Raw genomic sequence first — 982,500 nt, forward strand, 5'->3', positions numbered from 1 at the left:
ATGTTGTTAGTGTAGTGAAAGTATTATAGCTATGCTTGGGCTACATATTTCCTTAATCATTCATTCAGCCATTTATTTTATTGATTACTTGATTTTTGATCATTTTTAAACATTTTCGAAGATAATAACATGCATTTTAAAATTACTATTCAGCTCAACTAATCAGTGGTCACCAACATTAAGTTTAAAAATTCCAAACCTTAGCCTTGCTGTAAGGCAAGATGTACCCCTCAAAAATACATGACAGAAAAATAAAGCTATATTTTTTATTTTCATTTTCAGCTTGAGACCTTTAATTAAACATTTAACCTACATTAAGGTTTTTAATTGATGCAACCAAGACATTGAATTTTTCATCCAAGTGCATCTTTTGCACAGGCATGAAAATTTGGATGACAATGCACTGTGACATTAGCAGTACTCAGATCATATGAATTGCCAATAAATGAATAAATAAATAAATAAATAAAAGATTGGTTAAAATGATTTTCAGGCAACACAGTGGCTGGTTCGAGTCCCATCTGAGCCAGTTGCTGTGCAAAGTTTGCATGTTCTCCTCATGCTGGCGTGGGTTTCCTCCGTGTGCTCCGCTTTCCCCCACAGTCCAAACACATGCAGTGTAGTTGAATTGAATAAACTAAATTGGCCGTAGTGTATGTGTATGAATGAGTATGTATGGATGTTTCCCAGTGATGGGTTGCAGCTGGAAGGGCATCCGCTATGTAAAACATATGCTGGAAAGGTTTGCGATTTATTCCGCTGTGGCGATCCCTGATGAATAAAGGGACTAAGCTGAAGGAAAATGAATGAATGAAAATAATTTTCAATGACAGTTTAATGACAATGCAGGTGGCTTTTTACATTAGCATTTAATAAATGAGCTGTAATAAAATTCTACTTATAATATTAACTATTAGGGTCCACAATAGCATTAATAATGTTATACCAGGCTCACTGCTGCAAATTATTGTGGGAGCTTAGAGTTTGTAAATAGGTGGCAATAACATCAGCTTCTAAGGCAAAATCCATCATAGCTTATGCACATTTCTTTTTTTAACCACATAAATAAGTAATCAAACTCAATTAAGCAGAAGTTTATTTTACGTTCTTTATGTTTAGCTAGCACATTTTTTCAAAATTATGTTCATCTTAACATTTCCATCCAGTCCAGTTCCTGAAGGGGATTTGTTGGTGCGGCTAAATATAACTTTGATATAAATGGCCCTGGAAGTAAGAGTTAGTCATTTTTCCTGTAATATCCTAAAACATGTTGATTAAAACATAATATTGTGTAGCTTCCTATCACAAATACATGTATATTTGTGCATATATGTTAGATTAGTCAGTACTGAAACCAAATCTGGAGCTTATCTAACAAAATAACTTACGATAACAGCTCAAAAACTCGTACACACAAATTTGTTATAGAAAAATATTAAATACAAATTTACAAAAAAGGATAAATAAAGAAAAGCAAAAAAAAAATGGAAAAATGTAGATGAAATTTTGTAGGTTGTAATTTTTTTGTAATATTTTGCTTGAATTTAATTGTATTATCTTTAAATTTTTAAATATGTTTGGTGATTAAAATATTATTTTACTAAAAATAACTGTTTAATATTACAGTTTTTTATTGTGTTTTGTTCACACTACATTTTATTTCAGGTTATGAAAGCTTTTTTGAAGGGGAATCTTTCCTGTTTTCCTATTATAAAATGCCAGCCATGCTCCACATACCTGACCAGGTAACTCTTCAGCTGCCCGCTGTAGGTGATGACCAGCAGCTCGGCTGACCACTGGGCACTGCCCGTGTACTCCAAAAACATCAGACCTGCTGCTGCATAGCTGAAATCTCCAGGGAAGCTCATGGCCTGCAGAGACAGACAAAAAAAAGAAAAGACATCAAACAGACAAGGTAGAGATACAAGCAGAGTTGGAAAGTGACAAAAAAATATATGGAGTCATACAGGTCATTACACTGTGAGGCTGCGGGATGGAGAAAGGCCATCTTGTGAGACTAAACTAATAGTTTCTGACAGAGAGATGGAAGACTGCAGAGTAATGCGGAGGAGGATGAAAAAAAAACAGAGAAAGAGTCGGAGACAGACTGACTGAGACCTCACCAGCAGCGCAATCAAAAGAAACGCAGAGGGGGGAATTCGAAAAGTGGTAAAGGGGCAAGAGAGCTCGCTTTCTGAGAGAGTAACTCCTCTGAAAATGTCCTTCAAGGGCATCAGGGGGCTTAGAGCTGAAGGGAACCAGAAAATGTGTTCCTTGCTTGGGCAGCGGAGTGGGAAAGCCCCCTCTTGAGAGGGTCAGGCCTATCCGGTCTAAAGATACAAAGAATGAGAATGTGAGAAGAGCCAAGCAGAGCAGAAAGCCAGAGGGCAATGCACACAAGCCTGAAATTCAGTCATTAGGAGCCCATCATTATAGTTAGCACTTATACTGAAACAGAAGAGAGTGCTCTTACTGTGCGCACAAAAAAAACGAAAAAAGTTGGACTGAGCGCTGAAAGTGGAATCAATGTCAACAGAGAGGATGAGTGACAGAGACAGAGAGAGCGACAGCAAGTGAGAAATGGTGAAGGCCGCTGTGAGTGACATACCGGTGGTATAATGAAGAGTTCGCTGCCCATCAGGTCAAAGACTCGGACCGTGCCGGTGCTGTCGGCATATGCCAGCAGAGCACAGTCATGACTCCACGCGACCCTGCGCCAGTGAGGGTTCGGGTCCTTGGGCACTGCAGAAGGAAGGAGAACTTTGTGGTTCCTAATATATTTGTAGATATCAAACTACTTTGGCAAAAAAAAATGTCCTTGTATGAGTTGTATGACTCATATGATATAACCGATATAACACAAGCAATGCAACACTTCAACAAACAAGTTGATACAGTGTTAACATACTCAACGATATTGGGCCAGATTTAGCAAAAAGGTGAATCCAAAAGAAAAATTTCTGTGGATGATTAACAGACAATGCTCAATTTAAAGAGCAAAGACATCTCATTTGTATATTAAAGAACAGAATAAGTGCATCGCAAATTAGAGTAGTGGCAAATTAGCAGAGCCGATGGTCATAAGATGCGGGTCGTCTAATATGACACAATAATATGCAGCCATCATACAATTTTTTGTCTCTACCAGGGATATAAGAGTGGCTAAACAAATATGTGAGGGTACCAAGAAAAAAATCAATACGCATGATGGACAAATCAAACATAACCTTTTTTTTTTTTTTTTAATGTTTGATGGTAAATCATACTAAAAGTTTATTATTTTAGGTCTGTTAGGATTACCTAAATGATTTTTATTTGCTAAATGCCAGAATAATGAGAATTATTTTTGTTATATATATATAATTAAATTATTACTGTATAACTGTGGTGAAATGTTTTGGGTATCCTTCCACAAACTTCTCACAATAGTTTGAAGGTATTTTGGCCCATTCCTCCTGACAGAATTACTGTAACTGAGTGGGATTTTCAGTTCAGAAGGCAACCCAGGGTCCTGAAATATAATTGGCTAAAGAAACATTAGGCGGGTTAAATGACCAAAACAAAGACAGACGTTCTGGCACGTAGCACACATTTTCCAGGAAGAATATCTGTCTTTAACATTGTTTTTCAGATAAGTATTTTCCCTTAGCATGTCTATTAAATACCTGCAAACATATTATGGTATTTTTATGTCCAAAACTTAAATGCAGCACCTTTAAGAGTCTCAGGGAACTTTAACAAGCATCTAAATATGATCTTGATGTGTTAAAACTGTGTTAACTTGCATTTCAGGTAGATACAAAATGTCGGAACCACTTTAAACCATCAATTAAGCAACATTCTGTAATGCAAAGCTTCATTTTCACTCAACGACTTCCACAGTCACCTGAGAGAAAAACAGAGCCATCATCCATCAAAACACTCACCACTAGCACCCGATTCTGTGCGGGATGAGCCCAAGGCTTTCCAATTAAAGTTCAAAAGCCCAGCATGATAAAAATCTGTATACTTAAACACTAAAAGTAACACTTAAACACCAACAGCAGCTTCAGGGCCTAGAAAACATTTAATCGTCACAGCATCCTGCAGACAACATAAAGAGCGCTTCAAAACACAAGCCTAAAACCATCCAACTAGTGTGCATCAGACAAGAGGGGGTTAATAAAGCAGACTTTTGATTAAAACTATTTTGGCTTTGGTCTGAGCTGCACCGCTGAGATCAGACGCACCCGACGCTGCAGTGAACATCAAAGCTATTGCAAACTTATCATCAGCTCAACCCCTGAGGTACCGGGGGGAAAAAAGCGGGAAACGCAAGCTGGCGATTTCTATTCAGGTAGAAATTAACAGAAATATCAAGACGGAGAGATTCAATAATTCACAATGAACGATGGCACTTAGCTAGATAAATATCGGTGGGGGAAACGCTTAAGCAGGGTTCATAAATCACCTTTCAGCTGTTAAAAGCTAATTAATCTAAGATGAACGCCAGGGCCAATATGGCTGAATTTGTGGGATGAGTGTACTGTATGCTATCTGGGCACATTCGCGCACCGTAAATCTCATTTAAATAAAAAAGGGGAGAAAACAGAGTGCTTTTTTAGAAAGAAAAAATGCTAAGTCAGCGCATCGCCCTGGCTGAGCGCATATTCACTATAAAAACGTCTCACCGAGAGTGAAAGCGTAAGGACAGCTGAGTCACTTTGTGCTCTCTCTGTAAGAAACAAACCTGAGGGACTCACAAATTGCATTTGGATGCAAAACAGAGCAGGCAGTAGTGTTGGCAAATTGTGACTTTCTGTTGGGGCTGAATGATTATCACTAATGCTCTCATGTTGGATTGCATTCACTCATTAATCGTAATGAACTCAAACCATGTGACATTGCAGGGTTGTGATTTGTTGTGACATTTGTCTGTGATTATATGACAAAAACATCGTCTGCTTGTTAAATTTCTTCTCATCTCAGACCAAAAATACAGATGATTCATTCTGTACTACCCTTTTTTCAGGGAAGTCCAATTTACTGGTATGATAGTAATTGCCGATCAATATCACTGTCAATATAATTATTTAATTATTTAATTAGTTTAAAACTAATGCAAGATAGACATATTGAAATCTAAACCAAATTCATTCATTTATTTATTCATTTTCTTTTTGGCTTAATCCCTTTATTAATCAGGAGTCACCACAGCGGAAAGAACCGCCAACTAATCAATCATATGTAATACGTAGCGGATGCCATTTTAGCTGCAACCAATGACTGGGAAACAGCCATACACACTCATTCATACACATACACAACAGATATTTTAGCTTACGCAATTCACCTATAGCACGTCTTTGAACCAGAGCACCCTGAGGAAACCCATGCCAAAGAAAGGAGGTATGCTGAAAGTGTATAGCTGTCGTGCAGTGAGGTATTTGAGTCTTTAATAATCTAAGACAGTTTGCGTTCATTAAACAGTAAAAATGATTAATAAATCCATATGAAACAGTCCCTTAAAAGTCAAGTCTCGTCAGGCGTGCTTTGCACACACACTACAAGCGTACCGTGCCAAACCCCAAGTGAACCGCCCCTGAGATCAATTCAGAGCACTCACACTTCTCAAACGATCTGAGAATTGGGCCTGGGAACGGTTCGGACAGCATAGTGTTAGTACGCCTCAAGTCACCTGCAACTTAACGTAATGCTTTTGTAAACAAAACAAGATGATTTTTGGCAATCTGGCATTTATAAGTTTCAGTATAGACAAAATTGAATTACTGGATCAAAGTTAATTGACCTATCGTGTTTTATTCATGCAATCATTCATTCATTCAGGTTGCTGCCAAAAGTGGTGTTAGTGAGGCCAGAAGGGGGTGCTCAACCTGCAGTCTGTGTGGGTCCTACAGTAATGCCCCAGTATAATGAAGGGGACTCTATACTGCCTGGTTAGCACCGTCTGTGAGGTGATACGGTTAACCGATGTCCTGACTCTTTGTGGTAATAAAAATCCCAGTATTAAAGAGTAGAGATAAAAAAAATAATAATAAAAAAATGTAAAAAAAAAAAAAATAGGAGTAGGGGTACAGGCTTAACCAACCTGGCCAAATTTGCTCAGTGGCCTGTCCATCATGGCCTCCTAACCATCCCCATATCATAAATGGCTTCATCAATTAGTCTCCGCTCCACCAATCAGCTGGTGTGTGGTGTGCAGTCTGGCGCAATATGGCTGCCTTCGTATCATCCAAGTGAATGCTGCACACTTGTGGTAGATGATTAGATTCCCCCCAATGTGCAAAGCTATTTGAGTGTCTAGAAAAGCGCTACATAAATGTAGGAATTATTAACTATTAATTTCAGCCAAACAAAAACAAATAAAGGCTCTCTCCAGGAGAGAAATATAATGGGAAACACTCTGAAAAAAATCTATGTTCTATTAAACATCACTTTGAAAATATTTTAGAGAGGGTTATTAATGTCAACTGTACATGGCTATGTACAGCACCAATTGACATATTTATTCATCCAATGTTTGACATTTTTTTAAGACGCTGCGTTATTACTTTAATGTCTATGGCAGGATTCCATCTATTATACTTATTGTGTAAATCATACATAAATCCCTTTTAAAGCACTTTAGAAACTTATCACAAGTTTCCAACCACTACATGCACACATAAACATATCAAAGAAGGGATGCACGTCTCAGCATCAATATCGCAATGTGCACATCCGCAATAATTACATCGCAAGATATGCAATGTTGGATGAATTATAGTTAACCATGAGCTACAGGAACGCATTTATTAATTGTATTTAACTACTGTATTTTTTGATTAATGTTTGTTTTAATCCAAATATCTACAATTCAAAGCAAAAACGAGATTATTTTACTTATAGATCTGGAACAAAATTTATGCGTGATTTAGAGAAAAACACTTAAGTTGTACGAATTAACTATTTTTTTTTAACTCAGTTCTTCTGAAGCTGAAAACAACTTTTTGCTTTGATCTAAGATTTTTTATATATTTGCACTAGAAACAAGACAAAGCAAAGTGAGAAGAGCATTTTTTGGATTTTGATTATTTAATTTCTGTATCTGACCACACTGTAAGATTCTCCAGAAAACTGTCAAATAGAGCTATTCAAATTATCTCGTGAAGATGTATTTATATTGCAATATTTATTGCAGAAAAATTAAGTATCGCAAAATCAGATTTATCCAATATCGTGCAGGCCTACAGTATATCAACGCAGTATCTTTTTTTCTCATCTGATGCTTTTAACTCTGCATTGCATTCACAATATGAAGAGTTTCATTTACACACACATGACATTTTAATGAATGATTGAGAACCTACTGCATGTGCGCTGGGAAAAGCATATTCCCATCAGCACACAATACACATTTATCTAGCAGCATATATGAAATATTTCATTTAGCCCCATAAGACGAGAGAGGAAAGAAGCATGAATATAAAAGCACAAAAGACTGTGCCAATTAATCAAACGCATCCATTATATAGACTTCACACCAGTGAAAATTCTGCCCTCACTGAAGATACTGGCTAAACGCAAATCTCCATGAAATGAACTGAAATGAACTAAGACAGTACGAATGAAAGTGAATTGAAAGCAGACTTGCATGTCTGCAGGCCTGTTCTCTGAATGATATTGCTCATAAAATATTCAAGGCAAATGTAAAGATAGAAAAAAAAAGTAGAGCAGGGAAGAGAATAACAAGTAAAACAGCCTATTTAACCAAGGACGTGACTCTCAAAGTGGCAGATTTCATGCTCTGCAAAAGCCTTTTTTTAAATAAAATAAAAACCATCAAAAAGTACAGCCAAGCAGAGATCTTGACTGAACAAATATACCTGGCCAAAAGAATATAACATTTAAAAGATTTAACATTTTGCAACTCTATTAGCAGGTTAAAGACATAGACTTAACACATTTAATGTGGCAATAGGCCAAAAATAAAATAAAATGCATCTTTAAGTCTGAAAAGAAATTTTGATTGAACAAGATGCACAGTATTCAGGCACAGGGAGACTAAGGGTGCTTTCACACCTGTGAATCGATTCAGTTGTTCCGAAACAGAGATTACAAATGTTACATTGTTGCTCTTTGCTCTTGGAGCGGTTCGCTTTCACACTGCAAAGTTTCTAATCGCACCAAAAGAGCTAAAACAAGTCACGTGCGAGTAAACTCTCCTCACATTGGTCAGAGTGTCAGGGTTTATTTTGCAGCGTCCCGCTAAGCTGTCAGGAGAGGTGGTGGTTTGGTGGTGATTGACAGGGTGCGTGCGCACGACGTGTCTGAGGAGAGACGCGGTGGGGAGGGGTGAGAAGGGTGCGCGACGAAGCCTATTTGAGGACTGGGAGGGAGACGCGAGATTACCAGGAGATCATCACTCGTTTGCGGGCATCCGGAGACTCGCGAAACTTCCCGCCATACTAATAATTCTCTCTTCATATAGCCGTATGCCTATTACATATCCATAAAACACTGTGATATAACCGCGCTCAGATCGGATCGCTTTCTCACTGTAATCGAACCGCTCCAGGGTTTGTTTCAATCGAGCCGAGACCACCTCATCAAGCGATCTCAGAGCGATTACTTTGGTGCAAAACAGAGCGCGATTGCCCTGTTCACATATGCCAATCGAACCGCGCTAACTGGGCAAACGAGATACGTTCCGAAACAAAAGTGTAGGTGTGAAAGCACCCTAAAATAAAAAAAATAATAAATAAAATTTTTAAAATGCATTTTTAAGCCCGAGCAGAAATCTTGATTAAACAAAAATGTACATATAGTAATCAGACACAAGGAAAATAAAATAAAATTAAATAAAAATATATTTTTTAAATGCATCTTTAAATCTGAACCGAAATTTTGATTGAACAAAGATGTATAGTAATCAGGCCCAGGGAGAATAAAATAAAACAAAATAAAATAAACAAAAACGAAGAGAAAAATAAACCAAAATTCTTACAATTTGCAAAAAAAAAAATGGGGAAAATGGGGAAACAATTTGACTTCATAATGATTTTTTAAACAAACAAACAATTTAAAATAATCATAAAAAACACAGTACTTCCTAGTTTATTATTATACCACCAATAAATTATTCACCTCATAGATGTCAAATAACTAATATTGACCAGTCAGGCTAATACAGTTTATGAAAGAATCAAATGTTTCAGAAGTTGTGAACATTTTTGTGATAAATAAACAAACAATTAAATAAATAAATAAATAAATAAATAAACATTTTGTAATTTTCTAAATTATAGACTTGTTATTATATGTAAAAATCATGCTGAAAATTTTGGCAAATACCCTGGCTTAAAGGTCACATGAAATTAATCGAAGTGTTTTAGATGATCGGATCAGTATTGATAGTTTTTAGGATATCTCCTAGCTATAGTGTGCTCCAGATCAGTGTCAAAATTCACGTTTAGACAATATAAAACTGATATAAATATGTAAAGCTTGTAGTTTGTCACTTCCACCTAAATGGATGAATAGTTTTAGTCATGTCAGCTTACGCTTCAGTTTCTCATCAAATCTTGACCAATCAAATACTCTCTACTATTTGCTTTTTATTTGATGCACTTCAGCTCAACCGCTCTCACTGACAGAGCTGTGATAAAACAAAACACCATTGGCTGTTTTTTTTTAAAGGGGAGGAGCTACACTATGTACCAGCCTCTCAAACATAAAATATAAATGCATATTTTAAAGCTCTTCATGGAGCCTTAAACTAAAAAACAAAACAATTACTGTACCTTGGCATTTCCCTATGATGGATCCGAAGTCATCTCTAGCTGACCTGAAAGAGAGCATTTTAAGAGTGTTTTTAAATTTAATGCGAGTTAGTTTTCAGTTCACAACAGCCTCACTACGCAAATATTGACTGTGGAAAAACTATAGATTTTTTTTAGATTAAGAAATTTAATGTTTAGAGGTTGTTTTCAGAGCATCAGGCTGTGAATTTCTCAGACCCTGAAGCGTGACACTTTCATTCCTGCGCGAGCAGATTAGCGTAATAAATCACACCATACAGAAACTGAATTGTACATGAAACACACATAAATATATTTTTAAAAATACAACATCTGCACAAAAATCATCAATCTCAGAAGCAGCTTTGCTCAGCTTTACAGCACTCGAGATGAGAGGCTGAAAAATTAACCAATTACAGAAAGGCCAAACATTTCCAATCGATGTGCAGAATTACCTAATTTCCACACATTGGTCCTGAACCACAGCCAGGAGCTTCCCATTACTGCACAGGGGGGAAAAAAGAAAAATAAATAAATAAATGAACAACATTGGGGGAAAGAAGACAGAATGAATGTGTAAGCAAACGTAGAGCCAAAAATAAACATTTCTAACACAGAGTACATCGTCTTCTATCTGAAAATCAATAGCTAATTAAAGCTTACCGTCTCTGCTTGTATTGCGCTGTTTTGCATAAGCAGATAACTGGCAGGAACAAGCAGAACGGTGAAGGGAAAAGATGAGTTTGATTGAGATTACGCGGCTAGCATCCACAAACCGACATTTAATTAAATTTGGATAACTCGCAAGAACCAAAAGGCGCAAAATAATCATTTGTCAAAAATCCAAGAAAGCAGTAATGAGCCTAAAACAACTCCAGACGCAAATAAGTCTAAATTAGAGGCACAATGCAATGATTTTCAGTGAGACAGTATCTAATGCACTTTTCGAATGCAGAGTCAATGAGGTGGAGATGATCGATACAGAGAAAACGCTGAGGCATTAAGTGGAAAAGTGCTTTTCACACTGTAGATGAACCTGACAAAACCTGCCTGGAATACACTGACCTTGAAAAGCTTTTATGTGTTAAAAACAGTCTGTTTTTACCTTGCCAACACCAGCTGCCAGTTCACCTGTTTAGTTGCGAGGCGAACCAGACCAGGTGGAAGAGTTGAACTAGAGGGGCTGAAATACAAAAAGTAAAGATGTTCACACATTTAAACACTAAAATCTGGTTGAAATCTTAAAAACTACAGAGGAAAATACTCTAGGAATACACACTGCTCAAACTACTTATTGAAAATGAGTTTAAACAAAAACTATTCTCAAGTTTTTTTGAAACATCTCTGTTTTATGTTCAATCCACTTAAATTAGTAAAAAAGATTAAGTTGACTAAATCGATTTGTGTTGAGATAACATGAAGTATTTGTGTGGAACCCAGCATTTTTTTACAGCGTATTAGAGGTGACTAACCGTTAAAAATGTTTTGATCTTGATTTATATATTTACATGATCTGATTCCTAAAAAGACAATGATTTAGTTGTTTATTAAAGTAACCATATTTTATACAGCTGCAGAAATACATCAAAAGCATTGTTTTTGTGAAACTGTACAACAATAATTAATATTTTTACAATACTGTGAAGGTTGGGTTTAGGGTTGGGGTAGATGTTTATCAAATACAATTAACGGGTAATTAAATAAATAACATAAATAATTCTTGTTATCTTCTGCCCACAGCTGTATCCCTTCTAGCAACTACAGCACCATCTGTTAAATGTATTTAGGTTTGTTTTAACACTTCAGCTGATCCAGAGAAATCAGTTATCATGAAAAGTTAGTCTTTTTAAATGATGCTTAGTTGTTTAAGTTGTTTAAAAGCTTAGTTGTTATAGTAGTGTGTTATAATATAAATAAATTTAATTCTATTGAAATAAAAATATTTCACTTGAAATATTTGTTTATTTCAAAAAGGTTAATGTTAAAAAACATGTCTTTGGTGACTCATCAAATCATTCAAACCAATTTTTTTAAAAGTATTTATCAAAAATATAACGTATCAAAAAAAAATTGCTTGATAATTTGTTTAGCCATCTATTCAGAATTGTGTGAAAATCATGCTTTTTCATACAAAATTATAGTATACAAAACTGTTCAAAAGTTGTTGTTTTAAAATAAGGTATTCAGCATAGAACATGAAGTTGATCAACAGTGACAGCAAAAAGTATGTAGCAAAAGGTTTCTATTGTTATTTTGCACTTTTTATTAACCTAACACTCTTAGAAAATATGATTTCCAGAAACATATTAAGTGGTAAAAAAAAAAATTCTATGATGATAACAATACGAAATGTATCGAAAAAAAAATAAAATCTCAATGTAAGAAACAAATTTTAGAACTGAAAGTTTACTTGAGACTAAAAAGTTATTTTAAATTATCCATTTTAAAGTATTAAAATCCAATGTATGCAGTATTATCTAAGAATATTTATTAATTTAAGATAAGAGTCATTATTCAAATTTCACCAACAGTACAGTACATCAGGACAGTAACCTTTACTGTAAAATAAGACATTTACCTGTACCAAAGGTAGTGCAGAAAAAACCTGAAAGGTCCTGTAAGACAATATTTTTTTTTAGATTTTTCGGTAATCTAAAAATTCTTTGGTATATTAATGCAGCAGAGCAACTGTTCATGTATAAAAACATAACAGCTTATACAGACACCAGGGGTCCGTTCTTCGTACCTCGCTTAAATGATCTAAGATGATTTGGCAGATCCTGGATCTTTTAATCTTGATAACTGATCTCTCGCTAATTTGGTTCTCCAAACAAGTTCGCGAATCAGATTAGAATATCTGGATGAACTGATCTGAGATCGCTGCGTTTGTTGTTAAGGACAGATCTATCGATCCTCGAAATCATGATCAGCAATGCAACGATTGGCTGACGGCACAGCAGCGTAATGACATCATCTGATTAATATTCAATTATCCATGTGAGCAAAATTACATCAAATTACCAGTAAACGGCTTTTTAAATATGACACGCAGTAACTTCACATTTGTTGTGAGCTGCAGGCTTTACACTTTCATTTGTCAAGACAAGAGTATTCATCATGTATTTCAATGCAAATCAATGTATTTAGTTCTTCATTTAGAAAAGATTTCCTTTATTATAGTAACCGTTTTTTAATCGGTGTAAAGAATAACTGGTTGTTTCCAAAAGCATTTTGATATTGGTAAAGGCGTCTGCAACTTTTGTGAAGCATCACTGGCATATTAACTGTCAAAACATGTTTATGACTGCATAAATGTATTATTGCTTTTAAAAAAAGACACATATTGTGCATTTCTATTATACACAATTTGTACTAAAGCGATCTAAAAAGTTCATATCAATAAGTTTTCTCTTTGCACCACCAGGTGGCAGTCTTTGTATTTTCATTTCGCGGGTGCAGATTGCATAAGTTTTATTAATATGTATAACTTTATTTATTTTATTAATGACTATAACTTTTGTATATATATATATAGTTAAAAAATATTTACTATTTTCCCAAGTGTATATAACTTTTATTGTAAGAAAATATCAGAATTGGGAACATACTTTCTGTATTATCTTTGCTTGAACTGAGCCGATCTAATCCTGTTTATATGATTTGAACCTGCTCCCGATCAGGTTTGACCTAGCAGATCTGTTGCCATGACAACAACTCTCGGATCAGCTTTGAAGAACGAAACGATCCTGGATCGTGTCAAATCGTCAATATCCAAATCCAGCTAACTGAGTAATCCACGTACGTAGAACGGACCCCAGAAATATAACCAGGTTTCTTATTGTTAACTAAAACTTCAAATACAAACTCAAATACAGCAATTAAAATAAAAGATTAATTAAACTTTCTTTATTTGACATGCAAGTTTACTGGATAAACTCCTTGAGGATGATATATTAAATGACGCTAACCCCATATTATTTAGGGATTTTCATTGGTTCATCAAAAGTGGAACAAAAAAAAACTGTTTACACTTTGTACACCTTTTACGTTAAAAATAGCTTCTTATCTAGCTTTCCCTTACAGTCAACACCATTAGACATTAAACAGCAATCAAAATCTTTTTAACTTTAAGCAAACAGATTCCAGACATTAATTTGCCGGACTGATTTAACGTGACAGTGGCAATAAAAAACTGCTAATTGCCAACTGACAATAACTGAATAAACAGAAAAACACAACAAACAACCAACAAATATGCTAATGTTTAGTAAGCTAGCAAGTATGCAAACATTTGCAAAATTCAGATTAATTCTACATTAAACTGGTCTTGGCATTTTAGCTATTTCTTTTACAAAGCATATGCAGTCAGTAGCCATTTTGTTTCTCTGTTGATGCTAGACGCTAATACAACCTGCTTCAGGAGAAAAAAAAACACCTGTCAATGTCAAATAATTTCCTCAGAAACAGGATATATGACCATCAGTATTTAAATTATTCTGAAACAATAAAACATACCAGAACCTGTCTGACTCTGGTGTACTACGTAAAGGTTGCTTTTGATAAAAAAATAAATAAAAATGTTTTTCCATTATTAGAATAATATTGTTATTAATTTAATTGCAAGAATGAACTCTTCTATGCAGATAAAGTACTTTTTTAAATGCAGTGAGAAGAGTATAAGTGGTGCAATGTGGCGCAGTAGGTAGCACGATCGCTTTACAGCAAGAAGGTCATTGGTTCGAGCCCCGGATAGGTCAGTTGTGTGGAGTTTGCATGTTCTCCCCATGTTCGCGTGGGTTTCCTCTGGGTGCTCCAATTTCCCCCACAGTCCAAAGACATGTGTTACGGGTGAATTAAATAAGTTAAATAGGCTATAGTGTATGGGTGTTTCCTAGTGTTAGGTTGCAGCTGGAAGCGAATCCACAGCGTAAAACATATGCTGAATAAGTTGGCGGTTCAATCTGCTGTGGCGACTCCTGATTAATAAAGGGACTAAGCCAAAAAGAAAATGAATGAATGAATGAATGAATGGAGTAGATAAGTGTCGTAAATGTAATCAAACATATATCATTATGATGATGATAACAACATTTAAATTGAAGGTGATAGTTGTGCTAAATGGATTGTATTTTTTTGTATTAATTTATTTATTTTACCTAATATCAGTTCAAATTGCTAAAAATGTTTTGTTTGGCATCTTATTTATTTCACTTTGGTTTGTTTGCTTGGTTGTTTGTTTGTTTGTTTGTTTGTTTGTTTATTTGTTTGTGTTTAAGTTAACAATAATAACAACGGCAATAGAACACAAAAAAGACAAAAACACAAAGATAAGTAAAAACCAAAAACATTAAATTATTCTAAGAAACACTTTTTATTTATTTTTTAATTAAATCTTGTCTGCAATATTATAAGAATCATTTGATGATGTATAAATCCACTACTGTATATACATAAGTACAAGCAGTAACATATAATACTGTGCTTCTCTAACTATGGTACGTATAACAGTAGTGGTACGCAGGCTTCATTCTAGTGGTACACAGAGGAATCGCTGAATAATTAAAGTAAAAAAATGAACACACTTTTAACCCTTTAACACGTACGATAACACTGACATGTATCATAACACTGATCAGTAAATTGATTTTAATAGGCTAAACCTTTATTTTAATTTCAATTTTCCAATGTTTGTTGTGTATTCTATCATTTGAAGCTAATTTCCTTCCATATTTGTATCGGTTGTTGGGGGTGTATCTCGTATTTTTATTTTCCAATGTTGACAGGTACAGTGTAATCACTTGCTTTTCTGACACACAAAGCCCATGCTAACATACAGTAAGCAGATCTAGTTTCTAACTTAAATATGTAAATCAAATGTATATATTTAAAATACAAGTTAAGAGTTTAACAAAGAGTTTATTTATCAATATGATGACATATAGCTTATATCAATATGATGACATGTAGCTTATATAGGCTACTATATGTTAATACTTTACATTTAAATACAGCAGTTTTCTTTTTACTTTTAAGAACAGTGCAATTTTAATTTACTTTTAAAAGCACATTTTAATTTAAATGTTGGCATTTTATTTATTTATTTTACCTGTAAGCACACAGTACAGTGATCATGTTCAAGCTACTCATAATGGTTTATATTTGATATATTTATTATAATGGTATATTTATTATGGCTGACAATAACAAATATTTGTAATAATAACAATAATAATCAGAATTAATCTGCCACATTTTTAAACTGTGCAGAGCTGTAGCTGCATATTTAGGCCTACTATGCTACTGCACTTCAATACCAGTCATTATGGTGGTACTTGGAGAGATATTTTTTAAGGTGGTACTTGATGTAAAAAGATTAAGAACCAAATATATAATATATAAAAAGATCACAGTGCAGCACAATATAAATTAACACTTTTGTATAATCACATTTATTTTATTTAATGCTATAAAAACCTAACAAAAAATCATTATATTGAGTTTTTTTTTTCTCAAAATGAAATACAAAATGATAAAGTACTTCTCATGCAACGAAAAATACAGCAATTCCCAGCATACCACCTTAAAATCACAATTAATCTGACTCAACAAACAAGTTTACTGTACAAGCAACTTGATCAAGTCTGCAAAATGTAAAACCACTAAAGATGTGATTAGCACACTTATCCCAAAGAAGTTTATCTAATCTTCAGTAAACCTGTAAGCCAAATAAACACTCATATTGAAACACATGTTCTCTGCAAAGTGAAATGACGACTGCCTCAAACACATGCGAGCGGCCTACCTAGACAACACTGGCAATTATAGTCACGTTTTATTCAACTTTTCAGACATATTCAATAATGACAATAACTTTGGCATATATTGCAGTCATAATGTATTACTGTACATCTCTTTACCTGTCACGGCTTTTGCAACCAGTGAAGAGTTGTGTTCCTTCAGTCCACGCAGCTGAAAATAAAACACACTCATGTAATATTTGTATAAACCAGTTGTCAACAGTCTGTTAACTGAACAGTTGAAACGCGACAACTAGCAACAGCTCAGCAAAACAACAAACATGCAAATAAATACCGCATATGAAAAGCTTTAAACCACCATAGAGCTATTTAGAACATTAAAAAACACACTGTCTATAAACCCTGGGTGATGATGAACTTGGATACGTGGCTCAAAACTACTTGCGCAGAAACGGTTTAATTAAAAGCATGCGGATATTCCAATAATAATAACTTATTCAAATAACGTAAGCGTATTTTCACAAACCTGAGTGTCTGTTTCGGGCGGCCATTCCGTGTTAACAAGTAAATCATATAAAATGTTCTCCTCCTCGTCTTCTAGAATAATATCACCTGCCATGTTTTCAATGAACTAACGTTAGAGAGCGCACACGTCAAACTACGGCGGCCTGCGAGGTACAAATAAAAAGACTGCTTATGCTTGTATTTAATGCTTCGGGTTCTCCGTAGGTTGTTTTGTTATAGTATCTCTAACTAATTTTGTTATATTTATTTATTTGTCGCGAAAGACGCTACAATAAACAGTCTACGTTTCCTATTATTAAAATAAGATAAGCGGAACAGATGCGGGAAAGCGTGTTCCGCACGGGTCGTTTCTAACTTGTACCCTGTCAAAACTAGCTTACGCCACTTCCGGTGAAGAGGCTCGCAGGAGTTTGACACCATGGCAGCATTCGGCGGTGAGATTTATCTGTCAACGTATTTGTGAGACCTATAAGAATAAGGATTTAATAAAACGCCGAATGTCTGTGAACCTATATCTTATTGTTTTGCCTTACAGAAATGGGAGTGATGCCAGAAATTGCACAGGCGGTGGAAGAAATGGACTGGCTGTGAGTTCTAATGATCTTACATCATAATGTGTATTATTAATATATTTGTTATGCTTGTATAAATTAAGTAGATGACGGTTTGATGGTCACTTTTAGGTTGCCAACGGACATTCAGGCCGAATCCATTCCACTGATTCTGGGTGGAGGAGACGTGCTCATGGTGAGATCTGATATGCATTGCAAATCAATGAGGTAGAGTTGGGTTTATATTCGCACATTCATTCAGTGACAACCGTCCCTATATGGTTTACCATGGTACTTTGGATATTCAGTCTGAAGTCGCATGTAAGTATGACTATAATAAATAACTAACAACTATGTGACAGAACAATGTTGTACTTTAATGGTCATTGGCTGCTTATGTAATTTCCCTATTTAGAATTTGCAAAGAATATTTTTCTAAAATATATATTATATTATAATAATTATATTATATTGAGAGCCCAAATCCCTGAACATAAAACCAACTTTTACATAAAAATCATATATAACTGTTTTATGAGTATAAAAGCTGTTTACCATGCATTTACATCTTTTGTAGGCTGCTGAGACTGGAAGCGGAAAAACTGGAGTAAGTATGGGACATTTGTTTTTGGTCTCTTTATTTAAAGGTACACTTGTTGCTGTTGACAAACTAACTATGACTCAATGAAGTCCTAATTTGCTGCTTATTAATAATTGTTAAGGTACTTGTTAGGTATGTGGGATTGGGTAGGATTAGAAATGAAGAATAAGATCATGCAAAATATGCACTTTATAAGTTCTAATAAACATCCAGTATTTTAACAATAGGCAAATAATAAGCCACTAGTTAGAGCTTGAACTATAGTGTTACTTTTACCCATTTATAACTGAACATGTGTGATTTTAGCTAGGGCTGCACGATTTGGGGAAAAAAAACTGACATTGCTATGTATTAAAGAATTCATCATTTTACATTGATTGGTATTCAGAGTGCATCTACATAAAATATGCTGTACATAGTAACAATGCATAGATGAAAACAATACAACAAAGATAAAAAATAAATAAACAGTGCTTCATGGTTTCCGGTGAAGTCATTGCAGGCTTAGCATTGAGGTTCAACAAGCAATAATCAAATGTAAATTAACACTTCTTTATTGTATAGATAAGTAAACACAAATCATCTTTGTTAAAGTTGTAAACTTTATAATTTCTTGTGCCCAAAATAGTTTAAATTAGCTTGAAATCTTAGTCACAGGCCTTAAAATCACAATAAAATGAAAGTCTTTCACATCGTTAGAACCTGTTAGATTAGGTCATGTTGTTGGTCATGTTGTTTTATGCACAAAATGACATTGCAGATGCGACGATGTGGCTATTGCACAATCGCACATTGCAATATTGATGCTGAAATGGTATATTGTGCAGCCCTAATTTTAGCTGTTGTCCTTTGTCCTTCCAAGGGAAAAGCTACAAGCACTTTGAAAGCAAAAAAAATAAATAAATAGTACTCGTGCCCCATGCTAATACATTGATGCCTTATGAAGCAAAAAAAACTGTGCAAGAAACTGAACGTTATTTATGACAGAGATGGAAAACAGTGCTCGTAGCCATTGACTATTAATACATTTTTCATAAATCACCAAGGATCACAGTTTCAGCTTTGTCTCTTGATTAATGTTCTAGTTAAAGGAGGTGGAGGTTGCTTTTTTCAGTGGGGGTGATAAAAATGCTACATATCAGAGCTGTATTTTTTATTTGTTGATATGTAAGGAAACAGTGAAATTCGATTATAAAACATTAATGTTGTCTTGTAGGCCTTCAGTATTCCAGTCATCCAAATAGTCTATGAAACCATCAAGGACCTGCAGGAGGGAAAAAAAGGACGCAGCGCGGTAAAGACAGGAGGAGCAGGTATTAAACTTTCTTCTGTATTTATGTCATTAAACTCATTTATGTTTGTGTATATAGTTTGCATTGATATTTAATCAGTCATAAATGCTTAAATGCATAAAGGCTGACCTAACATCATTTAACATTTTAACTAATTCTAATAAAGCTGAAATGAATTAAAACAGGACCATAACAATTACTAAAACAAAAAAAAGTTAAATAAAAATATACACAAAAATAAAATTACAAAAATAAATTGTTTATAAATAAATACTATAGTGTACTATAGTTTATATGCAAATAATACTTATCAATTGTTCAAAGCTACAAGCAAAGCGACATAACGCTCAATGTGCTAGATATTGCATGTTGATTAAAAATTCATACAGTATGTTTTTATTTTATTTATTTTAAAACAGAATAAAAGCAAATAAATGATCTTATAATTATTGATAAATTTGGATTTCTTGTTCACTACAGTTTTCAGTAAATGGCAGATGAACCCCTTTGATAGAAGTACAGCATTTGGTAAGTGTTGGCACTTATATGGGAAAGGCTTAGTTTGACTTTAAACTCTTCATGTGGATACTTCCTAGTTATGTTGCAACATAACTGTTACAGTATGTATTATTTTTCAGCTATTGGATCAGATGGCTTGTGCTGTCAGAGCAGGGAGTTCAAAGAATGGCATGGCTGTCGTACCACCAAAGCGGTCACAAAAGGTTTAAAATAGATATATTTTAAAAAAAAAATTTTTTTTTGTCTAGTCCTGAAAAGTTATTTTACATTACTTTCCCCCCTAGGGAGGTATTATTATGAAGTTGCCTGTCACGATCAAGGGCTGTGCAGGGTGGGCTGGTCCACTGCCCAGGCATCACTGGACTTGGGTATGTTTCATCATGATCTCATTTCTATGATCTACTAATTCAATGATCTAGTTATGTCATCCCTTTAGTAAATGTATTGTTTTTTATTCTGTTTTCCTCTTTCTTAGGAACTGATAAATATGGATTTGGCTTTGGAGGAACTGGAAAGAAATCTCACAATAAGCAGTTTGATAGTTATGGAGAAGTACGATATAACAGAGGCATTTTATTTGACTCAAATTTTAGTACGTTGATAATGATTTAATTTTACCCCCTCAGGAGTTCACAATGCACGACACTATCGGATGCTACATAGATCTGGAAAAAGGCCATGTGTCATTCTCCAAAAATGGTAGGGTTCTGTTTAGTTTTAGTAAATAAAACTTTTTCTTTTCAAAATTCAGTCTCTTGTTGCACTCTGCCACTATGTAGAGCTATGCAGAGTTAGAGATGGTATTCAGATCATTTATATTAATTTAGAAAATTACAGAGTTAAGCACACTACTGAATACCAGATACAGATAATTCATAAAAGTAACAGACAGACAGACAGACAGACAGACAGACCGACCGACCGACAGATAGATACAGACAGACACAGGCAGAGTATGATATAGATAGTCATTATGTAATAGAGAGAGAAAGCATATCAAACTGCAAATGTTTATTTAGGTTAAATTGACACCACATACTTTTTCTATATTTACTTATTATTATATGGAAAAAATTACACTCAATCATGACATGAACCAGAATTCTGTTTGATGATGATAATAATAACAGTACATCTTTATGGAAATAAAGTTTTGACATCACATGAATAAATGTACATGAAGTACATTTAAAATGTATTAGGGTCATTATACCAGAAACATAAATTATCTGTCCCTAAAATAAAAACATAAATACAGTGAATAAAAATGATTTAATCCCAAAAATGTCTAAATGGACTGATGGTTGATTTCTGTCAGTTGTTCTGTTAATTGGTTCTCAGATTTTTGTTCTTTAGCAAAAACACTTTACAAATGTACAAACCCTGTCATCGTTCTTGTTCTCAGACCAATTATACCTTCAGCTTTAATAGTTTTGTTATGCTAAAAACTGTTTTTTAGAAAAATAACTTTAGAAATACTGAGTTTTTATTTTGTTATTTACAACAATTGATTAAAAACAGGAGATTCTAAATAAATTCTACAAATGAATACAACAAAAATACCATACAAATTAATTTACAATTGGCCCCATGTTTCTGTCAGTCCTGTCACATTTGCATTAAATTTAACAAACAAGACAAGGCATGCAATACATCTTTAAGGCTATGACTAGGAAGTGACATCATTTGATAGAGAAGAAGCTTACAGGGATCAAGGATGTGCTCTATCGTTGAATTGTTTGACTTTATGCTTGTTTTGTTGAATTTTTACTTTTTTTTTTTTTTTTGAGGACAACAAGCTTAAGTCAGGCCCTGTCATGTTTTTACAAGTGAAAATGTACATTTCTAGTAGAATGTCCCATTAAAACAGCAAACATTTAATTAAAATTGTAATAAACATCCACGTTGCTGTTGTTTGTTTGTTAAACTTTTATAGAAATAGCAAGATAGTTTTACAGAAAAATCAAAATAAATAGTTTTCCCAACCCTTCCCCCATAAACAAAATGAAATTACAATTACAAATAAATATTTGGAAAATACATAAATAAAAAAGTATGAAAGTACAGTATGTGTCAATTATGTATAAAATATATGTTTGATCATTTATACATTTTATTTACTGTATTGTGTTGATAAATGAACCCTTGGTGAGCAAGACACTTATTTTACTGGACTCTTAACCCAAACTTTTGCACATCAGTAAACCTTTATAAAAGTTTAATATCGCAGTATCAACTGTAATACAAATAGAAGCCACTGTGATTAATATTTGATTGACTTTCACAGGCAATGATCTGGGTTTGGCTTTTGAAATCCCTCAGCAGCTGAGAAGCCAGCCGTTTTTTGCTTCCTGTGTGTTAAAGGTATCTCTCACACAAACACACTTCTCCTTCATTTCCAAGATTGCTACATAACATTTCTCTTACACACCATCTGTTATTAAAAGATGTTTTTGTCTCCATCAAATGTAGAATGCTGAACTGAAATTCAACTTTGGCGATGAAGCTTTCAAACACCAACCCAAAGACGGATATGTGGCCCTGAACCAGGCTCCAGAAGGTCATGTGGTCAAATCCAGCCAGACAGGTGAGCTTCAAATAGCACTCACTTGTTTCTGCCTGCAGGGCTTGTCTTAATGTTTCCTCACGTTCTGTCTGCATGTTTTTTTTTTTCTTTTTGTCCTCAGGTAGTGCTAAAGTGACTCAGGTCAAATCTAGCTCCAACGCCCCCAGAGCTCTTATCATCGAGCCGTCTAAAGAACTGGCTGAACAAACCCTCAATAATGTCAATCAGTTCAAGAAGTATGTGGATAACCCTAAACTTAGGTGAGCAGAGAGTGACAGGGGTGAGACTTTCATTATTGTAGCATCAACTGAGAAGTTTGGCTTTATCACAGTGTATGATCTGATGTCTTTTGCAGAGAACTTCTGATTATTGGAGGAGTGGCTGCCAAAGAACAGCTCAATGTTTTAGAAAGCGGGGTGAGTGTCTGTTGATGTCTGAGTTTGTTATTGATTGTTTATAATGAAAATAGTTGGTTACAGTTTATTTTAAGTTGTCCTTGTTACAGTGTTCAGTTTCAGTTTCTATTTGATTAAATCTATTCATAAATGTAGACATGCAACGCAGCATTTTGGAGCTGGTTAACTACTGAGTAATGTTAATTAACTACATGTACATACTGTATGGCAGTGACGTGTGCTGAGGTTTGTGGTTGGTAAGGCACGACTCTTTCAGGGTTATATTTAAACATATATGCACCTAATATATTTGCCAACTACCGATTGTGTTTCATATATCATATCAGCATTCTTTCTATACACATGGCTGGTACATATTGGGCCAAGGAAGAATGTAAAATGTATAGCTATTTAATATGCCTCCTAAAAAAACACCAAGGTGGATGCTACAGACGGCCTGTAACAAGCAACACTGCATCACAGCAGATGCGCTAGCTTTCTCTCTCTCTCTCTCTTTCTCTCTCTCTCTCTCTCTCTCTCTCTCTCTCTCTCTCTCTTTCTCTCTCTCTCTCTCTCTCTCTCTCTCTCTCTCTCTCTCTTTCTCTCTCACTTTCTCTCTCACTTAAATGATGTCTTGAATGACTTGAAATGATTGAGTTATCTTCTGTCCTGTCCTTTAAAGCAAGCCCTTTAGCTCCGGCATTGCTTGTCCATTATTTATTTACGTTTTGATTAAAAAAGCCAATTTTAAGAAGATTTTGAGCTGAGATATTAACATTACATCCTTGATTTTTGCAGTCTGTCAGAGCAAAACATAAATTACTCCTGCGTGTAAGAAGAGCAACTACTAAACAAGAATAACTGTGAGCTCAGGTGTGCCCACTTCATTGCTGCAGAGCTACTGCCTGCCTCACCCCATGTCTTTTCAGTGCGGCTTTATGTCAGATCCTAACACTAAATATGTGATAGACATATGTGAAATACTTTACCTATCATATGCAAAGTGAGGGCATACAATAAAAATGTCTACAATGTATAAAAACATTTCAATAAAGCATTACACTGGTAACATACACCGAGTAAGCAAAAGGCTTACGTTCAACCCAGTGTGCAAGGCAATCTGACGTGAGGCACAGCTTGGTGCTGCCTCACCTCGCTTCCTACGCTTTAATTGAACAGAAAATACGCATATACAGCGATGTTTGATTAATAAAAGGATTGCAATCATTTGAATCATACAGAAATTGCATTTTTGTTGGGTTTGTTGCAAAAATGTATATAACTTCACAGATCATTTTACTGAAATATTCTTGACACATAATGGCCTCATTCTGAATAAATGAAAATTGTGACCATACATTGAGGGTTTGGACTATACATATTCAGACGATAATACAGAGACCGAAATACTGAATTTATACTTATTTTTTAAATTGTTTGTTTAAATCACTTTGTTCTTTAAGGTTGACATTGTGGTCGGCACCCCAGGCAGACTGGATGATCTCATATCCACAGGAAAGCTGGATCTTTCCCAAGTCCGTTTCCTGGTGCTGGATGAGTGTGTATGTCGAACGCTTCTATTTATGCAATGCTTTACAGTTTAACATTAAAGAATACTTTGGCATAAATGCAAATTCTATCGGCAGCATGTCAGATTTACTACAGTTTGTATGTGTATCTTTAACCAAACATGGTCTAAGCATTCACTAAAATCAACCCTGTAAGTTAAATGTGTATTAAAAGGTATTTACTGTAAAACAAAAAACTATAGTTTGTGAAAAGTATCAGTAAGAGATATTTATAATGTTACAAAAGGTTTATTTTTACAAACTATTTTTTATTTTTAATTTAAATAAATTACAAACTAATAATTTTATTCATAATTAATAAATTCCTTTTGGTGTATTTGTAGTAAAAATATATATAATTTCTGACTAAAGCAATATGTTGCTTTTTGATAAATTTTATGCTTCTTTTCTTAATAAAAGTAGAAGTAAAAGACTTAAAATTATTAACAAATATTTATGTTTTTATTTTCTATTCAAAGAATACATTAATTACAAATTAGTCATTTTATTATTAATAATTAATTATCATACAAGTATTTAAATTATTTTAAATATTAAATAATAATTATGATAAATAATAAAATAAAATAATTATTTATATTATTTTAAATTGTTTTAAATATTAATGATTTAATAGTGGTTTTAAAAGTTTTCTGATTGAATAAAAGTTGCTTTTGATTAATATTTCACATTTTCTATGAACCATTTTTGCTGTATTCCAACCAAATAATTTCTGACTGAATAAATGTGTTCAGGACGGGCTCCTGTCGGCCGGCAATACTGACTTCATCATGAGGATCTACAACCAAATCCCTCAGGTCACCTCAGACGGCAAGAGACTACAGGTCATCCCAGCTCTACAGTTCTGCTTTCTGAAGAGCTGTCAGATCTGCAGTTTCTCATGACTGAACCTGTGTTTGTGTTGTAGGTGATTGTTTGTTCTGCTACGCTGCACTCATTTGACGTGAAGAAGCTCTCAGAGAAGATCATGCATTTCCCCACATGGGTGGATCTGAAGGGAGAAGATTCTGTACCAGAAACTGTCCATCATGTGGTGGTGACAGTCAACCCAAAAAACGACAAGCTTTGGGAGAGACTGGGGAAGAACCACATAAGGGTGCATATATTTTATGATCATAATATGTTTACATATCAACCGCCAACTTATCCAACATCTGTTTTATGCAACGGATGCCCTTCTAGCCGCATCCCAGCACTGGGAAACATTAATACACACACACATATACTTGGGCCAATTTAGCTTATTCAATTCACCTATACCGCATGTCTTTGGACTGTGAGGGAAATCAGAGCACCCAGAGGAAACCTATGCCAAAACCGAGAGAACATGCACACAGATACAGCAACTGGCCCAACCAAAGCTCAAATCAGCGACCTTCTTGCTGTGAGGCAACAGTGCCAACCACTGAGCCACCGTGCTGTCTCTGCCTGAAATTAATCTGCGAATATTGAAATGCTGTGTGGTTTATGAAATCGAGAAAATCCAGCTAGATTTGACATGGTGCTGATTTGTTTACTGCAGCAACCAAGGCAACATCGTTGTTCATGCAGTTCTATAGACTGATTTCATGCGGCCGCCATTTTCAAAAACGAAATCGAGGCTGCGGTGGGAAGAAACCCGGAAGTATCATTGGGAGTCATATAGGAATGTTGTGTACCTGGCTGTATATCTTATCAGCGAAGATAAAGTGACTCAAATTTATCATTTCTCCGCCTTCCAGGTGACCTGAAGGTCCGTTCTGAATGAATGGTGAATGTAAAAAGGCATATCAGAGCTAATTTTTAGCTACATTAAGGGAAATGGCACTAGTTAGCAAACGTTTTGTTTCCCAAACACACGTTTTAGATGCCATTTATCAAACTCGAGTTGATAAACTGATTCTTTTACTGTATTAGACTTGTCACGATACTGAATTAAAAGAAAAACCGGCAATAACATTTAACGCTAACATTTAAGGCAATGTTGATGCCTTTCTTAAAACAGCGCTGATTTGCCACTGCGTTCACGTGTTCAACAGAAATGATTGTGATTGGCCGAGAAGGTCATCAGTTCACCTACCGCTGTATACTGAGCACAAACACAGACGAGCCGAGGGATCTGCTTGATGACTCGACTGATCTTGACGGCTGCTTCGCGCTCCAGTTTGTGTATCTGTGTTTGCACTGGGTGAAAAGCGGTAAACTGAGTGCAAACCAAACACAGATACACGGAGACTCACGAGTCATCCGCGCTCAGCGGCGCTTCCATGTTAGCGGGAAATAACCGGGTTTAGCTTCTTACATTCAGTATTTAGTAAATATACTGTAAGTTAAAATGTCTGCAATGTAATTGGTTGAATCCCAAAGTAATAACGAGGTCCTAAAATGTATAGAAAGAGTCTTTTAAAATGTCTTAAACATTATTGAATTTTACTCTGATTCCTGTATATACCTGCTTCAGTAAACTTTGCAAATGTTTTAATCATTAATAGTTTTTTTTTTTTTATAAGAGATAACTTTTCATAAAGACTACACATTACACATCCGGTAAATTTGCAGCTAATTATGTATGAAGTATAATGAAGTTTTGAATAAATTATCTGAAGTTATATTAGTGTCAGAAAATGAATAATAATTCTGCATATCTTACACACTTTTGGGAATCTGAAATGTTTTATTTTCGAGGAAAATTATGAATGTGTATGCCTATTTAATAACTGCAGCACAACAACAACAACAATTGAGCACTTTTTTCACACATTTTTTTTTTACTTCAATAGTGTTTTATTTGTTTAATGTAGTTTTCTTGAAAAATAATAAAAGTAATCGATTACACAACACATTTTTTAAACATGTAATTAGATGAATACAGTCAAACATGGAAACATTTAAGTTTATTTAGAAACTAATATCGCGAGGATCACATGCTCATGATTGACCACAGCTGGTCCTGCATAAGCTATGCAAGATTCACCAATCGGATGATTCCTAACTCACTATAAATAACCAGTTTCTTACCTCAATATCTTTGTCTTGAAGAATCCCCCCTCCACCCCTACTCCTCCCTCCTTTTCTTTGACTGGGCAGCAAGGCAGCCCAGTGGTTAGCACTGTTGCCTCACAGCAAGAATGTCATTGGTTCAAATCCTTACTTGGGCAGTAGGCATTTCTCTATGGAGTTTACATGTTTTCCCGTGCTTGTGTGGGTTTCCCCGGGTTCTCCAGTTTCCTCCCACAGTCCAAACACATGCGACATAAGTGAACTGACCAAACCAAATTAGCACCATTGATGAGCTCTTAATCAGCTATTCCTATTTGTCATTAGCCATAAATTAGCAGGGGAGTTCTCAAGATATATCTGACCTCATACGCTCTTACCTTAAAAACGGGAGGGAGCCCTGGGCTCGGATCTTGAGAGCTCTGGGCTCTCTCCCAGGACAGCATGCCGAACACACTTTATGATCAATCATCAGCTAAGTGTGAACTTTTGAAATCTTTTTTGACATTCACTTGACTGATTTGATAAAATATGGTTTTAGGTGAAAAATATTATGACCAGGTCCAAACAGAGCTGGGATGCAAAAATAGGATATGCATTTGTGTACACTTGTGGAATCTGAGTACATTTGAGGATTTTTTTATCATAAAATATAGATTTATTGTTTTTTTTTTTTTTTACATCTTAATTGTGATTTTTATGACTCTTCACAGACTGATGAAGTTCATGCAAAGGACGACACACGACCTGGAGCCAACAGCCCAGGTAACAATCTGATTATTGTATTCTAAACATTTGAAAAGGACCTTGATCTGCCCTGATATAAAGCAATGTTGTTTTATGGCTTTATCAGAGATGTGGTCTGAGGCTATTAAGATCCTAAAGGGGGAGTACACAGTCAGAGCCATTAAAGAGCACAAGATGGATCAGGCCATCATCTTCTGCCGGACAAAGATCGATTGTGATAATATGGAGCAGTACTTCATCAAGCAAGGAGGAGGTGAGGTGGACACACCAGCTTTTAGCATCTTTAATAAACAGCCATAACATTCCATTTAACAGTCAGCTTTTCCTGCAGGACCAGATAAGAAAGGACACCAGTTCTCTTGTGTATGCCTTCATGGCGACAGAAAACCAAATGAACGCAAGTATAATTTGGAGCGATTCAAGGTAATGAAAACAAAGTTAACTTTGAATTAATAAAGTAGCACTTTATTTTACAGCATCCTTGTTGCATGTAATTACCATAGTAGTAACAGTAAATTATATGCAGTAACCCTAACTAACCACTTTTTAGGTTAATGCATGCATACTTACAATCAAGGAAAAAAGTGTTAGTCCTCCTGTGAAATTAATTATTTTTCATAAGTTTTCTGGTGTTTACCAGAGAAAGGAAATCTTTCACAGTATTTCCTAGAATATTTTCATTCTGAAGAATGTTTTAAAAAAACAATATTTAAAAAAAATTTAATAACTAGTCAATATTATTAGGGTCAGTGTATCTTTTGGTCATTGTATTTTCATTTTAGAAACAGATATTAAAAAACTTTGTAAAATTAAAAAATAGAAAATTGAAATTCAGTGCGTTTTTTGATTTTCCGTTTTTCACCATGAAACTGAAAAACGTGCCATTTTTTTTTCGTTTTAAAATACATTGAAATTAGCATTAAAATTTAATTTTTGTTTTTATTTTAAAACGAAAATCAAAAAACGACTTGTTTTTCAATATCCATTTCTAAAATGAAAATCCAATGACCAAAAGATACACTGACCTTTTAGCCCCCTTGAGCAATTATTGTTTTTGATTGGCTACAGACCAATCCACTGTTGTCCAATGATTTGGCTAATTAGCCAAATTTGCTTAATTAGCCTAGTTACGCCTTTAATTTGCACTTTAAACTGCTATAATCCCACTGTCATCTTGGCAAAGACAAAAACAAATTGTTGCTAGAAATAAGTTATTAAAACTATAATGTTAAATACTTTGAGCATTATTTTTCTCAGTTCAAACTTGATTATTAATAACAAATAAGTAATTTCACTGGAAAACTAAACATTTTGTACATTGTTCAGTGTTTTGTGGTATTATGGTGTATTAAGGAAACCATAAAATAGTTTAACTGGAAAAACTAAACTGATTTAAATGTCAATACTAAAAAGAAATGTACTGTAGTAATTACAGTCATTTTAATGTGTTATTTTACGATCCACACTTTAGAAACAGGAGGTGAAATTTCTGATTTGCACAGATGTGGCTGCTAGAGGAATTGATGTCCGTGGTGTTCCTTATGGTAATCTTATTTCATCTTATGATTTTAGATTTAGTTAACTTAGACTCTTACTAAGGGTGCAATTTGAAATGACTTAGTAAAATTATTTCACTTAAAAACTACCAGGCTATCAAAAAAATTTATTTTTTAAATTATGTTTTGCAGTGATAAATGTAACTCTACCAGATGAGAAGGAGAACTATGTTCATCGCATTGGAAGAGTTGGCCGAGCAGACAGGTAATGGACACAATTCTATATTCTATCATTTAATATGAAAACAACCATCTGAATCAAACTAAATCATTCATTGATTGTGTCACTGCAGGATGGGTTTGGCCATATCACTGGTTGCAATGGAGAAAGAGAAGGTAAGCAGCAAGTAAAGCACAGCTAGTTTTACATATAGAGCTGTGGCAAAAAAATCAATTCTGAGTTTTTCAAAATGCATCGATATTCTCTCTTGAATAGATTTTGAGTTTAGTTTTTAACAGCAGAGCAGATGGAGGCAAGGTTTAACTGTACACTGAAATGATCTCCAGGAATAGCACTTGTGTGTTCAGCTCAGTCTAGAAAGTTGGCTTTTATGTCAAAATAATAATGTAAATGCACTCTTGTTATTCACTTAAACCTTTCCCAACTTTATTAATTATTATTACATGGCTCTCTGGCATACTTGAGTCTAGTTGGTCTGTCACAACATTGCAAGGCATGTTATTTCCAGAAAACAACTGCTGAAATTAATAACACAGGCTTATCGGGGTACTTTGAATCAACTTTACCATCATTAACAGTTCACATCCATAAATATGCATGTCTGCTAAGCCTCTTGTTTTTGACTTTTTGGTGCCATCTTGTGCTTTGATATTATGTGTGTTAGTGTATGCTCCATTTAACCATTTCAGTTTTTGTCAGCTTAGCATTTCATTAAAAAATTAATAAACTAACATGGTTCAGAACATTATTTGTCACTAATCTTTACATTTTAGTGGCAAGTATCCGCGTAATAAGTTTAATAACTTACATCGTTATTTTCACAGAATAAAACCCTTCAAGCTCTATTTTGCGTTTGGCTGCTGATAAGCCTGTTAGCCATTATGTAAGGCATAAAGTACATTCAGGCGGTTGTAATCGGTTGTAAACAGGCTTATCGGCAGCCGTAAGTGAAATGGAGACAAACATATGGATGTGAACGTTTTCACCAACAGTCAAAAGGATTCGAAGTACCCAGTACCCTGCCTGTGTTACTAGTTTGAACAGTTGTTATCCAAGAATGTCATGACTGACCAATCAGAATCAAGTATTTCAAACAGTCATGTAATAATCTGTTAACAACCGCTTGGATGTATTTTATAAATTATTTAAGGTTCAAGTGGTGTTTTTAAGGAATTGGAAGCAAGCAGAGCATCCAATACGCACCATCTGCTGTTTAAAACTAAGCTTACAATCTATTTATAAGAGAATAGTGAGAAGAGAGAATTGATTTCTTAAACGATTTTTTTCTACAGCTCTAGTGGTATAGAAATGTCATTTGTGCATGTGTTTATGTACACAGGTGTGGTACCATGTTTGTGCCAGCAGAGGAAAAGGCTGCTATAACACCAGACTCAAAGAGAATGGAGGCTGCACTATTTGGTACAATGAAAAAGAGGTGAGAATTGTAAGCATGCCTAAGATCGCACAAACAAATGAACTTTTTATACTTAGGATTTTTTTCCCAATTTGTAGTTGTTGTCAGATATCGAGGAGCATCTGAAATGCACTATTACTCAGTGTGAACCTGACATTAAAGTACCTGTGGATGAATTTGATGGTAAAGTGACGTACGGCCAGCGCAGGGCCACAGGAGGTGAGTTTCTTTCTGATGTCCTTGTTTATAGGGCAGTTTCTTAATGTCTGTCACTCAACTCTGTTTCTCATACACATACACCAGGTGGTCTTTACAAGGGCCATGTGGATATTTTGGCCCCGACCGTACAGGAACTGGCCAACCTGGAGAGAGAGGCTCAAACTTCCTTCCTTCATCTGGGTTATCTACCCAACCAGCTCTTTAAAGCCTTCTAAAACAGCAATTGCACATGTCATGCTAAAGCAACTGCAATTGAAGACACTAGATGTCTAGAACTTGCCAATGGCTTACATAGTAAATGTAATTAATTTTCTTTTTTTTTTTTTTTTTTTTTGGTTCATGTGGTTTGATAACAAATGAATTGCTTGTGCACTTATTGGCAGTGTTTTGTTATGTTTTCTCCAAAGCATTTGTGTTCTGGTCATGCAAGTGGTCAAATAAATTTAAACAGCATACGCTTCTGTTTTCTTCAGTTATTGTTTGACATCTTCTTAATAGCCGAAACAACTTAGGTGATTCTTCAGCTTTAGAAAGTGACAATTAAATTGACTGCCTCTTGTCTTTAATGAAGAAACATAGACAATCTGAAGTTGATCTGGTTTCATTTTGTGTATTTTTATTTAGGAAGGAAAAGAATTATAAAAAATAAATTATCTGACGCATCATTTTAACACTCAAAATGCATTCAGATTAATTTTGATCTGGAAGTATATTTAAATTTCTCTCAACTGCAAAGGGAACAATGTACATGATGCTCCAAATTTTAATTTGTAAAGTTTTTTTACTATGTTTTTTAAAAGAAATATAATAATTTGAAACCAAACATGGTGTGTTTGGGTCATTTTTGAGCCTAGGTATGTATGGAGTACCATTAGGTGGGGAAACATATCCTTGTTTATTAACTATGAAGTTATATTAGTTAAATATTTAAATAAAATATATTTAGCTAGATTTCTTTTTTTTTCATATCTTACACTTGTGGGCCTATGGATCAACCACCACTCTCTGAAATTGAGTTTATTTATTTATTTTTTTAATTATATTTCTTTACAATTTTTGAGAGAAATATTCACATTATGTTGTTTTATTAGAAACGCACATGTAGGATTTATAAATTTGGCCTGCTTTTCGGAAATTCTGAGATTTTAAATTAAATAAAGGTAAATATAATTCCCTAAAATTCAACTTGTTATAATTATTAATTTTCTTCTTGACAAATGTATGTACATTTTGAATTCATAATGAAGGATCAGAGGTAAATAATTTATCAATGCTGTATATTATACTGGCTTTTGTGCAACTATCCTGTCAAATGCTTTACTTCTATGCAGTTCCTCAGACCGACACTAGGTGTCATTATTGTCTTAATAAGGAGACACTCGTTCTTTGTACCCCCGAGGCGTCTGCTGTACGGTTCATGTCATGAGCACTGCACTTTTATTTTTACTAGAACGAAGACCAAAAGGAGGCAATGAAGTTAAATGCCATTAATAATACAAAATGGCATCACTGTACTCGCAGTAACCCGGCACGCATGTGTTATTACAGACTGCAGTTTGGACTCAAATCACACACACACACACACACAGAAGGACGTCTCTCTGTAATTATACCCAAACTAACAGCAGTGCTCGTAAACAGCCCTGCATTTTAAACTAATCCACACAAGACCACACACACCTCAACTTACATTCCTACCTAAAATTTGATTATATAATAGTTACTTATGGATCCATGCAACATCGTGGAGCCTGCAAATGCAAAACTGATCAAGTTTCTGTTTAGAAAACTTTCAACGCCAAGTCGCCAACTTTAAGTAACAAATGATCTTTTCAAAAGTTATATATAGCGCTTCTGTCTGCTCTTCACCTCTCTTTTATGTTATGTAACTACAGTAGCTGTGTGTATGTGTGTCTACGTGTGTGCGTGTGTGTGTGTTTCCACTCCTAAGCATCTTAGGGAGCAAATGGTTTCCAGCTGCCAGAGCGTGCGTCTTATTTCCAGTGGTGAACCAGTGACACTACATACGTTTGTCTGCCTTTTACTCATTTCCTAAACCCTGCAGTCTCACACTTAACCCGTTCAACATGCTACTCGACAGACTAATGACTCTTCAGACAGATAATATCGCGTTTTCCCACGTATGAAGGCCATTTTCTTTACATAAATGGTAAAAAGGTGGAAAGAACAAAGATTAGATAGTGTAATATTGTAACCAGAGGCCCACAGAAGACTAAAATGGCTCCACATGGGATCCTTGCTTCTTACTTTCTTCAGTATATAGGGTTTGTGCAAGTATCTACTGAAGTCATTTATGCACTTTAAATTGACATATTATGATTTAATATTAAGCTAGAGCTTTGTAGAAACTCAATGGACTCAATTAAGTGTCCATTAATGACTGAGTGTGCCCAGCACTGTCCACCTCCCATACCAGAAATGCTAGCAATATACAAACAGATTACATTGGTGCCGTGACCCAAACATGACTGTGAGTGTGATGGAGACCAGTCAGTAAAAACTTTCCAGGCCTTAAGAGGTGCAATAACGACTGATCTTGTAGGTGGGTTCAGTATAAGCGAAAGTAAAGCCAGCTTTAAATAGGCAGGTCAGCTCCAAATGAGTGGGACTGAAGCTTTAAATAAATTTCCTGGGGATTTTGATTGATTTATTTAAAGTTTTGTGCTTGGCATGTCCAACTTGTTGTCTTTTATTAATGTATTCACAACTGTAAACCTTCCCTTTGCTGTAATTAAAAAACAGTAACTATTGTAGTACATTGTCACAAAAATTATCCTTGATGTCTGCATGTCCAGTTGCCGCAGCTCCCCACACCCTTAAACCAACCTACCTGCCACGTAAGTCCTACCCAATCATAGGTAATTTATGATTTTCTTTTTAATTTATAAGAGTTGTAACGAAACTATGCTTAAGACAGTTACACCACAGGTAGTTAGGTAGATTTAGCAAAAAAAAAAATTTATAGGAAAAATATTTAGAACAAGAGGTCAATGGAAGGCAAAAAAAAAATGTTGTAATCATGCAGTGCATTTTAAATTTTGTCCTAGTTTGTGTTTCTGCCTTGGTGCAGTTACAAGGTGAGCTGCATGCAATGGTTTTTAATTTGTACCCCTAACCCTACCCTAGTGCATTCTGTCTGACATCTCTAATATAAGCATTTTTAGCTTGCAAATCCAAGTCTGCATCTAGATACTTTTGCCCACACCAGTAACTGCTGCTAGAGGATGCTGTCTTCTGGAAAAGCCAGTTCAGTTCCCACTAAGAATGAGGGGATTAGAACCAGTGGGTGACATTGGTGCTGTGACCTGGACTAGTGTAATGGAGACCTGTGTAGATAAACCTTACTCTTTAGGTCTCAAGAATCACATTAGTTACTTGGGAGGCTGCAATGCATTCTTGTTAGTGTGCCTGCTTCCCATGCGAGTAGAATTAGGCAAGGCAAGGCAATCTTTATTTATAGAGCACAATTTTATACAATCGCAGTTGATCCAAAGTGCTTTACAATGAGATGAATTATTTAAGAATATAAAAAAATAAAACTTGTATAAAAATTTAAGAAAAGGAAATATATGTATATATGTAATACTAAAATACAGTATAAAAATTACATGTATGAGTCACTCAAAGGCAAGGGGGTAAAAATATGTCTTCAAGTTAGATTTAAAAGTATCCAAGGATGGAGAAATCCTGATGTTCAATGGGAGACTGTTCCATAGTCTTGGGGCTGCAACACAGAAAGCTCGATCACCTTTTGATTTGCAGAAAGACCGAGGGCAAATTAAAGGGTTACATTGGTACAATAATAAAAAACGTGATGTTTAAGATGGTTAGTGTAATGGAGAACAAAGTAAGCGCTGTGTGAGAAAACATCTCTCCCGAGGCCTCAAGTGGTACTAGTGGCTGACACATGAGGCTACGGTCTTATGCATTCTCATTAGATCATCTACCTCCCATGTCAAAAATGCCAGTTAGATTCCAATTTAAAAAATTGGAGGTTGAACCAAAGGGTAACGTTGTTGCAGTGCCCCAGATGGGAGTGAATTTTAGGGAAACTGGTGTAGCGGAGAACAGAAAAGTTTGGGTAAAACCCATTCCCTTGTCCTCAAGTTGCACTCTAATGTTAGACTGGTGCTAGAGGCTGCTGTCTTCTGAAAAAGACAGTTCAATTCCTACTTAGAATTGGGGAATTAGAACCAGTGTGTGACATTGGGGCTGTGACCTGGACTAGTGTAATGGAGACTAGCTAGTGCAGGTACACCTTTCTCTTTTGGTCTCATAAACCACATTATTTACTTAAGAGGCTGCAATCTGTTCCATACTAATTAGTGTGCCTGCTTCCCATGCGGGAAACTTTTATTTGAATCATGCTTGATGGGTGAGAAGAATTAAAGAGTTACATTGGTGCATTAATAGAAACGTGGGGTTTAAGATGGTTAGTGTAATGGAGAACAAAGTAAGAGCTGTGTGAGAAAACATCTCTCCTGAGGCAACATGGGGTACAAGTGACAGACACATGAGGCTAGGGTCTTATGCATTCTCATTAGATCATCTACCTCCCATGTCAAAAATGCCAGTTAGTTCCTCATTTGGAAAAGGGCAGGTTGAACCAAAGGGTAACGTTGTTGAGTTTCCCAGTTGGGAGTGAATTTTAGGGAAATTGGTGTAGTGGAAAGCAGAAAAGATTGGGTAAAACCCATTCCCCTGTCCTCAAGTTGCACTCAACTAATGTTAGAGGGTTCAGTTTTAGCATCTTCATTAGTTTACCATACTGGAGATGTTGGTTTGAATCCCACTCAGAACAAGCAGAGAAGAACCCAAATAAGATGTGCAACTGACAAATGAGCCATACTGGAAACACTGGTCCAGTTCCTGTTTGGAGCAGGCTGAGTTGAACTAAAAGAGTTACACTGACATATTAAATGAATGAACATGCTCAAGGGGCGGGGCTAATAGAACTCAGTGACTGACATTCATTCAGTTTCAGGAACGGCTGGAATTGTTGAGGCAAATGGCTACATTCATTCAGTCACATTCCAGGAAACCGTTACCTATAAAGCCTCCCCTACCCAGTTTTGAGGGATTTATGTTGAAGCGACAGATTATAGTTAAAAAATATGACACAGGAAGTCCCACCCACCAAACCCATAGGGCATTTCCTCTGCACCTGGTAATGAGAAATGTCCCTGTGGCAGGTACCAGAGATCAAATAAGTTCAGACTGAGAGAGAATGCCATAAGTAAGTTTTGTTTTACAGCTTATCTGCTGCAAAGATGCTTCGACAGAAAGAAAACTGAGCCAGAACTTTGTTCAAAGTGAAAAGTTTCTCTCACAGTCCTCCTCCTCCCTCATTCCTGCTGTATCAAACACACTGTGGTACAAGTAATGTTTTGGTTATGCTGAACCAAAGACCCGAGGTAAATTACCTACTTGAGTTACAACACGCCTTGACGATGCAAACGTTTCTCAGCCAGCTAAAGCCAATTTTCACACAGTATAGAGTTAAAGGACGCAGGAAGTGCTCTAATCTAATGGGAATTATCACGATTTAGCTACTGTAATCATGATTAACTATGACCCTCAACCGTTTTAATGGTGTTTTACTCCTGAATGTGTGTATGAACTCTCAGACTCACCCCTGAGGCTAACGGAAAGGTGTACTGAATCAATCTGACAGCATGAGTCACCGCTAAAGACGCTTTTCATATAAACACTTACAGAAACCACATGAACGGTTACCAAGAGCACGGTCTTAAAAACTCAAACAAACTCTTCCAAAGTTGTCTTAAGCTAATGTTGTATTCTACCTCCCACATTAAAATGTATTAAGTTCAATTACATTGCGATGTGACTCATGAATATGACATAAGTGATGATCAGTTTATTGGCTTTGCAATGTCAAAGTATGTAAAGGCTAGCATTAGACCAGTGCACGTTTACATTACTGCCTGCTGATTTGATAATCAACACAGGATGTGAATATGGGTGATTATTAGAACTGAAATAAGTATAATGAATGAATATGCTCAATAAATAATACAATAAGAATCCAGACAACAACCTTTCTATTCATTTAGCATCACTTGATGACAGCGAGAGGAGGAAGGAGGTGGAGCGGGGAGGAGAAAGGGGTGGGAATACTCATAAATGCCAAAGTCTTGAACTATGCCCACATTAAACGGAATGGTCGGAGTTTAGTTTGTCACTAATGAATGGTTTATCTCATTTCTCTCCCTCTCTCTTTCTCCCTTTTCCATACCCATGGGTGACATTCACAAATGTGCTTTGATCTGCTGCCAGACAGTACAAAGCGCACACCAGGGAGAGCAGAGAGAGAGAGAGACGGGGAAGGGTATGGAGGAGAGATGGTAGGAGGAGGAGATGGATTTCAGTTACTGTAAGTCTTTAAAAACGTAAGTCCCCTCAGGGATCTTCGGAAAAAAAAATGCAACCCAGAGACTAAACCAACCTCACTGAGGCTTTCTTCATGAAGGGTGGGAGGATCAGCTGATAGATAGCATGCAAACTCTTCATCAGGCTGTTGATGGACTGCCAGTTTTTAGATTTCTCCAGAGGTGTTTAATTGGGTTCAGGTTCAAGCTCTGGCTGGGCCACTGAAGGACGCTCATAAGGTCATTCTTTAAGCCCTGTTCAGATAATACAATTTTTCCTGATTTTGACATGTTTGCTTGGTTTGTTGGTATTTATAAACAACAAATGTATATTGACGTGCAGATTGAATCATTTCTTCTTGTGTAATGCACCATAGCTCACGATAAAACAATGTCATGTCTGCAGTGCTTCATGACATCATCGCAGAAATTCTAGCATATTTAATTTAGTCTAGCATATTTGCATTCAGGAGGCCACATGCTATTTAAACCTTCAATGACAGAACATTTTTCAAACTCACTGTTTACTGAAAATATACGCATCTGCCTCTGTTTTTGGAAAACCACAAAAAGCATACTCAAACAGCATATACATTACACTGCAGTTTCTAGTTGAAGTGAACATTAAGAGGAGGTAGTAAAACACCAACAGCTTTTGCTCTTTTAGGGCTGAATAATATATAATTTGAGCATCCAAATCGCAATGTGATCATTCGCAATGTTGAGTCTGGATTTTCCTTTCACAAGTGTTTTATTTTTTTAAAGTCCGTGACTGTGTCAGGGTTTTAAAAGGATACAGGCATAAGAAATTTTACCATATGTAACTTCGAAAAATTTATAACAAATATGTTTGTTGAATTGTTTATAAAACGCAGACTATGCAATTTTATTTTACATTTGATTATTTAACTACTGTATATGTTACAGTTTGACATCTCAGAAAAAAATAATAAAACTGTTTATTTAATTAATTTAATTATTTATTTAAAAAAATGTTTATTTAATTTGTATTACATTTTATGCATTCCCCAGACATAAGAAGAGGCGTGTATTTCCAGTGAGCCTGAGTTGATTTTTTTATTTTTTTGGGGTGATTATCCAAAATGTGTCTCTCAACACAATCCTGTAACTCTAGGCTGTTTTCTTTAAACTCATGGCCTGTATATATGAAGGTGTGCACTTTTCCAAATCATGTTCAGGCAGCTAAATTTGTTATGTAATGTAATGTAATGTGTATTTATATAGTGCATTTATTGTGTATGGCCATACACCCAAAGCGCTTTACAATCATGAGGGAGTCTCTCCACACCACCACCAGTGTGCAGCATCCACTTGGATAATGCGACGGCTGCCACAGGACAACGGCGCCAGTGCGCTCACCACACACCAGCTATTGGTGGAGTGGAGAGACAGTGATCGAGCCAATTCAGTGGATTGGAGTGATTTGGAGGCCATGATCATAAGGGCCGATAGAGGGACTTTGGCCAGGACACCGGGGTTACACCCCTGCTCTTTCACGAGAAGTGCCATGAGATTTTTAATGACCACAGAGAGTCAGGACCTCGGTTTAACGTCTCATCCGAAAGACGGCACCCACTGACAGTGTAGCGTCCCCTTCACTTTTACTGGGGCATTAGGACTCACACAGACCACAGGTTGAGCGCCCCCTGCTGGCATCACTAACACCACTTTCATCAGCAACCTAGTGTTCCCTAGTGGTCTCCCATCCAGGTACTGACCAGGCCCAGCCCTGCTTAGCTTCAGTGAGTAACCGGTCTTGGACTGCAGGGTGACATGGCTGTGGCTTGTTACTGGTCAGCTTCAGTGAAGGGGTTATTTGAATACTTTTGCACGATGGACAGACAGGCATATGGATGGATGGATGGATGGATAGATGGATGGATGGATGGATGGATGGATGGATGGATAGATAGATAAAACAATGTATACAATGACAGACGGACGGACGAACGGATTGACAATACAGACAGACAGACAGACTGATAGACAGACGGACGGACGGACGGACGGACGGACGGACTGACAGACAGACAGACAGACAGACAGACAGACAGACAGACAGACAGACAGACAGACAGACAGACAGACAGACAGACAGACAGACAGACAGACAGATAGATAGATAGATAGATAGATAGATAGATAGATAGATAGATAGATAGATAGATAGATAGATAGATAGATAGATAGATAGATAGATAGATAGATAGATAGATAATTTTCCCATCTGTGAGCTATTCTTGGTTATTAAATCACTGGTTCAGATCAGCTCCCTGTTACTCACACCAGAGGACAGATCAGCAGGCCACCCAACTAACCTCTACACTACTTAACTACCCATTCATATTACCTGTCCAGGCTGACAAAGTCTCGGAGAGTTAGTCAAAAGTTGATTTAGGGCTTTTGGGACATTCCTCTGGCTCATCACTCTGTGTCGGTGAGGATGACCCTAAACCCAGCGTGAACTTTGAACTGGCTCAGAGCGGTGTCCGGCAGAGAGGACTCACGCTCATCCGTCTCACCATCTGTCTGTTTCTGCACTGTGCTCATGTGTCTGTTGATCTGTCTCTTCTCAAAGGCCGACTCTCATCCATCAGCCTGAGGATTCCTTCTCTTGCTGACCCTCAGTCTGTATTGAACTCACTCTTCCACTGACCTCTGCTTCATCCTTTTTGTGTCCCCTGTCCATGCAACTGTCTCCTTTTACACACTGGGATGGGTTTGTTAGCTTGCTTACTGCCTTATGATTGCAAAAGTAAGTTTGCTGATTGATGTTTAAAGCTTGTTCATAACAGGCACAAATAAAATTTTGCATGGTAATTGATGTGCCTTTTTTATGAAGGGAAATGTAGATGTAATGTAAAAATTACAAAACTACTGAACTATGGAAATTATTGAATATTTCTTATTTTTTGCTGTTAAACTTCTGACACAGAGTCTGATACCAAATTTTAAATGCTAAAAGGAATAATTTGTTTGATTTTAATAAAGTATTTTAAAGGATTCCAGTTTTCTCTGCTGATAAACAATAATTATTTTATTGTGTTTTAAAATCATGATTTTAGTTTTTACAATAAATGAATAATAAAATAATGAAAACACAAATAAAATACAATGTATGTGCTCTATATATATATATATATATATTAATTATTCTAATTATATATTATAATTATAATATTATATATTATAATTATTCTTTATAACACATATGCATAGTATTTTTATTTGTCATTTTATTATTTATTATTTATATATTAAATTAAATGTTTATGATAAAAATGACAATTTTTATTACCATTTCCAATGTTTTTGAAATAAGTTTCTTCACCAAGGCTGCATTTATTTGATCAGAAAATATAATAAATACAATAATATTGTAATATATTTTATCAATATGATGTTGTTCCCTCAGTTTTAGATAGCTCTTTATAATTCTTAAAACTTCTGACAGTTTTATTCAAAGATTAATTGAATTGAAATACAGTTTTCAGCAAAATTAATACACCCCATTTTGAAAACAAATATCTTTATCCATTTCTCAGTGAATATAGGCAATGTATTTTGGTGTAATTAAACAAAACATATGTATTAAACAGATATATTCATTAAAATAATATTTTAGCCACCAAACATGTTTAGAAATTGAAAGATAATACAATTAAAGTCAACCAAAATACTGTAAAAAATATATATAAAAAATTCCAACCAAATTACAACTAAATTTGTACATATTTTTGTTTGTTTGTTTGTTTCCCTTGATTTCTTTATGGCTAAGTGCCTTTATTAATCTGTAATCTGGGGTCGCCACAGCGGAATGAACCGCCAACTTATGCAGCACTTCATCAGCACATTTACGCAGAGGATGCCCTTCCAGCTGCAACCCATCTCTGGAAAACATCCATATACACTCATTCACACTCTTACACTACAAACAATTTAGCTTACCTGGACAATTGACCTTTACCACATATCTTTGGACTGTGGGGGAAACGGGAGCACCCTGAGGAAACCCACGCGAACGCAGGGAGAACATGCAAACTCCATCCAGAAATGCCTTCTTGCTGTGAGGCGACAGCACTACCACTACCATTGCGTCGCCCCCTTTTTAAATTTTGTATTTCATATTTTTCTATAACTTATACATTTGAGTGTACAAGTTTTTGGACTGTTATCGTAAGTTATTTTGTAGGATAAGCTCCAGATTTGCCGTCAGTGCTGATTAATCAAATGTATATGCATAAATATAATATTGTTTATAAAATGTGATATAAAAAATGTGACTTTCAAGCACTGTAATAATTTAGGTATTCATTGTATTAACTGAATAGAAAATAGCAGAATTAGTGCTGCACAATATTGAAAAAAAAAAAAAACTGACATTGTGATATTTTGTTTTCCTGCGATAAATGTTGTGATAAAGTAGGAATAAACTTTTTTACAAGATGACTTGAGTAACTCTATTTAAAAAAGAATTTGTTGTTTAACATTTTGCGGCAGAGTGCATCTGCATAAATTATACAAAATGATACAAAAAAAGTAACAATGCACAGATGAAAACCATAGAACAAAGTTCAAAATTAAATAAACAGTGCTTTGTGTTTTCGGTGAAGTCTAACAGCACTGAGGTTCAAAATGCAATAATTAAATATAAATTAATCCCATATATATTTTTTTCATTATTAATAATTAAACAAAATGTATCATTGTTAAAGTGGCAAACTTTATAACTAATAATAATGGCTTAAATTAGCTTCAAATTTAGTCACTGTAAGAACCTACTGTATTAGATTAGGTCATGTTATAGAACATGTTAATCCCAACATGACATTGCAGATCCAGAATCTGGATGCTGCAACAATATATTCTGCAGCTCTAAGCAGAAAGAATTATTATTTATTTTTTTTGTACAGTGCTCAGCATAACTGAGTACACCCCGTTTTGAAAAATGATTTTTTTTTTATCAATTTCTCAGTAAATATAGGCAATGTATTTTTGTGCATTTAAACAAAACAGATTTATTAAACAGATATATTCATTAAAATAATATTTTAGTCACCAAACATATTTAAAAATCGAAAGATAATACAATTAAATTTAGGCAAAACATTGCAAAAAAAAAAAAATACAACCTACAAAATTTCAACTTAATTTTTGCTTTTCTTGATTTTCCTCTTTTTAAAATTTATATTAAATATTTTTCTATAACATAAATTTGGGTGTACTACTTTTTGGACCGTTATCGTAAGTTATTTTGTTAGATAAGCTCCAGATTTGGCTTCAGCACCTGTTTATTTTTTTCCCCAATTTCTGTTTAACGAAGACAACATTATTCCAACACATTTCTAAACATAATAGTTTTAATAACTCATTTCTAAAAACTATTTTATTTTATCCATGATGTCAACACATAATATTTGACTAGATATTTTAAAGACATTTCTATACTGCTTAATGTGACATTTAAAGACTTAACTAGGTTAATTAGGTTACCAAGGCAGGTTAGAGTAATTAGCCAAGTTATTGTACAATAATGGTTTGTTCTGCAGACAGTCGAAAAACTGAAAATTTCCTTGATCTGTTAAACATCTTTTGGGAAATATTAAAAAAAAAAGAAAAAAAATTAAAAGCGGGGGCTAATAATTCTGACTTCAACTGTATATGCACAAATATAATATTGTATAGCTTCCAATTAAAAATGTAAAAGATAGATTTGTGAGGGGTGTATTTATATATGCTGAGCACTGTATATCCCCATGTAACTGTTTGTGATCCATTCCTATAGGTAGTTGAAAGGAGAGTAAATAATAACAGACCTGTCTTTTTTTTTTTTTTTTTTGCAGTTGAACTTGCTCTTTCCACTGTGTATCACAGAATATTAAGTTCATTCATTTAATATACAATGCACTAACACATAGCAAGTGAAACAAAAAGTGTTTGAGCAGATTGCACAACTCAACCACCCACTCACACACACACCTAGACAACTCAATAGCTTGTCTCTGATTTCACCCAGAACATACTGCTCCAGTGCCTCATCTGTCAGTAGTGGGATGGAGAGATGACTGGCGCCTAAATCATAGCAGCTGTGTCTGAAGCTGTACCCGCGCAACAGCCCCTATATCTCACTCACTACTGCTACTACTGCTCCTAGCATTAGCCTGAGCTTTAACAGCCCCAAACACCCACTGGGATACACGATACCACCATGAAATACGTTTTTACTACTAACTGAATGGGGAAGGAGAGACAGAGTTTCAGAGAAAAGTCTACAAGTGGGAAATGAGCATAAATTGAGTGTGTTACCTTTAGGTATTGTGGCCACCTTTAATAGGATGCTTCTCAACAGGCACACCCCAAAATGAACACTATACCCAGGTAGCAAAAAATCTGGCCTAGATTTGGCATAAAGCCAGCACAGCAGGCATTCACCATGGTATACACTCTGGCCCGAGGTGGCACCATCTTTAAGGCGGCACACAGATTTTGGGCGAAATGTCAAATGTGGTATTTGGCCCAAATGTTCAAAATTAAAATGTGGGCCACGTACTGTAAGTTTGGCCTATTCTGAGCCACATTTAAATTACTTTTAAATAATATTTGAGTAAAAAAAAAAGCATTAAATCAAAAATGCTAAATTTTCATACCAATATAACCATACCAATCACAAAGCACATCCATAGCATGTGTAAAGTGCAAAGGTTCATGGGTTTATCAATTTCATTGCAATCGTGACACACCAAAATATGTGGCCCAGTTACGGGTTATTAGTAGGCCCACACAGAATCTGCCCGCGCAGAATTCTGCAGGTTTTTGGCCGATCATTGATTCTGTTTATTTACTTGTGTAAATGTGTGTAAATTTATATTTATTCCGTTTTTTAATTAATTTCAGCAATATTATTGACTAATGTGAAAATATTCATATGGTTTGTTTACAATAAAGTTTGTACAGTAATATTTTCTGTCTTTTAGTAGATATATTATATGAGAGACATGCTTTTTTACCAAATAAAGTGGATCTAATTGGATTTGTATTGTAAACATTAAATAGAAGTTAAAAAGGTATTATTTTTTATTTCATATATTAAGTTTTTAGTTATGATACTCCCAAATCATTCCGCATAAATCCACAGATTTTTAATGAAATTCTGCGCAGAAATGGCAAAAAATGCTTGTAGATTCTGTCTGGCCCAAGTTAATTGCCCGGCTGAGACTTCCATGTTTGGTCCTTGTCTGAAAGCCAGACTTGGTCCAGTCATGTATTGTAATTTACTGTGATTTGTGGGACAAGCAAAAGCTGATTGTGTGGGCCAGAGCTGGGCCATTTTTGCTATCTGGGTACCGGTCAAAAGATGATTTGATAATATTTGATAAAAAAATGCTTCTCTAAAAGGCTGCATTTATTTGACCAAAAATACTGTAATGAGTATATATTCAATTGTGAAATATTATTATCATAAAAAAGGTTTTAAAATGTTGTTTATTCCAAAACCTGAACAAAATCTTTTGAGATTTAAGTAATCAATTAAGACAACGTTAACATCCGTTAGCTTTCATTGACTATGTTTAGATGGACATCAGTAATTGGATTATTTACCTTAATCTAAATAAGGCAATAATATGATTAAGGTGTTTACGAGTATCTCTTTGAATGAATCAGCTGATCCGTCAGCGGACTGACATGACGTTCAAATGCTGACAGACACGACTTTCAAATTCTTCAGTGCCCGAGGACTTTTCTGTACCTTCAAAGCTAGTATGGGTGTGTGTGTCCAAATTGTAAAATAAGCACTCTTTAACCCTTTCACAAATAAATTCTACTCCAATTGACCCTCTGCGTGAGTTTTTTTATGATGACAGTTATAAAGAACACTTCAGTTTAAATTTTTCATAGTGACGCATCAAGATTGTGACGATATACCACAGCCCCAGTGATTCATGCAAGTACTGTGTCATTTTTTGGGCTTTTTTTCCCTTTTCTGCAAACATTAACAAACGTCAGATTTATATTGTGAAATATCTAATATTTTAATTTTCAACTATGTTTAAGAACATGTATTTTGTAGTTAAAACAGTTGATCATATTCTTCATATACAGTCATGTTTAGTCATGCTGCATGAAAATTTATGTTTATTCATAATTGTTTTTCCGAAATACATGAAAGCATGTGACTTTTTTAACTGGGAGAGGTGTAGAGTAAATGTTATATTAAAATAAACAGTGTGTATCTTACATAAAAAAAGCTAATTGTCCAGTTATATTTAAAAACAAATATTATTGCCATCTCTATAGACATCTGCATTAGAGCTGAAGATCTTTGCCCGAACCCGACAGGACACAGCGGGACCTGACGCGTTCGGGTTTAATTTCTATTATATTAGACGGGGAAGGTCGGGCCAGGCTTGTCTTGCGCAGCAAATGAACAGTCATGATGCATTTCGATTAGCGTGAAAAAATAATCAAATTGTTTGTTACAACATTACAATCCCTCCCTGCAAAGGTGAAACAAAAGATAAAGGAGAAGTCAAAAACAGCTCATTTTAACTGCTTTTTGGACTGGCGGCTGGCCTGATCAGACGGTCATTCTAGCGGCAAAGATATTTCAGCGGTCACTCATACACTGTATATTACGATGGAGCACTAAACAGCAATGTATGTACAGCGAGCTGACAGGGAAGATGACAAAGTCACTCGCTACACTGAAACTGCTGTCATAGAAAATTAAAATGGATGTTCTTGGCTGGTAGAAGCTGAACAAACAATCCTAGCCAAAACTTGCAAAATAAGCCAGATCAGAACTATGCATCTTGGCCTGTAGCAGCAGCCGTGAAAGGGTGTTCGGTGCTGCTGGACGCACCATCCTGAGCACAGGAATTCGCTAAAGCCATTTACAGTAGGTTCAATAATTTTCCTCTACAAAAACACGTAGCCTAATCTTGGTGAGTAAAGGGTTTTTAAGTTATAAATAAATATTAATTAAACCATAAAATCGTAGTGTAGACAAAGTATACAGGCTAATGTTGGCATTAGGCTATTCTTTTAATATTCAGCTTCACCGTCGCCTTAAGGCCAGATTATGAAGAGACGTGGTAAAACAAACCTCACAGAGCCCTTATCTTAATTTTGTTACTGCCAAATACCAGTCATAATTTAGAATTTACTTTAATTTAATTTGTTAAGAAAGACTTATTTTTTCATTGGTGTGTTGCCCAATTTAAAGGCTAAGTGTATGTACCTAGGCCTAAATAGAGTGCTGAGATGTTACGATGTTACAGAGGACTTATTTTATTTCTTTGTTCCAACTTCCAAGTGGCCTATAGCCTATGTTTGTTACGAATAAATTATGTTAAAACATATAAATGACTCATTCTTGAAAAAAGGCAAAAGAGCTGTGTGCCTGTGCACTTTTGAATAATGTCGGGATATAAACAGGTTCAGGCTTTATAAAGCTGTCAATCAAAATGCACCTGTCAGGCTCTGGCCGAATTCTGTTGTGCTCAGGCCCTATCGAGCCTAATTTTTAAGGCCCGATTACAGCTCTAATCTGCATGTATTTTACAAACCTTCAATGTTATGTTTTGCTTGTAGGTATGTGTATTTGAATGTTTGGAACCTAAAATAAACTTTATTTGTTTGAAAACACTGATCAAGGATATACAGTATGCACACTTAGTGTTTTTCAGCCAATGATGAACTTCTGGTGAGAGCTTTATGTGACTATTTTCAATTTCATAAGGTTCCTTTTACAGCATCGATGTTGTAATGTGAATTAAATATAATCAGTTGCATTTTATAAAATATTAAATATAATCAGTTACATCAGTTCACAGACATAAGCATCTATTAGTTGTTAAAGCTTAAAAAGAGACAAAACACAGTTTAAACACAGGCGCCATCATTAGAAGCAGGCTACCGCAGAAACTCCATTGAAAATACTGGGGTAACATTTATTTTCATATTTTGAAGACATGGTTTGGAAAAATATTATTTAATGAGGTGCTTCTTGTTTGGTCTGATGCCCATTTATATCGTATCACAGCTAAGCATGGAGATTGCTGTTTCTTTTTAAAGAAATCAGATCTCAAACGCGGCAATTTTGTATGGGATGACAATTAACCAGAAATTAAAAGTCTGTGTGAATATACCTTATTGCGATTTGAATTGTCATTAGAATTGCCGTCAGATTTGAATTTGCGCATGAATAAATAAAAATCATAGGTTCTTGAACTATAAGAGAGAGGTTTCAAAACCATTTAATGCTGGAATTTAAGCATCCTTACCCCAACCTTCAGTGCCACATGATTCTTCAGAAATCCTTCTAATATAATAATTCATAACACCTCTGAGAGGCATTAAACAGTGCATGTAAAGACAGCTTTATGATATTTAGCAGATAATTAGGCATATTATTTTTGTTTGTGGTTTACAGCTTTCGCGAGTTTTAATGTGCTGTTACCCAGTAAAGGTGAGGCTGCTCAAAATTCAGTGTAAAGCCTAACTCATTAAAGCCAGACTAAATTATGCCATCTTGGACACGCTTGCTTTGTAAATGAATTTATTCCACCTCTGATTAATCTGTGAAAAGGCAATTGAATGGCACTTCAGAAGCACTTCTGATGTGGTGTAAATCTGGAATTACTTATACATTCATTTTCTTTTCGGCCTAGTCCCTTTCACAATGCAGGGTCACCACAGACTGGAAACCTGAGCACCTGTAGGAAACCCACGCCAACACAGGGAGAACATGCAAACTCCACACAGAAATGCCAACAGACCCAGCCGAGGCTCAAACCAGCGACCTTCATGCTGTGAGGCAATCGTGCCACTGCTCCAACGTGACACCACATATTCTATACAGTATATACAATATAATATACAATAACTATATTTAAAAAAAACTATACAATATATGTTATATAAAATTTGATAGATATAAAACATGCCACTAGCTTGTTTGGTTTGGGAATTCTGGAGCTGTGCATCATTGTATTCACTCTTCAGTGTTTGTATATTTCAGCAGTGACATTTACATTGCGCTCAACTGAACTAAACTGAGCTTCAACTGTGAAAGCTGGACTGAAGCTGTTTCTGTTTACTAAAAGTTACTCTATGTTAAGCTGCTTTGACTATAGAACTATAGAAATTTAGATAGATTGAATATGAATGTACAAACACTGTTTAAAGTTATTTTAGCATAAATTAATTAATACATAAAAATAAATGATTACTTTCTGTATTTGATGATAAGTTTGTACTGGAAGGTGTTGAATTACAATTAATTATTTTCCAGAACAGGTATACATGTACATAGTGGTGCATAGTAATTTATTTTTCATATGAATTCACTTGTTTGAATGAAATATATTAATAAACAACTTTTTTTGTATTTGTATTAAACATAAAAAAATATGGTAAATAAAATTAAATGCATTAATGGACAAGTAAAATAAAACCTAAAGTTAGTATGTAAATCTAGAGTTGATAAATAGTTATTTTATTCTGATTGATTGTACTGAAGATCTTATTTCTTTTCTACCAAAACATGCAATATATATATATATATATATATATATATATATATATATATATATATATATATATATATATATATATATATATATATATATATATATATATGTGTGTATATATATATATATACATACCTGCATTTGACAGGTTCATAACTGTCAAAGAATAGTAAGTGTTTTCATATATTTTTATTATTATTATTTTTTTTTTGCATGACCGTTATGGAAAATCATCCAACAGTGTGTGTGATGTCAAAGCAGCTCTCCAAAGCCCCAGGCTAATTTTATTTTGTCACTGTCATGGTTTGGACATTAATTAGCTTTTTCCCAATATGAATGTTCAGACAGACATCCAGAAACCAAATCTCATATGCAAAACCTGCCCTCCAGATAATCAGTTACAGTAATTCATCCACATCGTCTGGTTTATCCAGATTTTAAGAAGAAACAAAGGCCAACAGCATCAGAAGACAAGCGGGAACATGTAGGTTTACAAGAGCTCCAACTTTATGCAATGAGCCAACCGTCAGAGTCCTGATAAAACATGTCTCACATTCACAGTGCTTTCAGGGGGAACAAATATGAAACAAACCACCCACGTGTGAAGACAGAGGTTTTGGTTGAAACCGGAAACTGCAAACACCATAAGCTGAAACGTTGACTGACAGAACGAATTGAATGAGAAGACATGATCAAAAATCTACATTCAGTGGTCCTAAAAAGTTCTGTATCCATAACACGTTTGGTTCATTAATTAATATTTTCAAACTTACAGTGCTTAGAAATATATATTTTTTTGTTGATTTAATGTTTCTTTCTTTTTTTTATTCTTTCTTTCTTTCTTTCTTTTTTCTTTCTTTTGTCCTTTCAGTTTCATTCTTTCTTTCTTGTCAGTTTTTACAGCGAAAATATTATATTTAAAGCCAAAGCAGGATTCGTGTGTATTTACACTCGACACAGCATTGCTTTGTTTCTGAATGAATCTGCATTTTGAACAAATAAGGTGAACCAAAGAGCATTTTTTTTGTTTTACTTTTTTTTGCTTATGCTTACCATGATTGGATTTATTTGATGAAAAATACTAGAAAATATCGTAAAAAATAATAATAAAATAATATTTTAAATTAAAAAAATATATATCTTACAGGGGCTAACAATTTTGACTTCAAAATGTTTTTTATTTTTATTTTTTTTTATCTGCTTTCATTCTAGCTGAAATAAAACAAATATGACTTTCTCCAGAAGAAGAAATAGGACAACCTGTGAAAATTATTTTGCTCTGTTGAACATAATTTGGGAAATAAAAAATAAATTCAAAGGGGGGCTAATAATTCTGACTCTAACAGTTTATTTTCACTTTACATAAATATAAAGCATCCTTGATAAATAAATGTAATAAATGTATATTTCACCTAAAGATTTAATTTTACTATTTATTAAGAATGAACTATTAGTTGCATGTCTTTAAGCAAAAATGTTACTAATCCCACATTAATTATGCAACCACTTCACAAGCTAAACCTAAAATTTCTTATGTATTTACATGAGCAAAATGTAAACACACTGGCTATAACAACAACTTAAACTAAGAACAACTGTCAAAATCAACTAAACCCGAGCCAATTTTCTGCGTACACGGTGGTCATGTGTGGCAGTGGGAGGAAGGAGCATTAGATAATTCCTGATACGCTACCCGCATAATCCCTCTTTCTCAATCTCTCCCTCTCAATCCCTGACTCATCTTTCACATTCCTCATGCATTCCAGCAGGATTAACTGATGCCGCCAGTATAGACCTCATTCATGCAGACAGAAACAAAGAGAAAGTGTGTGTGTGGGAGAAAGAGCAAAGCTGCATTTCTTCTGACAGAAAGGGGTTTTTCTGCCCCAAACCATTCGTCCCCTCAGACCCAACCGTCTAGCATTCTCTCTCAGGAGAGCAACCTGTCAAACTGACTGAAGAAACCGAAGAGTTATAGAAGTATGACGTTTGACTTCAGGCGTCCGCTGTTTTCTAGAAGGTAGGAGTGTTGCGAAGTGAAATAGCTCTATTATAAGATTATCAAACAGCATACATTATCCCAGAAGACATAGACACAATCGCACAACAAACAAAACTGTGGCTCTGGGTTCAAAGACATTCCATGTATTGATCCAGTCTATCAGCGCTTGAATAATGGAGGAGAAAGAGATAAAGCCTGTTTATACTGCTTTCTCTCATTTGTCTCAGTCAGTGGTAAAACTGTGTGTTTGTGTCCTAATTTGTATAGTGACATGGGTATGACCTGGTTATACTCTATTAAGGTGCTTTAAAAAGACATAGTTAATGGTGTTATTTGATATTTAAATTTTGCCACAGCTTTCCAGTGAGGGTTGAGATTAGGGTTACGGTAAGTCCATATAATAAGCAGTTTTTACGATATTAAATACATTATGCCTGAATAGTCCTCATAATCCATATATACAAGTATATGTGTGTGCGCAGTAATAATCTTCTGACTTCTGACAGTCTTCTGACTAAATACAGCAGTGTTTGCTTTTCAATTACACCTTTGCTTTGAGTAGGTATATGAATGATTGATTGAATGAATGAATGAATGAATGAATGAATTAATTAATTAATTAATGAATTAATGAATTAATGAATTAATGAATGAATTAATTAATTACTTAATGAATGAATGAATGAATGAATGAATGAATGAATGAATGAATGAATGAATGAATGAATGAAAAATGTGTCATGATCATCAGCATCTAGCCTGTCCAGATCGCTGGAGAACTACACATCTGCTACAATATGAAATACAACTCCTAGAAGACTTTGCATTCACACACCAGTTCCTGGTCCCGACTGATTATACACACACAGATTGAAGCTCATGATGTATTTATTACTAGGACTATAAAGACAACTCATTCACACACAGTCTTTGCTGAGTCTTGTAAGCTGTCACTCGCTAAAGCAGAATGAACCACCAGCTTGTGTTTTACACAGGGAAGTGGATGCCCTTCCAGCAACAACCCAGCACTGGGTAACACCCATACACTCTTGCATTCACACCCACACATACACTACGGCCAATTTAGCTTATTCAGTTCACCTATATTGCATGTTTTTGGACACCGGAGCACCTGGAGGAAACCCACAAAAACACAGGGAGAACATGAATACTCCACACAGAAATGCCAACTGACCCAGCCGAGCCTTCAACCAGTGACCTTCTTGCTTCCGTCGACCTGTCGCCGACTTCCATAGTATCTTTAGTTCGTTTGTTTCCAACATTCTTCAGTTTGGTTTAACAGCAAAAAGAAACTTATAAAAGTTTGGAACCACATGAGGATGAATAAGAGTCAAATTTAAAATTTGAGAACAACTACCCCCTAAATTTATACTCCTTCCCAAAATAATAATATTTATAAAGATGAATATAGGTTGGTGGCGTACTGCTGCCTCCTGTGTTCATTTGAGCTGATACAGAGGTGCGTTATTGGACTTTCATAAAAATGCTGCAAAGGCACATTTTTCTAATAAGTCTGGGGTGCAAAAAAACCTGTTGTGATTTTTTTTTTAGTATTGTCCTAGGAAGAGCATGAAATATTGAAGGAGGAGACAGACATGCATGGCAAAACAGAGGCAGGAAAAAGATTGAGCAAATGACAGAAAGAAGATCATTGTCTTGAGGGTCAATCTAGGGACAGAGTTTGCTTTGCTGAATGGTTCAGACCTTTCTCAGCTGTAACGAGTGAAAGAGAATTGACTTAATTACTCTAAAACCCTTTTAGGTTAGTTGGACTTCATACTTAAAGAAAGAAGGGCATATTGTCTATGTCTGAAACTATTTTATGTTTTAATTTTTGGTTTTTGTAATAAATGCAAATCTGAGCCTTTTCCAGCTGTGATTATTTCTAGGACAAAGGACACTTATTTAAAAAAAGGACAACCCCATCTATTACTATAGATGAAGAGATTTACTGATTCTCAAGAAGGATGTGCAATGCATTAAAGGTATACTCCACTAAAAAAAATCTGTCATATTATTTGAAGAATGTTGGAAAATGGTAGCCATTGACTTCCATGGTATATTTGTCCTACTACTGATGTCTATAGCTACTGGTTTCTGAAGCTAATACTATCTGTGGCCTAAAACACAAAATAATGATAATTATCCCTGATCATTCGAGTTTAAGTTCAACCAAAAATAAAAACCAGCCACTGACGTCCTGATAGCACTAAAAGTTGTTATTTGCTTTGTATACATACAGTATGGCAACCCTTTTAAGTGTTCCTAAATCTTTAAAGATGATGCTATTGACCTTATTCTTCATGTACGAGCAGGCGCAACCATTGGAATCTTTTGTAGCTCAACACTTCCAGTCTCGATCACTTCCATTGATTTTTAGATGTGTGCTTCATGTTGCAAACTGATATTTTCTTCTTGTATTTTTCTTCTATTACTGTAAAGTAATGAACACATCTGTAGAGCAAGTATTTAGATTGCTTTCTGCTGTTTATTATTCCATTTCTGAATGTTAAAAACTATTACAAAATGAGTTCTGCACTGCAAAATGAGGTCAATAAAGCACCTTAACCCAAAAAGATCAAGTAGAGAACCAATACGGTGCTATAGCACTTAAATGCATTCCCCTACACTGTAAAACCCAACATTCAACATTATCAACTGAAATGAATGTAGTTAACTCAAAATTGACTGAAAGTTAAATCTACTCATTTGAAAAGAGTTTTGAACTCAGTGTTGAAGGTAATAAGTTAATTAAATACCTAAATTCTTTAACTTAAATTGACTAAGTTTACAGTACTAATATTTTTTAACTCAAATGGTTTGTGGCAATTTGTTTCCTCAAACAGTTTGAGTTGACTTAACTTATTGAGTTTTACAGTACTCAGTTGGTTTGAGTTCTCTTCATTTATTAGGTTTAATTGTGCTCAAATTGTTTCGTTTACTCAAATGCATTAGGTTCACAGTACTCATTAGCATTAGTTTTTGAATTTAAATGGTTTGTTGAAATCGGTTTTCTCAACTGGTTTGAGTTACCTTAACTTTTTGGGTTTTACAATCAATTATTAAAAGCCTAAAAAAACACTTAGCAATGGTAAATGGCACCTCTACTACCACAAAGAACCTCTAATAAACCAATTGAGTAAAGGAAAAAATACAATGGAGGTCAATGGCTGCTTTTTACCAAACTTTCTTTAGTATATCTGTCTTGGAGCTCAACAGAAGATATTCGAACAGATTTAAAACAAATCAAGGCAGAGAAAATGATGACAGAAGTTTTGACAATTCATTAGCATCCATAACTATTATCATAATAATTTTTGAGTTAACATTTTTTTTTTTAAGAAACATTGTGGATTGACCGATGTTGTTAAAAAGAATAAACAAAGGAAAACCAACTCCTATGTTTAAAAATGTGTGAGGGTACAATGGTATGTCCCCATTAGACAGCTAAGTAAACATGTATGTGTGTCGGTTCCTGGGTTAAGGTAATCTTTCCAAATCCATCAGATCAAAATGATTGATTGCCCTTGCCTTTTACAGACAACCTGTCTTTTCACACAATAATTATTTTTAAAAACTCTCTGTGACCAGTTTTAGACTGTGCTGACAGACGTAAAGATTTTCCAGATTCTGTTTCCTGGCTTTGTCACTTCAAAAGTCCTCATCCAAATGATTTTAAGGAATAAATTAAATCCTTTTCACACGCTGCCCTAAATTCTCCAGAACAATCAGGCTAAATTTGTCAAATAAAACAGTTATTTTCTTTGTTTTATCAGAATGTAAGTACATTCTTTTTTTTCTTTGCACAGAAGAGATTGAGCAGGTCAAACCGGTAGCACATGTGGAAACGTTTTCATCATCACATTTAACAAGACTGTTGGCAGAAAGGAAAGGAAGAGGAAAGAGAGAGAGATAGATAGAGAGAGAGAGAGAGAGAGAGAGAGAACCTATGTGGACAAGCTGTGTCATTTGCATCTAAAAAAAATGTAGAAAAGCTCTCAGCTGTTTCCCTCCCTCTCTCCAGCAAATATAGGCATGTGTTGCTGTCACAACCCTCTCACTGTCTTTTTCTCTCTCTTTCATCTGCCTCCCATTCCTACAGACTGAACTGAGTGTGTATGTGTATGTGTGTGTGATATCTTCACATCTGTGCCTTAGATCATATGGTGGTTCACCTCTCATGCTGCTAGTTCTAGGTCTTTATGATCCATGGAAATTACTGGAATGTCATTTTAACATCCGTGAAAATGTCCCTGTTCCTCAAAGCTACCCCAGATTATGTGTCACCGGGGGTGCAAAGCAGACAGCTGTTAGTGTGTTTGTGTGTGTGTGTGTTTGTGTGTGTGTGTGTGTGTGTGTGTGTGTGTGTGTGTGTGTGTGTTCACATCTTTTTGACTGCCACTTTGTGCTCCTCAGAATGTGTTTTACGGAAAACTCTGACTAAGGCGTGAAACATCCTGCATCTGTGAGGTGTGCATATTCACCTTGACATTCATGAACAATTTTACAAATAACAACAAAATGTTTACATTTTAAATTAAGCATAAAGCAGTTTTCAATTGTATTCTAAAATAATATTTATCAATAGACATTTTCAATACATGACGCATGTAATGACTTAAAGTTTTTAAAAAGTAAAATTAAAGCGACTTTTCGAAGGTCAAAGTGCAAAAAAAAAAAAGAACTGGAAATGCCTAAAATGCGTCGTCAATAATTCCAGTCTTACTTCCAACACATTTACACTTTTACGTTTATTAATTTAGCAGGCACTTTTGTCCGGATCTATTTACAAATAAGGATAAAAAGCAGTTCAAATCAACAGATAGCAGCAATATATCTATGCTATGAGTTAGTTTAGCAGTTTTCTCACTTTTTTTTTGGTGCATACAGAGAGAAAAAGAGTGTCTCTGACGGGTGGTTTGTCAAGCCCACTCACCTGTGTGAAGCACACTCACACATTAAAACCCAAAAAGTTAAGGTGACTCAAACCATTTAAGTTCAAAAACTAATCCTAATGAGTACTGTGAACTTGATTCATTTGAGTAAACGAAGCATTTTAGAACCCAACAAATGAAGAGAACTCAAACCAACTGAGTACTGTAAAGCCCAGTAAGTTATGTCAACTCAAATTGTTTGAGAAACTCGATTGCTACAAACCATTTGAGCTAAAAAACTAATATATATGAGTACTGTGAACTTACTCATTTTAAGTTGAAGTAATGAGGTAATTAAATTAACTCATTACCTTTAACACTGAGACCAAAACTCTTTTCAAATGAGTCAAAATAACTTTCAGTCAATTTTGAGTTAACTACACTCATCTCATTTGATAAAGTTGACTGTTGGGTTTTACAGGATAGATCTGCATAATGTTTTCCGAGGACCACTACGATATATTTAAATCGGCATGCCAGTCTGGGGTCTTTACTGATTGGCCACAAACGATGAACATAATTATGCACACTAATATGATGATAGATCACACACACACACACACACACACACACACACACACACACACACACACACACACACACACACACACACACACACACACACACACACACACACACACACATACAAATCATCTTAATCTTGATTTATATTCAACAATCTAGCAACGCACGCAAAATGTGTTTACACGTTTTTATTATTAAATTTCAGTCATGACAACTCTCGGAGTAAGATGTAAGAGTACGATTTTATTATTATTATTTTTTGATAGAATGAATAAATGAATGAATTAATGAATGAATAAATGGATGGATGGATGGATGGATGGATGGATGAATGAATGAATGAATGAATGAATGAATGAATGAATGAAGGAATGAATACATGTGCATATGTTTGGTTTTGGAGGTCTAGACCTGCCACACTGCTGCTGCTGAGAGCTAGTACCCGACTCGATCTTACCAAAATAAATAGAGACCTGCAGAACTATAAGCAAAATGTTTAGCACTACACATGCAATAGACATGAGCTGCAAATGAATCCCCGTAGCAGATCTACCAGGTGGTGCCGAGGTGGCACAGGGTAGATACGAGTGCGCAGTCTTAAGACTACGTGTCTATCACCTAATATAAGACAGTTCTGATACAATGAAAAAGCTTATTGGTTATTAAGAGAGACACAAGCACTCCAATCAGCGCACGTTAGAGTTTCATCACTGAACTATTATTAATTTAATTCCCTGTATTGCATACATAATTTTGAATATTCCATTTATTATGCTGGTTGTCATGTTAAATAAATCATTTAAAATCAAAGAAGAGTTTTGCAACATGGCTCATACATTATCCTGTCAAAAAACTGCATTTTGACTGTCACACTTCTATTTCTGCATGAGGTAGGAACACATTTTTATAATTCTTTGGGTCTGGGTTTACAGTACATTTCCACCTCCCTTGCTGAAAATAGTTTGTTCTGTCTGAATGTACTTAAATTTGTGGTTAAGGTACATTCTTGTAAAACATCACGTGCATTTTAGTTAACCTGTAGAAAGCAGGTTTATGCATTCACATGCTGTGAAAAAAAATCAGCCTATACTTGCAAACATCTTTATTTAAACTTCATTTTTAAAAATCTTTTTTATTGTTCACTCAACTTTTAAAAACATTAGCTGCACTGACCTTAAATTATTTTTTAGTAATACAAAATAAAAATTTAGTTGGGTTAACATAAGATTATTAAACTAATATTTTACTATTACTTTATATAATAATAAAACTAAGTTGTGACAACTGAACTGTTTTGTCTGCAGAACTAGAATGCAAAGTTGAGTGAACAACAACAAAAAAAACAATCCTTATTTCCTTTTGTTTTTCTCGTTTACTTAACTTTTGAAAACATCAGCTGCACTGACCTAAAACATCTGAAGTTGAGTGAACAAAAACCTCAAAGAAAAGCAGCAAAGAGTCTGTGTGCGTGAGGTGTCTTTATATAATCAGTCCTCAATGAGCTTCCAGCTGTGTGTGTGTAATCAGGAGGAACCAAAAACCGATTCCTCCATTTGAATTATAGTTGAAGCATTTGATTTGTCATTTAATTATTACAGTATTTTACTGAGTTGTTCATGAAAATGAAATATCAAATACAATAGATTTTTCTGATTTGAGAATAATGTCTCATTTGAGCATCAAATTTGTTTGTTGATGTATTATTGGTGTTACTATTACTTTTTTTTTGTCAGGGTTAGAGATACTGAAACCTTTATTTTTTTTAGTTAGGAGGTCTAAGATTAACTTAAAGTAACAAGTTGGCAGAAGCTTTTTTGGGCAAACTTGCAAAGTTTTGCTCACAAAACTAATATTTTCAACTTGATGAATTTAGGTTTTATTTAGGTTAAGTAAACAGGTTACATGTAGTTGTACAGACATTTATTTTTAGATTTTTGCAAAACCAAAAAAAACAAAAAACAAAAAAACAAGTAATTTCAACTTTTTTTTAAGTTGGATTTTTTACAGTGTATAACCACATGTTTGATGCCCTATTAAGGGCAAGTGAGTTTTCATTTCTCTGATCACACATATACAGTTGAAGTCTGTTATTACCCCCCCCCATCCCCCACCGGGTAATTTTTTAACGAAAAGAAGACTGTTTTTTCAGCACATTTCTAAACATAATCGTTTTAATAACTAATTTCGAACAACTGATTTATTTTATCTTTGCAATGACAGTTATTAATATTTGACTAGATATTTTTCAAGATACTTCTATACAGCTTAAAGTGACATTTAAAGGTTTAACTAGGTTAATTAGGTTAACTAGGCAGGTTAGGGTAATTAGGCAAGTTATTGTTTAATGATGGTTTGTTCTGTAGTCTGGGGAAAAAATAGCTTAAAGGGGCTAATAATTTTGACCTTAAAATGTGTTTTTAAAAAAATAATAACTGCTTTTAATCTAATAATTCTGACTTCAACTGTATGCAAGAATATAAGACATATTAACCATAACATTTTATAAATGAGCTCCCAGATAACAAACCATTAGCTGTTCTGAAACATAGCAATGTACATGATGAAAAATATAATAATAAAAATATAATAATAATAATAATAATAATTAATATATTATTATGATTATTATTATTATTATTATTAATATATATTAATAATAATAATAATAATAATAATTATTATTATTATTATTATTATTATTATTATTATTATTATTATTATTTATTATTCAATTCAATTCAATTCAGCTTTATTTGTATAGCGCTTTTATAATGTAGATTGTGTCAAAGCAGCTTCACATAAACGGTCATAGTAACTGGATCATGGTAGTTCAGTTTTTAGTGTTTAAGTTCAGTTCAATGTAGTTAAGTTCAGTGTGGTTTGAAATTATCACTGAGAGTCCAAACACTGGAGAGCAAATACATCGATGCCAGACTCACCAGACTCAGTTGGGCACGACCATTTTAATTTCTCCGCTGGTCAAAAGTCTTGTGCAGAGCTGCAGTCTCAGCGGTGGAGGCTGGAAGCTGGCCTCATCGAAGACTCGTCTGTCCCTGGAGCGTCACTGGAATCTCATGCTCTCATGCTCTTCACTCCCCCATGACCAACAGCGCAGCAGCAGCTCAGTATACGGCCTGGTCCCGGATATGGACACCTTAGGATCATCTCGTCGCTGGTCTTGGATCCAATCAGTGACTCCGCATAATCTGAGGACCTCGAGATGAGTATCCCCAGGTGGAAATGCAGAATAAACAGAATAACTAGCGTAGCTGCTGTTCATAGTGTATATAAACAAGATGTAGAAACTTGTGTGGAAACCCGCTAAGTAATGCATTGAGTGTATGCTTTACTAAACAGATAGGTCTTTAATCTAGTTTTGAACAGAGAGTGTGTCTGAGCTTCGATGTTATTAGGAAGGCTATTCCAGAGTGTAGGAGCCATAAAGGAGAAGGCTCGACCTCCCTTACTCGACTTTGCTATTCTAGGTACTACCAGAAGCCCTGAGTTTTGAGATCTTCAAGAGCGAGTTGAATTGCATAGATAGATACATTAGATGTCGCCTACCCTGTTCTTGTCTATTTGAAGGAATGCGTCGATAGAGCTGCCATTTTGGGACAGGGTAGTGCTCCTTTGAAATGCATGCAGGACCATGGTACAGTGGAGGACTGTGGCCAGTCAAAGCCAGAGATATACACATATACACATATCTTTGATCGGGAGTTTTCCTGGATGTTAGTATGCAATTTTTTTAATTACGAAAATTATAACTTTACATTGATCAGTGATCGCACTGGCATTCCTGACAAAAAGCTTGTGTTTGTGTGTACAGAAATGTACTATCCACCATTCATGTTAAATTTGATCTAATCCGTGTCCTGAAACACACCTCCTCTCCTGCTTTCACTTCTCATACTGACAGAGGGAGCGATTCGTTTGTGAATGAATCTCCGTTATTAATGACTCTTTCACTAACCGACAATAATACAAGTTTCTGGCACAGCAGCATCTCGTTGTTATATTTCTTTTGCATTGTTTGCTGATTTTATACAACAAAACTAGCATAAGCAGAGTATTTAGTGCGAGTTGGAGCTACTTTGCCTTATGGTGAATGCAGTAATTGACTGTATTATCATCAATAACGCTACCTGTTTAGCACAAAAGTTCAGAACATACAAAAACGTAAAAAAACAATCTTACCTATAAAATGTTCTGCCTTTGTGCTTTGTTTTCTTTGTTTGCTCGTTACTACACCCGTAGACAGCGCTAAAGTCCAGCATCTTCATGTAATATCACTGTCTTGTCTAGTGTCTAGTCCAGGGAGCACTGTACCAATGTGGTGGTGCTATTGATGCATGCTCAGGGTCTCTATGCGATATCTAGTGTATATATCTATGGCTGGATTGTAGCGAGACAGAAGGTTGGTTAGATAAACAGGAGCTAGATTATTTAGAGCTTTATCGTGAGAGGTAATATTTTAAATTCAATACGAAACTTAACAGGCAGCCAGTGTAAGGAGGATAAAAATGGGGTGATAAGATCATATTTTCTAGACATGGTAAGAACTCTGGCTGCTGCATTTTGTACTAATTGAAGTTTGTTAATAGAGGATGCTGGGCAGCCAGCAAATCGAGCATTACAGTAATCCAGCCTCGAAGTCATAAAAGCATGGACTAGCTTTTCTGCATCAGGGATTGATAGCATACTTAATTTAAGCATACTTAAAGGTTACGTAATTTAGTGATATTTCTCAGATGAAAGAAGGCAGTTTTTGTGACATGGGATATATGGTTTTCAAAAGTTAGATTGCTGTCTAATATGACACCCAGATCTTTTATAGTAGAGCTAACGCTAACTTTGTATCCCTCTAATTGTAGATTGAGTTGCGAGATCTGCTGTGTACAGGATTTAGGCCCAATAAGTAATAATTCTGTAATTATGATACTTATACTGCTACCTCAGATGGATTTAAAGCTTGTAGAAATCCAAAGCTAAATTATGGATCTTTAAACAATTAAATAGTTTTTTAAATAAATAATACATAAACACCTAAAACAATCAAATCAACAACAAAAATAAACCAAAGTAGCATGTGAACACTTACTTTAAACGCTTTTGTCTAATAAATTCATAATGATGCCTGCATTTGTTTGTCTAATTACATCCCAGGTCTTGATTACAGGTGAGTATTTACAAATGTTTTTTTTTTTTTTGTAAGAGTCGGACTTAAATGTCATGAAGACAATGGAAATTCTTCCGGGATTTTATCATAGTGGCTTTCTATGTTCTAAACACAGCAAATGGTTTTGTTTGCAACAAGAATTTTATTGCAGAGAATCTGTTTGCATCATTTAGGGTAAAATAACAGGGACAAAAACTGAAATTAGACCATATTCATTTCTATTAAGTGTACTTACACTACCGGTCAAAAGCTTGGGGTCAGGACGATTTTTCTTGTGATCATTCAGAAATCATTCTATTATTATTATTATTATTATTATTATTATTATTATTATTATTATTATTATTATTATTATTAGTGGTAATAGTAATAAATGCAATAATGACTGTAGTAACAATTTCATTTTAAACTACATAAATTAAGAAACCAGTTATTTGAAATTTTAATGAATATTTAACAATTAAACTTTTTATTACATTTAATAAATTCCACCTTATATATAATACAAAAAGGAAAAAAAAAAACTGATCCAAACTTTTAACTGGTAGTATATATCTGAAAAAAGCCAATTGTACTCGTTTCAGATACACTTTGGGCTTCGGTTCCATTTTATAAAGATTAATTAGCATCTGGATGTAATTGAGGTCCACTTCCTCATGTAAATTAGATTTCCCAATGATCAAATATGTAATAATTCTCAATGGCACACTTCCATTATGACTGCTAATTAGGGAGTAACCTACAAATCATGTTTTTCAGATCTGTAAAAGCGATTAACATGTTGACTGAAATGGCTTTTGTTTAGCGTCACACACTTCGCGGTTGTAGTCACATAAAGTCACAGTATGTGTTCAGACTCTATAAGTGCTTTGAGAATGTGTTTACAGAAGTGTGGACACACAATCTCTGAACCGTGACAACAATCAGAACATCTCCAATCTGCTCTCTCACAGACACTGATGAATAGACGAGAGGTTATCTGTGAAGACAACATCATCATCTTCATACAAACACACACACACACACATGCACACAGACTGGTGTGATGAATGAAAAAGCTGACCTTTCCTGCAGCACAGCAGGCAAACACACACTGAGACACACCCAGAGGAAGACAAATCACCACTGAGGACTTGAACATCTCATTTATGACTCCAGACAACACAGAGATCTAAAGGAGAATAAATGTGTAGCAAATATACAGCCCTCAGTCATGTTTAGGACTGCAAATCTGCAGTCAAATATGAAATTAAATAATCAAACACTAGAATAGTTTATATATAATCTATTATTATAATGCAATTGTACATAATAAAGTTACGTTATTCTTTTCTGATGTTTAATTACAAAACGTTGCACCTATATTCTTTTGCTTTTGACGAAAGTGTTTTTTTCTTAGTTTGGCAGGAATAAAATTAGTTTTAAATCATTTTTAAATATTATAGTCAATATACACTATCTGTTAAAGGTTTGGGGTCAGAATGATTTTAAAATGTTTTAAAATAAGCTTCTCCTGCTCACCAAGGCTGCATTTATTTCATCAAAAATGAATTACAAACGGTAAAATTATGAAATGTTTTTGCACTACGAAATAACTGTTCAAAAGGACTTTATAATTTATTTTTAATAATTTTTTCCAGTGATTTTACTGATGAATTTTCAGCTTCATTACTCATTCACTACTACTCACTTCCGAGTCATGTGATCCTTTTGAAAAAACTCTAATATTTATTAATAATAATAATAATAATAATAATAATAATAATAATAATAATAATAATAATAATAATAATAATAATTATAATAATTTATTTATTCATTTTCTTTTCGGCTTAGTCCCTTCATTAATCTGGGCTTACCAGCAATAATGACTGGATTAATCATTTTATTTATTTTGACTACATACAGTAAGAAAAAAGTTATTTAAAATTTTAATAAATATTTAATCTTTTATTTTATTTTTTACTTTAAATAAATGCCACCTTAATGAACAGAATAATTGTCTTTAATTTTTTTTTTTTTTTAATTATCCCAAACTTTTGAACAGTAGTGTACTTACTCTCCTTTTTTTTTTCTTCTTTTCATTTGGCTACAAAACAAACCACTGTTGTCTGTAACAGTATGGAAAAGACCAAACAAGTCTAATTAATCTACTTAACCCAGTTAATTTGTCTTTAAACTGCACTGTAAACTGGTTGCTAGTATCTTACAAAATAACAAAACATATATGTACTTTAATCATGTCAAAGACAAATATTTTAGCTTTTATGAATTATTTATTAAAACTATTGGTTTTAAAAAGGGTGGAAAAAAATCTCTCTGTTAAACAGCAATTGTGAAGTATCTGAAATTTTTTTCTATTCATTCTAAAATGATAATTCACTCTTTGCGTGCATTCATAAAATGTTTGCATTCGCTCAAAAAACAACACAACAATTCGCATTCATTTACTTTAGCATTGCACAGATTAACTGGATTTGTTCAAAAAATGTTGGAGGTGGGGGGAAAATACTTTTCTTTTCTTTTTTTTGGAAATGTGCATCACAGGAACTGCTTTTCAAGTTTCATCACAATTGTACATCAATAAAAATATCCCTCAATTAATGTCCATTAAAGAGTCACTTCAACAGAACATTTAATTCCCTGAGTGAATCTGATTCACAAATGATTCTTTTCAACTGACATCTTTAACAAACTCACTTTATGGGAGTCAATTAATCATAATTGAGACACTCAAAAATCATTTTGTTCAAACTACTAATTTAAAATGAAATGGAACAACACAATTCTTGCATTTTTGGGGACAACTTAATTGTTCTTTATTCAATCCACACTGTAAAAAATGTTCAACACAGTTCATTCATGTTGTCCCAACAAAAATTTATTAAGTTAACTTAACACATTTAACAAATTTATATGGATTTGAACATAAAAAAATATGTTGTCCCAATGAAACCTCAAGAATTTTGTTGTTTCACCTTATTTTAAATAAGTAGTTTGAAAGAGCAAAAAAAAAATATTGTTTGAGAGCACTTCAATTTGTAAAATTTAACGGTAACATTTTATTTTGATGGTCCCTATTGCACATTTTGTTGACCAAAAGTTGCATTATATGCCAATTAATTCTCATTTGAGTATTAGTAGACTGCAGGGCTTGACATTAACACTCGCCAACCCGCCAAATGCGGGTAGATTTCAGCAGTGGCGGGTAAGACAGACACTCTCAATAGCCACTTTGGCTGGTTGAAAATAATTTTCCCGGATAGTAATTCTTAAAAGCAGGGTTCGACAATAAGGATGGTCCAATATGCATGCAAAGTCGATCTTATAATTGAGAAACAGTACGACTGACAAAAATAATTGTGTTTGCGCAAGCAATAGAAAGCAGGTAAATATCAAATAAGGAGGATAATTACTTGCGCTAACAGCTGATGTGATGCGTGTGACTGCTTAAAACGCGTTTGCACTCCCCATTTCCTTGCATGAAGCATCTGTGTCTAGAAACACAACTGATGTGATCGGTTCTCTTTCAAATAGACTAGACAAAAAGTAATGCTCATGCACTCACAGTCTTGCTGCTTTCATGAGTTCCAGATTTGTGTTTTTGTAAGCAGCACAGGTTGCTTTCGCTTTAACCATTCTTTGAACAAATTATTTATGGGTCTAACATTAACTGTGTGTGTGTGATCATACTTTTATTATCACAAGGTATTTCACCTGCTTTCTTTTGCGTTAACATGGTTTAATTATCATTTTTTTTACAATAACATTGCTTTAATTTAAGATTAACTTCCCATTTATGTGTAGTTAAATGGTGATCTGAGACCTTTAGCCAGGACAGATTACTGTGCATATGTTTTGTTAAATAAAAAGTATAGTATACAGCTAGCTGTTTTTGCTTGTGTTGACACATTTAAAGTCTGTGGCTAAGAAATAATTTATTGTTTATATTTGGTGTGATCAGAGGTAAATTTGGTAAGTCCTAAATTATGTGAAATAAAAACTAATTGTAATACTATGAAACCATGACCCATTTGCTCATGATTATTAAGCAAGCTCATACACAAATCAAGTCATTTTAGCATGTCAAAGTCATATTTATTATTTATGTATATAAAATATATTTTCCCCAAAAAAAATTGTGGCTAGTGAAAATGATGTGTGGCTAGTAATGTTGGAAAACTACTAGTTACAGTGGCTGGTGATCAAAAAAGTTAATGTCAAGCTCTGGTAGACTGTCTGCTTAATATCTGCTGATACTGCTCCTTTAACAGATATTTAACTCACTATAAGAAACTTTGCAAGTACATGACAACTTACACTAACCCCAACCCCAACCTAACAGTCTACTTGCATTCTAATGATAATCAGTTGGCATGTAGATGCACTGTAACTTAAATTAGACAAAATGCGTTAAAGGGACCATCAAAAGTAAGTGATACAAAACTAAAAAGTTAACTTAATTTCTTCTCGTCCTAACACAAAACTATTGTGTGCAACCCAGCATTTTTACAGTGTAGTTTAAGGCTCACGTTGTGTTTGATGTTCAAGCAGCAAACACTGGCACCCACACTTCAACAAGCCAAAACCACATCTGAACATGCAGAAATCCATGTGACAAGATATTAGAATTCCAGTATTTACAACCAGTACCTTCATGCTCTCATTCACAAATCAATCTGTATGCAATTCAGTACGTCAGCTACTTCTATTTTTAATACTCCAATTTTTAGAGCAATCATCAACAAGTTATTAAAATGTTCCTCTTGTCGACATCCCCCTGATCATCTGCCTCCAAAACTACGACACAGTGATGAATCAGAGGTCATGTGTTCAGAGCTAATGATGTTTGTATTGTGGACACAGAGGCGGCATTCCAGCACACACACATACACTCACATAAAAGAAACGTTTCCCTCGGGACTATCGTATCAATTCATCTCTTAAACTCAAAAGTGTTCGCACGGATGGCATTTTGCCCCAACATGTGCGCTAATATAATCCTAGATGGATGACGGTGAGCTCTACTCATGTGTCGAGTGGAGCCAGACCTTTAGTTACGCCTGAGCATGAATGAACGTATGTATGATTGCAAGAACAGGCTGTGATGGAGGGAAAAAAAGAAGTCTTAAAGGGGTTTTCCATACTGTTACAGGTACAGACTCACTGGGTTGACAGTGAGGCTTTCTGAAACCACTAATGTCCAAACATTTTGACAGGGATTTGGCAGAAGTATACAGACTGTCAGTCCTCCAGCTGAAGAAATGTTGGAGGCAGTCATGATGGTTTCGTTCTATTTCTGACTTGTAATCATTGTATGTTATGTAATGTTGGCTGAAAATCCTTTACTACGTTTGCTTAGTGGCTAAAAAGTAAATTTTAAAATGTCTGTGAGGAATTGTACGCTACTAAAAACTATTATTTTAAAAACAAATACTGTTCTCTTTTGTATCTTCTGCTTTTCAAGGAATCTTTAAAATTTTCCATATAAAGCACTGCAATTGTTTTCAAAATTGATTTTAGTTTTTTTTTTAAACACTTTTTGAACATAATAGTTTTACTAACTAATTTCTAATAACTCATTGCTTTTGACTTTGCATTGATGACACTACATAATCTTTTATTTTGAACCTATAAGACACTAGTATTCAGTTTAAAGTGAGAGTCAAAATATTCTGGAGATGGTATACAAAAATTTGGATGAAAGTGTTAAACATGATTGCATGGTATGGACTGTTTCCCATTAAAGAAAAACAAAAACTGTATCTAGGAGGAAAAATTGTCAATGCAATTCTAGGTAAAGAAGAAAGACAACTAAATGAAGTTCATCTAATGGGTATTAAACAAAGCACATGTCATTACTGAAGATTGTTCCATCCATTAAATATACAATTTCAGCTTTTGCCATCAAAAGGACGTTTTAGGCAATCTCAAGTAAAGAAAAATGTGTATCAAATGTCCTTTGTGCTGACTGCATTAGAATTTTAAAAACTGGGTTTTTAAATATGAATAGGGTTTAATTGAGCTCTTTAGGTCACACTTTATTTTGATGGTCCGTTTGTTGAATTTAAGTTATATTGCATCTACATGCCAACTAATTCTCATTAGATTATAAGCTGGTAGGTTGGGGTCAGGGTGTACTTGCAAAGTTTCTTTTAGTCAGTAAAATGTGTTGAAGGAGCAGTATCAATAAATATTAAGCAGACAGTCTACTAATACTCTATTGAACCATTGAAATAAAGTGTTACCGTTTTTAATGTGATTTATTTGGTGATATTGAATGTATTTGTGTTGCCTGTTTTTAGTGATATGTGTGATGCGAACGCTGATGTGATCAAGCTTCCACTTGTGGACAATAAAGAAAGTAAAGTATTCAGTTCAAAGTGCAATTTAAAGACTTAACTAGATTGTTATGTTACAGTTTTTCTTAGTCGCTTTGGTGCAATTCTCACAACACTATTTACATTTGCACAACAGTTAATGCATTTCTCAAAACATATAGTCATCTGTGCACCTCATAGTAGCAGTTTCTCATTCCTTCCAACAGATTGCAAATGCTTTTGGACTTGCATCAATTGCTTTCATTCAACTCTCTGCTGTTTATAACATTTTCACATGCTTATGTCATGTCACTCAAAATTAACTAAACTTGAAAATGCTGAATAGTCATTCATTATAAAATGAATAGTCCTTATTTTATTATTTGAGTTGTTACATACAAAAATGTTGAACTAGTTGTCTAAATCTGTCAAGCTTATTTAATATATATATATATATTAAAAAAATTAATTCCTGAAAATGTCTTCGAAATTGAAAATTTTCATAAATGATTTACAGACCTGTGTATGTTGAAGGTTCAGTTCCAATATGTACTGCAATATTGATTACAGTTGTTCACAGCTCTACCCAAAAGATGTTTATGTTTGTTGTAAATAAGGGTGTATTTATTCTTTTGCACAACACTGTGAATAAATTAGAATTGCAAAGAGCAAATGCAGTGAAACATGTGAAACATACATATTCAGTGTCTTGTACTCAGATACCTCACTAAATGCAGTGATGTCTAACTTAAGTTTTTAAATGGCGGTGCAAATAGTATCTAGTGCTGTGTTGAGCATTTTCAGGAGTCATTCTCACCAAAATCTGACTTTTTGTAGGAAAAAAAAGTAACAGAGTAAACTGTCCAAATGAAAACTTGACGAAGCCATTTGACTATCTTGTTCATAAACAATGCTGTCAGGACTTTTCATTTTGATGACGCTGACACTTTCATTTACATCAGTACTTGCTTTTAAAGAATGAGCTATCCATTTTGAGCAAGTGACACACTTTTGCAGGTTATCAGCGAGGTTTTACAGTTTGTACTAATTGTTTTGAGAAATGTATTAACTGTTGTGCAAATGTAAAGAGTGCTGTGAGAAATGGATGAGATGGATTGATGAATGGATGGATAGACACAGATGGACAGGGATAGATAGATAGATAGATAGATAGATAGATAGATAGATAGATAGATAGATAGATAGATAGATAGATAGATAGATAGATAGATAGATAGATAGATAGATAGATAGATAGATAGATAGATAGATAGATAGATAGATAGATAGATAGATAGATAGATATAGATAGACAGACAGACAGACAGACAGACAGACAGACAGGCAGACGGACAGACAGATAGACAGGTAGATAGAAAGTATTAGTTTTCTTACCATCTGAAGCATTTAGGTTTCTGTATGTGTGTGTGTGTGTGTGTGTGTGTGTGTGTGTAAGAATGTTTGGCCAAAATTAGCTCCAAGAGAGTATCCGCTCTCTCTCTCTCTCTCTCTCTCTCTCTCTCTTTTTCTGTGGAGCCGTGGATGTTGTCTTTCAGCGCGTGGCTCTCTGTTCTAGTTTGTTCCTGTCACACTGTGTGCGTGTGTATGTGTGTATTTTTTCATGCCCAATAAAAGCTCAAAGGAAGCGGCCAGAAACTCCTCTCATTGTTATTAAGGTAAAGGAATCTCAGAGGGAATATCAGCTTTAAACCAACATCCTCTCGCACACAGAGAGACGGAGGAACACACAAACTCCGCCACACTCCCGCTTTATCACCTCGTTTTCATGTCCTGTGCGTCTTTGCTGAACTCACTCTTACTAATGATGGTGAAAGGAAAAAACAAGTAGTGGCGCTGTAAAATTATATAATAAAATCTACAGACGCCCACGCTGAGGTAGAGGATGCTGGTTTTCCTGCACTCTCGCACCTCAAGGGAGTCTGGCCATTTGACTGATTTTAATGAGTTTTAGGAAGGGGAAAATTGTCACTGACCCTTTTGTCTCGTACACAGACGTGCATTTTTTGGTATGTGTCGGATATGAGGCTTGTCAGATGGAAAAGCGTTTTGATTATTTCAGCATAAGTTCATGTCTGGTTTGAGTCGCTAACTAGTGATGGGAAGTTCAGATCATTTTACTGACTCGGATCTTTGAGTCTCATTCATAGAGATGAACAAATCTTTTTTCAAGTCATTTCGTTCATTTGGTTCAATTTGACAAAATATTATTAAAATATTACGAATTGCTTCCAAATACATCTACAACTAGCCCAAAAGGTTGATCACACGACAAATAAGTCATAAATAGAATACTATAAGAAGGAGAAAATAATACTTCAATGATTACCTGCTCTTATTTTATATATATTTTTGTCTCTTTGCTCTGCCCACCTCTTCATGTCTTCAAATGTCAGTGATTCGTTCACGTTACACTGACAGTCACATATAATCTTAACCAATGTACACAGTCTGAGTCGATAGGAGTCATGATAATTAGTTCACCTTTTAATTTAATTATTTTTCCGGCTCTGAACACATATGATTGGCCCGTGAGGAACGAATGACTCAGACCTGATAGAGGACTCGAGAGATGAACGAATCAATACTTTTTCCGGCTCTTAACGTATATGATTGGCCCGTGAGGAACGAATGACTCCGACCCGATAGAGGACTCGAGAGATGGACGGTTCAATTTTCCTTCCGGCTCTAAACGCATAGGATTGGCCCATGAGGAATAAATGACTCAGACCCGATAGAGGACTCAATAGATGAACGGATTAATTCTTTTTCCGGCTCTAAAGGCATATGATTGGCTTCTGCCTTTCCGCGATGAACGACTCAAAAGACTTGAAATGAACGTTACCAAATCGAAAATCACTAACTGTCTTATATGAATTTGATCAGTTACAAATTTTAAGTAATGTATTTACTATATTAATGCTGCATTTTTAGACTATAATATAATTGTTGGTAAACTGCACTGAAAAATAATATCTGCAAAATTCATTCATTTTCTTGTCGGCTTAGTCCCTTTATCAATCTGGGGTCGCCACAGCGGATCGAACCGCCAAATTATCCAGCATGTTTTTACGAAGTGGACGCCCTTCCAACCGCAACCCATCTGGGAAACATCCACAAACACTCACTCACACACATTCATCCACTACAGACAATTTAACTTACCCAATTCACCTGTACCGCATGTCTTTGGACTGTTGGGGAAACCGGAGCTACCGGAGGAAACCCACGCGATCGCAGGGCGAACATGTAAACTTCACACAGAAACGCCAACTGACCCAGCCGAGGCTCGAAGCAATGAATTTCTTGCTGTGAGGTGACAGCACTACCTATTGCGCCACTGCGTCACCCTATGTAAACATATATTATTAAAAAATTTAGGGACCAACGTAAAAAAGCTGAATGGTATTTTTGAATTATATATTTATGCTTGATTAAAATAACAAAAAAAAATAGTAAAGTGTGATGTATTTTACATTTATATTTAGTTATTTAGCAGGTGCTTTCGTCCAAAGCGACTTACAAATAAGGAGGTATTCAGCGATTCAACAAGTTGAGACAATGCACAAAAGAAGAACAAATTATACAAAGAAACTGTTTGTACTCAGAGAATTAAGTGCAAGATTTAGGAGGGGGAGTGTTTTTTTAGAGACGAGTGTTTCTACAGGTGGTTTGTCAAGCCCACTCACCTGCGTAAAGCTCACTTCATAATGCACAATGTTTATTTTCATTTTTTTAGAGAGGTTGATGTTTTACATTTTCTTTTGTCAAAATAGCAAAAACAATACATCAAATAAAATAAAATAAATATACTATATACTTTATTGATGGTCCATTTGTTGAATTTAAGTTGCATTGCATCTACATGCCAACTAATTCTTATTAGATTATAAGTAGACTGTTAGATTGGGGTTAGGGTTAGTGCAAGTTGACATGTACATGTCAAGTTTCTTATTGTCAGTTAAATGTCTGTTGAAGGAGCAGTATCCACAGATATTAAGCAGACAGTCTATTAATACTCAAATAGACTGTCAAAATAAAGTGTTACCAAGTATTTTAAAGTCATAATACGTCACAAAATCAATCAATCAAGTCAGACAAAGTTATAATATCAACTAAAATATTTTCTCTCTGCTTCGGTTTTTTTCTCTAACTTTTCCACATTTTTAGACAAAGTCTCCCTGCAAATGTTGTTTTGATTAAAAAAACATTAATTGTGAATTGCATTGAAATAAAAAGGGTATGACTTGCTATCTCAGTTCTAACAATCAAACCTTTTTTCATATCTTGTGTACTTTGAACAGAAGAAAAAATAATAATATGACTCATATTTTGGACTCAACTTTAAAGGCCTTTTTTTGTCAGAACAAGCCTAAAAGCTCCAAACCAAACAGACACACAAGCCTAGAGTGGAAGTGCTCATAAATTCTCAGTGTTTATAACACACACCGTCTAGATAAATAAACAGCACAGCGGACCGTGAGTGATGTGAAAACTGCTCCCTCCAGGTATCAACTCCTGCTGTACAAACACTCATTCAACATGCAGAAAAGACATCGAATTCAGCACATTCTGACGCTGAACGGGCAGATCTTTTGATCTCTTGATAAACCATCGCTGACGAGCTTCACGTCTCATTATTTGTGGTTTGAAAAGGAGCGAGGTCACTTCCCAAACTGACCCCTTTCAGCACAGATCAGCAGTCGGGACGGGTCGAGGTATAGACACTACCTTCTGGTCTATAAGAGCTCCAGTCTGTTTACACTCCAAAACATTCCATCTGCTTTATTCCCTCCAGCTGGAGCTGAACCGGGATCAGTTATAAAATAAATAAATGCCCACAGTGTCCAAACAGGGCGGCACATCAAAACCATGGAGGTGAGAGGTGGCGCTGCGCCTCATTTCCTCTGAGAGGCAGGATTTGGGGGGAAAAATGGGATCATCTCTTGTCTCCTTGATCCCGTTCCTGTCCTCGATCCCACATCCCGATGGGAATTCTGCTAATCGGGGTTTAGAAAGAGAGGCCTGTCTCTGTGCAAGTAGTGCGGATGGAAGGAGACGCTTGTGTGACGCTGTGTGAAGTGATCTGAAGAGTCTGCTGGTCTCAAACTGGACATCATTCAGTCTGATAATCACATCCTGCAGGCAAAAACTCCACCATTAAATGGCTCTATTGAGAGATTCTGGATTAAAATATTTGCAAACAGGTTCATTGATCAGACCATTTTCTCTTTAGTGACTTAACAAAAACCCCTTATGAAAATGGTTGCTTTTTTGGCTTTCTTAGCTCTGATATGAGTGGTCAGAAGTTGCTTTAGTGGCCACATCATAACATAAAAGTTATAAATAAAATACTACCATGGTTCAACACCCTAAATAACACTCCTTTTTAAAGGTCGCATGAAATTAAAATTACGTTTTTTTTAGATCTTAGTACTAAAATTGTTCTTTTGTAGGATTTTTATAGGCAAGTGCTCACCAAAACAGTGCCAGAATTTGCTTTTAGAAGAAGAAATACACCTGATATAAACATGTAAAGCTTGAGGTTTGTCACTTTCGCCTAATAATGTCACCTCATACTTCCACGATCACATGCTTTCTAGTGTGTGACAAGTCAAGCTCCTTTCAAGACGCTTTACATTTGACGCATTTGAGCTCAAACACTCTCACTGGCAGAGTGGTTCTTAAAAAAAAAAAAACAATTGGCCTTTTTTTTTAAGGAGAAGAGCTACACTATGTCCTATCTTTTCTTTTTGTTTGGTTTAAGATTATGTCAAACAGTAAATAAAAAGGCACATTTCTAAGCACTTAATGGGTCCTTTAATGATTGGGCCAGTGGTTTAGTTTTAGTGCAAAGTTATCATTATGCAAACATCAAGAAAAACTTTGGATTGGTTTGATTCGTGGATTAGGCTATGTAGGCTATTAAAATGTACATTATATAAAACTATTAATAACTATAATTTTACAAAATGGAAAAAGGTTGATTTGTTGGTTGTAGCCTACACTAAATCATCAATTGCCTATATGTTGAGTTTATGACATTGCCCCAGGCAGCACATAGGCGGAACAGCATCAGCGCTGGTTTGTCAAATCCTCTGTGTCAAATTGTGACCAGAAATATCCTTCCTTCAATTGATATAGGCTTCTATGAAACAGTGAATATTTCGCTTTCATTTTATTTAGGCTAGATTATTATTAATTCATTTAATAAACCAACACAACCTCACTGCAACTAGTGTTTTGGTGCTGAAGCATATAGTGGACTTAAGCACTTCACCCCAAAGGTTATTTGTTATTCTTTATTCCTTTTAAAAATGTAGCCTAGTTGTCTTTTTAATGATTAATCAAAGACTTATAATGCTGTTTCATTGTTTATCTTTATTTACAAGTAGCAGAGTATTTACAGCTAATGTATAATCTATTTCTGTCCGTTTGCATCCCATTCTTTGTGCCACCTGGCGGCCTAGTCGCAAACTGCGGTCATACCTAAAAAACACGTTCTTTTTCTTTTAGAGCTGTGGCGGTACATCCTGTGGCGGTAATGGTCACATTAAACTCTTACCTACTGTATTTGCCCAGTCAAATTTTTCAAAGGCGAAGGTGTGAATGAATGAATTATTTATTTTTTTGGAAGGACACTATATATACTGTATAACTGCAGATTAACTATGTCTATATACTGTCCACCCTATACACAACTCCTTAACTTTTCTGATTTTGAGTGTAATGTAAGGATGTGCAGCTTTTGTAAAGCTGCTTTGGAACTATAATCGTAGTGAAAACTGTTATACAAGTAAAATTGAATTGAATTATATGAATGAAGCAACCAACAGAACGATTGATTGTCAATCAATCAATCAATCAATCAATCAATCAATCAATCAATCAATCAATCAATCAATCAATCAATCAATCAATCAATCAATTAATCAATCAATCAATCAATTAATCAATCAATCATTTAAAGGTGCAGTAAATAAGTTTGACACCCAGTAGTTGAACTAGGTCTTGCATTCCTTGATCAGCCACAGGTTGCCACAGGTGCCACAGGTTGCCAGATTGTTGACCAACAGGAGCGAGTCTGTTTATCAAGCCTGAAGGCTGATTTAAATCATGTTCTAAATAAAAGCAACGGCACGGGATAGAAGGAATACCATATCATACCATTCATCACCTCAGGTAGACCTCATGTGCTTAATTAATAGTTAAATGCTTACAATGCGAATTTGAATGCCATTTTTACATGACATTTACTTCCATACTACTAAAAGCAGCAGCAGATGATTCACCTCAGATCTCAAAAATAAAATAAACTGTTTGAAATTGAACTTTAGAACAATGAAATAATGCAAACCAACACTGATTCAGCATCTACATTTAATAATCTTAAGGAGGTTTAATATGTATTAATTAGATTATAAACCTCACCATTTCATGAGTGAGTGCGTATTCTGTGCTTTTAAATGGCTTTATTTAAATTTCTGTCGTGTTTCATCTTGTGCAAACAGCCAAACTACTTATTACTACCAATTTTATTATGTAGCTTGTTGTTACGACACGCGGTTGCAATGTGGAACTCTGAATCTGCTTCTCATTTTGGAGTCTGCTACGGTCCAACGGAGGTCGCTATTTAGTCACAGGCACATGCTTTGAGAGCCTTTCTAAATGACTAAATTAATGAAACATGCGGTTTTCCAACAAGGCAACGCGGTTTGCTGAAATATAATTAGCTAAAATGGCAGTGGGCGGTTTAAAATAACCAAAACAAAGACAAACATTCCGGCACACATTCCAGCACATGTAACACACATTTTCAAAGCAGCATATCTGACTTCAGCATTGTTTTTCAGATAAACAAGAATGTTCACTTGGCATGTTTCTTAAATATCTGCAAACGTATTCTGGTATTCATGCTTTAGAAGAGTCAAAAACTGAAATACAGCACCTTTAATTATTTTAAGTTTTCACTGTTGATTATAACCTTGTTATTATTATTATCATTATTTATTATTAACATTTACTGTATTGTTTAAAACAAAATATAAGATAGTATTATAATATATATTATTAATAAGATTATTTTTTGGGCATTACTTTTTAGCTAAATTGTTTTATTTTTATTTTAACCCCAAATTGCTGCTTAAATCGTTACAATAACACACTCTGAATTGTCTTAGAGCTGTTAAAAGGCAGGAAACAAGAAGAATTAGGGAGAAATTGAAAATTATACTTTAGGATAAATAATTTGTACGACGTAATCTGTTAAATCTGTTCTTTGAGCATTTTAAAATGTTACTGTAAAATAAACAATAAATTAGGGTTGTCAATACATAAAACTAAAATGAAAGCAATCAAACTGCGAAACTAAATACATTAAACACACCTGCCATTACATTTCATACAGTTAACAGGTGATGAACACGACTGTATTTTTTAAAGACAATTATCAATTCAGTATGTTTTTGTCAACATGTGGCTTTTGAATTCATAATGTGCTAAATCAAAACATCATAGACCAAATGATTTGTCGTAAAAAGGTTTAAAATAATTTGTATGAATGAATGACAATACCAAACCTTATATTATAAGTTCCCTAGTCAGGATTGTGAACACACACACACACGCTGTTAAATGGTGCCTAATTTCCCTGTAGTATTTCTGTTCCCATTTGGACCTCTGCTTGTATGCAAATCGCATTACATAATGATATTGCAGTGATAAGCTCATTACCAGAGGAGTTTGTCTCAGTTGTTCAATGGGATGGCCCTATTACTACACTCTATTAACTAAAACCAGGTTAGGTTAAATCAGGGCAGAGTGCCAATAATTGTGTGATCCTGTGCGTATGGTTTTTACCCAAACTAATGAGCTCTTTTATCTGAAATTAGAGAGTTTAATCATTTTAGCTCTGAAGAGACGCTGTGGTAAAACGAAGGCCTGTGCGCGTCCGCTCTAGCAAAGAATTAATCGGCTCCAGAGGGAAAACTGAGCAGATCCCTAAACACACAATTGTTTTTCCAGTTGCGGAATAATTGACTTGATTTCTTGAAGTCCATTTGTGATGAATTGCTAAATCGTAACAAAGACCAGATTGTCAGCGGCGGAAATGCTCCAACATCAAACAATGAATAACTGCACATTTCCTTTTCACCAAATCGTTCTTCCATTATGCACCTTTTTTCCCCTTCTGAAATGCTGGAAGAGTGTGTGTGTGCCCTGGTCTAATTTGTTGGCTTTGTGTTTGTGGTTCACATTAATTGCCGTGAGTCTCCTCTAGGGAGAGTTGTGTTCAGAGGAAACACTGGTAGCACTCAAAAAAAGTTAAATAAACAAGTTGGAGTGAAATGATTTGCAGGTGTAAGACAGTTTGTGTGGTAGAGCTGAGAGACGCTCTGCTTTACAACAGATTGCTGGAGTGCTGTGAACGGACAGTTATGCTATTGCTTAAGCTGTCGCTGAAATGTATTTTATGGTAAGTTATTTTAGTGAGCACAGGTTCAAATGCAGGAACAGCAAGACCTTTGGTTTGAGGGCTGCCGTTTAATGTCTTCCTTCTGTTCGCTCGCTTCACAATTCAGTTTTGAGTTTTTCAAGGGAGAGTTGAAGCAGAAATGGAAATTTTGTCATGATTTATTAACAATCATTTTCAAATCTTAAAGTGAGTAAGGACTGTTAAGGTTCAAATAATGCTAAAATGCTATAAAAGTATTATAATAATCTAACACTTTCACTATATTCCAAGAATATATCCAATATTTATTCAATGAAAACAGTGCACAGCATAAATGACTTGGATGGATGGATGGATGGATGGATGGATGGGTAGATGGATGGATGAAAACAAACAGAACTATGGATGGATGGATAGATGCTTGGATGGATGAATAGGTGGACAAACAAAATTATGGATGCATATGTATGGATTAATGGATGGATGGATGATGGATGGATGGATGGATGGATGATGGATGGATGGATGGATGGATGGTGAGACAAACGGAATTATGGATGGATGATGGATGGATGGATGGATGGATGGAGAGACAAACGGAATTATGGATGGATGGATGGATTGATGGATGGATGGATGCATGGATGAATGCATGGGTGGTTGGATGAACAGACATAATTATGGATGGATGGATGGATGGATGGATGGATGGATGGATGGATGGATGGATGGAGAGACTAATTTAATTATAGATGGATGGATGGATGGATGGATGGATGGATGGAAAAAGAGACAAACAGAAATATGGGTGGATGGATAGATAGATGGAGAGACAAACAGAATCATGGATGGATGGATGGATGGATGGAAAGACAAACATAATTATGGATGAATGGAGGCATGGAGAGACAAATGGAATTTTGGATGGATTGGTGGAGAGACAAACGGAATTATGGGTGGATGGTTGGATAGATGGAGAGACAAATGGAATTATTAATGGATAGAGGGAGGGGTGGACGGATAGAGAGACAAACAGAATTGTGGATGGATGTATGGATGGATGGGTGGATGGATGGATGAAAACAAACAGAACTATGGATGGATGGATAGATGCTTGGATGGATGAATAGGTGGACAAACAAAATTATGGATGCATATGTATGGATGAATGGATGGATGGATGATGGATGGATGGATGGATGGATGGATGGATGGATGGATGGATGATGGATGGATGGATGGATGGATGGATGGTGAGACAAATGGAATTATGGATGGATGATGGATGGATGGATGGATGGATGGAGAGACAAACGGAATTATGGATGGATGGATGGATGGATGGATTGATGGATGGATGGATGCATGGATGAATGCATGGGTGGTTGGATGAACAGACATAATTATGGATGGATGGATGGATGGATGGATGGATGGATGGATGGGTGGATGGATGGGTGGATGGATGGATGGATGAATGGATGGATGGAGAGACTAATTTAATTATAGATGGATGGATGGATGGATGGATGGATGGATGGATGGATGGATGGATGGAAAAAGAGACAAACAGAAATATGGGTGGATGGATAGATAGATGGAGAGACAAACAGAATCATGGATGGATGGATGGATGGATGGAAAGACAAACAGAATTATGGATGAATGGAGGCATGGAGAGACAAATGGAATTTTGGATGGATTGGTGGAGAGACAAACGGAATTATGGGTGAATGGTTGGATAGATGGAGAGACAAATGGAATTATTAATGGATAGAGGGAGGGGTGGACGGATAGAGAGACAAACAGAATTGTGGATGGATGTATGGATGGATGGATCTGAAGGAATTAAATGATAATACATTTAAATTCAAATGAGGTGTTGCAAAAAAAAAAAAACACATTTCGATTAGCTTTGATATTTTTTATGGTTCTCTTGATTTTTTCTCTTAAATAAAATTGTATTTAATATTTCCCCTAACATATTAATTGGGGTGTACTTATTTTACTTATTTTGTTAGATTAGTACCAGTTTCCAGGCTCTAGTTCCAGTACCAGGCTCTAGTTCTGACTATTCTAATGCACGTAAACAAATATCTTATTGAATAGCATCCCCTAGAAAGTAGTCAATTAAAAGAGTCTGTAAGGTTTGCACTCACTTATGCTGGGCACTCTGTACACTTTATATTCTGTGTATCTGAGGCAGCTCCTATGATATTATGATAACATTTCTTAAATATTTAATTAAAACAAACTGCTATTAATTATTACTGACTTATGACCGAAATATATAATGTCCACAAAACGATATATCAATGAGCTTCGATGCTAAACTAAACTTAGAAGCAGAGCATATGTGTTTGGTTGTCAGTGACTCTGGCATGTTAAGATTGTGGCATGTTAAGTCAAGTGAAGTCTTCCCAGTGCAAGGCGCCAGGGAGACAAGCCAGATTTAGTAATCATTACAGCGCCTAATAAGCAGCCATCAAGCATCTATCAGCACAGCCTGACCTGACTGACCTCCTGTGACCCGCCAGGCCACTTCCTGTGCCTGTGGGGACGACTTCCTTCTGCAGGACGAGGAGTCACAGGTTACTGAGCTGAAGACACAAAACACACCAGCAACTTCCACACGTGCGCATGTGTGTTTGATGTTGTCTGTGTTGATCACATTTTATTTATTAATAATTGTAAATTATGATTATAAAAAAAAAGTGTGCACGCAAATAGGGTAAAATTAATTTCAAAGTGCAAACACATTGCTTTTTTACCTTCTTGGACAACCAATCAGATGAGTGGAACATTATGGTAGGGTACGGGTTGGTACGGGTCACCTTTATCAGGTTTGCGTTTGCACTGCTAAAAGGGTACTAACAACAGATGTTTACGACATGTACGAAGGTGTACGACAAAAAGTTTTAGTCAACGTCATTCTCTCTCGAGAAAATGTCACAGTAAAGCTGTACGGGTCATTCACATATCATATAACAAGCACTTCTTACGAAACAGATGCTTTACACATAAACACTTGTGTATAAATGTTCATTACTATCCTTTTTATGAATATGATTTGATTATAACTGCATAATAGTCATAACAGTCCAAAAAGTGATGATAATAGTTAAACGTGGCAGTTTGTTCATGGTTGCTGAAAGAATCATTTGCTCCTTTGTTTTTTTAAGCTTCTCCTTTGTTTTTTCGTGCGTCAGTCTCACGTTTTTTTAATTTCGGACAGGATCGAATGTCAGAAGCGATTCAATAATCACGCGCGCGATATCAAGTTCGTTATTTCAGATTTAGATGCGCAGAGAGCGCAAGACGTCCATGTAAAAAAAAAAAAAAAAGTGACAGGGTAGATTCTGCTCTTCTTCTTGGCTTTGTGGCTATTCAACAAGACAACGACAAGGTATGTTGTTATATGTATACATTATTACTGTGTTATATATCAGCTGTGTACTTAAAGCATGGTGGTTGCTTTGTTTTCATTCTTGCTTGTTGCATGACGAGTGATGTATCTCTGTAAACCAATAGCGTCAGTTGCAATTCTAGCTCTGCTCTTAGGTACCCTTTTGTTGTGTTAGGTACCCCTTGCAAAGGGTATCCAATAAGTAGTAAAGTATGGTTCACTTTTAGATACCTTTGACAGTGGAAACGGCCATAAAAGCGTACTGAAAAGAACCGTTCCGTAACATGTGAGGTGCATGATGGGAGTTGTAGTTTATTTCAGTGGCAAAATGTTAGGTCTCCAATGATCTGCAACTGCTAGATCACTTGGGATTATAACACATGCATTGGTGGAACCTCATATTTTTTTAGTCTCACCATTGAAAAATTAGACATGCAACCAAACTGGTCACACTCTAAAGTCCTGTTTGTTTTCAATATCTTCCATTTTGAATTAGATTTAGACGTTTTCAGACCCAAAAACGCTGTTGTCTTATATATGAACAGGTAAAGCACATAAAATGTTTTCAGCTTTTGGTTGAAAACGTTGTTGTGTAAATGCTCCCATAGTGTTAAAAAGACTGTGTCATACATTACAATGGTGTCAGCCCCGCCTCCTCAAAATAAGTGTTCTCGAATTTGCTTTCGAATTTATTTTGATTAACTGTTAAGCTAATACTCTTACTTTATATGTTTTAAGATCTTTAAAAGGACTCTTAAGAATATTTATGAATGCAGACCCTAAATAGACACCCACCCCTAATCAGACGTAGAGGTTACAGCAGCATATGAGGCTCGTTTGATTGCAAGTGATTGTGCATCTGTATGCTAAAAGTTCATGTGTTGTGAATTCATGGTATTGTGCTCTGCTGCTGCCTTCACTCCGTTTTGAATGTGTGTGTGTGTGTGTGTGAGAAAGAGAGAGAGGGAGAGTTTAAGATCAGAAAGGCCAGCAAACAGCTGTGATGTCACTGCATTGAAGTTCCTGCTTAAGGAAATGACCGTGTGCATGTGCATAGCTGGAATTACTAGACATTAATTATATTGAGTGGTGGATTGGGGCTTTACAAATGAAGATTAGAAATGTCAATTTAGAATAAAAATCATGAAAGGATATTTAGATATTTTAATAAACCTAGAGTTAGAGGCTTAAAACCTTTTTTTCTGACAGCTTTAAAAACCAGTACAAATAGGCACAATATAACAGTTAGCTCACTATTTGCATTGAATCACCTTAAATCTCTGGTAATTTACCAGGTTTTAAAATTTAAGACACCAAAAGAAATTCAGCCGATCTATAACATTTAGTCATTTTTTAAAAGGAACCCATGATGAAAATTATCTTATGTAAGCAGTTTGGACAGAACTGTGTGTAGGTGTATGTGTCCACAGTCATATTGGCAACCCAAGCTCATTCTGGAAACGTAGCCCCGCGGACGTTTCTGGAGACCGCGATTTACGTGGCCGGAGGTATGTACGGATGCGTTTAGTTTTTTTCGAGCGAACGCTGCAGGGCGGTGTGGCGCCGCTCCGCTCCTCCTCTTCGCGCTCGCCGGCCGACGGCTTGCCTCCGAGTGGAGGGCTTTCCCGATGCAACCAGTTTGTCCGCTTAGCTTACAGCATTGCGTCGGCGGAGCGGAGGTCCCGGAGGAGGAGCCGGCCGCGGGGACGACGACCGGGATCGAGTCCTGGGAACAGCGGCTCCAGAAATCAGGTTAGATAAAAAACGGAATCCGAAAAATAAGGAAGAGAATGCAGCGGGATCCGAAAAAACGCGGTCGAAATCGAAGACGAGGGCTTTTGCTTTTTTTTTTCTGGACGGCTTTTGCAAACCGTCGCTCAGGGTTAGGGAAGGAGGAGGAGGAGGAAGAAGAGGAGGGACGGCTGGGGCGGCTGGGGCGGCCGATCCGGCGGCTTTTCGCGCGAGAACAGCACGGGCGCAAACAGCTCGTGCTCCCGAGAGGCGCCCGAGACGCGAAAAAGCGCGCACAGCGGCCTCTCGCGGATCCGCGAAAACAAAAAACGCTCTAATACGTACCTCCCGGGACGTATCTCGCAGCCCGCAGAAACGTCCGCGGGACTACGTTTCCACTATGAGCCCGGGTTGCATATTGGGGTGATATAAAGACAAAAAGTCTCTTTGTTAAATTTCCTGACATTAAAATAGGATGCATATCCCTCCCATTTTGAGGCCCACCGCAACATGACATAGAAGTGCACTTTCTCCGCCCACCGAGTTGATTTAAAGATTTCTCTGTAGTGATGCGTATAATCATGTCATATTATCTCCACGTCAAGAATGAGTTTTACAAGTGTAAAACATTTTCAAAACAGTCATGTTTGTAATAAAGACAGTAAAATCATATGTAATTCATCACCACAGCTGCATAGTGTCAGTAATTATAAACGAAGACGATTTAATCCCAGTTTGTGGACGTTAAATCAGGTTTATTTTGTACATTATCATAACGGATGTCCATACTGCAGTGGATATTAACATGTATCACATTTGCCATGCAAAAACAGTGCAAAGCTAAACAGAAAGGAGATAGGCTTGAATAACCTCCACACAAATATATCAAATAACAGTTAGGAAAGGTCTTACTGTAAGACGGATCTGCTTCATTCTTGTCTGTCACTGTGCCGTTTATCTATGTGAAGGCTACACGCATCAGAAAAATACAGAGTTCACAGTGACTCTGACACGCAGGTGGGAACGGTGGGTGGGAAGAACCAGTTCATTTGCATTAAAGGCACAGGCAAAAAAAACAAAAAAAAAAAACAAAAAAAAAAACAGCTACAATGCCCTAAGCTCAAGTTTCACAAATTTAAAAAGATATAATAAATATTCTGATGGGTATTTTGAGTTAAACTTCACAGACACATTCTGGAGACACAAAAGTCTTATTTTAAATCTTGAAAAGTGGGTAAAATAGGTGCCCTTTAAAATAAATTTAATAGCAAAATTTTTTAATTGTGCCAGGAAGTCCTGGTTGCAATAACAACAAGGTTTTAAAACAACATGGCTATATACTTTTTTTAAAATCATTTTTTAAATACTTCTTTATTTATTTATTTTTTTTGTAAATAAAAATAGCAATAATAAAAAATCACGACTGCATAAATCAAATAAACTGTATATTATAATTAGTATGAAACTCATTAAATATTACATGTGGAATATTAATATTCATATTTGTTCTATATCACTCATAAACATGATAAAATATTTCAAATACAAATTTTAAACGTATTTAATTTATTTCTGTTATTATTATATAGTTACTACTACTAGTAACTAGTACTAGTACGAGTAACTACTAGTAGTAGTATTTCAATAAGAAAAAATATTTATATATTTTTTATAAAAAATAAAAATCTGTATATTATTTTGTGTATAACATGTATTTAATATTTTACATTATTCAAATTATAATATATTTATTTATATTCAATAATTTTTTGTTTGTTATTTTTGTCACTTTATTTTTATGCATAATTAAATGTCTACACACAATTAACTAAGATTATTAGCTCAATAAACCACCAATTATCTACTTATTAATAGCAAGTAAAGTAGTAGTTAGGTGTAGTTGTTGGGTAGGATTAGGGATGCTGAACAAGACTATACCTTTATAGGTACAAAAAAATACAGTTACAGTTAATACCTAAATAGGCAGGGAAAAGCCAGTAATTAATAGTGTGAATTGTTGCTAAAACTAAAGAACTACCAAATTTGTTTATCAATAATCCTATAAGCTCCAACATTTTAAGCAGTACTGTGCCAAAATATAAATTACTTTATGCTTGTATGTGTATGTGAGAGACAAAATGTGCGTGTGTGTTTTTGTGTCTGTTTGAACAAAGAGTCTTGTCTGACAGGGTGTTGATTTTAAACGCACGAGCAGTCAGAGTCTGAGATCAATAGATGGACAGACGTGTTCACTAACACTCGATAAGTGCATTGATCTGGAGTAAAGTGTGTGTCATAGATCTTCTGTTAGTAATCAATCAGTATCTTAACATGGCATCTTATCTCCAATATCACTCCAGGAGCTCTTCAATATGTGCAACACCTGTTTCCTGCATGTGCTTATAATATCTACAGAGGAAATCTCTTAGCATTACAGTCTGTTGAGCTTGTCCATCAACCATAACACTCTTGAATTTAAACATGATTTATAAATAATCCTGCTGCTGTATTCTATAAAATTAGTCAATATTGTTCAATTGAAAAGGAAAAATAAAGTAAAGTAAACGCTTCGTAATGTGTACAAATTAACAAAAGCTCAGCACTGTGTGTGTGTAAGTGTAGTGTATAAATAGTCCAGGATATCAGTCCATTATGAGTTACCAGCTGTGTGTGTAATCAGTGGAAATCTGGAACAGTTGTGTGTTAGGTGCATGACAGGATTTGTAGTCCATTTGTAGATGGGATTGTAGTTCGAGTGAAAGTGAAGGTTCTCCAGTGATCTGCAGAAGCTAGATCGCTAGTGACTTTAACACTAGTAATAATACTGGTACTACTACTAAAAATAAATTTATAAATAAAATCTAATAATATTAATAATATTATCAATAATATCTCAGCAATAATAAAATTATGCTGACATAAATCAAATAAACCAAAATTATTATAATTAGTATTAAAAGATTATAATATGCATAATATAAACCTACATACTTATTCTCACTCAAAAACATTTTAAATACATTTGGTAAATGTAGATAATTTATTGCTATTATTAGTAGTTGTAGTAGTAGTATTTAATTAAATAAGACATTTTAAAAGCTGTACATAATTAATATTAGCATTATTAAATAATTTATTAATTATTTAAATAATTTGTAATATAAATAAACATTCTTATTTTACATTATTCGAATAAATTATAAAGTACTACTTATTTATCTTTAATACTAAATTATTATTAAAAGAATAGTAAATAAATTTTAATTAAAATTGACAATGTTGTATTACATAAATATGATGATGATAATGATGATTAATTTAATAATTTTATATAAAATCAATGAAAAAATATAGAATAACTGGTGTAAGTATCATCAATATTTTGTTCAATTTAAAATAAAAACAAACATGTTACTATTTTGAACAGTTTTGTATTATATTAGGACAGGGTGTATATTATTATTGTTGTTGTTGTTATTATTATTATTGTGTTATTATCATTATGTTATTACTATGTTGTTGTTATTATTTTTATTAATAAGCCATTTTAATGAATGAACGAATGATGTACAATGAATGAACTGTTAGAATAAAAAAAGATAAAAAGATAAGATATTTTACAATTCTAAAAATATTCTAAAAGATAAGCACTTATTTTTTTTATCAACTGTTATCAATTATCAACTGCTATCAATTATTCAAACACAATAAAAATCCTACTTTTGACCAGCGGTTTTTAGAAACTACAGTATTTTCAAGTACAATCCTGATCGAAGTAGAACGTTATCAAGTTCACATACTGCTTATGCAGTACTGTTTCCCTAATGAAAAACATTATTTACATTTAAAAAAAACATTCACATATGCACACACGAGCAAACACACACACACACACACACACACACACACACGCACACACACGCACAATCACACACACAGACACACACACAAACACAGTGAGTCACAGCCGCACTGGCCCGGCTTGAAAAGGCCTCCTCAAACTCAACTCTCGCCTCGGTGTGGTTTGCTTTGGTTTGGTGCGACTGGATAATTAGAAGCTTGAGCAAATGAGCACTTCTCTAATTCAACTCTTACAGACAGACAGGACTGTTATCAGCCTTGTACTTATTCACCATTACATGATCCAGGCTGCTGACAGAATGGAACAGAGGTCAGTGGGTAGAGGCAAACACGGTCACACTGAATAAAAAGTAAAAACAGACATGCTATTTCGACTGTATCATCTAATAAAACTTAGAGCTCTCTATATGAGATTTATGACCTTAAATGAGTGCACATCTATATGACACAATCACCGACGTAAGTTCAAGTAGTAGCATCTGATTAAATGGCAGCGTCTGGCTCACGTAATGAAAGCTTTCAGTTCTTAAAGGTGTAGTTCACTCAAAAAGTAGGATTTACTCATTATCACATAAAAACATTCAGGGGTTACTTTCTTTTGTTAAATACAAAGCTAAAATATTGGAACCATTGACTTTTATAGTAGGAAAAACAAATACTAGCTAGTCAATGATTACAGATTTCCAGCTTTCTTCAAAATATCTTCAAAACACAGAACCAAAACAACCCCCAAATAGCTAAATCGAATTAGGTTTCATTGTAAATACACAGTTGAAACAGTAAGTAATATGTTTTTGAATTATTTTATTTTTTCCCCCAATTTCTGTTTAACAAAGAGAATAGTTTTTTCAACACATTTCTAAACATAATAGTTTTAATAACTCATTTCTAATAACTGATTTATTCTATCTTTTCCATGATGAATGTAAATAACATTTTACTAGATATTTTCCAAGACACTTCTATACAGCCTCATATAAAGTGACAATTAAAGGCTTAATTAGGTTAACTAGGCAGCTTAGGGTAATTAGGCAAGTTATTGTATAACGATGGTTTGTTATGTAGACTACCAAAAAATAGCTTAAAGAGGCTAATAATTTTGACCTTAAAATGGTTTTAAAAAAAAAATTAAAACTTAAAATTAAAAAATATTATCAGACATTCTGTGGCAGTTTCTCTTTGTCATCCTTTAGAAAATATATTTTTTTAAAAATCAAAGAGGGGCTAATAATTCTGACTTCAGCTGTATATACATTAGAATAAGCTGCAAATGAAAAAAGTGAAGGAAAATGGATTAGGAAGTGGATGGTGGTCGGATTCAAAAAAACTAAAACATCACGTAAAAAGCGCATCGCAAACAAGAGCCAGCAACCACACCGCATCTACAAGATGACTTCAGCTGGTAAACATCTCAAAAACACTACTACCACACTCATGAGGACTAACTGGGAATTGAGAAAACCAAGAGCGATGGTTTTGGATTGAGAACCACGCTTTGAATGAGCTGCTTTTTAAAAGGGATAGTTCACGCAAAAAAACATAAATGAACTCATTATTTTCTCTCCCACATGTGGGTTTTAAACCTTTATGAGTTACTTTTTTTATTTCAAAATAGACTAAATTTGTTTATTTCCTCAACATTCTACACGCAATAGCCCATAATAACAATGTGAAAAAAAGATTTTTTGAAATTGTTGCAAATTTTAAAAAAATAAAAAAGCTGACAAATCACATGTGCATAAGTATTCACAGCCTTTGCCGTGAAGCTCTAAATTGAGCTCAGGTACATTCTGTTACCACTGATCATTCTTGAGATGTTTCAGCAGCTTAATTGGAGTTGACCTGTGGTAAATATAGTTGATTGGACATGATTTGAAAAGGCAAACACCTGTCTATATAAGATCCCAGGGTTGACAGTGCATGCCAGACAAAGGAATTGTCTGTAGACCCCCGGGACAGGATTGTCTTGAGGCACAAGGCTGGAGATGGTTGCAGAAAAATTTCTGCTGCTCTGAAAGTTCCAATAAGTACAGTGGCCTCCATCATCCATAAGTGGAAGATGTTTGGAACCACCAAGACTCTACCTAGAGCTGGCTGGCCATCTAAGCTGAGTGATCGTGGGAGAAAGGGCTTTAGTCAGGGAGTTGATCAATAACCAAATGGTCACTCTGTCTGAGCTTCAGCATTCTTCTGTGGAGAGAGGAGAACCCTACAGAAGGACAACCATCTGTGCAGCAATCCACCAATCAGGCCTGTATGGTAGAGTGGCAAGAAGAAGCCAATCACCACCTGGAATTTGCCAAAGGCTTCTGAAGGACTCTCAGACTATAGGAAACAAAATTCTCTGGTCTAATGCGGCTGAAATATAACACTTTAGTGTGCATGCCAGGCATTACATTAGGAGATGTTTTTACATTGTCATTATGGGGTATTGTGTGTAGAATTTTGAGGAAATTAAATAATTTATTACATTTTGGAATAAGGCTGTAACATAAAAAAGTGAAGCGCTGTAAGTACTTTCTGGATGCATTGTACAAAAACAAATAACCAAGCGAATGAATGAATGAATGAATGAATGAATGAGACCTCTTACCTCCTTTTACCCACATTTTGGCAAAATATTGACAAATCCAACCGCTGGGTTAAGAATTAAATGATTTAAGCTAATGGTTTTGTTTGTCCATTTTAACCAAATTGGAGTTGAGTTACTATAGATAGTATATATAATAAATAATATATAGTAAAGAGGAAATATATATATATATATATATATATATATATATATATATATATATATATATATATATATATATATATATATATATATATATATATATATATTTATAAATAGATAATACAAAATTCAAAAAAGATTTACCAATCCACTCTTTGTGCAATAGAGCATCTGTCATATGAGCAAGAGTAATGTGTATGTGACCTAACTAAAAAAGCAACATCCCATCCAATTAAAAAACAATTAGGGGCATCAATGTACAAAACAAGTTGCTATTTTTTCAGAAATCATATAAGTCACACTCTCAGAAATAAAGGTATACAAGCTCTCACTGGGGTGGTACCTTTTGAAAAGATACATATTTGTACTTGAATGGTTCATATTGGTACCTCGAAAGTATATATACTAGTATATTCTGAGAGTGTAGTTTTATTTTAACTTCTGGCAACACTTTATTTTAAGTTCTACCAATTCTCTCTGTTACCTAGCGACTTCTTCCTATCGTTATGATATTGACTGTTTATTAGCGCAGTACTTATTAAGTACATTCTCTGCATGATCATATTCTAGATACCTATACTCAATAACTAAACCCAACTATAACCGTAATAATTATTAAGCAGAAATGTAGGATCTTAATGAGGCCTAGTTAAATTGTTTATTAACAGCAAGAATTATACCTAAAACAACCAAAGTCAGCAAATGTCTGTTTCATTGAACTAAAACATGATGGTGCAAACATGGTTATCTTCCCTCTTTACAGTATTCTGTTTTTAATGTTTTATTTTTTTATCTTTAAGATAAGTTAATGTTAGTTAATGCATTTACTATCATAAACGAACAATGAACAATATATTTGTAACAATATTTGTTCAAGTTAGTTAACAGTAGTTCATTAGTTAATGTTAACTCATGGTGCATTAACTGAAGTTAACAAGCATTTTTGGAGTTTAATAATGCATTAGTAAATGTTGAATTATGATTAATAAATGCTGTACAAGTATTGCTTATTATTAGTTCATTTAAGTGAATACATTTACTAATGAAACCTTATTGTAAAGTGTGATCGTTTAAACATAATTTGGGCAACACCTGTGCAAAAAAATGTGGCAAAAATAAAGACAAACCCAAATGCAGGGTTACATATTTAATTAAATCTATGACCCAGTGGTATACAAAAGTAACCAAGGGATGGTTTAGTCCATATTTTACTGACTGATTTTACTGCTGACTTTGGGAAATCGAGCGTTTTTTTCCCCCAATCAAGAAGCTCAAGTTAAAGCAGTAATGCATCCAGACAATTGTCCTCATGTTGTCTTATTGATGAACAGTTGTTATGGGAATAAGCTGTTAACACTCAATCTTTCTAATATATTCCAACCTGCTGACACCACACACATCCATACTTATTCATGCATGAAGGGGTGGGAGGGCACACACTTATTCACACACACATGCAAAAACAATCGGAAACATTTGCACCCGAAATGAGTCAATAGGTGAATGCATAATTGAATAAATGAATAAATATGTGCTAACTAAGGAGACGTTGGTATTGATGTGAGGCTCGTGGGAAATCAGATGGCTTGTTAAGGGCGTTTTAATTGTTGTCAGATTTCAAACAACAGTCATCTGACGCTGTCAGCAGTTGAGCAAAAAAAAGAAAGAAGGAAAAAGTCAGCGGTCACTCCTGCATCGCCTTGACTTGGGGGTCCCGACCCATGACCCTTTACCCTACGGCTCCTGGGTGTTGTTGACATTGCCTGGTGAACCACTGAAGGAAAGACAGAGGCAAAGAGAGAGAAATGTCCTGGCAGGGAGACACCGTGAATGAATAAGAAGTAGATGAAAGCTGAAGATAAAGCCAGAGGTCACGACTCCTGCTGGCTTGGCTGTCAGGAGGTGTAAAAGATACAGGATATGCAGTGTAACACAGGTAACGTTTAGCCACACACTCGCACACAGAAAAATGTGCGCACCGGAAGAACCAGCCAACACACATTCACATGCTGATTTATTATCATGGCACTGACACAACCATGTGTTCAGACAAATGCACATTTTTTTCTGAGAAATGCTTGAGAAATAGATGCGTGTAAACAAAAGGAAGGATGCTTAATGGATAGAAGAGAGGTCAGTTGTCCTTCCAGATGGATATTGTTATTTCCCCTAAACACACACTACAAATACTGTTCAACGGAAGAGTAGCTTGTTTTTGCAAACAGATTAATTTTATATTGTTTTTGAGTATGATTATGTATCTCTAGCGTGTAAATGACTTACATGTTGTATAAATAAATAGTTATTTACAGTCATCATGGCAAAGATAAAATAAATCAGTTTCTAAAACTTCAGGTTTCTAAAACTATAATGCTTAGAAATGTGCGGAAACAATCTTCCCTCCATTAAACAGAAATTTGGGGAAAAAAATAAACAGGGGGGCTAATAAGTCAGGGGGCTAATAATTCTGACTTCGACTGTATATTAAAAAAACTGTACAGAATACACATGTCCCTTAATAACCCAGTATTATAAACATTAATCCTCAGGTGTTTATGCAACGTACTTAATTACATTTGCTTTGCTAAAACATACACACACACACACACACACACACACACACACACACACACACACACACACTACAGTCAATTTAGCCTACTCAATTCACCTGTACCACATGTCTTTGGACTGTGGGGGAAACCGGAGCACCCGGAGGAAACCCTCGCGAGCGCAAGAAGAACATGCAAACTCCACACAGAAATGCCAACTGAGCCGAGGATCGAACCAGCGACCTTCTTGCTGTGAGGCGAACGTGCTACCCACTGTGCCACTGCGTCGCCTTTTTCTCTAAATATATAGTGTTTAAAAACAAATAAATAAATAAATAAAAAGTCCTGAGATTCCTGGGTGAAAATTCAAATGCATTATAGTAAAAAATATGATAGCAAGTAAGTAATGTATATTTATATAGCACATTTATTTTGCATGGCATACACCCAAAGTGCTTAACAATCATGAGGGGGGTCTCTCTACTCCACAACCAGTGTGCAGCATCCACTTGAATGATGTGACGGCCACCAATGGCGCCAGCGCACTCACCACACACCAGCTATAGGTGTATTGGATAGACAGTGATAGAGCCAATTCAGTGGATGGGGATGTTTGGTAGGTCATGATTGGTCAGGGCCGTTGGAGGGAAATGGCCAGGAGTTAGACCCCTACTCTTTACGAGAAGTGCCATGGGATTTTTAATGACCACAAAGAGTCAGGACCTCAGTTTAACATTTCATCTGGAAGACGGCGCTCACTGACAGTATAGTGTCCCCTTCACTTTATGGGGAATATATACCTTTGGCTTTTTACTAAAAAGGATTTTAATCATTCTAAATTAAGACTTAATACTCTAGGAAATGTGTTAACAGTAAACTGCTCCAATGCCACTTGAATTCACATACTACTCAACTAGGTACTATTTCAACTTACTTTATGACTGTTAGAAGTAAGTTCATATAGTATATTGACCTTATTCTCCGCAGACGAGCGGGCGCTGCCATTTGAATCTTTTTGGCACGAGACTTCCGGTCTCATTCCCTTCCATTCATTTTTAGACATTAAAAACTGCTTGTTTCGCTGTTTGATGTTGCAAACTGATATTTCCTTGTAATATTATTATACTTGGTCTGTATAGTCATGCAAACATTTGTTTGTAGAGCAAGTAGTTTGACCGTTTTATGGCGTTTATTATTCCTTGTCATTTCTCCCATATAGGCGACTGAAACTGAAGTTCTAAGACAATCGCGAAAACAGGCGCACTTCCGCATTTTAGAATAAGGTCAATAGACTGTGAGTAGTATCAATGAAATTTGGATGTACTATGCACCATTACATGACCTACTCAAGTCAGTTGCACTGCTTCACTCACATTCATGAATTCTTTTCCAGGTTGGGATATTAAAGCATCTATTTGATGCATACTTCAGAATTTTTTGAAAATGTAAAAAATTTGAAGCTGCAATTTGGAAAAGTGTTTAATTCAAAGTCACATGAACCGTATGTTGCAGAGAATTTTTTTTCAGCATGTTGATCTACTTCCAACTGAAACTGAATTTTAAGTAGAGCCATAGTGAGTTTAGGAGAGAATTGGTTAAGAATATTGTGACTGAAGCCACCAAACTGACATCAACAGAGAAGGACCACCACTTCAAAAGTGGAAGCAAGTAGCCTGAAATCCGGTTACTAAATCAAACATATTTTTTTCAGTGGATTAACTTGCAGGTGTTCAGCTAGTAAAAAAATAAACACGGTATGTTTTTATTTCATACAGACTTTAACAGTTATTCTATCTGCTTGTTAAGTGTGATGTCACGTAAAGTGGCTTACAGGTCCAAGTGCTCCATCAATCTGTACGGGGAGACTTGACAATGGTAATAATAAGCATTTACAAAGTGATGTATTACTTTTGAAAATTACAATCGATATCCATGTCTAATATTCGATAGCCAGAAAGTGATGCATTTTTTTTTTTTATAAATTGTTAAAATATTGGTGTCTGTGATGCAGCATGTCCAGAGAATGCTGTGTACACCATTATTTTATGTAAAATTCACTTTAATATGTGATATGACTAAAAAATGTTCATAAACAAATATTTTCTCAATTTAAATGGGTAGCGGCTTGGATCCAGAAACAGTATTCCATATGTCACGACTTAACAAGCGGATGGTATTGTCTTTCTGCATAGATCGTGTGATGCATTACTGTGAACAAGATTTGTACTTGTTTGTGGGTCACAGCAAAATGGATTTCTGTAAAAATCAATAAAGCTAAGCTTGTACTGAACCTGGAACTTTCTTTTAATTAATAAAATCTGTCTTTCACTGTGGACCCCATTCAATGTGTGTGTTCACCTTTCAACATGTGTGAGTACACATGTGAACTCTGAGAACAGGCCAGGAGTCTGGGCTTTCTCAACCAAAAGAATTAGTCCATCAGACCCACACATACACACACACACACACACACACACACACACACACACACACACACACACACACACACATCTGCTGGTAATGAAGAGCTTGACTACACATAAATTGGTCAAAGCTTAAAAGACATTCCGTGTCTAATGCCAAACACCTCTGTCAGTCGCAGACACATCTAATCTTAACAAGGGTTTTGCAGGTCGTCTGCAGATAAAAACCTGAGCGTCACTTTCAGAAATCCTCAGGATCAGTAAGAAATTCCCAGGCAAAGGACCGAAACACCAGCGCACATAAACAAGGGAAGTGCATCATTAGTCTACCTAAATGAGTCTCAATGATGATGAACTGAGCTTCTCAGTTCCTTTAAACTGCTTTCTGAGGAGCCCTAGGACAAGAGCATGAGTTACTGCGGAAGTGGAGAATGAAAGAGGGACATTATTCAAACCTGAGTGAACCTGAAAGGATGTCAACATCAACATTACTCAACAAGCCTGCATGATTTGAACAACAGCAAAAAAAAAGAAAAGATTGTATGCATTTTAAATGCTTGATTTTTCTTTTCTTTTTTTGCTGTTGTTCAAATCATGCAGGCTTGTTGATGATAGCACATAAACTGTTTTTTTTTTTTTTTTTAAGTTATATCAGATAACTAATATATGGCCAATATCAAAATATTTTGATATTGTCACTCAAACTGTCAGATATTTAACTAAGTAACTTTGCAAGTATGTCAACTCATTCTACATAATTACAATGCTAATCCGAAAGCCAGATTCAGAGTTTGCAAATCTTAACAATAGATTAGTTAGTCTACAAGGCTTATTTATTTTTTAAAAACTGTAACAGAACAGACGACGCAGTGACGCAGTGCTATCGCCTCGACCCCAGATTTTCTTTGGGCTAAGCCAAAAAGAAAATGAATGAATGTAACAAAACAAAACAAAACAAAACAAAACAAAACAAAACAAAACAAAACAAAACAAAACAAAACAAAACAAAACAAAACAAAACAAAACATTTCTCAACTGAGAGAACACTAAGGGCCCTATTATACACCCGGCGCAATGTGGCGCAAGGCGCAATGAAATTGTTGTTTGCTAGTTTGAGCTAGGCGCAAGAGTCGTTTTGACGTTTTCCGCCATGCTGTTTAAATAGCAAATGCATTTGCGCTCATATGTGTGTCCATAGGTGTTCTGGTCTAAAAAGGAAGGTGTTCTGAGGCGATCTCGTCAATATCCAAATCCAGCTAACTGAGTAATCCACGTACGAAGAACGGACCCCAGAACAAAGCCAGTCTATTGTCCAGCGCAGAGCGCGTTAGTTGTGCGCCACGCTTACACACTGCTTAATACACACAAGATGTAGAGCAATATGCAAATATCTTTACATATGAAAAAGAAAAAAAATATTAAAAGATATTTATAGGATATAAATATAAAGGATTTAAATATTACAAACATTATTTTCTAGCCTACATAAATTTTAAAAACATACTTTCATGCCTTCTTCATCTCGGGGGGCTTTTTCAGTTTATTCGTGTCACTTTGCTTTTGTATAATGTTTGTTTAAAATAAAATTTGTTTTATTAAAAACAAGCTTAGATTTGCCCACCTGTCAGGTTTCAGATCATATGGGGCACAGCATGTGTATTTGGATATAACTCAGTTTTTTGACCACACTTCGTTATTATTGTTCATTTATTTGTTTGCTGGAAATTAGAACTGAATTTGGAAATAGTTATAAAAACAAATCTTTGCGCTTAACAAATTAAATTAATTATTTATGGGCTAATTGATGTCTGTGCGTACAATGTTTCCCTCATCCACCAGAGCGAAAGTGAAAGTAGATAATGAGAGGCCTTATCTCTCGTTCTCGTGCTGCAGATGCTCTGTTTAACTGTTTTCTTGCTAGTGAAATGCTCAGTTTTTTCACTTACATCATGGCAAAGATAAAATAAATCAGTTATTAGAAATGAGTTACTAAAACTGTTATGTTTAGAAATGCGTTGAAAAAATCTCTCCATCAAACAGAAATTAGGGGAAAAAATAAACAGGGGTGCTAATAGTTCAGGAGGGCTAATAAAGCCATATAAATGTAGAAAGATACAGTTTAAGAGGCAGAGGAAAGAATCTGTGGCTTTATTAAAGGAGCCATCTCTGCTCGTCTCAACATTCAAGGCCGAACCACAGTTTAGTCATTTTGTAATCGACTTGCACTTTGCAACAAGACAACTTGTTTCTGTAACAACTATTGGCATGTTTTTTTACAATCTCAGATGTTTTAATGTAGCATAAGAAAGCTAAACAACATCTGACCAGAGAATTCAGACAGAAACAGATTTCCAGATTGTAAACCACAAATAAATGCTGGGTTCCACACAATCCCTTTATGTCGTCTCAACGCAAATCGGTTAAGTAGCTGAATAGTTTTTACAATTTTAAGTTGATTGAACATAAAATAAAATAAAAAACTCAAGAATTGTGTTGTTTCAGCTCATTTTAAAGCAGCAAATAACATTTAATTGTGTATGGCTTGATATGAATATGTTTTAGTTTAAATTTTTATGTGTTCTTGCCAATTCTAATCAGATATGCACAGAAATCAGATTCATAGAGAATGTCGACTTTAAAACAAGTCTAAAGGTTATAAAGTTCTTCAGTTATTTTGCCAAAATGATTAATAAAAAAAGAAACAAGTACAAATATGTTAAAAAAAACCTCCTTATTGTGTTGCGAACTGTGGAATGAATAAAAGATGACCGAAGTTTTGAGTGAGAGATCCCCTTAGACGTGTCATTCAGCCTTTTTAACCGGTGAATGCACAAAGGACGAGTCCAGGAGAGAGCAAGGGCAGAGAAAGAGAAAGCAGGGCAGAGGAGGACAGAAAGCAGGACGAATCCCAGACCAACAGGGACGGAAATCAAAGCTGTGCTGCTTTTCCCCGAGAGACGCAGCAGTTCAAACTCATCAATCAACCCTGCAGGAGGAGGAGCTGGAGCTCTCAACACCGCAAACACACACAAACATTCCCGATAACAGCAATAAACAAAGGTAACCCACACAAACAACTGACAAAGCATTACAACAGCTGAGAAAGAAAAGGTTATCATAGGCTTGTATTTTTAAATGACTTTTTATTTTAAGTTGAGATTTGCCACATATTTCAGCTCAGTGTTTAGTTTTTGCTTGTGAATACATTTCTATTTAGTTATACATATAGATTCAGTTTTAGCTTAAGCAGAGTTAAAGGAACCGTTTCATTGTAGACCAAAGCAAAGTTTGTAGTTTGCATTATAAATTAAAATAAAACTTAAATTTAAACAAATATCGGACTAATAACTACACTGTAAAAATAGCATTTTAGTGATTTTAATGGTAAAATTGCAATAATGCTACAGAAAACAATTGGTTACATGGTTAATAGTAACTCAATACTATAGTGAATAACCGTAAACTGACTTTCCCAGAAGTCCCTGCAGGACTCTTCACCTTTTCTTATTATTTTTTAAAACATTAATATAGTTTCATTTGTTCTCATCAATGATATGCATTAGAGATTTTACCTTAATCAATGTAATGTTGATAAAAAATGTGTATTAACACTGTAACAATTAAAGAAATACAGTAGTTTACTGTGATTTCTTTACCAAAAACCTTTATGGTTTCTATTAAACTAATGAAATACAGTAGTTTACCATAATTTCAAAAGATCTTTATGGTTTCTATTGTATTTTTAACTGTATTGGACCCATAACAACACTGTTATTACTGCTGTGATTTTAATGGTAAAAACTGTAAAAAATACTATAGTAAAATTCGGTTACCTGGTTAACAGTAACTTTCCTCAATACTGTAGTAAATAACTGTAAATTGACTTTCCCCTGCATGACACTTCAGTTTTTTGTACATTACTATGGTTTAATTTTGTCTCATCAGTGATATGCATTGGAGCTTTTACATGAATCAATTAAATTTTTTATAAATAATGTGTGTTGATACTGCATAAATTAATGAATTACAGTAGTTTACATCATTTTTTACCAAAAATATTTATGGTTTCTATTAAATTAATGAAATACAGTACAGTTTACCATGATTTCAAAAGATCTTTATGGTTTCTTTTGTATTTTAACTGCATTGGACCCATATACACTGTCAAAATTGGTGTGATTTTAATTGTAACAGTGCTATAGTATAAATCGATTACCTGGTTAATAGTAACTTTCCTTAATATATAGTGAATAACTGTCAATTGACTTTTAATTCAATTAAATTCAACTCACCTTTGTTTCTATAGCGCTTTTACAATATAGATTGTGTCAAAGCAGCTTTACATAGAATACTATAGTAAATTGAAACAGTGTCAGTTCAGTTTTCAGAGTTTAAATTCAGTTCCGTTCAGTTCTGTTCAGTGTTGTTTAATATTCACTGCTGAGAGTCCAAACACTGAAGAGACAATACATCATTTCCCAGAAGTTCCTGCATGACACTTTAATTTTTATGTTTTTTTACATTACTATGGTTCCATTTTTTGTACATTGGACCTTTTACGTTAATCAATCTAATGTTATTAAATAATGTTTGCTAATACTGTAACAATTAAAGAAATACAGTAGATTACTGTAATTTCAAAAAAATCGTTTTGTCTCTATTGTATTTTCAACTTTATTAGACCAATAACTACATTGTAATATTTGCTACGATTTCAATGCTAAAAATTGTAATAATGCTATAGAAAACAATTGGTTACCTGGTTAATACTAACTTAATATTATATATATAGTCAATAACCATAAATTGACATTCCCAGAAGTCTCTGCTTGACACTTAACTTATTTTTAATGGTTCCATTTTGTCTTATCAGTGATATACATAAGAGTTTTTATGTTAATCAATGTAATCTTGATAAATGTTGTTTGTTAACACTGTATAATAAATGGAATACAGTAGTTTACCAAAATTTCAAAAGATTTGTATGGTTTCTACTGTGTTTTTAACTGCATTGGACCCATAACTACACTGTAATTATTGCTGTGATAAAAATCAGTTACCTGGTTAATAGTAACTTTTCTCAATACTGTTTATATAATCGCAAATTGACTTTCTCCTGTCCCAGCATCAGCTTCACTTGTTATGTTTTTTATTTTTTATTATTATTTTTTTACATTACTATGGTTCCATTTTGTGTCATCAGTGTAATACATTAGAGCTTTTACATTAATTAATCTAATTTTAATAAACAATGTTAACACTATAAATTACACTGTAAAATCAACTGTGCTAAAAAAAGTCAAGACAACAAAATATTTATGTTGCTTTGACTCAATTTAATAAGTTTATGGGGTTTCAACTAATTCTAAAAGTTACAGAAAGTTTAACAATATTTTAGTGAGTTTGATTGATGTAAGTTAAGATGATCAGACAATTTTAACAGATTCAACAAAAAAAAAAAATTGAAGGCAGCAAAAAAGGTTATACATTGAAATAAAATATAGTAGTTTACCACAATTTCTTTACCAAAAAGTCTTTATGATTTCTGTATTTTTAACAGTAAAAATTCCACCACAGCTGCTGTTTTATTTTACTGTAAAACTTTCAGATTAGTTTTACTGTGTATATAAATGAAACTTATAAAAGTAAGTTGCATAAGTATAGAAGTAAAAATTATTGAAAACATTCTATTCATAATAAATAGGAAATATTGTAGACAAAAAGTAGGGAAACAGTTTTCCTAAATAGAAATGTGCTGACTGATGTGTTTGTAGAAGCCACATTTCTAGGTTTTTCCTTAAATAATGGTTAAAAAAAATGATTATATATATATATATATATATATATTTTTTTTACAATCTAACAAGTTTAAGTGGATTGAACATAAAAAAATTAAGTTATCCCCCAGCCCACAAAAAATCTGCTAATTTTAATAAAAGGTTTGAACAAGCAGCAGAAATAATTTGAGCCGCAGGTCAGATTTTCCATGCTTACTAATTCTAAAAATTGTTATTTCTTTTTTGGCTAATTATTATTTAAATTAGTTGTTTTTGCTTTAGTTTTAGTTTATATGATTACGATGAATATATTTCACTTTAAATAAAAGTTTTTTAATCAAAAGTTTCAGCCTTGGTTTCGGTTTATATTACATATTCTAAAGAGGACACATTCCAAATAACCATATCCACAGAAAACATCAACATTGACTTTTCAGGAGCGGATTCACAAACTAGACTGACCGAAACTGAACCCAAGTCAGTGTCAAAAAGTTGTAAGTAACACATCAAAACCATGTCCACACCTCAATTACCCAAGATCCTCACTAAGTGCTCATATCAACAATCCAAAGCATTGTTCTTAGGGTCGACCCCTGACCTGTGACCCCGGCATTAACCCAGGAGATGTGGAGCAGGGTAAGGAGAGGGTGCTACACTATTGCACTAGGACTGGAGCTCCTCTGTTTCCCATGAGAAAGCCGTGATTGGTTTAAGACGCTCTCCTCACACTAACACATACCAGCTGGACGTTTCCGCCTCTCGCCGGTCAGGACAGTCTGGGTGGCGCAAACCAAAAGCAGCATCGCTGACCGGTTGTTCGGGTCTCTGACCTCTGACCTCCCACAACACCAGCGTCACGAGACAGATCCTTTGTGCCAAAACCAGTCACTAAAGAAATACAGCTAGGGTTGACATCACAAATACACAGTTTACATTGACATATGCCAGAGTGTGTGAACGGTGAGGAGGAAAAACAGATTGATTTTCTTTTTCTTTTTTTGCATGAGTACTGCTAACACATATAGCACAAGGAGTAATTTGAAGGATTCAATCATGCAAATACTAGCGTTTCAATTATTTATTTCATTTATAGGTCACCCTTTACAATAAGGTGTCATTAGTTAATTTTAGTTAGAATTTATTTTAGACATAACAACTTTTTCTTTTAATTAACTAATGTTAACAAATACTTTAATTGTTTAATTGTTCATTGTTTGTTCATGTCAGTAAATGCAATGACTAACATTATTGTAAAGTGTGACCTATATTGTATGAAAGGTAATTCCTGCCAATTTCAAATAAATCAAATAAACATTGGAAATTAAAATGAAAAACAGATAATAATTTCATTATCAAACACTGTTCGCTAAATATCTGCCAAAGCTTAAAATGAAACGAAATGATTTAATTTTCATTTTCACTGTGACACCACATCCTCCCTGTCAATTCGATAAATAAAATGAAGTTGCAGATTTAAAATTTCATTTTTACTGCATTTCCACGCCAAGGTCGCCATTCATAAAATGAAAAACCAAACTAAAAAATAAAATGCAAACACAATTTTTACAAAGCTTGTTATTCATGTTCATGCTATAGCTGTGATAGTGATACAATTCAAATTAAAATGTACATTTAAGTTTTCCTTCTATGAACACTTTTATTTCAGCTTTCATTTCAACCTGTAACCTGTATGCTAATCAGTGGGAGGGGCATATTCAAGTGGCATCAAGTGTTTTCAGAGCCCGAGGGCAGAAGCATGGTTTTGATGGATGGGGCAGCGTGAGTTACTAATGTATACAGAGTTGAAGTCAGAATTATGTAATTTTGACCTTAAAATAGTGTTTAAACAATGTTAAAAAATTATCCAGAAGAAAATATATTATCAGGCATACTGTTAAAATTTCTTTGCTCTGTTAAACATCATTTGGGAAATAAAAAAAATAATAAAATAAAAAATAATTAAAGGGGGGCTAATAGTTCTGACTTCAACTGTATAGACCTGAAGCAAAATAGCAAAAACATTGGAACAGTGAGAGAAACAGAAGGATAACCAACCATCAAACGTGCTGTCAATCACAGATGACGCCTAACTGTGTGCACAAATGTCCAGCAAATATCAAACCTAAAAATAACTTTATTTAGAGTTAATTTAGCTGTCTTTCAAAGATTTTAGTACAAACAAGTAGTTAATGTCACAAGACCTAATATAGTATACTGTACAAATTCATTGCGAAGCCTACCGTACTCACACTGCACAGTTTCTCTGGCCTGAAGAAGCCCGCAACTCCTGGAAGACTGCTGTGGGATGAACATTTGATGGTTGGTTATCTAAATTCTTGCTTGTTGACATTTCATCACCATAAAATTATAAAGTTCTATCTGACATTTTTGTCAAAATTACGTTATTGACATATTCTTATTAAATGACAACTTATTGAAATTATGGGATGCTTCTTTATAAGTTGTTTACATTTTAAGACTTAAAAAACAAATGTTACACACATACTGTTTGCTTTATAGAATGCAAAAACTTTGAAGCTCAATATCTCAAAATCATTCAGAACTCAGAGAGAATCTTATAATTCCAAGGTGGCGATTAGTTAATGCACCGTGAGTTAACATGAACTAACAATGACCAACTGTACTTTCATTACCTAACATTAACAAACACGAACAAATACTGTAATAAATGTATTGTTCATTGTTGCATGCATTAACTATCATTAACTAATGTAAACTTATTGTAAAGTGTTACCTATCAGTATTAATGTTTGATGAAAAAAAATCTACTAATAATTACTTCTGTTAATATATACTTCTAATATATATTTTACTGTTTGATGAAAGAAATTAATTAGCAAATATTTAGCTATAGTACTTTGCTGGCTCTGAATACTGCTGTCCTTCACAAAACACTCCATATACACACAGACACTCACACACACACACTTAAGGTTTCCAACAGATTAAGTCATTGAAACACTTCACTTAGCAGCATTATTCTTGAGGAGCTCTCCTTCATTCATCTGCTTTGAAGCTGTAATTACCATAACCTCATCTTGACTAATTGAATTAAGAGCCTAATTATCAGTGTGTTTAGATGCTTGTTGTTGCATGATGATGTTTTGAGATTTAATGGAGAGAGTCAGTGTTTGTGTGTGCTCTGTATTCCTTACAACGTGGGGACCAAATGACCCCAAAAGTACAGCAACACCAGTAAATTTTGACAGTACAAAAAAGACATAATTAAATATTTTTAAAAGAATTCAAAATATTTCCTGTGAGGGTTGTGTTTAGGGGGATGTTTGGGGTAGTATACATTTTCAGCAGTATAAAATGTATTACATCTATGGGAAATCCCCGTAAAGATAGCAGTGTGTGGGTCTTTCCAAAGGAACACATTTCCGTCCTCTCCCTTGTCATCAGCTACAGAGCCTCATAGCTTCTCTTATTCAATTAAACTGAGTGCCAGAGGAAATGACAACATTGTTTAAGGGTTTTTGGAAGGAGAAACTTCCTGCTTGAATTGAATTATGCAAAAAAATGTGGATGTGGGTGCACATACTTAAACATAAAGGCAAGCTAAGCGACCGGAAACAGACTAAATGTATTTTTGATGACCTTAAGGATGTGTTCCGCTAGAAGGTCTAAAAAAAAAAAGCAAATACTGCAAAACATTCAAGTAGAAAAGTATTATTTTAGGTCTAGGATGTTAGAGGTAATCAAATTTTCTTTTCAATTGGATTATTCAAAATCCTATGTATCATTGTTTTACAAGTATTGATTGAAGTATTTGTTGCATCACTGAATTGTGAATATTGCAATATGATGTTGCTCTGATAAATCAAGTGAATTCATACACAAATATTTACAAGTTTATATAAATAAGTCAGAAATATTAGGACTGGCTTATTATTTTATTCTTGAATAGATTCGCCTGTTTGAACTGTACATGATTCCCAAAAACAAACTTTTTCCGGGGTCACTCTATTATCGAATGCCAGTTCTTTGCCCTCAGTGTTTTTGATTCAATAAAATGAACTTGTTAAAAATAATCAAGACTGGCTGTGTCCTGGGTGATGCTATAATAAATAATTACATGTATGCTGAGGATTTGGTTATCTTTCCCCAAGTAGCGTTGGTTTTCAGCAGCTGCTTAATATTTGTGCAGATTATGGGCAGAGATATGATGTGCAATATAATTCAAAAAAGAGTGTTTACATGACACATAGAACCAAAGAAATGTAGAGATTTGATTTTCCCGATTTTTATTTGTCAGGACAAGTTGTAAATGTTAGTAAAATTGTTAAATATTTAGGGCATGTCATTTCTGAAGATTTGAGTGATGATAAAGATACACTGTAAAACCATACAGTCAACTTTATTAAATGAAATGAGTGTATTTAACTCAAAATTAACTAAAAGGTAATTCTACTCATTAGAAAGGAGTTTTTAACTCAGTGTTGAAAGTAACGAGTTAAATACATTCCGCATTATTTAAACTTAAATTGAGTAAGTACACAGTACTCATATAGATTAGTTTTTTTTTAACTCAAATGGTTTGTAGCAATCAGTTTTTAATCAATTGATTTGAGTTGCCTTAACTTATTGGGTTTTACAGTACTTAGGTGGTTTGAGTTCTCTTCATTTATTGGGTTCTACTGTGCTCAAAATGTTTACTTAAATGGATTAAGTTCACAGTGCTTATTAGGATTAGTTTTTAAACCGAAATGGTTTGCTGCAATCGGTTTCCTCAAATGGTTTGAGTTACCTTAACTTTTTGGGTTTTACAGTGTATGTACATGGAACGTCAGAAGTCAAATGCTCAAGCAAATATGCTGGTAAGAAAGTTTTTTTTTTTTTCAGAGCAGGTAAAGGTAAACCTCTTTAGAACTCATTGCAGTTGATTATACACAGCTCCTCTGTAGTATAATTGTTAAAAAAAAAAGAAGAAAAAAAGTCTCCATAAGCTGCAGGTTGCATACAATGATTGTATGAGGAATTTTATTTATTTATTTATTTATTTATTTATTTATTTATTTATTTATTTATTTATTTATTTATTCATTTATTTTTAAAACAGAGCACAAGTGAGTTATTCAGTAAGGTAAGAGTTCAATCATGTTTTTGCTTTGGTGAGAAATTTAATCTATAAACTAATCCAACAATTAGAAAACTCTCAGATTTCACAATGTAATGTTGTTGATAAACCCTAGGCTTTCTGAGGTTCGTTTTCAGTCACCTTTAATGAATAACTGTCTTTTTTAATGTATATTGTGTGGTTTGTATTGTTTTGTCTGTCTTTTGTACTATTTGACCTAGTTTCTGGATTATAGAGAATATATAATCACTGGTCAGCGAATAAAATAACACAATTTTCTCTCAGTTTTTGCAATCATTTGTTGTGAATTTAAAATATATATTAGTTGGGGGGGTTCAAATATACAGTAAATGCAAAATATTTTCCCTCCTGTGAAATTTGAAATACTTTTTAAATATCTCTCCACTGATGTTTAACATGTTTAACGTTTAACAATTTCATTTTTTCTTGTGGAGAAAGTCTTTTTTCTTTTATATTTGCTAGAATAAAAGCAGATTTTTTTTTTTTTAACACTGTTTTTATAGTTGATTTTAATAGCCCTTTTAAAAGAAATCTCCACTGTCTAAAGAATCATCCACTGTTGTGCAAGGATTTGCCTAATTAACTTAACTTGCCTAGTTAACCTAATTAGTTGAGCCTTTAAATTCCACTTAAAGCTGAGTACTAGTATCTTGAAAAATAAAATATTACAAAAATATTATGTACTTTTATCACGGCAAAGACAAAATAAATTAGTAATTTAAAAAAAAAAATCTTCTTAAGGATCAATCTTTAATTAAAAAATATTTACATTTCACTGGAGGGTTAATCATTTTGCCTTCAGTTGTACATATAATATTATTTATTTTACCATGTTTGACTTTAATTTTAAGAGAAAGTGATGAAAGAAGTTCAGTCTTTGAATTTCAGAACAAATTTCAAATAAAAATCTAGAATAATAACAAAACAAATAATTTTCACCCAGTTTTCTGGGTGAAAGAGAGAGAGAGGGGTTTATCCCATGACTTCATGACACACAATATTATCATTACATTTTTCACAGTAAATGCGAATATTAAGACCATGCACACACATCCGCCTTTGTCAATTCTGAGGAATTCTGTAGCCTGCAAGCATTATTATCTGTGTTCTGTTTATTGTGAAGAAAACCGGCAAAAGAGAGAGAGAAAGAGAGAAGACTGAAAGAAAGAGAGCGATTAGACACAGTTAAAGACGCAGACACAGTCAAAGTCACATGAGTCTCATATGAATCCATATTTGCCCCGAAGGCCTGAAAATCCCTCATGCACATGACAGGAACAACAGCTCCCTGCATCCTGCTTATCAGAGATCAAATTAGAAACGCATATTTCACAAGTGAGAGGCTTTTGCATGCTTTTTTTACTTTTTTTTTGAAGATCTAGGAATAAGCACAAATATGCGTTCCCAATGTGGTCATTTTTTTCCCTCCCCATTTTCCCTGAGTCAGTCACGGTTAATGTTATTGGCACCCTTGGTAAACATCAGCAAGTAATAGTATGAAAATATTTGTTTAGCTCACTTATTTTTATTTTACTGGATTTTTATGTGCATATATGGATAGATATTGTTTTTTATTTGTTCTTATTTTCTTTGCTATTTGTTTATAATGTGAATTGCATTATGAGATGTTGATCTCTGCTCTGTCAGCCTTAGATGTTGAATATTCAACTCTTAAGTTTAACAAAGTAACTTCTATTGACATTTTAGTAGAACGCATAAGAAATAATATATAGAGAAATAAGTCCGTAATTTAACAGAAAATGTACTGGCAGTTCATTACAATGTTTTTGTACCATAATATCCAACACCAACGCAGACAACACACCACTTTAAACTATTAAAAATGGTAATAAAAGTCACTTTTTCAAACAACGAATCATCATAACATCACAAAATAAGTAAAACTGCTAATTTACAGATTTTTTAAAGTGAAGAACTCACTGATTAATAAAAGAGAAACCGAAAGACAATGTAATTGAAAAAAAAAAACATACTTAAAGCATTTGTTCAAAGGAGACTTTTCACGTTGCATTGAATTAAATGAGTTTGCTTGAGTTTTAGGGTGCACTCACACTATGCTGAACTGTCCCCTGGTGTGTTTCCCAGTTCGTTTGACAAGTGTGAGTGCTCCGAATTGGGCTCGGGTGCGGTTTGGTCGGCCGGCCCTGGCCTGTTTGAAAGGAGGTGTGCCAGAGTGCAGTTCGATTGGGCTTTGGCGTGGTACACTTGCAGTGTGAGAGCAAAGCAAACCCGAGCCTGAAACTGAAGACACGACATCACTTTTGAGGGACTATTTAATATGGATTCATTAAAACATTCTTACCTGGATGCATGACAGCTGCACTATTAGCAAACCTCCTAATGCCTGCAACACTGCCTGACTTTTATGATCATTTATAAGCGTCAAAAGTTGTGGATCTGTTCGGCAAAGTATTTTTTTTGCATGCCACTGCATCATTAACGACAAAAACAATATAACTAAAGCAATCTTCACTGTGCTAAGCAAGAGAGCTTCTCTATCTGTTTAACTGAACAGTCGCATCAACAATAACGTAAGCGTACTCAGATTTGGTAAGTATTATGCAGTGTGAGTGCAGGTTGTCGGGGCAGAGGAGAGGGGGGACAATCGCGCTTCAGCATGGTTAAAGGCAACTGTTCCTAGTGTGAGTATGCCCTAAGATGTTTGTGAATGTATTTTTACAGCAACAGACTTTAAAAATAACAGTACACTACGGACAGCAGCATCTGCCAGTATTTTACTGTTAATTTACAGAGCAAATTTTTACAGTATACAGAATATACAGAAGTGGTGCTGTAACACAGTATGTGGCTAGCATACAAGCTGCCAGTATTATTCTGTACATTTATAGCGAAAAGCTTTACAGTGTATTTACAATAATATTTTTTTTTCAATAATAAGTTATTTTCCAATTGTCAAATGAGCAGTTAAATTGTAATTTAGCCAGAAAGATGCTGGTTATATATATATATATATATATATATATATATATATATATATATATATATATATATATATATATATATATATATATATATATATGCTTATATACATAACTTGTTTTTTGCATTAAAACGGAAATGTGATCCTTTTTTTCCACAGTATGTCTTCATTTCATGCAATGTTTGTTTGTTTTTATTTCAGTTTAAAGAATTCATCAAATAACCATAAATTATTTGCTTCCTTTGATTATATTAATGTAATAAAGAATATAAACATGCTTTCATTAGAAAAATATGTCCCACAAATAATAGTTCTATAGTGCTATATTTACAGCACAAATGATAACACAACTAACTATGAGTGGGAAAAATTATAATTAATAATTACAGTGAAAATAAACTAACTGAAATAAAGTCTGCAACTGTAGGTCTGCTGGTTTTTGCATTAATCCAGAACTCCACACCCACCCCGCAGACCCAACGTCGAGCGCAGAAAATAAAAATGGAAAATTACAATACTGTGTCACTTTTAAAGTTTGTTCTAAGATTACATACATCAACCCAAAATTTTATAATCGAAAATTAACAGTGACAATTATCCGTTGTTGAGGTATTCAGAGGAAATTAAAAATGAAAGTTCGAAATGCATTTTTCATTTGTTTAATTTTGACGGTGTGAACTGAACAAAGAACTGCAAAGCATTACACAGAGCGCAACTAATTGAGGTTTTGATTTTAGGTCATATCGCCCAGCTCTAATGCTGAACTTCATTTTTATTGGCTGTGCATTTGTACTCACTACACAATTACAAGTAAAATCTAATCTAATGTTAAAAACACAGGATAAAAGACTTTAATGCCATTTTAAAGTGTTTTATTTCAATAAATGAATTGATTCTTGCAAATGTTGAGAGATAAAAAAGGTCAAATAAAAAGGATATTTACCAATACCAAGGGTGCCAATAATTTTGCCCATGACTGTATATGGAGTGTCAGATCCGCTTGGAACGGTTCCACGTCCAAACTGATTGGGACGGTGGAAAACACAACACCTCCAGCACAGGAAACAGCAGTTGCATGGAACAAACACACACTTCCTGTCCTGAGGGACACACATCCACTTGAAGACATTAATCATAATGCGCCGGCACAATGCGATGACATCATTTACATTTTTTGAATGAACTGCTGCCTGTGTGTGCACGTTTATGTGTGGTTAAGTGATTATATGCACATCAAGAGGTTTAATTGTGTGTGTGTGTGTGTGTGTATGCATGTGTGTGTGTGGTAGCTATGACTCGCATGCATAGTCTTTCATTCTGTCCAGTGAGCTGATTTTCTGTGCTCGCTAATTAAAACACTTTTCAGCTCAATTAGTCCCCTCTTTACGTCAGCCATCATGCTGACAGATAGAAAACCCTCATTTAGCCTCAATAGCACAGCGGTTTAGGCCTCTTTCAACATATACATGCTGTTACAGTGAAGAATGAGCCTTGCAATGCAGCACTATACATAATACTGAACAAGCTCAGGCAACGAGACATGGAAATATGGCATTAATTGCAGTGAAGATGGATGTTAAGCAAAAATTCTGCTCTTCAAAAGTTTGTGCTCAAACAGCACTACTGTTCTCATTATCGATAGCAAATATGATAACAGAATGTTTCTTGGTTGCCAAATCAGAATTTTACAATGATTTTAGAAGTTTAGAAGAAACTCAACTTTTAATCATAAGAATATGTTGTGTTTATTCATTCATTTTCTTTTCCGCTTAGTCCCTTTATTAATTATGGGGGCGACACAGCGAAATGAACTGCCAACTTATCCAGCATATGTTTTACGCAGTGGAAGCCCTTCCAGCTGCAACCCATCACTGGGAAACACCCATACACACTCATTCACACACATACGCTACAGACAATTTAGCCTACCTAATTCACCTGTAACGCATGTCTTTGGACAGTGGCAGAAACCGGAGCACCTGGAGGAAACCCACGTGAACACAGGTAGAACATGCAAACTCCACACAAAAACTCCAACTGACACAGCCGAGGCTCGAACCAGCAACCTTCTTGCTGTGAGGCGCCAACGTGAAGCCTGGTAATTAATTATTTTTTTAAGAAGCATCTTAAAACTTAATTCTCAAAGTGCTTTACACAAAGAAGATATAGAAAATAGATAAAAACAACAGTCAAATTTAATCATTCAAAATAAAACAATTACAAATAGATAAAACTTTCAAATCTCTAGAAACATCAAACACACCAAGACTGCACACCTCACGAATAGGCGAGAGTTAAGTAGTGTGTTTTCAAGGCTGATTTAAACAAATTCAAAAGATTCAGCGTGTCTAATTTTATAACGGAAAGAGTAATATAGAGTGAAATGAAAAAAACATTCATTTTAAATTGTAATAATAATCTAAATTATTACTATTTTACTGCATGTTACAGCAAAAAAAATGCAGTCTTGGTGGCTAAAAATGGAATTTAATTCCAAGTATACAAAGGTAAATCGTTGATGTTAGGTGCAGTGTAGTTTCAGCCTCTGATTTTTATGCAATGCAATAATTTTTAAAAAAAAATGCGGTACTAAAATTAAATGTAAAAAATTAAATAAAAATAAATCATGTTTCACATTTACATTAAACCTTTACAGAGGTCATTCTAATTTTTAAAATAAAATGCTATTATTTTATTTCATTACTATTACATTTTAATAGTGCAGTTTAAAATCATCTAAAATGAGAGAAAATTAAAACAGCACAGAGTCCACTGAACTTATGTTATGCTAAACTGACTCAAGTCTAGCTTATAAAATTAAGTTAGAACATGATTAACTTAGTTTAATAAGTTACAATGAATTAAAAACATATGGTGTCAGGACTAACTGGCCATATCATTTTTTACAGAGTAACTGCTATTAATTTATTTCAATAATTATTATATCATGTAATCATTTAGAATTTTTTGTTATCATTATTTGTACAATTATAATATAATATAATATAATATAATATAATATAATATAATATAATATAATATAATATAATAAAAATATTCATATTTAGTTTTTACATAAAGTTCACATTTTAATAGTTTTGCTAATTTACATCCAATTAATTCTTCAATCAGAGCCAGATTCTATTTTATTAATGCATTTTCAGCAAATAATTGTGTTACAAGAACATGATTTTGCTTCATGACTGCATCGCTCCTTCGTAGCTGCTGAGGCAGAACACACAACAAGCTCCAAATATCACACAACGGTTAAGCTACGGCTTCAAAGAAAACCACTCTTAATTCTGTCTCTGGTGAACTTTCCTTCTGTTTCTCTTTTTCAGACTCTCTGGGTGGTTTAAAGAGGTTTAATCATGCTGATTGCCGTGATTATGTCCATCTCCCATGGGTCCCCTCTCTGGCCCTGGCCTCCAAAAGGAAGTCACAGTGGCCACTGGCGATTCGTCTTCCTGTTCGTGCTCTTCTGCGCGCACACACACACACACACACACACACACACACACACACGCACACACGACGACTGGCCCATTCAAAAACACAACACACTTCCTGAAGCTTCCTCCATACACATACAAACACAGCTCACTAAAAGAATGATTCATGATTCTCCATTCAGTTTCTAAAAGCATGAGATGCACAGACATCATCATATTCAGTGACCTTTTTTCCTATATAGAAGAAATTAAAGGAATATTAATAGCTCATTACAAGCTAATCTTGCAAATTATATTTAATACCTTATATATATATACATACACACACACACACACACACACACACACACACATATATATATATATATATATATATATATATATATATATATATATATATATATATATATTAATAGGGAATTTTCATCTTCTTTTGGGAAAAAAATCAAGTTTAAAACTTATTCTTTTATTTATTATTGAGTATTTAACATTTGACAAATTGCCCTCATTTACTTAAATATTACCTCATTGTAATATCACCCTATATATAAAGTGTAAATTTGCACAATAAACAGGCTGTGTGAACGTTGTGTAAACATTGTGTGAACGCTGTGTGAACAATGCACACCCTTAGGTTTCAGTGAAAGAACCTATGTTATTCAGTGGGCACCACACTGACATCCAGCCATTGAGTGATGAGAGTCGGCTGTGGAACTCATCACCAAGATAAGCAGGCAGGGGACCAGAGCATATTACGGTATCGGACATCGTCTTTGATCACACACCTATTTAACAATACTTTTAGTGATCTTAGAGTGACGTAGCCGAACATCATTACAACCAATGTGCATAACGGTCTTACTGAACTTATGTTTAGATTTAGCCAGCACTTATAAATTTGACATGATGTCAGGCGCTCTGGCTCCCAGTAGATATTTGACTATGGTGGCCGGTGTCTCTATTTGCACATTCAATACTATGGAGTCACCAATAATAGGGCACTTTAATAAGGTTTCTCAGTGGGTCCATCACTGAGGAGGGCTAAACCTGTTTGATGTTGGAACGGTCATGCAGTGTTTTCTCCCACCTCTAGATGCCCTCACAGTGATCCAGCCGTCTCTCTGTGAAGACGCAACAACCAGAACCGAACAATAAATGACATGATCACGTGTGCTCAGTTCACACACATTACTGTTTACACTTATTATTAACGTGGTCAAATGTGTCTTTTGTTATACTGTAAGTGATGTACTTAATGTGTCAGAATAATTTCCTCTTTATCTATATGAGATCTGCACAGAAAAAACAAACAAAGAAATCCTTGTGTGTTTGCGCATACCTGGCAAGTAAAGCTCTTCTGATTCTGATTTTCTTCCTATTATCAGCAGTTGTCTTTTTCACAACATACTGCAAAACAATCACATTTCAGGTCAGTAGACAGACTATGGGGGAATTATGAACACAGCATCGCCTAGTAGTATTGACAAAAATGCAAGTAGATGTAAGGTGCAAACATGGTCTTAGAAAGCAGAAGGGACAAGAGGAACTTTAGTGATTACTTTGTACTGAACCCCCACTTCTCAAAAGAATAGGACAAATAGAAGCCATAAAGGCCAGTCAGACTCATTATGAGTGTCAACAGACCTTAGTGTCATGCCTCATTCACACTAGCAGCAACTTTGTACCTGCTTGTCACTCTGGGTGGCGACTGAATTTGTTAGTGGGCGTTCCCAACTTGAGGTTGCTTGTGTAACATTTATGATGATATTCACAGAGAGCGAATGAGTTTACGTCAAAGACTATAGAATACACAAGACATGTGACTTGTATAGATTTAAATGGGAAAAAGTTTAACGGTTAATTTGGTAAATGAGGCCCCGCCTTCTAGTACAGGAGCCCGTCATCAATCGTTAATAGACTGATGATTCTCCAGGAGAGAGGTTCGGACCAGACATGTGTTTCTAAGACTGCAGACCAGACTTTATGACTGCAGACTGTTGTTGACCATCTGCAGTCAGCACTGGAATCTCAGCAAATACTTGCTTCACAGACATGAGAAATATATCCACATAAAGTTTGAAATCTCTATAATTATTAATTTCTTACATTTATATAGCGCGTTTTTCTAGACACTCAAAGCGCTTTACACAATGCAGGGGAATCTCCTCATCCACCACCAGTGTGTAGCATCCACCTGGATAATGCGACGGCAGCCACATTGCACCAGACTGTACACCACACACCAGCTGATTGGTGGAGAGGAGACAAAGTGATTAAACCAATTATAATATGGGGGTGGTTAGGAGGCCATGATGGACGGTAGAAAAATGTCCAGGATGTTGGTTTTTTTTTAAGGACTTTCTGGGATTTAATGACCACAGAGAGTCAGGACCTCAGTTTAACATCTTATCCTAAAGACAGCACTCACTCACTAGAGTCCCCATCAATATACTGGGGAGTTAGGACCCACACAGACCACAGGTTGAACACCCCCTGTTGGCTTTACTAACACCACTTCCGGCAGCAACCTAGCTTTCCCATGTGGTCTCCCATCCAGGTACTGACCGGGTGCAGCCCTGCTTAGCTTCAGCGGGCAACCGTGTGAGAGTTGCAGCTAGCTAGCTGCTATTTTTGAACGAATTAACTACACTTCAAAACAAATGTTCTCTGGTTTTGTAATTCTTATGAAATGAACATCCTGTCAATACTTAAACTTGTAAACAGAGATCACTGTCATTTTGAGAGGAGATTTTCCATTAGGACCAAGTTGTGAATTACTTCAGAATAGCAGCTCGATCAGACGAGACATTATTCAAAGGATGATGATAATGTGAAACAGCCATAAAGAGGGTTGGTGTCGTGATCTTGTTCCCATTGAGTGCGTATGCACATTTAATTGGGCAACTTAAAAAAAAAAAAATTCAGATTTTGTGTGATTCAAACGTTTAGAACAAAACTTAAGAGACAATCGTTGTTTAATATAATTTTTGATGATTCGAAATATGAAGTTTATTCATACGCTTGGCAAACAATTTTGGAGAATTTAATGTTTCCCCATTTAAACATAATGCCTGAGAATACTGCCCGAGAGGCGTTTCAAAGATGGTCGTCAAGTGAAATGACTTACATTAAATGGACTTGGTGGTTTACGTGCCACTGAAAGTAAACATTGTTCAGGGAAAACAATAAACATAAATGGAATCAGTACATAAAATACTTAATTACAAAGATGATCAAGAAAAAAGTGTGTTCTCTGTCATCGCGGCTATTTATCTAACACAAACATGGGTCTGTATGTCTACAACTTGGAGAATACAACCGGCATCTGCAGGAAGCAAGAGAGGATCACGTGAGCTCTGCTGATGCTCGTATAGAGCTTGGGAATCTTGGTGAGCTGCAGCTGGTCATATTCGTGGACAAACACAGAAGTGCACAATGCAAACCAATGGAAATCACAACAGGAAAAAAAATTACGTTTACATTACGTTTTATAGTAATATCTTTCGAAAAAACTCTAAATAAAATGGACTAATGTGTATATACCTTAAGAAATGCTCTTCGTGTGTCTATGAAGCTGATAATTTGTATTTCTTAACAATCTGTGTCCAGCGGAAGTATAAGTGAAGAAGCCAAGCACAAACACAAACACAAAGAGGGCGGATACCAAGGGGATCAACTAAATGAACAAATTAATCCGTAACTGACATCAACGAGCTGCTTAAAGAAAACAGTTCCAGATATGATTGTCTTCTTTCTTTATAGTAGGAGTGCTTAGTTTATTGCTGGTTACTCTATATATCATACCATAAATCAATAGAGATCAATGAAAACAGACTCCCTTGTCCTAAATACCCAGAATGCAATGTGCTGTAATGACACATTCCCGTTCTCTATTGGCAGTCATACAAGAAATTTCCTCTTCATTTGCATAAAGTTGAAGGATTCTCAACTTTGTCGAGTTACTCGACACGCCCACATCCGATACCCAACGATCGCTGACGCTTACTTAGACGATGGTAGCCAGAAGTCGCTCACTCTCCATTGAAATTAATGGATGCTTGACGCTTTGCTGCCACGAGTCGCTCATGGTGTGAACGTTGCTTCAGATGGAAGCTCTCTTCTCTCTCTCAATCTGTCTGCCTCTTTGCCCTTCTCCTCTCTCTCTCTCTCTCTCTCTCTCTCTCTCCCCGATACCAGCTTCTGTGGGAGAGTTGGCAGCGGTAGAGCTGGCAGCGAGACAGGAATGCACAGAATGGGCTGCGAATCCAACAGGAGGTTGTTTGAAGCTCGCACACATTCCTCACACACTCCGTGCGACCAGACGAGAGAAAGCCAATACTTGTCATCTGAGCGAGAGTCAGACTTGCTGAATGGCTACACAGTGAAAGATGAATAGGAGGCAATGAGGAAATGACTTCAGTTCAGAGGAATGTCAGATTTAATTGATTTTAGGATCACATGGTGATGAAGAAGAAGAAGGGGTTAGAATCAAGATGAAGGCTTTGCGGAGGGCGATCGATGACCCCAGGGAGGTCAAAGGTCACCGGCTTCAGGCTACTGCTGTCCCACTGCATATAAAGCTAAGGGTTAAGCAGAGAGCCCAGGCCGACACATGAGTCAGGCTAACATTTGTCTCACTGGTCTGTGGTTTTGATTGGAAAGGTCTTTGTGTGTTTAAGGTAAAAAGAATCAACTCGATTTTTGTCTTTTTCTTATTTGTTTGCCTTTATCAAAAATTAAGATTTTTTGTTGGTTTCATGAAAACCTTTCACATTTTAAGAACCTTTTCTGTTAACACTTTATAATAACTACACACTATAAATGATTTATTAAGCATTAGCATATAGTGAATTTATTATTTGTTAAGCATTAACTCTGCTTACTCTAAACTGTTTACTAATGTTAGTTAATGTAGAGTTATTGCTTAACAGATAATAAATTTAATATTTGCTAATGCATAATAAATGATTCATAGTGTGTAGTTATTATAAAGTGTTACCCCTTTCCTTAATCCGAAGTCTTCTTCAGAAATGAAGGTTTTTTTAGACTACTCAAATGTAATTTGCATTTTTAAAGGGTTCTTAAAAAATTCCTAAAGGTGTCCTATAATAAAAATCTTGGTATACCAAAGCATAGTAGAATAAAAAAAAAGATCAGTATATGGAAATGGGCATACGGTGAGCCTCAGACACTAGTTTTATCGTTCTTATGTAAATAAGTGTAAATAACCCTGGTGGACAATGGGCAAATCAAAAGCCAAAACAAACTGTGACGAGACACACGGGCCACGCCCTCTGCATTAGCATGTATGCCTAATTTGGATTGTTCATCCACACGTGACAAGCAGCCATGTCATCAGTTTCTGAGATCCTAAAAAAAGCTTTGAGATCATTAATATGCACATCTCATGCAGCATTTGATAAGTAACAACGTTTTCTAGTGAAACAATGATAATTTTCCTCCCAGAGTTATTTTTAAGCGTATATTTCACTTACTATGTATGTGGGACTTTTATTCTGAAAACATGAGCGCCAATTTGTTTACTTCCGTTACTGGCCAATGACAGCAGGAGACGTTTCAATTCACCTTATTCTTCATCTACGAATGAGCACAGCCATTTGAATCTTTTTTTCTTCCAGTCTCATTCACTTCCATTGGTTTTTAGACTTTAAAAAGTGTTGTGCAGCGTGATGTTGCAAACTTATATTTTCTTATTATATTAATCTACTTGGTCTGTATAGTCATGCAAACACTTGTTTGTAGAGCAAGCAGTTCTGTTCAATTTTCTGACGTTAGTTATTCCTATTCAAGAAGTTTTAAAACAAATCGCAAAAACGAGTGCACTTTCGCATTTTAAAATAAGGTCAACATCACCTCAGGATATAAAATGCAAGATTTACAGATTATACATTTATTCATCTTTACTCTAAAGAGGCATGAGGTATGTTTATTTACATCTTTTGTTAAATTATCGAGTTTATTGTGAAATTTGATGCATATGTTTTAACAAACACTCTGCTCAAATGTAATCTGTTCATGCAGAGGTTGATAATAATTCCTGGCTGTTTTCTTCGAATATAGCTCAAAATACAACACCATACATCTCTATCACTCTCTTAGGTCAAGTTTAACTACAATTTTGCCTTTATCCACAACAAATCTGGTGAGCAAAATAGGTTAACATTACTCAAATTGGTTTTATATTTGTCCATGTTCAGCGTAGATCAAGCATATTCATGACACGGGCCATATATGGTCAATTATGGACCTTCTAATTCTATGGGTATTTTATGAACTAATAAATCAGCTTATAAAAACGTTTCTGAAGATTCTTTAAACTCACAGAAGCCATAAACCTACTATGTAGATATTAGAGAACAATTTACCTTATTAAGCCAATGCAGTATATGGCTCCTTTATTACAAAAATCCCTGATTAGAACCTTTATTTTATAAGGCAAGGTTATGTATTTAATTTTAAAGCTGTTTGTATGCTTATTTTTGTTTGTTTGTTTATGTGCATTGAGACAACTTGTATCACCTCTACAGCACAATTGCAACATTGTGAATAGATTACAATGAAATAATACATGTTTTTAATCAGCTAGCACTGCTACCATTGAATTCGTCCATCTTAGTATTCTGACCTGGAAAGCAGTTAACTACAGTATGATGTTAATCCCAGCTCCATCAACATAGTGTGTATCAGAAATGTTAAACTCAATACAAACACCCAAGTATCTTTCTCATTTAGAACAAAATGAGATGTTAATGTAATAAGACGTTTGAAAAAAACATATAGGGACAATGCAGCAGTTTAAAATATTGTTAAATAATTCTCCTGACATAATAAGAACATGCGCTGTTTGACTTGTTTGTCATTGAATTTTTTAATATGCACAAGTATTTGCTGGAGTTGTGTGCGTATGTGTGTGTGTGTCTGTGTGTGGGAGGGTCAGTTCACGCTGTTGACACGGGTCATCAGCAGTTCCTCATATCTGTCATCATCTATCTCCCCTGAGTCTGGGAGCTCAGCCTGTCCAGACAGATGGAGCGGCTCGTCATGTCTGGCAGGTTTCCTCACAACAGGTGAGCCCAGTGGACCCGGAAAGTATACCATTTTTTTCACAGCCCAACACTCTCATACATAATATAACCAAATAGCATGCATGTCATTCCATATATCATTTAACATCACTCTAATTTTGGTTTTGTATCACTCTTTATTTACTTGAAAGAGGATAATAATCCAGCAACTAATTTTTCTGTACAACAATTATCTCGATTGCATTTCAATCTAAATATTTTAAAGTGACCGTTCATTTAGAAATGAACATTTAATTATAGTTTACTCACCCTCAAGTGGTTCCAAATAAATGACTAGAAAAAAAAGATATTTTGAAGAAGGTTGGAGACCAATACTATGGAAGTAAATAGCTACCCGTTTTCAAAATTCATCAAACTATTTGTAACAGAAGAAAGAATCTCAAACTTGCTTATAAGTGAACAGTGAGTCAATGATAATGTTTTGATTATTATTTTGTTGTGAAATATCGCTTTGAATCAGAACCATCCAGTACTAAATCTAGGCTGTATAGAAACTGCCATTTAGACAGGTCGGAAGAACAAAGGGGCTTTGCAGGAGAGTACAGGGTTTGATCTCCAATCTAATGGCCGTCCATTCGTATTGTGTGTGTGTTGAGTGGAAAAAGTCCTGGACACATTCCTGTCAATACCCTCATTTCAGCCAATACATCAGAGACCTTGTCCTGACAACAGTGGGGTGTCGCTTTGGAAGAGAGGAACATGATGACAACAACTGCACTTCATTGATGGCCTACACACACACACACACATACACACACTCACACACACACACACCACAAACACACCACACACACACACACACACACACACACACACACACACACACACACACACACACACACACACACACACACACACTTAAGTCATGCTTATGTATGGCTTAGGTGCTATGTCTCTGTGTGTCAAGGGAGATTTCTATTGTTAGCATGGTTCAGACACTCCCATATTACACAAGAAATTGATTCTGATTCATTCAGATTTATAGTCAGTCAGTGATTTGGAGTGATATATTGTGTTTTGTACTAAGAGAAAACAAAGGAAATTTACATATGCAATGCAAATGTGAATAGTACAAGTCTTTTTTTTTCTCCTGACAAACAAGACCCCTTTATTCTCGTTTCCACTAGAGATTCAGAAGGAATATGAAAAATGCCTCAAACTGTGCTCAGATTATAATTACGTATGGCTTTTTTTGCTGTGTTTTTACAAGTTTGTGTCAAGGCAATTACCTTTTGCCAGTACTGATCAGATACTCCACTGCTTGACAATTAAATGATTTGGATTAATTTTATAAAGAACTCTTTATAAATAATTTTGTCTTTATAATGATTAAAAATTTCTAACAAGATTAATTTGTCAGAACTTTGGTACAAAAATGTTAAATCTGTTTTGTGTCAGCAGTTTGAGGTCAGTAAGATTTTGTCCTCCAAAAATTACATTTGGATTGTTACAAATCACTTGAATTGCACTTTTTTTTTTACTTTTTATTTCTAAAAAAAATCTTTAAACCTAAAATATTCAGCAAAGAAAAGAAAAGAAAAGAAAATGAATGAATGAATGAACATACTGAAAGTAACTCTTTAAAAGGTGGTGCACATCCGCAATTTTCATTCTATTAGCTACTAATTCAATTTCGTCTATATGGTGAAACATCTGAGACAAAGCCAATACTTAAATAATGCATACTTTGTTAAAGAAAGGGTATGCTCAGAGAAAAACTATTTCCCCTGCAGGGCAAATACAGCTGTAAAAATAGTTTTTAAAATGAGGTAATAAACATCAGAGTAGCTCAAACCAATAAATGACATGACTTCTCCAATTTAGTATTTGGTATGGTGCAATGCTGACCATAATTCAGCCTGAGTCACGGCTGATACACACTCTCAAATAACGGCATTCTCAACACATCTAGTCTGTCATGTTCTTTCACATCTTGTTTTCTTGAATGAGTGAGAGACAAACAAGATTTTAATCTTTAACGTTTCCACAAATACATTTGCAAAACCGGCTAATTACTTCTGCAAATGAAGACTTTTATTTAAATTTTATTTTTTATTAACAATGTCTTAAACTCTGCAAAAAGTGTGCAATCAAAACTCAGAGATATTAAACTGAACCCAAAGTATTTCAATAATCGTCACCTTAGAATTATAAGGTTCTATCTGACATTTTTGTCAAAATTGAGTTATTGACATATTCTTATTAAATGACAACTTATTTACATTATGGGACGTTTTTTTATAAGTTGTTTACATTTTAAGACTTTTCATTTAAAAAACAAATGTTACACACATACTGTTTGCTATATGGATTACAAAAACTTTGAAGCTCAATATCTCAAAATCATTCAGAACCCAGCAAAACCTTATAATTTTCAAGGTGGCGTAATGTCTCCATTTGGCTCAAAGTTGATGTCAGAATATTTATGGTCAAAATAAATTCACTTGACCAACTTGTTTATTGACTAATGTAAATGTTGAAATGAGTGAACATTTAACCTCCTGGGCACCATCAAAACATTTACCATTCAAGAAAACTTCAATCAAATTTTTCAATCACCATTCAACTCAGTCTATAGTGAAAGTTTAGGGCGTGGCTACTGTTACAGGCTGAACCTGAGGGTGAAAGCAGGAAATTATTCAAAAATTAAATGTTTGCTTTTACAATTACGTGAGCTCCACTGACCTCTAAAACTACTTTTCATTTTAAACTGTCATTCATCTGTCAGTCTGATGTTCACTATTGTACTGGATATAACGCTCAACTTTTTATTAAGCAGGAATACTTTCTAACTTTAAACAACAAACAATTTACATGTTTAGGATTTGGATTGTAAGCAAGAAAGATTCCACATTTTCCCATTAGGTGAAATTCTATTCATTTGGTAACTTTTTATTACTTCAATAGAATTGTGAGGATACTAGTGAATAGTATGGCTGCACAACTACTTAAAATGAAATTGAGATTGCTATTAAGCAAAAGCTGAGATTCTCATGTACATCTTGTCAAGAAAACACAGCTCTGTGATCACTAGTAAATCTGCTCTGAAAGCCAGAGGGTGCTTTTACATGGTAACTGCCAATACGCCAAAAAGAATAGAACAGTCAGGAAATCAAACAGAGCACAGGATTTAACTGCTTTTATTGATTTATCTTGACTAAAAAACACACGACTACTGAATGATCTAACAGAATAATTCATTTCAAACACATTTCACTGAAGTTATGAGGTGAGTTAGGAGTAAAAAAAATAGGTTATTAAACATAGTATTTTCACATGCTTTCAGATCAGTAGAAAAACAGAGCCATGGTTCATTGAGAAGCAACAGCTGATTACAGCTGATTACAAAGCCAGTTTTACTGCCAACATGCGCATAAATATTGCCTTCAATGACTCGCCCAGCCTTAAATAATGGTAGTACTTTTTTGATGTCATGAGCTATTCAGTTTTCTATATGGGTCATTGGCTATCATAAGAGTAGCTATAGCAAAACAATCTACAAATTTATTGCAGAATACAAAACACAGGAATACAAAAATAAAATGTGTCTCTTTAAATAAAACTGTTAGCCAAGTGTATAAATGCAAAAATCACAACAAGGTTTCAGTTTGAAGAGAATCTTGCTTAGCAAGTTAAACTGTCAACCTGAACAATAACATGTGTGGTTTAACAGCGCAGACAGTTGAAAGAAACCCTATCAGCCCCTTGAGAACGAAGGTTTCGCTACCACCACATCAACGCACGCTCACAACATGCGTCATTTCAGGATTTAGCATAATTGTCTCAAATTGATTCACAAAGCAAAACAGGCGAACAGACCAGCCCTCGTTCGCTCGGTTACCCTTTCATGTCTTGTCTCCGCATGCTAGATCTTATTACAAATTGGAGGTCTTTGAAGAGATTGCCATATTAAAAGATAATTTCAGATAATTTCTGGAAAAGATCTGTTAGATCCTCATTATGTCTAATCAGGTAATTTTCACTTTTAGCTTTCATTTTTTAATGTGTTTGGGTTGTTAATTAATTCTGGGTAAAAATAAGTACTATATTACAATCTCACTCTTTAAAATAACATATACTTTTCCTAAAAAGTAATTAAGTTACTTGTTTAGTTACTTTTTTAAGTGACTTTAGATAGTAATGTATTCGATTTTCCCAACACTGTTCTTAATTATTACTCTTTTAGGTTTTTAAATACTTTCTAATCTGTTCCATTGGGTTTTTTTTCACAGGACAAACAGAAATCCTATAGGAGCTGAAATTATGGCAGGATATGTTCGCTTTTAAGGAGATCAGAGGTGAAAGGAAGGTGGCAGTCAGTCCAGACAGGAGTGGACCTCTCAAATGCCAGATAACCCAACACACAGACACAAACACACACACACAATCTTCCTGTTTATACTTCCCTCACATCCCATTCACACTCAGCCCGGCCCAAACCCGTAACACTTTCCTCAATGTGGACAATCTGCTCGCCTCTCACTTTGCCTTATCTCTCGTCTCCTCTATGACTTTTTTCTCTCCTCTCTCCATTTTTCCGCTCCCACTTCCCATAAGCAAACCAGATCTGATGCCGGCAAGATTGGGCACGTTTGCAGGAAGTGTTGCAGTTCTGGTTTGGGCTCTTTTTCTTCTTCTCCGTTTCTCAGATTAAGGTGGTGAGATGTGTGTCAATGTGAGATGTACGAGAAAGGGCCGCACAATGGCACACACTAATGGAGGCGTTGAAACATATTAACCATCCCTTGCCTTTGTGATCAGGCAAATGTTTGGTCTGCCGATGACCTCCACTGATCCAAACAAACACTCTCAGATAAAGGGAGAGCCAAAGGGAGGACAGAAAGAGGAGCTGCTCCTCCGTGACCTCTAGGAACAAGCCATTGAGTTCATGTGAGTCGCAGCAGGAGATAGCCTGTTTAAGTCTATAGGAAAACAGAAAAACTGGAGTATTGCATCCTTAAATGGCGCGCGCAAACATAAGCGGCTATTTCCGAAGGCTTTATCTTCAGCCCTTATCCGTAGGACATGAAGCCATGTCTTTTAAAGCGTATCATCAAAGCGGAGCACTTACTCATGTGTGGGGGGGCTCCACTCATATCTAGACACGTCTTATCTATTGGAAAACAAACATCTGTTATTGTTAGTGTTTTCCGTTAAACTGTCGGTTAATATTAGTTCACCCTGAGAGGAAAATTTTGTCATCGTTTACATCATTTACTCACATCCTTCCAAATCTGTATCTGACTTTCTTTCTTCCACTGAACATGATATTGTACAGGGGTCTCATTTATAAAACTTTGTGTGGAAACTTTCCTAAAATTTAACATATGCCAGAATTAATTTTAATTAATTTATTAATGATTAAGGCTCATACACTGATTTAAAGTGGTTCGATTAAGTCAATATTGAAGTTAAATCTGTTTACATAGAACTGATTTCTCCTGTCAAGGTTGTTTTTTATACAATGCAAAACCCAACAGCCAACATCATCAAATGAATTGAGTGTAGTTAACTCAAAATTTACTGAAAGTTAATTCTACTCATTGGAAAAGTGTTTTGAACTCAGCGTTGAAGGTAATGAGCTAAATACCTCATTACTTCAACTTAATTGAGTAAGTGCACAGTATTCATATAGACTAGTTCAACTCAAATGGTTTGTAGCAATCAGTTTCCTCAAACAGTTTGAGTTGCCTTAACTTATTGAGTTTTACAGCACTCATTTGGTCATTTATTAGATTTTACTGTGCTCAAAATCCTTCATTTACTGAAATGGATTAAGTTCACAGTACTCATTTGAATTAGTTTTTGAACCTAAATGGTTTGATGCAATCGGTTTCTTCAAATGGTTTGAGTTACCAAATGGTTTGAGCTGGATTTTAACCTTTGTGTGGACCCCTGGTCACACTATTACACGCAAAAAAGGTATCATTAATTGTATGATTAAAATACTAAGTAAATGAAGTATCATTAAAGTGCTCCAAAAGACTTATATCCTTTATTAAAGTCTTGTGTATTAATTCTATAGGTGTGTGTTTGTGTGTGTGTGTGTGTGTGTGTGCATGTGAACGTGTTTTTGTGACATATCAGGACACAAATTTGTATAATGACATGGGGATGACACAGGTATTACAAAAAACAGGTGAAATATGCGGACATTGGTGATGTCCTCATTTCTCAAAATGCTTTTAAATCCTACAGAATGAGTTTAATCAAAGAATAAAGCTGTACAGTCTCCTGAGATGGTTGGGTTTAGGGGTGTGGTGAGGGCATTACAATATACGGTTTAGACAGTATAAAATGAATGGAAACCTATGTAATGTCCCCACTTTTTACAAAAACAAATGTGTGTGTGTGTGTGTGTGTGTGTGTGTGTGTGTGTGTGTGTGTGTGTGTGTGTGTGTGTGTGTGTGTGTGTGTGTGTGTGTGTGTGTGTGAGAAAAATCTCCTTTACAAATTTGACAGATCACTAATTAAGTGAGTTTGTGAAAAGGCATAAGATAGGTATGTGGTTTGAAAAAGAAAAGGTTTTAAAACCGCTAAAACTTTCTGTTATACCATTCCTACGGTATATGGAAGTTATTTATTTTTTTATTTATTTTTTACCATACTTTTTTTACAATTATTAAGTTTATTTAGCATACGATTTAAAAAACATTTGAAAACAATTCGCTTACACACCAACATCCAAGCATGTTGTAGACCTGAACAGTGCAGTGGCTTATCTTATTTCCAAAAAAAGAAAAATCTGTGTATTTGAAACTAACGAGGACAGCAGAAGTCTACGATTTATTTGAATTATTAACCCTGACATGTTTACTGCTCCAAAATACTTTAAGGTATTTTAATATTACATTTATTACCCAGACATTTAAAAAAGAACATGTATTAAAGCAGTGATCACAATACCGTGATATTGTTATCTAAGGTTATCATTGCATCAGAATCTTGTAAGGGTCCATGCCTATTTGTGAACAAATCGTTTAAACTGGTTTAGCGAACTAAATCAGTCAATTTATTGAAAAAGTCCAACTTAAAAGAACAACCTGAATTTTCATCTGCTTCACACATGAAGCTGTATGACTTTAATATGTCAAATGAACCACTTTTATGAGACTTTCCTTGTGCTTGCCATTTTGTTTTCTGATGTGTGTGAGTATGTATGTGCTTGACAGCTTGTTCGCTTCTTTATTTCAAGAAGACTGGGCAGGATGAGCTTCAAAAACTCAATTTGTGAAGAACATCTGTCTTACGGGTTTGGAACAACATGAAGGTAAAAAACAATTACGTAATTTTCATTTTTGTGAACTATTATGCCATTACACAGGTTAGGAACAACTGGGTTTGAACAACATGGTTTGGAACAACTTAATTACTGTATGTTTATATTTTTTATGATATCGATTAGTGGCATTTAAGTTAAGTTTTAAAATGGTATGTGGATACAGATACAAAAGCAGTATAGTCACACCCAAATATTAAACATTTTTCTATTTTTTAAATGCTGTATAATTGAAATAAGCACATATAAAGATTGAACTACAATTATAAAAGTGATTTTATACATAAAAAGCATTTTAAAGGCAATTAAAGTGTCTAGGTTAACATATCTAATAAAGTTTGTAAAAATTAAATATCAAATTTGACTTGAAATAATGTTAAAACAGAAATATAATTATATTTTTATTTAGAAAATGAAAATACATACAGTACTGTGCAAAAGTCTTAGGCCACTAGTGTTTTCACCAAAACAAAAAGGTTTAAAGACAATTGTTTCTATTTTTTCTGTAGCATGTCAGTCTGAAAAATCAATTTATATTTCCAAACATTATTTTTGTCATTTATTGTAATTATACAATGACATTACTGTCTGCACAAGATTCTGACAGCCAGTGCTCCACACAGAGATCTGATCTGATCCTCATCCAGTCTGTCTGGAATGACATAAAGACACACATCTAAATCCATAACTCTTGCAGCATCTCTAAGATGTTTTAAAAAAATATATCTGCAAAGCTACAAGAAAAACTTAAAGGGCCATGACACCCTTGCAACAAACCCCATGGATCATGGAAACAAACACATACAAGCCTTCATGAACGGCTATGTGCCGTTGGTCTGTGTCTCACAGCTTGCTTGAAACTGGCAGGTCTGCCTTCGGAAAGCACGTGCTCTCATGAATAATTAAGCAGCCGGCTCTTCTCATAGGATAAGAAAACTCCGCTATGAATAATAATGAGAAACTGACGCGTCATCATTTCACTTGCAGTACTGCGCTACGTCGCCGATTTTGATCCCGGCCCAAAAATCATTTAAAACCCGGAAGCTGAAATTACCTGACAAAAGCTCAAAATTATCCAGTTTTCCTCACAATTAAAGCTGACAGGTGCTAACATTGTCTTAACTGATGCTCAACACACACAAATCTGTTAATATAAAAAAAAAAAGTTCTCCAGGGTGTCCTGAACCTTTAATGGCAAGTGTACTAAGTGTTTTAGGGTGTTTTCACACCTGCCTTTAGCATTTAGTTCGGTTGAATCGCACTATAGAGTTTGTTTTCCCTCTGGTTAGTTTGGCAAGAGTAAATGTAGCAATCGCACTTGAGTGTACACCAAAAGTGGACCAAAAGAGCGTACCGAAACGTCCTTGAAGAGGTGGTCTCAATAAACTTTCAAACAAACCCTGGAGCGGTTCGTTTGTGGTGAGAATATAATAAGAACTAAAATAGACCCAACTGCAAAAAATACTGCGCCTATTTAGACTAATCCAACTGCTGTAGTCCAATTTACTGTCCCATCTTACTGGGTGTGGAAAAAATTATTTGTTGACAGCGCTTTACCAAAAATTTTAAACAGAGAGAGAGAGAGAGAGGGAAAAACAATACCTGATGGATGATTGGAAATATTTCCAGAAGATAACCATGTCACGGTTTAGCTAAATCAATTCAAGCCTCCTACTGAAGTGACTTGCGATGCGCCTTCACCGTTTGCAATGCATTAAACCATTGTTTTACAGCTGCAACCGCGCTTCATTTTCGAAATGTATAGTTTGTCTAAAGTGATACAAACCATATAGTATACTATGACCAGGAATATCAGCCAGCGCAGTCGTCCCTCCATAGAAAAAAATCATAATTTTGTGTCTGCTGGTTTGTTTACTTGCATTTGGAATTTGTAATTGTTTACTTGCATGGTTTGAGTTACATTGGCATTTTCCCGCACGTTAATTCTGACCAATCAAAAAGCAGTTTAGGGAATACGTTTAATAACATCTGCCCATTGAGTGATGTGGATTTTGTCACATAACTGCATTTTTGTTCTTTTCAACTTGTTCGGACCAAAGTAATCAGTGTGATGTAAAAAACGGCAGAAAAATGCTACAGTGTATCATTTGTTGCCCTTGGTCCGGACCAAATGAATTGAACCACAGATGTGAAAGCACCCTTAAGTTCAAAGTGTGGTCATTTTTACACAAGCCCCTAAAACTTTGAACAGTTCTGTAGCTTTAAAGGTTGGTTTTTGTGTAGCATATTAGAGATGATGCCAGAGTTTCTAATGTATATTAATATTTCCAACTGACATGCTACAGAAAATTATATAAAAATAACCAAATTTAAACCTTTTTTTGATGAAAATAATAGTGACTTTTGCACAATACTGTACTTGTTCTGACCTGTATTTATAAAAATAGATTTAATTAAAAAAATCAACAATTATAGTAATTTATATTATATTTTCAATTATTAAAAACATCTTGCTGGCAAATAAATTAAATATAGTGGTTTAAATAATAGTTGTTTTAAAATAAAACTTTAAAAGTTGTACTTTGGTGCTGTGTTTGATCCTTAAAATCGTTATTTTATATATACTTCAGTAAATGATTCTTGTTCAATACAAGCCTGGCAAATACTTTTGTCATTGTTACACTGAATGACATATTAGTGTATTAATGTTAAATAATGTAAAAGTCTAAATTAAGTAAACAAAAAATTATTTGAAGTCCTATTTCATCTTTGACCCGCAAACATATGCAGACACACCAATTCTAAGTTAATCAGCATTGACATTGGAGATTCATGGCAAGTCAGTGGATTGCGCCTCATGGTTTTTACACAGCAACAATAGGGTCGTTAACCTGCCTGTCCAAGGCCAAATTTACACACACTCAGTTTACACGCTGCCTTTAAAGCTTTCCGCTCTGGTCTATCAGGGCCTCTTAAACTGAACATATTTCGCCAGAGCCTTAACTCAAACTGTCAGAGCGCTTGGACAAACAAGTTTCGAAAATGACTGACAGGTTTACTCAAGAGCCCTGGTTTTGTGAATCCACTCTCACAATGTGAACGAAACGGATAAGATTGTTGAGAAGACAGACAAAGACAAACACTACAGAGGCTTTCCACATCGACCCTCGAGCACCCACAATACATTTCAGTGTCAGAACGGATAAACAAATGATTTACATCTGAACGTTGCCCATTAGTTTCTTGCAAAGTCTCAATGTGGCAAGTGAGAGCTTGCGTTCAAACTCATCAAAGAAGTAGGAACAGCATTGATGTGACAAACAAAAATGTAGGATACTTAGTGTTTCTTTTTACGCTGCTGATTTATGTGGACGTTGCATGAACAGACTGGCTATGGTTGTGTGGATGTCTTGTTTCTGATGTTCTTTAAGAAGCACTAACCTTCTTTTTCTGCAATGATGCGTTAACTTGAGCAAAAGTTACAAAGCATTTTACATGTTTACAAAATCTTTCTATACTTCACAACTTTATGGACTGGCCTAATGAATTATTTTCACAACCGGTATTAACAACAACAGCAATTCCGCATATTATAATAACTTCTAAAAATATTGTGACGATGAAACTGTTGCAATGGATTCTAGAAATTCAATGTTTACACTTTTTTTTTTATATTAAAACATTTTTAAAATGTTTAATATATTTAAATAAAATAATAATTGCAGCCCAGGTGAGCATGAAAAATTATTTAAAAATTTAAAAATAGCAAAAATTTTAATCTTCTCAACTTTAAATCATCTCAACTTTCGTCTCAAATTTTCATTAATCAAATTAGTTTTTAAGTTAAACTTATCAAAAGTGACTTATCAAACAAACCTTTTTGTTCCATATTTAGGTATTTTTGTTTCACGCTGACAACAACAAATATTACATTTTGAATAATAATAACAATAATAATAATGGCAACAGCAATAATAAAAAAAAACTTTTTACTATTTTTTTTAATCACTCTTAATTTAACTATTGATTTATTGACAATAACTATTATTATTATTATTATTATTATTATTATTATTATTACTACTATTATTGAGCTCCAAATCAGCATTTTAGGACAATTTTTGAAAGACTTTGAGACACCTAATACTCACAATGCATTTTACATTTAAAGCGTCCATTAAGAAACCCAAGGTCACTGTACAACATACAGTTAGATCCATAAATATTTGGACATCGACACAATTCTAACATTTTTGGTTCTATACACCAACACAATGGATTTGAAATGAAACAAATGATGCACTTTAACTGCAGACTGTCAGCTTGATTTGAGTATTTACATCCAAAATCAGGTGAACGCTGTAGGAATTACAACAGTTTGCATATGTGCCTTCCACTTGTTAAGGGTCTAAAAGTAATTGGACAATTGGCTTCTCAGCTGTTTCATGGCCAGGTGTGTGTTATTCCCTTATTTTCCCAATTAAAATGAGCATATAAAAAGTCCAGAGTAAATTTTTAAGTGTGCTGTTTGCATTTGTAACCTCTCCAGATGTGTTCCAAACAGCTGTCACTATCTGACAAGCAAGCCATCATTAGGCTGAAAAAACAAAACAAACCCATCAAAAAGACAGCAAAAACAGTAGTCAAAACAACTGTTTGAACTGTTTGGAACATTCTTAAAAGAAAGAATGCATCAGTGAGCTCAGCAACACCAAAAGACCTAAAAGACCATGGACACAACTGTAGTGGACAACCAAAGAAGTTTCCCTGGTGAAGAAAACACCCTTCACAACAGTTGAACAGATCAATAACACTCTCCAGGAGGTAGGTGTATGTGTGTTAAAGTCAACAATCAAGAGAAGACTACACCAGAGTGAATACAGAGGGTTCACCACCAGATGTAAACCATTGATGAGCTTCAAATACAAGAGGCCAGGATCAACTTTCACTAGAGTGATGGGATGGGAAGAGATGAGTATGGAGAAGGAAGGGAACTGCTCGTGATCCTAAGCAGTGAAGCATGGTGGTAGTAGTGACATGGCGTGGGCATGTATGGCTGTCAATCGAACTGGTTCTCTTGTATTTATTGATGATGTGACTGCTGACAAAAGCAGCAGGAGGAATTCTGAAATGTTTCAGGCAATATTTTCTGCTCATATTAAGCCAAATACTTCAAAACTCATTGGACGGTGCTTCACAGCGCAGATGGAGAATGACCCAAAGCATACTACAAAAGCAACCAAAGAGTTTTTGAAGGGAAAGTGGAATGTTATGCAATGGTCAAGTCAATCACCTGATCTGAACCTGATTGAGCTTACATTTCACTAGTCAAAGACAAAACTAAAGGGGAAATTCCCCAAGAACAAGTAGGAACTGAAGACAGTTGCTGTTGAGGCCTGGCAGAGCACCACTAGTAATGAAACCCAGTATCTGGTGATGTCTATGTGTTCCCAGACTTCAGACTGTAATTGACTGCAAAGGATTTGTAACTAACTATTAAAAAGTGAAAGTTTGATTTATGAATATTATTCTGTCCAATTAGTTTTGGAACCTTGACAAGTGGGAGGAACATATGCATACTGTTATAATTCCTACAGCGTTCACCCGATTTGGATGTAAATACCCTCACATTAGAGCTGACAGTCTGCAGTTAAAGCACATCTTGTTCGTTCCTTTTCAAATCAACTGTGTTGGTGTATAGAACCAAAAATGTTAGAATTGTGTCAATGTCCAAATATTTATGGACCTAACTGAAAACATACATAATTCAATAATTTAAAATTGTACAACATATACACAATACAAGAATTAAAAAAAAAAACTAACAGTATAAAAAGAGAAGATGATAAAATACAAAGACATAATACAAAATGTAGTATTAAAGAGTAAGTTATTTTGAACAGATGAGTTTTAAGTCTGGACTTGAACAGAGGGAGAGAGACAATGTTGCAGATGTCAGGAGGAAAAAAAATTTCAGAGTTTAGGCGCAGAGCGACTCAAAACTCTGCTCCCAATTGTACTGAGACGGGCAAAGGCAACAGAGAGGTGAATGATGGAGGAGGAGGATCTAAGGGACGGGAATGAGTGGTGATATGAAGAAGATCAGACAAATGAGGTGGGGCGAAGTTATGGATGGCCTTGAACGTATGAAGGAGGATTTTATATTCGACTCTGGGTTGGCTTGAAAGCCAGTACAGATCTTGTAAAATGGGGTTGACAGTGAAAAGAAGGAGTTTTGGTGATGATACGGGAAGCTGAGTTCTGTACCAGTTAAGCTTATGAAGGGATTTCAGTGGAAGACCACAAACACACTTGGGAGTAATAAGCTGCTAAAATTTTTATGTAATTTTAAAAATAATTTTTAGGGTTATTTTAAGTTGTACTTAACAATAGAATTGCTTTTAGGTTGTAATCAAATATTAATCTATTTAATCTTAACAAACCACTTAATACAAGTAATCTAGAATATCCCTTAAGAGTGGTAAACTGAAGCTAGTCTTAGAGTCAAGCGAGGTGGAAAGTGGAAGTGGTGGTCTCGCACCTCCACCACAAATATTTCTGCTCGGCTCATATAAACTAGCTGGGGGTTCATCAAAGTCTCATCTGGGATGAAAACGTCTGTTCAAACAGGCCTCAGCGGTCATAAATCATTCGCAAACTGTGTGATACAGTGCGAAATACCGAGCATAGTGCAAACAAACCAATGAGCTTTTACACGGTCAATCGCACACTCGTCAGCTCTACCTGCAGTGTCGAATGTATGGTGGTTTGACCTGTGGAAATACAGACAGCAGCACAGAGCCTGGTGCACAGGGGTCAGTCGGGTTACATGCCTTTAACTCATGTTTGGACAATGGCATGAAGGAGTTGAGCAACGGTGAGAAAGAAAGAAAGAAAGAAAGAAAGAAAGAAAGAAAGAAAGAAAGAAAGAAAGAAAGAAAGAAAGAAAGAAAGAAAGAAAGAAAGAAAGAAAGAAAGAAAAAAAAGAAAGAAAGGAACCATTGGAGTGAGTGAAGGAAGGAAGGAAGGAAGGAAGGAAGGAAGGACTCTCACTGTTTGAAATTTAGGGTGACAAAAGATGGAAATGTTCAGCTGATGCTGTGGTAAAAACCGTAAAGAATAATGCAGATGTAAACTGAACATTCTGGTTACCATTTCAGTCAGCTGTGTGGAATTTCCCTATAAGCTGAGAAGGGCTGCAGTATTCTTTAGCTCTGTCTTTTATCTCTGCGCACTTCAACCAGAGGTAAATCAAATAGATAGATAGATAGATAGATAGATAGATAGATAGATAGATAGATAGATAGATAGATAGATAGATAGATAGATAGATAGACAGACAGACAGACAGACAGACAGACAGACAGACAGACAGACAGACAGACGATAGGTAGGTAGACAGACAGACAGACAGACAGACAGACAGACAGACAGACAGACAGACAGACAGACAGATAGATAGATAGATAGATAGATAGATAGATAGATAGATAGATAGATAGATAGATAGATAGATAGATAGATAGATAGATAGATAGATATGCGAAGGTTCCTGACAAATTCAAGAATTTTGGATGTTATCTTACTAAATTCCTTCTGCTGTTGCTCGAACTTGCATCTAACTGACTCACATACACACCTCTGCCAACTGCTAATGGTAAAGGATGAAAAGATATAGGATGACAGAGAGAAGAAAAAATGCCAGAAAGATGATATCAGCCGCATATCCTTTAAGTGAAGCGCTGATGTAAAAAAAAAAGTCTTGAAATCCTGCACATATTGACCTCCTCATCACACTAATAGTAATACTATTTTTCAGGTATGAGGAGGCAGTTAATGGATAGTTCTAACAAAAATTATAATTTCCTCCAATCTATACTTCAGCTGAAAAGGATATCTCTCCCTTTCGAGATATATAAAGGCATAGTGTGTATTCATAAAGCTTGACAGCATTATTTTGTAAAGAATGGCTGAGATATTTTTCTGGTTTAGTAAATGATGACAAATTTCATTTTCACCCACACTGTTACTTTCAAGTCTTTAGCAAATGCTTTTTAAAGGATTTTACTGTGTGAGGTAAGAGGGCGGAAGGTTGGAGGTTACTAATTAAATCTGGTCAAACAGAAACAAAGTTGAATTTGTCTGTCATTTGTTAGGGCATTATGTCACTGTGGAATCTGCAGTGATTGACAGCTCTGGTGATTAAAGGAGGGGCTCTGAAGTGAGGTAAAAGTCTACTGGAGTTTTGAGCATGTGCGACCTTACTGAGAGGAAAGAGTACATGATCTGCACAAAGGTGAACCACACACAATATAATAGAGCAAGGAAATTTTCACAGTATGTCCGATAATATATTGTCTTCTGAAGAAAGTATTATTTGTTTTATATCGGCTAGAATAAAAGCAGCTTTTATTTTTTTAATAAACATTTTAAAGTCAAAATTATAAGCCTCTTTAATCAATTTTTTTTTCAATTGTCAGCAGAAAAAACCATCGATATAAAATAATTTGTCTGATTACCCTAACTTAACCTAATTAACCTAGTTAAGCCTTTAAACGTCACTTTAAGCTGTATAGAAGAGTTTTGAAAAATATCTAGACAAATATTGTGTACTGTCATCATGGTAAAGATAAAAGAATTCAGTTTACAGAAATGAGTTATTCTCTCTGTTACACAGAAAATGGGGGAAAAAATAAACAGAGGGGCTAATAATTTTGATTTCAACTGTATATTTAAAGAGCAATAACTTTATGAAAGTATGCAGAACTAACAAAAATGTACCTCTGACACCTCTGAAGCAGTAAACCTGCACATTTTGTTTTTTTTCAACATACCAGGCGCCCGGGCCTGACTTCCGATCGTGTGCACTATTGATGTCCTGGCCTACGTGCACTCATTGTCTCCCAGCGTGTTGTCATTGAGGCTTTATGCTGTGCTTTTGTATTTTCTCTAAATATGAATGTTTTATCCAAACTGGCCCAATTGCTTAACCATCCATACTCTACTCCACCCACTGCTTCAGTAAGACAGGAAAACATGAACACACACACACACACACACACACACACACACACACACACACACACATACAATCTCTCTCTCTCTCTCTCTCTCTGGCATCTGGAGTGAGCGTGTAACACTGGAAATTTTAAGTGTTTTGATTTTTAATGGAATAACAAATACACCAGCCAAATATCAAGCCATTATCACGAGCGACTTGCGCTGAAAGCCATTGAAATGCTTGAAGGAAATTCCGTGAATCACCTTTATGTTTTCACTTGCAAATTTATAACAAGAAAAGTATGCAAATCTGACTCAAGCAAACATAGTCTTCCGCAGACAAATCGAACGCTGAGTGACAGAAGCAGACGTTCACTTTGTGACAAAAGTATTCAGTTTCCCACTCCCCCTCACTTTCACACAGGAAGCTCTTCCTGAGCTGAGCTCTAAAGATTGGGCTCTGGAGGAGCGCTTCAAATCCCAAACCGTCTCTTATGGTCTGTGTATTTCTGTCAAGAGTTCCCACAGCAATCTGTTTTCATAAGAGAAGCAAGTGATGCACAAGTCTTCAAGTCTATATAATAGCGGTGGTCTGGGCTAGATGTCACATGGGGATGTGATCACGGGAGTTTTGTCTCAATAGATAAGATTTTGAGTCAAGGCCGCTTGACTTTGGAGTTGGTTTATAAGCTGGTTTCACTCACTCACTATCCTGATTTATCAGGGGTCAACACAATTAAATGAACCACCAACTACTCTGGCATATGTGTAATGCAGCGGATGGCATTCCAGCTGCAAAGCTGATTTCAAACACAGCTTAAAAAGCGTTAGAATTTAAATTATCTTATTTGAGTAAAGAAAGATTTTTACAAATAATCTTGGGACATTTTGAAGGCTTTTTTTAAACAGCTTGACTTGCAATTGTAAGAGTTTCTCTCACACTACAATTACAATACACAGTATGTGAGTGTGACTAAGTGAACTAGGTGAACTATAATGAGCAGCACTGCAAAAATAACAAGAAAAACCAGGTATTCTGCCCTTTTTATGGTTGCATCTTGTGACATCATGTACTTTCAACATGTGTCTTAGTTATGCAGAACTGTACCCGAATTTGTTTGCTGGCTAAAAACTGTTTGTGTGTGTATTTAAAATAAATGTGACAATCAAGTCACCACATTTTGTTAATATTTATGAGATTAACCAATGTAATTATGACTAATGTATCAGATGAATAAAAATTAAAAACATTTTATATATATTAAAAACAGCTTCAAAATTCCAAAATGAGACAACTTCGTTTGATTTAAAGGTGCAATAATAATCCAATATTTACCCATTTTTGAGCTATTGTGCTATGGCTTAAAAACTATTATGTAATTTAATTATATTAATATTATTTGAGCATTGTTTGGACTCATGTATAATTTCCAAAGGCCTGAAATCAGTCCACTAAACCAGAGCGTGGCGTCAAAACTCCATGGGTTCAAACACTGAGTAAACAAGAGCATGCTGCGTAACAGTATCTCCTCCTTCATACAGCTCTCTCGTTAGAAGTAAATCAACACTATCTACTGTAAAGTGTTTATATGGAGAGCTTACTGATAAGACGTTTTGAGTGAGCAGCAACACAAAACATACCTCGTTTCCGAATGTAAACAGACTGGCGCATTGCGTGATCGTCCAGTGTCCACGTGGCGGCAGAGTTGAGTCGGTGATGATATGCGGATCGGCCGTTACCTCACTGACCTGAACAATGAGGAGAGATGCTGCTGACTCGCTCTGATTCATTCACAGCACACTTCGTCGTGTTTTACTGTGCTTAACAGCTTTTATATTATGAGCAACACAAAAAAGTAAAAGCATCATACTGACATATTTCAACCATTAAGTTAAAATTCAATTAAAAATTACCCAGGCCTTCCTCAATACCTTATAAGCTCCATTATGCCAAAATATTACCATCTTGTAGTTCTTGTTTTATATTTTGGGGAAAAAAAATAGTGATTGGACTGTTTAAAGCCTACTTTTATTGTTTTCTACGCAATCTCTTTTTGCATTTCTTTAAAAAAATATATAATAATATTAGGCCTATTATTATGCGAGCTTTGTAACATGGGGATGACTTAATATGTGTATGTGACATATTCCTTTATTACCAGCAAATTAAACAACTTGGACATCCCAATCTGATGCCCCTTCAAAAACAAAAATCACACATCAAATGCCACACAGATGCAAATACCTCACTTGCGCCCCGCCCACTGGGGGAGGGGTCAACATCTCCTAAACGCGAGCAGCTAGAATAATACTTCACAGCCCGAAACACAGAGGCGCAGAACAGTCTTCAGTCGCCGCGGTAGATGTGCGACTCCAAACGGGAGGCACAGTGACTGCGATAAAGAAGGGACAAGAAAAACAGGAAAAAAACAAGAGGTAAGACGCTCAGGTCTTATAGAGTCACTTAAACTATAGCTGGTTTCATTCACGCGTAAGATTATTTACCTGTCTGTGACTGACCTGCATTTGAAAGAGTTTGTGTCTCGTGCTGGTCCAAAGTTTAAGTGAGTTAATGAGCGCTATCACAATAAACAGTGTAAAGGACACTTCAAAGACATCTCTGACTTAGTCTTTTTTTTCTTTTGAGTCTACCGTACAACAAAGTAGCTAATATGTAGGGTATATTTTTGCATGTTATCTCCAAATGTCTTTGTTAGAAGAAAATATACTTTATAATTCTAAAATGATTAGCTATTTAACTAAACGGCAATTGCATTTTAATGCATGTTTGCATTATTGTTATAGTCACCAATAGCAATCAGCTGTTTGTTTTTATTAATAAAATATATTATTATTATCATAATTATTGCAAATCTGTGCAAGTTGTTATGTTTTAAAAGCTTTTTTAATGCTGTAATTAAAATTAAAAGTTTATCTTATCAAGTTAAAGAACAGTGCCACACTGTGAGACGGCAGGTAAAAAAAACAGTGAGAGTCATTAATAACAAAAGATGCTGTGCTTGCCTTTTTGCTGGAGGGAAGCTTTCATTTTGCAAGCTTATTCTAACACATCAGTTTGTGTCTTTCACAGGGAGAATGCCAGCTAAAACCATGAGCTCAGATCTGGAGTTTGACTCCTTGCAGCCGTGTTTCTACCCGGACGAGGATGACTTCTACTTCTGCAGACCAGACGCCGCACCGCCTGGTGAGGACATCTGGAAGAAATTCGAGCTGCTGCCCACTCCTCCTCTGTCCCCGAGCCGGGCAGCGCTTCCAGGGGACCCGGGGGAGCTGGGCGCGGTGGCTGGGGATTGCTCGCTGATGGGCTTTGGATTAACCGACCCGTTGGACTGGGCTTCCGAGCTTCTGCTTTTACCGGGAGACGACATTTGGGGGGCGTCGGACGGGGACCTCTTTGGCTCCGTTTTGGATACTACGGACAATTCCATCATCATTCAGGACTGCATGTGGAGCGGCTTCTCGGCGCGAGAGAAACTGGAGCGGGTTGTGAATGAGAAACTCGGCAAAGTCGTTCCTACTCCAACCTGTACTGAAGCCGGTAAAGACACGACAGTCAAAGCGCCCGAAGTGAGCCACTCTATACCGGAGTGTGTGGACCCTACCGTGGTTTTCCCTTATCCAGTCAACAAAAGAAACGGGAGCAGCAGCAGCCAAAGTGTGACACAACTGAGGAGCCAACAATTGCCTCAAGTCAGTGCAGGCGAGACTCCGAGCGACTCTGGTAAGAATCTCCTGACAATTAAAATCATTCACAAATGGCAACGCTTTTCTCATTCTGTATTTACAACTTGGTTTATAATAATCAAATAGATTTAATATCTTATCATAGTCCCTTGTTTTAATAGCCTGATGTTGATGATGATGCTAAACAGTTTGGCATTTTATAGTTTGGCCTAGTTTGTAAGTGGTCATTGGGGTAATTGTTGAAGATCATATGACAGACCCTGAATCGGATTAGTGTGTGACATTCCAGACTGTCGGTCACACACACGCGCCCGCGCGCGCACACACACACACAGTAGTAGTAGTGGGCGGTGATGGGGAGTTTATGTAATACTTTGTCTGCATACCCAGTAGATGGCGGTAATATTTGATGTTGTCTATTATGCCTATAGACATTTGACTGAATGGCTCTTGGTTGAAGATTTAAAGCAGAGAACAGCATCATTGAGCCATATTAGATCAGAAAACATGTCCTTATCTGTCCTCCATTAATCTGGCTTTAAGCATGGAAGCAGAATCTAATTTGGAGATTTATTAAATCACGGGATTAGGTTTATTTTGACACGCAAGGGTGTTTTGATTGTTATTTTTACTCTATCAAATATAAATTTCAGCATCTAGTGGTTTAAAACCATGGGCTCAGATGTTTGGCGGTGTGTGAGCGAGGGCAGATTGCATAAAAGCCAAACCCCTAAATTCTCAGCCCCCAATAAGTCGCTTCCCTTCGAAATGAGGTCTTGTTTCAAATGCAAATCCCAAACGACAATCACACGTGGGTGAGAGAATAAGGGCTGGCACTGGGCACCAGTATGTGATAAAAGAGGCATGCGCGTGCATCTTAGGAGAAAGGCAAACCCCCTCCTTTCCTGCCCAGTGGGCCGAGCTTGGCAAGCCAAGCATCTTCCAGAGAGGTGCAGTGAATGATAATCACAAGAAAAAAAAGACAAGGAAGGGGAAAAAAAGAGACGATGGGTCATCTCTCTTTACAGGGTGACGGCTTTGAACAAGCGGAGCCTTTCCTCCAGCTGTCTGCTTGGCGCCCCTCCAGGGCAGCAGCTTAAGACGCCATCAGATCAGTGTTACTCGGCAAAGCCCGCGAATAATTGGACCACGCGATTACAACACTAGTTTTCCCGCCAGTGCTGTTATCCCTTTTCGCGGCAAACCAGTGGAAAAGGGGAACGCGCTGACTGTCTGTGTTCTGCTGGAGACTAAAGTGCACCGTTTGGTCTCTCCTTAATGCTGGCAGACAGTTTCCTGTAGGGAGCTTTTGAAGTGAGAGGCTGTGGGCTCCAGTAAATGCCAAACAGTCTTCATGTGTGGCTTAGCTGATAATCACGTCTATTATCTCATAAACATAGCTCTCGGGCGTCACACCGAGGTCGTCTTGCCATCTCAGCTTAACTTGAAATGTGTCACCGGTTGAAAAGACAGTTCGAAAAGTCCAACTTGACAGTAGAACTGCTTTTGTCAGAAAAGATGACATGACGAAACGCTCATGCACTTGCAAACCCCCTAATTAGACTTTGTAAATAGAGGGTGTGAGTTGAAGTAGAAAGTCAGATCTGAGGTGGTCCGGTCTGGGGAGAATCCAGCTCCTCTGTGTTTGACAGAGCATGTTCAGATGATTGCACAGAGCAATTGTCTCATCTTCCCACACAAAGACATTAACTTAAGCACACACCCAAAAAAAAAAAAAAAACACAGGCATGCTTCCGTTTGGCGTGCTTGTACATACCTGTGCATCTCAAGTGGTGTAGTTGCACCACAAGCCTTCTAAACTAAATCTTCTTTTCTTCTTCTAGATGATGATGATGAGGATGATGAAGATGAGGATGATGAGGAAGATGATGAAGAAGAGGAAGAAGATGAAGAAGAGGAAGAGATTGATGTCGTCACGGTGGAGAAGAGGCGTTCCATCACCAGCAGGACAACCAGCACTGGACTGTCTGCTGTCTCCAACTCTCAGGCAGGAGGGCGACTGGGCTCAGGGGTGAGCAAAGCTCCGCAGGAACTCATTTTAAAGAGGACAGCAGCAGCCTCCATCCACCAGCAGCAACATAACTACGCAGCCCCATCCCCTTACTCCGAACAGCAAGACGTTCCCAGCGCTCCTCCAAGCAAGAAACTCAGAATCGACAGCAGCACTATAACTCTACGCACTGGCAGGAACCAGAGCTCTTCTCCAAACTCCCCTACCAACAGCGTACCAAGTCAGCGCTTGAGGAAGAGCGACTCCAGCAGCCCCAGATGCTCCGACTCGGAGGACAGCGAACGCAGACGCAACCACAACATCTTGGAGCGTCAGCGGCGCAATGACCTGCGGTCTAGCTTCCTCACTCTGCGGGATCAGGTGCCTGAGCTCGCACACAACGACAAGGCAGCAAAGGTGGTCATCCTAAAGAAGGCCACTGATTACGTCAGCTCCCTGGAGGCTCAGGAGTTCCGACTCCAGCAGGAGAAAGACAGATTGCAAGCCAAACGACAACAGCTCCTCCGCAGACTTGAGCAGGCCAGGACTCGCTAACCCTTTACGCTCATTGGCTGAATGGCTCACAGCTAATTGTCGACATCAAATGACGAATGGCGAATGGCTACGGCTAACAGCCGAAAAAAGATTCTAGGGACACTCACTGCTGACACTTTTTTGCACATTTTTTGACGTCAAGAATGTTTCAGGTTTACTTTGTCACCCCAATCACGCAACAACGATGAGGGAAGGTGCTTACCTGTAAAAGCAACTTCCCCTCAATGAACACAGCTAGTCTTCAATACGCGATTGGGTCGACGAACTTTGTTCACGCTCTTCCTGCAAAATAGACACTAAACAAATGACACGAGACACTTCGAATGGCTATAATCTCACACCTCACTGGTGCTGAATCTCATGGATGTACCTCTGCGCACCTTGATGTCAGACACTTTTGTAAATAGATTTAGATTTTAAGAGAACGTACACTCAAGTCTGCCTTGTTTTTGTATACAATTATTGTCTTTTGGTTTTTATAAAGATGTCAAAAGCTGCCAATAACTAGACTGGAAGTTTATATACCTTTAACAAGTACTGTAAGGCCTCGATTTTAGAGGATTTTTGTAAAATAAGGACACATTGTTTTGTTTTTGGATTCCTTTGTCTTATAATCTCTCTGTTTTGACATGCTTTACTAATTCCTACATTTATGCTTTAGTGTGCTTCTGATACATACTAAATTTGATACTTATATTTTCGTATGAAAATGAGTTCTGAGTAGATATCACTTTATCTTCTTTTTATCCTTTTTTCTACCTTCTTTTGTACAGAAAATTCTTTCTATCTCCATTTATAAGGCTTCTATTCTTTGTTCTTTGTTTACATATTTGTAAGTATTGGGTTCATAGAACTGGGTCAATGGGAAAAAAGTGTTTTTTTTTCTCCTTTTCTATAATGTACATTTTAGTGCTGCGACTCACAGCACTTTGAAATACCTCATTTTGAAAAATAAATAGAAAATTTGAAAACAAAAGAGCTTGTTGTCAAAGGATGAGTGCTTCTGTTTCACAACTAGTGTGGTTTGAGTCCTGTCAGAAATTGAGAAACAATACACTAAACTACCTTTCATGCATGCTTGAAACCCCACTGTGGGCGGCAACGTCCACATTTCAAGCAGCCCTGAACGACTCGCTAAGTTATGGCTTTCAAGGGGATGCGAGTTATGACTGTGAAAGCAAAACCCCACAGTTAAATCATGTTGTCAAATAAAAATACCCATGTCACTCATTTAAAGCAAATGGCAAACTTGTGTTTTCTTCTAAGTTTAAATGATCAGATATAGTGTCATAAAAAATAAGAATCAACGTGTAGCTGAATCCATCAGATTATTTACCTGAAATCCACACATTTGAATCTAATTTATAAACCTGAACTGACAAACTTAGTATTCTCAGCAATGCTTCAGACTTTTTTCCCTCGTCTTTTCAACCTTTGCTGTTTTTCACTTGTCAAGCCTTTCTCCCTCCATCTGCCTCCCACTAAAGAGAGATCTGGTTGACCAAGCCCTCTCCGACAAAGGAGAACGAGTATCTCCCTCGTTATTCACTCTCTCTCCCTCTCTCTTTCAGTTGATTTAGAAATCGGCAGGGCACATCCACATGCACTTTCAGGCACTCATACACAAAAACAAACGCTGGCACACACAGTGGATATGAAAGCGTGCGCAGCGCACACTCAGACTGGCCCCCACAGCTTCTTACCTCATTGTTCAGCACGTTACCATGGAAACTAGAGCAGCTGCAGCGTGGCAGACTTCAAGTGCGAGTGTGTTTTATTCTGTTTGTGCATGCGTGTGTATGTGTACTTGCGAAGGAAAGGGGGGGGCGCCTTTTGTGAGAAGGGCATCGTGACCTGTGCGTCTAATATCCTGCTGGACCGAGCAGCGGGTTTGTGTTTACTAACTTCAGTCACATGGCCTAAAAGCTGACTGAGGCCCGCCCACCAGTGTGTCACAATGAGTGATTTTCTCCAGTCCAGAATAAACAAACACAATAAGAATTCTGCCACTGCAGTACAGGAGAAACAAGCTCTGGTGGAGTACACACAGCTAGAGAGAGAGAGACCTGCGATTATAAACTGGACCGTCTAGACTGATTGGTTACGTAACAGTCTGTGTTATATGTGTGCGTGTCTACAGTGTTTGGTCCCCAGGATGAGGTAACCATGGGAGACCCCACTGTGCCATCTGGCCAATGGCTTATCCTGCTTGGTTATGGAAAAAACAAAAACAAAATCCCGAGCTGAGACAATAACAGCTATGTGTAAATGGAAAGAGCTGGCCACTGTACGATGCACTATATATCTTACTTACTCTTTTTACAATTCAATTTCAATTTGGATAGACAAGTTTAAATATAGGTGTAATAGAACACTTGCTTTTTGTCAACACTTGTTTGTCACAGGTTTTGATCTGAATAACATATTTTGTGTTGAAGAGTTTCATTCTTTATTATAGTTTAAATCCCACCGATGTGCAGAACTACAAACACTTGTTTTCTAGAGGAAGAAAAAATACAAAAATTTGTAAGTAAAGGATAAACCTTTAAAGACAGAGCTATTATCTTCTCTCTGCCAAGTTTAGTTTATGGCTTGCCCATACAATTTAAGATGCAACTCATGTTCAATTACCAATAGAAATCTTAGATGTATATATTCATTAATTCATTTATTTTATTATATTATAGTCTCTTGTTCAGATGTTGGCACAGGGGAATGAACCCACAACTCTTCCAGCCTCTTACACAGCAGATACCCTTCCTGCCACAAGCCAGCATTGGTAAAACATCCATACACACTCATTCACACACACTATGGCCCATTTAGTTTATTCAAAGCACTTGTCTTTGGACTGTGGGGGAAACCGGAGCACCCGGAGGAAACCGATGGGAATACGGGAAAAACATGCAAACTCCACACAGAAATGCCAACTGGTCTTGAACCAGTGACCTTCTTGCTGCAAGGCAACAGAGCTAACCACTGAGCCACTGTGCCGTCTATACACTGTAAAAGAAATTTGTTATTTTACGTTTTTTTCAGGCAGCTAGGGTGCGGGAAAAAGAAAATTAAATAAATCTACTGTAAAATAACAAATGTTAAATGACAATTTATCATAAAATGACGGACGTTAAATTACAGAAATTTACAGTTAAAAAATGGACATTAAATTTACAATAAAATAACAGAAGTTAAATGACAGAAATTTATAGTAAAATAACAGACGTTAAATTACAGAAATTTACCGTTAAAAATCAACATTAAATTTACAGTAAAATAACAGAAGTTAAATGAAAGAAATTTGCAGGAAATTAAAATTTAAGACAATTTCTGTCATTTTAACGTCTTATATTTTACGAAATATTATTGTCATTTAACGATCGTTATTTTACTGTAAATTTCTATCATTTAACATCCATAATTTTATGGTAAATTTCTTTCATTTAACTTCTATTAATTTACAGTAAAATTCTATCATTTAACACCTGTCATTTTACGGTAAATTTGTGTCATTTAACCTTCGTTATTTTAACAGTAAATTTCTGTACTTTACTGCTGTTTAACGTTTATTTAACGTTTTTTTCCGGCATCGCAGCAGCTGAAAATAAAAAGGTAAATAATAAAAATTTTTACAGTGTACATTATATCATAATGTATTGAAATATATTGTGTACATAGATAAAAATCAATACCTTGATTATTTTTTACATTTTTACATTAATAACGTGTCATGGGATTATAGTTTTTATCCCTCATTAAATTCATTAAGTATTTGGCAGATTTTTATCTATTCCGTTTTGAATTAAAGTTTATAATGATGTATCTCTGTTCATAGCTGCTTGGTTTGGTTCCTGGCTTTTAATGTTTTAAACTAGACTTTAATACTTATTGTAAAAATGAATGGGGAAAAATAATTTGCGACCAGAGCTGATCAGCTAATGCACTAAATAAACTATGCATTTAGTAAATATTAAAAAATTAAATAAATCTAAAATATTTACAAATTATTTACCTTATTAACAGTATTATTAGTTGATTTGTAAAACAACTGAACAGAAAGACATGAAAACAATTGAAAACTGGAAACAAACCTAATTGAATTTGAAGTATATTCACCCAATGCATGGATATAATATTGGATACATGTTCTTTTTCATATTTCTTTTTCTCTTCCTGTCTGATTGATGTGTCCTGGCCTCAGACAGCATGTTGTACTATAATAAACTTGGAGACAGCAGCTCCATTCCATGTGAGTGTATGATTGTTTATGGTATGGTTAAATATGTGTGTTGAAGTTTGACTCAGAAGAGGTTATGAAGTTCAGTCGGCACAGTTCAAAGCACAGATTCTGAGATGTTTTCAAAACACATCTGCCATAAAGCACACATAAAGCAGGATTATAAAAAAATATATCAAACATAAAAAATTGCTAAAAAATGTTTCCTGATCTGTAAAAACTTTTTTTTTTACATTTTATTTATTAACATTTAGAAACTATGCTATTTGCTATATACTGTAAAAACAAATGTAAGTGGATTGAACATGAAACAATTAAGTTGTTCCACAAAAATTCTCAAGAATTGTGTTGTTGCAGCTTATTTTAAATAATTAGTTTGAACAAGCTGGAACATTTTTTTTTTTTTTTGAGTGTATGTTCATGTGCTATATACAGTGCTCAGCATATTTCAGTTAACCCCTTACAAATCTCTCTTTTAAATTCATATTTTAATAGGAAGCTTTACAATATTATATTTGTGCATATACATTAGATTAGTCAGTACTTAAGCCAAATCTGGTGCTTATTTAACAAAATGACTTAATATAACGGTCCAAAAACTAGTACAGCGAAATTGGTATATTTTAGAAAAATATTAAATCAATTTTTTAAAAAGAGGAAAAATCAAAAAGCAAAAAAATCAAAAAAGATTTAGTTGAAATTTTGTAGGTTGTAATTTTTATTTTGCAATATTTTGCTCGACTTTAATTGTATTATCTTTCAATTTCTAAACATGTTTGGTGACTAAAATATTATTTTAATAAATATATCTGTTTAATAAATCTGTTTAAATGCACTAAAACACATTGCCTATATTCACTGAGAACTGGATAAAAATATTCATTTTCAAAATAGCGTGTACTCATTTATGCTGAGCACTGTGTGTAATAACTTCCCATTTCAGACCTTCACAATCAGATGTGCAAGCTGTATTTTAGATTTTATTTGTAATGTCGTATTGCATTGCACTGATAATTCTTCATTCATTAATTTTCTTTTTGGCTTATTCCCTTCATTAATCAGGGGTCGCCACAGCGGAATGAACCGCTAAATTATCCAGCATATGTTTTACACAGCAGATGCCCTTCCAGGCGCAACCCAACACTGGGAAACATCCACACACTCTTGCATTCACACACATACACTGCGGCCAATTTAGCTTATTCAATTCACCTATAGAGTCTTTGGACTGTGGAGGAAACCGGAGCACACGGAGGAAGCCCTCGCCAACAGGAGGAGAACATGCAGACTCCACACAGAAGTGCTAACTGACCCAGCCGGGGCTCGAACCAGCGATCTTCTTGCTATGTGCTTCACAATGCGCCACCGTGTCGCCCACTGATAATTCTGCTATTCATTTACTTTTAAGCACTTCCTTTCTTTTTAATTAAGCATATGTATGAATGAACAGTTTATAAATACTTATTTTTTTTAGAATTTGATTTTTTTGTAGTTGCACTCTACAAAAAATTTGTTGATGATTGTTGAATGAATGTTCTTTGCAATTGTACATTTTAATGCTAAAAATTGCTGTTTGATTAAACAATTCCTTAAAACGATTTATAACAACATATTCCCAGTACCAGGTTCTGGCTGGAAGAGCATCCGCTGCATAAAACATATGCCGGAATAATAGCTGGCGGTTCCTCTCACTGTGGGGACCCCTGATAAATAAGGGACTAAACTGAAAGAAAATGAACGTGAATGAAACAACATTATTCTTCAGTTTTTTTGAAGGCAACTTAATTGTTTTATATTGTCCCAACATAAATCAGTAGTGTGGAACCTAGCACTTTTTTTTACAGTGCACAGATTCATATGTGTGATTAAAAATCCTTCATTTTGGCTAATAACTTTGTATTATACTTTTTATATAATAAAAGTATTTATTTTTATAATCAATATATAAAAGTTACTTTTGATCAATTAAATGCATTTTTGTTAAATAAAAATAATAGTTTCTATTACAAACAATACATACAAACATATAATAAAAGTAACATTTGATCAACGTAATCCATATTTGATGGATAAAATAATTCATTTCTTTTACGAACAAACAATAAATGCAATAAATTTTGATTAAAGTTCTTCAATCCATAGGTTTAAGTATTAATAAAAAAGATCAATACAATAAACGAAAAGAACATTTTCATAAAAAAAAACGAATACATTTATTTTTTTTTGTTGAATACTTGGTCGCTTCTGCAATAAACAAACAAACAAACAACAATAATTATATTCTACAGGAAAAAAAGAAACAACAGCAGCAAACGCGTGGCTAGTGTTTGGTTGCAGCTCTGGAATGTCGTGCTGTCACAGGATTGCTCACAGCTCACAGGACGGACAGCATATGGAAAACTGCAGACAGACTAAAGACAGGCTTTAAACCAGAAGCCAAAGGCACAACAACATGCTCTGATTGTTATCCGTCAGAAATGCCCTAATCCACAGAACATGCCGAGCTGACACCCAAACAAAGGCATGCCAGCTTTAAGATGCCCCTCGCTGGACGGGCACAGGAGAGGGAGACTGCCATCTGTTCTGGTGTCAGGTGATCATCAGGGGGACGATTTGTGTATGCGAGCAAACTTTAGCCGACATTACCATTCAGATGGCAGAGCCTTGTAAATGTCACCAATCTCTTCTGCTATCACTCTTCCATTGTGTTTTCTTTTTAACCAATTTTCATTTTAACCTCCCGCACGTGTGCAAACATGGCCTTTCTTATATGACACAATGAGGCTGACCTCACACAACAAACCCACAGGAACACACACACACACACACACACACACACACACACACACACACACACACACACACACACACACACACACACACACACACACACACACACACACACACACACACACACACAGCTATATTTATGGTGACTTTTCTGGCCCATATTCAAAATAATTCAATGCATTTCTATTTCTCTTACACTTTTACAATGTAGATTGTGTCAAAGCAGCTTAACTTAGATGATGTTCTAATAATCTGAAATCACAGTTTTCACAGTTGAAGTTCAGTTTAGTTCAGTTCAGTGTTATTTAAATGTCACTGCTGAAAGTCCAAACACTGAAGAGCTAATCCAACGATGCGCAGCTCCACAAGTCTCAAAGAAATAATAGTTTTTACACTATACGACAGGTATATCCAACCCCCTGCTGCAACTCAGACCCAACCCTCACAGGAAATATTCTGCATTTTTACATTTTCTAAATACTTCTTTCTGTGTGATATAGGAGCTGTTTTCCTCATGGGGACCAAAATAAATATGCCTCCACAAAGTTATTTGGTCCCCATTATGTAAGGAATACAAGCTACGTACACAAATACACACATAAACTGTATTCACTACATAACAAAAGTCTTGTCGCCAATACAAGTTTAGGAACAACAAATAATAACTTGACTTCTTGTTGATCCTTTAGTATTGGAAGTGGCCTAAAAGGCAAAGGCCTCTAGATTAAGCTTATTTTAGCTAAATAAAATGTGATCATCCTTGATTTTTAATTATTTAAATAGGACAGTAAGGTCTGACTTTGCTTAGACAAAAGTCTTGTCACTTAACAGAAATAATGTACAGTATAGAATATAAAGTCATGGTGCAGTGGGAAAAGAGTTCATATTTTGTCTGATTACCATGAGCTTAGACAACTGCATCCATCTCTGCAATAACTCAAATAATAAAAAAAAGTCATCTGGAATGGCAAAGAAAGTGTTCTTGCAGGACTCCCAGAGTTTATCAAAATTCTTTGGATTCGTCTTCAATGCCTCTTCCTTAATCTTACCCCAGACATGCTCAGTAATTGTCATGTCTGGTGACTGGGCTGGCCAATCCTGGAGCACTTCTGTGCTTTCAGGAACTTTGATGTGGAGGCTGAAGTATGAGAAGAAGCGCTATCCTGCTAAAGAATTTGCTCTCTCCTGTGGTTTCTAATGTAATGGGCAGCAGTAAGTCTTTGCAGTATTTGCGATAATTGGGATTCAGTTCAATAGATGATTCATCAGAAAAATCTACCTTCTGCCACTTTTTCAAATGATCAACTAGAAGTCAAGTTATTATATGCTGCTCTTACAATTGGGATCAACGAAAAGACTTTTGTCAGGTATTGTATTTAAAAATAAAATAAATAAAAAAACGCCAGCTTAAATTGGTTGTTTCTGTTGGTAATAAATGTCACATTTTGTGATTTTTATTTTTTTTTAGTGCATCACTATTAATGTGAGTTTATTCATGCAAGTTAATTAATTTGTTATGAGTTCTTATTAATTATAATTGGTGCTCAATTATGACTTAAAAGTATTGTTACACTCTCAGAAATAAAGGTACAGGAGCTGTCATTGGGGCGGTACCTTTTCAAACGGTACATATTTGTACCTGAAGGGTGCTACTTTAGAGGTAATTTTTAGGTATATTTGGGTATTAATATGTACCTTTTAGGTACCATTGTGGTACAGCCCGAGTGACAGCTCCTGTACCTTTATTTCTAAAGGTGTACCAACGTTGCCATTGTGCTGCTTATTATTTTTGTGGAAATCAGTTTACACATATTTATTTTGATCAATTTGCTCCACTGAACTCGTTGACACTTGACAAACTACATTGAACAAACAATGAGAAAAAATACTAAAAAGTTTAATAAAAACAAATTTATTTAGATACATATATTTTTAAAAAAACATGTGATGTTTTGCAGTTTTGTGGCATTAATAATAAAAACCTTTTGTTTGTTTTCAACATTTAAATATGTACCTGTGACTTTCAGACAAAATATATTCAACACAAAATAAAACAATTAAACAATAAAAAATAAATGTTACTTTTAATCAAAACCCTGAATATATTACAGAAAATAATATTAATAATAATAAATTAATAATAAAATAAATACACACACAAAATCACATATTTGCATAATTTCTGAAGAATAATGTGAAACCAAAGGTTAAAGAAATAATGCTTTAATAAATAAATCATAAATAAATCAGTCTTTAGTCTGCTGGACCTCAGTCTTCAATGAGGTCCAGCATTCTCCAGCCTCTGGCGCCTAGACAGCAGCTCTGCACAAGACGTTTGGCTATAGGAGAAATGATCATGCCCAACTGAGCCTAGCTTCTCTCAAGGTTTTTTAATTCTTCACTTTCACCAATTGGTGAAGTTTTTTTATCGCCACTGGCTTGCATGGTTTGGGATTTGTACAGCTGCGCATCGATGGATTTGCTCTTCAGTGTTTGGACTCTCTGTAGTGATTATTAAACCACAGTGAACTGAGCTAAACTGAACAGAACCTAAACTCTGAAAACTGAACAGACACTGTTTTAATTTACTATGATCTTCTTTGTGATGCTGCTTTGACACAATTTACATTGTAAAAGCGTTATACAAATAAAAGTAAATTTAATTGAATCTTACAAAATACATTATAACAGAAAACAGTTACTTTCATTTGTTTTTTCAATTGAAATAACATTTCTATTTTTTTGTGTTTTTATCTTTTTATGATTAAGTAAATGCAGACATGGTCAGTGAAAGAGACTATCAAAAAAGATCAGTTATTCCAAATATCAGTGTATATCATTTAATTTATTATATTATTTATGTTGAGGTTGGAAGGGCATCTGCTGCATAACACATATATTAAAAAATATTTGGAGGCTCAATCCACTGTGGCGACCCCTGAAAAACCATGGAGTAACCTGAATGATAGTGAGTGAGTAATACTATTTTTATCTGCAGTCATAATTACACCAGCGATTATTTATCCATTAATTCCTCAGCAGTAGTTTCTGTTAATGCTGCTCACTTTGACAGATTAATTTAGCAGTTTTCTTAAAGATTGGAGCTCATTACTGCATGTAAACTGTGCTGATGTCTGTAATATGGGCTCCAGATGTTTCCAGGGGTCATAACTCAAACCTGTAAAAGACTCTTACCTTTCGCCCTGCGAGTAATGAGCGCTGTATGAGTGTCAAAAACCATCACTCTTACACAACACAAATGTGTACAAACGTGCTTGGCCTGATTTATTTTCATTTTATTCTTTTTTTGTTACTATATAAACTAATCATACCTGTTTTGATTGCATTAACCGGTCGTTGACTAGCTTAAATAAACCAGCAGGACAAATGAGTTACAGCAATAGTTCACCTAGAAAGAATCATGTGCTGTTAATTCACTCACCCTCAGGCCACAAGACTTTATACTTGACTACAAGACTTGACTTTTTTTGCAGCAGAACATTAAAGATGTTTATTTATTCATTTTTTGTTGTTTTTTTTCTGCTGAAACTGTTGTGTTTGAGATTGGTTAAATGCAAGTCAGTGGCAGCCGGCACTTTGAGAGTCTAAACCTAAACAAAAATCTCTGATAATATGCTGAGGTTAGATAAAGGTGAAACAATCAGCCAATGGAGAAACTTAACAATATTTACAACAATACATTTTCATTTCATTTTTAATTCAGTTGTTGGTTCATTCATTTATTAATTCATTTTTTATTCATATTGTTGGTCAGTCAGTATATTATTACCTATTTATTAATTAATTTATTTAATATATTCTATCTGCTGTGCTTTGCTTAGATCACAGGATAGTGAAATTTAAGATGTTATTTCTATGTCAATTGAAAATGAACTTACTTTATTAGAAAGCAATGTGCAATGAAGAAATAAGAAATGTGTTCAGACAAAAGCTTGAAAATGTCTGGTGAAATCCAATTGAAAACACCAACAGTTGAACTCAAGGCTGTTTAATAGGGTATTTCTACAAGCACAATGTGAACTAAATTGGACTAACCAATTGGAACTTAACAGCTGTGTAGCCTTTAAAAATCACTTATCAGTGGGGCTAATTGGGGTAAAAGGCTGTACATTTGCTAGAGAGCATAACGATTGTACTCCGGAGCAACATACAAAGGTCATGTGGTCTGATGATTTTAGATTTACACTGTTCCAGAGTGACGCAGCATCATTGTAAAAAGAGACCCTGTTTGGAGTGTTGTAATCTGAGGATGTTGCAGTTGGTCAGCTCTAGGTTCAATTTATTCAATTAATGGATTTTTCCCTCCCTAGTGGCTCAGGTATATCCCAAAAATGACAATGCCATAATTAAAGGGTCACGAAACACCAAAACACATTTTTTGAGCTGTTGACAGTCGTTTATGTGTCCCACACTGCTAAAAACACTATTAGGACACCTTTATTTCACTAAAAAGTGTAAATTGGTTGTTTTTGCGTTATTTCAAGCAAATTCGTACTTCCGGTTTGAAACAAATTTTTTAAGCTGCGTCACGGTTATGACATAATAGCATTGTATTCCAGCGTGCAGACTGGGCGTCTGTGCCAGAGTGAGTCTTATTACGTCTTACAGTGTGATGCATTAATGCATGAAAAAGGCTTGGTTCAAACCAATCAGCGCGCTCTATTGTGCAACTTCATTAATATTCATTACAGTCACAGTGTTTAGATGACACTCACACCAGGTTGTATTGGCAAAACAAGCGTGAAGTGATGCTTTTACAGTTTGCTGCCGTTAAGTTTCGTTTTCATTTTCTCTCTGTGAGAGCTCAGCTGGGGTCATGTGTGGATTAACAGTGTACGCGACGCTCGACAATAATAACTTACGTGTCTAAGGAGGAACATTGTTTACCTGAGAGCTGTTCTCATCTGCAAACATTGAGATCCGGATTCGCTTGTAGTATTCTCTTCATAAAGACGCGGCTCTAGTTGCTGGTGATTGTCCTGTCTCTACAGATTTGGTAAGTGAGCGACCAGCGGTCTTTGTTTATTCAGTTTGTTCGTATCGAACCAAGTTAACCATTGCACTGAGTGTAAACATGCTAGCACTACAACCAAACTTTAACCTTGTGTAGGGTTTTCACCGCATTTAGTGACCGGAATAACACACACGGCTTTCTGACGCTACCTGCCGTGTGCATCTAAGTTTCCGGGAAATGCGGAGGGTTTTTTCTCTCATTTGCCGTGCGGTATCAAACATTGCATGAAAAATACACGCTTAGAGCAGTTCCTCGAATCAAATATCTTGTTTGTCGCGAGGGGCATGAATGAATTCCCTGAATGAAAGAGCCAAACTGCAGTTAAAGTCCACCATTTAATAATTTGGCAAATAATTCGAATACAGATGTCCATGTAGGTTAAACACCATCACTTTCTACTGTGTTTGTGTGTGTGTATTTTGACTCTGAAACTCGCGCGTGCCCAAATAGACACTCCCACACCCTCCCACTTTTCTTCCTCCGACACTCCCCCCTAAACAGAGCTGGACACGCCCACTTTTCTGACTTTTTTCAAAGTAGAGGTGTGAAAACACCCTGCTGAAAAGAGGGGGTTTCATGGCCCTTTAATGAAGTGTGAAAGAGAGAGAGAATCCGATATCATTTTTATTCAGGGATTGGCCACCACAGAGCCCAGACCTTAACCCTATTAATAATATTTAGGATGTGCTTGAGAAAACTTTGTGCAGTAATCTGACATGCCCATTATCAATTTAAGATCTTGTTGTAAATAAATGTTGTAACATTGCAGAAGCATATTTAAAGGTGCTGTGGCAAATGTGTGCTGTAATAAAAGCTAATGGCGGTTCATTGAAATAATAGTGTGGCTTTTTTCTTTCTTGTTTTCGGCAATGTCTACTTCTTAATATTCTCTTAATATTCTTTCTTAATTTTTATGATAAGCTAATCAACAAGGTGTTATTAATTCATAGAGATGAATTACGAGCAAATTATTAATTAAAACACAATTAAAAAAGGAAATTTAGCTAAACTGCAAACCATCTCATTTAATCACATCATCATAAAACAACTCCACAGAGCTCTGCTGAATGGGGAAGACCTGTCAGAACTACAACTGAAATGCCCATTTCATGCTCATTAAAGTCTCATCTAAAGCCTTGATCTCCATGACCCATCAGAACAGCACCTTTAACCTACAGGGACAGACACACATTCACACACATTAATCTGGCTGATCCAGTGGACTGGTGAAGGCACAAGTCCTTCAGCTCTTCTCCAGTCTGAAGTGAAGGCCAGAGGTGAGGAAAGCAAGCATAACGGTTGAGGGCTGCTTGGAGGCGGCGCTATTGTTCAGTGTGTGGATCTGACAGTTTTCTGTCTGTTTGATCACACTGAGGACGCTGAAGCTCCTCAGACAAATGTAGGCCAAACCTCAGAGGAAATCAGATTAATGAACCTTACCAATGAGTGCCATAGAATGAGTGTGTGCGTGCTGTGGAGCTCATTCAAGTCCAGTGATTTAGTGCTTTGTAAGTTACTCCACTGTATTGATTAGTATATTGTAGCCATAAACCGATTTCCAGAAAACCTTCCTGTTTGGCTATTGTTTTGTGTTCAGTAGACATTTGCATGTGGGGGTTTGTGTGTGTGTGTGTGTTTCTCTGTCTCTCAGATTGTCTCTCATGGCCTCAGAGACCCCAGTGCTGTTTGTATTTTTTTTATTTACAGTTTTTCTAGTTTGCTTTGACCTGGTTAAAGAAACTAGGTTCCTCTTCATTTTCCTCATCACTATCCCAGCAGAGCAGAGGACCGGTCTTGCAAATGTGTAAACCCTTTCTCATTGGGTTGACACATTTTCCCCACCATTTTTCCAAACAGTTAACACAGATGTCATTCAAGCAGTCCAAACTCCTTTGTTTTAGTTTTGGTAACCAAACAGAATCCATCTATTCCTAACTATTAAAAGCTACCAACATCAGTGTGAAATCACTGAAGCACCGATTTGACACTCCTTCACACAAATTTTCAATTAGCCATCAGTCTGCAAACCTTATAAAAACGATGGAAGGTCTGTGTTGTTCTGTGCCAGCATTGATGGAGGAGGTCAGTATGGCTATGTCCTATACTCCCAATAGTTTTGACTGTATATTAGTTTACATGTGTTTTCTCTAATATTTACAGTATTTTATTACTTTTGTCTGTTTTTTTTTATTTACAGTATTTCAGTTTTCAGCCACAGTTTGAAAAATGTCATGAATTCAATATATATTCAATCAAAGCACATCTTATTCTTGATCCAATTCTTTGCAAAAAGGCGAATTTGACAGCCCAAATAGACACAACAAATGCCATTGGCTATAAGCTACAATGGCAAGCAATGGTGGTGCATTTTGAGTTCTGTATTTTGTATTTTGTTGTGCATTGTGTAATGATTAATTGAAAGAGCTCATATACTTGTTTGCAAGTTGTGTTGTTTGAAGGTAAAACTAGCTTTTGTTGCATATGTTAAATGTTTTGACATGATATGTGCCTTTTGCAAGCAAAATGTGTCATTTTGACCATGAGTGCCGCAGTTTAGGCCTGTGTGTTAACTGTTTTGAAAATGTGGAGTTTCAGTTGACAACTGCATCCAAGCAATCGAGAAAAACTGTAAACAGTGAACGAATTAATGAACAAATGCATGAATTAATGAACAAATGGATGAATGACTGAACTAATTAGTTAATACAAATATTTTTTATTATTTCGACTTAAAATGAATTAATAATTACTAAACTTTAATAAAATAATATTTTTAAAACACCAATAAGAGACAGAATGAACAAAATGAATGCTCAAACTTACTATACCTATTTTACATTTAAAGGTTTACAATAAATATAATGCTACATTTATGCTTATTTTTTTTTTTTTAATTACACTGAATACATATTACTTAAAAAAAGAAAACATTGTTTTTAAAAAATTACTATTACTAAAATGTTCAAATGAAACACAATACAGTTTGTACTTTTGCTTATTTTATTGAAAGACATTTGAAATATTTACACAAATTTTTAGAAATCATGCTTTAAATTTTCTTTGCACGTAAGGTTTTTGGAAATAATGTAATAGATAGAGTTAATGGATGCTTTTCAGTTCAGTTGTTTAAACAAAAAAATAAATAAATAAACATGTCAATTCTAGATATTTCAAGACACTGGGTCATGGCAAAAAGCACCTGGTGTGGAGGTGCTGTCACATGGCTGAGAGAAGAACATGGGTCTTTACCAGCCTGTCAATCCATCTGATGGATCACAGAACAATCTAATAATCACAGATGCCTGGTGCACTCAGCACTCACACTCACACTCAAACACACACTCAAACACACACTCAAACAAACACACACACACACACACACACACACACACACACACACACACACACACACACACACACACACACACACACACACACACACCCACACACACACACAAACACACACACACACAAACACACCCCGAACCAATCCACATCATTTCAGCTGGCTTATTATAAAGCATCTGTTTCTTTTATCCTGACTCTGTTTGCACTCCGGGCTGAAGATCAGCAATCACCCAATATAAAACCATCCTTCTCTACTTATATGATTATCAATGCAAGACTTCAAATTATTAATAATAATAATAGTAATTACCATACTTTGCTTGTTGATTAATTAATTGTTAAGCTTCGCAAACATTTTTTGAATGAAAAGTTTTCTAAAACCAGGTTTAAATATTCAAACAACATATTACTTAGTTAAAATGCACAAATTTTCATAAATTTCAAGCACAAAATACTTTAAATATTCTTGTTTCATTTGTTTGCTGTAATATACTCAAAAGTTGGAAATCTCTTTTTATCACTGCATAATTCGAAAAATATTGTGATGGGAATTTTAAACTTTTTTTAATAGTAAAATGTATACAATCACGCAAAACATGAATGCATGCATAAGGAGGAAAAAGGCATTTAAAAATATGTATTGCAATTGAAATTTAATTTATAAAGCGCAATAAAGTATAGTGTAGAAGTTTTTACCAAACTAAAAAACACTTTATGAACACAAAAAAGTCACAACACTGACAGGTGCATGACAAACAGTCACTGGCCTTTAATCAGATTAACAAGTGAACATCCCTAATTTAAATCACACACCATTTCCTCTGCATGACAGCTGTTGAATTTGAAAACACCATTGTTGGAAACATAAATCAGAGATACAATCGCACCACAGAGACCTATTCTGAAGGAATCTGCATATTTCCCAGCAGTCAGCAACTCCTCCTATAATACTGAAGGTTAATTGCATTGGAATTGCAGTCATGCAAATAATTGCTTTGAATTTATCCGGAATGAAGACATTCAGGCAGGACTACTTGCTTGCTTTGATGGAGCGAGTCAGATTCAGTACTTGAGTGAAACGAGCTACATCTCAAATCTGTGTAGCTGCTGATATAATTATGAAAAATTATGGTCTATTTCTTTTACTTAAGTAAGTCATTCATGACAGAAATCATCTGCTAAATGCCTTGATTACCTTTAGTCTTTCTCAGCACGAAGATAAGAATGAAATCTCCACATCTTGTGTATTTATTGGTATCTGAACACCACCCTTCCCCCAGACGAATGCTGATAAGGTGTTAAACACACATTCACAGCTAATTGCTAAACCTGTAATTGTAAGTTTGCCAGGTTGGAAGGTGACATTAAAACAATTTAGCATTCACTTCTATGAGCAAAGGCAGAAACCAAAAAAAAAGAGTTGGAATGTTCTGCCATATAAATACCAACTTTGAATTTTGACTTATATATTACAGTAATTAAATGTCGATAAATGAGGAAAACCTGAAATAAACAAAAATATCAAATTAATTTAGCATTTTAAATACAAAATCCAAAGCATTTGACTTGGTTCTTCATAAATAAGTTTAAATATTCACAGTAATAATATGATGATTTAAACTTAACCTAAAGATAATACAGCACATACTCTCTCATTTTGAACAATGAAAGTTCCAAATGTGTGTTTTCGCAGTAATGCCATATACTGCAAAAAATGATTAATTGGATTTACTAATTTTTTAAAGGTAAGTGGCTGCAATCAATTTATATGGGCTGAATTTAAACAAACACATAACATTTAATGTTCAACTTAAATTGTTTAAATTCAGCCCATAGGGTTGCACGATATTGAAAAAATCTGACATTGTGATATTCCAGCCTGATCTCATGAGAAAACGTAAGTATTTTACGTTTTGCCAGTTTAGTGGCTAATTCGTACGAATTCGTACGAGTTCAGTCGTACGAAATGGTACGATTTTAAAAAGGAGGCGTGGCACCTGACCCCACCCCTAACCCCAACCGTCATTGGGGGATGAGCAAATCGTACTAAATTGTACGAATTAGATCGTACGAATTCATACGAATTAGCCACTAAATGAAAAAGTTACGAATTGCCGTGAGATTGTGTTGGATATTCAGATTTTCTGCAATATGCATTGCGATATGAATACAATTTCAGCATATGATTTAATATCGCTATTTTGGAAAGAAATCTTGAATTTAGACTGATTATGGTGATTGTGAAGAGGAGTGAATCATCAGATGAAAATAAACAATTTGCAAGCAAAAAGAAATACAACAGAGCAATGGAATCAGTAAAACAGCGTTATGGTTTTCTGGAGTGTCAAACAGTATTTAGGTACAGAAATCAAAAACTATCAGAATCAGAAATAATCAGAAAGCAAAACTAGTGTAAAATATCACTGTATTAGACATTGTACTATTGGTTCAGTAGAAATACTGTTTACAAATTACAAATGCTGTACTTCCTGAATGCTTCAATCTCTCTTAAATTTTGGAGCGACTCCACAAATCTTGTGCATTCTCCATCTGTAAATACAACCATAGTATTTCTATAACTGCACTTTATAATTTATACCTGTATCCTGCACTTGCTGCTATTGCACTACTGGTTAGACCTAAACTGCATTTCGTTGCAGTTAAATTCAGTATGGGGGCATGCGAGAGATCTGCAGAGTGTAATGACAACATCAACAGCATGAGGTATCAAGACATTTGTGCTGCCCATTTCATTACAAACCACAGTAGAAGGCAAATTCTTCAGCAGGATAGCGCTCCTTCTCATACTTCAGCCTCCACATCAAAGTTCCTGAAAGCAAAGAAGGTCAAGGTGCTCCAGGATTGGCCAGCCCAGTCACCAGACATGAACATTTTAAACAGGTTTGGGGTAAGATGAAGGAGGAGGCATTGAAGATGAATCCAAAGAATCTTGATGAACTCTGGGAGTCCTGCAAGAACACTTTCTTTGCCATTCCAGATGACTTTGTTAATAAGTTAAGTCATTGCAGAGATGTATACATATGCAGTCCTTTTAGCTCATGGGAGTCAGACACAATATTAATTATTTTTCCACTGCATCATGACTTCATATTCTAAACTGTACATTATTTCTGTTACATGACAAGACTTAATCTAATCTAAGACGTAATCTAGAGGCCTTTGACTTTCATATAAGCCACTTCTGATACCAAACTATCAACTAGAAGTCAAGTTATTACTTGTAGTTTCTAAAACTTAGATAGACAACAAGACTTTTGCCAGGTAGTGTAAACCCATATGCCACTTTATACAGAGTCAGAAAAACCTAAAATGCAAGTCTACCTGCATAAAAAACAAAAACTTGACCGATCTGAATAAATCATACTTAATGTTCACATTGCTGTGTAGATTGGAGCCATTGTTTCAGCTTTATAGAGAAGACTGACTTCTGATTGTAACTTTAAATCTACAATCATGGCAGATGTTAACCTTTACCTAAAAAAGATGACTGACCCACAGTGGTTCTGCAATTCTTTCTGCCCCTCTAGTCTTTACCGCATCACTACTTTATTTATGTTTGCAGAATACATCAGTAGCAAGACTCAGGCATAAAAAAAGGAAAACTATGACAATGTTTCCTTTTTGTATTGTTCTGTTTTAAACAGTTGAAGTCAGAATTATTAGCCCCCTTTTGAATTTTTTTTCTTTTTTTAAATATTTCCTAAATGATGTTTAACAGAGCAAGGAAATTTTCACAGTATGTCTGATAATATTGTTTCTTCTGGAGAAAGTCTTATTTATTTAATTTCGGCAAGAATAAAAGCAATTTTTTAATTCTTTAAAAAATATTTTAAGGACAATAATGTTAGCCCCTTTAAGCTATATTTTTCTGATAGTCTACAGAACAAGCCATCTTCATATAATAACTTGCCTAATTACCCTAACCTGTAGTTAACCTAATTAACCAGATTAAGGCTTTAAATGTCACTTTAAGCTGTATAGAAGTGTCTTGAAAAATATCTAGTCAAATATTATTTATTGTCATCATGGCAAAGATAAAATAAATCAGTTATTAGAAATGAGTTATTATTATGTTTAGAGATAAAGAAATCTCTCTGTTGGGGTAACAGGGGGGGCTAAAAACTCAGGGGGTTAATCATTCTGACTTCAACTGTATATCATACCTGTCTGTCTAAAAATATGATTTGACAGTGATGCAATTTCAATGGTTTCTGATCCATTACTTTTAAGGGTTGTTTATAAAGTAACATTACAGCCTTAACAGCTGATTTAGAAGCTTGACCCCAGACTGTCTCAAAAAAGGCCATATGTGATCATCTAAATAACCATGTTCTACAGTAAAAAGCACTTTTGTGCAATAAAAAAGGTTTTAAGGTTCTTCATGGAAGCATCAATCCCAATAAAGAACCATTATAACATCACAAGTGCCCACAGGAGACACGTTTGTAGAAACAATTCACTTCTAGGTGCAAATGGTGATCTGTCTGGGCTGACCTTATGTTCAGATGGCAAGAACAAACTGTAAATAGGAATCAATGTGAATCAAGTCTTCAGTATAAAACACATTCAAATACAACCACTCAAGGCCTTCAGAAGCCTTTGGAGCAGATGTCACTGAACTAATAAGGCCTTCTGAGCAGGTGAAAGCCGGAAGAAATCCAATCTCATTCAAAAACGCCTCCACGAAAACTCCCCTCAGAAACTGGACACCTCACCTCAAGTCTGTCATATCGAAGTCCAACACTCTCCCTGACTCACCATTTCAGACTTAAAAACATCAAAGTCCCTCCTTAACAATGAGGCACAACAGCTTACCCTTCAAAAGAACAGCACAAAGTTTTTTTCCCCTCGCCTTCGACCCAAACAATGGCTTGTAAACGACAAAAGGGAAGGAAAAATAAAGGAAGGTTATGAGGAGATTCGCCCTTCACCTGCTGGGAGTAATACAATCGCTTAACGACCACGACAGGCATTATGGGCCACGCTTTGGAGAAAGAAGACCACATGCTTTATGTCCGACAAAGACCTTAGATCCCGTCTAGAGTTGCACTGCCTTAAATGTACTTCCCCCTCCCTCTCCACCCATTAGTAATAAGTGCCCTCGGTGCTTTCTGAAGTTAACAAGCACCGATGCTGCCATAATGAACAAACTTACACAGTTATTAAATGATTATTACTCACTTATTGTCATTTACTCGCCATTGTGTTGTCACTTAGGAATATTAACCAGGGTTATATGACAAATAAAAGAAAAAACTAATCATGATTAAACTAAATGATTCACGATTTTGCTGCCCTAAGCATAGTTTAACCAGGTAAAATCTGAAGTAAAACTGTCGTAAATGATAATCAAAACCACTGTATAAAATATCCACAAATTAGCAGTTTCACGTGTTTTGTGATTCATGTTTTTGTTTTTTCCTCTGTTTATTTAAGCTTTTGAATTGCATTATTGGACCTTGATCTTTCCTTTAACTTTTAATATTGAAAAGTTTGAAAAAGTTACTTTTATTAACATATTTAATCATTTAAAGTGATATATTGTCTAGATTGGTGTTGTATATTATAAATATTAATAAACTAGTACATTTTCTGATATTTTACACACTTATTTCTCTTTATTATTTTTTCTCATACTTTATATTATTTTAAAGTACTAAATTGTCAGTAAAAGTCATTTTTTTAAACCGTAGAGCTAAACACTCGGTTACGATTGTCCACATTTTGTATAATAAAATCATAGTAATTTATTTAAGGGGTTCCAAACTTCTCTGATCTACTTCAATATATATGAAATGCATATATTTTAACATTTCGTCCCTCTTTTACAACAAAGTAAATTTTAAAAGAGCAGTCAAGAGAGATGTCAAGATCTGAAAATAGCTATAAACAGATTTATGTGATTCAATTAATTATTTTGATTCAGATTATTTTCTGTGAATCATCTCAACTAGTTTGAATGATTCATTCACATCAAATGATCTGATTTCAGAAAAAAAGGGTCCTGATATAATTAAATTAAAATTGAAGAACAAACGTACAATGACAACAAAGTCATGCCAAAGTGAATTCATGTGGAGGAAAAGTTCACTTTAGCAAACACAATCAAACTACAACTCTTATCTACAAAGGCCAAATACCTTAAAAATCGCTAGAATGTAGAATGAGAAAAATGAATTTAAACATTTTAATCTCCAGCCAAAGTAATTCTAGTTAGGACATTGGAAATCTGGCAATTATAGAAATGCAACAAAATGTTAAAAAAAAAAAAAAAGTCCTCAATATCCCTACAATATTTATAACTCATTTTTGGCCAAAAACAAAGTTCGCTTGGGAGCAATCTTTAAACTTAAAGAGTTATTAATATTTCTTTGGCTCTCCCTTTGATTTAATCAAAATCAAATATATGAAATACAACTGAAGTCAGAATTATTAGCCCTGATGAGTTATTAGCCCCCCTGTATATTTTTCCCTTTACTTTTGTTTAAAGGAAAGAAGATATTTCTAAACATAATGGTTTTAATAACTAACAATTTCTAATATCTGATTTCTTTTAATCTTCGCCATGATGACAGAACATAAAACTTTACAAGATATTTTTTCAATATATTCAGCTTTTAGTGCCATTTAAAGGCTTAACAAGGTAAATTAGGTTAAGTGGGCAAGTTAGGTTAATTTGTCAAGTCACTAACAGTGACTTGTTCTGTAGACAATTGAAAACTGCTTTACCCTTGTGAACTGTTCAAATTGACTACCCTTTTGTTATGGTAGGAATGAAAATATGCAATGAATTAAACTGCTGTAAAAATGTATCAGAGTATTTCAAATCTTTTTGCATAAATCTGTTAATCAACCTCAGTCCTGATCAAAACTACTAAATTGTTTAGAATACTACAGGATATCAACTCTTTAATTCCCAAGTTCACAAATGATGTCACTGATTTGGTGAAAAAAAATCACATAAATAGACGTATTTTCATTATAAAAATTAACTGTGAACAGGATTTTTTAAAACCTTTTATCACAGTCTTGGACGTGAACGATTAGAAGCAACATTCGCTTTAATGCATTTTTAGATTTAAAATTTTTCCCTAATTTACTGTTGGTGGCTGTTTTACCTAATCGACTTCCGTTGTAACCGCGTTTGATGGTGCATAAATGCAGTCTTTGTTACTTCATGTAATTCAAGGTAGTTGTGAAAAGGTCACTCTCACACACACTTTACTTTGCTGTTATGCTATCTAAATCTATCTTTTTTTGCACAAGCTTATCTAAAGGGTTAATGGTGCCAACTGATGTTCAACAGTAAAAATGACTAATTTTACCTCCTCCCAACAGGGAAAACCAACAACAAATAAAAGTGTAGGATTATATGGTGTCATGGTTTTGCAATAAAAAATGTGGTTATAATGGAATTAATTTTCTCAAAATATGTGCCAAAATATGATGTCACCAAAAATCATTCCACTAGCTGAAACACAGAGAAGGTTGTAGACAAATTAAGACTCAAATTCACCCCAGAGTGGAAAAAACATCCCCAATAGTACACAATAGGGCTAATAATATTAACCCTAAAATTATTTTATTCTAGCCAAAATAAAACAACAAAAAAAAGAAGAAAAAAATATTATCGGAAATGCTGTAAAAAATGCTTTGCTCTGTTAAACATCTTTTTGGGGGGTGGGGGGGAATCACAGGAGGGCTAATAATTTTGACTTCAACCATACACACTTTTTACACTCTTCAGTCATCAACCAACATTACATAAGTGTTTTGTTTTTGCCCATGCTGTAACAGTTGGTAAATGCTGTACAATATTCAAGTTTCTCACTAATGTCTCCCTGATGAAAGAAAGTATGCTTGGAACAATGGGAAAATGAGTACAATGTCATTTCTAGGTGAACTATTCCTTTAAGGACTGTGAAGAAATCTAGAGTCTAAATTTAGCAAGATGGAGTGTGAGGACAGATAATTGTCAAGGATGGAGAGATGAAGGACACTTAGATGAGTGGAGATGAAAGTGTGGGAATTAGAGTAGAAAGGCTGTAGTGTCAGGGTTAGGTGGGCTTAAGGGCATGTTAATAAAGGCTCAGCTCATTTAACAAAAGTGTGTGACACCCACGCACACAGATACCAGAGACAAAGCATGCTCATGTGCCCATGCACAGACATAAACTGACAAAACAATCCTCTTCAAACGTGTTTTAAGTTTGCTTGTGTGTTTTTAATTGAACATTACATATATTACACATAACAGTCTAACATTAACAATGAAATAAAAAAAAGGTAACTTGGAAAATATTTCTAGATGTTTTGTGCATACGTTGAAAGTCAGTGGTGTCGAAAAGGTGACAAAAAGTTATAAATATTAATTTTTATTAAAAAATTGCATAAAAATATACATTTTATATATTCTAAAAATAATATAATAAAATATTTAATGTTTAGTTTTCCTTTTTTTCTTTATAAAAAATACTTTTAAAAAAAGAGAAGCTAACATTGCCCAAATGTCTAATGTGTAAAAGTTCATTCATTCTTTCATTCATTTTCTTTTCGGCTTGGTCCCTTTATTAATCTAGGGTCGCCACAGCGGAATGAACCGCATATGATTTACGCAGTGGATGCCCTTTCAGCCGCAACCCATCACTGGGAAACACCAGTGGCCAATTTAGTTTACCCAATTCACCTATAGTGCATGTCTTTGGACTTGTGGGGGAAACCGGAGCACAGCTAACCCAGGAGGAAACCCAGGAGGAACATGCAAACTCTAAACAGAAATGCCAACTGACCCAGCCGAGGCTGGAACCAGTGAGCTTGCTGTGAGGCGAGATCGCTACCCGCTGTGCCACCGTGCCACCTTTGTGTGAAAGTTATTGACGTTACTCACTCATTTGATATATATATATATATATATATATATATATATATATATATATATATATATATATATATATATATATATATATATATATATATATATGTGTGTGTGTGTGTGTGTGTGTGTGTGTGTGCGTGAATTGGCAGTGTGCATGTAATTTGTTGAATATTCAATATGCAACAACAGATTTATTTATTTATTTATTTATTTATTTATTTGTTTGTTTGTTGGTTTGTTTATTTATTTATTTTTACTGAATATCACTACACGTTGCTTTGCTGGCTGCAAACTAGATGCAAATTTTATTCTATACAATTTTGATACAACTGAATTGTTTAAAAAGTACAGGATATCTTGTATGGCTTGTATCTCATTCAATTTTATTAAAATATACTAATAAGCAAATATTCAAGTTTAAAAAAATAGATGTATCTAATTTAAATGCAACCCTGATTTGTTGTTTCGCCACTGTACACAGGAAATTGCACTCTGTATAAAGGAAATGTATTTTTTCTGTTTTGTTTTTTAATGCCATGTTACTATGTTTTTATTTTTCGATTTAATACTGTATCTGCAGTATTTTAGCATCATTAAAAAGACACCAATCAGGCAATATCTTTGCAGATTTATTAATAAAGTATTATGATAATACAAACAACACTGCCAATAATCAAAATACTTAACATCCAATCCACTAACCTGCTCTCAACCTCAATCCATTGCTGGACATTTAATCTACAACCTAACAATGAGTCCTAGATTCCTCCCTGTTGCTGCACCAGCTCAAACATATGATTTCTGATCTGTCGTCCACCTCAACCTCTGACCCCCATTTGAGGGCAAAATCAGCTTCATCTAGGCCTAACAGAAAGCAGCGGCGGAGCCCCAGCGGCCCAGCGCAGTGCAATAGCAGCATTAACTCTGCTCTTTGTCTGCAGAATAGCTCCATTGTGAGCCCCCCTGCGAGCCTGCTGACTAAGGCTACAGAATGAGTCTCTTCTAAGCCTGACCAGGGGGGCCGGAGCGGGACGGGGGTCCAGCTTAACTCTCCACGCCCCCTTCCCCTCCCTCCTGGAGAGCCGGAGGAATTTCCTGATTCAATATAACTTACTAAATAGCTGCCCTTCATCTCTGCCTTCCTCTGTATGTCCAATCCTTTCATTCATGCAGTCAGTCACTCATTCATACACCTTTGCATTCACTCCTTCATTCACATGGAATGTGGATTTTGTGTGTGTGTGTGTGTGTGTGTGATGTGGGTTAATGATGTATAGAAGTGGACATGAAACAGAAAAGGAAAAAGCATTTGAAGTCTATTGAACACGTGGGAAATGGTTAGAAATGAACTGTTTGTATTGAGTTTAATTAAAATGAGCAACGAGGAAGAAATCAAAAGTTTGCTTAAGTATTAATTCTGTAAACATTATTTGCAAAAATGTAACATTTTACTATTTTAATCAAATATGATTGTCATGGTCAACTAATTGTGTACTAATTATGACTAAATGGAGACTAAATATTCTAATAGCAACTAGTGTGTGTGTGTGTGTGTGTGTGTGTGTTTGGTGTGTCAAACAAGAGTATTACATGTAATTAAAAGGAAAGAAAATAATGATAATTATACATTTTATAGTCAATATCTTACATTAGTTCTTATTCAGTTTTAGTCATGTTTAATTATTTTTTGACGTTAATTTTTATTTAATTTGTGCCCGTTTGCAATACAATATTTAAAACTAAGTAAACAAAAAATTATTATCAAACTGTATGAATCAGACATAATAAAAAGAATGAAATTGAATACAAAGCAAAATTATACAAATAAAAAGACAACAACATGAAATCAAGACATTTTAATATATAATTTAAATTAAAATATGAACTAAAATGTAATACTATATCAATGACACCAAAATAACACACCATCAACATCGTTTTATAACCAATACATGAAGAAATAAAAAGAAATGTTAATAAAAACTGTATTTGCATAAATTTCTGCACAGAAATGTGCATTTATATATAAAATAAAAAAATAAATAAATGTGTGAAATGTAACTATAATGTAACGTTTTGTAAAAAAATTTTTTTTTCAAGAAACTCAAAATTAATGTTTCACAATAAAAAAAAAATATTCAATGGAATTATTTTTTAATTTAAGTGTCTGCAATCAATTTCATTCATTCATTCATTTTTTGTTAAGGCTTAGTCCCTTTATTAATCTGGGGTCGCCACAGCAGAATGAACCGCCAACTTATCCAACATATGTTTTATGCAGCGGATGCCCTTTCATCCACAACCCAACACTAGAAAACACCCATACAAACTCAATTACACACAAACACTACAGCTATTTTTTGTTCGATAGTCTAAAGAACAAACCATCCTTATACAATAACTTGCCTAATTACCCTAATCTGCCTAGTTAACCTAATTAACCTAGTTAAGCCCTTAAATATCACTTTAAGCTGTATAGAAGACTCTTGAAAAATATCTAGTGAAATATTATTTACTGTCATAATGGCAAAGATAAAATAAACTATTAGACACATCTTCGTTATATATACATTTACAAACGTTTTATATATATATATATATATATATATATATATATATATATATATATATATATATATATATATATATATATATATATATATATATATATATACACACACACACACACAGTTGAAGTCAGAATTATTAGCCCCCTTCAATTTTTTTTCTTCTTTTTAAAATATTTTCTAAATGATGTTTAACAGAGCAAGGACATTTCCACAGTATGTCTGATAATATTTTTTCTTATGGAGAAAGTCTTATTTGTTTTATTTTGGCTAGAAAAAAGCAGTTTTTAATTTTTAATCAATCAATAAAAGCAGTTTTTAATTTTCAGTCAATCAATAAAAGTAGTTTTTTATTTTTTAAACACCATTTTAAGGTCAAAATTATTAGCCCCTTTAAGCTATATTTTTTCTTGATAATCTACAGAACAAATACATTGTACATTGTTATATACAATAACTTGCCTAATTACCCTAACCTGCCTAGTTAACCTAATTAACTTAGTTAAGCCTTTAAATTTCACTATAAACTGTACACTGTACTGTACAGTGTCTTGAAAAGTATCTAGTCAAATATTATTTACTATCATCATGGGAAAGATAAAATAAATCAGTTATTAGACATGAGTTATTAAAAGTATTTTGTTTAGGAATGTGATGAAAATATTCTCTCCATTAAACAGAAATTGGGGAAAAAAAAATAAAGAATCGGTCTAATAATTCAGGGGGGCTAATAATTCTGACTTCAACTATATATATATATATATATATATATATATATATATATATATATATATATATATATATACACACACACACACACACACACACACACACACACACACACACACACACACACACACACACACACACACACAAATGTGTATATATGTACAAATGAGTAGCTGCTTAGACCAGGAAACAATATTTCATACGTCACAACTTAAGAAGTGGATAATTTAACAAAATGTTTAAAGTTTTAAAATAACAACATAACAACAGTGTAAGATTGAATGTTAAAGTTATTAAAGATTAAGATAAACTATGTATTTTTATTTTTTTAAAACCTTTTTAATTAAAAATAATCTTCAAAAATAAAACACTTTGAATTTAGGTAAACTATCCGAATTAAAAAAAAAACATGCCATCAGTTGTGCATTTAGTTCTCAGGGAATGTTTCAACTGCACTGAAAAGAAAACAGTGAGCGTCATGTTATTGACCCCTGTATAAGAGTATGCATATGTTTGTGTTGATCAGAAAGCAACATCTGCTCACATTACGAATGTGAATTGAGGATCCTTTGTGTTGGCCTTTCAATGGCCATAGGTACCCATTGAACCCAAGGATTGTTTCAACGAACACAAAGATATTCATTTGCCTAACGTGCATTTAATTGGGCCAAGTTACTGTTCAACTTCTTCCCCAAATGCCCCGTTAATTCATCTTAATCACATGACAGTCACAGGCCACATAGTGCTTATTGTAGGCCTTTCTCTTTAGCAACGACTCGACTACATTTGCATCCAAACTCCAAAGGCCAGCAGTTCAATCCTATAACAGTCAAAGAGATGCTGTGTAAATCGAAATCACCCCCTTCACTCCTTTGATTAAAGTAATGGAGATTAATTCAGCCTCTTATGGTGGTCAGTTTCTATAAATAACAAAACCAAACAGCACATTCGCAGAGGCCTCAGATGCTCGTCTTGAATCCAAATGTACAAGTTGTTCCTCGCCTTACTTGGGATAAAAGCTGATGTTGAATGAATAAATGTAAATGTGCGTGCAGCATTTTATTAGCAACCCTTTCAAAGGCTTCTTGAGTCTGAGCTTTGCATGCAGGATTCAGTTCGGTTTAAGTCTAATTACATGCTTCTGAAAGGCTGTTTTCTGTGATCTTGAATACCTCTGTGAACTGAATCGTGAACTGAAACAATTTTCAGCAAATGCCTCAATTTCACAGGCTCATTGTTCTTGTCGGAGGACATTTGTAGAGTGCCGTAAACTGCAATGAAGACTACGCTTGTGTGCTTCACTAGAGAGAACTGTGCTTGGGAGTCCTTTTGCATGAATTGGACTTTACTGATTCTGTTATGTTTTTAAACCACTAAGAAGAATCAAACCCTACATTCATGAACTGGACTTCATTGGTTCTGATGTTGTTGATTCACTAAAAAGAAGTTAAGTGTCTTATATGGGACTAAACTGGTTGTGCTTTATATTTTGATTCACTAAAAAGGAAGAGTCATTTGATAAATCGAACTAATTAACTTTTTAAATCATTAAAAAAATAACCTAGTTCATAAGACAGTCATATATTCACTAATTGCGATGCATTGGTTGTGTTGTGTGTTATTGATTCAATAAAAAGAATCAAGTTCATAAGAGTCATGCATAAATAGATTTGACATTGGTTGAGTTACATGTTATCGATTCAGCAACAAGAATCAAGTTCATAATCATTCATTAATTGGAACTACATGAATTATGTTGCATCTTTGTGATTTAAAAAGAATCAAGTTCATAAAGAGCAGTGCATAAATGAATTTGAATCAGTTGTGTTGTGTGTTGTTGATTCAACAAAGGGTATTAAGTTCATAACAGTCATTATTTCATCAATTGGGCTTTATTGATTGCACTATGTTGTTGATTCAATGAAAAGAATCAAGTTCATTAGAATCATGCATGAATTGATTGGACATTGGTTGTGTTGTATGCTGTTAATTCAACAAATTGAATCAAGTTCATAAGAGTCATTCATTAAAGAAATTTGACTACACTGGTCATGATGTATGTTATTGATTCAATAAAAAGAATTAAGTTCATAGGAAACATTCATTCATGAATTGGACAACATTGGTTGTGTTTTACGCTGCTGATTCAATAAAAAGAATCAAGTTCATAAGAGTCATGCATGAATTGATCGGACATTGGTTGTATTTTATGCTATTGATTCAACACATAGTATCAGGTTCATAAGAGTCATTCATTAATGAACTGGACTACATTGGTTGTGTTGTATGTTGTTGATTCAATAAAAATAATCAAGTTCAAAAGAGTCATGCATAAATTAATTGGATATTGTTTTTGTATGTTGTTCATTCAATAAAAAGAATCAAGTTCGTAAAAGTCATCCATGAATGAAATGGAAAACATTTGCTGTGTTGCATGCTTTTGATTGAATTAAATGAAGCAAGTTCATAAGGGTCATTCATTCATAAATTGAACTACATTGGTTGTTTTGTATGTTATTCATTCAGTAAAAAGAATCAAGATCATAAAAGTCATGCATGAATGAGCTGGACTACACTGGTTGTTTTATATGTTGTTGACTCAATAAAAAAAATCAAGTTCATAAGATTCATGCATGAATGATTTGGAATACATTGGTTGTGTTGTATGTTGTTGATTCGATAAAAAAAACAAATTCATAAGAGTCATGCATTAATAAGTTGTATTATATTATGTATGATATATATATATATATATATATATATATATATATATATATATATATATATATATATATATATATATATATATATATATACATATTATATTATGTATGATATACATATATATATATATATATATATATATATATATATATATATATATATATATATATATATATATATATATATATATATATATATATACATACATATTTTTTTCAACTAAAGAAAGATACTTATAAAGGTTTAAAACCACATAAGATAGAATACATGATTAGATAACTTTCATTTTTGAGTTTGCTTTAAATTCCTAGAAAAAAACGAGTGCTAAAGAGTTACATGTTCAGACTACACAGGTTGGGTTATTTAAAAACCCTTTCAAATATATAATATAGTGTTATATCTTTTTAGTTTTAGATGTAAGTTTGAGTTCGGTTTTACTCTAAATACAAGCTTCATATCTACCTCCATGAACTGAATTACTCCAAAAGACCCGACCCAAACACTTTTCAACAAAAGCCTCAGTTTCACAGGCTTATTGTTCGAGTAGCAGAGCGCATTTGTAGAGCGACTTAAACTTGTGTGAAAACATTAAGGGGGAAAAATGATTTGCGGTCCATGATTAAAACCACTTGAGATCAATGACATGGTTTATTACGTTGATCTGCAGCAGCACCTCCGACCGGCTCGAGTGTGGATCATACATGGTAACTAATCCCAGACTCTCACTCTTGAGCCATAAAACCATACTTCCGCTCACTAACCCTGAATCACTCGCTTGCTTTGTTGACGCGTACCTGTTGATGATGCGGTTCAAGCACAAAAAAAGCAACTATGAAACAAGGATTAGACGGAGCTCGTGTCTATAACACGAGATTTACCGAGAGCGGCGTTTGTGTGTCAGAATTGGAGGCATGTGTTGGTGCAGCGATGGGGCGGGTTTATGGTCGCTGCGAGCGTTTGATGTGCTGTAATGAGGAAGTGAGTGACTTCCTGTGGTTAACGGGAGCGAGAGAGATGGATGACGGGGGAGGCCGTAAATGAAAAGCAGCAGTAGCGCAGTTAACAGAGGCCGGGGTGTGCGGGTTAAACGTTTTTCAAATGTTTTAACTGCGTTCTCTCTGACACGACGGGGGGCGAGGATATGTCAGGGTCAAGAGGTGACAGGCGAGATGTGTGCACTTCTACATGTCATTATTTCCTGGAAGATGGGGTGCACTTGGTTTAGTTATGCGGGCCTGGATCCAGATGGCTGTAGTTGGAAACTTTTGGAGTCCATTTAACTTTTACTGTCATCGTAAGCTTTGTGTTGAGTTCACGGGCTTTGAGATGCCAAAGATGGAAGTGTTCAAGCGCTTAAGATACAATTTAAAGGTAGATATGAATTTATATGAATGGTATTAAGTTCCAGGTTCCTGAAATTTTCAAAAAATGCCGTGCCATCTCATTGGTTGCTGTCAAGAGAGCCCAATCATTATCGTCTTGCCTGAACACCGTTTGCTTTTGTATGTGTCATTTCAACTTTGACCTCTCTGTTGGGAGCTGTGACCTTTCAGCAGGCCCACACAGAATCATCACAACTCCTTGGCCCTTGTGTGTTCTGATACTTTATAATCTGATCATACTTCCTAATGCAGATAAGTATATGATATCCACTTGATGTACTTTTAAACTGATTAGATTTATTTCACAAATAATTTCCCAAAACTGCACCAGAAAATACTAAAAACAAAAAAAAAACTAGTCGCCAAATAAAAAGTAATGCTTTCCAGAATTGATTTTATTGTGATTCACAAGCTCTGAATTCAGAAAACCTACAATTTGATTTGCTGCATACAACAAACTGAAAGATAAATTAAAACAGGTATTCATCGGACTGATTCCAAATTTAACTCCTGAAATGACTAGTAATTTTTACCAACAGCAATTCACTTAAAGGTTTGTTTCAGAAGAACCAGACTGCATGGATTGTTTTTGACTTACTAAAACGAACCAAGTTCATAAGATTGACTTGCTCGTGAATTACACTACACTAGTTGTTCATTTTTGATTCACAATAAGAAACCGCCAAGAGTCATGTGGTTTTGAATTTGATTACACTAGCGAACTGTGCTTTTGGTACACTAAAACACCTGTTCTTAAAGAGATGTACTTGTGTGTAAAAAAGAAAATAAACTCACTATATACTCACCGTCAAAAACTTTGTAAGTTCACACTAAAGGGATATTTTGAAGAAAGCTAAAAACTTGTAACAATTGACTATTATCTTTCTGGGTTCAACAGTAGAAAGAAATTGGAAGGTTTGAAACCATGAAAACTATTAAAGAAATTTTTTTTTGCTTTAATTATGCTTTTAACAGTCATTTGTTCGGGTTGCACAGTGTGTTTCCGATGTATACTGTAGAAAATCTACACTGTAAAAAATATCTGTTTATTGACAGTTTCTGTATTTTATGCATTCAAGAGTGTTTTCCATTTATTTACAATCGTGTCGACTTTTGATGTTGAATTGTTCAACTCTGCGGTTTAACAAAGTGAATTTTATTGACATTTCAGTGGTTTTAAATAATATAATAGATAGGAAATAATACAGAGCGAAATAAGTATGTAAAAGATTTTTTGTACCATAATATACAAGACCAATCTATGCTGTCAAAAAAAAGCAAAATAACCTGTTAAATTACAGATTTTTTTACATTTTATTTAAATTTCTGGTAAATATCTGTAATTTAACGTCTATTATTTTATGTTAAATGTCTGTAATTTAACCACAGTTATTTTACTTTTTTTTCTGGTACCCCATCTGCCGAACAAAAAAACATCACTGTTAAACCAGGCGTGCTCAAACCTTTTTGTATGAAGGGCCAAAATCCAGGTATCAATATGAGCCATAGGCCGAAGAGAAATATACTAAACTACAGTATATTATATTAATGTTGCCATAGTAATTTCATAATATGAAATTATTCATTTAATATAATGTTATTTATTTAATAATATTTTAAAATAAATAGAAAACATTCATTTAAATGGTATTAGCTAATGCAGTATAACCTTTTCAATTATGACTTAATGCAATAAAACAAACAATCCCATTTAAAACACAGTGGAGTTTAATGCTGAACACACTAGTAAAGCAGAATTTGCTTTTGCATTGATTTGCTCACCAAAGTCTATACATTGTTAAGTCACAGTATGTACATTCAAACAAAATCTGATTAATTTACAACATTTAACTGAATCATTTAATTTTTATTAGCTTTCAACAAAAAAACAAACAAAGGATTACATTAAATTTGAATTGACAATCTCAAAACATCCCCATCATTCTTACTCTTTTCTCAGAGGGATGGCAGGCCAAATTAAAGGTTACCATATAGGCCATGGACCCTATTTTGGACATCACTGCTTTAAACTATTAAAAATAGTAATAAAAGTCACTTTTTAAAACATTTCAAGGTTAAAGGTTGTAAGAAATATGAAGGTCCCATAATGTGACTCAAAAGCATAAATAAATGGAGAAATTGATAAATAAAAAGATGAATCACAAAATACAGAAAACGAATATTATGAATATTTTTACGAATTACGAATATTACGAATAATTTTTTTACAGTGTACATGTACTCTTTAAATAAACCATAATTTCCTGTAACACATTTCCTGATCCACAACATTGGCAGTCTAAAGGAATTAGACAAAATGAAAATCTTCAATCTGCAAGTCTCATTACATATCAAGCCACACCATGAGATAAACTCTTTCATACTCTTCAGTCGGTCCTATTGTCCTCGCTGGGTTTTACCTTCCACAACAGTGAAGTGAAGTGGAATGCAGCAGTGAGACGTCATAAATCTCTTCAGGATGATAACAATGTGTTTTAAGAGTCATAAAGTGGCCTTAAGTATCTCCAGCACCACTGAGGATTAGCCTGTAAGCATCAGATCCCCTGAGGCCCAACTCATTCATATGCAATGAGTGAAGACCCCTTACTGAACACACACACAGTTCTGAAGGGCACAGCAAGAGGCTATGAACCCTTGAGCATTCTTGGACCAGTCAACCGTGCAGCCAGCCAATCAATCAACCAATTACCAATCAATCAATAAATCACATTTATGTTTTTTTACGCAGTGTGTTGAGGAAATTCACCGTGTCATGGTGCTAGTTAGACACGATGCGGTAAAATAGCAACAAATACATATACATGCTATGACAGAGCGAGCTGTGGGAACTAACAGCCCAAATAAACCAATCAGCTTAGTGTGTGAAAGAGAAAGTGCTGTTTACTCGGAGCACAAAAGTAAGATTAACTCTGTGCTTGTGTTTGTGTGCACTTTCTTTGTTTACACATTGATTTGATTAGCGACCTTACAGATTCAACACAACTTATCCCTCCGTTGGGATTTCTGCATACCGCGACTCTGTAATGATGTCATTGGAATGCGCAGAGCACTGACCAAACATTACAAAATAACAGCAGATAACATTCTTCAAAAGCCATCCTATCATACGACTTGGGAATTGGCTGGGAATAAAGCAGAAGTCAACAGATTAAATATTTCAAACATGGCTATGGTGATAAAGGCCTGTTTTGCTTTGAGTAAAAGCGGCAGTATCTTGTTATGCTTGCCACTGATTCAGCTGACGCTGAAATTCCAGACACCCCCCGCCGGATCACAGAACTTAGGCTTTCCATGCTTTAAAACCACACACATGTAGTATTAAACACTCATGTAACCAACGTAAACACGCAAAAGTGAACTAATTTTGCTCATTACTTGTATGCCCTCTTTTTTATTAAACATTTTAGATTTTGAACTACAGTATATACAACAAATTCAGAAATCCACGAAACATAAAGGTAAAATAAGAAGAAAAAAAAAACAGTATTAATATAATAATGATTGATACAAAATCACGATGTCTCTCTCATATTTGACCAAAATTGTACAGTTTTTTTTACTGGCCCTATTTATTTTGGCTGTGGTATATGTCAAACTAATAATGTTCAGAAGGTAGAGCATCCAAAAAAGATCAAATTAGATAGATCCAGCCATATTTTCCGGATACTTGATAATTATGTTCCACAGATGAGACTAAAATGAGCGTAATTTCGTCATTGTCATAAACTGTCCTTTTAGCAGGGGTCTTTATACCTATTCAGTAAGGAAGAATAGCTAATTAATGTTTGTAGTTTGCCAAGCTGTGAGCTACAAATTAAAAGCAATTAAATAACAATCAAGCTACTTAAAAAATAATAACGACATAGTAATTATCCACCCCTCCAAGCACACCTGAGGTAATATTTTTCTAGTGTTTTTGTAGTTGTAGAGTTTGTTTAATTAGATTTTGGTTAGATTTTTGTCTGCTGTAGGCTGTAAACCCCACTGAAAATAAATTATTTATTGGATTTAGGCAAACCAAACTTTAGTTATAGCACAATTTTACACAACCGTAGTCGATCCAAAGTGCTTTACAATAAAATAAAATGATTAATGAATTTATAATCTGATTTACAATTTTTTAAGCTAACTGGTTGCAAACAATGTATAGGGGCTGATTTTAAACAAAAAAAATGTAATTTAGTAATGTCCAGATTCATTTGTTTGTTTAAAGTCGGCCCATATAAATCATTTGCATCAAGTTACCTTACAAAAAATTACTAAATCCATTCAATAATTTTTTAGGTGTAATTTAACAAACCTGGAATCCTTTGATGCAGTGCTATGGAACTGTAATGTGGTCAAGACCCGCTGAAACTACTTCACCTGTACGTTTACATGAAAACAAAAGCACACCTTTAAACATTCATCAGCTAATCAGAATTGAGGATTCAACAACACCATATTAGATGATATTATATAAAAAAAAGTATGACAGAGGTTTCTCCTATTGGAGCAAGTCCCATTTTTCTTATGAAATTTGGTGCCAGTTTATCAAACTTGTTATCCTTTTTGAACTATCCCTTTACATTCACAACTCTGAATAGAAAGACAGTAGCTATGTTTCCTTCCAAATATGCAAATTAAATGTATGTGCAAAACTGGAATATCGCGTAAAAGATGTGCGAATAAAGCAGCGTTTCAATCTAATGTGCCAAAGAGAACAAAATCGTCACTTCCTGATTAACTAACGCCAAATATCAAAAATAAAAAAAATGGAATTTGCTGCAGGAGAAGAAGCTGCGCCGATCTTTTCTTTATTTTATAAATTACTTGAGCCTCAGAAGACAATCCCGACACACAATGAACGCGTTGAAAGGCGTGAGACACTGTGCACAATGATCTTAAATTTTAAACCCTAATGAAAGTTTATTTTTGAACAGTGAAATGAGGGAGCATGGGTGTGTCAGAGAGAACAATAAAGTCAATAAAAACAATAAAGATATATTACATGACATAGTTCTGTGCCCTCCATTGCGTGAGCGACTGTGTATCTTGAACGTCATGCTCCTCAGTCACGTGAGCAGTTCAACTAATCAATAATGACATTCATGAACATCAAATTCCATTGTTGATATTTATCGATTTTATTGAAAAGTTGTTGCAGCCCTAAATGACATAAAATATTTTATTTTATACTCTAATTGTCTGGGTGGTACCTATTTGTCAGCAAGGCATTTTAAATCATTTAAATATACATTAAAATGTAGTATGATCACAATTTTAATTTTAATCTGTTCAGCATGTTTCATTTTTAAATAAACATAGAAATACTGTATCTGTTCCACTAAAAGACCAAGGAACATGATTTTACATATTAGTAACATTTGGTTTTCACAGAAGTTATTAAACATCAATTTTGACACTTTACTACCAGTTTTTAACATCCCTTCATTAGAACTTGACAGTTCTAGAATTAATATTATTATAACAATAATACTGAAATGGTTAAGGCATTTTAGAATGACCAAAACAACATTTCAGATGCTTTACAATGTGCTCAGCCTGCTGATTTATCCGTTCACACACATTTTATCATCACATGATCTCTTAGAACAAAATCACGTGACCTTTTTTTAACCTCTTAAGGCCCAAGCTGTTTTTTTACATGCAAGTATCATGTTTTGATATGATGTACTTTTGAAGAAAAATTATATCCATATATGTGGACTCATGATCCGAATTTCCATAAAACACAATTAAGTCACCTTTGTGTAATAGAATGAAAAACTCCTTATTTCTGCCTTGAACATAGCAGTTTTTTTCTTACTGTTTTTTGATGCATTTATAAAACATACAACATTTTTTACATGTTTTGACTATCAGTAAAAACTTTTTTTGCCCATTTTGGACAGTTAACATAGTGTTTGGGACATTTCATATGCTGCAAAAAAGTTGCAGGATGACACTGTACGTCTGTAACCAAATATATATAACATAAGACAAAGAGCTAAAATGTGCATTTTTTGAATACAATTTTATCCAACACACTTATGCGCATACGTTATTATGCGCAATTTCAGAACTTATGAGCATCTTGGCATTTCCATCAACCGTTTTTTTTTTCTGCGTGTAGCCACAATACTCATAAAAATAGGTGGATGGGAACAGCTATTGTTTGATGATCAATGTTGTCGACTGTATGACTTCTAGGGGAACATAAAAGGAGATATTCTGAATTATGTTTATAATTGCATCTGAAAAAAAATTCTTATCTTATGTAAAACATGTGAGGAACGATATTAGGGAGAGTAAAGTATTTTTGCCGGGTGACCCATACCATTAATACTAAACATTGATTTAGGGTTGCACAATTCATTTACTTGTTGTTCAAGTTTATTTTTTGCTTGTTTATTTTTTGATGAATTATGTTTTCAAGCAAAACTGAACTTTTGCACTTAAAGTTGAATATGATCGACTCAGTTTGGGGCCTCAAAGTTAAGTGAACAGCTTTCATGACTCCCCACATGATCAGACGATGACACTTGACACTGTGAATGCCGGCCACTCCACGTCTTTGGAAAAAGAGCATCAAAAAACAGCCCATCACATCCCTTTCTTTCTTCTGTCCTTTCATTCTCCCACATCGCAACTTTTTTCTCTTTCTCTCTCGTTCCGATAGCTCTCTCTCACTCTCTCTCCCCCTCTCTGGAGTCTGTGCTGTGGGTCCTCCTGACAAAGGGAATTGTAAGGATGAGCCTAACCGGTATTGGCCCACACAATGGACCCGAAGAATGCGGAGAGGGACAAAGGGTAACCATTGGCTGGGTTAGCCCTGGGGTGACAGATCCGAATGGACGGATGAACACGGGGGCTGCGCTCAGGTCTGCGAGGGACCGGCCAACCCCCCGCCAGGCCTGCCCGAAAAGCGCCGCGGTCAGGGCCTGAAAACAATCGACCAGCGCTAACTAGCAGCCCCGCTTGGTTCTCCCCCACTCGTGGTGATTGATATGGGAAACGCAGAGCGCACTGTCCCGTTATTGTGCTTTCAGCCTGCAATTATCACCCTCACCTCATGCAAATATCAGAGATTAGGTCGATAGCATTTAACACTGATTTCATATACATAACAGGTTTAGATGGGCCTTCAAATACCAAGCGCTGGGCAAGGGCGTCTGAAACGAATGCAAGAGACATTGGAGAATGGAGCTATGGAAATGTGCTCATATGTGTTGCTGTACAAGAGAATGGCTTCACCTATGGGATGAGAAATTTAAGAGAGGTGTGGATTTGCATGGTGGTCACACATGTGATGTGTGTGAACATTTTTTGGGCACATGTGCTGTTCTTTGGGGAATCGGGGTATTTAGTCAAAATACCATTTGACCAAATTTCATCCATCAAATGCATCACAGTCAAAGAGGAGATGGCCCTTTGAAGAATGATTTTATTCACATAGAAGGCATGTTAAACACTGGTAGTAATGTGTCAAAATTAATGATTTATAACTTCTGTGAAAACCAAATGTTACTAATATGGGTAAAATCATGTTCCTTGGTCTTTTAGTGGAACAGATACAGTATATCCATGGTTATTTGATAATGAAATATGCTGAACAGATTAAAATTAAAATTGTGATCATACTACATTTTAATACATATTTAAATGGTTAAAAATGCCTTGCTGACAAATAGGTAACACCCAGACAATTAGAGTATAAAATAAAGTATTTTATGTCATTTAGGGCTGCAACAACTTTTTGATAAAATCGATAATTATCAATAATGGAATTTAATGTCAACGAATGTCATTATCGATGAGTTGAGCTGTTCACGTGACCAAGGAGCATGACGTTTAAGATACACAGTCGCTCACGCAATGGAGGGCACAGAACTATGTCATATAACAGTATCTTTAATGTTTTTATTGACTTTATCGGTCTCTCTGACACACAGATGCTCGCTCATTTTACTGTTCAAAAACTAACTCTTTCATTTAAGGTTTAAAATGTCAAGTTTAAGATCATTAAACTCGATAAGTGACTTTTGTATTTTTTAAAGTATACTTTTAAACATAAATAATATTCTGATTTACTGTTTTATATAGTCATAATAAGCAAAACACAAAATCAAAAAGTGTTTTGCTTTATCAGTTTAATTGATTAATAATAATAATCATAAAAAATCACCCAACTGACCGATTATCGAAACAATCATTATACATTTTTGTAATATTAACAATCATTTGGCTGAATGAATTCTACTGGTTTTCTACAGTAAATTGTAGTAAAATGTATGATAGTCATTATTTTTTAGCTTTTGACAGGAAAAATGCACATGGGGAAACTAAAACTGTACACATTTATGGCTATGACATTTAGAAAACATCTTAAAATGTTGATCTAACACAATACTGTTTAAACATTACTACAAAGGCTCACATAACTTAAAATGATATAGAAACTCTGCCACAACCTGATGCAATTGTTTAGTTATGACAACAGGAAAAATGGATTATTTTGAACCTTATTTTCTCATTATTTACGCAGAAATTATTCTAAAAGGGTGTTAATTAGTGAGTTCACACAAGATTTATATTATAAATAAAATATAGAAATGTTAACAACATTAAAAGTTTGATTTTTTAATGGGGACTTTAACACTATTCTTTTCCTGCTTCTTGACATGAAGCTGTTTTTGAAACAATCAGTATTGTCTAAAGGGGTGCATAAATAAAATTGACTTGACAACAGAAGATTAGTAGACAAAAAGGTTGAGAACCGCTTGTCACGACAAAGACGAAAAGGATCCAATTGCAAGTGTTTATTAACTGAAAACGAAACAAAGGATATCAATGGAGTGAACTGGAAACAAGAAAGTTCAGAACGAGAGCCACGGGTCACAATGAAGACATCAATGAACAACGAAGAATTCTGGAAAACAACAGACAGAAACAAGACAAACAACGGACTGATAACCAGAACACACCACATGAGGAAATATATAGCCAGGCAAATAAGGACCAGCTGGAAGATGATTAAGTCAGCTGATGACATCAGCTGATCCAAAAGCACGCTGTCAACATAAAAGGTAAACAAACACACACCCTCACACATGACAACACACAAGGCAAGATACATAACATACAGGAGGAACACACAGATCCATAAACCGTGACACCGCTGCTCTATTGCAACATACAGTGCACCAATATATTATTCAATTTCTCTCGTTCTCTGTTGCTATTTAAGCTTCATCACACCTTCACAGATGGCTGACCTGAGAATCCCACACACAGCAAAAAGTGTCAGCATGTTCACACTCAAACAGACATATCTGCTGCCTGCCAGAATATGTAAAAATACTATAAAGTGCCCTCTACTAATAATGACAACCTTGGAAAATGAGCAGAGAAGGCTGCAATGTGAAAGAAACTCTTTCCTTGTTGAAAACAAAACAAAAATCAAATATATTTGTTAAATATATGTGTGCCACAATTATTGGCCCCCTTATTAATTCAAATATTTTTAAAACTTTACTCCCACTAATTTGGAAATTTTTCAACCTTGACCTCCTCTTTCACAAGGGGTTTAACTTGAAGTAACGCAGACTCCAATTGCACTCCAAATACAAAATTGCATAGTATATAGTATGTGAAAAACACTGCGATTTGTGAGTGCGAGTCATTTCAACAAATTATGTTTTGTAGTCATAAATAAAACCAAAGTATAACTTATTTTTTTAATATAACTTAAGTATTACTTCTTTTTTTAATGAAATCATCCAGTGGACAAAAGTTCAGTTCATTGGACCTCAACTAAGCTGACAGTTTGAATGAACTAGCATAACTGCTGTTTGAACAAAAAAATATGCATGTTCAAATGACAAGTAAATTTAAAACTAACACCACGTATAACTGTAAAAAATCCAGGGTTCCACACAATTCATCCATGTTGTCCCAACACAAATTGATTAGGTTAACTTATCACTTTTAACAAAATTTATGTGGATTGAACATAAAAAATTTAAGTTGTCCCAATGAAATCTCAAGAATTGTGTTTTTCAGCTTATTTTAAATAAGTAGTTTCAACAAGCAAAAATATATATGTATTTTGAGTGTACAACTCGTCTGTAGTTTTCATTTAAAGTCTGCTTATTACTGAAAGAAACATTCAAAAAAATATGAATTAATTTTCTCTATTTTTATAGACTGGAATCTACTCTTGAATAAAATTATAAAGTAAATCTTAAAAGTAAAACTACTTATTTAAAATGAGCTGAATCAACATAATACTTGAGGCCTTTGGGTTCAACTTAATTATTTTATGTTCAATCCATTTAATTTAATAAAATCAATTAACTTAACTTTTTCAATCTGTGTTTGGACAACATAATGGAATTTTGTGAAAACCAGCATTTTTTTTTTTTTTACAGTGTAGTATATATATATATATTCATATCATTAAGAAAAATAGTAGACCAGAAGTACTCGAATACATTCTACTTCCAGCGAGATTCTGAAATGGACATTTATTGATGGAAGTGAAGAGATTAGGGTAGGTCATGTAATACTGACAACATGTCAGATGGAGTAGACCTGAATTCTATTTATATTCACATTTATGCTATATAGAGCATAGGTCTCAAACTCGATTCCTGGAGGGCCGCAGCTCTGCACAGTTTTGCTCCAAGCCTAATCAAACAGCTGAACCAACTAATCAAGGTTTTCAGGACTACTAGAGACTGCTAAGCAGGTGTTGGAGTTGGAGGTGGTTGGAGCTAAACTATGCCGAGCTACGGCCCTCCAGGAATTGAGTTTGAGGCCATTGAAATATATATATATATATATATATATATATATATATATATATATATATATATATATATATATATATATATATATATATATATATATCAGCACAATGGTTGAGGGAAGTTTAGTGTATAAAAAGGCAAAAAAAAAAAATGCTTCCACCATCACAGCAATAATGAAGAAATTCCGGTCAGCTGGAAGTGCAATAAATGTTAGGAGGATTCATGGTTCTCACTGTAAGCCAAATTCTCAGATTTTTCCCTGACTAAAATCAGAATTTTCATGACCTATAATGGACGGCAAGAAGGTGTAATTAGCTACATCCATGTCAGTGATCACCCATGGACCATAAGCTACATTAAAAAAAAAGATTAGCTCTTCTAGCAACCATTATAGCTACATACCACTTTTTGTACCACAAGATTTCAGATTATCTGTCACTTTCTGATGTGGTCATTTTCTATTCAATATCTTTTGAGACATTTTTCTGGCATTTTTTGTCTTAGTTAACAAGTAACGCCAAGTGATTTGACTTCCTGCTATTTGACAAGTGAGAAAAATAATAAATCAGCACTGATAATAGCCTGACCATAACAATAGGCAAAGCACATGAAACAGCAAGCTAAAAAACACAGTATAAAAAAATAACAACATTTTTATAAATGTAAAGTAAAATTTAAAACAACATACAAAAATCGCTTATATTCCATGACTTGAATACAAAAAATTAACCCCATCAGACATTACGTCAGCTCATGTTTTTTGTGGTTTTTGAGCATTTCATCTAATTTGAAGCCTACTGTCCATGAGAGTTGACAATTGTCATCCAATCAAATGGCGGCAAGACTCTGCATGTTGTAATTTTAAACAAAGTTCACTACACTAAAAAGCAGCATGTTATCATTTCACTCAAGACACAGCCGTAAGCCTTATTTACAAATTTTTTAATTCAAAATTGTTTGGCAAGATATTTGCCAATATTTCGTAAATTGTATGTAAAAAAAAAAAAAGAGCGATTGTACTTGCTAATTAAAGTTTTAAATCTTTTATAACATTGCAAGTTTTTGATCATTCAGATTCTTTCAAATATGTCTGTCCATCAGGATGAACAATGGTTTCAAGATCTGTCACTGAAATTAAATCTGCAGCAGTGCTGAGTTAACTTTTTATATAAAAAAACTTTATTGATGTACTAATTCATTGCTGAAACAATTTCATATGCAGAATATACAGATCTTGAAGTTCTTGAGCACATGGCAGATGGAAATATCTCAGATGTGGACATTATGTGAAGGATGAAGATAAAGTATGTTATAAACAAGGTTATAAAAATGTTACAATCTTAATGTTTGTGATTTTGAAAATAAATTTCAAGAATATACCAGCAATCATGTACATTTTTTTCATTTTTTTTTATTATTTATATTGGTAGAATGTTTGGGAAGTACAACTGTTCTGACGTGATGTCCATTGAAATGGACAAAATATATATACTTAAAGGTTGTTGAATGTTTATGATTATAATTCGGTCTCATTTATAAGAGTGAAAACATACTTTTACATTTTACTTGTTTATAACCATTGCATACACACAAAACGTGTGGAAATGTGTGTAAACCACTTCCCACAAAAAAAATCTATAAAAGACAAACTTAGATGGGAGAATGTGCGCAGCAGGTAAACAAAGTAAACATATTTAACTTAAATATGAACTAAACTGTAGAACTTTAAATCCTCATATAAGTCATAACCATTAATAAATACATTTAGACCTATTCTTGTATAAAATCACTTTTAAGAAAGTTTCTAAGCCAATATTTATATATTAGACCCCATGACTGCTGTAAGACCATTTAAAATTTCAAGATATTCTAGGAATTCGTTGACTTGTGGGAACAAATGAGAAGTTTGTTAGGTCTTAGGATCGGAACATCACCAAAACTACAATCCAATGTCACCTACAGATGTCAATGTCACCATAAATAGTTTGAAAGGGTTTCAAGAATAAATTTCTCATCCCAAAGCACTTAAATCTTCTTTTAGTTGTTGTTAATATTCAGACCTCACATTTACTACTGGTGCTAATATTAGTGAAGGACACTGTACATGCATATCCTAGTGAGCATTTGAACAGTAGCAAAGCAGGCGGTGAGACCAATCCGAATGGCATCATAGCTATAAAGAGATCAGATCCAGAAACATCCTCCGCTTACATAACATTAGAGGAAGCATCTGCAGATGGACTTTTGTTCCAGTGGCTCTGTTGTTTCCTTTAGCTGTGCTTAAGTCCAAATAGACTGAACTCTGCCAAACGGCACCTGGAAATGACATTCACCGCACTACAGTTTTGCGTTTCAGTGGAACACATAGTTGAATGCTTAAACAAAAGAACAAGCGGTAAGGTAGATTACATTAAACGCACAGTCCGTTTTGTTTGATAAACCTGCAATTTGATCCCAACATCTTACAGGCCGCATCTCTAAAAGGATGTGCACGCTTTAATGCACACCGAGACCACATAACGTGCTTTTATTGTACACTTTAAGGCATTGTCTACATGGATGAGTGAACTTTTGAGAAGAGGAGGTAAAGTTCCTGCATATAAAGCACTGTTTGCTTTATACCATTAAAAAGAAACCAGTAACATCATATTTACCAGCTTTACGAAGTCACTAATATTGACATACATCTTTGAAACTATTAGTAATAATAATATTAAAATAATTATTTAAAAAATGTTTAGTTTTATGTTAATTATTACCACAATCGCACAGGCTTAGAGGACGATACACAAAAGAAAACCATACTGAAATACAAATTGTACTAGAGAATGGAACACAATACAAATATACACCTACATGTTGCAACAAGTACAGAATACATTCTATCACATATTATCAGTTGTGTAAAAATGTATTGCACAAAGGTAAACTAGATATTCAATATACTGCATATAGTCAATGAAAAATGATTTTTTAAACAACACTTTTTTAATATTTTAAAGTCTCTCATCTACTTTATACATTTGAATGACTAAAATACAGTAAAAAAAATCATAAAATAATAATTGTGTTTTATTATTGATGGATTTAATTTACAGTTTTTCTCAGTCACTTTGGTGCAATTCTCACTACACTATTTACATTTGCACAACAGTTAATGCATTTTCCAAAACAATTAGTCATTTGTGCACATCATAGTAGCAGTTTCTCATTCCTTACAAAAAATTGCAAATGCTTCTGGACATACATCAATTACTTTCATACAACTCTGCTATTTATAACATTATCATTTGCTTATGTCATGTCAGTCAAAATGACCTAAACTTGTGAATGCTGAATCGTCATTCCATATAAAACTAATAGTCCTCATTTTATTTTTATTACGCCATTACATACAAAATGTTGAACTAGTTGTAAAAAATCTGTCAAGCAAGTTTGATAACACATTTTTACCCAAAGGAAGTTTGTGTTTTTTGTAAATAAGGGTGTATTTATTCTTTTGCACAATGATGTGAATCAATTAGAACTGCAGAGAACAAATGCAGTGAAAATGTGAAACATACATATTCAGTTTCTTTTACTCAGATATCTCACTAAATGCAGTGATGTCCAACTTTACTGTAGTTTTCAAATGGCTGTGCAAATAGTATATAGTGATGTCTTGAACATTTTCAGGAAGTGTAACCAAAATCTGACTTTTTGCATTGGAAAAAATGTACAGAGTAAACTGTCATAATGAAAACATGACAAAGCCTTTTGACTATCTTGACATAAACAATGGGGTCAGGACTTTTCATCTTAATGATACTGACACTTTCATTGACATCAATACTTGCTTTAGTGGAATGAACTCTCCATTTTGAGCGAGTGACACGCTTTTGCAGGTTATCAACTAGGTTTTGCAGTTTGTACTAATTGTTTTGAGAAATGCATGTTTTGAGAAACTATGATAGACGGACGGACGGATGGAACTTTGATGGGCGGAATTGCAGATTAATAGAATGATTGAACAATAGACAGTAATATTGTGATTGAACAACAAAATGTGGATGGATGGATGGACAGACAGATGGGACTATGATGGATGGATGGACGATTGAAACTATGGACGGACGGACGGATGGAACTTTGATGGATGGAATTGCAGATTAATAGAACGACAGAACAATAGACAGTGATATGGTGATTGAACAACAAAATGTGGACAAACGGGCGGGCGAATGGACAGATGAATGGACAGACTGATAAAACTATTAAGGATGGATGGATGGATGGATGGATGGATGGATGGATGGATGGATGGATGGATGGACAGACAGACAGATGCATGAAACTAAGATGGATGGGTAAACGAAACTAGGGACAGATGGATGGAATTTTGATGAATGGATGGAATTGCAGATTAATAGATGCTAGAACAATTTACATTGATAGAGTGATTAAACACCAAACATGGAAGATGGATGGATGGATGGATGGATGGATGGATGGATGGATGGATGAGACAGACAGACAGACTAGATAGATAGACAGACAGACAGACAGACAGAGACAGACAGAGACAGACAGACAGACAGACAGACAGACAGACAGACAGACAGACAGACAGACAGACAGACAGATAGATAGATAGATAGATAGATAGATAGATAGATAGATAGATAGATAGATAGATAGAAATTCTGTAATATCAAAATCTCTTATCATTCATCTTTTTTTGGAGGAGGATTAAGTTCTGCCCTAGAGAAACTCCCTCAGACTTGCACATACCTTCAGTGGTGCAGGCAATAGGAAATGCTGGGTCTTTGTTTGCCTACAGGTTATGATAGATAGCGCAGACGCGCACTCATAAAGCAGCTCCAAACTGGTGTGAAAGGCCTGCAGGAGGGGCTTCAGTATCAGCGGGGTCCACTCTCATTCTGCCCTGCACAGGAAAGCACAACGACACTCATATATTTCTCTCTCGGACACTTTTACGGCCTCTGTTATGAGTGAGGAGCAGCCTGTTCACACAATGGACACATACTCATGTCATATGTTGAGCACAGGGGTGATCTGTTAAGACAGCATGTGTGGCTATTCAAAGACAATATGGTGCGCTGCATAAAAGTCTGAGAAAGAAAGAGTGTATATTTAACCAATTTCACATATTTGTAAGAGTGGTAAGAGTGCTTCATTTTATGCAACCGTTCAAAATACAACTAATGGTAACATTTTAATTTCACCATCCATTTGAGTATTAGTAGACTGCTTAATATCTGTTGATACTGCTTGATAACTGATTATAAGAAACTTTGCAAGTCCATGTCAACTTACGACAACCCTAACCCCTACCTAACAGTCTACTAACAATCTAATGAGAATTAGTTGGCATGTAGATGCAATACAACTTAAATTAATCAAAATAAAGTGACCCAACAAATTAATTATAAGCAAAATTTAAGCAGGTTTTAATAAAAATTTTTTATTGATTAATTTATTTTAAATTTGCTGTGATGACTGTAAATATAACTTGTAGTAGTTATTTTGCGAAATATTATATTATGTAATCAGTTACAAGTGCAATTGAAAACCTTAACTAGGCAAGTCAGGTTATTTAGGCAAGTTAGGGTGCTTTCGCACTTGGCTCAATTGCCTGGACTGAACCCAGGTTTAATTGTACCCCCTTGCCACCTTCTCAGCTGTTTTTTTTCTTTATGAACCCTGGTACGCATCATCAAGCTGCTATTTTGTGTACGGTTGTTGCTAGGTGATGGCCACGAAAGCAAAGCACCAAAATGGAAAGACGTTTTGCTTTTACTGAATCTTTTGGTTTTGGACATACAGAAAGCGGCTCATGTCTATCTGCTGCAAAAAAAATTATAAGCAATCAGAGCATCACTGTTTGCCCAGGCTCAGTCCCGCTTGTCATCAGGGTGCAGTAAGTAATACAGACACACTACACACAAATAAACATTATGAGAACGATAATTTTCCGTACTGTTGGCAGTTCATGTGAACAGCACCCTAGACCACCTCTTTTAGGCAGACTTGGGTACGGTTCATGGGTGTGAACCCAGGTTTAGAAGAAAGCGTTCACACTAGCTAAACTTACCGAACTCTAAAGTAAAACGAACCCGGGTGTGGACCAAAAGAGCTAGTGTGAAAGCACCCTTATTGTATAACGTTTTTTTAGCCAATCAAAAAAATAATTTCTCAAGGTGACTAATTGTTTTGATCTTAAAATGATTATTTTTTAAACACAAAAATGTACTTTATTCCAGCCAAACTACAAGAAATGAGAATTTGTCAAGAGGAAAAAATAACTAGGAAGAAAGCTTAATGATAATAATTCTTAACATTTATTTATTTAACTGTGAATGATACAAATAAAAAGTTTATTACACAAAATAACAAATAAATGATGATTAAAATAAAATATAAATTATATTTATTTATCATTTACACATAAATATTTTTAAACATATATAATAAACATGTATACTGAATGTAAAATAGAATAATCAATGTTCATCACATATGCAGAATGATACCCAAAAAAAAGCTTCTTGATTAAATTTTGGTATCAAAATTGTAAATAGTTTGTCCAATTATATGAAAAGCAAAAACATATCTTCATTACTTCACACTTTCTACTTTCTCCAACATGATGGCATCGGTTTTCCACATAAAGCTTATTTACAGCAAACTGCATCCCAAAAATGGTGAACAAAAGCATGCCACATGTTCCTCTAGTTCTTAAAATTCTCATGCAAACAGCCAGATATTTTCAGAGACGAATAGCCAGGTACAAAATAAAAGGATGCACCCTATTTATCCAATCAATGTTACTGACTAAATATGCAAATAAGATTGGTACTTCAGTGTTTACTAACGCACTGTGAAATCTTGACCATCCAGAACTAATTACTTAATCAGAATGAAAGTATGAACATTAAGAAGCATGCCAAAAGCGTGGAAAAATATCTAATAGCTTTTCAGTTTGCATTCTTAATCTGATGACGCTGCAACACTTTCATACGGTCTTATCTGAAGCAAAAGCAGCGCCACATTTAAAGGGAAATACCAAGACAGAGGGCCAGACGATATGAGCCTGGAGCGCAGCGACTGAATGTGTGGGATAACCGCATTACGGAGATTTGATACCACTGTGGTTTGTAATCCTTTTGAAGTGAGATCCTTTTTCCAGCAGTGGCCGAAACACAATCCTTAGTTACAGAGCTGGAAGTGGTGGTCTTTTTTGCCCTTATTCAGAGAAATTTTTGGAAATAAGTAAAAAAAAAAAAAAAAAAACTGACAAGTAAAGCTGGACTTAACTAAAGTGAGAAAAAGGACTTGTTGTTGTTATATGGGAAATGGGTGGATCTAAATGATCAAAGCACTGTAATGTAGGACCAAATAATGCCGCTGTTGATTTTAATTTACAGTTTACCTTACTTACAACAATAGATGTAATCTTATATTCCCTCTATTTTCTGCCTTTATATGCTCACAGCATTGCATTTGATGAAAATGCAAGAAAACTCATCTCCCACCTGCAGACTCAAATTAAGTTGAACTGAACGGAATAGAATTGCCTAATAATCGAAAAGTCAAACAAAATTCAGGTTGTAAAAGAAAAATGGATGGCAACATCACACTTAAATTACAAATTTTATAAGTTATAGAGGAAGTTATTTCCAAATTATAGAGGACAATTAGGTGGATGTGTAGACAAAACAAAACAAACTTGAATATAGAATAGCATAGAATACCACAGAACAGAAATAGAAAAAAATCAGAATAGAATAGAATAGAATAATATGGCCATACAGAATATACATTTTTAGAGACAATAGAATAAATAGAATAGAATAGAATGCACTGTAAAAATAAAAAATAAAAATAAAAGTCGACTCAACTTTCTACTCAAGTACTGCACTTGCCTAGATTTTAGTTGAGTAAACTTTCTTTTCTTTTTGGCTAGTCCATTTATTAATTAAATGTTGCCACAGTGGAATGAACCACCTAAAGTTGGTTGCCATAAAATTTTAAGTTGTCAACTTTTTTTACAGTATAGAATAGAATAGAATGTTTTGGCCATTCAGAATATTAATGCTTTGGAGACAATAAATAGAATAGAATATAGAGACAATGAATAGAATAGAATAGAATAGAATAGAATAGAATAGAATAGAATAGAATAGAATAGAATAGAACAATTTGGCCATTCAGAATGTTAATGCTTTGGAGAAAATAAATAGAATAGAATAGAATAGAATAGAATAGAATAGAATAGAATAGAATAGAATAGAATTAGATGGTCATTAATGCATGTCAACACCAACTCAAATTACATAATATATATGTATGGAATAGAATAGAATAGAATAGAATAGAATAGAATAGAATAGAATTAGATGGTCATTAATGCATGTCAACACCAACTCAAATTACATAACATATATGTATGGAATAGAATAAAATAGAATAGAATAGAATAGAATAGAATAGAATAGAATAGAACGATATGGCCATTCAGAATAAACATATTTTGAAGACAATGAATAGAATAGAATTGAATAAAATAGAAATGAATAGAATAGAATGATATAGACATTCAGAATATACGTTTTGAAGACATTGAATAGAATAGAATAGAATAGAATAGAATAGAATAGAATAGAAAAGAAAAGAAAAGAAAAGAACGATATGCCCATTCAAAATAAACATATTTTGAAGACAATGAATAGAATAGAATTGAATAGAATAGAATAGAATAGAATAGAATAGAATAGAATAGAATAGAATAGAATAGAATAGAATAGAATGATATAGACATTCAGAATATACGTTTTGAAGACAATGAATAGAATAGAATAGAATAGAATAGAATAGAATAGAATAGAATAGAATAGAATAGAATAGAATGATTTGACTATTCAAAATATTAATGCTTTGGAGACAATAAATAGAAAAAATAGAACAGCCATGTATACTAAATAAATTCTAGAATTAATAATAGAATAGAATAAATAAACATGGCTAGCTAAAATAAAATAATTTAAAATAAAATATTATAAAATAAATCAAAATGGCTTTAACACCATATATATATGGTTTGAAGAAAATGAATAGAATAGAATAGAATAGAATAGAATAGAATAGAATAGAATAGAATAGAATAGAATAGAATAGAACAATTTGGCCATTCAGAATGTGAATGCTTTGGAGAAAATAAATAGAATAGAATAGAATAGAATAGAATAGAATAGAATAGAATAGAATAGAATAGAATAGAAAAGAATTAGATGGTCATTAATGCATGTCAACACCAACTTAAATTACATAAAATATATGTATGGAATATAATAGAATATAATAAAATAGAATAGCATAGAATAGCATAGAATAGAATAAAATAGAATATAATAGAATAGAATGATATGGCCATTCAGAATAAACTTGTTTTGAAGACAATAAATAGTATAGAATAGAATAGAATAGAATAGAATAGAATAGAATAGAATAGAATAGAATTATTTGACCATTCAAAATATTAATGCTTTGGAAACAATAGATAGAAAAAAATAGAACAGCCATGTATACTAAATAAATAATAGAATTAATAATAGAATAGAATAAACAAACATGGCTAGATAAAAAAAAATAAAATAATTTAAAATAAAATATTTTAAAATAAAACCAAATGGCTTTAACACCTTATATATATATATATATATATATATATATATATATATATATATATATATGTAACCCAGGTTACTAGTGGGTAGTATACAGCAATAGAGCAAATAGAAATATAAGGAAAAACATTGGCAGAATACTCGATTAAATAATATACATTAAAATTATTTACTTATATAAATAATTTATAATAGAGTATTATACAGCATTCAAGGGAATAGTGCTTTAGAATGACATCATCGTGCCTTACACTATAGCAGCAGATCAGCTTTCCAAACAATAACAAATCTCGCTTGTCTGTTAGCTTGTGTTTACCGTTGCTATGGTGATTCAGTGTTCGCAAGGGAAAGCAGAGATGATTGAGAGAAGAAAAAAACAAGATTTGTTTCTGAGAGTGAAATCTGCGCACGAGTGCCACCTGGAGTTTTCCTATTTGTTTCATTTTGATTTTGAATGATTTCCTTGGCCAGGTTTTTTTTTTTCTTTTCCTTGGTTTTGTTCGTTTGTGCATCTTCTTCTGATTTTTCATCGGTGAGATGTTCTATTGACGTCAGTTGCTGGATGTGATCTGCTCTGGATTCGAATTAATTGAAGTTTGAACTCTCTTCTGGATTTGGATTGTCTCAACTTCCATCGGCGTGTCTAATTGTGGAGTTGGACTGGCGAGCCTCCCATTAAGTGGATTCTTTGGATACACCTGTTGAAAAGATACAAAGTAAAACCTATTCAGCGTCATGGTAGGAGTGTAAATTTACAACACACTCACAAGTGCAACATCCTGGATTTCTGGAACTGAATTTGCAACCTAGTTGTTTTGCAAAAGAATCTTTTTGAAAGTTTATCACCTTTACTGGACTTTTGGAACATTTTGAAATGTTTTAAGTGAATGTTTTATTTTCATTTTTATTTTATTTGTACATTGTTCCTTTAGAGTGTTCATTCGTTGAAATTTTTGAATCTTTATAGAGAGAGGTTAACTGGTTTAAGAAGGGAAATCTTGATTATATGTTAAATAATAATACAATTTTAATATTGTATTATTAACTTACGCTTACAAACCTTTAATATAGTATTGTTATTAGTATATTAGTATTATATTATTGTTATAATAGTAACCAAAATATAATATTAGCCTTAGCAATAGAAAAACAGAAAAAATAACATTATATTAACTTACCTTATTAGTGATATAGCTATAAAACCCTGTGAAGAAAGAGAAGTGTTATTAGAGAGTGTAAATAAGATTGAGGTCATAAGATACGTGTGAAAAAAAAAACCTAGAATTTGTTTTATTTATTTTTATTTATTTATTTTTTTTTTATTTCTGTGAACATTTTACAATACAATCTTTTATTATTCTTACCTCTGTGTCCGAGTCCTTCACTGTTGTTGTATCTTCTCTCTCTTTGGAGGAATTTAGACTTCTGAGCATCTGGTCCATTGATTAAAAGCTTATAATACATTTGTGTATCGAGGGTTACATACCAAAAAGTGGCGAGAGCCAGCCAGGAGAGAGATTGCAACAACAGTGTCTAATTACAGTATTCGAGTTCACTATAAATATTACAAATCGGAGAGAACTTTAACGTCATGGATATCATAGAAAAAGAGAATGTAAATATCTCAAAAACAGTGATTGTGGGTGGAATGACACTGACTGAGACAGACTCAGATTTAGAGTCATGGCTTTTAAGATATGGTAGTATTAACCGACATCTTCGCATTGATGACCCTGACTGTGAGTTTCATCGACATGCTATCATAGAGTTTACACATAACTCCGCGATGAAAACATTGATGCCTCTTTTGCCTTTAACTGTAGTTAGTATGTCAAACCCAAGTACCACTTTCATGGTACGTGCTTTAAGCTGCGTTTACCCCCATATTGCTAGTGATAGTGCTACTAATGGATATCTGGAGGAATTGCAAAACATTGCTAGTTTTAGTGGGAAATCCATTGAGGAAGTACTCCAAACAGAGTTACTGAAGATTAAATTTGGTCCTTCTCATGCTGAGTCACTACCTGTTTTGGATAAAAAGCTTGAATTTCCAAATGCAGCACGTTCTCAAATACTTGATCGTAGCACAGTCAGTTCACCAAATAGACTGCTGTCCCCAGTCATATCACAAAGTATGATTACTGAACAAACAGCTTTTCCTTCATCTAGAATTTTACCATTTCATGAAGTTGAATCAACAAATTCAAAAAACCTGTCCAAGGAAAGCCCTAACCATAGAAGTACTAAACCCACAGTAACAGTGTCATCCCATCCAGCACTTAACATGGATATAATTGATCCTGCTAGCGTGCAAAAGGTAGTAGTTGAGCACATTGTCCGCACAAATGACACAGCTCCAATGCACCATACCTCTTTTCGCCTCCGATCTTTCTCTGGAAAAATTCCTAGACCTGTTAATGAGCCAGACTTTGACACTTGGCGTGCCAGTGTTGATCTCCTACTGACAGATCCTTCTATATCTGACTTAAATCGAGCCAGAAGAATCATAGACAGTCTGCTTCCCCCTGCTGCAGATATTGTTAAACATGTCTCACCTAACAGTTTACCTGCAGTATATCTGGAATTGCTGGAGTCTGTATATGGCTCTGTAGAAGACGGAGATGAGTTATTAGCCAGATTTATGAATAGCTTCCAAAACAATGGTGAGAAGCCTTCAACTTACCTGCACAGATTACAAGTACTCTTAAGCACAGCTATTCGACGAGGTGGGATATTTGAAGAAGAGAGAAACCGATATCTTCTAAAGCAGTTTTGTCGCGGCTGTTGGGACAGTTCCCTCATTGCTAACCTTCAATTAGAAAGGAGAAAAGCCACTCCTCCTTCATTTGCAGAATTAGTAGTTCTCATCCGTACAGAAGAAGATAAAAATGCCTCTAAAGAAGAAAGAATGAGAAAACATTTAGGGCTAAATAAACACTATCCTGCCCCCTCGAAATTCAGACTGTCAGCTCACCAGATATCTGCCCACCAATGTGAAATGCAGGATGATCAAACTGACACATCTCTCGCAAAGCAAGTGTGTGAACTTCAAGCTCAAGTTGTTGCACTGCAAAAGCCTTTAAGCCAGAAAGAAAAGAAAAAAAATGCAAAACCAGATGAAGTGAGTGAGCTGAGAAATGTTGTCACTGAGTTACAGGCACAGATTACAGCCATGCAAACTACAGCCACTCCAAAAATTAAAAGTGATGTAGAAGCAACTGAAATTGCTGACTTAAAGAGACAGATTGCTGATTTAAAGGTTCAACTGTCTGCCCCTGATATGTATAGAAACCGCACCAGAAACTTGCTGCCTGAACCTAGAGCAACAGATTGTTACAGAGCTAGTAAACTACCTGAAAGTAGACCTCGTCCGGGGTATTGTTTTAGATGTGCGGAAGATGGTCATCTTGCCAGCAGCTGTAGTAATGCTCCTGACCCTACTAAAGTTGCTGAGAAAAAACGCAAGTTAAGGGAGCGACAAGCCCAGTGGGATACCCAACAAGTAGCAATAATGAATCCTTTAAACTGAGGACGGTCTCTGTAGAGGGGCATACAGAGACTAAGAGAAATAATAATTGCCCTGAGAAACGTAAACAATTGTTCAACCAAAATGCGTGTGACGCACTCCCTTTGAGAAATTTACCAAGAGGATTAGTGGGAGTGAAGTGTACTGCCCAAATAACTGTTGGTAATAAAAGAGTTTCCTGCCTTCTGGACACAGGGTCCCAAGTAACTACTGTTCCCTGGTCATTTTATCAAGAGAATTTATCAAATTGTCCACTTAAATCATTGGCTAACTTGCTGGAAGTGGAAGGGGCAAATGGTCAAACAGTGCCTTATCTTGGATATGTGGAATTGACTCTTAAGTTTCCCAGAGAGTTCCTTGGAACAGAGACAGAAGTGCCCACTTTAGCCCTGGTAGTCCCAGATTTGATGAACACTCCCCAAGTTCTAATTGGCACAAATTCATTAGATGCTCTTTACAGTAACTATGTCCAACAATCTGCTTCCTTTCCTCAATCTAACTTCCATGGTTACCGTGCAGTGCAAAAAGTTTTAGAAGCAAGATACAAACAAGCAAGTGCTGATGTAGTGGGCTGTATCAAATTCAAGGGACATGTTCCAGAGGTAGTACCTGCAGGATGTACAGTGGTTCTTGATGGACATGTTCTAGTTAATTGTCCTCATGTAGGGAAATGTGTAGCTCTAGAGTCACCAACTTCACCCGCTTTACCTGGTGGTTTGCTAGTTGCCAGCTGTTTGCATTCCTTACCCAGCAAAAGGCATCAACAGTTACCAGTTGTGTTACGGAATGAAACTCAGACCGACATTACCATCTACCCCAGAACTATAATTGCTGAAATGCGGGCAGTCCAAGAAGTAATAAAGAGTGGGCAAGTGAATTCCAGCACTGTGAATAAAGAACTTTCTGCTTGTTCCAATCTCAAATTCGACTTTGAAAATTCCCCATTGACACCTGAATGGAAGAAACGAATAATGGATCAATTAAATTCCATGCCTGAAGTCTTCGCCTTGCATGACTTAGATTATGGACATACAAACAAAGTCACTCACCGAATAAAGCTTAATGATGAGACTCCTTTCAAACACAGACCTCGACCCATACATCCTCAGGACATTGATGCAGTACGAAAACATTTGCAAGACTTGTTAGCAGCTGGAATTATCCGAGAGTCAGAATCCCCCTTTGCCTCCCCCATAGTAGTTGTAAGAAAGAAAGACAATTCTGTACGTCTTTGCATTGACTTCAGAAAGCTGAACTCACAAACAATTAAAGATGCCTATGCCCTGCCAAATCTGGAAGAGGTCTTTTCAGCACTAACTGGTTCAAAATGGTTCTCTGTCCTTGACTTAAAATCAGGATATTATCAGATTGAGATGGAGGAAGCTGACAAAAGTAAAACTGCCTTTGTGTGTCCCTTGGGGTTCTGGGAGTTCAATAGGATGCCCCAAGGCATTACCAATGCCCCAAGTACGTTTCAAAGGCTGATGGAAAGATGCATGGGTGACTTGAATAGGAAAGAGGTGTTGGTCTTCATCGATGATCTGATCATTTTCTCTGAAAGTTTAGAAGAGCATGAATCAAGGCTGATGCACGTTTTGAAAAGGCTCAAAGAATATGGACTGAAGCTATCGCCTGAAAAGTGCAAGTTTTTCCAGACTTCTGTTCGATACCTTGGTCATATTGTATCAGACAATGGAGTGGAGACTGATCCAGTGAAAATCGAGGCCCTAAAAACCTGGCCAAGACCAAGAAATCTCAAAGAATTAAGATCTTTTCTGGGATTTTCTGGATACTATAGGAGGTTCATTCAGGATTATTCCAAGATAATCAAACCCCTTAATGACCTCACAGTAGGGTATCCACCTCTTCAAAAACGTCACCTACAAGAGAACAAGAATAAGCAATATCTGGACCCCAAAAAGGAATTCGGAAACAGATGGAATCAGCCCTGTCAACAAGCCTTTGACATGATTATTGAGAAACTCACCTCTGCACCTGTTCTGGGATTTGCAGACCCAAAGCTTCCTTATGTTCTGCATACAGACGCCAGTACCACTGGGCTTGGGGCAGCCTTATACCAGAAACAAGAGGGACAAATGCGGGTCATTGCTTTTGCAAGCAGAGGGTTGACAAGAAGTGAAAGCCGGTATCCAGCTCACAAGCTAGAATTTCTAGCTCTTAAATGGGCAGTCACATCTAAATTCAGTGACTATTTGTATGGAACAGAATTTGTGGTCGTAACTGATAGCAACCCTTTAACTTACATTCTGACATCTGCAAAGCTTGATGCTCCCAGTTATCGCTGGTTGTCAAGTCTGTCCACTTACAATTTCAAGCTCCAGTATAGGGCTGGAAGTCAAAACTGTGATGCAGATGGCCTTTCAAGACGACCACATGGTGAGCTTTTGGATGACCCTGCATCTCAGAAAGAGAGAGAGAGAATTAAACAGTTTACCCTTCATCATTTAGATGAATTTGGAGTTGAAGATTCTCTTATCCTCCCAGAGGCCATAAAAGCCATCTGTGATCGACATCAGATTGGAAATTCCTCAGATAAATGCAAATTTTCCAATCCTTCCATTGCCCTTGTTGAGTCCTTAGCCCTGCATGCAGATGTATTACCAAATGAGTTTGAACAAGAAAATGAGCATGGTCTTCCAGTTATTCCTTACCTGTCCAACGAAGAGTTAAAGAGACAGCAGAGAATGGATCCTGATCTCAAATTCATTATTGATTGTTTACAGCGGAATGAAAAACCTTCTAGTTCAAAAGACCAATCGCTTGCTGTTACTCTGTGGATAAGGGAATGGAGCAGATTAGAATTAAGGGATGGATTGCTTTATAGGAAGAAGCAAGATCAGGAAAGCACTCACTATCAATTAGCCTTACCTGTAGCTTTACGTGGAACAGTGTTGAAGAGTCTCCATAATGATATGGGACACATGGGCATGGAGAGGACACTTGATCTTGTCAGAACCAGATTCTTTTGGCCAAAAATGTCATCATCTGTGGAAGAGAAAATTAAGACATGTGAGAGATGTGTACGTAGAAAAGCGTTTCCTGAAAAAGCAGCTGAAATGATGAACATCAAGACTACCAGACCATTGGAGTTGGTCTGTATGGACTTCTTGTCTTTAGAGCCAGATCAGAGTAACACCAAAGATATATTAGTTATTACAGATCACTTCACCAAATATGCGGTGGCTGTGCCTACCAGAAACCAGAAGGCACAGACTGTGGCTAGATGTTTATGGGAAAACTTTCTAGTACATTATGGATTTCCGGAAAGACTGCACAGTGATCAAGGACGAGATTTTGAGTCAAGCCTCATCAAAGAGCTATGTCTCGTCGCAGGTATACACAAAGTGAGAACTACTCCTTACCACCCAAGAGGAAATCCAGTGGAGAGATTCAATAGGACCCTTCTCCAAATGTTGGGTACTCTTGAAAACAAAAAGAAGTCGTGCTGGAAGGAGTTTGTCAAGCCTTTGGTGCATGCCTACAATTGCACTCGAAATGATGTAACAGGATACACTCCCTATGAACTTATGTTTGGTAGACAGCCCAGGCTGCCAGTCGACTTAGCCTTTGGGTTACCTGTGGATCGTTCTACCAAATCCCACTCTCAGTATGTAAAAGATCTGAAAGAAGGTTTAAGAGAGAGCTATGAAATTGCCATCAAAAACTCTGCAAAAGTAGCCCAACGTAACAAGCGCAGATTTGACAAACATGTGGTTGTTTCTACTCTTGATGTGGGAGATAAAGTCCTTGTGCGAAATTTGAGGCTAAGAGGAAAGAACAAACTGGCAGACAAATGGGAACCAGATGTCTATGTAGTTATCCGTAAAGCTGGAGATCTCCCAGTATATGTAGTCCAGCCTGACGGAAAGACCGGTCCAGTTCGAACTTTACACAGAGACTTACTTCGACCTTGTGGATATTTGTCTGAAAATGAAATTGGAGAAATGAGTCCTCCAAATGTTCAACGTAAGCCCAGAACTAGGTCTAGCTCTGCTCTAGAATATGCTCCCAAAGAACATCAAATGAGTGATCAGTCAGAATCTGAGGATGACTCTTTATATATTAGAAATGCAGGACGCCAGTTGGAATCCATTACAACGACTGTGTTACCTTCATCACAAAGTCCAGTGCTTGTAAGAAACTTACCTGGCATGGAGCCCATTGAACCACTCCCTGTCGTAGTGAACCCTGAAAAAGAAACCTTACCTGATTCCAGATTAGAAGAAGACTTAACTGAGAATCAAAGAGATGATGTCAATGAGAATTTCTTACCTTTGCTGAACCCTGCTGATATTGACCCCAAAGAAATTGAACCTGAAAGAAGTGGAAATAGTGTTGAACTACAGATCCATAGAAGGGCGCTTGAATTAGATCCTGTTGATATATCCCATTCTAATGATCAAAATCCTCATGTCAGAAATGTTTCAAGTAACCAGCCAATAGTGGATGAAGACCTAGATACCAGTGGCCCTAGACGCTCAAAAAGGCAATGTAGACCTCCTAATAAGCTTGAGTATCATAAACTAGGAAATCCCTTGACACTAGTCATTCAGTCCTTACTACAAGGTCTGAGTTCTGCCTTTACCACATCGTTAGAAGAACCCATACTCACTAGAGATCCGCCCTTTGATGTGCCAGACCCTTTTCCAGTTGCAGTGACAACCCAACCCCGTACATGCCCGAGGACGTGCCTGAATTCAGGGGGGGAATGTGTAACCCAGGTTACTAGTGGGTAGTATACAGCAATAGAGCAAATAGAAATATAAGGAAAAACATTGGCAGAATACTCGATTAAATAATATACATTAAAATTATTTACTTATATAAATAATTTATAATAGAGTATTATACAGCATTCAAGGGAATAGTGCTTTAGAATGACATCATCGTGCCTTACACTATAGCAGCAGATCAGCTTTCCAAACAATAACAAATCTCGCTTGTCTGTTAGCTTGTGTTTACCGTTGCTATGGTGATTCAGTGTTCGCAAGGGAAAGCAGAGATGATTGAGAGAAGAAAAAAACAAGATTTGTTTCTGAGAGTGAAATCTGCGCACGAGTGCCACCTTGAGTTTTCCTATTTGTTTCATTTTGATTTTGAATGATTTCCTTGGCCAGGTTTTTTTTTTTTCTTTTCCTTGGTTTTGTTCGTTTGTGCATCTTCTTCTGATTTTTCATCGGTGAGATGTTCTATTGACGTCAGTTGCTGGATGTGATCTGCTCTGGATTCGAATTAATTGAAGTTTGAACTCTCTTCTGGATTTGGATTGTCTCAACTTCCATCGGCGTGTCTAATTGTGGAGTTGGACTGGCGAGCCTCCCATTAAGTGGATTCTTTGGATACACCTGTTGAAAAGATACAAAGTAAAACCTATTCAGCGTCATGGTAGGAGTGTAAATTTACAACACACTCACAAGTGCAACATCCTGGATTTCTGGAACTGAATTTGCAACCTAGTTGTTTTGCAAAAGAATCTTTTTGAAAGTTTATCACCTTTACTGGACTTTTGGAACATTTTGAAATGTTTTAAGTGAATGTTTTATTTTCATTTTTATTTTATTTGTACATTGTTCCTTTAGAGTGTTCATTCGTTGAAATTTTTGAATCTTTATAGAGAGAGGTTAACTGGTTTAAGAAGGGAAATCTTGATTATATGTTAAATAATAATACAATTTTAATATTGTATTATTAACTTACGCTTACAAACCTTTAATATAGTATTGTTATTAGTATATTAGTATTATATTATTGTTATAATAGTAACCAAAATATAATATTAGCCTTAGCAATAGAAAAACAGAAAAAATAACATTATATTAACTTACCTTATTAGTGATATAGCTATAAAACCCTGTGAAGAAAGAGAAGTGTTATTAGAGAGTGTAAATAAGATTGAGGTCATAAGATACGTGTGAAAAAAAAAACCTAGAATTTGTTTTATTTATTTTTATTTATTTATTTTTTTTTTATTTCTGTGAACATTTTACAATACAATCTTTTATTATTCTTACCTCTGTGTCCGAGTCCTTCACTGTTGTTGTATCTTCTCTCTCTTTGGAGGAATTTAGACTTCTGAGCATCTGGTCCATTGATTAAAAGCTTATAATACATTTGTGTATCGAGGGTTACATATATATATATATGGTAGAGAACCACCAGTGAATATAAAACAACAGAAAAACTAATTGCTTAATTTTCCTCTGTGAATCCAGATCAGAACATACTGGTTATTTTCCTCAAGAAATAAAGCACACAATACAGCATAATCAAACTGCCTACAACTACTACTCTCTCTACTTCAATCAGCACATACAGGCCTCACCGAACATGCAAACCCCACCTCAGCGCATATATCTCAGTGTGTGTGTGTGAGTGTGTGTAGGGGGTCTCTACTTTAGCGGAGTTGCACATGAGATCCACAAAGCTCTCAACATCACATCGAGCAAAAGAAGAGGGCCACCAATGCAGAAAGTGGGGACCATGGGGGTTTTTGTGGGACTCGTCCACCCTGTCCCTCTTCAAAGTGCACACCGGCAGTAGAGGGGCGTGGCCCATTGAGAGAGGGCTGGATTTAGGCCTTTGTCCCACTGGCTTCAGGGCCGAGTGACATCTTGAACGCTTCAAGAAGATTAAATAGCAAAAGCCCAGTCGGAAACAGAGAGAGAGAGAGAATAAAGAGTAGAGAGGAATGGCGAGGGTGGGACCCGAGGGTTTGTAAATGACCGTTGGGGAAATGGAGATTTGGAGAAATGAAGGAAAAAGGGGAATGCGGAGGATAATGAGAGGAGGAGAGGAAAAGAGTGGCCTCGATGAATAGGATTAGAGCGGGTCTCACCGTAAGGAGAGAGAAAGAGAGATGGAGAGAAGGAATGTAGGAAGAGGATGGAGGATTGTGTGTGTGCGTGTGTGTGTGTTCATCTCATACACTTCACATCACACACACAATGCATGATGGGAGGTACTTGACACAACGCTCTATGCCATGCTAAGTCTTTAATAACAGCGAGAGATGTGGAAATGCCATGAAAGAAGCAGATGATAATTAAACAAATTAGGAAATGATTTATGAAATAAGTCCACGGGGAAAAAAATAAAGTTGTAAGATTGCATACTTAAACAGAAATCATCGGCAGCTCATGATTCACAGATGTCTGGTTAACATTTCTTTGTGCTTTTTGAGATTAGAAGTGAGACTTCTTTTATCAAAAGTGATGTTTGTGGATTCAAAAAAATTCCTGAAAAATTTTTTACTTTTTTTTGGGCACCAAATGTGCATTTTACAAAGATTTTTAAAGGATCATATGTGACAACAGTGACAGTTTTTTTTTTTTTTTTTTTTTTACAAAATAAAAATTTTAATTGAATTAAAACATTTAAAATGAAATAAATAAATAGAAATGAGATCAATTTAATTTTTAATTTTTAATAAATATATATAAAATTAAATTAAATTTAAAAAACAAATAAATAAAATAAAATGATAATTTATTGGTGGGTGGGTCAAAATTATCCTGAAAGCAAAATAACCTTATTTTAAAGATTATTTAGTTTTAAGGAAAAACTCTCTTAATTTTAACTCAATCCTTCTGAAAACAAGACAATATTCTTGCTTGTCTAGAAATTTCTTCTTGATTTGAAATGTTTTGTATCTACATATATTTGGACTAGAAACAAACCATAAACTCTAAGTAAGAAAAGCATTTGTTGTGTGTCCCAGCCCTCCTGCAATACACACATACCAGAGCAGGTCTAACAAAACCTACTCACCTGAAAACCATGTCAGTGAGCTCAATTGCAAATTATGTATCAATTATATATCACTGCATTTTATTGTCAGTAACAGTAATGGCGTTATAATTGGGTAACAGCAATTTGTTTAACTAGGTACTGAAAAAACAATTACTGTTGTTATTCCCCTCAGTGGTAATGTCTTTAAACTAGAAATCTGCTTACATTTTCAAAGTTTAAGTTTTTTTCATTGATTTTGTGCACATTAGCACATAGATAACCTGAAGACTAACAAACAAACAAAAAAATCCTCATTTTGATTTCAGGAGGACTTTAAATACAGAGAAACCGTGACCTCTGAACCACACAGGCCTGCACTGAGACTGTATATGTGTGGTTTTGTTGAGCGTAGAATTGTGAAGGCCCCGTCCCCATAGCAGGACACTTTTATCCTTTATGCGTGGGTCAGTGGGCGCCCCCTGGGGGGAAACAACCCCCAGGATTAATGATATGCGTGACATGCATTGTGTGCCCCCGTGGGGTGCAGGGTTATCTAAACTCCCCCTCATCCTGCCCTCAGCAAAGCCAGTCAACCTGCCAAAGAAACCCAAGAATGTGTGGTGGAATGTGCTGGAATATCTGAGATTGAGCGACTATCCGTATGAGCAGGAGAGAGACAGAGCTGATCAATGAATGACTGATGTCACTCAAACAGCACAGAATCTGCCATTGTCTCAGCTTTTGAGTCTACAAGAAAAGTGGACAAGGAGAAAATGTCCAATGAATTATGCATTGTGGTTATGTTAGTAACAGTGAGCTAATTTCCTTGATGCATTTAATTTGGGATTTTTTTGTTAATCATGAAAAGTTTCTTTATTTTTTATTTTTTTACAATAAACAATCTGAATAGATATATTTTTAGAATATAATTTGAATACGTCTTTACCCCTAAACCTGCGCCACCCTTATGAGCAACAACTGCAATTAAGTGTTTTTAATAAATTGCAATGAATCTGTTAGAGCGTTGTGGAGAAATTTTGACCAACTAATCTTTCCAGAATTGTTGTAATTCTGCAACATTGGAGAGTTTTCAAATACGAACTGTCTTTTTAATGTCATGCTACAGAATCTCAATTGGATTCAGGTCAGGACTTTGACTAGGCCACTCCAAAGTGTTTATTTTGTTATTCTTCAACCATTCAGAAGTCTACATGTTGGGTTGCTTTTATCATTGTCCTGCTGCAGAACCCAATTTTGCTTTAGCTTGAAGTCACTAACAGATGGCCACCCATTTTTCCTCAGGATATTTTGGTACACAGCACAATTCATGGTTCCATTTATCAAAGTACGTCTTCTATATCCTGAAGCAACATTGTAGAGTTTACAAGTATGAACTGCCTTTTTATGTCATGCTACAGAATATCAATTAGATTCAGGTCAGAACTTTGACTAGGCCACTCCAAAGTCTTCATTTTGCTTTTTTTCACCATTCAGAAGTCTTCATGCTGGTGTGATTTGATCATTGTCCTGCTGCAGAACTCAAGTTCGCTTTAGCTTGAGGTCATAAACAGATGGACAGCTGTTCTCTTTTAAGATATTATGGTACACAGCACAATTCATAGTTCCATTTTTCACAGCAAGTCTTCCATATCCTGAAGCAACAAACAACTGAACCATCACGCTAGCACCACCACATTTTACAGGTATGATGTTCTTTTTATGAAATGTGTTGCTATTCTTACACCACACATAATGGGTCTTTTGCCTCATCAGTCCACAGAGTATTTTTCCAACAGTCTTGGAGATCATCAAGATTTTTTTCTGGCAAAACTGATATGAGTATTTTTCATTTTGAAATTCAGTCATGCAAACCATTTTTGCCCAGTCTCTTTCCTATGGTGATGTCATGAACACTTGCCTTAACTGAGGCAAGTGAGGGCTGTAGTTCTTTGAATGTTGTTGTGGGGTCGTTGTGACGATGCACTCATGGGGTGATTTTGATCCGCCAGCCTGGGAAGGTCCTCCACTGTTTCATGCTTTTGCTATTTGTAGATAATAGCTATCACTGTGGTTCACTGCAGTCCCAAATCTATAAAAATAGATTTATTACCATTTCCAGAATGGTAGATGTCAAATACTTTTTCTCATTTTGTTTTGCATTTATTAGGTTCTCGGCATAATGTCTACCTTTTAAGAATCTTTTGGTCTTTTTTACTTTGTCAGGCAGGTCCTATACAAGTTGTTTCTTGATTGCGAACAAGTGTGGCAATAATTAGGCCTGGGTGAGGCTAGGGAAATTGAACTCAGGTGTGATAATCTAAACTTATGTTATGCTTTAACGGGGGTAATATGTAAGTCAAATCGATTTTATAGTTGATATAGCATGTAATATATTTTAAATGAAAATGTAATGGCCAATAAATGTATTTATTATTTAATAAATTAATAATAATAAATAATTTAATTGTGTGTAAAGTAGATTGAACTAAATAACATTTTATATTATTTTCTTTTTATGTTAGATGTGATATCTAGAAAGCACATTTAAACTTCAGTAAATAAAAAAGTACATGTTCAGGGAAAAAAGTCTGATGATTAAAACATTTCTCCAAAATTAATTTAAATACTATGTAAAATCATTGTAAGAAATATGGGAAATGTGCCAATGATTTATGTACTGAATCCCATAGAATAATGTTTTTTTTTCTAAATGCATATATGCATTGTACGCTAGTACATTGCTGCACATTTAATGAATTCACACTTAAAGCCTTTCATGTTTTCTCCTCCTGTCAGTCTCTCAGCATCCCTCCATCTGAGACGGCGCGGTCCCTCGTTCCGCTCCTAAAAGAGAAAGGGGGCTTCACTTCACATCCAGTGCAGCATGAAAAACGGGTTCCTTCCCTTCACATGCAAATCCAACATTACATAACAAGACAATCTGCTTGGGAGTCGAAGACACACACGCAGTTCAACACACACACATACACACATGCACACACAGAAGCACACACTCAATGGAGAATGATGCCTTTATCCTGTATGTAAACATGGCTGTTTTAGTTACTTCAGAAGGGTCAGACAAAGCGTACTGTGAGTAACTCTCAGAGATCAGCTTTAAAAACAGATCAATTCATTAAACTAATATCAGAAATGGAGAATCCAAGCAGGACACAGAGATCTGAACTTCAGCAGATACTGTAACCTCACATTGACATCAGCATCAAGATATGCAAGAAGTTGTCAGGATGGAAATCAAAATCATGATGCTTTCTGTGATGAACTGAATAAAAGTAAATTAAACCCAAATGAAACTCCCTTAATGTCTTCCTTGAATATTTCATTCTCTAAAACAATTTTTATTAATTACAATTTTAATGAGCCATATTTGATATGTTAATTGATCACTGTAAGGCATTTACCAAAATAATATAATAATAATAATAATAATAATAATAATAATAATAATAATAATTTTCCTAATGCCCTAATGTTCTAACAATGAATTCATGGGGAAATTACTATTATTAATATTATTATTATTATTATTATTATTATTATTATTATTATTATTATTATTATTATTATTATTATTATTATTATAGGTGTTAACTATTAAATTATTTATAGTAAAAAAAATTAATAATCTCAATAATAATTATAGTAAGAAGAAAAACAAAACAACAACAATACAATTTGTAATTGTTATTATTACTAGTAGTACTACTGTTAATTTTAATATTTGTTTCTATAAATTTAGCAGCAGTAGAAGCGGTAGTACTAGTCATACAAATAATAATATTAATACAAATAATAACAACAACAACAACAACAGCACCAGCAGCAGCAGCAACAACAACAACAGCAACAACAACAGCAGCAACAACAACAACAACAACAACAACAACAACAACAACAACAACAACAACAACAACAACAACAACAATACTTGTAATGCCCTCATGTTCTAATAATGAATTGAGGGGTAAAAGACTATTATAATTATTGCTGTGATTGTTGTTATTATTACTATTATTATTATTATTATTATTACAGATGTTATTAACTATTAAATTACTCATTATCGTACAAATTTGTAAACTAATCATTAATAATCTCAATAATAATAATAAGAATAGCCACAATACAATTTGTAATAGTTATTTTTAGTTTACTGTTAATTTTAATATTTGGTTCTATAAATGTAGCAGCAGCAGAAGCAGTAGTAGTAGTAATACAAATATTAACATTACTACAAATAATAATAATAATTTAAAAAATTACAATGGGATTTCCACATTTAAAGCTTGAATCCCTAATTGTATATACAGTTGAAGTCAGAATTATTAGCCCCCCTTCGATTTTTTTTTTTTTTCTTCAATTTTTTAAAACATTTTCCAAATAATGCTTAACAGAGCAAGGAAATTTTCACAGTATAATGTTTTTCCTTCTGGAGAAATTCTCCTTTGTTTTATTTCGACTAGAATAAAAGCACTTTAAATTTTTTAAACACTATTTTAATGACAAAATTATTAGCCCCTTTAGACTATTTTTTTGGATAGTCTACAGAACAAACCATCATTATACAACAACTTGCCTAATTACCCTAACCTGCCTAGTTAACCTAATTAACCTAGTTAAGCCTTTAAATGTCACTTTAAGCTGTGTAGAAGTGTCTTGAAAAATATCTAGTCAAATATTATTTACTGTCATCATGACAAAGATAAAATAAATCAGTTATTAGAAATGAGTTATTAAAACCTATGTTTAGAATTGTGTTGAAAAAGCCTGCTTCTTGTTAAACAAAACGGGGAACAAAAATAAACAGGGGGGCTAATAACTCAGGGGAACTAATAATTCTAACTTCAACTATATATATATATATATATATATATATATATATATATATATATATATATATATATATAAAATAAATCAGAAAAAAAATTCTCATTATGTGGATGCATCTTTCCTAAATGCACACACACTCAATCAATAGCTTTGCATGGACTGCAGAGAAGATAGAGAAATTGGATAATGTGGAAATTGGATGAGTCAATGACTCTGCATGCTTTAAAAAAAGACGACGCCTCCCTCCGCTGAGCCTTTCATCCCCTAATCATTTATTCATCCCTTTATTTTTGGATGAATGCTCATCCACCTCCTTCCTGTCTGTGTCTCTGAGTGTGTTTTTTTTATTATGAAAATCATTTTAATGGTTTAACCAATCAATCAGTCAATCAATAAACATGCTGAGAGATATAAATGCCTTATGATAATTGACTCATGTATGATTCTCATATCCTGCATGAATAAAAAGACAAGCAAAGTTACCAGTAAATGCATCCAAGCAGATCTTTAGCCAGACAATCTGTTATCATCAGTATGTCAAGCTTGAAACAGAACCATTTCTGTTTCAAACAACTGTTTTAGGTCATTGGTTGATTGACAGGCTTGTAGGTGGTCCGGTACTTTTGTCTGGATAGCATTAGTTTATCAGTTTAGCAGGTCACATTAGCATGTACACCACAAATGTGATGTGGCCGCATGTGATTTATATCTCCAAAAGTGGGTCATGATCGGATCACAGGTCCTAAACCAAATTTACAATATCATCTCTATTTAAATCAGACCAACTGAAACGGATCTAATCCTGCACCGCATTTACCTCAGAAGAGATAATGACCACAAAAACTGGAAAACTAAGACAACCGCATCAATTTGTTAGCAATACCTGTAGATAGAAACACATAAAAGTTGTATTTTGGGCTAATAAATGTATCAAGTCCACAGATAAAGAGTGAAAATTACTGTGTGCACCTCTAAGCTAATAAACCATATATAATTAGTGTTTCATTACTGCTTTTATATGCTAAGTAGTCATTTTGGATCCTCAAGACATGATCTTTGTCATTTCTAACATCTGATTCAGAACTGGGACTTCAGGTAGCAGTTTTTAAACAAAAGATATAGTGCCCATTCGAAATCGATCGAAATTTATGCTTAATTTCGATTATCGAATCAAAAAATAGAATCGTTGATGCTGCCACGCCCCCATGTCACGTCAGCTTGGCTTGCCAAGCGGGAAAAAAACAGCCTTGTTGAAGTGCTTGTTAAACTGCAGAAGCAGGAGACCCGTCGACAGAACTTAAACCCTCTCCTCTTTCAATGAAGTCGCCGGTGTGTAAGCATTTTGGATTTCCAGTGAGTTATGTTGACAACGTTCGTGTTGTTGACAAAAAAAAACACAGTTTTGCAAGCTCTGCTATATACGTATTACGTACGGTTCGTCCGATAGACAACACCAGCATCGCAATCCTCCGCCCGCCCCCGTTGCAAATCCGCTCGCGAAAAGTACACACTCAGGCCCTGTTTACACTGTCTTTGTTTTTAAATGGCATTTTAGAACGACAACGATTTGACATCCACAGTGGCATGTAGCATTTCTGAGCAGCCCTCCTTCCTCTCTACCTCTGAAAATGCACATCACGTGACCACACAGACACAGACGGACTCACAGCCATGCGCTCGAGACAGCAGGTCCAGGCAGTCAGAGGACTGCTTCAATCTTTCACTCACTTGTACTTAGTCATTTTTGCGCACACCTCAGATACTGTTGGCTGGTTCCTGTTGCTTGTGCGTCTTTTTTTACCGACGCCATTATATCGACACAGATCACTGCCTATTCCCGAGTCCCGCAGAAAAAAGTGATTGACAGGTGGTAATTATGTGTGTAACTTGCCTTTATTCATTTACTGTATGACTTGTTTATGGGTAAAACAAAGACCATGCAGGTCAGGTAGTTTAAACGGTAGGCTACAAATAATTAATTTGGTCATTAATTAATTAATTATTCATAATTGAAAATCGGATCGAATCGTCCCTTTAGAATCGAAAATGTAATCAAATCGAGGATTTGGAGGATCGTGACACCCTTACCTTTCATACATCATTTTGTGTCAGGAAGCTTGTCCTCCAAACAGTGAATACATTCAGGACTGCTTGGTTAAGACAAGTTCTTTCACAGACCAATTGTTTAGCTTCAATCAAACCTCAATATATCTCCAGGAATCATGGGTATTAATATTGTTTGTGTGTTTTTTTTACGATAAAGTTCCAGTAGCATTGCCTTCTATGAATCACCAAGGACCATGATTTAAACTAAAAATCCCACTGCAAAAAGTTCTATTTTGACCATATTTGGAATGCTTGTGAATATTAATGAGCTCTTAATGAGCTCAGCTGCCTGCATGGACACATACTGCATACATAAACAAACAGTTAAACAGACTGTATGCCTCGTCGTAGTGGCACTGAATACATTTAAAAATATCAAGCATTTTGCGTTCTGACGTCCTGTGAACAGATGGCTGGCTGTGAACTGCTCCTTAAAGCCCATTGCATACTGTATGTAAAGCGACATGCCATGTCTTTTAAAATTCTGAACATTGTTTTAGTGTACGCATATCGCTGCTCCCTTTCGTTATCTGCATCACTCAGCATTTATACTTACTACATACTACATACATACTTATATGTATGTAATTTTCTGAAATATCATAGCATGGTGGGCATTTATGTCCAATTTTCATTACCTTCAATGTTTAAAAAAAGGGCACCTTTAAGAAAAAAGATCATCCACATTCTGTTAAAAGCTTCTTCTGCAAAAAGTCTATCAAAGTCATAAATACATGTTGTATCAACTCAAGACAACAACTAATCCAAAATAAAGTAGTACATCAGCTTCATTATTTTAGAGTCAAACTTAATAAATTCTACCCCTCCATCTCCTTTAAATGTAACAAATGTGAGTCTGCCGAAGGCTCCTTAGGACATTTCAAGCAACTTTTTACAGCTTAATGCTTATTCTTGTGACCTCACCACTAATTTAGCAATCGCTGTTTTTGTTTGGTCTGACTCACTTCGTGGGTTTAGTCATCAAATTCAAAAAGCTGTCCAATATGGAATGGTGATAACAAAAAATATAAATATATATTGTCTATGGAAAAGGCATCAAAACCACTTTTTAAATCCTGGCTTTCTAGAATTTCCAACCCTTTATATTTAGAGAAACTTAGACATAATCTTATAACCTTGCTGGCTCCGAAGCCACCTGGAAACTCTTTTTTTAATTATTGGTCAAATGCCAAGGATAGCAGTTTAAAGGTATAACCCTGTCATCGTTTGCAAGATCAACATATTGCCAGTGCCCACTGGCCTAGATATACATGTGTAACAGTGCGGACCCATGTTTAATACTGGAGGAACTGATGCGTTTTAAAATCTTTTTTTTCTTCTTCTTTTTTTGGTATTGTTTTGTGTTGCTTTAAGATCAAAATAAAAAAATACATTCGCTGTGGTGACCCCAGATTAATAAAGGGACTAAGCGGAAAAGATAATGAATGAATGAATGAATGAAACGTTTTGAAGTATTACGTTTTAGATTAACAGACTTGGAAAGACTCACAATATTGTAAATATTCACAATATCTTCTCTCACATTCATAAAATTTTAAGTAGGTTTGGAACAACATGAGGGTGAGTAGCCTAAATGATGACTGACTTCCTAGAAACGAGAGCTGCATACCTATACGCATAGGTATCCATTTGTGTCTGTATGCGTTTTGAGCACTCTTGTCTGTGGATGAGTTTGCCTGTGTGTTTATGCGAGTGAGTTTTGTGCTTTCTCCCTCGTCTATTTTGATCCGGCGTGTGTCAGTCTGAAGCCCAGAATACAGATCATGTTACGTTGAGTAAGGGGAACCTCTTTCACACAGCACCGTTCAAAGCGCCGTCGCCAATCAGCCAGCCGTTTCAGAGCCCTCCGTCTGTGGCATCAGGAAATAGGGCTGAATTTGATGGGGGTCTGATTTTTTTTTTCTTTCTCCCTAGCAATGCCTTTTATCTCCCCAAGCTTTGGATTGAAATCATTACACATCAGGTCAACAGACAGCACCAATGCACTGATTACACTGGGCAATGGTTTAATAAAGAGAAAGAGATGCAGGGAAAAGAGATTGTAGCAAGAATGTCTTTCTCATTGCTGAGTGACAGATGAGATTTTGGGCCTCAGACGCACTCGCAGAAGACTAATCATTCTGACCGCATAAGCAATCTCGTCTGATGGGACTTTAATGCAAAACACATACAGACTATAACACAGCATGCAAAAAAAAAAAAAAAAAAAAAAACGCATAAGGGGGTGTTTAAAAAAAGTGGTTGGGAGTAGATTTACTGGTTGTGATGTCATAAATTGTGAACAAGATTTCATGTTTTTGTTTTATTTTCAACCTACAGCGGTATCAAAAACGATTAAGAGTCAGAAATAGATCAAAAACATACAGTACAACGTAAATGATTCTTTTTAGGGAATCAAAAACACACAAAGGCTTGGGGAGGTCCAGAAGATTCTTGAACTTATTGAGGACACTTTGCGCATGTTTTGGTTAATCACTCTTTTATGCTGAATCAAAAACACTACACCTCAACAAGTCTAAGCAATTATTAAATGCGTAACTCTTATATTTGGAAAGAGTCCAAACACTGAACAGCAAATTCAAATGACTCCCAATCAGATGTCTCTAATGAATCACTTCCTTTTAATGAATCAAAACATACTAAGGGACCAAAGTTCAAAAACATACTAAGGGACCAAAGTCCGAACAACTATCATCTGATTTATTCTTATGAAATGTTTTGAAGTAAACCAACACCAAGGCTTCAATAATGTCTAAATTATTATATAAGTTAATTAAAATCCTTTCTGGTGTATCAAAAAAAAAAAAAAAAAGATCTCAGCATAGTCTAACTGATTACTAAATCGACAAATGTAATAAAAAAGATTATTTTTTGTGAATCGAAAACATAGTGCATGAGCAGAGCCCTGATTACTGATCAGATGTCTTATGAAATGCTTCCTTCCCAAAATCAAATTAAGTGGCTAGCATTGTCCTACATTAATAAAGTATTTTATGCTGCTGTGATTTATGTTCAATCAACCTAAAATTGTAAAAAAAAAAAAAAAAAAAGTTAAAAATAAAAATTAAAGTTAACTCAATCGTTTCATGTTGGGACAACATGAAGGGATTTTGTGGAACCCAGCATTTTTTACAGTGTACATTGAACAAATGAATTAGAGAAAAAAAAAAAAAGATTAAAAGATGATTCCTTGGATTTACTTTTTTTTAAGGCAAGTGGTTGTAAACAATTTATTTGGGTTGAATTTAAACAAACAAATTAAGTTGAACATTACTAAATTTAATTTGTTGAATTCAATAAATATATATATATTATTTGCAACAAATTTGCAGAAATCATTTGTTTAGTGTATGACTATTATGAAAAGGTTATTTTCAGTGAATTAAAACACTTTACGCACTGTTAAAATTACACAATAAAAAGTCATGACAATTTTTGTTTTTAATTTAACTTTATTTAGAAATGTATTCAGACTTAAACTTATTTTTAAGTTTAACAAATTTTAACCTGAAGTTTTATGTCAGCTTAATTGAGGCAAGGTAAAATTACTTGTAAAGTTAAATTGGCTCAACTTAAAAATTTCGATTAGCAACATATATATTTTTAGTGTGTGTTTCAGAGAGGTTCAAAGCATTCTTCATTTTTACGTACTTTTTTACGTACTTATTTTTTAAGTACTAAAACAATGGTTAAAGGAAGATCAAAATAAAATATGAATCGTTCAAATTCACAATTAGAACGAACAGAAAAATATTCTAAATTAAGTTTTACATAATCAGACATCAATATTTCATTAAGTGTTGGGAAAGCAGCTGAGATGAAACAACACAAACAACACAAAACACAGATTACTTTCAATAAAAAGTAACCAAATAATGAAATTACAGTTGAAGTCAGATTTATTAGCCCCTGTGTTTATTTTTCCCCCAATTTCTGTTTAACGGAAAGAAGATTTTTCCAACACGTTTTAATAACTCATTTTTAATAATAATAATAATTTATTTAATCTTTGCCATGATGACAGTAAATAATATTTGACTAGATATTTTTCAAGACACTTCTATACAGCTTCAAGTGACATTTAAAGGCTTAACTAGGTTAATCAGGTTAACTAGGCAGATTAGGGTAATTAGGCAAGTTATTGTTTAACGATGGTTTGTTCTGTAGACTATCAAAAAAATGATAGTTTGATAATGATAATAATTTTGACCATAAAATGATTTATAAAACATTTAAAATTGCTTTTATTCTTGTCGAATTAAAAAAAAATAGACTTTCTCCAGAATAAAAAAAATATTATCAGACATACTGTGAAAATTTCATGCTGTTAAACATCATTTTATGAAATAATTGAAAAAAATTCAAAGGGGGGCCAATAATTTTAACTGTAGTTACTTTTATTTTTTTTAAAGGACTCGAGATAATACAATATTATCTTATATAATAATGTAATATATAACTTTTCAAAGTAACTTTCCTTAACACTGTAAATATGTATTCAACACAAACCCCACTGTAAGCTGTTTCATAAAGTAATACTAATCATTTCTTTTACAGAACCTTTAAAACTTAATTCACAAAGCGATAACAGATATAGATGTAAAACAGTTTTGTGTAACTATTCAAATAAAACATTCAGAAAAACACATCTAGAATCTTGAAACACACTGAGAATACACACCTCACGAATAGGCGACTGTAAAGTAGTGCATAATGTAATTGGCACAAAACATCAAAAAGTATTGAAGATGCAAATCTGAGCGTGCCTTCTCTGACTTGGTGTGTGCGTGTGCGTGTGTGTTTGTGTGTCGGCCTGGAAGCGCATCACAGACACAAAAACAACATGCCAACCCTGAGTGGCCGTATCTGGGCAACCCTGCCACACAGCGCCTGGCGCCCTCCTCTGCGGCTCCTTTGTGCCAGGGCCAGCACCACGTCAACTTCACACCAGCGCACACCACGGCCCGCGCGCCCTGCCTGCTGCGCCACCACGGAGAGGGGCAATGTGGGATACGTCTCAATCCACAGGGTGGTGCCTCCCCCTGTGCCGCCTCTCCTCCCGAGCCCCCTTCTCCTCGTCTCGCTTTCTCACTGTCATTCACACTGTATCTTTCTCATCCCTCTTTTTATCTCGTGCTTTTTCTCTCCCACCTCTCAGTTCCTCTATCAGTGCCCGTGTCTGTCTTTCTGCTTGACAGATCAGAGGGCCATAAGCTGCTTTCTTCCAGACTGCAGGAGTCCTCCAAAACTCCACTGCTGGAGAAACAGCGCAGTCAACCTCACACAGACACACACACTTACATATGAACACACACACCCACACACACACAGTTAAGATTCAAATGAAAGAATAAGAAAGATCAGTGATGCGAGGAAGTGAATGTTAGAGAAAAGTCAATGTTGTGAGGGCGATCACAAAACCAAAATCAAATAAAAATAGGTTTAAGCTCATTTTACACTACATACTGCAATTTATGAAGGAAAACTTAAACTTTAAAGAGAACTAGTCAAAATGTAGTCTTGCAAAATGCTCAAGACTACATTTTGCACACACTGCATTATCTGGAATAAGGATCTCATCATGGCCACAATTTCATTTTTGTTTTGTTTCTTGCAGAAATATTGATAAGCTGCACAAGATCAATTTTGTAATATAGGAAGATATTTTAAGATAAGATTTATATTTTTAGATAAGCAAATTAACATAAATAAAAAAATAAAAATAGTGTTCCTTTCACTGATTATACATTTGTAATAGATAAAATGTAATTATTATTAATAATAGTAATAAATAAATAAATAAAAGGATAAAATATAAAGCACTCAAATTAAGTTATTTCTATTACCAATATTAACTACTTTTATTTAAAATAAACAAATTAAAGGAATAATAAATTAATAAATTAGTTAATTAATTGTGCCTCTTTCAATGATTTTAAATGTGCATACATAAAATGAAATGAATACAAAAATATATACAGAACAATAATACTAATAATAATTATGTTTGTTCATTTTCTTTTTGGCTTAGTCCCTTTATTAATCCAGGGTTGCCACAGCGGAATGAACCGCCAACTTATCCAGCACATTTTACACAGCGGATGTCCTTTCTGTTGCAACACATCACTGGGTAACATCCACACACACACTCATTCACACACAAACACTACAGACAATTTAGCTGACTCAATTCACCCATACCACACATATGTCTATGAAGTTGTGTGGGAAACCAGAGCACCTGGAGGAAACCCACACGAACACGGGGAGAACATGCAAACTCGGCAAAAAAAAAACGAGCTCGAACAAGCTTCTTACTGAGGTGAACCAGCTACCCACTGAGCCACTGCGTGACCACAAATAATAATAGTAATAATAATAATAAATAAATAAAAAGATTAAATAAAAATTAATTATAAATAAATTAAATCAATCAAAAGTTCTATTCTATTACCAATATTAACCAATAATAACCCCTTTTATTTGAAATAAATAAAGGAATAATAAATAAATGAATAAATAGTGTCCCTTTCATTGATTATAATTTTTATAGATAAAATGTAATAATAATAATAATAAATAAATAAATATATATATATATATATATATATATATATATATATATATATATATATATATATATATATATACACATATATATATATACATATATATATATAATATGATGATGATAATAATAATAATAATAAAAATAATAATAATAAATATAATAATTGTAATAATAATGATAATAATAAAAAGATTGAATAAAAATCTATCATAAATAAATTCAATCAATCAAGTTATATTCTATTACTAATATAAACCACTTTAATTAAAATAAACACTTTAAAAGAAGTAATAAATAAATAAGTAAATAATTAAATATGTATAATCAAAATCTATTTTCAAAAATAACAAAAGAAAATACAAAAGTACAAAAGAAGTTTAACTGTACATACATTTTGGTCTTGACAGTCCAAACTCTAAATCACCTTAAACTTCAAATAAAAATGTAACTAAAAATTTACTTTAAACTCAACCAAAAGGAAACTTCTGAACTCTATCTCTAATTTTCTAACTCGTACCTTGAAGATTAAGGTTTTAAAAATCTTTTACTGTTAAAAAAAACCTCTCATCACTTTATTCACACAGTGTAAATATAAATCAGATTTGTATAATCTTAAATCTTGTAAACATTATCTGCGAATGTGTGTGAGAGAGAGGGAGAGAGACATCAGCCTGTGATGTGAGCTGTGATCTGACAGTGTCCAGCTTTCTTTCAGTCTCTGCTTTTGTTTTTCTCGACATGTCACTGTCTCCATAACCGAAGCCAATGCCACACACAGTCGCCATCACTGGTTTGATGATGGAGCTTTATCAGAGACACAAGCACTGCAGATGGGCTGATTCTGCTCAGCTCATTTGATCAGCTCCGATCAGTGCCAGATTCACTCTTACCAGATGCCACATGACAGTTGGCCATGAACAATACGAACTGGCAGCCGGGCCGAAGTCTGTCTCCGCTCATTCACACTGTCTGGAGGAGTGTTGGTACCATACTGGAATGTACAACTTCCATACGATAACTTAACAAATATTAAAATCCATATACCATGGGTGTAATATTCACTGAAGGACATGCCTTGCCCACTTTTCAAAATCTTATTATTCATGAATTTTCTGATGGATTTTTTGATCCATGGATGTGATTATGACAAACGTTTCGACACACATATTTTACTGTATGCAGGTGGCTTAGTGGATAGCACTGTCGCCTCACAGCAAGAAGGTTGTTGGTTCGAGCCCCAACTGGGCCAGTTGGCATTTCTGTGTGTTTGCATGTTCTTCCCGTGTTCGCGTGGGTTTCCTCCGGGTGCTCCTGTTTCCCCCACGGACATGCGCTATATGTGAATTGTTTGGAAATGCAAGAGTGTATGGGTGTTTCCCAGTATTGGGTTGCGGCTGGAAGGCCATAAGCTGCCTGTGCTGAATAATTCGGAGGTTCATGCCGCTGTGAAGACCCCAGATTAACAAAAGGGACTAAGCCGAAAAGAAAACGATTGAATAAACTAAATAATTAAAAAATGAAATAAATGAATGAACTAATGAGCAGGTTTAAAATATCATAATCGATGAAACTACAAGCAGCAGATGACTTTAATTTTATTTTTCTGAATTTTATGGCCTAAAATGACAGATTTTGCTGTGACTTTTCTTAAAATTTGCGGCAATCCTTATTTATACACACACACACACACACACACACACACACACACACACACACACACACACACACACACACACAAACACGTATATATATATATATACACACAGAGTATATACAGTATATACATTGTATGTGCACAACAGCTGAAAGATAAAAATCCACTGAATCATTGCACATGTAGGCCCATTCCTTAAGGCTGATTTACACTTCTGCGTCAAACGCCGGCGTATGCTACGGCGCTGACGCATAGCCCTTCGCCGTGGCTGTCGGCGTCGCTGACGTGCACCTCTCAAATAATGTAACTACATGTCGCAACAACGCGTAGCACAAGCTCTGTGATTGGTCGGCTTGGTAGCGCTGACGAGTCTGGGCGGGACCGAGAGCCGCGTGAATGGTGCAAGCCTGATGGAGCGATTGTTTACAAGTCTGGAGTCCCGTGAAGGAGCTCTAGATGGAAAGTTTTGTTTTGTGTTTACCTCATAGTTAAAGTTGTTGCACGTCCGCCGGTTCCTGCCTCAAAATGAGTGAGTTTGAGTCACTTGTATATCCCGGAAGTGTTCAGGAAAAGCAAAATAGCAGCGAAGAAACTCGACACAGAGGAACATTTACACCTCACTGCCAACTAGTGTTTCGGAAATGTTAATGCAGACCAACAGAGACAGCGTGCAGAAGTATAAATGCACAGCTACACGCGTTGCATGCGCCGTGGGTTACGCCGGTAACTTGACGCAGAAGTATAAACCAGGCTTTAGCCCTTCCCTTACCCCTACCCCTTGTTTTGCGTGTTCACTTAAAGGGGTAGGGGTGTCCCAATTCTCTCTAGCTTGAAGGTGTAGGGCTCAGGGGAAGGGCTAGATACCTCTTCAAACGAAGATTTTTCAGGACCACACTCGAAACCAAGGGGTTAAGAAAATTTCCTATTATACACCAGCATGGCTACACATGAAAGTCAGGAGAAGCACAAATTAGTATTTTTTGTCATTATTATGAATTTTTACAACAAACAAACATGTTTTAATATATTCATAACCACATACCACATGCTTAAAAAAACAACAATAAAATAAAAACGCTAAATCTAAAAATCTATAATCCCTGATAATAACTCCTGTATAGCAGTCCCACAACATTCTGACACTGGAATCCCCTGTCAGAAAAGTCTAGTGGCTGGGAATGAGCTTTTTACAGTGTCTGCTATAATTTTAATGTTGTTTTTATGTGTTTACATAGATAAATATGGTCACTGTGTAAATACACAGTACAGTTATGACTCCTATTGCCACGTTATATCAATATGATAACATAATACCATTGCCTTGAGTGATTTCCTGAATAACAGCAGTCATGATTGTCGATCTTATATAAAGCAAGAGATCGCAATGACATATGATGACGTGTGCAAGGCTGTAGTGGTGTTCCATTTCTTAGGGGTAAATTTTTACGCTGAATTTACGCTGTATGGAAATTAGCACCAAGAATTTTTTTGTCTTTTATTAACTAAAGTTGATTTATGCATGAAAGACATGCATAATTAATAAATAATAATAATTTTTAAATATTAGCCAACATATTAAGTTTTCTGCTGTCTATATTACATTAACTGTATTACAAAATAGTTATTCATTATCGTTCTTAAAATGTTTAACTTTTAAATATTTTTGGGTTAGTTCGAAATTAAAGTTGAACAACCTGATTATTTCCCGGAATTTGAATCACAATAACAAAATGAATATAAATGCAATTTAATGTTTTGTTTTTTTAAACATTAATAAAGACTAAAAAAAAAAAAACACAAAACAAGATAATAAAAAAAAAACACAAAACAATTAAAGATAACAACAAACCACAGATATTAATATTATTAATATTAGGGAAGTATATATATATATATATATATATATATATATATATATATATATATATATATATATATATATATATAAAACTAATGTAAAAAATATAAATTATTTATAAAATGAAAACGCTTTATACTAATATTATTAACAAAACTATTACAAATATTTTAAGGTATATAGCACTTAATGTGATGTAAAAAGTACATTTTGTGCCTAAAAGGATTTTGCTAATTTTATAATTTGGTACTGTTTAGAACCCTTTTCCTTATGTTTAATTTTTATCAATTGTGGATCACTTTAAAAGTTGAGCAGTTTGTTACATCATTGGTACACCACTGAACGTGAGATCGTGTTAAGTGAGTGACAGGAGATATATGTGAAAAAGTGATTTTGTTTTGTTTTTAATAATAAATTTCAATAATGCTACAGCACTGTTGACAGCATCTGGAAATGTGTGTTTGTTGTTGCGTGCTTAGGGTCAACTTTTGCTGGAGGCAGATGCAGATTAAGCTAAACTTCCTGTGAATGGTGGAGAGGTGTGGTGGTGGTCAGACATGCTCTTGATGGATATCAGCACATATCTGTCAAAGCAGACAGGTTAGCCTGTGTCTGTGTAAATAGAGGATAGGCTAATCGCTCACTAGATTATGTCTCTTTCACTCGAGGAGGGGAAGTATTTTAATAGCACACCCTTTTGAGATGCTGACATTGAGACTGACCCCCGTAAGCCTTGCTTTAGTGACCCTAAAGCACAAAACAAGAACTCTTCAAATCTAACACCTTTAAAACACTAAATTTGAGTAGTAAAATATTTTTATCAGCCATAAAAAATAAATTAAGACAAATGCTAAATTATTTTGCCTAGATACTAAAAAAGAGAGAAGAAGAGAAACTAAACCTGTCAAGATCATGAATTTAGCACTTATAATTAATCGTCACAAACATATTTGTAATTGAATTAAATTGCAATGTAATTTTGTTTTGTTCATGTTACCTATAATCATTATATGATTTGCTTTGATGCAGGGAAAATTAAGACAATTTCGTTTTTAGATGTATAATATAATATAATATAATATAATATAATATAATATAATATAATATAATATAATATAATATAATATAATATAATATAATATGGTAAAATATAATATAATATAATATAGAAAAGTATAAGCTTTATGTAAACTTCAAGCAAAAATAAGCTTGTAAAACTTAATTTGAAAAACCAAAAGCATTTAGATGCTTTACGCCCCATTCACACGGGGCATCAGCTTCAATGCAACCCATTCACTTTGAATGGGTGATGTCAGGCGTTGCCAAACTGCGATGTGGATCCGTCAGCGCCGCATCAGTGGCGTTCGTCGGTGCAAAAGTTGGGACTTGCTCAACTTTTCAAGAGCCGTTGGAAGCGTCAGCCAATCAGATCGTTGTGTGCAAATAAGCCAGCTCAGACAGTGGCCTGTTGCTGACTAATTTTGTTGGCTGACGCTGCTATGATGATCACGTCAGCCCCAACTTCAGACACGCCCTCTGTCAAGCTTTGACGCTGAAGCCCTGTGTGAATGGGGCTTATGGTTCAAGATACTGAAAGTGTACCCAAATAATAATAATAATAATAATAACTACTAAAAACTACTGCAAATTATACAAACAAGATTAAAACTTTCTCCATTTAAAATTAAAACAGAAACAGCTACAGTAAAAGATTTATTTATTTTTTAATTAAAGGTGCTGTATGCAAATTTTTGATTCCTCTAATGCATAAAAATACCATAATATGTTTGCAGATATTTAGAAAACATGCTAAGTGAACATTCTTGTTTATCTGAAAAACAATGCTTAAGTCAGTTATTCTGCTTTGAATATGTCTTTTATGTGCCGGAACTGGTGTCCTTAGCCGCTTTTCCACTATCGTGCTGAATCGTTCTTTAAACAGAACTGTTCCATTCCGTGCCAAACCGGGCCAGACAGCACGGATAAGGTTTCATTTTCCACTGTCGTGCTGCGACAAAGCTCTTTAAAACATTACACAAAACGCATCAGTAGTTGCCTTGGTAACGCATGTAAACGGCTCCCTATTATATTATATAAGCACTATTATATTTAGCAAAATGCTGCTCTATTATCTTTTTATTTTGATCATTTTATTTTTTATTATTATTATTATTTTTTGTTCATAATTAACTAACAAGCTGTAGGCGAATTATTGCTAGACGTTTTAGAAAATATTTGCGTAGCTATATTAAAGATCACTAAGAACAAAAAAAACAAAAACACAGAAACATGTTACATGCCTCTTGAATGTCATATAATTTATGTATAACTGAATCATATAATTGCCTTTAGCTGAAATGATGAAAATTGCTCTTTTTTTTATAAAACATTTGTCAAAACGTATTGATATTGTATGAGTAAAAGCAATACTGACATTTAAGAATCCATATTTATTTAATTCATTCATTCTTTTGACTTGTTTATTAGTGCATATGCTATAATATAAATCATACAACAGTACCTTGGACAGTTACAGTGCCGCTCCGTAAAGCTGTCAAGCAAAGTCATTTGGACGGCCGACATTACAACACGCCGTCCTTCAGGTGGTCTCGCCGGTATTAACAAGCTGTCCTGGCTTTGAATTAAAAAGTGCAATTATTTCCTCGTTGTTAAAAGAGTCTGCAAGTTCGTGTCCCATGGATATAGTGATGTTGTTGTGGAATTTGGACATCGACGATGCTAAGCGCGACTTTATTCGCTTTATTCGATGCGCAGCTGGAAAAGAAAGTCAGCAGCGCAAGTCGCTGGCATGTCTCTCCCGGATCAGAGCGAGTTTTGTGCTGTGAAATACAGCGCTGCGTGCAATAAACTCACATTCAGGTAGGCGAAGTAGGTCTGTACTCAAGACAATAAAATAATAACTTTAATGAATAAAATAATGTGATGAGTTATTCACTTCTCTGCCAGAGACTGCTCTATGGTTTTAAAACCCTTTTTAAACTGTATCGTTTAGACCTGGATCATTATTTTATATTAAATCTACTGTAGTTTATTGAGGATGTCTGATGACTAGCGCGCTTCTGCTGAGCCAGCTGTGGTAGCTTAGCAACCGAGTCGCGACGTCAACACACAGAATCTGTCAGCACAGTTCAGCACGGTTGTCTAACCGTGCCGAGAATTCCGGGCCGAGAACGGTTTGTAATCGTGCCGCGCCGTTCCAGGCTCAGTGGAGAAACAACCGTAACCGTACCGAAGTGTTCTTAGAACGGTTTGGCACGATAGTGGAAAAGCAGCTCTTGTTTTGGTTCTTTTAACCGCTCAATGCCAATTTAGCCAATTATATTATATAGGCTCTCAAAGCATGACCAAAATGCAACCTTCTGTGGACAGTAGCAGCCTTTGAAATTAGATGCAGATTCAGAGTTCCACATGAGTTTATTAATTAGCAAATAATATAAATATTATGAACAGAAACATTAGATGAGCAGGTTACATTGTAACCGCGTGTCCTAAAAACACGCTACGAAACATGATTTGCAGTGATAAGCAGTTTGGCTGTTTGCACCAGATGAAACACGACAGAAATTTAAATAAAGCCATTTAGAAGCACAGAATATGCACTCACTCATGAAATGGTAAGGTTTATAATCTAATTAATACATATTAAACATCTTTAACATTATTAAATGTAGATGCTGAATCAGTGTTAGTTTGCATTATTTCACAGTTCTAAAGTTCAAGATCTGAGGTAAATTATCTGCCTCTGCTTTCAGAAGTATGGCAATAAATGTCAGGTGAAATGGCATTTAGACTCACATTGTTAGAATTTAATACTGAATAAAGCACATGAGGTGTACCTAAGGTGATCATTGTCAAAGTTTTCTGTTGTTCAACTGAAAGAAATAGAAGCCACTTCTAATATATAAATTTGAGGTGTTGGTTAGAACAAAAACTCATATTATTATAGAAAATATTCCTTTTAACTCATACCCTTGCTTTTATATAAAACACAGTTTAAATCAGCCTTATAACCGCCTTTAGGCTTGATAGTCCACCTCTCTCCTTTTGGTCCTCAGTCTGGCAACCTGCGCTTGCGTTTGTTTTGATCCAGGAATGCATTATCTAGTTTGACCACTGGGCGTCAAACTTACATACTGCAGAAAGAAAGAAAGAAAGAAAGAAAGAAAGAAAGAAAGAAAGAAAGAAAGAAAGAAAGAAAGAAAGAAAGAAAGAAAGAAAGAAAGAAGCTAAACCAACGTAGACTTTTCATGGATTTTTTTTTATAGATGCTCTCTGGTGACTTTTATTATCCTCATTTATACATTGCTTTACAAAAAGCATCTGCTAAATGACTGTGTGTTAATTTAAATGTACATGAAAGAATGAAACAGAATCCAGAAATTTGAAAGTGTCCTCAGAACAAAAGATTCAGAATTGAAACATCCATTTGTTTTTGTTTGCCCAAAAATCTAAAGGTCTTTATAAGTAATTTAAAGGGAGTCAGTTCAAAAGTTCAGCCCTTCCCCTACCACTGATCTAAGAGACTCCAAACACACACACACACACACACACACACACACACACACACACACACACACACACACACACACACACACACACACACACACACTATACACATTCATATACATTAAACACACACCTGAACTCTATCACCACACACACACACACTCACTTAAACACACTGCAGTCCCCTGAGGCTGGCTTGCTTTTCCATTAACAAGATCCTGAAATATTTTTAAATGGGAAAAATTAGAGGCCTTTAATCAAGGACGCTTAAATGCAGCTGCTTGAGGAAGCAATGCCGCACTTTAACAACACACTATATCTTCCATACGAAGAAAATGTGCAAAGAAAGCGTGAACTTGTTGTGAATTTATAGAGCTACATGGAGCAAGCATTCAGAGGTCATTCTCTGCACCAGCGTCTGTGTCTATAGAGATGCAGTTTACTCAGTACTGTTTTTTTTTTTTTTTTTGTCAGAGCAACCAACATCCCAGAAGCCGAAGTGTCAGCAGAATCGAGGCTGCATGTGTGTTTCTGCACTTTTGCTTTAGTCAGCTCATGCTCTCGCTTACTGTGGAGCAAAAAAAAAAAAAAAAAAACACTGTGTCGGGACATTTTCCATGCATCTCCTTTCTACGGTGACCCACACTGAATGTCACTTACGCACAAACTACTCCCACAACCACTAATCCCAAACACTTACTCGCTAAAATAAATAACTGCAGCAAATGTTTTGCTTTTTTACTGATTAAATCTGCACTCCTACAATTATTTGGAATTTTTTTTTTATTTCAACACATTTTTAACAAAGTTTTAATAACTAATGTCTGTTCTCTTTGCTCGGATCACAGTACATAATATTTTACTAGTTATTTTGCAGGATGTTTTCAGCTTAAAGTGCAATTTAAAGGCTTAGGTTAAGTTACAGGTTATAAGTTAGGTTATTTAGTCATATCATTGGAGAACAATGGTTAGTTCTGTAGACAATAATTTTTTTTAAAGTGCTATAATAGAGATATTTTTTTATTAAAATATGAACAAAAAATCAAGAGTTAAAGAGCACATGTAAAGCAAATACTGTTCTCCACATTGGTGGTCTAAAAAAAAACAAGTATTTTCAGTAAATCTCGTAACATTTGTAGACATCTGACCGAAATGAAGAAAAACAGGTTAGTAATAAGTAAAGCTCTTGTAGTTTGTGAAGTTGTTTAATGTTTCTGAGTAGTTGATATGTAGGGCTCTATCTTAACAATGTAGGTTCAAAGTCTAAAGCGCATGACGCAAAAGCATTAAGTGCGTGTATGCATCCACTTACTAATATGGTTTGCGCCCCAGCTCATAGTCAAACAGGGTTGTGCTTATTCTTTATGAGTTATGGGTGAGATTTGAGAATAACATGCTCTAAACCAATTATTTCACATTCCCATCAAGAGCGCAATGGCGCATTTGCTATTTACATGGTGCACTTTGTAAGAGGAAAAACTGAATGCTCGAATGCTGAAATAGCCTCTTTACTTTCTCTTTCTCTTTAGTTGTACTCTTTACTTCTTTCATTTTGTGGATAAGGAAACGCATTTGTATGCACTCCACTGAAGAAATTCATTTACCTACATATTTAACGTTCGTTAAGGGTGAAGATTTGTTTAAAAACTATTTCTAAATTCAGTTCTAGTTTCCAGCAAATGAATAAATGAACAATAATAACGAAGTGTTAGATCATAAACACACCAGTTTATTCCGTTTTAAGAGTTATATCCAAACACACGTCCCATACTTATGCCCCATATGGTGATGCATACGTCTCCAAAACGTGACAGGTGAACAAACCTAAGCTTGTTTTTATTAAAACAAATATAATTATGCATTTAATAAATAATACTGCTAATAATAATAACATTACAAATGCAAATTGTCATGAATAAACAGAAAAAGCCCCCTAAGGTAAAGTAGGCATGGAGGCAGTGGTTTTAATATTTAGGTTGAAAATAATAATTTTTGTAACATTTTAATCCTTAGATTTTTGTCATATGTAAAGATATCTGTGTATTGCTGTACATTCTGTGTCAATTAAGTAATGTGAAAGCGTTAAACTCACATAGGCGCATAACTAATGTGCTCTGCGCTGGACTTTAGACCTGCTTTAAGTTGGTCAATGGCATGGTTTAAATGGCATGGTTCAAATATCACTTCAAAATAGCAACGTGCCAACAATGCGCCTAACACACCTCTATTTTAAACCAGCACGCTCATGAGTGCACAAAGTGGTGCAAATGGATTTGCTATTTAAACAAAGTGGCTCAAATTGTAAAAGTTAGGGTTGCGCTGGTGTGAAAACTGCAACAAATTGCACCAAACACGTCTTGTGCCCTAATGTGTTTTAATATAGTTGAGTTCATCTAAGGCCATGTCCACAAGTACACAGGTATTTTTGAAAATGAAAAATTTTGTCCTTTAAAAAAAAAAAAAAGAAAGAAAGAAAGAGAGAGCACTTTTGAAAATCTTAACCCTGACAAGAGCTCTCAAATTCTTAACCCAAGCCTGCACTTCTTGATAAATAATTACAATTCCACAAGACGGCTATTAATATTGTGATTAAATGTACATACTGTATAAAAGCATAATATTAAGAAAATGTATTCTCAAAATAAATAACAGTAGCAAGCAGGCAGAAGCAAATTGATGTACATTTTAGAGGAGCTGGTAATTACCAAAAATAAAAATTAAATGATGATCCAAAAGAAGATATAATAATTGGGCATGTTTTCATAATTGGACATACAAATCATACAAATGTTTGGTTACACCTCTGTTATAAGTTGTTGTCCTCACCAAGATTGCATTTATTTGATCAACACAGAATAATAATATTTAATAAATCCTGTTGCTATTTGTAAATAACTGCTTTATATTTTAATATTTCATAAAATATCATTTATTACTGTGAAGCAAAAGCTAAATTTTCAGTAGCCATAGCTCAAGTTTTAAAGTTCACCCATAAATAGCAAAACAATTTATTAGAAAAACTTCTTTTTAATTTCATGTATCACGGCTAAATAAAAGTTTAACAAAATCGCCAAAATTATGAAGATTAGAGCATATTTAAGAGTCAGTTTATTAGTGAACTGGGTGTTAAAACAATTATATCCTTGACTAATAAACAACATCCTCAGTGTGTGTAATTCAATTCTAAGCCCAATCTTTACTGAAGTGCTGAAATGACCATTTACATCCTGTAACTGCTCTCTCCCCATTGTGTTTCCACGCTTGGAGCTGCTAACATTATTACTGTAATGTTGTAATTGCAAAGATATAGGCAATAGAGACAGAGCGAGTGTCTTTGTCCACACACCCATAGGCCCATTATAAATGCATTCAGTGTCCAGCAGACCTATTCAATGTGTACAAGCAGCTAAAATGGCCAGCAGTCAATACATCAGACTCAATGGCTCCTAAATGACTGCATATGGAGGCCTGATTGAATAATACACAAATGCCATGAAAGAGCTCACATTCATTGTTGGAAAAAAACTAGAAGCCACGAAGAGAAAGAGCATTTAGAAAAGTGGAGTAATTACAGATTTTTGTGCTTGCATAATCAGCAAAACTTGCAAATGAGTGTGATTTTATGCAGCTGGTTATTTATACAAGAATTGCACGCTAGTGGGATAAATGGTGTGGTTGGCTGTTAAAAGTAGTTCATTTGTGCATTACTCTAACTTGCTCTCTTTGTTTTTATGTCTGTCCTCTTATTAAGGGATTTATCAAACAACAGTTCATTAAGATTGCTAGCTTTGTTTCCATCCACCTATTTTTATGAGCGTTTTGGAATATCGCATAAAAAGAACTTAATGGAAACACTAAGATGTGCATTTATTTTAAATATGCACATTTAAAAAAAACACGTGCAGACAACTCAGTAGGATAAACATTTAAAGAGTCACTTGATTTAATTTAACAGATCCAATCTAAAAAGCCAAAACTCCTTTACCTTCCAGGACTTTCTTTAGTAGCTGTGCTCCTTAGGGTTGGGTAACATTTGGGGTTATTTTGATACAGAAACAGAGCAAGGACATTTTCACAAGAGCTTTATAAGCTGGTTCAGGTATGTTTGATCAGGACTGGAGCTAAACTCTACAGGATACCAGCCCTCTACGACCGAGTTTGAACATCCTGCTCTAAATTGAGCTCAGGTACATTCTGTTTCCACTGATCATTCTTGAGAAGTTTTAGCAGCTTAATTGGCGTTCACATGTGGTAAATTCAGCTGATTGGACATGATTTGAAAAGGCATACACCTGTCTATATAAGGTCCCAGGGTTGACAGTGCATGTCAAACCACAAACCAAGCATGACGACAAAGGAATTGTCTGTAGACCTCCGAGACAGGATTGTCGAGGCACAAGGCTGGGGAAGGTTACAGAAAAATTGTTGCTGCTCTAAAAGTTCCAATAAGCACAGTGACTTCCATCATCTGTAAGTGGAAGATGTTTGGAACCAGGACTAATCCTAGAGCTGGCGGCCATCTAAGCTGAGTGATCGGGGGAGAAGGGCCTTAGTCAGGGAGGTGATCAAGCCACTCTGTTTCTGGAATTTGCCAAAAGGTATTTGAAGGATCTCAGACCATAAGACACAAAATTCTCTGGTCTGATGAGACTATAATTTACCAAAATGCCAGGCTAAAACAATCCCCACGGCAGCATCATACTGTGGGGATGTTTTTCAGCAGCAGGAACTGAAAGACTAGTCAGAATAGAGGGAAAGATGAATGCAACGTGCACAGCCATCCTGAATGACAACCTGCTTCAAAGTGCTCTTGACCTCAGACTGGGGCAGGGGTTCATCTTCTAGCAGGACAATGACCCAAAGCACACCGCCAAAATATCAATGGAGTGGCTTCACAACAACTCGGTAAATGTCCTTGAGAATACCAGCCAGAGCCCAGACCTAAATCCTATTAAACATCTATGGAGAGATCTGAATATGGCTGTACACAGTCGCTTTCCATCCAACCTGATAGAGCTTGAGAGGTACTGCAAAGAGGAATGGGCAAAAATTCCCAAAGACAGGTGTGCCAAGCTTGTGGAATCATACTCACAAAAGACTCGAGACTGTAACTGCTGCCAAAGGTGCATCAAAAAAGTTTTGAGCAAAAGCTGTGATTTTTCAGGTTTTTTTTATTTTTAATACATTTGCAACAATTTCAAAAACTCTTTTTTCACATTGTCATTAAGGGGTATTGTGTGTTGAATTGAGAAAATAAATGAAACAAAAATAATTTTGGAATAAGACTGTAACTTTAAAAAATGTGGAAAAAGTGAAGCGCTATAAATACTTTCCGGATGCACTGTATGCCTCATTGCCGAATAAAATTATTCTTAATTGTAAAATTTCTTTTTAAGATAAGCAACATTTCACAATGATTTCTGGAGGATCGTGTATGTATTTGCGTTATTTGGCAAATAAATAAAAAAAATAAGAAAACATAATAGTTCACAATATTTTGACAATTACAGTGAACTTTTGATCTAACAAATGCACATCATTATTTGTATTATAAGTCAAGTTTCAAAATCACATAACATATTATTAGGGCCCTAGAGCACCATGTGTTAAATGTTTTTCAAACTAAAAAATATAGAAATGCATGACCTGAATATCAGCAGGTGAAAATAGTGCATATGTACCATTCAAAAAAGTGAAATCCAATCAGAAAAGGCAATCAAAGATGTATCTCTCACAGATGAACGTCAACAAGCCAAATTGATCAAAAACTTCCCAATGGGGTCCGTCTTGTCCCAATAATGCAAAACATCACAAAAACTTAGCTGGCTGAGGCTCAATGACATCCGGATGTTGGCTAAGAGTGGACTGTTGTCTCTGTGAGTCCCGGCCTTAAGGTTAAAGCTGAACATGGAGTCATTTAAGCTACATGAATTAGTGAAATCTTTGAAAGAAAGGAATGGCATTTGATAAATCAATACAGTATTGCACAGCAAACTCTGTAAAAATCAGATTCCATGTGTTTTTCTGCTGTTCAGACTATAAATAATGAGGTTTGAATTGAATGCACGACAGAAATTAGATTTGTGCCGGCTGTGTGAACAAAGCTTTCGTCTGACTCCGTTGCAGAATCGCTCGTGGCCAGCACTATTACTCAATATCCACAGAGGAAATCTGATTTGTGATTCAGCGCTCTCAGCATTCGTTCATTGAGCTCTTTGTGTACTGACTGCTGCTATTGTGAGCAAATCATGCTCTATAAAACAGAGATGCCAAAAAATGTTGCAGCTGGATTCCTGCAAGTGCAACAATTTATATCATCATTATATTAAAAAATTAACTCATGCTTTATTGCCCATCATGAAGAATACATTTTGCAGAATGATCTTACATAACATAAGGTCTTCCTTTTTGAGCCAGCAACATGAATAGGGCATTTATGGACACTTTCAAGGAATAGTTCACCCAAAAATGAAGATTCTGCAATCAGTTACTCACCCCTCATTTGAGTTTCTTTCTCCTGTTGAACACAAAAAAGATCTTTTTAAAAATACTGATATAGCTGGCACCCATTGACTTCCATAGCAGTTTTTCAACTATGGAAATTAATGGGTGCCAGCAACCAGCAGCCATTTTTAAATGAGCTATCCCATTAAACAGACAAGTGAGAAATTATTTTTGAATTACTGGTCTTGTCAGTAACAGAATTTGCTGTACATGTCATTTCTGTCTGTCTTCAGATGGAAATACTGATTCAAATTACCTTGAGCTATGGACAGTTTGATTCCAATTCATTCTTGTGAACTGACAGGGAGCCAAATGCTTATCATGAGTTTGTGAACTCTGGGTCACAGAGTGCAGTTTTACTCAGAGATCAGTGTTGAAACAGAGTCTGTGGTTTTATGACAGGCCGGTATTTGAAGAATGATTTGACTTGAACTCTTTTCAGATTTCTTTCAATCAGTAACTCTTTACAAGCAGGAGATGCAGCCCAAAAATCATCAATCATTCAGATATGGATTATAATAGACAAATACACATTGCCAAACTTTCAGCAAACCTGAATAAAACCAAACAGCAAACCTTGAGCAAATGAATTTCTTTGAAATGTGCTAAAACTTTTCCCTTGTTTGTTTGTCTGCATTTTCCATCTATCATCCATACTTCTTTACTATGTTTGTCTTCCTTTTTAACTTTTCATCAGTTTGTCTGTCTTCTTTTCAGATTTTTGTCTGATTATCTGACTTCTTTATTTCCATTTTCTCTCTACCTTTCTTCTTTACTTTCTACCTACTTTTTCCTTGATTTCCTTAATTCCTCTATCATTACTTCTTTGCATTCAGTCTATCCTCCCACTATAATCCTTTCTTTTTCCCTTGATTTCTGAATATGCTTGTCTTCGTTTTTTCTTTTCACAATATAACAAGACATATTAACCTCAGAAAAAAAGATATTGGCTGTATATATGAGTCAGTTTCCTAATCTTGTGTGCTTCTCCTAAGAGAGTCAGCATGTATCCCTTAAATACCCCCAGAACATTTGGAATATACGTGTCATATATTCGGAAGATACTAGTCATATGCCTTTATTTTATGTTTCAATTAAATAAAAAAATAAAATAAAATAAAAAATTCTCCCAAAAATGAAAAATCTGCATTAATTACTCACCTTCTTGTCATTCCATATCCTTGGAGAGGTTTATTTATTTTCAGAACACAAAATAAAATGTTTTAAATCAAATCAGAGAGCTCTCTTATCCTCCATAGACAGTATCCAAAGTCCAAGGTAGGGTTGCACCAGCTGTTCGTAAGTTCTTTCTTAAACTGGAATGTAAAGAGGCTTAGTAACTACTAAATAGTTTGTAACTAAATTTGTTCTTACTTAACAGATAATAATAATAATAATAATTCCTTACATTTATATAGCGCTTTTCTGGGCACTCAAAGCGCTTTACACAATGGTGGGGGATCTCCTCATCCACCACCAGTGTGCAGCATCCACCTGGATGACGCGACGGCAGCCATTTTGCGCCAGACCGCACACCACACACCAGCTGATTGGTGGAGAGGAGACAGTGATGAAGCCAATTGGAATATGGGGATGGTTAGGAGGCCATGATGGACAGAGGCCAGTGGGCAGATTTGGCCAGGATGCCGGGGTTAAACCCCTACTCTTTTCGAAGGACATCCTGGGATTTTTAATGACCACAGAGAGTCAGGACCTCGGTTTAACGTCTCATCCGAAAGACGGCGCTCACTGAGCAGTATAGCGTCCCCGTCACTATACTGGGGCATTAGGACCCACACAGACTGCAGGTTGGGCGCCCCCTGCTGGCCTCACTAACACCACTTCCGGCAGCAACCTAGCTTTCCCATGTGGTCTCCCATCCAGGTACTGACCGGGCGCAGCCCTGCTTAGCTTCAGTGGGCGACCATGTGAGAGTTGCAGAAAGCTAGCTGCCGGCTAGATGATGCACATAGAAATATCTGCACTGCGAGCAGTGAATGCATGCGAAATACACATTAAGTTATCACAACATTAAACTTGATTTAAATTTTTTTTTATATCCTTCTTATGTAAGAGAAAACAGCAGGGAGAATAATTCAAAAAATTCTCATTTTAATTTATGGATACAATTAACACAAAAACTCCTTGAAAGGAAATTCACAAACCGAAAAAATTGAGATTTGGGAGGAAAATAAGGCTGAGTGGAGGGAAATCATTCTTTATTATTATCGGGAGCTCCTCAATGTAAACTAATCTCACTGTCATCTCTTTTCTACCGCTATACATGGGGGGATGCTGCAGTAAATATTTAGTTGGGATGTAGCGTTACATTTAAACTAAGTTCAGTGATGAAAAATATTTATTAGTGTGCAAGTTGTAACCTAGAGTCCCTTTAAGTCACAACTTGGCTACATTTAAACTTATACACTGCTGGTGCAACCAACCCCAGAAAAGAAAACAAAGACATTGACAAAAAGTCTTTGTGACTTCAGTGGCTCAACTGTAATAATACGAAGCTCCAAGAACACTTTATTTATGGCAAAAAAAAACTGAAAAAATTCCGTTTTCTTAATTTTTCTCACGTGTCAGGGTGTGCATGTACTATGGGCACTAAGATGAAACTGTTGTGAAACAAAGTGATTTTTTCATATGACTTCATATGTTATGACAATTCTATTGTTTTTGGTTCCTTTTCAAGACTTTGAATGTCTCATGGAACATCCATCCATCTATCAATCCATCCATCCATCCATCAATCTATCTATCTACTTTAAAGGAGCTCCAGGATTTCATCTTTATTTGTGTTACGAAGATGAACAAAGAAGATTAGAATGACATGAAAGTGAGTTATTAATAATACAATTAACATTTTTTAGTGAAATGATCCTTTAAAAACAATCAATATTCACTGCTTTGTATGGAGTTTATGCAGGATTTGTTTTAAACAATATCTCCTTTTGTAGTACATAAAACGAAAAGGGTCAAACTTCATTTTAGGGTATAATTGTAGGTCAATTTTAGCTCAATAAACTATTGGTAGTTAGTAAGGTATTAGATAGGAGATCCATAATTCAACAAACTATTGGCAGTTAGTAAGGTATTAGATAGGATATCCATAATTCAACAAACTATTGGTAGTTAGTAAGGTATTAGATAGGATATCCATAATTCAACAAACTATTGGCAGTTAGTAAGGTATTAGATAGGATATCCATAATTCAACAAACTATTGGTAGTTAGTAAGGTATTAGATTGGATATCCATAATTCAACAAACTATTGGTAGTTAGTAAGGTATTAGATAGGATATCCATAATTCAACAAACTATTGGCAGTTAGTAAGGTATTAGATAGGATATCCATAATTCAACAAACTATTGGTAGTTAGTAAGGTATTAGATAGGATATCCATAATTCAACAAACTATTGGTAGTTAGTAAGGTATTAGATAGGATATCCATAATTTTACGTTTTTTTTTTTCCGGCAGCTGGGGTTGCTTACCATAATTGGTCGTAAAATAACAGACGTTAAATGACAGAAATTTACCGTAAAATGACAGCTGTTAAATTAAAGAAATTTACCGTAAAAATAACAGACGTTAAATTACAGAAATTTACTGAAAAATAACAGACGTTTAATTACAGTAATTTACCGTAAAATAATAGACGTTAAATTACAGAAATTTACCGTAAAGTAACAGCCGTTTAATTACAGAAAATTACCGTAAAATAACAGACGTTTAATTACAAAAATTTACCATAAAATTACAGATGTTAAATTACAGACATTTTTCGTAAAATAACAGCTGTTAAATTACAGAAATTTACTGTAAAACAACAGCCGTTCACATACAGAAATTTACTTAAAAATAATAGCATTTTAATTACTAAAATTTACAGTAAAGTAACATACATTAAATTACAGAAATTTACCATAAAATAACAGGCGTTTAATTACAGAAATTTAGCAGAAATGCAAATTTAAGGAAATTTCTCAAATTTAACGTCTGTTAGTCTATGGTAAACTTCTTTAACAGCCATTATTATACAGTTTTTTTTCTGGCATCCCAGCTGCCAGGAAAAAAATAAAACTGTAAAACTACAGTGTAGGATTAGGAATGTAGATTAGGATCATATTTTACGAGCACCAATAAACAGCCAATATTTTTCATAATACACATTTAATAAGCCAGTCATAAATATTGGTAATTGTTACTTAAACTGAAGTGTTACCAAAAAATAAGTAGAATTATTTTTAAAAAAAGCTCACTTTTTATTTTTGGGTAAACTACTTCTTTAACAATAGCACAAGAGGATAACCAAGCGAAAGATTTTCCATCATTTGGTGCTTTGGGCAAACTGTCACATTGAACTGGTCGAACAGTATATTAAATATGCCCTGTCTCCATTTCCAGCCTCGCTGCTATTGTATGCAGAACGCATAAATCACAGCAGGCAGCAGCACCCAAGAGAGACTGGGTGAGCGGGTGCATGTGTGTGTGTTCAGAAAGACATCTCTAAATGTAGAACGAGTAAAGAAAGAAACAAAAAAAGGTCCCACTTTACACCTGGCTGCAGGTTTTTTTTTTTCACCCTCATCAAAGTCTCCTTCCTCCTTCTCTGTTTCTCTCCGTCTCCTCTGGTTCTCACACACACCCTAATACCTCTTTCAGCTCTGGCAAGTCACTGCAGATCCAGCATATGAGAGTTTGGTTTGGGGTGAGCGCCGCTCGATCAATCACCCTCTCCAATGGCTGTATTACAAGTCTGTTCTGCCATGTCATCACACAGGAATCTTTATGGAGGCAGACAGCACTGTGGGCAAGTTTTAAATAATCATTTTTATAAAACATGAGAGAGCAAGCGCTTTTATCTCTAAAGTGTGCCGGTGAGGGACAGGAACAGGATGAAACAACATTACAGATGGTGGGGAAATACACACTCGGCTCTGAGACAAAATGAATTAGTGTATAGCAGATATAGGGGTGAACGACACACACACACACTTACACACAGAGTCAGTCCTTAAGTGCCCTCATTGCATGGATGTGGATACAGTCTGTGGGTGGTTAGGAGACTGTTAAGGCCACAGTAAGATAAATATTACCTTTATATGGAGTGAGAATCATACAACCCTGTAGCTGTGTCTGAGAGATAATGAAATACAGCCCCCATACTGTCTGAACAGCAAGAAACCCATGAAAGTTCACAGTAAAAAAGCCATTTAACACCTAGTACAAGCATACCATTTTTGGCAGGCCAATTGCAAGTGGATGGCGCTAAATACAGATGGGGTCTAAAATGTTTTCAGATTCTCAATAGTCAAAATTGCATATTGATTAAATTGCTTTCATAGTGTAAACTCATATTTGGTCATGTACTCAAGGCCTCAAAAGGCTGTTTACTGACCTAACATATGATCATTATGGGATGTGTAGTGTGATATTGCACCAAACCATCAACGTTCTTTTGCTTTCCCAGTCACTCATAAGCTGCATAACATGGGTTTGCACATTCAGTAATACTCAAGCATCACACTGATGGAAAGTTTAGACTAAATAAGATGACAAAAACACATCTAAATACAGGCCCATAGCCAGCCTAGTAAAAGGGGTGGTTCTTTTTTTCTGAAAAAGTGGACTTATGAGTTGATTGCTTTATTTTATATTTAATTATCAGATTTAAACGCTGCTTATTAATGACATTTTTTGACACTATTTTTTAGCTAGATTAGCTTGTCGGATGGTCCTTATGACTTTTTGATGTAAACAAAAAAGTTTTCTAAACATTTAGAATAAAGAAATACAAATGCTAACTCGTATTTTTCATTTATGATTAGAAATTAAATTAAATTAAAAACTGTAGCCTATGGTCACTTTACTTATGTCATATTGCATGTTGCACAGCTGGATGTTGGACTCATGAAAAATAACTGTTTGCACTGGGCAAAACTAATTAGCTGAAGTCACACCGAAGCAACAGCCAACAGAGGATTCCGCTTAGTCCTAAAGTCTTTTTCGATGGGTTACGTTTACAATTTATGATGGCATAGCAATGGGGAAAATTCTGGATCTTTGTCAGTGAGTCTTTCGAACAAACCGAACTCCCCACTGCCTACGGGCCTGAAATAGCAAGCATGCAATTTTGCTATAAGACAAACTCATTTTAAGTTAAAAAAATAAAAAAGTTATTATTAAAACGAAGTCATTCCAGTCATGATGTCAAACTAGAAAGATGAATATCTGTTGGTTGCTTTCCAGTTTTAATTTTTTCTGTTTAGTCAAAAATGGTTACAAATATATTAAACCATAACACAGTATTTTAATTTATTATTTTGAAAGAATTACATTTATTATTTTAGTTTTGAATATAATTTAGATTTTTTATTTTCAAAGAATTGAAAATAATATTATAATAAAATAGCCTCAATAGATTTATTAATAAAACTAAATATAAATATTATAAAAAATACAGTACATTGTTTATACTATAATATGATCTTTTTCCCTAAAACATAATTTTCCCTAAAACAATAAAAAAAAAAAATTCTAAACATAACAGTTTTAATAACTCATCTCTAATAACTGATTTATTTTATCTTTGCCATGATGAGAGTAAATAATATTTCTATACAGCTTAAAGTGACATTTAAAGGCTTAACTAGGTTAATTAGGTTAACTGGGCAGGTTAGGGTAATTGGGCAAGTTATTGTATAATGATGGTTTGTTCTGTTGACAGTCGAAAACAAATATAGCTTAAAGGGGATAATAATTTTGTCCAAAAAAAATTTTTTTTTTTACTTAAAAACTGCTTTAATTCTTGCCAAAATAATACAAATAAGACTTTCTCCAAAAGAAAAAATATTATCAGACATACTGTGAAAACTCTGTTAAACATAATTTGGGAAATAATTTTTTTTTTTTTTAATTAAAAAATTGGATAAGTTTGTGATTTATTACGCTGTGGCAATGCCTGATGAATAAAGAGACTAAGATGAAGATGAATGAATAAAAAAATTAATAAAAAAATGTACAATGACAATGTCTTTTCTGGACTTTAAATTATAATTAAGTAGCATGAATGGGTAGCTTAGTTATTAAAACTAAATATACATATACAAATAAATATATACATAATATATTAAACTGTAATACTTAGTTCTCTATATTACATCAATAATATTATGATAAAATAAAATTACTATAATAAACAATGATATATATAATGAAAACATCCATCAATAAAAATAACACAAAATCTAAAGTTTAACCATAAAGTGAGGCAAGTAAATGTGTGTGTGTCTATTTAAGTTTTGCAATAAGCTCTTAAAGAATGTGTAAATGCAGGTGCAATTTAAAGTTCACCTGTACGGATGTAGGTATATTCATGCTGCAGTAATCACCTGTCTGTCACGCCGCCTCCATTGCACTGACAAAGAAAATGACTAATGAGCAATCTCACACAATTGCTGTCTGGCCCTCAGTCGCACTAAACCTCAACACACACTCCACTTCTCAGTCATCTGTAAAGGAAGCTTTAAAATGGGTCCTTGGTTATGATTTCACTTTTTAAAAAACCTTTAGTTACTGTAAACCAGAATTTGTGCATAGCAAGTTATGACAATCAAAGTTCAATACAGGTAGTTTATTTTACACAATTAACTTTTTAAGGCATACAACAATCGTTTGGAAAAAATACTATTAAAGTTTATTTCTGTGTTTATGACACCACAAATCCTACAATTTAAATAAACCCTGCCCCCATGCATGATGTTTCCTTTAATGGGCTCTAGACTATTAGCCAATCAGAACCCACTGCACCAGCTGACCAGTGTGTAAGTGGCTTCACAGTACCAGAAAGTTAAGTAAGCGTTTGTAGAATGATTTTTTATTAAGTATGAACACTTTTAATTTACCCCAACAACACAATCAAGCCTTTAAAAAAATAGTTACATGACCCCTTTAGCAATTCAGCTGCAATGCATTGGATGGTCTATTAATTGTAACTACTGGCAAATGCCGTAAATTAGACTGTTTACACATTCTCTAACACCTAAAACACACTCTTTCCTCTCTTCCTCTTCTCAAAAGTTGACCTAAAAATATCACAATGCAGCTATTTAGTGATGTGACCTGAGTGGCAGGATGAACTTTCCTCTCTGACCTCTAACGCCAGTGACCCCAGCGCTGCCATAATGGAGACAGGAAGGTATTAAGGGGTCTGCTTGAGTGGGGGTGAAAGGTGAGGATCACAGGTCAAGCTCTAAAAATGATGGCGACGCACAGAGAGGCATTATGGGTGACTCGTCATTTGATGAAACCTCAGCTATTTGCTGAAAATTTGGGAGAAAATGACCTGATAATTACTGCCATAATGAACTGGTGCCGACTGTTTGATTTCAGCCTGCTTTGTTGGACAAGTAACATGTGCAGGTTTGTGTGGGAGTGACAAATGTGTGATTTTATCATTGAACATGGAGTTTCAACACTTCTGACACTGGTGGAATGCGGTTAGGCTGGTTCTGAAACATGGGTCTTTTCATTGGGAATTGTGGAATTACTTTTAAATTACTAAGTTTATGTAAAGAATATTAACACATATTTTTAGAGTTAGTCAGTATGATTAATGTGAGTGGCTTGCATAAATATTATTGTCCTCGAATTGAATTATGAGGGTTAAATGACAAATGGTTATATCAATAATATAACCAATAACAATTTAAAAGACTCTTCAAGTAACATCTTAATTTAAATGTACCTGTTCGGGAAACATATATTTAAGTAAAAATTGTTACTTTAAAAATCCATATTTCTTTACATTTAAGATTTTAATTCTGCCTTCAAACTAATTATATATATATATATATATATATATATATATATATATATATATATATATAATATATACATATACATGTATACACACACACGCACGCACGCACGCACGCACGCACGCACGCACGCACGCACGCACGCACGCACGCACGCACACACACACACACACACACACACACACACACACACACACACACACACACACACACACACACACACACACACACCAAAAATTTTATGCAGAATTAATGTTAATATTGTATGTATTTTATTAATTTTAATATCACCTTTTTTTAACAATTCTATATAAAATCAGCTCAACTCTTATTTTAAGCCCTGAATTGTGCAGGTTTTTGTTAAACATAGCTGTTGACTTACTCATCCTTAGGATAATCCAGATCCTTAAGGCTGATTTATACTTCTGCGTCAAACGCCAGCATATTCTACGGGCGCTGACGCATAGGCCTTTGCCGTGGCCATCGGCGTCAGCACCTCTCAAAAAATGTAACTACACGTCGCAACGACGCGTAACGCAAGCTCTGTGATTGGTCGGCTTGGTAGCGCTGACGAGTCTGGGCGGGACTGAGAGCCGTGTGAATGGTACGAGCCTGATGGAGCGATTGTTCACAAGTGTGGAGTCTCGTGAAGGAGCTCTAGATGAAAAGTTTTGTTTGTATCCAAATCAAAGATTTTAGCTGAAAAGATGGTCTATCTGCTCAGGAGTTTAAAAAACAACCCCTTTTAAACCTCTTCAAATGTTTGGACAACATTTCACACTTTGTTTTTAGTTAAAAATACCACTCATAGAGCAGTTAGATCATTTTATTTAAATTTATAAATACTAAATTAAACTAAAATCATACTGATATTATACTCCTCGATACATCCTCGATTCAGTTGTGAATGGTGAACAAGCCTGTTCAGATGTCCATTTGAATCCAAATGTTTAATCAAGCAATACGCATTGAAGGTACAAGACAGGGTCACAAACAGTAGTTACGGAAATTACAATGGACGGATGGATGGACTGGTGTCAAAGCACACCGGGGGCTAGGTGACCTATGCGAGGATTAAGAAATGGAGTATGTGTGTATATGTGTTGTCACTGGGTCAGTGAGAACACCAGGGGGCTGATACGCTGAAGCACTGGCTGCCCTGAGCACATCAGCGGTTTGTATGCGTGTGTTATTGACCTGCAGGTCACAGTTAAGCCTGAGGGGGTTTTACCAACATGTAGACTTCAGGAGATGAACCCCTGTCAACTCAAATTCTCTATGGGGATAGCAGAGCACCCCAGATGTGTGATAACCATGCCTTAAATGTAGAGTTCACTGCACAGACCCGTGTAAGAACACAGTTAACTCTGCATTACTACATACTGATGCAGTGCTTCCTGAGATTTTGGAAAGGTATTTATTGAAAGGGTCAAAAAAGCATGTAGTTTTGGGTATTTCCATGCAATATTGACTTCGTAACAAAGTAGCCGCTTTTAAAACCCTGTTAAAGTTCAGATAAAGCACTAATGGGATGATCCTCTGCATAGTAAACAGACTGAAATCCTTTAGTAATCTGCTGAAGTGGATGCTGAGGGGAGAAGCCAAGAACTGACCTTGATTCCCAGAAGGCATACAGAAGACTCCTGATGAGTGAATGAGAGTGTGACATCATATTACTGGAAAAGGTGATAATTAAAGGGTATGAATGCCTTAATTTTGAATGTAAAATCATATTTAAAAGTTTATGTTTTTAAAAACAATTTGGAACATCATTGCAGAATTGTGCATGATAGATGGATGGACAAGAAGATATTATGATAAAATATGGTAAGTTTCATAGTATAAGGAAATTTCAGAATTATGGACAGACAGATGGACCAATGGAACCAGGATGGATGGATGTATAAAACTTAAGAATGATGGATATAACTATGATGGATGTATGTAACTGATGGATGGATGGACAGATAAATGGACGAGCAGATGGACAGATGTAACCATGATGGATGGATGGATGGATGGATGGATGGATGGATGGATGGATGGATAGACAGATGGATGGATGTAATGGGCAAACAGAAAGAGAATGGATGGATAGATGGAACTATGATGGACCAATGGACGAATGGATGGATGGGTTGATAAAACTATAATGGATAAAAAGATGGATGGATGGATGGATGAATGGATGAACGGATAGATAGATAGATGGACGGACAGATAAACGGATGGATGGAATTGCAGATTAATAAAATGATAAATCAATAGACAGTGATAGAGTGATTAAAAAACTAAGATGGATGGATGATGGATGGAGACAACTATTAAGAATGAATGGATAGAACTTTGATGGACAGATGTAACTATGATAAACCAATGGATAAATAGGCAGATGAAGGAATTAATAAAACTATCAAGGATGGACGAATGGATGAATGGATCTATAATTAATGGACGGACGAATGGATGGATGGATGGATGGATGGATGTAATTTCATATTAATAGAATGATAGATCAATAGTAGTGTGATTTAATATGGATGGAAGGACGGATGGATAGAATTGCAGGTTAGTAGCATGACAGAACAATAGACAGTGATAGAGTGATTGAAAAAACTAAGATAGATGGCTAAATGAATGGATCGAATTGAAGATTAATAGAATTATAGATCATTAGATGGTGATAGAGTGCTTAAAAATGGATGGATGGATTTGATGATTAATAGAATGATAGATCAATAGACATTGATAGAGTAAAAAAATCAGATGGATGGATGGATAGATGGTATTGGAGAATAATAAAATGATGAATCAATAGACGGTGATGGAGTGATTGAAAAAAATTGGATGGATGGATGGACAGATAAATGGATGGATGGATGAATACATAGATATCGATAGGTTTCAACATCTTCTTTTTTCCACACTGCCCCATCCACATTAGAGATCTGCCAAATCATGCAAGTTTTGGGACACAGCCTTTGAGTTTAAACAAAAACATGTTCTCCTCCCTATTGTCCCGTTTACTTCTTCAGACGGACCTTTCCTGACCTCAGTTATTACCAACCACAAATTCCAACCCTCAAAACCCCATTAGCCTCTATATGCGCTCTGACAATAACCCAGCCCCACACACACTCAGGCCACGGCTCCATTATAAAGACCCTATGGACCCTCCTCCTGAGTCCTTAACACTCCCGAAAGCGGCTTCTCTGGTTTTCTTTCTTTTCTTCTCTCCTGTCTATCCAATTCTTCCTCTCTCATGTGCATCTTGCTGTGCCGAAGGTATGGCCTTTTGAAGTGTGCTGCACTCTAATTGGACAAAAATGTAGTGTGGGGCTCGCCAGGTCATTATTACCCACGCTGACCCCCTTGATGGCGGCCAATCCGCATGTCGTTAAGGGAACTTGCCGTTCCCACGACGATGGGGGACATAGTGCTGGGGGTCTGGATTCCGTTAGCTTGTCCCGTAAAAATCAAGGCCCATTTTAATCAATGGATGGAGAGGTCAGTTCTGGGCGTCCAATTACAACACCAGATGTTGAGCAAGGGTCACCCTGAGCAGCTCATTAAGATTGTTCTGGAGCACGGATATTGAGAGCGACTGCTTCTGTTTGAGCTATGTGTGATTTTTGCCAGCCGCACAGGCAAACTGTGTTCATGTCGGATCTATTCTGTGATGTGGACAACATTTCATCTCTGCTTCTTATTTTGACAAAACTGACCTCAGATCAGTTTCAGCTGGTTAACTTCAATGTTTAAGAGATCAAACTCTTTTTTAACACTTTTGCTTTTATACACGTTATACAGCCATGAGATCTAATAATATACCAAAAAATAATTGCAGACGTACAAGCAGAAATGTCCAGCTCATGTCATCAGCTGATCAAATAGTTTCTTTCAATGTTTCATCATCAGACAAGGTCTCCAATTGATCTAGTAAAATTAAGTCAATGATTACTTTCTGCAGTGTTTACACTTGCATTCACATCATGATGAAGCCTATTGCAATGAAGTTACAAGTATGGTGCAAAATCAATGCCAAAAGTGTTTGAAATAAGCAGCTTGTTGAATAGCACTTTAAAATACCAATGCTGACAATTCATCAGGAAGCGCAAGCGCTTGTTAATTCAATGCATTATTTTTTCAGTTAGTGCTATTCAACAAGCTATTTATTTCAAATTGTTTTGGCATTTATTTTGTTCCATATACATTTTATTTCCAATTATGACAGCAAAAATATCCCTGTATGGGTTTTAGTTTTTAGTATAATAAAATGTAGTTACCTTTATCTCATGTTAGCAAATGTGCTATTTTTCAATCATCAGTGTGGCCCATTACCATAAATGTGACATTGATTTTATACAATGTTCAAGTAAACAAGAAGTTAGTTAAATCACTCACACTCCAATTACACTCCATTTGTATTTCAGTGTTTTGCTCCCTACATTTTTTATTTTTGAATGAAGCAGTTTGCAACAATTCCATGCTTTGAACATAAGAGAACTTTTTAAAGGGGTCTTTTCATGTTCCTTTTTAAAATATATAATATAAGACACAGGTATCTCCAGAATATTAGAATCAGTGAAATCCACATTATTCATTATACCATATTGTAAATCTAATGGTGTAAGTCAAAAGACAAAAAAGGCAGACTGTTTTCAAATATACCTGACAAGAGTCTAGTCGTCTATCCACGTTTTAGGAACAACAAATATTAACTTGACTTCTAGTTGATCATTTGGTATTAGAAGTGGCTTATATGAAAGGCAAATGTCTTTAGATTAGGATCATTTTAGCAAAATAAGATAGGATCATGCCTTGATTTTTAATGATTTAATTAGGACAGTAAGGTTTGACTTTGCTTAGACAAAAGTCAGACCTTACTGACCCGTACTGAATGTAACCCCAAACCATGATTTTTTTTCACCAAACTTGACTGATTTCTATGAGAATCTTGGATTCATGTGGGTTCCAATGGGCCTTATGCAGTATTTTTGATGATTGGGATGCTGTTCAAAAGATGATTCATCAGAAAAATCTATATTTTGTCACTTTTCCAAATGATCAACTAGAAGTCAAGTTATTATTTGTTGTTCCTAAAACTTGGATAGATGTGCCAAGACTTTTGTCAGGTAGTGTATCTTTAAAAAAAAAAAAAAGCAGATTTTTATAAACTGTAACTACCAGAGCAACATTACCAGAAAACAACTGACAAAATTACAAAAAGTGCATTGAACCACACATACTGTATATGATCAAAAAAAAGTCATTGAATTATTGAAGTCTTTCTTGCATATTCAGCTATAACAAGCTTAATGTTACGCAAAAATAGTTTACATGGAATTCAGCCAAAATCCCTGTAAAGTCAGTAATTAAAGAAGCTAAACAAAACAGTTCTCCTGACACTGGGCTTTTCTTGTCTCTGGTAGGAGATCTTAAACATCCTCATTCCTGCCTCATGCAATATCATCTCCTGGCTGTCTATCTGCACTGTCAAGCCTATCGCTGAATCACTGTAAAACACTGTGGGTGGAGGCGGGAAAAGGACCAAGTTTCGGTACAAGATTATACTCTATTTTTTTTTTTTTTTAAAGAGCACAGGAGGGGTGCAGTCAAGAACAAATGCTCTTCCCAAGCTAACACTCCTTATAAAAGGATACCAGTTAAAGAGCTATTAGGGAAAGAAGGTGGGATCCAATTCTGTTCTGAGCTACAGTATCATTCAAAAGATTTTATTTTTAAAGAAATGAATACTTCTATTAATTTAAGCTTTAAATAATGATGTGATAAATACATAAATTATAAAGTAATACAAATGTATTATTGATATTAAAACCTTTTGTTGCAAAACAATTATTTCATATGTAGTACACATTTTCTTTGCTAAACTGTAAAAAATATCTGTTAATTAACGGGTTCTGAATTTTTTGTATGTTTGTATGTATGTTTTTTGTTTAATTTTGTTATGGTTGTGAATTGCAATATGCGAGTTTTATTTTTGCACTATCCACTTTTCATACTAAAAATCAACTCTACAGTTTAACTAAATGACTTTCAGAAAGATTTTGTTTTAAATTGAAATTTCATATAATATAATATGGAGCTATGTCTTTAAAATAACAGAATATACTGGCAGCTTATTACCTGGTTTTTATTCTGTAATTTAAAACACCAACCCAGACAATACATCACTTTAAACTATTTAAAATGTCAATTTTTCAAAGGTTTCAAGATCAAAAGCTTTCGGAGGATAGATCAAGATCCCATAATGCAAATCAAAAGTGTAAAAGTGATTTATAATATAAATTCAATTAGATCCACTTGTTTGATAAACAAAGTATCTCATAATATATCTACTAACAGACAGAAATAATTTGTTTACAAACTGTATTGTAAATAAATGATATAAATATGCATATTAGTCAATAAAATTACAAAAATTACTAGAAATTAAAAAAATATCAGTGTACATTATGTATAAACATGCAAGTAAATAAAAGGGCAAAACAAATCTGTAAAAATCTGTGGATTTCTTACACATATGGGTCTATATTTACCTGCATTAGGCAAATTAAACTATAAACTTATTTTAAAAGTGAAGCCTTTTCACTTCTTTCACCATTTGACTAATCCATTAGCTCCAAAACATTATTTTGCCCAGGAGTTATTTTGACTCTTCTGTCCTAGAGCTCTTTCAAGACACACCTGAGTGATTGACACACGTTTGTTCGTCAGCATCAGTGTAAACGGCTTTAGGTGCCTTAACATCTGCGCTCAGCACTCATGTAAAAGTTACACCGAAGGATTTTTAGCATCTAGCGTCTCCTGAATTTCCCCTAGAGGAAATCATTCCCATTACTGACACCACTAAAAGAAACTGCCTTGCTTTTATGCTGTCAGCTTTGATCAGCACATCCCAGAGGAATCGTCTAGCTTCAGCATGTCAATCATAGAGAAAAATACTTCAATCGTTTCCGCCATTGTTACTGTTATTAGGCACATTCATGTAGATGCATGATCCACTGATCTGATTAGCCACTGTATCTGTCTTCTTTCCCTCTAGGAATACCCAATGTTCTTTATCCATTTTTTCTCTTTTAAACATTCTATTTCTGCTCTCCAGGCTGGGGATCTCTTTACTTGAGAGACAGACACACATTTACAAACATGCCTGCAGCTTTCAATGTACAGTTCCCAAGTGTTCGCATTACAACTGCCTACACAGCTTGATTCGCAACAAAGAAAGATGTCATTTTAAGATGCAGCATTGATCCTAGAGAAAAAAAACTTCTTTATTTCTTACTTAAGAATGTATAATTAAGGCATTTAGAAACAAGCAAACGCTTAAAAATTGTCTTATATTTCTTTTATAGATGTTCCAGTGTCATCTTTTGATCTTCAATTTGTCTCTTTATTTCTGCTCTATCCTCTTGATCATTTTTGCGATCAAGTAGCACTGTTTATGTTAGACTGTTACTGTGGGCATGAGCAGGCAGTATGTTTTTGTAATTTGCAATGCATAATCTGAATATCGGCACTGGTGGCATCCGTTGGCACAAGGCCGCATGCCAAGCGCCTTAGTGTCCCACCACTGATGATATACAGCCACATCACACTGCTAATAGCGTAAATAAAAAAATAAAATCAAACACGGAGAGCTTAAAAATCTTTTAGTAATCTCTATAGCGTAATGTCTAAAGTAATGACAAAGCTGGTGAATTTGCTCACATTTCAAGATTAGAAGGCTGAACGGCATGAAATGCCATCAGTCTACAGACATTTCCCAATATTTCTCTGTTGCAATCGGGATATCACAGGATATCAGAGGTGGGAGTAAGTCACACATGTGCATGTCACAAGCAAGTGATAACCTTCATAACCTTCAAGTCTCAAGCAAGTCTAGTCAATTTTTGTCAGACCCAAGTCAAGTCAAGTCACTGCTTATTTCAAGTCACGTCAAGTTGTAGCTTGGTCTAGCAAGTCACTTTCAAGTGAATCTAATTATATGTATATTATTGGGGGGAATTATTGAATCAAAATGATATTTTTTTCTTTATTGCAAAAAACATTATTATATTAAAAGTAAAGATCATCCTCATCGAAGACATTTTGTACATTTTAATAACTACAATAAAAATGTTTTGATTAGTAATATGAATTGCTAAGAATGAACTCTAAAGGCAATTTTGAACCTTTAGATTCCATATAATATATATAGCCCATTTACACATACGTTACAGATTTTTGAGATATATGGTCTGAAATGGTTTTTTGTTTTGCCTAACTTCATTTTTCATTTTCCCCCAATAAAATGTTTTTAAAAAGAAGCATGCGAGTAAAAAAAAATGGAATATAGCATTTAACAGGTTAGTTTAATGCAATCTTTTTTTAATCATCTTATGCCCTAACATGTCAAAAACTTAAAAGTTAAACATTGGCATACAAATACAATACTATCAGTGCTTCTCACAGATTTGAAATATACTTGCAGTGGTAGCCGGATTGTTTACTTTTACTGGGTTAAAGTAAAAAAAAAAAAAAAAAAACTGTCAAAAAAGACATCCACTTTCTCTTACCTATTCAGGAGCCATGAGCACCCCTGACAGGTCAAATCTGCTTCTCTCTCTTTTTCAAGTTCAAAGCAAGCTTGAATGCAAAAGCATTTTATATATGTATATAAAATAGCCTATGTATTAGCCTAATGACATCATCAAATTAATAAAATATACAGCAAATGAGAAATAAAAGACAGAACAGAAGTTCTGAAAACAGAATATCTCTAAAAATATTCATAATTAATTATATTTACAAGATTTAAACGTGTAGATTATTCAAAGAAGGCAAATGTTTTGATTAATAATGGTGTAGGTATATTTTGCAGCCATTTAAGAGCAGTCATTTCATCCTCTTTAAATTTACTGAAGTTTTTCTGAGTCATTTAGATTCAAGAATGAATTATTGAATGTTTCTCTCGCGACAAAGCCAAGCATTAGGCTTAAATAAAAAAAATGCAAAAACACATACGATTAACAAATGATAACTTTAGAAAGCAAAAGTCAAATCCTGGACATTTTAGGACATTTAGAAACACGGCCAGTTGAATTTGTTTAAGTCACAAAGGGGCATGTCTTTGTGGATCTGCAGTGCGGAGATGCTGACACTTCACGGGCGCACAGAATGAAACGAGTAACTAGAGAGGATTTTCCACTATATTGATCGCGGATGTTTGGTTAAATTAGGCGGATGCAAAACAGTGTTACAGAATGATAATAACTGTAAAAACCGTGGCACTAAATATACTTAGACTGTCTGCCCAAGTTAAGTATAGTGTGTGGCATACACTGAGTCAGACTAAATAGTATAAACTTTGATTAGCCTTCTTGTTTGTCATCTTTAAACCCGTAAAATAGGCTATCTTTGGCCTATTTGGTCTTCCATTTTTCATCACCTCATTATCTGATGGCCGAATAGCAAATAAATTGTTCGAATGAATCGTTTAAATGAATCTAATGAATCATTTAAAGCGGTTAATTTGAACCAAATGATCCAGTCCAGATCCAGTTAATACTGTGCTTGCGTGACTTAGAACTTCAGTTTTTGTTTTGTTTTTAAATGCATAATATACAACAAACAATTGTGCATTTAACAAAAACTAGTTATTTCGAGTCATTTAACTCGTCCAAGTCAAGTCAAGTCGAGTCTTTTTTGGATATTTGTCAAGCAAGTCTCAAGTCCTAAATTTTGTGACTTAAGTCTGACTCGAGACAAGTCATGTGACTTGAGTCCCCCGTCTCTGCAGGATATCACAATAATTAACCCCGAAAAAGAAAAGGCAACACAAACACTATCAGATAACTGTTGTGTTTTCGATAAGGAAAAATGCTAAACATATGCAGGCATTTCTTTTTTCTTCTTCTAAATTATTCTGCAGCAGCGAAAACAGGAGACTCATTAGAAACAAACAGATGGCCAACCAAAAAGTAACTCATGGCTATACAAAGAGTGGCCAAAACAAAATACATACATTCCTGATATAGGTACTATCCTTATAAATAAACTGCATAGTTGCAATCTACACAACTACATTCTCTCCTGAAAAAGCCTCAAAAGTACATTATTTTGTCCAACAGCCGCAATATTTGTCAAACTGTAGTGAGTTTATTGATCTGCTGTCACTATGTGGGCGGAGTAATACACAAGGGTGAGGAGGCTGTACGAGTTTTGATATTGCAGAATATCATACAGCTATCAGCCATTCGAGATTTGAGAACCAGACAGAACTATTGTATAAAATTATATATATATAACAAATAAAAAAACGGCATACAGAACAAACCAACAACATATACAATGAATAATAAAACATTTTAGTGTGATGGATAGATTACATTTATTATTTTTGACATTATTTTGTCAAAAATAAAAACAATGGCAAAAACAATAAATGTGCACAGTGACAAAGTTTACATTTTGCAGAAATAACAATTTTGAAAACATATACTATTGTTCCAAATAATCCAATACAGCCAATATATTTATTGGGAGATGCATACTACCACTAGCACTGATAGAAATGCATGCTTTAACAATTCACACACAAATGTACTTTGCAACATTCAAAACCTGTCTGACTTCCAGACCCACAAGGAATTTGCAGAGCTCCCCAGAAAACTGCACAGATTTCCAGTGAACTGGAATACCAGTCATTCACAAAGTTCAACATATTATTGTCCCTTTTGTCTTCACTCAAACATCAAGGATGTCCCATGGTAATTACTATCCATTCAATTTAGTTTAATTTGTATGATCTCATTTACTCATTGATTTTCCTTTGGCTTAGTCTCTATTACAGAGGTCGCCACAGCGGAATGAACCAGCATATTTTTTACACAGCGGATGCCCTTCCAGTAGCAACCCAGTATTGAGAAACACCCATGTTATGATACTTCAAATTGGGTATTGACTACACTGTAGCTGTTTAATTCCATGCTAAAACACTTGACAATTTGGGGGAATCAAACCCAAAGGCCATAACACAATCCACTGGACCTTCTGATTGCAGGCCATGCTTTCTGACATTCATTCACCTAATGATTACCACTGAAACTGACTGACCCTCTCGACTGGAAGAGAAACACATAAGGAGAGATAAGACTGTGAGACCTACTTACCACATAGTCCTAAATATATCCACCACTGACCATTTTCAATACATCTGAGCTTTCCCATAGAGATTACATGTTGGATGTATGTGTGTGTGTGTGTGTGTGTGTGTGTGTGTGTGTGTGTGTGTGTGTGTGTGTGTGTGTGTGTGTGTGTGTGTGTGTGTGTGTAGGCATGTCCCAGTTTTAACTGGGTCTCTGCTATTGAGCATTCGGGTGATCTACTAATACAAGTCTGTAAAATTTAACATATGACTTTTACAAAATAAGAAGAATGAAATTAATAGATAACATTTACATAATGTTATTAGCATTTAGGGTTAAACAAATATATTGCTTTTCTGACTAACCAAATTATAACCAATATTTTCCAACAACGTCTGATTCTTATTAAATGCTTCTTTTTGGTGAAAGACGCAGTAAAATTATAGTCTTTTAAAAAGCTTGCATTAATCAACAATGTATTTTAGTAAATTAAAAACATTCAAAGTGACCAATAAATTTTTCAATGTTCATTCATTCATTTTATTTTCGGCTTACGCCTGTTTCACACCGCAAGCGAAAGCAGTGCGCGAGCAGCGTGTGCGCAGCGCGAATAGAGAGCAGAAGCAGCACGCAGGCGTTTGCCTTTTACACCAGATGTGTCTGCAGAGCACAGCTCTTCGGCAGCTGCTGCAGAGATCAATCTATTTCTGTCTATTCTATGTAGTTACATATCTCTCTCTATACAAATACACTTATTCAAAAAACTTTTTATCTGCACTAAGGCCCGTGGCAACCTCCTCTTATGCTGTTTCTTAAACCTACAAGTCTTTATTTTAGAAAGTATATAGATCATACAGTACTGTATTCTCAAGCTCTGTCCAGCGGCAGAGTAACAGCTCGTGCAAAGGATGAGACGGACAAAAGTAATTAATGCGTGCCCTTCTTTTACTTATTTTTGTGTTGTCAGGTTCACAGTGTAAACAACTCTCGGGTAGAATAACTTGAGTGAACATAAACCAAAGCCGAATAAAAACTTTCTTCCTCTGCTTCATCTACACAGCACACAGTGAGCTCACATCATCTAGCATGCATGTCGAACTACCCACAATACACTTCGCTATACAACTCCCATAAACAGCAAGTCTTAAAGCTGCCACTTCTATTTCCCCTCTCCTGCAACACTAGCGTGCAACTTAAGCAAAACTGATACTAAAATTGTTTTACTTTTGTTTGTTTTTTAGTTCAGGCCTAAATAAATGTTTGTTGCAGGTTTTTAATCGTTTAAGTTCATTTGATTGACCATATATAAATCAGTTGATATTATTAACCCATTTATTGGGTAAAACCTTCTACTTTTTACTGACATTCAACGTGTTTTGGTCATTATCAATCCACTGTCACTTTAATTAAGCGTGAGCAGCACGGCAAAAATAGAGCCGGCGCCGAAACTATCGCGGCACTGCTGCTTCAGTGATGCTCTCACCTCGCTCTGACACGCTGCTGCTGCGTGCAGTATGAAAGGTAATGGTAATGGACGCCGAAAAAACAAGCGCTGCTCACATGCTGCTGACGCTTGCGGCGTGAAACAGGCTTTAGTCCCTTTTTAAATCTAGTGACGCCACAGCGGAATGAAACGCCAACTTATATATATATACACACACACACACACACACACACACACAAACACACACACACACACACAGGCGCAGTGGGTAGTCTCACAGCAAGAAGGTTGCTGGTTCGAGCCTCGGCTGGGTCAGTTGGCATTTCTGTGTGGAGTTTGCATGTTCTCCCCGTGTTCTCATGGGTTTCCTCTGGGTGCTCCGGTTTCCCCCACAAGTTCAAAGACATGCGGTACAGGTGAAATAAATGAGCTTGTAAAAATTTAAAAATTTAAAAGTGTATTGGTGTTTCCCAGTGACTGGAAGGGCATCTGCTGTGTAAAACATATGCTGGATAAGTTGGAGGTTCATTCCACTGTGGCGACCCCTGATTAATAAAGGGACTAAGCCAAAAAGAAAATGAATAAATATATACACATTATATAGTAAGCTTTTTTAAATCTAACCACATTTAGAATAACGTTAACTGGACTAATGAACTCAAATCTGGCTAACGTTATACTATTTTTTAAAATTGAGCCTACTAAAAAAACAAGTAATATTTTAAAGATACAAACTAAATGAACAACATTAATAAGTTGTGGAATTAGTAGTTCATAATTAGCAGATCTTTTTCTATTATTACTAGTATTATAAATTTAAACACCATAATGAATCTGAATCAGTCACTAATATTCAGCCCTTAATTGGAAGAACTAGAAACCTTTTTTGCAGTTCTTGCTTTGTGTGTGTGCAATCGAGGATGCGAACGAGTAAGTGTGTCCCACTGTGTGAGAAAGTGACAGCTTCAAAAGTGTGTTGCGACAGGCATGTATGAATGCATGCGCTCTCAGAATTTGTGTGACACGGAGCACAGGAGGAGCCGGGCGACCTTTGACCTTCCATGTCAGAATCAGACAATCGTAAAACAAAGACAAGAGAAGCTTCGAACCCTTTTCACCTCAACGGCATCGGTAAAAATCAATGCATGTGTGTTTACTTTTGCGATAAGAAGTAAACAGAGTAAAGCGCAGGAATTTCTACTAGCAATAGATGCCTGGCTGTGTGACCTCCAAACACAGATACATGCATGTGTGTGTATGAAGTTGAAGGTGTTAGATTACAGAAATAGAGCGGTCTGTGTGTCGCCGGTGTTATCAGTAGCTAAGCTCTTATTAGCTGTGTGCTTTGAAGATGTCCTAATAGCTCTGCTTCAGGGGATACAACTACAGAGTCTCTCTTTCACTTATTGATTTATTAAACAGCGGGTTTTCCCCATCATAACACTCTTTCTTTAGCCCTCTTATTCACATTAGATTGTCTAATAAAGGGATTCTTGCATTAAAGGTTCACCTACTGGATGAAGTGTTTGTTGATAAACTTCTGCCTGTCAGTAAAGTTGAGCTACCTTAGGTTTGCAGGATACTCAAATAATATGTGATATGGGATGTCGAAATATCGTTCATTCTTACAATATAACATTTCCATAGAAAAATACTTTTTTAAAATCATTTATTAACTTCACAATATCACAATAAACAGGTAAAGGATTTTTCAGATCTAATTCATTTTAATTATTCAAATTAATTATTTTTTTAATTAAATTTAAAAAATGTCAAGGTGCAAACATTTAGCCTTTAAAACACTATGAATGAGTGAAAACCTCAGCACATATTCTCACTATTCAGACTGATTGGCTGTTGTCACCCAGCAAACAAACAACATCATAAGACATTAATATTAGGTTAGATTTAGGTTGCCAGCGTCTAAGGACAATGTTATTTTGACGTTCAATAATGACATAAAACGACGTTGACACTTTGTTGATTTTAGGTCGTGTTGGAAAGTGACCAAAATCCAACGTTGAGCCAACATCTTAAACCAACATCAGATTGACGTCAAATACTGACATTTATTCGTCAGGTATGGAAATCAAAATCCAACTTCTGATAGATGTCATATTGGAAACATCCACATAACATCAAGCTGTAACATTATTAGAAGTTGATATTTTGCTGTTTTTAGGTTGAGTTGGAAAGTAACTAAAATGCAACATCTGTCCGACGTTGGACATTGACGTCGGTCTGACGTTGACTTCTGACATCAACCTGATTTTCCTTTCCAAACGAAATGCAATGTCCCACAATGTTGGGGTACAATTTTAATCTGACCTCAAGTGCCTGCTGGGCATTTTCCTCTCTGGTCTCAACTCCAGCTATAAGTATTTATTTTCAGCTCTGTGTTCATCCTTGGGTCGCTCCAGCCAATAGCAGAACAGCACCTACTTGGGAGGTGATGGGTAAAGATAGCAAGGCACCATCTGATTGATCTAATTTAGATAATCAACCAGTACATTAAATAAATGTAATTTATCACACATCTGTGATATGTACCATATATTGCATGTACTATTATATCGATGAAGACAATTTTGTGATATAAAATGTGCAGCCTGAAGCTGCTTGATTATGGTAACAATCCTAAGTCCGTTAAAATCGATAAGTAGTGGGCAATAATATCAACATCTCATTTCAATTTAGATATTAAAATAATAAAATAAAAACAGTAGATATAACAAAAGCTCAAAAGTAATTTTAACAGGAAAAAAAATTATAAATGAAATGAAATTGCTGGTAAAGACAAGTCTCACGAGTTTAAGTTTTAGTGTCAGGCCTGTTCTGTGAAAAGTGGTATCAGTGCGACAAAAACGGCTGGCACAGTTGTGTTTGTAAAATTTAAGCACTGACTTAAATTTAAGCACTGATTTCGATACTTAAGCAAAAATAATGTTATTTAAATTAAGCAACAATCATGATAGTCTATCAAACTATTAAAATAATTGAATACTTGATTGGTGTGAATGGATCAAGAGCACACAAGAAGAAAACATGCAATTTTAGCTATTAAAGTATTTGCATATTCTACTAACTTGCATTGTCAAGCCATCTGATTCATTATGGAGTATATTTTAGCCTTCTAAGAAAAAACGACATGGCTCAGACCTTCAAGCTTCACACGGCACGACAGTCAGGGGTGTCCTAGCTGACCTTATGGACCCCCAGAGCCCGTCTGACTGACTCTGTCTAATTCTCAATGCCTAGTAATCCATTAACACGGTCAGTTAAGTTTGGTGGGAAGCAAACCATTAACGCATGACAGACAACAGTTTGCTAAATAGAGGGGAAATTATTGCTTGTTTATTTCCTGCGCACTAGAAACATATTCTCACCAGAAACACAGAGACAGGAACAATATGCTTGCGAAACGTTTCTTGCCCTTTAAGTTGACTTCAAAGGAGCAGCAATAATTATAAACAGGAATAAAATCATAATTAGAGGGAGCATTTCATTTAACTAATTATATCACTTTAAGTATTATAATTGTATAATATGAGCTTCCCGAGGACTCTCAGGATTCTCCTTAATTAAAGGCGAAAACAATATAGAATACTAAAAGACATTCATTTATTCAGATGTAACAGTGTATTTACATTTAAATTACTTCTTTGTACTGTTGAAACAGTTATGTAGTTAACTTGAATAATTTTTTTTTATAATTTTTTTATAAAATACTGAAATGCTTTTCCATATCTCAGTTAAATGTGCAACTAGAAGTGAGACGTGTGCAGGATTATTTCTAAAAAATAAAAAACTAACTTGTATTTACTTATGGTTTTTACTCAGTGAATTACAAATGAATATATATAATAGTACTATTTGTAATATACAATATCACCTTTAAGCATTAGTTGGAATACAGAAAAACAAACAGATTAAAAAGAAGAATAAAACATTAACACTGAAATAAAATATTAACATTACATGAAAATTTAAAATGTTGCTTTGGCTACTAGATAAAATAAATTTAAAAGTTTGGACGAAACCCATAAATGAAAAAAATAAACAAAGACTAAATATTAATATAAAAATATCCTAATTGTTATGATAACCAGCAATCGAGCAGTTGCAGTTCTGAAGAACTACAATTCGGCCACTGAACTGAACTATAACTCCCAGAACTTTTTGCACTCATCAATTCCGGCCATAGCTGACAATAATCCGAATACTGACACACACACACATAGCTATAGCTCTCTACACTGATTACATGGAGTATATACACCTCACATTCACATACACATTGCTGAGTCTTGTTTACAACATTACAAAGCATTTTTCCCGTTTGCTTGCTGTGTTTTCGATCCTTGTCTTGTTTACCGTTTTGATTCTTTTCCTCCTGTCCTGACCATTTGTCTGTTTCTGACTATGCACTTTGGATTACCCTTATGTTACTGTTTTGGACCATTGCCTGCCTGACTTTTCTTGTTATTAAACTGCACGTGGATCTTTGTTGCAAGACAATAATAATAAGACTAACATTAAAATGAAAACTGAAGATATGAAATATAAAATGACATTATACAGTTAATAGTAAAACACTGGGGCTCTTTTCTGTGTGTCTGAGCATTTGAGTGACAACACTGGCTCAACGTGTGTTTGGGGGTGGAGCTACCTAATTAACAATCCAAAGAAGGATAATAGGAGTTCTCTGAAAATAACTGTTTTGAAAATAAATAACTGCAATACCTTTTACTGCCACCAGAAAAATAAAATCTCAATTTAGCTTTAAGCACAACCATTTTGTCACTATAGGTGCAAGTTAATCTCCTTGTCTTTAAGATAAAGATCAGCACTGTGCAATTAGCGGATTTCTAATTAACTAATTTCTAAATGGCCGATCCCTAACCCAACCCATCAACTCCTTTTATCGGCAAGGCAAAACACAAGACATAACCTGTTTTCACATTCAACATACTACCAACCCAAAGCTCTCACGATTGGATTTCCAGTTTTAAACACAACCAAACTTCTTTAATCTCCAGCCAACAGTGCGCTAATGCAATAACTTTAATCAAAGAGATAACAGTGCGCTGTGACACTGGAAAATGTCCCATCACACTTTATACATTTCTGGTGTTTCGGTTTAGCAGAGAGTGTCAGAGATTGAGTCCGACTGGATTATTATGGAAGAATCTAGGTTACATACAGTTGAAGAGTCCATTCGATGTTGTATTCTTCTCTAATTTCCTGTCAAAAAATATTCAGTTATAATTTAATCACCCTTTACTTTTTTCGATCCTTTATAGTTTCTGTTTTCTGTTAAACACAAGAAAAAAAGAAAATAAAAAAATAAAAATAATTGAAATCTGTAAACATCGACTCTCCTTGGTATTTGTTGTTCCTACTATTGAAATCAATGGTTACAGGTTATCAGCTTTGTTCAAAATATCTTCTTTTGTGTTCAACAGAAAATAAACTTTAAGGTTTGAAATCAATTGAATTTGAAGCAAATTTTAGTTTTTAAATGAACTATCCCTTTAAATCCTTATATCACCACCTGGACGAATGTGTACACCAAAACAGTAGGAAACGGATCTAAAGCACACACTTTGGGGAATCCAAAAATGAACTGCATCTCTTCTACTAAGAGCTACTGTAAACTCATTTGGCACATGTATATATCATTTAATGGGGGTTTATGATGACACAATACGATGTCTGTGTTTGTTATCTGCACAGCTGTGTGGTTGTTAATCTCCAGATGTTATCTCACCATTGATGGAGTCATATCTTCAGGCAGAGCTGGAGGTTTTGAAGGGCTTTTTCTACCTGGTTCATTCACAGCCTCTCTCTCTCTCTCTCTCTCTCTCTCTCTCTCTCTCTCTCTTTAAGATACTTGATTGCACTATTGCTCATTCATACAAACACTAAATCACTCAAGATGAGAGTATAAGAGTATAAGTGCTCTTCGGTAAATAGATGTGAAATTAGGCAGTTTATTATAGTTTTATTGTCATACACAATGCCATTCACAAGTATTTAAGCCGGACTAAGCCAAATTTCCTTCAGCTTAGTCCCTTATTTATCAGGGGTCAAACAGCAGAATGAATAGCCAACTACTCCGCCATAGTTTTACGCAGCGGATGCCCTTCCAGCTGCAACCCATTACTGGGAAACACTCTCACATTCACACAAACTCATACACTACGGCCAATTTAGCTTACCCAATACACTTATAGCCGTGCCTTTGGACTGTGGGGGAAAATGGAGCACCCAAAAGAAACCCACGCGAAAACGAAGAGAACATACAAACCCCACACAGAAATGCCAAAGGGTTCCGCCAGGACTCAAACCAGCAACCTACTTGCTGTGAGGTGACAGTGCTTCACAGGTAACATATAAAACGTAGTATGAACATTGTATTTTGAATATGCTACCATGGTACTATTATGCTTTTGAACATGCATCATAGTATAATGATATGTTTCAAAATGAACAATATTACCATTCACACAGCCTGCAAAAGCTTAAAAAACAATCAAATAATGTTTTAAAGGCAAGTTTCGAAAAGATCTGTAATTGACTTATTATGAAACTATGTACTTCATAAATGCGAAAATTCAGTTCAATTTGACTCACTTTGTCTCACAGAACAAAACACTTTATGAAAAATAAAAGTGCATAACAGAAAGAGACCAAACACAAAGAAAGACTGTTAAATAGCTTTGAATTGCTTGAGATAATATCACAGATTTTTAATGAGGGGCTGAAACTCTCCTCCCTCTCTACGCAATCTCAGGATTTATTGGGTGGACCAAATATTTACACAAGTTTTTCTGCAAAATCCTGCTTGTAGACTTCATTTTGTTTTGTTTTTTGCTATTTTAAAATTTTGGCAACATATTAAAAGCACAAAATGCAACTTTCACTCCTAGAGGGTGTGTATTCACAACAAACAAAGGAGCAGTTTGATGACGCCATGACTGAATGTAGAATTATGCAAGTTGTCATCTTCATTGCTCCAGCAGAATCAAGTACATGGATGATCCAAGATATTGAAGACTTATTATCATGGTAGTATGAAGCAAAATAAGACTAAGAAGCAATTGAGAGACGACAATGAGAGATGACAAGCTCGACCCAGCATTAAAACAGCAGAGCTTTAACTATGCCATAGGCCACCTTCTGGTTCCTCTGGATGAGGGGTTTATTCATACAAAATACATTTTAGGGTTCTGCTCTAATGCTGCTTTAAGTGTAATTAAATGCACAAATTATCAAAGCATCTTTGGCCTTTTCCTGTTTGCTATAAAACCAAACTGGAAATCGAAAATGTATGATGTCATCAGCATGGCCACACAGGACTTAAAATTGCTTATTTCTCTAGATTTAAACATTCTTCATAACACTTGGGATAATGTAACTGCATAAGTCAGCAAAATATATAACACTTTTCCAGTGGTTGTAGGACATTTTAATGAAAAAAATTCATATATTGTGCCTTTACCACACATTGGACCCACTGAGCAAGATTTTTAGCATGAGCTGTTTTTTTCACATTCGTGTAAAACTCATACTCATAAAAATTTGTGCTAAATGTGCAAATAACTCACTATATTTTAAATGTTGTATTACTAATCTAGGGCAAAAGCTCAGCCAAGATGATATGGAGGTTGCAAATGTTTTGAAGAATACACATGTAAGATACAACGGTTAGAACAGCCCTTCAGTAGGCATGTACTGTAAATGTACCCTTCGTCACTGCATCCTCAAGCAGACTATAAAAAAAGACAGACCTATGTGATAAATGCCACCATGATCCCATATTACAATCCACATCTGTGTGTGGTCCTGAACAAATCCATGATTATCTGTAAGTCACTGCAAACGAGAGGTAAACGAAAGAGCAAGACAGAGACAAAAGTACAACAGCCAACCCAAGAGGACCAGATCTCATGCTCCAAACTAAAACAAAGAGAGGAGAACAAAAGGTAGAATGAAAAAGAGGAGCACAGAAGACTGAAGTGTCTGACTTTTGCAGCGGAAAGTCCTCTTTCTTCTCCTGGACAGCTGAGGCTCTTATTATGGGATTAAAGCTAAACATTGGCCCAGTGGAATGTTCTGTTGGTTTGGGCTGTGATGTGTGTGTGTGTTTGGCCGATTGCCCAGGGTGCCAGATCAGTTTCGTTGATGTGTGTGTGTGAGGCGAGGAGGGAGATCTATAAGGAACAGCTGCCGTAAAGCGCAGAGGGGCACTTAAAGTACAAGGTGACTCTGACGGATCTCTTAAAATATGACTTGCCTCCAGTGCGTTTGCCACCTCGAGTGCCCACAGACCACACCGCAACAACACACACTGTATTCCAGAGCAAGAGCTAAAGCCATCGGTCACCACAACCATGCTCAAGAGTTAGCAAAATGGCACCAATGCCTGATATTTAAATGTAGATCATTATCGACCACTATTTTTATGTTATAGCTATCTTTAATAGACAAATGTTAACATGTCATTTTAAAAATAAAATAGACAATACAACTCAAATTTATAAATCAATCCATTTAAAACGCAACAACTTATTTGAGACATATCCAGAGTTTCTACAGGTTTCATAAAAAAAGATCTCTAAAGATGTCGTTTTAAATTAAAGAAATTTGTGTTTTTGAAACTAATGAAGACAGCAGAAGTCAATAATTCATTTGAATTATTTAGCCTGACATGTTTACTGCTCCAAATTTTTTATAAATATTTCTCAAAATAGAAAATAGTCTTTAAAGGGGAAAAGTTTTTTTTTTTTTTTTTTTTTTTTTTTTGTAAGTAGAAAAGTAGGCCCATGCCTACTTTCACATCTTACAAATGACGAGTTCTTCCTTATAACTGTTGGTATAACTACAGCAGGTAGCTTTTGGAAAGACATTCAATGCTCTACACTTAAACTATGGATGGAATTCCTGATTGAGAATGTGTCATGTCAGAAAAAATGAAAGCCAAAATAAATGGCAATCATGTGAAAATGTATATATGGGAGAATTTTATTTTCTTCACTTAAACTAGGGCTGGTTGACTAATCGAAAGTAATCTAAATCAACATTCAAAACCTCTAATCGATCTAATTTTTTCAAGCCAATTATTTCAATTAGTTTCCCTACCATGTGTGGAGTCACGTGACCTCATTCTGTTAAGGCTGAAATATATTTATTATATTTTGATTTATACTTATTATATTATTATGATATTATACATCTGCCAAGGCCACAAGTGTCCAGCGCAGCCTTTGCATACCCGCACAGTCGCACACCTATCAAAAGAACGTACTTGCACATCTTAATAACGCGTAGCGCAAGCTTTGTGATTGGTCGGTTTGGTAGGGTTAACAACGGTGGGCAGTGCAGAGAGCCGTGTTTTAGGCAATGTGTGTTTTAATTTCAGTTGTTCAGCGTTGAAGCTCAATAAATAATCATAGAGAGTAGATAGTGTGTGTTTCCTTCAACTATTATAAAATCAAGTTATAGACCATTTAAAAATCTCTCACTTGTAATATGAGAACATATTTACAAAACTTGTCATTGAACTATGAGGGCAAAAACATAAAATAAATAAATAAAATATTCGTTCATTAATCTTTATCGAGTTAAAATGTTCAATTAATTGAGATTTTGATATTAGGCCAAATCGCCCAGCCCTAACTTAAACTATAAAGTGTCTATGCTGTGGAAAAATCCAACTTACAGATTGCTAACTCAGTTTAAAATTGTAAGTTAGGTGGACATATTTTGAGCTCAGAGTTGAATTTACCCATAAAACAATTTAACTGCAAGTTTGGAACTGTTTGTTCAATGAAATAAAATAAAAAATCAGTTGAGGAGACTTTGAATTTTGATTTCTTCACTTGAGCGTTTACCACTGTAAAAAAATCAAAAGTTAAGTTAACTTGAAATTTTAAAGCAACTGACTGTAAAGACATTGAGTTTATTAAGCTTCAGTGGTCGAAGTTGTGCCAAATTATTCCATAAAGCATCATTGACATTAAACCAGCCTTTTTAGTCAACTTAAAAAAATTATTTGGCACAACTTCAACCACTGAAGCTAAATAAACTCAAAATTTCTTAACTCAACTTCTTAAGTGTACCCTGTTGTGCTCTGTAGTATTATCTTGATGGATTTGTTACCGTTTTCCTAATAATTTTTCAAAATTTGTATGCATTTTGTATTTTTGTATATTATGTTGTATTAAGAGAAAACAAATAAAAACAAAAAAAAGTATGCTCCCCTTTTAATTTTTTTTTCTTTTTTTAAATATTTCTTAAATGATCTTTAACAGAGCAACAAAATTTTTACAATATGTCTCATAATATTTTTTTCTTCTGGAGAAAGTCTTATTTTTTCGGCTAGAATAAAAGCATATATATTTTATTATTTAAACATTTTAAGCTGTATAGAAGTGTCTTGAAAAATATCTAGCAAAATATTATGAACTGTCATCATGCAAAGATAAAAGAAATCAGTTATTAGAAATGAGTTGTTAAAACTATTATGTTTAGAAATGTGTTGAAATAATCTTCTCTCCGTTAAACAGAAATTGGTGGAAAAATAAACAGGAGGGCTAATAATTCAGGGAGGCTAATAATTCTGACTTCACCTGTATGTAATTTCTCTATAGGGTATTTACAATAAAAAAAAAAAAATCATTCCCTATAGAAAAGGTGAGCAGGCTTGGCGGCTTCAATTTCCTTTCATCCAAAAGTAACATGTACTTATTATTTCATGAACACAACTCTGACCTTTTTAAATAAACCATTAGTCTGACTCACACGGACTCGCACTCACGCAACGAGAGTATGAGCGTCATTATTTACTTTATGCTTCGTTTATTAATTTCTTTGTTCTTCTATTGAGTCACAGTGCAGCATCGGATGTGAAAGTCAGACTGAGGGAGTGTGTGTAGGGTGTGCTTTGACATAATTAGCTTGCGTCTCTGTTGGGCTTAAGCTATAAGTGATGAATACAGAAATGACTCACATAAAATTACACCAGAGGTTATACAATTATAAAAACAAATACACTTAATATCTAACCCAATCAGTTAGGTAGACACTGAAAATCTGTCAGTCACAATCTGTTTCCATAAGATACAAGAAGTGTGCACCATTTAACTAGCTCCCCTGTCAAACCATACGGATATGCAAATTAGGTCACTCCCATAATTAGCAATGATTTAGCATAACGAGGTCAAGCTCCAGGCCTCATATGCTTCAGCGATCACTGTGACAATCTCTACACTACACAGGTTTTATTTAAACAGCTAAATTCACTTCATTTCTAAAATTATTGACTACGTTAGCAGTACTATCCACATGTGTTCAGACCGTATATAATAATAATAATAATAATAATAATAATAATAATAATAATAATAATTCTGTCCACAGGAATTCTTAGCAAGCTTAGTTAAGTCAACCCCATTTTCTATTCTATTAGTAGCTATAAATAGTGCCTAAAACTACAGGAATTAATTTAAACAACATAAATTACAAACAACAGAAATGTTTTATCACAATTTTGTTTATTTAATGAGCTCAACCAAATTTTCAGTAAACAGATTGAATGCAGCATTTGTATTAATACTGTATTTATTATTTGTAATGTTAAATTAATGTTTTATTTATTTTTAAAGTGTATCAATTTTGTTACGTATTACTTTTTTCATATTTAAAATCTAAAATCAACTAATCGTTTGTACATTATAATATTGTGTGTTATAATAATCATAAGTGTAATTTGTAATGATTTGTTTAAATTTTTTCAATGATCTAAATTCAACCCCCGCACCATCTCAGCTTTTCTCTATAATTCAGCCAATTATATTTTCATGGTTAGGAGAAAAGCATAAAGGCGGTCGCCAAGCTTTCACATTGTTTTGTATATGTTGCTCAGCAACACGGACAACTCCAAATAGTGTTAAAAGCGGCACATATTGTATTTATAAGGTTTAATTCACCCAAAAACGTCATTTCTGTCATCATGTAATGATGTATTCGCGGCTGTAAAATCACGCATGAGTTGACGCACTGTTTATTTCTACATAGAAGACGCACGTGTGCTTGCCAATGATGTCTCCTTTAGTATGCAAAACCTGCATAGGCTGTGAAAAACAGTTAATAAAGTTAAACTACGTTCAGTTTGTTGCAAACTGAACTTAAAAGGGACGGCAGTGAAAAGTGAAACCAAAAGTGTGCACATCATTTTAATGATTATATTGCATAGAGTTAGGTTTACGACAGGCATTTGACATGTTTTTTCTTTCATAGCGAACACAACATTTTGTGCATGAAAATAAATATTTAACAGTGTCAGTATAACAACTACTCCAGCCTATGTAATGTTGAATATAATTCAAAAGGGAATCTGATAATGATAAAATGTTTCATTTTACCAATGAAAAAATGGTCTAATAATGTTGTCAATGACAAATGACAAGCATATGTCTCAAACATTCAACTTTAGAATTACTAATAGTTGTATTTTGATGCCATAACTTTACTGTGATTTAACAACCAGGACATATTCCACCAGTCAAAGTCTATGCAAAATTTAGCATTTTAACCAACAGTAGACCTACACATAGACCTGATAATGTTAACCATGTTTAAGAAATAATAATAGCCTACTCATACTACTCATATAAAGCATACTCTTTTCTATATCCGCAGAATCATGAGAAAAGATGCAAACTTGATTTTAAGTTAAAAAAAAAAATGTGATTGTCATTTTAGCCAAAATTGTGCAGCCCTAATAGTTCCCCAAAGTGAAAGTGCAGCCCATATTATGAAGCACAACGTGGATATCAGTCGATATTAGATATTTGATCTTTTAACAGCTTAATTCAACTTAAAAACACTAGCAGATGTAATAATTACAACATTTCAAAATTATATATGGGAGATTCAAAAATTGTGGGTTCATTTTGTGTCTTCTAGAGCAGTGTTTCCCAACTCTGTTCCTGAAGGCACACCAACAGTGCACATTTTCAACTTCTTTCTAATCAAACAAACTTGAATCAACTTATCAGAACATCAGAAAGGGTTCCAAAACCTGAAATAAATGGGTCAGATAAGGGAGACCTCCAAAACATGTACTGTTGGTGTGCCTCCAGGAACAGGTATGGGAAACACTGTGATAGAGGAAACTTCTATTATTTTTAAAAAGCTTGAATGAAACTCGTTTTGAATAAAAAATACTAATTTTATTATGTTATATCTAAAAAACAATGTTTGAACGTGTATTTAAGGACATTTGTTTAATGACCATACCATCTAAATAACCTTTAATAAAGTCTATGCAAACAAACACACTGTTTCAGTAGCTAGTGCGAGAATCTATTTTCGTTAAGGTCAAAACCTGTGCTAAAACTAATGGAGACATATGGGGCAATGAGACATAACAAAGAAACACCAAAACACTCAAAGGGAACTCGTGCAGTGAAGACCCACACACAAAGAGAAGAAAGACAAAACCCAACTGAATCATCAGAGCAATTACTGTGCTGAAAATTAGCATAGGTTTAGCAAAGCCAGCACACAAATGATCTTCAGCACCTCCATCTACTCCTGCACTCCAGTGTGTCGCTTGATTTCTTTTATCTCGAGATAGATTGATTTGGCTGTATAGCTTTAGGCAAAACTCACACACAGCTCTTCATCATGACTGAGGTGACACAAACACAAAAGATTCCTGGTGCTCACATTGTCAGCCATCTGATTCATTAGTGTTCATTAGCAGACCACTATCAACCGGGTCAGTCCTCATTGTAACCACAGCTGAGAGACTCACACCACAAAACACACACACACACACATGTCTGTATTTGAAAGTAGTGTGTGTGTGTGTGTGTGTGTGTGTGTGTGTGTGTGTGTGTGTGTGTGTGTGTGTGTGTGTGTGTGTGTGTCCACAAGTAATGTACCAAATATCCCCACGTGACGTGACGTCTATGAGAAGTCATCATGAAGTTAGCTGCACTTACATGTGTGTGTCCACAAGCATAGTATTAAATGTCCCCACAAGTATAGCAATGCCATTACATTTTGACTTTGTGAGGACAAAATTGGATGAAAATGGCTCATAAATCACACGGAATGAATTAAAAATGTACTTTGAAAACTATTTTGAAAACGTGAAAAAGCAGAGTGTTTCCTTTGAGCTTTGTAGACACCTCCAAAGGGTGTTAAAAGCATCACATTCTGTATTTGTAAGGTTTAATTCACTCAAAAATGTCATTTCTGTCATAATGTAACGATGTATTTGCGGCTATGAAATCTCACATGAGCTGACGCACTGTTTATATACTACCGAGAAGACGCCAGTGGCCACCAATGATGTCCCCTTTAGTAAGCAAAGCCTGCATAGGCTGTGAATAACAGGTAATAACAAGTATAGCAACGCCAGTACATTTTGACTTTGTGAGGACAAAACTGGAGGAAAATGGCTCATAAATCACACAAAATGAATTAAAAATGTACTTTGAAAACTGTATTTTGTATTTTGAAAATGTGAAAAAGTAGAATGTTTCCTTTAAGCTTTGGGTATAGTTAGTAGAGTTGCAGTAGGAGGGATAAAATTTAGTTTGTACAGTAACTAAAATGAATTTAGTTTGTGCGAAGTCCCCATAAAGGTAGCTTTATGTAAAAAGTGTTCCTGATTTCAGCGGTAAAAAAAAGTAAAAGAAATATACCATAAATAACCATATATTCACCCTCCCAGAATTCCCTGCATGACACTTCAATTTTATACCTTTTTGTATGCATTACATTTCTTTTCAGTTTTCTCTAGTTTTATGTTACATCTAATGTTGATAAAGAATGTTTATTGCATTACTTTAATTTTATGTGTGTTATATGACGGTGTTTAGTGGTTGTGGGAAGGACACTGAATGGCTTCCATATATTAGTATGTGTCTCTGCTTGTGGGAAAAGTTGCTTGTGACTTTCTCATCCACACCTGCTTCTTTTTGTGTTTAACTGCTTCCCAAATGGCACACTATCTATCCACTTATGCACTATGTACTTAAGCACTTACACACTCAACAGCTTAGTTTATGCATGTAGCGTCGTCCCAAATGGAACACTAATAGTTTTTTACTAAGCGGAAATTTCCCTGATGACATTTGATGTTTGCCATATTAGTGAAATAAATGACCAAACTACTAAATAATACCTGCCATAGGTATAACCGCATTCACCATCGGGAGGTGGTATAATCACTCTTGTAGGAGAATTTTGCTTTCACGGTCTAAAATAAATAAAGTTATCCAACATGGGCGCCTGAAAGCTCCGCCCCATCTGCTACGTGAGCAAAGCAGCGGCCGTTGAGTGTGTGACGTGTCCTACATTCCACACGTCATTTCGCCGGTTGAATAAGTACATAATCGGGTAAATAAAAGAGCACTTATAATATTTACAGTTTTTAGTGTGAACGCACAACTTACACCATTTATACTACAAAATGGTATAGAAAAGTGCATAAGTATGCAATTTGAGGCGCACCTTTTTTGTATGTTTTATAGAGTACGGTAGTTTACTGTATTTAGAAATTTCATTTGCATTCCTACTGTATTTTTAACAGTTATTGCAGCTATTTTCCAGCTATTAAAGCTGCCGCTTATTTACCATACATTTTACAGATTATTTTTTACAGTGTATGTGTGTTCAAGTATGTGTTAAAGCTATAGTAGGACAATATATCAAAATTCTGAAAAATATTGCAAATGTGCATACAGCAATGTAAATATCACAACGGTTCACGATATATTAGTAATTTAATACAAATCGTCATTGTGGAATTATAAGGTTCTATCTGCATTATGAATGACTTTAAGATATTGAGCTTCAAAGTTTTTGCCTTCCATAGCAAACAATATGCAAACATGCAAACATAAGGAAAACATGCAAACTCCACACAGAAATGCCAATTGACCCAGCTGGGACTTGAACCAGCGACCATCTTGCTGTGAGGCAACAGTGCTAACCACTGAGCCACCGTGTCACCCAATATGAATCAGTATGAGATCACATTATTTCCTAATACCATGCTATCGCACAATTCATTTTTCTTCAATACTGCACAGCCTTATTTTAAACTCATCTGAACAAGAAACGGATCTATAGGTGAATTCGAAAAACTGTCATTCATTAATCCCAACCAGTGCTATCAAAAATCCAAAAAAAAAAAAAAGAGCAAAAACGCTGCAAAAGCCACATAAAAATCACCGTCCTGGTAACTCTCTTAAATCGAATTAAGACATGTGAAATAATCCTATTTTAGTAGGACATGAACATGCTTAATGTATAAAGTGTAAACATATGAATGTAGCTATGGTTATATGTCATATAGAACTATGTGACATAAAAATCTTAAGAAGAAAGAAAGGAGGAAGAGAGAGATGACAGGAGGTTAAAAGGATTTAAGGGCGACAGCTGCTGAAACTTTGTAATCCAGCCATGAGATGATGTCACTCACACTGGCGGGACGAGTCAAGGTCAAGCAGGCCGAGGTCACAGGTTCGAGACGGGACGTTTCTTCAGCTGTCTGTCTGTCTGTCTGTCTGTCTGTCTGTCTGAGGAAAAGAGGGATGCTGAGAGAGAGAGAGAGAGAGAGAGAGAGAGAGATTTTATGAAACAAATGGTTTCATCAACATATGGGAGTTTTCTTAAGGTCAAGGGTGAAGCTGCCGACCCTGAAGCCCAGTCTGTTGGTGTGTCTGTGCGTTTACGACGTTTCGCTTTAAAAGTTCACTTGTAAACTTTAATGATCCTTTACTGCTGCTGTTCTGCCTCATTGCAATAATGTGTCTAATTAGGGATTTGTTTAAATATTAACTCGCAGATCTTTCTCAACTGACACATTTATGTCCTTTAGCCTTCAAAGAGCCAAGCAATGATATTGCAGGAGGTGATATATGCTTTTATGGAATATGTAATAAATGTATACATACTAGGTCAAAGATAAAAGGAGGTTTTCAAGCATGAAATCGATTAAAGTGTAATATAGCTTCAAGCTCTGACCATTGAGCGGGGGTTTATAGTTCTATTTGTTGATATTGTTTATCTTATTGGGATATTGTGTTGATGTTTTTGGGATGTGATTTGCATTCTCCTGTCCAGAGACTGCAGATGAAGTTTAGCTACAGTTGAAATCAGAATTATTAAACCACCCTAAATTATCGGCCCTTCTGTTTATTTTTTCCCCAATTTCGTTTTTTCAGCACATTTCTAAACATAACAGTTTTAATAACTCATTTCGAATAAATTATTTTTTTTATCTTTGCCACAATGACAGCAAATAATATTTTACTAAATATTTATTATGACACTTCTATAAAGCTTAAAGTGACATTTAAAGGCTTAACTAGGTTAATTAGGTTAACTAGGCAGGTTGGGGTAATTAAGCAAGTTATTGTATAATGATGATTTGTTCTGTAGACTATCAAAAAAATATATAGCATGAAAGGGCTAATGAAATAAAATAAAATAGAAAGTATAAAAATATATATATATATATATATATATATATATATATATATATATATATATATATATATATATATATATATATATATATATATAATAAATATAAAATAAAAAATAAAATAAACCAAAATATCACAAAATATAAAATAAAAATATTAAATATGAAATATAAAATAAAAAATAAAATAACAATATAAAATAAAATATCAAATGTAATATAATATCAAACAACAAATAAAGTAAAATATAAAATAAAAAATTAAATAAAATATAAAATACAGAAAAAATTAAAAAACACTGGTTTTCAGCCATTTTAAGCCAGATCTTTTTAAATTATGTACAAAATATATTGTTTTATATTTATTTTACACTATGATAAGCATATGTCAGGATAAGCATGATGTTTCATTTTAGAATTGTTTTATATATGTATTACTTATTTAATTCTACTCATAAATTTTGAAATTTTATTACAAAAAAAAAAGTTATTTACTAATTATTTAACTTGTGTGAAATTACTTAATATTGTCATCAATAAGATTTCCGCACTAAAAAGTATAACATAAATTTGTAACTTACATCTTCTTTTTACATTAATTTACATCATAAAACATCTATTTTAGAAAATCGCTCAGAAAAAAAATAAAGTAATACCGATACCATTTCAGTGCATGAGATTAAAGCCCAAATCAGGCTTCACGTGTGAGGTGACGACTTGAATCATGAAGCGCAATTGTAAAGCGCTTCCTCCACTTCCCCCTTTCCTCTTCCCAAGAGTGCAACAAAACATCATTGCAGAGGTCTTAATCCATTCCCTCAGGGGGCTGCTAATTAATTATTTGTTAATGACTTGAGGGAGTTCACAATGACACTCCAGTCGAGACGCTGAGATGTTTGCTGGGTGTAGAGGAAGGGAAGGGGGAGGTTTTTGGCAGACAGATTAACCAGGTTTTGGATTCACTGAACCAGGTGTTTTTTCGGGCCTCGACCAAGAGCTTTTTTGTGTGTGTGATTGCTTTACTAGTTTTTGGAGGCGTGTGACGGTCATTCTTGAAAATGGATCTGCGGCCTCCTAAAGAGTGAAGGTTCAACCTTTTCCTCTCTTGATCCCTGGTTTCTTTCCTGTTCCTCTAATAAAGGGCTGAAGTGTGCGGAGACGTGAAGGGTTTTTTTGGACACCCTGCTGGTTTATGGGCCACCCCTGCCAGACACTTTGACAGGTCAAAATGTTGCACACCAGGGTCAAGAGGAGAACAGGCCTCAGAACTGTGAGTGAATAACACGTGTTTTAAAGAATATAAAGGTTCAGTAGTGACTGACTCCCTCATTACAGAATAGTTGAACTAATGAATGACATTAAAACTTCTGTTATTGATGACATCGATTTTAATAAAACATATATGTCATGGTTTTTCAAAGCAATGTTTTTTTCAAATGCATGTAAAGGTTTATGTGTATTTGTGATCTGTTTTCTTATATTTATAATGTTTCTGACATGTTTTATTTTTTCTATAATTTTGTATAACCTCTGGACAACTGTGTTTCTGTTATTCTTGTATCTCGTATCTTGTGTAAAGAGCTTTGAAAAGTAAGTTTTAAAGGTGCTATATAAAATAAATGATTAGGGTTGTACTAGTTATTTGCTCAGCAGCCCAAACTATTCGACGTAGTCTTCAGAGGTCAGATTTGGTAGCAGTTATTGAAGTGCAGAGAACCGATTCAATGATGGACAATAGAGTCATCCACTAAAGGTGAAAGAAGTTCTGGTACAGTAATTGAATAATCAAATGTGATGTAAAATGTTAAATAACACTGCAGTCTTCATTGTTGATCAACTATAATTCCCAACTCAACATTGTGGATACTCATGATGTGAACTATTGCGAGTGCACACACTGCGATATCGATGCTGAAACGATATATTGTGCAGCCCCAGTTTATACAATATCTTTCATTAAAGTTATTATTTTTGGTGCTTTTTTATTGTAACTTTTGTAATTTTTAACAGCCTTTATTGGACATTTTTAATTATTTAATCCTCTCTTTTTGTTGTACATTAATTTTATGAATTTTACGCCAAGTTTTGATCATTTATTTAACTTTTTAAAATTAATTAGCTTTTATTTTTTATATTTTCAATTGTAGGTTAACTATAGGTATTTTAAACATTAATATCTATAGTTATTATTCTAATTCTTAATAATAGTATATTTTTTCAGTTTTAGTTTCATCATTTTTTTTAGAATCTTAGAACAAAAATTGATACATATTTATTTTATTTACTACAATATTAGTTTTACTTTAAGAATACAGCTGATTTTCAGCCAGTCTCCCAGTATGCAGAAAAGAGAATAGAGATACACTGAAGGCATTAATATCTGGGTTACATAATTCAACCTTCAAGCTGGGGGAGCAGTGTGACCTTGAAACAAAGCATGCAGACACACACACATATGTCTGTGCACAGATTCACCCTCCAGATCCCAGACCGCTGAAGCCCTGCAGACACTGAACAGACTGATTTATTCTGCTTGTAACAATGCAGGTCACTTGACCACACCTCTCTCTCTCTCATCTCAGATGATCATCATTCCTCTACAACTGAGCTCCTCCCTCTTTTTCTGTGACAGTATTTTACTCCTTATCATCACACTGTGCAACTGTTACTGTCCTTCAACAACATTACTAGACTGTGCATTTGTAATGTACAGTCTGGAGGCATATGATTACAATATATGATGCAGTACAGTACAGCAAAGCTAAATCATAAGACAATTCTCTGAGGTGTTTGATCAAAAGATGGACATAGGAGCTAGGTAATTTCTATAATGCTAAAATTCCAATGATCAAGTTAACTAAATGTTAACCTTATAACGATTTTTCTCACCCAAAGGAAAATGTCTTTACTGTAAAAAAAAAAAAAAGCTTGTAGAATTTAAAGCATGAATGATAATTTAATAGAAGCATTTATATATGGAACCAGATCAGTCTCAAAAATAAGACGTTTACAAAATAAAATTTCTACATGCACAGCTTAATTCACATTTACAAAATTCAATTTGTAAGTTCAAAACACAATTCAAATACACACAATTCCAAATCATAAATTTAAGACACGATTCATAAAAACAAAAATACGATTCGTAAATTCTAAACACAGTAAGTAAATACACAAATCCAAATTATAAGCTCAAAACACGATTCATAAATACACAAATCCAAATCATAAATTCAAAACATGATTCATAAAAACAAAAATCCAATTCGTAAATTCTAAACACAGTACGTAAATACACAAATCCAAATTATAAGCTCAAAACACGATTCATAAATACACAAATCCAAATCATAAATTCAAAACACGATTTATAAATACACAAATCCAAATCATAAATTCAAAACACGATTCATAAATACACAAATACAAATTTTAAATTCTAAACGCAGTACGTAAATACACAAATTCAATTTTAGAGCTCAAAATACGAATATATGAAAAAACACGAAATATATGGTGTGCAGCTTTTTGGATTTTGCAATTTGATATGCACAAAATGAGACTCGAAGTGCTTTTTGTGGGATGCTGGCTGTAACTGTAATTTTTCTGTTGAAAATGTACTCTTCTTTTTTTAAAAGAGAATATGATCAACCTTTGATCAAGCCCCTGGATTATGATCAAGCCCCGTCACATTGCAGTAAATTCCACTGCTAGTGTAGTCATAAGAAACTAAATAGCTTTTTGATCGACTACTACAAGCTGGGAAAACGTCAGATAAATATGCCAATGCAATTAACGATATTGTTGAATAGATCTAATATTAACACATTTGCTTGAGGAAGGAATGATGGGGTAGTTAAATTACTATTACTATTTTCCATAACATCTATGCCCTTCCATAACATTAGCTGATGCAAAACTAACAGAGAGCATTATAGCTATTTATTTACTAGCAATCTGTCAACGTTGGGATGTAAAAAACATGGGACAACAAATAGCTTCAAATGATAGAATAAATAGCAAACATTAGAAAATATAGACAAAAAAAAAGGTTTAGCCTATTCAAATCAATGGCCTATCCAGAAATTAAATAAAACTATAAAATCTATTTCACTTTTAATTGTATTTGCATATTGATTAAAGATACTATAGTTATTTAGTGAAGAACAGCAAATGAATCTCTCATTATGTTTTGTTTGATAGCAGAGGTGTAAAAGTAAAAATGCAGAGATCTATAATGAAGCATTCGACTACTTTAGTAACGGTTTGTGCTCATTTAAGACATAATTAGTAGTGTTTAAAATAAAACACGCAGGACGGAGCAAAAAAAGAAAAGAAAAAAATAAGCACTTTTCCGACGGTCCCTTACTGAGAGCTCCGCTCTGTGCGAGGTCTACTGGCTAAACGCAGATTGCGAGAGCTCAAACGGAGCAGTGCTCGTAATGTCGAGCGAAAAAAAAGAAAAAGACAGCTGTGAAACATAACCAGCTTTGTCTTTTTGTAGGAAACACACCTTAGATATTTTTAGGGTAAGAGGTTTTTAAGTTATTGCCGTCAATCGTACTGGTTTTGATTCACCGCAATGTAAATATAGCTGCAGCTATGTGACGTTGCGTGACCCACCTTTGTTTACTGTGCGACCCACTAGTGAGTCGCGACCCACAGTTTGAAAACCCCTGCATTAACGCATGCAATTAATTTGAAACATTTAACGCGTTAAAAAATCAAAGCAATTAACGCAGTTGCAGTTTTTTTTATTCCCTGTTGTGGCCGACATTTGTTCGACATGCAAAGAAATATGGATAAGATCATGGAAGCACTTTTTAAAGGCAAGTTTCAGTATAAAACAATCAATGTCACATTACCAGGCTATCCAGCGTTTTCTCCAGAGTTTTATGCAATTTTGCGTGTTTCATTTTTAACTTTCGACTTTTGTTTTAAAGGAATTTGATACCGCATGGTGAACGGAAAGAAAAACCTCCACATTTCATGACTAGGTGGTCTTTTAAAATATTCAAAAATGACTACTTGCATGGTAGACTCTTAATAAGAGTATTATCTTAAACATATTAAAATCGGAGAATTGGTGTCCATGGAAATGTACTCAGAAAGTGCCAGATGAAGTTGCGAGTTCTCAAAGACAGCGCATTCCTCTGCCTTTCAGCATGCGCCCTCCATTGTATTATTAGGTTTGACGTGTTGACGTGTTTCCCCCTTGTGTGTATGTGTGTGTGTGTATGTGTGTGTGTGTGTGTGTGTGTGTGTGTGTGTGTGTGGTGGGGGGGGGGAGGGGGGCACTCGCGCGTTTCTTCACAACAAACCTGCCTAAACATCATTGTCCGTAGCCACTAAATCAAAAAGTTAAGAACTGCCATGAGATTGCGTTGCACTCTCAGCTCACATCCTTCAAAAGAAAAGGTCCACATTGTCCCCGGATAATGTCAACAGACTGGACGGTTTTAGCAACTGGCTAAATGTAAAGGAGGGCTAAGCAAAATTGTTTCTACTTTATAATTAATGTTCTCAACTCACAGCAGTACAACTTTACAATGAGTACAATTGTTGGTATTCAATACTTTATTATTATTATTATAATTTTTCATTTTCCATATTTGCAATGCTTGTATTTTGGCCTTTTTTTGCAGTCCACTTAGAATCCAACTTGGAATTTTTTTTTTTCTTAATTGGCATTGATTGTTTTGAAATTCAAATGGCATTAGCATGCCTGTGTTTTAATTTCTGTAATAAATAATTTGAATTTAAATAGTTTTGTCTTGCATTTACATTAATTTTACATTTGAATAGCCAAAATTACAAGTTTCAGTCTTTTAAATGTAATTAATCGCGATTTATTACGCTTAATTAAAAAAGTGTGATTTTTTCTAAACACAATATGTAAATACACAAATCCAATTTATAAGTTCAAAACACGATTCAAAAATACACAAATCCAATTCGTAAATTCAAAACACGATTTATAAATACACACATCCAACTCATTAGGCGAAAATATATATGATTTTTACTTTTGAATTCACAAATTGTTTTACAAAGTGGATTTTAAAAATGAATTTTATTTCGTAATTATATTATTTTTCAGACTGATCTGGTAAGATGTCAACAGCGTCATCTCAGACATGCACAGTCAGCTGGTGCATGTGTGTGTCCATTTCAGCAAATAGTTTCTGTCACTGTGTGCTTTTTATCTTTCAAAAGATACATATTTAGGAAAATCTGGCAAATGTGAAACTTTTTTTAGTTATGAATTTTCCCTCATATATGATTTTCATGTTTTGCATTTAAGCCATATGCACCTCAAACTATGTACATTAATGGCATGCATGTTTAATCAACCATCGATAAGGTGCATCAGTTTAATGTTTAACAACAAGTAGTTAATGGACAATTAGTTGTTAACATCACCAAAAGCAGCATTCACACTACTGTCGTCAACATGATAATAAAGATTAATATTTGCTGTAAATAATCCAAACAACCAGTGAAGAAACGAAACAGAGTCAGACAATTTTGCAATCTTTACAATCAAAGAACTCATTTACGATACCAAAATGTGTCTCAGATGGCAAAATTGTTTGGGAAAATAAATAAATAAATAAATCACACTACGCGACAGAGCTTAAGGCAGTCTGGCAGTTTCAGCTGGTGCCAGTCTATTTCAATAACAGCTTGCAAGAAAGCAAGTGTGTGTGTGTGTGTGTGTGTGTGTGTGTGTGTGTGTGTGTGTGTGTGTGTGTGTGAGAGAGAGAGAGAAAAAGAGACCCTGGTTTGAGCACAAGTCAATGGCACCACTATGAGGCAGACAGCAGTATTACAACTTCTATGGGGTGAAGAGAAAGAAAGCAGGGTAAGAGGGATGATGAAATCCTGGCTGCTTTTCAGCAACAAGCCATACAGTGAGCTCATCCCTTTTCACTATACATCCAGCCTCTCACACGCGCTCACCCGCTCACTCCTGCCATTATGCAAGAGACGGACAGACGGAGAAAGAGAGAGAGAGGGAGGGAAAGAGAGAGGGATGAAAAGAGAGAGAGAGACGATGTACTGCAGGGCTTTACAAGGACACTGTGTCTGGAATGCTTCATATGCTCTCACATTTATACATGCACATTCAGCCGTTCATGCTATATAAATATATATTGATTTTCACAGCACTCATGCAGTATGCTCACGTTACAGACAATGGCTAGACGAAACAAAAGAGCGGTTACCAGTTTAACGCCCACAATAATATATAATTGTACATGACAATTTTTTATTGAAACTCAAACACACATTAAAATACATAAACATACATAAAATATATAATAAGAATTAATATATTAATTAAAAATAACATTAATATTAATTTACCATTTTAATTTAATATTAATAAGTTAATAATTGTTATTATTTATATATTAATAAAAATAACTTGTGTAACTTATATATATATTTCTTCATTCATTTTCTTTTTACTTAGTGCCTTTATTGAGCGGAAAGAACAGCCAACTTATCCAGCATGTTTTTTTACTTTAAAAATATATATATTTATATATACAGTATATATATAAGTAAAAATGTAAATATGACATTCCATAAAATTTGTTAAAAAATCCTTGTCTTTTCATAGCAATGTGTGTGTGTGTGTGTGTTGGTATGTGTGCATATAAATGCACATATATAATATACTGACATTATTTTATTACAAGAAATTCTATGAATACATTTCAGAATCTAGTTGACAGTTAGATGTCTGAAGTCAAAACTAAAATAATGACAAGTTATTTCAATAAAAAACTGTGGATGTTTGTAAAAGATGCTCAAAAGCCCAATATACAGTGTCCCACATCTTTACAATAATTTCAGATGATTTATTGCAGTACATCTGTGCTATTTTTGCTCATCTCTAAGAGATTAGATAAGATTAAATATTTTGTGTTATTTTTTTAAAATGTATTATAATCATACCATTGTTTTAATAATGAAAAAATAATTGAGTTTAGGGTTTTATAGGTTGTAAGACATAGACTGAATGTGCAGAACAAAGCCTGCAGAATCACAGGTGCGGTGAACAAAGACTCATAGCTCTAGCGGCAAAGTGTATTACACAACCACAGAGCTGTGCAATAAAGAGGCGCTGCAGGATTGGCTGAGATGAGCTTATGTCTGACTGCAGGTAATAAACCCGCTGAACCTCCTTTTTTTCTTTTTTTTCCTCTCTCTCTCTCTCTCTGTCTCAAATGTACACACATGCATTCGCGCACACATACACCCACCTTCTCTTGTGTACAGACAAAGCCACCATCATTTTCCCTTATTCGCCCTCTCCTGCTTTTTCACTATCTCCATCCACTGTTAACCTTGACTCTCTTTCAGCCAGCAGCACGACACTATGAAGTCCACTAAAAATAAAAAAGCATGTTAGGACACACACAGCCTTGGCAACAAAGAGAATGTACAGTACAGGCTCACTGCTGGGCTTTTCAATGGATTCAACACCAAAGCGCCAAGAATCATTAATCACCAGTGAGACCGGAGATATGAATTCATTGAGCGCGTCACCGAGGGGTCATCTCAGTCATTCAACGGCCAGATGCAGGACATTTCCTCAGCATTCCCACGACATCCGTGCACCATTCCCAAACCTTACCACACACGGAGCCCGAACCGAACCCCGTGCACCTAACAAAGGTAGACGGCTCCCGGCATACGGGAGGGAGCCCGATCCTGTCCGATCCAGTCAAAGCAAACGTCCGTCCATGCACAATCACTCAGTATGGGAGAAGACAAGAGACAAAATTACCAAGCACAACCAATTAAACAACACAATGTCTTGAAGAAAGGAGAAAGACAGAGAGAAGGAAAAGAATAGAAACGCAGAAATCCTTTCCTTTGTCACGGCCATGTTTGAAGCCTTTGTGCCCATGGAAATGTTTCAGGTTTAAGTGAATAGCCAGTGACGGGTGAGCAGAGTAGCGGGGCACATGAATTAGCCCGGGAGGGGCGGCAAACGGCCAGAACAATGGCAGAGCGCCGGTTCGGCTTGGAGCTCTATTTGTGCGGCAGATGGATGCTGCTTTGCGTAATTTGTGTGCTGTACATGATAAGGGGGCCCAGCTGAGCTTGGGTAGTTTCGATGTGTATTTGTGGGCTTTGGACCACCACATGCACGTGCACTCAAACAAACATACAGAATTTCATTTGTCATTTGTAGGAGCTCAGTGTACATACATATACAGTTGAAGTCAAAATGTTATTTCCCAAATTGTTAAACAGAGCAAGGATTTTAACAGTATTAATTATTTTTATTCTAGAGAGAGTCTTATTTGTTTTATTTTGGCAAGAATAAAAGCTGTTTATATTTTTTTAAACCATTTTAAGGTCACTTACTAACCCCCATAAGCAATATTTTTTCGATTGCCTACATAATAAACCATTGTTATACAATAACTTGCCTAACTACCATAACTTGCTAATAATTCTTTCTTTTTTTTTACGTTTTTTTTTTTTTTTTGCGATTCCGTGACCTTTAAATCTAAAGCAAAATAAACAAAAAGTCACAAATTTTTGCAAGAATAAATTCGCAAAAAAAATTAAATAAGCTCACAAAATATCCAAATCCAAACCATATAATCAAATTAATTTATTTCAGTCTGCAATTGTTTTACATGACTTATAGTGGTTGCATACGCAACTGACGTCTGAGGTCTCACCTGCTCCCTCACAATCATTACATTACATCAAACTGGCGGGAAATGCTTTGCCACCTATGCATCTATGAGTGACTTACATGTGAAGTCAATGCAAAGACTGGATTAGACATCCTGTGGTGAGAATTAGGCGTTTTGTGTGTTTAACGTTCTTCAGGCTTCAAAAGAAAGTTTGAGCAAACATCTAACAAACGGAGCAATGAAACAGATAGAACAGCAAGCAGCTTACAATGATGGAGATTGGTTTAAGGATGACGGCCGCTGGACATGACCGAATGTACGGCTGGCATTATGGTAGCGTCAAATCGATAAATTTCTTCGCTTAACTCTTTCCTTGCAGTAAAAGAGGGGAAAACGGTTCCCTGCCATTGATGAGTTTTACAGCAGTTTGTGTATTTGTATTATGGTAGGGGAAGCCCTGACGTACAGTATGTCCTGTGTGTGAGGTACATGATGTCAGATGCTCCAGAGAGTGAAATTGAGAGAGAGAAAGTAAGATCGTGGATAGGACGTATAGCCTTTCTTTGGCTAAATCCCTGCCATTTTAGATTTTATCTTGACAAGAGACCAAAATAAAGAATCTTTATCTTTATGATTTGTGTCATTATCATTGTGTCAGCTTGCACACCTAACATAGTAGGCTAACTACTAACTAATATGGTAAATAACATAAGTAATTTTTTAAATATTTATATATATTTTGCAAAATCGCAAAATTGTCCGCAAATTTCTCAGAATTACCACCACAAAATCAGTCATTTTAATGGCAAAAAATAAATTGTGAAAAAGTAGGTTGTCAGATATAAGCACAAGTAAACAGAAAGTAGGGCTGAGCGATTAATCGAAAAGTAATCGAAATGGACATTCAGAACCTTTAATCGATCTAATTTTTCCAAGACTACTTTTTCAATTACTTTCCCTACCTTTTGTGGAGTCACGTGACCCTACATCACAATGACGCGTATCACAAGCTTTGTGATTGGTCAGCGCGGAGACCCACGTTTTAGGCAATGTGTGTTTTAATTTCAGTTGTTCAGCGTTGATGTTCAATAAATAATCATAGATAGTAGAAAGTGTGTGTTTACTTCAATTACTTTTAAATCAAGTAATTCACCCTATATTCAAAAAAATCTCTCACTTGTTTTATGAGAGCATATTTACTGTACAAAACTTCAGTGAACTACTAGTCAGTGAACTATGAGGGCAAAAACGTAAAATAAATAAATAAAATAATCATTTATTAATTGTAATCGAATTAAATTGTTCAATTAATCGAGATTTAGATTTTAGGCCAAATATGCCAGCCCCAACATAAAGACATTAAAATGAGAGAAAATAAAGAAAACAATAAAAAAATATAAATATACACACACACAAGATGGTTTATGGGCAATATGTGCATTGTTAACTCTCTTAACTGTACAAATAAAATACAAATAAAACATTTATACAAAAGTATTTACATCCCAAGTGTTTAAATCACAAGTGGGAATGCCTGTAGAAAAAGAAAGAGACACGGAAACCTTAATGAGTTTGGACAAGTTCCCCCTTGTGGCGCTGCCGTTTGCTATCCGAGCTCAGGTTTTGCTGTCATTTCCATATCATTACACAATCATTGTTGCTGGATCTCTTCAGAGGTCCGGCTTCATGGCTGCTGTTGCTTATTAGGAGGCCCTGAGGTTGGCCCGCTCGCCTCTGTCCTACACACAGCGCTCTGTTCGGGCTAGCATCGTAGGTGGGTGAGGCGGGGGGCCGATCACCCACAGTAGTTCCCAGGAGCGGAGCGCCGTGGGCCCCCGAGATCCCCCTCAGGGGTAGAGGCATCTGGATAGGGGGAGGAGGGGGCTCACTATTGTCAAAAGCCATCAGATCTCAATATAAAGCACAGAACTCAAGCGAAATCCTTTAGAGCAGCATTTTTCCACCATTTTTGCCCTGCCGTTTTTTGAAATCCTTTCTTTGCATTTTTTTTCCTTCAGTGGTGTTTTTTTTTTTGGGGGGGGGGGGGGGGGGGGGGGGGTCTTCTTTCTTTAACTGCTCGCTCTTTATACTTTCTCCTTGCAGGAATGGGATACTGCATGCCTCAGGTTTGAAAGGGATAGTTTGCTCTGATGTTGTTGCTAATGAATGTGACTTTTCCAGAAGATAAATTACTAATTTTCAGTGAGTGAATGAGAAATGAGACTGAGAAAGCCTGATGAATGTGGTTGTGAGCTACACTAAATGTGTTGTAAGTCATACAATGACAACTGTAAAGTGAAGGCATGACAAGAATCATGAATAAATCATTGCGTTTCAGTGGATCTTTTATTAAATCATTTGACACAGTTCACAAACACAAGCAGTCTAAATGATCATGAATCTGTTTGTTTACTGTACAATATATTCAAAATAATGGACAATATGTTAAGAGAGATTATAGTCAATCAGGTGCCAAAGATTGAAACACACGTGTTTGTGGATTAATTGCAAAGGTTAACTACAACACAAGTGGCTTTTAATGGTGCACATAATTTTAAGTTTTGTTTGGTATATATTTAATGCATGTCAAACGTAATAATAATTTAAGGTTCATATTTTTTAGAATTGATGAAAATTAGTGCTTTAACCTAATGTTAACAGCACACAGGAGTTAAGATTATATAGGTATTACATACCCATATAGAAATCTGATAGATGGAAATGTAAGGAGATTACATATATGACAAACTAGATCATATTTATATGATTTATAGGATGTCACTTTTTGTCCAATCCACATGTAAGTATCAGTCTGAAAATTCAGGATTGTGCATTTCAACTACAACATAGTAAATGTTTACCATTTGTATTGGTGTCTGTTACTTAACAGACTTCATTTGTATTAATGTCTATTACTTGGTTGGACCACAAATCCAGTTTTAAGTTGCAAAGGTTTATTTTTGTCAATAGCCAAAAACATACTGTAAGGATGAAATTGATTAATTTTTCTTTTATGCCAAAAATCATTAGATTATTAAGTAAAGATTATGTTCATAATTTGTGCATTTGCTTCCATAAATATACCAAATCTCCATGTTTGATTAGTAATGGGCATAACTAAGAACTTAATTTGGAAAACTTTAAACATATTATTTGAATCCCCAAATTAAGATTTTCAAAAAGTTATATCTCGATAGTTTTTGTAACTTTGTATCATTCTATTGTCTTAATCTATGTTTATAATTTTATTACTATATTTTATGCCTATATACTATATCATGAAAATATTTTTACAAACTCAGATTTCATTTGACAATGTATATTCACAGAAAAACAAAGGATTGCAATCCATCAATTATTTTCCAAAACAAAGCAGGCCAAATCTATATTACACATAAGCAGCCGGATTTATAGCTCAATCAGATTGAAAAGCCTTCATGTAAATACAATAAATAGATCCACATATGCTTACTTTAAATAAAATAAAGTGTTTTATTCTGGTGATTTCCTCAAATTAGATTAATTACTTATTCCCAAGGCCATTTCAGTTGATATTTAGCCACACCATGTTGGTGTTTCATTCATTCATTCATGTTTTTTTCGGCTTAGTCACTTTATTAATCTTTATTAATCTTATGAACTTATGAACTTATCCAGCATGTTTTTAGGAAGCAGATGCCTTTCTAGCCGCAACCAATCACTGGGAAACAACCATTCACACTCATTTATACACATACACTACAGACAATTTAGCTTACCCAATTCACCTGTACCCCAACTTTTTGGACTTGTGGGGGAAACCAGAACACCCAGAGGAAACCCATGCGAATGCAGGGAGAACATGCAAATTCCACACAAAAATGCCAACTGACCCAGCCGAGGCTTGAACCGGCGACCTTCTTGCTGTGAGGCGACAGCACCACATACTGCGCCACCGCGTCGCCCCGATGCTGTTGTTTCATAACATCTCATTTTTACGCAGTGGGCCGTTATCCCAATGCTCAACCATCAACCTGGAGGACCAGGACATACACACATACACAACCAGTGAGCGTCTTGCTGTGAAGCGACAGCGCTACCCACTGTGCTGCCCAAGTTAGACTAATTAAGATTGAAAAATACCTGCATATTTGTTTTACACATAACAAACATCAAAAGTGCATGTTTACTTCTGATGGAGATCATTTGATCCTTCAGAAATCACTCTAGTATGAATAATAATCATTATTATTTTATATTATTAATGGTAATAGTAAAAAAAGCAACAAGGATTGGAGTCATAATTTCATTTTAAACTACATACAATGAGCAGTTACTTTAAATTTTAATAAACATTTAACAATTTATTTACATTTAATAAATGCTGCCTGGAACAGAATAAATTTCTTTAAAAAAAACATTCAAAAAAACTCACTACAAATTTTTTACCGGTAGTTTGTACACACACACACACACACACACACACACACACACACACACACGAACGCATAGATAAAATTATAGATTTATAAATCCTGAACCTACACCTAAACATAACCTTAGCCCATTTAATAACCTTATTTTTATAAATACACTGAAACTTCACATAAAATTGTGCAAAAAAAAAAAAACTATTTCACTGATTCTTGTGATAACTCAATCCAGAGTTTATTGGATGACACTTATTTAGTACACTTTGCAAAATGAGTACAAGATTTATACATTTTGTTTTTGAAAATATTCTAAGCAGGGAAAGCACAAAGATGACAAAAATCTAGACAGAACACACACAATCTCAGCCAGCTCAGTCTCTCTTCAACACAGCTACAAGCAAATCCTTTTACTATTTACCGGCACATCCCAGATGATGACATGCATAATGCATCAGAATAAAAATAGTGAGCATTTGTATTATGCATATCTGGGGTGAGCGAGTGCATGCCGACAGAGAGAAGTCACCGTCACTGTCAGCTATTTCCAGACTTTCAGTGATGTCATCACACAATTATATAATCTACCAATATCCCTGCACTAATAGTTGGACACTTTAGTGCTGCAAATACTCATGCTCTGTCAATCTCATAATCATGTTCCACCCGCAATGATCTACATTTTACAACAGGAACTGTACAAACCAGTAATTCATGACGTAATGAATCAGAAATCTTACATTATAGTTCACGATGAATAATAATAACTAAGCAAAACAATTCACAAATTGTAGTACATGTTGATGCAAAACCTGTCTGTGAGTGTATCTGTGTGTGTAGCTTACGGTTTATCATAATTGCTAACACACTAAAATAAATCTTTTCCCACAATTAGCAAAACCTTACACTCAAGGAGCAAAACACAAGGCTAGATCTGCACAACTGTAAGCACATAGTCAGCTTCACACTTTTTGCAAAACATTACACATTGATATGCAAATCACTAAACACCCTTGGTTGGATGCTTTTGACACAAAATTATTCATAATGGAATGTCCTTGCAATTTCAAAGCAAAGGCCTTCAAATTAATACACACATGAACCATATTTAGCTATAAATAATATAGCTATAAATAGTAGTCTTCAATAATGTTTTACAGGAGCTATAAATATTAATCTTCAATAAATGAGCCAATATTGCAGTTTGGAAGAAGAAGCACGATAGTGAGGAAGATTGGTAAACAGGAGACAGGGCATGACATTTTTTTTATATTGAAATGTATACATCACCAGAAAGCTGAATAAATAAGCTTTGCATTGTTGCATGGTTTGTTGGCATAGGGCAATATTTAGCTATCAGTCTATCACTGTTTGGTGAATACAGTATGTTCATGTACTTAATAGCATATCTCTCAAACCCTGATTATATCAGTATTAGTCAGTTAAAAATGATACAAGTGTTTAAGATTGATTACAGCAGTGTGTAAATGAAGCAAACTGATTTATATTAAATGAAGTGTGTGTGCTCTGTACGGTATTAAAATTGTGTTTTGTCAAAGTGTTGTAAAGTTTTGGATGAAGTGTTTTTATTTTGCAAAAGTTCTGATGTGTTCTGCTGTTTGTGTATGTGGATGTGGAAATTGTGTGTAGTGTTTTGACAAAATGAACCTTAATTTCGAAATATTTATTGTTTCATATTAAATCATGGTGTACACAGCATTGACTGGACTTGCTGCATCACAGACATCAATATTTGAATAATTTGTAAAAATTAAACCACTTTCTGTTCATCAGATATTAGGCATGAATATATATATATTGCGGTCGTGATTTTCAAAAGTAATACAGTACTTTGAAAACGTTTATTATTACTAATTGTTCAGTCTATGAGTTTGATAGAGCACTTGTACCCAGAAGCCACTTAAGGTCATACTTAACAGGTTGATAATATAATTCTAAAATAATTAATGATTTTTAATTTCCTATTAATCATTTTATAGATATGCATATTTTCAGATTTGTTTCTAACAGGAAAACACAGGTAAAATGTAAAATACTTGTAGACAATTTAAACATGATTACTTTTTTCTCTCTCTCAATGCCATTTGACAGATACTGTATGTATAGCTATGTAGGTGACACTGAGCACCTTCAACTAGCATATTGCTCTGTTTGTGGAAAAGCTGTTTGTGTCATTCAGTGTTGAGGATATTGCATTACAAGTAACACGAGATACTTAATATTACTTTTCCAAGTAATAATTAAAGTAACACATTACTTTAAAATTTAAATAACATTCTTTGAACTACTTTTTTAAATATGTAATGCGTTAAGATTTACTTTTTAGATTAGTTAACTGATTTTAAGTTAAAATGAACATAGTCTGCATACAGAGTGCAGAAACAGACATAAATAAAGACGGTCGATCTTTACATTTCTGCGATGGAAAATTATCACGTTTTGAACACATGGACGAAAAGGAAAAGAGGATTATCTGAATGGACAGTGATTTTACATTTTAATAAGACAAAAAGTACACAAGTAGCAAACGCGTTGCTTTAAAGAGTCGCGATTATACATTATAAAAGGTCATATTTGGGTTTTGGTGGTCTCCAACAACAGGCTGATGTGCATGCAAGGTCAAAAACACTTTCATTGGCTTATATGCATTTATTTTTATATAATTTTCCCAATAACTCCCATATGAACATTGTTCAGTGATTCATTTGTTCCCAAACCTCTCCTTTGCATGGGGCTATATCTGCGCTGATTGGTCTGATGACCCAGTGATTGGTCGACTGGGTTTTGCACGAGACAGAGAGGAAGGCTCACCACAGCTATAAAGTTGCACAGAGTATGTGAGAGCCCAATGCAGGAATGTAATAAAGCAATGCAGATAAACACATCAGCATATACTCTACTCTTAACCCTAATCCCAAGTTAAAACAACGACACACACAGTATTATCAGTAATGGAAGAAGCACATGTCGCACTTTCAACATGGTTTTCGACGCAATATGTGAATAGCCCCATACAGATTTCACCTGAGAGATATACAGTACAAGCACTGATCTATAAAAGATACGTGATTACAAGCCATGCGGGGCGATTACAGCTTATAACACACAAACACATATATAGAAAAACAACACAAAACGAGGCAACAATATTAATTACATTTACATGTTATCATCCGGAGAAAAAAGAAACTGCTCCATGTGAACTGTAACAGTTACTGACAAAGTCCCTGTCAAAGTCCCCCCTAATCTCTGTTGCTCCTTCCTTTAATAGCAAACAGTCAAGGAATGCTGCGTTGCAGCATAGGTTATTTTATCAAAATCTGAAAAATTACAGGAACAAACACAGCACATGGTTGGCTATACTGTGGTGTTGTTGTGAAAATGAACTTTAACCCTTTATTCCCTGCAGCCAAATCTCCATCTGTTATTACACAAACTATAAATAGTTTAAACACGGTGCACTTTCAGATTTAAACCTCAGCTGGATATTTTTATTCACTTAGAGCTGTTACACACTGAATGAGAGGTCATTTTCAAAAACCCATAATAGGGGCTCCTTAAACTTTCATTAATCTGTATGTATGGCATGCATAGCTCTGGGGTCAGGATGCTCTCCAAAGATAAAATTATGCAACATTCATTTTTTTATGTGTTTTTTTAAAGGTATATGAAGACTCAGGGTGTTTTTTAATTGCAGAGCTCCTCTGGTGGCACTAACACTGGTGTCATTTATCATATGGCTTTCTCATCCCCACGCGTGTTTGCTTGTGTTCTTGTCTGTGCAACAAAAAGCTATGAAGTGTAGATGTTAGTATTTTAATTTGCTGTTAAATTGGACATTTCTTTTAGGTGTTCTACCCTATATTTAAGCTGATGTTTTTACCATAAACTTTAGGAATTTTCTAAGTGTACATATTTTATTATGATTACATGAAACAATTTCTAGTCTGTTTTTACCTGCTGTAAGATAAATCATATCAGGTGGCATCATGAACAGTAAATCTTGCAGAGTAATTTACTCTAATTAATGAAAAATTGACTTTATAAAAAATAACATTAGGTCTCCCTAGAAAGAGTAAAAGTCACTCTTTTGACAATTTTCTAGAATTAATTTTACTCAATGTAGTCAGCGTTAATTTTGACAGCAAATCTTTATTTACTTCTAGTCTTAGTCTTTTGACTAAACTTCCATTTACATTTAAATTTTAGTTCTTTTTTTTTTTTTTTAGTTTTAAGATTTGAGTCAACTAAATCTAGTCTAGATTTAGTTAACTAAATATATTTGGTTTAATTTAGGCGTAATTTAATTAATTATTGTGTACATTTAAAATAAATATTCTAACTTAAAATGAAATTAAAAAGTCTCATTAAAATATAGAATATAGCTTTTCCACTGAAAACAAAAAAATGTGATATTCATTCTTTATTTATATCATGAGTAATATATCAATTTATGTGACGACAATCAATCCATATGTTAGAACAGTAGCCTTTGAAAATGCAGGATTGTGCAATTATTTAGCAAACCCTTTATTTTAACATGGTAAACTACCAGTCTTTTTGACCAGTCTGTTGAACAGTTTCAAGCCATTACATTTTTAAAAGGGCTTAAAATTTTAAATCCATTCTGCACTTTCAGTACAGCAAGCTTTACTGTTATAGTTGGTATTACAGTACAGTGCCAGCTATAGCATTGATTAAATAAGGAGAATAATGATGTAGTATCCTGTGTCGTCTATGGACCTCTGTCAACTTTTTAAATGTGCGTGTTAATTAATTAGGCTAAGATTAATTCTGATTAGATATTTACCAAAATACACCCCTCAATCACATTCCGGTCTTGTTTTTATTAGTCAACGAAAATGTCAGCATATTTTTATTATAGTTTAGTTTTGTATGTTTTTATTTAGTTTTGATCTGTATAGAGTCTTGTTCGTCACAAAAAGTATATGCCAAAAAATGTCAACTAAATTAACACTGAATGTAGTGTTTATATTTTACTTTCTAGTGATATTTGACTATTTTGTGTTTTTTTAAATCTACTCTCAGACTATTTTACTCCATTAAAAGCTATAAAATTTTAATTCTGCTATTTTTTTAGCTCTGTTCAAAGGAACTACAAATTTACTCTGCCACTATTTTCATTAAGTACTGCATCATGTTACCAACATCACAGGACATGATCTCAGTGTTTCTGTTCAAGAAAGGGGAAAATGTCATTAAGAACGCAAGGATAAAGGTGAAACAAAAAACAATCCATAAATCAAGCCATTAAAGCCACCTCGAGGTGTCTTTAGTGGCTGCTAATGTTTGAGGCTGAGATCTGTTTGAGAGAGCTCTCTGTTCAGACAACCAATTAGCCAATCAGCAGCCGTGGCTCCACAAGCCTGTAGATTCTAATTGGCAGCTTCCTCCTCCCTTTGCTTAACACGTTTTGTTTTTGTGCAGTCAGAGGAAGGAAAGCCTCGTCTGCTTCAACATGAGCGTGAAACTCATCGACCTTCGCACAACAATGCGGCCGCTTATCTGCATATGACAGGGCCAATTTAAATAAAGAGTACATATGTAAAACAGTGGGAGGAGTGGGCACTTTGTTAAAGCAATCCTAATTAGTGCAGAAAGCTGTCGGCCAATCAAAAGGCATGCTTAAATCAAGAAAAATGAAGAGGATATATGCATTTCAATGTTAAATATTATTGGCCATGTTAATTGTTAATGCTTCAGATGGAACGAGCTGCAAACTTTCATGCTATGTCGGGATTTCAGTCCAACACCTCAAACTAATGTTATAACATTTCTGTAGGAGTTGGGATCAAGACTAATTCTAAATAAAATCTGAAATCATGCATCTAATTTAAATATACAAAGTAATGTTTGGGTTCTCAGTACTGCACAATATTGGAAAAATCTGACATTGTGATATTTTGTTATTCTGCAATATTCATTGCAATGTGATTACCATTTCAGCAGATGACTTGAATATCTCTATTTGGAAAGAATTAATCGTCATGTACATGCTACACACATTTCAAAATTGATCAAAAATGATGGATATAATATGCCATATATGACATGTAGCCTATATTTCTGAGGTAATCTGTCACTTTTTTTAACTGTGCAGAGTTGTAGCTGCTTTATTGGGCCTACTACGCTACTGTATTTAAATACTGCTCATTTTGGTGGTACTTGGAGATGCTACTTTTTTCTGAGGTGGTACTTGATGAAAAAAGTTTGAGAACCACTGGCCTAGACTGAAGATGTGCCTAACATCAGTATTTTTACAAATTTGAGTTGTATTTTACAGAAACAATAACGATATGTTATACGTTTTAAATATGTTTTCAAAAACGTGCACTACCTCCACACAAAAACTTTACATTGCTTCACATGCATTTTTGGGGGTTTAAAAAAACTCCCACTGTCATGTAAATGAATGTTGAGGATGTTTCACTTGGCCCAGAGACAAAGAGACAAACCTGTAGACATAGACAAGAGACCACCCCAACTCTCATGACTGTTATGGAATGTAGCATTACAACAACATTAAAAAAATGGGGTCTCCCCTAAAAAGCTCACTGAAAAAAAGGAAGGCAAACCTTTATTCCTCCTCCTCCTCCTCTGTCTAAACCTGAGAACACGCTGTGGAAATATCCTGCCCTGGAACCGTTTTTCAATGCTTTGATCACAGAAACTTCCCCCAAACTCACTAAGATGGGGTCCAGGAGGAAAACCAGTGAGATTTGTTCGATTTATGCGGTTCAAATTCCGGTTTTAGACAAAGGAAAAAAAAGCCATTGAGTTTGCAGCCTTTAGGTCCATCATTTGCCACTACAGTCAGGTAAACATCTGCCTCTGGGAACGTTTGGTGTGTAAATTGTGCACTCCCTCGAAAGCATGTTTCAATTCCTCAAAATCTTGTTTCGCAGGGGCACATTTATGATGTAAAGAATTTCCCACAATAACATGACCCCCGTGAGCATAAAATCTTTATGAAGTGTGCAGATCCCACATGTAATCGCTCCAACAATAAAGACTCCAATTCGGCGCAACAAGAGAGATTGTAAAGAGCTTGAATGAGATGTCTCTAATCTAAATGTATCTTCACAGCATATATGAGGTCATGTATGGACACACAGATCAAAAACCTGGATAATAGAACACTATTTCCTGCGTTCCTGTAACACACATATTCACTTGGATTGGGGCAATTTAACAGCAAGCTTAAGTTATGGGCTCCAAGATGTTCCTCATTGTGAGCGCTCTGTGTGCATTTTACCCGCCGTAGCCAGCATGTGTTTCTGATGAGCAAATATAGATCTGAATTTCAAATAAAAGTAATGGTGAGCAGACGTTGTGTAGGTGGGAGAGCATTCCTGAGCGTTGAGGTAAAGGGGAAGCGGAATTAAAAATATCCCGGTCGGCTGGCTCAGCTCCAGGTGTGTGAAACAGCAGGAGGCCCCTGCGAACGGTTAACGGCGAGCGGATGAACGGTAGCGGGCACTGGGCGCAGCGGATCCCGGTGACATTTCAAGCGGGAGGCTGTTTCAGCACAAGACACGATGATTAATGACTAGCATTATCCCTACTGAGAGAAAACACACCACTCGTAGCCCCCCAAAAAATATACATGTGCCTCTTCCTCCGAGAATAAAGGGATGAAAAGAACAAGTGTGGGGAGGTTGCACTCTCGGCTCGCCGTGTACTGTGGGTAAACTCACACATATGGCACATCTGAGGGTAATCATCTCGCACACACACACATACACACACTCGCCCTTTATCTCGCTGAAGAGATATTTATTACTTTGTCTAGAGCGGAGATTGTGTGTCACCGAGATGTGCTATAGGCTAAAACAGACATGGCTAATGTTCAGGATTAAATAATAACATTCTCTTAAAAGTATGAGAAACGGTGTGCATCAATAAGAGTGTCAAACCCAATGGGTCTCATTCACTAAATGTGCATACACACAAATCAGCATTTAAAATGAATGTTTTTATGAAAAATGACAATTAAAGCAAATTAAATGTGTATATGTATAAATTTACAGTAAAAAGGCAAAAAAGAGCCACACAATTCTAAAAATAAATAAATAAATAACCATTTCCCCTTTTATTTTTTCTTTATAATAGAGATCTGGCATCCAATCTTCGTAAGTGGATTACTCAACTAGCTGGATTTGGTTAATGACGATTTGACACAATCCACGATTGTTTTGTTCTTCAAAACTCAATCAAGAGTTGTTGTCATAGCGATAAATAGATGGATAGATAGATCTGTCCTTAACAACACACAAAGCGATCTCAGATCAGTTCATCCAGACATTTATATCTGATTCGTGAACTTGTTTGAAGAACCAAATTAACCAGAGATCAGTTATCGAGAGTAAAAGATCCAGGATCTGTCAAATCATCTTCATTTAAGCAACATACAAATCAAAACAAAACTATATGAAATTTTCTGACTTACCAGTTTGAAATATTCAATGAATAATGAACACACTTCATTAACTGATTAAAGCTTTTATTTTAGAAGTTTAGGGGTTTAACCACAGTTGTGAGGTAAGAGTGTGTGAATATAACCAGCTTTCTGCTGGTAAAAAAAAAATGTATGTATTTTATTGCAGACACACTTTGACATTCTTCCTTTGCACACATTTTCAAAGGGGGAAAGTCCCTTTTATTAGTGACAACCTCTCCCTTATTAGTCTAAAACCTTGCGGTCACACTAAAGTTCAAGCATACAAAATTCTGTCACACGGCACTGCGAAAAGGGGTGGGATGATTAGACATTAAGAAGAGAACGATTGGTCCATACTTGAAAATACTGAAAAAATTCTGTTTAAAATTCTGTACAGAGAGGTCATCTTTTGATCTTTGATTCGTCTCACGGAATCAAATTATTTGATTTTGCAGGTCAGAGTTTATTCTGAACTTTCCAACGCAGTGAACTACAAACCTTGTCGCACAAACTTGCGTTTCCGGTGTGTCTTACATGTGTATAAATGGAAGTCTATGGGGGGAAAAGTGCAGTGTGACTGCAGCTTTAGTCTTGTTTTTGCATCTACAACTAGACCAGACATTTATAGCTCCGCCTTCTTTTGAAAAGAGCACAATCTTATTTGAACTTAAAGTGACAGTCTCAAAAATGTCACAATTAGGATCAAATCCTAAAAGGGTCATAGTTTAAGAGTTATAACAGTATTTGTGAGGTATTTTGACCTGAAATTTTACATACACCTCTAGTGACATCAGAGACTTATTTTAATCATATCTTGTAAAAATGGGCATAATAGGTGCCCTTAAAATAATTATGATGGAAACGATGACAACATTCATGCTTGTAATAGATATGATGATGCCAATGATACATATAAATGTATAAAGTTCATAATCTGGTTGTGTAGGTGTTTTTGAAGCAATTTTGAGATTTCAAATTACTTATTTGAGGCTCAGTTGTTCATTTATGATACTTCAAATATCACTAAAACAAGTAATGAACACTCATTAATGAATGGTTTTCTTGCACAGACAGATTATTTTGCTTCATATGACCTCAATATGTAATCCTTTAGTTTGGCCTGTATGCATGTTGACCATCAACGCCTTTGATTTGAATTTAACAAATCACCAAGTTTTATTCTTTACTTGTTCTACTTAAGAAAAACCTACTTTTCATTTTTGTGTGGAATATCCTTTTAAGGATGGAAACTCGCTTCCTTGGACAAAGATCGCATCCACTTTTATAATGCTGAGTAAATATAATTAAAGATGAAAAGCCTAACTGATAGATGTTGATGGAACAGTAACAGGTTTAGAAATCGTATAAATCTCCTCTTCCTGTCTCCGGTACGCGATCAAGGCATTTCCAGAGCAGATTGATTTCATTAGAGCATGCTGTTGTGTGGGTGCAACCTAATGCGTGCTAAAGTGTGGCCGATCGATGAGGATAGAGCCTGCGCTAGAATTTCGCCTTCTCAGCACAGCAGAGGTCGACTCTCAGTCTGTTCGATCTGACCTCCACAGGCCAGAGGACATCTGTCTGACCTGACTGATGACCACCTGCTACAGTTCAACTGTTCAAAACTCACACGCCATCAAACACTTCACTAATACTGAGGGTGAAAGGCCTTTCCCTGTTGCCAGTCAGTCTCAGCAGAATTTTATTCATGATCTTCTTGAAACCGGAGTATTTGGTTTCATGAATATGCTATAACAGGAGTAAAAAAAAAAAAAAACAGATCTCTGTTAAGTGTCACACAATCTTATTTTTAGCAATACTAAGGTTAATAAAAGGAATATGTTTTTACAATTAGCTCTGTGGTTTTTTAACTAGATTCAATAGAATTCAGAACAATAGGGTATACGCGCAGAGTCTTTTAATTTTTAGTAAGCCAACCCAAGTGTTGGCTTGATTGAGATACAATATAAAGCGAATATCAAACTGGTCACGAAGCATAGCTCATTCAATTGTTCCACACCATTTCTTTAAGATATAAAAAAAAAACTGGCCACCACTAACTGGCCACTTTATTAGGTACAAGTACCAGGTTGGACTGCCTTTTGCCTCCAGAACTGCCTTAGTCCTTCGTGCAAATGCAAATATTCCTCAGAGATTTTGATACATATCGACATGAGAGCAACACGCAGTTGCTGCAGTTTTTTTCAGCTGCACATCCAAGATGTGAATCTCCCGTTCCACCACATCCCAAAGGTGCTCTATTGGATTGAAATCTGGTTACTGTGGAGGCCATTTGAGAACAGTGAACTCTTTGTCATGTTCAGGAAACCAGTCTGAGATGATTTGCGCTTTATGACATGGTGCGCTATCCTGCTGGAAGTAGCCATCAGAACATGGGTGATATTGTGGTCATAAAGGGATGGACACAGTCAGCAACAATACTCAGGTAGGCTGTTGTGTTGACACATTGCTCAATTGGTACTAATGTGCCCAAAGTGTGCAAAGAAAATATCCCCCACACTATTACATCACCACCACCAGCCTGAACCGTTGATACAAGGCAGGATGGATCCATGCTTTCATGATGTTGATGACAAATTCTGAACCTACCATCCAAATGTCGCAACAGGAATCGAGATTCATCAGACCAGGCAATGTTTTTCCAATCTTCTATTGTCCAATTTTGGTGTGCCCGTGCGGATTGTAACATCAGTTTACTGTTCTTAGCTTAGGAGTGGTATCAGCTGTGGTCTTCTGCTGCTGTAGCCCATCCGCCACAAGGTTGGACGTGTTGTGCTTTCAGAGATGATCTTTTGTATACCTCAGTTGTAACAAGTGGTTATTTTAGTTACTGTTGCCTTTCTATCAGCTGAAACCAGTCTGGCCATTCTCCTGTGACCTCTAACATCAACAAGGCATTTGCGCCCATAGAACTGCTGCTCACTAGATATTTTCTCTTTTTCGGACCATTCTCTGTAAACTGCATTGTAAGCTGTGCGTGAAAATCCCAGTAGATCAGCAGTTTCTGAAATACTCAGACCACTGCATCTGGCACCAAAATGTTACTTAAATCCCCTTTCTTCCCCATTCTAATGCTCTGTTTGAACTGCAGCATATCGTCTTGACCATGTATACTTGCCTAAATGCATTGAGTATCTGCCATGTGATTGGCTGATTAGAAATTTGCGTTAACGTGCAGTTGGACAGGTGTACCTAATAAAGTCATTGGTGAGTGTATATTTTCCACAGTACTTACACTACAGTTCCACTGCTGCTCCTGACAGTGCTTGTGTTTTAATGGCCTATCATCTTGTTTTACGTTTGAACAACTAAACGAATGCATCGGCCAATTTAAATGACTATATTTTGTATAGATTACATTATTGATGCTGTAAAAGGAACCATTTGACATTGAAAATAGTCACATAAACCTTTCACCGTAAGTTTATTGGTGGCTAAAAAGCACTAATATAGCCCATTACAGTATCAAACCATGAATTATAGAAAATCAAAGCCATCAACACCTATAAAGCTTGCACAGTCATTTACTTTTTGGAGAACATTAACATTTTCTAGGGATCAAAATTGTTTGGTGACCAAAACTGCATACTTGTGGGTCCTAAAAATGGCTGCTTCAAACCTAATCCCAAATGGCTCCAAAAACCTTGGTGGTTTTTCTTTGAGTGTGCACTTTTGTGACGTAATGCCACTTTGACTGTCAAAATCTGGTTGGAGCTTGTCTCAGAAGAGCGCATCATGGGAACAGAGCAGCCACAAAAAGCACTCATGAGCCCCCCTGTGCAAGTTAAAATGATGAAAGCACCACCCCATGGTTTTATCTACCTAACTGACAAACACTGTCGTTCACAAAACCTAAAGTGATCAGAAAGTCTGTCTTTTGGGATTGCTGCTTGGCTTACACAGAACTTTTTTATGCTTGCCTTTGGATCTGGAGATGCTGGACTTTATCCAAAGATCCACAGCAGCAATATTGCTTTGTGTATTATTTAAAAACAAATGAGAGAAAAATCATTATCATATAGACCATTACAATGTGGTGATATCATTGGCTTATGAACATTTCCTGCTTATTATCAGACTATTTCATAACTTTAACAAGAGGCAATTCAATCATAACTTAATGTTAAAAGAGCTATCATAACATATCATAACATAACATATTTATCAGTGTGTGGCTCTTTTTGAATTCTCGGAAGCAACAGAAATTAAAAATATAAAACAGGAAATACTCTGGGGCCGTTGTTTTTGTTTACATTCCTCAAAATGGTCTATACCAGGGGTGTCCAAACTCGTTCCTGAAGGGCTGGTCCAGCAGATTTTAGCTCCAGCTTGCCTCAACAAACCTGTAAGAATAGCTGCATCCCAAATGGCACACTATAGTACTTATGAGGTACTTATGCACTTACACACTCAACAGGATAGTATATGTAGTGTCTTCCCAAATGGCACACAATTTTTTTTTTACTAAGCGGAAATTCAAACCGTTTCCCTAATGACGTTTGACGGTTGCCAAATCAGTGAAATAAACAACCGAATTATCAAATAATACCTGCCGTGTGTATTCATAAATATTCCTAGCAAATGTAATAAATGTTGGAGACATGCTCGTTACATAAACGCACTAAATCGCACTTCAGCAGCGTTTATTTGAGAGCGCACAATAACATGTGCTTGAGCAGCATATATTTGAGGAAGAAGTTTTGTGAACAAGCAGAAGAAATCGCCGTGCAATTCGGATGCTCGTAGGCTAGCTGCAGCTACAGCTGGAAAAATTCCTAGAGGAAACACAGAGTGGTTCCCAACCTTTTTATCACGGCGGACCAGTCAATGACTGACAATTTTACTGCGTCCTGGGGGAGGGGGTTGGTAAACATAGATTGTTAGGCGACCATCAACAGTTTTCTTAGAGAATGACAAACTGACAAAACATTACTGCAACTCTGATACAAGTTTTATTTAAGGAGAAAATTAAAAGCACTGCAGTGTTTGTCTGAAATAATTAGCAAAATGTGTTTATTTCAGACAAAATATGAAGCTGATCGGTCATTCATTTGCGCGCCTCCACTGGAAAAAAAAAACTTTAAAACAGGGAAAAGACACAAGCGGTTGGCAGTTTGTGGGTCCTTCACTGGGCCTTTTCCATTTTACTAGCTTGAGGGTTCAATTTTGGCACTGCAGTGACCGAGATGTAACCGAGAGAAATGCAGTCATTTTTTCAAAATAAAAGATTTTTTAAACAAAAGACTCAGACTAAGATAATAAAACGGGATTAATTAATGGTTTCTTGTGCGGCCCGATAATAACTGATCCACGGAGTGACCAGTATGCAGCCCAGGGGTTGGGGACCACTGGTGTAAACGATAACAAAGAACGAGTAAATCATATCAGAATTATTATTTCATTCATTCATATGCTTAATCTAAATATTAGAGGTCGCCACTACAGCGTAATGAACCGCCAACTATTCCAGCATATGTTTTATGCAGCGAACGCGCTTCAAGCCGCAAACCAGTATAGGGAAACACCAATATTCCCTCATTTACACACATACTCATACACTTCGGACAATTTAGTTCATCAATTTCCCTATAGTGCATGTTTTTCGGCTGTGGGAGAAACTGGAGTGCCTGGAGCAAACCCACGTGAACACAGGGAAACATGCAAACTCCAGACAGAAATGCCAACTAACCCAGCTGGGACTTGAACCAGCAACCTTCTAGCTGTGCTAACCACTGAGCCACTAAGCCTCATCCCTTTAAAGAAAATAGCAGGTGCTCATCAACATAACACCATGTTGACACAGCAACAACTTGTTGTCGTCTGTACTGGAGACGGCACAACAAACGTTCCAAATTCAGATGTCCTTCATGTCTGAAGTGGCCTGTGCACTAGGAGTACATCAGAAATAGAAAAGGGCAAAAGGGTTAACTGTCTGGGATATGTGGTGTTTTGTCAAGTTGCATCCGGTGCACAGACAGGAAATCATTGTAATAGTTTCTACTGTTTTTAGTTGCATTGCACTGTACGCATAATGCAGACACAGTAAAAGAGAAGTCAAATAGCAAGTGAGTTATTTATGAATTTTATAACTTACATTCAATCAGCTTTTTTGATAAAATACCCACATGGTCATCATTCTTACATTCTGTCATCAGGACCTTTTCTGTGTCCTATGCACAAGCAAGCATATCTCTTTGTAATGTGACTAAACAGACGGAAACACGACTCTCAAAACTTCACACATGACTGAGCCAAGAGCATGTGCTCTCGTGGTCACCTCTGACCTGGATCCACGACTGCATCATTTTTTTGGATTTCAACCCTGACCTTAGTGGATTGTGTTTGGACTTCATTGATCATCTGGCCAAAGCAAGCTTTTGTGGTAAATGACATTCCAGTTCTTAAAGGTTGCGGAGAGGTCCCATAATACCAGTGACCTCTCACATTCAGGAGCGGACATAGAGTTTGGGTTAATCCAGTCACTGCACTGTGCATCAGATGACAACAGTTCCTGGCGCTTTTGGGAAAACAGCTCATCATTGATGATTTGATTGAATCGATCAAAGCTTCGAGAGTTAAAAAATGTGTCTGAAAGGCATGCTAAGTTGGGATGTAACGATTCACTGTGAGCCGGTTGAAAAATCGATTCAAATATGTGACGACTCAAACCGGTAGAGATGTTGAACAAATCGCGATACATTTTATGAACAGAGGGGGCGCTATGTTTATAGGCGCAATCTCACTCTACCTGCACACCAGCAGTGAGCAAGAGCTGAGTCGGCAAAGTACAGTGACAGCAGGGAAGTGCGGCAGGCAAATGCTCCATACCAATTCACATACTTATATTACGCCCTAAACGTATGTACAGTTTTTGTATAGGAAAAGTTAATACTTTTGAGTGTGCAACAGAAGAGTATGCAAGCTTTGGGACATACTACTTCATCTTTAACAGATTGTTGTGTTGCTTAGTTACGCCTCCTATCAATCATCCACACATCATCCACATTTCTGTCGTATTTAATTTCCTCCCTTATAGGAGAAGCAGTAGCAGGTTAATCTCCCATTCATGAGTCTTTCATGCAGAGAAATCTCCTCAGGTCTTTGGATAATTCTGCATTGAGACGTTAAGATGTCCAACACGTCTTTATATAAGGTCAGTATTGTTGTTGCAGATGAAATATAACACAGATAATGCAATTTCAATATTTTCCAGTGGGCTAGATATTGACTAACAGTCATTCAAACATCTTTACCAAAGCCTCTCTACTTGACGGTTGGTCTCGCGCGTCCATCATTCTAATCGAATTCGTGTCCAATGCGCATTGTATTGTGGGCAATATCAGTGGTTAGAGTATGGACGCTTCTACACTTACATTTTTAACCAAAATAGCAAACCATTCAGGAACCTCTGGCATACTCTTTTCAACATACTAAGGTTTGGGACATACTAATTGAATTCTATTTTCAAATACTATTTAGGACGGATGGTATGCAGATTGGGACGCAGCAAAACTGTGTGCAAATACTGCAAAAAGACGTTTACTTGTGGTAACAGAACAACGAATACGATGCACAGAAACTGTCAGCACAATGAAAAGCTACTGTCACAGACATCTATACGCAAAAAAAAAAAAAAGATGTGTGAAGATGTTTTTCAGACTGAAGGAGAAAGTTGTTCTGTTACAGAAGCAGGTATTAAGATTATTTTTACCCTCTCATTTTTAAATGGTTTACTCAAATTTAAAAAATTAGCTTATTATTATTGAATATTTCAAAATGTTCAAGATTATCGCTTCTTAAGTGTTTCACACTGATACTTATACTAATTACACAAGTAATATTAATGATTAACCTTCATAATCATTTTCAACTCCTATCTCTATTCTGCTTTATAATTAGTAAATTAAATCATATCAGTGTCACAGTTTTAGTTTGTTTATATTAAGGAGTCTTTTTTTAATATTTGTTTTTAAAATAGCAATTTAGTTATGGCAGAAAATATATGTTTTTGCAAAAAAAATGCAGCATTTAAGAAACAAATTAAAAGGCACTTCACCTTAAATTTGTTTTAAATCATTTTGTTCAAATATCATGACTAAATTGTGAAATTAGTATCATGATTAGCATCGCATCGTGAGTCAGGTGAATCATTATATCCCTAATGCAAAGAATAGAGTTTTACCAATTTTTTTTAAATGGTACATTTGTATACACATTGTTCAGCACAGGGCTGCATGGTGGCGCAGTACACCAGTGGTGCAGTGCACTTTTGCCTCACAGTAAGAAGGTCGCTGGTTTGAGCCTCAGCTGGGTCAGTTGGCGTTTCTGTGTGGAGTTTGCATGTTTCCTCCAAGTGCTCCGGCTTCCCCCACAGTCCAAAGACATGTGGTACAGGTGAATTGGGTAGGCTAAATTGTCCATAGTGTGGATGAGTGTGTATGGATGTTTCCCAGTGATGGGTTGCAGCTGGAAGGACATGCGCTGCATGAAACATATGCTGCATCAGTTGGCAGTTCATTCCGCTGTGGCGACCCCAGATTAATAAAGGGACTATGCCGAAAGAGAATGAATGAATGAATGAATGAATTGTTCAGCACTATAGCATAATGTTTAGAATACTGCATTTAGGACAGTACAGCATAATGTTTAGGATACTACATTTAGGATAGTACAGCATAATAACACAATTCTGAAAGTTATCCAAAGGTATACTGTAACTGAATATGTTGCCAACGGCTGCAACTAAATGCATGTTTACAATGCATCTGAGAAATTTGGTCCAGAATAAAAGGACAATATTTAGCTGCATTATAACCTAAATATCTAATTCTTCAAACAAAATAAAGGGCTGTGTCTGATATCTCACCCATATAGCCTTACTAAATGGCTCATTTAAATGGAAGGAAACTTCTGTCCCCATCCTCTAACTCGTTTCAAACTTGTATAAGTCTCGTTCTTTTAATAAAATAATTTGAAAAAAAAACTAGTCCTGTACTATTCCACCATACATTACTTTGACTGTAACTGTCAGCCCAATGCTTACAGCTATTTATGGATATTTGTTAAACATTAAGTGTATGTTGGTTGTCAAGACAATATTGTGGTGCATTATGGGACTGAATGTGGCACAACCTTAAATGGATGTCCAACTTTACACATCATATTAAGCTCATATGAGATACCAAAAAATGTGTATCAAGATCGGCTGATATGAAGCAAGCTCAAACGTAGAGCAGTGCAAACCGGGCGATGACCGAAAATGTTAATGCTAATGGCCACACGTGCTTAATGGGCTTCACCGGGTAAGTTGCACAAAGCGAGCAAAGTCGACCCAACCGACACTTCTCGGAGCTGTAAACAACTCTTGTGAAGGCCTCTTTCATTGGAAACAACTCTTTTGAAGGCCTGTGATATATGATAAGCGCGTCTCAAACAGCAGGGTACTTCTGTAATAATCATCTGTTTAAATTAAAAAAGCTGTCACATCGTCAAGCAACCGTTTAAAATTAATCGAGCATCTAAAACTTACCAGTTCCGCTGTTCTCTTTTCAGTCCTCAGTCAAGACACAGCTGAAAACAAGTGCATATTCCATGATAGCAAGGAAGAAACATAATGAATATAAAGTTGTAAATATTCTTCAACTGCTCAAAACAAACTACGTTCCTACGTGCTGCACAGCAATGTTTATGATAACAGTCCACTAGTAACGACTAACCAAGGAGTCGAATGACTGTTTAAACTGTTCGAATCTTTTACATCTCACCAGAAGACTCGTTGCATCTACAGGTGGCGATAATCGAGGGTGCTGTTAAAAAACTATTACTTCAATTTAAAAGTTATTCACAACTGAAACAGGAACAGCGTTTAAAAAAACAGCACATTTGGAATCATGTATGCTATTTGAGTCTGATCAGTAATCATCAATGCAACATGTTTTTTGATAACTCATGTTGAACGAATGCTTTAGTAAAGTGGTTATAGCTATAAATTATGTCTATTTTTTAAATCCCTATATATTTTTATATAATTAGATATACCTTATATATTTGTACATAACAGCTTTAATAAAATAGTAAATATATTGCTATCAGTACACTGAAAAAAAATATTCATTGGATTTATTAAAATACAATTTTATAAGCCAAATTTAAACAAAAGAATCGGAACACAACATTTAATTTGTTTGTTTAAATTCAGTCCATATAAATAGTTTGCAAACACGTATCTTAAAATAATTTAGCAAATCCAAAAAATAATTAATTTTTAGTGTAGACAAATTTCCATCAAAAATTGGGCTGATATTTCCATCTCGCTACTTCTCAAAGGAATAGCTGACCCAAAAAAATGTAATTTGCTGTTAATTACTCACCAGAGTCAAAAAAAATATACAGCAGAACAAAATTAAGGTTCCTTGAGGAGTTTAAGGTCTTGTGAAGGAAAACGCTGGTCTGTGTAAGAATCATCTTGGATGGCCTGAAGATGAGTAAACTAATACCAAACTTTCATTTTTTATTGATATTTTATTCTAAAACTCATAAGAATCAGAGTTGAGTGAAATATTTTATTTTTAATACATCTCCAAAGCATAACTGTGTATCCCAGTAAGGCAGACTCGGGTAGACAGCTAGAAGTCAAATATAAAGTCAATCAAACAAATTTTCACTCAAATACAACATTCATAAATTCAAGTTCACAAAGAGACAATACTTACAAACTGTCACTTTCACACAGGGAAGTAACAGGCCCAAGAAAAGCTCTTTCATGCAGAGCAGGTCAAAGAGCCAACCGTGATTAAATATGTTTTTAATTAGCATGCGAAGACCTGACAGAGAGACACGTGAACTGAAGCAGACCTGCACAATGGATTTGATTGTCAGCATTGCACTTCCTCTGAGACCCGACTGACCTATCAGCCCATGACCACCAGCGGAGATGCTAGACAACTGCATTTCGACAAATCACTGATCTTCAACCAGCCATAAAATCTGTGAATATATTACAGCACCTTTAAATTCAAAACCAGCTGTTACTGTACGGGTTCTGACCGAGTGAGAGGGTTAGTGAGATTTGTTGTGATTTGTGGTGGATGGGGAATGCCTGAGCCTCAGCTTGGGAGTGTTTCCTGTGTCATCTCGTGAAAGGCCATTTTACAATCTGAGCGCTGGGCTTTATGGACAGCAGGAGAGAGATCTCAACGCCCCTGATGTACTTTAACAGAGATGACTCTGTTCTCTCCCTCAACATATAAATCCACACACGTTAACCGTGTTTCCGAAACTAACTTTTAAAAAAGATGTGTAGATCTAATCCATATGCAAAAGACAGACAGAGAGAAAGAGGAAATAATGGTTTGTTTTGAAGGCCTACTATAGTTTTTTTATGCGGTTCATCAAAAAATGTTATTTCTGTCACTATCTGATCACACTCATGTTCTAACCAGTCTGTCTGTCTATATATATATATATATATATATATAGTGAGATATTTTTGCCTATATAGTCAGTCAGTTGGGTCCTAAATAACTTGATGCAAATTTACACTGACATTTTACAGAAATAAACAAAAAAAACACACATACACGTATTTCACAATTTCATTACACATGTATATACACCCCCCCCCCTTTTTTTTTAATTTTGATTTTTTTTTTCATTAAGGTTTTATCTCTCATTGATTGTTTTTTTTTCCTTTCCAGGAAACATTTTATGTTTTTTTATGAATTTTTTTGACACAATTCTTGAGGTTTTTGGGGGGACAACTTATTTTGATGTTAAATCCTGTTAAATTTGTATAAACTAATAAGTTACTTAATTCCTTTATGTTGTTTTGATTTCCGGGGCACAATTTTAATGTTTTTTTTTTTTTTTTTTTTTTAAAGTTAAGGATAAACTAAGAAATATATGTTTTTTAAAACACTTATTCACTTAAACACTTATTATGAATTATATACAAGGACATCTCAATAATATGTCTGGACTAGGTAGCTGGATAGGGTTAAAAGCAGACAGATGCCAACTATTAAGGACTTCAAGGATTACATAATACACAAACCATACACTTCATTAAACATATATACACACGGACATCACCTATAAGTGATATAACTGCAGGTTAATACACTCAAAAAATGACATTTGCAATTTATTCAAATTACTTGCATAAAATAAGAGCTGAAACAACTTATTTTTGTTAAAATCCACTTAAATTTGTAAAAACGAATGAGTTACTTAATTCCTTCATGTTGTCCCAACAGATATGGACCCAGCATATACTAACTTGAACTGTTAAAATCTATTAGTTACTACTTACACTGTAAAAACAATCAACCTTATGAGTCCACTGAACTTGCATTATGTTAAACTGACTCAAAACAGCTTGCGTAACTTATAAAATTAGGTTAACACATGATTAACTTAGTTTAATAAGTTACAATGACCTAAAAACATATGCTGTGAGAACTAATTGATCATATAATTATTTTTTTTTGTTAGTAACTAAAGTTATGGTAACTAATAACCTTAACTTTCCAAATTTGACTGTAATGCATTAATGTGCACCTTTTGTAAAGCTGCTTTGAAACATTATGAAAAGCGCTATACAAATAAACTTGAATTAAATTAAGATAGATGGATGATTAGACGGTCATTTCAGAAAGGTAATCCTAATTATATATACTATTATCTAAAGTTAAATTAATTGCCCTTCAATTTCACAATGTAATGTAATGGTGGAAGACCTGTTATGCATGAGTGTGTGTGTGTGTGTTAAGGGTTATGAGACAGATATGAGAGCACCGAGAGCAACGCTGGTCTTTCATGCTGTTGTTTTTATGATGCACTCAAAGGGGCTCTTAAAATGAACAGAGAGAACGAGAGAGAATAGATCTGTGCTGCACACACAGTGGCCTGCAAAAACACTTTTTATAGCTCTTTAACAGATGTTGATGGCATTACATACTAATCTTCTATTTTTTCAAACTACATTTATTTCGTGCAATTCATTAAATTTATTCACCTTTTTTTCAACCAGTGCTCCAAGCTAAAGGAAGGAGTGTGTTGCAATTTGTGCACATCAGTGGGTGTAAATCAAACACATGGCTCTGTCGAGGGAATGAGGTGTTTGACATGCCGACTGTAGCCTCAGATGTAGAGGCATTTCAAAGGTACCATGTGATGCCACACCATATGTGCTAATGAGAGAACGCAGGTCTGGGATTTGTCACCAGATAATCCACCCACTTTCAACCCTGAAACAGTTTAAAGTGGCGAGAGAGAGAGCATGAAATGGAGTATTACTGTGCTAAACAGCAGTACAGTTTGACACACTTCTCTTATCTGGTGCCCAGGCTAACCAAGACCACAGGCTATTAACAGTAGAGAGAGAGAGAGAGAGAGAGAGAGAGAGAGAGGCTGACATGCTTCTCTTATCTCTAGCCCAGGCAGCTAAAGGGGATACAGCAACAGTCGTGACCCTTTGCACACCAGGGTCAGAAATGAACTTCTCCATTATGGGGTAATAATCAGTGTTGGGCACGTTCCGTTAAAAGAGTAATTAGTTAGAGTTAGTTACTTCTCACAAATAGTAACCGAGGGAAAGTAACTATTGCGTTACTTTAAAACAATCTATTTGTCAAATGACTATAAATATAAATACATATGCAACATATCATTATTACTACAAAAACATTCTTGCCTTTCACCTTAATGAGGAAAAAGCAGTGCTTATATATGTCCAGTTTGTCGTTGGTGTGAATGAACACCCGCACTTCTCTGTCTCTGATTGTCAACGATGGAAATGTACTCAATCTAAGCCAATCATCACATTTTCTATAACACCACGTTCACAGACACACCAATCATAATCGCTGGTTGGTTATGTGTCCTACCCCAGCCCGAACACACACAGAGAAAAAGATGTTCTGTGGCTGGAGAGACGCTGCTCGCTTGAAAACTGCTTCAGTGTTCTCAATTAGTTGTAACGGTTGTAACGGGTGAACCAGAAATTCTTTTGATTAATCTTTACTGAAAAAAGTATCGCTGTTAGTAACTCTATTTATTTATAGTGCCGTTATTCACATCACTGGTAATAATTGATCCCTCAAAGTAATTTTGCATTTTTTACCTCGATTTTTTTGTCAGATATGCTTAACCCAATTACTTTAGTCAATCGGAATAATATATAATGTCATCACGAACAAATTCTTTAAAAGTATTTAAATAATATACTGGTGGCACGCTCTTCACAGCAAGAAGTTTGCTCGTTCGAGTCCCTGCTGGGTAAATTGTCATTTCTGTGTAAAGTTTGCATGTTCTCCCCATGTTGGTCTGGGTTTCCTCCTGGTGCTCCAGTTTCCCCACAGTCAAAATAAATGCACTATAGGTGAACTGAATAAGCTAAAGTGGCCAGTGTCTGTGAGTGTCTATGTATGTTTCCCACTACTGGGCTGCAGCTGGAAGAATGTAAAACATCAAAGAAAAAGCTGGATAAGTTGGCAGTTCATTCCGCTGTGGCAACCCCTGATGAATAAAGGGACTAAGCTGAAGGAAAAGTAATGAAGGAAAAAACTAACAAACACACAAAAAACAGGAACTTATCACAGTGCAGGGATATGCTGGGACTATTGTGACAGAAATCTGTATTGTGTATATGAATAACTTATTTAGAAAAATAAAACATGACATTTATGACAAAAAAAAAAAACAACAACAATCGAACACACATTGAAAACAATATCAAGTTATAGAACATACAGAGAAAGCATCTGTGTTTGGAAAAATAAACATGCAGATCACTTGAAAAGATCTCAGTTTCACTGGATTTAGTTTATATGTTCAGGTAAAACATTTTTTTATTCTGAAAACTTCTGATATTTCTTTTAATGCTGTGAAAAATGGTGGGTTCCAAACAATCGGTTTGTGTTGGGACAAAATGAAGTAATTACGTTAGCTTATTAGTTTAGTAATTTATGTGGATTAAACAAAACATTTAAGTTGTCCCAAAAAACACTCAAGAATTGTGTTGTTTCAGCATATAAATAGTTTGAACAAAACAAGAAACGTCATTGTTTTGAGTAAAAATTCAGAATTAAAACGTTTAAAACTTTTTTTAATATAAAGTTTGTGTTTTTTGCATTTTATATAACATAAAAAGGTGTAATGTTCTCATAATTATTTTTACACAATATAGTATCAATGTTGTAACTTTAAAAAAGTAAATAAATCAGTATTTGGTGGAATATCCTTGTGCAAACATTGTTAATCAGATTTTGCCTAATTTCAATTGATTATTTTACTGTAAAATTTTCTGCTTTCAAAAACATTTAAAGTTGTATTTTATTATTATTATTTTACTCTAAGCCATAACTAGTAAAGTATTTTTTTGCGTATATACTAAATTCATGATTTTTTGGTAAAACAAGTCATCATTTTTCAATTCCTGGTTTCCACAGATGACAAAATCCAAACCACATCCACCATCCAGACTTCTGTGGAAGTTGTAAAGACCCCCAATTTAAATGTATTAATAGCGAAGTCTGTAAAACATTTAATAGCGATGTTTTAACATTAAAACCCCAATGTCACAGCCAAGAACAGCACAGATTCACAGCTGTACGGTTATACTTGCAATCTAAGAAGAACTGCAGCTCATATTTATATTTGCACATGAACTACAGGCAAGGATCCAAAATATATCTGTTTCCACATGGTAAAGCCATTCCCTCTTCATGCCTGCTCAAACGTGTTTATTGATTGAGAATGAAAACACCCACTAGTCCATTTATGTAACATTATACAGGGTAAATTTAACATGCTAGATTGTCCTGCTATCCTATGCGGACCACACTGTTTAGTCCACACTAGAGACCAATATGTGAATTTAATAAAGCTTACTCGAATTTGTTGTCTGTCTAATCAGTGTTTGTTTAGTCTGTGAAAGCGTGCTGGACTAGACCGTGTGCGGTCAATGGAACGCAGGCCATTGGGTTCAGTCGTGGTGCAACATTCACTGGAGAAAACATCACTCATGAAATCATTCATTCAAAGCAATTCAAAAAGCTGCGCTCAGATTCGCAAAGCAAAACAAAAAAAAATATGGAAATACATAAAACGGAATTTCATCCGCTCAGATCCACAAAAGCAAAACAAAAAGACTAGAGGGAGACAAAAAACTGAATTTTTCATGTGACAGAAATATCTTAATATGGCACAGACTCTTTAGCTTCAAATTTTTGATTGTTTTATTCCATTTTTTTTTTCTTGGAAATTCATATTTTAGCAATATTTAACTTTTAATTATACAAGCCTTTGGTAAAAACGAGAGTCATTCCAGATTATTCATTATGCTGCGCATTACCAATACATTTGAAATCCCAAACTTTCTTATTACATAGTGGGCAAAAATAGCATATGAAATTAGTTTGCTTTAATACTGCACATTTCCAAAGTCAAAAAGTGAAAATTATGAATTACTCATACCTAAAATATTCTGAAATAAACATTCAGTTGATGATTTAATCCACGGTAGAGGGTTTGTCAATTGCAGTAAAGTGATATGACAGACACTAGTAGATTACAGCTAGGGGTGTAACAGATCACGATTGATCCGTGATCTGTACGGATCACAACCCACAGTTTGGAACGCATGTGACCTACAGATAAATAACTTTTTTGAAATTGTAGGTTAATCCAATATTAATAACGATCTCCTCCCGTGTCGTTCAAATCATGCGTATGAAAGCATTTTGGCATCCCTGTAAAATATAATGATGACGGAAAAAGTTGTGGTGGCACCTACCTAAATGCTTTCTTAGGGTTCTAATTAAAGATGTTTTCTGTCACTGTTTTTTTAAGTTGCATTAATGCATTCGGTGTAAAGCTGTACAAAATTCAAACCCGCGCAACATGAATGATAAATGCTAATGATTTGCATATGTTTATTAATCCTTTGCAGAGCTGCATTCAAATCTGTGTTTGATTGAGAGAGATTCAGTTTGTACACTTTTTCAGTTCGTTAAAAACATTTAAATAACACAGAAGTTCTGGGAGAACAGTTTATAGTTCTGTTATAAACACTGATGTTTATGGTAAATACTGAAAAATCAGATTAATGAAACTTGACGCTGGTAAATGTTGTAGCAATTACATCATGTAACCAATGGGTGGCGACAAACAACTATCAAAATTATGTCACTGAATAGGTTTTCAAAAATGACACACCTATAATGAAACATGAAGTTGTACGTGTGTATTGTTGAATCAATAATTGAAAATAAATATGATCTGTTGTACAAGATGTTAGATTTCTATATATAGCATTATCAGCAACAGTAGCAAAGATCATTTTTGTATTGAATATTTTCCTTTTTCAGCTGGTTCTTTCTTGATTTTTATTTTTAATAAAATTACAGATTCTAAGTTCTGTTTGTTAAAACCAATGGTTTTTTAAATGGAGAGCAAATGACATTTGTCTCCTTCCTTTTTGGTTGATCCGAAAAATAGTCCAATCTGTGACTCAAAAACCGTAATGTGATCCGAACCATGAGATTTGTGATCCGTTACAGATGTAAATTAATTTCCATTTATATGACACTAATCATACTTTTATACTGGTTGCATGTTTAAAGTTGTATATATGCATTTTCACAAAGCTTATAATTCTGTATTCAGTTGAACTTCCGAAGGCCAGCTGAGAAGTTGACATTATTCTAGTCTTTAATTGAGTCTCAATCAGCTCCCTAAACATAAATTCAACCACTGGTCAAGACAGTAGAAATGTTGGGTCACTAAAGATTGGGATATTTAGTGGTTACATAAAAAAAAATCCTCATTAAATATCACCAAAACTGAAACTTTTTTAAAAAAAAATCACAATTTACACAATTTACACTATAGATAAATAATTAGATTTTCATATGCCAGCAACATTTTAACCATTAATCAATTATAAAAGTTTCTTTTTATAAAAAATTGAATTGTTTTTTTTTGACAAGTTGGTTTGAAGTGGAGAAAAGTTATTTCAAGGGAGGAGCTATGGTTATGGTATTTGATTACAGACAATGAGAATTGCATAGATATGTCATTTTTAACAAGCACTACTATAAATAAAAACAAGAAAGTCAATTTTGAATTCATCCAGACAGGAAAGCAAGTGAGCATCGAAACTCTGATTTTCATGGCGCACAGTGGAAATTTAAAGAGAGCAAACATTTCAATGCACTGGAAGAATTTTACAATTGAGATGGCACTTGAAATTGTTGGCTCCCAGATCTTGAATACTGAACAAGGGAGCTGATTGAGATGCACCATCATTGACTAAACAGCTGATGAATAAGGTGCATGAAAGGAACAACTGAGAATTTAATTCTACAACATTTCTGGAAGACATGTCCTATTCTCACAACAATAATAATGAGCACTCAGCAGCATTAAACAAACACTGATGTTTCAAAAGTGTAAGAGAGCAAAGTCTAGGTGACAACAGTTTTCTGTTATAGGCTTTTAAACATGGGACATATGATATTTTTAACTTAAGGAGTTTTTTTTTTTTAAGTAGGTTTTCTCAGCTTTTTTGATGGCCTATACACAATTTCATCATGAAAATAATCTTTATAAATGTACTTTCATCAGAACTGCCAGAAATAAAAGGCTGAAGCTATAAACAATCTACAAGTCAGAAAGTCTGAGTTGAAATACTTTTCAATTAGTCTAAAACTGTATAGTCGGTTGATGACAACTGCCTCTTTGAAGACACAAAACACTAAAGCCATAGCACTCCTAAAAAATGAAAATGTACTTACTATTTATCCAGCACCAGTGTGTTCCAAAATGACGTAAGTTTCTTTCATCTGTTGAACACAAACAATGTTTTGAAAAATGTTAGTAACAAGTTAATAGTTGTCATTGACTTAAAAAAATAATATTGAATTGTGATAATGTTTCTGAAAAATACAGTTCGTAATGCATAAATGCACCTTGGTGGGCAAAAAAGGACATCTTTTTTATATAATTAATTGAAATCTTTGACAAGTACATTTTCACCCACTTCAAATGTTATCACTCGATTGAATAACCAATATCAGCCGATGGATATGGGCCAGTAGGGGCTTTCGCCACCTACTAGTAGGCTCAGAAGGTTGTTATCCATCCACATGGTTAATTAGCTATACTAATAGAGAAAACTCCAGATCAATATTGCTTTTTTACATTACTGTGATGGTTGGGTTTTAGACATTAATAAAACACAATTAATGGAAAAATCAATAAATAATATAAATAATCCTCTATAACTTCCATCCGCAGCCGTATGTGATCTATAGCTGATTAACTATGTGGAAGATAACAACAGCCTTGAGCCTAGTAGGCGCAGACGGCCCCTACTGCCCCATATCTATCAGCTGATAACGCTCATTTAATCGAGTGATAACATTTGAATCAGCTGGTATTTTCTGAAAAGTTCACTATTTTAATCATTTACAAGAAGAGCAATTCAGATGATGTGCCATAAACACTTAAAGACTTTGTTACTCTACCTGTACAAATACAAAAGTGTGTGCTGTATTATAGGACATATAAAGCATTCTGCATAGTTTACTCAAATGTAACTGGACGTTTTGTAAAATAAATATTCTGTATTGTGATAATACAGAAAACTGGACTGAGAGCTTCAATTCACTTGAATTGCTATGTTGAGCTGCTTTGACACAATTTACATTGTAAAAGCGATCTAGAAATAAAGATTAATTGAATTGAATAAACTTTCTCTACTCTTGCAGAAAAAAGCATAGGCTACTGTATTTACTGCAAAAATGCATCATGATTTCCAGAAGATAGCAACTTACAAGAGATGACATCCCTTTCAGAATCTACATTCACGTCGGCAGCATGCGCAAACCAAACGGACCAAATATATAAACACATGAAGGATGCAACTATCACTGGATGTGGAGTAACGCTTGGGGGACCATGCTAAAGCGAACAAAAGGCTTCAGTGAATAGGCCTATATTCCCCCCTAAAAAAAGATCAATCACTTTTAAGACGTTTATTCAGTAATCAGGCGAACTCAAAATAAAACAAATCCCAATCATGTGAATCAGTCAGTTTCTTTAGCGCCTTAATCTCAACCATATGCTCAAACTTTTGCCCTCTGCTCTCTCTCGGCTACCGGGCACCGTTAGACACAATGACGCATAAACGGAGAGGCGCCCGTGGCTCCTCGCTCCCACCGAAACGGATACGCTGGAGTTTTACACGGTGATTAATCACACAAACAGACACGCTATGCTGAACGCGGCCCCCGATCACCTCCACAGCGGCCGCCGGGCCAAAGGAGGAGCCCCGGCCGACACAGAGGCCACTTTGTGCAGCGAACACAAGCGATTGTCGGTCGGGGCGACAGGGTCCAGTTGTGCACATGAAAGTGCACATTGTGCGGCTGTTTTGACAACCTCGTCGAGAGACGCGGAGGATTTCCTGCTCGCCAGACTTTACTGCCTCTAAACGATTCTACAATCTGTCACAAAAGCCGTTCTCGTGGGACAGGGGGAAAAGAGTGGAGGCCGCGCGCCCTCTGTTGGAGGGACTCGAGTAGTGCAGGAAACACTCCGCTCTAAACGTAAAGTTTTTGAAAGCAAGATGTCATGTTTCAAACAGCTGTAATTAGTTACCATATACTAGTATAAAATATTGGCTTTAAATGTGTACAATTTATCTAGAATATAAATAATAGTTCACTTTAGCATAATTTTATAAACCTATTCCATAGAATTTAAATGTAGCCTACATTATAAAACGGGGGCTCAATCCTGCTCCTGAAGATATACCTTTCTGCAGAGTTCAGCTGCAACCTTGATCAAACACACCTGTCTTTAATTACCAAGTGCTCCTTTAGATCCTAATTAGTCGGTTTAGTTGTTTGATTTTTAAAACAAACCAAACCAGTGCGTCATACTTTTATTCTTTTTAAAAATATTTAGCAGTTTGGTTTGTCCAACATAATAACATAACACATAACATGACATAACAACATATAATTACTCACTTTCCTTTGACTTAATCCCTGCATTATCAGGGGTCAGCACAGCAGAATGAACCACCTATTATTTTAGGATGTTTTATGCAGCATATGGCCTTCCAGCCGCAAAATAGTTAGCCTACATATCATTTAAATATTGAAAACCTTTTATATATTTGATCCATTTTAACTCATATTTTTTTCAACGCAAATGCTAAAACCTTGATTGTTTATAAAGATTTTTAGATTAAATTAATGTGTAAAAAAAGTATTTACCGTCACTTTAATGTAATAATGTAGTTTAATGTAAAAAAAATTTAATTTCTTAAACATATTGTGCTTATATTTATGGCTTGAATTAGCTTAGAAAATTGTCATAATTCACATTCTGTACAAGTGATGTGAGAAATATGAAATTCTATTTACTATCCAAATGTTTTCATCATGATTCCAGATATCACACTGTAATAACTTACACCGCTGGTAACCCGTTGCCTCTAAGCCAAGAAAAGTTGACTTTACTTTAAAAAGTGGGTATAAACCCATTGTACCTTGGAACTGTTAAGGTGCATTTTTTTACGTAATTAAGTAAGGTCAAAATCGCTTTTAAAGTAACAGGTTTAGTCCCTAAGTAAAGTCAACCAATCGTTTTAAAACTTAAAGTCAACTAATCACTTTAAAACAACCTGGTTTACTTATTTAAGTCAACTAGTTGCTTTAAAAGTAATGGGTTTCTCACATTTTCAAGTAGTCAGCTAATCTCTTTTAAAGCAACAGGTTTATTCACTTGTTTAAGTCAACTAATAATAATAAAAAATAGGCTTATTTTAAGTAAATCAACTAATCACTTAAAAGCTACAAGTTTACTACCTTTTTTTAAAGTCAACTAATCATCTAAATCTAATCTAATCTAATCATTGTAAAAGCAATGGGTTTACTCTGTCTACTTTTATAGTTAGCTAATTGCTTTTAAAGTTAGCTAATCACTTTTAAAGGTAACCAATTGGTTTTAAAGTTAATTGCCTTTAAAGTTAGCTAATTGCTTTTAAGGCGATGGGTTTATTTCTTATTCTTCACCCTTTTTTCTTTTAAGTCACTAATCAGCAACAGATTTTTTAACTTGAAGTCAATTAATCGTTTTAAAAGCAACAGGTACTAACTTTTTAAGTAAAGTCAACTAATATCTTTTAAAGCAACAGGTTTGCTCACTTTAAGTAGTCAACTAATCGTTTTAAAACCCACAGGCTACTCACCTTTTAAGGTCTAATTATCATTTTAAATACATAGGTTTACTCATTTTAGTCAATTAATCGCTTTAAAAGCAACATTTTTCTTACTTTTTCATGTAAAGTTAACTCATTTATTTTAAAGCAACAGGTTTACACAGGTCACCAGGCATGAACTTAACCAGATAATTGACCTCCTTAGACTTCTTAACTTGCAACAGCACATTAGTTAACTAGATCAGCCAGATTAATCCCTTACTGGTTTTCCTGCTTGTCAGTCTTTTCAGCAAGGACAGTCGAAAACAAACCAGTTAAAGCATCAACCCTTTCTGTTTCCAAAGCCATGTCAGTATCTGCTGGGTGGCTTCACTTCAAAAGCACATCTGCAGAATCTCTCCACTGGCACTGCCACGTGCCAATGGAAAGGACCAGTAATTCTCAACAAATAAATAAAGCGCACAGACCACCACACACGAAGAGGGAGACACTGATGCTGGCACGGTGGCTTTTCTTTGAGGAACTGCCAGGCGCTGCTGGATTTGACTGGCATCAGATGCTGATGAGCTGAACTCATTTGTGCGGCTTGATTTGTCACGGTTACATTTATAATTAAAAGGGAAATCAAGTGCCAGGATACTGACATGTGCCTGTTGGTTATTTGGGCATGATCTCTTCAAAGATAAAACATATTGCATTCAGGCAATGATTGAGAGGTGGCTGAACATGTTTCAAGTCAAAGTTTTGATTCACACATGAGAATTAAGGGACAAACGTTATAAAATGTTCACAGCATGCCAACAACATGAGGTACTTGATTTTTTAAAATGTTATTATTCTTTTTAAAAGACATCGCCTACCCCAGCAATATTGCATTAATATTTGATTACCAAATGCAGCATTATTTAGAATTATTACATTTTAAAATGTGAATTCATACAATTTCATAGTTCTATTGTATTTAAAAATGAAGTGAAGCACTGTATTGAATTATTATCACCCTCAAAACTTTTAAAAACAGCAAAATGTACAAGCCTGTACATCATTTAATGTATTCCTGTGATATTGTTTATATCTCCCCCAGCCTTTGAATTTTTGTACATTTGTTGTGCTTGACTTGCATTGTATTTCTTGACGTTATTCAATTAAAATAATCTTCAGAAATCATTCAGATATGCACTGAAAAAATGTAATTTATAAATAAAAATACATCCTTAAATCAATCAACAGGTTTTGCCACTTAATATTTTAGGATAAATATAATAGGATAAATAAAATTAGAAATAACAAAAATAAGTTTAAGGATGTGCTATATTGATCAGACATACAATTTCAAAACCCTAATATACCCGTTTCCACAAAAATATTGTGCAGTACAAACTGCTCACAATATTGATAATCATTATTAATTATTGTACCAATGGCAGTACATTGAAGATTACACTATAAAAAGGGATTAAGTTACCCATTGCACGAAAGCCAAGACGAGTTGACTTTACTTTAAAAAGCAGAGTAAAACTGTTTTAATGTAAAACTAAGTTGCCTTCATTTGTATAATTAATTAACATTAGTTAGAGTAAACTTGTTGCCTTAAAATTAAGTCAATGAAATGTTTTAAAAGCAACAGGTTTACTCATTTTAAGTGAAGCCAACTAATCGGTTTAAAACCCACTGGCTTAATTACTTTCTAAAGTTAAGTCAACTAATCGATTTAAAACAACCTGGTTTACTCATTCAAGTAAACTAATCACTTTAAAAGCAAGAGGTTTACTCACTTTAAGTCAACTAATCGTTTTAAAACCCACAAGCTTACACACTTCATAAAGTAGTCAACTAATCACTGTAAAACAACCTAGTTTACACATTTAAGATAACTAGTAGCTTTAAAACAACCTGATTTACTTAAGGTCAATCTATCGTTTTAAAACCCACGGGTTTACTCACTGTTTAAAGTTAACTTATCATTTTAATACAACCTGGTTCACTCATTTAACTCAACTAATCTCTTTAAAAGCAACAGGTTTCCTGAATCCTAATGTATCTGTTTGCACAAAAATATTGTGGAGCACAAACTTCACAATATCGATAACCATCATTATTACTGTACCAATTACAAAACAAATCAGATCATTAAAATGACTTCAGAAGATTTGACCCTAAAAAAAAAAAATCACAGGCACACAGTGACTTTTAAAAGTACACTAAAATAGAAACCAGTAGCATTAATAATAATAATAATAATAATATCAAAAATATTTAAATGTTTTGTGTGGCAATCCTCAAAATATTACTTTCCATCTCCTGCATGCGTCTTATTTCTGTTGCAGGACGCCCCCTAGTGCACGATTTCTCCATCCTCATGGTTTTGAAGTACAAATGGAAACATGGTTTTTCAGAAAATAAAAACTGTTATCTTTAATTGTGTGCAGGCTGTTTAGCAGAGACACGGCTTCTCCATTGACGTATTCAGACGAGCAGACAGGAGGATCATTTCAATGACCAAATCCCAGTTCAAATAACAAAAAGATCAGCACAGTTGAACATAATACAGGGAACCAGCACAACCGGGAGAGATCTACTACAGCAAAGATCTTTTAATGGTCCCAAATATACTGAACAACTAAGAGTGTACACAAGTAAAAGAAAAGAAAAAAAAATGAAGATATGACAGAAATCAATCACATCTATAGAGTTCCACTCAATCTTTAATCAAGACGGGCTTACAAATTTTCCAAAAAATCTGCAGTTTTGAAGGGCAAAAAAAGGGTAAAACTATCTCCCCCCCACTGAGGTTTTAAAAACCTGTTCAAGTGCGGCTGAAAACGTCCTGAACATTTAAAGGCAGGTCTCTTTGTGTCATTTTAAAAAAACCAGAGAGGAGAACAACAGAATAAGAAAAAGGAGGGAACTGCTGGCTTTGAAAGAGGAAGAACTTCCGCTGAGCCACAAGAACAACAGTGACATCTTAAACAATGACGACCCAGACTTCTTTGCTCCCTATAGTGTCCCGCCTGGCCCTAGAAAGTCAAAAACAAGGGGGAAAAAAAACAACAGAAAAAAAAGCTGGAGGAAGGAGAGAAAGAAATGGAGATGGAGATCAGCAAAGGTGAGTGGTGGTTGTGGATTGGCTGGCCCAGTTCGGGTCATGTGAGGTCCTTCCCTGAGAGGGGGGGGCAGTGTGTCCTGGTCCAGGCCTGGGACGCTCTGTGGGGCAACAGTTCGAGTGTCTGTGAGTGAACGACTGACTGACGGACTGCGTGTGAGGTCTGTTTTACCCCCCAGAACTTTTAGCTTTGTCGAAATTAATTTCTTATTTTATTATAATTCTTTGTCCAGACCACAGTCCTCCATCCCTCTGTCCGCTTCACGAGTCTCTCTCTCTCTCTCTTGCAGATTGGCACTTGGACAAACTCCACGTGGAGACATTCACCTTTTGGTTCTGGGACCGAATCTTCTCCCTCTCTTGCTCTCCCTGTCCTCCGTTCCTCACATGGCGCCCCGTGGACTCCTGCGGGGGGCTGCATTCGTTCATTTATCCATTCATTTGTGTATTCATCATCATTCATTTAGTTTCAGTTTGAGTTCTAGGCTGAGCACTGGAAAAGTCTCTGGATGAAGCTCCCTTCGAGCGTGACTGTGCTGATTGAGGAGGGAGTGCTTTTAGGAGCTCAGCTTGGACTTCTTGGACAGCGGAGGACTTTCTTCTTTACTGTCTGCATCTTCCTCATCCTCGTCCTCTTCGTCATCATCAGGATAGTCCACCAGCCCCACTAAACCTCCCTGGAGGAGGACAAGCATGCAGTTAGAAATGAGTGTAAAAAGAGACAGTGGTGAGGAGTAGAGCTGCACGATATTGGACAAAAACATGACATTGCAATATTTAGTTTGTCTGCAATCTATGGTGCGATATGAATGCAATTTCACAAGATGACAAAACTATTTGGAACAAATTCATCATTTTACAGTAATTGGGATAATTTTGTAGAGGAGGATCTGCATAAAATACAATACAATTGAACTTGATGGGTTTCTGTGAAATGAAGAGAGTGTTGAGGTACAGAAATTTAATAATAAAATATAAAACAACACTGTATAGTCTTCATTGTATAATTCATTCATTTATGTTTATATACCTTTATAACCTCTTAGTTTAAGTTTGCTTAAATCTTACACGGGCATCAGTCTTACAAACGCATCCAACTGAAAATCTTTCACTAATGTTATGTGGTTAAACTTTGCGATGACCCCACAAATTAAACGTTCTGAACTGACTACTGCAGATTCACACATTGTGATAAAAATGCTGAAACGATATATTATGCACCCCTTAATGAGAAGTAACTAAGCATCAAGCATCTGATACGGTAGTTGAGACTATTTTTTGTTATGAGCCATATGATACAAATCTGAATATTACTAGACATAAATAAAAAGTTCAATAGGCATCTACTGTGACAGCATCAGAGCAGAAGTCATTAATATTGAGCACCATTCTAAACATGGAGCTTTTTATTCTAGGGATGTATTGTGGGGTAAATAAATGAGCATACAACTGGAGACTGGAGAAATGCTCACCCACTGACAAATCAGCTGATTCTTCTCAGTTAACATCTCGAAATGGTTTCCAAATCACACTTAAAGAGTCTTTGATGAACGGGACTGATCTGACTGTGTATGTTCTTGAGGCAACATTTACTAATTCAAATTGATGATTTATTATTGAAATAACTTTAAGCAACTACTGTTAGTTGTCTGCAAACTAATTGAGATTGTGATATGGTCACAATATGGGTGTACATTATTTACAGCCTATGATAATGTCATACTTGTTGTTTTAAACGTGTGAGCTGGCATTATCAATATCGTAACTCTCTTGGGAAAAGAACTCATCCAAAAAGGGTTTTTCACTGCATGCTTTTGTACTTTCACTTAAGTGAAATTGAAAGAGTGTAATTGATACTTTTACTGGATTATTATTTTATTAAGTATTGGATAATATGCTTCAAGCCAATTCAAGGAATAAGCTGATGTGGCATCATTATAGACAAAATTAGGCCTAAACAGAGTTCAATTGAAACTCAAAAAAAAAAAAAGTTTTCCAAAGAAAATGTTTTGAAAATATATCCTTTTTGGGACACCTACCAACTACCAATGCTCAGTGGAGATTGTATAGCAGGTAGGAGACTCTCAGTATTCTGTGAATTTTTCTCTGGTTCATTTCCTGTTCACAAACATTGAATAGCCGATTTACAGTAGAAAAAAAAACAACACTAACATTAACACTGGTTTAAAACTCAATCTACAGTTTAAAGTGCCATTTAAAGACACATGATGTGAGTGGACTAGACTGCAAAATTGAACATCAATATCAGCTGCTTTCTTAAGTTCTGTCATTTTTGTTTATTGGGAGGAAAAGGTGGAGCACATATTTACATAATCATTTAATACGGGATGTTTGCTAACAGAATATCACTGCTCATGTACTGCAAACCTCTTTTTATCTTTGGGGTCTTAAAAGGCCTATACCAATAGGGTGCCCAAGTCAGGGTTCTTGCATCTGTTCCAAAGTCAAATCTTAGAACTTTTCAAGCTTTTGCAGGTGCATTTTAAAACTTTTCCTAAACTTTGCCTGCAGTACACACACATTTTCTGCAAGTTTTCATTTTATGCAAAAGCAAAAAGGCTTATTTTATTTAAATAGTTAATAATTATTACATATTTAGTAAAATACAATATTGCAAAAGCAATTACATTTTTTAAGCAGTTTTAAGCACTTTATCCAAAATCTAAGCACTTTTTAAACCTTTAAAAAAACAGTAGATTAAAATTCAAGCAATTCCAGCACCTGTTAGAACCCTGCCAAATACTTTGTCTTACAATAGTAAAAAAGGAAACAACTAGAATTTTAAAGCACTTTCAATTCTTGTTAAATACCTTAGTGGTGACAGCTGCCGAAGGGGGAGAGCTCCGGGCCCCTGTCCCGGGAGAGCTAGGAGAACCAGGTGAACCGGGATGAAGGGATGCAGTCGGCGGAGAGGACAGGCTTGCCTTTGGCGAGCTGGAGAAGGACAGTTTAAAACTGGGACTTTGCCGTCCTGAGAGACTTGCTTTCCCTGTCAACACCTCCTTCTCTTCTGAATCTTTCACTTGTGGAAAGTGAAGGAGAAAGTACAAAAAAGTTATCAATCAAACAAACAACACACATTACATAATATTATCTTGCAATCAAGTGGAGGACAATACTAGCTGATCATCACACCATCCTGTAAGTAGCAGTAACATACATTTTTTCCTCTCCATAAATTTGCTGATGGGATCCATAAGGTCCTCGTCATTCTTCATCTTGTCCGACGGAGGCACAACTGCTTCACCATCCTCTAAGTCTTCCTCATCCGTATTAAACCACATCTCCTCCTCGTCTTCCAGTGTCCGTGCATCCCGGCGAAAACGGTGATTTCTCAGAATCGACCGCATACTGAAAATAATCAAGACGACAGGGGAAAAAAAACATAATGGAATGACACCATTTGATACCAATAAAATCATAGCAGCTCAAATTCCAAAAAAGAAAAAAGGTGACAAAGATGCAATCTCCTTTTAAATATTGACTTCAATAGTTTCACAGTTGTTCTTAAAACAGAGGGGGAAAACTTCCTATACAGTTTACTTTTTATTTTATCAAATTATTTTAAGTTTGTATTTCATAAAGAATACATTTTACACTTAAAAAAAATGTTTTGTATGAAAATATTTTTTCCTCTATAAAACAAGATACTGATTTTATAGCCCTATTAAAACTAAAGCAGTGGTTCTTAAACTGTGGTACTTTCATCTAGAGGTACGTGGAGAAATATTGAATAATAAAAGAAAGAAAAAAATGAACACACTTTTAACCCTTTGAAGCAAACAATTACACTAATGTGATCAGTGCCAGCTGTTCCCTGAAGCATACGATCACATCGGTGTGCTTATAATGTTTACTTTAGTTCATCACTCCATCATACGCTAAAAATCAACCCACTTTGGTGCAGAGCCAGAAAAAGAGGTGCACAGCTACAGCGCTTGGAGCAGATATGCGCTAGTGAAGCACTTTTGCAAACCAGTGCAGTGTTGACATTTCAGTTACTGCAAAGTCAGGAATTTCCCCATGCTGCATCATTGGTAAAACAATTATAACAAATGTGTTAAAATGTGTCCATAGTTATGAAATTTAAAGCACGTTTTGATATATAAAGTTTTTGTTATTTTGATATAGAAATTTGTTTTGTAAAGCAGTGTGACTTTCGATTAATTTGTTATGTCAGATTTAGGCCAATTAATCTGGATGTGATTTAAATGTTGCTCAACACAAAACATAGACTCAAGCAAATTCGCCATGCATGAAGCTTGGAGCTAAAATATAGCCCAATTAAAGGCCACTGTTACGCTCCTGGAATTTTGCATGCATGTCTCTCTCTTTTCTCTCTTGCGCACACGCGGACCTGTTCTCTCTGTCTCTCTTCTCTCTTTCAGTTTTAAAGAGTCAACCCCCTTCGAATTGTTATTGGCTGTAGGAGCAGTCAATCATCATTATCTTCAGTGATGTGGTGGCTTCGGCAGTCAATCTGAGTGGTTGCCAGGGTTTTAAAAAGACGACGAGTGGGACGCCGGACAGAGGCTTTTGCGTTCCTGTTTTGTTCTTTGTTTTAGTCTGCCACTCGTTATTTCTTTTGTTTTTTTGTGGTACTTAATATTGCTTTGTCAAAAGTTGTTCTTGCCATTATGTTTATCTTCATTAATATTATTTTTGTTGTTTGTTTGAAATTTTGTTGATATTCTTTGTTTTACCCAGGGAGATTTGGAGAGGTAGATGTCACATGACGTACATCCTTACATCACTTAGTTAAAGTGTGTATAGACACACCAGGTTTAAGAGTGAGCGCTGGCTTTGTATTTTACGGTTTGGTTAAGTTTAGAGTAGGCAAGTTAGGGCTTGTAAACGCCGAAGACTTGCTTTCGATTATTTTATTTCAGTTAGGTTAAAGGATTATACTGAGTTTGATTTTTGTTTTTGTTATTTTCTTTTCTTTCAGCGCCACTTTTGTCCTTTTCCCCTGCGGGGTTTATTGTTTTTGGATTTTGTTATTATAAATTGTATATAATTTAAATGTTTTTTATTTGTTGTCATCTATTTTATTCTTCTTTCTCATAACTATTTTCTGTTTATCTTTGATTTTTGTATAATAAACTATTCTCTTTTTGGCAGTAATTTGCTTGATGCATGGTTCTTCTCCTATTTACAAAAAAACTGTCACAATATGAATGTTATTTACTTCAATGCCTATTCTTACATCATGAAGTCAAAACACCCACCTACCCAGGTAAGAGCAGCGCACGTCAAAGTTCACCATAGATCTACTGCTGGATTTTATCTAATTATAGTTGTTAAATGTGATAGATTAAAGTCATCTTGACTATCTATTGACTCTTTGGTCTTTTAAATCTATTACTTGTTCTCTGGTAACGCGTTTTGGCGGAGCGCAAATTATACATCAATTAATGTAACTACAAACACTGATAGTGCACATTTGACTGATTGCTTGCCTATATTGTATAAACCTATAGTACATTATATTTTTATAATTGATATTACTGATTATTAAAACTGATATTCAACAAAAGAGAGGGTATGTTTCATATTTTTTGAAGAACATTAAAGGAGGCAGTTAAGTTATAGGCTCCGTTTTGTTATAAATATGCATACAGTGAATATGACATAAATATGTAGCTACATGATGCCTTACATTTTTGGCATCTGTTAAGTTGTTAATATCAAAATGAAAGTAGGCAGTTCCTTAGATCATGTTTTCATTTGATTGTTATTATTAAGATAGTGAAACAGCGTAGCCAGAGTGATGTGAATGACGTTATAAACTACACTTTTCCTTGAAGGTACACCCGACATGTCCTTGGGAGTTTATTTTCCATATCAAACTTGCAAAGTCGGATCTTAAGGAAAAGATGCAAAACTGAACTTTATGCACTTAATATTAAGAAAAAGCCTTAATCAGATTGCGAACGTCTGCAGCCATGCCTCCGTTTAAGATGTCTCAGTTTCCCCCATCCACAATGACAAAGAGCAGCAGTGTTGTAAAATGAAAATGGCCTCTTCAGCGTTTTCAAAAAGCTCAGTTTTCGGGGCTTAAAAACTGTAGCCAAACTTGTGTTTTAAAAACTAAAATGTATTAGTGAAGTTTGGGTTAACTGCACACAGAGACTAAGGTCCCATTTACTCTGTCTACAAAAGATGAGATCTCAAATCATAGAAATTTTGTATGTATGAATAAATAAATCATGTATGAATTGGTCAAGCTGTGTATTTTTTGCATGCGATCACTTACTTTTCTGACAAACACATTCATTTTGTTTGTTTTTTTTAACCTATAAAAACAGTACTGTATTAATGTTCAAACTATTTATAATGTTGTATAATGTGGCTGACACTAAGAAACATTCTTATTAATACAAATTAATATGCCTCGTTTTTTAACTTTGCAGAGCATAGCTGCTTAATTAGGCCTACCACACTACTGTATTTTAATACTGGTTATTATGGTAGTACTTGAGACTATTTCTTTCTGATGTGGGACTTGATGAAATAAGTTTGAGAAACACTGAACTTAAAGTAACTTCAGTGAAGTTATAATCAGTGAGTGAATGGTGATTTTACTAAATGTGATGACCACTGACCTGTCAAGTTTTGGGTTGTCCTGTCTTTCTCTCTGCTGTTCATATCGGAGCTTTAGTCCTTTAAACGTCTGAACATAGTCTACGTCCTCCAGGCCCTTCCAGTAGTTCTCTATGATATGAGCCGTCAGTGACTTCACATCCTCCTACACACACACAACATATCAACCTAGCAGTGTGTACAAGAGCATCGAGAGAAGGGATGTGTGAAACCATGTACTCACCACTCTGACATACTCAAACATCTCTATAATGGCTGAGTTTATGAGGTTGTATCTGGATCCATTATTGAGGAAAGCTTTGACCACTGGCTCAAACAGGAAGTTCCTCATAATGTATCGGTTATAAAACTCATCCTTCAGGCCAATGATTTTTCTCATGAAACGCAAAGCACCTGGATGACAAACAAGTGGGAAAGGTACAATGAGATTTTGCAGCCAAGGTATAAGTGATGTCTGTCAGTTTGAAAGCACCGAGTGTTTGGTCTTTGTCCAAAATAAATAAATGCTTGTTAATAATGCTGCTGGCCCTGAAAACAGAATTACCTGGCATGTGTTATAATAACAGTGTAACACTAAACAGAGCCTTTCATTATACAAATGGATCAACTTTAATGAGTTTGGGGTTATTGATTTAAACGTTCTCATGAAAAGTAGCATAACTAACTATGATGAAGGCCTGTCATTTGTACAGTTCTACTTAGCTTAGACTTCATAACTTTAATACTTTAAGAAAGAGTTCATCTAAACTGCTATAGTGTTAAGCAAAGCAAAAAAAGCAAAAGCTCATCTTCGCAACCGACAACAGCAAGTGGAAATACAATATTTTCTGCAGAATATTTTCATTTCAAATGTGATATCATAAAGCTTTAGCTCATTATAAAATTGGTATCATTTGTGCAGTGAGAATTTACTCACATAAGGCTAGGAAAGCATGTTGTGATGCAGTGAGCACCAGCACTCTGCGCAGGATGTCTTTGTTGATGATGTAGTTCTTTATGTGATACGTGTGATGCTCCACGCAGAAAGTGAGCAGCTCTACGATCAGAGCCAGCAGCTGACATGTCTGGAAATCATCTGACAAGACAAACAAACACAGTGAAAAGTCTGTAAAGCTTACATTTTTTAATATGTATGCAAATAGTCACACGAACGCTTCAAAACAAAGCTGCCAAAACTTTCACCCTGCATGCATCCTACAAGCGTACACATACACACACATGCTCAAAAAGATAGTAAAAGTTATTACCTTTGCTGGGTTTTTCTTCAGTGGTGTTGGCAAGAAGTGGAGCGGAGAGCACATGCATGCAATGCTTATAGAAGAAGCTCAAAAACTCGGTCTTCTCAGTTTTCTGCAAGGAACCAGACAATTCAATAAAAAGAGAATGTTTCTCTACAATCTGACAAAGAACAAAAAAGCTGGGTGATATGACAAGAAACAACTTTGTTCAGAACATCTGAACAATTAATTAGATATAGAAATGTATTAAATTTAAAATGTAATGTTAAATTAAAATTGCTAAATTATCTGATTAAAAATATTACAAATAAAACAACTTGGTAAAAGCAGATCCCTTTAAATTCAGCAATAATAAAGAGGGAACAAAGCACAATATTCCATAGAATAAGCACTTTAAACCTGGCAGAGAAGCACTTTTCTCAATTTGATCACAAATGAATAACATCAAACAGTTGTAAACTGACTCTCCAAATCCTTTTTCATCGTCTCCATTGTTTGTCTTTTTCCCCCCATGTAAACATGTTATTGACAGACACTGTGACCACTGTTTGACCACTGTGTTCACACTTTACAGCATATCAAGCATAAAACGAGTCTAAGGCCCTGTTTACACTTATTCGTTTTAGTTTGAAAACACAAGTTTTTCTACAGTTGCGCCATCCGTCCAAACTATGCCAGAGTTTTCAACGCCAAAAACTTAGCTATTTGAAAATGCTGAAGAGGCTGTTTTCATTTTAAAATGCTGCTGCTCTGTGTTAGTATGGATGGCGGAAAGCGAAGACATCTGAAAACAAGGGCAGAGCAGCAGACCTCTCTGATGGGAGCTTTTTCCTTAATATTAAGTAGCCTACATACAGTTCAGTCTTGCATCCTCTCCCAGCAAGTTCAGACTTCACAGGTTAGATATGGAAAACAAACTCCCGAGGACACTCCGGGTAAATCTTCAAAGGAACAGCATACTTTATAACCTCATTTACATCACCCTGGCTACGTTGTTTTACTTTCTTACCAATAAAATGAAAACTTGATATAAGGAACTGCCTATTTTCATTTTGAGATTAACTAACAGTCAGCAGAAATTGTTGAGGCGTCGTTTAGCTGCATATTTATGACTGTCATGTTCGTTGAATGTATATTTCTATAAAATTAATGCTTCCTTTCATTTTCATTCAAAATACGAAACACACTGTCTTTTGCTGAATATTGGTTTTAATGATCAGTAATGGCCATTATAAAAGTATAATGTACAATAAACTATAATATACTGGATTCACCTCTCACCCATGCTACAGTGTGTGTGTGTGTGTGTGTGTGTGTGTGTGTGTGTGTGTGTGTGCGCGGTGGACTGCTCTCACGCGCACTTGTTATAATCAATATGAATATTCCAATCAAATGGAATACAATCTTACATCAACAACATATGCCAACCAACGCGTTGATAAAAACAAATAATCATATTAAATTACAAACAACCGTTATGTTTACACGTGTTGTTAAATGTGCAGGTCCTTTAAGGGACTGGGCTTCAATTTGGCATGTGTGTGACTGATTTGTTGTAAAACACGGCAAGTAAAAAAATAATTTAGACTAAGTTACATGTTTTCTTGTTCATTCACCAGCTGCAACGAAAAGAGAAGGGAGTTAATCCCGAAACTAATATTATTCGGCCCTGGAGTAATAAGTGGATCTCTCCTGCTATCTCTAACACAACAAAGAGAGAGAGCAGAAAAGGTTTACACATGTAATATTTTTCCTGAGGCGATTTAAAGCAAAATACACAATAACACTCAATCAAACATATCTACAATGAAGAGGAACATGGTTACTTACTGAGTATTAACGCACAACAATACCACATAATGAAAGGACAGACTTTGAAGGAATAAACAGTGTGAGGAGAGCTCCATTATAGTGCACCGGACAAGTCTGAACATGTTCCGCCCACGCGTGTGAGGCAGGCAGGTCTGTACAATTAAGTAATTTATCGGCTTAAAGATATCAGCCTAACTTAAACATCGGATCGATAACGATAATCTTAAAAATAGCATTTATCGGCCGATAACGATTTGGCCACGATGTATTGTGCATCCCTAGTAATAATAATTTTATTCAACCTGCAATTTCTTCATTTAAATATAAATAAAAAAGCCTCACATTAGCAGTTGCTAGCATGTTCTCTGGGTCCACTAGCGTCCTGAGCAAACCCATAAGCTGAACAGCTCCCCCCAACTCAGGATCCGTGTCACAGATCATATGCTCAATGATCAGATTTATCAACAGAATGTCCTGAAAAATAGACACACACTGTAAGAAACACAGGTAGCGAGAATGACAACACCGGTCAATGAACGCGTGGGACTTACATCATCATTCTGCTGTGACTCCTGCATGACAAACTCTCGCACCATAGAAGGGTTGTACTCCACCAGGTAGGAGAAGATATCAGTGGCTGCTCCACGCACTTGCACATCATCCATGCCCTTAACACAGAAATATACATGTTACTAAATAAACCTAAAATTAGCTCAAATTCTGACTTATTGAAAGGAATCTTCAAACCAGTCAGAATCTTTTAAGAATCCTCACAATAAGAAAGGTCATTAGTAAAGATGTTAAAATTACAAAAAGAAATCATCAACTGACTGACACTTTGAAAAGGCAAGAATATCTTACAAGAATAACTTCCAGCGCTTGCAGGATTCCCATGTTGGAAAGGGTTTTAAAGAACGCATCTCTGTTCTGTGGTTGTAACGTTTGTGAAAACGCACAAAACTCCTTCAGGAAGTTTACCTAGATGTGACGCACAATATTAGTTTTGTATGTATTCACTGTCTTGAATAAAACGTTAATGTATTCATTAGTAAGACTGCTTTTATTACCAATTCGTGCCGTTTGTCGTCATCTGTGGCTTCATCAGTTAGCTGCGCAAAGAGCTCAGTCAAAAACTTCTCATCATCCTGAAAACAACAAGAAAGAGAGCTCTGGTTACTACATTCATTTTAAAAGGTTACATTATGCATCTTTAAACAAGTAAAATATAAGGCACTTGTTGCAAGTTAAAACGTAGCCAAGTTACAACATACACACTACTAAATATTTATGTGCTGCATAATGTCCTTACAAATCTCACTTTTTTGGTTTGTGTAAGATTAGTTTAAATTTCTTTCAATTAATGCTTTTTGGTTTAGTGTTGCGTGATGTAAAAAAAAATCTGATTGCCATATTATCTCCCTTTGAGATCACTAATACACAATATTATCACATGGGAGGCGCTGCAGTGTTATGTTTACTTATTTGCTCATTTATTTAATAAGTTCTCTAGACACATTTAACACACTTTAGAATATTTTTTCATTTATTTAAACATCTACTTCCATTTTCATTATGCTTTATTTTGGAAAAGAACTCAAATCAATGCAAATCACCATGCTCTTTCAGCTAAATAGATGCTGAGACTCAAATTATTTCATACATAAGACTCAAAGCAACAGTGCAGCGCAGGATAAGATTTGATGGTGAGGTGGTTATCTCTGGGACTCCCGCAAGATGGATGGATGTAAAAAATAAATAGATAACAGCAAATTAAATGACATTTATCTAAGCACAGAAGAAACAAGGACATTATTAAGGTCCTTTCAGGCGGGACGCAAGTGTTTGTTTCGGTGCGGTGAAAGTGTTTTGTTCAGAGGAGTGCGGCGTGGCTTCAGGTCTGATCAACATGACACTAATAATCAACAAGGACACATTTGCTAAAATCTAATAATGTCACGCTTGTGATGATTGTGTTTATTGGTTTCTGATAAGAACATAGTTTCATTTGGTGCATCAAACACCTTTTTAGTCGATACAGGACCAGACACAATCAAATAGAGGCGAAAACAGTCAAATTTTTGTAAACACTAGTTCTTTGACGACAGCTTATTTTGTCCCAGGCTTAAAAGCTGGTTTATACTTCTGCGTTGAGTGACCAGCTTGACCCACTGCGCCTGCTTTGCATGTAGTGCATTTATATTTCTGCGTGCTGTTTGTGTAGCTCTGCAATAAAACTTCCGACAGTGGCAGTGAGGTTTTCATGTTCCTCTGTGTCAAGTTTCTTCACGAGTGTTTTGTTGTTTCTGAACGCTAACTTAATGTACAAGTGGCTAAAACTCACTCGTTTAGAAGTGAGAAGCGGCAGACATGCAACAACCTGAATCATAAATTAAACACAAAACAAAAAGTTTCTATCTGGAGCTCCTTCACAGGAATCGGCACTTGTAAACAATCACTCCAACTAGTTTGCGTGGCTCTCACCCCCTGTTCACACTCAACAGTGATGCCAAGCAGACCAATCACAGAGCTTGCGCTTGCATGTTTTGAGGTACGCATCGGTGTCAGCCACAGCGAGGACTATGTGACCAAGTGAAGGCTGCACTGTATAACTCAGCCTTAAGAGAGGGACCCAATTGATTGATATACATAATTATGTCAACCACTTATCCTGTTTACAAGGATACTTTATAATACTGGAAAATGCATTTGTCTATTAACGTCCAATATGTTTATGAAAATTCAGTTTTAACAATTTGTGCTCACTACAAAAAAAATGCGAGTGCTTTTTTGCATCTATATCCAATAAATAAGAACTAGTCTAATTTTTTAGTTTCGGTGGAAATACTGAAAGTTAGTTTTGTTAACACTAACAAACAGTGCTGTGCAAGGGTTTAAACGAATTACAAATTCACTGTCACTAATAAATAAATAATTCTAATAGTAAATATTTAGTAAACAATAAGAATAGTAAACTAATAATAATAGGAATCTATGCAGTTTTACCTAAAATAACTTATGTCATTTGTTTGTTTACTTTTTGATACGTTATAATATTATACTATATATTATTCACAACATCAACAGCTCATTTCATGATAAACACTTTTTTATATAAGCTGCATGTTGCACATTACAAACATTTTGAAATCTGCCTGATATAAACCGGTTACATGATAAATATTAATTTATAGCTGTCTATTTACATTCTACTAAACTCCTTTGAGCTCACCATAAAGCTGTAAATCATAAAGAGGCTCAAAGCTGTTTGAAATTTGACCTCTAGCTGAATGTTTGACATATATTTGATGAATTCTCATCGACACCAAGGCTTGACATGTGACTGATAGTGTATCTTACAGTAACACTTTGTCTCAAACATAACACAAAAAAAGAGGAAGCACTAAAGTGAATGAAAACATTATTTGCAATCACACTGTCATAGAAAGTACATCTAATTACTCACACAATCATATGAAATAGCGTTTAGGATCTAGGATTTATTTATTCAGCATCTACTAGACAGCATTCAGACCATATAGGCGAAATGCTCATTTTAAACCAATAGTTTGAAATGATATGCATATTCATTTGTTAGGATGGACAAAACAAGTATCATGAATTGCGGCTGGCTGGATGTTGGAGAGAATGATCAGCCAGCATGACTGCCAAGCGTTTGTGACATCACATGATATGGCTCTAAAGAACATGATGGTGCTGTTTCCATGGAAACAAGCCCCCCTCCCCAACTCCAATACAAGAATCAAACAACTCCACTGTAAGGCTCAAGTGAGAAATGCACATATCACACCACAACCACAAACTATCTATTTATAGAATTTAACACACAGCTGGGCTACAATCTAGCTATATGATAAAAAGGTTTATGATGTTTGACTAGGTCCTGCTGTAGTAAAAACAATTTAATTACACTGGTTATAATGTTATTCTGAAAACTGGAGACAAATACTATTACTAATTTACTGCTAAGTGATTAAAATTAAATTCAGGATACACCAAGAACATTTTTCTGGATGGTACAGATTTTGATAAACAACTATAGGCCTATAATCTAAAAAGAGTGTCACTTGCTCATTTTATTCTCACTTATGTCATTAAGGTCTACTACAGGGCTACAAACTCCAACTAAATGATTGTATTCTGTAAAATATTTTTCTTTCAGTGCAATGTCATTATCACACAGGTCTCACTATTAAGGTGCCTTACTGATAGGAGTTGCCATTTATGTGTTAAAACACATAAATGTATGTCATTGCATTCCTGTTTATTATGCCAGGTAATATAAATATTTTAGTTTGTTATAGTATCACTAATTTATGATTACGTATTTCATAGACGATGAAATGATGAAAATATATTTCTAGGCAACTTTGTACTATGACATTGAGGAACTCTACCTATTGTGATCACTGATCATGAAAAAACAAGGTTCTTAGTTATTACCGATGTCACTAGGCTGGGTGATTAATCAAAACTATAAACCTATAATCGGAGGGAACCTATAATCGATCTAATTTTTCCAGTTCAGTTTTATCAATTACTTTCTCTAATGCGTGTTAAGTCACGTGACCCCGCTTGGTTGTGTTGATTGATATTTCTGCATTGAACGCGCGGGAATGGTCCGGTGCAGCCTTTGCACAGTTGCATACCCGATCAACTCTCAAAAAAAATTTAACTACACATCACATGCACTCCATTGATGATCACTGGAAGCTGCACCAGAGATGCCTTGAGGCTGCATATTTTCTATTAAAAAAAAAATAAATTATTTGCATAAAAATATTTGTTTACAGAAGGTTTAAGAAATGCACTGTTTAAAATATTATTTACAGGATATACGAGAGTTGTTTTATTTAAAATAGATACTGCTAATTTTCTACTATTGAAAACAATGAAAATAATTGTTTCCAAAAGTGCAAGTTATTTGTTTTCACTTTTTATAAGAAAAAGTTGGTTTTAGGCAGAGTGTGTTTTAATTTTAGTGGTTCAACGTTGATGTTCAATAAATAATCATAGAGAGTAGATAGTGTGTATTTGCTTCAATTATTTTAAAATTAAGCAATGCACCCTTCATTCAAATATCTTTCACTTAAAATATGTGAGCTTATTTACTGTAAAAAAAAAAAAAAAAACCTGTCAGTGATCTATGAGGGCAAAAAATTTCTAATAAAATTAAATAATCATTTATTAAACAAAAGTAAAATGTTCAATTAATCGCCCAGTCCTAGATGTTACTATTTTTGCTAATGAACAATCTGTTCTATCTGAATAACTTATTAATAACTGTACCCTCCATATCAAGTTCAAGAAGCTTCTACTGTCACCGCAAGCAGATGTGCATTTATCAATGACAAAAGATAATAATAATGCTAGACTATGTATGTAGCATACATATGAGCTACTAATAGGGTGCTGACCGGGAATCCTGTACTATACAACTCAGAATAACTTAATAAACCTAACATTTGTTTGCAATATCTCTTTTCATTCTATACCCAAATAGACCCTTTTCACATTTCCAGGTTTCTCAGTATCGGAAGTCGTCATAGTTGGGAAAACTTAAAGCGCAGTGAATGGAGAATACAACAAATCATTTTTTTACAGTCTTATTTGATCAAATAATAAAAGAAAACCTCCACTATGACGTGATAAAGACTTTATGAAAAAGGAAAAAAATAGAGTGAGACTGATGAAGGCTGCAAGAGGAGAGAATAACGTCAAGTTTGCTGTCCTGTCCCATAGATGCTGCATTACAAACACCTCGCAGAAGCAGTAATTAGTTTTTTGTAATTAGAAGCAAAGAAAATATAATACATACATAAATACATAAAAATTTTCATACGGGTTTTTTTGGTATAAAAATATTCAAAACTTTGAAGGAATTAATATGCTGATGACCGTTAAATTCGTCATAACAGGCTTGTGAAAAGGGTGCATAAAACGATGGTTTTAAATTAATTAAAAATCGAATCTATTACAAATACATGCACTTGAAAAACCCTTTTTAGAGTGCGTTTTTTTTTAAAACATGGACATGACCTTCACAAAAAGAACCAAAGTACAACCACCCTACAAAGCGCAACAAAGCTGTCCCTGCTAAAGCAAACGGGAATATTCCTATCAGCATCACAAACATGCAAACTTATTCAGTGCATTCTCAGCAAACAAGGCTTTCTGCTGAGGATGTAGTAAATTTGAGCCGGAAGTTGCTGCTCTGAGAACGGTGGGACAATGACACAGCAAGCTTGATAGTAAACATTACCTGAGCCACATTGTTAGAAGACTGTGTGAAGAGTTAATCTATAGCTTGTTAACAAAACCACCAATGGTGCAAAGTTCATGACTGAACAGAGACACATGAAAACCCACCTGCAGCATGCCAACAATCTCCACTTTGTTGAAGAAGATGAAGGAGTGGAGGGTGGAAAGCATGTTTTCTTCAAAGACCGATGGAGTGGGCAGCACCATGTCCTGAATATACTGCACCCGGTACGTCTGGTGGATCTTCTGCCGCAGCTCTGGGTCCGAAATGGGAATGACCTCTTTAAAGCGTGCAGTGGTGGTCAGGAACTCCCGATGCCTCCGTGGTTGGGGTAGCGATGGATCAAACTCCAGACAGCCAATCACATCCATGATGCATTCTTCAGAGAACATGACTTCAAAGAGCGCCGTGCGATTGAGTAGGAAAATGCCTTTGATGATGTCATAGAGGTGATGCAGACCTTCTCTGTTTTCTAAGTCCTCGCAGACGCGGAAAAGCTCCAGCAGCTTGCGGATGTAGCCCTCGTTCTCCAGCGCCAGGGCCAGCTTTTCCCGCCGTAGCGGAGAAGGCAAGGATGACGCCACCAGCTCGGCCACCTCCTCCAATCGGGAGAGTTCACATGGAGGAAGTTCAAGACCAGGAGAGGACATGTCATCAAAACGCTCCTCCTCAGACTCATCTATCAGCTCCTGGGTGATGTCTACCGATGGGTCCTTTCCCTGGACCTGTAAACATAAACAAGGGCGTTCTAAATAGAGGACTACGCCAACATGCAAAATTAGAACAAAATAAACTTTAAAAAGATATATTATTGAAGTACATCATGACCACTGACAATTACCTGACATATTTTCTCCCAGATCTCATCACAACCAGCCTTTTCCTGGAAGCTGAGGGCCAGGTCATAGTTTTCAGCCTCAGACCAAACTATTAATGTGTCCTTCAAAGAAAAACACAAATATCAACAACAAATGCCCAGAGAACAAAAACAACATGTCCTTGAATCAAATCACAATTACTAACATGTAGAGATTTTGAGTTTATAGCAACACACTACAGGCGAATTCACTTGAACAATAAACATTGAGAAGTTTGGGTTTGATAACATGTCATCTTGTACACTAACACAGAAATTACATACTTATTTTGAAAACAAAAACTAATCCTTTTTTTTTATATTAAAATTTTATTATTTTTGGAGCAAAATAAAATGGAGCTGAATCAGTATTTTGGTGAAACATTTGCATCAGACAATAAAAAGCATTTTTCTGTGCTATTAGCTATGATCGTTTAAAAAAATGTTAGACTAGGGCCAATTATATTAAAGTTCAGTCATTGTTAATATGAATAATATAAATGTTTAGAATTTTGTTAATGGGTTACGTTGAAAATGATACCTTCAGCAATGCATTCTCTGCTTATAACATATACATATAATATTACAAAACAAGATTTTGTCTTCTAGAAAAATATAAATGCCAAAACCACCAAACTGTTGGTATTGGCAGATATTAATCTGAATAATCAGCTTGTGCAAACCTAGTGTGCAAAATATCATTTTGAGCCTGGTTTTACCCAGAGTTCAAACTCACATTCTTAATTTGTGTATATTTGGGTTTAAGAGTTGGATTTCAGAATACTTGTAATAATACAACAGTTTTAACCCTGTAACCCTACTGTGTCACACTTGATCTATGAAGACCTCTAAAAAATTATCAAAGTTTTGCTGATTAAACTAATTACATGACTTCAACCATCTGTAACCAAAATACAGAAACTGTTTCTAAGTTTGTGTAAGCAAGTATTTTACAGTACTTTAGAAAGACTCAAAGGTCTCTGTCAGTGTTTTAAACTATTATATTTGATTTACCAGAGTCACACAAGTGGCAATTGCATCAGTCACATCCATAACGGAACTTTTTTTTTCCTTATGCTAAAAAAAATGCAAAAATATAAAATAAAATAAAATCAATACATTTTATTCTATAGAGAGACAACTCCTATTCTTTTGATTATTGTTGTTTCTTTCAGGTTGTTCAGTTTAATTCACAGAATTTCTACAAAGTATGTTATATACTCGAATACTTTTTCATCACATCCATAACACAAGTTTATTTTCCTCATTTAAAGTACAAAACAAGTTTACAGATTGATATTTTTCTGATCCCTTAACTCGGTGGTCAGTTGTTCTGGAAAATATAAACAGCTGTTTCAAAATAATGTTAACATTCTTCTTTATATGTGAATTTATGTTTTGAGTTTTTAAACAAACGCTGAAATTGCTCATATACCTTTTCCCACTCAACAGCTTTTTAGCATAATTTTAAAATATCCACTGCAAGGTGACTCAGGTCACTGTACACATTTTTTGCTGTGAAATATAATCTTTTCTTAGCCACAATTTAAACAAGAGAAACCTTAATAATGATTTTAATGCAAGACAAAAGTAACTTTAGATTTACACTAAGCAGCTAAAAATGTAAATGTTATATATATATATATATATATATATATATATATATATATATATATATATATACACACACACAAAGTAGTATGCAGTGCTGATTTAATCATCACTGATGTAGATTAAAATATATAAGTTTGTTTCGAATACGATATAAAAAGGAATGCAGTCATGCAAACTAATTTATTAGTTTAAATTCTTACCATATTCACCTGTTGTGTCTTGTCTTTATGAAATATGTGTTGCACCAAAACATTTAGAAGCACTCAGGCTAACTATGCATTGTGAGTTCACAAAAGAGTGCAACGCACCTGCTGTTTTTGATAGGCGGTGTTAGGATTGATTTTGGACTCCAGCAGCAGTGACCCTGTCATAAAGAACGGCCTCATGTTAACGTGCTTGATCAGTCAATGAAAAGCAAACCTGTTCATCATCTTCCAGTGTTTTGAAACCTACCATCGCTTTCGGCGCGCACCAGGAGAGACATGCCTTTGAGCCTCTCCACGTAGGCGGATGACACATGTCCCGTTCCCCGATCGTCCCACTGGCGGTCCTCATTCAGAGTGTACACTTTTACTCGTCTACGAGTGTCAGTCATCCTTGCAAGTAACTCTCGGATAGGCTTTTGCCCTTGATTCAATAAATCTCAAAGTCCTCGAGATGCAACAGAATCTGATGTCAACTTCAAACTGAAATGTACGGCGTTCGCGGGCGAGGAGCTGAAGCAGTGTGTTGTTGTGGAGTCTCTCGCAGTAAACTTGCGCTGTCCACACAATTATTCTGACCAGTCCAGTGATGGTCAGCTAGCTGCTGTGTGCAGCCGAGACTCCCCACAACATACCCGGTATTTTAAACTCTCTATAAACAGAAGCACGAAAAATAAGAGTGAGATGAGTTTAAAAGCATGCAGCCAGAGCGCGGATGAAGAAAGTGTTTGCTCTTCTTCGTGCCCCCTTACTTTAAGCTAGCTAGGCTAAGCTAACGCTGCGACTAATTCAGTCAAACGGGGTTAGCGTAGCTAGCGCCTCAGCTAGCAGGCTATCTCCTCTCGAGAGTCATTTTAACACAGAATTGCGCAAAACACACGCGAATGAATTTCAGAGACGTACCGATAACGCTATTTAATCATTATACTCACGCGAGGTCGGTGAAAAGGCGGGAAGAGTCGTGTATAAAGCGGCGCGTTCATAATAAGCTAAGCTATATTTTCTCCAGGTATTCCGCCATATTCTGGCTAAGGGCCGCGGTTGGACCAGCCAGTCTCTTCACGCATAAATAAACATTCCCCGATGCAACTACTTGAACAGAGTCACTTGTTTTGCTTTCCGGAACGACGAATGGCCAGCGCGAGCGTCGAGCACCATGAAATAGCAGCGTCTTGACGAAAAGTAATTATTAGCCCCACTGTGAAGATTCGGCCATCTTGGGTCCCCTCAGAAAGCCGCTACGGGGTTTCCTGGTTGCAGACGCAGGGCCGCCGCCACAGTTTAAAGACACAGTGCGCCAAAATGTCCAGCGCAGACAAACAGTGGTTTCGTAACACCACCAAACTCGCACTGCTGCTGCTGAAACGAGAGGGCTGTGGAGACTGGAAAGGAATGTGAATGAGGCTGAAAATACACGCGGACGCGCGCCTGCTGGAGCGCGCTGAAAGATTAACCTTGCTACTGTGTACAGTAAAATCAAATGCAGATGTTTAGGGTTGTTTCATTACCTTGTCACTGAGATCATACACAAATACATACTATAGTTTCTTGAACATAAGTCATCGTTATACGTTGGAAAAGCAAACTCTGCTGCACCATATCATCCTTATCCTGGGCAAAAAGGCCACTGTACCAGCTAAATCTCAAACCTCAAAGTCTTGACCAGTTGCACCACCAGCTCGTGGATTATATAAATGTAAATGAGGTGTTGATTATCTGTGCAAAACACATCATCACAATTTAAGTACTGATTCGACAGTGTATTTTGATATGTTGCCAGGTGGTGCATGATATATATATATATATATATATATATATATATATATATATATATATATATATATATATATATATATATATATATATATATATATGCATTTTGACTCTATTTACTTTCCAATAGATAAATATAGTGTTCTTTAGAAAGATGCAACCCCAACAACTGGGCTGTCATGCAAATCACAGCTTTTTAAATATTTTTTTCTGTCAGTATTTTTAAAAATGATACTGTAATTCTCTCTGTGCAAAATTACAAAAGATTTAGTGAAAACTTTGTTTGTTTTTTACATGTTTGGTCTATGAAATTTGAATTTAGATTTATTTATTTGAGAGGAACATCAAAAAGGAAACTTGAAAAGGAAAGATTTAGCAAAGTTGCTATTTTCCACATGCAGTCCCTGAACAGGTACATCTTAAAACAGTCAAATATATATATATATAGTTGAAGTCAGAATTATTAGCCCCCTTCAAAAAATGTTTCTTCTTTTTTAAATATTTCCTAAATGATGTTTATCAGAGCAAGGAAATTTTCACAGTATCTCTGATAATATTTTTTCTTCTGAAGAAAGTCTTATTTGTTTTATTTTGGCTAGAATAAATGCAGTTTTTAATTTTTTTAACACCATTTTAGGGACAAAATTTTTAGCACCTTTAAGCTATATTTTTTCTCGATAATCTACCGAACAAACCATCATTGTACAATAACTTGCCTAATTACCCTAACCTGTAGTTAACCTAATTAACCTAGTTAAGCCTTTAAATGTCACTTTAAGCAGTATAGAAGTGTCTTGAAAAAGACCTAGTAAAATATTAATTACTGTCATTATGACAAAGATAAAATAAATCAGTTATTAAAACTATCATGTTTAGAAAAGTGTTGAAAAAATCTGCTCTCTGCTAAACAGAAATTAGGAAAAAAATAAACAAGCGGTCTAATAATTCAGGGGGGCTAATAATTCTGTCATCAACTGTATATATTTATATTTTCATTTAAACTCGGATATGCATAAGCAAGTACTTAAATCAACTTGAGCTTAAAGTGAAACCACCATCTACCGGCCTGGCATGATCACCTGGCATGTTTAACACATTAGTCTTCATCAACAAGATGGTTTTGATGTCAAAAATGCAAAGAAAACTGTGTTTGCATTCACAATTGTTTATTACACTCAACTGTAACTCACATTTATAATTGCAATCATTTAGTCAACAGCTGAAGGACAGAACCAATTCTAGATATTCAACCATATTTGAATTGTTAGCTAACATACTATTTAATTTGTACATTTCGATATTAATTGCTTTCACCCAGTTGACCTTGATTTATTTTTTCTAAGTATTGGGGTCCAGGAGTCTTGTTGAAGATTCAAACAGACAAGTCACTTCATAAAAGTAGTTTTCTCAAAATATCTCAGTAAAAACTGAATCAACTTCCAAGAAAAAGAAGGGAAAAAAAGAGTTTTGTGACATTTCCCCAATATAAAAAGTAGAATTAAGAAGTCTACTAAATGTAACATTTATGCTAGATTGGGGTAAATCATAAATGTTACAAAATAAGAATTGCATTTTATTCTTACATTTATTTACAACAAGAATTATTGTGTCCAATGATTAAAGTGGTTCAGTCCAATCCTTAGTTACAGCTGCCATAAGACTGCTTGCAGTTCGTTAAACGTAACTTAGGTACTTTCCAAGAACAATGCAAGCTCACGGATCATGTAGCAAAAACAACAGAATAAAGCATGCCAGTCTAAAAGCTACTGCAACTAGTTGTTTGCCAATTAAACAACAATGCTTAATACAGTATTTTAGACAAAATGAAAATTTACTCACATGGTCCTTTAATTTCTTCATTTTAACACAAAACAAGATGTTATATGGAAAGTTGGAAACCAGCAGACATTGATATCCATATTAAAAATATACTATGAAAGTCAATGGTTGTTGCTTCCAAACGTTTTTTTTTTTTTTATTGCAATAACCGGAAATTACAATGAAATGAACAATACATACAATGCAAATATTACTTTTAACACAAACAGAGAATGACCAATTATAAAGTATTACAATGGTATGTCAAAGAGAAAGAAAAAATAAAATAATAAATTAATAAAAAGGAGAGGGCACATGAAAAAAACACAACAAAAATAAATGTATAATATTAAATAAAGCACATTTTAGAAGCTTTCTTGTTATGAGGATCTGAAATAGTATTTATTCTGTTTTTAAAAATACAAAAATTGGTTTACTTTTAGCACATGTAAGTATAAAAAAAACTTGCCAAATAATAATAATGATTAGGTTTACACAAAAACTTTAAGGAATTGTTTTTCTTTAATGTAAAATCCCAAAATAATGTCCATAGCTTAAAGAAAAACAACCATAAACCTTTTGATGTGGATTATTCACAACAGACCAGAAAGATTTAACAAATGGACATTCTCAAAATAAGTGAGCAACAGACTCAGAAGAAGTCTCAACTGCTTTCCAGTGTTCTTCAGGACACATTCATTTGTGAAACTCTGGAGTACGGGTAAATTATGGCAGAACTATCATTTGTGATGAGCTATTCCTTAAACAGGGCAAATGTTTCTTAAATTAAAATAAAGCGAGTGTCTTTTCCACAACACTATAGGTTTCACAGACATCAAAAAACTTTTTGTATGAGTATTTCTGAGAATAGCAAGTTCTTATTTAAACAATTAGCCCTGTAGCTGAAAAGCAAGACTTTCATGCTAGAGTACAGTACATTGTGCTTCTGGCAGTTGATAAACAGGATGGTCCTGATGTGATGTATAATTCTACATTTATCTCCCAATTAGAACACATCAGCTTCTTATAAACAAACATTGCATAATAAAGGAGATCTACATTAAGATATGAACTGATCTGGAGACTGACCGATGACAAGTGAATGGTGTGAAGATTTCATGAAGCATAGCAATGCATGCAAAATACACATTTTCATAATTGGGTATGTATTGGTGTTCATATTTTCTTTATCCTTTCTTTCTATGTATATATGCAGATGCTTGAATGGATTCTTGTGAATATGTGCATGTATTAATTATTCATCGAGGTTTATGATGGAGTAGCTGTACAATTGTGGGTGAACATTTGCATATACAGTTGAAGTCAGAATTATTAGCCCCCTGTTTATTATTTCTGTTTAACGGAGAGATTTTTTTCCAACACATTTCTAATCACTGATTTATTTTATCTTTGCCATGATGACAGTACATGATATTTGACTAGATGTTTTTCAAGACACTTCTATACAGCTTAAAGTGACATTTAAAGGCTTAACTTTAACTAGGCAGGTTAGGGTATTTAGGCAAGTTCTGTAGACTATCGAAAAATATAGCTTAAAGGGGCTAGTAGAAAAAAAAAAATTACTCTAGCCAAAATACAAATCAAATAAGACTTTCATCAGAAAAAATATTATCAGACATACTGTACAAATTTCCTTGCTCTGTTAAACAATTTGTGAAATATATAAAAAAGATAAAAATTAAAGGGACGCTAATTATTATGACATCAACTGTATGTATTTAGAATTTAAATATGTTTATTATCATAATTTGGCATGGTTGTTTAAAAAAATATATAACTGATGTATTTACATTTTCAAATGACTAAAGAGAAAAGACACTGACAACATTTCAACTGGCACATATAAAAATGCAAAATACATTATATGTCACATACACTTCCTATTAAAACATGCAAATGACCATGAGCTCTGAAATCCTTAATGCCATTTGTTGTTAAAGAAATAATTAAGGTAAATGTAGGATACAGACAAGAATTTGATTCAAAGGCAGTTGTATACAGCAGTGTTTCTCAACAACGTTCCCAGAAGACCACCAACACTGCATGTTTTGAATGCATACTTTCTGTCACACACTACATTTCTGTCAGTCTCTTCTAATGGGCTGATGATCTGAATCTGGTGTGTTTGGTTAAGGAGGCATGTAAAATGTACAGAGCTGGTGGTCCTCCAGAAATGTGGTTGAGAAACACTGGTAGACGGTGTATAACGCTGTTGCAGATGTTTGAAGTGTCTTCAGTGTCACATGAACCTTCAGAACTCTACATATATATTTTTGGTTAAGTTAAAAAGAACAGCATTTAAAAAAATAATAATAATCTTTTTAAACATTATAAAAACTACACCAATTCTATGTGCCACTGCTGAAAATTATTTCTGTCTCTAACCTTATGATTCTTAAAGAGCCCATATTATACATGAAATAGGGTCATATCTTGGTTGTAAGGGTCTCCAACAACAGTTTAATATGCATGCAAGGTCAAAAAACACTTTCATGGTCTTATAATCTGCATTTATTTTTACCTAATTATCCCAGCGACTCCTGTATGAATCGTTCAGGGATTCATTTGTTCCCAAACCCCTCCTTAGCGCGAAGCTAATCTGCGCTGATTGGACCGATGACAGTCTGTTGCGATTGGTCGACTGCCTTCAGTCAGAGAATGAAATGCCAAACAGCTAATCAGCAATATAAAAGTAATCACAGTTCATACACGCTAGATAGTGTAGGCGTTGATTTTAGCTGCCAGTGGGTCAATGTAAATACAGACTATGGACTTGAAAATACAGACGACTGACTATTTTATTGAACAAAAACTCCAAAAACAGTTGAGGAGATCTCCTAGCTTCTCACTCTGCTCTTTTCACAGACACACACACACACACACACACACACACACACACACACACACACACACTCACACTTAACCCTGCTCCGGACGACAACGCGCGCGCACACACACACACACGCACACACACAAGCACACACACAAACACACACACAAACACACACACCTCCGGACGACAGCGCGCGCACGCACACACAGACACACACACTAACGTTACTCCCCGTCCACGGAGCTCCGTTAACGCAGCACGCGTCGCGTTTTTAACGTGACTTTGCACACTATAAGAGAATATAGCCAGTTAACCTCATACAGTACACGCGGTTACAAGTAACAAATCACAACTAAATACATTTGCAAGCTAGAGTCAACGAGGCAACTTTAATCGCACGTACTTACACTTGAGAAATGGAGGAAGAAACCCATCCTGACGTCTATCAGTAAGTTACTGATCCTTCCTTTAACAAACGCTGATGAAGTATTCTTTGTAGCATGTAGCTTCCAGAAGTTTCCAGTAGTTTCCAACTGCTTGGCTATAATGCTGAGGTTTCATCTTTGGGTAGAGACTCAATATATCCATCTGCAGTGTGACTTCAATCGACCGGCATGTTTGTGTGTGTGTGTGTTTGTGGGTGTGTGTGTGTGTGTGTGTGTGTGTCTCGGTTTCTGCGTCAGAGGGCGGGGCCTCAGGTTTGAAATCTCCCGGGTTTGCGCGTGCACGTGAATAACTTGGTTTCGTTCGTACGTCATGGCGAAACACCTAATGAATCCGTATCAAGGCGACTCGTTTGAAGCACTATGAGTCGACTCTTTTTTAGATGAATCAACCGTTTTTAACACTGTACACTAACAGATTTAAGCCTTAGCTGGATACTCCACTTCACTTAGAGCTGTGTTACACACTACATGGAGGGGAATTTTCAAAAACCCATAATATGGGCTCTTTAGGCTAAGAAAAAAAGAAAAAAGCACTGACATTTCCACGTTTTTTGAGAAGAATTTTATTGTTTGCCAGTTTTTACTACTGGATGCACAAATCAGAGAGGGCCAACAAAACCTTTAACAACACAGAGGACAAAAGTTGGGATATAAGAATAACTCGGAACCATCTCAACAACATCTGAAATGTGTAAATGTTATACTTTACTAAATCAAAAATAAATCCACAATATAAAACATCATTAATTGGGAGGGATCGGGAGCAACAACAACGAAAAAAATCCTAAAACTTTTCTTTCCCCAATATTACCCTCTAGCCCGATAAATAACCCAAGTCCCGAACTCCGAAGTTACAAAAATGTGATTTAAAATGCAAAATATTTTCACTCTATGCTTTTGACATAACTCAAAGGACATGCATTCAACAAAATCTGAACCAGTTGGCATCAATTCACTGTTCAGTTCAGCCACGTCTGTCCTGTGATGAAGCGTAGTTGGGGACTAGTTCAATAATTCCACCGTCTTTATTTTCCAGCCTGTTGGGCCTGACGCCTCAACAGCACATAGATCTTTTCTTTGATCCAGTCTTTGTTGTAAGGCTGGTAGGTTTGTGTGTCCGCTCTGTACCTGTTCAAATAATTAAAGACAATTGTACATGATTGACGAGCATGAGCATTTAATAGGCCCTGTTTACACCGATATGTTTTAGTTTTAAAACGGCAATTAACAACAAAAACTATCCACATCCACACTGGCCATTTGCCTAGAATTTCGCCAAGGAGGAGAGATAATAGTACAGTCTTTTTGAGATACAGTCATACAGTCTTTTTGAAAGCAACATTTTTTGTCATCCTTACTGCAAACTTATATGAGCGATAATATCATTAAATGTTGAGGATGGCCTCACTATATTTTCCAGCAGAAAAGGGGGTCTCAGGCAAAAAAGGTTGGAAACCTATGGGTCTACAGGCTCCGTTTTCTTATAAATATGCATACTGTGAAGATGACAGTAATACAAGTATGTAGCTATACGATGCCTGAACATTTTTGGTGTCTATTTAAATCCTTATATCATGTTTTCATTGATTTTTTAAGATAGTGAAGCAGCGTAGTCAGAGTGACATGAATGACTATATGAACGCTGTGATTGTTATAAAGTACACTGTTCCCATTGAAAATTTACCCGACGTGTCCTCAGGAGGTAGTTTTCCATATAAAACTTGCAAAGTCTGAACTTTCAAGGAAAGGATGCAAGACTGAACTTAATATTGCATTTAATATTGGGAAAAGGCCTGAATCCGATCCGTTTTGAGCCTCTATTTTTCAGCAGTATTTTAACACTTTAACTTCCCCACCAAGAACTTTTTCTTGGGATTGCATTTCTTAAATTCTAAAGTTAACACACTCGATGCATTTTTTCCCCATCACATCCCATAATTTTAAAAATATCAACCGCTACCAAGTGGATAATATGTTGGTTTATGGTAAAAGTACTAAGAATCAATACACATACTATAAAAATTCTAAAAACATGAAGTGTAAGACTAATTTATAACAATATGACTCATTTTAAAACAATTTAAATAAAACATTTTAAATACTGAATCATCTTTATTTTTTTAAGTATGCCATACAATATTTCTTATTATTAAATAATTCAAGATTTCTTTTTTTTGCTTTTTACAATAAAATCAAAACTAAGTGTAGTAGTGCAAGAGGATTATGTTTGTTAGATTTTTTGTAAAGCAACAATGCTGTTTGTGTAAACCTTAATTTAAAACAATCAAAATATGGTCAACCATTTGATAGAGCAGACAGTTAAAGGGTTAACACAAAAGCGACCTCTTCAGCATTTCCAAAACACTCCGCTTTCAATGATCTAAAACTCTGGGGTAATCTGAACGGAAGACGTCACTGTAGCAAAACTTATGCGTTTTAAAACTAAAACTTTTTAGTGTAATCGGGACCTTAGACATTAGGCTTTGTCAAGTGAAAAGTGTGATTACTTACACAAGACAGCTGAGATCGGCAAGATCATCAACAAAGTCGAATAACTGGCTTATGTCATATGTGATGGAGGGACTGTTGGGATTCATTCTCTTCAGATGCTCTTCATACATCTTACACACTCCTTTTGGTAAGAAGGAAAATGGTTAAACACGCATTAAAAGTAGTAGTGCAATATTCAGTGTACAATAAAGATAGTTCACCCCAAAAAAAATTTGTTTTCTCTTCACAGTTACAAAACCAGTTTGAGTTTCTTACTTTCTGAAGACATTTTAAAGAGAGGTGAAATCCTAAAGCCACTGACTTCCATAGTTTTTGTTTTTTCTACTATGGTCAATAGTTCAATTTTTGGGTGAACTATCCCTTTAAAGCATTATAATTGTTTATAACACACACAAAGAAAAGAATTATCCTACCTTCCATACATTCGTTGACAGACTCATAATCTGCATATGTTCTGCCTTCTGGTCTCTTGGTGGGCTGCACCAGCAGAATTGTGTGAGACTGAACGATAATAAAGAAAAAAACATTTTATTGTGTTTATATCATAAATCAAGTAAAAGTTAGAAACACTACATATCTAGACGACGAATTAAACAATTGCGTGGAGCCCCCTACTGACAGGAACACAGCTTTGGCTCCTGACAGTGAGATTAATCGTGCGTTCATTTCAAAAACATGACGTGTTGTTTAGTTATTCATGTTTGACGTATGAACTAAATACACTTTGGGAATATAACGTTAGCTGATATGGATGCTTTGACACAATACCCAGAAAACAGCAGCTGTTGTACTCGAACCCTCCCCCAAACTAAAACACTACATGTTCCTCACAAACACTGATATTACCAATACTGAAGCTGAACAGGAGTTTGTTCCGGTCGAACTTTCAACAAAGAACCTAACTTTGCATGTGTGGTATTTCGAGACACATGAAAGCTCGCTGTGTTGAGGATTATTCGACGTTCTCTCGTAACACACTGCTAGCCGCGCGCGTTCGTTCACTTTTATTTTTGTTGAATGTGTTGGAGCAGTCGGTGAAACGCGATTTTTCTGATATGGTGGCTGTCTAAGGATATATACGAGTAGAAAAAACATCGACAAAATACTTACCATATCTGGTCCTGATGTATAAAAGTGGCGTTGAACGCTGGGGTAACCACTGACGGCTATTCACTGTTAGCAGCGAAGGAAACAGCAGGAATGTTCAAGAAACGATCACACTTCCGGTGTAGGCGAAGCGTTGGCTTTTCAAGATAAAAGCTTTTTCACTGTTACGGAAATGGTATTTATTTTTGTCGTTAATGACATTACTTATAATTTTTACTTCATATTTTGTATTCATTATTTTGATGTAATATTCAAATGACTGCAAGTGAAAAAGAAGTCAGCCTATTTACTATTATTTATGGATAAACGATGTATATAAGACTTTGCAATACTGTTTACAAATATTTGTTTAAATTTTGTACACACACACGTACACACACACACACACACACACACACACACACACACACACACACACACACACACACACACACACACACATAAATAAAAATTAAATATTAGAAATAGGCTTTACAATATTATTTACAAATATTTCTATATTTAAATTTTTATAATTTAATGATTTTATTTTATTTATCCTGTAATTTTAACCTACATCACAAATACATAGTATAGTTTTTATCATCAAAATGTTATATCTGTAACAATGGTTTACAAAATTATAAATTCTTATTGTCACACATTTGTACCTAATTTATATATATTTTTAATTTAATAATAAAAAAATAATAATAATTTTAGGGTCAGTATTATTAGCTTACTTGTGATATAGATGTGAATTATTAGCATTTTGTTTTTGATTGATTGCTTGTCTTGATAACTTGTCGAATGTAAAACTAATAAATAACTTTTGATAAGCCTTTAAATCGTAGTTTAAAAGTACTGTATGTTTTGACTCTTCTAAAGCATAAAAATACTATAATATGTTTGCAGATGTTTAGTAAACATGCCACATGAACATTCTTGTTTATCTGAAAAACAATGTTAAAGTCAGATATTCTGCTTTGTAAATGTAAGTTATGTGCCGGAACGTCTGTCTCTGTTTTGGTTATTTTAACCCACCTATTGCAACTTTAGATTATATTTTAGCACCCCGGGTTGCCTTGGTGAAAAACGGAGCAATTCATTCATTCATTCATTCATTCATTCATTCATTCATTCATTCATTCAGTAACTCATTCATTCATTCAGAAAGGCTCTCAAAGCATGGTTCCATGACCACAACGCTACCTCCGTGAGAAAGTAGCAGACTCTGGAATGAGACGCAGATTCAGTTCCACATGAGGTTATTAATTTGCAAATAATATAAATATTACGAGTGTAAACATTAGGTGAGCAGGTTACATTGTAACCGCATGCCCTAACAACATGCTACATGACAAGATTAGTAGTTATTAGCAATTTAGCTGTTTGCACCAGAAGAAACATGAAAGAAATTTAAATAAAGACATTTAGAGGCACAGAATATGTACTCACTCATGAAAAGGTAAGTTTTAAAAAATCTATTTAATACATATTAAACCTCTTTGACATTATTAAATGTAGATGCTGAATCACTCATTTGTGTTGTCTTGCACTGAGTCACAATTCTAAAGTTCAATCAGTTTATTTTATTTTCAATATCTGAGGTGAACTATCTGCTGCTGCTTTCAGTATATGGCAATAGATGTCATGTAAAATGCCATCCAAACTCACATTGTTAACATTTAACACTGAATAAAGCACATGAGGTGACCATTGTCAAAGTTTTCTGTTGTTCAGCTGCAAGATATAGAAACTGTTTCTAATTTATCAATTGAAGGAGTTTGTTAGGACAAAATAAATGAATAATATTCCTTCTATCCTTCTATTACGTAGCTTTTGTATAGAACGCAGTTTAAATCAGCCTTTAGGCTAGACAGTCAGACTCGCCTGTATTGGTCGTCACTCTAATAACCTGCGCATGCGTTTGTTTTGATCCAGGAATGTAATACAGCTCAATAAATTTACATACTGCACCTTTGCAAAGTATAAAAGCATCTTTCAAAATAACTAAAAGATTCTGTCAGCACATACAAAGACAAAAGTTTTAAAGCATGTTGGAAGATGATCGCCTCTTCATTAAACGTCACTTAATATTTGAATAAATATAAATATTTGAAACTATTTAATAATTTTATTAAATGTAATAATAACAAATATAATAATAATATATAATCTATCTATCTATCTATCTATCTATCTATCTATCTATCTATCTATCTATCTATCTATCTATCTATCTATCTATCTATCTATCTATCTATCTATCTACACCCACCCATCCATCCATCCATCCATCCATTCATCTACATGCAAGATTAGATATATTCAAGTTAATTCTTCAGTGCAGTTGGTTTGTGTTAACACTTTAATGGCTTAGGAAGAGTATACAACCAAAGTACTTACACCGAAACATAAAAAGAAAGGAAATTATCTTTAGCTTTGATGCAGTCATGTTTGATAAAGTGTTTCTCTCTCATCCCTTAAAAAAGCTTAGTTTAAACAAATCAATGCCAGTAGATGTCAGTATAAACCCAAGACTGCTTTCAAATCAGCACAATTGAAGTTTTATCTACATGTTTATGAGTTGGATTTGTCTGGACATTTATTATGCACGGGATCTCACTCTATAACCTCTGACATCGTAGATCACTCTCCTGGACGTTGGTTCTCTTCCTCTGACAGAAGCCTTACACGTCCGCTCGCACGCCACCTTGGAGACAAAGTTATTGCCATTTCCTTGGCATCCACCAAACCAGAACTGGGAGCAAGAGCCAGAGGAATGATCAAAGTAGAAGCGAGATTTATATTCATAACAGGGCCCGACATCTCGTGCCAAGGAGCACACACTAGCAGAGGGACTGTGATCCTGAAAACAAAAGCAAAGACGTGTTTATATAATTAGATGAAATTATATGATGAGAGGAAAACTGACAGGGAAAATTAAATGAGCTGTTTTACCCCATAGGAGGAGTCAGGACATCCCGCTCTTCTGTAACCCAGAGCAGCTGTTATTCCATCCAGACAGCAGCCGTATCTTTCATCACACACACACACACACACGTTCAGTTCACTGGTTTGATCCTGAATATATCCAAATCTGGCCTTAATAAAAATCCAGTTCATTGCTGTTCACTACTGTTTTATTTAATTATATCACTTAGTCACCCATATGTCATCTATATACTCCCTATAACTGTATGACTTTCTTTCTTCTGTGGAACATAATGCAAACTATTTTAAAGGATATTTTTCAGTTTTGGTTTCCGTTTTTTGCTTAAACCTTTTCTTTAGTGATGGAAACCGTTCTGAATAATCATTCTAAAGTAAAAGTACAACTACTTACCCAAAAATGTAATGCAAGTAGAGTTAAAGTACCTGTTTTAAGTATTAAAGTATGAGTAAACAGTAGCCCTTTCGAAAGTACTCAAGAGTAGTAAGTAGTGAGTATAACGCTGGGAAAGTTTGAAGCACTTACATGTAATTTGTGAATGTGTGTGTGTGTGTGTGTGTGTGTGTGTGTGTGTGTGTGTGTGTGTGTGTGTGTGTGTGTGTGTGTGTGTGTGTGTGTGTGTGTGTGTGTGTGTGTGTGTGTGTGTGTGTGTGTGTAAACGTAACATTCTGTAGTGCATTTAGTTGAAGTTTAAGGCCATTTCGGTTATCATACAGGAAACATCTGTCTTTTTCTCATTGACATTCAGTCTAAACAGTCTCTGGGTCATTGTATGTCTTCTTGGACACTTACTGCTTCCAGTTTGCTGGAAGACTTAAGGTAGATCAGTATGATGCGATTTACTTTCTATGTGTGATATGATTAGACAGGAATCGCAGTGCAGGACTGATTTTTCTAATCCACTGACAGGAAATAATTAAAAGTAGTGACTGCAGATTGAGGGAAAGTAGTAGAGTAAAAGTACCAATGCTGCACTAAACATTTACTTAAGGGAAAGTAAAGTAACTTAGTAAATGAAAATTCATTAGAAAAACTACTTCATTTCAGTAATCTGAGTATTTGCAATTTGTTACTTTACACCACTGTTTGTCTTAAACCAAATTGTTTGGTCAGAATTATTGAACATATTTTGTTTCCTCTGATTCTATTTTAATGATAATGTCTGAGGCTCAGACACACTCTCTCAGTTCATAAATAGATTAAATAACTATCTTTTTAGTAAAGCATACACACAGTGCATCACACAACGGTATGATGTATGAGCGTGCTCCACGCAGGTGAGTGTGCTTGACAAACTACCCTTAGAACACACTCTGCTTATCTAAATGCAACTGACATTTTGTTAGAAACACTCATGTGCCTTACATGTTTGTTTATATAACTGCTATTTTTATTTATAGCACTTAATTTTAGGCATGAACAGCAGCTACGCTAATTATTTTATTTATTCTCAATTTCCACCTGGGGATAATGACCCCAAGGTCTCTAGAGATTATGCAGCGCCATTAATGCGATCCAAGACCTGTGAAGAAATGATGCCAAGGTATCCATAATCCTGGACCAGGCCGTATCCTGAGCAGATGCTGTGGTGGTCATGGAGGAATGGAGAGCATGAGACTGATTCCTGAAAGACCACAGTGACAGACGAGTCTTTGCATTGATCGCGTGGGCCAGCCTGAACACCCACCAGTGACCTATTTATACCTGCAGCTTTTTCACAATATACATTGTTCTACAGCCTCCAACACCTAGACTGCAGCTCTGCACAAGAAGTTTGGTCAGAGGAGAAATGGTTGTGCCCAACTGAGCCTGTTTTTTTTCTCGAGGTTTTTTTCCTTCACTTTTGTCAATTGGTGGAGTTTGTTCCTCGCCATTGGCTTGATTGGTTTGGGACTTGTGGAGCTGCACATCAATGGACTTGCTCTTCAGTTGTTTGGACGTCCAGCAGTGAAATTTAACCACACTGAACTTAACTGAACTGTATTTTAACTCTGAAAACTGGACTGACAGGGTTTCAATTTACTAAACCTCTATGTTAAGCTGCTTTGAGGAAATCTACATTGTATTAGCGCTATAGAAATAAACATGAATTCGACTGAACTGAATATTATTTATGTTTCAATGATTTTGTTCCATATAACAGATCTCAGCTAAGAATTATGTTAAGCAATCAGTTGTGGTTTACAGTTAAAAAAATATAAACATTTATTTATTTATTTAAATTTTTGGTCCATAAAATGGTAGTCAATGATAACCAAATCTGTTTAGTCAAGAATGTTAATAACCAATTATTTTTGATTGTCGTTGACTTCCATTCAAAAAAGAAAATAGTTTGTTTATCAACATTTAACAACAAACACTTTTTGTTCCCAAGTCAGTGTAAACTAGAAGTTGCTAAGACTTTTATTTTAGTATTTTGATGTATGCAGCAGCACAGTGGATTATTGGTTAGTTCTGCATGTTCTCCATGTGTTCGAGTGGGTTTCCTCCCGATGTTCCGGTCTCCCCCACAGTCCAAAGACATGACCGAAAAGTTAATTCGATTAACTAAATTGGCTATAGTGTATGAGTTTATGTGTGAATGTGAGAGTGTATGGGTTTTTCCCTGTACTGGGTTACAGCTGGAAGGCCATCCGATGGGTAAGACAAATGCTGGAATGGTTGGCGGTTCATTTTGCTGTGGTGACCCCTAATAAATAAGGGGCTAATCTGAAGGAAAATAAATAAATGAATGTTGACGTACTTCCAACTGAAACACAATATTTGAAAGGAACAGGGCTTTCTTTTTGTGCATCATTCCCTCATAGCAAACTAATGGTAGGAGTGGCATGGTTAAAGTTATTGTGACTGAACAGAGAAGGATTACCACGCAGAAGCAAATGGTCAGAGTTTGATTGAAGATTACAAAAACAAACTTTTTTTTTTCAGTGGATTCATTTGCAAAGATTAATGGTTCACCTAAACAATAAGTAAATACAAATTCAAATGGAACATTTTTGTCCATACTATGTAAATTAATTGCTCTGTTATGTTCCACAGAAGGAAAAAATCTTTAGGAATAATACAAGCATCTTTTTTTGGAAGAGAATAGAGGGTAATTCAACGATTTATTTTATGGCATTCCAATCTATTTATCTATATATCTACAAATTGACTTGTGTCAGTATTAAATTTTATGTGTTTGTATGTATATGTTGGCACCTGGATCTCTGGCAGTCATCATGAGCACAGCCTTCTCCACGAGGCCCAGAGGCTGTAGTGTGGCCATCAGGACAGCAGCCGTAATGAGACTGAGCGCAATGAGGACCAGTCACTGTGGGATAAGGATCGCTTGGTCTGTAAACTACAGTGCAAATATCAGCAAATGCAACAAAATATATGCATATGATAAATAGTTAACACTTTACAATAATGTTGTATTGGTTAATATTGGTTAATGCATTTACTAACATGAACAAACATTCATTCATTCATTCAGTTTCTTTTCAGCTTAGTGCATAAATTAATCCGGGGTCGCCACAGTGGAATGAACCGCCAACTTATCCAGCAAATGTTTTACGCAGCGGATGCCCCTCCAGCCGCAACCCATCTCTGGGAAACATCCATACACAGACAATTTAGCCTACCCAATTTACCTGTACCGCATGTTTTTGGACTGCGGGGGAAACCGGAACACCTGGAGGAAACCCACGCGAATGCAGGGAGAACATGCAAACTTCACACAGAAACGCCAATGACCCAGCCAAGGCTCGAACCAGTGACCTTCTTGTTGTGAGGTAACAGCACTACCTACTGTGCCACTGCTACACCCATGAAGAAACAATGAACAATATTCATTCATTCATTCAGCAGAATGAATCACCAATTATTCCGGCATATGTTTTACACAGCGGATGCTCTTCCAGCCGCAACCCATTACTGGGAAATACACACTCATTCACACACACACACACACACACTTATACACCACAGCCAATTTAGTTTATTCAATTCACCTATAGCGCATGTCTTTGGACTGTGGGGGAAACTGGAGCACAATGAACATTATATTTAATATAATATTTATTCATAGTTGATTAACATTAGTTAACAAGCATGAATTTGGATTTTTAACAATGCATTAGTAAATGTTAAACTATGATTAATAAATGCTGTTCATGTATTGTTCATTATTAGTTCAAGTTAGTAAATGCATTAACTAATGAAACCTTATTGTAAAGTTTGACCAAACATTATGGATAGACACAATAATTAAACAATTGCTTTATTTGTCACAGTCTTTTAACCTGATACTGGGTCGTGAGTGTAAGACACAAATCCACGCAAGGAGCTCTCGTAACCATTGGGGTTCTGCACACTGGGCACCGCTAAACCAAAGCAACACAATGAAAGGATCAGTACTTCATAACACAGCAGGATTTCTGCCAAAATATGAGGATATAACCTATAGGGGAAATATCTAGTTCTGAACATGCTAATTTATTATATTTATAACAAAATATATTTTTGTTGTACCCATCATTAGAATACAGCTGGATAAATGTACACACACATCAATATAATACATCTGCATATTAGTTTATTTAATAACCAATGTGTTTTCTACTGTTTATTATTTGAAACCTTTTTATGTTTAATAGTTTGAAATTATGTATATTTTTATATTTTGTTAATGAAAACTAAAATGGAGAGAAAATTCCATGTGCCAAAGAGAGAAATTTAATCGAATCATTACTTTCTTAACTGAAACTGCAGCAAATGGGGAAGTGAAAATTAATAAATAATTTAGATAAATATATGTGTGTGGGATGACAAAAACCTTGTTAGTCTTTTTAATTTTTCATTTATACTCAGAAAAGTACCACAGTTTTTTTCAAAACTATTAAATATAAAATGATAATAAATTTACACATTCAAGACTGGAGTAATGACAAGAACAAATGACATTTTTTAAAAGAACAATGAGGGGAAAAAGGAAATGTCACAAAACTTCTGTTTTACTGTATGAAAAGAGAAAGCTCAGCGCACAAAAGACACTTCTTTCAAAAGCATTCACATATAGTTAAACTCACTCTGCGGGCCAGGACAGGGCTGTGTGTTGCAGTTCTCCACAGCATGAGGTCTGGAAAGAGAAGCACATCTGTCATCTGAATAAGGATGCTGATCCAAATCCATGCACACCACTCTACGCTCACGGGTGCCAGTTCCACAGCTCCGGGTGCACTGAAGGAGACCAGACAACAACAACAATGACATCCAAAAACAATCCACACTTTAAAAAATGACATTTGTTGATCCAAGCTCTTTAAAAATGAGCTGAAACAACACAATATCAAAGTATAAGTCTTATTTATTTTAGCTAGAATAAAAGCCGTTTCCAATTTTTTAAGGTCAATATTATTAGCCCCCTTAACCAATATTTTTTCAGATTGTCTACAGAGCAATTGACCATGGCTTAACCTAATTAACCTAGTTAAATAAACCTCACCTGTAATTGTTTCATGTTCAATCCACTTAAATTTTAAAACACTAATAAGTTAATTTAATTCCTTCATGTTGTCCCAACACAAATCGATTGTGTGGAAATTTTTACAGTGCACATCCCCCTTAAGGTTTTTCCTCTGCTCCTTCGTCTCACCAGGCTGAAGTCGTTGGTGTAGTATCTGAAGACCTGATGGCAGGCCGGTCTCTTGCAGGCTTTGGTGGCCTGTGGTCGCGTGAGTCCACTGCAGTGGTGCTCAGAGAGTCGCTCTCCTCTGCCCCCGACACAGATCACCTCTCGTGTCTGCAGCCCTTCACCACAGGTCACTGAACACTGCCACAAACAAATGTTTAAACTGGACCACAAATCTCTTATGTTGCATGAGTATATTTCTGGCAATAGCCAAAAAACTAATTGTGTGGGTCAAAAGATTTTTCTTTTATGATAAAAATCATTAGAATGTTAAAAAAAGATCATGTCCCATGAAAATATTTTGTAAAATGAATAAAATTCCCACTGAAAATATAATAAAAAATAATTTTTGTTTAGTAATATGAACAGCTAGGAATTTATTTTAGATTTCAAATGTGATTTTCTAAATATTTAGATTTTTTGTACCCTTAGATTTCCTCTAAATAATGATTAAGTAATGTAATATATATATATATATATATATATATATATATATATATATATATATATATATATATATATATATATATATATATATATATATATATATATATATATATATATATATTAATTTTTTTTAGTCAGGTTTCAGATGATACAAACATTGCAATTGCAAAATAACAAAAAAACAAAAACATGGTTTTGTGGTTCATGGTCACGTATATGGCAATGTATATAATATTTATGTATGAGTATTAAATCAATGCTATAACTAAAATAGTCTCTCCAAGACTTTATGGGATATTTTGGGGATTTTTGCAGCCTAAAATTACTGATTTTATTCAGTGCAACAAAAATTGCAGCATTATTTGGAACATGTCTTGTATTGCATTGCAGTTTATATGCAGACAACAATTTTTTTTTCTTTTTTATTTGACCTCTATGACCATTGGGCTATAAAGCCTACTGTTTCATATTTTATACATAAAGAACTTTAAATGATCAAAATTATTTTTGTTAAGAAATTTCTTCGCATTAAAAGAAATTATACTGAAATACATTTATCAGAAATTATACAACTATTGCTTTGTGTTTTGCAGAGCCCTCATCATAAAACTAAGCATTTAAATAGCTTTTTTTTGTTGTTGTTGTTGTTTTTTTTTTTTTTACTAAAGCCATTATTCATTATTGGGAGATTAAGAGGAACAAATAAGTATATGCATTTAATGGAAATTTTTAAGTTTTTTATATTTAAAAAATTATTTAAAACTGATCAGTTTCCATTGTTTGGTACATTTTTTACACTATTTATGTTCTGAACCATTGAAGGCTTATAATGCATAATACCTTTTAAATAATTTGTCAACAATTTGAACACATAAAAACTTAGAAGTGTTGTCTGAATAAAAGTATTGGAATCTCCTAAAAAAAATTATTTGTAACATCACATGGTTAATTTTAAAAGGGTTAGTTCACCTAAAAATGAAAATTACTTTATCATTTTCTCTCTGTCATGTTGTCTTAAATCAAACTAAAACCTTTTCTTTTGTGTTCATCAGAAATAAAGAATCTCAAATAGGACTTGAACAAGTAAAGACCAGTAAATGATGATGGAATTTTCAGTTTTAGGTAAACCATCTTTTTAAGGACGCCCAAAATCTGCTGGTGACCTGTGAATTTTGAACAAATAAAATCACTAACTAATAATTATTGCAATCACAGAATCACAAAATCCTGGAAGGACTGATAAAATATTAATGAAATAATTCCATACATCACCAAATGGGCCGGCGCTGTATTCGGCACAGGCGTGTTCGTTGCAGGCCACCTGTGCAGTTGGTTTTCTGAGGCCCTTTGCAATGCAATGGGACTCATCAACCATTGCCGATGTTCTCTCATGAACACAGTAAACAGTGCGGCTCTGAACACCTCCTCCACATAAACGGGAACACTCAGAGTAGGCACTGTATGTGTATCTATAAACAGAGTCATATTGAGTTTGAAAGTACTTATTATCAAAGGACTAGACACAAAACAAGTAATGAAAATTTAAGATATAAAAATAAGAAAAAGAAAAAAATACATTTCACAAATAACAATAATATAGCACTAATATATAAGGAAAACATATACAGTAATATAAATATGAACGTTATAATTTATTAGATCATTTATAAAATACATTTGTTCTTTTTTAATATAATACTTTAATTGATCACACTTTATTTTGATGGTCCGTTTGTTGAATTTAGGTCACATTGCATCTATGCCAACTAATTCTCATTAGATTGTAAGTAGAATGTTAGGTTGGGGTTAGGGTTGGAGCAGTATCAACAGATATTACGCAGTCTAGTAATACTCAAATGGACGATCAAAATAAAGTGTTACCTTTTAATTTAATAATAATAATTTAATATAATAAAACAAGCACATTCTAAGCAAATAAAGAAATGTGGAAAAATAAATGTGCAAATATATTAGAAAAAATATAAAGTAAGTCAAGGGCATAGAATTGGCGTGGACGGAGGGGACATGTCCCCAACAATATCCACCAATTACTGAAATAAAACTAGGTGAATGAAAATGAAGTAAAGTAATGCTCCTTCAATTCTTAACCTACATGTGCACCAAGTCAAGTTTGCTACGAGTTCACCGCAATACTATTAATCAAGGTGGTGCAATTAATCAAAATTCAGTTTATATTTTGGCCTCCATGATTATGAAGAACAATGATCGGGATAAAATAGATAAATTGCTTCACACACCTCTCCAAATTTCTCTACATTCATACCTCCTCAAAGCCCGACTGCAGTAAAATCATGTAAATTGACTTTTGTAGCATGGAATGTGATTTTGTTTTATTATTAAGTGTTTATATTATATTATTAAGTACTTTATTCATAGTTTTTATAAGCAGGAAATAGAATTTGTGCTTTTCAATGCATGCGCTAAAGAGATGCATGTCATGCACCGAATCTATGCCCTTGCTTTAAGTTCAGTACACTTTAACTAAGACTAAGTGTGCGTGTTTCGGCTTCAAAATAACTTTTCTTTGTCCACTGTTCCTTTGTAATAAATCTACTATTACCATTCATTCCTATATTTACTTATATTTATAAAAAAATAAAACAATATGCTAATTCTAACCTTCCTTCAATATATACTCTTTAAATGATTGAAAAAGAAAGTAAATTACATTTGAATTAATTAGTGTATTGGGACTGCACTGTGATCCTCAAATTCAAGATCCTCAAAGTCTGTCAGATGGTTATTTTTCGAAGTATGCCTCTATAATCAATATTTTTTTGTTTATATTAAAGAATCAATACCCTTTATATTATATTAAACAGGACACAAAACCTCTTTAATTTTCTGACCCATTTACATACATTAATGCATACTTAAATTTCATTACAGATGCAAAAAAACAAACAAACAAAACAGTGATGAATAACCTGTAAGTGTCCAGATGGACAGCAGCACCAGGTCCATGTCTAGAAGTGACAGGAATATCACGATCCTCAAAGCCCACAATCTCTCCATGGCTCACCGCCTTCAGCACAAATAATGGTGTTAGACTGAAATGAGTGTGTGTATGTGTGTGGTTTTGTGTTGTTGTAGCATTGTTGACACGTACTCTGCAGACGCCCTCCACACACACGTCTCTGCGGCCCACGTGGCATAGAGTGCCGTCCACCACAGCGGGTCTGTGACGGTAGTAGAAGTTCTCTCCTCTGGGCACACAGACCAGCTCACACGGGTTTGAAGCTGGAAAAAACACAACAGCGCAGGTCACTTTATCTTAGTCCAGAGGAGCGTTTCTAAACATAATACAAAAGCAGAACTCTATCACTTAAATATACAGTTGAAGTCAGAATTATTAGACCTCCTGAATTATTAGCCCCCGTTTAATGGGAAAAAAGGTTTTTCATCACACTTCTAAACATAACAGTTTTAATAATCACATTAATAACACATTTCTTTTATCTTTGCCATGATGACAGTACATAATAGTTTACTACATATTTTTCAGCATTCAGCTTAAAGTGCAATTTTAAGGCTTAACTAGATTAATTTGGTTAATAAAGCAAGTTATGGTAGTTAGGCAAATCATTGTGTACTGGTTTGTTTTGACAATTGAAAAAAATATCGCTAATAATACTGACCTTAAAATGATTTGTTCTCTATACTTTTAAAATGCCTTTATTCTAGCCAGAATCAAACAACTAAGACTTTTCCCAGAAGAACAAATATTATAGGAAACATCAAACAGCTTTTGGGAAATATTTGAAAAATAAAAATAATAAAACAATTTTGATTATATATTAAATGATTAGTTTCACTCCTAAAGCTCCAATCTTCCCTTTGCTCTTGATTTGCTCAATTTTAATGGGAAGAGTAGCTGCTGTTTTTAATGATTTAGTTTGTTAATATTCTGTGATGTCTGTCCTGTGTGTGTGGTGAATGGTGTAATTCTATTATGCTGCAGAACAAATGCCTCAAAGGGGACAATAAACGTGACAGTAACAGTAACTTAGATCAATTTGATTACTTAAGTAATGCAAGTACTTGATTGTTGTTATTATTATATTTACTTTTCACATAAAAGAACAAACAACAACAAAAAACAACAACAACAACAACAACAACAAAAATGCTAATTAAAAAAACATGGTTATTTAACCCAATGTCTGGGACAAATTGTGACATTGTTCCAACACAATTGCAGAAGAGTTTTGTACATATTTGACCCAAAACAACCCGGCATTCTTTGTGCCTAGGGCAAACTGCATTTTATAATGACAGATGTTAAATGAACATTACTTTCTTTTTGCATTTTAAGGGTAAATACAACTTATTTGGTGTGGGTTATACCTATAAGTAGGGCCAGACAGAATCAGTTGACACTTTTTGCTATTTCTGCAGAAAATTTGCAGATTTATGCGGAATTATTTTAGGAGTATCATAACTAAAAACCTAATATATGAAATAAAAATAATAGCTTTTTAACTTTTATTTAATGTTTAAAATGCAGATCCATCTAGATCCACTTATTTGGTAAACAAAGCAAGTCTATCATATAATACATCTACTTAAAAACAGAAAATATTACTTTACACACTGTATTGTAAATAAATTGAATAAACATTTTCATATTAGTCAATAATATTACTGAAATTAAAAACTAAAAATTTTAAAGCTGAATGAATATAAATGTACACACATTTACACAAGTCAATAAATAGACTCAATGATTGGCTAGAAATCTGTAGATTTCAGAGCATGCAGATTCTGTGTGGGTTAAAGATAAAACTACACAATAACGACAAAGCCTATTGCAATAAATAGCCTATATGGAAAAGATCATCTCTGTTAAACATCATTTGGGAAATATTTAATTAAATTTAAATTAACCGGAGAGCTATTCATTTTGCATTTAACTGTATAAGTGTTTCTACCTCCATAGTATGGCTGCCAGGTATAACGTTTCCCCTGGAAGGTCATTTGGTCAAAGTGGGAACACTGCTCCTCACGGAAATCTCTAGATCCAGCAGGGCATTCCTTTGCAGAGGACAAATGTTACAGCTCTGAACAAACACTTTTATGAAAACAGCATGTGCATTTGTTTAGCTGTTAACTTAGCTACCTGTGTGTTACAGAGCTTGTAGGACTTTGATGGTCCCACGCAATTGTGTCCACCATCCGTCCTTAATATCAAAACACAGAAGATGACTTAAATGAAATAGACTACAAAGAAAAAATAAAGAGTTTCAGATGTACTCAGCTCACCTCATTGTGTTGCAGATCCTTGTTCTCACAGCGACTCCTCCACCACATGTACGGCTGCAGGGTCCATAAGGGCCATATTCACCATAATAATCATCAGATGGTGGCCTCAACTGCAACCAAACGCTCTGGTTATCATCTGACACAAACATGGAAAAGCCTTAAACAGCCTTGGTCAATTGCCTTTTTCTAAAAGACCCAAATGTAAAACATCTTTTCTGCATATTTATACAACTGAAGTCAAAATTATTAGCCCTCCTGTTTATTTTTTCCCCCAATTTCTGTTTAATGGAGAGAAAACTTTTTCAACACATTTCTAAATTTAATAGTTTAAAAAACTCATTTCTAATAACTGATTTATTTGATCTTTGCCATGATGACAGTAAATAATATTTTACTAGATATTTTTCAAGACACTTTTACAGCTTAGAGTCATATTTAAAAGCTTAACTAGGTTAATTAGGTTAACTAGGCAGGTTAGGGTAATAAGACAAGTTACTATATAATGATGTTTTGTTCTGTAGACTACCCAGAGAAAAAAAATAGCTTAAAGGGGCTAATAATTTTGACCTTAAAATGATTTTTAAAAAAATCAAAAACTACTTTTATTCTATCTGAAATAAAACAAACAAGACTTTCTTGAGAAGAAAAAATATTATCAGACATACTGTGAAAATTTCTTTGCTCTGTTAAACATCATTTGGGAAATATTTTAAAAAGAAGAAAAAAATTAAAAAGGGGCTAATAATTTTAACTTTAACAGAATATATGATCAGTTTTTTGAAAATATCAACATTTAGTTTAATGTGTGGTTGAAATGTGTGGTTTTGGTATCAGATATAATAACTCTGAGCATGTGTTTAATGTATTTATGGTTATACTCACACTGAAAACGGCAGAGATCAGGCACAAAGTCCCGAGAAGAGAGTGGAGCATCATCTAAAACAAACACAGATTATTCACTTGTTTTTTTTTTTTTACTAAATGTGTAAACCAAAATCGACAGATCACTCAAATGTCCCTTTGTTACTCACCTTCTCAGCGTCTTTGTAAATGTCAAGCTGACTCGGTCACGGCGAGAGAGTTGTGACACTGATGTCCATGCAGACTCAGGACTGAATATCTCTTCCATTGTGCATACGTACACAAACCTACCAATTCACACTAGCCAGATCAGATTACAATTAACCCCTCTCAGGAGACATATCCATGCCTGAATCTTATAATATGGTGACATCAGCACAACTATAGTTTAAGATCATACATGTTTATTATGGGCTGGTAGAAATGAAACAAACTTAGGTCCCACTTTGTATTAGTAGTGGCCTTGACTACTATGTAATTTCATCAAAAAGTAATTACAATGTATTCATAGCGTATTGCAGCACACTTCTGATGCTCTTGAGGTGGGATATGGGTAAGGTTAAGTTGGTTTTATGAGTAGGTTTAAGTGTGGGTTAAGGTGTAATGGATGGTCAACAGTGTAATTAAAGATGTAATTACATGCATGCATTTAATCAATCATAACTACAATATAAAAACACTTTATTACACAATTTGTAACAAAATGGTTAATTTTAATGTAAGTATATTAGTTAAGGTCACTTAATATAAAGTGGAACTCAAATTTCTGAAAAATATTTCATTTATTTTGACAGATTGAATATATTTTGTGTAGGTCACAATATATGTTTTAAACCACAGAAGGATATCAATGACCTGTCTCTGTAAAATTGTCATTCACAAAGTTTTTTAGGTTATTTACAACGTGATACCTGCTTTCTATAGCTCAGAAGGTTAATTATTAGGACTCTAAACAGTTTTCTCTTTTTTTGTAAAGCCTTTGTGTGTAAATAAAACCACAGTGAAAAATTGTATGTAAAAACACCTCATGCAAAAGAGAGCTGCATGCGGTAATTAGCATGTTCTGGGTTCTGGGTAAAGTCTGACGTTTTAGCTGACCCATTTAGTTTTGTAGACTGTGAGCATCTCAGAAATTATGCAATAACTTAATTCCTAAACAAATCTATTTTGATATTTTTTTTTCCAGACATTGTCACTTGCATGTGTAGCCAGTTAACTGAAAAGGGGAGCCAAAACATTTTGATCGCCTCCTGGTGACTGTCTGCAGTATCGATAACAAACACCACCACCATATTCATGAGGATGGTTTCTGTCATGTTAGACTATTTCACTTTGATTGAGACCTTTTGTGCGTCAGAAAGATTTCATGTATTTTAAAGGTTCTTCCTTGAACTTTTTAAGCTAAGTTATTTAGTATTAGCTAACTAGCTAAGGAAACAAACCAGACATAATTGTAAGTCACTAATCAGTTTTTATGAAGTTTAATCAGCAGGAGTTAAGGTTAGACAGGGGTATGGTTAGACAGTGATACCTCTGGCTCCAAATGGCATCATCAGCGGCCATTTTGACTTCATTTTTCTAATGCTGATCGATGTGAAGATGCATTGTCCATATTCTTTACAGTCTATCATTCATACAGACAGTGTCCAAACATCTTTTGTAAGCTGAACTGTGAACAGGGCATTTCAGAACTTCTGTAAGTAAATCTGGTCGTCAATTCCAAACACTGACCATGTAATCCTAGCCTAAATCGAACCACACCCTAAAAACATAATTTAGAAAGAGATTATAAAAGCATATTTATTTGATGCGTGAAAGATCCTGCAGAGACCTTTTCAATGCACTACCCACATTTGTTCCTCTAGTGCCACTAAACATATAGTATTAAATCATAGGGGTGGAAGTTCTTTCAGTGTGACATTCAGTCCTCTAAGGTACTATTTTAGTCCCTTTCACTTTTCAGCAACCAAAATGCCTGTCATTGTGAAGGAGAATGTAGACTCACTGTGCCAACTTTACCTACAGGACTGCTTCACTTCCACATAGAAAAGATATATAGACATGACATACACTCACCAGCCACTTTATTTGGTACATATTGCAGAATCAGATTGAGCTTATTTTCACGCCAGGAGTGTCTTAATTCTTGAGATTCAACAAGGTTTTTGGTCCATACTGACATTTGTTGACTACAAATCCATTATGCATATCACCCATTCCAGCAACACCGAAAAGCGCTTTGCTGGATTGTGGAAGCAACTTAAGAATAGTGAACTCATTGGATGTTCAAGACACCAATATGAGATCAGTTGAGCTTTATGACATGACATTATCCAATACAATGAGATGGACATGGCTGGTCACAGCACTCAGGTAGACTATGAAATTTAAACAATGCTCAAGTGGTACTAAGAGGCCAAAAGTGGGTCAAGAAAATATTCTTCTCATTTAATACCAGCACCTGAAGAGCCTGAACAGATGCAAGACAGGATAGAACCATGCTTTTTTGTTGTTTACACCAAATTCTGACCTCCATCCAATGTTGAAGCAAAAATGAAAACATTCCAGACCAGACAATTTTTTCTAGACTTCTATTGTCAACATTTGGTGAGCTTTTGTGAATTGTGTCCTTTCACAAAGAGAGTCAACAGTGTGCTTATCTTCTGTTGTAGCTTGTCTGCTTTAGGTTTCGCCAAGCTTGTGTTCATAAATGCTCTTATCGGCTGTAACAAGTCATCATTTGATTTAATATTGTTGTTGTTTTTATCAGCGTGAACCAGCTTCGCCATTCTCCTCTGATATCTGACATTGACAAACCCCTTTCACCCAAAGAACTGCCACTCACTGGATATCTTTTCCTTTTTAGCTGTAACAAGTCATTATTTAAGTTAACATTGTCATTGTTTTCATTAGCATGAACCAGTTTTGCCATTCTTTTCTGATATCTGGCATCAACAAGCCACTTTCACCCAAAGAACTGCCACTCACTTGATATCTTCTCCTTTTTGGAGTATTTTTATAAACACCAGTGATCGTTGTCACTTAAATCACCTTTCTTCACTCAATTTAAACTTCAGCAGATCATCTTGACTTCATCTACATGTTTGAATGCATTGACTGTCTGCCATGCGATTGACTTATTAGAGATCTCCAGTTAACAGTACTTGATAAAGTGGCTGGAGAGTGTCTGCTTCTTAAATATAAGGATGAAAATGAATACGCTTGAATCAACAAGCTGCATTGAGGCGCTAAACCCTAAAAACCTTTGGTCGCTGCATGTCTACAGTTAATCACAGCTTTCGGCTCAGCTTCTCAGCCTGTCTTTCTTTGGCATCCAGAGCATATTTGGTGTCTTGGAGGTCCTCAATGGTCTCCCAGGCTTCCTGCAGCTCCTTGTCCAGAGCGTTGTATTTGTCGGTCAGTATCCGGTTCTCCAGGCGGAGCTCGGTGATGTGGCGACTGAGCTCCAGGTTGTAATGGCCACAGTGTCCACGTAGCTGCTCCACCTCTCTCAGCAGCACCTCCATACTCTTCATCAGACACTCCAGCTTCTCCTGTTGTTGGGTCATCCTGCCGCGCTACAGTCCTGTATAAAAGTCGTGAAAGAAACAAGAGGAAGACGCATGCAGAAACGCAGACAAACACAGACTAATCCTCTGCTGTGTCTCCCTGTCTAATCGTGCCCGTTTTAAACCAATCCCGTTTGTTTAATCCCTTCCTTGCGTATATCCTCTTTCTCCCTTTACTCTCCTGTTTGTTTTCTTTTCTATACAGGCTTTGGTTTAGCATCAGAAATTTCACATCAAGCAAAGATCCAACTTTAGTGTACTTTGCTTAAAAAAATAGCTTACTCGACAAAAGCTGAAAGGCTTAAATTATTATAAATATTAGATTTAAAAATAAATTAGTATCACTTTATTTTGATGGTCCATTTGAGTATAAGTAAACTGTTTATTAGTAAACTGCTTAATATCTGTGGATACTGCTCCTTCAACAGAAATTTAACTGACTATAAGAAACTTTGCAAATACAAGACAACTTACATTAACCCTAAACCCGACCCTAACCTAACAGTCTACTTATAATCTAATGAGAATTATTTGGCATGTAGATGCAATGTTACTTAATTCAACAAACGGACCATCAAAATAAAGCAGGACCAATATATCTAAATTAAATTAAGCAATACGGTAAATAAAAAATGTCAGCACAAATTTCTACACATATCCAACACCTAAATGCAATAATAACTGCAGATAGGTGTACAGTGGGCATACTATTTAAAAAAATAGAAAACAAAAAATTACTTGGATCAAAAACGTGATTTGCAGTCCAAAAACATGCTAACAACAGGGATAAAGTTTGCATTAGTCATATTAGAAAGACATATAAATTTACACCAAAAATATTGTAAGGTATGAGTTAATGAATCAACTGCCTTTGATTTCACTAGACCCTTAGGCTTATTTGAATAGCTAAATTGTTTTATTGGCGTTCCGATATTTCTATTCTGCATGTTTATTCATGCTGTCTGTCTATGTTTTATGGTAATGCCCTTTCTTAGACTTTAAAAAGGCAAATCATACATGGATGCACATGCATTAGAGAACTTCAGTCTGTGTGTATCAAGTTTATTGATACAGTACTCAGCATATATAAGTACACCCCTCACAAATCTATTTTTAAAATATATAAATATATTAATAGGAAGCTATTATGTTTGTGCATATACATTAGATTAGTAAGTACTTAAGCCAAATCTGGAGCTTATCTAACAAAATCATCTAACAAAAATGGTCCAAAAACTAGTACACCCAGAAAAATATAAAATACAAATTTCAAAAAGAGAAAAATCCAGAGAATAAAAAATTTGTTGAAATTTTGTAGGTTGTATTTTATTTTATTTATTTATTTTTGAGATATTTTGCTTGATTTTAATTGTATTAGCTCAATTTCTAAATATGTTTAGTGACTAAAATATATTTTTTTATAAATATATCTGTTTAATAAATCTGATTAGTTTAAATGCACTAAAATACATTGCCTATATTCACTGAAAAATGGATAAAAATATTCATTTTGCAAAATGGGGTATACTCAGCACTGTATCTCTTCAGCTAATACAGTCAGTCAAGCTAAAGGTAAAAGTGCTGAACATTAAGCCACTGTAATCACCAATGCAATTATCATGCCAGCAGTAGTACTTTAGCCCTGGACATCACTGCTAATCCTGTACAGTGTGGGATCCACTCATATTGAATGCTAAAACTGAAAAAAGAGCCCCCAGTGCATATATCTACTCTTTATGACAGACTTCTTATGTTATTGATGTGCAAAAGACTCATTTGGAGAGTAATAAAATTAGTCTATATGCAGAGAAGTCACAACAGATTAGATGTGATGCCTAAAGTCTTTTAATCTGATGGCACAGTCAGGTGCATAAATAAAGCTAGACACAAACCAGTCCAGCCATGCATGGCAAAAGATATCAGACATCAGAGAGTGTGAAAGAAAAAGAAAAGCCACAAAGACAGCTTTCCTAAATTATCGCCACTTTCAGCTTCTTACACAAACATTTCTTCTGCTATATAAACAGCTGCTGCTGCCAGGAGCTCGCTGACATGTAGTATTTTTTCCTTGAGTTATGACTATGCAATTATTTTTGTTTGTTCTCATTTTTCTTCTATGGCAAATATGTATGTAGTTTGGCATATCATATAATATCAACACACCGACCCGCAGCCAGGCTGATGAAAGGGGGGGTTCTTTTTTTCTCAAAAAGTAGACCTTTTGCAGTTATTCACCTCATTTATATTTAACTATAAAGTTAGGTATTTAAATACTGCATTTTAGTGACATTTTAACACGTTTTTTTCTGGATTAGCTTGTCAGGTGGTCATCACAACCATACTTTTTCCATGTACCAAAAACATTTCCTAAAGATTTAGGATAAAGAAACATGAAAAAAAAACGTATTTATATATGTATTATTTTTAAAATATAAATATTACATCGTATATCATTAGAAAAAAAAACTGTTAAAGTTTTAAATAAAAAACTGCCTATTAATGTCAAGTAGCCTATTGCCAGTTATTAGGCAAATAATAATCTTCGATGAGTTAATTACAATATTTATGATGGCATAGCAGTCAAAATAGGACAAATGAGCTCATATGGTATAAATTCTGGACCTTTGTCGGAGAGGGTGGGTCTTTTGAACCACCCAAACATATTCTGGCAACGGGCCTGACACATACTTTACAAAATAATTTTTAAACATTAAAAAAAGCATTATAAAATTACATTTATTTTGTTTAAAATTTAGATATCACAATCCATTGTGATAACAAATTAATAGATATTTAAAGTTTTTAAAACAAATTTATAAATTTTAAATAACACAAAATATGTGGTCTACAATATGATCAGTTACAAGTGAAAACTAAAATATTTCTTTATTCACTTAGATTAATCCTTATATTATTTTTTTAAATAGAAAAATTAACATGAGGTAATAAAATATAACAAGAAAACTCAAACTTATTTTTTTTTTTTGTTTCTGATGAAAATATTTAGTAGTAAAAGATTTGTTTATGTACATTTAAAAATGTATACTGAATTAATAATTACATAATATTATCAAATAAATATGAATATACCAATTATATAAGTACAGTTGAAATCAGAATTATTAAACCACCTTTAAAATTAGTTTCTTTTTTAAATATTTCCCAAGTTGTGTTAACAGAGCAAGGAAATTTTCACAGTATGTCTGATAATATTTAATCTTCTGGAGAAAGTCTTATTTGTTTTATTTCGGCTCGAATAAAAGCAGCTTTTAATAAAAAAAAAATTAAAAACAATTTAAGGGAACAATTATTAGCCCCTTTTAACTATATTTATATATTATTTACTGTCATCATGGCAAAGATAAAATAAATCCGTTATTAGAGATGAGTTATTAAAACTATTATGTTTAGAAATGTGTTGAAAAAATCTTCTCTGCGTTAAAAAGAAATTGAGAGAAAAATAAGCAGGGGGCTTATAATTCAGGGGGTTTAATCATTTTGCTTTACAATCATATTTAAATAAATATAATGCAACCTTTCCCCCTGATCTTTTTTTCGCGTTTGGCTGTCATAACACGTGGCCACTTGTATCATAGCAACGCTTTTGTAAACATTCCTCGTCCATTCACACTTTCCTCTTGATGTTTCTTTTCTCCGCTAAGATTAGCGCTTTTTAACGTAAGTAAAAATGCACCAGACCGAAGCTTTTGCAGCAGGAGAAGAGGCTGAAGAACTTAGACCATCTGTTGAGTCTGACAAAAAAGAGGAAAGAATTTTAGCCCGCCGCCTCCGTTTAGCAGCGAGAAAAGAAGCCCAAACCAGGTAACGTTACACATCCATTTAGTCTCCGAGTTCATTACCTCATGTGTTTTGCTTCGTTAGTTAGAAATAAAAGTGTCAGTCTTCGATCTTTTTAGATTTTATATGTCCAATGACACGCTATATTTTTGCAGACAAAGGCTTGGTGAAGATGACCTGGGAAAGGAGGACGTTAAAGAAGAAACACGGAAAAGTCAAAAGGAAGTGGAGCACAGAGAAAGAGTCTGTTATCTGCTGTTAAACAGATCTTTAACATTTCAAATATTGCTTTTATTTACTTAATATAATATAATATAATATAATATAATATAATATAATATAATATAATATAATATAATATAATATAATATAATATATAATTTACCCAAACTCAAAAATTTTTATCAAAATGCAATTAAAATGTTGTGCATTGTTATTTTAATAATAAAAAAAAAAAATCTTCAATTTTAGTAGTAGATTTGAATAATAATACTTCACGGTTTTCACGAATTTAAAGCAGCACATTGGTTTTCAATATTAATTATACTAATCAGAAATGTTTTTTTATCTCTATATGATCATGTAACAATTGAGAAAACTTGAGAAATGATGTTGAAAATTCAATCATTGTAATAAAATCACACCTAAGTATTACTGGATTTATGTTTTTTAAATTATTATAATTAAATTCAGCCTTTGCGAGCAGAAGAGACTTATTTCAAAAACAAGATATTGTAATGTCTCTTAAATATTTTGCCTGATGAAAATAATCTATATACAGTATGAGAATATTTTCTTCTTCGGAACTCTGGCATTATAACCCCCCTATAACAATGATAATTAAGAAAAATCAATAAGCAAATAATGTTTTAAAATAAATAATATACTGAATATTATTCACGTGAGAAGTAAATCTGGTTTTCATGACATTATGCTCTCGTCATTGTGCAGCGCATGGCCAAATTAAAAAGTGATGGACTAGAGTTGGTGACCAACATTCAAGTAGCTGCAGATGCAAGAGAGTCTGACAGGAGAACAGAGCTAGAGGAGGGACATCGACTGAGGTACACACTGATGCAGCCCCTATGTGTTCGCACTTATAGTTCGATTTAGATGTCTTGCACTTATGTTGCATTCATTATTAAGTTTAAACATAGAGAGACCAGTTTTTCAGGGGTGTCAGTCCAGTTCAGATTACAGCATTTACAGACTTATTCCTGGGAGTTTAGGTTTGATTAAAACAAACCCCGGTGTGACTGCTCTGTTAGTGTGGTTCATGTAAAAATTAACAAAACTAGAAAGAAACTTCCCAAAAATGGGAAGGAAAAAATGAAAATGAACTAAATGAACTCTAAAAAGAACTCTAAATGAACTCTGGTACTAACTGTCTAAAATATTAAAGCAACATGGACCAAAGATATCCAAACAAACCAAAACTAAGACATGATAACACTAGACAGAATGCTCAAGCATAAACTGTAAAAAAAAAAAAATTAAAATGTTACATTAAAATCCATAACCTGGTTAACAGTACCTTTCCTTAATATATACATTTAATAACTGTAAATGAACTTTTTTATGCCTTTTTGTTGACAATACTATGGTTCATTTTAGGATTTTGTTTCTTGTCATTTATGTTCATTAGAGTTTAATGTTACATCTGATGTTGATAAAAATGTTTATTGCTTTAATGTAATTGTATGTGTGTTACCATGATGGAGTTTAGTAGTTGTTTGAATGACAATGAGGACCTTCTGCTTTTCTGCTTGTGGGAAAAGTTGTTCGTGATAAGTACTGGTTCATTACACAACTTTTTGTTTTTATCTTTTTAATTTTTTTTTTAACTTTTTTTCATTATCACCTGCTTGTGGTTGTGTTTTTGTCTGTGTAACAAAGTTATGACATGTAGTGTTAGTACTTCAAGACAAGGGTGTATAAAACTGTAAATGAATGAAATACAGTAGTTTACTGTCAAATCTAGAATTCTTTAATGGTTTCTACCGCATTTTTAATTGTAGTTCTGGCAACCACAGAACTGCACTTTAAAATTATGAATCCCAATTATCCTGCAAAAGAATTTCTAAGGTTAAAATTCAATATTGATGACTCAAATGCATGCCAGTTTTGTAATTTATTTATAGAAACAACGGAACACTTGTTTTTCCAATGTAATGAGGTACAAAGATTTTGGGATGAAGTATTAGTTTGGACACAACAGAAAATATCTATAAGACTTGTCTTCTCATTGGAAATTATTAAGTTTGGTCTAATACTTAAGGATAAAAAGAAATCTTAAATAATGAATAATTTGATGTTATTATTAAAATTCTATATTCATAAATGTAAATGTTTTAAAACTCCCCCAAGGCTAGTGGTGTTTAAAGAAGATTTGTGAGGTATTTGAAGACATTAAGATAGATGAGAAGCCAAAAAGCAATATGTTTATATTGATCATTAGATGATTTTGGTTTCATATTTTGAGAACATTAACTTTCCTGCTACTTAAGGTTCTTTAACATTTATTTTTTGTTAACTTTTGTTATTTTATTTATATGTGTCGTATTATTAACGAAGATGAAAAGATTGTGAATGTATGCAATTTGATTGTTATCTCAGCCTTTTGTGTAATTCTAAAAAGTATTAATGCCTTTCTGTTACTGTTCAAGCACTGTTAATAAACTTACAAAAAAAAAAAAAAAAAGTTCTGGCAACCACAGCGAGAGGGTTCTGGATGCAGACCTGGTGCAGTGCAATCTGAGCTGCATCCAATGCTTTTTAATGTGCTAACCTAACCCCACCCCTAACCCTACCCGTCACAGTGACATCACTGGCTCTATTAAGTTCATTGTCTCTGACATTGCATCGCTGAGTGATGCAATCTCAGCTTGCATCATAAAGGCTGCATCCAGATACTATTGACCACAGCTGCTGTTTTTGTCTGTACATTTTACCGATTTTTTTTACAGTGACTTTTTTCCCCTCCTGATAATAGTGCTGTTTGATTATTGTCTAAAGTGTGAACACACCTTTAAGTTTTATAAGCAGTATCACTGAAATGATGAAGCATTTGAAACTGTACCTGTGTTAAAAGTATGCTCTCTCTAAAAACATGTCACTTAGGAGAGAAAAGCTGGAGAACGAGGCCAAATCCAGTCAGGAGAAGTTTGAGGAGATCAATCGCAAATGGACGGATGCTAAAATGAAGCAGACTCCACTAGATCTGAGAGATGCTCTGAGCAGCCAGCAACAGCTCTGTGAACAGATTATAGCAGACAAGAATAAACTGATCAGTGAGCTCCAGCAGGTGAACACACACACACACACACACACACACACCAATTCCCCCCAAATGCTTATAAACATACAAACTTTAAATCAATAAATCATTCTGATTATGGGTGGCACGGTGGCTCAGTGGTTAGCACTGTCGCCTTACATCAAGCAGGTCGCTGGTTCGAGTCCTGGCTGGGCCAGTTGGCGTTTCTGTGTGGAGTTTGCATGTTCTCTCCATGTTCGCGTGGGTTTCCTCCAGGTGCTCTGGTTCTCCCCACAGTCCAAAGACATGCACTAGGGGTAAATGGGATGGACAAAATTGGTCGTAGTGTATGAGTGTGTGTTAAAATGAGAGAGCGTGTGGGTGTTTCCCAGTACTTGGTTGCGGCTGCAAGAGCATCGGCTGTGTAAAACATATGCCAAAATATTTGGCAGTTCATTCCGCTGTGGTAACCTCTTAAATAGACACTAAGCCGAAGGAAAACGAATGAATGAATTCCGATTTTGTTTATAGGAGCTGAAGGCAAGCGATGATCGCTATGTGAAGGACCTAAAAAGACAGGCTAAAGACATAGACCTTCTTGTGGAGAGGATGGAAGAACAGATCTCAACTCTGAAAAAGTCATATCGAGAAGACCTGCATCAGATTGAGGTGTAGTACTGCCCTCTGCAGGATGGAGGACACAACCTTTACTGCACTTTTCATATTATTTTTTCTGGTAGATTAAATTTAATATGGAATTAGCTAATTCAGCATACAAAATTGCGTAACTATGAATGCTATTTTCTGTGTAAATTAAAGAACTCATTAGATGAGGAGAGAAGAACGCTGTTAACCAAACACAAAAAGAAATGGGAGCATGAGAGGAAGGATCGTAATGAGAAAGAGGTGCTGCACATAAAAACACATTTAAGATTTAATGTGAATACCTTTGACTGAAACTGGATGCATATTCTCTGCAGCTGAAGAATATGATGCAGAGTTTAAGTGTAATGGAGGAGTATGCAGACTTGCTGCAGAAGCTAAGAGTTCAGACCGCTGAAGAATACAACATAGACAAAATCAGAATGGACACAGAAGTACAGGTAAATCTCTGATATGGAAATAAGTGGATATACTGTTGACATGAAACTTTGGTAAATGTATGTTTATTTGTGTGTGCAGAAATTAAGGATGAAAGTGCAACAGACGAAGTTCAACTGTCATATGAACGAGGAGAAACTTGATTACAAATATGAGGTGCTAAAGAAAAAAGAGGAAGAGAACGCCATCATTAAATCCCAGCTGAAGAGGAAAATTATTAGGTATGTGTTTTAGGAGTTAAACAAATTAGTTTTAGCACGCTGCCGTTCAGAAATCTGAGGCCAGAATCTGAAATGGATAATTGTATTAGCAAAAAAATTATGTATTATTTATTATAAATTACAAAAGTACCAAACCAGCATTTTAGAATTATTTTAAAAGCACCCTGTACTGAAGACTGTACTTACTTGATTAATATTTCACAAAAAAATATTTTATTGTATTTTCATTTAAATAAGTCCAACTTTGGCTGAATATATAAAAGAATCCATTAAAACATTGAAAAGGTTAAGGGCCTAAAACATTTGAACGGTAGTGAATATTCAAGAGAATATTTAAGATGCTAAGATACTATGCTTTTATTATGAATGGATGGATGGATGGATGTCATGGCTAATTTAAGGAGGGACTGTTGGAGAAGGAGAAAAGCAAATCAGATAAGCTTATAAAAAGGGAAGGTTCTGTTGTGGCGGGTGTACTACCCGCTAGGGTTGCACAGTTTACCGGTTCTATGGTAGTATCGTGATACTATGGCTCCAAAATTCTGACAGTGCCACTGTAGTTTGTAAACCGTAGTCTCGTCATTAACGGTCTATCTACAATACATAATGTTGCATGTGGAAAAGTCACTGAATGCTCACACGATTGTGCAACAATAGATCATTTTATCTGAATAGTCTATGGAGCCCTTTAAGGTTGCAAAACTGTGTAGAATTTGCACCTCTTATGGTAGCCTATTGCACGTTTTCTGATGCTTCAGTTTGAATCTGAATCAGTTCATTTCTGCTCTTGTCAATATGATTTAGTAGCTGCAACAACTGCGACAATCTCTTAAAAAGAATGACTCACAAAGTGAAATTTTGAATTACTTTGGAATCTCACCTGATAGAAAACATTGAAACAATATTTGACCACTTCATAATGCCTAATTTGGTTGGGAAAATGCTGTTTTTGTAACGAATTATTATAATGTATTTGGTCAGTTATCCACTAAATAAAAAAAAAGAATACATTTTAGGTGAAGTGACGTGCAAATACTTTTTTCAATAATAAGGGAATTATTAATTAAATTCAAGTAGGCCTATTATAATGAATAAAATATAGAATTTCTGACGTTTTTTTTCATGGATTTGAAAAATGATTTACAGTATTGCAATACTACATGGTATCACAATACTTCAGCTGGTATAGTATAAGAACATAAATTTATGGTATCTCGACAACCCTACTACCCACTTTAGAAAAAAATTGCACATGATCTAATGATGAACAGACTTGTCAGTATGATGAACCACGATAGTCATCCCCTTTTTGATACAGTCCAAGCGTGTACAAGCTCTTTTAGCTCAGATTAGTTCAGCCCCGGTGTAACAGGGAACGATACAGGAAGTCATTTTTACCAACAGTGATCAGATTAACCAAAAGTTAAAGTCATACTAGATGAACTATGCTGAATTGTAATAGCATTAATACTGTAGATATGGACTAGTGTCTACTCGTTGTTTGAAACCAATGTGTGCAGTATGAATGTAATTTTATTAATATTACTCTCTTTTTTTATACGTTTATTTATCTTATATTTATTTATTTATCTTATAGTATGGAGAGCTGTGCTGTGACTTTCCCTTTGGGCATAAGTAAAGAATAAAACTAGTTTAATTTGTTACCACAGATTTTTTGTTGACTTAAAAAATGAATTTGTAGAGTATAAATATTTGGATATGTTAATCACAAACTTGAGTTAAATATATCTGCCAAACTGATGTGAAATTATTTTCAGAATGCAAGATGTTTTGAACAACTTGAAGTCTAAATTGACCAAACAAGAGAAGCAGTCGAAAGCAGGAAACCAGTCTCTGAGCAATGACTATACGCGCATCAGTCAACAGTACAAAGACATACAGAAGAAAGCAAGGTGAGTGCAGTAATTCACATCATGACCTAGAAACGCATTCAGACAAACCATGTGCTTGTGTGTTTTGTGAACAGACACTTTGCAGCGCTGGATGCGGAGCGGCTTGAGAAGTTATGGCTGATGTGTGAAGACGAGGCAAAGGCTCTGACACACAGAGCACTGGAGACAGACAGGGTCATTCATGAACAGCAGTTGGGTCTGGAGTGGGCTTCTCCGCCACTCCCCTTCATGGAGAGATCCGGAGCAGTCCAGCAGAAGACTTTCAGGACGGCCACACAAGCTGCTGCAGACACACTGAAAGGAGAACCAGGAGGGGGTTTAGATGAGGACACTGCAGCTGGACTCAACAAAAGAACAGTGAAGAGCATATTAGAGCTGCTGTGTGATGAAATGGTGAGTGTTTAGGGTGGATTCTTTCTCTCTTTCTTTCTGTATTTAATGCTGTATCTTTAGGCATTAGGTATTACGTACCATGTCATTTCATCATGTCATTTCAAATTAAATTTATGCTTTTGTGGACCATAAATGGAGACATTTTGTATTTTTTTGTTGGACCTTTTTTACTTTCATAGATATTAAAACTGTTCAACATACAGTACATAAATTCTTAGCTTAAAGACTTAAACTACTCAATTAGCATAGATTTATTTTAAAATCTTTTTTTTTTAGAATTTTTTTAAGTGGGTGAAAAGACTTTCAACGAAGGAACAGAAATCTCTCACAATTAATTGAATAAATCTTAATTTGTGAACAAATTTCTGATAGTTGGGAACAACATCAGGGTAAATGAAGACATTTATTAAATTCTTTTGGAAAACCATTAAAACAAATTCCCTTGTATTTTCCCACCATAAACATATAAGTGTGAACAGCCAATTAAAATGTAGCAAGTTACTGTCAGTGCCAGTGGTGTAGTGCTTAGTGCGTCGACATATGCACTCTGGTGCTCATGGCGACCCGAGTTCGATTCCCGCCTCGCGGTCCTATGTCGATCCTTTTCCTCTCTTTACTACTCATGCTATCTTGTCAATACTCTCTACTGTCCTATACAATAAAGGTGAAAACCCCTAAAAAATAATTATAAAAAAATGTAGTAAGTTAGTAGTCTAGTATGGAACACTGACATGGACATCACTTATGAAATTATTAGTCAGCAACTCTCACATGGTCATCCACTGAAGCTAAGCAGGGTGGCCCTTGGTCAGTACCTGGATGGGAGACTACATGGGAAAGCTAGGTTGCAGACGGAAGTAGTGTTATGCCAGCAGGGGGCACTCAACCTGTGGTCTGTGTGGGTCCTAAGGCCCCAGTATAGTGAAGGGGGCTCTATACCGCTCTATACTGAGCGTTGTCTTTCGGATGACACGTAAACCAAGGTCCTGACTCTCTGGGGTCATTTAAAAACCCAGGATGTCCTTCTAAAAAGAGTAGGGGTTTAACCCTAACATCCTGGCCACTGGCCTCTGTCCATCATGGCCTCCTAACCATCCCCATATCATAATTGGCTTCATTGCTCTGTCTTCTCTTCACCAATCAGCAGGCGTGCGGTCTAGCAGAATATGGCTGCCCTCGCGTCATTTAGGTGGATGCTACACACTGGTGGAACAGTCATTAACGGTTGAGTGTCTATGTGTCTATCCTGTTGCAAAATGCTTTAAAAATCCTACATGCCGGTAGTTTGATTGCGGTGTTTACATGTCTGTACTGCTCTTCAATAATGTGTCTAAAATCGGCATACTGCACTTGACTTAATTCGATTTCTGTTTAGTTCGATTATGACCTTAATCGAATTAAATTAATATAAAAAATCTCTTTACATGGTCGACTCTTAATCTGAGTATTGTCTTAATTGAACTAAAATCAGATTATTGGTGTCCATGTGAATGTACTTACTAGCAGTGTTGAAATAGAGAAGATTGTTAACCATTTTACTAACTTCTACACTTCTTCAAATTCAGGAAAGTTTAATTAAATTATCGAGGCTTTATAAATAGATTATAATCTTTCCTTTAAAGTGATCAAGTTTTTGAAAATATTTGGAAATACAAAAAGGTTGGTGACAGTAATCCATAAATCACCATGGCATAAAAATATAATCCATCATCACATCTTCATATACAGACTAATACAATATCTTCTTCATTTCTCTTTTGTCAGGGGTTTCTTGTTGAAAGTAAACTGCTGATGCTGTTGTCTCCTCTGGAGAAGAATGAACAGTCCCTCATAAAGCTAGATGCCATTTTCTCTGTAAGTATAATAAGGCAAATATTGCTCATCAGTAGGGAACCTCACCACCATATCCTCAATAACTATGAATTGTATTAACTCATCTGGCACTTTATTAGATTAAACAATGCAATGATCATTAATGTATATTTTTTAATCATTCAGTCTTAACTCAAAACATTTATGCATGTAGTCAGGGTCAAGACAGCTCAAACTCACTTTGAATGGAGAAGAAAGGTCATTTTAAGTGACTTTAAAAGTGGTATGGTTGTTGGTGCCAGATTTGCTGGAATAAATCTATTAGGATTTTCATGCACAATAATCTCTACACTGTAAAAAATTCTGGGTTCCACACAAAACCTTCTTGTTGTCCCAACACCACTAGACTAAGTTAATTTGATTGTTTTTACAAATGTAAGTATGTTATTGAAAAACCTCAAGTGAGTTGTTTCAGCTCATTTTGAATAAGTAGTTTGAACAAGTAGCCAATATCTTTTTTGAGTGTAGTGTTTATACAGAATGATCTGAAAATAAATAAATAAATATTCACTGAGAGGCAGTAATGTGGTTGAAAATGCTTTATTGATTCCAGGAGTTACAGGAGAATGGCCAAACTAGTTAAATCTGATATATTGTTGCTGTTTATGTACACCCCTTCATGACCACAGTAAAGTGATGACTACTTCCAGCATAACAATCCATGTCACAAAACATCTCAAACTGGTTTCCAAAACATGACAATGGGTTCACTAGACTCAAATGGCCAACACAAACTGCAAAATAGTACCGTTGTGATGCGGTTGAGAAATTGTTTAAAATTTCGAAAGAACATTTCCAGCTTTTTACTGGATCAATGTCATTAAGGCAAAAGTGGGTTCAAGAATGGTGTACTTAATACACTGGCCAATGAGTGTTGTTATATTTTTACATAATCATAACCAGCATTATCAAAATCCACGTTGATTTCTTCTTTTAATGCATACAGGCAATCGGAATTGAGAGTGAGAAGGATGTGTATAAAATGGCAGAGTTCTTCATGAACTACAGACAACATGAGAGTAAATATACGAAGGTAAATCTATTCTCCCATCAGCTGAACTCTCACAGAGCCACAGGAAATGAATGAACATTTCTCCTTTGTCTTTGTTTAGGATGAGACAGCCAATGGGCAGGGAGAGTCAGCAGAAGAGCTGTCTAACCTCATCCACACTGAAGACCTGCTGGCGGCTCTCAAAGATTTTACAGCCCAGTTCTGCAGACAGTCAGTGCAACTGCAAGTTCAAACTTCGATATTTCAACTCTCATGCATATTCCCTAAAATATATATCATGTTATTTTGTGTCCAGAGATGTTCAGGCTTCGCATAAAAGCAGTATTTTGGGGTTGGATATGAGAGATGATTCTGAGGATGCAGTGTATTGGGAAAGCATTGCTAATGTCATGCCTGAGTCCAAACTCAAGCTATGGGACGCTCTAGATACAGCTCTCAACAAATACCAGTAAGTCAACTGAGTTGGACTTAATCAATAGAAAATAAGGTAAACTGTTTCTCAATGATGCTTTCTCCTCAGTGCTGTACTGACTGAAAGGACCGAGCTTCTGATGGAAACACAGAACATACAACAGCAGAATTCTGAGCTTAGACAGCTGCTGCATCTTTACACGACCTCCAAGGTGATGACTGAACGCATTACGTTATGTTAAGGTTCAGTTTGGCTGTTCAGTTTAATTCATTTTTAATTAAACCAACCTGATTTCTCTTGACAGGCCCAGTGAATCCTGAGCTGGAGTTACAGACCACTAAAATGAGACGGTTCCCATGTGATGTACTCTAGAAATATAGACTAAGTAAAATGTAGGGTACATTTTTTTTGGACGATTAAAAATGTGAAGCTTAAGGTAATTATAATGAAAAAACAAACCAGCTTCAACAAGAGAATCAGAAAATATTCATTTAAAAGCATGTTAGGTGCATATATAGCCTTTTTATCAAGTGAAAATTCTCTGCACTACAGATTTCACTTTTCACAACTAGATGGGGACATTTCTTCAAAAATAAAAGCATGCACAATCACTTTTGCTATTCTTTAAACTATAATTGAAATCATTCAGAAATTACATTGAATTAAAAACAGACATGAGCACAGAAGCTCTTTAATATCTCACACTTTGAAAATTGCTTTATATAGTAATCAGCATAAAGACGGAGCTGTAATCCATATGAGTGAAATTGTATTCTCAACACTGCAGTTAGGCTTGTACTGGGGTTTCCACTTTTTAACTTTTCCAAGCTTGCACTCTAGAGGGAGAAATCTGAATATAAAAACTGAAGTCCTGCATGTGCATGATATATTTCAGAGAGTAAGCCCTTAGAGCAAAAAATCATTTCAAATAAGCAATTGAATGGAAAAAAAAATGGAAAATTACTAGCCATTTACTCACTTTGAAGTTGTTTCAAATCTTTGTTAATTTCTTCTTTCTGTTAAAAACAAAAGAAAATATTTTGAAAAATGCTGGTCTGTTCCCACTGACATACAGTGCTCAGCTTAAATGAGTACACCCCATTTTGAAAATGAATATTTTTCTCCATTTCTCAGTGAATATTATTTTATTGGGTATTATTTTTGTCTATTTGAACAAAAGATATATATTAAATAGATATATTTATTAAAATAATAATATAGTCACAGAACATGCTTCAAAATGGAAAGATAATACCATTTAATTCATGCTAAATGTTGCAACAAAAAAAAATTGCATTTAAACAGTTTTTTTTTGTTTGCTTCTCTTGATTTTTGCATTTTTTTAACATTTTTGTTTAATATTTTTCCCTAGAATATAAATTTGGGCTAATCATTTTTGAACCATTATTGTTTGGTATTTTGTTAGACAAGCTCCAGATTTGGCTTCAGTACTGAATAAACTAATGTATATGCACAAATATAATATTGTAAAGCATCCTATAGAATATGGGGGAGTGTGCTCGTATGTGCTGAGCACTGTACATACTAGGAAAAGAATACGATGTTAGACAATGGTTACCAGTTTTCAACATCTTTTTGTATACAACAGAAGAAGAAAACTCCATTAACTGAAAGTGGACATTTTGTGTGAACGATAACTTTAAAGTTTTTTAACACGTAAAATGTGGAAATATTTATATAAAATTTTGAAAAGCAAGGCACTCCCATCAGACTGTTTGTTTTCTTTTTGAGCTTGTTGAAATCGTTTTAAGATAAAGACTGTTAGATGATTAAAAGTGTTTGATATCATTTTTTTTTATTGTTTTATTAATTTTATTTTAAGTGATCAGTCCAAGGTGCTGTTTAAAGACTATACTTTTCAGTCGTCTTTTCCTATGGGGTAATGCAGATTAAAAAAGAAAGCAAGAGTTAGTTGCTAACGAAAGTCTTCTTGTCCTAGTTCTATCTAATAATTTCGGTTTAATCAGGGGCTAAATCTTGCTGTGTCCACTATTCATCCCTAGAGGGTGACATTTCAACATTAATTGGCGTCAGGGGCAAATAAGTTCTTTGAGGTGCTGTATGCATTATCAATCCTTGTGTGACGGCTATTTCTACTTTATTCCTATTAGCAGTGTTTGACCAAACAAATATGTTTTTCACTGGAAACATTACCCTTGAAATAATATAAAAAGTACGAGCATAAAAAGTTGAACAATGTGTAAGTGCCATAAAATCGAAGGTCCATTTTTTTTTAAATGTGCCCCTATCAATTTAATCTCTGCAAGAGTTTAGGTTTTACGACTGTGTGAGTTGCAGCCTGTTCCTGGTCCTTCAATCTGAAAACATAAATTATGAGTTGTCCCCCTCCCATCATCACGCCCGTTCCGGCACACACACTCACACACACACACACACACACACACACACACACACACTCTCTCTCTCTCTCTCTCTCTCTCTCTCTCTCTCTCTCTCTCTCTCTCTCTCTCTCTCTCTCTCTCTCTCTCTCTCTCTCTCTCTCTCTCTCTCACCTTATTTCTGCTCCTCTTGTACTGTCGGGTTTATTCTTCTCTCAATCGGACATCATGCAACTGAAGCTTTTTAGACTTTCTGTACAGTTTGACCCAAATATAAGCAGATTTTATCTCAGCTAAAATGGTACTTTGCTTCAATAATAATCTTTAGCGCTATTTTTATTAACGCAACAACAAGACGTTGCGATTTAAATTAAGTAAGATAAATTAACATAAATATGGAATCATTAAGGGAAGCATACATTTTGCACGCTTTCGGATTTATTCTGCTCTCAACACGGACATCCTGCAGCTGAAGTCAAGCAGTCCGAGACTTTCTTTACAGTTCTCTAAATACAAGTAAGTTTGATCATATCTGACGCTCTGCATGAAATATAATGTTCATATATTCATTTCTGACGTTTCAGATTAAAGATTAACCTATTTCATTCTATAGTTTAATATTAGTTTTTATCCTTAATTTAGTCAAACAGTACGTTTACAATTAAAATACAAATTATTTATTTATTTTAAATTAAACAATTTTAATAGCATGCCATATAATAAGGCTCGTTTTCAAGGTAGAAAATAAAGGCTTCGGCTATTTTTCAAATGTCAAATGGGGTAAGTAGCCAGGGGGATACGGTTGGTTCGAAAGACCCACCCCCTCTGACAAAGTCCAGAATTTGGCCCCTGTATGAGCTATTAGGCTAATAGGGCCCCTATTGGTCCCATTTCTGACAGTATGCCATCATAAATTGTGAAAATAACCGACAAAGGAAGGCTTTAAGACAAATAAAAAATTTTATTACAATTGTCCAAAAGGTTTGTGGGGATTTTTCTTTAAGCTATTGACAGATTAATTTGGGTTGAATATTGAAGAAAAACAATCTCTTAATTTAACTTTTTGTATAAACCTCATTTTATTTATTGGAAGTTTTTTTGTACATAAATGTAAATATAGTCAATGTAAGCAAAATTTTGTTTTTTAAACGAGAATTAGATCTGTACTTATAAAACATCACAGAGTCTCATAACAAGAAAACAATTAAAACTTAGAAAACATGTGCTGTATTTAATATTTTGCATTAGTTTGTATAATTTGTATGTGCCCTTTCTTATTTATTTATTGTTTCTTATTTTTTTCTCATTGTCTTTCTTTTGCTTTATATTTCTTAAAAAACTGTCATATTTCTTTAAAATTGCCCCATTGTTGCAAAAAAATAATATTTGTATTGTATGTACTATACTTCTATCTGTTTGTATTTTTATGTTGTAATTGCCTGTAGATATTGAAATAAAAAGATATAATAATAATTCAAATTTATACATTCTGACTGACTGAGCTGGCTAGTTTATGATTTATTCTTATACTTCATTTTACATTTTTTATTTCAATATTCTACTCTCAAACCATTATTCATAAAATTGTAATAACTTGCAGCCTAAATGCACATTTTTAAATAAACACTTTGTGGTCAAATATTATGGTACGCAAGCAAAATTATAGTAAATATTTTTGTTGCCTCAAAAAGTGTGGTTATGATCACTATCTGACAAGCTAATGCAGCAAAGATTAGTGCTTAAGATGTCACTAAACTGTAGTATTTGATCATTATACTTTAATAGAAATTGAGCAGAATAACTGCAAAAAGCTCCACTTATTGAGAAAATTACCCCTTTCTGGCTAGGGGCCTGGTTATTAAATATATAAAACTGATTTTCTAAAATTCACCTAGTGAATGTCTAAACCAATTTCCCTAAATATTTAACTACTATTCATAGACTTTTTACAACCTAGTTATGATCCTCAATATGAAAGCTATTCTTTTATTTTTCTGTGAAACTCTGACTTGCAGCTATCAGATGACATGTGGGAGTTCCCGAGGACTCGTTACGCGGATTGTAACGGCTCAGAAGCGAGCGAGGAGACGGAGATTTCTGTGAATATCGGAGGTGTCAAGCACACTCTCTACGGGGACGTGCTGAACCGATATCCCGAGACGCGTTTGGCGGAGCTGCTGAACCGAGTCTCTGATTCCGCAGAAGATCTCTCCGGGCTCTGCGATGACTACGACGACTTAAAACGGGAGTTTTACTTCGACAGAGACCCAGAGGCATTTAAATGCATCCTAGAGCTGTACTACTACGGAGAGATTCACATGAAACGAGGAATCTGTCCCATGTGCTTCATGAAAGAGATGGACTACTGGGGAATCGACGAGGACTATCTGGATGAATGCTGCAGATGTAGTTTAAATGAGGTGGAAACCGAGCTGGCGGAAATAGCAGAGAAGGTCAAGACCATCCTGGATGACCTGGAGGATGATGATGATTATGCGAGGGTCAGCAGAAGCCAGAGGTGCCAGACCTTCCTGTGGAAGCTCATGGAGAAACCGGAGTCCTCTGTCGCAGCGCGCGTGATCGCGGTGGTGTCGTTCGTGTTCATCCTGCTGTCCTCTGTGGTCATGTGCGTTGGCACCATTCCGGAGCTGCAGGTGCAAGATGATGAGGGTCACCTCACGGAGCACCCGACCCTCGAGGCCATCGAGACGGCCTGCATCATCTGGTTCACAGTGGAATACGTTTTGCGCCTCGCGTCCTCTTCAAGCAAATTGCACTTTGTGTTTTCCTTCCTGAACATAATCGACTTCCTCGCCATCATGCCTTTTTATGTAGTGCTGATTCTTACGCATTTGGGCACTGCTATGATGGAGCTCGCCAATGTGCAACAGGCGGTGCAGGCTCTGCGCATCATGCGTATCGCGCGCATCTTCAAACTCGCGCGCCACTCGTCAGGTCTACAAACGTTAACGTTCGCGCTCAAAAGCAGCCTGAAAGAGCTGGGTCTGCTGCTCATGTATATGAGTGTGGGGATTTTTCTGTTCTCCGCGCTGGGTTACACGATGGAGCAGAGCCACCCAGAGACCATGTTCACCAGCATCCCGCAGTCCTTCTGGTGGGCCATCATTACTATGACTACTGTGGGATATGGAGACATCTATCCTAAAACCACGCTGGGCAGATGTAACGCAGCGGTCAGTTTCTTGTGTGGCGTGATAGCCATCGCGTTGCCGATCCACCCGATTATCAACAACTTCGTCATCGTGTACAGTAAACAGCGCGTGCTCGAGACCGCAGCCAAGCACGAGATTGAGCTCATGGCGTTACGCGCGAAGGAGGAGGCGCAGGAGTGTCCGGAGGCTGAGAGAAGAGCGGCTTCAGTTGGCAGCAGCTCGATGTGGGACAGTGCAGCTGTGAGCGCCTCTCAGAGTGACTCCTTCATCCCTTTACTCGGTGAGACAGCCACGGTGTCCAAAAACCAACGTGCCCACAAATGCAACAACTAGAGGGATTTACTAATAATTACGAACAGTTTACTTTGATGCTTAGAAACCGAAATCAATAATAGGTCTAGGTAAACGCTTGCTAGTCCATCCATCCATCCATCCATCCATCCATCCATCCATCCATCCATCCATCTAACTATCTATCTATCTATCTATCTATCTATCTATCTATCTATCTATCTATCTATCTATCTATCTATCTATCTATCTATCTATCTATCTATCTATCTATCTATCTATCTATCTATCTATCTATCTATCTAATCTTTAGTTGATCTCAGCTCAACAACCAATCTACTATTTGAAAGCATAACTCAGCTAAAAATGTAATTAGCTGTTAAAGGAATAGTTTATCCAAAAATTAAAATCTGTGATCATTTACTCACCCTTCACCTTTACCAAACCAGTTTGATGATTTGTTATCTGTTGAATACAAAAGAAGTTATTTTTAAGAATGTTGGAAATCTGTAACTATTCACTTGGTTAGTCACATAGTTTTACAATGTGTGTGAATAGTTTCAAACATTCATTAAAATATATATATATATATATTTATTTTTTTGCTCAACAGAACAAAAAATGTGAACAAATAAAGAGTAAATGATGAAAGATTTTTCAATGTTTGATGAACTATTCCTTTCGTTTACTCCCCCTCAGGCTTTCCAAGATGTGTGTGTTTTTTTCTTTTGCATTTAATGGTCATCAAAGAAGCTTTTTAGCAGAAGCTGTGGTCCTTGATGGTTTGGAAAATGGTAGTAGATGACTCTGAGAGTCAAACAAATAACAAGCAAAACAGTTTTCAAACTTGTGGCTCCCGTGAAGGGAAAATGTTCAGCCTCTGCAGGAACCCTACATTTTGAAAGGCCTGAGGGGGTGTAAATTAACAGCAAATTTACAATTTGGATGAATTATCTGAAATAAAAACACAATTTCAATATGAACAAAATATCTCCGTTTGAGGTTTGTAGTCTAAAAAGAATGCTAAGATGCACTACTTATATAGACTGTTTTCCCATTTAAAAATAATGATTTAAAATCAGTTAAAGGGTCCATATATATATATATGTGTGTGTGTGTGTGTGTGTTTTAAGGAACAATAAACAATTAAAACATTTCAGAAAAAAAGAGTACAAATAACCATATAACATGCATAACTGAAAATAAAATTACTTGTAAAATAAAATCTATCCTCTTATCCACATTTAAGACCTCAAGACTCATGGTCTCTGAAGACGTCTTGCAGTAATGAGCATGTCAGACTAATCTCTTACAAGAATGAGCCTGAAGGAAGAAAAATAACTATTACTTTGTAATGCAATTAACGTACTGTGAAGCATACAAAAACATAACCTAATACATTTGTCTAACACCATAAACATCTGTTTTACTTTTCTTTCTACTTAAAAATCCTCCTCCTCAGGTTCTGCTGGACAGCATTAAAAAAAACCAACTGGAACTATAATTTAGCCTGAGCAACAGCAATAGTTTAGAACTAGACAATAATTCATGTTTTTACTGAATCACAATACCAGTCATGGGTATATTTGTAGGAATAGTCTATAGATCAAATTTGATTTTTTTTTCGAGATTTGAGATTTTTTTTTCTTTTATGTCAAAAAAAAAAAATAGTATAATCATTAAAACCCATGTTTAATTAAATCATTTTATTAATTTCATCCATTATTATATACCAAAGAGTAATTTTTGATTAGTGATATGAATTGCTAATAACTTCATTTGGTCAATCTGAAAAGGTGATTGTCCCAAAATGTAGATTTTTTTAACCTTCAAATCCAGGTTTTAAATAGTTCCATCTCGGCTGAATATTGTTCTTTCCTAATAAACCACACATCGAGGGATAGCTTATTTGTAACTCTGGACCACAACAAAGTCATATGGTAAATTATTTGAAAACTGAATAAATAAACTTACTTTTCCCTGATGTGTGTTACACTCTCTGAAATAAAGGTACAAGAGCTGTCACTCGGGTGGTACCTTTTCAAAAGGTACACATTTGTACTTAAAGGGTCCATACTGGTACCTTAAAAGTAATTTTGATTATACCTGAAAATTTTAAGAGGAACACTTTAAGTACTATGTACCCTTGAGGGATTAATATGGACCTTTATGGTACAAATTTGTATCTTTCGAAAAGGAACCACCCCAGTGAAAGCTCACATAGCTTTATTTCTGAGCGTGTAGGATTGGACAATATTGGGAGGAACAACTATTTGAAAATGTGTAATCTGAGATTTAAAAAAAATATATGGAGAAAATCACCTTTTAAAGTTGTCCAAATTAAGTACTTAGGATGGCATATTATTATTTTGTGTATTACAAAATATCTTCATGAAACATAATCTTTACTTAATATCCAAATGGTATACAAGAAAAAAATCAATCATTTTAATATCATGTATTTTTGGTTATTGCCAAAAAAAAAAATCATATGCAACATAAAGTTTAACCTTATGATTTTGTCACAGGCCACATATTGATATCTAAAACTTTGCTACACGACTGCATCCATACATTTCTGCAATGACTCAAATGACTTTTTAATAAAGTCATCTGGAATGGCAAAGAAAGAGTTCTTACAGGACTCCCAGGGTTCATCAAGATTCTTTGGATTCATCTTTAATGCCTCCTCCTTCATCTTACCCCAGACACGCTCAATAATGTTCATGTCTGGTGAGTGGCCTGGCCAATCCTGGAGAATCTTGACCTTTTTTGCTTTAAGGAACTTCAATGTGGAGGCTGAAGTATGAGAAGGAGCACTATCCTGCTGAAGATTTGTCTTCTTCTGGGGTTTATAATGTAATGGGCAGCACAAAAGTCCAGACACCTCAGGCTGTTGATGTTGCCATCTACTCTGCAGATCTCTCAAACGGCCCCATACAGAATGTAACCCCAAACCTTTCTTCCCCAAACTTGACTGATTTCTGTAAGAATCTTGGATCCATGTGGGTTCCAAAAAGTCTTCTGCAGTATCTGTGATGGTTGGGATGCAGTTCAACAGATGATTTATCGGAAAAATCTGCCTTCTCCCACTTTTCCAAATGATCTACTATAAGTCAAGTTATTATTTGTTGATCTAACAACTGAGATCGACAACAGGACCTTTGTCAGATAGTGGTATACATCTATGAAAATACATGTATACTACTTTATTTTTTCATCTCACCTGCCCATTAAACAACAGTGTGAACATCCACCCTCATCTTTTGGGATTTAAATGATGTGTCACTTGAGGGTGTGATTTTTACCACAGTGTTTTGATCGTCCCTTGGGGTGTGATTCACTCATTTGTTGGCTCCTAAAAGACATGGGTGGACATGGCTGTGTGTGGGTGTTATTCATTCCATCTAAGTGAATTAATGCATTGAATGTGTTTGTGCCCACACGGAAAGCTCTTTGTGTTTGTTTGTGTATGTATGGCTGGACACTGAGATACGGCTCAGATCTGGCTTGTGGGTGGACAAAAGAGCAGCCGGTGCTAATAGCCAATAATCACTGACCCCACCAGCGCATCTAAATCAGCATCTGCAACATAAATAACAGCTAAATGCACCTCTATAACTCTTCCAAACCACAAGGTTGTTGTTCAGATTTAGTTGAGCTAAAAGGAAAGCATCTGTTCTGTGCAGCTGACAGTGTCCAAAATCTAAATTGCACACGGATCAGTATTGAGTTACACACATTGCATTCAGAGCACACATTCAGACCCCCCTTACATCAGACACATTCTGGAACTTTAAAGCCCAACGCTTGTTGGCTTCTATAAATAACAAGGACAAATCAAGGATGATAGCTATAATGAGAATGAAAAAGAAAGATAATGCTTTAAAACAATCCTTCACCCAAAAATAATGTCTTGATTGTTCTTTCTTGTTATGTTGAACACAAAAGACGATGTTTTGAAAAATGTTGAAAACAAATAACCATTTACATATATATATATATATATATATATATATATATATATATATATATATATATATATATATATATATATAAACAAAAAAACATGCTAATTAATGGTTAACAATTTGAAATAAGTCAAGGTTAAGTAAATAATGACAGAATGTTTATATTTTGAAGGAACCACCCCTTTAAGAAATCATTTATTAACCGTGTTGTTTAAATGTTGTATAAATGATGTTTTTCAGACCAAAAAAATATATAAATAAAAGTCATAAATGACAATGAATAGTTACCAATATTAAAGGGATAGTTCATCCAAAAATGAAAACGCACTCATCACCATTCCTGGTTCCAAACCCATGTTTAATTTTGCTTAAGAACACAAAAGAGAATATTTTGAAACATTTTAGAAACTGGTAAGTCAGGTTTCCAACATTCTTCAAGATATCTTCTTTTGTGTTCAACAGAGTTTAGCAAATACATTTTCATTTTTGGATTAACTACACCTTTAAATGTTATATTAAAAGGATCACATAATAGTTCCAAGGGACATTTCTTAAATTCCAAATGTTATGGTGTTTAACAATAGGATAAATACACATTTCCGTAACACCAACATATTTTTGAAAGATCTACAAAATCAAATGATTGTCTCTGTTTTACTTTTTTCTCACTTAAAATCATTCTCCTCAGGAAGGTTACACTAGTTCTGCTGTACAGTATTTAAAAAAGCAGCAACTGATTGTCTGAATTACTATTTTAGCTTGAGCAACAGCAATAGTTCAGAACTAGACAAAATGGCATGTTTTAGTCTTAAGTACAGGTATTTGTAGGAATTCCTACAAACATCATTAGAATATTAATTAGAAACCATGTTCAATGAAAGCATTTTATTAATCTCCTTCGATAATTAAACCTAAGATAAATTTTTGATTAGTGATATGCATGACGGAGAACTTAACTTGAACAACATTAAAAGGTGAATTTCCCAAAATTTAGATTTGAACACTGGAATTTCAAACAGTTCCATCTCGGCCGAATATTATGCCATCCTAAAAACCCACAAATCAATGCAAAGCTTATTTGTAACTCTAAACCACAAACAAGTCATAAGGGTCAATATTCTGCAATTGAGATTTATAAATCACTTGAAACTGAATAAATAAACTTACTTTCCACTGATGTATGGTTTGTTAGGATTGGACAATATTAGGAAGAGGAATAGCTACTTGAAAATGTGAAATCTGAGAGTTCAAAATACAATATGGACAAAATCACCCTCAAAGTTGTCCAAATTAAGTACTTGGGATGAAGAGGATATTTTGAATTATTTTTGAATCTGGTAGTCATTGACATAATAGGAAAAAAATACTATGGAAGTCAGGTTTCCAACATTCTTCAAGATATCTTCTTTTGTGTTCAACAGAATTTAATAAATACATTTTCATTTTTGTTTAATGTTTTAAAAAGCAACACAGAATGGTTCTATGTCAGCGACATGTCATATATTCCAAATGTTATGGTGTTTAACCATATGATTTGTTGAAAGATTTATTGAAATATTATGTCGTAATAAACAAAACTCCTGACCTTGACTGTTGTTCTTCCATGCCAACAAAATACATTTTTAAAAACATTTTTTAATGCCACTGATGGTGCCATTCCACAAAGTGAAGTTTATTTATGAACTAATTTCTAGAGGATCATGTGCTTATGATTGTTTGCGGCCTGTCCCAATTTCAATTTACGATTCACCAATCAGACAATTCCTAAGCCACTATAAATACCTTAAGCTCCATATAACAGCCAGATTCGTTTTACAGAATCCCCCCTTCCACCCCTACTTCTCCTCCTTTCCTAGATGGGTGGCACGGTGGCCCAGTGGTTAGCACTGTTGCCTCACAAGAAGAACGTCACTGGTTCTAGTCCTTATTAAGCCAGCCAACGTTTCTGTGTGTAGTTTACGCATTCTCCCCGTGCTTCGCTGGTTTTCTCCCAAAACATTAAAGTAATTGACTAATCAAAATTGGCGCCATAGACATGCTTCTAGTAGGTGGTTATCTCTTAAGAGCAATTACTATCTGTTTATTAGCTACTACAGCAGGGTTCTCGAGATCTACCTGAGCTCAAACTCCCCTCTTGCCTTGCAAACCAGAGGGAGCCACGGGTTCAAGGATCTTATGAGCTCAGGGCTCTCTCCTGGGACAGCATGCCAAGTAAGTTTTATAATCAATCATCAGCTAAGTGTGAACTCTTGAAAAGATGTGAGTAGATTATTTAAATCGTATTATTTATCTTCACACTAAGAAACAAATTGTTATTTTAAGAACTGTTCACTGAAAAGTTAGTTAAAAACCCAGTTTTCTATGGCATCCCTATGAAAAAACATTACTCAAAGAATAAAGTGTACACTGAAACAACAACAAGAATAATAATAATAATAGTAATTATTATTATTATTATTACTATTATTATTGTTATTTGAGTGTACACTTTATTCTTTGAGTAATGTGTCTTGTTTGTTATAACAATTTGTCATCTGTCATCTGAGAGTAAACTAAAAGCCTGGAGGATTTCACTTTTAAAAACATTATGAAAAATGCAGGGATTTTTCACTTTACAGTAGTAAAGTAGTAATGAATGTGTGCATTTGAACTTCTTATGCATCAAATATGCGCTACAAACTTTTTCTTGATTGAGACAAGCTGAATTCTCCTTTCATCATTTGCAATGTTTTCAAATTTAATTGTTAGTCTTATAATTACAATTATAATATACTTAACATAAATATTTACTTATAATGGTTATAGGAGATGTGTTTAAGAGATTACATGCAGCGTCCCTAAATTACTCCCTTGGGTAAGGAGAGATCTCAACAAGTATTATACTTAGTGGGATAATGTATTTAACGCGTTATAAAGCTTGAAGCATCAAAATCGAAACACTTTATCGGCCGATCACCATGACAAGGAATCGGTACTCGGTATCGGCTGCAAAAATCCTGATCAGAGCATCCCTTAAAAAATGTATTAATAAAAAATTACAGTTACATTAAAAATGACACAGAGAAACATTATTATTGGAAGCAATTTCAAAATACTTCTTTCCATCCGCTGAAAAAATAAAAACATTGATATCCAATCAGAATCCATCCTGCTTTAAAGATATCAAGAGAAAGTGCTGAAAAAGTTCTAATAAACAATATTATTATTCATTCATTTATTTATTTTCCATCGGCTTAGTCTATTTTTTATCAGAGGTCACCACAGAGGAACGAACCCCCAGTCTATCCAGCATATATTTTATGCAGCGGATACCCTTCCAACTGCAACTCAGTACTAGGACACATCCACACACACTCTTTCACACACAAACACTACGGACAATTTATTTTATTCGATTCACCTATACCGCATGTCTCTGAACTGTGGGGGAAATCAGAACACCCGGAGAAAATCCACACGAAGACAGGGAGAACATGCAAACTCCCCACAGAAATGCCAACTGACCCAGCTGCGGCTCGAACCAGCGACCTTCTTGCTGTGAAGGCAGCAGTATAACCACTAAGCCACAATGTTATCATGTCCCTTTATAGTTCTCATGGTGTGAACAGGCAGTGCACACACAGCTGCTTACCATTTGCAGCATCAAATAAACAATGCTAGGTCACTGGGCTTGACCTTTGGCAAGTCTGCAAGGACAAGCATTTATTCTCAAAACAAAGTCAAACAGGTATGAGATCATCATTATTCATAGTTTATGTGAAGCCCCTACTGAGGAAGACAAAAGTGAGAAAGGGCAATCTAATGGAAAAGAAAGGTAATGACTGTGTTCAGATGAGCACATCCACTTATGGTTAATGTGGCAAAGACAACAGCAGCGGGTGTGATTTAAGGGCAGAGCATTCTGCTGTCTTTCACACTGTTGCCATCAAAGAGAATACATTTAGATGGGAACAAAGGGGAAAGGACACCTGCATTAATGATGCTTAAAAATACTTTAGCCTCAGTCTTTTCTTTTAGAGTAAACTATTAATTCACAAAAGAAAATTTCACAAGTACTTCTCACCACACTTTGGGTTTAAAGACTGTGGTTAAGCCTGAAGGCAAATCATCATAGCAATCAAAACTGACCTTTTCTTTTGGTGGGAAGATATAGAAAAAAAAATCAGAGAGAAACATTGAAGGGATTTTTTTTTGTTCACTGTTTTTTAGTTGATTTTCTGTTAATAATTCTTCTTGATTTACCATGGTCTTTTATGTCTGTCTTTCTGTCTATCACTTTAATGCCTTTTAATAGGGTTGGGCTATGTCGACCAATTTGGCATCGTACAATGTCTAATGTGAAACATCGCAATGGCATAGTCTTCGTAAGCAGAGATGAATTGATTATTTATGAATAATGAATAAATTCATAACGAGTTAATTATTTGTAACCGACCATTTCAACTACCTGACCTGCATGGTCTTTGTTTTACCCATAACCAGATCCAAACTAAATAGATAAGTTACACACAAATTACCACCTGTCAATCACTTTTTCCACGGGACTCTGGCATGCATAGGCAGAGTGATCAGTGTCAATATAATGGCATCCACAAACTTGGTTGGAAAAAAAAGCTGCACAACCAACAGGAACAAACCAACAGTATCTGAGGTTTTCGTTAAAATTACTAAGTACAAGTGTGAAAGCGAAAGATCGAAGCAGTGTACTACCGCTGTCACGTTACTTGACAGATTCAAAAGACAGAAGAGTCGTTAGATAGAAACAAGATGTATTAAATTACATGTTAATCAACTATTGTGAGATGCGATCCAGCGGTATATCCTTGGCCAACGTGCACTGCTTTCTGGGGTTTTGTGCCCAAAGCACCCGCTGACTGCCTGGAGCTCACGCGTCCACATATGCTGCAACGCATGCCTGTGTGTGTGGTCACATGATGTGCGTTTTTAGCGGTATAGAGGAAGATCTTTTCAGAAATGCTAGGTAAAACGTAGACGTGGATCATTTTCGTTCTAAATGGCCATTTTAAAATTAATACGTATAAGTGTAAATGAGGCCTAAGTGTGGATTTTTTGTGAGCGGCTTGCTGCTGCGATGGGGGTGAAGCCAAGTATCACGATGTCTGCTCGGCATCTTGATGTCTATCGGTAACGCTACCTTACAATCAGTTCATACAATTAACTTCAGGAATAGTTTTTCCAAAAATGAAAGTTATCCCCTGTTTTACTCATCCTCAATTCATCCTCAGTGTATTTGACTTTTTTTCGGTTCCACTTTATATTAAGTGTCCTTAACTACTATGTACTTGCATCAAAAAAATAAATACAATGTACTTACTGTGTTTATAATGTATTTGAGAACACTTGTGGTGCTTTTGAGTTGGGGTAGAGGTTGGGTTATGGACAGGTTTGGTGGTATGGGTAGGTTTAAGGGTGGGTTAAGGTGTAAGGGATGTTCAACAGTGTATTTACAAATGTAATTACAAAAGTTAATTGCAGATGTAATTACATACATGTATTTAATGAAGCATAAGTACACAGTAAATGCATGTATTTACACAATAAGTACATTGTAAGAAACTATTAATTCCTGTGTAAATACATATTAGTTAAGGCCACCTAATATAAAGTGGGACCTTTTTTTCTTTCAGACACAACCACAGTCAAGAATCGTTTTACATATTTTCCTGATGCACCTTTGATGCTAAATCAACTTTTGTAAGCTGTTTGTGGAGAAAGGTGTGTAGGTATATAGTGTCCACAGTCATATTAAAGTGATAGAAACACAAGTCTCATTTAAAAAAAATTCCTGACTTTAAAATAGGATTCAAATCCCAGTAATTTTGAGGTTTAATGCAAAGTGACGTAGAAATGTGGACTTCCTTATGCACCAAATTGATTGACAGACTTGTATTACCATGCCTCCATATTACCATGTATAAACATGTCCACAGAACAGGATCTGTTCCAACTCTCTGTGATCAGCTGCACCTCAAGAATGAGTTCTGACATATTTGAAAATTTTTTAAAACAGAGCATGTTTGTAATAAAGACAGTAAAATCGCTGCACTTTATAACCGCTGGAATCACCATAGCTGCATAGTGTCTGTAAAGGCGTGTGTGTGAACTGCAAACTTTGTTAGGGTATTTATGTGTGACTAATAATTTCAGAAATGTCTGAATGAACTCCACAATAAATACATCAAATAAACTTACTTGGTATTTTTGACTAATAAGCTGGACTTCAGCTTTATCCGAGTCTGTCTCTTTCACTGACTGCCGTTTATCTGACAAAACACATGAGAAGCAGACACACTTGAGAACGGTGGGTGGGGAGAACCAGCTCATTTGCATTTAAAGGCACAGGCTACAAAAACAGCTACATTGTTGCCAGACTTCAAAAAGGGCAAATTCTGCATTGTAAACTATATAATCCGATGGGTATTTTGAGCTGAAATTTACAGACACATTCTGATCACAAGGCATGGCATAATGAATAATTAACCGTATACTATTTAACAGTAATGCCAAGCCAAATTGTTTTCATGTTTGCCATCCTCTTTGTGGTAAACAAAATTTGTGGCAAGTGATTGACTGTGAATTCCAAGAACTTAAGCTACAAATGCTTTGAGTCAGAGGTCAGACAAAAAATTGTAAAGAATACAGATAAGGAAAAGATTTAAGTTCATCATTTTTAAATAAAAAAATACCTTTGTTACAAAAACACATCAATCCTCTTCATAAGACATGCATTAACCCTTGGTGGTGTATGGGTTAGTTTGACGATTTAAATTCAAACTTAAAAACACTCCAGATTAAAGGTATATACACCAAGGATAGCTTGAGTGTAAGTAAATATTGGGCTAGTCCTATAACTATTCCTTCAATGAGCCTAGATGTAGTGAAGCAGGGGTCCTGTTCACCTTTTAAATAGCAAATACAATTGCATCTCAAAATATTTATCTGTAACTCCTAAGGCTATGAAGCAAGCATTGCCTTTTACTAAAAGCAAGTTCTGAGAGAAATCGATGAAGTATTTTGATATGCTGAGTGAGTAAAGTGCACCGGTTAGTGGGAACATGGACGATTGCCACAACCACATTAAAAACACACTATGTCAAATTACTCCTATGTTAACCTATTTGCTAAATGAGGGCAAGAAGAATACAAATAAACTGACTAGTAAACACAAACTTCCTGTTGATAGAAGCCCTCTAGTCCAACACAGATGATGCCGTTACAGTTGTGCGTGCAGTGTTTAGCTGTCAGGAGACACGCGCCTCTCAGCAGCCATTCTTCAGCAGCTCATGTCATCTCAGCTGCTGGGAGGAATCTCAATCTGGTCGGACTAAAAGAAGTGACAGTCACACTATAGTCTGCTCACAACAGCAAGGTCATCCTGAGAACAGCACAGGCACGCTGAGATTGAAAAGCCCACTAAATCCTTGCTCCTAAATCTCACGCAGACACATGTCGTCCATAACATTCCCACCCTTCAGTTCGCCACGACCCCACAAAAGACACACTTTTATTGCAGATATATTTCACACGCTGTGCTTACATTATCAGCAGACGCCTAATTAAGAAAATTGGCCATGAGTGGCAGAGGAAGCCTGGTCCAGTGCGGAGTATAGCTCCATTACTCTGGATAATTATTCACTGGCATAAAGCAGAATGATGATCATATTTCTCTCAGGGTATGGGCAATATTTTAAGCAAGGTTTTGGCACGGAGTTCTTAAAAGAGTGAGTGTGACCTTTATTTAAAAAAAATAAATGTTTTATTTCTTTACTAATGGATCAGTGTTTCAGACACCACTTTTTGTTCGTCCATCCTTCAGACTATATCCACAACTCCAAGGGCGCAGCTGCACATTTACTGATGGGTATGCGGTAAAAGATATAATTACATTAAGCATGTTAAGTTACAAAGGGCAAAAGAACTTGGCAATTACTTCTCATATGCATACTGTGAGAGGTGTAAGGTCTGTCTTTGCATGAACAATTGACTGAAACTGCTATTATACCTCTCACTAAGTGAAATAAAAGACTGTAAACTGTTTAGTTTAAAAAAATAAACAGACAAACTGCCTAAAATGATCTGTTTTATTGAAATGTTATGGGCAAACTTTGTGTGTAGCTAAAAATTAAAATAGTTTTGAGCAAAAGAAGTTACCAAAAGGCCTGATGAATCAATATGACACATAATAAATTAATAAAAACATGTATATGGTATGAAAAATTGGGGGAAGGAGTGGAATGATTTTTTATTTAATAAAATACAATATTATATACATATAAAATGCTAAATAAACATTTTTAACAAAAAACATGTATTTTTATTATTTGAAACTTTTAATCTGGATCATTTCATAAGTACACTGTTAACCCTTACTGTAGATTATGCAGTAAATAACTGTAAAATAGCCAGTGTTTTGCTGTATTAAAAGGAAACAGTATTTTACTGTAAAAGGAGCAGGATTTGTATGAAATTTTGTAGTGCAAAGAATAAATTACAGTAATTTACTTTATGTACCCATTACAGATAGTTACTGTGATAATAAATGGTAAATTACTGCTCAACCATTATTACCCCATGTACTGCTTTATGTTGCTATATATATATATATATATATATATATATATATATATATATATATATATATATATATATATATATATATATATATATATATATATATATATATACTGTTCAGTTTTGGTATGTGTATGGTCAGTATTGAGGAGAAAGTGAGACCATGCATTGATGATAAGTTAAATTTCTCTGCACCCATCTCTGTGTTTTCTTTGGTTCCTTTTATGTTTTTAACATTGAGTATCAGGAGTCAACCAATGTCAATGTCACAGAGCTAATTAAAAGGTAAAGATATCGACGAGATGCATTTAAAGGCAAAAATATTCACACAGAGCAACCAAATTATCATAATCATTTTTATAACTTTGTTTACTTTTCTATAATTAATTTAATTTGCCTAGTTTAGCCAATAGTTAAGCTTTTAAATTGCACTTTAAGCTGAATATTAGTATTTTGCTAATTAACTATTAAAAATGTGTTATTTAAAAAATATGTTAAACAGCACGTACATACATTTTCGCAGAGACTCAATGAATTTGTTTGGAGAAGTTGGTAAAAATGGCATTAACAGTATAGTATAAAGACTTTCCTAAATAAATGTATTAATCAGGTTATTTGTTTTTTATTATTATTATTACTACAGGTTTGGAACAACATGAGGATCAGATTATTTATTTATTTTTTATTTTTTTGCTTTGGATGACGTTTGTATATTGTTTGTATATTATTGTTTTTATTCAATGATATGTGCATGATTGTGATAAATGTAGGCAATTCCTTTGAAAATATGCTATGTACCAAGGATGTCAAACTCCTGGAGGGCCGCAGCCCAGCAGAATTTAGTTCCAGCCCTGCTTCAACACACTACCTTTAGATTTAGTTTGATCAGGTGTGTTTAATTAGTATAACTGCACTGTTACTCTGTAGATTGTGCAGTAAATAACTGCAAAATAGCCAGTGTTTTGCTGTAATAAAAGAAAACATTTATTATTTATTAACACATTATTTTACTGTGAAAGGAGTAGACTTTGTATGAAATTGTGTAGTGCAAAGAATTAATTCCAATAAATTCTCTGATGGTTTATGTTGCTACAGTATTTATAGAGACGTGCATTTTAAAGGCAGAAAATAATGATTTAGGCATCACCATACACTCCCACAGGCTGTCTGTCTTATTCTAAACACAAAGGTGTTAGAAATAGTTTTCAGAAAATGCCGGCCCTTTAAGGGAGCCAGGTGTTTGATTTGTTTACTGCTGAGTGTGCTCTATTCTCTGTCCATCAATTCAGATGTAGAGTCTGATATGTTTTAGGCTTTAAATAAGAATCTATAATGAGAAAGTAAAATGTGTTCAAATGTTTTTGAGGGTTTCTAAAATAAGGCTGTGTTTTAAGTTATATTGTTGTTATCTTGAACTGTGTACTTGAAAGCTACATTGTTAGCTAGTTAGCCTCTCCTCATATAACTTCTTACATTACTTTTGTTTAAGTATTTATTGGATATTGCACACTGCCATAATGTACAGATGCTAACAGTTGTATGTATCTTTCTGGCAACTAAGCCAACATTAAATTCCTCCATCTCAGTAAGGTAACATGTGCACATCATCACAGGGAATCACAAAAACATGAGACACATAGCCATCCACACACAAATGCTCCACTGTCCGGTCCCAGGTTGTGAGTTTGTTGCTAAGTATTTTTCAGAGCAGTGTTTCCACCTATGAATTTATATTAGAAACAATAATAAAGTTTGTTGTCATGAGATAATTATAACAATAAAAGATTGGATCCTTTGGTTTTTCGGTGTTGCCAACTTTATTTTTTATAATTACTTTAAACTTTTTATTGAGATCTAACACAGTTTTTAATTATTTAAAACTTTAAACTTTAAAATAATTATGTTGTGTTTTTTGCTGTTCATTTGCTGATCTACCCTCCTGCAGATTTCAGTTGCTATTCATTTCAAACACACCTAAACCAATTAATTAGGACCTGAACACCACATGATAATTACAGGCAGGTGTGTTTGATATGGGTAGCAACTGAAATCTGCAGGAAGGTAGATATCCAGGAACAGGATTGAGCACCACTGCTGTATACCATGGGGGTCAAACTCCAAGTTCCTGGAGAACTGCATCGCAGCAGAGTTTAGTACCCACCCTGCTTCAACATTACCTGTAGATTTCTAACAAGTCTTAATTAGTTTGATCAGGTGTGTTTAATTAGAGCTACAGCTTAAAGTCCCGGTCACACTGCACTTTTCTCCCTATAGACTTCCATTCATACTCATGTGAGTACTGCAGACCTGGAATGATAGCTCATGGGACAAATTTCATAATTCGCAGCATTGGAAAGTTCAAGCTTGGAGAACGCTGACATGCGAAATCACATCATGTGATTGCTTGATACCAATCAAAGATCAAAACATGACCTCTCTGGCTTGCTTTTTCAATCTCTAATTATTTTGTTTAATTCCACTACTCGCTTTGTTTAATTCCACTTCGCAGTGCAGTATGACAGAATTTTGCTTGCTCAAATGTTAGTGTGACTGCAGCCTTACTGTGCAGACCTGTAATATGCAAGACAATATTTATATCTGCTGATTTCTTAATTTTGTTATACTTTTTCTGTTATTTATTTGTTTCGTGCCAAAACAATAAAATAAATTTGTCTGAAAAATGTTATGCCTTCTATTTTTAAATAACAGCTAAGACTACTGATTAATTTTAGTAACACTACAATAACTATATATGGCATACTATTAATGTGTATGCAGTATAATGCTGTGATTTGTAACACTACAATACAGTAATTAACTGTACACAGTTTCCAGTTAGTTACCACTGCTGCTCTATTACAGTAAATAACTGGCAACACTGTTGCCAGCTACTCCCTGTATCGGTTCAGTTACAGTAAATAACTCCCTGTATTGGTTCAGTTACAGTAAATAACTGGCAACACTGTTGCCAGCTACTCCCTGTATCGGTTCAGTTACAGTAAATAACTGGCAACACTGTTGCCAGCTACTCCCTGTATTGGTTCAGTTACAGTAAATAACTGGCAACACTGTTGCCAGCCACTCACTGTAATGGTTCAGTTACAGTAATTAACTGGCAACACTGTTGCCAGTTACTTACTGTAACCAAACTTTTACAGTGCGTGGCTGGCAACAGTGTTGCCAGTGTTCTACTGTAAAAAACCCTGGTAAGGTCTAACAGTGTAGTTTTGGCACAATGGCGGTGTGTGCCCTTCCAGCCATAACACAGTACTTACACTCTTTCATTCACACATACACGCACACTCATACTCTACAGGCAATGTAGTTTATTTAATTCACCTATACCATGTTTTTGGACTGTGGGAAAAACCGGACTCGAACCAGCGACCTTCTTGCTGTGAAACAACAGTGTTAATGACTGAGCCCCCATGCCACCCATATATGCACTGTATTTTAGTTATGCCATGCTAGTAGAACCATGTTTTAGTAAATTAATTGTAAAATTGGCCAAAATCAGAGAACAACAATAACTTCAGCACAAATAAAAATGGCAGCAAAAATTTCTGAAGGTCACAGCAGTCAGAAGTGAGTATGAAGAGCCCAGTAGGGCTGGGGGTCGATTATAAAAAGAACTGATTCCTCAATTTTAAGGCGTTGAAAATTGAGAGTCAATGCCAATGTGTGGAACTGGTTTGATTCAGGGGAATCGACTCCTCTTTTTGATTTAAAAGAACTAATGAGTCATTTGACTCTTTGTAATAGTGATCAGATCCATTACCGCAAACAGATTCAGTATAACTTGATTAAGATAACCAAATCTGTGATACACTTAAACCATTGTGTTTTTTTCTTAAAGTTGGCTATGGTATGTCACACTGTAATAATATCCAAATAACGAAGAATGCTGATTATTACATTTCATTGTTCATTGGTTTGAGTTACTAGTGTTTCCTTAAGTTTTTTACTTAATTTATACCTAATTTTTAACTTAATAAGCACATTGACATTGATGGATAAATGGTGTGTTAATTACAGCCCACAACAAGGTTTTGAGCTGCACTTTGAATTCCTAAAAGATAATATTATTCCACTTTAAATTAAAATGTGCTTTATTTTTCTTTTGAAAAACCTGCCATTGCTATAATATGCCCAGGCTCTTGCTTGAATGATTTCAGCACATCTGAACACAAGACATCACTACAGTCTCTCACACTGCTCAGATACTAGTGGGTCTCTAAGCCATAATTTTGTTGTCAAGGATTTGCAAGAGGTTTTCAACCAGGTATCTAAAAATGTTCTCAAGTTTTTTTTTGTTTTTTTTTTTTGTTGCATGAACCCAGATCTTTCTTACGCATAAATCAGGAGAGAGAGGTACAGTATAACCTGCATGGATTATTCTGCAAATATCGCATTGAAATTTGACTGTGCTTGAGAATATAAATACCTTTCAAATAGGTAGTAGTGACCTTGAAATTCAGAAAATTTAGTTCATCTAGAGCTGTTCAACTGAATGTTAGACCTCCAACAATTATGAAAAACAGTAATCAAGATAAAATGATTTTTGCATCATATCCTGCCCCCTTTCAGCAGTCCGCATTCGTTCCCCCGCAAATCCTGGGTTCATGTGGAAATCAGTAAAAAAAAAAAAAGTAGCATGGCTTGATTTATTAAAATGCATTAGATTTAAGCATTTTAAAGTGTGTTTCAGCATGCACGCAGTCTTAGAGATGGAGCAGAACATGTAATATTCTTTAACTTAATAGGCATGAACCTAAAGTGCCAAATACATGCTAAATATTTAGTTTGTTATGTAATAAATAAACCTAAAGAGTTGAGAATAAAAATTCATGTGTAACATCAAATCCGATCCGTGCAGCTCTTAAAGTGACAGAATTCTATATTCCTGCTGCAACTGTGCTTTTTATAAATCCAACAACAAAAGATAAGAACAAACTCATTCACTGCTCTTGACTGAAGAATTGAGTCCTACGTTTAAGGCAGTTTCATTTGCATTTTTTTATACGATTGTATTTTTATTTACTTTTTCAATCATTTTGGGGATGTTGTGTTTGTTTTTACTTTGTTTGTTTTAGTTGCCAATTCTGATGATGTTGAAAAAGTTCACGAGCTCTGAAAAGTGATAAGTTTATGTGTAACAGCAACCATATTTAGAGAAAAATATATTATATATAATACATCATAAAACACGGTGCCTCACAGCAAGAAGGTCCCGGCTGGGCTGGGCTGGGTCAGTTGGCATGTTTGTGTGGGTTTGCATGTTCTGCCTGAAAGTGGGTTTCCTCTGAGTCCTCTGGTTTCCCCCAGAGTCCAAAGACATGCACTACAGGTAAAGTGAATAAACTACATTGTCAGTAAAAGTGTGTGTGAATGAGTGTGTATGGGTGTTTCCCATAACTGAATCATTGGCGTTTATTCCGCTGTGGCGACCTCTGAAATGGAGACTAAGCTGAAGGAAACTGAATGAATGAATTTAAAACATGGTTATTATACTTAATCCTTGTAAATCAATCATGGTTTTGCTACACTAATTACTCCACATCCCAAATCTCCTCCTGTCAATATCAAATCTTTTCTTGAGCCAAATCTGTTTACTGTAACAACCAATCAATATGTAATTACTACATTTAAAACATTATTGGTCAACTTCAGAAGACCTTCAAGGTCACGGAGCATCTTTGGGAGTCTGTGAGCTCTTTAAAATTTGTAAAATGCTTTATTCCAGCAATAAAAGAGCAGAGCTTGAGATTTGTGGTCTGAAGGAAAAGCATTGTTAAAGAGAGTTCAGGTATGTGATGGTCAGTGTCTCAGAGGAATTATAAAAATCATCAAGCTGCATTAAACACTCAGCTAATCTTCAGAATCCTCAGTGCAATGCAGAAATTAAAAATAGGGTCTTTTAGTGGTTTAAAAGTGTAAACCAAATATTTTCCTATTTTTTCCCTCAGTATTTGTTATGGATTTTAAACTTACTATGAATGCTTGAAAACATTACATGCTGTTAATGTTATTTATTTTCCTAAATAAATTGCATACATAATGTAAATTACATTTTCAACCCCTCTTATTTGTCAATATAACAATATGTACATTTTATAAAATACAAACTAAAATACTGCACAGCACACTAGACCCAAACATACAGAACAAATATTTTGTGCATGATTAAAATGATAAACACCATAATTATGTATGGCTACTAGTTTTTTTTTTTTTTTTTTTTGCTCAGAGATAAATATAATTTTAATAAATAAAGGCTTTGATTATTTCTATCCTCTTTATACCCTCTATGAAAAGGTTTAATTTTCTTAAGTACCCTGCCCTGGAGACAGCTTTTGTTTACAGGAGCTATAAATCTCTACATCGCATAACGTCTCCCTTTATTAAGATGCACGAGGGATTTCTGAAGACATCAAAAACTGAGACAAAGAGAAATGAGCGGCAAAGCAGAGATTAAAAAAAGAGAGATGAACAGAGTGAAGTAACAGATGTGTATTAATTGTAGGTGTTTTGTATTTTTATTGTTTAATCATAATTTTATGTGTTAATAAAAGCAACAGCGGACAGAAATGTTAAGAGAGAAACACATTTTGTTCAAAAATAGGTCATAGGTTTAAAATAATCCAATTTTTCAACAGTGTGTCTTTACAGTAAATGACATTGACCAGAGTTTAGTGCCCTCTGCTGACCAAAATCAGACATTCTTTCTTTCAAAGAAATGACATCAACCCCAAATTGCCAAGGTTTCTAAGGTATGTGTAAGATTTTTTATTTACTTTTTTTGCTTGTTTTTTAGGACAACAGTATCTCCAGCAGAAAATATCTCCAAAGGTGCCCTTTTAAATCGTAAAGAAATCTGTGTTTTTGAAACTAATGAAGACAGCAGAAGTCAATGATTCATTGACATGTTTACTGTTGTATAATATTATAAATGTTTCCCAAAATAAAATATATTATCTTCAAAGGGGAAAAAAGCTTTTGTTTTTTACCCAGACATTTAAAAAATATATATTTTAAAGCAGTGAGCACAATACGATGATATTTTTATGCAAGGTTATCATGTCATCAGAATCTTTAATCAGAATGCTTAAATTATTGTAAAGAAAAGATTAATGAGATTTGATAACTTGAATCTATTTATTTATAATAACTATTAATTTTAATATTCCTTATTTTCACATCCTAATGTTGACAGGTATGATACAATATAAATAAAATAAACAACGCATAAAATGAATGTCAGGTGTTAAGTTCTTTATCATTGATTTACTGGGATGATTTTAATTTAAGTAAATAAAGTTATTTTACTTATTAAACCGACACTTTATACAATTGGATGGGGGCATCTCTAATAAAACACTCAAATAAAAAAAATAGAAAATTGACTGAATATATTAAATAATTAATTTATAAATATATAGATAAACTTCACCTAAGTAAATTTGTAAGGGGAAATCCATAAAAAAGTAATTGAAATATAAATGAATGGAGAGAATACCCAATTAAATGTTAACTGAATTTAGTTAAGTTAATTAGTTAAAATAATAATGTGTAATAAGTAAAGAAAGTTAATAATTGAACAAACTAAACACATTTCTTTATATATCTTTTTTATACCTAGTGTATATTTTTATTGTCTGGTCTGTAATTACAGAACATTATAAAATTGATTAAATAAATTGAGGTTTAGTGTAAACATTTGTGGCTTATGCCACCCTAAGCACTGATCTTTACACTGCTAATAATATGTCATAACCTGCAGTGTTACCTGGATAAGCCTCGTCAGAATCCAGGTCATTGCCGATGCTGCTGATGCTGGTGGTGTCCAGAGAGTGAATGCTCAGAGACGTGAGTTGACTGCGCAGACGCTCAATATCACTGTCTTTACTGTCCAGAGACATCTGCATCTCCAGACGCACCTGAGACTCCTCTGCTATCATCTGCACACACAACAACACAATTTTCTGAAAAGATTCAGACATTTATGGATTGTATGAAATGCTAGAAAAAAGGAATCAATGTATCTTTTTATTTTTTAAGTAATCAATACAATATTGACACATGAGAGCTGTGGATTATTTTTTTCTATATTATTATTTTTTTACAGTAAGTGTGTTTTCTAAGAGCATGTGGGGGAATCCACTGTATAACTAGACAACATATAATAATAATAATAATAATAATAATAATAATAATAATAATAATAATAATAATAATAATAATAATAATAATAATTACAATTGATAGATTTTTCTATAGAGTTTGACACTGTATGTTTACATTTATTCATTTAGCAGATGCTTTTATCCATAGTGACTTACAATTAATCATAAAAGAACTGCTTGAATTAACCAGAGCAGGAATATAAAGATGCCATGATATATCAATTTACTTTAGCTGTTTTTGCTTTGAAAGAGACACATAAGGACTGACAGGTGCCTTTTTGTAAAGTGTGGCATTATGTGGCTGTGACTGAGTGTGGAATCATGGAAGTTGCTATCTTCAATACATCTCTTTACTTCATTACATTAAGTCAGAAAAACATAAGACTGTTGTTGTGTTTATAAATATATATTAATAAATATGGGCCCTGCTGCGTTTCATATTATGACCGCCTATATTTATGCATCTAAAACACAAAGGCAGGTTCTGTGTTAAGGTACTCAAGAGTGCCACTAAAGTCTATATTCGCATAATTGAATCGAGATTCAAATCGCATCACATTGACAGCTTGTGATTCAGAATCAGATCTGAATCAATATCAAGCCCTAATGATATGTACAACGAAGGATTTAAAAAAAAAAGATGTTACATTTATTTAGTGTCACTTACAGCCTGCATGTTGTTGATTTCTCTCTGGTATTTGATGATGGAGTGGTTAAGCTTTTCTTTCTCCGTGTGGAACTGCAGCTGGAGTTGCCTGATCTCCTTCTCCTTCCTGCGGATGTCTGTGTTGTTGATTTGCTGTGGCCTGCCGTCCGTCTTCTTCATGACCTCCGCCAGCTTGTTTATAGCCTACAATACAGACATCTGATATTAGAATTCAGCCGAGACATGAAAAAAAACAGCTATTTTAAGCTATGATGTAATCAACAGTTACAAAGCTGTGATAAAAAATTCAAAATGCACCTGAATCTTGAGTGTTTTCTCCACCTGTATCTGCTTCTCATACGACACTGTGAGAGATTTCATCTGTTTCTCTTCTTCTTTGATCTTCTCCAGCTCTGTTTATTAAATGTTAAAGCATGGTAAATGAACATTGTACCATCACTCTATTTATATTATTATAGAAGTCAGCTCACTTTGCTGTATGTGATTCAGTTTATTGTTGAGCTCCTCTTTCTCACTGGCAAGGTCGGCAATATCCAGTCAGTGTACGGTTTGACTCCTCCAGCTTGTGTAGAATAGAAGAATAATAATGAATTAATGTTCATCTGGAGAAGATATTTTTTATGTTCTAAAAGAAATCTCTTCTAGTCTGCAGCTGTTTTCTACAGTTGAAGTAAAGGGTATTAGCCTGTGAAATTTTTACAGAGCTAATAATTTTGTCTTCAATTGTATGTGAACATTTTGTAACATTTTTTATTTATTCCTGTAGTTCAAAGCTGAATTTTCTGAAATATTACTCAAGAAATTGTTTAGAACAATTATTGGTGTTAAAGAGTTCATATTTTATCGATGAAAACATGTTGATTCGCTTGGTGCTTAACATTTTTGTGCATATATCATATTATATCATATCACATTATATCATATCATATATCATATCATATCATATCATATCATATCATATCATATCATATCATATCATATCATATCATATCATATCATATCATATATCATATCATATATACACAAACCGTTAGGAGACATATTTTATAGATTTGATTTTATAGTTTATAAAGTTAAAATTCAAAGAAATAAACAGCAATTTAATGTCCTGCTACATTTATTATTCATAATTTCATATACACATGACGACAATTTGTTATATAATTAAAGATAATCATGCTTATATATACACTATAAATGAGGAGGATTTCTCTCCTCCTCAACTCCTGGGTCTGAATGCAGACACAGTGGATAGAGGTGCTGCAGGTCTCTTGGCCTATCCATTTCAACCATTATCCCTACTGGTAATCCAGAAGATTTTAAACATAGGTGGATATAGGCGATATGTCTGAATGGGAACGAACTCAACTGAAAAAAGTCTGCCATTCTACAAATATCATAAAGCTCTCCCAACAAAAATGCCATGAGCAGACGCCGTCTCACCAAGTTATTGGGTCTCACAGCTCATAGGATATGAAAACTCAGTCTATGAATAATAATGAGAAACTAATGCGTCATCACTCCACTAGCAGATTCGTGCTACATCATTGATTTTGATCCCGCCCCAAAAATTATTTTAAACCCGGAAGATGAAATTAGCTGACAAAAGCTCAAAATGATCCAGATTTATCCACAATTAAAGCTGACAGGTGCTAACATTGTCTTAACTGATGTTCAACACACACAAATCTGTTCATTTTTTTAAAGTGCTCCAGGGTGTTTTGAACCTTTAAAAACCAATTAATACATACATTAGATAAGATTTCTTTTGTTAATATATGATCAAATCTAAAATTTTATGCAGTTCATACATTTTACTTTTAACACTCTGTACACAAAAATCAATTTCAGCAGCATTCATTTAAAATAAAATCTTTTGTAACATTAGAAATGTCTTTAAAATGGCAAATCATATAATGTGTGCTTGAAGTATTTTCAAACAAACAAAAACAAAATTCTGAACAACTAAATCACAGGAATCTAATCGATTTTCAAATATATTCACATAGAAAAAAAGGATCTAAATACTAATTCCTAGTATAACTGTTTTTATTCTATTGTGCCAATTTGAGCCAACTAGTACCAATTGAGCATTATGTCAATGCCTCAGACTGGTTTCCTGAACATGACAATGAGGTCACTGTACTCAAATGGCCTCCAATAGTGGACCTTTGGGATATGATGGAAAGGGAGATTCACATCATGGATGTGCAGCTGACAAATCTGCAGCAACTTAGTGATTCTATCATGTTAATATGGACCAAAATCTCTAAGGAATATTTCCAGTACCTTGTTGAATCTGTGCCGCGAAGAATTAAGGCAGTTCGGAAGGCAAAAGGAAATATGATACTATTAAGGTGTACCTAATAAAGTGGCCAGTGAATATATAGTGTATTATGTGACTAAATAGTTTTGGATTTATGTTTTTTCCCTCTAATTACCATTTTGCTTTTTTCATTATTTCCATCTCAGGTTTGTTTAAAGTTTGTTTTATTCCCATTATTAAAGTCAAAATACTTATATGATGCAAAAAACACAATATACACACACACACACACACACACATACACAAACACATATATATGGATGGTATTACTACAAACCATCTGAATAAATAAACCATTGTGTATTGTATTTTTATTTATTATTCTTAATAGTTTTTACCCATTATCTTTTAATAATCATATCAGTTTTCTTATTTGCGTACTTATTAAAACTAAGTGTGTGTAGGTATATATTTTATATATGTATTACAAAATCCCTTTAAGATTGTACTCATTGTTTATGTATTCTGCAATACTTTGGCAATACTTAACAGCTTTGACTAGCTCTTTTGATTTAAAGTTATTTAAAATAAAAAATGATTTCAATAAGGAAATGTATTTAATGTGATTTTATTGTAGTAAAAAGTTACCTTTCTCTGTCTGCACCATAACAAAAGCCCTCATTATTTCAGCGTTTCTGCAGGTTTCATCAAGTCAAATTTAAGACTTTTTGAGATCATTTTAAGAACATTATGAATGACATTTTAGATCATACATGTCTAAACACTAATGGTTTTTGGTTAATGGCCCGGTTGGAGCAATGAAATTGAAAAAGGAACACATGTAGTTATTTCTTTACCACATATTTTAATGAGTCAAAACAAAAAAACTCTAGTTTGCATCTGATCCAGTTACTATGACCATTTATGTGAAGCTGCTTTGACACAATCTACATTGTAAAAGCGCTATACACATAAAGCTGAATTGAATTGAATAGTTGTGTAGATTTTTTTCAACATGCCTCTTTTTTAATTACAAGTTTAACATTGTTTAAAGTATATTTATTATGAAGAAAACTACACAAAAAGATGCAAAAATATATATTGTTAGCATTTGGTCCAAACTGATTGAGTATAACTCTTATTCTAATGCGCTTCTGTTATAAACCCTTAAGTTTCATGCCTATTTATAAACTTTATGTTGTCCACTCACACTTTCTTATGTAAATAATTTGATTGTAAATGAAAGATTATGTAAAAGGATATAAAAATGATCAATTATTACACTAATACACTATTCCTAAAAGTTTAGCATGTTTAGCATTATCTGCAGTTAAAAAAAACATTCTGGCTATACTTTAGTAAATGAAGTTATTTTGTATTTCATTTTTTGATCACTCAGTGTTACCAACTCAACTATTTTTGATTCACATTTTGAATATATGTTGCCTGTGCTTTTGCACATATTTGTTCTGCCTCTTACGGCCTGAATCTGAATTATTTTCTTGATTTTCATTTGTTAAACTATATTTCCTGTTCAAAGGTAATTATTTACATTTAGTTTTGATTTTTGTTTTCCTGCGAGTTGATGTTGCACTCCTACACTAATGACTATATTATTTATTTCTTATGGAATGGCATGTATATTTGCAGCATGTCTTGGTGGATGGATCACATTGAAGCGGAATACTTTAACATAATTTATTAGATATTATTTCAGTCAATATATGTCAGTTTTGTGGTTTGAGTTTCACCTCACAGGTTTCATTTGTTGTGCTTCTTTGTCTACAGTTACATCAATTTCTAACTGATTATCTATTTAAGACAGCTTTTGTCCCTTAGATCAATTTATTTAGCTATTTTTTCCATTTATTTTATGTCATTTGCACATTTGCAGTCATTTGAGTTTAAAAGAAAACATTTCTTAGTCTTATGTCTTGTTACCATAGTGACATGTTCTGAGAATAGAACGCATTCCAAAAGTGTACTTGAAGCCCTGCATCATCGGAGAATATCTTGTGGGTTTGTTGAAGTGGAGTAGTACAGGTGTGCTTTTGGCTGTTAAGTGTTAAAAAACTTGCGTTCCGAGTGTTTTGAGACTGTCTCAGCGATTGAACATCTTCCGTTTGAGTGATTCACGGTGCAAGACCGAAATCCTCATCCTATTCCAGCTAGCAAACCCCAAGTTTTTGAGTGGTTACAGGTGAAAGACTGAAACCCTGTACCAATTATATGATGGTTGAACAGATTTCTGATCTCCCCACAACATCAGCTGCTAAAATGGAGGAAGACAAAGCCTGCAAGATCTCCCAGAGCCAGAAAAAAGTGAAGCAGCTCAAAGAAAGGCCAAGAAATGGCACTAATAGTGAGTCTTATTTACATTGTGCTATCCAATATCCAGTGTTTTCCTGACATAATAATATACTTACTATTAAAAATAATGTTTGTACAGGATAATAGACAGCTGGTTAAACTGCTGGCTATCATTGCATTCACGTGAATCTTAATGCAACATTTTGGGTAAAATGATAATGTATTTCATTTTCAGCTTTTCTGATACAACTTTAGTCTAAAATCCTTTAGTAAAATGAGATATGCACACAGACTTTTCATTTTCAACCGACAGCCCCGATGGCTTTCGGTGAACTGTCTTTCCATTACAAAATCACCACATTTAAGATCTGTTCTCTTTAAAAATATGTGATCTTCACTGACTAATATATATTTGATATAAAGTGGGTCTCAGACCGGACAAGAATCACTGCATTAAATGACATTTAAAATAAACATGAAAATTTATTTTAGCTCAGTATTTTAAATGGAGTTTCTGCGCTAGCCTGCTGGTACTGACGGTGCTAGCGGTTCCATACAATAGACTATTGTCTCGTTTTATGCTTGAACAACTAAACGAATCCTTAGGTTAATTTAACTGATTGTAATTTAATTATATCACGATGTTTATGGTGTAAAAGCAACCTTATAAAACGTTAAATAATCACAGAAACCTTTCATCGGAAATTTACTGTTGGCTGAAAAACTCTAGCTGTGCAATATAACCCAGTATTCAGTTTTCTATTTTAAAAAAGTGCACTGAACATGTAGTTTTTAAATCGTTTGGTGCATTGATCATTTGTGTAAGCAGTTTTATATAACATGAAAATAATAAAATATTATAGTCAAATACAATAATTAATAATAAAATACAAAAGTGTAGCAAATCCATGGTAAACTTGTGGTAACCTTGGTTTAGCTACAATAACTTTTTAAAATGGTTATATATTGGGGTTTTTGTTTTTGGTGAATGTTCATTTTAAATTTCTCTCAAATTACTGTGGACAAGTGTGTAAAGATGTGCAATCATTTCTCTTTTAACAGATGAGAAGGAGAAAGTAAAAGAAAAGAGAAAGAAGAGCAAGGTTGCTTCTTTCATCAGAGCTGCTCTTCGATGGTTCTGCTTCTGTCCTCGTAATGAGCCGTTCACACTTTCCTCATCTGATGGTAAATGATGGTTTTTGTATCTCAATATTTTCTAGTGTATAATGTCATTAATAAACTGTATTTTTACTCCCCTTTATCTGGAGTTTAACGTCTCCTTGAAAATGACTTTGTACTATGTGCAAACTGCAATCATTTGTCTTAACAGATTCTGAACATGAGATCTATGAAGAGATGATTGTGGAAGAGGAAGAAGTGAAGGAGATAATGCAGGAGGAGGTGGTGGAGAAGAAAGAGGAGGTGATGGAAGAAGAGAAGGAGGAGGTGGTGATGGTGGACACAGAGAAAGATAACACAAAGCAAGAAAAGACAAATGAGGAGGAGGAGGAGAAAAGTGGAGAGGAGAAGGTGGTGGAGAAAAAGGAAGAAGGGAAGGAGATAATGCAGAATGAGATTGTGGTGGAGAAGAAGGAGCAGGTGATGAAAAAGAAGAAGGTGGTGGTGATGGTGGTGGAAGTGGTGATGGTGGAGACAAATAAACAAATAAAGAAAGATACCAGCACCCAACTAACAGAAGAGGAGAAGGTGGTGGAGAAAAAGGAAGAAGAGAAAGAGATAATGCAGAAGGAAGAGGTGGAGAAGGAGGAGGAGGTGATGAAAGAGAAGAAGGTGGTGGAGAAAAAGGAAGAAGAGAAAGAGATAACGCAGAAGGAAGAGGTGGAGAAGGAGGAGGAGGTGATGAAAGAGGAGAAGGTGGTGGTGGGGAAAAAGAAAAGAAAGAAAGATACCAGCACCCGACTGTCAGAGGAGGAGTTCTGGAGAAGGAAAATGGAGGAGGAGAAGGTGGTGGAGAAAAAGGAGGAAGAGAAAGAGATAATGCAGAAGGAAGAGGTGGTGGAGAAGGAGGAGGAGGTGATGAAAGAGGAGGAGGAGGTGATGAAAGAGGAGAAGGGGGTGGTGGAGAAAAAGAAAAGAAAAGATACCAGCACCCGACTGTCAGAGAAGGAGCTCTGGAGAAGGAAAATTATCGCTAGAAGGCTATCTGCGGCAAAGTTTCTGTTTGAGCAAATAAAGGAGGAGGAGGACAAGATGAAAGCTGAGGAAGAGAACAATGAGGAGAAAATAAAATACATTGGAAAGGAGGAGGAGGAGGAGGAGGTGAAGAAAAAGAGAAGGAGGAGGCAGCCAAGAAAAAACTGCAAGGTGGAAGAAGTGGAGGAGATGGAAGGAAAGGAAAGTGAGGAGGTGGAGAATCACAATGAGGAGAAAGAGCAAATGAATGACATTGAAAAGGAGGAGGAGGAGGAGGAGGTGGTGAAGAAAAGGAGAAGGAGGAGGCGGCCAAGAAAAAGTAACAGTATGAACGAGGAAGACAAAGAACAAAGTAGAGGAGTAGAGACATACTGTATGTGAAGGAGGAGGGTGAACAACATTGTACAACATCAATAAAAATGTGTTTTGTACAATACTGTATGTGCTGTGTGTTGTGTTCATCTGCTTAATTCTCTGTTTCAAAAGTATTGAATTTTGTTTGTTTAAAGAAAATGTTGATTTATATTTAGATTAAACATAAATGTAAACATATATATGTAACAAAATTGTTTTGTATAGTTTAGTTTCTATGTATGTGTGTATCACATATACAAAACAAATATATATAATACACACACATATATAATGTCAGACTTATATTTTGCATGTGATTAATCTGCCCAGCACTAATACAGTAAACCTACAGATCCTGGAGTCTGACCTTTAAGATTTATATTGCTTCCATAGAAACCACTTACAAATCCATGAAAAATCTCATCACATCTTCAATCGATGAAAATCCATTAATAATCTATTAAATTTGACTTCTATTTAATTCTAACTTAATGAACTCTTAGTTTACTTTACCATCAAGACTAAAGACTTTTAGTGCAGGTCTCTAGACGCTCCGTTTCTAATACCCTACAGTTGCACAAACTGACATTATGAATTGAAAATATGGCCATTGGAAATGTTTAATTAGCAAAAACTGCCACTCTCACACAAACACACAAACACACACACACACACACACACAGAGAGAGAGAGACACACACTCTTCAGAATGGCAAAAGGTGGTTTTTCAGGCAATTCAAAAAAGCTATTTATCCGCTAAAGAATAGAAAAAAAAGTTTTAGCTGCACTGTAAAAAATGTAATGACAAAAAGTCAAGACAACAAATATTTTGATGTTACTTTAACATTTTTTAATAATATAACATTTTTAAAGTTGTACCAAGTTTAACTTAATATTTGTAATCTATTTGATTGATGCAAGTTGAGATGACTAGAAAAGTTAATTTGACTCAACTGAACCATGTAAGGCAGTAGGAATATTTTTAGTGTAGACTTGAGACCACCCGAGAATTCAATGACAAAACTGTCAAATGTGTTGTGGCGGAATACTTCAAATGAATTGATTATCTATTATTTCAGTCAATATCTGTCAGTTTTGTGGTTTGAGTTTCACAACAACCTCTGGCGTTTCATTAATTGTGCTTCTTTGTCTACAGCTACATCAATTTCTTATTGATTATCTATTTAAGAAACATTTTGTCCCTTAGATTTTTTATTTATTTTTTGTCATTTGCACATTTGCAGTCATTTGACTTGAAAAGAAAGCATTTCTGACAAAACTGTACAAATGTTGTAGAACAAAACACACATACACAAAATTAATAAATAAGTGATAGTACAAAACAGCACAATGTTTCAGCACAAAAACAAAAAGTAATATTATTATTAATATTATTATTATTTTTAAATTTTTAAGTATAAACAAGCAGAGGGTTGAAGACACAAAAACACAAAAATAAAAAGAATTAATAAAAACAAAAAAAATGCAAAGAGTGATATTGCAGTGCAAAAAATGTGCACAGAAACTCATAAAATAAAATGCTCAATAAAATAAAAGACTAATGTTGTAGATTAAACACAATAAAGTAAATAAAATAATAAAAAAAACTAATAAAAAAATAATAATAATATTAGAAAATAATGAAATATTTGGTTTATTTAATATGGTGCACACACAAAAACTGCAAGAGCAATGTAGCAATACATGGCATGCAAAGCTGTCTTTCTTTGACATTTAAAGTGTAGCATGAGGGTGTGAGGTGAATGTTTGCATGTGTGTGGAGAAAAAAGTAGGAGGAATGTCAGGAAATTAAAAAGCTGTGCTTCAAAAATCCTCATAACCATAATATCCTCAAATACACAACTAAACTCCAAAACAACATTGAACGTTTACACTTTTACCAACAAGCACATGCATAAAATGTAGATCACTTTAACAAGCCATGACCCCCAGATCAGCCACACTGACTTACTGTCTCGTATGGTGTCGAAGGTCCACTGATCATTCTTGAAGAAGGGGTGACATTTTATTTCATTCACTCCAGTTCGGCCAAGCCTCATCTCCCTGAACATAGCAAAACACTGGTCAGCAAAACAGACAGAGAAGCGATAATCCACTAAAGTATACACATACACCAGGAACATCCAACAGCACAGCATGGAGGAGTGGAGCAGTCAGAGAGACATCCAAAAATAAGGATCGTTCACTCCCCCTTCCTTTCACTTCATCTGCATTGAGAGGGTGCAGCAGTTTGGACTGCCACGTGTGGGACATTCCAGCAGCCTGAATGCAAAGGGAGTGTGTGTGTGTGTGTGTGTGTGTGTGTGTGTGTGTGTGTTTACATGAAAACACAGAGAAAACATTAAACCCCTCTCTGTATGTTTGATCAGGAATGCTTGTATGTGGGCATGTGAGAGAGGAGAAAGAGGGAACGAGAAAAAAAGGAATTCAGATGGAAGTTGTCAGGCTGGAGGGTGAACGTCCATGAAGATGACATGTAGTAAAAGCAGTAGGACATGAAATTTATGTTTTATTAGGGACTTTATCTATAAAGAGCTTTTAAAGGCATAACATGAATAAAGATCAGCTTGTATATTGTCTTAATCTAATTTAATTCAATTAAAATGTTGCTATGGCTTAGTACCAGCCAACCTCTAAAAACAAACAAGTAAGGGTTTATTACGCTAGTAAGTGTCTAGTAAAAGCAGTAGGACATGAAAGTTTTATGAAAGACTTATTTTATGAAGAGCTTTTAAAAGCACAAAATTAATATAGACTTGTATGTTCTCCTTAAATTAAATTTAAAAATATATGATTTGGTGTTTAAGAAATATTCCTTAAGATTGCCATTTTGGAAAAAAAGTGCAACGATTTTCTAAAACCATTAAGCAAAAAAAAAAAATCCTACTGACCACAAACATTTACAAAATAGGGAAAATTTCATATGATAACAATGATAACAGATCTAAGGTACCCTGTGATTACATTAAATACGTTATAAACAGGGCTTGACATTAACACTCGCCAAATGCGGGGATTTCAGCTGTCGCGGGTTAGACAGCCACTCTCACTAGCCACTTTGGCTGTGATAAATGTATTTACAGTATATGAGAATATTGTTTTTAAGTATCAACTGTGAATAAAAAGTGTATGCATATAGCTTTATTTTGTTTGCTTTACGTTTTTATGTGTTTCAAAAAAATAATTAGTTCGGTGCAGCCAGAGAAAAACTTAGCAAATCCTTAGTGTCGAGCCCTAAAAACTCATGTGAAATAAACTATTAATAAAAATAAAATAAAATTAATTACATTGCAACACTATAAAAATTACATCCCATGTGCTCATGTTCATTGAGCAAGGTCATAAACAACACACAAAAATGTTAAATGAACAAGGAGGCATGTGGACACAAAGTATAAATCAATAAAGTTAGCATGTCAAATTCAAATATATGAATATAAAATATATTTTTCCAACATTAAAATTGTGGTTAGTGAAAATGGCGAGTGGTTAGTAATGTTGGAAAACTCCTAGCCACTGTGGCTGGTGATCAAAAAAGCTAATGTCAAACCCAGGTTATAAACTCCAAACTAGGAAAGAAATCTCATCATGTGTGTAATAAATTGTCCTGAAAATTTGCTTTTTTTACAGTAAAGTTAATTTCAAATAGACAAAAATACATGTTACCAGCCAACCTCTGAAAACAAACAAGTAAGGGGAAATTAAGAGACTAAGAGTCTGAACTTGACAAGAAAGAAAAAAACTCAAATCAAATCTTTACTTTTCTCAGTCTCACCTGCTACTCAGAAAGGCACAGATGAGGTCTTTGGCATCCTTTGACATTTCAATATCATCTGGGAAAGTTAAGCTGTTCTTGTGATCCATGATCTTTCCATATGTGCCCACCAGAGACTCGGAATAAAATGGAGTGTCGCCTGCTCTGAGTGACAGACGAATAAATAAATTTAATGATCAGAACACTGAACTAAAATTACAAGAGATGCATATGAAGCTGACACTACTCACCCACTAGAAGCTCATAAATAAAAACACCAACAGACCACCAGTCACACTCGCGACCGTAATAACCAGTCCCTCCTTGAGACATTAAAACCTCTGGAGAAATGTAATCAGGTGTCCCAACAGCAGCGTCACAGCTTACCAAACCAGTCTAAACACACATGTAGAGACATGGATATAAACATTACTGGATGAGTTAATGTAGCTGAAATACAAGTATGTTTAAAATTTCAATTATTTACACAATTCATTTTCATTCAATTCAAGGACTGCACTGTACAATCTAGCCACAAGATGGCAGCACTGACATCTATCATCACCGAATGGAGGACTTCTGAAACCTACGTTAATGATTGTTTAAACAAATTTGCTGCAATGTGTGAGGTGATAATTGTAAATCTCCACACTACAAAATCTAAAAGAAACTCTCTCATTCTCGGTCATGTACAGTAGGGGAGAACGGGGTAATGAGACATTGGGTAGTGTGGGTAGTGGGTAGTGTGAGACACCCCCTGTATCTGGGCAACGGATTTTATATAACACTCTATAACAATTTTGTTTTAAAGCCCCTTCCATATCTCCTTTACCATGTAGAATAGGAATTCCTGGTGCTGTGGAAAGCATGTTTTTTCACAAAAATATGTTTTTTGCAAGTAAAAGTAATTTTTTGCCATCAACTTAATCAACTGTTGTGCAAAAGCAAATTGATTTAAGGAGAAAAACTTATATCATACATGTTGATGAACTACCAACATATAAAACCATGTGAGGATGCTAGCTCAAGATTAGCCTGAACTACTAAAAAATATTATTTTTTTTTCTAAAATGTGGCGGTGGGGTAAAGTGAGACAAATGCTCTTGGGTAAAGTGAGACATAAGGTACAGTACAAGTTAAATTTAGTCTACCAGACTGTAGGACTTGTGAATGAGGCCTTTAAATCAACAGTGACACTAAGCAACATCACTTCTGGATTTAGGTGCACTGGAATTTTTCCATATAACTGAGAAAATTTCCTTGATAAAGCATTTGCACTATTCATGGTGTCAGACTGGCCAAATCCTGAGTTCCAGCCTGCCACTACAGAAGATTTGGAAGATCTACTCCCTGCAGATGATCCACCTACAGACAGTTCACTCACTGATGCTAATCCATTCACTGCGCATATTATCTACATGGATGTGCCATGTGTTTCTAGCCAACCTGGATACATGTCTCTTCATGAAATGCTACCATTCTCAAATGTCCCCCCAGAACACAATCCAAATGAAACCGTGTGACAATTGAAAAGGCCTATAAAGAAAGACAAAAAAGCTAAAGAATAGCAAATAAAAGGAAAAATTAAAAAAAAAAGCAACCCAAAAAAAATCATAGTTAGCAGCTCTGGGAAAAGTGATGTCCCTGTCTCAGCTGATAATGTGTCTGACAAAAAGAGCTCTAAGGATGAGAGTAGTGGTCCAAGAAACACAGATCTGTCTGTGGGAGACTTTGTCATAGATAACTTTCCAACAAAAACACAAGCATTTATTTTACTGGCATGGTTACATCTATGTTTGTCCTGGAACATAATTTTTGTTGGAAAATGTAATCCAAACCTATTCCCTACCCCTAAACCCGCAGCCATAACTGTACATTACTCTCAAAATCAGAGGAGAATAATAGTTGGAAAACAATCATCAGAAGTGCATAAACCTAACCATAAGCCTAAACTGAACATAAATGGTAAACGTACCCCTTAATTCTGATTGGCTTATTGAATGTTGTTTAAGGATCAATATATAAATGTTAATCCAGGGTAAAATTAGATTGGCGATGAGGCACATGCACAAATTTTAAGAAGAATCCAGGGAAACACAAAAGAGTGGGAGTTGTATGACAGTTAGACTGATGTTCTTATAAAGGTGGGTCTAGTCCTGTGTGCGTCCCAAGTTGTTCTATCTGGTTCTGATTGTCCTTTTCTCTGACCCCCATACTATCGCTGACTCTAAGGGTCCTGTGTTCTGACCCCGGATTGTGTTCTAATTTAACTGGTTCTAACTGTCATTAGTATGTAAATTTAAATAGTTTGAAGTAGATTGTTGTATTTGATTTTATGAGTTTATGAGTTTTGAGTTACTTTCAAATGTTTAGAAAAACAAATGTGCTTAATTGACCAATTCACAATCCATAATTGACTAGTCAGACATTAGTTCTGAAATGTGTGATTGTCAGGATTCAGACTCTTACAACATGCATTGTTATGGTAGTTTTAAAGTGGAAAAAGTAAGTGGATTAGTTTACCCTCACCTGGTTCACTTTACCCCTTTGATTTTTCTGGCCTGCTGCAGCTGGGGCAAAGTGAGACACAAAACGACTTTTTTTTAAACAATCATATTTTCACTTTCCTTTATCCTAAATACAGTCTGATAAATTCCATTGCTAGAAAACATTCTGAATTAATAAGAAATGTTTAAATTTTACTGATATATAATTTTAGCTCGCTTAGAGGGAAGAAAATGTAAAAAGTGTCTCACTTTACCCCGTTCTCCCCGACATGTAAACACACCAACTACTGGTGTATGATATTTATCGTTTTCAATAAAAATTTTATTGTATTGTGAGCTGGCGTTACAGAGAGCTTCATTCAATTGAGAAAAACAAACAAAATCATGTCCTGAGAGTCCAAAATATAATAATAAATATCCCTTTATGGGGTTTTGATTATAAAATGTGTAAGATTTAATACAATAGAAATATAATAGAAATAATACAAGCAAGTTAACACAAGCAGGCTTTCCTGAACATCCATTAAAACACAACAAAGCGAGTTCTGTTCAACAGATCAACAGAAAATACCAAACAAAGCTGAAGCAGAAAATGTGCATCTTAGAGCAAGAGTTGTGTGTGTGTGTGTGTGTGTGTGTGTGTGTGTGTGTGTGTGTGTGTGTGTGTGTGTGTGTTTGTTTTTTGAACTTTAATCTGTTTTAAATAAATCATCAACAGAGACAGTCACTAATTGCTTCGTTTCCAAATGAATCAGCCATTTTGAATCACTTGTTTGAATAAATGTTCATTGAATCACTTATAAAAACAGAATAAATTCAAAATCCCACACTTCCTTTATATACAGTTCTTGAAAAACAGCATGTGACATTGTACATCTGAATTTGTAGTAGAAATTAAGACGCAGGGGCTACACTGTGGCTCAGTGGTTAGCACTGTCGCCTCACAGTAACAAAGGTCGCTGGTTCGAGCCTGGCTAGGCCAGTTGGAATTTCACTGGTGAGTTTGTTTGTTCTCCCCATGTCCAAACACATGCATTACAGGTGAATTGAATAAACCAAATTGGCCATAGTGTATGTTTGAAGGAGTCTGTATAGGTTTTTCCCAGTACTGGGTTGCAGCTGGAAGACACTTTAAAAGACACTTCAAATGCACTTATCACACACCGAGTCCATCTTCATGCATGTGCCAAAGTCTGCGAGTTTGAGGTGTCCATTGCAGTCCAGCAGCATGTTGTCTGGTTTGATGTCTCTGTGGATGAAGCCCAGAGAATGGATGGCGTCGAGTGCCAGCACCACTTCTGCCGTATAGAATTGAGCCCATTCCTCTGGGATGTCATAGTTGCTTGTCAGAGTCACCAGATCTCCACCTGGCATGAACTCCATCACCAAATAAAGGTACTTTTCATCTTGGAATGCACAGCACAGCTATGTGGACAGAGAGATAGAGTGGTGAACAGAGAAGTCACAATATATTTCAGTAATCAATACCAGTGAAATTTAACAATACTTAATTTCAATTGCAGCAACCCAGCTAAATTAAATAATAAGCAATGTGATATTGAACACAGACTTTATTTAATCGTTTAAATATTTAATTCATAATTTAAATACTGTTATTAAAGAACTTTTAATGTTATCAATTACAGAATGTAAATAATAAAGTTAAAATATAAAAAATTATAAATGGAATATTAAATGACATTTTAAGTATAAACGTATACATACACAAAAACAGTTGTGTCAAGCAATTAATCATAACTAATCAAACCCAAAATTAAAAATTAACATGTACATCATTATTTATATTCATTCATTATTTTGTCGGCTTAGTCCCTTTATTAATCCGGGGTCGCCACAGCAAAATGAACCGCCAACTTATCCAGCATGTTTTTACGCAGCGGATGCCCTTTCAGCCGCAACCCATTTCTGAGAAACATCCACACACATATTCACACACACTACGGACAATTTAGCCATGTCTTTTATGTCTTTGGACTGTGGGGGAAACCGGAGTACCCTAAGGAAACCCACGCAAAGGCAGGGAGAACATGCAAACTCCACACAGAAAAGCCAACTGAGCCAAGGTTCGAACCAGTGACCCAGCGACCTTCTTGCTGTGAGGCGAACGTGCTACCCATTGCGCCACTGCCTCGCCATCACTATCCTTATTAATTTATAATTTGATGTAGATATAAATATTTCATATAAAGATATAAATGAACATTTTCTCAAATATATACATTTCTTTGTGTACGTATATACTGTACGCTAAATGATAAATATATACACTCCACAAAAATATATTATGTAAATACAAACTTAATTTTTTATGTGATTAAGCATTTGACAGCACAAATAAAATACAACTAGCAACAAGTTATTGCTATTTAAATGATGTTATACTTAAAATCAAGTTTAACTTTCTTTATTTTGGTTAGTTAACATCAACATTACAGCAGCAGAAATATTAGGCTTCAAGGTCTAATGAACAGGTCTGTATTTTTTGTCGTCCTTATTTACACGAGTACATAACTGACTGACTACAACATGGGCTGGTGCATCCTGTGAAATACAAGTGTTGAAAAACAGCCAGTCAAGAATATTTTCTCAGTCAGGTTTAGATTTTACTATTTATACTATTTTATACTATTTAAGTGAAGTACTAGTAGTTTTAGTCATTTAACATTATTATTTTTTTATCTTTTACCGGCCCATGCCTAATCCCAAACCAGGGCTTTTTTTAAAGTACAAATTATTGTTCCAAGGCTGCGTTTAATGGGTAGTACTGTGTATATTTTGCCAAATTAAATGTCAAAGGAGAATTTCACATAAAGCTCTATTTTAGGATCACAGTGCAACCCCAAAAATAAATTAATTTTGTTCAAAAATAGGTCATAGGTTTAAAATAATCCAATTTTTCGACAGGGTGTGTCTTTACAGTAAATGACATTGACCAGAGTTTAGTGTCCTCTGCTGACCAAAATCAGACATTCTTTAAATTTATTTTCATTTACAACGTTAATACTGTCACCATCCTCCAAACTTGATTTGATCACTTATTTCACATTTAGTTACCTAAACTAGCATTTTATAATACTATAGCTTATACAATACCCATAATGAGTACAACCTGACAGATTTCTCAGAAAATACCTTGCTTTTAAATAATTTAGTTTCCTATAGAATTCAATATTTGTGGAAATCTGGCTTACTCCAATGATGCAGAGGTCAGTACAACATGCTAATTGAAACTATTCCAACAATATGATTTAGCTGAATTTGTTGTAAATATAAGCAATAAATGTTTTCTCTAATTTGAATTTAAATTATATAATTCTAATATTTTTTCTCATTTTTTATTTACATGTTTAATCTTTTTTAACTTGCTATATTGTAGAAACTGATCTAATATTTGCCCCAGGTTTCACTAACAAAGCTTTAGGCTTGTCCAAGACTAAAGTGCATGTTTAAGTTGTCTAAATTAAAACTTGCTGAGAGGTATCTTAAAATAGCCTACATCAGTTTTATATATTTCTCTCAAGATGCACAACGATAATGTTTTTTTTTTTCTAAATAATGTCTAAAAATATGCTTAAATAATTAAACAAGGCCTAGACCTGGGCTGCCCTTTGTGAAACCACTAATAATCATTATTCCTTTATAGACTAGTGTTCTCCTTGATCCCAAGCTCTGTGGCAGCAACTTCAGAAATGTTTCTGCCCTTCATGTGTTCAGGTGTTTGACAAGTAATTTTATCATCATGAAAATTTTTCTTTCCGTGCAAACGCAGCCAATGCCACAGAGTCACAGTGCCATGGATTACCAGACAATAACGCATACAAACGACCACAGAACATAGGCTACCTGAGGGCAAATTCAGCAGAGTGTCGTTTCTAAGGTTGAGGAAAACAAGCTCTTTCTGTTTCTACAGTTTTTCCTAAAAAAAAAGCAACAGACAGACAGACAGACAGACAGACAGACAGACAGACAGACAGACAGACAGACAGACAGACAGACAGACAGACAGACAGATAGACAGATAGATAGATAGATAGATAGATAGATAGATAGATAGATAGATAGATAGATAGATGCCAATTTTATTAAGTACAAAAATAAGATTGTACTTAAAATGTACTTTATTTTATTTAAGTTTATATTTTTTGCAGTCAATTACACTTTTTCCTCTTCCTTGCATTGGTGTTACATAAAGGGACAGTTCACAAAAAAGGAAAATTAACTCACCCTTAAATGCTTTCAAATCTTTAAAAGTAAAGAAGATATTTTGAACAAAGGTGAAAACCTGTAACATTGTCTTCCATAGTAACAAATAAAAATACTGTGGAAGTCAATTGGGTCAGGTTTCCAGCTTTCTTCAAAATATCTTCTTTTGTTTTTAGAAGAAGACAAAACAGGTTTGGAAAGTGATGGCTGATTAAATGAAGATTCACTTTTTGGTGAACTGTCCCTTTCATTAAACATTTAGAAATGTTCAAATGGTGTGACTAGCATTTAATCAGTAAAACGTGTTTGTGTCTTATGCTAGTAGTTATCTTTTGCATGAATTAGTGTTTATTCCTTAGGTAGGCTGGTACCTTTTTAATATTTACTAGCACTTATTTGTTAGATAACTGGTTCTTTTTCTAAATAATATTAGACACTTGTTGACATTTATTTGAAGAGTGACTGTTACTAGTAACCGATTTTAAGTATTTGCCAGACTAATATGAGTTGGGTCTAAAAGATGATTTTTATATATTAATAGGCCTTGCTGATCATTAGATACTATAAGATCCCTTATTCTACTAAAAGACATGAATTCTTTTAGTATCAGCGCCAATTTTGCGTTCGAGGGTCGAGCGTGTAACTGAGGTTTTAATTTAACACTGATTCGGGTGTATCTGAATCCCTGCAGACAGTCGGTCAGAACTGTTTACTGTCATCTATTCAAAGAAATTCACTCAGACTCCATTTCTCAGTTGAACATTTACTGATGATAAGTTGTGGTTTTCTGAAACAATACAAAAATAATCTCAGATAAGCAATTATATAAATAACAATTAGAACATCAAATAACAATACTTATAATTATAAAACATGAATACAAATTGCAGTAACCGCACCATATGAATGGAAACATTTAGAGCAGTTGTTCCCTAACTGTCCGCAAGAGGGCGCCAATAGATCACTAAACGTGGCTGAGGCACATTTTCCAATGAAATAATAATCAACATGTATATGTAGTAAATAACTCGACGAAACGATTACATTTGTACATGTAAAGTGTTAACATTACATGCATTAGGTATACTGCATATGAAAACAAGTTTAATTATCAACTATTATAAGTTACAACTCCAAAATCGGCCATTAGACGCTATTGCGTTATGGCGCTATGGCGCATTTCACCCGCGATCTAAAATAAGGAGACATTTACATCAACAAAACCAAATACACTTACTTTCTGTGCACGCACAACTATATACATCATTGGTTGTGTTAATCTGCATGCAACGTGAGCAGAGAAGAAGATAACTTTAACTTTGCAGCGATTTCAGTTCGGGCTCTTTGTCTGCTCTGCACACCTACTTCTCTTCCTTCTCTAAGTCCCGCCCATTAAAGTGACGATGCACTTGCGTATCAATCAGCAAGAGAATGTTCCAGAAGCCTTTTGAACAGTGACAGTACAAGGTCCTCCCCTTCGGGCTCTCTCTGTCTCCGCGGATCTTCACCAAACTCGCGGAGGGTGCCTTAGCGCCCCTTCGGCTCGCGGGCATCCGCATACTCAATCCGAGAGAAAAGAGCAAACTCGCCCCTGTGCAGAGGATCTCTTTTCTCAGGATGGAGCTGGACTCGATAACCATGGTAGCGCACCTCTCCGAGGAACGCGCTCGCCTGTTGCTGAGCTGTCTGGGAGAGCTCAACAGCAAACTAGTGGTCCCACTGAAGTTCTTTCAGAGGCTCCTGGGGCATATGGCATCTGCAGCCGCCGTCACGCCGCTCGGATTGCTCCATATGGGACCACTTCAGCACTGGCTTCACGATCGGGTCCCAAGACGCGCATGGCACACGGGCACACACGAGTCTCTGTTACTGCGCTGTGTCGCCGCGCCCTCAGCCCTTGGAACGACCCCTCGTTCCTACAGGCCGGTGTGCCTCTAGGACAGGCGTCCAGCCATGTTGTTGTTTCAACAGATGCTTCCAACATGGGTTGGGGGGCCGTGTGTCGCGGGCATGCAGCTGCGGGCCCGTGGAAGGGTGTCCAGTTGCATTGGCATGTCAATCGCCTAGAGCTGTTGGCAGTGTTCTTCGCTCTCCACCGCTTTTTACTGGTGCTGAAGCGGCAACACGTGCTGGTCAGGACGGACAGTACGGCGGCGGCGGCGTATATTAACCGCATGGGGGGTATGCTCTCTCGCCGCATGTCTCAGCTCGCCTGCCGTCTGCTCCTCTGGAGTCACCCGTGGCTGAAATCGCTGCGCACCATTCACGTTCCAGGCACGCTGAACCGTGCAGCCGATGCGCTCTCACGGCAGCTGTTACGTCCTGGAGAATGGAGACTCCACCCCGAGTCTGTCCAGCTGATATGGGCGCGATTGAGGAGGCCCAGATCGATCTGTTTGCTTCCCCCGAGAACGCTCATTGACAGTTGTTTTTTTCCCTGACCGAGGGCTCTCTCGGCACGGATGCACTGGCCCACAGCTAGCCCCGGGGCATGCGCAAATACGCGTTTCCCCCAGTGATCCTGCTCGAGCAGTTTCTGTGCAAGGTCAGGGAGGATGAGGAACAGGTTCTGCTAGTTGCGCCCCTCTGGGCCAACCGGACCTGGATATCAGAGCTCTCCCTCCTCGTGACGGCCCTCCCCTAGCAGATCCCTTTGAGAGAGGACCTACTCTCTCAGGGACAGGGCACCATCTGGCACCCTCACCCCGATCTTTGGAACCTACACGTGTGGTCCCTAGACGCGAGGAAGACTTAGGTAACCCATCGAGTGCGGTGGTTAATACCATCACTCAAGCTAGAGCCCCCTCCACGAGGCGTGCCTACGCCCTGAAGTGGAGTCTATTCACTGAATGGTGCGTCTCTTGCAGAGAAGACCCCCGAAATTGCCAGATCAGTATTGTGCTCTCTTTCCTCCAAGAGAAGCTGGACAGCAGGCTGTTACCCTCCACTCTCAAGGTTTACGTGACCGCCATCTCCGCTTATCAGAACGCCGTAGCTGGCGGCACCATGGGAAAGCACAACCTCATCATCCGGTTCCTCAGGGGTGCTAGGCGAATTAATCCATCCCGCCCCCCTCTCATGCCCTCTTGGGATCTCGCCCTCGTTCTCACGAGTTTTTTACGCGCAGATCCCTTTGAGCCACTCGATTCAGTATCTCCAAGATTTCTGTACCTGAAGACAGCTCTGCTGGTCGCGTTGGCCTCCATCAAGAGGGTCGGGGACCTGGAGGCATTTTCGGTCAGTGACTCGTGCCTGGAATTCGGGCCGGACTACTCTTACGTTACCCTGAGAGCCTGCCCGGGTTATTTGCCCAAGGTTCCTACCACCCCCTTTAGAGATCAGTTAGTGAGCCTGCAAGAGCTGCCCCCGAAGGAGGCAGACCCAGCACTTTCCTTACTTTGTCCAGTTCGCGCCCTGCGCATTTATGTGGACCGTACTCAGAATTTTAGATCATCTGAGCAGCTCTTTGTCTGTAATGGCGGTCGGCAGCAGGGAAGTGCCGTATCGAAACAAAGATTATCCCACTGGATTGTGGATGCCATTTCACTCGCTTATTCAAGCAGAGGTGAGCCGTGTCCCCCGGGAGTGCGTGCACACTCCACTCGGAGCGTTGCATACTCTTGGGCGCGCGCACGCGGCGCCTCTCTAACAGACATTTGTAGAGCTGCGGGCTGGGTGACACCCAACACATTTGCAAGGTTTTACAATCTGCGAGTGGAGCCGGTTTCCTCAAGGGTATTAGGTAACCCTTTGGTGATTGAGGAACTCGGTAGGGTGTTGAAACACGCTTGCTGCGCCATTCTCCCTAACACGGAGGTACGTGTGCCTTTTTATCTGTCAGTAAAGTTTCCCGTCAGGTGAGTCCTGCAGATTCCTCCGTGGCCCCCAGCACTGACTCAGCGGAGGAGTCACCTGCTGGCCCACTATGTTGTAGGTACGTTGTAGGTGCCCGCTGGTCAGCCCGCGTTTTGGGTATAGGTGCCTGCTATGCGTGATCCCCACTAGGCGATCCCATATGCTTATTCCGCCACCGTTAAGTGCCCCCCCTGGGTGGACCCATGTCTTCCCTCTTCGCTAACCACTTTTTTCTATGCGTACTCCCCCTTTTTAGGGCTAGTTCATATGTAAATTCTGCCATCTTTTCCCCCCTTGGGTAGCGGATGGCCTCTGCAGCGTCCTCCCTAACGGGATTGCACGCTTCCCAACGTACTGTCGTATTATCCTAGAATTATCTAGACGCTCACGACTACCCAAAGAATATATCTAAATCTGTAAAACTTCTGTTGAAGTAGGAGGACCGCGCCTCTCATGATGTGGGTGCGTCACGCTTGCTTGACTATCCCCTCATCGGGGGCGTTGGTAAGGTGCAGTCATTATGGCGCATTCCATAGTTCTCCCATACGTGGATTTTCAAAATCAAATCCACTGTATAGCACTGAAGTTCCCCAACCGAAGGGGAACGTTCGAGGTTACAGAAGTAACCCTTCGTTTCCCAAGGAGGGGAACGGAAGTGCTATACTCCGTCACCATAATAACTGTCCCTTAGCTGTTCCTGTTCCTCGGGGAACAGGCCCGGATTGGCTAATCGGGAGGACCGGGAGAATTCCCGGTGGGCCGATCCGTTTTTTGGCCGCGAGGGCCGGTGTCCCTAGCTCCAGAATCTGTTGCTCTCAGTAGTCACACTTTTTAAATGTATTTATTTACTTGACCACAGCCTTTTTTTGTGTCTCCTTACTATACACAGCTGTTGTGGTCCAGCGGTTAGCACGCTAGGTTAAGACTCAGCGGACCCGGGTTTGATCCTCGTTAGAGTAAATTATCGTTTTCATTTTTATTGTTAAGACATATAGTACTGTTAGGGTTGTTGAACATTTGAAGTTCTAAAGCAGCTGTTTTCACAAAAAAAAACAAAAAACAAAAACGTGATAGTGTAATTAGCAACTGAATTGGAAATGATCTTATTTTAATATAGTCAGTCGTGAACTGAGGTGGGCCGGTCTGAGGCTTGAAACTCCAGGGCTGAAAAGGAGTCCCACTCCGGCCCTGTCGGGGAACGAAGGGTTACTTCTGTAACCTCGAACGATATAATACTTGATTATATAAATCCTGATGATCACGTAATTATCATTCATTTGCTCTTGGAAACACACTTAAACATCCAGTCACACTTACTAACAACCCTATAAGGAGTCCGAAAATAACCTCTGACATTTTTAAAAGCTTAGAAGACACTTTTTGACAAACTGTATAGTATAGGAAGACACAAACACTCTACTCTTAAAATGACTTAAAATTGAAACTAGATACTTTAGGTGATTTATGGCTTGTGCTGTATTTAAATATCATATACCGTCCCCTTCCCCAGTCATTTATATTGTGGTGTTTGGCACTTGGAAGTCCTGCCATTAGCCCAAATGAACACTATGACATTTTCCGCTTTCATAGACCCCAGATGCATGATCACCTATCCGGCCTTCACCAAGGTTAGCTGAAATTAAGAGAGAGGAGATGGAGGTCATTCAGTACCATAAAAAATTACATAAATAAAATGCTGGCAGACACGTCAAATCCCATTCTCTATACAGCCAAACCAGCTAAACCAAACCATTCTGCCTTTTATACACACATACAATCATGCCCACTCAAATACTGTAAGTGCATCAAACATGCTGGCAAATTCAAAACGTGTTGTATAGTCCCTCACAGTGGGAAATTTTTTTATCATTCCAAAAAAAGCAAAACCGGTTTTAAGCCACAGCTTAACACACACAGATGTTAACACTGGTCACCCCTCAAAAAACTCAAGTCTTCAGAAGTCTAAAACATCGTCATCATCCAATTCAACCTCAAGAGCCCAACCCCAGTCTTTCAGGCCCATTTCAAGCAATCTGCAACAAAGAGGAGTCTTTTGGACTCATGTACAAATGCCATTGACAAAGTCTAAAATAAAGGTTATAAAGTTTAGTTTAAAAGTACACTGGTAAATACAGATTCACATATATATTAAAAAAAAAAAAAAATATATATATATATATATATATATATATATATATATATATATATATATATATATATATATATATATATATATATACAGTGCTCAGCATAAATGAGTACACCAATAAGCTCCAGATTTGCTTCAGTACTGACTAAACTAATGTATATGCACAAATATAATATTGGAAAGCATCCTATAGAAAATATTAATTTAAATGAGAGATTTGTGAGGGGTGTACTCATGTATATATATTGAGCACTGTATATTTAAAACTACACTTACACAAGATACGTGATGAGGACAAATGCTATCCTTTATTTACAGATAACTTTTTTTTTATTTGATTTTATACCAGTAGATATTTGCTAGAGAAGCCCTCATGATGATATTATTGCTTTTTCATTATTGGAACATTTCATTTTTGGAAAACTGCTGTTTATTTTTTTAAGCTCTACATGATGTGATGGAGACACCCACTGCTCTTTATTTACAAAGATTTCAATTAAAATGTCACAAAAATGACCATGGCAGAGATGTCATGAAAAAAAAAAACTTGGGGAAAAAACACAAAAGATACATTTTTCTTTTTTTGGCCACAAAATAAAAAAAGATTGGTAATGTTATCACTTTTTCAGCCTTTAAAAATACATGGAGACATATTTTGTGTTTTCTTGAACACTGAAAGATACATACAGAGTTTAAGTTAAATTTTAGACATGAAGACCACTATGAGTAACCCGTTTACTGGGTTGAAAATAGTATAAAATAAAATAAAATATTCACAGCTTAGATAGGATTAGATGGCAATATTATGGAATTAAAAGAGTGAGCCTGCATTGTTAGTGGAGTGTTTTTTAGTACTGAGGATTCAGATGCAAACAGAGAAGAGAACAAGCAGCCAAACATGTTGAAGATGAGCAGAAAAGAGATGCAGTGCACGGTACTTACTGTCCACACATTTACACGAGTAGGGAAGGTGAAAGGTCAGTGAAGAATGATACGGAGCATTGGGCCAGGGCTACAAAAGGTTAGCGGTATCATTGTAAGCTATTGACATCTTCACAGCCAAGTCTACATACATGACACTACACTATGTTTACCTCAATTAAAAGCAGTAGTTCACCCAAAAATGAAAATGCCAAATTGATTTGCTGACTTTCTTTATGTTTAGTGAGGTATTTGTTTTTCAAAGTGACCACAACTCCTTGCACAACATTACAGTGAGCAGTCTATACAAGTACATTTTTGGATGAATTTTTCTTTTATTTTGAGATATGTATCTATATATTAGCAATTAATCAGAACAACAACAATAGCAGTTCACTTTTTAGTTTAAAGCTGAGCAGAACAGTTCAGACAGAAGTGTATGCAGGAAAGTAAAAAAGATTTATTTTTCAGAAAGTGACTTTACATGAATTGGCATGAATTAGGCATTTAATTTTTCATGGAAGAGCTTTGTCTAATAAAATAAAATAAAATAAAGTGTTTTAACTATTAGCACAAATGTATTATTACAGAATTAAGAAAATGAAACATGATTTTATTTACATTTGCTTGTAGTTTTTTTTTTATTTTTTAGCATTAACAAAAATAGAATGCTATCAATTAATGATAATTATTTTTATATTTAACAAAACTAATGCTTATTTCAGTGGTTAATCAGAAGGTTTTTTGCATCATTTTTGCAATTGGTTAAAATGCTGAGTTATGCAAATTCTAACTAATAAAGCACGATAAACATTCAAATGTTTTGAACCGTTAAATTATAATTCTTTTTCATTACTATTGTAGAACTACAAATAAACATGTTTTGGAATGAAAATGAATATATTTGGCACACAAAATGAGGTAATGGCTAAGAGCTGAATGGGAAATGATGAATAAATCAAGCTATTTCTCTTTTTTATCCAATAAAACATCAAGTGTTAGTAAAAGAAGATTTCAAACATTGCTTTAGATGAAGTCTTGTAACTATATCCTCCAATTCTACTGTAAGAATTGAAATATTGCAAATATTCTGATATCTTTGACAATTCAAAACATGAGCTGAAAACAGAGACTGGTAACTTCACAACCCAGCAAGGGGGAATGCGGGAAAAACCAGTTCCTGCTGCATTTGCATCTGAGTATGCTGAAACTTAGCTTCATCGCCCCAACTCACACATATGGTCATTTCAATGTTTAAATGTTCTAGAATTAACCAAACTGACTTTAACTATCATGTTTGATATCATTTGAAATGTCTCAGTGTGATTGGTACAATGGTCTCATTCTCTCAGAAATAGACATAATCAGAACAATAAATATATAACTTCAGGCATCTTTTGAACCACTGTGAAGGGTGTGACTTTCCAACAATTTGTGAGTGCCTTTTGTTCACACCCCTTCCTTGAGGGAATTCTTGGATTATTTAAGGTATATTGCATCTTTTATTGCGTCAGGAATGCATCTTTTTCATCTTGGATTTATCCTTGATAATTTGATGTTTTGTATTGATCGTTTATGAATTTTTTTTTTTTTTTTCTTCACTCCCATCAGGTGAAGTTTTTTTTCCCTCTCCGCTGTCGCCACTGCCTCGCATGGTTCAGGACTGGTAGAGCTACGCATCGATGAATTTGCTCTTCAGTGTTTGAACTCTCAGTAATGATTAAATCACACTGAACTGAGCTAAACTGAACTGAACTGAACTTAAACACTAAAACCTGAACCACACTGTTCCAGTTACTATGACCATTTATGTGAAGCTGCTTTGACACAATCTACATTGTAAAAGCGCTATACAAATAAAGCTGAATTGAATTGAATTGAATTGACTGATTGAATTTGGCATAATACATTTACCTGACTAATAAATTATGTTTTGAATTATTCAAACCTCGTGTTATTATCACTGATAAATGTTGTTGTCCATAGCACTACAAGCCACTGTACAGGTTAGTAACGGACTAAAACATGTTAGACGGAGCAGCGTGGCACGCTATACAATGTTGGTAGAGATCCGACTAACAAATTGGCATTTATTCATGTATACTTGGACTGTAAAAGGCCAACTATTTAGAACAACAAAATATTGTTGAAACTACTTTAAATGTGGATATTTAGGCCTTCATCTACAATAGTATAATCCTGCGCGATTATTATTAAAATACTTTGTCTTGAATTAGTAGATAACAGATCTATGGGGACCACATAAAAAATCTCCTAAATTGAGTAAGTAGTGTTCTGCCTTTCTAGGAGAGTGGTTAATCGCCTCTGTTTAATGACCAAGACTGACAAGCTTGTTTTAAGAGATTGTATACCCGGCCGGTGCAAGACTCGAGATGCTATAGGAATCTGAGTAAATGAGAATAAGGTATAATAACAAATCAAAAGAATATTCAATCATAATCTAAAATAATGTGAAAGGAAACAAAATAATCTTATCAATGTTTTATAATTGGAGTCAGATAAAACGAGGATAAATATATTAATATTCTAAACCATCTCATACTAAAATTGGAGTCAGATAAGAGTTAAGTTTAATATAAATCAACATTGTGCACTGGAAAGACCGAACATGCAGTGAACCTTCATCCACCATTGGATACCGTCATTGGACCAACTGGCTGGACCCTATAATACCTAGTGTGTGTGTGTGTATATATATATTATGCCACCCTAAGCACTGATCTTTACACTGCTAATAATATGTCATAACCTGCAGTGTTACCTGGATAAGCCTCGTCAGAATCCAGGTCATTGCCGATGCTGGTGGTGTCCAGAGAGTGAATGCTCAGAGACGTGAGTTGACTGCGCAGACGCTCAATATCACTGTCTTTACTGTCCAGAGACATCTGCATCTCCAGACGCACCTTAGACTCCTCTTCTATCATCTGCACACACAACAACACAACTTTCTGAACAGATTCAGACATTTATGAATTGTATGAAACGCTAGACAAAAGGAATCAATGTATCTTTTTATTTTTTAAGTAATCAATACAATATTGACACATGAAAGCTGTGGATTATTTTTTTCTATATTATTATTTTTTTACAGTAAGTGTGTTTTCTAAGAGCATGTGGGGGAATCCACTGTTTAACTAGACGACATATAATAATAATAATAATAATAATAATAATAATAATAATAATAATAATAATAATTTCAATTGATAGATTTTTCTATAGAATTTGACATGATGAGGCTGTGACGGAGTGTGGAATCATGGAAGTTGCTATCTTCAATATATATATTAATTATATAAACTACACAAAAAAATGCAAAAATATAAATTGTTTGCATTTGGTCCAAACTGATTGAGTATAACTCTTATTCTAATGCGCTTCTGTTATAAACCCTTAAGTTTCATGCCTATTTATAAACTTTATGTTGTCCACTCACACTTTCTTATGTAAATAATTTGATTGTAAATGAAAGATTATGTAAAGGGATATAAAAATGATCAATTATTACACTAATACACTATTCCTAAAAGTTTAGCATGTTTAGCATTATCTGCAGTTTAAAAAAAACATTCTGGCTATACTTTAGTAAATGAAGTTATTTTGTATTTCATTTTTTGATCACTCAGTGTTACCAACTCAACTATTTTTGATTCACATTTTGAATATATGTTGCCTGCGCTTTTGCACACATTTGTTCTGCCTCTTACGGCCTGAATCTGAATTATTTTCTTGATTTTCATTTGTTAAACTATATTTTCTGTTCAAAGGTAATTATTTACATTTAGTTTTGATTTTTGTTTTCCTGCGAGTTGATGTTGCACTCCTACACTAATGACTATATTATTTATTTCTTATGGAATGGCATGTATATTTGCAGCATGTCTTGGTGGATGGATCACATTGAAGCGGAATACTTTAACATAATTTATTAGATATTATTTCAGTCAATATATGTCAGTTTTGTGGTTTGAGTTTCACCTCACAGGTTTCATTTGTTGTGCTTCTTTGTCTACAGTTACATCAATTTCTAACTGATTATCTATTTAAGACAGCTTTTGTCCCTTAGATCAATTTATTTAGCTATTTTTTCATTTATTTTATGTCATTTGCACATTTGCAGTCATTTGAGTTTAAAAGAAAACATTTCTTAGTCTTATGTCTTGTTACCATAGTGACATGTTCTGAGAATAGAACGCATTCCAAAAGTGTACTTGAAGCCCTGCATCATCGGAGAATATCTTGTGGGTTTGTTGAAGTGGAGTAGTACAGGTGTGCTTTTGGCTGTTAAGTGTTAAAAAACTTGCGTTCCGAGTGTTTTGAGACTGTCTCAGCGATTGAACATCTTCCGTTTGAGTGATTCACGGTGCAAGACCGAAATCCTCATCCTATTCCAGCTACCAAACCCCAAGTTTTTGAGTGGTTACAGGTGAAAGACTGAAACCCTGTACCGATTATATGATGGTTGAACAGATTTCTGATCTCCCCACAACATCAGCTGCTAAAATGGAGGAAGACAAAGCCTGCAAGATCTCCCAGAGCCAGAAAAAAGTGAAGCAGCTCAAAGAAAGGCCAAGAAATGGCACTAATAGTGAGTCTTATTTACATTGTGCTATCCAATATCCAGTGTTTTCCTGACATAATAATATACTTACTATTAAAAATAATGTTTGTACAGGATAATAGACAGCTGGTTAAACTGCTGGCTATCATTGCATTCACGTGAATCTTAATGCAACATTTTGGGTAAAATGATAATGTATTTCATTTTCAGCTTTTCTGATACAACTTTAGTCTAAAATCCTTTAGTAAAATGAGATATGCACACAGACTTTTCATTTTCAACCGACAGCCCCGATGGCTTTCGGTGAACTGTCTTTCCATTACAAAATCACCACATTTAAGATCTGTTCTCTTTAAAAATATGTGATCTTCACTGACTAATATATATTTGATATAAAGTGGGTCTCAGACCGGACAAGAATCACTGCATTAAATGACATTTAAAATAAACATGAAAATTTATTTTAGCTCAGTATTTTAAATGGAGTTTCTGCGCTAGCCTGCTGGTACTGACGGTGCTAGCGGTTCCATACAATAGACTATTGTCTCGTTTTATGCTTGAACAACTAAACGAATCCTTAGGTTAATTTAACTGATTGTAATTTAATTATATCACGATGTTTATGGTGTAAAAGCAACCTTATAAAACGTTAAATAATCACAGAAACCTTTCATCAGAAATTTACTGTTGGCTGAAAAACTCTAGCTGTGCAATATAACCCAGTATTCAGCTTTCTATTTTAAAAAAGTGCACTGAACATGTAGTTTTTAAATCGTTTGGTGCATTGATCATTTGTGTAAGCAGTTTTATATAACATGAAAATAATAAAATATTATAGTCAAATACAATAATTATTAATAAAACACAAAAGTGTAGCAAATCCATAGTAAACTTGTGGTAACCTTGGTTTAGCTACAATAACTTTTTAAAATGGTTATATATTGGGGTTTTTGTTTTTGGTGAATGTTCATTTTAAATTTCTCTCAAATTACTGTGGACAAGTGTGTAAAGATGTGCAATCATTTCTCTTTTAACAGATGAGAAGGAGAAAGTAAAAGAAAAGAGAAAGAAGAGAAAGAAGAGCAAGGTTGCTTCTTTTATCAGAGCTGCTCTACGATGTTTCTGCTTCTGTCCTCGTAATGAGCCGTTCACACTTTCCTCATCTGATGGTAAATGATGGTTTTTGCATCTCAATATTTTCTAGTGTATAATGTCATTAATAAACTGTATTTTTACTCCCCTTTATCTGGAGTTTAACGTCTCCTTGAAAATGACTTTGTACTATGTGCAAACTGCAATCATTTGTCTTAACAGATTCTGAACATGAGATCTATGAAAAGATGATTGTGGAAGAGGAAGAAGTGAAGGAGATAATGCAGGAGGAGGTGGTGGAGAAGAAAGAGGAGGTGATGGAAGAAGAGAAGGAGGAGGTGGTGATGGTGGACACAGAGAAAGATAACACAAAGCAAGAAAAGACAAATGAGGAGGAGGAGGAGAAAAGTGGAGAGGAGAAGGTGGTGGAGAAAAAGGAAGAAGGGAAGGAGATAATGCAGAATGAGATTGTGGTGGAGAAGAAGGAGCAGGTGATGAAAAAGAAGAAGGTGGTGGTGATGGTGGTGGAAGTGGTGATGGTGGAGAAAAATAAACAAATAAAGAAAGATACCAGCACCCAACTAACAGAGGAGGAGAAGGTGGTGGAGAAAAAGGAAGAAGAGAAAGAGATAATGCAGAAGGAAGAGGTGGAGAAGGAGGAGGAGGTGATGAAAGAGAAGAAGGTGGTGGAGAAAAAGGAAGAAGAGAAAGAGATAACGCAGAAGGAAGAGGTGGAGAAGGAGGAGGAGGTGATGAAAGAGGAGAAGGTGGTGGTGGGGAAAAAGAAAAGAAAGAAAGATACCAGCACCCGACTGTCAGAGGAGGAGTTCTGGAGAAGGAAAATGGAGGAGGAGAAGGTGGTGGAGAAAAAGGAGGAAGAGAAAGAGATAATGCAGAAGGAAGAGGTGGTGGAGAAGGAGGAGGAGGTGATGAAAGAGGAGGAGGAGGTGATGAAAGAGGAGAAGGGGGTGGTGGAGAAAAAGAAAAGAAAAGATACCAGCACCCGACTGTCAGAGAAGGAGCTCTGGAGAAGGAAAATTATCGCCAGAAGGCTATCTGCGGCAAAGTTTCTGTTTGAGCAAATAAAGGAGGAGGAGGACAAGATGAAAGCTGAGGAAGAGAACAATGAGGAGAAAATAAAATACATTGGAAAGGAGGAGGAGGAGGAGGAGGTGAAGAAAAAGAGAAGGAGGAGGCGGCCAAGAAAAAACTGCAAGGTGGAAGAAGTGGAGGAGGTGGAAGGAAAGGAAAGTGAGGAGGTGGAGAATCACATTGAGGAGAAAGAGCAAATGAATGACATTGAAAAGGAGGAGGAGGTGAAGAAAAGGAGAAGGAGGAGGCGGCCAAGAAAAAACTGCAAGGTGGAAGAAGTGGAGGAGATGGAAGGAAAGGAAAGTGAGGAGGTGGAGAATCACATTGAGGAGAAAGAGCAAATGAATGACATTGAAAAGGAGGAGGAGGAGGAGGAGGAGGTGGTGAAGAAAAGGAGAAGGAGGAGGCGGCCAAGAAAAAGTAACAGTATGAACGAGGAAGACAAAGAACAAAGTAGAGGAGTAGAGACATACTGTATGTGAAGGAGGAGGGTGAACAACATTGTACAACATCAATAAAAATGTGTTTTGTACAATACTGTATGTGCTGTGTGTTGTGTTCATCTGCTTAATTCTCTGTTTCAAAAGTATTGAATTTTGTTTGTTTAAAGAAAATGTTGATTTATATTTAGATTAAACATAAATGTAAACATATATATGTAACAAAATTGTTTTGTATAGTTTAGTTTCTATGTATGTGTGTATCACATATACAAAACAAATATATATAATACACACACATATATAATGTCAGACTTATATTTTGCATGTGATTAATCTGCCCAGCACTAATACAGTAAACCTACAGATCCTGGAGTCTGACCTTTAAGATTTATATTGCGATTCAGATTTCTTGTTTAGAATTGTTAAAGTCGAATAATTCAGAGAATTGCTATCTTTCCGAGGCAGAAACAAGCTTCCATAGAAACCACTTACAAATCCATCACATCTTCAAACGATGAAAATCCATTAATAATCTATTCAATTAGACTTCTATCTAATTCTAACTTAATGAACTCTTAGTTTACTTTACCATCAAGACTAAAGACTTTTAGTGCAGGTCTCTAGTCGCTCCGTTTCTATTACCCTACAGTTGCACAAACTGAAATTATGAATTGAAAATATGTCCATTGGAAATGTTTAATTAGCAAAAACTGCCACTCTCACACAAACATACACACACACACACACACACACACACACACACACACACACACACACACACACACACACACACACACACACACACACACACACACACACTTCAGACTGGCAAGAGGTGGTTTTTCAGGCAATTCAAAAAAGCTATTTATCCGCTAAAGAATAGAAAAAAAAGTTTTAGCTGCACTGTAAAAAATGTAATGACAAAAAGTCAAGACAACAAATATTTTGATGTTACTTTAACATTTTTTAATAATATAACATTTTTAAAGTTGTACCAAGTTTAACTTAATATTTGTAATCTATTTGATTGATGCAAGTTGAGATGACTAGAAAAGTTAATTTGACTCAACTGAACCATGTAAGGCAGTAGGAATATTTTTAGTGTAGACTTGAGACCACCCGAGAATTCAATGACAAAACTGTCAAATGTGTCGTGGCGGAATACTTCAAATGAATTGATTATCTATTATTTCAGTCAATATCTGTCAGTTTTGTGGTTTGAGTTTCACAACAACCTCTGGCGTTTCATTAATTGTGCTTCTTTGTCTACAGCTACATCAATTTCTTATTGATTATCTATTTAAGAAACATTTTGTCCCTTAGATTTTTTATTTATTTTTTGTCATTTGCACATTTGCAGTCATTTGACTTGAAAAGAAAACATTTCTGACAAAACTGTACAAATGTTGTAGAACAAAACACACATACACAAAATTAATAAATAAGTGATAGTACAAAACAGCACAATGTTTCAGCACAAAAACAAAAAGTAATATTATTATTAATATTATTATTATTTTAAAATTTTTAAGTATAAACAAGCAGAAGGTTGAAGACACAAAAACACAAAAATAAAAAGAATTAATAAAAACAAAAAAATGCAAAGAGTGATATTGCAGTGCAAAAAAATGTGCACAGAAACTCATAAAATAAAATGCTCAATAAAATAAAAGACTAATGTTGTAGATTAAACACAATAAAGTAAATAAAATAATAAAAAAACTAATAAAAAAATAATAATAATATTAGAAAATAATGAAATATTTGGTTTATTTAATATGGTGCACACACAAAAACTGCAAGAGCAATGTAGCAATACATGGCATGCAAAGCTGTCTTTCTTTGACATTTAAAGTGTAGCATGAGGGTGTGAGGTGAATGTTTGCATGTGTGTGGAGAAAAAAGTAGGAGGAATGTCAGGAAATTAAAAAGCTGTGCTTCAAAAATCCTCATAACCATAATATCCTCAAATACACAACTAAACTCCAAAACAACATTGAACGTTTACACTTTTACCAACAAGCACATGCATAAAATGTAGATCACTTTAACAAGCCATGACCCCCAGATCAGCCACACTGACTTACTGTCTCGTATGGTGTCGAAGGTCCACTGATCATTCTTGAAGAAGGGGTGACATTTTATTTCATTCACTCCAGTTCGGCCAAGCCTCATCTCCCTGAACATAGCAAAACACTGGTCAGCAAAACAGAGAGAGAAGCGATAATCCACTAAAAAGTATACACATACACCAGGAACATCCAACAGCACAGCATGGAGGAGTGGAGCAGTCAGAGAGACATCCAAAAATAAGGACCGTTCACTCCCCCTTCCTTTCACTTCATCTGCATTGAGAGGGTGCAGCAGTTTGGACTGCCACATGTGGGACATTCCAGCAGCCTGAATGCAAAGGGAGTGTGTGTGTGTGTGTGTGTGTGTGTGTTTACATGAAAACACAAAGAAAACATTAAACCCCTCTCTGTATGTTTGATCAGGAATGCTTGTATGTGGGCATGTGAGGGAGGAGAAAGAGGGAAGGAGAAAAAAGGAATTCAGATGGAAGTTGTCAGGCTGGAGGGTGAACGTCCATGAAGATGACATGTAGTAAAAGCAGTAGGACATGAAATTTATGTTTTATTAGGGACTTTATCTATAAAGAGCTTTTAAAGGCATAACATGAATAAAGATCAGCTTGTATGTTGTCTTAATCTAATTTAATTCAATTAAAATGTTGCTATGGCTTAGTACCAGCCAACCTCTAAAAACAAACAAGTAAGGGTTTATTACGCTAGTAAGTGTCTAGTAAAAGCAGTAGGACATGAAAGTTTTATGAAAGACTTATTTTATGAAGAGCTTTTAAAAGCACAAAATTAATATAGACTTGTATGTTCTCCTTAAATTAAATTTAAAAATATATGATTTGGTGTTTAAGAAATATTCCTTAAGATTGCCATTTTGGAAAAAAGTGCAACGATTTTCTAAAACCATTAAGCAAAAAAAAAAATCCTACTGACCACAAACATTTACAAAATAGGGAAAATTACATATGATAACAATGATAACAGATCTAAGGTACCCTGTGATTACATTAAATACGTTATAAACAGGGCTTGACATTAACACTCGCCAAATGCGGGTAGATTTCAGCTGTCGCGGGTTAGACAGCCACTCTCACTAGCCACTTTGGCTGTGATAAATGTATTTACAGTATATGAGAATATTGTTTTTAAGTATCAACTGTGAATAAAAAGTGTATGCATATAGCTTTATTTTGTTTGCTTTACGTTTTTATGTGTTTCAAAAAAATAATTAGTTCGGTGCAGCCAGAGAAAAACTTAGCAAATCCTTAGTGTCGAGCCCTAAAAACTCATGTGAAATAAACTATTAATAAAAATAAAATTAAATTAATTACATTGCGACACTATAAAAATTACATCCCATGTGCTCATGTTCATTGAGCAAGGTCATAAACAACACACAAAAATGTTAAATGAACAAGGAGGCATGTGGACACAAAGTATAAATCAATAAAGTTAGCATGTCAAATTCAAATTTATGAATATAAAATATATTTTTCCAACATTAAAATTGTGGTTAGTGAAAATGGCGAGTGGTTAGTAATGTTGGAAAACTCCTAGCCACTGTGGCTGGTGATCAAAAAAGCTAATGTCAAACCCAGGTTATAAACTCCAAACTACAAAAGAAATCTCATCATGTGTGTAATAAATTGTCCTGAAAATTTGCTTTTTTTACAGTAAAGTTAATTTCAAATTGACAAAAATACTGTACATGTTACCAGCCAACCTCTGAAAACAAACAAGTAAGGGTATATTAAGAGACTAAGAGTCTGAACTTGACAAGAAAGAAAAAAACTCAAATCAAATCTTTACTTTTCTCAGTCTCACCTGCTACTCAGAAAGGCACAGATGAGGTCTTTGGCATCCTTTGACATTTCAATATCATCTGGGAAAGTTAAGCTGTTCTTGTGATCCATGATCTTTCCATATGTGCCCACCAGAGACTCGGAATAAAATGGAGTGTCGCCTGCTCAGAGTGACAGACGAATAAATAAATTTAATGATCAGAACACTGAACTAAAATTACAAGAGATGCATATGAAGCTGACACTACTCACCCACTAGAAGCTCATAAATAAAAACACCAACAGACCACCAGTCACACTCGCGACCGTAATAACCAGTCCCTCCTTGAGACATTAAAACCTCTGGAGAAATGTAATCAGGTGTCCCAACAGCAGCGTCACAGCTTACCAAACCAGTCTAAACACACATGTAGAGACATGGATATAAACATTACTGGATGAGTTAATGTAGCTGAAATACAAGTATGTTTAAAATTTCAATTATTTACACAATTCATTTTCATTCAATTCAAGGACTGCACTGTACAATCTAGCCACAAGATGGCAGCACTGACATCTATCATCACCGAATGGAGGACTTCTGTAACCTACGTTATTGATTGTTTAAACAAATTTGCTGCAATGTGTGAGGTGATAATTGTAAATCTCCACACTACAAAATCTAAAAGAAACTCTCTCATTCTCGGTCATGTACAGTAGGGGAGAACGGGGTAATGAGACATTGGGTAGTGTGGGTAGTGGGTAGTGTGAGACACCCCCTGTATCTGGGCAACGGGTTTTATATAACACTCTATAACAATTTTGTTTTAAAGCCCCTTCCATATCTCCTTTACCATGTAGAATAGGAATTCCTGGTGCTGTGGAAAGCATGTTTTTTCACAAAAATATGTTTTTTGCAAGTAAAAGTAATTTTTTGCCATCAACTTAATCAACTGTTGTGCAAAAGCAAATTGATTTAAGGAAAAAAACTTATATCATACATGTTGATGAACTACCAACATATAAAACCATGTGAGGATGCTAGCTCAAGATTAGCCTGAATTACTAAAAAATATTTTTTTTCTAAAATGTGGCGGTGGGGTAAAGTGAGACAAATGCTCTGAGGTAAAGTGAGACATAAGGTACAGTACAAGTTAAATTTAGTCTACCAGACTGTAGGACTTGTGAATGAGGCCTTTAAATCAACAGTGACACTAAGCAACATCACTTCTGGATTAAGGTGCACTGGAATTTTTCCATATAACTGAGAAAATTTCCTTGATAAAGCATTTGCACTATTCATGGTGTCAGATTGGCCAAATCCTGAGTTCCAGCCTGCCACTACAGAAGATTTGGAAGATCTACTCCCTGCAGATGATCCACCTACAGATAGTTCACTCACTGATGCTAATCCATTCACTGCGCATATTATCTACATGGATGTGCCATGTGTTTCTAGCCAACCTGGATACATGTCTCTTCATGAAATGCTACCATTCTCAAATGTCCCCCCAGAACACAATCCAATTGAAACCGTGTGACAATTGAAAAGGCCTATAAAGAAAGACAAAAAAGCTAAAGAATAGCAAATAAAAGGAAAAATAAAATAAAAAAGCAACCCAAAAAAAAATCATAGTTAGCAGCTCTGGGAAAAGTGATGTCCCTGTCTCAGCTGATAATGTGTCTGACAAAAAGAGCTCTAAGGATGAGAGTAGTGGTCCAAGAAACACAGATCTGTCTGTGGGAGACTTTGTCATAGATAACTTTCCAACAAAAACACAAGCATTTATTTTACTGGCATGGTTACATCTATGTTTGTCCTGGAACATCATTTTTGTTGGAAAATGTAATCCATACCTATTCCCTACCCCTAAACCCGCAGCCATAACTGTACATTACTCTCAAAATCAGAGGAGAATAATAGTTGGAAAACAATCATCAGAAGTGCATAAACCTAACCATAAGCCTAAACTGAACATAAATGGTAAACGTACCCCTTAATTCTGATTGGCTTATTGAATGTTGTTTAAGGATCAATATATAAATGTTAATCCAGGGTGAAATTAGATTGGCGATGAGGCACATGCACAAATTTTAAGAAGAATCCAGGGAAACACAAAAGAGTGGGAGTTGTATGACAGTTAGACTGATGTTCTAATAAAGGTGGGTCTAGTCCTGTGTGCGTCCCAAGTTGTTCTATCTGGTTCTGATTGTCCTTTTCTCTGACCCCCATACTATCGCTGGCTCTAAGGGTCCTGTGTTCTGACCCCGGATTGTGTTCTAATTTAACTGGTTCTAACTGTCATTAGTATGTAAATTTAAATAGTTTGAAGTAGATTGTTGTATTTGATTTTATGAGTTTATGAGTTTTGAGTTACTTTCAAATGTTTAGAAAAACAAATGTGCTTGATTGACCAATTCACAATCCATAATTGACTAGTCAGACATTAGTTCTGAAATGTGTGATTGTCAGGATTCAGACTCTTACAACATGCATTGTTATGGTAGTTTTAAAGTGGAAAAAGTAATAGGATCAGTTTACCCTCACCTGGTTCACTTTACCCCTTTGATTTTTCTGGCCTGCTGCAGCTGGGGCAAAGTGAGACACAAAACGACTTTTTTTTAAACAATCATATTTTCACTTTCCTTTATCCTAAATACAGTCTGATAAATTCCATTGCTAGAAAACATTCTGAATTAATAAGAAATGTTTAAATTTTACTGATATATAATTTTAGCTCGCTTAGAGGGAAGAAAATGTAAAAAGTGTCTCACTTTACCCCGTTCTCCCCGACATGTAAACACACCAACTACTGGTGTATGATATTTATCGTTTTCAATAAAAATTTTATTGTATTGTGGGCTGGCGTTACAGAAAGCTTCATTCAATTGAGAAAAACAAACAAAATCATGTCCTGAGAGTCCAAAATATAATAATAAATATCCCTTTATGGGGTTTTGATTATAAAATGTGTAAGATTTAATACAATAGAAATATAATAGAAATAATACAAGCAAGTTAACACAAGCAGGCTTTCCTGAACATCCATTAAAACACAACAAAGCGAGTTCTGTTCAACAGATCAACAGAAAATACCAAACAAAGCTGAAGCAGAAAATGTGCATCTTAGAGCAAGAGTTTTGTGTGTGTGTGTGTGTGTGTGTGTGTGTGTGTGTGTGTGTGTGTGTGTGTGTTTGTTTTTTTAACTTTAATCTGTTTTAAATAAATCATCAACAAAGACAGTCACTAATTGCTTCGTTTCCAAATGAATCAGCCACTTTGAATCACTTGTTTAAATAAATGTTCATTGAATCACTTATAAAAACAGAATAAATTCAAAATCCCTCACTTCCTTTATATACAGTTTTTGAAAAAAACTGAATCTGAATTTGTTGTAGAAATTAAGACGCAGGGGCAACACTGTGGCTCAGTGGTTAGCACTGTCGCCTCACAGTAACAAAGGTCGCTGGTTCGAGCCCGGCTGGGCCAGTAGGAATTTCACTGTGGAGTTTGTTTGTTCTCCCCATGTCCAAACACATGCATTACAGGTGAATTGAATAAACCAAATTGGCCATAGTGTATGTTTGAAGGAGTCTGTATAGGTTTTTCCCAGTACTGGGTTGCAGCTGGAAGACACTTTAAAAGACATTTTAAATGCACTTATCACACACCGAGTCCATCTTCATGCATGTGCCAAAGTCTGCGAGTTTGAGGTGTCCATTGCGGTCTAGCAGCATGTTGTCTGGTTTGATGTCTCTGTGGATGAAGCCCAGAGAATGGATGGCGTCGAGTGCCAGCACCACTTCTGCCGTATAGAATTGAGCCCATTCCTCTGGGATGTCATAGTTGCTGGTCAGAGTCACCAGATCTCCACCTGGCATGAACTCCATCACCAAATAAAGGTACTTTTCATCTTGGAATGCACAGCACAGCTATGTGGACAGAGAGATAGAGTGGTGAACAGAGAAGTCACAATATATTTCAGTAATCAATACCAGTGAAATTTAACAATACTTAATTTCAATTGCAGCAACCCAGCTAAATTAAATAATAAGCAATGTGATATTGAACACAGACTTTATTTAATCGTTTAAATATTTATTTCATAATTTAAATACTGTTATTAAAGAACTTTTAATGCTATCAATTACAGAATGTAAATAATAAAGTTAAAATATAAAAAAATTATAAATGGAATATTAAATAACATTTTAAGTATGAACATATACATACACAAAAACAGTTGTGTCAAGCAATTAATCATAACTAATCAAACCCAAAATTAAAATTAACATGTACATCATTATTTATATTCATTCATTTTCTTGTCGGCTTAGTCCCTTTATTAATCCGGGGTCGCCACAGCAGAATGAACCGCCAACTTATCCAGCAAGTTTTTACACAGTGGATGCCCTTCCAGCCGCAACCCATTTCTAGGAAACATCCACACACATATTCACACACACACTCTAATACACTACGGACAATTTAGCCATGTCTTTTATGTCTTTGGACTGTGGGGGAAACCAGAGTACCCTAAGGAAACCCACGCGAAGGCAGGGAGAACATGCAAACTCCACACAGAAACGCCAACTGAGCCGAGGTTCGAACCAGTGACCCAGCGACCTTCTTGCTGTGAGGCGAACGTGCGACCCACTGCGCCACTGCCTCGCCATACATATAATTTGATGTCATTTTTTATTTACATGTTTAATCTTTTTTAACTTGCTATATTGTAGAAACTGATCTAATATTTGCCCCAGGTTTCACTAACAAAGCTTTAGCCTTGTCCCAAGACTGAAGTGCATGTTTAAGTTGTCTAAATTAAAACTTGCTGAGAGGTATCTTAAAATAGCCTACATCAGTTTTATATATTTCTCTCAAGATGCACAACGATAATGTTTTTTTTTTCTAAATAATGTCTAAAAATCTGCTTAAATAATTAAACAAGGCCTAGACCTGGGCTGCCCTTTGTGAAACCACTAATAATCATTATTCCTTTATAGACTAGTGTTCTCCTTGATCCCAAGCTCTGTGGCAGCAATTTCAGAAATGTTTCTGCCCTTCATGTGTTCAGGTGTTTGACAAGTAATTTTATCATCATGAAAATTTTTCTTTCCGTGCAAACGCAGCCAATGCCACAGATACGCCAAAGCAGAGTCACAGTGCCATGGATTACCAGACAATAACGCATACAAACGACCACAGAACATAGGCTACCTGAGGGCAAATTCAGCAGAGTGTTGTTTCTAAGGTTGAGGAAAACAAGCTCTTTCTGTTGAAGGAAGAGTCCAGCAGGAAGACTTTCCAGACGGTTCCCGCTCATAAACACCTGCTGAAGGTTTGGGTTACCGATGAAAACTGAAGGGTCCAGGGATTTGAGTCTATTGTTTTCTAGATAAAGGGCCTCGAGTTTTGACAGAGACACCAGAGCTCCAGGAGTCAGTTCCTCCAGCTGGTTATTTTTGAAGTTTAAACTCTGGAGATTGCCGACAAACCCAGGCGTACCGACAAATTATTGTTGATAAGCGTGACGCATAATATTATAAATAAACAAGGTTATTAAAGAATCTTTTTTCGGCTAACTATTGCCATTTACAGTTTTTCCTAAAAAAAAGCAATAGACAGACAGACAGACAGACAGACAGACAGACAGACAGACAGACAGACAGATAGATAGATAGATAGATAGATAGATAGATAGATAGATAGATAGATAGATAGATAGATAGATAGATAGATAGATAGATAGATAGATAGATAGATAGATAGATAGATGCCAATTTTATTAAGTACAAAAATAAGATTGTACTTAAAATGTACTTTATTTTATTTAAGTTTATATTTTTTGCAGTCAATTAAACTTTTTCCTCTTCCTTGCATTGGTGTTACATAAAGGGACAGTTCACAAAAAAGGAAAATTCTTTTAGTATCAGCGCCAATTTCTGCGGTTTGCGTTCGAGGGTCGAGCGTGGCAGTACAAGGTCCTCCCCTTCGGGCTCTCTCTGTCTCCGCGGATCTTCACCAAACTCGCGGAGGGTGCCTTAGCGCCCCTTCGGCTCGCGGGCATCCGCATACTCAATCCGAGAGAAAAGAGCAAACTCGCCCCTGTGCAGAGGATCTCTTTTCTCGGGATGGAGCTGGACTCGATAACCATGGTAGCGCACCTCTCCGAGGAACGTGCTCGCCTGTTGCTGAGTTGTCTGGGAGAGCTCAACAGCAAACTAGTGGTCCCACTGAAGTTCTTTCAGAGGCTCCTGGGGCATATGGCATCTGCAGCCGCCGTCACGCCGCTCGGATTGCTCCATATGGGACCACTTCAGCACTGGCTTCACGATCGGGTCCCAAGACGCGCATGGCACACGGGCACACACCGAGTCTCTGTTACTGCGCTGTGTCGCCGCGCCCTCAGCCCTTGGAACGACCCCTCATTCCTACAGGCCGGTGTGCCTCTAGGACAGGCGTCCAGCCATGTTGTTGTTTCAACAGATGCTTCCAACATGGGTTGGGGGGCCGTGTGTCGCGGGCATGCAGCTGCGGGCCCGTGGAAGGGTGTCCAGTTGCTTTGGCATGTCAATCGCCTAGAGCTGTTGGCAGTGTTCTTCGCTCTCCACCGCTTTTTACTGTTGCTGAAGCGGCAACACCTGCTGGTCAGGACGGACAGTAAGGCGGCGGCGGCGTATATCAACCGCATGGGGGGTATGCGCTCTCGCCGCTTGTCTCAGCTCGCCTGCCGTCTGCTCCTCTGGAGTCACCCGTGGCTGAAATCGCTGCGCAACATTCACGTTCCAGGCACGCTGAACCGTGCAGCCGATGCGCTCTCACGGCAGCTGTTACGTCCTGGAGAATGGAGACTCCACCCCGAGTCTGTCCAGCTGATATGGGCGCGATTCGGGGAGGCCCAGATCGATCTGTTTGCTTGCCCCGAGAACGCTCATTGACAGTTGTTTTTTTCCCTGACCGAGGGCTCTCTCGGCACGGATGCACTGGCCCACAGCTAGCCCCGGGGCATGCGCAAATACGCGTTTTCCCCAGTGATCCTGCTCGAGCAGTTTCTGTGCAAGGTCAGGGAGGACGAGGAACAGGTTCTGCTAGTTGCGCCCCTCTGGCCCAACCGGACCTGGATATCAGAGCTCTCCCTCCTCGTGACGGCCCTCCCCTAGCAGATCCCTTTGAGAGAGGACCTACTCTCTCAGGGACAGGGCACCATTTGGCACTCTCACCCCGATCTTTGGAACCTCCACGTGTGGTCCCTAGACGCGAGGAAGACTTAGGTAACCTATCGAGTGCGGTGGTTAATACCATCACTCAAGCTAGAGCCCCCTCCACGAGGCGTGCCTACGCCCTGAAGTGGAGTCTATTCACTGAATGGTGCGTCTCTCGCAGAGAAGACCCCCGAAATTGCCAGATCAGTATTGTGCTCTCTTTCCTCCAAGAGAAGCTGGACAGCAGGCTGTCACCCCCCACTCTCAAGGTTTACGTGGCCGCCATCTCCGCTTATCAGAACGCCGTAGCTGGCGGCACCGTGGGAAAGCACAACCTCATCATCCAGTTCCTCAGGGGTGCTAGGCGAATTAATCCATCCCGCCCCCCTCTCATGCCGTCTTGGGATCTCGCCCTCGTTCTCACAAGTTTTTTACGCGCAGATCCCTTTGAGCCACTCGATTCAGTATCTCCAAGATTTCTGTCCCTGAAGACAGCTCTGCTGGTCGCGTTGGCCTCCATCAAGAGGGTCGGGGACCTGGAGGCATTTTCGGTCAGTGACTCGTGCCTGGAATTCGAGCCGGACTACTCTTACGTTATCCTGAGAGCCCGCCCGGGTTATTTGCCCAAGGTTCGTACCACCCCCTTTAGAGATCAGGTAGTGAACCTGCAAGCGCTGCCCCCGGAGGAGGCAGACCCAGCCCGCGTTTTGGGTATAGGTGCCTGCTATGCGTGATCCCCACTAGGCGATCCCATATGCTTATTCCGCCACGGTTAAGTCCCCCCCCTGGGTGGACCCATGTCTTCCCTCTTCGCTAACCACTTTTTTCTATGCGTACTCCCCCTTTTTAGGGCTAGTCCATATGTAAATTCTGCCATCTTTTCCCCCCCTCCACAGCGTCCTCCCTAACGGGATTGCAAGCTTCCCAACGTACTGTCGTTTTTTCCGTTTTTTCAAAATCAAATCCACTGTATAGCACTGAAGTTCCCCAACCGAAGGGGAACGTTCGAGGTTACAGAAGTAACCCTTCGTTTCCCGAGGAGGGGAACAAAAGTGCTACACTCCGTCACCATAATAACTGTCCCTTAGCTGTTCCTGTTCCTCGGGGAACGAAGGGTTACTTCTGTAACCTCGAACGATATAATACTTGATTATATAAATCCTGATGATCACGTAATTATCATTCATTTGCTCTTGGAAACACACTTAAACATCCAGTCACACTTACTAACAACCCTATAAGGAGTCCGAAAATAACCTCTGACATTTTTAAAAGCTTAGAAGACACTTTTTGTCAAACTGTATAGTATAGGAAGACACAAACATTCTACTCTTAAAATTACTTAAAATTGAAACTAGATACTTTAGGTGATTTATGGCTTGTGCTGTATTTAAATATCATATACCGTCCCCTTCCCCAGTCATTTATATTGTGGTGTTTGGCACTTGGAAGTCCTGCCATTAGCCCAAATGAACACTATGACATTTTCCGCTTTCATAGACCCCAGATGCATGATCACCTATCCGGCCTTCACCAAGGTTAGCTGAAATTAAGAGAGAGGAGATGGAGGTCATTCAGTACCATAAAAAATTACATAAATAAAATGCTGGCAGACATGTCAAATCCCATTCTCTATACAGCCAAACCAGCTAAACCAAACCATTCTGCCTTTTATACACGCATACAATCATGCCCACTCATATACTGTAAGTGCATCAAACCTGCTGGCAAATTCAAAACGTGTTGTATAGTTCCTCACAGTGGGAATTTTTTTTATCATTCCAAAAAAAGCAAAACCGGTTTTAAGCCACAGCTTAACACTCACAGATGTTAACACTGGTCACCCCTCAAAAAACTCAAGTCTTCAGAAGTCTAAAACATCGTCATCATCCAATTCAACCTCAAGAGCCCAACCCCAGTCTTTCAGGCCCATTTCAAGCAATCTGCAACAAAGAGGAGTCTTTTGGACTCATGTACAAATGCCATTGACAAAGTCTAAAATAAAGGTTATAAAGTTTAGTTTAAAAGTACACTGGTAAATACAGGTTCACATAAAAAAAAAAAAAAAAAAAAAAAAAAAATATATATATATATATATATATATATATATATATATACAGTGCTCAGCATAAATAAGTACACCAATAAGCTCCAGATTTGATTTCAGTATTGACTAAACTAATGTATATGCACATATATAATGTTGGAAAGCATCCTATAGAAAATATTAATTTTAATGAGAGTTTTGTGAGGGGTGTACTCATATATATATATATATATATATATATATATATATATATATATATATTTACACTTGATGAAACCACTGATTGATTAAGTATATAAAATTAACTGACTAAATGCCATGTATATTTGTCAGTCATGCATAAACTAATCAGGTAATATTTCTGAAATAGTACAAATCAAACAAATGTTGTTTTACATACAGTACAATAACCAATTTTATATACAGATGAAGTCAGAATTATTAGCCCCCTTTGATTTTTTTTTTTTATATTTCCCAAATGATGTTTAACAGAGCAAAGAAACATTTATATATCTTTAATATATAAATGAAAATTGATGACTTTATACAATAATTAAATGTTTTCAAAAGCAAAATATGTTTAATAAGCTACCATAACAATTAAATGAAATTAGACCACGTTAAATACATTTTAGCTAAATACGTTCATTTGTTTGCACAAGGAACAATTTTTAAATGATTTTAGGCAATTTGAATAAATCCATTTTTAAAACCCAATTATTTAAATCAAACCGATTAGTTGAAAACCTTTATTGATAAACTAAATTCGCCACAGTTATTGTATTTTATTTTGAGTGTCGAAAAAACTACCCTCTATGTATAACTAACAAATACAATACAAATGAATACACTTTTAAAATTATATAATTAGACCTATTTTTACATTAGTAAGTATACAAGGCTTTTCAAACTCACTCAATGTCCAGGATCATGAATGGACTGGACTGCTCTCGGTCTTGTTCAGAGTCATAAGGGCCTACTCACACTATGCCATCCGTACCGTTCCCAGGCCTGTTTCCCGGATCGTTTGAGAAGTGTGAGTGCGCTGAATCGGGCTAAATGTATTTTAAGGGGCTGTTTCATATGGATTTATTAATCATTCTTACTTTTCAGTGAACGCAAACTGCCGTAGATTATTGAAGACGAGAACTCCTCACAGCACGACAGCTGCGCGGCTTCATCAGACCTCCTCATTCCTGCAGCACGAGGGTTTTATGATTGTTTATGAGCGCCAAAAGTGGCGGATCTGTTGGGCGAAATATCTGAATGCGTGTTACCGCATCCCTAAGGACTGTTTGGCGAAATATTTGACTGCATGTCACTGCATAACAAACGACTGAAACGATATAACTAGAGAAATCTCCACTGTGCTGCTGAGTGAGAGAGCGCTTCTCACTGAACAGCGCAGCAGCGATGACGTAAGCGTGCCGAGGCCCGTTAGAGGTGTGAGCGCGGGCCATCGGGGGAGACGGGAGGGGGGACAAGCGTGCTTTGGCCCGGTTCGAGGCAACTGTACCTAGTGTGAGTACGGCCTAAAACAGGATCTTCTTGCTGCTCACAACCACATACTGCATAGTGTTAAATACATTTAATTTAAAATACAATTAAATACATAGTGTTAACAGGCGTACAGAAAACACATGTGTTGAGCAGTGTGAATTAATCTCAAATCTGATCACACAATGCTGAAAAGTGCGGCTGTGCTTCAAACAGTGCAGTGGTTTCCAGATTTTTGATATCATGCACACAGAACTGATGCATATATGTATAAGCATGTTTATAATATGTAAATCATATGGAAATATGTGTACATTGCAAAAGTGCAAAGGATTTTTGAATTCTAGAGAAAATAAACTCAAGCTGGATTGACTGGGGTGTTTCGAATTTTTGGTCCGATTAGGTCTAAAATCAAAAACTAAAATTAATGCATGTGTAAATGTAGCAACTTTTGCTCTTTTAAACAAATATTTTAAATTACTTAAAAATATCTATAATAATTAAATAAACTGAATAAAAACAATATTTACTTTTTTCTTTAAGACTTTTTGTATGTTTAATAAATCTTTTTTATATGGTAAACCTGTTTTATACATTAAATATATATAAAAACTGAAATATTTAAGATATATATTTAAGTTGTGGAGTGTGTATATCAGGTTGGGAATCACTGATCTAGTGTGCAGCCTACCTAGACAGTATTTTTGGGCATTGTAAACTCATTTTGCCACCGGTCATAATCAACACTGAGGGAAACAAATCCACCAAATAACTGGAAATGGTGTCTTCCATTATCTGAAATTCTTGCACTGCTCTGCCATATGTACATATACAGTGCTTTGTTGTTAGCTCTGCTTCAGCTGTATATTGGCACTCGTCAATGTCAGAAAAAAAAGAGATGACCAATCAGATGAAAGCAAGCAGGGTTTACAGTACACATGAACTGAGTACAAATATCCTTTTGAAGCATCAATTTACCACTTACAAAAATACGGAAATAGCAAAACAATTCCTATTTGAACATGTACTGTAAAGGGACCAATAGGAACTAATGCAAACTACTAACACATTTCCCTTAAATTCCAAAATGTTCAGCTGAAAAAAATTATATAATTTACACGAATTAAGCAATTCTGAACTAAATGTTAACATACTGTATTAGGCGTACAACTGAGAGTACATTTATGATTATTAAAATATTATTTGAAAAAAATGTTTACCAATCCTTACTTTTCATCTAGAATTAGGCCAAGATAATCCTTCACTATTCGATTGCCTTATAATTTATGAACATTATTAGTCTCCTCCAGTGTTCCAGACACAGTAATCCCCTTGATTATGCCCAAAAACACCGTCAAGGAGTTTAGCATTGAACTCCACACTGAATAAAGGTTAGTCTCCATGCAGGATCACCTGCAGCCTCAGGGTCAGGAGGCATCTCATATGTAAGGGCAGGTGTTTGCCTCCACTCATCTTCCTCATCCTCCTCTTCATCAGAGTCAGAGGAGAAGCGAGGAGCGATTCGACAGGGCCGGGTATCAATACACACCGACTTGGAGCTTCGCTGGTATGTGAAGGACATAGACTCCGAGGTGTGTGAGTGTGTGATTCGCACTACACAAATATCATGACCACAGAGGAAAGAAGAAGGGGGTAATGAAGCACAAGGATGAACATTAGAAGGAAAAGTGCAAGTTTAGAAGAGAAAAGAGAAAAGAGAAAGGAAAGAGGAAAGAGGAAAGAAAGGAAAAGAGGAAAGAGTGGTGGTTATGTGTATTGATTATGTGTTGTAGAGTCAGTGAATGTTTGAAAACAAGAGTTTTGTGAATTTGGGATATACTGGATTCAATGCTCAATCGAATTTATGCAAGTAAAAATGTATTAACAAAAATTATTAAGTAAATTAATGAAGTGGATCAATACAATACATACCTGTTTTTCCCAGCATTCTCCTGTATTTTACAATTCTATCCTGCTATCATCCCGTGAGGGTATTTTCCCATATTGTAAATTTTTAATCCTGGTGGGAAATGTCCCCTCCCATCCGAGGGTTGTCTAGTTAGTTATTATGAGTATGGAAAATGTCTTTTCCTGCATTTATTCTGCTTCAGGAGTCAGACTGTTGACTGTAAGTAACACAACAAATAATGCAATAAGTAGTTTTGAAGAAAAATTAGCTTTGTCGTTGAACCCGAGAAAAACTTTGAAAATAAGCATAATGACGTAGTCTCTATGCTATAAAAATAACAATGATGAAACCATTTTTAACCAAGGGGACATATCTTTATTAGTACAGTTCGGCTGTATTATTTGTAGGTATCAAACTTTAAAGAGGTGATCCTTCCTATATGCAGCCTATACTGCCGAACCACCAGGGGACGCCCCTTGCTCTTAAATGTGAATTTTATTCAGGCATGAAAACACCTTAAAATAGATATAAAAACGGTTTAAAAAAGTCTTTCCTTTCTATTAAAGACGCTATTGCCCCTGCTACACAATCCTGAAAACACTCAGTTTATTTAACGGTGTGTAACTGTCAGATGCGTATCCATATTGATAAATAGAAGCTGTTTCCCAAACATATCTGTACATGCTATTTGAAGCGAAGCAAAAGTGGACACAGTGGGTTTTGGATTCATGTTTGAACAGACATATACACATAATAATAATAATAATAATAATAATAATAATAATAATAATAATATTTAAACAAGTCAATCTTAGTGGGATTTCTTTTAAACAACAAATTTTGTTTTAAATGAGCATAAACAGTTAGAAAAACAATCAGATACTTTCATTAAATCCATTTCTTTACAATAGCTATTAATTTTAATATTCCTTATTTTCACATCCTAATGTTGACAGGTATGATACATTATAAATAAAGTAAACAACGCATAAAATGAATGTCAGGTGTTAAGTTCTTGTTCATTGATTTACTAGGATGATTTTAATTTAAGTAAATAAAGTTATTTTACTTAATCAAACCGACACTTTATACAATTGGATAGGGGCATCTCTAATAAAACACTCAAATAATTTAAAAAATAGCAAATTGACTGAATATATTAAAAAACTTTATATATAAATATATAGATAAACTTTACCTAAGTAAATTTGTAAGGGGAAATCCATAAAAAAGTAATTGAAATATAAATTAATGGAGAGAATACCCAATTAAATGTTAACTGAATATAGTTAAGTTAATCAATAAATAAGCGCAAGATAAATTACAAAAAAGGAAATCCCCCAAGTGTGTAATAAGTAAAGAAAGTTAATAATTGAACTAACTAAACACATTTCTTTATATATCATTTTTATACCTAGTGTGTGTGTATATATATTATGCCACCCTAAGCACTGATCTTTACACTGCTAATAATATGTCATAACCTGCAGTGTTACCTGGATATGCCTCGTCAGAATCCAGGTCATTGCCGATGCTGCTGATGCTGGTGGTGTCCAGAGAGTGAATGCTCAGAGACGTGAGTTGACTGCGCAGACGCTCAATATCACTGTCTTTACTGTCCAGAGACATCTGCATCTCCAGACGCACCTGAGACTCCTCTTCTATCATCTGCACACACAACAACACAACTTTCTGAACAGATTCAGACATTTATGGATTGTATGAAATACTAGACAAAAGGAATCAATGTATCTTTTTATTTTTTAAGTAATCAATACAATATTGACACATGAAAGCTGTGGATTATTTTTTTCTATATTCTTATTTTTTTTACAGTAAGTGTGTTTTCACTGTATAACTAGACGACATATAATAATAATAATAATAATAATAATAATAATAATAATAATAATAATAATAATAATAATAATAATAATTCCAATTAATAGATTTTTCTATAGAATTTGACATGATGAGGCTGTGACTGAGTGTGGAATCATGGAAGTTGCTATCTTCAATATATATATATGGGACCAGCTGCGTTTGATATTATGACCACTTATTTATGCATCTAAAACACAGAGGCAGGTTCTGTGTTAAGGTACTTAAGAGTGCCACTAAAGTATTGTAATAATTGAATCGAGAATTAAATCGCATCACATTGACAGCTTGTGATTCAGAATCAGATCTGAATCAATATCCGTCTCCTTCATGACCTCCGCCAGCTTGTTTATAGCCTACAATACAGACATCTGATAATGGAATTCAGCCGAGACATGAAAAAAAAAACTGCTATTTTAAGCTATGACGTAATCAACAGTTACAAAGCTGTGATAAAAAATTCAAAATGCACCTGAATCTTGAGTGTTTTCTCCACCTGTATCTGCTTCTCATACGACACTGTGAGAGATTTCATCTGTTTCTCTTCTTCTTTGATCTTCTCCAGCTCTGTTTATTAAATGTTAAAGCATGGTAAATGAACATTGTACCATCACTCTATTTATATTATTATAGAAGTCAGCTCACTTTGCTGTATGTGCTTTAGTTTATTGTTGAGCTCCTCTTTCTCACTGGCCAGGTTGGCAACATCCACAGTCAGCGTACGGTTTGACTCCTCCAGCTTGTGTAGAATAGAAGAATAATAATGAATTAATGTTCATCTGGAGAAGATATTTTTTATGTTCTAAAAGAAATCTCTTCTAGTCTGCAGCTGTTTTCTACAGTTGAAGTAAAGGGTGTTAGCCTGTGAAATTTTTACAGAGCTAATAATTTTGTCTTCAATTGTATGTGAACATTTTGTAACATTTTTTATTTATTCCTGTAGTTCAAAGCTGAATTTTCTGAAATATTACTCTAGAAATTGTTTAGAACAATTATTGGTGTTAAAGAGTTCATATTTTATCGATGAAAACATGTTGATTCGCTTGGTGCTTAACATTTTTGTGCATATATCATATCATATATCATATCATATCATATATCATATCATATATACACAAACCGTTAGGAGACATATTTTATAGATTTGATTTTATAGTTTATAAAGTTAAAATTCAAAGAAATAAACAGCAATTTAATGTCCTGCTACATTTATTATTCATAATTTAATATACACATGACGACAATTTGTTATATAATTAAAGATAATCATGCTTATATATACACTATAAATGAGGAGGATTTCTCTCCTCCTCAACTCCTGGGTCTGAATGCAGACACAGTGGATAGAGGTGCTGCAGGTCTCTTGGCCTATCCATTTCAACCATTTTCCCTACTGGTAATCCGGAAGATATTAAACATAGGTGGATATAGGCGATATGTCTGAATGGGAACGAACTCAACTGAAAAAAGTCTGCCATTCTACAAATATCATAAAGCTCTCCCAACAAAAATGCCATGAGCAGACGCCGTCTCACCAAGTTATTGGGTCTCACAGCTCATAGGATATGAAAACTCAGTCTATGAATAATAATGAGAAACTAATGCGTCATCACTCCACTAGCAGATTCGTGCTACATCATTGATTTTGATCCCGCCCCAAAAATTATTTTAAACCCGGAAGATGAAATTAGCTGACAAAAGCTCAAAATGATCCAGATTTATCCACAATTAAAGCTGACAGGTGCTAACATTGTCTTAACTGATGTTCAACACACACAAATCTGTTTATTTTTTTAAAGTGCTCCAGGGTGTTTTGAACCTTTAAAAACCAATTAATACATACATTAGATAAGATTTCTTTTGTTAATATATGATCAAATCTAAAATTTTATGCAGTTCATACATTTTACTTTTAACACTCTGTACACAAAAATCAATTTCAGCAGCATTCATTTAAAATAAAATCTTTTGTAACATTAGAAACGTCTTTAAAATGGCAAATCATATAATGTGTGCTTGAAGTATTTTCAAACAAACAAAAACAAAATTCTGAACAACTAAATCACAGGAATCTAATCGATTTTCAAATATATTCACATAGAAAAAAAGGATCTAAATACTAATTCCTAGTATAACTGTTTTTATTCTATTGTGCCAATTTGAGCCAACTAGTACCAATTGAGCATTATGTCAATGCCTCAGACTGGTTTCCTGAACATGACAATGAGGTCACTGTACTCAAATGGCCTCCAATAGTGGACCTTTGGGATATGATGGAAAGGGAGATTCACATCATGGATGTGCAGCTGACAAATCTGCAGCAACTTAGTGATTCTATCATGTTAATATGGACCAAAATCTCTAAGGAATATTTCCAGTACCTTGTTGAATCTGTGCCGCGAAGAATTAAGGCAGTTCGGAAGGCAAAAGGAAATATGATACTATTAAGGTGTACCTAATAAAGTGGCCAGTGAATATATAGTGTATTATGTGACTAAATAGTTTTGGATTTATGTTTTTCCCTCTAATTACCATTTTGCTTTTTTCATTATTTCCATCTCAGGTTTGTTTAAAGTTTGTTTTTATTCCCATTATTAAAGTCAAAATACTTATATGATGCAAAAAACACAATTTACACACACACACACACACACACACACACACACATACACAAACACATATATATGGATGGTATTACTACAAACCATCTGAATAAATAAACCATTGTGTATTGTATTTTTATTTATTATTCTTAATAGTTTTTTCCCATTATCTTTTAATAATCATATCAGTTTTCTTATTTGCGTACTTATTAAAACTAAGTGTGTGTAGGTATATATTCTATATATGTATTACAAAATCACTTTAAGACTGTACTCATTGTTTATGTATTCTGCAATACTTTGGCAATACTTAACAGCTTTGACTAGCTCTTTTGATTTAAAGTTATTTAAAATAAATAATGATTTCAATAAGGAAATGTATTTAATGTGATTTTATTGTAGTAAAAAGTTACCTTTCTCTGTCTGCACCATAACAAAAGCCCTCATTATTTCAGCGTTTCTGCAGGTTTCATCAAGTCAAATTTAAGACTTTTTAAGATCATTTTAAGACCATTATGAATGAAATTTTAGATCATACATGTCTAAACACTAATGGTTTTTGGTTAATGGCCCGGTTGGAGCAATGAAACTGAAAAAGGAACACATGTAGTTATTTCTTTACCACATATTTTAATGAGTCAAAACAAGAAAACTCTAGTTTGCATCTGATCCAGTTACTATGACCATTTATGTGAAGCTGCTTTGACACAATCTTCATTGTAAAAGCGCTATACAAATAAAGCTGAATTGAATTGAATAGTTGTGTAGATTTTTTTCAACATGCCTCTTTTTTAATTACAAGTTTAACATTGTTAAAAGTATATTTATTATGAAGAAAACAACACAAAAAATGCAAAACTATATATTGTTTGCATTTGGTCCAAATTGATTGAGTATAACTCTTATTCTAATGCGCTTCTGTTTTGATCACTCAGTGTTACCAACTCAACTATTTTTAATTCACATTTTGAATATATGTTGCCTGCGCTTTTGCACATATTTGTTCTGCCTCTTACGGCCTGAATCTGAATTATTTTCTTGATTTTCATTTGTTAAACTATATTTTCTGTTCAAAGGTAATTATTTACATTTAGTTTTGATTTTTGTTTTCCTGCGAGTTGATGTTGCACTCCTACACTAATGACTATATTATTTATTTCTTATGGAATGGCATGTATATTTGCAGCATGTCTTGGTGGATGGATCACATTGAAGCGGAATACTTTAGCATAATTTATTAGATATTATTTCAGTCAATATATGTCAGTTTTGTGGTTTGAGTTTCACCTCACAGGTTTCATTTGTTGTGCTTCTTTGTCTACAGTTACATCAATTTCTAACTGATTATCTATTTAAGACAGCTTTTGTCCCTTAGATCAATTTATTTAGCTATTTTTTCATTTATTTTATGTCATTTGCACATTTGCAGTCATTTGAGTTTAAAAGAAAACATTTCTTAGTCTTATGTCTTGTTACCATAGTGACATGTTCTGAGAATAGAACGCATTCCAAAAGTGTACTTGAAGCCCTGCATCATCGGAGAATATCTTGTGGGTTTGTTGAAGTGGAGTAGTACAGGTGTGCTTTTGGCTGTTAAGTGTTAAAAAACTTGCGTTCCGAGTGTTTTGAGACTGTCTCAGCGATTGAACATCTTCCGTTTGAGTGATTCACGGTGCAAGACCGAAATCCTCATCCTATTCCAGCTAGCAAACCCCAAGTTTTTGAGTGGTTACAGGTGAAAGACTGAAACCCTGTACCGATTATATGATGGTTGAACAGATTTCTGATCTCCCCACAACATCAGCTGCTAAAATGGAGGAAGACAAAGCCTGCAAGATCTCCCAGAGCCAGAAAAAAGTGAAGCAGCTCAAAGAAAGGCCAAGAAATGGCACTAATAGTGAGTCTTATTTACATTGTGCTATCCAATATCCAGTGTTTTCCTGACATAATAATATACTTACTATTAAAAATAATGTTTGTACAGGATAATAGACAGCTGGTTAAACTGCTGGCTATCATTGCATTCACGTGAATCTTAATGCAACATTTTGGGTAAAATGATAATGTATTTCATTTTCAGCTTTTCTGATACAACTTTAGTCTAAAATCCTTTAGTAAAATGAGATATGCACACAGACTTTTCATTTTCAACCGACAGCCCCGATGGCTTTCGGTGAACTGTCTTTCCATTACAAAATCACCACATTTAAGATCTGTTCTCTTTAAAAATATGTGATCTTCACTGACTAATATATATTTGATATAAAGTGGGTCTCAGACCGGACAAGAATCACTGCATTAAATGACATTTAAAATAAACATGAAAATTTATTTTAGCTCAGTATTTTAAATGGAGTTTCTGCGCTAGCCTGCTGGTACTGACGGTGCTAGCGGTTCCATACAATTGACTATTGTCTCGTTTTATGCTTGAACAACTAAACGAATCCTTAGGTTAATTTAACTGATTGTAATTTAATTATATCACGATGTTTATGGTGTAAAAGCAACCTTATAAAACGTTAAATAATCACAGAAACCTTTCATCGGAAATTTACTGTTGGCTGAAAAACTCTAGCTGTGCAATATAACCCAGTATTCAGTTTTCTATTTTAAAAAAGTGCACTGAACATGTAGTTTTTAAATCGTTTGGTGCATTGATCATTTGTGTAAGCAGTTTTATATAACATGAAAATAATAAAATATTATAGTCAAATACAATAATTAATAATAAAACACAAAAGTGTAGCAAATCCTTGGTAAACTTGTGGTAACCTTGGTTTAGCTACAATAACTTTTTAAAATGGTTATATATTGGGGTTTTTGTTTTTGGTGAATGTTCATTTTAAATTTCTCTCAAATTACTGTGGACAAGTGTGTAAAGATGTGCAATCATTTCTCTTTTAACAGATGAGAAGGAGAAAGTAAAAGAAAAGAGAAAGAAGAGAAAGAAGAGCAAGGTTGCTTCTTTCATCAGAGCTGCTCTTCGATGGTTCTGCTTCTGTCCTCGTAATGAGCCGTTCACACTTTCCTCATCTGATGGTAAATGATGGTTTTTGTATCTCAATATTTTCTAGTGTATAATGTCATTAATAAACTGTATTTTTACTCCCCTTTATCTGGAGTTTAACGTCTCCTTGAAAATGACTTTGTACTATGTGCAAACTGCAATCATTTGTCTTAACAGATTCTGAACATGAGATCTATGAAAAGATGATTGTGGAAGAGGAAGAAGTGAAGGAGATAATGCAGGAGGAGGTGGTGGAGAAGAAAGAGGAGGTGATGGAAGAAGAGAAGGAGGAGGTGGTGATGGTGGACACAGAGAAAGATAACACAAAGCAAGAAAAGACAAATGAGGAGGAGGAGGAGAAAAGTGGAGAGGAGAAGGTGGTGGAGAAAAAGGAAGAAGGGAAGGAGATAATGCAGAATGAGATTGTGGAGGAGAAGAAGGAGCAGGTGATGAAAAAGAAGAAGGTGGTGGTGATGGTGGTGGAAGTGGTGATGGTGGAGAAAAATAAACAAATAAAGAAAGATACCAGCACCCAACTAACAGAGGAGGAGAAGGTGGTGGAGAAAAAGGAAGAAGAGAAAGAGATAATGCAGAAGGAAGAGGTGGAGAAGGAGGAGGAGGTGATGAAAGAGAAGAAGGTGGTGGAGAAAAAGGAAGAAGAGAAAGAGATAACGCAGAAGGAAGAGGTGGAGAAGGAGGAGGAGGTGATGAAAGAGGAGAAGGTGGTGGAGAAAAAGGAAGAAGAGAAAGAGATAACGCAGAAGGAAGAGGTGGAGAAGGAGGAGGAGGTGATGAAAGAGGAGAAGGTGGTGGTGGGGAAAAAGAAAAGAAAGAAAGATACCAGCACCCGACTGTCAGAGGAGGAGTTCTGGAGAAGGAAAATGGAGGAGGAGAAGGTGGTGGAGAAAAAGGAGGAAGAGAAAAAGATAATGCAGAAGGAAGAGGTGGTGGAGATGGAGGAGGAGGTGATGAAAGAGGAGGAGGAGGTGATGAAAGAGGAGAAGGGGGTGGTGGAGAAAAAGAAAAGAAAAGATACCAGCACCCGACTGTCAGAGAAGGAGCTGTGGAGAAGGAAAATTATCGCTAGAAGGCTATCTGCAGCAAAGTATCTGTTTGAGCAAATAAAGGAGGAGGAGGACAAGATGAAAGCTGAGGAAGAGAACAATGAGGAGAAAATAAAATACATTGGAAAGGAGGAGGAGGAGGTGAAGAAAAAGAGAAGGAGGAGGCGGCCAAGAAAAAACTGCAAGGTGGAAGAAGTGGAGGAGATGGAAGGAAAGGAAAGTGAGGAGGTGGAGAATCACATTGAGGAGAAAGAGCAAATGAATGACATTGAAAAGGAGGAGGAGGAGGAGGAGGTGGTGAAGAAAAGGAGAAGGAGGAGGCGGCCAAGAAAAAGTAACAGTATGAACGAGGAAGACAAAGAACAAAGTAGAGGAGTAGAGACATACTGTATGTGAAGGAGGAGGGTGAACAACATTGTACAACATCAATAAAAATGTGTTTTGTACAATACTGTATGTGCTGTGTGTTGTGTTCATCTGCTTAATTCTCTGTTTCAAAAGTATTGAATTTTGTTTGTTTAGCGAGGAGCGATTCGACAGGGCCGGGTATCAATACACACCGACTTGGAGCTTCGCTGGTATGTGAAGGACATAGACTCCGAGGTGTGTGAGTGTGTGATTCGCACTACACAAATATCATGACCACAGAGGAAAGAAGAAGGGGGTAATGAAGCACAAGGATGAACATTAGAAGGAAAAGTGCAAGTTTAGAAGAGAAAAGAGAAAAAAGAAAGGAAAGAGGAAAGAAAGGAAAAGAGGAAAGAGTGGTGGTTATGTGTATTGATTATGTGTTGTAGAGTCAGTGAATGTTTGAAAACAAGAGCTTTGTGAATTTGGGATATACTGGATTCAATGCTCAATCGAATTTATGCAAGTAAAAATGTATTAACAAAAATTATTAAGTAAATGAATGAAGTGGATCAATACAATACATACCTGTTTTTCCCAGCATTCTCCTGTATTTTACAATTCTATCCTGCTATCATCCCGTGAGGGTATTTTCCCATATTTTAAATTTTTAATCCTGGTGGGAAATGTCCCCTCCCATCCGAGGGTTGTCTAGTTAGTTATTATGAGTATGGAAAATGTCTTTTCCTGCAATTATTCTGCTTCAGGAGTCAGACTGTTGACTGTAAGTAACACAACAAATAATGCAATAAGTAGTTTTGAAGAAAAATTAGCTTTGTCGTTGAACCCGAGAAAAACTTTGAAAATAAGCATAATGACGTAGTCTCTATGCTATAAAAATAACAATGATGAAACCATTTTTAACCAAGGGGACATATCTTTATTAGTACAGTTCGGCTGTATTATTTGTAGGTATCAAACTTTAAAGAGGTGATCCTTCCTATATGCAGCCTATACTGCCGAACCACCAGGGGACGCCCCTTGCTCTTAAATGTGAATTTTATTCAGGCATGAAAACACCTTAAAATAGATATAAAAACGGTTAAAAAAAAGTCTTTCCTTTCTATTAAAGACGCTATTGCCCCTGCTACACAATCCTGAAAACACTCAGTTTATTTAACGGTGTGTAACTGTCAGATGCGTATCCATATTGATAAATAGAAGCTGTTTCCCAAACATATCTGTACATGCTATTTGAAGCGAAGCAAAAGTGGACACAGTGGGTTTTGGATTCATGTTTGAACAGACATATACACATACTAATAATAATAATAATAATAATAATAATAATAATAATAATATTTAAACAAGTCAATCTTAGTGGGATTTCTTTTAAACAACAAATTTTGTTTTAAATGAGCATAAACAGTTAGAAAAACAATCAGATATTTTCATTAAATCCATTTCTTTACAATAGCTATTAATTTTAATATTCCTTATTTTCACATCCTAATGTTGACAGGTATGATACATTATAAATAAAGTAAACAACGCATAAAATGAATGTCAGGTGTTAAGTTCTTGTTCATTGATTTACTAGGATGATTTTAATTTAAGTAAATAAAGTTATTTTACTTAATCAAACCGACACTTTATACAATTGGATAGGGGCATCTCTAATAAAACACTCAAATAATTTAAAAAATAGCAAATTGACTGAATATATTAAAAAAATTTATATATAAATATATAGATAAACTTTACCTAAGTAAATTTGTAAGGGGAAATCCATAAAAAAGTAATTGAAATATAAATTAATGGAGAGAATACCCAATTAAATGTTAACTGAATATAGTTAAGTTAATCAATAAATAAGCGCAAGATAAATTACAAAAAAGGAAATCCCCCAAGTGTGTAATAAGTAAAGAAAGTTAATAATTGAACTAACTAAACACATTTCTTTATATATCATTTTTATACCTAGTGTGTGTGTATATATATTATGCCACCCTAAGCACTGATCTTTACACTGCTAATAATATGTCATAACCTGCAGTGTTACCTGGATATGCCTCGTCAGAATCCAGGTCATTGCCGATGCTGCTGATGCTGGTGGTGTCCAGAGAGTGAATGCTCAGAGACGTGAGTTGACTGCGCAGACGCTCAATATCACTGTCTTTACTGTCCAGAGACATCTGCATCTCCAGACGCACCTGAGACTCCTCTTCTATCATCTGCACACACAACAACACAACTTTCTGAACAGATTCAGACATTTATGGATTGTATGAAATACTAGACAAAAGGAATCAATGTATCTTTTTATTTTTTAAGTAATCAATACAATATTGACACATGAAAGCTGTGGTTATTTTTTTCTATATTCTTATTTTTTTTTACAGTAAGTGTATAACTGTATAACTAGACGACATATAATAATAATAATAATAATAATAATAATAATAATAATAATAATAATTCCAATTAATAGATTTTTCTATAGAATTTGACATGATGAGGCTGTGACTGAGTGTGGAATCATGGAAGTTGCTATCTTCAATATATATATATGGGACCAGCTGCGTTTGATATTATGACCACTTATTTATGCATCTAAAACACAGAGGCAGGTTCTGTGTTAAGGTACTTAAGAGTGCCACTAAAGTATTGTAATAATTGAATCGAGAATTAAATCGCATCACATTGACAGCTTGTGATTCAGAATCAGATCTGAATCAATATCCGTCTCCTTCATGACCTCCGCCAGCTTGTTTATAGCCTAAAATACAGACATCTGATAATGGAATTCAGCCGAGACATGAAAAAAAAAACTGCTATTTTAAGCTATAATGTAATCAACAGTTACAAAGCTGTGATAAAAAATTCAAAATGCACCTGAATCTTGAGTGTTTTCTCCACCTGTATCTGCTTCTCATACGACACTGTGAGAGATTTCATCTGTTTCTCTTCTTCTTTGATCTTCTCCAGCTCTGTTTATTAAATGTTAAAGCATGGTAAATGAACATTGTACCATCACTCTATTTATATTATTATAGAAGTCAGCTCACTTTGCTGTATGTGCTTTAGTTTATTGTTGAGCTCCTCTTTCTCACTGGCCAGGTTGGCAACATCCACAGTCAGCGTACGGTTTGACTCCTCCAGCTTGTGTAGAATAGAAGAATAATAATGAATTAATGTTCATCTGGAGGAGATCTTTTTTATGTTCTAAAAGAAATCTCTTCTAGTCTGCAGCTGTTTTCTACAGTTGAAGTAAAGGGTATTAGCCTGTGAAATTTTTACAGAGCTAATAATTTTGTCTTCAATTGTATGTGAACATTTTGTAACATTTTTTATTTATTCCTGTAGTTCAAAGCTGAATTTTATGAAATATTACTCAAGAAATTGTTTAGAACAATTATTGGTGTTAAAGAGTTCATATTTTATCGATGAAAACATGTTGATTCGCTTGGTGCTTAACATTTTTGTGCATATCATATCATATCATATCATATCATATATCATATCATATATACACAAACCGTTAGGAGACATATTTTATAGATTTGATTTTATAGTTTATAAAGTTAAAATACAAAGAAATAAACAGCAATTTAATGTCCTGCTACATTTATTATTCATAATTTAATATACACATGACGACAATTTGTTATATAATTAAAGATAATCATGCTTATATATACACTATAAATGAGGAGGATTTCTCTCCTCCTCAACTCCTGGGTCTGAATGCAGACACAGTGGATAGAGGTGCTGCAGGTCTCTTGGCCTATCCATTTCAACCATTTTCCCTACTGGTAATCCGGAAGATATTAAACATAGGTGGATATAGGCGATATGTCTGAATGGGAACGAACTCAACTGAAAAAAGTCTGCCATTCTACAAATATCATAAAGCTCTCCCAACAAAAATGCCATGAGCAGACGCCGTCTCACCAAGTTATTGGGTCTCACAGCTCATAGGATATGAAAACTCAGTCTATGAATAATAATGAGAAACTAATGCGTCATCACTCCACTAGCAGATTCGTGCTACATCATTGATTTTGATCCTGCCCCAAAAATTATTTTAAACCCGGAAGATGAAATTAGCTGACAAAAGCTCAAAATGATCCAGATTTATCCACAATTAAAGCTGACAGGTGCTAACATTGTCTTAACTGATGTTCAACACACACAAATCTGTTCATTTTTTTTAAAGTGCTCCAGGGTGTTTTGAACCTTTAAAAACCAATTAATACATACATTAGATAAGATTTCTTTTGTTAATATATGATCAAATCTAAAATTTTATGCAGTTCATACATTTTACTTTTAACACTCTGTACACAAAAATCAATTTCAGCAGCATTCATTTAAAATAAAATCTTTTGTAACATTAGAAACGTCTTTAAAATGGCAAATCATATAATGTGTGCTTGAAGTATTTTCAAACAAACAAAAACAAAATTCTGAACAACTAAATCACAGGAATCTAATCGATTTTCAAATATATTCACATAGAAAAAAAATCTGATCTAAATTCTAATTCCTAGTATAACTGTTTTTATTCTATTGTGCCAATTTGAGCCAACTAGTACCAATTGAGCATTATGTCAATGCCTCAGACTGGTTTCCTGAACATGACAATGAGGTCACTGTACTCAAATGGCCTCCAATAGTGGACCTTTGGGATATGATGGAGAGGGAGATTCATATCATGGATGTGCAGCTGACAAATCTGCAGCAACTTAGTGATTCTATCATGTTAATATGGACCAAAATCTCTAAGGAATATTTCCAGTACCTTGTTGAATCTGTGCCGCGAAGAATTAAGGCAGTTCGGAAGGCAAAAGGAAATATGATACTATTAAGGTGTACCTAATAAAGTGGCCAGTGAATATATAGTGTATTTTGTGACTAAATAGTTTTGGATTTATGTTTTTTCCCTCTAATTACCATTTTGCTTTTTTCATTATTTCCATCTCAGGTTTGTTTAAAGTTTGTTTTTATTCCCATTATTAAAGTCAAAATACTTATATGATGCAAAAAACACATTATACACACACACACACACACATACACAAACACATATATATGGATGGTATTACTACAAACCATCTGAATAAATAAACCATTGTGTATTGTATTTTTATTTATTATTCTTAATAGTTTTTTCCCATTATCTTTTAATAATCATATCAGTTTTCTTATTTGCGTACTTATTAAAACTAAGTGTGTGTAGGTATATATTCTATATATGTATTACAAAATCACTTTAAGATTGTACTCATTGTTTATGTATTCTGCAATACTTTGGCAATACTTAACAGCTTTGACTAGCTCTTTTGATTTAAAGTTATTTAAAATAAACAATGATTTCAATAAGGAAATGTATTTAATGTGATTTTATTGTAGTAAAAAGTTACCTTTCTCTGTCTGCACCATAACAAAAGCCCTCATTATTTCAGCGTTTCTGCAGGTTTCATCAAGTCAAATTTAAGACTTTTTGAGATCATTTTAAGAACATTATGAATGACATTTTAGATCATACATGTCTAAACACTAATGGTTTTTGGTTAATGGCCCGGTTGGAGCAATGAAATTGAAAAAGGAACACATGTACTTATTTCTTTACCACATATTTTAATGAGTCAAAACAAGAAAACTCTAGTTTGCATCTGATCCAGTTACTATGACCATTTATGTGAAGCTGCTTTGACACAATCTACATTGTAAAAGCGCTATACAAATAAAGCTGAATTGAATTGAATAGTTGTGTAGATTTTTTTCAACATGCCTCTTTTTTAATTACAAGTTTAACATTGTTTAAAGTATATTTATTATGAAGAAAACTACACAAAAAAATGCAAAAATATATATTGTTAGCATTTGGTCCAAACTGATTGAGCATAACTCTTATTCTAATGCGCTTCTGTTATAAACCCTTAAGTTTCATGCCTATTTATAAACTTTATGTTGTCCACTCACACTTTCTTATGTAAATAATTTGATTGTAAATGAAAGATTATGTAAAGGGATATAAAAATGATCAATTATTACACTAATACACTATTCCTAAAAGTTTAGCATGTTTAGCATTATCTGCAGTTTAAAAAAAACATTCTGGCTATACTTTAGTAAATGAAGTTATTTTGTATTTCATTTTTTGATCACTCAGTGTTACCAACTCAACTATTTTTGATTCACATTTTGAATATATGTTGCCTGCGCTTTTGCACATATTTGTTCTGCCTCTTACGGCCTGAATCTGAATTATTTTCTTGATTTTCATTTGTTAAACTATATTTTCTGTTTAAAGGTAATTATTTACATTTAGTTTTGATTTTTGTTTTCCTGCGAGTTGATGTTGCACTCCTACACTAATGACTATATTATTTATTTCTTATGGAATGGCATGTATATTTGCAGCATGTCCTGCTGGATGGATCACATTGAAGCGGAATACTTTAACATAATTTATTAGATATTATTTCAGTCAATATATGTCAGTTTTGTGGTTTGAGTTTCACCTCACAGGTTTCATTTGTTGTGCTTCTTTGTCTACAGTTACATCAATTTCTAACTGATTATCTATTTAAGACAGCTTTTGTCCCTTAGATCAATTTATTTAGCTATTTTTTCATTTATTTTATGTCATTTGCACATTTGCAGTCATTTGAGTTTAAAAGAAAACATTTCTTAGTCTTATGTCTTGTTACCATAGTGACATGTTCTGAGAATAGAACGCATTCCAAAAGTGTACTTGAAGCCCTGCATCATCGGAGAATATCTTGTGGGTTTGTTGAAGTGGAGTAGTACAGGTGTGCTTTTGGCTGTTAAGTGTTAAAAAACTTGCGTTCCGAGTGTTTTGAGACTGTCTCAGCGATTGAACATCTTCCGTTTGAGTGATTCACGGTGCAAGACCGAAATCCTCATCCTATTCCAGCTAGCAAACCCCAAGTTTTTGAGTGGTTACAGGTGAAAGACTGAAACCCTGTACCGATTATATGATGGTTGAACAGATTTCTGATCTCCCCACAACATCAGCTGCTAAAATGGAGGAAGACAAAGCCTGCAAGATCTCCCAGAGCCAGAAAAAAGTGAAGCAGCTCAAAGAAAGGCCAAGAAATGGCACTAATAGTGAGTCTTATTTACATTGTGCTATCCAATATCCAGTGTTTTCCTGACATAATAATATACTTACTATTAAAAATAATGTTTGTACAGGATAATAGACAGCTGGTTAAACTGCTGGCTATCATTGCATTCACGTGAATCTTAATGCAACATTTTGGGTAAAATGATAATGTATTTCATTTTCAGCTTTTCTGATACAACTTTAGTCTAAAATCCTTTAGTAAAATGAGATATGCACACAGACTTTTCATTTTCAACCGACAGCCCCGATGGCTTTCGGTGAACTGTCTTTCCATTACAAAATCACCACATTTAAGATCTGTTCTCTTTAAAAATATGTGATCTTCACTGACTAATATATATTTGATATAAAGTGGGTCTCAGACCGGACAAGAATCACTGCATTAAATGACATTTAAAATAAACATGAAAATTTATTTTAGCTCAGTATTTTAAATGGAGTTTCTGCGCTAGCCTGCTGGTACTGACGGTGCTAGCGGTTCCATACAATAGACTATTGTCTCGTTTTATGCTTGAACAACTAAACGAATCCTTAGGTTAATTTAACTGATTGTAATTTAATTATATCACGATGTTTATGGTGTAAAAGCAACCTTAAAAAACGTTAAATAATCACTGAAACCTTTCATCGGAAATTTACTGTTGGCTGAAAAACTCTAGCTGTGCAATATAACCCAGTATTCAGTTTTCTATTTTAAAAAAGTGCACTGAACATGTAGTTTTTAAATCGTTTAGTGCATTGATCATTTAAGCAGTTTTATATAACATGAAAATAATAAAATATTATAGTCAAATACAATAATTAATAATAAAATACAAAAGTGTAGCAAATCCATAGTAAACTTGTGGTAACCTTGGTTTAGCTACAATAACTTTTTAAAATGGTTATATATTGGGGTTTTTGTTTTTGGTGAATGTTCATTTTAAATTTCTCTCAAATTACTGTGGACAAGTGTGTAAAGATGTGCAATCATTTCTCTTTTAACAGATGAGAAGGAGAAAGTAAAAGAAAAGAGAAAGAAGAGAAAGAAGAGCAAGGTTGCTTCTTTCATCAGAGCTGCTCTTCGATGGTTCTGCTTCTGTCCTCGTAATGAGCCGTTCACACTTTCCTCATCTGATGGTAAATGATGGTTTTTGCATCTCAATATTTTCTAGTGTATAATGTCATTAATAAACTGTATTTTTACTCCCCTTTATCTGGAGTTTAACGTCTCCTTGAAAATGACTTTGTACTATGTGCAAACTGCAATCATTTGTCTTAACAGATTCTGAACATGAGATCTATGAAAAGATGATTGTGGAAGAGGAAGAAGTGAAGGAGATAATGCAGGAGGAGGTGGTGGAGAAGAAAGAGGAGGTGATGGAAGAAGAGAAGGAGGAGGTGGTGATGGTGGACACAGAGAAAGATAACACAAAGCAAGAAAAGACAAATGAGGAGGAGGAGGAGAAAAGTGGAGAGGAGAAGGTGGTGGAGAAAAAGGAAGAAGGGAAGGAGATAATGCAGAATGAGATTGTGGTGGAGAAGAAGGAGCAGGTGATGAAAAAGAAGAAGGTGGTGGTGATGGTGGTGGAAGTGGTGATGGTGGAGAAAAATAAACAAATAAAGAAAGATACCAGCACCCAACTAACAGAGGAGGAGAAGGTGGTGGAGAAAAAGGAAGAAGAGAAAGAGATAATGCAGAAGGAAGAGGTGGAGAAGGAGGAGGAGGTGATGAAAGAGAAGAAGGTGGTGGAGAAAAAGGAAGAAGAGAAAGAGATAACGCAGAAGGAAGAGGTGGAGAAGGAGGAGGAGGTGATGAAAGAGGAGAAGGTGGTGGTGGGGAAAAAGAAAAGAAAGAAAGATACCAGCACCCGACTGTCAGAGGAGGAGTTCTGGAGAAGGAAAATGGAGGAGGAGAAGGTGGTGGAGAAAAAGGAGGAAGAGAAAGAGATAATGCAGAAGGAAGAGGTGGTGGAGAAGGAGGAGGAGGTGATGAAAGAGGAGGAAGAGGTGATGAAAGAGGAGAAGGGGGTGGTGGAGAAAAAGAAAAGAAAAGATACCAGCACCCGACTGTCAGAGAAGGAGCTGTGGAGAAGGAAAATTATCGCCAGAAGGCTATCTGCGGCAAAGTTTCTGTTTGAGCAAATAAAGGAGGAGGAGGACAAGATGAAAGCTGAGGAAGAGAACAATGAGGAGAAAATAAAATACATTGGAAAGGAGGAGGAGGAGGAGGATGTGAAGAAAAAGAGAAGGAGGAGGCGGCCAAGAAAAAACTGCAAGGTGGAAGAAGTGGAGGAGGTGGAAGGAAAGGAAAGTGAGGAGGTGGAGAATCACATTGAGGAGAAAGAGCAAATGAATGACATTGAAAAGGAGGAGGAGGTGAAGAAAAGGAGAAGGAGGAGGCGGCCAAGAAAAAGTAACAGTATGAACGAGGAAGACAAAGAACAAAGTAGAGGAGTAGAGACATACTGTATGTGAAGGAGGAGGGTGAACAACATTGTACAACATCAATAAAAATGTGTTTTGTACAATACTGTATGTGCTGTGTGTTGTGTTCATCTGCTTAATTCTCTGTTTCAAAAGTATTGAATTTTGTTTGTTTAAAGAAAATATTGATTTATATTTAGATTAAACATAAATGTAAACATATATATGTAACAAAATTGTTTTGTATAGTTTAGTTTCTATGTATGTGTGTATCACATATACAAAACAAATATATATAATACACACACATATATAATGTCAGACTTATATTTTGCATGTGATTAATCTGCCCAGCACTAATACAGTAAACCTACAGATCCTGGAGTCTGACCTTTAAGATTTATATTGCGATTCAGATTTCTTGTTTAGAATTGTTAAAGTCGAATAATTCAGAGAATTGCTATCTTTCCGAGGCAGAAACAAGCTTCATAGAAACCACTTACAAATCCATCACATCTTCAAACGATGAAAATCCATTAATAATCTATTAAATTTGACTTCTATCTAATTCTAACTTAATGAACTCTTAGTTTACTTTACCATCAAGACTAAAGACTTTTAGTGCAGGTCTCTAGTCGCTCCGTTTCTATTACCCTACAGTTGCACAAACTGAAATTATGAATTGAAAATATGTCCATTGGAAATGTTTAATTAGCAAAAACTGCCACTCTCACACAAACACACACACACACACACACACACACACACACACACACACACACACACACACACACACACACACACACACACACACACACACACACACACACACACACACACACACACACACACACACACACACACACACACACACACACACACACACACTTCAGACTGGCAAGAGGTGGTTTTTCAGGCAATTCAAAAAAGCTATTTAGCCGCTAAAGAATAGAAAAAAAAGTTTTAGCTGCACTGTAAAAAATTTAATGACAAAAAGTCAAAACAACAAATATTTTGATGTTACTTTAACATTTTTTAATAATATAACATTTTTAAAGTTGTACCAAGTTTAACTTAATATTTGTAATCTATTTGATTGATGCAAGTTGAGATGACTAGAAAAGTTAATTTGACTCAACTGAACCATGTAAGGCAGTAGGAATATTTTTAGTGTAGACTTGAGACCACCCGAGATTTCAATGACAAAACTGTCAAATGTGTTGTGGCGGAATACTTCAAATGAATTGATTATCTATTATTTCAGTCAATATCTGTCAGTTTTGTGGTTTGAGTTTCACAACAACCTCTGGCGTTTCATTAATTGTGCTTCTTTGTCTACAGCTACATCAATTTCTTATTGATTATCTATTTAAGAAACATTTTGTCCCTTAGATTTTTTATTTATTTTTTGTCATTTGCACATTTGCAGTCATTTGACTTGAAAAGAAAACATTTCTGACAAAACTGTACAAATGTTGTAGAACAAAACACACATACACAAAATTAATAAATAAGTGATAGTACAAAACAGCACAATGTTTCAGCACAAAAACAAAAAGTAATATTATTATTAATATTATTATTATTTTTAAATTTTTTAAGTATAAACAAGCAGAGGGTTGAAGACACAAAAACACAAAAATAAAAAGAATTAATAAAAACAAAAAAAATGCAAAGAGTGATATTGCAGTGCAAAAAATGTGCACAGAAACTCATAAAATAAAATGCTCAATAAAATAAAAGACTAATGTTGTAGATTAAACACAATAAAGTAAATAAAATAATAAAAAAACGAATAAAAAATAATAATAATATTAGAAAATAATGAAATATTTGGTTTATTTAATATGGTGCACACACAAAAACTGCAAGAGCTATGTAGCAATACATGGCATGCAAAGCTGTCTTTCTTTGACATTTAAAGTGTAGCATGAGGGTGTGAGGTGAATGTTTGCATGTGTGTGGAGAAAAAAAGTAGGAGGAATGTCAGGAAATTAAAAAGCTGTGCTTCAAAAATCCTCATAACCATAATATCCTCAAATACACAACTAAACTCCAAAACAACATTGAACGTTTACACTTTTACCAACAAGCACATGCATAAAATGTAGATCACTTTAACAAGCCATGACCCCCAGATCAGCCACACTGACTTACTGTCTCGTATGGTGTCGAAGGTCCACTGATCATTCTTGAAGAAGGGGTGACATTTTATTTCATTCACTCCAGTTCGGCCAAGCCTCATCTCCCTGAACATAGCAAAACACTGGTCAGCAAAACAGACAGAGAAGCGATAATCCACTAAAGTATACACATACACCAGGAACATCCAACAGCACAGCATGGAGGAGTGGAGCAGTCAGAGAGACATCCAAAAATAAGGACCGTTCACTCCCCCTTCCTTTCACTTCATCTGCATTGAGAGGGTGCAGCAGTTTGGACTGCCACGTGTGGGACATTCCAGCAGCCTGAATGCAAAGGGAGTGTGTGTGTGTGTGTGTGTGTGTGTGTTTACATGAAAACACAGAGAAAACATTAAACCCCTCTCTGTATGTTTGATCAGGAATGCTTGTATGTGGGCATGTGAGGGAGGAGAAAGAGGGAAGGAGAAAAGAGGAATTCAGATGGAAGTTGTCAGGCTGGAGGGTGAACGTCCATGAAGATGACATGTAGTAAAAGCAGTAGGACATGAAATTTATGTTTTATTAGGGACTTTATCTATAAAGAGCTTTTAAAGGCATAACATGAATAAAGATCAGCTTGTATGTTGTCTTAATCTAATTTAATTCAATTAAAATGTTGCTATGGCTTAGTACCAGCCAACCTCTAAAAACAAACAAGTAAGGGTTTATTACGCTAGTAAGTGTCTAGTAAAAGCAGTAGGACATGAAAGTTTTATGAAAGACTTATTTTATGAAGAGCTTTTAAAAGCACAAAATTAATATAGACTTGTATGTTCTCCTTAAATTAAATTTAAAAATATATGATTTGGTGTTTAAGAAATATTCCTTAAGATTGCCATTTTGGAAAAAAGTGCAACGATTTTCTAAAACCATTAAGCAAAAAAAAAAAATCCTACTGACCACAAACATTTACAAAATAGGGAAAATTTCATATGATAACAATGATAACAGATCTAAGGTACCCTGTGATTACATTAAATACGTTATAAACAGGGCTTGACATTAACACTCGCCAAATGCGGGTAGATTTCAGCTGTCGCGGGTTAGACAGCCACTCTCACTAGCCACTTTGGCTGTGATAAATGTATTTACAGTATATGAGAATATTGTTTTTAAGTATCAACTGTGAATAAAAAGTGTATGCATATAGCTTTATTTTGTTTGCTTTACACATTTTTTAAAATGTGTTTCAAAAAAATAATTAGTTCGGTGCAGCCAGAGAAAAACTTAGCAAATCCTTAGTGTCGAGCCCTAAAAACTCATGTGAAATAAACTATTAATAAAAATAAAATTAAATTAATTACATTGCGACACTATAAAAATTACATCCCATGTACTCATGTTCATTGAGCAAGGTCATAAACAACACACAAAAATGTTAAATGAACAAGGAGGCATGTGGACACAAAGTATAAATCAATAAAGTTAGCATGTCAAATTCAAATTTATGAATATAAAATGTATTTTTCCAACATTAAAATTGTGGTTAGTGAAAATGGCGAGTGGTTAGTAATGTTGGAAAACTCCTAGCCACTGTGGCTGGTGATCAAAAAAGCTAATGTCAAACCCAGGTTATAAACTCCAAACTACAAAAGAAATCTCATCATGTGTGTAATAAATTGTCCTGAAAATTTGCTTTTTTTTACAGTAAAGTTAATTTCAAATTGACAAAAATACATGTTACCAGCCAACCTCTGAAAACAAACAAGTAAGGGTATATTAAGAGACTAAGAGTCTGAACTTGACAAGAAAGAAAAAAACTCAAATCAAATCTTTACTTTTCTCAGTCTCACCTGCTACTCAGAAAGGCACAGATGAGGTCTTTGGCATCCTTTGACATTTCAATATCATCTGGGAAAGTTAAGCTGTTCTTGTGATCCATGATCTTTCCATATGTGCCCACCAGAGACTCGGAATAAAATGGAGTGTCGCCTGCTCAGAGTGACAGACGAATAAATAAATTTAATGATCAGAACACTGAACTAAAATTACAAGAGATGCATATGAAGCTGACACTACTCACCCACTAGAAGCTCATAAATAAAAACACCAACAGACCACCAGTCACACTCGCGACCGTAATAACCAGTCCCTCCTTGAGACATTAAAACCTCTGGAGAAATGTAATCAGGTGTCCCAACAGCAGCGTCACAGCTTACCAAACCAGTCTAAACACACATGTAGAGACATGGATATAAACATTACTGGATGAGTTAATGTAGCTGAAATACAAGTATGTTTAAAATTTCAATTATTTACACAATTCATTTTCATTCAATTCAAGGACTGCACTGTACAATCTAGCCACAAGATGGCAGCACTGACATCTATCATCACCGAATGGAGGACTTCTGTAACCTACGTTAATGATTGTTTAAACAAATTTGCTGCAATGTGTGAGGTGATAATTGTAAATCTCCACACTACAAAATCTAAAAGAAACTCTCTCATTCTCGGTCATGTACAGTAGGGGAGAACGGGGTAATGAGACATTGGGTAGTGTGGGTAGTGGGTAGTGTGAGACACCCCCTGTATCTGGGCAACGGATTTTATATAACACTCTATAACAATTTTGTTTTAAAGACCCTTCCATATCTCCTTTACCATGTAGAATAGGAATTCCTGGTGCTGTGGAAAGCATGTTTTTTCACAAAAATATGTTTTTTGCAAGTAAAAGTAATTTTTTGCCATCAACTTAATCAACTGTTGTGCAAAAGCAAATTGATTTAAGGAGAAAAACTTATATCATACATGTTGATGAACTACCAACATATAAAACCATGTGAGGATGCTAGCTCAAGATTAGCCTGAATTACTAAAAAATATTATTTTTTTTTCTAAAATGTGGCGGTAGGGTAAAGTGAGACAAATGCTCTGGGGTAAAGTGAGACATAAGGTACAGTACAAGTTAAATTTAGTCTACCAGACTGTAGGACTTGTGAATGAGGCCTTTAAATCAACAGTGACACTAAGCAACATCACTTCTGGATTTAGGTGCACTGGAATTTTTCCATATAACTGAGAAAATTTCCTTGATAAAGCATTTGCACTATTCATGGTGTCAGACTGGCCAAATCCTGAGTTCCAGCCTGCCACTACAGAAGATTTGGAAGATCTACTCCCTGCAGATGATCCACCTACAGATAGTTCACTCACTGATGCTAATCCATTCACTGCGCATATTATCTACATGGATGTGCCATGTGTTTCTAGCCAACCTGGATACATGTCTCTTCATGAAATGCTACCATTCTCAAATGTCCCCCCAGAACACAATCCAAATTAAACCGTGTGACAACCGTGTGAGAAAGCAACCCAAAAAAAATCATAGTTAGCAGCTCTGGGAAAAGTGATGTCCCTGTCTCAGTTGATAATGTGTCTGACAAAAAGAGCTCTAAGGATGAGAGTAGTGGTCCAAGAAACACAGATCTGTCTGTGGGAGACTTTGTCATAGATAACTTTCCAACAAAAACACAAGCATTTATTTTACTGGCATGGTTACATCTATGTTTGTCCTGGAACATCATTTTTGTTGGAAAATGTAATCCATACCTATTCCCTACCCCTAAACCCGCAGCCATAACTGTACATTACTCTCAAAATCAGAGGAGAATAATAGTTGGAAAACAATCATCAGAAGTGCATAAACCTAACCATAAGCCTAAACTGAACATAAATGGTAAACGTACCCCTTAATTCTGATTGGCTTATTGAATGTTGTTTAAGGATCAATATATAAATGTTAATCCAGGGTAAAATTAGATTGGCGATGAGGCACATGCACAAATTTTAAGAAGAATCCAGGGAAACACAAAAGAGTGGGAGTTGTATGACAGTTAGACTGATGTTCTTATAAAGGTGGGTCTAGTCCTGTGTGCGTCCCAAGTTGTTCTATCTGGTTCTGATTGTCCTTTTCTCTGACCCCCATACTATCGCTGGCTCTAAGGGTCCTGTGTTCTGACCCCGGATTGTGTTCTAATTTAACTGGATCTAACTATCATTAGTATGTAAATTTAAATAGTTTGAAGTAGATTGTTGTATTTGATTTTATGAGTTTATGAGTTTTGAGTTACTTTCAAATGTTTAGAAAAACAAATGTGCTTAATTGACCAATTCGCAATCCATAATTGACTAGTCAGACATTAGTTCTGAAATGTGTGATTGTCAGGATTCAGACTCTTACAACATGCATTGTTATGGTAGTTTTAAAGTGGAAAAAGTAAGTGGATTAGTTTACCCTCACCTGGTTCACTTTACCCCTTTGATTTTTCTGGCCTGCTGCAGCTGGGGCAAAGTGAGACACAAAACGACTTTTTTTTAAACAATCATATTTTCACTTTCCTTTATCCTAAATACAGTCTGATAAATTCCATTGCTAGAAAACATTCTGAATTAATAAGAAATGTTTAAATTTGACTGATACATAATTTTAGCTCACTTAGAGGGAAGAAAATGTAAAAAGTGTCTCACTTTACCCCGTTCTCCCCGACATGTAAACACACCAACTACTGGTGTATGATATTTATCGTTTTCAATAAAAATTTTATTGTATTGTGAGCTGGCGTTACAGAGAGCTTCATTCAATTGAGAAAAACAAACAAAATCATGTCCTGAGAGTCCAAAATATAATAATAAATATCCCTTTATGGGGTTTTGATTATAAAATGTGTAAGATTTAATACAATAGAAATATAATAGAAATAATACAAGCAAGTTAACACAAGCAGGCTTTCCTGAACATCCATTAAAACACAACAAAGCGAGTTCTGTTCAACAGATCAACAGAAAATACCAAACAAAGCTGAAGCAGAAAATGTGCATCTTAGAGCAAGAGTTTTGTGTGTGTGTGTGTGTGTGTGTGTGTGTGTGTGTGTGTGTGTGTGTTTGCTTTTTGAACTTTAATCTGTTTTAAATAAATCATCAACAGAGACAGTCACTAATTGCTTCGTTTCCAAATGAATCAGCCATTTTGAATCACTTGTTTGAATAAATGTTCATTGAATCACTTATCAAAACAGAATAAATTCAAAATCCCACACTTCCTTTATATACAGTTCTTGAAAAACAGCATGTGACATTGTACATCTGAATTTGTAGTAGAAATTAAGACGCAGGGGCAACACTGTGGCTCAGTGGTTAGCACTGTCGCCTCACAGTAACAAAGGTCGCTGGTTCGAGCCTGGCTAGGCCAGTTGGAATTTCACTGGTGAGTTTGTTTGTTCTCCCCATGTCCAAACACATGCATTACAGGTGAATTGAATAAACCAAATTGGCCATAGTGTATGTTTGAAGGAGTCTGTATAGGTTTTTCCCAGTACTGGGTTGCAGCTGGAAGACACTTTAAAAGACACTTCAAATGCACTTATCACACACCGAGTCCATCTTCATGCATGTGCCAAAGTCTGCGAGTTTGAAGTGTCCATTGCGGTCCAGCAGCATGTTGTCTGGTTTGATGTCTCTGTGGATGAAGCCCAGAGAATGGATGGCGTCGAGTGCCAGCACCACTTCTGCCGTATAGAATTGAGCCCATTCCTCTGGGATGTCATAGTTGCTTGTCAGAGTCACCAGATCTCCACCTGGCATGAACTCCATCACCAAATAAAGGTACTTTTCATCTTGGAATGCACAGCACAGCTATGTGGACAGAGAGATAGAGTGGTGAACAGAGAAGTCACAATATATTTCAGTAATCAATACCAGTGAAATTTAACAATACTTAATTTCAATTGCAGCAACCCAGCTAAATTAAATAATAAGCAATGTGATATTGAACACAGACTTTATTTAATCGTTTAAATATTTAATTCATAATTTAAATACTGTTATTAAAGAACTTTTAATGTTATCAATTACAGAATGTAAATAATAAAGTTAAAATATAAAAAATTATAAATGGAATATTAAATGACATTTTAAGTATAAACGTATACATACACAAAAACAGTTGTGTCAAGCAATTAATCATAACTAATCAAACCCAAAATTAAAAATTAACATGTACATCATTATTTATATTCATTCATTATTTTGTCGGCTTAGTCCCTTTATTAATCCGGGGTCGCCACAGCAAAATGAACCGCCAACTTATCCAGCATGTTTTTACGCAGCGGATGCCCTTTCAGCCGCAACCCATTTCTGAGAAACATCCACACACATATTCACACACACTACGGACAATTTAGCCATGTCTTTTATGTCTTTGGACTGTGGGGGAAACCGGAGTACCCTAAGGAAACCCACGCAAAGGCAGGGAGAACATGCAAACTCCACACAGAAAAGCCAACTGAGCCAAGGTTCGAACCAGTGACCCAGCGACCTTCTTGCTGTGAGGCGAACGTGCTACCCATTGCGCCACTGCCTCGCCATCACTATCCTTATTAATTTATAATTTGATGTAGATATAAATATTTCATATAAAGATATAAATGAACATTTTCTCAAATATATACATTTCTTTGTGTACGTATATACTGTACGCTAAATGATAAATATATACACTCCACAAAAATATATTATGTAAATACAAACTTAATTTTTTATGTGATTAAGCATTTGACAGCACTAATAAAATACAACTAGCAACAAGTTATTGCTATTTAAATGATGTTATACTTAAAATCAAGTTTAACTTTCTTTATTTTGGTTAGTTAACATCAACATTACAGCAGCAAAAATATTAGGCTTCAAGGTCTAATGAACTGGTCTGTATTTTTTGTCGTCCTTATTTACACGAGTACATAACTGACTGACTACAACATGGGCTGGTGCATCCTGTGAAATACAAGTGTTGAAAAACAGCCAGTCAAGACTATTTTCTCAGTCAGGTTTACATTTTACTATTTATACTATTTTATACTATTTAAGTGAAGTACTAGTAGTTTTAGTCATTTAACATTATTATTTTTTTATCTTTTACCGGCCCATGCCTAATCCCAAACCAGGGCTTTTTTTAAAGTACAAATTATTGTTCCAAGGCTGCGTTTAATGGGTAATACTGTGTATATTTTGCCAAATTAAATGTCAAAGGAGAATTTCACATTAAGCTCTATTTTAGGATCACAGTGCAACCCCAAAAATAAATTAATTTTGTTCAAAAACAGGTCATAGGTTTAAAATAATCCAATTTTTCGACAGGGTGTGTCTTTACAGTAAATGACATTGACCAGAGTTTAGAGTCCTCTGCTGACCAAAATCAGACATTCTTTAAATTTATTTTCATTTACAACGTTAATACTGTCACCATCCTCCAAACTTGATTTGATCACTTATTTCACATTTAGTTACCTAAACTAGCATTTTATAATACTATAGCTTATACAATACCCATAATGAGTACAACCTGACAGATTTCTCAGAAAATACCTTGCTTTTAAATAATTTAGTTTCCTATAGAATACAATATTTGTGGAAATCTGGCTTACTCCAATGATGCAGAGATCAGTACAACATGCTAATTGAAACTATTCCAACAATATGATTTAGCTGAATTTGTTGTAAATATAAACAATAAATGTTTTCTCTAATTTGAATTTAAATTATATAATTCTAATATTTTTTCTCATTTTTTATTTACATGTTTAATCTTTTTTAACTTGCTATATTGTAGAAACTGATCTAATATTTGCCCCAGGTTTCACTAACAAAGCTTTAGGCTTGTCCAAGACTAAAGTGCATGTTTAAGTTGTCTAAATTAAAACTTGCTGAAAGGTATCTTAAAATAGCCTACATCAGTTTTATATATTTCTCTCAAGATGCACAACGATAATGTTTTTTTTTTCTAAATAATGTCTAAAAATCTGCTTAAATAATTAAACAAGGCCTAGACCTGGGCTGCCCTTTGTGAAACCACTAATAATCATTATTCCTTTATAGACTAGTGTTCTCCTTGATCCCAAGCTCTGTGGCAGCAATTTCAGAAATGTTTCTGCCCTTCATGTGTTCAGGTGTTTGACAAGTAATTTTATCATCATGAAAATTTTTCTTTCCGTGCAAACGCAGCCAATGCCACAGAGTCACAGTGCCATGGATTACCAGACAATAACGCATACAAACGACCACAGAACATAGGCTACCTGAGGGCAAATTCAGCAGAGTGTCGTTTCTAAGGTTGAGGAAAACAAGCTCTTTCTGTTTCTACAGTTTTTCCTAAAAAATAAAGCAACAGACAGACAGACAGACAGACAGACAGACAGACAGACAGACAGACAGACAGACAGACAGACAGACAGACAGACAGACAGACAGACAGACAGACAGACAGACAGACAGACAGACAGACAGACAGACAGACAGACAGATAGATAGATAGATAGATAGATAGATAGATAGATAGATAGATAGATAGATAGATAGATAGATAGATAGATAGATAGATAGATGCCAATTTTATTAAGTACAAAAATAAGATTGTACTTAAAATGTACTTTATTTTATTTAAGTTTATATTTTTTGCAGTCAATTACACTTTTTCCTCTTCCTTGCATTGGTGTTACATAAAGGGACAGTTCACAAAAAAGGAAAATTAACTCACCCTTAAATGCTTTCAAATCTTTAAAAGTAAAGAAGATATTTTGAACAAAGGTGAAAACCTGTAACATTGTCTTCCATAGTAACAAATAAAAATACTGTGGAAGTCAATTGGGTCAGGTTTCCAGCTTTCTTCAAAATATCTTCTTTTGTTTTTAGAAGAAGACAAAACAGGTTAGGAACGTGATGGGTGATTAAATGACGATTCACTTTTTGGTGAACTGTCCCTTTCATTAAACATTTAGAAATGTTCAAATGGTGTGACTAGCATTTAATCAGTAAAACGTGTTTGTGTCTTATGCTAGTAGTTATCTTTTGCATGAATTAGTGTTTATTCCTTAGGTAGGCTGGTACCTTTTTAATATTTACTAGCACTTATTTATTAACTGGTTCTTTTTCTAAATAATATTAGACACTTGTTGACATTTATTTGAAGAGTGACTGTTACTACTAACCGATTTTTAGTATTTGCCAGACTAATATGAGTTGGGTCTAAAAGATGATTTTTATATATTAATAGGCCTTGCTGATCATTAGATACTATAACATCCCTTATTCTACTAAAAGACATGAATTCTTTTAGTATCAGCGCCAATTTCTGCGGTTTGCGTTCGAGGGTCGAGCGTGGCAGTACAAGGTCCTCCCCTTCGGGCTCTCTCTGTCTCCGCGGATCTTCACCAAACTCGCGGAGGGTGCCTTAGCGCCCCTTCGGCTCGCGGGCATCCGCATACTCAATCCGAGAGAAAAGAGCAAACTCGCCCCTGTGCAGAGGATCTCTTTTCTCAGGATGGAGCTGGACTCGATAACCATGGTAGCGCACCTCTCCGAGGAACGCGCTCGCCTGTTGCTGAGCTGTCTGGGAGAGCTCAACAGCAAACTAGTGGTCCCACTGAAGTTCTTTCAGAGGCTCCTGGGGCATATGGCATCTGCAGCCGCCGTCACGCCGCTCGGATTGCTCCATATGGGACCACTTCAGCACTGGCTTCACGATCGGGTCCCAAGACGCGCATGGCACACGGGCACACACCGAGTCTCTGTTACTGCGCTGTGTCGCCGCGCCCTCAGCCCTTGGAACGACCCCTCGTTCCTACAGGCCGGTGTGCCTCTAGGACAGGCGTCCAGCCATGTTGTTGTTTCAACAGATGCTTCCAACATGGGTTGGGGGGCCGTGTGTCGCGGGCATGCAGCTGCGGGCCCGTGGAAGGGTGTCCAGTTGCATTGGCATGTCAATCGCCTAGAGCTGTTGGCAGTGTTCTTCGCTCTCCACCGCTTTTTACTGGTGCTGAAGCGGCAACACGTGCTGGTCAGGACGGACAGTACGGCGGCGGCGGCGTATATCAACCGCATGGGGGGTATGCGCTCTCGCCGCATGTCTCAGCTCGCCTGCCGTCTGCTCCTCTGGAGTCACCCGTGGCTGAAATCGCTGCGCACCATTCACGTTCCAGGCACGCTGAACCGTGCAGCCGATGCGCTCTCACGGCAGCTGTTACGTCCTGGAGAATGGAGACTCCACCCCGAGTCTGTCCAGCTGATATGGGCGCGATTGAGGAGGCCCAGATCGATCTGTTTGCTTCCCCCGAGAACGCTCATTGACAGTTGTTTTTTTCCCTGACCGAGGGCTCTCTCGGCACGGATGCACTGGCCCACAGCTAGCCCCGGGGCATGCGCAAATACGCGTTTCCCCCAGTGATCCTGCTCGAGCAGTTTCTGTGCAAGGTCAGGGAGGATGAGGAACAGGTTCTGCTAGTTGCGCCCCTCTGGGCCAACCGGACCTGGATATCAGAGCTCTCCCTCCTCGTGACGGCCCTCCCCTAGCAGATCCCTCTGAGAGAGGACCTACTCTCTCAGGGACAGGGCACCATCTGGCACCCTCACCCCGATCTTTGGAACCTCCACGTGTGGTCCCTAGACGCGAGGAAGACTTAGGTAACCCATTGAGTGCGGTGGTTAATACCATCACTCAAGCTAGAGCCCCCTCCACGAGGCGTGCCTACGCCCTGAAGTGGAGTCTATTCACTGAATGGTGCGTCTCTTGCAGAGAAGACCCCCGAAATTGCCAGATCAGTATTGTGCTCTCTTTCCTCCAAGAGAAGCTGGACAGCAGGCTGTCACCCTCCACTCTCAAGGTTTACGTGACCGCCATCTCCGCTTATCAGAACGCCGTAGCTGGCGGCACCGTGGGAAAGCACAACCTCATCATCCGGTTCCTCAGGGGTGCTAGGCGAATTAATCCATCCCGCCCCCCTCTCATGCCCTCTTGGGATCTCGCCCTCGTTCTCACGAGTTTTTTACGCGCAGATCCCTTTGAGCCACTCGATTCAGTATCTCCAAGATTTCTGTACCTGAAGACAGCTCTGCTGGTCGCGTTGGCCTCCATCAAGAGGGTCGGGGACCTGGAGGCATTTTCGGTCAGTGACTCGTGCCTGGAATTCGGGCCGGACTACTCTTACGTTATCCTGAGAGCCTGCCCGGGTTATTTGCCCAAGGTTCCTACCACCCCCTTTAGAGATCAGTTAGTGAGCCTGCAAGAGCTGCCCCCGAAGGAGGCAGACCCAGCACTTTCCTTACTTTGTCCAGTTCGCGCCCTGCGCATTTATGTGGACCGTACTCAGAATTTTAGATCATCTGAGCAGCTCTTTGTCTGTAATGGCGGTCGGCAGCAGGGAAGTGCCGTATCGAAACAAAGATTATCCCACTGGATTGTGGATGCCATTTCACTCGCTTATTCAAGCAGAGGTGAGCCGTGTCCCCCGGGCACGCGGCGCCTCTCTAACAGACATTTGTAGAGCTGCGGGCTGGGTGACACCCAACACATTTGCAAGGTTTTACAATCTGCGAGTGGAGCCGGTTTCCTCAAGGGTATTAGGTAACCCTTTGGTGATTGAGGAACTCGGTAGGGTGTTGAAACACGCTTGCTGCGCCATTCTCCCTAACACGGAGGTACGTGTGCCTTTTTATCTGTCAGTAAAGTTTCCCGTCAGGTGAGTCCTGCAGATTCCTCCGTGGCCCCCAGCACTGACTCAGCGGAGGAGTCACCTGCTGGCCCACTATGTTGTAGGTACGTTGTAGGTGCCCGCTGGTCAGCCCGCGTTTTGGGTATAGGTGCCTGCTATGCGTGATCCCCACTAGGCGATCCCATATGCTTATTCCGCCACCGTTAAGTGCCCCCCCTGGGTGGACCCATGTCTTCCCTCTTCGCTAACCACTTTTTTCTATGCGTACTCCCCCTTTTTAGGGCTAGTTCATATGTAAATTCTGCCATCTTTTCCCCCCTTGGGTAGCGGATGGCCTCTGCAGCGTCCTCCCTAACGGGATTGCACGCTTCCCAACGTACTGTCGTATTATCCTAGAATTATCTAGACGCTCACGACTACCCAAAGAATATATCTAAATCTGTAAAACTTCTGTTGAAGTAGGATAAATTAGGGCCAGGGACATGTTGGAGGACCGCGCCTCCCATGATGTGGGTGCGTCACGCTTGCTTGACTATCCCCTCATCGGGGGCGTTGGTAAGGTGCAGTCATTATGGCGCATTCCATAGTTCTCCCATACGTGGATTTTCAAAATCAAATCCACTGTATAGCACTGAAGTTCCCCAACCGAAGGGGAACGTTCGAGGTTACAGAAGTAACCCTTCGTTTCCCGAGGAGGGGAACGGAAGTGCTATACTCCGTCACCATAATAACTGTCCCTTAGCTGTTCCTGTTCCTCGGGGAACAGGCCCGGATTGGCTAATCGGGAGGACCGGGAGAATTCCCGGTGGGCCGATCCGTTTTTTGGCCGCGAGGGCCGGTGTCCCTAGCTCCAGAATCTGTTGCTCTCAGTAGTCACACTTTTTAAATGTATTTATTTACTTGACCACAGCCTTTTTTTGTGTCTCCTTACTATACACAGCTGTTGTGGTCCAGCGGTTAGCACGCTAGGTTAAGACTCAGCGGACCCGGGTTTGATCCTCGTTAGAGTAAATTATCGTTTTCATTTTTATTGTTAAGACATATAGTACTGTTAGGGTTGTTGAACATTTGAAGTTCTAAAGCAGCTGTTTTCACAAAAAAAAACAAAAAACAAAAACGTGATAGTGTAATTAGCAACTGAATTGGAAATGATCTTATTTTAATATAGTCAGTCGTGAACTGAGGTGGGCCGGTCTGAGGCTTGAAACTCCAGGGCTGAAAAGGAGTCCCACTCCGGCCCTGTCGGGGAACGAAGGGTTACTTCTGTAACCTCGAACGATATAATACTTGATTATATAAATCCTGATGATCACGTAATTATCATTAATTTGCTCTTGGAAACACACTTAAACATCCAGTCACACTTACTAACAACCCTATAAGGAGTCCGAAAATAACCTCTGACATTTTTAAAAGCTTAGAAGACACTTTTTGACAAACTGTATAGTATAGGAAGACACAAACACTCTACTCTTAAAATGACTTAAAATTGAAACTAGATACTTTAGGTGATTTATGGCTTGTGCTGTATTTAAATATCATATACCGTCCCCTTCCCTAGTCATTTATATTGTGGTGTTTGGCACTTGGAAGTCCTGCCATTAGCCCAAATGAACACTATGACATTTTCCACTTTCATAGACCCCAGATGCATGATCACTTATCCGGCCTTCACCAAGGTTAGCTGAAATTAAGAGAGAGGAGATGGAGGTCATACAGTACCATAAAAAATTACATAAATAAAATGCTGGCAGACACGTCAAATCCCATTCTCTATACAGCCAAACCAGCTAAACCAAACCATTCTGCCTTTTATACACGCATACAATCATGCCCACTCATATACTGTAAGTGCATCAAACATGCTGGCAAATTCAAAACGTGTTGTATAGTCCCTCACAGCGGGAAAATTTTATATCACTCCAAAAAAAGCAAAACCGGTTTTAAGCCACAGCTTAACACACACAGATGTTAACACTGGTCACCCCTCAAAAACCTCAAGTCTTCAGAAGTCTAAAACATCGTCATCATCCAATTCAACCTCAAGAGCCCAACCCCAGTCTTTCAGGCCCATTTCAAGCAATCTGCAACAAAGAGGAGTCTTTTGGACTCATGTACAAATGCCATTGACAAAGTCTAAAATAAAGGTTATAAAGTTTAGTTTAAAAGTACACTGGTAAATACAGATTCACATATATATATATATTAAAAAAAAAAAATATATATATATATATATATATATATATATATATATATATACAGTGCTCAGCATAAATGAGTACACCAATAAGCTCCAGATTTGATTTCAGTATTGACTAAACTAATGTATATGCACAAATATAATATTGGAAAGCATCCTATAGAAAATATTAATTTAAATGACAGATTTGTGAGGGGTGTACTCATGTATATATATTGAGCACTGTATATTTAAAACTACACTTACACAAGATACGTGATGAGGACAAATGCTATCCTTTATTTACAGATAACTTTTTTTTTATTTGATTTTATACCAGTAGATATTTGCTAGAGAAGCCCTCATGATGATATTATTGCTTTTTCATTATTGGAACATTTCATTTTTGGAAAACTGCTGTTTATTTTTTTAAGTTCTACATGATGTGATGGAGACACCCACTGCTCTTTATTTACAAAGATTTCAATTAAAATGTCACAAAAATGACCATGGCAGTGACGTCATGAAAAAAAAAAACTTGGGGAAAAAACACAAAAGATACATTTTTCTTTTTTTGGCCACAAAATAAAAAAAGATTGGTAATGTTATCACTTTTTCAGCCTTTAAAAATACATGGAGACATATTTTGTGTTTTCTTGAACACTGAAAGATACATACAGAGTTTAAGTTAAATTTTAGACATTAAGACCACTATGAGTAACCCGTTTACTGGGTTGAAAATAGTATAAAATAAAATAAAATATTCACAGCTTAGATAGGATTAGATGGCAATATTATGGAATTAAAAGAGAGAGCCTGCATTGTTAGTGGAGTGTTTTTTAGTACTGAGGATTCAGATGCAAACAGAGAAGAGAACAAGCAGCCAAACATGTTGAAGATGAGCAGAAAAGAGATGCAGTGCACGGTACTTACTGTCCACACATTTACACGAGTAGGGAAGGTGAAAGGTCAGTGAAGAATGATACGGAGCATTGGGCCAGGGCTACAAAAGGTTAGCGGTATCATTGTAAGCTATTGAGATCTTCACAGCCAAGTCTACATACATGACACTACACTATGTTTACCTCAATTAAAAGCAGTAGTTCACCCAAAAATGAAAATGCCAAATTGATTTGCTGACTTTCTTTATGTTTAGTGAGGTATTTGTTTTTCAAAGTGACCACAACTCCTTGCACAACATTACAGTGAGCAGTCTATACAAGTACATTTTTGGATGAATTTTTCTTTTATTTTGAGATATGTATCTATATATTAGCAATTAATCAGAACAACAACAACAGCAGTTCACTTTTTAGTTTAAAGCTGAGCAGAACAGTTCAGACAGAAGTGTATGCAGGAAAGTAAAAAAGATTTATTTTTCAGAAAGTGACTTTACATGAATTGGCATGAATTAGGCATTTAATTTTTCATGGAAGAGCTTTGTCTAATAAAATAAAATAAAATAAAATAAAGTGTTTTAACTATTAGCACAAATGTATTATTACAGAATTAAGAAAATGAAACATGATTTTATTTACATTTGCTTGTAGTTTTTTTTATTTTTTAGCATTAACAAAAATAGAATGCTATCAATTAATGATAATTATTTTTATATTTAACAAAACTAATGCTTATTTCAGTGGTTAATCAGAAGGTTTTTTGCATCATTTTTGCAATTGGTTAAAATGCTGAGTTATGCAAATTCTAACTAATAAAGCACGATAAACATTCAAATGTTTTGAACCGTTAAATTATAATCCTTTTTCATTACTATTGTAGAACTACAAATAAACATGTTTTGGAATGAAAATGAATATATTTGGCACACAAAATGAGGTAATGGCTAAGAGCTGAATGGGAAATGATGAATAAATCAAGCTATTTCTCTTTTTTATCCAATAAAACATCAAGTGTTAGTAAAAGAAGATTTCAAACATTGCTTTAGATGAAGTCTTGTAACTATATCCTCCAATTCTACTGTAAGAATTGAAATATTGCAAATATTCTGATATCTTTGACAATTCAAAACATGAGCTGAAAACAGAGACTGGTAACTTCACAACCCAGCAAGGGGGAATGCGGGAAAAACCAGTTACTGCTGCATTTGCATCTGATTATGCTGAAACTTAGCTTCATCCCCCCAACTCACACATATGGTCATTTCAATGTTTAAATGTTCTAGAATTAACCAAACTGACTTTAACTATCATGTTTGATATCATTTGAAATGTCTCAGTGTGATTGGTACAATGGTCTCATTCTCTCAGAAATAGACATAATCAGAACAATAAATATATAACTTCAGGCATCTTTTGAACCACTGTGAAGGGTGTGACTTTCCAACAATTTGTGAATGCCTTTTGTTCACACCCTTTCCTTGAGGGAATTCTTGGATTATTTAAGGTATATTGCATCTTTTATTGCGTCAGGAATGCATCTTTTTCATCTTGGATTTATCCTTGATAATTTGATGTTTTGTATTGATCGTTTATGAATTGACTGATTGAATTTGGCATAATACATTTACCTGACTAATAAATTATGTTTTGAATTATTCAAACCTCGTGTTATTATCACTGATAAATGTTGTTGTCCATAGCACTACAAGCCACTGTACAGGTTAGTAACAGACTAAAACATGTTAGACGGAGCAGCGTGGCACGCTATACAATGTTGGTAGAGATCCGACTAACAAATTGGCATTTATTCATGTATACTTGGACTGTAAAAGGCCAACTATTTAGAACAACAAAATATTGTTGAAACTACTTTAAATGTGGATATTTAGGCCTTCATCTACAATAGTATAATCCTGCGTGATTATTATTAAAATACTTTGTCTTGAATTAGTAGATAACAGATCTATGGGGACCACATAAAAAATCTCCTAAATTGAGTAAGTAGTGTTCTGCCTTTCTAGGAGAGTGGTTAATCGCCTCTGTTTAATGACCAAGACTGACAAGCTTGTTTTAAGAGATTGTATACCCGGCCGGTGCAAGACTCGAGATGCTATAGGAATCTGAGTAAATGAGAATAAGGTATAATAACAAATCAAAAGAATATTCAATCATAATCTAAAATAATGTGAAAGGAAACAAAATAATCTTATCAATGTTTTATAATTGGAGTCAGATAAAACGAGGATAAATATATTAATATTCTAAACCATCTCATACTAAAATTGGAGTCAGATAAGAGTTAAGTTTAATATAAATCAACATTGTGCACTGGAAAGACCGAACATGCAGTGAACCTTCATCCACCATTGGATACCGTCATTGGACCAACTGGCTGGACCCTATAATACCTAGTGTGTGTGTGTGTATATATATATTATGCCACCCTAAGCACTGATCTTTACACTGCTAATAACATGTCATAACCTGCAGTGTTACCTGGATAAGCCTCGTCAGAATCCAGGTCATTGCCGATGCTGGTGGTGTCCAGAGAGTGAATGCTCAGAGACGTGAGTTGACTGCGCAGACGCTCAATATCACTGTCTTTACTGTCCAGAGACATCTGCATCTCCAGACGCACCTTAGACTCCTCTTCTATCATCTGCACACACAACAACACAACTTTCTGAACAGATTCAGACATTTATGAATTGTATGAAACGCTAGACAAAAGGAATCAATGTATCTTTTTATTTTTTAAGTAATCAATACAATATTGACACATGAAAGCTGTGGATTATTTTTTTCTATATTATTATTTTTTTACAGTAAGTGTGTTTTCTAAGAGCATGTGGGGGAATCCACTGTTTAACTAGACGACATATAATAATAATAATAATAATAATAATAATAATAATTTCAATTGATAGATTTTTCTATAGAATTTGACATGATGAGGCTGTGACGGAGTGTGGAATCATGGAAGTTGCTATCTTCAATATATATATTAATTATATAAACTACACAAAAAAATGCAAAAATATAAATTGTTTGCATTTGGTCCAAACTGATTGAGCATAACTCTTATTCTAATGCGCTTCTGTTATAAACCCTTATGTTTCATGCCTATTTATAAACTTTATGTTGTCCACTCACACTTTCTTATGTAAATAATTTGATTGTAAATGGAAGATTATGTAAAAGGATATAAAAATGATCAATTATTACACTAATACACTATTCCTAAAAGTTTAGCATGTTTAGCATTATCTGCAGTTTAAAAAAAAAACATTCTGGCTATACTTTAGTAAATGAAGTTATTTTGTATTTCATTTTTTGATCACTCAGTGTTACCAACTCAACTATTTTTGATTCACATTTTGAATATATGTTGCCTGCGCTTTTGCACATATTTGTTCTGCCTCTTACGGCCTGAATCTGAATTATTTTCTTGATTTTCATTTGTTAAACTATATTTTCTGTTTAAAGGTAATTATTTACATTTAGTTTTGATTTTTGTTTTCCTGCGAGTTGATGTTGCACTCCTACACTAATGACTATATTATTTATTTCTTATGGAATGGCATGTATATTTGCAGCATGTCCTGCTGGATGGATCACATTGAAGCGGAATACTTTAACATAATTTATTAGATATTATTTCAGTCAATATATGTCAGTTTTGTGGTTTGAGTTTCACAAAAAACTCTCAAGTTTCATTTGTTGTGCTTCTTTGTCTACAGTACATCAATTTCTAACTGATTATCTATTTAAGACAGCTTTTGTCCCTTAGATCAATTTATTTAGCTATTTTTTCATTTATTTTATGTCATTTGCACATTTGCAGTCATTTGAGTTTAAAAGAAAACATTTCTTAGTCTTATGTCTTGTTACCATAGTGACATGTTCTGAGAATAGAACGCATTCCAAAAGTGTACTTGAAGCCCTGCATCATCGGAGAATATCTTGTGGGTTTGTTGAAGTGGAGTAGTACAGGTGTGCTTTTGGCTGTTAAGTGTTAAAAACTTGCGTTCCGAGTGTTTTGAGACTGTCTCAGCGATTGAACATCTTCCGTTTGAGTGATTCACGGTGCAAGACCGAAATCCTCATCCTATTCCAGCTAGCAAACCCCAAGTTTTTGAGTGGTTACAGGTGAAAGACTGAAACCCTGTACCGATTATATGATGGTTGAACAGATTTCTGATCTCCCCACAACATCAGCTGCTAAAATTGAGGAAGACGAAGTTCCCAAAGCCTGCAAGATCTCCCAGAGCCAAAGAAAAGTGAAGCAGCTCAAAGAAAGGCCAAGAAATGGCACTAATAGTGAGTCTTATTTACATTGTGCTATCCAATATCCAGTGTTTTCCTGACATAATAATCCACTTACTATTAAAAATAATGTTTGTACAGGATAATAGACAGCTGGTTAAACTGCTGGCTATCATTGCATTCACGTGCATCTTAATGCAACATTTTGGGTAAAATGATAATGTATTTCATTTTCAGCTTTTCTGATACAACTTTAGTCTAAAATCCTTTAGTAAAATGAGATATGCACACAGACTTTTCATTTTCAACCGACAGCCCCGATGGCTTTCGGTGAACTGTCTTTCCATTACAAAATCACCACATTTAAGATCTGTTTTCTTTAAAAATATGTAATCATCACTGACTAATATATATTTGATATAAAGTGGGTCTCAGACCGGACAAGAATCACTGCATTAAATGACATTTAAAATAAACATGAAAATTTATTTCAGCTCAGTATTTTAAATGGAGTTTCTGCGCTAGTCTGCTGGTACTGACGGTGCTAGCGGTTCCATACAATAGACTATTGTCTCGTTTTATGCTTGAACAACTAAACGAATCCTTAGGTTAATTTAACTGATTGTAATTTAATTATATCACGATGTTTATGCTGTAAAAGCAAAATTATAAAATGTTAAATAATCACTGAAACCTTTCATCGGAAATTTACTGTTGGCTGAAAAACTCTAGCTGTGCAATATAACCCAGTATTCAGTTTTCTATTTTAAAAAAGTGCACTGAACATGTAGTTTTTAAATCGTTTGGTGCATTGATCATTTGTGTAAGCAGTTTTATATAACATGAAAATAATAAAATATTATAGTCAAATACAATAAATAATAATAAAATACAAAAGTGTAGCAAATCCATGGTAAACTTGTGGTAACCTTGGTTTAGCTACAATAACTTTTTAAAATGGTTATATATTGGGGTTTTTGTTTTTGGTGAATGTTCATTTTAAATTTCTCTCAAATTACTGTGGACAAGTGTGTAAAGATGTGCAATCATTTCTCTTTTAACAGATGAGAAGGAGAAAGTAAAAGAAAAGAGAAAGAAGAGAAAGAAGAGCAAGGTTGCTTCTTTCATCAGAGCTGCTCTACGATGTTTCTGCTTCTGTCCTCGTAATGAGCCGTTCACACTTTCCTCATCTGATGGTAAATGATGGTTTTTGCATCTCAATATTTTCTAGTGTATAATGTCATTAATAAACTGTATTTTTACTCCCCTTTATCTGGAGTTTAACGTCTCCTTGAAAATGACTTTGTACTATGTGCAAACTGCAATCATTTGTCTTAACAGATTCTGAACATGAGATCTATGAAAAGATGACTGTGGAAGAGGAAGAAGTGAAGGAGATAATGCAGGAGGAGGTGGTGGAGAAGAAAGAGGAGGTGATGGAAGAGGAGGAGGTGGTGGACAAAGAGAAAGATAACACAAAGCAAGAAAAGACAAATGAGGAGGAGGAGGAGAAAAGTGGGGAGGAGAAGGTGGTGGAGAAAAAGGAAGAAGGGAAGGAGATAATGCAGGAGGAGGTGGTGGAGAAGAAAGAGAAGGTGATGGAAGAGGAGAAGGAGGAGGTGGTGATGGTGGACACAGAGAAAGATAACACAAAGCAAGAAAAGACAAATGAGGAGGAGGAGGAGAAAAGTGGAGAGGAGAAGGTGGTGGAGAAAAAGGAAGAAGGGAAGGAGATAATGCAGAATGAGATTGTGGTGGAGAAGAAGGAGCAGGTGATGAAAAAGAAGAAGGTGGTGGTGATGGTGGTGGAAGTGGTGATGGTGGAGAAAAATAAACAAATAAAGAAAGATACCAGCACCCAACTAACAGAGGAGGAGAAGGTGGTGGAGAAAAAGGAAGAAGAGAAAGAGATAATGCAGAAGGAAGAGGTGGAGAAGGAGGAGGAGGTGATGAAAGAGAAGAAGGTGGTGGAGAAAAAGGAAGAAGAGAAAGAGATAACGCAGAAGGAAGAGGTGGTGGGGAAGGAGGAGGAGGTGATGAAAGAGGAGAAGGTGGTGGTGGAGAAAAAGAAAAGAAAGAAAGATACCAGCACCCGACTGTCAGAGGAGGAGTTCTGGAGAAGGAAAATGGAGGAGGAGAAGTTGGTGGAGAAAAAGGAGGAAGAGAAAGAGATAATGCAGAAGGAAGAGGTGGTGGAGAAGGAGGAGGAGGTGATGAAAGAGGAGGAGGAGGTGATGAAAGAGGAGAAGGGGGTGGTGGAGAAAAAGAAAAGAAAAGATACCAGCACCCGACTGTCAGAGAAGGAGTTCTGGAGAAGGAAAATTATCGCCAGAAGGCTATCTGCGGCAAAGTTTCTGTTTGAGCAAATAAAGGAGGAGGAGGACAAGATGAAAGCTGAGGAAGAGAACAATGAGGAGAAAATAAAATACATTGGAAAGGAGGAGGAGGAGGAGGAGGAGGAGAAGCTGAAGAAAAGGAGAAGGAGGAGGCGGCCAAGAAAAAACTGCATGTTGGAAAAAGTGGAGGAGATGGAAGGAAAGGAAAGTGAGGAGGTGGAGAATCACATTGAGGAGAAAGAGCAAATGAATGACATTAAAAAGGAGGAGGAGGAGGAGGAGGTGAAGAAAAGGAGAAGGAGGAGGCGGCCAAGAAAAAACTGCAAGGTGGAAGAAGTGGAGGAGATGGAAGGAAAGGAAAGTGAGGAGGTGGAGAATCACATTGAGGAGAAAGAGCAAATGAATGACATTGAAAAGGAGGAGGAGGAGGAGGAGGTGGTGAAGAAAAGGAGAAGGAGGAGGCGGCCAAGAAAAAGTGACAGTATGAACGAGGAAGACAAAGAACAAAGTAGAGGAGTAGAGACATACTGTATGTGAAGGAGGAGGGTGAACAACATTGTACAACATCAATAAAAATGTGTTTTGTACAATACTGTATGTGCTGTGTGTTGTGTTCATCTGCTTAATTCTCTGTTTCAAAAGTATTGAATTTTGTTTGTTTAAAGAAAATGTTGATTTATATTTAGATTAAACATAAATGTAAACATATATATGTAACAAAATTGTTTTGTATAGTTTAGTTTCTATGTATGTGTGTATCACATATACAAAACAAATATATATAATACACACACATATATAATGTCAGACTTATATTTTGCATGTGATTAATCTGCCCAGCACTAATACAGTAAACCTACAGATCCTGGAGTCTGACCTTTAAGATTTATATTGCGATTCAGATTTCTTGTTTAGAATTGTTAAAGTCGAATAATTCAGAGAATTGCTATCTTTCGAGGCAGAAACAAGCTTCCATAGAAACCACTTACAAATCCATCACATCTTCAAACGATGAAAATCCATTAATAATCTATTCAATTAGACTTCTATCTAATTCTAACTTAATGAACTCTTAGTTTACTTTACCATCAAGACTAAAGACTTTTAGTGCAGGTCTCTAGTCGCTCCGTTTCTATTACCCTACAGTTGCACAAACTGAAATTATGAATTGAAAATATGTCCATTGGAAATGTTTAATTAGCAAAAACTGCCACTCTCACACAAACACACACAAACACACACACACACACACACACACACACACACACACACACACACACACACACACACACACACACACACACACACACACACACACACTTCAGACTGGCAAGAGGTGGTTTTTCAGGCAATTCAAAAAAGCTATTTATCCGCTAAAGAATAGAAAAAAAACGTTTTAGCTGCACTGTAAAAAATGTAATGACAAAAAGTCAAGACAACAAATATTTTAATGTTACTTTAACATCTTTTAATATAATAACATTTTTAAAGTTGTACCAAGTTTAACTTAATATTTGTAATCTATTATGTATTTACCATTAAAAAAAAAGTCTTATTGACCATAAACCTTAAAAAATAGGGAACATTTCATATAATAACACTGATAAAACGTTTTTTTTCACTGATAAAACTATTTATTTATGTTTTAGGTATCTGTAGTAATCAGGCTAAGATTATATTGAAATTGTTGTATTTTGTCAAATATACACATTATTTACTAATTCAATCAATCAGGGGTCCGTTCTTCGTACCTCGCTTAAATGATCTAAGATGATTTGGCAGATCCTGGATCTTTTAATCTTGATAACTGATCTCTCGCTAATTTGGTTCTTCAAACAAGTTCGCGAATCAGATTAGAATGTCTGGATGAACTGATCTGAGATCGCTGCGTGTGTTATGAAGGACAGATCTATCGATCCTCGAAATCATGATCAGCAATGCAACGATTGGCTGACGGCACAGCAGCGTAATGACATCATCTGATTAATATTCAATTATCCATGTGAGCAAAATTACATCAAATTAGCAGTAAACGGCTTGTTAAATATGACACGCAAGAACTTTCCACATTTGTTGTGAGCTGCAGGCTTTACACTTTCATTTGTCAAGACAAGAGTATTCATCATGTATTTCAATGCAAATCAGTGTATTTAGTTCTACATTTAGAAAAGATTTTCTTTATTATTGTAGCCGTTTTTTAATCGGTGTAAAGAATAACAGGTTGTTTCCAAAAGCATTTTCATATTGGTAAAGGCGTCTGCAACTTTTGTGAAGCTTCAAATCACTATTAACTATCAAAACATGTTCATGACTGCTGACATGTATTATTGCTTTAAAAAAAGTCACATATTGTGCATTTCTATTATACACAATTTGTACAGCGATCAAAAAAGTTCATATCAATAAGTTTTCTCTTTGCACCAGATGGCAGTCTTTGTACTTTCATTTCGAGAGTGCAGATTGTATAGCCTACGTTTTATTAATATGTATAACTTTATTTATTTTATTAATGACTATAACTTTATATATATAGTTAAAAAATATGTACCATTTTCCCAAGTGTATATAACTACTACTGTAAGAAAATATCAGAATTCGGTACATACTTTCTGTATTATCTTTGCTTGAACTGAGCCGATCTAATCCTGTTTATATGAATTGAACCTGCTCCCAATCAGGTTTGACCTAGCAGAACTGTTGCCATGACATCAATTCTCGGATCAGCTTTGAAGAACGAAACGATCCTGGATCGTGTCAAATCGTCAATATCCAAATCCAGCTAACTGAGTAATCCACGTACGAAGAACGGACCCCAGAACACTACATAGTGTAAACAACAACAACACTGGGTTGTACAAAACTGTGTGTCAATTATACAGGGCTGCAAAATTATGAGAAAAAAATCATTGAATATCTTGAATGGTTTAATAAAGATTGTTTATTTTTTATAGCCAACATTTGTGTTTGGGGAAATGGATCATCATATTCTGGCTACAGAGGCAAAATATGTTTTTCCATCACATTAGCTGAGAATAAACTGAGCAAAAACTGCACATTTTTCTCACTGACGCTGCTAAATTAATCTCCTTTATTTCTGTGCCTTGTAATTTATGGCAAGAAAACTTTACTGTTTTCAGCGATAACAAATCTTAGGTACTCTGTATTTACATTATATATGTTATAAATTACAAAAGAAATCAAAATGTGTAAATAATTGTCCAGAAAATTTACTTTTTTTTACAGTAAAGCTAATTTCAAATTGAAAAAATAATAAATTAATTTCACTACCAGCCAACCTCTAAAAACAAACAAGTAAGGGTTTATTACGCTAGTAAGTGTCTAGTAAAAGCAGTAGGACATGAAAGTTTTATGAAAGACTTATTTTATGAAGAGCTTTTAAAAGCACAAAATTAATATAGACTTGTATGTTCTCCTTAAATTAAATTTAAAAATATATGATTTGGTGTTTAAGAAATATTCCTTAAGATTGCCATTTTGGAAAAAAGTGCAACGATTTTCTAAAATTATTAAGCAAAAAAAAAAATCCTACTGACCACAAACATTTACAAAATAGGGAAAATTTCATATGATAACAATGATAACAGATCTAAGGTACCCTGTGATTACATTAAATACGTTATAAACAGGGCCTGACATTAACACTCGCCAAATGCAGGTAGATTTCAGCTGTCGCGGGTTAGACAGCCACTCTCACTAGCCACTTTGGCTGTGATAAATGTATTTACAGTATATGAGAATATTGTTTTTAAGTATCAACTGTGAATAAAAAGTGTATGCATATAGCTTTATTTTGTTTGCTTTACACATTTTTTAAAATGTGTTTCAAAAAAATAATTAGTTCGGTGCAGCCAGAGAAAAACTTAGCAAATCCTTAGTGTCGAGCCCTGAAAACTCATGTGAAATAAACTATTAATAAAAATAAAATAAAATTAATTACATTGCGACACTATAAAAACTACATCCCATGTACTCATGCTCATTGAGCAAGGTCATAAACAACACACAAAAATGTTAAATGAACAAGGAGGCATGTGGACACAAAGTATAAATCAATAAAGTTAGCATGTCAAATTCAAATTTATGAATATAAAATATATTTTTCCAACATTAAAATTGTGGTTAGTGAAAATGGCGAGTGGTTAGTAATGTTGGAAAACTCCTAGCCACTGTGGCTGGTGATCAAAAAAGCTAATGTCAAACCCAGGTTATAAACTCCAAACTACAAAAGAAATCTCATCATGTGTGTAATAAATTGTCCTGAAAATTTGCTTTTTTTACAGTAAAGTTAATTTCAAATTGACAAAAATACATGTTACCAGCCAACCTCTGAAAACAAACAAGTAAGGGTATTTTAAGAGACTAAGAGTCTGAACTTGACAAGAAAGAAAAAAACTCAAATCAAATCTTTACTTTTCTCAGTCTCACCTGCTACTCAGAAAGGCACAGATGAGGTCTTTGGCATCCTTTGACATTTCAATATCATCTGGGAAAGTTAAGCTGTTCTTGTGATCCATGATCTTTCCATATGTGCCCACCAGAGACTCGGAATAAAATGGAGTGTCGCCTGCTCAGAGTGACAGACGAATAAATAAATTTAATGATCAGAACACTGAACTAAAATTACAAGAGATGCATATGAAGCTGACACTACTCACCCACTAGAAGCTCATAAATAAAAACACCAACAGACCACCAGTCACACTCGCGACCGTAATAACCAGTCCCTCCTTGAGACATTAAAACCTCTGGAGAAATGTAATCAGGTGTCCCAACAGCAGCGTCAAAGCTTACCAAACCAGTCTAAACACACATGTAGAGACATGGATATAAACATTACTGGATGAGTTAATGTAGCTGAAATACAAGTATGTTTAAAATTTCAATTATTTACACAATTCATTCATTCAATTCAAGGACTGCACTGTATAATCTAGCCACAAGATGGCAGCACTGACATCTATCATCACCGAATGGAGGACTTCTGTAACCTACGTTAATGATTGTTTAAACAAATCTGCTGCAATGTGTGAGGTGATAATTGTAAATCTCCACACTACAAAATCTAAAAGAAACTCTCTCATTCTCTCTCTCTCTCTCTGAGTCATGTGCAGTACATGTAAACACACCAACTACTGGTGTATGATATTTATCGTTTTCAATAAAAATGTAATTGTATTGTGAGCTGGCATTGCAGAGAGCTTCATTCAATTGAGAAAAGCAAACAAAATTTAAAATGTGTAGGATTTTGTGAAATAATACAAGCAAGTTAACACAAGCAGGCTTTCATGAACATCCATTAAAACACAATAAAGCGAGTTCTGTTCAACAGATCAACAGAAAATACCAAAAAAAGCTGAAGCAGAAAATGTGCATCTTAGAGCAAGAGTTTGTGTGTGTGCGTGTGTGTGTTGAACTTCAATCTGTTTTAAATAAATCATCAACAAAGACAGTCACTAATTGCTTCGTTTCTAAATGAGTCAGCCATTTTGAATCACTTGTTTGAATAAATGTTCATTGAATCACTTATCAAAACAGAATAAATTCAAAATCCCACACTTCCCTTGTATACAGTTTATGAAAAACAGCATGTGACCTTGTACATCCGAATTAGTAGTAGAAATTAAGACGCAAGGGGCAACACTGTGGCTCAGTGGTTAGCACTGTCGCCTCACAGTAACAAGGCCGCTGGTTCGAGCCCGGCTGTGCCAGTTGGAATTTCTCTGTGGAGTTTGTTTATTCTCCCCATGTCCAAACACATGCATTACAGGTGAATTGAATAAACCAAATTGGCCATAGTGGCCACAGTGTATGTTTGAAGGAGTGTGTATAAGTTTTTCCCAGTAGTGGGTTGCAGTTGGAAGGGCATCCGCCAGTGGCGCCCCCAGAAAAATTTCTTAGGGGTGGCCAGAAGAGGCCGCACCAAATCTTGGGGTGACACACAAAAAAAAATTATGAATTCAGTGTAATGTTAAATTTTTGTTTCTGATAAATGAAATAATGTAGTTTTATTCATTTAATTAGTTCTTCTTGAAATATTGCAATTTATTCCTTGAAATAATTCACCAAGTAGCCTACATGTGCAAACCAAATAAAAATCTATGTTTAGTTTAAAAACACTTTTCATATACTGTATAAATAACTTCTTTTTTTACGTGCCTTTATTGTACATCATACGGTATATGCCATGTCTAAAATTAATGAAGTTTAATGAGTTTATTATTCCCAGTGATGGGTTGCAGCTGGAAGGGCATCCGCTGTGTAAAAATGTGCTAGATAAGTTGGCAGTTCATTCTGCTGTGGTGACCCTGGATCAATAAAGGGACTAAGCCGAAAAGAAAATGAATTAATGAATAATGAGTTTATTAATAACCCAAACAAATGAACAAACTGAACAAAAGGCATTACAATAAACACACTCACTATACCTAATAATATCATTTATCCATATTGCTTTTTTAGCCATTTAATGCAGCTTCTTCTATTGATATACTGTAGCTTAAGGTAAATATTAAATAGCCATTGCTGTCTATTGAAGGTGTGTGCGTGCTGTCAACGACGATCAGGGAGGGTAGTGGTGGTTCTAGTTTAAATGACACCCTGGGCGAACCACCCTATACACCCCCATCTCTCTTGAATTGTTAGATTTGTTATTCAATAAATATAACAATTTATTTATAATTATTTTAAATAAATACAATTAATATTATTATACAATTATTATTCTGAATAAATAACAGAAATCAGTCCTAAATATTACTGGAAAACAACAACTGGAGTGATATGCCAAGATCACTTAAGAAACCTTTTGCATGAAAATTAATTATGACAATTCTAAAGAATACAAAAAATGTATTATAGAATTATCTGTGGTCTTAGACCAGATCATGGCTGAGAAATCATGTTATGAAGTCTTACCTCCCTGACTCATTATCCCTCCTTTCTGCTTTAAAGGCATGCTTAGTGAAAGTAACATCATCATCATCATACTATATAAACTTTAGTCGACTGTCAAAACTCGCTGCGTGCCGACACCTCTGCACAAAAGGCTGTTACTCCGGTTTCACGGCGCATGAGCGGTGCCTATTTTGTCGGCGTGCATGCAAACAACCAACCGGGATTCACACAGGAGTGCGTGAGGCGCGCGGGAATGGTTTTCTGCGCGCATGCGTCAGTTTGCTTTCACCAGCATTGAACCAGATGGTGAGAGCTACGTCAGTAACACCAACAATAATTTAGTGACTGCGTTTTATTTATTTATTTATTTATTTAAATATTGGGAATTTATAAGTTCATTTAAATCAATAATGTCAACAGCAAAATTATATTGGGGTGGCCACAGGGGTGGCCAGAGTTTACCGAGGGGTGGCCGTGGCCACCCCTGGCCACCCGTTGGGGGCGCCCCTGGCATCCGCTGTGTAACACATATGCTGGATAAGTTGGCAGTTCATTCCGCTGTGGCGACCCCTGACTAATAAAGGGACTAAGCCAAAGGAAAATGATTGAATGAATCAGGAGGCAAAAAGTACCAGAATTATCAATTACTGAAGTGTGGAATTAATTCATTTACTATCCTATGAGGCCTGATGACGACAGGTCAACATGACAGTGACAACGTCAATGCAGTAGCCTGAATTTCATTCTCACTTCCTCTATTCTATTTTAATATTGTCAAGACACAACTTAGAACTAAAATGAAGTACCGATTTAGATAGTAGCCTACTATTTTTGACAAGGAGAAAGAGACTTGCTGTCACCTACAGTAGTGGTGTCACCTAGTGGTCATATCTATCAATCCATGTCAGGCCTAAACTAGCCAAGGTATCAGCACAAAAGCACACTAAGCAAAATATTGTTCAATTAGATTATTAAAAAAAAAGGAGAGAAACATTTTTGTTAGAATCAAACCCCCTTAAAAGACACTTCAAGTGCACTTATCACACACCGAGTCCATCTTCATACATGTGCCAAAGTCTGCGAGTTTGAAGTGTCCATTGCGGTCCAGCAGCATGTTGTCTGGTTTGATGTCTCTGTGGATGAAGCCCAGAGAATGGATGGCGTCGAGTGCCAGCACCACTTCTGCCGTATAGAATTGAGCCCATTCCTCTGGGATGTCATAGTTGCTGGTCAGAGTCACCAGATCTCCACCTGGCATGAACTCCATCACCAAATAAAGGTACTTTTCATCTTGGAATGCACAGCACAGCTATGTGGACAGAGAGATAGAGTGGTGAACAGAGAAGTCACAATATATTTCAGTAATCAATACCAGTGAAATTTAACAATACTTAATTTCAATTGCAGCAACCCAGCTAAATTAAATAATAAGCAATGTGATATTGAACACAGACTTTATTTAATCGTTTAAATATTTAATTCATAATTTAAATACTGTTATTAAAGAACTTTTAATGTTATCAATTACAGAATGTAAATAATAAAGTTAAAATATAAAAAAATTATAAATGGAATATTAATTAACATTTTAAGTATGAACATATACATACACAAAAACAGTTGTGTCAAGCAATTAATCATAACTAATCAAACCCAAAATTAAAATTAACATGTACATCATTATTTATATTCATTCATTTTCTTGTCGGCTTAGTCCCTTTATTAATCCGGGGTCGCCACAGCAGAATGAACTGCCAACTTATCCAGCAAGTTTTTATGCAGCGAATGCCCTTCCAGCCGCAACCCATTTCTGGCAAACATCCACACCGTATTCACACACACTCTCATACACTACGGACAATTTAGCCATGTCTTTTATGTCTTTGGACTGTGGGGGAAACCGGAGTACCCTAAGGAAACCCACGCGAAGGCAGGGAGAACATGCAAACTCCACACAGAAACGCCAAGTGAGCCAAGGTTCAAACCAGTGACCCAGCGACCTTCTTGCTGTGAGGCGAACGTGCTACCCACTGCGCCACTGCCTCGCCATCATTATTCTTATTTATTTATAATTTGAGGTAGATATAAATATTTCATATAAAGATATAAATGAACATTTTCTCAAATATATACATTTCTTTGTGTACGTATATACTGTACGCTAAATGAACATATACACTCCACAAAAATATATTATGTAAATACAAACTTAATTTTTATGTGATTAAGCATTTGACAGCACTAATAAAAATACAACTAGCAACAAGTTATTGCCATTTAAATGATGTTATACTTAAAATCAAGTTTAACTTTCTTTATTTTGGTTAGTTAACATCAACATTACAGCAGCAGAAATATTAGGCTTCAAGGTCTAATGAACAGGTCTGTATTTTTTGTCGTCCTTATTTACACGAGTACATAACTGACTGACTACAACATGGGCTGGTGCATCCTGTGAAATACAAGTGTTGAAAAACAGCCAGTCAAGAATATTTCCTCAGTCAGGTTTAGATTTTACTATTTATACTATTTTATACTATTTAAGTGAAGTACTAGTAGTTTAAGTCATTTAACATTATTATTTTTTAATCTTTTACCGGCCCATGCCTAATCCCAAACCAGGGTTTTTTTTAAAAGTACAAATTATTGTTCCAAGGCTGCGTTTAATGGGTAAATAAAATAATTAAACAAGGCCTAGACCTGGGCTGCCCTTTGTGAAACCACTAATAATCATTATTCCTTTATAGACTAGTGTTCTCCTTGATCCCAAGCTCTGTGGCAGCAATTTCAGAAATGTTTCTGCCCTTCATGTGTTCAGGTGTTTGACAAGTAATTTTATCATCATGAAAAATTCTCTTTCAGTGCAAACGCAGCCAATGCCACAGAGTCACAGTGCCATGGATTACCAGACAACTACGCATACAAACGACCACAGAACATAGGCTACCTGAGGGCAAATTCAGCAGAGTGTCGTTTCTAAGGTTGAGGAAAACAAGCTCTTTCTGTTGAAGGAAGAGTCCAGCAGGAAGACTTTCCAGACGGTTCCCGCTCATAAACACCTGCTGAAGGTTTGGGTTACCGATGAAAACTGAAGGGTCCAGGGATTTGTGTCTATTGTTTTCTAGGTAAAGGGCCTCGAGTTTTGACAGAGACACCAGAGCTCCAGGAGTCAGTTCCTCCAGCTGGTTATTTTTGAAGTCTAAACTCTGGAGATTGCCGACAAACCCAGGCGTACCGACAAATTATTGTTGATAAGCGTGACGCATAACATTATAAATAAACAAGGTTATTAAAGAATCTTTTTTCGGCTAACTATTGCCATTTACAGTTTTTCCTAAAAAAAAAGCAATAGACAGACAGACAGACAGACAGACAGACAGATAGATAGATAGATAGATAGATAGATAGATAGATAGATAGATAGATAGATAGATAGATAGATAGATAGATAGATAGATAGATAGATAGATGCCAATTTTATTAAGTAAAAAAATAAGATTGTACTTAAAATGTACTTTATTTTATTTAAGTTTATATTTTTTGCAGTCAATTACACTTTTTCCTCTTCCTTGCATTGGTGTTACATAAAGGGACAGTTCATAAAAAAGGAAAATTAACTCTCCCCTAAATGCTTTCAAATCTTTAAAAGTAAAGAAGATATTTTGAACAAAGGTGAAAACCTGTAACATTGTCTTCCATAGTAGCAAATAAAAATACTGTGGAAGTCAATTGGGTCAGGTTTCCAGCTTTCTTCAAAATATCTTCTTTTGTTTTTAGAAGAAGACAAAACAGGTTTGAAACGTGATGGGTGATTAAATGACGATTCACTTTTTGGTGAACTGTCCCTTTGATTAAACATTTAGAAATGTTCAAATGGTGTGACTAGCATTTAATCAGTAAAACGTGTTTGTGTCTTATGCTAGTAGTTATCTTTTGCATGAATTAGTGTTTATTCCTTAGGTAGGCTGGTACCTTTTTAATATTTACTAGCACTTATTTGTTAGATAACTGGTTCTTTTTCTAAATAATATTAGACACTTGTTGACATTTATTTCAAGAGTGACTGTTACTAGTAACCGATTTTAAGTATTTGCCAGACTAATATGAGTTGGGTCTAAAAGATGATTTTTATATATTAATAGGCCTTGCTGATCATTAGATACTATAAGATCCCTTATTCTACTAAAAGTGTAGTGAGTAACCATAGTTTTGTAAGACACATATTACCTGTAAGGTCAAGCACATAAAGATTAGACAGGCCCACGAGCAGATCCGCAGGTGTTGTTTGCAGTTGGTTTCTGGTCAGACTGAGATGGCTCAGATGGGAGAAAATCTTCAGGTCATCAGATGATATGGAGCTCAAATTGCTGAAACGAACACGAAGGTCTGTGGTGTTTCCTGGAAAAACTTTACTGGGTAGCTGTTTAAAGTTAACATGAAGACAAATGACTCTGACCTCATCATTTTCAAGGACTTGTCTGCATTTTCCTTGATGTAAAACACCACTCTGTATCTGAGGAAAAAGGCTGAGCAGAACTGTAAGAGTTAGAAAATAATATTTGCTCATATCTATGAGCAAGTTGCAACAGAAGTAAAAATGTAAGGATTCTAGTTAAAACCTCAATCACCTAATGCCTCAGCCTTACTGTATATTAAGCATGTGTAACTGATCCTGCTTTTATAAATCACATTGAATACATTTGTCAATATGCAAACAAGGGTTTTCCAGGTCCACATGTGTATCAAAGTTTTGTGTAACACTGGACTTTTATCAATCAATTCTTGTAAATCATTCACAACAAATCACAAGATGTGTTTTTAACCATGACAAATGAAAATAATATCAGCATACGTTACATTTTAGATTTAGAATTGCATTTTTATTGCCCCCTCTAAAAACATCACAATAAAAAAAGCTTCATTTTATTAAGTAATCACGATTATACAGAGACCTAGAAGGGACGTGATGGTGGGGAAAAATGGGTGGGTAAAAAAAAGGACAGTGATAGGAAAATATTTTTTGAAAAGTTTTTTCCTCGCAAAGGTATTGTGCGTTCCCTCGCAAAACTGTTGTTCCACTAACACTTTCTGTTATTGATTAAAGTTACCATAGTTAATAAGTAAAGAGCAAATGAATCTCTCATTTTGTTTTGTTTTATAACAGTGGTGTCACTGTAAGAATGCACAAATCTATAATGAAAGCATTCCATTACTTTAGTAACTGTTTGAGCTCATTTCAGAGAAAATTAGTTGTGTTTACAATAAAACACGCAGGACAGACATGTTTACATATTATTAAGTGTATTTGTCTGTTTAAACACACACCCAAAATGTCCGGCAGTTTAGCTCCTCTTTAAATGGCATATACAGAAGCTGAGCTGGAATCAGTTTATTATACAGAGCACGTCCGTCAGTCAGCGCTTATACATGAACTTAATATATATATATACTTTCAGCACTCAGTTTTTTTTTCTCCCACCCATTTTTCCTCCAACACCACGTTTCTTCCAGGTCTCAATATGATTATGCTAAATTAATTCAGCCTTACTCTTCAACTTTTCACATTTCACATGCGCAGCAATGGACAGTTTTGTACGCTAGAATATTAAACATGCTTGCATTTCTATTGAAATATTTAAGGTGTGTTTGGATCATCACAGAGTCAGAAGTGTTCCATCAAATAAAGCTTTTTTTATTAACAATTTCACAAAATAATAAAATAAAGAAAATGTTTGGACCGTAGGTCTTCATGTTCCACTATGCATACAAATTTGTCACAGCATTTAATAAAATGTGCATCTTTGCATCATGATATCAGTCTTCAATAATACATAGAGCAGACGTAATGCTTATTGAAGGTGTTCTTCAAAATAACAGATGACAAAAATATAATCTGTGCCACTAAATATTTGTTTTTCTGAACAAAAATAGATATAATACTTGAGTATATAAATCCTGATGATCACGTAATTATCATTAATTTGCTCTTGGAAACACACTTAAACATCCAGTCACGCTTACTAACAACCCTATAAGGAGTCCGAAAATAACCTCTGACATTTTTAAAAGCTTAGAAGACACTTTTTGACAAACTGTATAGTATAGGAAGACACAAACACTCTACTCTTAAAATGACTTAAAATTGAAAATAGATACTTTAGGTGATTTATGGCTTGTGCTGTATTTAAATATCATATACCGTCCCCTTCCCCAGTCATTTATATTGTGGTGTTTGGCACTTGGAAGTCCTGCCATTAGCCCAAATGAACACTATGACAATTTTCCGCTTTCATAGACCCCAGATGCATGATCACCTATCCGGCCTTCACCAAGGTTAGCTGAAATTAAGAGAGAGGAGATGGAGGTCATACAGTACCATAAAAAATTACATAAATAAAATGCTGGCAGACATGTCAAATCCCATTCTCTATACAGCCAAACCAGCTAAACCAAACCATTCTGCCTTTCATACACACATACAAACATGCCCACTCGTATACTGTAAGTGCATCAAACATGCTGGCAAATTCAAAACGTGTTGTATAGTCCCTCACAGTGGGAATTTTTAATATCATTCCAAAAAAAAGCAAAACCGGTTTTAAGCCACAGCTTAACACACACACATGTAAATGCATCCTCAAGCCACACGCTGGTCACCCCTCAAAAACCTCAAGTCTTCAGAAGTCTAAAACATCGTCATCATCCAATTCAACCTCAAGAGCCCAACCCCAGTCCTTCAGGCCCATTTCAAGCAATCTGCAACAAAGAGGAGTCTTTTGGCCCCATGTACAAATGCCATTGACAAAGTCTAAAATAAAAGTTATAAAGTTTAGTTTAAAAGTACACTGGTAAATACAGGTTCACATAAAAAAAAAAAATATATATATATATATATATATATATATATATATACAGTGCTCAGCATAAATGAGTACACCAATAAGCTCCAGATTTGGCTTCAGTACTGACTAAACTAATGTATATGCACAAGTATAATATTGGAAAGCATCCTATAGAAAATATTAATTTAAATGAGAGATTTGTGAGGGGTGTTCTCATGTATATATATTGAGCACTGTATATTAAAAACTACACTTATAAAAGATACGTGATGAGGACAAATGCTATCCTTTATTTACAGAAAACTTTCTTTTTTATTTAATTTTATACCAGTAGATATTTGCTAGAGAAGCCCTCATGATGATATTATTGCTTTTTCATTATTGGAACATTTCATTTTTGGAAAACTGCTGTTTATTTTTTTAAGCTCTACATGATGTGATGGAGACACCCACTGCTCTTTATTTACAAAGATTTCAATTAAAATGTCACAAAAATGACCATGGCAGAGATGTCATGAAAAAAAAAAACTTGGGGAAAAAACACAAAAGATACATTTTTCTTTTTTTGGCCACAAAATAAAAAAAGATTGGTAATGTTATCACTTTTTCAGCCTTTAAAAATATATGGAGACATATTTTGTGTTTTCTTGAACACTGAAAGATACATACAGAGTTTAAGTTAAATTTTAGACATGAAGACCACTATGAGTAACCCGTTTACTGGGTTGAAAATAGTATAAAATAAAATAAAATATTCACAGCTTAGATAGGATTAGATGGCAATATTATGGAATTAAAAGAGTGAGCCTGCATTGTTAGTGGAGTGTTTTTTAGTACTGAGGATTCAGATGCAAACAGAGAAGAGAACAAGCAGCCAAACATGTTGAAGATGAGCAGAAAAGAGATGCTGTGCACGGTACTTACTGTCCACACATTTACACGAGTAGGGAAGGTGAAAGGTCAGTGAAGAATGATACGGAGCATTGGGCCAGGGCTACAAAAGGTTAGCGGTATCATTGTAAGCTATTGAGATCTTCACAGCCAAGTCTACATACATGACACTACACTATGTTTACCTCAATTAAAAGCAGTAGTTCACCCAAAAATGAAAATGCCAAATTGATTTGCTGACTTTCTTTATGTTTAGTGAGGTATTTGTTTTTCAAAGTGACCACAACTCCTTGCACAACATTACAGTGAGCAGTCTATACAAGTACATTTTTGGATGAATTTTTCTTTTATTTTGAGATATGTATCTATATATGAGCAATTAATCAGAACAACAACAATAGCAGTTCACTTTTTAGTTTAAAGCTGAGCAGAACAGTTCAGACAGAAGTGTACGCAGGAAAGTAAAAAAGATTTATTTTTCAGAAAGTGACTTTACATGAATTGGCATGAATTAGGCATTTAATTTTTCATGGAAGAGCTTTGTCTAATAAAATAAAATAAAATAAAATAAAGTGTTTTAACTATTAGCACAAATGTATTATTACAGAATTAAGAAAATGAAACATGATTTTATTTACATTTGCTTGTAGTTTTTTTTTTTTTAGCATTAACAAAAATAGAATGCTATCAATTAATGATAATTATTTTTATATTTAACAAAACTAATGCTTATTTCAGTGGTTAATCAGAAGGTTTTTTGCATCATTTTTGCAATTGGTTAAAATGCTGAGTTATGCAAATTCTAACTAATAAAGCACGATAAACATTCAAATGTTTTGAACCGTTAAATTATAATCCTTTTTCATTACTATTGTAGAACTACAAATAAACATGTTTTGGAATGAAAATGAATATATTTGGCACACAAAATGAGGTAATGGCAAAGAGCTGAATGGGAAATGATGAATAAATCAAGCTATTTTTCTTTTTTATCCAATAAAACATCAAGTGTTAGTAAAAGAAGATTTCAAACATTGCTTTAGATGAAGTCTTGTTACTCTATCCTACAATTCTACTATATTTCACTATAACCTAAAGGCCCCAGTATACATCAACATAAATTGATGTTGTCATTTTGAGCAAAAGTTTGCATCCGCTGGTAAACACCTTTAAACGGTCATTACCTGGTCCCATTTTACGTAGGTGTGGCTTTAGAGCTACGCCTTTTTTAACAGGTTAATCTTCTCCAGCGCATTTGTTGAGAGGGTGCTCGCTGCAGAGCCATTTGAGGAGAGGTGAGCTCCAGAGAGGGGGAGCATGAGCTGTCGCTCCTCCTCCTGTAAGCTGTGTTAATGCGTACACCAACCCCACCCCTAACCCTACCCCCAGTGACATCACTCGTAGAAGAAGTGCAAAAAAGGTGGAGCTCAAGCTTAAGCTCCCCCTCTCTGGAGCTCACCTCTCCTCAAATGGCTCTGCAGCGAGCACCACTTGCATTTGTTCTGCTAAGTCTATTGAGGCCAATACAATCCAACACATTCAAAATAAAGGTTCTAAAAAGTTTTGCACTAAAAAGTAACCATTGTTGGTTCCCCAAAGAACCTTTTAATTCAATTAACGCTTTTTTCTCAGTGAGAATTCAAGATATTCAATGATATTTAAGATTATCAATGTATTTTTTCACTGTAATGAAACCTTTATGGAATGGATATTTAAAGCTGTTCATGGAACCATCTTTGCCAATATAGAAGCTTTATTTTTAAGACTAAGAGCAGCTTTACAGTGGAAGGGTAATTTATTAAGAAAAGATTTGATCATGTTTGATACTTAAAAAGCTTAATACTTGGTGTATTTGATTAAACTGCTATAAACATGATGGGACTCCACATGACTGGATTGCTGAAAACTGTTGTTTTGTCACCACAGCCATTTTTGTTTACGTTTATTTAGTTGTTACTGTAAGAAAAAATTGCACAGCACATATTTACATATTCATCTAAACATCACTGAGGCGTGTTGATGATTTCAAGATGTTCACAAACACTAAACCACCACTCTGGAATTTCAAACTTATTTTTCTTCTAAACGAGGAACAAAACATTCTTTATATCTGGGCATTAAAGGTATAGTTTCTTCAAAAATATAAAAATGTCTATCAGTATCTTTCTTCTATTAAACACAAAAGAAGGTATTTTGAAGAATGTACCCATTTACTAACAAAGTATTTGTTTTTCCCTACTGTGTCTGCCAATGGCTACCAATTTACAGCATTCTTCAAAATATCTTCTTTTGTGTTGAACAGAAGAGAGACACATGTTTGGAATAAGTTGAGGGTGAGTGAAAGCGTCTCCTCCTCACCTGTTCTTGCTGGAGGGCTGCTGTCGTGTAGAGTGCACTTTGACGGCTGCTCGGTGTGAAAGTCTGGGTGAAGACTGAGCGAGGCGAGGCGACGGCTGAGGGGAAAGGGTAGTGGGTGTTGCCTCTGAGGGCGCAGCGGATATGGCTATGCTGGAAGAGTGGGCGATGGAGGGTTTACGCGGAACCCTCTTGAGCAGCCGACTGACCCACTTCTTCTGCTCCTCTGTGGAGTTTGCCAGCAGCAGCATCTCTTTCGCTGTGGACATGTCGTAATTCACTGGAGGACAAAAACCAAAAAACAGATTCTTTTCAGAGTTCAAAACTCCATGTGTTAAAATGCATTTTCAAAAGCTTCGGTTTATATCAACAATTTTATAACAAGCAATTTTTAGCAAGCAATTAAACCGGTCTAAAATAAATGAAGTACAGTAAATACATTATAATGTTACAAAAATCTAAATCCAGTAAAATTCAGCTCTATTTAATGTCTTTTAAAAAGATTCTAACATTTTCACCTGTAATATTTAGCACCACAACTGTTTTCAGCATTGATAATAAGATATTTCATAAACATCATAGTAGTATATTAATTTATGAAGTATAAAATGTAAATATATAATGAAGGATCGAGCAACATTGAAAAAACAAATGCTGACAATTCAGCTTTGACATCACAGGAGTAAATTAACATTAACACAAATAAAAAAAAAACCATTCAAACATTTTAAAATATAATTGGCTGAAATATGCCACAATTTTTTTGATGTTAATACATTTTGGATCAAATACTTGCAGTGTTGTTTAACATGAACACCTTTTTTTTTCATGTAGTAATAAAATACATCAATACAAATATATGATTTATTATTTTATATGCGGTTCTGATACGTTTTATATTTGAAAGCAAACTACCAATTTGTAAAAAAAGAAGCAATTCACATTATTATGTGTATAAATATAATTTGATAATATACATGCAGCCTTGTTAACGTCAAAAGAACTTAAAACAACAGTAGAATAAAAGTAGAATATTTCAGTAATGACTAATATCCATAAATACACGCTTACAGTGCTCAGCATATACGAGTACACCCCCCCCACCCCCATTTCCTATGGGATGCTTTACAATATTATATTTGTGCATATACATTAGTTTAATCAGCACTGAAGCCAAATCTGGAGCTTTTCTAACAAAATAAAACAAAATTCTATGTTAGGGAAAAATATAAAATACTAATTTTCAAAAATAGCAAACATCAAGACAAACAAAAAATATATGCAATTCTGTTGAAATGTCGTAGCTTGTAATTGTTGTAAAATGTTGTAGATTTTTTTGCAGTATTTTGCATGAATTTAATATTATCTTTCCATTTCTAAAGATGTTCTGTGACTAAAATATTATTTTATTAAATATATCTTTTTAATAAATCTGTTTTGTTCAAATGCACCAATATATATAGATTACTCATATTCACTGAGAAATGGATAAAAATATTCACTTCCAAAATGGGGTGTACTCAATTTTGCTGAGCATTGTAGGTCTATAATTAGTTTATATGAACTTTTATTTATATATAAAAATAAATATTTCTTAAATTTATATTTATTTGTTTATTATTAACATATTTATTTATGAAATTATATTTGATTTTTACTTGCCTCCAGACAAATATTTTAACATTCTAAGTTTAATCAGCTACAGTACAGTAAAATGAGTTTGTTGTGTCTTTCTGAGTGTGATCTCCCGACCTCTACATGGAGCGAGGACCTCTTCTTTGCGATCGATGTGGTCTTTATGGCACTTGACTCTACAGCGTCTGCACTCGAGAGCCGGCGGAGGTCTGAAGACGTGCCATAAGGGTCGTGGACAGACCTCGCAGCTCGAGGGGAAGTGATAAAGCGTCAGAACAAACTCGTGACCCTTGTGTGGGATACACAGTGACCTTTCAGTCACAGATAACGACTCCACGGGCAGCTCCTCTTTCTTGCTCTCTCCTTCATTCGCATATAGTATCTGCACACAGAAGAAAAGTTCATATGAGGGATGTCAACATTTAGCTGCTTAATTTGAGGTGCAAGTGGCTTATGCTCAAATGAAGTGAGCGAGCATGAGCTTATGTTGGAGAAACAGAATAAACATCAGTTTACGCTCCAGGGTTGTGGTGTTGTATTCTGTGTTTGCGTCTATTGTGGAAAGCATTAAAAAATGGCTTATTACTTGAAATGGTTTAGCATATCATCTATCCCAAAAGCTACATTTAGCTCATGAATATTTAATGCATAAATACTAATGATTCATGGAAGGACAGATAACGACAGATGAAGTGGCTAATAAATAACATCATTCTATTCTAGACATTTTAATCAATAAATGTCCCAACCATTACTTCTTTTTACAATCTTACTACCATATTATTTACAATAAAAACATTTGCCTCAGAGTGGATATTTTTGTTTTGCGTGTCATTTGCATATCCTGTCATACTGGTGACAATGTCAGGCAGAAGTAGATGATTCTTTCATTAAGCTTAACATTTAGTCAATGCATTGATTATTAATTTAAACAGAAATGGATTATGGGATTTTTTAAAAAGAATTGTACATCCCTAATTAACACTAAAGTGTGCTATAATTACCTGGAAGATGCGAGGGATTTCTCTGGGATCTGCGCGGTAAACATCTGTCTGAGTGACGGGTCTCACGTGGAAGAGTTTGCTGAGGGGGAAGAAAAAAAGACATGATTATATTTACACTTGATGAAACCACTGATTGATTAAGTATATAAAATTAACTGACTAAATGCCATGTATATTTGTCAGTCATGCATAAATTAATCAGGTAATATTTCTGAAATAGTACAAATCAAACAAATGTTGTTTTACATACAGTACAATAACCAATTTTATATACAGATGAAGTCAGAATTATTAGCCCCCTTTGATTTTTTTTTTATATTTCCCAAATGATGTTTAACAGAGCAAAGAAACATTTATATATCTATAATATATAAATGAAAATGAAAATTGATGACTTTATACAATAATTAAATGTTTTCAAAAGCAAAATATGTTTAATAAGCTACCATAACAATCAATTTATAAATAATTAAATGAAATTAGACCACATTAAATACATTTTAGCTAAATATGTTTATTTGTTTGCACAAGGAAAAATTTTTAAATGATTTTAGGCAATTTGAATGAATCCATTTTTAAAACCCAATTATTTAAATCGAACCGATTAGTTGAAAACCTTTATTGATAAACTAAATTCGCCACAGTTATTGTATTTTATTTTGAGTGTCGAAAAAACTACCCTCTATGTATAACTAACAAATACAATACAAATGAATACACTTTTAAAATTATATAATTAGACCTATTTTTACATTAGTAAGTATACAAGGCCTTTCAAACTCACTCAATGTCCAGGATCATGAATGGACTGGACTGCTCTCGGTCTTGTTCAGAGTCATAAAACAGGATCTTCTTGCTGCTCACAACCACATACTGCAATGAGGCAAAAGCACAGATGATCAGAGAGTTTAATAATGTGATATATGTATGTGTATGTGTGTGTTTAAACCATTACCTTCTTATCCCATCCAAACCGTTTGGTGTTTTTGGCAGGCATTGAGAGCCATCCTTCAAGACCGGACTCTGCGGCTAATAAACAAACAAAAAATAGTATTTAGTGTTTTAATATATTTTAATATAATAGAGTCACAACTAAAAGTGACCAATCAAATTAAATTTCTTTAAGAAATGTAAGCTTTCAAAAAATATTAATCTCAAAGACAGAATGCAAAACTATACAACAAAATCTCTTATAATAAAAAGGGTTTCTCTTAGTAGTGTTAACAGGCGTACAGAAAACACATGTGTTGAGCAGTGTGAATTAATCTCAAATCTGATCACACAATGCTGAAAAGTGCGGCTGTGCTTCAAACAGTGCAGTGGTTTCCAGATTTTTGATATCATGCACACAGAACTGATGCATATATGTATAAGCATGTTTATAATATGTAAATCATATGGAAATATGTGTACATTGCAAAAGTGCAAAGGATTTTTGAATTCTAGAGAAAATAAAATAAAGCTGGATTGACTGGGGTGTTTCGAATTTTTGGTCCGATTAGGTCTAAAATTCAGAACTAAAAATAATGCATGCGTGTAAATGTAGCAACTCTTTTAAACAAATATTTTAAATTACTTAAAAATATGTATAATAATTAAATAAACTGAATAAAAACAATATTTACTTTTTTCTTTAAGACTTTTTGTATGTTTAATAAATCTTTTTTATATGGTAAACCTGTTTTATACATTAAATATATATAAAAACTGAAATATTTAAGATATATATTTAAGTTGTGGAGTGTGTATATCAGGTTGGGAATCACTGATCTAGTGTGCAGCCTACCTAGACAGTATTTTTGGGCATTGTAAACTCATTTTGCCACCGGTCATAATCAACACTGAGGGAAACAAATCCACCAAATAACTGGAAATGGTGTCTTCCATTATCTGAAATTCTTGCACTGCTCTGCCATATGTACATATACAGTGCTTTGTTGTTAGCTCTGCTTCAGCTGTATATTGGCATTCGTCAATGTCAGAAAAAAAAGAGATGACCAATCAGATGAAAGCAAGCAGGGTTTACAGTACACATGAACTGAGTACAAATATCCTTTTGAAGCATCGATTTACCACTTACAAAAATATGGAAATATCTAAACAATTCCTATTTAAACATGTACTGTAAAGGGACCAATAGGAACTAATGCAAACTACTAACACATTTCCCCTAAATTCCAAAATGTTCAGCTGAAAAAAATTATATAATTTACACGAATTAAGCAATTCTGAACTAAATGTTAACATACTGTATTAGGCGTACAACTGAGAGTACATTTATTATTATTAATATATTATTTGAAAAAAATGTTTACCAATCCTTACTTTTCATCTAGAATTAGGCCAAGATAATCCTTCACTATTCGATTGCCTTATAATTTATGAACATTATTAGTCTCCTCCAGTGTTCCAGACACAGTAATCCCCTTGATTATACCCAAAAACACCGTCAAGGAGTTTAGCATTGAACTCCACACTGAATAAAGGTTAGTCTCCATGCAGGATCACCTGCAGCCTCAGGGTCAGGAGGCGTCTCATATGTAAGGGCAGGTGTTTGCCTCCACTCATCTTCCTCATCCTCCTCTTCATCAGAGTCAGAGGAGAAGCGAGGAGCGATTCGACAGGGCCGGGTATCAATACACACCGACTTGGAGCTTCGCTGGTATGTGAAGGACATAGACTCCGAGGTGTGTGAGTGTGTGATTCGCACTACACAAATATCATGACCACAGAGGAAAGAAGAAGGGGGTAATGAAGCACAAGGATGAACATTAGAAGAAAAAGTACAAGTTTAGAAGAGAAAAGAGAAAAAAAAGAACCAAAGAGGAAAGAGTGGTGGTTATGTGTATTGATTATGTGTTGTAGAGTCAGTGAATGTTTGAAAACAAGAGCTTTGTGAATTTGGGATATACTGGATTAAATGCTCGATCGAATTTATGCAAGTAAAAATGTATTAATAAAAATTATTAAGTAAATTAATGAAGTGGATCAATACAATACAAACCTGTTTTTCCCAGGATTCTCCTGTATTTTACAATTCTATCCTGCTATCATATATAGGGTATTTTCCCATATTTTAAATTTTTAATCCTGGTGGGAAATGTCCCCTCCCATCCAAGGGTTGTCTAGTTAGTTATTATGAGTATGGAAAATGTCTTTTCCTGCATTTATTCTGCTTCAGGAGTCAGACTGTTGACTGTAAGTAACACAACAAATAATGCAATAAGTAGTTTTAAAGAAAAATTAGCTTTGTCTTTGAACCCGAAAAAAACTTTGAAAATAATCATAATGACGTAGTCTCTATGCTATAAAAATAACAATGATGAAACCGTTTTTAACCGAGAGGACATATCTTTATTAGTACAGTTTGGCTGTATTATTTGTGTCCTTTTCAAAAAAAAAAAAAAAGGCTCAAAAGAAATTTTTATTAGCAGTGTAAAGATTCCCACCCCCCCCAAATCAGATTAACGCTAGGGATGCACAATATATCTGAGGCCATATCGTTATCGGCCGATTTTTAAGATTATCGTTATCGATCTGATGTCTAAATTAAGCCGATATCTTTAAGCCGATAAATTATGTAATTGTTGCCGCGTATGCGTGGGCGGAACATGTTCAGACTTGTTCATGGATCTCTCCTCACACTGATTGTTCCTTCAAAGTCCGTCCTTTCCTCACATGGTATTGCTGTGCGTTAATAACTCAGTAAGTAACCATTATTCTTATCATTGTATATATGTTTGATTGAGTGCCATTGTGTATTTTATACCTAGTGTATATTTTTATTGTCTGGTCTGTAATTACAGAACATTATAAAATTGATTAAATAAATTGGGGTTTAGTATAAACATTTGGGGCTTATGCCACCCTAAGCACTGATCTTTACACTGCTAATAATATGTCATAACCTGCAGTGTTACCTGGATAAGCCTCGTCAGAATCCAGGTCATTGCCGATGCTGCTGATGCTGGTGGTGTCCAGAGAGTGAATGCTCAGAGACGTGAGTTGACTGCGCAGACGCTCAATATCACTGTCTTTACTGTCCAGAGACATCTGCATCTCCAGACGCACCTGAGACTCCTCTGCTATCATCTGCACAAACAAAAACACAACTTTCTGAACAGATTCAGACATTTATGGATTGTATGAAATGCTAGGAAAAAGGAATCAATGTATCTTTTTATTTTTTTAGTAATCAATACAATATTGACACATGAAAGCTGTGGATTATTTTTTTCTATAATATATATATATTTTTTTACAGTAAGTGTGTTTTCTAAGAGCATGTGGGGGAATCCACTGTATAACTAGACGACATATAATAATAATAATAATAATAATAATAATAATAATAATAATAATAATAATAATAATAATAATAATAATTCCAATTGATAGATTTTTCTATAGAGTTTGACACTGTATGTTTACATTTATTCATTTAGCAGATGCTTCAAATAACCAGAGCAGGAATATAAAGATGCCATGATATGTCAATTTACTTTAGCAGTTTTTGCTTTTAAAGAGACACATAAGGACTGACAGGTGCCTTTTTGTAAAGTGTAGCATGATGAGGCTGTGACTGAGTGTGGAGTTATGGAAGTTGCTATCTTCAATACATCTTTGTACTTCATTACATTAAGTCAGAAAAATATAAGACTGTTTTTGTGTTTTTAAAAAAAAAAAAAAAAAAAATATATATATATATATATATATATATATATATATATATATATATATATATATATATATATATTCACACATACATACATACACAAATATATTCATACATACATACACAAATATATATATATATAGGCCCTATATATATGGGCCCTGCTGCGTTTGATATTATGACCACTTTTTTTTATGCATTTAAAACACAGAGGCAGGTTCTGTGTTAAGGTACTCAAGAGTGCCACTAAAGTCTATATTCGCATAATTGAATCGAGAATTAAATCGCATCACATTGACAGCTTGTGATTCAGAATCAGATCTGAATCAATATCAAGTCCTAATGATATGTACAACGAAGGATTTAAAAAAAAAGACACTTACAGCCTGCATGTCGTTGATTTCTCTCTGGTATTTGATGATGGAGTGGTTAAGCTTTTCTTTCTCCGTGCGGAGCTGCAGCTGGAGTTGTCTGATCTCCTTCTCCTTCCTGCGGATGTCTGTGTTGTTGATTTGGTGTGGCCTGCCGTCCGTCTTCTTCATGACCTCCGCCAGCTTGTTTATAGCCTAAAATACAGACATCTGATATTAGAATTCAGCCGAGACATGCAAAAAAACAGCTATTTTAAGCTATGACGTAATCAACAGTTACAAAGCTGTGATAAAAAAATTCAAAATGCACCTGAATCTTGAGTGTTTTCTCCACCTGTATCTGCTTCTCATACGACACTGTGAGAGATTTCATCTGTTTCTCTTCTTCTTTGATCTTCTCCAGCTCTGTTTATTAAATGTTAAAGCATGGTAAATGAACATTGTACCATCACTCTGTTTATATTATTATAGAAGTCAGCTCACTTTGCTGTATGTGCTTCAGTTTATTGTTGAGCTCCTCTTTCTCACTGGCCAGGTTGGCAACATCCACAGTCAGCGTACGGTTTGACTCCTCCAGCTTGTGTAGAATAGAAGAATAATAATGAATTAATGTTCATCTGGAGAAGATATTTTTTATGTTCTAAAAGAAATCTCTTCTAGTCTGCAGCTGTTTTCTACAGTTGAAGTAAAGGGTGTTAGCCTGTGAAATTAACCTTTGTGCCCAATTAACCTAACTATCCTAGTTAAGCCTTTAATTTGAAATTTAAGCTGAATATTAGCATCTTGTAAAATAACTTGTAAAATATTATGTACTATCATTATGTTAGCTATCAAATTAGTTATTATAAACAACTTATTAAAAGCATTATGTTTAAAAATGTGTTGAAAAACTTCTCTCCATCTTCTCTCCATTAAATAGCACTCAGAAAATATTTGAAAAATAATTCATATTTAGGAGAACAGAAGGGCTAATAATTTTGTCTTCAATTGCACGTGAACATTTTGTAAAATGGTAAAATGTTTTATTTATTCCTGTAATTCAAAGCTGAATTTTCTGACATATTACTCTAGAAATGATTCTAATATGATGCTTTGCTTTATTTAGAACAATTATTGGTGTTAAAGAGTTCATATTTTATCAATGATGAAAACATGTTGATTCGCTTGGTGCTTAACATTTTTGTGCATATCATATCATATCATATCATATCATATCATATCATATCATATCATATATACACAAACCGTTAGGAGACATTTTTTATAGATATGATTTTATAGTTTACAAAGTTAAAATTCAAAGAAATAAACAGCAATTTAATGTCCTGCTACATTTATTATTCATAATTTCATATACACATGACGACAATTTGTGATATAATTAAAGATAATCATGCTTATATATACACTATAAATGAGGAGGATTTCTCTCCTCCTCAACTCCTGGGTCTGAATGCAGACACAATGGATAGAGGTGCAGCAGGTCTCTTGCCCTATCCATTTCAATCATTATCCCTACTGGTAATCCCGAAGATTTTAAACATAGGTGGATATAAGCGATATGTCTAAATGGGAACAAACTCAACTGATAAAAGTCCGCCATTCACTAATTATCAAACAGCTCTGCCAACAAAAATGCTTGCTGCAAACTAATAGCTTTGCTTTATCGGACCTCACAGCATTGCGGGGAAAAACATGCAACAAACCCTGTGGTTCATGTAAACATACAACCCATGCCATGAGCAGACGTCGTCTCACCAAGTTATTGGGTCTCACAGCTCATAGGATATGAAAACTCAGTCTATGAATAATAATGAGAAACTAATGCGTCATCACTCCACTAGCAGATTCGTGCTACATCATTGATTTTGATCCCGCTCCAAAAATTATTTTAAACCCGGAAGATGAAATTAGCTGACAAAAGCTCAAAATGATCCAGATTTATCCACAATTAAAGCTGACAGGTGCTAACATTGTCTTAACTGATGTTCAACACACACAAATCTGTTCATTTTTTTAAAGTGCTTCAGGGTGTTTTGAACCTTTAAAAACCAATTAATACATACATTAGATAAGATTTCTATCATTAATATATGATCAAATCTAAAGTTTTATGCAGTTCATACATTTTACTTTAAACACTCTGTACACAAAAATCGATTTCAGCAGCATTCATTTAAAATAAAATCTTTTGTAACATTAGAAACGTCTTTAAAATGGCAAATCATATAAATCATTGGGAAGTATTTTCAAACAAACAAAAACAAAATTCTGAACAACTAAATCACAGAAATCTAATTGATTTTCAAATATATTCACATAGAAAAAAAAGTATCTAAATACTAATTCCTACTATAACTGTTTTTATTCTATTTTTACCTAAATAAATGAACCCATGGTGAGTTTCCAAATTATAGAATTGTATTGTATATATAATATACACTGACCGAGTTGATGGTACCGTCCTTTTCTGCAAGATCCTGCCGGTGTCTGGCGATCATGTCCTTTATCTCCAGTTCCTTCATGATCTTCTCTTTCTCCAGGTCCGAGTATTGCTCTTCAACGGTGATGCGAGCCAACTGTTCAGAGTCAGCCTTCGTCAGGCTCACCTCCAACTGAGACGCTAACGAGTCCCTATATAAACACAAATAAACCAGGATTCAGTGCACTATATACAGATCAAAGCATGTTTTAATGATGTGCAAGCTGACACTATCTAACAAAATAGAATGATATGGCAAATTGTACAGTAATAATCCCACAAAGAGAGACATTTTCCTAAATATCAGTACATGAGCAGCACCATTATAAATGCAATACTGAATTTATGCTGTTCAAACAAGAGGTTAGTTTTGAGTGAACACTTTATAAACTAAATAAAAAATGGGTCACATTTTATTTTGATGGTCCGTTTGTTGAATTTAGGGTGCTTTCACACCTACACTTTTGTTTCGGAACGTATCCCGTTTGCCCAGTTAGCGCGGTTTGTTTGGCATATGTGAAGAGGCAATCGCGCTCTGTTCCACGCCAAAGTAATCGCTCCGGGATCGCTTGAATGAGGTGGTCTCGGCTCGATTGAAACGAACCCTGGAGCGGTTCGATTGCAGTGAGAAAGCAATCTGATCCGAGCTCGGTTATATCACAGTGTTTTATGGATATGAAATAGGCTTACGGCTGTATGAAGAGAAAATTATGAGTAGGGAGGGAAGTTTCACGAGTCTCCGGATGCCCGCAAACGAGTGATGATCTCCCAGTAATCTCGCGTCTCCCTCCCGGTCCTAAAATAGGCATCGTCGCGCACCCTTCTCACCCCTCCCCACCGCGTCTCTCCTCAGACACGTCGCACGCACGCACCCTGTCTATCACCACCAAACCACCACCTCTCCTGACAGCTTAGCGGGACGCTGCAAAATAAACCCTGACAATCTGACCAATTTAAGGAGAGTTTACTCGCACGTGACTTGTTTTAGCTCTTTTGGTCCGATTAGAAACTTTGCAGTGTGAAAGCGAACCGCTCCAACAGCAAAGAGCAACCATGTAACAATTGTAATCTCTGTTTCGGAACAACTGAATCGATTCACAGGTGTGAAAGCACCCTAAGTTATATTACATCTACATGCCAACTAATTCTCATTAGATTATAAATAGATAGTTACGTTTGAGTTAGGGTTGGTGTTAGAGTTAGTGTAAGTTGACATGTAATTGCAAAGTTTCTTATAGTCAGTTAAATGTCTGTTGAACGAGCAGTTCCAACATATATTAAGCAGACAGTCTACTAATACTCAAATGGACCATCAAAATAAAGTGTTACCTAAAAAAATGATTAAAACGTTAAAAATAAAATGTAAAACACGATAAAAGAGAACTCTTTTCCTGCTTTAAATCCACACACACCTCTCTTCCTGCAGGTCCTCTATTCTCTGCTGAGCATCTTTGTAGAGTTTAACCTTTTCATCGCTTTCCTCTTTCAGCTCTCGAATCTGAGTCTTGTACAGTTTCTAAAACCAGAAATAAACACATGATAATACAAAACAAATACACACAGATTCAAAACGAACACTCTCCAAAAATACATCAAAGACTGGTAGACATACCGTGAAGTACTGCTCAGCCTCCAGCTGGTCCTTCATCTCCTTCAGCTGTTTTTCAAATTCTTCTCGTTCCCTGATTGGATGCAAAGAAAAGGCATTTTTATTGCAAATATGTACAGTTTTGCTTATTTACCAAATTATTAGCTCTCTTGTGAAATTGTAATTCTTTGTCAAATATTTTGCAAGTGCTATTTATTAGAGAAGATATTTAAAACACTTTAACATAACTATTTCTAATTTAACTAACTGTGCAAGATACTAGTAATCAGCCTAAAAGGCCATTTAAAAGTGTAACTACGTTAAAATATACGTGATATTAGAGATGCTCCGATCAATCGGCATCTGCCGATAATCACATTTAATGACTCGATCAGTACTCGCCAATCTGGCCGATCTCATGAACCGATCGCAAGGGTTTGAATAGTTAATAATATAACTTCTTGTACTATACTTAATGCAATAAACTGTAGTTTATCTTCTTATGCATCAAATGTGCATTCCAAACTTTTTCTTGATTGAGACATGTTGAACTCTTCTTCCATCATTTGCAATGTTTGTAATTTTTTTTAACGATTTTTATATCTGTGTTACATTATTTTATGTTAAGCTGCTTCTAGCCATGACTACACGGTTAAAAGTGATGTGTTTAAGGTATTATATGCAGCATCCTTCATTTATTCACTTAGGTAAGGTGAGATCTCCATTTAAGTATTATACTAAGAGGGGAAATGTGCTAAATGCATTATGAAGCATTAAAATCAGTGCTGGGTATTGGCTGATCACCAAGACAAAGAATTGATACTCGGCTGCAAAAATCCTGATCGGAGCAACCTTACATGATATATATTTGTGTGTGGGTCTGGGGTGTACAAGTTCATAAAAATGACACTTTGGTAAGTTATCGTAAAAGCTACAATTACCTAATTACTAAAGAGTCCGAACAATTACATTCAATTTCAATTCAAAAATACATTATTGAACATTTAACTAATTAAAATGTGTGCAAACATTTATATTAAGCATAAGGATTTTCTAATTTTGAAGAAAATCTAATAATTTTTGTCCTCCAATTTTTTGATAGAATATAATACTTTCCACAAGTAGCTTTTAATAAATTGCTTTCATTAAAGATTTATTTGAAAAATATATACATCAAATAATTAAGACACCACTAACAGCTTTGATAAAATACAAATATTTATTGTGTTTATTGTTTGACAGAGATAGAGTTGGAAAACCTGCTGATTTTTTATTCAAGATTATATGTTAAGATTTTTCTATAGATTTTAAAATATGCATGTGTTAAAATGAAGATATAAATAATATATAAAACTGTGCGTCGGTTACAACAAGATTAAAGTATCAGTACGCATGCATATTTTATGTTTTGTGCTGATTTTATCCTATTTTTTAAAATGCATTTACTATTACACACCTAATATAAACATTATATACAAATTGTACTTAAAACACGCTAGTACCAGCAATAAAACCATGCCCCAGCACGCAACTCACTTGGACAGCTCCTGGTTTTGTTTCTCCAGTGTGAGTTTGAGCTCCAGCAGATGGTTGAGTTCTTGTTTGAGCTGTTGTTCTGATGACCGCAGGCTGTTGATCTCCTGCCTCTGAAGTTTGAGATCACCTTGACAGAGAGTTTTCCTCTGTGTCTCCTGCTGCACCCGCACATTCAGCACCTCCACCTTCATGCACACACAAAAACCACTGCATCTGAGCATATATCCAGAGCTCTCCACAAACCAGGTGAAGAATAAGTTGAAAGTCAATAAGAAGTGTCTGTGTCATTTTGTCTTATTTTTTGGTTTCAAATAGATGCAATGCTTGTTTTTTTTATTAAATCATTTCATTATTTAATCATCAAATTAATTTTATCATTTAGTTCAATTAACATTGTTAATTTAGGGTTAAATGGTAAAAGTTTGTTTTGTGTCTCTGGAAAAAGAGTAATCTGACATTAATTAATAATACCAATAAAGAAGAATTTGTGGAATAGTCTATATTTAATCCTGAGGTAGACAGAACTTAAGGTAAGCTGCCCATTTTATTAAAGTTTATTACTTATTGTGAATAACAGGATTGTAATTAATATTTTTAAATTAATTAGATGTACATTTCAGACAACTTTAAAACCATTTAAACCTATAGCTAACCTACAGGCCTTTAAAAGTACTTTTAAAATACCAAACAATGCCAAACATTTCATTTTAGTGCTGACGTGAAACCATACTTAAGATAAAAGCGACATACAGCTACAAACATAGACATAAGAGCGACAGCTACAGACAGGCAAAATAAAAAGTTAGAACATACCTGCTCTGTGAGATTTTCTTTGAGCGAGCGGAGCTCCTGAAGCTCATGTTTGGCTTGTTTGTAATCACAGTCTAATACAGAGTTTTCCTTCTCCAGCTGCATCAGTCTGTTTTCCAGTTGTTGCTTCGCAGATCGTTCTTCCAACAGCTTATGTTCCATGTCTGTCACAGAAACACAAACACACACACAGCGTCACTGAATGAGTCACACGCTTGTGCTGTACACTTCGGAAACATTTACTCAACTAAAATCATCATCATTTTGGAATGAGGAAAACATGTTTGCATACAGGATCAGAATCAGAAGCAACGCAAGTCTCTTTACAAGAAGCATGATGTGAATCTTGACAGTCAAGTCTTTTATTATCGAATGATTTTGTCATTCTCCAGACTGCTTCTCTTTTGGTATTAGTGCAACATAACGTTAAGTAAATACATAGTTTACAGTATGTCTTAGTGGTTTAAGGTGGACAAAGATGTGCTAAATACAAAGATGCCAAGCAATGTAATATTTATAAGAATCAATAATTTAAATGTAATTCTATACTGAGCTTGTTATCAATGCTATGACGAAAATCGAAGTTGTACATACTGTTTTTTACAGGCACCTGTAAAATTCAAGCACCATTCTGTGCCACCAAAAGAGGACATACATTTGCTAATAATCTCAGGTAAAAGATAAAAAGATAAAAAGATAAAAACAGGTAGCATATGAAAATAAATGATTTGACCAAGAAATTATCTTACCAGAGTCTCATTAAGAAATTATTCTATTTATCGTTGAAATCACCTTTGGGTAATAGTTTTTAATGTATTGCTATATATATATATATATATATATATATATATATATATATATATATATATATATATATATATATATATATATATATATATATATATATAAATGCTATATACATAAAAAAAAAAACATTATATGTCTTAATGACGATGACTTTCACTTTCACTTTACCCTATCTGATATACTGTAACTAACAAACTAACTAACTAACTAACATTTTCCTTCGGTGTAAACTGTGCTCTTCAACACAGCACAATTGTTAAGTGTGACTCAACAAATAGTAATAATAAACACTTACAAACCGATGCAATACTTTCAAAAATCACTATTACAATATAAATATCCATGCCTAATACCAGTTGGCCAGAAAGTCTTTTATTAATTGTTAAAATATTGGATTCTGTAATGCAGCAAGTCCAGAGACTGTTGTGTACACCATGATTTAATTTGAAATTTACTTTAATGTGATATATGACTAAAAAGTGGTCATAAAATAATATTTTCTCCATTTAAATAAGTAGCATCTTTGACTCGTAAACACTATTTCACACGTCACGACTTAAAAACAGATGAAAAACACCCTGCAAAAAATATTTATTTATTTTATTTAACTATAAATAAATGTGTGGGATGAATCAGCATATTTGAACACATCTCTTGAATGAATGATTCAGTGAAAAATACAATTCAAATGGTTGTTAATCTTAATCAAGTTACTTGATTTAGCCTATATTATTTTGATCGCTACCATAGACATCAGCATATAAACTCAAAGCATAAACAGAAATTTCATTGATTCTCCAGTAATTCTCTGATTTGAAAGTGTGTTTGACAGATTTGAATGCACTTACGTAATCATACTTGCCATGATTCATATAGGCTATACATATATAAATCACATTCATTTATAATATTGCATAGTTTAAATCAAGTTTATGAAATAATATTAACACAGAGGTCATTTATAGTAAGATTTTGACATATATAAACATTTCTAGTGTTTAAATTCAAAGCTGCTGTTCAATTTTACCTTTCAGGGTCTCAGACTTTGCCTCTATGGATTGGTTGATTTTGTTGTTGTCGGCCAATCTGGCTTTAGTGGCTTTATGTTCAGCCTCCTCCTGCTCCAGACTCTGCTGAACTGCTTTGAGTTTGAAGGAGAGGTCGATCTCCTGCTTATTCTTCTCCTGTTGGAGTTAAATGAGACAACTTTAAATTTAACCACACTCACATCATGAGCTGAGGACATCAGATATTCCGTCACTAGCTAAAACACATACGTACCTTTTCCAGGGTTGTAAGATCCTCTTGTAATTGTCTTTTCTCAACTTCAGCTTTTGATAGAGAACTCTTTATATGCTTCAACTCACCCTCCAGTCCATAGATACGACCTAAGAATGAAAGCAAGGCAGAAAGAGAGACAGACTGATCAAAACAGAAGACAGAAGCTGAAGCCAAAGGTTAGGAATTCAGGTTAACATTTATGTTAAACTGCAAACCATAAAAACATAAATCGGTGTTTTTCTAAGCATAGGCACCTTCTGCTCCACAGACCTTTAGAAAATAATCTCTCTAAAAGGGACATTTAAAGCAAAAAATAAAAGAAATACTCATTTTGAAAACAAAAGATGATATTTTTAAAGAATGCCAGACATTTTGCCTTAGTTATTGACTTTCACAGAAGGAAAACAATTCTGTGGAAGTGAATTATTAACAACATCACTCTTCAAAGTATCTTCTCTTTTGTTAAACAGCAGATAGAAATTGTACAGGTTTTGAGCAAGTGGACAGAACTTTCATTTTTGGATGATATATTTATTTCCAACTTGTGATAATTAAGTCAATATAATAATTAAGTCATAAATATAAAATAACATAAATAAATTATATAATATAAATAATTAAGTCATTAAACTAATATTTTTGTCATCTCAGATTTTTATTTTATTGTTTCGGGGTGGATATGTTGGTGATGGAAATTATGTTTTAAATATTTTTCCTAAAACATTTTGGCAATCACATTTTCTGGTCATGGTGGAAAACTAAGCCATTTGTCGCACGAGTATAATTTTAAAAACAATATACATTTGAAATAATTTTTACACAATATTTTGTTTGTTTATTTTTTGTTCACTATTTGCTCAAATAAATAAATAAATAAATATGTAATTACATTTATAAGACAAATGTGAATAAAATCTGCACAAAATCTAAAATATAGCTATAAAAACATTTTAAAAATAAACCTTTAGTATTGATATTTTTAAATTGTAAAGATCAATATCTCAAATCATGTCAATACAATGGACACAAAAATAATCTCCAGAAACAAGTCTCTTACACTGGGAAAAAAAGAGATTCTTTCTTTAGACGTTTTCTCCTGTCCAGCGACATAACATCAGCTACCTGCCTCTGACCTTAAAATAACGCTATGTTCATATTTACTCAGTCCCTGAGCAGCTCCACCTCGACACAACAACACAGCAAACCAGCAGACAAGAGCCCAGTGTGTGTTTCAGCGAAAAGCCGACCACATAAACATTTATCCTGTTTCTCTCTACACAGCCACGCACCTATGCGTCTTACCAAAATCAGGGGAGTAAAAAGAATCCAAAATTACACTCAGTAAAGATACTGTCAAACTTTTAAATAATTAGAAGTAAAAGTATCTGCCCAAAAACTTTATCAAGTAAAATATATAGTTTTAAAAGTACTCAAGAACAAAAAAAGTAAAAGTAGCATAGCAAAATTAGAAAGAAGAGAGACTATTCTTGTTTCATCTTAAAGGCTCTTCCTCTAATCCAAAGCAAAAATCAATACAAAATATGGCATTTGGTTTGGTTAAAGAGCAAAGGGAAAAGATAACACAGCTAACCAAGTGGAAAACAAAAACATAGTTCTTAAAGGGATGTTCTGACTTTTCTTGAAGCATCAGTATATAACAGACAATAGTCAATATATAATTAAAATACCGTGCATCTACTTTGAGAAGATCAGTAAGCACGGCTTCCAACTGATTTTACATAGCATGCACCTTTAACCACTTCTGGAGATTTGTAACATTACATACTGTAAATACATTAAAATACTGTAAACAATTTTAATTGATCTTTTATAGATTATAGCCTATAAACTAGTGGTTAAGTGCTCCCAAGTTTGATTCCCAGTTCGAGGTCCTTTGACGATCCTTCCCCTCTCTCTGCTTCCCATGCTTTCCTGTCAATTTCCTATCTTTTAAAGGTTAAAACCCCCTAAAAAAATGAAGGTCAGTATTTTTTATTTGTTTTTATTTATTTTATTTATTTATTTTGATTATTCAATTAATGCATTCATCTATTATTTTACTTTCGTATGTATTGTTTGTATATTTTATTGTAAATTGTTGTGTAAATGTTTGTGGGACCAAATAAGTCAATGGGCCCTATCATACACCCGGCGCAATGTGGCACAAGGCGCGGCGCAATACTTGTTTGCTGGTTTCAGCTTGGCGCAAGAGTCGTTTTGAGGCGTTGCACCATGCTGTTTATTTAGCAAATGCATTAGCGCTCATTTGTGCGCCCATAGGCGTTCTGGTCTAAAAAGGAAGGCGTTCTGAGGCGCACCGCTGGCGTGTTGCTATTTTGAGAAACTAAAATAGATTTTTCATTAGACCAAAACAAACCCGGTCTAAACTCCGGCGCAGAGTTGCGCCTCGCTTACGCTCTGCTTAATACGCACAAGAGAGCAATAGCCAAATATCTTTACATATGAAAAAATTTAAATATTAAGGATATATATACAGGATATAATAAGAGTAGATATAGGATATAAATATAAAGGATTCAAATATTACAAAACATTATTTTCTAGCCTACATAAATATGAAAATTCACTGCTTTTATGCCTTCTTCATCTCGGGAGGCTTTTTCAGTTCATTCATAACAATTTGCTTTTGTATAATGTTATTATTATTAGCAGTATTATTTAATATATATTTATATTTGTTTTATTAAAAACAAGCTTAGATTTGCCCACCTGTCAGGTTTTAGACCATATGGGGCACAGCATGTGTTTTAGGATATAACTCAGATTTTTGAACACACTCCGTTAATATTGTTCATTTATTCGTTTGCTGGAAATTAGAACTGAATTTAGAAATAGTTTTGAAACGAATCTTTGCGCTTAACAAACGCAATTAATTATTTATAGACTAATTGATGTCTGTGCATAAAGGTTTCCCTATCCAAGAGCGAAAGTGAAAGTAATCCATTATCTCTCATTCTCACGCAGTAGATGCTCTGTTTAACAGTTTTCTGTAAAAAAAACCTGTTAACTGTTTGCTAGTGAAATGCTAATTTTTTCCACTTAGACTTACTTTGCGTCCTGTAAATAGGGAATGCACTCTTGGCGCGACGCAGCTGGCAATTAAAGGGAATGGGAGATGAGACTCTAATTGGTTTATTCTCAAAACACACCTATAACTCATTAAGAAAATAAACTCAACCCTTTTAGACCATGTGCCACGGCGCAAAGCAGATTTTCCCGTCCGTAAATTATCAAAAATGCATTCTGACACGCCCTGAAAGCGTTTGCACCCTGCGTTTTGCGCTCTGCGCATGGACCGTCAAAATAGAGCCCAATGTGTTTAAATGTTTAAAAAAACAACAAAAAGTTATCAAAAGGAAAATAACAAAATTAACAGTATATACAGTAATTAAGTAAATTTACTCAAGTATTTTACAGGCCAGAACTTAACACAGGCTCCTTCTCTGCTCACCCTGCAGGTCAGTGATGGTCTCTGAGCCGGCGTTTTTCTCTCGTTTCTCCAGCTCCAGCGAGGTCTGCAGGCTGAGTTTGTCCTGCTCCAGAACCAGCCTGCTGTTCTCCAGCTGGGCCAGACGCTCCTGCAGCTCCCTGAGAGAAAGCTCCAGCTGCTGGGACTGTCTAAGGGCCTCGATCTGGGCCTTCTTCAGCCTCTCCGACTCCTCCAGCTCGGCCTGAAGCTTGGCACTCACCTCCTCCAGCTGAGGACACATTTATTTAGCAATTAAAACCCATTATTTTCTATAGTTATTAATATCTGTTATCCTTTTTTTATTTATAATTAACAGAATTACATATTATTTTGAAACGACAATGACATTCGGTTGGCAAGTCTGTTTTTTTTCTTGACATATCACAAACATGTCTCATACTTTATTTTAAATACAAGTTAAAAATCCCTTTAATAAAGATTACAGGTAAGTAATTTGTCGTTGTGAAAACGTTTTTATTTTCCTATTTGTTTAAATAAATTTACATAATAAATAACTATGAATAAAATAACTAATGAATTTAAAAACTGCCTTCTTAAATCATATATATGTTTAAATGAAGATGTTTTATCCCGGCTAAAGTATATTGGTCCCACGCATGCTGTTATTGTTGCAATGTTAAAGGTTTGGTGAAGTGTTACTGAGAGACTCACCTGTCTTTCCAGGTGAATGTTCTTCTCAGCAGACAGATGAGAGATCTGGTTCTTCTTCTTCAGTTCGGCAAGCTGCTCTTTCAGGCTGCTTACTGTTAAGGGAATAAATAGTAAATATGCTAGCAGAGCAAAACTAATACTTTCTACATGTGTAGAATAGTTTCCAGAAAAAGTCTTAAATTAGGTAGAAATGCTGTGTCTGTGCTTTTGGTGAAACCGGAATGAGAGACAGTACTAAACATGCAATATATCACAATACAGATTAAAAGTGCAAGTAACACCATAGCTTTAAGAGAGCTCATCCAAAGTTCATCCAAAAATTTTTATTTACTCACTATTTACTTACCCTTAAGTGGTTTAAAACCTTTAGAAGTTTCTTACTTCCGCTAAACACAAAATATGTTATTTTAAAAAGTGTTTAACTGTTAATGTCCACAGTAGGAAAAACAAATACCATGGAAGTCATTGGTTTCAGCTTTTCAGCATTTTTCAAAATAACTTCTATTGTGCTCAACAGAAGAAGGATACATACTTTGGGTGAACTATCTCTTTAAGGTAGTAAACGGTGGGTTGTGATCATGGTATATTGGTGTGTGTTTGCTATTCTCGCCTTCATTCTCCAGCAGCCGTTTTCTGTCTGTCTCTAGACCAGCTTTTCTTACGCTCTGTGTACGCTGGTGTTTCAGTAAAACTTTCTCTTTCTCCAGGGATCTCAGGTTGTCTTCCGCCTCCTGTCTCGCATTCACCTACAACAACAGCAACAGAGAGACCGTTTGACAAACCTGCACTTTGTTTCCGAATGCTTCTGAGTTAAGGGCTTTTGTTGGATGAATGGATATTACAATATGTCTTACTTCTTCTTCAAGATCTTTGGACAATTTCTCCAGCCGCTGATTTGCTATTCTGTTGAGATACAAAATAATTAGTTCATAGGGATTACATCTGTTTTAAGTACATATATTTGATGCTTTAAATTTGCTATACACTGTTGAAAAGATCCCATTTCCACTCGGATTGCGGATACACTGGTTTCCTTCATACAAAACACTAAAAACCCATCTCTTCAGAGAACACCAGAACCCCTGGTGAATAATACCAAAATCACCTATAAAAGCATTTTTTCTTTCTCTCCCTCTCTGTAAAAAAAAATAAATAAATAATAATAATAAAAACTCCTACTCTAGCACTAAAATTCTCTGAGCAAACAAGTTGCTTTGAATAACTAGCACTTCTTGTTGAATCGCTGAATACCTCCTCAATTTTTTGGACAAAAGTGTCTGTTAAATGACTAATGGTAAATGTAATATGTAATGAAAACCACAAAATTCTGGTTCTGTGCCATTCAAACATCCATCGCCTACTGTTCTACTCTAACCAAGTCTATTTCTTGTTGTAGAAAACAAATAAACAGGACACATTAAAATTTAGACAAAATATAGAGTTTTTATACAAGATCAATATTTTACAGTGGTTTTTACATTAAATATTAGAAATTTAGTTAATGTTTTATTATATATATATATATATATATATATATATATATATATATATATATATATATATATATATATATATATATATATATATATATATATACCAGTATATATATATATATATATTAGAAAACACAGAATAAACATGAAATAAATGAAATCAGAATAATGTACTACTTCTGTAATGTAAAAAAAACATTCCCCTTTAAACTGTGATGATATTCCTTTATAAAATAGCCAACAAACCTCATATGAGTGCCATTGTGTGTTGTCATGCATGTATGTTTTTGTTACCGGCATTTATTTTCCAGTTCTTCCTTTGCTTGCATCTCATGTTTGAATTTTTCCTCCAACTTTTTCAGCCTCTTCTCCAGGTCGTTAGACTACGTGCACAGAAAACATGAAAGAAAAAAAACATGAACAGAAAAAAAAAAACCTGATGCCAGTTGTTTGCTTGATTCTATTAAAAGCAGCAATTATCTAAAGAATGCAGTGAAACACTCCAGTTATGCCGGGTATCGCCACCAAACAGAGCGGTTGTGGGAAACTCTGCTGCAGAAGAAATCACATCAGCTATTTTAGAAAGCTAAGTGCTAATTTTGTGCCACACGCAATTATAAAGCAGCTATCATAAACACTTTCTGCCCTAGTATGCACCCTACAGTTCTAATCCTCTTCACTTTACGGGGATATTTATTTCTCCCCAAAAATTAAATTTGCTTTTAATTTACTTATCCTCAACCCACACAAGGTTCGGATGACTTTTTGCTAGCAGAGTAAAGAAGATTTAGCCCATTGGTTATTATTAAAATGTAAGTCAAGGCTACCAGTAAATAGGGGTGTAACGGATCACGGTTGATCCGTGATTCTTATGGATCACAAAGTGGCCCGTAGATTAATAATTGTTTTTACTAGTAAATTAATCCTAAATTTGTAATGATCACAGAGAGATCACCTCTCACGTCATTCAAATCACAAGTATGAAAGCATTTAGGCTTTCCTGTAAAATATAATGATGACTTAGGTTAAAGGTGTTTTCTGTCACTAATTGTTTAGCCTGCATTAATGCATTCAGAATAACCTGCATGATTAATCATCAAAAGATCAACAACCACGCAACAAATTATAAATGATGGTGATTTGCATATGTTTAATAATCCTTTTAGTTGCTACATTCAAACCGCAAAAATGAAGAAAGAGATTCAGTCTTTTTTGAGGTAGTTATGGAGTTACAAACAGTCAAATAACACAGAAGTACTGAAATAACAATTTATAGTTTAGATAAACCACTGATGTTTATGGTAAAGATTAAATTCACCGCCATATGCATTTAACGACACTTAAAAATAAAATTTGTAGGCAGCAATTACATTATTTAACCAATAGGTGACGACAACCAGCCATCAAAAATATGCCATTGAATATTTCTTCAAAAATGATAATTTAGCAATGAAACAAGAAGTTTTGAGTGAAAAACGAAATCATTTATTGAAAATAAGACAAAAAATAAATATGGGTTATACATTTAGCGTTTTTAGCAACAGTTGTAGTAACAGTGAATTTTTCACAGTACTGAATATTTTACAATTTATTTGTTTTCAGCTGATTATTTCTTCATTTTATTTTTAAGAAAATTACAGGTTTTAAGTTCAGTTTGTTAAAAACTAAAAATGTTTTGATGTACTGTTCTTGTACGAAATGGATAGCAAATTTCATTTGTCTCTTCCCTTTTTTGGCCGATCCGAAAAATTGTCCAATCCGTGACTAAAAAACCTTAATGTGATCTGAACCGTGTGATTTGTGATCAATTAAACCACTAAAAATAAATACCTTTTTTTCAGCCTTGGCAAACAGAGTAATAAGGTTCAGTTCTTGCACTAATTGAACATTAATTTAATAAGACTTTAATTTATTATCTTGAGCAACAGGTATAAATTTTGTTTTGTTTGTATTCATTTTCCTTTATTTTCTATTTAGGCTGGTGGTGTTTCTATTTTAGTTTCTATTTCAGATGTCGCCCCAGAAGAATGAACCAACTATTCAAGCATATGTTTTACGCTGCAGATGTCCTTCCAGCCACAACCCAGTATTGGGAAACATCCATACACACTTATTCAAGCACACATTCAACAACTACGAACAATTTAGTTTATTCAATTCACCTATAGCGCATGTCTTTGGACTGTGGGGGAAACCGGAGGACCCAGAGGAAACCCACTTGAATATGAGTAGAACATGCAAACTCCACACAGAAATGCCAACTGGCCAAGCTGGAACTCAAACCAGCAACCTTCTTGCTGTAAATCAACATTGCTAATCACTGAGCCACAATACTACCCATGTTTAGTCTGTATGGTACTGTTTTTTCTTAACGTGCTGTAGCCACTGATTTGCATTTTATTAATCAATATCATGCAATCTTTTTTAAATGGATACTTAAACTAGTAAACTGGAAAACTTAAACTTGGAAACCATATTAGGGGGAGTAAATGATGACAGCATTTTATTTTATGGGCGAACTATGCCTTCTACTAAACTAATTTACTAAAGAAAAAATTCACCTACATATTGGCGTGAGGCTGAGTAAATGAACAAGTATATTTTTATTTTTGGGTTAACCATCTCTTTTATTGACATGAAAAACATGTTCTATTTATCTTAATATTAAATTAGCAATTATTCAATATTTCTATGAAAACTGCTATTACTAAAAACAATATGCACCTCTGTGTGGTTTAAGCCATGATCTTCAATGATATCCTCCTCTGAACACTTATTTTGTTGTGTTAACAATCTGAAAAACACAGAAAAAAAAGGATTACTATAAATGCCACACTCTGTTGAGCCAGCATCATCTTTGTTTACTCTATACTTCAAGGCTTTGTAAATCAATTCAAGATGAAAACGAGTAAAGTTGGATGAAAAAGTTTGAAGGCAAGAGGAAATGAAAGAAAGTAAATCTCAAAGCAACTCTTCAATCTGGGCTTTGCCAGCAGCCCATGTGGCTTCACTCAGAAACTGAGAGAGGAAACAGTGAACGGATAGGGGAAAAAGAGGGAGCAGTGATGGAACAAACACAGCTTTCATTCACGGTTCCCATAATCATGTAAAAATACTGTATATCCCGTCTCGATTGATCCATAACAGGAGCTTGCTGTAGTTTTACAGCTCTTTAGTGTGTGTGGAAGATAATGATATACCTGTTTTAATGTCCAACAACTCTACAGAGTCTGAAACGTAGGCTATTAACTCTTCCTGTATTAGATGTCATTTACAAACTGTTTTTACAGTAGATATTAATTTAAAAGTGTAACTGAATATATATTATTGAGACTTAAGAATTTAGTTTTATTCATTTTATTTCAGTTTCAGTTAATTTAGTGCAGGTAAAACTAAATAAAAAAATATATAAATCCTGCCTCAGTAACTAAGAAAAACAAACAATCCAAATTCAGATTAAATTTTTTATTTTTACGATTAATCACTGTTCTTTTAGTTTTTTAAATTACTATGTTTAGCACCGTTGATGTTTTTTTATTTTGAAGTAAGAATATTTTTAATGGGTTTTAGTTTACAATAATAACCCTGATTTAGAACATGTTTTATTTGGAAATATCTTTTTAATTATAAGATTAAAAAGTCATTAAAAATATTGTTTGCTAGCCCTCTAGTGATGCCTGTATTGAAATAAACTTTCTTTTATTTCAATACAATGAATGTACTTCATTTTACTTCAATAATGCTTTAATTTGAATATGTTTAAGGGATTGTATGGTAATAATTTATGTGTTGAAGTTACAAGACATTTGTTATTTTTATTGACTATGATAATTTTTTTTTTTGTTTTCTGAAAATTTCCCATCTCAAATTGTCCTAAATCTGTTATGTTTTGAAGTGCAGATGAAAGCTTAGCCTCTTTTTAAATACAACATATATAAACAAATACAAATACATGCATATTTTTCAAAACAGGTTTTATTTTTTAACTATGAGAAAATCAATGCCATAAACCTAAACAAATTATACTTCACATTTGAGATTGATCTCTCGAAAAAATTAGGTTTTAGTGAAATTTTGTTGGGGCTGCAGTACCAAATACTTCCATCAGACCACTGCACACTTTAAAAATCATGTCCATGTTTGTGTGCGTGTGCATGTTCATGTAGCAAGTGCTGAACTAAGTTTTGTATAATTTTTGAAGATTTTTTTTAAAAGCACAAACAAGTACAAAATTTGTCAATCAAAAATAACAGTACCTGTAAACAGTCTAAAATTTGCTCAGCTCAAAAATATTTCAGACTATAAATGACTCTTTGTGAACAAAAATCTCTAAAATCTTCATCTGGTAATCATAAACAGCTGGAAAAATCATGGAAATTCATTGGCAAAAAGGTGTTTGAACCTTATTGGGGCTCGTTAAATACTTTTTTCCACAGGCGTTAGTTACATTACATGATCGTATTACGCAACGGAACACTTACAGTATGTAACATGACAATACACTGCATTACTAACAGTTTATATCACAAGACAACATTTCAACAACATCTGTTTAACTTTCACACTTACTGGTCCTCCCTGAAATAGGTGAAACCCACAAATGGTAGCTGGTTCCCTGCGAAGGCACGGGGCGGAGGGAACGTCTCTGTTCCTATCGGATCATCCTTAATGTCATCATCAAAGTTACTGGTGTCAATATCGCTACTCAGCTCTGGCACCACTGGAGCCATGGCTGAGAGAGACAGAAAGAGAGAGAGAAAAAAGAAAAAATATTGTAAAAAAATTGGAGTGTATGTGTGTGTATGTGTGAGTGTGTGTGTGTGTGTTTGCCCAGCAGTGAAAGGCTTAGTGTGTGTAGCACACAAAGCAGACACTGTACTGAAGGGAGGAGTGGCATGAATGATTTGCCAAGCTGGTCAGTGCTTTACTCACTACCTACAGCGCACACACACATACACACTCACTCGCGCTCACTTACACATCCAAAACACTGGCTCATTCTGGAGTTAAAGAGCTGATAGAACATGTGTTAGTAGGCTGTATTCACACATTCACAAGAGTCAGGAATGTTGGATGAGAGATATTTTAAAGATTCGATTTTGTATTAGGATAGAATAAACCACTTTTATCTTTATACGACACAATTATTTACAATTTTATTTAGATTCAAAATAAAAAACTCACCGGCCACTTTATTAGGTACACCTCTCCAACTGCTCGTTAACGCAAATTTCTAATCAGCCAATCACATGGCAGAAAGTCAATGCATTTAGGCATGTAGACATGGTCAAGACGATCTGCTGCAGTTCAAACAGAGCATCAGAATGGGGAAGAAAGGTGATTTAAGTGACTTTGAACATGGCACAACACGTCCAACCTTGAGGCGGGTGGGCTACAGCAGCAGAAGACCACACTGGGTGCCATTTCTGTCAGCTAAGAACAGGAAACTGAGGCTACAATTCACACAGGCTTACCAAAATTGGACAATAAAAGATTGGATAAACGTTTCCTTGTCTGATGAGCCTTGATTTCTGCTGCAACATTCAGATGGTAGGGTCAGAATTTGGCGTCAACAACATCAAAGCATGGATCCATTCTGCCTTGTATCAACAGTTCAGGCTGGTGGTGTAATGGTGTGGGGGATATTTTCTTGGCACAATTTGAGCCAACTAGTACCAATTGAGCGTTATGTCAATGCCTCAGACTGGTTTCCTAAACATGACAATGAGTTCACTGTACTCAAATGGCCTCCACAGTCACCAGATCTCAATCCAATAGTGGACCTTTGGGATATGATGGAAAGGGAGATTCACATCATGGATGTGCAGTTGACAAATCTGCAGCAACTTAGTGATTCTATCATGTCAATATGGACCAAAATCTCTAAGGAATATTTCCAGTACCTTGTTGAATCTGTGCCGCGAAGAATTAAGGCAGTTCGGAAGGCAAAAGGAAGTTCAACCTGATACTATTGAGGTGTACCTAAAAAAGTGGCCAGTGAATATATATATACTGTGTTATGTGACTAAATAGTTTTGGATTTATGTTTTTTTCCCTCTAATTATTCCATTTTGCTTTTTTCATTATTTCCATCTCAAATTTGTTTAAAGTTTATTTTATTTCCATTATTAAAGTCAAAATACTTATATGATGCAAAAAACACAATACACACACACACATACACACACACACACACACACACACACACACACATATATATGGATATATGGATGATATTACCACAAACCATCTGAATAAATAAACCATTGTGTATTGTATTTTTATTTATTATTCTTAAAAAAAATCTTTTCCATTATCTTTTAATAATCATATCAGTTTTTCGTATTTGCGTACTTATTAAAACTAAGTGTGTGTGGGTTTAAGGTATATATTCTATATATGTATTACAAAATCACTTTAAGATTGTACTCATTGTTTATGTATTCTGCAATACTTTGGCAATACTTAACAGCTTTGACTAGCTCTTTTGATTTAAAGTTATTTAAAATAAATAATGATTTCAATAAGGAAATGTATTTAATGTGATTTTATTGTAGTAAAAAGTTACCTTTCTCTGTCTGCACCATAACAAAAGCCCTCATTATTTCAGCGTTTCTGCAGGTTTCATCAAGTCAAATTTAAGACTTTTTAAGATCATTTTAAGACCATTATGAATGACATTTTAGATCATACATGTCTAAACACTAATGGTTTTTGGTTAATGGCCCGGTTGGAGCAATGAAATTGAAAAAGGAACACATGTAGTTATTTCTTTACCACATATTTTAATGAGTCAAAACAAGAAAACTCTAGTTGTATATTCAACACTTTTCTTTTTCAAATTACAAGTTAAACATTGTTAAAAGTATATTTATTATGAAGAAAACTACACAAAAAAAATGCAAAAATATATATTGTTTGCATTTGGTCCAAATTGATTGAGAATAACTCTTATTCTGATGCGTTTCTGTTATAAACCCTTAAGTTTCATGCCTATTTATAAACATTATGTTGTCCACTCACACTTTCTTATGTACATAATTTGTGTGTAAATGAAAGATTATGTAAAGGGATATAATGCTGTTATTATCGTAAGGTATTGTGTATTTGTTTTTATTTTTATTTTTCTGATTCTGATAAAAAAAAAACTCGCTTTCGTGAAATAACATCTCTTTGCAAAAAAAAAACACCTTTAAAAATTAAGACCTGTTTAAAATTATTTAAGACCTACAACACAATATTTCTGTGAATTTAAGTAAAATTTAGTTTTTGAAATTTAAGACATTAAGAATTTAAGACCCCACAGATGCTCTGTTATTTGCTAACGCACTGTCGATTATTCTAACACTACACGGAGCATAAACATCCACTGTAGTAGTAGTTTACTTCCAACAAAACAGTCGTTAGTATTTTTAGCTTGAATAGAAAGAAAATCATATGTTGCCATATACAGCACCACACCATACAGATAGACTAATTTGTCGCTCATTTTCCCAGAACGCTCCCTGATAGCACTGCTAATAACAGACTGTGTAGTTTAAGCATAGAGAAAGCCAAATAGAGAGCAAATCTGAGCATCACTGGAGTGAGGAGGAGAAAACAGGTCCAAGTGTGTGGTTTTGAGGCTCTTCTGTCATTAGTAACAGTGTATGGGCCACATGTTGGGTTCCACCCTTACTGAAACTAACCCAATAGCCCTTTAACCCCATACGGAAAACACCACACATCCCTGACAGGAGCACAGCACTTCTCCTGTACATGGCAATACACAGCAGAGATCAGTGATACAAAGCAATCAATCAATGAATAAATAAATAAAAATGATCAATTATTACACTAATACACTATTCCTAAAAGTTTAGCATGTTTAGCATTATCTGCAGTTTAAAAAAACATTCTGGATACTTTAGTAAATGAATTAATTTTTTATTTTATTTTTTGATCACTCAGTGTTACCAACTCAACTATTTTTGATTCACATTTTGAATATATGTTGCCTGCGCTTTTGCACACATTTGTTCTGCCTCTTATTACCTGATTCTGAATTATTTTGCTGATTTCCAGTTGTTAAACTATATTTCCTGTTCAAAGATAATCCTATACACTTATTTTAGATTTTTGTTTTCCTGCGAGTTGATGTTGCACTCCTACACTAATGACTATATTATTTATTTCTTATGGAATGGCATGTATATTTGCAGCATGTCTTGGTGGATGGATCACATTGAAGCGGAATACTTTAAATTAATTTATTAGATAGTATTTCAGTCTATATATGTCAGTTTTGTGGTTTGAGTTTCACAAAAACCTCTCAGGTTTCATTTGTTGTGCTTCTTTGTCTACAGTTACATCAATTTCTAACTGATTATCTATTTAAGACAGCTTTTGTCCCTTAGATCAATTTATTTAGCTATTTTTTCCATTTATTTTATGTCATTTGCACATTTGCAGTCATTTGAGTTTAAAAGAAAACATTTCTTAGTCTTATGTCTTGTTACCATAGTGACATGTTCTGAGAATAGAACGCATTCCAAAAGTGTACTTGAAGCCCTGCATCATCGGAGAATATCTTGTGGGTTTGTTGAAGTGGAGTAGTACAGGTGTGCTTTTGGCTGTTAAGTGTTAAAAAACTTGCGTTCCGAGTGTTTTGAGACTGTCTCAGCGATTGAACATCTTCCGTTTGAGTGATTCACGGTGCAAGACCGAAACCCTCATCCTATTCCAGCTAGCAAACCCCAAGTTTTTGAGTGGTTACAGGTGAAAGACTGAAACCCTGTACCGATTATATGATGGTTGAACAGATTTCTGATCTCCCCACAACATCAGCTGCTAAAATGGAGGAAGACGAAGTTCCCGAACCCTGCAAGATCTCCAAGAGCCAGAAACAAGTGAAGCAGCTCAAAGAAAGGCCAAGAAATGGCACTAATAGTGAGTCTTATTTACATTGTGCTATCCAATATCCAGTGTTTTCCTGACATAATAATATACTTACTATTAAAAATAATGTTTGTACAGGATAATAGACAGCTGGTTAAACTGCTGGCTATCATTGCATTTACGTGTATCTTAATGCAACATTTTGGGTAAAATGATAATGTATTTCATTTTCAGCTTTTCTGATACAACTTTAGTCTAAAATCCTTTAGTAAAATGAGATATGCACACAGACTTTTCATTTTCAACCGACAGCCCCGATGGCTTTCGGTGAACTGTCTTTCCATTACAAAATCACCACATTTAAGATCTGTTTTTTTTAAATCCATGGTAAACTTGTGGTAACCTTGGTTTAGCTACAATAACTTTTTAAAATGGTTATATATTGGGGTTTTTGTTTTTGGTGAATGTTCGTTTTAAATTTCTCTCAAATAACTGTAGACAAGTGTGTAAAGATGTGCAATCATTTCTCTTTTAACAGATGAGAAGGAGAAAGTAAAAGAAAAGAGAAAGAAGAGAAAGAAGAGCAAGGTTGCTTCTTTCATCAGAGCTGCTCTTCGATGGTTCTGCTTCTGTCCTCGTAATGAGCCGTTCACACTTTCCTCATCTGATGGTAAATGATGGTTTTTGCATCTCAATATTTTCTAGTGTATAATGTCATTAATAAACTGTATTTTTACTCCCCTTTATCTGGAGTTTAACATCTCCTTGAAAATGACTTTGTACTATGTGCAAACTGCAATCATTTGTCTTAACAGATTCTGAACATGAGATCTATGAAGAGATGATTGTGGAAGAGGAAGAAGTGAAGGAGATAATGCAGGAGGAGGTGGTGGAGAAGAAAGAGGAGGTGATGGAAGAAGAGAAGGAGGAGGTGGTGATGGTGGACACAGAGAAAGATAACACAAAGCAAGAAAAGACAAATGAGGAGGAGGAGGAGAAAAGTGGAGAGGAGAAGGTGGTGGAGAAAAAGGAAGAAGGGAAGGAGATAATGCAGAATGAGATTGTGGTGGAGAAGAAGGAGCAGGTGATGAAAAAGAAGAAGGTGGTGGTGATGGTGGTGGAAGTGGTGATGGTGGAGAAAAATAAACAAATAAAGAAAGATACCAGCACCCAACTAACAGAGGAGGAGAAGGTGGTGGAGAAAAAGGAAGAAGAGAAAGAGATAATGCAGAAGGAAGAGGTGGTGGAGAAGGAGGAGGAGGTGATGAAAGAGGAGAAGGTGGTGGTGGCGAAAAAGAAAAGAAAGAAAGATACCAGCACCCGACTGTCTGAGGAGGAGTTCTGGAGAAGGAAAATGGAGGAGGAGAAGGTGGTGAAGAAAAAGGAAGAAGAGAAAGAGATGATGCAGAAGGAAGAGGTGGTGGAGAAGGAGGAGGAGGTGATGAAAGAGGAGGAGGAGGTGATGAAAGAGGAGGAGGAGGTGATGAAAGAGGAGGAGGAGGTGATGAAAGAGGAGAAGGTGGTGGTGGAAAAAAAGAAAAGAAAAGATACCAGCGCCCGACTGTCAGAGAAGGAGCTCTGGAGAAGCAAAATTATCGCCAGAAGGCTATCTGCGGCAAAGTTTCTGTTTGAGCAAATAAAGGAGGAGGAGGAGGACAAGATGAAAGCTCAGGAGGAGAACAATGAGGAGAAAATAAAATACACTGGAAAGGAGGAGGAGGAGGAGGTGAAGAAAAGAAGAAGGAGGAGGCGGCCAAGGAAAAACTGCAAGGTGGAAGAAGTGGAGGAGATGGAAGGAAAGGAAAGTGAGGAGGTGGAGAATCACATTGAGGAGAAAGAGCAAATGAATGACATTGAAAAGGAGGAGGAGGTGAAGAAAAGAAGAAGGAGGAGGCGGCCAAGGAAAAACTGCAAGGTGGAAGAAGTGGAGGAGATGGAAGGAAAGGAAAGTGAGGAGGTGGAGAATCACATTGAGGAGAAAGAGCAAATGAATGACATTGAAAAGGAGGAGGAGGTGAAGAAAAGAAGAAGGAGGAGGCGGCCAAGGAAAAACTGCAAGGTGGAAGAAGTGGAGGAGATGGAAGGAAAGGAAAGTGAGGAGGTGGAGAATCACATTGAGGAGAAAGAGCAAATGAATGACATTGAAAAGGAGGAGGAGGAGGAGGAGGTGGTGAAGAAAAGGAGAAGGAGGAGGCGGCCAAGAAAAAGTAACAATATGAACGAGGAAGACAAAGAACAAAGTAGAGGAGTAGAGACATACTGTATGTGAAGGAGGAGGGTGAACAACATTGTACAACATCAATAAAAATGTGTTTTGTACAATACTGTATGTGCTGTGTGTTGTGTTCATCTGCTTAATTCTCTGTTTCAAAAGTATTGAATTTTGTTTGTTTAAAGAAAATGTTGATTTATATTTAGATTAAACATAAATGTAAACGTATATATGTAACAAAATTGTTTTGTATAGTTTAGTTTCTATGTATGTGTGTATCACATATACAAAACAAATATATATAATACACACACATATATAATGTCAGACTTATATTTTGCATGTGATTAATCTGCCCAGCACTAATACAGTAAACCTACAGATCCTGGAGTCTGACCTTTAAGATTTATATTGCGATTCAGATTTCTTGTTTAGAATTGTTAAAGTCGAATAATTCAGAGAATTGCTATCTTTCCGAGGCAGAAACAAGCTTCCATAGAAACCACTTACAAATCCATCACATCTTCAAACGATGAAAATCCATTAATAATCTATTCAATTAGACTTCTATCTAATTCTAACTTAATGAACTCTTAGTTTACTTTACCATCAAGACTAAAGACTTTTAGTGCAGGTCTCTAGTCGCTCCGTTTCTATTACCCTACAGTTGCACAAACTGAAATTATGAATTGAAAATATGTCCATTGGAAATGTTTAATTAGCAAAAACTGCCACTCTCACACAAACACACAAACAAACACACACACACACACACACACACACACACACACACACACACACACACACACACACACACACACACACACACACACACACACACACACACACACACACACACACACACTTCAGAATGGCAAAAGGTGGTTTTTCAGGCAATTCAAAAAAGCTATTTATCCGCTAAAGAATAGAAAAAAAAGTTTTAGCTGCACTGTAAAAAATTTAATGACAAAAAGTCAAGACAACAAATATTTTGATGTTACTTTAACATTTTTTAATAATATAACATTTTTAAAGTTGTACCAAGTTTAACTTAATATTTGTAATCTATTTGATTGATGCAAGTTGAGATGACTAGAAAAGTTAATTTGACTCAACTGAACCATGTAAGGCAGTAGGAATATTTTTAGTGTAGACTTGAGACCACCCGAGAATTCAATGACAAAACTGTCAAATGTGTTGTGGCGGAATACTTCAAATGAATTGATTATCTATTATTTCAGTCAATATCTGTCAGTTTTGTGGTTTGAGTTTCACAACAACCTCTGGCGTTTCATTAATTGTGCTTCTTTGTCTACAGCTACATCACTTTCTTATTGATTATCTATTTAAGAAACATTTTGTCCCTTAGATTTTTTATTTATTTTTTGTCATTTGCACATTTGCAGTCATTTGACTTGAAAAGAAAACATTTCTGACAAAACTGTACAAATGTTGTAGAACAAAACACACATACACAAAATTAATAAATAAGTGATAGTACAAAACAGCACAATGTTTCAGCACAAAAACAAAAAGTAATATTATTATTAATATTATTATTATTTTTAAATTTTTTAAGTATAAACAAGCAGAGGGTTGAAGACACAAAAACACAAAAATAAAAAGAATTAATAAAAACAAAAAAAATGCAAAGAGTGATATTGCAGTGCAAAAAATGTGCACAGAAACTCATAAAATAAAATGCTCAATAAAATAAAAGACTAATGTTGTAGATTAAACACAATAAAGTAAATAAAATAATAAAAAAATGAATAAAATAATAAAAAATAATAATATTAGAAAATAATGAAATATTTGGTTTATTTAATATGGTGCACACACAAAAACTGCAAGAGCTATGTAGCAATACATGGCATGCAAAGCTGTCTTTCTTTGACATTTAAAGTGTAGCATGAGGGTGTGAGGTGAATGTTTGCATGTGTGTGGAGAAAAAAGTAGGAGGAATGTCAGGAAATTAAAAAGCTGTGCTTCCAAAATCCTCATAACCATAATATCCTTAAACACACAACTAAACTCCAAAACAACATTGAAAGTTTACACTTTTACCAACAAGCACATGCATAAAATGTAGATCACTTTAACAAGCCATGACCCCCAGATCAGCCACACTGACTTACTGTCTCGTATGGTGTCGAAGGTCCACTGATCGTTCTTGAAGAAGGGGTGACATTTTATTTCATCCACTCCAGTTCGGCCAAGCCTCACCTCCCTGAACATAGCAAAACACTGGTCAGCAAAACAAACAGAGAAGCGCTAATCCGTTAAATGACCATCCACCAGGTACATCCAACAGCACAGCATGGAGGAGTGGAGCAGTCAGAGAGACATCCAAAAAGTAAGGACCGTTCACTCCCCCTTCCTTTCACTTCATCTGCATTGAGAGGGTGCAGCAGTTTGGACTGCCACGTGTGGGACATTCCAGCAGCCTGAATGCAAAGGGAGGAGTGTGTGTGTGTGTGTGTGTGTGTGTGTGTGTGTGTGTGTGTGTGTGTGTGTGTGTGTTTACATGAAAACACAGAGAAAACATTAAACCCCTCTCTGTATGTTTGATCAGGAATGCTTGTATGTGGGCATGTGAGGGAGGAGAAAGAGGGAAGGAGAAAAAAGGAATTCAGATGGAAGTTGTCAGGCTGGAGGGTGAACGTCCATGAAGATGACATGTAGTAAAAGCAGTAGGACATAAAATTTATGTTTTATTAGGAACTTTATTTATAAAGAGCTTTTAAAGGCATAACATGATTAAAAATCAGCTTGTATGTTGTCTTAATCTAATTTAATTCAATTAAAATGTTGCTATGGCTTAGTAAGTTTTTTGGCGATTTGGTGCTAAAGAAATATTTCTTGGGATTATTATTATTATTATTAAGAATTATATGTATATTTTTAGAATTTTTCTAAAACCATTAAAGAAAAAAAATCTTATTGACCATAAACCTTAAAAAATAGGGAACATTTCATATAATAACACTGATAAAAGGTTTTTTTTCACTGATAAAACTATTTATTTATGTTTTAGGTATCTGTAGTAATCAGGCTAAGATTATATTGAAATTGTTGTATTTTGTCAAATATACACATTATTTACTAATTCAATCAATCAGAACACTACATAGTGTAAACAACAACAACACTGGGTTGTACAAAACTGTGTGTCAATTATACAGGGCTGCAAAATTATGAGAAAAAAATCATTGAATATCTTGAATGTTTTAATAAAGATTATTCATTTTTTTATAGCCAACATTTGTGTTTGGGGAAATGGATCATTATATTCTGGCAAATTATGTTTTTCCATCACATTAGTTGAATAAACTGAGCAAAAACTGCACATTTTTCTCACTGAAGCTGATAAATTAATCTGCTACTTATTTTTTTGTGCCTTATAATTTATGGCAAGATAACTTTACTGTTTTCAGTGATAACAAATATTAGGTACTAGGTGATTACATTATATATGTTATAAACTCCAAACTCCAAAATAAATCAGATCAAAAATGCATAATAAATTGTCCAGAAAATGTACTTTTTTTTTTTTTACAGTAAAGTTAATTTCAAATTGAAAAAATAAATAAAAAATTTACTACCAGCCAACCTCTAAAAACAAACAAGTAAGGGTTTATTACGCTAGTAAGTGTCTAGTAAAAGCAGTAGGACATGAAAAATTTTATGTTTTATGAAAATCTTATTTTATGAAGAGCTTTTAAAAGCATAAAGTTAATAAAGATAGACTGCTACGTTCTCCTTAAATTAAGTTTTAAAAATTATTTGGTGTATAAGAAATATTCCTTGAGATTGTTATTTAGGAAAAAAAAAGTGCAACGTTTTTCTAAAATCCTTAAGAAAATAAATCTTACCGACCACAAACCTTTACAAAATAGGAGAAAATTCATATGATAATAATTATAACAAATCTAAGGTACCCTGTGATTACATTATATACGTTATAAACAGGGCTTGATATTAACACCCTCCAACCCGCCAAATGCAGGGGGATTTCAGCTGTGGTGGGTTATACAGCCACTCCCACTAGCCACTTTTGGCTGTGATACAAGTAGATACATGAGAATAATTGTTTTGAAGTGTCAACTGTTTTAAGTAAATTTTTTTTTTACATTTGTTGAATAAAAAAAGTGTATGTACAGTATATAGCTATAATTTGCTTGTTTTACACATTATTTAAAATGTGTGGCAAGGAAATAATTAGTTTGGTGCAGCCAGAAAAATACTTGGCAAATCCTTAGTGTTGAGCTCTGAAAGTCATGTGAAATAAACATAAAAATAAAAAATGTAATAAAACTAATTGCAACTCGACTCTATGAAACCACATCCCATGTGCTCATGCTCATTGAGCAAGGTCATACACAACACACAAAAAATGTTTAATGAACAAGGAGGCACGTGGACATAACACAAAACTGAAATCAAGTCATTTTAGCATGCCAAATTCAAATTTATGGATATAAAAAAATATATCAGCCACAGTGGCTGGTGATCAATAAAGGTAATGACAAGCCCTGGTTAAAAACTTCAAACTACAAAAGAAATTATCAAAAGTGTGTAATAAATTGTCCTGAAAATTAGTTTTTTTTTTTTTTTTAAGTAAAGTTAAAATTACATGTTTACTACCAGCCAAGCTCTAAAAACAAACAAGTAAAGGTCTATAAAGCTAGTAAGTTTCTGAAGTTTACAGGAAAAAAAAAACTCAAATCAAATCTTTACTTTTCTCAGTCTCACCTGCTACTCAGAAAGGCACAGATGAGGTCTTTGGCATCCTTTGACATTTCAATATCATCTGGGAAAGTTAAGCTGTTCTTGTGATCCATGATCTTTCCATATGTGCCCACCAGAGACTCGGAATAAAATGGAGTGTCGCCTGCTCAGAGTGACAGACAAATAAATAAATTTAATGATCAGTAATGAACACTGAACTAAAATTACAAGAGATGCATATGAAGCTGACACTACTCACCCACTAGAAGCTCATAAATGAAAACACCAACAGACCACCAGTCACACTCGCGGCCGTAATAACCAGTCCCTCCTTGAGACATTAAAACCTCTGGAGAAATGTAATCAGGTGTCCCAACAGCAGTGTCACAGCGTACCATACCAGTCTATATAGACACATGGATATAAACATTACTTGCTGAATTAATGTAGCTGAAATACAAGAATAATAACAATGAAAATTATTTACACAATTTATATTCAATCAATTCAAGGACTGCACTGTACAATCTAGCCACAAGATGGCAGCACTGACATCTATCATCACCGAATGGAAGACTTCTATAACGTACGTTAATGATTGTTTAAACAAATCTGCTGCAATGTGTGAGGTGATAATTGTAAATCTCCACACTACAAAATCTAAAAGAAACTCTCTCATTCTCGGTCATGTACAGTACATGTAAACACACCAACTACTGGTGTATGATATTTATCGTCTTCAATAAAATTGTAACTGTATTGTGAACTGGCATTTGAGAGAGCTTCATTCACTTGAGAAAAAGAAACAAAATCGAGTCCTGAGAGTCCAAAGGCATTTAAGCCTATTGGAAAGCAGTCCCAATGACAAATAGTTGGCTAAAAATATCCCTTTATGGAGTTTTGTTTATAAAATGTGTAAGATTTTGTGAAAAAAACAAGCAGGTAGATTAACACAAGCAGGTTTTCCTAAACATCATTTAAGACACAATAATGTAAGTTCTGTTTAATCAAAAGAAAATACCAAACAAAGCTGAAGCAGTAAATGTGCATCTTAGAGCAAGAGTTTGTATGTGTGCGTGTGTGTGTTGAACTTCAATCTGTTTTTAAATAAATCACCAACAAAGACAGTCACTACTTGCTTTGTTTCGAAACGAATCTGCCATTTGAATCAATTATTTGAATAAACATTCACTGAATCACTTATCAAGACAAAATAAATCCAAAATCCCACACTTCTCTTCTATGTGACCTTGTACATCCGAATTAATAGTAGAAATTAAAAAGCCCGTGCAACACTGTGGCTCAGTGGTTAGCACTGCCGCCTCACAGCAACAAGGTCACTGGTTCGAACCCCAGCTGTGCCAGTTGGAATTTCTGTGTGGAGTTTGCTTGTTCTCACCATGTTCGCCAGGGTTTCCTCCGGGTGCTCCGGTTTCCCCCACAGTTCGAAGACATGTAGTATAATTGAATAAACCAAATTTGCCACAGTGTATGAGTGTGCATGAGTGTGTATAAGTTTTTTCCAAATACTCGGGTTTCAGCTGGAAAGGCATCCACTGTGTAAAACATTTGCTGGATAAGTTGGCGGTTCATTCCTCTGTGGCGACCCCTGATGAATAAAGGGACTAAGCCAAAGGAAAATGATTGAATGAATCAGGAGGCAAAAAGTACCAGAATAATCAATTACTGAAGTGTAGAATTAATTCATTTACTATCCTATGAGGCCTGATGACGACAGGTCAACATGACAGTGACAACAACATCAATGCAGTAGCCAGAATTTCATTCTCACTTCCTCTATTCTATTTTAATATTGTCAAGACACAACTTAGAACTAAAATGAAGTACCGATTTAGATAGTAGCCTACTATTTTTGACATGGAGAAAGAGACTTGCTGTCACCTACAGTAGTGGTGTCACCTAGTGGTCATATCTATTAATCTATGTCAGGCCTGAACTAGCCAAAGTATCAGGACAAAAGCACACTAAGCAAAATATTGTTAAATGAGATTAACAAAAAAAGAAGAGAAACATTTTTGTTAGTATCGAACCCCCTCAAAAGACACTTCAAATGCACTTATCACACACCGAGTCCATCTTCATGCATGTGCCAAAGTCTGCGAGTTTGAGGTGTCCATTGCGGTCCAGCAGCATGTTGTCTGGTTTGATGTCTCTGTGGATGAAGCCCAGAGAATGGATGGCGTCGAGTGCCAGCACCACTTCTGCCGTATAGAATTGAGCCCATTCCTCTGGGATGTCATAGTTGCTGGTCAGAGTCACCAGATCTCCACCTGGCATGAACTCCATCACCAAATAAAGGTACTTTTCATCTTGGAATGCACAGCACAGCTATGTGGACAGAGAGATAGAGTGGTGAACAGAGAAGTCACAATATATTTCAGTAATCAATACCAGTGAAATTTAACAATACTTAATTTTAATTGCAGCAACCCAGCTAAATTAAATAATAAGCAATGTGATATTGAACACAGACTTTATTTAATCGTTTAAATATTTATTTCATAATTTAAATACTGTTATTAAAGAATTTTTAATGCTATCAATTACAGAATGTAAATAATCAAGTTAAAATATAAAAAAATTATAAATGGAATATTAAATGACATTTTAAGTATGAACATATACATACACAAAAACGGTTGTGTCAAGCAATTAATCAAACTCAAATTAAAATGAGCATCTTCATAACATGTACATCATTATTTATATTTATTTATAATTTCATCTAAATATAAATATTTTATATAAAGATATAAATGAACATTTTCTCAAATATATACATTTCTGTGTGTATGTATATATGCTAAATAAATACATAAACTCCACCACAATATATTATGTAAATACAAACTTAATTTTTTATGTGATTAAGCATTTGACAGCACTAATAAAAATACAACTAGCAACAAGTTATTGCTATTTAAATGATGTTATACTTAAAATCAAGTTTAACTTTCTTTATTTTGGTTAGTTAACATCAACATTACAGCAGCAGAAATATTAGGCTTCAAGGTCTAATGAACAGGTCTGTATTTTTTGTCGTCCTTATTTACACGAGTACATAACTGACTGACTACAATGCACAACTGACTACAATATGGGCAGGTGCATCCTGTGAAATACAAGTGTTCTAAAACAGCCAGTCAAGACTATTTTCTCAGTCAGGTTTACATTTTACTATTTATTTTCAACTTAGAAGTGAAGTACTAGTAGTTTTAGTCATTTAAAATTTCTGCAACTTTTTCTTTAAATGTAAATGCAGTTCTCTAATTGACCTAATAATGCAATTCATAAACTGACACTTTTATGCTATTTTAAAGGATTCAAACTATGTTTGGAGCGCTAATATTTTCTCATAATACACATTTCCAGCATTGGTTCTTTTGCCACAATATCTGAAACAGTTCATTCCGGTCTCTCTAAATCCCCCTTTCCAAGAACCTGTTCTGCTCTGGTTGGTCAATAATAATGTGCTGTGATTAATCTAACACATACAGTGTTTAAAAAGAAGCGTGTACATAGTTCTCTGTGAATTTACTAATCACATATTCACTACTCATGAATTTCATCTCTAAAGATTTTATTAGTACTTGTGACAGTAACAATGGCATCAGCTATATGAATTCGATGAGTCAGAGTCCTAATCCTTTGTAACTGTTTGCAAAACTGTTTGCAGAAAATATCATCTTTTTTTTTAGATACATATCAAACTTGTATATCTGCTACAAATACAGTGTTTGAGGGTCAAAGTACTGGCTGGCATTATGCTAAATTTGTTGTTTGGGGTGTCAAACTCAGTTCCTGGAGGACCACAGCTCTGCACAGTTTAGTTCCAACTCTAATTAAACATACCTGATCAAACTAATTTAGTCCTTCAGGCTTATTTGAAAACTACAGGCAAGTGTGTTGAAGCTAAACTATGTAGGGCTGCGGCTCCTGCTTTTAGTAACAAGTGAACATCACTCAAATGCCACAGCTTATATGAGTGTTGCTGCTGACCATCTTCATGTCTTTATGACTAGTGTTCCCATCTTGTAATGGCTACTTCTAGCCAAAAGAAGGCACAGCTCAAATCATCTTTAACTGATTTCATCAACATCACAATGGGTCAGCTTCACAAACAGGTCTTAGCTCACAGGTGTCAAATCCAGTTCCTGAAGGGCCACAGCTCTGCACAGTTTAGATTTCATCCTAAATAAACACACCTGATCAAACTACTTGAGTCCTTTATGATTGTTTGAAACCTACAGGTAATGCTGCAGTCACACTAGAGTTTAAGCATGCAAAATTCTGTTGTACGGAGGTGTGAAAAGAAGCGGGAATAAACAAGATGATTAGACATTAAAAAAGAGAGCAATTGCAGTAGATTTTAAATTCTGTCCAGACAGATCATGTTTTGATTTTGGATTGGTCTCACGCAGCCACATGATGTGTTTTCGCAGCTCAGAGTTCACCAGGCTTAAACTTGAAAATGCAGCGAACTGTGAAACTTGTCGAACGAGCTTGCGTCTAAGGGGTAAAAAGTGCTGTGTGACTGTAGCTTAAGTGGGTTGCAGCAAGATTGAAACTACACTTTACAGCAGGCGTGTCCAAACTACGGCCCGCGGGCCATCTGCGGCCCGCAATCAGTTTTGTGGCGGCCCGCGAAGCTTTTTATAAACATCAATAGAATCTGGCCCGCTATACAAAAAAATGAACGTAATTCAATAAATAACCACCGGGTGTCGCTATTACATGCATTCAATTAAGCAGCAGTTCTTGTTATGATCTATCTATCTATCTATCTATCTATCTATCTGTCTGTCTGTCTGTCTGTCTGTCTACACACAGTTCAAGTCTGAATTATTAGCCCCTCTTTGATTTATTCTTTTTTAAATATTTCCCAAATGATGTTTAACAGAGCAAGGACATTTTTACAGCATGTCTGATAATATTTTTTCTTTTGGAGAAAGACTTTTGTTTTATTTCGGCTAGAATAAAAAGCGGTTTAAATTTTTTTATGAACCATTTTAAGGTCAAAATTATTAGCCCCTTAAGTCTTCAGAACAAACCATTGTTATAAAATAACTTGCCTAATTACCTTAACTTGACTAGTTAACTTGATTAACCTAGTTAAGCCTTTAAATGTCACTTTAAGCTGTATAGAAGTGTCTTAAAAATATCTAGTCAAATATTATTTACTGTCATCATGGCAAAGATAAAATAAATCAGTTATTAGAAATGAGTTACTAAAACTAATATGTTTAGAAATGTGTGGAAAAAAATCTTCTCTCCGTTAAACAGAAATTGGGGAAAAAATAAACGGGGGCTAATAATTTAGGGGGGCTAACAATTCTGACTTCAACTGTATTTATATATATATATATATATATATATATATATATATATATATATATATATATATATATATATATATATATATATATATATATATATATATATATATATATGCGTGTCTGTGTGATGTATGTAAAATTTGGCCCGCGACAACGTTTGTTTTTTTGCATCTGGCCCTCGGCCCAAAAAGTTTGGACACCCCTGCTTTACAGCACTGTGGCCCTCCAGAAACTGGATTTTACATCCTTGTCTTAGCTTAAACCAGGACTAGACCTTGACTAAATTAGGTAATAAAGCAGCTTTTATAAAAAAGACTTAGAAAAACACATTGCTGACCTGTCCCGTGCCACTAATCTATGACTCATGTATTTTTTGTCACAAGTTATTTTTAATTAAAACAGCTCATACATGCAAGTTTAAGTCTAGACTAGCCTGAAACCAGGGAAATGAGTTCACTAAACTCAAATGGCCTCCAGAGCCAGCAGATCTCAACTTGATAGAAAACTTATGGTATATGCTGAAATGGGAAATTTGTATTACAAATAAGCAGCTGATAAGATCAGAGTTGCCCAAATTTGTGTCCTGCAAAGTTTAGCTCCAACCCCAATTATATACACCTGAACCAGCGAATCAAGCTCTTACTAGTCAAACTAAAAGCTTCCTGCAGGTTTGTTGAGGTAAGTATGAGGTAAACTTGGCCCTCCAGGACCGAATTTGTGCACCCCTGTGATAAGATGTTTCCAGAACCTTGTAGAATCTAAGCCATGAAGAGCTAAAGCAGTTCTGAAAGCAAAAGCAGGTTCAAACCAATACTAGCAAAGTACTTAGTAAAGTAATCAGTGAGTGTATTATGAGAGGGAATCCCACCTGAACTATCCAAGGGCTCTGGGAGAAAGCCATGATGTCACGCTCCTCCCAGAAAAAGGCGGAGTCAGAGCGCTTGACCATCTCAAACTTGCTGAGCTGCTTCATGGCATAAACTTGTTGAGATACTTTGTGCCGTACCTAAACACACACATATGAATATTATAAAAATAAACATCTTCCATTAACTCTTAAAGAAGGGTGTATGCATTCCCTCAAGATGATTAAATGGTAAGTTCACCCAAAAATCCAAGTTTACTAAATTTACTCACCCTCAAACTAAGTAAACTTACTAAAAGTCATAGTAAACTTACTAAACTTCATATAATGTAAGTCAATGGTCACCTATTTTTGTGAATAAAACATAGATCCAAATCAATCCCTTATGAATCCCTTATGGCTCTTATGAAGTAAAAGGTTTGGTAGTGCAAGTAATGGAACATTATTTACAATATTATTAGCTTTAATCCAGGCTTAGCTAACAGTTTATGTGTGTGAACAATTGTAGTTAGCATGTGCTTCCAGTCACTTGATGATGTACACTCGAATGTGAGTTCAATGTCTTGCAGAGAGTTTTCCTTTCATTTCACAAGACTTCCGTGTGTCATCAAGAGCCATGGAAAATTAATTTGGATTTCTCTATTTCCTTTATATTTAATGTAAAAAAAAAAAAAAGTGTCCATTGACTGTCATTATACAAATCACCAAAGCTAAAATCTTCATAAATGTTCTACTGGCCTGATGGGGAGGAAATTGACTATAAATTTTCATTTTGGGGGTGAATTTTCCCTTTAAATGCAAACAAGTGTTTGATTTATGACACTTGTGACCAATCATGTTAACAGTTAATCTACAAACCTAAAAGGTAAAACTTTATTTTACATAATTTAATTATTAAACTATTTTGACTGACAAATGTGAAACAAAAGTTCCTGATAAGAGTAAAAATAATAATTGCTGCACGAATACAAAAGCAAGCATGATCCGTGTTGTTTCAGGTAAGTAGGAGCAAGCAGAACATGTGTCTACAGGCCTCAGCACACCAACAAAGGCTGTGCCTGAAGACAAACTGCAGATAACAGGGGGCAGACGCTCACACAAACACACACCCACAGGATCGCACACTTTCTGGCTTTTTTTCTTACTTTTACCCTAGACTAACATCAAAGAGGTTGTAACACACACTCACTCACCAGCTGCACTGCGCCAAACGCTCCACGACCGATCAGCTTGACTCGATCAAAATCATCCAGCTTCACCTGTAGTTCCTTGAGGTTGGACACGGCTTTTTCATCTAGAGCATGTTATTACAGATAGTACATGAGTCAAGTTTATGATTTAATTAGCAGCAAGAAACACATTCATATTAAACCAGGGTCTAAACATTAATCAATACACAATAATGTTCATTAAAAAGAAACAAGTTTTACTTTAAAATACTAGAAACTTTCATCATAGTATACATTTCACAAAATCTTTTTTTTTAAACTGCTAAATTGCATCAGGGATTACATTTGCTTCTTGGTATAATTAAGTATTTTAATACTGGTTTTCCATGAATAGATTTCACTTCAAATTAATAAACAATTATATGATTCTCTTTTACTCCATAAGACCATTAATATTAAGGAAGTATTGCTGTTAAGGCATATATCATTAAAAAATGTACTCACCATTTACTCACACTCTAATAATTCTAAACTTTTTTTCTTAACTTTTTATTTCTTTATTCTGTTTAATACAAAACAAGATATTCTAAAGAATGTTAGGAAAAAACATCCATAGTAAGAACAAGAAATATTGTGGAACCTAATGGCATTTTTTCCCAACATTCTTCAGAATATTGTTTTTTAAGTTTTTTTATGTGGTGACCGCGGATTAATAAAGGGACTAAGCCGAAAATAAAATAATGAATGAATGAATGAATACATGAATGAATGAATGGATGAATTAATGAATGAATGAATGAATGAGTTTTATACATAATCTGGAAGCATAATAAATAAGATTTCACTGATGTGTGGTTTGTAAGTACATGACAAAATGTGAGTACAGTATCTGAAACGTGATATACAACCCCTGGCAAAAAGTATGGAATCGCCTACTTGGGGGATGTTCATTCAAATGTTAAACTGTGTAGAAAAAAACAAGCACATACATGCCACAAAACTATTTTCATTAAACAATACAGTTTTCTGGCTATTTGAAACACTAAAAAAACACTGTAGTCAATTACAACTGTTTTTACAGATCAAAACAGTAAAAGACCAATTTTTTCAGGATGATAATGCATCATACCATGGAGCAAAATCTATAAAAACTTTCTTGCAGGAAAGACATATAATGTCAATGGCATGGCCTGCAAATAGTCAAGACCTCAATCCAATTGAAAATCTGTGGTGGAAATGAAAGAAAATGGTCCACAACAAGGCTCCAACCTGCAAAGCTGATCTAGCAACTGCAATAAGACAAAGTTGGAGAAAGATTGATGAAGAATACTGTTTGTCAATAGTTAAATCCATGCGTCAAGCTGTTATAAAAGCTAGAGATGGTGCAACAACGCACTAGTGGGGTTTTTGTTTGGTGAGTCCAAATAATTTTCCTCAGATTTGTGTGATTCCTTTTTTTTTTTTTTTTTTGGAATCTGTAAAAACAGCTTGTTTGATCTGTAAAAGCAGCTGTTATTGACTACAGTGTTTGACTTGTACTTGTACTTGTTTTTTTTCTCTCTACACTGTAAAACACAACAGTCAACTTGAATTAAGTGTAGTTAACTCAAAATTTACTGAAAGTTAATTCTACTCATTTAAAAAGAGTTTTGAACTCAGTGTTGAAGATATTGAGTTAATTAAATACCTCATTACTTCAACTTAAATGGAGTAAGTTCACAGTGCTCATATAGATTAGTTTTTTAACTCAAATGGTTTATTGCAATCGTTTTTTTCAAACGATTTGAGTTGCCTTATTGGGTTTTACAGTACTCAGTTGGTTTGAGTTCTCTTCATTTATTGGGTTTAACTTTGCTCAAATTGCTTCTTTTACTCAAATGGATTAAGTTCAAAGTACTCATTAGGATTAGTTTTTGAACTTAAATAGTTTGTTGCAATCAGTTTCCTCAAATGGTTTAAACTATCGTAACTTTTTGGGTTTTACAGTGTACACAATTAAAAATTGGAATGAACATCTTTCAAGAGTGTTGATTCCATACTTTTTTGCCAGGTTTTGTTAGATCAAGAAAAGCACCTTTGGTCCAAAGTAGGTTCTTAGCAATGATATATTTAAAAGAATGTTTATATAAAGTGAAAAACTGTAAAAATGTCCTCATGGAAGATGGTCTTTACTTAATATTTTAATGATATTTTACATTTTGGCCGATTCCCTAAAATATTCCCAAGCAACAAAAAAAGTTAGTTCGCCTAAAAATGAAAATTGTGTAATGATTTACTCACTTTTACTTCTTTTACACCTTCATGAGTTTCTTTCTTCTGTCGAACACAGAAGAACATTATTTGAAATAGGATGGAAACCTGTACCCGTTGACATCCATAGCATTTGTTTTTCCTACTATGGAAAAAATTATTACAGGTTTCCAACATTTTTCAAAATATCTTTTGTGTTCAACAGAATAAAGAAACTCATAAAGGTTTGGAACCACTTGAGGGAAAGTAAACAGTAAACTTTAATTTTTTAGTTGAACTATAACTTTAATTTTGTGTTACAGGCTCACATATTTAGTCATAAATACCGTGAATATTTCATCTGATTTTCATGTATTGTCTCGTCTCTCAGCCCTTAATGCAATGTGAAACCATGTCTACACCAGAAGTGAGCAGTGCAAATAAACACAATAGAACCATTATAATCAGTGTAATGCTGTCTACACCTCAGACAGGAAACTGAAAGCCCTTTCAGTGTTTAACATACAATCTTCCTCATGCCAGCGTACACATGGTAGTGTAGTACTGTAGTCATACAGATTCATTCAGAAAAAAACACTCGCATACAAAAGGTCTATTAATCTTTGAACTTTCAAACATACTTACATCTGCTTAAGAAGGCATCTATGTTTTTGTTCTTTCTCAGTGCTGGATGGTTCAGATCAAGGGCAAGGGCAGTTACTGAATCCTGCAGAAGGAAAAAAAGATATATATATAAATATATAAATATATATATATATACTTATAATGCCTTTTAACTGTTTTTATTTCAGTTGCTACAAATAGATTTTCTCTATACATCCAAAATCCACACTTTAGAGAGACCTAATCAGTCTTATTTAATCCTAAATATAAGCTCACACTGACAGACAGCCCTGTTGTTTCATTTGACTTGGGTTTTAAATCCAAAAATGAGGTTTAGGAGTATAGGATTAGACCTCTATAGTCAATGAGAATTAAGAAGCGGCCTTCTTCTAAATGACTTTAAGAAAATTAATGATGTAAATGCCACTGGATGATCCTAAAATGACCTTACATACCCCTTCAAACACACAGAGTGACACTGCAAAGGTAAAAATACACATCAGACACACAATCCACCCCCCAACATTCCTCACCTAAAACACATCCATTTGCCCCAGCCAACATCATAAACTAGCTGGCCCAGCATAAAAGGTTAATAAGGCAGGAGGAAAAACAGCTAATCCAGGACTTAAGTGTAAAGCACAGTTTAGCAGTGCAGGGCTAATGTGATCGATTTACATTGATTGAGACTGATGGTTAAGACAGCAGTTTCAGGTAACAGGTGTTCTTTTTAACTTACACAGAAAATTGTGAGGTGTTGAATTTCTGGTGTAAGCCACTGTAGTGTTATAGTGTTAAAATCCATGTGTACATATACTGTTTTTAACGCTGATGTGGGCTAAATTAAAGGCTTAAACACTCATTTTAGTAAGGCAGAGAACAGAGTTTGTTGACATTTTATCATTATTCCAGGGTGTTCAAACATTCAAATATATACTTTTCTGTGTGAATTTCAGTTGGGGAAAATGTTAACTTGTACTCAAGTCAGTTTAAAGAAAGAATAAATGTGACTGCAGTGGTGATAGAGTATTTAATCTAGTATACAGCTTTTACACTCTTCGTGTAAAATGATTTACTCTGCTTAAGTGTATATATTCAACACTTTTTAAAGTGTAACTTATACACTGAGCTAGTGGGACACTCGAAGGGAGTGTAATTTAACACCTCTGGAGTTATATGTATACTGGACAATTTGCCCTGCAGGTGTTAAAAATGTTTAATGTGGCGTGCATTCTTACACTATAAGTCAGGGGTCTCAAACTGTCGGCCCACAGATAACCTCAAAAATATAATGAGATTCAGCCCGCCAAAATATATACAGTATTTTAAACTATATCATTGCTGTGCAGTCACATATAGCCACTTGTCGCCATCTAGTCGACATTTATAGTACTGCATTCGGATTCGTTTTACTTTTATTTTCTCTCAGTGTACAGTTGAGAGTAACACACATGCATTTTATTTCTGTGGCTGAATTAAAAGTTAAAATATATGTATGCAAGTGCTCTGTTTTTACTAAAGCTATATTTTGTAAATATTTAAGGGTTTTTAGGTTATTATCAGTTTTATGCCACTTGTATTTTGTTATACAAACACTTCTATATAGCTTAAACATTATGGAAGTGTGGTAACACACGATCATTCAGCTAATATTGGATTCAAATGGTCTCATTTAATTGATTTTCCTCATATGCTTATTAAGGTTTGCATTAACTATGTACATTAGTAAAATTATAGTTGAATTGAACTTATTAAAGTAAATGGGAAAATGTACATAATTTCCCCTCTTTATTGTAGTTTTACAAAAAAAGAAAGAAATTGGGAAGAACAATTGCCAGTGAAGTCAATAAAGTCCCCCAAACTGCTTTCTGCTGTTCTTACACTATTGCACTATGCAAATTGTTTGGAACAGAATAATTATTATGCCTATTATTTGTAGTATTTTCATAATAATTTAAACAACCCCTTCAACATGTGCAACAAGAAACAAAAAGCTAGAGTTTTTCTGCATATAGTCTGTGTAAGAGTGACTGAGTGTATGTCATACACACAACAACCACAGATATATATCAGCAGCTGATGTGTGACATGATAAACATGCTGATTTGCATCATCACTGGTGACTAGTAAAGCTTGAAATATAAACGTCATTTCTGTTGACCTAAGATGCCTCAATTATGTCAAGTGTCTACTTTTTTCTTGTGCTTGAATGTAAAAACGGCCCCCCACTAAATTGAGTTTGAGACCCCTGCTCTGAGTGTAAAATATTTTAGGTGTATTCAACACTTTAGAAAGTGTAACCTGAGCACTTGGCTGATGGCACTCATATATATACACCAGAGAAATGTTAAATTTAACACCAGTGGTGTAAAATCTACACTGGCAAATTTGCTATATACTATTTAAAACCATTCTGTTTTACAGTTATCAACATTTTAAGCAGCACAACTAAAAATGTATAATATCATGTTAGAGTTTCATGAAGAATTATGTGACACTGAAGAAGGATGGTGTAATGAGTAATGATGTTTTAGACAAAAACCTGACAAATTAGTGAAATACAACATTTAAGCAATGTATTGAGACATGGTAACTATATGTAAATGACATAAAATGAATTAAAGATTGTCTTGAATATTACATGGCATGCACTGTAAAAAATGCTGCGTTCCACACAATTGATTTGTGTTGGGAAAACATGAAGAAATTAAGTTTATTCATTAGTTTTTATAAATTTAAAGGGATTGAACATAAAACAATTAAGTAGTCCCCAAAAAACCCTGAAGAATTGTGTAGTTTCAGCTCATTTCAAATAAGTAGATTGAACAACAATATTTTTGTGAGTGTAGTACTTCTAAACAGACTAAATATTTTGGAAGTGAATTCTGTAAGATAAATATTAAGTATTGATTTTTATTTTTAGAGTATAAAAATATGCTAGAAATGTTTTAACTTGAAATATTCACAGCTTAAATAATCAGTAATGTCAAATTTCAGGACTTAAAAATACAAGCCCTTGAAATTCAAGGCATTAAAATGCAATCATGGGTTAATTCAATGCATTTGTTTTCAGTTAGTCTAATTCAACATGCTTTTTTGTTTCAAAGACATTTGGCAATAGTTAATTTATACAGACAACAGAACTATAAGTGTATTAGTTGACAAATCATTGAAATATTCAAAAATAATGCACCTGATGTACAATTTGGGCTTCACTTATTATTTTTTTCAAAATATTATTATTGTATTTTACTGTGTTTTTGGTTAGTGACTTCTTTCAAAACTATTTTACATCCACAAAATTCTGAATAGCAGTAAACTATTCTAGGTGTGTTAAGTTAATTCAGCTTCCATACCCCATTTCAGCACACTTACAAAAAAAACACACAAATGCAAAACCAACAATGTCAAAATCCTGTTTTCTTTGCACCAAGACTCCACAATACACACAAACACAGACCAAAGGAAGCCTGTAGCCAGTTATCTCTTTCCTCAATTGAAGGATGTGACCTCAGCTTCCTCTATGACATTTCCCTCGGTAGCAATGCTGCGGGAAAATATTAGCACATCCAGTGTAGTAAATGAAGGATCAAAGCACCCATATTTAAATATTACAATCAGACTGGATTGATTTTAGCATCGCAACCCTTTTTCTGACATTGATATCATGAACTAAAATGGAGCTTTGTCTGACTGGCATGACTTGGAGGAGCATCCATAGAAGATTATAATACAATCCTCTGGATAAAAGAGGAATGAAGCGCAACTTAACATAGCCGGGGTATATTTTCATCCCTGTTACCGAAAGCTGACTTAGCATGCATGGCTAAGCAGCTAAGGTGGGTGAGTGGATGTTTCTAAGTAAACATGCTGTGGAATGAACCAGCAGGGATTTAGTTAGGTCTTTCCCTGGGCCTCCCATAGCCAGAGTATGACGCTCACAGGCAGACACAGACACCAAAAATACACCACACAATACCTCCAGTGCTTGTTTATAGATAGCTCTCATTTTCCATCAATGGAACAGTAATGCATCATTGCCATCTAATTTTCCAACCGAGATTTAAAAGGGGGGTTGTCTATATATGTGCAGAGTAGGCCTGGGTGAGTAATCGAAATGAAATTGTAAATGCGCTTGAGCAAAGCAGCGATTGTTATACACATCTTATCTGGGAAGCACGATGCGCTTTGTAGTAAATCTCGTTCTGAAAGACAGAGGGCGCTCTAACAATCTCAAATGCCTATGAAGAAACCCGGGAAACCACCATAGCAGTTGCTGAATAAACAGAATATTTAACAGATTCATAACTTTATGATTTAGTAGTTAATTTGCCTGAATTCGTAAGATCTCATTCACACAACTCATTTCGATTTCCTCTCCAAAAGCCCAGACAAAGCCTACGGATATTTTTTGCTATTTCTGCTGAGAATTGTGTAAAAGATCTGCAAATGTATGCAGAATATTTTGGGAGTATCATAACTAAAAACTTAATATGTGAAATAAAAAATACATTTTTCAAATTTATTAACGTTTACAATGCAAATCCAATTAGTTCCACTTATTTGGTAAACAAAGCAAGTCTATATATAATATATCTACTAAAAGACAGAAATATTACTTTATAAACTGTATTTTTAATAAATTATATGAATATTTTAATATTAGTCAACAACATTACTGAAACTTAAAAACTGAATAAATAAAAAATGTACACAAGTAAATAAATAGGCTCAATGATAGGCTAAAAATCTGCGGATTTCTTCTCGTTTCCATGTGGACCTACTCATCTCGCAATAACGGTTGGGTTTAGGGGTGGGGTTTAGTGTCACACCTCCTTTGAAAATGTGTACATTTTCATAAGACTAAACCTGTATGAATTTGTACGGATTAGCCACTAAACTGACAAAACATAAAATAGTAAAATTTCCTCAGGTCAAGCTGAATAAACCTATATCTATCCAACAGCTTAAAAAGTAGATATTTCACCATAGGTGCCCTTTAAAACCGATGTTTGAGTATCTTATTATTAAACGATGATATGTAGTAATGTGTATTTGTATAGTGCATTTATTGTGTATGGCCATGCACCCAAAGCGCTTCACAATTACGAGGGTTCTCTCTACTCTACCACCAGTGTGCAGCATCCACTTGGATGATGCGACGGCAGCCACAGGACAATGGTGCCAATGCGCTTACCACACACCAGCTATAAGTGGAGTGGAGAGACAGTGATAGAGCCAATTCAGTGGATGGGGATGATTGGAATACCATGATTGGTGAGGGCCAATGGAGGGAATGTAGCCAGGACCAGGGTTACAGCCCTACTATTTTACGAGAAGTGCCATGGGATTTTAATGACCAGAGTCAGGACCTCGGTTTAACGTCTCATCTGAAAGACAGCATTTATTGACTGTATAGTGTCTCCTTCACTATACTGGGGCATTAGGATTCACACAGACCGCAGGCTGAGCACCCCCTGCTGGCCTCACTAACACCACTTCCAACAGCAATCTGGATTTCCCATGTGGTCTCCCATCCATGTACTGACCAGGCCCAGCCCTGCTTAGCTTCAGTGAGTAACCATTCTTGGGCTGCAGGTTGATATTTTTTGTGGCTGAAAGCACCTGGTAAAGGTTTACTAGAACTGGATTTACTGACAAAATAGGCATTAAGATCACCATCAATTAATCGCCCTGCCCTACTAGTGCTTTTTTTTTTTTTTTAACTATCGGCATTTATACTTTTAATGAAAAAATGCACAAGGGCACGCACATCAATCTAAATGGATGCTCAGACAAACAAAAAAAGGACAAAAATTATACATACACCAAAAATATTAATTTATTAACTTAAAAATCTTTCTTTTGACACACTTTGTGCTTTTTTAAGTTAATAAATTTATATTTTTAGAGCCTGGTGTTGCTGCTTTTATGTATAATATTAATCATTTTAATGAAAATTGCACGGCAAACAAAGCAGTCATCTTACGTCATACTGACACCTAGTGATGTGGATGCAACACTATGGAAAAATTTTTTAAAAAAGGTTAAAATTGCACTGTTTTATAGAAATATTATGCTGCCAGTCAATAATCAGTTTAAAAAAAGTATTCAATATCAGCTGGTTAAGTCATATGACATCAAAATGGCCTCCCCCTCAGGCAACCCACTCTGAAATAAAACAAGATGTTGACAAAAGTTTTCAACCCATGCATTTATCAAGATACTATCCATTGCTTTAAGTGTAAAATGCAACTCGTGAAAAATGTATGAGCACAAGTAACAAGCTACTGTATGAAGTCACACCAGCGGCCTTGAGCAATTCGACTATCTATAGACGAAACATGCATTGAAAGAAGGGTGTGCCAACTTTCAATCTTGCTCAGAAATGCAGTGCTTGTCTGGAATGAGGGTTTTCTTCTGTTGAGTAATAAGGTAAGAGATATCACTGAAGAGAAGTGACAAAAGGAGCTCACATTCTAGTCATTCTCACCTTGTAAAGCTTGCTTAACAAGTCCTTACTTTTCACCTGAACCAAGTCATATAATAAACATGCAAGACGTCTTCACAATTCCTGTCCTCTAATGTTATTATGAGTGCATAAACGAAGCCTGGTTCTTTAGCTGTTGTGTTTTGGGGGAAATACTATCATGAAAAAACAGCAACATTACTGTGGAGGAGGGTGTGCTGGTAACGCACTGATCAAAGATAAGACACAGGAACATTTCCACAATCCTCTGGGACAAACGTCCGCTCATTTGTTTACAACCTCAACATCTAATGTACTTTTGTTTTGTGTTGTGCAACCTATATGTGTATGAAGGCCTTTACGGTGCTAGTGGTATATATTATAGTATATTACAAAATGCAAAACAATTTACTGATGTGTCTGATATGACGAATTGTTTCATGGTTCCAAAGCAAATAACACATATGATGCTATAATGCTAATACTGTATATGCTCACATTGTGTTTTAATTCTATAGAAAAAAAAAATCATTATGCTACACTATTATTCATTCAATAATTTTCCTTAGTCCCTTATTTATAAGAGGTCGCCACAGTGGAATGAACTGCCAACTTATCCAGCATACGTTTTTATGTAGTGGATGCCCTTCCAGCCACAACCCAGTACTGGGAAACACCCATACTCTCTCGCATTCACACACACTTATACACTAAGGTCAATTTAGTTCATCCAATTCACATATACTGCATTTCTTTGGACTGTGGGGAAAACCGGAACATCAGGGGGAAACCCACATCAACATGGGGAGAACATGTAAACTCCACACAGAAATTCCAAATGGCCCAGCCAGGACTCGAACCAACAACCTTTATGCTGTAAGGCGACATCATGTTGTCCCTAAACTTTATTATCCAAACCAAATCTCAAATATGTTACCATTTATTGAAATATTGTTGCATGTTGCTGTAAGTGTGAACTCAGAAACTGTGGTTTACAGTGTATTTTATGTTTTTAAAAGCTTAAATGTGTGATATAAACAATAAAGCTACGAAGATGGTATTCTTGTATGAAACCAGCAGAAGTTTAGACACGGAAATAATATATTTTCAATGTCATGACTTACAACAACACCATGTAGTGCATATAATTTGTATATTAATGCTAAAAGTCATTTTCATAATGTGTTTGTATTCATGTGTTTTCCTGAGGATCTGGTTCCCACACCTGAGGCATGTTGCATAAAGTGGTTTCAATTTTCACCCAGATAGCTTTTTGTTTAGCCTGTTTAAATTCTTGAGTTTTTGGGCTCAAGAATGTGGGTTGATGTTATTTCGGTTTTGATTCCATGGTAATTTGGAGTAAGGCTGGGCGATGTGGCAAAAACGCAATCTCGATAATTATTTTCCATATTGACAATAACAATATAAAATTTAATAAGTTGTTAAAGCTTCCAGATTTAAAAGATTACCCCAACAATGACTAAAGGCACAAAAATTAGAGGGTCCATTAAATGAAGTAACATTCGGCCGATAAATTCGGTACATCTCTAATACCAACACACTTTTAGTGTAATATGCACAATTGTTGCATATTTCTGCTGTGTGATAGGCTTTTAGATCAATATAGAGTAAAATAGTTTAGAGCGTATAATTGTTATTGACATAAATTTTATTGTGATTTGATATAATATAATTTATCAGCCCAGCCCTAATTTGGACTACATGTCTATCCATTGCAGGTTATATTGTGGGTTAGAAATGCAAACCCAAAGTGGACCAATCAGATGTGACTCAAGTGGCCTATATCTGATGCAACAAAGCCACTCCCAGTCCTTGTGTATCTTTATCTGATTCTTAATCAGTCTGGATTTGTTTGGCTTTTTCAACTTTAAACCTACTCTACAACTCAAGAGTTTGTTTAGTTAGCTTCACGCAACCGACCACTGGTATTTCCTTATCTTTTGACAGCTGGGTGACATAATTTAGATTTAAATTTAGGCATGTAAATGTTTTTCTACTTATTTAAACAATCCACCTTCCTCTTGAGCTACTTAAATTCCAATGCACGCGTTACTCAGAACATGATGTGCATTTACTGTAGGCTAGATTCTAGTCATAAGTATTAATGTTGACAAAACATTAATGGCGGTCAAGATGTTTCTCATAATAGCTGTAAAATTCTAGAATAAAAAGTTCTCTAACTACAAAAACATGTTTGTTTAAATGCTATAGTTCTGTCTTAACCTAGACCTATTTCTTTTCAGAACTATGTTTTATTTTGGATAGAAATTAATGATCATTCTGCTACTTTGTAGATTCAGAATAAAGTTTTTGCATGTTTTAAAATTATAAACCACATAGCTGGGAGTCTAATTGACATTTCTGGAAACAACATTCCACACCAGAACAAATTATGATTCAATTCACAACACATAAACGCAGTGTCATCATGATGACAATTCCAGATATCAACAAAACCTAACCCAAGTTACATGTACAGTATATAAAGGCTGCAATTATGTGTACAAAACAAACATATTAGCTCAAGTATAGCATCCTATTATCCCAAGTCCTTACCAGCAAACTCTCCAAGTTCAACGGTGATTTCTGGTTCTTGATCAGCGTCTCTAGTTTTCTCACCCGGCTCTCTATTCTCTTCCCCGCTCCGGTCGACATTGCGGCAGCTCGGTGTCCTTAAGCTCCCGGTAAACATCAGATATCCAGCCGCGACTGAGAGACCTCAAACGTCCGAATCAAACTTGTCACTACCTGCCGTGACTCAACGCGACGCCTATTAAAACTTCCCAGTTCTGGATGAATGACTTCTTAAGCTTACAATCTCCACACACTATATGAATACGAGAAATGCAGTTGTTTTGTGTCCTAGGTGAGCTTTCCGCGTGCTTCTGTCAGCATTATACAAATCAAAGGTTACAGAAGCGCGCGTTCAGGAAGCTGTCTCCCCCGCTCCTGTTCAAAATTAAGTTACACCAGGGAAAACCTTCTATGTTAGAGGCTGTGTTGAAAATCTTCCCGACTGTTATATTTTAAGTAAATGAAGCAGAGGCAGAGATGAGTTCATGAATGTGAACGGCGTGTTTCTTTGTTGCAGCGCGCGTCCCTCCCCTGCGGACGCTGAAATTCTTTGAATCTTATCTCAGCCATCGCTTATACCACACAAACGTCACTCTCTAAATACGACCGATATACTACACGACTTATATTTTTAGCAGACCGTGTATTTTTGATGGCACGCGTGGAGTTGTCCTATTCTAGACTACTTGTTCCATGTGTGTTTCACAAATGTACTATAGTGCAATTTAGCAATTTAATAATGTGTCATAATGGCAAATATTATTGTATTGAATTATTATTATTATCATGTATTGGAAGTGAAAGATATGGCTGTTGTAATTAGATTTTTACTCAGTTAAATATTAAAATAGTTACATTTGTTAAAATGTGGACAAAAACTCTTATAGATTTTCATATTTTGGTAGATTACTATGTTAAAATATAAAATTTATGTTTCTTATAAACTTTCTTTACATGATTACAATCATTTTAGACAACACAGCTTGTCTGTTATTTGATTATTTTCTATCACAACAAATAAAGATAGCTGCAAGTAGCAATTATCAAGGCCAAGCAGCCCAGAAGCCACATCATAAACAAGCTACAGAGCAACTGGAACGTTCTATAACATTTTAGCAGCACAGTCTGAGCCAAATTTGGTGAAAATTGGGCTAACGAACCATGGAGAGTTCCAAACAGATTTTCAAATTTATTCAACATGGTCGTGTCAATTAAGAATAAATTATCAATGTTCTCTGTATGTCTCATGAGTCATGACAATAGACAAAACTATTCAAAAGTCATTTGATAAAATTTAAAATATTTCTTATGATAGATTTTATTCATTCATTTATTTTTTTTCCGGCTTAGTCCTTTTATTAATCAGGGGTTCGCCACAGCGGAATGAACTGCCAACTTATCCAGCATATGTTTTATACAGTGGATGCCCTTCCAGCTGCAACCCAACACTGGGAAACACCCATATACACTCTTTCACATACATACACTATGGCCAATTTAGTGTATTCAATTCATCTATAGTGTATGTCTTTACACTGTGGGGAAAACCAGAGCAACAGGAGAAAACCCACACAAACACGGGGAGAACATGCAAACTCCACACAGAAATGCCAACTGACCCAGCTGGGGCTCTAACCAGCTACTGAGGCGCTTGTGCTACCCACTGCGTCACCGTGACGCCCTCTTGACAGAATATAATTGTTTGTCAATTTTACTCAGAAGGTGGTGCAAACTGATGTAGTTTGGTCAATGCAGGTCCAGATCACACATATTACAGTAAGTGTCGTTTCAATACTTCAGCCTGTAATGTCATCTGCAGCATTACATCAAGTTTGCACATGTGCTAAATGACAACAGTTTTGTCTATCAACATTAAATCCATAACTTTTGGTCTACATGGTCTGAAGACGATCTAAGTCAAATTTGGTGAAGATTGGACCAACGGTTTAAGAGGAGTTAAAATAAATAATGGTTGGAACAAAATCAAAATGGCTGACAGGAAGTTTGGCGGATTATGGCTTAATTGGTATCTGTGTTGTCGACAAGACCAAAGAATGTGCTATACGCACAGCTAGTGTTTTTCAGCCAATGATGAACATCTGGTGAAAACTTTACGTGACTATTTTCAATTTCACAGGGTTCATGTTACAGCATTTATGTTGTAATGCAATTGAAATATAATTAGTTAAATAGACTTAAGTATCTATTTGTTTTTTTAAGCATAAAAAGAGACGAAAGCGGCATTTGCAGCAGGCTATCGCAGAAACTCCATTAAAAAAATAGATTGGGTTAAATCCCATATTTTTAAGACATGGAGCGGAAAAATATATCTTAATGCAGTGCTTCTTGTTTGGTCTGATACTTACTTTACATTGTATCTCAGTCAGGCAGTGATGATCACTTTAAAAAAAAATCTGATCTTAAATGCAGCGATTCTGTATGGGATGACAATTCACTAGAAGCACTGAGGCAGGCTCACTGAAATTAGAAGTCCATGTGCATACCCCATTGTCGATTTCTGGAAAATAAAATGGAATAAATGTTATTAGTTTTATATAATAAATCAAATATTACATTTTGCTCAAACTGAGAATTTCAAGTAATCTAATTTTTTTTCAAAGCTGCTTTCTTTTGTGTTTGTATAGATTTAATTAAAAAAGGAAGCCCTAAAACCTCAATAAAGACTATAAACACATGCGGACATGTTGGTTAATATTTCATAAACTTGTCACTCTTTTGTATTAATTGATGCTTTCAATGACATCTTGACATGGTCATTAATCTTGTGTCAATGGAAAACAGCTGACACAGAGTGCGAAAGATCATGACTAGACTAAACACAAGATGTCTTTCATCAGCCAACAGACCTTGATTCTCCTGATAAAGAAAAGAAAAACAGCACAGATTCAGAAAACCATCTTTAAGGCTGATTAGCTCATATCAAATGTATAAATTATATATTTAGCTTATAATATATACTGTGTGTCTGTGTATGTGTTGTTTAAGTTAAAAAGCTGAGACTATGGTAACTTAGGTAGGCCCACTGTAGATAATATTCGACAGAAAACAAAACGCCCACTTCTCACACACTGAGGAATGAGGAAGCAGAGCGTCTCAGAAAAGTGCCCCCTGGGTGCAACTAGTTTAATAAATTTTTATGGACTAGTCTAGAGAACTAACATAAACAAGCAATTTCGATCATTTTGACTATTTTCGACTGTTTTCTACCTTATTTTTTTAAATAATCACAAAATACGTTAAATAGGTTGAAGTAACGTTAGGTTACATAACGTTTTGCAGAATGCTGAAGCTATCCGACCCAAATCTTAAATAATAATCTCTTGTCATTCGTGTTCATTTAATTGAATGAATCTCTCTGTGTGCGTGTTTGTGTAACGTTACTTTTAAACACACTTTCAAACTAATAAACTCCAGGCAGTCAAAAAACCACAACACTGACCTCTGGCGGAGATGTTGAATGAACGTCCATTTAGGCACACGGTTACATATACTGTAAGACATTGTTCTTGTCAAAATAAATACATATAAAAACAAATAAAGAATGAAAATGAACTTTAATTAAAGTCGACGGTAGTTTACTTCAACAAAATGAAAATCCAAAGTGCCCAAGTTACCGTTTCCTCTGTCGTTGTTGTTGTCGGCTTGTTGCTATGACGTCGTCAAACACCTGAAGAGCGGAGAGACATGGACGTTACAATCTATTGCAGCAGTCTATAATAAAGTAAGTAAAATCAATAAACCACGACATATGATGTAAAGAACCCCATTAAAGCATATAGGATACACATATAACGTTATAGAGAGTAAAGAAAATATGAAGTAATGTGACGCGCGATACGATGGCTTGATAAGTTAACTGTTACTAAACGTAACAGCTTTTGATTCATTTAATATAAAAACAGATTACTAACGTTAGATGTGTAACGTTACTTCTGTTCACAGACACATACCATGTCATCTGACTTAATTGTGTCCAACCTGCCATTAGTGGACAAACTCATCGAGGATGAAGCAGAGAGAGCGATTCTGCTCTCCAAACCAGCATGCTTTATCATTATTGGAAAACCAGTGAGTTTTGAACATTTATTTTTAGTTTGTTCAAACGAGAACGAGGTTATATCTCTAATAAAAGAAATTAACATTGTTTTAACATAGAATTATCTGTTTTGCATTTATTTTCAGGGTGTTGGCAAATCTACTCTTGCCAAAAAAATAGCCAAGACCTGGAATTGTATCCTCATTGATGGTAAATCTCCAAAAGCCACATTTGATGATGCACTGCCATTATATTTTTCTTAATATTGGCATTTTTACATTCTATTTAGATACAGATGTTCTTAATAACCATATCAATAATGAGACAGATCAAGGTAAACAGGTAGGCTATACATAACTTTTTTTTATACAGTGCTGAGCAGTAATGTAACTGATTACATAGAAACTGTATTATATCCATTCATTAAATACTTACAATAAGAATATTAGTAACTAATATAAAAATATAAACTAAGTTAGTATATTACAGTTTAAAATGTTTATTTCTGTGATGCAGGTTGGGTTTTAAACATTTTTGGCAGAAGAACTCCTTTAAAAAAATATTTACTTGAAATATCTCTAAGGAAATTATTAACAGCATTTGCATGGTCACAGTTCTCTAATATTGGTTAATGGTCACATTGACATGTAGGTAAACATCAAATATTACAATTTTTGAGTGTTCGTGTTTAAGTAATTCATTTTTATTATGCAATTTTACTATTTAACTATTATAGCTTTTATCTCCTCACAAAGAAACTACAGTAGTTAAATTAACTATAGGAAATCCATGTTAGTAGCATTTCATGATGTTATAAAAAAGGACATATTTTCTATCCATTTTCTTTTGATAAGTTTAAAACAACTCAGAATAAAATGTAATTTGAGAGTGATCTAAAAAGCAGTCAGAATAAATGACCTACAGTGAGTAACATAGTTTACATTAGTAATTAATTTCTTTTCATTAACTGTTAATCAGTAACACTATAATTAGTTTCTAATATGTTTCAATGGTCTGTAGACTCTCAGCAAACATTTCTAGCTCTGTCCAATAAATTTGTTTCAGCTCTTTGGGATTCTGGCTGAAGGGAAAGCGGTTCCAGAAGAGATGATGGTCAATTTAATTGTTGATCGTCTCAAGTCACCTGATATTAAACATTACGGTAAGAGTATGGCACAGTAATTTAAAAAAATGGTGCAAATGAAACATGCATCCCATTCAACTTCTAAGTAGAAGTTTTAGTGTTCAAGTCTGAATTTATATGAGCAGGTTATGTTCTGGCCTGCTTGCCATCAATCTCAGAAGAGTACATGAAGATACAGGAGCAAATAGACCTGATTAAAACCCTCAAAATGTCTCCAGACTTCATCATCAACATCAAGGTTTGTTCATATCTTAATTTAATTTAATTAGTTTATTTGTAAAGCACTTTTCACAATAATTATTGTTAAAAGCAGCTTTACAATAGGTGCACATTAATGCATTACAATTAAAATAAAAAGGTTAAGGATATTAGTTACCATAACTTTATTAGTTAAAAACTTGAACTAAATAACTAGTTACTCTTAACAGTTAGTGATTACATAAACATAGTTAACCTGCAGTTATGGTGGTTTAACTTTATCTATACTCCTCCTTTAAAGATAGACACTCCATATTTCATTCATATTTTTGCAATGCAATGCTGACAGTTTGCTGTTATATATCAGGTTCATTATAAATATAAATAAATAAATGTCAAATATGTGTGCAGTGTGCAGACAGAGACCTGATCCGCAGGCTATCGGAGGAGCGTCAGCATCCAGAAACAGGCTGTGTGTTCCCAAAAGAGATGTGGTACCCTGACAAGAAAGAGTCATTGATGAAACAGAGTAACATGGAGGAGGAGGAAGAAGAAGGAGAAGAAGAAACAACTGAGGATTTGGAGGTAGAGGAGGTAATTACAGCTGCAGTTCTCAATCTGAAACACAACGGTCTCAAGCTTATATCATAGAGGGCCGCAGCTCTTTATCTCCAACTACCTCCAACTTACACCTGCTTACTAGTCTCAAGTAGTCTAGAACACCTTCATTATTTGGATCAGCTGTGTTTGATTAGGGTTGGAGCAAAACTGTGCAGAGCTGCGGCCCTCCAGGAATCCAGTTTGAGATGTAACTTAAAAGCCCTCATATCCACATTTTTCCTGACCCTGCTGTAAGTAATTTAATTGTTTGTTTGGGGAAATTCCCCTTAAATCATAAGTGTATAAATAATTTATACAAATCTTTCGACTACAAATAATCTATAATAATCTATCTCTGTCAGCTGGACCAAATGAGCTTCATGTTTTGTTTTTAGACATAACAAATTTTGAATGGTGAATAAAACTTTTTTTCTTTTCTTTCTATCAATTTCTCCTGATTATTTCATTTTCTCTTTTGCATTCTGCTGTAAATAAATCTTTTTTAAGGCAACTTGTAATACAAATTTGTGCTCTGCCAAATACATTTTTTTTTAAATCCATAAATTTATATTTTTCACCCCAAATTCACACATCTTTTTTCAAGTTTGTTGTTGCACATGTGGTTTAAAATGTAATTGTCTCTCATTTTCATTTCTAATCATCACTATATATTAGCCATGTTTTTGAAGCAGGTTAACACAACATTGCCTGCCAAAAAGTTGCATATCTTTTTTAAAATATATTATAATAAAATCTGGTTATGCACCTTGTATGATGAATAATATTGGAATATGTTATATATTTAAAAATTAATTTAGGGAAAACAAAAAAAGCTTTTGGGGTTAGTCTTGGTCTGCTCAAATTAATTTGGTAATGCTTTGTTTTGCAATTTATTGTTATAAAGCAATTTTAAAAACCTGCAATTAAAAAAGATTTTTAAAAGGAAAAGACCATACATAACTCTATTAAAGAAGGGTAGGCTAAATATTTCAAAACTGCATGCTTGCTTAAGAGAAAACAATTGCAAGTTTAAATTAAAGTTAGATTTTTTATACACAAAAGTTTAATTATTACATATCATAAAATAATTAAAAACCCAGATGCAATTAACTTCAAGTGATTTTAAGTCTTCCTGTGGACTCATTTGAAGTTTGCTACAGCAAGTTTGTGCCTGATTTGAACAACAAAATACTGAGTGGAAACAGAATACAATTGCCAGTATTTATTCGCCTGATAATCTGTCACATTCTGAAGGTCTAAGTGCAGTTGAAAATCTGTGTTTAAGATAGAAGAGATACAGCTACAGAAAGACGTGATCGCACAGCTTGTGAGAGTGACCGAGAATTACCCAGAGAACGTCACCAGCAGGATTAAATGTTATAAAGACAACATCCTTAGGCCTCTAGAGGTAAGGTAACAGCACCTATTAAACACCTGCATATACACTATTACCCAAACCTGAGCATTAAGAGCAGTTATACCTATGTTTGGTGTTTAGGATTACATGGCCGGCCATAATCCCCCATATTTATTTGAGCTGGATGGAAACACAGATCCAGAGGAGCTCTTTGAGGTGGGTGACCACAGTCAAGCTGTAATGCTTGTTCTTGATAGAAACTACAATATATTGATAAGAAATATCATATTTGAATCCAACTAATTCTGAGAGAATAGCGGAGTCTACATCATGCATCATGAAAACTCATAATCATATCAACTATGAAAATGGTGAAATGCTGGAATCTTTTGTTGGTTTGTTTGTTTGTCCAGATGATGTATGATTTAACTTGAAAAGGGATAGTTCACTCAATTGCCTCTCTATTTAAGGTGACATGGTGGCTCAGTGGTTAGCACTATTGCCTCACAGCAAGAAGGTCGCTGGTTTGAGCCTCGGTTGGGTCAGTTGGCGTTCCAGTGTGAAGTTTGCATGTTCTCTCCATGTTTGTGTGGATTTCCTCCGGGTGCTTTCTCCCACAGTCCAAAGACATGTGATGTAGGTCAATTGAATAAATTAAGCTGGATAAGTTGGCAGTTCATTCCGCTGTGGCGACCCCTGATGAATAAAGGGACTAAGCCAAAAAAAATGAATGAATTACTATCTATTTACTTGCCTTCAAGTGGTTTCAAATCTTTGTGAGTTCCTGCAGTCTGTTAAACACTAAATAGGATATTTTTTTTAAAAAAGCTGAAAACCTGTAACCATTGACGTCCATAGTAGGAAAGACAAACAAATACTATGGAAGTCAATGGTTACAGGTTTTCAGCTTTCTTCAAAATATCTTATCTAGCATTTAACAGAAACAAACAAGTAAAGCACTTGTAAATGATTACAGAATTTCCATTTTTAGTGAACTATCCCTTTAATCACTGACAGCCAATCAGAGTCCATCCTGCCTGCATTTAATAGCTTGATCATTTAATTTGGCAACTACAGTAAGGCAATGGTTAAACGTCCTAGGATACAAACTATAAAAATTATGTCAATTTAAATGTCTCGTGAAGTGCTTTAAAATGTGCATTTTTTAATTCTATGTTTGACATAATCTCAAATAAAAGATGAAGAGAGGGTGGGACATAGAGTAGCTCCTCCCTTTATAAAAAAAACAGCCAATAGGGTTTTGTTTTTATAACAGATCTGCCAGTGAGAGGGGTTGAGATTAAGTGCATCAAATGAAAAGGAAATGAGAAGCGTCTTGAAGGGCGCGGGACATGTCAGATACTAGGGAGCATTTGATTGGTCAAGATTTGATGAGAAACTGTTGTATGAAGGGACGTGAAAAATAAATGTTGATCCAATTTTGGTGGAAGTGACAAACTGCAAGCTTTTGATGTTTATATCTGTATTATATTTTCTAAACACAAATTCTGTAACTGCTTTGGAGCACACTAGCTTATAGATACTTTTAAAACTAACAGACTGAAACTAACATCTAAAAAACTTTATGGTAATTTCACGGGACCTGTAAAATAATAATAATAAATGTACTCACCCTCCACTTGTTCCAAACCTGTTTAAGTTTCATTCCATACATTTCGAAGAATGTTAGAAACAAGTGACTTTTATAGTAATTTTTTCTACTACAGATGTCAGTGTCTACTTCTCGGCATTCTTCAAAATATCTTCTTTCATGTTCAACAGAAATAACTCAAAATTTACACTTGTCTGTGTTTGTCCACAGTCAGTAATGTCTCGTTTGGAGTTTATGGCAGTGAGGTGTCCAGCCGTTCCTGTGCAATTGATGCCAACAGAGGACGCAGAGCTTACCGATCAGATGGAACCGGTCAGATACTGTAAAAACACACACCTTTATAAAAATGACCCTCCTTTTATACCCCTTATCATAATGTCTGCTCATGTAGGAGGAGCTCTTTCGGACTCTGTCTTCCTGTAGGAACGTTGCACCAGGCTTTCTTTGGCGAACAAGTCGATGGGCCTTTAACTGTCCAGTGGCTCTCAAAGAGGGCAAGATCATAAAAGGCAAACCAGAATTCGCCGTCGGGTGAGTGAAAATACACTTCTTATAAACAGTAGTCAACATTCAAAGAAAATCAAAAATTGTCTTAGGACAAGAATAGGGGTTGTTCTATAGTTTTAGGACAACTTTGATGAAAGGTGGTGATCCAAAAACTTTTATCTGTTCTGTCTTTCAGATTCATGGATAAGATCTACGTCCTTTCGTCAGACGATGCTCTGCAGAAGTTCATGGCAAATCCTCGGTGTTATCTTCTGCAACCCAAACCACACGTGCCCTGCAGGGTGTCTGTGATAGGCCCGCCACGTTCCGGAAAGAGCACCATGTGTGGACTGCTAGCGGAAAAATATGGGGCGTTAGTGGTAGATGTCAGGGAGCTGATGGAGAGAAATCAGGGTTTGCTGAAACAAGACATGCTGAATAAAGTTCGTCACGATGCCACAATCGCAGGCCTGGAGAAGGTCAGGGCCAAGATGGAGCTTGAAGCTACAGGTTAGAAAGATTATAAGGATGCTGATTTGGTGACATTATAAACTCCATGGCATGATAGAGTGAAAGTTTCGTAAAATGTTTTTCATTGTCCAAAGTTTAGACAAGACCATTTAAAACATGGATCTCAACTTGGATTCCTGGAGGGCCGCAGCTCTGCACAGTGTTGCTCCAACTCTAATGAAACACAACTGATGCAATAAATCAAGATGTTCAGACTATTGAACAACTTAATTATTTGGATCAGCTGTGTTCGATTAGGATTGGAGCAAAACTGTGCAGAGCTGTGGCCCTTCAGGAATCCAGTGTGAGACCCATGATTTAAAACATATTTAAAGGTCCTGTGAAGTGCTTTGAAACGTGCAATTCTCATTTGAATGTTTGATGAAATCTCCACTGAAACATAAAGACAGGGTGGGGCATATTGTAGCCCCTCCCCTTTAAAATAACAGCCAATAGCATTTAATTTTTATTACAGCTCTGTCAAAGTGAGCTATAATTAAAATTAGTTTAGTTAACTTTAAAGTTAGTTAAGAGTAACATACTGATTCTAACACCTAAAAAAACTTCATGGGACCTTCTGTATTTTTTCTATTTTTGTAGGTAATGTGAAGGGTAGTGAGGCAGAGGCTGATGAAACCTATTCAGGTGAGGTCAATCCAAAGACAACATGGACTTTACTCCTATTGGTTTTGTTGATACCAATGTATGTTCTGCGCTTTAACATACTGTATTGTTTAAGTCTGTGTGAACTGTAGACCTTTATTGCAATATGTTGGTGTATTTCCAAAGGGATATGTGCATAGAGACTTTTAATTTCCAGTAGGCCAGCTATTGACCTTATTCTAAAATGCGGAAGTGCGCCTGTTTTCGTGATTGTCTTAGAACTTCCGATTCAGACGCCTATGGGAGAAATGACTAGGAATATTAAACGGCAGAAAACGGTCAAACTTCTTGCTCTACAAACAAATGTTTGCATGACTATACAGACCAAGTAGAATAATATAATCAGAAAATATCAAATTGCAACATCAAGCAGCGTAATGAGCAGTTTTTAACGTCAAAAAATGAATGGAAGTGAATGAGACGGGAAGTCTCAAGCCAAAAAGATTCAAATGGCAGCGCCCACTCGTCGGCGGAGAATAGGGTGAATTGCAATTCTGGTGAATTGTCAGGCCATTACAAAATCAGCATGTTTAAGATCTGATTTCTTTAAAAAACAGTGATCTTCACTGCCTGATTGAGATACAAAGTAGGTATCAGGCCACTGAATCAAATTTTACTGTCTTTAAAATCTAGAAATTTATTTCACCACAGAATTTTCAAATGAGTGTCTGCGCTCAATGTTCATTGGTTTTTATGTTTGTATTTTCTGTTTTTATTTCTGATTTAATAATTTCGTTGCATCTCTGTTATTTTTATTTAAAAATAGCATTTTTAAAATACGTCCACATAGTTTTATTCTATAGTTTTAGTTTTATTTCAGTTTCTGTTTAGTTGTTGTAATTTAAAGTTAAATTAAAGGAAGAAGTATTTTCATGGCAACTACAGCTGAAATAAAATGTTTGCATTTTTAATACTTTTGTGGGGGTTTACACAAAAGATATTATGAAAAACACTGGAAACCTGTATCCATTGACTTCCATAGGAAAATAAAATATTATGGAAGTAAATTGTAACAGGTTTCCAACATTTTCAAAATACATTCTTTTGTGTTTATCAGAAGAAAGACTTAGAAAAAATAAAGAAATTAGCAAAGGTTGAGTAAATAATGACAAAATGTTCATTTTTTGCTGAACTATCCTTTTAACTGTTGACAGGATCTTACTATAAAGGGCTACCAATATAATAATAATAAAAATAAATAAATAAATACTGTAAATAAGATAATCATAATTAAAAATAATAAATTATATAATGCAATATATATGTATTTATCGTATTTACTCTTCGTAAACCCACACAAAGGGGATCATAGTATAAAAATACTTAAATAGCATGAATTAATAATGTGCCTTTTTTACAGCAATAGAGGTGACAGAAGATCACCCAGACGTTCAAGCTTTTGTGGAGGAAGCTATGAAGGAAGCAGCAGAGTCTCCAGCTCCACGGGAGCTTTATTTGGATGCTCTAGAGAAGCACATTAAAGAGGTAAACCATTGAATTCATCTTCCTCAGCTCTCATACTTACATATAACAGCATTACTTCTGTTTAAGAGTGTTCTGTGTTTTGATAGATTGAGGCTGAAGACGCAGATGCTGAATCTAAAAGAGGATGGATACTGGATATTCCCAGCAGCAGATCTCAGCTGATCACCATTGAGGAAATCCATGGTGCTTTAACACCTGAAATCATATTCTGTCTCAAAGACAATGATAGAGAGGGTGAGAGAAAGTATTAGCAAAAACATAATGCATAATAGTCTAAGATTGTTTTATATACATCACGCTTGTTGTTTATTGAAGGAAGGACTGTACTAACCAGAATGTACGAGCGGAATAAAGAAGAAGTGGATCAAGCTGTAATGACTCGCCTACAAAACCAAAGGAACCTGCAGAAGACACAAGACCATGAGACACTGTAAGTCTGGCTGATAGTACTTATGTTATTTAATTACAGTGTTTTTAAAGAAAAATTATGCTATTAGCATAACTGGAGTGAAAACTGAAATGAAAATTACATGCACTGTTGCCTAAAAGCAAGAAGGTCGCTGGTTCGAGTCCCATCTGGAGCAGTTGTCATTTCTGTGTAGAGTTTGCATGTTCTCCCTGTGTTAGTGTAGGTTTCCTCCGGGTGGATTTCTCCACAGCCCAAAGCCATGCGCTGTAGGTGAATTGAAAAAAACTAAATTAGACAAATACAGTAAAACTTCTTACAACCATCTTTCATACATTTTAATGAGATGAGATGACAAAACTGAACTTTCAGACGGCATTATTTCAGGAAAAACAGCCGTGCTGCCTGATATGAAAAATAATTGTGGACATATTTTTATTATATATATATTTCTGAAATTGTTTTGATGAATGTTTAAACGACTAACATTCGTGAAATAGACAAAGAATGGGATTTTAATCAATTGAATGCATTTGTGCTGAATAAAAGTAAAAAAAAAGAATAAATGTAATTATAATAATAAATTTGACCTCAAACTTTGAATGATACATTTTAGGCTTTCAAAGTTTTTTTCAGGTTTAAGTTAAATTTTGATTCCCAAATGTATCTAAAAACATTTTTGTACAGGATTTGGTGAACATTTGCATATTTTCATATTTTAAAAAAATATTTTAAACATGAGTTTTTTTACATTTCTAAAAAATTATAACAATTATAAACAATTATTTAAAAAAATGGTATGCTTTTCCCCATTGCTTTCATGCTTGTTTGCAGGAAACACTCTGAGGACTCAAAGAAAGATTCACAGCATTCTGACACTCTGTCCAAACTAGAGACAGTGCATGAGGAGTCAGGTAACACTCATCATCACACACACATCTACTCATTTTTACATTGCCAGTGGTCATTCTTATATTTTGATAGCATGATTATTTTTTTAATACATTTTGAAGTGCCTTTTCTATATATATTTGCAGAAAGTTCTGATAAGTCTGATGATGAAGGCAAAACTCCAAGCAAGAATGGTTTGCAGTTTTATCATCAATTATAGCTTTATGCTTTAATTCAGCATCATTTGTAGTTTCATGAGCTCTGGAAGATGTAAATTGTTGCATATTTCTATGTGTGCAGAGGTGGTGCTGCCAACAGTGTGGGAAAACGGTCATCCTGATGGCCCAGAGATGGATGTCTTTAAAGTAGAGCTGAAGCAATTTATGACAGATTGGGAAAGCATGGAGCAAACAATAACCTGCAGCTACGCTGTGCTGGAGATTAACAACAAAACCCCTCAGGGGATCCTCCAAGAGATGACTGATCATATGGAGAGTATGTCATTTTGACTGTTTCAAGATATTTTATTTAGCACCCACTTGGGGCTTTTGCACTGGAGGATCTTTTTCACAGATTTGCTAATCCAGTGACGTATGTAAAACGGGGTTGGAAGTGTGTGATTCCCACACAAAAATTGTGATTATAAAAAGCTACGTTGATGGGAGAATTTGAGCAGCTGTTTGTAAACTATAAGTACATGTATTTACCCTAAAAATATACTTAATTAAGCCACTTTAAATAATAAGTTAAGCCATAATAATTAGTAAATGAAAAATTATTCTAGTGTACGTTCACTTTTAGGGAGGTTTTTATGCAAGTTTTATAAATCAGACCACAGAACAGTATTTTAAAATGTTACAAGACTTGATGTTACAAGAAAAGCAAGGCCAATCACATAACTTACATTCTTATATTCCATCTCTATTATCACTAAAATGCAAGACACAGAAAGAAAAAACATCTTCAATCATGACATTCTCCATTCATAGATTTGTTGCCATTGGCTAGCTTACATCACTTCAGGCTTCTTTCTGTAGTGCGAGTACAAATTAGTTCTGGGAGAGCATGGCCTTTTAGCAAGTTCCTGTTTCTCAGCTCCTATAACTACTTGGTGCTATCCACTTGTTAAGTGACGTCACGCAAAGTGACTTCCGCTCTATCAAACTGTATGGGGAGACTCATCAAATTGTGATAATAATTCAACGTTTACAAAGTGATATAATACTTTTGAAAATCACAATCACAATATGTATATCCATGCCTGATATCTGATAGCCAAAAAGTGATACATTTTTTATAAATTGTCAAAATGTTGGTATTTGTGATGCAGCAAGTCCAGAGAATGTTCAGTACACCATGATTTAATATGAAATTCACTTGAATGTGTAATAGAACTTAAAGGCCATAAACGAATATTTTCTCATTTCAAATGAGTAGCGGCTTGGACCCAGAAACAGTATTACATACGTCACAACTTAACAAGCGGATTGTGTTTTTTTTTTTGTTTTGTTTTTTGTTTTTTTAGAGCCATTCAAGCACAAAGCTATAATGACTTCTAGTGCAGATCTGGAGGAAGAGGAAGAGGCTATACATATGCTGATACAGGCTGAGAAACAAGATGATGTTGTTGATGAAGAAGAGGAACAAGAATCAGAGGTTATATCCACCTTTGGCAGCACTGAACCCGTTTACTTTCTTTATACACATTTCTTATTGTGTTTTAATTAGAATTGCATTATGCTACAGTAATGAAACTGATTTTTTAAAAATGATCCAATGGAGTAAAATAGAATGTATGCCTCTCCAAAGCATATTTAAAGTTTATATGTAAGTAACCTTTTCTTTTATTTTAATCAATAATCATTTAATAATTTAATTAACAACAAACAATCTAACAGGAATGAAATAGTTTATTGATTTAATTAATAATAAATAATTTAACAACATATTTTTTGCATGTTCACGTTTGTCTGATGTCGGTTAATGGTTACATGAGATCCATATAAAAATAGTTTTTTTTGTTTAATTTAATGAAGTTTTTTTCATAAATTGTATTTGTCATCATTTACTCACTTTCCCTTCACTCTATAAGAATTTAGTTCATCTTCACAGCACAAAATTAAAATACTTTTGTTTGTTGTTTCGCTCCGTTAAAAATCTGTTCATCCAAATCATCTCTGTCGCTTAAAAAAAGTTTATGAATAATATTATCAATAGTAATATGTGAATAAAACCCTAAAATAAATCTCTAAAAAAGCAATCATGTTTCTTCAGAAGAGTTGGATTAAACTGCTCAATTCCTATGGACTTTTGTTTTCTTTATAAACATTTTGAGCTATCAAAGTTTTGGGTGAATATGAGTTTCACTGGAAAAGTTTCAACATAAATCTCACAGATTTCATTATAAACATTGAAAAGAGGAGGAAAGTCCTTACCCCAGGTGGAGGAGTTTAAGTATCTCGGGGTTTTGTTCACGAGTGAGGGAAGGATAGAACGTGAGATTGACAGGTGGATTGGTGCAGCGGCAGCAGTAATGCAGTTGATGTACCGGTCCGTTGTAGTGAAGAAGGAGCTGAGCTGAAAGGCAAAGCTCTCGATTTACCGGTCAATCTACGTTCCTACTCTCACCTATGGTCATGAGCCTTGGATCAAGACCGAAAGGACAAGATCTTAAATACAAGTGGCTGAAATGAGTTTCCTTCGAAGGGTGGCAGGGCGCACTCTTATGGATAGGGTGAGGAGCTCTGACACCCGGGAGGAGCTCAGAGTAGAGTCGCTGCTCCTCCACATCGAGAGAAGTCAGCTGAGGTGGCTTGGGCATCTGTTTCGGATGCCTCCTGGACGCCTACCTAGGGAGGTGTTCCAGGCATGTCCCCCTGGGAGGCGGCCTCGGGGAAGACCCAGGACACGCTGGAGGGACTATGTCTCTCGGCTGGCCTGGGAACGCCTCGGGATCCCCCCAGAGGAGCTGGAGGAAGTGTCTGGGGATAGAGAAGTCTGGGGTTCTCTCCTAAGACTGCTGCCCCCGCGACCCAGCCCCGGAAAAGCGGCAGAAGATGAATGAATGAATGGATGAACATTGAAAAAAAAAGAAAAACTCTTCCTATGTAAACAAACTATTGCTAATTCTCAGAATATCATACCTGTCTTTGTTTATGATGGTCCCATTAGGAGTTCAACTTTAAGAGGCAGCTGGGAGACACCAAGCATTTTTGTCCAGTGGTTCTGAAGGAGAAAGGTCTGCTACAACCATGTCTGGATGAATATGCTGCCAAGTACAGAGACAAAGTTTATTACTTCTCCAGCAAAGAAGCCCTAGAAAAGTTCTTGCAGAACCCTGAACTCTATATCTCCAACAAAGAACTACTAAAGGTATGAGCAGAATTAGATCAAAATAGCTAATGAGAACACACAAATTCAATCAATATCAAAATTAGACAATGACCTACAACCTTCACATTTTGTATTTCTGAAAAACAAAAATCAAGGTGTTTATAAATTGGTTTATACTTTTAAACTACACTGTAAAAGTACCAAATATGTACATAACTAGACATCGTCACGTTGGAATTTAAAGGTTCTATCTGCGTTCTGAATGATTTTGAGATATTGAGATTCAAAGTTTTTGCATTCGATTATAGCAAACAGTATGCATAACATTTGTTTTTTTAAATAAAAAGTCTTAAAATGTAAACAACTTTTAAAAAAACATCCCATCATGTAAAAAAGTTGTCATTTAATAAGAATATGTCAATAACTAATTTCACAGGAACTTTAAAGTAATCTTTTCTGCAGCTTAAGTTGTTATTGGGATAATATTATACGCAATAAAAGCTTTAGCAAATAATTGCAACAAGAACATTTGATATCTTCATGTGCCTAAACTGTACATAAGACTAAGCTTGTTCACTACCAGCCACCTGCACTGCGGGTCTCCATGCTAGGAGTGAGGGGTTCTGGGAAGACGACTCATGGGAAGTGGCTTGCCCAGCAACTGGGAATTTTCCACATCCAGTTCAGAGAGCGTCTGCAAGAGCTCATTCAACGAAAGACCCAGAAACGAGTGTCACCTGCTGATGATTCAGAACCACCTGAGGAACCTCCAGAGGAGCTGCAGAGCCTGCTTAAAGCTCAGGCCCGGATTCAGAGTGCAGAATCACCTACAGACCAGGACAACACCACCAGTCTTGAGGAGACTGCATCTGGTAGTCCTGACGCAAAGGTAAAGGGGCTAAAAGGTTAGACGCTTGTATCATTGTTTATCATTGACTAATTTTGAGCGTTTATTCGTTTATAGGAAGAAGAAGCCTTGACCGAAGATGAAGAGGCCATTAAAGCATACTTGCAGAATGGAGATCCTCTCCCTTCAGAGATACTGGAAATGCTTTTATTTCAGTGGTGGAACCAGGAACCCTACAAGTAAACTTTCATTCACACACACTCATTAATTCACACATGCTAGCTCCTAATATTGAATAAAATACACTTGCAGATAATACATAAGTCATTATTTATTCACCTCAACATGAAGAAAATATTTAAAATACATTAAATTTCATATGGGGCAGCACGGTGGCTTAGTGGTTAGCACTGTCTTCTCACAGCAAGAATGTCACTGGTTTGAGTCCCAGCTTGACCAGATGGCATTTCTGCGTGGAGTTTGCATGTGCTCCCGTGTTGGCATGGGGTTCCTCATACATGCCATTCCCATAAGAAATCAAAAACTATTGTCATAAGTGTTTTCAAACACTAAATCACTAAATCACTGTTGGAGTGCAAAAAACAAACAGAAAATCAAAAATAAATGTAAATGATTATCTTTGAACACAAAATATATATTTTAATAAATGAAAATCAACAAAGTTATTTAGAATCAAGCCATAAGAGGCAAAACAAATGTGTGCAAATGTGCAGGCAACATACATTCAAAATATGAATCAAAAATAGTTGAGTTGATAACACTGAGTGATCAATAAATCAAATACAAAATAACTATTCATTTACTAAAGTATAGCTAGAATGTTTTTTTTTTAATTGCAGATTATGCTAAACTGGTGAGGCAGTCTTTTTAGCGTCACCTTCCAGTGTTTACTGGCTTTATGTCAAGCAAAACACACTCTGAAATTTTGTCTTTGATTTTTCTTTGCCTTTTTTCAGACTTGGGTGGTCTCAAATCTACACTGTAAAAATAAACTTGCTGCCATAATTTTTTTGTTGAATCAAATCAACTTTTCTAGTAATCTCAACATACATTAATCAAACTGACTACAAATATTAAGTATTTTAACTTATTGTAAATATAAATACAATATTTTTGCTGTGATTGATTTACAGTTACTGTATATTTTACTGGAATTTGTTAACAGAGCTCTTTAAGAAAACAGCAGTTCAACTAGCTATCTATTATCCTGTACAGACATTATTTTGAGCTGCTTCACTTTTTTTATCTTACTGCAGTCGCGATGGCAAGCAGCTGCTTTGTTTTTTATTTATTTATTTAAAAAGCACATTAAAGCTGAGATACAACCAGAAAGACGATAATACAACACTTACTATCACAATCATCAGCACTTTTAATAGTTTATTTTACAGACTTATAATATGCTGTTTTTCTATTGGAGTTTTCATTACAAAATGGCCGCCGCGCTATCTAGTGACTGTTTCTCAAATTGCACTAGAGTGTCGCCTCTTGGTGTTTCTAGGCTCTTTGAATAGAAAAAGGATTTCGGTCTTGCACCTGAATCACTGAAACTATGGTAACAAGACATAACACTAAGAAATGTTTTCTTTTCAATTCAAACTAAATATATATGTGCAAATGACATAAAATAAATAAATGCATTTGCTGAATAATTTGATCTAAGGGACAAATTCTGTCTTAAATAGATGATCAATTAAAATTGACGGAGACAAAGAAGCACAACAACTGAAAAGTGAGAGTTTTATGTGAATCTCAAACCACAAAACTGACATATATTGACTGAAATAATATATAATAAATTAATCTGAAGTATTCAACTTCAGTGTGATTCATTTAACAAGACACACGGTTGCTCCGGGTTCCCCTACAGACCAAACCCATTGCGCTACAGGTGAACTGAATAACTAAATCGGCCGTAGTGTATGAGTGTGAATGTGAGAGTTTATAGCAGTTTTCCAGTACTGGGTTGCAGCTTAGAGGGCATCCGCTGCATAAAACATATACTGGAATAGTTAGCGGTTCATTCCGTTGTGTCAATCCCTGATAAATAAGGTACTAAGCTGAAGAAAAATGAATTAATGGATAAATGAAGATGTTTTTATATAATGGCAGTTCTAGATTGTGAAGCTCAAAACAGGACAAAACAGCAACAACATAGATATAGACCAGTAATTGATTTTGAAATAGTTTAGTTTCTATTTTAATATTAGATTAAATTTAGTGATGTCCTTTTGTGAATTTATTGCTGTCATTTTTGTGTATATTATACAGCTCCTACAGTATGTTGTTTTATTATTACTACTTTTTATTTCAGCTGGTTGTGAAGGCAACATTTTTTTCATGAAATATTTGTTTATAGCTATAGTTATATAGTTTATAGTTGTTTAGTTTATAGTTATAGTTATCAGTAACTATTATTAGACCATTTAGATAATAATAAAACTTTTCTTTAATATAAATATTAAAATATAAAGATAATGCATTATTCATTGTTGTAGTCTCATGCATTAATAGATAAAATTTTCATTCATTCGTTCATTTTATTTTCGGCTTAGTCCCTTTATTTATTCGGGGTGGCCACCGTGGAATGAACCGCCAACTTATCCAGCATATGTTTTACGCAACTGATGCCCTTCCAGCTGCAACCCATCACTGGGAAACACCTATACACACTCATTCACACTCATACACTAATGCCAATATAGCTCACCCAATTCACCTGTACCGCATGTCTTTGGAGTGTGGGGGAAACCGGAGCACCCGGAGGAAACCCATGCCAACAAAGGGAAAACAGCGACCTGCTTGCTGTGAAGCACTCGAACTACTCACCGTGACACCGTGGATTCATTTTATTTAGCTTAATTTATTATAGTTGACAAAAAACAACAAGATAAAAAGTAATCCAACAACATTCCCTTCTTCATCAGACTGAAAAGAACCATTGTAAAAATCAGTTATATGTATACAGAATCAATAAAAGTAGTGTAAATACTAGGGATACTCTGATTGGTACTCGCTGATCTGGCCGATCTCATGAACCGATCACAAATGTTTTTGCGTTTACAAGCAGAGGAAGATGCACGTGCGCACCTGGGTTATACATACAGCAGCTACTGCATGTATTTAGACTTTTTATATAAAAGTACTGAGAGTTCTGTGTTTTTGACAATATTCCAAGTTCACTAAAAACCTGTCTGGAAATAATAAATAAATACATTTTAAAAATCAACATAAATATTTAATAAAGTAGCTTTTTGTAATTTACTTTTCTTTTTTTCTTTTCTTTTTTTAATTGAAGCATATAACTGACAAGCATACAGGATTATATGATAACATATGTAACAGTCATACAAAACGTATTGATGAAGAACATACATTAAAGAAAAATAACTTCTTGCAATTTACTTATTGCAATAAACAGTAGTTTATGAGCCTATTTCCTTTTAGTAAGAACTTGAAGTAATGGATTTAAAAGTGTGCATTTTAGCTTCTTATGCATCAAATATGTGCTCCAAACGTTTTCTTGATTGAGACGTTGAATTCTTCTTTCATCATTTGTAATGTTTTCAAATTGCATTGTTAGTACATTTTTGTACTTTTTTTTTAATCTGTGCTATCTATTATGTTCTGTAAAGCTGCTTCTGATCGTGACATGTTCACACCTAAATGGTTAAGAGACATTATATGAAGCATCCTTTATTTATTCTCTAAGGCAAAGAGAGATGTGCACTTAAGAATCTTACTTAGAGGGAAAATAAGCTTTATGCATTAAAAAGCTTGAAGTATCAGAATCAGTACTCAGTATCAGCTGCAAAAATCCTGATCAGAGCATCCCTAGTAAATACTGCTATGACTATATTTCAAGAAAACAGTAACAACAAATGTTTTTTGTACTGTTTGAAGGAATAGTAAAATAATCCTGTCTTTCGCTCTCTGAAAGATTGTCTGGGGAAAATGTGGTGGTGAACTTTTATAAATCTACAAACATTTTTGAGATGAAAGTGTTCAGTTGTTAAAGAAGGTCTAGTTTCTACATATTGTCTGCCATTTTCGGGGGTTTCTTCTGTGTTATAATGCAATGTTTGACATTTGTGTTAACAATTAGTGACTTACTGTAATAGAAGGCCTTTTTAAATTCAAGATCCACAGGGTTTATTCTGGAGGGATTCCCCCAAAACCACGAGGAGGTATCCTTTATGGCAGAGCATCACTTGTTTCCAGATGTGGTGGCAGTTATGTCGGTGGAGGTGTCTGAGGTGGTGCGGCGTCTCCTGCCTTCACGGCTCAACCGCTGGAGAGAGAGACGGGAGCGCAAACAACAACAGATCCATCTGGTCATGAAGCTGCGGAAAGAAATCAGGGTAAGCTTTTAGCCAAATAATTCATTAGAACAAAATTATCAGCAGGCATTTATCATGAAGCAAGTGAAGTTATTTCTGGAGTGAATCTGCACTGGTCTGCAGGAGCGGGCCATCGCTAAGAGAAGAGCTGAGATTATGGCTGAACAGGCATTTAGGAAACTCAGCCCACCAACTCTAAGTCCCCTCAAAGAACAGGTCATTTATTCGCTTGTCGAGTTTTGATTTGGTGAATATCAATGATGACAGATCGATTCTGATTAGACAGTCTAATGCTCTATTAGGAGGAGGAAGAGGAGAAGGAGGAGGCAGTGGATGAAGAGCAGGAACTAGAGGAGATAGAAGCCATGCTGTTGGAGGAGTTTCCTCCTGAAGATGAAGAGGAGACTGAGGATGAGGAACAGGAAACAGAGGAAAGTGCAGAAGAGAGGCTAGAGGTGGAGATCAGCGAGAGGTTCGAGAAGGATAATGACAACCTCACTAGCATGACGGTAAGGAGAAGATACTGAAAGATTCAATTATGGTTGAAGTCAAAATTATTAACCATGTTAAATATTTTTTTCTTTTTCAATATTTCCCAAATGATGGTTAACAGAGCTAAGAATGTTTCACAGTATTTCCTATAATATTCTTTCTTCTTAAGAAAGTTTAATTTGTTTTAATTTGGCTAGAATGAAAGCAGTTTTTTTTAATTTTTTAAAATCCATTTTAAGGTCAATAATATTAGCCTTCTTTAGCAATGATTTGCCTAATTACCTTAATTAACCTAGTTAAGCCTTTAACTTGCACTATAAGCTGAATACTAGTATCTTGAAAAATATCTAGCAAAATTTTATGTACTGTCATCATGGCAAAATACAAAAGAAATCAGTTATAAAAAATTAAACATAAAATGACATTAAATTTAATAATTAATGATATAATGATTTAATTTGATAAAAAATGACATTTTATTTCTAAGGAAATGTACTTTATAACCAGATGAGTGTACTATGTTTATTGTTTTGTCATTATTAGAAGTTTTGTAACTGTGAGAGCTGACACTTAAAAACTTATTACAGTGAAGTTTGAATACCTCTTATAATTCAATTTATGAAAACAAAAACTATATTTGAGTTCTAGAAGTTCATAAGGTAAGCAACAGAGTCATTTTTTGTGACCCTGGACCAGTTTTATGTTGCACAGGTTTATTTTATGAAGATATTTTGTAAATTTGTAAATAAATATCTAAGGTCAATCTCTTTAAATGTGATTTTTTTAATCCCCCTATTCCAGATTATTAAATAGTTGTCAAAAATGACAACTTTTTCACAACCTAATGGTGTTTTAGAGACATATTTATTTTTCCATAATAAACTTAAACTAGCTCAGGTAACATCACAAATAAGACTTTGCTTCACTCAATGCGTTATTTAATTATAGTTACCCAAAAACATTTAAAATCCAGCAAAATATTGAGATAACCGAGGCTTATAAATTCTGCAGATAAAATAAAGAATGTGTTGTTGTTGTTGTGTTTTTTTTTTCCATAGGACCTACTATCAGACAATCAAATCCCCCGTCTTGTAATAAGCGCTGGCCGTTTGCCTCGGATTGTGAGGTACCAGCTCCTAAAGGAAATCAAACCTCTGATGGAAAACAGAGACTTACTGTTTCAGACGTGTCAGCCAATCAGCTACAGTCTTGCCAGGAGACTCCTGTATTGCTCCTTTAAATATCCCAGTGCTTTCGGGTGCTGGGATCCTGTTAAGGTAAAAGAAGATCTACAAAACACAGATTTTTAGTTCACACTTGGAGATTTGGTTTATGTAAAATCAACTCGTTTGCTTTGTTATTCATTTGAATAAGTGTATTATTGATGTGAATCAAATAAGTGAGCTTAGACTTCTAAAAAGTTGTGTGAACCGCAAAGTTGCTGAGGCTTTTATCTCAGTATGTTGAACTAAAACTGAATATAAAGTAGGGGGAGGTTTTTTTTAATTGCACATCATTCCCTCATATCATCTATAGAGGGTGTAGTTCAGAATATTGTAGCTAAAGCCTTCAAAACTACCTTTAACAGAGAAGGGCCGCAAATGCAGAAGAAAAGTGTCGGACTTTGATTCACGATTACCAAAACAACTATTTTTTTCAGTGGGTTAACTTGGATTAATTGTGAATATAAATGTGCACCACTAGCAAAACAAACATTGAGCATTTTGATTTCACACAGACTTTAAAACAAATTCTGGTTAAATTTGACAGAAATACTAAACGCCGCACAGATCAAAGACATCCAAACATACCAAAAACAGGACATGATGTCACAAGATGCGACCTTTTAAAGGAAGGAATTCTCAAACACACCTGGTTTTACTCATGACAGTTGAAAGGTTGCAATTTAACACAGCTGTTAGAAACAATTCTCTTTGCAGCAGATTTATTGTTTATATGCGAGAAGGTATTCCTTGTGCTGTTTTGAATCCTTTACACTTGTTATAAGCTCTTTATGAGTCCTCAATTGATATAAATATCATTATATACATCAAGTGTGTTAAGCCCAGCACACAGGATTGAACTGAACTACAAGCGTGAACAAAGCTTATGACAAAGCATAAAAACAGAAGCGAAGTTACAAAAACACTCAAGTTTGTTGTGACTTTCTGTAGTACACCGAAGGAGATTTGATCCAGCCTCCACAGGACTCTTACCACTCCACCTTTCCAGTCATCTTGCACCAGTTCATCTACTTCTTCGCCTCCAAGGAGACACGCAACACCTTCATCCTCAATCCAATCAAATATCTCCGTCAACCAAGGCCCAACCCTTCCCTTCCCATCAAGCTGGCGATCATTGGCCCACCCAAATCAGGCAAAACCACAGGTCAGATTTCTGGAACAAAATATTATTCATTATGACAGGGTTCCCATTTGTCATTGAATATCGTGGAATTTTAAAAGGGTCCACTGCAGACATTAACCCTTATGTGCTGTTGGGGACGTTTTCATTCACTCTGGGGTGATTTTAAGTCTTATTTTGGCCATACATTTATCTTTGTTTCAGCGAATGGAATGATTTTTAGTGACAAATCTTAATATGACACATATTTTGGGAAAATGTCTTAAAAATTTCCAAAAATTCAATTTATTTATGCTGGGGGCTGTTTTTGCCCCATTGGCTTTCAATACAATGAATTTTTTTGACTGCAAAGCCATGACACCATATAATCATGCATTCTCGGTTATTGGTGGTTTTCCCTGTTGGTAAGAGTTTTTTTTTTTTTTTTAAGTTTTATTTTCCATTTAGCAAAATGTAGATTTTTTTTTTATACTGTGTTTTTTGCATGTATGCATTTTTAATATGATTATAGTCAGTCCATTGTTTTAAAACAGTTTCATTTCATTTCTGCTTGTCAACCAGCAATCAAATTTATTAAAACAATATGATTTTTTTTACAATACCAAGAAGCATATCTACATTTCTGGAGATCACGAATTATGTAGCCAGAAGCTACGTATGCATTACATCTTTAAAACAAACTCTATGGGGTGGTATGGGTGGTATGATGCCATTCCTTTTCTCGCTTACCAGCTGACCGTTTTCTTTCATATGGACAGCTTTTCCGGTAGGTCTACATGTACGTTGGCGAACTTGAGATGCAGAGCGGAATTGAACATGACATTGAGGTCAATCAGTGTTTTTTAAAACACTATTGGTTGGGTTTAGGGAAGGGGGAGAGTGGGGGATCGGTCAGTTGGTCAGTCAGTTAGTCAACAGCGGCCTCTGGTGGATTTTTGTGAGAAGAACAGGCACGAATATCACTAGTAGGAGAAATGTGAGATCTGAAAAAGCGTACACATCAGCCTCTGGTGAATACGTGAAAACAAAAACTGCAAAACAAAAAACGTATTTTACTCTCTCTGGTAATGTATATAGTAGGGTTGGGCATCTAAGCTATAATGCCGATCCGATACGCATCTCGATACAAAGAATACGATCCGATATATTAGCGATACATTTGTGACATATTGCGATGCAACACGATACGATTCACACCCATATCACGATACGATGCGATATTTCAGCACTAACTAATTAGATCAAGTTTATGAGATGATGTGAAAGAGGATGCTGTGCCATTGAATGAGTTTGATTATTTATAAACCAAGCAAAACCAATACTTTTTTTTACAAACTGGCTCTTCTCTCAGAGCCAGAGTGTCAGTTTACAGTAGAGGGCCATTTTAGAACATATAGCACATATTATTTAAGTATTTTCCAGATAAACAGAATGTATAAGTGCAATATATATTAAAAAATATGTATATATTTGCACTCTTTCAACATAAATAAATTTAGCATTGCACAACAAGAATTGTGATTTAACTTTTCAACTATGAAAACAAGTTTTACAAAGATATTTTGCCACTGATTATTCAAAACTTAAGGTTGTGAACTAGCAGTGTTATGCTGCTTTGAAACATCACTGTCACTGTAAACAACAGGCTAATAAAAATATAACAAACCAGCAATCTTCTTGCTGTGAGGTGGTCAAACTACCCACTGTGCCACTGTGACACCCAATTATTTTTATCATTATTAGTATTAATATTATTATTATTATAATTAAATAAAAATTAACAGGAGGAGGTGTTTAAAACCTCCGTTCTCCGTGACACAAGGCTGAATATCTTTGCAGATGAACAATGCAATAGCATTCGTTATTGGCGTAGAGCGAGCAGAACTGTTGCGCATGGAAAAAAAAAAACTTGCAATGCTTTTCTCACCACTTTTGGAGCTGGTTGAAGCAGTGCGAAAGCCGGGGATGCAGAAACACTGGAAGATGCTTTCACAACAACACCGTGGCGCCGCTTCAAGTGAGATATCAGATTAGTCGTACTGCCCGCGTATTTTATAGATGCGCGGCACATTTTGCAAATTGCATCTGTCCTGTCATGTCGTCCATCCTTAAATCCATAATGTTGCCATACTTTAGATTTAAAAACTCAGTGGGGAATAAAATGTTTGTTTAGCTTCTCGCGCTTTCTGAGGGCGCTCCACTAGCTTCATCCGCACACCTGATACACTGAGTTGTAGTGTGTGCACATCCGCAAATCCGTTGCTAAGGCTTACTTTATGTAGGTCGATTAAATTATGCGCCAAAACAGGTTGACAACACTTGTTAATAAATAAAAAATACATTCTATATTAAAAATATAAGCTGTATCTCGGAAAAATCGATGCATCTCGCAAAAACCGATGCATCTCGATTTGCTTCCAAAATTTCATTCATCCTCTGCTGCTCAACCGATGCACTCGCATCGTGCACGCGCATGACCGCGTATCGATACATATCGGTTAATCTTCCCATCCCTAGTATATAGGGGTATGTAATCAGAATGAGCTTGAGTTGTTTTTAGTCAGTGAAAGTCAGGAAATTTGACATTTGACTTAAAGTGGGAACCCTGACATAAAGAAACTTATAAAAATAGAATACCAAGTTCAGGAGTGTTTTATTGATAACAGAAATAAGTAATGGCTTCTGAACTGTTTTCATTTAGTGGCCCAGGCGTTTGCACGGGAGTATGGTCTCACTCGTCTCTCCATTGGAGATGCGATACGGATGGTGCTCAACAGCCAGGCCAAAACTGACCTGGCTTGTCAGGTGCAGATTCATTTGAAACAGGGTCAGACTGTACCTGATGAACTGGCCATCCAGTGTGTGGAGGTGGCTGTGATGAACCTGGTCTGTACCACTCGTGGGTGAGAACCAATCCAAAATTAGTACATCTGAAAAAAATATATAACCTCAAACATATATCTCTGTATATGTGTGTTATACTTATTTTTGATGCTTAGGTTTGTGCTGGATGGCTTTCCTGTGACCAAGCATCAGGCTGAGTTACTAGAATCCTGTATTATTCCTATGGTGGTGGTTGAGCTGCAACTGGACATGGTGGAAGTGTTGAAGAGAGGGCTGAGAGACAGGGAAAAAAACAACAGGTTAGATCAACATGAACACTCACACAACACATATTGTTATGAGAATTAGGAGTAGAATATGTTATTATTTTGAATTATGTTTTACTTTTATATTTTCAGTTTAAAATTTTAGTAATGTAAAAGATGTATTTTTTTGTGTGATTTCAGTTTCTTTCTAATATTTTAAAAAAATTTATTACTGTAACTTTAACTTTTTTTATTTTAGCCAATTTCTCACAATATTGTTTTAAAAGTTATTTCTAAACCTAATTCATTATGACTGCTAAAACCTACAAAGGTATTCAAGTTTTTAAAAATCATAACGTTAAGAGAATAAATCTTATAAAAAGTATGATCTCAAAAATCTCTAATGGCAATTAAATCTTGTGGCTGGAAGGGCATCCATCACATAAAACATATGCCATACATAGCGGTTCATTTTGCTGTGGTGACCCCTGATAGAGCAGGGACTAAGCTGAAAGGTAGTGAGTGAGAATTAAACCATAATATTATTAGAACACATAAACATTAGGAGAATTATTTACAATATAATTATTATCTTGCAGCATGGACAGTCTTACTGTTGTGCTTTTGTGGTCTGGCGTATTATGTAAATGACCATGCACATGTAAAAGATTTTGACCATTATGCTATCTCTCCCCAACAGGTCTCATCAAGTGCATCACGATAGCCTCCAGGCCCTAAACATTCGCAACTCTTGCTTCAGACAAGAAGCCGAAGCTCTGAGGCTACACTTGCACAATCAGTATCACAACTGGACCCCTGTTGATGCTCACAAGAGCAAGTGGTGGGTCCAGGAGCGCATTTTAGATGAGGTTCGCATTAGCATGAGACACATTCATTCTTACCTAGAAAGGATTCACAAAGGTGAGAGCATGCAAATAATGCACAGTTGTCAAACAAGCAACACAGTCAAATCATAAATCATTTAAACGCCAAATATAATTTTAGGTTTTTAATAGTGAATGCACTTTATAGTGTAAATGACACTATAGTTCATTTATTTAAGTGAGAACAGCTAGATCAGAGATGCCCAAAGTAGGGCCTGAGGGCCAAAGTTGGCCCATTGTAACCTTTGATTTGGCCCACCATCGCAACTTAGAGGATAGTGAGATTGATGAGTGGGTTGAGGCGAATGCCTTTTCTTACATTTTTTGTTAGTACGAGGTCCCTTTTATCGCTGCTTGCAGATTTAATTTGTTAGTTTTAACGCTGACCTACAAAAAAAAGAAAAAACAAAATTAAATAATTAAATCTTGTAAATTATTTTAAAAAATATAAATACTGTCATTCAACAGATAGAGGACAATGCAGAAGGCATCGGCGAGCAAATCTAGGCAAAACCTAGTTTAATTCTGTTATAAATGAGATTGTTTTGTTTTTACTGTAATAAGTTCGTTGTAAAATGTAAAAAAAAAAATACTGACTTAATATAAAGCAATGTTTTCTAGTCATTTATAAATATTACCAAGTAAATTAGGAAATTACCCATGCCTACTATATTTACCTTCGGCCAACTATCCTCTATCAAGTTTGGTTTTTGGCCCTTCATAAGAAAAAGTTTGGGTACCCCTGAGCCAGATAAAGTATACTTCTGTGACATATTTACCCACAGTAAGGTTTCATTAGTTCAAGTATTTACTTACATAAACTAAGTATGTACAACACTTATGCAGCGTTTATTAATCCTAGTTCAACATTTACTAATATGTTATTAAAATCCAAGTTAACATTAGTTACATAAGTTTAGTAACATGAACTACAATGAACAACTGTATTTTCATTGACTAACATGAACAAATACTTTATCAAATGCATCGTTCATTGTTTGTTCATGTTAGTAAATGCATTAACTAACTTTAACTAATACCTAACTGTAAAGTGTTCCCGATATATTGATACCGTGAACTAAACATCACAAACAAAAACTGAAGACTACTGCTGTAGCAAGTCTGGAACATATCGAAATTCAGATTTGCATGACTCTGGATGAAATTAGAGACACTACAGGCTGCCATTGAGGCTGTTAAAAAAAAATAATAATGACAGTTGTGTTAACACTGCAATACCATCAGTTATTTAAATAACTATTTGTAGAGTGTAATCAGTTACATAATGTACCTTTATATCAAAGAGTTCTTGTCATATTTAAGTAGCATTTTCTACTCTAGTGAATCATCTATTTTTCTCAGCTATAGTTAACAACGTGTGATAAAGTGATGAGATATCTTGAAGGCGTCTGAATGATTTTTGGATTGACTGTATAGCTCATGAAAATTGCACTTACCTCACAATAATTTGTCAAGTTCTGAGACAACTTCCTGTCATCCTCACAGGCCAGGCAGCCTGTATAAACCGACTGTGCATTACCCCACAAGAGCTCCAGTCCCGGCTGGGTGAATTTGGGCACTACTGCCCTGTTAGTTTAGCTCTCCATCGCCATCTGGTGGACTGCTCGCATAACACCTCACTGGAATTGGCTGCAGAGTTCAAGGGCCAGTTCTACAAAATGGCCAGCAGGGAGTTTCTAGAGGTAAAGTGTCAGACAGCATGTTCATTTGTGCACAGAATTGTTCATTTAACTGACTGTTTCTCTTTATATGTTTCTTAAAAGATATTTCTAGAGTCCCCGGAGCAATTTGTGGCACCAGGTTGCCCGTACCCGTTACCCCCTGCTTCACTCTTACCTCATAAGCTCAGTGCTGGACAGGTGAAGAGCAGGTTCCCTCAGCAGGTGGAGATGAAGGGGTTCTGTCCTGTCACTTATCTGAATGGTAAACAAAGGTATAGCCAAAACACACAATAACACTCATGGTGAAAATGAGCTTAATTAAAGACTTACCCTTTGTAAACATTAACAAGGTCATTTTCTTTCGTATCTGTAGGTATGAGGCTCTACTGCGTGGAAATATGGAGTACGCTGCTGAGTACCGAAATAAAATCTATATTTTTGAGAGTGAGAAGAAACAAGAGCAATTTCTCAGGTCAGCACTTGCCCTATAGAAAGAGAAAAGGGAAGGTTTTAAATGAAATCAATATTTTTAAATTAAAATGTACTTACACTTTTAAAGGATTTATTTTAATGAAGATTTCAGAATAAATGTTTTCATAAAACAATCAGCACAGTCTAATCACTACAATAATAAGAAGTATTTGGAGCACAATAATCAGCATATTAGAAGAATTTTTAGATCATCACGTGACACTAAAGTTTGAAGTAATAGCATGTAATAGTTACGTCACAACAACAGATTAGGTTTTGAAATACAATAAAATAATTTTTTTTTAAATGTTGTTAATAATAAATGTTAATGGGATAGTTTACTAAAACAATTTTAAATGTACTCACCATTTACAACTCATCAAGTTGGTTCCTTTTTTTCTGTTGAACACAAAAGATGATTTTCTGAAGAACTTAACTGGTTGGCACTGACATTAATAAAATACAAATAATAATAATAATATTAATAAACTATAGTCAAGTCCAGTGTTGGGGAAAGTTATGTTTGAATAAAATGCATTACAATATTTACTTTTTTCAAACCTGCCTTGATCTCTTTCAGAACTTGCGGTGTATTTTTCTTTTTTAAATAGAGGAGATCTGCATTTAACGACACAATGTATAACTTTTACCTTTATTTACCTTTAAAAACTAATAAAAGAAATAGAATAAATGTTACCTTCTGAGAACTTCCTGATGCTTTACATGCTGTATAAACAGAATAATGAAATTTGAAAGCAATGTGTTTGCTACTTTTCCATTGAGACTATCCTCTTTTCTTCCATGTGTTCAAAATAATGAAAATATTTTCATCAGAGAAATGTAAGGCTCTGCCATCTTGGTTTCTGTCTATTCCTACGAGGAGCTCATTTTCTCATTGAGTGTAATTCAATGTGATTATACTAATTTTAATTCAGTAAACTATTTTTAAAAGCATATTAATTAATTCACAAAAGTAACGAGTTAAATTTATTTTTTAAATGTAACACAAATATTATTACTTAATTTTTAAAAGTAATGTGTTACTTTACTCGTTACTTACAAAAGTAATATTATTACGTAACTCGCGTTGTTTGTAATGCGTTACCTCCAACACGGGTTAAGTCAATGTCTGCAGGCTCCCAACATTCTTCAAAATACCTTTTTTTGTATTCAACAGAAGAAACTTGTTAATGTTTGAACTACTTGTGAGAGAGTAAATAACAACAATCATAATAATAATAATAGCCTGCTGCTCTATTTGTAATACAGAATTATGAAACGCTGATAATTCACAATATTACTGTCCTCAGATCACCTGAGATTTACTGGGACCAGAAACTTCCACATAAGCTGCCTCCATTGGAAGAGCCAGTCTTACTAACCTCTTTACCAATCCTGGGCTACTTGGAACAAGTAAGAGGCCACTGAAACACAGCCAATAACTTCAGTCTCTTAATCTTTTTTTGTTTTGTTTTGTTTTTTTGCTATTAATATTGATCACATAACAAAATGCTCTGTTCCAATAAACCTTATTTCAACAAGTGTCAAATTAATGTGTTTAAAGTTTTTTGTGGCAATTTATCTACCATTTTAGTTTGTTACTTTTATATATGTGTGTGTATCGTATCCATGTTTGTTTTTGTAGAGCGTGGCTGTGCCCATAATCAAAGCCATGACTGCTGTTGGTCAACTCAAGCCAAAGTTCCCCTTTCTCAGTGTGAAGAGATCTGCTATACTTTACCTGGCCTTTCATCTAAAAGGTGTTTAATGTCTAATAATTTAGCCTTTGACTTAAAATACATGTAGATAGGGTTTTAATCATACGTTTTTTGATAATTTGCTAAATGAATTCATTCAACATATGATCATTTCCGATCAATCAAAGTCTGTTTCCACATCTGAAATTACTGTCTATCTCTTTACCGTGCAGCATTCAACTCCAGGAACCCAGAATATATTCGTCAGAAGTACAAAAAGAAGCTACAAAAGTTTGAGGAAGGCTGTGAGCTCATCTCATACCTGAGCACCACCATGAAGACGTACAAATCCCCTCTCAACCTGCCAACAGAATTTTTACAAAAACTGGACCGGTTTCTGGCCCTGGAGAAGTCCACTAAGACAGACTCAGGCCTGACACAGCTTGGGGGAATCTAGAAAAGTTTTGGGGGGATCTAGAATACAGTATTTCATCAGTGCTGGTTGACATTACATCATATTTATATTTTTAAGAGGAGTTTGTTATTGTGTTCTGTTCAATTGATTATTAAACACATGATTGAACCCAGTAAATAAGTCTGAATTTGGCATGATTTTTACAGACACCTTACATTTTATAGCTTATTATTTTTAAAAATGTATACATCAATGTTAATAAAAAAATTATATTGCAATATTTTGTTTTTTGTTCTGCATTGCTATTTATTATGAAAACAACTGCAGATAGCCCAAAAAGCTCTATTTGAAAAGAATTCAGATTTTGTATGAGAGAGCATCTGCATAAAATATAATAATTAACAAGCATAGATAAATACAATACAAAAAAACATTGACATCAATTATGATTTGTGTATTTCTGTGGTGTCTTAAGAGTATTGAGGTACAGAAATGTATCAGTGTTGGGTAAAGTTACTTTTAAAAGTAACATATTACAATTATAAGCCACTCTTTAAATAAGTAACTACCTTTTTAAGTAAAGTAATGTGAAAGTATGTGTTGTGTTTGCGTTTTTTAATATATATTAAAATATGATTAAGATTGTAATATATCACTTTTTTACATAACACTGAAAATAACACTCACATAAATGCACACCAGTGCTCTAAACTTGCATGGAATGATTGCACAGCCATGAAAATACCTCGACTGAGGATAAAATTGCTGATGAATGCAGTAATAGAAATGTATTTAAAAAGAATCATAAACCACACTGTAAAAATCCTCTGATCAATTAGTCCTGACAGCATATATTTTTAGGTCATTGTAACTTATTAAACTAAGGTAATCATGTTCTAACTTAATTTAATAAGTTACGCAAGCTGTCTACTGCAGTTTAACATAATACAAGTTCAATGGACTCATAAGGTTAAGCTTAAAATGTAAGGAAACCACACTGTAAAAATACATCCTGGTTGCCTTAAAATTTTAAGCTGAATCAAATTAACTTTATAGGAGTCCATTGAACTTTTATTATGTTAAACTGACTTAAAACAGCTTTTGTAACTTGTTAAACTAAGTTAATCAGGCACTTACTTAATTTTATAAATTACAATGTCTTAAAACATGCTATCATGACTAACAGATTTTATTTTACAGTGTTTGTTCAACAATCTTCTGGTCATCTAAATTTAGAACTAGAGTGGAAGAAAGTATGATTACTAACAAAAACATTTTTATAAGTAATAAAGTAAGACGGGTATACTGTATTTGTTTGTATTAGGTTTGTACTTATTTACATTAATAAAAATAAGAGAATGTAGCTAATTAATTTTGTGTAAATAAACCAAATAAAAGGTAACAGTCGACTTCATTGTACGTCACAGGCTTTGGTAACTCTGGCAACCAGGACGCTTCGACTTTCCGACTTTCCACAACATGGCATCCATTGTACATTTGGAAATCGTCGGTCTGTTAAATAAACCTAATTTTCAAATAGCTAAAAGCATTGCGGAGGTAATGTAAAGTTTCTTTTTCTGATCTAATAAAGACCCCTAACCTTACTGCTGATTGAAGCACAATTGTTCACAAAAGCTAATGTTTGCTTCTGTAACTTAGGGATTAAAAAATAAATACCCGGATTCATTTGATGATCCAACAATCCGACCGCTGTTGGAATGTGACTGGCAGGACTATTTGTCTAATAAAAAGACGGTGAGCCACTGAACTATACACCGCTATCTTGATGTCAATTAGATCTGACTTTTACGTCCACTTTTTAAGGAGCTGAGAGGAGAGGTCTGGCAGTACCGCGGCTGTATAATGTCCTTCGCAAACGGCCAGTTGCTCGGGGATGAAAGGAAACTGTCCGGCTGGGCAGAGAAAGAGTGGAAGTTTACTTTCCATCGACCACAGGCTCTTTATATGGCACTAGCTGAGGAGTTTTACATCAGTAACCTGCGGAGCACTGGGGTAAATGATAATATGATATTGAATGATATGATATTGTAATGATACTTCAATTTATAAAAATAAATTAATAACGTTAAATATAGAGTTTATCCAAAATGATAAAATGCCTATACTATTTACTTCCCCTCATGTTGTTCCAACCCTTTATGAATTTCTATTCGTTTTTTGAACACAAAAAAAGGTATTTTGAAGAAAGCTGTAACCATTGCCTTCCATAGTAGGCCTAGTTGTTTCTCCTACTATGGAAGGCAATGGTTAGCAGTTCCCAGCTTTCTTCAGAATATCTTCTTTTGTGTTTTACAGAAGAAAGAAACTCAAAGATTTTAATAAGTAAGGGTTGAGTAAATAATGGCAGAAAGTTTATTTTTGAGTGAACAATGCCTTTAATATTTAGGCAACTAAAAACATTTATTAGTGCGCAACATCTCTCTCTCTCTCTCTCTTTACTACAGCATATTTTTGTTTATATGGACATTGAGAATGGTGGAGAGGCAGTTGGCAGACTGTTGTTTGAGGTAAGAAGAATATATTAATGAGAGAAATTGTTGTAGAGATAAATGTTGGGGTTTTACACTCTCAAAGTGTTTAAAATGTAACCTGCCAGCTGTTCTCAGACGTCTGTCCAAAGACGTGTAGGAACTTTAAGGCACTGTGCACTGGAGAGGCTGGTTTGTCTAAGAGTAACCTTGAGTTGAGCTATAAAGACTCGATTTTCCACAGAGTGGTGCCAAATGGCTGGATACAAGGTGGAGGTATGAATTAATAATATACTTTTACAGTATTTAAAAACAATACATATATTTTTTTAATCAGGGGTGGCCAACCCTGTTCCTGGAGAGCCACCTTCCAGCAGATTTCAGTTGCTACCCATATCAAACACTACTGAACCAATTAATTAGGACCTGAACGCCATGTGATAAGTACAGGCAGGTGTGTTTGATATGGGTTGCAACTGAAATCTGCAGGAAGGTGGCTCTCCAGGAACAGTGTTGGCTTAAGTTATAAAATTATGTACAAACTTAAGTACAGATATTTTCTTCTACAGATATTTCACCTGAAAAGAAAGGCACTGGGGGAGAGTCTATCTATGGACCAACATTTGAGGGTATGTCCTTATTAACTAATTTCAAAGTTCTAAAATTTATTATTCTTATTGTACACCAAACGAGCCATCACATTATGACCACTAACAAATCAAAAATTATAATTGTTGCCAATAATTGTTAATTGTTAAAGTCTGGGTAAATTATATATTTACTCAGTTCCTGAAATCAGTGTGATAGATACTAGACAATATACTAGAAAATTGACAGAAATAAAGATCCTAGCAACTTTGAACCACATTGTTATTTCAATGCGAATGGTACCAAGTCTCTGAAATGTTCATTTGAAAGGTTTGTAGATTAATCTGAGTCAGTATTGGTAAAAAAGAAAAAAAGAAAAAAAAAGGTGGCCCGAGAAGGCAAATTCCACCAACCATTGAAAGACTCATACATACATAAGGGTATGCCCAAGGCTTAAAAATGCATAAAAGTTGTTGCATTTGGACCGAACCAATCGAGCAATGGATGAAGTCTGCCTCGTTCAATGGACCCTTTTCACATTTCTGGGTTTCTCAGCAACAGAAGTCATCATAGTTAGGTAAAATTTAGAGCGCAGTAAAAGAGAGAGTAGAGTACAAAAAAAATTTTTTTTACAATCCTATTTGCTGAAATAATTAAAGAAAAACTCAACAATGTTGTTATCAAGACGTTCAGAAAAATGAAAAACATTGTGTGAGAATGTCAAATTTACTTTCCCGCCCCATAGACACTGCTTTAGAAACAACTCGCATAAGCAAAAATTTTGTAATTTAGTGCAAAGATGATATAATACATTCATAAATACATAGTACACTTTATTAGGTACACCTTACTGGATTTTGGTCCATATTGACATGATAGCATCACGCAGTTGCTGCAGATTTGTCGAGAGGGTGCTCGCTGTAGAGTCATTTGAGGAGAGCTGAGCTCCAGCGAGGGGGAGCATGAGCTGTCGCTCCTCCTCCTGTAAGCTGTTTTAATGCGTACACCAACCCCACCCCTAACCCTACCCCCAGTGACATCACTCGTAGAAGAAGTGCAAAAAAGGTGGAGCTCAAGCTTAAGTTCCCCCTCGCTGGAGCTCAGCTCTCCTCAAATGGCTCTGCAGCGAGCACCACTTGGATTTGTCGGCTGCACATCCATTATGCAAATCTCGCGTTCCACCACATCCCAAAAGTGCTCTATTAGACTGGGATCTGGTGACTGTGGAGGCCATTTGAGTACAGTGAACTCATTGTCATGTACAAGAAACCAGTCTGAGATGATTCGCGCTTTATGACATGCCGTGTTGTCCTGCTATAAGTAGCCATCAAGAGGATGGGTACAGTGTGGTCATAAAGGAAGGTACTGTACATGGTCAGCAACAATACTCAGGTAGGCTGTGGCGTTGACATGATGCTCAATTGGTACTAATGGGCCCAAAAATGTGCCAAGAAAATATCCCCCACACCATTACATCACCAGCCTGAACCGTTGATACGAGGCAGGATGGATCCATGCTTTCATGAGTTTGACGCTAAATTCTGACCTCACCATCCGAATGTTGCAGCAGAAATCAAGACTCATCAGACCAGGCAGCGTTTTTCCAATCTTCTATTGTCCAATTTTAGTGAGCCTGTGTGAATTGTAGCCTCAGTTTCCTGTTCTTAGCTGACAGGAATGGCACCCGTTGTGATCTCCTGCTGCTGTAGCCCATCTGCCTCAAGGTTCAACATGTTGTGCGTTCACAGATGCTCTTCTGCATACCTCGGTTGTAACAAGTGGTTATTTGCGCTACTGTTATCTTTTTATCAGTTCGAACCAGTCTGGCCATTCTCCTCTGCCCACAGAACTGCCGCTTACAGGATATTTTCTCTTTTTTGGACCATTCTCTGTAAACCCTAGAGATGTTTCTGCATGAAAATACCAGTAGATCAGCAGTTTCTGAAATATTCAGATCAGCCTGTCTGGCACCAACAACCATGCCACTTTCAAAGTCACTTAAATCCCCTTTCTTCCCCATTCTGATACTCAGTTTGAACTGTAGCAGATCGTCTTGACCATGTCTACATGCCTAAATGCATTTTGTTGCTGCCATGTGATTGGGTGATCAAAATTTTACATAACAAGCAGTTGGACAGGTGTACCTAATTAAGTGGCCGGTGAGTGTAAATATACATACTTTTAAAAAAAATCTAAATATTAAAAACTTTCAATGCTTAAACTTTCATATTAGGCAGGTGATCATATGTTTTGGCTCATCGGTTCAGTGTTTATGCAAACACAAAGTACTAGGTTTTTATGGTTTTCTCTTTTAGATGAGAATTTTGTCATATCCCACAATAAGCGTGGCATCCTGGGAATGGCTAACCAAGGTGCTCATAGCAATGGCTCCCAGTTCTACATCACACTACAGCCAGCCACCTGGATGGATCACAAATATGTGGCTTTCGGGTAATGACTACAAGAGATAGCATAAGTACATAAGAAAGCCAACATTTGGTATTTAACTTTGCATCAATAATGCAGACAATATCTGAAAGATGAATGCTTTGCTATTTACCACAGTTACAAATTTCATCGGTTCTGACATCTTTCTCTCTCTCCCAGGCAACTTGTTGAAGGCACTGAGGTTCTTAAGAGACTAGAAGCAGTGCCTACTTATAATGAGAGACCCAAACAGGACTGCAAAATAGTAGCATGCGGCATATTTGAGTTCTAAGTAATCACATACAGATTAAGAAGCAACATGAGAATTTTAAACTAACCATCTCAGATACAAATGGCTTGTCTATGTAAAGTGTACCATGTTTTTAATCCAACGGTCCACATTTAAAAAATAAAAATAAAGTGATTTAAAATGAAAAGAAATGTTACTACTATTGCTCATATTTTTTCAAATATAGGCTAGTATTTAAGTAAATATTTATTTATATGGGAATTGTTTTTTCTAAAATACAGAAGATAGAGGTTTAGATATCACCACTGTATAAAACAGAAAGAGGTCAACAGATTTCAGTAACCTCTAATTTTGATTAAAAGAAAAAATAATTCCACAAAATGAAGCGAAACAATCTTAATCCTACCTGTGAGAATTTGGAGAACGTTTAAGTTCATCTGTAAAATAAAGAGATGACATTTCAGTAAGCCTACACAGTATCATAGTTAAGAAAACTAAATTGTCAGAAAAGCTTACTAAAGTATGAACTTCAGACACAACCAAATAGAATTTGACAACATTAAAATCTTCCTCGTGCTGTCTTCTGTCGATTAATCTGTCTGACTCTTTTCACACACACTCAAATTAACTAAAGGCGCCATCTTGAGACAAAACATTTACTGCGGTTTGCTTTCATTCGAAATTATATAAATTCATGCTTTCAATATTGTTGCAGTGTTGTTAGGAAAACGTTTTATTTGTGTGTTACTTAATAAATTTAAACATTTTTGCGTTTGAGTAAAATTATTAATTAAAATTTAAACTCAAAATAGTTTCTCAGCACCCAAATCCATTTAACACAACAAAAACTAAATTAAAAGCATCTAAAACAAATAAATCTTGTTTTATTTTAATGGTTTTCAGATCAAATTTTATTTTAGATAAAACCCTTAAATTAACACAGGCTAAAAATTGTTAGCATTTGCAACGGCCCTCGATCGGTCAAACCTGCCTGAGCAGAAGCGTCTCCTCTAGCATGTGTTTAACGAGCACCAGCAGACCTGACCAACACTCTCAGCATGACCACCACACCGTTCTCTCCACCGCTGTACATGCAGCGATACCAGTTTGTTATCGATTATGTGAAAACCTACCGACCTAGAAAGGTAAACAAATATCAAAAACTGTATTTTAAACGACTTTGCTTGAACTAGCACTATCAATGGTCTTTTATACACCTTCTTCCTACCTTGTCTTGGCCGTTTCTTCCGTCTTCAGGTCATCGATTTCGGATGCGCCGAATGTTGCTTACTGAAAAAGCTCAAGTTTCATCGCAACGGCATACAGTTGTTAGTGGGAGTTGATATAAACAGTGTCGTCCTCCTGAAAAGAATGTAAGTTGGCGAAACATTCATTGTGTAATAATATACGACATTAAAATGACAAAGCAATCTTATTGGGCCAATGTTTTACACTACATAAACGTATTTAGATTGCTTCTAAGATACATACTTTTGTCAATTTCAGAACTGCAAATCAGGCTTCTATACAATTTCCCTCACTCTCATGCATGATTGAGGTAAAATCGGTTTAATAGTCACATTTGTTATAGTCATAACTTGTGACATGCTTTCTATATTGTTTACCATGGTACTTTTGAAAAAAAAAGTCTGAATGTGTAAATATAAAACTAACTTTACCTCAATTCATGTATAAATGCCTGTAATTATTTAGAGTTTTAAGGTGTCTTGGAAAGAGAAAATTGTTAAATGCTATTCTTGGTCAGAAAAAAATGTCTATTTATCAAAATAGAAAACAAAATAGAATTTGGTTTGGAGTGAAATATGGTAAAAACAAGAATAAGAAATCAGTTTTCTTTCTATTTTTGTATGAAAAACCTATTGGACATCAAAACTGGACTTATGTTAAGTAAAAATGACCTTTTAAAGTGTGTCAATAATATAAGATTAATTAATTTAGTAATTTTTTTTATTATGTTTCTCTCTCACTCACTCTATATTTTATCCAGGCATTCATTAGCACCACTGGTGAGTGATTACCTTCAGCCAAGCGATGGCCCTTTAACCATCGAGTTGTACCAAGGGTCTGTAATGGAGAGAGAGCCGTGCACCAAAGGATTTGATCTTGTGACATGTGTTGAGCTGTAAGTGTTTTCCATCTTTAAATTCAAGTAAATTTACCTCACAATTGTATATGTCTGTAGTTAATCAGCTTAAAATGTCTTACCCTGTCAAGGATCGAACATCTGGAGCTGGAGGAGGTGGAGAGGTTTTCAGAAGTGGTGTTCGGCTACATGGCACCTGGTGCTGTGATTGTCACCACACCAAATGCAGAGTTCAACCCGCTGCTGCCGGGCCTGAGAGGCTTCAGAAACTACGATCATAAGTTTGAATGGACCAGAGCAGAGTTTCAGACCTGGTGAGCAAGTTTGCACAATTTAGTGTCCTATTTTTCTAGTACTGATTTAGGGAATGCAATTTACCTACTGTACATAGAATCATCCATGTTTGTAAAAAATTAAACACATTTTCTGGCCAACAGAAATATCAAAACTCTCTCTCTCTCCCTCTCAGGGCTCATAGAGTTTGTAGAGAACATGGCTACTCCGTGCAATTCACTGGAGTCGGAGAAGCAGCTGGCCACTGGAGAGATGTGGGATTTTGCACCCAGATTGCAGTGTTCCAGAGAAATTTTGATGGAGTAAATCGGTCCATGAGTAATGCCGAACACTTGGAACCTTCAGTGTACAGACTGGTGAGAAAAAAAAAACTTTCATATGAGATGTACTTCCATTGCCTCTTTCTTTATCAGATATATTGCACTTTCTATTTATTATTTATCACTCAGTTTAGTTTATTTTTAAACATACAAAGCAAAAACTTACAGTAAAAACACACTGATTAGTAAACTAGTTAAACAGAAAAATCTTCTGCTCTGTATGTTTTACAAAAATCTTTGCCTTTATTGAGAAAAGACAGGAATAGACAAACAGGAAGCAATTTCGTGATAGAGGGAGGATGCGATTTCTGCTCAGGTCACCCAAAGCATACCATGCTATTGGCTACATCAGGGGTTTTCAAAGTGTGAGGCGCGCCTCCCCTGGGGGGCGCTAGAGCATGTCAGGGGAGGCGCGGGAAAAAATATATAATAAAAATATAATTATTAAGTTTCATTATTATATGTATTTTTTATTATATTTAAACGTTTTAATTAAACAAAACTAAAAAAAAAAATACGTCTAAAAAAAGAAAACCTTTTTACCCAGAAGGCCATAGCTGTGAATTCGCTTCTGTTTGGCAAGCCCGCCAATACAGGTATATGCCTACTAATACAATGGATCGGTTTCCTTCAAGTTCAGGCCTTAAACCCAAAAGACGACGATATGATGATCAGTATTTGAGTTTAGGATTTACGTGGACAGGACCAGCTGATGAACCACAACCTTTATGTGTGGTTTGTCAAGATATTTTGGCTAATGACAGCATGAGACCTGCTAAACTTCAACTGTTTTGACTGGGATGGACAGTTCTTGGATCTGTTCTATTCATATTAACCATCATCCTAGTTTTAAAAACGTTATATTAAAATACTTATTACTCTGTAAATAATTGCACTTTCATGCAAATGATGATAAAAGTGAGTTAACAGTCTGACATCTGTCTGTGTCTTTATATATATACTATATATATATATATATATATATATATATATATATATATATATATGTGTGTGTGTGTGTGTGTGTGTGTGTGTGTGTGTGTGCCTGTTTGGGAGAAGGGGGGCGCCAATGGATAAGTTGTGTCAAAAGGGAGGCCCACTGTCTTAGACTTTGAAAAACCCTGGGCTACATCATCTTGACATCGTCATTGTTAACCAGGGTATCTGCAGGGTCTTAAAATGTTTTAAATTTCAAATGCCAAATTTTAGGTCTTAAAAAGTTAAATCCATTGAAATATTGTCTTGTAGGTGTTAAATTATTTTAAACAGGTCTTAATTTATAAATCTAAAGCTTAATAAAATAAATCTCAGCTTAATTTTTCTACATCCATGTAAAGCTACCCAATTTGATGAACACCTATCCAATCACTAACATTTCATCTCAATAAAAGTTAACAAGTTTATTTATGAACTCTATTTACCAATATGGTTTAATTATCTTCCTTATCATAACATTTGTTTTTAATTGTTATTTAAATGTTTTTGGGCCATTAGAAAAAATCCTTAGTGTTTAGGCTTGTGCAAGTCAGGAATTTCATACTGGTCTTAAAAAGGTCTTACAAAATCTTAAATGTGACTTCATGATACCTGTAGAAACCCTGTTAACCTGAAATGCCATTAACTTTAATCTTCTGATGCTTCCAACTTCCAATGTCCGAAGTAAAAATGATTTTAGTATGTTGTTGGATTGCAAATATCGCCTTAAAATCCATGTGAACCGAAGGTTGCAGAGACTTTTATCTTATTATGTAATGCACTTACAACTGAAATGGAATATTGAGTAGGGAGCAGGGCCTTCTTTCTTTATGTGCGTCATTCCTACTTGGCAACTAACAGTAAGAGGGGCGTGGCTAGGAACATTGTGGCCGACATTACCAGAGAATGACCACCACTCTAAATACAGGGGTCTATTCTTCGTACCTCGCTTAAATGGTCTAAGATGATTTGACAAATCTCTAATTTCTGATTAACTGATCTCTGGCTAATTTGGTTCCTCAAACAAGTTTACGAATCAGATTAAAATGTCAGGATGAACTGATCTGAGATCGCTGCTGGTGTTTTAGAGGACAGATCGATCCATTGGATTGGATAAATCTGTTCTGGATAGTAACTTTTCAGGATCATTAAATCTGGATAACCAGTGCTCAAACAGGATAGGAAATCACATTGTAGAACTATAGATATGTAAAAAGCAAAGAGTAGAATAGCCAGTGTGTGAAAAAATATAACTTTATTTTTATTTGTAATGAAAACATACACTTTTGAAAAAAAAAAAAACTAAAAACAAGAAAACCCCCACCCCATCCTCTTCCAGCATGAGCGTCCACTCATGTGAGACCTACAACACAAACACTATACATTGAGGATAATTATAACAAGTTTTAAATATAAATGTATTGAATTTACAAAAAAAAGACCTAATGTCAAAACCTCCACAATAATTTCAGACTTCCTCATCTGATGTGGAGAGAGCAGCTTGACTGAGCGTAGCCTTTATGAGGCGGATCTCAAGTCTGGCCTTGGTTTGCTGCAGTTTGGTCAGAGTCAGTTGTTCCTCTGTCAGATGAAGCTGTGCTTCTGCACTTTCAGTCTCTTTTTGCAATTGTTGAAAGTGATTTTAAAAAATCAGTGATTTGCCATTCTTTGCATTTTTTTTGGTTATTCTGTAATTGTTGCATGCATCACTAATACATATTCTAAAAGAAAAATATTTTCCATTGTGATGAATAAATATATCACTTAGTGACCAAATAAAATGTAATGTTTTGGTCAATTTTGACAGCTGTTTGAGGGATTATTTTATGTGGTCAAAATCTTTGTTGTAGGCCTATACTGAAAGGCTGAATATGTTAAAGCCTTCCTAATCACTATAGCCTGACGCATGAACAAATAAAATTAAAACCTTATGAATAAATAGGCTATATTGTAAGATACTGCATGATCCAAATAGAGTATTATTTGATAAATTTTTCAGTTTTCATTACATTTGGGCATAAAATCCACGCTGAATCCACCCTTCTGATGGGATCAGTTTAATCCAAGTTCTTTGGATCAAAGTAATCCAAATCCTACAAAAAAGGTGTGAAAAACCCAAACTAAAGCTTTGATCCAGATCAAAACCAAGGTTGAATTACGTGATCTTATTTGTTTATGTAATCTGTTTTTTCTTTTGAAAAACCCATTGTTTACGATTTGATCCAATCCCTTATCCAAAATTCCAGTGGATTACTTTCGAAAAACCGGGACCAGGAGCCAGACTTTGATTGAAGATTACCAAAACAAGAACAAAATTCAGTGGGTTAAAGTCCATGGATCATAAAGAATAATCATTTACACTTGCAAATAAACAGAGTAAATTGACCTCTGATAAAAATACAAAAAATGTTTAAAAATGTAAAAATAAGGTGTTTTAATTTCATGCGCACTAAAGAAGAAATTTAGTTATTTCCCATCTGAAAGCTGCGTGTATTTGCACTCGCATCTCTCTTTTCTTTGCCAATCCTCATTTAGCTATACAGGGTGGTGTATCCGAGCCTGTGCGATAACAACATCTACCAGAAGACTTTGATTAATGAGGTCCTGTATGAGGCTCAACATCTGAGGCAGCAATGGCTCATAAGAGAGAACATGAACAACAATGCACATTTCTACTCTCCTCCATTAATGGAAGCATTGCATCATGGGGCCGAAGGGAATGCATGTGAGCAGCAGCCTGTCTACCAGCAGGGTGGCATCATCTGCGTCCCGTTAGCCCGTGTGTGGTCCTGTCCCAGGGTCCAAGCTCTGTGCGGGAGCCTGCAGCGTCTCAGAGAGAAACTGCTGGAGGATGAGCGGGTGAGGATGAGCGCTGATGGAAGTGCGCTAAATCTGCCAGCTGATGATGACGATGATAATGTGGAAGAGGAGGAGGAAGAAGAAGAGGAGGAGAACCAGCAGAATGTCAAAGCAGTATCGGGTGCAGTAAACAACATGGAGGAGGACTGGGATAGAGAGCTTGGTAGCTATGGAGACGAATAACAAATCGGGAAAGCTCTGTAAGCAAAATAAAAGAAATGAGTGATTGACTGAGATGTTGTTGAAAAGATAAAAATCATTAAACATATCATTAAAAAGGCAATCGTGTGACGCTTTCTTTGAAATGTGGTTTTATTGAACAGTGCGTGGTACATACCTTACCAGCATCATAACAGAACACATGGCATGGAAGCCACTATTGGTCAAAAGTCAGAACACAACATTGCAGGACAAAGCAATGTCACCTTTACATTTTCAACATTACACACAGTACAATTACAAAGACCAGAAACTTCACAGAAGAGATAAAGCCACCATGTTTTTACAACATGTAAAGTACCAGGACTTGCTTACAGGTTATGTAAGAGTAGCTGGGGAAGAAATGTGAGGGGGGACGACAGTATTAATCTTAATAAACATACATAAAAATAGACTTTCATTTTGGCAGTAGATCAATAAAAAAATCAAGTTTAAAGTAAAACGCGCGTATTACAGAGTGGATTCTGAAATGTAATGAAGTCGAAATATCACAGATAACATCTGTGTATACTGATATTTAGAAGCACTTGCTACCGAGGCCTTAAAGGGTCATGATGATGGAAAATTATATGATAAATTGTAAAATATTAAAATCGTCAAAGATACTTTGTTTTTGCAATCTGCTGAGAATTTCTTCCAATGAACAGAGTTGTTCCAATGATTTCTGAGCAAACAAAGACTTTGCCACTGAACAAAGTTTTGTAAGAGAATGCAAAGGCACTGAAATAAAAAGTTTATTCCAAGTGAACGCAACATTTCTTGGACAAAGTTCTACGCCAGAGATGCCCAAACTAGTGCCCGGCGGCCAAAGTTGGCCCATGGTAAACTTTAATTTGGCCCAACAAACCATCTGAGACGAGGGGGAGAACGATGGGGATGGATTTGGGATTGACAATTCAAATTTAATGCAATTATTATTATACGTTTTTTAACTGAAATTAAATGTTTCAATTAAATCAGAGATGCCCAAAGTAGGGCCCGCGGACCAAAGTTGGCCCATAGTAACCTTTCAATTGGCCCCCCATTCAATCTGAGAAGAGAGGAAGAAAAATGGCGAAGGTCGGGGCGAATGCTTTTAACAGAGATCGTCATTTTTTATTTCACTAAACCTTACATTCGTTTAATAGATGAACTACAAAAAAGTAAAGTGAAATTAAAAGTTTCAGTTAAATGTTGTGAATTAATTGGATTTTTTAAAGGGTCATGACACCCTTAAACACATTTTTTAGATGTTGACATACTCTAAATTGTGTCACATGGAAAACAACTGAAAAATGGTTGTTTTTGTAAATAAAAAAGCATAGACTCCATTGTGTTATAAATGAGGTAATTATTGTTTTATTGTATTACTAGTATAGTATAAAAGATGTTGGCATTAATAATAAAATAAAAGTCTTTTTCTATTGATTTAATTATTATTAAAGTAGGAGGCTTTAATGTAATTCAGTTTGGTATATTTAGCTTTGGCCGACCACCCTCAATCAAATTTGTTCCTTGGCCCTTCATAAGAAAAGGTTTGGGCACCCCTGAATGAAATGGCAGAGACTTTGATGAGCAAATCAAGAGAAAGGCAGATTCTGCTTGACCAGTGTATTCAGCATTGAACGCTACTGTGTTATAAATGTCATTGTTTATGTTTGATTGTAATAATTTAAAAAGTTATACTGTATTAACTAATACCATTTAAAGTAAAGTTTTCTATTTATTTTGAAACATTATTAAATAACTTAGCCATGACAACTTTAATATAATATAGTTTGGTATATTGACTATGGCTCTCAATGTTATTGGTTTTCTTGTTATGAAAAAGTTTGGGCACCCCTGTTCTATGCAGATATGTAATTGGAAATGTTTTTCTTGGAAACTTTACTTTTATTTTTAAACATTTAACAAAATACTCTAATTCAGATACTATATAATATATTCTAATTTCCTATGAGAGAATGCAAAGTATCTTGGACAAACAAATGTCAAGTCTCCGGGGAACAAAAAAAAAAACATGCAAAAAAAGATTTTTTTTTTAAAAATCATAAATATTTTGAAAACAAAGTAAAGCTCCTTTGGTGGAACAAAACATTTGCAATAGATTACAAAAGCCCTGAAATGTTTGTTTCTTGGGCAAACTGAAAGGTTTTTGAGTGAACCCAAAATTTGTTTAGTGAACAAAAATAATTGTAAGAGAATAGAGATTTACAGAGACTACAATTTTACATCTCATCTCAATATTCCTCTCATTGCTTTGTCTCTTTAGGATCCCCATACATTCGCAGTGTGGTGCTTTGATATTTGTGCAGTAATTGCGAAAAACAAAACTAATAAACCTGAGACATATGGCCAAAACGAATCAAAGCTTTTGATCAGTATTTCTTTTCGTTTGGTAGTGTTTGAATCTCGATAAACCTGGATCAACAAGATGGAGATAGCAAAGACCACACAAAATGCTTCAGACACATTGAGTAGGTGTGACACCCATGCATTTCTACACTAGAACTCTAGACATTTATGATATAATCAAGTGCAACAATAACAATTGTACACACACTTGCTGGATCCCCCTACACACACACACACAATTAAAAATCACAGAAGCATGTGAGTTTACATTTATAAAACATCAAATGGCTTCTCAGATGATCTGGGCATACGGTCACATAAAACTGCTGAAGCACTTTTGATACTCTGATTGCTGATCTTACAGAAAATAGCCATTAAAATACCTTCATTTTAGTGATACATCAAGTAGCTACAAAAACATGGATAATACGTTTTTGTAGTGTTATAGAGAGGATCGAACGAGCTCCAGAGCCTTGTGCTAAAACTTTCAAGCATTGCTGTAATGGTTAAATGCTTTGTTCTGTGCTGCCTTGTTACTAATTGTAGCTTTAGACCATCTTGGCTTACACTACATTACAGCATAGATCTCAAACTTGATTCCTGGAACCAGCAGCTCTGCACAATTTTGCTCCAACCCTAATCAAACACAGCTTATCCAAATAATCAAGGAGTACTAGAGACTATTAAGCAGGTGTGATTTGAAGGTGGTAGGAGCTGTGGCTCTCCAGGAATTTGGTTCGAGATCATTGCATACAGAATGTCATCATCATCAGATGTCACCGACAGCTGGCAAACATCATATATTCACCTGTCTGGATTTTAAATAGTCTGTGTATATAAATCAAATTTTTTGAGATGACTTCTGTAATGCGACTGTAGGAGTTAACTGCTTATTTTCTGCAATAAAAGTAGAGATACACATTTAACGTGTACGAGTTTAACAGCTCGGCCTCAAAACCAACTACAACTATAAAGACACATAGAAAGCCTGTGTAAAGTCCTTCAATTCAAAGTGCTATCTAACTGGACGTGTTTCAAGTCTGAAAACGGCTTCATCTGTCAGACGCTTCACGACGCTGCGAGTGGAGGATGACGGTTTGATTTCCAATAGTACAGTGATGAGATGACGAGAAAATGGACTAAGAGCTCAACATCTACAGAGTATACACCTAATACATACTGTAAAGATGTATAAAATCCTTCGAAATGGCTCACAAACATGTAAACATTGATAAAATAAACATATCTTACTAAAATAATGTCATATAATTATTTTTCTTCTAAAAATCAGCGAGTAAAATAGTGGGAACGCTCTCTGATTTTGCAATGCAAACACATTAGCAGACGGACTTTACCTCACAGTGAAACACAGACACCAATAATGGCAGCCTCGCAAAGAGGAGCTGTCGGTTCTTTATGTAGCCAGCAGAGGGCGCCGCTTTACTGAGAGGCTGAAACCGGTTCGTGACAAACACTCTTAATGTGAGAGGAGACGAACATGTCTGAATCTCTTCGTCCATTTTCTCCTCCCACGAAACAGACTTTGGTTTTTGACACTTTTCCTTCTGGCATCTCTCAACCCTAGCGTTTAATCACCACCTGTTCGTAGGCACCAGCACCAACCCTAAAAAAGAGAAGCCATCAGCATTTTACATGAAGCCCAGTAAACGCTTTGCACTTTACTAAATGCACCGGGCTACATTTTTATAGACCGCGAGGGAATACCAGTGATAACTGGGTGATTTATTGTCAAGTAAAAGAGAGAGGAAGCCTAAAATTTAAATCCTCAATTAGCTTCATGTTGTAACAAACTGTTTTGGTGATTTACTTATGTGACACACTACCAGAAATTCAGGAGACAAATAGGTTTAGCAGAACACACAAGCTGTTCTTTTTTCATATAACTGAATTGAAGTGAATTGGGACAGATATCAACCTCCAGAAAGAACCACTAATGTAGTCCGTGTGAATTTATCCCTAGTAGCAAAGAATTCTGGCCCAGATTTGGCAAAAAGCTGGCACAGCAGGCATTCATGCGGCACTGGCATACAGCATTTTGGCCAAACATGGCCCGGGTTTGGCAGAGGTGGCACCGTTTTTAAGGCAGCACACAAGGTTTGGGCCAGATGAAAAACGTAGTATTTGGCCCAGATTTAAAAATTTGATAAGTGGGCCAATTGAGTTTGGCCAGTCTTGACCCACATTTAAAATACAATAAAATCATTTTTGAGTAAAGAAAAAAAATTCTACCAATCAGGTCACTTTGAGAAAAAGCGTGCCCATAGTGTGCCTAAAGCGCATCACTCCATGGATTTATCAATTTCATTGCAATCGTGACACACCAACCTATCTGGCCCAGTTCAGGCCCAGTTATGAGTTATTAACTTGGCTGAGACTTGGCCCACATATGGTCTGTGTTTGGCCCTTGTCTGGAAGCCAGATTTGGGCCAAGCAAAACCTGATTGTGTGGGCCAGAGATGGGCCAGAGAAATTTTGCTATGTGGGATGTTACTGTATTTCCAGTCATTTTCATAATTGCTGTTGTATGGCTTCAGAAGACTTGCACACAAATACATTTACGGTCTCTTTTGATCATTCTTTTAAAGGAAGAAAATTAGGACAATTATCTAAACTCTTTGGTCATTTTTGAGCAAGATGCTAATGGTCTAATCCGATTCAATTATCTATGCTAAGCTAAGCTAATAGTGCTCCTGCCTGACTTCAAGATCAAATGAATGGATTCAAAGATGTTTTAACTACACAATTTAACTCCTTGGGAGTTGCAAAATGAGGTTATTTACAAAAACGGTAAAGTGATCGTTTTAAAAGTGCTGTATGTCAGGTTTTGACTTTTCTAAAGCATAAAATACCATAATATGTTTGCAGATAATTAAGAAACATGCAAAGTGAAAATACTTGTTTATCTGAAAAGTCAGCTATTCTGCTTTGAAAAAAATGTGAGTTACGTGCCGGAATATCTGTCTTTGTTTTGGTCCTTTTAACCTGCCCACTGACACTTTAGCCTATTATATTTCAGCACCCTGGGTTACCTTGTTGAAAAACCTGGTATTTTATTCATTTATTCAGAAAGGCTCTAAGCATGTGTCCGTGACTGAAATGAGACCTCCGGTGGACAGTAGCAGACTCCAAAATGAGAAGCAGATTCGGAGTTCCACATGAGGTGGTTATGAATTAGCAAATAATATAAATATTATGAAGGTAAACATTGGGTGAGCAGGTTACATTGTAAGCCTGTGTCATAACAACACGCTACGTACAGTAACAAGGTGAGCAGTGATAAGCAATTTAGCTGTTTGCACCAGACGAAACATGACAGAAATTTAAATACAGCTGTTCAGATGCACAGAATATGCACTCACTCATGAATGAGTAATTAATACATATTAAACCTCTTTAACATTATTGAAAGTAGATGCTGAATCACTTAGATGTGTTGGTTTGCATTATTTCACAGTTCTAAAGTTTCATTTCAAACGGTTAATTTCTGCTGCCGCTTTCAGTATATGGCTATGAATGTCAGGTAAAATGGCATTCAGACTCACAATGTTAGCATTTAGCACTGAATAAAGCACATGAGGTGTACATGAGGTGATTCATAGTTTTCTGTTGTTCAGCTGCAAGAAAAAGAAGCCGCTTCTAATATACAAGTTTGAGGTGTTGGTTAAAACAAAAACTCATTTTAATATGGAGAATATTCCTTCTATTGTGTGCCTTTGTTTTTATTTAGAACACAAACTAAGCCTTAAATCAGCCTTTAGGCCTGATAGGCTCACTCCTGTAGGTCCTCAATATGGCAACCTGCGTTTGCGTTTGTTTTGATTCAGGAATGCAATACCTAGTTCAACCACTGGGTGTCAAACTTACATACTGCACCTTTAAAGCTCAATATTTATTCTCCCTTTTAATTTTTATTATAATTTTTTTTAAACATCATTATATGTAAAAGGGTAGCTTGAGCGTTCTGTGAAACATCTTTTTTATGCTTCTAGAAAAAACTCAGTTATATAGGTTTAAAACAATATGAAGACGAGTATCACTGGTGTGTTCAAGCGTGTAATTTGGTTCATTTGGTCCTGGACCAAAATTTTTAAAAGTACATTATTTATCATTTACATTTTGCTGCAAAACTTCTCAAATATCTGAAACAATGCTGTGTGCTGGGCTCATTACAGGTTTGTACATTCAATGGTATTTTTATAAATTGAGCACCCATGATTAGGAACAGAGTAAAAGACTCAACACTTTTGTTGTTGTACACAAATGAAGATCAGCAATGAGTTGCATTTCTGATGCTTATATGAAACCGTATTGAGCCAAACTAAAATGACAAAAACATTTGCTTAAGAATTCTGTCCTGACTGTGGTCACATCTTACAACATAATTTCATATTTTTGATTGGTTTAGATGTCTTTTGCTATGCACAAATGTTCTGATGACACTTTACATTTAATCAAATAAACTGCACTAACAAAACAATTGTACCAGTTTGTTTTATTCGAAGCAAACCTGCCAAATGTGAACACACCCAAAATGATGGCAGCATTTTCATTGTTGGCTAAAATATTCCTTCAGACTCACCTGGCAGGAAGATGGTGACTACCAAGTGCTGTGCTCCCACCAGGACCCACAAACAAGCGCAGACCTTCCTCTGAAATACAACACACACACACACACACACACACACACACACACACACATACCCACCTAACAAACCAATGAGGACACATGACTCAACACCCTACCTTTGGGGACTACCCTTTCTGAAGGGTCTAGAGACAAAAGAAAGACATGACTGCACTACTAAAAATGTGCTTATTATGAATATCAGTTGATATTTGCAAAAAAATACTTCTATAAAGACCTGACAAATTACCTTCAAAATGAGGACAGTATTTTATAACTCACCTTTGGGGACATGTACACAAACTCCGGTATAGTCACACTTTGAGGACCGCAGTTATACACAAACTCAGGTTAAAGTATACTTTAAGGACTCAGTTATCTGAATATTTCTAATATAATATTATTAATAATTATAATAATGTTAGTGCAGAGAGACATATGATAAAGTAAATAAGATCACTGAAAATAGACAATTACATTTTTTCCTTCACAAATAACTCAATCTGGTGTCAGAAGATCATTTGGTGTCAAGTATTGTTCATGAAATGACATATTTCTCTCATAAATAGTATGTGACAGACAGCATGTTAGCAGAATAATACATACAAACTAATTTTAAAAAACAGTAAGGGAGAAGTAAATGGATGACCTTACAGTGAGTTTATGAAGCTCAATGGACACATTAATATCCAATGATATGAGAAGTGATGAAACTCTACTGATAAGTCATATGATGGTTAATATAGTACATCTAAAATCCATTCACACTAAAACCCATACTGTATAAAACAAGGGTTGTGAAGTTCAAATTCATATACACTACCTACTTACATGCGCCATAAGACACGTTTCTGAGTGAAAACAATTACTGGGAAAGTCTTTATACAAATGATTAGTTGAAATAGGAGTGTCTATAATTAATTTAGTTTAGACTACAATGGAAATACACACATTTGAGGACTCTGTTGATACACACACACACACTGCTTTAGCTACACTTTGGGGACTCAGTTGATACACACATACCTTTGGGGACTCAGTTGATACACACACACCTTTGGGGACCTTGGTGATACACACACACTGCTTTAGCTACACTTTGAGGACTCTGGTGATACACACATACCTTTGGGGACTCTGTTGATACACACACACCTTTGGGGACCTTGGTGATACACACACTGCTTTAGCTACACTTTGAGGACTCTGGTGATACACACATACATTTGGGGACCTTGGTGATACACACACACTGCTTTAGCTACACTTTGAGGACTCGGGTAATACACACATACACCTTTGGGGACCTTGGTGATACACACACACTGCTTTAGCTACACTTTGAGGACTCTGGTGATACACACACACACACCTTTGGGGACACTGGTGATACACACACACTGCTTTAGCTACACTTTGAGGACTCGGGTAATACACACACACACCTTTGGGGACACTGGTGATACACACACACTGCTTTAGCTACACTTTGAGGACTCTGGTGATACACACACACACCTTTGGGGACACTGGTGACATACACACACACCTTTGGGGACACTGGTGATACACACACACTGCTTTAGCTACACTTTGAAGACTCTGGTGATACACACACACACCTTTGGGGACACTGGTGACATACACACACACCTTTGGGGACACTGGTGATACACACACACTGCTTTAGCTACACTTTGAGGACTCTGGTGATACACACACACACCATTGGGGACACCTACAATGATAAACACATAAGAAACAAAGATGCATTAATGTCCTGTTTAGATGAGAGAAGGACCCCCGCGGATGACTATTTCTCTGTGATAGAGTTTTATTTGTCCATGTTTTGTTCAGTTGAGTGCGGCAGGTCTGATCATAGTCACATAAGTGATAATCAACAAGGTTACATTTGTATTTGCTAAAATCTAACACAATGTTGTGCTTGGAATAATTCTGTTTATTGTCTTATGAGTTTTATTTTAGACACAGTGTTGCCGACTTGTTGCAGCCATGGCTCTAATTGTATTAGACTTTTGACTAGACCTACAGACAAAACTATTGACTGAGCTCAGTAAAATGTTCTTTGATTATTTATTAATAATCTGTTTAATAACTAAAGCCAAAACAAATGGTAAAATAGTAGTTGTAAATTTATGTAATATGGTTTAAACAATTAAATAAAACATTTTAAATATATAAATATAATATATTTAAAAATAAATAGGTCATGTTTTGAATAACACCCATGTCCATGTTTATCATTCCATCGAATTAAACACAAATAAAACAAACATATTTATTTCAGGGTATATACAGAACTTCTTAAGTTGAATTTAATACCTTTTACTACCTTTTTTAATGCCTTCAAAAAAAATGTAATACCAGCACGACTTAGAGCTGCAACTGTAGTGGCGTAAATTAAATCTTTCTAAATGCAATAACATATTGCAGATAACATATACATTTAAGTAAAGCAGAGGGATTAATATAGATGTCACAATGGGCCTTTGTTTATAGTTTTTAATCAATGTTATGCATGTCATTAATATCAATAGCCGCTCTTCTAAGAACAGTTCAGTACGGTTATGGTTGTTTCTCCACTGAGCCTGGATCAGTGCGGCACAATTACACACCGTTCTCAGCACGGTTAGACAATCGTGCTGAATCAATGATGACAATAATACTAACAAAGAATTACATTTGTGATTATCATGCTGCCTTGAATGTGGGTTATCTGCTATATAAAGTCCTACTGTTACTTCATGAAGAATAAATGTATAGTTTACATCAAACAAAAATATGTTTTTTTATATGCGAGTTAATTTAATAAATAATATTTCTACTACAAAACAAACAAAAGATTATAATAAATCATTCAATTCAAGGCTAAAAGCTGCAAACAGTCATCAGTAATTAAATAGAAAAAGAATATAAATCTCAAAAAAAAGTCTCACTTCTGCCACTCTTTGAAAGTTTTGATTTTGGTTTGTGTCATTGTAAATGCTCACACTAGTTATGAGCTGATTTACATTTTTCTGTGTTTGTGGAATAAAGCAGGCGAGTCAGCCGACCCAATAAATGAGCAGGCAGAGCAGGATTCTCGCGATGACCAACAGCGCAATGCGGTTCTTTGTTATGAGCTGCAGTTTCAGTGTAAACTTAGAAGGCCTGCTTCTTTGGCGATGATGTGTACAGTATTAGATTTTACATTTAGCGGACATTTGTGCTGAACACGCAGTGAATGCAACGCATCCAGATACGGCCACCTTCTCCGAAAACACTCGATCTCGGTTGGTGGATCAACATTCACCACATGATAGTGGTCATCTGTGCCATTATTTGTAACTTTAGGTGGGATTTGCAAACCTGTGTACTTTTCACTCTTCAGGCGTTTGCAATTCCTGCAGTCACAAAAGCTCCCTGTCATCTGACAGCGGAAAGCCTTAAGTGATTGACAGCTAATATGAACCATTTTAATGGCCGGGAAAAGCGATTCAGCACATCTTTAGAAAAAATCTAAGCAGGTCGCACTACAACCATTATATGCAGTCGCACACATGCTCCCAAATATATTATGAGGTTGCATAGCTTAATTTTTGGGCGCATATGCAACCAGAATAGTCACAATTTCGAGCCCTGGTGTGTTGACGTTGCGGCTTTGTTGCCAAGTTACCATACCACCTCACGATATCGCTCCGGTCCTACTCTCAACATTTAAATAAATCCACGCAAATTTTAGAATAAAGGCCTGTACTCAACACAAACTGAAAATGTATCTAAAAATCTAAAAATTTATCTTGAGCTCGAAAATGTAATACCTCGTCAGATGACATTAACTACTTTTTAATACTTTTTAATGCCCTTAATTTTGACTAATTTCATTTACTACCTTTCACAACCCCTGCGGACACCCTGTATATTCTGGGTATTTGACAAATCAGTAAATATATGCACTAAAAACAAATTTAAAAAGTCCATAGGCTTCCTTTACCCGTAGGCAAAACTAAAATAGGCTATTAGTAACAAATATAAATAAAAGATAAAAAACTTTTTGTGAAAGCAAGAGATAATCTTGTGAGAGTGCTGTTATAAAAGGAGTCTCAGGTGACCAACAATTGTGCATTACTGCAACACCATTTATTCCAGAACATCTGAGCCACTTTCAGTTCTAAAGTTTTCATTTTTGGTTTTATTTTATTTTTTAAGTCTATTTAAAGCTGCAGTAGGTGATCATCTTCAGAATCATGTGTTGTGCTGGTCGAAAGTCTCTTCACAGTCCAAAAGTAAAGATTAAAGAAAATGATCTAAATGTGTTTATATGTATTTTTATATTCTGGGTAAGGCATAAAACTAAAACATGTTCATCCAATTAAATATTGTCGGGCTGACAATTCTCATAATTCTTATAAGTAGTTCAAACTGTCAGCAAATGTAGATTTGAACCACTGGGCATCTCTTCATGCAGATTCACCATTTGCGTGTGGATGCGTGCATGTGCGCCGCGCGTTTATGTGCAGACGAGCAGTCACAGTTGCGAATCAAATGCTGAATAAAAACCTGTTAAACTCCTGAATCTATATTGGAGTGAGTTTTGCACGCTGGAAGAAGAATAATACCATGACTGAAGTATTTCTGTTAGGCAGGTCATGTTCTGTGTTAAACTCTTTTAGTCACACAGAGCTGATGTAGATTGTGTTGTTATAAATGGGTTATTTGCACAGAAGTGTTGTTCAGCCACTGAAATCTCCCCGTGAAAGATTGATGCGACTATTTTCAGCTTCATAAGGTCCTTTTACAGCATTGATAAAGTAGATTTATATTTAGTTTAACAACAAAACATCAGTAAATAGAGCTATTCGGCCTAGCCTACTTTACTGAGCTGAAGATGCTTTTCTATTTATATTGGGTCATTTCTGAACAATGACAGCCTGTGATGCGCTCTTTATATTGTTCACCACTACTCTGAATATTCATGTGAAATAGCATGCAAATATGGTTTAGTAATAAGTGTAATTCCTGCACACCAACGGCCAAACACTAGCTACATTTATAAATGGTGAATGACATGATCTAGTGGGTTGTCCACTGCCATCTTTACGATGAGCATTCGTGTTTTAGGAGGCGTGGCTTTGGATGGCAGGGAAGGGACTGTGTTTCAAAGATATTATGCCAACCGGTTAGCATTTTGGCAGATCACCTACTGCACCTATAACTTGTTTGTTAATTAAATCCTGTTTTGTTATTTAGCCTATTATTTTTAAGTAACAGTGAAGTTGCATATTAACTTGATATGCAAAGAATGGGAAATAAATTCTTTTTGACATGCTGATTTTGGTAAAAATTGTGAATATAGGTAATACTCGCCTTGCAATTTTAAAATCATTGTATTTTTTTTCCTTTGAGCAGGCAATTTTCAATTTAAATGATTGCTGCTGCAGTCTGAAAGTGTCGGTTAGGCAATGCTGACGGACACAGCTAAAGCTGGATAAATTACAGTTAATTGATTATTAATTCTGATAAGAATAACATCAACAACAAGATAATATTAATAATAAGTCTTTTATTTAAAAATGAATTTAACACATGTAATAGGTCTACATAAATGTGAAACGAACCAAACATCATCTTTAAAATAGTCAGGCCTCAGCTCTCTGTGATATCTCTCCCTATCATCGATACACAACACTAGTGTCAATCGGCACAACCCTATCTTGTAGTAAACATAACTCCAAACTGCAATATGGTCATTTAAATGTCGTTCACGCATCGACGTTCAGGGGTTCGAATCGAGATCGCCATCTTTTTACGATTAACTATGCAGTCCAACTATCACTTGCCAGTAATTAACCAATCTTTTATAGTAAAATCTGTATGTGTACTATTGGTCATACTGTATGAATTAACTCCAGAATATCTGGCATGTGAAAATACATAATTGAGCTATCCTTTCATCTTTAAATAAATTGCTTTAAGACACAATTGTATGATGTTATATAGTTAGAACAAGATTACATTTTAAATAAACCTGCCAAAGGGTCTGTTTTACCTTGTTCTGGTTACTCTGCCCTGTTCACTTAGCAGCAAATATCACTAGATAGGCTACCTGGTGCCTGAATGAAAGGGTTACCGTCTTATTCCCTGATCTTCTTGCTTTGTCTGACTGTTGTGGCTCAGTTTGTTTGTGAGGATCACTCATCTTCACGTTGTCCAAAGCAGGTGAGGAGACAGAACATTATGGGACTGGATGTCAGAAAAAAAACAGAGAATATCGAAATCAGAAATATTTGTCAAGACAGAACAAGTATATTCTTCTATTTCTATATTCAGGGTTTCTGCAGATATCATAATGTCAAATTTAAGACTTATTAAGACCTTTTTAAGACCATTAAGTATTAAATTTAGGACCTATATCGCAATATCAAAAACACGCATACACATAAAGAGATCAGAAGAAGAAGAAACAGACAGTAAAATCTGACAAATAAACAGAGAAGTAAAAAGCTTCTGGAACTAGGTCATATCATTAATATCATTCAGGATAATCGTTTTTAATTATTTTATAATTAATTATAAAGATTTTTATAACCATTCAAGATTTTTTAAATACATTTTTTATCTAAATGATGCATCACATGCTTTTCTTCATATCTCAGACAGTTCTACCCATTAAAGTTAAATATTAATGGCAACAGATCTTGGGTTGCTCTACAATTATATTTTTTATTAAGGCAGAAATAAAAACAGAAAACAAGTACACTCACTAAAAATATTGAGGTTTTTTATTTTTTATTTTGCCCACTCAACAATTCACACATGACTTTCTGGCTAGTTTAGTTATTACCAATAAAGCCTAGAAATTGGGCATCAATATACTGTAAACTGATACATATATTCATACATTCCTTTCCAGTTGAAGTCAGAATTATTAGCCCCCCTGTTTATTTTTCCCCAATTCCCGTTTAATGGAGAGCAGATTTTTTTTTCAACACATTTCAAACATAATAGTTTTAATAACTCATCTCTAATAACAGATTTATTTTCTGTTTGCCATGATGACAGTAAATAATATTTGACTAGATATTTTTGAAGACACTTCTATACAGCTTAAAGTGACATTTAAAAGCCTAATTAGGTTAATTAGGTGAACTTGGCAGGTTAGGGTAATTAGGCAAAATTTTGTTACTTAATTTTAGTTTGTAACTTGTAAATTGTTTTAAATTCGAAATTGTAATATAGGTCTATACATTAGTGTAAAACCTATGCATGATGGAAAAACATTCTGTAATATTAAAACCAACTGGGTCTACACTTTTGCATGGCCTCTTTTTTTAAACAAACTTATCCCTCAGGTTTTTCCAAACTTTTACAAAAACTGTCGTCCTTTCCCACTGCTGTTGCAATTTCTAGCCAAAAAGAATTGGTCATCTGGTTCTACTTCTCCCTATGATCACGCATGGACTGATCATAAAGAAGATGTGTGTATAGGGCTGGATGATATGACAAATATCACGATATACTTCTTAATTTCGGTCGATATGATATAATTCCGATATCGATATGGACAATATTAAAAAGACATAAAAAAACTGCCAAGAACGCACACAATAGATGTCTGTACCTACAAATGTCTGCAAACTGAATTTGCAAAGTCTATAATACCTCCAGGCTCTTATAACTTTTCTTTTAATAAAAAGGTTTAAAAAAATTTTACTTGTTAACTTTTTCAAATGTTCACTCTCTTTTTTGTATTTAGCCTTTACAAACAGACATATATATATATATATATATATACACACACACACACACACAGGGCTTTACATTAACACCCGGCAACACGCCAAATTCAGGTAGATTTCAGCTTTGGCGTGTTAGACAGTCACTCCCACAAGCCACTTTGCCTGGTTGAAAATAATTTTTTTTCAATTTTTTAGTTGTCCTAAAAGCAGGGTTCGACAATATAAGGATGACCCAATATGCGTGCAAATGTGATCTTAGAATCGAGAAGTAAAATAATTGTGATCACGTGAGCAGAAGAAAGCAAGTGAATACCAAATGAGAGGATGATCATTAGCCACGACAGATTACTGTAAATATTTTTGATACATGACAATAGTTATTTTTTTAAAAGTCAATTGCTTTTCTTTCTTTTTTAAGAAATGTTTTATTAAATAAAAAGTATAGTATACAGCTATATTTTGCTTGTTTTGACACATTAAACATTTGTGTCTAAGAAATAATTATTGTTTTGTATGGTTATAGAGATAAATTTGGTAAACCGTTAATTTTGAGCTCTAAAAAAAGTCATGCTAGTCGTGCAAACACTATGAAACCATGACTCCTTTGCTCATGCTCATTGAGCAACCTCATACTCGACACACAAAAAGTGAAATGATTGAGAACACGTGGACATAACACAAAATTTAAATCAAGTAATTTTAGCATGTCAACGTCAAACTTATGCATATAAAATATATTTTTCCAACAACAAAATTGTGGATAGTGAAAATGCAGAGTGGCTAGTAAAGTTGGAAATCTACTAGCCACAGTGGCTGGTGATCAAAAAAGTTAATGTCAAGCCCTGTGCAAATATATATATATATATATATATATATATATATATATATATATATATATAGCTTGTTCATTCACATCTGTATTCAGGGCACACTTCAGGGCAAACTTTCTGCGACGTAGCTAACCAACTGCTGTGCTAAGCGCTGGCAGCGTGTCTGTGATGTCACATGCGTGATGACGTACATCATGCTCTTTCTGATGGCTGAGCACTGACCGTCACTCAGTGACAAATGATGCAATCTAGGGATGTAACGGTATTGTAAATACCGTCATACCGCAATATAAATTTTTTCCGATATTAGCGTAGTCGCATGACTCGATAAAACTATAGGTCTTCTGAGAAAATTTGCTCAGGCGAATGAAGCGAACGGGAGGTAGTGGAAACTACAATTCCCATCAGCCCTGGGGTTGCCATCATTCTTTGCGGTCTGTTGTCGCTACAGATCCAGTAATGCGGAAATGAAGTGTGCTGCTAGAAGCGAGGATGAAAAAGACCTGGAAATGATCGAACATAAAGCGGGTGTTGTCGCCGCGCGCGTACTGAATAGCGGTGTTGTCGCGCGCGTACTGAATAGCGGTGTTGTCGCGCGTGTTCTGATCAGCTGTGTTGTCGCGCGCGTACTGTAAAGCGGGGAGGGGGGGTTGAGCGCGCATACTCAAGAGCGGTGTTGTCGCGCGCCTACTGAAGAGCGGCACGGAGGGTGTGTCGCGTCGCGGGGGCACTTTTGATCATTTTGGAAGGGCACTTTCTATCCAAGACTAAAAAGGGCATGTGCACTGCACAGGTTGAGCCCTATGTGTGCACGTGCCTGCAAGTTGGGGAATACGACTAATAGTATGGGGACTGCATGGGGACTGCAGAAACACAGCACACTGTTCAGATTGATGCAGACATTGACTTGTACCGCAAAGAGATCTCTATCTCACTCATGGTTTGTCCTCTCAAGTGGGGGAAAGACAATGCACAACGTTACCCACTGCTGTCAACATGGGCCAAGTCATATCTCTGTCCCAGAAACCTCAGTCCTAAATGAGAGGGGTTTTTTTCTGTTGCAGGGGACATTGTAAATACCCAGAGATACCAGCTTTTACCAGATTATAGTTATAAGATAATTTTCCTTAAAACCCATCTCTATCTAAGTGAGTGAGTGAGTGATTAAATGTTGAATGTGATGAGTTTTCAACAATACTAAATTGAAACTTTATTTTTTTACATGGTTTAATTTTTTTTTGTTATTAAAATTGAAGTTCCTGTTTCAAAGCTTACAGATAGATGGCTAATTTGTATGTCATTGACACTTTTGGCACTTTTTTGGAGTATTTTCATGAGTTTTGTTTTTCCTGTAAATGATTCAATAAATACCGTACCGTGACATTCATACCGAGGTATTACCGTACCGTGAAATTCTGATACCGTTACATCCCTAATGCAATCTATAAGATCTTAAAAATATAATTATTTTATATATATATATATATATCTATAATATATATAATCATTGTCCAGCCCTAATGGGTGTATCAATGGGCATGCATCAAGTTTATATATGCGCAAGTTTCATACATGTTTTGAACATAGTATAGGTTTATATGCGAGTAATTTATATGCTCGTGTTGATAAGCAAAGTTTTATTTAGATCCTACACGGTGCCTCATAGCCATCTGTGTCGGGAAGGTGGATGGTGAGGCGACAGGTTGACTTAAACTTAAATGATGCCTCATCTTCTGTCATTGCTTCTGACTCTCAGTATGTTCTATCGGGTGGAACAGATTTGATGTGTTTCCGCTGTTAGTCGGCAGACTCGGCACCACTCTACCGCACATTTTGCAGAGCACCGAAACTAAACGTTTATCGAAACTTAAAAAGCTGAATCACTTCCACACCACTGCATTCGTCTTTCCTCTCTCATCAACTAATTTGTCTGCATTCTTAGTTGTGGAAGCTTGTTCATTCACATCAGTATTCAGGGCACACATTTTGTAGCATTTTGTAGCATTCTGCGACGGAGCAGCTTAACTAACTTCTGAGCGCTGGCAGTGGCAGCGTGTCTGTGATGTACGTCATCACGCAAGTGACATCACGCTCATTCTGAGCACGAAAAAGTCATTCAGTGACAAATGATACAAGGTATAAGATCTTATCTATAATAAAACAGATGTATGCAAATGTATATCGAAATACCGGAAATGGGTTTAAAAATCATCACTGTTATTGAAAAAAATCTATCGCGATATATATTGATATCGAATTATTGTCCAGCCCTATGTGTGTACAGTCATACCTGTTTCAGACAAAATCTCTTCAAAGTGTTTCATATTCAATTCAAATCAAATTTGAACCGCACGAACTGAAAAAACATTTTGTGAGCTCTGCCAGCCAAAATCATGTCGCAGCTGGCAGACCTCCATAAACACAGTGATGACATCACATTTACCGCGCGCACTGAGTTCAATAACAGAAAGCTGATTAGCAATTGTCGGTATAGGGCATGTCGGTCTTATTTGTAGTTGTAATAACGCAAATTACAATTGGACTAGTGAAATAAAGAACTACAACACCCTGAAAACCTAGCAACAACAACAAAAAAAGAATTTAAATGAGTTTTAGATTTAGCGTTACATGGACATCGCAAAAATAAGACCTGTGCAAAAATATTTTAGATCTAGAACAGTGAATTTAGGACTTTTGAAGGCCTTAAATTTCGATTTTTTAATTTTAGAATTTTTAAGACCCCGCGGAAACCCTGTATATTCCTTCTGACCATACTTATACATGTCAGTCAGTATTGCTATTTTGACTGTCAATATTACAGAATAAAGCATCCGTATAATTATGGTTGAATTTTATGTTTCATAATATAGACAATTGGTAAGTGAACCTACTGATTTCTGTAGACTCATACTACTGACCCCTACTCACCATAACCAGAATCTCCATAATTGTAGGTTATATCTTCTCCTGGAAGTATGTTGCACACAGCAAAGATATGATTTTCATTTTGCAGTTAGGAGCTTTGTGGTCATCATTTACAAGTCTCCCTAAAGACCCATCTTCTTTCGATGCATCCATGCTGTAAAACATAAAACAATCACTAAGCATAAAATACAAACAATTTTTAAAGTTTATACATTTAAGATGTACTATTTTTTTTTCTGTGACCATCTTCAAAGAGGTGTTAACAATAGTATCGAGAATTAATTCTATTTTAAAACTTGCTAATTATTTCACTAAAAACTACAGATTTGATTAGAAGTGTTAATTTACATTTCACTTCTCAATTCCTGTAAAATATTTTTTATGTCTGTGAGGAACATTTTTTATGAAATTGCAATCAAATATGGGAACTGATTGTAATCAGAATGATCAGAATCAGAAATACTTAAATTTTGAGACGCATAATATATTATCGGCCATATCAATATCAGCCGATAAATGCTTTTTTTTTATGTTATGGTCATCAGTCTGATATCAAAATATGGCCGATATATTTAAGCTGATAGATTACAGAATTGCCTGCCTTGCACATGCGTGGGTCGAACTTGTTCAGAGTTGTGCAGTGCTTGGACATTATTGTTGGGTGATACACAATTTTCATATCATCCACCTTTGAGATCACCTATCATGATACTATAGCATAGGCCAGGGGTCACCAATCTTATTTCTAGAGGTCCAGTGCCCTGCAGGGTTTAGCTCCAACTTGCCTTAACACACCTGCCTGGGTGTTTCAAGTATACCTAGTAAGACCTTGTTTAGCTTGTTCAGGTGTGTTTGATTTGGGTTAGAGCTAAAACCAGCAGAACACCGGCCCTCCAAGAACAAGTTTGGTGATCCCTGGCATAGGGGCACGGCAGTGTTATGTTTGCTTATTTGCTCATTTATTTAACCACATCTAAACATATTTAATAACCTTTCGGCTAATCATACTCACCACCCAAACTTGTACTCAAGAACAAAATGCCCTCTGAATAAAGCTTCAGTGGTGAAAACTCATCCTCCTAAACAAAAGACGTTCATTAGCTGCAGTTTGTTGAAAATTAATTATCATTGGTTCATAATTGCATTTTTTGAGTTTGCATTAAATTCTACAGACTTTTGTGTTTTTATTTGAACTAATTGTTCTACTTGTCCTGTATGCTTCTCAAGCTTTATGAGAAGTGTCATTCATGTCTTTTCAGGTGCACTCAGAGGGCAATCGCCTGTTATGTCATGTCATTCAGCTTTTAATTGTTAGCATGATGTAGGTCTTTGAAATAATATTTATACAATATAGTTATAATGACATGTATAGATGATTAAACCAGTGTGTTTAAACTAGTTTTAAATTTGTTTGTTTTTGTAGTTTGGGCCAAAACAAATGTTTGTTGCAATTTTAATAGTTTAAGTTCATTTGATTGACTATTTAAAAATCTGTGGATATTATCAATGCATTTATTGGATAAAATAACATTGCTACCTTTTACTGTAAAAAGTCCCCATCCCCAGAAGTGATTAAGGTTACACAGTCATATATATAAATGTGTAAAAGATGAAGCACTATGAATATATATTTAAAAGAAAATAAATAAATCAAATAAATGACCAGATCTCTGTGTGGAGCACTCCTTGTGCAAACAAAAAATTCTCTGAATAATTACAATATATAGCTAAATGTATTTGAAAACATAGACATACTATTGAAAATTAATACTTTAATTCATTAGAGTCGTACTTCTGTGGGTATTTTGGTTAAAGTAACCTAAAAGTAATACAAAAGTAGTGTAATGCATTTCTGAGATATTAATATTGTCATGTAACCAATTACAAAAAAAGAAATGGCAGTAACTTTTAATATATATATACTGTAATGCATTTCATTTTGGAAGTAACTTGCCCAACTGTGTTCGCTATTGTTTGTTAGCACAAAGATTAGATATTAACGAGGATTTGGAACAAAATTGTTTATGCACAATGGGCTCTCTGCACAGCTAGAGTTTTAAAGCCAACGATAAACTTCCGGTGATAGCTTAATGTGGATATTTTCAATTTCACAAAGTTGTTTGTACATCATCAATGTTGTAATGTTATTACAATACATTCAGTTAAACAGACTAAAGCATTCATTTAGTTGTTCAAGCGTAAAATTAGATGAACGATGGTATAACCACTAGCGCCGTCAGTATAGCAAAAGGCTAGCGCAGAAATTCCATTGAAAATACTGGGTAAAGTCTAAATCGAATACGTGGCCGGCTGGTATGTGCTATGCACATCCATATAGCAGCATTTTTATGACACTGTATAATAGGCGACGCGGTGGCACAGTAGGTAGTGCTGTCGCCTCACAACAAGAAGGTCGCTAGTTCAAGCCTGGGTCAGCTGGTGTTTCTGTGTGGAGTTTGCATGTTCTCCCTGCATTCGCGTGGGTTTCCTCGGGGTGCTCCGGTTTCCCCCACAGTCCAAAGACATGTGGTACAGGTGAACTGGGTAAGATAAAAATTGTCTGAAGTGTATGAGTGTGAATGAATGTGTGTGGGTTTCTTAGTGATGGGTTGCAGCTGGAAGGGCATCCGCCGTGTAAAACATATGCTGGAATAGTTGGCGGTTCATTCTGCTGTGGCGACCCCAGATTAATAAAAGGACTAAGCTGAAAAGAAAATGAATGAATGAATGTATAACAATAATGAATATTTTTACAGTACTGTGACGGTTGGGTTTAAGGTTGGGGTGAAGGTAGGCTTTAAAAAATAAAATGTATTGGGTATTTTAATAAATAGCAGCATAAATAATACTCAATACAACTACTGTTTTTACGTTACTGTGACAGTTGGATTTAGGGTTGGGGTGGGGATAGACGTTAATAAAATACAACAAATGTGAAATTTAAGAAATAATATAAATAGTTTTCGTTAACTTTCGGCTGCAACCATATCTGATCTAGCAACAACCAAAATACAGGGTAAAAAAACTCATATTTTAAAGACATGGCGGGGGGAAATGGACTTTAATGCAGTGCTTCTTGTCCGATCTGAAACCCACTTCATATCATAAATATAACAGGTAGTGAAGATTACTGATTTTTAAAGAAATCAGATCTTAAACGTGACAATTTTGAAATGGAAAGATGTCATTGGAAGCCATTGGAGTGCCTGGCTGAAAATTAAAAGTCTGGTGATCTGTAAAATATTTTACAACATTACAGATACATTAAAAACTAATTTAAGTGTGTGTATGGTTTGCATTGGTTACTTTAACAATTATAATAGCAAAAATAATTAATGTAGTGCTTTGTTGTATATACACATGTTCAGAGTTAATAAATGTTTCAACCCAATTTAATTGCAAAAGTATGATAAAGTACAACAGGTAACACTTTAAAATAAAATTAATGGATTAAAGTCAACGGTGAGAAAAAAAGCCAGATTCATTACAGTTACTGTGCTAATATAGGATAAAATAATACAACTGAATATTATTAGTTATTATCCCCATTTAGTAAAACGACTAACTTTAGTAAAACGATTGTAATCAGATTACTATAATTTTAACACATACATAAGCATTAAGAAATGATCATCACCTAAGATTAACATTAAACTTTACCAATACTTTTAATTAACTAATGTTTATTATTGAAGCCTTCTTGCACAGAGTTAATGTACAGTACAACTGACCTATAAATATTTTAAATTTTAGTAACAGTTTCAGTTAATATTTCAACCTGTAGTAGGCCAGATGAACTTGAAAATATTATTGAAAAACAATTAAGTCTCTTAGAATGTTGCACTGTTAACAATACCACTGCAACACAACATGGATTTTACTAAAAAGAACTGTAAAAGTTTACATAATAAATAATTATTCAATGTATTTTGAGTTCCCATGATGTCAATATTGTACATGTTCATTATCATTCTATATTGAACCACTGCATAGAGAGATATAGACAGAGAGAGAGAGTGTTTGTGAGTATAACTTACCTTTGTAATTGTTGATGAATTGCACTTGCAGGTTTGTCACTTTTACAACAAATGTAATGTTCTGCATCCTCTTGAGGTATTTTACGCTTTCTGTTTTTTCTTACTCCCAGCATGAAGACAAAGGGCATGTTTCCTATAAAGACTTTACGAAAAAATAAATATAATAAATTATATTATGCTAATAAATAACATAATAATAATAGCATAATACATTTTATATATTGTCTATTGTTCTGCTGAACCCAAATGATTTCACATAGATCTAGTAATGTACTTCTATCTAAAAATTTAAATCAGAAATTAAATCATAATGTAATTAAAAACAGAATAGGTAGGATGTAAATCACATCCAAGATTAATTTTCCTATATTCGTTAAACAAAGCTATAAATACATTGTTATTTAGACTGAAAACAGGGCTAGACCCACATGAACCATTTTCATGTTTTTGTAACTTTACACACCTCAAAATTATATATACTTTGATATAATAAAGACGTTATATATATATATATATATATATATATATATATATATATATATATATATATATATATATATATATATATATATATGTTCTGTGCGTTTGGGCAAGCTAATTAACATCATTAAAAGGCTTATTTACTTAAAGAAATTTAAAATAATCACCATATTAAACAAAAAATAAAGATTTTATTTTTGGGGCAACCACACAAGCACACGCAAACACTATTTTGATCAACAGAAATGTAGTGTGTTAAACAGTATACAGCTAACATTGCTATTAAATACATTTCAACAAATATAATCGACAAAGGAATATAAGCACTAAACATACATCTTACAAAGGCAATGTTTTGTCGTGTAAGCAGTAATTATGCATTTAAATACATAAATTGATTTACCTGCTCTCCCTGGAGAGATGAGTTCGCGGGAAAAGGCGTCTCCAATTGATTGCGTCATTAGCACGTGTTTGCAAATGCCGCGCGTTCATGAGTTGAATGAGGCGCTGTGAGGGATGTGTGCTTAACACACACACACATACACACGAACAGAGGGGTGGGGGAGGGAAACTGCAGCAGGTTCAACTTGGAGTTTGCAAAATGTATGCATCCACGTGTTGAAGTGTTCACATATTTGTTTTATATTGAACATGCTCTTTTCATTTGACTTTTTTTTTTTTTAGAAAACCTGATTTTCTTTGATTATGGTGCACTTTAATTTAATCTCCAAATAAGTAAATAAATAAATATATATATAATAAAAAATAATTATAAAATAAAAATATATATATATTTTTAAAGTAAAAAAAAAGTGAGGGGAAACCTGATAGGTGTTGTAGACTAGAATTACGTTAACAAACTAATTTTATATTGTCGTCGTCATCATAGTCATAGTCTCTACCCCAGGGCAGCTCTCACGAGGCGTCTGTGAGTTGACAGTGGGGGATGGGTGCTCAAGACACACACACACACATACACACGAACACAGGGGTGGGGGAGGGGAGCTGCAGCAGGTAACACACTTCAACTTGGAGTTTGCTAAATGTATGCATCCACGTGTTCAAGTTTTCACATATTTGTTTCACATTAAACATGCTCTTTTCATTTGACTTTTTTTTTAGAAAATCCGATTTATTTGATGGTGCACTTTAATCTCCAAACAAATAAATAAATTATATATATATATAATTTATTAATTAATAAAAACAATTGATATAAAAACAGAGATTTTTAGCGTTTTAACACAATCTTAAGGCATGTTTTCAACATGCTTCCTGATCCATCAAACATGTTTTTATTACTATATATATATATTTATTTATTTTTTTAAGTAAAATAAAAGTGAGGGGAAACCTGATAGGTGTTGTAAACTTGAATTACATTTACAAACTAATTTAATATTATTGTTATAGTCGTAGTCTACCCCAGGGCAGCTCTCTTGAGGCTTCTGTGAGTTGACAGTGGGGGATGGGTGCTTAAAACACAAACACACACACACACATACACACGAACAGAGGGGTGGGGGAGGGGAATTGCAGCAGGTAACACACTTCAACTTGGAGTTTGCTAAATGTATGCATCCACGTGTTGAAGTTTTCACATATTTGTTTCACATTAAACATGCTCTTTTCATTTGACTTTTTTTTTAGAACGCGATTTCTTTGATAACAATGCACTTAAATTTAATCTCCAAACAAATTAATACATTTCTTTATTTATTATCTATTTATTTATTAATAATAAACAACTGATATAAAAACAGGGATTCCTGATCTATCAAGCATGTAGTTTGTATTTCTTTTTTTTTACTATATATATTCATTCATTCATTCATTCATGGGGTCGCCACAGCGGAATGAACTGCCAACTTATATAGTAAAAAAATGAAATACAAACTACATGCTTGATAGATCACATACACATTTTTATTATAGGTTTTTTAAGTAAATAAAAGTGAGGGGACAGCAGACCCTCAATTTAACCTCTAAACACATCTGATCGTACTAATTTGAGCTTCCAGAACTGGTTTGACACAGTATCACCAGTGATAAAATCAATCTCTAGTAACTCACTCACTCACTCATTCACTCACTCACTCACTCAGTATCCTTCAGCATAGTTACTGATTTATCAGGGGTCGCCACAGCGGAATGAACTGCTAACTACTCTGGCATGTTTCCTACAGCAGGCCCATCTGCTACACCACTGCCTAATCCCTACCCCTAAACCTCACTCACTCACTCACTCACTCACTCACTCACTCACTCACTCACTGTCCTTCAGCATAGTTACTAATTTATCAGGGGTCGCCACAGCAGAATGAACCGCTAACTACTATGACATATTTTTCCTACAGCGGGCCCATCCGCTACGCCACTGCCTAATCCCTACCCCTAAACCTACCTCACACACTCACTCACTCACTGTCCTTCAGCATAGTTACTAATTTATCAGGGGTCGCCACAGCGAAATGAACCGCTAACTATTCTGGCACATGTTTCATACAGTTGGCCCTTCCGCTACGCCACTGCCTAATCCCTACCCCTAAACCTCACTCACTCACTGTCCTTCAGCATAGCTACTGATTTATCAGGGGTCGCCACAGCGGAATGAACCACTAACTACTCTGACATGTTTTATACAGCGGGCCCATTTGCTACGCCACTGCTTAATCCCTACCCCTAAACCTCACTCACTCACTCACTCACTATCCTTCAGATAAGTTACTGATTTATCAGGGGTCACTACAGCAGAATGAACCGCTAACTACTCTGGCATGTTTCACACAGCGGGCCCATCCGCTACGTCACTGCCTAATCCCTACCCCTAAACCTCACTCACTCACTTCAGCATAGTTACTGATTTATCAGGGGTCGCCACAGCGGAATGAACCACTAACTACTCTGACATGTTTTATACAGCTGGCCCATTTGCTACGCCACTGCTTAATCCCTACCCCTAAACCTCACTCACTCACTCACTCACTCACTCACTCACTCACTGTCCTTCAGCATAGTTACTGATTTATCAGGGGTCGCCACAGTGGAATGAACCTCTAACTACTCTGGAATGTTTCATACAGCGGGCCCATCCGCTACGTCACTGCCTAATCCTTACCGCTAAACCTAACTCACACACTCACTCACTATCCTTCAGCATAGTTACTTATTCATCAGGGGTCGCCACAGCGGAATGAACCGCTAACTACTCTGGCATGTTTCATACAGCGGGCCCATTTGCTACGCCACTGCATAATCCCTACCCCTAAACCTCACTCACTCACTTACTCACTCACTCACTCACTCACTATCCTTCAGCATAGTTACTGATTTATCAGGGGTCGCCACAGTGGAATGAACTGCTAACTACTCTGACATATGTTTCCTACAGCAGGCCCATCCGCTACGCCACTGCATAATCCCTACCCCTAAACCTCACTCACTCACTGACTCACTCACTCACTCACTGTCCTTCAGCATAGTTACTGATTTATCAGGGGTCGCCACAGCGGAATGAACCGCTAACTACTCTGGCATGTTTCATACAGCGGGCCCATCCGCTACGCCACTGCTTAATCCCTACCCCTAAACCTCACTCACTCACTCATTCACTCACTCACTATCCTTCAGCATAGTTACTAATTTATCAGGGGTCGCCACAGCAGAATGAACCTGTAACTACTCTAGCATATGTTTCATACAGTGGGCCCATCATTTTCACTCACACTAATACACTACTGCTAATGTAATTGATCAGTACCACTATAGCGCATGGGTTTGGACTGTGGAGGAAACCTACGCTGACACGGGGAGAACATGCAAACTCCACACAGAAATGCCAACTGGCCCAGATGACACTCGAACCAGCGACCTTCTTGCTGTTAGACAACTTCTTGTCGGCATAAACCTAGCCATAACTGTAAATTATTCTCAAAATCAGAGAGGATGATTAGTCGTACAACAATGATGTAGAAGCATGTAACCCTCAATGTACATCAACCTTAACATAAAATGTGAACTTATTCATCAATCTGATTGACTAATAGAAATGTTGTTCCAGGTTCAACAGGTCAAGGGTGTCAAACTCAGTTCCTGGAGGGCCACAGCCCTGCACAGTTTAGTTCCCAGCCTGCTTCAACAAACCTTTAGGTTTCAAACCATAGACATTATAATAGAAAGCTAAACGCCTCATGGTCCGCTTCAGTCCGTTGTTCCGATAAGTCAACGAGGTTAATCCGGTTATGACTGCTCTACAAACAGAGGCAACTGAACAGAGGAGCTGCTGTTTTGCCTGATATAAAATATAAGAACAGTATATTTTCTTAACTGATTATAATTTTATGGTGTCAAAAAAAAAAAAAAAAAACTTCCTGGCAAGTCTGTTGGAGCTAAACTCAGCAGGATTGTGGCCCTCCATAACCAAGTTTGGACACCCCTGGTTTAAAGTGATCTATTGTCTGGGTTGGTGTTGTATATCCAATTTAAACTAGCTTGTAATAAGCTGCCAGTACATTTCCTGTTATTTTACAGACGTATTTCTCTAGATATTATTTCTTATACACTATATCATTCAAATACTGAAATGTCAATTAAAAGTCACTTTGTTAAACTGTAGAGTTGAATTTTCAACATCAAAAAAGTGGACAGAGCAGAGATCAACATCCCATAATTAATTTTGTTATGAGTTTAGTTTTTTGTAATGCATATAGTGTATAAATGGCTCTAAATAGCTGTCCCACAGTAAAAACTCTTCATGGTAAAACGGTATAGTTGTTGTACCAAACAATGAATTAGTTATAACAAAGTTATACTTTTCAAGTTCATAAAAGTGATATCAAGCCTTGTTAATGGGGCATCTATCTATTATAATGTCTGTTTCAAACAAGCCTGGAGGACTCAATTAGTTTGATCAGGGATGTTTCATTGAAGTAAAGCTGAACTGTGAGCTGTAGCCTTCCAGGAAGAGTTTCACACATGTGAGATGTTGATCCAAGAACATGTTCCACTAGGTGAAATCACAATATCTGTGTATTCAGCACTCTCATTATGCAAAAAGCACAAGTTTAATAGAAACAGTGAATGCAAAGCAAGGCAACTAAAACTTCTGTCAATGAGAGACTGACTGTCTTCATACAGAGCTCAGTCTGAGGCCTACCCTCTGACCAGGCTGATCAGGCTCTTTCATCCTCCTCATCCTCCTTCTCCTCCTTCTTTTCCTTCCCTCTTTTCAGGTTGTCGCCATTGTTCATATCTAAATTTGTAACACCTGTGTCTATTCTGGCTCATATTTTGCACATGCAGCTGTGAAAAAAATAATACAGAACTGGCACACATTCATACAGCTATCGTATCTTTCCAAGTGTTTTATTTGTTTTTTACTGTCACTCTTTTTGTGTGGTGTTTTGTAACAAGAGCATCACAGTGCAAATCTGTTATAGTGGACACACATCTGTTTAGACTTTTGTGTAAAGAGTGTCTGAAACTGCCTGAACTTAAGTTATTACAGAAAGACCATGGCTTTATTCCATTAAGAATTTGGCTGAAAAATATAAAATGCATGTAGTATTAATACATTATTATTATCAGTTTTGGGTAAACGATTTAAAAAAAGTAATGAATTACTACAACATTAAAGTTGTATTTACAGCTCTTCCAGAATACTTATCAATATTTCTTGAAACTAGTAACTGAACACACAAACAAATATCCACAAATACACTACAGCAATGGACTTGTAGTTTTGTAGAATTGGTGTTAATAAGGTAAGAGTGAAGAGTTTCAGTGAGTCTGTGTCAGTTTTCACGTTTAGTGTCTGAGCAGTTAAAAAAGGCTGTAAATTGCTTTTCTACCATATCTAAAATGTAATTAAATTACTCAAGAAGAAATGTAATCACTTCACTCAATACTATCAGAATCTCTATAAATCTCAGTGCATAGGAAATATAAATCAACACTTTTTATTCTTTAAATATAATTTAAACCTGTCCTTTTAGCTTTCCTAACTTAAACAAATACTTTATTATTAACATGTTATTTAGATAACAAACAGAACTCTGGAAAAAGTTAAACATATAAAAAGTTTCCAAGTGATTTAACTATATATTAAACACAGAACTGGCAAATGTCTTAATTCATTGTTTACATTTGAATGAAATAAACAGGCTTGAAGTATTTCTTATTTTATTTTATTTTTTACATTTTTTAAGTTTTAGAAAAAATATATATTCACTTTGTGATTTCGTTACAGTAAGTTAACTGATTATTTTGGACTATACTCCCATCACTGATTATATTTATCTTTATCTAAAATGTAATTAAATTACTCAATAAGAAATTTATTCACTCATACTATTTATAATATATGTAAATCTCAGTGCAAAGGAAATATAAATAATACACTTTTCATTCTTTAGAAAAATTTAAACCTGGCATTTTAGCTTTCTTAACTTAAACAAATACTTATTAACATGTTATTTAGATAAACAGAACTCTGGAAAAAAAGTTAAACATGTATACAAAAAGTTTCCAAGTGATGATACCATTTATTATACACGGATATACATCAAATTATATATTATATTTTGCCTAATTTCCTCCCGGTCGCACTCGGAGCTCCTCTCCTCCTTTCGTTCCCGGGCAGCTGAGCTCTTTGTAGCCGGAGGGAGCGTAGCTGCGGGCGGGGGAGGTGCGCGGTGCGGTCGCTGACAGTGTAGGACAGACAGACAGTTCAAAGAACACACAAACCAGGAAAACATTTGATTCTGTTGCGTGTCGCTCTCGCGGGCCGTTTCGCGCTATTATGCCACAGTATTTCTCGGATCTGCTACTGTACCGCCTAAACTAAGTTACATACTGTACTTCCGTGTTATCCGTTCCCTCGGGGATACAACGCGATCTGCGCAGAAACAGTACGATTCAAACCTAGAATAAAGTACCGTGCTTAAGGACACCAAATATAAGGCTTTCTTGACGCAGTTTGGTCATTTTCATTTAAATACTAATTAAAGTGCAATTTTATTCATACTGTCTCTTTTATTCTGTGAAGTAACCATAGTAACTTGCTGCCGCCATCTTTATTTTTACGCACTTCGCCTCTGATTCGTCAGATCAATAGGGGGCGTGACATCCTCCTTGTATCTTTCTGATTGGCCAGATCCCAAAAGTGTGTATCATTGCGTCATTGCAGTTCTCCTAGAGGGCGCTGTGTTATACACACTTTTGGGGTGGGGGGATACACACTTAGATACACAAATCATGTAAAAGTGCATTTTGAGGACAAGTGAGATTTTAAGCCAGGACACCATTTTGAAGCATGCTGAATACTGCTATATGGTCAGACAAATGAGGACCAAGAAAAAGTCCTCATTTGTCAAGGTGGTCCTCATTTTACTGGTGTGTACTCTGGCGAAAGTCCTCATTTTGGACATAAGCAAGTACACACACACACACACACACACACACACACACACACACACACACACACACACACACACACACACACACACACACACAAACACACACAAACACACACAAACACACACAAACACAGACACAGACAGACACACAGACAATTGATTTAGATAGTGCCTCCATTCCTCACACACAAAGTCGTGACTTCTCTGGAGGATGCAAAAACAAATTGGTCTATTTCTAATGAGAACCTGTCGCCAGGTCATCTAAAAATAATACGAGAGCTAATAGGACACACATATAGAGACGTGTTCTGGCACAGATACACTTCAAAACACCTACCAAGAAGCAGCAGCTACTGGTAAACACTGTTTCCAATTTAACAACCTGTTTCTGGCTCTGTTTTTTATTTCTGTTTGCTCTCAATCCAAGTGTGCTCAGATATTGTTCCAGCGCTATTATTACTGGCTCAAAAATACTATATCATGAAATTCACACTATTAAAAGCAACAAATGTAAAAAAGATTGTGTATAAACTGATCAATACTTCATTTCAAAGCACTGCAAATTAAATGATTAAAACTAATTGTTTAAAGCCACTAATTCTAAGCATTAAATACAATATAATGAACGGCTGAATATGAGAAATGAAAAGGTTTATAGGTTATTTTCACATGATGTCACTGATGACGCTCAAAATTCAGATGCAGGGCAGGAAGTGGTTCTTCTGCATAGGAATCGCTATCAGAACATTACAATGTTTCTGTTTTATGTTGTTTATAATTGTTTAAATCAGCCAATTTAAGAAATGCCAAACAGTTTTATAGACGTCCAAAAGTTTTTGCTTATAAAGGGGGGAAAGTTAAAGAAACTGGCTAAAATAAATGGAAAAGGCGCCATCTAATAAACATTTATTCAATACATGTATAAATATATTAATATTTTAAAAGATGTAAATGTGTTATAGAAAAATCAGATTCAAACACCACCACACTTATACAACATCCAAAATAATATAATTAACGTACCCTGCAATGCAATCGCTGCAATGAAATGTCCGTCTTGTTTTGCAATAATCCAAATCTTTTCTGCATTTTGGCGAAATAAACAATTGTAACGGTAACATCTATTCCCGCAGCAGTGGTGAATGTTTGTTGATGGTAAGTTCATTGACCAAACACAAAAGAAATGCAACCCTTGCGATAAAACTAGGCGGTTATTATTGAGGAGCACTTATCCCCTATAAATAATAATGTAGACTATAGTAACTTACAAAAAAATAAATAAATAAATAAAAACTATAGTAACTTATAATAAACATGTTTTAGAACCCCATAGTAAAGTGTATAATGTAACAAATTCTTTGTTAATGAATTCTACAGAATACTGTAGCATAGTAAACTGATAAACTGTAGTAAATACTGTAACACTAGTGGTGTAAGCACACAGTGTAAACTGTGGTGCATTGTGATGGTTTATAAATATAGAAACAAGCCTATTGAATAATTTGCTTATTACAACAGTAGTGTCGTACCACAGCAACATTATAATTACTACGACAGTTTAATTCAAGTAATTATCTAAAGTTTGCTTCCATATATTATAGTATTTACTATAGTATTTTTTCATGTACTTTCCTCTGTGTCTCCTGGTCAGTTTTTTTACTTCCTGCCCTCCAACAGAATTTTGCGCATCACCAGAATCACGTGATTGAAAACAACCTATTGCAAATAGATTTAAGACTTATTTTATTTTAAGATTGTAGGGATTTTGATGATGAAGAAGATTTTATTCTCTCTGTATGAAGTATTTTCTAAGTGTAAAGCAGTTAATTTTCTCTTCACAAAATGTATGTAGTGTTTGCAGCAAACATGCCAGCCTGTGTTAAAAATACTGTGTAAGATGAGTATACCTGCACAGGAGCAACACTAGGAGAAGGCTGAGTGACTGATTGTGTAGAATAACTGAATATGTAAAGCATTGATCATATATGTTAAATACTTCTATGAAGCTATATGTGTCAGAAGTTAGAATGAGTAACATATTATCAAGTGATTATGCTTTCATGACAATGTATGTAAACACTTAGTTCCTTTGCATAAGTTGCATCTATACTTTGCTGACATAGACCTGTAACATCTCTGTTGACATGAGCTAGTGGGCTGAGAGCCAAGAACAGCAGGACCCCTTAGACTAAAAACCTATTCAAAAATGGTCAAGAGTTAAAAAGTGACTTAGGGGTGTGTCAAATAATCCTGTATAAAGATTGTAACAAACACAGATACTTCAGAAGGTGTCCAGGAGAGACTTCAGAATGCTCTGGGGTCTGCTCTGCTCTTTCTCGGCTTTATTATGGAGTATAAAGTCTATTTTCTGATATTCAAAACCTCTGGTCTGATAATTTCTAAATGATAAAAAGTCTAAATTTACGACAATGAGAGCATGACAAGTCACTGCAGTTCCAATTTTTTTTTTCATAAACTTTTCAAAAATATTTGTATTTATTAAAAACCTGATTTGTTTCCTTTGTTGGTAAAGCTGAATTGTCCAGTCATTAATGTCACATGACCCTTCAGAAATCATTCTAATGTATTGATTTGCTGCTCAAAAAAAATAATTCCAATTAAAAATGTTAAAAACAGTTGTGCTGTTTAATATTTCATAAAATGTGATCACAATTGGTTTCAAGATAGTATTTAAAATGAATAAAAAGCAGGTATTAGTTAACAACATAAATCTGTTAGCATTTTAAATTTCACTGAGAGGATATTTACTTATAGTATATTTCAATAAACATATTAAAAATCAATTGTTACCTTCAGCGCTGGAGTCCAGCAGACTGTGGGTGAAATCCTGGCTTTGCAGGATCTTCTCTACTACATCATCTGCATCCACCCGCGTGGCATCCATCCTTTTTAGCTGAGACTCCATGGAGTCCTGTTTCACTGGGTATCTTTGTAAACATGAGAAAACAGTTTGATTATTAATATACATTCACTTAATATCTTGCATGCAAAGCTTGACGAATATGCAGTGTTCAGTGTCTGTCTGACCTGTTGGCAGCTCTGTCAGGGGTTGATGGGTGTTCAGGCACAGCAGTGCAGACTCCCGGGGCAGTAGGGGGCACTGTAGTTTGCTCGCTCTCCTCACTGGGTTCAGGGATGCTGGCAATGCCAGTGGAAGCACTGCCGATCGAAGTGTTTCTCCTGTGGGAGAACTCTGACAGACTGGAGGAACGCGAGTGACTCGTGCTATAGCCTGAGGAAAAAGACACAACATTGTGTTTAAATGACTTTTTCTTTTTCTAAGGAGAACAGATAAATGAGGGTGAATTTCCTGAACAACAACATATCGAGCTGTTGAGTTCACGCATAAATAATAACTTTGTCTTGTTAATTTACACTTATTGCATTTGTACATGTACACATCATCTATATATACTCATATTATTCCGTTTCATAAAGAGACAAAAATAGTCTTATTTAGCAACTGTGTCTTTTCAGAAGACTTCAATTTTTGTTTTTCATTTGAATTTTTTAATCATTTTAGCTGTAAATATCAAAACATTAATATTTAATTATCATTTCTTTTTTATAAATCTATAATGAACTAAGTACTGAAAATAGTTACGGTACACTGTGGACCTTCTGGACAAAAATGAATTAAAATGGCAATATTTCATTCCGATACCATTAAAGTACCATTTTTTTTACCATTTTATTTTTAAATGTAAAATTTGCAATATTTTAGCTCATTTATTCAGGCACTCAGCAAATATACGTTTTGTGATGGCAGTTTAAAGATGTATGGAGAATACGGTCACATGGATTGCTCAGGTGTGATTTTTTCACAAACTTCAGAGTTTAAAAATCTTGATGGTTCTGTGGGTTTTGTTTATCCAATCTGATCTTTATTTTGTATTTTCAATTGGATTGATTGTATTTTCAATCAGGTGATTGGCTGAGCCATTCTACAGCTTGATTTTCTTTTTCTGAAGCCATTTGCAAGTTTCCTTGGCTGTGTTTTGAATCATTGTCTTACTGAAATGTCCACCCTGGTTTCATCATCATCATCCTGATAATGTAGATGTTGGATTGAACCAGCTAATATTAATTTACGATGATGAAGGAGGGTTGCTGAAGAACAACTGAGAGATTTCAGATGCTGTCTGGGCATTCTGCTCCCTTTCCTTATGTGTTCAATGTTTTTTTCCTATGTCATTTCACTTAATTACACAACTTCATTTGTAAAGTAATTAGATTTGTTGTCTTTTCATATATGCATTTCTTTGGTTTTATCTGGTGAAAATCACGTCAAGAGTCAACAGCACCTTTAGAAATGTGTTTTCCGAGTAATCTTACAGAAATTATATTTTCTAAGTAATCTTACAGTATCTATCTTAAACAGTATCTATCTGAGGTTTTTGTGTGAACTGGCTTTCAATGGACCAAAATTTCATTGCAATCACAGTAAATGACAAACCTTTTAGAAAAGGCACTCCTTCCCTGGTAACTCACAGCCTACACTTTAAACACCTTCACAGATTAATCAATCAATTTTTTATTGACGGGACATTTAACGTCCCCCCTCCCACACATGCTATTCAGGTTACTGTCAAGCTTAGGAGCTTCCGATAGTGTTAATGCTAGTATACAGGCAGCTAGTGGCGTACCAATATCCTCCCACAAATGCAAACTTAGACATAATGAGCACTTCTGTTTGCTTTGTTTGACTGTAAAGCTAACTTTACACTTTGAGATGCTCTAATGCAAAAGGTCAGCGTGAGCGATGTGTAACTGAATCGAAGAGAATGGCTTAATGGAATAAGGACTGAGTGCTGTCTCTTCTCTGGAAGTACCAGAGGAAGTGGTGTTATCAAATTAGACTCAGGACATTTAATCCAGCTCTTTTGTGATGGCCAGAATCTTTCTAAGAGCCCAATTTCAGATTATTTAATAAGGCAAACAGCACTTTGCCACAAACTGAGAACAAAACGGCTTGAAGACTCTTAAAAATGCCTTGTTCAGCAAACGATCAAAAAAGGTCATTCAATTGTTAATTTTCAAACTTTAAAAGGTCAAAATAAATCAGTATGGGCAAAAATGTATTGCATCCAAAAAAAAAAGTTTGTTTTGACATAATATGCTTGTGTGTATTATATGTGATACCCACATACATAAAAACAAAGCTATTTTGTTACATAGAAATTTAAGGTTATATAGAATTTGTATTGTCTACACATAATTTTTTATATCTGGAGATAAATAAACATTTATATAAATAGAGCAACAAATAATAACTTGCCTTCTAGTTGATCATTTGGCAGAAGGTAGATTTTACAGATCTGCATACACTCTAGATTGTTAAAAAAAAAATCCATCAATTTTGGTGAAGGAAAAATCATGGTTTGGGATTACATTCATCATGTGCACAAGAACTGCAGAGTGGATGGCAACATCAACAGCCTGAGGTATCAAGACATTTGTGCTGCTGATTACGTTACAAACCATAGGAGAGGGAAAATTCTTAAGCAGGATAACGCTTCTCATACTTCAGCCTACACATCAAAGTTCTTGAAATCAAAGAAGGTCAAGGATTGGCCAGCCCAGTCACCAGAGATGAATATTATTAAGCATGTCTGGGGTAAAATAAAGGAGGAGACATTGAAGATGAATCCAACGAATCTTGATGACCTCTGGGAGTCCTGCAAGAACTGTTTCTTTGCCATTCCAGATGACTTTATTAATAAGTGATATGAGTCAATGCAGACATGTGTGGATGCAGTCAAGCTCATGGGAGTCAGACACAATATTAATTCTTGTTTCCACTGCATCATGACTTTATATTCTATACTGTACATTATTTTTGTTAAGTGACAAGACTTTTGTCTAAGCAAAGTCAGACCTTACGGTCCTAATTAAATAATTAAAAATCAAGGCATGATCATATTTTATTTTGGTCAAATAAGCATAATTTAGAGGCCTTTACCTTTCATATAAGACACTTCTGATACCAAATGATCAACAAGAAGTCAAGTTATTATTTGTTGTTCCTAAAATCCTTGGATAGGTGACACAACTTTTGTCAGGTAGTGTATATGCATGCATGTGTGTATTTAAAAATGCATAATAAATATACACAGCACACACACACATATATATTATGTCAAAACAAACTTTTATTTTGGATGTGATTAATCGCAATTAATGCTTGCCCAGCACTAAATTAAGTTTAAAGTTTTTTTTGTTCTTTTAATAGATAGATATTTTGCATCACTTTTAATACCATGCAAAGAAATAAGGTTGATATAATTAGAACATTTAGAACTACCTGGATGTGTTACTTTACCAAAAGCTACAGTAAACGTTCATAACAGTTCAATTTTATTCAATTTTTAAGTATTGTACAAAACAAGGGGGTGACATGGTGGCTTAGTGGTTGGCACTGTCGCCTCACAGCAAGAAGCTCGCTGGTTCAAGTCCCTGCTGGGCTAGTTGCCATTTCTGTGTGGAGTTTGCATGTTCTCCCTGTGTTCATGTGGGTTTCCTCCAGGTGCTCCGGTTTCCCTCACAGTCCAAAGACATGTGCTATAGGTGAACTGAATAAATTAATTGCCCGTGGTGTATGAGTGTGAGTGAATAAGTGTGTATGAATGTTTCCCAGTATTGGGTTGCAGCTGGAAGAGCATCCGCTGTGTAAAACATGTGCTGGATAAGTTTGTGATTTTTTCCGCCGTGGCGATCCCTGATAAAAGGACTAGGCCATGAATGAATAGATAAACATAAAGAGTATGTTCAAGACCTTTAGGTAAGAATAAAAATCACCCCATAATAGAGAAATTACAAAGACATTTGATGCATTTCAGAACCCCAGGTCCAATAGCCATCCAAAACAAAACATGGTATTTGTCCCTAATACTTACATACCAAAGTGTACCCTTTGTGTAAATTAATTGATGAGGTATATTAGTTCACACACATACTCATTTCATTACACCGACTGCAAACACATCACATGCAGCATTCATTCTGAATTACTATATGCTTTAATCATCTTGCAATACCAGCACATTGATTGACAGCCTGATGGTGTTACAGCCAGGGGTATAGCAGACAATGCTAATCAGGCATGCATTCAAGTCGAGAAAGAACAATGAGTCACATCAGAGAGGAAACAGTGGAAAAAGGAAAGCCTACCTGAAACTTTGGACTGCTGACTAGCATAACTGGACGTTCGAGAGTGTCCGCAGAGCCCCAGCTCATCAGGCAGAGAACTGCACTTCCCTGATGTCTCTGTGGACATAAGGGATTCAGTTCAGTCTTAATTAAAGCTGCTTAATCGCTTTACGAGATTCAATGCCAATCTAAACTGATCCTTTTCTAATTAAAATCTATAGACAGTCGCTTTTTTGTTCAACGAGTATTTAATATGGTTCTTAAAATCTATTTTTTGGTGAACGTCCAATATAATTATACCCTGATAAGAGTTAGAATGGACTTCAAACTTGCTCAAATGCAATTAGTTTTTATGTAATACATGAACATATTTACTAAATAACTTTTTTAAAACTACAACATCTAGCTTAATTTTTTTTTTAAATATTACAGATAATAGAAATGTTGTTCATAGTAGGAAATTTGAAATGTAGACAGCAAAATGCATCTATTTGATGGTTGTAGCCTTTTAAAATGCTTGTCAAGTACCCAGTTTTAGTTCCTTTGCTGGCATGTTTTCGATTAAAACAGGAAGTTAGGGTATGAGATATTTTTAAATCAGCATTATGTTTACGTCACAGCACACATCTTTGATCTGCTACAAGCTAATTTTAGTTGACAGCAGGTGGTGCATTAAAATGAGTGGGTTTTTTTATTGTAGTGATGAGGACTTTATTAGCTAAGCATATAATAAATCTAAACATAAAAAAGCAGGTTCATTACTGCATTATTCAAATACAATAATAATACATAAATAACTCAAATTCCATTGGCTAGCGTGGGCTTAAAGCTAACAAATATAATAGGTCAAATCAATAACCAACATCTACACGAGTGTGATGCTCATACTAACTAATATGTCAGATTTGGAAATACTCTAAATGAGAAAAGAAAATTTTAATTCAGTATTTCATTATTAATATTATTAAGCAGATACTTGGATAAACAGTAGGTACATGACATGTGAAATATATAATATAAGGTTTTGGTTTTAAACATACACTCACCTGCCACTTTATTAGGTACACCTACTAGTACCGGGTTGGACCCACTTTTGCCCTCAGAACTGCCTTAATCATTTGTGGCATATATTTAACAAGGTACTTACTATATTCCTCAGAGGTTTTGGTCCATATTGACTTAATAGCATCATGCAGTTGCTGCAGATTTGTCATCCATGATGTGAAAATCCCATTCCACCACATCATTTGGTACTCTATTGGATTGAGTTCTGGTGACTGTGTAGGCCATTTGAGTACAGTGAACTCATTGTCATGTTCAAGAAACACGATGGTCATGAAGGGATGGACATGGTCAGCAACAATTCTCAGGTAGGCTGTGGCGTACTAATATGCCCAATACTAATACCCAATACTAATGATACTAATGTGCCCAAAGTGTGCAAAGAAAATATCCCCCACACTATTACTGTACATCACCACCAGCCTTAACCGTTGATACAAGGCAGGATGGATCCATGCTTTTATGTTGTTAATGCAAATTCTGACCCTACCATACGAATGTCGCAGCAGAAATCGAAACTCAGACCAGGCAACGTTTTTCCAATCTTCTATTGTCCAATTTAGATGAGCCTGAGCTAACTGTAGCCTCAGTTTCCTGTTCTTGGCTGACAGGAGTGGCACCCGGTGTGGTCTGATGCTCAAGGTTGGATGTGTTGTCCATTCAGAGTTATAATGAGTGGTTATTTGAGTTACTGTTGCCTTTCAGCTGAAACCAGTCTGGCCATTCTCCTCTGACCTCTGGCATCAACAATGCATTTGTACCCACAGAACTTCCACTCACAGGATATTTTCTCATTTTCTGACCATTCTCTGTAAACCCTAGAGATGGTTGTGCTTGAAAATCCTAGTATATCAGTCATTTCTGAAACACTCAGACCAGCTTGCCTGGTACCAACAACTATGCCACTTTTAAAGTCACTTAAATCTCTTTTTTTCCCCATTCTGACACTCGGTTTGAACTGCAGCAGATCGTCTTGAGCATGTACATGCCTAGATGCATTAAGTTGCTGCCATGTGATTGGCTGATTAGAAATATGCATTAATAAGCAGTTGGACAGGTGTACCTAATAAAATGGCCTGTGAGCCTATGTAAACAACTATAACATTACCCTTATCCCAGCCCAAATGACCCCACAAACAAAAATTAACAAACAATTATCCCATCTACAAAGAATTAAATTTAGTATCTAATGTGAATTCATATTTAAATGAGCAGCACGGCTACTATCTCTTCAAAGTGTCTTTCTGAACAAATGGCGATGCTTATTAATTCATTAATCGCCTCTAACCATACGCCAATTTTGGCAACTCGTCTTGTATTCCATTGAACTTTTGGATTAAATAGGCTAATATGAATATTAATATGGCTTTAATACTGTTCAGTTATTACTATGAAAGCGGCACTGGGACTTCTACTAATCCCATGTTATGAAGTGTATTCCCGCTCCACATCACAAGTATATATCCTTATAAAAGCAGAGGCAAGAGCAGCAAGCGGCTGAATTATACATTAAAGACTGATGCTTTCGCTGGGCTCTGGACAGGAAAGGCACGCAGCATGTATGAGGGCAAAGAAAGGATAAAAGGAAAAGTAGGGGAAGAGAGAGCACTCTTTCAAGCTCCCGTTCAAGCTCAGCAGTATCAAATCAAACATACAGTCCTGTTCTTAAATTGCAGAACTGATAAGAATTTAATGATTTAAACAGTTCATTAAAGCAACTAAAAATATTTAAGCATGAAAATATAAGAATTGCAAACACAATTAAACACATGTAAAAGACAAATGTTATAAAACAAGGTCTGCGTATTTTGCTGCTGCATATTTTGTACCATGCCAAAGATTATTAAATATTAATGTCACTGCCCCTATGGTTAGTGTTGGACTTGAAATCAGAAGGTTGCGCTGCTCTGAGTGTGTTCACTGCAGTGTGTGTGCACCTGAATGGATTAAATGCAGAGCACATTTTCAGAGTATGGGTTGCCACGTTAAAACTTTTAACTTTCCTTACAATAAAATATGGTTATTTTATTGGCTTGTGTTATATTAAGTTACAGGGTTAAATTGAAAAAGTCTTACTAAGTACTTTATATTATCTAATATAATAATTCATCATTATTAAAAAACATTTTTGGTTTTGGTTTTCCGCATCCAGAATTTTTTTAGTTTCGTTGGGGCTTTTTCATTTTTATTTCTCTGCATTCCTATTTTTTTTTGTTTGATCTTAAAAAATAACAACAATAATCACTATATTTAAGTTATTATTTAATCAAATTTAATAAATATTTATTGCTGGGCAAATATTTATCATGATTAATCACATCCGACATAAGAGTTTGTTTTGATATTATATATATATATATATATATATATATATATATATATATATATATATATATAATTATTATGTATATGTGATACATCCACATACATTAAAAAACTATTCTAAACAATCTTGTTACATATTTAAATGTATATTTAATTTGCATCATATACATATATGTTTTATATTTAAATATAAACAATCATTTTCTCAAATATATGTATTTATATAAACATAATAAATATACACAGTACACACACATATAAAATGTCAAAACAAACTTTTATTTGGGATGAAATTAATCACAATTAATCCTTGCCCATTTATTGCAAAACATTTTTTTTTTTATCAAGTGCATCCAGAATTTTCGGTTTTGGAATTTTAATTATTTTAATTTAATTTTAATTATTTTGATGCATCCATACTTTTTTGTTCAGACTAGGGCTGTGCGATTAATCGAAATCGAATTGCAATCGCAATTTGAAACGTTACGATTAGCTAATTGCAATTGCTGTGATATGAAATATATTATGTATTATATAATTTCCCCCACCCAGAGCAAATGCAAGACTGCCGTCTATGTATGACAGTCTTACCAGTGAGCACACTTTCATTCTGCCCAATCAGAATTGTGCAACCGGACTATGCAGAAAGCCCACAATAAAACAAACTGGAAATTGGCAACAACAAAGTACTTTCAGAGTAGTTTGCAGCCGTTACAACATGAATAAACATCACGAAGGAACCAGGAAATAATTAATGCAATAACTTACTATTGTTTTATTTTCATATATATATATATATATATATATATATATACACACACACACACACACATAAACACATACAAGCAAATTTAAATAAAAGATGGAGTTAGTTAATCTTTTCAGTTTCTTTTTACTAAAACCCAATGATCGCACAGCCCTAGTTCAGACACCAAATAACTACATACCTGTATGGTGTGTAACATTTACCTGAGAGGCTCAGAAAAGGTTTTTGTGTGTCTCCTCCTTTCCTGTCTTCCAGTAGGCCCTCAGGATCTCCCTGAATGCCTATTACGGTGGCAGTTGACGGAGGCCTGATGCATGAAAGAACCCGTAATCAAGAATATGGTTAAAAGGATTTTAAATGAACAGTTTAAAAAAAAATACAGCATTAAAGAATTAAGCCATCTCAATCCACCCACTGACAGTAGTCCAAAAAGCAGCCCCCTAGAATCCCCAAACTCCATCCTCTTCCTCTCTCTCTCCATGCTTCAACCCACACAAATGTTTTCAGCAGGTTTTTTCCTTCACGCACAATGTGAGCTGCAGTGTGGTTACATGTGTAGGAGGACAGTGTTGGTTTCCAATATGCAAATCTGTGTTCAAAACCCTGATTTCCCCAGAGCACTCATTCACACTCCTTCCCAACACACATAGATACACACACACACACACACACACACACACACACACACACACACACACACACACACACACACACACACACACACACACACACAAACACACACACAAACACACACACAAACACACACACACACACACACACACACACACACAAACACACACACACACACACACACACACACACACACACACACACACACACACACACACACACACACACACACACAAACAAACAAGCCGTTTCTGAGCAAATACTACAACAGCACTCTCAAATGTTCAACCGGAAAAGGTCTCTCTGGGTCTTTGGCTAAATATAAATATAAACACAGATCTGATAGCAGAAACATTTAGGCCTTTTTTCACAACCATATGGCAATACTGTATTACTTCAGTAGTGTCAGCAATCAAATTCTAACATTGACGGGTATAAAGAGTAAGACTCACGTTTTGAAACAGGGGTCTCCGGACATCAGCTGTGTGCTAATAATCACCTGCAGGAAACACAATGACAAACAAGTAAGAAAACTGGAAGTGTCTGACATGTGATAAATAATGTTTGGCCCTTATTAAAGCAAAAATGATAAATGAGCAATTCCAGCATTATGGATGTGACATTTGCAGTAAAAACTTAAAACAACATTATATTGAAAAATCTGATATCATTTTTCTAAACAACATAAACATTAATCCAGAAAAAACAAACAAAAAGCGCTCTGGGGTAAGCTCAAATGTATGGTCGGTGCTCTTTGGGTAAGGGATTCTTCAAAACAGCAACAAGAATCAGTCCAAGGCACTCGAATAAAGTGAAAAATTTAAAAAAGCCTTTATTCACATGGCTAAATCTCTAAAAACCTATGCGTTTCGGCAGAAGTCTGCCTTCATCAGGGTAACAGACAAACATAAACATTATTTTGATTTTAAATGAGAAAAATTATAATGCGCTAATAGGGCTGGGCGATTTAGGCTAAAATTAAAATCTCAATTAATTGGACATTTTAACTAGATTACGATTAATGAGTGATTATTTTAGTCATTTATCTTTGCCCTAACAGTTCACGGACAAGTTTTGTGCAGTTAAATATGCTCACATATTACAAGTAAGAGAAGAAAGGTGCATTACATGGTTTTAAACATAATTGAAGGAAACATACACTATCTACTATCTATGATTATTATTGAACATCAACTGAAATAAAGCACACATTGCCTAAATAATTTGCACTTTTAGAAACAAAATAAATTATTTTCAGTGTTTTTCGTATTAAAAGTAGAAAATAAGCAGTACCTCTTTTAAATAAAATAACTCTCGTATAACTCTTGTATATCTTGAAAATATTTTGTAGTGCATTTCTTGCATTTTCTGCAAACAAATAATTGAATGTAAATAATAATTTTTAATGTAATAGAAAATATGCCGCCTCAAGGCATGTCAGGTGCAGCTCCCAATCATCTTCAGTGTAGTGTAGTGTAGCGTAGTAGAATAGGAACATCGTCCTACATGACCAGAGATCAGATGTGGCTGAAAAGTGGCCACAGAAGTATAAATCAGCCGCAGCCTTTAACAGAGTGTGGTCATGTGACTCTAAATGCAGTAGAGAAAGTAATTTTAAAAATCGTTCTGGAAAATTTAAATGATTATAGGTTCCGAATGTCGATTTCGATTATTTTTCGAAATTTCACACAGCCCTATGCGTTATGGATTTAACCAAAAAGATTTGTTAGTTTACAGTTTACAACATAGTTTGTAGAAATTCTGTGAATTACACTGCACAACCCAAATGAAATAATACTAGTCAAAAGGATAAGAGTTGGCTCTTTATAGAACAAAAATATATATATATTATTTAACATTGTTGAATTTATGAGGAAAAAGCTTTGTTATAGATGTGACATCTCTCTATTATGGATGTGACAGATGTAAAATTGGCACTTGTGTGACTTTGGTAAATCAAATATAATTGTTTGAAAACATTGACTGATACATTTTGGAGTATTTTTACAGTACTGTAAAATACAAGCCTAAACAAAAAACCCTGAAAGGGTCCCCCTATATTGGTCAAAACTTTATTTTTTTTCATGGTAAGGTTGGCATTTGCATGGAACTGCTCGGACATTTGCACGGCATTGCTCGAATAATATTTATTACATTTTACATTTACAATTTTTACATTTCATATTGAATTATCGGCTGTTGCATACAAAGGTTATTATAAAAAATTACTAAACTAAAATCATAAAATTACAGAAAATAATCTTAAAAAGAAAATTTAAAAGTAAACGTATTTGTTAAAGCATAATTTTCCTTACAAATAAAAGAAAATAACGGATAAAAGCTACACAGATATTTACAAAAACCATTAACAAACTAAACCTTCAAAATAAGAACTTGTGAAAATAAAATGGAATACACAAATATATATATATAATTATGTAAAACATTAATTTCAAAAAGTAATCTTTAACCCAGGGGTGTCCAAACTCGGTCTTGGAGGACCGGTGTCCTGAATCCCCAATCAGACACACCTGGGCCAGCTATTCAAGCTCTTACTAGGCTTTCTAGAAACATTCTTGCAGGTGTGTTGAGGCAAGTTGGAGCTAAAATCTGAAGGACACCGGCCCTCCAGGACCAAATTTGGACACCCCTGCTTTAACTCTTTAACAGACATCATAACAACCTGATCGACCTTTTATCCATAGGCTATCATTATTATTTTAATTGCTTATTACTATTGATCAGAGTTGTGTCAGTATATTATCCAATGCAAGCATAGGCCAAAAAATATATTTTCAAAGAGTGCACCCAAAAGAATTTCTAAATAATACTAAAAAAATAGTTACTTTTATTCAAAAACAATATGCACATTTTTTTTAATATAAATTTTATTGTAAAGCCTGATATATACTTCTGCGTCAGGTGACCAGCGTGACCCATGGCGCATGCAACGCGCGTGGCTGTGCATTTATACTTCTGCGCGCTGTCTCTGTTGGTCTGCATTAACACTTCCGAAACACTAGTTGGCAGTAAGGTGTTAATGTTTGTCTGTGTCGAGTTTCTTCGCGGCTTTTTTGCTTTTCCTGAACACTTCCGGGATGTACAAGTGGCTCAAACTCACTCATTTTGAGGCAGGAACCGGCGGACGTGCAACAACTTTAACTATGAGGTAAACACAAAACAAAACTTTCCATCCGGAGCTCCTTCACGGGACTCCACACTTGTAAACAATCGCTCGTGCCATTCGCGCGGCTCTCGGTCCCGCCCAGACTCGTCAGCGCTACCAAGCCGACCAATCACAGAGCTTACGCTACCCGTCGTTGCGACGTGTAGTTACATTTTTTGAGAGGTGCATGTCAGTGACGGCCACGGCGAAGGGCTATGCGTCAGCGACGTAGCATACGCCGGCGTTTGACGCAGAAGTATAAATCAGCCTTAACTCTTAATTCTTTAAAACATGTACACAAATCTAAGGTTGAGGAATTAGTTTGGGCCACCTAAAAGTGACTAATGGCATCATCACTTTAGCAGCGAGCACCACTACTATCTTAAGAAACACAAGTTTAATAAACACAAGCATGAATGGATTTAGCTGAAAAGATCATATGAGGAAACTTGATTGTCTTCATACCTTAAGGATGGAGTTGTCCTGTCTAGTGTTTTTGGTGTCGTAACCCTCCAACAGACACCTGCGTGTGGTGCTACCCGATCCTGCAAACTCGGCCAGGTTGAGATCAGCAAAACCCAGCTATGCGAAGAGCCAAAACAGCACACGTTAAGTTTAGACATTCACTTTAAATCATTTAAAAGGTACTAGAGCTTTTGAGTAAAAAAAAAGTAAAGAGGTTAATGCTTTTATGAACAGAAGTGCCCAGCTCATGCACAAACAGTATTACATACAAACACAATGTTCCGGTGTGATCTATTTTCAGCTGTGCCTTTGCTATCAATATTTTATAATCCTCTACAGAACTGTCTATTTGATGAATTAGCAATGGCCTGTGTTAGTTTCCATTCATGAAAGTGAAATTGTTCATTTGTGTTCACCATGAGGATTTTAGATGATTCATTTATATTGAAATTCTTTTGTTTTTAGCACCAATTTCAATAATATTTTTTTTGTAGCTGACATAATAAAATAATATATTATATATAACACAATTATCATTTGATGTTGACGTTATGTTTAATATAATATAATATAATATAATATAATATAATATAATATAATATAATATAATATAATATAATATAATATAATATAATTCATTCATTTTCTTTTCGGCTTATTCCCTTTAGTAATCTGTGGTCACCACAGCGGAATGAAACATAACATGAAGTTTAACATGAAGTTTTAAGCAATCAACAAAGCCTTAATCAAAAAAAAATAAAAAAAAATAAAAAAAAAACATTTTTATTCAATTTTCCCAGTTTCATAGTCCATACTTTTCTTTTAAGAATGTACAGTTCATGTCTCTCATTTGTGTGCTGCAATCTCACAATTTTGAGCTTTAAACTTCCATTTTTAATGTCACAATTCCAGAATTTTTAATTCAGAATTACAATAAATAATGTTAAAATCATGACCCTCTCACAATTCTGATGTATATCTCGCAGTTCTGGCTTTTTGTCAACAGTTCAAAGTTTATGGCAACATTTTATGGCAAAAGTCAGAATTGTGTGATATAAATCGGAATTGTTATTATTTCTTAGAATGTTATAGAGATGAAGCTGTAATTCCTTTTTACTTATTTCATGTTAGAAATCGAGTTATTATAAAGAACCACATGTAAATTAATTACAAGAAAAATAGAAAATTCTTTAAAAAAAAAAAGTGTTGAAAACTTACAGCATGGCACACACTGCACATCATGTCATGCAAGCACACAAATATACAATGATCACTCAGCATATACAAGTACACCCCACACAAATCTATCTTTCAAATTAATATTTTTAATAGGACGCTATACAATATTATATTTGTTCATATACATTAGATTAGTCAGTACTGAAGCCAAATCTGGAGCTGATCTAACAAAATAACTTATGATAACAAGTACACCCAAATGTATATGTCATAGAAAAATATTAAATACAAATTTAAAAGAGGAAAAGGAAGCAAAAAAATTTTTTGTTTAAATCCACTAAAATACATTGTCTATGTTTACTGAGAAATGGATTAAAATATTCATTTTCAAAATGTGGAGTACTCAAATATGCTGAGCACTGTAAATAGTGTTTGTATTTTTAATAATAACAACTTCACAGGAATAGATTACCTTCGCATAAGTCTTTCCACCTTTAAGTTCCTGTAAAAAAAAAGAAGTCATTCTCATTATTTTAGCATCAAACCATTTATTGTAAACCAAAAGAGAGATTGTTTGTACCTTTCTGACCGAAACTCGACACACACATGGGTCAAGGACTCCAGTTCCAGCGTTAGCGCTCATTTTACAGGGAAAGGAAAATCGTTTTCTCCAGTGTACACAGTTTGCCTGGACCGTCTCCCTGTGAATGCAAACACACACATACACACACCATAAATACGATTTTAAAAACAAACACACACACATCCAAAACAGTCCGTCTGATCCGCATTTGCAAAATTCAACAGGGGTGGACAGTTTCTGCATCACTGCTCCTCGGGGACATTTAGAAATGATTTCACAACAAGATGAGTCACAATCATTCTCATTACAATGGAGTAATTTTAACACTCACTTCAACTTCAAGTCGACTGAATTAAAAAGAGTCTGACATAATTAAAGCCTGGAGTCAGAAGGTCATACAGTCAACAAGACGTTTAATTAATTTCCCATCTGTAAATGGACATCCCCGTGCAGGTGTTCGGCTTCCTAATTAGACAGATGTTTGCAGACGAATGAGACCCAGAGGGCTTCTGGAGAGATACCAGTCCATGAAATGAGCTTCAGGGAAATTGTGATGCTGCTACACACATGGAATAGAGTGAACGTAATGCTAGAATCATGTCAATTTCAGGATTAGTCATTTTTTCCCTGTTGAAGCTGAAGGACAGGGCTGTTAACACAAAGATTGGATGTTAAATTCGACTAAATCACCCTTATTTGTACAGCGCTTTCTACAAGGCAGATTATACCAAAGCAGCTTTACATGAATGAACATGAAATATTAAAATCAGGTTAGAAGATTCATCATTTTGAAGCCATGTGTTGTGCTCTTTGCCTTCAGTCAAGTAGCATTGCATGTAAAATTTGATTTTTTACATTATCTGAACCAATGACTGTAAAAAATATGGACGACGTGATAGCCCCTTTCCCCATTGAACACTTTGAAGGCAAAACGCCTCATGACAGGCACAAACTGTTACAAAACACTGCTGAAATTAGAGCCTGTGCATGCGCAGAAGGACAGCAAGATGGAGCCAGAGGCGGAGCCACGGGATCAAACTTCCAACCAAACGCTTGATGTAAAATCAACCACGCCCCCCGAACTTCTCACTTGACCGCCAGTATCTGCACTACAAAAATCTGCATAACAAAAGGCTTGCTAATATAAATATAAGCACTTACATTTAAAAACACGTAGTAATATACAATTTGAAAACTGTGTGATGTAAGCTGTTATAATTTAAGAAAAACAAGCTATGGTGGACTGCAGAAATAAACCATCTTTTATACACTCTAGCCTGAGTTAGACTAATATGAGCACAAAAAAAATATTTATCTTATAACATGGTTGTTGGCATTTGTTATTTAACTTCATAGGGGTAAAACTAACCTTTGTAAAACATGAACAATAACATATAAACAACACATACATTTTTAGAAAGGCTTTTATTTATAACTAGCAATCAACAGGACCTAAAATATACACACCATAGATAACGATTTAACATGAGGGAACAATCAATCATGCGTTTAAAAGATAAATACAGCAAGATCTCTTAATATCAACAGTATATTTACACATCCCTTCCCATCCCTGCACTATATAAAACAATCCTCGTCATTTTGTACAATAAACTTTGCAGTATTAATACATAACCGATGTCTATCAGCTGCTGCAACATCCCTTGTATAGTGTTTAACATTTTTTACCTCCGTTTTTATTTGGTTTATTCGATGTCTTCATTATATCTGGCAAAGAGGAATTTACATTCATTTTAATGTTTATTAGGATATTTCAAATAAAAAGCCAACGGTGTATATAATAAATAAACGGTGTATATAAATGATAACATTTACAGAAGATTTAGTTTCTAGAACATTAATATTTTATTACAGCAAATTAACTCGACAACATCCCGAAACTCAGAATGACAGAGATGTCCTTTAAATCAAGTTCAAATAACGTTACAGGAGATCGATGTGGAGATGGGCTAACATTAGTTTGTCTTCCTAATTATTATTTCAGACCCATAAAGAGAATTACTGCTAGATATCCATCACCTGTATTTTCCGCGTCATGGTTAGGCATATATCAGCAAACTAATAAAGCCCGATAAAGCCCTGACCTTACCAAATAATCAGTGTTCCACCATAAAGCCCTGACCTTTAGGTCAGAGAGTATATTTTACTGCTGAACAAGTAATTTTACCATGGTAAAATAACACAGAAATGTATTATTAACAACACACCATCTCCTCCCGACGCTTAGCTTTGAAAAACTGTCAATCACAACTGTCAATCACAATGACACGCCCAGCATTAAAATACTGTCTAAAAACATACTCTTTACAAAAATGTAGATCTGCACCTATGTCAGCATGACAACCAGTGCCTTAATTGACCAGAACCATCTTTCGGGACATTTTATTGCAAGTGTGATTAGTCTTTGCACCTGGAGGAAACCCACGTGAACGCAGGGATAACATGCAAACACCACACAGACACTGACCCAGGCGAGGCTAGAACCAGCAACCTTCTTGCTGTGAGGCGACAGCACTACCTACTGCGCCATTGCGTCACCCTGCGTTTATACAGCAGTTCTGAATATTTTTAAGTTTATAATATTGTGAAACATACTAAAATACAATGTTTTATTTGAGTTTTATTATATAAAAATTCTATAATAAAAAGTATTGAAAAGAGGGACTGAGCCGAAAAGAAAATGAATGAATGAATGAATAAATATATTTGTGAATAATTTTGTTCCCCTTCAAAATGTGGAGGCACTGTTTGTTTTATGCATCAACTGTATTTTTGCAGCCATACTTTGTTTAGTTTTTTTTTTTTTTTTAAAGCGAGGGCCACAATGGAAACAAGCCCAGTTTTATTTCAAAACATATGGGATACTTTTATTTTTGTACAGCTTGTCCTAAATCTGTCAAATAAAAATTCAATAAAAAAACAACAATACAAAACTTTGCTGACATCTTTGATCAGTAATTTCTAACCTTTTAAAAATAAATGACCAAATATTTTTTTTAAAAGAGAACTGAATTGCAGGGCCAGTGGTGTATTGGTTAGTGGGTCAACAACTGCACTCCGGTGATCACAGTGGCCCGAGTTTGATTCCTGCCTCGCGGTCCTATGTCAATCCTTCCCCTCTCTCTACTCCCCATTCCTGTCAATACTCTATACTGTCGTGTCCGATAAAGGTGAAAACCCAGAGAGAAAAAAAATTAAAACTATTAATAAATAGGGAAAAATGGCAAATAAAAAATGTATTATTTATAAAGGTTTTGTTATTTTGTGATTTATTCATTATTTGACATTTATACATGTTTTATGATGTCTTTATTAATATGGCATTTAAAGTCCATCTTAAGCTTACTACACTTGTCCGTAAATAAACAGTCGATCCTCATTTATTTTCCTCATCGGTCCACAATGACATCTGTGGGAAACACAGCCAAAAGAACACATAATCATGCACCTCCCATCCAGCTGGGGAGATTCCCTGCCATAATGCTTGTGCATTAGTGCCATGTGAGTCATTGAGAGAAAAAAAGCAACCTTGACTCAAGATGAACAACAGCTGGATAAAACCCTCTACTCTGAATCTCTCACCATAGCAGCAGAGGCCAATGACATCATCAAACAATGACAGCATATTTCTTCCTTAACGACGAGAAAGGTTTTGTTTACTTACACTATACATCTCAAAGGAAATAAACGGTTTCTAAGGAAATAAAGAGCATGAGGAAGTTTCTTGTATGCCTGCAATACAATGACACCTCTAAACTATAAAAGCTTGTTCAGCTCATTTAAAAAAAGGACTACAACACTTAAAATATACTTTTTAACAAAAGAAGGGTGGGAAATGACCATGTAGTGTTAAGAGACCTCAGAAGAGTACAAGTGTTTTTAACTTTGCTGACGGACTGTAAACAACAATCTGCATTCATTTCAAAAACTGAGCTCTATATTAAAAAACAATTCTGGCATTATATATTGAGTGGCATAAAATAGTCTTAAAATGACAACAATATAATTTATTGCAATATATTTTGGTGCAATATATCATACAACAAAAAATAGATATCATGACAGGTCAAATCACCAAAGCTTAAATTTTTAGGCTTGCTGTCAAACAATTTTAAAGGTGTAGTTCACCCAAAAATGAACCTTTCCTGCCCTCACGTTCAGGTCTTCCCGAAATGTAGGTTTTCTTTAGTAGAACTTTGAAGATTTTAGCTGAATCTTTTGTATTTTTTGATTCATAGAAAAGCAGTCAATGGTAACCGTTATAAAAAATAAACACATACAAACTAGTTCAACAGAGACAGACCCATGTCTTGTGTAAGTGAAACTAGCAGATCGGTCTATGTAGAAACATTAGTTACAGTATTACTATCTTCTATTCACAGCCTAAGCTAACAGTTCTTTGCACATGCACGCAAAAGTTTTTCTGGTCGTTCCATGATATTTGCACGCAAGCACTCAAGCCTGTTTTAGACTCGTGCATCAACTGATTATAGCACCCAGTGAAGCATACCATTCCAGAAAAAAATTCCCATACGCAAAAAGTAATTCTAGCAACATTTTAGCTGATTGTGCAACATCTCTATCGGAGGTGTCAGTGTCAGTATGGTAAACACTATAGTTTTTACTATTAATTACTATAGTATGTTTTCATGTGGGTGATTGATAACTGAAAATAGTGAAATTAAAAATACACAAAATAGACAACTGAATAACAGATAATAGATCAACAGTTTTTCTGGCCGCTTGATGACGTATGCGCAAATGCACTGAAGCCCACTTTATACTTCTGCGTCAAATGATCGCAGCTGTACCTTGCACGCAGCCGTGGATTTATACTTCTGCATTATTTTTGTGTTGCTCTGGCAAAAACACTTTCAAAATACTAGCAGGAAGTGGGGTTTCTATGTTCCTCTGTCTCCACAGGTGTTTGAGTTTACATCGACTGCAGAGGTAGCTCAAACTCACACTCACTAAAGGAAGAAAGAGACGGGAACTGACAAATGTGCAACAACTTTAATCGTAAAGTAACAGAACAAAAGTTTCTAACTGGAGCTTTTGCAGGGGACTTGACACTTGTTAAACACTCGTCCTACCGGCCGCACTCTTCACCACAAACAAGCTGACCAATAACAACACGCAACGTAGGGCTGCTCGATTATGGGAAAAATCATAATCACAATTATTTTGGTCATAATTGTAATCACGATTACTAAAAACGATTATTATCTGAAGTAAAAATTATTAACCCTTCTGTGAATTTTTTTTTTTCTTCTGGAGAAAGTTGTTTTATTTTGGCTACAATAAAAGCAGGTGTAAATATTTTGAAACCTATTTTAAGGTCAATATTTTTAGCCCCCTTAAGCAATATATTTTTTGATTGTCTGCAGAAGAAACTGCTGTTATACAATGACTTGCCTAATTACACTAATTAAGCCTTTGAATCGCACTTTAATCTGAATGCTTGTACTTTGAAAAATATCTAGTCAAATATTATGTTCTGTCATCATAGCAAAGATCAAAATCAGTTATTAGAAATGAGTGATTAAAACTATTATGTTTAAAAATGGGTTGAAAAAAATCTTCTTTCTATTAAACAGAAATTAGTGGAAAAGAGTCGCTAATAATTCAGGAGGATTTATAATTTTGACTTCAACTGCATAAATACAGTTATTTTCCTCCCTGTAAATAAGGAAAGGGAAATAAATACAATAGAATAAAAATATGAAACAAACTGTGCTTTAAGCATCTTCACTGTAAGAAAAACATTTTAGCTACAAAAGTCCTTCAGTTAAGAGCAGTGAGGGATTTTGTCCTTTTGTTGTTTAATAATGATAAAACAGTCGGCAGCAGAAATATTTCGCACTGTCACTTTAATGGTTTCTCTTTCACATGTCTTTTGATTCTCAACTCATTTGTTTATTACACAAATGAGGGTTAAAATAAGAATAATCACTAAACAGAGTTTTGACACCTATTTGACCATTGAAGTGCTCACATAAAGATGACTACATATGTGTGTGCTCTGCTCATCTCTGAGGTGTGCGAATGAGACACTTCAGAGGCGAATGAGACCGAATGGTGTAGCATCGGTAAAAACATGTATGATTAGAATGTACATCAATGAACGATGCGCATCCCGTACTGCAAAAGTTACATTACAGTACATGCTTTTAATCATTTTCAAGTGAAACTGAGCTTTACAGAGCAACAAACGTGTACAGCTGGAAAGGGGGTGGTATATGATGCAATAATCGTTTATCTCGATTAATGCTTGTTCATAATCGTTAGAAACCAAAATCGAAACCGAATTTTCAATGAATTGCACTGCCATAACGCAATGCGTAGCCACAACTGTGCGAAGGCTACAGTCTACACAGTCTACTGTGCAAAGGCTACACATCTTCCACTATGGCTGGGGCGATAAACGACATTATATCGAATCGTGATAAAGTTTTTGTCAATAACAATGATAAGCTCGGACTTTTAACTGTATATTGATCTAATCCCGCAGCAAAGCATGTTGATATTAGAGATGTACCAAATTTTCAGTACATCTCTACATCTACATTTATTTTTTAGAAAATATATCGGCTGAAAATGTTATGCTATTTTAAGGACCCTCTAATTATTGTGGCTTCAGTTAATGTTAAAGTACTTTTTTAAATCTGAAAGCATTAAAAACTTATCGAAATATACATCATTATTGTTCAATAAGGAAAATAATTTGAGATTGCATTTTTGCCATATCGCCCAGCTCTTACCATATGCAGTTGACGCAGAAGTATAAATTGGCCTTCAGACATGAGATCTTTAATCAGAATCATGCCTGCGAGCGTCAATTAAAGCAGTTGCCATTTCTTCAACACTCACAGTTAACCCAATGATGCACTACATGGGTCTAAAGTGACCTGTCTACGTTTATTTTTTCTATATCTATTTCATAGCTAGTGCATCAAAGAGTTAATCAAATAACCATTTTGGCAAAAATGTGCATCCTCCTCCTCGTCACCTCAAGTTTAATGCATACGTCATCAAGTAAACAGAAGCTCATGTTCACTACACTTGTGTGTGTGTGCTGAGGACGGTTTATCCAGGCTCTGGATAAATGCTAATAATATTGTAAATAATATTCAATTTCTTGCACAGCTCGATTGCTTCACTTCATAAGCCCTCAGGGTATAATCAAGAGCCACGGGGAATTGATTTCGACCTGTTTGTATGTGTTTGTTTTTATTCTCGCATTATACGAATCACCAAGTACGAGAGATTCAGCTAAAATGGTGTGAGGGTGAGTAAATGAACTGTAAATTTCATTTTTTGAGTGACCTAACCCTGGTTACACACTGAATTCAGAGACCTTTGTTTAATAACGACACTGATGATCATCAAATGAAGTGCAGCCAGCAACTTTAAGTCCATGAATAAAGTCATCTTGACAAATCTTACTGTACGTTCACACCGAAAGCGGCGAGAGCACCAAAGCAGCGGGAAGTCATTCATTTTCAAAGGGAGCAGGTGGCAATAAACAGCGAGGAGCAGCGCGGCGTGTCTTCGCCGATGTGGGTGTTGATGAAGAGAGTTGAAATCATAGGTGCGTCCCAAATCACATACTTATGCTCTATTCTATACCATTTTTTAGTATAAATAGCATAAGTAGTGCGTTCACCCTGAAAACTATCATTTTAATAAGCGCACTTTAATTACCCAGATGATGCACTTATTTATTCGGGAAAATCTTGTGTGGAATGTTGACTACTTCACACATTTAATGACCGCAGCTTTGCTCACGTAGCAGAAGGGGCAGAACTTTCAGACGCCCATGTTGGATAACTCCAATTCTCCTATGAGAGCAATTATACCACCTCTCGATGGTAATTGCAGTTATATTCATGGCATGCGTGAAGTGTCCATCATTCCACACTTCATTTTAAAGGTTGAATGAGTGCATCATCCAAGTAATTAAAGTGCACTTATTTTTAGAGTTTTCAGTGTGAACGCACTACTTAAACTATTTATACTACAAAATGTCGTTTAATAGTGAATTAGTATGGGACGCACCTTTGGTGACTGCTGACAGAAAGTTAGGGAGATCAAATTGCAAATTGTTTGTATCGCACCACAATTTCCTTTTAGCTGAAAAACCTCCTTTACAAGTCCAAAGTCGTGCTTTGTTGACCCTTCTCAACAACACAAAGGTAACATTGGAAATTATAATAAAAGGACAAGATGATGTCAGGTAATATGACTCCAATATGATTAGGCAGATTACTGGCACTGAGACTATAAACGAAAAGCAGCAGACTCATAAATCAGACATTCAACCCGGGCAAGGCCAGAGCTCCAATCGATACAGGAGGCCTCTATCTTTGTAATAACTTCACTTCAGTTCGCATGCAGACTTTTGCCTTCCAGTTGTCCATTAGGAATAACGTTTAGCCTCGAACTCTCTCACACAATATAGGCTTCATTGACTATTCACTAATCTTACTGGAACAATGCGACATCACAATGACTCATTAATACCAAAACGCTAATCATGTGAAAACACAAAGGACATAATAATGAAATCATCGGCATTAGGTGCTAATGGAATGCATTTCTAGTGAAAATGAAAACAATCTAGTACCATATTTGCTCTCATTATCTCGCTGGGAAAAAAAAAACAGCACAGTACTATTTTTATTGGTCCATCAAATACAATTAGTGGAGCATGCATTGTATTACAGTAATCAAAATCAATGCTCTCACAGGAACAACAAGCTGTTAAATTCTCACAGATAGATGTGCAACAGACCCAATAATAGTGTAATCAAGAACAACTATTAGCACCATTGACTCTATAATCATAACAAGCAACTATTTTGAATTTTGTACTTAGTGTATTTCATTTTGTAATTTTGTAATATGTCATTGCCATAGTGAGCGGAGCAAATGAGAGCAAGAGTGTGTTAGTTCACTCTGCTCTTTCCTTAGGTTGTCCCCCAGGAGTCTGCAATAAAACTGGAGTTCTTTGAATTAAAAAAAAAACACCACAGGCAGATGGAGGCGAACTCGAGCCTGGAGGGAGAATAAACTCATGAACTCCCCGCAAAGTGCATAATTGAGAAAAGAAGCACTAATGCAGCCCAAGCTAGATCTTCTAATCTGCTGGAGCATTGGTCCGGAGCTCTCTTTCTTGTTGGGTTGAATAGGCTTCTAGCTTGTGTATTGTGGGAGAGTTGCTTTAAGAGGAATTTGTCATCGGGAAGTTTGACAGCCCACTTTCACTGCCTGACACATTAATATTTAACTGTGGTAAGCCTTTGTATTGTGGAGTTCCAAAAGAGAGTGAATGACAAATGTTGCATCAGAATACAGACAAAGAGCTTGTGATGTCTCTCTCTAGTGAGAAAGGAGTTTTTGGTATTTTTGTACAGATTTCTTTTAGGGCTGCAAATAGAAATCTATACTATTTATCTGCATATTCCACTTCTTAATTACTGAATGTCTGAGTCAGATATGAAAGTTCTAACATATACACATATACATATATACATATATATATATATATATATATATATAAATATATATATATATATATATATATATATATATATATACACACACACACACACACACACACACACACACACACACACACACACATACACACACATATATATATACATATATATGCACAATAACCATTTCGGCATCGATATCGCAATGGTCACATCGCAGGATATGCAATGTTGAGTTTGTATTATAACTTATCATTTGCATGTGTTTTTTAATGCCTATATATGTATAATGACGTTAAAAGCATTTAGGTAAAAGAAATTGTACCATTTTTTACCTTTACTATGATTAATTTTATTGAACTATTTGAATTTTATCATTCAGTTACTGTACCTACTTTTAGACTCTGGAAATGATTAAAAAAAACACTATTTTAATTGCATCTTTTCCTTAAATATAATTATACATTGTTATGCATAAAAAATTTACAACAAATACAGAAATGCACTGCAAGTAGAACAGACCTCAATGAAAACATGTTAGGAGACCCCAAAAAGTTTATAGATTGTTCATTAGATTTTACGGAGATGCAAATAGTAAATATTAATTTATCAATCTATGACTGCACACATGCATAAAAATACTCACAACACATGCAAATACAGAAATGCACTGCAAGTAGTCCAGACAACAACGAACATGTGTTGGGGACCCCAAAAATGTTTGATTGTTTATTAGATTTTATGGAGATGCACTCCCAATGCAGTATCAGCCCAATTAATCTATACATTTTTCCAAATAGACATATAAATTACATTTTTCCAAATAGACATATAAATTACTATTTATAAATTACTATTATACTATTAAGTGTCATATTGAGTTAGCGTCTTATTTTGAACTTTGACACCAGTAAAATATTATGTAAATGTCATTGTACAATGGCTTTAATGTTATTTATGAATTTGTATATTGCAACGGCAAAAATTATTTAGGTCATCTCCAAGTATTGCATAAGTATATATATTGATTATTGTGACAGGCTTAGCTGTAACCATTGACTTGTTATTCCTATGAAAGTCAATGGTCAAAGATTTTTAGATTTCTTCAAAATATCAAAAGAAGAAAGAAACTCAAACATGTTTAGAGCAAGTAAAGGGTGAGTAAGTGACTAAATTTCTGCTTCATCTTGACTTGTGTAAAACTATTCATTAAAATACAGTTTGTTTTAGAGATAAAGGCAAAAAAGAAAGCAACATAAGAAACATGAATGAATTAAATAATTAGCAATACTAAGGTCAAGGGTTTGGTTCTGTTAATGCAGAAATTGATTAAATGTCTACTTTAAATCAACTGAGAGTCCATTTGGATAAAACGGCATCAATAAATGCAGATTAATTCTGAAGCAGTGCTTGACTGTCAACATTTGCTCCTCTGATGACATCATATGAGAGATTTATCATGCAGTAATAATCTGTAACTGCACCATTCTCTTCAATGCTCTACATTTAAATCCGCCCCCTCAGACACGATGCATTAACATCCTGCCTGCAGGTCAACCGGTGTGCAGGTCGGAGAACAGCGCTGCTCATTCACACATCAAACACACACAGAGACAGATTTATAATGTGACTCAGCACAAGAACTGCTTAAAAGCGAAGAGGAAATAGCACACAAGATGCGGTTGATCTAATGCAATTATTGATGAAAGATTAAAAAGCAGCATGGACACTTAGATGACATCTTTCACTTTTGTTTGTTCTGCAGGCTAAAAAATCAATTCGTCAGTGACCTACGGTAACTTCTGATTTAGTATTACATTTCAACTTTTTTAGGTTAATGATATAACCATATATTTGACAAAATCTTAAATAAATTTCAAATGTTTTTTTTTATCAATTCACTGACCCTAAGCATATCACATTTTCTTGAATTTATTGCTGAAGCTTTTCTCGCGACATTGACATAAGATGCAAAAAGGTTTACTTTAACTTGTTATATGAAAAATAATTTTGTGTATTGCTTTATTGTAAATACGTTTAGAGTAAACAAATGTTTCAAACTAACTATTAATCAATAAAGTATCTTAAGTAAACAATACAGGCAGCACAGGTCCACCTAATTATTTAACACAAATGACACAAAAATGTAATTAAATGTAAAAATGTAATCATGCGCAGTAGGTCATGTGTGGTTTACTGTCAATGAGCTATTAACATTTGCACTTCCTCTGTATATGAAAATAACAGTAGTTTGTGCAAGATTTTTACCAACTGAATTCTGTCTGGGTTCGATAGGGATATATAAATTTTTTATAATTAATTTTGAGTAAACTCCCCACAAAAACACACATCAAAAAAATAGTACACCCAAAAATAAAAATTGTCATTATTTACTCACTCATGTCGCTCCTTAATGAGCATGGGACGATAACCGGTTTTAAGGCATACTGCGGTTTGGAAAAGTCAAGGTTTTAAAACCACCAAAGTTTTCTGTTATACGTCTCTAAAGTCCGGCTCACACTGTACATTAGTAATTATATCATACATGGTTAATTGTATTCAAGTCAATGACATAATAACTTTGTTAATCTTCATGAGAATGTGATGACAGGGCTCAACAATAAGGACTGCCCGCTGGCCCGGGGCCAGTGTGAAAGACGCTCTGGACAGTAGACAGGATTGTTACTGGCCCCTATCGGCCAGTAACGGTGAGCATGCAATTTTTTTGAGAGGGTGCTCGCTGCAGAGCCATTTGAGGAGAGCTGAGCTCCAGCGAGGGGGAGCATGAGCTGTCGCTCCTCCTCCTGTAAGCCGTTTTAATGCGTACACCAACCCCACCCCTAACCCTACCCCCAGTGACATCACTCGTAGAAGAAGTGCAAAAAAGGTGGAGCTCAAGCTTAAGCTCCCCCTCGCTGGAGCTCAGCTCTCCTCAAATGGCTCTGCAGCGAGCACCACTTGATTTTTTTCGTAACATGGTAACAACAATTACAGCGAAAGGATGGCAACATCTAACTATGAGGCTTAAAGAAAACGTCAGTTTCTAAAGGCTTGGAAGCAGACAATTACATGGGTACAAAATTAAGAAACTAAAAAAAAGAAAGAAAAAAAGAGTTGTCGGTTTGGCAAGACATTTTTATAAAAATAATTTAGAATTGCAATAAAATACCAGCACATTTTTCATACTGCTCTTTCGTTTGCAAAAAGTCTAACTAATTTTGCTCATTATACAGTTTACAAAATATGTGGCTAAGAAATAGCTATTAACCTTTTTTTTTTGTGGTGGGGCGAGTGAAAATTTTGGCAGGGCAAGTAAAAACCTCAACCACTGGCCCAATTGGCCCAGTAGAAAAAATCCTGAGCGTTGAACCCTGGATGGGTTATTCACTTCTCTGCCGGAGACTGCTCTATGGTTTTAAAACCCTTTTCAAACTATATCGTTTAAACCTGGATAATTTTTTTATATGTAGTTTTTTACTTGTGGATGTGTGATGAGCCAGCTGCGGTAGCTTGGCAACAGAGCCGCGACATCAACACACAGAATCTATCGGCAAAGTTCAGCACAGTTGTCCAACCATGTCGAGAATTCCGGGCCGAGAACGGTTTGTAATCGTGCCACACCATTCCAGGCTCAGTGGAGAAACAACTGCAACCGTACCGAAGAGTTCTTAGAATGGTTTGGCATGATATTGGAAAAGCCCCTAAGGTTTTAAAACCTCCAGAGTTTTCTGTTATACCGTCCCTAAAAGCCGGCTCACAATGTGGGACTTTTTATAATCCTGAACGATTGTAGCACATCAGACTGTACGAACATGACTGTCATGTAACACTGTAAGATCTCAGCTGTCAAAGTCAAACTGAACGACAATGAAGATGCACCAAACATGAAAGAAAACGCCCCCTGAGTTTGACATGATCCATGTTTGACACTTTCACTATCCTGAGTTCGGAAATTATTCCTCACAGCAAACGTAAACAACCTGTAGTGTGAATTTTGTTTGCGGCATGTCTCAAAAATAAAACCAGGAATAAAAAAAAAACTGTTTTGACATTTCCCTGCCGTCATTTGAATTGTCGCATGGATTGTGTCATCAAACTCAGCGCTCCTATTGGTTGTTGGATTGACGCTCATCGTAGCTGTTGTCACACTGCAGGAAAGTGTATGAAATCTGCTGACACTGCCAGAACTTCATTGGAGAAAAAATCCGATCGCAATGAGTACTAAGCGGCTGTCTGTGAACATGTCAAACCAACAATCAAAGATCACTGATTTTAGCCAAGGATTTCAGGAATCTTTTAGGATTTCCCAAATTTGTCTTAGATGACAAAATTGTGGCTGAAATCTCACAGTGTGAGCAGGGTTTAAGGTATGTGTAAGATATTATTTTAGTTTTTTTATACGTTCTACAACATTTACAACTATTTTATTTAGTTTTAAAGCAACTGTAAGCTACTGGTCCAAAATATTTCAGATATTTCACAAATTAAAATATATTGTGTTCAATTGGGAAAAAAATACCTTATTTTAGAGCAGTAATCACAATACCGTGATACTGTGAATCTGTTATATTTTTTATCCAAGGTTATCGTACCGTCAGAATCTTATACCCGCCTATGGCTATTCCTTAACTCCCAAGTCTTTTGTTCATCTTCGGAACACAAATTTAAATATTTTGGATAAATTCTGAGACCTCGTTGATCTTCCATAGACAGCAGCTGTCCTGACTCATTCAAAGTCCAGAAAGGTACCAAAAAATAAAGTGCACAGTGCTGTTGCTGTTGTGAACACTTCGGGCTGCGGAGAGAATTTGGCGGAAAACTAAAAATCCTGCACATCTCTAAACATACCAAACTCTTCTGTCCTCTTTCTCAGCTGAGGTTACTTCTGCAAAGCAGACGTATTACCGTCTGAAAATCAACAATGCCACTAATCCTCGCCTACTTTTTAAAACATTTTCCTCCCTCCTCTATCCTCCTCCTCCACCCGCATCCTCCACACTTACTACTGATGACTTTGCTACATTCTTCTGCACCAAAACTGCAAAAATCAGTGCTCAATTTGCTGCACCTACAACAATCACGCAAGATACAACACCAACACCACACACACTCACCTCTTTTTCTCAGCTCTCTGAGTCTGAGGTGTCCAAACTTGTGCTATCTAGCCATGCAACCACCTGTCCACTCGATCCCATTCCCTCTCATCTCTTGCAAGCCATCTCTCCTGCAGTCATACCAACACTGACTCACATAATTAACACATCTCTTGACTCTGGTTTATTCCCCACTACATTTAAGCAGGCTAGGGTAACCCCACTGCTAAAGAAACCCAACCTGGACCATACGCTACTTGAAAACTACAGACCTGCTTCCATTCATGGCCAAGATTCTGGAGAAAGTAGTGTTCAATCAAGTTCTGGACTTTCTTACTCAAAACAATCTCATGGACAACAAGCAATCCGGCTTTAAGAAAGGCCACTCAACTGAGACTGCCCTGCTCTCGGTCGTGGAGGATCTCAGACTGGCTAAAGCAGACTCTAAATCATCTGTCCTCATTTTGCTGGACTTGTCAGCTGCTTTTGACACTGTCAACCACCAGATCCTGCTATCTACGCTTGAGTCACTGGACGTTGCGGGCACTGTTATACAATGGTTCAGATCTTACCTCTCTGACAGGTCATTCAGGGTGTCTTGGAGGGGAGAGGTGTCCAACCTACAGCATTTAACACTGGGGTACCTCAAGGCTCTGTTCTTGGGCCACTTCTCTTCTCCATCTACACATCATCTCTAGGACCAGTCATCCAGAGACATGGATTCTCCTACCACTGCTATGCTGATGATACCCAGCTATACCTCTCTTTTCATCCTGATGATCCCTCGGTTCCAGCTCGTATCTCAGCCTGCCTGTTGGATATTTCACACTGGATGAAAGATCATCATCTTCAGCTGAACCTCGCAAAAACGGAAATGCTTGTAGTTTCTGCCAACCCGACTCTACACCATAACTTTTCAATCCAGATGGATGGGGCAACCATTACTGCATCCAAAATGGTGAAAAGCCTTGGAGTAACGATTGATGACCAACTAAACTTCTCTGACCACATTTCTAGAACTGCTCGATCGTGCAGATTTGCACTCTATAACATCAGAAAGATCCGACCCTTCTTATCTGAACATGCAGCTCAACTCCTTGTTCAAGCTCTTGTTCTCTCCAAACTGGATTACTGCAACTCTCTACTAGCTGGGCTTCCAGCTAACTCTATCAAACCTCTTCAGCTGCTCCAGAATGCAGCAGCACGAGTTATCTTCAATGAACCTAAACGAGCACATGTCACTCCGCTGCTAGTCCATTTGCACTGGCTGCCAGTTGCTGCTCGCATCAAATTCAAAACTCTGATGTTTGCCTACAAAGTGACTTCTGGCCTAGCTCCTTCTTATCTGCACTCACTTCTGCAGATCTATGTGCCCTCCAGAAACTTGCGTTCTGTGAATGAACGTCGCCTCGTGGTTCCATCCCAAAGAGGGAAAAAATCACTTTCGCGAACACTCACGCTCAATCTGCCCAGTTGGTGGAATGAACTCCCTAACTGCATCAGAACAGCAGAGTCACTCGCTATTTTCAAGAAACGACTAAAAACTCAACTATTTAGTCTCCACTACACTTCCTAATCTGCAATTGCCTCTTTGAATATCACACTAACTGTACAAAAAAAAAAAAAAACTACTAATACTTCCCTTCTTAGACTTTACAGACCTGAAACTTGCCTTTAGTACTTATTCATTGTTGCTCTTAGTTGTGTAAATTGCTTCCTTGTCCTCATTTGTAAGTCGCTTTGGATAAAAGCGTCTGCTAAATGACTAAATGTAAATGTAAATGTAAATGTACCCTACACTGACACTGAAAAACTTGAATTAAGTTTTTATTTTTAGTGCACATAAAGGTATTCTCGTAGCTTGATAATATTCTGCTTGAGCCACTGAAGAAATATGGTCAGTTTTGTTGATGTATTTTAGACATTTTTCTAGACTTTAAAAGAGTCGGGATCATTGTTGTCTATGGAGGATGCGGGAGCTCTCGGTTATAACTCAGAGCTCTCAGATTAAAAGGTCTCAGGGGTTGGAACTACCTGACGGTGTGAAGCAGTAATAAAATTTTTACAATTTAATTTCAGTTTTGCACAATATGTTTGATTATACAGTTGTTGTTTTTTTCTAAAAAAAAAAAAGAAGAAGAAGAAGAAGAAGAAGAAGAAGAAGAAGAAGAAGAAGAAGAAGAAGAAGAAAGAAACGACAAGAAATTTGGACATGACTTCATGCAGTTTTCATGCAAACATTTTTAAAAATCTGCACTACAAAAATGTTTGCAATACTTAATAGAGTCAATCAACTAGGGAAGTATGGCGATCAATAAGTTAAATATTTACCCCGTTCGCCTGCAGTGTCTTGACTTTTTACAAGAGCATATACACCTTACAGGACTAAACATTCTTTAAGACACACTAACTAGCTACTGTTACCAATTCTGTGAAAAGGTGGACCATAATATACTCTGTTTGGGTTATGCTCTATTGGGAATAAAACTGTAGAATGACACCAGCTCATTTTTCATCTAAACCAATCATACTAATCCACTGAATATCTGACAGGTTTCTTACCGCGAAGATTCTTCTGAGAATCCGCCGTCGAGCAGTCGGACTTTACAGAACAGAACTCCGTTCACGAACGGAACAGAGGACAGCTCGTCCAGCTCAAAATCCACTCTGAACTTAAACTTCTTTTTCTTCATCATCTTGGCGTCAATTCTAAGCAGTCCTGTAAGCCTTGACGGTAGCTTTGGTCATACGCGGTGGACAAGCATCACTTTTATTTGCTCATCTTCGGTTGCTTCTGTTGTTGGAGCTGATAGCCGTTAGCCACTGCTGGAATCCGCCACTGCCTGAAATGAAAAGCTAAGCTAACGACGATGATGATGATGAAACACAGTCTTGTCGGATTCTTCTGTCATTAACTACATCGTTACGGTTGATAAAGGCATTAAAAGGAAATATGCTGGTCAGTGGATGTGCAGGCAGTAGGTGATAGACTGTCTCGCTCCGCGACAGCTTGTGTTGTGCTGCTGCTGTTGTATTGTGTTGTCGTGTAGTAGCGGGAGCGCGCAGACGACTATTCTTAAAGGGCCAGTCGACTCTTAAAATATCGATGCAAGGGGACAAAGGACGGGTCATGTAGTTTATAAACAGTAATGTAACATGTGTTGTGGACTGCAGTCATGAATGTACATATAAAAGCAAATAATTAAAATCTACAGTGTGCAGCATAGTGTTGTTAGGTTACCAATCCAAATCTAAATATATTTAATGAGCAAAAATGCCAATGGTAAATCACAAATGCATTTTATTGGAAACAAAATCATATAATTTCCAGATTTGATACCACTGATCTTCTTCATCTTTAGCCTTTGAAGTTGCAAACTGTTCCCAAGGTTAGGTCCTGATGACTAATGCCAAGTGCAAGGACTGCTTAGACTTCCAAATATTCAAAAGCTGCTGCAAGGAATTGTATAGGTCTAATCAAAACCTGACAAAGCTCTAAACACATTTCCACATCAATAATAAAAATAATAATATTAATAATTATATGCAAATTATATATATATATATATATATATATATATATATATATATATATATATATATATATATATATATATATATATATATATATATCTTGCAATATAAATGTCTTTTATGGGACAAAACATATAGAACATAAATATTTTCTCGTTCATCTTGCAAATGTTTTCACATGTTTGTTAGTTGTGGGAAACAGCTCATTTGATAAGTGTGAATTGGCCTTTCATTTTAGCTATTATCTGTGGGATTTACAACCACAATGTCAGGAACCTTTTGGTCACATTCTGCTAGTTTGCTCCCACCAGTTCTTTGGAAATGAACAAGTAAATTTGACCACAAACTGCCCAAAGAGTAGGCTTATTTAAAATAGTTTAGTATACTCATTACTTCTTCCAAACCTTTATGTGTTTATTTTGTTAAACAAAAGAAGATATTTTGAAGACAGCAGAAAACATGTAACCATTGACTTCCTTACTTATTTATTACTAAAAAAACAAATGGTTTTCAGCTTTCTTAAAAGATTATTTTGTGTTTAACAGAAGAAAGAAACTCATAGAGGTTTGGAACAAGTGAAGGGTGAATACACTGTGAATTATTTTTTTGGGGTGAACTATCCCTTCAAGTTCAGACACGCAGTAATAAATAACAGTAACATAGAGCAACACTGACCACTAGCGGTTCATAATAGAAGTTTAACACCTGTCGCTGCAAAAAAATAGTGCTGCATATTTAACATGGGAATTCTTCATAGACTTAACACACAACAGGTGGCGCTATAGTACTTCAATAGTAATGTGTGATGTTTCTGATCGACCTATAAGGTACTTTTACGAACAAAACAAACATTTAACACATCATGAAAACAGTGTTAAAAGTCACCTTTCTAAAAAAAAAAATCTAGATTTTTGGGGGGTTAGTGGGTCATTCATTATCATTCATTACCCACTAAGAATTTTTTTATTGGATGCTTGAAAAACATTAACAAAAGTCATCAATCAAACAACAACAATCCAGGGGTTTTCAGGCATTTGGTCAAAGACAAGTTCTTTATCAAAGTCTTTGTTCTCACTGCTTTTACGTGTGTTGATCCTTTCATTAAGTGGAATAGTATTTATATTAATGCATGCATGTCACTGCAGGTCCTATTGCCAACAAACACGTTTAAGCATAACGAATTTATATAACTATAATAAAGTGCACATACAGTGTAAAGTTTTGTAAAGTGTAAAGTTCACTAACTAAAGAACACTTAGGGTAAAATCTTTTCTTAGGTCTCCAAAGCAAAAACGTCGTTTTGTTTTTATTTTCTCTTAAAAAAACAACAACTCTTAAACTGTTAAAAAGAAGTTTGGATTCATAGTAATAAATAAAGAATAGAAGTAGGCTTATTGCGGTTGTGCGTCTGTACGCGCGTTTAGAGCGTCTATCCAGCCCCCTCACTTTGGCTCAAGTATCACGTCATTCCTGCTTTTCCTCAAACCTCTTTCATGCCGAGGACCAGGCACCTGCCCTTATCTGGACTTTACTTCTGCAAAACCTCGTCCCGTTATTTCACCTGGAGGGCAGTGCACATGGAGCTGTGTTTGGTGGGTTGCCGTTTTTAAAGTGGACAAAAAAAAAACTAAAGTTTTATATGCTTGGAGGGATTATTTCGTACACATTTGACTGACGATGACTGAGATGAAATTTTGGTGCGTTTTGCTCATGGCTTTCGCTCTCACATCAGCCGCTCCGAAATCCCACCTGCGGCTAGAAGAGAAGACAAAGGACAACAACGACACTCTGCAGGTTGAAAGAGATAATCAAGAACATATATTAAGTCAGGTAAGATACATTTAAGATAGGATAATCTATCGAGATGCTTTTTAAGTCATAATATGTGCAATAACACTTTAGTAACACTTTATGATAACTTTCATTAATAAGATGAACAATTTTTACAAATCTGGAGCGATGCGTTCTCTAGCGAAAAATGTAAGGAGCCTACCTCAGAAAACAAATGGATACTGAAGTGATTGTATAGGACAAAAAAGTTTTGACCTCTGATCAGTGCTGGGTAGATTACTACTACTCTATAAGAAATAAAAGAGTTGTTCAGTGCAAATTACAACATGCCAAAATGATATCTTAGATTACACGTTTAGGTAATGTAACCTGGCTACATGTTTACTTACTTTTAGATTACTTTTACAATTACAAATATTTTAGTCAAAATAAAACATCTGAATCTTGATTAAATATGTTATTTGTTTACTGTAAAATAAAAACAAAATAAAAATAATGTTGCATTTACATATACTCTAGAGAGCCTCTTTCATTCACATGAAACAAATTGTCAAAGATTATTTAATTTTCATGATAATTATGAGAGATGTTCTGTATGTTCTATATAGGCTGAAATATACTTCAAAGGGCACCTATGATTAAAAAAAATCTTCTTTTGATAGCTGTTTGGACAGAACTGTCCTTATGTATTGTGTGTCCACTGTCAGACTGAAGTGATATAAACCCAACAAGTCTCTTTTTTTCTGACGTTAAAATTGGACTTAAAACCCAGTGATTTTGAGGCCCACCACAATGTGATATAGGAGTGCGTTTTTCCCCGCCCACTGAATTAATTGACATGCGCCTTATTTCTGTAATAACATGTACACACATGTCCACAAAACATTTTTTTTCAAATAAACTTGGAATAAATTATTTGTTACAACTCTCTGTGATATTTATAAGTTTTATAAGTTTATAATGTTTTAAAACACCATATTTGTAATAAAGACAGTAAATCTCGCTAATGAATTTTTAACCGCTTTAATCACCACAGGCACATGGTGTTAGTAAACGCACATATGTGTGTATTTGTGTGTACTGCAAACAGCATTTATGTGAGACTCATCATTTCAGAAAGGCTTGAATAAACTCCACCACAAATACATGAAATAAACTTACTAGGTATTTTTGACTCATGACATTATTTCAGCTTCATCTGAGTCTGTCTGTCACTGACTGCTGTTTATCTGACTAACGCAGGACAAGTAGACACACACATGGGAGCGGTAGGTGGGGAGAAGCAGCCACAGGTTACAAAACAGCCAAAATGTACTCAGACACTAAAATGGGCAGATTTTGGAGGCTATAATACATTATCTGATGGGAATTTTGAGCTGAAACTTTACAGACATTCTGGAGACACCAAAGGCTTATCTTGCATCTTGTAAAAGGGGTAAAAATGGGTGCCCTTTAATCAAACTATAATAACAATGTATGTTATCAACATAATGCAGATTAATTGCAGCTTGTCCAAACATATCGTTTTGATCAGATGCTTTAACTGCTGTATTCTCACAATGTCATTTTCTTGTATTATTCTTTTTTTTTTTTGTAAATAATGAGTATGTACTATGCATTTTTAGCTGCAGTTCACTCAATGACCACTGGTCTATTTAAAAAAAAGGTTTTTGATTTTGCATAGAGCCCTTACAAACGTATGATTGTTAATGTTATTAATGAAAGTTATTAAAATGTTCCAATAAAATGAATAGTCTACACTCTTAAAAATAAAAGTTTGGGAGAGAAGAACCATTGTTGCTTCCAACCAAACAAAAAATGGTTAAAACATTTAACAGTTCTCAAAATAACTTATTTTTTTTTAAAGAAAAACATTCATTCTTTCACCTTTAGCTTAGTCCCTTTATTCATCAGGGGTCGTCACAGCGGAATGAACCACCAACTTATCCAGCATAGGTTCTACAAAGTGGATGCCCTTCCAGCATCCATACACACTCATTCACACACAAACACTACGGCGGTGTTTCTTAACCACATTCCTGGAGGACCACCAACACTGCATGTTTTGGATGTCCCCTTTGTCTGACACACCCATTACAAGTCTTTTAGTCTCTGCTAATGAGCTGATGCTCTGAATCAGGTGTATTTGGCTAAAGAGACATGGAAAATGTGGAGAGCAGGTGGTCCTCCAGGAACGTGGTTAAGAAACATTGCAGTACGGCCAATTTAGTTTCAATTCACCTACACTGCATATCTTTGGACTGTGGGGGAAACCGGAGCACCTGGAGAAAAGAAAACGGGGAGAACATGCAAACTCCACACAAAAATGCCAACTGACCCATTCAGGACTCAATTCAGCGACCGTATTGCTGTGAGGCGACAGTGCTAACCAATGAGCCACCGTGTTGCCCCTTAAGAAAAACATTAAAAATGTAACTTTTTACTTATGGATGTTAACTTTTCTTTTTAAGAGTGTATTCAAAATTCAACAATTCTCATCCATAAATAATTATCAAAAGCTTATAATGTAAACAAAGTGCAGTGATTTTGCTTGCTTGCTGGGTTTTCTTTGTAGCTGCTGGGTGATTATGACAAAGTGAAAGCGCTTTCGGAAGGCTCTGACTGTGGCTGTAAATGTGTTGTCAGACCTCTGAGCGCCAGCGCATGCCAGCGGATCCGGGAGGGTCAAGCGACACCTCAGGACTTCTACACGGTGGAGACCATCACATCAGGATCCCACTGTAAATGCGCATGCATTGCACCTCCATCCGCTTTAAACCCCTGTGAAGGTGACTTCCGGTTAAAGAAGTTGCGTCAAGCTGGAAAAGATAATATCAAGGTGACCAGAGCATCTGCAGTTTGGATCTTATAGACCAGAATAAGACAGGATGTAAATGCATAAAATGTCCTACTCTTAAATAAAACCAGCTCTAGCCATGATGGAATTTACTTCATCGTTACAGCTATCAACTATACTGGAACTGCTGGAGGGTTCTTTCTATGGCATGGACCTATTGAAATTGCACTCAGTCACTACAAAGCTTCTCGATCGCATGGACACAATAGAAAATGTAAGTTTAACTTGTTATTCTGTTTTAAACAATATTATTGATTAGACACCCATGATATATGGGTGGGCATATCGGTATCGGTTGATAAATGCATATTTTTTGATGTGATCAATATTGGCTCAATTTAATTTGATTGGTGCATTTGCATCTTATCACTCTTTGCACCCTAGGGCTACATGTTATTGGAAAAATCAGACAATGCAATGTTTTTTTTTTTGCTGTGTTTTATATTGCGACATGAATACAATTTCAGCAGATGACTTGAATAGCTCTATTTGGAATAAAATCATTGATTATGATTGGAATAATCTTATAAAGGAGTGAATCAAAGAAATAGCAAGGATAAAAGTAAAATAAATAGTCAAATGTTCCGGTACAGTAATACGATACGATATTATCATGATAGTTTCCCTCCAATAATGATAGATCTTGATATCAGTGATATATCAGAAGAAACCCATTCACAATATATCATGATATTTGTAAATAAAAAGGAAAAAATGCATTAAAAAGTTAAAAGATGAAAAAAAAGATCTTTCTAAACCACACATATATTTCTTAGAATTGCAACGTTGATATATGTTCGATCCACTACTAGGAGAAGCACCACCTCATGCATATCCAGCCTGATCTCACTAGAAAACGTAAGAATTTTACGTTTTGCCACTTTAGTGGCTAATTCATACGAGTTCAGTCATATGAAATTGTACGATTTTAAAAAGGAGGCGTGGCACCTAACCCCACCCCTAAACCTAACCGTCATCGGGGGATGGGCAAATCGTACTAAATTGTACGAATTAGATTGTACAAATTCATAAGAATTAGCCACTAAATCAAAAAGTTATGAATTGCCGTGAGACTGTGTTGGCATATCACATTTATTTTGTCCTTCCCCTACTAAATAATCAAATGTAATGCAAAATGTAAACACGGTACATTCCTCATTGATGATCCACTATAATTATCCCAACTCCACCTTGCAGATGCTGCGATGTGACTATTGCAAATGCACACATTTCGATATCGATACTGAAACGATATATTGATTATTGTGCAGCCTTATTGCACACAGCAGATGCGCACTTTAAAAAATATTTTTGCTATACAGGGAAGACGAAGACGTGTCTGCGGCGTGGGAGATTATCATCATAAAAAAAGGGGGATGTCAGTATTACTGTATATATCAGTATTATTATTTTATGTAAATGATTTGGTATCACTTTATTTTGATGGTCCGTATTTTGATGGTCGCTTCTATATGGCAACTAATTCTCATTAGATTGTAAGTAGACTGTTAGGTTGGGGTTAGGTTTAGAGTTAGTGTAAGGTGACATGTACTTGGAAAAGTTTCCTATAGTCAGTTAAATGTCTGTTAAAGGAGCAGTATCCACAGATATTAAGCAGACAGTCTTCTAATACTCAAATGGACCATCAAAATAAAGTGTTACTTACCAATAATTTCACAAAAATAAAGATCTGGATGTTTGCTGACAGTTGTTTTCTTTAATTGTAAACTACACTAACTTAACAAAAATGAGTTTTCTACTGGGTTTGCCTTATCATAATCAGAAAAATGCATATCAAGATTAATATTTGTTGACCTACACTGTATATCGGTTCTCGGCTTCCAAAATATAAAGAGATATTGGTTATCGGTTTTGACAAACATTTTTAAATCGGTGCATCACTAGTATTATCTATGTGTTTTATTATTGACAGATGGTCTTAAACAACCAGACTGAGGAGAAGTTGAACACGATTAGCACCTCTCCAAATCCACAGTTGTCCACGTCCTCACCTACAACTCTGCCCTCAGTCATTCAGGAGAAGAGGACGAGTCTGAGGGAGCAGAATGACGAAGCAGCTGCTTTTCAGCACATGGAGGTGGGAGGTGCCGTTTAAAACAAATGTCGCATTACATAATTATCATGTCCAATACGTAACAATGGAATAATCCAAACATTATGCAAAGCCACAGAGTGAAACGGACCACCCGTTGCAGATGTATATTTATTTACTCAAGAGCGTTGACTCGGACACAAGAGTGACCTCATCCTGTGATTTGAAACTTTCACTAATTTATCCTGCTGTCAGCTCTTACATAAGTTGGCGTGAAAAGAGCCAAATGACTTGGACTATCAAAGATCCATAACAGATGATCTATGTATTAATCTGTTAGAGAGAAAGAATAAATAAAACAAAACGTCTTTTCTAATCATTTTAAGAGTGAATTGATGAATGTGATTTAAAGAATAGTCAAATTATTTTGTGTTTGAAATGATCTTAGGCTAACAGAAAAGACTTTAAAAAAAAAAAAATAAATAAATAAATAAATAAATAAATAAATAAAATTGGTGAATGATCTCTTTAATTGGCTGCAGTATTACAGTGTTCTCAAATGTGCTCAACAGAGTAAATATGAGGAAAAGTTTGTTGGGGATATTCTGAACAGTGGATCAGACCTAAACAAAGCCACCACAGCATTGCAAGAACAGGAGCAACAAGGCAGGAAGAAGCAACCCAAAATTACTGTGAGGGGCATCACATACTATAGGTCTGACCCAGTGGATGAGATGGACTCAGAGAAGAACTGTAAGTATTAGTAAAAAGTAGCCCTTTTAAAAGTACTCAAGAGTAGTGAGTATAGACCATGGGCGTTGCTAGGCCTATTTTAGGGGGGCTGTAGGAGGCTATAATACTACTTAGCCCCCCTAAAATTTTGCGATTAGCTCATAAACTAGCCTCAGTCCCCTTTAAATTTGATAAGAAAACAGTGGCAGAATTCGGCTTCTCCCTGTCTTCTGTTTTTTTATTTGATCAGCAAACCACAGCCGTGGACAGCGAGAGAACGAGGTGTGTGTTTTTGTGAAAAATTGTTATAATGTCTGCTTATTTGCAGTTCTTTGATATAGAAAACCTTAAATCACCTGTATCCCAATGTCAAGGAGGAGCAGTCAGGATTTCTTGGCATTCACCTCATCAGCACAGCTGTTTCCTCCAGCAAAAAATCTAACTCTTAACGAACATTTCGCTATTTTTATTTCAACCAATATTAAACACTTTACAATGCATGTGGCATTAACTATAACATACAGTCTTGCACAGAAAGGATTAAACACAGTGACAGCACCACTTACAAAATGTGATCGTTTTAACTCGAGTTACTGACAGAGATAGAAACATCAAGTGTTGTCTAATATTAAAAGAAATATTTTTATTTATTATTATCATTCAGATCATGAAATATGTGAATTAGCCTGTAAGTTTTAAAATATTTATTTATATGTGTGTCATTTAATTAGAAAAGTGGCAGTTTATTTAATACATGGAAACAAAGAAATGCACTATAACATAGAAAGTGGTTTTAATTATAGTAAACAGGTGAGTTGAGCCTATTTGGCTTATTCAGAACTCAAATGGCTATGCCTGTCTAATATGTAATACAGTGGAATACTAGTATACAACCCCTATTAAACAAACATTAAGTGTATTGCTATTAAATTACTACTTGAATTACATAAATGTAATGTTAGACTTATTTTATATATATATATATATATATATATATATATATATATATATATATATATATATATATATATATATATATATATATATATATATATATATATATTTTTTTTTTTTTTTTTTTTTTTTTTTTACCTTATAAGGAGCTGAGCCCCCCTAAAATTTCAGTCATCATACAGTAAACATCCTTCACCTTCTCATTGCTGCTGACATGTAGTCTGAACAGTCTTTGAGTCATTGTGTATAAAGGTTTTGGGCATCTTCTTGGACACTTTTAGTGCTTCCAAACAATGTGCTGCCTTTATGAAGTGCCCTTGTCTTGAGGTAGTTCAGTATGATGCGATTTACTTTCTATGTGCGATTTAATTGGAAAGAAATCAAAGGACAGATTTTTCTACTCAGCCAATCCCCATGGACTAGAAAAAATAAAGTAGTGACTGCAGGTTAAAGGAAAGTATTGGCGTTAACGCACCGATACAAAAAAATGTCATGTAAAATAAAAGAACACATTTTTAAAACTAAGTAAATTACAATTACTAAGAAAAACTACTCAATTACAGTCATTTAAGTATTTGTAATATGTTACTTTATTTATTTATGTTATTACTGCATTCAAAGTTTTGAATTCAATACAACAATTTTTTCTTTAAGTGTACAGTAGACCCTTTGATAAACATTTTAGAAGCACAAATATAATACTTTTTAAATCAACCTGCAATGCAAGTATTCCGAGTTTCCACATTTGTAAATGCATTACTGACAAATGCTTTGGTAATAGCTCACAGAAATGACTATGTGGCATGTTATTTAAAGTTTAAGACAAACATTTGAAAGCAGTGGTACTGGTGCCAAGTCCTACAGATGGAGGCACAATAACATTCACAGCATTAAAATTTGGTCTCTTAAATATACACATTTGACACTAGCTTGAGTTCAGATGCAGATGTTATTTGGTGTTTTGTTTAAGTACCATTTTTACAGCCTCATCTTTTCTATACGTGTAGATCCACAGGTATAGCACCTAACTATAATAAAAAAAAAGTATCCTAAATGAAAAACAGTAGCCTAAAGAACAAAATTAACGTGCAACAAAATCCAAAAACACATTTCTGCTACAATATGGTTACAATTCATTCTTACCAAACTGAATCTGTGGTGAAAGTTGATGATTCGTGTATTGAAACATGTTCAAATTAGATCGTTGCACAATTTTTCTGTCGCTTTCCACATCAGTGTTATTGAGAATGACTGTTCTGATTTATCTGGCTTTAAACTAGTTTCAATCCACGAGGCATTTGTGGTTTGTACTGGAGAAGTTTGCGCTCTTCTCACTGGATCTTGCATGCACTGTTTAGTGGTTGTTTGATCTTGGCTGTCTAGTTTAGTAAACTCATTTGCTTTAAGCTCACGCTGTGTTTTCTCTTAAGCTGACCTCATAACAGTCAATGCAGCTTTCAGTTCAAATAAGTAGCTCTATTTTGTTCTGCTTTTGCTGTATTTGGTATCTGCTTCTCAACAGAAAGGGAATGTTTATTATTGGGAATGACATCAGTGCAACCACTAACAGAAATCAGTCGCATAGGGTGGAAAAAAGGTTGCAAAATGCACCCGATTATTTGCAGTCTGCAGCCTGCAGATATGTGAAGTTCTTCACACTCTTGATAAAGGTTCTTTGTCTATGAGGTTCTTTAATTAATGACCCTTTATCACTGTTAGATATCTGGAAGCAGACTTGGATTTGCAAGCTGTGACTTCATATCTCAGACGTGCAACGTCAGACACAATGCACTCAGTGGAGCAAGTGACGTCACTGTGAGAGGTGAGGTTAGGGGTGGATTTAGGTATGTGCATTAAAAAGCATTGCATGCAGTTCAGACTGCACTGCACCAAGTCTGCATCCGGACCCCTCTCACTGTAGCCATGGTTTAGACTTGCCTTCAAGATGTGTATTAAGATGGACTTAAAAGCATATTTCACCAAAAACTCATTTAGTCATTTACTCATCATTTTCTTGTCACAAACCTGTTTTAGTATCTTTTTTTCTGATGAACACAAAATAAGTTAATTTGAAAAATGTTGGAAACCTGTAACCAATAACTTCCAAAGTAATTGTCCTACAATAATAGACGATGGTTACAGGTTTTTAACTGTCTTCAAAATGTCTTCTTTTGTGTTCAACTGGACAGGTTTTGAAAATGCAATGCTATAAAAAATGTTTATGTTTAAAAAAGTAAATATAGGTTTTTTTTTTATTGCAAATATTTTAGTTTTTTATGCACTGCTGCTTTAGTTTTATTTTTTTGCAGTTCAAGAGTTCACGCTGATGATTGATTATAAAGTTTGTTTGGCATGCTGTCCCAGGAGAGAGCCCTAAGCTCATATGATCCTTAAGCTCGGGGCTCCCTCTCATTTGCAAGGCGAGAGGGGAGTTTGAGCTCAGGTAGATCTTGAGAAATCCCCTGCTGTAGTAGCTAATGAACAGATTGTGATTGCTCTTGAGAGATAACTACTTACTGGGAGCATGTCTATGGTGCCGATTTGAATTAGTCAATTAACTTAAGTTGCATGTTTTTGGACGGTGAGAGGAAACCGAGTAAGCCAGGGGAAACCCACGTGAGCACAGGGACAACGTGTAATCTCCGCACAGAAACATCAGCTGGCTTGGTAAGGACTAGAACCAGTGACGTTCTTGCTGTGAGGCAACAGTGCTAACCAATAGGCCACTGTGCCACCCATCTGGGAAAGGAGGAGGAGTAGGGTTAAAAGAGGGGGTTCTTTAAAATGAAGATGGCTGTTATATGGAACTTAGAGTATTTATAGTGGCTGAGGAATCGTCTGATTGGTGAATCATAAATTAAATAATGCAGGAACGGCTGCAAGCAATCATAAACACCTGATCCACTCGAAATTAGTTTAGAAATAACCTTCACTTCTTTTTTCGTTTGCAAATTTCATTTTTGTTTCTCAAAATTAATTTTCCCTTTGCAGTTCTTTATTTTTGTCAGCAATTTTTTTTTTTCTCAAAAATTAATTTTCAAATTGCTGCTTTTAAATAAATAAATAAACTTGCCTTGCCTTTTAGAGATTTGCATTTATTTATTTGTTGCTCAATACAAATGCAAAACGTTCTTTTATTTTGCGAGTATATATGGCCCTAGATTGACTCCATTATTTCTGTACTGGTTTGTGTTCAAATTACAACTAGTAAGAGAACAATGACCTTAATACATTTTTTCAGAAACACAATTTAAATCCCATCTGGCTAGTGTGCCTCAACAGCGTCTCATACTGTTTGCAAATCTTGTTCAAAGTTTTCTCCAGTAGTGCATGTTGAAAAGCTCAATAGATTTCAAATACACTTGACACCAGAACACGCAATCACTAATGCGCATCTTAATGTGAAGTGAAAAAAGGAGCTTTAAAGATGAAAGATTATTACAATGTTCTTCAAAGTAAAAAAAGAAAGTTATTTTAGGATCCATTTGCTCTTTTGCTACAGTATGTCACTATGAGTGTCATAACTAAAACGTTCTGCTCTTCATTGCAGTAGATGACAACCTGAGTGGTGACAGCCCGATTGATCTCTTTGCCGATGAACAGCTCCTTCGACACAAAGCTCGCCACTTTAGGCCAGTCATCAAAGCCTGGTCTGTCCGGCCAAAAACCAAGAGTGAAATTTCAAAAGGCGGAGATGTACCAAAAAAACATCAAAATCCATTAATGGGACTGCTGGACTCAACGGCACTACCGATTAAAACGCCTACTGAACCAATAACCGTTCAGACTCAAACCAGTCATTCCACCACAGACAGCTCCACAGGAGATGAGAGAACCACAACAACACCTCCGGCCATGGATAATTTAAAGGTCACCAAATCGTCAATTAAAAGAATGGAGGCAAACAAATTGGAGCCACCAACTCCATCTGTACAACAAGCTCAAAACATGTTGGTCAGGTCATCCAATCTGGGCCACATAAAAACAAATGAGTCAGTCGCTGCAGCTGTTAAAGTGGAGGCTACAGAGCCAACCATGACAAACCAGACCAATGGGACTGCAGTAAAGGAAACATCTGCATCTTCTGTAACCCAAACTGGAGCGCTTATCAAAGAACATCTGAAAGCCTCAACTCAAAGCACACTTAATACATTAACACCATCGCCGACTTCTCATTCGAATGCTTTAACAGTCACAGAAAGCTCAGTGGGAATAAATGCTCACAAAGGAGAAGTTACCACCATTGTGATGACAGCTAGCGTCACTGGAAGCAAGACAGATTCAGTTACAGACTTAACCCAACTGAGTCCCAGGGTGAGGGAGACATTGACGACTACAAGAACTACCACAAAAACAGCAACCACGAGCCAGCCTGTCAAACGCAAGTACAGTATAAGCTGGGACGAAGAAGAAGAGGCGGTGGTACCAGAGCAGGTGGAAGAAGAAAAAGCTGTAAAACCTGTGGTGGAAGACAAAGTAGGAGAGGAACCTCAGAGGAAGCCAGGTATAGCTCTATGATGTTTTTATTTATTTCATGTGTGTGTGTGTGTGTGTACAAACAAAATGTATAAACAAATACAACTAAATGAATGCATTAAAACCATGCAAATATAAACTATAATATATAAGTCTCGCTAAATTAGGTACATAAATGCTTTAGAAATTACTGTTTTTATATGTAAATAGAAATATTTTATATGCTATAAGTAAAGCTAAAGGTACAAGATGTAAGAATATTTCTTTAAAGTATGAAAAAAATACAGCATTATATGCAAACAACAGTGGTATAGCGCATCTGGAAAGTATTCATATCGCTTCACTTTTTCCACATTTTTTATGTTACAGCTTTATTCCAAAATAGATTAAATTAGTTTATTTCCTCAACATTCTACATACAATACCCCATAATGACAATGTGAAAAAAGATTTGTTTTAAATTGTTGCAAATTTATTAAAATTAAGAAAGCTGAAAAATCACATGTACATAAGTATTCACAGCCCTTGCTGTGATATCTAAACTGTGCACATGTACATTCTGTTTCCACTGATCATTCTAGAGATGTTTCAGCAGCTTAATTGGAGTTCACCTGTGGTAAATTCAGTTTATTGGACATGATTTGAAAAGGCTTACACATGTCTATATAAGGTCCCAGGGTTGACAGTGCATGTCAAAGCATAAACCAAGCATGACGACAAAGGAATTGTCTGTAGACCTCAGAGACAGGATTGTCCCGAGGCACAAAGGTTGAAAGGTTACAGAAAAATTTCTGCTGCTCTGAAAGTTCCAATAAGCACAGTGGCCTTCATCATCCGTAAGTGGAAGATGTTTGGAACCACCAACACTCTTCCTAGAGCTGGCCGGCCATCTAAGCTGAGTGATCAGGGGAGAAGGGCCTTAGTCAGGGAGGTGATCAATAACCCGATGGTCACTCTGTCTGAGCTCCAGCGTTCTTCTGTGGAGAGAGTAGAACCTTATAGAAGGACAACCATCTGTGCAGTAATCTACTAATCAGGTCTGTGTGGTAAAGTGGCCAGATGTAAGCCAATCCCCACCTGGAATTTTCCAAAAGACATCTGAAGGACTCTCAGACCATAAGAAACTAAATTCTCTGGTCTAATGAGACCAAAATTTTACTCTTTGGAGTGAATGCAAGGCATTACGTTTGGAGAAAACCAGGCACCGCTCATCACCAGGCTAAAACCATCCCTACAGTGAAGCATTGTGAAGCAGCAAATCAAGTTCTCTCTAGGTCTACTTAAAACTTCCAGCCAGGTGTATTGAAGAAAGTTGAAGCTAAACTATGCAGGACACCGGCCCTCCAGGACTGAGTTTGGGCACCCCTGCTTTAAAGAAATTTATTTCACTTGGCAGCCATCTTTGAAACACCTCGCAGGCAGTATGCTCAGGCATTCTGTTTTGAATGGGGAAACAAATTCTCCAAAATTGCTTGGCAAGTTAACGATTTAGTTTCCTATTAGGAATCACCAATGAAATTAGACAATTTGTCTCTAGTTTCTTTTCTAAATCTTCGAATCACGTAAAATCTGCAGAAACTCACGTCTGGACTGAGCCAGAGAACAGTCAGTCTATAGCGATCGACGATTGACTCCTGTAATTGAAGGCCGGGTTTCATTCACCATATTGATTGTTACATTTTTCCCTATTAAAAACTACAGGAGTGACTTGCCTTGTTTATTCGTTAGTCTTTGACTGTTATCTTTTGTTGCCATGCTAATAACATAACATCGATTTCCTTGATTTCATGTTTGGTCTCAAAGAAAACCAAGGACGCTTTAATGTGAAGTGTGTTTTATTAGGAATTTATAAAATTCCTCGTTCGGCAGCGGGATGGTAATCCGCCACTGTTCTCACGTTTATATAGATTTGTATGCAGTTTACTCATGCAAATATTTAACTACCTGTTTGGTGTGAACCCAGCATCAAAGTGTCATTATCGCCACCTGCTGGTTTGGAGTGCCCTTAACATGCTTCACGATGCGTTTTCATCTGGACAGAGATTTTTTTTTTTAAAACAAAAGCGGGGAAAACTCCTTTTATAAAAAATACCTGTGTTTGTGGACATAGCCTAAGTTTTTGTTGTTAATATGTGCCCTCTAGTGGCAAAAATTACATACTGTGCCTTTAAGTACTTGAAAGAATATATACAGTTGGGTCCATAAATATTTGGACATCAACACAATTCTAAAATTTTTGGCTCTATACACAAACACAATGGATTTGAAATTAAACTAAGATGTGTTTAAACTACAGACTATCTGCTTTAATTTGGGCTTATACACTACTAAATCGGATGAATGATGTAGGAATTACAACAGTTTGCGTATGTGCCTCCCACTTGTTAAGGGTCCAATTATGTAAGTAGTTATGTGTCGGCCAAAAATGATTAAAACACCAACGTAATTGAGAAATGCTCTGTTTTTTTTTTTTTTTTTTGCAGGAATGTGTAAGGACACCTTGGCCACAATCTCAGAGCCTATCACACACAATACATATGGCCGTAATGAAGGTGCTTGGATGAAGGACCCACTGGATCAAGATGACAAGATCTACGTCACAAACTACTATTATGGCAACAACCTGCTGGAGTTTCGCAACATGGACGTCTTCAAACAAGGTATCAATTCTCACTTTAATTCAAATCCACAAACATTACAAGTAAGCAACTTTACTCATTTCAATTCCTTACTTTACCTCAAGGCCGCTTCACCAATTCCTACAAGCTGCCTTATAACTGGATTGGCACTGGCCACGTGGTCTACAAAGGTGCGTTTTATTATAACCGTGCCTTCTCTCGGGACATTATCAAGTTTGATCTGCGGTTACGTTATGTGGCAGCCTGGACGATGCTACATGACGCGGTGTTCGAAAACGACGATGTTTCATCATGGAGATGGAGAGGAAACTCGGACATGGACCTGGCCATCGATGAAAGCGGGCTTTGGGTGATTTACCCGGCGCTGGATGATGAAGGCTTCTTGCAGGAAGTGATCGTCTTGAGCCGCCTAAATCCCACTGATTTGAGCATGAAGCGCGAAACCACATGGAGGACCGGACTGCGACGTAATCGATATGGGAACTGTTTCATCGTATGCGGTGTTTTGTATGCAACGGACAGCTACAATCAGCAGGACACTAATTTATCGTACGCTTTCGACACCCACACCAACACTCAGGTGATCCCTCATCTTCCTTTTAGCAACAACTATACCTACGTCACTCAGATTGATTACAATCCCAAAGAGCGGGTGTTGTACGCTTGGGATAATGGACATCAGGTCACTTATAATGTTCAGTTTGCATATGTAGACCCGCTGTAGACTCTGACCGCAGAGCAAACATGTCCTTAGCACAAAATAAAAGAAACCGTAAATTAAAGCTGATCCATATCAATATATCAGGATCAATATCCTGATCTTGAAGCAAAAATTACACTGTTCACATAAGACAGGATAACAGTTTGGATATAAGGAACGATTTATATGGTCACGATAAATAAATGGAAATTAAATGATGACTGTATTTACATCTACTGAATTTCATCTTTACACCAGTAGGTGGCGACAATTTGCTTTGACGATTTGTTCAAAAGTGCTGATTCATTTAGTAATAGGATGTCCTCTTTACGAGTAAGACATTAAATCACTGATTCTAGAGATTAATTAAAAAATGCTAATTTGACTAATTCAGTAATTAAATTAGTAGTCTTTGAGTCGTTGAATCATTCATTCAAGATATTAATTGAAAATCATTCGAAAGATTTATTCAAAAACACTCATTTATCTAGTAATGAAGGAAGCTTCAATGAAATGCTCATTTTAAGAGATTTGATCAAAGACGCTGATTCATCCAGTGATGAAATGTGTATTGAGGAGCATTTAGAATTTATTAAATTGAGATTTGTTTAAAAAGATTGGCTGCATCCGAAATCACCTACTACTCAGTGGGTACTGCATTTGAATTTACTACTCGACCGTCAGAAAAAGTATGCTCTATCAAGTCCCTTTAAGGCAAGTAATTTCACTTGGCGTCATATTTAAAACGCCTCTCGAGGAGTATACTCGGGCATTCTGTCTGAATAGAGAAACATCTAATTCTCCGAAACGGTTTGCCAAGTTTACGATTACATTACATATTTGGATTTTACATTACATATTAGGTTCAAATCAAAGAAATTCGGCATATTTTTTAGGTTGCCCAAGCTAATGCGCATGTGCACTCAAAAGGAAGGAGACACCACGACACTCTTCTTAAGTAATCCACAACTTGGTCCTGATGTGGAATCTTCTCCAGAAATGAAAGTGACTCTTTGTTTACAAGATTGTGAGTGATTGAGTAATTGCTGTCATGTGACGTGCGTTTGACAGGACGGACTGTACCTCACGTTCGTTTCATACAGACTACAAAACTCAAAATCTTTTGTTTTTAAGTGCACTTGGTTCTTTTAAAAGTACAGATTTCAAGCTTTATTTTATATATTTCTTATGTCTGTGAAGCAAGTATTCACTGAGATTCCAGTGCGTTTGTTAACCTCCAAACTGTCGTAAAAGCACACTTGTGCTACTTGTTCAAGCTTCTCCGTGAAGAAACATATTAATCGATAATTGGCTGCTGTACTAGTAGGCGGGGCTTAATTCACTGTTACACTTTTCCCCATTCAAAACTATATAAGTTCATGAATTCTCTCACAGTGCATTATGGGATAGTGTAACATATATCGGAATCTCACCGGAAGTAGTTAACTGTTTTTAATGTTTTTCGAATTCGGACATACTACTCTGCTCGCATACCGTTTTTAGAATACTATATAGTATGGAAGTATGCGATTTTGGATGCAGCCATTAATTCATTTGTTAATGAAACAAATCAAGTCCTTACAATTGATTCGTTAAATCGTTCATTCGAAAAATTCATTCAAAATCCTATTTTGTTCATTAATAAAATGAGCGACTCATTGAATCGTTCATTCAAGAGATTTGTTCGAAACAATTTATTCGCTAAAGAAACAAACGTAGCTCTTATGAGTGAGTCATTGAATCATTCATTTAAGAGATACTAATTTGCTCAATAATGAATTGGGTGAAGTGACTGACAGATTTGTACAAAGGCACCAATTCCGCAAGTAAGGAAACATTGAATAACTTATTTAAGCCAATATTTTAAAAACATCATTTAAATGAAATGTAAGATCTTTCAAATTAAAAAAAGACTAATTTATAACCCACAGTGTCTGTTCAGTATTGTAGAAGTGACTCATTCTTAATTTATCTACAATCATATAGCTCTAACATTAATGTGGATTGTGGATCAGTTCACTCAGCTTTCTTAACATATGTAGTTTTAAAAAGATCTTATCAATATGATGTTTTCAAAGTGTAAAAATGGATACATACAATATACTTACACTTATGGTGAAAACAAAAAATAGGATCAAAGTTATTTTAGTTACATTTCTAAACGCCCATACGCTGCAGCTTTGCAGTTTGCATTGATCTTTTTTTGTTATTAAGATTTTGACGCTTGCTTTTGCACAATGAAAACGGACCTCTTCATGTTTATAGCTGTACCTCTTGTCCGGCTGGCAGAATTAGGACATTTTGAAGTGCTGTATTCTTAAATCTAACAGAATACATTGTATATACTGTAACATAAAAGCTAAAACATGGGATTGATGAATGTAAAAATGAACAGTTTGTATTTTCATAAATGTATCTCTCTTTTTTTTACCATCAGCTGCATATAGAAAAGTTTTCAACTAACATTTAGGTAAAAACATGTAGTCGTTGTGTTTGATTTCATAGGTACATTTGATGCATATTATCAAAGATTTTGGTATTGTTCGTACATCTTTTTGGCATATTTTGTTTCAATTTCATTTCAAACTCTGCAATAAAATGAGTGGCAACATGATTTACTTGCATTGGTTTTCCTTGTCAAGTGGGATGAATTCTGAGCAGTCATTTACTGTACATAAGAGAAAAGTGCTACACTGATCCGCCGCGCTAAATCTGGACAAACAAAACACATCTACGTTTAACCCGAAAACATTGTTTACCCCTGACTTTGAAATGACCCATAATCAGCAGTCAGGTCCCACATTTAGACAAACCTTCAATTTCACAGCACAAATTCAGACATAAGACTCTGTCTGCATTTTTTATGACAAAGAAAATGCTCACAATTCACCCACAACTTTTGACTCCAGTGTTTATTTCTTTGCATTGTTACAAAACCACTTTTATCACTTTCACTGAGAATGAGCAAACAAAAGGTTGTTCCAAAAACAAGCAGAAGTTAAATACATTTATATAGTCAAAATGAAAATGCTGATCAATGGGGATGAGATAAAGTTAAAGAACATTAATGTATGTTTCACATCAATTACTAGACATCTCTACTGAAACTCTGAGGTCAAAATATTTCCTTTTACTAAATACTAAACAAATCATCCACAGTTTGAGCACAAAGATCCACCTGAGTTCTGTTTGTAATCTGTGAAATATTATTTTTCCGAAGATACCTGCAACTCCTTTTTTATGTCTTCGAATGGTGAGTGGTCAGCACAGGCCAAAGTTTGTCTTTACAGTGGAATGGTTTTTCTGAAAGTGACAACAGGTTGGAAAGGACAACCTGACTATGGCTTTTCAAACTAGACAAAAAACTAGTGAATGGTTAAATATAACAGAATAATAGAGACAAATACATAGTGATGAAGGACAGATTAAATTTTTTTTTAAAAGTACATGAATAATTTGTCTTGCTTCAAATTAATCACCAGTATTGGTTAACAAGTATATTTATATCACGCATGCCTCATTTAAAGTGCAATTAAGTCACTAGGAAAAACATGAAGACATGAAATATATTTTTAAAATAGATTCTTCATAAAACCCCTTAAACCCATAATTATGAATTAGTCTATAATATTTGACTTTCAAAAACTACACACATGGCACAAGTATCATCTAAACACTTGAAAATATCTACTTTTTTAGATATTAATAACTGTCCTGAATTAGATTATAGTTATATGGACTCAAAGGGGTAAATAATCCATTTTCATGTTTCTCTGTTCAACAGTCAAGTGAAAAAAAAAAAGGAAAGTGAATTAAAATAAGACAAAAAACTCAAAACAGTGAAACTAAAACAAAACATCTAGAAACAAAGTGAAACAAAACTAAAAACCTCAAAGCAGGGTAAAAGAAGAAAAAAAAACTCGCAACAAAGTGGTTATTAAACAAAAGAAAAAACAACAACAGAAACAGCAAAACAATGAAACTAAGAAAAAACAACACAACTCAAAACAAAGTAAAACAGAATAAAAACTAAAAACTCAAAGTAAAACAAACGCACGCGCGCACACGCACACACAAATAAACCCAATAAAACAAGTTAAAACAAGAGTTTTTTTTTTTTTTTTTTTTGCAGTTTCATTTAGTTTCAAATAATTTTTTTAGATTCATGTTTTTTTTTTGTTTTGTGTTTTACTTTGAGCTTTGTTTAGTTTTTTTGCCGTACTACTTTGTTTTGTTTTTACTTAGTTTCACTGTTTTGATTTTTTTTTGTTTGGTTTTACTTTGAGTTTTGTTCCAATTTGTTTTAAGATGTTTTGTTTTGTATTAGTTTCACTGTTTTGAGTTTGTGTGTGTTTGTGTTTTACTTCGAGTTTTGTTTAGTTGCTGTTTCACATAAAGTAAAAAAAAAAAAAACGCAGTGAAACTAAGATAAACTAAACAAAAAAATTTAAGTTAAACAAAGGAAAGAAAAACTAACTCAAAGCAAAATGAAAAAGAAAGAGATGGATTTTCGTTGAGGATAGAGGTACTATTGAAGCACAACAGCATAAATATGACTATTAAATGTGAACCAAACCAGCTTGGTAAAAATAAAATCTTCATAAATAAGCAAAATGAACACAGTGCAAATAAAAATACAATTTCCTGACATTTTCCACAAACAGCAAAGACATATTTCACAATCAACCAGGATGGCATTGAGGAAACAGAGCAAGAAAACTGAAAAGACAAGAACATCCTGAATAACTTTCAAGTCACTATATAAAGTACATAGATGTAAATGGGTAGCTGACTGATCTGAAGACAGATGTGAAACACGTCTCCTTCATTAGTAGTAAATAGTAGTAAATAATTGAAGCTCAAAATATCTTGGTAGAAAAGTTACCAAGAGTGCCATTTGAATAGGAAAAGTCAAGAGAAATTAAAGGCTTGTGTAACAAAGCAAATGCTGGCCAAAACCTTGGTATGACTGATTTTGTGGTTCCTGGATGGCTGGGACTAAGAAGAGCCCACGAGGACTCCAACAGGGGCGGCGGGTTGGTTATTGCTGGGGGTGGCGTGATAGAAAGAGCTTGTCTCCGTCTGATTGACCCGCAGGATAGGGGGGATACTGGACGATTTGATGTGGAGGATTTTGGTGTCCATGACCTCACAGTCGATCTGCATCATCACCTCATAATCCTTGTCTTTAATGATGCTCTCTGCAGAGACACAGAAAGTGATGGCATTAGCAAAGACAATGAAGACCACGTTTGGGCAAGTGAAACGGGTAAGGTGGCGGGTGGCCAGAGGAGGTTAAGAGCTGTTTCAAAAGCTGCCCTCCCACTGAGGGGTCATAGAGATCACACACACACACCCTCACCTTTACTTTCACACAGCAGTAAACACAACAATGATGACTCCCACGTGAAAGAAAATAGGGTTACGGAGAGGTTTGCCTAGCTTTAAACTGTTTTTAAAAAGTTCTTACTGTTCTTAAAAAGACAGTTCATCCAAAAATCCAAATTTACTCAGTATTTACTCACCCTTCACTTCTTTCATACCTGTCTGACTTTTTTCATCAGATACAAGAGAAGATTTTTGAAGAAAACTGAAAAATACTAATTTTATAATACTAATATTTGACTTCCATAATAGAAAAAAAACAAACACCATGGAAGTCAATAGTTTCTTCAATTTTTTATAATTTTGAAGAATGAGTAAATAGGCATGTTTCCATCCAAAGATGCAATTTAAATTTATGCACAAAATAGGCATGCAACGATAACCGGTTTCAAGGTTAATCGTGGTTTGGAAGTGTTAAGGTTTTAATACCACTAAAATGTTCTGTTATATTGTTCCCAAGGTATACGTAAGGTTTTTAATGTAATTTTGTGTTGTAAAGAAATCTGTGTTTTTAATGAAGAGAGCAGAAGTTAATGATTTATTTGAACTGTTTAGCCTGACATGTTTACTGCTCCAAAATATTACAAATGTTTCTTAAAATAAAATAAATTGTGTACAAAAAAAGAAATAAAAAACGTTTCCCCCTTTTGTTTTAGCCAGACATTAAAAATGAACTTATTTTAGAGCAGTAATCACAATATCCTGAACTGGGGTATCTTTATCCAAGATTATCTAACCGACAGAAACTTATACTGACCCATGCCTAGTGCAAAACTGGACATTAAGCACTGTTTCCATCCAACGAGTCCAAGAGAACAATATTGCCACTTCCTGATAAACTGGTGCCAAATATAAAAAACAAATTAGAAATTGCTGCGTTAGAAGCACGGTGGCCAAGAGATGCAATTTAAGAAATTGCATGAAATAACAAAAAAAACACAAGCAAATTAAGAAAAGATTTTCTCCTACAACTCCACTGAGCAATAGCAAAGTCCCTTGAAGTTAATGTATTCTATAGTCTTCGGCAATAGTCACAGTACAGCAGAGTGTTTTATTAATTTGTTTGGATTGTGTGAAAATGCAGCGTGTTTTTATTCATTTGTTTGCGTTGTGTGAAAATACAGTGCGGTTTTATAAATTGTTTGCATTCAGAGAAAATGCAGCGGGTTTTATTAATTTGTTTGCGTTGTGAAAATGCAGTGCGTTTTCGAAAATAGTTTGCATTGTGAGAAAATGCAGCACATTTTATTCATTTGTTTGCGTTGTGTAAAGATGATTCAATCCGATCGTCTGCATTTACACAGCACACGGCAAAGGCGCAATGACCAGGGTAAAAAAAAAAAAAAAGCGCGCACAGACTAACAGCTGATAATTAAACAGCGCTCTTTTCTCTATTTCTGTATGTAATCTGTTTGAAGCTTTTGACGAGCTGTTTTACTATAGTTTATGACAGAAAGGTTCTCATTTGTCCATCTTCTTTTAATATATAGGCTTTTTTAAACCTTTAGGCATCTTGATGTAATGTCCATGGCGTGATTTATGCATGTGGTGTAGCTATGCACTAGTTTTATATTACTTTATAATGGCGGACATATCGCTCTCTTGCTCTCGTTAACATGCTCAAATACCTGTGCTATATGAAAATATAAAAGCTGTTTAAGTCCTCGTGTATGAGATTTAAGGTTTGGGACTCTGTTGAAGTCTGTTCTGAAAAGAAAGTGTCAGACTTGACGTCATTCGCTACGGTTTTTAATGACGCACGACTTGCATTAACAGGTGAAAATCCAATCTACCTGCTTACACTGCAGACACGAGAACACAGATCCGATTGATATCGGATAAATTTCCACATATGAACAAGGGGTAGGCTAAATTGTTCGTAGTGTGTGTTTGTCTGTGGATGTTTCCCAGAGATGGGTTGCGGCTGGAAGGGCATCCGCTGCATAAAAACTTGCTGGATAAGTTGGCGGTTCATTCCGCTGTGGCGACCCAGGAATAAAGGGACTAAGCCGACAAGAAAATGAATGAATGAAAAAATTTTTTTTTTTTACATTCGGAATTGAGTCACTTGAACGGTGCAGTGTAAATGCGGCCATTGAACACTTGGATGATTTGTGCGTTCGCCTGATGTTTTCCTTCAAGGATGGTCACTTCTTTCATATATATACCATTTAAAAATGTTCGGACCTCATCGCCTACCCAAACATAACTGTCACTTTCTGCCACTTTTTATGACATGATTTGTTGAAGCAAATTCACATGACTTTTTTGATGCGCATGCTAGAATTTATTCGCTAAATGTGTTTCCATCGTAGTTTATGCACATTTTTTCTCATTGAATAAAAAGTTTATCCTACTCAGTTGTGGCCATACATTTTTTATGCCCCTTTTTTAAAATTGATGTGCAAGTCATCAACAAATCAGATGGCTTGAAGATGAGAAAATGAACATAAAAATGTGCGGTATACTATTCTTTTAAATTGAACAATTACATTGTTGCTTTTTTGTGGTTCTTTCAATCAGATAAATAAAACATTAGTGATCCATAATACATTAGTAATTCCTATGACTATCCCATATGTAAATTTCCCAGCTATTTTGATATTGATAAATCTGGGTGTAACTGACAGGGTGGGCTGCTCTTTCATCCTTTATCTCCTGAATGGAGGTCAGGGTGTGACTTCTCTGCCCGTGTTTTGACAGACTCATAAAAGCTCTCGTCAAACCCAAATAATGAGATTTTTTTGTAAGGAGGCACTGAAGGCATGAGGGTTTACACTCTCTGCAGATCTATAAGAACAGCTCTCCATACCGGAGAAGCTGAGTGAGAGTCTCACATACACGCGCAGCCTATGGACATCGGGAAAGTAACTTTTACAGCAGACATTTGTGATTCGCTCCAGCGCTGATAAAAACTTTATAGGAAAGAGCAGCATGGTAGGTCAATCTAAAGCACTTTTCCAGCCATTACTGGTGAATGCATTTGGGTATGCTACACTTTTTTTTTAGGCACACACACAACGATGATCTCAGAACTGGTGATTCTCTCTTCTCTTTGACAGCGCCTGAAACCAAAATCTTCCCTATTCATCTCTGATACTACCACAATGTTATGCGATAGTTAAAATGTCACAGAATGTGTATTTTTTCAGGTGCTAAAAAAAAAAAAAAAAAAAAAACCTCAGCGCTGCTGCAGAAATCATCCCAGATGATGGGTTACAGCAATCATCTCAATCACCCAACTGTATTTCACTGCACGCATTAAAATGACACTGAACTGCTGAGCTGTACACGTCATCACATTTTAAAATATCAGCTTTTCCATCCTATATATTTTAAGGTTGTCACAACTGCCATTTTCCACTCCCAGAGAGCGCTTTTGCTTAGGCGAAATCCCTTTTGAATATGTCTGGTACTGTGCTTGACTTTAAAACGCCATGACTCGAGGGTAAAGTCCTGATGGGAGTGTGTTTGTGAGTCTTTGAGCTTCCAGCCAGACTCGCTCTCCACCATATCAGCAGTGGCTTCACCCAAAAAGCCTGATATTTACAGCATGAAAGACACAGTTTAGCCAAAAATAAAGATTTTGACAGATTAACAGACAATTGCTCTGATTAGATCATTGGGTCAATGAGTTCTAAACTCTGATTTATTGTGAACTGCAGTCACATTGGTTTTTAAACTGAAGAATATGAATAAAGAAAGTTCTTTAAGACTTTCTAAGTGCACATGTACACGCACGCACGCACGCACACACACACTGAACGGCTTTAAAAGAAGTTTAAGTGATGTGTAAAAATTAATGCAAGTGATGCTTGCCAAAAATAATAATAAAAATAATATAAATAAAAAAATAAATAAATAAATCGCATAACTACACAGCAGCTTTTTTTGACACCACACATTTTTGGTAGGTAAATGACTTTGTTTAATATTAATCTTCCCTAGCGAGCTGTTAATGTGTGAATCAATGAGTTGAATCTAAAAATCAAATCTATAAAAGATTCATCTTTTAAACTTTTTTTTTTTATTTTTTACAATAAACCAGTTCATTTAGCCCAGAAGTTAGATCGAACAGATCAAACCAAAGAAGAAGTCAGTTCTTTGGAGATCTGTATCTATTATACATATTAAGGCTGCACGTTATTAGAAAAATTTGATATTGCGATATTTATTTCTCTGTGATGCATACGGAGACATATATGATATATTGAGATATAATTTCACCAGATGACTTCAATAACTTTTTTTGCAAATACTTTAGATTGACGGCGATGATTTAATAAGGGAGTGAAATATAAATGTATTTTTTTTTTATTTATTATATACATATAATAAACAAAATACTGTCATTAATAAACACAATGGATTCCCAGTGATGGGTTGCATCCGCTGCGTAAAACATATGCTGGATAAGATGGTGGTTCATTCCACTGTAGCGGCCCCAGATTAATAAAGGGACCAAGCCGAAAAGAAAATGAATGAATAATAATGCATCGATAATATCCACTTATTTTTAGATATTCAATTAAATGAACAAATGATTAAAAACGACAACAAATATTTGGGCCGAACTACAAAACCAAAATGTAAAACAAATTTAGTATCAGTTTTGCTTAGTAAGTTGCACACTAGTTTGATTGTGTATCATTATCATTATAACTATATTGTATAACTATTTTTATAACTATTATAGGCCTACATCATCCTGGCAATCAAAATGACATCACAAGCGATTGTCTTCTGACCTAGTGCACCTGAAAATGACACTCCTCAGGGCGTGAGAAGCATACAGTTCTTTATGATCTATATAATTTGTAAAATAAAGACTTGTGGAGGTCGAGGAAACAGCGGAGGAGGAAGTTGTTGTCGCAAGCCTTGGTGCAGATGAAAAGTTTTTTAAAAATTGTATTTATAGATCTAAATAGATCTATATGACTAGATAGAATAGACAGAGGCCCCGTTTACACTAATGCTTTTTCGTTTTAAAACGCATAAGTTTTGCTACGGTTACGCCATCCATTCACACTACGCCGGAGTTTTTGAGTGTCGAAACAGAGCGTTTTGCAAACGCTGAAGAGGCCGCTTGCATTCTAAAACGCTGCTGCTCCGTCTCAGTGTGGATGGGGCAAATCAGAGACATCTAAAAACAGAGGCGGGGCTGCCGACATTTGCCTCTCTGATTGGGGCTTTTCCTCAATATTAAGTAGCCCAACACACAGTTCAGTCCTGCATCCTCTTCTTGTGAGTTCAGATTCCGCAAGTTTGATCAAGGCTGCAGTCTCCCCCTCCTCAGTTTGATATGGAAAACAGACTACCGAGGACACGGGTAAATCTTTAAAGGGAACAGTGTACTCTATAACTTCATTCACATCACCCTGGCTACGTTGTTTCACTTTCTCAACAATAAAATGAAAACATGATTTAAGGAACTGCTATTTTCATTTTAACAGACAGCAGAAATGTTGAGGCGTTGTGCTGCATAATGAGCATCATCTTCACTGTGTGAATATTAATAACAAAACGGAGCCTATAACAGTACTGCCTCCTTACAATTACAGTGAAAATACGAAACATACCCTCTCTTTTGCTGAATATCAGTTTTAATAATCAATAATGGCCATTATAAAAGTATAACACAATAAGTGTATACATTAAAGGAAATAAAGGCAAGCGATCAGTCAATATACAGAATGTAGGCTACGTGGTTACATTAATTATTAACTTATCTTTGCGCTCAGCCAAAACACGTTACCTAAACAAGTAATAGATTCCAATGACCAAAGTCAGGGAATATGTTGTTAGATGTAGACAACAAGATGAATGAAATATCACGTTTAATAAATATAGTGAGATTAAATCCAGCGGGAGTTGCTTATGAGCAGTCCGACTAGCAGAGCTCTTATCTGGGTAGATAGGCTGCATCGCTTGCCCGAAAGTGTGTGTGTGGTCACGTGATGTGCGTTTTCAGCGTTTTAGTGTGGACGGAGAGCTGTTCAGAAACGCTGGGTGAAACGCTAGTGTGGCCGCGGATCGTTTTCATTCTAAAACGTCGTTTTAAAACTTAAACGCACTAGAGTAAACGGGCCCAGAGATAGATTGATCTGTGCAGCAGTAGACGCAGTCAGTGTGAAAGGCAAACCTCTGCGCGCCGCTTCTGCTATCCTTACGCGCTGCGCACTACTGCTCAAACACTGCTTGTGCTTGCAGTGTGAAACAGGCGTAACGGTACTCGGTTGCAGAAATTGAATAATTAAATGTAAATTAACAATGCATTTAAATTGTTCAATCAAATCGATCTTTATTAAACTCCTTTACGTCTCTATTAAAATGCTTTGAACTTTCTCAAAATGCTTTCACAGACCTTAAAAATACATGCAGATGATTAACTTTCACTATTATGCTTAAATTCTGCAGAGTCTCGAGAAATCTCATTGGCTTTGACTTGTGGTTTCTGGTCATCTTTAATTCTAACTCAACATTGCATATCTTTATGTGACTATTGCAGACACACACATTGCAATATCGATGCTCGAACGATATATTGTGCGCATATATATATATATATATGTGTGTGTTAGTGTGTGTGTGTGTGTATGTATTTTTTTATAGCATTTTTGGCTTAAAATATAGTTCTTTTGGGGAAAATTTAAAAGAGGAGTTTTACTATGAACTGTGATTTTATGAAAAAAAATCCATATGAAAAAACTCAAGGGTATATAAATAACTGGCTGAACATTTCTTTCCTGAATTAGTACTAAATTAAGCTTTTAACTATAAAGCATTAGCTGTAACTGAAGCCAATTGGCTGGACAGAAACTGACCACCTTGAAATCACTGATGAATAACAGAAAGGTATTTTTCCATTGCTGCACCACATATGGTGGAAAACACCCGGATCTGAACACACAATCCGGAACAGAATCAGCTGGGGGTGTTTTCACAAAGCAGACTTCTGTTCAGAATTGCCCAAAAAGAAGTTGCTGTCTTAATGAAACCATGTGAAAGCCAACTTTGAACACACATTTCTAAATCAACACAGGATGGAGCAAGAAAAAAAAAACTGATTGAGAGCACACCATGCTCAGATGTCCTCTCAAGAGGGAATACTTAAGATCTGGGTTACATAAACAATTGGAGTCTATGATCTTCAAGATATGTCAGGTTCCTTATGCTCTGAGCAAAACTAATTGCAGACGGTGAGCGTCAATTACAAGATCAAGCTCTTCCCAGACATCACATACTCACACAAACTCACGCACACAGTAACAGAATTGTTTACTCCTCTTGTCATTGAACAATATGGTGCAAATTCTCTGAGCGTTGATAGAAATGCCCTCATTTTTTGCATCTCAAAAGCACAAATTCTAAAAGGGAGATGAAAATAAACAAACTGAAAAGTAAGGCCATTTGTCCTAATATGCGCACATAGTTTGTAAAGCACTCGCACATGAGAAACTAACACTATCACAGTAGGAATGACTATGCTTCTATCGGTTGTCTCTTTTTAAAAGCATTACTCTTTGGTTGTTTCGCAATAGCCTGTTCACCCTACAAGGTCACTATATCACATTTCCCAAGTTCAGCACAAGACTAATCCTATCTGATACTGTGACCACAGCCGAGAAATGCAAGAGAAAATTTAATAATAAAGAAATTGAAGCAGTTATAAATACGAGCAACCATCAAATTTCAACAGTGTTCTTTTTGACTATTTATACTGTATGTGACCCTAGACCAAAAACCTTTGGTTGCATAGAAATAGCCAAAAATACGTTGTAAGGGTCAAGCTATATAGGCTGTTTCTCAATTCTAAGAATGCAGAGAACGGACTTGCGTTCTTGTGAAGAACAGTCTTGCCAGGTCACCTCAGAAGAAAGAATTCAAGAGACCGCGAGAACAGAGAACGCATTCTGTGAGAAATGAGATACTGCAATCTTCCTCATGGTCACATGACCCTCACGTTTTTTTTTTGGTTTTTATACAGAAAATTATTTAAACATTCAATCAATTATACCAAGATTTATTGTTTTTTTCCCTTTTCAATATATATATATATATATATATATATATATATATATATATATATATATATATATATATATATATATATATATATATATATAACACGCACAAAAGCTTTACAAATATACTTTGCACAATACAAATAGAACAGATTTCAATACGAATTTCAGCAAATAAACACCCTCAATGTGTTTATGCTTTTATTAAGATTTTCATGTTAATGTTAACTTTGATTTCTGGAACTTTGAGCGATTTTAGTGCTCCAGTCTGCATCAGTGCATCCTCCATACCAAAAACACAACCGGGAACTTTCACGCACCCTCTGTTGTTGCAGTCTTGAGTTTTAGAACTTTAGACGTTGATGTTTTTTAACGAGAACACAAGGACAGAAAAACGCACATTGAGAGACAGCCATAGATTTTCCTTACGCTAAAAATCATTAAATTGTAATTCAAGATCATGTACCATGAATATATTGTCAATTTTAAACCATAAATAAATCCAAACTTAATTTGATGAGAAATATGCATTGCAGAGGACTTTTATTTACATTTATTTTCTTAGTATTTATATATTTTTTGAAACCTCAGATTCCAGATATTTTCAAGTAGTAGTATCTTGACCAAATTTCGTCCAATCCTAACAAAGTATTAATATCATTTTTTCAAAAATATACACTCCCTTATGATGGGTTTGTGACCCAGGATCACATATTGAGATCATTTGAGTTAAGTGACAACATGTTACCTTGCTGGACATAGCCATCACAATATGGGTAACACTTTAGTCAAAGTTATGAACATAGTCAGATACAACATGTAGTTTGTGGTGTTTAAACTGTGCTCTCAGGGGCCCAAAGTGTACAAAACATTACACAACCACCAGCAGCAGCCTGAACTATTGTAGCAAAGCATAATGGATCCATGCTACCATGCTTACACCAAATGACTGCCCATCTTTGTTGCAGACAACCTTTTTCCAATCTTCTATTGTCTCATTTTGATGAACCTGAGTGAATTTACATTTTTACGTGCACACAGATGTATATATGGTTTACAAAGAATATCCAGATGCATAATGCATTTTGTACTGTAAAAAACATTTATATTAAAAAACCAACCCTACCCCCAAAACCAACGTTTCAGTTGAGAGAATTGCACATTTCAAAAGTTAAAAGATCTGATTAAGTATGGTCCTCCTAAATCACACAAACAAGTACCCACACAGAGAGCTCTTCTATAATACATGCATACACAAATTCAATGCAATATAATATGAATTAAACACCCTTCATAAAATCAATTAGATGCCAAAACCCAAAGATATCTCCTGCAGTGCTCAATAATATGTCATTAACTGTAGAGCTGTTATGTGCTGGTCTCCAATAGGGGCTCAGAGCGAATCATTCTCGCCCAGCGGTTGTGCAGTAATCAGAGGCTGAAGGCCTGCTGTGAGCGAGGCAACAATCTGACTGTGATCTCATCAGCACACAGGTAAAAACATTGATCTGAGATGAAGGGGTTATGGGTAGGCTACCTTAAATGTATTGTATCTATAGAAATTATTGAAATATTAATCAAAATTTGTTTCCAGTCCAAAAAAAGATTTCTGTTTAAACACTCTTAGGTCTTTGCATTAAAAAATTACTTTTAAAGAAAATTTACATGGCATATTTTAAAATACAGTACACATTTTATGACATACTACAAAAAACAAACAAAAAAACAGTAAGACAAAATGCCCACAAACTGATATGACGTATATGTACATAGAACAACAATTAAAAACTGCCCAGACACGTTGCAAAAAACAAACTGTATATAAAGCCAACCATGTCATACTTTGAGGCAATTTGTTCATGAAGCACAAACAGAAAATACAACACAGCCACAGTGATGGCTTCAGAATGAAACAAAGCAGGATGACAGTTCATTAGAAAAATATGATCATTTACCATTTCTTTTTTCCTTACCATTGTAATTCATAGCTGGCAGGACCACTGACATCTTGGGGCGACTGCCTTTGTTGTGGTTAGTGGCGGGAAGCAGGAGGTGATCCTGTAAGCAAAAGAGGAACTGCCATCAGCCACAAAATACATGCTTCAAGATTTTTTTTTTTTTACTTTTCCATGGACAAAAACTGAACTGGTCACTGTTTGAAAAGATTGGGACAACAAAGTTGTTGCTGAGAAAAATCTGATGTAGGACAACTGGTGTGAGAAACAATGCGACGAGGAAAGTATAGATATCCAGAGTGTGTCATTTACATTTAGTCATTTAGCAGATGTTTTTGTCCAAATTGACTTACAACTGAGGAAGCATTCAGCATTAGCGCTCAGAGAATTAAGTGCTAGAGTAAGGGAGAGTGTTTTTTTAAAGAGAGAAGAGTGTTTCTACAGTGGGTTTGTCAAGCCCACTCACATGTATAAAGCACATGTCATAAATGTGCAATGTTCTTTTTAAGACATACGGAGTGATTGTGAGAAAGTGTCTTGTGCAAATGTGAAAAATTGGTGTTGGTTAAAATGAAAGAAAGAGATGAAAGTGTGTTTTCTACAGATGGTTTGTCAAGCCCACTCACCTGTGGGTTGAGATTGTTGTGTGGTAAATATGCACATCTACAGTAAGTACATGTAGTAATATACACTGCATGCATAATTTAATATACACTAGCGTTGGGGTTGGTAAGATTGTTTAATTTTGAATAAAGTCTCATATAGTCACCAACACAGCATTTATTTGAAATTAAAAATAAACAAAGTATTATTGTTTTCAGTTACTGAATTGATTATATATATATATATATATATATATATATATATATATATATATATATATATATATATATATATATATATATATATATATATATATATAATACTTTTTATTTATATTGATTATTTTTCCTTCAATTCCTGCAGTGGCAAAACTGCCAGTATTAGTTTTTGTTTTTTGTTTTTTTTTGCATTTTTGCATTTAACAACTATTATAGTTTTTATTTACAGATTAATCAAATATGTAGTTTCAGTTTAAAGAGCCCCTATTATGGGTTTTTGAAAATGAGCTTTCATCCAGTGTGTAACTGCACTGAGTGAATGAAAATATCCAGCTGAGGTTTAAAACTGAAAGTGCACCGTGTTTAAAACATTTTATTCTTAAACGAAATAGTCGACTCAGAGACGAATAAATGAATCGTGTTGGGTTCGGATCTTTTGCCTGAACATGTCGACATCGATACTGTACATCACCAAATATGTAGTGCCAGATCTGGTAAAACGTAAACACGCCTTTCCTTTCAGACTCTAGCACAGCGTGAGGTATCAAGGGACTGATCATAACGTGAAGATGACGATCACTGACAGATGGAGATTTGGCTGCAGGGAATAAAGGATTAAAGTTAATTTTCACAATAACACCAGAGTATAGCCAAGCTAGTGCTGTTTTTGTTCCTGTCATTTTTCCGATTTTTGATACAATAACCTACAATGCAAGACAGGATTTACCGGCCGTTTGCTATTAAAGGAAGGAGCAGTTCAACTTTTGCCACTGTGTGGATTAATACTGAATGTGTGTCATTGTTATTACTTTGGGTACAAGAGTAGAGGAATATGCTGGTGTTTAACTGCATTGCCTTATTGCATTCCTAGCATTGAGCTCTCAAATACTCTGTGCTACTTCATAACCGTGGTCTCGCACTGAACCCAGTTGACCAATCACGACAGACTGGGTCATCAGACCAATCAGCGCAGATTAGGAGGAGTTTGGGAACAAATAAATCGCTGAATGAATCATATGGGAGTCACTGGGATAATTAGGTAAAAAGAAATGCATATTATAAGACAATGAAAGTGTTTTTTGACCTTGCATGCATATCCGACTGTTGTTGGAGACCACCAAAACCAAAATATGACCTTTCATAATGCAAAATAGGGGTTCTTTGAATGATTTTTTGTTATTATTATTTTAAATTATGGAACTTGTTTAAAATGATCAGTGATTAAAGCAGATGTGCTGTTTAAAATTTTTCTAAGTCAGTGAAAACTTGTGGCATTTTATAGAATCCTAAATGAAAATTTTTGTATTATGATTTTGTAACAATTCTAAAACATCTTTACTGTCGCTTTTGATCTGTTCAAAACATTTTTGCGTAATTAAATAGAATGTATATAACCCCTACCATTTACACTAATATTTAAATAGAAGTGTATATACACTTCACAACATTTTCTTATGCAAGCTGTCAGTTTCTTTTAGTGCAATCAAACTGAAATTTGAAGACCTGGAGTGTCATATAACACCTCCATAATAAGGTCAAACATTTGTGTACATTAGTCCAACACAACCTGAACCAATGAGGGACATTCTCCTGTCAGGACACACACCTGTTGAAGACAGAAACCATACGGACAGGAAAGGTTGTAATAACACTCGTGTCTATGTGATGGATTGGACATGGGTCATAAATGTAGACTTCAGCAAATGTGTTTGTGTTCAACACCATCTGTCGTCGCTGTGCTAAAGATGTGCAGAAGAATTCACTAAATAGTCCACCCAAACACAACAAAATCCAGTCGATTCACCCTTGTTTTAACGTTATACTTTAGTTTCATCAATGGATTCCAATTCTCAAAATCTATTCTCATTTATTGCATCTTACTTTTCATAGAGAAAAGTCTTGAGGGTTAATTACAAAAAAAAGAAAAAAAAAAAAAAAAAAAAAGCTAAAATGTTCACTTTTAGGTGAACTACACAAAAAAATGACGTGCTTGACAACACCAAACACATCATAAAATTTACACAGATGATTCCATTTGTGTTACACCTAATTTTGGATCAACTTTTCATAGCACACTGCATAACCTAAGACTGGATTATGACTAGTATTAGGGAAAGTACTGGCCATACACTCTTCTTAAGTACAGCAGAAGGTGACCTGGACTTCTCTGAAGCCCATGATGCAATTGACTGATCCAACAGCCTTCATGATGAGTGTCGATAAGAGGAAAGGTGGAAAAGAAGAGAGACGGAAAGAGTGAAAAGGCAAGTGACTGTGGAGAAAGGCATCTCATTAGATTGATATGAACTATTGACTGCGAACTCTGCATTGTGACAGGCTCAGAGGGAGCTGCAAGAGGAGGATATTATGATCGGCTTACACGAGGACCACAATGGAAATATCCCTAGCACAGTTTGATCAGAGACCTTGATCTCATGGAGTAACGAAATAAACACTGTCCAGTGGGGAATGCAAATGCAAGGAAAAACAAAATAAGTGAAGCAAAATAATTAAGCAACACACTTTTATTTCTAAATGTTATTTTCTAAATGTTGATTAAAAGTATTACATCCCATTGACTCATGTCACGTTGTTTAAACATTTTTCCCCATCGCAGGCTCATTGAATATGGATGATTTAGCCTACATTCTAGCAAAAAGTGAAATACGTTGCTCCAGGTAAGTTTTGTTGCACGTTTGAGATGACAAACCTTCTAGAGGGCGCTCTAAAAAATTTTTTGTGAATCAGAAATATATTACAGTATGCTTCATTGTACATTTCAAAAACGCATGTCTACAAGATGACGGGGCTTATCAGATCACCCAGCGAAATACTGACCAAAACTCTTTTTTTAAACCCAAACAATAGTATTTTCAAAAGCTAATGTAAGAAAAAAGAGCACTGCAGAGTTTTATTTATTTATTTGGTCTTGTGCAAAAACAATGCACCAAAATAATATTTTATTTGTAGGTAGTATGTGCCAGTATGTATATAGCTGTTGTAAACAATTAACAAAAGTTGTGTCATGCCGCCCTGAAAGTACAATTTTCCACATAAAAAATTAGGCTGAAGCACATATTTCCAGTGAGTCCTTTCAAGTAAAAAATTGGACTCATTGAGAAAACTAATTGTGAAACAAACAAAAACTTTAATCAAATGAGATGTAGGTAACAAAGCAAGGTAAAATCCTTATATTTGAAAGCACCTAACAAGATAGAGCAAGGAAAATAAGTATTGAACACATCACCATTTTTTCAGAAAAGCAGAGAGCAGCTGAAATCTCTCAGTAATTAGAAACCAACCCTCAGCCCTTCATCATTGTAAATCAATATTAGTTGCTTCAGTCCAACATCTACATTATCAGGATGATGAAGATGAAATCAGGGTGGACATTTCAGCAAGACAATGATCCAAAACACAGCCAAGGAAACTCTAAAATGCTTTCAAAGAAGGAAAATCAAGCTGTAGAATGGCCCAGCCAATCACCTGACTTAAGTCCAATATAAAATATAAATTAAAAATCAGATTTCATAGACAAGACCCACAAAACCATCAAGATTTTTACACACTGTTGAAGTCTGTGAAAAACTCACACCTGAGCAATTAATGTTAATAAAAACTCTATATGAGAGGCGTCTTTAAGCTGCAATCAAAAAAAAAAAAAAAAAAAAAAAAAAAAACCTTTCATATAAAGCATTAAATAAGTTTCAGTAGTTTAGCACTTTCTCTTTAATTAATTTTTCAGATTTTGTTTTTTGTTTTATTTTTATGTTTGTATTGTTTGGGTTTTCTGGTTCAATTCCATGTGAACAGCTTCTTTTGAAATATTATTCCCAGCAAAAAACATGGTGTTTAATACTTATTTTCCCGCTGTATGTAGTGACTTAGACAGCATAACGCAATTTGATAGATTATTATAAATGGTGGTCACCTTTTAAGGAGATTTCTGGAGGAGATGAGTCAATATTAGGAAAGTCTGACTTCCCAAAAGAGTGAACAAACCTAATAAAAAAAGTTACCAAAACAAAGAAAACAGGGCAGTTGCTCACCATGACCAAACCGGTCAAACATCTTCTGGCTCAAGTCAGCTACGATGAGGGCTGGTTTTAGCGCTGAGAATAATGAACATTAAAATCAATGACATGTTTGATTTTAAAGTCTTTAAATCAAGAGTTTAAAAAGTATCTGGCAGAACAGTCTTTAGCGTCCACAAAAACATCTTTATTTTGTGATTATGAGTCATTGACAGGATGAGTCATTTCTTTGTTTTGGTTTCATTAAGGAGAAAAGTGGAGACCTGTTTGCCATTAAAAGAAAAAAAAATCCCTAGGATGAATTGATGAGTGATAACCAAGTACTGTCGAATCCCCCGCAAACTGGTTAAAGATTTTGTTTCTCCAATTTTGTTCTTTTGCTTTGAGGCATTGGGATTTGTCTTAATGTGATTGCACAGTCTTTTGTAACAAAAAAGATTAAAGATTACTTCAAAAACTTTGGCCAACATCATTTACTTCTTTTTAGTAAATAATCAAAAGCAGGAACTGAGAGAATATGAAGTGAACTTTAAACATAGAAAGAAAGGAATAAACTGATGAACGATGACATGCAATTAGACTGAAAAAAAAAAAAAAAACAAGATTACTACAAATGCAGTTGGACTCTAAATAAATTACGCCCAGATGGAAATCATCTACGTTTCGTGTACAAAAAACTAATTTGAATTAGATTTTTTGCCTATTCTGAACATGAAAACTAGCAGAAAAATGTATTTAACTTTTATAACATTTGCTCAAACTGTGTGAATTAAAATACCCCCAAAAAATAATGCACATGCATGAACAATCTATAGTTTAGTTGAGCGTCAAACTAAACAATAGATTCTGATGATTCTTCTGAATAATATTGGTTACTGTTCTGTGGTGCTTATCAGTAGAAATGAGAAAATCCAGTGGGTGCCACTCAACCATAAAAGGCCACTGGGATACCAGACCGAGAGGGATGGTAGTTGTAAATTTACTGCTAAATGTAGAAGTACAGGCACTTTTGGAGCACATTTTACAGTGAAATTTATAACACAGCTGCAATACATTGACAAACAAAACTTTGATAATATTGTTTTGGGTACAGCGTGTATGCAGATGGAACAATTTTACACTGAAACCAAATAATAACAATAACAAGCAGGGAAAAATCCAAAATATTGCTCAAATGTTCTAGGTCAGGATCTCAAGCTCATCAAAGCTCTACTTATTTAATCAAAAATACAGTAAAAGAGCAATATTGTGAAATATTATTAGAATTCAAAATACAAATTAAAATCTCTTCAACAAGAATTTTCTTTTATTATTATTTTATATGGCAATTAATTGAAAAGTAAGCGAAATCGACATTCAGAAGCTATAAATCGATCAAATTTTTCCTGGACAAATTTTTCAATTACTTTCCCGACCGCATGTGGAGTCACGAGACCTCGCTCTGTTAGGCTTAGGCTGATTTATACTTCCACAGCCACTTTGCAGCCACAACTGATCTCTGGTCAAGTAAGACGATGAACCCATTCTTGAGCCTTAGTTTACACTGATGATGGTTGTAAGCTGCACCAGAGATGCCTTGAGACTGCATATTTTCCATTACATTAAAGTTATTATTGACATTAAAACATTTGTTTAATTAATAAAAAACTAAAATATTTTTACAGGATATACAAGAGTTGTTTAATGTAGAAGAGATACTGCTTATTTTCTACTTTTAATATATACATTGAGAATAATTTATTTAGTTTCTAAAAGTGTAAGTTATTTAGGCAATGCGTGCTTTATTTCAGTTGTTCAACTTTGAAGTTCAATAAATAATCACAGCAGATAGTGTTTACACTTCAATTATTCTAAAATCAAGTAATGCACCCTACATTCAAAAATCTCTCACTTGTAATGTCAGAACATTTACTGTACAAAACTTGTCAGTGAACTATGAGGGCAAAAGAATAAAATAACTGTTCATTAATCGTTATAGAGTTAAAATGTTCAGTTAATCAAGATTTAGATTTTAGGCTAAATCGGCCAGCTCTAATTTTACATTTAATCATTATTATCGTTATCCAACTCATATAACTAATCAATTTTTTATCACTATTTTACATATAAAATCTCTTTTGCAAGAATATTTTCAAGTTAAAATGTTTAGATAACAAATCTTTTATTTTTATTATTATTTTTAGCCATAATAGTAAGTAGTATTAATCTTAAAAGTAGTTTGTGAACACAACACATTCACAAATATGATGTTAATTAAGAAAATAATAAATGCATTTACAATAAAACAATATAAATCTCTGCTGAATTAATTTATTCATTTCTGTGACCTTACTGTTGTTTTAAAAGGTATCTTTCAGACTCTAGAGTATAAATAATCATTTACTTATCATTACCCTTGATAACCCGCCCTAATACGGTCATAGCTTAAACCAAATTTGTTCAAAAATCATGAGACATGTTCATTTGTAGCAAGGACATGTCACAAGAACCACAGTGTGTTTCATTTCAACCAAAAATGATAAAGATCTCTTAAGATTGAACATGTGCTAGAAGATTCCCTAGCAGGTCATGTGCTCTACCTATATGAAACCGTCTCAAGTGTCTCTTTATGATTCTGTGTGGCCTCTTAAAACCAATCAACCACATCCGTGTGCGGCCAACAGAGCGATAGAAAGCAGACCGATGAACACACAGATAGGCAGATAGATGGACGGACTTACCCGGCGGAAAGAGATCACGTAGAAAGTGTCCCCTCTTCGGTTGAGCTCATCAAAGAAGTCATTGTAGGTTCGGTGAGGAGCGTAATACACCTGCAGTTCACTGCCGGGATTCCTGCATAAAGGAAACACACGCGTTAAACACTCAAACACACAACTGATTTATCTTGTTAGCGCAGTGTAGGAAATTATATAAAGAGTTCAGATGCAAAAACCTGAGTGCCATCTGAAATTTACATTTACAAATCCCATGCTCTGATTTTACTCAGGCTCCTATGTCTAGGTTCAGTACTTTAACTTATGGCAAAGAATAGATTGTCATCTCCTTTAACATGAAATAACAGAAAATTAACATAAGGGGCTAAAAAAAAATCATTGTAGAAGAAAATTACAGATGGAACTTTGCATCTAAACTCTTTATATACATTGCTTTCATTTCTAGATGTTTCTGGTTTACTTTGCATATGTGTGTGTTTTGTAACTGAGAGAGCAAGCAAAAAGTGTAATTACAGTTCTCAAAAATTTCCTGTGTGAATGTGGCCTTTTCCCTTTTGTCAATTTGATGCAATGGAATGACAGCAATGCTGATTTTTGCCAAAATATAGCTATTAAAATATGATTACTCCTGAGGGAAAGTAAGCGAGTTACCCCAAAAACAACATAAAAAAAATGGTCAAAAACGGTTTTAGATGCATCTTTAAATGTTTTACTTAATAATCAGGGATAGATTTTTACTGGCAGTCATTATCGTTTTGGGTAACTGGGTAAATAGAAAACATAGTGAATAATTTTATACGTATGGAATTCGTTTAACCAAAAGAAGCAAATTTAAAGCAATTATTTTATGGTGGTCTACCCTCCTAAAACACCAGCATCTACTTGTGAGGTAATTTCTTCTCTTTTTTTATTTTTATTTTTTTAAGATTTTACCCTTTAGACCCAATTAGTAAATACCATTTTCACTGCTGAAAACCATGAGTGTATGACATGCAACAATAGCTTAAAACAATGCTTAAATGGTAATTTGGCAATTGGTTAGCAAAAGGTTGAACATCACACAGAAAAGTATTATTTGAAATATTATTGTGGACAATAAGCCCAGCAAGAAAGAAACCCAATTACTAGTGTCATACTTTGAAACTCCCCTCTAGTATGACTGCTGGACTTGATGACAGCTTTAAAAAAACATTCCACCTCAACACCATCCAAATGTTCTGCCAAATCTACCACCTACTTTTGGCTGCAAATGAATTGGGCTGCAAACTTCACTGTAATGTCTTGCAATAATAAAATTCAAATTGTCCTTGTGATTTCTTAGGATGTACATTAGTGAATTTGGATGCAACAATTAATCGATTTCACTATTGACCATGCTTTAATTCATTAGGGTTAATTAGGCGTAAAGGCTTCTCAAAACCGCGTTTCTGCATGGAACAAAACTGCTGCAACTAAAAGTTATGCAAACTGTGTTTTTATTTTTTTGTGCTGTATTATTTGGTTACTGAGCAGCAAGAAATAAAACTTTAAAATATGAGGAGTTTTTGTGTGATTTTGTAAACTAGTAGTGTTTTGAAATTATTAAATGCATAATAATCGTTATAATCATAAAACCATGATTATTCCTCACACTATAATTGACCAACCAAAATCTATATTCGTTACATCCCTATTAGTGAACATTATAACATTTTTATTAGGTTAATATTTCTTTTTTTTAGCTTACACGAATGCCTCGAAAAAGTTGACGCAACAATAAAAAATTTATTCACTCCAAAATAAAAATTGTCAAACTCACTTTGTCTATTTATTTTCTCTGTTAAACACCACAAAAAGATATTTCGAAGAATGTTAGTAACTAGTTTTGACTTCCATAGTATTTTTTCCGCATAAAGGTCAATGGTAAGTGGCTAATAAAAATTGAGGCTAAGCAAATGGTTTTTGATGCACCATCCCTTTAAATATGATAATTGACTAACCACAAAAACATGACCAAAGCCAAAGCATACTTTAGTTTTAATGCATTTGACCATCATGATATCTCATCATATGTTGACTAGAAAGATCCATCACTGCCTACAGGCAGAAATGCTTCTCTTCAAATGTTTTGTGTAGTAAAAATGGTATTGAACCCTTTAAAACAGTCACAGCCATCTTTTAATCCCTTGCACACAAAATCTGTGCTAAAATATTTACACCATGTAAAATGAAGGTAAAACATAGCTTCTCGAAGAAAACTTACTTTTCAGAGGAGTCTGTGTACTGGATCTGTGACATTATCTGTGGTACGTCAGCTTGTTTACTTGACGCTTTCTGTTGGACAGAAGAAAATAAAAATGTCACGTTATTTACATTATACAACAAGTGTTAGTGTATCGTGGGCTGGTAAAGTACATCTCCAGGGTTTCTGCAGGTTTCATCAAGTCAAATTTAAGACTTTAGGACCACTATGAATGACATTTCAGATTTAAAAAGGACTAAATGTTAGGGTTTTTTAAACATAATAAAAACCCATTAAAAACAAATTGTTATTATTGTTAGGAAGATTCAAGAAAGAATAAATAAACTTTTATTAAAGGTTTTATTGAGATGGACTGAATGTGTTTGCTCGATTGGGTAAATTTACAGGTAAATTAAAATCGGACAGAGGAAAATTAATACCAGTTTAAAATTTAAGACATACAACACAATATTTCAGCAAATGTAAGACTTTTTAGGACACTCTGTCTCTTAGATGGTTTACTTAAGTTCTGTGTGTCACAGAATCAGCCAAATGGCCTTCTGTCAGCAAACCCATCCATCTCTAATCAGCCAACCTCTCGGCACTCTGCATGATGACAGTATTTACATAGTGGCTCAAACCTGGTGATGGAAAGCAAACATCGCGGCGTTTGATGGCACCAGACTACACCGTTTTGTTTATTATAATGGTGTGATTTTGTTTTGTTTTGTTTCGAGTTGTGGTTGTTGGTAAAGGTTGTTATTCCTCTGGTGTTGACACAGTTCCAGTTTAAGACCACCGAGAGGCTTTTTAGTGTGCTGGAAACACATGGAAGGCTTCCATATTGGGCAATGGGAACTTATCGGTGGAAAGTGGATGTGTGTATGTTTGTGTCTGTCAGGACATTTTCCCAACATTAAGCAGACCATTCAAACACAGAGCAGCCTTTCAAACAATCAACCTGCTACACACTGTACTACTCTAAATCAAAACGAGCCGCCCATCCAACTGCTCTCACTATTAGTTATCTGATAAAAAATAAATGTTAAGGAAGTAATGAAAACAAGTATATTCTGATTAATATTTTCCTACATGGTGTATAGACAATAAAGTTTCACATTAAGCCAGAATGGGGTTCAAGGGAAAGTTTCTTTTGCGGTAATATTTGCCACAAGGCAACTGATGAAAGGTGCGAATTGTACATTGACGATCGGAGGGGACATTTAGTGTTGTGAGGGACATTTAGTGTAGTCTGCCTTACAGCATCCTCTGATTAATGATTTAGATACTGTTTAGTTACTGTAGGTCAAGTTATACAAACTATGCATTCAATTTGACTTGTTTTTAGGCTGTATGTAGAAATAAAGACCTATATGACAATTTGTCTTTCGCACCCTGAACTGATGTAGAAATCCTTTAGAACGGTGTTAAATGGAAAATCTGTCATACAAGTGATTTAAAAAAGTGTTCATACACATTGCTCAGGAGCTCAGTGGCGATTACACATCCTCAAGTTAAGGTTGAACCCATAACCTCTTAACTTACTAGCCTACAACAAGTAGCCTTCTTGCATTCGTGTGAACGCTAGTCATGACTCTGAAACTGCAAAAATCAACAAACATGGGAAAAAATTTCAAGCAATGACAGGGTGTTGTTGCCATGGCATTAAGTGCTTTATGGCCACTGAACATGAGACAAACAGCAAATACGATTAACCAGTTTAATTTCTCCCACAATTAAACTTAAAACTTTAACTGATGCACGGCAAATTAAAGGGTAACCAAACACTAAAAAACATTTTTTGTGCTGTTGACAGACATTCATATGTCCCACATTGCTAAAAACACTATTCGGATGCATATATTTCACTAAACAGTGAAAATTGGTAGGTTTTGCATTATTTTAGGGAAATTCGTTCTTCTGGTTTGAAAAGAAATTTTGAAGCTGTAACGGCAATGATATCCTTGTGTAAATTCCAGCGGAGAGACTGGATGTCTGTACCGGCGGGTACAACGTGAAGTCTTTGAGTTTTCATCATTAATTCATGAGAAAGAATTGGTTCGAACCAATCAGCGCACCGTTTTGTGAATGAGGTGCAACTTCATTAATAAGCATGATAGCTTTGAAGACCATCATGCGTTTTGTTTTTACCTGTTACAGTGATCAGACAGCAGAGACGCTACGTTCTGTTACCAACTGTAATCAAAACAAATAGGAGAAGAAGAATTGTTCGGAGACATAGGTCGTCAGTGTTGCATTTATAAATGCGCCGTAATGAAGGTTTTGTTTCTATTTTCCCGCATTGAGAGCACCGCTGCATGTGGACCCACATTTGACTGTGGATTACAGTGGTCTGCTAATATGCGACAAAAATATGTTTGTGAGGAACGTTTTTTAAGAGCTTATCACATGTGGAAAGGGTGAAATCTGGATTTGCCACTCTGCGGCTTCAGTTCTATGGATTTGGTAGGAGTGCCATCAATGTCTTTGTTTATTCAGATGGCACTGTAAGTTAATATCGTCGTTACATCCACAGACACTTTTTTTTACTGGTATACCCTTTTGTTCAAAGCTTTAATTAAATTTTAAACATATTAATGTTTTTATTCAGCACTAAAAACATATCTAAAAGTTAAGATCTATCCGTTAAAAATCTTTTTTTTTAGCAGCACAGCAATTTATCACATCAATAATAACAAGAAGAAATGTTTCAGACATAAGTGTCCCTTTTTTAAAATTGAGATTTATATATCACGTGAAGGATGAATAAATAAGTTTTATATATTGTTTAAATATCTTCATAAGACATGAGCTTTATTTTCATTTCTAATGATTTTAGAAAAATAATACTGTAATACTCGTAATACTGGCTTAGTGGTCACATATTAGAATGATATCTGAACAATCATGTGACAGATTGTTACTGACCCAAATTAACACTGCAGTTAAATTAACATTATTGTACAAATAGTGAAATATGATAACTTTTATAAAGAGCTTTTAAAGCCTGACCACAGCAGGCAGGGTTTATGCACACATTCAAGTCAAGTACAGCTACGGACAGTGGTTTTGAAGATAATCAGACTCACTGTGGCTGAGACTGGGGGGGAAAAAAGAAGGAAATTAGTCTGAGAGAGAAAAGACAGATTGACTGAGCAAAGGACTGTTTACTTTCCCAAGACTACTGGATTATACTGAGAGTGGGTTAAAAAGAAGTGAAAGAGAGGAGCAGTGTGAAAGGAGAGAAAGAGCAAAGACTAAGGTCTCATCCCTAACATAAACATTCAGAAAGATCTATTTAAGGAAAATAAACAGAATTATGTCTTGGTGGTTGTCAGCAGCCAGTATCCAGGTTGAAGGTATGCAACCCAGTATGTGCACTTGACACACGAAGAAAGATGTCACACAAAAGGTCAAAGAGGACAGACAAGACTCTTCAGTCACTATATTCGACAATGTCAAGACCTTTAGATGCGTTTCTCTGCCCCTTTGTTCACACGTTCACTGTCAACAATGTCAAAAAGCAAGCAACTTCAACTTGAGAAAGACAACTGTGGCTCTAAGTAGGAGAAATGTTGTACCATGAAGGTTCTGCCTCTGTGCTGAGTGTTGCTCATGCGGCGAGTTTTGGTCCGCTCAACCTCATGCCGATGCACCCATCCTCTCAGCTCATGTGCTATCCTATAGTTATGCAGAGCAGAAAGAAATTTCAGATCTCAAAGGGTGTCAGGTAGTTAGCATGAAGAATTATGTCATTCTAAACAGCATGGTTTTAGGATGAAAATATGTATGGTTAACAACCACCAATTTTTGTGGTCTGCGTTTTTGTCAAATGAAGAATGAAAATTTAGCCAAAAAAACGACACTATGCTTAAGTACTACAGAATACAAAGTAGGGCTACACAAATCTGGGTAAAATGAGAATCACTTTTTTTGCTTTAAATTAAGATTACAATTTTCTCACGATGTAAAATAAAGATTAATATGACTAGGTTATTATTTTTGCTATTCTCAAACATATGGTAAAACAACAATAATAACATTGGGCCTATTCGTAGTAAATTTTTTGTTGTAAAATGCTAAATTTAGTATAGACTTTGAATGCTGGACTTGAACAGTTTGTTAACTGTGATGACATCAGAATACAATTATTCATAATTCTAAAGATAAATTATACTGTCTGAGACGTATGCTTGCAATCTGTCATTGACAACATTATTAAACAATTTTTTCACTGAAACATTTGACATTTGTCCTTATCAGATTCACTCTTGCATTATTATCAACATTATTTAAGTTGGAATAGTTATAGTGACACTGTGTTTACACTTAAAGAAAAAAAACATATAAAATGCTTGTTGCTTGTGCTTTTGGTTTCACTTTCACTGCCGAGTGGTTTGTCACTTTAAGGGCGTTATTTACAACCTTATTACCTGTTATTCACAGCCTATGCAGGTTCTGTTCACTAATGTAAACATTCTTTGTGCGTCCTCTCAATAGTAAACAAACAGTGCATCAGCTCACATGCTATTTCGCAGCCGTAATTACATCTTTACATTACATTTTTGGATGAATTATACCTTATTAATACAGTGCAACCTCCTTTGTTTCTCTCCTCAACTCAAAAATATAATTGGCTGAATCGTAGAGATGCTGGATTAGGATGGAGATCATAATCTTTTTTTGATTAATCTTGCAGCCCTTATACAGAGTAGACTGAAAAAAAAAACTAAATAAAAGATGTGATTTACAATGATTTTACAACCTTGAGATGTTCTTAAATCATCATGGCTGTAAGGGGCTTTTTTTAAAATATAAATTTAACAAAACTGTTATGTTCATATTGTTATAACACAGTGAATGGTGGGCCTGTGTTTTTTTCACAGATATTCTCCAAAATTTAAGTCACTTTTTCCAAATCAACTAAAGTCAAGCAGTTCAAAGCAAGCAAAACATGCACTGCAATTGTGCACATTTGAATAGTCTCAAATGAACCTGACACATAAGTGTTGGTTTAGTAATATTTATGTTGTGAGATCACAGGTTTATTTTGAAACATCCACTAATACCATGGAATTTAACTGGAATTATTTGCTTTTTTAAAAGCCAGTTTAACAGATGTTAAAACACCAGTCAAAACGCCTACAATTATCCCTTACTATCATTAAAACAAAAGCTCGGAACTTTAAATACTAGACCAATTGTAATAAAAGTTCTTTCTAGGTTTAGATCAGATGGGCAAATCTGAGGCACTGCAGACCAGATGCTCTGCAGTCAAACTTTTTAATGAATCAGCTCGTCACAGAACTGCCAGATCCTACTAACTCTATTAAATGTCTAATAAAGCAGCAGTTGAATATAAAAGAGTATGGAGCAATATCAATGTGCAGGACTGACTTTATGCACTTGGTCCTGTTGACAGGTGGCTGGCAGGGGGGTGGAGTTCTGAAATACAGAGGATCCTTGACCACCATCAATGCCTTCTGCTCTGAAACCCCCTCCTCCAACCTATGAGAAAGACAAAAGTCATGTTAAATCCAGGAAAGTTTAACAACACGGGAACCAAGAAATAGTTTGAGTCTTTATAAGGATAATTCAATTCCAAAACGACGTATGGAATTTTACAAGACTCTTGTTTTAATCATCTCCTGGTACTGGCTTAACATCTGAAAGAATACCATGTGCAAGTGCGCGAGCCAAGATGCTTCTTATCTTATCTAAGGAAAAGACAGCATCTCGTAAAACTATAAATGAACAGTGCCAACAACTAATGCCAAGTTCATTTTTAGCACAGATTGAGTGAACCTGCAAAATAAAGCCAAGACATCATCGACAAAAATACTAAACCATCTCCCCGCAAGAAGCTGATATAGGCATTTATAGCCCAAACAGGAAAACATGTGGCCCCTGAAATGACATGTCAAACACTTCTGGCTAAGGAAGAGTGACAGTGAAGCTCTGGGAAGCTGGATCGATGTCTCACAATCTTTGCTGACACAGAGAAGCTTATCTTGCAAAAGAAATTGAGAGTGGGAAGTCTGCACTGCTTTCTGTGGCTCAAGGAGGAAATAAATTAAGACAGCAGACTAAACTGTTCCTAATATATTCAACACTAAACAGTAAAAATGCTTTACATGAGACAAATCCTGGACTATTAGAAACACACTCTCAGGAAAAATCCAAACTCAGACCTGGAGGCAAGTCGAGGATAAAATGTTTATGTTTAATGAAATTTCAAGAGTTTACATTTAGCCATTACCACGGTTAGGGAAGTTAGGGAAGTAGTGCATAAGAATACGGAGTTATTCAGTAAGTGCTAACATACAGGATACTAGGTTTGACTCTAAATAAACCCATATCCTTAGATATTCAGTTATTAGAACAGTACACTGACTCATCTCCTGTGAAAAAAAGAGACCTGATGATGGTGACGATGATGATGATGATGATGATGAGTGCAAGTCGACTGTCTGTTCCCTCGCAGCACGCTCTCTCAAAGAGTGTGTGATTCAACCCAAGAAAATTATTACACAATATATTTTGTAAAAGCCAATTAAGCAAGGTAAAAAGTAACTTGCTTTACATTTTTCAAAAATCAACTCAAATAATACTACTTATTTTTAAAATTACGTAACGCTTGTTACTTATAACGTGTTACCTACAACACTGGCCATTACTTGATACTAATTGGAGGTTTGGCATGTTGTCCCGGGAGAGAACCCTGAGCTTGCAGATACTTGAGCCCAGGGCTTCAGCCTGGTCATATAGCATAGGGTCCGAATTCAGGTAGTTCTTGAGAGCTTCCCCCTGGGTTCTTCAGAAACGAAAATAATGGAAGTAAGACAAACTGGGCTATTTATTAAAGACTTTGATTTATCTGATTGGTTTATGAATACTTACCAATCATAGCATGTGATTCTCTCAAAATTAATTTTAAAAAACTTCACAAATGTACATTATGCTAACAAATGAAAGTCTACAAGATCTGTGGAAATATTCCATAAACTAGAGCTTTTGCAAAAGATGTTTAAAATTGCTGCAGGTGTCCTTGAACTCCCTGTAGAATATCAGCATCTAGATATAAATCTATATCCTATTTTACATAATTACATAATCTGAGTTGCTCCCCAGATACTTAAAATGAACCAGTTCAAACAACCGTTTCCTAGGATGTCTTTCAAAGAACCAATAGCAGAGTTTAAGCCGGAACAGAAAACTTTAGTGCAATATAGCAATGCTTGATTATAGAACAAACAGCTTAAATGGAAAGACCTGAAATTAAAGGTGGAAAATTTAAAAGGACCCAAAACTGAGCCTTGTGGGACGCCACCTGTTTTGGCCCCCCAAAAAAACCCTCACAGTCTAAAGCTGTTGATCTTGTCTAAACCAGGCCCCGGGAGGCTTGAAACATGACCTCTGGGAGTAAAGTAACTTAAATTTGACTAGACCAGCTTGATGAATGTCTTTGAGAAAACACAGAGACAGGTTTTCAAAGTAATCATGACTTCAAATATCTGTCGTTTCATGTGGGGTATTTGAGGTCCTCTGTGTTTATGTTGTTAAAGCAACTTTTTAGACATGAGAAGCCAGTATTGCTTTTTCAAAACGCCACCCTGGGAAGATAAAACAACAAACTTAGCTAGCTGTCCGGTTTTGGTATGAAAGTTGCGTGTGGGGCAGACATGAGAACAGAGGCTTGTTCAGAGTCCCCTAGCACCTGTGCTGACAGGCTTTCTAAATGGACTCTGCAAACTTTGATAAGTTAAGAGGTCTCAGGTGTTTTCTGGCCCACACAGAACACTGAGCACGGCTAAGTGTTCATAAAACTGCAGAAAAGAGTTACCTGTCCACAGTGTTAGATGGGTCAGTCTGAGGCTTGTCCAAGTTTCTCTCTGACTCAGGAGAAAATCCCAGCAGGTGTCTGCCATTGAACGCAGGGGTAGCAGGAAAGGCAGACCCTCTGTCTCCTCCAAGCAAACTGTGTGTGACACAAAAAAACAAGTCAGACCTTTATAAAACACATTCCCTCTGGTTCCTACAGAACAATCGAATATGGGATGTAGTAAAGCTTTTCTGCAATCTCAAGACATGTTAAAATAATATAATATTGATGCACTTATTTACCTCATTGGACCCAAGTTGACAACCAAGAAGACCAGGACAACCATAAGACACACAGCCCTCCGTTTTGGAGCAGTTGCTTTCAGCACAGAGTTCTGAAGAATGATAATGCGTTAACATCTTATATCTGAGCAAATAGCACAGCCAATTTCAATTTCATGTCTTCATATTGTGAGCAAAGGTCAACTCTAAATTCTTCATTAAACAACAATCTTCCAAAAGAAAAGCACCAAATATTCATACATTTACTTATATAAAGTGATAATTAAACAGAACTAGCAACATATTCTTTTGAGTTATTGTGTACAACCTATTGATACAGATTATCTGGGGGGAAAAAAGCAGGACTTCAGTTCCATCCATCAGATGATGACTGGATTGAGACATTTTTAAACATGTTTGGATGAAACTTTAGCAATGCAATCAATAAAATGCTTTTAGAAAACAAATGATTTGAAAATATATGTTATTGACACCAACCTCACTCATTAGGCCTTCCACTTGTCTTTTTAATGTGCCATTTTCATTCTTCAGCTTCTCATTTTCTGTCAGCGCTAACTTCAGACGGGTCTCCAGTGTCATCAAATACTCCTTTTTTTTCTTCCGGGAGAGAGAAGCTGACTCTCTGTTCTTTATCATGCGCTGCTGTCTCCGAGACGCATTTGACTGCAAGTAAAAACAGAGAAATCAGGTCAAATCAAATACTGTTTGACAAACTAGTGTATAGATTGTATATACACTAGTATTTGCTTATAGGCTGTGATATACAGAGAAAGTAGATTGTAGTTAAACATGTCCCCCTGACACAAATGAGGTAATAGTTTTATAATAGATATAATGTACATTATAATTGCATGCTTGAGTCATACCAAATGCTGTTCACAGTGCAAGAAAATAGTGATTGCATCTAGGTTCTAAGTGCGAACTGTATCTTTGATTAAGATAAATTAAGTGTGGCCAGATATCCATACGTGCTTGTGGCCCCTCAACACACATTCCACCTAAAGATATCAGCAGACAAGACCATCTGGCATACTGTCCCATATAGAGGAATGTGAAGAGGAAGACCGACCTAATGTCCTATTTTCCACTCAAAGCCATGGGAATTGGATGCTGCTGATTACAACGGAAAAATGAAAATAAAAATAGAAAAAACTAAATAAAATATAATTTGTAAATAACTCAAAATGCAGAAAATGTTTTAATACATTATAAAAGATTTATTTAATAAATGCTTTGCTATTCAAAGATCTACTCACTGAAAAATACTAGAAAATATATACAATGGTTTCCACAAAATATTTGAATTAAAAGTGTTTGACCTTGAGTATAATCAAGATTTGTAAAATTCATCCCACACACACTGTATATCTTTGTTGGCTTGTGAAAGGCTTGTATAAATGATTGAAACTGCATTGTAAGCTGTAAGTGAAAACTTAAGGTAAAGTGGAAAGAAACCAAGAAAAGAAAGTTTATTAAAGTATTCAGAATAGCTGCTTAATATGTCTTAACATACAGCTAATCACGAGCAAAGCAGCAGCCATTGACTGCGTCATGTGTCCAACATTCCACATTTATTTTGAACGGTTGAATAAGTGCATCATCCGAGTAATTAAAGTGCACTTATTATTGCACTACTTACACTATTTTTGCTACAAAATGGCGTAGAATAGAGCATAAGTATGTGATTTGGGACGCACCTAATGGTAACATAAACAACCAGTTTGCTAGCATGTCCTAACATGTTGCTAGCATGAATTAAAATGCTGCTAATATGTTTATAACATGGTAAATATTTCGCAAGCAGGTTTTGTAGCGTATATTAATGTCATAGGATATTTGCCAAGCTTCATAGTCACAGATTTCTAAAAAGTTGGTCTTGTATGTACGATAGCTTCAATACGCTGTAAGATTTTAAGCTTAAAGGTTTCACATCCTCTTTAAAAATCACTTGTTTTTTTATGATCCGACCAGTCCGCAAATAAAGCCTTTTAAGGAATTCTAAAGAAAAACACAACAACAATCCCTCTATTGTTCCTGCACAAAAAGCTTTAAACTGTGATAAATTATTGTGTGCTCCACATAAACAATGCTCTGGAACTGGATTAAATTCTTACCCAATTAAACTCTTAATTAGGCTAACATAAGCTGGGTCTGCACATAATCAAACCGCAAACCACTCCTGACAAAACTAAGTGGTCAGTTGCTTGTAGCAGACATGTTTGAAAGCAGACCCCACCCTGAAGATAGAATGATGAAGGTGAACTAAAGAGCTTTACTGCAAAAGACTAAAACGAACCCAATACCACTGGTGGGGTGGGGTGGACCGTTCTCACAGCCAGACCATATTAAGACTGTGGCCTAATAGTCGTAGTGATTAAACCACTTGGATCTCTATGTGCCTGTTTGTGCTCCCATCTCATGAGAAAGCTCTCCTAAAACCGGGAACTGGGCCACGGTAAGGGCCTGGGAATGAATAACATGTTTGGTTACAAGAGCACAGGGTGCCATCACCATGGTGATCAAATTGGTAGAAAGGGAGGGATTGGTAGACAGACACGACCTACCAAAATCCAGTTTTACTAAAGAAGAGGGCCAAAAAAAATTTTTTTCAGACATTTCAGTGACTGAGGGAATTCCATTTAACCAAAACCTCAGTATAATTAATGCAAATGTGTATCACCCAACCCTTAGATTGATTGCAGACACTTGATGAATTTACACATATGACAGTGTGATGACGCCAGTCACGCCACCAAACATTAAAAAAAGCCAAGATGGTTAAAAAACATCAAACCTCCGACCACAGCTTCTAACCAACCAGTTCAGTCTAATCTGGCACGTTCTTGCTTAATTTATTTGTTAGCTCAAATTTATTACCCAGCATCACTAAGCTGATCCAACAGTATTCAACCAACAGTGCTTTGTTTGGCATCACCTTCAGAGAACCATCACATTTGATTTTACCCCAAAGAATCTGCTTGAGAAAGATGTTCTCGAGAGAGTCATTCATGATGCCAAGTGTCATGAGAAAAAGAAAAAGGCAATCTACTGTTTACATGCTTAGAATAATGCTTAAGAAAAATCTACCAAAAATACATTGGTCTGCTACTAAAAAAGTCAAATGTTTTGAACCTCACCAAGATCGAAGGCAACCAAGTGCTTAATTCTGATTCTGATTATAAAAAAAGTCTGCAGTTTGAACATGGCCATTCATACAGATCACATCTTTCCACTCCACTGCACTACTTCCCTTTTACTTTTCATGTAAACAGGTGTTAGACTGATATGCAACACACATCAGCTTTTAAGCGACAAGAGATCTTGTGCATTTTCCCAATTCCACTGCCCACAACGCACATTTTCCAAAGTCAAATAGTTTTCAGTGTGAATGACCCTTAAATCCGTATTTGAGCAATAGCCTAGTTTCTAAATGTGCTTTACAATCAAAACTATAATTAAAAGGAACAACTCAACCAAGAATGAAAATGGTGTCATTTTTAATTCACCCTCATGTCATTACAGAACTTTTAAGAGAATCTTCTCACATACATTTTCCAAATAACGATATTTCACAGTAACCAACGTACTATTAAAGCATCATAAAAGTAGTCCAACTTTTTTATTTCTGGGCTTAACACATAATGTGGTTAACATTCTTATGACTGAGGTAATAATCGGATGTGCTGAAACAAAATTACATATTTGCTTAGATTAAACTTTCACCTTTCTCTTTTATTAAGGTTTAAAAAAAACATTACTGCTGCTTTCAACACAGATCAGCTTTTCATGAGGACAAATCTAATAATGATTAGCATTTCTGAAAGATTGTGCAATGCTGAAGACACAACTAATATATTGTACAGTAATAAACTGCACATTACAATAAAAAACAGTTGTTTTAATATATTATAATACTGCACAATGTTTTTGCTGTATTGCTATCGGATACAACCTTGAGAAGCACAAGACTATGTTTAATTACATAAAAAAGCTTAATGACCTAAAACTGTTAAATGCTATCCTAATTATTTAATGACTAAATTCAATAAAAAAAATTGTGCTAGTCTGGCTTCTATCTCTAAACTTCAAAGCCCTTATTTTATATTCATAAGACGACACACAATATCCAAACAACAAATACCGGCAAATTAAGCAGCCAGGCTGTTATATTGGATTATAATAGTGTAAAGTATGCCTTTTTGAACAATGAACAGCTTAAGAAGTCTTAGCAGGGGCAGGAAGATGAAATCTGCATGACACTGCACAGGCTGACTTGCCAAAGATCATTAATCTTAAACTGCTATAACAAAGCATTACATCCAATCTGCTACACAGTCATCACCATTCAGCTGTTTCAAACATCCCACGCCACAATAACTCACAAGCAGCCATACATACACACACACTCACTCAGACACCTGCCCCACCTGCCAGTTTTACTATTGCACTGCAATTCCTTCCAAACCCCCTAAACCCAAAAATCTCCTCTGAGGCCAAACCACAAGCAGCCATAGTTAAACCACAGCTGTGCTAACCTCGACAAATACACACACACACATACATTGACAGTTTCAATGAGCCTTCATATTTAACCACTGCACAATCATGACATTAGCAGAAAGAAAAACAGAGGACTCTGACCTCTTTTTACGCATCATCATCATTTTATATTGTGATTATATTATATTAGATTATATTATATTACAATCAACATTGTAAATTAACATTTCAAATAGACTTTGAAGCAAACAAATGACATTATAGAATATATATATATATATATATATATATATATATATATATATATAATATATTTATATATATAATATATTTATATAAAATATATTTATATATATAATATATTTATATAAAATATATTTATATAAAATATATATATATAATATATATATATATATATATATATATATATATATATATATATATATATATATATATATATATATATATATATATATATATATATAAATATATAAATTATTGGAAAAAAAAAAAATATATATATATATATATATATATATATATATATATATATATATATATATATATATATATACACACACACACACACACACACACACATATATATATATATATATATATCTTCTTCTTTGGCCTTAGTCCCATATGATTGCTCTTTGGAACAAGTCCTCCATTTAGACTTGTAATAACGACTTTTTTTTTTTTTTTTTTTTTTTTTTTTTTACACATTTCGGCCAGCCTGTCATCTGGGCCTGTCATATATATATATATATATATATATATATATATATATATATATATATATATATATATATATATATTAGGGGTGTGAACCTACACTGGTCTCACGGTTCGGTTACGATTATCATGCCAGATTCGGTTCAATTCGATTATCTCGGTGCATCACGATGCATTGATGATGCTTTCCATAACTAATTACATTTTTTCTTCACAACACAATTTTTTAAATTAAAATCTATAATTATATTAATATTTATATATTATTTGTAATACAATATTTTCCTTTAATACAAGCCGTACGATACTGTACCTTCAATTTAAGCTCCACAAAGAAAACACTCTTTTTGAATGTTTCAAACAAAACTCCAATACATGCACAGAAGACAGCATGAGCGTTTATAGGAAATAAACTAATGTAAATATTATCCCGCTCCCTTTTCAGCGCTGTCTTACACAGATTCGTCATTGTCTTCACCCGCTCAACAGAAAGGGCTGCGCTAGGCTTTAAGAAGAAATAAAAGCGCTGTTCACCGATGAATCACGCAGGAAGAACAGCCGCGGTTACAATCTATGTGTGCATAATACGTGGAAATCAAAATTTACAATGATTATTTTGCTACCTCACGTTGTTATCCTAAAGGTGAATAATAAATCGGTGCAAATTGTGTTTGCTGTGGTAATCTTCAATAAAAGAATGCTTATTTGCTTTGACGTTTAGATTGGCGGTCCTCCTGTTGACGTCAACCTGAGGGCTTTATATAATACATTATATATTGGTACACACTGATATATATATAAATATACACGCATATCCATTTTCCCATTCCCTTCACAAAGAGTTGTGTGAGCATTTGCCACGTAGCAGTACAATACCCCAACCAAGAGTCTGCAGTTCAGAATAAAGGACAAAAACAGAAGCAGGAGAGAGAGAGAGAGAGAGAGAGAGAGAGAGAGAGAGAGAGAGAGAGAGAGAAAGAGTGAACATGTGGCTGTGCTCTGCTTATGTTTTTTCTTCCGAAGTCAACAGACGCTGAGGCTACAGAGGATAGTCTTTCATCATACAATATTCCCCCAACCATTAGATTTAACTAGTGGAATCTGTGCTTACACACTAAACACGTTCGATATTCTTCAAACCTCAAAGCCAATTCATACTTCTAATTCAACATTTAAAACTTATTTTGGAAAATTTGACATTTCTAAAGTTACATAAGACGATTTATAATTTTAGACTACAGTAAAATTTGAAACCTGTAGAATTGCAACATGCAAAGATGCTGTGGATTTTTACAAGAAAGCCGCTGGTTTATACAGGGACAATAACTGTTGCTATAAATGTGTGAAGTTGTTTTGCTTCTCTCTCGTCTCAGGCATTCACGACCGAGTCTAAATGACAGCTTGTGTGAATCGAATACCTTCAACATGGTGTACAAAAATACCACAAGCTGTGTGGTAGGGCTTCACAATATATTGTTTCAGAATCGTTATCACAATGTGCAAATCTGCAAAAGTCACATTGCAGGATCAGATTTTTATTAGAATTTTTAATCCTAATAATTTAGGGACATGCGTTTATTTTTATTTATTTATTTATTTTTAATTTTTTAGGGGTTTTCGCCTTTATTGTATAGGACAGTATAAAGTATTGACAGGAAAGCATGAGAAGCGGAGAGAAGGGAAGGATCGGCATAGGACAGCGAGGCTGGAATCCCACGTTATATATATCCCAGGTTAAAAAAAACACTATTAGGACACATATTTCAAAACAAAGATTTTTTGTTATTTCAAGCAAATTCGTTCTTCTGGTTTGAAAAAAAAAGAATTTGATGCTACGTCACGGTGATGACATCCTTGTGAAAATTCCAGCGTGGAGACTAGATGTTTGTACCGGCCGGTACAAAGTGCCGTCTTTGTTCATTTGTCATCATTAATTCACGAGAAAGACTTGGCTTGAACCAATCTGCGCACTCTTTTGTGAATGAGGTTCAACTTCATTGATATGCATGATATAGCTTCAAAGACAGTTTTTACACATTACATTGTACAAAAGGCAGAGATGCCACGTTCTGTTGCCAACAGTAATTAAAAAAAAATGGAAGAAGAAGAATTGTTCAGAGACATGGGTCAGTGTTGCGTTTATAAATGTGCCGCAATGAAGGCTTTGTTTTCATTTCCCCGCTATGAGAGTGCAGCTGGCGTGTGGACTCACATGTGTGGATTACAGTGGTCTGCTAACACGCAACAAAAACCTGTTAAGTAACATTTTTTACCCAAGAGCTTTTCACATCTAGAAATGGTGAAATCTGCTTGTCTTCTTTAAAAAAAAAAAAAAAAAAGATGCTGTTCCAGTTCGCTTTGATTGTCCTGTCCCTACAGGTTTGGAGAGTGTGCGATCAATGTCTTTGTTTATACAGATGACAAAAGTTAGTTAGTATCCTCAGCAGTACTCTTTCAGTTTTTAAAGACATACCTTTGTCAAAATCATTTAGTTACTAAGTTTACAGTATGTTAATATCACTACAATATTATGGGCGGAAAGATTTGCTGTAAATACTGCTCTCTGAATGTAAACACCTTAAACTACTACCGTCATCCAAGATTTTCACCGCATTTTGTGACAGGAAAGTCTATACACACACGGCTGTTTGACACGAGTCTCTGCAAAATCTTTTTTTAATCTGTGATTTGTTTATACATTTATTTATTAATTGGGTTATAGGATTCTTTGTATATTGTATGTCCAGTGCTTCCCACAGATAGACTTTACTTTGGTGGGCCACCCAGGTACATTAACGGCCGCCCAAGTATATTTAGTGACACATTTTTGTACTATGATTAACATCCTTTTACAGTTTTTGTATCCGCTTAATTTAACAAACATCCGCAATCGATTTAGTAGAATCTTTCTAAATGCATTACTCTTTTATTAAAGACTACTTTCCACCCGGTTTCACAGTTGGAAGAGCATGCACTGCCATGAGCCCGAGAGAAAAAGTAAATAATAAATTCATTATTCTAAACGACTCAGAAAAACTTTACTATATACTTGGAGAGGATGAAATGACATCTAAACTGGCTGCAAAATATATGTACACCATTAGTAATGGTTAGTCAACGCATTAGTCTTATTTTTTTTTTTAAATCTAATTGTTTTAATCTTGCAATTATGTCTGTTTTTATTAACTTTTCTGTCATTTATTTCTCATTTGCTGATTATTTTATTAATTTGATGTTAATTTATTACATAGGCTATTTTATATACATATTTAAAGTGCTTTGGCATTCTAGTTTTGAACTTGAAAGAAAGAGAAAGAGAGAGAGAGAGAGAGAGAGAGAGAGAGAGAGAGAGAGAGAGAGAGAGAGAGAGAGAGAGAGAGAGAGAGAGAGAGAGCAGCTTTTACTTGTCAGTGGGTGCACATGGCTCCTGAGTTTTTTTAACAGTCTTTGTTTTTTTTTTATTTAATCCATTGAAAAGAACATTTAAAACACAATTTAATTATGTTTTGCTTGTCGCATATAGTTAACTATTTATGTGATGTGGGTAAATGGTGTGTTTCAATCCAGCTAACACCGTAAGTACATTTCCAACCTGTAGAAAGTTCCAAAAAAATCATCCCAATCAATGTAAAATAATGAATTTCTCCCAAAATAAGTCACCTTGTGAATTTATACTCGTATCGCAATATACAACTGAAATTAGAACTATTAGCCCTCCTAAATTATTACCCCTGTATATTTTTTCCTAATTTTTGATTAGCAAACAAGCCTTTCTCCAGAAGAAAAAATATTATAGAACATACCGTGGAAAAAAATCCTTGCTCTGTTAACCAGCCTTTGGGAAATATTTAAAAAATAGAGAAGAAATTGACAGGAGGGCAAATAATTTTGACTTCAACTACATTGAGGAAAAACTAAACACTGCAATGTTTTTATTATTTTTTTCAATTTCTTGTAGCCTTACTGTGAACTACAACATAAATGTGCCTATGAGAATGAAACACACATGTATGGGGCTGCACAGCTGATACGGGTCATATTTTAACACTTAGAAGCAGAACTCACAGGAAGCTGCACCACAGGGGTTTTAAACATATGATCTTTACATACAGGGTCCATTCAGTAGACCAGGATGGGAGCAGTTACAGCTCATTCAACTGTGCTGAGCCACAATGCATTTTTACCCAATGTAAAGCATGTAAAGCTTCTGTGCGCACAACAATTACTGCAGCTATGATTGGATATCTTGGTGATTTGAAGCAAACAACTGCATTGTGATGTGGCGATGAAGTGCATTACATATGTTTTTAAGATAATATAGATAGGTTTTTAGTAATTAATATATTGCACTATACAAATGTATTTGCAGTAGGACTGCACAATATATCATTTCACTATCGATATTGCAATGTGTGCATCCGCAATCATCACATCGCAAGATATGCAATGTTGAGTCTGAATTATAGTTCACTAGGAGCCACAGAACACATGTGCTTTGTAGACCAACTTGTAGACCACCAAGCGGTTCACTACTAAGTTTAACCGTAATAGGTGAAAGTTTACAATTTGCATGTTTTTTTAAGGCCTGTGACTGAACATTTTTAAGAGAGCTTAAAACATTTGGACATAAAAAGTTATAATGTCAGTAAATGTAACAGATTATTCATTCATTTTCTTTTCAGCCTTGTCCTTTTATTAATCAGGGGTCGCCAGAGCGGAATGAACCGTCAATTTATCCAGCATACTGTATGTTTTACACAGCAGATGCCCTTCTAACCACAACCCAGCACTGGGAAACACCCATACACTCTTGAATTCACACCCACACACACACACTACAACCAATTTAGAATAGAATATAGCGCATTGTGAAGGAAACCGGAGCACCCAGAGAAAACCCCCATGAACATGGGGAGGACATGCAAGTAACAAAGATTATTTGTATTTAATTATTTATATACTTTATGCAACAACAACAAAAAAAAAGTTTCTTATTTAGAATTTTTGTCGTTTGTAGTTTAAATACCTACGTTTCAAAGCAAAAATAAGATAATTTAAATTTACCCATTGGCACATTTGGAAAAAAAAGAAAAAAAAAACTTTTAGTTTTGACTTTATCTCCTGAAGGTGAAAACAAAACTAAATTTTTTCATTGATTCTAAGATTTTTTTTTAGATATTTGGACGAGAAACGAGACAAAGTAAAATAGGAAAAGCATTTTTTGCATTGTAATTATTCAATTTCTGAACCTACATACTGTACAGAAAATCGTCAAATAGAGCTATTAAAACAATCTTGAGCAGCTGTATTCATATTGAAATATAAAATAATCGCAATATCTGTTTTTTTCCAATATCGTGCAGCCCTAATTTACAGTAATAAAATGGATAAACAATTCCTATGACCCCTGTGCTGACACAGGTAACAATCTACTGCCAACACAGGTAATTATCATCCCAAAGTCTATGAACATAATCAAGATGAATAATGCTAAAAGTGACAAATACAATGCATAAAGAGTATTATTTATACTATTTTCATGAAAACAATTAAAACATACTCTTATTACAATTAAGACAGAGAAAACAATGCTAAATTTGCATTTAATATTTTGGGTGTACCAGTTTTAGGTCCATTATCGTAAGTTATTTTGTTAGATAAGCTTCAGATTTGGCTTCAGTACGGACTAATCTAATATATATGCACAAATATAATATTAAATAGCTTCCTATTAAAATAAGAATTTAAAACATGGATTTGTGAGGGGTGTACTTGTATATGCTGAGCACTGCATTTAGTTTCCCAAATTGTCTTAAACATAACAAAAAATAAAAAATAAAATAATTCTCATAAAAAGTAAATAAAAAGGGTAAAATTTTTGGAAATCTGATTTGTTACTTAACTAACCTTAGTATGTACCATAATAAATATTACATGACAAAATATTAGGGACATTTTTATTTAGAAGAAACAGTAAATCTATTTATTAATAACATTTCATAGTAAAGTTGCAAGATAAAACATTTTATCTTCTTTAAAGCTTTGGGATTTAAAAAAAAATAGCTTTTTTATCTGACTGACAACGATTTTGACAACTGTTGTGAGAAAGTCTGACGTTAAGCAGTCATTTCTGACATTTTCCAGCGATGTTCATTACAGGGCATATGTTTATCAGTACTTCTATGGAGGTCTGTTCACTCCCAATCAATGCCACTCAACCTACACATCAACCAAACCTATGTACACACAGGTGCACTGCTATTTATTATTATTATTTTTTAGTCAGAGAACATTTCAAGTCCACAACCAAAGCTGTAACAACACCCAAAGTGGAAAAGACTGAAGCAAATGCACAGGAATTTGAGACTAATCCTGAACTCTATTTAATTAATCTGAGGTCAGTTGAATCCATGTCGGAACAAATAGTTTAATGGAAAATAATGAGAGCATGAGCTCATGGTCTGTCCATTTCCAACAACACAGGGATGAATAGAGCAATACAACAAAAGTAAGAAACAACAATTTGACCTTTTTTCAGACCACTTCACTATACTTCAATCAGCATGACAACATCTTCAATACAATATGCCTTAGTTGATCAAGTGTAAGGATAATAAAAGGATTGTTAAATATGAATTTAGTACTGTATGATATTGTAGCCTCGGCTGGGTCAGTTGGCGTTTCTGTGTGGAGTTTGCATGTTCTTCCTGTGTTCACGTGGGTTTCCTCTGAGTGCTCCGGTTTCCCACACAAGTCCAAAGATATGTGGTCTGGGTGATTTGGGTAAGCTAAATTGCCCGTAAAGTATGTGTGTGATTGAGTGTGTATGGTGTTTCCCAGTGTCGGGTTGCTGCTGGAAAGGCAACCGCTGCACAAAACAAATGCTGGATAAGTTGGCGGTACATTCCGCTGTGGTGACCCCAGATTAATAAAGGGAATAAACCGAAAACCCGTAATTAATTCCTCACCTTCATGTCATTCCATACCTCTGAGACATTCATTCGTCTTTGGAACACATATTAATATATTTTAGGTGAAATCTGAGAGCTCCCTCATCCTCCATAGACAGCAGGGGTTCTAAAAGTCCATAAAATACCAAAAACCATCCTCAAATCAAACCATATGCCTTCAGGAGTTTAATCAGAATATTATCAAACTACGAGAATACTTTTGTGTGCATGTAAAACTAATATAAAGACTTTATTCAACAGTTTCTTCTCCAGTGTGCCAAATTGCACACTTTCACGAGAAAATTAATTGATTCATGAAATTGAAGGATGAACTGAAATGGAATGATTTTGAACAAAATCCAGCTGAAATAACGTTTTTTTTTTTTTACTTCATTTCGGCAATTCAAAACAGCTCACCAAAGCAAACCATTGGTTCATGATGATTACACAATCGGTGGGTGTTTTCTGGAACTCAACCTTCTATGGCCCCATTTATACTGACAGTTAAATGTGACCCAATTCCGATTTTTTTTGCTCATATTTGACACAGATCAGATCTGTTCTATAAACGTGTAAATACGAAAAAAGAATGCATTCGGATATTCAGAGATCGGTTTCAAGCCTCTTGCATATGTGGAAATAAATCAGACATAAATTGAATATGAGACGATACGACTATTATGTAAACAGGCAGATCGGATTTATTGAGGCATTCCATTTTGTACGTCATTAAACTTGCAACAATGGTACTTCTTTGCAGGTTAATGACATAGAAGGAAGAGCAGGTGTGGAGACACTGTTGCAGTAAAAAAAAAACAACAACAGGAAACATGAAGGAAAGTGGTCAGTCGCCACAAATTGCTCCCACCAGACCTGAGACCTCTCTAAATCAAGCTAAAACCAAGATAATTTCTTTCATCGTGGTTAGTGTGGCGCAGATGCTAGAACCCTCCTTTACGCTTGTGCAACATCATAAATTTCATGGCAAGTGTAAACACATGAATCAGATATGGGTCACAATTAAAAGAATGTGTAAACGGACAGGCAAGAAAATCAGATATAGGCAATAAATAGGAAATTGGGCATCAAGACCTGACAGTGTAAAAGGGGAATATGAAGTTCGATTTCTTTCCCCGTTTTGTTTATCATCATTCAGCCGTTTCAAACTCAAAAAGAAAAAAAAAAGATATATATTTTTAAGTATACATATATATTTTTAAGTATACCAGGGTCTTTATTCATGTTTCTCCCTTCTGACATATACCGCACCTTGGACTTGACTCTTTGAAACAGAGGATGTCATGTGTACACAACATCCAGTGTACACATTACTTCACAGTCCACATGCATGTCTTATACTGACACCGAGGAGAGAAAACTGTTGAATAAAGTTTTTAATTTTGCTTTGTGCAGACACAAATGTAGTATTGTAGCTTCATATGATTCCAATTAAAGGCATAGGATCTGTTTTAAGGATGTTTTTTGATCCCTTTCCTAACTTTGAATGATTTGGACCATTGCTGTATACGGAGCATCAAGCAGCTCTTAGATTACATCTAAAATATCTTAATTTGTGTTCCAAAGACGATTGTTCATATCAGGGGTTTGGAAGGACATGAGATTGACTAATTATTAACAGAATTTTCATTTTTGTGGGAACTAACCATTAAACGTCATTTGATACAGCATTTAACCAGGGTTCCTGCTTAGTCTCTTCATCCAACATTATCCCTTCTATAGAAACAAATGCTCTTCTCACCTAGAAGTCTCCATCTCTCCCGTTTCTACCATAACACTCTCTCCTCCTCTCTCAACTATAAACAGTCTAATTTCTCACATCTGGGTAAGGTTTTTCACTGATGTCAGGACTGCACATCTGGAAGAACACAAGCTATTGATTAAGGAACCATTTGATGAGTAATACCAAAGTAAGACCAGATTCATGGCCATTCAGGTTCCCCTTCTATCTGTCCTTTTTTCTATATTAGAAGTTGCAGTGTGCAGTGTTTGCATGATTAGGACAATTAGATAGTAAAGACTTTTATCATATACAGTACACACCTATAACTGTTACCATACAGGTTTCTAATTCATTTTACTTTTTCAAGTCCCACCCTAAACTATTGCCATTGACTGAACTGTTGTTGCCATGTTGAGACACCCAAACAAACAAAGCAATGTGGAAAGTGCTACGCAGCCACACTTTTTGGGAAAGTCAATCAATTAAATTTCTTTTGACAGGAAATAACACACAGCAGCTATAAGTCCTTGAGCAAATGCTCTAGAACTAGACGGTGATGCAGTACTCACTATTACTGAGAAGTACTATTACTGGGTTTCTTCCACACTCAAATTACACACATCTGCACATGTAGGGTCTTATGAAGGATAATATTTATCACAATTATACCTTATTGTTACAACTGCACAAATGTCCTTTCCTGGAAATCTTGACTAATTTTTCGTAGTAAAAGACTTGTATACAATACAGTTTAGGCTTTAGGGTCAGGACATTACTATAAAAATACTTTTGAAGCTGGATTTAATCCTGATAATTTCGTAATGATTAAAATAACGTTTGAGATGATGTGTGGAGAGATATCTTGGCTGCATCTCAAAGTTCTAAAACGCTTCCTTCGAAGGCAGCATTCTAAGGTAGGAATGTTGCAAGGCACTTCAGAATCCAAACTCTGCTTCACTTCCTGTCTCAGTAGTTCTCTTTATCTGACTGAAATTCAAAGGCAGCATAGACATGTCCTTTGCAGCTTTCAAAATCCCACAATACTAAAAGCTAAAAACCTAAATGTAGGTTTTTGACCAGTGTTTTTCATTTCGATGCCATTTCTAGAGAGAAGTCCAGAGAGTTAATTCAACATAAAAAAATAAAATAAAAAAATCATTGGATGTCCTCTGCCTTTCTTTGAAGGAACTTTACATCGCACACAGTCTCAAAAAGGAAGCAAAATCTTAAAGGATCATTCTCATGCTGGAAATCCTCAGTTTTAACTTCTGCCCTCTGGTAAACATCTTAGGTCCATCAAATCATGGACAAATAGATTCAAGTACAGTCTTTGACCAAGTGTCATTTGTGAACTAAAAAAAAAAAACACACTCAAATTGGAAATTGAGATACTATCTATTGAGCAATATTTATTAATTATTATTTTTATATTTATTATCATTACGTTCACTGTTCTGAAATCTTAATTCTTAAAGCCTTGTCTGAACTGAGTATTGTGTATTTTTGTCCCATGTTATATTGATGTACTTTATTGACATCTTCATCACAGATGTTACTCGTATTAATCACATGTACTGTAATTAGGGCTGTGCGATTTGGGGAAAATATCTAATTGCGATCATTTTGATTTAATTTGCAATTTAATTTTGTAGTCAAGCTTCAGCTCAATAATCTGTATCATAGCTTCTTACCGCTAAAATGCTGTGAGTGCTATTTAAAGAAAGGAACTAAAAGGATACTAACTTAAACATTTATTCAAATTTGTTTTTAAATATTCAGAAATTCAACACTCATTTTTCTCTAGAGCAAACAGTAAACACAAATAAAACAACCTTACCTTTCTGTAAACAAGTTAAACTCACATTAGGGAGATAGTTTAGCTTATTATTCAAACAAAAAATAATAATTATAAAAACACAGAACACTCCGCAAACTAATATGGCTGATATGAGCTTTTTTTGTAGCTTATATTTTCTAAAACAAAATAATTATTGCAGATGCTACACAAAATATCATGTTAAATGTACAGCTGTGGTACTAAAATGGCTAAAATAGGTGAGAGACGGAAGCGAGAATCTCCTATCCTGAATTTAGATTAGTTTTTTTTTAATCCCTCTTTGCTCACCGAGGCTGCGCCCTGGCTTTATTCATAACGTACATAGAGCGCACGTGGTCGCGACATGCAGAGCGGAGAGCGGAAAAAGTGTGCACAGCCATATACATTTAAAACGATTCCATAAGCTTGCATATTGTCAGCGGCCTCCACGCACATTATAGCACTACACAATATCATTATGTTATATACTCAATGGCCTAGGTAGGTCTACAGTTACATTCCTGAATGATGTCCGGAATTAAGCAGTTACTGCTTCTTGTGCACAATGATGAATACTGAAGGTGCAAACCATCAGGTCGTCTGCTTTGATCACTATGAACCTCACAATGACACCACCATGCAATAAAAAAATACTGCAGATTTACGAAAATTACAGGGGTCACACCATTAAGCTTAGAAAAAAAAGATATCCGGAAGAATACAGAAAAAATGATGTCTCAGTGTACATCAAGAATGTTAGGCATATTTGACAATAAACCTGACTTGACAATCAGCTGCCTAAGCTTTCAAACACAGCCATTGTTTATTTTTTTTAGCAAAAGTTATGAATTCTGGCAATAGAGACTTACATCATCGTCAGGCGTGGAATTTTGCAGTGTCATGGTGACCACAGGAGATGTTGTTACCGGAGCAACAAGAGAGATGGGTCTGTCCTGTGCCAGTGCTGGCACAGTGACTACACGCGTGGGCATTGACTGAGGCGTCTGAAGCTGGAGAACCTGAGTGGGCTGAGGAAGCTGCATTAGCTGACCTGCAATAGACACATACAGCACTTTACCATTTAAATAAAGAAAAAGAATGTCCAGTTCGTTTCCTTTTTACTCATGTCCATTAAATCGCAAGACTTAAAAGTAAAGTTTTTACAGCACAGACTGGTTTAATAACCCCAATGAGAGTGAAACGTTGTTTTAATCACAAAGGAAACAGTTGTGCAGAGCACCATCCTTCACCCAGGAGCAAAACAAGTCACCTCCAGGTAACACAGACAAACATAATTTGTCAGGCATGACGGGTTGCTGTTAGTGTTGAGTTAAATGAGAGGAATTTGCAGCGGTCCCGGCAGGGGTCATTCAGAGCGACTTCCATCCTCTCAGCCACCCACTGACTTATCCATCAGTCTTCCGACAAACTAGAACTAACCTTGCATTGAAACTCTGTGGTGAGCCTGAAAATAATTACTGTGGCACGAACACAATCAGTTCAAAGTGCATTTCCATTATGTTTCGCACTGATGGATTCGGCACGTATACAAGCAGCTCGTGGCTGTTTGTTTTCTCAAATGGTGGCTATTGAGAAAACGTGAAAAATATTGTGTTGCTTTGTGTGACGTGCTATTTATAAAACAAACTGCAACAACACGCAACCTCTCAGCCTAAAAAGCCAGTTACACTCAAAACTTGTGTAAAAATAAATGATGTGAATGCTTGGACATGCTGGAGTTGACTTTTTTTGAATGTATAATATTTCGGATAAGATGCATGGAGGAAAGGATTTGAATTCAGGCTGTTCTTGCCTTCTGCTCCACTTGTGTATCCAGGTGTGTGAGGTAAGTGTTTATTCTAGCTTTGAGGAAATGGATACTGAAGCTTGCTGATTTCTGACAGTCACAGATTAAACAGACACTCAAGACATTAAACAGAGTCGCCCACTGGGCTCTCTCATAATAAATTAGCATTGACTAGAGTAAGAATGAATTAGCTAATTGAATCAAAGAGAAATGTTGTTTCCTAAAAACACTGAAGAATGTTTAGCTTCTCTTGATTTACAATTTTTTATTAAAATCCTTACTTAGTCTTTTTTTATATGTCTCTAATTTAAAAAATAAATATGTTGTCACAAAGAGCATGTCAACTTGTCAAAATTACAAAAAGTTTGCTTATTTATTATTATAATTTAAAGTTTATATTTTATTGATTATTTGTGCAATCAATCAACTTCCAAGGAGTTAGAATTATTAAATTATTTGGTGGAAAAACTACTTTTAAAACAAAACAACTGGAAACATTTGTTATATTGGCCAACTGCTATATGTTAGAAATGCTAATAACAGAAAGAAAACTGTTGGAAAAACATTATTAGATATTTCAAAACACCAGCACTAACAGCTAAATATACAAATAAGTCTCCAAAATGCTGGCGTAACTGCGGATGCAATAAAGCAAACCATTATCATATCTTTTGGGAATGTATGTATATTCAAGAATACTGGAAAGAAATACAGGAGGCTCTTGAACATATATTTGAAAAAGATATACCTCTAGAAAGTAAATTGTTATATTTTGGCTGTGTGGATCCAGATATGGTAACGGCAGACAATTAATACCTTATGCGTGCTCTCATGGCTGCCAGTAACAAAGCAATCACACGCAAATGGCTACAGCAAGAGCGACCAACCCTTAGTAATTGGATAGACGCAACTATTGAGATTTATACAATGGAAAGAATCACCTTCGTTGTCAACTTAAAGAAAGATATATTCCTGAGAAAATGGAGGAAATGGGTTGAATATATTTTAGTTAGAAGACCTGACTTTATTGCTATAAATGAATAGAAGATGATGCTCTGATAGATAAATATATGCTAATGCATGTACATGATTACACTTATTCATATTATAATGTGTCCCCATATGTATAATGAAGATGGCCACTTGAGATTACTCTTGAAGGAAATATATGACATGTGTTCTAACCCTGGATGTAAATAGTGTTTTAATTTTCATTTATTTTTGATTATTGTATTTTTATTTTATCTTTTTCCTATTATTATTATTATTATTATTTATTTATTTATCTATTTATATATTTTTTATTTTATTTTATTTATTTATTTTTTTTATTATTTATTTATTTATTTATTTTATTTTTCTTCTCTTTATGCTGTTTTTCACTTGATAATTTACAAAATTTGAGTACTACTGTGTAGTAAATACACCTGACAATAATGCACGTAATTTTTATACCACCTAAGTTCACATACTGAGATACCAATGTACCTTGAAATGCCGTATGATTGTACTCAATTCAATGTTCAAAATAAACATTAAGTTGCAAAAAAAAGAAATGCTAATAACAAATAAAAATAAATTATTTTTAATTAAACCCTCTATCACAGTGGTCACCAAACTTGTTCCTGGAGGGCCAGTGTCCTGGAGATTTTAGCTCCAATTCTAATCAAACACCTGAACAAGCTAATCAAGGTCTTACTAGGTATAGTTGAAACACCTAGGCAGGTGTGTTGAGGCAAGTTGGAGTTAAATCCTGCAGTGACACCGGCCCTCCAGACCAGAGATTGGTGACCCCTACTCTATCGCATGGTGTAGGCAATCGGGAGCATGATATTTATGTTTATTTCCCTGGCACTGTTTCTTTAAGACAGACATTCTATTTATTTTGTTGGAAAAAGAGAAGACCGTAGCTTAGCCAATGATGTGCTTCGGATAAGTCACATGACATGCAGAGTTTTTCTGTGGCGCGATTTCTGACAGACTGGCGTTTATTGTGAGTAGTTGCTGAGTGCAAATGTAAACGTCAATAAAAACAAAGGATCAAATTATGTCAAATCCACAAGAACATCTGAAATATCACCTCTAGTCAGTTTTGATGACATGTTCACAACTCAAAAAAGTTAATCAGATTATTTTTTTGTAAATCGATCAAATGTATGTACAAATGGCAACACTGTCCAATAGTGGAATGTGCAATATAGCAATGGGTTAGCTAGCTAGCAAGGTTAGCTGTGGTCTTTTAAGATGTAACAATAACAACAACATAAACTCTAGTAATATAATGTTGATTATTCATATGGTAATGGCATTTGAATTATGGATAAAAGTCAAATTTTAACAGCAATACTTTTGATTAGATATAAATACAGGAAAAAGTGTATTAGCGAGCACCATCATGTTCTATGGAAAGTGAAAGAAGAAAAGGACAAAACTGGCTCTTCCTGCAGATAAAATTGAGGATGATATGGGTTTTAGTGACCATGAGAATGGATTAGATTGGACATTAGATAAGAGCAGTGATGCAGACAGTTCAGGTAAGTTAGCTCAGACGCATATACTATAAACTATACTACACCTGTCTTATAATATATAAACATTGTTAACAAGTAGCTACATTATTCTGATGTTGTATGCATAAGCAAAATGTGGACAATCATTTAATATATTTGTCAATTTCTGTACACTAAAAAAAATGCTGGGATTCACAAAATTCCTTCATTTTGTACCAACACAAATTGATTAAGTTAACGTAATCATTTTTACAAATTTAAGTGGACTGCATATAAAACAATTAAGTTGTTAAAAAAAACCTTGGGAGTTGTGTTAACTCATGTTAAGTAAGTAGTTTGAACAAGCAGCAAAAGTAATTTTTTGAGTGTAATTATGTATATTTCCCCCAATTAAAAAAATCACCTTTGATGCACAATTAATTTACCCTAAAAATCACATATAACATGGAGAAAACAAAATTTGTTTTTGGTCAGAAAGTTCATTCACATCTACTTCAACACTCAAAAGGTGAACAAAAAGCAACTGAAGAACAACTCTACCATAGGTTTTCTTTATGACATACATTAGCATAAGAAGCCCACCAGTTACTCAAAAAAGGAAATCTAGCGCCATCTGTTGTTTTTTGTATGCATAAACAGAAACCCTCAATACAGCCTGAAATCCAATTGTTTTACCTACAGCAAAAAAAAAACTAAATAAAAAATAGCTGATCAAACAAATTGAGACCTGCTATTATGCATCTCACTTAAGAAATAAAATAAAAGTTTAAAATAGGGTGTGTTTTTTTTATTACCTGTAGGGGGCGCTGGTTGAATAGTGACAGGTGGAGGTTTCACCACAGGCAGAACTGTGGCCTGAAGCGGCTGGATGATGATCTTGGTTTGAAGAGGGGCTGCCGGACGGGAGATGGGAACAGCTGTAATGATTGGTTTAGGCTGAATGGAAACCTTGGGGCACACCTGGATGGGTCTTTTTGCTGGTTGGAGAGGTTTGGCTGTGAGAACAAACGGACTGTTAAAAATCAACCATATTCCAAAAATTTGGATGTTCTTTATTCAATAAAACAGAAGCTCACGCTTTTAGACTATTTCACTTACCTTTTGTCTGATTGGTCCTCTTAGATGGCTTCTTCTCATTAGATGCCTCAGTAAATCCACTGGAGTCAGAGCAGACGGACAGCGGAGAGGGATGGGAACGCCACGAGTCTGGAGACAGTGCCTCATCCTGAAATTCATTTTGAAAACAATTAAATAAAAGGGAAAAGTAATAGCGATATGTAAAATGTGTAGTGGAATAGTTAGTTAGGCCTCTAAAAGACAAGCCACCAATGAGCATGTTTAGTTTAAAAGTAAAAAAAAAGTGTTAACACGTTTACAAGACTTTAAAGCTGACATCAATTTATTGGGTCAGGAAACAGAGTTTACAATGCATTTGATATGCCATGAGAAAGCTTTTCTCACATATTGGACACTGCAAAAAGCTGACAGATGGACAAAGAACTGAGAGTGAAGATAAGCATGGGAATAATGGCATGCGAATGCAGATGGTTTTAAATATACATATCATTACTTCCTTTTCCAACATTAGGTGGTAATAAAATAAATAGGTCAAATCATAAAATAAAGCCATATAAAAGAAAAAAATACAGAGCACCAGTGTTACCACATATTTTTTTCTTTTCAACTTTAGCCACGTGCCATTATGCTTTTAACATATAAAATAAATAAATAGTCCAACACTTATAATACACAGAGACCCCTTTATTTACATTTATTAATCAATCCGTCTTTTTGCTGAAAGCAGAAATGCCTTGAATGCACATCCCAGGATGTTGAATCATTCAGTTAGATCAAAATGTATTCACAGTCAGAATATGGCATGTATAGTATGTTAAATATTATTAGATTTATTTTAAATGTAGAGGTGACACTGAGATAAGCATTTTTGTTAGATATAACGTGACAGTTTTTACTGAAATAAATAGTTTACATGCACAACAATGTGCTGTTAAATGTTAATACTATACATTTATAACTATAACTGATGTTTTAATAACCCTAATAAACTGCATTAACAAACAAGTGTCTTAGTAGTAATGTCAAAACATAACCATCCATGAATCCATCTGTTGAGCTGTGATGTTTTTAATACAGTTTTTAGTTTAGAACGCTTAGTTTTTTTTTTTTTGTTTTTTAAGTCAGCAGGAAACTTGCTATATTTATTAGTTTGTGCTTCAGCTGTTTATTAACGTAAACCAACGACATTACCATGATCACACACACAGATGGTTAAGCACAATTATTTTAAAACCATGACTGTAAAAGCACTTATTCAACAAGACGTGTTAACATTCAGTGCATGGTCTGAATACATGTACTTGAACTGTAAGCCACCAAGAATTTTACTTCATAAAGGTTTAAAGTCAACAACAGGATTTAATCATTAGGCTTTCTTTGTTCTTGGCTTCTTTTTGAGTCAACCTTGAAAGAGACGCTGTGTGATTTCTGCAAATACACCTTGAACTGTCAGCACGCATTACAAAATAGGACTAGACACATCTTTATGTCAGATGGATTCATTAGTTTGATGATGTGCTGAGAGATCATCAAGACATTTGTTAACACATTAAAGTCTTAATTAGACGCCTAATTCACATGGGTGTATGGGTGTGTGTGTGTGTACTCTTGATCTCTGAACTACAGCAGCTGGCAGGACCAGCGCACCCCAAACACACTCCATCTGGGCATCTGACGGATGACGTCATTACATTAAAACACATTAAAGAGCCCATATTATGGGTTTTTGAAAATTCCCCTCCATGTAGTGTGTAACACAGCTCTAAGTGAAGTGAAGTATCCAGCTAAGGCTTAAATCTGTAAGAATACAGTGTTTGAAACGGTTGATTCATCTATAAAAGAGTCGACTCATAGTGCTTCAAACGAGTCGCCTTGATACCGACTCATTAGGTGTTTCGCCATGACGTACGAACGAAACCAAGTTATTCACGTGCACGCGCAAACCCGGGAGATTTCAAACCTGAGGCCCCGCCCTCTGACGCAGAAACCCAGACACACACACACCCACAAACACACGCACACCCACAAACACACGCACACAAACATGCCGGTCGATTGAAGTCACACTGCAGATGGATATATTGAGTCTCTACCCAAAGATGAAACCTCAGCATTATAACCAAGCAGTTGGAAACTTCTGGAAGCTACATACTACAAAGAATACTTCATCTGAGTTTGTTAAAGGAAGGATCAGTAAAGAGTAACTGATGGACGTCAGGATGGGTTTCTTCCATTTCTCAAGTGTAAGTACGTGCGGTTAAAGTTGTTGCCTCGTTTACTCTAGCTTGCAAATGTATTTAGTTGTGATTTGTTACTTGTAACCGCGTGTACTGTATCAGGTTAACTGGATATATTATCTTATCGCGTGCAAAGTCACGTTAAAAACGCGACGCGTGCTGTTTGTTTATGGAGCTCTGTGCTAGAGTTCTGCTCCCGCGATTTATTCGGAAATTTATTCCCGCGCCGCAGAAATCTGGCGCGGGGACAGCCGCGGGAATAAATTTCCGAATAAATCGCGGGAGCAGAACTCTAGCACGGAGCTCCATAAACAAACAGCACGCGTCGCGTTTTTAACGTGACTTTGCACGCGATAAGATAATATAATTATCTTAAGATAATATAACGCGCAGAAATCTGGCGCGGGGACAGCCGCGGGAATAAATTTCCGAATAAATCGCAGGAGCGGTCGGTAACGGGTTTAATTTGGGACGGGAGCGGGCTGTCTAGCAATGTCACGGATATTGCTATGCGAATTAGAAAGAGAGAGTCTGCGTGGTGCTTGTGTGTGTGTTAGTGCGCGCGTATGAGAGAGAGAGAGAGAGAGAGAGAGAGAGAGAGAGCGAGAGCGAGAGAGCGAACGAACGAACGAGTTTTGTGTGCTTTGTGCTGTGTGTGTGTGTGTTTACTGGGTGATTTTTGGTTGTGTTCTCCGCTCTAGCGGGACCGGGCGCGGCGGGCAGAAAACGGAGCGGGTTCTCAGGCTAAAACCTGGCGGGTGCGGGCGGAAGCGGGAGCGTTGTCATCCGGAGGTGTGTGTGTGGTATGGCGAGTACACGACTGTCTCCTTCGTTCGGTTATCCGTGGCACTATCCACTCGCCATAGTGTGGCAGCTAAAATCCACGCCTACACTATCGAGCGTGTATGAACTGTGATTACTTTTTAAATTGCTGATTAGCTATTGGCCATTTCCCTCTCTGACTGAAGGCAGTCGACCAATCGCGACAGACTGTCATCGGTCCAATCAGCGCAGATTAGCTCCGCGCTAAGGAGGGGTTTGGGAACAAATGAATCACTGGACGATTCATACAGGAGTCGCTGGGATAATTAGGTAAAAATAAATGCAGATTATAAGACCATGAAAGTGTTTTTTGACCTTGCATGCATATTAGACTGTTGTTGGAGACCCTTACAACCAGGATATGACCCTATTTCATGTATAATATGGGCTCTTTAAAAAAAAACACCTTAAATAAAAACTAAATTTCTGTATGTATAATATTTTATTTTATAGACCTATAAATTACAAAGTTAATTCAACCAAACATTTAGGGTGACATTTACTAACCCTCAAGCATATTCAAACCTTTCTTTGATTTGCATTTATTTTATTTTGTTTTATTTTATTCATTTTATTTTATTTATTTTGTTGTTGAACACAAAATAAGATATTTCAAAGAATGCTGGAAAACAAAAGCCTTTGGCATCTATAGTATTTTCATTCCCTCCCATGGACGACAATGGCTACTGGTTTCCAAAATTCTTCAAAATATCTTATTTTGCGTTCAATAGATAAAGTTTGAGGGAGGGGACTTGAGGGAGAGTAAATAGTGAGTACATTTTCATTCCAGGTGGACTATCTCTTTTTTTAAATGAATGAATGAATAAATGAATAAATGAATAAATAAATAAATAAATAAATAAATAAATAAATAAATAAATAAATAAATAAATGAACAAATGAATAAAAAATAATAATAATAATTGAATAAAATGTATAGGATTTTTTCTTCACCTTATGATTGTCAATATATTTAAAAAACCAGCACGTTAGTTTGACTGTGATTGTAAACAAAACCATTGGAAGTCAACTGACAAATCAGATGCAAACTTCCATGGATAGAAATGCTAAAGGTCTGTGTATATTTGTTTTGGGGTGGAGTTTAACTCACATGTGTGGAGTACGGTGACTGAGGCTCCACTGACGCTGGTGATGACACTGAACTGAATGTGTGGTTTGGTGACAGTGAGTCCACAGTTACATCCCCATCTGTGGAAGCAGTGTAAACAAGGATAGTATTAAAAACAATGAAATCGGATCCTTCACATGGACACAGCAACATAATACCCCCAATGCTGTTTAAAAAAGCTTATGCACATTTTATTTTTGTGATATTTGAATAGTTTCTCTTCAAATCGCTGCCATAGGAAATTTACAACATTTGAAGAAAGTCTAAAACTGAAAACAAGTACCTGATCGAGGGCTGCTGGTTTCTCTCCATCCATCTGAGCTCCATGCTGGTTGCTCAGTGCCAAAGTTCAGGTCAGGAACAGATGTGTCCTAAAGTAGGACAAATAAATTCCATTCAATTCATGTTTATTTATATAGTGCTTTTACAATGTAGATTATGTCAAAGCCACTTAACATAGAAGTTCTACTAAAGTCCAGATTTCAGAATTGAAGTTCAGTTCGGTGTGTTGCAAATTTTAAATAAACAATGAGGATTATTTGCAGTTGTCTTTTTTTCCTTATTATAATTTATAAATGTAAATTAAACTCTCAAATAAGGGAAAATTTGTAATGCTGACTTAAGTTTGTAAATCTAAAACCGATTTAATTGTTGTATTATTATTATTATTATTATTATTTAAAATTCAAACAAAAAATTATAAACCAAAATGTGAGCAATACATTAGCAATGGATGACAACAAAAAAAAAAACTTTAAAAACAAACATTAAGAATTGTATTAAATAAACAGACACCAAATTAAAATAAACATTTGTGTAAATAAATACAGGAATGCTATTGCTAATAATTTTAAATATTGAAAAGTTTTACATACAAATAAAAACTTGACATGTTTAGGCCTCCTTTTTGCATTGTAATTAGTTAAAATCAAAAAGTAGTTTTATCAACAACAAAAAAAAAGTTTTCTTTAAGTACAGTTGAAGTCAAAATTATTACCCCAATTAGACTTTTTTTTTTTGTCTTTTTAAAATTTCCCTAATTATAATTAACAGATCAAGGACATTTTCACAGTATGTCTGATAATATTTTTCTTCAAGAGAAAGTCTTATTTGTTTTATTTCGGCTAGATTAAAAGCAGCTTTTATTTTTTGAAACCAAATTTAAAGTCAAAATTATTAGCCCCTTTAAGCTATATTATTTTAATAGTTTACAGAACAAACCATCATTATACAATGACTTGCCTAATTACCCTAACCTGACTAGTTAACCAAATTAACCTTGTAAAACCTTTAAATGTCACTTTAAGCTGTACAGACGTGTCTTAAAAATATCTAGTATGTTATGTTATTAGTATTTTAATGTTATTTAATTTCATCATGGCAAAGATAAAATAAATCAGTTATTAGACATGAGGTATTAAAACTTATGTTTAGAAACGTGTCAAAAATTCTTCAGAAATTGAGGACAAAATAAACAAGGGGGCTAATAATTCAGAAGACTAATAATTCTGACTTCAATTGTATTTAATGAAGTATTTTGCCAACAAAATAATTTCCTATATTTTCCATAACTGAATGGATTGTTGTTGTTAACAGATGTCCCTCTCTTGCACTGGTAAACATGTCTTCAGAGAACATATTTAGAACAAAAAGAGAAGATAAATTAACTTTTAAAAAGGAGTACATTGTTATTTAATTAAGACTATACAGTTCAAAAGTTAATAAAATAATATAATTCTTTAAAAACATGAACACGCTTGTACAGATTGCCTTGACAGATGTTTGACTCACATAGCCTACACTCTTCACCAGCGCCTCCAGAAGCTCATCAGCATCTCCAAGATCCTCCAGCTCATCAAACAAACTGATGTCTAGAAATGTAAAATATAATATGTGAACTAAACTTGACAGGAGCAAAGCTTAGTTACAGAGTAAGGCCCAAAAAACAAAGTGCTGAAACAAATCAAGTCCAAATAAGTATCCATTTCCTTTAATGCGGGTTTGTGTCCAGCTCAAGCTGCATGTAAACAATGAGGCGTAACACAGAACATTTGGTATGCATTTCAGTTTCTTTCTGTTAACCTAAGCCTAAAGGACACTTTTTTCTTCAAAAGACAGTCAGGGTGTATGAACTGAATGCATAATGTTACATAATAGCACAACCATACGCATGTGTAAAAATGCAGTTGTAAAACGAATAGAAATAATTACATTTGAAGTCAAATTCGTCTATCTTTATGCTTGTGAACTGCGGATGAATGAGACAAGTTCACCCATCTGTTATGTTGTGAAACTTAAATATCTACATTGCTCTTTAGAGATTATTTTACATACGACTCCGCATTCTTGTTCATACCATAAGTATTTACAGTCTTTATTGCACTTGAAGACTCATAGAAGACTCACGCTGTCATGGATTTATCTAGAACGTGTATCTTACCCCACTCTCCATCCTGGTCGATGGAAATATCTCCCACTTCCTTACTACTCATCGAAGGATTCATTAAATCTAACATTAAATTCGACGACATTGTGCCTTGAAAACATTAGTAACAGTAAAAGTGAGTCGAATGACGGACGCTAGTTACAGAGCTCTGCGTGTAGTAACAAACACTCTCGCTTTTCCCGATTCTGATGAAACTGCATAACAATAATGCACCAAGTACACGTCTTGTTTTACGGTAGTTCTACGGGTGCCGAAGTGGTTCAAATCATTACCTAAAACCTGCCTTGTTGTTCTTCATCTCTTCACCACACGGGGGGAGTAGACTGTCGGTTTTGCTCTAACTTAGGGAGTCATTTTGAAGAATCAGTTCTTTTATTGTAAAAAAAAAACGCTGATCAAAAAAGGATTGAACTGTTTTGACACATCAAATGTTTTTAACACACTAGTTTGGTGTATATATTTGCTTTGCAGTTTTCATTGCAGTCTTGCAAAGCTTATTTATAATCTAATTTTCATAGCTGTCCAAAACATCGTTATGCTTATTGAACGATAAATGTTTTTCAAAATATTTTTATTAAACTTTCATGCAAGACTTTTTGGAAACTTCTGTTAATTAACTTGCATGCATACACCCATATACAGTTTAAGTTAGAATAATTAGCCCCCCTGAATTTTTAGCCCCCCTTTAAGGTCAAATAATTTTGACCTTAAAGAGATGTTTAAAAAATTAAAAACTGCTTTGATTCAGGCCGAAATAAAACAAATAAGACTTTCTCCAGAAGAAAAAATATTATCAGATTATTATACTGTGAAAATTTCCTTGCTCTGTTAAACATAATTTTGGAAATATTAAAAAAGAAGGAAAAAAATTCAAAGGGGGGCTAATAAATCTGACTTCAACTCGAACTTCACACAAACATCCACATTAACACACGCAGATAGCCTGCATATAAACTCGCAGCATGTAAACACACCTACTTTTTTAATGTAAGAAAGAACTAAAACTGACTAACTAAAAGTATATTTTATTAAACCAGTTATTTTAAAAAAGAGATTTATTTTTATATCTAATATTTTATTATTCCAAACAAATATATATGCTAAAAAGGATTTGCATTAATTTACATTTATAGATATAAAATTTTGCTATATATATTAGTGTAAACCCCAAAACAAGGTGTTTTGATTAAGTCTTAAACAAAGATTAAGATTATTGTGGATAATGAAAGCATTTTCAAAAAAGCACTTAATTCCAAAAAGATTGAACAAAAGGAAATTTCGAAAATAAATGAGTTACACTTTAAGTAGACGTTTCCCAGAAAGAGCAGGTACATCAATGTCACTTTTAAAACTTGTGCATAAGGATAGAGAGGAATTTTTTTTTATAATCATATAAATTATTTTGGTGGCGCAGTAGGTTGTGCTTTCACCTCACAGCAAGAAGGTCAATGGTACGAGCTTCCACTGGGTCAGTTGACGTTTCTGTGTGGAGTTTGCATGTTCTCCCCGTGTTCGTGTGGGTTTCCTCCGGGGTCTCCGGTTTCCCCCTCAGTCCAAAGACATGTGGTACAGGTGAATTGGGTAGGCTAAATTGTCCGTAGTGTATGAGTGTGTCTGTGAATGAGTGTGTGTGGATGTTTCCCAGAGATGGGTTGCGGCAGGAGGGGCATCCGCTGCGTAAAAACGTGCTGAATAAGTTGGTGGTTCATTCTACTGTGGCGATGAAAAGTTATTGTTTGTTTTAAAATTTGTGAGACGAAAGTTGTCCAATAATAAAAACAGATTTAGAGCACCGTAAGAGTTCACAAAATTGATTTCTCAAACAATAGGTGTTTGTTTCTACATAAAGCCTAAAAGTAGTCAAATTAGATTCGTTGTTTGTATAGTCTGACCAAAAATAGCTAAGCAGGTCAGAATACTCTAAATAGCCGATCCGAAAATAGATGTAATTTAAATAAATTTATACACTGAAGTATTACATAAAAAGTTTACCCCCCCCCCCAACCCCCAATTGTCAATGTATAATTCGCATACTGAATAAAAACTGGATGCGTGCATGCATAAACACCCAAATTACACCCAACACCCAAATAACTCTAAAAATGTGAGGTGACATTCTTGATCAGTTGACTTAAATTGTCATAGTCTCTTTCTTCCATCTACTTTCACAGGTTTCCATAAACTGATTGCAACGTTTTGCTGAATGGCCTAGCCTAAGTAAGGAATTAATAATCTTGATGAGCATATGAATTGCATCACTGCAGTCAATTACAGAAAGATGCTATTTCTGATAGCGTTGAATATAGACATCTATTTACTGCTTGCAAGATGACACTTTGGCATTTGGCTATGTGCTTGCTACACAACCTTGGTCACTCGATATCATATTCAAAGCATCAGTGTGAGATAAGAGCAAGATCTGTTACTAATTATTTAACAGATCTGTTCATCAGCAAGAATAAATGTAATTCTTTGTGACAATAAAGTAAAGTATAGATCAATTACCAGGCGCAGCAGCTACTAAGTATGATTTTAAAGTAAACAAAATGAACCAATTAAAACATCAGATAACAAAATCCAGGGAAAAAATAGAGCTGTTTTGTAAATCCAACTGGCAGAGCTTTACACTCTTTAAAAACAAAGATACAAAAAGCATGTCTTCAAAGATCTTAAAAGAATCATTTGTATTGCATTTTAAAGTCTGTTTTGTTCAATTAAAAGGTGGATGTTAAATGCTTATTTATGGAAATGGGGATGCCAATACAGAGCCTTTGTTTTTTAAGAGTGCATAGAACAGGTTGCTTATTTAAGGTACTAAATAAATGTCAGACCAGCAGGTCGCATTGGCTGCTTTGAAGATTTGGAGCAGGTGTTCATAGCTATAATCTTGTTGGTTTTCCTAGGACGTTGTCAGCTTAACCTGAGGTGGTCTACAACAATGTCTGCTGGGTCTGAACCTCATTCCCACTTTATCCATGAAATGTTTTTTTTTTTTTTTACCTAACCTAACGTTTGTGTATGTACCTGCTGATTTATTTAAAATTCAATTTCACTGAAGCTGTGAGTGAACAAAATGAAACAAAACATGATTGTGTAACAAGTTTGATTAAAACAATATTTGAATATAGATGAGGTTTACACATTAAGCACTGTGAATATCATCCATTCTGAGTGTTTTAAGACAAAAGCATACAATTAGATAAACTCATTTGTGTGAGAGGTCTGTGAGGCTTTTTATTTTTATTTTAGCCAATCGTAAACCAGTATGGTCCATTCAGGTTAATTGTGTATAAACCCACCAGCCCCCTCACACTAACAGTCTGAGGATTAACAGGTTAATGTAACACACGCCAAGAACATCCATTTGGAAAGGATTAAAGCACCATGCATTTATGTTGCCACTAAATATGTTAGCTCAAAACATGCTTAGATAGGTTTTAATACAAGTAGCAATAAAAAAGAGAGAAAAAGTGACTTCAATTCAAACAAAACTTAGCTTGAAAGTTCTTGTCAGTTCTCATGTTTGCCCTATAAGAAGAAAAACAGCCGGTAATACAATTAGCAGTACTTTATTTGGTACACCTTACTAATACCAGTCAAACCCCCGTTAGCCTTCAGAACAGATTCAATACAGTACTGGAAATATTCCTCAGTAGTTTTGGACCATATTGACATGATAGCATCACGCAGTTGCTACAGATTTGTCAGCTGCATATCCAGGCGCGAATCTCCCTTTCCACCACATCCCAAAGGTGCTCAATTGGATTGGTGATTGTGTAGGCCATTTGAGCACAGTAAACAAATTGTCATGCTCAGGAAACCAGTCAGAGATGATTCACGCTTTATGACATGGCGAGTTATCCTGCTGGAAGTAGCCATCAGAAGATGGGTACACTGTGGTCAAAAAGGGATGGACATGGTCAACAACAATACTCATATAGGCTGTGCCGTTGACAAGATGCTCAATTGGTACTAATGGGCCCAAAATGTGCCAAGAAAACACCATTACACCACCAGCAGCAGCCTGAACCGTTGATACAAGGCTGGATGAATCGATGCTTTGATGTTGTTGACACCAAATTCTGACCCTACCATCCGAATGTCGCAGCAGAAATCGAGACTCATCTGACCAGGCAAGGTTTTTCCAATCTTTTAGTGTCCAATTTTGGTGAGCCTGTGCAAATTGTAGCCTCAGTTTCCTGTTCTTAGCTGACATGAGTGGCACCCGCTGTGGTCTTCTGCTGCTGTAGCCCATCCGCCTCAAGGTTGAACGTGCTGTGCATTCAGGGATGCTCTTCTGCATACCTCGGTTGTACAAGTGGTTATTTGAGTTACTGTTGCTTTCTTTTAGCTGGAACCAGTCTGGTTATTCTCCTCTGACCTCTGGCATCAATAAGGCATTTGCGCCTCCGAACTGCCGCTCACTGAATATTATCTCTTTTTCGGAGCATTCTCTGTAAACCCTAGAGATGATTGTCCGTGAAAGTCCCAGTAGATCAGCAGTTTCTAAAATACTCAGACCAGCCCGTCTAGCACCACCAACCATGCCACATTCAAAGTTACCTAAATCACCTTTCTTTCTCATTCTGATGCTCGGTTTGAACTGCAGCAGATGATCTTGACCGTGGCTGCATGAATAAATGCATTGAGTCGCTGCCATGTGATTGGCTGATAAGAGATTTGCAGTTACAAGCAGTTAGACTGGTGTACCTAATAAAGTGGCCAGTGAGTGTAGTACAACTGTAGAAGGAAAAACAGGTAAAGAGCACAGTATAATTTTGAGGAATGAAGGATTTCCTTGTCATCAAAACTCCATAAAATCGCCCCCACTGCTTGTTTTCTGTGCTCCATTTGCACTTGCATCTCTGTGGGTGTTTTCGCTCATGCAGCAGCCATCAAGAGAAAGCAGGGGAAAATATGTAGATTCATAGTAGAAGAGAGTAAGCAAACACGCATTTCACAAACACAGCCTTCTGCTCGCTTCATCTTTTGTTTGTGTGATGGATGCCTTCTGAGATTGATGGTGTTGAACACAGTTGTTGAGCATTGTCTCCTCCAAGCGACAACCAAAGAGGATCACTTATCATCTCAGCTTGTGTGAGGGGGATTTGTGGAGGATTTGAGGAGCACATAGTGGAGTGGAAACTGGAGAGTGTTTGCACATGAGTTACCAGTGTCCTAGAGACTGAAAGACGATTTATAAAATACATGAATGTCGGAATGATGGGTATGTGCAGGTATCGCACACCAACATAAACATGCAGGGGATTCATGCTTTGGTTTGTTTCTGTATGGATGATGTAGAGTTAGCAGGTGGCCTAGGTCTGGTGTGCTGGGGGTGGGACGTGGCTGGGACACATTGTTTGTCTGGATGGGTTTGTGAATACAAAGGGATTACTGCATACGGTTTGGCTCACTGACAGCTCTCACTGTGTGTGTGTTTGTTAGTGTAAAGAGAATGTGTGGCTGATTATCTTTGAGATAAGAAGGTAAAAGAAACTTGATGGAAGTTAAAGGGGTGTTTCAGGGTGTATTTTAAGGCATGTTTGAGTTAATAAGACGCAAAATAATGTGTGCTCATGTTTTGTCTGTAAAAAATCATACCTTTTTTCATACCTTACTTTGATTATATACAGCTACTCAGCTAACAGGAAAATGAATGTCATGTTTCCTAGTTCCTCCGAAAGCCTGCCCTCAAGAGGCTCGCAGATTTGTTCCACATCACCAGAAAAAGTGTCATGCCTCTAATAGCACACACTTTGCCTATGCGGTTTGAATACTGTCAGTCTTCGCAGCTGTTATTCGTATCATTTTGAATCAAATAGAAAACGAAAAGGACATACTGTAGCTCAACGTCATGCCTGCCCTCTAAATTAAAATCTGACAAGTCTTTCATATACAGTATATTTGGAATAACTCTGCAAGTCAGTGTCTCCCAGCCACGTTGTATGTTAAATTTATGGCATCTAACCTAATGCTATCAGCAGAAATCGGAAATTCTGAGTTCTAGTAAAAAACTTGAATACAAGTCCCAATTCTTACTCAGAAACATTGAATATCAGGATACAACCTTTTTATTAGTGTTTTATCAACTGATCAAATGATCAATGCTTTTATCAATTGATATTAATGGATATTCATCTTGGATTTCCAATTTGTGTATTAGAACTTCATCCTTCCCATGTCTAACATATGACTTGCAAAGTAAATGAAACAAGATATAAACAGAGAAATTGTGAAAGGGAATTTTAAAATGAATTACTAAGGAATGTTAACACACAGAATTAAATATTACACTGTAAAACCCCAAAAAGTTAAGGTAGCTCAAACTGTTTGTGGAAACCGATTGCAAAAAAACATTAAAGTTTAAAAAACTAATCCTAATGAGTACTGTAAACTTAATCCATAGTAAATGAAGCAGTAAATGAAGCAATTTGAGCAGAGTAAAACCCAATAAATGATGAGAACTCAAACCAACTGAGCACTGTAAAACCCAATAAGTTAAGGCAACTCAAATCGTTTGAGGAAACCGATTGCTACAAACCATTTAAGTTAAAAAAAAAAAAATCTATATTAGTACCGTGAACTTACTCCATTAAAGTTAAAGTAATAAGGTATTTAATTAAATCATTACCTTCAACACGGAGTTAAATTTTTTTTCATTCATTCATTCATTTTCTTGTCATCTTAGTCCCTTTATTAATCTGGGGTTGCCACAACGGAATGATCCGTCAACTTATCCAGCATGTTTTTTACTCAACGAATGCTCTTCCAGCTGCAACATTTAACTGGGAAACACTCATAGGCTACACTCTCATTCAAACATAGACAATTTATAGGTTACCCAATTCACATAGCGCATGTCTTTGCACTTGGAAACCGGAGCACCCAGAAAAAACCCACGCAAACATGTGGAGAACATGCAAACTCCACACAGAAACGCCAACTGACCCAGCCGAGGCTCAAACAACCTATTTGCTGTGATACGACAGCACTACCTACTACGCCACTGCGTCGCCAGTTAATTTTTTTTTTCTAAATGGGTAGGTTTAACTTTTAGTCAATTTTGAGTAATCTACACTCATTTCATTTAATAAAGTTGACTGTTGGGTTTTACAGTGTACATTTGAAGCAGAAAAACTGAAATCCTGAAATTAAGTTTTATGTAAAACACACATGCAACATCAGTGGAACATGTAAAACACATTGAAACGGGGTTTTGGAACGTTTTCATGTTTCAATGATCATAGTTCTCTAATTCTGTATGAACATGACTCAGATCCGTTTCATGATGCCTCAATAAAACTGACTGTAACTTGATTTCATCTTGTGTTGAATCTAAAAATTGCTTTGAAAGAAAAGAACAATAAGAAAACCTGAGTAAAAAGGAGAGGATAACTAATTGCAGGCCTTGCACCATGTGCCACCATTAGGCCCACACAAAGAGAGCAGTGACAAATGACCATTTTAATTCTTCAGTTTGACTTTAATAAATTAACATAATCTAATAGACTTAAGGAAGGGGGCTCAAACAGAAAGCTTTGATTGGTGTGAGATGGGTTGGAAAAAAAGCCATTTGTCTTGTTTACCATGGTCTTGTGTTCTTTAATAGGTCATTTACAATGAGGGGAGCGAGTGTGTGGGGGTTGCAGGACGGGGTGGGCTCCCTCAAACCTGAGGGGAGGGGCTTTGTGAAGTCACTGGTCAACTGGAGCCCTAAACCCACACTAGTTCAAGACTGTGAATGCTGGTGACTTCTGAATAACCTTCGGAGGTAGTGAGAGCTCACCCCAGTTTGACCCCATGCTCTGAGGAACAGTCTGGGGGGGATCACAAGGAGCTCTAAACACATGAATTCAGGCGGACAGACAGATCTCACTCACAAATGTCAGTTTAGTTTTAAGTCTTTAGTTTTTTCTCGTTTTTAGACTTGGTATAATGCAGGTTTGAGTTACAATAGAGGTTTACAATTAAGTGAACTCTTTTATATTTCTATGTGAAATGTATGTCTAGCTGTTTGTCATGCTAGTTACATCTAGTTCTCATGAGATCAAGTTATCTTTTTAGTACAATGTATAGATAATGCTGGTTTGTGTTAACATTGAGTTATAATACTCAATGCAAAAAAAACAAAACAAATGTATTTAAAAGTTTGCCAAATGGGTGGCAAATTTGTATGAATTTGAGTGAGCTCATTTGCATATCTATGTGCTGGCTATACTCAAATGTTTATAACATTTTTGGAAGAAAATGAATCTTTTTTCAAATAATAATTTGTTACCCTACACATTGTAAAAATTCACATTAAATCTTGCCATCATTTTGTCATAAGATCAAATTACTTAAAATCTTTGCCCTTTGTCTGATTGAGTGGTAACAACTTCTTTGGAAAAGAACCCCTTCATTTCTTTGTGAAAATTATATTGTTTTACATGCACAAGAATTTAAAAAAATATTATTTTTGGTAAAAACATGCACTTAAGTGAAATATATGTAAATGGCACATATAGAGCCTATGTTTCCTTCACAAATATCATTGAGAACATTACATATTGTATTCAGCATAAAATCACTTATAAAAGCTAATACATATTATAATATCATATATAAATCATATAATAACAATAAATAATGAGGCTATTTATTAAAAACTGAAATGTATTATTTATTGTCTATTAGGAAATGAAAAAAATCCTACTTTAATAATAATAGTAATGATTATGATGATTATAATTGTTAAGATATTGTCTATTTATCTCTACTTTCACAATTTGACACATGCAAACCACTGCAGAAATGTTCTAACCAACAGGCCTATGTCATATACAGTACAGATACTTATTAAATAACCTACTATAAATTAAAAGCATTATTGTATGCTATGTTTTTTGTTTTCACTTTATTTATTATTATAAATAATAGGTCACCTATAGCTACCGTCATGAGCCACGGCTGTGTTTCAAATGACATCAATGTTTTCAAAGTGCACTGCGAAAGGAGCACAATTGTAAACATGAATATCGCTAAAACTGAACTGTAAAAACACTTTGAAAGCAAATTATTCCTAAGAGTGATGACTTTAATGCCTTTTTAAAATAAAAAAAATCCAAGTTTAAATGTTACATTGTTTTAAAAGGTAGGGGGGATTGGGAACAACTGGGAATAAGAACACAGCCAGGAACTATGTTTTTTAACTACAGCTTCAAAGGTGTAGTTGCAAGTGTACAAGTTTGCGACGCAGTTTGCGAATGTTCGTTGGAACTATGAATTTGGGAAACGCCAAATCAACTAACTATGTTTGTAACAACGGAACTTGTGACCTTAGTTGGTTAATGATTTTCGAAAACACACCCCAGAATTAGCGGATGTAAACTCGTAATTCTGACTTTTCTACTCACATTTTGGACGTCTTACATCTTATAACAATTCTGAGGTGGAAAAAACTACCTATTTTCATTCAGCAGCAAGTCTACATGTCACAGTTGTGACTTTATGACTCACAATTGACTCTTTTTTTGAACTGTGAGAATTCTGAAATCTGCTATTAGCTACTTCAATTGCCATTAAGTAAACTGCAGCCATAATTTATATTGTTCATGCTCATGCATGTAATAAACAATAGACTAAACTGATCCAACGCCCTATAATCCAAATAACTGTCCAATGCAAAAGTAATGTTTTCTGTGATTGTGTGAAAGAAAAATATCACAGTGGAATATCTGTGTGTTAATAATTAAAATAATACATTAAAATTGTATAAATGGTAATAGCAGTTTGCAATACCAAAAAGCACAGAAGCTGAAAATTAAAAATAACTGCATGGAAGCAGATGACACCGGAACCCAGGCATATTAAATTTAGTATTAGAAGAAGTAGAAGTAACTTTGTAGCGTTATACCACAGATTGTCTTACATTTGGGACATGAGATGGTATTTCTTATCATTGGGAAAAAGTACAACTGCTAACTTGGATTAAATTATGCACTTAAGCCAATCATATATAATGGCCTCTGGTCTCCTTTTTTGCTTATCACTAAAGCCAAAAAATACACAGTTTACACTTTATTGAAGGATTGCCTTCTAGTGCTTTGGTTTTACTATTACACATCCAAATGGCATCCACATGGCTAAGAAAATAATCTCAAAGAACATAAAAGAAGCTCTCAGAAGTGCACATAAAATCACATCCTTCTGATTTTACAGGCAAAAACACCCATCACATAAATGTACAGATTTTAGGAAGTTTTCATTTTTAAGTTTCTTTACAAGCTGTTCATGCAGTAGCAACATAAATGATTTACTCTTACATAGCTTACATTCATTCTTATACATTTGTATAAAAGCATCAGTCTATGCATGAATACGATTCCTCTTTGCTGCATATGTGCTACCCAACGACATTGCATTGTTTATGTTAGAGCACTTAAAGTTGCCTTGTTTAAATGTCACACAGTTAAAAGCACATTTTAGTACACATGTGCTGAAGTCATCTGCCTGTGTCTTATCTGATTGTTGTCGTTGGTGAAACCCCTCCTCTCCTCCTCCCCTTGAGCGGGGCCCCGAGCCAGTCAGCGACTGCGGTCAAGCCAGCCGCGGTTCGGAAAAACACAGTCAAGCCAGCCGCGCTTTATATTTCGGTGCGCGCGTATTATTGTCATTACGGTAATGTCAGCAGCCACACAGAGAGCGCTCCACAGAGCACCCATTTCGCCCAGAACAGAGAGATGACAACGAAATATAAGTTTATCCCCCTTTCCTCCCACGTATGCTTTATTAAACAATTTATTAGCTTTTTTGACTGTTGTTATTTAAAGAAATTGGTTTCTGGGCTTACCTTTAATTTCCTCAAGTTTATCTTTTTGCTTCAAATGATTTTATAGCAGATCAAACGGACAGAATAAATATACGATTTCTAAATACACAGAATGCGTTTCTACTTCTCCTAGCCAACTACAGTACATTGCAATTAAGGTTAAATGCAATTTTATACAACGTGGCTAACCTCAGAAAGTGAAAACAATCATAAAGTAGTCCAACAAAACATTGTTTAAGTTATAAATATATGTTGGTTTTATTTAAAGGGGATTTTGTATGCTTCTTTCAGTATATGGGATATGGGGCATTATTACACTTTAGATGACTGTAAAGACCTTATTATTTGTTATAAGTAGAATAGAACAACAATAAGATCTGATGCAGGAAGTCAAATACTAAGCATACATTATATGAAGCCTGTTTTACTGCAGCATTTTGGAGAAATGTACCATTAACACACTTTAAAGTGCTATAAAGAAATAAGTAGAAAAAAACAAAGTTTGGTTCTGATACAGGATGTACATGCATACCTCATGTGAAAGACCTCATTTAAGTTAACAGAAGAAAACTATGGACAGGACATCCAATATTATATGCATACCTCATAATAACTTACTGCAGCATTTTGGAGAAATTTGCTATTATTGAGCTATAAAGTCTTTAAAGTGTTATAAATACATTGTTTGACATAAGTTAAATAAAAGACTGATCAGGTCTGATACTAGATGTCTCATGCTATATGCATATATACAACATATGAATCCTTTTTACTGCAGCAATTTGGAAAAAAAAATGCTCATTTAAAAGATGTAGAAAAAAAAAAACAATAGTCAGGTCTTATACAGGACATCCCATACTAAACCTCATATAAAGACTTGTTACTGCAGCGTTTTGGAGAAATTGGGCATTAACATTACTCAAAGTGTTATGAAGACTCAATTTTCAATAAATAGACAAAAAACAATGATCAGTTCCTGTACAGAACATCACATACAATATGCATACTACATGTAAACACTTCTTACTCCAGCAATCTGGAGAAGTGGGACATTAACAAAATATAAAGTGTTATAAAGACCCCATTTCGATTAAGAAGAAAGAAACAATGGTCAGTTCTTATTCAGGACATCCCATACTATATGTGTACTTCACATGAAATCTTTTTTTACTGCAGCGTTTTGGAGAAACTGGGTATTAACCTATTATAAAGTGATATAAAAACCCCATTTCTAATAAGTAGAAAAAAAACAATGGAAAGTACTTATACAGGACATACCATACTATATATGTACTTCACATGAAGCGTTTTTACTGCAGCGTTTTAAAGAAACGGGGTATTAACATAATATAAAATACTATAAAGACCACATTTTAAATTGGTAGAAAAAATCTATGGTCAGTTCTTATACAGGACATCCCATACTATATGTGTACTTCACATGAAACCTTTTTACTGCAGTGTTTTGGAGAAATTGTATATAATATATTTCAAAGTGTTCTAAAGACCCCAATTCAAATAAGTAGAAAAAAACAATGGTCAGTTCCTATACAGGACATCCATACTATATCTGTACTTCACATAAAACTTTTTTACTGCAGCATTTTGGAGAAATGGGGTATTAAAATAATATAAAGTGCTATAAAGACCTCATTTCAAATAAGTAGAAAAAAACAATGGTCAGTTCTAGTACAGGACATCCCATACTATGAGTGTACATTACATGAAACCTTCTTACTGCACTGTTTTGGAGAGATGAGGTATTAACACAACAAAGTGATATAAAAACCCCATTTCAAATAAGTAGAAAAAAAACAATGGTCGGTTCTTATACAGGACATCCCATACTATATATGTACTTCACATGAAACCTTTTTACTGCAGCATTTTAGAGAAACGGGGTGTTAACATAGAAAAAAAGTACTATAAAGTCCCCCTTTCAAATAAGTAGAGAAAAACAATGGTCAGATCTTATACACGACACCCTTATCTCTGTGTGTACTTCACATGAAAGTTTTTTGCTGCAGCATTTTAAAGACACGGGGGAATTAACATAGTATAAAGTAATATAAGGACCCCGTTTTAAATAAGTATAAAAAAACAATGGTCAGTTCTTATACAGGACATACCATACTATATGTGTACTTCATATGAAACCTTTTTACTGCAGCATTTTGGAGAAAGGGGGTATTAACATAATATAAAGTGCTATAAAGACCCCATTTCAAATAAGTAGAAAAAGACAATGGTCAGTTCTTATACATGACATACCCTACTATATATGTACTTCACATGAAACCTTTTTACTGCAGCATTTTGGAGAAACGGGGTATTAAGCCAATATAAAGTGCTATAAAGACCCTATTTTAAATAAGTAGAAAAAAACAATGGTCAGTTCTTATACATGACATACCCTACTATATATGTACTTCACATGAAACCTTTTTACTGCAGCATTTTGGAGAAACGGGGTATTAAGCCAATATAAAGTGCTATAAAGACCCTATTTTAAATAAGTAGAAAAAAACAATGGTCAGTTCTTATACAGGACATACCATGCTATATGTGTACTTCACATGAAACCTTTTTACTGCAGCATTTTGAAGAAAGGGGGTATTAACGTAAAATAAAGTGCTATAAAGACCCCATTTCAAATAAGTAGAAAAAAACAATGGTCAGTTCTTATACAGGACATCCCATACTATATGTGCACTTCACATGAAACATTTTTACTGCAGCATTTTGGAGAAAGGGGGTATTAACATAAAATAAAGTGCTATAAAGACCCCATTTCAAATAAGTAGAAAAAAACAATGGTCAGTTCTTATACAGGACATCCCATACTATATGTGCACTTCACATGAAACATTTTTACTGCAGCGTTTTTGGGAAACAGGGTATTAACAAATGATAAAGTGCTATAATGAGCCCATTTCCAATAAGTAGAAAAAAACAATGGTCAGTTCTTACATAGGACATCCCATACTATGTACTTGACATGAAACTTTCTTACTGCACTGTTTTGGAGAAATGGGGTATTAACACAATATAAAGTACTATAAAGACCCCATTTCCAATAAGTAGAAAGAAACAATGGTCAGTTCTTATTCAGGACATCCCATACTTTATGTGTACTTCACATAAAAAACTTTTTACTGCACTGTTTTGGAGAATTGGGGTAACATCCTAATATAAAGTGCTATAAAGACCGCATTTAATATAAGTAGAAAAAAAGAATAGTCAGTTCTTATACAGGACATACCATACTATATGTGTACTTCACATGAAACCTTTTTACTGCAGCATTTTGGAGAAAGGGGGTATTAATATAATATAAAGTCCTATAAAGACCCCATTTCAAATAAGTAGAAAAAGACAATGGTCAGTTCTTATACAGGACATCCCATACTATATGTGCACTTCACATGAAACATTTTTACTGCAGCGTTTTTGGGAAACAGGGTATTAACATATGATAAAGTGCTATAAAGAGCCCATTTCCAATAAGTAGAAAAAAACAATGGTCAGTTCTTACATAGGACATCCCATACTATGTACTTGACATGAAAATTTCTTACTGCACTGTTTTGGAGAAATGGGGTATTAACATAATATAAAGTACTATAAAGACCCCATTTCCAATAAGTAGAAAGAAACAATGGTCAGTTCTTATTCAGGACATCCCATACTTTATGTGTACTTCACATAAAAACTTTTTACTGCACTGTTTTGGAGAATTGGGGTAATAACCTAATATAAAGTGCTATAAAGACCCCATTTCAAATAAGTAGAAAAAGACAATGGTCAGTTCTTATAAAGGACATCCCATACTATATCTGTACTTCACATGAAACCTATTTACTGCAGCGTTTTGGAGAAAGGGGGTTTTAACATAATATAAAGTGCTATAAAGACCGCATTTCAAATAAGTAGAAAAAAACAATGGTCAGTTCTTATACAGGACATACCATACTATATGTGTACTTCACATGAAACCTTTTTACTGCAGCATTTTGGAGAAAGGGGGTATTAACATAATATAAAGTGCTATAAAGAGCCCATTTCAAATAAGTAGTAAAAAACAATGGTCAGTTCTTATACAGGACATCCCATACTATAAGTGCACTTCACATGAAACATTTTTACTGCTGCGTTTTTGGGAAACAGGGTATTAACATATGACAAAGTGCTATAAAGAGCCCATTTCCAATAAGTAGAAAAAAACAATGGTCAGTTCTTACATAGGACATCCCATACTATGTACTTGACATGAAACTTTCTTACTGCACTGTTTTGGAGAAATGGGGTATTAACATAATATAAAGTACTATAAAGACCCCATTTCCAATAAGTAGAAAGAAACAATGGTCAGTTCTTATTCAGGACATCCCATACTTTATGTGTACTTCACATAAAAACTTTTTACTGCACTGTTTTGGAGAATTGGGGTAATAACCTAATATAAAGTGCTATAAAGACCGCATTTCAAATAAGTAGAAAAAAAGAATAGTCAGTTCTTATACAGGACACACCATACTATATGTGTACTTCACATGAAACCTTATTACTGCAGTGTTTTGGAGAAATTGTATAATATTATATTTCAAAGTGTTATAAAGACCCCAATTTAAATAAGTAGAAAAAAAACAATGGTCAGTTATTATACACGACATTCCATACTATATCTCTACTTCACATGAAACCTATTTACTGCAGCATTTTAATGAAATGGGGTATTAACATAAAATAAAGTGCTATAAAGTCCCCATTTCAAATAAGTAGAAAAAAACAATGGTCAGATCTTATACGGGACATCCCATACTATATATGTACTTCACATGAAACCTTTTTACTGCAGCATTTTAAAGAGACGGGGTATTAACATAATATAAGATACTATAAAGACCGCATTTTAAATAAGTAGAAAAAAACAATGGTCAGTTCTTACACAGGACATCCCATACTATGTGTGGACTTCACATGAAACCTTATTACTGCAGTGTTTTGGAGAAATTGTATAATATTATATTTCAAAGTGTTATAAAGACCCCAATTTAAATAAGTAGAAAAAAACAATGGTCAGTTATTATACACGACATCCCATACTATATCTCTACTTCACATGAAACCTATTTACTGCAGCATTTTAATTAAATGGGGTATTAACATAAAATAAAGTGCTATAAAGTCCCCATTTCAAATAAGTAGAAAAAAAAACAATGGTCAGATCTTATACAGGACATCCCATACTATATATGTACTTCACATGAAACCTTTTTACTGCAGCATTTTAAAGAGACGGGGTATTAACATAATATAAGATACTATAAAGACCGCATTTTAAAAAAGTAGAAAAAAACAATGGTCAGTTCTTACACAGGACATCCCATACTATGTGTGGACTTCACATGAAACCTTATTACTGCAGTGTTTTGGAGAAATTGTATAATATTATATTTCAAAGTGTTATAAAGACCCCAATTTAAATAAGTAGAAAAAAACAATGGTCAGTTCTTATACAGGACATCCCATACTATATATGTACTTCACATGAAACCTTTTTACTGCAGCATTTTAAAGAGAAGGGGTATTAACATAATATAAAATACTATAAAGACCACATTTTAAATAAGTAGAAAAAAACAATGGTCAGTTCTTATACAGGACATCCCATACTATATATGTACTTCACATAAAACCTTTTTACTGCAGCATTTTAAAGAGACGGGGTATTAACATAATATAAAATACTATAAAGACCGCATTTTAAATAAGTAGAAAAAAACAATGGTCAGTTCTTACACAGGACATCCCATACTATGTGTGGACTTCACATGAAACCTTATTACTGCAGTGTTTTGGAGAAATTGTATAATATTATATTTCAAAGTGTTATAAAGACCCCAATTTAAATAAGTAGAAAAAAACAATGGTCAGTTATTATACACAACATCCCATACCATATCTGTACTTCACATGAAACCTATTTACTGCAGCATTGTAGAGAAATGGGGTATTAACATAATATAAAGTGCTATAAAGACCCCATTTCAAATAAGTATAAAAAAACAATGGTCAGTTTTTGTACAAGACATTCCATGTTATGTGTGTACATCACATGAAACATTCTTACTGCACTGTTTTGGAGAAATGAGGTATTAACATAACATAAAGTGGTATAAAAACCCCATTTCAAATAAGTAGAAAAAAACAATGGTCAGATCTTATACAGGACATGCTAATCTATGTGTGTACTTCACATGAAACATTTTTACTGCAGCATTTTAAAGAAACGGGATATTAACATAATATAAAGTACTATAAAGACCGCATTTTAAATAAGAAGGAAAAAAACAATTGTCAGTTGTTATACAGGACATCCCATACTATATGTGTACTTCACAAGAAAACTTCTTACTGCAGCATTTTGGAGAAGAGGGGTATTAACATCATAATATAAAGTGATATAAAAACCCCATTTCAAATAAGTAGAAAAAACAATTGTCAGTTGTTATACAGGACATCCCATACTATATGTGTACTTCACATGAAAACTTCTTACTGCACTGTTTTGGAGAAGCGGGGTATTAACATGATAATATAAAGTGATATAAAAACCCCATTTCAAATAAGTAGAAAACACAATTGTCAGTTGTTATACAGGACATCCCAGACTATATGTGTACTTCACATGAAACCTTTTTACTGCAGCATTTTGGAGAAACAGGGTATTATATAGAAAAAGTACTATAAATATCCCCTTTCAAATAAGTAGAAAAAAACAATGGTCAGATCTTATACAGGACATTTCATACTATGTGTGTACTTCACATTAAACCTTCTTACTGCACTGTTTTGGAGAAATGGGGTATTAATATGATTTAAAGTGTTATAAGGACCCTATTTCTAATACGTAGAAAAAAAACAATGGTCAGTTCTTATATAGGACATCCCATACTCTATGTGTACTTCACATGAAACCTTTTTACTGCAGCATTTTTCAGACATGGGGTATTAACATAATATAAAGTGCTATTAAGACCCCATTTCTAATAAGTAGAAAAAAACAATAGTCAGTTCTTATACAGGACATCCCATACTATATATGTACTTCACATGAAACCTTTTTACTGCAGCATTTTAAAGAGACAAGGTATTAACATAATAAAAAATACTATAAAGACCCCATTTTTTATAAGTAGAAAAAAAATAATGGTCAGTTCTTATACAGGACATCCCATACTATGTGTGAACTTCACATGAAACCTTATTACTGCAGTGTTTTGGAGAAATTGTATATCATTATATTTCAAAGTGTTATAAAGACCGCATTTTAAAAAAGTAGAAAAAAACAATTGTCAGTTCTTACACAGGACATCCCATACTATATATGTACTTCACATGAAACCTTTTTACTGCAGCATTTTAAAGAGACGGGGTATTAACATAATATAAAATATTATAAAGGCCGCATTTTAAATAAGTAGAAAAAAACAATGGTCAGTTCTTACACAGGACATCCCATACTATGTGTGGACTTCACATGAAACCTTATTACTGCAGTGTTTTGGAGAAATTGTTTAATATTATATTTCAAAGTGTTATAAAGACCCCAATTTAAATAAGTAGAAAAAAACAATGGTCAGTTATTATACAGGACATCCCATACTATATCTCTACTTTACATGAAACCTATTTACTGCAGCATTTTAGAGAAATGGGGTATTAACATAAAATAAAGTGCTATAAAGACCCCTTTTCAAATAAGTAGAAAAAAACAATGGTCAGTTCTTATACAGGACATCCCATACTATATATGTACTTCACATGAAACCTTTTTACTGCAGCATTTTAAAGAGACGGGGTATTAACAAAATATAAAATACTATAAAGACTGCATTTTAAATAAGTAGAAAAAAACAATGGTCAGTTCTTATACAGGACATCCCATACTATAAATGTACTTCACAAGAAACCTTTTTACTGCAGCATTGTAAAAGACGGGGTATTAACATAATATAAAATAATATGAAGACCGCATTTTAAATAAGTAGAAAAAAACAATGGTCAGTTCTTACACAGGACATCCTATACTATGTGTGGACTTCACATGAAACCTTATTACTGTAGTGTTTTGGAGAAATTGTATAATATTATATTTCAAAATGTTATAAAGACCCCAATTTAAATAAGTAGAAAAAAACAATGGTCAGTTAATATACATGACATCCCATACTATATCTGTACTTCACATGAAACCTATTTACTGCAGCATTTTAGAGAAATGGGGTATTAACATAATATAAAGTGCTTTAAAGACCCCATTTCAAATAAGTAGAAAAAGACAATGGTCAGTTAATATACATGACATCCCATACTATATCTGTACTTCACATGAAACCTATTTACTGCAGCATTTTAGAGAAATGGGGTATTAAGATAATATAAAGTGCCATAAAGACCCCATTTCAAATAAGTAGAAAAAAACAATGATCAGTTTTTGTACAAGACATTCCATATTTTGTGTGTACATCACATGAAACATTCTTACTGCACTGTTTTGGAGAAATGAGGTATTAACATTACATAAAGTTGTATAAAAACCCCATTTCAAATAAGTAGAAAAAAACAGTGGTCAGATCTTATACAGGACATGCTATTCTATGTGTGTACTTCACATGAAATCTTTTTGCTGCAGCATTTTAAAGAAACGGGATATTAACATAATATAAAGTACTATAAAGACCGCATTTTAAATAAGAAGGAAAAAACATTTGTCAGTTGTTATACAGGACATCCCTCACTATATGTGTACCTCACATGAAAACTTCTTACTGCACTGTTTTGGAGAAGCGGGGTATTGACATTATAATATAAAGTGATATAAAAACCCCATTTCAAATAAGTAGAAAAAACAATTGTCATTTGTTATACAGGACATCCCATACTATATGTGTACTTCACATGAAAACTTTTTACTGCAGCATTTTGGAGAAACAGGGTATTACATAGAAAAAGTACTATAAATACCCCCTTTCAAATAAGTAGAAAAAAACAATGGTCAGATCTTATACAGGACATCCTAATCTATGTGTGTACTTCACATAAAAGCTTTTTACTGCAGCATTTTAAAGAAACGGGGTATTAACATAATATAAAATACTATAAAGAGTTTATTTTAAATAAGTAGAAAAAAACAATGGTCAGTTCTTATACAGGACATTTCATACTATATGTGCACTTCACATGAAACATTTTTACTGCAGCGTTTTTGGGAAACAGGTTATTAACATACGATAAAGTGCTATAAAGAGCCCATTTCCAATAAGTAGAAAAAAACAATGGTCAGTTCTTATACATGACATCCCATACTATGTACTTGACATGAAACTTTCTTACTGCACTGTTTTGGAGAAATGGGGTATTAACATAATATAAAGTACTATAAAGACCCCATTTCCAATAAGTAGAAAGAAACAATGGTCAGTTCTTATTCAGGACATCCCATACTTTTTGTGTACTTCACATAAAAACTTTTTACTGCACTGTTTTGGAGAAATGGGGTAATAACCTAATATAAAGTGCTATAAAGACCGCATTTCAAAAAAGTAGAAAAAAAATAGTCAGTTCTTTTACAGGACATACCATACTATATGTGTACTTCACATAAAACCTATTTACTGCAGCGTTTTGGAGAAAGGGGGTATTAACATAATATAAAGTGCTATAAAGACCGCATTTCAAATAAGTAGAAAAAAACAATGGTCAGTTCTTATACAGGACATACCATACTATATATGTACTTCACATGAAACCTTTTTACAGCAGCATTTTGGAGAAAGGGGGTATTAACATGATACAAAGTGCTTTAAAGACCCCATTTCAAATAAGTAGAAAAAGACAATGGTCAGTTCTTATACATGACATACCATACTATATCTGTACCTCACATGAAACCTTCTTACTGCAGCATTTTGGAGAAAGGGGGTATTAACATAATATAAAATGCTTTAAAGACCCCATTTCAAATAAGTAGAAAAAGACAATGGTCAGTTCTTATACATGACATACCATACTATATATGTACTTCACATGAAACCTTTTTACTGCAGCATTTTGGAGAAACGGGGTATTAAGCCAATATAAAGTGCTATAAAGACCCTATTTCAAATAAGTAGAAAAAACAATGGTCAGTTCTTATACAGGACATACCATACTATATGTGTACTTCACATGAAACCTTTTTACTGCAGCATTTTGGAGAAAGGGGGTATTAACATGTTATAAAGTGCTTTAAAGACCCCATTTCAAATAAGTAGAAAAAGACAATGGTCAGTTCTTATACATGACATACCATACTATATATGTACTTCACATGAAACCTTTTTACTGCAGCATTTTGGAGAAACGAGGTATTAAGCCAATATAAAGTGTTATAAAGACCCTATTTCAAATAAGTAGAAAAAAACAATGGTCAGTTCTTATACAGGACATACCATACTATATGTGTACTTCACATGAAACCTTTTTACTGCAGCATTTTGGAGAAAGAGGGTATTAACATGTTATAAAGTGCTTTAAAGACCCCATTTTTAAATAAGTAGAAAAAGACAATGGTCAGTTCTTATACATGACATACCATACTATATATGTACTTCACATGAAACCTTTTTACTGCAGCATTTTGGAAAAACGAGGTATTAAGCCAATATAAAGTGTTATAAAGACCCTATTTCAAATAAGTAGAAAAAAACAATGGTCAGTTCTTATACAGGACATACCATACTATATGTGTACTTCACATGAAACCTTTTTACTGTACTGTTTTGGGGAAACGGGGTAATAACCTAATATAAAGTGCTATAAAGACCACATTTAAAATAAGTAGAAAAAAAACAATGGTCATTTCTTGTACAGGACATCCCATACTATACCTATACTTCACATAAAACCTATATACTGCAGCACTTTGGAGAAATGGGGAATTAACATAATATAAAGTGCTATAAGGACCCCATTTCAAATAAGTAGAAAAAAACAATGGTCAGTTCTTATACAGGACATCCCATACTATACGTGTACTTCACATTAAACCTTCTTATGGCACTGTTTTGGAGTAATGGGGTATTAACATACTATAAAGTGATATAAAAACCTCATTTCAAATAAGTAGAAAAAACAATGGTCAGTTCTTTTACAGGACATCCTATACTTTGTGTACTTAACATGAAACATTTTTACTACAGCATTTAAAAAAATCAGATATTAACATATTATAAAGTGCTATAAGAACCGCATTTCAAATAAGTAGAAAAAAAACATTGGTCAGTTCTAAAACAGGACATGCCATACTATATGCGTCTTCGACATAAAAACTTCTCACTGCACTGTTTAGAAGAAATGGGATATTTGCATAATATAAGGTGATATAAAAACCCAATTTTAAATAAGTAAAAAAGAAAACATTGGTCAGTTCTTATTCAGGACATCCTATACTATATATGTACTTCACATGAAACCTTTTTACTGCAGCATTTTAAAGAAACGGGGTATTAACCTAATATAAAGTGCTATAAAGACCACATTTCAAATAAGTAGAAAAAAATTATGGTTAGTTCTTATACAGGACATCCCATACTATATGTGCACTTCACAAAAAGCCTTTTTACTGCATCATTTGGAGAAACGGGGTTTTAACATATAAAGTTCTATAAAAAACCCATTTTTAATAAGTAGAAAAAAACAATGGTCAGTTCTTATACAGGACATCCCATACTATGTGTGTACTTCACATGAAACCTTTTTACTGCACTGTTTTGGAGAAATGGGGTATTAACATAATAATATAAAGTAATATAAAAACCCCATTTCAAATAAGTAGAAAAAACAATGGTCAGTTCTTATACAGGACATCCTATACTTTCTGCACTTGACATGAAACCTTTTTACTGCAGCGTTTTGGAGAAATTGGGTATTAAAATATTATAAAGTGCTATAAAGACCGCATTTCAAATAAGTTGAAAAAAACAATGTCAGTTCTTATTCAGGACATACCATACTATGTGTGTACTTGACCTGAAACCTTTTTACTCCAGTGTTTTGGAAAAATTAGGTATTAACATATTATAAAGTGTTATAAAGACCCCAATTCAAATAAGTTGAAAAAAACAATGTCAGTTCTTATACATGATATCCCATACTATATCTGTACTTCACATGGAACCTTTTTACTGAACAATTGGGTATTATTATAATTCAAAATTTTATAAAGACCCCATTTCTAAAAAGTATTAAAAAAAAACAATGATTAGTTATTGTACAGGACTTCCCATACTAAATGTGTACTTCACATAAAAACCTTATTACAGCAGGGTTTTTGAGAAATGAGGTTTAACATAATTTAAAGTGTTTCAAAGACCCAATTTCTTGTAAGTAGAAGAAAACAATGGTCAGCTCTTATGCAGGACATCCTATATTATAAGCGTACTTCACATGAACACTTGTTACTTCAGTTTTTTGGAGAATTGGGACATTATTACTTTTCAGATGGATATAAACACCCAATTTCTAATAAGTACATAAAATCATGAGTTTTTGTACATATGAAGACTTCTTACTGCAGCAAGTTCTATAATGACCCAATTTCTACTAAGTAGAAGAAAACATTGATCAGTCGTACAGGACATGCAATGCTATATGCATATCTCAGACGAAGACTTGTTACTGCATCGTTTTGGAGAATTGGGACATTGTTACCTTTTAGATTGCTACAAACACCTCATTTCTAATAAGTAGAAAAAAGAACAGTCATTTCTTTTACAGGACATCACATACTATATGCATACCTCATAGGAAGACTTGTTACTGCAGTGATCTGGATTAATGGGGCGTTATTACTCTTCAGATGACTATAAAGTGTCCATTTCGAATGAGTAGAATAAAATAATGGTCAGTTTTGATACAGGACGAATGTGTCAAGGACAGACAGCACATCACAGTTTTCCACAACTCCAAATGTGTCAGGGATACACAAAATTGCAGTTTCCTTCCTGCTGAGGAACTATATTTATTGACCTCCATAGTAATTGTTTTTTTTTCTAAAATGGAAGTCAATGGTTACCAGTTTTCAAGTTCATTCTAAATATCTTTTGTGTTCAACCAAAAGAAGGAACTAATAAATGTTTGTAACCATTTGATTGCCAGTGCATAGTGCGTTCATTTTCACTTTTGGGTAAACTATCTCTATGAAATTAACCAAACATATTTGTTTTGTCTTTGTCTTTGTACCCTACATTTGGAGCAGCACCACTCATCATCCCCAATAATATCATTTTGTTGTAATGGTACAATAATAGCTTGAGACAGTTGGGATGATGCCATCAACCTAACTGACCACTGAATTGTCCATTGAAGAACTGACCGTTTTTTGTTTTTTTTACTTATTAGAAATGGGATCTTGATAGCCATCTAAAAAGTAATTATGTCCCTTTTCTCTAAAACGCTGCCGTAAGAAATCTTCATATGAGGTACGCCTTTAGTATGGGACGTCCTTTTTAAGAACAGACCATTGTTTTCTTCTACTTATTAGACATTGGGTCTTTATGACACTTTGAATGTTATTATTCCTCCATTTCTCCGAAATGCTGCAGTGACAAGGTTTTATGTAAAGTATGCATATATTTTGGAATGTCATGAACGTGAACTGCCCATTGTTTCTACTTATTGGACATTGGGTATTTAAAGCACTTATATAATGTTTATGCCCAAATTCTCCAAAACACTGCAGTAACAAGTCTTCATCTGATAAATACATATAGTATGGGATGTCCTGTACAAAAACTGACCGTTGTTTTTTTCTACTTATTACAAATTAGGTCTTTATAGTACTTTAAGTTGATACCTATTTCACCAAAATGCCGCAGTAGGATGGTTTCATGTAAATTATGCATACAGTGAGGGACGTCCTGTACAAAACCATAAAGCACTTTATATTATGTTAATGGCCCAATTCTCCAAAAAGTGGCAGTAAGAAGGTTTCATATTAGGTATGCATACAGTATGGGATGTCCACTACGAGTATTCAGCAATAGGAAGAGCTGAGCATTGTTATTTTTTTCTACTTTTTAGAAAAGGGGTCTTTAAAGCAATTTATAAGTTTAATACCCAATTTCTCGAAAATGGTGCAGTAATAAGTTTTCACATGAAGTATGCATAAAGTATAGGACATCCTGTATGACAACTGACTATTGTTTTTTCTACTTATTAGTAATGAGGTCTTTATAGTACTTCATATTATGTTAGTGCCCCATTTCTCTAAAATGTAGTAGTAAGAAGGCTTCATATGATGTATGCAAATTTTATGAGATGTCCTCTACAAAAACTGACTATTTTTGTATTCTAATTCTAAAAAATGGGGTTTTTAAAACACTTGAATTTTGTTATTTCCCAATTTCTCCAAAATTATTTGGTGAGAAGTCTTCACATGAAGTATGTGTATAGTATAGGACGCCCTGTATAAAAACTGGCAATTGTTTTCTTCTACTTATAAGAAATTGGGTCTTTATAGCACTTTGTAATATGTTAATATCCCATTTCTCGAAAATGCTGCAGTAAGAATGTTCCATGTGAAGTACGCATATAGTATGGGATGTCCTATATAAGAACTGACCAATGTTTTTTTCTACTTATTTGACATGCGGTCTTTGTAGCACTTTATAATAGGTTAATACCCCATTTCTTCAAAATGCTGCAATAAAAAGGTTTCATGTGAAGTACACACATAGTATGGGATGCCCTATATATGAACTGACCATTGTTTTTTCTACTTATTTGAAATGGGGTCTTTATAGCACTTTGTAATATGTTAATACCCTGTTTCTCCAAAACACTGAAGTAAAAAGGCTTTATGTGAAGTACCCATATAGTATGGAATATCCTGTATAAGAACTGACTATTGTTGTCTTCTACTTATTTAAACTGTGGTCTTTATAGCACTTTATAATGGGTTAATACCCCATTTCTCCAAAATGCTGCAGTAAAAAGGTTCATGTGAAGTACACATATACTATGAAATGTCCTGTACAAGAACTGACCAATGTTTTTTTTCTACTTATTTAAAATGCTGTGTTTATATTATGTTTATACCCAATTTCTTTAAAATGCTGGAGTAAAAAGGTTTTATGTGAAGTAGATATATAGTATGGGATGTCCTGTATAAGAACTGACCATTGTTTTTTCTACTTATTTGAAATGGTTTTTTTATATCATTTTATATTATTATGTTAATACCCCGCTTCTCCAAAACAGTGCAGTAAGAAGTTTTCATGTGAAGTACACATATAGTATGGGATGTCCTGTATAACAACTGACAATTGTTTTTTTCTACTTATTTAAAATGCGGTCTTTGTAGTACTTTATTTTATATTAATAGCCCATTTCTTTAAAATGCTACAGTAAAAAGGTTTCATGTGAAGTACACATATAGTATGGGATGTCCTATGTAAGAACTGACCATTGATTTTTTCCACTTAATTGAAATGGGGTCTTATTAGTACTTTTTTCTATTTTAATACCAGTTTCTCCAAAACAGTGCAGTAAAAAGGTTTAATGTGAAGTACACGTATAGTATGAAATGTCCTGTATAAGAACAGATCATTGTTTTTTTCTACTTATTTAAAATGGGGTTTTTATAGTACTTTATATTATGTTAAATCCCCCGTTTCTTTAAAATGCTGCAGTAAAAAGTTTTTATGTGAAGTACATATATAGTATGGAATGTCCTGTATAAGAACTGACCATTGTTTTTTTTTCTACTTATTTAAAATGCAGTCTTTATAGTACTTTATATTATGTTAATACCCCGTTTCTTTAAAATGCTGCAGTAAAAAGCTTTTATGTGAAGTACACACATTGATTAGGATGTCCTGTATAAGATTTGACCATTGTTTTTTTCTACTTATTTAAAATGCGGTCTTTTTAGTACTTTATACATTTACATTTAGTCATTTAGCAGACGCTTTTATCCAAAGCGACTTACAAATGAGGACAAGGAAGCAATTAACACAACTGTTAGAGCAACAATGAATAAGTGCTGTAGGCAAGTTTCAGGTGTGTAAAGAGTGTGAGAAGCAAAACATTAGTATTTTTTTAATAGTTAGTGTAGGAGTCAGAGAGGGAGTTGCATATTAGCAAGGAAAGTGGAGACTAAATTGTTATAATAAGTTATATTATATTATGTTAATACCCCATTTCTTTAAAATGCTGCAGTAAAAAGGTTTCATGTGAAGTAAATTTATAGTATGGGATGTACTGTATAAGAACTGCTCATTGTTTTTTTCTACTTATTTGAAATGCGGTCTTTATAGTACTTTATAATATGTTAATAACCTGTTTCTCCAAAACGCTTTAGTAAAAAGGTTTCATGTGAAGTACACATATAGTATGGGATGTCCTGTATAAGAACTGACCATTGTTTTTTCTACTTATTGGAAATGGGCTCTTTATAGCACTGTCTAATATGTTAATACCCTGTTTTTCCAAAACGCTGCAGTAAAAAGGTTTCATGTGAAGTGCACATATAGTATTGGATGTCCTGTATGAGAACTGACGATTGTTTTTTTCTACTTATTAGAATTGGACTCTTTATAGCACTTTACAATATGTTAATACCCTGTTTCTCCAAAACGCTGCAGTAAAAAGGTTTCATGTGAAGTGCACATATAGTATGGGACGTCCTGTTTAAGAACTGACCATTGTTTTTTTCTACTTATTGGAAATGGGCTCTTTATAGCACTTTATAATAGGTTAATACCCTGTTTTTCCGAAACTCTGCAGTAAAAAGGTTTCATGTGAAGTGCACATATAGTATGTGATGTCCTGTATAAGAACTGACCATTGTCTTTTTTTCTACTTATTTGAATTGGGGTCTTTATAGCACTATGAATAATGTTAATATCCCGTTTCTCCAAAATGCTGCAGTAAAAAGGTTTCATGTGAAGTACACATATAGTATGGGATGTCCTGTATAAGAACTTACCATTGTTTTTTCTACTTATTGGAAATGGGCTCTTTATAGCACTTTATAATATGTTAATACCCCGTTTCTCCAAAACGCTGCAGTAAAAAAGATTTCATGTGAAGTGTACAGATAGTATGGGATGTCCTGTATAAGAACTGACCATTGTATTTTTCTACTTATTGGAAATGGGCTCCTTACAGCACTTTATAATAAGTTAATACCCCGTTTCTCCAAAACGCTGCAGTAAAAAAGATTCCATGTGAAGTGTACATATAGTATGGGATGTCCTGTATAAGAACTGACCATTGTTTTTTTCTACTTATTAGAAATGGGGTTTTTATGTCACTTTAGAATAGGTTAATACCCAGTTTCTCCAAAACGCTGCAGTAAAAAATATTTAATTTGAAGTGCACATATAGTATGGGATGTCCTGTATAAGAACTGACCATTGTTTTTTCTACTTATTATAAATGGGCTCCTTATAGCACTTTTTAATATATTAATACCCTGTTTCTCCAAAATGCTGCAGTAAAAAGGTTTCATGTGAAGGGCACATAGTATGGGATGTCCTGTTTAAGAACTGACCATTGTTTTTTTCTACTTATTGGAAATGGGCTCTTTATAGCACTATAAAATATGTTAATACCCAGTTTCTTTAAAATGCTGCAGTAAAAAGGTTTCATGTGAAGTACATATGTAGTATGGGATGTCATGTATAAGAAGTGACCATTGTCTTTTTCTACTTATTTGAAATGGGGTCTTTATAGCACTTTATATTATGTTAATACCCCCTTTCTCCAAAATGCTGCAGTAAAAAGGTTTCATGTGAAGTACAGATATAGTATGGGACGTCCTGTATAAGAACTGACCATTGTTTTTTTCTACTCATTTGATATGGGGTCTTTATAACGTTTTGAATTACATTAGTAATCTATTACTCCAAAATGCTGCAGTAAAAAAGATTTAATGTGAAGTGCACATATAGTATGGGATGTCCTGTATAAGAACTGACCATTGTTTTTTTCTACTTATTTGAAATGCGGTCTTTATAGCACTTTATATTATGTTAATACCCCCTTTCTCCAAAACGCTGCAGTAAATAGGTTTCATGTGAAGTACAGATATAGTATGGGATGTCCTGTATAAGAACTGACCATTGTCTTTTTCTACTTATTTGAAATGGGGTCTTTATAGCACTTTATATTATGTTAATACCCCCTTTCTCCAAAATGCTGCAGTAAAAAGGTTTCATGTGAAGTACACATATAGTATGGTATGTCCTGTATAAGAACTGACCATTGTTTTTTTCTACTTATTTGAAATAGGGTCTTTATAGCACTTTATATTGGCTTAATACCCCCTTTCTCCAAAATGCTGCAGTAAAAAGGTTTCATGTGAAGTACACATATAGTATGGTATGTCCTGTATAAGAACTGACTATTGTTTTTTTCTACTTATTTGAAATGCGGTCTTTATAGCACTTTATATTAGGTTATTACCCCAATTCTCCAAAACAGTGCAGTAAAAAGTTTTTATGTGAAGTACACATAAAGTATGGGATGTCCTAAATAAGAACTGACCATTGTTTCTTTCTACTTATTTGAAATGGGGTCTTTAAAGCACTTTATATTATGTTAATACCCCCTTTCTCCAAAATGCTGCAGTAAAAAGGTTTCATGTGAAGTACAGATATAGTATGGGACGTCCTGTATAAGAACTGACCATTGTTTTTTTCTACTTATTTGAAATGGGGTCTTTAAATCACTTTCTATTATGTTAATACCCCCTTTCTCCAAAATGCTGCAGTAAAAAGTTTTCATGTGAAGTACACATATAGTATGGTATGTCCTGTATAAGAACTGACCATTGTTTTTTTCTACTTATTTGAAATGCAGTCTTTATAGCACTTTATATTATGTTAATACCCCCTTTCTCCAAAACGCTGCAGTAAATAGGTTTGATGTGAAGTACAGATATAGTATGGGATGTCCTGTATAAGAACTGACCATTGTCTTTTTCTACTTATTTGAAATGGGGTCTTTATAGCACTTTATATGATGTTAATACCCCCTTTCTCCAAAATGCTGCAGTAAAAAGGTTTCATGTGAAGTACATATATAGTATGGTTTGTCATGTATAAGAACTGACCATTGTCTTTTTCTACTTATTTGAAATGGGGTCTTTAAAGCACTTTATATTATGTTAATACCCCCTTTCTTCAAAATGCTGCAGTAAAAAGTTTTCATGTGAAGTACACATATAGTATGGTATGTCCTGTATAAGAACTGACCATTGTTTTTTTCTACTTATTTGAAATGCAGTCTTTATAGCACTTTATATTATGTTAATACCCCCTTTCTCCAAAACGCTGCAGTAAATAGGTTTGATGTGAAGTACAGATATAGTATGGGATGTCCTGTATAAGAACTGACCATTGTCTTTTTCTACTTATTTGAAATGGGGTCTTTATAGCACTTTATATTATGTTAATACCCCCTTTCTCCAAAATGCTGCAGTAAAAAGGTTTCATGTGAAGTACACATATAGTATGGTATGTTCTGTATAAGAACTGACCATTGTTTTTTTCTACTTATTTGAAATAGGGTCTTTATAGCACTTTATATTGGCCTAATACCCCGTTTCTCCAAAATGCTGCAGTAAAAAGGTTTCATGTGAAGTACATATATAGTATGGTATGTCATGTATAAGAACTGACCATTGTCTTTTTCTACTTATTTGAAATGGGGTCTTTAAAGCACTTTATATTATGTTAATACCCCCTTTCTCTAAAATGCTGCAGTAAAAAGGTTTCATGTGAAGTACAGATATAGTATGGGACGTCCTGTATAAGAACTGACCATTGTTTTTTTCTACTTATTTGAAATGGGGTCTTTAAAGCACTTTATATTATGTTAATACCCCCTTTCTCCAAAATGCTGCAGTAAAAAGTTTTCATGTGAAGTACACATATAGTATGGTATGTCCTGTATAAGAACTGACCATTGTTTTTTTCTACTTATTTGAAATGCAGTCTTTATAGCACTTTATATTATGTTAATACCCCCTTTCTCCAAAACGCTGCAGTAAATAGGTTTCATGTGAAGTACAGATATAGTATGGGATGTCCTGTATAAGAACTGACCATTGTCTTTTTCTACTTATTTGAAATGGGGTCTTTATAGCACTTTATATTATGTTAATACCCCCTTTCTCCAAAATGCTGCAGTAAAAAGGTTTCATGTGAAGTACACATACAGTATGGTATGTCCTGTATAAGAACTGACTATTGTTTTTTTCTACTTATTTGAAATGCGGTCTTTATAGCACTTTATATCAGGTTATTACCCCGTTTCTCCAAAACAGTGCAGTAAAAAGTTTTTATGTGAAGTACACATATAGTATGGGATGTCCTGAATAAGAACTGACCATTGTTTCTTTCTACTTATTGGAAATGGGGTCTTTATAGTACTTTATATTATGTTAATACCCCATTTCTCCAAAACAGTGCAGTAAGAAAGTTTCATGTCAAGTACATAGTATGGGATGTCCTATGTAAGAACTGACCATTGTCTTTTTCTACTTATTAAAAATGGGGTCTTTGTAACACTTTAAATCATATTAATATACAATTTCTCCAAAACAGTGCAGTAAGAAGGTTTATTGTGAAGTACACATATAGTACGGGATGTCCTGTATAAGAACTGACCATTGTTTATTTCTACTTATTTAAAATGGGGTCCTTATATTACTTTATACTATGTTAATTCCCCCGTGTCTTTAAAATGCTGCAGTAAAAAGCTTTCATGTGAAGTACACACAGAGATAAGGGTGTCGTGTATAAGATCTGACCATTGTTTTTCTCTACTTATTTGAAAGGGGGACTTTATAGTACTTTTTTTCTATGTTAACAACCCGTTTCTTTAAAATGCTGCAGTAAAAAGGTTTCATGTGAAGTACATATATAGTATGGGATGTCCTGTATAAGAACCGACCATTGTTTTTTTCTACTTATTTGAAGTGGGGTTTTTATATCACTTTGTTGTGTTAATACCTCATTTCTCCAAAACAGTGCAGTAAGAAGGTTTCATGTAATGTACACACATAGTATGGGATGTCCTGTACTAGAACTGACCATTGTTTTTGTCTACTTATTTGAAATGAGGTCTTTATAGCACTTTATATTATTTTAATACCCCATTTCTCCAAAATGCTGCAGTAAAAAAGTTTTATGTGAAGTACAGATATAGTATGGATGTCCTGTATAAGAACTGACCATAGATTTTTTCTACCTATTTAAAATGTGGTCTTTATAGTATTTTATATTATGTTAATACCCCGTTTTTTTTAAATGCTGCAGTAAAAACGCTTCATGTGAAGTACATATATAGTATGGTATGTCCTGTATAAGAACTGTCCATTGTTTTTTTCTACTTATTAGAAATGGGGTTTTTATATCACTTTATAATAGGTTAATACCTAGTTTCTCTAAAACGCTGCAGTAAAAAAGATTTCATGTGAAGTACACATATAGTATGGGATGTCCTGAATAAGAACTGACCATTGTTTCTTTCTATTTAATCGAAATGGGGTCTTTACAACACTTTATATTATGTTAATGTCCCACTTCTCCAGATTGCTGGAGTAAGAAGTGTTTATATGTAGTATGCATATTGTATGTGATGTTCTGTACAGGAACTGATCATTGTTTTTTGTCTATTTATTGAAAATTGGGTCTTCATAACACTTTGAGTAATGTTAATGCCCAATTTCTCCAAGACGCTGCAGTAACAAGTCTTTAAATGAGGTTTAGTATGGGATGTCCTGTATAAGACCTGACTATTGTTTTTTTTTTCTACATCTTTTAAATGAGCAATTTTTTTTCCAAATTGCTGCAGTAAAAAGGATTCATGTGTTGTATATATGCATATAGCATGGGACATGTAGTATCAGACCTGATCACTCTTTTATTTAACTTATTCCAAACAATGTATTTATAACACTTTAAAGACTTTTTAGCTCATTAATAGCCCATTTCTCCAAAATGCTGCAGTAAGTTATTATGAGGTATGCATAAAATATTGCATGTCCTGTCCATAGTTTTCTTCTGTTAACTTAAATGAGGTCTTTTACATGAGGTATGCATGTACATCCTGTATCAGAACCAAACTTTGTTTTTTTTCTTCTTATTTCTTTATAGCACTTTAAAGTGTGTTAATGGTACATTTCTCCAAAATGCTGCAGTAAAACAGGCTTCATATGATGTATGCTTAGTATTTGACTTCCTGCATCGATCTTATTGTTGTTCTATTCTACTTATAACAAATAATAAGGTCTTTACATTCATCTAAAGTGTAGTAATGTCCCATATCCCATATACTGAAAGAAGCATATATTTTTAAATCCCCTTTAAATAAAACCAACATATATTTGTAACTTAAACAATGCTATGTTGGACTACTTCATGATTATTTTCACTTTCTGAGGTTAGGCACGTTGTATGAAATTGCATTCAACCTTATTAGCAATGTACTGTAGTTGGCTAGGAGAAATAAAAACGCTTTCTGGGTATTTAGAAATCGTATATTTATTCTGACCGTTTGATCTGCTATAAAATCATTTGAAGCAAAAAGATAGACTTGAGGAAATTAAAGGTAAGCACAGAAACCAATTTCTTAAAATAACAACAGTCAAAAAAAGCTAATAAATTGTTTAATAAAGCATACGTGGGAGGAAAGGGGGATAAACTTATATTTCGTTGTTATCTCTCTGTTCTGGGCGAAATGTGTGCTCTGTGGAGCGCTCTCTGTGTGGCTGCTGATCATTACCGTAATGATAATAATACGCGCGCACCAAAATATAAAGCGCGGCTGGCTTGACTGTGTTTTTCCGAACCGCGGCTGGCTTGACCGCAGTAGTCAGCGCGCCGCGGAGTTCAGTTCGCTCGGGCTGGAAAGAGGAATCGAGAGGGGTGCTGCCGCGCGCCTCCAGGACAAGACCTGACTATAAACTAACGCGGAATGGATACTCACGACACATATTTACATCTCCGTAAGTCGCCGAGTCTCTTTATTTCCTGTTGCTGCTTTTCTGTGTCTTCTTCGCGCGGTTGTTTGTCATAAGTGTGTGTATGTGTGTTTGAGTGCAGTAAAAGCTTTATAACAACTTCTCTGATGAACTTCAGACTGATTACACTCGTATCAGCCCGCGTGGATTGGCATCTGTCAGGTGATCGCGCCGTGCTTTACATGCATGGGTGGCACTTTAATTGCATTTATGCAATCGATCGTCCTCAAAGCACGCCTGTTGTGTCGGAGTGTTAGTTATTGACTTTCAGAGGGTATCCAGCCGGGTGCGGCATGTACACACATAGGAATGAACATATATCGTGACTTGTTTTATGAGTGAGTGCGAATGACTTCTTTTTAGGCAAAGTCAAAGAGAACTCTAGCAAGTTCTAGTGTCATTGTGTGTTATAAAGCTCAAATCAAAATAGTTTTGACAGTTTGAAGGAGTTTTAGTTGCGTTTAGTTTAGTTGTTTTGCTCTGGTAATGAGTTGGTCATCAATTTATCCAAGCTGGTCGTTCCTAAAACAGTTTGTATGACCTAACAAGCTGGTTGGTGGTTCGAGATGGTTCACCAGCTTATACCAGTTTAAAATCATCTTCCATGTTCCAAAGCACAGCTATACACTAGCTTAAGCAGGATTTTCCTGCAGAGCAAGAATTCAGCCTACTGTACAGTGCATACTGAATGCTTTCAAGGTAATATCAGACATGGTTACATAATTTGTATCCAATATAATGTATTTTAACCCATGACAAGTCTTACATTGCAGAGCAGAGATGTCATTTTTTGTAGTTACACTATGCTAACCACAAATTTACTGTGGTTTTAACCATGTAGTGAAGTTGTGGTTATACAAATGCTACTCAAGATGGCAAAAAGGTTTACCACACTTCTACTATAATAAACACAGCGCAAACACAAGTGTATTACGTTGTATTAATAACTATGGTACAATTTACGGTGGTTTATATCAACATGGGTTCATGCTCGATAAAGTAAGCATGGAAACTTATAGTAAATAAACAAAATTATTATACTGTATACTCTCAGTCATGTGCTACCTTGATGTCTGGGTTATTTCTGTTGCTTTTATAAAACCATTCAGATGTGGATTTTGAGCTTTAAACTTGATAAATTAATCACAGCTAATCACATTATTTATTTTTTGCTGCAAACAGACGTACATTAGAATCTGTGTTTGTTAACATTTACATCTATACATCTGGCGAATGCTTTTATCATTGCATGTAAGATATACATTTTGACCTTGATGTTGCTTTCAACATGCTCCACTGTATGAACCGTGGTGTTACAGTAATAAAGGGGTCACAGAGTCTCTCCAAAGGTGTGCCATCTGTAACTTTTGCTCTCAACTTTTCTTGTTGCTATAAGAGAGAACTGCCTTATAGCTGACAACATTCCTTTGCCTTTAACAATGCGAACATACAAGTCTAAAGACACACAGACGAGAAAGCAGAAAAGGCACATGTATTGCAGGATTGCTCAGAGCGCTTTGTTATTGTCAGCTGTACTCATGCTTTCAAACTGCTCACAGCGGTTTCTGTAGATGCGCCTATATGCACTGTACACTTTCAACATGTGACTCACTATGCAGCCTTGCCCTCACCAGCTTTTACATAAAGGAAAACAGGCAGGAAAATGGAGGATATCTTTTCCCGAGAGAAGCAAGCGTATAGGAAGCATGAGTTTGTTATTTTGCAAATGAATTAGTTTGTCATTAGGCCGTCCAAAATACAACATAACAAAAAGTCTAATACAAAAAAGAGGTATAGCTGCTTCTAGACCTGCAACGACGAACCAATTAAATTGATTAATATCGATTACTAAAAGTGCTGGCAATGAATTTCATAATCGATTTGTCATGTCGTGCATTGCGGAGACGTTTCATTATTAAAAAACTTTAGTTGAGCTAGGAGCGGAGTGAACGCCCTCTGCCTCTATCACACACTGATGCCAGCAGAGTTCGGTGCCTCATAGACAGGACAGAGCAAAAAATGAGCAGAGGTTAGGTTAGAGAAAAGATACATGGAGAAGTCAGAGAAATCTGTGCGACCCTAGTCATCCAAGGTGTGGGAGCATTTCACACTAAATAAACAAAAGCAGCATGACATGAAAAATTCTAACTGAGCTTTGGTGCATTGGCTGGCACTGAGCCAGTAAGATGTGTCATATTATCACAATTAAGCAGTTATTTTAACCATCCAATGCTTATTTTATGTTTTAGACATGCAAATATGTACGAGTACTAGTAAAACAAAACATTTACAGTTTGTAAAACACACAAGAAAGTCTATGGAAGTCTAACAATTCATAATTTGCAGATGTGTATTATTCATATCAGATACACATAGTGATTGTAACAGTAAAGTTCAATCTTTTCTTCTCCCAACTGCTCATCCACTTGCTTGCATGCATTTTGGAGTAACTGATGAATTTAGGTGCTGAATCCTGCGTGTTTTGCTTTTATGAATGAGGCATACGACCCGGACCCAATTAAACATGGCGATGCCCATCATACGTCATACATCACAATCAAGATCATTTATACATCTTTTAAACAACAAAAATACTCACTTGCACATTTTTGTAAATTGGAATATCAGGTAGTTGATGAACTGAGCACAGGTGTGAATATTTTGTATAAAAATGGAAAGGCAATAACAGGGATACGTATGTCATACAGCGCTATTGTGGCTGCGGTGTGTCACGTGACAAAAATGACGCGTCACCACTGAAACATTAAGGGCTAATTAATACTTTTGCGTCAAGCACACGCGTATGCTACAGTGCAGCCTACTCATGGACACATAGTCCTCGCTGTGGTCGTCCGCGACGCTGACGTGCATCTCTCAAAAAATTTAACTACATATCACAACTACACGTAGCGCAATCTCTGTGATTGGTCGGCTTGGTATTGCTGACGATTGTGGGCTGGGGTGAAAGCCTCACAAGCCCGATACAGCAAGTGTTTACAAGTGTCAAGTTCTGTAAAGGAGCTCCCGATGTTGTGATCTTATGATTAAAGTTGTTGCACGTCAGCCTCGAAATGAGTGAGTTTGAGCAACTTGTATGTTAGAAAAAAAAAACACCAGAGAAGAAGCTCGACACAGAGAAACATAAAAATGTACTGCCAGCTAGCGTTTCGGAAGTGTTATTGCAGAGCAACACAAACATCATGCCGATGTATAAATGCACGGTATGCTTGGGTCACGTCGATTACTTGACACAGAAGTATATACCATGCTTAAGGGTAAGCATTCTAAAATAATGATCACACAAAACTCAGATGGGCCAGATAGAATCTTTTAAACTCACCAGTGAAAGGGTTAATAACAGCAGTAAAGCATGGGTGGTGTAGTTACTGTGCACTTTGCATTGCAAGACTAAAGACACATTTTTATTCACTTGCCTTTTTTTGGATTATTAATTTTTCCATCTGTTGTCATGTATAGCTACACTGCAAAAAAGATATTTTGTCTCATTTCAGTCCAAACATCTAAAAAACTTAAATCAGGATTACTAGACAAGAAAAATGAAGTGATGCTTAAAACTTCTGTTTGAGATTATATCTCATGAAGATTGTTTTTGAAAAATTAATTTTGTTTGTTTTAGGCAAACAATCACTTTATTTTGATGTTTTTTTTAGAAAACAAGACATTTTTTTAATGCTATTTCATGTGTCTTTAGTATGTATCTTAATTTATGATTTTTTTAGATATTTGGATTAAAACTGGAAAAACTACTAAGTTAGTTTTTTATTTTATTATTATTATTATTATTATTATTATTATTATTATTATTATTATTATTATTATTATAAGAGCTCAGGGATGCACTTTCTAAAGATTTTAATTCTGTTTTTGAATAAAGGGTTGCAAAATGAATGCTTTTTTTTATCTGATTCCTCGATTAATCATAACAATAATTGACAGATTAATCGATTATTAAAATAATCGTTAGTTGCAGCCCTAGCTTCTGCGGTGGATAAACTAGCAGAGATGCTATTTTGGCTCTTAGTTGCTTCTTGTTGTGTGTATATAAACAGACTGGGGTAATGTAAGTCTGGGGTAAAGTAGACTGGGGCAAGGGTGGAAATCTATTTTGATCGGTGGATGTGTTCGCACCCTGATTGCTTCCCAGAGGACATACAGCTTTGAAATGTTAGACATGAAGCCTTACATCACACAGCGAGGCTGAACTGTGTTCACATGCTTGTCAACACAGGCTGCAGGCTGGAACTATTTTTTTTACAGAAGGTGTTTATGCTCACCAAGACAACAATTACTAATAAAAGGCTGTGATGCATAATTTGGTGTGTAAAGAACAATGATTATATGAAACTTTGGTAATACTTTAGTTTAAGTACCAATTCTCACTATTAACTACTGACTTATTATCTGCTTATTATTAAGGTATTAGCTGATTATTAGTATTTATGAAGTATGATCTATTCTACATCTCTAATCCTACTTAATACCTAAACCCATCTACTACCAGCAGTAAACTACTACTTTATTGAGCTAAAAGTCTTAGATAATGGTTTGTTAATAGCAAGACCCTAAAATAAAGTGAGTCAGTGACTAAAACTTCATTACATCTTAATGTTTAATAAATGCTTTAAAACATTTACATAAATCCTAAATTATCTATAAATTATAGATAATGTTTGTTATGTTTTACTAATAACAGGTTTTAACTTGAGCACATTTGCACAATATTTGGTTTTTAATGACCAAACATGTTATAATACAAAGAGGAAAACACTGAAGTTGCCATAGAGTGCATTGACTCAAAACTGTTCTCTGATATCTACATAGTAGGTACTGTATAGCTAAGTTCCCGATAATAAATAAATACCACAAAACACCTTAACACCTTGTCTATAATTTGTAATCGAATACATTTATCTATCTCCATATGAACAACTTTTCTGGTGTGGTCTGTTTGCTTGGTAGCTCACTATATACAATGTAAAATCAAGATAATAATCAACATATCTACTCATCATGCAATACAAGCACCTCAATAATTTTGTTAATGCAATATACTGTATATCAGCCATCATTTTTGCATAAAAAGTGAATGTCTGCAACATTTTAGCTGATACGGCAGCGTCTGTCAACTCATCTAATCTCTGTTGGAGGAACAATGTTTACTAACAAGTGAGAAAAAGTGATTTTTCACATTTTCCTGACGTGAAAACTACTGATGGTTTGGAAGAAGTTGTCTAAAGGAGTTCTGTCTCTAGGCTGCAGTCCAATTTCAGAAAAGTGACGATTCACCAGTAACATTAAAGCCAATTTCCAAAGGCATTTACATGTCTTTTTTGTCCCTTGAAAGTGTGTATGCCCATTTACATGCTTGTATAATCATTATATAAGCAGTGGCATAAATTGGTCTTACAATGACAATAATATCACTTATAATAATTTCTATGACAACATATCGCACAACAAAATATATTTATTGCAACAGGCATAACTTCTTAGTTGCAGTTCACTTTTTTCTTACAGTGAACTGTACGACAAGCCCTGCCTTCTCATTTCATGCATAGAAGAACATGTATCTGAAACATACAACAAATCATATTTTAGTAAATGATAGATTCACTGTCAGTGATTTTCTGACAAGCACAGCCTTCACTCGTATCTGAAACATATAACGAAGTCGTACCCTACGTAACATATTTTAGAGTCGCAAAAATGTAGGCATTGCCCTCTAGTGGAGTTGTCATCTGAAACGTGTAGTGAAATGTACCCAGAGCAACGTAATTTAGGATTTACAAAAACGTACACTGTAAAAAAATCTGTAATTTTCCTTCTTTTTTCCTTCTACAAACCGTAAAATAGCGTCAGTTAAATTGCAGAAATTTACCATAAAATAATAGACTGTAAATTACAGAAAATTTTCCAGAAATTTTAGTTGAGGAAATTTCTGTGATTTAACGTCCATTATTTAACAGTAAACTTCTGTAATTTAATGCCCGTTATTTATTTATTTAATTTTTTCCGGGACCCAGGCTAAGTCAAATTATGGATTTTTTTACAGTGCCGGCAGAGGCACATATTTCCAATGAGCCTTAGTTCAATTTTATTTATTATTTAATAAGGATCAATTTTAATATTTAGTTATATCAAGTGTGTGTTTTTGTATGTTTTTGTTAGCGATAAGAGATGGACTACTTGTAATACATGTTTTGGTATAGAATATCTACAGGCAGCTCCAATTGTGTCAGTCTTCTGTGTGATCTCAAGTCTCTTTTCATTCAGACTGATTCATGTGGGGCATTGCTTTTATAGGAATGACATATTAAAGAGGCTTTTTTAGATTCACCCTGAAGGCATTCTGTCATATAAAGTCAGCTCCCTCTGCCATTTATCTGGCTCTCAATGAAACTGTAACGGCAGCAGTATTGATACATTGTAGAAAGTCTGTTGCATTGTTAAAGGGCTTTCAAGGTGCCACTTAATTTAAAATCATGAGAGTTATTAGCAAAATGTGTGCAGAAAAAGACAAGCTTAGAAAGATTCTGTCTTTTCCTTACAATTCTCAGATAAATTGTCAGAATTATGAGATGAAAATACAGAATTGTGAGAAAAATATCAGAATTGTGAGAGCCAACATGTCTGTCATCATCCTTATCTGAAGTTAGAAGTGCAATAGTTACAGCGCTCAGCATAAATGAGTACACCCCCACACATCTCTCATTTAAATGAATATTTTCTGTAGGCCACGTTAAAATATTATATTTGTGCATATACATTAGTTTAATCAGTACTGAAGCCAAATCTGGAGCTTATCTAACAAAATACCTTACTATAATGGTTCAAAAATTAGTAGCTCAAATTAATATGTTAGGGAAAAATAGTAAATAAAATTAAAAAAAAATAGCAAAAATTAAGATAAACAAAAAATATTTACAATTTTGTAGAAATGTTATAGTTTGTAAATTTTTTGCAATATTTTGCTTGAATTTAATTGTATTCCTTCAAGTTCTAAATATGTTTGCTGACTAAAATATTACTTTAATAAATATATCTGTTTAATAAATCTGTTTTGTTGAAATGCAACAATATATATGAACCATATTCACTGAGAAATTGATAAAATTATTTATTTTCAAAATGGGGTGTACTCAATTATGCAGGGCACAAACAGATTTGGCTGTTCATAGTACATATATAATGTGTATGTACAGTTTAAAAAAAGGGGCCATCCATTGGCACTTCACTGCATTAATAGAAGCATTCATGTGTTATTACAATAAACACAACACAACCTATTTAAAAAGAACGTCCACTGTAAATCTTCAAATCTGAATCCTTCATTACTTAAATCTGACACACACTTGAGTGCACTTCATCCCTGGTCGTGCAACAGGTGGCCCATCTGGAGCGATAGATTTAATGACACTTTGAGCCTCAGTCCGGGGCAGGCAAAAAGCGTAGTCTGTGCAGAAGGAGACTTGTCAAAGCTTGGAAAGAGGCTGATCTTTGTGGCAGTAAACGGTTCCTGCTGGATTCAATCGTCGATAATCCCAGTAATCCCATAAACGAGCAGACTCCTCCCTGCGGATCCTCCCCCTACCGCCGTCCCCACTTCGCTCATATCCCATCTGTTCTGTCAGCGGAGTGAGTCTGTGCTCGGACAGGTGCTTAACTGTGCCCGTGGAGGTTTGGTTGAGTGGTGCCCGCGGTCATGTGGCATCCGGCGGCATTGCCTCTTCATGGTCAGAGTCACGGCGGTGAGAATGGCCACTATAGTCAATGTGAGTATATGATAATATGAGCTGATCCGAGACTGGTATAGTATCTGAATTTAAGAGCAGATCCTAGACTAATATACTTTAATAGGCTTTTAGTTAAGGGATGAAGAGAGAACTGTGCAGTGTGAAATGATGAAGTTATTTTGAGTTGATTTTTCATGTGCAGCATGTGTATGGATGTGTTGGTATGCTGCGTGCTGTATGCATTTGTCAACCTGTTAGTCTGTTTAGTGTTTCTAAGGAAGCCTATCCAAGTCTGGCAGCCTCTTCTCATACACCTCTCTTTGGTTTGTTTTTATCTAGTGTATTCCTAAATTGAGACACTCGTTTTTATTTATCTTTTTGGCTCCAGCCAGGTCAAATTCATAATTTAGGGGTGTCCACGGGGTCTTAAAAAGTATTAAAAGTTGATAAATCAATGTAGAGAAATTTAAAGCCATTAAAAAGATTTGAATGCTATTTTGCAAGGTATTCAGTCGTGTATTATTTTTGATTATGCTATGTATGGTTGTTTGCTAAAGTTTGTCTGAATTAAATCTGTGAATATCAGGATGGTGTGTGTGTGTGAAATAAATGAAATCCTACTAGATTTGACATCATGCTGCTTTGTTTACTGCAGTAATCAAGACAACACGATTATTTCTGCAGTTCTACAGGCGCCAACCTGCTGAATGAGCTAGATTTCATAGATTTGTATTCAGTATATGGATAATATTTTAGGTTTGTATTAGTTTCATACAATTATATTTAGTTAATATAATGCAAGTTAAAATCTCGCCAGTGTTTCTGGTTAAAAGATGGTTACAAGGTCTTAAAATGTATAAAAAGAGTCTTAAATAAGGTCTTAAAAGGTATTGAATTTCACTCTCTGATTCCTGTATATACTGTTTAATTAGAAAGGTGTTGTTGTTGTTGTTTTTTGCATGGCCAATTGCACATTTTCAAAAAGGTTCGGTTTCCTATACACACACAATGGTTGTTAAAACTACTTATTTATAATGAGCTGAATCAACACAATTCTTGAGGGGTTTTGTAAGATAGCTTAATTGTTTTATGTTCAATCCACTAAAATTGATAAAAAACAATTAAGTTAACTTAAATGATCTGAGTTGGAGCAACGTGAAGGAATTGTGTGGAACACTGCATTTGTTACATTATTTTCTTTCTAAATGTCATTGATCAGAAGAAAAACTACTGTCCTATAAAGTGAAATATATATATTTTTAAAAAATAATTGCAATTCTTCTAACCCAAATAAATGACTTTTATCAATTTAATCAAATATAATGTCAAATAAAATATTTGATTTGCTATGTCACTAAATGGCTGACATTTTTAGCTTTTATTTAAATGATTAGGGTTAGGGTTACTGATTGTAAGGTATAATACTGTCAAATAAAATTTCACATTTTTTTATGATTATTTATTTTTAAATTTACTCACTTAATGGGTTCTAAACCTTTTTGAGATTCTTTCTCAACAAGATATTCTAACGAATGTTGGAAAAAAGCAGCCACTGACATCTATAGAAAAAACTACTTCAACAGAAGAAAGAAACTCAAACAGGTCTGGAGCAAATGGAGGACGAGTAAATGATGACAGAATAAATTTTTTTGGGTGAACTACCCTTTAAAATATTTTTAAAAATATGTTAAATTATGGGGGCGCCTCACAGCAAGAAGGTTGCTGGTTCAAGCCCCAGCTGGGTCAGTTGGCATTTCTGTGTGAAGTTCGCATGTTCTCCTCGTGTTTGTGTGAGTTTCCTCCGGGTGCTCCAATTCTCCCACAGTCCAACCACATGCGCTACAAGTGAATTGATTAAGCTAAATTGGCCATAGTGTATGTGTGTAAATGCAAGAGTGTATGGGTGTTTCCTAGTGCTGGGTTGCAGCTTGAAGGGCATCCGCTGCATAAAACATATGCTGGATAAGTTGGTGGTTCATTTCACTGTGGCAACCCCTGATAAATAAAGGATGAAATTAAATGAATGAATAAATTAATGTTAAATGATTATATTTATGTAAGTGTATTTATTTATGATCAAATAAATGAAGTTGTTATATAAAAAAAATATGAGGAGTAATATTTATATATGTACCTGCATCGGATTAAGCAGAATTGCAGAAGAAATGATTGAATTGGGAAACATTGCTAGTATTTTTTGGGTTACTGTTTACTAGTTTAAAATGTGATTTATTCCTGTAATGGCGAAGCAGTTTTTTTTTTTTTTTTACCATAATTACTCCAGGTCTTTAGTGTTATGTGAACCCACAGTAAAAAATAATTGCTGCCCTAAATGTTTAAGTTGAATCAAATTAGCAATATTAAATATCAATGTACATTAAACTGACCTACAGTGCTCAGCATAACTGAGTACACGCCATTTTGAAAATATTTTTATCTATTTCTCAGTGAATATAGGCAATTTATTTCAATGCATTTAAACAAAACAGATTTATTAAACAGATATATTTATTCAAATAATATTTTAGTCACCAAACATATTTAGAAATTGAAGGAATACAAGTAAATTCAAGCAAAATATTGCAAAAACTAAATTTTTCTTAAATGTTTTTTTGTTTCTTTAAATTCTTCCTCTTTTAAAAATTTGTATTAAATATTTTCTATAACATAAATTTGTGTGTACTAGTTTGTAGACCATTATTATTATTATATTATAAAGTTATCTTGTTGGATAAGCTCCAGGATTGGCTTTAGTACCGACTAATCTAATATATATACTGTACTGTACATATATATGCACAAACATAATATTGTATAGCATCCGATTAAAAATATGGATTTAAAAGAGAGATTTGTGAGGGGTTATAAATGCTCAGCACTGTATTTCAAGTTAAATCTCATATATATCTTAAAATAGTGAAGTTGAAACATGATTAGACTTGTGTTATTTATAAAATGTCTGTTATCTGTTTTTGCCATAAAAGCTGATATGGTAATAAACTCAAAACTCCCTCTCTCTCTGCAGGATTTGCTGCTCATACATTTCCTGTTATTATTTATCATCAATACGTTGTGCTACTTAATGTGCATTTCTGAAAACAGTGACACATTTCATGATTCCGTGATAAACAGAAAGTTAAAAACAGCACTTAATTCAAATTGGAAATCTCTATCAATGTCTTTACTGTCAGCTTCAAGCCTCTTGTATATTTTCTTAGCATGTCAGTAGTAACCTGTATAATTAATCTGTGACCTCCGCACTCAGCCTTTGATAGTAAGAGTAGAATTGGCAAGGCTCTTGTGCTCTAATGCTGTTCAGCTGTTATAGATCAGGGTGAGGAGGCACTAGAGTATTGTGGGTATTTTGGGAAAGTCTGCTCGGATCAATCTATTTCAGTATATCCCTTTATATATCACACATTCACAGTACTTCACCCCCATCACTTCTATGCTTCTCTGTCTCTCTCCTGCTCTTTATATCCACCATCTCTCTCGCTCTCTCTGTCTCTGACAATAGTTTTGTTGAGGGACGTTTGTGTGTGTGTGTAAATACTTTGAATGACAAGAGCAAACTCTCATTTAATCACACAATTCAAAGCGGTGATGGAAGTTGTCGTGGCTGATTGACGGTCACTCACTATCTACTATTCCTTCTGTTTTTGTTTCTGTCTTTCTCTGAAAGTGTTGATGCAACAAATACAACTTGCACAATGCTGACGTCAGCCTTATGGAAGTTTCCTATTTTCCTTATGGAAGTTTCTGAATTTTCCATTTTAATAATAAGTTAGTTTACATTAGAGATGCACCGAAGGACATCCTGGGATTTTAAACGACCACATAGAGTCAAGACTTCAGTTTAACGTCTTATTCGAAAGACTGCACTCACTGAGCAGTATAGAGTCCACATCAATATACTGGGGCATTAAGACCCACACAGACCACATGTTTAGCCCCCCTGCTGGTCTCACCCAAATGACAGTACAAACACCTGGTAATAAACTGCCACATTTCTGTTATTTTACAGACTCGCTATATTATCCCTATATTATTTCTTATACAGTATATTATTTCATATGATTAAAATGTTAATAAACTTCTCTCCGTTGAATTGCACAGTTTTTTAACATAATAAAAAGTTTAAAGTTCTATAATGCAATTCATAACCATAAATTTAAATAAAACTGAATGACTAAAGTTAAAGATTTCTCATTTGTTATCATTGTTTTCAAGGCTCGTGAGCATTTCAAGAAAGTTTAAACCTTTCAAGCACAATAAATTGTTCTGTTTGTAACTTTAAGGGGTCATGAGGCATTAAGTTTATTTTGTAACTTTCTGAGGTCTGAGGTACGTTTACACTGAAAAAAAATCATAATATTGAAGTAATTTACTATATTCTGTTCTATTTTTGACCCTTATCATCAGAAGGCTCTATTTGGGTGGGCGTGGCCCATTGTAGATTCAGAAGTAAACGCCTACTGCTGTGATTGGCTAACAGTTTTGCATATTAACAGGGCTAAGCAGGCAGTGAAGTAGAAGGGTTCACTGATCCATCCTATTACATTCATTCCCTCATTTTCCTTCGGCCTCTGATTATTAGAGGTCGCCACAGCGGAATGAACCGCCAACTAATCCAGCATAAGTTTTACACACCGGATGCCCTTCCAGCAGCAACATGCTAATTCCACAGAGAAATGCCAACTGGCCCAGCCGGGACTCGAACCAGCAACCTTCTTGCTGTGAGGCGACAGTGCTAACCATTGAGCCACCATGCTGTCCTCATTACATCTTAGAGCACAGGTGTCAAAGTTAGTTCCTGGAGGGCCGCAGTTCTGCACATTTTAGTTTCAACCCTAATTAAACACACCTGATCAAACTAATTGTGACCTTCAGGCTTGTTTGAAACCTACAGATAAGTGTGTTGAAGCAGGGTTGGAATTAAACTGTGCATGCTGTGGCCCTCCAGCAACTGGCTTTGACACCTGTGTTATAGAGCAAGAAACTCCAGAAGCTGTGATTTTGTCAGACTTTCAGTATCAGCTGATTTTAGAGGAAAAGCTAAATGTTGAGTTCTGAAACTTACAGGAAGTTTTCATAGTAATATGAGCTCAAAATATCAAAACATCAAGGAAATATTTGAATTTTAGTGAATTATGTATAGTTATAGAATGTTATTTTACATTTGATAATTCAGTTTTGGTACCTGAATACTGTTAGACTCCCCAATAAGTAGAAAGCACTGTTTATTTCATTTGTATCTTTGCTCCATTATATTTATTTATGCTTTTAATTTGTTTATTTAATTCATTCATGATTCACTTCCCTACAGAATCATTCCAATCAGTCTAAAATAATGAATTCCTTACAAGTAGAGTCATCAATTCCATCTGGTAAAATTGCATTCATATTAAAATATAATCGTAGAAAAAAAAATATTACAATGTCAGATTTTTACAATATAATGCAGCCCTAATTGAATCAATTCTTGGTTTTAAATAATTGCATGGTCTTGTTTTGGGTGAAACATACATTACAGTTATGCTGACATTATGTAGGCCTCTATTTAATGGCATGACAAACATGTCATTCTTTACTCATCCTCACGTCATTCCAAAATAGTATGACGTTGATGACTGAAACATTGGCCATTTTGCTTTATGATGACATTGGTCCTATAACAAGTGCCCAACTACACTGATGCTTGGGTTTCTCTCATGTTTGAGAAGAGTGAAAGCCATTAGGGAGAAACAACATTAATGCCTGATTTTAATGCATGTGATTAAGAAGCACATATGGGTGTGGTGTCTGGCTGCTTTATACATATAGCGTATTTAATCCATGGTATGCATGCTGCTGTACAACGTCTGTATAAGTTACATATTTTTCAGCGTGTGGTGGATGTTTTTCACATGGGATTTATATAGAAGGTTAGAAAATAAACACATTAACAAATAATGTGCAGTGATAAAAATGTAGAGGTCATATAACAGAAACCATGTGAAATTAAATTTACTATCTGTACCTGTTAGTGTTTTGATAGCCTGTGTTGTGAATTTTTGGATGTTGTGATTATAGGGTTTGCGGTAAAGAAACATCCTACAAGTTTCTTTTTCTGAGATTCTTTAGACAGCTTTTAAACAACCTACAGTTCATATGACTCAGCACTGACATAATACAGACAGAGACTCCCTCTTCTTCCTTTATATCCTTCCTTCTACCAGTTCACTTTGATTCCTCAACTCCCTCATTTGCTGAAGTTACTAAAGGTTATGAGTAGGGCAGAAAAGGAAACACATGATTCTGTCTTGTGCTATTAGATCCCGTTTGCAGTCTAGCCTCCTTTGAAAACATTTGTTAGTGTGTATGAAGTTTACAGCATGTACAGTTGTTCCCTTTAGGAACTTAAAAATACAGTAACTCATTAATTGCAGTAGCTTATATGCTGTTTACAGTTAGCACATAAAACTCATTTGTAGGCCTATGAGTTACAAGAGCTTGTTTTATAAAGTTATGGTAATGGGTAGGGTTACACTAGAATGTATGTGAAAGGCGGACATTTGTAATTTAGGGTGAATGTTTGTGACTATATGCTTTTGCTTGTTTCTTTAGTCATAAAAGAAACTTAACATTAATTCTTCACAAAACCCTCAAGCTATGAACTAGCTCAGTTTCAGAAGTTTTGTAACAGTTGATGATGTTTTCCCGATTGCTACATTTTCTACTGTACATAGATTGTCACATCAAGGCAATAAAAAATATATCCAGTGTACATTGTGACAACCCAGCAAGCGTTTTTTTCAATAGTCCAAAAATATACTAGCAATAAAACAGACAAGAATCTATGGCTACACATGTAAAATATGACTAGGTATGTCTTGTTTGATGACATATTTTTGGACTATTGTTAGATGAATACACTCTAAATTGTGAATGGTTGACTTTACTTTAAAAAAAAGTGAGTAAACCTATTGCTTTTGAGGTGTTTAGTTGACTTTACATAAAATGTTCTTTTCGCCATTGCCTACAATTACGTAGGAGAACTACACTTACCAATCACTTTATAAGGTACACCTGTCTAACTGCCTTTTAATGCAAATTTCTAATAAGCCAGTCACATGGCAGCAGCTCAATGCATTTGTAATGTAATGTGTAATAATATAGCGCATTTATCGTGTATGTCAATACACTCAAAGAGGTTTACAATCATGAGGGGGGTCTCTCCACACCACCACTAGTATGCAGCATCCGCTTGGATGATGCGACGGCAGCCACAGTACAACGGCCCTAGCGCACACACCACACACCAGCTATTGCTGGAGTGGAGAGACAGTGATAGAGCCAATTCGGTGGAAGGGGCTGATTGGGTGGCCATGATCGTAAGGGCTGATTGATGGACTTTGGCCAGGACACTGGGTTTTTTAATGACCATAGAGAGTGAGGACCTCGGTTTAACGTCTTATCTGGAAGACGGTGCCCACTGACAGTATAGTGTCCCCTTCACTTTTACTGGGGCATTAGGAATCACACAGACCACAGGTTGAGCGCCTTCTGAGGAAGAGAGGTGATTTAAGTGACTTTAAACGTGGCGTGGTTGTTGGTGCCAGACGGGCTGGTTTGAGTATTTCAGAAACTCCTGATCAACTGAGATTTTCACGCACAACCATATCTAGGGTTTGCAGAGAAGGGTCCGAAAAAGAGAAAATACCCAGATAGCAGCAGTTCTGTGGGCACAAATGCCATGTTGATGCCAGAGGTCAGAGGAAAATGGCCAGACTGGTTCCAGCTGATAAAAAGACAACAGTAACCACTTGTTAAAACTGAGCTATGCAGAAGAGCATCTCTGAACACACAACATGTCCAACCTTGAGGCAGATGGGCTACAGAAGCAGAAGACCACACTAGCTGCCACTCTGGTCAGCTAAGAACAGAAAACTGAGGCTACATTTCGCACAGGCTCACCAAAATTGGACGACAGAAGGTTGGAAAAATGTTGCCTGGTCTGATGAGTCTCAATTTCTGCTGCAACATTCAGATCGTAGGGTCAGAATTTGATATCATGAAAGCATGGATCTATCCTGAAATTGTATCAATGGTTCAGGCTGGTGGGGGAGGTGAAATGGTCTGGGGGATATTTTCTTGGCACACTTTGGGCCCATTAGTACCATTTGAGCATCGTGTCAATGCCACAGCCTACCTGAGCATCTTCTAATGGCTACTTCCAGCAGGATAAAACGTCATGTCAAAATGCACAAATCATCTCAGATCATGAACATGACAATGAGTTCACTGTACTCAAATGGCCTCCACAGTCACCAGAACTCAATCCAATAGAGCACCTTTGCATCATGGATGTGCAGCCGATAAATCTGCAGCAACTGCGTGATGCTGTCATGTCAATATGGACCAATATCTCTGAGGAATATTTCCAGTATCTTGTTGAATCTATGCCACAAAGGATTAAGGCCGTTCTGAAGGCAAAAGTGGGTCCAACCCTGTACTAGTAAGGTACCTAATAAAGTGGACGGTGAGTGGATGTGCATAATTATTCAAATTAAGTCAGACTAGCAGTAAATTTCCTAATTTCTAATGCAGAGCATTAACTACATTGTAAAAAATATATGGTAAACACAGTTTGTATATTTTGAGATTCAAAAGTGTTTTCAGTTTATTTACGGTTGTGAATTGCATTATGGAAGTTTGATCTCTGCTCTGACGACTTTTGATGTTGAAAATTCAACTCCACAGTTTAACAAAGTGAGTTTTACAGACATTTTAGTACTTTGAAATAATATAATGGATAAGAAATAATATATAGAGAAATAAGTCTGTGAAATAACAAAAAAATTTACTGGTAGTGTATTACAATGTTTTTGTAACTTATCACCAACCATACACCAATCCAGAAAATATATCACTTTTAACTATTAAAAATGTTATTAAAAGTCGCTTTTTTTAAAAACTTTTCCAGGTTAAACGTTGTTGGAAAAAAGATCACAGTCTAATACAATAAAAGGAAATGCAATTAAAAAGCATATTGTTAATTTATGGATTTTTTTTTTACAGTGTAGCACAATTTATAATAAGATGCATGTATTCTATACTAACACATGCAAAATGGGTTATAGCATTTTTGGGCATTAAATAATGTTACAAATACTGTCCTAAAATACCTAAAAAAACATTTTTACCAAATGTTAAAATAATCATCAGGCTTTCAAAAACCAGACCGCAGTTGCCACACTGATTACATTGGCAGCCAGAGAAAATATGGATGGGTCATTTTGACATTGTTTTGAAATGTGCAGCTCTCCAGAGATCATGCCAGAGAGGAGACCGAGGGTCAGCCACTGTTTTTAAATTGATAGGCTCTCTTATGAGTACTCAGAATGGGTTTTATTTTGATAAACACGAGCAGTTACTTCACTGACTCTTGTGCAATATTCAGCAGAACAGTCCCTGCTGATTTCTGCTGATCATTACATTTCAAGTGATACAATTCAAGGATCATCGAGATATCACAGACCCTTTAGGTTTTTAATTGAGTTTGTGCTTTTTGGCACAGATGATCATATGCCGAAAGGTCATGACTTGACAGGATGTTTTGAAACATTATGATTAATGTGCCTTCATTTCCTGTGAGCTTTGTTTCCAAAATGTCAGCATTTTCTTTGACCATTTGCTATCTATCTATCTATCTATCTATCTATCTATCTATCTATCTATCTATCTATCTATCTATCTATCTATCTATCTATCTATCTATCTATCTATCTATCTATCTATCTATCTATCTATCTATCTATCTATCTATCTATCTATCTATCTATCTGTCTATCTATCTATCTATCTATCTATCTATCTATCCATCCATGTCCTTATTTTACCTTTCAATGTGTGACAGTAAAGCCTTTGTCAGCATTAGTTATTTAAAAGGCGAGTAATTCTTGTGACAAATTGTGCATGTTTTGAGTAATACCAAGGTTACTAGAGGACGCAATCAGAGTTCATTGACATTTATGTGCAGTGTATGTGCTTTCATTACTTGATACTCTTATTATTCTTCAGTATCCACTTCACTTTTCCTTTGCTAAGCATTGACCCTGTTGTCAATAGAGCAGCATAGAGACCTATATCTATAGTGCAAACAGGACACACATGTTCTTAAACACACAAGCGCTCCAGAAAATTGGATTACATCTGTAACAGCGCTCCATAATACCCATGAAAAAAATCCCAGCATGCCTGAGAGCTCCTGAAGGCACAAGTCCTGCTCATTTTCACCTCTGTCAGCGATTCTGAGGACATTAGTATGAACATAATGCATTATTATAGCAGTACTGATAAAAAAAGCATGACCATGAGCGTATAGTGCATGCGTGTGTGTGTGTGTGTGTGTGTGTCTTTTATCAGATACAGCAATACAAATACAGCTCCGGAAAAAAAAACACTTTAGAGGTATTTTCATTTCTCTAGATCTGCCATTGATAGGTACGTGCTTGAGTAAAATGTTAATTTGTGTTTCTTTTCATAAAATTAAATTAAGATTATTATCCATATTATCGACAATTGTATTTGAATGAAATAACGATGGGTCAGTATAAAGTATTACATGTTTTTAGACTTTGTTTTGGAAAAAATTTATATGTATTCAAGGGTGTAACGGTCCACAGAAGTCACAGTTTGGTACGTACCTATATTTTGGGGTCACGGATTGATGCAGGTTTTTGTACAACAGGAATAAGCAACAAATCTCCATCCAGAAGTGTATGGTCACAATCAGCTACAATACTGAAAAGCTTCTTGGGATATAAAAGTTCAAAATAAATAGAATAATAAAAAATGCAAATTTATAATTAGAGTCTGTTTATTACATTTTGATAGGTTGAGCATAATTCCTAAACAGCAGAAAAACAGTAATTGTGCATAGATTCAGTAAACTTTAAATCTGTCATGTCTTTTATCAAAATGCTAGCACTTTGTCTATGCATAACAGAGGTGCAGTGGACAACAACTGTTGTTTGTATAGAGAAGGGGCTTAGACTGACATGTGTGTGCACAAGGTGAGACACAACCTTATATTTTCATAATTCTTCTGTAGAAACATGGTTGACAGATGCGTGTGACTACTGTACACTTTTCAGTGTCTCACACACGGGCACTGCGATTTTAAACAGTGTCCAGGTAAAACAATTTAAACTTTGACACGCAGCAGTGCTCAACAATGTCACTTCAGGGTGCTTTCACACTAGTACTTCTGGTCCGGTTCATTTGATGTCAGATTTCGGTACGTTTAGCTAGTGTGAACGCTGTCTTCTGAACTCGGGTGCGCATCCACGAACCGTACCCAAGTCCACCCGAAAGAGGTGGTCTGGGGTACGGTTTGTGCGAAGTCTGGTATGGTTAATTTCTTATATGAATGCAATACCAACGGTAGTGAAATGATACAACAAACTTTGGTTTGCATATTGGTGACAAGCAGGACTGACCCAGTGCAAGCAGTAATAATGTCTGAATGATCGTGATATGCATATGTCTCAATTTTGCTGTTTTGCTTTCGTGGCAGTCACATAGCAACAGCTGTACACAAAACATCAGCTTGATGAGGGAAGCGTACCGAGGTTCAGAAGGAAAAAAAGAGAGTGAACACAAACCAGCCGAGAAGGTGGCAAGGGGGACAATTGAACTTGGGTTCGGTCCAGGCAATTGAACCAGGTGTGAAAGCACCCTTAAAAGCAGTGGCCCAATCAGAAGATCTTTGTGGAACAAGCATTGCAAGTTTCTGTTTACAGTGTATAACAATTTACAGTTGGCATGACAACAGCAACATGGTAGAAACATTTTTGGAGGAAAGTTGTATTCTTTGTGAATGACTCCAGTTGTTGCACTGCTGTGGTGTATTTTTTGCCCAACTCTAGTGACTGGCACATCTGTATTCGTTGTTGGATGTTGCATGAACCAAATTGTGACCCCCATTAGGGGTGTTGGTTCGGGATGAAAACATGTATTGTTACACCCCTTATTGTTCATAGATACATACATGCACAAATATATAAAAAAATAAAATCGGAAAACTGAAAACATTAAATTTTCTGTAGTGTGTGTGTGTGTGTGTGTGAATGAGAGTTTATGGGTGTTTCCCAGTTATGGGTTGCAGCTGGAAGGGTATCCGCTGTGTAAAACATATGCTGGATAAGTTGGTGGTTCATTCCACTGTGGCGACCTCTGATGAATAAAGGGACTAAGCCGAAGGAAAATGAATGAATATTGACCCAGTTTAATTTAATTTGTAATTCTGTAGTTTTCTGTTGATAAATAAAAACGTATATATTTATAAGGCATAGGTGTGTGTGTAAAATAGGAATATTTGTTTTAGGTATAATGTTATCTAAATTTAAAACAAAAATATTGTCTCTTTTTAATTTTTATTTTTTTGCAGAAATTGAGCTGATCAAAAAAAACTAACATTTTCTTTTATGTGATTGAAAAGCATGTTATTTCACTAAATATTAATTTCTGATTTAGATCTTTAAAGATCTTTAGAAGGAAATTTTCAAGTGGTCTTAATTTTTTTTTCATTTCTGCATATATATTCATTTGTAGCCTTAAATTAGTCATATTAAAAGCAGACATTCTGGTAGCACCCACATGTAAATTATTTTTATTTGATTGTATAGGTTGATCATTCATATATCAATAAGAGCGTGTGCTGATAAACTATGGGTTAATGAAGTAATGTTGATAACTGAAGTGTGAGTTGTGTAGTTGGGGCTTTTGGGGGATTATAGACACATGGCGATAATCAGGGTTGATTTAATGTCCTGCGGCTCTCCACAGCAGACTGGGATAGAGTGGGACAGTGTCCCATTTCCCAATCACTTCTGCCCCCTTTTGTCTTATTGTGTCTGTTGCCCTCCTCACAACCCCTATATTCTTGACAGGTGGTTAATAACAGTTGAGAAGAGGCTTTAATGTCATTATTGATCAGATGTCAACTTTATTTAGGATGGAAATAAGTGATTTAGTAGATTGTGTGTGTGTTTATTGTTATTAGAGATGAGAACCTGTTGTCATAATCATTTTTGGGATTTCATGCAGTACATAATTTAGTTTAAACAATAATGTGCATCCATAGTCTGTGTGTGTGTGTGAGTGTTAGTGTCTGTGTGTAATAAAAATTCACCAACTCTTTTTATAATAGCCATAAATCATAATCATTGACTGAAAATGTGCTATTACAGATTTCCCTTATTGTGATATCACAAGCTTCATCCATAACTGCCTTATTACAATAGATCAGTAAGAATTCATGTCAGATCAAAAAAATTATTAAGCTTCTAAAGTTATTCAGTGAAGAGCAAAGAATTTCATTTGCATTTTGATTTAGACAAATCTAACATAAATGGGATATCTTTTCCACCTTTTAACAGTTCACAGATGTAATTAACTGTGTGTTTCTGATATGGTTATGTATACGTTTGCCATTTATTTAAATGCTGTGCATTTGCTTTTGATGTGTGCTCACAGAAATTTTATATCATTGTATATTCCAACTGCCAAAGCTGACACATGCATGCAGATAATACATTTTCATGATGCTGGAGAACTGGCATGATCATCAAAACTAAGCCAATATTTTGCAATGAGAGTATCTGAGACATAGACTGTAAAGGCTCCACCTTCTTCTATAAAGGGGGTTAGGGAGCAGCAGCTCATTTGTATGCAAAGAAACACATAAAAAATAGTTTTGGCTTCCGTTCAAAAATGAACATCCAAAGCGTTGATTAATAAATAGTTTAAATAGTAACATTCTTAGGGCATCTGAGACTGCATTTACACTAGTGCATTTCCATTTTAAAAACAGCATTATAGAATGAAAACACTCATCGTCTATACTGCTGTTACTGCTGTTTTTACTGTGTTTCAGAAAACAATTTCCTTCAACACTTTACATACCTGTCAACATGGGGATGTAAAAATAATACCAATAATACAATTATTATTTTTTTAAATCCCCAAATTACTAAATATGTTGATCTGGAGCTGTAAATAAACAGTTGAAACAGTCAGTAATATGTTTTTTTTATTTTTAGTTACAAAGAATAGAATACATTAGAAAAAGCTGCAAATAAATTAGCAAACAGTTTAGCCTGTTAAAATGAACAGCTATCATAAAAAAACTGAATCAAGTTATCAAATCTTAGTTAACCTTTTCTTCAATATGTAATTTAAACATTCTGATTTAAGAGCAGCAAATTAATCTCCTATTTAATTTCATTACATTAAATAACAGAGGTGTCACTTTAAAAATGCACAGATCTAGTGAAAGCATTTGACTGCTTTCCTAACTGTTTATGCTCATTTAAGACAAAATTTGTTGTGTTTAAAAGAATAACCTCCATGGTCGACATGTTTAGATGTTTCAATTATTAATATTATTATTATTATTATTATTATTATTATTATGTGTATATGTCTGTTCAAACATGCACTAAAAACCCAGTGTCCACTTTAGCTCAGCTTTAAATCATGTGTACAGAATCTGTTTGGGAAACAGTGTCTATGGAGCGCGTCTGACATGAACTGACTATTTTCAGGATTGTATAGTGGAAGCTGCGCCTGTAATGAAAAGGTAGGGAATCATGCCATTTTTATATTTATTTTAAAGTGTTTTCACGCCTAAATTAAATGAAAGCACAGAACAGACTCACATTTATGAGCAAGGGGCATCCCCTGGTGGTTCCGCTGTATGGGTTGAGTATAGGGAGGATCAGCTCTCTAATTTTTATTGCCACCTTTCATAGATAGATTTTAAAAAAGGGAGAAATATGGGAAAATACCTTTACAGGATGATAGCGGGATAGAACTGTAAAATACAGGGGAATCCTAGGAAAACGGGAGGTTGACAAGTATGCACTATACAACCTAAACCACATGATGCATGACCATTCATGATCACTGGTTATCTATAGTTCTTGTTTATCTGGTGCCTAATGGTCACTTGTGAGGGGTTTGATGAATCAGGAAATGATACTCAATACTGGAACTAACAGAATTCTTAAATTCTTTAATTCTGATCGCTCCTACATCATATTGTCATGTTATATTTACAGTGAAAGCTTCTATTCAGATATTTAAAAATTAAGCTTTGATTGTCTGTCATCATATTTAATGAAGTCATTACCCTAAATGTCCAGAAGATATTCTTTTTCTCTTATAGTCTTTAGTTTTTCAAATGTGTGTGTTTTCAGACCCTGCTGTTTTCAAATTAAAACAGGTTCTTCAGTGTTTTCAAAACACTCAGTTTTTGTGGGTTAAAGAAGCCAGAGTAGTGTGGATGCCTGGCATAAACCAGAACAAAAATCATGCACTATAGTGTAAACAGCAATATTAAGCTTTATAAAAAAGGCCATAATTTGTTTCCATTAATAAACCAAATAAAATGAACTTAAAAAAATTAAGATGTTTAAAAAAGTTGATTTCATTTGATTACATGCAAATACAAAAATTATAATAAATATGCAAAGCCTAAAATATGTAAAGAATTCAATACAGCTCTCTCTATCCTGTTCCTTAGTCAGTGTGTATTACAGAACTGTTAGTTAGAGGCTTAATGAATTAGAGCCTGCTGGAGATGCCACACCTCAGCTGACCAGTAATTAACAATCAAAAGATTTGAACTAGCCCTCTCCAAATCCTATTGTGTTCCTGAGTCTGTGACTAATGTCAGACTGAGTCTTGCCATGCTCAACAACACTATACACAGCTTTCTCCGTTTGAGTGTAAGGAGCATATACTGTATGAAAAAATTGATTCGAGTTTTTTAGAGTGCGATTTCATATGGTCTCTGGTGAACTTGATAGCATTCTACCAGCGGCTGCACTTTGCTCCCAGACAGATGTACAAAGGTCATGGGCATTGTAGAGAAATAATTGTGAAATCCTGATGAATGTCTGGCACATAGACCATCTCAGAAGAACAACATCTGAATCATCAGCTAATGGTCAATGCAATGCAAAGACTTTAAATGAAAGACTTTTAATGAAAAACACTTAATTTTGGCTTATTTGTGTCTGAAAATAGGACTAAAAAGTAGTCTAGTCTAAATATCTAAAAAGTCTTAAATCAAGAACCTTTAAGACTTTTTAGATACTTGAACTAGACTTTGGACTACCTTTTTGATATGGAAAGTATGTTTTCTTAATGGAGATTTAAATATTACATCATCTATGATCAGTTTGACGTCTTACTTTACACTTGTAAATTGTAGTTGTATCAACAATATCCCATTATTAATGTGCCGCAATTAGGCCAGAGTTTACAACAAGCTCCTATTAATTAATGTTAGATAATGTAATTTTTGAATGTCCGCACTGGAATTAAATGAACTTAATATACTAAAGAGAGGGAACTTATACATCAGTATAAAATACACTGTAAAATTCATTACTTTACTTAAAAAAAAAAGTAAACTTGTTGCTTTTTAAGAAATTAATTTAGTCAAAGTGAAGAAATGTGAGTAAATTTGTTGTTAAAATTAAGTAAGGATGCTTTCACATCTTTGGTTCGGTTCATTTGGTCTGGACCAAGGGCAACAAATGGTACATTGTGCTCAGCTCATCAGACTAAGGCAGCTGAATTAGTCCAAAAGGCGCAGTACTTTTTGCGGTTGGGTCTGTTGGGATTGGGATTGCGGTTGGGATCATGTTCTCATCACAAACGAACTGCTTAAGGGTTTGTTTTTGGTCCGCTTTTGGTGTGCACTCAAATGCAATTGCCACATTCAGACCTGCCCAAACTAACTTCACCAAGAGGGAAAACGAACTCTAGTGCGATTCAACCAAACTAAATAAGGCAGGTGTGAAAACAACCTAAATGAACTATGTGCATAATTATGGAAATTAAGTTCAGTCAACTTAATAGTTCCAAATTTCAATGGGTTTACTCCCTTTTTTAAGTTAAGTCAAATTGTCGCTTTTAGGGCAAAAGGTACTCGGTTTTTTAAAAAAAAAAGTTAATGAACTAATCACTTTAATTTATTTGAACATTAACACTGATTTGAAATATTACTAATATTAAGTTTGTCACTGTAAAAAGCTAGTAAAATTGTGTGCCATTTTGCAACTATAAGGAGTCAGTTTCAGCTGTTTAACTCTTGAGATATTTGGAGTCTGACTTACAGTAAATGTAGAGGACTACATAGGTCATTTGAGGATAGGTTGATGTGCAGACCCCTGAATCTATCCACTTAATGCATCTTGGCTATTTGCCACAGAAATTCTCTCTTCTGCCTACACACACACACACACACACACACACACACACACACACACACACACATGCAGCTTAGAAGAATAGCGGTGTGTTTATTACAAACTAAGTGCTGTAATTCCCGACTGCATCTTGAACAAACTGCAATTACTTGATTTGTGGAAATTCACAAATAAGAAACCACAAGCTAGAGAATTGAATCCACCCTTATCTCTGTTATATAACAAAAGAAGCTCTTTTATGTGGCTATGAGGCAACTCGGGTATCTTAGGCAATTTTTAGGGCTGTTTTATTGTAAAAAAAAATATTTTAAGCATTCTGAAATGTTTGCATATAAATTCTGATATGTTTAAATAGTAATTCACAACAACACGGCCACAATATCAAAAATGAAATGAACATTTGGTCAAATTATTTTACCCACCCTCATGTCTTTCAAAACCCATTAGAAGCATGTACAATTAACAAATACTTTTAAAAGTTTTTGGTGAATAGAGTTTTAATGGAGGGACAAAAAACTAAATTGACATGAGGTTGAGAAAATGACAGCAGGTTTCATTTGGTATGAACTACATTTTAAATGGTTGTTGACTTTTATGCATTTTTGAGCACTGCTACTGGTTAATGTCATTAATTTGTTTATTACATATAACCTAAATCACTATATCCCATTTTGAAAATGAATATTTGTATCCATTTCTCAGTGAATATCGGTTACTCATTTTCATTAAATACCTTTAATAAAGATGAATAAATAGTGTAATTGTATTGTTCATGTTTTGTTCATGTTAGTAAAAGCAGTAATACAACTTTATAGAAAAATGTCACCCATATTTCTGTACTCACCAAGCATTTTACTCAGCTCCGCATTGTGCAGGCTTGGGGTTTGCTTCGCATGCCTCTTGTGGTAATCTTTTGCCCACACCATAAACGAGACTAGTATGTCTTTATGTATACTAAAACAATAAAACATTGTATCACAAAAAAAAGAATAACAGAAAAGTTAATGATTTAATGTCACAGATAAATATTTTGTAAAATATTAGAGTTAAAAAAAATCTACATTAAACTTGAAATGCATTAAGTTATTTTTTTCCCTCACAGACTAAAAAAACTCAATTATTATTTCATGTATATTTATTTATTTATTTGGTAAGCAGCCTTGAAATGTAAGCACAATCAATAGACTCATTATCTAAAAATAAAGCATTTCAGGATGTCCCGATCACCTGAGTTCATCTAGCAATAACGCATTAGTGATAAATTGAAACAACCCGCCATAAATAAAGACTAACTATCCCCCTATCAGCATATCTGAACAAATCATTGATGAAGGTTGTGTGTTTACACCTCAACAAACCGAAGTCGTGTCCATGTTAATTTAATCTTAGCTGATTTTGATTTGATCTTCATCTTGATGAGTGATGAAACAAGTTAGCGGATTGCAACACTATCGGCATTGGCAAAAAAGGTGCAACCTTTGCCCCATGTTTGTCCTTGTACTGCGTTAGATAGATTATATGTGTTTGTGCTGCTACAAACTACCATTACCAGGTACTCGCATGCAGCAGTCCATCAGCTCCCAACTGAATGGTTAAAGCCACAGGTTTTAATGTGCTCTTTCAGGAGAGTGTCCTCATGCATTTACTCCAACAGCACATTCTTTTATTACACATTATGCACTGCAGTTTTAAAGCTTAATAATGGGGAAAATTGATGTTTTGCCAAGGCACTCATGTTCATAACAGGCACTTGATGTTCCCATAGTTACTCTGTTCTCTGACGTCTGTAAAGCAAATATATAAATTGCATTTTGCATTCTGATATATTTCATTTGGAGAGTATTTACATTCTGTTTGGCTTGCAGACTACATTTTCTTTGTGTGTGTGTGTTTTTAAGAAGGCTTGTTTACACCAGGGATTATGTATTTGAACAAAAATGACAAGGGAAATAAATTTTTTCTCTTTCAATATATTTTTAAATGCTGTTTATTCTGGGGATGGTATATTGTCACATTATCACTCAGAAGTCAAATATCGTTATTTTGCACTCAATTATAAAAATTTTAACTGTTAAATGTTTTTTTTTTAATAGATACATATAAATGTGTATTATTATGGTTTTATTTTATATTATTATTACATTTTTGTAAATGTAAGTTTGTGGTTTTGTTTTTAGAGTTAAAAAAATAAATGTAAAAATTCAATTAAAGTTTTGTTTATATTAAGTTTTATATTTAAGTAACTTAAGTACTTTAACTGGGGCGAAGCAGTGGTGCAGTAGGTAGTGCTGTTGCCTCACAGCAAGAAGGTCGCTGGTTCGATCCTCGTTTGCAAGGAGTTTGCATATTCTCCCTGCGTCCGCGTGGGTTTCCTCCGGGTGCTCCGGTTACCCCCACAGTCCAGAGTGTGTGTGTGTGAATGTTTCCCAGAGATGGGTTGCGGCTGGAAGGGTATCCGCTGCATAAAAATTGCTGGATAAGTTGGCGGTTCATTCCGCTGTGGCGACCCCAGATTAATAATAAAGGGACTAAGCCGACAAGAATATGAATGAATGAATAAATAGTACTTTAACTTTATTGATCTTATTATGCACTCATTTTTGTGAATGTTTTAGAACTTCTGGATACATAAAGGAAAAAAATAGTCAAACTACTTGCTCTACAAACAACTGTGCTTATGACATAAAAAGTAGAATAACATCATAAGAAAATATCAGTTTAAAACGTCAACAAGTATGCTGTTTCTGACATCTAAAATTGAATGAAAGTGAATGAGACTGGAAGTCTCGAACCAAAAAGATTCCAATGGTTGTGCCACTCGTTCATCAAGAGTAAGGTCAATAAGCTTACCTAAAACTGTTTGTAATGGTTTTATTATTAGTTAAAAATGTCTAATCTGACTCTCTCTTGTCATCTCTTCACAGACTCTAGTCCTCTTAACTCGTCCCCCTCTCAGCCGCCGGTCATGAGCTCTATGGTGGGTCATCCGTCCGTCATCAGCTCCTCTCGCCCCCTGCCGTCCCCCATAAGCACTCTGGGCTCCTCTATGAATGGCCTGCCCTCACCCTACTCCGTCATCGCCCCGTCTCTCAGTTCGCCCTCCATTTCCCTGCCCTCCACACCCAGCATGGGCTTTAACACCGTCAACAGCCCACAGGTAAAAACCTGCCCATGAATCTGTGCACTACATGGTTATCTACAGGGTTCTGGAAATCCTTGAAAAGGCTGAAATTTTCAGCTAGTGTTTTCAAGGTTTTAAAAGTGCTTAGATTTTGGATGTAAGCGCTTGCAACTGCTTGAAAATGTAATTGTGTGGCTTTCATAATCATTTGTTTATAAATTGGTGATAATAATTCATACATATTTTTGTTTTTGCATAAAATGAAAACTGTCATATGTTATGCTCAAAACACACCCATTACTTATTAAGAGAATAAGCACAACCTTGTTAGACCATGTGCCGCAGCGCAAAGCATATTTTAATGTCCTTAAAATATCAAAAATGGATTCGGACACGACTTTATGCTTTTACACTGTTCGCTTTAGACTTAGAATGTGTGTTTCAGTTTTTATCAGTTTAAACATTCACGTGCAAGACATGGTAGAAAATTTCTTTCTGTGGCGTTCTCTTTTTGCAATTTCTTACACTTCAACACTGAAGCAAATGTTCATTAGTTTCTAAACATTCCTTTTTAAAACACTATATTCAACTTTAAATCTCAGTCTAAAGTGAAAGCAAAGAGTTGAGGACCATTAACATTAATCAATAACAAATAAACTAAATCACTGTTAGATGTACATGAAGAATGCTAAAGACATTTTCAATTCTATAAATTGTGTTTATTTGTGGTGTGCGTTGTAATTTGCTTATTCATTTATCACTAAATTTTCACTTGTCTTCAAAAATTTTTTAAATAAGTTTGGAACTGTGATTTTTTTTAAATGCTGCATGAAATATTTTATTAGAAAGTAAAATGAATCAAAACAAAGAAAACAACTTTTCCCCTATTTTACTACTTACATGGTGTTCTCAAGATGCTTTAGCAGTCGGCAATGAATGTAAACAATGCCACTGAACCCAACGAAATCTGCATATTTTGCTGATTACTGATGTTGAAAATGTTCAAATATTATTGTCATGTACTGTATATACTGTGCTAATCTATTAGACCGGAAAAAGAAAATGTAAAGACAGACAAATGCTACAACAAATCAAGCCTATTAAAGTCAGTTTATCAAAATATTTCACAATTTTCTTCCTACTAAGTCCATATGATTTAGCAGCTAACCAATGTTTTTCCATGGTTTAAACAACGTAAATAAGCAGAACAACATATTCAGTCATAGATTACAATGCGATCCAATGCTGGTGTTTACATCAGAGTATTTCCATCATGGCTGCGCATTCAGTTACCTGACCAAAGTTGTGTTGTAAGTGAAAACACACTTTTATTTTTCAGCTGGGCCAATGAATATATTGGCAGGCACACATGAAAATCTTCAAAACTGGCCTGGCCTGTCCAGTAGCAGAAATGCTTGAGGTTTTAACCCAATTAAACTCAAATAAAAACATGTATAAATATTTCAATTATAATCCATGTTGTGACAATATTTCCCGTATCAAAAATAGAGATGGATCATTTTTAAGGAATCATTTTAAGTTCCAGTATCATAACAACACTATGTAGTAAGCAAGTGAAGAGTGTCATGCTGTATCATGACTTTCACTCTTGCAAATGTGCTGGTGTTAAAGAGAGGTCAGCTTATGTGTCGCATCTCTCCCTGGAGGCCACAGAAAAGCCATTGGCCCAGACAAACGGTTCAGGCTTTCAGGCCAATGAATGGATATCAATAACAGTGAACTTGAATATGGGACAGTGCTAGTGTCCTAAAAGATTTACTGTACTGGCTGAAATATACCTGAAGTTAAATGAAAAGCAAATGTTTTTAAAAGCATGTAATAAATGTGCCAGTAGTTATGGTTGAAGTTCCTTATATTTATTAATACATTTTTTTAATTATATCTATTATTTTGTTGTAAGAGACTAAAAAATCTAATTCAAATTGTTTGTTTATATATATATATAACAATTATATAAGTTATATAAAGATTTAAACAAAATAAATGAAAGGTTTTTGTAAAATATTAGCCTGAAACTGTATAATAAAATAGTACCATTTATTTGTATTTTCACAATATTACTGTTTTCACTGTATTTTAAACATGAATTTACATAGTTTGGTATTTTAAATAGACGAATAATGCCATTTAAAACACACGTGAATTAACCTTTCAATCAATATCGCGGTCTTTGCATTTGAAGTGCAGAATATCCATGGAAGTGCAGTCGTGTGGCGCCGCCTGCAGGCTGAATACAGTAGCGCGCAGTAAATAGCATGTGACGGGAAAATGGCAAATTCTCCAGAGAGGGACACTAATGGCACTCCTTTGTCTGAACTGTTATATCAGTGCTCACAGCTCCTTGTGTAATGGCCTTGTAAGGGTGGAGTTTGTTTTGGTGAGTTTTGTTGAAGGACACAAGCAGTCTGCTCTGCTGTATTGCGACAAACTCTTAGACAGATATCCATGATAAACTGTTTGCGTGTTTTTCCTCACCTTTCTTTCTGTCTGCCAGATGAACTCTCTCAGTATGAATGGCAATGAAGACATCAAGCCCCCGCCAGGATTGGCACCGCTGGGCAACATGAGCAGCTACCAGTGCACCAGCCCTGGATCTCTGTCCAAACACATCTGTGCCATCTGTGGAGACCGATCTTCAGGTACAACACATGCTGCTGGTTGGATGTCGCCTTTTTATCTGGGGTTGGATACATCTTCATCACTTCCTGGACCATACAGAAACAAATACATATAGTTTTTAATAAAATTATAATAATATGTAAAAAAAAAAAAAAAAAAAAATATATATATATATATATATATATATATATATATATATATATTATATATATAAATATTTTTTTTCTACAAACATCTTTTGAATATCATATAAATATTAAAAATATACATAAATGGCCAAAATGTATTTTAAAATAATAAGATTTTCTGCGAATATATTTGTTTGCCATTTTTGTTTATTTCTAAAAAAATAAATATTGTTAATATATATTTGAAAGCATTTATTAATAAATAATTATTTTCTTTATTTTATTTGTTTCTTTTAAATTTAACATGTAACATTGGTCGAAACTATTTGTCCAAAAACTCTTATACACATTGTCACTTATAAAAAATGTGAAGGCCTGACCTTGTCGTCCTCAAAAAATTATACAAAAACAATCATAAAACCATACAATTCAATGATAGAATTTTTTTTTAAATAATATTTTAGATTTCAATCCACATTTAATTGTTAGGTTTACCCTTATTTAGACATTTATTTACATATATGAAGGCTAAAATGTAATATTTTATAGCATCACAGTGATCAAATTTATATAGCATTTATTTAAAATATATTTCATCCAGAGACATTTTTGTTTTAGCTGTATGTGAAAGTTCATGGCAGATGTGTTTATGTTTGCAGGGAAGCATTATGGTGTTTATAGTTGTGAAGGCTGCAAGGGCTTCTTTAAGAGGACCATTCGAAAAGACCTGACGTACACATGTCGAGACAGTAAAGAGTGCCTGATCGACAAGCGCCAGCGCAACCGCTGCCAATACTGCCGCTACCAGAAGTGCTTGGCCATGGGCATGAAGCGCGAAGGTCTGCATTGGTTTTGAGTAAACTGTTTATATTATGAATGTTGTATTAAATTATTTTGAAGTATATTTTTGGTAAAGTAAATGAAATAAAAATAAAAAGTATATATAAACAATATTTTAAATAAATAAATAGAATATATATATATAGAATATATATATGTGTGTGTGTGTGTGTGTGTGTGTGTGTGTATGTATGTATGTATGTATGTGTGTGTGTGTGTGTGTGTGTGTGTGTGTGTATATATATATATGTATATATATATATATATATATATATATATATATATATATATATATATATATATATATATATATGTATATATATAAAGTTTTTTCTTTATTATTATGCAAAAAATTGCAAAAGAAATTTCAACAAGATCTGATCAAGAACAAATTGTATTTTTTGCTTCATTACTACTATGTTAAATAACACAAAAGTTCTTATATTATGTACAAAAATATTTAAGATGCAACAAAATAAAATAAAAATCATAAAATATATTTATATTTCCCCACAGCGGTTCAGGAAGAGAGGCAGCGAGGGAAAGAGAAAAGTGATACTGAGGTGGAAACAACAAGCAGGTTTAATGAAGACATGCCTGTGGATAAAATCCTGGACGCAGAACTGTCAGTCGAACCCAAGACTGAGACGTACACAGAGAGCAGCCCCAGCAACTCAGTAAGTCAGACTTGTGCTGACATTCAATAATTCAGTATATTGAGACAATGTACACGATATTGTAATCATGGGTGCTTGAAATGCCTTGAATTATTATTTATAATATTATCTTTTGGAGTATTAAGATTTTTTTTTATTGTCAGTTGAGGTCATCAAAGCACCAAATACTTGAATACTTAATAGGCTATTTATTGTCAAATGGCCTGTGCAAAAAAAAAGTTTCTGGCCCTTATTGGCGTATTTCATATTCACCAAAAATGTGCACAGCACCCTCTGAAATGTGCAACAGAACATACTTGAAGCAATGTTATGTACGTGTCACAATAAAATGTACTGTAGGCTGAGGTATTTTCAATGATCCCTGGCTGCATGTATCATAATAAAAGCTTCTAGACATGGACGTTTGATCAAAAAAGTTTAAACCGTATATATCTGTTGACGTCAGCCTTTCCAAAAGGTCTCACTTTTTCTTTGCATTTTGTGATGTTCCTCAGACAAATGACCCAGTCACTAATATCTGCCATGCAGCGGATAAGCAGTTGTTTACTCTGGTGGAGTGGGCCAAGAGAATACCTCATTTCTCTGATCTGCCTCTGGATGATCAAGTAATCCTTCTTCGAGCAGGTATGTGACTCTCATCATGTTACTATAACAGTGATATGGAAATCTGTGTCTGTTATGGAGGGATTCGGGAAGAGTTGAATTATAGCAGCTCTGCTCAATAAAAATAATAATAATAATACATTTTATTTTAAGGCGCCTTTCTGGCAACTTAAGGACACCATACAATAAAACAACAGCAATAAAACAACAAGAGAAATAATAAAAATATACACAGCAATAGTGGAGATAAAATTAATTAATGAAGTATTAAAAGCCATCCTGAATAAGTGAGTTTGAGTCTTGATTTGAATCATGAGAAAGTAGTATCGTTTTCTTAGTGTTTTGTTTCATGAGCAAAGAAAACTGTTTGCAGACAGTGCTTGATACATTACTTACCAACTGCAATCTGTTGATGATTATACGTTACATCACGAAAATTGTAGTCAGTAACAATCTAGAATCTAGATTGTTGAGAACTACTAGATTCTACATAAGTGTATATGAAAGTCAATATATTACATTTGCTAAAGAAGTTGTTAGTATGTTATTCAGGCTAAAAAATATTAATTTATTAATTTTAAAATATACAGATAACTATAATATATATTTTTTTTTAGTCTTCATTTTCATTTAGTTTTTTTATGGAAATGTATTGTTATTTTATATATTATTTCATATTTTTAAAAAAAATGTTTTTGTCATTTTACTAATTCAACTTTTATATTTAAATAATTTAAATTGAATAAAAAAACTTAAATGTTTTTTTTATATGTTTATCTAATATTGGTCCACTTAGTAGGGCTGGGCGATTTGCCCTAAAATCAAATTCTCGAATAATTGAACATTTTAACTCGATTATGATTAATGAACGATTCTTTTATTTATTTATTTATTTATTTATTTATATTGGCCTCTTCGCATGTCCCACACTCGCAAACGCTACCAAGCTAACCAATCACAGAGCTTGCGCTATACGTCCTCTTGACCTGTAGTAAAAATTTTTTGAGAGGTCAGCGTCAGTCACGTGAGGGGGATGCGCCGGGTCAAGTGACTCCATACGTGGTTGGGAAAGTAAATAAAAAAATTTACCTGGAAAAATTAGAACGATTATAAGTTGTGAATGGCCTATTGATATAAGTTTTGTTTTCTTTTTTAGGACTAATTGACTATACAGATTTTTAAAATGTATTTTTAGTTTTTACATTTTTTTGTGGCATACAGTATATTGTCCTCTCTTTATTTGTTTATTATTTTTGCCATGTTTGTGAACCACTTTGGTCAACATTCATGTTGTTTTAAGGTGCTATATAAAAAAGTTGACCTTGACCTTAGTGTCCACACTGTCATTTTTAATATCAAACCTAAAGGTACACGTAAATATTGAACTATTCTTAGCAGCATTGCAGCTATGACCAAAATAAATAAATAACTGAAATGCTTAAGCATGCTGTTTTTTTGATAGTCAGATCATCTGACATTATGACCTGTGTTTTTTTTTAAATTTGTTTAGATTTGAGTGGTCTATTTTGCCTTCATATTTTAGTCAAACTGCACCAGATTTGGATTGTGGATAAAGTCCACTTTAAAGATGTTTAATTCCATCCAAAGTTACAATGGCAGCGTTCAGTTATTCATGTGAGCAACTTTAACAGAACAAACACAACAGGGTTTGTTTTAATCAAAAGTGTGAACACACCCAAGACTATTAGTTTTGCCAATAGTCACTTCAGGCCAAAGGGTCAGACAGAAGCGTGTTGAATGCTGACCTCTGCTGGTCAAACATTTCACACACATCCGTCACAGAACATTACAAAGCCTCGCTAATGAAGGACTAGTGTTGGGTAAAGTTGCTTTTAAAATAATATATCACAATTTTAATCTTTAAACATAACAAACAATAAAAAGCAAAAATAACATGCATACTTTCACATTACTTTCCTTAAAAACTTATGTAATTACTGACCCTCTGACTGCTCTTTTTGGTTATCTTCCAACCCCAACTACTCAAACATCAACACGCTGCATCATTGCCTTTACCACCTTGCAACATGTGTCTCCTCCATCATCAGAACACTGGATAAGAGAGGTTCTACATTGCATCTATCCTGAGAAACTAAGATAAAGGATCCTTGAACTCCATTAACAAAACATGGAGTCCCATACTGTCTGTCATTGAGAACCCTAACATTTCAGAACCTGCTCACTAGACTTTCAAACGGGAGAACGAGATACTTTTAGTATTTACTTTACATTTTCTTCTTCTATATTTACCTGTATTTTTATTATATCTTTTCATTTATTTATTTATTATTATTTTTTTATTAGTTTATTATTTATTTATCTGATTCACCTTTGCATACTTATTGAAAGCCTCAGGAAATAGGGTGGGAGATGGGAGGCATGGTTCTACAGTTTTCTTGTTTTTGTTGTTGCTATATATTTGATGTCATCTCTTTGCTGATAGGACTTCTATTTTTATATACATTTATAAGTTTGTATATTATCTGGAAAAAAACACAATAAAACTATTGAAATGAAAAAGTGAAGTAATTTAGTTACTTTTTAGTTACTTTTTATAATAAAAAAAGTAACTGAAGATTGCAATATGTTACTTTTAAAAGTAAATTTACCCAACACTGTTTTAATTTGATGAAAGTTTTTTTCAGAGGTTGTTTTTCTCCTCAGGATGGAACAAAAATAAAAAGGAAAATTAACATAAAAAGTAATTTAGTTACTTTTATAGTTACACTTTTTATACTTCAAAAAGTAACTGAAGATTGTAAGGTGTTACTTTTAAATGTAACTTTACCCAACACTGTTTAGAATGAATGAAATGATTCTCCTACTGTTGTTTTTTCCCCTTTGGATGGAACAAAATATAAAAAGCAAAAATAACATGCTTGCTTTTACATTACTTTTCTTAAAAAGTAACTAAGTAATTTAGTTACTTTTTATACTTAAAAAAGTAACTGAAGATTGTAATGTGTTACTTTTAAAAGTAACTTTACACAACATTGTGAAGAACACTGTTTTAAATGAATGAAATAATTGTTTAGATGTTCTTTTTCTCCTCAATGTGGAACAAAAATAAAAAAGGAAAAATAACATGACTACTTTCACATTACATTGCTTTAAAAAGTAACAAAGAAATGTAATTTCTTTTTTGTTACTTTTTATGCGTAAAAAAGTAACTTAAGATTGTAATGTGTTACTTTTAAAAGTAACCTTACCCAACAAGGCAAAGAACACTGTTTTGAATGAATGAAATGATTATGCTGATGTTGTTTTTCTTCTCAGGATGGAACGAGCTGCTCATTGCTTCATTCTCTCATCGCTCCATCACAGTGAAAGATGGCATCCTGCTAGGCACAGGGCTTCATGTCCACAGGAGCAGTGCTCACAGTGCAGGAGTTGGCTCCATTTTCAACAGGTCAGCTTTTACACTTTCAGACAGTCAACCGGACAAGCTGTATTTTCTATTACATGTACTGTGCATTCACTTTGTGCGTGTGTTTGTGTGACAGGGTACTGACCGAACTGGTGTCTAAAATGAAGGACATGCAGATGGATAAGACAGAACTAGGCTGCCTTAGGGCCATCGTCCTCTTCAACCCTGGTGAATTTGGGTTTTTATATATATATATATATATAAAATAAAAAGCAGAAATAAAGGGACAGTTTACCCAAAAAATCTGATTCTTCATGAAGCATATAACCAAAAACATATAACATATATTTATTTATATGTGTGTATGTATGTATTACCGTACACATACCGTATCTTCAATGTAATTACAGTAGATGTAAATTTGACTACATTATGTTGAGAGACCGAACATGTATTCAATCACACCAACTGTATTTTTTCATAGACGCCAAAGGCTTGTCGAACTCACTGGAGGTGGAGGCACTGAGGGAGAAGGTTTACGCCTCGCTGGAGACCTACACTAAACAGAAATACCCCGACCAGCCTGGCAGGTACAGTCACAAACACTTGACTTTCCTTCACTACATACTGATAAAGGCTGTAGGCAGTCATATATCTCCACCCCAGAAGCACTTACATACAGCAAACATTAAAGTTTTATTCTGTAGGTTTTTACTGAGGGATATCCTCATACATAACTTGCCCGATTTTTTTTTTTACTTTCTTTCTGGCTGTTTGAATTATTATTTGAATTATGGAGTGATAAAAATAGATCTCCCAAATTCCCTCTGTAAAAAACTATCAACTATAATATGTATTTTTTTAAAAACTACTTTTTTTTAACCCGACTTCAAGATAAACAGTTAATTTTTATATGTGATTTATTTGTTCGATTTTTATGACAGTTAAACAAACAAGAAGAGAAAATATCAGAAATAAATAATAACAATACAGTCTTAAAATTCAAAGACATTTTATATAAACCTAACCTCAACCCACAGACTGTACAAAAAACAGTATATGATAAGCATAATAACTATAAGTGCCAATTCAGAAATATAGACACAGATCAGTACTGAAAGTAGAGGGTGGCATTTAGAGGACTTTTTAAATTAAATAATGTGTCATTTCCATATTTAAACATAACATTTTATTCTTAATGTAAGCAATCAACTGGGAAAGTATGATGAAGAGGAGGACGTATATGTAGGCCAATATAGGCTGTAAAACAACATGCTTATCCTGATGTATTAATACAGGCTAAATATAATATTATATAATATTAAAATATAATTTTCCCAGATATGGGTTGCGGCTGGAAGGGCATCCACTGCGTAAAAACCTGCTGGATAAGTTGGCGGTTCATTCCGCTATGGTGACCCCGGATTAATAAAAGGACTAAGCTGACAAGAAAATGAATGAATGGATTAAAATAAAATGTAATATTATACTATAATATAATATAGGCTAAAACACTGCTTTATTTATTTATTTGTTTTTTTATATATATATATATATTGTTTAAGTTTACAATAATAAAGCTTGTTAACAAGATTTTAATAATTATTGAAGGTATTATAGTGCTTTGTTTCGTTATTTCACCTTCATTTACAAGTACTGTATATTTCTGTCCGTTTGCATCCCAACCTTTTATGCCCCCTGGTGGCATACTCACAAACTGCTGTTACACCTAAAAACATGTTCTTGATCCCTTAGTCCTGCCACAGCTTCACATGAGGAGTTAACAGTCATTTTGAATTGTAACCTACGATAGTATGTGAAATAAATATATTACAATTAGTAGTTACAATTAATGATTATTAGCGTAAACGGGACACAATGCAACAACCTTACATTTAAAAGAGAAACATAAGGGCGATCATATGCAAAAAAGACCCCAGCCTATAATTTGTTCCAGATGTTTTCTTTCTCTTATTTATTTATTTGTTATGTGTTTGGCGCATGTACTCGTGTGCGATCGGAAAACTGTGCCCGCCTCTCCTTTCACTCCGCCCGAAGCCCCGGCTGGCCCTCTTTGGCCCAAGGTATTCGGTGAGCCGAAAAAGGCCGGCCGCTGGCCTCAAGAAAGCCCCGCTTTGGCCCGATTAGGGCCCGGAAGGGACAGTTGAAACGCCACTGGCCTTGGCTCGCCCTGGCTCGCTCGCTTTAGGCGCGATAGTGGAAACGCAGCTAATGTAATGTATAGGAGGTGGGGTGTAGAGCTTTAATAATAAGATCTTTGTTAGATGTAGAAGCTGTTAACCAGAAGCTTCAAATCAATAGTTTCTTGATTTTGCTGTTTCATATAGGCATGGGACGATAACTGGTTTTAAGGTTTAGCACAGTTTTAAAAGTCAGGGTTTTAAAACCATTAAAATTTCTTTTATACCGTTCCTAAGGTATTTGTTCATTTTGTTTCTACATGTTTTTTTACAACTATATTATTGAGGGTTTTTTAGGGCAATAGTACAAAAGGACCCTCCACATCAAAAGCCACTAGTCAGTCCTTGATTCAGGAAACATTTGAAAAACAAATCTCTTATAAACCAGCATGTAGACCTGAACAGTGCAGTGACTTGCTTTTTATCCAAGTATCTTGCTTTATCAGTAGGAATGTCCAGATCCGATTACGCAGTTTCAGACTTGATCGGAAACAGACGTTACCTCCCGATCAAGACTCAAATACAAAAATACATATGTGTGCGTGTATAAATACAGTTGAGGTTAGAATTATTAGCCCCCCTGAGTTATTTTTTCTCAATTTCTGTTTTATGGAGAGAAGTTTTTTTAAACACGATTCTAAACATAATATTTCAATAACTCATTTATAATAACTGATTTATTTTATCTTTGTCATGATGACAGTAATTAATATTTTACTAGGTCTTTTTCATGACACTTCTATACAGCTTAAGGTGATATTTAAAGGCTTTACTAGGTTAATTAGGTTAACTAGACAGGTTAGGGTAATTAGGCAAGTTATTGTATAAGGATGGTTTGTTCTGTAGACTATCGGAAAAAAAATATAGCTTAAAGAGGCTAATAATATTAACCTTAAAATGGTTTTCCAAAAGTTAAAAACTTATTTAAATTCAATAAAATTAAATCTAATTATTTATTCTATAATAAAAAAAATTATTATCGGACATACTGTGAACATTTCCTTCCTCTGTTAAACATCATTTGGGAAATATTTAAAAAAAAAGAGAAAAAAATCAAATGGGGGCTAATAAATATGACTTCAACTCTATATATATATATATATATATATACAGTATATATAGATAGATATTGGTTAAATGCCGGCAAAGAAGAACATGGGAGTAGCTTGAAAGCGCGAGTATGTCTGCGGTCTGCAGGTATTATAAAGTGACGACAACATTGCCACAGCAAACTGTGAGATATGTAAACTTGCAATTGCCTGCTGGGTATTTTAAGTTGAGGTTGTATTTGTTTTTCTATTCGATTTTTTTTTTTTGATTTACTGTTGATTACTGTTTGATGTTATTTATTATTTGATTGTTCAAGCTACCTCACAGAAGTGCTCTGTTAACTGAGTTGTTGAATGTTAAAATAAGATGAATCAAATAAAACATAAGCAACATCCAGGATGTATTATAGAAGTATCAGATCAGGTTTCAGTATCGGCAGATACTCAAAATCAAATGACTCAGACACAAGGGCAAAAAAACCTGATTGGGACATCCCTAGTTATCATACTGTCAGAATCTTATACCGGCCCATACCTAGTTTCATATAGGCTAATCCAATTTTATGATGTAAATAAATTATGATCAGAATAATATGAACACAGCATGAACGTTTGCAGTAAATGACATTATATTCTTAATGTAAGCAATCAACTGAAGTATGATGATAACTTTTAGTTGATTTTTTTATTTATTTTTTTGCTAAAGGTTTGCTAAGCTGCTGCTGCGTCTCCCTGCGCTTCGCTCCATCGGCCTCAAGTGTCTGGAGCACCTGTTTTTCTTTAAGCTGATTGGAGACACACCTATAGACACTTTCCTCATGGAGATGCTGGAAGCGCCACATCAGATCACGTGACACCAGCTCTAATGGACCATTTTTTGTACATATTCTTATGTAACTAATATAATAATGAACCTGATTGAAGATACTGTAGGATGCTGCATCTTTTATACTGAGCACAAATTGTTATTTGACAAAATATTGGAAGGGAAAAGACGAAGAGGAAGTCTCAAAATATATAAGGATAAAATAAATGTTATTGGTATGGTTCTGAAAAGAAATGTCTCTGTAAATAGGTAATGTCCAGGTATCCATTGTGGCAAGACAATGCAAAAATTTATATTTTATTCAAGGAATATGCGTATCAAACCCGAACAGTAATTTCTAAAATGAAGTTTAGAATTGTTTGAATAAATATTTAAATATTTAAATGTTACGTCATCGTTTTTTTTGTGTTTTTTGAATAAAAAAACGAATGAAGAAACGTGTCCTTTTCTTTTACTTGAAGTAAGCTATCGAATGTTTGTTTTTCCCACCAGAATAAGAAATCTTTAAAGAGCAAGTCACTCAATGAGGTAGGTGGTGCTGTAAGATTTTAAATAGCATCTCAATTAAGCCATAAACTACAGATAAAAGAAGAGCTCTCCCTTGCTGGAGCTCAGCTCTGCCCAAGTAGCTCTGCACTGAATAGGCTATCACTTGGAGAAAAGCTGCGCCTGCTGCATTGTCTATCGCCCGCTAGATGGTGCTATTATACGATAGAAACGTGTACTCTGCTTTTTAGCTGTGGTTTGTTTTGAAGGTACATAATTTGAACTATGGAGAAGTAGATTTCTTACAGAAGTGTGTGTGAAATATGTATATCGTAATTAGAGTACATTTATGTACAACATGTTTAATCTAAATGTTTAAGATGTACAAAATGTACAGAGATAGTGTTTAAAATGTTGAAAATTACTAATATTTACAATTTATTATTGCAAACGGGACACATTGTGATGTACGTGAGGTGTAGAGCTCCATTAGGATACATGTTGCGTGGAATCGGTTAGGCCTAAGCTTTAAATCTTAAAAGCGATCAAGCTTATAGGAAAATTAGCCAACTTGTTCAGTTAACTTGATTTGAAATGTAAATAAATTATGATCACAATAATATGACATTTATAAATAGGAGTTTTATGTATATACTTGGGATTTGTTTTGTTTAGGATCGCTATATGTTGTGTTGAGTTGCTTGTAGCCTAATAGGCTTCAATTAATTTTGTACATATAAGTATGGGCAATGCTACTTTAATTGTATTAACCCAGTGTATATTTATTCATTTTTTTTAACCCAGCTGTTAGGTTTGTCCATATTTTACCCAAAAATGACTTGGCAATAGATGCCCAATTTTTGTAGAGTTGACTTATTTTCAAGAAATTTAATGTTTATTTCAGCTTTTTGAAACGTCATGTTTTACAGAACAAAAATACAATGAATGGAAGATGTACATAGCCTATTTGTTATGCATTGTAGTTGTTTTGTAATGTCATTTTTCAGGACATCACGTTAAGACATTTGAATCAATTCAATAGGCTTTTTTAATCGGAGAAAATAGGAAATCATTTGATAGGCTTTTACGATTGATGTTTTTATACTCTAGAAATGCTGGGTTGTATGAATTTCAATTTGGGTAAAAATTAATATTTTAAAATAAATAAAAATTTGATTACTGTTTTAAAATTTTACGCAAATTAAGGTTTTTATAAGCATTTATTAGCTATGCAACTGAAATCTTATATTAGCCTACATTTGGGGCTTTTCATACCCAAATGTATTTTTGTCATGCTTAATTTTGTATATAGTTTTGTTCAATTAAAGATGTTTATATGTTTAGACGGGTGGCGCAGTTGATAGCTTGGTAGCCTCACAGGAAGGCTGCTTGTTCGAGTCTCGGCTCAGTTGGCGTTTCTGTGTGGAATTTGCATGCTCTCCCTGTGTTCGCATGGGTTTCCTCCGGGTATAGGGGAATTGGGTTGGGTAGGCTAAATTGTCCATAGTGCGTGTGTGTGTGTGAATGAGTGTGTATGGATGTTTCCCGGTAAAAGGTTGCAGCTGGAAGGGCATCCGCTGAGTAAAACATATGCTGGATAAGTTGGCGGTTCATTCCGCTGTTGCGACTTCTGATTAATAAAGGTACGAATGAATAGGCTAAATGTAGGCTATTTAGACTTCATAAGTTTAATGGCTGTATTGCGCACTCCACCTGCTTATGGGAGGAGAGAGATGTGTGCGTGTGTGTGTGTGTGAGAGAGAGAGAGAGAGAGAGAGAGAGAGTATATGTCTTTCAGGTTTATTTTCACATGGCGCTTTTGTGTGCGTTTACAACTGTCTGACGTGCCATCGGAAGTTACAACAGGAAATTGGATTTATTCTTTTAAATGGTAGGTGCATGTGTTATTGAAAGTTTTTAGTGTCGTTTTGTGTTTATAAAAGCATGCTGATATAGGCTACATGTGACAGTAATGGTATGCACCTTGACTATTTTGATGTCGCACAAAAAAAGATAATTGAATTTTTTATTTTTTGTTATTTTGTTGAGCTTTCGTTTGATTAAGCTAATCTATTTGATCTATTTTAGCATTCCTTTTTTCTTATTAGGGTATTCAAGTTTGTAATCGTGCTTTTATTTTTATTTTTTGGTATTTTTCAGTCTTGGTATCATTTTAACTTCAATTATCATTTTATCATTTTAACTTCAAAGCCCTAAAAAAAGTAAAATACACTTTAGTTCGTTTGTCCAACATGCGCATTAAATGACTCTCTGGATAATGATGTGCCAGATGGATGACACGTTTGTCGTTTTTGCAGACATGTGGAGAAAGAGCGTGTGTGAGGGGTGTAATGAGCTCATCCGGGACAGGTACCTGCTCCGCGTGCAGGACGGGCTGTGGCACGAGCGCTGCCTGCACTGCGCATCATGTCGCGAGCCTCTGAAAGACACCTGCTTTCTCCGCAATAAAACACTCTACTGCAAGCGAGACTACCAGAAGTAAGCTCAAATTTACTGATGTAAACAGTTATTTCGTTTTATGAATTGTCCTTGAAGTTCAACACGGAAAGTGTGTGATGTTAGTCCACAAGTCAAAAGTTTATTTCATGCTAAACGTGTTTACATTATCTTAAGTTTAGCATGAAGTTCTAGCTTATGTGTTTTGCCTAGTAGCTTATAAAGATTATATTTTGACACCGTGGTTTACTTTCCTTAAATCAAATTTATCAAATTCTAAAGTTTAAAAAACGAAATGTGTTTGCACAAGATCACTGCTTGAAATATTATGTTGCTTTTTTTCTGTTCTAGTTTTATTTTATTCGGCAGTTATAGTGCCCATGCAGATTCTTTGAATTTTAAATTTAAATAAATTAAAACTTTACATTTAAATAAACTTGCACTTTAAATAAATCGATATAAATTATTCGCTGTAAGAAAAAATATATTAGCCTATTTTGATGACTGAAAATTTTCACGGAAAAGCAAAACTTTATTTTAATGCCTTCACAGCGAAAACCCCAATCTGGAGCCTTTATTTTAAAGAGTGTTTATAGAAAGTCCAAAAAATTATTAATTAACTGGTCATAATAAGAGTCATCTTGTTATATTAACCTTTTAACTGTCCCACTAAGAAAAATAAATTGGATAGCATTTCTTAATTCCTAATGTCGCTAGTTAACACACTCAAAGCATTTTTTCCCAACACCTCCTACAAATATCAATATTAAAATGGATTATGTCGGCTATATGGTAAAAAAGGAATTCATACATAAAAAAAATATGAAAATATGAAGTGTAAGGCCAATTTATTTTTTAAAATACATTAAAAATCTAACATTTTTAAATACTAAATCATCTTTATTTTTTGAAGTATGCCATACAATAATTCAGATTCTCATTTAACATGTTTTCTTCTGTTTTTTATTTATTTTATTTTTTTTAACATAAAACCAAAATTAAGTGTAGTAGTGCAACAGGGTGTTTTCCTTTTTGTAAACTAACAATGTTTTGTGTGTAAACCATTATTTAAAACAGTTAAAATAGGGTCAATCATTTGGTAGACCAATTAAAGGTTTATATTAACCTTTGAAAATTTAAGGCTAACAAAAATGTTTTGTGAAATAACGCGTTATAAATAAGGAAAGAAAATAATAATAATAATAATACCTAGGCTAAATATAGGCTACATTTAAAGTAGGCTTAAGCATTTAAAGTTTTTGTTTTTTTGCACCACAAATTGCAGTGATGACTGTAATGTTTGTATGCAGCAAACTGATGTTTTCTTGCTATTAAATTTGCCTAATGCTCACAACATAATGTTAATAGGCAACAAATTCCCTACTACATAGGCCTACTTGCTGATATAAAATTATCCTGTTACGCTTGTTAGCATAAACGTTCAAAAATGGATCCTCGGCCTCGTCTTAGTGTTGTGTTTTGTGTATTGGGAGACTTTGGCACGGAAGTCCTGAAAAAAGACAAGGTGACTGCAGGAGGAAGGGTCGCGGTGGGCCGTGGAATGCGAGGCGGCTTTCACACACACAAACACACACACGGTTAGATCAGGAGGACAGCACTACTGACACGCTGTCAAGATGTGTTAAATTAGCAGGACCCATCGGCGTGGCAACGGCAAGCTGGGGACAGCATATGGCCACATCGACACGATGCTCGGACCCCCTCGGCTACCCCAAAACTCAGTCTGATTCACATTCTCACCTCCAAATGCGAAAAAGTCTGCCAAACGACCGAGCGTGATCGACGTTAGTAAAGGTAAAGGTGCGTTTCATTTTTGACAGGTGAGAAAGCCAGGCTTCTGGCGTGCAGAATTCAATATGGCGTCTTACCTGACCAACGTAGTCTGTTTTGTATAAATTATTTTTGATGTGTTTAGTTTGTTTATGTATTATCAATCAGTTTGAATCTCATAGCCTATGAATTTATTGTTGTATTATTTTGGAATCATTAAGTTATTTTAATCCTATTTTTATCCAGGCCTATAAATGCTGTATGTTTTTTATTTACCTTGAAGGAATAGTTCATCCAAACATGAACATTTACTCACTATTTACTCACCCTGAAGTGGTTTTTGAACCTTTTAGTTTCTTTTCTGTAACACAAAAGAAAATATGTTGAAGAAAGTTAAAAAATTGCATCCATTGTCTTCCATAGGAAAAAAAATACTAGGGGAAATATAGGTTTTCGGCTTTTTTTCAGTATATCTCCTTTTGTGTCCAAAGGTTAGAAACAGTGAAGGGTAAGTAGAACTTTCATTTTGAGGTGAATTTTCCTTTTAGCATTTGATTATTAAGCTTTTTGTGTAATTAAGCTATATGCGCTATTTATGCTATTTATTAATATTTTTTTAAATAAACACTTATATTTTAGACTACTTTCCTATCCCCCAAACATTTCCACAGACCCCCTTACACTTTCTTGCTCTGATTAAAGTTGGTTTTATAATCACACATTCAGATTTTCACCTTAATACTATAATTTCAGAAAATAATTCTACATAGGAAAATCTTATTAGCAGCCCATGACTATCAAAGTACAACTGTTCACAGTCAATATAGTGCTAATGTTGTTTTAAAGTCATACTTGAATGCGATTTCAGGATGAATATTCAAAGTAGCAAGTCACAAACTGTCACTGTTTAAAAAGGAATGAATGTGTGAATATAAAACCAACTATACCTCAATCTTGACCTGGGCATCTCAGTGCCTCGGATAAAAAACTGCTTTAATGAACCAAAAAGTTTATTTATGTATTTATTTATTTATCTCTCAGGCGTTACTGCAGAATAACCTTTTTGGAACCTTTAATTTTAAGATGGTAAATTTATTTCATTGGAACGTTGAGTTAACATGAATGGAGACATGGTAAATGGACCAAAAGTGCTTAAAGTTGTCATGAAATGGAAGTTACTGTAAGATTGTCCTTTTTTCCCATATAGTGACGTACACCCAATTAAAACAGTGTTAAAATGTGGGGTGGTGTATAATTTTTTTCATTAGGAACTGATTGGACTGTTGAAGGACAAATGTTGCTAATAACATGACAAATGACTAATGATTAACAAATGGACAAAAGTACGGCAGAAACAAGAAACTCTCTGTTAGCCATGTGACCAGAAATTAAGAAAAGTCATTTCTAGGGGCCAGGGAAGGTTATGGCATTTGTTAAAAGATTATGAGGCTAAATTAAGTGCACAGATACATCATTTATAACAAGCACTACTATATTCATTCAATCATTCATTCATTTTCTTTTCGGCTTAGTCTCTTTATTAATCTGTGATCGCAACATTGGAATGAACCCTCCACTCAATCATTAATTAATTCATTTTCTTTTTGGCTAAGTACTTTTATTAATCTGTGGTTGTCACAGCGGAAAGAACAGCCTACTTCATTCATTCATTCATTTTCTTTTCTGCTTTGTCCTTTTATTAATCTGTGGTTGCCACAGCGGAATGAACCGCCAACTCATTCATTCATTCATTTTCTTTTCGGCTTTGTCCTTTTATTAATCTGGGGTCGCCACAGTGGAAGACATCATCCTCCATGGAGGGTATTTCTTCAGTGATTCCCAGCCAGGAATATTTGGAAAGATGACTTTAATGTTAAACGTCATGAAGTATTGCCCTTTTTGAGTTCTGATCACCATTTGAGAGTGATTCAACCTTAAAGGGAAAGTTAACCCAAAAGATGAAAATTCTGCCATTATTTACCCCTCACCTTCCACTTGCTTAAAACCTTTTTAAGTTTCTTTCTCTGATGGCTAAGGAATATAATCATTTTGATGAATGTTGAAAACTCTATTGACTTTTATTGTATTATATGGAAGTTAGTGGTTTCAAACATTCTTCAAAATATCTTCTTTTGTGTTTAACTGAAAAAAGAAAGGTTTGTCACCACTTCAGGTTGAGTGAATGGAGAGAACTGTGTCATTTTTTGGTGAAGTATCATTCATTCATTCATTCATTCATTCATTCATTCATTCATTCATTCATTCATTTCCCTTTGGCTTAGTCTCTTATTTATCAGGGGTCACCACAGCGGAATGAATTGCAAACTAATCTGGCATATGCTTTACGCGGTGGATGCCCTTCCAGCTGCAACCCAGTACTGAGAAACACCCATAGAGTCTTAAATTGACACACACTCATACACTATGGCCAATGTTTGTTAATCCAATTCACCTTTAGCACATTTCTTTGGACTGTGGGGGAAACTGAAGCTGGCTGAAGTATCCTCCCATACAATTAATTTCCGTATCTGGTTAGATTTTCAACAAAACCTCTGCCTTTTGCAAATCCTGCAGTGCATCTCACATTAGGAATCCATCAGCCAAAGTAATAATGATTGTGAAGTGACCACTGTGCTTTTAATAAGAGCACTGAGGCTGAGTGGAGGATTGGACCATATGCTGTGGGTGCAGAAGAGCCTCGCGCTGGAGAATATGAGTGTGTTTGTGTGTTGAGGAGGGGGTTCATCTAGCGGGGATCGCTGTGTGTGTGAAGTATGTCAAGGCATCTGGATAGGTTGGTGCCCAGCGGTGCCCCTGCTTGATGCCCGTCCGAGCGTGAGATATCTGACCTGACCAATTAGCCACATACGCAGCATTTGGCTGGCACTTCTACCCAGTAGGCCAGTACTTCACTGTGGTGCAGAGGGGTGTGGAGCTCGCTGACCCAGCACTTACTGACCAGGTTAAGGAGCAGCTTTATTGGAAATGGGTCAGCAGGCGGCTTTGTTATGAGATAATTCACTGCTTTGTTACGGTGATCAGTTTGATTTGGACTCAAAGTGATGCTTAGACTTTAATTAGAGGATTGTAGCTGATGAATTTGCAAGAATTATCCCCAAGACTCTTGATCAGTATCTGTTTTAAGAGAACAGAGCAATATTTAAGTGATTCTCAATTAGGTTCAAGTTCATTTATTTATAAAGCACAAAAAAACAGAGACTTTGGACTGATCAAACTGCTGTACAAAATAATAAAAAAACATGAGAATAAGCTAAGAGAAGCGCCTGAATACATTTAAAAATGAAGCAGTATACAGGACTATTAAAATAATGTTAAAAAAACCCAAGCTAAATAGGTAAATTTTTTAGGAGTGATTTAAAAATAGATAGTGATGGAGCCATTCTAATCTCAAGGGACAAAGTTTTCAAAACCGAGGACCTGCCACAGAGAAAGCTCTGTCCTTTCGTTTCAGTCTAGACCGAGGAACTAAAAGAAGATTTTGATCACTTCATTTTAAAGATCCTATGGGACTGTAAAAGTGCAACAGCTCTAAGAGATGGGTATTATACACAAGTAAAAGCACTTTTAAATCAATCTGAATTGCTCGGGCAGCCAATGGAGGCCCCTTAAAAGAGGGGTAATGTGGTCATGTTTCCTGCTATTACAAATTAATCTAGCTGCAGCATTTTGACTAACTGAAGGTGAGAAATGTGTGATTTTTGAAATGCCACGGTAAAGTGCATTGCAGTAGTCTAACCATGACGTATAATAAAAGCATGGACAGCCATCTCTAGTGTGGTGAGATTAAAGAAATGTTTGACTTTAGACAGCAAGCGGAGTTGATAAAAACTGAAGCCTATAACCGAACTGATATGTTTGTCTAGTTTCAGTGACTTATCATGGATGACACCCAGATTTCACACACTGGGTGATCTGAAGGCAGAGAAGCAGCCCAGATCTAGGCATGTGGCTTAAATATTATCAGTAAGGCTGAAAACAACCACCTCTGTCCTGTCATTATTTAGTGTTAAATTTTAATGTTAATTTTAATCTCTTCTAAGCACCTTAGTAAGATACTAAGAGCGAGACGGTCATTTCTCTTAATGTGTAAGCAAATCTGGTGTCATCAGCACAGAAATGGAAAAACACCCCGTGACTTCTTACAATCAGGATAATTGGAAAGATGATTTTGTTGTTAAACTTTATTAAAGAATGGAAATTCTGTTATACTCACCCTCATGCCATTTCAGGTCTCTTTCATTTGTCTTTGGAACACAAATTAAGATATTTTAGATGAAATCTAAGAGTTCTGTCATCCTCCATAGACATGATGACACTCAAAATCAAGAATCCAAAAACATTCCATGTGACTTCAGTGAATGAAATATATTTATATGAAGCTTTAAGAACACTTTTGTGAGCCAACAAACCTGCAAAATGACTTTGTTTTCTCTTAATCTGCAGGTCCTGGTGCATTTATTACATGCAATAATATGCTTGTGTGTTGCACTTTTGACTCTAATGGGAATATGTCATATTGCCCATAGTAAACATGCACCCTAAATACCTAACAAGAAAGAGAAAACATTGACAGAAATTTTTTTTTATGCTCACAATTGTGTTCTGGGAACTACATATGATTACAGTTGAATCACTGAAGTCTCATGGAATGTTTTGAGCATGTTTTTGGATTTTTATCTGGACTTTGAGCATCTCAGGACCATTGCTGTCTATGGAGGATGAGAGAGCTCTTGGATTTCATCTAAAATATTTAAATTTGTGCTCTGAATATGAATGGATGTCTCAGGGGTTTGGCACAACATGAGGGTGAGTAATACAATAACTTAATAACTTTTATTTTTGGGTGAAATAACACCAGATATTTGCCTTAGTAGTTTGAAACAATATGTCTGAGTTGGTTATGTCAATTACAGTACAAAAACTAAGTAATGAACTGCCACTACTTGCCAGCAGTTATTTTATTACTTCTATTTGTGTTACTTATTACTATTGTATTACTTTGTATTATTACACAATATGTTGTTTCAAACTAAAAGTAAAAGTCACTTTGTGAAGCAGCAAATTCTTAAAACAAAAGTCATCGGAACAAAAATTGAATTCCTACACTGTAGAAAAAAATTAACATTTCCGTATTTTGTAATTCACAAGTGTTTTCCGTTTGTTTACAGTTATGAATTGTATTATAAGACCTTGATTTCTGCTGTTTCAACTTTTGATGTTGAAAATTCAACTGTACAGTTTAACAAAGTGACTTTTACTGACATTTTTGGCACTTGTGAAGCTGCACATTGATGGATTTACTCGTCAGTGTTTGAACTTTCAGCAGTGAAATCTAAACCACACTGAGTTGAATAAACGGAACTTCAACTCTGAAAACTGGACTGACAGTTTCAGTTTACTAGAACTTCTATGTTAAGCTGCTTTGACACAATCTACATTGTAAAACTGCTTTAGAAATAAAGATGAATTGAACCAAACTTTAGTAATTTGAAATAATATAATGTATAAGAAATATTATATTAAGAAAAGGTAATAATAGAAATGTACTTGCAGTTTATTACAAGGTTTTTGCACCACACTGTAAAAAATTCTATAATTTTACGGTTTATTTCCGGCAGCTGGGGTGCCAAAAAAAAGGTCATAGAATAACGGCCATTAAATTACAGAAATTTACTGTAAAATAACAGAGGTTAAACTACAGAAATACACCAAAAATTTTAGGAAATTTTTGCAATTTAATGTTCGTTATTTTAAAGTAAATTTCTGTAATTTAACAGCCATTATTTTACGTCTTTTTTCTGGCATCCCAGCTACTCAAAAATGAACCGTAAAATTGCGCATTTTTTACAGTGCATAATATAGAACACCAACCTAGACAATATATCACTTTAAACTATTAAAAATGTTAACAAAACTAACTTTTTCTAACTTTTCAAGGTCAAGAGTGATTGTAAGAAAGATCAAGATCCCATAATGCAATTAAAACGCATAAATAAATGAGGAATACATTAAGACTTTTTTACAGTGTATAATGCAATTTAAAAGCAAAGAAACAGAAAATGTCTGTGAATCAAAAGATCCATGCGCAAAATTTAAAGAACTGTTATTTTTTTAGTTTAGAAAACCTGCAGTTTCCAAAAATGTGCATTCACGCTCAAACAGCAATAGTGTTGTTGTTTATGATGGAGTACAGAATTCACTTTTTTCTGTCCCTCTGCTGAACCCAAAAGAGCTCTCAGTTTCCAGAGCAACACTAATAGTTCTCAACAATGCAAGGCTTTGGGATGGAATTTTTTTTCTGTACATGAAGACACTGCACCCAATGGAGATACTGAGATACCTGAGATTACAGTGGATACAAAAATATACATTTAAAGTACCAGTTTGGATCCTTTAGGTACTCCCCTTAAAAAAATTACTCCCCCGTGACAGCATTTTGTACCATAGTGTTTGATAATGACTTCTAAGGAATGGATATGGAAAATTCAGCATTACATCACAGAAAAATAAGTACATTTTAATATATGCTTAAACAAAAAGACTTACTTTGAATTCTAAAAATATTTCCTCACATTTCTTTTTGAATTTTTCCAATTCATCTCAATATCTTTCACAAAATCATAACTATCCCAAACATTTGACCGGTTGTGGAGCATCAGAGATTCCAGGAATGTTGCTGAGTCGCCCCGTCCATCAAGAAGTGAGACGGGAGCAAAAACAGGGGCACAGACACATACCTCCAGCTGGCTGAGTGTGCATCTCAGCGCCTGGCAACCAGAGCTGGGCTTCAGCGGGTCAGACAGAGGCGTCCGGCTCCAGCACTGTGTCCGGGGCAGGACTCCCGGGGCGGCGAGAGAAAGAAGCTCTGCAGGCTGTGGCTCCAGACGGAGGGAAAGAATCAGGCCTCCCGGCGGTCCAGGGAATGATCTTAACTCCACTTAACCAAACCCAGACAAAAGAGGGAGCTGGCCCTGAGCCTCGCTGCCATTGTCCTGCCCTGGCAGACACCACATTTTCTGTTTGTCAAACTGGCCTGAGATTTCCGCGCCCGGAGGGGGGCAGAGAGCAGAGCTGGGGTTTACGGTTCAGGGTGAATCTGACAGGAGGGCTTCCAGAGAGGTGTGACAGCATCAGATGAAGACTGACAGGTTATTTCTTCATGTGAGACACTATGGGCAAACTCACTGAGGTTTTGTGTGACTTTGCATATCTTCTTTTAGTCTAAAAAAAGCAAAATACAGTGTTTGTATTTATCTTTTCATCTGTATTTAGATTCCAATAGTTATATCTTTCTCAAACTGGTTGCGGTACCTTTTCAAAAGGTATACAAATTTGTACCTAAAAGGTCCTTATTAATAGCTCAAGGATACTTATTAGTACCTAAAAAGTACAGAAGTATTCCTCTTAAAACTTTTAGGTTCAAATATATATTGTCACCTTGGAGTTATAAAGTTCTATTTGCAAAGAGTATGTGTGTAACATTTGTTTTTCTTAATAAAAAGTTTTAAAATGTAAACAACTTAAAAAAAAACATCCCATAATGTAAATAAGTTGTCATTTAATAAGAATATGTCAATAACTCAATTTTGACAAAAATGTCAGATAGAACCTTATAATTCTAAGGAGATGATATGTTTGAGGTACCAATGTGTACCCTTTAGGTATAAATGTGTACCTTTTGAAAAGGTACCACCCCAGTGACAGCTTGCTTGCCTTTATTTCTAAGAATGTAGGTTGTTGACGCTGACTGGCAAATTTAAGTAGATTGAACATAAAACAATTAAGTTGTCCCAAAAAAACGTCAATAGTTGCATTTCAGCTTATTTTAAATAAGTAGTTTGAACATAGCAAATACAATTTTTGAGTGCAGAAAATGCTGCAACAGGAAGAAGTTCTGAATTTACAAACTGCTCAAAACGGAATTTTTAACATTTCTGCTGCTTTTTTCTGAATGCACATCATATATTGTTTATGCACATCATATACTGTTTGTTGCACAATATGGGGATTACAGAGTTGTTTATTTTTATAGTTTTAATCAGTTTTGTACTCTTTATATGTGTATATATATATATATATATATATATATATATATATATATATATATATATATATATATATATATATATATATATATATGGTATTGGTATGGTATGGTATTTTCACTGTTACTTTTCTTTGTTGACTGTCATAAAAATTTGATTAATCTTAAAAAAAAAAAAGACATTACACTAACGTGAATTTAAAGAACTTGAACCTGTGTTCAGGTTTCTGTTGTAAAAATGTAGGTAAATTAGTGCATGTCTACCTGGCCACCCTGATATGGGCACATTCATGCCTATATCAGTAAATGACACAATTATATGGTGAAATCTTAACTTTAGTGTCTTGCATTAATGCTACAAAAGATTAATGCTGTTTTTTAATTTCAATCATGTACAGTATAAAAATATTTAATCAAACACAGTTTCTTTAAATAATAGCCCTTTGATCATTGTGTCAGTACACTAAAGATATAATTCTGGGTTGTTGGTAAACTAAAATGTAATTATTATTCAAAAGAAGGTAATGATTCGCACTCAATTGCTTTATACTGTTTTTATTCTTACGTTTTTTGACATTTTAGACACCCTGAGGAAGGCTTTGTGCCGAAACGTCTGTTTGTCTGTTATCACCCGTAAAATGTAAGAAAAAGTAAGAATAAAAACAGTATGAAGCAATTGAGTGCGAATCATTACCTTCTTTTGAATAATAGTAACGATCAGATTAACGCACCAAACCAAAGAAGTAACTAAAAAAAACCCGCAAGCCCGCAGGACAAACTTCAGTAACTCTGCACACATAAACTAAAATGTAAACCATAAAACTAAGACCCGTTTTGATACTTGATATAAAATAAGTGAAATAATCATTTACTGAAATTCATTAAATAAAACTTTTCATTTAGTTAAATTGGACATATATATATATATATATATATATATATATATATATATATATATATATATATATATATATATAAAATCAATGCTAAAACAACACAATTACTAATCATTTAACATAAATTAAAATAGAAAAGAGAGAAATTTAAGAAAATTCAAACTATTAATAAAATGTTAAAAAAAAGTATCTTAGAAATTGTACAGTATATTAACAGAAATACAACATTTTAACATGCATTGACAATCACAGCAATTAATTACATTTTTAAAAATATACTAAAATTGAAGTTAAAGAAGCCTTTGTTTTATTTATATATCTCATTTTTTTACTGTTTTTTGGTGGTTTTTCTCATTTTAATAAAGATTGTCTCACTGATATTATATATTTTTTGTTTTGTTTGTTTATTGCCGTTTAGTATTAAAATATTCACTGATTTACTTTAGTCAGCGATTGTGCTATATGTTGCATTTTACTTTAACCTTTGCTGTTTTTTAGATTGGAATTTGCATTTATTTTTAGCAGCTGCTTTTACCCAAAGAGACGTATGAATGTGGATAACAAATTTCACCAGGCTGGGACGTTAAAAGTGAATTTTGTGCAAAGAATTGGGAATTAAAATCAAGTTTAAGTCTTCATTCAAAAACATGAAAAAATCCTAATTATTCCACTTTTTTTCCATCACAGTCAAAGAGCACAATCTTTTACTGTTCTGTCTTTTAGCCGAAATAAAATAAATAAGACTTTCTCCAGAAGAAAAAATATTATAGGAAATACTGTGAAAATCCCTTACTCTGTTTAGACATCATATGGGAAATCTTTGCAAGAGAAAAGTTTATTCACAGTAGGCCTAATTTTATTTGACTTTAACTGTGTAAATATGAACAACAGGTATATTGACGAACTGCTCTTTTGTTTTGTCCTGTCAGGCTGTTTGTGGTGCGGTGTCAGGGCTGCTCAGAGATCATCTCTCCGTCTGAGCTGGTGATGCGCGCACAGGGCTCTGCTGTTTTTCACCTGCGCTGCTTCTGCTGCTGTGTGTGCGGCTGCCGGCTGCAGAAGGGAGATCACTGTGTGCTCAGAAGAGACGGCCTCTTCTGTGCCACACACTTCCACAACCAACTGGCCAGTCCCACCTCCTCTGACTCAGGTATTGTGCTATTCCTAAAGAAACACAGTTGCTTGCTCATTTTGCATGTCATTTTTTTATTGGATATACTCCCAACGTTGTAGTTCTTCTGCTAATGATCTGGTGGTTTAAATCGAGCAAAAAAATAAATAAAATAAAAATAAAAAACAAGCAATTTTGTGTTTAATAGATGTCTAATAGACGTCCAAACATCTTGGCTAAAACAAGGCTAGATTTGGACGGCCATTGAAAATCGAATAGATGTCTAACATCTATGTCTAATTCATTCCTGTCTGTAAATGTGTGTGAGTGCAACAATGTATAGGTGTTTCCCAGTGCTGGGTTGGGAAGGGTTTCCGCAGCATAAAACATATGCTGGATAAGTTGGCAGTTCATTCTGCTGTGGCAACCCCAGATAAATAAAGGGACTATTGCTGAAGGAAAATAAATAAATGCTTTCCTAAATTTTTTAGTTGAAGTCTTGTCAACTTTAACTCAAATTGTTATAAATCTGTTTCCTGGATGACAGGTAAAAGTGAGGATATTGAGGAGGACGACGATGATGAAGACAACTTGAAGACTGCAGGAGAGTCAAGCACAACAGGAGACGTGGAACACAAGAGGCCTAAAAGACCTCGTACCATCCTGACAACACAACAGAGACGGGCTTTCAAAGCTTCTTTTGAGGTTTCATCCAAACCCTGCCGAAAGGTCAGAAAATCAGATGTATAATTGTAAAAGCTTGTTTCTGTCACATAAAAAATAAGATTATTGTAACTTTTTATCTCACAACTCCAACATTTATTCACACAATTATGAAATACAGTCAAACCCATGAGGAAGACTAATGAGAAGTCATAATTTTGAAAATAAAAGTCTTAGTTGTTTGACATAAACTTTTCTCAACTCTTTTTCTTGCAATACTAATTGTTTTATTTTTTTTATTTCATTCCATTTTTGTCGAATTATATCTTAAAATTGCAAATACGAGTTTACAATGTACAGGAGACAAATCATATACAAAAACAAGGTCAAACAAAACAAACAGCCAACAAAAGCATTATGACTAGGTAGAAGGGTGGAAGTGTTTAGGGAAAGGAACATACAATGTAAAACATGTATAATTATAATGCTAATAATAAGAAGAAAAAAACATGCTAATAACAAAAAACAACAACAATAATTAGAAAAAAAACATGCTAATAACAAAAAACAACAACAATAATTAGAAAAAAACATGCTAATAACAAAAAACAACAACAATAATTAGAAAAAACATGTTAATACCAAAAAAAATAATAAATAGAAAAAAAAAATGCTAATAATACAATAAAACGGGAAAAAAATGAGGGAGCTTTTGCATGGTAATGATGATAATAATAATAATAATAATAATAATAATGATAATGATAATAATAATGATAATGATAATAAGGAGGAATTTGGGAGGACAAATAATAATAATTATATTAATAATTATTAATAATAATGAGGAGGAGAAAGTTGGGAGGACTAATAATAGTAATAAAAAATTGTAACTTTGCCTATAAGTTCCACAACTTAGTCCCATTATACAGTATACACACACACACACACACACACACTCAGTGGTCACTTTATTAGGTACACATTACTAGTATTGGGTTGGACCCCCTTTTGCCTTCAGAACTGCCCTAATCATTTGTGGCATAGATTCATCAAGGTAATGGAAATATTCCTCAGAGATTTTGGTCCATATTGACATGACAGTATCACGCATTTGCTGCAGATTTGTCGGCTGCACATTTATAATGCAAATCTCCCGTTTCACCACATCCCAAAGTGCTCTATTGAATTGAGATCTGGTGTCTGTGGAGGCCATTTGAGTACAGTAAACTCATTGTCGTATTAAAAAAAAAACAGTCTGAGATGATTTGTGCTTTATGACATGGCGTATTATCCTGTTGGAAGTAGCTGAACCCAAATTCTGACCCTGCCATCCGAATGTTTCAGCAGAAATCTAAACTCATCAGACAAGGCAACGTTTTTCCAATCCTCTATTGTCTAATTTTGGTGAGCCTGTGCAAATTGTAGCCTCAGTTTCCTGTTCTTACCTGACAGCAGTGGCACCCGTTGTGATCTTCTGCCTCTGTAGCCCATCCACCTAAGAGTTACTGTTGCCTTTATATCAGCTCCAAAAAGTCTGGCCATTCTCCTCTGACCTCTGGCATTAACAAGGCAATTGTGCCCACAGAACTGCCGCTCACTGGATATTTTCTCTTTTTTGGACCATTTTCTGTAAACCCTAGAGATGGTTGTGTGTGAAAATCCCAGTAGATCAGCAGCTTCTGAAATACTCAGACCCGCCTGTCTGGTACCAACAACTATGCCACGTTCAAAGTCACTTAAATCACCTTTTTTCCCTATTCTAATGCTCGGTTTGAACTGCAGCAGAACATCTTGACCATGTCTACATGCCTAAAGGCATTGAGTTGCTGCTATGTGATTGGCTGATTAGAAATTTGTGTTAATGAGCAATATATATATATATATATATATATATATATATATATATATATATATATATATATATATATATATATATATATATATATATATGTATATGTATATGTATATATATGTATATATATATATATATATATATATATATATATATATATATATATATATATGTATATGTATATGTATATATATGTATATATGTATATATATATATATATATATATATATATATATATATATATATATATATATATATATATATATATATATATATATATATGTATATGTATATATATGTATATATGTGTATATATATATATATATATGTATATATATATATATATGTATATATATATATATATATATATATATATATATATATATATATATATATATATATGTTGGGTTATATATACATTTATATGCATGTCTTTTGTAAATTTGTGAAGGAAGTTTTTGTGCAGCTGCAGCTGGTCTGAACTGTATCTGTTGTTGATCTGATACTCCAGTGCGGGTCAGTTCATCAGTTAGCCTACATGACCCACAGACCATGAAGGTCAGCCTGTGGCTCAGTCTCTGTCTGTTTGTCTATTGTAAGGTGAGGGAGACTCTGGCAGCAGAGACAGGACTGAGCGTACGAGTCGTTCAGGTCTGGTTCCAGAACCAAAGAGCCAAGGTAACGTGATGCCCGCCGACACAGACAAACACACTCATTGAAAGAACATCAACTTATGCAATTGATAACAGAGCTCTTTCTGCAGCACACCAGCTTGCCAATCAGGAAACAAGCTGTGTTATTGCCTCACGTAGGAAACCGATGACATATTATGTATAGATAACCTTAGATTAGACTTGGATTTCCTTTCAGGGTTAGCGCTGTGTGTTTTCAGCCTTCCTCTGCATTTTTTAAGGATATTTTCTCTTATTACTTAGTGTTATGCAAACGTCATGCAAAAATGTGAAAAATGTACACAAAATAAGTGGTTTTTATCAACTACACTCCTGAGTAAGATAGATGCACAATTATTTTTATTGTTTGCAACTCTGCAGTATTCACAGTTGCAGTTAAAGATACAGAAAAACAGAACCGAGATAAAATAATTTATGACATGTATGTGAACAAGCAGACTTGACTCAAAAACTTACACTAAACTCAAACCCCCAAAAAGGTCATTGAAATGAATATTCACAAAACATCACGGATGTAATATATATATATATATATATATATATATATATATATTCAAGATCATTAGATTATTAAACTATATCTAGCAGGCGGCAAAGTGACAAAGAAGCCACACAGCTTGAAGGTTGCAGGTTCAAGTCCCAGCTGGACCAGGATGTGGAGTTTGCATGTTCTCCCTGTCTCCTCCTGTTTCCTTTACAGTCTAAAAACATGCAGTATAGGTGAATTCAGGTAAACTAAATGTCTGAATGAGAGTGTATATTTCCCAGCATTGAGGGTTTTCTCTACTTTAACAAAATCAAAAAATATGTATTTAACACACGATTTTCAATTTCATAAAATTAAACGTCTCGCCAAGTGTTACAAAAGCTACTATTTGGGAATGTTAGAGGGAGGGGAAAGTGCTGAGGTAGCTATTTTACATAAAATGGACTGGTGCAGTGGGTAGCGCTGTCACCTGACAGCAAGAACATCGTTAGTTCGAGTCTCAGCTGGGTCAGTTGGCATTTCTGTGTGGAGTTTTCCTGTTCTCCCCCTGTTTGCGTGGGTTTCCTCCGGGTGCTCCGGTTTCCCCCACAAGTCCAAAGACATGCACTATAGGTGAATTGGGCAAGCTAAATTGTCTGTAGTGTATGTGTGTGAATGAGTGTGTATGGGTGTTTCCCAGTACTGAGTTGCAGCTGGTAGGGCATCCGCTGTGGAAAACATATGCTGGATAAGTTGGCAGACCCCATATTAATAAAGCGACTAAGCTGAAAAGAAAATGAATAAATGAATAGTTCACAAGACAAAAAAATAGCTTACTATTAAAATTAGTTTTTAAAAAAGGTTTTAATTCTGTGGCTGTTTACCTATGAATGATCTGTGGTTGTTGTTTGCTTCATGATGGTTGTTTTTTAAGTCTCTTGTTGTAGTTAAATTGGCTGCTCTTCTTCTATGTTCAGTAGATACATTTGCATACTTAAACCCTTTCTAGCAGTGACTGAATGAATCTGAGATTAGAATGCATTAGGATCTGGCGGTGAAAAGTTTTTACATTTTGAAGTTTGTCCTCCGGGAAGCATTCAAGTGTCTTCTGTTGCTTCTGAAGAGCAGTGTTAAATGGAATCAAAAGTTGTATTTCAACAAAATAAGAAAAAACAATACAGTGTACTTTATGTAACATATCTGATGTAAAATATCTTACTCAGGACAGTACTAAATAAAAAAAAAAACATGCATTTTGTATAATCTTGTTTATTTGATAAAAAATTTCACATTTTCACAGCTTTTGCAAGGGGTTTCAAAACTTATGCATAACACTGAATATGTGATCCTGGATATGTTTTATTATGGGAATCGCATTGTCTCTGCAGATGAAAAAACTGGCGAGGAGACAACAGCAGCAGAAGCAAACTGTGTGCCCACAGGAGAAGAGGGAGAGCCCATCACAACAACATACTGGTATTTTCACACTTTGGTTATCCCCTATTTAAACCCCTAATTTAAAGCTACAGGTCACCCTTCATCAGTGCTATTTACTCAATATTCCCAATCAACAAAGGCTCTAAGAACATTTTGCTATTGTCCCCATGATATATTATATTTTAAAGTTTATTAGCCATTCAGTGAAAATAATAATGTGATTGCAGAAAAGTTTTAGGAATGTTGCTTCTCTCAAAAATATATTTGACTACAAAATAAAAAAGTATTTGGTAACCACAAATTGACTATTTGTTTTAACAAATGATAATCAGTGAAAAAAACATGATTAACACACTTTGCCTATGTAATTAAAACAATGGTTCATTTTATCATTAGTCATAAAGGGTCATAAAATGGGCCAAATAAATAGGCCATTTTTGAGGTTTGTTAAGGTGGACAGGGAAGAGATAAATGAGATAAATTTATTATTTCTAATAAATTTGTATTTGAAAATAAGTATTATTCTATTTGTTTCCTTCTAAATATTTTGGAAATGTTTTTGGTACATCAAAAAGTGTGGTTGAGGACCATCCGACAAGCTAATCCAGCAAAAAATGTGCTTAAAGTATCGAAACCTCATAATTAAATGGAAAATGTGGCTAATAACTGCAAAAGGTCCATATTTTAAAAGAAAATAACCTCCCCTCTTACCAGACTGGTTACGGGCCTAAACAGTTGTATAAATTAAAATCCTGTACAACTTAAAGTCATCACTAACAGTCAATCTCGAAATTATTCCTACCCCATAATTAACTATTCAAAATTTCGCGCTTGACGATATAGACATTATATACAAATAAAGCTGCTGCATCAAGTCATTTTGTTGTCTTTTGTATGCCCACAGCGACCTCTTGTGGAGCTCTGCCTGTTGAGCTGGAATGCGCGGGTTCATATCCACTTCCCCAGCAGAATCTCAGTCTAGACTCACAGAGCTTCAAGCTGGACCCCTTCAGACAGGGCCTGACCCCTCCTCAGATGCCCGGAGACCACATGCATCCCTATGGTATTAAATAACACATTATAGACTCACAGCAATGCTGTGCTGGAAATAGGCATTTAAAAAAGTATCATTTGTCTCTTTACAGGTTGTGATACACTCTATGATGAAACAGACAGTGACCCTCTGTGTCATTTTGGAGACTGTATGTCGTCCAGTGAACTCTCCTTTTTAACACCCATTGACCGATTGTATTCAATGCAAGATTCGTATTTCGCCTCTTGAGCATCATTCTGACGGCTCATTAAAGATTTATGAAGGAGTGTGTGTGTGTGTGTGTGTGTGTGTGTGTGTGTGTGTGTGTGTGTGTGTGTGTGTGTGTGTGTGTGTGTGGGTGAATGTATACGCGTGCTTGTATATGTTCTGCTTATGCATGTTTTAGTGTAGAAATGGTTGTGATTGGCGACAAAGGAAATGTACCGTGATAAATATTATTTGTTTAATTTGTATTTATTATTTTTATGTGTGTAATCTTGACTGAATTACAATAAAATGCTCATGACGTGTTTTTGTTCAGAGTTTGATTTATAAAAAAAATTTTAAAAATGTAAAATTTGCAATGTACATTTGTAATTGCTGAATTAAATATTCACTGACAGCAAATGTACAGTACACACAGAAAAAAAGATTGTTCTGTTTTGGCATATGGATCTGTGGAAAAAATAACTTTAAAATACTTCTGGAAATTTCTTTATAGTGAGAACATATTTATCAGATGATTTAAATCTAAATGAGCTGCTTCTCCTAGCTCACTGCTCCCTAATGCGTGTCTGCTTCTCCTGTGTTATATCAGATAAACAGCAGTCAGTGATAGAGACAGACACAGATGACGCTGAAATAAGGTCATTAGTCAAAAATACCAATTAATTTTATTTCATGTGTTTGTGATAGTTTATTCAAGCCTTTCTGAAATGATGAGTCTCACACAAATGCTGTGTACAGAACACACACAAATATTATTGTTTACAAGTACCATGTGGCCGTGGTGATTATAGCGATTAAGAATTACGTAGCGATTTTACTGTCTTTATTACAAACATGGATTTCATTAAAGTTGCCCTTTAATATATTTCTAGTGCAACATATTTCTATATTGTTCACTGTGATATGCACATATACATTTGAAGTCTGAATTATTAGCCATCCTGTATATTTTTCTTCAATTTGTATTTAATGGAGAGGAGATTCTCAACACATTTCTAAACATAACAGTTTTAATAACTCATTTTTAGTAACTGATTTCTTTTATCTTTGCCATGATGACAGTAAATAACATTTGACTAGATATTTTTCAAGATACTACTACTCAGCTTAAAGTGACATTTAAAGGCTTAGCTAGGTTACTTAGGTTAACTAGGCAAGTTAGGGTAATTGGGTCATTGGACAGTGGGGATTTTTTTTTTGTAGAAAAACTATTGCTTACCTTTTTTATTAAAAACTGTTATTATTCTAGCTGAAATGAAATAAATAACACTTTCATCAGGGCCCAGTTTTTCTAAAGTAATCCAGTGGGATTTTAGACCAGATTGGGTCAAATCTTGAAAAAAATTAAAATTTCAAAATTAATCCAGTGGGGTTTTAGATTGGGTCTAAAATCGGATTGGGTCAAATCTTGTAAGATTAAAAGTAACAGAGGGATTTTGAATTAAGAACAGACCATGTAATACAATCTTATTTGATTCAGATCAAATCTGCCCTTTTTTCAGATCAAATCTGCCCTGGGTTATTCTAACCTTTAAACTTAAACTGGGATCTATTTGATCCAAAATAACAAGATTATCCTGATCCCAGAAGGGTGGATTCATTTTTTTAAATTTTTTTTTTACCAAATAAACCATACAAAAAAAATTTTTTTTTAAATGAATGATCACAAACTTATATAAATTCCTTCATATCTGAAGCCTATATGAAGCATGTCACCATTAATGACATATGGTCTACAACAACAAAACAATATCAAAACAGTATTGCATTAGAACAAACAAACAAAAAAGTCAAATGTTTGTTGATTGCAGTGTTTCTGTTTCTTACCATTAAAACAAACAATGGCTGTTTGTGGTCAGTGGTATTTTCAATAGTAGGCCTATCTGAATGCAGCCATTATGATGCAAGCTGAGACTGCATCACTTAGCGATGCAATGTCAGACACAATGCACTTAATGGAGTGAGTGACCTCACAGGGATGGTTAGGGGTAGGGTTAGGTGAGTGCATTAAAAAGCATTGGATGCAGCTCAGATTGCACTGCACCAGGTCTGCAGCCAGACCCCTCTCTGTATTTTGCCTACCTGTTGTTCTTTTCTGAGCAAGTACACTACACTGTTGGTTCTGTTTAAGGCTCTGGTAAACAGGATTTAGTAATCCTGAAATTTGGTATTAGGATCACTGTGATCCAACCCAATGTTCCTTTAAAAAAACTGTCATAAAAGTAAGAGAGATCCGTTAATCCTGGATAGCAAAACATGGGATTTCCAAATCTGGACCAATTTGATTCAGATTAAGTTTTTTTGAAATACTGGGACCCAAATATTTAAAAAAAAAAAAAAACATTGTAGGAAATACTGTGAAAAATCCCTTGCTCTATTAAACATCATTTGGGAAATGTCTGAAAAAGAAAGAAATAATTCACAGGAGGGCTAATATTTCTACTTCAGCTTTATATATTAATATATGTTGCATGTAACTCATAACAAAGTCTTTGTATCCGCAAAAACACATACTCTATTGCAGCAACGAAGACTGTCATTTTCCAGACTCAAGGTCATTCGCAGTCTAGGCTTTCAGCACCTCCTATCATGATGCATATCTTTATGGCAGTTTACCAGAGGCAGATGGTGGTCCACCACATGGCATATCATCACCTAGATCTTTCCACTCACACCTAAGCATCAGAAATACTGATAAACATTCACATTTGGATTCTTATAAATGCCTATATTGTGACTTTCTTCCCTGGATCTATATCCGACCTGCATTCTTGCTTATCTCAAGGGCTCATATGTGACCACCCAAAAAGCCAGATCATTGCTGCCCCTCTGGAATGTGCCAGTGTTATAGTTTGGTGTTTTGTACTGTAGGGATAATGTCAGGTGAATATGTAAGGCATGCTGAAAAATATAGGAAGCCCTTCATACTGTGCCTCTTTGGCCCAGCAATGAACCCTCCTTCTGTCTGTAGCAGGTTCACATTTCTTCCTTCGATATCAGACCTCCAGATGTAAGAGCCACAAGTCAGTGGGCAGGAACAATTTAACTGTCTGTTCCTGTCATGTGGATCTGTCAGTGCATGGAGGTCGCAAAGCATTCATTCAAGTTCAGGTTATTCCAATAAATAATAACATTCATTCATTCATTCATTCATTTTCTTGTCGGCTTAGTCCCTTTGTTAATCCAGGGCGCCACAGCGGAATGAACCACCAACTTGTCCAGCAAGTTTTTACGCAGTGGATGCCTTTCCAGCCGCAACCCATCTCTAGGAAACATCCACACACACATTCACACACACACTCATACACTACGGATAATTTAGCCTACCCAATTCACCTGTACCACATGTCTTTGGACTGTGGGGGAACCGGAGCACCCGGAGGAAACCCACGCGAACGCAGGGAGAACATGCAAACTCCACACAGAAACGCCAACTGAGCGAGGTTTGAACCAGCGACCCAGCGACCTTCTTGCTGTGAGGCAACAGTACTGCGCCACTGCTTCGCCCTAAATAATAAGAAATAGCTTATAATGATAATATATGAATCAAACTTTAACTATATATTTATAAATGAATAAGACAGTTTTTTTTTCAGAACTGATTTGTATATTCATAAAAACCTGTAGCTAAATATTTTAGGAGTTAGTATAATATTTCACTCAAAAACCTAAAATTTGCTGTAAAAAAAACACACACTCAATAATTTGTTTCCTCATTGGGGAATGCTTTTTAGCTGGTGTTTGGAGATTCATAATACAAATGAAGCAGCACTTTGGTAGTCAACAAAGTGCACAGGAAAACCAATTTAGTACTTGTGGTTCTTGACCATAAAGGTTTATGAACCAAAATGATTGGTGTTTAAGAAAGTCAATGTTATTGGCAACATTTAATTCACAGCCTAGCCTGAGCACATTTCCAACAGCGTGGATTAGGAGCTTCATGAGATACATATTATGCAAAAAACATGAGAGCAGCTGACACTGTTTTTTTATCATTTAGGCTAACAGCATCTAGTAGAAGCAGAATGATGTATTATGTGAACAATATAACACAAGTGATTTCCGTCTTCATTGTAAACAAACATCATAATGAACATGCTTTTTTGATGCCTGGATAGCAGCTGACTTGCATTTTACAAATAACCTAGGACAACAATTTCAGCTAAAATGTTTTCTGATGGCATTATGCTGTAGAAATGTTAACTGGTCTTGGGTGATTAGGCTTTTTGTTTATTTTTGTGCGTTACACTTTATAATGCAAGTCTTATTAATAATAATGCAACATTTTGAACAAAGTATGGAAACAATTATTTTATGCTATCTCCTAGAGAAACCTGTCTAGTCTCAGCTTGCAAATCCAAGTCTGGATCCAGATATCCAGAAATGAAATTGGAGCGTGTGAGAGTGTCTGCTCATACAGGGCCATGAACATATTTAAAGTCATACCTAATATATTTGAACGTGAAGACTACATAATTGTAATTCCAGTAGTGGAATCTTTGCCATTATCTATTGCATTTTTTCAACATTTAGAAATACACTCACCGGCCACTTTATTAGGTACACTTGTCCAACTGCTCGTTAATGCAAATTTCTAATCTGCCAATCACATGGCAGCAACTCAATGCATTTAGGCATGTAGACATGGTCAAGGCGACCTAAAGAAAGGTGATTTAAATGACTTTAAATGTGGCATGGTTGTTGGTGCTAGACGGTCTGGTCTGAGTATTTCAGAAACTGCAGGTCTACTGCGATTTTCATGCACAACCATCTGATCTACCACAGAAACTGCTGATCTACCGGGATCTTAGACTGGTTTCTTGAACATGACAATGTGTTCACTGTTCTCAAATGGCCTCCACAGTCACCAGAGCACAATCCAATAGAGCTTCTTTGGGATGTCATGAAACTGGAGATTCTCACATCATGCATGTGCAGCTGACAAACCTGAAGCAACTGCGTGATGCCATCATGTCAATATGGTCTAAATTCTTTTAGGAATATTTCCAGTGCCTTGATGAATCTTTGCCACGAAGGATTGAGGCAGTTCTGAGGGCAAAAGGGGGTCCAACCCGGTTCTAGTAAGGTGTACATAATAAAGTGGCCAGTGAGTGTGTTGCAATTGAGAGATAATTTGAAATCCAAATATGAACGTGTTCGTTAAATTATCATACATTGCCATTTATCATATCTGACTGTGGCCTATATGTGTGGATTAACTTGTGTCCATGGCACCTTAATTCGCGTAAAACCACACTGGCACGCGCTGTCTCTCGTGCGTTTATTGGCGCGATACTAAACGTTGGCAGGCTAAAGCAAACGGAAAATAATCAAACGGCTATCATACGGTCACAGCGGGCACCAATAGCCTCGTTATTATTACGATAGCAGCCAGGAGGCATCAAGTCAGCTGATCAGTTATTTATTACCCATTTCGTGCCAGGATGGGCTGCAGACCCGCTCCCTCTTAAGCGATATAATTGGCGTCGTGCTGTGTTAATGCCCGGACAGATGCGACTGGTTAGGCACACATGCAACCCTCTCCTTCTGTGCTGAAATTCTGGAGAGCTTTCACTGACCAGCAACAAAAATAAACACAACCTACTCATTATATTTCACTTAATTGCATATAGCTAAAATAGGCTACTTAAATTAAATTAAATAAAATAAATAAATAAATACATAAATAGCTTAATAACCTACTTTTTTTGTGGTTGCAGCTGGAAGGGCTATTCAAAATATGTGAAATGAGTATGAATCATTGGTGGTTCATTCCACTGTGGCGACTCCTTACAATTTAGGCACTACATCTTCGGATAGTAAGTGAGAAATCCTACTTTTATTCTATTAAGTGAAGAACTTTATATGCTTTATACACATATATACTACATATTTCTTAGACAAAACCTACAGTATATGGGATGCCAGTATACCCATGTTTTCTATCCTGCACTGATATTACATTTTGTACACATTGTACATTTAACACCTCTGCTGCGAAATAATTGTAAACAAACACAAATACACAATGGAGTATTTGCCAAATACTGTTTGCAAATTATATTAGGGCTTCTGATTCCCTGGAGCTCCATGCAGCTGATTGTAAATAAAGAAAAAAAAGTCTATCAGATGTTTGATATCTATAATGAAATTATTGCTAAAGAAAAGGGCTTTTTCACATAGGGGATCTTTACAGCCAATTTGCATTCCCTTGCACAGCTGAAGGATAAGTTTTCTCTCCCATAGTCTCATTTCTCTCGCTATCTGAACAGGAAAATATTTCACAATTTCTAAATAAACCAGAAAGTCATAGTATTTAGCATCTTCTATCCTCAAACCCTAACACTAGACATCTGATTTCAAGCTTTGTTTGTGTTTTTAGGCACCAATATGCACTAAGTACATTAAGACAGCTTGGGCCATGGATTTGAATGAAGAAGTGGCTGATGAGATCTGGGAAGAAGTCCGGTCAACAATAAAGAAAGGTTAAATAAATTCGGAACACAAATTAATCTAATTAGAAGTTTAACATCACCTTCATTTCTCCAAAACTAGATTAAGTAAAATGTTTCCCTGTGTATCTCCTAAATGTGATATGTGGTGCAGAAGGGACTTTGGCACATTTATTTTGGTTTTGTCCTGTTCTTTATTTTGGTTTTGGTCCAGCAATTTTTAATTGTTTTCCAGTGCTTATAAAACCAACATCCAACCTGACTACAATTTGGCTATTTTTGGATATTCTAAAATAATGTACACATTTCCGTTAGCAAGCCCTATGGTTGGCATGATTACAGCTAAAAAGATGATCTTACTTGATTGGAAATCTCCAAAGGCTCCCTGTTATAAGAGATGGTTGAACGCGTTGCTTTATGTCATTCAAATGAAATAACTATACCTTGAAACTTCACAGAAATAAGCTGAAACCACATGGGGACCTATCTTAAGACTCTTGGAAATTTAGCATTTTAATGGTTAATGTCATTTATGCTGTACCTTTTTCTGTTTTTGGTAAATATCTTATAAATAGTATACAACACAAAACATTACAAAAAATATAAATAAATAAAACGATTGCTCTCCGGCTTCTGACCCTAAAGCCTCTCACATAGAAAGAACATTGTGAAAGGGCAACTAGAGGCCGTATTGAGTGTGACAGTGGGCATAGGGCCCAGAGACAGCATGTCCTGGCCTGGGTGTCTGCTCTAGGGTGAGGCTATATATGAAACAGTGAGTATGTGAGCGGTTGGACAACATGGTGTTTCTGGCAGTGTTTATACTGTCTCTTTCATACCTAGTGAGAGTGCCATGAAGAATGACCCTGCACATCACCCTATAATAACTAGTATAAATAAAATATATAGATATAATAAATAAAATAGTATAAAGGCTGTGAAAGTAACTATTGACATGGGCTGATATCGAACAGACAACACAAATCTATTCACGTATTAATTCATTTATTGCAAGTACAAAACAACATGAACAATATCATTTAGTAGGAATTGACATAGATTTAATTTAATTCAAATGCCAGGTTCAAGTCTCCTTCCAATGAGGATTTATTCAGACTGTAATGAGCTGCAGGGGAGAAGAAAAAATGTGTTAGGATTCTGTTAAAACAAATGATGCTAGTTAAAGAATTAGTTCAACAGACAAAACCTTCTTTCATCTTTTACTTGTCCATATAAATGTTAAAAACTAGCTTTTAATTTGGGAAAAATGATAACCCCACAGTTTTAGAAACCATTGATGCCCACTGTAAAAACAACAACAACAAAACACACACATACTTAAAGTACTCTTTAAAACGCTAAGTTATTATTTAACTGGTTGAGATAAATATTTGGTGCTTTGTTGAGTTATTTTTAACCTTTATTGGGTTTTGTATTAATAACTCTTAAATTTGCATTATTCCAGTTAAATCTACTATTAAATATCTTGCCATTGTAATCACTAAAGATAAAGAACTAAGTGATACACCTAATATTTCTAATAGAATTTCTGAATGTAAAAACAGAAACATTTTTGTAGAAATAGAAACATTTAAATTTTTTATTAGCAAAGGGGACTCTCTTTCAAGAAGTATTTACCCTGCTAGTTCCCTTCCCATTTTTTTACAAGAACATTTAATAAATCAGTTGAATTATAATTTTATTTGGAAGCGAAAAGTTCATTATGCTAAAAAAAAAAAACAATAACGAAATATTATAAAGATTTTATATCATAAAAATATATTTTTTAGAGTGTAGGTGGAATTGATCTTTTATTACGTTGTGATTTTTCAATACAAAAACTCGCTCTTAAATGATCAGAATTTCACAAGTATATATATATTTTTATAAGCATAAAGAATTTCCAAACATAATGTTTCCCCACGTTCACCAATTTGGAACAATAGGTATTTGTTTTCTTACAAACATTAGAGGTGTTTGGTCGGTTGTCCATCTATTAGACAGAGAGGGCGAGGTTCTGAGCCACAGAAATGTTTGTGAAAAATGTACTTTTGAATGTGATCACAGCAACACAATAGGGTATTGAAATCTATTCCGAAGGCATTTCTAATGATGGTTAGTAATGTGGTCACCAATGTAAATGACACCCTTCATCTGCCTTATTTGTTGATGAATGGACCAGATTTTATTTAGAGTGAAAGGCCTAATAAATTAATAAGATCAATATTAACCCAGGATAAACTTCCAATAAAAGCTAGTATTAGCTCTATTATCGAATTAAGAACAATGTTTCTTTCCATCCCTATATCTCCTAAAGCTAGTACACATTAAAATATTTAATGATATTTACCCATCTTCAGAGTTTCTTAGACATAGATTTAATTTTGATCACAATTTTACATTCTGTGAGGTGGACATTGAAACTAATAATCTTTTTTTTTTTTTTTTTAGCAAATTACTATATCCATTTCAAAATAACCATTTCCCCAGCACTCTTCATTACTGTTGATACAAACATGCGCTTCATAGCCGATCTATATAGAATTAGATAAAAACGCTTTCTCTACCTCCCGTATTCCTCTCTACAGTTTTGAGGAAATGATAAGTTTAAATTAAAATGAAATGACATATTATAAGTTATACGAGTAAAACAAGTAAATATTTTGGGTGAAAAACTGGAAATACATATTGATATTGGTTGCATTACATCAAAACATAATTGATCCAACCTATTACAACAACCCCAACTAAATATTACAAACAGTTTTGCTAGCAGGTTTGAGCTGTTTGTTAAATACCAACCAGCTAATGTTGTTACCAAATGCTAATAAACTACAATTATGCCAACAGTTGAATGGAATTATTTTATACCTTTTTTGGTGAATTGGCGAGTCAACAAAAATATAAGTCCACCCAGTAAAAGTAAACCAGCTGAAGAAGCAGCTCCCACAGCAGCATATATCAGCATACTGGCACTCACTGACATCTCCTTTACTGGAAACACAAAACATTTTAGTGACATCCTTTGTAAGTGCAATTAAATGGATTGTTCACCCAAAAGTTTTGCCATTATTATCTTCCCTTCCATTTACTCCAAGTCTGTTTGATTTTCTTTCTTCTGTTGAACACAAAGAAAGACATACTGACGAATATTGGGGGAAAACAGCTTTTGTTTGTATTATGGATATTGGTGGCTGTTTTTCCCAACATCCTTACAAATATCTAGTCTCCATCACATCAAAATGAAAGTTTTTTAGGTTTTAGTATCAATATGTTAGTCCTAAAATAATATATTTTACTATAATCTAGTGTGCTCCAAAACAGTGACAAACGTCTCATTTTGAAGAAATAAACATTCACAAAGTATTGGTTTGGTATGGAAGCAAATAAGTAGCATAATTAAATAACTTTGGCACTTCCAGCGAAAGGAATCAATCATTTTTTGAGGTCTCCTCATACTCATACATTTTCTAACTAATCCAATGCTCTCTAATATTTAATTTGCCCCACCTCTTTCAAGATCCTAGTACTGCATGCTGAAATCGTTCATTTATTCACATCAAAAGAGTGTTCAAATAAAAGAGTTTATATAAACACATGTGAATATAAGCCAAACTGAATGGTTTAAGCAGTGATATAAAAGTAAAGCTATTAAATGTAAATGGTGAGGAAATTTTCAATTTTAGGTGGACTATCCCCTTAAGAGTGCTTTCACTCTTGGTTCAATTGCCTGTTCAAATTGATATGTTCCTGGTCATACAATAACTTAGGTTCAGGGGGAATTTGGACTTACCAACACAAATGGGTGGTGAATGAGTCCAGTACCCATTGGAGGTGCAGACAAGCTGACTGGTTCCATTGAGCTCATGACTGTTTGCACACCAGAACATACACTGAGATCCAAAGCTAAAGTTTCCATGGGGGTGAGAACAGTTCATTGAGGGTGGAGGTCCCAGATCAGAAAGATGAGAGAGCCAGAGGGGCTCACAATGAACAACTGACATTCAAAGGAGAAATATATATGTATACATTAATATCAGTGCATAGTTAATAGGGAAAGCCTAGCAAGCAATTTTTACTTCGTTTTTTTAGTAGGAAAAGATTATAACTTGTATAGTTTAGTTAGAATGTTAGGAATGTTCATTAATAAGAAATGGTTCCCAAATTATTTTGTGTTTGTCAAGTACCAGCACACGAAGGCATCTCCTGACTCCAGTTCCCAGAAGCTGAGCACTGTATATCTGGCTCTCCTGTTAACTCAAAGCCAGTCTCACACCCCAGAAGACACTGGGATTCATAGCTAAACAGAGAGTGAGGATGAGAGCAATTCATCCAGCCATTTTCTGGAGCGCTCAAAAGAGGGCATTCTTGAGCTATGTAAAAAAATAATAACATGATTAAACGTTAGCATATATAATCTGATTGACTTGGTCATATCATGAAGTTTAGATGTAACATTTTAACATTTACTAAGGGGACAGAAATTATTACAAGGTATACAATGACTATATACATGATGATGTGCAATGGAAAAAGGGGAAGAGTCATCAGTGATTACCCAAGCAAAAGGGTGGAGTGTCTGTCCACTTCCCCATCTCCAAACACTCCAGTTTGGGTGTGCCGTGCAGTTTGAAGCCTGCCTGACAGCTTACTTCACACACTGTACCAAAGCTGAACTGTCCATGGGGATGTGTGCAGGTTAAACTACCATGAGAGGGGTCAGTTAATGAGCTGCACTGCTGTGCTGTTGGATAGAGAATCAGAAGATCTGTGACACGACTTCTTTGAATTTTTGTGAAAACATAATGATGAATAATTAATAGTTGGGAATATTTTTTTTCTTAGAATGAAGAACATTTTAATGAACATAGTAGGCTACATTCTTTTGTGGAAAAGATTGATTCCATGGATGTAAAAAGTTCTTCAAGGAAATAAATATCACAAAAAGTGTATGATAGTGCAGAGTTAACCTAACAAACATACCCGTGCAGGGCCCATGCTGGCTTTTTGCAGGCATTGCAGGCTATGGCAAGCTCACACCAAATCTAAACTGGCCCAATGTGGGCTAGCCCAGAGCTGCAGGCTCAGTAATGTTATCATTGTTGGCTAGCTTATTCGAGCCCAGAGCAGGCTTTTAAGAGTTTAATTAATGGCTAAATGTTGGCCCATTAGAGTTGGCCCTGCATGGGTAAGCCTCACTTATCCCCCAGGAAGCCCTCACTATGCCCAAACTGGCCCTGCACGGGTAAGCAGGAAACATACAAAGAGCAGACAAACAGAAAAATATTATTATTGGCATGTTGTTAACATGATTTAGCACATACCTAGCATGTTTTTACCATTTTGCTAACACATTCTATCACATGCTTAATGTATTAAAACATTTAGAATTATTTAGCAATTTACTAAATATGCATCTTGCTAGCATGATCTTGTTTTTGAACATGTTTACACATGGTTAGCATGTTTTGGCACATGGCTAATGGCTTAAATATATTCTGACAGTTTTATTATAAATGACAACAAAAAAGCATACAAAAAAAGCAGTGCAGCCGGCAAGTCTTCTCACAGACACACCCCCAACTTGGGGGTAGAAATAAAGTCCCAAGTTTCTCAGATTCCCATGTAATTAGGTTACAACTTTGTGGTGTTGTTCACATTTAACAAGATTTAATAGCACAATAAGGTCTGTTTTGCTTTTAACCATCTTATTTAAGATTAACAAGAGTTTGTTTACCTCGACAGACAGAAAGCTCCTGCTTCCACTTCCCTTGTGAGGTGCAGTAAGTGGAATTAGTTCCATTCAAAGTAAATCCAGCTTCACACTCAAGCCAGCACTCAGAGCCATAGCTGAACTCCTCCAGCAGGTCATGACAGTGTACAGAACCATGATGAACAGACTCCAGAGCTTCACATCTTATGACTGAAAAGAGGAAAACATGAGGACATGCCTTTATACCAATCTGTTAATAATTATTTCATGGTAAATATGTGACGTCACTCTGTCGAGAAATTTTGTTTGCTGCAAGAGGAGATTATACATTTTGGATTTATTAACAACTCAGTCGTGTCGAGAACTATTTTGTACCCTATACATTTTAGATATATAAATAACTGATGTTGTATTACAATGCTCCTACAGTCAATTCTTTCTGTCACTTATTCTCTAAGATTGTACTCAAATGTTTTTGCAATAGTAATGATAGAACTATGTTTCATTCAGTTTCATACCATAACATGACATTTCAGAGATTGTGATTATTTGATTTAAATAATTGATTAAAACCAGCTGAACCCCACCTTTACATGCAGGCGTTGGTGCTGACCAATTGCCATTACTCAAACAGTTGAGTGTTATATCTCCTCTCAGTTTGTATCCCACCTCACAAATAACCTCACAAGAAGTACGAAAAGAGAACTTCCCTAATGGATTGGCACAGGTCAGGTTGCTATTCGCAGGGGTCTCGAGAGGGTCACAAGCAACAGCTGAAATATATATGATATCAGTGATTAATGTTCACCATTATCCATACTAGTGAAATAATGTACTGAGTTAAAACATTCCCCCTTCCTATGACATTAAAGAAGTAAACCATGAAGTCAATTTGGATACACACAACTATATACATTGAGTATAATTAAGTCAACCAATTCCACAAATTTCTATATAAAATGCCTTTTAAATGTAAACTTCTTAAAGAGACGGTACACCTAAAAAAAAGAAAATGTACTCACTATTTACTAACCCTCAAGTGGTTGCAAACTTTTATGAGTTTCTAGCTTTAGTTGATCACAAAAGAAGAATTTTTAGAAAAGCAAATGCTGTGGAAGTCAATAGTTTCCAGTTTCCTTCATAATATCTTCTTTTGTGTTCAACAGAAGAAAGTAAAATCAAACAGAATTTTCAGTTTTGCGTGAACAATGCTTTAAAATTATAGCTTTCTATGCAAACTAAATAATAATATTCCTCATTGTTCATTGGTATTACACCATCCATAATGATAAGAACTGATAACAAACCTGTACAAATAGGTGCTGTGTTTGTCCAGTGCCCAGTGTGATCACAATGAGTGGAATCTGTGCCTCTGAGCACCAAACCCTCCTCACACTTAAACTCACAGCTGGATTTGTAGCTATTGGTAGACAGGGGGTGTACACAGCTCACACTTCCATATTTTGGTGTATCAGAGAGAGGAGGACACTGTACAGCTGTGGGGAATCCAGAATTAAAACATGGTAAACTGAATATGTTGAACTTACAGTAACTGAAGATATCTTAGTACAGTGAATAATGAACGATACCATGACAAATAGGTGATATATGACTCCAGTTCCCCTGTTTGGTGCAGTGAGTGGAATTTGTACCATTGTGGACAAAACCAGAATCACATTTAAACCAACAAGTGGAGCCATAAGAAAACTCATCGAGAGAGTCATGACATTGGTAGGAGCCGTTCGCGATGGGTTTCAGAGAGTCACACTTTACCACTGCCAAAATGATTCAAACAAAACAGAGATTTTAGAGTGTGAAATAGTATATTTTAATAGTACATAGTTTCTCCAGAGCTCACATTGTGTTGAAAATTTGGATTCAGTAGCTCAGTATGACATTGAGGAATCATGTATCCCACCTTCACATACAGGCAATGGTGCTGACCAGTTGCCTTCTCTCTGGCAGGTTAGTGCGGCTCTTCCTCTTAGTTTGTATCCCTCATCACAGGTAACATTGCAAGAAGAATGGAAGGAGGATTTTCCCAGTTGATCAGCACAGGCCAAACTGCTATTTGCAGGGGCCAGGAGGGGATTACAGGTCACCACTGTGATAAATCCAAACCATATTGATTAAATGGTTATGATGATTGAAGGATTATAAAACTGCACAATGTTTATTTTACTGGCGCATATTGTTATTCTTCAGGTGAACAATTAATCCATGTTGAATGAAGTTAATCAACTGAAGTTAATTTTCAATTAAAGTCCGATAATTTGCTTGGCATTTGAAATGGCAGTCCTTCTCTGTTGACGTCGATTTGACATCCCTATATTTTTAACCAGACCCCTCTTAGAAAATAATGCACAAAAAGAAAACCACACCCTCTACTTAACTCGTTTCAGTTGAAAGTACATCAACATCCTATAATAAAACTCTAAACTTCCATTTCACGTGAACTTTAAAGCTGTAATACTTTTTTTTTTATCTAAATTGCCTTAAATTTATTGATCCTCGACTAAATATGCCTTTCATGGATTTATCTCCCTCAAAATATAAACATTGAGCCTTTTAGGAGCCTTCAAAACAGAGGAAATCACTTTCACTTACATCAATGCAAGGCAAAAAGACATTATGAAAAATAATTTAACAAGATGAAAGAATCCGATGTAGTGATGACGGGTTTCAGCTGAGATTTTTTTAAAGGTTGAGATCATTTTTTCATTTGCTACGAGAAATGAAAATATATTAAACTCCAAATACAGTTATAGTAATAAGGTATAGTATACTGCACACATTAGCCCTTCACTGTCAAACCCATTATATATTAGTAAAATATTGTGAGAACAAAAAGGGTGTGGAAAAACTGATTTTTTTTTACAGGACATACAGTTCCAGAGTGTGTCTTAGCAGTCTTACAAAACATTAAAATGTTTCACAAGAATTGAAGGGAAGTGCACTATTATTTGCTATCAGCACTTACTACAGTACCCCAGCAAACAATTTCATGTTTATTAATATCTAAACGTAGACATCTTGGTTAAAACAAGGCTAAACTTGGGCTGTCAGTGAAAATATAATAGACATAGAATAGCCCAAAACTAGACTAGTTGTCAAATAGACAGACTTTATATGTGTGGTCATTTATGTCTGTTTATTTGACGACTTGTCTACTTTTGGCCTATTCTTAGATGTCTATTAGATTTTCACTAACAGCCCCAATTTAGCCTTCTTTTAGCCAAGACGACTATGTTCAGACGTCTGTTAGACATCCTTTAAAAAGAAAAATGCTTGCTGGGACACTAATTGTAATCTGTCCATTATGTGGCCTTTGTTAAGCCTAGTCTTCATTTATATTCAGTGTTTATGAATCAGCAACTCTGTACCTGTGCAGGTGGGGACTTTGTCTGTCCAGTGGCCAGTGTGGTCACACCAGGTTGTCTTTGAACCATTGAGCTCAAAACCCTCCTTACACTCAAACTCACAGCTGGAGTTGAAGCTATTCATGGAAAGCGGATGAGTGCAGATCATTGTCCAACCACGAGGGGCATCAATGATTGCCTGACATTTGACAGCTGTAATGGTACAACATTTTTAACAAGTAAAATCAAACAACAAACAACAAATTGTCAATAACATTCAAATAGTTTTTTTTGTTTATTACCCACCCTGAAAAAAATAAGAAATTATTAGTACTTTTCACAAAAAATTTGAAAGAGACCTGCAAAAAAAAACTGGTCATCAGCACAGGACATCTCTACTGTAGACATGCAGACATAAATCCATTGCTCACATATAAGCTAATAAATAGAGTTACTAAACACTCTTTAAAATAAAGAAGAACTTATCTTTAACAACCTTTTGTGGACTATAAAATTTCCATGAATGTTATGTGAATCAACAATGATTTTTAAGCTGTGAAGTACAATTTATGCATAGCAACACAGTATGGTCCATACCCTGACAAACAGGAAGGGTGTCGTTCCAATGTCCTGTTGTCAAGCAGTGTATCCTCTCTGCCCCCACCAGATTGAAACCAGTGGCACATTGGAACTGGCATGATGAGTTAAAGTTAAACTCTCCAAAGGCGCCGTCACACTTCACAAGACCTTGCTGTGGGTTTTCAACTGGCTGGCACTGGACAACTGCAATAGTGTAAATGGTCACTTAGCAAGAAAACACACAATTAACATTTTGAGTTTGGACTGGTTCTACTGCACCTTCTTCAAAGCATGGACCCATGAATCCAGCGTCACATTGACATGTGTAGTTCCCAATAGTCTCCACACACTCAGCATGCTCACTGCAGGATACCTCAGTGCAAGAGGCTGCAGTCAATAACATTTCATTTGTATCATACAACAAAGTTAAATGTGAATTAAACAGCAAATAGCTATCTGTTAAATACCTGACTGAGCATTCAAAATCCATGCTTTAAATAAATTATACAATTACAGTATAAACTATCATTTAGCCATGCACATAAAAAAGTCTGTTTAAATAATTACTGATGTATTTTATCATAGTGTGCGAATTATACATTGATGATCAGGGGGTCAACTGTTTCGGTTAGTTTGTTTAATACATTCTTAAGTCATTTATGTATTTATTTTTTATTAAATCTAGTTTATTAATAAAACATATTTAAGTTTTCACCCAGCAGGCACACAACATCATCATAAAACGTTAATATTAGGTTAGATTTAGGTCATGATGTGAGGTGACCAAAATTCGATGTCTAGTCAGCATCTAAGGATAATGTTATTTCGACGTCCAATAACGACATCAAACAACGTTGATATTTGGTTGATTTTAGTTTGTGTTGTAAAGTGACCAAAATCCAACGTCTGATGGATGTCATAGTGGTAATTCCACACAACTTTAAGGTGAAACATGAGTAGATGTTGATATTTGGTTGATTTTAGGATGGACATTGAACATCGACGTTGGCCTGACGTCGTGTTCTGAGGTCAACCTGATTTTCATTTCCAAACAAAATCCAACATCCCCACGATGTTGGGGTACAACGTCAACATGACATCATGTTGATGTCCTGTGCCTGCAGGGCAGCATTTTGAGAAATATTTGGTGTATTCTGACCTGCAGTATTCTCTGATTAGCTATTTCAGATGTTACTGTAGGTTAAACTACGAACTATGTGTCTAATTTGATTTTATTTTCAGGCTAAATATGGATACAAACACCTATTTTACAAGAAAACAAAGTCTTGTGAACACAATGTCTTATTTGTGCTCTAGATCTGCCACTTTCAGACTTTTTTCTCGAATAGATTGGCGCAATTATACATTAGCAATTGTTTGACCCGTTACAGGTGTGGTCAGATGTGTATTTATTTATTCATTCATTTTCTTTTCGGCTTAGTCCTTTTATTAATCTAGGTTCACCACAGCGGAATGAACCACCCACTTATCCAGCATATGTTTTACGGAGCGGCAACCCATCACTGGGAAACCTCCATACACACTCATTTACATACATACACTACAGACAATTTAGCCTACCCAATTCACCTATAGCGCATGTCATTGAACTTGTTGGGAAAACTGGAGCACCTGAAGGATACCCATGCCAGCACGGGGAGAACATACAAACTCCACACAGAAATGCCAACTGACCCAGCTGGAGCTTTAACCTTCTTGCTGTGAGCTGACAGTACTAACCACTGCACTACTGTGACACCCAATGTGTATTTTTATTATCTATTGTTTTAATTATTAACATTATAATTTAAAATACTGATCAGAGTTAAATATTTCTCAGTATTAAACACCTGACTCCCTATACATCTTGTTTTCACCTCTTTTAGGGGTGATCAAGCGTTAATGAGGGGGTCAATCCCCCCAAACCACTTGTAATTCGCACACTGATTATCATATATAATTATCACATATAAGTATTTATGGTATATTAAATCATGAATAAATATACAACTTTTTAAATATGTTTACAATTAAAATTCACCTAAATAACACACAGTTGCTTTCTTCTTGCTGCACCTCTCGTCGTTCCACTTGGCAGTGTCTTTGTTCCTCTTGATGTAAATCTCCACACAGTCTTCTCCAGTCCCCTGGTTATTCGGTTCATTTGTCGCCCAGTTTGCTGCTTCGACGGTCAAGAGCTTTTTGGTCCCAACCCATGTCCAATGGCCGTCAATCTTCCTAATGCCAATCCAGTAGTATGCCCGATGGAAGGGGAGGATTTCGTTGAGGTATGCAATTTCTGCCTGGTTTTGGATGGCCACCATATCCGTGAAATGCGTTTGACACCACTGACGAGCTGCTGTCCAGTCCAACTTACTGTCGATGTTGTAATGGTAAGTCCAGGCATTGACTGATAAACACAGTGGCGTGGCATAAAAATGTGACTGTTAATGTTTGTTAACAAAAAGGACTTTCACGGTAATCGCCTAATTTACTGCTGAACTTATTCAATCAATGCAGTGTACAGCCCCTTGCTGTCTAAAAATTGGATAAAATTAGCCAGGGTGGTTCGGGTGGTTCGAAAGCCCCACTGACAAGTTCCTACATGAGCTCATTTGTCCCATTTTACTACTATGCCAACATAAATTGTGAAAACAATCGATAGAAGAAGGCTTTAATACAAATTAAAATTGTAGTTATTCAAATGGCCAAATTCTGACCGAGGAAAATTGAATGAGCTGTCCAGTTTGTTATTTGCCTAGGTAGGGCCAGATAGAATCTGCGCATATTTTTGGCTATTTCTGTGGAGAATTTTGTACAAAATCTGTGGATCTATGCGGAATGATTTTAGCAATATCATAAATAAAACATATATTAAACAATATTTGAAATAATTCTACATTTTTAACTTATTTAATGTTTACAATGCAAATCCAATTAGTTCCACTTATTTGGTAAACAAGTCTCTCGTATTATATATCTACTAAAAGACAGAAAATATTACTTTACACATTGTAAATAAATCATATGGACATTTTATTATTATTATTATTATTATTATTATTATTATTATTCACAATAATATTTGTGAAACAAATTTAAAAATGAAATAAATACACATTTACACAAGTAAATACATAGACCTAATGATTGGCAAAAAAATCAGCGGGATTTCTTTGGGTGTAGATATCATGTGGGCCTACCTATAGGCTACAGTTAAAACAAGTTTAAAGCAAGTTTTAACAGATTCCTAATTGTTTTTTTATGTGATTGAAGATAAATTGATAATAATAAATGTTCATATTTCTTTATGAATTTTTTTTTAAATGCTAATCTCATAACATTATGTAAAAAAACTTACTTAATGTAAGCACTTCTACAAAATTGTAGAAAATACTTTTCGTACACCATCTGACAAGCTAATCCAGCAATGCTTAGTTCTTAAAATATAACTAAAATGCAGTATTTTAACCTGATAAATAAATAGAAAACTAGGTGAATAACTGCAAGTGTCCACTTTTTTTTAGAGAAAAGAACCACCTCTTTCAATAGGCCTGTGTTTAGGTAAAATGTCAAAACAACCATGTTACACACAAATCCAGGTGACAGTTTTTTAATATATATATATATATATATATATATATATATATATATATATATATATATATATATATATATATATATATATATATATATATATATGTGTGTGTATTATTTGTATTTTTATGCATTCTTCTGTCACAAACAGCCACACAATAACCTGCTTAGCCAAGATTATAAATTTTAAAATGTAGAGATTAAAATATATATATACATCTTTACAAGAGTTTCTTGTAAAACCTAAATTTGGATGAGCAGCAGTACATACTTTTTTTAAAAACAGATCCTAATATGGCTGTCATTATAGTTCTAGTTCTTGGTGTGAACATGTCAATAAAGAAATAAATTAAATGAGAACATACCATTATACATTCCAGTCATAAATACCAGAGATCCAGAAAATAGAGTAATATGCACCAACAAAACCATCTGAGGAACGTGAGAAACGCATGGAGGTGGTCATTTATTTTTCAACCCAACTTTCACATTTAGAAATGAATTAATTAGTTATTAACAAAGGTAACATGATAATAAATAATAATAGATAATTACTAATTACTTATGCATGTTATCAAACTAAAGGCTTCAGAGGTCTAAATGCTTTAAAAGTTCATTTTTAGATTCATACCCTATATAACATACACACACATAACTGTAATAAAAAGCAAGCCTTACCTTTTTTGACACAATTCAGTTTTATTTGCATGAAATCTGAAAGGAAATTTACAGAGCAATGCATACAAAATTACTGTCAAATGTGATTTACTATTTAGACAGTTGCACTGCATGGGAAACAAGTCACGGGAAATTGTGTAATAGCGCTGTCATTAAAAGGACACATTTCACAACTGTTTGTAAAAGACAATTGAAGAGTTCAGATGCAAAAACTTTTAAGTCCCATCTGAAATTTTCTCCTATATAAGCATTTTTCTTCAGCCTCCAATATTTTTGTTTAGTTATTTCACTTTAAAGGCAATGCAAAGAACCTGTTTTTTTGCAAAAAAATTGGATTTACTGAACATACACACAGGAGCTAGCCAAAAATGCTCAGAAGAATTTTTCAGATGGCATTTAGAGGTTTTTGCATCTCAACTCTTCAATCGACATACCAAAAATATTGTCTTGCTTTTCTTAAAAACAAATAAATACTAAAGATTCTTATTTTTTTCATGTTTGAGAATACAAAGCATATAAAAAGAATGAAATAAAGAAGAAAAAAGACCAAAATGGTTATGCTGAACATAGAGGACCCTCTAGTGGCGGAGGTTCTGCTTCATATGCTGGATTTATAGTCTCCTGTTGTGTTCTACAAGAAAACATTGTGAATTAAGATTTCCATACATCCAAATCAGTGGTAATGCTAAAACAAAATTACACATAACAACAAATTACCTTGATGTTACCTTTTTACCTAAAGCCAAAATTTAAAAGGAAAAAATATTAGATGATATATTTTTCTTCATACATACTGTAATTGTGGTATATTATAAATTATAAATTAAAGATCACAAAACTCACTCTTTCTGCAGATGCAGCAACCACATAAACAACCACAAAACATTGAGATGACAGCCGATGCCAAAAGTGCAATTAGAAAATGGATATAGCCTGAGGAACGATAAAACAAGTGTCAGTGAGCACTATAAATCTTTTTATATTCATAAATCATGATTAATCTGTTATTTATTCACATTCACATCTATATAATTTCATTAAATAAACATGAAAGCTTTCTGCCCTCTAATAGGTGGAAATAATACTGACTAAATGTTACTTTTCAATGCTTTTTATTCAGGATTATTTATATATGTAAAATAAAAATAAGTTTAGGGTTTTCCAAACATTTCTTTAATGTAAGATCACAAAATAAACTATACTTAATAAATGTGGTGCACAACTGTAAAGTACAAACTTACTTGCACACATCATTGGATATGCACATTCCCATGTATCGTCAGCTCTGTAGGAAAACCGAGAAAAACCCAGCAGCAGATGACCAGGAGGACACTGCACTGTACAGGCAGACCTAGAGCTGTCATGTGCTTCAGTGCAGTTTATCAGTCTACCACCAAACAACAGAAGGGGAAAACACTCCGCTGCAACAGGAAAGCAAAACTTAATCTCACATAATTAATGATAGAAAAGTGGAAGGTGATAAATTCTTGGTGATTAGACCTTGAAAACGGGTGGACCTCAGTGGCTCCTGTCAAACTAAAGTACACAATTTTACAATACATGAGCATAAACATTTATTGGATTTATTTTTGTTAATTAATTTTTGCTGAAAATTGAGGTGGTCAAAAATGTGTAAGAAAAAGCATGCAAAAAAAGTCCAGCTATTGAAAAACTAGTTTCACTAGATTTAATCTTTACTAATCTTTATTTTTTAAACTACTGACCTTCCAAATACAATTGTTTTTTGTGATTTAGAGAATGTTTTGGCTAAAAATAAAAATGTTAATATATGAACTTTTAGACAACACAATACTAATGTTAACTTTAGAAGTGTTAAAAAAAACAATGTGTGGTGGAATAACCCTGATTTTCAGTCAAAACAAATGGAAATATTTTATTAATTAAATATTTTATTAAATATTTTATTATCTGACCAATTGTCTGAAAAAACACAATATATTTAAGTGATATTTGTTAAAAGAAATCATACTTTTATAGAATAAAACAAATATTCATATTTTACTCAAACTTTAAATACAATAAATGAAAGTGGTCTTCTAATATATATCTGATGATATAGACTTTGTGTTTGTGTTGTAGCTCTACCAATCATCAGTAAACCACAGATTAAATACAATACATTTAATTAGAGAAGCTCTCAATTCAAAGTCTCAAATACAACATTAACATATAATGCATATAGATGCTGAGTTAATATATTGTTTTAGTGCACTGTCTGAAATATAAACTGGTTTGTCTGTATAGTGAACGTTAATGTATATTCTTCTCATAATGAATCATAAGTCTTGCGTCATTGAAAAATAAGGTGTATATCTTCCTGAGACCCCGCGCATTGACTTATGACCTCTGTAGTGGACATTGCGTTTTCATGAATTTTCTTTGAATTTTTTGAGCTACTCTGTCAAGTCCTGTTATACTGTTCAGATGACATTCTGAGCTTTCTTGTGATATGTCATTTGATTGGCTGGCATGCTATGAACCACTTCTTACACTGCATCCAAAATGACCGACAAACAAAAAAAGCACATTTTATAGGGAAGGAGAGAGGTATGTAAAATTTAGCTTTTTAAATGATTTTTTACTATTAATATTACATATATATTTGTTTATTAAAGTGTCAGGAACAATACATTTAGCTTTCAAATCTGTTAACTTGTTTGTGTTTCAAAATATCATCCTTTTTTTAAAATGTCCACTATAGTGAACACCAGGACCATCTCAATTAATGACTGCATGTTGTAGGAGGCAGAACTGAAGCAGAGAGGATTCTTTATAAGATAGTTGAGGGAGACTCTGATTTAGAGTATGACAATCAGACAATTAGAGAATTAGAGACAATAAGAGAATGATAATCAGTTTTAAATCGCTGTAACATCACTTCTTTTTTTCCTTTTTTTTTGAGTACGGCTTTATTTCAGGCTAAACTATTTCAGGAATTTCAATACAAAAAAAATAAAATTCTTTTGTTTTGTTTTGTTTTGTTACATTAATATTGGATTACTTTACAGCCATATCCTCTACAGTTTTGTTGTCTGAGTGGGGGACGTTTCAAACTAAATTGGTCCTGTGGTCCACTACAGTAGACATGCTGTAAAACTAAAACTAAAAACAAAATTTAAAAACTCTAAATTGTAAAATTTTTGGGGGGTCTCAGGAGAAAATAAGAGGTAATATTGATTTAAACATAAAATTATACTGAAAAATATACCATACCTGCACAGGAAGGTAGAGGTGCATTCCATGCACCTGATGAATTGCAGTTGAGCTCAGCTGTGCCTTTCAGTTTATAACCAGCTGCACAGGAGAATTGACATTTTGAGTCAAGGGAATAATTCCCGTACAGTCCAGAGCACTCCATCCAGCCTTTGGTTGGTGTGGAGAGGTGCGGACATGAAACAACTGCAGAGAGAGAAAGAGAGAGATAGTCAGTTACAATAATATGTAGTAGTATTATATATTTAGCAAAGTATATTTGTTTAGACCCCTTTAGAGAGTCACCATCATCATACACATGCACATTTTTACAGCTATCTTTATTGGCCCATGCCACGACTTCATGTTTTTATACCATATACAGACTGTATATTCTGTTCCCTTACCCCAAACCTACCTCTTTAACTAAAATACTTTGTCCTGTGTGATTTATAAGCCTCATAAGCACCAGAATGTTTCCATGAACTTAAAAATGACTGTTTTTGCTATATTGTGGGCACAATTTGTTCCCAACACTGTGATGAAGGCCAGAAGAATACATAAATGTTGGGTTTTCATCATTTATGGGGACTTCCTATATAGGTTATGCCTTTATACTGTACAGACTGTGTATTCTGTCCCCCTACCCCAACTCTACGCTTATACCCAAACTTCACAGCATTAGCATCACTTCAAAGCATTCTGCAAACTATCACTTTAAAGTATATTCACTTCATTAATAGCTATTAAACCATAAAAATTCATTTTATTAACGTTGTAGTTGTTGTATTTATTGAAATACTGTATTTCTGACCTGTGTCACATTGTGGCCCCAAGAAACCTGGTTTACACACACAGCTGTAGTCGTTGACTTGTTCTTCACAGACTTTTCTATCACCGCATGTTATGTTAGGGCAGTGTGCTTAAAGAAAATATACAGATTATTTATATATGAAGATCTAGTATGCTCCCATGGGAAATAAATTAAACTAAAAAAACTTCTTACCTTTGTGACACACGGGGTACTTTGGGTTACTGCAGCTATCATCGTTCCACTTTCCACTTTTGCTTAAGCTGGTAATGTACATTTCTACACAGTTTTCTTCAGACAGTCGATTATTGGGCTCTGTTTCTGCCCAGTTTATATAGTCTGCAGCCTGTCCATTGGCAACCCACATCCAAGTGTCGTTGATCTTTTTCATTCCAATCCAGTAGTAAGGAGCAGAGTTTAGTTTTGGCAGCTTTTCTTTCAGAGCATTTGTCACGTTTTCATTGTGGACCATCACAATGTCTGTGTGATGAGTTTGACACCACTTTCTTGAATCATTCCAGGTCATTGTTTCAGTATGTGTGTGATATGTCCATCCTTCAACATTGACTAATATTTTGACATGAAAGATTAATATTATTTCATAATATTATTTCATAATTGTAATTCTTTAATGAAAAGGATAAAGGTAGAATCTACTCACCCATTATCATCCAGAGAGGCAAGAAAACTCCTATGTGCCCAAGTATAGCTCTATTTTTTACACCACCTTCAGTCTAAACAATAAAAGCAGCCATTTAGTTGCACATATTAATATTTGTAATGAATCAAAACACTTACAATAAAGTGGAAAATTTCCTAAAAGATGCATACCATGGTCCTCTTCAGTCCTCTTTTAAATCAGTCACTTGTTTTCAGCAGAATACTCTTTTTCTTTTACACATAAAGACACTTTTGCTTTAAGTCTGTTCAAAAAGGGTTTTCCCGTCATATTTATTGGTCATTTGCATTAAATGGCAGGATGTTTCATCACAGGGTTGACAATCATTATGTAACTAGCGGGAAAGATGTAAAAAATTCTTGATTAAATAAAAAAAAAAAAGGTTTTATTTATGTAATTAGACAAAATAAGATCAACCCTATATTTAAATAATATTATGAATAATAAAATGTTGGTAATTGATGGCATTGAACTCTTCAAGGACACTCTAAAAAAATGTTTTTAAGCGTCAGCTACCTAAAAGCCTCCCCCTGATTACATGCAGTTTCAGGGAAGGACACAGTCACAGGATACGTCCAGATGAACATGACCTGGGTTATTTCAACAAAACCTTTCATTGCAATCACAATGCTAATGAGTTCATGTAGTTGAAGGTGAGGAAAGATTAAACGAGAGTGCAGCAACTTTAATTGAGACTCCAGTTTGCTTTTAGATTACTGACGTTTGGAGTTGGAAAACAAAGAGGGATCAAAGAAAAATGTCGCTAAAATAAATTATAAATACCTGAATTCAATTTAACAGTACCAAAAAAATAAACAGCAAAAATATTATACACTTACCGGCAAATTTATTAGGTAAACCTGTTCAACTGCTCGTTAGCGTAAATTTCTAATCAGCCAATCACATGGCAGCAACTCAATGCATTTAGGCATGTAGACATGGTCAAGATGATCTGCTGCAGTTCAAACCGAGCCAGAGGTCAGAGGAGAATGGCCTGACTTGTTCCAGCTGATAGAGAGGCAACAGTAACTAAATAACCACTCGTTACAACGAAGGTATGCAGAAGATCATCTCTGAACGCACAACACGTCGAACCTTGAGTTGGATGGGCTACAGCAGCAGAAGACCACACTGGGTGCCACTTCTGTCAGCTAAGAACAGGAAACTGAGGCTACAATTTGCACAGGCTCACCAAAATTGGACAATAGAAGATTGAAAAAATGTTGCCTGCTCTGATGGGTCTTCATTTCTGCTGAACATGACAATGAGTTTACTGTACTCAAATGGCCTCTACAGTCACCAGAACTTTTGGGATGTGGTGGAACGGGAGATCTGCATCAACAACATGATGCTGTCAGGTCAATATAGATCTCTGAGGAATATTTTCAGTACCTTGTTGAAGCTATGCCACGAAGGATTAAGGCAGTTCTGAAGGCAAAAAGGGGTACAACCCGGTACTAGTAAGATGTACCTAATAAAGTGGCCGGTGAGTGTATATTATCTTACAAACTGAAAAGTTTAATTAAAACGGTGTACAGACGTATGCATTTATTTATTTGCATGGTTTTACAACTTTGAAAACAAACAACTATGTTTTTGTTGGGCTTTTGAATGCAACGACTAATCAGAGGCTTTTGGATTGGTTGCAACACAACTCACTCTGGCTATATTTTGTGCTCTTGCTAAATTCAACATAAAATAACAACCAAAGTGCAGATACGAAAGTTATTGGATTTTTCTTGTAGTGATTATGCATGTTCATGTTTTGTTATTGCTGTCAGAATATTATCTCTAAACACACCCTTATGTTAAAGAAGTTTATTCACGTGTACTGTTGGTACACTTCTTTTAAACTACAAAATAAGAGCATACTTTGAGTCTACTCCTATGTATGTCTCTAAAATGTACTTCCTTACCAAAAAGATCTATTCAAGTGTACTAATAGTGTACTTCTTTTAAATTTAAAAACAGCATACACTTTTATTAGACTTTGTATGTACTTTCCTGAAATGTACTTCTACTGACTGCTCTTCAGTGAATAGTGAATAGTTTAGCATTTTAGCATTATACCGCAAGTCTGCTGCCTGCCTGATTTGGTGAACTGTTTCCCAATCTGGAATACTGTTGGATGTTTTTATGGGAAGGAGAGAGTTGGAGTCCTTGATGATGGAGACAGCTATCATGTGGACTCTGCGAAGACAGATCCTTTACAGAGAGGGCAAAGGATTCCTGGTGATCTTAGATGCAGTCATCACTACTTTTTGCAGGTGTTTTCAGTCCATGACAGTAGAGCTGTCGTACCATACCACACGGTGATGCATTTAGTCAGGATAGACTCAACATTGCAGCTTAAGAAGTTGCTGAAAATCCTTGGTTACATGCCAGACTTCATTAGCCTCCCCAGGAAGTACAGCCGCTGCTGAATTTTCTTCATCAGCTGTGTAGTGTTGAGCTTCCAGAGGAGGTCCTCTCTGATGCGGACCCCCAGATATACTCACCCTCTCCACTTCCAGTCCACACATAAGCAGTGGCTAATGGGGGCTTCTCTCTTTCCTCTTGTCCACTGCAAACTTTAGGATGATGTTGTACTTGTGGGAGGCCACACAGTTTTGGGTGAACAATGTGTAGAGGATGGAACTGAGGATACAGCCCTGTGGAGTGCCTGTGTTTGTGATTATGCTGGCTGAAACCCTTGTCCCCATTCTGCCAGTCTTGCAAGCATTATACTAGTACATATATGTTAATACGTGAAGTTTACTTAAAATATACTTTAACATTACCTTAGTATACATAATAAAAAGAACCTAAAAAGTATACTTATTTTTCATAAAGGCAACTATATATTTTTCTGATCTTAAATATCAAGAGCAATGATCAGGAATAATGATTTCTGTCATATCTTAGACTCGTTTTGTAAGTTTTTAAATGTATAGTTTATTTTACTGGTAACGACTTATCATTTTCTGATTGATTGAAGGAACAAGTTTGAATATATGACAAGACAATGCAGATTGGCTACAATAATAAGACATTTGTAGAATGGGAAAGTCTGAATAGTCTGAATAAAACATCATTCATCAACATTAAAGTATAAACATTTAATAAACATTTAATGTTGATGAATGATGTTTATTTTTATGAAGTTTTAGGTCTCATCTGAAACTGATAAATGCATTAAAACAGCCAAGTCCTCATGTCAATGAAAGCAAAACTTTATTGAATTACTTTACAAATAGTAATCAGACAGCTACAGTTTTTGCTAAATAAATAGTACAAAAATGTTTTCTTTAACACAGAATTAATATGAAAATATATATTACACTCCCTGGGGTTGGCAAATGTATAGGCTATATGTGTTTTAGCACTTTTCTATGTGATGACAAAAAAGGAGCTTAAAATACTCTCATTTTTTTAGTCCTGATAAGAAAAACACAGCCGTAAAGGGCCTATATTTCTATTCATAATTACAACAAAACAATATGCACAATAAAGTGTTAAACTGCACTCAAAGTGCATATTAAGTTATTTTGTGTGAAAGCTATTGATATTCTCAGTAAACTAAAACATCATAAATGTATATAAATATTTTAAACTTATTTTGTCCTCCTCACAGTCTTTCTTCTGACTCTCCCCTCTCAGTTATATACCTATCTGGATGGTCCATTATGCAACTCATTATACAAGTATTTGTCTTCTCAGGTGTGAATCACTGCATGATCTCCTCGCATAGATCCTTTCCACTCAAAAAGTTTCTTAGAATATTTCAGAAGTTCACATTTAGCTGATGATTGATTAAAAAGCTTATTTGGCATGCTGTCCCTGTAGAGAGCTCTGAGCTTATAAGATCCTCGAGCCCTGGGCGCCCTCCCATTAACAGGGCTAGAGGGGAGTTTGAGCTCAGGTAGATCTAGATGAACTCCCCCAACTTAATTCTGGCTAATAACAAATAAAGGAATGGCTAAAGAGAGATATATGGCTTACTAAGCGTTCGACTATGATACCAATTTAGAATGTTCAATTTAGGACTGTGGGAGGAACCCAGGGGAAACACATGCAAGTACGGGGAGAACAAGCAAACTCCACACAGAAATGTCAACTGGTTCAGTTGGGACTTTAACCAGTAACATTTTTGCTGTAAGGCAACAGTGCCCAATCTAGAAAGGAGGGGGAGTAGGGGTGGGAGGAGGGATTCTTCAAAACGAAGATACTGAGGTAAGAAATTTTGGTTATTTATAGCGGGTTAGGAATCATCTGATTGGTGAATCATGTATTAGCCAATGCTGGACCAGCTGTGGACAATCATAAGCACATGATCCTCTCGAAATTAGTTTATAAATAAACTTCACTTTATTGAGGGGTGTACCAAGTTGGTCCTGGAGGGCTAGTATCCTGCTGAGTTTAGCTCCATCTTGCTTCAACACACCTGCCAGAAAATTTCTAGTATATCTAATAAGAGCTTGATTAGCTGGTTCAGGTGTGTTTGATTAGGGTTGGAGCTAAACTCTTCAGGACAGTCGTCCTCCAGGGCTGAGCCTGGACACACCTGACTTAAATCAATTTATTGTTTCCTGAAAACAAACAAACAATATGATCACATAATTTTGAAGCAAAAGCTCTAGGCTACAAAATTATGTATGTGTTTTATGGAGTTATTTCAGTGACTTCAACATTTATTATTTTCACCAACCACGCATAAACGTTTCCTTTTCAACAACACAATCATGTACATAAATATTGCTAACATATTGTAGCTCACTTTGTGCTGTTTACAGTGTTAATAGACTTTAGCAAATTATATGTTCATAAGAAACTGAAAAAAGCACAAGTGCCAGGGCACGTCAGAACTCCTCCTGTCCCCCCCAAAACATCCTCAGAGGGTTAAACAGTAAAGAACAATATGTTCAACTCAAGTAAGTAATGCTTCCATTGGGAAGTAGAAATCACATTAATTTAGGGACTGCAGTCTGCATGGAAAATGCCCATCATACTGGATAAAGAATATCTTTTGAAGTGTTTCCACTACAGCCATATAAGATCCTGTAAAAACAAACAAGGTTAAATTAGTTTTTAATAAACTTTTTACTGGAATAAACTCATTATCATTACCCAAACTGACTTTATATGTGCATTATGAGGAATATATGCTCACAGTGTAGTTTGAAGCACTTTTGCTCTATAGGAGACTGTCAATACTGCTCTTATAAGCCTGCGGTGGATCCACAGTATCCAAAGTGCTAGAAATGAAAATAGACAAAAGCAGAGTTAAACAAAATATATTCTATATGCATAAACCAAGAGCACTAGACTGATAAATAATATGTGTATTAAAATAAGCCAGATCTCACCTGTTCAGTTTAAACTTGTTAGCTGAAAACAAAAACAAAAAAGACATTTGAATTAGTATTTAAGTTATTTTTGTTCAATTATTTATGAACAACACGGAAGGACAGATTCTAGTTTGCTATACTACAATATGTTAAAGCTGTCACAAAATAAAACTCAGTAGACTGTTTGGCTCACCGTTACTCTTCAGTTTCTTCAGTATCCAGTAGACTAAGAACAGACTGGAGCTGCCGACAGTTCCTGCAACGCCAAGAGCCACTTCTGTTGCTTTGAAGAGCGATTTAGAGGGACCAGGTTGAGCTGTAAATATAGTTAAAAGGAAAGCTGTAGAATGTCGGTCTCACTCCATCACCTAAATGACATCTTTGCTTATTAATATCAGCCATTTACCTTGACATACCGCCACTTCCCCTGACCATCTCCCATCATGGCTGCACATCACTGTCTCATTACTGTCAAGCTGGTGGCCATCAAAACAGATGAAGTTGCAGACGGTGCCAAAGAAGGGTTCATCAGATGAACAGTTTGTGTACCCATTCGCTGGGTCAGAAAGTTGAGGACAAACCACAGCTATAGTTGAAAAAAACAACAACAATGTGTTTTGTATTAAAAAATGACACATAGTACACACATAAGCTAGATTTAGATAATAAATCAACCTGTAAATCAATAAATGAGGCAATAGTTTGTTCATTACCTTCACAGCGAGGTGGTTTCTGACTCCACTCTGCTGTATTTGTACAGCTGATCTCTGAAGCTCCCTGGAGAATGAATCCTTCTGCACAACTGAAGCTGCATTTACTCCCATAACTAAAGCTTGAATTGCAGCTGAGATCTCCATTGACAAGATTATCAAGGGCTGGGCACTGAATAACTGTAATGGTAAAGATAAACATTATGGACAGATTAGCACGCTATTATGAGAGGTTTCTAAAAAAAATGGCTGTCTGTCTTTTAAAATATATATATTTTGCATTGCACACTCACGTTCACAAATTGTTGGTTCACTTGACCACTCTGTTGTTGAAGTGCACGTCGTTGTACTTGAACCCTTTAGTTCATAACCCTCCTCACAGGAATATTCACATTGAGATTCATAGGGTATGTCTTCATTAGTGCAATGGACTTTAGCATGAGCTGGTGGTGTGATATCCACTTCTTTGCATTTTACAACTAAAAATCAGAAAATGTATCATAATTATTAATCTCAAATACAAGAGTAGGACTGCGGCAAAATAGTTCTCATAAAAGCAAATCTTTCTTACTTTCACAAGTGGGCTGTGAATCATTCCATTGTCCCGTTGCTCCACAGATTAAAATGGAGGAGCTGGAGTCTCGCAGATTGTATCCTTCATCACAGACAAACACACAGCTGGACAGATAGCTGAACTGACCCATCGGATGATTACAATCCATTTCACCTTCCAGTGGTTTGGCCAGCTCTGGGCATTGAACAACTGTAAAAAAGTCAACAGATATTTCAAGGTAAAGTGTACATAATTTAAGTTGTTTAAAGCAGTATCTGCAAATGTTGTCAGTGCAAATTAAACTTAGATTTTTAAAGGCTAATGAGTTAGTGATAAAATTCACTTAGAAGACATTTTTTCAATTTTTCCATTAAAATATACAAAAACATTAGAACAAAATTATAAATATTGCAGACTTGTGTACTCACATTATCCCAAATGATTCAAAGATTGTTCAAATCAAGAAAAACAAGCAATTTTAACTAGTGACACAGGCCATGTCCTGTGCCATCATGCTAATGGCATCATACACTCTTGATTTCCGGTTTGGGTTTATAGAAAACAGGCAAACACCAAAGATGCTTTAACATTATGTGCATTTTTTCAGACTGACATATTAAAAGCTCCACTGCTTTCGTGCTTGTTGCATTTGCTTTTCATTAGCAATTGTTTAAGCATTCTCATTTCACTTCGACAGCTTTAACTCTGCTTCATATGATGATAATAAGTCTTGAATACTTTATTTCAATTGTGAACATGACTTCTGTAGACCATTTTAAGGGACGTAAACAATGGTCATAAAGTATTTCCTCTTTTACATTTTTTGTTTCCACAGCTCCAGAGAATCCAATGAGCTCAACATATTGATAAATAATGTTATAGCTGCTTTAACATAAAGCTACAACTGAATTGCCTCTTGTTATAGTTATGAAATAGTTTGACAAGCAGAGAATGTTTATGAGCCAAATGTCATCACCACTTTGAAATGGTCTACAGGAGTCCCATATATGATGTAATGAAGACCACAACTACCATGATACTCACGTTCACAGGTTGGTGGTTCGTTTGACCACTCTGTTGTTGAAGTGCACATTGTTGTACTTGAACCCTTTAGTTCATAACCTTCCTCACAGGAATATTCACACTGAGATTCATAGGGTATATTTTCATTAGTGCAGTGGACCTTAGCATTAGCTGGTGTGGTGAGATCCCTTGCTTTGCATTTTACAACTAAAATAATAAAACAGCATCAGTTTTATACATCTCAAAGAGCTGAAAAAAGCCAAGAGTAAAAGCTGCTAAAACATTCTTGTTGAAGCAAATCTTTCTTACTTTCACAAGTGGGATGTGAATCATTCCAGAGTCCCGTTGCTCCACAGATCAGCGTAGAGGAGCTGGAGTTCTGCAGTTTGTATCCTTCATCACACACAAACTCACAGCTGGACTGATAGCTGAACTGACCCATCGGATGATTACATTGCATGCCACCTTTCTGTGGATTGGCCAACTCTGAGCATTGAACAACTGCAAAGAAATTCCACAGAAATTTCAAGGTGAAATATTTTAAATAGTCTGAAGCAGTATTGGCAGATGTTGTCAGTGCAAATTAAACAGGCATTTAAAAGCTGATGAGTTAGTGATAAATCTAAAACTAAAAGTTTTATTAAGATAAATTAAAAAAAGTCTGTGAATTTATTGATGGAGCAAGAGTTTGTTTATTACCTTCACAGCGAGGTGGTTCCTGACTCCACTCTGCTGTTTTTGTACAGCTGGTCTCTGAAACTCCTGTGAGGATGAATCCTTCTCCACAACTGAAGCTGCATTTACTCCCATAACTAAAGCTTAAAGTGCAGCTGAGATCGCCATTGACAGGTTTTTCAAGGGCTGGACACTGAACAACTGAATGGTGAGGAGGAAAATTGTGAAGAGATTAGCAAATTTTGATTAGAGTAATAAAAATAAAAAGACATATGTACATATAAATCTGTAACTTTAGACAATATAAATGCTACTCACGTTCACAGGTTGTTGGTTCACTTGACCACTCTGTTGTTGAAGTGCACGTTGTTGTACTTGAACCCTTTAGTTCATAACCTTCCTCACAGGAATATTCACACTGAGATTTATAGGGTATATCTTCATTAGTGCAGTGGACTTTAGCATGAGCTGGTGGGGTGATATCCTTTGCTTTGCATTTTACTACTGAAAATCAGAAAATAGGATCAGGATTATTCATCTCAAAGATAAAGATAAGAGCTGAAAAAAGACAAGAGTAGGACTGCAGCAAAGTAGTTCTCATAAAAGCAAATCTTTCTTACTTTCACAAGTGGGCTGTGAATCATTCCAGTGTCCCGTTGCTCCACAGATCAGAGTAGAAGAGCTGGAGTCTCGCAGTTTGTATCCTTCATCACACACAAACTCACAGCTGGACTGATAGCTGAACTGACCCATCGGATGATTACACTGCATGCCACCTTTCAGTGGTTTGTTCAGCTGTGGGCATTGAACAACTGCAAAATGATGTGAAAGTGCTTTAAAAAATGAGTGATGAAATGCATTGTTTTTATTTGCACTGTAAATTCCACTTACGCTCACAAGATGGTGGTTTGCTTGTCCACTCCGCTGTAAAATTGCATCTCGTTGTACTGGAACCCTTCAGTTCATAACCCTCCTCACATGAATATTCACACTGAGAGTCATATGCGAAGTTTCCATGAGGATGAGAGCACTGCTTACTAGAATGATCCAATGCATTGACTTCATTTGGTTCACATTTAACAACTAAACAGCAGAAAAACGTCACACAGTTTAGATTTTACACCTTTCATTGTCAGAACTGATATGGGAAACATCACCAGAAAATGTTACTCACCATTTTCACATACTTTTCCATAGAAGCCTTCAAAGCATGAGCATATATGGCTGTTTATGGTTTCTACACACTCTCCATGACCACTGACACAGGAGTCACTCGCGCAGGAAGCTAAGGTAAAGACAACAGCATACTTATTTGATGATGGTTGTATTTATACAACAAATACAGCAGAATGACTTTTCATTTTCATCTAAATGCATTGGTTGGAAGGCCATACAAGATCTTATAAATCCGTAAAAGCTACCTACCCGTGTAGCACAACGCTGTCTTCGATTTTGAGCAGGATTCATCATTCCATTTACCTTCATCTTTCTCTCTTTGAATATATATTTCCACACAGTCTTGATTATTTCCTTTGTTATTGGGCTCCTTTTCTGCCCAGTTTTCAGCTTCAGCAGTAAGTGTTTTGTTAGTTCCCACCCAGGTCCACTGGTTATTAATTTTACGAATACCAATCCAGTAATAGCCATTGCGTCTTGGAAGAATTCCGTTGAGGTGAACAATCTCATTTTTGTTCTGGATGGCCACCAAGTCGGTGTAGTGCTGCCTGCACCAGTTTCTGGCATTTTGCCATGTCATGGTGGAGTCTGAGTAGTGGTATGACCAACCTTCACTGCATCTCCATAAGTTTAGCGCTGCAGAAATGAAACATTGGAACTATTAATGAACTATTTGAACTATTTACAGTATGCAGTTATATGGTTTACTTTCCTACCTGAAGAGATAAGAACAAACGAAGCAAAGAACTGCAACTTGTTGCAAATGTCCTGCAAAATAAAATAATTATATCACTTAGATGATCTTAATGATTGATACTTAAATGGATAGTTCACCAAAAACTGATCTGAAAAAAAAAATCTGTTATCATTTACTCAAACCTGTTTGACTTTCTTTCTTCTGTTGAACACAAAATATGACATATTGAAGAAAGTTGGATGCCTGTAACCACTGACAACCATTGTAGGAAAAACAAAGGGAAGTCAATGGTTACAGGTTTCCAACATTTTTTTAAAATATCTCATTTTGTGTTCAACAGAACAAACTGAAAATAGTTTGAAACGGGTAAAGGGTGAGTAAATTATGACAGAATTTCCCCTTGTGGCATCTTAAAATAATTTAAATGCATATTGTTAATGCTTTACTTACCATTATCAGGGATGTTCTGCAGTGGTCCTGTTTATGGTCCTTTCTGTAGTTTGTAGTTCTGTACTTTTTGCTTTTTATTGTTTGATGGCTTTGATTGGGAGTCTGGTCTTGGAGTTGCTGTGTTGGGGCATTTATATAGGGGCTCAGCTGTGGATAAAGACTTCCCTTCCCGGATCCACTTGTGACATCAGCCAATACAAGCAAAGGAATTCAGGACTCTGGAAAAACCCCTCTCCAATCCTGATCAAGGAGGAAACTGCCTTTTCTTTTCAAACACTTTCAATTTTTTAGCACTCCACTTTCTTAAGGAAGTGTGCAAGGAAATGATGTTTCAGGAAGGAGGTGTCTCGATCTGATACACCCACATCAGGATGACTAATATTTTATTACCAGAAAAAAAAACTATTTTTATGATGAACTATTTTAAAATGCTTATTTAATGCTTAAATATTAAATGCTTATTTGCTTCACCCAAATTCACTAATTGTTTACTAGCACTGGTCAAAGCATTTGGTTTTCTATTTGAGTTTCTTTTATATGCTGTAGACAAAAGAAGATATTTTAAGATTGTTAGAAACCAGTAAATATGAGGTTTTTTTTTTCAAACTATGCAAGTCAATAGCTACTGGTTACCAACATTTTTCAAAATATCTTGAAAACAATTGTGTTGCTTAACATTTTTGTGAAAACCATATAAAATAAATTCATCTTCATTTCTATAGTGCTTTTACAATGTAGATTGTGTCAAAGCAGCTTAACATAGTTCTAGTAAATTGAAAGTCTGTCAGTCCAGTTTTCAGAGTTGAAGTTCAGTTTAGTGTGGTTTAATTTTCACTGCTGAACGTCCAAACACTGAAGAGCAAATCCATCGATGTGCAGCTCAACAAGTCCCAAACCAAGCAAGCCAGAGGTGACAGTGGTGAGGAACAAACTTCACCAATTGATGAAAGTGAAGGAAAAACACCTTGAGAGAAACCAAGCTTAGTTGGACACGACCATTTCTCCTCTGGCCAAACTTCATGTGCAGAGCTGTAGTCTGTTGGTGCCGGAGGGTGGAGAACGCTGGACATTAATCGTGGAGAATCTGCGGGTGTAAGTAGGTAACCGGCGGGTTATCAGGCTGATCTACGGGAATAATGCAAAGACATATCTGTCACTGGCATCTTTCAGGAATAAGTCTCATGCTCTCCAACTCCTCCATAACCACCACAGCATTTGCTCAGGATATGGCCTGGTCCAGCGTTATGGAGACCTCTAGAAGTCCTCTATGGTTGGCATCATCTGTTCATGTAAACTACTATTAAAACATTTGGGAAAAATGTAAGATTTTAAATTTAGAAATGACTTTTGTTCAACAAAGACTTGTTAAATTGATTATAGTTTCAGTAAAACATTTTTACATTTAAAAAAAAAATGTTCTTTTGAACTTTCTATTAAACAAATTATAGTTTCTGGAAAAGAATATTGAGCAACCAAGCCTGCTTTTAATATATAATTAAACTATATATTAATATAAGGATATATACAATAATATCAGGAACCGTTATAACCCTTAGAATGATTATTAATTGAGCACCAATAAGCAGTATTTCTAAAGGATTGTTTGACACTGAGTCATTTGAGTCTTTTTAAAAATATATTTCATGCAATTTAAAGTGTCACATCGAATACATCTAAGTAGATCACAGATAGCCTCTTTTAACTCTATTTTTGACAAGACCTGTATAAGGTGTCACAAGCGAAGCAGACTTTTCTCACATGTTTTGGATGTGCCCTAAGCTTATTCCTTACTGGTCAACCATATTTGATAAATTGTCTAAAGTGTGAAGTACAGCTTAAGTCATGTGTGGAATTTGCATTGTTCGGCATTCCACTTGGATTAATTAAACTCAAAGATAACAAAACATTTTTGCATTTGCATCCCTACCGGCTCGCAAATTTTATTGCACTGGAAATCTTTAAATCTACCTAAAGCATCACACTAGCTTCAAGATCTGATGTTATATCTACACTTGGAAAAAAAATGTAATATTCAATTAAAGGTTCTAGCAAATTCTGATATTTTTGTCAACTCTTATTATCATATTTCTCTGCTATAAATTTACTTCCTGGGGAATAATGTAACTTATTTTGTATGTAACTGTAATTTCACTTTTTTTCTCTCTCTCTGTCCAGACCCTCATGCTTAGTCTACGCTAGACATCATTGTAAGATAGCACAGCATTATCCCTGACTGTAACATCCATTATTGTTGTCTGATTATTTATTTATTTATTTATATCTTGTTGGGGCGACGCAGTGGCGGAGTAGGTAGTGCTGTCACCTCACAGCAAGAAGGTCGTTGGTTCGAACCTCGGCTCAGTTTGTATGTTCTCCCTGCGTTTCTCGTTGGTTTCCTCCAGGTGCTCCGGTTTTCTACACAGTCCAAAGACATGCGGTACAGGTGAATTGGGTAGGCTAAATTGTCCGTTGTGTATGAGTGTTTGTGTGAATGTGTGTGTGGATGTTTCCCAGAGATGGGTTGCGGCTAGAAGGGCATCCGCTGCGTAAAAACTTGCTGGATAAGTTGGCGGTTCATTCCGCTGTTGCGACCCCAGATCAATAAAGGGAATAAGCCGACAAGAAAATGAATGAATGAATAATACCTTGTTTTATTCAACTTAGCTTTTTTATTATTATTTTTCTTGTGTCTTTAGTATTTTTTAATATCATTACTTTCGATATAGGTAGTATATTGAAAATTTGTTGAAGTGGGTTTAAAAAAAAATGCTGTATTAACAATGACATCTTTACTTGGCATAAAAATTAAGGGAAAACCTTGATGAGCAAAAGGGAAAACATATTTTCAAAATATGAATTATACCCGCAGCACGGTGGCGCAGTGGGTAGCAGGATCGCCGCACAGCAGGAAGCTTGCTGGTTCGAGCCCTGGCTGGGTCAGTTAGCGTTTCTGTTTGGAGTTTTCATGTTCTCCCCGTGTTTGCTTGGGTTTCCTCCGGGTGCTCTGGTTTCCCCCACAAGCCCAAAGACATGGTATAGGTGAATTGAGTAAGCTAAATTGTCCGTAGTGTATTTGTGTGAATGAGTGTGTATGAATGTTTCCCAGTGTTGGGTTGCAGCTGGAAGGGCATCCGCTGCGTAAAACATACATTGGATAGGTTCATTCCACTGTGGCGACCCCTGATTAACTGATGGACTAAGCCGAAAAGAAAATGAATGAATGAATTATACCAATTTTTGGACCACCTGATTAACTTTAAGAGAACACTTTTACTTTTTGGTATTAAAAATAATTAGCAGGAAGAAATAATGGCAAAAACACCCCCATTTCCTGTGGATATCTACAGCTCTGTTTATAAAGGAAACAGCGAAACAATATGGGTCACAGGGGGCATTACAGAGAAGATGTTGCCAGTAACAATTCAACTAATGCTTTCATCTTCCCAGTTTCATGGAAAGACAATTAATGGCAACGTTAATTCCATGTTCAGCGTAGAGAACATCATGTAAACATGCCATATGCATATGACTCCCATAAAATGTTAATACAATAAAATAAACCATAAACTAAAATTTTCTCATACCAAAATAACAAGCGTTAGATCAGAAGACGTATTTGACAATAATATATGTCCAATACCATTTAATTGAATTTAAAAATAGACAAGAAATTAGTGTAGAGTTTTATCAACCATACCTGGGTGGTATTATATTTGCTTTGTTTAAAAGCCATTATTGTTAAGCTCTCCAGGAATTTCTCATTATGAAATTTCGTGAGACCTTGAACCTTCTCGGATGCCACTCTGTTTAGTGTGTTTGCTCAGTGTTGTACCAGCTTCCTCATTACAGAAATAGCACCCACAAGTGCACCGTTAAAATGAGTGAAAAAACAACAGAAAAAATATACAATGAGTGTGTGTCAAAAGAAAAATATTACAGCTCAAATAATATGTATATTTAAAAACAAATATTAACACATTCAAGTTGAGGATGGTTGTAATATTATGTTTTGTTTTTTGAATGATCAATGTGTACATTTATTTTTGGTCCCAGATTATTGTATTGGATGTTGAATCAATTCATTATAATCAAATTCTTCAACTATGGGACCATGTGTTGAAAATACACCTTCAGTTAGGAAAGGATGGACAATAATATTTTCTGCTTACACATGATATTTAGATTGTTTATTGTTTCTTTAATGCTTAACAATGCTTAAATTCGACCGAGAACATCACTGAAAAGATTATTACCTGAAAAACACAAACACAAAGCTTGATAAATATATATTTTATATAACATAACATATAATGAGTCTCAGAAAATGGTCATATTAGAAATTTTCAGATGGCACTTAGAGTATTTTGCATCTGAACTCTTCATATACATATATAATATAAGGACAGTCAAAACAATATTTCAAAACACTCTCAAATATATTCTCACTATAAATTGTAGCTTTTAAAGATGCAATACTACAGTTTTATGATACTAAAAATAAATAAATAAAAGACTTCCGAAAAGACAAAACAATTGAAAGAGACAACCTGAACCAATACTAATAACTAGCCTATATATTTTGCACAATTTAGGCTAATATTTATTGCATTACTGTTGTGTACAGGCCTATTTAAAATTAAATAGACTTAATCATTTTTTCTGGCTTAACAAAATGGGAAAATGCTAAAATAGTTTGATTAGACAAACTTGCTGTTGTCGGGAAAGTCCACAGGTCTGTATAGAAAGGAAGGGGTGGCGAGAGTGAGATAAGCCAAAATATGTCAGACACCGACAAATAAAGTCAAGCTTTCCTCTGCATGTAGAACTAGATCTGGCAAATGAATAATTTGCATAAATATAGGTTACTGCTTTAAATATCCTCCCTTTTACAGATTTTTTAATCTTTTTAACCATCTGTGAAAATAAAGAAAGTAGGCCTATTAATTTTTTTTTTGTTGCATAAACCACCAGGAACAAACATAAAACACAATATACACGAATAACGTTCCGGTTCACTTCCGGTTTGTAGTTTTGCTGTTGATATAGCTTTAAGAATGTGTTTACTGTATAAGGTTGGCTTCATTCGCCTGCTCTCTTCTGCTGGCACTGCGAAGATGGCAGACGCTTTGAGCAAAGTTCCCGACGTCGACATCGATCCCGAGGGCGTTTTTAAATACATACAAGTGAACCTAAAAGTTAAAGGTGGAAATGATCATAAAGTGATAGTCAGAGGAACTAAAACTGCCGAGTATCATAGTAAGTGCGCACGCTTTCAAGTGCAGTAACGATAGTCTGAATAGTGCGGTAAGTGAGTGAGCGAGCTAACTTTATATTCCTCGGATTGCTCTGTAGTATTTATAAATCAGCTGCTAACCTCCGTTCTGATCCTCGCTGTTTATGGACATCCAGGGGACGATACTGTTTTACCAACTTGTCAATACAACAACGTCGGCATGTATTGACAAGTGTCACACTGTAGTATTTTATATTTAGTGTTTTTGAATTGTATTGAATTATACTGTATATATTATACCATCTTTCTACTATTTAATTTTGAATGCTACAACGTAGAGCACTGGTCAACTAATAAACTATAATAAATATTGTAGTATGCTTATAGTTTTTACTGTACATTGTATTAGTGCAAATTACAGAGGGGTCCCCCTAATTAACGTTTGATTGAAGGACATCAAAACAAGCGCATGGGGGGTGAGCCCTTTAGTAGTAAGAAATTGTTTTCTATGATATCTGATCTGTATCTTAAATATTAATAAATAAAAATGTAAAATACAAATATATATTTAACCCCACTATAGTGGTTCATACTATTGTAAATTCATAATTGTGCCAATCAATGCCAGAAAAAATATCATTCAACAGTCTGAAACTGGCAGTTCTAGAGCACCAAACGACATCTTAAGTATTCGCAAAACACGTTTCTTTTCAAAATAAATGTTTATATCTGCATGTAGCCTTAAAAAAAATTGACACATAATTTGTATAGTTTGACCTACAGTATCCTCTAAAATAGTCACTAAATATCCCTTAAAACACTGAAAACAAATATTTCATCTTATTAATAAATTTGATGTAATTTAAATACATTCATAAATTTCATTCATTGAAGCATGCATTACCAAACTACTACCGAAAAAGTTGACCCCCCTGATCGTCTATTTATAATTGGCAAAATATGGTATAATCTACCCTGTAGTTGTAGAAAATGTAGTGTATCTGGTGATATATTTGTATAACTATAGTTGTTATACCAACATATAAGTTTAATACAAGTACTAGCATGGTTCATATCACTATAGTAGCTATTTACTGTAAAATACTATTTTCCTGTGGGCTGAGATTCTAATTTGAGAAATTGGGATAAAGGTGGTTTTATATTATTCACACATTTGGACTTTCTTCTTAATAAGATAATATCAGAATGCAATCACATTATTAATCACATAATTCAGAGTGAAATCACTCACATTAGGAGCCAATGACTATCAAAGTACAACATTGTTCACAGTCAGTTAAATAGTGCTTATGTTGTTTTGAAGTCATATTTACATGCAATTTCAGACCGAAATATTCCATGTAGTGTAATAAACAATATTGAGAAAGTGTCACAAGTTGTCACTGTTAAAAAATGAAAGAATGTGTGAATATTTAAAACAAACTTTACCTCAATATTTCAGAACAAATTACAGATATAGCCATTATTATAGGAATGTATAGTTACAAAGACTGTTGGAAAGCTTGTGGACTTAAGAATAGGCATGGGACGATAACCGGTTTTAGGGTATACTGTTTCTAAGATATTTGTATGTTTTGTTATGTTTAATGTTTTTTGAGTTGAGTATTGAACTGTGCAGTGGCTTACTTTATATCTAAAGAAAAGAAAGATATCCAAAGATGCCTTTTTAAGTTAAAAATAAATCTGTGTTTTTGAAACTAATTAAGACAGCAGAAATCTTTTAATGTTTGCTGACATTTTATTGTTTCAAAATAGTTTTTTTTAACCCAGACATTTAAAAAGAAGATATTTTAGAGCAGTAATTACAATATCGTGATACTGTGAAACCGTGATATTTTTACCCAAGGTTATCATTCCATCAGAATCTTATACCGGCCCATGCCTACTTTAGAATGCATTTTAGCAGATTCCAAAGTAAACAATATCATACTAATGGCTCATTTCTTCTCTTTTTGTTCAGATCATATATTTCAAAAGGTCAATCCTGCTATGGAGGCTTTGGGGCTGGAGTGTAACTGTCTTGGAGGCGGCAAGATTGACCACAATAACACAGAAAAGAAGCTTCGGGTGTTTGGAGAGTCTACGGTAACACTCTCAACTAAGGCTGCACAATATTGGAAAAATCTGACATTGAGATATTTTGTTTTGCTGCGATATGACTAAAATTTTTACAGATCATATAAATAGCTCTATTTGGAATATTTTCAAGTTAGTTTACATCAATCAGCATGATTAAGTTTTTTTTTCTTTGCAGTGCATCTGCATACAATACAATAAATTACAAGCATACTGTATATACGACAGATCAATCATTTGAAATAAAAAGTTGAATAAACAGGGAGTCTAGCAGTATTCAAGTATTGAATTGTAATTTAAAATTGAACAATCACACATTTTGAAGTAATTTAAATTGAACAGTCAAACATAAATTAATATGGTCATTGTTGTATAAATCTTTTTTTTTTAAATTATTTAATAATATTGGCGGTTCATTCTGCTGTCGTGACCCCTGATGAATGAAGGGACTAAGCTGAAAGAAAATTAACAAATGAATTTAATAATATCTTGATCTTTAAACCTTTAATAAATCGTATAATCCTGTGATGTGGCTATTGCACATACACACATTACAATATCAATGCCCAAACCATATATTGTTCAGCCATACTCTCAACCCATATAACACCTAAAGGGGCTATATGTAGTTATTTAAATGTGTATGGTTTTCATTTTAAAGTCATTTAATTGTTTTGTGTAAACAGCAAGGGTTTGCTTTCTCAATGGTTTCATTATTGTTAGTTTATTTTGTTGTTGATAGGAAAAGACACTCCTCTAAATATTGCTAAGGTACCCTATGGGACATGCTATCATACTCATTGCTAACGTATTTATTTTGACAGTTTAATATTTGAGTGCAAAATAGAAAAGAAGTAGTTGGAAGGCTAAAGCATAACCATATTCTTAACAACTTAACCATATTCAATGTCGCTAATTACAAGGGTTCTGATTTCTACATATTGCTCCTTTAAGATGATAATATTAATATAAGTTTAAAGCAGAAGTTACACTTCATAAATGACCATTAAAAACTGTAAGTTTACCATTCTTTTGAACGTACATTTTAGAGGCTAAATTTACTTTTGTATACGTTTTTTATGGTTTGATTCTCCTTTTCAAGTCTCATATCTTTTCTTTCTCTAGGCATATGGGAAGGCTGACCATGCTGTCACAGTGGAAAAGCTAAAATGTGTCTTCAAAGACTATGAAATAACTATGGAATAAAGCACTTGATTGAGAATTGCCATTGCTTTTTTTGTACTTTGTATGAAAATTAAGCTGATGAGAAGTTGAAATATCATCCCCTGCTCCGTCAGCAGTTTCAGAGTTGAGTTTAGATCACTGACTTTGATAGCGACGTCTGGCCTGCACAGGAACTCTGCATGTGCTTTACACCGTCATAAACACATCCTGTCTCCAACACGGAATGTGTCTGTTGTAAGATCAGGAGCAGATAAACGATCATCTGTGTGATTCATTATGTGTTATATTGTCAATGGACTAGGAATTTGACCATAGAGATGCAAGCAAGGGTTACCTTTTTGTATTGATATGTAAAGAAAACGTGTAACTGAACCAAACACTGTTTTACTATTACAATTTAATTGTATAGTCCCATTATTGTGCAGTTATGCATTTAGTATGTGAATTAATTTTTATTTTAAATGTGCATAAGTGATATTTCCATCCATTTCTAAAGCTAAAACATTTAACATCTTTCTTTGACCTGTCATGCTGAAAAAACAAACGAACATGACCTTCATTGTCACTAGCTTTAAGAGGTTAAATGAGAGAGCTTAGATGATTTTAGTCTCTTACAGACAGGCACGGGCGAGGCAGTGGCACAGTAGGTAGTGCTGTCGCCTTACAGCAAGAAGGTCGCTGGTTCGAACCTCGGCTCAGTTGGCGTTTCTGTGTGGAGTTTGCATGTTCTCCCTGCCTTTGTGTGGGTTTCCTTCTGGTGCTTCGGTTTCACTACCTACTGTGCCACTGCCTTGCCCGTGCCTGTCTGTAAGAGACTGAAATCATCTAAGCTCTCATGCAGTACAGGTGAATAGGGTAAGCTAAATTGTCTGTAGTGTATGAGTGTGTGTGAGTGTGGATGTTACCCAGAGATGGGTTGCAGCTGGAAGGGCATCCGCTGCGTAAAAACTTGCTGGATAAGTTGGCGGTTCATTCCACTGTGGCGACTCCGGATTAATAAAGGGACTAAGCCGACAAAAAAAAGAATGAATGAACAGACATGCACTATGATTGTGTATCTAAGTACACTTATAAGGGTTTAAGAAAAAATAAAACCTTTACACTGATTTGTGTTATTTGTTCTAGTAAAATTATCTAAATAGGTACAAATGATCTGTTTTTATCAAAAAGAAAAAAAAAACTTGGCATTATCAAATCATTTTAGTACAGTGTCAGTTTCCCAAGCTTCAAGGTAATAAGATGAACTTGAGGTAACCATTGTTTAGTATTTGGGGGAAAAAGAAGGCCAAACAAGGTAAAGTGCTTGAAGATTTATTGTGTTTTATATTGTCAGTGAAACTCCCACCTTCCCGTGAAAGGTCTGGAGTCCATTTGAACATAATGGAGCTGTATTTGGAAGTTCCTGCAGATGTTATCAGCATCATATCCGCCTCTTCACAGGCTTTTTTCCACTTGAGCATAAGTCTGACACGTGTGTTCACACTTACCGTCAAGGATACTTTAAAGTAGAGAGGTGTGGCATATACAGTAGATGAGTAGCAATATTGGCAGTAATTCTTTAAAAGTAAAAATGTATTCTGGTAGTTAATGTGTGGGAATGTGTAATCACACACTTGTTTCTGCTTTCACCACCTTATTTTTACTCAGACTTCATATAAATTTAACTCATGTTTAGTTCTATAGCACTTTTATAGATGTAGATTGTGTAGTAGCTTAACATAGAAGTTCTAGTAAAGTCCAGTTTTCAGAGTTGAAGTTCAGTTATAAGTAAATATGTCCACTCATTCATTTTTTTTTTAATCGAAATAGGTCAGTTATTTTATTCAGGGGTGTCCAAACTCGGTTTTGGAGGGCCGGTGTCCTGAGTTTAGCTCCAACTTGCATCAACACACCTGCCATGACGTCTAGTATATCTATCAAATGCTTGATTAGCTGGTGCAAGTAAGTTTGATAAGGGTGGTAGCTAAGCTCTCCAGGACCGAGTTTGTACAGCACTGATTTTATTAAATGAGTTTTGTAGAGTTGATTAGTGACCGACCATCATTGTAATTGAATAACTGATTCTGTGATTGGGATGGTCCACTGACCAATTAAGCTTGTTTAAATGTGGGCTGAACTAAAATTCATGACACTATAAGCAAGGGCTTACTGCTTCTACTGCAGTGTGGCTTCCTGGTGTTTGACAATGGTGGCTAGTCAATGTGTGCTTGGGTTTTTACTGCTGGTTGCAGTGTTCAGTGCCAGGCCACAGGCACGTTCATTTGACCAGAGGATGATCATGGAAGGTCCTCATCTGCTTGATAATAACTTTAGAGGGTATTGGGATCAACTTCAAAGTCCTGTCAAAGTAGAATCTCTGAGGGCTCCACTGGCTTCAAATCTGGTATCAAGTGTTCAGTCTAAACAAGAAATGCTGAGCCCAGTTTCCAGTAAGGTTGACTGGAGATTCCCACTTGTCCGAGAAGAGCCAGCACAGCTAGACGTTAACTTTCAGTTGCGTCAACCTCAGACTCCAAACACTGTGGCAGTCCAGTGTTTGGAGAATGGTGTTCATGTGGAGGTGAAGCAGGACTTTTTTGGTACTGGTCACCTGCTTGAGCCCTCTTCCTTCTCTTTAGGAGGCTGTGGTGTATTGAATGTAGATACAGCTGCAGGAGTTCTCATTTTTCAGTCAGCGCTTCAGGATTGTGGCAGTCAGCTTGTGGTGAGTTATTTTATTTGTCTGTTTGCTTGTATGGTGTCCTGCTGTAGTTTCTAAACTATATATATATATATATATATTTTTTTTTTTCCTCTTTCTCAGATGACTGACGATGAACTCGTCTATGTGTTCACCATTGATTATAAACCAGCAGTGTTGCCGAACATTCCAGTTGTCAGGTCTAATAGTGCATCTGTTAATATTGAGTGCCACTACTCCAGGTAAAGTGTTTCCTAAATCGAATATTGCTTGGCTAACTAAGGTAGCTTTGATTTGATTGCCTAATGTTTGAGTATTTGGTTACAGAAAACACAATGTGAGCAGTTCTGCCCTGCTGCCAGCTTGGACACCATATGCAGCCACTGCTGTTGCAGAGGATGTTCTGGTCTTCTCGCTGAAGCTTATGACTGGTTTGTACTGCTGCATCTATTTATCACAATGGTTTCAGAAAGCTCATTGTCTGTATGTTTTGCAGATGACTGGATGTATGAGAGGCCAACCAATGTCTTCTTCCTGGGTGACATCTTTAATATTGAGGCATCTGTGAGTCAGTATAACCATGTTCCCCTCCGTGTTTTTGTGGATTCCTGTGTGGCCACTGCAACCCCTGATGTGAACGCTGCTCCTGCATATTCTTTCATTGAAAATCATGGGTAAAAGACCTTTTGGTGACTTTCTATTAGTGGGAAGGTATTCTTGTCCTAAGACTACTTTTTGTTTCAGTTGCTTCACTGATGCCAAGTACACTGGCTCGGCCTCCAAGTTTTTGCCCCGAGTGAAAGATGACAAACTACGGTTTCAGTTGGAGGCCTTTAGGTTCCAGAAGGAAATCAGTGGATTTGTATGTATTGCAAAGCTACTTGTTTTAACACCACCTGGTTCTGTCTAATGGCTTATCCCTTTAAACCCCCCCCCCCTGCAGATTTACATCACATGTCTTCTGAAAGCAACTGTAGCTACTCAATCCTTAATTAATGAGCACCATAAAGCTTGTTCTTTCATCAAAAATGGGTAAGTCCTGATTGACGCACTTAATTCTTAACTTAACCCAACTCCCTTAACACTTCTTTTAACCATTAGTTGGGTTTCTGCTGATGGAGGTGATCAAGTGTGTGCCTGCTGTGATACTAGCTGTGGACCCAGGACTGCATTCACTGCATCTCAAGGTATTTTTCATATGAAAGACATGAAAAGCAAGACTGACTTTGTCTTATACATTTTTATTTGCTTATTTTCACAGCCGGCATCCAGTATGAGGGAAGAGCCCAAGTTGGTCCCTTCCAAATTCCTTCACAAAGTTCTGGCATTAAAGTTGTTTCTTTTTAAATAAAAGATTAGAGTTCTCCTGAACTTGTGTTTATTTGTACAAATCACCAAGTCATTCTGATGTTTAAGATGTGCTTTTCACTGAGATGAGGATGAGCAAATTGTTTTTTTTTTTTTTTTTTTTTAAACCCTTCTCCCACCAATTAATTTGCAGAGCCACAATATTTGACTGGATTATTTAGAGATGTGCACTGTTGTACCACAACGTGATGGTGTGACTTCTGTTAGGATGTTGCCTGTCCTGGTCTGACTGTTACATAAAAGCTAGCATCCTCAGTGCTTGCCTAGGTATAGTTTATTGCCTGCTTAAAGTTGACTATAAAAATATATATGTAGGCATAAAAAGATGCTTTCTGAAATTGATGTAAAGTTTAAATAAACCATTTGTAGTACAAAAGCAATGTCAAACTGCTTAATATTCCTATACAAGTTTTACTTTGTACTAGTTATTTTACAACCTGTAATAAAAGTCTATTTATTTTTAAGTGGGAAGCTTGTAAAGCTGCGGTCACACTGGGCTTTTCCTCCCATAGACTTCCCTTTATATGCACACAAATGGGTCAGACCAGTAACTCGGGGTCATGCGTCAAGTTTTGCAGGTTGCTGCGGTGCAAAGTTCAAGCTTGATTAACCTCTGACCTGCAAAATTGCGTAACTTGTCTGGGTGAGACCAACCGAGGATAAAACATGACCTCTCTGGACAAATTTAAAATGTAGAGTAATTGCTTTTTTCTTTTTTAATAATGCCTAATCTTGTTTATTCCTGCCCCTTTTTGCAGCGCCGTACGACAATTTTGTGCACACAAACTAGTGTGACTGTAGCTTTAGTCAGGGACTTAAAGACATTGAGGCAGCGGGTCAATTGAAAACATGGCATTATTTTTAAATGCATCAAAGATATTTAATTTCCCTCTTTTTTCTCCCTTAAAGGCTTCCAAACCACTGAGTTTTGTTAGTGTATATATGTTGAAGAAAATTGAGCAGCTCTACTGGTTCTGTGTAATGGGAAGAGAGGTCAGCTTGCAGTGCTATGCAGGTCAACTACACTCCCCTCTACTGACAAACATGATAAAAAGCTGGTGTCCTCAGAGTGCTTGCCTAAAAGTAAATGCTGGTTTGAGGCCGGCTTGGAGTAGGTAAACCTGGTACTCTAGAAATGTATATTTTTGAGAGGCAAACTGAACACAGCTATACATTCTTTTCTTATGTATCCCAAGAAAAAAAGGCACTTTCCAGAAATAGTAAGCAATAAAATTACTTATTGTCCATTAATAATGCTTCCATGGGTCAAACTGCAGGGAAGTGGACAAGAAGTGTAATGGTTTTAATATTACAACTTTATTTATTAAACTTTATTTAACTTAAATTTTTTTCTACATATACATAATTTATATGTGAATTATGGTAAGGGTTTTTCTCTTTGAAACATTACTTGGTGTGTACTGAAAAATGAAACTTATAACCTGCACACTGTATTTCCATGTAGATTTGTCTCTGCTAAAGTGCTGCATGCGGCCATTGGTTGCCAACTCTCTGTTTGTGACACTTGCTCGCTATGCATAGGGGAAGACTGTCATTGGTGGGCTATTTTCTCCGAATTCTTTTTAAAAAGGCTATTGTTTGCAGAATGTCCTGATGGAACCATAGACTGCATGAGGAGAAAGCATGCGTTTGTGGTATCTGAATAATAGAAAGGTTCAAATTATTCCATGTAATCTTTATAGTAGCAGTTCATGTTTATTTAATTTAAACTGTTTGGCTGTTTTGTTTGATTACAATTAGAATCATTTTTCATGTTCAGACTGTGCTGAGAGGAATTTCATGATCTGAATTAAAGATGCAAGTCCCACTTTTGTCTAACATCTTAATCATCTTCATGTAAGAGTTATATAGAGTCTCTTTAATGGAGCTGTATTTAGAACATCCTGCCAATGTTATGGGCATCATCTCTTTACAGACCTTTTTCTCCCTTTACAGTGATTCTACAAACAGTAAAACTGGATTCTAATGTGTAATCACTTTCCTGTTTCTGCATTACCTTATTGGATCTACTGCTGTATATTTTCATAAATCTAAATGTATTATGAAGTATGCATATATATTAATCTGTCAGACTTGATTGCACATAATAAATATGAATTATTATTGAATATGAGCCCATGAAAATAAACAATGTAAAAACATTATTAATATCTTAGTTTCACAAAATAGTAGCCAGTAGTTTTAGTCAATGAGTTTTGTAGAGTTAATTAGTGACCGACCATCATTGTAATTGAATAACTGATTCTGTGATTGGGATGGTCCACTGACCAATTAAGCTTGTTTGGATGTGGGCAGAACTAATATTCAGGACACTATAAACAAGGTCTAACTGATTTCACTGCAGTGTAGTTGTATGGCTTACTGGTGTCTGACAATGTGGTCTAGTCAACGTGTGCTTGGTTTTTTACTGCTGGTTGCAGTTGATGCAGTGTTCAGTGCCAGACCACAGGCCCGTTCTTTAGACCACTGGAAGATGATCGGAGGTCCTCATATACATGAGGATCCGCTTAGGGGACATTGGGAACTACTTCAAGGTCCTGTTAAAGTTGAGTCTCTGAGGGCTCCACTGGCTTCAAATCTGGTATCAAGCGTTCAGTCCAAACAAGAAATGCTGAGCCCAGTTTCCAGTAAGGTTGACTGGAAGTTCCCACTTGTCCAAGAAAAGCCAGCACAGCTAGACGTTAACTTTCAGTTGCATCAACCTCAGACTCCAAACACCGTGGCAGTCCAGTGTTTTGAGAATGGTGTTCATGTGGAGGTGAAGCAGGACTTTTTTGGCACTGGTCACCTGCTTGAGCCCACTTCCTTCTCTCTAGGAGGCTGTGGTGTGTTGGATGTAGATACAGCTGCAGGAGTTCTCATTTTTCAGTCAGCTCTTCAGGATTGTGGCAGTCAGCTTGTGGTGGGTTTCCTTCTTGTCTATTTGCTCTTATGGTGTAGTTCTGTTTCTAAACCATTATTTCTTTTCCCAGATGACTGAAGATGAACTTGTCTATGTGTTCACCATTGATTATAAACCAGCAGTATTGCCGAATATTCCAGTTGCAAGGTCTATTGCAACTACAGTTGGTATTGAGTGCCACTATTCCAGGTAAAGGTTTTCCTAAATCTGCTACTCTGCCAATTATGTAGTTTGGATTTGATTGCCTGATTTTTGGGCTGTTTGATTACAGGAAACACAATGTGAGCAGTTCTGCCCTGCTGCCAGCTTGGACACCATATGCAGCCACTGCTGTTGCAGAGGATGTTCTGGTCTTCTCGCTGAAGCTTATGACTGGTTTGTACTGCTGCCTCTATTTATCACCTTATGGTTTCAGAAAGCTCATTGTCTGTATGTTTTGCAGATGACTGGATGTATGAGAGGCCAACCAATGTCTTCTTCCTGGGTGATGTCTTTAATATTGAGGCATCTGTGAGTCAGTATAACCATGTTCCCCTCCGTGTTTTTGTGGATGCCTGTGTGGCCACTGCAACCCCTGATGTGAACTCTGCTCCTGCATATTCTGTCATTGAAAATCATGGGTAAGAAGACCTTTTTGAAGGATCTCTGCAAGTCTAGAGTTATAGTTGATGATTAAAGCTGGCTATTTTGTTTTAGTTGTCTCACTGACGCTAAGTACACTGGCTCATCCTCTAAATTTCTGCCGCGAGTGCAAGATAACAAACTACGGTTTCAGTTGGAGGCCTTCAGGTTCCAGAAGGAAATCAGTGGATTTGTATGTATTGTAAAGCAACTTTTTGGTACTTTTTGTTTTAACGCCTCTGGCTCTGTCTAATGTTTCTTTCTTCCCGTACCTGCAGATTTACATCACATGTCTTCTGAAAGCAACTGTAGCTGCTCAGTCTTTAATTAATGAGCACCATAAGGCTTGTTCTTTTATCAAAAATGGGTAAGTCCTATTGGATTCACTTATTCTTTAACTTGACCCACTTCCCCTTACAATTGTTCTGCTTTAGTTGGGTCTCTGCTGATGGAGGTGATCAAGTGTGTGCTTGCTGTGATACCAGCTGTGGACAAAAGACTCAGTTAACTGTAGCTCCAGGTATTTTTCACTAAGCTCAAATGAATTGGATTTGTCTTGAGTTCATTGTAACTTTATTTGCTCTCTCTTCACAGCAGGTATTCAGTATGAGGGAAAAGCCCAAGTTGGTCCCTTCCAAATCCCTGCACATACATCTGGCATTAAAGTGGTTTCTTTTTAAATAAAAAAATATTAAGTTCTTCTGAATTGGTGTGTGTGTCATTATAGGATTTAAGAGGGTTTTGTTGACAGACTGCATTAAATTTTGGCCCTTTTCCTAATAATAAATGTGTTTTTTTTTTTTTTTTTTTTTTTTTTATAATGTCTAAAGTTGCACCGAGTTTTTTTTTTTTTTTTTTTTTTTTTTTTTTTTTTTTTTTTTTTGTCTTGCGACGAGTGCAGCACATTCTTCCAGATACCACACCACCCCACCCCCCCCTCAAGGCATTATATGGTACTGAATATTTATAAATGCAACTTAAAAATAAATGTAATCTTGTCTTCTAAGATTACTCAAGAAAAAAATTTCCATCGTTATATGCAATAAAAAGGCTACTTTACGTTAAGAATTATTACTCTTTCAGTGCAAGTGGCTGAATTATGTATGCTGGTTGGTTTAGTTACAAATTAGCTTCAAAATTACTGTAACTTGTGTTCTTACAAAATGCTTTTTATTTTTTATTTATTTTTTTATTAAATATATGGAAGTCTTTTAGATAAGTGTATCTGACATGTCCCTCTGTTTCTAACCTGAAACTCGTTTCTTAAATTCCTCCTTTATCTTAAACTAAACTTGTCAAAACAAAAGTTCTAGGTTCTTACTCCCTTTAATTCAGTTATGTTTCGCAATTTTAGTTTAATTTAACATGGTGTGGTTGACTCTTAACCCTACACAACGTTGCTATACTTTTTGGAGTAAAACGCTTGCATTTTAGGTTAAACTTGTTTAAATCACGGTGGTGCTGTTTCACAGCGTCACCATTTAGTTATCATCGATTGAACAATCGCTCGTTTGTGATTGGATTATAAATGACGTTTGCAAAATAGCAGACCAATCGTCGTAGAGAGCGGTGTAAATGAGATGAGTTTAGGCACACACATCAAAACGGCGGGAAACTTTGAGCGATACCACTTGAAGTATAAAGGGGGGTGTAAGCATCGTCATTTTAAGTAAAACGAGTACCAGCTTAATACTGACATTTGATTAGCATTTCTTCCATGATACCTGTAACTAGTAAGAAATACCCTGACAACATGAGCAATGTATTTGCCTAGACCTATACTTGATCCGATTTTTAAGCTTCTGGAACCCCCATACAGAACTGGCGAACCGAGTCGACCAGCAGCACAAGGAAATCAAAAGTCCTAAGATGTTATTGTAAATAATCACCATATCAACGCGTTATTACACGCTAATTTTCCTTTTGAGCGAGTACGTAAGTTGTCTAGTTATTTGTTCTAAAAGGTGTATAACTGAATGAATAATATAACGGGTAAAGTTATCTTGTTTAAGTATACATGTTTGGCCATCGATATGCCGGCTGGAGATTTGTTAATGTAAGTTGCAACTTTGTTTATAAGGTGTGTTTTTAAAAGTGACCACGATGTCTCAAGTGACTCTCTTGGACGAAGTTTCTCAGTGGAACCCGGAGACCTGTCAACAAGAACTCAAAACTGTCCTGCCTAAACTAGTTATATCCTTTTCTGAACACTTTTCTCCCCTGTTCACTAACGTTAATAACGTTGAAGGCAGTATTTGAATGTGGCCAGGAGTTGCACACGTGTATTTGATTGTGTAGGACCAACTTACGTTACCTGTGATGGCGTTTGTTCTTAAATTATCCTTGACTCTTGCACGCCATGCATCATGATACTGACAGCTGGGAAGAGCATACAAGTAAGTCTGAGCTGTCATCATTTTCTACAGTTTCTGACTTGGGACACGTTGAAGCAAATAAGTGTCAAATAAACGTCCTTGGTGTTTTCAGATTTTTTTGTTGTTATTGTATGAGCTTTTATTGCTTTCCCCCCCAATAAACATTAATTTTGTTTAATAATGCATCATTTTAAGTTTTTTTTTTTTTCATTTTTGTATCTCCACAGATATTCTGCAAATAATCACAAGCAGGTTTCTCCCTCATCTCTCTCTATCTGATTTAGAGACGGGATGTTTCTCCACTGCTTTACCCAAGGTTTGAGATTTAAATTTCTTCTAATGACTGTTTAATCACGGGTTGCCCTTTTTATTTGATGCTCTGATGCATTTTCTTATTAATTATGTGATATTTAAACCATACTATTAAGTCACGAAGATAATAAAAGAATAAGCACACTTAGATGTTATTAATATTCGATCAACAGCAAATAGGAGTACTGTATAATTGTTTTTAACAACCTAATCAATTATTGTGCTTGGGTAGTGGATCAATTGACTTTACCAAACCAGATCTTCTGGCTACTCTTTTATCCAATGTATTTGGCCTACTGTGTTTGTTTCCTGCTATATACAGTAGTTCGGACTTGTGTGTTTTTTGGATGCACAGTCTTTTTCACTTTTGATGTCTGGCTTAGACAACATGCTGCCAAATTCTGCCATAACCAGTCCGTTAAAGAAGATCTTACCGTTACTTATTCCATCCCTTTAAAAATTCCACAAGTATTCAACAATTAAGCATGTTTCCACAATGTCTTGTACAATTCACAGGTTGTAAAAGTGTTCGCAAGTCTTTTGGAAGAAATCAGCAAGCAAATTGGAGGCCTTTCTAGTCAGAACACAGAGTTGCAATTATTTCTGAGAAAAATCCTGAAGGTTTGAATATTTGATAATATTTCAGTCTTGTTCAGTCAGTCATTCTCTGGTCATAGAGCATTCTTCTGCTGTGTTTTTGGCCAGACGATGGTCCAGACACTGGAGTGTCTCTCTGGCTGTGTGAGACATGTCTGTTCCATTGAAGAGTCTGTTTCCTTCAGCAACATTCGTTCTTTGCCCTCTTGCATCCTTGGAGTCCTAAAGGACACCTTTCAGCACTGCAAGGTTTGTTATTCTTTACTTGATATAAAATAATACACAAACATACCTTAAAATGGAATTAATATGTCTAAACTAACAACACCTCTTATCTGTTTTAGTGGTTATACATATAATTATATTTGCTGTAGATTTCAGTATTATGTTGATATGTTTATAGGACAGTGAGGTCATGTACAGTGGAAGACTGTCATTGGTTGGTGATCTCCTCCAAGGCCTCTTTAAAGAGGCTTATTCTTTGCAGAAGGGCCTGATGGAACTTTTGGACAAGATTAACTTTGAAGACACTGCATCTGAGGAGGAAATTTCAGATATTGTCACAGGTTTGTGGCATCTTTTAATTTGGACTTATAATCTTATAATTTTTATTATTGGTGTTTAACAAGACCAACCATGTTTGTATATAATTCAGAATAAGATAATTTATAGACTATCTTAGTTTTCTTATTTTTGTGGCATCATTATGGAAATGTTTAATATTGTTCCACTCAATTTTTAGTAAAGAGTCAAGATTTGAAGTGTATCAAAAAGTTTTGAAAATAGTTCTAAGACAAGAATTGTTCAAAAGTTTCAGGACAACTTTGATAAAAGGTTTGGATCTGCTTCAAGTGTTGACTACTGTATGTATTTAACTTAAATTGTTTGGCCTGCAGTGATCCACAGTCTGCTGGACATATGCTTGATCATATCCAGGCTGGACATTGCTCTACATGCCAACACATGGAAATTTATTATTAAGTGAGTATAATGTGCATCATGAAGTATTATATTTGTTTGAATAGAAACCATTTTAAATGTTCATTTTGTGTCGAGTGCTATTTCATTATTTGAAGTTGAAGCTGAAATTAAAATTTTTGACTCCAAGTATCCCATTTGTCTAAGACTATATTTAATCTACAATATTTTCCAGAACAATAAGTCACATTTGATCTGACTGTATTACACATTGCTAGTCACATTTTTATTAAAGAAAAGGTAATTAAATTAATCATAATAAACCTTGTATTTTAGTTCTCCTTACTTCAGAACAAAGTAGTTTAATGTAACAGTATATAGAATATAAAAAAGAATGAAAAATCAAACAAGCAGAAATTATAGTGGCATTCATTTATAAGTAGCATTATTTTAAACAACAAGCCCAAATGAATTTAAAGTGAAACTGATCAGGGTGTCTGCAGGGTCTTAAAATGTCTTAAATTTCAAGAACAAAATTTTAGACTTTAATAACTAAAATATTGTCTGGTAGTTCTTAACTCATTTTAAACAAGTCATATTTTTTTTCTATGTACAGGTAAAGCTACCCAATCAGGCTGAATCCCAATAACAAATAATCAATTTCCAAACCTTTTCTTTATATTTAAGTATTTTATTGCAAAGAGATACAATTCACAACAGCAGTTACTTACATTTTACAGCAAATTATCCAAACTAAATTCCCTAATCAGGCAAAGAAAACTAAAGCAATACTTCCTTTTGCAAGATCTTGTATTAATTCAAAAACTATTTACAGAAGTAACTTGGCCATTAGAAAAAATCCTTAGTGTTTAGCTCTGTATGAGTCTAAAATCTTAATGGTCTTAAAAGAGTATTAAATTTGGCTTGAATAAACCTGCAGAAACCCTGCTGATACATGCTGTGTGCTGTATGAGAAATGCACTATACAGTTGCTTTTACAACCCTCTCATTTAGTATCAATATAATGTGTGCTTTGACATATTATATTGTCATTTCGTTAATTGCATTAGATATGTCAGTACAATGCAGCATGTTTCACTTAATAAAAGTGACATATTCTGAAAAGTTCAGTAAGCAAAAATGGACCTTTGTTCTTGAGCAACATCAGAATATTACGTCATTTAGTCTCTCAAATTCTTAGTAGCATTTAAAATTATTTAAAAAATTAAGTGTAATTGAATGGATGTTTTTTTTTTTTATAACATCCTGGTTGAAAATAACTTGTATGTCAAATGATCAAATTACATTAGATTCATTCATTCATTCATTCATTCATTTTCTTTTCGGCTTAGTCACTATATTAATCTGGGATCACCACAGCAGAATGACCTGCCAACTTATCCAGCATATGTTTTATGCAGCGGATTCCCTTCCAGCTGCAACCCATGGCTGGGAAACATCCATACACACTCATTCACACATATACTGTACACTACGGACAATTTTGGTTACCTAATTTACCCATAGCACATGTCTTCAGACTTGTGGGGGAAACCAGAGCACCCAGAGGAAACTCACGGGAACACAGGGAGAACATGCAAACTCAACACATAAATGCCAACTGACCCAGCCAAGGCTCAAACCAGCGACCTTTTTTGCTGTGAGGCGATCGTGCTACCCACTGTACCACTGTGATGCCCCTACATTAGATTGTTGATTTTTTTTTTATTATAAGTGAGTAAACTAAGCCAGGAAACTTTTTCAATAACAAGATAATGATCATAAAAAAACCTTTTGCCCATTGTTTATAAATGATTATTTAATTGCACATAATGACTGTGCTAACAGTTCGCATTGATTTCAGACAGAGTATCAAGTACCAGTCTCTAGTAGAGGATCGGCTTCACCACACTGACATTTCCTTTGCGTTATGTGAAGACCTGTGTAGGTCTGTCGAGAACTGTCTTGAGCTGGCTCAACAGATCCAACAGGCAGGCCTACAGGTAAAGGAGACCCTTCAGTTAAAGTTAATAGTTGGTATGGTATTTTTAGTGGTAATAACGATGACCTAGATACACGTGCCAGGGACTTTTTTGATAACACTGTTAAGAAAATGTGTTGTTGCAAGAAAGGTCAACTCGACTCTGCCTTCCTCCTTTTGTTTTTAATAGGAAGCTGTACACTCTCCAGAATACAAGCTTTTCCAAAAAGCAACAAAGATGTGCAGGTTTTTTGCCAACACATTAGTCCACTACACAAAGGTAACTCAAAATGAAAGTTATTCCTCCATGACCAGACCATGATTTTAACAGTCTAAAACAACAATAATGTTTTTTTTTGTGATAGGAATTTAAAGTGTTTCTCTCCAAGTCATGCAGTCGATTTCACCAGTTGTATCTTCAAATCAATAGGTAATTACATTGCTGGTTCTTAAAAAGTGTCAAAAGTTAAAAAGTCAAAGTTTTCTCAAGTTGTCTTAAAAAGAAAAATCAATAAATACATACACTGTTCTGCTGGCTTGGGGTTTTAATAAAGTTTTAAGTATTAGGCTATGTTCACACTGAAGTCAAAGGTGACCCGAGTCAGATTTTTATGCCCACGTGACTCGGGTAATGACAGTGTGAACAGCCCAAACCGCATGGAATCTGATCTTTTCAGTTCTGATTTGTGCCACTTTCATATGTAGAATTAAATCAGGTACAGATCTAATGTTTTGCAATCCGACTGCAGTGTGAAAGATCATGTAGACTTTTACATAATCTTTAAGTGACATGCGTCATCATTCTGTGCTGCAAACTACTACATTTACTCCTCAGCATAGTAGACGTGCCTGTTAACCAGTCTGGTTCACGATTGGGGTACGGGTTGATCGCAAAGCTGAAGAGCAGTGTTACGGATGGGGGATCTGTACACAAAGGAGGGTGCGCTTTCATTTTAAGGGAAACTTTCTCTCCAAAGGAAGAAAGGCAAGTGCTCAAGGCAAGCATCCAAATCCCCCTTCTTCATGTGCCTGTTGTTTATAACGAAGTAAAATGAAATAACTCCGCAAACAGAGATAAACCAACTCCGCCTTCACAGTTCAGTCTGCGGCTGCTCATTACCCTTGATAAGTTCACTACAACGGTGGTCAGAAAGACTTGCACTGCGGTTGTCATAAATTACAAATTATCAGTGATTTCAATCACAAGAGACTTATTTTAGGTTACAAATGGTGAAATACACATTAGTAGTTGCAGGACAAGCCTTTACAGTTCATGAAATACACCATGGCTGTCTATGAAAAGGGCAATAATCATATGAAGCATTAACTGACAGTGTACTTCGTACAGTATACACATTGTGTGCATAATTAGACTTTTTGTCATGTCCTTAATTATACTTTTACAAATACAGGTCAGTTTAGGACCAAGATCTGTTTACACTGCAAATCTGATATTGGCCACATTTATAACAACAATGTGAACAGCTATGCAAAACAATCAGATCAGAGAAAAAATTAGACTAAGCCTCACAGTGTGAACATAGCCTTAGATACTTTACATTTTTTCCCACAGGATTTGTAATTTTCTGGTGATGATTTATACTTAATTAAATGCAAACACTGGAAAACTCAAAAGTTTGTAATTTTAATAAGCACATCTGCTGTGTTTAAAGGGGTTAACATTTTTTTTATCTTTTATTTATACGATTCATCATTTTATAAAACCATCTAATACAGTAACCTAAAAACCAAGAATCACACTTTTGCCAGATGTTTATTTATATATCATCTGTTAAATTTCTCTGTTTTGGTCATGATGTCTAATTGTGAATTAAAATTTTTTTCTCCACTCATTAGCAAGTTTCTTCCATCTCTCTGTGCCCCATCCGTGCCTCCTACACTTAGTGAGGAGCTGAGAGTGGCAGTTCTGGTTCCTATGGATGCCATGCTGACACAAATGATGTCCTTTCAACCCTTCGCTGAGTCTGTCCTGAACCCAGACCATCGTGAGATCTTTTTCAAATAATCGTATCGTCTTCCAGTGTCCTCTTGAACTCCAGAAAATTACTTTTAACATTTCCTTCCTCAAGTGTTTTGCTTGTCCATTCTAAGCTTATAGATCATTCAACCTGGACATTAATGTTGTGTTGAGTGTAATATGTGTGATCTCAGGAAAGATCTCAGCAGGATGAGAAGAATAGGGTATTAATTTATTTCATGTCACGGAAGCGGTTATATAAGAAATGCACAAGAGACTGACTGTCCATGACACACTGCTGAGTGTAGATCCTGAGCATTTCCAGGTCACTTAAATTGAATATGTGCTCATGCCCTTTTATTATTACAGGACAGTGCATCACGCACTGCAAAATGAGGTGTTGCACTTCATGACCGATCTTATGTAGACATTTGGAAAATTCATTTTATTTGTAATTTGATGTTTTCAGATTAACCACAGACTTATAAAGGATTATTTTTTGCATATATGCAACATTTTCAAATATTGTCTTGTTTCAAATATGTTGTTGTTATTATTTGTGAATTTTAGAGAGCAGTGCCAAACTTTTTCTACCACAGTGTCTGCTGCTGGTGAATGTTATGGGTAAGCTGTCATCCCAGCCAGAAGAAGCGCTGCGGCTGTGGAGCGATGGCAGCCAGTTTCCAGAAGAAACTCCAAGGTACTTTACAGTTGCCAACTTGATTTCACCAAGTAGGACATGTTCCCGGATTAACATCTATGTTGATCCTGGTACAACATTTCAATCAGCCATTCACAATTAAAGGATACATTTACTGTTTACGTTAAGTTTAGGCTTACGGTTGGGTTTAGCACTTCTACATGATTGTTGTCCAACTATTATTACCCTCTGATTTTGGGAATCATTTACAGTTATAGTGGTTTAGGGGTAGGAAATAAGTATGAATTTCATTTTCAAAAAAAAAAAAAAAATGATGTTCCAAGATCAACATAGATCAAAATCATGATGTGCACTAGAGATCTGTGCAGAACTGAATTTTTAGTCCTGCTGCCACCAGGTTTTATTCTGCACCAGACTGATCCCGCTGTATATTCAGCCTTTGTTCACCCGCTGCCCGACCCGCCGTGTTTTCTACCCGACCCTTCCCGCTAAATTAAGATCTGGTTTTCCAAATCTCACATTAAAATTGGGTACTACTAAAAGCGGGAGATAACGTAAAAAAGTGTGGGTCGTGCAAGGATTGTTGGCTAAATGTCAGTTTTGTTCATTTTATAATGAGACATGAGTACCTCGTTTATGGCTGGTGAGGCTACTCTTTTAAAGTCAAATTTACAACCATATCCCCTCTATATATTTGCCAACTACCTATTGTGTTTCATATCTCATATCAGCATTATTGCTATACACATAGCAGGTACATACTACTGAGCCAAGGAAGAATGCAAAATGTATAGCAAAATGGGAGCAAAATGGGCCTCCCAAAAAACGTCCAGCTGGGTGCTACAGAGTCCAGACCGCCTATAATAAGCGACACACAGCACCACGTTGGATGCATGCTCTCTCATTCACACACAGCACAGCGGCGTATTTCAGGTGGACTGTTGGATAATATCATGGTCACATGATCTCATGAAAGTCTTGCAGACTAGCATTGATGCAGTTGAGTTTACAGCCTTTTTAATTGTTCTTCTATCCCTGAATTGGCTTGGCAGTTAGTGAAAACATTTTCAGATTTCAATTTATATAAAAATTTCAATAAAACAAAGTTTATCTTTTTGATCCAATTTGTTTTATCGTTTACTACGCCTCACACTGATTAGTTCTCTTCAGATGCAGTTTAGCATTGCTCACGTTAGTAAATTTCACAAGTAAAACCTCTGTTTCTTCAGATGGTCCGTGTTTGAGGCGGTGTTCCAGAGTTTCCGGCTGTGTGTGTTGGAGCGTTTAGTACCAGTGTGTTTACCAGGGGTAATGCTGCAAGGCCAGGCTCAGGGTACAGTCAGTCTGCACCAGCATGTGTGTGTGCATATGTGTGCTTGTGTGGCTGTTCTGCCCGCTCAACACTTCCCTCCACTGGTCAGTAGTCTCTTTTTAAACCTTTATTCAATCAAAGTATTTTTTGGGCATATTCTTTTTTTTAAGTCTTACAGAAAGACAAGCCACATTCCAGCTTGACACAAGTATTTGGCTAATTATATTGTTTTAATAGTCAAATTAATTAATGCATGGTACTAAAGAGAGCGAAAGTGATTAATCACTGCTGTTAATATGCCATATTAATATGATATAACGCATTTGGAATGAGATTTAAACAACTAAATGCTTTATTAAATTGATGCTTTAAACTACTAAATTGGCTTGTGTGTGTGAGTGTAAGTGTAAGTGTGGGTGTTTCCCATTACTGGATTGTGACTGGAAGAGCATTTGCTGCGTAAACTGAAGCAAAATTAAGTAAATTTAGGTTTAATGTTGATAATAAATTGTGTAGCAATTGAGTATATTTATGTTTGTTTTATATTTTTCGTTTTATGTTATGAATAACCAATTTATTTGAACTAAAACTCCTGCAACACTTATTTTTTTCCCTTGTAGTCTGATGTGGCATGTTAAAATACAGTAATCATTTCTTGTAATAGAACATTTTAAGTCTTCCCATTTATGCTCAGTGTTAGATATTAAATGCTGAAATGATGTCCACTGAGTGACAATAATTTGAATAGGATGTTTGAGCATAAATAGGAAATGTCATATGATCTTTGCTGTCCTCTGTTTCCTTTTTTCAGGAGCGCTCATTATTAGCCGCTGTATTGCAGGCAGACACACAGACGGCTCTCTTGGCCACAGATGTCTGGTGCTTCCTAGCTCGGTAAGTACAGATACACACCCAAGAGCATAGACCATCAGACTGCAGTGACTAGTACTTTCCAGAAATGTCACAAAGACACAGAGCATGAACAATTACGACATTCCTGTTTTTTCTAAAGTGAAAAATTCCAGACGTTTGTCATTGTGGTTTGGCAATCCGTCAAAACTTTCCCCTAAAAATACAGAAATGTCTTTACTAAAAATAACATTCTTGTTAAGTATAGAGAATGAATGTAAACTCACCGCCCACTTTATTAGGTACAACTTACTTGTACTGGGTTTGACCCCCTTTTGCCTTTAGAACTGCCTTAATCCTTTATGGCATAGATTCAACAATTTACTGGAAATATTCCTCAAAGATTTTGGTCCATATTGACATGATAGCATCATGGACCATATCCCAAATGTGCTCTTTTGGATTGAGATCTGGTGACTCTGGCGGCCCTTTGAGTACAGTCAACTCATTGTCATGTTTAAGAAACCAGTCTGAGATTATTCGCGCTTTATGACGTTATCCTGCTGGAAGTAGCCATCAGAAGATGGAAACACTGTTGTCATAAAGGGAGAGACATGGTCATCAACATTACTCAAATAGGCTGTGGCATCGACACGATTATCAGTTGGTACTAGTGGCCTAAAGTGTGCCAAGAAAACATCTCCCACACAATTATACCACAACCACTACCAGCCTGAACCGTTGATACAAGGCAGGATGGATCCATGCTTTCATGTTGATGCCAAATTCTGACCCTACCATCCGAATGTCGCAGCAGAAATCGAGACTCATTAGACTAGGCAATGTTTTTCCAATTTTCTATTGTCCAATTTTGGTTAGCCTGTGTAAATTGTAGCCTCAGTTTCCTGTTCTTAGCTGACAGGAGTGGCACCCGGTGTGGTCTTCTGCTGCTGTAATCCATTCACCTCAAGGTGCAACGTGTTGTGCGTTCAGAACCTAATAAAGTGGCCATTGAATGTATATTGCTCTAAAGAATTATATGAGTGTGTTTATATACTGATCTGTTCTCTCTTTAGGTATGGCACGGCTGAGTTGTGTTATCATCATGTTGTCCTTATTGCTCATTTGGTAAGTTGAGTCTTTTGGGAATGTGACCTTTTCTGTGCTCTTGTGGATTTCTGAAATCTTTTCTGGGATAAGGGACTACAGGGGACTCTTCTCTCTAACACCCTGATTGAGCTGACAATTGGTGTCAAATGCACATGGGGTAGAGCACACCTGTCCGTCACAGCACCGTTGTGACATTTGTCTTGTGTGCTGTTACTGTAGATGTATATTTTTCGGGGGTAAACAATTTGTGTTCTATAGGTTAAATGTGTACACACACACACACACACACACACACACACACACACACACACACACACACACACACACACACACACACACACACACACACACACACACACACACACACACACACACACACACACACACACACACACACACACACACATATATATATATATATATATATATATATATATATATATATATATATATATTGAAAGCTTTGTTTAGTTACATATTAAATATACATCATTTAAAACGTTTAATCCTTTGTCACGTGATGCTGTTTTTGATTTTCTTTTAAATACGTTTTTATACAAGTTTTTTTTATTTTATTGACCCTTTTAAAAGTACAGAACTTTTTTAACCTTTAATAATTGGTTCTTTTAAGTGTTGAGCCCAAAAAAGTCAGATTTTTTTTATATACCCAATAAAAATAAGATCATTATCAATGAACTCCGTTTCCATAAACACTATTGTTGTACTGTTTAGATAAGGGCATGTCCTGCTGGGGGTTATCAACTGTTTCACTTGGCCCTGGTGCTCAGACGCCTACTTTTTCTGATGACTCCAAAACACCAGGTTACTTTCACTTTCTCTTTTTACCAGATACAATGCATGAACATGACAATAATGCCAAATAAAACTTCCTGAGAAGTCAAAATAATGAGATTGAGATTGAGTTTTTGACTTCCTTTCCCACTGCTTTTTGTTTATAGGGTAGCTAAATGGTACAATTATAAAAGTATTTTGTGACAGGTGGAGTTTGTGGAGCGCTTTCCACTTTCTCAGGAGGAGAACCTTTGTGTGTGGCGTCACACTCTGCTAAAGTGTCTGTGTGTAGAGGCCCGTGTGCGGGTGGAGGAGCAGGTGCTCGACAGGGCTACTGTGGTGCTGGAGGAATGGCAGAACAGCGGCTGCAGGCTGGGAGAAATACCGAGACTGGTGAGGGCACTGAATTGACACGGCTGCCACCAACTATTTTAACTTCTGTTTGCCATCATGTTGAATTACACAGGGCCTTGCTTTTAAAAGCATCAAAAGTGCAGGCATATAAATTCCCTGTAGACAGCTCATTTAATAAGACACCCACTGGGCCAGATTTGCTAAACAATACAAATTTGACAGCAATCCCATAAAAATGCAAATTGGTTTGAGAAAGTTCTGCAGGTGATCTACTGACAATATGAAAATTCAAAGACAGACATAGCAGTTTATTTCCATTATGACCCACAATGCAAATTAGATCGCAAACAAGCAGTAGAGGAGTTGATAATAATGTTCACTAACAACAAACCACTACCAAAATGTGACTCAGTACTTGCAAAATCACATTCTTTTTGAGTAGGTATTTTGAAAAAGCACTTAATCAAGGATGTGATTTCACTCTCACCACACATAATGTGAATTTTCATAAATTTCTGCCTCTCCCCTTTTTTTGTTAATTTTTGACTGATAAAAGCTTTTATATATTTTTTTACTATTACTATTTTTTTTTTTACTATATACGATACGGTCTACGATATATAGCCATATTGCACTGCTACGAGTGTGATATTGCTCATAAAAATATTTACAGTTGTTGTTGTTGTTGTTTTAATAACAAAATGTAGTAAATCTGGCCCCATAATAATGAACAAACAGAGAAACTTAGACCAAGGTTAAAGTTCCAATGCTGTAAATGTGTGTTCCCCAGAACTAATCCGGATGTGGGTTGTAATTTATAAACAATAAACACAAAATCCACAATTTTACCTTTTGGCAGTGGAAGATTCAAGGACTTCTATTGTTACTCTAAAACTTCAAAGCTTTATTGTGTTGTAAAAATTTAGACATTTGTATTATGTCAGTTCTGACTCGGTGCCCTTATTGCCTAGTACAGGATTTGAACTGTGGTTTGTTTGTGATTCAGAACCGGATACTGGACTGTGTGCTGCTGGTTGTAGGAGGCAGTGGCACACAGAATGAATGTGTGGAGTCTTTAGTGAAGATCATCTCTCAGCTGTGGAGTCACATGAGGAGCAGCCAGGTGATGCGTTCATGGCTTTGAGTTCAGTAAAATTTTTTATGTGAAGAAATTAACTTTATTTTACAAATAAAGAATTCGTGGATATATATATAGAATTTTAAATATATACTGTTCATCAATTGAAAATTAGCAACTGAACTATTTTCAGTATTAATAGTCATAAATAATCTTTCTTGAGCACTAAATCAGCATATTAGAATGATTACCAGAGTAATGTTCTTTTAAAATATAAAGCCATTGCTACAAATTGTAATATTATTTAGCAAAAAATGCTGTATTCTTACTCTTATTTCAGGTTCAGGTACATGTGACACTTCAGTGCACTGTGAAATTACTCCTGTCACTATCAGCTGTTCTGATCAAAAGTTTAAAGCCACACATCATCCTTCAGGTGATTTTACATCTGCACTTCATCTGCTTCTTTTACCTCCATATTTACTTTGCATTCAATTCAAGTTTATTTATATAGCGCTTTTACAATGTAGATTGTGTCAAAGCAGTTTCACATTGAAATCTGGACTTTACTAGAACTTCTAAGTTGAAGTTTGGTTGTAGGACCTTTTATAATTCTTTATTGTAAATGATTTATAGATGTTTTGTTTCCTGTTTTCGTTTTGATACAAGTTTTTTTTTATTTTTGGCAAATTGCAGGCTGTTTCCTGTTTGAGTGGCTTGAGTATCCATCAATGTCCTGATGACCTGCTTTTAGCTGCTTTGGAATTTCTTGCTTCCTTGGGACAAATATTTATTCCTCCCAATATTCAGGTATGTGTACATTTTATTTAATTTATTTCAATTAGTCATCTGACTGTTTAAGTTTTGTCCATGTGACTATGTATGTGTTTGACTGCAGGGCCAAGTTTTGCCCCAAATCAGTTCTCTATTTAATGGTTTTCTGACTCACCCATCCTGGCTGATACTCCATCATGTCTTGGAGGCATTTGGCTGCTTTGCAGAGGTTAGAATATCCCCCATAATATATTTTTCTTTTTTTAAAATTAAGTAACATGTTGGGGCTCGTGGAGCTGCGCATCGTTGGATTTGCTAGTCAGTGTTTGGGCATTCAGCAGTGACATTTACATTTCTACAACTTCATCTATTTTAAGCTGCTTTGACAGTCTACATTGTAAAAGCGCTATAGAAATAAAAATGAATTGAATTGAATTCTCAGTTATTTGTATGTCATAAGTAAATTGACACTTTTGACATTACACAAAACCTGACCTTTCTGAAATAAAATAGATTTTAAATAGATCGCTGTTTTGATCATGTTTCAAAGTTGCTGTTGGATCATCAGATCATTTTCACTTGATGTGGACTGGATTTAACGTTCAACGGTCTAACATTGTTATTATTATGCAATTTTTTTAAAATTCAAATTGACCAGCACATAATGAATAAATTATTGGTTTTATATTAGGCTTTTCTTATGATTGCTCATATGTTAATGGCTTTAACTTGAGCCAAAAATTGACAAATATAAGCAGCCAATTCACCAATGCAGTGCATTTGTAATAAGTAATATAAATTACCTCTGTGAAGTTGAAAAATGGTCTTATTGAAGTGAAGTGAAAATGGTCTTATTCATTTGTGCTGCAAAAATATTTTTTTGTGCTGTTTTAGTTTTGAGATATTAAAATAATACTTTTAGGTCATTCAGCGGTCACACAGCCCACACCACATGCTTTAAATTCACCCTAAATAGTCTCACAGTTACACGTTAAATTATGGACGATGTCCTCATCAGCCCCCAACATGCTCCAAATGTGCAATTACTAGCAAATCCTTTATTAACTCATATTCTTTAGGTGAAAATCTTAAATCTCATCCCTCTTCATCTATTCTAGTTCATCTATGTTCATATTTGTAATCCAACTCATGTTTCTTTTTTAACTTAGATAACAAACCACGAGGAAGTGATTTCTCAAACACTGAAAACAGAGGAGGTCAAATCGAAAGTGTTAAATTTCCTCAGTAAGGTATGAAGTTAGAGACTTGACGACTTTTGGCTTTTATATCAACATTTGTCTGTGTAGTGCAGTGGCCCTTGTACTGTATAGGTTAATGTATTGCTTCCTGTAGACTGTCTCACAGCAAGAGTCTGAAGAAACAAGACTAGAACGTCTGAAAGAGTGGAAGTGTGTTATAGAGAAACACTGTCAGCAAATGGAGAGTGAAAAAAGCCAACCTGCACAAACGCCACTTACTGAAGAGGTGAGTTCATAACCAGGTTATTTACTCTACAGTTTGACACAACTATAGAACAAATGTGTAGTTCAGATAAAAATGTGCAAATCTAAAATGAGCATTTTTATGCCTCCTATGTTTATGTTCAGTTATTCAACTTCAACAGAACACTGCGCTTTTTTGCAAATAGGTTCATTTAACAAGTCACTTAGGGTTAAAATAATTTTGTTACCATATTGGTATCCATTCAGCTAATCTCTTGGTCAGGTGGAATCACTTCTAGCTTTCACTTTCAATTTAGTGAAATTGTTGAACCTATACATGGGAGTCTGAGGAAAAATGCTCAATTTAGAAGAAAAAAAATCTGACAGGACTTTATACTAATTCCATAAATCCTCTTCTGTGCCAGCCATGTGCGAAGAGGGCAAGACAGGAGACCAAAGCAGAAGAGGAGTACGAGCGATATCTCCAGACAGCAGAGGGTGCCTTGAAAGCGCTGCAGGCAATAGAGAGGTCAGAGCATAGCCCGTCTCCACCACAGTGGGTCAGGGCCAGACTTCAGCTCTTACAGACACTCATAACACAAATCAACACCACTACTGAAGAGCAATCCTGATTCAACCTCAAAAACACCTCTACCTCTTGGCTGCGTTATTTCATCTCACTACATTTGTTTACGCGTGATGTTTGTATAAAAGTTTATATGGGATGAACGGTCATTCCAAAGACTATGAAGTTGTTTATTAAACTTGATTAAAATTGTGTTTTGTTCATTTTAGAGCTAGTCTGTTGTCTTTGTTTAATTTTAAAGTGATCACTGTAATGGTGCATTTGAGAATTATTATTATATCTAACATTTTCTGAACCTTTTTTCACATCTTCAGAAACACTTGTAAACTGATATTTCTGAGCTTTGACATATTACTACCTTAATTCCAAAATTACATGTATGGACCCTATCAATGGCAAAATCTTGTGCTGTCATAAAAATTATACACTCACTGGCCACTTTATTAGTTACACCTGTCCTACTGCTCATGAATGAAAATTTCCAATCAACCAATCACATAGCAGCAACATTCATTCAGGCATGTAGATAGTGCCAACACGATCTGCTGCAGTTCAAACTGTGCATCAGAATGAGGAAGAAAGTGACTTGAATGTGGCAGGGTAGTCTGAGCCATACAGGCTGGTCATCAGAAACTGAGGATCTACTGGAATTTTCAAGCACAACCATCTCTAGAGTTTACAGAGAATGCTCAGAAAAAGAGAAAATATCCAATGTGGCAGTTCTGTGGGTGCAAATGCCCTGTTGATGTTAGAGGAGTATGGCCAAACTGGTCTGAGCTGATAGAAAGGCAGCAATAACTCAAATAACCACTACCACAACTGAGGTATGCAGAGGAGCATCTCTGAATGCACAACATGTCAAACCTTGAGGCGGATGTGATAAAGCAACAGATCACACTGGGTGCCACTACTGTCAGTTAACAGGAAACTGAGGCTACAATTCACATAGGCTCAATAAAATTGGATAATAGAAGATTGGAGAGAAAAAAAAAAAAACCTTGCCTGGTATGATGTTTCGATTTCTCTGCAACATTCAGATGGTAGGGTCAGATTTTGCTGTCAACAGCATGAAAGCATGGATTCATCCTGCCTTGTATCAACGGTTTAGTTCACTAAAACTGGCCTCCACAGTCACCAGGACTCAATCCAATAGAGCACTTTGGGATTTGGTAAAACGGGAAATGTGCAGCAACTGCATGATACTGTCATGTCAATGTGGACCAAAATCTCTGAGGAATATTTCCAGTAACTTGTTGAATCTGTTCCATGAAATATTAAGGCAGTTCTGAAGGCAAAAGGGGTCCAATACGGCATTAGTAAGGTGTACCTGATAAAGTGGCCATTAAGTCATTCACAATAAAAACCTTAAAATGGATTTATGAAAAAAGTAGACGACTATTTCATAATGCCATGACACATAGTAAGGCTTTGTCTGAATTGTTGTACAGAGCACTAAATAGAAAATTAATTATAAGTGATTTAAATATTACAGATACTTATGTAGATTATATGTTGAATGTTGTAAATGCTAGTTGATGCTGCACTGACAGACAGCAACTGCCAGATTAGATCAGTTTGTTGGAATATGATGCCAAACAGTCAAGACATTCCACAACCCAGCAAACAGTGATTGACCATGTACAGATGCTGAAAATAAACCCAGACGAGGCTAACACTGACCCGAAATCACTCGCAGAAATCTCTGCTGGGTTCTATTGAGGTCTATCAGTGCAGTGTGAACCAGCCTTAAAGTCATAGTTTACACAAAAATGACAATTTCCTTGTACTCATAATCAAACGGTTATGAATTTCTTCTGTTAAACACGAAGCAAGATATTTTGAAGGCTTAAAAAGAAGCCATTGACCTATAGTAGAAACAGAACAAAAACAAATCTATGGAAGTAAATGGCTGTTGTTTTTTCCCAACATTCTTCAGTGTGTTCAAGAAAAAAAGAAACTCGTACAGGTTTGGAATGAGTGGAAGATTAGTAAATGATTTAATTTTTTGGGTAAACTGTCTCTAGGTAAGTGGAAGACTGATATAGTTACTTTTAATGAAAATATATTTACATTTAGTACTTTAGCAGATTATTTTGTCCAAAACGACTTACCATTTAGGAGGGGTTCAACAAGAAGCAAATCACACAAGTGCTAATTGTACAAAGGACCTGTTTGTGCTCTGAGAATTTAGTGTTAGACTAAAGAGTGTCATAATATCACAAACTGCTACCAGGATTGCTGCAGTTTTCAGCAAATTAAAATTTAAGACTTTAAGACCATTATGAATGAAATTTTAGACTCCTACAGGGCTAATGTAGTGTTATTGTAATGCAAATAATTAAACATAATGGTAAATAGAAGTTTTACTGGGATGGAGTGTTGGTGATTGTATAATTGTTGGCCAGATTGGGTAGCTATACATGACAAAGGAAAATTAAGACCTGTTCAAAAAAGATTTAAGACCTACAACACAATATTTCAGTAAATAAGACCCCACAGATACCCTGTGCTACACATACAGTAAATGAAGCAAACCAGGTCAGATACCATAAAACCATTTTATTTCATCAGCAGCTGATAATACAAATAAATTATGTCAGGGTCTCACCTCTAGTGAACACATATTAGAGTCTATATATTTCTTCTGAGAGTTGATGCTCTCAGTCCTCTAACGCTCGCTGAACGTAAAAGCTCTATGGCACAAATAATTATCATTAAATGTGGGTCTATTTCCTGGTTATGTGCAACAGACTGAATATTCTTTATAGAATTTAGCATATTGAGGTCCATCATGCTGACTTAAAAAAATCAAACTACACAGAATTGTCTTTTATAGTCAAACAATTTCTGTGGTGACGGTAAACTGACGGGATAACCTGAAAATATGCAATATTATTTTAAACCGTAGTTCTTTATTATTACATTTGTACATCAGTTGTGGTATAATTGACTGGCCTTTAGTGATAATGTCATACGCAGTGTTATTTATGGGAATCTCTCATATGGCTTTCTGTAGAAGTGATCACCAAGCATTCTCATCTTCCCAGTTGAGGTCATCACCCCAGCCTTCTGTCTCCGTCTAGGGAAGAAAAAAAAAAGGTGTTCAGCCCATGCTTCAATGATTGTGGTTTGCAAACATTTCAACAACTGCAAATGTGCATTCAGATTTGACAACATGGCTTCATCATTGGCTTATCACCGGTTGCATATGAAATGGTAAACATTTTGAATGTTTTGAAGTCATTAGCTGCGTCCCAAATGGCACACTATACACTATGCACTCATGCACTATGTACTTATGCACTTACACACTCAACAGGATAGTATATGCATGTAGTGTTGTCCCAAATGGCACACTAATGTTTTTTTTACTAAGCGGAAATTCAAACCGTTTCCCTGATGCCAAATCATTGAAGTAAACGGCCGAATTATCAAATAATACCTGCCGTGAGTATTGCCGCAATCACTATCGGGAGGCGCTATAATCACTCTCGTAAAAGAATTTTGCTTTCACCATCCAAATTAAATAAAGTTATTCAACATGTGCGTCCGATAGCTCTGCCCCTTCCGCTACGTAAGCAAACCTGCGGTCGTTGAGTGCGTGAAGTGTCCATCATTACACACTTCATTACACACTGAATGAGTGCATCATCCGGGTAATTAAAGTGCACTTATTATTTTTAGAGTTTTCAGTGTGAACGCACTACTTACACTATTTATACTACAAAATGGCGTAGAATAGTGCATAAGTATGCGATTTGGGACGCAGCTCCTGTATTGGTTGAATTCAAAAGAAATTCTTTAAAAGGTCTGCCAGGAAACAAAGTTGTCACAAAACCACAACTAACTTATACCGAGTCCAGACCACAGCAGAATGAAATGCCAAATATTCCGGCATATTCCGTCTAGGGCCCAACCCTGTTCTTGGAGATCTACCTTGCTGCAGAGTTTAGCTGTAACCTTGATCAAACACACCTGTCTTTAATTACCAAGTGCACCTTCAGATCCTACTTAGTTGTGTTTAATCAGGGTTGGAGCTAAACTAAACAAGAGGAGAGCTCACCCAGAAATAAAACTTACCTCATCATTTACTCTCCTTTATGTGGTTTTAAACCTTTATGAGTTTCTTACCACAATAGAAGAAATTTTGGAGAATGCTGGTTGCTGAGGTCTATTGACTTTGTGGAACCATTGCAGGAAAAACAATACATTACTGTGGACATCGATAAGGGCTGGGCAATTAATCGGAAATTGACATTCAGATCCTAAAATTGATCAAACTTTTTTTTAAGTAAATTTTTTCAATTACTTTCCCTTCCGTGTGTGGAGTCTTGTGACCCCGCTCTGTTAAAGTTAATTTATACTTATTATATTAAGTTTTATACTAATTACTCTTACATTACACTTCACCCAAACGCACGCGTATGGTCCAGCGCAGCCTTCGCCTACCCGCACCCCCTTAAAAAGTACACATCACAACAACACGTAGCACAAGCTTTGTGATTGGTCGGTTTGGTAGCAGTGATGAGGGTGAGCAGCGCGGAGAGCCACATTTAGGCAATGTGTGTTTTAACTTCAGTTATTCAGCATTGATGTTCAATAAAGAATCATAGATAATATATAGTGTGTGTTTAATTCAATTATTTTAGATCCAAGTAATGCACCCTTCATTTAAAATCTCTCACTTGTAATATGCAAGCATATTTACTGCACAAAACTTGTCAGTGAACTGTAAGGGCACAAACATAAAATAAATAAATAAAATAATTGTTAATTAAGTGTAATCAAGTTTAAATGTTCAATTAATGGAGATTCTGATTTTAGGCCAAATCGCCCAGCCCTAATGTCAATGAAGTTTTGAAAAATCTTTTTTTTTAACATGTGAAATGGGAGTAAATGATGACAGAATATCAGGGTTCTGACGGGTCTTTGAATTTCTGAAATATGGAATTTTACAAAGTCTAATTCAGACATTAAAAGTCATGGAATTTTAGATTTTTGTTTTGCAAGTCATGGAATATCAGGGATTTGTCATTTTAAATTCGACTTCCTATTTATCATGTTTCCCAGTACTGGGTTGCAGCTGGAAGAGCTCTATAAAACATATGCTGGATAAGTTTGAAGTTCATTCCGCTGTGTCCGAAGAAAAATGAATGAAGGAAATTATCAAAGTGTTCTTGGTTTCTATATCTTGTTTTTAAAATCACATATCCATATATCATATATTTTAAAATCTGAATATTTTGTAGTTTAATATAAAACAATGCAGATGGTGCGGCAGAAATTTGAACGATGTCCTGGCTGGCCTAAATCTACAGCAATTTAAAACAAAAAAATTTCAAGCTTTAAATTTGTTATTTCAAAAAAAAGTTTGCTGTTAAATTTATCGATTGGAGAAACAAAATTCCTGATGGAGTGCTCAACACAAGACCTGCCTGTTTTTCCATTCATTAAAGGTCATGAAAAGTAAGCTTTTAAGTCAATGAAAGACAGTGGAAACCCTGGAATGTTCACTTGTGGGTGAACTGTACCTTTAAATCAATGCTGAGTCTCACAGTTCAACTTACCTCGGTTAAATCAGCTGCAGCAAACTTGGCAGTGAGGCTCACTGTGTCTATGGATGGATCTGATGTTATGTGTCCCATGACGGCTACACTGGCTGAGCTCTCCACAGGGAGCAGAAGAGATGAGGAAGACAGCTTTATATCCGGGATCATGTCTGCAAAGAAGTCTAGTTCTGGGTCTGGCTCGAACTTCTTCTTCACCGCGATGGTGAACTCCTCGCCGAGACTTCCAGCTGCAGGGCTTCTGATTGTGCTTTTTGGCTTGGGCTCTGATGATAAGCTTGTTTTGTTGGGTTTGAGGGTGTTCGCTTCCTGGTTCCAGCCAGTGTCCCATGATGATGTATGGTTGTGATCTGGAGCGCTTTTCATGCTAGGGTTCAATCTGAGTGCTTTTGATGGCCTTAGAGGTCCAGCGCTAGGATCAGACAGTGATAATGCAGTGCTTTTTGTGGACATCTTTGGTACAGAGACTGGCAAACGAGTGGAGGGCGACTGGTCCGAGGTCACTTCAGAGTCCTCAAAATCATCCCAGGGTTCCTCACCATCATCCTCTTTGTGAGCTTGTATAGTGGAGTTCCTCTGATCTGGGATTTCCGCTGACTGAATACTGATCTGGACTGACTGGCTCTTGTCTTTCTCCATCTCCTCTGTGTCACTCCAGTTGGGCCAGTCTTCATCAGTTCTCACCTCGCCGTTACTCTTCCTGCTCTCCACAGGTTGTGTGCTCATTCTGTACCCATTCAAAGGGAACGACATCTCGCTGCTAAATACTGGAGAAAACACTTGATTTAGAATGATAGCACATCAATTCATTCTTCAGATCATATCAAGAGTTCACACTTAGCTGATGATTGATTATAAAGTGTGTTTAGCATGTTGTTCCCGGAGAGAGCCCTGAGCCCATAAGATCCTCAAGCTCTGGACTTTCTCCCGTTTATAGGGTGAGAGGGGAGATTGAGTTCAGGTAGATCTCTAGAACTCCCCTGCTTATTTATGGCTAATGGCGAATTGCTTTAAGAGGGAAAAATAATGTGGATTGGGAACTTGACAATGGTGCCATTTTGGTTTAGTCAATTTAGTGCTTCCCACACATAAGACTACTTGGGCAGGCCACCCAGGTATATTAATGTCTGCCCAGGTGTATTTGGTGAAGACACATGAAAAACACTATTATTATCATCATCCTTTTACACTTTTTTTATCTGCTCAAGAAAGACAAACATTCGCGATGGATTACCAGTGGAAAATCTTCTCTCGCTCTGCACCTTTCCTACTGCTGGTTCTCTGTGTGTGTGAACTGTCAACACTTACACAATCTCACCTGCTCTGCAGACACACAGACACGCGCCTTTTGCACCAAAATGCATCCAACTGTAGTTTCTGAATCTCCTAAAATGCCGAGATTTGGGTTTTACTTTTGCTTTCTAAAGTTGCAGTTATTTGTATGAGTTTTTGCATTACCTTCTTGCAGCTTACTGCACACGCACATCCGCGAGAGAAACATTAAATGATTAATCACTGAATAACCGACTCAGATAAACTTTACTATATACTCTGAGAGAACAAAATATACTGGCTGCAAAATATTTGTACAACATTAGAAATGGCTAATCGACTAATCGACTAATATTTATTATGATTTTTAGAAATAATCTCTATTTTTAAGATTAATTTATTTTTCATATTTGCTGTATATTTTATAGATTTAATGATGCTAATATATTACATACTTTTTACTAAAATGCGTTGGCAATACTGTACTATATCATGCTTTATTGGCATAACATTATAAATATCATGCCAAAAAAGCAGAGAGAGAGAAAGAGAGAGAGAGATAGAGAGAGAGAGGGGAGATCTGAGGAACACCCAGAGCAGATACAGACTCTGCAGACACTAGCGGGCCAGCACAGACAAACATGGCTGCCGGTGGAGGAGCGGCTGTGCCCACACTGCACTCAGCAGCTGATTGAGACGGAGCTGCACTTCCTCACTGAGTGCACAAAATACTCTGAGATCCGGGAGAAATTCTACCCGAAACTTAAACACATACAGAAAAACTTTAAGTCCCTGCCGAACAGTGAGAACCTGCCTATCTTACTGGGGGAGTGTGTGTGCTGCTGTGTGTTAGCAGCTCAGTTTGTGCACTCCTGCCACCGTCTGAGGAACCCACAATGACCCGCTCCACTGTCTCCAACACACTAATACTGGAACTCTTTATCTGTGGACTTACTTTTGATAATACTGTCTTCTACCTTTATCCTGTTTTATACATTACCATTACTATTAATCTATTTTTATTTTTATTAACCTATTTTTAATTTAATAATCTATTTTTATTTTCTATTTTCTTTTCTTTATTTCTGTATTATATTTTCTATTTTTTGCCCTTTTTGCAGTCTTGTTTGTACGCAGCGATGCTGCACTGCTTTTTAAATAAGAATGTACAGTTATTTGTCATGCCAATAAAGCACCTAAAATGTGAAAATGAGAGAGGGAGAGAAACAGAGAGAGGCCTTTACTTGTCAATGGGCTTACATAGCTTCTAATTAGCATAAAATAAAAGAAATAGTGGTTTTCTGTTGTTTCAATAGCCTTTTTTAACTTTAACCCATTGAGAATGTGTATAACAGTGTGAAAATAAAAAAGATAAGTTAAAAATCACATTAATTTTTGTTTGTCGCATGCAGTTGACCATTTATGTGCTGAGTGTAAAAGATGTGTTTCAATCCAGCTACCAAGTATATTTCAAACCTGTGGGAAGCACTGACTTACTTATGATACATGTCTTTGGTCTGTGGGAGGAAACCGGGGGAAACCCACGCGAGCATGGGGAGAACATGCAAACTCCGCACAGAAACTTCAACTGGCCTAGTAAGGATTAGAACCAGTGATGTTCTTGCTAGGAGGCAACAGTGCTAACCACCGGGCCACCATGCCACCCAATCTAGGAAGCAGGGGGAGACAGGAGGGACTCTTCAAGACGAAGAATGTGATAGGAAGAATGGAGAATCCAGTCATGGTCAATCATAAGCACGTGATCCTCTCAACACTAGTTTATAAATAAACTTCACAGAGACATAGTAAAGAACTGTGTTTTTTCACCTACCCGTCCTTTCTGAAATGTGCTCGGATGTGGTGTTTTCAGCAGCTTGGAAGGAGTACATATTTTCTAGAACCACCTTTTGGTCCTCCGAGCTTTTAGAGAACAAATTTAGGACCGTTGGCGGTTGTGAGATATGGGGATGCGATGACCCAACGATATGCAAAGGCGATGCTTCAGAGAGAGAGAAAAAAAAGTTACATTTTACACGTGCACATTTGATTAAACAAAAGTTGTTTGATCAATTTAATGCAACTTTAAAGTGTGTAAATATTAATATAATCGCAGTTGATATTTAGCCGCACCATACTGATGTTTTGTTACATCTAGTTTTTATGAAGTGGGTTGTAAGCCCCATTGATCAACCTACAGCCTGGAGATACACACAAACACTATGGACAATTTAGCTTGATCAATTCACCTATAGCGCATGTCTTTTGACTGTAGGGGAAACCGGAGCACCCGAAAGAAACCAACACAGGGAGAACATGCAAACTCCACACAAAAATGCCAACTGACCCAGCGGGGGCTCGAACCAGTGCCCTTCTTGCTGTAAGGCAACTGTGCTAACCACTGCACCACTGTGTTTCCACATAGTAATTAAGTTAAATTATTAAAGGAATATTTCCCACACAAAACTGAAAATTGTCATCATTTACTGGTTCAAAAGCTATTTGAGTTTCTTTCCTCTGTTGAACACAAGAGAAGATATTTAGAAAAATGAGGGTAGCTATTGACGTCCATAGTAGAAAACGAATACTCTACAAGTATTCTTCAAAATATCCTTTTTTAGGTTTAACAGAAAACATGAGGAAGAATAAACAATGAGGTCATTTTAGGTGAACTATCCCTTTAACAGATAAAATGTTGTCATCAGTGTAATCCATCTCAATTTTGTTTCATATTAGGTTTTGTTTTGAAAAGATAAATGAATAGATGTCATTTATGTATAACTGACACAGCAGTGTCCTCAAAACTATAAATTGAGCATTTCAAATTAATAAAAGCAGAGATCCTATTCACATTTCTGGGTTTCTCAGTAGCGGAAGGTGTCATGGTTGGGTAAACTTAGAGCGCAGTGACTCAGATAACACAACAAATAATTTTATTACAATCTTATTTGCTAAAATAATAAAAGAAAAACGCCACGATAGTGGTATCAAGACTTTCAGAAAAAGGAAAAAAAAAATTGTGATACACTAATAATGGCAGCTAGAGGAGAGAACAACGTCAAATCAGCCCCATAGACGCTGCATTAAAGACACCTCGCATAAGTAGTAATTAGTTTTTTTGAAACAAAGATGATATAGCACATTAATACATAAATGCATATAAATGTTCATACGTTTTTTTAAAAATCAAAATATTAAAAACTTTAAAGGGTTTAAGATTATGATGACCGTTAAAAGTCTTGTTGAAAGGGACCATTAGCAAGTATTGACTGATGTAGAGTATCTGGCTATAGGGCTTTATTGTCATTCCTCTCCATATGTGTTGTCATTCAGTGGAATAACATGTCGTGTCTCACAAGACAACGGTGCAACAGAAATAAACATTCATGAATAAACACAACTATACACAAACTAGTGCAATTTCTGGGTCAGCTCTTGCAGCCTGAATGTTTTGTTATAATAGGAAGAAAATAATTGCTAAACCTACCAAAATACAGGGAGATTTAAAGAAAATAAGTGATGGCCTTTAGTAAAACACAGAGAAGGTGTGTATGTTGATTAATATATTAAATAGAAGTGCATTAGCAGACATGTCTTACTCTCTGGAGTGACTTCTGTGGACTTGGTGAAGTTTGGTGTAGTCCGTTTAAAAACTTTGGTTCTTTCCCCACCAACAACCACTTGTGCACCAAGCAAAGGGACAAGCACGGCCAAGCTCTGTAGTGTCATTGCGACAAGCGAGTCATTTGTGTCTCGCATTCCCAGCAAAACCTGCATGACAAGAGTGTGAGAAATCACGATCACAGTGGAAATACAGTATTAACGTAAAAACAACCGAGACTCAATCTCTTTCACATTCACTTTGGCTTATTTGCCTTCTTTATCAGGGGTTACCAAAGCACAATGAACTGCTACATTTATTCCCACATTATTGAAGATTACCAAGCGGTCGAGTTACCTGAGGAAGAATCTGTTTTTTGAGTTCTTCAAGTGGAAAGAATTCAGCGTAGACGTGAATGTGGGAGAGAAGCACCATCCTGACATGCTCCTCGTTCACCTTGTAGAGCTTCAGGAGATGAGGAACCACATATCTCCTGTAGAGAGACAAAGACAGAAGGCACTCCTCCCCGGCGTTCACACTCGAGTCTGTACATCACAAAACAAACACTTTGCTTTAAAACTACAGTATCAATCACGCCTGGGTAATGTGCACTTTGAGCATCTTTACTGGCTGCTTCTACCTTGCTTAGGCTGCAAAAGGTGAGGAAGAAAGCTTTTCACAGCCATGGGCTCAGCAAAGACCAAAGAATTGAGCAGTTTAGGAGCCAGACGTGTTGCAATTAACTCCTCCGGGAGGTTCTGTACCCGGTCCAAGAGAAACCTGCAGAAACAAGCAGCTATTTAGTCCACGTCACACTTCCAGAGTTATAAAACTGTGCATTCGAGGGGGAGACTAACTTGAAGAATTCATTCTTCTCCTCTTCGTTTTTGAGGGTCAGACTTTTCAGAAAATTCATGATATCCAAGAAGTCATTTCTGTAAGGATGAAATATTATTAAATATTAACACATTCTAATCGTATACTACTATTATTAATTTGCTGACAACTTTGCATGTCAACTAGCTGTCATTAGTGTATAAGAGGACTGTCTGGTTTAATATTAGCTAACACTATATTTTGATGATCCCCAACAGACATTAAGTAACTTTACAAGTACATGTCAATTTAATGTATTAACATCAACCTGAATGTCTACCAAGAGTCCTGTGAGAATTGGTTGACATATAGTTGAAAAGTTACTTATAGGCACTGTAATAGTCCAGAAGTGAATTCCATGGAAAAAGTGAACAGAAATTATATATAGTGTGCACATGCCCATACTCAACAAAGAGGACCCTCAAAATAAAGTGGAACAATCAACTTCATTAACATAAATCTTCTGCATTTATTTGACCAATATTACTTCTAAAAAGTAATATAGTGAAACATCAATACAATTTAATATGTACAGTGCATGTGGAAAGTCTTCATCGCTCTTTACTTTTTTCCACATTTTTAAATTACAGCCTTCTTCCAAAATGGACTATATTAATTGATTTCCTCAAGATTCTACACACAAAACCCCATAATGACAATGTGAAAAAAGGTATTTAGCCTTTGCCATGGAGCTCTGAATTGAGCTCAGTTACATTCTGTTTCCACTGATCATTCTTGAGGTGTTTCAGTAGCTGGGGAAGGTTACAGAAAAATTTCTGCTGCTCTGAAAGTTCCAATAAGCACAGTGACCTCCATCATCTGTAAGTAGAAGTGGAACCACCAGGACTCTTCCTAGAGCTGGGGGGCCATCTAAACTGAGTGATCGGGAGAGAAGGGCCTTAGTCAGGGAGGTGATCAATAACCCGATGGTCACTCTGTCTGAGCTTCAGCGTTCTTCTGTGGAGAGAGGAGAACCTTACAGAAGGACAACCATCTGTGCAGCAATCCACCAATCAGGCCTGTATGGTCGAGTGGCCAGACGGAAACCACTGCCCACCTGGAATTTGCCAAAAGACATCTGAAGGACTCTCAGATTATAAAGATTTAAATTCTCTGGTCTGATGAGATTTGATGAGAATTTAACTCTTTGGAGTGAATGCCAGGCGTTACGTTTGGAGAAAACCAGGCACCGCTCATCACCAGGCTAATAGCATGGTGGTGGCAGCATCATGCTGTGGGGATGTTTTTCAGCCCAGACCTAAATCCTATTGAACATCTCTGGAGAAATCAGAAAATGGCTGTATACTGTCGCTTCCCATCCAACCTGACAGAGCTTGAGAGGTACTGCAAAGAGGAAAATTCCCAAAGACAGGTGTGCCAAGCTTGTGGCATCATATTCAAAGACTTGAGGCTGTGATTGCTGCCAAAGGTGCATCAACAAAGTATTGAGCAAAGGCTGTGAATACTTCTGTGCATGTGACTTTTTCAGTTTTTTTATTTTTAATAAATTTGCAACAATTTAAAAAACTCTTTTTTCACATTGTCAATATATTATTATTATTATATATACTATTGTGTGTAGAATTTTGAGGAAATAAATGAATTTAATCCATTTTAGAATAAAGGTGTAACAAAAAAATGTGGAAAAAGTGAAGTGCTTCGAATACTTTCCGGATGTACTGTAAATGGTCTGCATTTATTTGACCAAAATTACTATTAAAAAGTAAGACATTGAAACATCACTACCATTCAAAATGTATGAATAACATTATGGCAAAGCAGAATTTTCAGTTCAGAGTTGATTTTCAAAGGACACCTATCAATGCATACATATTTAATAGCATATTTTGAAGAGCAAACCTGAAGAAGTTGTGAGTCAGCAGAGTGCTAAGAGATGGACGAGACTTGTGGTCAGGGGTCAACAGGCTGGCCTGCAGCATGTTCTTTAGACTCACCAACAAATCATCTGAGACTGAGACAGAACGTTTGGGTGGAGGTTACAAAGATGAGAGCAGACATGAACAAATAAAAGGAGGGAATGGAAAAACTTACTACAATTTAGCATGTGAGACTAAAAGAAAAAAAAAAAAACGCACATGTTTTTAGTAAAACTGCTCCAAAATACATGCCAAACCATTGCATCATCATTGCATTGCTCATGTGGATCAATTTGTTCTTTGAACATGAAGGCTTTATAACCTGCCTAGAATGGAAAACCCGTCTTTAAAGAGTCTCTGGCATGCTAAATTGTTTTTAAAACATAGTTGTTAGTCCATTAACAAATATGTCACAATGTCTGAGCAGTAAAGGCTTAGCAGCTGCAACAACAGGATGAATCTGAGACACACTCAGCCTGCTTTAAATGCGTCTGCTGAATTAAGTGTTACCAACCATGTCCCGTCAGCAGTGGAAGAAGGGCCTCCACCATCACTCCAAATGAAAAAGCATCTCGGGAGTGGGCATGCTTTTCGGGAAGAGTTTTGAATCCTTCAAGCTACAAATAATTATTATTAAAAAAAAAAAAACATTACATTACATTACTCAGTCAGAATGATCAGGATTGCTGTCAGCCTGCAATTTTGTCCCAGACCTTATGGCAACAAATCAGCAAGGAGACATTTATTTGATTCAAACACAGTAAAAAGTCATCTCTTATGTGTCATTCTATTTACATTATTATTCAGGATCCTTAACTACATTGTTCAGTGTGACATAATGCTTGAGAAATCATCCTAATACACTGATATGGAGTAATTTATTAATAATTGAAAAAGAGTAAAAATTGCATTTGGTTTATATGGTTCTTACCTTCTCCTCAGGAGGAATGGCACCATTTTCCCTTACATTCTGGATACTTTTGAGAAACTGGAGGAAAAAAATAAATAACAATTGACACAATGCAAAGTTACCCCAGTCAACTTTGTCTAATTTTAACACAAATTCGCTTTAAAAATCTTTCGGAAAAAGCATTTGAGAAATCAGGAGTAAACAGGATTTCTATCTTCATTTAAGTACGTTTAGGGCACAAATTAGTATTTAAGTGGTTACGAACGTCACCTCTGGTGTTGCCTCTGAAAACTTGCAGACAGTCTCCATCCCACCAAGCTTCCAATGACCATCTTCACCAACAAAAACTGAGGATATGCACACATTGTTGTGACTTGATTTGCCCTAAAACATGCAGGGAAAAAAACTGTTTAGTTAGAACAACTGATTGTACATCATGCCATTCCTTAGCTAAATATAAAATGACTATATGTAAGGATTTTAATGCATTAACTGCTTTTGTGCCAATTTATTAACAGCTTGAAATGAAAAAAAAAAGATCTTTCTAAGTTGTACTTGAAAAATTTATATTTTTATGTGAATGTCAAATTGTGACATTTACACACATTTCCCAGACTCTTCTTCTGTTTTGGCAGTTAAAACTGAAGCTTAAATAATGTTTATGTTGTTGCCAAAAGCTATTCTGTACGGTAATGTCAATTTATTATGCAAAGAAAGCATTTTTTACATAGCTAGATCAATTACTCAAAATATCATACAACTGTCATTTTTATTTTAAAGTATTTATTCTTAGTTTTTATTTTGTTATCGAGAGTAAAATGCACAGCACATATTTACATATTCATCTGATATTACTTTAAGCAACTTAGATTAAATCTGAAGGTTTCCTATTTGTGTACCATCGCAAAGGCGTTTCTAATTTATTTTTTTGACTTTGAAAAATGAATGAAAAAATGAACTGCGCAGAGAATATTGTACATTTTGCATGCAAAAGCAAAAACCAACCAAAGCAAAGTTTAAAAGATGTCTAATACAACAGACATTTAAACAGTCTGTAATCTAATAGATTCTCACTGACAGCTGATTGAAGTCTAACAATAGACTAGTCATTAAATAAACTTCACTTGTGTAGTCCTGCCTTTTTGATGACTAGTTTATTTTTGAACTTGTTAGACGTCAGTTAGAATTTCACTGACAGTCCAAATTTAGCCTAGTTTTAGCCGAGATGTCTATGTTTCGACGTCTTATAAGCATAACAAAAGCTGGAAAGTTGTAACCCTTACCCGGTCATGTAAAAAGACTAGTGCTTGCAGCAGGTCATAGAGGCCTGCACAGATCTCCTCAGCAGAAAGATTGTCTAGCAGCCGTTTTAATGGTTGAACTGGCTCTGTCACTAAGTGTATGCCTCCATCCTGCACTGAACATGACAGGAAGCGAAGAAGACACGGATGCCTTAATGTCTTCAAATGCTGCAACGAAAGATCACAAACAGGTTACTCACCTTTACATGACACTTCATATGGGTAGTTGACATGTAGGAATGACATTAAAAAATACATTACATGTCAGCAACATAAGCTATTTTCATGGCAAGAACATTTCATTAATAAATATACAATCTAATCAACAAACAGATGAATATAGAAATTAAATAAGATTTTTAGTGCTAATACTAGATAAAAATTCAGATTTTTTTTTATGGTGTCACTTTGCTAAAAATGTCCTTAGAAGAGATTATTTCAGAAAAAAGCCTTCAGGACAGCCCAGTTAAATGTGTTTTACAGTCAGGGGAATTGTGCTTGACATGAAGAAGAAAAAAAGCTTTTCATGTAAAACACTGTTTATGAAGAGACAAAAAAGTTATATTATGTTGTATAAAGTCTGTTAAAGAAAATATGAGGCATTACAAATTTCGTCATTAATTCTTTTACAGTTTTTATTATGTTTACTGAACTGTACTATAAAATATCCCATTGTGTGATGTAGTAAAAATAAAGAAAAACAACTCTTAATTAATAATATACAAACTGTCTGAGAGTGATGTATCTTCAATGTTGGACACTTACCTTAACGCTTATAACGCTATTTATTTTATATTAAATTATGAATATTTTTTCCCTTGTTGGACATTTTTAATTATTAGTGGTGTTACACCAAGTGACAACAAAACTTAATTTTATAGTGGTTCCAAAAAACGTATTATAATATGCAAAAAATTCTGAGACAAAACCTTAACAAGTGCACTTATGGGCCACACAGGGTTTCAGTTACATGATCTTAAAATGGAATACTTCAACTGACCCAAATTTTTCATGGCATTGCCAAAAATATTTGGATATGGTGTCACAACAGAGGACATGTTTTTCAGTGACAAAATGTACAAAGTTCTATGTTTTATAGAAATATATGGATGGTAATAATGATTTCTATTTACTAAAATAGCCACGAGTCATTTATCAATGAATTGTTATTATTTTCTTTTTCATTTATAAGAACTGTAATTTAACGAACTATGCTTATGACCAGGGGTGCCCAATTTTTTTTTATTATGAGGGCCAAAAACCAAATATTAGACCCTAGTTTGGGCATCTCTGCTTGAGACAGTCACACCATACGACGTTTTGAGATTTAGCTCAAAAATGTAATAACACAGCAGTTTTATTTAATTAAGTTTTAAATGCTTCATTTACAGCATTTTAAATGATATCAATATTAATTTTTGTAATGTGTGACAGTAAACAATGCAATATGTCAACACCCCATGCACACCTTATATACTTATTATTAATAAGATTATAAATAAATGGGTAAAACTTTATTTTGATGGTCCATTTGAGTATTACTAGATTGTCTTAAACACACCCAGTCCTTTTTCTTTTTCAATTTAACAACAAAAACAGTGGACCAATTGGAGCGGTTTTCAGACCGACTGCAACTTGACGTAGGAGTTCGGTCCCCCAGCCCACCGAATTGATTGACAACTGCGCGTAATAACTTGTCCCGGTAGTTACGCGTATAATCATATCAACAAGACCAGACATGCGCAAAGCAACTGGGAATAAAAGGTCTGTTCAGTTCGCTAGGATCATCAATCATCATCAAATGTGATCAAGAGTGAGTTTCACATGTTTAAAATGTTTTAAAACAGTGCACGTGTGTAATGAAGTACAGCGATTTTACTTCAGCTTTACTTCATCAGCTTTTTTACTTTTACTTCAACAGATATCCACACAGCAGTGGAGATTAACCTGTATTCTGTCACATTTGCGTGCTAAAAGAGTGCAAAGCTAAACACGCTCTGTCTGTCTGTCTGTCTGTCTGTCTCTGTGTCTGTGTGTGCATGTGAACTTTGTAACGATATTGTGTTTAACTCATCGATGCAACTTCACATCAAATACTCATTGGTAAAGTTCTTACTGTAGTATTTCTCACAATCGCTACGCGAGATCTGCTTCCTTTAAGTCTGTTTTGTCTGACGCAGCCGAGGGAGGAGATTAAGGCACGCAGAAATGCACGTAACAACGGTAAACGGGGAGGACTAGCCTTAAAAGCGGCATAATACGACAAAACTGCCCCCAGGTGCAAAAATGTATAAAAACAGAATCTTGTAAAAGGTATAATAAAAAATCTGATAAGTGTTTTGAGCTGAAACTTTACAGACACATTCTGGAGATGCAAAACATTATATTAAATCTGAAAAAAGGGGTAACCTAGGTGCCCTTTAACATCTGTTGTTATTGCGCATTCAACAGACATTTAACTGACTATAAGAAACTTTAAAAGTACATGTTAACTTACACTAACCCCAGCTTAACAGTCTCCTTATAATCTGATGAGAATTAGTTAGCATGTAGATGCAATGTAACTTAAATCCAACAAACGGACCATCAAAATAAAGTGACCAAACATTATTTACTAGCTATTTATTACTTTAAATTAAGGGAAACACTGTATATGACCTCCCACAAATAATGCGTGAGGTAATAACCAAGTCTCCACTAACTTTTGACAAATGCTTGCCAGTGATTAGAATACTCATTGATGTTTCACTTATACCTTGGCAGCTTTATTGACTTTGTCTTCATTGTCTTGCTTATGTACAAACACAGAGGCAGGCTTGCCATCCCGGAGGAGGGCAGAGAACATGGTGAGACCAGAGGGCAGCGTCAGCAGTGGCTCCTCCAGCACACAGCTTGGCAGGGCACTGCTCTCGGCACCCATCCTGAGTTGGTATCGTCTGCCTATCACACTGTCAGGGAACAAATCAGAATGAACATCTGCACCACAATAACATGACAATGTAATAACGTTAACCCAGACATCTCATCTTTAAAGTTTGTATATATTCAGTAACATGTAATCAAAAGCAGCATACAAGAAGTTAAAAAGTAGCACAAGTTTTTATTATTTACATCCAATATTCCAACTCAGCATTTAATAAAGTGTGCAACCGAGTTTCAGACTAAATGCTTACAAAAATATTTGGCATATGGTTGATAGTAGTTGTTTTCTAAACAACATGTCAAAATTCTTTACAGAGCATTAAGAATCACTGTGGACGTGCACTTCGTACACTGGATTCGGGTTCACAATTTAATTGTCCCTCGTTATTGTGTTTATCTCGCGCCCGGATCTAACGTTAATGCCTATACATGACAGCTGTACAGCGAGCAGTGTACCTGTATGTCGGTGTCACCTCGCAGGAAACGTGCTGCTTATGAATACCCGTTTTCCTTTCCCGCAGACACCATGATTGCAAAAACTGTCCGCGTTTGCTCTACTTTAACTTGGACCAAGCGGACAAACACTTTGAATTCATTTTCTCGCCAACGAACCAATTGATTTGTGACAGACCAGATCAAAAATGGCACGAAAAACAACTTCCTGTTGGCAAATGGTAAACACCGGTTGTTCCTGTTATAGATTTGGACGAAACCATCTTGTTGTACAGGGGGGACTGACTCAGTTTATCAGCAATGAAAGCGTCATAATTAAATAAAAACAGCTTTTTAGCGTATTGTTTTACGCAGCGGTATATATTTAAAATACTTTTTAATGTCCATTACGATTGCACATGAAAGTAACTGTTAGTTCAAATATTATTGTTCTGTATAGTCGCTTCGCATCCGCAGAAATATCGTTGGTGGTTTACCCCTCGGTGGGGTGAGAAAACGCAGCGATTTGATTGCGAAATTATCTTATTAGCATTTAATTAATAATAATAATAATAATAATAATAATACATTATAATACATTATAATATATTATAATTAACAATACAATCTTATTATTAATAGTAACAATAAAAATAATTGTTATTACTACTATTATTTTTTTTATCTATACTTAAAAAATAAATAAAAAAGTTTATCGATTACAGCAAAACAACATGGTCTTGGTTCTGTTCTTCTATCCGTATGATTTTAAAATGTTGTTAACAAGTTAAAAATGAGGGTCTGAGCCTGAGGCTCATTATTCAGAGCTCGCTAAAAAACAACTAACTAAAAAGTAGTAGGTTAGTCTATGTTTTAGATGGCCAATGACACGAACTAAGTTAAAACTAAAACACTTAGAAAATAGTGTTTCTAATACTATCACTACTAATTTATTACATGTATATAACAAGTTTTGCAAATCCTAAAAACTGTTTTGTATTTACGTTTTTCCCCCTACTGGGACATGTGTAATAGGAACAGTGTGTGATGTCACTCAGCGTACTTTGAGTGTTTTCGGCCAGGCGCACTCTCAGTGTGGGTGAATTGGTCAAGTCTGTTTGTCTAAGTGGATTACCGCACCCTTGCAAACTAGACGATTACTAATTCAGCACTGACTGCATAATTGGACGGAGAGGGGAACACCAACGCTTTTCAGGCTCGGTATAAAAGTGAAGAACACAGCAGGTGAAGAAAAACAGAGTGTGTATTAGATGACTGTGATGACTTCAAAAGACAACAATTGAGATGGCAACATATCTATCCTTACTGCTGCTGTTTGTGTGGGTCTCCACAAGCTCTTCAAATCCACGTAAGCCAACAGATCTATCTATCTATCTATCTATCTATCTATCTATCTATCTATCTATCTATCTATCTATCTATCTATCTATCTATCTATCTATCTATCTATCTATCTATCTATCTATCTATCTATCTATCTATCTATCTATCTATCTATCTATCTATCTATCTATGGCATATCCATCCATCCATCTATCTATCTATCTATCTATCTATCTATCTATCTATCTATCTATCTATCTATCTATCTATCTATCTATCTATCTATCTATCTATCTATCTATCTATCTATCTATCACACAGATTTAATTACTATCTGAAAACATTACTCTCTTGAGAATGCAGTGGTTTCAGTTGACTCTGTAAATAATTAACACCGCTGTTGTTTGTCTTTGTGTCTAAATGTAGTTATGTTTCTCAACATTTTGAATTCTCAGAGTGTTTTTCTTGTCAAATAAACAGGCAGTTGTGGGGGTCGTTGTGGAGAAGGCTATTACAGAGGAAGTTTCTGCCAGTGTGACTATGATTGTCTGGGCCTGAATGAGTGCTGTGCAGACTTTCAGGATTTGTGCACTTCAAGTACGGGTCATTGAAGCACTGGCTTGATCTGTATTCTTTGTAACCGCCTATTAAATCATTTAAGTAATACTTGTATTTCTCATCACAGAGGACTCATGCAAAGGACGCTGCGGAGAGCCTTTTAATAGAGGCAATCCATGTCACTGTGATATCGACTGTGTCTCGTATAATCAGTGCTGCCCTGATTATGAGAGCATGTGCTTGATCGAAGGTAAAACTATTTGGAAGTAGTACTTATAGCAATTACAGCATGTTATAAATGCTGTATATGCATATACATGCTTCAAACGCGAGTGCAATACTTACTGCTAATTGTATATTTTGAAGGGCAACAGTTGTTACTAACTGTATATTCTAACAGGGCAAACAGAGGACATGCCAAATATAATATTTATTTGCAATATTGATGCACTTTTGTAATAATTTTGAATGATTAAATATGAATAGTCTTTATTGTTGTCAATGTGTCTGAAGAATTGAGGAATAGATATATTTAAAAAATTCTTACTCCTAATGTTGCAATGGTAATTTCTATATATACAGTTGAAGCCAGAATTATTAGCCCCCCTGAATTATTAGTCTCCATGTTTATTATTGTTTAACGGAGAGAAGATTTCTTCAACACATTTCTAAACATAACAGTTTTAATAACTCATTTCTAATAACTGATTTATTTTATCTGTCATGATGACAGTAAATAATATTTGACTAGATATTTTTCAAGACACTTCTATACAGCTTAAAGTGACATTTAAAGGCTTAACTAGGTTAATTAGGTTAACTAGGCAGGTTAGAGTAGTTAGGCAAGTTATTGTATAACAATAGTTTATTCTGTAGACTATCAGAAAAAAAAATATATATATAGCTTAAAGGGGCTAATAACATTGACCTTAAAATGGTGTTCAAAAATGAAAAGCTGCTTTTATTTTAGATGAAATAAAACAAATAAGACTTTCTTCAGAAAAAAAAATATTATCAGACATACTGTGAAAATTTCCTTGCTCTGTTAAACATCATTTGGGAAATATTTGAAAAGGAAAAAAAATTAAAAGGGGGGCTAATAATTCTGACTTTAGCTGTATATATATTAAAAATGTGTAAATACAGATGAACTCATCTGTTTGCATGCGTCTAATCCTGATTAATCTGCTCTGATTTGAAGCTTATATCTCTGTGACTGTCACAGATTCTGCCTTAAAGCCAAGAAACACTGCCAGCGCAGCTCAAAGGATCGCTAACTTATGCCTAAACATAAAGAATAAAAAGTCTACAGGTATAATTACTGTAGCTTTGTCACACATAACCAAATCAAAGTGTGCTGATCTTTTGCTTCATGTACTGTAGCTTTAGATTTTTGCATCCACAAACAGTGCTTTTATTGTAAATCTGTGTTTCCTTTTGTCTGTGATAGAATCCTCCAATGAGGAGATGACCAATTTAGAAGGAACCGGAGGTGTGTCTTTCTCTCTTTCTTGGTCTTTTTCAGTCCTATAATGATTAAAAAAAAAAAAAAAAAAAACACATTCCTTTTGACTTTTCTCCTGATGAAAAATCAGCAGAATTAAAATGTTAGGATAAAAATCCAACAAATAATGAAATTACTTTGTGTAAACAAGTGACAAAAATTGTTTTGGTAAGATTAATCAATTATGACATTTTAAATCAGATACATCTATATTCCAAATCATTTTCTTAATTGTTGATTATTTGGCAAGCCTCCATTTTGCAACCTGAGGCAAAATCACTGTAAAACCCTGTTAACAGACATTGTTTTCTTATGCTGAGGCAGATGAGTTTACAGTCCCTGAGTATGAAACTGAGCCCACACCTTCTGAGGGCCGTGGTGAGTAACAATAGACCTTACACTGTGTTTGTCTAATGTGTAAAACATCACACAGAGCAGGACTTTGCCAGTTTGTTGAATATTACAAAACTAATTAAACATAAATTTTATGTAATCACACAGATGTCCCAGCAGAGATTTTGCCTGATGGACCTTACACAGGTTCAGATATAGAGGAGAAACAGAAGGAAAACAGCACCTTTCACCCTGAAAATGAGACTTCATCTCCTGCCCCATCCACTCCAACCGCAGGTTCTAGTGCTTTCCTTTTTTCTTAGTTTGCAAACACTGCACAGAGTTTGACAAATCATTGTTGCAGATTTCCTCTGCATGCTGCAGTCCATTTTTATTGTAATAGTTTTGTTCTCTTCAGATGTGAGCAGCATATTCCCTGCTGATGAGAACCGTATAGACTTTACCACTCAACAGCCGTCTGAAGAAATGACCGCTTCCAGCACATTACAGCCTCAAGAGAACTCAAGCATAGCATTAACAGAAGGTCCCACAAGCGTGACACCCGTAGATGATTCAATAAGTGCAGTACCAGCAGAAGCTCCAACAAGCCCGGGGCCAGCAGAAGATCCAAAAAAACAAACACCAGAAGAGGATCCAAAAAAACAAACAATAACAGTAGATCCAACAAGCCCAGTGCCAGCAGAAGATCCAACAAGCCCAGGGCCAGCAGAAGATCCAACAAGCCCAGGGCCAGCAGAAAATCCAATAAGCCCAGTGCCAGCAGAAGATCCAATAAGCCCAGTGCCAGCAGAAGATCCAATAAGCCCAGTGCCAGCAGAAGATCCAACAAGCCCAGTGCCAGCAGAAGATCCAATAAGCCCAGTGCCAGCAGAAGATCCAACAAGCCCAGTGCCAGCAGAAGATCCAACAAGCACAGTGGCACCAGAAGATCCAAACAACCAAACACCAGCAGAAAATCCAACAAGCCCAGCGGCAACAGCAGATCCAACAAACCAAAACCCTGCAGAAGATCCAAGAAATCCAGCACCAGCAGAAGATTCAAGAAAGCCAGCACCAACAGAAGATCCAACAAGCATGGCACCAACAGAAGGTTCAACAAGTGCAGCACCAACAGAAAATCTAACAACAGCACCAACAGAAGGAGCTACGCCTGTCCCAAGAAAGACACCTGCTCCAATGAAACCAACAAAAAAACCCACTCAACCCAGTAAAGAAAATATTGATAAATCAGAAGTAAAGGAATCTCCCAAGGATCCTGTTGTCATTTCTCCAATCAGAGTGACAGAAAAGCCTCTTAAACCTTCTTTAGACCTGAATGGCAGAACAGATAATATTTTAGATTATCAATCTGGTAAAATCTTTAATTTTACGGTTTCAATTTTGTTTCCACACTAATATCCTACATGCTTCTCATACAATGTCTAAACGCCCAAGACGTTTTTGTTTTCTAGATGATTATGACAGTAACCTCTGCAGTGGGCGTCCAGTCAGTGGTCTGACAACTCTCAGAAATGGCACCATTGTGGTGTTCAGAGGTCAGTTCAAATGGCAGTTAATGCACTCTTCTACAGTGGCATAGTGTAATGTAAAAAAAAAAAAAAGATTGATTCCTTGGTTACTAAATGGACAGTTCCTGAATGTAGATAACACTGAACTAAATGTTAAGTGTGGAAGAATGTGTCACTTTTCCTTTCTGCTCTGTAGGACATTATTTTTGGACTCTGGACAAACAAAGGAATCCTGATCCTCCTCAGTTAATTACGCAGGTGTGGGGAATCCCGTCTCCCATTGACACTGTTTACACCCGCTGCAACTGCCAAGGCAAAACCTACTTCTTCAAGGTTCGTATGCAGTCAAAAGGACAAAACACTTCATTTCACACCAGTGTAGAATAATATAGCTCACTGTTGTGGCAGAAGGTGTCAAATGAAATGCTGGAAGAGAGCTGATGTATCTCCCCAGCAAACAATTTTGTTTAATGGACATTTAAAAGGCATCTTAACGTACACACCCTGACTAAAACAAGGTTAAACTTGGACTGTCAGTAAAAATCTAATAGACAGCTAAAATAGTCCAAAACTAGACTAGTCGTCAAATAGACAGATTGGACACTTTTAATGTGTAGTCATTAAGTTCTGTTTATTTGACGACTAGTCTAATTTTGGCTTATTCTTAGACACCTATTAGATTTTCACTGATAGCTCTGTTTTAGCCAAGACAACTTTGTTTAGATGTCTATTAGACATCTTTTAGACATCTTTTAAAAACAAAAAAATGCTTGCTGGGTTATATTCACAGGGAAAGAACTACTGGAGGTTTGAGAACGGTGCGATGGATCCTGGCTTTCCTAAACCCATCAGCGAGGGCTTTGGACAAATTGGTCATATCACAGCTGCTTTATCTATACCAGAGTATAGAAGCAGAAAAGAGTCTGTCATCTTCTTCAAAAGAGGTAAGTATTGTTGTTAAAATGTACTCAAACATGCTAAAAGCTATGGAATTTTATTACCACCAAAGTAAAAAAAAAGGAATTGGTTACCTTTTATAATACTGGTAGAACTTTCACACTTTGCAAGTAAAATAAAAAAATCTGTAAAATGAAAACGGCAGTTTTCTTATTTTTATTCTGTGGTGAGAACAAAACAACAGGATTACATGATATAAACAAAATTTAGTGGTTAAAAAGTTAGACTTGTACGACTCAGAAACTTGAACTAGCAGTGTGAGATATCGAATTAACAACATTGTTCCACAATATTGGGATTATTTCTTCCAAAAAGAAAAATTTGGTTATTAATTTCTAATTATCATGTTGTTCCAAGCCTTTGAGACCTTCATTAATCTTCAGAACACAATTTAAGATATTTTAGATTGAATCTGAGAGCTTCCTGGTCCTCCGTAGACAGAAATAGTTATGACTTGTTCAAAGTCCAGAAAAACACCAAAAACAGCCCAAAGATGCATTCAGTTTACACTCAATACTTTGGTGCATTTATAGAACAAAAATAATGACTTGATTCAATAGTGTCTTCTCCTCAGTGTCAATATAGTATGCACATTTACTGGTGCAACGATAAACCGATTTCACTTTTAACCGCGATTTAATTTGTCACGGTAAATTAATTGTGAAGGCTTCTTAACACCATGTTTCTGTATAAAACAAAACTGCTGCAACTTAAAGTAATGCCAACTGAGTGCTAGGTTGAAGTTCCGAGCTTGTACTGGACACCATTCACTGGATTAACTATGGCTGAAGCTGTCAACTCCAGTCACATAATGCATCTTTTGCACGCGCAAGTTCGTTATTTCCAATGGAGGCGCGTGGCTTGCATATATGGAGCGATGGACTTGTGCTTTCCATACGCACCTACTAGTTAAAAAAAGAATGCCACGAGCGCCCTACACTGAGGAAAAAAAATGCAAAATGAAAAATACCAAACAATTTTGTTAAATAGATCAAAGGTTTCAGCAGCCTTTGAATACATTTCTTTACTGTAAAAGGAAAATACTTAGCTATTATGTAACCTAGATTTACATTAGACAAATACTACTAATTCATTTATTGATTGATTTTTTAATTTTATTTGAATTTATTTTAAAAAATAATTTTTAATTTATTTATTAATTTATTTTTAATTCATTTATTTACAATTTTTTATTTATATATTTTCATTTATTTTAAATTTATTTACATGTGATTTATTTAATTTGTTAAAATTGTATTTAATTATTATAATTTAATTTATTTAAAACGAATACATTTTTTTTCTTTAAATTTTATTTATTGACATTTATTTTCAGTGTGTAAAATTATTACTTATGTTTAAATGCCAAAACTTTTTTCACTTATTTTTAAGTCCAAAGAGAAATGGACTGTTTTTATTATTATTTTGTGTCATATTATTTGGTTACTGAGCAGCAATAAACAACACTTTAAAATACAAGTAGTTTTTATGTAATTTTTTTTAAACTAGCAGTGTTTTGAAATTAATGAATGCATAATAATCGTGATAACCGTGATTATTCCTCAGACTATAATCGCACAACCAAAATCTATAATCGTTGCATCCCTAACCTTGTTGCGTCTTAAAGTATCAGTGCACAGTCCTTGTAAATGTGCACCCTATACTGACACTGAGGAGAAGATACAGCCATTATGTTAGTTTTTTTTTATTCTTGCAATATTTAAAATACTTTATGTTTCAATTAAACCGCTGAAGACACATGGACTATTTTGATGTTTTTGGTACATTTTTTAACTTTGAACGAGACAAGATCAACGGGGAATCAGGGAGCTTTTAGATTGAAAATATCTCCACAAAAGGTTTCTGGTATTTGGAAAGAAAAGAGGGTAATTATTGGCAGAATTTTTATTTTTTGGTGACATTTTTTCATAATCTTTTTGGCAATATTGAATAACCAGATAAATTGCCCTCTTGTGAAGATTTTGAGAATTGCACACACAATCGGCTTCTGACGAGAGTAGAGACGATAATAAAGGACAACAATAACGACGAGCACAAGTAAATTTATAAACTGGAAAAAAAAAAAGCCTTGAAATGGCCAAAACCCCTTCAAAATCAGGCTTGTCGACCAGCCAAAAACAGACTAGGCTGTTTTTTCAGCAGGGAGAACAGCCATTAATGCAAATAAATAAATAAATAGACATGTCAAACAATTTTCATTGAGTCACGTATAGAATAAATCCGTCAAGTGTTGTTCAATCAAGACATAACTTCTCATGAAGTACACAAGTCAGACATGAATGAGTCCAGGTTGGAAATAAAAGGGCTGAACTGGACACACTTTGGGTGCTTGTTTTGTTTTAGGCAAGTGTTGACTTTGTAATCCGTTTCTGCAGGTGGAATGGCTCAAAAGTACACCTACCAGGTCACTCCAAACTGTGGGAGAAGGCCAAAAATTCCAGTGATCACAGTGAGGATGAGAACAAGAAGACAAACAGGTGAAGAATCAACATGTTTCATTACATAAGACCATTACAGTCGAAACAGCAGTACAGTAGTGTTTGAGATAAATCACATTTGTATAAATGACAGGAAGTTAGGGGAAAAGTTGTGTGTAGATCAGCATTTATACAAACAAGAAAAGTAAAAATTCTATGTATAGAATTTCCTGGAAGAGACATTTCACCGTGATAACCTCAGACAGGACATGTTGTTCCATGTGAGGCCTAACAGACAAGATAAGCATCAGACCTCGAAGCATTTTCATTCATTTTTGGGTGTTCTGTTCCCCCAGCTGCAGCACTGGGGCAAGTGATCAACATCTCACGAACCTGGAGAGGATTTCCAACCATGGTGACCTCATCTGTGTCTGTACCCTCCAGGGTCAAAGAGGGATACAAATACTATGTTTTCTCTCAAAGTGAGTGTTATGTCATTCAGCAAAACTAGGGAGGAGCTTTAAAATAGTTAGAAAGGTTGCTCCTTGTCCTGCCACATTTCTAAACCACTGTTATTTTTGTATTATTATACAATTATAGCACTTATTAGTATTTTAAAAGTTGAGTTTTGTATTTTTTATAGTTTTAAAATATACATTACATGGTCACTTTAGAGAGTTTTCTTTAATATGGCTATGCTTTATGCAATTATGGGCCCCAATTCTCAATTTTGACCTGATGGCTATAAGTTGGCACTTATAAAGCACATATTAATGCCTTATTCTGCATGACCATATACTACACTTTATTCCTATCCCTTACCTACACCTAACCACTACAACTACCTTACTAGAAGCAGTACATCTGAGCAATAAATCAGAATTAATAACGAATGTTCCCCATACTTAAGTACTACCATTAACATTAGCTGACTGTATTGGTTCTCATGAACTAACAAATATAAAGACAGTAATAATGCTAATTAGTTTCAATGAATAATGAATACATTAATTAACCATTTGTTGTGAACTAAAGAGATCATTTATGATGATAATTGTCATCTTTCACTCTTCACTTGCTTCACAAACCTTCACTTGCTCAAAACCTATTTGGTGTTTTCCTCTTCTATTGAACACAAAAGATGATATTTTAAAGAATGCTGCTTGCTGGCTTTGGATATCCATGAGTACCAGTGAACAGCATTCTTCAAAATATCTTCTTTTGTGTTCAACAGAAGAAAGAAACTCAAAGATTTTAAACCACACGAGGGAGAGTAAATGATGATGTAGTTTAAATTTTTGTATGATCCCTTTTTTTGTTGCTAATCTAAAAGATATATATATATATATATATATATATATATATATATATATATATATATATATATATATATATATATATATATGTATATATATATATATATATGTATATATATGTATATATATATATATATATATATATATATATATATATATATATATATACGCAAGCGCGCGCACGCACGCGCACACACAGACAGACAGACAGACAGACAGACAGTAAAATTCATTGCAATTTGCTAATTCATGTTAGCTAATTCATAAATTCCAACAAATCTTTGTGTTCTCAATTATGCTACATAGCTCTATATTTAAGCTTTCATAACATTATTCAACCTGGTGTCTAAAGCAACATTTCTAATTTGGTTTTACTACATCTACACATATCCATTTTAACAGAAGTAACATGTATTACCCATTTCTGTTCTTGTCCTTAACAGGAAACTATTACAGCATGAAAATGGAAAGAGATAAACCAGTGATCTTAAAACCTGTTACAGGTCCCAAGGAAAACCCAGCGACCAGCTTCTTCAAATGCAAAGACACTCAGAAAATCTGAGTCATCCATCTCCTTACCTCCTGCCATTCACAGTACATGTTCATGCACTCGTCTAATATGCAGTGGAAAACAACCGGTCACATCTTCACAGACAAAACAAAAATCTCTTCTTCAAAACAATTTATTTTATGGATGTAGAATCATTAAAAATAACAACAATGGATTGCTCAGAGCATACAACTAACAAACGACAGCTATAATACACTGACTTGAAGTCCTGAAGCAGAATAAAGCACAGCTGTTCTTGTGGAGCCAATAGTTCAGGATGAAGACTAGAATGAAGACTGCTGGGATTTTGCTTCATCTGGCAAAGCGTCCTCTCACACCCATAACACTCAGTCCATCTATAGCAAGAAAGATGTTAAAATTATACTTTGTAAATGCAGCCCGCTTAAAAACGAAAATGTATGAAGGAAGGAAATAAAAGTTTAAGAAACTAACAAATAAGAAACAAAAGTCTCACCCCTCTTCACAATGCTTCTAGAACCTCGACTACCAGTCCACTGTCTGCCAGAGCCGCTCCTGGCTTTAGGAGGCTGAGAGCTGCTTGTGTCTGAAAGAGAAAAGCGAGACACATAGTTAGTGAAACAGAAATAAGAGATTACATGTGGTTTGTCTAATATTATTGTGTTTGTACCTGCTGAACTAGATGATGGTTCCTGGCTTGTTGAAGGCAGATTTGCATCATCTGAAGGCTGCGCTGCTTCTTCTGCCTCAGTCTGAGACACGGCCTCAAGTGAAGCTTCAGCACTGCACAAACATTTATCAAAGTTCCCATTAAATACTAATATATATGGATTCTTGTCATGGCAAAATCATAAGAGAAAATGTTGAAAAGTCTCAAAACTCAAAAATCTCACCTGTCTCCTGCATCCAGGAACATGTCGTCTCTCTCCTCCACTGCTGGAGCACTGAGGCCTGGGGTAGAGGTGCTCACCATCGGCACAGAATGAGAAGCATGTTCACTCGCTTCAGATACAGCAGCCTCTGAGAGAATTGTCACTGAATGAATACAAAAGTGGAATATCACAGTTAAAGGTGTCACAGAGTGCATTGATTCAAGTAGTTAAAATGTACTCTGATAGCTACATAGGAAATATGTGGCTTGAGTAAGTTAAACATTTCTCCAGTAGGGGTGTAACGGATCACGGTTGATCCATGATTCGTACGGATCACAACCCATGGTTCAGAACACACATGACCTGCGGAATAATATATTTTTTTTATTTGTAGATTAATCTTAAATTTGTAACAATCACAGAGAGATCACCTCTCATGTCATTCAAACCGCAAGTATGAAAGCATTAGGCTTTTCTGTAAAATATAAAGATGATAGAAGAAGTTGTGGATATGGTGGATTTCTGAGAAGGTGATGGTTATTAATTTGTGGGTTATTAAAGGTGTTTTCTGTCACTACTTGTTCAGCCTGCATTAATGTATCCAGTGTAAGCGGCACGATTAATCATTGAAAGATCGGGATCTCAACACCCACGCAACATAAATGATAAATGATGGTGATTTGCAAATGTTAATTAATCTTTCGAATCGCTGCATTCAAATCTAAAAATGCAAAAATAAAGAGATTCTGTTTTTAGTCAGTTTTTGAGTTAGTTATGCAGCCAGAAATTACATTATTTAACTAATAGGTGGCGACAACCAGCCATCAAAAATATGCCACTGAATTCTTCAAAGATGATCATCTAGCAATGAAAGATGAAAGTTTTAGGAGTAAAAAACAGAATCATTTAATGAAAATTAGACTAAGAATACACATGAATCATACTAATGACATTAGATTGGGCGACACAGTGGCGCAGTGGTTAGCACTATCGCCTCACAGCAAGAAGGTTGCCGGTTTGAGCCTCGGCTGGGTCAGTAGCCGTTTCAGTTTGGAGTTTGCATGTTCTCCTCGTGTTTGTGTGAGTTTCCTCTGGGTGCTCCGGTTTACCCCACAAGTTTAAAGACATGCGCTGCTATAGGTGAATTGGGTAAGCTAAATTGTCCGTAGGTTATATGCGTAAATGAGTGTGTATGGATGTTTCCCAGTGATGGGTTGCAGCTGGAAGGGCATCCGCTGCGTAAAACATAAGCTGGAAAAGTTGGCGGTTCAGTCCGCTGTGGCGACCCCAGATTAATAAAGGGACTAAGCTGAAAAGAAAATAAATAAATGGCGCTAGATTTCTACATTTAGCGTTATCAGCAACAGTAGTAGTAACAGTGAATTTTTCACAGTAATAAATATTTTACAATTTATTTTTATTCAGCTGATTATTTCTTCATTTTATTTGTAATATTTCTTATATGTTTTTGTAACAAATGAAAAGCAAATTACATTCTTCTTCTCCCCTTTTTGGCTGATCCGAAAAATGGTACGATCCTTGACTTAAAAAAACAGAATGTGATCCGAACAGTGAGATTTGTGATCCGTTACACCACTATGCACCAGAAAGTTTTATATACTCATATATAAACAGGAATTACCCCCCTATAATAAAAACCTCTGGTCTGACCAAATTTGGAATGGTTGAAATTATTACCACTACTTGTGTACTGATATGCGCACGCACACACACAATGATGCACAGACTTTATTCATCAGTTCTAAATAAATGGATGTAAAATATAGTCTATGCTCATCCTGCATGTTCAATATTATATATGAATGTAAATGAAAAGAGAAGCTATTAAAATATCTAATTATCATAAAAAAATTAAATAAATAAACAGGTTATAATAGATCATAACAGAATTTTACAACTCTGCCTAAATGATGAACAACAAGAAAGTCTGACTAAAAAAAACTAAATAAGAAAACATGCGTTATTTACCAGGAGCGCTGATCTGCAGAGGGGTTGTGGGTACACTGCGTCCCCCTGACTCATCCTCATGAGATCCCAAGAAAACAGAGCTCTCATACATGCCTAAACCTGCACAGCACAAAAGACACCTTTAAAAAACTGAACAAACTAATGTTTGACATTATAATTGATAATCTCTAAATTTAAAATGATTGTGTTTGACCTTGTGAGGGCAGCTGGCTGAGGTCTGAGTGAGAGGAGCTGGTCTGCGGGAGCTCATCTAAAAGCCCGAATCGAAAGCGTGGTACACCTGCCACCTGTGGAGAACTTCATTCGACAACAACAAATCAGTTTTGTGGTAATATGATTAAGTAATAATAACAAAACACAACAGCAAACATGACATGATGAGTAGTAGCTGGTCATGACAATTGACACTGATATACAGTTTGTAGATTGGTGATTTCCAAAATTACCATACATGTTCTCAAACTATTAGAATTACCATGTTTTACCCATAACCTGCAGAAGATAAAAATAATACATAAACAACATGCAAATTAAAAGTCAGCAGCCTTTCAAGTTTTCCCCATTGGGTTGCGAGCCCTGGGGTTATTACCCTAGATTATTGACACAGCAATAGTGTTAGTTGCATCAGATTGATTTTACGGCACAATGTTAAACTTTGACATCTTTACGGCACTCAAATACATTGAAAATAAAGACCACGATGGAAAGAAGATGATCTTAAAGTGGCGGCCTCCGAAATTAAACCAAACATAGTCTTTAGCTGTAAACAGTGAGAACAGCATATTCATTGAGTGAGGTTAATATTAAATTAAAGAAATAATGACTATAAAATATTACAGAGTTGGGCAGTAGCATATCTACAAGTATTGACGCTACTAGCTTAACTACATTTCTTAAGGCTGATTTATACTTCTGTGTCAAGCGCATGTGTATGCTACGGCGCAGTGTATGCATAGCCCTCGCCATCGGCGTGGCTGACGTGCACCTCACAAAAAACTGTAACTATACGACGTAATAACGCATAGCGCAAGCTCTGTGATTGGTCTGCTTGGAAGCCCTTAAGTCCGTTGGAGCAACTGTTTACAAGTGTTGACTGTTTACAAGGAACTCTGGATGGAAACTGTTGCTTTGTGTTTACCTTATGGTTAAAGTTGTTGCACGTTCAACCGGTTCCTGCCTCAAAATGAGCGAGTTTGGACCACTTGTACATTAAGGAAGCATTTATAAAAAACAAAGGCGAAGAAACTCAACACAGAGGAACATAAACACCTGCTGCTAGCTAGCGTTTTGGAAGTGTTATTGCAGAGCAACAGAAACAGCGCGCAGAAGTATAAATGCACAGCTACACGTGTTACATGTACCATGGGTCACGCCGATCACTTGTAACAGAAGTATAAACCAGGCTTCAATTAGTGTGTTTCTAAATGAAATAACTTTTCAGTAGCAAGGCTATTTTTGTGTGTGTGTCAAGTAGCGCAGTAGCGTCCACACAAGCTACATTTACCAATTGCGTATCAATATGTGACGGCACCGACATTCAAGGAGCTGTGAGTCCGGTGTCTAGCCAATGAAAGTAAATCCATTTGATGGTGAGAATGACGATTTCTTCTTGTTTTTGGGTGGTCGATTTTGGTGCATTACTGCCACATCGCGCTCTGGTCAGTGATGTCGCCAACCAATTAGGCTAACACAAGAAATTTGCTTGAAGGAAAGATGACTGAGGGAGAGGAGGTCTATAAATATAGTTTACTGTATTAAAGGCAGAAGTATACTATGGTAATTACGATTAGATCATGATCGTTACCAATGATACTACATAATGTAGTGTAATTCATTAACGAAGATGTGTAAATATACAATATAACACTTATTCCTAAATATTTCCCTTGATAAATTACTATAGTATTTCAAATGTGTAGCTATAAACTTTGTTTCTGTTTAGTACAGCATATTATTACAGCAAATGATTTAACAATTGTGCCACATATGTTTCATTGACAGTTTTATTGATCACTAAGATATGATTGACTTGGATTTAAGTTGCTTCGATATAAAAATGAAAATTGACAAAAATAGCTTCTATAAAATTGAAAAAAAAACAGATTTTTTTGTGTTGTCAATAAGCTCATTTATAGACTTCCTACTGATGTGTGTTCTGTTGTGTTTAATATTTGTATGCTTAATAACCACCTTCGAGGATAGTGGGGATCGAGAGTTACTGGAATTGATTTTTTGCGGGTCACAAGCTAAAAAGTTTGGGAACCCCTAAAACAGACCATAGTAGGCAATATGATATGGCTCTCGTATGCGCTATTATTAATATTAAGCAGTGAGGGGGCCTACGCAGTTTGCAATATGTCATGAACATTACACATACTGTATGGCTTCTGCAAATCCATCAGAGCGAAGAGGAAGTGTAGGAGTGCTGGGAACCATCCTGTCATCATCCTCAAAGAAAGGCTGCTGTTGGGGAAAAGAAAGGCAAAAAAGATAAGTCAATAGCAATAGAAACACACAAAGACAAGCAAACTAAGCATCGAAAAAGCCACTCACTGCACTACTGGCCATTCCAGAAGCAAGCTGAAGGCCTCGTCCCACTGACTGCCGGCGAGCTGGAAGACGCTGCAGACACATGCAGTTTTTTTAATGCACACTCCAGGCACTGCCTGAGAACAATTCAAGCTATGAAAAAAAGTTAACAGTATCTGTGAGACCCTTGCACATACCTGTACTTGAGCAGGAGGCCCGAGTTCCTGAGCAGGAGCAGCCAAAATGTTTAGCCGAGGTGGCAGAGGATGCTGAGGCCTTCTGGGGGATTGTGGAGGTCGAGGGGCGGAGCTGGTGACGGGGACTTCAAACATTTCCAATGTGTTCGATTCAACTGAGACGGATGGGAAAAGAAATAAGACATTTAGATTCTGAAAGCTTCAAAATCATTGATGGTGTCTGAATGGAAAAGATACAGTACCTAGAAGATGCTAAACAACGTTCCGGCAGACATGTTTATTTAGGACATGGTCACTTACAGCTCTGGGAATCTGCCATGCGCTGAGTGGAGTCTGTCGCTCCAAGACTTTCTTCTGTCTCAGTGCCCGGATCAGTGGGATCAGGGCCCTGGGAAAAATTAAAGGTAGTAGAAAGGAGGGGAAAAAGTAGAATTAGAGGAAAGTGCATATGTGGTTCATTTTCTCAAGCTGAGAATGTTAGTCCAAGTCATACGCTTTTGAATGAGTGTGTTATTATCAGAGATGTGGAAATGTTGCGCAGTCAAACTGAGGCTATTTTGTCAGCGATTCACAAAAACATTGCATAATGGCAAACTGCAGTTAGCTCATTAAATCAACATGACTGTTTACAAAGACGTCTCTGATGTTTAGTCCAAATGTAGGCGTTTATTTGGCACTTAAAACAGTGAGTGTGTGTGTGTGTGTGCTTGTATATGTACTGGGAAAACTAAATTCCAGTCTAAATTCCACAATGAATTGACAGTTAGCCCATTTAAATTTGAAGTAGGAATAATCCCTAGTAACATTTCTGGGTTTTTCAATATGTGCAAAGCAAATGGTTTAAACCGAAAACTTAATAATAATAATAATAATAATACAATTACCGTTTATAAAACTGTAAGAAACTGTAAAACTGTAAGAATTTCATACATTTGTATGCATCACACATAATAATAGAAAAAAAACTAGCCTTACAGCAGTTACTTTCAGGTCCCGTTTACAAACAGGTTTTTGCTTTTTTAGAAAAAACAACAACAAAGAAAATGATCCACATCCACAATGGCGTTTCATCTAGCGTTGCAGAAAAGCTCTCAGACCACACTATACCGCTGAAAACGCACATCACATGACCATACATGCCCTCAAACCTCTGAGCTCTAGGCAGTCAGCAGAAGTGGAGCACACCTGCCTGGCTGAGAGCAACCAAAGATCAGCCAGTCCATCCCAAATCTGCCGATGGATCTCTTCTCTCTAGTTGTTAAACATGATCTATAATTTAAATTGTGTAGACCGATATCTAACGACTCTGTCTTTTGAATTTATTGGTCTACTTCTCAAGTTATGCGTTTTGGCTGGTGAAAAGATTAATATACGTATTAATCTAACCACACACTAGAGCTGCACAATTAATCTAAAAAAGATTGCGATCTCGATTCGACCACTCACACAGGACATCGCGCTGTTCTTTTGCTCTTAGATCTTACAGCTGCTTTTACTACAGAAGACCATAAGATATAATTTTTTTTTTAGAACACTGTATTGGTATTAAGGGTATTGCCTTGGAATGGTTTCGGTCATATATCATATTTTGTGAAACCTAATGTAAAAAACCTGGGTGTTATTACGGATAGTGACTTCAAACTGGATAAACAGATTAATTTGGTAATCAAAGCTAGTTTTTTTTTCCAGTTGAGGCAATTATCCAAATTAAAGTCTTTTGAATCTTTTACTCTTTGGCTTTTCATACCATATGACAGTCATATGTCTGTTGTATTTGTCCTTTGTTTTAGATTGTGTATATGTGTACAGCACTTTGGTAAGCACTTGTTTTTAAAAAGTGCTTTATAAATATACTTTGACTTGACTAGTTTATATTTATTTTCATATTTGTAAAATAGTTTTCAGAAAGTATCTTGAAAATTTTATAATTTTGGCATCTGTTTTCACAAGACTTATGATTTAGCATCCACAACATCTTACCCCTGCAGTTAAGATATTGTTTTTAGACACGACACTTAAAATTCATTTTGAATTACGGTAAAAGCCATTGTAAAAGAGGCGAAGCTAAGATTGCTTTCGATTGTTGAAGTCATTGCTTTTTTTACCCATTTTATTTTTTGAAGCTTACCCATCAAATACAGTTTTAAGTAGAAGTCAAGTCTATCTCACATAGATAAATGTTAAACACATTTTCATGACTTTTCCAAAACATTTTGGGATTGTTTGTTTATCCAAAACTTTTCCAGGCCTGGAAAATGCCTTTTCGAAATTTCATGACTTTTCCAGGACCGTATGAACCGTGCATTGAAAATCTTTCTGCGCATATATCCTGACATTAAAGCACATACTGCTAAAACCACACAGTGAGCCAAAGATTTCATATTTTTCAATAAATTAAAGGAGGCAGTTATTCGGCTCCGTTTTGTTATAAATTTGCAAACAGTAAAAATATAAATATGTACATATAAATATGTACATGATGCCTTAACATTTTTGCTGTTTGTTACGTTTAAGTTGTTAATATAAAAATTAAAAAAGACTGCTTTGTCATGTTTTTATTTTATTGCTAATTTAGTGAAACGTAGCCAGAGTAAATGTCTTTACAATGTACACTATCTTTCCATTTGAAGGTTTAAAAAATGTGTCCTCACATGCTTGGAAGTTTGTTATAAACTTGCGTAGTCTAAACTTACAAGGAACAGATGCAACTTATGTACTTAATGATGAGAAAAGGCCCCAATCAGATGGGGCGAATGTTTGCAGCTACACCTTCATTTTCAGATGTGTCTGTTTTCCCCCCCTCCACACTAGGAACAGGTATCGTTATCTGTATTTTAATGGTTCTCTTATTGGTACTTTTTGAAGCGTTTCTTTCTTTTCTTTTTTTTATGTTTGGCAGAAGGCAGGATATTTCTTGGTTTATTGTGCTCCCTGCAGTTAAAAATGCTCTCTTTAAGTTGCAAAATGCAATTAAATGAGATAATGTTTATAATTTTTCTTTATAACATTCACATAAATAAGTTAACAATGGTTTGGACGTTAACTGGTGTTTTTAATACAGTTTGAGCATCTTGTAATGTAAAAATAAGCTTTCTTAATTAAGCATAATTTTTTTATTAGGCTATTCATAAGCTATATTTGTAAATACAGCTGATATAAAAGAATTTTAATGTATAAGAATTATTTAGGCTGCTGCAGAAAAAAAATATATTGTTTTCATTAACTTTTAATATTTTACAAATTTAGGAGATTGACTGCAAGCGTAACGATGTGGATGATTTAACTTTACCGTTAGTAGCTAGGCAGTCAAAAAACTTCATTTGTCTTTCTGCAGTTAATGCACTTTTGAAAGATACTTTCAATTAGCCAGGTTGCTTGCCTTTCCGCTTATACAAGAAAACAACTTGATGCGTTTGTTGCAATGGACATAGTCGATTACCACTCAGGAAATACAACCCGTTTGGTTCACTCCGAATGCTTACAAGCTGTGTGTGCACAAATTTGTGTGTGCACAAATGTGTGTGCGCTTAGCGCGAGTCTCAGCTGAGTGCGTGCTCACAGCCGAGAACCGTAAAGGCTTTTATACTTGACGCACTCTCAGGAAACATGAGCATTTCCCATGTGAGATTGCGAACTGTGCAGATGAATATGGCAAATTAGAAAAGGTTTGTCAGTTAAATTATGCAACTGTAAGTAAAGTTCATTTAGTAATAATTCTCTAGTACCGGTAGAAGAACCGTTAACGTCAGAGCTTGTCGATACTTTGGTCTTTTATAATTTAGCATTGATACCGATAAAGTACCGAGTTTCGGTACCCATCCCTAATCCACACAGTCACAGAGCAGCAGCATTTTAAAACCAAAACAACATCTTTAGCATTTCCAAAACACTGTTTCCAGGGCTCAAAAACTCCAGGGTAGTTTGGACGAAAGGCGTAACCGTAGCAAAACTTATTTATTTTTAAACTAAAATGTATTAGTGTAAACGAGACCTCAGTTTTATAATTTTAAACCTCCACTTCTAAATTCTGACTAGTACAGATCTTTACCTCTGTGTCATCTCCTTCGTAGGCCTCATTGTCGTCTCTACTCTCCTCATTGCTTTCATCTCCCTCTTCCCCAATCCCTCCATCCTCTTCATCATCATCATCATCTTCTTCCTCCTCTTCCTCATCCTCCTCCTCATAATCCTAAAGCAGGGATAAGTGGTTTATATAACAGGATTGAATATCACTGAATTTGACCTGCAGTGCGAGGACACACCTGCTCTTCTTCCTCTTCCTCCTCCTCCTCCTCAGACTCCTCTTCCTGTTCTCCTTCGCTCTCGGTGTCACTAACAATGACTATGACGTGGTGATCGGGCTCCTCTGGGCTTCGATGGGTCTCAGATGGATGGGGCAGCATTCGATCTCCAGGGACAGACTGAGATGGTCCTGGTTCCTCATCCATTTCTTCCAGAGTAGAGTAGTTCTCCAGCTCCTTCAAACAGACATGAGAAAAAAAAACCATTTAAGTCAGTTACACACTTCTGACCTGTTCACCGGAACTGATCTTGGATTAAAGCACTTTTTTTTTTTGCTTCCATTTGAGACTGTGAGTTTCCCACAATTCAGAATAAATAACTAAAAAGCTTTTTATTAATTGATTTAACGACTTACTTGTCAATACTCATTTCATTACTGGATGATTCAGCTTTTTTGAACTACCTCTTGATTAAAGACTTCACTTAAGTAGTAAATTAATCTTAATGATAATAAATGCTTCTAAAACTTGCTCATATAGAGATGATTCACTCATATATACAGCTAGGTCCATAAATATTGGGACATCTGCACAATTCACAAAAAAGTTTTGGCTCTATACACCAACATGATGGACTTGAAATGAAACAAACAACATCTTTAACTGCAGACTGTCTGCTTTTATTCGAGGGTATTTACATCCAAATCAGACGAACTGTGTCGGAATTACAACAGTTTGCATATGTGCCTCCCACTTGTTAAGGGACCAAAAGAAATGGGACAGAAGTTGTCTCTTGATGGTCAACTCTGACACACCTACCTCCGGGAGAGTGCTCTTGATCTGTCCAATTGTTGTGAAGGGTTTTCTTCATCAGGGAAAGAATTCTTTGGTCTTTCACCACAGTTATTTCCGAGGGCTTCCGGGTTTTTTGGTGTTGCTGAGCTCACTGGTGCTTGCTTTCTTTTTAAGAATGTTCCAAACAATTGTTTTGACTACGCTTAATGTTTTTGCCATCTCTCTGATGGGTTTGTTTTTTCTTTTCAGCCTAATGATGGCTTGCTTGCTTAACAGCTCTTTGGAACTCGAGAGTTGACAGCAACGGATTCCACATGCAAACAGCACACTTGAAATGAACCTTAGACATTTTTTCTGCTCATTTTAATTTGGATAATGAGAGAATAACACACACCTGGCCATGGAACAGCTGAGAAGCCAATTGCACATATGCAAACTGTTGTAATTCCTACACCGTTCACCTGACTTGGATGTATATGTCCTCAAATTAAAGCTGACAGTCTGCAGATGAACCACATCTAGTTTTTTTTTTTTTTCAATTGAAATCCACAGAGTTGGTGTTTAGAGCCAAAAAAATTGGAATTGTGTCTATGTTCCAATGTTTATGGACCTGACTTTACTTCCCATCTTTTATTACTGGATGAACCAGCATTTTAAAAATAATTGTATGAATGAATGATTCAAGAATCAATTCATAAAAATTTTTATTTTCTAGATGAATTACAGATTTGTTGAAAGATTCAATGACTCACTCAAAGAGATAATTCACTCATATACAACATACCTATATGATTAGTTACTGGACAAACCAGCATTTTGGAACGATTCATCTGAATGAATGAATGAATGAATAAACGGCTTGCTAATAATGAGTTTACTCTCTCCATTTCTGTATGAATCAGCATATTTTACTGATTCATTGACCCGCTTTAAAAAATTCACTTGTTTCATTAGTGTATAATGATAAAAAAATCTATTCATATTTAAAACACATTCATCATGACTTTGTTTTATTTTCTAGTTGAATGATTTAATGACTTTTTCAAAGAGATAATTTACTCGTATAAATACTTCCCATGCTTAATTACTGGATGAATCAGCATTTTAAAATAATCCTCTGAATGATTTGACTTAATGGCTCACTAATAAAGAGCTTACTCTATCCATCTCTGTATAAAGTTCACGTTTTACTTCTGTATAATGATTAAACATTCATTCATATTTATAAAAACCATTCAATAATGACTTATAGATTAATTAAATGATTCACTCATATATTCTTCAATTGCTTAATTGCTGAATGAATCAGCATTCTCTAACTAATCATCTGAAAGAACGCTTTAATGGCTCGCTAAAAGATTTTTTACTCTACCAAGTCCTGTATAAATCAGCATTTTTGAACTGAAAGATGAGCACAGCTCTAATACAAACAGGAAGATCATAAGCACACATCATTCTGAAAATACCTGTCCAGCATCAGGAGCCTCCTGGATCTCACCCGGTACAACGCTTTTAGCCTCAGTGCTGTCCTCAGCCAACATCTCTTCCTACAATGTGAAATTTGTTATTTTAAATTGCACAGACTTTTAATCTTTATGTAAAATTAAGCAAATGACACCAACAAGACTAGAACAGAACAAGCTTTAGTAATGAGACTCACCTCCAACCCCACTCTATGGATTCGGAGCCTTTTGCAAGTGGGAGAGTCATTGGGCTCATCTTGGGACTGTGTGTCAGCAGACATGCTCTCTTGTTCCTCTTCACGGGGGCGCTTGCTTAAGGCACTACCAGGAGATGCAGAAACTACAGGAAAGAGACGTAAGAGACCACCCATAAACTGACATGCATGATAAGTGTTCAGCTAATGTAACTGTTTGCAAGTCAGCATTACCTGCACTGGCACTGCTTGTGCTAGGGGTGGCGCTCCAGAGCCCTGTGGATGTAGAAAGAGGCCTATCTAACTGTGAGGTTGGCAGCATTAGAGCAGCTGGGGGCTCCTGATTGGAGGGTTCAGCAGGGGGTTGGGTTTGTTGTTGGGTGGGCTGGATGAATGCAGTAGCTTGGTTCTGCTGTTGAACGTTCAGCAGAGGCTGAGCCAGGGTGGTCTGAACATTAGGGCTCGTGGACCTTACTGAACCACTGGCACTGCCATACACAGTCACATGCTCCAATGGGGACTCTGAGGACTGCATGGCTGCAAGTTTAGGAAAAAAAATTTTAAAGTTAAAAGATAACTTGAAGGGTTTAAAAAAAATTTTTGTAAGCACACAAAAAATGAAAAACTTCAAATAAATTTATGAATTGTTTGCCATTTTTGGTTCTTAATTTAATCAGTTGGATCACTTCACTTACAAACTATCATTAATCATGTTTTATATTTTCAGTTTTAGCTATTTTATACAGAACAAAATAGAAAAGTAGTTGTCAACAAAACCTTTTTTTCCCAGTTTATTAAAAATATATATATTTAATTATTTAAATGTTTTTTTATTTAGTATATTTTATGGTTTAGTTAAAAACAACAACCCTGGTCCAAACCATCAAATAAATGAGTACAACAAAAAAACCTCACTTACGCTCTTGGCTTTCCACCTGTGTGGTGGGCATGACTGTGGCAGTGGGTGTAGGAGTGGGCACCGGGGCAGGAGTGATCATGGGTTTGATGCTGGCTCTTGGAGTGGATTTGTTTCCAGGAATGACTTGAGGCTTGCTGGGGGTTGCTGCCAGAGGTGTGGGCTTTATGTTGGCTGTTGGGGGCTCAGAAGTGCTAGCACTAAAAAAAAAAAAAAAAGCAACAATGTGGAGAAGCTTGATTTTTTAAAATACAGTGCTTAGCATATACGAGTACACCCCCCATAAATCTCTCATTTAAATTATTTTTTTCTATAGGATGCTGTACAATATTATATGTGCGCATATACATTAGTTTAGTCAGTACTGAAGCCAAATCTGGAGCTAATCTAACATAAAAACAAACAATAATGGTTCAAACATTAGTAGCCAAAATGTATGCTATAGAAAAATATTAAATAAAATCTTCATAAATTGCAAAAATCAAGATAAACAAAAAAATATCTACAATTTAGTTTAAATGTTGTAGTTTGCATGCAATACTTTGCATGAATTTAAATGTATCATCTTTCTATTTCTAAAGAGGTTTTGTGACTAAAATATTATTTTAATAAATATATCTGTTTAATAAAACTGTTTTCAAATGCACCAATATATATATCCCATATGCACTTAGAAATGGATACAAATATTAATTTTCAAAATGAGGTGTACACAATTATGCTGAGCACTATAACTAAGTTAAACATGCAGGTGAATGAGCAACATCTACAGTATGTTAATATTCCATACCTTCCTCTTTCTGCCGCTGGGGTTGTCTTCAGAGAAATCTGTCGCTGTTCTGTTGTCCTTTGTGGTTCCTGGGTCTTTAAACATGGAAAAAAACAGCAATTTGAAGCATTTGAAAGTAAAAGAACATTAGGTATCTAAAGATGGTTAATAGCTTGAAGTCAAAGAGAAATACCCTATAAAATTATATTATATATACATATACATCCACATTTATGTGCATTAATATTAATTTCTTACCAGATTAAGCTTAATATTTAGTGACGGAAAGTAGTGTATAAGGATCAGAAGCATCTAAAAGATTTTACTGGCCCCATTTTTTTTTTCTTATGAGGGCTGATCCAAATATTTGTGGCTTGAAACTAATGGTAAGGTGTTTATCACAGTTGTATAGACGTTTTACACTCCAGATCACCTGACTGAAAACTACGAATAGGCTTGCATTTATAGGATTGTGTGGCATTACCTTGCTGGAGCCCTGCTCTTGTGGTTCATCCCTCTGTTCTCCATGTCTCTCCTGCTGTTCGCGAAGGTCTCGTAGCTCCCTTTCCTGTCTGCTCAGACGCCCCTCATACTGAGACTTCAGCGCACTCACACGCACTTCCAACTCCTCTTTTTGTTGCTTCAGCTCCTCGTTCTCCTTCTGAAACTGTCCTTTTATACCTGGATGTAGAAAAATAATAAAGAAAAGAAAAAGACTAAAAGCACATACTATTCTCAAAAAGAGTCAGTTCTCACCAGTAAGTTGACTGATCTTCTGCTTGGCCAATAATATGGCCTTCTTGGTCCTCTCCTCCTTTTCAGTCAGCTGCTGTTTGAGACGCTCCTCCTGAGATGATTTCTCCTGAAGCTCTTGTCTGAGACGCGTTAACTCTGTCTGCAAACGAGAGGCTTGTTCCTGCGCACTGCGGGCCTCCATTTCTCGCTCTCCTACAGTCTGCAGAGGACAACAGAAATGACACATTATGAGAAAGACACCCGATAACTTTAGTCTCATCTCAAAAGGTTCAGTTTGTAAGGGAGGATGTGCAAAGACACACAAGAAAAACAGGGATGCCAAGCTATATTTTACTTGATTGATAAACAGCAAACCAGTCAGTAAGCAGAAAGCAGGTCTATCATCAATAATATTATTTTTTTTTAAGAACTGATTTGGATCGAACACTGGCACAATTGTTTTTAAACAATTAATGGTATTAAAAAAACCCACAAATAAGATCTCTTCAGGTCAAATGTTTGAGTCTAGAGTGTTCATTACAGAGCTATTACCAAGGAAGTTATAAAATAAATAAAAATAAATACACTATGCAACATTACTGAGCATTTTCTTTTAAGTTTCAGTTACTCTGTACACAAAGAATAGTTCACAGCACTCTCAATTCCAGTCCAGCTATCTAACACAGAGGTTCCTAAACTTTTCAGCCCGCAACCCCCAAAATGACAATGCCAGTGACTCACTACCCCCAAATTTCTTGGAAGTGGTTATAAATATACAAACGTTGTGCACACAAAAATAGGTCTATATAAATGAGCATATGGACAACACAAGAAAGTGCAACAGTCTAACAACCATATCATTTTTATAGTCATTTATTAATTTAGTTTAATATTAACCTTACCTAATGCAACTTGTGGGCACAATGTTTTCAGCACAAGTCTATTCTTGGTTTGATTTCTGAAACTGGCCCTTAGAGATAATTCACAATGTTCAGTTGTGGCCTGTATTTATTCCATTGCTATAAAAGAGTCAGAAAGTTTAATCTGGTGCTATAAAATCAATCTTCTGCAGCTGACGCTACTGTTGTGCTGTTAATCTAACAAACACCAATTTAAAAAAAAAAAAAACATGTATGACAGCTGAGCAGAGTCCTCTAAAAAATTTACCGGGAAACTCGGACCAATATGAGGAGACTTTACCCACATGTGACTTGTTTGAACTATTTTGGTCCGTTTAGAAACTTTGACGTGTGAAAGTGAATCGCACCAAGAACATAAATAAACACTTGTCTCAGAAACAAAACAATCGATCAACCGGTGTAAAAGCACCCTAAGGAAAAAATAAAGAAGACCCTTTAACCTACACATTGCACTTACTCTATTGAGATTCTCTAGTTGGCCTTCCAGTTCTCTTATCCTGGTCTCTGATTGATTGAGGGACTCTTTAAGATTCTGAAGTTCTTGAGCTGATGCCTGCTGTGCCTCCTGATCCTGGGCTGGTGCAGATGCCGCCGCTGCTACCAACTACACAAAGACCACAATTAACACAGACTTCCACACCAAACACACTTGCATGCTCCTAATCATAAGCCTTGACTTCACACCTTTTCATATTCAACCTTGAGCTCCTCATATTGTGTTTTATACCGACGACCAATTTTTTTAACTTGTGTGATGGTTTTTATTTTCTCCTGGATGTCCAGTATTTTGGCCTCCTGGTCTTTCTTGAGGTTGTCCCTCTCCACCATCACCTTTCCGAGGTTCTCCCTTAGGTTCTGCACTTGAGACTGCAGAGTAGTCAAAGAGCCACTGCTCCTGTAGAGAACAAGTCATTTATCAATACACAAAAACGAAAAACAAGGCTTTGGTGAATCCTGTGAAGAGAGATGTTTTAACCTGGCAGCATCAGCTTTTAGTCGGCCGGTTTCTTCAACAAGTTGCTGGATGCGTTTAAGATGTGCTTCCCGCTCAGAGTGCAGACGCTTGTACTCTTCCGGGTCAGTGTCTTTTTGCTGGCTCACCAGGTGCTAAACACCATGAGAATGCATAATCAAGACAGTTAATGTCTATGAAAAATATTTTCTGCAGAAATCACTTAAAGATACATGAAAGCTTCTGACCTGAGTGCGAGCTTTCCAGCGTTTGATGTCTTCTTCCAGAAGTTTCTTCTCTGCCTGGAGCATGCCACTCTTCTCACTCAGCTCTGAATTGGACTCCTGCACCGGCATGATGTCGGACTCTAGTTTACGTATCTGTGATCAAAAACAGTAGTTAAAACTTTTGCCATTCATTTTTAAATAGATAGTTCACCCCAAAATGACAATTCTGTCATTTATTTACTCACGACTACTCATAATTTGTTGGAAATTAATGGTTACAGGTTTCCAACAAATCTCAAATCATCCTTTTTAGTGTTCAACAGAATAAAAAAAAAAAACTCAATGAGGATTAAAACAGGAGAGAGTTTTCATTTTTGGGTGGATCACTTTAAGCAAGTGGATCTTGATGTCCATGTTTTTAATCTATGTTTTATTTAATTTGTGTGTTATACATTTTAATAAAAGTGTCTTGCCTTGGCTTGAGTATCCTGCAACTCCTTCTCCAGTTTTTCCTTCTCCTCTCTCAGCATCTTATTGGTCTCCATCAGGACATTCATGGTCTCAGTTTTCTTCATCAGCTCATCGTGCTGGGCTAGAGTCTTTGCAGTCACCTTAAGACAACAATCAAACAGATCGAGTAACAGCCACAAGCAAAAGGAATACATGGTTGTGATTAGAGAATGCAACAGGGCTCTCCATGCCAACCTGCATCCTCTCTCTCTCTGCATTCAGACTCTCTTGCATATCATTCAGCTCTCTCTCCAGATGCTCCACTCTGAGCCTGTGCCTCAGACTCTCCCCCTGGACAACCTCGAACCGAGACTCTGCGATCTCCTTCTCTCTGCGCACAAATCTGAAAACCAATTGTGGAATAAAAGACTTTCATGAATGTGGAAAATTGATTTCCCAAATTTTACTCTGCTTCATTCTATTTTTCAGCATTTTCTCTGCACAATCAGCCCAACGGCCATGCTAAAAATAATTGGTGTAATTACCAGAAACAAATGTATATTATATACACTTTTTGATTCCACATTAAATCATATGTGGTATTATTTAAAAGTAGGGGTGTCAAAATTAATTGTTTCATCGGTGCACCGCGATGCAGACGCAGACAATTCGGTATCAGTTCAGTAAAGATCATAACCGGTTATTATGTACTGACATCATTTATCTCTTATGCGCTCTGTCGCGAGGGAGGTGAGTGCGAGTATTTACAACACTCAGCCAACTCAGGGCCGGCCCGTGGCATAGGCACCATAGGCAAATGCTAAGGGCGCTGTATATCCAGAGGGGCGCCAGAAATTAGCGTGGTTCAGTTGGTTTTGTTTTAGATTTTCCTGAAACACATTCAGTTATAGACGGCAATAACTCAAAAAACTCTTACCCTAAAAAGATCTAAAGTGTGTTTCCTACAAAAAGACAAGGCTGGTTATGTTTCACAGCTGTCTTTCTTTTTTTTTTTTCGCTCGACATTACGAGCACTGCTCTGTTTAAGCCCTCGCAATATGTGTTTAGCCGGGATAGCTCACGCTGAGAGGAGCTCTCAGTAAGGGACCGTCGGAAAAGTGCTTCTTTTTTAAGTTTTTCTGCTCCGCTCAGCGCGAGTTCTCTCTGTTGCGAGGATTCAAGTGTGTGTGTTTGCGTGTGTGTGTTTATTTGTTTGGTGCTGTCTATGTTTGTGTATGTGTTTGAATAAGAGACAGTGTGGTGCTGTGTGTTTATACAGACAGCTTGTTACAGCCTCCCCCCTAAAATATAACACTGTATATAGAAAGCATCGTCAATGCACCGTGATGCACCAAGATATCGAATTGAACCGAAGGCATGATAATCGTAACCGAACCGAACCGTGAGACCAGTATAGGTTCACACCTCTATTTAAAAGCTTAAAAATATTAAATAAGGGAGAAAGTTACACAGGGATTAGGCACCAGAGTGATTCTCTAAAGGCAAGTTTTATATCTCTAGGGTCATTTTCTGGTTGCAGTTATACTTCCAAAAGTAATGCACGCCATCCAACAAGAACAATATTCAGGCCTAACATTCAACGACTTCCATGATCAAAGCTACATTGCTGTTGTGTGTCATAAGTTTTGTGGTAATGGAAATAAGAGTGTAGATGCGCTGGTTTGGCAGTTGACAGAGTAAGATGACTAAAGAGCCTCAATTATTGTTGATTAAAAGCTATCAACTTCCTAGTTAATGGCTGATGACAGACAGTTGCTTGGTGCAAATTATGATCACATATGAAAGAGGCCTAAAGAGAAACCTGAGTATTTCAAGAAGTTGCTCCTGAGACTTTCCTTCTTCAGTCAGGGAGACGTTGAGTGGACTCTCAGTGGTGGCTCGCTTCAGCTGACTTGCCATCTGTCCACTCAGAGTCTGGATCTGCTCATGGAGGAGTTTGTTCTGCCTCTGCAGATTTTCACAGCGGGACTGGATCTTACACTGCTCCTCCTGATATGAAGAAAGAACTAGTGTAAACACAAATAAATAGCACTTCTAACTCTATAATAGACATCTTGTTGCAATTCCTTTACCTTAAGAATCTTCTCTTGTTCCTCCCATGACACACGAGCCTCCAGCAGTTGTGCGCTGGTGATCTGTACTTTCTCCTCCAGCTGCTGTCTGACAAGAGAAGCCTGTTGAGCCTGAGCTTTGGCAGCCTGCAGTGCTTCCACATCTGCCGCATGCAGTAACATCTCCCTCTCATATTTATCTTGTGCCTCAGCTGCCATCTTAGCCTGCTCCCGACCATCCAGTAAGGCCTGCTGCTCCTGTGCCGCAGCCACAGCTGCTTTCTCCTGGGCACTCTGGAGCTCTGCCTGCACACTGCTGAGAGACTTTCTCAGCTCCGTTAGCTGTGGGAAAAAAAAAAAAAGTAAAGCAAAGGCAAATTCTGCCTCTTAAAAATCTGTTCTCTTAAGACAGACAAAAGGCACATCAAAAAAATAATAATGACCGATAATAATTACATAAATAGCCTTTAATTAATGTAACCCCTGTGACACTAGGTTTCCATACATCTATTTTTATGCACATTTTGGATATGATGAAAATGCGCATTAAAAAAAACTTGCATACGCATAACTGAGCAGAATAAACTTTCAATTCAATAAGAAAAGATGCACATAAACTACGATGGAAACACTTACCAAACAAAGCATTAAAAAAGGTCATGTGCTTTTGTTATAAGAGATTATGTGATGATAAAAATGTGTGTGAATGGAAAAACCAGCAGACTGAGCACATTGTAAAACATCTGAAAAGTTGTTTTGGTCATTCTAAAACACCTTAACCATTTCAGTATTAGTGCTATTTTCTAAATATCACCTCTAGAATCAAGAGAATCTGTGCTCTGCATCTCACACCTTCAAATGCCACCACACGTTTAATGCATGTCGGCATTTTTCTTCTGAGGTGCAAGTCATTTAATAAATAACAAAAAGATTCAAGCAGCTTCTCCTATTGAAGCAAATTCCATTTTTACTATTGATATTTGGCGCCAGTTAATCAGGAAGTGATGATTTAGTTCTCTTTGACTCGTTGGATTGAAAAGCTGCTTTATTTGAAAGTCTTTAATGTGATAATCCAGTTTTGTGCATGAATTTAAATCTCATCTTTGAATGGAAACATGGCTAATGTAATCTTAAAGTTCACTTAAAGATGAAATTCTGCCATCCTTCACTTATCCATGTCTTGCTACAAAGCAGTTGCTAAAAACTAAAAAAAAATATATTTTGAAAAATGTTGGAAACCTGTAACAGCTGACTTCTATAGTATTTGTTTTCTTTACTATGGTATTCAGTGGTTACAGGCTTCCAACAGTTTTTAAAATATACATAATTTGGCAGATCATAAAAATTCTAAGTGTTTTAGAACAAGTCAAAGGTGACTATTATGGCAGAATTTTCAGTGAACAGTCACTTTAAGAGGTCCTTAAAATTATTATCGTTTTGCACAGGACAGCCATTAATAAAAAAACAGGCCTTTTTTTAAACAGGTAAAATGTAGTGATCCAAGGTGTAAATTCACTACCTCTTGCTCTACAGCAGCAACAGCTTTGTTTTTCTCTTCCAGCAAGTTCTGTTTCTCCTTGTCCATTTCCAGCAGTTTCTGCTCTAGCCGTTTATACTGCTCCTGAGCTGCCTCCACTTGGTTTTCTACAGATGAACGAACTTGCTCAGTTACCTAGAAATGGGAAACAAACAAACAAAATTCTAAAAATCAAACAAAAGTGCCAATGAATTGTAGTATAAAAATGTACTCTAAGCCAGCCTTTAATAGCCAAGCACTGTGATTTGATGTGATATTCATATACACCGAATAAAAGGACTAAGCCGAAGAAAAAAAAAATGAATTAATGAAAATGTCTAACTACCTGCTTCTCCTTATCTAGAGACTCCTCCAGGCTAAGACTCATAGCCTTGTATTGCTCCATACTGGCAGTAGTGTTTTTAAGTCGCTCTGTCAGTTCTTCAATTCTGTTCTCAGTCTGCCTTATCTGGGCACGCAGAACCTCCATGTCCCTCTCACTGCCCTGCAGACCTGAAGTAGTAAGAAAAAAAATTGAGAAAACATCTAAACCCAACCAAACTTGTTTAAGTAAATTTATGAGCATTAATTAAACCAAGCAAATAAAATGTCTCACCTGTATGTACTGCAGGGGACGCCAGCCGGCTCTCCCCGCTATTCAACTGCAGTCTCAAGTTGGTTAACTCAAGCTGTGCAGCACTGAGCTGTTCTTTCGTCTTGTGGTGCTGAGCAATCTGTGCTTCCAGCTGCTTCTTAGTGTCCATCAGCTGCACCTGTGATGCAGAGAAATAACAAAGAGAAGCAAAAATGTGAAGACTCAAATCAGGGGAAATAAAAAGGATTAGCGAGATGAAGTTCTCACATCTTGATTCCGTGCCAGCAGGTGCTTCTGCTCCACCTCATTCTCAAGTCTCTTCTGGAGCTGGGTGATCTCTCTCTCCTGCTTTTCAATCTGAGCAGTCAGCCGTTGTCTTGTCTCCGTCTCAGAGCGCTCTAGAGTAGTCTGCAAAAATCATTCACAGATGCAGTATGTTATAAAAACATCCAGAGTTTGTATGTACCAGAGTCTTGGTTATCTGATGAAAGCAGTGATGACCTGTATTGATTTGAGGTTGGTCAGCAGCATATTTTGGCCAAGCTGTTGGGCCTGGAAGGACTCTTTCTCCTGGGTCAGCCTGATCTCAACTAGCTTCAACATGTCCCTCTCTTTACGCAGGTTCTCCAATTCAGACTAAAATAAAAAGACGAAATTACAATAATGAATGTAGATTGAAATAACAGACTGAACTGGTGTTTGATTGAACTAACTAGGAACATACCTCAGCAATGGAGAGCTTCTCAGCTGCTGCTTGTAGGTCCTGTGTGAGGGTGTGTGTGGTTTGTTCACTCTGCTGAATTGCTGCAGCCTGTTTCTGAAGCTTCTCATTCAGAGAGGCAATATCCTTACGATAGCCCTCAACATTATCCTGGAGCATCTCATATCTGACATGCACACCACATACAAAAACAAATCAAGCCAAATGCAGTTAAAAATATCATGACGACAAAAAGAAATATGACTAGATACCTTTTGGACGTGAACTCTAGCTGTGTGGAGATCTTCATGTTCTCCGAGCGAAGTTCGGTAACTTTATCCTGCAGTTTCTCATTTTGCTCAATTTGTCCCTTTTCAGACTCAATTTTCTCTTTCTTATAGGCCACAAAGACCTCCTGAAGCTGAGCAAACACAGGACACCTTTAATTTTGTGCTTACAGTTATATAACATCTTGAAGAAAATCCACTTATTCTTTATTTAAAGAACCCTGAAATAACAATATTGTTATATTGACTGTTTGATCAAATTAATGTAGCCTTGCTAAGCCAATTGATTCATTTGAAGCCTTTTAGCACTCACAATGTTACATTATTAATAAGCTCCAAGTCTATATGTTAGCGATGAAAAAAAATGGCACCACATGGCTACCTGCTTCAGTGCAGCCTTGGCCTCAACTGACTCAGTGGATTCTATGGCGGTGGCAACCAGTGCTGTAGGGGTGCCAGTGGTGGGTGTAACGGCTGGAGAACGACGGGGCGTAGAGGTCAGCATAAGCTCCTCAGCACCAGCACCTGTCACAGTACAAGCAAATACTATTTCATTAATTGTGAAAGCTTCCCATTAAAATGATAGTTTATGTTTTATGTCAGATAAAAGCTTAATAAAACACTTTTGTTATTTATAGAATCTTGCATGGCCTCAAGATCCCTCCAACTTTCCTCAAGTAGGACAACTTTAGCACAGAATACTGTCATGAATACAGTCTACTTTTTAATGAAGTCGATAAATAATACATTGCATGTAATAAATGCAGCATGGAAAAAATCTTTGATAACTTAGCATTTTAATGGATAGCATTATAAAGACATGTATGCACATTTATTTCTCCTACTGTTGCACAAAATAGAGAGTATAGAGTATAGAGGTTGCAGAAATTATACCAATATTTTCAGATGAATAATCATTACCCTGCGGGAAAGTGACCCCAGTAGTCTGAGTCAGAAGCATGCGGAACATGTCCCTCTGCCGTGCCACAGTGTCAACCTTCTGCAGATCTTGAGTTCTCTTTTCCTTCAGCTGCTCCAACTCTCGCTGAAGCTCCTCGAGATATTTTTCCACTTCACTGCGTCTGAACACACAACCAGCATTATGCATGGTCCACATAATATCACAATCAACACTTGAAATCACACACTCACTTCATGGTGTCTCCCTCCAATTCATCCTTCTCCTTTTCCTCACTAAGGTCTCTGAGCGCCACTAGGAGTCGCTGGTTCTGCTGCTGCAGCTCTTCAACGCTACGGAAAGTGACCAGGTGCTGAGAAATAACCTCCGATGTGCTGCTCACATCTGCCGAACCCACCTCATCATCCTCCCGCATAACATGGTTACCACGTGCTTCCTCCAGCTCAACGAGAAGAACTCGCACCTGAGATTACAATGTTAAAATTATTGTAACTTAGATCTTTTTTTTTGCTCTGGCATGAAACACTGATCGCAAACTTGTGCCTCCAGGCCTCACCTGTTGAGCCATGTCAGCCAGCTGAACCTCAAACCTCTGGTTATCTCTTTCCAAAACTGATGCACGCTTGTTGCTTTCATCCGATTCTTTTTGCAAGCGTTGTACCTCCTGAAAAGTACCAAAAAATACACAATTGTAGATTTGGTTTTATAAATATAAAAAGTAATCATCTGGTAATGTGACATGTAATAAAACTTTTCAATTCTCACCGTGACAGCTTGCTCTAATTTAGCAGAGAGACTGGAAACTGATTTCTGCATGCGCTCGTACTCTTCTCTCTGTCTTTTCAGTATAGGAGCCTTTGCTTCCATTTCCTGCACAATGTCATCCAGGTACTTGTGCAGTCGCTTGTTCTCGAGTTTTTCACGCTGTAAATGTTCTTGGGTCTCAACGTATGCGGTATAGATCTACAAAAAAAAAATTGGAGAATGTGCATTAGCTTACTTTACCTCATAAAAATGATTTATGAAAATGAACCTTAGACTGGTATAACTGATCAGAAGTAAGGTTATCACCTCTGTGAGTTTCATGCCTGGTTTGATCATTTTGGCAACTGCAGCAGCAGTGGGGGACATTATGGTCACCTGCTCTTCTGTAAGAATTGAAGCAGCTCCTGGAGTGGCAAATGAAAAACTTGTATACATTTTATATCAAAAACCACTAGTCAAAGTTGCAGAAATAAACATAAAAAAAACAGTAAAAAGCAAACAAAGCAACAAATTGCTAACCTCTGTGTCTGCTGTCAGACAACAGGTCGTTGGCATTGTCCAGCTCTTTTTCTTGGCTGCTTATTTTCTCTTTAAGTTCAGCAATTTCCTTATTCTTATGACTTTCCAGATCTGCCATCTTCACTTCCAGATCTTTATGTGCTGTTCAGAGTAGAAAACAACAATTGATATGAATGCATAAAGACTCAAGTAACAACTTCAAAAAAACAAAATAAAGAGTAAAGATTATTGCACACTGAATGTGAAATTTTCGTTCATAATTTTAGACGTTAAAAATAAATTCGACCTCATCTTGTGTCATTCGTATTGACACACTGCCTTCTAAACTTTTGTCCGTCATAAAAAGATTCAAACCAGGTTGGATTTTTTTCACTTTTCACATCCAAAGAGGCACTAGGAGAGGTGTTTTGACAGTTCAGAGCCATCGCACAAGCAAAAGGCTAAATACAGAATGCCGTCATTTGAGCTACAGATAACTTTGAAAAACACAGTGCATTAAATAAAGACATAATGTGGTGGACAGCTATGTGCTGGATTCTGTGACTGGCGCACCTCTCCCCTGCTGCTGTTTGGTGTGAGTTTGTCTAACTAACTGCCCATAAACATTATAATAAAGCATGGTCCAATTACAGTCCGTTACTTCGGCATATCAATGCGTCCGCCATCTATTGTAATGTCTAAAGGTACTGCCAGTCTCTTTTCAGGGTTTGTTTACATACAAGAATGTGTGAAGTATTACAAGCAATGTATCAAAATTCCACTGATTTCCTACATAGAACCTAACTGATTTCCTGAAATAAGTTTTGGATTTCGGGAAGATCGTAGTAACGCAGCTCTTTGATAAGAACCCTCCTTTCTCTCTATGTAGGCTAGTATTAAATAAACGCAATATGCAGCATATTCCTCTTTCTTTTTCTACTTTGCAGAAGAGAGAGGCAAACAGCATCACTGCTTAAACTGACTCTAAAATGTTTAGCATTTTTCGTAATGTATTGATTAATACGCATCAGACTCAGTGTGCAAGGTTTGTTAAATGTAACAATTTTTTCGAATATGCATACAAAAAAAAAAACGCATATAAAACTTTTAGACTTCAGTGTGCGAAGACCCTAAAGCTAAAATATTTTTCAGCTTTTTTTTTTTTTTAAGATCATTCATCACTTACCCTCTCCAGCCTCTTTAAGCAGCTTATGAAGCTCATCAACAGCTCTGCTGAGCTCTTCACTCTTGGCCTCAGCATCAGCTGCTGCTCCCTGTGAATCATCAACATAAATACATTTGGTTATTACATAAAAAATCTAGTCTAATACACATTTTCCTTTTATTGCACAATTCATAACTTGAGTCAATTTAACCATACCTTGTACAGATTTGAGAGCTTGATGTTGGCATTGAGCTCATTACTGAACTTTTCTTCCAAAGCAGCTTGCTGTTCTTTTGCCTAAAAGAGCAACACATTTCCAAAAGTATATGAAGAATTCTGAAACAACAACCAATAACTGTGGTGACTATGCATTGTCTGACCTCTCTCATCTTAATGATCATCTCCTCTGCTTGCTTCTGAAAGGTCTCATTGGACGCCTTCAGACTGGTCACCTGATCTTGAAGGCGGGTGATCTAGTCAGCCAAGCAGAGACACAAACTTAGAAAATATTTCAATGCAGTGCAGGGGATATTAAAAAAAGCTATTTTAAATTCATGCCTCAGTACCTCGTCCTCCTTGTTATTAAGGTTACACTGGAGCTCCAAGATCTCATTGCCTCTCTGCCGGGACAGAGACAGCAGCTCTTCACTTTTGGCTTTAAGTTCAGTGTTCAGCCAGGTCACTTGAGACTGGAGTAGATCTTTCTCCTGCTCCATTCGTTTTTCCTTATACTAGAATACAAACATTAAAATCATAGTCGTATCATGAAGACAACATGTCCAAATTCTGACAATTAGTGTTTAACAGGTTAACATTAATACTGATTCAGGTATTGTATCAATGCATTCATATTTTATAAAAAATAAATACATTACAAATAAAAAAAATATATAAAAATATATATATGTATATTATATATATATTTAGGGGTGTAACGGTTCACAAAAATCACAGTTCAGTTCAA

General features: G+C 35.3%; 39 protein-coding genes, 15 long non-coding RNA genes and 1 pseudogene across 165 annotated transcripts in view; 30 read left to right on the plus strand and 25 right to left on the minus strand.

Annotated features, from left to right (window-relative positions):
* nbas (NBAS subunit of NRZ tethering complex) overlaps positions 1-17,170 on the minus strand; it is a 378,312-nt gene extending 361,142 nt beyond the window's left edge. For 7 of the 8 annotated variants that reach the window (XR_015517670.1, XR_015517668.1, XR_015517669.1 and 4 more), the window contains exons 1-8: positions 17,064-17,170; positions 16,697-16,748; positions 12,358-12,394; positions 10,885-10,962; positions 10,235-10,282; positions 9,783-9,826; positions 2,609-2,742; positions 1,738-1,871 (exon numbers count right to left, since the gene is read on the minus strand). Coding sequence is in view for 4 of the 8 variants with exons in the window: in XM_087297010.1 (XP_087153136.1) it covers positions 1,738-1,871; positions 2,609-2,742; positions 9,783-9,826; positions 10,235-10,282; positions 10,885-10,962; positions 12,358-12,394; positions 16,697-16,748; positions 17,064-17,156 (620 nt within the window). In the remaining 4 variants the exon portion in view is untranslated. The remainder of the gene's footprint in view (positions 1-1,737; positions 1,872-2,608; positions 2,743-9,782; positions 9,827-10,234; positions 10,283-10,884; positions 10,963-12,357; positions 12,395-16,696; positions 16,749-17,063) is intronic. The other variant, NM_001044807.1, reaches the window with a different exon arrangement.
* A 276-nt stretch (positions 17,171-17,446) lies between these two features.
* Positions 17,447-31,909, plus strand: ddx1 (DEAD (Asp-Glu-Ala-Asp) box helicase 1). Its single transcript, NM_001197324.1, has 26 exons — positions 17,447-17,496; positions 17,598-17,649; positions 17,746-17,809; positions 18,191-18,220; positions 19,431-19,527; positions 19,987-20,034; positions 20,145-20,228; positions 20,310-20,393; positions 20,501-20,577; positions 20,652-20,724; positions 22,313-22,389; positions 22,498-22,612; positions 22,713-22,851; positions 22,947-23,007; positions 24,450-24,548; positions 25,310-25,399; positions 25,483-25,671; positions 28,265-28,316; positions 28,405-28,551; positions 28,630-28,721; positions 29,770-29,842; positions 29,987-30,059; positions 30,148-30,190; positions 31,375-31,470; positions 31,548-31,668; positions 31,753-31,909. Exons 1-26 carry the CDS (start codon positions 17,481-17,483, stop codon positions 31,881-31,883), a joined length of 2,223 nt encoding a protein of 740 aa, NP_001184253.1. The 5' UTR covers positions 17,447-17,480; the 3' UTR covers positions 31,884-31,909.
* Positions 31,910-72,277: 40,368 nt separating this feature from the next.
* LOC141379355 (uncharacterized) lies at positions 72,278-143,580 on the minus strand. Of its 2 annotated transcripts, none has more exons than XR_015518666.1 (3): positions 143,424-143,580; positions 137,091-137,198; positions 72,278-73,768 (listed from the first exon to the last, which is right to left on the minus strand). It is a non-coding gene; the product is annotated as an uncharacterized LOC141379355 (long non-coding RNA). The 2 variants fall into 2 exon arrangements; XR_015518667.1 differs by lacking the exon at positions 143,424-143,580 and adding an exon at positions 137,695-137,842.
* LOC147832256 (uncharacterized) lies at positions 112,554-119,222 on the minus strand (annotated as a pseudogene).
* Positions 137,765-142,956, plus strand: mycn (MYCN proto-oncogene, bHLH transcription factor). 2 transcript variants are annotated; one of them, NM_212614.2, is given in 3 exon segments: positions 137,765-137,885; positions 138,541-139,191; positions 140,999-142,956. In NM_212614.2, coding segments are annotated over 2 exon segments (1,368 nt in total). In that variant the 5' UTR covers positions 137,765-137,885; positions 138,541-138,545; the 3' UTR covers positions 141,721-142,956.
* Positions 143,581-173,027: 29,447 nt separating the features above from the next.
* LOC141379356 (uncharacterized) lies at positions 173,028-208,518 on the plus strand. The gene is made up of 3 exons (XR_015518676.1): positions 173,028-173,414; positions 206,838-206,903; positions 207,997-208,518. It is a non-coding gene; the product is annotated as an uncharacterized LOC141379356 (long non-coding RNA).
* Positions 179,534-186,555, minus strand: LOC147839367 (uncharacterized). The gene is made up of 3 exons (XR_015518662.1): positions 184,585-186,555; positions 182,605-184,218; positions 179,534-182,207 (listed from the first exon to the last, which is right to left on the minus strand). It is a non-coding gene; the product is annotated as an uncharacterized LOC147839367 (long non-coding RNA).
* On the minus strand, positions 207,696-315,697 carry LOC137488668 (uncharacterized). 3 transcript variants are annotated; one of them, XR_015518660.1, is made up of 5 exons: positions 315,594-315,697; positions 313,611-313,658; positions 305,721-305,799; positions 305,526-305,636; positions 305,317-305,438 (listed from the first exon to the last, which is right to left on the minus strand). It is a non-coding gene; the product is annotated as an uncharacterized LOC137488668 (long non-coding RNA). The 3 variants fall into 3 exon arrangements; XR_015518659.1 differs by lacking the exon at positions 315,594-315,697 and adding an exon at positions 314,652-315,305; XR_015518661.1 differs by lacking the exons at positions 305,317-305,438; positions 305,526-305,636; positions 305,721-305,799; positions 315,594-315,697 and adding exons at positions 207,696-208,044; positions 271,223-271,337; positions 314,652-315,305.
* On the plus strand, positions 233,922-238,167 carry LOC147839368 (uncharacterized). Its single transcript, XR_015518677.1, has 3 exons — positions 233,922-234,745; positions 235,194-236,389; positions 236,635-238,167. It is a non-coding gene; the product is annotated as an uncharacterized LOC147839368 (long non-coding RNA).
* Positions 315,698-319,435: 3,738 nt separating the features above from the next.
* ppp4r3a (protein phosphatase 4 regulatory subunit 3A) lies at positions 319,436-340,033 on the minus strand. Of its 2 annotated transcripts, NM_001044809.1 has the most exons (15): positions 339,028-340,014; positions 338,883-338,938; positions 336,946-337,044; positions 336,212-336,829; positions 330,892-330,969; positions 330,686-330,802; positions 330,376-330,492; positions 330,167-330,298; positions 328,022-328,124; positions 327,691-327,849; positions 326,998-327,167; positions 326,777-326,919; positions 323,332-323,522; positions 322,982-323,193; positions 319,436-320,827 (listed from the first exon to the last, which is right to left on the minus strand). In NM_001044809.1, exons 1-15 carry the CDS (start codon positions 339,167-339,169, stop codon positions 320,708-320,710), a joined length of 2,457 nt encoding a protein of 818 aa, NP_001038274.1. In that variant the 5' UTR covers positions 339,170-340,014; the 3' UTR covers positions 319,436-320,707. The 2 variants fall into 2 exon arrangements, 1 of the variants encoding a protein (NP_001038274.1); XR_015517712.1 differs by lacking the exons at positions 319,436-320,827; positions 322,982-323,193; positions 323,332-323,522; ... (2 more) ...; positions 327,691-327,849; positions 328,022-328,124 and adding an exon at positions 325,260-325,880 and having other exon boundaries at positions 329,087-330,298; positions 339,028-340,033.
* Positions 340,034-343,320: 3,287 nt separating this feature from the next.
* LOC147832257 (uncharacterized) lies at positions 343,321-346,547 on the plus strand. Its single transcript, XR_015518670.1, has 3 exons — positions 343,321-343,843; positions 344,297-344,791; positions 346,179-346,547. It is a non-coding gene; the product is annotated as an uncharacterized LOC147832257 (long non-coding RNA).
* On the minus strand, positions 346,208-349,423 carry erh (ERH mRNA splicing and mitosis factor). The gene is made up of 4 exons (NM_001271817.1): positions 349,290-349,423; positions 348,593-348,680; positions 348,180-348,300; positions 346,208-346,796 (listed from the first exon to the last, which is right to left on the minus strand). The coding sequence occupies exons 1-4, from the start codon at positions 349,290-349,292 to the stop codon at positions 346,694-346,696; spliced, it is 315 nt and encodes a 104-aa protein (NP_001258746.1). The 5' UTR covers positions 349,293-349,423; the 3' UTR covers positions 346,208-346,693.
* A 2,190-nt stretch (positions 349,424-351,613) lies between these two features.
* Positions 351,614-375,105, minus strand: paplnb (papilin b, proteoglycan-like sulfated glycoprotein). Of its 7 annotated transcripts, none has more exons than XM_087296834.1 (15): positions 374,933-375,105; positions 364,657-364,773; positions 364,508-364,561; positions 363,626-363,735; positions 363,483-363,543; positions 363,295-363,397; positions 361,473-361,603; positions 361,291-361,388; positions 359,610-359,811; positions 357,860-358,036; positions 357,294-357,444; positions 356,508-356,588; positions 355,423-355,534; positions 352,230-352,305; positions 351,614-352,137 (listed from the first exon to the last, which is right to left on the minus strand). In XM_087296834.1, exons 3-15 carry the CDS (start codon positions 364,559-364,561, stop codon positions 351,877-351,879), a joined length of 1,617 nt encoding a protein of 538 aa, XP_087152960.1. In that variant the 5' UTR covers positions 364,657-364,773; positions 374,933-375,105; the 3' UTR covers positions 351,614-351,876.
* On the minus strand, positions 366,554-368,055 carry LOC147832258 (uncharacterized). The gene has a single exon (XR_015518623.1). It is a non-coding gene; the product is annotated as an uncharacterized LOC147832258 (long non-coding RNA).
* drc1 (dynein regulatory complex subunit 1 homolog (Chlamydomonas)) lies at positions 371,650-383,844 on the plus strand. 2 transcript variants are annotated; one of them, XR_015517395.1, is made up of 17 exons: positions 371,650-371,877; positions 372,009-372,096; positions 372,805-372,917; positions 374,974-375,157; positions 375,641-375,778; positions 375,929-376,015; positions 376,090-376,212; positions 376,292-376,431; positions 378,210-378,344; positions 378,419-378,737; positions 380,502-380,591; positions 381,556-381,642; positions 381,722-381,831; positions 381,917-382,069; positions 382,142-382,244; positions 382,338-383,107; positions 383,583-383,844. XR_015517395.1 is itself a non-coding variant. In NM_001127468.1 (16 exons), exons 1-16 carry the CDS (start codon positions 371,744-371,746, stop codon positions 382,344-382,346), a joined length of 2,013 nt encoding a protein of 670 aa, NP_001120940.1. In that variant the 5' UTR covers positions 371,664-371,743; the 3' UTR covers positions 382,347-382,644. The 2 variants fall into 2 exon arrangements, 1 of the variants encoding a protein (NP_001120940.1); NM_001127468.1 differs by lacking the exon at positions 383,583-383,844 and having other exon boundaries at positions 371,664-371,877; positions 382,338-382,644.
* LOC137488592 (rho-associated protein kinase 2-like) lies at positions 381,134-438,138 on the minus strand. The gene is made up of 8 exons (XM_087298435.1): positions 437,213-438,138; positions 409,741-412,716; positions 409,568-409,662; positions 409,271-409,453; positions 408,207-408,378; positions 398,042-398,112; positions 383,002-383,049; positions 381,134-382,869 (listed from the first exon to the last, which is right to left on the minus strand). Exons 3-7 carry the CDS (start codon positions 409,628-409,630, stop codon positions 383,005-383,007), a joined length of 534 nt encoding a protein of 177 aa, XP_087154561.1. The 5' UTR covers positions 409,631-409,662; positions 409,741-412,716; positions 437,213-438,138; the 3' UTR covers positions 381,134-382,869; positions 383,002-383,004.
* On the plus strand, positions 384,600-389,107 carry kcnf1a (potassium voltage-gated channel, subfamily F, member 1a). Of its 2 annotated transcripts, XM_087297083.1 has the most exons (2): positions 384,600-384,909; positions 386,409-389,107. In XM_087297083.1, the coding sequence occupies exon 2, from the start codon at positions 386,421-386,423 to the stop codon at positions 387,897-387,899; it is 1,479 nt and encodes a 492-aa protein (XP_087153209.1). In that variant the 5' UTR covers positions 384,600-384,909; positions 386,409-386,420; the 3' UTR covers positions 387,900-389,107.
* Positions 410,874-436,728, minus strand: LOC147839369 (rho-associated protein kinase 2-like). Of its 2 annotated transcripts, XM_087298436.1 has the most exons (5): positions 428,098-428,251; positions 423,801-424,061; positions 420,381-420,525; positions 420,151-420,289; positions 410,874-410,997 (listed from the first exon to the last, which is right to left on the minus strand). In XM_087298436.1, exons 1-5 carry the CDS (start codon positions 428,125-428,127, stop codon positions 410,964-410,966), a joined length of 609 nt encoding a protein of 202 aa, XP_087154562.1. In that variant the 5' UTR covers positions 428,128-428,251; the 3' UTR covers positions 410,874-410,963. The 2 variants fall into 2 exon arrangements, with proteins under 2 accessions (XP_087154562.1, XP_087154563.1); XM_087298437.1 differs by lacking the exons at positions 410,874-410,997; positions 420,151-420,289; positions 420,381-420,525; positions 428,098-428,251 and adding an exon at positions 436,568-436,728 and having other exon boundaries at positions 422,930-424,061.
* LOC147839370 (uncharacterized) lies at positions 411,817-416,441 on the plus strand. 6 transcript variants are annotated; one of them, XM_087298417.1, is made up of 4 exons: positions 411,817-413,898; positions 414,909-415,031; positions 415,177-416,126; positions 416,280-416,441. In XM_087298417.1, the coding sequence occupies exons 1-4, from the start codon at positions 413,766-413,768 to the stop codon at positions 416,379-416,381; spliced, it is 1,308 nt and encodes a 435-aa protein (XP_087154543.1). In that variant the 5' UTR covers positions 411,817-413,765; the 3' UTR covers positions 416,382-416,441. The 6 variants fall into 6 exon arrangements, with proteins under 6 accessions (XP_087154543.1, XP_087154542.1, XP_087154541.1 ...); XM_087298416.1 differs by having other exon boundaries at positions 415,177-415,637; positions 415,701-416,441; XM_087298419.1 differs by having other exon boundaries at positions 413,552-413,898; positions 413,986-415,031; positions 415,177-415,301; positions 415,369-416,441.
* On the plus strand, positions 426,802-452,915 carry LOC147839371 (uncharacterized). Its single transcript, XM_087298434.1, has 2 exons — positions 426,802-427,463; positions 450,788-452,915. Exon 2 carries the CDS (start codon positions 450,992-450,994, stop codon positions 451,796-451,798), a length of 807 nt encoding a protein of 268 aa, XP_087154560.1. The 5' UTR covers positions 426,802-427,463; positions 450,788-450,991; the 3' UTR covers positions 451,799-452,915.
* LOC141379330 (uncharacterized) lies at positions 437,820-441,093 on the plus strand. 7 transcript variants are annotated; one of them, XM_087298402.1, is made up of 4 exons: positions 437,992-438,394; positions 439,405-439,536; positions 439,682-440,775; positions 440,929-441,093. In XM_087298402.1, exons 1-4 carry the CDS (start codon positions 438,262-438,264, stop codon positions 441,031-441,033), a joined length of 1,464 nt encoding a protein of 487 aa, XP_087154528.1. In that variant the 5' UTR covers positions 437,992-438,261; the 3' UTR covers positions 441,034-441,093. The 7 variants fall into 7 exon arrangements, with proteins under 7 accessions (XP_087154530.1, XP_087154529.1, XP_087154524.1 ...); XM_087298400.1 differs by having other exon boundaries at positions 439,682-440,226; positions 440,317-441,093; XM_087298399.1 differs by having other exon boundaries at positions 439,682-440,058; positions 440,143-441,093.
* Positions 448,437-460,075, minus strand: LOC147839372 (rho-associated protein kinase 2-like). Its single transcript, XM_087298438.1, has 4 exons — positions 460,042-460,075; positions 459,869-459,963; positions 459,012-459,183; positions 448,437-448,789 (listed from the first exon to the last, which is right to left on the minus strand). The coding sequence occupies exons 3-4, from the start codon at positions 459,039-459,041 to the stop codon at positions 448,508-448,510; spliced, it is 312 nt and encodes a 103-aa protein (XP_087154564.1). The 5' UTR covers positions 459,042-459,183; positions 459,869-459,963; positions 460,042-460,075; the 3' UTR covers positions 448,437-448,507.
* LOC147839373 (uncharacterized) lies at positions 449,562-490,323 on the plus strand. Its single transcript, XM_087298431.1, has 4 exons — positions 449,562-450,457; positions 486,306-489,247; positions 489,777-490,030; positions 490,234-490,323. The coding sequence occupies exon 2, from the start codon at positions 487,480-487,482 to the stop codon at positions 488,302-488,304; it is 825 nt and encodes a 274-aa protein (XP_087154557.1). The 5' UTR covers positions 449,562-450,457; positions 486,306-487,479; the 3' UTR covers positions 488,305-489,247; positions 489,777-490,030; positions 490,234-490,323.
* On the minus strand, positions 453,434-579,251 carry rock2b (rho-associated, coiled-coil containing protein kinase 2b). Of its 19 annotated transcripts, XR_015517446.1 has the most exons (36): positions 573,284-573,853; positions 564,259-564,340; positions 561,409-561,509; positions 560,219-560,356; positions 556,082-556,342; positions 554,253-554,397; positions 554,018-554,156; positions 551,401-551,492; positions 542,743-542,905; positions 540,898-540,967; positions 538,468-538,556; positions 537,535-537,583; positions 537,291-537,426; positions 536,681-536,772; positions 535,991-536,237; positions 532,519-532,625; positions 532,265-532,421; positions 530,434-530,594; positions 529,621-529,805; positions 528,109-528,178; positions 527,909-528,012; positions 526,462-526,648; positions 524,498-524,591; positions 524,325-524,419; positions 524,027-524,209; positions 522,889-523,060; positions 521,477-521,677; positions 519,924-519,997; positions 519,753-519,841; positions 518,969-519,047; positions 518,082-518,346; positions 516,499-516,609; positions 516,333-516,448; positions 514,008-514,077; positions 512,910-512,997; positions 511,913-512,579 (listed from the first exon to the last, which is right to left on the minus strand). XR_015517446.1 is itself a non-coding variant. In XM_087296353.1 (35 exons), the coding sequence occupies exons 7-35, from the start codon at positions 560,321-560,323 to the stop codon at positions 512,576-512,578; spliced, it is 3,891 nt and encodes a 1,296-aa protein (XP_087152479.1). In that variant the 5' UTR covers positions 560,324-560,356; positions 561,409-561,509; positions 564,259-564,340; positions 575,668-575,819; positions 576,762-576,812; positions 576,937-576,989; positions 579,127-579,251; the 3' UTR covers positions 511,913-512,575.
* Positions 460,342-466,526, plus strand: LOC147832260 (uncharacterized). Of its 10 annotated transcripts, none has more exons than XM_087298406.1 (4): positions 460,342-463,896; positions 464,907-465,038; positions 465,184-465,644; positions 465,729-466,526. In XM_087298406.1, exons 1-4 carry the CDS (start codon positions 463,764-463,766, stop codon positions 466,464-466,466), a joined length of 1,464 nt encoding a protein of 487 aa, XP_087154532.1. In that variant the 5' UTR covers positions 460,342-463,763; the 3' UTR covers positions 466,467-466,526. The 10 variants fall into 10 exon arrangements, with proteins under 10 accessions (XP_087154532.1, XP_087154533.1, XP_087154534.1 ...); XM_087298407.1 differs by having other exon boundaries at positions 465,184-465,608; positions 465,693-466,526; XM_087298408.1 differs by having other exon boundaries at positions 465,184-465,560; positions 465,645-466,526.
* LOC147839374 (rho-associated protein kinase 2) lies at positions 466,523-495,381 on the minus strand. 3 transcript variants are annotated; one of them, XM_087298424.1, is made up of 9 exons: positions 495,221-495,381; positions 483,540-483,800; positions 480,190-480,334; positions 479,960-480,098; positions 478,133-478,232; positions 469,487-469,580; positions 469,314-469,408; positions 468,481-468,652; positions 466,523-466,695 (listed from the first exon to the last, which is right to left on the minus strand). In XM_087298424.1, exons 1-9 carry the CDS (start codon positions 495,248-495,250, stop codon positions 466,589-466,591), a joined length of 1,143 nt encoding a protein of 380 aa, XP_087154550.1. In that variant the 5' UTR covers positions 495,251-495,381; the 3' UTR covers positions 466,523-466,588. The 3 variants fall into 3 exon arrangements, with proteins under 3 accessions (XP_087154550.1, XP_087154552.1, XP_087154551.1); XM_087298426.1 differs by lacking the exons at positions 479,960-480,098; positions 480,190-480,334; positions 483,540-483,800; positions 495,221-495,381 and adding an exon at positions 478,302-478,398 and having other exon boundaries at positions 466,573-466,695; positions 478,141-478,232; XM_087298425.1 differs by lacking the exons at positions 479,960-480,098; positions 480,190-480,334; positions 483,540-483,800; positions 495,221-495,381 and adding an exon at positions 478,302-478,398 and having other exon boundaries at positions 466,589-466,695.
* On the plus strand, positions 470,407-476,094 carry LOC137489880 (uncharacterized). Of its 2 annotated transcripts, XM_087298421.1 has the most exons (3): positions 470,407-473,558; positions 474,565-474,696; positions 474,842-476,094. In XM_087298421.1, the coding sequence occupies exons 1-3, from the start codon at positions 473,426-473,428 to the stop codon at positions 476,032-476,034; spliced, it is 1,458 nt and encodes a 485-aa protein (XP_087154547.1). In that variant the 5' UTR covers positions 470,407-473,425; the 3' UTR covers positions 476,035-476,094. The 2 variants fall into 2 exon arrangements, with proteins under 2 accessions (XP_087154547.1, XP_087154549.1); XM_087298423.1 differs by lacking the exon at positions 474,565-474,696 and having other exon boundaries at positions 472,374-473,558.
* Positions 471,477-499,923, plus strand: LOC137489751 (uncharacterized). 6 transcript variants are annotated; one of them, XM_087298389.1, is made up of 5 exons: positions 471,477-472,376; positions 495,848-497,044; positions 498,055-498,186; positions 498,332-498,519; positions 498,694-499,923. In XM_087298389.1, exons 2-5 carry the CDS (start codon positions 496,903-496,905, stop codon positions 499,861-499,863), a joined length of 1,632 nt encoding a protein of 543 aa, XP_087154515.1. In that variant the 5' UTR covers positions 471,477-472,376; positions 495,848-496,902; the 3' UTR covers positions 499,864-499,923. The 6 variants fall into 6 exon arrangements, with proteins under 6 accessions (XP_087154515.1, XP_087154519.1, XP_087154518.1 ...); XM_087298393.1 differs by lacking the exon at positions 471,477-472,376 and having other exon boundaries at positions 496,690-497,044; positions 497,132-498,186; positions 498,332-498,441; positions 498,670-498,954; positions 499,021-499,923; XM_087298392.1 differs by lacking the exon at positions 471,477-472,376 and having other exon boundaries at positions 496,690-497,379; positions 497,894-498,186.
* Positions 502,242-511,764, minus strand: LOC147839375 (rho-associated protein kinase 2-like). Of its 2 annotated transcripts, XR_015518622.1 has the most exons (7): positions 510,870-510,981; positions 510,698-510,767; positions 510,469-510,608; positions 507,290-507,550; positions 504,003-504,147; positions 503,030-503,911; positions 502,242-502,976 (listed from the first exon to the last, which is right to left on the minus strand). XR_015518622.1 is itself a non-coding variant. In XM_087298430.1 (6 exons), the coding sequence occupies exons 1-6, from the start codon at positions 510,976-510,978 to the stop codon at positions 503,769-503,771; spliced, it is 831 nt and encodes a 276-aa protein (XP_087154556.1). In that variant the 5' UTR covers positions 510,979-511,764; the 3' UTR covers positions 502,242-503,768. The 2 variants fall into 2 exon arrangements, 1 of the variants encoding a protein (XP_087154556.1); XM_087298430.1 differs by having other exon boundaries at positions 502,242-503,911; positions 510,506-510,608; positions 510,870-511,764.
* LOC147839376 (uncharacterized) lies at positions 513,907-516,349 on the plus strand. Its single transcript, XR_015518669.1, has 2 exons — positions 513,907-515,223; positions 515,485-516,349. It is a non-coding gene; the product is annotated as an uncharacterized LOC147839376 (long non-coding RNA).
* On the plus strand, positions 546,746-549,370 carry si:dkey-65b13.8. Its single transcript, NR_200050.1, is given in 5 exon segments — positions 546,746-547,101; positions 547,589-547,990; positions 548,048-548,488; positions 548,531-548,920; positions 549,056-549,370. It is a non-coding gene; the product is annotated as a si:dkey-65b13.8 (long non-coding RNA).
* On the plus strand, positions 576,981-606,522 carry ak9 (adenylate kinase 9). Of its 3 annotated transcripts, none has more exons than XM_087298369.1 (37): positions 576,981-577,043; positions 577,265-577,390; positions 577,505-577,568; positions 577,648-577,700; positions 578,424-578,520; positions 578,628-578,740; positions 579,112-579,294; positions 580,586-580,708; positions 580,799-580,873; positions 582,480-582,581; positions 582,661-582,800; positions 582,952-583,265; positions 583,866-583,910; positions 585,289-585,413; positions 585,500-585,647; positions 585,729-585,843; positions 586,654-586,733; positions 586,857-586,904; positions 587,011-587,205; positions 588,236-588,366; positions 589,882-590,082; positions 590,627-590,932; positions 591,008-591,129; positions 595,053-595,272; positions 595,375-595,467; positions 595,554-595,760; positions 596,802-597,020; positions 597,918-598,131; positions 600,809-601,010; positions 601,107-601,250; positions 601,897-602,117; positions 603,587-603,783; positions 603,865-604,034; positions 604,136-604,234; positions 605,544-605,646; positions 605,879-605,993; positions 606,164-606,522. In XM_087298369.1, exons 2-37 carry the CDS (start codon positions 577,274-577,276, stop codon positions 606,385-606,387), a joined length of 5,325 nt encoding a protein of 1,774 aa, XP_087154495.1. In that variant the 5' UTR covers positions 576,981-577,043; positions 577,265-577,273; the 3' UTR covers positions 606,388-606,522. The 3 variants fall into 3 exon arrangements, with proteins under 3 accessions (XP_087154495.1, XP_087154496.1, XP_087154497.1); XM_087298370.1 differs by having other exon boundaries at positions 585,295-585,413; XM_087298371.1 differs by lacking the exon at positions 583,866-583,910.
* On the minus strand, positions 585,486-589,985 carry LOC147839377 (uncharacterized). 2 transcript variants are annotated; one of them, XR_015518655.1, is made up of 4 exons: positions 589,854-589,985; positions 589,146-589,726; positions 585,745-585,814; positions 585,486-585,621 (listed from the first exon to the last, which is right to left on the minus strand). It is a non-coding gene; the product is annotated as an uncharacterized LOC147839377 (long non-coding RNA). The 2 variants fall into 2 exon arrangements; XR_015518656.1 differs by having other exon boundaries at positions 589,146-589,729; positions 589,854-589,978.
* Positions 600,744-612,539, minus strand: LOC137488665 (uncharacterized). Its single transcript, XR_015518658.1, has 5 exons — positions 612,506-612,539; positions 604,093-604,247; positions 603,938-604,017; positions 603,538-603,777; positions 600,744-601,224 (listed from the first exon to the last, which is right to left on the minus strand). It is a non-coding gene; the product is annotated as an uncharacterized LOC137488665 (long non-coding RNA).
* Positions 607,812-612,290, plus strand: ppil6 (peptidylprolyl isomerase (cyclophilin)-like 6). 3 transcript variants are annotated; one of them, XR_015517631.1, is made up of 8 exons: positions 607,812-607,902; positions 608,005-608,100; positions 608,170-608,358; positions 608,811-608,873; positions 608,941-609,110; positions 609,404-609,463; positions 611,738-611,873; positions 612,030-612,290. XR_015517631.1 is itself a non-coding variant. In NM_001020597.1 (8 exon segments), coding segments are annotated over 8 exon segments (882 nt in total). In that variant the 5' UTR covers positions 607,815-607,824; the 3' UTR covers positions 612,142-612,286.
* Positions 612,540-613,059: 520 nt separating the features above from the next.
* Positions 613,060-618,934, plus strand: henmt1 (HEN methyltransferase 1). 2 transcript variants are annotated; one of them, NM_001017842.2, is given in 6 exon segments: positions 613,060-613,244; positions 613,357-613,472; positions 614,108-614,242; positions 614,335-614,517; positions 614,673-614,853; positions 618,328-618,934. In NM_001017842.2, coding segments are annotated over 6 exon segments (1,209 nt in total). In that variant the 5' UTR covers positions 613,060-613,157; the 3' UTR covers positions 618,835-618,934.
* On the minus strand, positions 617,033-684,286 carry eeig2b (EEIG family member 2b). Of its 6 annotated transcripts, XR_015517690.1 has the most exons (12): positions 683,798-684,286; positions 666,619-666,739; positions 666,511-666,540; positions 664,860-664,976; positions 661,681-661,727; positions 660,802-660,905; positions 656,467-656,562; positions 652,324-652,528; positions 652,087-652,223; positions 625,805-625,874; positions 622,560-622,828; positions 617,033-618,849 (listed from the first exon to the last, which is right to left on the minus strand). XR_015517690.1 is itself a non-coding variant. In XM_087297143.1 (11 exons), the coding sequence occupies exons 1-11, from the start codon at positions 683,929-683,931 to the stop codon at positions 618,819-618,821; spliced, it is 1,092 nt and encodes a 363-aa protein (XP_087153269.1). In that variant the 5' UTR covers positions 683,932-684,286; the 3' UTR covers positions 617,033-618,818.
* LOC147839378 (uncharacterized) lies at positions 631,393-642,313 on the minus strand. The gene is made up of 5 exons (XR_015518654.1): positions 642,264-642,313; positions 641,381-641,522; positions 638,356-638,422; positions 637,347-637,497; positions 631,393-632,092 (listed from the first exon to the last, which is right to left on the minus strand). It is a non-coding gene; the product is annotated as an uncharacterized LOC147839378 (long non-coding RNA).
* LOC147839379 (uncharacterized) lies at positions 652,809-656,861 on the plus strand. Of its 2 annotated transcripts, none has more exons than XR_015518674.1 (2): positions 652,809-654,395; positions 655,508-656,861. It is a non-coding gene; the product is annotated as an uncharacterized LOC147839379 (long non-coding RNA). The 2 variants fall into 2 exon arrangements; XR_015518675.1 differs by having other exon boundaries at positions 652,818-654,395; positions 655,501-656,861.
* Positions 684,287-686,251: 1,965 nt separating the features above from the next.
* Positions 686,252-703,585, plus strand: olfml2ba (olfactomedin-like 2Ba). 6 transcript variants are annotated; one of them, XM_087297149.1, is made up of 8 exons: positions 686,252-686,599; positions 689,136-689,399; positions 689,524-689,631; positions 691,351-691,515; positions 692,043-692,223; positions 696,707-697,660; positions 700,116-700,292; positions 700,376-703,585. In XM_087297149.1, the coding sequence occupies exons 1-8, from the start codon at positions 686,447-686,449 to the stop codon at positions 700,993-700,995; spliced, it is 2,622 nt and encodes an 873-aa protein (XP_087153275.1). In that variant the 5' UTR covers positions 686,252-686,446; the 3' UTR covers positions 700,996-703,585.
* A 280-nt stretch (positions 703,586-703,865) lies between these two features.
* atf6 (activating transcription factor 6) lies at positions 703,866-762,267 on the minus strand. 2 transcript variants are annotated; one of them, XR_015517692.1, is made up of 17 exons: positions 762,017-762,267; positions 761,368-761,447; positions 759,860-759,947; positions 759,559-759,656; positions 755,410-755,536; positions 755,106-755,306; positions 750,864-751,045; positions 734,727-734,912; positions 734,250-734,341; positions 733,969-734,103; positions 731,523-731,633; positions 729,707-729,806; positions 726,147-726,217; positions 723,911-724,022; positions 716,354-716,438; positions 704,971-706,172; positions 703,866-704,801 (listed from the first exon to the last, which is right to left on the minus strand). XR_015517692.1 is itself a non-coding variant. In NM_001110519.1 (16 exon segments), coding segments are annotated over 16 exon segments (1,962 nt in total).
* LOC147839380 (uncharacterized) lies at positions 759,641-761,428 on the plus strand. Its single transcript, XR_015518664.1, has 2 exons — positions 759,641-760,990; positions 761,287-761,428. It is a non-coding gene; the product is annotated as an uncharacterized LOC147839380 (long non-coding RNA).
* Positions 762,268-795,813: 33,546 nt separating the features above from the next.
* On the plus strand, positions 795,814-836,846 carry rxrgb (retinoid X receptor, gamma b). 2 transcript variants are annotated; one of them, NM_001002345.1, is given in 10 exon segments: positions 795,814-795,900; positions 823,861-824,093; positions 826,573-826,717; positions 827,485-827,664; positions 828,182-828,342; positions 828,837-828,966; positions 832,243-832,375; positions 832,470-832,561; positions 832,818-832,923; positions 836,290-836,842. In NM_001002345.1, coding segments are annotated over 10 exon segments (1,359 nt in total). In that variant the 5' UTR covers positions 795,814-795,869; the 3' UTR covers positions 836,438-836,842.
* Positions 805,938-811,354, plus strand: LOC147839381 (uncharacterized). The gene is made up of 3 exons (XR_015518673.1): positions 805,938-810,096; positions 810,143-810,861; positions 811,156-811,354. It is a non-coding gene; the product is annotated as an uncharacterized LOC147839381 (long non-coding RNA).
* Positions 836,847-838,707: 1,861 nt separating the features above from the next.
* On the plus strand, positions 838,708-857,891 carry lmx1a (LIM homeobox transcription factor 1, alpha). Of its 4 annotated transcripts, XM_087297154.1 has the most exons (8): positions 838,708-838,786; positions 839,214-839,394; positions 851,034-851,254; positions 851,763-851,944; positions 854,334-854,411; positions 856,280-856,367; positions 857,233-857,391; positions 857,474-857,891. In XM_087297154.1, the coding sequence occupies exons 2-8, from the start codon at positions 839,216-839,218 to the stop codon at positions 857,608-857,610; spliced, it is 1,044 nt and encodes a 347-aa protein (XP_087153280.1). In that variant the 5' UTR covers positions 838,708-838,786; positions 839,214-839,215; the 3' UTR covers positions 857,611-857,891.
* Positions 857,892-865,029: 7,138 nt separating this feature from the next.
* On the minus strand, positions 865,030-878,434 carry selp (selectin P). Of its 11 annotated transcripts, none has more exons than XR_015518047.1 (16): positions 877,968-878,402; positions 877,655-877,721; positions 875,734-876,102; positions 873,972-874,079; positions 873,711-873,896; positions 873,138-873,326; positions 871,673-871,858; positions 871,344-871,529; positions 871,062-871,250; positions 870,342-870,527; positions 869,779-869,964; positions 868,600-868,785; positions 868,229-868,414; positions 867,835-868,038; positions 866,913-867,159; positions 865,030-865,167 (listed from the first exon to the last, which is right to left on the minus strand). XR_015518047.1 is itself a non-coding variant. In XM_087297894.1 (16 exons), exons 2-16 carry the CDS (start codon positions 877,719-877,721, stop codon positions 865,103-865,105), a joined length of 2,616 nt encoding a protein of 871 aa, XP_087154020.1. In that variant the 5' UTR covers positions 877,968-878,402; the 3' UTR covers positions 865,030-865,102.
* Positions 877,969-883,145, minus strand: sell (selectin L). The gene is made up of 9 exons (XM_087298427.1): positions 882,823-883,145; positions 882,653-882,725; positions 882,187-882,558; positions 881,995-882,102; positions 881,202-881,387; positions 879,209-879,388; positions 878,811-878,900; positions 878,685-878,703; positions 877,969-878,598 (listed from the first exon to the last, which is right to left on the minus strand). The coding sequence occupies exons 1-9, from the start codon at positions 882,823-882,825 to the stop codon at positions 878,523-878,525; spliced, it is 1,107 nt and encodes a 368-aa protein (XP_087154553.1). The 5' UTR covers positions 882,826-883,145; the 3' UTR covers positions 877,969-878,522.
* Positions 883,146-885,866: 2,721 nt separating this feature from the next.
* On the minus strand, positions 885,867-893,374 carry sele (selectin E). The gene is given in 18 exon segments (NM_001130598.2): positions 885,867-887,707; positions 887,820-887,904; positions 888,016-888,037; positions 888,191-888,313; positions 888,404-888,583; positions 888,711-888,887; positions 889,001-889,186; positions 889,279-889,470; positions 890,305-890,490; positions 890,593-890,784; positions 890,983-891,159; positions 891,277-891,462; positions 891,579-891,770; positions 891,850-892,041; positions 892,133-892,243; positions 892,384-892,770; positions 892,851-892,902; positions 893,282-893,374. Coding segments are annotated over 17 exon segments (2,619 nt in total). The 5' UTR covers positions 893,285-893,374; the 3' UTR covers positions 885,867-887,707; positions 887,820-887,843.
* Positions 893,375-898,350: 4,976 nt separating this feature from the next.
* Positions 898,351-901,833, plus strand: si:dkey-51e6.1. Its single transcript, NM_001030119.2, is given in 3 exon segments — positions 898,351-898,537; positions 900,496-900,620; positions 901,737-901,833. Coding segments are annotated over 3 exon segments (348 nt in total). The 5' UTR covers positions 898,351-898,395; the 3' UTR covers positions 901,818-901,833.
* A 2,047-nt stretch (positions 901,834-903,880) lies between these two features.
* zp3a.2 (zona pellucida glycoprotein 3a, tandem duplicate 2) lies at positions 903,881-905,852 on the plus strand. The gene is given in 8 exon segments (NM_001030120.1): positions 903,881-904,500; positions 904,600-904,718; positions 904,804-904,907; positions 904,973-905,150; positions 905,221-905,338; positions 905,420-905,508; positions 905,578-905,663; positions 905,738-905,852. Coding segments are annotated over 8 exon segments (1,299 nt in total). The 5' UTR covers positions 903,881-903,981; the 3' UTR covers positions 905,824-905,852.
* A 2,344-nt stretch (positions 905,853-908,196) lies between these two features.
* On the plus strand, positions 908,197-910,168 carry zp3a.1 (zona pellucida glycoprotein 3a, tandem duplicate 1). 2 transcript variants are annotated; one of them, NM_001013271.1, is given in 8 exon segments: positions 908,197-908,767; positions 908,838-908,956; positions 909,039-909,142; positions 909,210-909,387; positions 909,464-909,581; positions 909,667-909,755; positions 909,823-909,908; positions 909,983-910,168. In NM_001013271.1, coding segments are annotated over 8 exon segments (1,329 nt in total). In that variant the 5' UTR covers positions 908,197-908,218; the 3' UTR covers positions 910,069-910,168.
* An 887-nt stretch (positions 910,169-911,055) lies between these two features.
* On the plus strand, positions 911,056-926,715 carry firrm (fignl1 interacting regulator of recombination and mitosis). 3 transcript variants are annotated; one of them, XR_015517630.1, is made up of 25 exons: positions 911,056-911,319; positions 911,469-911,581; positions 911,745-911,784; positions 911,991-912,079; positions 912,592-912,696; positions 912,781-912,921; positions 913,076-913,238; positions 913,569-913,653; positions 915,455-915,593; positions 915,762-915,851; positions 915,937-916,001; positions 917,429-917,577; positions 918,120-918,249; positions 919,440-919,626; positions 920,334-920,416; positions 921,448-921,499; positions 922,214-922,303; positions 922,481-922,666; positions 923,634-923,750; positions 924,046-924,238; positions 924,342-924,515; positions 924,604-924,708; positions 925,649-925,729; positions 925,833-925,964; positions 926,347-926,715. XR_015517630.1 is itself a non-coding variant. In XM_087296843.1 (25 exons), the coding sequence occupies exons 2-25, from the start codon at positions 911,492-911,494 to the stop codon at positions 926,551-926,553; spliced, it is 2,736 nt and encodes a 911-aa protein (XP_087152969.1). In that variant the 5' UTR covers positions 911,056-911,323; positions 911,469-911,491; the 3' UTR covers positions 926,554-926,715.
* Positions 926,716-929,051: 2,336 nt separating this feature from the next.
* Positions 929,052-945,499, minus strand: scyl3 (SCY1-like, kinase-like 3). Of its 2 annotated transcripts, none has more exons than XM_087296387.1 (14): positions 945,287-945,499; positions 944,664-944,856; positions 941,891-942,076; positions 940,878-940,991; positions 940,629-940,685; positions 940,212-940,314; positions 939,391-939,792; positions 937,802-939,144; positions 937,585-937,724; positions 937,302-937,489; positions 936,943-937,114; positions 935,178-935,345; positions 932,075-932,841; positions 929,052-929,586 (listed from the first exon to the last, which is right to left on the minus strand). In XM_087296387.1, exons 8-14 carry the CDS (start codon positions 937,858-937,860, stop codon positions 929,530-929,532), a joined length of 1,551 nt encoding a protein of 516 aa, XP_087152513.1. In that variant the 5' UTR covers positions 937,861-939,144; positions 939,391-939,792; positions 940,212-940,314; positions 940,629-940,685; positions 940,878-940,991; positions 941,891-942,076; positions 944,664-944,856; positions 945,287-945,499; the 3' UTR covers positions 929,052-929,529.
* An 829-nt stretch (positions 945,500-946,328) lies between these two features.
* prg4b (proteoglycan 4b) lies at positions 946,329-958,317 on the plus strand. Of its 7 annotated transcripts, none has more exons than XM_087296817.1 (15): positions 946,355-946,631; positions 947,087-947,203; positions 947,292-947,414; positions 948,366-948,476; positions 948,615-948,656; positions 948,993-949,046; positions 949,170-949,298; positions 949,420-949,581; positions 949,648-950,373; positions 950,474-950,557; positions 950,727-950,863; positions 951,321-951,474; positions 953,884-953,985; positions 954,282-954,407; positions 955,685-958,317. In XM_087296817.1, the coding sequence occupies exons 1-15, from the start codon at positions 946,568-946,570 to the stop codon at positions 955,801-955,803; spliced, it is 2,250 nt and encodes a 749-aa protein (XP_087152943.1). In that variant the 5' UTR covers positions 946,355-946,567; the 3' UTR covers positions 955,804-958,317.
* tprb (translocated promoter region b, nuclear basket protein) overlaps positions 955,907-982,500 on the minus strand; it is a 30,339-nt gene continuing 3,745 nt past the window's right edge. Inside the window, 45 exon segments of one of the 2 annotated variants that reach the window (NM_001030123.1) lie at positions 955,907-956,147; positions 956,267-956,356; positions 956,441-956,553; positions 956,664-956,805; positions 958,632-958,730; positions 958,825-958,928; positions 961,009-961,094; positions 961,185-961,253; positions 961,358-961,512; positions 961,658-961,745; positions 965,406-965,546; positions 965,620-965,835; positions 967,860-967,940; positions 968,054-968,196; positions 968,285-968,587; positions 968,970-969,166; positions 969,757-969,830; positions 970,220-970,416; positions 970,492-970,690; positions 971,848-971,994; positions 972,075-972,285; positions 972,367-972,497; positions 972,591-972,722; positions 973,043-973,180; positions 973,275-973,422; positions 974,842-975,029; positions 975,113-975,433; positions 976,611-976,763; positions 976,954-977,120; positions 977,224-977,380; positions 977,470-977,610; positions 977,704-977,838; positions 977,927-978,089; positions 978,175-978,323; positions 978,572-978,714; positions 979,111-979,271; positions 979,342-979,571; positions 979,665-979,772; positions 979,874-980,071; positions 980,180-980,277; positions 980,393-980,533; positions 981,558-981,645; positions 981,753-981,833; positions 981,917-982,009; positions 982,103-982,267. In NM_001030123.1, coding sequence (NP_001025294.1) covers positions 956,104-956,147; positions 956,267-956,356; positions 956,441-956,553; positions 956,664-956,805; positions 958,632-958,730; positions 958,825-958,928; positions 961,009-961,094; positions 961,185-961,253; positions 961,358-961,512; positions 961,658-961,745; positions 965,406-965,546; positions 965,620-965,835; positions 967,860-967,940; positions 968,054-968,196; positions 968,285-968,587; positions 968,970-969,166; positions 969,757-969,830; positions 970,220-970,416; positions 970,492-970,690; positions 971,848-971,994; positions 972,075-972,285; positions 972,367-972,497; positions 972,591-972,722; positions 973,043-973,180; positions 973,275-973,422; positions 974,842-975,029; positions 975,113-975,433; positions 976,611-976,763; positions 976,954-977,120; positions 977,224-977,380; positions 977,470-977,610; positions 977,704-977,838; positions 977,927-978,089; positions 978,175-978,323; positions 978,572-978,714; positions 979,111-979,271; positions 979,342-979,571; positions 979,665-979,772; positions 979,874-980,071; positions 980,180-980,277; positions 980,393-980,533; positions 981,558-981,645; positions 981,753-981,833; positions 981,917-982,009; positions 982,103-982,267 — 6,528 coding nt within the window. In that variant the 3' untranslated portion in view covers positions 955,907-956,103. 2 annotated transcript variants of the gene reach the window in all.

This window comes from Danio rerio, chromosome 20, assembly GCF_052040795.2.
Source record: "Danio rerio strain M-AB ecotype USA chromosome 20, GRCz13ab, whole genome shotgun sequence".
Classification (NCBI taxonomy): Eukaryota; Metazoa; Chordata; class Actinopteri; order Cypriniformes; family Danionidae; genus Danio; species Danio rerio.

Coding starts and splice junctions, on each gene's coding strand:
- LOC137489880 (XM_087298421.1), top strand. CDS start 473,426: ATGATGGTTGAACAGATTTCTGATCTCCCCACAACATCAGCTGCTAAA. Junction 473,559..474,564: donor GCCAAGAAATGGCACTAATA/GTGAGTCTTATT, acceptor CTCTTTTAACAG/ATGAGAAGGAGAAAGTAAAA. Junction 474,697..474,841: donor CACACTTTCCTCATCTGATG/GTAAATGATGGT, acceptor TTGTCTTAACAG/ATTCTGAACATGAGATCTAT.
- firrm (XM_087296843.1), top strand. CDS start 911,492: ATGTCTCAAGTGACTCTCTTGGACGAAGTTTCTCAGTGGAACCCGGAG. Junction 912,080..912,591: donor TCTCCACTGCTTTACCCAAG/GTTTGAGATTTA, acceptor TACAATTCACAG/GTTGTAAAAGTGTTCGCAAG. Junction 921,500..922,213: donor TTGTCCTTATTGCTCATTTG/GTAAGTTGAGTC, acceptor TGTACTGTTTAG/ATAAGGGCATGTCCTGCTGG.
- LOC147839374 (XM_087298424.1), bottom strand. CDS start 495,250: ATGACCTGGATTCTGACGAGGCTTATCCAG. Junction 478,233..479,959: donor TGTGCCTTTCTGAGTAGCAG/GTGAGACTGAGA, acceptor TGCTATGTTCAG/GGAGATGAGGCTTGGCCGAA. Junction 469,409..469,486: donor ACTAAAGCACATACAGCAAA/GTGAGCTGACTT, acceptor TTTAATAAACAG/AGCTGGAGAAGATCAAAGAA.
- prg4b (XM_087296815.1), top strand. CDS start 946,568: ATGGCAACATATCTATCCTTACTGCTGCTGTTTGTGTGGGTCTCCACA. Junction 946,632..947,086: donor CACAAGCTCTTCAAATCCAC/GTAAGCCAACAG, acceptor TCAAATAAACAG/GCAGTTGTGGGGGTCGTTGT. Junction 949,047..949,169: donor CACACCTTCTGAGGGCCGTG/GTGAGTAACAAT, acceptor GTAATCACACAG/ATGTCCCAGCAGAGATTTTG.
- drc1 (NM_001127468.1), top strand. CDS start 371,744: ATGCACCAGACCGAAGCTTTTGCAGCAGGAGAAGAGGCTGAAGAACTT. Junction 375,158..375,640: donor TGATCAGTGAGCTCCAGCAG/GTGAACACACAC, acceptor TTTTGTTTATAG/GAGCTGAAGGCAAGCGATGA. Junction 376,213..376,291: donor GAATGGACACAGAAGTACAG/GTAAATCTCTGA, acceptor TTGTGTGTGCAG/AAATTAAGGATGAAAGTGCA.
- LOC137488592 (XM_087298435.1), bottom strand. CDS start 409,630: ATGAAATCTCTCACAGTGTCGTATGAGAAGCAGATACAGGTGGAGAAA. Junction 398,113..408,206: donor TTCTGACGAGGCTTATCCAG/GTAACACTGCAG, acceptor GTGTTTTGTCAG/ATAAACGGCAGTCAGTGAAA. Junction 383,050..398,041: donor TTATTAGTCAAAAATACCAA/GTAAGTTTATTT, acceptor TGTTTTTAACAG/AAAGAAGAAATTAACAAAGA.
- scyl3 (XM_087296387.1), bottom strand. CDS start 937,860: ATGAATTTTCTGAAAAGTCTGACCCTCAAAAACGAAGAGGAGAAGAAT. Junction 937,725..937,801: donor GAGAAGAATGAATTCTTCAA/GTTAGTCTCCCC, acceptor TTGTTTCTGCAG/GTTTCTCTTGGACCGGGTAC. Junction 937,115..937,301: donor AAAAACAGATTCTTCCTCAG/GTAACTCGACCG, acceptor CTTGTCATGCAG/GTTTTGCTGGGAATGCGAGA.
- LOC147839373 (XM_087298431.1), top strand. CDS start 487,480: ATGGAGCTGGACTCGATAACCATGGTAGCGCACCTCTCCGAGGAACGC.
- olfml2ba (XM_087297149.1), top strand. CDS start 686,447: ATGACTGAGATGAAATTTTGGTGCGTTTTGCTCATGGCTTTCGCTCTC. Junction 686,600..689,135: donor AAGAACATATATTAAGTCAG/GTAAGATACATT, acceptor TTTTCTTTGTAG/CTGCTGGGTGATTATGACAA. Junction 692,224..696,706: donor GATGGACTCAGAGAAGAACT/GTAAGTATTAGT, acceptor TCTTCATTGCAG/TAGATGACAACCTGAGTGGT.
- zp3a.1 (XM_087296570.1), top strand. CDS start 908,219: ATGGCTTACTGGTGTCTGACAATGTGGTCTAGTCAACGTGTGCTTGGT. Junction 909,756..909,822: donor TGTTCTTTTATCAAAAATGG/GTAAGTCCTATT, acceptor GTTCTGCTTTAG/TTGGGTCTCTGCTGATGGAG. Junction 909,909..909,985: donor TCAGTTAACTGTAGCTCCAG/GTATTTTTCACT, acceptor TCTTCACAGCAG/GTATTCAGTATGAGGGAAAA.
- LOC147839371 (XM_087298434.1), top strand. CDS start 450,992: ATGGAGCTGGACTCGATAACCATGGTAGCGCACCTCTCCGAGGAACGT.
- erh (NM_001271817.1), bottom strand. Junction 348,301..348,592: donor TGTCAACGAATGTATGGAAG/GTAGGATAATTC, acceptor TCTTACCAAAAG/GAGTGTGTAAGATGTATGAA. Junction 346,797..348,179: donor GCCGATCTCAGCTGTCTTGT/GTAAGTAATCAC, acceptor TTATTTGAACAG/GTACAGAGCGGACACACAAA.
- LOC141379330 (XM_087298398.1), top strand. CDS start 438,262: ATGATGGTTGAACAGATTTCTGATCTCCCCACAACATCAGCTGCTAAA. Junction 438,395..439,404: donor GCCAAGAAATGGCACTAATA/GTGAGTCTTATT, acceptor CTCTTTTAACAG/ATGAGAAGGAGAAAGTAAAA. Junction 439,537..439,681: donor CACACTTTCCTCATCTGATG/GTAAATGATGGT, acceptor TTGTCTTAACAG/ATTCTGAACATGAGATCTAT.
- mycn (XM_087296315.1), top strand. CDS start 138,546: ATGCCAGCTAAAACCATGAGCTCAGATCTGGAGTTTGACTCCTTGCAG. Junction 139,192..140,998: donor CGAGACTCCGAGCGACTCTG/GTAAGAATCTCC, acceptor TTCTTCTTCTAG/ATGATGATGATGAGGATGAT.
- ppil6 (XM_087296844.1), top strand. CDS start 607,825: ATGGCATCCATTGTACATTTGGAAATCGTCGGTCTGTTAAATAAACCT. Junction 608,101..608,169: donor ATTTGTCTAATAAAAAGACG/GTGAGCCACTGA, acceptor CCACTTTTTAAG/GAGCTGAGAGGAGAGGTCTG. Junction 608,874..609,403: donor TTGGCAGACTGTTGTTTGAG/GTAAGAAGAATA, acceptor TTTCTTCTACAG/ATATTTCACCTGAAAAGAAA.
- ppp4r3a (NM_001044809.1), bottom strand. CDS start 339,169: ATGACTGACACTCGTAGACGAGTAAAAGTGTACACTCTGAATGAGGAC. Junction 330,493..330,685: donor AAGCGCTGGAAGTTATTCTT/GTAAGATATTCT, acceptor TTCTGTGTTAAG/GGCATGGATGATGTGCAAGT. Junction 323,194..323,331: donor ATTTATGGAGAGGAAAAAAT/GTATGTTACTGC, acceptor ACTTTCCACAAG/TGAAAGATTCAGAAGAGAAG.
- lmx1a (XM_087297154.1), top strand. CDS start 839,216: ATGTGGAGAAAGAGCGTGTGTGAGGGGTGTAATGAGCTCATCCGGGAC. Junction 851,945..854,333: donor CATCCAAACCCTGCCGAAAG/GTCAGAAAATCA, acceptor GTCTATTGTAAG/GTGAGGGAGACTCTGGCAGC. Junction 854,412..856,279: donor TCCAGAACCAAAGAGCCAAG/GTAACGTGATGC, acceptor TTGTCTCTGCAG/ATGAAAAAACTGGCGAGGAG.
- LOC137489751 (XM_087298389.1), top strand. CDS start 496,903: ATGATGGTTGAACAGATTTCTGATCTCCCCACAACATCAGCTGCTAAA. Junction 497,045..498,054: donor GCCAAGAAATGGCACTAATA/GTGAGTCTTATT, acceptor CTCTTTTAACAG/ATGAGAAGGAGAAAGTAAAA. Junction 498,187..498,331: donor CACACTTTCCTCATCTGATG/GTAAATGATGGT, acceptor TTGTCTTAACAG/ATTCTGAACATGAGATCTAT.
- selp (XM_087297894.1), bottom strand. CDS start 877,721: ATGGTTTTGTTGGTGCATATTACTCTATTTTCTGGATCTCTGGTATTT. Junction 870,528..871,061: donor CACAGCACCTATTTGTACAG/GTTTGTTATCAG, acceptor TATATATTTCAG/CTGTTGCTTGTGACCCTCTC. Junction 865,168..866,912: donor TCGCCAATTCACCAAAAAAG/GTATAAAATAAT, acceptor TCTCCCCTGCAG/CTCATTACAGTCTGAATAAA.
- LOC147832260 (XM_087298405.1), top strand. CDS start 463,764: ATGATGGTTGAACAGATTTCTGATCTCCCCACAACATCAGCTGCTAAA. Junction 463,897..464,906: donor GCCAAGAAATGGCACTAATA/GTGAGTCTTATT, acceptor CTCTTTTAACAG/ATGAGAAGGAGAAAGTAAAA. Junction 465,039..465,183: donor CACACTTTCCTCATCTGATG/GTAAATGATGGT, acceptor TTGTCTTAACAG/ATTCTGAACATGAGATCTAT.
- LOC147839370 (XM_087298415.1), top strand. CDS start 413,766: ATGATGGTTGAACAGATTTCTGATCTCCCCACAACATCAGCTGCTAAA. Junction 413,899..414,908: donor GCCAAGAAATGGCACTAATA/GTGAGTCTTATT, acceptor CTCTTTTAACAG/ATGAGAAGGAGAAAGTAAAA. Junction 415,032..415,176: donor CACACTTTCCTCATCTGATG/GTAAATGATGGT, acceptor TTGTCTTAACAG/ATTCTGAACATGAGATCTAT.
- rxrgb (XM_087296591.1), top strand. CDS start 803,639: ATGTGGCATCCGGCGGCATTGCCTCTTCATGGTCAGAGTCACGGCGGT. Junction 832,376..832,469: donor GTTGGCTCCATTTTCAACAG/GTCAGCTTTTAC, acceptor TTTGTGTGACAG/GGTACTGACCGAACTGGTGT. Junction 832,924..836,289: donor TACCCCGACCAGCCTGGCAG/GTACAGTCACAA, acceptor TTTTTGCTAAAG/GTTTGCTAAGCTGCTGCTGC.
- eeig2b (XM_087297143.1), bottom strand. CDS start 683,931: ATGATGAAGAAAAAGAAGTTTAAGTTCAGAGTGGATTTTGAGCTGGAC. Junction 656,563..660,801: donor ACCTTTTCTGAGCCTCTCAG/GTAAATGTTACA, acceptor TTATGTCCACAG/AGACATCAGGGAAGTGCAGT. Junction 625,875..652,086: donor GCTGGACTCCAGCGCTGAAG/GTAACAATTGAT, acceptor GTTGTATTTCAG/AGGAAGGTCTGCGCTTGTTT.
- LOC147839369 (XM_087298436.1), bottom strand. CDS start 428,127: ATGATGTATATAGTTGTGCGTGCACAGAAA. Junction 420,526..423,800: donor CATGCATGAAGATGGACTCG/GTGTGTGATAAG, acceptor ATGTGTGTTTAG/ACTGGTTTGGTAAGCTGTGA. Junction 420,290..420,380: donor TATTTATGAGCTTCTAGTGG/GTGAGTAGTGTC, acceptor CACTCAGAGCAG/GCGACACTCCATTTTATTCC.
- kcnf1a (XM_087297083.1), top strand. CDS start 386,421: ATGTGGGAGTTCCCGAGGACTCGTTACGCGGATTGTAACGGCTCAGAA.
- ak9 (XM_087298369.1), top strand. CDS start 577,274: ATGTCATCTGACTTAATTGTGTCCAACCTGCCATTAGTGGACAAACTC. Junction 577,391..577,504: donor TTATCATTATTGGAAAACCA/GTGAGTTTTGAA, acceptor ATTTATTTTCAG/GGTGTTGGCAAATCTACTCT. Junction 601,251..601,896: donor GACAGGGAAAAAAACAACAG/GTTAGATCAACA, acceptor TCTCCCCAACAG/GTCTCATCAAGTGCATCACG.
- rock2b (XM_087296342.1), bottom strand. CDS start 573,382: ATGTCGACCGGAGCGGGGAAGAGAATAGAGAGCCGGGTGAGAAAACTA. Junction 542,906..551,400: donor CTTCGACACCATACGAGACA/GTAAGTCAGTGT, acceptor TGTCTCTCTCAG/CCATGGCTCCAGTGGTGCCA. Junction 514,078..516,332: donor CAGCCCTCCAGCAAGAACAG/GTGAGGAGGAGA, acceptor AACCTTTTGTAG/CCCTGGCCCAATGCTCCGTA.
- LOC147839372 (XM_087298438.1), bottom strand. CDS start 459,041: ATGACCTGGATTCTGACGAGGCATATCCAG. Junction 448,790..459,011: donor TTCTGACGAGGCATATCCAG/GTAACACTGCAG, acceptor CTGTCCACATAG/CTGTGCTGTGCATTCCAAGA.
- sell (XM_087298427.1), bottom strand. Junction 882,559..882,652: donor GCCTCTCTGGATGATAATGG/GTGAGTAGATTC, acceptor TCAAAATATTAG/TCAATGTTGAAGGATGGACA. Junction 881,388..881,994: donor GGGGCCACAATGTGACACAG/GTCAGAAATACA, acceptor CTCTCTCTGCAG/TTGTTTCATGTCCGCACCTC.
- ddx1 (NM_001197324.1), top strand. Junction 20,725..22,312: donor TGTGTCATTCTCCAAAAATG/GTAGGGTTCTGT, acceptor TGACTTTCACAG/GCAATGATCTGGGTTTGGCT. Junction 25,672..28,264: donor TGGGGAAGAACCACATAAGG/GTGCATATATTT, acceptor GACTCTTCACAG/ACTGATGAAGTTCATGCAAA.
- LOC147839375 (XM_087298430.1), bottom strand. CDS start 510,978: ATGTGGACCTGGAAAACCCTTGTTTGCATATTGACAAATGTATTCAAT. Junction 510,768..510,869: donor CAGTAAGGCTGAGGCATTAG/GTGATTGAGGTT, acceptor AGTTCTGCTCAG/CCTTTTTCCTCAGATACAGA. Junction 503,912..504,002: donor TATTTATGAGCTTCTAGTGG/GTGAGTAGTGTC, acceptor CACTCTGAGCAG/GCGACACTCCATTTTATTCC.
- paplnb (XM_087296830.1), bottom strand. CDS start 364,561: ATGATGCTCCACTCTCTTCTCGGGACTTTGTGCCTGATCTCTGCCGTT. Junction 358,037..359,609: donor GCGCCGGCCCATTTGGTGAT/GTATGGAATTAT, acceptor TGTTTGTGGCAG/TGTTCAGTGACCTGTGGTGA. Junction 355,565..356,507: donor CACTCACGACCCAGTATCAG/GTTAAAAGACTG, acceptor TTTGCACTGTAG/TTTACAGACCAAGCGATCCT.